The sequence below is a fragment of the Camelus ferus genome, chromosome 6 (assembly GCF_009834535.1).
Source record: "Camelus ferus isolate YT-003-E chromosome 6, BCGSAC_Cfer_1.0, whole genome shotgun sequence".
NCBI classification, from domain to species: domain Eukaryota; kingdom Metazoa; phylum Chordata; class Mammalia; order Artiodactyla; family Camelidae; genus Camelus; species Camelus ferus.
Window position 1 is genome coordinate 74,384,090 of NC_045701.1, and position 1,153,433 is coordinate 75,537,522.

At 37.9% G+C, this 1,153,433-nt stretch overlaps 6 protein-coding genes, 5 long non-coding RNA genes and 2 other non-coding genes across 26 annotated transcripts; 7 read left to right on the forward strand and 6 right to left on the reverse strand.

Moving 5' to 3' along the window:
• Nucleotides 1-108,231: 108,231 nt before the first annotated feature.
• On the reverse strand, nucleotides 108,232-190,722 carry LOC116664368. Of its 2 annotated transcripts, XR_004320877.1 has the most exons (6): nucleotides 190,645-190,722; nucleotides 182,975-184,005; nucleotides 182,209-182,270; nucleotides 114,548-114,638; nucleotides 111,023-111,141; nucleotides 108,232-108,349 (listed from the first exon to the last, which is right to left on the reverse strand). It is a non-coding gene; the product is annotated as an uncharacterized LOC116664368 (long non-coding RNA). The 2 variants fall into 2 exon arrangements; XR_004320878.1 differs by lacking the exons at nucleotides 108,232-108,349; nucleotides 111,023-111,141 and adding an exon at nucleotides 112,757-113,148.
• LOC116664367 lies at nucleotides 136,218-145,924 on the forward strand. 2 transcript variants are annotated; one of them, XR_004320876.1, is made up of 4 exons: nucleotides 136,218-136,285; nucleotides 142,953-143,094; nucleotides 143,529-143,729; nucleotides 144,680-145,924. It is a non-coding gene; the product is annotated as an uncharacterized LOC116664367 (long non-coding RNA). The 2 variants fall into 2 exon arrangements; XR_004320875.1 differs by lacking the exon at nucleotides 136,218-136,285 and adding an exon at nucleotides 142,051-142,281.
• Nucleotides 190,723-195,089: 4,367 nt separating the features above from the next.
• DIO2 (iodothyronine deiodinase 2) lies at nucleotides 195,090-210,099 on the reverse strand. Its single transcript, XM_006184276.3, is given in 3 exon segments — nucleotides 195,090-200,169; nucleotides 200,172-200,742; nucleotides 208,887-210,099. Coding segments are annotated over 3 exon segments (816 nt in total). The 5' UTR covers nucleotides 209,109-210,099; the 3' UTR covers nucleotides 195,090-200,146.
• On the forward strand, nucleotides 208,997-210,538 carry LOC116664369. Its single transcript, XR_004320879.1, has 2 exons — nucleotides 208,997-209,124; nucleotides 210,137-210,538. It is a non-coding gene; the product is annotated as an uncharacterized LOC116664369 (long non-coding RNA).
• A 175,054-nt stretch (nucleotides 210,539-385,592) lies between these two features.
• On the forward strand, nucleotides 385,593-398,319 carry LOC116664370. 3 transcript variants are annotated; one of them, XR_004320882.1, is made up of 4 exons: nucleotides 385,593-386,146; nucleotides 391,594-391,729; nucleotides 395,099-395,584; nucleotides 398,011-398,319. It is a non-coding gene; the product is annotated as an uncharacterized LOC116664370 (long non-coding RNA). The 3 variants fall into 3 exon arrangements; XR_004320880.1 differs by lacking the exon at nucleotides 398,011-398,319 and having other exon boundaries at nucleotides 395,099-398,000; XR_004320881.1 differs by lacking the exon at nucleotides 398,011-398,319 and having other exon boundaries at nucleotides 385,593-386,127; nucleotides 395,099-398,000.
• A 12,664-nt stretch (nucleotides 398,320-410,983) lies between these two features.
• Nucleotides 410,984-768,169, reverse strand: CEP128 (centrosomal protein 128). Of its 7 annotated transcripts, none has more exons than XM_032482457.1 (27): nucleotides 767,987-768,169; nucleotides 766,027-766,182; nucleotides 757,070-757,212; nucleotides 753,717-753,878; nucleotides 751,930-752,016; nucleotides 738,301-738,427; nucleotides 736,629-736,747; nucleotides 733,779-733,870; nucleotides 730,122-730,194; nucleotides 716,244-716,360; nucleotides 688,459-688,545; nucleotides 685,814-685,888; nucleotides 684,093-684,222; nucleotides 678,555-678,706; nucleotides 651,535-651,885; nucleotides 643,871-644,290; nucleotides 637,136-637,300; nucleotides 623,349-623,525; nucleotides 619,018-619,077; nucleotides 605,926-606,118; nucleotides 483,376-483,425; nucleotides 463,916-463,939; nucleotides 442,080-442,172; nucleotides 435,029-435,106; nucleotides 431,692-431,805; nucleotides 419,040-419,148; nucleotides 410,984-412,119 (listed from the first exon to the last, which is right to left on the reverse strand). In XM_032482457.1, the coding sequence occupies exons 4-27, from the start codon at nucleotides 753,861-753,863 to the stop codon at nucleotides 411,992-411,994; spliced, it is 3,168 nt and encodes a 1,055-aa protein (XP_032338348.1). In that variant the 5' UTR covers nucleotides 753,864-753,878; nucleotides 757,070-757,212; nucleotides 766,027-766,182; nucleotides 767,987-768,169; the 3' UTR covers nucleotides 410,984-411,991. The 7 variants fall into 7 exon arrangements, with proteins under 7 accessions (XP_032338348.1, XP_032338341.1, XP_032338346.1 ...); XM_032482450.1 differs by having other exon boundaries at nucleotides 643,640-644,290; XM_032482455.1 differs by lacking the exon at nucleotides 442,080-442,172 and adding an exon at nucleotides 471,026-471,115 and having other exon boundaries at nucleotides 643,640-644,290.
• An 8,966-nt stretch (nucleotides 768,170-777,135) lies between these two features.
• LOC116664620 lies at nucleotides 777,136-777,242 on the forward strand. The gene has a single exon (XR_004321138.1). It is a non-coding gene; the product is annotated as a U6 spliceosomal RNA (small nuclear RNA).
• A 3,310-nt stretch (nucleotides 777,243-780,552) lies between these two features.
• On the forward strand, nucleotides 780,553-908,528 carry TSHR (thyroid stimulating hormone receptor). Of its 3 annotated transcripts, XM_032482458.1 has the most exons (11): nucleotides 780,553-780,804; nucleotides 781,089-781,410; nucleotides 849,806-849,877; nucleotides 855,145-855,219; nucleotides 867,799-867,873; nucleotides 870,210-870,284; nucleotides 871,676-871,753; nucleotides 874,940-875,008; nucleotides 885,365-885,442; nucleotides 902,673-902,861; nucleotides 904,841-908,528. In XM_032482458.1, exons 2-11 carry the CDS (start codon nucleotides 781,208-781,210, stop codon nucleotides 906,252-906,254), a joined length of 2,328 nt encoding a protein of 775 aa, XP_032338349.1. In that variant the 5' UTR covers nucleotides 780,553-780,804; nucleotides 781,089-781,207; the 3' UTR covers nucleotides 906,255-908,528. The 3 variants fall into 3 exon arrangements, with proteins under 3 accessions (XP_032338349.1, XP_032338350.1, XP_006184334.1); XM_032482459.1 differs by lacking the exon at nucleotides 870,210-870,284; XM_006184272.3 differs by lacking the exon at nucleotides 780,553-780,804 and having other exon boundaries at nucleotides 780,984-781,410.
• Nucleotides 908,529-938,463: 29,935 nt separating this feature from the next.
• Nucleotides 938,464-978,797, reverse strand: GTF2A1 (general transcription factor IIA subunit 1). Its single transcript, XM_032482462.1, has 9 exons — nucleotides 978,325-978,797; nucleotides 974,476-974,577; nucleotides 966,441-966,642; nucleotides 964,672-964,736; nucleotides 960,901-960,976; nucleotides 959,625-959,758; nucleotides 956,990-957,310; nucleotides 953,175-953,264; nucleotides 938,464-942,695 (listed from the first exon to the last, which is right to left on the reverse strand). Exons 1-9 carry the CDS (start codon nucleotides 978,352-978,354, stop codon nucleotides 942,588-942,590), a joined length of 1,128 nt encoding a protein of 375 aa, XP_032338353.1. The 5' UTR covers nucleotides 978,355-978,797; the 3' UTR covers nucleotides 938,464-942,587.
• On the forward strand, nucleotides 948,345-949,307 carry LOC102505892 (ADP-ribosylation factor 1-like). The gene has a single exon (XM_032482463.1). It carries the CDS (start codon nucleotides 948,455-948,457, stop codon nucleotides 949,076-949,078), a length of 624 nt encoding a protein of 207 aa, XP_032338354.1. The 5' UTR covers nucleotides 948,345-948,454; the 3' UTR covers nucleotides 949,079-949,307.
• On the reverse strand, nucleotides 965,291-965,434 carry LOC116664595. The gene has a single exon (XR_004321116.1). It is a non-coding gene; the product is annotated as a small nucleolar RNA SNORA79 (small nucleolar RNA).
• A 146-nt stretch (nucleotides 978,798-978,943) lies between the features above and the next one.
• LOC116664372 lies at nucleotides 978,944-1,026,905 on the forward strand. Its single transcript, XR_004320884.1, has 3 exons — nucleotides 978,944-979,092; nucleotides 1,007,304-1,007,457; nucleotides 1,026,165-1,026,905. It is a non-coding gene; the product is annotated as an uncharacterized LOC116664372 (long non-coding RNA).
• On the reverse strand, nucleotides 998,956-1,138,556 carry STON2 (stonin 2). Of its 2 annotated transcripts, XM_032482461.1 has the most exons (8): nucleotides 1,138,411-1,138,556; nucleotides 1,109,058-1,109,333; nucleotides 1,107,022-1,107,297; nucleotides 1,084,303-1,084,500; nucleotides 1,053,189-1,053,359; nucleotides 1,013,283-1,015,121; nucleotides 1,007,242-1,007,444; nucleotides 998,956-1,005,705 (listed from the first exon to the last, which is right to left on the reverse strand). In XM_032482461.1, exons 2-8 carry the CDS (start codon nucleotides 1,109,143-1,109,145, stop codon nucleotides 1,005,622-1,005,624), a joined length of 2,859 nt encoding a protein of 952 aa, XP_032338352.1. In that variant the 5' UTR covers nucleotides 1,109,146-1,109,333; nucleotides 1,138,411-1,138,556; the 3' UTR covers nucleotides 998,956-1,005,621. The 2 variants fall into 2 exon arrangements, with proteins under 2 accessions (XP_032338352.1, XP_032338351.1); XM_032482460.1 differs by lacking the exon at nucleotides 1,053,189-1,053,359.
• Between the last annotated feature and the right edge of the window lie 14,877 nt (nucleotides 1,138,557-1,153,433).

Sequence of the window (1,153,433 nt, forward strand, 5' to 3'; positions counted from 1 at the left end):
ATCAAACCTCAAGGGAAGTAAAGGACATGATGTTATAGAGAATAGAAAGGATATTCAAGACATAAAGACAGGGTGAGCACGAATGAAGACAATGTTAACAGGAATAAAAAGGTTTACAGAGAATTTGACTCCTAAAATTTACCAGTTTCGTGACTATTTTAATTATTAAAGGCAACTAATAATATAATGTTCCTTTTGATCTTCAAAAGGCTGCATAGACATTATTTTTCTTAAAATAACAAGTATATTTGTTGCTTTTGCTACCTACAGTGTTCCTTTGATATCCCATCTCCTTTAGCAAATCAGAAATCATGCAGAGGGCATCCCTGTCGTCATTCCCCAGTTTGCACATGACAAACTAGGTGTGTGCATAACGAGATCTCCTCACACCTGGCGCTTCACATGCTACGTATTATAGGGCCATCAGGACACGTCACAGGCATCAAGGAACCCAGCCATAACTACCTTAGCATCAAGAATTAGCTAAAAGTACCAGATGAAATTATCTTGTAAATATTGACAACGTGGTAGCAGTTTAAATGCCTGAATATTCTTCATTTGTCATCCCTGGGTAGGGAGTTGGGAAATAAAGTGGGTGAAGGAATCTTAGGAATGGGAAGAATGGGTAGGAATAAGGCTTGAAATCCTTTCACAGAAGAAAATGCATCTCTGTCTTTTTCTCTGAAGTTGCATGTCACATTTCAGTGGTTTTACATGTGAAATGGGTATTAGGGAAGTGACGCTACTGGCAAAAAGCCATACAAAGGCAGGTTCAGAGAGATTAAATGGAAAGCAAATAAAAACACTGAAAGTGAACTTAAATCTTTTTACTTACAAAAGTGATAATATTCTCTCCATGTGTAAGTTGGGTTGTTCCAGACATGGAAAACCAAAGACTCAAAATTCACCTGAAATAAGAGTCCTGTTCCATTACGAACACCCCAATACTCGGAGGATTGCTCATTTCAACAATCCTTCTGCAGTTTAGGAATGGTGTCAGGGAAGACTAGAGCAACAGAGATGCTCCACAGCAGCTTCAAATGTGTTGCTCTTGGACACAGATGCATTCTGCAGACAGGCATTTCAGAGCTTGCACAGCAGCTCAGTGATCATTATACTGCATTGGTCCACTGTCTTCAACACTCAGCTTCCCCCCGACAGTCCAAGATGACTTCTTGAGCCCCACGATGTCCACAGTTCAGCAGCAGAAAAATCTGTAAGAGTTATCAGCCCTACCTTTTAAGAACATTCCTTAGAAACTGTGTATGACATGTTTATTTATGACATGTCTTTGGATGTAAATTAGTTACATGGCTATATCAAGCTCCCAAGGGAGCTTGGAAGTGTAGTTCATATTTTAAACGGCAGTTTGCCCAGCTAACGTCCAGTGGTTCTATCATTAAAGAAGAGGGGAGGACGAATCTTGAGAGGACAATGGCAGTCTCTGCCCAGGCTTTATGCATCAGGGATCTGTCATTTATGGCTGCCCCAAATTCTTTGAACATACTGGCTGTTTTTTTTTTTTTTCTTTAATAGTTTCCATCATTGCAAATCCCTAGTGGGAGTGATTGAGAGGCAAGAAATGAGGCTGGAGGGAGGGCACAGGCCTGACTGTAGAGAGCCTCATGCATCATGTCAAAGAGTTTGGATTTTATAGGCATTGGATTTAGATTTGTCTGGCACTTAGATATAATAGATGACTGACAGACAGACAGACATAGATAGACAGACATAGACAGAAATATAGTACTTTTGGTTATCAACTATGCTTAAGGCTATTTTAGCATGAAGGATGGAACAAAAATAAAATTGACATTCATTGCTTCTAAGGAGTACATAATTTTGAGGAGAAAATATGCCCATAACTAAAATCCAATGCAAAGTAGTAAAAGTTTATAGACCCTTTTAATTTTCAGAAAACTTCCATATAAATGATTGAGTAAATGGCTGAAGCAAAGAAATGGAGTCTGAAAAGGAAGGGATATTTTGGGAAAATGAGTAGTTTATTTTGACCAAATAGGAATATATACAGGGGAGTAGGGGGAGAAACCTAACAAAATAAACTGAGAATATATTGAGGAATATAGATTTCCTGTTTCTGAGCATTTAGAAATAACAAACAGAAGACCTGAGAATTTCTAAGTACATAGATTGAGGCTTGCTTATGTTTATCAGATCTTTACTAAGCCAAGTATTATATCAGATGCTGGAGACTCGAAGCCTCAAAAAATCCACTGACCCCAAGGCATATAAATCTCCCTAAATCCAGCTACGTGAGGTCATAGAAAACCATGACCTGACTGCTCTAGCTGTTTCACTGGTTCCTAAATAGCCACCAGAATATCTGCAATCTGTCTCCAAGTATGTCTATGGTTTCCTTTATCTATTACAGTGGAGCAAACTACTCCAAGAGTTAGTTTAGTGTCTTAAGACAATAACAGCCTATTATTTCTCAAGATTTTGTGGGTACTTCTGATTCACATGGTGTCAGCTGGGGTGATAAGAAGACTAGAAAGTCCAGAATGATCTCATTTATACTGTGGGTAGTTTGTGCTGACTCTCGACTGAGAGCTCAGCTGGGGCTGTCAGCCAGGGGCCTCAGTTTCCATCTACTCGGGCTTCTTCACAGCATGGCAGTCAGGTTCTAAGGTGTGTTCCTAGTGGCAAAGGTGGAAGCTATAGATCTTATAAGGACCAGCCTCAGAAGTGGCACAGCATAACATCTGCCCTATTCTTTTGTTCAAAGAAGGTCATAGGGGCATGCAAATTTAAGGAGGAGGGAAATATACTCCATGGCTTGATGGGGAGCAGGAAGATCTTATTGCAAAGTATGTGGAATGGAAGATACTGTTGCAATCATCTCTGTAAAAAACAGTCTATTACTATCCTCTAGCTGTAAGAATTTGTATTCCTCCCACGTGAAAACTGTTCCCATCTCATATCCCCAAAATCTCATCCCATTTTAACATCAGGCTCAGACTCAAGCTCCAGGAGTTTTTCATCTTAATTAGTTAAGAATGAATCTTCTTGGGTGTAGAAAACTATGAACTGTCTACCTCACTCCTATGACCAACAAAGTGGGGGGATGGGAATAAGATAATCATGATAGACGTTCCCACTCAAAAAGGGAAAACAGACAGCACTTAGCAGTCACTTGTTTATAGAAATTATGATATCCAGCCAGGCACATGCTGCTAATTCTCCCTGCTCAAGAATCAGGAAACAGACATTGATTCTACTCCGTCTGAATGATTCTGAACTGAAGCTTTTTTTTTTTTTTTGTCTAGCTGAGAGGATCTAGGAGACATAGGATTTAATTTTTTATAAGGTCTCTGGAGTCTTATAGACACATCCTTGACTTGGCCTTGACCTGATACCACATTATACTAGTATCATCGTGGGTTTGATCTTTTCCCAGAGTCATTTCTTTGCTAACCTTTTGCCATCTGGAGAGGCTTGGAATTAGAAACAGTTTTATTTTCCATCCTCGAAACTTTTAGGTTGGAAAAATTTCCTCTGATTTCTGCTTGAAACCCAAATTGTTTCTTTAGATCTTCTTTCTCTTTTGTCACTCCATTATCAGTAGTTAAACGTCGCCAATTGACACTTTCAATGTTCTGCCTGGAATCGCTTATGCCAAGTTCACAAGTTTATTAGTTATATTTTCTATCATCCATATTACCTTAGGTGACAGTGTTGTCAAATCTTCTGTCTTTAGACAGTTGCTTTTCCTCCAGCCTCTAATATTAATTTCCTCATTACCTTTTCAACGTCTACTGAGTCTTCATACTTTTCTTCATTCTCCTATCCACAGTCCAATCTCAAAGCCAATGCTATGTATTTTAGGTTTCTATTATGGCTTTACCCACTGCTATACTGTTCCAAAACTTAGTTGCTTAAGGCAATAAAAAATTATTATATATCAAGACTCTGCCAATTGACCATGTGTACTTCTGTTTCCTGTGTTGGCTGAAGTGCCAGGGAGAATGAGAAGTTAAAAATGGCATCACATGCATGGCTGGCAGCTGGTACTGGCTGGGGGATAGCTCATCTGGTGGTGTCAGGTGGAGGTCTTGGTAATCCGTAACCTGGGCTACTCCACAATCTATCTGGGCTTCTTGACATGTTTTATCACATTTAATTTACCTCTAACCTTAGCATTGTGAGGTAGGTATTATCATCCTCATTTATTCGTTCATTTAGCAAATAACATCAATGAACAGCAGCAGTATGTCAGGAACTATAGTGGATTTATGAGGATAAAAAGTCAAATAAGGCACCATTCTTGCCCTAAAGGAGTTTATGTCTGGTGGAGGAGATAATCAATGATTATAATGTAAATCATACATGGGGAAACGGAAGTTCACAAAGGTTGAGTAAATTGCTCTTCATCTGACAGCTGACTCAGATATGAACTAGATCTGCGTGACTTCAAAACTATGTTTCCTGTGCATTTTCACATTTGCAGACCAATGGTAATGGAGATTTGGATGTTGGAAATGAAAAAAGGACCAAATGCAAAAATACTGTGCAGGCAGAATAGACAGGACTTGATGACTGCTTAGCTGAGGTGGATACGGCCAACTAAAGAATCCAAGTTACTCCTGTGGGACCACAGTCAGGAAATCAGAAGAAAGGACTGGTAGTAAATAATTCCACTTGCTTTAACTACGTTTAGTTTGAGGAACTGAACAGACATACAGTTGTTATCCACAAGCAGATTTAAGATAGAAAAATTTCAATCATTTATTCAGACTTCTTTGAGCACCTTCTATATGTCTGGTTCTGGGTTGGTGAACGAGAAGCCATGATCTCCAATGTCCATGATCTAAGAGTCAAGATGCAAATAGAGTCCTACAGGCAAAGGATTACGCTTTGATATGATAAGGAGCACAAGAAAAGTAAATACACAAGTCAGCACAGGGAACAAAGAAGAAAGTCAAGAGGACACTAGGGGAATTAGCTGCATATGGATGGCCATTACACCAGGCGATGGATGCAACTGCTAAGAGAAAGAAAGGAAGAAAATGGCTACGGACACTCATTTGGATGAGGATTCGAAGAAGTAGACAGGAGGAAAGTCTAAGAAGTAGGGAGAGAATCAGCCACAGAAGTCATGAGAAGAGAAAATTTCCAAAAAAACCACACCAATTCAGGCAGTGTTAGAGGCAGATCAATGGAATGAGATGTGGTCAGGAGCTTTAATATGCAATTGATGTTGGGCTGCCAAAGAGGATGAAGACCAGGAAGAGATGGCTTTACTGGGCTGGAATTCAGTTCTGTCTTTCTGTTTATATGGAAATTAGATAAACTATGATAATTCAATCTTTCAAAGACATTAAAATGACTTCCAGAGAAACAAGTATATTGGTTATATCGCTCTATCATAATGACTCATATCCCAGGAAGGGCTAAATGAACTATACGCTGAATGAGAAAGAAACACTTAGCTAAGATAATTAAGTTAGCTAAGCTTAATTGAGGGTTCAGAAGCTCCAAGTTTTGGAATGAAAATGGTAGAGGATAAACTTATTTTCAAATACGAAGGATAATTTCACGTTAGAAACTGAAGAGGTCTAAGGATTTAGTATCTGCACTGTCCCATTTCAACTTCTTGTTCTGTCTGAAAAAAAATTCATCATAAAAATAGAAAAAGCTAGACGTTTTTGAAAGCACAGGGCAACTATTCATTTTTAAACCTTCTATTTCCTATGAGAACCATTTAACCAAAACATAAAAAGCGTCTATAACAGGATGTTAGAATGGCTTTTTTTTTTTTTTTTTGGTTTCAGTTTAAGTTATGACCCCAAGGACTGAGAACAAAACACTAGGTGTAGAAGCCTCTACAATCTAAAATGAGAAGTAGTCTGGTAACTTGCTTTGGCAGTCCTTAGCATAAGGAGACTCCAGGATATTTAAAATGTTGGTGAAGCCAAAAAAGAGGACTATTTTTAGAGAGAATTTCTTTAGAGAGAGTTACTGGAATGGTATGGAATTCACTACCAGTTCTGACTCACACACACACACCCCACCACCATGAGGGAAGAGAAATGCAAGCCAAGAAAGTGGAAATGAAGGCAATTACTCAGAAAGTTTGACCTTCTCTCCTGGAAGTCTGTGAAATACGTTAACTGATGTCATACATATTTAAAGAAAAGTCCAAATGTGGGGTGTGGTGGAGGCTGCCCTGGTAAATAGCAGTGCTCAGCCTCATGTTTCCCAGGGATAAATTGTGGGGCTTCAAACTGGGATCCACTATGGATACCACCCAAGAAGGCCACCTAGAGGGAAGATGGGACTCCAACAGAATAGACCGCTGGATGCCCATGGTCTGGGGAGGAATTACAAGCAGACTCGGAGACGACAAACACTGCCTTAACCTCAGAGGTTCCCACTGGGGAAATCTTTGAGAAACACATAAAAGTTCCCCAAGCGATCATGAATCAGGTTTGGACATCTGCTCAGAGATCAGCAGAGTGAGATCATGACTGTGTGACAGTACTAGCCATGTTAAACCTTTCTTGCCCCTAATATATCTTCTTCCTCTTAGGATCCCACCCCCCTCCTCCTCCCAAGCTGCCACCAAGCTGGAGGAGTCAGAGACAACCTAGTGTAGTCTGGTGAGATAAGGGTTTTAACCTCAAATAAAGCTTGGAGTCTTGATTATTCCCATGGCTATGTTAATTCTGAAATGAAATTGTTATTGCATTTAGAAGTACAAGACAATTTTTTTTAATAGCTGGGAGCCAAGAGACCTGCCCAAAGCTTTATTGAAGGCCTGGATAGAAATAGTCTACACGGAAGTTTTAAAGGGGCAGTGGTTTTTTTGTTTTCTTTTTTAGCTTTATTCTCACACTTTAAAAAGTCTCACTTGTTAGTTGTAATGTTTATACCTAGGTGGTGTTTTTTAACACAGTAAAACAAAAAGATTAAAGGTGCCACTGCGGAGTAAGACCTTCTAGATTCAAAGGCCAGTTCCACCACCCACGAGCTGTGTGAACTTGGACGAGTGACTTAGCCATTGCAAGCTTTCTCTCCTGGAAAGTGAGGATAATGATTATTCCTGCCTCATAGGGCTGATGTGAGAGCTAAATAAAATTATGGAGGTAAATTGCATACAACTGTGCCTACCACAGTGAGGACTCTATAAATTATTATTATTAATTTTACTTTTTACCAGTTACAATTAACCTCTTTTTCCTTGTCCCCAAGAGTATATTATTTGACGTTTATTTATCAGACTATTACTCATATCTCTACTGCTCATTAAACTCACCTTTTGGATGTAGTTTTTTTTGTTTTTGTTTTTGTTTTTTTTAGTTCCTCTCTGAAGTAAAAGTCTGCAGTCATGCCTAGCAGCTCAGCAACACTGGGAAGTGCCTCCAATCGAAAACTGCAGGCAGAATTTGAGCAAGCAGGAAGCGATGACTCTGCCTGCCATCTCCCCAGTTCCCTGCAGAGTGAAATATCCTCTGCACCCTTGGTAGGAACGGTCTAAGAGTTTTGAAAACTCCTGGGTTCATCATTGTGATTTTCCACCACTTTTGAGAGCATCATTTCACAGAAATTCTAGTTGTGTGGGACACATAGCATTCTGGTATTTTCACATGTTTCAACTTACTTTATAAGGATGGTTGTCTGGTTTCTTCCTTATGGGAGAGAAGGGAAAGCATCAACATAATTTAAGCTGAACATTCTCGAAAATTGAAAGTCACTCATCTTAAGGAGTATTAGGTAATCAATCTCAGGTGCTTCCTCTTTCCTCCAAAATCTTAGAGAAAAAGAGCCCATTGAAGCTGGCTCGCAACGGCATACAGGGATACTCAAAGAAAATAAAAAGGAAATTGGCACAGAGCAAGTAGTGTGCACATCAAAGGGCTGTGGATTCTGTGTAGCTGCATCAGGGCATCACTGTGCTAAGGGCTCCTACAACTGAAAGAAGCCTTCGGGGTCGACTACATCAGCCCCCTCCGTCCTCTGCTAACCTGGAAATCTCTTCCTAACTCTCCCAACTGACAGTTCTAGCTTCTGAAATGACTTGTTGGCCTTCCTGAATAATTATTTTATTTTATTCAATGCTTTATTTTAGAGATAGAATACACTTACTGGGTTCAAAAGATAAAAGGCACAACAGGTGTACAGTAAAATGCTTCTGTCTTGTCCTTGTCCACAGGCAACCACTGGATCTTCCCAAAGGAAGCTGACGTTATCAGTTTAACGTGTATCTTTTCAGAGCACAGACTTGGAACAACGAATGCGTGTGTGCGTAAATATACCCTTTGCTATCACGCAAGCTGCAGTATGCTACATAATGGGTCGTGCACCTTGATTGTTAACCTAAAAACTTATTTTAGAAATTATTCCACATCTGTAAATAAAAAGCTTTCTCATTCTTTTTAGAGCTGCCTAATATCCATTGTACGTATGTACCATCATTTATTTAGCTAGCTCCTATTTGTAGACATTTAAATTGTTTCTAATATTCTAGTATACTAAATGATATGATGAATGATTTTGTACAAAGGTGTTTCTCATATGTGAGTACATCTATAGATGAAATCCCCAAAATAAAATTACTGAGGAAGAGAATGTGTGAGTTTATAATTTAGAAGTGTCCATACAAAGGTAATGGACACATATACACACACTCACGTGGGAGAAAATTAGGTTTATTGGAAAAACTCACAGCGGGTAGGGCTAGTAAGGTGTAAAGGTTCACAGTCCTGTTAACGGCCTGAGGAGAGGCATTCTGGGCTGGGCACCACAGGCTGCTGCATGGAAAGCGTTCCAGGAAAAGGACCCTGTCCTTATCCTGCTCTTTGTATTTCTAGGGTGATCCAACAGAGAATATTTCCTTAATTATGTAACAAGTGATGCTTCCTGGACTGGGAAATGTCCTTTGGGATCAGAGAGCTCAGTTAGTGCCTTTGCATACCAAGTCTGCTATTAACCAGCGGTCTTGTGCCAGCCTAATAACCTAACTCCATCTTGGTGACCTAGCTCATTGCTGAACTACAAGAAAGGGAAAAAAAAAAAAAGCCCAGGTATGCAGAGAGCTGTGAGAGCTGTGAGAGCTGTGAGAGATTCCCACGAGTCCGAAAAATTCCCTTTCCTTTGCTAGTCACAGTCAAATATCCCTCCATTAAGGGTACGGTAATTTATACTCACACCAGTGAATGGCTGCGTTCATTGAGTCATAACTTGAACCTTGAAGACTTTATTACATTGTTCGATCTTTGATAATATGGTCATGAAAAGCATAGGCTTGGTATGGTTTAAGTTTATATTTCTTTTTTTATTATCAAGGATGAGCATCTTTTCATATGCTTTAAAATAATTCATTTTCCTCTTCTGTGATATGTCTGTTCATATCCTTTCCTGTTTTTTATATTGGATTATTGGTCTTTTTGTTATTGGTTTGTAGGAGATTTTTATCTCTCATATATATTAGGGAATTAATGCTTTGTAACACAGATTGCAAGTGTCTCCCGATTTATCATCCGATTTTTGAGTTTGCTTATGGTGGATTTTATCTTGCAGAAATTTAATTTTTCATGTAGTTGAATTTATCACTTTCCTTTTTTGGCTTTGGGTTTTATGTTATATAAGAAACAACTTCTGTACCCTGAGATTATTTAAAAAAAAACAAAAACAAAACTTGTCCTACATGTGGTGTTGTTGTTTTTTAAGAACTTTTTGTAATATTTCTTTCCTTTTCTTTGTTTTTTTAACATTTGAATCTTCAACCCATCTAATTATTTCTAGCTTTTCAAGTTAAGGACACACAATAAATATCTGTAGATCATTTTTGTATCTAGAGAGTTAGGAGAAGTTGTAACACTAAATCTTATTACCTGTTCTTCTAAAGAATTTGATTACTTTTGAATGCTAACTGCTCAATCAGTAGGTTCATTCCTTGTTTTGTTATGACTGTAAACTTCCTTAGGATCTCAAATTTTCAAAGACCTGAACTTCTAAGCAGATGGACACTACTAGATTTCCATGAAACTTAACAGACATCTTTTCCAGATTATTTTTCTTGTTTATCTAGCATTCAGTCATTCTTACTGGGTTTTAATCAATATTACATAACTTTATCTAGCTGTTCATGAAAATGTTTTTAAAAGAATATGTGCCCAACAGGAATTTTGTGTGGATGTGTGTGTGTGGATGTGGGATTTGACAAACTGATTAAGAATTTTATGTGGAAAAATAAAAGATCAAGGATGGCAAGGCATTCTAGAAGAAAAACAATGTGGAGGACTCATCTTGCCAGAGAGCAATAATTTTTATAAAACTTAAGTCAGTGAAGTACTGGTACAGAGGTAGATAAACCAGTGCAACAGAGTACAAAACCCAGAATCAAATTCACACATCTATGGAAACTTGATTTATGATAGAGCTGGTATTGAAGAATAATGAAAATTGGTTAGAAATGGAGGGATTTTCAATAAATATTGGGATAATTAATTATATAGAGAGAAAATAATTGGATGTGTATTTTATCTCATAAGCAAAGTGTAAATTTTCAGTTCATTTAAAGATTTAAAAGTAACTGTCAAAACTATAATATGTTTGGTAGATAATACAGAGAATAACTTCATGACTTTAGGGTGGGAAAGAATCTTTAAAAAAAAACCCAAAAAGTGCATATCAGGAAAAATAAAATTAATAAACTTAATTTTAGTAAAATTAAGAACTGAATTTCTATTTACAAATGGAAATAACAAGTAAGACACAATTAGGAAGAGAACTTTGGAAGCATATGATTGGCAAAGGATTAGACTCTAGGCTATACAAAGAATTCCTGCAATTTAAAAAGAAAAAAAAAATAAGCAAAAAAAGAAAAGTGAAAAGGCACTTTATAGAAGAGAAAGCTTGAATGGCCAACAGACACGTGAAGAGGTGTAAATTTCATTGATAATCATGAGAGGGAAAATTCAAACCACAGTGATTTCCATTTGAAACAACTGGCAAAAGTCAAAAAGTCTAACAAATCTGATAAGGATGTAAAGCAAAAAAGCCCATAACTACGTTAGAACTCTTTTCTGTACCACATAAGCCTAAATGACATGTAGTTAAATTTTTTTTTGATATGTAGTTTACGGATAAAACACATAGTGACTTTTTATTAAGAAAGGAAAACAATAGACATAAAGTGCAGAATTTGAAGACAGTTACCCAGGGGACTTCAAGTATTATCGTAATGTTCTGTTTCTTTAACAAGGTAATGGATACATCAGCATTCATTGCATTGTTACTTTCTATACTCTGCATATATTAGCTTTCCAGGGCTGCTGTAACAAAGTACCACACACTAGGTGGCTTGAAACAATAGAAATTTATTTTCTCACAGTCCTGGAGGCTAGAAATCTGAAATCAAGGTATCAGTAGACTCTAAGGGAAAATCCTTTCTTGTCCCTTCCTTGTTTCTGGGGGCTCCTGGCATTTCTTGGTCTATGGCTGCATAATTCTAACCTCTGCCTTTGTCATCACATGGCCATCTTCCCTGTGTGTATCTGTGTTCTCTCCTCTTTTTATAAAGACACCAGCCGACAAATTTGGGGCCCATACTAGTCCAGGATGACCTCATCGTAACTAATTACGTCTGCACCACTCCATGCCCGAATAAAGTCACACTCTGAGAAGTGGAGATGAATTTTGGAAGGGCATATTTGTCCCACTACACTGCACATATTGTATTATTATTTTTGTTGCTACTCATATTTAAATTTACAAAAAGAGTGACTTATGGGTCTCTGTGATGTGTCATTAGGGATCATCTCTAACTTGAAGGATTAATTAATACTCCTGGATACCAAGAGCACACAAATATATCACAACAGATCTTTCAGATCACTGACCTGATTCATTCTGTTGTGCTAGCATAAGCAGGACACGTTTATCTTAAAGACATGCCGTCTTCCCCTCTGCCTACTCTTCCTTCTTGTTAAATCTGAATATGGATGATTTTAAATGTCTCTAAATGGACGATTTCATCTTGCCTTCCCTAGGGTTCCACTAGCTTGTATCGCACAGTATAGTGATTTTCAAAGTGTGGTTCCAGAACCAGCAGCATCAGTATCACCTGGAAACCTGCTATAAATGCAAATTCTTAGATTCTATCCCACACATATTGAACTGGAAACTCCACATTGGGGACCAGAAATCTGTTTCAACAAGCCCTCTCGGTGACTTCGATACATGTTCCATTTGGGAAGGACTGGAATAGTGGATAAGAGCACACACTCTGGAGTCAGAATGTGTGGATTTGAATCCCAAAATGTTTGCTACTTTTTAGCTGTGTCATCCTGGACCAATGACGTAACCTTTCTGTTTTCTCTTCTATAAAAGAAGAAATATCATCTATCATGTTGACGAAAATAGCACATTTCTAAAATGGTAATTATGAAGATTAAATTAGTTAATCCATGTAGAATGCTTACTGCTGTGTTTGGCATACAAGTACTATGTAAATATTATCTAATTTAAATATTTGCTACTATGTTAAAAAAAAGGAAAAAGAAACCTGCCTCCTTCATTTATTTGTATCACTTTCCCAGGTCCTAAGAACAATCAAGTTTGCAATGCTGGCCTAAGATTTCTTGAAGATTCTACCTCCTCTTTGGAAATTAAAATATGTTTTCTTTTCTTAGCCTCCTACATGCCATTTTCATCATTTCTCCAAATAAAGGTAAGCTGGTGGTTCTATAATTACATCAAAGTTCTGTATCTGAAATATAAATCAACTGAGTAAAGAGTACTTCCCCTGGGCCTGGAATTTAAAATTAATTTAAACCAAATACTCACCCATCCCAGGTTTCACTTTTCTCCTAATGATATTTGTCTGTCTCTCTCCAATCTGAGTGTCATTCTCCTTAACAGAGAATATGAAGGAAAAAAGTTCTTCCTTTATTATAACTAGATCATTTGAATTTTCCCCAATGATAGGCCTCTTATTTTATTCACCTGATGAATGGTACATAATTAAAATGCGTTTAGTTATTTATTCAACAAGTACTTATCATGGACCCCTGTATGCAAGTAGTATTTTGTATCTTAGGAATACAGCAATGAATAAAGCACACAAAAATCTCTGCCCTCATGAATCTTATCTTTTAGTTGTGGTATATAGACAATACAGAATACATATACTGCATTAATAAATAAAATGATTCAATAGATCAAAAAACAAATACTATAGGAAAAATGCATTATAGTAAGGAGGCTTGATAATGTTCATGGGTTAGAATTTTAAAAAAGGGTCTTTGGGATTTACCATACTTTGTTGATTTACTATTTTATTTCACTATGATTTCTCCTCTTGGGAACAAAACTAAGAATGAGATCTGCTTCCTTGGTCTTGAGCTTTCTAGGACACCAGTTCCCCCTAGGTTTCAGTGAAGGTGGTTTCCAGGATCTGGTCCAGGTTGACCAATTAGCCATAGGGTGGTTATATATATAACAACAATATGTTATAAATAACAAATTACCACAAACTGGGTATTTAGAGCAATAGAATCTATTTTCTCCCAGTTCTGGAGGCTAGAGTCCAAAATCAAGGAGTTGACAATGCTGGTTCTTGAGGTTCTAAGAGAGAATCTGTTCTAAGTTTCTCTCTTAACTTTCCAGAAATCTTTGGTGTTTCTTGACTTGTAGACACAGCACATAGATCTCTGCCTCCAGTTTTACATCCCCTTCTTCTCTGGGTCTCTCTGTCTGTATTCTCTTCTTAGACGGCATTTGTCATTGGATTTAGGGTCCACCCAGATAATCCTTCATAATCTCATTTAGAGATCTTCAGCTTAATTACATTTGCAATGATCCTACTTCCAAAAAAGGTTAAATTCACAGGTTTCCTTTTGAGGGTGGTTAATTAGGTTTACTTATTTATTATTATTATTATTATTATTATTATTATTATTATTATTATTATTATTATTATTATTATTAATTTTTAATGGAGGTACTGAGGATTGAACTCAAGGCCTCATGCATGCTAAGCACATACTCTACCACTGAGCTATACCCTCAACCTCTAAATTCACAGGTTTCAAGTGGACATAATTTTAGGGGGGGTCACTACTCAACCCAGGAGGTGCTATCTGAGAGTTTATAGTTATTGTGGTGATAGTCCCCTGCCTGAAGCAGTAGCTACTGATTGTCGATAGTTGTAGCTAATTTGGGGACAAAAATTAGGACTTCAGGATTAGGTTTTTATATTGTAAAATGTAGGCCAATTCAACACCAACCCCTGATTGAACTTACACACTGGTGCTAGTCCAAAAACCATTTCTTACTTACCAGTGAGGAGGCAAGGACAGAAATTGAGAGTAAGTAAGTCTTTAGAAACTTCCATAGCAGTTTGACAATGTCTGGTGAATTAAGAGTTAAAAAGGGGGGGAGGTGGCTTATGCTTTGTGTTTCTTTATTAAAGTTCATTTTTGTAGTACAATTCATTGTTACTGTATTTTAAAAAAATACTGGTCAGTAGTAAGTTAAAAAAATAAATAAAGCTGATTTTTCCCCACGGATTGTCTGAGAAGCCCTGGTATTGGCTATTGTTCGCAACACTATAGAAAATAATAATATCTATTCACAATTGTTTGTCCACAGGACTGAAGACATTTCAGTGCCAGGAATGGGAGGGGTATACATCACAGAACATGTGCCTTATACTACAGGTAACAATTTCTAACTGCTCCCTTGAGCTGCCTCAGCATCCAGCTTTATTTTGTCACTGTTATGGCACCCACTCATCACCCCAGGCTGGTGCAATGAAACCCAAAATACCTCCAGGTCAGGAGAATGGAATCAAGTCCTGGCTCACAAGTTGCCATCTGCAGGACTGTAGACAGCTCACTTTGCCCCCCTAGTCAAGTTTTCTCATCTGTAAAATATATATATTTTTTTGCTTTGACATTCTACTCAACACCCCTAACACCACCATCAAAAATAAAGTGTAAAACAAAACAAGGGACTGTCTCACCGAGGGATACACTGGAGATGTGTGCATTTTTTTTCAGTTTTTCATACACATAGGAAAATTGAACAAAGGTTGCAGTTGAAAGGTTCTAGAACCAATTCCAATGCAGGGGGAGGAGGGAAGTTTCCCTACACATTCAAACAAGCAACGCTCCAACACCAGCTGGATGTCCTACAATTCAACTCCTTTCTGACACTATCTACCCAGAGATAGTGTTAGGTCCCACAAGTTAAGGGCTCTGTCCCACAAGACTGTTCTCTATTCCAGATGCCAGTTGCAAACTCAGGTTGTTGCCTATGTTTCTGACCAAGTTGCTACAGACTGGAGGTTCTCTCATGTTCTCTTTGGATTTCAGACACCAGTCACAAGTCCAGATTGTTGCCTGTACTTCTGAGAGATTGGCTATAAATCAGAGGTTCCAAGAATCCCCTCCTTGAGTTCAATTAATTTGTTAGCACTGCTCATAGAACTCAGGAAACTTATTTACTCACTAGATGACTGATTTATTTCAAAGGATAATATAGGATTCAAATCAACAGCCAGATGGAGGGATACAGTGGGCAAGGTCCAGAACACAGAAGCTTCTGTCCTCACAGAGTTTGGGGCTTGGCATAGCGGCATGTGGAAGGATTCTGATTCCCTGCCTGGAAGCTCTCCAAAAACCCCTTCCTTTTGGGTTTTTAAGGAAGCTTCATAACGCTGGCACGATTGAATAAATCACTGGCCATTTGTGACTGATTCAATCTCAAGGCCCTCTCCCCTCCCAGGAAACCAGGGTGGGAGCCTGAAAGTTTCAATCTTTCAATCAGGGTTGGTTCACTTGGCAACCAGCCCTCATCCTTAGGTGCTTTCCTAGTCACCTCATTAACATAAACCCAGTTGTGTTGGAAAGGGCATTGTTATGAATAAGAGATTTATTTCAATCTTATGGCTTTGAATCAATTTTAGGAACTGAGGACAAGAGACCAAATATTATAAGAAAAAAATGCTCTCATTGCTCTTATTGCTCAGGAAATTTCAAGAGTTTTGAGAACTGTGAGCAAGAAACTATAGACTAAGACCAAATATGTATGAGAAATATATTTTGGTATCTGAGTGGCCAAATATGTATTTCTTATAAGTTGCAATATTGCAGCAGTAAGCATGTATATGACTACAACCTAGAGTTTACCACTGACACATTCTCATGTTTGCCACTATTTATCTAAGGCTGTCCTCCATCATTAATCCATACATTTTCCATTCTAGAAAATAGAGACATAGTACGCTTCCACTTAAATACTTCAACATGTTTATCATTAACCAGATTTCAATATTTGCATAGTTTTCTTTTGATATAAAATTTACATATGGAGACATGAACAAAGCTTAAGTGTATATTCACTCGTATTTGACAGATGCATCCATTTATATAATCCAAACCCCATCAAAATTTTAAAAATTACCATCGGTCCAGAGACAAATGGTCTTGATTTTTCTACCCTAGGTTGGAGTTTCCTGTTTTACATCTTCATATACATGAAATGATATGAAATTTTCCTTTTTTATATGAGGCTTTTTTCACTCAGCATGATGCTTTTGAGATTTGTCTGTGTTTCCACGTATATCAGTGTTCCATTTAGCTGATTAGCATCCATTCTGTGACCATGTGTGACTACACCACAATCCTTCTATTCATTCTCCTTCTGCTAGGCTCCTCAACTCTGTCCAGTCTGCAACTACTGGGCATTCTGTTCTGTTCTATTGATTTACATGACTATTCTTAACCGATTCCACACTGTCTTGCTTACTGTAACTTTATAATAAATCTTAGACCTTTTTTTCTTATTTCCAAATGGCTCTTTTACCTTCTAGATCTTCTCTCTTTCTATATATATATTAGAATCACATTATCAATTTATGCACAAAACCCTCCTGGGATTATGATTGGAATCTAGGTATATTTGGGTAGAAATGATGACTTACTGACAATAAGTTTCTGCAATGAAGGTCATTTAGTGACTTTTAAATTTCCAATATTGTATTTTTTAATTCTAGAGTTTCCATTTGGTTTTTTTTCTTGATTTCCTGTTTTCATTTCTCTTTTTATTTACTATGAACATATTTTGTCTTTATTTTACTGAGCATAGTTTCAAGAAATGCTTCAAAATACTTGTCAGCTACTTTTAATATCTAAATCAGTCATCTTGGGGTCAGTCTCTAATCATATTTTCTGGTATCTTCTTGTGTCTGGTAGCTTTGAAACAAATCCTGCACACCATGCAAGTCATGTTGCAGGTGTTCCAGATTTGATGTTCCTCTAAAATGGGTCAATAGTTTGTTCTGCTATTGAACAGAACAATAGCAAGAAACTTGGTTAGATTTTACTTGCAAAGATTATCCTTGGGATGCCAATTCAGATTTCAGTTCAGTTCTTTTACTCTTATTTGGTTTTCTTGGAGTCTGTCCCATGCATGCATCACTCATGCATCAGTGAGATCTTTGGGCAAATTTTATATGCAGAATTTGCAGCTCCTCCTCTCTGGCTCTCTTTTTTCTGGGACTCCCCCTACCTCTCTTGCTTTTCTAGAGGCTGTAGTTCTCCAACTCTGTCCTCTGCTTTTTAGGTTAAAAAGACTGAGTTTTCTGTTAGACCTTCACCTGTCCTGCCTGGCTCTGCCTGCCACGTGCTCTAAGCTAGACACTGTTTAAAAAGAGAGAGAGAGAGAGAAGAAGAGGAAGAAAGAAGAGGAGGAGGAGGAAGGAAAGGAGGAGAAGGACAGATTTGAAACTCATTCAGTCTGTTTGTCAATTCCCCAGTGCTTTCAGCGACTTTGTTGTTTTTTGTTGAGTTGGTAGTTGTTATCTGTGGGAGGACATAGGATGTGGGCGCTTACCTGGCCTTACTAGAATCAGTGAAAAACAGAAAATTTAAAAGATGCTTGTAATTAGAGCCTATTGGTAAAAAGAGGGCAGCGTTTCTCTGAAAGAAAGAACTCTTGGGAAACACTTTAATGGTCCTTTTGCCTATGTAAATGTGAAGCCCAGAGCTAGAAGGGATGAGGGGTATTACAACAAATGGGATGTAAAAATTGTTATGCATAATGAAACAACAAGAATAAAGTTCCGGGGGGGGGGCGGGGGGCGGTGTCTAAAATAAGTAGGAAAGTTTAGGGAAGAAGGGTGACAGTAAACAACCAGAGGAACTTGGCTGGGCGCAGGGTACTAAGAGATAAAACAACTAAGAAAATAAAGGAATCTCTGATGTAGAAGAAATTAAGTATCGGGACTGTCTGATACTCAAGTGTAAGGTGTGTCTCTGTTTTTGTTTTAATCCTTCTTTTTATCCCCAACCCACAGTCTATATCCCACTAATTGTAAAATTAAAAAGAGGGGGCAAATGCTATTCCTTATCTGATTACTTTCCCATCTTGATTACATACTACTTCTCTAGCAGGTATATTATCTGAACAGTCATCACTAAATTAAGTCTAGGACAACAGCCTCCTAGGAAGATTAATGACCTATAATCTACCTTTATGAAAGAAGCAAGCATCCAATAAATGAGAAAATGCATACCATTATCCAATAAATTGTTAAATATCCCAAGTTCTTACCTTACTGAGTATTTGACAAATGGATTTCACGTTTACTCAATTACCTCTTCACTATTGTTATGTCACCTGCTTTATCGTTTGCTTAAATGTATGTCTTTTCACTAACAATGTTAGGTGTACCTGACTCCATCCATTCTGCGTCCAGGAGGGATACACAGCAAGGATGGTCATTTTGGAACACTGAATAGTGGACCACTGGTATTACTGCTTCACATTCCTAGATTTCAGTAACAGTCTCATTCTATCTACATAGGATGCCAAAAGTTTAAATACATTTTATACAAAAGATTATTTTATTATTTTCTACATAGATCATAATGCCATGTTGGGAAGTATTTGGTTCTAAGTAACAATTTCCTTTCTCATTTAAATAGGAAAAAGAAGGCGTAATTGGCAAGTAGAGTTTCTGCCTGGGTAAGAACAACAACTAGGTTGAAAGAATTCCATCTAAACACAAAATATTTGTGTTTTAGTTAGTCTGGTAGCATTTTTGTAGGTAAATACAACAGTATTTGTTTCCATTTAGAAACAGTGAAAATGATTTGCAAAGCCTGTACCAAGATATTTGTTTTTATGTCCTCCCTCCGTTTCTCTGATAACCATGTCTTTTTACTCTTTTGATAAACAACTTCTTCACCTTTATTAGTTCAACAGAGTGACCATAGGAAAGCACCAAACTTAGTACTGGGCTTAGAACAACAGAAATGTATGGCCTCCCAGTTCTAGAAGCAAGAAGTCCAAAACCAAGGTGTCACATACCTTCTGAAACCTGAAGGGGGGAATTATTTCTTACCTCTTCCTAGCTTCCTGTGGTTTACTGGCAATTTCTGGTACTCCTTGGCTTGCAGCTGCGTAACTCCAGTCTCTGCCTCCATCATCACATGATGTCCTTCCTCCTTCTCTTCACCATTGTCTCCTCATAAAGACACCAGCCATGTTGAATTAAGGACCTCCCCTACTTTAGTATGACCTCATCTTAATTAATTACATCTATAATCACTCTATTTCCAGATAAGGTCACATACTGAGGTGCAGGTGGATAGGATTTTAACACTTATCTTTTGGGAAAGCACAGCGCAACCCATAAAAATCACTATTTGCAGCCTTTGGGATAGATCTGACTCCATATTTAGCTCAAGAGATGGGCACGTGGCTCAGGCCTCCTCAGTCAGAACAGTATATTCTCGCGCCCAAGCTGCTTGGTTCAGGTCTGTGCATACGTACGAGTCAGAGTGAATAAACACGACTACCATATATAAAACAGGTAACAGCAAGGTCCTACCGTACAGCACAGGGAACTATATTCAATACTTCGTAATGGCCTGTAATGAACAAGACTGTGAAAAGGAATATATATATATATAATATTTATGTATATAAATGAGTCACTATGCTGTACAGCAGAAATCAACACATTGTAAATTGACTATAATTCAATAAAAAGTTAAATTTAATTAAAAATACAGCAGGGATTTTGCTGAGATCTCAAAGGGAGGGGCACTCTGGTTTAGCTTAGTTTTGTTTAATGTTTTGTCTGTTGGATTTGAACCTGGGTGTGTGGAGCCTAGATTTGCTAGTAGCAGCTGTCCCGCCATGACTGGGTGCCAGTGCATGGAGGAATGCTGAGAAGAGAGGGAGAGGGAGGAGAGGGAGAAAGAGTAGTTAGGGTTCTCCAGAGAAACAGAATTATAGCATGCAAAAGTGGAGACTAAGGAGTCCCAAGATGTGCAGTCAGCCAGCTGTGGACTCGGGTCTCCAGCTAAGAGAGCCGTGGTGTAGCTCCAGTCTGAGTACAGAGACCTGAAATCTGGGAGAGCTGATGATATAAGCTCCAGTCCCCAAACTAGCAGGATTTAGACCAAAGAAGAGCCCATTTTCCAGTCAGAAGGCAGGAAAAGACTGATATGCCAGCTCAAGCAGCCTTTCTCATATATCCAGGCCTTCAACTGATTGCACGAGGCCCATCCACATTAGAGAGAGCAGTCTGCTTTACTCCATGTACTGATTCAAATGCTAATCTCATTTTAAAACACCCTCATCGACATACCTAGAATAATGTTTGGCCAAATATCTGGGCACTGTAAGACCCAGTCAAGTTGATGTGTTAAACTAATCATCACTGAGAGGTAGAGACCAGTCCCCTTTGCCATGACTTAAGCTTGTAAATTCAGCCGGGCATGCATGAAGCACTACCTTGGGGCTTTTCCAGCAATGACCAATGTATTTCTTGATTCCTTAACATTTCAGTTGTCTTCTCTAATTGAAATACCCATCATTATCTTCATAATATTCCAGAACCCATAGAACTCCAAGTGGAAATCACTGGCAAATATCACAGCTGAGATTTTATTCTCCATCTGTCATCATCCTCAGACTTTCAGGGCAAACTATAGGTCTATACTCCACTTGGCTATCAGCCAATAACTTGAACCATTGTCACCTATTCCTTAGACAACAGAAATTATATACTGTAGTGTTGGGGTTTTTTTTTTCTTTTTTTTTTTTTTTAACCTCACTAATGAGAGAAGATCTTTCTTTTGGCTAGGGTATGCTTGCAATTTATGCTTTTTCAGAACTTTTCTATCTATTATTCATAGTTGTGTTCCCACACCAAAATATCCCTTTGAAATATTAAAAACAAAATCGGCTAATAATAGTATAGGAGAGCAAGTAACTCTATGTCTTAGCATAGTGATTAGAGGATTTATACAACCCAAGCAGATATTGAAAATTCTCCACAATTTCACACAGTCTGTAAGTAGACATTTTCTAGCCCTTGAGATGTCTGCATTTATGACTCTATAGAAAGAGAACTCAATCAACCGAACAATACAATCAGATTGCTTTCTTTAACACTTGCTTTCTGTAAAGTTTTTTGATTGCAGTGACACACAAACATAAAAAAACAAAAAAATAAAAACTGCTCCCCACAAGACAAAAACTCTACCAACTCAAGGATAAAATAAATCATCTAAAGGCAGTAAGAGTGCCAAGTATTAAAAAGATTCTACTCAGAGGATATCTGAAAGTCCGCCCCACTCTGTTTGGCTTTGTTCTGGGCCTTGCTTCTGTTCTTGCAATTTAATTTCAATAGTCAAGAATGGGGTTGAACCCCTGTATTATGTAATCAGTGCCTAGCCACACGTTATGGATGCTTCTGGGATGTTACTTATAAAATTGAATCACACTGCTGACTCCCTAGAGGAAATTGTTATCTACAGGAGTTATACAAGAAAACTTTTTTAAAAGCAAGGCATCTATTGGGTAAAATAAAATGTCTCAGATTTGATGTTCATTTATAAATCTGCTTTTTCTTATTTTGGACTTGCTTTAAACAAGTCTAGATTTCTCTTATTTGAAATTCATCACAAGCCAAATGAAATTGAGCTTTCCGACTACTCTAAAGCAAGCAAGAGCAGAGGAAGTTGGACTTAGTTAACTCAGGACTATACGTAAGTGAAATTAAAGCCTTTCCTTGTTTTCCCTTGAAGCCCAATTTAAAATATTTAGACTGAAATTTTACACATGTATAGGGATAACGTGGTTTCATTTTGGTAAACAAAACCATTTTTAAAAAAAGTTATAAGAAGGAACAACAACAACAAAAAACCTTAACTGGAGAATTTTGGATTCATTCTATTGCAAGTGGCAGAAACCCAATTCAAATTAGCTTGCAGAAAAAAAAAAAAAAGATAATTTACTGACTTATTGGCTCCTTAGTAGGATAGAAATATCTAGTTCCTAAGACCCTTGCTGATGGTAAGAACTGCTAACTTTTCATCAATTTGAAATATAAAAATATATCCCATTATAAATTTTTTCTTTTCTTGATTATTAGTGATGCTGAAGTTTTCTTCATATGTTTGTTTGCTATTTGATTCATTTTCTTTTGTCAATTGCTCATTTGTTCATTTTAAATGAAATGTTTTAAAATTAAAGATATTCATACTATTGTTATCAAATGTTTTCCTATTGGTTTTTTGACCTTACAGTATGGATTTATTTTGCTTACCCTTTTAAATTTGTATGTAGAAAATTCTGTCAATCTTTTCTTGTGTGGAATTACGGGTTACTGAACACACTTAGAAAACCTTTCTTACTCCAAAATTATTTTCTCCTTTTTAAAGTTTTTCATTTTTTTAATTTAAATATTTTATCTGGAGTTTTGTTGTAGGAAATATCTATCTGGTAAACTTTTATGTTTTATATATTTGGTGTTGCAGTTGTTGGTCATACAAAGTGAAATGGGGACAGAGACAGAGATGGCAAATTTGACACTGCAGAAATGGTGAGTTTTGTTTTATTTTGTTTTTTTAACTATTAGTCCAGATTCTTTTGATGTAAGAATAGTAATTATATGTTACTGTGTATAAACAAATACAAAAACAAAAACAAAAACAAAAATACCCCATCCGAATTATGACTTGAAATAAAAATAAACAATTATTATCCTCCCAGTTTTCGTGACTCATGGATTTTGACTTAGATAAGTGGTTCTGCCTCCGGGTCTCTCATGAATTGCAGCCAACTCATGGGCTGGAGTTGCGATCATCTGAAAGCTTAACTGGACCAACAGATTCTGGTCCCAAGGTAACTCACTCAAATGGCTGGAAGGTGATGAGGCCTCCATTCTACCCTGCTTGAGAGCTCTCTGCAGGACCATTTGAGTGTCCTCATGAATGGTACTAGTTTTCCCCATGCCTAGTGATCCAAGAGAGAGCAAGGTAGGTGAAAGCTATTCTTTCTATGACCTGGCCTCAAAAGTCAAATAGCATCACTTCCACCACATTCCAGCTACTAGAAGAAAGTTACTAAGAACATAAGTAAGGTCAGGATTGGAGTTCTCTTTCTCTGTCCTGAAGCTCAGCTTCTTGTGTTGATTTTAGCCCCAGTCAGGTCTTTTCTTGGGTTGCAAGAGGATGCTAGCTTTGGTGCCTACATACTACCATCTTGATATGTTGACTGACTTAGTCCTGAGTTACATGTTCCACCCCTTCAGCTGGTAGTGGAACCAGACCCAGACCACATAAAGTTAAGACTTGAGGAAGAATAGCCCCCTGCACAGAAAACAGAGATATTTCTTGAAGAAGGTAGAATTGATGTTAGCGAGGCAAACAACCAATATCTTCTATACTATCCATGCATACATACACCTGACTGACACATTAAGAGGTCTCAGAGTATATTTCCTATAGGGCAAGAATCACATTTCTCAAATTTACTCTATAGTGCTAGTTACAATATCACACACAAAGATGTACTTACCAGTGCTTCTGAATGATCACTGATGAATGATCTATGATTATTTGATCATCGATGTTCCTGATTAGGAGCCATATAGAAGTATAGAATAGTAAAGTGTAGTATCTGGCTAAAGGCAGCCTAAGTTCGATGGGTATTGAACCAAGATCTGTGCACTGCTGGGAGAGCTTCATTGTAGCAGCTGAAATGGCAAAATGGAATAGGTGACAGCACCTAATGTTTGTTGTTCCTGAAACCACTGAAGAGGAATAATATCAAATTCCATTATGAACACAAGTCTTATTTCAATTTAAAAGTTGAAAATACATGATTAATTATGCCCTTCGTATAGCATATGTTTCCTTATGTTTATCCAAATTTGATAGCAACATGTCACAAACTCACACTACAGTTTTCTCAAAGTTGACAAATATTACCGAGATTTGCTAATGCTACCCTGTATTAAGAACTCCTCTCTGCTGCAGAGGACTCGTGACACCCACGCCAGAGATCTCTTACCTCTCACACCATCGTTCAAAGCATCTGTTTAGCTGAATGCCAACTGAGAAGAGAGAGAGTTGCAGGACCCCACACAGAAAACATGATGTAGCACTGTACTTTCCCACAAAGCCCTTTACTGCACAGAGAGTGTCTATGTCCACAGCAGCCTCAGCAGAAAGGTAAAGCTGCCCAAAGGGATCCAACGATTAGCACAATTCATGTTAGTTCACACTGTTTCTTTTTAAGCAAACTCCTCATGATGTAGCTGCTTATCCTCAGGCTCAACATAACTAATTGTGTGTTTAGCCACATCCTCGGCATGACTCGAGGGCTGCCAGAGCCAATTCTATCCCCCAGATGCTCTTTAACTTCACACAAAGGCTGAAATCCCACACAAGTGATACCTTCAGATAAGTTTTTTTTTTTTTTGATACAGTGCTAAGAAAAACAACAAAAAGTAATTCCAGAATGGGTTCATAAATACACACCAGTACCTAGGAAATGAGCTTAGCAGTTTCTTCCTAGCTGTTCCCTGCTCCCTAGGAGAGAGGCAGCCACATGGCATTCTAAATTTCTTCATGACACCATGTTGTATACATATTCATATTCCCACACATGGCCCTCTGTATGAGAAGATGAAGATGATGGTGTATGTTAGAAGGGGACATAAAAGACAGAGAAATGGGATTGAGGACAAACTTTATTTACTTCAATAATTTGGCTGGGGGAAGCTCCTATTCATTTGCTAGAAGGTAGGAACTGAAGCTTTAGCATCTGATAGATATCACATTGGTTAGTCAGCTGTGGCCCCTAAGTCCATCTCCATTGTATTACTCAGTTCTCTCCAGAGTGGCAGAACCAATAGGGTGTGTGTGTGTGTGTGTGTGTGTGTGTGTGTGGATAGATAGGTAGATAGATAGATAGATAGATAGATAGATAGATAGATAGATAGATAGATAGATAGACAGACAGACAGACAGACAGACAGACAGACAGATATTAGAGAACTGGCTCATGTAATTGTGGAACCCAGCAAATCTAATATCTGCAGGGTAGGCTGGAGACCTAGGAAAGGGTTGACCTTGTGGTCTGTTGACAGAATTTCTCTTCCTGGGGAGAGGTCAGTCATTTTTCTGTTGAGTCCTTCAACTGATAGAATGAGGCCCACCTACATTATGGAGGGTAATCTGCTTCATTAAAAATCTACTGATTTAAATGTTAATTTATTCTAAAACTTCTTTCCCAGAAGCATCTAGAATAATGTTGGACCAAATATCTGGGCATTGTGGCCCAGCCAAGTTGACACATGAAGTTACCTATCACATTCCCTGAGGCCAAGTGATGGAGGAAAAAAAGCAATGATTTTTAAGACCATATCTCCGAGCTCTGTCTTGCCTAACAAAAAAAGGGCTCTCTGGATAAAGTTTTCAATCACTCCTCTCAAAAGCTATGATCACAGAACTGTGACATGCAATGAAGTTTTGGCAAAATGATGGCCTTTGTCTTATTCAGGGCAGTTCACTGAGCCATGTAATTTGAAGACATAAAATATTTTACCCCATGTCAAAGGTAATGCAACTCACACAGATGCCAATTTTCAGCTACTGGGGTACAATAATTAATGTTCAGTGATCTGCTGACAGGCACACACCTTGTAGATTATCTGAAGAAAATGGTCACTTTTCCAGTCATATGTATTTTTTCACTCTGTCAATAAAAATGTTTAATGCCTCTTATGTGCTAGTATGTTGCATTAGATGCTGAATATATGGAGATTAATAACTTAAAAATCCCTCCTTTCACAATTAAAATAAAGAGGCAGATTAATATAGACTCAGTCCTCCCCCAGAGGAGAAAAGAAGTGTTTCAGATAAAGGAATCATTTTCTGAAGTGATTCCTGAAATAAGACTTAATTGATTAATAATAATAATAATAATAATAATAATAATAATAATAATAATAATAATAATAATAATAGTAAAGGTTTCTTGAGCACTTTTTATGTACCACGCACAGTTATGGGCACTTTACATACGTTCATTGATTTGATGAGTAACACTTTACCAGATGCCTTGGGTTGGGATGGCATTTTAGGTAGAATGTATAGCATGTACAGACATGTGGCCTCAAGAGAGGTGGACACATTCATGGAAATACAAGGAACTTAGTAGTGGAACATAAGGCTGCTATGCAGAGTCTCAGTAAATGAGACTGAAAATCCTGCCTTTGGGAAATCCCATTAACAACAGGGATCTCCTGCTTTGTTTCTAGCTCCAGTGCCCACACTCAGTGCTTTGGATGGACACAGTGGAGATCTTCAGGTGTTCACCCAACAGATGAGGTGCTCTGAATGCACTTACCCATTTACTTATGGTGTCAAATGCCTCATTTGTTAACCTAGTCCTTTGCTGTCCTAGTCAAAGGGACACACCCAGAATCATTCCCACCATTATGACTGCCCTCTTCTTTGGTGCATTTGGGTTATGGATTCTTATGATCTTTTTTCTTTGTCAGTTGAATTTTATCTGCTTTCTATCTTTAAGGGATTCTTCACAAATTTTGGATTGATGTTGAGGCCTTTTAATGTTGCAGTATTATTCCAGATTTCATCTACATCCATATAATCTATAAATATAGATGCATATACATATGTGTCATATCAAAGGATCTGGGGTAACAGGAGAGGTCATTACATGCTCATTTTACCATTATGATAATTTTGAGTAATGGGCCAATGACTTAATCATTTCCTCTTTTTTTTTCCCCCCAAGTTTTGTTGATGATTTTGGCTGCACTGGCCTCATGGTGAGTATTGCATTCCTCCTGACCTTGAAACCAATGACCCCATTTGCTTTTTCATCTCCAGACTTGAGGGACTGTTTATTCTGTCTCTGTAGTTTGAGAGAGTAGAGGGAAAGAGACAGCCTCTGGATCTGCTGACTGTCCCCCTAGGCCCATAAATCTTCTTTCTTGGTGGTCTTTGTCTAGCGTCCTTTCAAAGGCTCTCCCTGAGTCCCCTGCTGAGGATCAAAGGATATAACAAAATGGCTTAGTATGCAAACATGGTAGTTTATAAACTGCTGGCATCCCAGGCGAGACGCCCGTCTGGGTACTTTAACTTTCCTCTTCCTCTTCTCACTCTGTTCTATGTGCCTTACATCTCTGTCAGGGTCTGGGCGGTGGCAGGGCAAAAGCTGGACCAGAGCTCAGGGACTCAGATACAGTTGAGAAAACAGAGGAAATTCTGAAGTTAGAATGACATTCAGAAAGGAAGTTCAAGAAGTTGCAAAAGCCAAAGGTCTCTAAGGTCAATCACTGCAAAACACAAAAGGTCAAGGCATTTGAAGCAGAGAAACTGTCTTGTGGGGTATGGCTGTAAAGCAGATCAGCCCAAAGGGGCTCAGATTTTTTTCTCAAGTTATCTGGATTTTCTATCAGAATTTCTATCATTTTGCCTGAGTGCAGTGCACTGGGGTTACTGAGGGGCCGGGGTAACATCTTCCTCTTGCCTTCGTTTTTTCTTTCTTTCTTTCTTTGCTTCCTGCTTATCATTTAAAACTTGATTTTCTCTCCAAATTGTAGGAAAGTTGCTCTGACATCCTTTCTTTATTTGCTCTATCTTACTTTTTTAGTAAAAGTCCATGGTCAAAACCTTCCCCCATGACTGATTTTTTAAAATCACACATTGTTCCCAATGGCAATTTTAAAATAAAAGTCTGATTGATACAGAATTCATATACCATAAAATTAAGTCTTCTAAAGTATAAAACTCAGTAATTATAAATATGTTCATGGGGTTGTCCAACTATTACCACTGTCTAACTTCAGAACACTTTCATCACCCCAAATACATCCCATACCCACCAGTTATTATTCTTCACTTTCTTCCTTCCTTTGGTCCCTGGAAACCCTGGATCTACTTTCTGTTTTGATGGATTTGCCTGCTCATAAATGGGATTATAGATTATGTGAGCTTTTCTTTGTCATTGGCTTCTTTCAATCAGCATGTTTTCCAGGTTCATCCATGACGTAGTGTGTACCAGTACTTCATTCCTTTCTATTGTCACTGTATAGACATACCACATTGTGTTCATTCACTGTTCAATTAATGGAGATACGGGTTCTTTCCACTTTTCGCTATTATGAATAACACTGTGATGAACATTCATTTAGACATAGGTTTTCAATTCTCTTGAAAATTGTTAGGTTATATGGTAAGTCTGTGTTTAACCCTTTGAGGAGCAGCCAGAATTTCTTCCAAGGATGTTGCACTGCTTTACATTAAGACCAGCAGTATAAGGATTTTCAGTTCTCCACATTGTTGTCGAAAGTTCCTATTTTACGTGTTTTCACTTGTAGCTATCATATTGTGTATGAAGTGGTATCTCACTGTGGTTTTGATTTGCAATTCTCTTCTGGCTAATAACGTTGAGCATTTTTTTCATATACTTATTGGCCAGTTTTGCGTCTTCTTTGGAGAAATTCTATTCAAAGACTTTGATTATTTTTTAATCAGGTTTTTAAATTGCTGAGTTAGAAGAGGATGTTTTCAATGTATTTTAGATATAAGTCCCTTATCAGATATATTATTTGCAAATATTTGCTCCCGTTCTGTGGGTTGTTTTTTTTCACTTTATGGTGTCTTTTGAAGCATGAAAGGTTTTAATTTTGATGAAGTTCGATTTATCCGTTTTCTTTTATCACTTGTGCCTCATATTTGGTTTTTGATATATCTAAGGGATTGTTGGAATTTAGAAAAACCCTGCTTTCTATCATATGGTCTGGTTTTAAAGATTGTTATCTCACCATGGACCTAAGAAAGTCCAAACTCAAGGCTGATCCAAGACCTCGTTGTAGCAGACAAAGAGGCTGCCATCCTTTATGGAAGGTCTGCTATCAGGGTTAAGAGGTAGGATAGACTGCTTTTTTCCTGGGATGGACAGAAGACATATCAAGACATTTTTTTTCAACTTAGGTAGGGCTTAGCTATAGAGAAAGATGTACTTTTCCTAGGGTATCCCAGATCTGCCTTAAAGATATAAAGTTGAAAGGGCTGGCTGGAATCTGAGTCGAGCAGAAAGTGTGAGGTGAAGGATTGAATGCCAGACCCAGAATGAACAGAGGAACCATTAGTTATTTTTGGGGGGGGGGGGTAAGGTAGGAACATGATTCTTCCTGGGCTTTACAAATGCTAATCTAGGTTGTAATCCAGGGAAATGATTGCAAAAAGAGGGCAGAGAGAAAAGAAAGCCAACGCAGTCTACAGCCATGAATTAGGTGAGAGACAGTATAAGTGGGAGCCTTGGTAGCAACGGTGGGACAAGGAAGAAAGAGGCACAGAGGCCGTGGTGGTGGCTCTTTCAAGTCCCTGGCAGCTGTTGGGACGCAAGGTGGCGGCTGACAACAGGAGCAAGAAAACAAGCTTGCTTAAATGAGAAAAATCTCTCTGATTAAATAGATAAAGAACCCTTTTGAAGTAATCGCGGTGCATTGTTCTGATGTTCCGAAGGGGCTGTAGCTTCCTTAATCAAAATAATCTAAATTATACTGTTTTTGAAAAATACTCCTGCAAATATTTTTCCGGCCACCAAGACAGGATACTTTTGAAAAGGGGAATTTATTCATGTTGCCACTTTGACTCGAGCTGTGATGGAGAAAGACGCCTGCACTGTTTGCTGCTGCTCATGGAAACATCTTAAAATTCTCATTTCTCTATGCAAATGAAGTGCACCTTAAATGACTGTATGTGTTTTCCTCCTGAAGACAGAAAAAAAAAAAAGCTGCATATGTGTGACTGCAATAGCATATGAGGCAGTGTTCTTTGGTATTATATTTTTGTACTTATATATTGCTCCACTGTAGGCCCTGCGGGTTCAAACAGATATTAAATTTGTACAGCAGATCTAAAGGAGTGAGAGGAAGTTCATTTTTTCTGGCCTCTCTTCCCATATGCCCTAGTGACTTAACCCCTGAAGACTGAAGATAGCTAACCTAGCTTTAAGTTTAAAGAATTCAAGAAAAGGTATATAAATATCTTCTAAGATATATATATACATGCAATAAAGTTATTATTACACAGTTGCATGATGAAATCTCCTTTAGGGCTCGTTCCAACTGGACTCTGGGGGCCAGCTTTTCCTTTATATGTTTTGTTTTGATCTATTTTTGTCACAGAACTTTAGACAGTATGATGGAAGCTCTAGACCCTTTCCCAGAAAACATACTACCTTTTGCAAACAATTTTAAGGGACAGACAGGTTTCTTTAAAACTCAATTTCCGTCACTCTGTGAAGAGATGCCTAGGGGCAGCACCCTGGAGTGTTGGGGTCACGCTTAGATAATAGTCTCAAGATGGTCACATTGGCATGACTGTCTAAAAGTCACAGGTATAAATTACATTAAAAAGTGAAAAAACAAAACCTCAAAGCAGAGAAAGGGTGTCTTGTGTATGTTAACAAGGTGGTGAGTTAATAAGGGAGTGGGTAACGTCTCATGTTTTAATCACTTAACAATGGCCACGGTGCAGTCAACTCTTTGCTATTCCCAAATAATACAATAAAGTTATAGAACAGGACACAAATCAGGAGGATGTGGAGATGTGATAAGCCACCTTTTCCCTTTGTCTACTCAGAACTAGTCTGGTGCAAATCACATGCCTAATCCAGGTCTACTGTGCATGCGTTATGTACAACATTTTACTTGTGCTTCACTTTGGTGGAATTAATTAAGTGCTTTAATTTGAGAGCACATTTACTAGGCTGTAGGTAGAAGTAATGGAAAGGTGCTGGTCCTACAGGTACATAGTAAAATTAGGGTGTGTCTGATGAGTCCTTAAGCTCCCACTCTGGCAACAGGGCAATCGGTGCAGATACGGTTGTTAGTGCCCATCAGGAAGCAGCCTCTGTCCCAGGATCTAGCTCACAGCTATCTGGATGGATGAGTCCAAGACTGAAGATCACAGTACCGGCTCCCCATAGCCTCTGATAGGAAAGGGATTCAGAAGTACTGAAGGGAGAGGAAAGAGGGCCGGGTACAGCCACTGAAGGAATGACACAGCAACTGAGGACAGGACAAACTGGTTAGGACCAAGATGGCGGAAGATTCGACTTCCAGTAGACCTTAAGCCTCATGGCACACCCACAGGCACCATGATGGTTCCTAGGCTGACCGTAAATAAAAGGTCAAAAAGTGGGCAGGGCCCAGTTCCTGGAAATCCCCACCCCTTCCCCAAAGTACTTGGAATAATCCTCCTACTCACTGGCACCTGAAATTACCGATCCTATGCAACCTAACAACCCTGCGCCTTGGGGCCATTCTCTCTCTTGCCTTCTGAGACGGCCCGCACTCCGTCCATGGAGTGTGCACCTGCTTTTACTTTAAACTAAACACCCCACACCTCTCGGCTTCTCTCCCTTTCACCTTTCTGAGATGACCCACGTTCTGCCTATGGAGTGTGTATCTCCTAAGCTGTTCTCCCTTCTGAGTGAGACCCCACTCTTTGTGAAGTGTGTACCTCGCTAAATAAACTTGCTTTCACTTTACCATGCCTTGCTCTTGAATTCTTTCCTGCGCGAAGCAAGGACCTATTCTCCCCGAGCCGTACCACATGCCCCTCCAAAGCCAAGAGAGTTCTGTGAGGACCTGGTGGGTCTGCAAACAGCTGGCTTTGAGCCACAGAGAGAGCAGAAGAGGAAGCTCTATGAGGAGCAGTGCTCATGGCAGGACCCCCATGAACAGTTATGCAGGTTGGTCCTGGGCCAAGGAGCCCACTGAAGGGGTGTGTGGCCAAAATCTAGCCTCTCCTTCTGCCTGCAGAGTCATGCCCTCTGGTGCACAACTGTGTCTACCTGCAGGAGGAACTTCTCTCCGATCCGACAAATGCCCTATGTAGGTCGATCTGGTTCGAGGTCAGTGGTAAGTACTGATGTTCTCCCAAAGTCAGTGGGACAAGTTCTGTCACCACCAAAATCGGCACCGAGACGTTGATTATCAGAGAGAACAAGAGGAAGACAAAGGATTAGGAGTTTGGGATTAGCAGACACAATCTACTATATATAAAATAGATACTAACAACAAGGTCCCACTGTATAGCATGGGGAACTATAGTCAATACCTTGCAATAACCTATAAAGAAAAAGAATATATATACACACCTGAATCACTATGCTGTACACCAGAAACTAACACAACGCTGTAAATCAGCTATACTTCAATTAAAAAAAAAAAAGGAAGAAAGAAAGACAACATGAAAATCAGGCCACAGCCTGAAGCCTTGAGGTCATGTCTGCTCCCTTTTGACATAAGACCTGACTTTAGGAAGTAAAAAGTGAAGGGGAGTCTCAGCCCTGGCAGGAAACCCTAGATGGAATTGCCTAAATATTTACTCAAATGAGACTGATCATCCTGAAAGAAATGCTGGGAAGTCAAGGTCTACTGTAACTCAGATTGCCAAGTTGGTGTCCTTACTTCCTCCCCAGCCTTTGAAATTTATTGGAATAAATTTTATGTAGGAGGTGATAATACTCATAGAAAACCAAGAACCCTACTGTTTCTGCATGACTAAGCGTAGAGTGTAACTTTTTAACTTGTATTCTGTATCTGTTCTCCCCTATAATCTATAAGCCTCTCTACCCTGTATTTTTGTATTTGTTTATTTATTCCGTGAAAGGCTCAAGAATGCTTTGTACATAGAAGATGCTCAATACATTTTCATAGGAAGTGTTTCACTGATAGCTTAGAGTGTAACGAGGCAAGTTTGGCTCTTCCACTAGACGACTGGCTGCCTTTTCAGACTTCAAGTAACTTATGTCTTTGTTTTTATCACATTTTATGTCTTTGTTGTCAATGTTTAGGGTTTTGGCAGAAGACAAGAGAAGGCAAACCTGTTAGTTATGTATGTGCAATACATACACGCAAATGTTGGCATATCCTCTAGCTAAGCCTGATAAAAATCTGTTCAACAATCTTACTAAATTAGTTCTTTAATCCTATAAAAAGGGAAGAATACTGGGAGATGAATAAAATTCTTGCAAGATGCTGGCTTAGCAATTCTCAAAGCTAATTCTTAAGATTTCTCTAATTAAGTTGGAAATAGTGCAAGGCACGTTTTCCTCCAGCATTCCTGCTTCCAAAGCAATACTTCACTCGCATCTCTGGCTGAATTACATACACTCCTCAGAGGATGACATGAAGCCGCCTTCTACCTTTCGTGGGTGAATAGTACTTATGACGCGCTCACACAGGAAAAAGCTAGAGAAGGCACCAAATGAAAGGCTGTATTCATTGTCTGCCTGGAATATACAACAGACCTTGACCATAATATCATACTCAGTTGAAACATCTTTTGTTATTTATTGACTTTTTGAAATTATGGGGTATCTTTTTTTTTTCAAAGTGAACATCTTTATCGGCTTTCTTGGATCAACCCCCAATGCTTATATTTTAACTTTTAATAATTCATGTTATAAATGCTCTATTGCAGTTTTTGCTACTACGTTACTTTTTGTCACTATGTATGTAGCACCGTGCCGATATGCATAGATTGCCTTATGTTTCTTAAAGGATGTATATATACTATTACACAGTACAGTCCCCACGTAAATGTCTATCAATAAAAAATGCGTTAATACAGTTTTTTTACATTTTTAGTGTTTTTACAATCAATGCTGTAATAAATATCTTGAACATATGTCTGTGCACTTTTCAGTAAATTTCTCTGGGTTTCTAGAAATAGAATTGCCAAGTCTAATTCGTATGTGCATTTGAACTGCTGATCTATGTTGCCAAGCCACTCTAGGATGGTTGTACCACTCTAGACACTAACCTGATGCTTCCCTTCATTTTTTAAGTAGTAGTACAGAGAGAAAGTAATAGCATTTGGATGGCTTGAGGGTAAAGAGAGGAGGTGGGGGAGCATATAGTTCAGTGGTAGAGTGTATGCCTAGCATGCATGAGGTCATGGGTTCAATCCTCAGTACCTCCATCAAACAATAAATAAGTAAACCTAATTACCTCCCCCCAGAAAACAAATAAACAAACAAACAAATAAAGAGAGGAAGGTGTTCTCAGCCAGGACAAGCAGCCTAGAGCCCCAGTAACCTTTCAGGTGGAAGTCTCTGTACACTCACAGCCTTTGTGTGAGCCATCCTTCTGGGTGTTGTTCTAACCAACAGTGTATCCAAGCTTATTATCAATATTTTAAAAAATCCTCAGTCTAATCTGCAATAATTTCTCATTTAAAAATTTTAATTTCTTTGGCAGTCAAGGATGTGGAACAGCTTTTTCCATGTGGATTGCTGTCTGCATTTTTCTAAGAATGAGCTCTCTATGTGCTTTGTCCACGGAGCCTGGATGTGAGTCACTGGGATGTTCCCAACCTCCACACTTCGGAAAGCCATTTTCCGCTGGCTCATCCCTCTCCCCACATCCTGTGAATCATAGCTTCTGAGAACTCGGCACGTGGTGGAGTTGGTCAAGCTCACCAGCTCATCCCTTGTGCCTATTGGTCTGTTCGACCCCACTGTCTCCCACACTGGACACGGCACCTCTTTTGCAGACACTCTTCAAAACACAGTCTTAACTTAAGCATGTTTGGAGTTGTTAATGTTTAAGGAAATTAGGAGATAGTAAGGGTTTACAACATGGACTAGGCAATAAATTAACACTAAGTATCAGATTTGCCTGTTTCCAAGGTTCCTGCTCCTGCCCAGCAAGGGGAGACTTTCCCATCTCTCCGGCATCTGCTCGGCTCTTGCTCAAGCCCCTTCTCACATCTTGGACCCTTTTCCTTCTCAGAGTTCCTGAGAAGATCCTCACAAGTCTCTGCCCTTCGCAGAGCTCCAGATCCCACAGTCTCCCCTCAAGAAAGCCTACATTTCTGTTCGTGGGAATGCAAAGCAGTCTTATCGCTAACCTTTTCAGTTAGGCTGAACACAGAGGGTTTTTCTGACTGTAAAGTCCATTAAGTGTTTCCCGAAGAGAAACCCACTCTCTCCTGTGATAATGATAAAAGCACCGTAGTCTTTTATTCATTTCTGTGGTTGTCTTTTTAAAGACCTCCTCCAACTCATTTCTCTACTGGGGTGTTTGCTTTTCCCTTTTCCTTGTAAAAGTTCTTAATATCCCATTTCTACCACTTATAAGCTGCATGCTCTGGATAATTTTTTAAACTTCTCTGTGCCTCAGTTTCTTCATCTGTAAAATGGGTCTAAGACTAGCACGTACTTCATGAGGTGGTTAATACAAGCTTATTACAATGTCTGGCATGTAGTAATCACTGTGTATGTTGGTTACTAATTTTACATGTATTAGTACTAAGAATATTAATTTTTTGTGTATTGCAAATAATTTTCCCAGTTTGTAATCTGAATTTTGAATTTTGAAAATCTGTCTTTTATTCTGCGAAAATCTTCCTGTGATCTGCCAGGTTTTTTTCCTTTATGTTTCTAGCTTTAACATCATGATGAGAAAGACTTTCTCCATCTCAGTTTTATTTTTAAAAATTCATTTGCACATTTATATTTACTGTTAAATTATTATTCAACATAGAAATAGTTGTTAAAGTGTCAAATAGGGGATACGGCCCCCCTACCCACCCAAATGAATATTCTTATATCCTCAGACTTTATGAAGGTGTCCTTTAAATTCTAGATTTAATAAAGCAACAAAAAATTCATCCTAGAATGACTGGACTAATTTTTTTCCCCCATGACATAGGTTGAAATAAACATAAAATTGAACCAATATGATAAGCCGCAGTCACTGGGTTCTTACTCTCACTCAGTAAGGCATTCACGAAACGTGAGCCAGTTTGGCTGGGGGAAATGTACTCATAGAGTTTGGATTCTTCTCCTTTCACTTCCAATTTAGTGTGATCCTCATCTAACCGAGAGCGCCGCACACTCTGTTCCTGTGAATTTAGAGCAATCGTAGCAGCAAGGCTTCAATTCCTTTGTATTAGCATAAAGTCCTTGATACAAGGGTAACTCCTCCACGCGGACCAAATGCAGGCTCCTCCTCGAACTGCTTGTAAAGATCTGCCCCCTGATCCCGCCAGCTCCTGCAGATGCCCACAGTAATGAAACCTAAGGAGATCTATTCTTCAGTGAACTCAGCTACACTCCTGCTGTGGCCGCCAGTTACTCAGGAGCAGCCTCTATGTCTCTGTACTCTGTCTCTCAGTTTGCATGGAAAGAAGGAGCAGGAAGTATCAACTCCTCAGCCAGCACCCACAACTCTCCCAGCCCTGCCGGGGTCTGGGACATTTTCTGGGTCACATTATCACATACGCCCCTCGCAGATTTTAAAGCTCACACTTTCTGTGCAGCCCTCTTCCTGTGTGAGGTCACAGGGAGAAAACTGATTGTACAAATTTATACCACACCAAACCCAGCCTTAAGTGTAGGCAGAGTGAGCATCTATGTAACAGAGAGAAAAAAAAATCGCTCTCAAATAGATGTCTATAGAACCTGGAACTCCACTAACATCCTTTTTAAAGGTGGCCTTCTTGAGAACACAAGTGTTCTCGTTTAAATTAAGTTAGGCATAACCATTTTTTAATTGTAAAAAAGGAAAACTTGATCTAGTAAATCAGTGCCCACGAAAGCACTTAAAATAGTAGGAAATAATAGGAAAATGAGCACAAGCAAGAAACAGGGGTTAAGAGTGAGGAAATACAAGCTGTAAAGTGTCCTTGAAAGAATACTGGGTTGTACTTAGAACACTCAAGTTCATTCATTCATACAACAAATATTTAATGACCACTTAATAGGTGCTGAGCAGTGAACTTGGCACTAAATGCAAATGGCGACTATGACGTACATATCCTTGAGCTCTAGGGAGTTTGCACCCTTATGGGGAAGCCTGATGAGATATATAATTACAAACGGTGACACCCTCCCCCCCACAACATGCGGACAAATAAGCAGAGCACAGGGATAAGAGCAAAGTTCACAGGTGGGAGTTTTCATTGGGTAGATGGGTCAGGGTAGGTCTCTCGAAGAAGGTTTCAACCCACAACTCAGAGGATGGTCAGGAGACAGTTATGTGGATGAACCAGACAGGGAAAAACTCATGAGAGAAGACTCAGAGGTGAAGAGTTAGTGAGCTCTGAGGCACTAACAGGGTCTGATATGACTGGAAAACACCGGTAACAGTGGACAGGGATTTAAGATGAGGCTGAAGGGTAGAAAGGGGTCACACCATGAAGGGCCTCACTGGCCACCTTAAGGAGTTTGGGCTTGCAATGAGAAGCCACTAGAAGATTTTAAACAAGAGAAGATGTGATCTGAATCATATTTCAGGATAATTCTCTGGCTGCTGGGTAGAGAAAAGATTGTTCTTACAGTCCTGTCTCTGCCTTAACTTGCTTTTAGAGCCAATTTTGTGGGTTGTAAAATGTTCTCTAAGTTCCCTTTGAGTTGTAAAATTGCAGCCTTTTATTAACTCTAATAAACAGCTCTGATGGAAAAGTGGGAGAGAAGAATGTGTGTTGGTGGTGGGGATTCAGAGAAGACACGGCAGGTATTTCCAGGTGGGTGCATATGTTGCCGGAAGGCAGCAATGTCAAACGGCTCATGTTACGAGTTTACCCAGAGTTGTTTGGTCTTTTCCACGTGCCAGAATGGTGAGTAACACACACTTTTACATGGCACGCTTGACCTCATACATCCATTACTGACATTCTGGGAATCTAGGTCAATAGACTTCTGTATACTCATTTACCAAGTATTTATTGAGTGTTTCCTGTTTACATGGTAAGGGGAGGCTACAAAGAAGGCAGTGTGAGCTCATGGAAAACTCAAGAAGCTTGGAGTCGGTTCTGAATTTACATCCCAGCCCTACCATGTACTAACCCTGTAATGTAGGTCTCTGAGCCTCAGTTCTCTCATCTGAGAAGTGGGAATGAAAATAGCCACCTGACTGAGACTTTGTACTCCAAACATCTAATTTGGGTGTCTGTCATTGAGTAAACACTCATAAAAATGTACAACATTTTAGGGCCTCCAGGATGGCCTCTTGCACGGAGAGCAAATCAACCTGAAGCATACGCCTCCTGTGTTGTCCCATGGGTTCATGATTACAAACTCACCTCTCAGACATTTCTAAAAGCCTTGATTTCTTCTACCTTAAAAGGGAAATCATTTGAATAGTCACACTGAGAAGAATAGCTATCCAGCAATTCCTATTCCTTGGAGAAATTTAGTCTTTCAAATTTTTCTGTTAAGAAATAGATGTATACAGATATTTGCAATTTTGTTGAACTTGTGAATTGCTCTCCCCACCCACCATTGCTCATGAGACTTGTGCAAATACAAAGGAGGCTTTAGTACAAAGCCCTTAAGTAGTAGATAATACAGTCCTAAAAGATGCTTTCACACTGGGGTGAGGGTCTCCCTTTAATGACTTTCCTTAAAACTTGAGCTCTTCTCCTTCAGACACTAGAATCAGAACCAAACCATATTTTCAACTATAGAAAATAGCACAAGACACTGTTGGAGAGGAAGAAAACTTCCCTGTACCCGTCTAGGTTCTTCTGGTCGGTCTGAAAATTAAATTGACATAAGAAATTAACAGCAGAAAATTAATTTTAATTTTGTATGTCTAGGAATCCCATATACATGAGAGGGTCAGGAACCAACATAAGTGAGAGCCTTAGAGACGGAAGGTAAAATGAGATACATATGCCATCCTGAGTTAAAGAATGGGATTGGGACTGGGAGCTTCCAAGGACAGGAGGGTCATTCACAGGAAATAAGAGCAGATGTTTGGTAATTAGACGTTTGCCCTGACAAATAGATGGGGCCACTTAGATAAAATTCATCTCCAGTAATAACTCTTTTCTGGGGAAAATCCTCCATTTAAATCCTTCTAGGTGCTTAAGGGAGGGGCAGTAGTTTCTCTTGAACCGACAGGGTCTCAACTGCCTTTAGCTCAAAATAATCCTTATGCAAAGGTGATGTATTTAGGGGAGGTTTGTTCTGAATGTCGACACCACTGTAGAATCCTCCCTTTGCCTTTAGGCTAAGATCCATGAATTTCAGTTGAGGACCACAGGAGCAGCAGGACTGACCCCTCTACTCTTCCTTCCCTACTCACTGATGCCGATGCTTATGTTTACAAGAGAGGTGAGTTCCAGAAGTTGAAAGAAAACCAAAACACCTTGCTGTAAAAGGTGGAGAGACAGATTCCATAATACGGGTATGAATAGGAAAGTTTTACCCTAAGTGATACAAATATTTTAACTGAGTTTTGCATCCTTACGGTGCAAAGTGGTATCCTCTTTGAAATGGAACTCAAGCAAAACAGTTACTGGCAATAACAAGCTAAAAGGGTTACTTGGTGGCGGGGTGGATGTCAAATTAAGAGCTAAATGGCAATTTCTCCTTACAGGACACAGCCATAGCCTAGAGTGAATGTCACTTCAACTTCAGCACATGCATATGGTGGTCAGCTTCCCTAGTAATTCAAACATATTGGTACCTGTTATTGTCTTACCTTATTGGACACATTCTTTCCAAGTTGGGGGTCCCCACTGTAATGTGGAGCTCACCCAGACAGCAACCCACTTTGCTGAGGCAGCAAGTCCGGAAGCTGCTCATCCTGACTGATACTCCTTGGCTATGGAATCCTCAGTGGAAATTACAGTTGGGACCACCTACGTTTAACTAGCCTTACCTACACGGTATTTCTTTGTACTTAAACACAAAGCATTTATTAAGAATGATTTAATTCCTATCCTCAAATCAACTACATGTAATTTAACAAACAGTTATGCGCAAAAGCAAACCGCGTATCAGTACGGCTATAGTTTTGTGTCTTTATCCCAGTTCTTGAAATTCATACTAATTGCAATTTGTTCTTTTTGTGATACAGCTCTTTACTGGTCTTTTATTAAAATGCAGGTAATTCATAGGATTTTTTGGAGGCTCTCAGCCAGTTACTAGTGTTCACGTACTCACCATATACATGCTTGCCTGAGCGGCACCTCAGAGGAAGCTGAGATTGGGGCAGGGGTGGAACGTAGCATAGTCATGTTTTGATAAGCATATAGGAAAGAATGTGGGAAAATAGTCTTAAAGCAAAGGAGATGCCTAGAAAAGGTGGGCAGACAGTCTCTTGTGACGTCCATGCAATTAGAGAATAATTTGGAGGACTTGGGTACCTGGTACAGTAAGAAGAAGTGTAGTCTGGAGGAAAAGAGAAGCTTTAAGAAGGCTGGTAGGAGTTTCCAGCTTTCATTTCACGTCTTTGTATCTTAGATGTGACATTTTTGTTCCACAAGTGATCCTGGCTCAGCATGTATCCCAGAAGGGCACTTGGCCTCTCTGGTCTCTATCTCTTGTTTTGTTACATGACAGATCAGATGACATGAAAAGTTGCTTTCTGCTCAAACATGCCATGAAACAAACTCGTCACTGGGGAAGGTAGAGGCAAAACTTCTGCACTGCACAAGAACACACAGGTACATAAGCAGCGTGACAAATTGTCCACCACAGAATTTATGCAAATTGCATGGAAACTGGAGAATCCCAGCAAAGATTGGGATATAATAAAAATATATAATTCTTCTAAGGTATCACCCCAATTAAAATGGGAAGTTGCCAGGGGCATGGAAGGAGCTGCAGGTGAATATTTTTGTTTGTCTGAGACTGTTTGCTTGGCTTGTTAGCCAAATTCTGATCATTTCCTTACATAAAGAATCCAGTGAGAACAAGGCATTGTTGAGATACTCTGGATAAGAAAAAATCTGGGGGGAATACTATGCAAGCAGCAGTCACCCTTTCTCCATCCCATAAAAGTAATCTATTACAATTGCTCATGATATTTAAATCGCCAGGAAAATGTGTCTACTTCAGAACCACTCACAAGGCTATACAGACATAGCAGGAGGATAAAGGAAGAAAAGGAATTTTATCTCTAATTAATGCTGACATCCCCACGCTCTCTCTTTTTTTTTTTTTTTCCTGAGAATTTGACAACTACAGAAGAGAAAAATTCTTAAGGCTATGAAAACTGCTTAGAGGAGCCACCAACACTTAACTTTGAATTCAACACCTTCGTTTGCACTTGAAATTCACTCTCAGCCTTTTTAGGGGTGAAGGGCTTTTTGCACCCTTGCCTTCATTTGGAGAACTGTGTGTCACATACCTACCGGCGAGCTGCCGCAGCAGGGAAGGCTTTCTTTGGTTTGAGGACAGAGATGATGAGGGTCCCCCAGATGTCAGAAACCACTTCCATGCTGTTTTCTTAAGTTGGATCCAGAACACCTTCTAGTTAAGGAAATACGAATCAATTTTTGAAGTAGCTTCTTGGCTACTTTACAGTCTTAAAGTAGTAAATCTTTTTGTTCTTTTGTTTTTGTTTTGATTTTGATTTTTTTTTTTTTTAATGAACTCAAAGTAAAAGAAAACTGAAAAACTTATTTGTAGAAATACACTTAATCTGCAGGTGCTAGCCCTTCATTTTGGAGGAGGGCTTTGAGAAAAGGTTACTGGCTGCTTTGATTCTCCGTTTTCTTATCACTTGCAACAGAAGCTAAGTGCCCTCCTTCTCCCTAACTTCCTTTCAGTCAGGTTCAGAATGGCTGTGTGCTAACACAGGAGGCTGTTAGGTAAGCGGTAGAGTGATGAGGGTGCAGGCTCCTGAACCAGAGAGGTCCTCACTGGAATGTCAGTTGTGCCACCATCTCTTTGTGTCATTTTTCCTCGTAGACCCAGAGAAGGGGACCCCTGCCCGGGGCTCTGCGGATCAAGGGGTCTTGCATATCCCAAACATACAAACTACATTTACTAAAGAACCCCTGGTTGCCCTGTTAACTTAGCATCCTGCATTCAGCACTGGCCCCTAACCGCCAACGTCCGTTTTCCCGATTAATACAATTCAGAGCCCAGAGAAATGCTCCTCCACCCCTCTCACCCTATGTCTTCAAAAGGAAAATCACCGCCACTGGAATACCATGAAGGTTTGCTGGCTGTGCTGCTGGGGACATCAAAGAAGAACGCTGCTTTGGGGTGCGGGAGGACTGGAGCTGCGGCAGAGGCGTTTAGATAAAAGACAAATTAATTAACTTGTCAAAACTTCCTCTCAGATAGCAGGAATGCAATAAGTTCTTACATAATGAAGTGTCATTTCCAAGTTGTACAGGAACAAATGGCTCCAAAGGCGTCCACTAATTAGAGCAGTTTCTGCAGCCGTTGTGTTGGTGTCTGAGGAACATTTTGTAACGTTAAAGACTATGCTGCACTCAATTTGTACGTGCGTGTGTGAACGCTGAATGTAACACGTGAGACGTATGATGTGGTCTCTTTACACTGGTGTTTAAATGGATGATATTCAACGCTAGAAATGAGGATGGTTTTATCTTTATAAAAAGATTTAATGAGATTTTATTAAATCTTAAAAACTAAAATGAGCATGTCAGATTTATTTAAATTATTTTAATATTCTTTAAATATACTTTGTATTAGGCTCTCAAAATTTATTAATTTAAAATATTTCAGAAGAAAATAAATTTAAAATAAATTTGAAACACAATGTTTTGATCCTCTATACTTACTTTAATTTACAGTTTTGGTAAAATATATTTGATACATAATATTTGAATTTTGATAAAATATACACAAATGTTATACAGTTTCAATGCCACTAAGCTTTATTTTTCAGTTCTTTAGATTACTACAATTGACTGAATCCAAATTCTGTGAAAATATTTATTTATAAATAAAAGCATAATTATTGTGCTGAAATTAAGACAAGGAAAATTTATTTTATGAAACATATATAATAATGATTACTTGTTTTCTTCTATTATTACTCATTCAGATATTAGTCCAGAGACAGAATACCCAAAGATATCCAATAATAATTAAATTTAATCATTTTTAATGTTTTATCAACTTTTAAGGATATAAAAATACATAGCTTTACACTTATTTTTCAGTTTTGTTTTTATGAAAGTATGTGTGTCCAAGTAGAGGAATGGGATATATTTATTTACCACTGTGATAGCTTGAGTTATTACTATTAAATATGTTGCCATATGGCATGAAGCCCTTTATGTATGCTCTCCCTCAGACCCCACAGTTTCCATGACTGAGTCTGAGTGAACAATCTTTAGAAATTGAACCTCTTGGGGCTTTGATTTCCTCATCTGTAAAATCAAAATGGTAACACGCCCAAGATGATGGTGAAGATGACACGATCACCATAAAGCCCTCAGCACAGTGAAAGATGGTGGGAGTTCAGCTATGGTGAGAGTTCATTTATGGTGTTTACATTGTCCTTCCACAAGGTGACATCCACCCAGCTTCTGCTCCAGCACTGTCTGATTCAATAATATGTAAGAATCATGTCATTGCTTGACACAAGCATTTGAATGTACCAAACACTAAAAGTACAAATGATTTTATTTCTATAAAAACATTTAATGAGGTGTTAATAAAATTTCAAAAAAGCAAAATGACCATTTCAACTTTACTTAATTAATTTTGATAACACTTCCTAAGATATTGGTAAAGGTAAAAAGAAATGATACCCATAAAACCCTTAGTGTAGCAAGTGCCAGAAAGATGGTGAGACTTCGACTATGGCATTTACCATTTCCTTACGTGGTATAACTCCTAACTAACCTATGATATAGCATTGTTCTGATTAAATAAATGTCCCAACCAAAATTAGCTTTTTTTTTTTTTTTTTTTGCAAATGCATAAATATGAACTTATATTTTGGAAAGCTTCAGCTGCTATAGAACACGGTTATTTTAATACACAGCATGTTGTCATCCTCTCTCTACTTACAGGGGGACAACATGTGTGGTGTTCTTGGCCTCAGGTGTAATTTTTTTTTAAGGTGTCTCTTTGGTTCCTCTAGTCCTCTTTCTTTTCCTTTTCCATTTTACTGTTTACTATGGGGCTACCCCTTTCATAATACCCAGCACAGCACTAAGTGTGAGAGTTTAAAAAACATGAATTCAATTTTTCAGTACTCCTTACTTTTATTTTGTTGAAAATTTTTCTTCGAATTGGTTAAGAAAGAAAGAAATTTAAAAAAAAGAGACACTGACCATGGGCCCTTAAACTAAAGTATCCCCCTATTTATCTTACGGATTTCTGGTCATGAAATTGATGACTCTTGTATTAATCATGCTGTCTTATTGACTTAAAAATTAATTCATACTAGAAATCACAAGAGTGAAACAGAGCTCATAAACTAAAACAACACAAAGACAGGTCAAAATGAAAGTCAGATGAAAACAAAGCATCATAAGAATGATGCCTTTAGCTTATAAACAAAATAATTTTAATAACTATAAGGATTTGAGAAAATGTTACCAGTAAGTTTATCTTCCACTACCTAAATGATATAACAGAAGCGATAGACACAGCTCCCTTTTATAGGAATTGTCAAGGCAGATGTACTTCTTTGTTAACAATAACAATGAAAGTTGAATCTAAAAATCAGATTCACTAATTCCAAGTAATATCCAAACGTGACCAGAAAGTTTTTGTAATTCTCCCATTAAAAGCACTCAAATCTGGGCCCATATTTCTTATCATCTGAACCAACTCAAAGACAAGTTTAGTTCCCAGTTCTCTCTACCCTGCTACCATGGTTACTTTCAGGAAGTATACAGAATGCCTCCACAACCTTCCATGAATGGGGGTCCCATAACTTTATTCTGACACTTCAGATCGCCCAAAATACAGCCCCAATCACTCATACGGTATTGCTTTTATCCTACATGTAAGCATCCAATGATTCAAACAAACTGTACCTTTCCCACAGCACAAATTGCTGAACATTCTGGGTCATTGTGCTTCTGATTTCTACCTGGAATGACAGCGTGCCTCTTACCTTCAAAATGGAAATCCAACCTGTCCCTCAAGGCACATCATTCCGAATCTCCCCAGTCACTGTCATCCTTCATCCCAAAGCATTTTATACTCCTTATAATATTTTAAATATTGTGCCCTTGTTTATCAGGGGTTTTTTTGTGCTTGTTTTTTCAGAGGTGAGGTACGTTTGCAAATTTCCTTTCTAGATTGTTTTTCCTTCAAAATAGGAACTGGGTTTTTACTTATCTTTAGAACAATGGCAGCTCTTAAGAAATCTGTTGAATTAAATATTTATGTTGTCTCATTTTCTAGATTTTCAAGGCATTTCTAGACATATCGGCAGTTTGGAATTGTGGAAAGAATGTAAGAAAAGCTAAGGGATGTTGGCTTATTTGAATAATTTAATCTCTTATGTGGAAACATGCCTAAGGTTACTGTTCAAATTGTCTGCTGTGGTCTTAATACAAGGAATTACTCAGTGGGTTTCTGTTTGATTTCTGTAATCGTGAAAAAAGTCACTGCAGATTTATCTGTTCACTCATTTTTTTTTCAACATTGTAAACACATTATGTGCTACATTCACCAAAAGGAAAATAAGAAAAAGCTACACATTTTGGTGTACATTCATCTTTGGTTTTGCAGACACAAAACAAAAGCCAAATTCCTTTCCAAAATGGTGTAATCTACTTGACACTGATGCCTGAAACCATCCATTCTTTCCAATCTCCTTTATCCTCAAATGTTTTCTTTTGCACTGTTTGAATCTGTAAGTTGCTGTAAGTCCCTTTGAATATAGAGAAGGACAAATAGTGAATATTCACTAATTCGCTAATACTTATCAACTAAATGTCCAAAAAATTCCACAGATCATATTGACACCTACAAAAATCACTCTGAGGTATATCCTGCTCTGTGTGGAAACAGAGTGATGAATAAGACAATCTACTCAAGTTTCTTTCTTGTTGCTATGAAACATAAAGAATTTAGACACCGGGCACATTTAGTTACTAATGGTCCCACAGCACAGATTGCCCAAAACGAGATGCTCACAACCCAGACAGCTTGGCCTGACTCCAGAGAAAGTAATTACATTCGGTCTACCTGAAACTCCCAGTGCAGTGAGAACTAGAATCAGGTTTCTTAGCCTGCTTAGCTGAACTATTATGCAGTATCATTGTCCAGCAATAAAACAGCTGCTATATTTGACTCACTTCTACTTTCTCCCAGTTTAAGCAACTAAAATGGCTCTGTACAAAATTCTTCGAGTAAGAACTTGGATGGATAAGACTTAGAGATTCCTTCCTTTTTCTCCAAGACCCAAGATTTCTGATGCCAAGAAAATGTATGGACAGGATTATATAATCTCAACATTATAAACAGCCTTGTTGCAACATGGTATAGATATGCTTTAAATCACCATTGGGAACTCATTTTTTAAATTAATTAACTTTTTGTTGATGCGTAGTTAGTATATAATGTTGCATCAACCTCTGGTGTACAACATAATGTTTCAGTCATACATATACATACATATATTCCTTTTCATATTCTTTTACATTATAGATTGCTATAAGATGTTGAATATAGTTCCCTGTGCTATACAGAAGAGACTTGTTGTTTATCTGTTTTATGTATAATAGTTAGTATCTGCAAATCTCAAACTCCCAATTTACCCCTTCCCACCTGCTTCTCCCCCCCCCCCCCCGGTAATCATAAGTTTGTTTTCCATGTCTGAGTCTGTTTCTTTTCTTTAAATAAGTTCACTTATGTCTTTTTTATTTTTTAGATCCCACATATAAGTGGTATCATTTTTTTTCCTCTTTCTGACTTCACTTAGAATGACAATCTCCAGGTCCATCCATGCTGCTGCAAATGGCATTATTTTACTCTTTTTTATGGTTGAGTAGTATTCCTTTGTAAAACTATACCACAACTTCTTTATCCAGTCATCTGTTGATGGACATTTGCTTCCATGTCTTAGCTATTTTAAATAGTGTTGCTGTGAGCACTGGGGTGCATTTATCTTTTCGAATTAGAGTTCCCTCTGGATATATGCCCAGGAGTGGGATTGCTGGATCACACGGTAAGTCTATTTTTAGTTTTTTAAGGAATCTCCATACTGTTTTCCACAGTGGTTACACCAAACTACATTTCCACCGACAGTGCAGGAAGGTTCCCCGTTCTCTACACCCTCTCCAGCTTTTATCATTTGTGGACTTTTTAATGATGGCCATTATGAAGAACTCATTTTTTAATCATCTTTATCAGCAAAAAAGAAGAAAAGAAAGTCAGTGGTATGTTCTACAAAGATCCTTTAGTTTAGTTCCTCCAACAACAGCAATAAAAATCTATTCTCCTATGATGGAACACTTGTATTGTCATTTAACCAATGATCCTAAATCCAATGCACGAGACATTACAATGCCTGTTATAGCTGGTTCTCAGCAACTTAAAAAATTTTTTTTTCTTATTTTCAGGTCAGAATGTGTTTATTAATTCCTAGAATTACAAAAGCTCTGTATGTTTTACTGAGTGTCATTTATTAATAGACAACCTGGTGAACTGCTATAGGAGAAACTCAACACTTTTCCCCGTTCCTAGATACTTATCTTCTTTTTTATGTGCTGCAAATGAAATTGGCCAAGCCTTTCACTGGACTTACTGATGAAAGATCAAGAGAAAGTAAAACAACATTTCTCAAAAGGAATAGTTCATAACTGCCAGCATTTATTGAGGACCTTATTACATGCCAGGCACTGCTGTGTTAAAGATGTGACTGTGTGATCTCATTTAATTGTCACAGTAACCCTATGAAGTGGGCAGTTCCGTATTTTCAGCTTAACGATGAGGCGATTTAAAGATAACTTGACTAATGCCACAGTTAGAAGTGGCAGCATTAGAATTTAAGCCAGACAGTCGGACCCCAATTCTACAATAATAGATGCTGGGGAAATTCCAAATAGCATAGTATCTTAGAATGAAAACAAAATTTAGGAAATACTTTGACAGAAACTAAGCAAGTCTCTCAAATCCTTTGTAAATAAAATTAGCATTAAATTTCAATCTAAAATTGTGAGTGTTCAAAAAAGACTAGCTATCCACAGAAAATTATGCTTGTTCTATGAAGGTTCCAAGTACAAGGAAGCTTGGGCAACTTTGCTTCCCAGGCAGCTTGATCCAGCAATGTCTATCTTAACAGGACAGTCAGATAACTTGTATTGGGTTTGTGTCTCACTTAGAGCAAAAAGAAAAAAAGAGAGAGAGGGAGAGGAACACAGAGGGGGAGAGAGAGGAGGGAAGGAAGGAAGGAGGGAAGGGAGGAAGGAGGGAAGGAAGGAAGAAAGACAGACATGGAGGGAGGAAAGGAGCAGGGAAGGAAGGAAAAGAAAGAGAAAGAAAAGGAAAAACAGGATTTATTAAAACACAATCTTTTTAGCAAACATTTCTTCATTACTACAAAACAACCTGTAATACTTGGAATAATATAATAAGAAGACTAACAGCACCTGCTCATCCAAATAAGGTTCACTTAGGTTCATGTTGTTTGCTGAGGCATTAAAGTGAGTGAACAAATACAATCAGACACTTTTGTTTGGACCTTGTTGAAAATCTAATATGTATTTTGCTTGGGTTATTTTTTCCCTTTCTTTTGTTGTTGTTGTTTAACTCTTAGTTGTCCAGAAAATCCATTAAATAAGACAATGTATTTCTTGTGTGTCTCAGCTAATTTAGGGCTCACTGTGTCACTCAGTGAAAGAGAATGGGATACCAAGCTATCAATCCCGGGAAGGGACTTTAAAGCAAACCCTCTTCTGGCAACAGGGCTGGGCAGGAGAGAGGTTTTGTTGAATGGGTGATATCTCTTTAATCTTCTATTCCCAATGCTTCAAACCCTCTCACAAATGCTTTCAATTACTCAAAAGTAATTCTCTTATTTTTTAAGGCGATGGTTTATAAAATTTTGTGTGCATTAGAACCACCGAAGGGCTTGTGAAAACAGATTGCTGGGTCCCACCATTAGAATTTCTAATCAGTATTTCTAGAGTGAGGCAAGGATTGTTTGCCTGACATGTTCCCTTGTGAGCCTGATGCTTCTGGCCTGGTGACAAAACTTCGCAAAACACTTTTCTAAGGTATGTGGAGGCATCCTTCTGGCAGGCTCACAACCTTGAAATCTGCACTAGACATTTTTTTCCTACTCACCACCCTTCTCTCCTTGTGCCACTTTTTAGAAACTCCAACCATGCAGCTTGCAGGATATTATTATGATTCTACAGGTCATGATCGTGGGTGACTTGTCCAAGTCTGTTCCAAACTGTTCCAAACTCTGCCAATCAGGGCATTTCCCTGGGATTTCTTTTTTTTTTTTTTTTTTTAACTTGAAATCAGAAAGGTGAGAATATTTCTCTCTCTCTGGCACAAGAGTCCCAAGGCATGAAAAGTCCCAAGGCATGAAATGTAGGGGCTCTTGGCATCCATATGTCCTTTATGTGGTGCAGTCTAGTCCGAAGGGCAGAGGATGTAGCCTGCAGTGAGAAGTGGTGGTGAGGGACAGAAGAGCTGTAGAGGGCTGAGTTCCAACTGTCCCTGTATCCCTCCATTTCCTGTTGTTTGGATTAGTGACGTAAACTCCTGACCTGCCAAACAAATTTTCTTTTCTTCTCGTCAGCAGCCAGAAGTGGCTTTTGGTAACTTACCACTGAAAATACAACAGTCATTTCATCTGAATTTGTCAATGCATGCAGGTTTTTCTCGTAAGGAGTTGAAATCATGTAGAACCAGGTAGCAAATCACCAATATTTAGCGTATAATTAAACTGGCTTGTGGAAACACATCCTAAATCATCTGACTCAGAAAACATGTTTCAAATGACAGAACCTAAAAGAAAAAAAAAAAAAAAAAAAAAAACTCCTGCTTGTATATGACTGTTGAAGGTTGCCATGGCCACCTGGAGACCTGGACCCAATGTCAGTCTCTTCCTTGGCAGCAGAACCAGGAACCAGAAAGACTACTTCAGAACGTGTTCTTTAGCAGTCAATACCATGCATACAGCTCCTGAAATCCAGCTTGCTTCTCACTTTGAAGCTTTAGGGTGACCCACTCCTCCCACTTTGACCAAGACTGTTCCAGTTTTAAAAGTGACAGTCCCATGTCCCAGGAATCCTCTCAATCTTGAGCAAATCAAGACAATCGGACATCCTACACTGAGCCCACTATTTACTGAAGCAGTGATTCTCTGATTCTTTCTTTTGGGAAACCTACCACCTTTCAAGTTGGAAGTTGAAAAAGACAATCTGGGCATCTTGGTTTCAAGAGCACAGGAGATGAATGACACCTAGCAGATCCTCACTACCCATTCTCAGCACATTATTGATCTGACCTGTATTATTGTAAGTTTTTTTTTTTTTTCCCACACTGAAGACCAAATTTCACAAACTTACTCTTTTTCAACATTTATGTGTAACAGTTGAAAAACTGCCTTCATCTAGATTGGTTAATGCTAAGCTGTGTAGAAGCTAAAGATATTGATGTGTTTCCTGGACTCTTACTAGTCTCCTTTATGTTTATTAGTAAATTCACTGTAACACATCAATAGTTGAAGAGACTATGTTAGCCCTATGGTAGTAGTATTTGGTTTTTCATAGCACACTCTTCTGGACATAAGACCTTCATCTCTGGGAAATGAAGACCTTCATCTCCAGAAACTTACTGGAATTTAGAAATCATTAATTGACCCAACTGAATCAGTGCTCACGTTGAACAGTACTCTGTTAGGAGATTTGGTGCATTGTATCCTAATCCAATCATCAAGTAACCAGATGTATCAGGTCCTCTCAAAGATAGCAAAGTACAGGGTTAGCATTCACCAAACATCTGTTGAGTGAAAAAAAAAATACATCAGCATGACCATTTCGAGTATGTGACGCTTTTCAGCTGTGTGTCCCCGCAGTTACGCATCACTTCTGGGTTCATGTAAGGCTGTGACTTTATCTTTTACCCAGAAGCTCCTCCTTTTCCTCTTCTCTCCAGTTTCCAAGAATGCAGCTATTTGTTTCCAGTTTCCCAGGCTTGAGAACTGGGAGACTTTTACCTTCCATATCCACAAATCACCTAGTCTTGTAGATGTCTTATAATGATCTCTCTGGTGCTACTGTTCTGGTTCAGGTCATATTAACTTCAGCCTAGATCATTAAAACAACCTCCTCTCTTGGGGCCCTCCTCTGTTTCTTGACTCTTTAATCCGTATTGACACTATGACAATAGTGATTTTCCTAAAGTGCCATTAGATCATTCTGCTAGTATGCTGAAAGACATTTATGACTCATATCTAATGACTGAATAAAAAATAGATGCATATAAGACAATGATCCTTGCGACATATTTTCAGTGGTGATCAAAATTAAAACTATATCATTTGAAGCAGTTCTAATCCAAATTCATTCCTGAGATTAGAATCTGGGCTGTTTCTCTAGCTTCCATTGTGGATTTCACATCTCCTCTGTAGTATTTTTGCCACCAAACTTCTGGAAACTTCTAGGAGGAGTCAGCACCGTGTGATACATTTTGATTTACAGAAAGCAATAAACTGGTGGCAATGCAACCAAGCTCCTAAGATCATTTTCCATTATTTTTTCTAAATGCAAAACTCCACAGCTGCTAATCTAATGAATTAGCCCAGCATAGAGTCCTGATTTTTCCATGTGTTTTTTTCTCTTAAAAAATGCTGTTTATATTCATTTAAGAAATCACATAGAAAATGGCAACACATATAAAATTAACTGTGACAAAACCTAACTATGAACATAAATATTTGAATAAATGAATAAAACTTCTGAAAATTTTTAAACAAATGTGAATCTCAAAAACCAAGACAGCTTGAGCTGTAGAGCTTAGCATTTTGTTAGGCATTTCAAGGAAGAGTAAAGTTGTACCCTCAAGTCGCTTAGAATAACTCGACAAACAAAAGTAAGAGACAAAACATAAAAGACAATCTGAAACCAGGCACTGAAGTACACAGTGCAACTATCATTGCCACAGGTCATTGGTAGAAGAGATAAGAAAGCCTTTAGTAGACTTGGAAGTGACTTTTTTGGAACAACTATGCCTTGCTCTAAATCTTGATACATGGATAAAAAGAGGATAGACAGAGAATAGCACAAGTGTTTTGGTTGAAGGAAATATCAGTAGGTAAGAAAGAAGTGACTACCTGGGGTTGTGGGAAGGAAAGAGAGCAAGGCAAACTGAGGTTTAAAGCATGAGTGCAATCCACCAGGAGGAAAAGTGGGAGGAGGACGTTCCAGAGGAAGGATATGAACAAAGAGCCATCAAAAAGGGTTTCATGTAGATCATGGCCAGGTGTGTAGGATGGTCAAGCCTGTGATGATAAGAAGAGGCTTTGAAGTGAGATTTATTTTGAAACGTCTCAGGTATAGGGCTGACAGATTGGTCAAATAAAAATCATGATGCCCAGTTTATACCTTCACCTGCCTCAGCTACCACAGATGTTCTAAGAAAGGTATGGCATGGAGTCTTCACCACTTGGAAGGTACCAGACTGAGAGAGCGGCCAGCTGAAGGCACATCTGAAGCACCAGCGCAGAGGTAACACTCAGGGACAATGAGGAGTTATTCTCTAGCATAAATTATATGCATTATATCAAAGATCTGTATATGATACTAGGTCTCTAACAGGTAAAGTAAGTGGGTACAAGAAGCAAGAAGTGTAGTAGTTCTGGTTCCATTAGAATTACTTACAATGATTCATGGAAGGACTTTATGCTTTTCATTCTCATAGATTAAAGGCTCTGATCCTCAAGTGGAACACATACTTTGTCAGAGTCACATTGAATAATAAATATGACTGGCAGTTGGGATCTTTTGGATTCTTGAGTCAATGGACCAACAGGTAAGAAATAGCCATTGTGGCAAAGACAACTGATCCGGATCACTGAGAAGAGGTAATCCTCCCATCACACATTGGGGACCATGAGATCCACTTGAGGGCATCTTAGTAATTACCTGTCCCATTATTACTGTAACTGGTCAGGTATGGTAACCTAGACCTCAGAAGGGCATAGTGACAAGGAGTCCAGGGCCCTCAGAGATGAGTATTTGGGTCATGCCTACAAGTAAGACACCAGGATCAACAGAAATGACAGCTAAAGATGAGCGAATATAGAATGGGTAGTGAGGGAGGGAATGACAAGTGTCATTTGTAGACTCAGGACCAAATGCAGTGGTAGAGGCTTGTCTCACTTGGCTCCCTCTTCTAAGTTTACTCCAAGAGGAGAGGCTATCAGAATCCTGGAAGATCTGCTCCCAAAACATAGATGAAGAAGTGGACCTGGCTGTATGGAGGTTGGTAACTATAGGGATGTGTTGCCCAGATTCACCTCCAAGGAAGGAATTGCCACTCAGCTCTGAGCAGTATAGCACCTCCTTTGGTGTCTACTTTGGCTTCAGAGAGCCATCTGGTCTATGGTAATGCTCTTCCTCGGCAGCCCATATCTGGTGACCGTAGGAGTCATTGGCATGGATGCCTGGACATCTCAACTCAATACGGGACAACTTTGATGGATACATTCTCTCTAGAACGCTCTCCTGGGCTGGGTGAGGGTTTGTCAGGCAGCACTGCAGTTCAACTTCTCCCTTTGCCCACTAATGATCCTCCCTCTTCCTTTTGCAGATGTTGACCCCTAATAAACATCTCACATTCCATACCCAACCTGAGATAACTGACGAGAGCTTTGCAAGGATCTGAAACTGGGTTTCTTGGGATATATTGGGACTTAGGTTCCCAATATTAAGTTTCCAATATGTTGAGACTTATGTTCCCCCAGGAGCAAGTTCTCACTGAGAAACAATTACATTTGCACCGTAACTATTACTACCCGATGAAGCAGTAGAGATAGTAGTAATTTTAAAAAGTCTTTCTTGATCCAGAGAACCTGAGCTTGAACCCTGACTCTAACATTCCCTAGATCAATAGTTCTCAATTGGGGTAATCCTGCCCAAAACATTTTGCAAAAATTTAGATGTATTTTTGATGGTTAAAAATGGAAGGGGATGCTACCAATATCTGTGATGGAGACCACGAATACTGTTAGTCATCTCATAATGCACAGAATAGCATGGACAGCAATGAAATCTCACTCAAAAATGTCAGTTGTGTTAAGGTTGAGAAACCTTGCCCTAGGTGAATAACTTTGTGGGAATTATCTACTTTTACTAAGATATTAGTTTCCTCTTGTTGCTGTTAACAAATAATGACAAACTGTGTGGTTTAAAATGACACAGATTTATTCTCTTACAGTTGTGGAGTCCAGAGGTCTGAAACCAGTCTCACCTGGCTACAGTCAAGGTGCTGGTAGGACTGGTTACTTCTGGAAAATCTAGGGGAGAACTTGTTTCCTTACCTCTTCCTTCTTCTAGAGGTCACCTGGATCATCGCTCTTTCTTGCATCTTTCCAACTTCTGCCTGCAGAATCATATCTTCCACTCTGTGTGTCTTGACTATACAGCTTCCCTTTTATAAGGAGTCTTGTGATTATGTCAAGCCCACCTGGACAATCCAGATGATCTCCCCATTTTATCCTAAGGATTAGGACACTGGGATCACTCTATCTACCACACTAAACCTCAGTTTTCTTATCTGCAAAGTGGAGATGAGAGTAACTGGCTTTTAAAATTCTTGTGGGGTAAGAAGAGTGATTGTATGTATAGATTTTAGCAGAGTATCTGACACATAATAACTATGGCTAACATTAGTGTGTCCTGACAAGTATTACTTAACCAGGGCTATGATATTAATAATGCACACACTATTTATACCATGGCATTTTAGCCATGACCTCCAGGCTTTATCTATGGAGGCAGACACAGCAAGTGCTTCCATATTTCCAGGATACTTCTAACATGCCTCTGGCTTTGGCACAGTGAAAGATTTCAACTGGTACATCTTATTACATGGGTGGTCAAGTTATTGAACTCTATTGACAAAGGGTTGGATTTTCCAGCAAGATGGAGCTTCATTAAAATTCTGCAGAGCCTTAAAATTCAATAATCTTTCTCACAAAGCACTGCGTGAGCAGGGCTGATTAGGCAATTTCTTTCTCGTTCCATTTCTTTTGCTAAAAGCATTGTTACTTATTGTTTGGTACAAAAAGACAATCATTAAATGAGCATTCGCTACAGGTGATTAAGCGGAAAGTTTTAAAGGTGCACTGACTCCTTTCTCAAGGCCTAATTGAGGGCTTGAAAGGGGAGGGGAAAGATAAAACAAAACACCATTACTAAATTCTGGCCTGAAACATGGAAAGCATGATGCTAATAAATACTGAGCAGTTTATTTCTTTCAGACTCTTGATCTCTTTCTTGTCTACTCAAACTTGCTTCTTCTCCACCAATCCATCATATTCCTTCTTCTCCTGCTCAACCCTCTGTCTGCTCTCCTACATTTTTCCAGAAGAATTAACTCATACTGAACATAATACACAATTGTGCCCAAAGAGGCTCACGTTTTCAAGATTAAATCTATCATAATTATTGGAATTGAGAGTAGATAACGGCAAGTATCTATATTTCTAACACCTGTTGTATCAGGGGAATAATTCTAGAAACCTGGACTACCACATAGAAGTAAAATTTCAGGATATGACTAAGGAACTTCCCCTTTCATTCATGTATTTTCTCTCCCTCTCTCTCTCTTTCCTCTTTTCTCTCTTTATTTTTACATCCTGACAGAAATAGGCTGTCACAGAACATTTCTAATCTGGTTTTGCCAAGAGAACAGAGATTTTTTTAACCTGTTGTGTTCACTGATATATATCAGGTACTTAGAAGAATGTCAAGCACATAGTTATTTGATAAACATTTGCTGAATTAATTGGTTATTAATTAATCTTGAGGGCAATAACAGGTAAGACCTGTCCTGTGCAGATGTCCTATAGATAACCATAGCTTGATAGGGTTCTTCAACTTGAGTTCTTATGAAGATAGAAACCTTATTAATTGAAAATATCACCCAGCACTATGAGAAAATAAGGCTATATCTGTGTCAGTGTCTATTATTTTATGCTTAACTATATTTAAGAAAAATGGAAATGATATCTACTGGGGTTCTAATAAAAATTTTCCAATTCTCTTACTTAAGGAGCCCTTAAAAGATCTTTACTAAGGTGGACAGTATGAAACGACAAGCAGAAAGAGCAGTGTCTTCCTTGTGGCAGGCTGGATGGAAGCTTATTGCAGGACAGCTGCACTGTGAGTCCAGATACGCAAGTCACAGGCAGGGGAGGCAGAAGCTACACCTCAGGATTCACAGAGATGGATCCGAGGACTGAGATGCTGCCTCAGGAACTGGGGAAGTGCTGCAGCTGACAGACCCTGGCAGGCCAGCCTGGTATGCTGAGAGAGCGGAACTTTGAGCAAAGGCTTCAGGTCGGTGACAACTACAGAAGGCAGTGAAGAAAACAGTAACATTCATTGTGGGTGACAGCAGAACCAGGCTCCAAAGATAACTAGCATTTTCATAATTTGAGTCCAACCAGCCAAAAAGCAATGGGGTTGGGAAGTCTTTTGTCTCTAAAGAACCCAAGCTCCATGCTCCTTGCTCAAGTCTACACGTCTTTCCACGTGACTGTCATGCTCTACACAAAGTCATAAAATAGTCCATCATGGTTTCCAGCTCTTTGTTTTTATCGGTCCAGCTTCCTTTCCCACTTTGGAATCCCACATTCTCAGAAAATTTTCTTCTTCACCTTCCTTGAAAGACCCCACTCTCAGACTGCGTATGGGAAAGAATCAGCCTGTGATCCGGGTGAGATTAGTGTTTGAATCACTAGCCTGAGTAAAGCAGATTGTCCTCTTCAGTGTGGGTGGGCATCGCACAATCTGTGGAGGGCCTAAAGAGAATCAAATTGCAGGAGAAGGATGAATTTCTTCTTTGCTTGACTGCTTGAGCTGAACATTGGACTTCTCTTACCCTTGAACTCAGACACCATAGGCTCTCCTGGTTCTCAGGTCTTTGAGTCAAAGACTAAACTATATCACCAACTTTCCTGGGTCTCCAGCTTTCAGACAGCAACTGCAGGACCTAGCCTCCATAGTCAAGTGAACCAATTCATTATAGTATCTGTGTGTGTGTGTGTGTGTGTGTGTGTGTGTGTGTGTGTGTGTGTGTGTGTGTGTGTGTGTGTGTGTGTATGTATGTATATACATGTGTGTCTCTCTGGACAACCCTGATAAAAACAAAATGTGATGAAATGTTTCTGGTTTTCATTCTTAAAAATAAAATACGGAATTTGACACTTTTCCTTTACTACTCAGAGGCAGTATCATGAGCATCCATTTTCAATAGAGTGTTCTGTAGCCATTTTTGAGACATTGTGCCTTTTCCTTCGGGCTCATAGTCATCATCTCTTACTGATACCAGGATGCCTATCTCCAGTGGAAATAGAGCTGACAGAGCTACAAAGACATGATATAAATCTTTCAACTGCACTTAATCTATCTGAGACCTAATGTTCTCATTCATGAAATAAAAATAATTGTTGTGAGAGTTGGAAAAAATAAACACAATCATACTGTGTAATAGGTATTCAAAAATGGTAAATATTAGCACTATAATAAGCAGCTAATTGGAATGATAGTGTATATAAGAGGAAGTAGACGCATGAGGGATAGTTGAGGAGCAGAAGGATAATATTGGAGCTCAGAAGTATAAGAACTTCCATATCTTTTCACTGTCCGGTAGCCTTGACTCTACCTGTGTCAGTCATCTTTTAAGGCATAGCTCAAAACTCCACACCAAGAATCCAGAATTAACCCCTTTATCTCTCAGAATGCAACCAGTAAGATTAGATAGATAGATGGATGGATAGTTAGATAGATAGATAGATAGACAGATAGATAGATAGATAGATTTTTAAGAAATTGGCTTATTCTATTTTTGAGGATTTATAGGTGAGTCAGAAATGTGTGGGACAGGCTACCAGGAAGGAAAAACTGGAACTCCTCAGCATGAACTGAAGCTGCAGTCCATAGGCAGAATGTCTCCTTCTAGAAAACCTCAGCTCTGCTCTTTTAGTCTTTCAACTGATTAAATCAGGCTCATTCATATTATCTAGAATAATCTCCTCTTCTTGAAGTCAACTGATTCTGAACATTAATTATATCTACAAAATACCTTCACACCAACACCAAAATTAATGTTTGATGAATAACTGGAGACTATAGCCCAGCCAAGCTGACGCATAAACTGACCATAATCCTTCACCCCATAACCCTTATATCTCCATCAAAGTACTAATCATGGTGGGTCTTGTTTTTGAATTAAGTACACAGGCATATGCTCTTCTTCCAACAAAGGAAATGTTGAGAGCAAAACCCATGAATTAGCACTGTTGTCCCCCAAAGGCCTGAAATTGGAACTCTATATACATTGATTAATTAAATTTCTCCACTTCATATTAATAGAGTTCTATTTTCAGGTAGCTGAGTTTGCTAGAAGTTTTATCTCTGCAGTACATTGCCTGAAGGAAGTAGCTAGTATTCATTTCTCCATTCTATAGAAGAAAAATTATGTAACATCTAAACTAAGATCTTTAGAAGATACACAGTGTGTGTGTATAGGTGTGCACACGTGTGTGTGTGTGTGCGCACATGTGTGTGGCAGACTGATGAACAAAATAAATGAGACAACTTCACTTTACCATAATTTTCTCAGCATATCATCTGTAGACTAATGTGTCTGTGTAGATTATAAATTTTAGAAATGCTGTTCATTATTTCTGAACTGGTGATCCCTCACAGAGAGAAAAATTAGACAGAGGTATAGATATAGACATAGTTAAAGATAAAGATATATACATATACTTTATTATTTTAGTAGATATTAATGTTTGGAGGACAAGTCAAAGAGTCATTTCTGGAAGGATGTTTGAGTCAACTTTTCTATGTGGCCATCATTCCTGCCTATGCAAAAATAAATGAATAAAATAGAAATAAGTTACAATGAGGAAATAATTTTATCCTTTGGAAAATGCAGAAGTAATCACATTGTGCCCTGGGACATGTTTCAGGATAGAAAGAAGGATGTTAAATAATACTCTAATATAGAAATAATGGATAATGGGAGATGACTGAGGAAAATGATGCCTGTTTAGAAAGAGAAGCAAGTAGATCCTAGTGTTATCTATGGGTATGTCTTATTTCGAGTGGTAAGGTGTGTAATGGAATGTCTCAGGAGACGGTGTCCTGAAAAGCCTCCAGTGGTTTACAAGCCCCCAGGTAGATACAGCTCACTTAAGGGCATATTGGTGATGATAACCTTGAGGAGAGGAAGCACTTGAGAGGACCACACCAAGTTATGTAAATACAAGGCCAAGAGGTACCCGCTGTCCTGAAAGAAAAGTATTACAAAGATTTTTGTGCCTTAATAAAGAGGAACCCACCTTGTTTCCCTGGGGTAGGTGGGTTCCAAGGCAGGAGGAGATGATATGCATAAATAGAACAGGACCCGGGCTTTCTGGAGGGAAGGCAGAGCCAAAAATGGTGCGTGCGTGCGTGCGTGCGTGCAGGCGTGCACACGTGCGTGTGTAGGGGGAGATGATAGCCTACTGTGATCAAGAATGGCTGCAGGCAAGATGAGACACTGCATGAATTCATCACGGGAGAGGAATCGTGGACTGGGAAGCTGAGCCTCTGGGGCCTTCAGGTCATAAGGAAGGCTGGTTCCAGGGAAGTCAAGGTCCCTGTGTTCGCAGCTGCCCTAGGAGGGCAGAGTGAGTTGGAGAACCATGGCTGAGCGTGAAGTGGTGTCACTCTGAAAAAGCCTGAACTCGGGCAGGAAGTGTATTCAAGAACTAGCCTCCCTCGGTGAATTTAAAACTCCCGTCCGAAATAAGTGATTTTCATGACGGCTATGAGTCCTCGCATTGAGACTGCTAAACCGTTCATGCCAATTTTTGAAGAACCATGATTAAAAGGAAGGTACAAGCAGATAGGAGATGAGCAAATGGGGTTCTGTGAATGACTGCCTGGTGAGATTATTGTCAATTTGGAGCAATCTCTTCACTTAAAAGGTGGTTTATGAGCACTTTCCTCACAGTGATTATTACTTCATTTTTAGACATTAATTCACGATGAAAATGCCTATCAGATCCACTTAATTTTATTTTTGGATCATTTTTATACTGGTAAACTAGAGCAGAGCCCTGTTTAGAAATAATGCTTCCAAAATTTAACCCAGAATTAACAAGGTGACTCCCTGAAATGCTGTGGACAAGAGGGAGAGATTTGCCTGGATAATACACAGTTAGGTGGCTTAGTAAATACATACACTTATTTAGTAACTGTGCTCAGTGAGTGACAATAGGCTGATATGAATATTGAAGGAGATCTCGTAGGTAATGTTATCTTTGGATTTGTTCTGCTCAGTGTTTCATAATTAATGATTATGCCAAATCATAAATAATATTAATAGCTAATTAATGATTATGCCAAATCATAAATAATATTAATAGCTAATTAATAATTATTTAATAATAATAGTAACAGCTAAGTTTACTGAGTTTACACTGTTCCAGATGGCACCAGGTTGCATGTACTTTTTCATTTAATTGTCTCAAAACTCTATAAGGTAGATAATATTATCCCTCATTTTAAACGAGCATACTGAGAATTAGAGATATTTCAATCACAACTAAATAGCAAAATAGCAGTGAAGTGATGTCTCACTCCACCTGTTCTTTTTTAAATCCTGAAGAAATCTTAGAAGTAAGAGGAAGACTTGGATTCCAGCAACTGACAACAACAATAGCAAGGTCAAAGGCTGTGGGAAGGTCTGGACTCCGTCTGGCTGGTACTGCTAGTGAAAGTAAGACAACAATTCTAAGACATAGGTAGATGTTCATGCTACTTGCCTGGGGTGCCCCGAGACAACCACTGGCTGCCACCTTAAAGGGAGAAATGACAGCAGTGAACCAGACGTGCTGGAATGAGGATTTGATGAAAACAGGTGCGCTTAACCACTTCTCCCCAGACATTCGCTCCCCACTCCTTCAGATCAAAACCTTCAAGGCTGGCATTATGCTCTAAGGAAATCGCCTCCTTTCACCGCCTTTCCAAGGTGTAGAAGATGAAACGACGCCCAGAAGAACTGCATGGTGGGGTGGCAGCAAGTAGGAGTGGTAAACAAGCGATCTCTGGTACCTGGAGTGCTCAGTCAACAGGTTCATCCCTTCCTGTCTCCTTAAACGCCTTAGGCTTTAACACAGATGAAAGCTTTTCCCCTAAATTTTTCTCCAGATCACATTAGCAATCAGAGTAGCTGTTGCCCGCAGGGAACACAAACTCACAAGCTGTAATAACTAAACACCGTAGTGGTACAACTACCTTAAAAGGCACACAAGGACTTGGATTGTGTATGTACCTTTTCAAGTAACAGTATTAGAGATCTGATGCACCAAGATTTTTAAGTACTTTGGGGAATATGGAAAAATAAAATCATTATAATATGAGAAAATAAAATCATTGAAAAGCCCACTGAAAATATTAGGCTCATCAAATACAAGAATTTGACTCCTCTCTCTGGATATGATGGAGTAAGTGGAATTAAATTTTCCCTTCAATAGTGGACAAATAGAAGACTAAAATGTATGTCACTCACACTGTTATCAGACATTTGACAACAGGCAATGAGGGACTGTGGCACCTGAGAAAAAGGAAACAATGTATGAGCTCAGTCATTTCCCCAGATCTCTACCTTAAGACATTTTTCAGATTGCGGCAACAACATAACCAAGTTGTGTTGAAGACCAGAGACTGGAAGTTGAGGCAGTTAGAATTTATAGAGTAGATGGCTACAAATGAGGAATCGCTCATAGAAAGATGTGGAGGAGTTTAACTAAAGCCTTTGATGACTGAGTTGAGGGTAGAAAATTCCATGAGTCTGGGCAAAGAACCACCACAGGCAAAACAATGCCCAGAGCTCACATCTGGTGCTGGTGCTGCAATGTTCATGCTTTGACCTGCTAACGTGGAGAAACCTTACTGAAGATTCAAGATATTTAGTATAGAGTTCATAATGGCCATGGTTTATCTGTAGGGCTAAACCTGACAGGAGCAATAGCTCTCAAGTGTGGTCTGTGGAACACTCGGTGGACTAGAGACCTTGTCAAGGGTCCAGAATATCAAAACTGTTCTCTTAATTTGTCTTTTTCACTATGTTGACATTTACATTAAAGGTGCAAAAGCAATTGTGGTCAAAGTTACTGGTGATGATGCATTAATCAAGGCAGCAGCACAAAACTATTAATTAGTCATCATATTCTTCACCTCAGTGCATGTGTGGTTGGAAAAAAAAAGCAAGTTTCAATTATGAATGTTCTTGACGAAGCTGTAGAAGTAATTAATTTTGTTTAATCTCAACTCTTGTTTACACGTATTTTTCTTATGCTAAGTGACAACATGAGACGTAAACAGAAAGCCCTTCTGCTGTATACTGAAGTGTAGTGATTGCCTCAAAGAAAAACACTCGTGCAATTGGTTGAATTACCAGATGAGCAATTCACTTTTCTATGGAATACAAGTAGAGATTTCTTAAAGTTTCATTGCAATGTGGCATCTGAAGCCACATCATTGAATGCGTATACTCTAGGAATAGTAGAGAACTTTGTCACCCTATAAAACTACAAAAACCTACAGCCAACATCAACATAACATTGAATGATAAAACACTGAAATTTTTTCCCCTTGAGATCAGGAGCAAAACAAGACTGCCCACTGTCATCACTTCTATTCAGCATAATGCTGGAGGGCCTAGCAATTGCAATAAGTTAAAAAAAAAGGGGGGGGGGCATACATATAAGAAACAAACTAAATTGTCACAATTTACAGAAGAAAGTATTGTTTACACAGAAAATCACAGAAACTGTTCAAAACAACTAGTAAAACTGACAAATAATTCTAGCAATGTCACAGGATACAAATGAAATATACAAAAATTATATTAAATAGTATTAAAAATTGGATATAGACTATTTTAATATTATATGGTATAGTTTAATAAAACATGACACCTAGGAATAAATTCAATCAAGGCACTCAAGACCCCTACATTGAAAGCCACACATTACTGAGAAAAATTGAAGATAACCTAAAAAAACGGAGAGAGATGCCATCCTCATGGATTATAAGACTCAATACTATGAAGGTGGCAATTTACCCCCAAATAACCTATTGTTTGAATGCATTCTCAATTTAAAATTCCAACAGGCGTTTTTATAGAAACTGCTGAACTGCTTCTAAATCTTATAGGTGAAAGTTTTAAAACCTTGAATAACTAAAGCAAGTTTTAAAAGGAACACAATGTGTGATTCCAAGACAAACATACAGTTGGCAATCAACACAATTAAACATTGGTTAAAAAAAAACAGAGAGAGAGGGAGAATCATGTAGGTCAATGAAATAGACTAGAAAGTCAAAAAGTAGAATTCCCACAAATATGAACAATTGAGTTTCAGCAAAGCTGTCAAGACAATTTCTGAGAAAAAAAGATTCCAGCAAATAGTGCTGGACCAACTAAATATTTGAGTGATAACAAAATGAACATTGACTCCTACCTCACAGGATACACAAAAAATTAACTTCAGATTGATTATAGACCAAAATATAAAAGCTAAAACTATGAAACTTTTAGAAGAACATATAGGAGAAGATTTTTGCAACGTTGTGGTGTGCAAAATTTTCTTAGAAATAAAAAAGCATAAACCATAAAACAAGAGTATACTAAGCTTAATTAATCAAAATTGAAAACATATGCTCTTCTAAAGGAACCACTGAGAAAATAAAATGTCAAGCCACCAAATGGCAGGAAATACAACACAAAAATTAAACAAAAGGCTTGTAGTAAGAATATACAAAGAATTCCCAAAACTCAATAATGAGTCAAAAAATCTAATAAAGTCATAAATAAAAATTTGAATAGACACTTCACAAAAGAAGGTAATCCAATAGCCAAAATGCACATGAAAGATGCTTACATCATTAGTAGTCAGAAAAACACAAACTGTAACTGGAGCATCGACTAGAACTCCTAAATACTGTTGGAGGAAATGTCAAATGGTACAACCACTTTGGAAAACAGTTTGGCAGTTTCTTAAAAATTAAACATAACAATTACCATATGACTGAGGCATTCCTCTCCCAAATACCCATCAGAAATGAAAAATATATTCATCCAAAGACTCTAACACAAAAGTTCATAGCAGCTGTATTTTCAATGGTCCCAAATTGGATATACCCAAATGTCCATCAATGGGTGAATGGATAATTAGTGATAAAACCATCAGTGGAATCCTGCTCGGTAGTAATAAAAAGAAACTATGAATATATACAACATGGATAAATCTCAAAATAACTATTCTAAGTAAAAGAAGCCCAACAAAAAGTATGTAAGATACGATTTTATTCTTATAAAATTCTAGAAAATGCAAATTAATTCGTAGTGATGGTAGGCAGGTCAGTGGTTGCTTAGGGACAGGAGTAGAAGGACAGTTTAATTACAAAGAAGCATGAGGAAATGTTTCAAGGTGATAAAAATATTTTCTATCTCAATTATAGCTTTGCAGGTGTTTGCATAGGTCAAAATTGATCAAATTGTACTTTTTAGAGACTTGGAATTTATTGTCCTCTAATTATACATCAGTAAAGTTGTAAAAAATTTCAAAAAACACTTTTATCATTTTCCACTGCAACAGCCTAAAAACAGTGACAAACCCAGTAGTGATGCACACTCCTAGCAAACACTATAGGGAATCAACCTGGTAGGGTCCAGGTTGAGAGAAGGAACTGTGAACGCTGAGCCTGCAATGCGCTGTATCAGCGAAGGACGCTATCAAGGACTATTAAAGTCCCATCAAGAGGAGTCATGGACTATGAACTCATAACCACATTAAAGAAAAACAAAAAACCTTCAAGCCTCCAGATTTACTACCAATCTTTAGGAAACAGAGAGGATAAGCATGACAGAATGCAATCAGCCAAATGCAGGCTGCAGGAAACAATCTGGCTTATTTCATACAGCAACCAAAATTAATTAGTTAACTACTTCATGAATTTAATGAAAAAGAGATAAAACAGCAACTATGTATTTATTCCTATTTTTTCATGCTATGGATGGGTTTTATTCATTCCTTTATTGACAAATAAAATTATAATGTATTTAAAGCATATCACAGGATACATTGATACATGTACTATACTCTGTGAAAGGTTGCCTACCATGGAATTAATTAACACATCTGTCACCTCACATATTTATCTAGTTTTTTGTTGTTGTTGTTGTTGGTTTTTCTAGTGAGAACACTTAAGTTCTATTCTCTTAACAAATGAATTTAAACTACCCAATACGGTATTTTCAACTATAGCCACCATGTCATAATCAGACCCTGAGACCATGTTCATTTTGTAACTGAAAGTTTGTACTATATTTCAATCTCTTTCCCAAACAACCCATTGCCTGGCAACCACTTTTTTACTGTTTCTATGAGTTTGCCTTTTTTTTTTTTTTTTAAGATTCCACATTCTCTGACTTATTTTACATGGCGTAATGTCCTCTAGGTTCATCCATGTTAGTGCAAGTGGCAGGATCTCCTTCTGTTTTAAGGAGGAATAACATTCCATTGTGCGTGTGTGTGTGTGTATGTATATATGTATAACTGTGAATAATGCTGCCATAAACATGGGAGTACAGATATGTTTTCATGATAATGATTTCATCTCCTTTAGCTATACACCCAGGAGTGGGATTGCTGGATCATGTGGAAGTTCTATTTTTAATTTCTTGATGAACCTTCATGCTGTTTTCCATAGTGGCTATTCCAGTTTACATTCCAACAGTGTACAAAGGTTTCCTTTTCTTCACATTCTTGCCAGCATATGTTATCTCTTGTCTTTTTTATAATGGACATCCTACCAGATAGAAGGTGGTATTTTGTGGTTTTGATTTGCATTTCCCTCATGATTAGTGCTGTTGAGCTCCTTTTCAGGTATCTGTTGGCCATTTGCAAGTCTTCTTTAGAAAAATGTCTATATAGGTCCTTTGCCCATTTTTAAATTGGGTTTTGTCTTTGCTATTGAGTTGTGTGAATTTCTTGTATATTTTAGATATTAACCCCTTATTAGATATGTGGTTCACAGATATTTTCTCCAGTTCTTCCATAGGTTGCCTTTTAATTTTGTTGATTTCTCATTGCTGTGCAGAAGCCTTTTAATTTGATGTATTCCCCCTTGTTTGCTTCTGCTCTTGCTGTCCTTGCTTTTGGTGTCAAATCCAAAATATCATTGCCAAGATCAATGTCAAGGAGCTTACCCCCTATGTTTTCGTCTAGGAGTGTTATAGTTTCAGGTCTTGCATTCAAGTCTTGAATCCATTTTGAGTTGGTTTTTGTGTATGGTGTAAGACAGGGATCCAGTTTCACTCTTTTGCATGTGGTTATCCAGTTTTCTCAGAACCATTTATTAAAGAGACTATTATTTCCCCTTTGTATATTCGTGCTTCCTTTGTGAAAAAATAGTTGACCATATATTCCTGGGTTTACATCTGGGTTCTCTATTCTTTTCCATTGTTCTATGTGTCTGTTTTTGTGCCAATACCACACTGCTTTGACTCCTATAGCTTTGTAATTATAGTTTGAAGTCAGGAAGTATGATACCTCCAACTCTGATTTTCTTTGTCAAGATTGCTTTGTCTATTCAGGGTCTTCTCTGGTTCTATATGAATTTTAGATTTGATTTTTTTCTATTTGGGTGAAAAATGCCTTTGGAATTTTGATGGGAATTTCTTTGAGTCTATAGATCACTTTGGGTAGTATGGACATTTTAACAATGTTAATTCTTCCAATTCATGAGCAAGAAATAACTTTGCACTTATTTAAGTCTTCTTCAATTTTTTCATCAATGTTTTATAGTTTCAGTGCACAGATTTTTCACTTCCTTGTTTAAATTTACTCCTAAATATTTTATTCTTTTTGACACTACTGCAAATGAAATTGTTTTCTTAATTTCTCTTTCTGATAATTCATTGTTAATCTTATATATTGTTAATGTATAGGAACACAGCTAATTTTTGTATATTGATTTCATATCTTGCAACTTTACTGAATTTGTTTATAAGTTATTTTTTAAAATTTTTTATTGATTTATAATCATTTTACAATGTTGTGTCAAATTCCAGTGTAGAGCACAATTTTTCAGTTATACATGAACATATGTATATTCATTGTCACATTTTTTTCTCTGTGAGCTACCATAAGATCTTGTATATATTTCCCTGTGCTATACAGTATAATCTTATTTATCTATTCTACAACTTTGAAATCCCAGTCTATCCCTTCCCACCCCCCCCACCCCCTTGGCAACCACAAGTCTGTATTCTATGTCTATGAGGCTATTTCTGTTTTGTATTTTTGTTTTTTGTTTGTTTGTTTGTTTGTTTAGATTCCGCATATGAGTGATCTCATATGGTATTTTTCTTTCTCTTTCTGGTTTACTTCACTTAGAATGACATTCTCCAGTAACATCCATGTTGCTGCAAATGGTGTTATGTTGTCAGTTTTTATGGCTGAATAGTATTCCATTGTATAAATATACCACTTCTTCTTTATCCAGTCATCTGTTGATGGACATTTAGGCTGTTTCCATGTCTTGGCTATTGTAAATAGTGCTGCTATGAACATTGGGGTGCAGGTGTCATTTTGAAGTAGGGTTCCTTCTGGATATATGCCCAGGAGTGGGATTCCTGGGTCATATGGTAAGTCTATTCCTAGTCTTTTGAGGAATCTCCATACTGTTTTCCACAGTGGCTACACCAAACTACGTTCCCACCAGCAATGTAGGAGGGTTCCCTTGTCCATTAACATTTACAGCAATTAATGATAGATGAGTGTTTATTGCCATTTGAACTTATTTTTGAAGTTGATTTGGTATTTCCTCTTTGTTCCTTTCTTCTTCCTTTTGTGGTTTGGTAATTTTCCTTTGTATTATCTTGGATTTTATTTAGTTTTTGTGACTCACTTGTAAGTTTTTGGCTTGTGGTTACCCTTTTTGGTAAGTCTATTAACCTATTACTATAACTGTACTAAACAGATAGTAATGTAATCTCAAACCCATCCTACCAAGAACAAAAAATTTAAAATAGAAAGAAAAAAAAAATACTCTATATTTTCTTGTTTCCCTCTCCCACTCTTAATGATTTAGATGTCTTCTTTTACAATTTTGTGTTTATTCTATTTGGAATTCATGGTAGTTACCACCTTTCCAGTTATGAGTTTCTCATTTCTGTAGCATCCTGCTGCTTTTCTATTTAGAGTAGATCTTTCAATATTTCTTTTAACATGGGTTTAGTGTTGCTAAACTTTTGTAGTTTTTTCTTGTCTGTGAAAGTCTTTATGTCTCCTTCTATCCTAAAGGATAGCCTTGCTGGATAAAGTATCCTAGGCTGCATCTTTTTTTTCATTCAGGACTTTGAATATATCTTGCCACTCCCTTCTGGCCTGTAATATTTGTGTAGAGAAATCAGCTGAGAACCTTATGGGGGTTCCCTTGTAACTCACTCTTTCCTTTTCTCTTGCTGCCTTTAGGATCATTTCTTTATCTTTGACTCTGGCCATCTTGATTATGATATGTCTTGGTGTGGGTCTATTCAGGTTCTTCCTGTTTGGGACCCTCTGAGCTTCCTGTACTTGGACATCTGATTCCTTCTTTAAGTTTGGGAAGTTTTCAGTCATGATTCCTTCCAATACCTTTTCAATCCCCTTTGATCTTTCTTCCCCTTCTGGGACCCCTATTATGTGAAGATTGGCACACTTTATATTATCCCATAGGTCCCTTGTGCTATTTTCATTTGTTTTTATTTGTTTATCTTGTAGCTGTTCTGATTGGGTGCTTTCTGTTGCCCTGTCTTCTAGGTCACTTATTTGTTCCTCTACATTATCTAATCGGCTTTGCACAGGCTTTAGATCATTTCTCATCTCAGCCAATGCATTTACCAGTTCTACTTGGCTCTTCTTTATAGCTTCCATTTCATTTTTGACATATTTTATATCTCTAAACACTATCTCTTTTAGTTCCTTCAGCACTTTGATCACTCCTCTTTTGAAATCTTGATCTATTAGGCTATCGATGTCTATTTCATTGATCATTCTTTCAGGGGATTTCTCTTGTTCTTTTAATTGGGAATGGTTTCTCTGCTTCTTCATCTTGCTCATACCTCTCTGGCACTGTGGTTTATGGAGTATCAGTTATCTGTTGTGGTCCTTAAGGAGTTTATCTATCTAATGCCTATGTAGGAATAAAACTTAAAAAAAAAAAAAAGAGAGAAAGAGAGACAGAGAGAGAAAGAATTTTAAAAGAAGGGAGAAAAAAAGTTTTGAAAACGGTGTATAATGTTAATAGGAGAGCAAGTTGAAGCAGAATAGTAATTGGGTTGAGATGTCCTTTAAAAACCTTTAAAAAAGGAGAAAAGAGGAAAAAATGTATTTGAAACCTGTGTATAATCAATAACATGACATGAAAATCAAGAGAAATAAAAACGAAATGATGCGAATTTTTAAAAATAATAATAATTAAAAAATTTATAAAAAATTTAAAAGGGATTAAAACTGGGGGTATATATAATTGTTTAAGAAGTAAAAATTAAAAGGGTAATAGAAAATAGAACAGGTAAAAACAGATTTACAAAAGGGGGGGGAGCAGTGTTCTCCTGGAGACTGTCTGCTCTTAATGCGAAGTCTTTCTGTCTTCGTCCTGTTTTGGAAGCTCAGCTTGCTGTTTCCAGAGGCCCTCTGTTGGCGCCCCTGTCTTTGCTGCTCCCAGTGCCTGTGGGCAAGCAGATCGCGCCCCCTCCCAACACTGGGTCAGGTGCAGCTCTCCTTTGCTGTAGGCAGACAGGTCACTGCCCCTCCCGATATGGCAGTCAGATGTTGCAGACTGGCACCACCTGGGTGCTAAGTGCCGGAGGACATGGCGGCTGTGCCTGAGCCCCGCCTCTCTTCCCCCGAAAACTTACCGCGGGTTTTCAAAGATGGTGGTATGCACCCTTCCCCTCAGGGCACATCAGCTATGTTGTTTTATGGAGGGCCCAGGTTGTTCTGCCCTGTGCACCCACAGCCACGGCGCACAGCCCCCTGCAGTCCCCCGGGGCTGCCTCAGCGCAGCTGTCCCCATCCTCCGCATGTCTCATGCAGCCTGGCCCTGCCCCCAGCCGCCAGCCCGCATCTCGGGCTGGGTGGCGCAGGGACCCTCTGTGCCTGTTTAACTTAGTTCTGTTAGTCAAGGGCTGCTCTGTACAGATCCGAGCCTCAGAGGCTCCCCCTCCATCCCACTGGCCTCTCGGTTGGAGAGGGGAGACCCAGCGAACGAGCGCCAGTCCTCCTTTGCCGCTCCCTCCCCCTGGGACCCGTCCCGCTCTGTTTTGCCTTTTCTTCTTTCTCTTTTCCTTTTCTCCTACCAGATTTTTGGTGTCTCTATCTTTCAAAGAGGACGATGTTCTGTCAGAGTTCCGCAGGTGCTCTGGTTTTTGAGTGGGTCTATGGATGTGAGTCTTGGTGTATCTGTGGGACAGGGTGAGCTATGAGCGTCCTTCTACTCTGCCATCTTGCTAACAGCCTCTGTTTATAAGTTTTAATAGTTTTTTGGGCCAAGTATTTAGGATTTTCTATATATAAAATATCATGTCATCTGCAATCAGAGATAATTATACTTCTTCCTTTTTGATTTGGATGCCTTTTATTCGTTTTTCTTGCCTAATTGCTCTAGATAGGACTTTCGGTACTATGTTGAGTAAAAATGAGGAGAGTGGGCAATCTTATTTTGTTTCTGGTTTTAAAGAAAAAGTGTTCAGCTTTTCACTGCTGAGTAGGATGTTACTTGTGGGCTTGTCATACATGGCCTTTATTATGTTGAGCTATGTTCCTTCTATACTCAACTTGTTGAGTTTTTATCATGAAAATATGTTGAAATTTGTCAAATACTTTTTTGCATCTATTGAGATGTTCATATGATTTTTTACCTTTCATTTTTATTAATGCGGTGTTTTACATTTATTGATTTGTATATGTTGAACCATCTTTGTCCCCCAGAAATAAATTCCATGCATCCATGAAGTATTTCTTCTTTGTTAGCTGTAGTGCTTTGGGACTCATGAACACAAGCCCTATTGGCGATCAGAGCTAAGTAATATGGGGGCCTACCCCTCATGTGGCAGCCTTAAATGTTGGGGTAGTAGATGTGTGGTCCAAACTCCTCACTCCTCAAAGAGAAGCTGGGAGTTGGGGATTCCTCCATATTTTATGGCATTGGACAAGGGGTGGGGTTTTTGGCAAGAGTGTATCTCAGGCTTTCCTATCTATTTCAGTATGCTTATTTTCTCAGTCACTCAGCTTGTTTCTGGATTTCTCTCAGAGAGAATTGTTCTATGTGTAGCTATAAATTCACTGTGTCCATAGGAGGAAGAGAATTCAGGAGCCTCCTATGTCACCATCTTGGACTTGTCTCTACCTCTCAGTCTGCAACTATGTATTTTAAGAGACTTATCAACTAATCACAATGTATAGGGCTAGGCCTTGTTGGGATTCTGATTCAAACAGCAAGTTAAACACACACACAAAGTAAGACATTGGGGGAATGTAAACACTAATTGGATACTTGATGTTATTGGGGAATCTCTGACTTTTTATTGTATGATAGTGGCAATTTAATTATGTTGTAAAACCAGAATAATAATCACTTATTAAGTCAACCTACTGGAATATTTTTTGATGAAATGCTGTTTATCAGGAACTTGCTGTAGTAATCCAGGAGAGGGATAAATGGATGGAGGTATATCTGAACATGATTGGTCATGAATTGGTCATTATTTTACCTGGGTTATGGATAATTGGGTTCATTATTCAATTACCTCTACTTTTGCATAGGTTTAAAATTTTCCATATTAAAAGTTAAAAAAGAAAAAAACAACTCTTTCAAATGTTAGCTTATCAAGAAAAATATACCAAACCAACAAAATTTTGTTACCAAATATGCTATGTTAAATTTAGATTTTTCTCTAGCTGCAGGACTTCTCAGTCTTTACTATCTATGCTCTTGTACATAGGTAATCTCCAATGGGAGAATATATGTGACCACCTCAGCCAGCCCCCAGGTAGAACCACATGTGTAAAGCTCTTCCTGCCCCTTTTCCTGAGCCACAGAACTCATTTGTCATAGAACATCTCTAAGAGGGATGCTCTACTGAAGAGCCACTTTGGGAAACTCATGGCATCTTGGGTCATATCAGCCCAAGCAGAATGTTGATGTTGATCAGTGCAAGTGTTCTGATGTGTGCACAGGCGACATTACACCAGGAAGCCTACCTTCCGTTTGGAGCTCTGTGCTTCTAAAGAGTGACCAGACTAATGAGGATACCTGAAATCAAATAATCTGAGGAGTTAAGATTAAGCTGGAGAAAAAAACAGGGAATATAGGATAATGTGTCTCCAAAGATCTGAAGGGCAAATGGGAAAACTTTAGATTGTTTGGGTAACCACAGAGGCTAAGATGAAACCAATGGGAAGTTACAGCATTTAGCTAAACAGAAAGATTTTGCTAATCAGAAAGAAGAGGTTTATGTCCATCAGCAGAGGACTGGATAAAGAAGATGTGGTATATTTATACAATGGAATACTATTCAGCCATTAAAACGACAACATAACGCCATTTGCAGCAACATGGATGTCCCTGGAGAATGTCATTATAAGTGAAGTAAGTCAGAAAGAGAAAGAAAAATACCATATGAGATCGCTCATATGTGGAATCTAAAATTTAAGAACAACAACAAAAGAACATAAATACAAAACAGAAACAGACTCATAGACATAGAATACAAACTTGTGGTTGCCAAGGGGGCGGGGGGTGCGAAGGGATAGACTGGGATTTCAAAATTTGTAGATACTGACAAGCATATGTTGAATCGATAAACAAGATTATACTGTACAGCACAGAGAAATATATACAAGATCTTGTGGTAGCTCACAGCAAAAAAAAAATGCGACAATGAATATATGTATGTTCATATATAATTGAAAAATTGTGCTCTACACTGGAATTTGACACAACATTGTAAAATGACTATAACTCAATTAAAAAATGTTTAAAAAAAAAAAGAAAGAAGAGGTTTAAGCAGTTGCCTGAGGATGGAGTGGATTGTCTTAACAGGTAGTAAATTCTTGTCATCAATGGGATAATCAATCAGGGACTGGATCACTCTTCACAGAGAATATTAGCAAGGGCTTTCTGGAAACAATGGCTGTGCCAAATAATCTCTGAGGTCCTTCTCCATCCTCAAAGTTATGATTCTAAATGGATTCATTTGTGTGTGTACCAATAATCTTAAAACCAAGAATCATTCATGGGGTTGCTAGGACTCCAAATAAACTTTTCCATCTCTGCTCTTATGTTTCAGTGTGCTTCGAACAGTGAAGAAATTATTCTCTAAAAAATTCTTTCTCCCTTAGGATCTCCTCTCTCTCTGCAGTGACATTGTGATTGATCACTACACTATCATAAGGGAAGAGAAATTTGAAAAGAAGAATCTGGGGCCTGTGTCCTGGCTCCAAGTAAAACTATCTGCATGCCTTCCCGCAGGCTGTGAAGTATCCCTCAGCCTCAACTTCTTCATCCACAAAATGGGACAGATGGCCAAGATTGTTTCTAAAGTGACTTTTTAACAATCAGCTGGAGCCACAATGCAGTAAATGTTCAAATTTTATTTACCAAAAGCCAAAGAAGTGATTTTTAATGGAAAGATAAGGGAATTAGTATTTGCTAAGTACCAAGCCAATCTGAGATGTTGTATTCACATTGCATGCTTATTTGAATGTCAGGAAAATAGGGAATTTCATGACCTATTAAAAAGGTTACCAACACTAAGACACAGAGAGATTGAGCAGATTGGAAAGGGTCACACAGCTCATAAAGGCACGTTCTTTCCATTACATCACATTATGAAATCCTCTAGCCTTGTTCAACAAAGCTTTCACCTCCTGGACTTTTATGTTTATTAATTATAATATATCCAGGTCACTCATGTTCTGTCTTATTTGCTTTTCCTTATTTTTTTCTTCTTCTACTTCTGACTATTATTATTAAGCATTTGCTTCTTGCTTGGATTGGTCATAAAGGGAGCTATGGTTTAAATATACATAAATGGTATTCTGTCCACCTTTTGTTTACTACTAGAACCTCACATTTGTAGGACTGCTCTTTCAAAAAATAATACAACTTTCAGAAAGAGAATTTTACAGTATCCTTTTTTACAAAGGCATTTTATCTTCCTAGTTATATAATTTTTTTCCAAAAGTAAGTGTGAGCTGTTTAGTAAGTACTTCTTATCAGCCAATTCCCTAATAATCTCAGGTGGCTGTCTAGCCATTTATAAATGTGCAAATTTTCCAAGTTCCATATTCCCTCATCTGATTGTTGCCAGTAGCTATTTGGCAGGATTTTCATTACATCCTAATAGTCTAAATTTGTTTGCTTCATTTTTTTCCTGTTAAAACTAGATTCAAAGAATGAGTTCAGACCCTCAGCCACTTTAGAACCGTCATCAATTTCATACCCATCTTCACTGTCTAGCAGCCTTCATGTCCTCCGTCTCTGTATGTCCCTGGGCGTATTTTAAAAAGCCTTCTTTTGTACTCCACAACCTGTGTTAACAGTAGTCATTTCACTACCTTTATCTTTTTCCACCAACGTTTAACTGATGTGGAATATTTTCACTCTGCGCTCTCCTTCTTAGTCATGTCAAGCGAAAATTTTGCTCTCTCATCAGTCTTCTGTGATACTACCTCGAGTGTGTCAGGCAATTAACATCGCTGTTTTTCAGAAGAATTGAAGCACTATCCTGATAATTTGGGCTCGAGCTCCACTTCCGCCTGAAATGTCTAGATAATTGCAGCGTCTGTGGGTGTTGGTGGAGTTTCTTTCTGCTTGAATTATCCAAATCATTGCCTTAATTCTCCACTTTGCTTATCCTATTGAGACACAAACACAATGCAAGCAGATCTAGAAAAATGCAGGAACCAAGAGGGTTTTGTATGGGATCTTTATTCTGCTGAGGGCTATGATTTTATCACCTCTTCCTCTGAAAGGAAGTGCCTGGAGTCCCCACTGCGCACTGCTCTGGTACCCTTCCGTTGGGTATCCTCTCTGGGCAAACCGCTGCTCAGCTGGCAGGGACCCAAGAGGGTTTCTCACGTAACCCAGGATATTTTTTTGGTTATCTTCAACATGTGTCTTTGATGAATCATAATATCCAGAGAATGTCATGGATAAAAGGAGCCCGAATATCAATCAGCCTCCCTCTGCTGCCACCACCATTTCACAGATGCTGTAAGTGAGACCTTCAGGGTCAAAGTAACTACATACATTTTCATAGAAAATCAATGCAGAGGCAAGACCACACACAGGTTCTAAGTTAACTGTGGACCAAAACAAAACAAAAACCCCAAGCCAGTTTACTTAATTATGTTTTCTCTAAGCGCTTAGGAAGCAAAACGCCAGTTGAGCTTTGTGTACAATATGATTAGGGAAAGCTGGGATGAGTGGCGCCACCTCCTGCGCTCTCCCACTTCTTGCTGAATAATTCGGGGTAAAAAGGAGAATGAGAGCGACCCACGCGCACATTTTCTTCAGACAGAGTGGCACAAAGTTCTAGAGCCATGTTTCGATTCTCTTCCTCATTCTCTGTAAGGCTCTGCAAGAAGCCAGCTCTCAACCACCGGCTAAAACTCTGAAGCCAGCACAGCTCCAATTTTGGAAACTGCAGTATCTAAATTTAGATTGGACACCAGCGAGGAAGATGAGTCCTTTCTACAGCTCCTTCCAATAGCCATGGAAAGAGGAAGGTGATCCCAGCCGTCAGAAGTCTAAGGCTCTGAATGAGGCATTCCTCTCCGTCTACACCTACGTCTGGCTTCCACGGAAGACCTCATCTTCCTGTCGCCTGTCTTTCTGCTACACGCGCGCGCGTGTGTGTGTATGTGTGTATTCACACGCTCCTTCTTTGCAACCCAGCTCTAGGTGTCCAAGCAAAGGCTTGGATTTTTCCATCTTGCCCTTCAACTTGGAATCCCTGCAGAAGGAACTGCTGACAGTGAACACTGCCCACCACTAGAGAGCAGCCAAAGCCAACATTTTCCTGGGCAAAAACCTCTGTTTAGTAAGTTATTTTCAAAGGAGCCAGGTTCTTTTGGTCTTCTCTTCTCTTTCATCGTCAGTCTTTCTTTGAGCAAAACACTCCACCAGTCTCCTTCACCAGGGAGCATTCTGTATGCCTATTCAGGTGTTACGAGGACAGTGAACATTGCTCATTCGGCCAGAGAAGCCACTGTCAAAAACATTTGTTCTTGAAATCTCCATGCTTTCATTCCATCAGCACAATCAAGCTGACCTATGTGAATCCTAAAATGTTGAAGATGAAGATAATTTTACAGTTGAAAAAAAAATGAGCTCTTCCCATTAATCTATGAGGAAACAAAATCAGATCCTGGTTGGTTCTGCCTTAAACCTCTCTAGAGGGACTGACAGCACACAGACCTGAGCAGATCCCTAAGCATACCTCCGGTGTGACTTATTCTTATGGACAACGTGATTTTTTTTCCATGTTAATAAAGACAAGGATTGTGCCTCATATAGGCTGCCTTTCAAATTTTAGTAGATCTGTGTCTACATTATCTAGTTTACTTCAATAAACAGTAAAAGAAATAATTTTTGGTTGGTTAGTCTGGCATTGTGCAGACAGAATCCTCTAGTCTTTGAGAGTGAAAGGTAAAGGAGAGAAAGGAGGTAGTGTAGCTGAAGAGTCAGGATTGTGGGCTGTGTATATGATGTTAGACTTCATAGATTTATAAATCTAAACCGCCACGTTCCTGGGGTCGACCTCGGGTAAGGTATTGAAGCTCTCTCTAAACCTTAGTTTCTTCCTCTGTAGGGCAGGGGCCACAAGCGGCTTTTACAGGAGGACTGCCATGAGGGTTAAAGGAAGCAATGTGTGCGATGCACTTAATAAAAGATTAGCCATGGCTGCTCTGAGGGTTTACCATGTGTCAGGCTTCCCACTGCTTTCTTTCTGCCTTCTACCTCACGTTTCTTTATGCTTTGTTACCACTGTATGTCCATTTCAATTTTAATTTTGTTAAAATTCATAAAACATATGTTACATTTAGGTATAATTCTGATCCTCGGGAGGTTACAATGTAGTTTTTAAAAGAGATAAAGAAATATGAAGGAAAGAAATACAAAGAAGTCACATCTTACAATATTTGATTCTACAGGGGACGCGTAAGACAGAGTTGTATGTTAACAAAATTACCCTCAGGACTCCCCAGTGCCCGTAAAGTTTAGTCCTGCATACATGAGTCCATTTTTAACTCTGCATTTCCTGGTGTTTCTTTATGGTTTACATTAATTCTCAATATCCTTGATATTGCTATCAGCAGGGAATTGCTTGACCACTTGAACCAGTGGAACACATTTTGTCATGACAGAGAACTCTGAAATGTATTCACTCGTTCCTTCCGTGGGATTCACCAACAGATGTGAACTCTTTGGGATTTGATTGCATTCATCGCCTGTTAGCATAGATGTTGTAAGAGCAGCATTGCCAAGTGCCTTGAGTTGGAGCCTTCTAAATGATGCCCCAAGCAATGTGACTCCTCTCTGGGTGCTAAATGGAAGTCCAGTTCACATGTTGTTAATGCACAAGATAAAGTTCAAACAATTATCACCACAGGGAATTGGGGAAGGGTCCACAAAAGACAGATAGACTTGAGTGATGAGTTGCATTTTAATAAACAGAAAAAAAAAAAAATAAAAAACAAGGAAGGAGAAGAAAAGGATGGCACACTAGGCTGAGGGAAGCGAATCATTAAAGGCAGAGAGAAAGAAGGAAAAATAGCATTCACTAATTAACTCCTATGTAAACTAGTTAGACCCCTGGATACCTTTAACTCATTTCATTGTCTTCACAAGCCTAAAAGGTTTACAGGAATAGACCTATTTTGCAAATTGAGGAAACATGAGGCTGAGGCTACAACCAGCAGCAAAATCAGGATTTGTATTCAGATTGGCAGGATTCCAACCTACATGCCCATTACACCACATAGCCAGAGGCATAAAGGATTGTAATTACAGAGTAGGAGATGCTGAAATAAAAGCAAAAACAACTGCATTGTCTCCTTGAAAGACAACAAACACTTTAACAGGGTTTTCTTTTTTATTAGAAAGGGCTTGCTAAACATTAAAAATGATCACCAAAAAGTGCTGCTTTTTCCTCCTATGACAGAGATTTACTTGTACAAGATCAACAACCCTTAGCGACCACGGCTACTCAAGGGGCTAGTTAAAGGAAAATAAATCTAAATTTGAATAGACTGAAAAAAATCAAAAGCTAGTTAGAGAATAAGAGATGATGAGGGGAAAAGAAGCTGTGGATAAGAAAAGAACCTAACCGTTATGATCATAAAGCTCATGAATTTGAAATAAAGATATTTTCTTCCTAATGCTGCTCCACTATTAATTAAGGTGTCTCAAGTCTAAACTCCCAGTCCTTCCTTCAGTAGTTACAAAGATCCCATTTTTATGATTCCAAAGACACAGCCCAAAAGTCACCTCTTCTTAGAAGCCTTATTTAATCCCTTAGAGCTGGAATACACCTCTCATTTCTTTGAACTCTTAAGAGAGTGTTTGTTTGGGTCTGTCTGGGTTATTTATTGATGGTTTATCTTTCCTTTTGGACTGTAAGATCCTGGAAGCTATGGTAAGGATGATTCATGACTTCATGCCTAAGCTCCACTTTACTCACAGTAAGCGCTCAAAATATTTGTTGGGTGAATGCTGAAAGTGTTTCAAATGGGTCAACATCAGTTTTCAAACGGAACGTCATGAATACATGAATTATTTTCAGCTTGTTTTTTTTTCATTAGCGGTCACATGGTCACTGAAGTAATCATAGATACCGTAACATCCCAGGTGATGGATTGCACTGCTGAACCAATAAACTTGCTGAATCTGGATTTCCAAAAACAGAAATGACTTTAAAAGACTCAGAATTCTGCATATACCTAGTTATAGGCAAAATAAATAATGTTAATGGTCCAACAGTTGTGGTAGCTTTTGTTCAAGCCACCTAATGAAATTTGGTGGTTCCATGATTTCAATGGTTCCGTATTTCCAAATGGCTCCATAATTTCAAACTTCAATACACTTTTAGCAGCGGCATTTAAAACATATAAGGAGAAAAGCAATGAGACTTCAGTCGTGGTGAAAAACAAGGTCAGCAACTATATGGACAAAAATCCAAGCCCATGAGCAAGGCTGAAGCACAAGACTCCTGGGATTTATTGGCAAAAAGAAACAGAGCCACTTAGATCTGGCTGCTACAGAGAACTGGTGACTGAGAGGGGCTTGAAGAGAAGGGGATGGGACAAGGCTGCTGTTTGAGCCACAGAAAGATGGCTCTTTTCACCTGGAAAAAGCATAGGTGTGTGTGGGAGGGGAGGCAGTGGCTGCCTTGGTGTAACAGCTTTTTCGTGGAGGGAAACTTTATTTTGCAAAAGTTTCAGTTTACAGAGAGATTTTTAGAGGAGTAGAAAGGACTCCTACATAATCTCCATTTAGATTCCCCAGTTGTTCCTTTTGCTTCCTGTTTTACTGAGATACAACTGGCATACAGCACTGTATAAGTTTAAGGTGTACAGTACAACAATCTGACTTACATCATGAAATGATTAACACAGCAAGTTTAGTGAATATCCATCATGAAATTAAAGAAATGGGAAAAAAGTATTCTTGCTTATGATGAGAATTCAGAATTTGCTCCCTTAAAAATTCATGTATATAACATTCAGCAGTGTTAATTATACTTATCATGTTGTACATTACTTCCCTAGTACTTGTTTATCTTATAACTGAAAGTTTGTACCTTTTCACTGCTTTCATCCAATTCCCCATCACCACCCCCAACTTTGGTAACCACAAATCTTGTTTCTTTTTCTAAATTTTTTGTTTGTTTGTGAAGTCTTAGTTAGATGCCCCAGTTTCACTACGTTTGATTCACCTTCTGCGTGCTCTGGGAATATGTCAGTTGATGGCTCCATGGAAGTTGTTCCCTGTTCAGCTCGTGGAATGTCATCTTATACACGTATGGCTGAATAACCAACAAAGGCTCAAAGTTCACCATATGCAGATTTCTGGAGCCATGTGTGAAGCAGTAGTAGTAGCTCTGTTCTCTGCAAAGCTAAATCACCAGCCCTAAGACTTCTGCCTCCTGTGCCTCTGATTATTTACTTTAGCTCAGCGAGACTGCCACGTTCTTCCTGGAACTCCTTTCCCTCACTGTGGTCTAGAAGCTGCCTCCAGTTAGAGAGTCAGGTAAATCCTAGGGCCCTGTTTCCATGCTCTCAGGGTCTTTGTCTGATCTGTCAATTTTCTGATATATGTAAACAGTTGGTTAATATATTTTTGTTTCAGTGCACCAGTTTAACATGGGAGGGTAAGTTTACATCCTGTCACATTCTCATGGCCAGAAGTAGAAAACTGTCCTCTTTAGTCTCTTCTCCCCGAGGAGCATTGCCTGTCTAACACAACGTTCTAGGGCTCTGGTCTACCAGGTCGGTTTCTCACTATTTTTGTATTTATAGTAAATTTTGTCTTTCTGTGTGTGGTTTTACTTCAGTCTTCCCTTTCTGCATGCTTTTGCTTTTCCCTTCTTGTTTTCTATAAAGACTCACTGTGGGAGATCAAGAATTAGCTCTGCTCAAAATTATTGTTTATTCTACTTACAGGTAATTTGAGGTTTATAATATTTTTCTGTCTTCTAGTTATGATGAAGTTGGGGATTTGTGTGGTTTTATTTATTCTTCTTGCCATTTTTTATAATATTCTTGGGATATGTAGGAAAGACTGAGGTGGCTATTATTTTATGACTTCTTTGAAATTGTGACGATAGCTTTAAAAATAAGGTATTATCCTAGGACACAGAAGGACAATGTAAAAGCTGCAAAATTGAAATGATAGTTAATTACATCCGCATTGTCTTCAGTATCACTGGAGAGCAGAGTACCTAAACTCCATTATAAGACCTGGATTTTCTTTTTAGATGTTTCGGGGTCTAGGTAGGGACACTTAAAGAATGTCAAATCTATATACATGCAGGAGTGGAGAGAACTTGCAAACAAAAGAATGACAGCCAACAAAATCCATCATCAAAACACAAATTATTTCCCCCACACAAAGTAATTAATATCTAGGACTGATTAAGAAAGGCTATATGTTTTAGGATGCTCAAAGTAACAAAAGGAGAAATAACCCACAGTAAAAAAAATCTTATAAGAAACAAAAATAGGAAAAATATGACAAGATGCAAAAATAAATTTGGATATTTTGGAGATAAAAAACTTCCATGGAAATTTAAACTGGACACTGTTGAAATCTACCATCCAAAAACTAACAGAAATTAGTAACATGCCTGCAGTCATATAATGTGAAATGTATATGTACCCAAACAAAGTTAGGTTTATTTAGCTTACAACAAGGGAGAGCACTCCCTGCGAGAATCTCAGCCAAGGTAGCTGGTGGTGTGTTTGCGAATTGCCTGGATTATTCTAATGAGGAATTAAGGAAGTGGGGAAGACTTCTGGATTAGATATTGTTAAAGAGAGGCTAGCAAGTCAGAATTTGGGTATGTTAGTAATTTAATTGTTCATACAGTGGGAGGAACTAAGCAGCTGGGGTATCATCGCTAAGAAAATAACAGCAACAGAAGAAACCATTGTCACCCATCACTACAGCTGTAGTAGGACCTCATGTAGGAGAGGTGCTTGCCTTCCCTTGCCATGTAGTAATGATGATTCTATTTACAGTTTGTTACCAGCATTGCTGATTTTCACTATCTCTGAGAATTAGTGAACTGCAGTAGAGTCTAAAAGAATTCACTCAGAATTTAATGTGGAGAGCTAAAGATATATACATAAAGACAAAAAGAGGAAAAAGGAAACTTGATCAAGGGTCTCCAAAGGAATGACTGAGAAGTGACGTTTGAAGAGATCAGGGTTTTTGACAGAGAATTTTCTAGAACTGAGTAAAACATTATTCCTCAGATTGAAGTTCAGGCCAGTACTGAGTGCTAGTAAATATTAACAACAATAACACTGTAGACATTAATAACAAGATCAAAAAAGGATATCCATGTAATTTTAAAGAGTGTTAGGTTCCTTGTCATGATCTGGAGTGGAAATAGAAACATGCTATATCTTTAGATTTGTTAGAACAAATTATAAAACTTTATATATGAAAAAGTAAGATAACCTCTAATATAATAGAAACATTTTAACTCCTAAATATGCAGAGAAAAATTAAGGAAATTTTTTCAATTATCATTGAAGGAAAACACAAGGAAACAGAAAAATAAGAGCCAAGAAGAAGAAGAACAAACAGTAAGCTTGAGTTAACAAACTGCAAATATGTTACTGATTACGATAAATGTTAATTTATAGGTCAGAAGATAGTGTCCAAATCAACTTGTTAAAAAAATATGGCTTAACCATCTTTATTTTTTAAAAAATTACGCAGACAAGTTAAGCATCACGGGGATAGTAAAAGTTATATCACGCAAGTACTAATCAAAACAAAGCAGCTGTAGCTATAATTGCAGACAAGTTAGAATTTAAAGTAAAAATCTATGATAGAGGGAAAAAATCCACCAAGAAGGTTTAAATACCATGAATTTAGATGTACTTACCAATTTAAAATGGAAATACCCAAAGCAAAAATTCACATACTTACAAAGATTCAAAATTGAGTGGGGGACTATACTACTCTTCACCTCATAAAGTAGTATAAGAAGCCAATAAAAATTAGTAAGTACAGTAAATTTGAATAATTAGATTAACAAGATCAATCTGACAGATTTTAAATAGAACGTTGTGCCCAATAAATAAAATATGCATTATTTTCAGGTACTCATGGAATATTTACAAAAATCACCAACAAGCAAGGTTTGACAAATTCCAAAGAAAACTATTATAGATCATATCCTCTAACCACAATTTGATTAGATTAAATAAATGATTAAAAATAGCACCTGCATTAAAAACAAACAAGAAAACATGCAAAAAGTTTGGAAACTTTAAAATGCACTGAGAAAATCCACCTAGTTCAAAATAAACTGGAAACTAAACTCAAATCACTCCCTACCCACTTCTACCACTGCATGTAATTAATAATCCTGACAGTCATAAGATCAGAAACTCTGCTATTTTGTATTACAACATGAGTTGCAGAAATTAAAGGGCTATGTTGTCTTATGGAGAAATAATGTGCTTGCTAATTTCTAGAATCAAAGGATTTTTGAAAGAACTAAGATTACTTTTGAGAAATGTGGTAAGAATTTTAAAAAGCCCTTGTATATTAATAAAAAATGTTTTTAATATGTTTGTAACATTTTGGTAAATGAGTGCTTTAAAGTACATACTGTACTATCTTTCAGTATTAAATACTGAAATAATAGCCTTCAGTAGGGAATTTCCTGGGTTAGTCTCATCTCCTTCCACTTAAATAACTACATTTACCCAATTATAGCTCTAACCCTCAGAATACTGCAGTTTTTCCAAACCTCCTGGTCAATTGAATATTTAGGAATAGTTAATTATTGTTTTTATTATTAATCATTCCCATGACCATTGTTTTTCTTGAGGTTTTTATGTTTCTAACAAAAGAAAAAGTTTAAAGCCCTTTCTTCATTTTCTGTTGAGATTTTAGGAGATTTTGTTGGGTTTTTTTAGAAACAATAAGTTCATAAGTTGAGTATATGGCGATCAGAACATTCCCCCTTGTTACTGATAAATATATTGGAGAATATCGCTCAAAGATAGATCACTGATTGATTTCTTGATATAGCATCCTAGAATTACTCAAACTTTCCCAATCAGAGCCACTGGCAGCAGTGAACACAGATGGGTATCTCACTTAACAAAGGAGAAAAGCAGAATTTGGGCATTCTACAGACAGACAGATTCCAGGGTGAGACTGTAGGAAGGTTAAGGGGCATAGTAACATGTTAACCTCATTCTAAAGTGATCAGTTAGAGAAGAGACTGTCTATATACAGGCAGGAATGAAGAAAGGATGAGAGAGTTAGGAGTGGTATCTGGCGAAGCTTTTCAAGTTAAAATGAGTCAAAACATTGAAGATGGAAAAAGGAACATCTCAGTTTTCCATTTCCTTTGGTTATCAGTAAGTATGAACTTGTGAGTAAACTATTATTCTGAAAATGTTTTGTTTCATCTCAAAAACAAGGTAACAAGTGCCCAAACTATCTCTTTCAGACTGAGGTGCTAAGACATAGGCCTGTCTAGAGTTTCAGAAGGCAAAGCAGGGCATGCTGTGGGGAGGGAACCGAGGGCATCAAGTGTAAGATCCCAGATGAGGGTGGACTCAGGAAGCAAAACAGTTGAAAACCCAGTAGGTCAGTGAGAGACTAAGAGCAAAATAAAAAGAGATAATTCTTCAGTAGACAAAATAGAGAGTTTCTGAGGCATAATTACATAAAGAGTAGATCTTTTGTGCAGCTGCACCTTAAATTGGGAATGTTTAAGGTGCAAAGTCAGTTGGAAAAATATGGAAGACAAAACTAGCTGAAGAGTTAAGAGTCTGGAATTCAAGTGATAGTCAGTTGAGGAGCTTTGGGGAACTATTTCCTTCTCAAGATAATTTCTCAAGAAAATCATTTCCTTCCCAGTTTCCTCATTTATTCAATAAGGAATTCATCATAGATTGGCTTCCAGTTATAGAATTTCCATGGGCTAGTCCATTATACAAAGACCACAATGAAAACTAATAACAGAATTTTGAACTTTTACCAGAAAGATTATTGAAATATGCTTGCAGGAAGGATTCCACTGAAATAAATATTATTTTCTTTTAGTCCTTTCCATAGCTATGTATTACTCAAGGCCAACAATTTGCCAGAAAACATTAAAGTATTCTTCTTGTTCTCTGAGACAACTTTTTCAGGAAGATATTAATGTGATCAGATAGATTGCTAAATCTTAACCAGAGGGAAGACACTTTCCTTAAGAGAGTTATCAGCATTCCCAAGGTGCTTTTATAATTTGAAAAAAATCATTTCAAAATTTAATTTTTATATTATAATTTGATTTATATTTTGAAAATAAAAAAACCCCTACAGTTTTCATAATACAAAGTACTGTCAGTTGAGCTTTAAGAAAATTTTGACTGGTACAACAGCATAGCATAAATAAACATTAACTCTCAAATAGAAATGTTTATTCCAGGTAGTAGCACAAGACAGATATAGGGAGAGGCAGACTAGGACATTAAAAAAAAATAAAGAGGTCAAAAATATATATGCCTTAGCTTGGATTTTTCTGAAAATAGAACCTGAGAGAGTATGCTGTTAAGTTTATTTTGGAAGAATCCCAGGAATTAGGAGAGAGGAAGGAAAGAGTGAGAAGAGTAAGGAGAAAAAGCCAATTATCAGGATGCTTTCTGCAACTAGTGCTCAATTCTGTTGGGACCTCCTGATTAGACTATGAAATACCTTCTGAAGTACGGGAGGCTGAAATGTTTATCCATGGACTCTTATCCCCACTGGTTGAGAATTGTCCCATGGGCAATAACTCCCGTTACTTCTGGTATATCTTCCCATGATGTTGTAAAAGGCCCTCAGAGAGAAAAAAGAAAGTGCATGATATACAATTAAGGTAAGGTAAGTGGGCATGAGATAAAGCTGAGCTCACATAGACATGACCACCACAGCTGCAGCACCAGAAGTGTTTACTACAACAGGTATTCCTGTCTAATATTTAGAAGTTTTCTTTGTGAAGTGAAATGATTCATCATAGAGTCTGATTTGCTGGATAAATGCCCTAATTCTGCCCATGGGCAAACATTCAATATGTTTTCTTTCACCACAACTAAGCTCTGATTCACTTTCCCAATTGACTTCTCCATTCCCAAGTCCATCTCTCATACTACCAACAATTTAGGATATGCATTTGCATATTTCTAAGATCCTCCTCTTCCATTTCATAGTCTCTTCACTCATTCAACAAACATTTACTTGTCTCCTATTATATGCTAGGAGGTGTGTGGCACCATGGTAGGCACAGTGCTAGGCACCTCATTTGAATAGTCTTATTTAACATTCTCAACAATCCTATGAAAGAGATACCATTATTATATCTACTTTACAGATGAGAATATTTAGATACCAAAGATGTAAAGTGACTTGCCTAAAGCCACATGGCTACTTACATGCCTGAGCCAGCTCAATATCCTAGGCACAGAGCACAGTCTCGGTGTTCAGGCTGATTCAGGGAAAACAGTGTAGAAGTTCATACTGTTGTTCACAGTACTTCACCACTGTATGTCTAGCCCCTGTCATGTGACTTTGCTAATCCTCAGAGTAAAGGCATAGTTTATCTCTCCATCCCATGAATGTTGGGTCTGGCCGTGTGATTTGCTTTGGCCAATGGGATGTTTGCAAACATCACATAAGCAAAAAGTTTGAAATTGATTGCACAGTTTAGCTAGTGCTCTTACAGTTTTTCCATGCCTGTAGGCAGGCCTGGCTTTAAAAAAGAGTTAGGTTAGCTGCAGCTAGAATGCAGGGCTCCAAAGAGGGAATAATAACTGGGGAGAGCAGCTATCCCAATCTGTCTGGAAAGGGTGGATTTCCCAGGAGGTGGAAATTTTTAGTGCTATCACTTGGATACTCTGGGCAAACCAGCTGGTGATCCTAGACTAAAAAGAACAATATAATGGATAAGTAGGCAAATGGTTTTTATCTTTTCACTTACTCAACTTCTTTATCATTGCACATAAAATAAAATAAAATTAAGGAGAAATTAGTGGAATCTAGGTAGTCATGATTGCATAAAGTACTTTATAGGTATGGACATTGCTATCTAGATCCATACAAAGATTTACCTTTTAAAAATATCTCTCCTGCGAGTTATAACTTCACACATATTATTGCAGATTTTCCTCACGTGAGCACAAATTTTAAGTATAGGGAACACTTCAGTCAGTAAGACTGGCTCCTACTGTCAATGGTTCAAAATAGGAGAGGGAGAGGCATATAAGAACCTAGAAAGAGGCCAGGCACTGGTATAGCAGAAGAAAAAGTTCAGTAACTTTTCTCCCCACAAAAATACTATAAAAGTGGAAAAATTCAGACCTATCAAAATTGACCAAAACAGTACACCAAATTGATAAGTATGTATTCTTTTAAAAAAGAAAAAAAGCAGAGACTGTATAATAACAGTGAGGGTGTGTGCTCCTCCCATCCCTCACCCCAGCTAAATCTGCAGAGTGACACTACCAATGCAGAGCAATGCTTAAAACAAGCAGCTTTGTTTCTGGAGGGGATGCCTTAATTTGTATCAGAACACAAAAAGATCCCCCAGCCAGTGGCATCATCTATTACAAATCATGACAAATGGCACGTGAATTGGGAAGCAAATGAATTTAAGTGGCAATGAATTGGGGAGACAAGAGGCTCAGTTAGCCTGAGGTTATAGTCCTGGCTAGGACAAGCAGTGGGAGAGCAAACTAGACAGAAATTTTACAGGGATGTATTGGAAACAAGGCATCTACAGAGTGCCTCGTTAAGCCCTCCACACACCTGCACGAGAAAGATTGGTGAGAGCCTGCTCTAGCCACACATGCCTGGCTGAGCTTGGTACTGCATAAAACTGCACAGGAGACAGGAGAGAGCGCAGCAAAAGGTAAAATCTGGGGAAATTTTTTAATTACCTGAACTTTGTATGTACTCCTCAGGACAAAATCATATCCAACAACACAGAGTGGAAAATTTTGGCTTGAGGTATTTGAGCACAACCTCTGACCAATCACTGGCTGACTATTAAGCTATAGAAAAACAAAGATGTGACTCCTAGGTAGTCAGGCGCAAAAGCAAAAGCAAAAACATTTTTCTTAAGTACTGAACAAAGACACTAGTAGCCACATGATGTGGGGAAACAAGGTCCACAAATACAGTTCAGGTAAGTTACTAAACAAACAAAAAACAGTAACAACAGTCTGAGTGGGATTACAATCCAGAGTTTCTACAATATGTTACCAAAAATGTCTGATTTCAGCAACAGCAACAAAATTATTAGACATGGAAAGGAACAAAAATCATATCCCATTCCCAGGAAAAAAGAAATAAAAAGAAATCGTTTCTGAGTAGGCTGACATTTTGGGCTTATCAAGTAAAGACTTTCAAGGAACTGTTACATACATGTTCAAAGAACTAAAGAAATTCTTCTTAAGTAATTAAAAGGGAGTGTGATGACAATAAGTCAACAAATAGGGAATTGTTACAAGGGGATGGAAATTTTTAAAAATGGAAATTTAGGAGTTGAAAAATAAAACAACACAGAATGAAAATTTAGTAGGGGTGCTAAATAGCAAATCTGAAATAATAGAAGAATCAGTGAACTTGAAGATATGTTAAAAGAATTTATCCAGTTTGAAGAACAGAGGGAAAAAATGAAAAAAATTGAACAGAGCCTAAGAGGCCTATGGGACAACATCAAAAGCATACCAACATATGTGCAATGAAAGTCCTAAATGGAGAAGAGAGATAGAAAAGGTTAGAATATAATTTAAATAAAGAATGATTGAACACTTGTCAAATCTGATGAAAAACTCCATCTAAAGATACAAGAGACTCAACAAACTAAGTAAGATACAAACTCCCAAATTGTATACCTAAACACAACCTAGTAAAACTATTGAAAGCCAAAGAAAAATCTTAAAGGCATCAAGAGAAAAATAATTCATCACAGCCAGGAAATAAAAAATACCATTAAATGATTCAATTTTCATTAAAAATTATGGAGTCAAGAAGGCAATGAAATGCCATGGTCAAACTACTGAAAAAGTAACTGTTGATTGAGAATTCCATGTTAAGCTATGTATAGACATGATAAGGAAAACAAAAACTGAGGGAATTTTTTTAGGAGCCTTGCCTTATGAGAAATACTAAAGAAATGATACCAAGAGTTAAACTAAATCTACACAAAGACATGAAAACACTGGAAAGGGTTTTATATAAATATATATAAATGACTATATAAAGGAAATATATGTATATATATGTTAAAGACAGACTTAAAGTTTTATAAACAATTTTAATATTGTAACTGTCCTGTTGGATTTATAACACATATGTAGCAATAATAGCACAGAGAGAAGGGAGGAAGTGGAACTAAATTGAAGAAAAATTTCTGTATTTAACTGGAATTACATTCAGATTAACCTGAAGTAGATTGTGATAAATTAGCATGCATATTGTAATCCCAAGAAAGATCACTGAGGAAAGAACTAAAATAAAAGTTTAAAGATAAAAACCAACAAAATAATTACAGTACACTAAAAAAATTTATTTAAAAAAAAGAATACTAAAAAAAAGTAATAAGGAAAACAGACACATGAAGAAAAGTAGCAAAATGCCAAATGTAAATACAACTCTATCAATAATTGTATTAAAAATAAGTGGACTAAACATGCCAACTAAAAGGCACTGATTATCAGAACATATAAACCTAAAGAGACACAACTAATTTCTGTCCATAAGAGATACACTTTAATTTTGAAAACACAAACAGTTTGAAAATAAAAAGTTAAAAATGTAAAACATGAAATCATAATCGTAAGAGAGCTGGAGTGGCTAAATAGTAAAATAGACTTTAATACACAAAAACTCCCCCTACAAAGATAAATGCTTTTAAGTTTAAAAAAAAAATACTTAATGATAGAAGTAATCAATCACCAGGAAAATAAGCAGTTATAAATATAAATGAACCTAATAAGAGAGCCTCAATATATATATGATGTAAAAATGGACAGGATTGAATAGAGAAATAAATAATTTTGAAAAAAAAAATATTTGGAGACTTAAATACCCCATTTTCCATAATTGATAGAACAATAAAACAAAATTAACAAGAACAGAGAATGCCTGAATAACACTATCAACCTAATTGATTTAACTGACATTTATAGAAAATCCCACCAAACAACAGCAAAATAGACATTCTTTTCAGGCACATATGGAACATTCTCTAAGGTCTGTAAGATAAATCATATACTAGGCTATTGAGACTTGGCAAGCCCCAATAAATTTTAAAAGAATTAAAGTAATCCAAAGTATGTTATCCAATGACAATGGAAATTAAATTAGAAATTAATAACAGAAAAATGTTGGAAATCCTTAAACAAATGGAAATCAAACAGAATAATGCTAAATGACACATAAGTCAAAGAAAAAACCATAAGGGGAAAGAGTATGACTTTGAATAATTAAAAATGAGAACACAATCTACTAATTTTACTGGATGACACTGAAGCAGTGTTTAGAAGAATATTCATAGTTTTAAATTCCTATGTCAAAAAGAATAAAGGTTTCAAACCAATTACTTAAGATTTCATCTTAGAAAACTAGAAAAAGTAAAATATCCCTAAAGCAAGCAGAAAGAAGGAAATAATAAAGATAATAGCAGAAATCAATGACATGGAAGCAGTAAAGTTATAGAGAAAATACATGAAACCAAAGGTTTATTGGTCGAAAAGATCAACAAAATTGACAAACTTTCGGGTAGACCAAGAAAAAAGATACAAGACACACATTGACAAAATCAGGAATGAAAGAGGAGACATCACTACCAATCCTACAGATATTAGCATTTTAATGTTAGAAGGGCTACTAAGAACAACTTTATACTAGCAAATTAGTCAGCTTAGATGAAAAGGAGACATTTCTAAAAAGATATAAATAACCACAATTGACTCAATAAGAAAATGAATAAGTATAAAATAAGAAGTTGAATTAGCAATTAAAAATCTTCCTCAGAACAGCCACCATCTGGAGTATTGCCAATTGCTGAGACAGAGAGAAAGAGAAAGCCTTACCTAGGAATGGCAAACCCACTTTGAAAAGAACGAAAAACTTCCCACAATAAAAGCCCAAGCTTGATGGCTTTCATGTAAATATTTTAAGAAGAAATAGTACCAAAAATTCACAAATTCCTTTGAAAAATAGAGGAAGGTACAATTTCTAACTCATTCTATGAGTCTAGTATTTTCTTGACACCAATGCCCAACAAATTACACAAAAAGAAAAGTACAGAACAGTATCCTTCGTGAACAGAAATGCAAAGATCCTTTTTTAAAAAAAAAACTTAGAAAACTGAATCCAGCAACATATTAAAAAAGATTACCCACCATGACCAAATGGGATTCATCTCAGTAATGCAAAATTAGTTTATCTTTCAAAAATCAACTATTGTAACACATGATACTAACTGAATAAAAGGAAAAAAATCTCAATAGATGTATAGAAAGGGATTTTGCAAAATTCAACCACCATTCATGATAAAAACTCAAATAACTGTTTTAAAAAGGAACTTCTTCAACCTGATAAAGGGGCTGAGAGTGGAAAGAGGAATTGACTGCACACAGAATAGGGAAAACTTATTTGGGTGATGGAAATGTTCAAAACTATATTATGCTTATGGCTGCACGACTTTGTAAATTTACAAAAACTCATTGGCTTGTACACTTAAAATGTATGCATTTATGTTATGTAACTGTTATCTCAATAAAGCTGTAAAAATTAGTAACCAGTAAAGAGTACGCGGTGGGGAGGTGTAGATGAAACAAGTTAAACTATATACTGATCATTGTTGAAGCTAGGTTATAGATAATGGCAAGTTATTACACGATTCCTCCTACTTTTGTGTATGTTTAACATTTATCATAATAAAAAACAGGTTTTTAAAAAATCAGAGTGTCCGAGAAACCTCATGGGGCATGCAGAGGGAACAAACGTAATGCGAAAACACCCTTCGGGTCACTCTGACATTCCTTCTTCCTCTCCTTTGGGAAGCGTCTTCTTAAATTTCTAGATGTTTTACATAGTTGTTCCTTCAGTTGGTTCATTTGATCCTAACATTTGAAAAGAAGATAGACAGTGTTTTCTCTGCTATGTAGATGAAGAAATCACAGTTCAAAGTGATGAAAATAGAAATAGAAAGGGGTGAAGATCAGGACACAGTCTGGGGCCCAGTGCCCTGTCCACTGCACTGTGAGGCCCCCTTGCACTAGAACTAGGACAAGGCTGGACCCAAGCTGAACTCTGTAGTAGGCAAGAATTGTTTTCAGTGTCCTTACAATTTGCCACCTTGCTGAGAACTCTTTTCTCTTCATTTGGCATCATCGACATTGCTTAAAATAGCCCTATGCTCTTCACCTCTAAAATACACAGACATATTCTATTTTGATATTCCTTGAAAGGTAGTCATTTTCAATTAGCATTCCACACTCTATTTCTCCTCCATCTCACCTTCCCTACTCCATCAGCATCTTCTTTTTCAATTCTTGGTTGAAAATGCTTAATAAAATATTCACTCCAAAGGATGACTAGATCAAGGCTAACCTTACCATAAGTATGTACACTTTAACAGAGGCAAAAAAAAAAAAAAAAAAAAAATCACAAAGAAATACTTGTCCTCCTGATAAAATGTTAAGATTTCATAAAATGTTCGTAGGAGGAATATTTGGAGGTAAGGGAGAGCCTTCTTGGGCCTTGTATATTACCTTCCAGCCCACATATTAAGACAACTCAACACCAAGTTATCCGTAACAAACACTGAAGGTGATGAACAAACAAGCATTAGTGCAGTAAGCCAAGCTTCTGTTTATTCATGACGGAAAATGATCCTCCATTGCCTAAAGGATATGAAAGCACTGTGACAAGTCAGCTAGAAATGGAGTTGGTGTGGATACAAAAGGGCAGCCAGTGGTGGACAGTCTTTGGAATTTGTCTAGGGCCCTTTTCCTTTCTTTAACGTGGGGATGTTCAACAACCTTAATCATTCTTACCTTCAAATGTGTCTCAGTGAATCAGGATATTGGATATTCGGTTTAAGGTAGATATTTGCCCCAGAATTCTCCCCACAGTTCTTTCCAGTTGAGTCTCCAGTCTTTGATCCACTCCCTTGAACACTTTGTTCATATAGGTCACCATGTTGCATTGACTATGTCATATTTATTTATTTATTCATCCAATACATATTTTTGAGCACCTGCTATGTGTCAATACAATTCTGAATGAATGAAAAATCAGCAGTGAACAAAATAGAGGAAGGCTTTGCCCTTGTGGAGGGAGGCAAACAACAAGAGAGGGACAGACAATAATATTATAAAAGATACGTTATGTTGGATGTTAGGAGCTGGTAGATGCCAGGAAAGTTTAGCAGTGCAAATGCTCTAACATTGGAGGATGCATGGAGTGTCTGAGGAGCAATAAAGAGTCAGTGTGGCTGGAGAAGAGTGCATGGTATGCGGGCGAGTGAGAAAGAGCAGCAGGAGATAAGATCCATAATAGAGTACATGAGATGTGGTAGACCACTAAAAGGTCTGACCTTTCCTCTGAGTGTAATGGGGAGCCATTGTAGGCTTTCAACAAGAAGTAGACTCATCTGATTTACATGTTAGAAGAATCACATTGGTTGCTACGTAGAGGGAATAAGGAGAAATGTAAGAGGAGAGAGATTAATTATAAGGCTGTTAGAAAAAAACAGATGAGATGGGGTGGTCCAGAGTGGTAGCAGGGGAGACAGGGAGAAGTGTTCTTATTCTGGTTATAGTAAATACAGACTCAAGAAACTTTCCTTCACCAGGGAACAGGTCCATCTCCGTCACTAAACTTGCAGCTGAGCATTCCTGAACACACAACGTGTTCCATGAGTGTGTGATTAATGAATTAAGAAATGAATGAATGAATATTGAGTAGTTATAATCAATCTGAAGGAGGGAATACAAAGCTATTTCAAGACAGCATAGCCACAGTAAACATTATCTGTGGCCACAAGTTGATAATTGTTTAGAGAACAGCTATAATCACCCTTGGATACAGAGGCTACTAGTAATTTTCATTTGGAAATATCTAAAATAGATATTTCCAGAATAGAATTGGAAAGTTTTCTGCCTGAGAGTTGTCCTCAATAAATGCATAAAATGAACCTTCCTTCATCCAGCAGCTGTTATTAAGGAAATGTGTGCAAACAGCATACAATTTTGAACTGCTATTAAGTTCCTAAAATATGGTGAGTGGTTGACAAACCATAGCAATAGCCTTCTAACTCTTATCCTACCTCCTATCTCCCTTTTTCCCGTAGACCTCCTGTACCACTCCCAGGGCATCCTTTCTAAGACACACGTCTGCTTAAGACCTTCCAACAAACTTTCATTGTCTTCTCACTTAGGAAAAGTTTTCTCAGCCTTGGTATCCAAGGCACTTCAAAATATTTAGCTTTACATATCCAACTATTACCCAAACTCAGGACAAGTATACTTATTATTGAGAGGAACTTAATGCTCTGTTAAGGGTCAAGTTCTGAAGATGAGCTTCTTGGGTTCAAATCCTAAGAATTAACTTCTCTAAGTTCCAGGGTCAGCCTTCAGGAAAATGGAATAGTAGTATCTCCTACATTATGCCTTGCAAGGATTTATTTAGATAACAAATGCAAATCCTGCTAGATTGTAAGCTCCTTACGTGCAAAAACTAAATTTATTCTATTCCACACTGTACTCCATTGCCATGTATGTTGTAGGCACTGAACTTACATCCAGTGAATAAATATATAATTGAGTGTATACTATCTGCCTGGTACTTTTCTAAAATCTGTGGACACTACAGTCATTCTTCTCATGTAACTCACCTTCTGGTTAAGGAAGACAGACCATAAACAAATCTGCAAATAAATATATTGAAATCTATATATTGATTAATGCCATTTAAAAATTAAAATAGGGTAATATACAGGAGTGTCTGATTTTGTGGCCATGGAAAAACTCTCCGAGGAAGTTGCATGTGCACTGAGATTTAATACTGGGAAACGAAAGTCATCCAAAACAGAGGGTGGGGGTGGGGACCTTAGAGGTGGAAGGAATCAAAAGTGAACAGTTTCTGAGGCAGGTATATTCAGTGAAGAGGGAAAAGACACCTAGGTGTTCAAGTCAGTGGTCATATTGAGAATAATCCAAACTGAATTGAAGTTGGTAGGCAGGGCCCTCTGGCAAAGATGATGAAATGATATTTTCAGTGTCCTAGGAAACTGGAGCTGTTTAAGCAGAGAAATGATCAGAGTTCCCTGGGCAGTTGTGTAGAAAATGGATTTTAGGAGACAAGAGGAAAAGCAGAGAACTGGTTAAGAGCTAGTATTACAATCCATGGGAGGGATCATGGTGGTTTGTCTTTGAGACAATGGAAGCACAGATAAAGGAAAGATTTAGAATATAGTTTGGAGGTAGAAACAAAGAAATGCGAGGAGTCAAAGATGGTTTCACTCGGGGAGCCATTATGTCCTTTGTGGGCACATTAGCCTCTGTGGACCCTTCCACTGTGGAAATAGTATTTAAAACTGTATTCTATGAGTACATTGGTTTAAAGACAAATACAATCCAAGCAGGATTATATTATTTTTCCTTCTGATTATAAAAGAAATTAAAACATTTTTATAGACACCTAAAAGTATCATGGGTCTTAAGCACTGTGCCTTATTGATAAACTGACTCCAATGCCAAATGTTTAGTTTCAGGTGTACAGCATTATAGTTCAGCATCGGAATATCTTACAGAATGATCACCACCACAAGTCTAGGTTCCACTCCATACCATTGTCTCCCTTTACCCATTTTGCCCACCCTCCAATCCCTTTCCCCTCCAGTAACCACTAATCTGTTCTCTGTATCTATGATTTTCTTTTTATTTCGTTTGTTTGAGTTCTTTTTTGTTTTCTTCTTTGATTTATATTCCACATATTAATGAAATCATAGGGCATTTGTCTTTTCTCCCTCTGACTTATTTCACTTAGCATAATACTGTCAAGGTCCATCCATGCTATCTCAAATGGCAGGATTTTACTCCTTTTTATGACTGACTAATATTCCATTGTGTATACATATACCAAATCTTCTTTATCCATTTATCCATCAATGGACACTCAAGTTTTTTCCATATCTTGGCTAGTATAAACAATATTGCAATGAACATAGGGGTTCATGTACCTTTTCTAATTAATTTAGGTTCTTCAGAAAAATACTCAAAATTAGAAGAGCTAAGTCATATGGTAGCACTGGTCTTCATTTTTTTGAGGAATTGCCATAATGTTTTTCATAGTGACTACATCAATTTACAGTCTCATCAGTAGTGTATGAAGGTTCCCTTTTCTTCATTCACATTTTCTCTGACATTTGTTTTTCCTTGTCTTTTTGATAACAGCCATTCTAACAGGTGTTGCATGATATCTCACTGTGGTTTTGAATTTGCATTTTCCTGATAATTAGTGATGCTGAACATTTTTTCATGTGATTATTGGTAAGCTGTGTGTCTCCTTTGAAACAAATATCTATTCAGATCCTCTGCCCATATGCTGGTTCCATTTTTAACAATAAAGAATACAAAATTTAGTCAAATACATTTGAAAATAGTAAGATTCTAATGCATATTAGCTATGATATTATTACTATTATTAGATACTGAACATGTCCTGGGCTTCCTAATCTCTGTGAATCTGCTCATGTCGCTTTTTGAATTTCTCTCTGCATGTCAAAAACTCATCCATCAATGCCCAAACCAAATGCCAGCTTCTTTGTTGTCTTTCCTGGGTCTTCAACCAGTCTTGATCAATCTCCTCTCTGACCCCACAGGTCCATACTTATACCTCTCTCATGGATCTAATTAGAGCCTACTCTTTATTTATGCTGATTTATGTATTTCTCTCCTTTACAAGCTTTTTAGCTTCTTTCAATGCTTGGTGATATATCTTACACTGTGGCTCTGCCTTTTACTGTGCCTAGCCATGTGTCTTGCAGAGAATATAGCCTCAATAAATATTTGTTGAGTTGAATATCAAAGAAAACAGCCAGTCAGCCAGACACTCTCACCAAAGCCTGTCGGGGCAAACTAGTCTCCAGTATTGCTGCCCAGACCTTGGCACATAATTACTTTGAGACCATCTATTAAGCAACAAAATGCTAAAAAAAAAAAAAAAAATGCCAATTGTGATTCCCTACTTTGCGAATGATGCTGCCAGGTTTCTAAATAACAACTTCATGGAACATCCATCCAAAACACCATCTGGAGTGCAGAGACTTGTACCTTGTTGACTCCTAGAACCATAAATCTAGAGCCTTGGCCAATCTCCATTGTAGTCAATGATGTCTGTGATCTATAGCAGCTGAGAGATAAGGATTCTGATTAGACATAGAAAGGAAATTAGATCCTGAGTAAATGGAAACATTATTCATTTACATCACATTTATTGTAATATTTATTTTATACAAGACACTATGCTTGGCTTTGTGGAAAATACAAAGAGATGGAAGATCCAGTCCTTGTTCTCAGTGGGGCCTTTCTATAGCAAGGGATAGAGTCAGGGGGAGGGCGGTGGTAGGGAGCTGATACTGGTGGAATGGCAAATGTGAACATGGCTCCATCTGTGTCCTCAATGAGAAGAAAGTACCATTTTGCTCCAGCATGGAAATTGTTGTGTGACCTTGGATAAATCAGTCCAAATTCCTGAACTTCAATTATTCTCTCCAGAAAAAAAACCTGCTTGTTTGTCTACCAGGAATGCTGGCTGGTTTCACTTAGTAAACATAATAATTTCTGTGCGTTTCAATAATTTAGAGGTTTTCATTGCTCAGTTTTCAGTTAAATACATGAATTGCATTTAAATATGCAAGTTACTATTTTGGGGAAGGAGAGATGAATCAATATCTCAATAAATTAACAAACAGCCATAATTGAAATAATTAATTCATATATCTATCAAAAACTACTTATTAAGCACCAAGTAAGAGCAAGGCATTATGATCACTATGAATCAGTGGTTCTCAACTAGTGGCTACTTTGTTCCTTAGGGAACATTCAGCAATGTCTGGAGATAGTTTGGTTATTTATTATGAGTCTTATGCTTTCTGACAAATAGGCATCTTTTAATGCAATATCCTTCTCTCAGAAGATCTTGCTTAGCACTTTCTCTCAACCAAAATTTTCCTGTTGCAACAATCAAGGCAATTACAGTGGACCCTCAAACAACATGGGTTTGAACTGTGCTGGTCCGCTATGCAGACCTTTTCTATAAATACGTGCTATAGCACTACACAATCCAAGGCTGCCTTGAATCAGACAATGCAGAACCAGGGAAACAGAGAGCTGACTGTAAAGTTACACGCAATGTGTCAACTGCACAGAGGGTCGGCACCTCTAACTTCCGTGTTGTTCAGGATCAACTGTAATTTTCAACCGGAGCTATGAAGAAAGGAGTCATGTACATTTAGGCCAGATAATTCTTTGATGTGGAGGGCTGTCCTGGATACTAGAGGATGTTTAGCAGCATCCTTCACCTCTGTGAACTAGATGCCAGAAGCACTTCCCTAGTTGTGGAAAACAAAATGTCTCCAGGCTTATGAAACATCCCCTGGGAGGAGGGGCACGGCCACATCCAGGTGAGGACCACTGGTACAGGGGAATTGGAAGGAACCAAGAGGTGCAGCAACGTTTTGTGGAAGTGGATCTTTGTACATACTGCTGTGGGGACTATAAAGCCATTTTGCACTTTTTTATCAAAAGCCTTGATAAGTGCTCATAATTTTTAAGCTGTTAATTCCCCTTCTAGGGAATCTATTATAAAGAAATAATCCTAAAAGGATATTTTTAAGTATCTCAACGTCTCATTTTCCTTGAGGAAACTAGTAAGTAAATTCTAGAATAGCCACCTTACAGAATAGTATGCAAATACTAGAAGATATGTTTAAGAAGAGATTTATCTGATATTGGAGTCAAAAAATATGCAGGTTGCTAAATCACAACTCTATAAGCAATACTAGTAAAACAAACAAAAAACAACAACAAATCTAGAAATAAATACATCAAAAATGTTAATAGTTCTGTTTTTAGATACAGGACAAATATGGTTATTTTATCCTTTTTATATTACATATTTTAATTCTTAGTATATATAAATATAGTCAATTATTTTTCCTTATTTTTGTAAGTCAGGGTCAATGTGAAATGCTTATTGGGTATTGTTGGTAATGTCTGTCTGCAATGATGGACTGACCAATATAGAGCTTTCTTCAAACCTCTTATGGCACTGTTCTGAAAAAAAAAATATTGGTTCTATTGTTGGCATCCTTCTTATTGGTGAAAAAGAGCAAATGATCAGTAGTTAGTTCTCCTTTTGCTCCAAGATTTGGCATTCAAGGCAAACTACTGATGAAATGCATTTGCATTTGAATTATGTCCACCCCAGAGCCAATCTCAGGTCTCTTCCAAAAGCTTTTTATGCGTGATGTGAGTTCTTGTTCAGTTTGTTCCAATAGTGAGAGGCTCTCTTCAGAAAAAATGACTTCCAGTTTAGCTGAGTGAGGAGAAGGCCTGCCAGGAGAAAGCCATCACTTTATGAATATGAAATGTCCACAAAAGAGACAGCTTCAGTAACTCATTCCTCAGAGGAGAGATCGATGGTGTGAGGTTCCAGAAATTGGAGTGCAAAGGTGTGGCTTCTAATGCCCATAGCAAACACTGTTCTATAAAACATGTAAATGTATGTATTTGTTGCCATCAGATATTCTGTTTTCTAGCTGCTTATTTATGAATAACTTGGAATCAAGTGAAAAGATGTTTAAAAACATAGTATTAATGAGTAGGAGATAAAAAAAACTTTTTTTCCCAATATTAAATTAAATGCAAGCAAAAATGCTTGAAAAGGACACACGTGCACACACACACATACATCACGTGTGATCTGCTTCAACAGTTACACTTGAAAACATAGTTTATTACTTTCTTTGTAGTCAGATGTCATTTACTCAATGCAGTAGCACTTTGAAAACTGATCTCTGCCTCAGCGCTGCTGAGTTTGCACATAACTGGACACATCAAAATATCCATGTTTTTCTTACATGTCATGGGAAAGTGACAACATCCTTTCTCTGTGGTTTTGGTTAACGTCTACACATCCTTCCCCAAACACCACCAGAGACTGTTGTTAAACTGATGGGAATGCAATGATATGCTTCGTGTATAACACGCTGTATTACGGATGCCGCCCAAGAAGATCAGAAAGCCCACCGTGAGGGCAGAGGAAGTCATTTTCAACAGAAAATTGTAGCCACTGCCTGGATTCATTTTCCCTCAGATGCAGTGTGTGGTGACTCATTCTCTTCTCCTCCTGGGGAGGCTCTGTCGGATGTGCAGCTGGCTGAGCAGTAAGGACTGATGTGCAGACGCCTGATTATCCAACCTGAGCACAGTCGTGGTCTCAGTGCACATTTCAATCCCCTTCCTGCCCAACATTTCAAGTTCATGTGATGGCCTCTCCTCTTTCACGTGTGCCTTCTTTTGAGCCCCATCCTTCTATCCGAAGACATGGAAGGAGGTGTGTTTCAGGGAACTCAGCACAGGAATGAAGGTCAGAGACTCGTTATTTTGGACAAGTCACCACGGGCATTACACACCCGCCGTTCATTGATCAAGCCTGTTATCCTCATTTTGCATATTTAGAAACTGTGGCACAGAGACACTCAAGTTCTCGTGGCTGTGACACATGGGATAAGCTGGGATTTTAAGAAGAGTTTGTTGGGTCTCTGAAAAAATGACTTAACTTTCCTGTGTCTCAGAAACAACATTTTGAAATAATCTAGAGTTTATAGCTATTCTTCCCCTCCAAGTCACCATCCTTTTCAGGTCAATTGAGCAAAGCCTCTACTGCACTTGGTTTTGTATCCAAATGCACTTCAGCTTTCTGAAAAAGTCTGACAGTGAGCCTCCAAGGATGTGGAGACATAGCAGGGTTGCAGTTATGTATATTACATACTAAGGATGTGCCTCCCAGAGAGGGTTTCAAACACAAAGGAGCCAAAGATGTAGCTGAGTTTACGCTGAACAAAGGCCCATATCAGAAGATGAAAATACACAAAGCTGAAAAAGTGACTGAAAACTCAGACACTGTAGATTACCATGAGAGTATCTTTGACTCTGAGGCATGGTTCCTGAGATTTATTTGCAGAGAAGACTTTACCAAAATATTAAGAACAGGTATAATTGTAGCCTCCATTCTTGTCTCTTCTTTTTCTATCAGTATTTTCCAGTTTTCCTTCTTTCCAAATTATTGCAGACATGGGGTTTCAATGATGTATCACTTACGCAAACATTTGCATTAAAATGCACCATGTGATAAGGCAATTTTGAAACAAAGCAATACATTTCAGCAGTGAGACTTTAGGCATTGGATGGCATACTGGGGACAAGAAATTCAACAGGACCCCACAAATTACTACCTACTCAGACAATGCAGGAGAACAGAGGTGATTAGACTTTTTAAGATCTCTTTCCCCCAAAATTTGTCCTTAAGAAAGTTTTTGGCACATAAAAATTAATCATCTGCTTTATCTTTATCTCCAGCCTTCAAACTCCCCAAAGTTCCTGAATTACATGGTTAACTTCCCATTGCAAGTCTTCATCTCAGTATGACATAGACACCTCGAATCCATGTGCACAACTGAATGAAATCTTTCTGCCCCTAAACCTGACTGCAATGTTTCTGCACCTAAACCTGACCCTCTTTGTGTCTCTCATTTTCTGACCATGACACACAAGAGTTGTCAACTCTTCTCATGCCCCTAGAAGGTTCAAACAGATATTTGAATTTCTACTCCTAAAACATACCTTGTATACCACTGTACAAACTTCACAGTCAAGTACCTGATTTAAGTCTTCAGCAACTCTTGCTTGGATTTCTAAAAAGCTTCCTGTGTGATGCACTGCCTAAGTTGCTCTCCATATCCCAAACTGAGAATATAGTTGACCCTTAAACAACACAGGAGTCAAGGGTGTAGACTGTAATAGCAGTCAAAAATCCGTGTATAAAATTTATAACTGGCCCTCTGTATACATGGTTAACTCCATGTCCACGGTTCTGCATCCATGGATTTAACTAAGGCAAATCATGTAGTGCTGTAATATTTACTATTGAAAGAAATTTCTATGTAAGTGGACCCATGCAGCTCAAACCTGTGTTGTTCAAGGGTCAAGTGTACTTACAAAACTGAGCCAATCATGTCAATCTGCTTGAAAATACTTACTCTATAGGCCACATGAAAGTCCAGACTCCTTCTTGTGAGTCAAAGCTGTGTAAAGTATGGCCTCATTCAATTCTTTTGTCTCAAATGGGCACGCTCTTTACTGCCTCAGCCCACAAAACTCAAGGGTGAAAAACTAGGTTTTCTTTTTTTCCCCCCATAATTGGAAAATGGTGGTCAACAATTCCTTTTACGTTACTGCATAAGAAGCAGCACACTTTTTGGCCTCTGTGGTCATGCTAGTATGTGTAGCTAAAGTCCTCACCCTGTCTGTTCCCCAGCTTAGATGACACCCAGTGCTTGTCTGGCTGGTGGCAACCGGTCCATCTGGCATTTCTCCATTAACTCCCATGCAGCTTTCTGCCATCTAAATCCCAGCAACGATGCAGCTACATCCTCATTCACTCCACGCAGATGATCCAGGCCCTCACTTTGCACTGTAATCTTTTGATTGGCATTTTAGCTTTCCCTCCCATCTAATACCTAGGTTTTCTTCATGGCTTCAGAAGACATGAAATATTCTCGAAGTCATCTGGGGACCATAGAATATTGAGAAAGAGATATCCCAGGTAAATATCCATGCTATCAAGTTTTCTACCCTTCATACATGGGGTTCATCGGTGGACCTACTGCACTCAGAAACTTTCAGACAGGAAGCAGTTTGCCAACCTTCCCAGATCTAGAATCTCAATCTTACAGGCAAGTTTATTTCAGGGAAAGGGATAGAGGACAAGACTCCCTCATGATTTATCATCTCTCCAAACTCTCTTTCCTTTTCAGAACAGAGTCCTCTCATTTCATTGAATTACAATGTGAAAAAGGCAGAGAAAATAAATCCCTGTTTTCTCTTCTTACCAATCTATTGGGTGTGTGCCACACTGAGGAGCTAGAAGGGAATATCTGGCATCCTTTATTTAAGATCTCTACATTGAACACTAAAAAAACAGAAACAACACAAGACATTACTGAAGGAAATGAAATAAGATTTACGTAAATGAAAGGACATACCGTGTTCTTGGACTGGAAAATATCTAGGGTATAATTCTTTCAGCTGTGCTCTCCAGGGTTGTTTGTCTATTCCTGGCCGTTTGATTTTCATATAAATGTTATAATTTGCTGATTCATTTGTAAAAAGGAATCCTGCTATTTTTTTTTACTGAAATTGCATTAATTTATATATCAATTTAGGGAAAGTTGACATATTCATAATATTGACTCTTCCATAATGTTTAATGAAAGAAGCCAGACACAAGAGTACATAACATATGACCCATTTATATAAAGTTTTAGGAAAGCATGATTGTTTATCCACCATTTGCTAAGCACATCAAGCTCTTTCTAGGCTTTGCACATGCTATCTCACTCTCCAGTCTGATGAAAATCTACTCATCTTTCAAGGCTCATGATAAATGCCACTTCCTTTGTGGAGTAAAGAAGCAGACAGCTATGAAAACCTCTGAGGTTAACTGGTGGCATCAGTGGCCTCAAACCTTCCTAGATTCCTGGGGGCTCGTCCCTTGCCATGTAACCTTGTAGGGTGCTTCCGTTCCTGCTCTGGATCTGGTCACGAGATTTGCCTAAGCCAGTTAGCTGTTAGCAGACCTGAACTGAAGAGTAGCTTGAAAAGCACCTGCATAATTGGCTTTCTCCCCTCTTGACCTCTGTAACTGCCACACGAACGTGTCTGGCTCCCCTGCTGAAAGAGGAAAGCCACAAGTCTCAGAGCCAAGTAGCCTGGCTGTCTCAGAGATGAGGCCTGTCTAGAGCAGCCACCTTCTAGCAGACATTCAGGCTCACGGGCACGAGCCCAGCCAAGATCAGCAGAGCCACCTAGAAGCCCTGCTGCTGACTGCAGTCAAAAGAGCCAGCCTCGCCACATGTGTCCCTTTACCCCAGATCAGCAGGACTCTGCAGACTCCTGAGCGAAATGACTGCTGTTTACTGTAGACTAATGAACTTTTTTGACAGTAGATTATTAATATAACTTAGAATTCTTTCTGTCTAGCCAGTATTAAAATACCATCAATATTAAGTTTGTTTTCTTGGGTCTTCAGGCCTTGTTCCTTTAAAATGCAGATGCCTATTGGTTGCATCATACAGGGTCTCAGAAGAAAACACGGCACAGTAAAATTAGATAATTTCACAGTGGCTTAGTAAAGAGATTAGTTATAAAGAGGTAGGCAGAATATTTTAACAAAACAGAAGAGATAATGCAGTACCCCAAGATAATTACTACCCTTTGACCCAAAGGATCTAGGGGGGTGGGAGCTGTTATCAGACCCTAGAACATAAGAGCTATGTGAAAAGGGGCACCTTGCCAGGAGCTGTGACTTTCACTGAAAGGAGGCAGCAAGACTGAGGCACTCTGCAGAGGGGTATCCAGGTGATTCAATATCTTGGCTTCATTTTTCTCCTTTCATCCAGACTTTCGCCAGGGACTGCCATTGCTCAAACCAAAAATAAAGCCAGGGAGCTAGAGCGCCCTTTGATAGAATCCACATACGTCATTGTCTGGGGCAGAATGAATGGTAAAGAATAGTTAACAGAGAATGTAAAGGGGCAAACAGGAAATGGTCAGCAAAAATGGTCATGTATTGCAGTATACATGGCTATATGTATGGACCCGTCAATCCCTTCTTGGGAGCATATTTTCGTACTAGGGGGAATATTGCCAGAATTAGGCACCTTAAAACAGGCAATATAGAGTGGCAGAAAGTAGAGGCAAAGGGGAATATGTTTAAACTTTTCCCGTATCCCAGTTGAGAATGGCCCTTCCAGGATTACGCCACCCACTCAGTGAGTAGCGAGTAAGTAATTGCTAAATTTACTTTATCAAAACTAACGCAGAAAATCTAATACACATATATATTCTTGGTCTCCTGGTGCCAGCGGTACAGGGAGTCTTCCCATAAGTCTATTTTATTTGCCAGTGAAAATGGTATTAAGGATACAATAAAATACTATCTTGTGTAGTATTGTTATTCCATAGTGTAATTTTCCTATTTTCCTACCTACTTTGAGGCAAGAATTATAAGAAGATTAATACCTCTTTCTTGATACATAGTTCTGTTTATCAAAGAGGGACGCTTGAATGGCACAGCCAAGTTCTGTAGGAGGCAACAAGCAAGCAAGGGAGAAGAAAGCCTTCATTTGCAGACCTTCTGGTCGACAATAATGATTCTGAGCTTGATCTCAGCAAAGATTAACAGACGCAAACTGAATTGCTTTTGGAATATATTCTTGTTTTGCTTTTAGCCCTCAGTTTAATATGAAAAGATAATTGAGGTAAGTCAGTTGGGCAGAAAAGATCACGGAAGTATAAAGGGTGCTAATCTTAGACAAAGACCTGGGTACCAGTCCAGGCTATGCTGTTTTATCCTAGGCTAGTACTGACAAAATGAAGACAATCCTGCCTCCACCATAAGGCTGCTGTCAGTGCTAGGTGAGCCACAGCCTCATCCATGGAGGTACCTTTTCTATCCTTCTTTGCCACATAGCCAGAACAGTCTAGGCTCAGTAGCAGAAACCAAAAGGATGTAATAGAAACTAGGCACAAACCAGCAAACTAAGTGCTTTCCATGAACAGCTTGGCCCTGTCTTGTCTCAGATGCCAGCACAGGACTGTATTAATCACCAGTTAGCCTGTCTGAGTCTGACTGGGCTTCTATGAAATAAGCCATAGATTGGGTGGTTTGTAAACAACACACATTCATTTCCCACAGGGCTGCAGTCAAGGAAGTCCAAGGTCCAGGTGCCTACAGACTTGGTGCCTGGAGGGCCCACTGACTGACTCCTGGCTCATGGATGACTGCCTTCTCACCAATATTTCACGTGGTGGAAAGGGTGAGGGATCTCTCTGGGATCTCTTATAAGGCCACTAATCCCTTTCATGAGGGCTCCACCCTCACAACTCAGTCACCCCCTAAAGTTTCCACCTTCAAATCCCACCACACTGGGGATTAAGATTCAACATGTGAATCTGGGAGGAACACAAACATTCAGTTTCTAGCCGTATGGATACAGGTACCCCTGAAATAAGCACAATGTTGCAACAGGTCAACTGAGATTAAGTCTGTACCTACACCATCCAATCTCTGAGCATCGACTAAGTTTTCTTAATTAACTTTTTCTCATCATCATTCTTCTTCCTGCATCCTTGACAGCGTTTGTTAGCAAATGTGGTAAACCCATAATAACTGAATACATATTATTTAAATGCTGTTGAATGACATGTTCAATGAGAAATTTGGCTGGCAGTTGGGTTCATTTCTTCCCACAACCGACTTTGAGTCACCTTTGGTTTGCTGTCACATTCTTTCAGAGTGATCATTTATTTGGCAGTGATAACTATGACTACTGAAAGGTGGAAGTTAGGAAGCTTTTCCATAAAAAATAAGCAGACTGACAGACATAGAGGATGAACTAGCGGTTACCAGTGGTGACAGAGGGGCAACATAGGGATGCGTGAGTGGGAGGTACTATTGGGCATAAGATGTTGTACAATGTATTGTGCAACATGAGGAGTATAGACAATATTTTGTAAAAACTATAAATGGAGTGTAACCTTTAAAAGTTGCATAAAATATTTTTTAATTTAAAAAAGCTCCATATATCCCCTTAAAAAAGAAGCTTGTCCATAAATTCTTCATCCTCATTTGAAGTGTGTATGAAATTATTGTCAGGAATGATGCTAAGTGGCAGGCAGAGTGTTGCCTATCAAAGCAAAGACCTATGATTCTTGCCCCAGAGCTCTAAGGTGGGCTTTTGAATACACTGAGCCATTTTGAGGAAAAGTCTAGTATAATTAAGTTATCCCTCTGGCATGATTCTGCAGAATCAATTGAGTTCCTAACAGTGGTGTGTGTGAGTGCATGTGTGGATGTACATAGGGGTGTATTTGTGTGTATGTGTGTTTGTGTATTGACCCTTTCTAGTAGAAAGAGAAGTTCTTATCCTGGCCTTTCCCACACACACTTATAGACTCTTTTTGATGTAAGAGATAATTCTAGAAATTAATTTGAACAAATGTTTCTCCCAAGGAAAGACATCATGCAAATCTGTGGCTTCTCACGGTTACCCCACCATAAGGAGGTAGTGCAGAGGCCGGGGGGTGGCTGTCCATTTCAGTGATTTCTGTGGAAGTTTATGTCAGATCTCTGTTCATTGTAATTTTTCATCAATTGTAAAGCCCATCATTGATAAAATTGGAAGTTTTGTACGGGGAGAGGTAGATAACTTCTATTATTTTTATTAATAATAAATTTTTAAAGTGCACCCTGTTTCACAAAACGTAGATATGTGGGGAAATAACGGGTTCTAATTTTGTGTTAATACCTTATTTTTCAACAGCAGGTTGCATGGTCATTGAGAATCAAGTCCCTGGGACTTTGATATCTTGTAGTGCTTTGCATCAACACACATCTCCACTATTCCAAGAGATGAGTCGGTGGTAAGAAAAAAATGGTTTACGCTCATTGTAAAGTACTAGAACAGACTCAGAACTCAGGAACTGCTTTTCATTCCTGACCGTGCCCAAATACTTTCAAGTCATGAGTCAATGCCACCAAACTTTCTATTAGGTGATGAAGAGATCCAACAGTGATGGCTTTTGTGGACGTACGGCATAGCAGAAATTGAGTGGCCCCAGGAAGGCTTGAAGCAATTGCTTTGTTTCTTGAAATGGCTGCCTCATGGAATGCACATATTTTATCCTGAACGTGATAAATACCAGCAGCACTCATAGAGTAACCTAAGAAAACGATGGCAGAAGTTTCTGAGTTCATCTGTTTTTTCCCCCTTTGCTTCACCTGGATGCTTGAAGTGTTGAATCAGTGCAGGAGTTCTTGAAGTTTTTCTACAAGTTCATGAGGTTGATCTTAGAGCATAATTAAATTACAGTATCACACCTGAAAACCTAGGAATCAGAATTTTCATTAAGTCCTGGAGAACTTCAGGAGCATCAGGAACATTGATCTGAAACTGTTTAAATACATGTTCTCCTTCATGGGTGACATTTGTTTGCCCGTCAGTAGCAGTATCCACACTGATGATCAGGCTTGGGTAGCTTGGGCAAAATGAACTTCTGGTAAGATTTTTCTACCCACTAGGATTAGCAAGGAGCTAGAGGAGGTGAGTGTGGAATACAGGCTCTAGCTGGAGCACATGTCTTGGGCAGCGCGGGCTGCCATCACATAGTACCATAGACTGGATGGTATAAACAACAGGCATTTATTTTTCCACAGTTCTGGAAGCAAAAAGTCCAAGATCCAGTTGCCAGCATGGATGGGTTCTGATGAGAGCCCTCTTCCTGCCTTGCAGACCTTCTAGCAGGTTCTTATATGGCAGAGAGAGAGAGAGAGAGAGAGAGCAAGCTCTGATCTCCTCCTCTTCTTGCAAGGACGTTAATACCATCGTGGGGGTCCCTCCCTCTGAGCTCATCTAAACCAGGTTACCTCCCAAAGGCCTCACCTCCAAATATCATCACTATGGGGGTTAGGGCTTCAACCTATGGATTTGGGGACGGGGGGACACAAACATTCAGCCCATAGCAGCACTTATCTGAAGTGACACCTGAATTGAAGTTTAAAGGAGAGATAAGTAAAGTAAGGGGAGCAGAAAGAAAAGGATATTCTAGGCAGATGGGTGCAATGAGGAACAGCGTGGCACGAGGGTGTGCGCCAGCGGCCAGAGGAAGCGGAGGAAGAGAAGAGATGTGCATCCAGAACTTCCTGCGGTGCTTTGCTCATACAGCCACGCCACACCCCCTCCAGCTTTATCTCAGTGCGGGGTGCGGACCAACTCGTGTGTGAGTCGGCACAGCTCTTCTAGAGGACATTTGCTGTTTCTTCCTGCCAAGCATCTATTCTCCCTTCTTTGGGTAATAGCACGGTGACGTTCCTTTGAGAAACCACCATTCCTCCACTCTGGGTTTATGCCGTTAGAGCTGCCGCATCCCATGAACCAGGCCTGCCCTCGCAGGCATCACTTTTCCTGGTACGTGCCCTAAACCAGGCCAAGGAAAACCAATCCGAGGATTTGGGCTGGAACTATTAGAAAAGGGGGGACTTGCTTTAGCTGATGCCACTTCACTGGAGGATTACAAGGCTGAGAGCTGCTGTTGCCTGTCTTTGTACTACAGAGGGAAAGCTTGCCTACGAATTAAAAACACACACACAGAAGGAAAGACTGCCTAGAGATTTGATGTAACATATTTCTGACAAGATCTTTGAGGATTTGGATCCACTATGACAACCAGTCCACCCAGACCCCTTGGTTTTGTGAACAAATGAATCCCCTCCTTTTCCTTAAGAGAAGTTGAACTGAGTTTTCTGTCACTTGGAGCCTGGAGAAACCCATGTAATACAGTTCCCTAGAGAATTTAGATACATGCTCCCCCACGTAAACACCGGTGCCCCAAAGAGCTCCTAGGAAGTCACTGAGGTAGGGATCAAGGGACCTGGATTCTGGGCCTGACTCTGCTGTTCCCCAGATATAAGATGTTCAGCAAGTCAGTTGACTTTCAGACACCTCAATCTCCCCATCTAAAAGAATGAGACAAATTCTAAGTGAAGTGAGCCAGAAAGAGAAAGAAAAATACCATATGATATAACTTATATGTGGAATCTAAAAAAAAAGACAGATGAATTTACTTACCAAACAGGAACAGACTCACAGACATAGACATGGTTATCAGGGTAGGGGAGGAAGCTGGGATGGAATAAATTGGAAGTTCGAGATTTGCAGATACTAACTACCATATATAAAATAGATAACAAGTTTATACTGTATAGCACAGGGAACTATATTCAATACCCTGTACTAACCTATAACAAAAAAGAAGATGAAAATGAATATATGTGTGTACATGTATGCCTGGACTATTATGCTGTGCACCAGAAACTGACACAATATTGTAAACTGACTGTACTTCAGTAAATTTTTTTAAAGGGAAAAGGAAAAAAAAAAATAAACAAATACAAATAAAAGAATGAGACCAACAAAATATTCCGTGTCTGTTTCAAAAGGTTGCCCTGAGGGTCTAAATAAGGTGATGAATGAGAAGACATTTTAAAAAATTGAAAAATTACACTTCATGCAAGCCATTATCTTGCCACTGCAGTGGGCACTGAGACACACGAGTCTCCAAATGGTCAAGGGACAATTAATGGTCAGAACACAAGCATATGTATATTTGTGTCAGAACTGGACTCATGATTGACTTGCGAGCACTTTCCCTGGGGTCACAGCCAAAAACAATGTCCTGCACTTCCTATGAATTCTGGCCAAGTTTTTTTTTTTTTTAAATCCAATTTTCAGGAGCAAAGATCAGAAGAAAAATAGGAAACTGTCCACAGCCCCTGTACACAGGATCTCTCCTCATCATTTTCATTCCCACACTGGGATTTTGCTCTGTTCAGGACACAGATCTATTTGCTCAGAAGTCCTAGGATGGTGAGTCCTATGAATTCCCTTTAGAACATGGCTGATCTCATTACCTGGAAACTCTATGAGGAAGTAACAGATTAAACAAGGTTTTCTGTGTATTTTGCTGGATATTTTTGGATTTTTTATGAAGGTGTTCACTTACTTCAGCCGTGTCTGTCATCTCCGGGGTCTTAGGTCACAAATATATGGCGTTGACATAGATGAGGGAAGAAGGAGGAACTCTTTCCATTTTCAAAGCCCTTCCCTTTAGAAGGAATCCACCTGAACAAGGGAATACAGAGAACATTAAACAGACAGCTGTTCAAATTTTTCATGGAAGCCTTGGCGGCTGTTTCCTGAGACACTGCTGTTCTCTTTTATGTACTTAATATTGAGTATTGGGAGGCCTTGGGTTTCCTTATTAAGTCAGGCGTTTGTCAAATTTAGCTCCCAGGGGACGAGAATAAACTTATTTTCTTTCTTTTTCCTCAACCAAATTCCATAGTTTCTCCCCTCCCATACTCCGCTGTTTGCCTGAGGAAGTGAGTTTTCGCCCACACTCCCCACTGCCCAAAGAAGTCACTATGTTTTTCATATTAGCCGACACCCACTGCTGTAAGAGAGACAGAAAGCAGGAATACGGAGAGAACTGCCAGGCACGCCAAAAGCCGTGATGAAGACAGTCAAAAATATGACCAGGTTGGTACTGTGCAAACAGTGGGTCACCACGGCTCTCAAGACGGGTAACATTAGAATCCCCAAAGCGTATTTGATGACTGCAAAAGTCTATCCTTGAGTTCAGGATTCTTGGTCCAAGTGCAACATTCCCCTTCAAAGTCTTCCTATTTTTAGAATGCACCTCATCCTGGTGGCCTGAAAGACTCCACCTTGTTTCTTATCCAGAGCAGGAGGAGCAGACTTTACTCTCAAAGTCGGTGTGGGCTCTAAGTGCTGGAAGGTGCCAGCCTCTGACTTAGGGCTTTAGTCTCCTCCCCCCACGTACGCACACCCCACTAGTGGAGAGAGAGAACCACTGAGCCACTTTCCTTGGAAACTCACTTCGTGTTTGTGAAAATAAGGGAAACAAGTAAATCTTTTCTACACAGCTCCTTTTTTTTTCCACGGATGGATCCCCTCTGATGTAGATCAAAGACACGTGAGCTGTGAACGGACATCTCCTGCAGAGCACAGCCCCCACCACCTCCTAGCATGGCACCCTCAAGTGAACTCTTTGGATTTCCAATTTGGAGTTGTTGGTTTTTATTTTTATTTTTTTTCAACCTTAATTCCCACTGAGAAAGAGCAAACGCTCAGGAAATATGTCCTCGTGTCATCCTCCCTTGACTTTAATGTCCGTTCCCAAATCAGGAACACAAAATGCAAAGTTCAAGCCCAACCAGAGCTCAAGATAAAGGCAGTCCACCCAGCTGCCTCCTGGCAGGGAGGATAGCTCTGAACCAACTGACTGGCCTGAGGGAGGAGGCGTCCACGTTAGTCAGACTGAAAAGTTTAGCCCGCAGAAGGAGGCAAAACCAAATAACCAAGTTATCCACCCAGAAAGTGGGATTCTGAGTGTCAAAATCACATACATAAACTGTAGCAGCCTGGAAACAATAGCCAAAATAAAAAAACAGCAAGCGACTGATGAATATTAACTTTTTGTTGTGGCTTTTAGAAGATTTCATATTTTTTATTTTTTGCTTTTATGTCTTTCAAGAACCAGCTCTCTCAAAGGGTTGATTTATCACTCTCCCCAGTAAAAAACTCATAACCCTAAATTAGTGGGAAAGAAAGCAGTCTTACAGTTTCTGAGAAGAAAAGAGTGCCAGATCCCAGTGTGTGAGAAGCTCCTGGGACGGTCTGGCCGTTGTGGTCCTGTTCCCTCTGCAGGTGGCGGGAGGAGTCCTTTTGCCTCCACTTTGCTAGTTTCCGGGAACATAAGGTGGTTCCCCAGAGTGGACGTGGGCACCATCCTTCCAAAAAGTCTTGAGAGATGATACACCTTGCATAGACAACCTCCCAGGGGGCTGCTGGACTGAAAGGTTCCCCTGGGGGATTTGGTCACACACATCCAAATGACTAGTACTTGAAAAATTACTGGATATGCTTTTTTCTTTTTCTCAGGTGCAGAGATTGAGGGAATCTCGCCCAGGCTCACCCAGCTCTGGTGCTGGTGTCTCAGGGGTCACCTATGAATGTCGTGAACGTGAACACAGGACAGGACCTGGGATCTAGGGCACTCATAGGAAGCCTGCCCGGTTGCTGCTTTAACCATGCCACAGCCGTGCACTAGAGGAAGCGGGAAAGAGTAAGACGTTATTAAGGGAGTTCTGCCAATACTTAATTAGATTACTCTATTAACATGCAAATTTCCCTCTCCCATTTGAGCCGAGATACCGATATGGGGACATTGAAGATAGTCTCTGCAGAAGATAGTGGATTTATTTTTTAATTACGAAGAAACGTGTTGGCCAACAAGGGGAGATCCGTGTGCCACCGTGAGAGAACAGCTCCCTTGTCACAGCTTGGGCAGGCGGCAGCTGCTAGCGCTGGGCTTATGTAAGGCGCTGCTTTGGCCCTTGGGCCCCGGTGCCCAGTTTCCAGCCAGGATCCGAGGGGTCAGCGTGCCAGGTGAATGAAATCCTGCCTTTGTTTGACTGCCCCAGAGTCTCTTGCTCTGGGACGTTCCGTGCAACAGAAACCCAGACACACTTATTATACAGAAACCCGGGAGGGGAAGAGGAAGGAGGCTTCTAGATGCCAAAGGCAGTGGCAAAAACTGAATAGGCAAGAACTTTCTCCCGGCCAAGTCAGCAGAGTGTCCCAAAGTCTCAGAGATTCCACACTCTATGAGGATGGGAGAGAGCACTCTATAAAAGCAATTCAACTACTGTAACATGGCACACACATAAGAAATAGCACTGGTTTTAAACACGGAGTTATATGCAGAGAATTTGTTAAATGTTTTAAAAACATATTTTCATATAGGTTTTTAATTATATGTGTTAACTAGATTGAAAGTTTTTGGGTCCCTACTAAACAGACACAGACTACGTTAACACAATAAATAAATTAATAAAGAGACATGATTAAACTTTCAGATGACGTCACGTAAATTATATACTTATTTTTATTACAGAAGTAGTAGAGAAATAGAAAATAAGGAAATATTACTTACAATATCACTAATCTAGCCCAATCGCCGTTGTATACAAAACCACGTAAGAAGGTTTCACTGAGGTCTTCACCTCACATTTCAGTTAAGTCCATTCTCAGTCTGGACTCTTTCAGAGGGCAGTGACAGAAAAGAGGTGCTTTGCTGCGTATTTACAAACTTTCCCACAGATACAAACAGGACAGAAGGCACAGTGGAATTTTAAATCTAGCAAAATATCAGTATTTACTGAAACCCGACTGTGTGACTGCCACGGCATTATTATTATTATTAATATCATTATTGTTGCACAGCAAATAATCTGTGGTGCCTACCTTCAAATATAAAGCAAACAACATAATAAATTCATCCATGCGAGACTTCCCTGTTTTTGCTGTTTTTTGATATGTGGTGGAATGCCTGAAGATGAACACTCATCGAAGTTAGAGTTTCACAGGATGTGGCAGAGCTTTAACATGAGATGTAAAAGAGCAATTCGCCTCAGAAGTCAGGCAGGCGGTCAATGCTACTTACCAAATATCCACCCCCTGCACAGCTGGGCCGGCAAGTAAGCTGGTTAACAAGCAGTTTCTGACCATCTACTCAGTATGCAATGGACCAAGTGCTGTGAGAAATAAAAGAGAAGGACATTGAAACTCCACGCTCTTGAATGGTTTCCTTCTAAGCACAAAATCCACACAGAGGGATTGACTTGGGGGCACTTACAAAGAAACATGGGGTATCAGCATACTTCAAACCGATTTCAGAAAATACGTATAGACTACGTCACAGAAAAGCCATCAAGTCTGGGCAGGGTTTGTCCCAAGTCTCTCAGAGAGAAAGGAGAGGTGTGGAGGCTTGCCCGTTTCAGTGGGACGGTCAGACGCTTGACTCCACAATTAATGTCTGTAATTCAGAGGTTTTATATATTTTTTTAATGGTGAAGTTAAAATTTTAATCCGAGAGCACTATTCCCTGACATGCTGTCCAAGACTAGGCTCTGTATAAACACCTGGAGAGAACTCCTGAGTGGCTTGGCACTGCCGGGAAGGGGAAGGGATGGTAACGCCTCTAAAACAGTTCCAGAGCGACTCCTTAGGAAGCCCGTTGAGCCATGATTCGGTGGCACAGGAAAAGAATGACGGGGCTTGAAAGGGCTAGAAAGTCCTTTTCTTTCCCTTCTGGGACAGCTACAGTTTTAAATTAAATTACAAAACTGGCAGTACTTTCACTTTTAATTTAATCCTTCAGATTTATATGAATTGATACTGTGGGCTCTGGAGGAGGCGGTCCGTGACCCGCCCCAGCTCTATGAGATGGAAGACTCTCCGGTAAGCAATACAGGGAGCATCCCAGAGGCAGGAGCCTGTGGTACCTCAGGTCTTCCTTAAATTGTCTGGAGACAAGCTCCCCCTTCCCTTGCAAAACAAGAGAGTATAAGAGAGCCATTCCCAGACAGCCAAGAGGGGAGACCACCAACCACAGAGGGGCCACGGAAACACACTACTCCATGAAAACTGTGCAGCTTGGGGTTAGTCAGCCAGCACCTAACCCCAGGTGTCACATATAATGGAAGTTTGCACTCAAACTTCTGAGACCTTACAAAAGATATTTTCAGCAGGTTTTTCTTTTGTTTGTTTGCTTTCTACGAAATGTACACTAAAATAATAAACTTCCATGAGTGCATCCATGGTATGGACATCACCCCAGCGATAACTCCATTGCTTTCTCTCTCATTCAAAGGACTATTTCAGAAAATGAGTGATTTTATTATAGGAATATCCTTGAATATGTTCTAATTTAATATATTAATTAAGATTAGATTTCAGAGACATAAATGAAACATTACACATAGGTTATTTATGATTATAGTATATAAAATATGATGCAGTTGTTAAACTATTCTACAATTATATAGAAAAAACAAAGTATTTTTATATAATAAATTCAGTTATGTAAACACAAACTTGGGAAAACATTTTAAGGAATTTATTTATATTTATTAACATGTCAAGAATATTAAGAACATTATCTTCATCACTTCTGAAAGGTATAATGTTTTTAAACACTAAAGGCCAGTAACTGTTGAAGTCAAAGGAAACAAGTAAAACACTAAAAGATGATGTGCACTTTCTGCTCCTTAAATCCCTAAAATATCACACGTACCATTGTTTCCATCTTTACTTGTCTAATTCCAAAACGATGACCTCTCTTCACTAAACAGGATGGTATGGGTGAACTGTAAGTTCTGTTTCTTCTTCTCTGATAAGAATTGCATTTCTCCTCTTTGTACCTGCTCCCACATTCTGTCTTAGACTTCTCTCATTTGTACTTTTTAAAAAGGGAATCATTTACAATTCTTGGTACTTTATCCATTTGCAATTACAGTTGCTAATAGCTCATAAATAAGAGCAGTGCACTGAGAACCACTGTTCGGGAGGACTGGGCTCCTCAGTCCCGAACTGAAGGGCAGAGAGCCAAGGAGAAAGGGCAGTGTTGAGGAGCAATGCGAAAGAGAGCTTAGGTTAGCCTGCTTCAGGAGCTAGGAAGACACAGATGAGCCCAGTGTCCTGAAAGGGCAGCAGGAACCATGTGGTCATATCACAGGCTTTTCTTTTAGGGAATGAATGCAATGCCTGGCATGTGTATGCACCCAGAAACAGACACCCATGTAAGGCAAGAGGGTAGTAACCAGTCTTACGGCAGAAAGTTGTGTACGTGGACTAGAACATAAATTAGTGTTACCTAGTTACTTCTAAACCAATATCTAGAGATATGAACCCAACAGAAGAAGACTAAAGATACAGAGATAGTCAGCATGGAACAAAGGTAGCTGGATTGGTATTGAAAATCTTACCCTAGGGAGTTCCTTAGTGAAGAAGGATCTGTGATTAAAGGAAAATCACAACCCTATTATTCTAATTATAATTAGTTACGTAAGAGTTTGTATTAAATGCTATTTTTTTAAAATCCAGGATAAGAGTTCCCCAACTCATCTAAACTAAATCTTATTTCCAAAGTCCTAATATTTAAGGATTGTAAAAACAGAAACTCTTGAAATCAGGTGAGCCTAGCTATGCAATGATTATGATTTTGTGCTCAAACAAGATCTACATTGATTCTTCATAATGTTGTATGTATTTATTTTTTTATTCATTCACTCCATAGATATTTTGTGGCACTTCTCATGATCAAGGCATTGTTCTAGACGCTAGGGATGAAACCACAAACAAGGCAGGTGCAGTGTGCCCTTATCTGAGACCCAAATAGGAACATTCCTCTGTAGGGTTATGCCACACCCGGGTGCATTTGATTCATCTTGCAGCCTTCTTCAGTCTCCTTGAGTTGTAGTGGTCTTGTAGAAATGTATTCCCATGTGTTAAATCAGATTTCCAACACAGATTTCAAGCTAGGGTGCAGTTAGTTTTTTTCTTATGGTTTGAGAAGAGAGCTACATTGGAAGTGTAACAAAGACTCTCTTCCCTCCTTAAACAAGGAGTTACTCAACATTCAAGAAATAATTAGGCTGATTAGTTCCTACTGCTCTGGATGTATAATGTGTGTGTGTGTGTGTGAAAGAGAGACACCTTAGAGTGAAAGCTAGGAAGCCAAAAGAAAAGAAGGACTGCTTATCAGACATCCCTAAACCAACCTCCTGAATGTCCTTGTTTTGTTTTTTCTTTATTGAGTTTTAAACTCAAATCAGCAAAGGCAAACACGCTAGCAAGAAATGTCAAAAAGAAAAAAATTTTGGCTGATAAAAAAATACCAGATTTTTATAATAAAATAGTTTTCCACTTATTAACCCATCCACAAATTTCCTTAAATGAAATATTCCCATGGTTGCATGATAGCCCAGAGTCTGCTCTAAATCGTGGAAAAATGACCTTTCAAGGAATAAACCTTAGTGACACACAGTTTGGGCAGTATTCTCCTCAACACACAGTTGGGATGGAAATTGTCTTCAAGTGTTTTGTTTTCTCTGGCAGCTGTATTTCTTTGTTTTTTTCTAAGCCTCAAACTTACAGCAACATAAAAGACAACTGCATGTTTGCAATTTTTATTTGTATAATGTATGTATGTGCAGTTTGGCTCTGGAATGCTATAAGGGCAAATCTCTAGAAACAAAAGTGCTATGTACCGAAATACATATTTTAGAGTTGATACTGAGCCATAAGAATTTCACTGACATTATAAAAAACAGACATGTTATAAAAAAAAAAAACAGATTTTATGACACACGTATAACCTAAAACCAAATAAACAAATGAAAAATGGAATGCTTTTTCCTGGTATCATCTCAATAAATAATCAATCATCAACAATTCGAGTTACTCTAATCTTTATCCTATTCATCATATATGTCAACAAATCTATTAAAGTGTCCTTAGCCCGAAATCCAACCCCCTTCCTGCATGTGTAGATTATTTTCTTTCCCTGTTACCAAACTAGGGTCAGGAAACTCAGGATTGGCTTATCCTCACATTCTCATACCACACCCCTGACAGCAGGAAAGAATTCTGTGATTGATTAGAGATGTGCAAACTATAACTCCTTGAAAGCATTCTCAGCATAGCCCTCTAGGCAGCCATGACCAACCCACTGGAGTGACCACAGAGACAAAATCCTTTTGCCATCAAACGAACAACAAACCAAACTGAGATGATGAGTTTAATGAATAAGGTTAGCAAATGCTTCTGTCAGGAATATCCAGGTAATTATAAAGCTCAGTTAGTTATTTGCTGAACATTTAAAATATCCATAACACTTTGTTAGGAAAGGCAAGGAATTTTTTTTTTTGGAAAGCATACGTCACAGTGTTAAGTCAAGACTATTAAAACCTAGATGAGGAGGTAAGATTAATTTGCAAACATAGAAAGTGTGTTATCCCTTGCATAAGTGCTGAGAAGTGCTAAAGAAATTTCAAACAGACCGAAATCAGCTAGGTCTGAAGTTATAAGTAAAATTTTCATGGATGAAACTTGACATGGACTTTAAGCTGAATAAGTTTTAACTAGAAAAAGGGGAATTAGAAGGGCATTCCAAGCTAGGGAGAAAAAACATCTAACAAAAAGCAAGGATGTAGGACTAGATATGGAATAGTCATCAGAATACAAAAAGACTAGATTCATTAGGAAGGAAGAAACATGGCAGAAAATCAAACAGTAAATGGGAAATAAGATAAAATGGGTCTAAAAATGTGCCAGAAAGACAGACAGGCAGACTTAGAATTGACACAGGAAGCAGGGAGCTGCTGAGAACGTTTCCATTTCAAATCAACTCAGTAAGTTTTTATAGGTAAGCCCTGGTGTAGGAATTGGAATCCTGGCTCTCCCACTTATTAGCTCAAACATTAACCTCTGTGCCTGAATCCCTTTATCTGTAAAACAGGGATTGTATTATCCCCACAGGGTGGAGGTGAGGAATAAATGAGTTAACATTTGTAAACTTCATAGTACCGTGCTGGACAAATTGTAGGCACGACATGGATGTTTTAAGTGGAAAGTTTGACGTAGTCTACAGAAACAAGAATGGTTCTGGGATGAATGTATCAGAGCCTCGCCTGTGGTCCCTCGTCTTCTCTCTGATCGTTTTTCTACTCAAGCAGTGTCAAGGAAGTGTCTTCTGGCTGAGAGTACTTGACTCCTGGGTGTGAAGACATAAATCGGGCTCCCATAGGCAATGTGGAGTGCTGAGAAATGGAACACACCCATGGTTTCACAGGACACTTTAGGTCATGTTCCTGGAGATGAAGGGGAGGCTTAAGCAAACTAACAACTAAAATGACCTTAGATTTTATTGAATGTGGAAATGAATTCTCACATAATCTCTCAATTTCACATTGTCTGTGAGATACCACCATGCCAACCACAGAGGCCCAAGAGGTCAAAATCTCCCTGTTTTTTTTTTTTAACATTTTTTATTGATTTATAATCATTTTACAATGTTGTGTCAAATTCCAGTGTAGAGCACAATTTTTCAGTCATACATGGAACATATATATATTCATTGTCACATTTTTTCTCTGTGAGCTACCATAAGATCTTGTGTATATTTCCCTGTGCTATACAGTATAATCTTGTGTATCTGTTCCACAATTTTGAAATCCCACCTATCCCTTCCCACCCTCTGCCCCCTTGGCAACCACAAGTCTGTATTCTATGTCTATGAGTCTCTTTCTCTTTTGTATTTATATTTTGTTTTTGTTGTTTTTTTTTGTTTTTTTTTTTTAATGGAGGTTCCTCAAAAGACTAGGAATAGACTTACCGTATGACCCAGGACTCCCGCTCCTGGGCATATATCCAGAAGGAACCCTACTTCAGGATGACACCTGCACCCCGATGTTCATAGCAGCACTATTTACAATAGCCAAGACATGGAAACAGCCTAAATGTCCATCAACAGATGACTGGATAAAGAAGAGGTGGTATATTTATACAATGGAATACTACTCAGCCATAAAAACCAACAACATAACGCCATTTGCAGCAACATGGATGCACCTGAAGAATGTCATTCTAAGTGAAGTAAGCCAGAAAGAGAAAGAAAAATACCATGTGACATCGCTCATATGTGGAATCTCCCTATGTTTATACGGAATCTTAGTTTAGAAAGAATATTTGCATAAATTGGCCCCCAGGATAATCCCTGAATTGCTTTGAGGTGAGTGAGAGGGATTTTCTCTTCCTATTTCACAGGGGGAAAACCCTGAAATTCAAATCACAGGCAAGAGGTCAGGCCTACCATCTCCTACTCCAAAGCTCCTACACTCAGCCGTGCACCCCCTTAAACCTAGTCCTTCCCAGTGTTGTAAATATGTGTCACTCCCAAAGAAACTACCTTGGGGACAGCACTCCCTGTCTGGGGGGTGTCTTCCTGTCTTGTCAACCAGCTAAATGAAACAGCTTGACTTTGCAACAAGTATTTCCATTTTGGCAAATTCCAGCTGGAATCTGTTTCAGAACTCTTCATCAGACATCTGGATCAAACAGATCTGCTGGCCATAGTGAGTGGGTGACCTTTGTGACTAGCTGTCCTAAAACTAGTCTTCACTTCAGGAAGCCGAAGATAGGGAAGTGCAGCAGCAAAAGCGTGGGCTTTGCCTTCAGATAGATGTGAGCTTGAATGCAGTCTGCAGCTCTAACATTTAGCTCCGTCCTAGCTGTGGGACCTTGGGAAGTTACTTAACCTCTCAGAGCCTTAGTTTTCAAACAACACCTATCTTATGGGGTTACAGGGAGGAACGAATGAGACAAATACATACATACATGTAATGTAATGTAATATGTATACTTCCAGACACATGGTGTGTGCTAAATAATTGGCAACATCTATTTTTATTACTCTAATGCTTATTGTTTGCACAAGCAAAATGAAAGCTGGTAGACTGCCATCTGAGAACATCCACTTCAACCTCTCCTCCTAGGACTCAGTCACTGGGTACCTGGGGTGAAAGTGATGTGGTGGTCAGAACTCAAGTTCCCTCTATCCTCTCTACTGCACTGGAAAGTATCGTGGGACCAGAACTGCCGGGTCTGATGCTCCTCTGCCACTTGCTGTGAGATCTTGGGGAAACTCCCTATACCTTTACAAACTTTAAACAGCAAACAGACAAAAATGGTAAGAGTAGGACGTGGAGGAGAGGTGCAGGGGTGTGGACAATGCATAAAACAACTGTCCTGTCTACCTCACAGGGTTCCATGGAGGATGAAATGTGATAGTGTGTGTGAAACTGGCATACTAACTTCAAGGGGGCATGTAAATACCAGGAATTATTACAGGGAGTTTTGAATATGTCGTCTGCTGGCTCTTTGTAGCACACATTTTTACAAGGTTGTATTTTCTCTTTAAAATGAGAAGCAAACATTTGATTAAGTAAAACCTCATCAACACCTTTGCCAGTAACTCCCTTCCTAGCACATGCTTGATTTTTCCCCCATCAGCACTCACCTACCATTTGTGGAGCAGTCAGCTGACCTGCCTAAGGAACGGCCTCTTTGCTCAACTGTCAAACTGACCTAAAGGAAACCCTTCCACTACTCTCTATTTTACTGACCATTCAAGGAACACTGCAAATAGTATCAAGGTGATCCCATCTCCATATTCACTTCAAGCTGTAAAAGTCTGGGGTAAAATCCTAAGAAGTGAATGAAGAACTCCATATCCACCTAGAACCTTGACAACTTACTGAATCATGGAGGATCTGATGCAGGGAAAACAGGCTCACCCTGCTCAGATTTGGTAAGATCAATTAGACTTGGAAAGGCAGTTTAAAATTTTACCAAAAAAGAAATTGCTCTTTCTGGCAGTGAAATCAATTTGAGAATCCCAAGCTCAACAGAGATTTATTGAGCAACTAATATGCACAAAGCACTATGAATACTACAAAGACATCATCCTTGATTTTAAGAAGGCTGCAGCCAAATACGGTATATAAAAATCTAAGTCATAGAAGAGATTTTGAGTACATATTATCTAGTATCTCATTTAATCTCCCCAACAGCCCTAAGAAATAGTTATCATGACCTTCATCTCAGAGATAAAGAACTGCATTTCAGAGGAATTAAATAGCTTTCCCAAAATTACCCAGCAATAAATAGGCTGAACCCAATTGCCCATCAACAGATGATTGGCTTAAGAAGATGTGAAACGTGTATACAATGGAATATTACTCAGCCATAAAAATAATGAAATATTGCCATTTGCAGCAACATGAATGGACATAGAGAATAATGTAATTAGTGAAGTACGTCAGAGAAAGACAAGTACCATATGATATAACTTGTATGTGGAATCTAACAAATACAAATGAACATATATACAAAACAGAAACAGAATCACAGACACAGAAAACAAACTTATGGTTACCAAAGGGGAGAGGGAGGGAGAGGGGAACAAATTAGGAGTATGGGATTAACAGATACAAACTACTATACATAAAAGAGATAAGCAAGAAGAATTCATTGTATAATACAAGGAATTATATTCAATATTTTGTAATAACTTATAATGGGATATAATCTGAAAAACATATATATATATCTGAATCATTTTGCTGTACACCTAAGATTAACACAGTATTGTAAATCAACTATATTTCAGTTAAAAAATAGGAAATAGGCCAAGCTCAGATTTGAACCCAAGTCTTTTTTACTTCAATGCTCATGGAATTTCTATGACTCTTTACTCCCTCTCTAGATGCCTGCATTAGACAATGTTACTAAAGCCTGAACAATTAGGAGTCATTGAAAATTATTGAGCAGGAAAGTAAAAGAATAGATTTGGGTTTTGAAAGATCAATTAGCCATTAATTAATAAAATGGATTAGAAACAGGGGAGAGATAATAAGGGAGATGGCTAAAAAGCAATTTTAATTGTCTGGCTAAAGGAAAGGAAGGTCTGATCTAGATCAGTGGCAACAGGATGGAAAGGAGGGGCCAGAAACAAGAGACACTGCAAATGTAATTTATCAGATGTGGTAGCTATAGAGAAAAACCAAACTAAAATGAGATGGGTTGCTGCTGACTGAAGTACCTCTATGACAGATGCCTTAGAAGGGTACAGTGACCTTGTATTTGACCTGCCAGTGAGATGAGCTCCTTTTTGACTGCAACATTCCGTGAATTTAAGTAGGGCCTCAATATGGCCTGTTGTACTGGGAACCTGTTGAGATGGACGCCAGGGCCACTTTACAGTTGGCCTGAATTCATGGTCCACCTCTTCAAAAAGTTAGTCATATAACAGCGCTTGGCCCCATCTGTCCACTGATCCCGATTAAAGATATGTAGCAAACGGCTGTCCTGTCTACTTGGTCAGGTGACCGGGTCTTCTGGGCCGCTATTAGCTGAAGTTCAGACCCTAAACACATAAGAAAACTTCCACGCATTTTAAAATATGTTAACTATTACATTTTTTTTTTCAAATACAATAAAGGGGTAGGAGAAACAAGAAGAGGAGCTGAATTCCAAAAGATGCTGTTTTCCAAGAGAATATGCAGTTGGAAAGCTTTATAGACAGTCATTTTAGGTGATACTTATCTCTTTTTTAAATTAATGGGACTTGCTAGTTCCAAGAATCTGTCTGGTCACCTAGGATTTATCCTGCATGCTGTTAGCAAGCAGCAGTCCATAAAAGACAAGATCTAATATTCAAAATGCTTGTAATAGCAAAGTCTTTCCTGACAGTTTTAATAGCATTAAAATGATTGCACACGTCTAGTAAATCTGCTGCCTTTCAACAACTGGAATCAGACCAGATTCACCTTCTGTCTGCTGTATGTAGCCAGAACCCTGAAGACAAGGAAAAGAGTTAGTGCTGGTAATAGCTCTGACCTCCTGATCTTCTATTACCCCCATTAGACTCAACTCATGAAGCCCAACTTTTCTATCTTTCTAAAAAGGGACAGCTGGACAGCAGAACGCAAGGGTATCCAGGGCCTTGTAAAATCACTGAGACGAAACTGCAGAGAGGAATAAATGAGGCAGATGCCCCCTTTCTTATGGACATGAAAAAAAAGAAGTCAGACTTCACTAAAAGTAATATGTACAAAACTGAGACAAATGTAAGAAAGGCCTCCCAGTGTGCTAGGATGGAAACTAAAATTGTCTAGAATGGATTAAAATTGTGGTGGACACCAAAGAGAAGGACTAGAATGACAGTGAACACCAAGATGCAGAAGAGAGAACCATTTCTCAGGGAAGAGACTGGTCACACAAGAGAAGCTCCTTATTACTCAGCCAGGTGAGGTCCACAGTGAGGAAATCCAGGAAAAACAGAGATCTCATTGGAAATACAGTGAACTACATGTGGAGGACTCTGGGTGTTCATTCTGATGAAGCTAGTAATCGACTTGAGCAAGTCATTTAAACTATTAGTCCTTAGTTCCTCAGCTAACCCTTCCAACTCTGTGGTTTTTTATGTTGAAGATTTAACATCTATGAATTTCTAATCTAACCTCTAGAAGTTGGAGAATTGAGAGTTTTTTAAATCATTGAGTCCAATTCCTATTTCCTGACCTAATAAGGGCAATAAAAGGAACATGGAATTTTGAGATTGCATGACTTTTATTACTTATCCTGTGCCTGGAACATCTTGATAAATGCAAATTAATCTAATGAGAAAATTTATCAACATGTATACACAAGTTACCTTTAAAGTTTCTTTAAGCATACCTCAATACCTGAATAAAAATTATGTATACATCTAGCTTAGAAAAAACTGATGTGGAAAATCCAAACTTATAAAACCAATAAGAGCAACTCCTTTATAAAGCTTTACCTTAGCAGTCTTTTGTGTGGAAATATTCTTTTCCTGGAGCATTTAAAACATTTAAAAACTGAATTTGCAAAAACAAATTTCAATAGAAAATTTTTGTATAAATCTAAATGTCGTTAATAAAATATATTCAGAAAACTACCCTAGAGTTTAAAGTGTTTTGTATCAGGATCAAGTTTTGAAACTACAAAAACATATCTGCACTTTGTTATAAATATTTTACTAAAGATCTAATCTCACTGAGAGTAAATGTCAAATTCCACACAATGACCTGAAGCCTGCACACTCTCTCCCTCTCCCTCAACCCCACTAGGCACGACATATCTTCATCTCCTACCTGCCTCTCCCCTCTCCCCAGCCCCTGTAGTTATCTCCCTCCAGCAACACTGAACTCCTCACTCTTCCTATAATTTGCTAGACATGTTCCCACTGCAGAGGCTTTGCACTTGCTATTCCTTCTGATTAGAATGCTCTTCCTGCCAGAAATTCAAAAAAAAAAGAAATTGTTCTTTTCCTCTCAGTGGAGTCTCCCCTGGAGAACTTATTTAAAATTGCAAAATGCTTTAACAGTTTTATTTTCTTCCTTTAGACCACATCACTATTTAACATACTAGAAATTTTACTTACATGTGTTTATTGTAAGGTGTTTTACCTGTTTTGCTGTATCTCAGCACCTTGAGCAGCACCTGGCATAGAGAAGGTAAGGGCCTGGTAAATGCTTGCCGAATTAGTAATCAGTCAAAAAAATGTGGCATCGTGATCTTCGTTTATTTCTTATTTTAAAAATGCAAATGACAAGAAAGCGGGGATAGCAATATTCATATCAGACAAAATGGACTTTAAAACAGAGGCCATAAACACAGACAAAGAAGGATACTGTATATGATAAAAGGATCAGTACAAGAAGAGTATATCACACTCATTAACATATACACACCCAATAGAGGAGCACCAAAATACATAAAATAAACACCAGCAGACATAAAGGGAGAACTTGGCAGGGATCCAGTAACAGTAGGAGACTTTAACACGCCACCGACATCAATGGACAGATCTTCCAGATAGAAAATCAATAAGGCAAGAGAGATCCTAAATGACACAACAGAAGAGTTAGACATAATGGGTATCTATACAACACTACATCCAAAAAAACACACACACATTCTTTTCAAGTGCGTGTGGAACATTCTCTAGGATAGACGATGTACTAGGATATAAAATAAGCCTCAACAAATTTTAGAGGATAGAAAGTATTTCAAGTATCTTTTCTGACCACAATGGCATGAAACTAGAAATCAACCACAGGAAAAGAAATGAGAAAAAAACAATTAAATGGAGACTAAAAAGCAGGCTACTAAAAAAACCAAAGAATCCTAAGAAATAATTACCATCATGTCCAACTCATAGATGAAGAACTGTGTTTCAGAGATATGAAGTAGCTTTCCCAAAATCACCCAGCTAGAATAGGCTGAGCCCAAGTGCCCATCAAAAGACAATTGGCTTAAGAAGATGTGGTGCACACACGTACACACACACACACACAGAGGAATATTACTCAGCCATAAAAAGAATGAAATATTACCATTTGCAGCAAAATGAGTGGACCTAAAGAATATTATACTTAATTAAGACAAGGAAAGACAAATATTATATGATATCACTTATATGTGTAATCTAAAATTAATACAAATAAACTTATTTACAAAACAGAAACAGATTCACAGACAGAGAAAACAAATTCATGGTTGTCAAAGAGGAGAGTGAGGGAGAGAGGGACAAATTAGGAGTATGGGATTAACAGATGCACACTACCATATATAAAATAGATAAACAATTAGGATTTACTATATAGCACAGTAATAGCACAGTATAGTACAGGGAACTACATTCAATATCTTGTAATAACTGATAATAAAAAAGAACTAAATAAAGAACATATATACGTACATATATACATTTAAAAAACTGAATCATTTTGCTATATACCTGAAACTAATGCAATATTGTAAATCAACTATACTTCAATAAAAAAAATTACAAGACGGCTAAAATAACCTCTCATTCATTTTACAAGGTGTCAACAATGAGAGATAGGGCATGGGTGTACTCATTTGAAGGGACTTTGTGAACTACATGACTAGAAATGCATATTTGTGGAGTTCCTAATTTGTTATGAATTATATATAGTTAGTCTTAATTTCAAAGAGTTCAAAAACAGATTTTCTCTATTTTTATCCAGAAAATGATATAGTTACAGCTTAGTTGTAACTAGTGGATAAACTTTCGTTAGTAAGAATATTAGTGTTTGATAAGTTAGATGACTCTCAAGAATTCTGGGGGTTGTTTCAAATGGAGAAACACCATAATTTGAGCCAGGAATTTCAAGAGTCTGGGCCTCGTATTTGGTCCCATAAAATTCCAGAAACTTGTGGCTTATTAAAGCATGGTTTGCTTTACCTTCAAACATTTCCTCTTAAAATTTATTTACAAAGATGCTGCATCTTATTCATAATTGATGTACATGTAGAGGTTTGTATCTATCAGTGGCAGCTGAAAAAAAATTAAAGCCAAATTCAAGCTCAGTCAGTTTGTGTATCTCTTCTGAAAGTATGTCTTCATTTCCACCCTACTAAAGTGATTCTATCCAACTCACTCTACTTCCATAATGGAAAATAAAAGCAGTATGAAGCCATCAGTTTCCTTGATGTGGTTTGAAAAAGGGTTAAAGTGCTTCATTGAATAAGTTTATAATTAATGCTCTTTATCTCCCTTCCCATTGTTTTAAGTTTTTGTTTTCAGTTGCCTTCAATATCAATCAGAATGTGTCCAATGGGGAACAACAATTCTAAAGACTGTTTTTTCCAGTTTTGCTGTACGTTGCTGATTTGATATAGAGAGAAGGTATTTTGAAGCTGCTTCTTCATATGAAGTAAAAGTTTACATTTCACTTTGGTATCTTTCAAATATCCCACAACCTGGTGATTGTTGAGACTTTGGACATCAAGAAAGCTCATGATCCTGATCTCTTCCTTCACCACATCTTGTAATCAAAACCAACCTACAAAGCTTAGCACGCCCTTATGAAGAGTGATGCAAAGGCAGCTAGTAAACCAGCTTTCTTTTTTTTAGTGAAATGTTTGTAACTTTCCTTTCTCCTCTTCCATTAGTAAGTGGAATCAATTTTTCCATGCTTAGGCTAAACATCTTAAATTCCTTACTAGTAGGGGGTTAGACCACACTGGTTCATGTATACTAGCTAGTCTGATAAAAATCTCTTTTGCTGTATTTTCAAGCATGAAGCACCCTAGGGAAAGGTAAGCTGGATTGGACCTGTGGACTGAGTTCTGAAATAACCCCTGGACTATGAGTCAGATGACCTGAGTTCCTGTCTTGAAATGCCAGTTACTAATTCTGGGAGTAGGGACAGTCATTTAACCTCATTGAGTCCTCAACTAACTCTCCTATAGAATAGGATCACCATCACCTATAGAATATTTCACCATCAGAGGAATATTTGAGAATTAAATAAAACAATGTCATTACAGTACTTTATGAACTGAATGGTATCATATAAATGTGATAAATTATTTCAACTGCTGCTACGATCGTCAGCTGAAGTTTGGTCCATGTCTGATTTCTGGGATGGGCTATGTTCCCTTTATTTATCATTTGGCCATTAGTTTTGCAATTCAAAAGCTGCACAAATTATTCAGCTGCATTGGACATTTGTAATGGGTAATATTGCTGAAAATAAATAGCTTTGTGAATGCTTTTTGCTCTGAAATTTTCTTGTGACCTTTTTTTCTCAGGCCAATTTTGGGCAAAATTATGCAAGGGTATTTTCAGCACCTCCCATTATTCTTCTGCCAACACCATCTCAGTCTTTTCAGTGCCTTTTCTTTTCTAGAGTGTCTAATGCTTCATCTGGCTCTGGTGCCAGAAGAAAACCTCAATCCAGTAACTGTGATGCTCCACCCTTGATTGCCCATGTGGATGGCACCCACAATGGGCTCCTGTTCTCCAACACACACTTCCACATGTATCTGGCTAGAGATCCATTCTTGACAAAGACAGCCCATCTGAATAAATAATTAGCACTGCATTGATAATGGAAATAATGGCTATGCACCAAGGTTTAAAATTTACATGTTAATATGTGTTTTTAACGCCTTACCTGAAAGGCCATGGGGTCTTTCTAGGGTTGTTTCCCCCAAGAGGAATCCCCCCTTTTCTCTTCCTCTTCTTTATCTAGTTAATGCTTTTTCTGGCTTCATCACCAAAGGAGAAGTCTTCTCTGATCTCCCTAACTAAATTAATTCATGCCAATGTAATTTCTTACAGCATCATGTTTTTTTCCTTCATACCATTTATCATAGTTGTAATTTTACATTTAATTACATATTTTTAATGACTTTCATCCAACTCTATTCTAAGTTCCAAGAGAACATAGACTATCTTATATTTTACTTTTCATCTCCATGCCCCAGGGCCTAGAAAATAGCAGGTACTCAATAAATATTAAATGAATTGACAGGCTCATACATGAAAAATTCATTTTTTATCAGGGAGCTTTTACTTTTGAATCACCTCCTGAAGGTGATCACAGAAGGTCAGTGGGAGTTCTTATCTGCAAGCAAAACTTGACCCTCTTTCTGGCTGTTTCAAGAAGGGGTGGGTTTATGTGAAGGACTTTTGGGGTAATGGCAGCATGCGCTCATCAACAAATGAGCTGGATGCTGGGAGATCAGACTTCAAAACACTAGAAAATAAGGGTAATATGGATGTTTGAAACCAGAAAAGGAAACACAAGGATCTGTGGACAACAAAGCTGGTCTAAATGCCCCCTCTGTTGCCACCTGCATTGTTGGCTCTCCTTCCACTGTAAATACTGCCCCTGTTCATGTGCTGAAATGAATCTGGTCTCCAAATACCACCATCTTCCTGTGTCACTAACTAAAGGGTAGATATGTGTATAGTCTATCTGGGCTCATAGAAGCTTGGAGGAAACAGAGGTAAAACACTTCTTCCATATTCTGTTTGGCTAAGCTTAGATCATGTGCCAGATATGGCTAGAAGAAGGATTTTTAGTGGGAAGAGACCACAGCAGGCAGGCACCAGGAATTACAATCTAACTCAAATTGTTTCCACTTAAGAGAAAGCATTCCATGGGAAAATCAAGAGGATGAATGCTGAGCTTCAAAAAACCTCATCAACATCAGCTACAAGCAAGTAAGCAGTCAATATTATTCCAGCTTTGTTAACCTAAAAAGGAAAAAAGAAAATCTGAAAATAGCAGAAAGAATAAGAGAGAAGCATCAGAATCTTTCCCATGGGTCCAGGAAAAATTGTGAAATGCAGAGATGATAAATCTCCCATAGATTCAGACATTAGGCTTAATATGGACTTTGCCAGTCTTTCTACATTGAATCACTTAGCAATTAGAATTCCACTGAGCCTCTGTATCTTTTTGGTGACTATAATCATCTATAATTAGCTAAGATGGAAAAGTATCTTCCCCCAAATAAACCTATGCCAAAAGTCAAAGGTCAAAAGTTAAAGCAATAAACAAAACCCTTAGTTTTCCTCATTTTATTTCCCTTAATGCATTCAGATTCCACTCAATTACCAGAATGCAATAACAGGATGTTATACCCATATGCTCAAAACATTGCCCAAGAGAAATGGATTACTTACTGTCTGATGCTGCTCTACAGAAACTTCCAAAATTTCTCGATCCTTCCATTTAACTGCTCCCCATGTCCACATTCTCTGTGCTGTTTTTCTTTTCATTAACATCTCTTCTTTCTTTTTCTCTTTTATTGTTTAACTCTTTTCATCTACAATGTCCTTCCTGTTCATTAGTTTAGCTATTTAAAAGTGAAAATCAAAGAGCTAATACCAAATATTATCAAGGAACCCTTCTTTTTAACTCCAGATGATTCCTTTCTGCGGAGGGATCCAAATCAATGTAACACTGGGCCTCTGTTACTTGACTCACTCACCTTGGAAGTTTGAACTTATCCAAAGAATAAACCTGGCCAGGGTAACCTAGCTCTATACTTCTTCTTCTTCTTAGGAGTGGGCTGGGAACCAGCCCCATCTCCTCTTAGCATGTGCCTTCTGCTGCTTCTCCAGGCCAGGAGTTTGTCCATGTCCAGCGTCGTAAAAGACTGAGATATTAAGACAGCCATATTCAGGGGATCTGATCTCTCATATAACAGGCTCCATTGTGAGCACGGATTAATTTTATGAGGTGAGATGCTGTTCTCCATTTGCCACTCCTTTGTTTCTTTTCTAACCTTCCAATACCTAACTGGGAAGAGGGGTGCTATTTGAGGACCCTTCAGAAGCCAAAACATCAAACACTTTCCACTTAAATTTAACTCAACAGTATTCATATTTACAGATTTGCCTCTCTCTGGGAAGTGAGTAAAATCTGGGGGAAACTGAGGAGGAGAAATGAAGCACCCAGGGCTTTTCACTGAGGTTGATGAGTTAGGTGCATACCTCTGGTCTAGAAGGTATTTGTGAGGGACAAGTCCTGATGAAATCATAAGAAGAGAGTTTAAAATGAGAACATCTGGCTAGTAGAGTCCACAGAGGTTAAAGGACTGGTGCTCCTCCCCAACGTGCCATCACCGATGTTATGAGGAACGTTTATTGTCTTCTGTTCGCTCACATGCATTGCAAATGGGCACCAGGTGCTCCAGGCCTCTTCTGCTGTACAATTAGTAGCAAACCATGCATGCAGTACAATTGCTTGGCCCCCTGAGTGATTTGGCTTTTCAGACTGAAGAGGCCAAGAGCAAGCTGGCAGTTCCCCCACCACTCAAATCACAGCTGGCTGCTCTATTCACAGGACTCCATCCCAGCCTCATCAGTGTGTGTCCAGCCTGCTGGGGCTCAGTAGACTCTTGGAGGAAACAGAAGGGGACATTTTAGACTGATTGTTTTCAGGAACAATCCACCACACTGACTGTTTGTCTATAAAGGGAAGTGGCAATGGGTCTTAGATTCATTTTATTTGCAGAGGACTTTTATACCAATAAAGTCAATTGTTCAAAATAATACTGCAAAGGAGGGTTCATTTATTTCAGATTTTTAATGGCAAAAATTAAACGGGAAAACCTTCTTACGTTGAAAGGATGAATCAAATCCCTGAACTCAGGATGGCTTCAGCTATTCATCTACATAATCTTTTTTAAAAAATGTAAGTCAGATTATGTCATTCACCTGATTAAAATCCCCAGTGAATACTCTTGTACCTAGAATACCACAAACTTTGTACATGTCATATTCCTTCCTACCTTGGGATCATTGCTCTGAATCTTCCCTCTGCTTTAGACACTTGCTTCCCCTGCTCCCAACACCTTGAACGTGACTGGCTCACACTTAGTAGTTGGTTCTTAACCCAAGTGCCACCTCATCAGAGAGACCTTTTCTGACTATTTTATTTTAAGAGGTACACTCCCACCCCAGTCATTCGCCAGCTTGTTTTGTTTTCATTTCCATTCATTGTTTATCTCCCTCTCTAGAGTAGAAGCTGCATGTGGCAGGGATCTCGACTGTCACATTCATCGTGGAAGCCCCACTTTCTGGAACAGCGCCTGCTGCTACGTGTCAGGCACTCAGATGCTTTGTTGAAACGTAGCAACTCAATCACTTACGATGACAATTTGAAATATATATATTTATATATAACAGTAATATATAAAAATGTTATATTTAAAATGTAAATATATAGATTATACATAACTGTAAATAATATGTAGTAAGTGAATGTTTCTACATCTGGTAATTATATCAATTAATACCATTTGTTGAATAGCCTAGTATATTTAAGATTAATCACCTGTTGTTCTCTATAAATCCCTACATAGTACTACAGAGCTACTATCCCAAAAGAAGGAATACTGGACAGACAAAACTTATATATGTTCACTACATAGCCCTTTGAACAGAATATACCCAGTGTGCTTGCTACCTCATTCCATCATTTCCTGCTTATAGCAATCAGGGGAGACATAAAGGTGCTTAAACAGACGGCAAAATGCGGATAAAATTTGTGGTTTTACCTATGTTTCTATAAATAGGAAGCAGTAGATCCAATTAATGTAGAACCTTAATTTTGGAGGATATCTGAATTAATACTATTTCAACAATTTACTATTTTTTAAAATTATTTCTAGCATTCTTGGTCACATCATCCTAAAGTGATGCCATGGCACCCATAAATAATGGCTACACAATAAATAACAATTTGGTTTCTTTTTACAATGTCATTGAACTTTTGAGTAGCCTACTTTTTAAAAAAAAATCAGGAAAACAATTCTCACTGTGTAGATTTTTGATGTTTGTCTGAATTTTCCATTTTTAATTCAATGTTTGTTCTATTCAATCTTAAGCTGTTATGCATCAGAATTGAGACAGGACCCATATTAAACTTTAAATCTCTTTTAGCAACTGGATTATATCAGTACGCATGTGCGTGTGTGTGTATGTGTGTGTGTGTGTGTATCTGTGTGTCACATACAGAGGTAGATTCATTCTCATGGATCCTTTAGAATAGCTCTAGGAGCCCATGAAAGTATTCTTATTTTTGAGGCTTCCAAGTTATATTAAGGCTCTTTTAGTTACAAGTGACAGAAACCCAAGTAAAACCAGATTACATCCATGCCTAAGGAAGTGCGTTGCTACATAAAACCAGGACATAAATCAAGGTACTTCAGAGAATCAGGGAAAGCGCTCCAGGAACAAGGACCTTAGGTGCTAGAACTGGAACCTGCGATCACAGTACTGTGAGCTCTTTCTTACTTTCCATCCAACTCATCCGTGCCTGACTCTGCAGCTCTTTGTATGTTGGTTGAATTATTTCCTGCTACACAGATGCCTTCCCCATGTTGCCATGAATGCAACATCCATCAGCTTAAACTTAGCACAGGAAAAGAAATCTTTTCCTTTTCTCAATGTCCTTATGTCAATCCCAGGGAAAGATTTCAATTGCTCTTACTTTAAATGCTGACTGTTGTGACCAAGGTTGACCGAGTCTATTAGCAAGAAGAGAGATCTCACTGGATAGAAAAAAAATAATGTTATTACAGTACATTTCAAAGGTTAAGAATCAAAATTGCTTTACTTTTATCATTTACCAAGGGCCTCTTTAGATTTAGGCATTTGACTATGCATTGTCAGCACAGATAAAATGCACATTTCCTAGCGCAATTCACATACATGCTTAATGTTATTTTTGCATTGAGCTAGGTGCTCAAGATACAGAATAGTTATGATTTTTTTTCCCTCTGTGGACTTACAATATAGTTTGGGAGCAAGGCTATAACTATTAAAAGAGTCATATATGATAGCTTTTAAGTACCAGATGAGACATGCAGCTGATTAGTGCCATAGAATTTTTCAAAGGAGTCAGCACTACTGGGGCTAAAGTAATCTGAGATATGCTCACGGAAGAAATAGGACCTGAGTTACTGGCAGATCTCAAAGGACAGAAAGAACGTAGATATGCAGGCTCGCCATCTCTTCCAGAGATAACCTTTCCATGCTGTTTAAATGTGCCAACTATGGTTGAGCTCCGTGGAGGTCCTTGCCCAGCATTTCCCTCTAGAAATTCAGAGTGGGCATTGAGCCTGGGGTGCAACCACTCACCTCTCTGGCTTCAGGGTTCTGGCTAGCAGGAGATGTACATAAAGATAAATTGCCAAATAAGGATCTGAGTATCAGCTTCATAATGTGCCAGGAAAGGGCTCTTTCGTAATTGCTAGGTTGAAAAGGAAAGAGTTTTGTTTTGGTTTTTAACCTTTGCCTGTGTGTTAGTTTCTTAGGACTGTTATAAAAAATTACTACAAACTTGAGGGCTCAAAACAACATAAATTTATTCTCTTATAGTTCTGGGGTCCAGAAGTCCAAAGTCAAAGTGCTTAGAGGGCCACACTTCCTCAGAAGTTTCTAGGTGAGAATCTGCCCTTGCCTCTTTCAGCTTCTGGTGGCTTCATGGCTTGTGGAAGCATAACTCCAATCTCTGTCTTCATCTTTACATGCCTTCTCTCCTGCGTTCCTGTGTCTCATCACAGATCTCCCTCTGCCTGTGTCTCATAAGGACCCTGTCCTTGGATTTAAGTCCTGCCCTAAATCTAGGATAATTCCATCTCAAGATCTTTAGCTTAATAATTAATATCTGCAAAGAGCCTTTTCCAAAAGATTACATTCACACGTTCTGGAGGTCAGGACTTGGACGTATATTGGGGCAGGGTGAGGGCACTATTTAATTCATACACACTGTACTGAAGATAGTTGGCCCCATTTGACTTATCTTCCCAGCCACATGCAAGAAAAAAGAAATTAGCACTCCCCACTTCTACCCAAGTTTAATGCCTGTGTATTTGAAGAACAGGAGAGAACTAAAGGACAAGGGCACCTTCTGGGTCTGAGCATATTCTAACCCAAGAGATCAAGGCAGAAAGGTACTTCTATTCATGATTAGGGCCCTCCCTAGAGAAATGTGGTCCAGTGGAAGTGGGGTTTTCACCAGTCATATTCACGACTCCTCATCCTTGGAGACCAGTGAGAAAGATATGGAAGTGAGCCTGGACAGTCCTTCCCAACCATTCCCTCGCCTCCTGGGAAGGAAAGAAGTCCTCTCCTTACTGAAATTCATAAAAGGAGAATATGGGACCTTACACTCACGTCTCCTCTTCTGGCCTTTAAAAAGAGAGGCATCAGCATGAGAAGCTAACAGGACAAGTCAGTCTAGAATGTTCAAAACATTGGCTCCATACTGACACATAGATCTATCCATTCATTCATGTGTCAGATACTCAGCCATGTAGGCTAAGCACCTCTAGGCTCTGTAAATAGAATGGTGAATGAGGTAGTCATGATCCCCGCCCAAACAGGAAGTACAGTGCGATCAGTGGAACAACATAATATGTTACAATTGCATCTTCCCTCGTCTAAGTGTTGTGATGCAAGAGCACAGACCGGGAGGTATGTCATACAGTTTTGAGGGATTGGGGGAGGCGGTGGCATTAGGACTTAGAACCAAAGAGAAAATGTCTGGGTAAAGGGAAGCAAGGTAGGGCAGATGACAGGTGAGAAAGAATCTGGAATGGCAGCTGCTGGTAAGATAAACAGAAGTTAGAACAAAAGGGCCTTGTAAACAATATAAGGTGTTTGGACTTGTCCTACAAGCTTTGAGGAGTGATTGAAGAACTAGTGACATAATCATACTTCCATGTTGAAATGCTCACTCTGCAGCAGGAAGGACTGATTAGAGCAGAGAATACCAGCAGGGCAGGGGCCAATTAAGATCTTCTTGTGATAAAATAATTGGTGCTTATTGGTGTGTTAGACACCGAAATAAATCTGCATCCCCTGTGGCCCTTCTATTCAGTTATCCTCACCTCTAATTCCCCAGTCTGTGGGTCACAATGGCCAGTCCAGGGTAGAAAGAAGTTAGGAAATGCTGTTTGAACTTCACTGAGATGCATCTTTGGCTTCAGATTGCAAAACAAAAGAAATTATTGGCCTTTGTAAGTAAAAATTGACTTGAAGCATAGCTGGAGCTGGGGTCTTGATGTCATTAGGACTGGGTCTCTGTCCTTCCTTCTCCTTCCATGTCTTAATTCTGCTCTCTTTCCTGTTGGCATCACCCTCAGTCCAGTGGCCTGCTACGTTAACTCAATGAATGCATCTTCCTAGTTTCATGATCAGTAGGAAAAGTACTTACATTTTTGAAAGAGTTGCAACAAAAGTCTTCTCACTGGTACAAATTCGATCAAACATCCAACTCTGAACTAACTAATATGGCAAGAAAATAGAATATAATCATTAGGCTGGGTCTGGTTAAGGTGCTTATCCCTGGAGTAGGGCATAGATCCATCTTGTATAATGTATACTACAACTGAGGGACAGGTAATTTTTAAAAATAAATCCTAAGAGTTGCTATTGGAAATAAAGGATATGGATTCTGGACTAACAAAACCAAAAGATGTTTACCATACATCTTTATTCTTACAACCTGCCAAACACAGATTTACATAATCAATATGGATTTTTTTTCCATTAATAATTTCAGATTGTGGACTAGATTCCTGGACCTTGGGAAAAAGAGGTTAGAAAAGCTTGGGCTCTTTTATAAGCAAACCTGGCCTCTTAGCCCAACCAGGCTGTAGCATTATCAGTTGTGTGGCAGCCAGGTAGATTTCATTCTAGGGCAGAGAAGACTGCCAGCTGGTTATTCTGTGCCCCATTTCAATTTAGGTCTTAAAGAAAAGGATTAGCACCTCAAGTAAAACCAGCTTGGCCTCAGGAAGTGAGGCCAAGAGAACAATTAACAATACAAACCCCAGGGCTTCGTCTTTCTCATTGGAGGACTCTGCATTTCATGTAGAGCAAGATTTCTTTCAATTCCATTCCCAAAAAGTGCAACTCAGTGACTGAAAGTATCTGTGGGGGATACAAAAATTATCTTGGCCAATTCACTGTCCAAGAGTCTTGGAGTCAGGACTCTGGCCAAAGATGGAAGGAGGCCCTTTTGGCTGCAGAAGACACCTGGAAATCCAAAAGCAGCAGTGAATACAGTAGAACTCTTGGTGGCTAACACCATGGAAGAGCATTACATCAGATTCCAATGTGTCTTCTCTCCAGCTACTCCTCTTTGGCCAAAGAATCATGAAGTTACAATGGAAAGAATGATTTTCTCTAGTATATCCTATAATTGGAATTTTGGACAATGGACCAGAACTTGGCATCACAATTCTTGTTTGTTTGTTTTTTTGTTTGTTTTAACAGTGGATATCCATCTTTTCTGCCTGTCTATTTCCCTTTATTGTACTAATATATCCATCTCAGTGGTTCAGGTGACATTCCAGGGATGAATACATAACCCTGGCCTGAGAAAACACTTTGGCCACAGTGATTGGTTCATTGATGAGTATGTGTCCTAATTAATGAGATCAGTGAGAGTCAAACCAAAGAAGAAGTTCTGACTGGGGATCCTTCAATAATAAGCAATTTTACCCACGTAAAACCCGGCACCATTCTGGAACTCTGAAGGCAATGGTTTTGTTTCAGTTATCTACTGCTGCCTAACAATCTCCCAAAACTTAGTGGCTTAAAAAAGAAATTGTCTTATTTGCTCACGATTGTATGAGTCAGGAATTCTGGCAGACAGAGAAGGGATGGCTTATCTATGCTTCCTAATGTCTGGAGCTGTCAGTTGGTGGGCTCAAATGGTGAGGGGTGGTTGAACAGGGGCCAAGCGTTTCGCACTTTGGTTCCAACTATTGTCCAGATTCCTCAGTTCACCCTCAAGTGGCCTCTGTATGTGACTAGCTTGGGCTTCCTCACGATACGGTAGGCTCAAGGTAGTAAAATTTCTTTCATGACAACTGGGTTCCAAAAAAAGAATATTCCAATAGAACAAGACATTGAACATCCAACATTGGTAGAAACACTTATTAATCTTCTACCTGAATCTTGATTTCTGATAGTTTTTTGGCTAAAGCAAGTCATGTTGTTAAGCCCAGGGTCAGTATGGAGGGGGTTAAAGTAAGAGTATGAATATTGAGAAATGAAATTCAACTGTGAGGAGGGGGAACTAACACATCAAGTCTACTACAGGCTTGGACACTGAATTTCTCACAAAGAAATGACCAGTCAAGCTGCTTCTTGGAGACCATAGACCAGTTTTCAATTAGGAAAAAAAAAGCATAGCAGTCACCAAACTATTGCTGCTGCTAAGAGATCGCCTTGTACAAGAAAAGCTTTTCCTTGGGAACTTAGGAGAAATAACCAAAGGATATCATGAGGGGTACTAATTTCCTCCTTGGTGTCCTTGTAATGTGGTTGTAAATGGAAATGTGACTTCCCCTTCTAGTTAAAATCTGGTGAAGTCTGAACTTAGGACTTACAGAGAATAACAATAAATGTGTGGAATTTTAAAGCCCAGACTACTTCCTTAGCTTTCGTCCAATTTCTCCACATGACATTTGAGTCACATACAACCAGCGACTCCTGTAATATTTTAAAGCAAACTAACCAAATAGAATATATATGCTCCTTTATGAGAAAGGATAAAATTTCAAAAAATTATCATGAAAACCTCTATCACAGTGAGTCAGCTATACTACAACTTATCAAAGTATTTTCCTTTTCTCATTAGCCCAGTGTAGGTTGTCTTAGTCAGAGTTCTCAAGAGAAACAGAACCAAAAGGATAGATACATACAGATATAAAGAGATTTATTATGAGAGATTGGTGTGTGCAGTTACAGAGTCTGAGAAGTCCCACCATCTGCCACCTGCAAAAGCCAGTGGTGTAGTTCTAGTCCAAACCCAAAAGCCTGAGAACCAGGGAAGTCAATGGTATAAAGTCCTGGTCTGAGTCTGAAGGCCCAGGGAGTAGGAGCACTGATGTTTGAGGCAGAAGATGGATGTCCCAGCTCAAGCAGAGAACAAATTTGCCCTTCCCCTACCTTTTTGTTCTACTTAGGCCCTCAATGGATTAGATAATGTCCACCAGCATTGGTGATCTGCTTACTCAGTCCAAATGTTAATCTCCTCTAGAAACACACCCAGATACAGACACACTCAGACACACCCCAAAACACTCACAAACACACCCAGATATAATATTATACCAGCTATCTGGGCACCCCTTAGCTTAATTAAGCTAACACATAAAATTAACCATCTCATTCATCAGTGCTACAAAATCTACTTTTCTAAGAGGAAATACTTTCCAAATGGATTTGATTTAGAAGGTTATCATCTGTCCCTTGCCTCTAACTTCTTTCACCAACAAAAGGAAACTCAAAGTTGATCTCCCCTCCTAGTTAATGGTGACAATGGCAGATTTCTTTGATAAAACCAAAACATTAATTAACAGCTAAAATGGGAAGGGAAGATGAATCTCATTTGATGATATTAGTGCGTGTTTCAAAGACATTCCTCAAGGAAAAGTAGTCTGCTTGGTATAGAAAGCATCCCATTAAGGGGAAATACCAAGAAGAAAGTGCGCCCATCTCCACGTGGGAGAAGAGAAGTCTGACCTTTTCTACAGAAAATAACTTTGCTCTCTTATTCTTTGCATCTGGCAAACTCTCTTCTACGACTCAGCTAGGCTGAATGTCAACCACTTGATTTGTTCTAACTCAATCGGACCACAACGAAGGAGTACAAATGTTCGAATAAATATCAAAACTTTTCCTATTAATATCTACCCTCTTTAGCATTAAAAAAGCCTTCGACTTTAGTTAGTCAGCCATCAAATTTTTATTTCACGTCTAGTATACGCGTCTAGGTGGCAGGACTACCAGTGGGATGAAGACAACGTCCATGCTTAAGGACTTACATTTATGTGTGCAGGAGGGGCAAGGAGTGAAGAGAAATACAGTAAACACACAAATAATAAGATTTTATGTACTGATTAGTGTTCTGAAGAAAATAAAATGGTGCTATAAGGGCAAATGATTAAGGGAAGGAAGATGAAATGGTTTATAAGATGACAAGGACTTGGGTAAAGGAAGATAAAGCTGCTTTAGCTAAGATAGTGGGACTTACCATTCTGAGATCAAGGGGTTGGTAAACGCTAGTGAGAGGTCACAAATGGACAGTCTGGGACTATCATCTAAGTCATCTGACTCCACACGCTTTATAGTGACTGTGTAATTTATTGTTGTTATGACTTTGTTAAATTTACATCTGTTAAATGGAACAGTGGGTGCCAGATGGTGAGCCACAGTTCAACAACTGGCCACCAGGGAAAATGAAGTAGACACGTGTGTCGTTCACAGGTCCTGGAGGGGCCACACAGGGAAGTCCTGGCAGAGTGCAGACAGAGGGAGCTGCAGGACCCGGGGCACATGTCTTTAATAGCATTCACGGGTGGAGTGCTTTCGGGTTCCCAGGCTAGAACCAGACTGGTCAATCCAAACCAAAAGAGCAGGATTTTGGTCAGTCCCACAGGGGTCTTATCTCCGGGACGCGTGGGCATACAGGTGCTGGGAGGCAGCCGAGATTGCGGATCACAAGTCTCTCGGGGAAGTCACATCAAGGACTCACATTTGCTTGTGCCTCTGTGGCTGCTGCCTGGAGCGTGTGTTTGCAAGAGGGGCTACTGTCAGTTTAAGGTCCCGCAGGCTGCTTGGCCAAACAGAACAGAAGCTGAGGCAACAATATCGTAGAGTAGCTTAGCTCAACTTTCAACAACTGTCCAAACAGGGACACTTCTGAGAGTGAAAGAGGATCTATTAATTACTTCGAGGCAATAGGCATACATGCTACTGTCTTGGGTGGGCAAGGACATGCAGCCACACTAAATTTAGTGAAGCAAAATACTCTGGTATCAGTCTTCATAAAATATTAAGAACGGCAGCAGTGATAATAGCTTAAATGTGGCATTTACCTCTGGAGGTATTTAGGTTCTTTCACATGTATTATCTAGCTGACTTTCTTAAGGAAAAGAGAATGTGTCACAAATAAGAGAGTTGTTCCAGATAAAAAGACAAAATAATTCACAAAGATTTCATGACACACCCTTACATTTTACAAATACAATGTGAAAACTTTAGAGGCCCTGTTTAAATTAAATACAAAGGATTGCAAAGGGAATAGAAACATAAAATTAGCATTTACTATGCACATAACGAACACCAGGCAGTGCTAGGTTCTGGGAGAGCAAGATGAATAGAAGGCCATTGCCCTGGAGAAACCCTATTCAGACAGCTAAAGAACACTGCCTGCAGGTTAAGAATATTTGCTATGTGTCGAAAATAAAGACCATGAGTGGTTTCTGCCTTTTGTTTCCTCCATGTTTGTATAACCCCAAAGTGGGAAGACTTTAGCCACTGTTGGGTGTGCACTGCTGTCTGGCCACTTGTGCTGCTGTTCCCGCCGTGTCTGTGTGTTCCTGCAAAAGGAACACAATGATTCCATGACTTTCTTCTTCATGGTGATGTTTGAAGACAAAAGAGATACAGAGGTGAATGCTGTTATGAGAAAGCTGTCTGGGGGCAATGTTTGGGCATGACAACCTCTCTGGTCTTATTCCTTTCTTCTCTGTCTTTGAGAACAACCAGTATCTACCTCTAGCTTCCCTGTTCACTATGAAACCCAAGCCTTAGGGACAAATTTGATGTATATCCAATTGAATCAGTTGGCTTCTTGTCCCTGAGTTCAAAACTTCCTACTGATTGCTAAAGGAAGGTTTTGTTCCTGGTTGGAGGAATTTCAGAAATCTTGGCAAGACCAAGGAGGGGGAGTTCTGAGAGGCAAGGTGCCTATTCTGATGAGATGTAAAGCCTAGCAGAAGGGAAAGTTGAATCCAAGATATCCCAGACCCCCCAAAAAAAAAAGCATTCTAATACCTTAAAGATTCTGAGAGATGGTCATGCCTTTTAGGAGCTGGGTATGGGATGGGAGTGGTGGTGGAGAGGTGAAAGGAAATCACTGTAGACATTGTGAATAATCCCATTTTCTCCTCTTTGCAACCACTGTTAATGCAGCAGCTGGTTCCAAAACTTTTCAAAGTCACTCAGCAAGCTGGCTTGGCTAATAAATTAGGAGCTATAAAAATCTGGTATTTGTTTTCCAAGAAAGCAATAGGAACCCAAACTCAGGAGACATTTTCCCCCATTCATTCCTTACTGACAGGAGACAATGAACTGAGACCTCCAGGGCAGCTGGGGAACCGCCTGCCACAACCTGTAAACCCAGAGGCTTCAAGTTCAAAAATGATCTTTGTCACTAGCCTGGCCTGAACTCCTGCACGTTACATAACGCAGTTCCCTCACACGTAAGTTGGCAAAACAGTAGAAATTCAATCAGAGGGTGGCTGTAAAGATTTTTGTTAAGCCAAGTGCAACAGTGAACGTGCACTGAGAAAAGTCAATACGCATTTGTCAATTGGCTGGAAATGAAAGAGAGCCACAGTGGGAAGACTCTTGTGAGTCGTAACCTGCCCAGTCTTCCACCTCTGTGAAGTAACAGCCAGAACAGTGGGAGAGGATGGTCTAATAAACATCCTGAAGGTTGCACTTCTTCCTTGCAAATCACTCAAATGAGACCTCCCAGGTGGAGGCAGATGAGAGGAACCCCATTGCCAAAAGAAGGGGGCAGATTTGGGGGATAGAAAAGGAGCTCAAAACACAACCAAAACATTTGTTCCCGTGCCTCCATGATATCTACCTTTATTCATTCACTCTTTCATGCATTCATTCATTAAAACAGTGATTTTTTATTGAGCTTCCATGCTGGGACAGACATTGTTTTGGGCATGTGAACTCAAGACCCCGTTCCTGCCATGAAGTTTACAATACAGTGGAAGAAGCCATAATTCAGTGATATGAGTGTCTTGCCCAGGAAGATGAAAGGATGCTGTGGGAACCCAGCAGAGGAATGCCTAGCTAGAACATCTGCAGGGAGGATCAGGTAAGCCTTCCAGAGGAGGTGATGTCTAACCTGAAAATGTAAGACATGAGTTAGTCTAGCAAAAGTTTCAGGAATAAGCAGGTGCTGGGAGAAGCTTTCAGGAAGGGGAACCGTGTGCCCAGAGGCTCAGAGACCTTTGTAGCTTCGCCCCTACAAGGTAAGCAATGCACTAGATGCAATGTGATACATTAAGATGAGCAAGCTACTACTCTAGGAAGCCAAGGACATAAACCTAACAAATAAGATGGCTTCAAAAATCGAATAAGGCAAAGCATAATTAATATGCCAAAGATATCTTAGGTTTGGCTGGCTGAGTTGGCTCAGTCCTCCAGCCCATCCTCTCCCACATCTCCCACCCCCAAGAAACTAAACTAGTTTTTAGGATAAGTGCTTACCAAGTAACTGTTTCATAGATGATCTTCCTCTTCCAATTCTTACGATAGCATAACAAGGAGGAAGAATTAGAGTCATTCTGTATTTGTACACATACCTGAAATACGACCACTTCAGCGGTTAAAAGAAAGCCCTATTGGACCTCAATGAGTCAACATTGATTTACTCTGTCTAATCAGTTCAGCAATCTGAGCTTCTAAGACTACACCACTGTGTCCTCTTATTCGGTATTTATTCTCGACTATCTTATCTTGTAACAGTGACAACAGTGATGTATACCGACCAGAGCACAATGAAAGGCCCCCTTGTGGGAAGAGCCAGTGGCCCCTAACTTTTGTATTCCCTGCTCAGTATCTAACACAGAGACATACATTTCAGCAAACATTTGGGCAGGGACTATCCTCTCCAAGAATTGCTAAAACCCTTTGGGCCCTCTAGGTGCTGCTTGGCCTTGAGGAACACTGGAGAAGAAGTCTCAAGGAATACTGTGGTCTTTCTCTGGCCCCTGGTAAATGGAGCATCTGACCTGGTTTTGTCTTTCCTATCTCATATTCCAGTATGATTCAGCTGACCTGGAGCTTCAGTGAAATGCTGTCTGCCTGAACCCTGGTGTCCTGCCTCATGGCCTGAGGCCTAGCTGCCAAGTCACCATGGCTGCTTGGATTCCTAGCCTTCTGGTTTTCCCTTGTCAGAATCTGGTCATGTAATAAAGTGCAGCCTCTGCTCTCCTGGCAGCTTACAGTATCTGCTCCATTTCACTTGCATTTACTCCACGCACTTTTGACAGGTCATCCTCTACATGAAACCACAGTTGAAAGTGGCATCTGATGAGGCTCTGAAGGGCTCTCTCTGGGAATGAAAGAGAAGCCAACAACAAACAAAACATCTCCCTTGAAGCAGAGCATTTAGGGGCAGTGTTCCTGGTTGGGGTGTCCTCTCTCTGCTGTGTCACTATCTTTGTTCTGCTTATTTTGGCTTCTTCCCAAGTAGATGCTAACTGATCAGTGAAAAGCAACAGGAGGAGGGACATACTAGAGAGCTTAAGGAATATGCAGCCTGGCTTATGGCCTCTGAATATATGGGAAGTGGCTTCATAGCTACATTTCAAAACAGGTGTCATCTTGGTTGATCCAGATTCTCCTTCGAAGTGTTGTAGAAAGACTGTGGGCTTTCAGCTTCACCTACTAGTAGTTGGAAAGTTATATCCCTGCTTATAACAGGAGTATGTAGTCCTTACTTGAGAATCAGAATGTCAGCCCTGCATTTCAGAACACTCTTCAACAGAGAAAAGTCACTCCCATTTCTACACTCCAGTCGCCCCTCATTAAAATGGTTTCTAAACATCACCCCCCACTTGTCATCCCAGCAGTTAAGGTAACAACTAAACAAGAGCGTATCTTAGAAAAATACAGAATATTCTAGGCAAGTCTAAATGCATACTGTTGAGATAAGGGATTCTACCATTGCTAGAGAAGTTATAAAAAAAAAAAAAAGCTTTCCCCATGATCATAGATTTGTTTTCCTAAGCTAAAATTGTTATTTGAAATACAAGTATCCAAAATATAAATGATGATTCTCTTGTGGCCAAGTTGTGAGGAAGGTAGTTAAGTCTGGCATTAGTATTCTCCTTGGGGTTATTGTTTTTTGTCACTAGGAATGGCTGAGTTGCCAAGCTCACCCAGGATTAGAAGTGTTTCTGAACTGCCTCAGTGTGCACACAGGTCAGAATCTGTACCCGTGGGACAGCTGGCTCTTAACTGCAACACTTAATCGGGTTCCCCTGGGCACTGCCATGTCACAGTTTCATGAACATCATTATCAAGCCTGATTTTTGTCCTGTGGTTGCAACAATGGATGTTTGACCTACTATATGTTTTAACTCTCAGAACCAAATACCAAAAACCATGTTTTTTGTTTTTTGTCTGTTTTTCAGGTGAGAATCTTTGGGAATATGGCCTGGACTTTGGGGTTTTTTTCCTAATCTTTTTGGTAAAATATGACCTTGACCTTGCCCTTTCCTGGTCCCCTATCACAAACGCTCTCCTTGGCATGGGGAGGTAATCACCAGATTCTCTGACTGGGGACATTCAAGGTTAACACGGGGAGCATAAGGGGTGGTACTTACAAATCACAGGACTGTTCAAATTCAAACCCCAGGAAGGAATGGACAGAGGAAAGAGAGCTCTGTCCTCTGCTATCCTTATCCCTTCCCAATAGCACTGCAGCTTGCGTCACTGAAAATACGAATTCTACGTCTTCATGGAGCACAGCCACAATCTCCAGTTCTTCCTCGACATCTGCTAATAACAACTACCTCCTATACTTCAGGCACATTTTAAATTTTATTTTTACAAAGCAGACAAGGAAGCTAGTGATTGGGGCGTCAGAGCAGTAAGTGGCTCGGCTGGTAGTCAAGCCCTGACATCTTTTATCGCGAGGCAGGAGAGTGAAGAGGTAAAGCTGGGGGCTGGGGGCTGGAGTGTTCAATGCTCTAAGGCCTCCTCTCCGGCCAAACACCTGCCTATAGATTTACCTGGGGAAAATAGTCCAACTTTAGATAGGATGAAGCATGGAGTGCTATACTGTGGGGAGCTGCACGTGGAGGAGGGGAAGAGGACAGTGAGGGGCAGCAGGGTGGGGGTGCTGTGTGTGACGTCTTGGGCTACTCCTGTTCTAAAGGCACCTGGGAACATCTGATGACTAGTACCGCCCTCCCATCGCACCTCATGCTGGAACCCAGGAAACAGATCTGGCCGAATTATTGCTAGGGGACATATAATGCATGGGGATGAAATCAAAAGTGATTTTAAGAAAATTCCTCTTAATTCATAAAAGAACCTTCAGGACTTCTTAAGTGGAAAGAGCAAATAAATGAAGGTGACTCTGCTAAGAAAGCTATTAGGTATGGTATAGCCGCTCAGATAGGCACGGACTCTTCGGTTAACGGTAAAAGAGCTCTGCCTCCTTCCCAGGGGACAGTCAGAACACAGGTGGAAATCAGAGAGATGGAGAGTTGACGGGACTGCTGAAAAGTATGCTATTCCTTTACTCCGTTACACGGTCACCAGGGGACTTTAGGTATTTTTTCACTATGTCACTGAGTTTCTTCCTCTTTATTGTATTATCCCTATTCAGAAAATATACAACTGTACCCTAGTGGTATCTCCCTTTAGAATTAAAGTCTCTGCCTGGTTAAATCCCTTATTTTCTGATTCCCTCCACAGAAAAACTTCCAGAAAAGTTTCTGCTGTCTCAATTTCCTCACTCGTATCCACAATTTTTCTTCTCCCATTAGCTCATCAGTCCACCCTGGCTTCAGTCCCATCATTCCAGTGAAACTGCTCTTCTCACGTTGCCAAATACAAAGGGCACGTTCTTTCTTTCCTCTTTAATGGAACACTCCCCTTTCTTGACTTCCATGACAATATCCTCTTCTGGGTGTTTCCCATTCTGTCACTGGTCATTCTTTCTAACTTTCTTTTGCTGGCTTTTTCCTCCATTATCTAAACTTAAATATTGGAATTTCTCAAGGTTTTGCCTTGGACTCTCTTCATACAACTCCTTCTAAGTGACTTAATCCATTCTCATTGTTTTAATTATTATATCTCTATACTAAATATCCCCTCATTTATATTTTTGTCCCATATCTCTACCCTGAGATCTAAACCTCTTCACCCAACTGCCTACTTGACAGCTTCATAGCCTCATGGTCATCTGAGATTCCCATTTCCAAGGCAGAACTTCTATTCCCTTCTGTATTTCCCTTCCCCATGTCTGTGAGTAACACCATCAGCTATTTAATTGTTAAAGTTAGAAATCTAAGTGTCACCCCTTATTCCTCTTTATTCTTCTCACCCTCTACACCTAATCAATCTAAATATTTATAATTTTATCTCTAATGGGAATCTCCACTTTGTCCATGATGCTACGTCTCCACTGTCACCACCATGTTCTAACCATCATTCTCTCCTACCCTTATGACCACAGTAGCCCATTGGCATGTTGCCCTGCTTCCATTGTCATTCATCTCCTATCAATTTTCTTTACAGCAGTTACAATTATCTTTATAAACATGTAAATCAAATTACATCCTCTTTCTAATTCAATTCCTTGGATGAGTTACCGATGAATTTAGAATAAAATTTGGACACCTACAAGGCCCTAAATGATCAGGTTTCAGTTTATCTCTTCAATTTAGCTTTCTAATCTTCCTTATCATTACCATCCAGCCATCAGGTAAATCCTTATCATTATTCTTCATCATAGTTTCAAGTTTATTTCCTTCATAGGGAATGTGGTAGGCTTAAAAATAGCGGCTCAAAAGATATCCATGCTCTAATTTCTGTAATATGTGTCACTTAATGCGGCAAAAAAGGATTTTGCAACTGTGTTCCATTTAAAGATCCTGAGATGGGGAGATTATCCTGAGTTCCCCAGATGAGACCTAAATGCCATCACAAATGTCTTTGTAAGAGGGAGGCTGAGGAAGACTTTACCACAGCCAGGAAGGCGGCAAAGAGACCACGCAGGCAGAAATTAGAGTGATGAGGCCACAAACCAGGGAATGCAAGCAACCATTAGAAGCTCAAAGAGGCAAAGAGTGGTTTCTTCCCCTAGAAACTTAAAAGAACCTCAGCCCTGCTGGCACCTTGATTTCAACCCAGTGATACTTCTTGGCCTTCAGGAGTGTAAGAGAATAAATTTCTATTGTTTAAGCCACCAAGTTTGTGGTCATGTGTTATGGTAGCCACAGGAAAATGATTCAGGGTTATCATAATTAAGATCATTTAATCTATTTATTTGTTCTCCCTTATTAGGCTGCAAGTTCTATAAGAGCAGAATTGCATCTGTCTATTGTTTATTATTAAATGACCAGTACTTTGTCATTAGTAGGAGTTCAATAAATACATTTTGAATAAACAAATTAATTTATCTTTCAATAAAGTGTTGCCCTTTAAAAGACCATTCAAAAACATCCAATCTTTCATCCATAGTCTGGGATCTTTAATATTAGTCAGTGAAGTAGGAAACTCTTCTTCCTTTTCCAACCCAAATCCAATCCATTACCCACTCTTCAGTCCTCAATATCACCCCACCTCCACTCTATTTCAAACTCCTAGGATCTCTTTCTGGACTAATGAAAACTCTTCCTTCTTTCCCACTTCCCTTCTTTCCTTTTCCTAATCTGGTCATTACACAGCCATTAGAATGACTTTGTACAATAGATTTGGCCACATAACATTATGTTTAAAATACTTCAATGATTTCTTTGACCAGCATCTTCAACATGGTCTACAAAGTTTTTTATTGACTGTCCACTCCTGCTTCTCCAGCATATCACCACAGCATCTACTTCCCACCTCTCTACAGTAGCATGGAGGATTCTTTATGTCCTCATGATTTACCTTACTCCTTCCCACTACAAAGCCTAGGTAAATAATTTCCCCTCTCCGTTTTCCTTAATTTTATGCACTGTTTGTGTTTCCTCCAAATCCCTATGTTAAAGCCTTAACCCCTCAATGTGATAGTATTTAGAAGTGGGGCCGTTGGGAAATAGATTTAGATGAGGTCATAACAGTGGGGTCCCTGATGATAGGAATAGGGTCCTTAAAAAAGAGGAAGAGACCAGAGCTCTCTCTCTTTCTCCACTAACTGAAGACACAGTAAGAAGGTAGCTATTTGCAAACCAGGAAGAGGGACCCCACCAGATACTGAGTCTACTGGCTTTATTTTGGACTTCTCAGCCTCCGGAACTGTGAGAAATGTCTCTCTGTTATTTTAGCCACCCAATCTATAGTCAGCTTGACTAAGGTACTTAGTTACTGTTGGTCCTCTTCACCATGCTGTGGACCCTAAAAGGGCATGAGGGTAGAAAACACATATTTTTAAAAAATCATTTCTATAGTCACAGAATGTAGCAGAGTGTCCAGTACAGCAGTAGATTCTCAACAACAACAAAGTTAAATGAATGAACAAATGGTAACTTAAAAAATGTTTTAATTTTTTAAAAGATGCTTTAATTTTGTATGATGACTTCAAATATTTCAACGTGTTTTTACACACTATTGCATTTAATATTCCTAGAGATCTCGTAATAAAGACAGGGTAGGTAATCTAATACTTTTCACTTTGTAAGATGAAGAATTAGACTTCTGGAGGTTTAAATGACAGCCAGGATGATATAGCCAGCAAGTTTTAAAGGGACTAATTATACTACACAGACGTATAGGAGATAACCTGCACTTCATGCATGAGTATATACATACTATGTCTTGAGTGCAGTGTGTCAAGCAGTAAGCATTGTAAATGCATTAAATCCTTTAATCCAGAAAACAACCCTATAAAGTGGGTACCGCTGTATTCTCTAATTTCAAGGATAAATAAATTGATCTGTGGTTGAGAAACTTTTTCAAAAAACACAGTTGTGATATAAGCTAACCCAAGCTTAAACTTAAGTCTCTGTGATTCCTAAGTCCAAAATTCTTATCCCTCACCTGGGAGATCCTTTTTTAATGCTGAGATGTTTCACATGTACCAAAAAGTATAAAAATAACATAATGTAATCCATTAATTCATCATTCAGCGTAAGAAATAAAACATCACAGATAAAAGGGATACCTCCTAATTCCCTTGCCACATTCTCTTTTCTCACTGGTAGAATTACTTTTAATTGAGTGATTTCAGTATAAAGTTGGTTTACACCAAGAAAATCAATTGCTCTTTTAAGGGAGAAAGATTTCTCTATTGTTCTAATCTATGCATGAGAAAAAATGTATATGGAAGAGTAGGTTGTGTAGGTCCCCAACCTCCCTCATTATACCAATGTAGCATTTAGGTTGAATAAACAGGTAATTGTAGTCTTCACTGTCAAGCCTGAGCCAGTGCTCTTGGTCAGTGAGAATGTCCCTGTAAGCAGCCTTTTGGAAACTGCCTAGAAATCCAGATATTTCACAAGGCTCCTCTGCCATAGCACTAGACCCTCCTAGGAAGGTCTTTCTGGCACATTTCTTAAATCCCACATAGGATAAGATTTTGGGTGTGGTAATTTTTATAATACTTGGAAACCAAACCTTTGAGGGAGTTAATCTTCTATATCAATTACCTGGTTGTTGGAAAAAATTAATTAGGTAGAACTATCACACTATTTTTTTGACCAACTGATGAGAATTTTGATACAAAGAGGACATGATTGTAGAATTCACAGAACACTCCTTGGGCATCACCCTACTTAACTTGGAGAGAGTCCACCTGAAAAAAAAAAAAAAAGGTGCAGCAGATTGTTGTTTTCCATGACACAAATGTATAAAACATTTCGTCTTGAATTCTCTTTCAACAGCTGGTATTTTGAATCTGAGCTCTGGGTTCCGCCATTAATTCAAAAAGCTTGTGATACTGTTCAGTGTGTATCCACTGGCGATAATACTTTCCCTAATTGTGCCTATTAGTTATTGCAACCTCTTCATGGGTTCTAACATATCTAAAAGAATGTACTGGTCCTTATACTAAGTGCAGCAAAGTCCTATTTAATTGAATGATTATTACATGTCATTCTATCAGTTAATTGAATTGCCCTCAGAAATCAGGATGTCTCTACATAATTGCATATTTGTAAAAACACAGAGAAAATTGGAACATTAAAGAAACAATAAGCAGTTTCTTTTAACTACAGGCTTGAACTGAACCCTATTTGGTTCTTCTTCAAGTAAATTTTTCCTTCTTTTTGCATAATAACATTAAGTTTAGGATGAGGACTGGCTCAAAAGGAAAACAAACAAAGAAAATAAGAAGAAGGGAAATTTCCATCCATACTCAGTAAATTAATACCACTAAAAGAAGAATCTAGTATGGATATTCCTCCAAGGAAATCTGGGAAAAAGTGCTTTTTAGTATATGTCTCTGAAAGTCCTTTTAAAAAGTCCAAGGACAGATTGACCATGGGGACAAGCCATTCTGGAAAAATCAAGTGAACCTTACCAAATATCCCCTAATCAAATAATGAGCATGCTTAGTTCCAGGCAGCTGCAGGTAGAAATGTGCCTGACATTGGTCACCAGTGTTTGCTCTTGTCTGGGATGTTTTCACACTTAATTCCCTACCTCCTTCCTCCCTACCCTATCCTCTGCTTCTTCTATTCCTTGCAGTCAAAAAAGATTCATAACGGAATGTTGACTTGGTGATCTCATTCCAAGGCCCTGTCTATTTAGACACAATAATTTGAAGAGGAAATAAAACTAGTCATACTGGGAAAGGAAAACTAATAAAAAGGTTTTAGTCAGTCACTTAAAAGGAATAAACTGAATTCAATCTCTGTTTCATTCCCAAGATGGTTTGGGCATGTAGGCCAAGCCTGGGTAGTAACACAAGCTTAACAAATTAGGATTCTGTTCCTGAGAAATTCGGCATGTAGCTGAAAAGCCCTCCTATCGGGGTCCTTCACTAACAGCTGATTTGCAGTCATTTCTGAGGCGGACTCTCACAGTTGGCTAACATTGTGGACTGGTGATGACACTACAAAGTGACAGATAGCCTTTGGAATTTCAACTGTCAGACTGATGAAGGAAGAACGAGTTCAAAACAACCTCCTCTATCCGGCATTCCCAGTATTAACCAAAGGGGTCCAAGAGACTAATTAGCCACGGAAAATCAAAGGTAACAGATTTTCCCCTTCAGTAAACTGGAGCTGTTTCCTCAATACAGAAGAAGCCCAATAAGCAAAAACTAGGGAATGACAACTTTCGACAAAGAACATATTTTTAAGTGAAAGTTGGCTTTTGTATGTATTTCCTGGTGGTTAAGAAAAACAGAGAATTAATATTTATTTAATACCCACCCTGGGTCAAGCATGGTCCTGGGAGACTTTTATGCATAACCCCATCAAATTGCCAAAATAGTCCTATGAGCTCCTGCAAAAAGAAATAAAAGTCCTTACCTGTGTTCCATTTTGAAGTCATACACAGAAAGAAGTTACTTTCTAATGACATGATACAAGATTAATGTTGGTGATGAAATGTAGTAAGTACATAGTTCTTGCATCTACCTTAGACAGAGAAGAGCTTTTGAACTTGAGCTGAACTCTGACCACCTCCCTAATGGGTGAGTTACCACGCAGTCTTGGAGAGACAAAAGGATTCTCCATAAACAGCAGTAGGAAAGATGCTATTTCAGTGGGGAAACTTTATGAATTAAGCAGGCAGTTCATTTAGTAGGATCCAAAGAAACTTGATTTGGATTTGAAGTAATACAGAATTTTAAGACTCCCAAAGACATTTGCCCTTTGATCTTCAAGTGCGGATAAAAAATAGTTCCATTCAACTGAATTTATTGAAAACTATTTACTATGCAATACTGTGGGATCCATATAATGATAACCAAAGTGTGATTCTTTCCAATAGCTTATAGTTTCTTTGCATAGTGGGTAGAATAGGAGGAAACTGAGGGAAGAACTGCTAAGTCTTAAAGGTCTTGACCAACTTAGCTACTGTTCAAAAAAGTTAAAACAGCTTCAGAAAAGTAACTCTTGACCGTATCTGTAAGTTTCTCCAATGAAGTTTTCTAATCACGTCATCTAGTAATAATTTCAATATTTAACAGATAAGGAAACTGGGACTTAGAACTTGTCAGAACCAGGATCCTCTTTGCTGCATCCAGTGAAGTTTCTCCTATGTTATTTGGCCTCACAGTGCCATGCTATTTCTCAACCCATTTCTGAACCACAATTGATTAATTACAATTATGGCTTAATGTATTTATTTACTTATAATTTTAATGGGTTGAGCAGTTGTTTCAGTGATTGTCCAATTCAGCCCAAATGGTCAACCTTATAACCTCAACTAGATTGAGCTTCCAAGACTTTTCTCCTCGTGGCATTAGTAATATATCTGTTTGTCAGAGGACAGCATGAACTCACAATCAGCCTGTTTGAAAAGGTTCTTGTGACTAAATCTGATAATTGTGCCAGAGCTTTGGCAGCATGGCCACAAAAAGTTACAGGTCAAATCTGACAACTTATTACACCATCTGGAGTTCCCTGATGAGAAAGGACATGTTGTGTTGGCATGCCTATATGAGATTAAGATAATCATTTTATTAGCAAAAGACAAAAGGCATTGGGAAACATTTATTAGAAACTATTAAGCAATTCCTACCTTGGATTTTGGCCTGAATATTACATTATCATTAAAGTATACCTGAATTATATGGCTTAGACATTTTGATATAATCAAGAGAGAAAGGGGTCCTGCATATTGTGTTGGGACCAGTACACAAAGTATGGTGAGATACACATTTGTAGACTGAGAAGTCTGATGCGTTTGGTGGAAAAAACATTTGGAACTTAACTGAGACTCCCCCTAATATCCTCGAAACTTTTCACTGACTCATGGTTTTGGAATATAAACCAGGCAACTTTGTTCGAAAAGCTTATTCTTTCTGAATGAATTGGACAGCAATTGTTTATCTTGGGTGATTATCTCAACACTCAGTAGCCTCTGATGTCGTTGGATCTAAAGTCTAACTAAGGTGACTACCATCTTTGTAAGAGACGAATAGATTTTATTATAGTGGTTCCTTTCAAATTCATTGGAGAGGATCTAAAATGAGGTGCTGGAAGTTTGGTTATCTACCTAAAAGATCAGCTTATGCTTCTCTGAATCGTCACAAGCATAAAGCTATCAGGAAAGAAAATGAGTGAATGCTTGGATGGCAGTCTGACCGTGGTCTCAGTAAAAAGCTGCTATAAAGCTGACATTGCCACATTTGACCTCCTACCCTGCATTCTGCCGTTCATCTCATATACTGTTTTCCTCCAAGTCTACTCTATATGCTTACTCTTCTTCAAAGGTCACTGAAATTTCACCTTTTCTATAAAGTCTAAATGAGAGTGTGATGCTCTGGCTAGGTAATCTTCTTGGCTAGAGCATAAGTGACTCTTTTGTATAATGACTTTGTTAAAAATATTCTTTACATGTACCATTAAATATATATGAATTATATTTTATTAAATATACATTACTAAAATATAAAAGTATATTAAAACAAAATATTAAGGATACTTTTAAAAGATAAACAGGATAATGATCTCCTCTGGTACCTGGTTTCCCATATTTTCCAGCACTGAGGTGACTAGAGCTCTTAAATCATCTATAAAACTCCATAAATGTCAATATGATTGTAATCTCTACTGTCATTTAGGGAACAAGATGGACTCCTGAGGTTTCTTTAAGACATTTTTGACTATGGGCCAATTAATTAATTATGTTTGTCATGGAACAAACAGCTATTCGAGTCACTGTGGTTTAGTGATTTAACACGTGACTTGTGGAGCCATACTGCCTGAATTTGAAATCTGATTCCTTCCACTTACAGGCACCTGGTCTTCAGCAAGTAAACTAACTCATCTCTGCCTAGCTTTCCCCATCTTTGAAATGAGAACCATAGCAACATCTACCTCATTCAGTTGTTATAAAGTAGATTAATATGAATTATTATATTATATTATAATGTATATTACTATACTGATACAAGTAAAATGCTTAGGACAGTGTCTGGCCCAAAATAAGAACTCAGTACACAAGTTGTTATTATTCTCTTGGAACTAGTTTACCTTCTCTCCTCAGATAAGCACTTTCACTTCCATCCACCTCATCTTGCTGCTGGATTTCTGTTCCGATTTACCCATGCCAACACCTCGCCCTGACTCGCAGTGCCACAGAAACTCTTTAGTACCGCAGAAGCTCCTCAAAGACCACATCCTTTACCTCTTTGGGTTTCCCACATGACCTAGCATTGTATTCAGCATGGGGTGAGTAAAAATTAAGTACCTATTGGAACAAATTGCTCTGGTTGTGTCCTGACAACACACACTGTCAGTCAGTGTGTGTTGTCAGGACACAACCAGAGTGTGTCTTGATGTGATGACCCAATGCCATCTTGAGAATTATTAAAGACATGTTATAAGCAACATGACTGTAATTAAGCCATTAAATCTTATAGGGTGTGATCTGCAATACTTCATTACTTTGTTCTCAGTGAGTTATTGGGCAAAAGGATGAAGGCCAAAAGCACATATGAAGCTAGATGCCAGCTAATAGACTCTGATATTCAGATTGTGAACTATGATGGTCAAATTGTTTTTTTGGAAAAAATAACTACATTATCAATAAGAGATAGGCTGAAGAGGGATCAAATTACAAATTTCACTGACATGTAGCCAAGAATCCAGCCTACCAAAATACTTACCTACTTACTCTCATGATCTGAGAAACTAGCCAAAACTAAACAGTACCAAGACATGTGGGTAATCCAGTGCTGAAAAAAATGAATAAATATTTATTGATCACAAAAGTCATGTCTCTTTACCAGTCTTTAGTTGTTTGTTTTTTCTCATCCATACAGAAACAGAGGAAAGGTAAAGTACTACATGATATACAGGGTGTTTCTTCCAACTTAAGCGTTCCATGATTCTAACCTTGAACAGGCAACCAGAAACAGACTATATATTATCCTTTTCAACTGCTTGTGCAGACATGGTCCATGGCCACAGAAAAATACAGTGGGATCAAGGGAAGTGAAAATGAGTCTTGCGGGAGAAGAACTCTAAGCCATTCATTTAGTACAGATCTAATAAATGACTTTAATAACAAAAATGAAAATAAAAGAGGAATCCTCTTTCTAGCTAACCTTATTGCTCCAAGTTTCTAAGCCAGCCATTTTTAGGTTTAGCGGGATTGACAGACACATACAAGAAGAACATGGTGTATATTTTTTAATTTAAAAATACTTTTGAAATTTCCTATCTAAATCAATGTTTTATAAATCCAATCACAGTTAAAATGTATTAGAAAAGTTTGGTATTTAAGGTAACTCTGTAATGATTCTTTCTACATAGCACATGATTGACAGCTCATATATATGATTGATATATTCACTTCTTTTATTAAGCAGAGTGCATCTCAACCAGAAAAAGTAGTGCCATAATGCCAGGGCTTCTAATCAGGTCTATTCTTGCCTTTGTTTTGTGAGGATTAAGCAAGATAACATACGTAAAGCCCTTCAAAGAGAGCCTGACATGCATAAGCATTCAAGAAATGTCAGCTATTGTTATTCTTCTTGCTTTTTTTTTTTAATGGTGGTATGTCCATAAATTCCCAAATATTCCCTAGTGAGGTAGGTTAAAGAAATCTGTCTTACTTGCTCCTTTTCTATGAATCTGCCCTCTCTATCACATTCTCCCTGAAGCAAGTAAAAGCTGTAACTGGAAAAACAGGATTCAAGTAAATTCTTCAGAGGATTTCACAATCAGATTGAGCTCAAATAATGCATAATTCATCATACTGAGTTCATATTTTGGCTAAGACAGAAAGGCGGCTATCAGCCTTCATGATACCAACTTAAATTGTGAAGTCAAACTTTTATTTCTCTTTAGCTTTTTATTGTCAAGTCTAATTGCTTATTTATTTAAGTTCATCTGCTTTATTGTCTACAAAAATTGTTTTGTTTATGGCTTTTTTAAAAAATATGTAAGTGTTTTTTAAATTTTGAAATTTTTACAACCTAAACCCATGGATATATTTTTACATGCTACCAGTTTTGATAAGAAGTACAAAAAGAGGCAGTATAGAATTAAAAGATGGGCTTTAGAATTGAAATTTAGTCCTTCCTCTAATCATGAGGACTTAGCGCATTACTTATTCTCTTCCAGCTTCAATTTCCTCATTTCTAAAATAGAGAGAATAGTTCAGAGTTCATAGATTTATTGTAGGAAATCAAATAATTTAAAATAAATGTCAAGGACCTTGTACATGGTGAGTTCTCAATGCTTGTATTTCTATAAAAACTGCTGAGCTGGACAGAATCTCACAGGTCATTAGAGCAGCCTTTAAACAAGAAAGTATTAGCCTCAGCAAATATTCTTTTAATAAAAGAATAAATGAAAATATAATACATACACTGCTCTTTAAGTACAGATATTTACTTTGACTCTTGTCCATTGATATTCAATTTGATCTAAGTACACACAAGCATACACACATACACACACATTTAGTTACATAGCTATGTATTTGTATGTGCATTTATATACACAGCATGTATATTATTGGTCTGTGATTTCCTCTGAATACATTTAAGCATACATTAATAAGTCTCTTCTGAGTTCAGGATTGGCCAAGTATGTCCTCATTAAAATTCAAGTTTTCTATGATCTAATGTTTTCCTACAGTTTGAAAATATTTATCAATATATAGTCTTGATCCATCATCTGTTTGAAGTTCTTAGTACTTCATGTTTAATCCAGAAACCCCCTTCAAAACTTTAGAAACAGTATACCTTTCCCATAATCATCTCCAACCCATCAATTTTCAAACACATCAATCATGTTGCAGAGTCACTTCCAAGCCCTGACATATTTAGTTGGACAGCACCAAAACCTTTCTTGCTAAAAGTATACGCAAGTCACCCAAAAATATCCATCCAATTTACTTCACACAATTTACATTGGTGTTTACCAATGCTACAGGGTTGAGTAACCTACTGATATTTAGCAAATAGGAATATCTTGCCCTTTGTAAAGATGATGCTACTGACTTACCTTCACAACACAAGTGTTTTGAATTATTTTCTTGGCGATGGATTATATATACTATGCCTATTCTCCTTTCCAAATAAAGTCTACCCTATATACTTCCCACCCCCTGCCACCTCCACTGCATTCTTTTCATTACCAAATACATTGATGACAAGTGTAACTGGGGTAACTGGGGTTAAGAGTATAACATGTGTTCTCCAATAGATAAAATTTCAGTGGCCCATATTGAGCTCATGATTCTACCTTTGTTAGGAGCTTTTCCTCATTAATGAAACTAACTGATCTACACTTAATTGATATTAATTTGGTTACTGAATAAATTGAATTAGCCCTAGTATGGCTTCAGTGCCTTCTGGTCTCAGAGAGAACCCCAGCTCTCAGATGCGGTTGTGTTATGCACATCTCTCCTCCGCACAGCTAACACTGGTATAGGAGCTGGAGCAGGCGGTCTTTGAGACTTCGACATTCTTTTTTGTCTCTGATTGGTGCTTTTTTATGTTGTATGTGTGTGTGTGTGTGTTAGCTGTTACTGCGTTGGGAATTATTTTAAGCTTAAGTCTCCTTGCTTTTGCTTCCCTATGTCCCTCATCACTTATAAATGTGCCACATATTTTATACAGTATCATCTCTCTGGTTTTCTGTGAACTTGACCATCTCTGTATCATTTTCTTGCCTTCTCCTTTTTTAAAACTTATCTTCTGTTTCCCCTTTAAATTTACTTTCCACTTGTTTTTGAACTTTCACTTAAGGCAGATGCTATTAGAGTGGAATTAAGACAACAGGCAGGAAGACATGCACTCACCTTAACTCATCAGGAAAAAAGTGAATGCAGCCTAAGGTCTATTTTGAGGAGCTACAAATGAACTTAAATGATTTCAGGTCAGTATATAGTCTTTACATTTAATAATAATAATAATAATAATAGTAAATTTATATTAATATAATATAAAAACAATTATAAATAGTGCAGGTGTTAGAGTAAATGACAATAGGGTAATATTACAAATATACAATTATGTACTCTAATATGTATATTATATACATAATTGTATATTCATAATATAAAATACAAGAATATGATTTTATGTATCATATTGATTTATATAATTAAAATTGCTATGATAAATAGTACACTAAGAATCTTATTTATAATATTAAATAATATTATTTTAACATTATTAATTGACATATATGATTAATTAATTCCAGGCACAATGCTTTTTATGTCATTTTTAGTCCCATTGTGATACTTGGCAAATCTGACTCAGGGATTAGCAGATAACCATTTATTCACTCATTCATTCATTTATTTATTCACTCATTTAATTAAGAGGCATCAAATTCTCTTCTTTGTGCCCTGTACTTTGCTAAGAACTGAGTACACAACTCAGAAATAAGACTGAGATGCACCCTGATGCCCTTATGTAACCTGCATCTCCACGTGGTGAGAACAATATTAGAGTAACATTCCTTCTAACCATCTGATTCTTTCCTCCTCTAGGAAGGTGATATGACTTCTGTGATTGGTAAGTCCAGGAGTAGGTCCTCCACATGCCTAATAACTCTTCCATTTCCTTCCTCCAAGGCACCAACTTCCATCAAAGCCCCCTCCAAAAAGTGCAGGTCTAAATGTGGCATTAAATATTAGGAAGCTGTCTGTTGCCACACATCTAAGCCATTTCCTCCAGTCCAGGTGTTCAGTAACAAAGCTAAAATTTTGATCTCCAGGATCCCCTTTGAATTTGTTGTCTTATCTTTTAAGTGGCTCCAATCTCAGGTGTAGAGAGGGTTGCTCTTCATTGGGCTTCACAGAGATGGAGAAGAGAAAAGGGACCAATTCTAGATAAGGTAAATGGCACTTGTAAGTGCTGCCCACCAGATTCTGCTTCCCCTCTCCTTTCAAACTTGAGAGCTGATTGTACTTTTTAATCCTTTACTATTGGATCTGGCCATGTGCTTTTGCATTGGTCACAGAGCAGGGGACATGCATCACTTCTATGTGGATATATTTAAGAGCTGGTGTGCCAGTACAGTTCTGCACCTTCTCTGTTCTGTTCTACCAAGGATGTTGTAGAAGCAGTGGGATACGGCACCCTATGAGCAGGGAACATCCATCAATCTAGGCCCCTGAGTGACTACAGAGTGAGCAGAACTGTCCTGCTGAGCTGGTTTGGGCCTGAAGTCTGAACGAGAAATTGACCTTTGTTGTCTTAAGCCATTGAGATTTAGTGGTTATCAATTATGGTACCAGAGGTCAGAACAAGATCTGTCCTTTTGAGGAAGTCTAGTGGTGTTGAAGCTGATGCTGAGGATAAGAAAGAACAGGCCCCACAGGAGCAAAGAGAACAATTTTCCATAAACTGTAATTTAAAACATAAACTGAAGAAACAGCTGGTACCAAAGACCTGAGGAGGTGAAGAGCCCAGAATACTCAAGGAACTGTCCAACCTTGAACAAAAGCAGAAGACAGAGGCTCAGGTGTTACCCACGCCATTCTTTCTGTCTCCTGGCTATTGCAAAATGCAAGGAAGAGAATATCGACTCCAGAAAGTCGATATCTGTGTCCATTATTGAGCTAGAATATTACTACTTTTCCTGTTCACTTTCCTGACTTTCCTGTTCACTGAGAAGGCAGAGACAGTCTTTAGGATAAAAGTAGAGAAAGACAACTTAGAGAAACAATTTCCTCCATAGAAGACCACCATTCTCTGAGTCCATCATATGCAGGATGTCCTACTGGGTACAGATACGGTCAATAGGGGCAGAGTCAAGCTTTGAGGGGTCTGAAGTAGGCAGTTTTCCAGGAGGGGCCTCTTTAGGGCCTGAAAGTGAAGACTGCAGAAGCTTAAGCTTCATTAGCTTCCCGGTCCACTCACTTTAACATGTCTTTCTGATTTTAAACTTGTGGTAGCTTCTCAGTGCCTGCTACAGCATTCTTGAAGCTTTTAAAAACTCAAATTTCTTCTGCAATATGTACAAATCTCATGACTCACCACCCCTTATCACTGCAATGGCAATAAATCCCTCATCCTCTCCCTCATCATCCATTAACCCCACCGACACCAGATCGCTTAGTCAGATACAGTTCAGCCTTTTTGGAGAGGCATTAAAGTCTGTTCACAAACAGATCCCAGTCTGCATGGGCAGACTATCACCTTCACACCCACCAGACAACAGAGCACGTCCTTTGGCCAAACTACATGGCTGACTGTGTAACTTTAACTCACGCTAATTAATGTCTTGAGCTCTGAATCTCTAGCTCCCTTTCTTTAAATGGCTGGCAAAATTATGCTCTTTCTTCAAGATTCACCTCAAATATCTTTCACCATATTATCTCTAAGCTTCCCAGATCTATTTATTTAATTAATCCGAGTTCTTTTCTGTGTTCCTCAATATTCTATCATAGCACACACTAAACTGTGGTAGTTGTGTCTCTCCACCACTGAAATATAAACTCCTATACGGAAAACTCATTCTTGCTGGGGATTCAACAAATGTTTGCAGTTGGAAGGCTTTAAGAAAGGGAGGAGGGGAAGGAAAGCCAAAAAGGAGGTTGAAAACAGCTCTGTAGTGGAGAAGTGTATATTTTTTAAAATTACATTCCTATACCAAAATTTGGTTTATGCCTCCTTCTTATAATTTTATTCTTCCTGTTTCAAAGGTGATACACGTTAATTGTAGAATTTTTAATCTAGAGAGTTTAAAGAAAAAAAATCACCTGTGATCCCCTCAGTAGTTTTCATTGATAGTGTTTTTTCCTTTGGGCCTTTAGATTTCTCATATGCAGTGAAAATTCCTTTCTGTGTAAGATGTGCATTCACTTAAAAAATAATTGCAGAAACATCCTACATCTTCATATGATTTGACTTTATAAATTGTGACTGTCCTTGTTGGTAGGAGAGTACATTAAAAAGATGAATATGCTATTTTCACTCCAAAATTCCATGAATTTAGCTAGCTTAAATAGAAAATTAACTTATGATGTATTTTACTATTTTTAGTCCTTGTTTTAAAAATAACTATAAAATGTTAGCCTTATATTTTATAGTTGAATGGAAGACAAACCTCAGCAAAATCCTTTTTAAAAGGAAAGGCAATTTTTTTTTTATTTTTTAAAGTTAATTTCAAAAGTAATATATGTTAATACTAAAATTCAAACAGAAAGTTATAAAATGGATTCCATTATTCAAGGTATAAGTAATATAAATTGCCTCCTGAGCATCCTTCTAGAATTTTTTATACATTTAGAAGCTTTTTTAATTAAGCACTTCTATGTTCTTATAAGTTACCTGCAACTTGTTCTTTTCAGATAACAGGGTATTTTATTTTAACTATATCAACATATTAGTGTGTACAGATAGGTAGATAGATTGATTGATAGATGATAGATATCTTCTTTTTAATCCCTATAGAGTATTCCATGGTATGCCTGGGCTGAAATATATTTAACCTGACATGTAGGTTGTTTCCAAGATTTTTATATTTTAATAATATGGATTATTTGATTGTTTTTATTGTAGTTTGTTTTAAATCTAAGTTAAAAGTCCTTTTTTCTTTTAAAAAATAATTTTATTCTATTATAGACATCATATAACAAGTAATTGGGTCTTAAAACTATTTATATGCCATATGTATTTTTAAAATTTCTTGGTTATCTACTTTGCTTTTGATTTTATTCTTTCCTATGATAATTTTCTTAGTGATTATATTTACAATTTAATATTAAGTACTAAAGTTCTGTCTCTTGATTTTTTCAATGTTAGGCAGTATTTATGCTACATAATATTTCCAGCTATGGAATATGAGGAGATTTCACCACCTACATTTTCTTCCACCTCTCCTTTCCTACCTTGTCAGATATTTATGTACCATATTTCAATTTTACATTGTCAAGGTTTTTTGGTTTTTTTTTTTACATTCAGTTTGTTATCGTAATCCCACTGTTGTTCAAGCTAAGGCCCATATTTAAATTGAATCTGTGTTTCTTGACAATTCTTAAAAGACATAGCTTCCCTTTTTCTTTAGTTGATGTATCTCTTCAGAGTCTGAATTTTAGCAAGGAAGTTTCTCTTTTTTTGGTTGTTTTTTGTTTTTTGTAATCCAGGGAGGATTCATGAGTCCCTGCATGCTTGAGAATACTATTCACGGCATTTATACAAAACCAGTCTCTTTACTAGGCATAGAATTATTGCATCATGCATATATTTGTTGTCTCAGAACTCTGTTAAGGCAATGAGAAAGCTCTGAGACTAGATCACATTTCAAGTCAAACTGCCCTTTCTCTTTCTGTGTCTACAGGGTTGATCTCTTACCCCTTCACCCTGGAAATCAGGCCTTGTCTTCATTTGTGGAGATTTTTGTTTCGTGTTTGACTATATTTCCATTTCTGTATGTTCTATACCTCAGATAAACTAATTATATGATTCTTTGATCTCCTTTAGCTTCCATACCTATCAGTTCTTTAATTATATTTTCTTTTGTGAAATCCCGAAACCTAAACATCATGTCACTGACATATTTTTGAGTTTTGAAGTATTAGTACCATCAATTTTATTTTTTGCTGCTGCCTTTAATGTAGCTTCTATTAATGTAACTGTTATTTTTTTCTTCTTTTCTGAGCTTTGTCAGTGCCCCTTCTATCTCCTAATATTGTCTTATCTCTTTTTATTATTTTTATCTCATTAATTTTTTTCCCAAATATCTCTGTGTCTCTCCAATTCTTTGAGGGTACAAAGAGTATTTGGCTAAAGTTTTCTTCTATTTCCTAGGAAGTTTATGACTTCTTAAAATGTACTTTCATCTGCCCTTTAATATCAATTCTATATCTTTCATCTTTTCATTTTGTAGCTTTTATGCTGAGGTCCTATTTTGGATCCCTTCCACTTACTGCTCATCTTTGAGTATTAGCAGTTCTAACCTGGCCTACTTTCTCCTAAAAGAATAGTGTGGGAATGGGGAGGTGTTTGACCTGAGCCAAGTGGTTTGTCATTTCTGCACTTTTTTTTTTTTTTTTAACCAGATTTGCTCTGTCTTCTGCTCTGGGGAACTAGATCTTTATGCAGCAGATCTCTCAGGTAAGTCTACGTGACTTACACTTATCACAAAGGCTTTTTATTTGATGATTTAGTGTTTATCTTTGGTCAGCAGTACATGTCCAACACTCGTGTTCTTCACTTTTCCCATGACCCTTCACACCCATACTCCTTATTGTTCCAAGTAACAAAATCATTAGACGGACACATCAGGACCCTTACTTACTTTGAGAGAAATCTACATTCTGCTTAAGGCTCAGAGAGGTGTATACTGGCTTTCAGTATCTTCCTTCTGTTTGTTCAAGTTCTACTATATTTGATGGATGATTACGATTCATAGACTGTAATTGGGTATTTCATTCATTTCCAAGCTTTAATACAAATAAGACTTTACATTTCCAATTTTAAGCTTTTGTGTTCATTAGGTTTCTGGCATGGGAAGTGGTAGGAATTAGAATAAATGTCTTTACTCACCCACATTTTTTGCAGGAAATCCTCTTTCCTTTTTAAACTGTGTGACAGCAGTCTGTTCTAGGGAATTAATTCTCACACATGTCAATCACAAAGCTATTACTGAATTTAATTCAGAAAATGAGAATAGTACAAGTTACACTGATACTTACCATCTACATTATGTATCTATATTCTGGGTTGTTAGGATGTTCTAAATATTTTCAGCAGTTAAAAAAAATTAACTTTTTTCAGCATAAAGGTAATAGCATCAATTGCTGACATTTTAGAAAGATGCATATATTATAAAAAAGAGAATTTAAACCATGTATAATTTCACTACCCTATAACTAGTAAATTTCATTCATTATAAGATGGACATTTTCTCACATTTTAACTTTTCTGAAATGGGGGTTGGTGGCATGTTATAATTTAATTAGCGGTTTATTTTATTCCTTATTGGTATATGAAATAATGCTGGATCATATTGCTGATGCCATCTTAGATTTGATAAACTGTGATATATTTTCTTCCAGTTATATGTACTGTTTTAAATCAAAGTTCAGATCATATTTATGTAATTTTGTGGCCATCTTTGAATGAAATGCAACAATTTGAGCCTTTATAGGATAAAATAAAGCAATACTGTGATCCTCTAAAAATGTTACACAATTTTATAACTGGGTGATCTAAACACCTACATAATTTAAAATAAAGAGAAGAATGGTATCTGTTTCAAAATCCAAAGGTCACTTAACTTCTCTAAGTCTCAGTTTTACTTATCAGTAAAATGAACTTACTAATAATATCTACCACCTAGAGAAGCCAGGATGATTCAATGAAGTGCTTCAATGGGGCACGTGTTAAATACTCAATAAAGGTGAATCGCCAGCATTATTATTACTAGTACCATCCTTCAGGGATGCATCTACTTCAGAGACAGATGGCTGAGTCCATTCTCTGAAATTGACTTGCTTACCTCATGCCAGATACTAGCTAGACACTGTGAATACAAAGAAACCACAACTCTTACACAAGACCCTCTATGGACCAGTTTACTTTCAGGATCTCATTCATTTACTTTGGTTGAATAGATCAATTTTCTCTGAGTATTCACTGCTCGCCACCAACCACAGGCCAGATCACTTTCATGCACGCTGCACTCACATACAACACTTGCCATTCTCCTCTCACACCTTTGTGCCCTATTTCTGCAACTCTCTTGTGGTTCCTTCTTCACCTGTAATGCTCTTCCCCTCACCTGTCTCCAGAAGCCAAATCTCTCCTAACTCAAAGAATATTTAGAATTTAAAGAGAGGTTCCTTATCATTTGATTTCTGTTCAAACAAAAAAGAGGAACAAGAACTAGAAAGCAAACGAGCTCACCCAGGGTGTTGGGCAATGGCATTCTCATGCAACCCCCCTTGCATCCTTCCCGAATCCAGCTACTCTGACGTCACAGCTCCTTCTTCCATACTCCCCAGAGCATTGTTTGTAATATTTCTTATCACATTCTGCATCATAGTATTTGTGTGCGTGTCCTATTTGGCCTGGATTGTGAGGCCCTTGAGGGCAGAAATGTTATTTGACTTTGTCCCCATAGCACCTGGCACACAGCACATGCTTAATATGTGGTTTTTGAATTGAATTACTTCAGTCACCTGACTCTTAAGACCATTATCAAGGTTGCTTATCACTTGAAGTAAGTCACTCCATCCACTTATTTGAAAATAAAAACAATCAATATTTGACATTTATATGCATATATATATACATATATATGAAAAATATATGCTTTGCAAGGCTTTCAACAAAACAGCCATCTCTGTGCTCTTTTTCACGTTTCATTCTCAGAGGCAAATATCTGCAACTCCCTTAGCTGTTTTTTTCCACTATTTTCTTCTTCATGTTTACACAGCACGTGTACAGTACTCTTTCTTAACTTTTCCCAGGTAATTGAGTGGAAGATGAGCATTGATCTGTTTACGTGTCTTCCCTTCCCCCAGACATATTTTGCCTCTCTCCAAACTCCGAATATAGTTCAACTTAATTTCCCCTCAGGTCTTCTATCCTCTTTTTCCAATCTACACTGTCATTCTTGAAGTCTATTTCACAGCTGTCATCCTAGGATCTCCCTTGGTCATCATGTTGACTGTTTCTTTTAGCCCTCTCCTGTGTTGGTTTCCATGCTTTCTGGATCTCAGATATTTGTGGGTTTTTTGCTTATCTCTTATTTTGGTGCATCATATCTTCAGCAGTTTTTCAAGAAACTCTTTATCAGAAACAATATTTACTTTTTGGGGGGAAGGAGATTGGAAGTTTGACTTAGAACAGAATTCCAGGTTACGTATGAATATCCCTCAGAAATTTGAAGGCATCATCTGCCTTAAGAGGCTCTGACGACATGCAGATAAATGGTCTCTAAGGTTATGTGAAAGGTGAAATATTGTTTGTGAGTGGCAAGAGACAGTCAGGTAAGATAATTTAGAGAACAACATTAGAGTGAGGTGGGAGGGGACAGGATGAACTGAAAGCCAGGCAACTTTTCCAAACCATCAGTGATTCAAACATGAAAGAACATGGTAGGAAAGCCTGCTGAGAGCAAAAGGATTGGAAGTAGAGACAGCTATATGGAGCCAGAAAAAGAAAATGTCCTGGGACAAAAAAAAAAAAAAAAAAAAAAACCAACTAAACTATTTCCAGTCACTTTCGATGGCTGGCTGAGACACACCCTTCAGGGGCTGACCAAAATCTTGACATGTGGACCCTCTCCCACCCCAATTTCATTTTCTTAGATGAGATTAGCTCAGCTCTCATAAATTCATATATGACCCCGAAACAAAATGCAGGCACATCAGGCAGCAAAGCTATTTACGTTTTCTTACAATTGAGGATCTTTTCAGTCCAGCAACTAAGGCCAAGAACAAAATGGCTCGAGTGCTCTTTCAAATCATCCTGCTGAAGAGGGCCCTTTAGTTCTGTATCATTAGGCAGCTGCTGTCTCTGAAATGGGAAGGTTAGGGCTGTTGGCCAGGCCTGCAGCAACTCCACTGGCTATTGAGAAGCCTGAACAGTAATCAGATGCAGAATTCTATGAGGATACGAAATTCCATCTGAATCAATACCAGTTAATGCACCGTGATACCTGCGTCTTCCATCCTGCACTGCCCTATGCTGCTGGAAAGCTTCTCTTCAGTCTTGGTATTAATGCACTGTTCGGTCTTTTGTGGTAGTTGTGAACCTTGAGGATCATTCCCAAAATGGTACCTTAATGTGCCTCTCCCACACATGGTGCAGCAAAGTTTCCTACTCATAGACACCAGACAATATTAACAGGTTGAGTCTTTCAACGACTACTTCTAAGCAAAGTATGCTTAAACCTCCTGCCTCTTCCAACATGATGGGCTACATATCTGCTCTAAGAAAGGAAAGCACTTGTCATGTGCAAATCCCTCACTTAAAGCATTTTGCTTAGAAATAATACATATTTGAGCTTTAGATATTTATGATGCTAAAAAAGCATTGGAGACAGAAATCTCAATGTAAGGAAAAGTAAGGTAAAGGAAAATCTGGAGGAGGTTTACACAAGGGATGAGAACACTCTCCTGCCGCCCAACTCCCCCTTTGCTGAAAAGTTTATAGGGTTTTCCTACAGGCCTTGATTTGCAAAGTGTGGTCCACTTGACATGAGCACCAGATCCCAGGGATATTCCAGGAAATTCAGGATCTCAGGCCCCATCTCTCTTCCATCAGAATCTTCATGTTTAACAAGATCCTTAGGTGATTCATGTAAATATTGAAACTTAAGGAGCACTGCCTATAGGCACCTTGCATCCTAAGAGGAGGCATAGATTGTCAACAAGTTTCATTACTGGTGTTGCCTTTGATCATTTGGATAAGGTGGTATCTGCCAGGTTTCTCTGCTATAAAGTCATTTATGTTCCCTTTGTAAATAGTAAGTATTTTATGCTGAGATACTTTGAAACTACACAAATATCCTATTTCTCTTCATATTTTACCCACTAACTTTAACATCTATTGATGACACTTGACTGTAACAACTATTACAATGTTACATACCAAATGGTGATTTTTTAAAGTATGTCTTTTAATAAACTATTCTTGAATAGTTTTAAGATACACATACACCCCACACCTAGTTTCCCTGTTACCGACAGCTTACAATGTTTATTATAATTAATGAGCCAATATTGACCCATTATTATTAACTAAAAGTCCACAGTTAGTTCATATTTCCTTAGTTCTACCTACCATCCTTTATTATTCCAGAATCCCATCCAGAATGACACATTACATTTTGTTGTCCTGTCTCCTTAGGCTCCCCTTGGTTTGACGGTTTCTCAGGCATTTATTTCCACCATGACTTCTTCATTTATTAATTGGAATTCTACTTAAAGAACTGTACCTTCTCCACCACCTATTTGATTATTTATGTTTATATGGACTCATGGGTATTCTATTCTGCATATTTTAAGCTATTGCCATCACTATTTTTTTATTACACAAATTGTCTCAGTTTGGAATTCTTTCAAGTTGACTCCTTGAGATGATCCCATCAGTTTTTGAGTATTTCTTACTTTCTAGCATCATAAAATGTTCCAGCCTCATCATGTGCTTTCCCGAATCTAGCCTTGAATCAGATATTCCTCTGAGAAGTATGGATTCTTTGGTTGGTGAGTCGTGTTTAGAGACCAAAATCTAGGGGTAGGTGTTCTTCTTGGTACCGGGGTATCATTACTTCTAGGCTCTCACAGTGGCAGATCTAGAAAATATACAGATGTATTCCAATCCATACATACATATACCTCTATATCTATTTCCCTGTATATTAAAATCATGTTTATATTCAGATATAACTGAGTTTATAATCAGATATCTGATTCCAATCCAGTAGCTCAGGGTTCTCTTTAGCTTTCCTCTTTTTACTTATTTGCAAGTTCTTTCTCTGACAAGGAGTGGATTTCGAAGTATCATTGTATTCACTTTTTTATTCAGTCCTAGAATCCAAATAAAGAAGTTATAGAATTGCTAATACATATTTCTGTGAATAAAAAATTTACTAACTGAAGCACAAGAATGGTATATAGTTCTTTTTATAGTCAGCCTTACAGGATTCAGTTGAAATAGTGCTTTCCAAGATCACTTAGCTCTTTTCTCCCCTACCTCTTTATTGTGTGGTTGATCTGTAATACAGTTTAGTTCACTTGTTATCACTTACAGTCTATCTTGAGTTCTAGGAGAGGAGAATGTTTTAACTATTTGAAGATTCTCACTTTCAACAAATTGCTAAAATCAGAGCAGATAATATTCCAGTATATTTGACATTGTTAATTATTTGATAGGGAGCGAGGGATATTTAAACCTCTTTGATAAGCATATGATTATTAATATTAAAAATTCCCATCTCAATATGATCCAAAGAAGCAAGCATAATCTAATCTAGTCCAGAAAAGAGAGGCATTCCTAATTTAGGCTTCCTCTAAAATAATGGTATGCCTCCTTCAGCAATTTAACGGAATTTCTAATCTGAATTCATAAGTCCAAATAAAACTCTAGGGTAAAGAGAGGAGAAAGCGACAAGTCAATAAGCCATCAGGGAGAAAACATGCTAGGCACTTACTGAAATGAGATTGGAGAGTCAAAAGGAGTGTTAGAAAGTTCACAAGGCATTTAATATTCTCAACAGCAGCCAAGGAACAAGTAAGTAAAAATTGATAGTTTATGGGAGTAAAACACACATCTTTTGATCTGGATATGTAAGTCATTGTAATAGTCTGCATTTTTTAGTGAACTCAAGGCAAAGTTTCAGGGTGCTAAGCCCCATCAAAATATTAATAGAGTGGTCTCTCCCTTTCTCCTCAAAGGAGGTTGAAAATCTTCCTTAATTTGGGGTCTAATAGATAATGAGCCAAGCCTTTGGATCTTATTCAATGTCTCTTTGGATAAGAAGCACTTTGAGGAGTGCCTCTTCTCTGTGTTCTTTCCTACTTGCTTCTAAATTCCAATAAATCTCTTTTCTACAGGTAAAAATTATGGTACATGATCTCTCTGACTCTCCTTATAAATTGGGAGAAGATGGTTTAATAGCTCTCTAGAAACAAGTGAATACAGATTTGGAAAGACATTCTAATATGAATTCTAGTTGTTTCTGAAGGAGCCCAAGTGCATAACAGCCCTTCTCACAATTTGGTTGTTCTTTTTTATTTCCTATTATGCGACATACTGCAGTGAATCCAGTGGTTAATACCATTTCAAAATCTTAGTGGCTTAACATGACTTTTCTCTCTCACTCACACAATCCTTACCTATTATGTAGCCCCATCAGGTGGCTTTTCTTTGAGCAGTGGCTCAGGGAGACTCAGGTGCCTTCCATCTCATGAACCCCTTCTCTCTGGTCTTGGGAGACTTCTCTACTCAAGGAACAAATGGGAAAAGCCAATGGAATATTACAGGGGTGGGATTTATAGATCAAGCCTAGAAGTGGTCCACATCACTTCTGCCCACATCTCATGGCAGAACCCAGTCACATGAGCACGCCCAACTGCAGGGAGGATGAGAAACGAATGCAGGTGAGTTCCCATAGAAGAGGAGCCATGCTTTGGTGAACAGACAACCTATTTCTACTGTAGGCAGTAAACTCCCATCCAATAGATTCCTATTTTTGCTTAAACTCATTTGACTTGATATTTTTATCATTTGCAACTAAAGATACAGACTAAGACTGGTCCTTGGTATTGTAACGTAAGTTTGGACAAGGATAAGTCCTACATTCCCCAGGTGAGCATTCAGGTAATCGCAGTATCGATTTCATTATTTTTGTTATAAAATATAAGAACAAAGACTCAGACTATAAAGTAAGACATGAAAGAAGTGGTAAACATACTTTTAGAAAGGTCATAATGTCCAGCAAAATGTTAAGGAACTGTCAGTTTGTTAAGAGTTTAAATTTTTCTCTAAGCATTGGCATGAAGTTCTATCTTTTGGAGCGACTGATTTATCACTTTCTAGCAAGGTCTAAACTTCGGCATTCAAACATGTTAAAACTCTTCTGAGTAATTCTCCCTAAATATCCTCACAGAGCAGTGGTTCTTAGATTTGACCATGCATCAGAATAAAATGGATATCCAAGCGAATACCCCAGAGATTGTCAATGAGTCTGTATATCTGCATTTATTTCATTCCAACTGATTCTGATTCACAGCTAATTTGGAGAACCACGACCATAGGGTATAGCAATAGATGTGACTCATATTTCCCAGAGTTCCCCAAGGTAAATTCTGAAATTTAAATCACTACAATATTGGGTTATAAGGACCATATGGAAGATATCCCAAAAAACCTATTAAAATAATTTCCATAGGATAGATGGTAGACACTGAATTTAGAGATGTTCCTGGCTAACCTGGGCTGTTCAGGCTTTGTGGGGCAAGGTTATTTGACCTGGATGCTGGTAAGTGGTAGAATTTGATATAAAGAGGGCAGGAGAGTCCATCCCAGAGACATGGAAGCAGCAAGAACAAAGTCACAGTTGGGAAAGCACCAGGCAGAGTCAAAGGATAATAAGCAAGCCCAGCGTGGCTAGAGCAGAAACAATAAAGGAAAAATACAAGGTAGCATAACTGAATGTTAAACTGTGCCCTGTGAGCTCTAAGCACTATGGAAATTCCAAAAAAAAGAGTCATCTGGTTAGGACAGCCAAGAAGTCTTCATGAAGAAAGCAGAACTTGAGCTGGGTCATGAAGGACAAGCAGGATTAACAGAGAAAAAAGGGAGAAACATTATTTTTATTTTGATATTTCTGAAAACCAGCAACATGACTATCTTTTCAAGTAGCTGTACTAGGGTCTTGTGGATACAGTTTAACATTATTATAAATGTTTAGTAGTTGTATATTTGTATAAATGTCTAAATATCACATAGGGCTTGAGTCAGCTTTTAGGAAATTAATGTCATAATATTTTAAAAACTAAAATAAGGAAAAATACAAATAAAAACAGGCATTAAGTAAAGGGAGGGATTGAACACAAATATATAAGCATGTAAACATATATGTGTGTATATGTGTGTGTGTGTGTGTGTATGTGTATATATATATATAAATTTTCTCAGAACTTCCCTGGAAATTAAAGCAAAAACAGAAACATAGAAACATGATCAGTTATACAATTCTCAATATCCATGAAAATATCCAAGAAATTATACTAATTTTTATGGGAGGGAAAATTTTGCCTTCACCCAGCAGAGAAAATACCTCAACTGCATTTTAAACATTGAACAATGTTCAGTGAGGTTTTAGATGTGCTCTTCACCCACACACGAGCAAATCTCAGAAGTTGCCCAATGGGTAGAATCATCACAGCCTCCCTAGTGAACTTCATGACACATTCACTGCTCACTATGAAGAGCCAAAGCAAACTTGGTTGTCAAAAAATTTTCCCTACTGCAGGCCCTTAAAACTTCGGAGAAACCAGGGTCATCAGAAAGGAATGCTTCTGATGGGTCTATACAAGTTTGGTTCAGCTGCTTAGATGTAATTAACAACCAGTCAGTCCAATCAATTAACAATTTGAGTCCATGAAACACAGTATATCAAAATACAGTAATATGAAAACGAAAGAGCCCACCAATACAGATGTTTATCTATTAAGATGGCTGTGTACACTATGTAGACCACGCAAAGACATAGCTTTTTTTCTTTTTTCTTTAAGTACGGTTCTGAGGATTTCTGGGAAGTAGCTAGCTGTCTGATGATAATGACATATGCATAAGTTTTCAGAACTTATTCACAAGTATAGCCAGCTTGTGAGGTCGTATTCTTACCTATGAAACAGGAGATTCAATAACATGACCGAAGACTAACATCGAGTTATCAATAGAAGAAGAGGAAGTATGGTATTTTATGAAGAAATTTGGAGTCACGGTAAACAAAGGTTTGTTTTCCAAATCCTGCATTTACTACTTAAGTGGTTTGATACCATCTTCCTAGCTCCAAATTCTTGACTTTATACTCTCAAGTTTGGTTTTCAACTTTGAGTCATCCAGATTTACTGTTCATTTTCATTATCATTCAAAATTTGCTACTTAGTTCTATTCTTACACTTTTTGACTGAGCCAATAACTCTGGCTTTAGCATCTTTTAGTCTTGAGTGAGATCCCTTGTCTAGCTCCAGCAATAAAGAACACAGCCCTTAAGTTGAGCTTTGGCTGGTCCAGCCCCAACTCTCGCCAAGGCATCCACACACAACACAGGCAAATTCCCACAGGAAGCAAAAACTAAAACAGGACTAATTATCAAGTGTTGGGGCATTGGTGAATGCACAGACAGCAAGAAGATGAAGCCCCGTATATATAATATACACTGATACATAGCAAAGGCAATACAGGTCCCTTACCCTGGGATAACAATATGTTTAGATGGGTTTCGAGTGAGATTCTATGAGTAATGTATCATCAGCAAAGATAAATGCAAAATCCTCTCCACTTCAGTTTACTTTCTCAAATTATTAACAAAAAAAAATTTTCCACCAGAGGGAGGTACGTATTTAAAACCATGCTATCAATTTCACTGTATAAATAGAACCATATGGGATTCAGCCTCTTATCCCAGTATTGCAGTCCCACCTCCTCCCTTAACCCCCATCCATTGACAAGATCAAATTTAGGGTATCTTTCATTAAAGTGTTATCAATGAATAAATGGGCTGAGTGATACTGGATGGTGGCAGAGACAATTAAAACAAAGTTACTTGGTTGTCCTACTTATCTGTCATATAGGCTGATTTACAAGCTTCCTATAAGAGGTAATTTAATGGCTCTTTAATAGAAGGAGGCTTGAAAAAATACCAGCAGACGGAATTGTGGGTAATGACCCCATCTATAATGATTTAAGCAATGATTTGTCTTATCTATTTACCTGTACTCAAAGGCTGAACTTGCATATATGCATACCAACTGTCTTCTGGTGGACTGGGCTGCCTAAAAGCCTTTCAGAAGAGAGAATGTAAACACAATTAAATAATTAAAATACATGAAACTCAAGAAAGGAGCAAAACTAGAGAAAACAACAACAATAATAATTGATGATAATGATGATGGTGATGCAACCCAAACAAAAACTACACAGTACTTCCATTCTAACTTGCCTTGGCTTCCCATTGAAAGATACATGGCATCTTTCTAGAGTACATGCCTTTTAACCTCTTCCAGCACGTTCCACAGAGATCCTGAGCTGTCGACTGCCAAAAAGGATGAATAGAAGTGGCTTATTTCTTCCAAATAGCCCATTGGCATCCATACACAACAGAACCAACTCTCACAAGCAGTAAGGACCAGCACAGGACTCTTACCAAATGGCATCTCATCTACTGATTAACGTATCTCTTGGTCTTTATCATTTCAATTGCAAATCCTTCAGCTACAGCCCCAACCTGCACTGCTTCCACTAATGTTGTAGGAGCATAAATGAGAACTTGGCTTAGAGAAAATGACCAGGTTGAGTGCAGTGGCAGTCTATCTACTGTTTCATTTTAAGTATTGGTAGTATATGAGGGCCAGAAGTTTGGGTGCAAGCCAGGGGGTCAGTCTGGAGCAGGAAGCCAGGGCCTAAGAGGAAAGTCTACAGTGACTGGCTCCCTTGGCCGTTCTAGACAAAAGGGATCCAGGAGCTTCGAGGACCTGCTCTCTCTATGCCTTGGCCACAGCCGACTTAGTTTGGGGGCACTGAATTGACTGGTCTCCGTGGTGGAAATGGCAGTACATTATTTCGGGGAAGTTGAGCTTGCCTCTGACCCCTGCTCCTGGTGCCCCAGACAGTACTCCTTGCCTCTGGCCATGAAGAGATGGTCCGTGAGGTCATTTCTGGGCAAGGTTTCCATGGAACAGAGACAGAGTCCATTGGGCTAATATGTGAGGGAAATTTTAGGGCCCTGTTTCCTAAGAGAGCTGGAAAAGACATTATTAGGTACTGAGAAGAATGGCCTGTGGGCTTTTAAAATAAAATTTAAAAGGGAAAGCAAAATGAGAGTTTTCCCAGGAAAACTTGACTTGGACATACTTTCTGCGGGTGGAGCAGCAGACACCAGCGTTGACCTTGCGGGCTGGTTTTGGATAAAATCAGGAAGGAGGCAAAGCTGGTCATCGGGACCCCTGCTGAGCGCCCTCAGCCTCTGTATTCCCAGGCCTCTCCTGTGACTCATTCTAGGTTTGCCCTCCCTGGGGGCATCCCATCCTGCAAAGTTAACAGGCTGGATTTCCAAGCTGTCCAGTACAGTAGCCATGAACCGCATGTGTCTACGGAGTATCTGAAATGTAGTTAGCCTGAACTGAAACATGCTGTAAAGTATAAAACACAAAACAGATTTCAAAGATATAGAAATATACAGAAAAAGAATGTGAAATATCACCCAAATGTTTTTATATTGATTACATTTTGAAAGGAAAATATTTTGGATACATTAGGTTAAATAAAATAGATTATTAAAATAAAACAGCTCCCCTTTAGTCTTATTTTTAATGTGGTTATTATAAATTTCAAGATTACATTTGTGGCTTTCATTTGTGGCTCACATTTTATTTCTTTTAGACCACACTGTTCTCTATCCGTGGGGCTTTTATTTCAAATATATTAAATTTACCCTTGACAAAGACAAGGGCGAGCTTTCTCAAATAACATGTTTGATTTTAACAGGAGGTAGTGGAGACAGGTATGTAAGGGAACAGGTAATTCCTTTGTCCTGGAATGTGCTTCTGTTTTCATCACTCTGGCAAACTCTTATTCACCCATCAAGATCCAGATGAAATGTCTCCTCCACCAGGAAGCTTTCCCTGACTCTCCCAGGGAGAGATAGTTGGTCCCTTCTTTACTCTCTCAGCACGCCACGCAAATCTCTACCACAGCACTCTACATCATTACAATAAACCTTAATTTAAATGTCTTCTCTTCTAAGCTGTGAACTTCAAAGTAAGGACTGAGTCTTACTAGTTTTAATAAAATAATAATTTTGTAAGAGTCATTCTAAAAGTGTTTTCTGAAGCCTTAATATATTCATTTATAAACAGATTCATTTACCCTGAAATCAAGCCTCCTGAGCCACTGAACCAGCAGCAGGGGTCTGACCACACCCTTTGTTCTTCAAATAGCCCCGTATTATGGACCTTGTAGTGAGTTTTCCCCTCGTAAATTGCCATCCTAACTACGTACAATGAATTCACTTAGAAATAGCTATCTCAGCGACGACTTAGCGCAGGGCTTTAACCATGCCCCTAGACTGCCTATGGAGGCGCCCTGGGTTTATCTTCTTGTGCCTGCCACATGGAATCAAGCCTCAGCCAGCTCATCTGGGTCCTGCTCCTCACACTCTTCCCTCCTCTCTTTCCTTCTAGTGCTGTTCCCAGTGTTCTACTGTAAACTATCTTCTTACCTCACCCCTGTGAATTCTTTCCTGCTTCCAAATGCAATGTTTATTATGTTGCTTGGGTGCTGACTCTGCTCCAAGCCAGTGGAATATGGGACTCATTAGGAAGATGATGAAGACTTAATAATTCAGCAAGGATTCAATCCTTTCCTCTTTTCTGACAACTGCCAATCTGAGGGCTGACAATGTCAGCCTTCTAACGCATCCAAACCAGGCTGTCCTGCCTGTGGCTTTGTTAGTCTTTGTTATGTAGAGGGCTGTCCTGTGTGTGGCTGAAGGAGCTGGGACTTTGTTTCACTGGTTGGAAGGTGTTTCCTATCTGCACAAACACCCCAAGGAATACCGAGGAACAGACCTTGCTCCTGCCGCCAGTAGCCCTCTTTCTAATGGTTGCTGTGTGAGCCACCTACACTACTTGGCTTTTGAAAAAGTAGGCCAGCCTTTGAAAAGGGTGGCCTCAAAAGAGGAGGCAGTTTCACAGTTCTTGTGAAATGGTCAAAGTTCTATCTTTAACTATCATTGAGATAGTGGAAACAAACCAGATTGCCAAAGAGTTGTCATTAAGCTAGTGAAAACAAATCAAAGGCCATTTTGAAAAGTGTTAAGCTTTCCTTGGTCTTGAGCAGGTAGTGACAAGACACAATATTTTTCTTTGGTGTTATGAAGGTAGTGACAAGACAGTTAAAGGAAAAGGGAAATCTAACGGATGCATATCTTCATGTTTAAATATGAGATTACACAATTGTGGAAATTTATCTCTCAGCTTCCTTGACTAATTTCTCCTTTTCAGGTCCACTGGGAGAGGTTAGAGATAAAAATTTGGTCTGCCTGGAATGCTCCCAGCCCTCCCACTTTGCCTGAGTAACATCTACCACTTCTTCCCGCCTCAGCTTGGACTCCACTCCTACTGCAAAGTCTTTTCTGATCTCCCAAGATGCAGAGAGAAGTTCACTACTGTACGCTCAATTTCCAGCACAGCGCCCAACCCAGACAGGTACTCAAGAAATGTTTGTTGACTGAAGAAATGAATGGTAGCAGAGTACAGGGGAAAAAAACCACTGATTTGCAGATCAACTCCTAGCTTTGCCGTTTATCAAAGTCATTAACTTCCCAGATTTGTGTGCTCATCAGTGAAAAATGGAAATAATAGTATCTATTTCATAGAGATTTCTGAAAACAACTAAACTTATGTGGTGAAAGCATTTTGTAAACTGAAAATGCATTATAAAATTTGAACTTATAACTTCCTTTTCCCTTTACTACCTATTGGCTATGAGGGTCTAAATACAATGTAAAATTTTGGAATGTGAGCCAAAATTATTTGGGAAGTAGGTTGGAGAAAACCTGCCAACCATATTCTCTGCGAAGTGCAGTTCCACAGTGGACTGCATTTAATCCATGGCTGATATGCAGAGAATCCCTTCTGGGCAGTCCAAGCAGTGCAGGAAAGGGGTCCCTAGAAATCAGAGCAATGGAAGAGGAGGATCAGGGAAAAGGAGATGGTTTCAGGCTTCTCATTGCCTATGACTGTCCACAGTGAGGATCAACTGAGTTTTGAGACCAGATGTCAGTGAGAGAGCTCTGGAATACTGTTCAAATGTCCAATGTTTTAACAGCTTTGCCAAATGATTGGTATGAATTTAAGTTTATTATCTTGCCTTCCCAGGGAGCAGTTTCTAGCAAAGTCAGGAACATTGTTTGAGCAATGCATAATCAGAAGGGTAAAAGGAACGTATACAGAAACTTTGCTCACTGGCCTCTTTACTCAGTATAGCATTTAGAATAAACCAAGAAGGGAGACTGCCTATAAGGAAAAGAGAGGAAACATTTGCTAACCAGGAAAGAATTGGATTTGCACACTGTACCAAGCAGCTTGTGGATATTTTTGATAAGTTGTTGATCCTATTTTGACTAACAGTATATATGAAGTAGGACTGAGTTGTAGAACAGAGTTTAATATGAGGACAGCCAAAGGAAGAAAACCAAGCCAAGATATGGCACTCAAATCTCCTATCAGTTATCAGAGTGACCTTGGCAATCTGTGTAACCTTTCCTGCCCCAGCATCCTTATATGACAGACAAATGGTCAACAAGACCAAATCCAGTAGAGTCAACCACTGAATCTTTAAGAGCAAAGGATTAAGTTCTCCCAGATGTAGCTGACATAAGGGTCTTTGTGATTATTTGTTACAAGGAATAGACATCTAGCTAGCTCATACAAAAGCCTACACATAAGAGATTTTGCATGCAGCTGAGAGAAAAGAAGGAAGAGCAGGGCTCCACAGGGATAAGAACTGGGCTGGAAGTCCAGGAGTGGGGAAGCTGTTTCATTTCTCTTATCTGCCTTTTGGCCTCTCTCTGTCTTCTCTTTATCTCAGTTGGCCTCCTTTGGTTGCATATGGTCCAACATAACATGTTAGGCAATCTACCATCACGACTTCCTAACACCTAGGAACATTAGCTCAAGTCCCTCTCCTTTGATCCAACCAGGTATGGCCATTAAACTCAGGGCTACATGACAAAAGAAGGCAGTAGGGCTCAGTGTAGAGAGGGTTTGTAAAAAGGGGATGAGAGCAGAGATGTACATCACTTAAGTGGCTAAATCTACTCTAAAGAATAATTTGGGGCTTATGCATGGTGCTAAGGACGTGGAAGGAGGCATGGCTTAAGGAGGAATATGCGGGAAATGGTCTTTATTTAGGAACCAGGCCAATTAAGCATAAACCAGGGTAGACCAAAGTGTGATACATCTCCTCCTTTTTCTTGTGTTCCCCTCAGTAGGAAATAGTGATTTCAGTCTTCTGTGAGTCACAAAGGGAAAGAAAACTCTTCAAGGGGGCCTCTAATTGTGGTTTAGAAAAAAATGCCTTATAAAAAAAAAAATCTGTACCTAATTTTTCCCTTGCCAGCCAGTACACTCAGCATATTAGTACCAGTAACCAAAATATTAATATATTCCTAGACTTTAAATGACCTTCAGTTGCCTTGTGTTTGTCTTCTCCCAGGTAGATTGCATGATTCACAGCAAAAGCACAAATGAAGGTCCCATCCCCTGGCCCACTCACCTTCTTTTCCACATCTGCCTCCATCTTTTACCACAAAAAGCCTGAGCCATGTGGAGTGGACACCCACCTCAGGATGGAGTCCTCCTCCAAAACAGTTACCCCTTGGCTATCGAGTGGGGTCAAGAGAAAAAGAACAACAGTGTAGTTCACTCTTGGGAGAACAGACAGGGGAAGAGGGCTGCAAGTGCTGAGAACTGGCTTTAGCATCTCAGGTTCCCAGAGCAGTATAGAAATGAGGAGAGGAGTGTAAGGGAACAAACCCTATTTGAGAAGTTGACCCTATAAAGTGCTAAGCCAAGGTCAGAGACCTCAGTAGCCATGGTCCAAGAGCAGTGATGGCTGGCTGGGACTACCAGGAATCACCTAGGCACACTTTGACCTATGTGGAGTCTCTGACATTGAGTTTAGAACTACGCTTCTAAACTCAAAGCTTGGAAGGAAGCAGGCACTTGTATGGTTCACTGGCCAGAGCGGGCTGGGAGTGTCTGGATTTCTGCCCATGTGCATCAAGGAAGGGAAAGTTCATTTAATGAGACCATTATAGCTCCAAGAGAGTATTTTAGGTGGAGTGCAGTCATTATCCCATAAAATCCAAAGGTGTGATGTTTCTTCAACAGCAGGAATTTAACACGTTTGAAATCAAATTCACCATCCTTTTTCCTAAACCTTTCCCTCTTCCTGCATCCCTTCACTGTCTTATCCCTCTTAAGAGCACCATTGTTTTCCCAACAACTTTGCCTCTCCGTCTCTTTGGTTCCTCTCTTTTCTGAACTCTCTAACACTAAATGCTGCCACCAAGCCCCCTTGACTGTTTCTTTATTACATCCAATGCCTCTCCTCTTTTCTATCCCTGCTGCAGAGATTTAGTTCTGGCCCTTATTGTTTCCTGTCTAGACCATTACAATAAATTCCAGTCAATTTTCCACTTGAATCCAATCTAAACAATAACAAGACTTCTGTCTTAATCTTCTCAAAATACAAATCTGTTTACATCACTTTCCTTCTTAAAAAGCTTCAGTGGCTCCCCATTGACCAAACCCCTTAGCCTGGTATTCAAGTTCTCCACAATGTAGCTCCAGCCAAGCTCTTGACAGCATTTGGTTGTTTGTTTTTGTTATTACAAAAATAATCTTGGGTAATTGTGGAAAACTCATGCAAAAATATGAAAAATGATACAAATTTTAATCCTAATTTCACCATTGGAAGATATTTCAGTCTATCTATACATGTCTATCTACTTATTTACAAAAGTGAAGGCATCTTTTATCATTTAATAGAGTATCAGTAGCATTTTTCTATACTTGAAAATAATTTTTAATTGTTAAAATAACATTTGCTGCACTAGCTCAAAATATAAATTCTTATTATGTAATTTGTGTTTATTACAAAAAATATGTAAAATATTGACAAGCATTAACAAACAAGTAATCTTATTCTATATTTAGATAAGATAGAACTAACGATGGTTGACATTCAGTGAATACAGTTACTGCTTATTCAATTATTCTGTCATGACACTTACCTAAGGTTACCTTTTCTCCTTTTTCCTCCAATGATTTAGAAGTTTCACATCATGTTTTCTTTCTGGAAATGATGAAAAGATTAATACTATTTTAAAAATATATTATAACCTGATTATTCTCTACTTACTAGCATCAAGAATGAAAAGTACCCATTTATTTGCCCAGTACATGATAAGACATGATTTTATATCACTCTTTCATTTCGTCATCAGTTTCCCAGTTTTTGTTTATAGAATTTGAATTTTAAGACCAAATTATTATTATTACTTTTCTTATTATGATTGATAACAAAAATATTTCATCACCCAAGAAATAATTATCCATATTCAAAGAGTTTTATTGCTCAAAACCCAATCTTTTTTTTTTTTTTTAACTGTAACTTACTTATTCTTAAGTTCACTATTCTATTTCGTTTTAACTGTCAATTGTCTTCCTAGGATGTGTGTGTATGAGTAATTTCTCTTTTCAGAAGGGTGCAGCGATGACATACTCTCCTAGCTCCAGTAAATTTGAAATACATTTCCACTGCCCAAACACAATAATGGCAATTTTAATCAGTATAGAACTCTCATGTGACAATCTTTTAAAAACCAAAATCCTTTTGCTCATTTTCTATTCTTATTGTCTTCAGAATTTTGGAGAAGACATGATGCCAACCCCACCTTAGTTCTTTTTAACTCAACCTGTTTCAAATACCTTTATCGTTAATTTTAAAAAATTTCAACAAGCTATATCTAGATGTTTGTATATTTGCATTAAATTTACCTGATAATTGGTGAGTCTTCTCAATCAAAGATTTGGATCTTTCTCCATTTTAGGACAATTTCTTTTACTTCTTTACTTCTTTCTATTCTTTTGTTCCTTACTGATTTATGTTCTACTTCGTGTAGATTTTTTTCTAAATCTGTGTCCAATTTTCTCTTTTTTTCCTCTCAAGAATTCCATTTTTTAATCCCATAGGTTCTTGGAGATATTTTCAAAGTTTCAAACATTATTTTTCAGTTTTAAGAGTACTCCATCAAATTTTCATCACCTTCTTGTAATTAAGTCTTTTTAAAAATTCCCATGAAATCTTTCATGATTTCAGAATATAGCCTTTCACAACTGCTTGCTCAGTTTTCATAGCTGGGACAACTTCTTGAATCATGTCAATAATAATAATAAAAATACTTCTAATTTTTCTTCTTCCACCCAAGAAAATGTGGTCTTATCCTTTTGAATAGAGCACCATTTTTATGTGTTTAGTGATATTCCCTATTTACAAGTCCTTATAAAAGAAGAAAGAAATTCAGTCACACTTGGCCTCTACTAACAGGAGAAGCCCAATGTACTTCCTCCATTTCTCTGGGATAAAAACTTTTGGTCTTCTAGTTTTTGCTTCTTATGAATTCCTCTGAATTGGGGTCTCATCGATTCCATCCACTGGTCTCCTCTAATCCCTACTTTCCCAAGCAGAGAGCACTCGCTCGTCATAGGAGAAGTTTTAGGTCACTGTTCTGTTCTTTATTTAATCTGCTCTTTTTTGAGCTTTATTTCTTAATATTTTTAGGAGGTGGATTTCACAAATTTTTGTTTTCCCACATTTTTGCATGACCTTGGCCACTTCTGTTGGTATCTGGTGATAGGGGAGTTGCCTCTGCTAATATCACCGTCGTCCTAAAACCTGTTTCCATTACATTTTTCCTCAATGTCTTCACCATATGTCCTATGATTTCTGAAGAATATGATTTTTCTTGTGCTGTTTCATTTTCCTGGAAGATATTTCCCAGCATCTCTTCTCAATCCACCTCTTCCTTCTGAAATAATCAAGACAAAGGAGTTTTCAATGAGGAGTATAATAAAAGTGTCCACAAAGGAGGCACAGAATATAGAACTCTCTCTTAAATGTGCTCTTATGCTTTCTGTTTGTTAATATACATTAGAATCTACCATAAATGAAAGATATATGTGATTATTTATACTTTATTTCACCAATTAGAGCACTCAAGAGAGAGCAGGAACAGTGCTTGGCTCATGTTTATTTCCTCTATAAGGCACAAACAGAAACTTTCACACAGAAGGGACTCCAAAACGAAGCATGCTAAATTTAGTTTAAGTCTGGCTATTATGCATTATAGACTTCATATCTATACATGTGTTATTTCTGTTCCCCACAACAAGCATCAGAGGCAAGTACTATTATTTCTTTTTGTAGAAAAGATATCTGGGGCACAGACAAGATTAATAACTTTAAGGTCATGCAGTTACTCAGTGAAATTAGATTCACACCTAAGTATGACTCCAATATCCATGTGACTTTCTGCCATACCATTCTGATTCAATTAAATTTTAATTAAGTTCAGATGACCTCACCAGGCATAAAGCTTGTAGAAGGAATATAATCGGGTTAGGTATGAAACAGCGTTCCTCCCTCGCTGAGCCTACTTTATGTCATCTCTCTTTGATCAAAAAATGGGAAGTAGATCCTAAGGTTTCTACTGAATTGCTGGCTGCAGTACTTCTGAAGCCCTTTGTAGATTTCCCTTTCCTCTTCCCAAATAATGTGACAATTTTCTGATTGAGACCTATGTGAAATAACTAGCCATATTACCCCTTGAAAATATTAAATGAAATTTAACCAAGAATATAGTTTTTCCTTATGTCATAACTACCATATCATCTTAGGACACGAAACCTACTCATATCATGATCTGACTCTCCTGGGCTAGATCTAGCCTTCGTGGAAGCAGCAGAAAAATAATATGCAGCGGCTGTTTTTCACTGACCAGAAAAGGAGTCATTGAAAGTGGTATAAGAGTAGAAAAAAAATTATTTAAAGCATAAACTGGCAGTGCATAGGACAAACCCAGCCCACTGTTGTGTTTTGTTTGGATTAAACAGTGTTTTAAAACTATTTGACTTTGTGGCCAAAATTTAAAAGTTTGAAATTTCACAGAAAAATCCAGATTTCTGGGTTTTCTTTTTTTTTTTTTTTTTAAAGAATATGAAGGTCTGATCATACCAGACTTGCATTCCTGCATGAAAACTACTCAGGCTGAGTAGCAGCAGGAATGGCTGGTACCTTCAACGATAGTCCAGTCAGATTGGAACATGAAACACTTATGGAGTAGATATAAAATACAGAATGTAAGAGCTGGAAGGAACCTAGGAAAATCAAATAAGGAAACTGGACCAGGAAGCTGATAGCGCCCTAGGTCTTATAGCTGGTTGGCAACAGGGCTACAAGAAGCTAGGTATTCTGACCACTCAAGTCATCAGTCTGCTTATGGACTATTTGCATTAGCACATTGCCTTATCAAATGACAAATAAATGTTTTGAAATTTGGGTGCAAAATTATTTGAGTGGCCATATATCAACGTGGTTCTGAAAACAGGATGCTATACAAGGTCCAGCCTGTACAAACAAAAGTGCTGGTGCTGTATTAACCTTATTATATACATTATTTTGTTCATTTATTCAACAAATATTTATCGAGCATCTACCATGTGCAAGGGATGGTATTGGGCACTCACTGGAGATAAAAAGAATGAACAATACAAATAAGATCTCTGCCTTCATAGTCCTAAATTAGCAGTAGCATCTGTAACAGAATCTCCAACAGTGAATAATCTAAAGATGTTTCTCCAGATTTAAAAGCAGAATTTCTTCATAGTTCATGGAGTCCGGCAAATATACCACACATAATCCATGATGGGTTTTTGTTTTTCAAACTTATTATTATTAGTGGCAAATTAGAATCAGAGGCTCAAACAAGGCAGTAAATTGATGGGTCAAATGGTAGAACACATTTTTGGGGATCTAAGTAAAAATATTAACTTTTAATAATTCACATTTCTAGCCAATAATTTGACTTTTTTTGTTTGTTTGAAGCTGAATTTTAAGGCATGCCTATGATGCAAGAATATTTATATTGGAAGAAAATGTTCCTGACCACCCATCAAGTTACAGAGTAATTGTCTTCTAAATATGCGTGTTGAATCAGAGACTTCACTGCAGTTGGTAGCAGATGTAGGAGGAATAAACATTTTTTTCTTACTTCTCAAGGAACAGTCGTGTTGCCACAAGATTCAGTGCAATAAGTATGTTTTGAGCTCTTGCTATGAATCAGGCATTATGTTTATCACTGGGGGGATAGAAAGATGACTATAAAATATTTACTTTCCTATCTTAAATGTTCATTAAAGACAGAAATTAAGGGAGGTAGAAAATAGTTAATATTTAGCTACATGTTATTTTACTATTTTGTTCAAAGAGATTAAAAAATGAATATAATAGCTACCCAAAAAAGCCAGAAAACAGTAAGAGGACCCCATGCACACTTCAAAGGGTCAGTTAGTCTTGAGGAATAGGTAGTAACTTTGGGGTCAAGGAGGTGGAGGGAATCTTGGGGCATTGCAAGATCAAAACCTCACTGAAGGTAGATAACTTGGATCCTTCTTATTATAGAAATTAAACCCCAACCAGACCCCTAAAGGAGAATGAAGGATGGCTAGAATTAAATAATAGTTTTGTTTTTAAAAGGTGACAAAGAGGTTAGCAAAAAGAAGCCAAAGGAAAAAGGAGGAAAGGAATTTATTGACTTACTTAGCTAGACTATAAGTATGGCTAAAGTAGGTACTGAAATGATGTCATCAGTAAACCATCTCTCTCAGCTCTGCTTTCCTTTATGTTGTCTTTAGTGTCATTTCTTAACTCCAGCAAGCATTGAAATCTCTTCCTTCTTGTTCCTGCCCATACATGTATTGACTGATCCAGACACTTACAAAATTGTTTATATTTAGTCAGTACTTAATTAAATAATAACATATATGAATTTAGTAGATAACTTTTTTTATTAGTTGTTTGAAACCAAGAATCTTAAGAGCCAAACAGCATGTCTTTTGTATCATCTGTAGCAGCTTGCATACTACCTTTCATAAAGCAGACAATCATATATATTAGATGCATTAAGTTATCAAATTAATCTTAAATGAGATGGTAAGGATCTTGTATTCTGGGTAGGAATTTAAAATAATTTGTAATATAGATGTCGGGGCAAAGAGAGGCGACAGTGGCAGGTTGCATAAAGGGTATGAAGGTGCAGTAATGATTTCTAGTATTTTCAAGTTTTACAGGCTAAACACTAGGAATAATGTTGACTTGTTAAAATAACAAAGTAGCAATGTTTGATGGGAGAATCAATTTAAAGAAGATAAATTCCACTTTGGACACCTCAAGCTTTAACAGCTGATAAAATATTCAAGTTGCTAGTTCATATTAGCAAATGCCTATAGGAAATAGAAAGCAGATGAGAGTTTGGGTCTGAAGATAAAGATTTGGGATTCACTGTCATTAGCATAGAATTGATGATAATAACCATGAGAATGAATAACATCCCATAAAAATGAGTACCATCAAGTTCTTCTTTGAGCAATAGTATCGGCTGCATATTCCAGAAAAACCTACTAAAAAAACTAAGAAATTCTGGATAAAAGAAAACAAATAGACTTTACAGCATAGATTAGCAACAAAAAAGTAAGAGAAATTTACAGGTTAAAAAAAAAAGAAGCCTAAAAGAGCCTGAAACTGAACATAAGCCAGTGTTACAAAGTCAGGCTGCCCATGGCATTTCCTGACAGCAGGAATTTAGATGCTCAGGTTTTAATGGCCAAGATCAGGAAAGGTGAGAAAGACCTCAGTCTGGGTCACAGTAATAAGTCAAATCTGAGACTCCTGCAGAAAGTTGGGTTACTTGAAGGGATAGTCCCTCAATAAAAATGTAAGCCAGAAAAAAAATTCCTCCACTGGGAAAGGGACCAAGAGAGGAACCAGTTTGCCTTAGGTTTTGGTAGAAAGGAAAAATGAATCTCCATTGGAAATTCACAATGACAAGCCTGCCCTGACACGGGTGAGATAGAGACCTGAACACTTATCTTTGCATTCTAGTAAACTGCAAGGAAAATTAATTTTTAAGGGACTCCAGGTTTTTAATGGCCCAGGACACCTGACAGAAGGAAATACAAATCCTGTCTAGAGAAACAATTACCGTAACCTAGATTCCTTAGAACCTCCAAAAATTAGTATCAGCCAAAAGGAAGGATATAATGTAAAACTATCAAAAACGCAAGTAAACAATGCACTAACACCACTAATAAGAGAAAAACAGTCTAAGGTCTTCAGATGTTGGAATAATCAGATACAAATTATCTTAAAATATGTTTTTAAAATTCTGAGAGAAAAGAGAAAATTAACAGTAAGAACATTGAACATGGTACTTCAAGAAATAACCAGGAAAACTTGAAAAAGAATTCAAAAGAACTTTCATACATTAGTAATATAAAGTTTGAGCTTCAAAACTCAATGGATTGGTTAAACAAAGATTAGACACAACTGACGAAAGAATTGAAGAACTCATAAGAGAAATTAGAAGAAACAAACAAAAAAATGCAGGGCCCTTGAAATTAAAAAAAAGTAATAAAAGACTTGGAGAATAAAATGACACACATACAACTATCTGGAGTTAACAGATGAGTAAAACAAATAAATAAAGGGGAATTGATATTCAAAGAGTTAATGGCTTTGGATTTTTTAGACTCCTTGGAAAAACATGTATCTTCAATTTAGGAAGCACAACAATACCAATAAGAGTAAATAAAAGGAAATCTCGCTTTCGGTACGTGGTAGTGAAATTTCTAAACACTAATGACAAAGAGAAAATCTAAAATGTACCCAGAGGAAGGGAAAAATGCAAACAAATTGGTAACAGATTGTCAACAGATTCTCAACAGCAATACTGGAAACACCAGTAAAATATCTGCAAAAGGTTATCTGTAATTATATTCCTCCCTAATCAACAAGAATGAAAAAGATACTTTTAGATAAGAAAAAAGGGAAAGAGGAAAAAGTCTACTACACATGCATCCTCACTAGGAGAATATTTAAAGAATAAATTTTAGGAAAAAAGAAACTCATCTCATGAGGTAGCCCTGACATTCAAGGACTGGCAAGCCAATAAATTGGCAAATACAAAAGTAAATATAAATGAACAATGTCTGTGTATGAAATGATAATAATTTCAGACAGATAGAACTAAGATATTGCACCAAAACAACATTTCAGAATCTGGGTGAGACATTGAGAAAATTACAAAACTTCATTGAAAACGAGTAAAGAATACCTAAATAAATGGAAAGCTACATCACGTTCATGAACAGAAAGATGCAGTACCACATAAATGGCAATTATCCCACAAAATCACTGTAAATGCAACAAAATTTCAATTAAAGTGCTAAAAATTGTTCTTTCTTGGGACTTAGAAAACTGATTCTAAAATTTATCTGAAAAAACAAAGTGCCAAAAATAGCCAAGATGCTCTGTAGCAAGACAAATATGTATAGGGAGAGTAAGGGAAGGAATTTGTAATAACAAAGCTGTTTGCGAAACCATAACATTAGTTTTGAATCATACGAAGCTGATATTTTTATAGGTCAAGAACAAATATTGGTAATTCCTCATGGTTCAACACAATAATAAAGATGTATTATAATATTGGTTTAGAGAAAAACACACAGACAAGGAAAATTCAGGATAGGGAGCCTGGGACAGACCCACATACATATGGAAACTTGTCAGAACTGGAATTATAGATCACTGGGAGAAAAGAGATAAAGATGCTGTAATAATTACATGTTAAGTAGGTAAAGTCAAATTAAATTTCTTACCTAAATGCCATACACAAAATTAGCTCCAGGTGGACAAAACACATATTTATGAAAAGCAAATATTAAAACTGCTAGAAGAAACTATAGGAAAATATCTTTACAAGTATGTTTTCCCTTTCGTCTACAGTAATAGAATTTTCAGGTGGGCACATGGCTGTCCAGAATAAAGGCAATATTTTCTAACCTTCTTTGAAGGTAGCATCCTCTGTGACAAAAGCTCTGGCCAATGGGATATAAGTGGAAATGTCTATAAAACAGTTTCTAAGAATCTCTTTAAAAGACAGCTGGTAGACACATACCTTGACCCCTTTTTTTCCTCTTCCTTTCTACCTTCTGCCCGGGACCATAAGGCATCATGAGGGTGGAGCAGAAAACTAGAAGGAGCCTAGATCATTAAGGACTTCATGGAACAGAGCTTCCATATCTGCTGCAGATCACCTACCTCAGGATTTTTACATGAGAGAGAAAAATACACTTCTGTCTTGGTTAAGTCATTGTTATTTTAGGTCTCTGCTCCTCACAGGCAAACCTAATGCTAACTAGTGTAATCTGCAATGACATTTCCTCTCTCCTTATTTCAGAAAGAATACAAGACAGAAACAGAATACATACAGAATATAATCCTACAGGAACATCCACTTTTAATAGACTAGGAAGAGAGAACAGCAAAAAAGAAAGTAGAAGAGTTAGAAGGGCCACATGAAAGAGAGTGAATACTGAAAAAAAAAAAATACCTCTGGACTTGTCTAGATTAGAAGGAGGTCACTGGTGACTCTAGAAGACTGTTTCCAAAGAATAAGAAGTCAGTGAAGCAACACAGCACTCAAGGGATTATTGCCACTCGCATGTTACTTGGATGCCTTCCAGCGCCACACAAAACCAGCAGACAAACATGTTTGGTGTTTCTGGGCTATGGGTGTAACTAGGTGTACCTTGAATCATCAAGAAGCAGATACAGCCTTTACCCTGGATAATTTCTTGATGTCTTTTCTATAATCATGGCACACCCAGTAGGAACATGCCTTGTCTGCTCCGTCTGGTCACAACTGAACTGACAATTCAATTCAGTTGAGGTTCAACCTATCTCTCTTCTTCACTACATAAGGGGATTATTTTTTCTCTATGGCTTAGAAGGTAACCATTTTATACCATGGAGAGAACTACATAGATTACTATCAATAATACATTATAGAAGTGTAGATAAGTGTGTGCCTATAACATAAAATGACAAATCTTCTAAAGGTATAACTAAAACGTGGGCCTGATATCACTCGTCACCGGTATGGAAGCCCTGAGCACCAGAACAGAGAACGAAGGCATCGATGCAAGCAAGAACTTAGAACTTAGAAAAATACGAGCGGGTACTCCTCAGTGTACTCAAGGGAGATGCTTTTTTAAAATGTGCACAAACTGAGAATATATATGTGAAAAGAAATTTTTCCATAAGGAAGAATAAATTTAGGAGATTTCTGTCATTATAACATATAGCCTATATGTATACATCCTTAAAGTATAATAGGGAGCACACGTAAATGGGTAGAGTCGGTAGGGAAGTTCACCAAAAAAAAAAAAAAAAATTAGTGTTGGGTTTGATGAAGGAAAGTGCAGCCATTATAAAAGTGGAGGAGGTTTGGAAATGGAAGATTAGATTCCCCTGGTACCATCAGAGGATGGGAATTCCTAAATTTTCCCTTAAGTTTTTCTTCACTTTAAAGAAATTTTCCTATGCCAAATATTTACAATGCACTCTTCCCAGTGGAACAGGTAGAGCGCCTAAACCTCAAACAATTAAGGCGACAAAGGTAATCCATAAGGTATAAATGCACAGAAACATAAAGAGCAAGGAAATCTTGGTGGTGGAAGTAGGGACACCTGATGAATAACCATCCTGAAACCTTAAGTGGGGATGCCGCCTCCTGTGGGAGTGGCCTATACGGACATCCATGCCTCTGGCCAGTACACATGCTAGTAAATTGCCTCACACATGTTGTCTAAAATGTATGAATCACTTATATACGTGGAATCCAAAAAAAAAAAAAAAAAAAGACAAATGAACTTATTTACAAAATGGAAACAGACTCAGAGACATAGAAAACAGACTTACGGTTACCAGGGAGGGAAGGGGGTGGGAAGGGAGAAATTTGGAGTTTGAGATTTGCAGATACTAATATATATAAAATAGATAAACAACAAATTTATACTGTACAGCACAGGGAACCATATTCAATATCTTGTAGTAACCTATGGTGAAGAAGAATATGAGAACGAATGTATCTATGTTTCTTTGTGACTGAAGTATTGTGCTGTACACCAGAAACTGTACTTCAATAAAAATATATTTAAGAAATAAATAAAATGTATGAATCAAGATTTCTGCCTGAATTACATAGACTAAATCAATAATACAATGCACTCCACTGCATCCCATATTCATGCTCATGATTTTCAGGCTAAAGTTCTTTATTTTCTGGAGGGAGTGGGGAAGTACAAAGTGGATAGCAAAGCCAGGAGAGGAAACAAAAGCTGTACGCCCTTTTTTGAAGCAGGAATGGGAATGGGTGGGTTCCTGGATCCCTAGCATTCTCTCAGTTCAATTTCCCTGATTTGGGCCAGTTACAGTGGCTACCATTTATCAAGAGGTACCTAGAATCTCTTCTGCTACTCCAAAAGACCTATGCAGCTACGAGACCCAGAATTGCTCCCCCTTGGATGTTTAACCTACAGGGTACAAAGCGTTTGGGCTGCAAGGGAAGCAGGGCTCTAGCCAGTCGGCTCCTGCAGGTAGACCCATGAATTCCCAATGGCTAGATGTGCAGGCTTACCCAGGACAGCTCATTAATTTCACAGTAACAGACCTTGCATTTGTCTTGATTAAGTTTTCAAACTTTTACACTAGTGTATGTTGGGAATTTATGCCTTTTACTCCAGCATATCTTCCTTTTGTCCATTGCACAAAATCTAGGCCACAGGGGTTGACGAAGATGACTAAGCCACAGTGAATCCTTACCCGTGTGAAAACTGGGAAAGGATTGTGAATGCCTCTGCAAAACGCCCCAATACAACACATTATTATACTGAGGAATTTTATTACAAATTTTCCTGGAATGTCTTTCAGGGCTCAGTGTTGGCTGGAAGGCTTCTTTATTTTTACAAAACACCCTATTCTATGTTTTTTGCTCCAGTTTACTCTAGAAGTCCTTCTAGGCGAAGTTAAATGGCAAAACTTCAAGGTTTTAAGGCTCAGTGCGTATGGAGATGCGTATCTAGTACATGAGATAATATCATGTTTGGATTTTTCATTTACCAGCCAGACTATAAACACTTAACAGTGTGGGAAACCATAGTTTATACCATTTGTATGTACACCCACTGAAGGTAGTATTTTGATGACTATTGCTTTATTTATACTAATAGGTGCTCAAACACTCAGTGATTTAATGTTAGTTATGTAACTGCTCACCCAAGAGAGGAAGAAACACAAAGAAATAGAAAATTTATCTCCTATCCTGTTTTCTCAACTTTTATGAATTAGACTGAATTCTCTCTTCTAAAAATGATCAACATATTTTAGTGTCTTAATTTTTTGACTGATTTGGCCTCCTTAGTCACAACTGACAGATACTTAGTAAATACATATTAGTAAATACATATTGACTTACTAAATGGAAGACAGTCCATCTTCTTCTCTACATCTTGCCCATCCTCTCAAGTCCTTTTAAACTCCACAAAGTCTTGTCTGAGAGCTCTACCCTTTCTTCGAATTTGTTTTTAATGATTGTACACACCCAATCACTTATTGAGGTTCCCCTCACTTTTAGGGAAGTTAAGTAAGTATTCTTATTTAACCCTCATTCTGGGGTTAGTTGAAAATAACTGCCATTGAGTTAACTTCCGATACCTTTGTATAATCTCAGCATTTCTTACAGTCCTTCTGGTAACAGACCCTAGTCCCATGACAATAGAGTGGACATGTGACACAAGCTGGTCCAGTTCAAGTCCTTCTCTAGAGATAGTTTCAAACTCTACTTAAGCCAGCTGATAGTTAGAATGTCAGTGAGGAGCTTCCCCTAGCCGGGTTACCCAGAGTAAGGAGAGGCTGGTCTAGAAGAAAAAGCTGATACCCAAAAAAGAGAAGACACCGAAGACCTAGCAAGCACTGAAGATTTCTAAGTCACTGGAGCCTGCTGTCCCTCGGGTAAGTTTCATCCCAACCATTTCCAGGGTTTCCTTGTATCAGCCAATATATTCACTTTTTTTGCAGACTAATTGGAGTTTGCCACCTGCAGTCTTGACGAGTCCATGACAGGTTCCTCGAGGGAGTCATGTCTTTGTGAGTTTAGTTTTACTGCTTTTGCACATCACATTACACCTAGCACAGGTGTGCCCTGCAAGGAATAGAAACTCAATCAATAGGTGTCAAAGTCATGATTCTTTAAAATTCCATTGAAATTCTGGAATATTGCATGACACTACAAATATTAATTAAATTACTATGTGTAGGAAATCATAAGCAAGAGTCTCAAGAGATAGTAATACTTTGGTTAAGTCACCTGTTTTCAGGAACAAAATGCACATATTTAACTGTGTTGCAATTACATCCTTGTCATTCACAGGTCACTGCCTTCGCAAACCATTCTCATCCTTTATACCTTATCATAGTGGGAAATGCTTGATATAAATGTGTTCAGATGTTGATTTTTTTTTAAAATCCACATTATTGTACTGCCAATTATATAACAAATTATAGATGTATACATATACACATATATATATGTGTACACACATACATACATATATTCTATGTGTGTGATATGTATTTAACTAACTTCCTGGAAAGTTTATTTATTGCACTTAGAAAACCTGAGATGTAAATACAACAAAGTAGAAATCTGTTCCACAGTCTCTTTAACAGGCCCCTTTCCATGAATTCCGTGTGCAACTTGTTCATGAATATGGAAAGTATCTTAAGATTTTCTTTTAACTTGTCTTGATTTCCTTGAAGACTCTGGCACACAGCATGAGATTAAAATAACCTGGCATTGCTGGTGATTTTGCCCACAAATACCAAGGAATAAATATTAGAATGATGGATTCTCTTTCCCTTGTCAACCATGAATGTGTTCCAGCCAAGGGCAAGGTCTAGAGAGTAATTTAAAAATAAACAAACAGAACCAAAGAGTAACTTTATTCTTTTATTCAAAGTTTATTAAAATACAAGAACAAATTTAAAAGCACACATACCACTCAGCACCAATATAATAACACTCTTTCTACACATAATCTCCAAAGCATTTCTGTTTCTGCAACTGAGAAGCAGAGATACACACACACACATTCTCACCACATTTACCCAGTACTCATAGCATCATGCCCCGAGTATCCTCCTTGCTGGGGAGACAGAGATGGGCAGAAGCAAACAAGTGTGACCACATCCAACCACTAACTGAGTCGATGACTCTTTCATCAGTAGTTATCATTTGCACACTGGTAACTTCTGCACATCCCGATCTCCCTCTTCGGGTGCCCGATTACTTGGGCTAGTGATAGAGTCTGGTGATAATGTGATGCAAAATTAAATAGAACTGGCCAACGTTCCCTACCCAACATCTTTTAATTGCTTTGGTTATAAAGTACTGGATACTCATGTCTTCACATCTTCCAATCTTAACCCACACAAAAACCACACCAACCAGTGACATGGTCTGGATATGTCTTGAGAGAATTTTATTTCCCACTCCCTTCTGTGGGCTTCTTTCATTTATGTGTTTACCTATTTGCTTTTTTGGAGGAAGGGGGGAGTTTTGAGCCAAAATAGTGACTTCATTAAACATCTCCTGTGTCTTCGAAGTCTCCTCGGTAAATATTAAATAAACTCTCTGGCGCTCTGGTGCTGCTGCCCAAGATGGGCAGGGAGCCCCAGCCTGCGAGAACAGTATCATTTGGACATCTGTACCTGTTTGCTTTCTATTGGTTCAGACTCATCTTGGAACAGAACTGGATCTCTTAATTCTGAAACCTTACTTCTGGTGCTATCCAGAACATAAGGCATTAGGAAATGGCCCAAAGCTTTGCTCATGTTTAAGAAAACATGTTAGTAATGTTTTGCTTAAGTCACTCAATGACAATCATCAGCTCTTCTCCAAGGGTGAGAAGGAATTTTCCCAGACCAGCAGATCAAGCCCTCAGGGCCTAGTTCTTCCCAGTTAGTAATTTCCTGAATCTCCCAGGCCCTATCCCCTTCTTTCACAGGAGACCTCAGGATACTACCAAGAGAATGCTGATCACCAAGGAGAGGTTGATACCTATGCCCCACTCTGGACTTACATAAGAAGCATGGGCTTAGCTTCTATGTTTAAGATTAAGGAGGAAGTAGAGAGGAGGGTGGAATATAACTAAAAACACTTTAGTTCTGATTTTTGGCAATATCAATTCTTTAGAAAAAACTCCTGGAATTAAAAGCCTCACAGTTGATCTCCACTGCTCAGAGACATAACGTTGGGCATGTTCTAAAAAGTTTTAAAAGCTGGTTAATGTTCTTTTTAATCAATTCTTCAATGCAACAGACGTTGGTGTCTACATTTTCCCCTTTGCAATGACCGTGTGATTCTAATTAAGCTTATTTTCCAAACTATCAGAGATTAGGTAGAATAAATGCCCGTGTTTATCTTCTTATGACTTACAGAACGGGAAGTCTTGCACATCAGTGCATTCCTCTTGCCGTGGACATAGCCCATTGGGCATGCTGAGGTTACCTTGTATCCAACTGGGCATTTTCCCAAAGGCATGGGCATTGTCTTTAACCTGCCCCTTGGTATTTGATGCAGCAAGGCAGCACCCACACAGGACCTCACCGTATTTCTTAACTTTTATTCAAGACCCATAAAGTGAAATACACTCAGGCAAAATGAAACACAGCAGGCCTTTCTTCTTTCCTTCTTCACAGAACTGGCATTTCCTGATTAATGACAGGAGAATTAAACTAAATCAATAGGCCTTTAGAAGTTGATATTACCAAAAACCAGGGGTACATTCTATAAACAAGGTGAAGACACAGGACCAGAGATCTGAAAACATGAATGTGAAAAGTCATATCAGTTAAATGACTGGCATGTTAGCTGTGCAAAGAATAGCATTAGTAACCTGCTTTGAAGGAGACAGCTACATTGTAATAACTATATCAAATACTTACACCCCATTTGTGCAGGCTTTTCATTCATGTCCACTCAAGAAAGTCATTGTTGATTCCACTAATATTTTCTCTAAGCAATAAAATTAAGTCAGCTTTGAATAGTTCCAAGACACAAGTCTTTCAAACATTAAATGAGTAAATCCAGATGCTGTGATAATATTTAACATTGCTTGGAAACTATTTCAGTAATAGACAAGCTAATTCAGTTTAAAGGCTAAACTGGTAGCTCCACATAAACACAGCCTATGGGGCGGATGTTTAGGTACTAAGAAGAGGAAATCATATATTTATATATACTTTGCCTTGTGCGAATAGAAACTACAAGTCTTCAAAGGAACGTAACTTGTAAAAGACAGGATAGGTGGGGTGGGTGTTAACAATCTAATAATTTCTCTGAGCATACTAGCTAAACATTGATTCTCCTCTATCTCAAATAATGAGTTCTTGTTAAGTTAATAAAGATACATCACAGGAAACCATAAGAGTTTATGCTGAGATAAATAAGCTACGTAACGATATAGGCTTATCACAATTCTGAGAACACCGAGCTATTCTGCATCTCGTAGTGTTCCTGAGCTTTGTCAATTCACTTTCTCCGCCGGTGCCCCAACAGCCTTTCTTCCAGCAACTCTTCTATGTTCAGTTGAACCTTTTTCCCTGATATTCAGCCTGTGCCTTTGTATGTTTACTTCCTCTGCTTCGCTTCTCCATTGGTCTATCCTCAGGGAGAGGAATTGCATGCACACACCTTCTCTTTCTTTAAAAATAATATCACAACTGGATAATTTTTCCATCATCCTTTTCCCCAGACAACTAGTACTGACTGCCTTACCCAAATCTCATCCCCCCACCAGCTTCTCTAACATCCTGTTCCATTACTGTACGTGCAGAACAAAGGGGAAGTTTAAGGACAACAGTGTGAGTGTGCTGCCACCAATTCTTCATTTTTTTTCTCCAGGGTACCACAGAAGTTTCAGCACCATTTTGAAGATAGAAATCAGTGGAGCCCACTGATAAGCCTTGAGTTACAGAGTTTAACAATTGAGGACTCTGAAATAATCTGTTCTCTATATGTGATTTTTCCAGAAATTCCTTAGATAGTGTCACATTTTCAAAATTTGCTTTCTTTCTCTGTGGGTATGTTTCTTAGAGTTTAGAACCCTGGGAATCTTAAATGTTGCAGTTAAAAAATAATTAGTTAAAATGGTGCTTTAATATCTAAGTAATAAACTATGTAGTGATATGACTATTCTGTTGCTCCATTTTTTAAAAAAAATAGACTTTTGGTTCTTGCACACTTAGTTTTCACTTTTTCTCATTTCAGACAACTAGTTCAGGAAGATTTTCAAATTTAGATATCTTTTTCTATTAATTTTATTTTATGATTCAATTATTAATAGAATGGTTATGAGAACCTTTGATTGTACATATAAATATAACCATATACTGTGATTTGATAACATCTTCAAATTTACAATAAAAATTTTATGATACAAAATTGGCTGGGCTATTCTTTTGGAGGTTAGGTTTACTTATAAGTAAAACTATAGTATCTTCACTTCAAAGAGAAATATGGTATATATATATTAAAATAGTATTATAATAATGTACTATAGAAGCCTTAGATTCTTTGCTCTCAGCTTAGAGAAACAAAGTTAGACCCAAGTTCAAATTAAAATATTAATGGGAGTTCCACTTTGCCAAATTCCACGATACTGAGGATTGCCTTATTATCAAAGCCTCCAAAATTACTGATGAGAATTGTCTCAAAATTTCTCTTCCTCTATTATGCAACTGAAGAAACCTTGTTTGTTTTTACCTGTCATTCACTATAGTTTATCTACTTTGGGAGGAAAATAGTGCTGAAGCTGAATGGCCAGGGCATCTGCCTCCCACAGAAGCTGATCAACGTTCAGAGAACACTGCCATAGAAACTGAGACCAAGAACGAGTGGGGCCACATCAGAACTGCAGGGATGAAGAGGGACAGACCAGCACTCCTGGACACACTGGTTTGACCTTCCATCAGTATCCTGGGGAATAATTCACCGACTGAAAATACACATACCACAAACATGTTTCAAAAAGTAATACAAATACTAAAGTGCATCTTTCCCCACTCAATCCCCCTTCCTTCCTCAATCTAAGAACATATAAATACATCGATTTCATATGTATATTCTCTTTGCTATTTCAGTTGCGCCGCTTCTTGTTCTAGCCTTGTGCATGTTTCCATGTTTCTGTGGCTAACAGATTAGTCCCACTCTCCACAGTTCCAAGGTGGTGCCCTATGATGCCTCCTAAACTTTCTGCCTCCTTTTCCTAGCCTGTCAATTTGATTTTCCTCTAGCACTTCCCCCTCCGCTCCCACCCCTCTGCCTAGAAAGTAACCATCAGATTTCAGGTGGTCAGCCTCACCCTCTGGGTGGGGATCATTCTTGATGTCTGCAAACATGCCTGTATTCTGGGATATTTAGACCAGCAGAGAGCAAGCACTACGTGGCTAGAAACCAGAACCATGGAAGCTGCTCTAACGTGTTAATCACCTAGCTCCTAACCACACGGTCTGTGCTCAAGGCTTCATTCATAAGTAAACACTTGGGAACTACCCAGGTGGACTCTGTCTGTGCTGAGGAAAGCCTAGGCGAGACCCCGCATACTAACAAGGACGGTAGCTTCCCTAACATAGTAATTATTCACGCGCGCCTCCTCAGGTCCCAAAGCCTGCGTCAGCTGCTCCAGTTCTTTCTCAGGGCAGAATGAACGCATGCTGAAACAAGTTTTCTTCTTCTCCATCTTGGGATCTTTCTACTCAGAGCTTTTTACTTAGGAAGAGAAGTGATAGGCTACTATTTTGCCGAACGCCATTTGAGTGGTGAAAGTAGTACTGAGATGTTAGAAGTTTTTGTTCTTCCGACGTGTAAATTCCTGTCTTTCTGCGAGACAACAGGACTCAGTTGAAATAGTGGATTCAGTTCTTAGTTTTTTTCTTCTTACATAGTTTTTATTTAAAAAAAAAAAAAAAAGCTCTATTACAAAATCATACCTTTAACCAGCTAATCTAGATTTCATCTCTTGCTGAAATTCTTCTCCAGCCAACGCCGGACTTCTTGAAGGTTGTAGTGGAAGGGACCCTTTCCTCCCAGATAAGCAATTTTCTGTCTCTGCACAATACAGACACGTTCGAAGGCCACCCCATAGGCTACGTTGGCATTGTTGTCCATGCGGTCAGCCACAACTCGGCACTGGGGCGGCAAGGAGAAACGCTCCAGAAGCTGGTGGGCTGCTGCACATCGGTCTTCCTGGTTTCGGTGCTTCTTCACCTCGAAAGACAAAGAAGAATCCCCAGGCACCGCCCAACCATCTGAAGGATGAGCCTCATCAATGTAGACCAACAGGAAGTCAGCCACTGATGAGAATTCTTCCACCAGTTTGCTGAAGGCTGGCAGCTGGCTGGTAAAAGGAGGTCAAGTGGCTGAGCCGAAGTTGACGACCAGTGGGCGCTCAGGGTTGGCAAAGTCAAGAAGGTGGCACTCAGTTCCATCAACTGTCTTCTCCTGGGCACCATCCCCACTGTTGTCTCCTCCTTCAGAATTGGAGACATGCACCACACTGGAATTGGGGGCATCTTCACCTAATTTCACCTGGTGGTGAAAAAAAGAAGAGGAAGAGACTACCACATTAAACACATTGCCACTTCAATTCACTCTATGTAGAAACAACTGGCTCTAATAAAATGTGGTATATCTGTCAGAGGACACTGGAAACATAGTGATTTGAATAAAAAGCCATCATGGCAGGTAATGAATGGCCTTAAAGGGAATAAAAATCGTTTGCATCCTGTTCAGTCACTAAATGTAATTATTTTCATCACTGAAGGCACTGCCGTTGACTCTCTCCCCAATTAAGTCGAGGCTGGCATTCTTTACTATCCTCACTTTGTGTCAGTGCTTTGTACACAGTGTATAACAAATGATCAATTGACTTCATTTGAAAAGCCACTTTAAGACAAATTATCAGAATGGTGGGACATAGTACCTCTTTCTGAATCCCCACTTCTGAATTCTAAAATACTCAGAAAAGACCTTTATTTTCTTGCCTGATGCTAAGGCATTTAATCTCAACCACTGGACAAGGATACTAATGGACTGCACAGAACTAGCAAACCTGGAGTGCACCATTTATAAGAAGGCCTGGTCCCACTTAATCTCTCCAGACTCCGGCTTTCCCATCTGTAGAGTAGTGACAATAATGCCTATCTCCCCTATAAGGAAAAGAGCTCTTGGTTACACAATAAAGCACCGTGGGGGTGGAGGTTGCCGTTATGGGTGCCACGCAAACATGTGAAACAGAACACCACTTTCCTGGGCAATTCTACGTTTAAAAAAAATTACTCTTGGAAGTGATTTGAGCTCTCCTCAGTATGACACCCATCCTGGAGATTTGTTTCTATGGCTTCTGCATATTTTGGGGTTCTTTTGACTAGAATCTCATCATTTCCATTAAACAAGCAAACGAATGAACAAAAACATACAATTTTACTTTTTGTAGAATTCTACTTTTAATTTCTCATTTGTCATGTGGTTTTTTTGTTTGTTTCCCCCCCTTTTTTTTCAATCTAGGGAGTCACAAACCCTTTACTTTTCTACCATACATTTTATAAATAAGTTCCTCTGAATTATAAAATACTCAGGCAGAAGAGACATAGAAGAAAATTTTTCCATGTGCCCACTTTGCACATGGTTTAAATGGTTGAACACAGACTGAAAGAAAGCTTGCTGGTCTTTGAACATGTAAATTGATAATAAAAAGCCAGAAACATGAAAGAGCCAATTACTTCAGTTTAAATTAACACAATTGGATCTTCCCCTAGAATGGTTTTATCAAAGCCAATAACATTAGGGACAACTTACAACAGCACAATTGATTCTTATACACTATCCTTAATATTATAAAACACTTCCAACTGCATCGACTCTCCCCCACCCCGTCATATAAATACTACCACATATGACATTGCTGGTAATTGAAGTCACTTATAAGTGAATTGTTAAAAACTTAACAATCCACACTGATATAACATACTCAAGGGCTTCTATTCAGAAGCTTCTCTCTAATGTTAATGCATAACTCATTTTAACCATAGAGAAAGAATCGAAGTCCGTCCTTTCCCTCGTGAAATATCCTAGCAGGGCTGGTTTGAAAAAAGTACCATTCATTTTCTAAAAGAAATCTTGGAAGAACAATCCTCTTTTCTAGAAAATGAAGCTGTTGGTGTGATTTAAATAAGTACACTTGTTTTCAGTCACTATCACAGAGAAAGTTATTTAATGTATATTCATTTTCTTGGTTATGTTGCAAGTGACACTAGATGAAGAAATCTAATAAGCCACTTTTAGGTGGATTGTTTTATATGAGCTACAATTGTCTCTGAGGTTTTAAACTATACTTGAAATTTAAAGGTATACATTTTAAAGGCACTGTAAGGGTTTTTTAATCTATGGCTTGTTTTTGTACTTCTTTGTGGATTTAGGTGGTAGGTAGCATCATTATCACCTTCTCGTGAGATCTTTCACACTTAAAACAGCACTGATGATTCTAGGAGGACTGCTTTTAATAATATTGTGCTGTGTTTCTCAACATACTGTGATATAAAGATCTGGATGCATTCAGATCAGTCTGAACCCATTAGCTGTTGTAGCAACTTCTCTTTAAGTGAGCAACACATATGGGAGAAAAATCACCTCTGGGCTACAGACCTGTAGGTTCTCGGTAGGTGAAAACAGCCATGTGCGTGTTGGAGTCGTTTGAAGAGCTCTGAACAATCGTGTCGTCTTGTAAAATGGGCCTCTGACGCTCTGACTGTCACCCAAGCAGAACTATTGATCCCTGCATTATTCCTGATTATTCAGCTGAATAATGTAATCTGACACTTCAGTCGCAGGTGACTCTCTTGTTACCTGTAATTAATTTTCTTGGAAAGTTGAAACACCTTCTCCTTCTTTTTAGTGACAATGTATATAATTCAGCCACATAATTCTTTTTGAAATACAGACGATAAGGTAAAAAAACAAAAAAACAAAAAACAAAAAACTTTACCTTAGAAAATTTAGAACAAGTACATCTTTGGTCTAAAATCAAAAATTAGTAAAGTTACCAAATATGTAATGATCTCTCTCTCTCTGTGTGTGTGTGTGTGTGTGTGTGTGTGTGTGTGTGTGTGTGTGTGTGTGTTTAAGGTCCAGAGTGGGGGAGGGGGAGGTGGCATTTTGTTAAGCTGGGGAAAAAATTCATACATATGTGTGTGTGTTTTATATATATATATAAATTAAAATTTTTGTTGAATAAATTATTGAATGAGTTACAGTTGTTGCGATCCTAGGCAGGGGTCAGTGAAGAATTTTGCATGTAATAATTACCTTGACCTGCAATGAACAGAATCCTATTTGGGTGCTGGATGAGCTAACTGAGGCGAAGTGAGACCTGGACTCCCACTGTAGAGCAGTGTCTCAGTCAGCACCGAATGTTGCTGAGCTGTTTTTGTTTATCTCAGCTGGTCAGTGCATAAAACGAAAGGAGCCAGTCCTCTTTATTTTGCTGAGCAGCCATAGGACCTGGCTGCAGATTAGAATGTCCATAAACAGATGTACAGTTCATGAGGGTGACTAGGTCAGATAATATGTGCAGGTAAGAACAAGTGTACTGACAAAAACTATGAGGGGAAAACCCACAGCCATGATTTGGAAGTCCAAGTGTGAGCAGTCCAGTAGTCTGCTTTGGTAAGTACCATATACTAATCATAAAATTTGTCCATCTTTGCTAAAAACTGCGGATGGAGGACAATTTAGCAACAATAAAGAGATAAAGAAAAAATCTTTAACAAAAAGTATGCTCTAAACTGAAAGAAATGAATCTTTTAGAAGGATACTATTGTTCATTTCTCATTTGATCACCACAAAAATTAAATTCCTATTATGACTGGCTTCAAATGGAGGATTTCTTGGTTTGCTCAGCTTTGCGCCCTGCTGAGATGGAATGGGAGAATCATCATTGTCTTCAATGATGGAGGATTCTTTGGTTTCCCCAGGAGCAAAGCATTCCTTGACAAAAAGCCAAAATGATGAAGAAAATAAAGTTGGTCCCATAATAACATTTAGGCTGCAGGAAAGAAGCTCGACAAAAACAAGTTATCCCCTGGTACTCCCAAACTTTGTTTTAATTTCCCACAGTGGCACAGAAAGTCTCCTGGCCACAAGTTATCTATCATCTTAATTTCTCCTTCTTAGAGGGTTTGTGTTTGGTTTTTGTCCTTAATGAGACATATTTGCCAAAGAGGCATTCAAAAGGCATTTTTTACTCTTGCGGAAGAGTAATTAGGTCGGTACCTCTTTCCCTGCCAGCATTAGCCGCTCTAAAGAGAACCCTGCCCAGTATTTAATGCCCAAACACAAGAAGCATCATTTCCACTAATTGGTCTTGAAGTTCCGATGTTCCCAAAGGGTCCCTTTATTTTGCAAGGATCAGAAAGGACATACGTAAAATGTAATATCGTCATCACTGACTTTAATCTCTTTCATCTGCACTATTACAGTTGTCCTTTCTTATGTTTTTGTAATCACCATCAATACAACACCAACAAGGGAGGTAAATAAATGGCTTGCATTTTTACAACAGAGGACATCTCTGGGCCAAGCTCAAATGTTGCAATAGCCATACTTATAAATATGAACAAGAGTGTAAATTTATGGCATGTATTCGATTCCCTTGATGATAAGATTCCCTTTACGGACACTTTCCAGCACACAGAGGAAAGGATAATGCTGCTTTAGCATGTGGACTGTGAAATGCAGGGCAGGGGGGGGGGGAGAAAGAACCATTCATCAAGTGGAAGCTGGAAATAGATCATATACTACTAACCTTGTTTTCTCTTTTTCTTTTCCATAGCCTGAGAAAGGCTTCTGGACAAAATATCACCTAATCTCATGATAGAAAGAAAAGCAAATAAGAAAATTGGGGGGCGGGGATGTTATGTGGCAGAATTATTTTTACATACCCTTCTTGCTGTCCAAAGCCCTGGGATAGCTTTATTATCAAGAAATTTCGAATTCTTTGACATAATGGCCAGGATACATCAGTGTCCTTACAAATATGCCAATTATCAAACAGCGATTTAACCATTTACATTCAAACTGGCCAAGTAAGTTGGAGTTGAAGGATAAGCCACCTACTCTTTCCTCTGAGCTCAGCTCCCTTTTGGCCATTCTCTTTCTGATCTGTAATTTGAAAACATAGCTCTAAGCTCTATCATTTCCCAGTGTTTTATCCAACTGATGGACAAGCTCTGGCTGCAGCCTTCTTTGTGTTCTTTTGGGAATGTTTCTTTTTTAAAAGGGCCATTTTCCATTGTAGAAACTGGTGTCAAAAGGCTGAGGTGAATGAAGAGGGGGAGGAGAATGTTAAAGAGACCCTTTCAAAACCAAAATTATATGTTCAAATGAATATGTTTTCTGTGCCACAGCAATATTGACCATGTAGAAGCTAAACTGCTTGTCAGCATCTATACCGTGTGTTTACTTTTACACTTCATTTAGGTAGGAGCCAGGCTCCCGGACAGAGTAACTTGCTTATTGGTTGTATTTTCGAGTTTTCGTGCACCAGCACAAGGATGCAGTGTTTGACGCAATGACACTGACTAGGGAAAACTTAAATAACAAACATCTGTTATGCACTTCCATCTCTCACAGATTTCTGTAGGCTTTCTTTTTCATCAGAATCATGCATGGAACTCCCTCTAACCAAACCCAAACTGTCTTTAAAGGCTTCTCTATAACATTAATTTTAAATCCCCTTCAACGTTCTAATGGATAAGGATTTTTTGTTTTGTTTTAATTTGTTTTAATTTCTTTGCTGCCTCTTGTAGGAGCCAAGGACAGGGACGACACTTTCAGTACACTTTCTCTAAATATCTTCCCGGGTATGTGACATTCAACAGCAAGGAGAATTCGAAATGACATGCCTCATATCACATCACATGAGCACCTACTCCTCATCCTGGAAACCTCCTCTTACAGGGTGGCAGCCTTGAACTAACACAAGTCAGGACTGTGAAACACTGGGATGCCCCCCTCAGGCAGAGCCTCCTCCAGTGTGTCTCTAGAAATGGCTACACCCCAAGACAGTGGCAGAGATGACCATTGTACTCAGGGAAATGATTCAACCTGTTTCAGGGATTCTGAGTGACCCTCAAATGCCACCACAGCCACCACCACCACCCTTGCCATACTAGGAGGCAGAAGGAGACACCTAGACTCGGTGCAAGCCGTGTTTCCATTCATCATGCACCCAGTCCAGTCTCATCGCTGGCTGTATGGCTTCTTAGGGTGCTGCTTCTCATGGCAACTATTATATAAGTCTTTAAAGGCAAACATAGTAACAACAGTCATAAACTTGGCCACTAATCAAATCAGGAGACAGAAACAACACAGGAGAAGAGTACACAATCCGTGAGCGAAAACAGAAAACAAATCACTCTCCTCCTCAGTCTCCCGGAACCCAGGTAACAAAATACTGCAACACAATGAAACACTGTCCATGAATGAGGAAATAAATTATAAAGTTTATTAAAGAGGCATTTGTTTCCTTTTCAATTTTAGTAAGCTGCTTAATAGGAGAAACAACTTTACTGAATATTTGTGGGTAACGTCACAACCCTCATGTTTAACATTTTTTTTTATTTTTTAAATTTTATTTATTTTTGAAGGGGAGAAGTAAGTAGGTTTCTTTATTTATTTACTTATTTTTTTAATGGAGGTCCTGGGGATTGAACCCAGGACCTCATGCATGCTGTGTGTGTGCTCTACGGCTGAGCTATACCCTTCTCCCACAAACCTCATGCTTTATGTGAGAGTATATATATATACATATAAGTAAAATTCTCCAAAACAGTGGCTTTTCTTTTATAGGCAAAAGTCAACTGCCTTTCAAAAAAGGAAAAGTTTAATTTGCTGAGATCAAACAACTGATATTGGCATGTCATCACTCAGCACCTACGAAATACAGATATAGATGAGGAAACTTCCTAATTAATAATACGCCTGGCATACCTGTGCACACCCCACTCTCCTCCAAATTCTCTACCCCCCAGAACAAAACATAAAAAATTCACCCTCACTGTATACATTTGTGGAAATGAAATGATCATCTCAATATCTCCTTCCTGCATCTCCCATTCACCCCATGTACATCATAAGTCAGAACTTTGAACACCGTTTCATATTATAAAGAAGTTTCACTTACTAACAAGAGCTCTTACTATTCTCCTGTCTTTAGGGCAACAAATGCAAACCTTCTGCAGGTCACTCTCAGAAGTAAAGACATGTCATTATATAGTAAAACTTCCCTAATTCACAATGAATATCTTCTTCTTGAATACTTGTTAGATTTTCAGTGGAAGGATTCTAGTCTGGAGTCCTTGTTACTAGAAGTTACTTCTTTTCCTTTCCTGGTGCATAGGTTTATTTTTCTAGCGTTTATTTACGGAGGACTCATTCCCTTCCCCCTCTTATTCTGAGTTTTCCGGCTCTGTTTCTGAGGCTCAGCCTGCCTATAGTCTACCACTTCATTGGCTTCCATATTCCTCTCAAGCTCTCTTCCCTGGCATCTCAGGAAAGGTCCCTCAGTGCTGTTAGGGAAACCGAGAATGCTTGCTTTGATAGTAGTTTTTGCCAAATGAGTCAATTCTTCCTAAACCCAGGGACCCTCAGGAGTCATATGGGTGGAGAGCGAGGGAGCAAACTGACAAAGAACCAATGCCTTTTCCTCTTTGCCCTTTAAGATCTGTGTTAAAGATGCTCCACCATCACCAAGCAGTATTCTTCACTTAGAAACAAAGATCACCAGCTCTGGTTTTGAGAGACCAGCCCCCGGGACCTGACTTCCACAAGTAAGTGAGGTGACTGCTCCAGTGTTCCAGGCACGAATTATAACAGCTTTGAGGTTGTCATAAACCATAGACTTATCTGCTCTTTAAGACAACTTACTTAACTTTTGAGAAACAAAGCAAATGTGGTTTCCTTAACAAAGTCTGGATTTCTGACAGCCGGTTCTTAGATCTTTCTGTTGCAAACTGATAACTAGTAACAGGGACTTAGTGCCTAATAACTGCTTCAAAAGGTTCCGATTCGAATCAGGGTAGAGGATGACAGCGCACGCAGACTTGTTTTCATTAACTCTTACTTCTACTGGAAACAAGCAGCTATTATGCCAAATCACACCTGCTGTGACCATTTTGTTAAATCTTGTGAACTCCCTGAGAGTTCTGAGTGGTGTTTTTATTTTTCCTTGCTTTTTTAGTGCCTACCCACTGAACTGTCTTTCCTAAAGCAGGCACCTCACATAGCCTCTTATCCCGCAAAACATCCAAATGCCAGCCTATGACAGGAGCAGGATACATGTAGCAGTCTGCCCTCCCCCAGCATTTTCTGACTTTTCCCAAAGTTGTTCTACAGACACAAACACCCCTCTCCTCCAAAACTGGAGCCAGACATTAATGACCCTTATTAGAAAGACTCCTTCTTCGGTCCCACAGAGTCATTATGGCTTAATACCTGTCATCCCCAAATCTAACTGGTATTGCAGGTGTAGAGAGTAAACACAGGAGCTCACTTGAGCATGACCACAGAACAGGGCTCCACAATGCTCCCCGCAGTGCCCCTGCTGGCCTCCGGCCCCAGACGCCCCTGCCTCTGCCCCGCTGCCCTGCGGAGAAGCCCCTCTGGGTGCAGCTCACCTGTTTGTAGGCATCGAGGAGGAAGCTCTTCCAGATGCAGCGCATTCCCTCTGAGGTCAGCATGCGCCTCCACTCCCCGCGAGTGGACTTGGAGCGGCTCAGCAGCAGCACCACGTGCTTGAGGAGAATGACCGAGTCATAGAGCGCCAGGAAGAGGCAGTTGGAGAAAAAAACTGGCAGAATTTGCAGTGTGATCAGCAAGTCTACGCTGAGGATGCCCATCTTCTCTGCCTCCTGGGTCAGTTCCCTTGTGCGCTCTGGTTCCCCTTCACCCTCTTATTTAAAAGGGGGGTGGTGATAGAGGGGGTGGGGGGGTAAGGGGGAAGGCTGGGGGTGGGGGAGAAGGAGAAAAACTAAATTAAAAGGAAGCCCAAGTTGTCTCCTTTTTCAAAGAAGCAGAAATGGCAAGACCAAGTCCAGTCTCTCCAGCCCAGCAGTTGGAGTGTGCCCATCAATTCATTCAATTCCGAGCTGCTGCCTTTTTTTTTTTCAGGATTTAAGATGTTTAAAAAAAAAAAAAAAAAAAAACTGGCGTACCCGTCCCTAATCCAGTTACCCCTCTCAGAGTCGGTTCAAGACAGGCAGCTCTACTTTCATTTCCAAGCACCTATGAGACTGTGGCAGAGATTGCAAAATTTTCTTTAGCTTTCCATTGTCTCTATGTTCAGAAACGTAGCCTGTTTCTTTCTGGAATTGCCAGAGTTTTTAAAATGTGCTTTTTAGGGTAGTTTTTTCCCTTCTTTACTCCGTTTCACACACACTTTCTGTTCTCCTTCTCCCAGCCTGTCTCCCTCTCTCCCTTCCCCAGGAGCGACTGACTCCTCTCTTTTCCCGCACTCCCTCTGGCTTTTCCTTCGTGCTATCTGTCTGTGGTGCAAAGTGCCTCTCTCCCTGCAGCCCAGTGAGTCTCCCTGAAGCCTTTTATACATTCCCTGGCTAATTGCTGCAATAGAGAAATGAAAGCCTAATCTTGGTAAAGATCTTGACGTCATTGAGAAAGAGGGCTTTACTTTGGCCAGGACTGCAGTGAATAGAAAAGCAAAACTCGACAACTTTTTTTTTTTAGAAGGGGGGGCTGAGGGACAGTGGAATTTTGCTTTGTGTTTTAAAGAGAGAGGGAAAAAAATTAATACCTTTGAGGGTTTTCAGGAAATGCTCCAAACTTTGGGAAAAGTTACTTAATATAATGTGTAGATTGATAGGGAAAGTTTCTCTCCTCTGATTATTTATGATTGTTATTGTTCATTTAGAAGGGGTTTTGGGAAGAAAGGATCCTGGAAGGCAGGTAGAAAAGAGGAAGAGTAATCATAGATTGTCCCTGCTCTATTTCTTGGGAGATGTGAATCTTACCTTCCGTCTTTACGCCGATATACTACGACTGTCTCTCAATCAGGTATGTGACCTAGGTTCTTTAAATATTTTTGAGTCACGATCTTATTTAAGAAAGTTCAGGGTGAGTTGTGAAGTGGAAAACTTTTAAACCCTTTGAGTACCATCACAGGATTTCTTTAAAGCTTCTAGCAGAAAATTGTAAAATACAAGTTTTCATTTTTTACTGGTTTCCACCAAAAAAAAAAAAAAAAGAAAGAAAGAAAAGAAAAGAAAAGAAAAAATCTTCTAGACATGAAAGTAGCTAAGTGACCAGACCTTCTTTTAGTTCCATTTTGCCTATATGCAGATTAATTAAAACTTTCCATCAAATGGCATTAAGATTCCATAAGGATAAGAAATAAATTATTTATAAGAAAGCTCTTTAAATTCTGCACATGCCCTGTTTCTGTTAACATAACCCCTAGAGACAAGACACTTTAGGGAATCTTCCTTCTTGCTTGAAAAAGTTTAATTAAATTTGTAGGTGGTTAGGAGCAGACTTTGAATTGGTTCAGGAGCCACACTGACCATTGCTCAATGGCTCGCCTTTCCCACAGTCTCCAGAACTGACAGTACTTCGGCAGACAATGCCCTGGCAGAATGCCATGACCCCCATCTCGTTCTAGTTTTTCTTCCTCACTTACCTAACAGATCAACTCCAGGAATTATGTTTTCTTAGAAGAAGGAGTGGCAAGTACAGATACTGGGGTGGGGATATAGAATGTTAATTGAAAATTAATTAGCTGACTTCTATGTACACAGAGCTCTCATTAAGCAAGAGTTAAGCAGTGGGTGCAAATCTATGGTTGGTGCCTTTCTGTGTTTTGTCCCTGTGGCTAAAACCTGCAAGATCACAGAAATCATTTAAAAGCCTAGAGCAAGGGTCATTAATTGGTGGGTCCATGGGCCAAATTCTGCATGCATATACATTTTATTTGGTTGGCACAGTGCTTTTTTGCCTTTAAAGAAAATAACCAAATGAGAACGCCTTGAGCTTAGAAGAGACCAGAGCTTCCTGTCTCCTTAATTCATTGCTATCTCCCAGCAGTTAGAACCATGCCTGGCTCATGGTAAGTTCAAGGAGGGTGTCCTGAATGGATGAATGGGCAGGGCATGCATTGCTCCACACCAGGGGGCACCGTCCACATACAATACGCAGTGACTGATGTGACTGGGTGCCCCAGAATTGTACACCCTGGTGGCCTTGGGTGTGGGCCTCCTCATTGACACAAACTTCACCACTCCCTATTATCCTAAAATCCCGATTCCTTCATTTTTATCATCAGTTTAGCCTCTAATGAGTTTTGGATTTTCACCCCATGGACTAAAATTTTAGAGAAGACTTCAGAGCTTAGAAAAATGAATATAAACCACATAGAAAAATATTTTTCCCTATGACCAGCATACATTGTTAGCAAAGAATATTATTTGTATACATAATATACATTTACTCCTTTCATTGTCTCAATCTTCTCAATGTCCTTTTGGAAGAAGGCACAAAGAAAGAGAGGTGACTACGTGGTATTTTAACTGGTGTAGTTGGGAAAGCTATGGTGCCAGATGAAGTCCCAGCCAACAATGACAGAAGAAGGTGTGGACTCAGGAAATGATGCTTCCACTCACTGCCCAAGCCTTAAAATCTCACCCCTTCTCAGACACTCATTTTGCCCTGTTTGAATTAAACCAGTGCTCCTTTCAGGTAGAGACTTCTTGGCCACTATAAACTAATTCTCCCTCACTTGTCATTTGCTTTCAGTGAGGGGGGTATGTTTGGAAATGGCAAGCTAAGGAGGGAATTGGTAAAAAATTAGAAAAATGCCTTCTCTTTAAGTACAGAGTTCAAGGCACGTGCAGACCACAAATGGTTATAAATCAGAACAGCTTTTTTCTTTTTACTTTATTTTCTTTGATGTCAAAAGTGTTTGAGAGGGTTTTGTTTTAATAGAACAAATAGACAGATAGCTAATCTGATTGTGACATTCCTCAGATTTATTCTATCACTTTTTCTAAATGAATGAATAAATAAATCACAAAACTGAGAGCCTTTCTTTTATCTGGTAGACTTGTCCAATCTAGAAACTACATTTCTCCAAAGTTATTTCTCTTTCTCTACATGGTTCATAGTTGCTTGTTCTAATTATTACTAATACTTAGCACTTTGAACTTCAAGTAATTTTATACCCATTAAGTGACAAAAACAACCCATCAGGTGACAGAATATGATTTGTCCCATCATGTAAATAAGAGAAAGCAGATCATCAAGGTTGTAGAGTCAGAGCTGGTGTTGGAATATTTTCCCTGACTCTAACCATCACTTCTTTTCCTATATGACTATTTTATGGGTCCTGGTCTTTACTCTGAGAATGAAAACCTTAGCCCAAAGTGGTTGCACTAAGTAATTTTATCTTCTGAGTTGCAAAGGAGAAATGAGATTTCACATCTGTTTAATATTGTCTTAATTCAAGCTCCTGGTTTCATTTGAAAGGCTTGGATATCTTCTCGGTCATGTTAAGTGTTCTTAGCAATCAACAATGTAATAGCTGAAAGATTGTGCTCTACACTGGAATTTGACACAACATTGTAAAATGATTATAAATCAATAAATAATGTTAAAAAAAATAAGAATAAAAATGTAACGACTAAATGCAAACCAATGTGCAGCATGTTGGTTGAATTTCCCCATAGGATGTTGTACACAGGTTTTAAATTCCAAAAAGAGGCAGCCTAGAGAAAAATGCTCTAGGCTTTTTAGTAAGCACAGAACCACTATAAAATTGTTTACTTTTTTTCTCTTTTCATAGTGTGAGAGCATCATGTCCTACCATTGCCTCCTTCTGGTTGGAAAAATAAACAAATGAATGATAAGGCTTCCTTTAGTCTCCTTTTTGACTTTGAAATTGAGATTAAGAAAATGAAGTTGGATAAGCTGAAAAAAGACCTGGAGATTTCAAGGATGGGAGCCACCACTAGTCTCCCCTTCCTGTTATCTGAAGGTGTCAAGGAGCATTCAAGAACTCTGTGGAATTCATGCTGTGGAGTTTCAAGCAGTCTTGGTTTTATAGAATTGTATTCCTTCTAATTCAAGTGATTTGTTAAATATAATTTTAAAATGGAGATTAAATTTTACTTTAATAAAAACTTACCAAATAAAAATGTTATAAATCCAAAAATGTCTGGTGAGGACAAGTGTATTGATTCTGGGTTTAGGAATATGATTGTTATGCATATCCCCCCAAATAGTGCACCTCTTCTCAGAGAAGGAAATCACAGATTGTGCAACCTTCCATCTCTAGTAACTCCTGGTTGCGCCTGAGAGGGAGTTACGATGAAGAGTTTGTAACCACAACTACTGAATCACTCAAAATTCCCTGTGGGCCCATCCGTTCTACAACACAATCGTGTTTCCTGCCTTGTGATGAAAAGAGAAGCTCAATGGATAAAGCAGACAATCCCAGAGTAAACTCTGACACACCTTGAGCAGAGCAACCCAGGGCTGGGGCCAAGAAGGAAGACGCTGTGGGAGGCATGAGCCTTCTACCCCAGCAGCCCAGCCGTGTTGTAGGTCCCTCTGCGAGCCCGGCAGAGAGCACAGTCGGAGGCGGTAACGCATTCTTCCCTCAGGAACTGCTGCTTTGCTTTTTCCTCCCAGGCCACCTACTGGTAAGACAGAGAAGGAAAGGAAAAGGGAAGACACAGGGGGAGGGGGAAAGCAGAAATGAAAAGAGGGAAGAGGAGGAGGGTGGAAAGGAGAGAGAGGAAGGTAGAAGAGAGAAGATTCAATGAATTGTCTGCAGAGGCTGCCAGCAAGAGAGCCAATTAATGCCAATTGTGGCAATGCTTTTTGTGAGGAAGACAGCTGTCCAGAAACTGGATGGATGCCACCACCTCATTTCACAGAGGCCACTGAACAGCTGTTAGGAGACGACAGCCTTTATCTGCTATTGACCTGCTCTAGGTCTGATTTGATGGCTAGTCCCCACCCCACCTGCCCAAACTTCCCCAGGTGCTATGAGGCTCTCTGAGTGTTAGTTTTGAGAATGGTTTATTAACCTCTAGAGACATCCAAGTTTGGATGAAGGGTAGGGGAATAGATGAGAACATTCTGTAAAGTTATACTCAGTGAATTCCTTCAGAACAAAAAGCCCTCAGAAGGAACAGATTGAACTCATCCTCTCTCTCCCAAAAATTTGACTCAGTGTCTTCATTCTTCCTAAATCCTTGACCCAATGCAATAGACCAAAAGAAACAAGGGAAAATGGTCAAAAGCAGTCATCATCTTGGAACAACTTTTTCTCTACTTTGTTTCATTCCACAGCTCAGAGGAAACTACCAGATGATGTTAAGTTTTAAAATAAAATAGGTCATTCTTTATAAATGGTTTTACAGTAGCTTTTTGAAAAATCACTTACACATCACCTCACTCATATGCTAAGTACGTGAACACAGAGCATGACAAAATATATTAAGATACATGCTGGTTCATGCCATTCCAGAGGTAATAATGTAGCTTGTTCCCACCAAAAGCAAAGGATGCCACACCTCCTCTCTCCAGAATCAGTAGATAATAATGCATACAGAAAATAAGCTAGATATTCTATGTCAACCTCAGTGGATACGATGAAGCTAACAGAATTAACTGTAGCATGAAAAATCCATGTTTGATATGGGAATAAAATACCTGCAATGAGGATGATTATACAACGAGATACGTTACCAAGGGAGGTTATGAAAATGTTATCAGTGGACCTATTCTCAAGATAGGGAGGAAGGCCAATAAGATAATCTTTCAAAACCTTTTTAAGCCTCTGGTGCTATTAAGATAATAGTTTGGAATAAGTTAATATAAAACACATACATAAAACCATCCAACTGGGCTAACGGCAGAATACTATAATCATAAATTGCCACTCTGTATCCATTTCAATTTTGAAGACTAATTTTTTATATGATTAAGTAAATCCTTATGCTTTTCTAAGAGGTAGTAGATGGGAAAGGATTAGCATGTCTTCTAAGGACAAAAATATAAGGCATGAAATTCAAATCTGTTTTAAAAATTCAGCCTCTTGTATTAGATGGACACTGGTAGTCTTTTATCAAGACACAATCACTTAGATAAATGATTATTTTAAAAATAGATGTACACAAATTCCTGTATAGTTTTATTTTGTTGTCTCAGGGGAATTTTCTATCATGTTTTAAGGACGCAAAATCTACCTTCCCAAAATAGAACCAATGCTCTTTATGCTTTTTGTATGAGTAATCAGCTAAATGATATACAAATCTAAGACCACAAGCTCCTCAGAACAAGTAACTCTGTTGCTTCCTGGTAAATGCTAAAGAATACTAGCTCATTAGAAAATTGGCATTCACCTCTTAGTGAGAGATGTCTTGTTCTGACAGACTTCAATCATCAGACTCAATTCTATTTCTTGAGCCATACAGGCCCATACGACCAAAAGCAAACCTCTGAACTGATTTTTCTACCTGTAAAATGGAGCTAAGGAAGTCTTCCCATATTTATCTCATGTTGGTGGCTAATATATTCATGTTTTTAAGAAACTTAGTCTTTTTGTTAAAAAAAATTCTCAAAATAGAAGGCAATCTTGGCTAATAAGTTTATTCAGACCTGCCTAAGTCAATAGCTCCCCTCTAATAAAAACTTCTTTGGGGGAAAAAAGTTCCTGGCAGACCAGATCTGATTTTAGTATGAATTACCAACATGCTTTACCTGACTTTAAGGAAACTTTGGTCACTTAGGGGAAATCAGGAAAGATGACCTGTAATTGGGAATCTTAGAGATGGGCAAATTTGGCCTAAAGAATAATAACAATCAACCTGAATCTTTTTCCAAACTCAACCCTGAACTGAACCTGTTTGAGAGCTCTCTAGAAAAGCATGACCTTAACTCTACATTATTCACCATGTTACACTCCTGCATCTTCCATGATTCTAGGGAGAATAGAAAGAAAATCTACCCAAATGTTCCTGATCTGAGAAAACAGTTGTTCTCCTAAGTTTCCCAGACCAGAATGGGGTAGAAAAATGTTCAATAATAAAGGAGGAAAACCACTGACATTTTAATGGATAAAGCACTTGTCAAACATAAGTCTTAAATTCAGTGTCTATTAATATGTGTGGTACTACTCCGTTTTATTCATCCTACACAGAAATATGTCCCTCATATCCTGGGACCTCAGAACTTTGGTCCCAAAAGAGCTATCAAAGCTATTTGTTTACTTGGGTGACAGAATGACTCTTAAAGAAGGAATTAGTAGGCTTTGTGGGTTGGGAGGAGACAAGACGTAAAACAAAAGGATGAAAGACAGGGCTGGATTTAGGAGAATGAACGTAATGAGGATTTGGGGGAGGTAGGCAGTGCATGATCATTAGCATTGGACTCCTTGATGATAACAGATGCTAAATATTAGAAAAAATGAGCATAAAGAATGTAGACATTAGTTCAATGAAAGGATGTGAAATTGGAAGTCAGAGGGTAAAATACTTTTTTTCTTCCCTACATGCAGCCCTACTGAAAGAACATGGGAAATGTGAGAAGAGGGACTGGAAAAGCCAAAGATGGCTGCTTACATAGCAAATGTAACTCAAGTTCACTCAAAGAATTAGCCACTATAAACAAGACAGTATTCAGTTAGACATCCTCTTAAAACAAACATTTACTGAAACCTACAGTCATTGTGCTGGGCATTGAAAAGGATCCCTGGTCTTAAACAAATTCAGGGTCCAGTAGGTGGAGACAGACCTATAAAATGAAGAAGGCAACTCAATGTTCTAGGTGTTGTAATAGACAGAATTGCTTCATACTGCGGCATAAAGGAAGAGTTGGCCAATTCTAAGTGGGATAAGAATCAGGAAAGAGTTAATGAAAAATATACACACAGGCCTCACTAAACGTAATACTGCAAAGTCAAATTCAGACATACGGCGTTTGTTAATGGAACAAAGCTTAAACAATGCTTTCATATACATCTGTGTTTGTCATATTTTACCATTAATCTCTGTTAGAGAAATTCACATAGTATTTTTTGACATTGGAACATAGGTTATCCAGGAATCAATAACTTTCTCTTGATGAATAATAAAGTTGTTATAGTTACACCAAAGCTTAAAGCTTTGTTGTGACAGATCCTATGAGTAACATCAAGAAATAGGGACCTGGTTATATCCTTTCTCTGCTTTTCAACCGAAAGAAAGTCACTATGCACAAGTTCAGTCTTAACATCACAGTGTTATGAGTATACGTGGAAGCGAGCAAGCACTTCTTGGCAATGCTGACTACTTCCAGCTAGAGAATATATCAGTGACAGGGACAGCAGTGACCAGATCCATTCTAATTTCCATGACCACACTTACATGATTTGAAACCACTCATTTCATTTTTCGGTTCTCCAGGTGTCTCACCAAGGCAAGGTCATAAGGCACATTGAGGTCTAATATTGTAGCCTTGGGAATTCTCAACTGCTGTGGGGAAAAAAAATGGGTCTAATGACTCAGAACGGCTTTAACCCAAATTTTCATTCTTTGTGTTCTCTTGTCTATAGCTTAGGATATCCCTCTTGCTTCTTATTTGTGAATTTTTTTTAAATTTATTATCTTTGTCCTCTCATGACAAATCACTCTGGCATTGTGTAAAAAGCAGGGTTAGAAAACACTAAGGATTTTTACCTGTTGGGAAAGTTTATGAACTACTTCAAGAATGATGTGGAAATTAAGATTTTATGGAAACAGAAAATATTTATGAAATGCAGAACCTGTGTTATAGATGCACAATGAACATTCTAGTTTTCATATTTAGAGTATAAACTCCTACTCGTTGGAAAACAATTAAATCCTAGGATTTAAGAGAACTGTTTATTATGGGAAAAAATCAAACATATGCAAAAGTAGGGTGATGAGAATAAGAAACCCTCATGTACCCATCATCCAGCTTCAACAAATATGAACTAAAGACCAATCTTGTTCCATCATTACCACTTCCACCCACTTCCCCACTTCCCATGTAATTTTGAAAGATGTTCCAGTCAAGTTTTTTGATTCTCCCAAACCATATGCAATGTTTCTTTGCCTATAGAAAGCATCATATAAATTAGCTAGCTAATTGATTTATCCTCTTATATCTATTTAATCACTCTAACACATCTGTCAAGCTACAAAGAAAGAAATGGAATATAGACATGTCTCCCATCATTTCTGATCTTGAATCCAATTTTTCACTCAAGGACCCTTGTGCTATAGCGGTAGGTGTTGTAAAAAATGCATACCTAGATAATAAAACTGTAACATTTTCATAAATTATTGAACCACAATCATTTCCTTTTTTACATTCATTTTTGATTGTATGCAGTATACATGATGACGCAGAGTGAGACTGCTTTTTAAATTACAAGGTGGCCTCAGTTTACTCACTTGCATCCGTCCCAAAATGCAATGTATTACAAGGTATGACATGAAATTGCCAAGTAGGTCATAAGAATCTGATAATTCTGATAGAACAGAGGCTTGTGATAAAAATTCATGGAGGTGATCAATGACAAGCTAATGTTTCTTAATGTGAAATTTCTCATAGTGAAACTTCACTGATACAAGAAAATCATAAAATTTACTATAAAAACAAACATTAATTGAATATAAAATTTAGCTTCTTAGTAAGACCCATAATAATAGGTGTGTATGCCTAATTACCTAAAGTCATTGTCCTTCCTCACGGCCTCAAATATTCTCTAAAGGTAATAATCTCTTCCATTAGAGGTCTGGCGTCTTCTCAACTGCATGCCATTCCAGAACAACCCCAAGACCTCAAAGGGATGAATGGATGTTTTGGAGGGTTTTATGGAAAAATAGAATACCTTTCCATATTATACTATATAAAACCATATCACTGATCACTAAGAAAGGGGTGAAGGGTAGGAGGGGAGAAGTAGGTGCATCTAGTTGACTCTCTGCATTTTCTCCAACAGGAAACATAAAATTTTACCTGTGCTATGCCCGAATATTGTACTTGCATATGCATGTACATTAAATTTTGTAGGTGTGCTTTGCTGTATTGGAAAACATATTCAAATAATAAATCTCAATAAATGAAAATGACTTTCTTTTCCTACAGTACATAAAAATGCCAGGGCAATCTGCTTTCCACGTTCAGACACCAAAGAGCTAAACATTGAGTGATATCCAACTTTACGAGATACATAAAAAATGAAATAAAAATGAGTAAGAAGATAAACATTCAAAGAGATAAACAGTGTCAAACAGAAATGATTACAAAGTTTTAACAATCTGCACTTTCATTGTTTTCTATTTACCTAGTTTCTCCATTTGAATTTCTTTTGCTCATTTCCCTTCTTTTAATAATGTATGTTCCCATAATCACTGACATTAAAGTAGAGGATGTGAAACAGGACTTACTTTATATTTATTGGGAGCAACATAAGTAACTTGTAAATGCAAAATTTTCCTAATATACTTGAATGTTTCATCTAGCTACTTTCACTGAATAGCTCTAGAAAACTGAGCTCCATTTTCATAAGTCATTTACCTTACTATATGAAACCACCACATTCAACCTGTTTTGACCTACAAAAACAGCAATTTCATACTGTTTAACCTAATAGTATTACAAATAGCAAAAGGTCTACAGAGTGCCGTATAGTTATTTTTTGGTGAAATGCACAGAGAAGAGTGAAAATATTGTTTCCACTGGTACACCATTGACATTATTGCTTAAATTTTATTTTTTATCATAGTATATTAATAATCTTAAAAATTAATGTTATTTTTTTAATCTGGTTTGTCAATGACTCTGTCATGGCCTAATGTAGTCCCTGGAAGAAATTATATCTGCCACCTATTAGTGTGTGCAACAGGCACAGTAGTTCCTTTTTCAAAATGATGACACTTAAAATCTATGAAAGAACATAGAATGTCACCATTTTTAAGACCTAGTAAAACCTTTGGCTAAAAAATGTTTTGTAGACAGCATGTTGCTCTGTTCTCAACAAATGAGATATGTTAATTGTATAGTAATGATGACACGGGGGAAGGACGATCTAAAGTTTTAGAAGCAGAAAAGTCAAACTGGATGGGAGACATATTAAACAGGTCAAGTTATACAAGGATGGTACTCAATTCAGCAGGAAAGCACTTCTGTTACAATCTAAAAGTTTGAGATTTTATTTATGTCCATAAAAATCTGAAAAGGTGACTCATGTTTTTAGAGTACAGAATGACTTCTTCTCTGACTATACAGTTCATCTCTACTACTCCTAACACTGTTTTTTTTTTTTTTTACATTTTTTAAAATGTAGTATAGTCAGTTTACAATGTTGTGTCAATTTCTGGTGTACAGCATAATGTTTCAGTCATACATATACATACATATATTCCTTTTCATCTTTTCATTATAGGTTACTATAAGATATTGAATATAATTCCCTGTGTTATACAGTAAAAATTTGTTGTGTATCTGTTTTATATATAGTAGTATTTGCAAATCTTGAACTCCCAATTCATCCCTTCCTGTGCCCCTTCCCCTCTGGTGACCATAAGTTTGTTTTCTATGTCTGTGACTCTGCTTCCATTTTGTAAATAAGTTCATTTGTGCCTTTTTTTAGATTCCACATATATGTGATATCATATGGTAATTTTTCCTTCACTTTCTGGCTTACTTCACTTAGAATTACAATCTCCAGGTCCATATGTGTTGCAGCAAGTGGCATTATTTTATTTTTTTATGGCTGAGTAGTATATTATATGAATGATTATATGATTATATGAATGAATATATATATACACACACATATATATATACCACAACTTCTTTATCCAGTCATCTGTTGACAGACATTTAGATTGTTTTCATATCTTAGATACTGTAAATGATGCTGCTATAAACATTGAGGTGCATGTGTCTTTTTGAATTAGTGTTCTCTCCAGATATATGCCCAGGAGTAGGATTGCTGGATTATATGCTAAGTCTATTATTAGTTTTTTAAGGACTCTCCATACTGTTTTCCATAATGGTTGCACCAAACTACATTCCCACCAACAGTGTAGGAGGGTTCCCTTTTCTCCACACCCTCTCCAGCATTTATTATTTGTGGACTTTTGAATGATAGCCATTCTGACTGGTATGAAGTGGTACCTCACTGTGGTTCTGATTTGCATTTCTCTGATAATTAGCAATATTGAGCATTTTTCAATGTGCCTACTGGCCATTTGTATGTCTTCACTGGAGAACTGCTTGTTTAGATCTTCTGCCCATTTTTGAATTGGGTCATTTTTCTGTTGTTGTTGTTGTTGTTGTTATTAAGGCGTATCAGATGTTTGTATATTCTGGAATGCTATTATTATTAATGGAGACTTTTGTAAGACGATTTCTGAGTTGCCTTCTCAATTTGGGGCTTAGCTTAGTCTGTCCCTCTTGTAGACAAAGTTCAAAAAACTCCACAAAGCAGATCAAATACATTCTTTAGACACCAAGTCACTACTTTAACTGCTTCTATGACATACCTTCATTAAATTTGCCAAAACAAAATAGAGCAAGAGTAAAGAAATGTGGATTATATAACAGGCCACCAAGCAAGTGCCCAATTATCTTCTCATCTAACCTTTTTCGTTTACCCTTCTCATGTACCAGTCACTCTTCTAAATGCTTTAATTATATTGTCATCTAATCTTTACAACAATCTTATTGGCCTAAATACCATTACTAGGCTTACTTTTTAAGTGAGAAAACCAAGGCTCAGGGAGGGGTGAAGCAAATTATCAAAGGTCACAGTCCTTGAAATACAAAATACTAATGCTGGAAGTGCCCATTAAGCACTCAGTTTACCCTTCAATTTGTGTAGTAGGTTAACACACACACACACACACACACACACACACAATCACACACAATCACACAGACAAAAACCTTCCTGTCCTTCAAAAATGATATTAAGTCCTAATCCCTAGACCCCATTAATGTTACCTTATTTGGAAAAAGGGTCTTGGCAGATGTGATTATGCTGAGGATTCTGAGTGGGGAAATTATCCTGTAGTATCCAGGTGAGACCTAAATGCCACCTCATGCATCCTTAAGAAAGGGGAGGCAGAGGGAGATTTTTCACACACACACGCAAACACACACATGCACGCATGCACACAAAGGCAATGAGAAGACAAGAACAAAAAGATATTTGAAGACGCTGGCCTTGAAGGTTAGAATGATACAGTCCCAAGCCAAGGGATGTCAGCTGGAAAAGGCAAAGAGAAGATTCTCCCCTAGAGCCTCCGGCGGGAGCATGACCCTACTTACACCTTAATTTTGGCCAGTGATACTGATTTCATTTCTGGCTTCCAAAACCGTGAGAGAATAAATTTCTATTGGCTAAAGCCAACCAGTTTGTAGTAATCCATTACAGCAGCCATAGGAAACGAATACAGGCTGCAACTAGAATATTTAAACTGCTAAACATAACTTTATTGTTCCTGTTTTTAACAGCCCTAAAGAGAAAAAGTTTTTCCTCCAGTAACACATTACAACATTTGACCATTTCACTCTCGGGAGACAATCCCTTCTAATTTACAAATCAACCACTTCCTTTTGCTCTGCCTTCTACAGGAACAGATACTAGTGTATTTTTGCCCTTTATGATATTCCTCCATACTCTAAGTGAGTTTATGTCAAGGTTGAATTTCATTAAGATGAATAATTCTCACTTATTTAGTCTCTTTATTACAGGACAAATTTCTAGTTATGATCATCTTTCTAGTTTTCCTCTGAAATCCTGCTATAGCTGCAAAACTCAGAAATAATTCCAGATTTCAAATAAACTGGTGTTTTTCAAGGTCTAAACAAAATGGAGAAATATATGGGTAAGTGCTGTGTGATTTTCAAAATTAACAATGAATCTTTAACTTAAAATACTTGTATGAATTTAGTCAAAATTCCTCTAACATTAGCAGTGATTATACATTCTACAGGTGTTCCGATCAATTCCACAAAGTTGCCTTGAGTCATCCAAATAAGACTGTCAAAAAACTGATAATAACATCTGTGACTTCTATACTTAGAACTCAATCTACAAGGGAGTATAACAAATTGAAACAACAAGTATTTACTAAGAGATGGTAGACAAGATTTTTGCATAACAACAAATGCAGGGGACATAGGGACCTCTATTCTATTTATGAAGATTATAAAAATTACAAATACACTTACCCTAAACTCTGGAAGGTTTTACGCCAACCTGATTGATTACTCTGAAACCGCAACTAGATTACTTCATTACAGGATGGCCAACAGAGGTGATGCTATCCACCCACCTCCCAGATGACAGTTGCATCACCTCACCTGATTCCCCGGCTGGAAAATGTCTCCAGTATTGTCAAATGCTCCCTGGGTAACAGAATCAACCCCAGCTGAAAACACTCCATTTAGAACAAGCATAAATGATAATTAATAAAACCAACTGTTGAAATGGGATAATTTAAGAAACAAAGAGTAGAGCTAATGCCTCTTTGATATTGGTCTTGCTTTAAAGGAAATCATGAACGTTGTAAGGCAGGCCAACGTGGACTCCTTTTAACAGAAGGGGAAAGACTTCTTTATACGAACTATTGAAAGGTTATTTTTAATCAGACAATTTTATGACTGATCTCTAGCCCCTGTTTTGTATCTCTTCAACACTTCTTAATTTAGTCTTCTGAGGATGAGGATTTTAAAGCCAATCCTTGATTTATATGGATTACACTGACATTCAGGGCAGGTGTGCCTCTGCAGCAGTTCTATTCATATATGTATCTAGATCATACGGAGGCGATGTTTCTGCATTAGATATTAACGGTTTCATTAATTTAAGTGGCCAGCAGGCATATTTTTAATTCCCTGGGTGATTTAGAAGTGGAGGTAAGGATAAAAGGACTTAAGAAAAAGCCAACTGAGATATGGTTTCCCTGTTTCACCCTCAAATGGGATCTCTGTTCTTTCTACAGCAGAAAAAATAAAACTAAGTGATACTGGTCAACAGACTCTCAACAGCAATAAGATAGCATGATCTTCAAGAGAAATAGAAATTTTGTGAAGCAGATTTTCAGCCCTTTACTTTCAAAACAATAGAGTATATAAGCACACACAAAAAATTGTAACTCCATCAATTGAATGGATTTTTGTGAATCTTTGTAGAAATGACACCATCTGAGCTCCTGGAATTCTTAAGAAGCTTCTACTTGCACTGTGATTTCTCTTCAAATCATGTAATTTTTAAAAATAATACCAGGGGTTAAATGATACCCTCTAGACATCTATCCTATTTGTATGAGGATAAAAAATTTCAACTCTGCTTTCAGAACTAAAAAATCCTTACAACCCCGAAAGATAGTCCATTTCAGTCTTCCTCCTATTACCAAGTGAAGGTGAAACTTAACAGCTGGCTTTCCCTCCCAATACCTTCAGCCAGTAACTCATTTCTGCCCATCCTACGAAGATAACGCATGTACAAACAAATATGGGCATGTATTTACTGTTATTATTTTTAATCAGGTATCATTTGTGAGAGTATGTAGGCAAAGTTGTGGTAACCTTCCTGTTCCTGGCATCATAACCACTCCTTCCAAGGCAAAGGATGCGAGCCCGGCCCCATCTCTTGTACCAGCAAGTCAAGGGCTTCTGCTAAGGATCTCTTTCATAGTCGTGCAAAACTGAGTGAGTACAAGAAACTCTGTAGACTGAAAGCAGAGGGGGCCAGGTCTTGTTGCCAGAGATGTGCATTCTTGCCCCTCCTTCTGATTAAGCGTTTTGCTCTTTTGATTGAGGGAGATTCAGCAGGTGAGAAAAGCTACCCTTGAAATGTCATCTCTTAAGAGGAAGCTGACAATGCTAATAGTTCAAGCACAGGTTGATTGATGAGACTGTCCCAGCCTGAGAGGTTGGCAATCTTCGTCATTGTCAGGATCAGGTGAGCAGTTTCACCTGCCAAAATTTGCCTCTCCCTCCCCCTCCTCCTACCCCACCCAAAAAGAGAGAGGAGTTCTTCTGTTACTGGAAATAGAAGTCTCACATGATTTGAGTTTTGTTGACTGCAGGTCCAAGGACTTTGGCTCACAAATTGGGAGAGTTCTCCACCAGTTTTTCTCAGTCAATAACGTAGCATAAAGGAGAATATAGGGGTAAATCCAGGTTTTATGAGTCCTGAGTTTCTATAATTTGGGAAAGCCCTTTTTAAGAAAAAGAATACATAGTTACAAATACAAAAATTAGGTACAAAAGTGAGTAGTTATTCAGAATGTTGAAAAGACATCACCACAAATTACAACTTTTAAAAAGAGTGAGAAATACCATAAACATCACAAAATTCAGAAAACAGCACAGTACTCCTCTAATTGCCTGATACATTTCTTACATTTTGTGACACTATATTTTTTTATCATCTCTTCATAACAATATTGTCATATAATTTTCTGCAGAGAATAAAAGATAAGTCTTTTCTGTAAATCTGCAAATAGAAAAAGAAATTTCTTATTATTGATTGTTCAGAAGATTTTTTTTCAGGTTTACAATCCATTAAGGTTAATGTAAAGTTTTAGGAGGAATGTAAATTTTCTATCATACAAAAGCTGTTAAGACTGGAATCTCCAGAAATGAGCTTCTGATTTTATACATTTCCAGTCTTAATTTTCCTCCACAACCACATCTCTTAGTCCTCTGGTCCTGTACCTTCCTATCATAATACCAGCTGATTTCTCATGGAGGGCAGCATTCCTAGAAGCAATCCCATACCAGGATGGTTAGCAATAACTTAGTGATGCACAAGTGACTGCAAATAACAAATACATCCTATTAAACCTAAACTAAATGCATTTTTACTAAAAATGTCTGCTTCTGTCCAGCACCACCAAACACAAGAAGTCTGAAAGAATAAAAGTCAGGATGTAAAGAGACAGTTGTTTTAACCAATTGTGGTTAATACATGTCATTTGTGAAAATTTTGCAAAAATACATCACTGTGTAAACACATTGCAAGTGAAGAGCCTGAGGCTTAGCTTCATGAACATCCCACAAATCTGCCTTGTGGAGAACTCTAAAGGCTAGACCTTCTGTCTACTTCTGTCCCATTCCCGTTCCTCCCTTATTTTCCCCTCATACTTCACAACCACTTGCAGCACAAAGTGACTGGCAAGAAATTTAGTTATGTAGTTTCCATCAGGGAAATTTTTAATAGTAGAATGACTATATTAATTGTAAATGGAAGATACTATGAGGATGTGAGTACACATTCATTAAACACACAGGATCTCAGGAATAAGATAATGCAAAGACATAGACACAAAGTAGTTGAAAACAGAAGTACACAAAGACAACTTCATTCTGTACACATTTATTTAATTGCAGGTGTTATGCACTTGCTGATCCAAGTACTGTACTCTTTGTTAGAGATTAAAATATGATGGCAATCTGGATTTGGGCCTCTGAGGGATTCTCAACTTAAAGATAATGTGCGTAATCAAATTCCCATGTGTAAAAGATGGCAAGAGATAAGAATAGACAATGTAAGAAAAACTGTGACCAAAACAAATTTATGAACATATATTTAAAAAATAGTAATTAGCAAAATATAAATTAAATCAGTTCATGACATTATTTTTCACTTAGAAAATTACAAGTATTTTTTAAAGGCAGAAGTTAATCCTGGTGAGGGTATACTAAGATGACAACTCTAACATCATGTTAGTAAGAGTGTCAATTGATATAAATATTATAGTAGATTGAATAATGGGCCAAAAGATACCTAGGTCTAAAATGAACAATTATTTCTACCTTTAAAACCATCCTAAGAAATAATCAAAGATGTAAAAAGAAAAAAAGTGGAGAAGTGCTGTTCATAGTAACTTTATTTCTAATGGTAAAATAGTAGATAAAAGCTGCATGTCCAACAATAAGGGGTAATAAATTATATATATATAATACAAATATATTTTATAGTCATGGATTTTGTTGAGGCATATTCATGCCATAGCATAAATGAAGATATTTTAAGTAGGTCATAAAACTTTATACGTATGAAAAATTTTACCAAATCGGGCTCCTCACAGTGTGCTGTGATAATAATAATGGAAAAGGTGGAAAAACATGACTGTGCAACAATAAATTATAGTCTACCACATGATGGGATATTTCAGAACTATACCAGGGACTAACACTTACATATTCTACCCTTATTCCTTAATAACATAACCCTATTCTACTCCCAAATAAAATAATGCATTTCCCAACCTCCTTTTCAACTAGGTGATCATGAGACTATATTCTGGCCAATGAGATAAACAGCAAATATTCATTGGGTGGAACTTCTGAGAACATTCTGTTAAAGGTCAGATAGTTGGTAGATTTTCTTTCTCCCATTCTTCTATTTATGCTTCAAATGAGGTCAAGATGGTTAGAGTTCTGGGAGCCACTTCAGACTCTGTGACAAACTTAAGGACAGAAAACAACACATGCCAAGTCTAATAGAGCAGAAATATTAAAATGTCCTGGATCCCTAATGACCATAGAAATACCAAACAAGCACTAGAGAGATTATTTCTGAATTTATTTAATATGATAGCGATATAAACCTCTCTCAGATTTAAGCCACTGGTCTGAGTTTGCTGTTACTGTTATATGCATCCAGGCTTAAAGTTAAGTAACATAATAGTTATTTGCAAATTGTATTTGGTGATATTGTCAAAATAGGTAATTCAAGCAAATCTCCCCATTGAAAATAACAGGAAAGTTAGACAAAATATTTTTAAAAGATTTCCTGAAGCTATGAGATCTAGGAAGATAGCAAAGAATTACATGGCAAAGATTTAGGAGAAAATGTCTGAGAGAGCTGTATCTGGCATTTGGAGCCACTTTAATTGTAAAAGTGTTGGCAGAGTCTAAAAATGCAGCTAAGAGGTTAAGAACTTAAACAGAGTTTTTTGAAAAACTTTTAGGCTAGAGAGATAAAAGTTAAAATTCAAGACCCCAAAGCTTTATATGAAGACCTCAAAAAGCTTCATCGCAAGAGTAAGAATAAATCAGAAATATACCAACTCTCACAGGGAATAAAGATAATAATTTCAAACCCTATAATGAGATTAAGATTATCCTAGATTGTTTGTGCCCCTGGCTACATGTCAAACAAATGTAAAGCCTTGCCTAGGAAAAGTTACATTATCCTAGTTTATAATTTATTTCCACAGTTATTTATTTACAATAACTTATGCTCAAACAAAAATAAGTAGACACACAAAAAAAGACAAAAACTGTGATTGGGTTAGGGGGCTGGAATGATCATCAATAAATAAAGCAATCAAATATCTAGATAATAATGTTATCAACAATAAATGTTGAATCAAATATTTAGATAACAGCCTTTAAAACTATGCTGAATATGTGCAAGGAAACAAAATTAAAGATTGGGAATATTTCCAAAGAAAAAGGAACCTGAAATTGTAAAATAAGTGAATTGAACCAAAATTTCAGAAAGCAAAAATATAATAATTAAAATTAAGAATTCAATGGATAAACTTAAGAACAACTAAGTTGCAGCTGAGGAGAGAATTAGAATTCAAAGACAATTGGGTGGAAGCACACATTTTTAAAAGTATGAAAAATACCAAAAAAAAAAAATTAAGAGAATAAGAGACTTAGGAGATATATTAAGAAGGCCTAACATATCTTCGGGGTTACTAGAAGAGAAGCTAAGAGCTGAGAATATTCCAAAATTGAGGAAAATGTCATAGCTTGTTAAGTTCATCATTTCTCTTATATGTAACTTGCTTGGAGCTTGCTGAAATTCTTCAATCTCTGGAGTGACATTTTTCATATTTTGTAAAATTCTTGCCCATTGTATCTTTAAATATTGCTTAAGTCTCATTCTCTTGTTCTTTTTTATTGGAGACTCATATATTGGACAGTGACTTTTAAGTCTCTTAAACTCTTATACATTCATTTCCATTTCCATCGACTTGTCTTTGAGTTTACCAATCTTATCTAGTGTGTACAATCTAATACTAAGCCATTCCACTAAGTTCTTTCTTAAAATTTATATATATATTTTATTGAGTTACAGTCAGTTTACAATGTTGTGTCAATTTCTGGTGTACAGCACAACTTTTCAGTTACACATGAATATGCATATATTCATTCTCATGTTCTTTTTCACCGTGAGCTACTATAAGATCTTGAATATATTTCCCTGTGCTACACATTATAAACTTGTTTATGTATTCTATATATACCTGTATCTACAAATCTCGATCCACTGAGTTCTTAATTTCATCCCATTTCCAGGTGGCTATGCCATGCCTCTGTTAAAAGTCCCTATTTCTCTTTCCCTCAGCAATGTCTGCCTGTCTGTATTAAACTTTAGCCTATGATTAGACTAAATAAAAGCCCCCAGACAGAAAGATATTTGCCTAATTTTCCCATCTAGAAGGTCTCCTCAATTTCTGGAAATTGATTCCTCTAGAACTCTACACATTCACAATTTTCTGATGACTATTAAAGATACGTGTGTGTGTGTGTGTGTGTGTTGTATACATATATATAGATATATAAAAGTTTTAATACAGTTATTTTAGTTATTGCAGGAGAAACAGTGTTCTGCTACTAGGTTTTTCTAGTTATTGCAGAAGAAACAGTGTTCTGCTACTATCTCATATATCTTAAAGGAAAGTAGAAGTTCTTATAACTATAAAATAACTTAGTTCAATTAAATTTTTTCCATTCAGAAAACTCCATACATAATTGACTTTGTGGCATGTTTATTCAATGGACTATTGCACAACAGTGAAAATAAATAAACTGCTTTCCCACATACCAGGTAGATGCATCTCACAAACATAACCTAGAACAGAACAATTTGCCAGACCCAAAGGAATACATGTTATTTAATTTAAACAAATGTTTAAAAAGCAAGCAAAACAAAGTATAATATTCTAAGTCCAAATAGAAATGTTTGGAGAAGAGGAGAAGACAGCCATAGAAGAGAATTCGAGAGTCATACAGGTGTTTGCAATACTCTATTTGTTAATAGGTAATAATTACATAAGTGCTTTGTGATTACTCTTTTAGCTATATGCATTCTATTATGTTAAAATGTTTGCCCATTCAGGTAAGTGAATAGTGACTGCGTTTCTCTAATGCAGTGACTAGAAGATAATCATCAACATAGCAATGCTCATTTCTGGGTGCTGAGGTTATAGATTATTTATTTTAATTTTTATTGCATCATTACACTATTAATCTCTTTTTTAAAAAATAAGGTGTTACATTCATCTATACTAAGGAAAAAATCAACGTGATTTTTAAAACTAAAAAAACAACTACTTCAGGACTGAATGTCTCAGAGGGTGTTGAAGCCATTAGTCAATATGGACAATAATAAATGGAAAGGAGCAGCTTTGAGCATAAAGAAAATCCTGCATATAGCTTTGCTTTGTGGAGGTTGAGGTGGCACAACATGCAAGCCAATCAAAAAGGAAAATTCAAAGCTGAAGGTATAGATTTAGGTCTTGCCAAAAGAAACATGACACTTTACTGTGGAAGCAGAGAAAAATTTAAAGGAAAATTATAGAGAAATATGGATTGTAAATCTATGTGCCAAATTTTCATTAAACAACAAAAGTTTTTGATTATGACTAGACTGACTATGCAGAGAGACGTCTTCCCTTTTGGATAGCTCCATTTTAAATACTTTTATTAACTACCTGGGTAAATATACATTCCCTAGCACATTGCCTCATACATGATAGTTTAAAGTTAGTAAATGTTTGATTAATCAAAAAAGTATTTACCAAATTTGCTGATGAGACAAATCCAGGAAGCAAAGTAAATACATAGTTGTCAGAATCTGAAGTCAAAAGATCCTCAAAAGGCTAGAATAATGTAAAAATGTAAAGTCCCACATATCGTTTTTAAAAATTTAACTTCACAAGTACAGGATGAGAAAAATCTTATTACGTAGACCTTTATGTGAAAAAGACTTAAAGGTTTGAAATGACAAGTAGCCCAGTTTAAATTAATGAGGTGTACAAGGCTACAAAAACCCAGGTCAATTTCAGGCTATATCAATAAATGTCGTGGCCCAAACAAGAAAGTTAATAGTCCCATCAGACATTTTGCTGGCCAGAACAAATTGGAATGTTGTGCTCAGTTCTGGCTGCATGTCCAGGGGAAGGGAGCCAAAATGGTGAGGCATCTGGAAACCTGATTTAAGGACGGTTGACTTTTGGAAAAGAAGAAGCCTAAAAGAAGACAACTGTCTCTGAGTACTTAAAAAGCTGTCATGTGTAAGAAGGATTTGATTTTCTATGAAACTTTATAGACCAAATAAAGAGTAAGTGCTGAATACTACACAGCTTAATGTAAAGACATAGATTATAAAGTAGACATGCCCAAAATTAGAATGGGTTATTTGTGAGAATGCTCAGTCACTGAAACTTTCATTTTTGTATTATGTTGAAACATTTCATAAAATGGTACATTAAACAAATCTCAACAGTTTAAACAATGATAATATAAAATCCCGTGTATTTAGCACTAAGGTTGAGGGGAAAAAAAAATAACAGTATTTTAAAAGTCCTTGTGGGATAGAAATATCTTGAACTCATATATATCATGTCTTTCTTTTTCTTGTAGTTTTATCATCTATGTAGGTTTTCCTAAATAAAATACATTCAGTATTAAACTTTATGGGAACTAATCCTGCTGTATACATTACTCTGTCTCATGTCTTTCTCCTTAACTTGAAGCTTTGCTGTTTCTCCACACTGATGCTAATGCTGACGCATGGAGATGGTTCATTTATTTTCACTACTGAATAGCACTCCATTTGTATGGATACATCAGAACGTATTGGTCTAAAACTTATGGTTACCAGGGGGTAACGGGGGTAGGAAGGGATAAACTGGGAATTCGAAAATTGCACCTCTTGGGGAGTGACGGAAATATTAGCTATCTTGATTGTGGTAGTGGTTTCATCTATCAAAATTCATCAAATTATACATTTGAAATATGTGTAGTTTACGATACAGGAAACATACCACAATAAAGATGTTAAAGTAACATAAAATAAAATAAAATAAAATAAAATAAAATCAAGTTACTAAGTTCAACTTAGTTCAACAAGTCACACAGTTCACCTTTACTAGGTAACACCAAATGGTTCCGATGTGATCATGCCAATTTACCTTCCTGTCAGGTAAGGATAAAGTTTCCATTGCTTCAAGTTATCACCATCCCTTGCTATTTTCAGACTTTTAAAGCTGTCCATCTAGTAGGTGTGAAATGTGTCTAATTGTGATTTTACTCTGTTATTCCCTTAATACAAATGAGGATAATTGGCTTTCATATGTTTATAAACCATTTGTGTTTCATTTTGTAAGACCTCTTTATGGCTTTTTTCCCCTATTTTTTTCCTTTGAGTTCTTATCATTTTGTTATTGATACCTGGGTATTAATCCCTCTTTGGTTGTTTGTTTTGTAATGATCCTTTCCTAAAATGTCTTGTCATTTTGCATTCTTTGTGGAATTTTGTAATGTTAATTTAACATCTTTAAATATTTATTTAGTTCTATTTGTTAGTACTTTCCTTTATAGTTTACCTTTATGAAACTCTTTAAAGAACTCCTTTCTTACCCTAAGTTAATAATATCTTCTTCTTTATTGAATCCTAAAGTTTTCTCTAGCTTTGCCTGTAGCATTTTTTCTTTATTTCATCTAGAACGGGTGGTTGTTTATGGTGTATGTTTATTTTATTGTTTTCATGTAATAATCACTGACATAAAAGATCACCATTTAATAAATTGTTTCCATATATGCATGAGTGTGTGAGAACTCTCTGTTCCATTTGTAAATGGGTCTATCTCTGCATATATATCATTTTTCTTTATTATTACAGCCTTTTTATTATAGACATGTGAGACAGGGCAAGATGTCCTCATGCACACACACACACATGCTGGCTTTCTTCTTTAGGAGTATGGGGCCTTAGTTTCTTGGATATTTACTCTACTGCATACATTTTATAACATACTTATCAAATTCCCTGAAAACAGAATGATATAATACAAGAAGTCTTACTGAGGTTTTTATAGATGACTCCTTTTAACCTATAAATCAACTTGGAAAGAAGTGACAACTTTATACCAATTCTTCCTATCTAAGAACATTATTTAAGGTTTTTTTTTCACCATTTTTCAACTAAAAATTTTTATCATAGAAATTTTAAACACTTCTTGGTAGATTTGTTCACATTCACACCTTTTGCTATTGTTTTAATAGAGCATTTGTATCCAACGCCTCTGGTGCATCATTTCATGACCTCTTGACCCCATCTCTTATTCCAATCCTGCTGCCATGATAATTTCTAAACAAATTTGACCAGTTTTATTACATGCAACACTATATACATACGATGCCTTTATTCATATTCCACATGGGCTAATGTCTCTCTGTGCCTCTCTAACGCATAGAAGACACCCATGGAGACTCAGCACACTCATCTGTAGGCATCTGGCTTTCTTTTTTTTCTTATTTATTCCCCCACGTCTCACAACTGCCACATGCAATCACATTCTCAATTTACCTAACTGTACATAAACCTTTGTTTCAGGAACTGCTTCTGAAGAAACTCATGCTAGGACAGTATTTTAAATTAAATTAGCTGGTTGTTGCTGATGTATAGGGATGCAACTGACCCTTTTTTTTTTTTAACACTAGTAACAATTTCACCATTTGAGTTTCAAGTGATAAGTGCTTTATATGTATTATCCATTTTTACTCACAGACTCTATTATGTAGTTACATTATTATACCTAATAAATTTCAGTATAAGACTTTTGTACCTAGCAATGTTGCTAAATTCATATTAATTGTAATAATATTTCTATAGAATCTTTAGAATTTTCTCTATACATAGTTTTTGACTTTATCCTGATTTAAAAGGGAATGCTTTCAACATTTCACAGTTAAATATGATGCTTATTACTGTAGGGTTTTTGTAGATTCTCACATTAAATTAAGGAAAGTTTCTTTTATTGCTAATTTAAGAGTTTTTATTTTAAATGAATATTTAGTTCCACCAAATACTTTTTTTTTAAACCTATTTAGTAATTTGACATTTGATTTTCTCTACTCTGTTAATGTGATCATGTGTTTGACTGATATTAGACTGTCACCAAGCTAAATCTACTCTGGTCATGATGATCTCTTTTATACATCACTTGATTTCATTCGTGTTATTTTGTGTCTAGGTTTAATAACATGATTGGCCTAGTACTTTTTAATAGTTTTGCCTAGTATTCAGTATCAAGGTAATATTAGTCTCTTTAGATGAGCTGGAGAATGATCCTTTTTCCTTCATAAGTTTGTAAAGTTTAGAATTATCTTTTCATTGAAAATTTAGTAAACTTGCTCATAAAGCCATCCGATCATGGTGCTTCTTTTGTGAAAAGATTTTAAAACTCTAATTTATCTTTCTTAATAGTTATACAGTTAGTCATACATTGTGTTTCTTGGGTCAGTTTCAGAAGTTGTATTTTCCTATAATTCATTTACTTCACCTAGGATTTCAAATATGTCAGCATAGGTTACTTATAATATTTTCTTAATGTGCATAACATCTGTCTGCTCTTTCATAAATAATATTGTTTATTTGTAATTTCCACTAGATTTTTCTTAACTAATCTTACTAGAGTTTTATCTAATTTATTAGTATTTTTCAAACAACCAACTTCTGGTTTGGTTGATTTTTGATCTCTTTCCTCATTTTTATTTTATTGTTACTATTTGATTCCTTCATTTTTTTCAGTATTATTTTGCTGTTCTAACTCTTTAAGGTCAATGCTTAAAATGCTTGTCTTATTAATTTTCAACCTTTCCACTTTAAGGCTAACAATTTCCCTCTAACACCACTTCAAATACATAATGAAGTTTTGCCAGAAGGATTTTTATTATTATTAAAATTTCAGTATTTTCTAAATTTATTATTTATACTTTGATCCATGAGAATATTTAGTAATATATATTTTAATTTTCAATCTTTGTCTTCTATTTTTAAGAGGTTAATGATCTCTAACTTGATGGCATTGTGATCAGATGATGTGGTGTTTATGCTATCAACCCTTTGAAATTTGTCATGGCTAACTTTATGGTACAGCACATGGTCAGTTTCCATGTATGTGTCACTGGTGCTTGAAAAGAATGTTTGCTCTCCAATCAATGGATGCAATGTTCTACATACATGAATTAGAACAAGTTTTCTGATTTTGCTGTTCAAATCTTCTATACACATAGATATGAAAGTATCCTAGCTGGCTTGTGCTATCAAAGACTAAGAGATCTATCACCAACGTTGACAGTATTTTGTGCACATTTCCTACAATTCTGTCAGTCTTTGATTTAAATATTCGAGGTAATGATGTACATACAAATTGAGAATGTTTTCCCTTTTTGATGAATTTAGCCTTTCGTCATTTTCAGTGTTTCTCAAAATCACAAGTACTTCTTTTTGCCTTTGTATTTACTTCAGATGACATTGATATTAATATAGCAGCTTTCCTTTGGTTAGCATTTGATTTGAAGTCCAGGGAAGTTAAATGACAAGGTCAAGTTCACACAGGTAATTCACAGAAGTAGAACTAGGACCTAGACTTCCTGACTCCTAGTCCAGTACTCTTGCTAAGTGTCCTAGTAGAGGGCATGATGTAGCACTGAGAGCAGAAGAGAGCCAGAGAAGAAGGAATGAAAAGAGCCAAGGAGCAATGGGGAATAGCAGGCACAGCCATAAAGGAACAATGGGGGGCAAATAAAGCCAGGCATGAGTTTGAAATTTTTTTGACAGTGATGTCATGACAAAACAGGATTTCAGGAAGCCTATAACTTTATAATATACAGGAGAGAGAGAGAGAGAGGAGGAAATGAGACTGTGTAGGAAGGTCTTTGCCTTTCACATCCCACATAATGTAAAAAGAGCTTGAATCAAGACCATAGGAATGAAAAAGGAAAGGTAGATTCAAGAGCCAGTGTGTGGAGGAAGTGACACACCAAAACGACTTCGTGGATTTTGGAGATGAAGGGAATTACAGAGTCAAAGATACTACGCCTCATTTATGTCTGTAGTACCCTGACGGTTTCGTTATTCCTTAGGTTAGAAACCACAGAGTTGGGAAACAGTAGTTGGCCTAGAGAAGGAGAGAAAATGATGAATTTGTGATTGACAGCTGGAAACAGGACTTAGTACAGACCTAGATATAAAGTTGGTGTTTTTTTTTAAATGATGATGGTGATGGTGATGATGAAGGGGACTACTTGCTAGAAATGATAGCTGTATCTTCGGATTAGGCTCTGTGTTTCTTAAGCATATCTGTTTCTTAAACATTAAGTATCATTTATGGCCAAAATTTTTAAATTAAAAATTGCCATAATTTATAACTATCATCTTTTAAAACTTGATATGGCTTAATGAATAAATTTCTGGACAATCCAGAAAGCCTTCTTGGACAACCACTGTACTCCAATTCACTCTTGAGCACCACTGTATTAAAAAGTAAGGTTTATTTGAAAAAATAATAACAATAATAATGACACAAATGAACTAATTATTATTTTGATTTCTTGAACATGTGTAAGCACATTTGACTGTCCTTCATGATTGGACTTCCTCACTCTGTTGATTCTTATTTTGTAGTTGGCTTTACTTCTTTGGTAACTATGTAAGTTTAAAAAGCTAAAGATCTAATCTGTTCTTGGAAACAATAATTAATACATATATGTAAACTAAAAAAAGTGCAGTATACTGTGTGTGTGTATATATATATATATATATATATATATATTTGCATGCACTGTAATGTGTATGTGCAGTCGAACTGTAATAATTCTACCTAATAAAACTGAAAAAGGAAAAAAAATGTAAGGTTTATTGCTGCAGACCTTTAAAATTTCTTGCAGACCTCCCCTAAAAAGTATTGACAAAGCTCAACCCTATTTAATTCACAACCATGAAGATCAAAGCATTCAGTGGTACATCTGCTTATGTAATTATCAGTAATGCCAGAAAACAGCTTTGCGAATTTGGTCACAATGAACTCTGAGGGAATAAGCAGCTGGAAAGGCGAGGAGAGCTTTCTCCCCAGAAGTTAAAAAAATTGTACTCAACCCAGTGAATATTTTTTTTTTCAGTGAGTTTGGTTTTGTTTTTTGTTTTTCCAACTGGATATAATAAAAATGTCTGAGATTTTGCTACATAATATGATCTTTTTGGAAGGGTCAACACTAATGTTTTAGGCCAGTTCAGCAGGCTTGAGTTCAACACTGGAAGTGTGGAAGTTCCAACAAGATTCTAACAAATCCATCTAAAAGAGCCAGCATTTGGCCATAGATTATTTATGTTGAGTTCCTACACTGATAGAACAGGGGAGCCCTGAAGGAATCATTTAGTTGTCTGAGCATCAGCTAAAATACCTAGAAGCTCTGAAATCACAAATTCAAATCCCCACAAGGTCCAACTAGTTCTCACACTGGAGGGTACAGTCAAGGAGTAGAAAGCTGTCTGCTATAGGATGCTTTAGGATGAAACTTTATATCTATACAGAGCACACAGAACTTTCGTTTTTAAAGATTCATGCTGTTTCTAATACTAGGAGAGGGTTGCCTTAAGTGTTCTCAGCCAAAATTTCGGGATTCAGTTGAGATGTTGGGAGTCATTGAGAACTTGGCTATATATGTAATCTCAGATTAAAAATAAAACACACTTTTTAATTTAAAACCTCAAAATCTGTTATATATCTACAGTAAAAAAAGTGCTCCCAAAAATGTCTCCCTACAAACCAGAAGAATCTATGTTGACCAAGTTTTCACTTCTATACTTCATATAGAACTATGAAGCAGGTCCAAAAATTTCCAAGGAATTCAATAAATATAAAGTTCTCTAAAGCTTTTTGGGAAAAGATTTTCTTTTTTTGTTTCACCAAAAAACTTGCTACCTGTCTATACTCACCTGAAAGCACCATCTCCTGCCTCTCTCTCCCCTTTTTCATTCTCTAAAGTCAATCATCCTGTCACTCTGTCTTTCTGTCTGCCTGTCTCATTCTCACTTACAGTCTCCCTCTCTCTCTTTCCCACTCTGCACTTTCGTAGGTAGCTCCTTCCGCTCCTTCGGTCAGCCTTTCCTACGCTCTCTTTTGGATAAATTCTTCTGATACTCTGGTAATCAGCTGAGCTGTCACTTCCTCCAGAAACCTCTAGATATCCTAATTGTCTTTCTCCCACTTTAATCTTTTCCTCTCCTTTGACCAGATTAGGAACCTTCCCCAGACTTCCCCATTTACTCTTGCTTCTTTCTGTCATAACACTTACCTGTATGTCTCCTCCTCCAGTGAGAGTTCCTCAAATCCAAACTGCCTTATTTGTATATATTTGTCATCCTAGAAGCCAGTCTAAATTTAATGAATATTTATTAACAAGTACATAACAGAGCTCTGATAAACTACTTTTTCAATCATTGGCAGAGATACAAAACAAATGTGCATCTTTTCTTTTGAAGCTGTTAACAAATTACATTCATTCATTAATCCACTGAAGACATTTATTGTGAAATTGTTATATGTGGCACTTTAGCCACAGAAGACAGAATGATGAACAAGCCAAAAACTTGTCCCTCTTCTCTAAAGCTTATATTTCAGTGGGGGAGACATACAAAAAGCAAACTAAAATAAACAAACAAAAAAAGCAAATCTACAATATGATGTCAATTTGTGTTATGTGCTATGAAGAAAAATCATTCAGAGCCAGGGATAGAAAGTGAATGTGTGTGTTGAGGTGGGCGAGGGTGGGAATGAGGATGGGTGGCTGGGAGTGGGGGTGTTAAGGGAATTTCTTCTGACCTGGAAAATGTGAGTGAACAACAACAAACCATGGGAGGAGGAGCATTCCAGTTAGGGGAACAGCAAATGCAAAGGTACTGACATGTAAGCACATTTGATGTATGTGGAGACTAGCAAGGAGGCAGTGTGGCTAGAGCAGTGAGGGCAGAGTGGTAAGAGATGGATATAAAGGTGGGCAGAATTCTGATCGTTCAGAAGCTTGTAGGCTCTTAAAGACTTTGCATGGAATGCATATAATGCAAGTGTAAAGGTAGCTCCTTTGAGGGCTTTGTTAAGGGATGTGATGTGTCTAATTTATATTCTGGAGAGAGCACTCCAGCTGCTAGATAAAAACAGAATGTAGGAGGACACAGAAAATTGTTAGGAAGTTCTTAGAGTAATCCAGGCAAAAGACGATGGTAGCTTTAGCTAAGGTGGTAATAGCGGAGGTGGTAGGAAATAGATTTCAGATCAATTATGAAGGCAGAGCCAATGGGATTTAGCACTTACTATTGTGAAGTTATGTTTTAAGTTTATTTATTACAAAGTAAATTAGGATCAAGCTTATCCCATGATTAATCACAACACTAACAACACATACACATATATATAAACACATACACATCAAGCAGATAGAGTTAATGACACAAAATACATGAAGCCTTGCTTTGGTCTGATCTGAGGCTGTAGGCACTATTTTTAGATTCTATGGGGACTCAGGATTCACCTCACAACTGCTCTAAGTAAGCCACCTGTGGCTGCCTCTACCCAGCTCACTGGTCTACAGCTTTAGTTTGTCAGCATTCACTTTACAAATGTATTGCCCAATCTGATCCTGAATGTTAGCGTGCCCATGAGGAGCCACTTCTACCCTCTGCCATCAGAAAACCCTGATTTGGTATCCACCTGGAGCGGCTAGGCTACCCCAAGCTCCACTTCAGAGAGATAATAAAAAGAAGAAAGGCTTGGAGTTTAAATTGTGACTCTGCCACTTAACTGGTGACTGACTTAACCTCTCTGAACTTTTAGTTTACTCACTTGTGAAATGAAGATATTCAACCAACTTGAAAAGATGCAATAGATATTCTTCCCCATCCTGCTTCCTGTGCCTTTGAACCTCATTCAAAGTCTTGCCTGGAAAAGTATGGCATCAGGGTAAAACTGGTAAAACCACCAACAGGGACGTCTGTGGCATGTTCAACATTCACGGCCACAACCAAGGTCAAAATCTGTCTCTGCTCCACAGACCTTTAGTTTGGAACAATTCCTGCCTACAGTGGCATCCCTGGAGCTGCTGGCTGTCTCTGTAACACAGTCCAAAGACAGCTTCTAGTCTCAAGTTTCCATTAAAATCCTTGGCACTCTTGAGGGTAATAATACTGTCAGCATAGCAATCCATAAATACAGATGATAATAGTGTTTCAGAGAGGACGTGTCAAACTGAGACTTTTTAAAGACTTGGCAAGTCAGTCTCTTGCTGCTTCCCTTTTGGTCACTGAAGGGCTAAGGCCACTTTAGTTTCATTAATTTTAAAGTAGTGTTTTAGGATAAAAATTCCAGAGAGAGAGAGAGGGAAAGAAAGAGCACCCAAGAACCAAGGGTTGAGAGCTGAGCAAGGTGTCAGTACAAACAGCGGAAATCATCAGCAGACACTGGGGGCAAACTGCTTCCATATATAGGAATTATGCTACAATGAAGAGACGCTTACACAGCTGGGGCTGTGAGGGTGACCTAAAAGTGTTTGTTCAGAGCAAATAATGCAGTAGCAGCAGGCTCAATATGACAGGCTTTCAGGCCTTCCCAACAACGGAGAAGCGACAAGTACCAGATAAGGTGATAAAATGATCAGGGGGAAAAGGGTACAGATTGAGTCCTGGCTCAAGGTGATGAAGTGGGCGTGCTGTGAGGAGCGTTTTAACAAGGCTACTTTTCTGGTCTGTGAGGTTAATTCTAAATATCTAACAGGTCAATAGACAATTTTTCAGACAACTTCACAACCTGTGTGTAATTGGAGTGGTGTTTGTGAGTTACCGGTTTGTAACTGAAGTTTGGAATTCGGAGTGTGTAATGACTGCTGCCAGGAGGGAGATGGAACATGCAAAGAGCTGGCCTTCTGTCCTCTAGAAGGAGATGTCCATGAGCCCTACAGATAACGTAACCTAAGAACTTTTTTCCCAGTGGTGCTTTAGTGTATTATTAAAAATGGTGGTAAAGAATGAACTCAACTGAGTTGGTATCTCTTCTGCTGACATCATCTTTTAATACAGTGCCTCAATTAAAATTAGGCTCTCTCTTCTTAGGAAATGATATGTTTTATGCCCCTTTCTCGGACGAATTTTACCTGAGAAATAACTTTTGGTTTTGATAAACATACCCTTTGATGTCATAAGAGAGATGATCACTACCTTTATTTACATCTTGTCTCAACCTGAAACGTGGCTCTGGAATGCTACTTGTTAAAGGTGCCAAGGAGAAGAACAACTTTACCTGTTATGTAATTTATCATACAGTGATTATTAGTCATTTTTACAAATTTGTAGTAAAAAGCAGAATCGGTAGCTACTGTTAAAAAGTTATTCATGTCACTGGCCAACCAACTCTAATTCAATGACTGTTGTAATTCACAGACCATAATCCCTTGATCATCTCTTCTGCAAACTATATTTCTTGGCCCTATGACTTAAAAATTTCTTCTTTCTTCTGAGCCTGAGAGCCCACTGGTTACGGAGGAGTTAATTGAGAGTTTGCACAGCTTAAAATCTTCACAGTTTCACTTGTTTCTTTTTGTTCAACAGAAAGAGGCCTCAAAAAAGTTTGACTGACATTTATGATAATTACATTTGGAGATTAAAATAATTTAGGGTTTGGAAAGGTTTAAAATTTATACACCATATTGGGCCTTACATGATTATGGCTTCCTTCATATCATTTTTTTCGGGTATTGAAATCCATTTGATGCGAATGTAATAGTCATTTTAATGGATATTGTTAATTCCTTGTTTTCAGCACAATAGATAAAGGGGATTTTAATTAAATTCATTGTGTGAGCACTTATCGGGGGTAAAAAGGTTCACAGAATTATTTTTTCTGGCATAACATGTAAAGAACATTGTAAAAGACAGAGAAGAGAGCAAGATTGGAGTGTGGTTGGCATTAGAAGTCAGGCCAGCCTCATCTCCCCTGAAGATGATGTGACAGGCTTCAAATAACACTAAAAATGGTACCTTGAAACTATGATTTCCATAAGGGACCAGCACAGTGTAACAACACTGCTTTCTTTCTTCTTCAATCCTGGTGGAACTCTTTAAGGTGAGAGCTTGACTTTCCCTGAGTCTCAATAGAGAGCCTAATTCTAGACCCTAAAGCAGTGACCTAGAAATGTGGCAAGAAATGGCCAAAGTTTTTGTCACTTCCTGTGACAGCTCAGAAAGCCATGAGAACAGCCTCTACCTAGGGGTTTAGGACCCTTCTGGTTATAATCCTTGGATGACCAAAGAGCTCTAAAAGTCATTGCCTGGTTACAAAGGAGCCAAGACATCAAGAAGGGTAGCATTCAGGGAATGAGAAGTCCAACAAGAACCATTGAGATGGTGAATTTATTTTGGTAGAAGAGGAAAGCCTGAATAAGTTATTCTGTAGAATTTTTACAACACATTATTGATTGACCATCTCTCTTTGAGTCATTAAGCCTACAAACACTGCCCTTAGCCTGCTACTCACAACCTTTGTCATAAATTCCTCAGAGTTGTTAGACTACATTCAAACAGCACAATCGTTAAATGCAGAAACACAGTAGGAACTTCTACTGGAAAAAAAAAAGTTATGTGCAGTTCCAACCAGTTTAACAGCAAACGATCTCTATAATAAATGAATCCACTACACCACTACCTAATCTTTAAAACTTTGAGTTAGGATGCCAAAATTAAGTTATGCAATAGGTAGATTTATATACACTTGCACAAAATATGAATGTGTTAATAGTGTTCTCTGGGCAGAGGAATCACATGTGATTTTTTTCCTATCATGTGACTATATTACAGTGATAATGAATATTCATTACTTTTAAAGTCTGCACAAATGACTTGAAAAATTGAAAAACTAATTTATATACAGAGATATCTTTGTTTCTCTTTCTCCAACCAAACCCAGTTCCTTCCACACTCAATGTTTATCCTAACAATCTCTCCAAGATTTAGAAGTAGTGGGTAGGGAGAGGAATGTGTAAAATCTAACTACATCACATTTCTTAACTTTCCCACATTAAGTGAAAGGAGTAGTCTGAATGCACATCTTTGGAGAGAAAAGGAGACACCCAGCTGTAACATGAACTCCATGATACCAGTCTTCCTTCCATGATAAAATTCTCAAGGGTACTGTTTGCCTCGACCTCCTTGCCACAAATTTCTCAGTTTCTACCATGTGGCTTCTACCTCCTGCCCACTGATTCCTTAAAACTCCTCCCAAAAGTCACCAATAACTTCCTAATAACCCAATTAAAATATCTTTTCTCAGTCCTTCACTTTGATCCTTCTTCCCTAATTCCAGTGTCTTTTCTTGTCTCCTCTAATTTCAATGGCTATTCTTTCTTTGTTTTCAACACCCATTTTCACTCTTATCTTGTCTCTACTTTCTCCTCCCACTCCCCATGTGAAAGCCATTTCCAAGTCTGTTTTCAATCTTCATGCCATTTTATTTCAATCCAACATTAATTAAAAACCTGCTGCCTATTTGGCATTGTGATAGGCACTAGGTATGGACTGAAAACAGTGATATATAAAGGAGAAAGTGGCAGATTCACTTAAAGAGGGTTTGGAATGACCGCTCCTGGGAAGATGTAGAGGATAAACTTCTTAGACTTCATTCCATGGATGAAGGGAAATAGGAATTTTAAGCCAGGAAATAATACAGATTTTTATTTTAGAAAAATTGTTGAAAACAGTGAAAGAAATAAAAGAAAGTACTCAACTAGAGCAGAGAAGACTTACTGGGACATGATTATTGTTGGCTAGGTGAGAACTGATGCAAGCAGGAACTAATGCAGTGTCAGTAAGGATGGAGAAGAGTGAAGGAGGCAGGGAAGAGTCAGGATTAACAAGGTAATATCTGTAGGGCTCAATGTTGATTCCACACAGGAGGGAAAGAGAGCAAGAGAGAATGGAATCTGAGATGACTCCCTGGATTCTGATTTGGGTTTCTGAATGGATGATGCTGATGCCGTATCTTACAGGTAGGCAGTATAGGAAGAGGTGGAGGTTGGTGAGGGAGACAGTGGGTTGGATTTTAGATACATCGATACTGAGATTTCTCAGGGAAATCCAGGGATTGTTGGCTAGATTCACTTGGAGCTGATTCTCTGAATTGGACTATAGATTCGACACTCATCAGTATAAAAGAGATAGGCCAATCATATGATTATAAAAGGGAAACAGGTAAGACACTCAGGGAGAAAGAACAGAATAAGGAGAAAACAGCACTAAGCCAGAGTCCAGGAAGTATCAGCACTTAAGTGTAAGAAGAAAAAAATTAATAAAGGTAAAAGAAATGATCGCCAATTCTACAAACCTTCCTGCACTGGCAGTGATACTCTGTTTTCCTTCTTGCTGCAACTGAAGTGTCCCATTAGAATTTCCTACCCTCTCAAGCAAGCTTGCAAATAACTCCAAAATCTGTATAGCTGACTCAACTTCTAAACTCCTTAACAAGACTCTCCAAGTCAGATTCAAGTCTATTTTATCCAGGCTTTTCTACTATAACTCTTCATACAGCCCCCGAGTTTCAGCCAATCAAAATAATTCTTTTTCTTCAAATTTTGCATTCACTTTTCTGCCTCTCTGCCTTTATTCATGCTGCTCTCTCTTCCTGGAATTCACACATCCAGCCCCCACCCCCCAGCATCTTCACCAGCCATCATTTATCACCTTCACTGGTGGCTTCTTAAAAGCTAAAAAGAGCCCAAACTGGAGTCACTACCATCAAAGGGGAAAAAAGAAAGAATACTAATATTTATTCAGGATCTAATATGTCAGAACTATGCTAGACAAGAAGTGTGTGAGTATTTGTGAATAAATATTTAATCTTCACAGCAACCCTAGAAAGTCCCTTTTGTAGATGAAGACACAGGCTCATTCATTACTTAACAGATGTTTATCAACTGCTTATTATTACTAGGCACTGTGCTAGGTGCTAGATAAATAGTGGAGAACCCAACAGAGTCTGTAGTTTCTCCTAAAAGAGCTAACAATAGTGGGAGAGACAAATATTAAAATACAGTTATGTAAATAATGTATAATGGCAAGTTGGAGTTAGGGCATATAGTGAAAGGACAGGAAGGTCAATTAAGGAAGGAGGACTTTCCTCTAAGGCAGGAACACGTCAGCTAAGACCTTGAGGATGAGTAGCCAGGTAAAAGGAGTGGAAATAATGTGTCAAGCAATGGGTAGAGCCGTTTTGAAGAATCAGGAACTTATGAAAGGCCAATGAGGCTAGAGAGGTGGGTGTAAACTGGAAAGAGGTGCCCTGTGAGACTGAAAAAGCTGGCAACAACAAGATTCTGCATGTTCTTCTAGGCCATGTTCAAAGGTTTAGATTTTACTCACCAAGGATAAGAAGAGATTGAAGGGTTTTAAACAGCAGAATTGTATAAGACTGATGTTTAAAATTAGAAAAGTTAAATAAATAAAGTCATCCCACAAATGGTAGAGCAAAAGATTAAACACTGGGTCTGATGCCTACCATTTGCAGAAAGTTGTAATCTCAGTCTAAACCTGTTAGCATAATCTGAAAGGCACAGTCATCCCTGGGTTGGCTTGGGTGGTCTAAGTAGATACTAATTTTTTTTTTTAACTCAAAGACAATCTCCTGAATAACATAAACTTTATCTTTGCCATATGGAACCGTAGGGCTATCTTTAAGCGAAGGGTGCCTTTTATATCAGCCTTTAGCAAAGACAAACTTGTCCCCCTTTCAACTTAGTATCATCCCCTAGAATGACACCTGTGGTTCAACAAGGTATTTGAGAGGGTGCTGCTGCTGTTAAAATCAGGACCATCAGTATCAAGGCTTACTCGAAAGACATCTTAGCTAACCAAAGACAGCATAGGGTGGTAGAACTGACCGCCTAGGTTCCAAATCTGGCTTCACCACTTACTAGCTGTGTAATCCTGGGATAAGAACTTTGAACCTATTTTCTCATCTATAAAGTAGGGATGATGATAATAATAATAACAACAATAATTAATTCATAGAGTTGAGAGGATTAAATGAACTAACATACATAAAGCACTTGCAGAAGTACTTAGCACAAAGCAAGTGCTGTATAACTGAAATCTGTTATTATCAATAGTTATGAAAGCATTCAAAATTTAGGATATTTCTTAGAAAAAAATTGCATATATCCATTTGTAACCATTTTTTATAAATAGACTGGCCTTTTAAGATGAAGAATCCAAAGAAGAGATTCGTCATTTCATATCCCATATTCATATTTCATATTTAACAGCAGAGAGAAGTGCGTTCAAGTCCTAGCTCCCCATTTGAAAACCCTGCAATATGTAAAACTTGTGCTTGCCAGATATTTCATGACCACTTCTGTGCTTCTGTCCCTACATGAGAGTAGGAAAGCTCAGACAAGTGGGCTCTGTTCCCATCTGGAGCCTGGTAGAAGGTACACTCTCAAAATACAAAACCTCTGAAAACACAGTGACTGGCAGGATCTGAAAGCGCCCTCAAGGCTGGTGCTTATCAAATCAACAGCCATTAATAAGACACAGAAACAAAGCTTAGAGACCATGTCAGATTGAACACTTCACTAAGGCAACAACTCCTCAAAGATTCTAGACTAGTTTCTAGACAAGTTACCAGAATAGTATTACAGTTGGCCCCCCACACCTGCCCACTGCGATGGATAATGCAAAGCAGCTGGGGGAGGCCTCCCTGATCCTTGTTACTACACTGAAGAAAGACAAAGCTCTAAATCCACTGATCATTTGAACAGAATGAGCCCTCAGGCTTATTGCTGCTACATTTTGCCAAATGTTGAGATCTAGCTCAGGTGTCCAAGTTGACCTAGGGAGAGGAAAGAAAAAGGGACTTGAAAATGTTATCAAAACTAGGAGAAAAAAGTATGGAAGAGGGGAAAAGTGCATAAAATCAGGGCAATCTTAATGAGGGGGAGGCAGTGGCAAGGAAGGAAGGGTAAAATATAATGAGTAAATAAGCAGAAACACCACTTTCACATATTCAGTTTAAAATTGATTTAAAGAGCAACAAGAAGGAAAAGATGCTAGGGAAGAAGAGAGTGGTGATTTCCCTTTCAACCTGACTGCACATTGTCTACAGGAGGACAAGATTATAATCTTCCATACTTCTACCTAGATAATCATCATCAACCTTTTGGCATGTACACTTATTATATTCTTCATAGATGTATTTACATAAACTTAAATAAAATTAAGAGTTACACTTTACACACTGTTTTATAAACTAACCTTTCATTTTGTTAACTAATCATTCATTAGACTCCTAAATTATGATCTTTAATGGCTGCATAGAATCTCCTCTTATGGCTAAACTCTAAACTATTTGATTAATAACCCATTGTTGGACATTTCAATTGTTTGCATTACAGTAATGTTGCAATAATCATCCTTGAAATAATCTTGAGACTATTTCAGAGTATTTTTTCAGACTAAGTAAGAGGAGATTAGACTGAAGGATATAAACATTTTTAAGACACATGTAGTATATATTGCTAAATGTACCCATTCAAGTTGCACCAACTTGTCTTTCCACCAGCAGTATACAATAAGACTACATTGATTTAAAAAAAACCAAAATATAAGCACTTAAGTCAAAGCTACATAATAATTTCTACTTCTATCTAAAACCAAGTAAGAGGACGGGAGCCACAGAGTCATAATAATTAAAAGAAGGAAGCATAGCTTTTCTTAAATTAGTGAGCATATGAAATTAATGTATTTATTCATAGATTCATTCTAACGCTCTCTAAACCTTTTTAAAAAAAAACTCATATAGCTCTTTAAAAACATGGAAGAGAATAATACACACAGGCTTTGGCGTGAGAGAGAAGTGGGTTCAAGACCTAGTTCCCCATTCGAAAACCCTGGATGAACTACCTGAACGTTGTGAGACTAAATTCATTCATGTATAAAATGAGCATAAGCACACGTCTCAGGATTGTTGGAAAGACTACATGAGATGGTGGATGGAAGTCACTTAGCATAGTGCTTGATTCTCAGTAGGTCCTCACACCTAGAGAATCTTCCATCTACTTTAAACATGCTCTGTTTGTAGGTTATTTTTTTTCAACATATCAGGATTATGCTGGTAAGTTGCTGAAATAAATCTAAAAACTGCTGTGCCCATTCTTCTTTTGTTAATTTTTTTCAGCAGGAAATATTGAGATAGACCATAAATTCTGACATAAATATTTAAGAGAAAGCTTTATTTGTTCAATGTCTTAAAAGTTAAAATTACCAATCAAACTGGGAAAAGCAGTATCTGTCCAGCAAACATCAACTGTGTTGGCTAAACCCTTGTTCCTCCCTCTCCATTACATATCCATGGTTATAAAGGTCTTTTCCTCAAGGGATCCACTCACTAAAACAGCCACTTTTAGTCTCTTTGTCCTCATTATTTTCTTAAATTTTTTAAGATCTTCTCTGATGATTAATCCCTCCCATAAAGTCCATGCATCCTGATTTCTTTTCCTTTTTGCTCCATTTTGTGATTTAAATTCTATCAGGCAGTAGGGCTGGGGGGCCAAAAAGCTTATAATGAGAGACACTGTAGGATAAAGTGGTAGAGACTTGTCTAATACACTGATGAATAGCTAACATAATTGACTCAAGCACAGAAACAAAAGAAAGTCATAAGAACTAAAAATGTGTGGGCACTGAAGTATGTCATAAACAGGGAGATTCACCCAATGAGTCACAGAACCATGCTGTCTGAATATCAGAATATGGATTGAGAGGAAAATAGATGAATTTTTACTTTTGCTCCAGAATCATTTTTTTTCCACTGTGATAAATTAAACGTGAATATTTTTAAAATCCTAATACTAAGTGTGAATGTATATGTTGATTCAAGTCATCTTGTCAGCATTTAATGTTCACTGCAAAGTCACCCTTGGGAACCAGCATCCCATTCAAGAAAGCTACAAATAGATCAAATGTTCAGACTGGCCTCTGAAATGGCACAAAGATGAGTGCATTTCAAGGGAAGATACTGTCTGAGCTCTTTGTCCACTAGCTTTATATAAAATTAGGGAAACTTCTAAAAGCTCTGATGAAGTGTTGCTATGTACTAAATGTTTGTGACCACCCCACAAATTTGTATGTTGAAGTCTAACCCCCAATATAATGGTATTTGGAAGTGGGGCCTTTGGGAGATAATTTGGTTTGCATAAGATTATGATGGTGGAGCCCCCATGATGGGATTGATGCCCTTATAAGTACATGAAGAGCACAGAGCAAGAAGACAGCCATCTATAACCAGGAAGCAGGTTCTCACCAGACACTGAATCTACGGGTGTCTTGATCCTGGACTTCCCAGCCTCTAGAACTGTGAGGAGTAAATATTTGTTGTTTAAGCCACCCAGTCTATGATATTTTTGTTGTTGCAGACTAAACTGGTTAAGACAGTTGTCAATATCAATGAAGCTTGCCACAGATCAATAAAGAAAAGAAAAAAAATAGGATAAGGGATTTATCCAATGTGATTATTAGGAATAGGGGCAGGTCACATAACATTTTCCCAATGAAATCTATTTCAGTTTATCATATAAATCAGATCATACACTTGGCAAACCTCTCTAAGGTTTTGAAGGCAATAGAAGTCCACTATAACCCTGGACCCAACACTGTGTCTCTATGTTAACAACACATCCAAGATAGTCTGCAAAAAAAATCTATTGGTCCCACACTTCAATGGCTAACTTTTTTTTTTAATTCTCACAATAATTTAATGTCAGGAGTTATTCAAAGATATAATTTATACAAATGCTTAAAGTCAAGATAATATTTGCTGAGATAGTCACTCATCCCAAATATTTAATCTTGAGTAGAAAACACAAATCTCATATCTGTGCGTGGAAGACACCATTGAAGGCCTAAATGCCATAACTCTCTTATTTACTAAAAGAATCCTCATTTCATTCTTGTCTAGGAGAAATGTGTTCAGAGGAGTTGAGAACTTCCTTAGATTCATTCTTGCTCTAAATTAATCATGGTAATTCCATTCCTTTTTGCCAGTGATTAGGTAGGAGTGAATAAGCTAGTTCTAGCCAATGCGACACAAGAGTTCATCTCTGAAAGGGGCTTCTGAAAAATATTTTCTAACCCGGTAAAAAGATGCCAAAAGAGAAGCTCCCATCCTACATTTAGATGCTCTTGAGTGAGGACACAATACTTTGAGCTACGAAAGTAAACAATGTATAAACACAAGAGAGACTTAAGCACAAAAGCCATCACACCAAGGGTGGAAGGATGGAAAGGTAAAATCCTAGGTCACTGAAGACATTCCTTATAATAATGAATCTTGAAATTCACCACCTTAAGACTTCTTGTTTAGTGGTATAATACATGTTTTGTTTTGTAATTTAAGCTACTTTTAATGAAATATTCTGTTACTTACAGCTGAAGTTGTCATAAATGTTACACTTAGATATGGGACATCACTTCCAGGAAGGGTCATAAATATCATACCTACTTTGCCTCTAGCCTACTCTGTTTCTGTCTTACTGTGTTTCTATGCACTGTTTGTCCATTATATTCTTCCACCTGGAACTACTTTTCTCCCTTTCTCTCCTGAACTAATGGCCCAATATCTCCTCCTCTGTAATGCTGTCCTGCATCCCCCTGCAAAAATCAAATTTCTCAATTATCTGTGTTTCTATATAATTTAACCCCTACCATCATTACTGCTGTTATTGTACAATTATAAACATCATATGCATACTGTGTGCCAGATGTGATAAATGCTTTAACGTGTTATTTACACATATTACATATTGGGCTAGGTTGTATTATTTGTTCTTAAATATGCCTCTCATTTGTGCCATGCTCCTAGAAGGGAAAGTATTCTTCCTTATCTGTCGATCTGGGGCTTGGCCATGTGTCTTGATTTGGCCAACAAAATGTGGGTAAACCAGATGTGCCCTATTTCTGAGCAGAAGTTTTACATGCCTACATATAGTCTGGCTCTGGCTCTGGCTCTGTTACTCATGTCTTCACCACAAGAACAGGACGTTCAAACATGCACCCTTAACAAGACTCTCAGAATGAGAAGACTCATAGAGCCCAACAAAGAACAATCAAGTCCAGCAAAATCACAGATAATATGCAGCCCTCACGTGAGAAGAGAAAGAAGCATGTTGGTTTTAGAAAGCCACTGAGATATGGGGCAAAATCTAATACAATACCATTTAATCTAAAACTGATAACGTATGAAATACCTACTATTATTATTATTATCCCATTTAACAGTGGAAGAAACCAACTCCAGCTGCTTCCCTATAATATAATGCATATGTTTCTCTTCCATGAGAATCAGGAAAAGAACTATATATTTTTTATCCTTATTTCCCTAATATCTAGCACATTGTCTGCTTGATTAATAATGCTACTGGAAAGAGGAAGCTACAGTTCTAGAACACATCCTCATTATTAACACATCTTCATTACTCATATTTTACATACTCTGATACCAACAGCAACATAATTTTACTGGAAAGGCAGAGGTCGAAAGCAAATAGTCTTTCCATTATGTTGCACAATTTTACTCCTCCTCCTCAGTATTAGATTGTGAATCTCAATCCCAGAAGGAAAAAAAGTTAATCGATACACATACATACATAAGTCTTGTGTGGTGTTTGTCTTGTTACAGATACATACACACAAGCATTTATGAATGCAGGGAGAGATAAAAGCTTTATGATAGCTTTCAAGCAATAGTAAAACACATTTTAGATATAAAAAACAAGATTCTCATAGATAAAAATGCATCCTTTCTAGTTTTTCATCCATTAGAGAGAAATACAATAAAACACCCAATTTCTATTCCCGAATGAAGCACTTCAGAAGTTTAATTTTTCTTGCTAACACCCAAGTAACTCAATGATGTTCATCTAAAAATGAGGGCAAAATGTATTAAATTCATCAGCATATAAATGAGTTTTCTAGAATGTAAAGGTGGATCACAGCAAAGGACATCCATGATTTCAAATGTTATTACTTACCAAGGAAAAATAAAGTCAGATTTTTTACACTATCATTTACAAACTATTTCCCTGAACTGTTCTTGATATTATCACTTTCTGTTTTATGATTTTCCCCCAGAGAAACTAACTATAAAATAACATTAGTACCAGGATCTGATCCTCGTTCACCTAACATTAGATGTTTCTTGAGCAAATAGATGAATGAACAAATAAGCAATTGAACTCTGGTCAATTTATGAGAGATTTTTTATTGGCCATATACTTTTATTAACAGTTTATAACAGATCATGATAGTCCAGAATTATATGTATATCTGTGGGCCTTACTTTCTTACCTGTAGAAATGATTCAGATGGATACAATTTCTAAGATGACTTTAGTTTTAAAATTCTTTGTTGAAAGATGAAATTTTAGTTAATACAGGGATGTTGACAAAGATTTAACACACTGAGTGCATACTTGTTAAATGAAGGAATCCTGTGTGATGGGTAATTGTATGTGCCAAATTGACTGGGCTACAAGGTGCCCAGACATTTGGCCAGACATTATTCTGTGTGGCTGTGAGGTTGTATCTGCATAAAATGAACATTTGAATCAGTAGGGATAGGGTTAGGGTTAGGGTTAAAAACAAAATTGACTCAGTAGACTGAGTAAAGCAAATACTATCCCTAATATGGGTGGACCTAAACCAATCAACTGAAGACCTCAATAGAACAAAAAGGCTAAATAAGCCTACTGACTCCTGACTGACTGCTTAAGTTAGACATTGGTCGTTTCCAACCTGAAGTATCAGCTCTTCTTGAGTCTCAAGCTTGCCAACATTTGGACTGGAATATGTACCATTGTCTCTCCTGCTTCTCTAGCTTTTGGAGTCAGAATCGAATTATACATTGCCTCTCCTGGGTCTCAAGCTTGCCAACTGCAGACTGGGGACTTCCTGCCTTCATAATCACATGAGGTAGTTCGTTCTATCTATCTATCTATCTATCTATCTATCTATCTATCTATCTATCTACCCATCCATCCACCCACCCACCTATCCATTCATCTATCCGTCCATTTGTCCTATTGGTTCTGTTTCTCAGGAGAACCCTAATATATCCTGTATGTATTCAACCCCTTAATCCCTCCTTCTCCACCTATATCATTAAGCTTTGTGAATTCTGCTTCCAAAATGTCTAGCATCTTTCCAAACTAGATTTTACTGAATTGAAGCTATTTCTTAAATTTTTTTTAAAACAACACATACAATGTCTTTTTTTAACCAATTTCTCTTCTTACAAACCTGTGTAACAAGTAGACTAACAATATTCTAAAAATATATTTTATTATAAATAAGTGGTTTTTATCCAGATAAGTTTTTGAGATTTCCTTTTTTATGGCATGTGCTCTAATGAAATTAAGATATAAAAATACTGTACAGAGTATTTAATTTATTATAAAAAACATAAGGGATTGATTTTGTATTTAAAATAATAGGACATTTGGGAGTAAACAGCAAATAGCCAAAACTATTGGTATCAGAGAATGTAAAATATAAGAGTAATGAAGATGTGTTAATAATGAGGATGTGCACTAAAATTAAAGCAACTAGAACACAGAAGCATTTGCTGGCATTTACTCCTAGTGTGACCTCTCTTCGTGATTATATCATGTTTCCTGTGGAATGGGAACAAGATGACAGCCATTTTGAAATGCACTCTGAGCCATTGGGACTTGTATTTAGTTGGTGTGGGTCAATTACCAATGATTTTTTTGCTAACAGGATTGTTTAGGGTAACAAGAGAAGAAATTGTTAAGATTTTGAAGTAAACAATGGAAATGAAGAAGTGGGATTCAGACGGACAGTTGATCCTAAATTCTCACAAAGTCTGCATTTGCAAAAATATCCACTCGTTAAAAAAATTTTGTAACCCCCAAATCAATGCCATATCCCTTTTGTAGTCACTCACAGACACAAAGGGTGGTGAAAATTTGAGTCGCCCAGTGTGTGCATATATTCCCAGCTGAGGTCAAACAAGGTAATGCTCTGTTTTTCTGTTTCGGTTTTTCATACTGAAAACAAGTGTCTTTCTTATGGTCCATTTAGTGCCACGTTTTTCATATCTTTGTGCTTTTGTGTGAGTGTATGATTTCACTGTTTAAATGCCCCCCAAGCATAATGTTATTTAGTGTTCCTAAGTGCAAGAAGGTTGTGATATGCCTTATGGAGAAAACACGTATGTTAGATAATTTCATCCAGGCATGAGTTACAGTGCTATTTGTTGACTATGAGCTCAGTGTCCGTGAATCAATAATATATCTTAAGTAAGGTGTCCTTAAACAAAAACACACAAAATAAGGTTATGTGTTTATCAGTTAACAAAAATATTGTGAGTCTCAATATTTTTGAGAGAGCCTCACAGGTACCTAATCCTTTATTTCCCCTATGGGCAATGAGTCCATATTTGTTAATTTATTGTCAAAGTGACCATAGAACATATTACTGTGAATAATGAAAATCAACTTTATTTTAGAATTTATAGGATTAAGTGCCTGGCTGGATGTGTGGAAGAAAGAAGTCAAGAATAAACATTACTCTTCTTGCTTGAGTATCTGAGAAGATGGTAATGCTATTACCTAAATTAAGGAAGACAGGAGATGGTACAAATTTTAGGAATTGGCATTAACTTAAATTTTGAATAAGCTGAACTTGAATATGTTCACTCTGAGGTAGACAGAGGTACAGAAGTGTAGAAAGTTTTTGAGCATAAAGGTATGAGACTCAAGAGTGAGGTTAGAGCTGGTGATTTAGACTAGAAAGTGAACAGCAAGGAGAAGAAGGGTGTAGTCAAGAAAATGAATGGACTCACAGAAGGAAAGATACATAGTAAGAAGAGAAGTGGGGCAGAGGAAGACCTAGTCTCCCTGCAAGAGTAAGCAGAAAGAAGTCAGAAAGGGAGCCCATAAATAAGCAGTAAGTTAGGAGGAGAACCAGAAGAAAGGGAGAAACCGAAGCCAAGGAAAGAGTTTCACAGAAACGAATAAGCTATGAGGATCAAACCACCAGAAGAGTCAAATGGGGGGGGGGGAGTCTTGGAAGAGACCACTGGATCTTTGGTGACATTAGTGAGAGGAACTCCAGGAAAATGACAGCGGAGAAGCCAGACTGCAATGGGAGGAGGAGCAGGTAAGGAGGCTGGCCTATCAGCAAAGAAGAAAAGACAACTTGTCTTTTCAAAGATTTTGGCAGTAAAGGAACTAAGAAAAACTAGGCAACTTTCTGCAACTTCCTATAACAAAAGAGGAGAGGAGTTCCTGATGTTCACCTTCTTTGAACATCTGAAAGTTTTACATAAGATAAATGTATTCTTCTACCAATGATATCTAAAAAAAAAATGGATTTAAGTTACAATTTCAATTCTAATTTTTTAAATTGCTACCATTTACCTGAAGCTAAAATTGCCATTTATCACTCATTAGTCCAAGAAAATTTTACTGGGAACTACCATGTGCCCAGCATTATTCTAGACACTGGGGATGGAGCAGTGAACAAAACAGACAAAAACTAGAAGAGTATATTCTAGCATACCAGTGTGTACCAGGAAGATAACTGACATTATCCAAATCTAATGTAAGCCAACGGGTGATATAGGGCAGTCAGAAATTTAACAGAAAATGAAATAAAAAAGTAAGAAAGGGTTTCCTAGAATCAAGTTAGGGATGGGACTGCAGTTTCCCCAAAATCACAGTAAACAATAAAAATGACCTTACTACAACAACAAATGAAAATAACAACTGAAGAACACTTCTGTTAGTTTTGTGGTGAAGGAAATGGTGTTGGAACTCTCCTTGCTCATTTGAAAACTATAAAGTATAATTTTTCAACTGGCACAGAAGCCTTTCAAAGTAGCAACTAAGTATTATAAACCCTGGGCAAACCCCCAATAACCCTAGGATAGGGATGATTCCATCTAATTAAATACCTCAAGGACATCCTTATATGCCCCTCCAGGATAGCTAAATAAGAAGACTCATGATGGTCCTTGTTTCAAAATCACAGAGATTCAGCCATCCTAGAGTGGTGTGGACCTGGGGCTGAACTCTAAAGTGAATTTGAAAATGTTTTCAACCATTCAGCTGCCTGCACCTTGAGTGACAGCTGAGGATAGACACAAGACTGACAGAACTACGAATATATTCTGTAACATGATTGAACATCTAGAAACACATTATTAATAGTATAATGCTGTTTGGAAGTTATAGCAAGGCATAATGATGGCTAATTGATTTGGAAACTTATATGCACATGTTATCAACCCATATAAATGATTTGATATGCAAATAATCGCTCTGTTTGGATGCATGTAATTTTAATTTTGGGAATCCCTGAAGATTAAAGTGTTACAGAAACACTTTATTAGTTAATTCATAATCTACTCATTTTGAATTTGTGATAGATCAGAGAAAGGTTAAAAAAAGGAGTAATTATGTATCAATCAAATCACTAATATATATGGTACTGCAAAGTTTATGTTTAACTGACAACATGAATTTTATTACATTATTGTTATCAATCCTTAATCAGGTAATGTATTATAAATTCTTATCCATTCACTTTTTAGGAATTCAGCAAATTCCTAAATGACCTCTGAAACACTTTAGTTACCAATTTTATAGCATATATTTGCAATATATAAAACTAAACTTTGTTGGGGAGCCTATAGCTCAATGGTAGACTGTGTGATTAACATGCACAAGGTCCTGGGTTCAATCCTCAGTACTTCCATTTAAATAAATAAATAAACCTAATTTCTCCTCTCCCCCCAAAAATAAAAATTTTAAAAAACCAAAATTTTTATATAACTTAAATTATATGACTGTCTCAATTAATCTGAATCAGTAAGATTTTATGTCATTTATATTTAGCTGCCAGTCAACAGCCTAATTTTTCTACATATCCTGGATACTAGTAGATAAATAATTAACTTTTATTAGCATATATCAATAATTTTACCCATCTGAGATTTCAAACTGTTTTGATTTTCCTTCTCCATAAAAGCAGGCCATCTAAATTACTTACATCAGTAAAAGAGTTGTCAAAATATTTCAAAAGCATTAAGCTAGACTTTTAACTTTGCAGACAATAGTTAATTTATTCATATCAGGACATTGGAATCTTGATGCTAACAGTTATCTTTTGAAGTGTCTGCCAGGAAAACAAAAGTGGAACCCAGACCAAAAATCCACTGTTTTATTTATGAATAAATCATTGAAATAAGAATTTAGATGTAAGGTTTAAAAAAAAGGGATTTTTAAAAAAATTTGAGTATTAACCTAACCAAAAGCAGAGATACCTAGGTATGTGTGATAGAGGCAATTGAGAAGTCATTTCAAAAATGCTATGAGCTGATATGCCAGAATAGCTAAAATTTTTAAAAAAGGAAAAAATTGGTGAGGCTAGTGAAGACACATGCTAACGCGACACACATGCACTGCTGGTGGTATGTAAACTGGTACAACTCCTTTGGAAAACTGCTTGACCGTATCTACCTAGTTGAATATATGCAAACCCTACGGCTTAGCAATTCTACTCCCAGGTATAAACTCAAAAGAAATGCATCCATCTGCTCACCAAAAAAAAAAAAAAAAAAAAAAAAAAATGCACAATGCACTACATTCATAGAAGCATGCTTCATAATTGCTCAAAACAGGATAGTCCTCAAATGCCCCTCAGCAGTGGAGTGGATATATAAATTAAGGATATTCACACAATGAAATAGTATACAACAATACAAATGAACAATCTACAGTTACAGACAAAAATATTAATGACTCTCACAAACAAAATGGACAAGTGAAAGAAGCCAGATACAAAAGAATATATACCTTATTATTCCAATTTTATCAAGTCAAAAAAAAATACAGGAAAATCTAATCTATGTTTTTAGAAGCCAGGATAGTGGTTACTTATGGCAAGGCGATAATGGATCATGAGAGTTACACAGGGTCGGGGCAGGAGGGCGGGGGTGTTCTGGTATTTCTATTTCTTGACCTGAGTGTTGTTATAAAATGACTTCAGTTTGTGAAAATCCACCTTTTGTGCACTTTTTAAAAATAGACTATTTTTAGAACAATTTTAGACTTACAGAAAAATTGAGGGGAAAGTACAGTGATTTCCCATACACAAACTCCATATATGCATAACTTCCCCTATTATTAATATCCTCCACCAGAGTAGTACATTTGTTATACTTGATCAACCTACCCATCATTATCATCCAAAGTCCATCGTTTACAACAGGGTTCACACTTGGTACTTCCTATGAGTTTTGACAAATGTATAATGGCAAATATTCACCATTACAATATCTACAAAATAGTTTCACTGCCTTAAAAATCCTCACTGCTCTGCCTGTTCATTTCTCCCCCCCAAACCACTGGTTATCACTAATCTTTTTAAGTCTCCATAATTTTGTTTTTTTCTAGAATTTCATAGAGTTAAAATCACATAGTAGGTAGCCTTTTCAGATTGCCTTCTTTCATTTAGTAATATGCTTTTAAGTTTTCCTCATTTTTTTACAGGTTAATAGCTTATTTCTTTTTACTGCTGAATAAAATTTCATTATCTGGATGTACCACTTTATTTATCTACCCACCTACTGAAGGATGTCTTGGTTGCTTCCAAATGTTGGCAATTACGAACAAAACTGCTATAAACGTCTGTATCCAGGATTTTGTGTAGACCTAAGTTTCAACTCCTTTGAGTAAATACCAAGGAGCATGATTGCTGGATCATATGTTAAAAGTATGTTTACTTTTGTAAGAAACAGCCAAACTGTCTTCCAAAGTGGCGGTACCATTTTGTATACCCACCAGCAATGAATGAGAGTTCCTGTCCAGCTTTTGATATCTGAATTCCGGATTTTGGCCGTTCTAATAGGTGTTTAGTGATATCTCACCTTTGTTCTAATTTGCATGCCCCTAATGACATAATGACGTGGAACAGATTCTCAAAGACTATTATTATCTGTTTATCCTTTTTTAGTGAGGTATTTGTTCAGGTCTTTGACCCATTTTTTAATCAAGTTGTTCATTTTCTTATTGTTGAGTTTTAAGGGTTCTTTGTATATTGTGGGTAATAGTCCTTTATCAGACATGTCTTTTACAAATATTTTCTCTCAATCTGTGAATTGTGTTCTCAAGCCCTTGAATCTATGCACCTTCTACTGTTTATATTATATCACTTATTCTGTATTCAACAGTTTACCTTTGTTATTGTGGCATATATACATAATATAAAATATAAGATTTTAAACATTGTAAGTGTATAGTTCAGCCAGCAGCACTAAGTACATTCACATTATTGTGTAACTTCACCCCTATTCATCTCTAGAGCTTTTTCATCATTGCAAACTGAAACTCTATACCCATTGAACAACTCCCCATTCCTCCTTCCTCCAGCCTCTTGTAACAACTATTCTATTCTCTGTCTCTATGAATCTGACTATTGCAGGTATCTTGTATAAGTAGAATACCATATTTATCTTTTTATGTCTGACTTATTTCCCTTAGCATAACATTTTCAAGGTTCATCCATTAGCAAGTGTCAGAATTTTATCCCTTTATAAGGCTGAATAATATTTCATTGTATGTCATCATTTTAAAATGTCTCATAAATTCTCATTACATCAAAGCCATCAAGCCAAACATCCTTGGCCAGCTAGCTGATAACCTGTATAACCACATGAGCAAACTGGCCAGAATCAATAAATGATGTGCATGATCTCGTCCACAATATTATTTAAGAGAACGCACAGTGTTCTTTGTGTCCTCAAATGTCTCCCTTCCATACCTCTGACGCTGTTTAAAATTCTACAGGCTAAACTCAAATGTTCCTAATAAACAGTAACTTAGTAAGACAGTAACTTCTTAAAATGGTTTAAATTTACTGCTATCTTTTGTGACAGGAGACCTTGAGAGGAAGAGAAAGGAAACATTTTGTTGCTTTTTTTGCTTCTTATGCACAATATGACACTGTGTCATTTAATGCTCATATCAGCTCCATAAACTAGGACTGATAATCCTCCTCTTGAATATGAGGAAAGAGATACTCAGACGGGTTCAGCAACTGGGACCAGATGAACCACTTGCACGGATGTGGGGAACTGGATTTCATTTTCAGGCCTAAAGCTTTTTTTACTACACCATGCTGCCTACCAGGAAGACATATAATTCAAGAAAGAAAAAGGAAAAGAAAGAGCCTACCAAAGAACAGCTCCATCAACTACCTAATTTTGTCCAAAGCTAGCCTGGGTTGTCAATTCAACTGATCTTTGTCACTAGAAGTTGTTCTTAATCATGAATGACTGATGTAAAACACATCAAAACTAATATAAATATTTGGTCCATACTGAACCTTCCCAACTGGAACTACAGATTTACCAGGAAAAATAAAATGCTTGATTGGCCTACTTAAGGAAGTAATCTGTCTCTAAGCCATTATGCCCAAGGTGGCTCCTGTAAATTGATTTTTTCCCTATGGATGAGAGAAAAAAATGCCAGGCTTACATTTTGTAAGTCGTTTAGGTGTTTGAAATCCCTGCTCTTAGAAGTTTCCTCCTGAGACAGTAACGAAATTATTCTTTCTGGTCTTCAAGAATATTTCTCAGAGTATATGGAGGTATAAACTGGTCCCTATACTTCAAATACTAAAAGATTCTCAACGAGCTGTCTTCCCCCAGGTAATTCTAGTGTCTTTCAGCCTATTTCTTAAATTAGTCAGAATTTTCTTGGACTTTAATAAGAATGTCAAGACTGAGAAAGAGACAACTCATCTGAGGCTGTTTAGTATTAGCTATGATCCATAACTGCTAAGTGCATCTGCTAATATCAAGCATAAGCATCAAAGTGGTTTTATTAGCTCAGTGCACATTAAACTAAAATAACCTAAAGTGATATTTATTAAAGCATGGGAAGACAGTGCTGTATTACCCAGATTTTAAAATGTATCTTACTATAGTGCTTTAATTTTATAAACAAATATATAGAGATACAGATAGAGACAGGAAGGACAGGTAAACACAGATAAACAGACATGAGTACATGAAATGGATATGGTCGGACTATTTCTAGAGGAAATAGAAGCACAGCTCTTAAAAGTGTTATAAGTAACTATTATAAGACGTATTCCTATGCCGCTTAGTTTATCACATTTTGGAGGTTACCTCATTTTTTAAGCAACTTTACTGATATTTAATTTACATACCATAAAGCTCATTCATTTAAAGCATACAATGGATTTCAGTATATTTAAGAGTTGTACAACTATCATCATGCTCTTACTTTCGAACACTTTCGTCACTCCATAAAGAAACTTAATCCCCATTTAGCAGTCACTCCCATTTCCTCCCTCAGCCCTTCTCCCATTCATGGGCAACTACTGATCTACTTTCTGTCTCTGTGGATTAGCTTATTCTAAGCATTTCATATAAGCAGAATCCTAGCACATGTGATCTTCTTTGACTGGCTTCTTTAAATTAGCGTACCGTTTTTGAGGTTCTTCAATGTTACAGCATGTAGCAGTGCTTCATTGCTCTTTATAATGGAATAACACTCCATTGTATGGCTATCACATTTGTTTTTCCATTTATCAACTGGTGGGTATTTGGATTGTTTCAAATTTTTTGGCTATTAGTAAGTAATGCTGCTATGAATATTTGTATAAACATTTCTGTGTGAACATACGTTTTCATTTCTCTGATTCTGAGAATCAGCTGAGTCATATGGTAAATCTATCCTTAACCTCTTGGGGAACTGCTAAACTGTTTTCCAGAGTAATTGTAACTTACAATCCCACCAGCAATGTGTGAGAGTTCCAATTTCTCACATCTTTACTAACAATTGTTATTTTCTCTCTTTTTTATTAAAGCCATTCCATAGGTATAGTGGTATCTCATTGTGGTTCTGATTTGCATTTCCCTAATAACAAACAATTTTGAGCATCTTTTTAAGTGCTTATTCAACATTCTTGTATCTTCTTTAGGGAACTGCCTGTTCAAACCCCTTGTCCATTTTTTAATTAGGTTGTTTGTCTTACTGAGTTGTAAGTGTTCTAGATTAAACTGCCTAAGCAGATATATGATTGCAAATATTTTCTCCCATTCTGTGGGTTATCTTTTCACCTTCTTCATGGTGTCCTTTGAAGCACCAAAGTCTTTAATTTTCACGAAGTGTAACTCACCAATCTTCTCTTTTATTATGTTTTGATGTCATTCCTAAGAAATCACCCAACATCACAGAGAATCACTACTGCTTTCTTCTAAGAACTTACTAGTTTTAAGTCTAGAATCTACCTTGAGTTCATTTTTTGTACATCATATTAGGTAGAAGTCTAAATCCATCCTTATGCATATGAATATTTAGTTATCCCAACACCTTTTGTTGAAAAAAAAACCATTCTTGCCTCTACTGAATTGACTTGGTCCCTTTGTCAGAAATGAATTGACCAAAATGCTAGGGTTTATTTCTAGATTCTTAATTCTGTTCCACCAATCTATATGTTTATCCTCATGCCGATACCACAATGTGTTGATTACCTATAGCTCTGTAGTAGGTTTTGAAATGGGGAAGTGTGAGTCTTCCAACTTTGTTCTTCTTTTTCAAGATTGTTTTGGCTAGTCTATGCAGTTCCATGTGAATTTTAGAATCTGTTTGTCAGTGTCTCCCAGAAAGCCAGCTGGGATTCTGATAGGGAAGTACATTGAAACTGTAAGAGGTTAAATCTTGAATACCTTTCATTAGGTACAAACTATTATGATTAATTATGCAATAAAAGACTGTATAATTACTTCACATTTGATGAAAAGTTAAAAATATGGTTGCACTTTATAAGCAGTTGTCAGCAATAACAAACATGTTAGGTAGTAAAACAATCAATTGTGACACATAGGAGGGACAGAAGGAAATAACCTGGGATTTTTTTAAAATGTTTTTATCTATGGGAGCAAGATTTAAGAACTACAAAAATACTAAAGATATAAAAAAATATATTGGCCCCAAAATACAAAAACTAAAAAATTTAAATGTCTATCAGCAGATGATTGGATAAAGAATTTGTGGTATATTTATACAATGGAATACTACTCAGCTATAAAAATAATAAAATAATGCCATTTGCAGCAACATGGATGAAACTGGAGATTGTCATTCAAAGTGAACTAAGCCAGAAAGAGAAAGAAAAATACCATATGATATCACTTATATGCGGAATCTAAAAAAAAAAAAAAGACAAATGAACCTATTTATTAAACAGAAAGAGACTCACAGACATAGAAGACAAACTTGTGGTTACCAGAGAGGTGAAGGGGCTAGGAAGGGATAAATTGGGAGTTCAAGATTTGCAAATACTAAATAATGTATATAAAATAAACAACAAGTTCATACTGTATAGCACAGGGAACTATATTCAATATCTTGCAGTAACTTAAGGTGAAAAAAATATGAAAACGAATATATTTATGTTCATGTATGACTGAAGCATTATGCTATACACCAGAAATTGACACAACATTGTAAACTGACTATATGTCAATAAAATATATATATACAAAAAAAAGGTATTAACAAAAAAAATTAAATTCATAGATGTTCAATTTAATGTCTACAAATGTAATTTTATATCAACTAGCCCATTGCAGCCTAACTCTTAAAATTATTATATATCAATATAGCACTGAAGTCATAGGAATATACAAGTTCATACATGACAAACCAAAATCACAAAACTAAAAAGTTATAGCAAAGATTTTACATATTTGATTAAATAAAAATTGATAATGTTTGTGATCATTCTAATTTTATACATCAAACATTGCTTAGTGTAAGACCTGAAAAAAACCAGAAAACCTATTGTCATTAAAGTTCTTTAAAAAAATGTCCTGGAATCAACTATAAAGGAATCACATAAATTCTCAACTCTGCAGAATGAAAGTCTTTTATGTGTTTCTTTGAAATGTAAACAAATCACATAATATCTTTGTTGTGGTCTCTTACTCTACAATATAGAAGTTAAGCAATATTAGATCATACAATAGTCTAAGAAAAACCACTTCTCCCTTTGACCTAGTTTCAAAAGCATTTTGCCTTGGCTTTCAAGATGAATAAATATGCTTGTTAAAGTACTGGATCAGGCAATCCACCCTTAGTAATGCATTCTATTAATTAGCATCTGGTCCCTGTTAATTTTTAAATTCTACTTGGAAAAAAAAATGCTTTATTGTATAAGCCTTCTAATTTCTCTTTTACTAAATGATTGTATATTGGTTGCCCAGAGGATCTCTAGTTATATTTAGCCTTTGATTATCCCTTTTAATAAGAACACAAACTTAAAAAGATATTCCCACAGCTAAACGAGTACCATGAATCAAGAAACTTGAAAGTAACTTCCCTTGTAACCACCTTAGTTATTCCATAAATGTTTAAATATTAGAGTGATCATTTTCTTCAATGAAGACATTTCTACAAAACAGCCATTATTATCTATTGTATTTCTGAAGTGTGACTATTTTTGGTATGTAGGAAAGATTTATAGAAGGTAAATAAATTTTTGCCCAGAAACAGCTAAAGGAAAAATGTTATTCATACTTCTTAGTTTTATTAAGACAGAAAATATTGGCAATGAGATTGTGACTATTTCCTTTTCAAATTAGTTGGCATTTCCTAGCTCCAGATGCACTTGAAATTTGAAGCTCACTCAGGAGAGTGAGTGATTTCATGTTCTTTGTCTAATAAACGATTCAGTAGTCCTCCCTTTAGTACTTGAACTATACCTTAAGCTAAGGTGCTAATCGAATAATAAAAATCTAAAGATAAGAGTGTATTTGCAAATGTAGCATATTTCTATTGCTATTTGTGATGTATATAATTGGTTCCGGAAATGTTCAATTTACCAGTATCTGAAAGGTTGTGCCAAAAGAAACTGACAAATTGTTTAACCTTGGTAACTTAATATCATAATTTTAAAAAATTGAGTCCCATACATAGGTAGGCAATACTACCTGCTACTATGAATATCTGAATCTTACACAAACTTACCAGATTATTCACAGCTAAAATAAAAGATCAGAATATCTAAAGACTTAATTGACTATTATAATTAATTTCTTATGAAATAGAATAAACAAACATATATCAAAGTACACCTTTCCAAGGGTGGGAAGGGATAAATTATAGGAGTTTGAGATTTGCAAATGTTAAGCCACTGTATATAAAAATAGATTTAAAAAATTCTTCTGTATGGAAGAGAAAACTATATTCAGTATCTTACAGTAACCTTTAATGAAAAAGAATTTGAAAACAAATATATGTGTTTATATGCCTGACTGGAACATTGTACGGTGCACCAGAAATTGACACATTGTAACTGACTATACTTCAAGGGAAAAAAAGTACATCTTTCCTTTGATATATTGTAGAACTAACCATGTTCTACAAAATATTTAGCCAGAGGAATATTACTTCATTAAAATCAAGAAAAAAAATTTAGCTTCAATAGGCAGTACTGAATTCTACTGAATTCTTTCAGACTGTTGGCTCTCCACCATTGTTCCCTTTATCTGTGAGTCTTTCACAGTTCTGTGAGGAGACGGTTTATGGATGAGAACACCTAAATTTGAGGGAAGTTGATTGAGGTCACACTGCAAATAAAGACAGAATCTTGACCTAACTTTTCCCCTTTAGAATGCTGAAAATTTCAGCTCTGACTCAGGAACTACCCTCAGATTGTACCTAAACTCCATGACTCTCAGAAAAATAAAGACCTTCTTATTTATATCACCCATTCTCCATAGCAGGCAACAAGAAAGTATAGTTTTGTTTTGTTTTTTTTTAAAGCTTGGCTGTGAATCACCATCCATGAAAATTATGTGGACTAATGCCATTCCCTATGTATACTATGCCTGCTTCTGTGTTAATTCTGTCTTCACCTCACCCTCTCTCTCACCACCACTTACTGCAAATCTTGAACCTTGAATTTGATGTTGGCCAAAAACTGGAATGTACCCTGCTTCCAAAGATTTTTATCAATAACAATCAACATGGCCCCATTTATTAAGCATTTCCTAATAACAAGTGTTTCCACATTTGTCTGTATGGTGAGTACTTTACGAATAATTGCATTTAAACCTTTCAACAAGTCTATGAAGTGGGTGTTGTTTTTCATATCTGCCCCTTGTCCCGCCCCTTGAAATGAAACAAGACTTTCTTCTTGGAGCTCACACACTGGTGAGAAAAAGACAGTGTGCTCACTAAGCAGCCAGGAACCAGTTGCTGAAGAGCAGTGGATAGGGAGGTAACAATTATTAAGTAGGGACCTTGATTTCACATCTAAATGGTTTAATGAAACTAAGAAAGTATGTCACTTTTAAATTTAATTCACTGAAGTTATGCAGTGCATAATAAGTTCTCTTTGGTGTTGCCTGCATAATCTTCCCTAATCTTCACAGCAACCCTGATGAGAAAATATTGTTATGACCCAATCTTCAGGAGAGGAGACTCATATATGTTGAGAAACCTATGTAAAAATCTGCTAGCAAATGGCAGATGTGACAGCTGTCTTTATCTTTTCTCTCCAGACTTTATATACTTTGAAATGTGCCATGACTATGTATTTAAAACTATATATATGCATATACCAGTATGTGTACACACATATATGTGATTGTATCTCAAAGAAATGCAACTGGCTTACAAGACTGAATTACTTAACACAGAAACTAAAAACAGCTCAACAGTGGCCCCTGTAAGAAAGTTAAAAGTTCAAATACAGTGAATTGATTCAGAAATTTATGAACATAAAATTAAAAATCTATTTTAATCTCATCTTTTAAAGCTCACATTTTTCATCTGTAAACTAGAGGTAGTTATTACGGGATTTTGTGTTATTTTAAAAATGCAACTTTATTTTGATTTATAAATGGGTAGATGTTAGGGACAACGGCACCACAATCTTTTCAGATCTGAAGGCCTCTAAAACTCTGAACTCAAAGCTGACAATACAGAATACTCCTTAAAGCTCTGTAACATTGAAGGCAGAGAAATAGGGTTGTAGCTTGAAGAGGAAAATGTAAGTAAAGAGCCATTGGTATGGATGGGAAAAATGAAATTAAGACAAAATAACATATTACATTTGTTACCAAGTGATCATGAACTACAAAGCACAGATCATGTTTCAAATACAAAAGAACTGAGATGGTGAATCATAACAATACTTAACATTTCCTTAACGTGTATAGTATGCCAAGAACTTAAATGCATCATCTCACTTAATCCTCACATCAACTCCATGGGGTGTTATTATTATCAGCTGCATTTTGTAGATAAGAAACTAAGATGTAGATAAGTTATGAAAGAGCCAAGGTCACCTAGCTCATGAGTGGTCTGAGCCACGGTTTCTGGAGTGTGGGCCACCAGCAGCATTCTCTTAGGCATAAGGGGAAGGGAGAAAGTGAAGAGAAGCATAAAACATGGAGCTGCCAACCCATGCAAATTTACAAAACAGAGCAATTAGGGCAATTTCAAACTCAAAAGTTAAAAAGTGTATAGTACTTTATGGCAGCTCATACATTAAAAATGGAGGAAGTTCTGTAGCAACAGGGGCTTAATAGAAAGAATAAAATTGACCCTAGGAAGTAGATAAAATGTATAATTTAACAAATCCGTTTAAGCTGATTCTTCCTGTGGAGCAGCCATATGATGGGAGCGGGGAGGGGAAAGTTAAGAGGGAGGGCGCTGAAAGGGAGGAGAGGAGAGGAGATGAGAAATAATGACTGAAAAGAAGCCAGAGACTCATCCTAAGAGAGATGCAAGGAATTCTCATCTAGAGCCACGAAAAGAGAACAACAAGTTTAGTTGTCACGAAAATCTAAAACATTTGGGCAACTATTTGAGTTAATTGCTCTAAGTAAGCTTTGGAAAATTATTTCCTAGCTAATCTCCTCTTAGAAAGAACAGAGGAACATTAAGTAATTTGATCACAATCATTACGAGAGAGGTTTATATAAAGTTTCCTGTTTCTCAGAGCCTCACCTTAACTCTTGATATCCATATCACCATTTCTCATCCCAGAGTATTGAAGCCAAGAACTGTGCAATCATGAATAAAAGGTAAACATGCTGCTGTGGGTTTGTTTTCCCTTACTCAGGGCTTTCTGTGGGGTGTATATGGGAGGAGTTACATCATGCATAGACAACTGTATTCATTTCATCAGCTGATTATAGACATCCTTCCCAGCAAAGCTTCTATCCCTGATAATGCTCAACTCTATTACCCAACCCTGAGACACAATGAAAGATTCATGAGGACAATGACAGTACAGAGGTGTGAAATGAAAAATGAAATTATTTTAATTTGTTGCTCAGTCACAATGTGTTCTCTATAATACAGTGGGGCAAGCTGCCTCCATGATCAAAAACAAATCTTTATAAACTATGGCAACTCATACTTTAGTTATCATCTCTGCAGAATGCTGATGAGAAGCAGAAGCTAGGTATGCCTTCGAATGACCAGTACACATTCACTCTCAAAGCGAATATCCCAAACTTCAATAATTCATTCAGTAAAAACCTTTGGACTCTCACTCAAAAGCATTTTACTTTCATTTTATATATGATTCTAAAAAATCTGGTATAGCATAGTATTCATCTAAATCACAGTCACAGGCTCTCCTGTATGTTATCTTTCACACATTATTTGGTAAGAGATTTAGTCTTTTGAAGCCTCCATTTCCCCACCTGTAAAATGAGCATAAAATATTCACATTTCATAGGATTGGCATGAGGATATAATAAGCACATTCACATAAAGTATAAACACAGAGCAAGTGCCTTAGAGTTTAAATACAGATTTTCTCCCCCTTAGAACCTAGTAACACATAGTGAACCAATTACCTTATCAGATGCTCAATCAGAGAAACAGCTATTCCTTCCAATGCCAAAAAGGAAACTATTCTGGAGTTCTTGAGAGATTGTACATTGATCTCCACAGTGGAAACTTCCTAGGGGATTTTCAAGGGTAATTTTAATTTATATAATTGTCTTTTATTGCCAGCATTAACATCTCCCTAAGAATTCAAAATGGACAGCAATCTGAACTTAACCACTACAAGGGTAAACGGCCCTTTTAACCTCATTGCCCGGCATTATAGTCGAGTACCATATTCAGTGTTCTTAATCGTTAAGTCCGTAAGGAAGGGTTTAGTGTGTGTTCTCTAAAGCTCTGGAAAATGTATTATCCTTTTTCTAATTCTGTTTTCTGAATTTTTAGATTCAAAGTCAGTAAAAAGGTGACAGGTAATCCATAGAAATTCTAGCCAGTTGGGAGATCTTGTACTTCTAGGTATAGCTCCCTGCCTTCATACACTCATGCAGAATGATTAGAACCTAGAAATGAACTACTTTATGAAATAAAATAACGTAAGTAGAGAATGAAGTCAGCTCTGTTCATTGTTTTCATGTATAGCTCAACATAAATACTTCTGTTAATTTTATACATACTAATTTTCCTATTATTGCTATCGCAATACAAAAAGCTTATCACAATTTATTGCATAAAAAACATACATTATCACAATTGATTTCCACAATCGCCACATAAGAGGAAAACAGGGCAGGCATTATCTCCCCTGTTTTTTCACTGTGGCCAAAGTTACCTATATCCCAAGGCAGAGAAATGAGTGAGTGAATGGATTCAATTTTTCCCACCATGCTGTACTCCCTTAAAAAAGAGAGAGAGAGAAAGACAGAGAGAGAGAGAAGGAAGAAGAGGAAGGAGGGAGGAAGGAAGGAAAGGAAGAAAAAAGAAATAGAAAGAAAGGAGGAAAGAAGGGAGGAAGGGAAAGAGAAAACTGCTTTAATTTTTAAATGCAGTGAAAATCTAATGAAATAGAATTTTTTTAATGTTTTAGTTTATTAACATTTACTTTTAGATCTACCCTCTTATAAAAAGAGATGTCATCATCTCTGTTCCCAGAATTATTTGAGAAGTTAAAGGGACAAGTATCTGTCCTTAAGGACCGAAAAAGTAACAGGTAGACCAGAAAGTCTGCTGGATTCCATTCTAAGCCAATAGTTAATATTCAAAAAGAATTTACAACTACTTTTATCTCTTTTTGGAAAAACTTCAGTTCCTTAAATATGGAGTACACCTACTATTCCAAAGGATGCTAAGGAGATACAGCGGTAGATGAGATGCCTGTAAAAACCAACATGTACTGTGGCTATCTCTGAGAGTGTGTGAGGTTAAGGGAGTTCCTCTGGCATATCTCTATTTCCAAATTTGTGTGTAATTAGCATACATTTGTTTTGGAATAAGAAATCAATAATAGAGAAATGTAAGGGAAAGGATATAGTATGGCATTGTCTTACTTTCCACTAGAATAGACACCGCCCATGTTAAATTCCTTTGGAAATGCCATGCTGAAAGAAAGGGGAAGCCCACAGTGATTGAGCAGTTACTGTGTTCAGGCACTTGCCATTTCCTTTTTTTTTTTTTGAAGAAAAACTTCACATTAACCATAGTTTATAAAAATTTCAACTACAACCACTAGTTAACTTAAAACCTTAGTGCATGAAGAACTGAACCACAGTTCTTTATAAACAGGTTAAACATTCTTATTTACCTATCACCCCAACTTTGCAAAGAAAATTTTTATTATTCTCTTTTTACAGATTTGGAAACTGATTCTTGGTGAGGTTATATGACTTGCCTTTGCTCACACAACAAGGTTTCAGACCCCAAGTACAGTGTTCTTTTCACATTGTCATGACACCTTTCTTTCAATCCTGCAGACAATAATAGGCTTGCCCCTTGCTGAGTCTTGATGTATGACTAAAATAGAAAAACATGTGAAGTCCCTCATAGTTGCATATTTCTTTTTATTTGTAACTCTCAAATACATCAAATATCGATTCCTATTGAATTATCCCTAGTCCCAATAAACTATTGCACCAAGTCCCTTATATCCAATAAATTGGTTTGCTTGTTGACCAAGTTTTCCCACTAGAGAAAATGGAACAGTCAGCCATTTGTTTTAAATCAACTTGGCTCAAACAATTGCCCTCAGTGTTCTGTAGTTAATATTGGCTACATACTTAATACCATCCTGAAATTTTAATTTGTTCATTTCAGATTAGAAGCAAAATGTGGAGTAAACAGAAAAGATTCAAGTTAAACCTAGAGAATTTCACTCAGTGAAAGAAAAATTCTAGAGTTATAAACTAGTGAAAGGAAAGGGTTTTTAAAAAGTCAGCATGTGGTCAGAAAGGTTCAGACTGAAGTAATACTGATTATCAAGATATTAAAGATTCCAATATCTGGAGAAAGACTAATATTTAAGGGAAAAAATCAGAAAAGTGATTAGATATTCACTGGAAATAAAATGACTTCTAGTCATCAGGAAAATATTTTTTCTTAGGAAAGTTTAGTGACCAGAATTAAGGACAAGAGAGACTTTTGGGATGCCCATGAGGTTTTGTTTCTTAATCTCAGTACTGGTTATGATGAAACTTAATTTGTATATTTTCTCTTTGTATATTGCAGTTCAATAAATGTTACTAAGAAATGGGTTCTAACTGGGAAGACTAAAAACACCCTCAATGGTCTTTAAATGATGGTTTTGCATTTCTGTACTATAGATTTAAAAAAAAAAAAGAGTCATGAGAAGCACTTAGGTATAGTGGATATCTATTCTTTTGCAAAAGAAAAGAGAAAAGAAAATATTTCTTAAAATCATTCCACTAAGGGGAAAAAAAAGACAAATTCCTCTTGGTTCTTGTATTCCATAAGTATTTGACCTGGGATAAGGAGGAGTCTGAAGTCCTCATACACAACAGGCCCCCAATTAACTCCCCTTTCTTCTACACGCACGTGCACACACGCCCAAACACATGCACCCACATACACACGCTTCAAACCGTGTAAACCATGCCTGAAAATAAAGCTTCATCCTATAAAGAAACACTTTTGTGTACATGATTCATATACTCACATTTCTAAAGGTTAACTATAAGATAATCTTCATTAGCCAACAAGCCAAAAGAGGGTCGTACGGATATTGCTGATCCATGAAATGCTTACTTTTAAAGTTGATCATTTTAACCCCCAATTCTATTTAAAGCCTATTAGAAAATAATTAAAAATAGAAAACTTAACTTCAACAGAAGCTAGTAATTCTCAGAATTTAGAATTCATAAGGATCATGTGGAACATTTGATGGAAACATACATTTTTAAACCTTATGTCAGAGACACTGATTCAGTAGATCTGTAGGGATAGCCCCGGGGATCTATGCTTTCTACAATCATGCCAGGTAATTCTGAAGCAGATAACCAGCACACCACACCTTGATAAACACTGTTAGAACCTCAAATATTAACAAGTTCCAGCCAAACTCTGCACGGGATTCAAAGTGATCACAATCCAAGCAGTGTACATGGACCTGAATAACCAGATGGTTTCCATCCTGGAAATCTAACAATCAATGATTTAATTCCATGAGAAAGCAAAGCAAGGTAAAAAAGCATAACAAGGCAGGTGATTTCACCATGTTCTCTTAGTAAGTGAGTTTTTACAAGATGTACTCTGACTAAAGTTTATACTTTTGTAAACTTTTTTCTAGTACTTTACAAATCTTTGCCCTGTGAGACATAGAGGCTTATGTGAGGAGAAGGGTACAATTCAGCAAACTTTTATGACACCCTGACCCATGGTTGGCTACGACCTAACAAAGAGTTAACTAGCCAGCAAACCCTCCATTCGGAGACAATCCCTGGAAGTCATGATTCAACCTGTCACAACAAGTATACCAGCCTCACATCTGGACCGTCATGAGATGTCAGTCACAGGGTGGATTACTAATTTTCTGAAACCCACAGCCTCATCATGCCAGAAGCAGCAGCTACCTTGTTTATCTTTTTTCTTAGGCAATCTTTCTCTGTATTATCGTTTTGATCATTAACGTGCTTGGGTTGACAGGAGCCAAAGAAAATTCGAATGCAACCCAGAAACAACAGAAATGTGTCATCCTGGAATAGACATGTGGTCTGTCCAACCTAGGCACCTGCTTTTCATGATGAGTAATGCCAGATGTTTCGGGGCAAGATATAAGCCTCTATTACACATCTGCTTTATGCAATTGTGCAACGATACATCACAAGGGAGTTTTCTTTTTCTGACCCTGGGTTAGCCATCAGTTGCAGCCTAGTATTTCAAGACATCAGCCCTTGAGCTCACCCCTGCATCCTTTACTGCAGTCTTTCTTTAAAAAAGGAAAAATAAAGCCAAAAGAATATTTGTCCAATATGTTCAACCATCAACTTTAGACCAAAGCAACTGTACTTGTAGAAAACATTTTCTGGTTTCCATTATGGAGATGGCTGGACACTTGATATAAGAGCAATATTTTTTGGTTATAGTAAGTAAATGAGAAGTAGCTCACATTTGCAAATAGCTTGGAAATGAAAATCACTCTCCTGGTAATGCTGAAAGCCAGTATTAGGAAATCTTTACAAAATGTGTATAGCTGACTGAACATAATTCAGATAAAAGTACAAAGAACTAGTACCAATTGCAAGAACTATAAACATTAACAAATTTTCTTAAATTATATACTCCTGAAAAATTCAATAAGCAAGCAGTATAAGCATAATATGTTTACTCACTTGTTCACAAACATTTATAGAGAAACTTCTCTGTGCTAATCACTGTGTTATGTGCTAGTGAAACACTTACCCCCACATAGTCCAAGCAGGGTGAATGAGCAATTGTTAGAGAAGTGGATAATAGTAGGACAAAGTCCTAAAGCAAGACAGCATGGTTATGATACAGAAAAACTAGATGGACGTACTTACAGGGTCAGGTGAACTTTCCTCAAGATCTGACATTTAAACAGAGACTAGAGGTTGAGAAAACTAAGATCATGCCAAAAGCACAAGAGGACTGTTCTGGGTGGAAGAAATAATGAGGGTAACTCTTGTGGATAGAAGCTTGGTGCATTTTAGGGACTGAAAGGAAGTCAGTGTACTTGGGAGTAGGTAAGAATCAGGTGTTAAAGGACTTTATAAGTCATTGTAAAGAGTTTGGGGTTTGTAACAAGTGAGATGGGAAGACATTAAGGACTTCAAGTGGAGAAATGGTAAGAACATATATACATTTTTTAAAGCTCATCCTGGATGCAAATGAAAGAGTGTAATGGAGGAGGCAGAGTGAGTGTGGGGAAGTCTGTTAGAACAGTAATTCTCTAACCTTAAAGTGCACACAAAGATTTGGGGATCTTGTTAAAAGGCAGATTCTGATTCTCTAAAGTGGGGCATGACATTCTGCATTTCTTAAAGCTCGCAGGTGATGGTCTGATCTGGAAGCTACTGGTTCTCAGAACACACTCTGAAGAGCAAACTAGGAGAATATTTTTACAGTAGTCCAGACTCTTACCTCTTTCAAGGTGGTGGCTTGAGCTGGGACGGAAAATGTGATGAGGGAGGAAATTTGACCAATTTAAGATATATTTGGGAGTTAAAACTAACAGATTCCCTTTAGCATGCCTCTGAACATCACAGCAGAGTAAGTACTAAGGAGGCCTCTGAAACCAAAATTTCTGAAAGTTAAAAGGGATCCTGAAGTTCTTGTTTCAATACTGTTTATGAATGGAGATAAGAGTTGAGGAATTAAAGGCAGAGGTGGACACTTTCAATGAGTAGGTGAGAACTTAGCTTGGGGGCTGGGGAGAGGATTAAAGGTGGTTGTGAGTGGGATAAGGTATTGCCTGGGGCTCAGCCTGTTTGCCTGACAGCTAGGGAATTATCACCAGCGTATCAGTGAGCTCAGAAGACCACAGATGCACAGGAAAGAAACTTGAACCTCGAAGTCAGAGCTTCAAGTCTTAGCTCTGCCGCATTTTAGCTCTGTATCTCTAAAAAAAAAGGTTACTAGTCACTTGTACCTGTTTCCTCATTTAATAAAATATGATGTAATGAGATCATACATATGAAAACATTTAGCATAATGCCTACCATAAGAAGATATTACTAAATATCAATTGAATTACACTTATGCACCTTAATGGAGGACCATTTTCTGTTTCTCCAGAAGATGTAAAAATCATCTATGTAACTACAGAAGGGAGTGGTTTCACATCCTGGAGTGTGCAACCCATATTATTTCTGCGTCTGGTAAAGATGTTTTCTGACAATGAAGTTTTCTTACTTAGAGGCAATAAATGAGTATCACCTTTAAATCCAACAATGATCCAGGTAGTGAATGCTACAAGGTAATTTCCAAGTAAATATAACATTATGTTAATGCAGAATTTATAGAACTTATCCAGTCCATTCACCATACTGAAAAGGATACCTAAAAGGTAGAAGACTTCTATATTATCGAAACTATTAGGTCAAAAAAGAGTTTGGCAAAACCAAGGTAGGCTATTTCAAGGTCTCGTTAAAATGACCATCAAGATATTTTTCTCGATGATTTGATATCAGTCTTCTGCTGTTTGGTGTATTACTTGTACTAAGAAAGAGGCTTACTGGTTTTATCTTTGCCAGTTCAATTTAAAGTCACTCCTCTTTTCCATACTCACAGAGCGAACAGGAAAACAGCTAGCCCCGTACTCCATCACTCAGGTCGGATGTGAAGTCAGGCAACTTCACTTAAGCCTCTTTTGTAATTAACAGCAAATATCTGCATACAAAGTTCCAGAAGTTCTCCAAGGCTGTTTAACCCCGGAGTGGGTAACACAATACCCCTGTAAATATACTTCATAGCGGTCCTAGTCTTCCCAGTGACACAGACTCGGCCTTTCAAAGTTATAAATTCAAAACAGTGAGCTTCTTTATAATCTTAACAGTCGTGGGCTTGTAGCTTTCTCAAGACAGGGGAGGATTTATAGAGTATATTTCTTATAGTCCTATGAGTTTTACTTGTTGAACCCTCTGCCTGAAATGGACAACTAGGGTCTTCTCCCAAAACACACTGTATCCACCCCAGTCAAGGCAGTTGCAGTCTCTCTGTTTTAGCCTCTCTGTCTCAGTCAGTCTCTCCCTCTCTCTTTCTCTCTCCCCTGCTCTCCCTCCCCCACCCTCAGAATAATTCTCAAATCCCAAAAGAAGGTCTCTGAAATTTCTCTAAGCAATCCACTCTCGCATAAAAAAGGTAACAATTTTGGTCATTATCACTGTGCACACTCTCTTAGGCAACATGTGGGCTATATCCAAAATGTGACACGCAACTCTAGCCTTCTGTAATAACTTTGCACAAAACATTTCTGATTAAGTCAAGTCCTCAACTGCACAGAATCTCTCAAACTCAGAGGAAACGCCCAGGCATTTTCCACTCCTGCAGAATGATCACTGTCTTTTCTCACTCACAGCCAGGCCACACCATCAGGGAACTGAATGTTCCAACCACACAAATTATTCGAATCCAACAAACCAGTCCTCTCCTCCACTTGCTCTCATAAATAATGCCAAGTACTTGGGTTTCAGAGAAGAAAAATCTTTCAAAACACATGAGAGTGAGGCATTTATCTTTCACCTATACTTCTGCCCTGGCCTTGATCAGGCTTTCCTTGCTTCCAGTTCTACTCACGTAAATCCAACCTACTCAGTGACCCCAGAGAGAGACATCTCAGGTGTAAATTTGATCATGACTTGGGCAAGGGGAGAGCTTGATTTTAACACATCGAAGCCACTGAGATTCTTGTCTAACTCCCTTACTAACCAGTAAAGCCTTTAAAGCAGGGAACAAATCATACTCATCTCATTAATCCTACAAGCTAACACTAGGAATGGCATTTAATAGATACTGCATAAATGCTTGCTGAATGAGTAAATATTAGTTTTTCAAAATCACAAATTCCCAAAAATGGAGATACAGAAATAAAGTGGGGGAAACATAATAAATGACAAAGAAGCCCAACTGTACCCCTTCTGTCACCCCTTCTTGTCCCCCAGAGCAGTTAGAGTAATATCTGAAATAAACACTTTATGTCACAAACCCCTGCTGCATCTAGAGCTTCTGAGATCACGATCACATCCCAAGTGACATGCAGCAAAATCGTATTTCACACCAACAAATCATTACTGAAACAAAGCAAAACTGTGCTCTAGCCCCTAAGTAGAATGGAATGGAATGGAATGTTTCCTGAACACAATTTCACTAAAATGGTCTTGAGTATTTATCTTTCAATAATGAGATCTCAATACCCACATCTGCCTCCCTGTGCCCAGAACACACACACGAGTTTTTGATAGTGCAAATCTTACTTAGATATACGGGGGTAAAGCTTACTCACCCTCAACTGCCATTGCTCCTCGGCTCCCCCTAACTGCATTATAATCATAGTCATTACTGCCATAATGATAGTAATAATGCTTTGTGCTTCTACAGCACTTCTCAGATGATCTCAAAGCATGACTGCATCGTGACTGTAAAAATTAAGAATGTTCGCCTCCTCTGGAGATGGTGTTTATAATAAGGGCGGGAGCTCACAGACTTGCCTGACACCCACAAGTCAAAATTATGAGGAGGAGGCTTGCATAGCTTTGCCTCTTTTACTCAGTTAGAAAAGGATGATTTTATGATACAGGTCAAGACACGTCTCCAGAAGGGCCCATCAAAGAAGAAAGACCTATTTCTTATCCAACATTTTACTGGCCTCAAGGAATACATTTTATACTGACAAGGGGGGGACACATTTTAATGCTTGCATGGTCTAAATCTACAGTGTTTTTGAAATCAACACATTGACCAGCTGCCCCATCTAATCTTGATCTTTAGTCATAGGACACATTTTCTGTATGACTCAAACTTCTTATCCCCATTTCACGTGATGTTTCCACAGCTCCACTAATATGTCCCTGAAAGTACTCTATGGCCATTATTGTAATTATCTTCTCATAATCCCAGGGAATCACTTAGGAGATGCTAGAAAACAGAAGAAACCATCGTGGAGGGCAGGCTCACCTGCGAGAGGTGTCTTACGTTGTGAGGCTGAGATATTTCTGCCCCAATCTAAATTAGAAATTTCCTTTACCCACCCTTCTAGAATATATTCAGTACCTACCAAATAACCAGATACTTATAAAGTTCCAGGGTAAGGCAAACCACTGGAAACAATAATATGCAGAGATGTATTCTCTGCCTTTGAGGAACTTACACTCTTTTTAAGCTAGGGCTCATGAGAGGGGATAACTGGTCTCCTTACTTCTAAGCTGTGTCTGCCTCTAGGAAGTTTAGTCTTTATATGGCAGTAGAAAGATGAATTTAAAAAACAAATCTGATCATATGGCTCACCTGCTCAAAACCCTTTGATAGCTTCTCATCACACTTAGAATAATATCAAATCCTAACCATGATTTATATGGGGGTCTCTTATTCTCTTGTCTCCAGTCTCATTCTCTTCCTTGTGATCCCTCTACTCAAGGCACACTGCCTTCCTTTCTGCTTCTCTAAGAACCCAAGCTTGGTCTCATCTCAAGGCTTCTGCACATGCTGCTTCATCTTCTTCCCACACCGTCCCCCTTCCCACCTCTCATTTCACTTAGCTCTCTCCTCCAACATCAATTCCTCAGAGAAGCTGCTTTAACTACTTCCTTCAAAACAGTGACCTCAATCTGTGATACTTCTTATCTCTGTCTTTCTTCACCGTATTTTTCTTGATCTGACATTATAATATATGTTTACCTGGTTGATTGATCACTGTTGATCTTCTCCACCAGAATGTAAGCTTCATACAGGCAGAGATTCTGTTGTGTTCATCACTGTAACCCAAACACCTGGTATAATAGTTGGCAAATAGCATCTGGTCAATAAATGTCTGTTGACAAATAAATAAATAATGAAGAGATTTTCCCACAGGATCACTTTTTTGCTTTCAGTAACCCAGGGATTCTTTAACGTCTTGAAGATGGTAAAAATGGAAGGGAATGAGTTTTACCTACCTAAGCCTAGACACACTGATGTGGGATGCAAGTAATATCTGTGTGCTTGTAGCCAACCTGGACTGCCCATAATCCCAGATCTTTCTCTCTTTTACACACTAGGCATTTTAACTATGATTTTATGACTGAAGATTGGCTGTCCAGTCACCAGTAAGCATCATTCACTGACATGTGTCAACCCACGGACATGGATATGTCCAGTAACTGTGCCTCTCTGTCTGTATCTGCTCCTTCTAATTCTCTGGTGTAGGCTTCAACTTGATGCATTCTCATATCCCAAGAAATTTTCCTCATGGGAGCAATAACAGGAAGTGAATTGTTTTCACAGAGCTTCATGTCTATCTTGTTAGCCTCCAGTGGTCAAATGTTTGTGTCTTGCTTCCTTACAGGGGATTTCAAACTATCGAAACAAGTTTGTGCAACCGAACAGCTACTTGGTTGAATTCACCAATAGTTTGGATGCGTATCTACAAACACACACAATTCTTCTCTGTGAAAAATGTTAATGGGCAAAATGTAAGGGCACAAAAGCTCAGGTCTACCAAAATGAACACACAAATCATGAGATATGCCAAACTGGTGCTTTTGAAACTCTGATAGGTTCAAATAAATCCTGGAACTTAAAGTAAACGTCTCATTCATAATTGTCTCTAATTCTGTAAGAAGCTGCCTCCCCAACAGAGATCAAGCCCTCCTTCCCACCCCAGTGCCTAATAAGGATATTGGTTCCCATTGCCAGCAGGCACCACTGTGCACACTCTGGCATGAAAGACAAAAGGCTGATGGCACAGTCTTTGTACCTCTTTTCTGCTTTAACAATCATTTAACAGTTGGCTGAGTCTCATCAGTTGACTATAATACTAATTCAAAAAATGTGGCTTCTAGTCACACAGAACAAGCCTTGTTCTCTCAGCAGTATTTCATGCCATCATCTGTTTTTCTAAAAAAAAAAATTAGGTAAAACACTGCATGTCTTACCAAAATGTTGTGATGTTGGTTTTCTTTCAAAACTGGTCTGCACTGAGTTCAGGAGAATATCAAAAACTGCTTTTTCCATTTCTGAACCTAAAAATGACTGCAGCGCTATGTAGCCACACAACCATCTGTTCACTCATCCATCTGTCCCTCAAACATGCACTGAACATCTACTTCCAGTTCCCTGCTGGAACTGGGACTCTAAGTATTAATAAGAGACGATCCTTGCCCTGAATTAATTATCTACCTTAAACCAGAGTTTTTGTCTTCAACAAGAGCAGAAGCTTTTAGGTTCATAGATGTAGTCTATATAACTTTACCCCTATTCTCTTTCATGACTCTCTACCCAAACTTTAGTTAAATCCACTGGTCAGGGTTCTCCTATTTCCTTGACTGATTATTCATAGACAGTAATTTAAAAAGTACTTTCACATATAGCGTTTCATTTAATCCTCACAACAGCCTGTGAGGTAGATGTTACAACAGCCCTCATTTTGTAGAAGAGGAAAAAAAACCTCAGGGAAGCTATGTCTCTTGCCTAAGGTCACACATGGTCATAAGGGTGGAAATGGACCTTTCTGACTCCACATCACTGCACTGTGGCTTCCAGTTATCAACTCTAACAATCTCCTTCTAGTCTTCTTTGGTTACACGCTCAGTTAGCAAATATTTATTGAGAATTAACTTTATGCAATATATTTGCTAGGCAGGAGTATTCAATCCTTGTCAACTTGGTCAATTTCTTCAGTTCTGAAATTAAGAGAAGTTGTTCATCTCTGTGTTTCCTGAATCTAGAATTAGTCTTCTCTACAACTTCTAGCCAAACACTATAAAATATCACAGGGAGTCTGACTTCTTGAGTATGTGCCCAACTCAAGTCCACAGAAAGGGCCAAAGCTTTTCTCCATAACTCATTAATTTTTAAATTCTCTCCTTATTTCTCATAGTAGTTATAAGCCATAGCCTTCTTCCTCCATGCCCCCAACCTCGAGAAAAAAATGAGTGGATCAGAGGAGAAAAGGATAAGCAATGCTGCATTTCTTTGGCCATGTCGACAACTGGATGAGAAGCTAGATGCACTGGGGCCCGTGGCAGTTACAGATAGGAGGTCATGAGTAGGAGGCCATCTTTATGACTCTACCAAACCCCAGATTACAGAGCTCTTCAATATCCCAGGGAGATGATTCTGTCGTTTCTACCACTTTTTAACCAAAGCCACTGGCCTCATTACCTTTACCTCACATTTGTAGTTTGTTGAACTACAATAAACCCTACTTCAGAAAGATGACCCGTAAGATAGAAAATATATAAAATTAAAAGCAGATGCTTCAATGTACTGGGGTCATGTCTGGGTCTGGAAATGGAAACAGGGACAGCAGGTTTTTATATTCTCTTGAGCAAATCCCAGGACATTCTTTAAATGAAGCAGTCAAAAATATAAATATTTCCATTAGTCAAAGGATACCAAACCAATGTTTGTCAAATCAGTGACTGTGAGAACTTCTCCAAGTGGAAATATTTACAAGACTGAGGCAATCATTGTTACCAAGGACTTTTGTAAGATGTATGTACCCTTCTCTCTCATTTTCCAGACAGATATATTATGGCATGGAAAAGTAAAGAAAACAAAACAAAAGAATTAAAGGGAACAGGAGCTGAGAAGAAAAGGTAGGAAAGGCAAAAAGAAATGAGGAGAGAGGATGCATGATATTTAAAAATAAAAACAAGTTTTGAAATCAGATAGGCGTTAATTTAAATTCTGGCTTTTGCCGTGGGTCTTGGCTCAAATTATCTCATTTATACAATGGACATGATTATATTTACTTTGTATGATAAATGTGAAAATTAAACGAGATACTGAATAAAAAGAGGTAGTCTGGTGTTTGACAAAGCAGACTCTCCATAAAGAGAGGTAGTAATGATTATTGCTATTTGTTTTAGAGAAAAAGATTGAAGAAAAAGGAAAGATGTTCTCTCTGAATAAAATTCACAAAATCTCTAATTGAAAAAATCTACCTGGATATTCTAGAATCTTTTAAATTGATTACTAATTGAACTACTCTGATAATTCTATAATGTATGGATAAAAAGGTGGAGCTGCCCAAAATAAAAATGAAAAAATATTTTGAGTGTACTGTGTGATTCTCAATCCAGGATTTATTTCAGAATCACTTATGGAGCTTTGAAAAAAAAATCAAATTCCCTGGCCTCACCTCCAAAAATTTGTTTTCAGTAGGTTTTGGATAGGGCTCAGACACCTATATATATATATATTTCAAGCTCAACATGTATTCTAGCACCCAAACAAAGTTGAGAATTGCTGTTATAAATGCTAAATAAAGCTGGGCATTTTGGCAATGTTAGGCTCCATCTCACCACTATCATAATTCAATGTAGAACACCAGTGGGGAAATGGAAATAAATACACATCCAACACAGCAACTTTCTTTATCAGGTTAAAACCTGCAATTATAAGATTTTTATTTTCTGCATCTATTTACTCAAACTTCCTCAGCATTTATACCTACCTATAAAACCAAGATGTACCCTGTAAGAAAGACTATAGAAACACCATAAACCCTCTCCCTAGAATGTTTTGTGGGTTTTAACCAATCCTTCCTGAGTCTATATAATGACTTCTATAATTTAATGACTTCCTGAAATGTGTGGAGAAGCACAGCCCTGAGAGTGGCGTGGTGACTGTATGCAGAACGTCATGTTCTCAAGAATCATGTGGGGTGAAGTTATGAAATTTGGTGTTTTACTTCAATTTGCTTGGCTGCCTCCATCTGCGCAAGCTTTGATTGGTGTACGGAGAATGAGTGACTTCATTTCAGAATGGATCCCCGGAAAAGTAAAACAATCAAATGAGAATTTCTTTGTGAATCAAGCTTAAATGGCAAAAGCTGTACCAAGTTCCAACAAAAGACCCTTCACTGTCCACCGATGCTTCTGGAGTGCACTTTTCATTGAAGATAACAACTTTTATTGTTTAAAATACCATCACCTCCACCACTGCAAAAGGAAAATAATTTAGACAACCAAAACCTTCATTCTTACATCACAAACTTAACCATTTTGTAAAGCTTTGTCTGCAAAACCCCAAAGAGCTCATAATGCATTTGTTTTCAGATATGCAACAGAAAAATTGTTCCAAATAAATTTTAAAATAAAATGCCAGAAACTTAAGAAAATGTACTCAGTGGGCCAAGAAAACAAAATGAGTGGATGGTGATGAGAGTCTTCCTTCTCTTTCATCAGGTTTCACTTAGCTAAGGTTAGTCATGCAACTGCAGATAAACAAACAAAGGAACTTACACTCAACCATGGGACATTCCCAACAGGACTTCCCAGCACAGAGGAGAGAGGCCATCTCAGTGCCTCCCCACCTCACTGAAGCACCAGCTGCTCCTCCTCGCTTGGGGAGCAAGTTGTGAAGAACGCTAGTGACTTATAATTAAAGTGAAGAAATTCCATTCAGATGTAATCACAAAGGGAAATGACAGAGACACAAAAGAAATGAAGAAATTTTTTTAAATAATAATTTAAACCTACTAATCCCTTGAAGGCCTGAATTGACCCCAGATTATAAGAAAAACAAATCGGCCTTAAAAAAAAAAAGTATCCTTTTGATAGGAAAGTCACATCAGTTGAGACGGATTCTGAGAAAAGAAGGCCATGTTGGTAAGAAAAGGACTGATGGTCATTTTAAGAGCTTAACAATGTTAGATGAGCTGGTGGAAAAGGAAGGGTACCAGCTCATCAGTCCCCTAATTATTTACCTTCTTTAGGACACTGGGGCCTTTATAAAAGTTTCCAACATTGGGTTTACCAGATAGCCTTATTAAATAATTTAAAGTAACACCACTTTGAGGTACCCTGAATATTTTATGTTTCTTATAAACAGTTAGATATGATGGAAGTTTCCATTTGGTCATTTCTTTTCATTCCGTGGCTGGCTTGCTTACTCGCCAGCTTGCACTAGCTCTCATTCTCCCTACCTTCCCCCACCTTCCCTCTCTTTCTCTCTCTTCTTTGAATAAAAAGAAAAGGCCCAATTTTTTTTCACAATATTCTCAAGATATGCAACTAGAAACACACCTCCTGAAAGAGATTAATCTTCCATTAAAATAGTCCTTCCCAGATTTTTGAACCTGAAAGGAAATTACAGAAGCAGTCCAGCTCCCATGGGCATTGTGATTCAGGCAGGCAGGAGTGCCATCCAAAATATTTGCATGGGCTGTGAGCTAATTTGACTTGAACTTGTACTATGTGAGTATATGGCAAAAAGAGTGGCCTTGGAGAAATGGAGAAGGAGAGAAAAAGTGATGTACCAAAGATATTTGTACCATTTGTTTGCAAATTTACCAGTTTTGGCCTCCTGTAGGCAGCAGAGACACCTGGGATGCTTCAGCTTCAGTTTCTATAATCCCAGACCTAAGTCACTGCCACTAAATTGACTATGTCACTGGAGGGTAGCCTTTCATCATAAACAGCTAGTTCTATGGTTTGAATACTTGGAAACCCAAAGCAATACATTTAACGTATATATGTTAACAAAAGATTATTAAGAATTTTTTAACAGATTCCATCAGTTAAGACTTGAGAACAGAATGTTCATAAGCCTCACTATTTCAGGACCAGCCTTAAATAAAGAAAAGTACATAAATTGAAGAGCTACAGAGATGCCATTTTAGACCCTGCTTCACCTCAGACTTTGTAAATAACAATAACTAACATTTACTGAGAATCTAGTATCCGCTAGGCACTATTCTGAGCACCTTACATGCATTAAGCCACACAGCCTACACAACAGCTCTATGAATAAGACATTACTATTACTAATGTTGAAATAGAAATATAGAGTGGTCAAATGGCTTATTAGTGAAGAAGCCAATATTTGAATCCATGGTGCCAGCTATTCAGCAATGCTCTTAACCTCTGTGCTAAAACATTCCTCAACATCATTCATGTTTTTCTCTGAGCCTTAGTTTTCTAGTCTATTTGAATGGAAAGCTTGTGATGAGAATTAAATAATACATAAAATGGCCTTATCTTTTAAATAGTACTACCTTTAAGGAGACTTTTAATTCTAGTCATGTTACAGTAGTGTAGACTAGGTTTCTTTTTATCTTAAACAACAAGAAAATTGGGGAGGTGGTAAATGTGAAACAATGATGTTCAAATATTTGACAACTGACAACATAGTCCAGAGATCCATGAAAGAAATGAAACAAATAAAATGAGCCCTATGACTACCCCAGCTTACTTCTCTGAGAGTTTTCAGGCTGCGGTACAACAGAAAAAGAAACCCAAAGAGAACCAGAGGTCTTTCTCAATTAAGGAGACAGAGTTTGGAATTTGAGGAGGTGAAAGCAGACAGAATTAGTGAGACAGAGTATAGATCAGAAAGTAACACAGAGTAAGACGTCCAGAGATCTGAAGAGGGAGAGTCCTTGACATTACATCTGAGTACTGGTGTGCATGTATGTGAGAATAAACTATCCATAGCCAGGGAAAGGGGAAGGTGAATATTGCCCAAAGATCACACAGGTCTGAGAATAATCCTGTTCTAGCCAGCCTAAGTGGAAAGACCTACTAATACATCAGGAATGAGGAAAAGTTCTCAGTATGGCATTGCCTTAGAAGTGGGGTTAAATTAGTCCAGACTAAAGACTAAATTTGTGTCTGCCCTAATGAAACTTAAAAGCAAGACTCAACAGGATCAGACTGACTCCAAATAATTTAACTGCAACTCAGAACAAAACCAAAGAGTATGTAAAAGGTAAAACAAAATTCAACACCCAAGTACATAAAGTTCACAATGTTGGCATCCTGTCAAAAATTATCAGGCATACGCAAATGGTCTCAAACAAGATGAACCCAAATGGAACCACACCAAGATATAGCATAATTAAAATGGCAAAAGTCAAAGATCAAGAGAGAATTCTAAAGGCAGCAAGAGAAAAACAGAGTCATATACAAGGAATCCTCCATAAGACTATCAGCTGATTTTTCTGCAGAAACTTGTAGGCTATAAGGGAGTGCCATGATATACTTAAAGGGAAAATAATGAAAGGGACAAATCTGCAACCTAGGATGTGCTACCCAGCAAGATTACTTCGAACTGAAGGACAGATAAAGACCATTTCAGACAAGCAAAACTAAGAGTTCATCAATACTAAGGCCATCTTAAAAGAAATGTTAAAGGCTCTTCAATAAGTGCAAAAGAAAAGTCTGTAAGAAGTATTTATAGGAAAGGAAAAATTCCACTAGGAAAGGCAAATATATAGTAAAAACTAAGGACCAACCACTTAAATAAGTGACGATGAAGATTAAAAGATAAAAAATTTGAAAGACCAATTACAATAATCAGTAAGGGGATAAATATGCAGATGTAAAATATGACATCAAAAATACAAAATGGGGGGGAGGGAGTGTTTTAACTTAAAGGACTACCTGTTTTCTTATATTATATATATATATATATACATAATATATATATATAAAATTATAGGTCAACATATATGAAACCCATGGTTATCACAAATCAAAAACATAATAGACACAAAAATAAGAGAGAAAGGAACACAAGAATACCATTGAAGAAAATAATCAAAACACAAGGGCAGACATTAAAAGAAGAAAAGAACAGGGAAAAACTACAAAAACAAGTGGAAAACAAGTAATAAAATGGCAATAAGTACACACCTATCAATAATTACTTTAAATGCCAATGGCCTAAATGCCCCAATCAAAAGATACAGAGTTGCTGGTTGGATAAAAAAAAAAAAAAAAAAGTCCTATTTATGCTGCTTTTAAGAGACTCAATTCAGAAATAAAGACACACACAGACTGAAAATGAGGGGATGAAAAAAGATATGTCATACAAATGGAAATGACAAGAAAGTGGGGTACCAATACTCATACTAGACCAAAAAGACTTTAAAACAAAGTCTATAACAAATGACAAAGAAGGGCATTATATAATGACAAAGGGATCAATACAATAAGAGGATATTATACTCTTTAACATATATGACCCCAATACAGAAGCACTAATATATAAAGCAAATACTAACCGACATAAGGGGGAATACAATAATACAATAACAGTAGGAAACCTTTAACACCCCACTTACATCAATGGACAGATCACCCAGACAGAAAAGCAATAAGGCAACAGTAATCTTAATTGACACAATATGTCAGTAGGACTTAACATATATCTACAGGATATTCCATCCAAAAAAAGCAGACTACACAATTTTCCAAGTGTACCTGGACTATTCTCCAAGATAGATCATATGTTAGGCCACAAAACAAGTCTCAACAGATTTAAAGGGATAAAAATTGTATCAAGCATTTTTCCCCCCACCACAATGGTATGAAACTACAAATCAGTTACAGAAAGAAAAATGGTAAAGGCACAAACACACGGAAACTAAACAAAATGCTACCAAAAAAGTGGATCAATGAATAAATCATAGAGAAAATCAGAAAATACCTCAAGAAATAGAAAAATGGAAACATGACTTTCCAAAATCCATGGGATGTGGCAAAAGCAGTTCTAAGAGGGAACTTTATGGCAATACAAACTTATCTCAAGAAATAAGAAAAATCTCAAACAAACTACCCTACCATTACAAAAAGAATAACAAAGCCAAAAGTCAGTAGAAGGAAGGAAATGATGAAGATCATAGAGGAAATAAATAAAACACAGATTAAAAAATAGAAAAGATCAATAAAGTCAAGAGCGGTTCTTTGAAAAGATAAAAAAAAACTGATAAAACTTTAGCCAGGCTCAGCAAGAGGAAAAGAGAGAGATGACCCAAATAAACAAAATAAGATAAAAGAAGAGAAGTAACAACCAATAACATGGAGATAAAAAAAAATCATAATAGAATACTATGAACAGTTATACGTCAATAAATTAGACAACCTAGAAGAAATAGACAAATTCCTAGAAACAATCTGCAAAGACTGAATCAAGAAGAAATTGACAATTTGAACAGACTCATCAATAACAGTAAAATTGAATTTGTAATTTTAAAAACTCCCTTCAAACAAAAGTCCACTACCAAACAACTTTAGAGGAGAATTCTACCAAACACATAAAGAAAAGCTAATACGTATCCTTCTGAAACTATTTCAAAAAACTGAAAAGCACGGAACACTCTCAAATCCATTCTACAAGGCCTCCATTACCCTGATACCCAAACCAGACAAAGACCCTACGGAAAAGGAAACTACAGGCCAATACCTCTAATGAATATAGATGAAAAATCCTCAACAAAATATTAGCAAATCAAATTCAACAGTATATAAAAATGAGCATACAACATGATCAACTGGGACTTATTCCAGGGGTACCAGGATGGTTCAATATTCACAAACCAAGCAATATAATACATCACATTAACAAAAGGAAGGATAAAGATCACATAATCATCTCAATAGATGCAGAAAGAGCATTTGACAAAATTCAACATCCAATCAGGAAAAATAAACTATCATCAAACTGGTATACAGGGAACATATTTCAACAAATAAAGGTCATTTATGACAAACCCACAGCTAACTTTATAGTGAATTGTGAAAAGGTGGAAGCTTTTCTTCTAAAATCAGAAACAAGACAAGGATGCTCACTCTTGTCACTTTTATTTAACATAGCATTAGAAGTCCTCACCACAGCAATTAGACAAGAAAAAGAAATAAAAGGCACTCAAATTGGAAGGGAAGAAGTAAAACTGTCGCTATTTGTAGATGACATGATAACATATATAATACCTAGGAATAAAATTAACCAAGAAAGTAAAATAGCTATGCTTTAAAAACTATAAAATACTGATGAAGGAAATTGAAGATGATACAAACAAATGGAAAGATATTCCATGTTCTTGGATTGGAAGAATTAATACTGTTAAATGTCCATACTACCAAAAGCAATCTACAGATTTAATGCAAGCAAAAATAAATGGGACCTACTTAAACTTAATAGCTTTTGTACAGCAAAGGAAAACATCAACCAAATGAAAAGACAACCTACCAAATGGTAGAAAATATTTGCAAATAATATGATCAATGAGGGATTAAAATCCAAAAAATATAAACAGCTCATATAATTCAATAATCAGAAAAAAAGATAAACAGATGGCCAACAGGAGTATGAAAAAAATGTTCTTGGGCAGAAGGCCTAAAAAGACACTTCTAAAAAGAAGATTTACAGATGGCCAACAGGCACATGAAAAGGTGCTCAACATCACTAATTGTTAGAGAAAAGCAAATCAAAACTACAATGAGGTATCACTTCAAACTGTTCAGAATGGCCATCATTAAAAGCCTACAAATAATGAATGCTAGAAAGGGTGTGGAGAAAAGAGAATCCTCCTGTATTGTTGATGGGAATGTAATTTGGTGCAGCCATTGTGGAGAATAGTATGGAAGGTCCTTAAAAAACTAAAAATAGCTTTTAAATTTGCATCCAAAAAAATAAAATACTTAGGAATAAATCCAACCAAGGAGGTGAAAGTCTTATAGTTGGAGAACTACAAATCATTGACTAAGGAAGTTAAAGCTGACTTAAAGAAATGGAAAGATAATCCATGTTCTTGGATTTGAAGAATTTGTATTGTTAAAATGACCAAACTACCAAAAGCAATTTACAGATTTAATGGAATCCCTGTTGAATTACTCAGGACATTTTTCATAGAATTAGAACAAATAATCCTAAAATTTATATGGAATCAAAAAAGAGGCAGAATTGCCAAGCAGTACTGAAGAAAAAGAATTAAGCTGGAGGAATAACCCTCCCAGACTTCAGACAATACTACACAGCTACAGTAATCAAAACAGCATGGTATTGGTACAAAAATAGGCATATGGATCAATGGAACACAATAGAGAGCCCAGAAATAAACCCACAATTTTTTTGTCAATTAATCTTTACAAAGGAGGCAAGAATATACAATGGACTAAAGACAGTCTCTTCAGCAAATGGTGTTGGGATAATTGGGCAGCTGCATGTAAATCAATGAAGTTAGAATTCTCCCTCACATCATACACAAAAATAAAGACTTAAACATATGGCAAGACACTATAAACCTCTTAGAATTAAACATAGGTAAAACATCATCTGACATAAATCTTAGCAATTCTCTCTAAGGGCAGTCTACCCAGGCAATAGAAATAAGAGCAAAAATAAACAAATGGAACCTAATTAAATATGTAAGCCTTTGCACAGCAAAGGAAACCATAAGCAAAACAAAATGCCAGCCTACAGAATGGGAGAAAATATTTGCAAAAAATGAGACTGACAAGGGCTTAATTTACAGAATATATAAACAGCTCATACAAGTTAATAACCAAAAAATAAACAACCCAAGCCAAATATGGGCAGGAGACCTAAACAAGCAGTTCTCCAATGAAGATACACAAATGGTCAATAGGCACATGAAAAAATGCTCAATATCAATAATTATCAGAGAAATGCAAATCAAAACTACAGTGAGGTATTACCTCACACCAGTTAGAATGGCCACCATTCCAAAGTCCATAAACAATAAATGCTAGAGAGGATGTGGAGAAAAAAGAACCCTCCTACACTGTTGGTGGAAATGTAGTTTGGTGCAGCCATTATGGAAAACAGTATGGAGATTCCTCAAAAGACTAAAAATAGACTTACCATATGATCCAGCAAACCCACTCCTGGGCATATATCCAGAGGGAATCTTAATTCAAAAAGATATATGCACCCTAATGCTCATAGCACACTATTTACAATAGGCAAGACATGAAAACAAACTAAATTTCCATTGACAGATGACTAAATAAGAAGTTGTGATATATGTATACAATGGAATACTACTCAGCCATAAAAAATAATAAAATAACGCCATTTGCAGCAACATGGATGGACCTGGAGATCATCATTCTAAGTGAAGTAAGCCAGAAAGACAAATAAAAATACCATATAATATCACTCATATGTGGAGTCTTAAAAAAAAAAGACACGCTAACTTATTTAGAAAACAAACAGACTCACAGACATAGAAAACAAACTTATGGTTACCAGAGGGGAAGGCGGTGGGAAGGGATAAATTAGGGGTCTGAGATTTGCAGATACAAAGACATATAAAATAGATAAACAACAAATTCATTCTGTACAGCACAGGCAACTACATTCAGTATCTTATAGTAACCTTAAAGTGAAAAAGAATATGAAAATGAATATATGTATGTTCATGTATGACTGAAGCATTATGCTGTACACAAGAAATTGACACAATATTGTAAACTGACTATACTTCATTAAAAAATATATATATATATATAAAAGGGTATGCTGTACAGCACAGAGAATTATAAGATTAATTAAAGACATTCTTAAACAAACAAAATTATTTTGTCATAAATTTAATTGGAATGTAATCTATAAAAATATTGAATCACTAAGTTGTACACTTGAAACTAATATTTAAGTTATCTATGCTTCTATTTTTAAAATTACTAGGCATGCAAAGAGAGGAAAATATGATGCATTTTTAAGGCAAAATTTGATCAACAGAAATAGATTCAAAAATGAGAAGATAACAGAATTAGTAGGCAAGGATATTAAAACAGTTACTATAAAGATGCTCAGTATGTTCAAAAGGATAGAGAGAAAAAAGCATGAGCAGGTTAAAGAGGAAATGGAATATGCAGAAAAGAAACAAATCAAACAATCTCTAATATGAAAAGTGCACTGAATGAGACTGATAACAGATTGGATAAGGAAGAAAAAGACACATTAGTGAACTGAAGACATAGCAATTTAAAAAAATCCAAAATAAAACAGAGAGAAAAAGATTAAAATAAGAACAAAACTTAAATGACTGTCAGATAATATCAAGTGATTAAAACACGCAAGAAAGGGGAGATGACATATTTGAAAAAATGGCAAAAAAATTCCAAATTCAACAAAAAAAATTTATAAACCCACATATCACAGAAACTCAACACACTTCAATCAAAATAATCACGAAGAAAATCAGTTCAATTCACATCATTTAAAAATAGTTGAAAACCAGTAATAAAGAGAAAGTTTTAAAAACATTCAGTGAAAAAGACATTACAAAGAGAAGATTCAAGGTAATCATGACAGTAGACTTCCTTTGAGAAACCATCCAAGAAAGAAGACAATAAAGTGACATCTTTAAAGTATTAAAACAAAAACACTTTCAGTTAAGAATTCTACACCCAGGAAAACTATATAACAAAAGGAAGATTAATTAAAGACATTCTTAAACAAACAAAATCTTTAACAATTTATCACTAGAATTTCTTCACGTGGAAGGAAAATAATACCTGATGGAAATTTGAATCTGCACAAAAACATGAAGATCACCAGATACGGTAATATGTGAGTAAACACAAAAACATTTGTTTGTATCTTAAAAATCTCTTTGAAAGAGAGTTCCTTGTTTAAAATAAAGTTAATAATAATGTGATATAGACTTTATAATATATGCAGAATTAAAATGTATGATAATAAGATAAAGTTCATGGAGATGGATGCATACTAGAATAAGGTTCTTAAATATAATGTGTAGTTGTATGATACTGTTTGAAGGAAGACTGTGATAAGTTAAAGATGTATATTTTAAACCCTAGGAACAACCACGTTAAAAAAAAGTATAGATAATAAATCAATAGTGGAGATAAAATGGAATCATAAAATTTAATTAATCCAAAAGAATATAGGAAAAAGAAGCAGAGAAGATAGAAACTGTTCCCTATCATTTCCTGTAGAAAACAAATAGAAAGATGATGGATTTGAATCCAATGATATCAATAATTATGTTAATTATAAATGGTCATACTACTACCCTTGAGAAAGAATAAGAAAACATTTGCAAAAAATTTGTGTTTTAGTAAGAAAGGATACACAAATGACAACTGTAAAATAAAAGTGCATTGAGACATGGTGTTAACATTGACTCCTCTTTGAATCAAAGATAATCATAAGGCATTATATTTATAGACTTTCTCCCCTAAAATAAGAACATACAAATAGAAATCTATCAAGGTTAGTATAGAGATAAAGGTCAAGAGAATATACAAACTATTAACAATGGTTAAGTCTAGGAAGATATGGGAGCAGAGAAGGTGAAGTAGAGTAAAGGGAAGAGGGAGCTTGATGAACGCAGATTTCCAAGTTTCACCGCGAGTGATGGATTCAGTAGATACGGGACTGTGCCTAGAAGTCTGCATCTTCAGCAGTCACCCACAAGTAATTGGGTTGTGAACAGTCCCTGGATCAAACTTTAATGGACACTGGTGGAGTAATTTAGAGAATGGGACAGTAAGAGTATGGTCAGACCGCCTGGGTTTGAATCTAAGCTCCACCAATAACTTGCTGGCAAAAGTCACTTGATTTAGTTTAAAGATGTGCAAATAGGAGCATCTGTATTAACTGTGTCACTTCATTTAAAATATTTAGCATAGTGCCTCGCAATACGGCCACAACAATGGCTAATGTTAACTACTGCTGCTGTATCTATTTCTGAATAATTTGGATTTTTATATGGATAGTGTTAGTATGTTACTCAGTGCCATGACAGGCCATATTGGAGGCTGAGTCAAAAGGGAAAACCAGTAATGTTGATCCTGTCTTTACTTAAAATGTTGATATTCTACTCATCATAAATTTTTGCATTAATTTTGATTTTTAAAATATTATATTAAAATATTATTTATTTGGGGTTTTTTGGTGCTACATCTAGTGCCTCACCCTAGGCCCACCCTATATCATTTGTGTAAACAAAAGAAGTAGGGAAGAGGCTTACTCCTATGATCACAGAGCCTATTTATCAAACATTGTGGAGACACAGGTGGGGCCTTACCTGCTGAAAGAATGAGAGGTAGTGCCCTGAGAATGAGGTGCTTCTTCACTATTCAAGGCACTTCCTATTCTACCTTGCTTCAAATACCTAGCTCTCCTAACAGTATTTCTGAAAAGAATTTAGTTTACTAAAAAGTTATTTGCACAACTCTGTATCAAAACGTTTCACCTGCAAAATGACCTCAAACAGAAATAGTAAGATGGTATGACTCCGTGCTCAGTTTGTGTCAGTACTGGTTCAAGCATTCCACATATGTTAAATGATTTAATTCTCTCAGTAGTCCTATGATATAGGTACCATTTTTGTTCCCAATCTATAGATGAAGAAACTGAAGACCTTAAGGATACGTGACTTTTCCAACCTCACACAATTGGAAAGTGGCAGAGTCAGGATTTAAAACTAGGTATTTTATTCAAGACTTTACTCTTAACCACCACACTGCATGGCCTTTCACAGCTGTAAACTTAGGAAGCAGAAATCCGGGAAACTATAGGATGTCAGTAGGCAGTAAAGATATCTGAGACCCTTCCACTCCTGCTTTTTATATTTCCAGAGCTAAATCTCCGCCTTTCTGTTGACTAGGGTCATAGGTGGGTAACCACACTGACAGCTAGTTTCACTGCCTAAATATTCAGGAATACAAAAGAACACTTTCAGTGATTTATAGTTAAACTATAAATCAGTAAATAGTTATTCACTGGCAGAAAGAGAGACATACAGTGCACACCACACACACAAACACACACCCACACACCCTTGGAGTGCACATGGGAATTCATTCCACTTGTCAAGAGAGATCTGCATAAAAAGCAAGAACACTTGGCTCACTGGGTGTGTGCCCCCCTTTTCTCATTATGACATCTTTGCAGGCATGAAGTCTTCTGATGGCATGTCAGCTTGGAAAATGGTATCTCTGTTGGAAGCTTGATGAGTACATCTTATTTTTAATGCTAATTCCTGCTTGTGGATAGTCCTCTTCAAGTGATGCTTACATAAGATACAGAGAAATGACAGGATAAAAATAGTTACTATGAAATCCTCCACAGGCTCTAAACAGTTTTAACTTTTGGCAAAAGGACTTCGTTATTTATATACTCGGACAAATATAGGTCACACACTCCTCAGATTATTAATGTTCTTCTGCAAATAACTGACATACAGAGTGTGTAAATATACCAACTGTGCCCCTTCCTGTGTCTTAATTAAATTCTAGCAATCTTGTTCAGTCATGTGTATTTGGTTTATCTTAGGATCATCATTAATATATATCAATAATATTGCAGTCAGAGAATCTTTTCTTGCCTCCTTTTTAAAAACAAATACAGTCATAAGTAATTTAGTTTCAATAGATAATGTCCAATTCCAAAATCTTAAGATTTCAATTTCCCACTGTCCAAATGTCCATAAACTTCAAATAACATCAACTTAAATGCCATAACCCTAGAAGAGAACGAGGTGGCAGATTCTGTAAATGAAGTAAGAAGCACACTGGTTTACATTAAAACAGTTATTTCTCTGTCAAATCCTCACAGCAAGAACAGAATCTCAGTTCAACGTTTTTAGGCCAAATGAAGCATCATGTTTATAAATAAAGCCTTCAGTCCTTTTCCTCTCTAAGTAGTAAATTTTTGCAACCTCTGGCATTTGCAGTATGAACATTTGTCTGATTTAGTTGCAGGACAAAGGCACTCTGTTATGGAAAAAGAAGCATTTCTGCGCTCACCGATATCCCAAAACATTCTTAAAATGTAGGTGTCCTATGGGGTCTGTGGTACGTGGAATAATGGCTCCCAACATATGTCTATGTCCTCATCCCTAGAACCTGTGAACATGTTACCTTACATGCAAAAGGGACTTTGCAGATGTGATTAAGGTTAAGGACATTCAGATGGTGAAATTATGCTATCCAGGTGGACCCAATCTAATCACACGGGAATTTAAAATGGGAGAAACGTTCTCAACTGGATTTAGAGTCAGAAAGAGATATGTGAGTATAGAAGAATGGCCACAGACATGCAGTCTTGCTGGCTTTGAAGATGGAAGAAGGGGCCATAAGCTAACAAACATGGTTACCCTCTTCAAGCTGTAAAAGGAAAGAATGTTCTCTAGAGCCTCCAGAAAGGAATGCAGTCAACACCTGGATTTTAGCCCCAAAACACCTGTGTCACACTTCCAGCCTACAAAACTGTGAGATACTAAATTTGTGTTTTAAGCCACTAAGTTTTTAGTAATTTGTTACAGCAATAATAGGAAACTAACACAAAAATATTTTTAAGCTAATAGGCAACTCAATCAATTACACAAGGAAAATGATTCCACTTTTACAACAGGTATTCTTTAGCATTTATTCCTACCAAAGGAAACGTGTGATGGCTAAGTTTATATGTCAAATTCACTAGCCATAGAGTGCCCAGATTAAACATTTTGTCTGGGTGCACTGTGATGGTGTTTCCAGACAAAATTAGCTTTTGAATAGATAGACTCAGTAAGGCAGACTGTCCTCCGCAATGTGGGTGGGTATCACCCAACCCACTGAGGACCTGAAGAGAACAAAAGGTGGAGGATGGAGTAATTTGCTCCTTTTGGTTCCTGCCTGCCTGCTTGAGTTGGGACATCTCATCTCATCTTCTCTGGTCCTCAGACTGGGATTCACATCAATAGCTTCCCCCATTCTTTGGTCTTCAGATTCAGAACGAATTATACGGTGGGCTTTCCTGTGTCTCCAGCTTACAGATGATACACTGTGGGACTTCTTAGGCTCCATAACCTTGTGAGGTAAGACAATTTCTCATAATAAATACATATGATTTGTATATACATACATATATACATGTAACTTACTTCTGTTTCTCTGGAGAGCCCTAATACATGAACTTTCTTCTCTTTACACAGGACCACATTGCTATTAGGACATAAAGAGTGCATTAATCTTCTATTTTCCAGGAAATAAACTAAAAGAATGTTTTTAGGTACTGAAACCAAAACCACTGAACTCCAGACCTCAAGCTTCAACAATTTCTCATGTCTCTAAAACACAAGATGCCCAGAATTTCCTAACAGTTAACAACTTCTAATTTCTCTGAAATCTTGGGTTCACCATCAGGTTACGGGGATAGGAGGTGTGGTCAGAGGGGAGAGGTAAATGACCCAAGGCCTGGCTCCCAGGTGATTTCCTTAGAGCACTGGTGTTTCGCACACACCTAGCAGATCAATTTATCATTTACTCATTCCTGAAGCAAATATTGACTGTGCATCTATAATGGTCCAGGCACTGTGCTAGGTGCTGGGGATACAGTGGAGAACATGACAAGCAACGTTTCGATCCCAGAAGCCAGAATTCACAGAGTTTTCATAGAACAACAGGAGCTGACAGAACAATGAGAACTCATCTCCAGATCACGAGCACCTGGTCAAGTCTTTTGCTCTGCAAGTATAAAAAGAAGTGACTTGGCAACTATTGAGACTCACTTCACCCACCTGGTGACTTTCAGCTTTGCATCTGAACACATTCCTGACCAGTAAGAGCAGGACCCCAGAGGTCCTACAACTTTATCCTATTTATTCTCCGTTCTACAGAATGCCTTCCTTGGAAACAAGCTGAGCAAGCCCTTTCCCCTGGTGGTTCTCCAATTTTAGTGTGCACAAGAACCACCAGAGCACTTGTTTAAAGTGCTTGTCCCTAGGCTCTCAGCAAGATAGTCTGGTTTGATGGGTATGACATGAGATCCTATAGTTAGAATTTTTAAACAAATACTCCAGGTGAAGTCTGTGGAAATGACTGCACACTGCACACTGATGAACACCAATTTAATTGTTACAATTTTCAGAGACATAGGCTAAGAATGTTGTTACATTTTAAAAAAAATAATTTTTGATTTATTCTGAATTTTTGGAATTTTTATTCATATTGAGAAAAAAATCATACAAACAATAAATCACTTAGAATTCTACTATATAGAGATAATCACTGTTAACATTGGGTAGGTTTTCTCCAACCTTTTCTTTTAAGTAAATTAACAAATATCTGAAGTCATAGTGTATATAAAACTCTGGAACTTGCCAACTTCAAGCAAATAGTATAAACAATTACCCATATAATTAAATTCTTCAGAAATGGAATAGCTTTTCACTAGTCTTCTTTTAGGTTGCTTAGCAAAGTTTATGAATTTTCTTTATATATATAAATATATATATATATATATATATATATACACTTCATGATAACCTTTTCTGTAGATACTTTCAAATTTTGTAACTATTAAGAAAAAAAAGTTTCTATTATGTTTTCACATTTTTAAATACAAGCATGTAGGAAATCCACCAATTCTTGTGTATTCAAGTTTTAAATGGTTATCTTATTTCACTCTCTTATTATAATAGCTTTTAAGTTGATTCTTTTTAGCATTCTATATTATATGAAAAGAATAACTGTCTCCTCCTTTCTAGTATGTTTAGCTCATTGATTTTTTATATCTTATTGCATCTATTACAAGTCTCAAGCCAATACTAAACAATTAGTAATAACTGATGTAATTAATTTATTCCTATCTTTGACATTTTTCTAGTCTTTCACTATTAAATATCACATTTCCTATTTATTTCAGACTGATAATTTTAGTAAACAATTTTTCCCTATTACAGGTCACTAAGGCTTTTATTTATTGTAAAACAAGTTGAGATGTTGCATTTTCCTAAATAATTCCTTTTGTTACTATGCATGTGAAAAATAGGTTGACTGAGCATAAAATTCTTAAATCATATTTTTCTTACAAAATCAAAAGACTCTCTCCTATCATTCAATACTGTGAAAAAGGAGTGGTTCATAAATAAAATAAATTGTTCCTTCTGCCTAAATGTTTGTGGGAATTTTTTCCCTTTTTTCCAAAATTAAAATATCCTGTGGGTTAAGTCTAGATGCCATTTTTTTTTCACCTGAATTTGACTTAACAAGTGCTTGCAAGGTGAAGACTCAAGCATTCATCTGAGAAAAATTTTCTCCTCTTTTTACTTTATTTATTTTATTATTATTTATCTGACTTTTTTCTTGATATTTCTAGGTTGAATAGACTGGGATTGTTCTTCATATTTCTTATAGTCTCTCTTACATTGATTATTTACATTTTCCCATGAGTTTTGTGATCATTTCTCAAATATAGCTGTAGATAGTCACTTTTTTCTTTTCATTCTTTTAGTTTTGTCTCATGTATTTGGAAGCTTTGCTTTTGGGTGCAATCACACTTACAGTTGTTGTTTCATTGTGAAGTGTTCCTACATATGCCTGGTAATAGACTTTGTGCTTAAGTCTTTCAAATATTATAGCCACTCTAACTTTCTTTTGATTAGTGTCTTTGTGGTATGTGTTTTCTCAACCTTTTACTATCTTTTACTATTTGTCTGTCTATGAATTTATAGGCACAGTGGTTTCTTATAGATAAAATATAGTTGTGTCTTGAGTTAAAAAAAAATCCAATCTAACAATCTCTGCCTTTTAATTGGGGAGTTTAAACCACTTATATTTAATGTAATTACTGATATGCTTGCATCTGAATCTACTCTTTTGCTAGTTCTTGTCTACTTGCCCCATCTATTTTCAGTTTCTCTTGTCTTCTTTTTTGCCTTCTTTTGATTCAATTTTATGTTCACTATGGGCTTGTTATACCTCAAATTTATTCAAAATTTCTCTAGGGTTTAATATATATCTTTAATAGTCTAAATTGAAATTATCTTACATTATTTCATACATAGTGTAAGATACTTTCAAGAATATATTTTCATTTTTTTTCCTCCCATAGTTGGGATATTGTTTTTGTACATTTTACTTCTACATTTTATAAATCTTGTAACACTTTATTTTTACTTTAGACAATGAATTATTGTTAAAGAAATTAAAATAAGAACAATGTATCTTTTGTATATAGCACCTTTCGAAAAAACAGTTCTGCTACTCTTAATTTTTCTGTGTAAGCTCCACATTTCTAACTAGTATACTTCTTTTGATGGAAAAACTTCATTTAAAACTTTTAGAGTGTATATCTGTTGACAATTATTTCAGCTTTGGTTTGTATGATGAAAGCTTCACTGTACCTTCATTATCAAAAGATATTTTTGCTGAATATAGACTTCTGGGTCAGCAGATTGTTATTTCATTATTGTTTGTGTTCCTTTCATCCTTTAAATATCTAAGTCTAATTATTTGAGTGCATCATTTCTGATAAAATATGTTATAATTCTTATTTTTTGTTTCTCTGTATGTATGTTTCTTTTTTCTCTGACTGTCTTCAAGATTTTTTTCTTTATTTTTGCTTTTAATCAGTTTGACTGTGATGTGTCTAGGTATGTCTTTTCATATCGATCTACTGTGGAATTCTCTAGCTTCTGTATCTTATTATCTTTCATTAATTTTAGAAAATTGTTCACAATCATCTCTAAAGATTTTTAATGTTCTGTTTTCTCTCAGTTATTCTCATTGGATGTCAGTAATGCTTATAATATACCATTTACTATTGTCCACCAACTTCTGAATCTTTTATTTTTATCCTCCACTATTTTGTTGTCTTTGTGTTGAGACTGATGGTGTTCTTCTCATATAATGACATGATCTGAGTCTGTTTATTCACTTTATTCCCTGTTATACATTCCAATTTGACAGAGTCCCAATAAGAAGGGAAATCCCTTACTACAACTGAAAATAGGTCTAAGTGCCATAAATCTTAAAGAGCCTTTATAGGGTATGATAAAGGAAAGACTGAGTTAGCAAGTATTAAAGGGAATTTGCCAAGCAGTCTTTTCTTTGCTTATGGGGACTCACAGGCTGGTTGGCCCTTCCTTTAGAGTGACATGGGCTTGAAACAATTGGACTAAGTGGGAGTCAGCAGGCACAGGGAGTGGTACACAAATCTTAGTCTCAGTAAAATCTCTGAGAAGTATAACTCGAGCTACTGCTATAGTTCTCATAGCCTGTACCTGACTATAGTAGCCAAATGAATGAAGCAGGGGCCCATCTGAAGCTGGCGCCTTGTAGGATAAGTCACCTTAGTTAAGGAAGTATTACATTCCTAGTTTACTGACAGCTGTCAAAACAAACATAAAAATACCATGAAAACACGTGGATGAAACTCACTTAGTAATTGCTAGAACAAGTAAACAGAAAACCAGTAAGGCTACAGAAGAACTGAACAACACCATCAGTCAACTTTATCAAACTGATACTTTTAGGATCCTCCATCCAACAACAGAAGAACGTACTTTATTTTCTGGTCACAGGGAGCATTCGCTATAATAGGCTCTTCTCTAAAATAAATTTCAACAAATGTAAAAGAATTTAAATCCTACAGAATGTAGTTTATGACCATAATGAAGTTAAACTGTCCTAATAATAGAAAGATATTTGAGATATACCCAAATATTTAGAAATTATACAAAATGATTTTTTTTGTGAGTCTCTCAAATTTATCCCTTTCCTCCTCAAACCTAAACTTTGGGGGGGTTATATCTCAGAGGATATTGCCATCTTAACATCCTCTCATATGTTAAAATCTTCCACTCTTTACTTTTCATAAGACTCCAACTCCCTCTACCAAACACAGCCTAATCCCTTTACAAATCTTGTGATCCAGCTCCTGAAAAGTCCCCATTTCACAGTCCTGCTATATCCCCAGTTCAGTTCCTTCTTACCTCCCCATGGCTATCATATCAATTTCCAAACAATCTTCCTTTTTTCATCCACTCCTTTAATTCAGTCTTACAACAAGTGTTATCTTCCTAAAACAGGGTTTCAAGGGAAATGTGCAATGATCTATTAGTCCTTTTAGATATCACTATCAAAAAAGTCTTTCTGTGGCCAGAAATATTAGGGAAACATAGTATATTACATCTATCTCTTTGATTGTTATAATATATATTTGACATGTTGATTTATTTGAATTACTGCATAAAACACCTGTTTACTTAACCTAGCATGCACCAAATTTGTTTGAAAATTTAGTTGTTGGTTTTTTTCATATAATACCTACAAATACACTAAGAATAACTGTTTAAAGAATGTCCTTTAGCAAATACTTTCCTAAATCACAATATAGCTTCACCTTCCCCCTCCATTAAAAATCGTGGTATAGAATTGCTTATGAAATGATACCCAAGCTCTATGGCCTAGATGCAAAGGCCTTTCATGGTCTGGCTTCAAGCTTCCTTTTGAACCTCATTTTCCTTCTACTCCCCATCCCCAGTTCACCAAACTGTTCATGACTCAACCACTCTGGACTAGTGTCCATGAGCCAAAAAAATACCTTTACTTTCCTTCTCATCTTGCTCTTTCCCCTGTGTTCACTGTTTAATTTCTGCCCATCTTTCCATATCAAGCTGAAATACAGCTTCATCTATAATGAGGTATCATTTGTTTATTCAGAAAATACTTGGGCCTATTCCAAGAAGGAATAGCTGGAATAGACTATTATTAATAGCTCTCTTTTCATAATAATCCAATAGCAAGTTTTGCATATGTTACATTTTTGCTTATATTGTATTTTACATATTTTTAAGCACTTATCAAAAGCTGATCCTCAAATACACTAGGCACCCTCCTGCCTAAGATTTACATTTGCTGTTTCCTCTCCTAAGCTACTCTTTTCCCAGATGTATCATGGCGATTCCTTTATCTCTTTAAGGTCTAGGCTCAAATGACAACTTCTCAAGGAGGTCTTCTCTGACCATACTTTAGAATTATATCTCCCCTTCTCCCTTTTAAATCTTATTTTTCTCTATAATATTTACCACATGTTAAAATGTAAATGTTACATATTTGTGTGGTATAAACTCCATAGTCACCGGGATTTTCATCTATCTCATTCAATGATATGTGCACAGTGCTCAGAACATGGCCCACCACGTAGTAGGTATGATAGCTCATTCCAGGTGCCAACTTCGCTAGGCCACAGTAATCAGATACTTGGTCAAACATGAGTCTAGGTGTCACTGTGAAGGTATTTTTTTAGATAAGATTAACATTTAATTCAGCAGACTTTGAGCAAAGCCAATGACCCTCCACAATATGAGTTGGCCTCACTCAATCAGTTGAAGGCCTTAAGAGAGAAAAACTGAGATTCCCCCAGAGAAGAGGGAACTCTGCCTTCAGACTGCATTCAAGCTGCAGCATCAACTCTTCTGGGGGTTTCCAGGCTGCTGACTTGCCCTGCAAATTTCAGACTTTCCAGGCCTCACAATCTTGGGAGCCAATTCATCCCTCTATCTAGATGCTTCTCTGTATATATGGGTATAGACATAGGTGTAAGTATCTATGTTTATATCCATATCTAGCTAGCTATATCTAGAGAGAAAGAGAGACATCCTACTGGTGCTCTTCTTCTGGAGAACCTTGACTAAATACTGTAGGCATTCAGTAGCACTTGCTGAATGAATAGCTAAATGATTTATTATTAGTTACATACAGATCCAATCCCCTTACTATAATCTAAGGTCCCTGAAAAGGCTGTAACTTACTTATTTTTCTGTTTGTTCAGTGCCTAACACCATTATTCATTCATTTATTCAACATATATTGGTTGATTCCCTACCTAGTTGGGCCCATACTGCACACACGCCTCGTACTTTCCTACCTCTCTGGCTTTACTCTCCCCTCCGCCTGTTCACTTATTTAATTCCACCTATCCTTCAAAATCCAGTTCAAATATAACATCGCCTATGAATAAGAAGCCATTCATCTATTCAGCAAACATGAATTAAATGTCTACTATGTACACCAAGTACTGGGTTATGTTTGTTGAATAAACATATGAGTTTCTAAAAAGAAAGAGTTACATAAAGAGAAAGCTAGCATAATTAAGAGAAACATACTCATTAAGGTTGGACTTATTAGAGAGTCTATACGTTAATAGCATCCCAAACACCAAAAGTACACAGATTGATTGACTGGAATGGCTTTAGTCATCTCTGAAATGCAGTCACCAATCAGCCGAAGGACCACAGCACTGGAGCTTTTAGTACAGAAAAACAGCACATTCATGTGAAATCAAAAGGTCAAGTAAAGGCAGGCAGTGAAAAGGGGACAAGTTCAAATGTGAGTGCAGCAGGTTAGGGGTAATGAAGAAGGATTTTCAAAGGAACATCATTTTCGCACCTCATCCATATTTTCATCATCCATCAAAGGTGATTAGTCCAGGATAAGTGTCAGCGCTACATGCTAAAGCTTTATGTATGAGGTGAAAAGTAGTCTTCTTGGCTTCTGCCTTGCACTGAAATGATTCATGAAGATAACTGAGATTGACAGATTGAAAAGGTCGCTTGTCCAGTCCGCCCACCACACCTCATCTTGCTTCCATGTCATAATAAACTTCACTTGCAGATGTCCTTATGCCTTGGATGCTCCAGAAGCTAAAAGGTCATTTTGGATCTGAGTGCCTCTCGGTTATGTGTGGGTGCTCCTGGTCTCCCCTCACCTGCATACTTTTGTACTGAAAGCCTCAAGCAGGTAAGTTTCCATCTCTTTTTCAGCCTGTAAGCTTGGGTCTGAATCATAAATTATATTTTTCTATTTTACAGTCAGAAAAATCTCCTCTTGAATGATAATAAAATCAGTGGACCAGACTCTGCCCTTCGTTACTAATGTACAAATCCTGCTAAAGTCAGCAGAACTTAAGGGCATGCAACTTTGGGCAGAATATATTCCAACTTTTTCTTTCCTTGCTGGATTTTTATTACCTGACATCTTTCTGATTCCTCTGGATTGCACAATAAGGGAAGGGTGGCCCAGTTTGGGTAAAATAAAAAATGACCCAAACCACTGACCTAAATCCTGCCTTTGAAATTTAAAATTACATTTACTAGGAAGGAAAATAGTTTTTTGAGTGTGGGTGGTTTTCTTTTTCAAAACCCATTTTCAAATGTTGACCTCCTGAATGTTATCATACCAGTTTGGATTGGAAAACAGAAGGGTAGGTAAACATTTTTTTAAAGCTTAGTTGGGGGAGGTCATCCTTTCTGAATTCATTATCTGAAAAGAAGCAAGAAATACCAAGAACTTTTCTTTTTCAAAAGATTTCCTGGTCATATTGCCAGATTTTCCAAAAGTAAATTGTCCAGTTTTTGTGAAATATTGAAACTTTTTTGTTTTCCCTTCTTGCAAAGGTAAACTAAGGTGGTGAAGAAGCAAAGGAAGGAAAGCTTTGCTTGGGGCAGGGAATGGGGGATGGACGTGCGGAAGGCTCATCCTTTGCACAAATAAATGACAACCTACATGGCTTGATGTGATGACTCAAAAACTATCCCACTATAAACCTCACAGCTCTTCCCTTGCACCTGAGATGCCTACTAAAGTCAGTCTTTTCAGATAAGATGCTACCTCCAGAAGCACTCTGTAAAATTACCTGGACTCTAACACATTGTAACCACACATCCAGTTATTTATCAATTCCTTATCTGAGATAGGAGCCCTGAACAAATGAAACATGACAGAGGCAAATTTTGATGAGAAAGAGGAAGGATAGCTTTGATAAAGGAGGAAGGAAAGATTGGGAGCAAGCTCTCTGTACATTACATTAAAACTTCTCTCACTGTGTTGCCATTCTTTGTGTATATAACTTGTCCCTGACCTAAATTGATCTTGAAATCGGGGTCTCTTCCTCACTTATTTTTGTTTCACTGGCACCTAACACAGGGCCTAATAACGTGGATAGAGTTTACCATAGTGCCTGGACTTCACAGTCTCTGGTATGAGTTCAAATTCTGCCAATTATAAGCCACGTGACTTTGAGTAAGATATTACGTCTCATTGAGCCTAAAATGTAAATTGGGCATAATAATTCCTTTCTTCAAATGTTCTTCTGAGGATTAAGTAAGATAGACTTTTAAGTACTTCTCATAGTGCTTGGCACAGAGTTTATATTTAATGAAAATTATGATTATTATTATTATACATTCAAAAATTGTTGACTGAATCAGTCAAGCAACTGATGAGAATTAACAATGGAGTAACAGGCATATAGAGCTCTGGATCACATGTGGATACTTAAGGGTGGAGGTGGGGAGTATGTCAAGAAAGCATGAAGCAATTCAACTCAGTCTTTTTTTTTCTCAGCACATTTTCAAAAACTCCACATTTAGTGGACACATGAATATAAAAAAAGTCTCAAAACAGCACTGAAGTAGCAATAATTTAGAATAACAATGTTTCACAATGTCAACACTATGCACTGGTCGTCCCAAGTAGCTGTTTAAATCAAACTATGTATGTGCTCTCTGAAATTCTTATAAAGCAAAGCCACAGTAAATGTGTACTCTTTCTTTCATGCTGACATGATGTTAACTGGGCCTCTGACCTCATTCTGATCATGGTATATCTCATGCTACATCATAAAAAGAAAAGTAGTATTTATGAGAGCTTACTATGTACTCAGCATGTTTCGAAGTACTTTACGTGAAACTGTTTAATTCTCACAACTCTGTAAGTATTCCCTACATGGAAATTATCACTGTCATCTTCATTTTACAGATGAGGAAACTGAGGCACATGGAATCAAATAACTTGGCATACATCGCAGAGGCAGCAAGAGCTGCAGGAGATATTTGAGCCCAGATGGGCAGACTCCAGAGTTCTCAACCACTGTGTTATATGCCCCACAAGATACACTAGCTCCACCTGCCTATCACAGGCACCATCATAGCAGTGTTTGTATATTGTTTTGTAGCTAAATAAATTATTCAGACTGGTGGAAATATAGCTGTACACCTGGGAAGGCTCTGCACCAATGATATGAGATCTGCTGGCGGAGGCACAGTGCCCTATAAGCAAATTCTACTCAAATCACAAGTACACCAAGTGACAACATGCCAATCTGCAGAAGCAGGGCAGAAATTGACCACATTCTCAAACATATGAGGAGATGTGGCCTGTCATGAGATTTCAGCAATAGTCCCATTTCACCGGTATTGCTGTTGAGGGCCTCTTCAAACCTCTTTCCAAGTGTCCTGCCAGTGGGCAGACTTGGAGGTAGCAGCCGGACAATTGTGAGGCATAGCCAGAGCTTCCTAAAGCCTCCTACCTAAACCTCTAGCAATTTGTCTCACATCAAATCTTTGCTTAAAAATAAACTTAAACATGACAGTCACTGAAACAAAGGGCAACAACTACTGAAGACAGCAACCAACATGGGGAACCCAGAATCCCCCTCTCCGCTTGTGTTCTGGGCCCAGACCTGTGCACCTGTGTCCCAGTAGGTCTTGTCAGTGGTATCACACACCAAGTTACTGCTTTGGGGAATTCTGCTTACACATATTTTTATATTTGTGCATGAGCTGGTTAATAGAGTCCCCCGTTTTCATTTGTTGCCCTTGGATTGATTATATCTAGATGTTAAGATTCAGCAGTAGCATCCATTTTTCCATTTTCTGTACAATAGCAGAATTCAGTAACTCCTGTCTAACTGAAATTTTTATAACCATTGCAATTGTACAGTGAATTGCATCCAAATAAAATGTTAGTTCTGTCCTAGAATAGGGAGATTGGATTACATATTTATTAAAATACGGAAAACAGCCCAAGAACTTTGGGGAACTCAAATTTTTACCCTTGGTATCTTCACCTCTGCAAGCCACCTCTCTCTTCAGTTGAAATAGTCACGACCATAGCGGAAAACAGGTAAGCTCCTCAGCTGAAAAGTTCTTAAAAAGTCCACAGAATACTTCTAATTTTGCACATCACCTTTCATCTCTAGGGCTGTCCCTGCTGATTCATTCATCCTCTCCTCTGTCTCTTAACTCAGGAGAGAGTATGGCCCCTAAACATGAGAAGCATCCTCCCTTGGCAGATGGAGAAAATGAGCTTCTGATTGGTTCTCTACTCACAAAGTCAATATTCAGAAAATCACGCAGCATAGGGAGAACCCACATCATGACTGGAGCATGCCAATTCAGAAGTCACCCTCACCCTCAGATCCCGCTAAAGTATCTTAATACCTGGGAACAGTATTTCCCGGAAGGTAAATACTGTAGAACTCTACGTTTGTCATTAAACTTCAAATATCCTCATGCTGTACCCAAGGAGCGGTGACTGGTGTAGAGGGATTTCTGAAGACTGCTGCCCCTGTAACAGCTAAATGTCCATAACAGGAACCAGCTAGATGACTGGTACCAGGAAATAAAGACAGAAAAACATAACATGAGTCCAAGTCATCAACATCTTTTATCTGAACGATTGTAATACTTTGTCTGCCGCCATTCTTGCCCACCCCAATTCTTTCTCTTCATATAGACCAGGGTTATTTTCACAAACACTATATCAGGTCATATTCCTGCCCTACTTAGACTCTTAGTGGAGTCCCATTTCACAAAGAAGAAAATGCCTCATCTTCAGCCCTTTATCCCTTCTCTCGTATGTTCCAGTAGCAGTCAGGCCTCCATACACATGGGTTCTGCATCTGCAAATTCAACCAATCATGACAGAAAACACAGTGCCCAAAAAAAAAAAAAAAAAAAAAAAAAGGAGAGTTCCCAAAAGCAAAATTTGCATTTGCTCTTCCCTGGCCGCTCTTCACTCTGCATTCACATTGTCACAGGTTTTATGTGTGCTCTAGAGATGATTTAAAATACACGGCAGGATGTGCATAGGTAATGTGCAAATACCGTGTCACTTTATAAAAGGGATTGGGCATCCATGGATTTTGGTACCCACAGGGGGTCCAGGAGCCAATCCCCCATAGATACCAAGGAACAACTGTGTTCACCACCTTTAACTTCTTGAACGATGCCAAACCATTTCCCAACTCAGAGCACAAACATTTCCCTCTTCCTGAAGCACATCCTTCTCCTCTTCTCCCCCAACTCCCAGATGGCTGCCCTCCTCTCTGGCTCTTCCCATGAATGGCCTCTTATTTTTCAGATTTGGCCTTTCATGTCCCTCCTGAGACAGGCCTTTCATTATTAACCTAGGCAGGTATCACCCACTCTTCCCTGTCACAACACCCTGTTTAATTTCTTCATTTAATACGTATTTTGTGTACTTCGTATGTGCCAAAGAATGTTTTAAGCATTGTGGATACCACAGTGAACAAAACAGACAAAAAATGTGTGCCTCCGTTAGTCAGAGAGGCAGACAATGAGAAAAATGAGTAAGTAAATGAGTAAGGAAAACATTTAGACACTAAAATTTCTTTTAGATAGAAAAGCTAGAGAAAATTTTACTGAGAGGGTGACTTGTGAGAAGAGACAGCCAGGAGAGGAGGGGTGAGTCAGATGACTCTCCAAGGAAAGAGTGTTCCAGGCAGAGGGAGCATCAGGTGCAGGAGCCCTTGTGGTAGGACACTGCCTGGGGTGTTTGAGGGAGGCAGGGAGCTGGGCCAGCGGAAGCGAACTGAGGCGGAGGACAATTGTAAGAGATGAGGCTGGAGAAGTGATGGTAGGGTCAGACAGAGTAGGGCCTTGGATGTCACGGGACATTCTTTGGCTTTTACTCTGACTGAAATAAGTGGACAGCCCTTGGAAGCTTTTGAGGGGAGGATGATCACATCTGCCTTGCATTATGAAAGGATCACTCCAGTTGCTCCTCGGGGGAATAATTCAAAGGAGAGAGTTACAGAATGGATGTTTGTGTCCCCCCCACCCAAATCCATATGTTGATGCTCTAACCCTCAAAGGGTCCACACTCAGAGAAAGGGCCTGTGAGGAGGTGAGAAAGTCAAATGAGGTCAGAGGGTGAGTCCCTAATCTGACAAGGCTCATGCCCTTATCGGAAGAGGATGCGACACCAGAGCTCTTTCTCCTTGCACACAGTCACCAGGAAACGCCATGTGCACACACACCAAACAAGGAGGCCAGAACCCAACCAGGCTTGCACCCTCATCTCAGACTTCCAGCCTCCAGAACTGTTAGCAAATAGATTTCTGTGGCTTAAGCCACCCAGGCCATGGTGTTTTGGTATTGCAACTAAAGCTGCAATATATTTTTATTATTACCAAAGATGGGGTGCAAGAATGGAAGACCGTCTCTCCTTCAGAGTACTTAAGAGAATTTGTCATCCCATTCTATTTATGTTTTGTTTGTTTGATTGTTTAGATTCCACATATGAGCAACCTCATACGGTATTTTTCTTTCTCTTTCTGGCTTACTTCACTTAGAATGACATTCTCCAGGAGCATCCATGTTTCTGCAAATGGCGTTATAATGTAGAATAGATAAACAAGATTATACTGTATAGCACAGGGAAATATATACAAGATCTTACAGTAGCTCACAGAGAAAAAAATGTAACAATGAATATATACATGTTCATGTATAACTGAAAAATTGTGCTCTACACTGGAATTTGACACAACATTGTAAATGATTATAAATCAATAAAAAAAAGTTTAAAAAAAAAAGAATTTGTCATTTTAAATATCTGCCAGAGTATATTTGTTTCGAATCTTCTCCACTCCACTGTAAGCTTTAAGAGGCTGGGCTCTGGGTCTCTCTCAATCACCAGCCTACCTCCACTTCCCAGTACTATACCTGGCAGGGTGTGGATTTATAATAAATATTTGCTGAATGAGTAATTTGATGACTTTAGGATTTCCCCTAAGAAGGGCTCATACATTTGCTTTTGAATTTAAAATGTCTTGTTTTTATTTGTTTCTTTAGAGCCTTCTATGAACTGATACTATAACACTTCTGTATTAATCAACTTTCCTCTTTCGTATTCTTTTATTCCACAACTATCTATTAAGTACCTGCCATAAACTTGGCACTGTGTCAAAACTGGGAAGGAAGGACGGACCCTCATTATTTACTTTAAGTTGTTAACAGATTTTTTATGTTTGTATTATTTAGTAACATGCTATTTAATGAGAGTTCAGTATGCAAAAAAGATAGAATATATGTTTACCAAAGCCAATTTAGCTTTCATTTCTGAAATAATTTTTACTGGACTATTTAGCAATCATTTATTAGGACTTAGACAGCACCCAGCCAAAGTGTAACTTTTGTACATGGCAGGCTACAGTCTTAACACTTGCATCACTTTGATTTGTGCATTCGTTCTGTAGGGCTGCTGTAGCAAAGCGCCACCTGGGTGGCTCAAATAACAGAATTTATTGCCCTGCAGCTCTGGAGCAAGAAGTCTAAGATCAAGGTGTCAACAAAGTTGGTTCCCTCGGAGGTCTGTTCTGTTCCTCTTCCCTAGCTTCTGTGGTCTGCTGGCAGCCTTTGTCATTCCTTGGCTTGTGAAGGATCAGCCCAATCGCTGCCTTCATCTTCACGTGGCATTCTGCCTGTGTGGGTCTGTGTCCTGATTTCCCCTTTTTATAAGAACCCCAGTCATGTTGGATTAGGGGCCTGTCCTACTTCCATATGACCTTACTTTAACTTACTACATCTACAGTGACACTATTTTCAACAAGGTCTTGTTCTGAGGTATTAGGGGGTTAGGACTTTAGCACATGGATTGGGGTGGGGACACAATTCAATTCATAATTAACTCTTAATCAAGGAATAAACTATAAGCTCTTCTTGAAGACTTCTCCACCTTTCAGCTTTTAATAACTAACTGTCTTTGATACATGTTAGGATAGAAAGTTGCAACAACAAAAAGGTTAAATTCTGCATTCTACAACTTTCATAAGAAAATCACCATACTGTAGCCAAGAAAACACTTTAGCAAGAGTCATAAAGCCATGTCCCAGTCTCACAAAGGATAACGTCTGATTCAGCTAACCTTATTGAGGGTATCAATGAGTTTCCTCATACATAAAAAGCAGTGATCACTAATGTCTCAGCCTGTCCCAGGAGTGTTCTTATTTGTGGCAGGCAGAATTCTAAAATGACCCCCATGAACTGTACCTGTGAGGCTTCCCTTGTACAGCAAATGGAATTTAGCAGTTGTAATTAGCAATAGATTGGCTTTATCATAGGGAGATTAGCAAGGTCAGCCTTACCAATCACATGAGCCTCTAAAAGCAGAGTTCTCTCCAACTGGCTGGTGAAGACAACATCAGAGAGACTCAAAGTGTGAGGGGGATTCTTACGAGGGAGGTTCTCTACTGCAAAGCTGGGGGTCGGGGGCACAGGGACAAGAGCCTGAGAGTAACATCTAAGAGCTGAGAAAAGACTCTGGCCAATAGCCAGCAAGAAAACAGGGGCCTCCGTCCTACAGGTAAGTGCAAGGCAATAAATTCTTCCAACAACCTAAATGACCTTAAAAGTGGATTTTTCTCTAGAAAACTAAAACTTTTGAGACCCTAAGTGGAGAAACCAATCAAGACACGCATCTGGACACTGACCTTCAGAACTGTGAGATATAAAGGGTGTGCTGTAAGCTGTTACATTTGCAGTATATGGCGTGCAGCAATAGAAAACGATGACATTATTACCTTGTGGTGAGGAAAGGAACAGAAAAAGCTGAGGAAAAAACAGGTGAAAACTGGGACAGGGTACTGTTAAAAGAAAGAAGCAAGGAAAGATGAAAGACAGAAGGAGATAAGATATATGAAGTTATCCTTAAGTATTTCTATTTGGTCAGAGCTAAAACATGCTTACATTCATTTCTTTGTCCTGTGTCCTTGGAGTGGTGACAGTGGATCTAATTTGAAGCACGTAACACTTTGTACAGTTCAACTGAAATCATGCTCCATATTACCTAGGAAAAGATCATATAACAAAAAAATGGAAGCGATACAGGGTGCTTTTTGCACACATTAGGAAGAGTAGATGTAAAAAAAGAGACTAGAAAAGAAGAGAAGGGAAGATATAAGAAGGGGAGAGGAAGGACAGAAGGAAGGAAGGGAAAGGAGGGGAGAAGAGAAGGAAACTGGAAAGGAAAAGATCTTTTTTAGAAGAATATAAAATTCTGTATTGAAAACTGAACTAACATGTGTCAGGGACAAGCATGGTGGCATCAAACTTCTCCTGACGTTCTCCAGAAGCAATAGAGAAACTGTCATTTCCACTCTGCTATTTCAGCCTTTTTGAGCTTCACTGGTTCCCTGGCTGCTTAAACAGCCTTCAATGCCACCAAAGGAAGCAAAAGCTTCACAACCATGACGTTAAAACAAAAATGCCTTTACCTCACGTAGGTGTTTCTGAGTCTAACAATTATGAAAACACAAAATCCCATGTTTGAAAGAGACGAGTAAGCCAATGGCGATGTTAGACGTTTCCAACAAAATCCAGTAATTGAAAATAAGTTTTATTAGGAAAACATCATTCCTGGACGTTCCCCCAGCAAGGCAGGGAAATTATCCTGACATGGTCAAACCCCAAAGAGATTTCTTCTCCCCCAGGTCCTTACGGTCCTGTGGCTCCTCTATAGTATGTGGGGACATTCCACCCCACGATCAATGCCCAGAGACACAGACCAACATCAGTGCCCTGAAACAAAAACACAAAGACCAACCTGGTGTAGAACTTACAGTAAAAAACACTGGTGAGCGAGCCAAAGTGGCCAGGCAGTTAAACAAGCACACACAAAAACGAGCAAGCTGTGCACAGAACTTCCCCTGCTAGTTTCATGTAAGAATTTGGGGTTTTTTTGATTGAGCTCTTAAACACTAAAAAACAGGCGTTGAGTACTCAGGACAAAGTTCAACTATACAAGCTGGCATCCAATTAATGGATAAGAAAAAAGCAGATATTCAGCTAGCAACTTCTGTTCTGGGTTCTAAGGAAATACCAACTCTGTTTGCTTTGTCCAGGGCTACCAATATTATTTGCAAAGCATTCTCAACAAGTTGGTTAAATAAGATCTCTTTTCCAGCAAGAGCTGAAAGACCTCTCATGGAAGTGTGCTTGCCGTCGCTCCTCTTGCTGCACTCAGGAAATTCTGTGTGATGACTGCCATTATTTCCTTCGTAGACGACTATTCCATAATTGTCCATCCCCTGTCTTGTGGCCTTGGGAGGACTACTGATGTGATGGTTGATGAAGAGCCAAACCCCAAGACTGTCAAGTGACCCAAAGAGTTGTTTATGCCAATCTCAGGGAGGAAAAGTACCACATAATTACAAAATAACATATTTAGACCAGGGGTCAGCAAACTCTTTCTGTAAAGGGCCACAGAGTAAATACTGTAGGATTTCAGAGCCATGTGGTCTTTGTCACAACCACTTAAGTCTGATTGTAGTGCAGCCCCAGACGAAATGTAAGTGAAAGAGTGTGGCTATATTCCAATAAATCTTTATTTGTGGACAAAAATTTGAATTTCCTATAATTTTCTCATGTCATAAAACATTATTCTTATTTAGATCTCCTTAAAAATGTAAAAAAAAAAAAATTCCTAACTCACAACCACACAAAAACAAGTGTTGGGATGGGATTGACAGGATGGCCGTAGTTACACTATTCCATGTGTTTCCAGGCTATACATCACATGATTATACTTGTGGATTGAATACCTAATAGAGACATAACAAAAGTTGTTTAAAGTTATATACAATGGGTACCAGATGCAGAGTCTTTTGAAACATTAATGGAAGTTCATCTTTTCTAATAAACTATAGTTCTATTTACTTGGTGCTTTTAGAGCTGATAGCCCATGAAGAAAATACAATGCAGAAAACCCAGAAGTCTGAAGCAGTTTGACTTCCTATCAACTGTAATTCTTTGACACTGAAATACTGAATCATAAAACCCTGAGATTTGCTTTCCAGCAGACAGAAATTATCTCAGAATTATTCAGCATTATTCATTTGGCTGAGAAATTACATTAGAGTTATTTGATGATTGATCTGGTGCACAATTACAAATAAGCAGTAGTCAGCATCTGCCCTGCCCTTTGTCCTCTGATATCAATGATAGAATTCAATGGATAAATCCAAAGAATCAAGGTTGACTTCAACTGCAAGCCCTGGGAATAGCTGTACTAGGAGTTTTAATGCAGCTATTCCCATTACCCACACAGTGTGAGTCACAGTTCAGGGCAACGCTAGCTATTAATGGTGTGGTACTATTTGTATGTGTGTTAAGTTGTTCGATGTGTATAGCTTCATATCTCCATATTAACGCCAAATAAGGTGATTGCTAAAGAGCCCTCTAAACCAGCTCAATCTCATCAATTAATTAATCAACAAGTATCTGCTAACTCTGTGACTTACCCAAAGCATCACAAAATTCCATTTGTGTCTGTTTTCCCTTAACATGCCAACGCAAGCTACTCCTTACTGTTCAGTGGATCAGGCGATTATTTTTCCCAAATTGTCGTTTTTCCCTGACAACACCACTGAATTTAAATTTTTAGGGATCTAGTTAGATTCCAGTACAAAAAGCACATGATTTGAGGTTTCTAAAACAAGATAAATCCTAGCTTTTCAAGCCCTTTCATTCTCAACAGGAAAATGTACTGTCCTCTTGGTTCCGGAAAACAAACTCCACCCTCTTTTGTCTCTACTTCTGATTTATTCTTTCCTTCAATTCTTCCTCACTGTCATTCACTACCTTCCTCTAACTTTCTTCTCTTCCCTTCTTTTATGGTTCTCAATTTTTATTTTTTCATTGCATATTTTTCAATTTTCCTTTCTTCCTTCTTACACTGATTGGTTATCAAGCCCTGTGCTCAGCACCAGAGAAACAAAGATGAACAAGACATGGATGTATGTATGAGATAGATGGTGGCATAGATGCAAAAAGAATAAGATGCAGTGTGGAGCTCAAGGACCACCAATCTCTTTAAGCTTGAGACCCTATATGCCTCATTTTCAGGAGGCTCATGCTGAATCCCCAATTTCTTTAGTCTTAAAATTTGCCTCCTTTCTCAGCATCCTCCAACTTCAAATATAATCACACCTCCCCAAATCGAAAAATAGCCTTCACTTTCACTTTCATGTTTTAATAAAGTATTTCAAACATATTTAAAAACAGTAAAATAATAAGTCACTCACCATCTAAATGAATACATTGGTGTTTCCTCTTACTCAATTCAGTCTTTTAAAAAATAGAAAATAAATAAGACATTTTAAGTGCAGTTGAAGTTTTCTTTGTAGCTCTCCTTGGTCCCATTCCTATGTAACATCTCTGCCAAACCTTCCCCTCACCAAGTAACTACCGTCCCAATTCCTTCCCAGTTTTTCATACTTCTGCTACATATGTGTGGGTTTTACTATGTAGTTTTACTACATGTATACATAGTTTTTAAAATAGCATTCTTTTGAATGTCTTTAAAGTACGTTATGATACCACACTTTGTTTCATTCTGAAATTTGTTCTTTAAATATATTTTATTATATATTTGAGATGCATCCATATTGATGCATACAGTTTCAATTCATTAATTTTACCTGATGAATACAATTTATCAGATAAACAGGGCACAAATTAGCTTCCCCTTGCTGATGGACATTTACATTACTTACAATTGTTCACTACCAAATATGATGTCCAAATGGACATTTTAGTACATGTCTCTTTGTGGACAAGGGAAAGTTTCTCTAAGGTACTCAGCCAGATGTAAAATAGCTGAACCTTATGCCATGTGCATTTTCATCTTCACTACATAATGTGGACAGTATCAGCTGTCTCCCCAAAATAGTTGTTTCAATGTGTTCTTCCACTATTAATGTATGAGGTTTCCTCCACAGCCTTGCAGCAATTGGTGGTGTCAGATTTTTATATTTTATACTGCCTGATGGGTTTAAATATATCTTATCATTATTTTCCAATCTGGTTTCCATCCTCATTTAGCTATAAAATTGTTCTTTCCATGGACATCTAATAATCACCTTCTTGCCAAATCGCAAAGACTTCACTTTTACTCATCATTCTGCTTGACCTCAATTGCACTTGGCATACTGGTAACCACCAGGTCCAAACTCTCTTCTCCCTTTGCCTACATTTAGCAGTATTCTGGGGAAGAAGAGGCAGAGAACAAGAAGTCCGTTTAGAAGTTCAGATGTAAATCTGGTAGCTAAGTTAGGGAAGGTACTCTTTAAAGAAATATATTTAATAAAAGAACTGCAAAGTTGGAAAAATCTTTAAAAATACAAGTAGATTTCATAGTATAAAATACATAAAATTAATATCAAAACAAATACTTCTAAGTTTGGGGGTATGCAAGAGACAGCATCAGAACACATTCACAATAAGCACTATACCTAACGCATCATATAATAATAATTCCTTAATTATGTTCAGTGTAGCTTGTGTGTGTGATTCATCTTATACTGGTAAGCTTACTGCTTATTAAAAACAATAAACACTTTATATTTTATAATTAAATCTACTATAATGTCAAAAGGGGGGCTATGGGTCTCATGAAAGTCCTTTGTGATGTATCTTCTATTTACCTTCCCATGAGCTATAGTTCATGCTCTATGCAAGCTAGAACACAGATGAAAAAATAAGATCATTCAGGTTTGGTCCCAGGAACCTTTAAATGGATCTACGTGGGTAGCCACGTATGAAAACATTGCTACCTAGAACATTGCTTTTTGGAGCTCATGCATATCTGAAGCAGCCAGCCTCACCATTCATTGCCCACCATTGACATCACTGACGACATTAAACACATTTTAATCTAAGTCACTCAACGGATATTTCTGGGAGCATGACTCATTAATCCTTCCAGGTGAGGGGACTTAACAGTGACTTAAGTCTCTTTCCTCACACAACTTAGACTCTAGAAGAAGTTTCTGTGAAGGTAGTGCCAGGCTCTGATCAGCATCTCCCATTTTTAGAAGTTTTTTGAAGGATATGGGATGGAATGTTTTTTGTTTTGAGGAAACAGTAGGGTAGCTGCCAATGTTGGCAAAAATAAAATTCGTAGATGTGATCAGGCTAATACCAAATAAAGGGTCATAAACATCGTAAAAAAGATGACATCCAGATTTCTCAATACAGTCTAAGTCTAAAAATGCAGAGTAATGGCACAAATGAGCTTCTTGAATGACATTTGTGTAAAATAATTAAAATAAAAATCAGACAAATCCTTAAAAAAGACTATCTCTGCCCCACACATAAGTTGGCAATTGCTCAAACCTATAACCAAGAATCCTTACAAACTGTGAATATTTTGTGTAAAATAGCCCCTTTATTTGCAAAAAGTAAAAACTTTATTTCTTTGGTGACTCTCATTAAACCTTGTATTCTGAATGTTTCCAAAATGTTTCTAACAGTGTTTCTTTATGGGCGAAGTAGTGTTCCTTATTAAAGAACACTATGGTGTTTCTTTGTGTTATTCCTATAATCAGTCTTTAAACAGACAACTCAGCAGAGAATACTGCATTCAAGTTTGGCAAAAGAATAAATCATTACTTTTTATTTTCTTTGGTTGACTTATGGTGGTTCTACCAGTGGAAGAGTCTATTCAACTATTAGTTTACTCTGAATGTTTAGCTAAATATTCTATGAAATAAAAATGCTCTTTTTTCAAGCCTTGGCAACTATTAACAAGACGAATTATCTTCATGGTTTTGTCGAGTTTTTCCAAACAAAGTAGCAGAATTAGGGAGGAGGATGATTCTAGTATATGCTTTTACTATTCTAGAAATATTGAGTTGGTTTTCTAGATTGCTAGCAAAAAAATTTGGAGAGAAAGAAAAATCATCAGTTTAGATGCCCTAAACCATTGTCCTCAAGCAATGATTGTCCAAAGGCTGCCGAGTTCTCTTAGAGAAGAACTCATCTTGCTATCAAAATAACCATTTATGGGAATGACAGTACATGAAACACCAGAATTTTTTCCTTTGGTTTGTGAAGATTGGTATTTGGGTCAAAAAATGCCTGTGTTCCATACTGAGGTTCTTTGATTCTCAAAAGGAAGTATGCTTAGCTCAATCTATGAGCTGAAAGGCCATGTGGCCTGTTTCTGGAACACCAAAGAGAAAATTCAACTGTGTCAAGCTTGAACAAATTATAGCTGTCCGTGGATCTTGGCTATTTGACGTATACACTTTAAGCATTCGGTATACTGAATCTGAAATTTCAAGAGAAAATTTCCAACCTTATTTCTTATTATAATAAGTTTTAAGCATTTATAGCCAAAACCCAGACATGGATATAGCATACTAATGCTAAGAAATCTAATTACTATCTCAACTTTGTTAAGATTTTAAGGGCAATATCTTTTTTTTTCTTTTCTTTTTTTTTTTTTTTTTGGCCATACACAAGCAACTATTTATATAGCATTCAGATTGTATTTACAGCTACTTACATATCATTTACATTGTATTAGCTATTAGAAGTAATCTAGAGATGATTTAAAGTATACAGGAGGATGTACATAGGTTATATTTAAATACTACACCATTGTATACATAGAAGGGACTTAGCATTTGTGGATTTTGATATCCGAGGGGGTTCTGGAACCAATATCCCTTGGATACAAGGGATGACCATATATATCCCTTTTTATTTTTTTTATTTATTTATTTTTTCCTCCCCACCCACATATATGTACTCCCCTATCCTAAACATCCCTCATCAGTGTGGCATATTTGGTAAAACCGATGAACCAACATGGACACATTATTATCAACCAAAGTCCATAGTTTACATTAGGATTCACTCTTGATGCGGTACATTCTATGAATTTTGACAAATGCATAATGACATGTAGCTGCCACTATAGTATCATACAGAATAATTTCATTGCCCTAAAAATCCCTTGTGCTCCATCTATTCATTCCTCCCTCCCTTCCTCTCCCCAAGCCCCTGGAAACCACAATCTTTTCATTATTTCTGTAGCTTTGTCAAGGACAATATCTTAAAAGTGATTTTAAGGAGGAAAAAGATTGTCTCATTTATTACTACTGTAAGAAAATGTGGATGGTATTTTCCTGATGTGGCAAAAATCTCTTTTGGAAATTCACAAGAAATATCTTGAAGGATTGGACCATATACAACTAGCTCTGAATATTTTAAAAATTATGCTTAATTCAGTTTCCAAAATTAATTTCTGTATAATCACAAGTGGAGTAAAATATCACCCTAGAGGAAGTAAACAGGCTTTGCCTGACACTATTCAATTTTCATCAACATACACGTGACACAATTTCTTGACTTTAGGAAAGCAAGAAAATAACTGTACAGTCTTTTGATATTTAAGCACACTATTATATCCTTCATTTTTCACATAACTGAATTCTCACATAATCAATTTTTGAATGATTATTTCTAGGATTAAAGGTAGTTTTTTTTTCCCTCCTAAAACTACTGTAAAAATGTTGTTTTTACCTACCATTTTTTAATTGTAGAAATTTTACACATTAAAGTTTTCTGATCAATACCATTTTTTGCGGGTTCCTTGTCTTGTTACACTTCCTCACTAGAAGACTTTCCCAAGGCTTGGCTCTTGGTCATTTTCTTCTTTCCTTCTTTCTTTTTCCTTTTTTTGGGGGGGCACTCATTTTAAAAACTTATTTCTCATATTTTGAACTATGATCTCTGTGCAAAGGACTTCCAAATCTGTTATCATAACGTTTAACCAATTCTCCATTATTATATATTCATTTATTTCGAGTCAATCACCTAATATCTATAGGGCACTTACTGTATACAGGTCTTGCCCAAAGCACCAAAAACACAGAGCAGTCAGTGCAGGCACCTTCAGAACTGGCTGCCAATGAATGGCCTCCTTAGATATCTGCTCAACACACTGCATTCAATATTCAGTAATTAAAACTCATCATTTTCTATTCTCCTAGCTCTCTTTCTAGATTAAAATTTTTGCCAATGCTACAATCATATGCCTCTTCACTCAGATGTGTAACTATGGGATTAACTTGAATTTTGGAAGTAAGGAGATAGAGGACATTTTTTAGTTTCCATCCCATACCTATCAATTTTTAGAAATCCATATCTGTTCTTTCCCATCATTTTCTAATTGACCCCCTAGCACTCAAGGTCCTTTCCTTTCAATCCATTCTATACAATACTTTTGCACATTATTTTTAGAATATCATCCACAATAATGTCTTATCCCTTTTCAAAATCGTCATTGGTTCTCCACGATCTATTGTTCAAGCATTCAAGACAATCCACAAAGTGTAAGATATTTTCTGACTTTATCTCCTATGACTCTCTAATACATGTTTTCTGCTATAGCCAGATCACTCTCCGCACTGTTCACAGAACATACTTTAGCATTTCACCCCCATGCTCACACTTGTTGGAATGCTACCTCTCAACCCCTGATTGTTTCCCTAGCTGGCCAGGTTTCACCCAATTTAAGACAAACATGTAGTACCACCTCCACCTGAGTTTTTTCTTGACTTTTCCAACCAGCATTGAGCTCTCTCAGAAAGCATGGACTATTCTGTTTATCTCAGCACTTGTAATGTTTTAATGACTCAGCTTTTAAAAATGAGTATATTTTACCTCTGAAATCAAATTAAATTTCCTTAAGTTTAGGGCCTTCATTTTTTTACTTGTTATCTTACAACTCTTAATGTTGTGATTCTGTCTGCCTAAAGGTTGACATTATAGGATGACTCAGCCTTTTATTACAGATTTACATGTGCCACAGTCTAATCATATTTTCTTAGATCTGTGCACAAGCATCATATAAGATGTTTAGCTTTTTATGAAGAGCACCATTTGCTCTCTGCACAAGGGAGGAACCGAGAGAGTTACAGATTAAGGAGAAAAAATCAGATACATTTACTGTGACTAACAGCACTAACATGGCCCCCTGTTTGCTCCATTACTGTTTATTATCTGTTTTTCAACAGTGGTCTGCCTTTTCTCAAAAATTCTGATGTAGAGACTGGTACAGTGTTCCTCAAGCGAGAACACACTCAATGTGCAGTACACTGACAGCAAAGTGCTGATGGACATTATTCAAGAATTTTGATACATCAGGAAATGTACCCCTGTGGGATTCATAATGGGAATCAAGTGCAGCCATTAGGTTGATTTACCAGCGCCACACTTCACTTTAGTCTGGCTGACAGTGCCAGAGAAGACAGAGGTCCTCACCCAGTACCTCCCAATTAATGTGTTTAGCATTCCTGTCATTCTGTTAAGCAGCTTGTGCCTGAAAGTCACAAATAATTCTGTGGTCAGAGTAATTGTCTGAAAGAAAATAGGTGTCCAGTTGACCAGTAATGCTTGTGAATGGACTTCAAAGGACTTGCGAAAAGATCATGGTGTTAAGATCAGAATAATCTAAAAGAAGAGAAATCCAGGCTGGGCCAGAACAAAAACAATTTCACAGGATATGGGTTTTCAAATTTCACATTGAGGAAGAACACAAAGCTTTGCTAGAAGTTTATCTGTTAAGCTTTATTTAGGCATAATTTATACCACATAAATTCACCCATTGCAAGTGTACATTTGAATGGTTTTTAGAAAATGTAGAGCTTGTACCTGTCATCACAGTACAGTTTTAGGACATTTCCATCACCTTCAAAAGTCCCCCTTGTACCTTCATTTGCAGTTAATCCTTATTCCCACCCCAACCCCTAGCAACGACTGATCTGCTTTGTATCTCTATAAATTTCCCTCATCTCAATGTTTTGCATACATAAAGTTATATTATACATAGTCTTATGCTTTGGAATTATTTCACTGGGCAAAATTTTTTTGAGGTTCAATTTGCTGTAGTACATCTCAGTAGTACACTGCTTTTTATTCCTGGGTAGTATTCCACTGTATATGTCTTCATTCACCAATTTATGGTCACTTGAATTATTTCCAGATTTGGGCTATGATGAATAATGTTACCACCACTATTCATATACATATCTTGTCTTTGTGTAAATATGTTTTCATTAAAAATAATAATAATCTCCCCCTCTTCAAAATTAGGTTTTTTTCCTGTATGCCATAATTCTAAACTCTAATGGAATGGTCAAAACCCACAGAAAATAGCATCACCAGAAAGGATTTAGAAGGATGAAAAGCCAGATCTGATTCATTTCACTCTGTAGAATTCGTTACCTGATTCTTCGTCATTCTGTGTTCAGGTAATAATACACAGAGACATGACACATGGTTAAGTCAAAACGCTAGATAAGGTAGCCTTTATCAGGGGCTATGTAGTTTTTTTTTTCCCCCAGCATACAATCGCCTAAAGAACACAATAAAAACTTCTCTCGAACCAACTCTTTCAATGCCATAGGTTTCTTGAGGCAAACAGAACAACAAATCTATTAAGACTTGACCCCTAGTTTAAATAATGTTTATTCTATTCAGCTATATACACTTTATCTCTCAAAACATAAAAATTTGCTACCAACTTATAGACATGCAGAGTATTTTCCCAGCAGGTAGACTATCCCTCTTACAGACTGAATGTTGTGTTCCCCCAAAATTCATATGTTGAAGTCCTCACCCTACCAGTGTGATGGTATTAGGAAGAGTTTTAGGGAGGTAATCAGGTTTAGATGAGATCATGAGGGTGGGGTCCTCATAATGGGATTAGTGCCCTTATAAGAAATGACCAGAGAGCTTGCTTCTTGTTCACTTGCCATGCGAGGTTACAGCAAGGGGCAGCCGTCCATTGGCAAGCTAGGAAGAGGGCCTTCACAGAATCCTACCATGCTAGAACCCTGATCTCAGACTTTCAGCTTTCAGAACTGCGGGAAATAAGTATCTATCGTTTAAGCCATCCAGTCTCTGGTATTTTGTTAAAGCAGCCTGTGCAGACTCCCTTCCAGCGATCTTCACCCCACCCTAAGAAAACTTCTTCTTTTCTCAGAACAAAATAATGCAAACAAAACTGCAGAAATTAAGATGAATATTAGTTTATGGTTTGCTTCTTGTGTAACTTCTTATCTTGAAATTTTATGAAATTAAAGAAAAGCCAGCAATGTATTTCACTTATTTCTGATACCTTGTGGATAATATTTTAGAGGTCCTTCTTTCATAACAAATACGTTATTGTAGAGTTTCTCATGTTAAAGAATAATTTTAATTTGCCTTATTGCCAACATTTTTAATGAGGGCACACATCCCTGAAATTACAATGCAAATCAGTAGGGAAATGTGATTTCCCTTACAAAATGTGTTCAGAATGATCCTGGAGAAGCATAACCCTTGGTAAATTAACGTGCACCCACAATGAGCATCATCACTCTAATGTACGTAGATTTACCTGAGGTCTCTGATAAGGCTCCCTTGGTTAGCTGGCAGAATATGCACGAGGAAAGAATATGCCATCACCCTATGCCTCTGGGGACACTCTGGCTCATAGACCCAAACTGTCAAGCACTGATAACACAGTAACGACAACAGTGACTTTCTGTGTGATAAAACAGAGAAGTACGTCAAAAAAAACCCTGTACAACCAAAAGAGCACTTAGAATATTATCAACAGGGTATGTCTCTGGGACAATCAGTGAACAAGCTAAAACTGTGAGAATACCCCTAGTAAAGGCATATGGCCAGACAAAAAGGATACTGGAAAACTTCAGCCATCACATTTGTTTCAAAAACAAACCATTGTAATTACCAAGCACTACTGTCTGCGTCCAGAGAACATTTACCTGCATCCAGAGGAACAGGAGTTTTAAAAGGAGCTAAATCTTGCTTCCTTTACCATCTTCTTGGTTGTCAGAAGAAATAAATGGCATTCTTTTTATGCTTTGCTGGCATAGGAGGAACAGGGATTTAGGCTATACTGAAGTAGCCATAGGATATCAACTTCAGGAGGCCTAGTGTTGAAAATACCCATGTGGAGCTTAGAAGAAAAACCTAGCTGGAGATTCGCAATTGTAGCTCATCAACATAACAATGTCAACTGAAGCCACAGCAATGCATACACCAGGGAAAGGATAATTTTCAGGCTGAGTGGAGAGCCAGGAGAAAACCTTCCTCAGCATCTAGATATAAAGAACACACAGAGCAAGAAGAGTCTGTGACAGCTGGTAGGCTGTCTGAGAAGCCAAAGGAAATGAGTGGACAGAGTACCTGGATGAGGAAGGGGTACACCAGCACTGCCAAATGTTACAGAAGAGTCATGGGTGACACATCCATCTGATTTAGCAATTGAGGGCTTGTTAGTAATCTTAACCAGACCACATTGGACTGAGAAGGGGGGAGAACAAAGAGATACAACCTGTGGCGATTATTCTTTCAAGATGTTTGGGCAGAGATATGTCAATAGTAGGAGGAAGAGAGGATGTGAAGTCCAAGACACTTAGTTATTTAGGTAACTCAACAGACAAAGACAGGTTTGGGTACTAATGAGAGAAAGAAGCAGAGAGGGAAGGATGGAAGACACATGAAGGAGAGGGATTCATTCTTATAAACTTCAGATGCTCAGCCAGTAACGAGTTTAAACAGAGTGATCCAGTTCAACACCTCTCCATTGTAGATACGAGGATCCTACAGCTCAGAGAGATTAGTTCATTTAACTGATAAGTGGCAGAAACAAGGATTCATCCCAGGTCTGCCATTTCACAAGGAAGGGCTTCCCCATGGGACCACTTCACAGTCTGTTTAATCATGAGGATCTGACAGCTTGTGCACCGTGTGGGGAGGTGGCGGACCCAGCGACATCAGTAAGATCTGAGGAGGACACACTCTAAAGAGCCTAAATTCCTGACTCCTTTACAACCAGGAGGTCTAACAGCTTCCCTGTATCGAAACAGGTTTCTCCAAATTTCAAGATCCTCTGACCCCAATTCATTGTGTCTGTTTCCACTTGCCGCTCAATTTGCTTGCCTTGGACCCATGACTCTGCCTCGACATCTACCTTTGTCATAATCCCTAAATAAAATTATGTCATAGACATTAAAATCATGTCACAGAAATAATAAAATTACGTTACACTCTACTAGATAAAATTTAGCATGTCTAGTTAAACTGGAATTTCCAATAAACAGTATGTTTTTTATTTAGGATCGTCATGTCCTGTTCAATACTTGGAACATATTTATTTATGCTAAAAAGTGATTCATGTTTGTCTGTTGTTCAAATTTAAATGGGCAGCCTGTTTTGGGTTTTGCTTTTGCTGTCACTGTTTTGGCTAAATCTGGCAACTGTATCGAGGGACCAGGTAGCTGGATGGACCTTCTCCTTCCATCACTCCTACTCCTCTTGGTGCAGCAGTCAGTTCATAACCCTGTTCCACAGTCACAACTGCATGAGGCACAGACTGAAAAAGATTCATAAGCTCTGCTGGTATAGGACTACCCAGATATCTGATCAACCCCTAAATCCCATATGTTTGTCTTAACAAGGCAGTCAAGGATTTTTTTTTTTTTCTAGATTTCCTTCCTTAATTATGTGTGGTTTCAACAGATCAACATTTCTTACTACCCTATGAGCAACCACTAAATAATGGCAGATAAAGTCTATGGAAATGGCATAGAGGAGAGGAAACTGCCTCATATTTTAATTTTTTCCTCAGATAATCCACAACGCAGATAAGGAGCCATGGTCCCATTTAGTCTCTGCTGGTAGACTGATACACAAGGGGCAGTTTAGGCCAGAAAATCTGGGTTGTATCTTCCTCATCTGGTCTCAGAGGACTGCCTGGAGGTCAGCAGCTCCTGGCACTCACAGTTGCTGACCCAACATGACAGATTAGATAATAAACACAAGGAAATAAGGACTCAGTTAATTTATGCAATCCTGCCCTGCTCTGTTAATCCAAGTGTATACTAAGTGCAAATGAGAAAGAGTGGGAGAACTTCATGTGTTTAGCCTTCAAAAAAAAAACACAAAACAACACATTTTTGCCCCAAGCCTTTTTCCCCTTCACTTAAAAGTTAAATTGTGTATTTCAAAGATAAATCTAACCCATGTGTCTCACTTCTTCTAACAGAAAACTGTTGTAAAAGAGCACACTGTCATATCAAGCACTTCCAGAACGTCATTTTTATTCCAAATGAGAAAACTGTATCTTTTCTAAATACATAGCAACATTCAGCCTCAAAGGTACATAGGTATGGTTCCAACTCACATCTCATGCGAGCAGCAATAATCTCTTCTCAGCTGATCAGTTAATATCCTTTCTGAAGTTTCTTTTCATCTGATCAACACTGTCAGCAGCTGGGCATTTATTAAGAATCTATTATGTGCCAGGCACTAAGCTTTGTACTCTACGACCATTATTTCTAACCTCAATCACCTGGTAGGGTCACATTATTAACCTATGTCCATAGATAAAGTTATTGAAGTCTCATGAGGTTACGTAACAGATGAAGCCAAATGAGAGGCTGACACAAGTCCTGCCTGACACAGAAGCCCAGGGTCTTCCTGCTGTCCCAGATGGCGGTATGTTCCCTCACAGGCAAGAAAAGCCAAGTCATCCCTGTTTTCTGTAAGCAAATAGTCTTAATAAGAGACAGACAAGAGCATATTAACACAGAATCGACTAACCTGTATTTAACTCAGTGGAGAGCAACACACTAAGATGATACATCCATGGATCTCAAAAATCAGTGTTTTATAAGAAAGAAGACTGTCAAATCCACAAAAATAAAACACCCAGATCTTCTTTGCTAAGATGAGGTATAATGAATCCTATCTCCAGTGCTTCAGCTTTTTGAAGGGATGGTAGTCACATACAGATTTCCTTCCTTCCTTCCTTCCTTCCTTCCTTCCTTCCTTCCTTCCTTCCTTCCTTCCTTTCTTTCTTTCTTTCTTTCTTTTTTGGTATTATGAGAATATAAAAAAAGAGGAAGGTTTCTTATTTTCAAAGTGTATGCATTACAGAGAGCCAACAGGAGGAGTGAATGAAAGCAAAGATTCCAGATTCCCACACTCTTGGGTTCCAAACTGACTAATGCTGCTTACTTACTAACTATTCAATTACGGGCCCTTTGCTTCACTGCTCAGTACCTCAGTTTCCTCATTTACCAAATGGACATAATAATATTTATAGGAATGTTATAACAATTCAATGACACCCTATTTGGAAAATAATTGACCTAGTGCCTGGGTCATAATGAGCACCTTACAAATAAACAGTGGTCAAGGTTGTACCTAAACATATCAAGTACAAAACGTCGGCAGTCATACTAAAATCACAGAGGCCAGTGAAGTGACATTTTAAAATAACTGCAGCCCACGCATAGGAAAAGGAGACACCTAGCTGAGTGCCTTGCAGCAGTGGGAAGAAGTCGGGGGGCGGGGGGACACTGTCAGATCTAGCACACACAAAGGCAAAAAGAGCTTGACAACAAAGTTGCTCTGTGTAACAAAGACCTGCTACTTACACTTTGGCCATGAGTGAACTTCTGTCTGAATGTTTCATATAGGAAAAAATAAAACATTAAAGAGAAAACCTGCACCATATTAGGAGAAATTAAAAATTAGGAGATCCAGAATTTACATGGTTTAACCATAAAAATAAGCATTAGCCCACGTGCCTTTGGCCTAACAGTAACTATATCATTCCTAGTAGGAATCATACATTGGAACTTTAAAAAAGTCGTTTTGTATTTGTTTAGTAATAATGAAAATCTGCCTTCAAGAAAAAAATCTGAGTACATCTACTTTAAATTATTTTTGTGTTTTCTTAAAGGCCAGCAAACTACAGCCTGTGACAAAATATAGCCCACTGCCTGCTGGTGTAAACAAAATCTTACTGGAACACAGCCTCATTCATGTTTTTCCTTTTTTTTTTTTTTTTTTGTTAAAGTATAGTCAGTTTACAATGTTGTGTCAGTTTCTGGTGTAGAGCATAATGTTTCAGTCATATGTGTACACACATACATTCCTTTTCATATTTTTTTCAATTATAGGTTATTATAAGATATTGAATATAGTTCCCTGTGCTATGCAGTAGAAACTTGTTACTTATCTATTTTATGTACAGTAGTTAGTATCTGCAAATCTCAAACTTCCAATTTATTCTTCTCACCCCTTTTAATCCCCTGGTAACCATAAGTTTGTCTTCCATGTCTGTGAGTCTGTTTCTGTTTCATAAATAAGTTAATTTGTGTCTTTTTTTTTTTTTTAGATTCCATATATGAGTGATATTATATGGTATTTTCTTTCACTTTCTGACTTACTTCACTTAGAATGATGATCCCCAGGTCCATCCACGCTGCTGCAGATGGCATTATTTTATTCTTTTTTATGGCTCAGTAATATTCCATTGTGTGTGTGTGTGTGTGTGTGTGTGTGTGTGTGTGTGTATCACATCTTCTTTATCCAGTCATCTGTCAATGAACATTTAGGCTGTTTCCGTGTCTTGGCTATTGTAAGTAGTGCTGCTATGAACATTGGGGTGCACGTGTCTTTTTGAATTAGCATTTTCTCTAGATATATGCCCAGGAGTGGGATGACTAGATCATAGGTAAGTCTATTTTTAGTTTCATTCACTTTTTTATATACTGCTTATGGCTGCTTTTGTGCCACAATGGTGGAGCTGAGTAGTTGTAAAAGACTGCATGACCCACAAAGTCTAAAATATTTATTATATGGCCCTTTACAGCAAAAGTGTGCCAACTCCTTTCTTAGAGCTGTGAGGTAAGTATTTTGGCTTAGTCAGCTGAGGCTGCCATAACAAAATACCCCAGACTGAGTGGTTTAAGCAATAGACATTCACTTTCTCATAGTGCTGGAGGCTGGAAGTCGGGGTGCCCGCGTGGTTGGTTACTGGTGAGAGTCTTCCTCTTGGCTCACAGGAGGCTGCCATCTCCCTGTGTGCTCCCATGACTGGTGTGAGGTGGGGGTGGGAAGAGTGATCAGGAGCTCTCTGATGACTCTTCTTTTAAGGACAATAATCCTACCCTGTCAGGGCCTCACCTTTTCCTTTATTTCACCGTAATTACCTCCTTTTAGGTTCTTCCTCTATATAATGCCACACTAGGTGTTAGGGCTTCGACATATGAGTTTTGGGGAGACACCATTCAGTCAATAGCTTATTTCAAGCCTACCAAATCTGATTTTGTCTGAAATATTCATAGTCTTTCATTCCCAGTGTACTTTTTCTATAGGCCTTTCTAAACGTATCGGAAAAAAAGGGTTGAAAACAAAGCACGGTGGAAACCTTCCTCGATGACCTATGAATAAAGAGACTATCCAGAAATCTTACCCCAAATATTACCCTCAGCAAAGAATTTGAGCCTGGAGAAAAATAGAGACGAAATGACTTCCGGAGGGCAGAACAAATTCCTCCATTGAGAAACTGAAAGACATCTATTAATGGTCCCCAAATGGCAGTTTCCATCATGTGGTTGCCCTTTTATTTTACCGAGGAAAGCAGCAGTGAATGTACTTGGGGATAATCGGTGACCAAGTGGGGCTAAGATTCAAATAAGCATTGATGGATCCAAGCCGAGTTGTAGGCCTCATCATTCTTGCACTATTTGCAAAAAGGATATATATAACTCTATCTCTCCAACAACCGCAGAGTATTTTAAGAGACACTATCTCATTCATCTTCTGAGTTTCCTTTGAAGTAAGTGTCCCATATTTTATTTCTATTTTATAAGTGGAAAAATCTCGGGCAGAGAGCAGTTATATGCCTCTCCCCAGAGTGAATCAATCACTAGAAGAACTCAGGACAGAACAATTTTAAGTCCCTTGTTCTCTATGCGTTCAACCACGAATGAGTGTGTTAAAGACCTTTCCATAAATAAAAAGTGTCCTATGCTCCTTGGTTAGGTATCGCTCACACTACGACCATGGTGCGTATTTCCTGCCATGCCAATATGGTGGGTGACTCTCTCACTTTGGCGCTTTCAAGGATTCTCTTCTCAATTATAAGTAGAGCAACAAGAACAACAATAGTAAAGAAATGTTAAACCAAAGCAGATTATGGCCAAATCACCGAAAGTTAATAGTGGATTGAGATCCCGGCACCATACTGCCTCATGACATAGAAATGGGTTCTAGCACCATCTAGTGGGAGACCAAAGTAACTCATTGATTATTAAGAGGGTTATTTGTCATCCTGAAGGTTTCATTCATCAAGAGGTGTGGTTTATTTCCAGATTAAAGCTTCTTTGGGTTTATTCCTAAATAAGCAGGTATGTCTTTCACTGAAGTCATTTTAGAAGTACACCCCAAGTGCTGGGCTTGAGTTATCTGTTGTAATTTCTTTCCCAATGACACAAAGCAAAAAGGGCAAGAGCTAGAAGTGGGACAGAGATGAGTTTAAATCAGTTCCACCACCAGCTCTTTGATCTTACACAAATTACCCAGTCTCTCCAAGTGCCCATTTCTTCATCAACATCGTGAAGTTAATGTCCATTCAAAGAGTAGCAGTGATCAGTTAAAGGAGATTTTTAGTTTATTCATATTTCTTTATCCAGTGACTCTCAACAAATACTGTTTCTCTTTCCCCTCAAAGAGCCCTGTGATATTTTTCATATTGTAATCTATTAGTTGGTTATGGCCACTGTAACAAAGTATCACAGACTGGATTAAAAAAAATTTTTTTTAATTATTTTCTCACAGCTCTGGAGACTGGGAAGTCTAAGAGTAAGGTGTCAACAGGTTGGTCCCTTCTGAGGATATGGGAGAAAGATTTGTCCCGGGCCTCTCTGGTTGATGTCTTCTCCTTGTATCTCCTCATATCATCTTCCCTCTGTGTATGTCTGTGTGCAAATTTCCTCTTCTTATAAGGATACTAGTTATATGGTATTGGGGATCACCCTTAATGCTCTCATTTTAATGTGATTTCCCCTTTAAAGGCCCTGTCTCCAAATACAGTTACATTCTAGGGCACTCCGGGGCTAGGACTTCAACATACAAATTTGTGTATTGCGGGGCAGGGAGCAGACGGGACACAATGTAGCCCACAGCAAGCACAACAAGCTGACAGCCATGCAGCAAGTAAATAGTAGAGGCAGGGTAAATCCTAGCCCTAGCCTAGTGTGACGTGGCCATGCTGCCTCCAGAGAGAGGTAAGCAGAATACAGCTTTATAGATCAAATGAGAGATTCCCCTTTACTTTCATTTAAGAAAAGCGGTAAGATCTTTTTCCTTCAGGATCACAGGTTTCTGAGATAAAAGGGACTGTATAAGTAAAAATATGTTCTGTTAATTACAGCAGGTACCCCGGGCAAATAAGAAGGTGGAATCAAAACATTTGCTCCATCCCCTAAATGGATAGCATCAATGATTTCTGAGTTACTATGTGTGACCCACCAGTGCTAAACCAACTTTGCGAAACTTCAGTATTTCGCTGACTCAGGAAGGGCCTTTTGTAACTTCTCGCTAATCTACAGTACAATTCAAAATCTTCAGCTGCTGAAAAACTGTGCTCTCCAGTTCTTATTCTAAGAAAATGTGTCTGCCAGCATTTTCAAAATGTATTTTGTGAGGTGCACATATGTTAATGTAAGCATCACAGAGACTGTCCACCTCGTTGCTCTCCTATTAAGCAGATTTCCCTTTACAATCTCCCGCATAGCCAGCCTCTGCACTTCAGGTTTAGAGAGAACAGAATTGCAATGCTTTCCCTGCCTGCTGTACCGTGACTCAACACCATTCTCTCCTTCCTATCTCTTCACCTCAGCTATTCACACGCTTGATACCCAGTTTCTCTCTGCCTCGGACAAAATAAAAAGTCATAATAATAAAGCACAAACAGGAGCTTCAGAACCCCGAGCAACTGCACTCTCTAGTTATCATTATCGTTACTACCCTCATCTATAATTAAGTGACTATTTGAGTTGACTTCATAAAAAAGAGAGAAAACTCAGTGCAAAGAGCAATATCAAGCAGTACTCAGTTTTGCGAATCCAAGTAAAGGTGGGTCTGAAAGGTCAGCTATGAATTTTTCTATGTACGGCGTATCATACTCAATTTCAAAGGAAGCCGGTTATCTATTTACCTGAGGGTCTCACCATCCATTTTAAATGCTTGTGGTGAGTCACTGCACACATTCATACACACTGCTTCACCTGGGGAACCTAGCAAGTGCCACACTCTATCTCCAGCTTGAACACAGCATTCGATCCTCAGCTATCACCTAGCCCCCTCCCTTAGTTCTAGTCTGCTCTTTATTCCACTTGACACCTGATCCCTTCCTTTCCCTGAAGCTGACATGACATATTCCCACTACACAGACATGACTGCTTTTACACCCACCATTCACCAGGAAAGAAACTTGGGCTGATCCTAGGTCTGGGTCAGGGATTATACAAGATGAGCCTGGAGCATCTTGTAGAGCCACAAAGTAGGGACATACTCAAAGAAAAAAGTATTTTAAAAAAAGGATGAAGTCTGTCAAAGGGATAAAGGAACCAATTTGAAATCTGAAGCAATTTGAGCAACAACAACAACAACAACAACAACAACAACAACAAAAACCACAATTGGATTACAAGGCAAAGTATAAAGTAAACATACATGAGTCCATCTCGCTATAAATAAATGATTGAATAATTACATGGAGGAGAAGAGACAAATTTTTCATACAGGAAAGTTACAAATAATATCTGTAGATACGCCCCCATCCCCCGTTATGGACTAAATGACTGTGTCTCATCAAACCTCATATGCTGAAATCTTCGTCCCCAGTGTGATGGTAAAAGGAGATGGGGCCTTCAGGAGGTGATTAGTTGGAGACTCCATGAGTGGGTAGTGCCCTAATAAAAAAGATTCCAAAGAGTTCTCTCTGCTGTCTGCCATGTGAGTATGCAACCAGAGAACAGCTGTCTGTGAACAAGGAATTGAGCTCTCACTAGACATCTAATCTGCTAATGCCTTGATCTTGGATTTACCAGCTTCCAGAACTGTGAGAAACAGATTTTTGTTGTTTACAAGCCACTCAGTCTATGGCATTCTTTTATAGCAGCCTAAACAGACTAAGATATCCTTCCCAAAGGTAGAGCTTAATCTCCCCACACCCTGCTCTGAATGTGAGCTGGGTTTATGACTCAAAGAACAGAGTATGTAAAGGAAAACTTACAGTGGAGAAACTTAGCAAACACTAATTTAAGCAAGTGATCAAGTCCACTATCTCCAGTGGTAAGTCATGTTGATGCCATGTACTCCCTCATATGATGTAATGAGAAAGGTGTGACACCTCTGTGATATTCATCCCCCAAAGCCACAACTCCAATATAATCAAAAGAAAAATAGCAGACAAACCTAAACTGAGGAACATCTTCTAAAATACCTGAACAATTCTCTTCAAAACTGTCAAGGTCATGAAAAATGAGGAAAGAATGAGACAGTCATAGATCAGAGGAGACTAAAGACATATGACACCTAAATGCAAAGTAGTGTTCTAGATATGATCCCAGTACAGAGAAAGGACATCAGTAGGAAAAACTGGGAAAATCTCAATAAGGTCTAGATTTCATTTAATAGTAATATATCAATATTAATTTCATAGGTTTTGGTCTTGGTCCCATGGTTGTGTAAGATGCTGACATTGGGGAAACTGGGTTAAGGACATACAGGATTTCTCTGTATTATCTTTGCAACTTTTCTAAAATCTAAAAGTATTCTAAAGAGATTATCTTTAAAAGTTAAAAAGCAAAAATAACTCCTTCTTTTTAACATTTGTTCATCTACCTATGACTTTCATTTACCACCATAGAAACTTTGTTTAGGAAAAGGTATACAAATGGAGAAAATAACCAAAATGAAGACAGCAATAACTTTGGGGGATGGAAGTGCTCACCTCTGTGTATTTGAGATATAATTCACACACCATAAAATTGACACTTCACAGTGTACAATTCATTGCTTTTTAGTATATTGACAACATTGCGCAATTATCACCACTACCTAATTCCAGAACCTCCTTTAAGGTCATGAAGATTTATATCTGTTTTCTCCCAAGACTTTTGTAATTTTAGCTCTTAATTTAGGTCTCTGATCTATTTTGAGTTCATCTGTGTACACGGTGTGAGGCAGGGGTCCTCTACAATACATATTTTTTGTGTTGTTTATGTGGTATCATAAACAGTCATTTGTCTTAGAACCAAAATGCCAAGGCTGAAACTTCATGTTAAGGCATTTTCCTCTTCTAGAAGCGTTTCCATTTTCTCACCAGCAATGTGAGGGAATTGAACATCCTTTATGGAAACTATTTCAATTCTACTTGGGATTTTATAACCACCAAAATTTCTGTTAATTGCAGAGTACATATGAGTCTCTTATACTATGCTCTATTTTTTTTAAATATGTCGAAAAGAATTTAATGGTAGAAACCAATGCACAGAACTGTCATTTACTTGGTATTAGACTATCAAGTAAAAACATGTTTTAAAAACTACCATCTATTATAATTATAATTTCATAAAAGAATGGTTTACACCAAATAATAGGGGCAATATCTTTATACAAAGGATATGTCTTTAATCGGGGGAAAGATCAATTTCATAAAAATCTCATGGCCCTGTCTTTCTATTTTTCACTTGGCCATGGACCAGTACTGATCTACAGCCTGGTGTTTGGAAAGCACTGAATCAGATTACAACTCTAAGGAATTAGAATTACATTGGCTCAGGTGTATGATTCATTCTATTTCTGATAAACACAAGAAACAACAGCATGAATGAGAGGAACTAGATGTTCTCAGGTAGAATCATGTTGATGCCAAGCTTTCAATAAACCAGACGGTGTTGGGATAAAGAGCATTATGTAAAACTTCAGCTTTATTCACAATATAGTAAAATTTTCATGAAGTACTCATGACTACAGATTAAATTTTAAAAATTGTGAAATGGGGGTGGGGGAATGAGAAGGGAACTGTCATATCCTTTTTTGAGTTTTTGTTAGGTTTTTTTATTATTGAAATTATTCACAGGCTCAGATGCATTGTAGTAAGTTTTAATTCCATGTCTTTAATTAAATATTAATAAAAATTCTAGCAATATACAAAAGATAGAATCCAGAAGTAGAGATCATTCATTTATAAGAGCCAACATACTGGAACTCTTTGTGTTGTAAAAACCATCATAATGTGACACTGTTGATTTATGAATGTTTTGAGGAAAACAGAATTATAATTTCCAAAACAAAAAGTAAAAAATGAAATTGGGCTTTCTCTTCTTATCCTTGCCCTCCTAATGATCTCTAGACCAATAGCAAGTTAGAGTCTCCACTGAGTCAATAAATTATAGACCTTTTTTTCCAAGCAGAGTGATGGTAAGATTCATAAATTCTGCAAAAGTAAAGTTGAACATTTTCTGTATATATCCCTTGTACTCAAGAATGAAATGGACATTAAACCAGTACAGCTTTTAATCTATCCTAAATTTCTTGATATCAGTAGCATTTAATAGCAGTTATGTTTTCTAGGTGATTCTCAGAACTTTTTATCCCCTCTTTCACACCTTTTTGGAATATCAGGTTTTATCATCTTTACTCAGGAATTCTGAATTTACAAAATACTTATTTTTGAGTAGGTGATTCCTTAGCATAATCCTGCAAAATGGATCATTTGTAATGCATACATTTTATAGTTGAGAATTCTGCATTATTGAAAAATGTCAACGAGTTGCTTTCCTCAACTTCCTCCCTTTCCCTACCCCTGTTTAACACTTTCATTTTTCCCTTACTAGAGTTTAGTTCACTTTTAATTAATTATTTAGCAAATATTTATTGGGTACCTACCTACCTACCAAGTGCTAGGCATTATTTTGTGTTATATGGATACAGCAGTGAACAACAACAATAAACCAAACCATAGAAAAGGCACTTGGCACAGACGGAGTTTGCAGTCAGGAGGACAAGACAGACAATAAACAAAGAAATAAGATAAACATAAGCATATACTATGAAATGTGTGAGACGTGTGATGTGCTATGTGGAAATTAAGAAGAGGCTGATATGATTGAGAATAACTGAAAGAGAGGTACAACTCTAGAAGGGGTGGTCAAAGAAAGCCTCTTTGAGGAAAAGGCATTTGCGCCCACATATGTTCATCAAGAAAGCCAGAGCCAATTAAAGATCTGGGGAAGGAGGAGGAACCGGCAAGTGCAAAGCCCTGGAGGCCGGAAGAATTTCAGCAGGTTCAAGGAAGAAGAGGAAAGCCAGTGTGCCTGAGAAAGTAGAAGAAGCTGAGGTCAGTAGGTTGTCAGGGCCAGATTATGCAGGACCATGTCCCACGTGGTAAACGGTTTGCAATAGAAAGCCATGGGAGAGTTTTAAGTCCTATCTTTAGGGGAATATAAGGAATTTTATTTCAGGAATTCATATAACTCATCACTAATTTACCTTCCAGTTAATCCTACTGTGACCTTATGTCTTATATTTGGTTCATGGGCTTTTCCCCTATACCCTGATGCAGGTCCACATTTTATACCTTGACAGCTAGTTTTTCTCTATGTAACCTAACATTCCAAAAAAGTGATGGAGGGGATAATATGAAATTTCATAGAACAATCCAGAAAACATATAACTGATACCAAATGCTAATGATATAAAGAAATTTAGGATAGGTACAGAGTTGTACTGGTTTTTATGCCCATGCCATTTTTGAATACAAAGTGATATACAAAGCAGAAAATGTTCAACCTTACTTCTACAGAATTTATGAATCTTACCATCATCTTCCTTGGAAAAAAGGTCTAAAATCTGTTGAGTTAGTAGAGACTCTAACTTGCTATTGGCCTGGAAATTATTAGGAAGTCAAAGAAAAGAAAGATGTAACTCTCAGATCCTCTGGGTAATACTTTTAAATATGGACCTCTTCCTAAATTTTTCTAGCCCATTCAAGACTAGATTCATGCTAACTAAATCCCCATCATTCAGCTGGTGCCCTAAATCTGTTACCAAGATCCTGCCTTGCTGGACCACTTTGACACTGACTGGCAGCTGAATTGTCAAGTACTATAAATAGCATGTTCTTTTGCTTGGCTAGACATCTTCCTTATCTGTTTGGAATAGTTTTAAAATACCAGCTCCCCACATATCCACCCATCCATCTGAGTGCAGAGGTCAAAAGACTGGGGCTTCAGAGCTGAGTTCATTTTCCTGGTGCTAACGCTCCTGGTCTGGCTGTGTCCTGAGCTCAAAATGTCCTTCTCAAATGCAACACACATCTACAGACACAGGCAGAAACCCAGATAGGATTACCATTCCAAACTCAGAATTCCTTAGATAACCTCAGTTACTACTGCTTTTCCAAAGTTTGTAACATTCTGCCCTGGAAAATTAGTATTATCAAAGCAAGTGACTATTAGAACTTTCTACTACTTTCACACAGAAGTAATGACTATTTTGTAATTATGTCATTGGATTAAATTTGAACATGCAAAAATAGGATTTTATTCAATAAATTTTATAGTATTTAGAAGAGAAGTTATTCCTAAATTCTGGACGCTAAGAACAAATACCAGAGTAATAATTCAATAGCAGTGACCATGTCAATTGAAGATGGGGTTTCTGATGTGAGGGTTGAAGTATTTGGACAGCAAATGGCATGCACATGGGTCAGCAGATCACACTTTCCCTGACCATGCTAGAGTTACTCTGGATAGAGTAAAAGGGTTGGGGGTGGGAACAGGTATCTAATAATGGCTCTAGCATGAGCTAACCAGCTTCATGTTGTCATCCTTGTTTATCTTTTTAGTAAAAAGGAACAATTTACTCCTTGTCTGAAAAATGGTAAGATGGGAAACTTCTCCAGAATCCAAATGTTTGTTAGAAAATGAAAGCGTCTATCTTTCAGTTACCCTCCCACATCCACCTTCCCCTCCCCTTTCATAGTTTTGCTGAAGCAGCAACAAGCAGTGTCCCCGAACCCATGGTGAGGCAACACACATAACACTGCCACAGAGAGAACGGACGGAAACCAGGCTAAGTGGACTAGTGTTTGCCAAAGGATGACCACTTCAGAATCACATTTGTGAAATGGTTCACCAGTGCCATCTGAGACCGAGTCAACCAGAACCCCGAGGATTGGTTCAGGATGGCTATACTTCTGGGAGATGGGCTTCAGGAAGTTACCCTTGCTGACTCTAATGATACTGAAGTCTGAAAGGTATTAATAGTAGACACTTTAGCAAAGACAGAGGGAGCCCTGAGGGTAGAGCTGGTGTTGGTAGAAAGTAACTGACCTTGGTAGAGAGAAAGGATTCAGGAAGTTTGAACTGAGAGGAAATAACAGTAGCAAATGTCATCTTCTTTGGTCATGAAAAGGGCTCTTTCCTCACAAACACTTCAGATCCTGAAGGAGTTATGTAAAAATTACTAAAGACACCACCCTTAGCTTGGAGCAAGGGATCCTTACAGTCAAAGTCACCAGGGAAAGAGGGATAATCTGATAGAAAATAAGATGCATTGCCTTTGTGACCATAAAGTGAATAGCTAAGGAGTGGAAGTGTATTGGGTTATTGTGACACCAATGCAAGAAGCCACACAGAAAGAATTCTTCAATAAGAATAGCATGCATAGACATAGAAAGCAAACTTGTGGTTATCAGGGGGAAGGCTGGGGGCACGGATAAATTGGGAGCACGGGGTTTGCAGATACTAACTACCATATATAAAATAGAAAAACAATAAGGTCCTACTGTATAGCACAGGGAACTATATTCAATACCTTATAATAGCCTACAATGAAAAAGAATATAAAAAGGATATATAATATATACATATAATGTATATGTAACTAAATCACTATGCTGTACACCAGAAATTAACACATTTTTAAACTGACTATACGTCAGATTTTTTTTTTGGTGGCCATAGAGTTGTTTATTATTATTATTATTTTAAACTTTTTTTACTGAGTTATAGCCATTTTACAATGTTGTGTCAAATTCCAATGTAGAGCAGAATTTTTCAGTTATACATGAACATATATATATTCATTGTCACTTTTTTTTTTTTTGCTGTGAGCTACCACAAGGTCTTGTATATATTTCCCTGTGCTATACAGTATAATCTTGTTTATCTATTCTATATATGCCTGTCAGTATCTACAAATTTTGAACTCCCAGTTTGTCCCTTCCCACCCTTCACCCCCTTGGCAACCACAAGTTTGTATTCTATGTCTATGAGTCTGTTTCTGTTTTGTATTTATGAAAAAACAGCATGCATAAAAAAGATACTCTGCTCCAGGTGAGCCAAAAGCCAGGTAGAATGACCGTTCAAAATAGCCACACTGACTAACATTAAGGATCTCGTCTTTGTTTCGAAAGCAGAAAATATAGCAAAGAAGCGCATGTTTCTACAATGATACTGCCTGTCATACAGACAAGGTGAATCCATATGAGAAGTTTAATTTTTCAGTGTGTATTAATAATTAACGTACTCATTAGCTTTATGAGACAGGATTAGTCCCTAATTGGAGAAGAGCAACTGCAAGGCAAATTATTAAAATAACTGACGGAACTTTCTTTCTTGACTTTTAAAAGATAAAGTTTGGCAGCTCCAGACATTTATATGACTAGTACGAGAAAAGAATGGAGAATTTTTGGTCCTGAAGAACTGGAAAGTGTAACTGCTTTGAGGCATTCAAGGGATGATTGGATACTCTGAGTACTGAAGTAGGGTTTTATACAAACACCATGAAGAAAGAGTATTTTAAGAGTAGGTATTTTTCTCTGGTGGGGGATGCTGATAAGGAGGGAGACTATGCATGTGTGGGATCGGAGCATATGGGAAATTTCTGTACCTCCCTATCAGTTTTGCTGTAAACCTAAAACTGCTCTAAAAACTAAAGTCTTTTTTTTTTAAATAGGTATGTTTCTGTGTATTGCTATAACAAGTCCTCTACCCAGCATGTAGGCCACCAAATCGCTGGCCACTGCTGATGCCACATTTGATAAGAAGATCACAACAGTGTATGTGTGTAGGAATACATCCATGTAATTAAGTTTTTAAAACTATATTTGACATGACTTTGGCCTCCTGGGTTCTTCCAGATTTAATAAATAAATAAAGCTATCTTTCAAAAACCCACCCTTGAAATTTTAAACTGGGATACTGAGGAAGGACAAAGTTTGCCAGACATAAGATTAAGTAATGTTAAAGATAACTGCATCTAATATTTTATCTTATATCTTCATGCCATCCCAAGTATTACCAAATACTCTAAAGCATTATGAACTATGGCCCAGCTCTTCTTAGATTCTGGGATATCTGTGTTGATTTATGCCCTACACTATTACAGACTAAAAAAAAAAATCAAAATAAATGGAAAATGCCTGGCTCCACTGATTTTGCGGAGAGGCTCTTGCTTGGCTGAATTTAATTTAAATGTAGTTCCTTGTTATTGCTTCAAGAGGACGACAGTCATTTCTAACAAGCACAAATTATTCAGAGCATGACCCTAAATGCTGTATTTCAAACAGCAAAAGAAAACAAGTTATCCTCTAACCTACTTCGCATTGCAGGAAGAGAAGCTGTGTGAAAAGAGCTGCAAAAGCACAACCTGACCCAGAGAGATTCCCCCTCACCGGGGCCCTCCTCCCGGCTGGAGTGGGGCTCTGGAGGGGCCAGTTGCACAAATACAAGAAGATCAGGCCAGCATCCTGCAAGGGGGAGGGGGCTTGGTATCACCCTCCTTGGGTAGCTGTTTGCCAAGTTCTAGTTAACCCAGTTACAGTAAAGCCATTGTGGACTCTTTAGTGGAGCAAGCCTCAAATCTACATGGCATTCACGATTTTTGATGGCCATGGCCACAGCCAGTAACTGCAATTTAGTGGCTTACACATTGTCATGAAAGGGGGCGGGCAAAGGCTCAAGAGCAGTGGGTTTTACAGCAATAGGAAACAGGACACAGTTTGTGCGGCCGCCAACTCCTTTGCATTTCTGAGGATGAAATGCCCCCTAGATCAAAGTGACAAAGTGGTTAGGATATTCACGGCACGGAAGACAAAAGGAGTTCATTCACTGCCAAAAAACAGCCTTCTGTTAAGTATTTAGAAGTTTAATAACAGTACTTACATGAGAAGCAGAATGCAGGAAGGTAACTTGAAAGCATGCAGTTTAACAGAAACTGGTCGTTCTTCGCAAAGGCAGACAATCAAGGAGGCTTACCCTCACTCACTGGTTCATTCAGTGCACATACATTGAGCACCTACTACACCGCCCTGAGCCAGGTATTATGAGGCTCATAGAAATGCACAACAAACTCCTCTGCCTTTGAAGAGCTTGCTAGCCGATATAATAACACAATACATACTTATATAAAATAAAATAAATGTGCACAAGTCGAAGTGTAAGGCCACCTATACTGTACTTGCAAGGGAGGTGGACAAAAGCTGATTTTGCAATCTTAGCCCAACCCCCTCCTCAAGAAAATAAAAGGACTGTAGTTAAAGAGGAAAGGAGAGAGACAATTACTTTGGGGGATTTGTTGGAATTTTGTGCATTTCCCTCTCCACGTGCCCCTACTCTACCAATGGAGAATGGTACTCCCTCCTTAATTCAAGTCAAATGAAAGACATTTCAAGAGAACCATTCGGGGAGCTTGGCCTGGATCCCTTTAGATTTTCAGAAGGTCCAATGCAAGATCCATACTCAAAAAAAATCTCCAGGCAAGGTAGTGGCTAAAGTTGCCTGTAATGTAATTTGAAGGTTGTACTGAGAGCAAACTGTACTTCCACTGACGGCACAGACAAGGATGCATAAAATTACTGCATGTGGTCCACAGCACATGGGAAAGAGTTGTCCTAGAGCTGTTTAAGGTCTTTTACAAGAAAGCTATGTAGAGAGACAATGTGTCTAACAGAATGGAGGAGAATTAGGGGAGTGGAAAATATAGATGCCTTCTGTCTGCAACTGATGGGGATCAGCCCATTTCATTCAGTACCTGTGGTACATTAAGGTAGAAAGTCTAAATCTCATTATGATATTTGAAGATAAAATGTTATGGGGGAAATTCTTTTATATTAACTAAGACGTGTTATACACTACTAACATGTCACTGAATAAAAAAGGTTATATCTATAGACCCAAGTAATCGAATAAAAAGTGAAATTTTAAGTTATTATCCAGATATTTAGCTCTCAAGAATTCAAAGTTTTGGAAATGTACAGAGTTTAGAAGCCCGCGAAACTATAGTTTTTATCTATATTTCTAACATATGAAGAAATGACATGAAGAAAAAATGCAGACTTAGACTCGATCTAAATGTGTTTGGTCCTTTAGCATAAAAAGCCTAAGAGTGAATCATGTAGGGAATTTACAGAGGGGTTGCATCCCCTCTCCGGAAGGCGCTGAGATGGAGAAGAGGGAGGAAAGGCAATGTCAGCTTCTCTTGTTTTCGCCCTACTCCTTAGAATGGAGTGGTTAGGACATTCAGAGGGCAAAGGACAACCTGGCTCCATACCCAGCTTCTCTCCTTCTTTACTGCATTCAAAAGTCCCCCTCTTCACTCCCTTGCTTCTCAACACCCCCAACTGCTTAGGCAAACAGGTCACGGCCCTAGTAGTCCTCTCCAGGCAGAGGCCATGGTCTGCTGCAGTCCACAGACAGCTCAAGTATAGTCCAAGGTCCTGAGGTCCTTCTCTGTTCTGAGACCCAGAGGTTAAGCGGCCCACACACCACACATGTTGGTTGGTGGTAGCGACCGGATAATCCTGACTTTCTGCCTCTCTAATAGGGCTCTCTTGACTACACTACCTTAAATGGAAGGTGTGCAGGGAGGAGTGTGGGGTCACATGTAGATACACACACCACAAAATAGGTAAACATTGCCCTGCCCCATCCCACATAGTGGTTAGGGGCTGCAGCTTCAAGCAATTTTATTTGCAGTAACCAAAATAATAATAATAATGAGTTGGAAACTTCAAAGACTTTCATAGGACTGCTCATAGCTATGAAATTGTACCACGCGTCATGAGTCAAAAAACAGATTAAATAAACTAGGAATGTCATAAAAGTTCCATTAGTGTTCATGTTATCTCTACCTAGAAAAATCACTAGATTAGGTAAATTCTGGGGAAAAAAAAAATTTCTATAATCTCCAATCACCACAGTTCTTAGTTTATAAACATACAAATTGTATGTGGTTTTTTGCCCAGTCCAGGCAGGTGTTTCAGGTAAAGGGCCATGGGGTTGTCGGCAGAGTCTGCATCAGACTTAAATTTGTTCTCTGCAGGGTCCCCACATAGGAACACTGGGCACATGGGTCCATAATTTCCAGGAACCACTCCTAGATAAGTGTCAACATCAGCCAAGCCCCCATTCTGCAGGGTTCCAGCCTCATACCAGTGCTGCCGCCCTCCATGGAGAGTCCTTGCTCTAAAAGCAAAAGGCTGAATGAACAGAACTACCTGCCAACAGAATCTCCTACACTTGGGGACATATTTCTTTACTTCATCAAAGAGATAAAATCAAATAGCTCTCCTGGGCATTCCCTGCCAACTCTTCTTTCAATGACAAAAAAGCAATTTTTTCCATAACGTGAATAGTAAGAAAATACGTACTAATGAGATTTACGCAATATTAGAAAAAAAGGGATTATGAATAGGTAATTACACTTTTAGGAGATTTACAGATTTCAACCAGTTAAGCCTCAGGGTATGATTATCTCATTAGTCCTGTACACTCAGAATAAATATAGAATAGGTTGGGTGTGACCAATGAACACCACTTCTTGCCAAAAACTTAAAAAAAAAAAAAGACAAGCGGATTCAGAAGGGTATGTACCAAGTGTTACCTAAGTGGATTACAAGCTTATGAAAGGCAAGCAGCACCTGACAGGGCCACTCTCCACAGTCAGGGCCGTTCACGTATCTGCCACGTTGCCAGGCTCCCAAACAAACTGTGTTGTCTCACCCCATCCTGGGCCTCCACTTCTCAAAGTACTTTAAGTTCTTTGTACACCACACTGAAATACTGATCTACCTCTCCCTCAGGCTTTCTCTGTGGCTTGTTCCTTTAGCTGTCTCCAGAAATGGGTTTATCATGAGCAGTGGGAGTCCCCTGTGGCTGCTAGAAGTTGAAATCTACTGCTCCAGCTTTAGTTGGATCCTACTCTACAAGAGTTCTCGTGAAGAGGGAGAGCTGCGAAGGGCACAGGAGTTCTGCTTGAAAGAAATACTCATTTAAGCAAGAAGACTGAAAAAAGAAGTAGCAACCGGTCAGAAGAAGCTCCTTCATCAATACTGACTAACATTGAATGACCCCCTATTCATGTGCCAGCCAGTCTTTGAAGAGCTTTACCTGTATCCAGCCATCTAATTCTCAACATCGTGAGATAAAGTCTCCTGGTATCCTCATTCACAAAGAAATAGTCAGCTGATCAAGATTAGAATGTTGGGGCCAGACAGTCCTGCTCAATAATTGTAATAAAATTAATTGAACACTCAGTTGGTTCCATTAGTGTTAGTTACATGCCAGACATTGTGCTACATGAGTTATGTGTATTTATCACATCTGATCCTTACAAAACCCCATGAAGTAGCTACTGTTATGATCTTCATTTGTACATTGGCCTTATTTTTATATCCGAAGTTAAGAAATGTCAAACAAGGGAGCCAGGGTCCAAATCAAGATTAGGATAAAGAAATATTTGGGGTTTTTTCCTCCTCACTATTGCCTGTACAAATGTATATGCAGCCAGTCCCTAGAGAGAGTGGGTGGCATGCTTAAGAAGACATGGCGCACCCTAGTATCAGAGGTGGTCACAGAGGGGCAAGGCATTTACTCAAACAGCGTAGACTTTTATGGTCACTTCTATGTTTCCACATCTTAGGGAAACACGTATACATTCATTCACATTTTGCCCATGTCTTGTATTGTTTTCCTAGCAGGTCTCTAATGACTCACCTTGCAGTTGCCTTTCCTTTTTCATTTTTATTTTCTCACAATATCTGGGTGCCATGTTCAATCATTCTTGCAGCTGCTGTAGCAGCTGAGAAGTTTGGGATTACGGAAGACCCTGAAAAACAAGTCTGAATTGTCTTCTTACAAAACAGGCATTTCCTTGCTGTGTGTTGGCTGCTCAGAGCAAGGATCACATTGTTCAGACTTGTAATGGACTGGGTGCTCCTAAGACAGCAGCACCACCACGCCCATGCATTACATCAGAGATGTTTGCCTCCTCTTCAGATCTGGATGTACAGGCTGATGTTAGGTCCTTGTCTACTTGGAACTTTGTGATCAGTCGCAGATTATGGAGAAAAGTGTTCCACAGTGACGGAAAGTCACTATGTTCTGAGTCCATTATTGGAATGGAGTTAGCTTCCCCCAAAGGGAGGACATCATAACAAGTACAATAACTATTACTACTTAATATTCATTAAGCACCATGTGCCCCTCTACTGAGCACTTTACATTTATCATCTCATTTAATCCTTGTCTGCAAAAGAAAACTGAAATAAGGACTGAGGTCCAGCACAGGTTACAGATGAGGAAACTGGGACTTTGGCATGTGAAATAACTATCCCAGGTTCACACAGTTGTGGGAAATTGAAATCGTAACTCAAAACAACCACTGGACCCCGGGAAGCATGCCTTGTTGACCACCAACCAACGTGGCTTCCCATCATCCCAGCATAATCAACTAACATGAAGTCACAAAGTTGCACCAACACAGGAGCATTTATGGATGCTGTGTACCAGAGCCGTTATGAGGGCCGTTTGCAGGGAAGTAAGTTCTCACTAAATTCCTGCCACACTGATTGCTATCCAAAACGGCTTTGACTCCACTAGACACTCAGTAAGCTTTTACGGTATTTCCAAATGTGAATTTAAATTCACGGAGTGTGACTTGAAGCTCATCTTCCATAGGAGCTTCCCTTCTCCTTATATACTTACTTACTTACATCTAATCATCCTCAGAATGACAGTTTGGAGACCTGGAGGCAAGATGTATATACACCAAAAGGCCTCACTGTAGAACATGCTCATCTTTGTTGTTGTTGCTATTGTTTGTGGGGAGGGGGTTCAATTTTGCTTTATGTCATTGAGGCTTATCTTAAGATATTTAGCTTCAAAAACATGGCAATTTTTTTTTAAATTTTGGCCATTTGCTTTTTACAAAATGGTTTTAAGGCATAATTTGTGGCACTGACACCTTAAAACCATTAAAGTAAAGGGAATTTTTAAATATTATACAATGACAAGAACCAATTAGATGGAAGTTTAAACTAAATATATAAAACTAGGACTATGGAGACAGATCCGGAAAACTAAAGATACAGGGAATCTAGACTCTGGATTGGCTCAAAATGACAATATTAGGAAATTTTTATCCTAAAACTTCTTTAGAAATGAGTTATCCCATTACCCCTACTTCCAGGTGAAAAAACAAAAAATTAAGGTCCACTGTGCTGGGGAAACTTGTCTGGGATCACATAGGTAGTCAGGACCAGAAGGGCCATATTTTTAATTCCTTGTGAGGCTTGTCACTTACACTCACCACTTGCATTTTTTGTTCCCTATTTAATTTTATCCCTGACCTTTTCCCCTCATTTCCTTCACCACCTGATATTTTTCATTAAAGACCAAACTGGCCCATTTGGCAAGAGATCCACATTCAAGTTCCACTCCTGCCACTTACTCACTGTGGGACAAACCCTTTGCCCTGGTGCTGGCCCCTTGCTGTAACTTTGCTCTGCTCTCTGTCTCTCTCTGTCTCTGTCTGTCTGTCTGTCTGTCTCTCTCTCTCGTTCATCCGAAAACAAGAGCAACGACTGCACTGCCGATGGATGTACCCTAGAGCGCAGGCTGCATCAACAGCGACAACTGACTCGCTGTGAATTTTATGACTTGGGAAGCCCTTGTGTCTCAGCCAGTTCCTTTTTTAAGCACCTGGAAGCTACAACAAGTGATGTAACATGTTATCTTGATAACAAGCCAGAGCCAAGATTAAATATTGGTCTTTCTCATGGACATTTAGCCAGAAGTCAAACATTACCTTCCCCCTTTACTATGGTGAAGTAAAATATTTGTATCAGATGGTTCCAGTGTATTTCACCATCCCTAAGTTTTTGTTTTGTTTGTTTTTTTAGGGTTTTGTGGGGGTTGGCATAGGAACACTTCCGTCAGAACAGATCAATGTTGCTCATTAACTGATACCAGGGTTCTCAATAGTCAATATTAGAGACTGCCTTAGAAGCTCCTCTTGCCTTCCTCACACCACTGGGGGAGCAGAACAGACTGCATCACAAGTGCCAGTGAGGAAGAGGGGAGTTTTTGCACTTTCTGCAGACATCAGAAGTCTTCTCATAGTGTCTCAGGCAGTGCCCCTACCAACTGGTAACCCACCTGCTGGCTGGCTCCTTGAAACGGGTTCAGCTAGTGAAATTGGAGTGGATTTCCAAGCCAAGATTATCCTGACCCTGCACTGGGAAAAGGTAGAAACCCTGCCCCTGAAAGGGGGTGGCAGAGAATATGGGGAGGTGCTTCTGGGTGCAAAGATTCTGGCTGCGCAGATGCATCTTTTGTTCAATAGGTGTATCTTACTGGATCATATTGGACTGTGTCCACCCAAAATTCACACATTAAAGTCCTAACCTCTAGGACCTCACAAAGTGCTCTTACTTAGAAATAGGGTTGTTACAGACGTAATTAGTTCAGATGAGGTCTTACTGGAGTAGGGTGGATCCCAACTCAATCATGACTGGTGTCCTTATACGAAGACACAGATACACAGGGAGAACATTATGGGAACATGAAGGCAGAGATCAAGGTGTTGCTTCCACAAGCCGAGGAATGCCAAAGACTGTCAGGAACCACTAGAAGATAGGTGAGAGGCTCCCCTGTGGCCCTCTGAAGGAATCAGCCCTGTGGACACCTTGATCTCAGACTTCTAGGTACCAGCAATAAATTTGTTGTGTAAGTCACCCAGTTAGTAGTACTCTGTTATGACAACCCTAGGAAAACCAACACAGACCATGTATCCAAAGTTTTGAGGAACTTAATATAAAGTTCTAGCAATCTGTATAATCCAGGAATGAGTTGCTAGAATAGAAGTTTTACAGAATTCATCATAATTATTAATTCTCCTTATTGGGTGACACATTGTTTGTGTTTGTCTATTTCCACCCAACAAATACCATCGCTTGAGTGCCTCAAAAGAAACCAAAACAACAAGCCAAAGAACAAACTCAAAAAAATAAAACTTAAGTCTTTCCAAAGCAGAGTAGCATTTCCAAAGCGTAAAGATCAGTTAATGCCTTCTCAAATTGCACATCTGATGCATTTTCTTCCCTGCCCCACAATACACATTACTGTGTATCTGCTGTGTACCGGCCACCCTGATAGACACAAGAGACCTGCAAGTGAGCAAAACAGGCAACCACCGTCTTCGCAGTGGCGTATGTTCAGTGAGAACAATAGCAATCAAAGAATCACTCAAACATGTACAACTACGAACCATGGCCACTGCAATGGAGGAAAAGTATCACCACACTTTGTACGCGGCTACTTTCCCTATGAACCTGTGGGCAGGCAGAGCTAGGCATACTCTGCATTCCACGCGAAGGCTGCAATACTATGAGTTTTCTTCCATGAAAAGAAAGCATTGTATATTACGTTCAGGGAACCAAACCACCTGCCAAAAATAATCATCTTAATAAAACAAAGGCCCCAAAATAAGGAGGGGATAGGCGCTAAATGTGGTCAAGAGAAGCAAAGAGGCCCATGGGACAAGGAGAGAGATAAGGAAATAGGAAACTCAGGACAACATGCTGACATCATGTCCCCCCACCCCCACCAGGATTCAAGAGTAAGAGGTAAGGACGTAAGCCCAGCGCTGTGAGCATGGCAGTGGTGAATACATGAGGTCAGGCATGAGATTTTGTGCAGTTGAAAGCATATCACCCAAAATAAAAGCCTACCTTTGTTTGCAGCTCTGTCTTTTTAAACCGGAACATCGCCTTTCCACATGCTTCTTGCACGGTGCAGTCGTGATCACCGAAGCCTGCTGCCAAATGATGTAGCTGGTCACCAACAAAGCTGCCGAATGTGGCTAAAGACAGGGGAGAAAATCCACTGAATTAGTCCTGAACATTGCAAAAGTAGCTGCCTCTCTCAATTACTTTGTCAAATCTCATTATGATTGTAACTCTGATCACATGCAAGCTTTTCCCTTGGGTGGGGATAGAGTTAGGATACTCCAAAGTGCCAGTATACCCCCCACCCCCGCCCCAGGCCACTATGGACAGGTCCACAGCTGCTGTGTCACTTGCCCTTGGTGGAATTTAACAAGATAAACTGCTTCTTTGGCATTTATATTACACTTAGCGTGGGTTATATTTACACCTCTTGCCTCTTGGTGATGACCAACTTGAATGATCTACTTTGAGATCTCCCAAAAGACTGAGGTGTAACTGATTTCAAAATATGAAAAGATAAACTCTTCTGTTTTCCAAAATAAATATTCAGGGAACACCTCCTCTGATAGATAGCTGGAGGCCGGGTTAATGAGCAAATAATACTAGTGGGGCAAAGAACTCCATCATGAAACAGAAATAAGCTTGCAGCTCAGCACAGAATTCTACTATGACCCTTGATTCATCCTTATCTGTGTTTGCATAATTCAAAAGCTTGGTTGTGACAGGTGGAGATGTCAAGCCATCCTTAGATCAGTTGCATCACTACAATGCTCAGGCAAATAATGCGAGAGGAAAACTATTTTGAATGCTATTATGTTAGATGGTAAGGCTTAGGTATGCTTGGTGCATTTAGCATCTTTTCTGAAAATAAGTGGGGAGAAAACAGTCTCAAAAGAGGAAAAAGAGAAGAAAAATATACTATCTGCAAATGAAAGAAAAGATCTGGGAATGGGAGTCGGTGGCTGGTTATAGCAATGGTTCTCAAAGTGTGGTCCTGGGAAGACCTGGGAATTATTTAGAAACACAAATTCACCACCCCAGACCTACTGAATCAGAAACTCTGTGTGTGTGTGTGTGTGTCTGCCTCGGAGGCGGGTTGGGAGCTGGGGCAGGAGATGTCAGCAGTCCACAGTGTAACAATCCGGGGATTCTGATGCACACTCACAGTTGAGAACCACCAAGTTAGGGCATGGAGACCAAAGCACAATGAAGAGAAAAGCAGTACAGAGCAATGCATCTTCCCTTAAGCATGATTATCAGGGCAGAACTTTAATGTCTCCAGGGAAAGAAACTTTAATCCTAGAGTCTGTAAATTATTTGGAGGCTTAGCAATCTGAACAATCATGATAAAGATGAAAAAAGTCATTAAAATAGACAGAGTCACATGGTTCTTCAGCTGAATGGGTGACAGACCTCATCCCTGGCCTTGTGACATTTGCAGGATTTCTACAAGTTCACTACAAACGGTGTTTTCATTCCCAAATTCCTTAGTGACTGAAATCAGCCTTAAGCCCAGGCAGCTGAAGTTTTTGTGGTCTGGCAAGTATTTGGTATGACTCCCTTCACCTGAATCTGAGCGTTTTCCTTCTGAATCGTCCACTGAGTGAGAAGGATTTGAAAAGGAATTAATAAAACACATTCTTTGAAGTCGGAAAAATACAATATCCTCTGATCAGAAAATGGCTAGGCCGGTACAAACAAAACACATGCAGATAAACACAGAAGACGTCTACATTGTGTATTCTTCCCAATTACTACGTACACCTGGGGAAATCCCTAGAGAAGGTCACTGGTCAAAGGGAATATTGAAGAGATTGAAAATCCAGGAAAGAAAAAAAATGTTATAATAAAAGTGTAAAGCTAATGTGATTTGTCCAACTTAACAATGAATGCTAGAGATACTTCTTCACTCTCCTCACCGCCCCTAAACTTACAGGCAACTCAGCTCTGGGATATTAATGAGAAAGAGTTTTATGTGAATGGAAGTTTCTTTGTCAAACATTTTCATTTAGCATATACCAAAAAGACACTTGTGTGCTTAAAAGTGACATCCATTTGCTAGTTCAGTTCCCTCAGGCTAGGAAAGTATATATGGATGTTTTGGCAAAAAGTCTTTACTAGCACACGAAGTTGGACGGTTGAGAAACTATACAGTGTGCCCCTACAATGGAAGGTGGTGCAAGATTAATTTTGAAAAGACTAGAAATATTCTAATGAAATTTATTTTCTGATATGCTTAATTTTTTTCAAATATTATTTTTGAACGTCTTATCTCCACCACAAATACACATCTCAAAAGATTCTTTAAAAAGATCACCCAAAGATGTTAGCATCAGAGCCATCAAATCAATTTAATTCCAGTTTATAGAAATTATTTCACTGAAAAACTATTTACTTAGCCAATCTCTGATGAGTCCAGATCCTAAGTTCAATTTTCTCTCCTAAGTTTATTTATTTATTTATGTTTTTGTACAGCAAGGAAAGCAGTCTATAGTCATCTCTGCCAAAACTTTTGAGGGTACTAGAAACAGAAGTACCAGAATAGTAATTTAATATTTTCCTGTAGCTATAACTCTCCTTTAAGGATTTATTGGTCTCATGCTGGCAAGACTCTTATGCTTTTGACGCCCCTGAATTTTACAACTTTTTCTACTGTCTTTTACTCACTGCCAAGAATAAATTGTTCATCTCTTGTTTTAAGAAAATGCAGCTTTAGTGTCAGATTCTGAACAAATTCTTGGATCATCAACCAAAGCTCTAGTCTAGCTCATTCACCAGTGGTCTTTAGAGATAAGAAGGAAAGGAAATTACAGCCCGATATTACAGACCTCATGATGGTTACTGATGCATCTACCCATGTTCCAGGCAATCTGCTAGAAATGCCCCTAAGAAGCTCATAGTCTAGAATTTTATGCATTTTATATTTGATACATATTTATTTTTAAAGGGGATGTTTACACTCTCATGTGCCACATCATCCATTTTGTTTGTGTGTGTCAGTGCAAATATGCCCAACTTGGTCTAGCTCCCTTAAAACTACAGACAGTTTCAAGTTCAGGAGAATATTTTATGAATTTTGGCCCCGTTAAATAAAGAGGTTAAGAGACCATCTATACAATTAGTACAAGAACAAAACATTAACAAATTGTTTATCCAAGCAAATTAAGGGAGTAATACTACAGACATTTTTCTTAAATTTTCCAGGTAATATAGAAATCAATAATTCAAATCTCTGATTGTGAATACAATTGGAAATGATATTTAACTTGTATTTGAGGAATATATTTGCCAACAGGTTATATTTCACTAATCCTTAACGATTACCAATTATTACTTATATTTGCACAGAAATCCAGTACAAAGTTAGGTCAATTAGGCAAATAAATTCTAGTAGGTCTTAAAGTCCATTAGTTAGATTTAGAATTCTAATCCAAATTCTGTAAAAACCCTATAAAGTGAAATTATGAGTTAGCTTGATCAGCATTCCTAAGTATGGCAGAATATTATCTTATTGTTCTGTATTCTAGGGAAAACTACAGCAGTTTGTAGGTATAGAAATACTAACTATACCAGATCTAAGAAACACTAGACAAAACACCATGCCTCTGAATATCTCCTGAACTGACAGAAAATCACCTGAATTTCTCCATTAAAGGTGTCTTCTTCTAGGTTCAGATGTTGCAACATCAAAGGTGGCCATTCTTCAAATGCCTAGTCTATAGACACTGAGATAAATGCTTTACATACTTATTCCCCAAAACATCCCTGTAAAATAAGTATCTCTTTTTTTCCCTCCAGGGACAGATCCAGGTTTATTCGGCCTAAAGGTTATGCAATTTGGGGGTCCTTCTTTAAAAATTGTGAATACATAATTGGTTATGAAAGCACACAGTGGTTGTAACTAATTGTTGTTAGATTATCTTATATGCTTTTTACAAAAGCAGGTGATCATGTGAACGCATAGCACGAGCTCTGGCCAGAGGCCTGGAAGCAGCATGTACGAGGGGTCTCAAAGGTTGAGTTCTACTCGATTCACTGCCTCTCACAGTGAACAAGAGTGAAGTGAGTACATTTCGCAAGGTGTTAAAAAAAAAGAAGTCATCCTTGACGCTGCAAATGGAGGACATCTTTCCAATTAACCACTCACAGCCCAGCTATTTAACAAAAGAAACTTTACAACTGCTAGATCTCAGGAACTGAGTTAAATGTTGCAACTGATCATCCAGCTGGAGACTGAGGCACATCTAGTCAGGCTCAAAAGTGAGGCTAAAGGTGCTTGACTGGCAGAATGACAGAGTGGCCTATTGTTGCACTGCTTAAAACCCTTCTGGGAAGCAGCAAGCACCTCTCCCTCCTGAATGTGTCAAAACACATCAGAGCATTAGACAAACAACTCAGACATTTACCACATTTCCATTCTTGTATATTGACCCAAGGGATAGGGAGGGGCAAGCCTTGGTGAGGCAGTGAGCATCTTGTTACACATAATCTGCTCAACAGTGCAGAATTCATTTCTTGATTTGCTATCACACCCTGGGCTCCTTTGTTTCTCAATAATAGATGGACTCATTTTTTTTCTTCCACCTTGTAAACCCCACTTAGGAGAAACTTAATGCAGTCGGAGAGCATTAAAAAAAATTCCTTAGTGGGACCACCCATTAATAATGTTACCCTAGAAGAGATACAGAAAAATGCAGTATAGATTCAAGAATCAAAGGGATCAGGTGAACCAGATCCTAATGGCTTTCAGAGAGAATGACCTCATTTCAAAAGCAATCTTGAAATGAAAGAAAAACATCTTAGGCAGGCTGAAACGTACATTTTTAGATGATGGACACAGACTGACTTCCTTATTTGCACCCTTGGATTTTTCGGAAGGCCAGAGAGATTGAACCCTTCCCTGCTGTTTGTTTGATTTGGTCTGAGTTGAAGCCAAGAGATGTGGTGATGGAAGTTTGGAAAAACAATTAAAAAGAAATGTATGCAGTGGTTTTTCTGGGATCCTAATTAACTGGCCCATTTCTAGGTAACATTGGGGAAGTTGTGGGCAGTGATTATTATCTCTTTAAAGTCCTAATTAAAATGTCAAACTGTAAGGTAGAATGTCTTCAAAGCTGCATGTAATTTGATTGTGTTGGCTTATTGGAAAAATGGCCTTGGAAATACAAATAAACCAGCCACTAAAAAGATCCCAGAAGTCCAGGCTTTATTCCAGAAGTATAATCTGTTGAACCAATAGCATTTCATAACTAACCACTCACCAAGTGGTAGACATCCAAATGTCAAAGCCAGTTTCATAACATGGTAACACATAACATGCTGCATAAGAGTGCCTCTCCATAGCATACTGGGGTTTGAAAGGGGTGTTTGGAGATGGTTCACCTACAAATGCCCCTTGCCCAGCTTTAAATGTTCTCATTTGATGAGTTTCAGAAATGGCTGGCACCCTACCCACTTTCTAAAGTAGTCTGCTAGAACGTTGGAGCTTTAAAAGAATTCCTGGATATGATGGCAGACTTCTGCGACGCGCAAGCATGAGGATCTCAGGCAGACGGGAATATCTACCACATCTGTGCACGACCATTAGTAAAGCTGTCCTTCATGTAAGAAGGTGTTGCAGTTATGACACTGAGGGGTGCAAATAATAAAAAAGGCCAATCAAAAAATGGCTAAACAATAAAGACTCCTGTTATATGATAAGTACAGCAGTTGATTTATACAGCATCTCAAGGACATCAACAGTGATCTTGTTCTTTCCACTTCCCCACATGGCCACTCTCAGTATGCCAGCTCCTCACCTCACTATCACACCTTGTTTGCATGAACTCTAGCATCACCCCCTCATTTAACCACATCCAAAGGGAGAGAAACAGAAATGTTGCCTCCCATGCATATCCTTTTATCCTTTTCTGGACACCCCTCAGCAGACTTGCCATAACATTTCCTTGCCCGTAATTGCACCACATGCCCATGCCCAAACCAAACACTGTCAAAGGGAATTATTATGAGTGGATTAGCTTAATCAAGACTCAACTCCTACCCCTAGAGCTAAGGGAAGACGGAGTACTGATGTACTGTCATGAATCGATACTGTAAAACAAATCATAGTTCTCTTTAAGAGAAAAAAATGGAACAGTGTCCACCCCGCTCGGTGATATGTCTATTGCACCACGGCCAGTAGGGTTGAACACTGAGTTGCTTTTCCAGTAGTGGGCAGATTTATACTGACACAGTCACTCACATTCTCTCTGCTATCTCCACTCATGGCAACACTTATACAGAATACCCAGCCAAGACCTTTGGCCATGAATAAGAGAGAAAAACTATTTCCACCTTGGAATTCATCCATTCCTTCACTTGTTTATTCACAAATACAGTTTGAGCACCTACTAGGTGATGGGCTCTGTGTTAGAGATGTAACAAAAACAAGCCAGACTTGGTTTCTAATATCAGAAAGCTTATACTCTAGTGGAGAGAACACATTAGGCAAATGGACAGTATGGTACCATAATCTTTGATGGGGAAAGCACAGTAAAATACTTTAATACTATAGTATCATAGGTTCTTCCATAGCAAAAGTCCTGGGCACCACACAGATGCATATAGAATATGGACCTCACCCAGCCCCCTAAAGGAATAGATTCCTGAGGTAAGAAATGAAAAATGATATGAGGGTGAGTTGTAAGTAAAAAAGAGTTAAAAGGAGACTAAACAAACCCTACAGCCTTGGCCCTCATGTAATTAATATTGAATAATTAATTCAAAACCTCTTAAGGCTACCTATACCACTAACTTCTCAAGGATCCCTACTGCTAAAACAAGGATTCAATCTGAGGTAGGCAGGTATAATTCAGAAGATTAGTGAACTTGGAGAGGAAAAAATACAGCTTTATATTTATTAACCACTAACTGAAACTCAGCATTTTCATCAATAATAAATATGAACAACAACAAAAAAAAACCCCACAATAGTATTCTCAATACCCATGACTTTGGCAAAAATAGAAATCATAGATATTTCATATTACTTTACAGATGATGTAGATATGTCAAAAAAGTGTTCAAAATCATGGCACTTAAGGACCTACTGCTAGATATTCTTTAAAACATGCATGTGAAAAACCATGGGTATTTTTCAGCATCTTGACTACTGCATTTCAATATAATTGGTTTCCTTTTTGATTCTGTATATTTTATGCATCTAAAAGCAATAGTCTGAGGAAGGGCTCATCGATTTCACCAGAATAGGGGTGTGTTTCTTCCCAGGTACCTGCACTTCTCAGTACCTGCACATGAGAGACTTGCAAAAACTATGAATTTAATTTTTGTTGTAATTGTCTGTTCTCCCCAGTTAAATTTTGTATTTGATTTTTCAGCAATGCTGGCCCTGTGGTTATAAAAAAATAAAACGTTATTTTACAGCTATAACAGAAGCTCTCTGAGTCTCTGAGTCTGCCATTTTCTTTCTGTAAGACCTTCAGGACAATAAGAAAATCCATCCCACACCAAAGCCCTTGTAGTCATTACTACCGTTCTAATGGTCAAGTTCAGTAGCTTCTTATGCACACACTTTAGTAGGCATTTTGCCACAATCAACCATAGGTGGCATTTGATTAAATTAGATGCTGTTGCTCATCATGGATTACTAGTATCTAATTACCACACTGTGTCTAAGTACAAAAACATGACCAAACTAATCCCCGAATCATCGTTTGGAGTGTCCATTTCCAGGGACCGCTTGTGGAACCAATTTTTGCATCAGTCAAGGTCCAAGCAGGATCCAGCAACTACATAAGTTACATGGATAGAGAAAATCTAATATAATTTTTTTTTACTCCCATGTAAATTTAACCAAAAAAGGCAAGAATAGAACAATGTAGCAGTAAACATTTATTTTATTTTTACTATGCCCTAAAAGAGTATTGAGAAGTATTGTCTCCCTTGTTGCCAATCTGAAAGAAGATAAAAAACTATAATTAATCAGTAAAGGCAATGACTCCATTCAGGTCACTTCTGAAAAAGAAGTGGACACCAGAGCTGAGGCTGGTTCTCCTGCTATAACAATCACCAGTTCTGGGCATACACAGATGGTACCATAATCTCTTCAAACCTACTGGGAAATTTAAAAGAATATTAAATTATTTTAGCATTTTTAATAAAATAGTAATTTTTTTTAATGGAGTCCTTCATTGCTGTGGGTGGCAGAAATGGACTGGAGACAGAGAGATGATAATTAGTTAGCTATTTTCCTAATGGAAACTAGCCTCTGGTCAAAAGGGCCACACATTCTTTGCCCTTGGATAATCTCCACTGTTAATAATCACAGGGATTCTGAGAAATAAAATAAAGCATACTCCAGGTTGACATGCCATAGTTGGAGAAGCCATCAAGTATTCCAGGTTCCAATTTTCCCAAGGATTTTTGCACTAAACAACACAGTGAACCATGTAGAATTTTTTTCTATCCCTCCCATTATGTGTCCTTGAAGAAAGAAGAAACACAACTGTTACAAAATTATATTACCCTCTTGAAACCATCTCTGACTAGTATCACTCAAGTCTTGATCACTTCCCTATACTTTGCAACACTGTGACATTTTTCTTATTTAATATGGCTTCCTCAGTGCTCAGCATGGCCTGAGGTACCACAGGATTCTCAGAATGGCTAGCATTGTCAAAGTGTTTACAATACAGCTTAGAAAAGAGAATGGACACACATGAAACTATTGGATTCGACAGAATGTTAAATGAGGTCATTTCTTTCCCAGCATCTCAGTTCATACACTTATACCTTGACAAAGAGAAAAGAAAGTAAGGAAACATTTATGAGCTGAAGTATGTCACCTAAAGTTTCAAGTTACAATTAAGATTTAGACTGGGCCTTGAAGGATGAGCAGAATCTAAACTGAGGGAAGTGGGGCTAAGGAAGCAGCTGAGCAAAAGCACAGAAGCAAAAATAAAAAATAAAAATTCTGACTTAAGTGGGACAAAATCTTTAGACTTGAGAAAAGAACTGAGTGAAATGAGGTTCATAACAGTTAACGGAAGCAGTTGAATTATGATTAGTAAAGTATGAACTTGAAGCAGGAACTTCAAGTAGACAGGATATGGGGGTGGGAATAGTGGTAGAGTATGTGCTTACCATGCATGAGGCCCTGGGTTCAATCCCCAGTATCTCCATTAAAATAAATAAATAAACATACATTGTGTGTGTGTGTGTGGGGGGGGGGATTGGCAGGATTAGACATGTGGAAAGTGGTGTTTTGGAAAGATTGTTTATTAGCATAAAGAACAGTTGAGAAAGAAGAGGACAAGCCTTTTAAGGGATGTCAAACAGGGGTCCGACATAGCAGCGCAGGCATAGGTAGGTAATAATCCTACAAGAGTGGTAGCCATGAGAATAGAGAGGAAGGCACTTGGAATCCAGAAACTGAGGTCACAGTGGAAGCTATGTGCCAGGAGTTGATTGCTTTGATAGCATCTTTCTCAGCACCCTGATCCCCTTCTAGTCCATCCACCTTGAGCACATCCTGTCCCAGCCTGACATGTGGATTGCTCCAGGATTCAAACACAGCACCATGCCCCTGGAGGAAGACGAGGAACTCTTCTGAGGGTCTTGCTGGTCATGCTGATGCACAGCTTTTCGTCTTTTTTCCACTGTGTTCCCCGACACAGTGTTTATAGTATCCTATCATCTCCTAAAAAATCTTCCTTTCTTTCCCCTAAACTGAGGGAATGATTATCCTTCCTGCTTTATGGTTTGATGGAAAACAAAGGGACATTGGAGAGCATATCTGACGACTTCATGCTCTCTTCTCAAGCCCCCAACTCATCCAGAACATTTGGCTCTTTGCACAACAGGATATGTCCTGGTTTCACCTGACTAGTTACTACCCCCATAGCTCCTCTAAAGCATCTCTGCATATTATATAGGTACTCAATGTTTTGGTCTGGTCTTGGTCTTCAGCAGTTTACTTCCATTAAGTCTGCACGATACATTTTTACACTATATCATTACAAGCTTATTTTGTATTTTTATTTCACCACTTGGAATCTAAAATATCCAAGCACAAATGTCTTGTGCTGCCAAGGTCCAGCACAGTATTGCCATTTTGCACTTCGATGAATGTTATTAAACCAGCTAATCTTTTGCATGTTTACATTTCATGCTAAGGAGACAAAGATGCAGATGGAGATGTCTTGACAACATCTCTAGAATTTCTAAGCTTTAAAAGATATGGACTTTGCTAACAAGTGAGTAAAATTTCATAAAAGACTCTCTTTAATAAATGCTAAGAGATAAATGGTATATAGGCACAAACCCCCAAGCTTTGAAATGTCACATTTCAAAAAGACTCTTACAGTTTTCCCTGGAAATCAGGTTTAAAGTAAAACAGAACCCAGTCTGAAGACTGTTCTCTCTCTTTTTTTTTTTAACAAAATGTCATTTATTCTTTAGCACAGTGATCCCAAAAGACGAATTTATAATATTGTCCACTCTAATAGTATGAAAGCTCAGATTATTCAGTTAGTAATCATTATCTTTTCCTGTTTGATTCACCAGGCATAGATTTTCACGAATTTTTTTTTTTTGGTCCCTTCATATTCTTTCATATGGTTCCTCCCCTCCCATTCTTTGAGTCTGCTTGTTCGTCATAGTCTCCTACCTCTGTAAACTGTCTACTAAACACACCCAATTCTCAGTTTGTGTGTATCTAGTTGCAAGATTTTATTGTTACTACCTGCAATGATTGTTTAGACAAGCAAAAGATATCCATTCAATCTAGGTATATACTTACAAGAAATGAGTATTTACCAACTACATTTGGTTTCCAAACCCTGCACTACTTAAACAATGTATTCTTAAAAGCCAAGTTCCTGACAATCCCTTCTCTGTCTGGAATAGAAAGAAAAAAGATGGCTTGAAAGACACCATGGAAGTAATAAGTGTAAGATAAAGTTGGATACACAGAATATACAAAAAAAAAAAAAAAGTTAACGTTACCAGACATAGTACAATAAAAGCATACAAAGGAAAAACAATTGAAACATCCTAGATAGAACAAGGAAGTTCAAGAATAAGCAATTTGTTGCAAAGATATATCCAGTCATTTAAATATTTTCCCTAAGCACCTTCAGGTCAATGGTCCTGTTGTAGGGTATCCTGAAAAGCCTATGGAGATACCCAGAAGTAAAAGCCAAGCTCTGCCCTAAAACAAGCTGACAGTTCAGCTGGAAAGAAAATACAGGTAGAATATTAAATTAAATTAGAAAAATCTATCACAGGTTTATGCCTTTTGACCCAGATATACTACTTCTACTTCTGATTTTAGCCTAAATAAACAATCATATATATAACCATGTGGGCTTATAGAATAATTTAATTTTAACAATAACTAATCTTGGAGAAATGACAAGGTAATTAATTTTAAAAGGTGGCCGTGTTGCAATAAAGTGTCTTTACAATAATATACAAAGGACAATTTAATGACCAAGAAATGTTTGCAGTATGTTAAGTGGAAAATCAGGATTAAAATTAGCAAACTTGGTATAATCTCCTTGGTGTGAAAAATGCACAAGAGGTCATCTACATGAAACCCACAACTGACACCATATTTAATGGTGTTAATGAAAATCAAAAACTACATGAGGATGTCTGCTCTTGCCACTTCTATGCATCATTGTAATGGAGGCCTAGCCAAGGCAATTAGGCAAGAAAATTAAATAAAAGGTTCCCAATTGGAAAGGAAGAAATAAATCTATCTCTATTTGCCAATGTCATACTCCTGTATATAAAAAATCCTATAGGAATCCACTATTAGAGCTAATCAATGAGTTTGGCAAGGTTGCAAGATATATCAAAATATGGATATCAATTGTATTTCTATACTAGCAGTGACTAAATCAAAAATGAAATCAAAATAATTCCATTTAAAACCGCATCAAAAAGAATAAAATACTTAGTAATAAATTTAACAAAGGATGTTTAAAACTTATACTCTGAAAACTACAAAACATCATTGAGAGAAATTAAAGACCTTAATCAATGGGAAAACATTTGTGTTCATGTATCAAAATATTTACTGTTACAATGGCAATATTCCCCAAATTGATCTACAAATTCAATGCAATCCCTATCAAAATACCAGCTGCCTTCTTTGCAGAAATGAACAAGCTGATCCTAAAATTCATATGGAAATGCAAGGCATACAGAATAGTCTAAACAATCTTGAAAAAGAAAAACAAAATTAGAGGACTCACATTTTCCAGTTTCAAAACCTATCTACCATAAACATACAGTAATCAAGACGCTATGGTACTGTTATAAGCATAGACATACAGACAAATGGAACAGGATCATGAATCCTGAAATAAACCCTTGTATTTATGATTAATTGATTCTTAACAAGAGTGCCACGGGTTGGACCATATACACATATACATCATACCATACACAAAACTTAACTCCAAATGGATCAAAGGTCTAAATGTAAAAGCTTAAACTGTAAAACTCTTAGGAGAAACAGGTGTAAATCTTCATGACCTTAGATTAGGCGGTGGTTTCCTAGTTATGACATCAAAAGCATGAACAATGACAGAAACAAAAATAGTTAAATTAGACATCTGCCACTTGGGGGTTACTTTTCTGTTTGTTCTCGTTTTTTTGTTTCTGTTTTCTTTTTCTTGACTTCTTGTAGGTTTCCTGTAACAGTTTCTAGAATCCCATGTTAATTTACCTATAGCATTTTTTAGTTTCTCTCTTTGTTTAGTAGTGGCTGCTGTAGGTATTACACTGAACCCAGATAACTTATCTCACTCTACTTGGTACTGTCGTTCTACCAGTTTAAATGATGCACAGAAAACTTACCTGACTTCATGTCCCTTTTCCCTCCCCCACTTGTAATTGTAATAAATATTTTCTCTACATACATTTAGAGCCATCTCAGACAGTGTAATAATTTTATTTCAACCATCAAACAATTTCTGTTTAGAAAACTCCTTTTAGTCATTCACTTAGGGTAGATTTGCTGGCAACAAATTCTATTAGTTTTCCTTCCCTTTAAAGTGTCTTCATGTCTCCCTTTATTCTTGAAGTATTTTTTCTCTAGATATACGATTTTGGGTTAACAATTCAGATTCCTAGGCCCTGAGTGTCACATGGGAAAGAGCAACTGCACCCCTGAATGTTAAAGGATCGTGGTCTTTTCAGTGATAACCAGAATGAAGCCCACATCCCCAAAAAGCCTAGTTGTCTGAAGAGTCCCTGCATTAACACTCGTAAACAAGGGAAGAGTCCCAATGATAACCTGGAGTCAATTTACCACTATTTCTGTGGTATTGAAGCTTGGGGTCAAGTTTAATTTGATTTGATTTAAAGGGAATGAAGTAATGTTATATGCTTTGCCCACTTAGCTTTGTAAAATACAATTTAAGTCTCTTATATAGTTTTTTTTTTTTTTTTACCTAATTCTGGCAAAGGAACAGGAACCCTTCATCCCAGAACAATTGTACTTACTCCTTCCTTTTATATTTTTTCTAATTTTTTTCATTTAATTTCTAGATCACTGTAGCCCTCTAGGATAACTGTATGCTCTTGATTTAAAAAAAAAATCAAAAATAAGTCAGCTTTTCTTATAGAGCTAGCATCAGGCTGTGGAACTACTTTAGCCTGTGTCCCACAGTTCAAAGGAAATTTATCAAAAGGAGCATGGGTTTCAAGTGTGATGCTTCTCTCACCTTGCACTGAAATGTCATCTGTGACTTTAAAGGTAAAAATTCCTCCTTTTATACTCTCTGTTCCCTCTGGGGTCTGGGAAATGCAGACATTACCTAGACAATATAAATCTACTTCTGTAGTTTTACAGACATAGTGGACATAATCAGTTCTACCTGAAATTCCTGGTGTACCATGTGCTCTTCCTGAGGCTGTATTTTCTACTACTTTCTTCTGGGTCCTCCTGAGACTTCCACTTTCCTCTTCTGCTTAAAATCTTCTTAAAGCTATTTTTGGCTTTTTTTTTTCCAACTACTTTCTCAATTATTAATTCTTTTCAATGTGGGGTGCCCAATAGATACCTATTAGTTGTAAATATAGTCTCGACTATCAGATACTTATCTCAAGACCAAGTCTGTCTCTGTCTCCCTGATGTCAGAACTGTATAACCTCTCCTGCTACATATGGAAATTTCCTTGGGAATGGAGCAAATGTATCTCAAACTCAGTACTTTCAAAACTGGACTCCAGCTTTCCCATTAAAATCAGCATGTGCTCACTGCTTATCCAGCCAGGTGCGAAGCTACCTTCTCACCTCCTTCTAAACCAAACTGTAGCCAAGAGTTAAAACCTAAATATCATACAAAATTCTTCGCCACTCTCTCCCCACCGCTACTCCCTTAGTTTACTTCCAAGTGTTTCTCATCTAAACACGACCTTTACTGCTACCCGTCCTCTCCCTCCCAGCGCTACATTGCAACTATTACTACTAACAGCAGTAATAAAACACTAATAACAATAGCCAACATCCACTGAGCACTTTCTAGGAGCCAGGCATTGTTCTCAGTGCTTAACATGACTTGACTAGTTTAATGCGCTTCCCACAAACTTAAAGAGTATGTTCTACTTTTATCCCCTTGTATAGACAAAGAAACTGAGGCACTGAGAAATTATATACTTTATCCAAAGTATAACAGTCAGTAAGAGGAAGACAAGGAATTCAAGCCCAGGAAATCCAGCTCTAGAGCCAGGGCCGGTAACCACTACCACCTTGCCTCCAAAGTCCCCTCCACTCTCACACTCCTCCAACCTTTCCTTCAGCCCACTGCCAACGCGATGATTTTAAAATGGAAACCTGATCGTGCCACTCACCTACTTAAAATCCCTGGAGCCTGAAGATAGCATTAAATGAGTTCCTGTGTCACTGGAAAACATCCATCCCCAGGACCAACCACGCTCATATCCCAGAGCAAACACCCTCCCAATATGCTCCAGTCACATGAGCCACTTACAGGATCTTTGGCATAGATTCCCCTGACTTCATTGCTTCCACCATTTTTGTCCCCTGGCTGAAGTCTATTCTTACTCCAACAAGTAAGTGGGTAGGTGGTAAATTCTCAGTAACTTCCAGGGCAGGTGGTTTTCATTCACTTTTTCTCCCCAAAAGGTGGCAGGCATGGCATAAGCTTAACATTGGCAGCAGCTAAGGAAAAGATGTACCAGCCAGGGAGTGGATATATGGCAGCAATAGCACCTTCTACAGCCTCTTTCTCATTTGTTACTGTGCCTTGCAATTGTCTACTTGTTGTCCTCACTGCTACACAGGAGATTTCCTGAGCACAAGCATTATTTTTGCTCTGGATTTCGTATGCAAATACACTGTCTGGTAAACTGATGAATGAGTGAAATGAATGAATTACAGATAATGCAGTCCTCAAGGAAATCTCACTCTAAGTGAGGAGATATACAGACCAACAAATACTTATACAACAGAAGTGAGTAGTGCAATGGAAATATAAAGGAGTGACTTACACAGTCTTGGGTTCCAAGAGAAGAGAAGTCCCATGAGAGCAGGGTTTCTGTTACGCTTATTTCCTAGTGTATCCCCTGAGCCTAACAGAGCTTATTTATTGGCACTCAATAAATACATGTGATTAAAAAAAGAAATTTCTGTGGACTGAATTCCAGAACTCAGGAGTTGATTAAAATTAGTTACAATTAACTTCTATTAGCGTGTGCATATCAGAAGTTAGCAATTTCTCAAACAGCTGTCAAAATGAGATCCTAGCATAAGCATCACCTGAAGACTTGTTACAAATGCAAATTACAGAGCCCTACCACAGACCTAGGGTGTCAGAAACTCTGCAGGTTGTGCCTTTCCATACATTTATTATCAAGTTCTCCAAGTGGTTCTGACATAGGATAAAGCTTGAAAGCAACAGCTCTAAAGCAATAGTTTGTAACCTTGGCTGTGCATTAGAATCACCTGGATGTCTGTGTTTTTGTATTATGGACTGAATGTTTTGTATCCCCCTCAAAATACATACACGGAAGCCCTAACCTCCAATGTGATGGTATTTGGAGGTGGAGTCCTTGGGAGAATTTGGTTTAGATGCATTCATGAGGGTGGGGCCCAACCTCATGATAGGATTAGTGTCCTTGTAAGAAGAGGAAGAAAGACCAGAGTACTCCTCCTCACACTCTTTCTCCCCCTCTCTCTCCCCCCAGCCAGGTGAGAACACAGAAGGCAGCTATCTGCAAGCCAGGAAAAGGGTGCTCACTAGAATCCGGTCATTCTGGCACCCTTATCTTCGACTTCCAGCCTCCAGAACTGTGAAAAATAAACATTGGTTTTTTAAGCCACCCAGTCTACGGTATTTTGTTATAGCAGCCTGAACAGACTAATAGTATGTGTGTGTACACATGTACATGGGTACATATATACATATAAACATACATATATCAATCCTTGGTCTATCCTCAAGGAACCTGATTTAATTTGCACTGCACAAACACGGTGTTTCCTGGTACTCAGAACGCTTGGGGCTAAGTCTCAGAAATCCCAGGTTTTCTCTAAGAAGCAGATCTGTGTTCTGAAGCTCACAGATTTTTACTACCCCCCAGAGCAGAACATTTTCTTCTTCTCTCCCCCTCATCCCTCCTTTTTGGAGGCAGTCTGTGCTGGGATAAAAAGAACATGGACTTTGAAGCCAGAGACACAGATCTTGTTTATATCCCAGCTCTACCACTTAATGGCTTTGCGAGCTGGGGCAAGTACTTCACTTAGCCTTTCTTAGTTTCAATTTTTCATCCAAAAAAAAAAAAAAGGAGTTGGGGGATAATGGAATAATACTTTGTTTCTGAACAGTGTCAAGATCAAATTAAATTAAGATAATATATGTAAGACTCTAGTATATAGCACACAGTGCTGAGCAAATTCCAGTTATCTTTTAAAATAAATAAGCCTTCCTCTCAAAGGTCATATAGTAAATTTAGACTTCCTCAAATATCATAATCATAATAAAAAATAAAACAAGGTGTATTTTTGTCATTTCTGATATAAGCATGTTGAAGCAACAGAACACAGAGCATGCTTTCCTTTTAGAGAATATGCTTTCCTCAGTGACATAACACACAGAATATCCGCATTTTCATTAATATTGTTAAGCACTGACCTTGACACTCCAATTATTACAGTATCAAGTGAAAACAAAGCCTTAAATAATATTTTTAATAAGGGCTTTTAATAAAGAATCTGAGACATGTTCCCAGAAGCTCAAGATAGTCTTTAAGATAGTCTTACTCCCTTGGTGAATGAACCCAAGCAATTACATTTCATGGTTATATTCTCCTGAGCTAAGGGAAATTTTGAGTTTCTTGCTCTTTTATTGTCTTTTCATTTCACCCCTCTCAGAAACGGACCAGAGGCATTAGGTGACATTCTTAGTGAATGGGTAAATTACTTACTTTCATGAAAGAGTTTTCTTTTGCAAATTTTAAAAATTCAGCTTTTTGAGGTACAATTTACATACAATAACTTTTGCCGCTCTTAAATGAGCAATTTGGTGAGATTGAATAAATGTACCCAGTTGTATAAATAACACACAATCACAATATAGACTATTTGCATCACATCAAAAAGTTTTCTTTCCTTTTGTAGTTAACCCCTGCCCCCAATCTCCAGACCTTAAAACCTAAGGATCTGCTTTACATCACTGTAGGCTTGATGCTTCTAGCATTTCATATAAATGGAATCATACAGTCTTCTGTATTTGGCTTCTTCTATTTGGCGTTATGCTTTGGAGGACATTTGACTTGTTTCCAGACCTTGGCTATTATGGACAAAGTTTCTGTGAATATTCCTGTGCAATTTATTATGAGAACTTGAATGTACTTTCATTTCTTTGGATACTGAGAGTGGGATTGCTGGGCTATATGGCGGGCACATGTTTTAGTTCATAAGAGAGTGAAGAACTGCTAAAGGGGCTGTTCCATTTTGCATTCCCATGTGCGGTGTGTGGGCGTCCTGGTCATTCCACATCTCACCAGCACTTTGTATTGTATCTTTTACTTTAGTCATTGTATTGTACCTGCAGAGCGTCTATTGGTGGTTTAATTTTATATCCCTCTGATAGCTAATAATTTTTTGAGACATTATATTTTACCTTAATATAATTTTAAAATATTTAATGTTAAATTAATATTAATTTAATTACTTTAATGTGTTTACTTAATTTAACAATATAATTAATTTAATATACTTAATTTCTCAGCAAATGTTACAGTTCACACTCTTTTTTTTAAAGCATCTTTATTGTGGTGAGGTTCCTGTAAACTGCACATATTTCAGATGTACACTTTGATGAATTCTGATAGATGTATACACCAATGAAACCACCACTACAATCAAGATAGCTAACATTTCCATCACTCCCCAAGAGGTGCAATTTTCAAGTTCCCAGTTTGTCCCTTCCCACCCCCTTTAACCTTCTTGGTTATAAGTTAGTTCTCTATGTCTGTGAGTCTGCTTACGGTTTGTAGATAAGTTCATTTGTGTCCTACTTATTTCTTTTTTTAGATTACACATATAGGCCATATCATATGGCATTTTTCTTTCTCTTTATGGCTTACTTCACTTAGAATGATGATCTCCAGGTCCATCCATGTTGCTGCAAATGGCATTATTTTATTCTTTTTTATAGCTGAGTAGTGTCTGTGTGTATGTATGTGTTATGTATGTATGTATATATATACCACATCTTCTTATCCATTCCTCTGTTAATGGACATTTGGGTTGTTTTCATGACTTAGGCTATTGTAAACAGTGCTGCTATGAACATATGGGTGCATGTGTCTCTTTGAATTATATTTTTTCTGCATATATACCCAGGAATGGGATTGCTGGATCATATGGTAAGTCTATTTTTAGTTTTTTAAGGAACCTCCACACTGTCCTCCATAGTGGCTGCACCATTTTACATTCCTACCAACAGTGTAGGAGGGTTCCTTTTTCTCCACACACTCTCCAGCATTTATCATTTGAAGATTTTTGAATGATGGCCATTCTGACTGATGTAGTTTTAACCTGCACTTCTCTAACAGTTATTAGTGATGTAGAGAATCTTTCTATGTGCTTATTGGCCATCTGTCTGTCTTCTTTGGAAAGATGTCTATTTAGGTCTTCTGCCCATTTTTTTGATGGGGTTGCTTTTTTTTTTTTATACTAAGGTATATGAGCTGTTCATATATTTTGGAAATTAGTTCCTTGTTGCTCACATCATTTGCAAATATTTTTCCCATTCTGTAGGTTGTCTTTTCACTTTGTTAATGGTATCCTAAGCTGTGCAAAAGTGTTTAAGTTTAATTATATTCCATTTGTTTATCTTTGCATTTATTTCCATTACTCCAGGAGCTGGTTCTAAAAATATATTGCTGTGATTTATGTCCAAGAGTGTTCTGCCTATGTTTTTCTCTAAATATAAAGTATCTGGTCTTATATTCAAGATTAATTTATTAACATAATTAATTAATATTTTAATTAATTTAATTAAATAAGTTTGATTTAATTATGTTAGGTTTAATTTAATAACATAATTTAATATTAATGTTATATTTAATTTTTTCATCAAATATCACAGTTTACATTCTATTGCAATTTAAAGTATATGGGTCTTGCACATATTTTATAAATTCATTCCTAAGTATTTCATATTTTCTTTGTTATTATAAATGATGCTTTTAACATATCTCTTTCCAATTGATTATTTCTCATATATAGAAATACAACTGATTTTTGTGCATTGACCAGACATCCTGCAACTTGGCTAAATTTCATAGTCAATAATTTTGTAGAACTGTACTTAAGATTTTCGATACAAATGAATGTCACCTGAAAATAAAGGCAGATTTACTTTTTCCTTCCCAGAAGCAACTCTTAAACCTTAAATAATAACTATATTCACTTAGCTATGTTTCACCATTACAGCTTCTAAAAAATTAAACTGCATTTTGGACTTTATTTTTCATAATAATATCTTTTTTCACCCAAAAACACAATAAATTAATATGCAAAAAAAGGTGATATATTGGCATTATATCCTGGCTAATTTTCTTGGCACAATGGTATCTAGTCAAGGAGTATCATATGGAAAAAAATATAAATTGTGTGCCTATATGGATGAACCCAAAATGTTTTGCTTGCATACATATGCAGACATACAGATGTTTTGCTTTTACACATATGCACAATGAGAGGAATGAAAAAGCAACATCTTCTACTACACTTTTGTGTTTGGGTACTTTTTTTTTTTTTGTGGTGTGGGCTGTCATTCTTTTTATTTAATAAGAGGGACATTGGGTACTTTGTAGTTTTTCTCCAGAGCGGGCAGCAGCAGCAAAGAAAGAAACAAAGCCAGTGTCATGCAATCAGATGTGTTCTGGTGGCTTTTCTCCTTTCCTGAAGGAGCAATGCTCAAGATCCTTTTCCAAAAGGTATAATTGGGAATAAAACAGAATTCATAACTAATGATGCTGCAGATATTTCAAAGATGATAAACGACTATCACAGTTAACTTTTGGCAACAGATGTGGAAACATTCTAGGAAAATCTAACAGTAAAATTGACTAATGAAAGAACAGAAAATTAATAGACCCATAACTGTTTCAAAAATTTAGTCAGTGGTTTAAAATCTTCCTACAAAGCAAACTCATACTTAATGATGAAGCACCGAAATCATTTCCTTCAAGATTAGAAATAAAGGTAAAAACAAATAATCTATTACCATTTATATTCATGACTGTATTGGAGAACCTAGCCAAAGCAGTAAAGCAAGAGAAAGAAATAAAACTTTAAATAATCAAAGGAAGTATAAATAATTCTTAATATTTGCAGATTGCATCACTGATTCTTTTAGGTTATTTATGTATAACATAAACATAAAATCTAAAAGAATTAATAAAAGGTACCTGGATTAAAAGTCAGTATTTAAAAATCAACTGCATTCTTATAAACTTTCAATAGAAATATTTTTGAAAAACAGTATCATTTCAATAGTAATAAAACTATAAATACTTAGAAATATACAAAACCTATATAAAGAAAATTATACAACTCTTAAAAAACACTAAAGAAGACCTAAATAATTGGAGATATACTGTATTCATGGTTCATAACACTCAAAATCATAAAAATGTCTTTATTCTAAAATTTAATGTATAGTTTCAGAGCAGTTCATCAAAATCTTGATAGGGGTGTGTGTGTGTGTGAGAGAGAGAGAGAGGGAGAGAGAGAGAAAGAGAGCGCGCGAGCAAGTTGGCCAGTTATCAGGAGAGACAACACACATAGCAAAACTTCCAACAGACACATCATTTACTCTAGTACAGTCATGCAACTAGCATTTACTTGAGTATTTTCTATATACTTGGCGTTGTTACCAGTTTTACGTGTATTGTCAAATTTACTCCCTAAATCCCAATGAGATTGATGCTGTTACTTATTTTATACAGAGGAGACTGAGGCATGGAAGACAGTAAGTTCACAGAGGAAATGGCAAAATACAGCAGAGCACGGAATCTACAGACAGATGCACCCTGGTGTGATTTCCAGCCCTGACACTTTAGCAGTGCCCAGTTTCCTTACTGGTTAAATAAACTTCTGTAAAATAAATACCATAAAATAACAGTACCAGCTCACAAGGTTGTTGTGTGACTTAAATGATACTGTGTTTGCGAAAGGCTTAGCCGGGTGCCTGGCATCAAGTAAGAAATAAAGGGTAACTATAATAATTATTTTTATTATCATTATTGTTACCATGGCCAACCAGTAATACTTTAAACCATTATTACCTTGAGTCAATTATTTGAAAGTAAAATGTTTCCAAACCTCCTAATCAAAATTGAAATTGTGTCACTTAGAAATATTGGACATTCAAGAAGCATGAGAGATTAATATTAATTAAAATGCACTAATTTTCCATTGAAAAGTGTTGATTTACACCCTGTCACTAATGATGTTTCCTTACAACATTTTCTCACAACTAATTTTTTTAAAAACACACACACAGAGAAACACACCCAATATTTTAATCCTATGACAAATGTGTTTGCCACACAGGTATTATCTAAGAGTTAGCAATTTGACTCCTGGATGAACAAGCCCTGTCTTACTTTGTTCATTTCAGCCAACTCCCATTTATTTTACTTTTCTCAGCACATAATGTGATAAATATTTCCGCTGCAACGTGATTCACAGGGTGAGTGTAGGTTGCCAAGGCACAGACGCAAAAAGTCTCACCAGGAGGAGATGAGGAGGATAATATACCAAGGCTGCCACGACATTCTGGAATTCTTTATGTCTAGGGAAAGCTTGAAGGCTTGCTCTTGAATACAGTTAACCTCCTGGTAATTTTTAGTATGTTTCCTTCCCCACACATCAGATCACAACCAGGGATTATGGGCTTTTAGCTTAGATAAGGTGGAGACCACCAGGTTGCCACATGCTCTTGCATGCCACAGGACAAAATTAGCCTTGCCAGTTGCAACTCTCTCTACTCCATTCCAGCTCAGGATTAGTACAATGACCTTTTCTAATTGGATGACACAAATTCTTGTCTGGAGTCTTACTCTAAATTGTAGTTACCAGTCATACGACTGTAATAAAATACTCCAAGCTGTTAGCACCAGGCAGCTGGAGGAGGAAACCAAGGTAGGAATCCTTGTTCCACAAAGCTGGTCTTGGCTCCTTCTTTATAACAGAACAGAACTAGAAACACTGTCTAGTCTTGTGGGAAAATAAAGACAAGCATTTGGCTATTGTCACACATAATCATCAAGTTCTCTAATGTTAGCCTCTTCTTGGAAACAAGAAAGAGCTGGAAGGGACCTTAGTCTAAACCCACCACCTTTCCACTTTAGGTTTATTGCCCCAGTCATCTACATTCAAGTTCCATCACAGCACGTGTCCGTCTGTCCCTCAATAATAGCTCCTCCCGCACACACAAGCACTGAGTCCTCAATACCATCCAGCAATAAATACTGTGATGTCTCTTTTGTGACTCACTCTTCCATTCATCATTAGTATGCCCAACTCTCAACTCTCCTTAAATATCCAGCCTCCCCCACTTACTCATTCCCCTTCAGTGACCTCATCCTCCTACTTCACAGAGAAAAATCAAAGCCTTCACAAACAGCAAACCAAAAAGGTATGTGCACCAAAATATCTCGTATCCTTCCACCATGAGGGATGGGTGAACTCTTTATTTAAGAGGATGATCCCTCTACAGTATACCACAGATCCTCTAATCGTCTTAAGAACCTAATCCTATGGATTGCCCCACCTCATTAATTCATCTTCATCCTTCTTCTCTCTGTGACTTCTTTTTTTTCAGTTGTAACAATATATTTTATTGACCCCAATATATCTAAAATATTGTTTCAACAGATAATCAATACAACAAATGAGTAATGTTATATATTATATTTTACTTGTCTTTTATCCCTAGTCTTTGAAACCTAGTATACGCATTTTTACCATCTCAGTTATTCTTTTATTTTATTTATACATTTTTTACTGAGGTGTAATTGATTTACTCTCTGTGGCCTCTTTGCCATCAACATTTAAATGTTCTCAAGTTTCTCTTTTCTTAAAAAGAAAAAAAAACCTTCTTAAACTGTATTTCCCCTACCAGTTGCCTCTCTCTTTTTATTTACAGTCACTACATCTGTGTTAGTCTCTTTCTTTGTTACATTAGCTCCTCAGACTCTTGTCCTCCATCCTACCACAAATCCTCTGAAACACTTCCTGCCAAGGTCACCAAAGACTTTGATGTCATCAAATTTAATTAGTCTAACTCTGTATACCTTATTTTTCCATGGTATTTGACACATTTCTTCCTGCTTGAAACATTCTTTTTTCTTGATTTCAGGACACTACAATCTCCTGTTTCCTCCTATCACTGATAACTCTTTTTCTCCACTTAGCCAACTCGTCCTACTCAATCTCTCTGGTAAAGGATGGTATTTCCCAAAACTTAGTTCAAGGCTCTCTTCTCATGTAAAACTATAAATTCTGCCTAGATGATTCCAACTGTTCTGCACATTTTCATTTATCCTTAATATGCAAATTAACCCAAATTAACTTTGTTATTAGTCTTCTTTGAGGCCCATATGTACATTTAACTATACAGTCACCCTATTCACACATTTCAAAGGCAACTTAAAGGGAACTTGTCCAAAACCAATGTCAACATATTCTCCCAAAAGTGGTTCTTCTGAGTCTTCCCCCGTCTGCTAGTACTACTATGTATTCAATTGCTCACACAAGAAACTGGGGAATTACTTTTGAGACTTTCTTCTCCTTAAGCATCACATCCAGTCAATCATCAAGTTCTCCCCAATAGAGAGAATATCTATTTCACCCCAGTCATGTTGCCTAAAAGGATCTTCTTGGTCCTTAGAAAACATTTTACTGAAATAACACTTCCAGTTCTCTTATCATCCCTCTGCTTTCCACATCCCTCTTTATTCCTCCTCAGAGAAGAAATGAATTGCCTTATTGGTGAGTTTAGGAGAAGGAGCCAGGCCATTCTGTATTTCTCTCTTTCAGCCTTTCGTGCTGCATCAGTGGGTGCACTTTAAAGCACATAGAAATAAACTTAACCAAACAAGTGCAAGACTTGCATATTGTAAACTACAAAACATTTTTGAAAGAAATTAAATAAGATGTAAATAAACAGAAAGACATCCCATGCTCATGGATCAGATGATTTAATATTATTAAGATTTGCCCCAAAATGATCTACAAGTTCCCTGCAAATTCTATCAATATTCTGGCTGGCTTCTTTGCAAAAATTGACAGGCTGAACCTAAAATTCATATGAAAATTCAGAAAGAGAAGTTTGAAGGACTTTTTAAAATATAGGATTAAGACCCTAGGTAATGAAGCTGTAGAGATATCTGCAGAAGGATTAAATTTTAAGAAATTTGAAAAAGACTGCTCAGGGCTATTGTGGATGTAGCTTGTACAAACTTTTGAAAGTGAGCTGGCAACAATGTAATAAAAATCTTAAAATATTTACACCTTCCAACTTGCGTAATAATCCAAAATAAAAGTCATGAACAAAGTTGTCCATCTTAATATTAATGACTAAAACTTAGAAAAGTCCTAAAAATCCAAAAATAAAGAAAACCTACATACTCTACATAGTCACAAGATAGAATATTATAGAAATATTAAAATGTTCATAGAGTTTTTAGTTAGATTATACCACAGACTTTTTGTTATTTATTATGTTCTATGCCAGGGGTCAGCAATCAGTGATAGCCCATGAACCAAACATAATCTAGCACCTGTCTTTGTATGGCCCATGAACTAAGAAATAATTTTTACCAATTGAAAAAAATCTAAAGAAAAATAATATTTTGTGATATGGGGAAAATACATGATATTCAAATTTCAGGGTTCATAATTAAAGTTTTATTGGAACACAGTCAATCTCATATGGTTATGTATTGTTCATGGTTCACTTGACACAGCTAGAGCTGGAGAGATGTGAAATAAATTTTGTGGTTCACAGAACCTAAAACATTTATTATATGGCCTTTCACAATAAAATTTTTGCCAAACCGTGTTCTAGGAAACAGTGCTATTTTCAGGTTGGTCTGAGTCCAAAGCTCCTCCCTCCATGCCATGCTGCCCCACCACGTGCATACAGGTAGAGGCAACAATCAATACGTGGAAATGGTGGAAAATTATCTCTGAGAGCACCATCTGGCCCATGGTAGACACTCCATATTTTTGAATGAATGAATGTGTATGTGAATACTAATGGATACAGAAGGGTTCACATGGAGCAAGTGTTCTTGAAAAGTCCTATGTCAATCTGACTCTTGTCATCATCTATGGAGAAGTAGCCACTCAGTCAAGGAGCCAATAATTGCTGGAAGAGGACTTTGAGTTCCTCCCTGTGAAAGGTCACCCTGGGTTAAGAACTCCTAGAGTCATGGAACACCGAGGAGGGAATCTCCTCCCACTGAATTCTGGTTTCTGAGAGGGCTCTGCTGACCCTACCAAGTTCGACAAGCCAACATGGCCATTGGAGTTAGTCATGCTTAGGCCAGAGGCGATGAAGTAGGAGCTTCTGGTATATCAACTTGTCTCCAGATCTGTCCCACTAGCAAAATGTGGCCAATTTAAATTTACATACAAATTAACTAAAATTAAGTAAGAGTAATATATTAGTTCCTCTGTCATACTAGCCACATTTCAAGGGCTCATTCACCGCTAGTGGCTTTTGTTTTGGATGGCTCAGAATAGAACATTCTCATCATCATAGAAAGTTCTACCGAATGGCGCCACTCTAGCCAACAGAACAACTCTTTCATGCAATTGATAGAGTTGCGTGAGGTTGAGCATTTTTGCCCTAAGCCATCTGTGTGATTGGTTAAGCTAAGGTTCTGGTCCCAGTATTTTCCATGATGACACATCTCTTAATTTAGAAATCATAGGGAGAGATTTACCTTCCAAAATTCGGTTTTCCGAATTTCTAGAATCTGTATTTCTCTTGCATTGCGCCTGAAATCCAAAGAGCAGATGTGGCTGTCCATCTCACATTAGAAAGACAAAGGCTATGGAATACTACTCAGCCATAAAAACTGATAACATAACGTTATTTGCAGCAACATGGATGCTCCTGGAGAATGTCATTCTAAGTGAAGTAAGCCAGAAAGAGAAAGAAAAATACCATATGAGATCGCTCATATGTGGAATCTAAGAAACAAAAACAAAAACAAAAACACAAAGCATAAATACAAAACAGAAACAGACTCATAGACATAGAATACAAACTTGTGGTTGCCAACAGGGCGGAGGGTGGGAAGGGATAGATGGGATTTCAAAATTGTACAACAGATAAACAAGATTATATTGTATAGCACAGGGAAATATACACAAGATCTTATGGTAGCTCACAGAGAAAAAAATGTGACAATGAATATATATATGTTCATGTATGACTGAAAAATTGTGCTCTACACTGGAATTTGACACAACATTGTAAAATGATTATAAATCAATAAAAAATGTTTAAAAAAAAAAAAGAAAGAAAGACAAAGGCTGATTTTTTGCAGAGTGTAATTCTTCTTATGCAATTATGATATGCCAAAGTCTGTGATTACATTGGTAATCATCCCTTTCCTTTTTGTACTTCTTCATGAGGTGTTTAAATCCTTGTGGACTATAAATCAAGTAATTGTTGAATGTGTACTGGCTTGCAACATGACTTAACACTTTTTCTCTACTCCCAAGGCCTTTCATCCAAACCTCAGAGAGCACTTTACATTTCTGTACTCACTAGAACATCTCATTCTCCTGGGTGGGTGACAGGGATTCAAATCTGCTCAGAGATGGAGAGGCCAAGGGAAAGAAGACTACAAGGTCACTGTGTGACACTGACCATTCTAAGAACTGAATTCCCTAAACCAACAGTAACTGATATCTGACTTCTAAAGAACATTCCTCATCCAAAACTTTACAGGCATTTTTAATTTCTGGAATGATTTTCCACACCTGTGGAAAAGGGCAATTCTTTTTTCTTTCTTTTTTTTTCCTTCTTTTCAGTAATCATGAAAGTAATGAATACTATTTTTTTTTAATTTAGCAAGTATAAAGTATAAAGGAGAAAAAAATCCAAAAATAAATTGCTAATTAATTCATTTTCATTAAAAAATATTCATATAAATCTTAGGACATGCCACACACCTTTTTACTTAGAGACAACTTTCCACTTTGCCTCTTGGTACTCACTTTTTCCCCTTTATATAAATCTGGGAGATAGCATAGTATAGTGGGAAGAGAAGATCTTTAGCATCAGACCAACGTGTGTCCAAATCCTGGCTCTGACACTTACTGTGTGAAGCTAAGTCATTTAAACATTCTGAGCTCCATTTCCTTATACATAAAAACAGTGTATTAATTGAGCAATGCAGGCTTTCTAAGGATTTGAGTAATTTCTGCTCTGTTGGGCAAAATCTAGGCTGTTTGGGACACCAGCCCATTAGCCCCTCCCAGATCTTTGTTCTTCACCAACCTAGAGGAACACAATTAAGGAGGATTTTTTTTTCCAAAAATCATAAAAAGATGACTAGAGTAGGGAATATGGGGATATGGGCCACTGGGAGAGTGGCCAAGATTTCCCCAAGATTCAGAGAGTGAAGACAGATTCTTTTCCCTGGGCCAAGCTTGCAAATTCCCAAGTGCATTACCAACTACAAAGCACTCCATGTTAACACACCATTCAGCGCAACGATTGTTAGGTTCTCAAGCAAAGTTGTACACTCAACACAGAAGAGGATGTATGCAGGGCAAGTAGGGCTGTGTAATCTTAAATTATAGTGAGTTAAATGGGAGCCTTTGAGAAATGATTAGGTTTATCCATAGTATTTGCGGGCCTCTCCTGCCAGCTCACATACCGCGGCCACAATGGGAGTGAAGGAATCATGGGACCTTCCATACAGCCTTGCCAATTCTCTTTTCTAGTGGGAAGCTGATTATTCAGTTTGGAAATTAACCCAGATTCCTTGTTTCTCTTTCTGCCTACTTTCCTCCACTGTTTTCTGATCAGTTCACTTATTAGAAGCTCTGCCAGAGGGTAGAAAGGAACACGTTCAGGAAGCACTGAGTCAATGTTTCATTGTTTTCTAGTAACACAGATAAAAGTTATTTGGGGGACTATACTCATGATTGTCCTTTACTCTTGATTATGCAAATGACAGATCAATCAAAGCCCTGGTAGAATTATCTTGTTTTCTATACCAATACTCCATTCTTTAGAACTGGACATTCACAAGTTACCATCTCCTTTTTCCCTCATTACTATGGACAAATTAAAATCTGGGTGTACCAAAACTCTCCCAGAGGTTTTATATTTATTTTTAGCTTCACATATTGATCCAAAACTAGTTTAGAAAAAAAAAAGTGAATTTCATCTTTGAACTGATGAGAACAATTTACAACATATTGAATACAACAACAATTAAATATAATTTAGTTTCCTGGCTTATAATCTGATTTTATGAAAACTATAGCTAGCTGTTCAGAAAATTTTTAAGAACGTTATTTTCTAATCACCTTGCCACCATGCAATATTTATTGTTACTGCAGAGATTTTTTTTCCCCCTTTAGCCCCAGCTCAAGATCACTGCATGCCCTAAAGCACATCACAGTATGCCCTGGAGCATATCTTGGGAATCAGAATTGACTCTTTAAATCACCTAATTTCACATCTCAGCAGCTATGGTTTGGTCAATATCTGTACAGAGTATACACTGAGGCAGAGGTTAAAAACACAAAGACAAAACCCCAAACTGAGTGGAATAAATAACTTGCCTTCAGGCAGAAAGACTCTTTACTTTTGTCGACTTCGCTTTTATAATAATCATTTCAGAAAAGATTAGCACCTCAACATCCACAAAACAACTCTCCCACCAAAGTGTTTTTAAAATAATTAGGCGCTGTCTTTATTACATGTGAGTTGTCAAACAGAAAGAGATGTCTCTGGAGTCTGCTTCCAGGTGATATATCACTTCTGATCTTTATTTGTTCAATTTGAAGATTATTGCTTTTCATATTGCCTGTGAGCCCTTGGAAGTAAAAATGAGATCCAGCTATCAAAATCTAGGCAAGCTGTCTATTCAGAATCCCTAAAAAAGGCTCAAGTATGCAGATTCAACTATGAACATAAATATACTTTAATTTTATTCTTAAAATTGCAGAAGAAAGTACATGGACTTAAGAGAATGGCAAAAATTGCTCTGTGACCTTCATCAATTTAATTAGGCCCAAGTTTTTGTTCTGCAAAAATGGATTTAGAAATACTTACTTCATAAGATATTTGTAAAGTCTAACACAGTTCTCATTTGTAAACTTCCCAGAGGATTACTTGTCATATAAGAATCATTCAAATATTCACTTTCTTTATAAGCAAACTTGAAGTTAGGTAAAATCTGCCTGTTATGTTACAGGCGGGACAACACAATTTGGAAACAGAAATACCTCCAGGGGAATATCTTTTTTTCTTAAGTGTCCGAAGAAAGAGGGTTGTTTTGTTTGGTTTTGATTTACTTTTGTTTGAGGCTCTGCTATAATACCACACAGAAAGCTAGGCATTCAGTATTTATTTCTCTCTGGACCACAGCAGTAGGGGCTGACTCCCTATTATCCATTCCACCCCCCAAAGAATTGGCCCAAGTAAGCACTGATAATTCCATACTTTCTGTAAGTGATGGGTTCAGGAGTAAACAATTCTGGTCAAAGAGGTATGGGGCAAATTACGAAGAGGACACTTGCTAAAAGATTGCCACATCATATAATTATTTCTCTCCTACCTCTGGACTTGGTCATCTGGGGGCATAATTCTCAGAGCTAGAGTAGCTATTTTGTGACTAGCATGTGGATGAAACAAAATCCAGGGATGGCAGAGGGCAATATCATGGAGTTGCTGAAACAGCCAACCCTGAAGTCCACCCTGCTTCTGGACTTCTTATATAGGAAATGAAACATGTCCTTGTGTGAGTCAGTCTGGGTCACTTGGAGTTAACAAATCAAAACACCATTCTAGCTAAAAAGAGCAGCTATCCCCTTGTTTCTATTCTTTCCCCTCACAGTTTATTCTTAACACACTATCCAAAGTGATCTCTTAAACTCATATCTTCTCATTTCCTGCCTTAAAATCATCTGGTGGCCTCCTATAACCATTAGAATAATAAAATCCAAAATCTGCACCAAGGCTTCTCTAAGTTGCCTTCTGCTAGCAACTCTAGAGGGGCCTCCAGTAAGATGGACAACAGCATCCTGTTTCCACTTCTCCAACATCAATTCCTGCCCACCTTATCTTCTTTAGCTCTGCTACAGCCACAATAGCCTTCTTTCTAGTCCTTGAACATAGCTTCCTCACCTCATGGCCTTCATTCTTGTTGTTCCCTCTGCCTGGAATGCTCTTTTCCCAGTTCTTATTTCATTCCCTTCTCAGGTCAGTCACCTTCCCAGAGAGGCCTTAATCATCCTATTAAAAATAACAGCTTACATACTCACCTAAACCATCCTATTAAAAATAACAGCTTACATACTCACCTAAACCTAGCTCCCTACTTCAGAATGCTACCTTATTTTCTTCATAGCACACATTATCTCGAATCATATCATTCATTCATTTATTTGTCTCCCACACTAAAATGAAATGAAAACTCCATGAGAGTAGGCAGCCCGTCTGCCACGTCTGCCCTTGTATCTCCAAGGCCTTGCTCAGTGCCCTGCACATAGCAGGCACTCACTCAGTATCTGTTGAATAAATGAAAGGCAGAACTATTGCAGGGATAGGAGTAACTCAGCCTGAAATAAACAGACAATAGAGAAAGAGGAATCAAAGGAGACAGAAGAAACATATTCAAAAGAAGCCTTGATAGAGTAACTAAAATATAAAAAGTACAGACAGAAACATGTAACACCAAGGAAATAGCTATAAATACCAATGGCTAGAAGCCCAGCTCTGAGAGAAGAAAAATAAATAGATGCTGCTTTAGTACAAAAACAAACCTGAATATAAAGAGGAGGACATGGCACCCAGATACCAAAGGGAGGTTCCAAGGGGAAGTAAGCCCCACAGGCCCAGGAAATCAAAAGGACCTGAAATCTAAATTGGAAGACCCCACAAATGTAAATGTAATTGTAGCTGATCAAAAACAAAAAGTTTGGAATTACATATTCCCTATCTTCTTTCTGGGGGAAAAAAATACAAAAGATTGGAAAGAGATAGAGCTCTGTCTCTAGGAAACTGCTGAAAATTTGGAGAAGTATGTAAACATAGGAGGGGCACAATATTTTTAAATACCTCTTTAAATAGTATTAGGATGACATGCTCTTTGAAATAAACATACAAAAAGTTAGTGACTTAGGAAAATGAACAGGAAATACAAGGAAAGATGTAAGGAGCCTAATGAAATGTTGAATTATCTTTTCCATTCACGCAACAGTAGAGCAAAAAATAAGTCTCCCAAAGCTTAGAAACTAGAACCTGAACTAGATTTAAGACTGGAGTTGTAAACTGGATAGTCTTTTAACACTTTAAGTGACTAGAAGTTATAAATCTGCCCAAGATGTGGCTAAGGAATTTACTACCAGGAAAGGAAGAGGGACTCAATGTAGGACATTGAGGAGTGTTTAAATGAAAATAATTCCTAAGTTGGAGCTGACCTAGTTGAAACTGTTCAATAAACTGGAATTTTCTAATTCTGGTTGGTCCCCTTCCAGCTGCTGACCTTAGGCAAGTAACAGCTTACTTCTGCCTTATCTATGAAATGGGGATTCATGAGATAAGACATATAAAGCACTTAGAAGTGAACTAGACCCATAATGTGTTCAATTCACACCAGCTTTATCATTATAATTCACATTACCTCATATTCATCAAAAAATCAATGTGCCTGACAGTAAGTGGAGATGGGAATAGGGGACATAAACTCACATGCATTCTAAGGAATGAAGTGTGAAAAAGGAGAGAGAGGGGAAGTAAGGAACTGGAGAGTAGACGACTGACCTAATACATTCAAATTCAAATTTTTAAAAATCTTGATGGGCCAAACAAAAACCAGTCTACAGACAAATTCTTGAAGCCTTGAAGATTGCGATTTTCAAAATAATTTCAACATCTCATTTAACTTTAACTGGTCTGTCTTGACTTCCCTGTTTTAGCCAATGGTGCCAGCATTCACCCTGGACTTGACCACCCAGTCAGCTCTGACCCCTTCTCCCTTATTGCCTCTTTATCCTGTTAATTGCCACATCCTATTCATGTTGCCATTCAACAAATCCTCAGCCTCCTCTCCAAAATAAATTCTGACCCCCTCTATTCACCCACTTCCACACCTATTCCTGCAAACCTAGGGTCTCACAACAGAAAGGTCTGTTTTTCTTCTTCACTGCTTTGATGGTCAGCAGGGGCAGATCTGCTAAAGTCTTAGTTGGCCAGGCTCCAGGCTTTGGCTCAGGAGCAAATTTACATCACATATCTCTCACCCTCCTTAGACCAGCAGCTATTTGGAGCATGTACTTCTTATGGAAAACAGCAAGAGCGCAGAAGAGTAAACAAGAAAAGCACAATCTCTTTTGAAGTCTCAGCCCAACACTGGCGTACTGTGACTTCCGCCTACATTCCACTGGCCAAAGCAACCCACGTGGCCAATCCCAGCATCAATGAGGCTGAGAAATATACTCCACTAGGTCTAGTGGGAGGTACTGCAAATTATATGGTAAAGTGTGTAAATGCATAGGTCTAACAAAGGGAGGGTATGGATAATTGTGAATGAGGAATAAATCAATAAGCAAAATCTCACCCTTTGGTCACAATTATTCATGTCCCTCTTATACTTAAATTACACTTAACCTCTCCCTAAGAAGCACCACAAGGATGGAGACATGTGGAGCAGAACTGACTCCAACCACAGCCTAGAGCCAACTCTAACCCAGGTGACCCGCAGCCTAAAACAGAGCTGCTCAGCTAAGCCAGCCTAAATCAGCAGACTTATAAATGGGAAAATATTTAAGACACTGAGTTTGAGGGCAGTTTTAGTAGTCAGTATTTATGTGGCACTAGCAGATTACTATAATGCTTTTCCTCATAATTTTTCTATGTCCTTGACGTGACTTCAATACTCCCTCAACCTTCTTAAATTCTTCCTGTGTCTTAAGTTGACCCAAATCTCCCTCCAGTTCCTGTGTCGTCTTCTCATCTCTAATAATGTCTGTAGAAGTGGTGCTACTTACTTTGTACTTTAAATATAGTCACTCTGTGTATTTTTGGAAACTTGTTTGCTTATATTTCAACAAAGATTCTTGAACTCCTACTATGTAAATAATGACAAAAGCTGGGAGCACAAAGATGAAAACAGGATCCAGCTTCTTGGACTGCTCAGGCTAATAGGAACAAAACAGCAACAACTAAGAAGGTACATGAATGCTCTAATATCCAACACACCAGGCTCAGCTGCTTCATTAAATTTTCAACTAAAGCAAAGAGTTAAGGGCAAGGATTATTTTATTCTTTCTTGGCCCTCTTATAGTACCAAGCAACAGAACTTTTCTAGAGTAAGTTTCCAATAAGCAGTTGTGTTGTTGTTAAATGGCTACCGCATCCCAACTGCCTTTGTGCTACGTCTAGCAGCTGAGTCTTCCTTCCATCCCCAGTTCCCAGGCAAACGTTTGATGAATGGCTGTTACATGCCAGGCACTGTGCAAGGCCCAGGTGGCCCCGGCTGTCAAGGAGAGTCGAGTCTGGATGAGACAGGCTTGCGTACACCTAATTATTATGACAGTTCTTAAGATACACAAGAGTACCATGAGAGCAAAGAAGAATGACCAACTTCATTTGGGGAAGCAACTTTATAATTTATTGTATTATAATTGGATCCTTAAAGTGTTGAACTTTTTCAGGCAGAAAAAAAAAATAGGAAAGGCTACTCTAGGTCACAAGAACATCATGTTCAAAAGTACATAGCCATGAAAAAGCAGATGGGTTTGGAGATTAGCAAAGCATTAAGTACGGATAGAATTTAGGTTGGGTGGGAGCTGAGTGATGAGAGATGAGGCCACAGCTGAGTTGAGAAGAGCTTTATATGCCAAAGTAATGAACTGAGATACTGCTCTACAGTGATCAAGCAACAAATGGAACATTTTAAGAAAGAAAGAATTGTGATTGGATGCTTTTATTTATTTGAGAGTGATCAGCTCATGACAATGTGGAGACTGGAATAAACAAGGATAACTTGATTACAGAAAGCCCAGTTAGGAAACAGTTCCAGGCCCAACATGATAAAGGCCCAGCCAGACTGGAGGGTGGACTGGAGAGATATTTCTGCAATAGAGTCGACAGGATATGCCGAGTCAGTAGATGGGAAACAGAGAGAGGGAGGTAAACCAGGTCTGCATTGTGTCTTAGCTGGTGGCCAAATGGGACTTTCAACTTCATGAAACAGGAAGAAAGGCAGGTTCTGAGTAGGAAGAGCACTCTGGACTTAAATCCTGTCCTCCTCACTGTTCTGCAATTTCGGTTAGTTATTTCAGTTTTCTGAACTATAGATGCATCAGCTATAAAATGGAAAAATAACATCTACTTTATGGGCCTGTCCTGAGGTTAAATAGGATTAAAACATACAAAAAAAAACAAAGAGCTTACTGCATGGCCATAGAAGGTGCTTGATAAATGTTTGTTGAATGAAGGAAACTGACAAAAATAGAATAAGCAACACCAGGATTTTAGGTGAGTCTTGATTACGTGACCTTGAAAATGTTATCTAACCTCCTTAACACTCAGTTTCCTCACATGTGAAACAGGACAAATTGGTCCTACTTCACTGGCTTGTTGGGAAGATTAAACTTGAAACCCTATGCAGACCCTGATGTAGTCACTGGCACGTAACTGATGCTAAGTAAATGTGTATTGAATGAAGGTATAATTCAACTGTGCTCAGTACATCTGGTTTAAGGAGACAGAAAACTACTTCAGTTTAGTACATATTACATTCACATTCAGACACATACACACGGAAGAGAATCTTATGTCTGTCTTATGTTAAATTTAAAATGTGTATTTCCATTATTTGGAAAGTCACTTAGAAAAGTTCATTCTTCAATAATGTTCAAAAAAAGTCATGGCTCTCTCATACATTTGTGTTATATAAAAACTAGAAACTATCTTCATATCTCCTCATTAAAAACAAAGCCATGTACACAGATAAATCTTTGTGCAGAGTATAGCTGCCTGGCATAACTTTTACTCCAAAGAAGTGATACTAGACAGAGAAAACTTGAGAACCACTCTTTTTAAATAATGCAAGTACTACCAGCATTAATTCATTCCTTTAAAATTGTTTGAATGCATGTGATGATTCACTGCGGATACTATTCGTGCTTGAATAAACGTATTTAACTTTGTATATTGTGGCTGTGGCAGATACTAATGGATGTTTCCCAGTATCTTTTCTTCTTCACTTTCTTTTAATAGATGAACCCACCTCTCCCCCTTCACCCTCCTTCCTCCGTCCTGTTTTTCAGAAACATGGTCTCCTAGCTACAGACTACATTTCCCAGCATCCCTTAAAGCTAAGTAAGTTCATGTGCTAAAGTCCCAGGCAATGAGAGAGGAGCAGAATTGTCATCTTTCATTTCTGGGTCATCTCCTTAAAGACACTTGCCCTGGACTCTCTCCTACTCCCTTCTTCTATGGGCTGTAGCACAGACACGGCGGAAACCCAGCCTCAGTAATGCCAGTGAGCACGACATCAGGGAATGGCAATGCAGCAGAAAGAAAGGAAATTGTGTCCTTTAACGACCTTCACCACCTGGACCGGCGGGACTGTAATGTGAGAAATACATTTCTACGTAAGCCACTACATTTGGGTTTTATTTTGTTTTAAATTTTATTTTTATTTTTTTAGATACAGCATCTCAACCTCTACCCCGAGGAATGAAGAGTTTTACCTTGTTTTTCAAGAAAAAAAAATTTCAATTGTAAAAATTGCCCTTAGGACTTTATGGGACAGATTTTTAAAAGTCTGATACGTTAGACTGAACTTTGTGAATAGTCATTATCACACCAAGGTTATTACAAGGGCTTTTCCATTGCTCCTTATTTGGTAACAGTATTTTGAGTTCTAATAGAGAATACTTAATTGTCAATCAACTTGGTTGGTTTTTATTATGAGCATGCTGTTGTTTGTAATGAAGTAGCAGTTTCTCATTTCTTTTACTAACCCTGCCAACAAGCGCTGGTTGGATAAACTAAAGACCTTTCAATTTGCCCTATACATCTGTTATTAAACAAAACCATAAATTAGATAAAGCGACGGGATTCTCAAAAGAGAGTGTCTTAAAAAAAAAAGTTTATCAAATTTTAACCTCAAAATAAGTGTCAATTTTGTATATCATAATCACTGATTTCCGTTAAATTTTGTTGACTATTGGAAACAGAATTTGACTGTATAAGTCAAGAGCCTAGTTTTGTGTACCTTCAGTAATAGGGTATCTTGCATCAGTATTTTTATTATTAGTACAATAAATAACTATGAGATGGTTTATTTTTCAAAAATAGCGTCAATTAAAAAAATAGTTAACATAAAAGAATTAAGAGTACCAGGTCACGGTGGAACATAGTATAACACAGACAGAACGTATCAAAGTTATCATACATGGCCACTTACATAATTTAACTCAATCACACATAGGACTGTCTTAGACCAGCTGACTTTGGAAAATAACTGCACTGCTAATATTCAGTCACTATCAATAATTTTTAACTTCAGAGAAGTTAAATCAGTTTCTTCCCCTTGCTCTCCCAATAACCAGTGACAGCTGTTGTAGTGGAAAGAACGCTTGGCTAGGAATCAGGAAATTTCATTGTTAGCCCTGGCTTTCCTACTTACGAAGTGTGAATTTGGGCAGGTCATTTAACCTTTGTGCAGGGTAACTGTAAATTTAGGAAAAGATCATCTATAATAAGCATCTTGGAAAATAAAAAGCTTTATACAAATTCACAATAGTATGTATATATATGTATGTGTGTGTTATGTATGAAAGACATCATTAATGATACAAATCCACCTATAAATGTATTTGTTCATATATACATATGAACACACATATATATATGTGTGTTCATTATAAAGATACACACACATACACATTAGTTAATTGAGAACTTTTACTTTTTAGGATTTATGTTCTGGCTGCTTCTAAAATGAGTCAAGACAGCTACAGATTAACATACAAAGCAAAGGTGCAATGAGAAGCTTTAAAATGAAACAAAGTCCACACAGATGACATTTAAGAAGTATTTTTTACTGAAGCCCTCCTGTTCTTCACTGATGGCTGATAGCAAAGCAGATAAGGGGACTTCTGTAGTAATAACAGGTTACTAGTAATTTACTGAGTACTTGTGAACTCCCCACTGCCAGCCACAAATGAAAGTTAGAATCCTACAATGACCTACATCTAACCATACAGTCTCACCCATATCCCATTCCTCTGTCCCTCTCTCCCTGGGTGATCTGGTTAATAGGTCAGCTCCGCCAGAGTTTTCTGGTTGTAACTTCTGGGAGGTGTCACGTTCCCACAGTGGAGGACAAGGAACACATTCATTAGGCTTGTACCCTAAATACGGCAGGATTGCTACTATAACATTCTTTTAAACTTTTTCCTAATGATTATCTTTAATCATGAGATTAAGGAACAAGATGACAAGGATAAGAATGACTAACCTTTCCTTTTCCTAGTCCCATACCACATCATAGTGTTATGTGAGCTACATTTCTTTTTACATACAGGAATTAACTTCATCATGAGGTGGAGGATAATACAAACACCTTTGATTCATCAGCTCAGACAATACCATGCTACTTGAAACCATCCATCAATTTCCTTTGAGCTTTATTTTAAAACAACCAAAAGAAAAGCATTGCATTTCATGGCTTCAATCCTTAACATGAACCATAAATAGATTAGACTGTCTTTTTATTGGACAGATTAGTATTGGCAGTCATCTACCTCAAAATGAAACTTGGCAGAGTAAAATCACTAGATTAACATTGGGACTAGCAAAAGATGACACTGGGAATTCTCCCCCATGCCCCAGTCTTTTAAGAAATGATAACATATAAAATCAGTTAAAAATCTATGCACAGATGACATGAAAACAAAAAGCAAAAGCTGGTCACTGAATATCATTTTAGCACTATATTCTACTGCTGTGCTTGGCCTCATTGCTTAACCAAAGCATCACTCCAGAAGGGTCTTCAGGCATTAAAAAATGCTCACAACTGAGACACAGATCTTTCAGAAGCTGAAATTTCTTCTCCAGACTCATAATTTTATTTTCTGATACTTAAAAGAAAAAAAAATCCCTAAAGAAGAATTCTGCAGCAATGAGGTCAAAGTTGGCCACCTTAGAACTGACCCATAATATGCCTTTCTTCTAAAGAAGACCTCCAAATGCAGTCTCATTTAGTATCACAGTGTACCTGCCAAATAGGCTGCAGAGAGCGCCAGCCCTGTCTGACAAATGGAGGCCTGAGTGTCATCCCAGCCTCTCGCCACGCAGACAGAACAAGGGGAAGGAGTGATGGCCACAAATTCTACTCATTTCTTGAATGTGCATTTGTGAGCTATGTCAATGGCAGACTCCTCAGGCAGGTTCAGAGTAAACAGAATACATTGGGAATGCTAGTCCTTGTGATTTGAATTTATCCAGTCTCACAGAGCAACTGCAAAGGGACAAAATGTATGCAAGTAAACATAGTTTAGTTGATCCCGGACTCACCTGACTCCTCTTGTCCTCTTGGGAGCTGTAAATACCTGCCCAGATTGGCAGGTGTCAGCTAGAACAGAGACAGTGGAGTGAGAGAGGAGCCCCAAACCCTTAGTCTTCATATGCCCCCCCTCTCTCTGTTCAAACATCCTCTTCATTCTGATTGGCTTCTGGTTCTCTCACTGTCCCTTGTCTTTGAAGTGTTCTCCACTCAGCAGCATTCAAGGTTAATGTCTCTTACTCCCCCAAAGCATCTACGCACGTCCTGGACATGTATGTGTATTTCCAGTGACCCAAACTGACAGAATGGGAAGTAGCTTCTTGCAGCTCCTTTTCCTGGAGACTTGTCTCTCCCTTGCACTGCTTGCCTTGGCTCTTCTAGAAGGCTATGCGAGGTTATCTGTTCTTTTCACCCACAGGTTATAAACCACAACATGGTTCTGTTTTAAAAAGATGATCAGTGTGGCTGGCATACCACTGCCAGAAAGAAAACTCAGGTTCCATATTTGAACCTCAACCTCATCTTCTAAATAAGCGTCTCCAAAAATTATGAACCCATTTTTGCCTTTCTCTTTGTCATCTTTTTAAACAGATTAACAGTATTTCCTTTCCTAATCTGATTTTTTTCATTTTTTTTCTGTATAAAGTTTTCTTTATAAAATTTCTTCTGACAAAATTGAAGCTATTGGTTGTTTTTCTAAAAAGAAAAAAAATCTTTATTCCTAGCTTCCCACACCATATTTAAGAATGAACACGTGATTTCCAAAGAGCAATAACTGGAATAATTTTTTGTCATTCCAAATTCATTACTTGACTGCAAAAATGAATATTCAGGTCAAATTCTGTCATAATGGGACAAAGGAGTTTCCAAGTTCCTTTCCTGGGGTGAAATTTATTATACCCATTATTAAGTGAAAGCAAAAGAGAAGCTTAGGAATCATACACCTATGCATTGTCTTTGCTTTCATAATGGTGTTTGATGAAATGGCAGATACTCAAAATACCTTTTTTTTAATTTCGTCATGACCATTTCTAATAACCAGAATGTGATAGCATGACTCCCTACATGTAATTGAATTTTACAGCTTTGGTCTACACAGTGACTGCAAAAACATTTTTACAAAATCACGTTTAATTGAATTTAACTGATTTCTGCCAAACAGACGAATATCAGCTTTCTCTGAAGACTTCATTTCAGTGAAATTCAATTAGTAATGAGATTTAACATTTTCAACAATAAATTTATAACATACTAAATTTAATCTCCTGAAATCTTGAACCAATGTATCCCTTCTTCCCAATTACTCTAGATGGAGATGTACTGAATGTCCTCTCAGAATTCTCAAGTGTTGAGTTATTTTTGATTCAGAACATTTCCACTGGTTGCCCTTGAGTAGACATGCCATATTATCACATTACTTTTGGAATCTCTTTAGACTGTGACCGACATTCTCAGCAAGGCAACTAGATATGAACACCTTCTCCATCACTTTTTTAAAATGACATCTCCCTTGAGTAACTGGTCACTTTGCAAGGTCTCAATCCACTGAGTTGAGTACACGTGTTATATATTCCAATGAACTGTAGGATTTTTTTTTTTGCTCAACTTAGAAGTAACAAGAACTTTATTAATATCTAGCCACATATTTGAGTTGTGAAGTTCACCACATTGTCCTAGAGAATTACATTCCTCAATATTTGCATTTTCTTTCTTCCCATCCTGCACTCCAATTAATACACATACAAGTATCCCCCACTTTTGGAAAGTTTGCTTTACGCAACTTTGCTTTCACAAAAGGCCTATGTCAGCCCCTGTTCTCCCTTACTGGAAGAAATCTGAATAGAATTTTTGGTTTTACAAAAAAAGATATGTGGTTTTTTCTTCACATTATGCCATTTTAGCTTATTAAAGGTTTCATAGGAACCCTGTTTTCAGGTAGTGAGGGAAATGTGTGTATGTGCACACGTGTTCATACATCTATAGTTAAAAAGTTCTAGGTCAAGTCCCACCTACTTAACTCACAATTTAGGCTTTGATTAAAAAAAAAAAAAGGTTTTTTTGAGGGAGTAGAAAGATACAAACTTTCAGTTATAAAATAAGTAAGTCATAGAGATGTAATGTATACCATGATGACTATAGTTAATAATCCTGCATTGCCTATTTGAAAGAGAGTAGATCTTTTTCAGTCCTTATCACAAGGAGAATAATTTTTGTCACTATGTATGGGGAATAACTGGTCACCTTGCAAGGTTAGATGGGGACAGATGTGGTGAGAGATAGATTTATTGTGGTGATCATTTCTCAACATATACCAACATTGAATCATTATGTTGCACACCTAAAACAAATATAAAGTTATGTATCAGTTATACCTCAATAAAAAAGAAAACTTTCATGAAACTCTTAATATTGGTCTCTGTGAATAAAGCCAGGGTATGCTCTCTTTCACTACAGTCCTTTTCATATGGTCTGCCTGCAAAAAATCTGTGAAGTCATTGTCTCCTTCTCTTCACCTCCCTATGCCAGGTGCCCAAGTCTTCAAAAGTGTGTTTAAGTAATGAAGACTTCAAATGTTCTGTCCACTCCCAAGATATCTTCATTTAATGAAGAATGAATCTTACTGAACTTCTAAACGACAGGTTTCCAGATACCCTTGATGGCGGTAGGTGGAACTAGGGTAGAAACACTGCCAGTGCTTTGAAGGGAAGAGAGCAAGAAAGCAAAGTGGCAAAATACATAGCTTGCAATTCTAAAGAGCAAAACTGTACTAACTAATAACAGTGTTTCGACATGTTATTCCTGATCTTTACCTTGCAGAGTAGGCATTATGATCAGCCGCATGCTTACAAATAAGGAAGCTGGAGCTCCCAGTTAAATGGTTTGCCCAGAGTCTTTCAGCAGGGAGGTGGCAGAGCCAGGACTCACACCTGTGCCTCTGCATTTTACTAGTCTCGGAAGGCTTTTAGGAAGGGTAAGTGAGAGCTCAAAATCTCCAAGTATCAGCTCCAAGTAATGTGGAATTTGTACAGAGAGGTTGGACCGGAAAATAAAAATGGAGAATCTAAAAATGACTCTCCCTCCATCTTTTTAAAACCCAAGGAAATGAGAGAACTAAAATAGAATGAATGTGGGCTTAAAAGTCAGAAAGCACTGGGTCAGATTCAGTTTCTGCCATTATACTGGCTCTTACTCTGGGTAAATGTTACTTTTTTGTTGCCAAATTCTCTCATATAAAAATGAATATAAGAATATCTACCTCATAGGCCTACTGTGAGGATGAAATAAAATAACTCACATGCAAGTCTCAAGACAAGTGCCCCACTCATAGTATGATTATAATAAATGGCCCTTCCTAATCCTTTCATCCATTGTTATAGTTTATTTACAACCTTTAAATAGATGCAAAGGAAGAGGCTTTTAAAGTCCGTAACAACATACTCTCTTTTAAAATTTTTTTATTGAACTCCAGTTGATTCACAATGTTGTGTTAGTTTCTGGTGTACAGCATAGTGATTCAGTTATACATACACATATTCTTTTTCACTATAGGTTACTACAAGCTATTGAGTATAGTTCCCTGTGCTAGATAGTAGGGCCTTGCTGTTTATTTTGTATACAGGAGTTTGTACCTGACAGTCCCAAACTCCTAATTATGAGCACTAGACCACAGCTGTACCATCAAGCCTAAGAGCATGAATTCTGAATCCCAACTTCTGGCTCAAATCCTGGCTCTACTCTTTAAAAGCTGACACTCAGCTCTTCTGTGCCTCAGTTTCTTTATCTGTAAAACAGAGTTAATGATGGCACTTACTTCAAGAGATTTTGTAAGATTCAAATTCATTAATACAAGTCAAGTGCTTATTACAGTGACTGGCACTTACTAAGGGCTCTGTAAATGCTACTGTTACTAACCAAGCAAATAATACAACGCTAATTCTCAATCAGGGGTGACTTTGTCCCCCAGGGAACATTTGGTAATGTCTGGAGACATTTTTGGCTGCTACAACTCAGCAAAGAAATGGCCTCTAGAGACTAGAGGCCAGGGATGCTGCTAAACGTTCTACCCAAGACAATCCTCACAACAGAGAATTATCCCGTCTAACATATATCAACACTGCCAAGGTGGAGAAACACTGAGTTGAGAAAAATCACTCCTGGTCGACAGAGATCCTGAGATATCTTCCCCATGGGGCATAAGAGGTCACTAACCAAATATTGCTAGAAAACCAAATACTCCTACAGAAACTGTACCCCATTTAATATTCAGTAAGATAATACTGGGAAAAGTAAAAATTAATTATTAAATGTATGGGATATATTTTAACAGTGTGTCTTAGAGTTATGTTAAAGTGCTCTTTTAAAAGAGTAATATTTCTCATTAGAATCACTACTCTGAAATTCACTGAGTAAGAATTCTGAGAGTGGATGAGCCAGGACGCATGAGGGCTTTGGAGACCGCAGGGCCCGTAAAAATTAATGCTTGCAAATATATCTGGATTCCTTGTCCCATAGGACCCAGCAAGTGAAAATGGTCTGCCTATAATGGCTACTGGGTAGGAAAAAAAGTGGGCATGAATTTTTACGCTCCTTTATTTGTATTTTCACCCTCCTCATCCTTGCCCAGATACTTTGTGAGTGATGGGATTATTTAAAGAACGCTAAATGCAGAGGTTCAAAGCATCTCTCTCCTCACAGGCTCAAGGGTCTCAGGTGAATTCAGCAGGATCCCGAGCTGGGAGGGTTCCTTATCACCCTCTGTGTGTGCTTCTCTACATCTCCTCCACTTGAGTTGAAGAGGATATGCTGGCAACTTGAACCAGAAACCAGCAAGCCCAGGGGATGGCTCTTCCTTACTTACCAAAACAAAACAGGCTTCCAAGTCTGAGGAGGGAAACAGAGAGCTCTCCATAAGGAACACACCTTTAGTCCTGACCTTCATTATCTGGGGCTTAATGGTTGGTGCTCAAGGAACTGAAAAGTTTCAATGAGGTCCCTTTTCCTTCTTAAGTCATTAGTAGGGAGGTATTGCTCAAACAGAGAACACTGTTCCAGTGAACACGAGACAGATGAAGAAGTATGACCCCTTTCTCACGCTTGCCGGTGAGATCCACCAGAGAGGCTCATGTGTGACAAGGATGGACTCTGTGTTGTCCGCCATGTATCGAGGGAGGACTCTTTGTAATATTCAGATTTCAGTGGGCTGAATAATGGTACCCCAATATATAAGGTCCTAATCCCTGGATCCTGTAAATATGAGCTTCGAAAAAGGGTCTTTGCAGATTCGATCAAGTTAAGGACTTTGAGGTGGGGAAATTATCTTGGATTATCTGAATGGGCCTTAAATGTAATCATGAGGTGTTTTTTTTAGCAGAAGTATAGTGATTTACAGTATTTTATTAGTTTCAGGTATACCACACAGTGATTCATTTTTTATAGATTATACTGCATTTAAAGTTATTACAAAACAATGATTATATTTCCCTGCACTATATATTCTTGTTGCTTATCCATTTTATACATAATAGCTTGTATCTCTTAATCCCATACCCCTATTGTGCCCTTCCCCCTTTCTCTCGCCCCACTGGTAACCACCAGTTTGTTCTCTATATCTATGAGTCTGTTTCTGTTTTGTTTTCTGTATTTTTTTTTAACTTTTTAGATTCCACACATAAGTGATAACAGAGTATCTTTTTCTCTCTGACTTATTTCTTTACGCATAATCCTCTCTAGGTCTATCCATGTTGCTACAAATGGCAGAATTTCATTCTTTTTTATGGCTGAGTAACATTCCATTGTATTTTAAAATACATATATACATATTTTTACTTTTAATATACAAATATATACATGTATTTTTATGTACCTATATACATCTATATAGAGATATACATATACGTATATACCACATCTTCTTTATCCAGTCATCTGTTGATGAATAGTTAGGTTGCTTTCATCTCTTGGCTACTGTATATAATGCTGCTGTGAACACTGGAGTGCACGTATCTTTTCAAATTAGTTTTCATTTCCACAGATGAGTGTCCTTACAAGAGAGAAGCAGAGGAAGATCTGATATACAGAGAAGAGGAGAAGGCCATGTGACCATGAGGAAGAGCTTAGGATGTGGCCACAAGCCAAGGAATGCTGGCAGCCTCTATAACTTGGAAGGTAGAGAAATGGATTCCCCCTTGGAGCCTCTGAAGCAAGTGCAGCCCTTGATTTCTGTCCAGTGAAAACGATTTTGGACTTCTGGCTTCAAGAACTGTGAGAGGATACATTTCTATTGTTTTCAGTCATCAGTTTGTGGTCATTTGTTTCAGCAACAACAGGAAACATACACTGGTCATGACTGTGGATTCTTTTCTCACAGGCCTCTAGTAGCCTAACCTAAGAGGGAAAGAGGAAGTGAAAAAAGAAGAAAAAGAAAAATTAAAAAACAGAATGCAAGTAAGAGATAAAAGAAGAGGAGCAGGAGAATCAGGAAAAAAGTGGAAGAGAAATAACTCACTGAATGGTCCAGGTCATATGAACCATATGAGGGAGAAGTTCACATAGTCCCTAAATTCCAGTTCTATCTACATGGTGGATATTAAAGCTATGCCTAGGTCTGGGTCAGAAAACAATCTGTCTTTAAAACATCTTTATGATCCATCCAATAGTTATAATGTAGCTTACTGAATTTTTTCTCATCAAGGTTATCAATGACCTCCTTTTGGTTAAAAACGGTAACCCCTTAGTCATCAAGTTCTTTAACCTGATTTGCCAACACTATATAGCCTTCAAAACCATGCTCATAACCTACTTCCTCTACAAAATCTCCCTTAATTTTGTATTTTTCCATTTTCTGAACTTTCATTATACTCACAGGAAGTATGTATGTTATTTCTGTCCCTCTAGAAAGAGGTCAGAAATGCTACCTGCTAAATATCCCCAAATGTACAAAATAACCCCCTACAACAAAGAATTCTATTTCTTCTCCCCTCCAGTAATTTGCACAAGGCTGATCTGTAATAGCCCTGTGATGACTACCTGCTACTCTAAGTTCAGTAATATAGATGGTCTCATCTTCTTCATTCCTACCTATTTATTTTATTATACAATGCTGAATGGTATTGAGAATTATATCCCTCAGGCATGTTAGGTCTAAATCATAAAAAGCATACTGACAAAATTGTCTTGGTGGTTAAGAAAATCCACTCATAATTTCAGAAAGATTTCCAACTATAAGAGTTGAGGCCAGAAAGCATTTCTCATTTATCCTAATTTAACTCCAAAATGCAATTAACTGCAACCCCTCAAGTCTCGAATATTCAAAGCATCTTAAGCTTTACTTTATTATCAGAAAAGTTACAGGTTTGTCCTAAAATACACCTCAAGATACCTGCTCTCTGATATTTATTTCCCAATATGCAGCAAGTCTCATATAAAAGCAAGCTAATTTTTAAATTGATATATGGTTCTGGCTTAAAATTTCCAAAAGGAAACTCTGTATTTTGGGGCCTGTTTATACTTTTCATATTGCTCATTTGCATCCAGTGTAACTGAAATTGAAGCTCAGTTCAGCAAACTATCCCAAGGTAAGTGATCAGATAATCGCCCATGTGCAAACCATTATGCACACACGTGGCTGAAGAATCTAGTGAAGGACATACAACTGCTGGTGAGCACTCCTCATGATTTCACTTAAGTGTAAAAAGACCAAAGGCACACTGTGGCAGTCCCATCATGTAAAAGCAACGAATATAAACTACGTCATGTAATTAAGAGTCACAAACACACAGAGAATGAAAATAAATTAAATAAGTGCACTAATTAACATACTCCAAAACAGAAAACCAAGACTTAAAATATTATACACCTTAGTGAAATAACAGCTGCTCCTATTAAAAACTGTATATTCCATTAGTGTGCTATTTTGTAGTTTATTGCCTTTCTCACCTTGGAAAAATTATCTTTCAGTTATACGGCCCATACTAACATTTTTTGGCCTTCTACAAGTAACAGCTTTTGAAACTGGACATTTATCTATCCATTAAGCCAGTTGCTTGAGAAAAGTTTTCACTTTTTTTTTCTGGCTCCTTCAGAATGCTCCAAAAGAATGATTCAGAGAAATTATAAAAAGATTAATTCATAATGATGAAATGATGAACTTCATAAAACGCAAATACACCCCTTCCCACCTAATGTGTTATCTGTGTGTCTATAGCATCATGCATCACAACATCCACATGTACCAGATTTCCAGTTTGATGACTTTAGTTTGTCCAGAATAATGGTTAGGATCAAAAGGCCCACACACCCTGGAAAGCACAGAGGGTTTTAAGCAGAGAAAAAGGTCCTTGACTAGGCTGATATTACCAGGTTCCTTTTCCCAACTTTTCAAAGAGAATCCAATCCTATAGGTTGTAGCTCATTCTCCTGTTAATGATAAAATCTTAATGTTCTACTACCACTTTCTGATGCCCTGAAACGTCCCTGTCATCCTAAGAGAACTCTATCACTGAAGGGGAAAACAGTTTTCTTCACCCAGGGCCTTTTTCCTTGTGTTAATATTAATATCCCATGATAATATTAGCTCTGGAGGAAAGAATTTGGTGGCAAAATTCCATATTTACTCATGAAATCCACCCCCAACTTCCACACACACATTTTAATGGCAGAAGGAAAGCTCCCCAGCCCCACCATGCTCTCTTCACACTTTCCCTCATCTCCTGACACACACTCTGGTTTTTGGTATTGTTTTTTACCCCTTGCTGACCCAAAAGCCAATTTTATTAGTAGAGGCTCCCCATTAGGCATAGTCTAGTTTGTATTTATTAGGGCAGAAAAGTATTTAAGTTTAAAAAAGTTACTTGGCACTGGCTCGAGTGTAGAGACAGGAAATGGAGTCTGCTCAGTCCTCTAGGCTCTGACCCCACCTGACTGCTCTTTTTCCCCCTCCCTTAGGCTTCAGGAAGGATGTATGAAGACCTAATGCATCATCAAGCCTCCAGAAGATTTAAGCAAGGGCAGTGGAGTTGACAGCAGTTGCCTCTCCTTTCCTTCCTAGAAATGCTGTTTAAAAGATTTGCTGAAAAAAAGGAAACTCCTTAGTGTCATTAATTCTTTAAAGAGTGCAACGAATTTTGCATCTTAAAATAAAAACCATTTAAATGGCTGTTTGCAAATGTACTTTGCCAAGTGACAAAGTACATGCATTCAAATGTGGGCTCCATACTTACTAATGCGTGGTCTTGGGTAAGTTAGACAACCTCTCTGTGCCCCAGTTTCCTCATTTGAGATATATTTTCCAATGAAAATGATAAATACCAACCTCATAGGGTTGTTGTGAGGAGTAAATGAGTTAAAATATGGAAAGTATTTCAGAATAAAGTTGGCACTCAGTAAATATCTGACTAATTAATATAATCTAACAGAATAAATATGCCAATTCTAGAATCCAAATAGTTTCATCCCTGACTGGTGTACAGTTCTGAGTGATCCATTGCTCTTTAGTAAAAGGAGACAAGAATCTGAGCTCCGTGGAGATTTTCATGGATGAATTGGATCAGGCCTTAATGGTAAAGGTAAGAAACTTTGATGGTGAACCACAGTGTGCCATGTTCTGAGCCTGGCATTTTTCATGTGCCGCTACATGCAAGACTCCTAACAGTTCTTCTGAAGTAGACACAATTAGCTCCACTGTGCAGATGAGATAAATGAGATCAGAAACGTTAATTACCCCCAAATCACACAGCCAGTAAGTTAGGTGGAGACAGGATTTTAATCCTACACCATTTTAAAGCAAAACATAACATACAAAAAGGAGGATGGCAGATTGTGCAAGTAAGATGATTCAACGAAAAGGTCATTATTGAATAGATCATTGACAAAACAGGTTTATAATCCAAATATGGTTTGGTATCTCTTAGAATTAGCTTTGAGGTAGAGATTCAGACTATACACTGTTCACTTCTAATCCAATGAAGAATGCCATTGTATATTTCAAGGTAGATTCACAGACTATCAGAGATAGAGAGCAACCCAGAAGACTATTTAGTCCAACCTCCTAACAGCTAAGAGACACAAGTGAAATGGCAGGCTCAGTGTCATACAGGTGATTAGTAGCTGAAGTAGCCAGGATTCCTCTGGACCCAACATTCCTCCCCTTCTGGCATCCAGTATAGCCAACCAGGACACCATGGTTTTAAACCCACCCATTTAGATACGTGTAAATTCTAGTTCATTTTAAATATCCCCCTTCCTACTTTAGCATTTAAACCTAAAAAGAATATTAGGGTGATAAAATCCTTTGGGAAGATAATAAATAATATGAATATTCTCTAGTGAGAAGCAGCTTCCATTATCTAGAAGCTTCTATTTTTAAAAACTGACCAAAACTCTGGTTTTGCTGTATTTTGTCAAAAAAGAACAAACATTAAATATTGTCTGGGTAGGAGAAGAGCCTTTTAAAGGGAAAGTATTGCTCTTTTTCACGCAGAGAGGAGTTAAAAAGATCTTTACATTTTCTGTTGTTGCTGTTAGATTATATTTATTCACCAAATATTTACTGAGCACCAAACAGCTATACTAGCAGAGTCTGGCTTTTCTTGCATATTTCACAGCACTCATTACAGTGCTGGGCTTTTGGCAGTAACTGATTAATTGGTGGTATCTTCTCCTATGTTCAGTATATTAAACGACTTCAGGACAAAAGTCACTGAGGTTATGTCAGTGATATTCTCCTAAGGAGGTGAAGGAAGGAGATGGCACTTGACTATTCTAAGGCTGGCACTGCCCCAAACCATGCAGCATGAAGTGTACTTTCTTAGTTATAATATCATCAGTAACGTGAAGTCCAATGTTTTACAATTTCTTTCACTGTGAGTGCATCAAAGGTTTATGATCAATAGTACTACATCTTAGGCTGGCAAGCATCAGGCTGTGCGATGGCAGCCATGCTAAAAAAAAACACACTATCTAATTATGTCCTAGTACACAGCTCTATCATAGGGCTAAGCTTTGTTCATGTGGGCTATAAAGACAGATGAAAAGCACATTATCCACTGCTCAGCAATACTGCGTTATTACAAATGTAACAAAAAAGCTAAAAATGCCAGACCTTGGTAAGCTCAAACTTTCTGACCTAAACTTCAAAATATGCAAAACATTACTCTGGTAGAAAGAGATTTGGATTGCAATAGCAAATGTGGAGAGAGAGGAAGTAATAAAGGTAAAGACAAAGAAGGATGGAAGGACACAACTCTAAGTGATTTTTATAGCAGACACTTAGCCCAGGTCAGCAAATAAATTACTAACTGACAAGAAACTGGCATATGAACTAAGCGAGTTTTTCAAGCCAAACATCCTGAAATAAAGGAATGCTGGTGGGCTGAATAGGCAACGAAACCAAAATTAGCCACAAATTCACTGGATATTGGCAGGCCCACGAGGCCTAGCAAAGATTTACCTGCTGTATTGTATACAACTTCCTGCAGATGATACTGAAAAGTCAACAATCAAGGAGCAAGTACTGTTAATTCACTATTTGGGTTTCTCTGCTTTCCCTAAAATGCCATATTGCAAAATCAACCTAGGACTTAAGGAATCAACAGTACAATCTCAAAGATTTTGTTCTGCATTAACCATCCAGTGGACTAGTCCTGGCGAGCTATATGGTGATGACAAGAATCTCTACAAAAATCCACAAATATGATGGTCAACATATACTTAGGCCTCAATTAGACACTCACACAAACACAAGAGGGATGGTGCATGCAATGATAACACAGATACTTTATGGATATCCATTATGGGAAATTCAGCACATTTCATGCTCAGTAAATTAGTCATTAATATTGGTGACACAGGGATATTATCTGATTGGTGTGGTTTTCATGGCATCATGGCACTGAAAGCAAAGTTTAAACCCTTAGGTGGAAATTCCAAGAACATTATGATTCGAATTTTCATGAATACAATCAGGCAACTGGTCTCTTAAATGCTGAAAGACTGCAAATCTGGCTACTGAGGTCAGTTAATAAACACCATTTGCTCAACTGCAGTAGGGAAGGATGGTTGATAGTGTAGGTGTGGTTAGTTGAGTTATCAAATGCATTTTGAAGACTTGAAATATGCCATCCACTGTGCTAGACAAAACACAGTGCCTTTATTTGAAGAGCTTACTGCTTAGTGAAGCATCTTGTAATTCAGAAATATATTCATTATATTTAGAGCATATATACATAATGCATCAATGAAAGATGCTTTCTAGGCACAACTGGTTGCATTCAGCAGTTTTCTACATAGCTTTCAAAGAGTGATTCTGGATACAATACTGATTGAAAGCGTTAAGATGTTCAATCTATGATGATAGCAAAACAATAATAAAAATCTAACTCTTGGTTCCTATTACACACACTTTTCAATATGCTAGACCTTTGGCTAATAATTACAAAAATGCACTGCACGTATTAAGGTGGTGATGATTTACTTTGGTCTGGCCTTCCCAAGTTCTACCTGGATTTCAAATGTTAACAAATGTCTCCTTACACAAGTTATGGGTAACTTGGGAATTAGCTGCCATGATGCTACCAGTAAAAGATAAGTAATTATTCTGTTGGTAACAGGCAGTGTTACTTTTATAAAATTGATTAAACATCTGCATAAAGTCATGGTGCTGATCAGTACCAAAATAAACATGGATGTCACTCTGGTGTTTTCACTTCGATGAACTCATCATGTATTATATTACGAAAGTTTGTTTCAAATGTGTTGTCTGCACATGTAGAAGGACAAAGAAGATTCCTTACACACCCATCATGCTTTCAATATATGACACCTGAGTTACAGACCCCAGAAAATTTTAACTTTTTCTTCTTTAGATGCCTACTTTGTTTCCAGTTCACTTATAATCACTCTGAGAACAATAAACATTAAATATTTAAGGGTAATGACAACTTAAGCCAGAATGTCTACTTGCATGAACATTGCATGGGAAAGTTTTTCTTTAGCTGCTCTGTGGTACCATTGTCTGTGACTGTACATCCCACTGAGAATACAGAGTCCCAAAGGGCAAAATTAAGGGTAGAGAACATCTGACCTCAATCATGGGCGTCAGGATAAGAAATGCATAACACATGGTCACAACTCAAAAACAGTGATCTTGAGGTTACTGCAGATGAGGATGGCAGCTGTTCAGTTGGACATCTGGATCTCTGTGGCTCCAGAACTGGATTGTTCTCACATGAGATCTGCCTATGAGAAGCTCAGCCCATCTTCAGTAACAGGTCTAAGAATCTGAATGAAATCTTCACATAGTGCCCAACAAACAATAAATTTTCACACATACACAAGATCCTTGTTTCTGGAGAGTGAATGTTGCCCAAAAGCAAAATATTAAAAGGAGGATCATTTTGGGGTTGCATGGCTATGCCCAAGCTGACCCTGCACCTCTAGTGTTCACACTCCAAACAGATCAAGCATGATGTAAGGGTTTTGGCTGGCTTCCTGTATTATTTAATACTATCTAAATACATGTAACTGTTAACTTACTTTTTAGAAGTTCAGTTTTGTTCCCTTTTCTAAGAAGAGGAATAAATAGCAAAATAAGGATGGGTCTGAAAGGATAGCATATGCAAGTTTAATTTAGTATGAAAGTCTAGTTGTATCAATTTTAAAATTGTGTACTATGTAACTATTACCACTGGTAAGCAGGAATTAGGAAGTATATTCATATTTAAACACACTTGTCCAGCTAATCAACTTTATCAGTGCACTAAACGAAGAAACTAGAATTCTTAAAAATCACAAGATTAAGATTGGTAATGTGTACAGAAGACTTTTTTTAGCCAATTAAACCAGACATAATAGGTTCATATTCATTAACGAATGATATAGAAATGGACAGACAATTGAATTAATGGAAATAATGTTTTCTTGGGTGGAAGGTCACTAGTCCTGAGTAACCTATAAATGTTAAGTATGTTGTTGGCACAGTCTCCATTTAACAGTGGAAAGATTTTTCGAAGCATATGTAAGCAGGCATAATAAAATGCACCTGTAAATTCATGTAGGCTGGTTTTATAAAAAAAATTATATAGCCATTTGGTACAAATTTCAAACCAAAATATAAGACATTTTAAACACATTTTGAGGGGTTATGCTATTTGCTCAATTTACCTGGTTTTGTTATTTATGAAAGACTTGTACATTTCAGTATTTTTATTGCTGCAGTTGGCTAGTGGGGGAGTAGTCCTTAGCAAAGATTCTGAATGGGCCCTATCGCAGTGTAGTTGCTCAAAAAATAAGAACTGTTCCAGAAAAACAGACTTTCTTTGATGTATAACATAGTGTAATATTTAAATCAATTGTTCAGAAATTGAAAGTTCTTGAAAATATTTGGTTAAGATACTTTAGAATTGGAGAATTCTGTACAGATTTTGATTTAGTCCTTTTCTAAGTAAAGGGAAAGGGGAAGCTACTTAATTACAAACAGAAAAGTTTAAATTAGCAATTATACATAATGGGGGGGTGCAAAAATGTAAGATAAAAGGCCACGGCAAATTATATATGTCCAATAATTATCAGTCTTTCAAGGACAAAGAGCTGGAATGATACAGTAAATCCCCTCAGTGGCAGACAATGAGGAAAAGCTGGATGGATGAGACTGAATGTTCAACAGTCACTAAATCAAAATCTTTCTTAAGGTGACAATGTCAGAGTCTGGAAATGCTACTCTGAAACATAGTGGATGACTGTGAGCCGCTGGTATAGACAGGAAAAGATAAAATCACACTTGAAAAGATAACCCAGAATCAAATGCCCCAAAGGAGATCACTCCCAAGTTCCTGAGAGGGAAGAAAATAGGATTAAAATTCAGCTCCAAAGAAGTTTATACCCTTTTGATAATCAAAGACTAGTTTGCTCTTCAAACCAGAGAGAAGAGCTACACCTTTATGTCCTGAGTTACATGGATGCCTCGATGAGGATCTTGGTGAATGACTGAGACATCTGGTTAACAGAAGCCTGCTAGGACAAGCAGGTGAGCAAATGGCCTCCAATAGTAAATCAAGCATCTTTGGAAGCTGCTTTAAGTCCCTTGTTCTGGGTGACTCTCGGGCCTAGATTCATAGTTCAGAAAACTGGGAGAATATATATTATTAGAAACCAACTTTTAAAAAGGAACCCTTGCACATCACCTGGAAAAGAAATGATTTTTTTGGTTTTTGTTTTGGAATAGAGACTAAAACTCTAGAGAAGGCTACAGTCAAACAAACCTTGAAGGCATGGCTCTTGAATGTGAGCCTTTATGAGAATCACCTCGAGGACCTGTTAGAACAAAGACTGCTGGCCCCACCCCCAGGGTCTCTGAATCCCTAGGTCTGGAGACAGTCAGAGAATCTGTGATTCCACCAAGCTCCCAGGTGCTGTTGATGCTGCTGGTTTAGGGACCACACTGTAAAAGTCAGTGCTTTAAGGAATACTGGAAAAAAAAAAAAAAAGGATATGTATTTTCCTCACAGAAAACTAATCTGTCCTCAATGGAATCTATCTCATCGGTGGGTTCACAAGCAGTTAAAATTTAAAAATGAGCAATGACCACCACTGTTAATTTGGAACAGTCAAACTAACCTCACAAAAGGCTTCTCCAATGGAAAAAATGGGAAACTCTTTCCACGGTACACACTGGCTTTACGGCTGTGGTCTTAGTCAAAGCACAGAGTGAACCTTGGCCAGCAACATGAGGTCTCTCAAGCTTGCAGCTGTTGGGAGGAGGCTGCTCTGCCAGTGACTCTGGGCAGGAAGTTCCTCGTTAGAACTGATGCATCTATTTTATTCAGCTCAGAGGAGAGAAAAAAGGCAAAAATCTCAAGATTTCTCCAAACTTCTTTTAACTGCCCGACCTCCCCAAAGCCACCATGTTAGATGGCTTTGCTGCCATGGCTGCTTGACTTCTGGTAATGGACAGCTCGAGGTTCTGTATGATGGCTAAGCCATAAATCACACCTACATCTTCATTCACGACGGGTTTAATGACAGCATAAATAAAATAACAATTCATAATGACACACAAGCACAGGGCACTCAGACCGAAAAATATCTGAAATAAGGCCACTTTGCATCCTGATCCAAACTTCCAGAAAGCTGTCCATAAAGAGCTTTAAGGATTAGTGTAATTTTCACCAGAAATAGGACTTTACAGTGCACATCAGGTTCAAAGGGCTTCTCACAATGCTGCTTTCCAGGACCCTGCATCAGATAAAGGATGGAGTGCCACCACAGTTCTTTCTTTCAAGCAAACAGTTTAAAATATGTGTTGTTGAAGGCAACACAGCTTCCTCTGTGTTCATATCATTTTACAGAACTCCTGCCATCCTTCACTCCCTTATCCAGCTAAGTGCTCAGCAATAATGGACAAACAAAATCTAAACTAGCATTACCACCACCCTAGGGATAACTCTAAATGAGTTATGCAGTATGATCTGATAATAGCTGGCTTCAAGAGCTGAAAAAAAAAATCTTGTAAAAGGCATATATTAGAAATTTAGATTTTAAAACCTATGTGCAACATGACACACATTTTGGGAATTGCTCTTTTGGCTTTAAGGTAAAAAAAGGTGATAGAAGTAGAAGTAGGAATACTGCTTTAAAAAACAGGCATGCATCACCCCACAAGGATGAAGAGAAACAATCTTGTTTCACTAAGTGAAGCCTCTCACACCTGGTTAACGGATCAGTCCACTTCATTAGAAAAAAAAACTTCAGTGTTTCACATGTTAATCTCACTAACTCTTTACTGTGCCATTTTCCTAATGTCCTGAAGGGCGTGAACAGGACGAGAGAGCAGGCCTGCAGCCCACAGGCTGGCCCAAATCAAGGACACTTAAGCTCCTTCCAAGGATCCTTGAGGAAATGACTATGGATCCCAGGGCAAGAAATGAGACCCATTTGGAGGGAGAAAATACAACCAATTGAAATACACCGTTTCAAGAACAAAGAGAGATGCATTATCTTAAAGTACAAGTTTTCTACATTATCGGCCAAGTGGGCCTTTTAAAAGGCTTTTGAACCCCTGGTGGCTTCAAATGATTCAGAAATACAACCGACTAAATTGAAACATTTGTAAGAAAAAAACAAAAGGAAACTAATTTGATGGAAGACCTGATACTACAAAAGTTAAACGTATCCTTTGTCACCGGCAAAGCCCATTAAGAATTCCAGGAAGTAAAACCAGAATCTGGGTAATAAAGTCTAACCTTTTTTTTATTCCTTGGTGCTCAGTCTAGTTTCACTTGCTCTTAGGGTACCACGTCCGGAGGCCTCGCATCCCGAGCTTCGGACCAGAGTTCCCAGTGCCAAACGGCTGCGCCCAGCTCCTCAGCTCAGCTGGCCGCGTGCGGAAGTGCCGCTCACCACACTGTGGTCCAAGATGGCTGTGGCGGCCGCGAGAAGAGAGGATGCACCAGGCTGCCTGCTGTCGCGAGAACTCCGCCCCTCCCCTCCCCACTGAGGAGACCCGGATGACGTAGCCCCGCCCACAGCCCGTGGGGTGAGGGTAAGAGGTGCTCTAGAGCCTCCACACCGGTCCATCCTCTGCTCAAAGAATAAAGCTTCCCTTTGGTTCTGAAGCAAACTTTGGTCTCGTTCTGTTGGCTCGACCGACACTGAGCAGAAGGCCCCTTGCTGGGGATGGACTCTGGAGGGTCGGTAACACTTAATATTTTCTTTAAACCATTCTTTAAGTCAGAATTTAAAGGAGACTGTCAGTGATTAATGAGCATATAATATTTATCCTCCTTTCCCTCAGAATAAGACACTTTATTACTTTTAAATTATAACATCTGAACTATTGGTAGTTAATATCCACTTTGTTTCAAAAAAATTTGCTCCAAGCCAGTATTCTGATCTTTTATTTCTAGTCAAGTATATCGCCAGGATGACACAGAGCTCCAATATTTAAGGATAAACGGTAACTTCTGTTTCTGTTTAAATAATGGCAGTCAAAATGCTTTACCAAAGAATAAAAAACGAGAGGGCGTCAAGTCACAGTAATCTCTGGAGAGACAACGGAAACAGTGTGGGCATGAACGTCCAGCATCTGCCAGTTAGAGAAAAACGTTCACTCTAAGGAATGGCAAGTATGCAACGTCAACACCTTAAAACATAGCAAGTTACTGTTAGAATTACAGGTGATAAATGTTGTACTACAGTAGCACTTTTTCTTTTCATATTCCCACGTATATGCTCAAAAACATAAGGCTTTACATTTTGAAAGGTAGAGGTCATCAGATTATGTATTGTTTCAACTGTCCTCCTGAAAGGGAACGAACATGCTGTTGTGCTTAGAAATCCAAAATACTCCTGCAAAGAGTAAGGCAGCAAGTTCACACCCACAACGGTCTCGTGGCTTTGAACCACATCAGAGGCGAGCTGTGTTATGGAAGAAAAGACACCCAGCCACAAAGTACTCCTGGGCACTCAACCATGGGAGTAGTCAAGGACACATGACATTCAAATCCTTTTCTTAAATGGCTGGCACTGAAAGACACACAGGTGCCACAAATCCAGGACAAGTCAGCTCCTTTGTTGTAGATTGTAGTGGTATCAGACTTCACAGGTCAACAGTAGGGGCTCACTTGGTAGAACACTGAGTGACGGGTTTGGTTTGGATTTGGGTAGGCACAGGGGTGGACAGAGCAAGAGAGGCTAAGATAGGACCGAAGAGGTTAGAATTTGAAGGTCTGGCTGGTTTCACCAGAATAAAGTAGATTCGTGTACTTTGTTACTAATCAAAAGCAAGGGAGACTTCTCTGAAATTTGTCTGGGGACTTTCAATCAAAGCTCTGCTTCAAGATGTAAGCACTTCTCCTAACCTTAGCTTAGATGTGTCGTGTTTTGTATGGAAATGAAACTAAATGGCATCTTTCATGGTTTAAATTTTTTTTCTCAAATAGGGATAAGCTGATATGTTTTTACTGCTAAACATTTGAGAGCTTAAAAGTTGAAAGATAGAACTATTTTTATATCATACTTTAAAGCATGAAATGCCTTTAGATACAAACTCTCTCAAATTTACTTTCCAGCTTAGTTTTGATCCAAGAAAACCAGATGCTTTTGTGAGGACAGCTTCCTCATTTGAAGGCCATGAAAATCACAAATTTCCTTTTTTGTTTTGTTTTAAATTGAGAGAAAATAGTAGGACAGTTTGAGACGGGGTTGTGTAAGAATCTTGGAAAAGGAATAAACTTACTCGATGCTCATTCACATTCTTGGCTACCATATGATGTGCAGTTGGGTTTATAGTATAAATCCTGAATAAAACAATTTGAGACACTTACCCCTTCCTAAAAAATGATTTGCTAAGTAAATATATCACCTAATTATATGTACGAATTTGGTCCCACATAAAACAATTATTTATAAGTTTCAATACAGATTAGAGAAAATGTAATAATTACTGATCCTAAATATAAATTTTTTATGATTAAAAGTTGCTTTTATTATAGACTACGTTGGAGGAAGAAAATATTCTTTTACACAATTAGCTTTCCATCTGCTGTCTGATGCCTCTCGAGGATGCCCTGAATAAAGCTGGGTTCCTGATGTTGATTTTGCACGAGAACCTCCTGAGACATGCCTCTGGAATCTCCAACCCTGCGCTGGGAGCAAGAGGGAGACATAGAGGCAGAGACAAGGAGACCCTCATTCACCCTCACAATGATTTATAAGTGACTCTGAAAAAAAAATTCAATCTGAATCTCAAGTAAACAAACATGTTTTTGTAGCTCAGGAAAGAGAGCTCTCGCCTGCTTGACGACAAGCCTACGGTGCTCCCACGCCAGCTCTGTTTCATCACGAGGCCAGAATTCCTGTCCTGATCATGTCTGTCCCCCTGTTGATAGTGCTGCTGGTGTGCTTACATTTCTTTTCTGACGTCTCGCTCTCTGAGTCACTCATTTCTACATCAGGGACGTACCTGTCATTCTCACCGTCAGATTTCAACTTGCTTTTCGCCCTTTCCTTGGCTGGAACTCAGCCTCCACCCAAATAGGGGCAGTCTGAGTGCAGGTGGCAGGCCCCCTCCTGGGCCTCCTCTATGTGCTTTACATACCACTGACCCAAGTCTCAAGAATGTACTACAGTTGAAAGGTGGAAAATGAAGAAAAACAGGCTTAACTGGTTTTCTTAGCTAAGTAGGTAAGCACTTTTAAATCCACATGACCTTTAAATCCCAATGCCTTATGTGCACTATTTTGTTAAGCTATAGATTTCTACCTCTTCATTAGTGAAAATCTGTAAACTATCACAATAAGAAGGAAAAACTGGTGATTCTGGGAAACTGGATGCATAAGATGTTACATAACCAACCTTCAAATCAGACATTAGTCAAGGCAATAATAATGACTTTAGCCAATGAAAAAACATCAAGCCAGATTTCTCCCAGCTGTGTTTCTCCCCTCTGTGGCCTTCAGTAACTTTAATGGAAGTTTAGTATGTTTAGGGAGAAAGATGGCCAGGAGAATCAAAATTATTAAACCAAAAAGGTCAATCTTCAAGTTACATCTTGGACCAGGACCGCTGCAAGAATAAGGGTTATCCCTTCCAGTGTCCTAGTGCTACAAGCAACACAGCTGACCAGCCACAGCTCAGACGGGGCTGGTATCACGCATTATCGTGCCAGCGGGGTGAGCAAAGGAGAAACGGTTGCTGGCTTTGAACTGAATCAAGCTATTAATGTTTCCTTAGCATTCCTTTTGATTTCCAATTCAAGCTTATGGTGACTGCAAGAGATAGGAAAAATCCTCAGAAGAGACAGGTCCTTGGATGTAATTCCACATAAACAGAGGGCCAAGGAATTCTGACAAAATTGTTGCTCACAAAAAAGTTGACTTTGCCTTTGAAGTTCTTGTGTGTTTCATATTTAAAGTCACACACCTTCATTCATCTAACAGTAGCATAGGGCCTTCAATAATATGATATAGTTTTTTTTTTCAGATTAAAAAAGGTCTTTTGTAAGATCCTTCTCCATTCTGTTATAAAATCATCAGCTAACATGTTTTCAGGGATTTGCCAAATACGTAATCTGAGTAACCTTCAACTTTCAGGCCTAACTGGCCTGATGTAATTTTTTTTTAAATGTTGTGCTAATAATGATTTAGATCAGTTCTTATCAAACAGAATGGACTGCGTGAAGTCCCTACTATCACATTAAAGGGAAAACTATTCAACCTTTATCTGTAGGATTTAAATAAAACTTGTGAATTTTCTCCCTGATTTTCTTCCCAGTTAGTCATTTAGATCCAAGAAGATATAATATTACAGTATTGGTCACAACATCAATGAAAATGCTGACATAATTTCTCAGTCCCCCAGGTATCACTGTAGAGTGATACAAGGTACGAGGGACACCAGGGCTGCGAGGCGCTCCTGCAGCAAGGGCCACTCCCCCCAAAATCTCTAGTGCTCATTGGCACATTAACAGCTGGAAGTCCTGAGGTTAGACAAAGCCAAACCAAACCTGCTTCTTGTCCAATCTAGAATTTCTCCAGCTAGCCTGAATACATCACTCATCTTTCACGTAACTCCCAATGCCGAACAAACTTTGAGACATGCACACCTGTTTTTATGTCTGTTTTGCTTCTTAACACGACTGGTCGATAGTAGGAACTCAGTAAGGTTTCTGGAATGAATAAATGACAAAATGCATGGCTGCACTACCAGAGGCTGTATAGATTGCATGTGGTAAATTTTTTTTGAAATAAAACATCTCTGTCTTCTGTAGTTACTACTGCATTCAAGTTCATGGAGAATACTATCTCTTCTGCACACTCAAATATGGTTAAGTTAGGGAAATGTATGTTGAGTGACACAGAAGCATCTTTATGAAATATGAGAAATCTAACAAGTAAGTAGATTTTAATAAACACAAAATGCAATGCACATTATGAAGGTATTGCTTTATTGTCCTTGTCTCTGTTCAGAACCTTTCTATCACGACCCAGTGGGATTTAGTTCCTGGATGTTTACTATTATTTAACATTTAATAGAAATCTTTCTCCACTGGTAGACCAGCATATAACGAGGATAAGTTCTTAAAAACACTCTGATGTTGAGAAAGGGTGAGTTGTCGAGAGCAGACAGTACCAAATTATATTAGAACTCTTGGCAGATAAATCTCATAGACACAGGAGTTCAGTGCTGTGATTTTGCTCAGAGTAAACCAAAGATGGTCCAGGATATGACTGGAGAGATCACGGTGGGATATTTGGCCACAAAAGACAAATAAATAAATTGTGCTATGAATTCTTTACAGCTCTACAATTCAGATATCATTTGTCAATTCTTTACTGCTATAAAAAATGGATGATTGGAAATAATTTTAAGATATTGCATGTAGTAATAGACTGCTGAGATGATGGATGTAACAATCTTGAGCTTTTATAAAGTGGACTGTCTCATGTTATATCTGCATATCTCCATGACATGTTATAACACATGATAATTTATGAAGGAGAAAGCATAAAAAAAATCAATTGTATATAAACGCTCCCTGAATTTAAAAGTGCTGGCCACTTCTGCCTCAAGGGGAACTCATTTTCCTTCTTTTTTAGCCAGTAATTTTTGAAAGACCTCAATTATAAATCCAAAGTGTGGTCAGAAAAATGTGACTGACCACACCTGAAAAAGGAAAATGCAAAGTGAAAAATAACATTCTTTCTCTGCTGGTGTAAGTTGCCAATAAGTTAGCTGCATGTCATTCATGAATTGATATTATTTGGATTGGTTTAACTTATATCATCCACCAAAACCAACTGCACTGTTATTTCAGTCAATGTTTGGCCATGCTGATGAGCAGAAGCTGCAGTGTGTCTGCTCGACAATCTGGGCCAAATCTGGCAGGAACAGTGACGCTGTTATCTCAATAACATGCATGTAAAGCAACTAATTACATTTTGCTTCTTTTGCTTTCGTACTCTTCCTTTCTGGACTGTGGACTTGTTCCATCCATCAGTAAACTTGCGGCATCTTCCTTGACTGATGGTGAATCTGGAGCAACTGTTCTTTGGGTAAATGCTGGCAAGGTAGGAAAAAAGAGAAAAATAAACCTAGATGAATATGATCCCTGGCAGACACAATTGTAAGGAATCATGGGATTTGATCTAGTTTTCTGTAAACTTTACACGGACTAACAGATCTTCAGTGCAGGAATAAAATAAAATAAAATAAATAAATAACATAGAAAATCTTAAGGGCTTCCTTTTTATGGAATCTTCTCTTTAGCACAAAAGGAAACTGAGACTAGATCTGGAATCTAGGTTTATTGTTCTTCTACTGCCGGTTTCCAATCTTCTGATGCCTATATCTACAGGAAACCCTCCGACCTGACTTCTAACCTCTGAGGCCTGCCCATCCCTTACTCTTCATCTTGGAAAATAATATACTCATCCACCCAGGTTCTCAGACCTTGGTTCCTTCCTTCCTTGGGCCTGCCTGCTCGACCCATCCAGTTTAAGAGTCAGTTCTGAGGACTCCCCAGTTCACCTGAGTCCATCTCCATTGTCATTGTTATCCCAGCCCAAGCCACCATTTTCTCTTCTCTTGTTTTCATCTTTTCCCCTTCTCCACCCCTCAGCCAGAATTTTATTTCTAAAAGGTAAATCAGGTCTCCTGCATTTACCCCTCACCTCCCATCCTCCCCATCCCCTGGCTTCCCAAGGAACTTAGAATAAATCCAAACATCTGATGGTGGCTGACGGCTCCACTGGGACCTCCTCTCCTACCACTCACTCTCTATCACTCTGTCTCCCTCTCTCACTCACTCTTTCCCTCACAGACTCTCTCCTCTCTCATTCACCCAGTCACTTTCTCCCTCCCTCCCTCCCTCCCTCCTCCAGGGTTCCCTGGATCCAGAAGGCCACACTCGGTCCTTCCCTGGAGGCTTTGCACATCCCGCTCCCTCTATCAGGACAACTCTTCCCACTCGGTTTTAGCTCAGCTGGTTCTTTTTGCCATTCAGGGTTCAGCTCAGTTGCAACCTCCTGACCACTCATACAAAGTAGCAATCCCAGTCCAGGCACCTCCTATCACTTCCCCTTTATAGCATCAGTCCTATGCTAAGTTATCTGTCTTTTGCTCACTACCTGTTTCTTCCATGAGATAAAGTGACCTTTCTAGTCTTGTTCACTACGGTACCCCCAAGAGCCAGAGAGCCTCGTGCACCAGCCTCTTAGTAAATGCTGCTTGAATAAGTGAATATACTTAAGGGATTTTAAAAAGATCGTTGGGGATTTTCTAGCTGCTTTCTCCATACCTTGTCAAATTGCAAAAATCAGAACTCATTTATTTTAAAAATATCTGGCGCCTAATTGGTCAGTGAAAAGATAGTTACAAAAAAAAATCACTATCATAAAATGAACCTGTAAAATGGAGAGACAGAAAGGTCGTGCTTTTATGAAATAAATAAATCCTCTAAAGGACAAGAAACAATTTTTGACTTTATCAGTACCCCAACATTTTTATTGCCATAAATCTTTGGCATTTTATTCTATAAGTTTGAGGATGAACCACGTAAGAAGCAGCTATGAACAGTTAGCCCGGGGGGTCCTGAAGTATAACACAGAAGTGAAAAGAGTGTGCTCTTCTTGCTGTGGATAAATTCTGTTTCATCAGAGGGACTTAAACTACCACTAAAGGAACCTCAAAACACAAATTAAGAATACTGATTTTTTTTTCTTTTTATAGTGATGTAATCTGAGGTAAGGAAGTGAAAAAAACTTTCATTGATTTGCTTTTCTAAGAATATCAGTAAGTTAATATGTAAGATTCACTTGCAACTCCTAAAGTAATCCTCAGATAACATGATGCCCCACCATGAAAAAAATCACAGTCCTTTCTTTGGTGGATTATTTACTGAAATAAACATTAGTTACAACAGTGTTAGAATTACAGAAGAATTGCAATCTGTATTTATTTTTAAAATTGAGTTTAGAGATACCAACTTCACTAACATTTAGCGTTTGACTCTCAAAGAACTCGAGATTTCGAGAAGTCATCAGTTTACTCCAGACCTCATTCAAATCCAGTTTGGTCCTGGCCCATGGAGTGAAGGCCCTGTCCCGAAGCTGTGTTCCTTTAGCCTAAAAGGAGCTATACATGGAGACTAGTGGTCAGTCACTACTTATAAAAAGTAAAAATGACAGTTTCAAAAGCTGGCATTATGAGTCTCTCTTACTAAGCCCCCACTGTCTACGGGCTGCAGGTAATGGAATCCAAGCCTTCTAAAAGAGTGTCCTGAATCACGGCCATAGCTTCCAGGCAGCCAGGATAAATTTGGTAGTGATCATGGCTCTAAATAATGGATTTCTGTGTTCCTATTTCCAATGGTAATATAAACTTACAATTTATACATTTCTTCCCTTCTTCCTGGCAGGAAGAATCCACCTTTTCTTGAATTGACCCGAACGACACAAAGCTGACATAAATTACTACTTAAAACAAACTTTCATTAATGCTGGATCATTTCGGAGACCACAAATTATGCAGTATTTTCCCATTTCCTTTGTTTTTTCCATGGTCAGTGATTCTACACTTTCATTTGGTCACAGTTTTGACAGGGCACCTAAGTCAGCAGAACGAATGCCTTAGCATCCACAGCACAGACAAAAGGGCCTCATCCAGTGCAAATCCCACCCTAAGAAGGAGCCTGTTCTGTGGGCTCAGACCCTCGTGTCTTTCTCAGCACCTCCGTTCCTCCCCACGTCTCCACACACGTCTCAGCTGCTCCAAGCTCTAACTCCCAGCCTTCGTGCAGAAGTTAGCAAGAAAACCCAACACTTGCTAGTCAGACATAAAGTGGTGGTTTTCTTCGTAGGCTTTTATTTTTATAAGATCCCTTTTTAGCCAAAGTGTACATATATGCACATATCAAACAGCACCAAAGGGCTACCCAGGAAGACGCCAGTCTCTTGCCCTGTCCCTCCCAAGCCCACACTCCTGCCCCCTTGGAGTCAACCACAATCAACTCTTCTAGCTTTATTTTCTGTACTTACTTCAATTTTTGTAAGAAAAAGAAGCTTACATTGCTATTTTCTGATTGATCATTTTTAGACGTATCCACACCCATCCACGTCCACTCACCCAGCCTCCCTGTGCAGTTACATCTGGACTTGCAGTTAGGTCAACAGTGAGTATTTATATTATTATGACTAGGTGACTATGGCTCACATAAACCTAACAGGTCTACTACGACAGTGTTTCTTTTCTTTCTCACTTTTTTCCTGGAGTTATTAACTGACCCTTGTTTTTATTTTTGTTTTTGTTTATTTACTCCTTCCCAATAACCATCCTCAGTTAGATCTGCCATGTGTCTACTAGTAGTTTTTTGACGTGCTTAACTGAATCAAATAATCTATCAGTTTTTTGCTTATTTCCTAAGGATTTTCTTGATGGAATCTTTCCTTTCTTCCTTCACTATGAGACAACTGAAGAACACGCGTGTCCAGATTAAAAGCCCCCTACCCGTGCCCAGCAAGTGGTTAGAAAAGTGAATAAAACAAGACCCACAGGGAGGCCTATCATCACAAAACTCACTGGGGTTAAACATACAATCCTAGGAGTTTCTGGGGCCAGGGGTGAGGGGAGGTAGTGGTGGTGAAAATGATCACTTCAAAGGAAGGGGAGTCAAAACAAAAAGACATAAGGTTTTTCTACAGCAACACTAGATTTTAAAAGACAATTGTGCAACGACTTCAGAAGGAAAGTCCTTTTTAACCTAGAATTTTATAGCCAGCCAAAGTATGAGTCAAGTGTGAATGGAAGAAATCCATTTTCAGAAATACAAAAACTGAAAACATTTACCTCCCTTTCTTGGATGTGCTTCCACAAAAGAAAGAACTGAAACCAGCAGAGGAAGGCATGGAATCCAAGAAACTCGGGCATCCATCCACACAGGAAGAGGGGGAAGAAACATCTCAGGACGACAGCTGTGTAATGGCCACCTGTTGGGTGAGTCCCTGTCACCTGCCCACCTCTGTTCTTTGTCTTGTTTTCTTTGTTCTCTTACCCCAGGATTCACTAATCAGGCATTGTCCTTCTTCCTCTTTTTCTGAAAGTCTTCATTTTATTTGTTTATTTATTTAAGCACCTTTATTGTGGTATGGTTCCTGTACCGTAAACTACACATCTTTCAAATATACAATTTGATGAATTTTGATAGGTGTATATACACCAATGCAACTACCACCACAATCAAGATAGCTAACATTTCCATCATCCTACAAGACGTACAATTTTCGAATTCCCAATTTATCTTTCCTACTCCCTTTACCCCCCTAGTAACTGTAAGTTTCTTATTTATTTATTTTTTTAATGGAGATACTGGGGATTGAACTCAGGACCTCGCACATGCTAAGCACACACTCTACCACTGAGCTCTACCCTCCCCTTCTGTCCTTGAACTGATTTTCTGAATATCTTACCTGTTCTCTCCTACTGTTCCATTCTTTTTCTTTATCTTCTACTTCCTTTGAAGTTTTCTCAACATGGTTTTCCACCTTTCTAGTTTATCATATTTTAAATTTCTAAGACCTCTTATCCTGTGCTCCTTTTTCATAGCATCTTGCTCTTATTTTTATCGGATGTATTATTTTCTCATATCTCTGAGGTATTAATGACATTTTTTTAAAGACATCTTCCATCCTCTGTATTATCCATTTACTGTAGGCTCCATTTTTCTCTTCATTGGTCTTGACAAATCTTTGTAATTTTGGAGATTCAAAAGGAGGTTCACGAAAAATTACAGAACAATTTCTATAACTAAGCTGAAACTATTTATGCTACAAAAATGGAGAAGTATTCAGGGTGATCCTAATTCACTTTAAAATACATCATAAAAAGCATATAGAAAACTCGAGGTTCATCAGAAAAGCAAATAAGAATAAATATTACTCCTAGAAGTAAGTTCATTAAATCACTTAAAATGATGAACAGTAGGTACCTGTGATTAAACTTTTTAATGTATCTTTGAAAACATGGAGGTAGGAAAATCATAAAACAAACTTGTCAAAAAGAATAGTAAAATATCAGGCTATGTATAAATAAACAAATAATTCATCAATAAATAAAGAGGGTTCTTTTCAAGCTAAATTTTTCAGTCAGATTGTACAATATAGACTATAATAAGTATTTTCTTATCCAAATTACATCCTCAGTGATATTTTTTCCTTTTCTTATTTCTTTTGGATCCGGAGTATTTATACAGAAACCTACAGCAGCCTGTGAGTACTGTATCTTAGAGAAATGACCAAGCTAGTCATGAAATGTTACTGAGTGAAAAGCTGAATACAGTTTCTTTTATTGCCTGTCATAATAGTAGATAGAATTCTAAAAATTTTGATGTTTTCTGTTTAATGTCTTCTAGCCATTTTCTTCTAGGTAGCTTTCTCAGAAAGTTCTTATGAACGTCATAATGGCAAAATTAAATACCAGCAGAACAATGACCTCTGTGCTCAGACCACGGTGCTGTTTATCTCCAGGCTCCTAAATGTCTTTAGATGGGATACCATGATGTTTGACGGTGCTCTATCCCTACCTTTCTCCTCCCTCCTCTTAACACACATCAAACAGACGTGAGGAAACTTTCCCATTGCTTCATATGAAAAACAAAAACTTTGTCCTATGAGTGTATCACATTCTGAGGTACCATAACCAACCTGAGTTATCTAAATTGAAGGGCGGCTGCCAGATTAGAATAGTAGAGGGTTTATGAAGATATATAAAATCACTTGGTAAAGTGGTTAGGACGGGAAAAGGAAAACGCTTAGCTTTTGAAATAAAATAATCATGATATAATGAAAACCAAACCATTTATTAGAAACTGATAAAATATTTATTCAGTGAATCCATGAATATAAATCAGCAAAAAGTGAGAGTTATCATCTTTGGATTTGACCTACTTCCTTGTGGCTAATTTCCATATTTTATTTTATAGCAACCCAGATGTTTTAAATGACAGCATTGTCAAATTGAATGTACAAACTCTAAGCCCATGGGAAATTGAAGAGCTAAATGATTATCTAAACAAGAATCTGTTAACATTTGGGTCCCAAATGGTTTGGATAAAAGTGGACTTAAAAAAAAAAAAACAACAACTCGTACACTCATTCATCTAATACTAACTGAGCATTTACTATGCACCGAGTGCTATACAGGACGCCGAGGAAACAGTGGTGTATAAAACACGCATTGCTCCTATCATCATGGAGTTAGTTCTCTGGTGAAGAGAAGAAGCAGTAAACAAAACATCACTCAAATAACAAATAATCCCATAATCATTCTGAGAAAGGTTTTAAAGGAAAATTGTAATGAGATGTGGGCATTCATAATAGAAACCGTACTTTAAACTGTGGGTTCCGAAAGCTTTAAGGACGTTACATCCAAGGTGAAGCGTAAATGGTGGGAGATGGTCTCCTGGGTCAGCCGACTCACACTTTGTTGATGCTGATGTCACTTTACCAACATTTACAGTGTATTCACAGAATGAAACCTACATGGTAATAGTTTTTGTTTCCTTATTCTTTGCACAAGATTACGTATTTCTGGATAGTTCTATGCAAAGATTTTCTACTTTTGGATGACCTGAATTTTATTAAAGTACCACCTAACTTCCTTACCTACTCATCCACAGTTACTCACAATCTACACACACACACACACACACACACACACACAAATTTGCTTAATTAAGATTATTACCTTGGGTGATTCATTTAAAGTTTTTATGAGAAGCATAAGGTCTGAAAAAAAGGGATTCCACATGTTTTAGTATACTGGGTAATATCATAAATATACTTGGGCATTATTTGTATGATTCATTAATAAAATCTTTTCAAACTTACAACGTGAATATTACTATCATGTACCAGCCTTACACTTAAATCTTTCCATGCGTTTTCTTAAATTCAATATAAAAATGGGTACAGGACATTGCTACTTACAGTTCAAGTGTGAAAATCGTGGACTAGACCAGAAGCGACTGTGATCCTGCCAAGAGGATGACGGATCTAGCCCGGGAGTCTGGGAACTTTCGGCAAAGTTTCTGTCATCCTAAGAGAGTAGAGCATTTCAGTTCAAATGACTACAAACTTAAAGGACTGGAATTCACTGAAAGTAAAACTGAACCTCAAGATATAAGCTATGTTATACCACAATTTAATATAATTATAATCTTTGTAAAAAATAAAATAAGTGGATGTTAAAGAAACATGAAAAAACTGGAGAGGAAATCACCCAGCCGTAACAGCATGACGTATTTCTTTCCAGTCTTTTTTTCCTGTGGATAAGAGTTGTAAACATTGTTGTAAAACTTTGTGTTCTTCATTTATTTACATTTAATACTATAAACATTTAAAAAGACATTATATTAACCTTTACCTTATCTGTTACTCTTTTACTGTCTGGTGAATATACATGCTTTACTTAGCTATTACTTTTCTGGGCATTTAGGTGGTTTCCAGTGTTTTACTCCTATAAATAACACTGTGAGAAATATCTTTAAATATATAACCTTTCTCATATTTAGGACTATTCTTTATGACAAATTCTTGGGTGGAAATACTGGGTCAATAAAAGCAATTTGATGTTTTTAAATACATTGACGTAGACTGCTTTCCATAATGATTATACAAATACTCCTACTCATTCAACAAATATTTAATACATAAACAAAAAGGAATACAGAAAAGGTCCCTCTCCTCATGGATTGTATGAATGTGTCTTTTTCCTCAAATCTTAGCTGAAAAAGAAATTATGAAATTATATCTTTGAATAATTTTACTATCTAAATAGATTTTAAAAACATGCTTTAATATACTTCCTTAATAAATAGAATAATATTTTTTTCCTTAAAATGCTTTCTAATTTTTTTTTTTTACTACACTTCATTTATTCTTTCCTGCACTCATCTATTCATTCAAGAATCACTTTTTTGGCACCTACTATGTGCTGGTCAAAGAACAGATCAATCAGACATTATGGTATATGATCATGAAAGCCTCAGGACTACAGGAGAGAAAGGCATTAAACAAACTATACAAAACACAATATGGTTTAAAACTATGATAAGAGCTGAAAGAAGGAGGACAGGAAATGACAGGAAGAACTACATTTAGAGTTGAGGTCCAGAGAAGTTCCCCCTGGGAGGTGACGTTTAAGGCAATATTTGAATGCTGAGTATGAATCAATGAATTAGCCAGATAAAAACTCGTGGGTGGAGGATGGACACATGGGAGGTAAGAGGGAGAGCAGGAGAGGGTGGTCAGGAAGCGGTGTTCTAGACTCCTGCGAAGGTGCGAGGTAAGAGAGTTAGGTGTGTCTGAAGAACTGAACAAAGGCCCTTGGCTTAGGCACCCTGAGCCCAGGGAAGTGATTACAATGAGATCCCAGAGGTGGGATTTGGATTCGGGATTCTTTTGTACTTAAGTACATTCAGAAGGCAATCAAGGGTTTTAAAGAGAGGAGTGACATGCTTTGATTTCTATTTCTTAAAGATTACTCTGGCCTCTTTGTGGAAAACAGATTGGAGCAGCGGCAATGTTGAAGGGGAAATACTAGTCAAAAGACTAATTCAGGATCACGGGAGAGGAAGGTATCAAGAATGGGGCCAAAGATTCTAGACCAAACAATTGCAGGTTAGGTGGTGCAAACGATTCCTCAAAACAAGGCCCCCGGAGACAGCAGGGCCTCACGTCGCATGATAAGCTCATGAATTAGCAGTCTTTGTATTCAGAACCAAGTTTCTATTTTTCTTCTTTGTCATGTGTGTATACAAATGCAAAAAAAAGGCCAAGAAGAGCAAGTATATCCATGTATCTATCTGTATCTATGTCTATACCTGTATCTATATCAAGGCCCATTTATTTTGAGCTAAAAGCATGGACATAATCCTAAAATGGTTCAATATCATCAGTTTTCCTGAACCAAAAGGGAGTTTAGGTTCATTCAAGCTGAAGGCCCTGAGGTGTTTAACCAAGTGACTTATAGTTTTCACTAATTATGAGAATTTCATAAGAAACTGGATCACTACAGGATCTCTGGAAAGGATATACAGCTAACCCTGGAACAATGTGGGGGTTAGGGGTGCCAACCTTTTGCACTGTCAAAAATCCACATATAATTCATAATCCGCCCTCTTTATCCATAGTTCTGCATCCATGGATTCAATGAACTGCAGATTGTATAGTACTATAGGATTTACTATTGAAAACAAATGTATAAGTGGACACGTGCAGTTCAAACCCATGTCGTTTGAGGGTCAACTGTATTAAATACTACATATGAAAAAAATATATAAGTGGTTGAATAAGTCAACAATTTTAAGGGGAAAGGATGACAGTCCTAAATTGTCTGTACGTATTAACGAGTGTCAAAATATATGAAGCAAAACTGATAGAACTATAAGGAAAAAATAGACAAATCCATAATTATAGTTGGAGATTTAACATTCCTTTCTCAGTAATTGATAAAACAGCAGGCAGAAAATCAGTAAAGATATAGACTTGAACAACACTGCCAGATGACTGGACTTAACTGACATGTATAGACTACTCCACCACAAAACAGCTGGTTACAAGTCCTTTTCAAGTGCACATCAAACATTTTCCAAAATGGATTACATTCTGGGTGCTAAAACAAATCTCAATACATTTAAGATGACTGGAATTATACAAAAGAAAATGCTGTCTAACCATAATGGAGTGAAACAACACAAGGATATCTGAAAAATTCCCAAATATTTAGAAGTTTAACAACGCACTTCTAAATAACCCATGGGTGGGTCAAGGTAGAGGTCAAAAGAAAAATGAGAAAATATTTTAACTATGAGAAAATAAAAGCACAGTTTATCAAAATTGGTGGGAATCAGCTACAACAGTGTTTGGATGGAAATGTATAACATTAAATGTGTATATTACAAAAGAAGGAAAGTCTCAAATCAATAATCCAAGTTTCTGCCTTAAACTAGAAAATGAAGAGTAAATTAAGCCTAAATTAAGTAAAAAGAACAAAATTAATAAAGATAAGAGCAAAGATCAATTAAACAGAAAGCAGAAAAGAAGGAAAAAATGAAACCCACACTGGTTTTTTTTTTAAGATCAATAAAATTTAAAAACCTCTACTGAAATTGATTAGGAAAAAATGAGGGCAGATACAAACTGCCAATATTGAGAGTGAAAGAAGGATATTACTAGAATGCCTATAGGCATTAAGAAGATAATTAGGAAATATTATGAACAACTGTCGATAAACTTGATAATTTAGATAAAACTGATATAAATAAACAGCCTTAAAATGTGTCATCCAGTAGTTCTACTTCTAGGAATCCATATTATGTTAATAAATTAAAAACATGGACAAAGATTTTTATACCAAGATGTTTACCAAATGATTATTTATAGTAGAAAAAAACTGAAATCATCCTTAAATTTCCAACAACAGGGCATCTGGAAAATAAACTACAGTATAATGATAATGATGATTATAGAGAAGATTCATATATATATATATAAAATATATATAAAATGTTACATGAAAAGAGGAAATAAAATTATCAACAAATGTTGATTTCAATATAAAAACATTTATAAATAAGAACTGGGAAACATACTCTCAAATTAGGTAAATGGGTTTTTTAAAATATTTGTTATATTATTTATTTTCTTTTAAATTTTTTCTGTACTTCTCAAATTGTACCATATTTTTAACTGTCATAGGCCAAGAAGCTGGTTGTATAATTAAAACTATAAGTTGTTCTTTTTCTGGTAACAGAAAAGATTATAATCTATGCTTTGATGCCCGCTGATTTTGTTTTAGAAATTTAAAACCATAACTTGGGAAGAGTGAATAGAACCTGATTATCTGTGTACTTCATTCTTCCTGCAGCAGGCACATTTTGAGGCTGTCACTGCACCATCTGTTTCATTCAGCAGGACGCCCAGACCTACATCTCCACTCCTGTCCTTTCTCAGTTCAGGTGTCAATAGGCAAAATGAGAGTGTGTTTGCTTTCCCTTATCTTTACCTTTCTTTTACTGGCCCATAATCATCTAAGCATCTTTTAGCGGGAAGCCATTTATTATGCCTTTCTCTTTCACACTCTTCATATGGAATGCATGATCAAATGGAGATTCTAGCATTGACTGAGAGCTTAATTCTCCTTTCTATCTGTGCATCTTCCAACTCCACTCAGGCCTTTAGTGTTTCATATCTGAACTATAATAGCCAGACCCACAGCTTTGCCTCTAGTTACCCCATGACATCTCATTCTAAAGTAGCTATTAGATAGCCAAGACATGGAAACAGCCTAAGTGTCAGCAACAGATGACTGGATAAAGAAGATGTGGTATATTTATACAATGGAATACTATTCAGCCATAAAAACTGACAACATAATGCCATTTGCAGCAACATGGATGTTCCTGGAGAATGTCATTCTAAGTGAAGTAAGCCAGAAACAGAAAGAAAAATACCATATGAGATTGCTCATATGTGGAATCTAAAAAAAAACCCAAAAAACAAAAACATAAATACAAAACAGAAACAGACTCATAGACATAGAATACAAACTTGTGGTTGCCAGGGGGATGGGGGGTGGGAAGGGACAGACTGGGATTTCAGAATGTAGAACACATAAACAAGATTGTACTGTGTAGCACAGGGAAATATATACAGGATCTTGTGGTGGCTCACAGTGAAAAAGAATGTGACAATGAATGTATGTATGTTCATGTATAACTGAAAAATTGTGCTCTCCACTGGAATTTGACACAACATTGTAAAATTACTATAACTCAATAAAGAAAAGTTAAAAAAAAAAGTGGCTATTGGAATATACTTGGGACACAATGAACAGTTAACCCTTGACCAACACAGGTTTGAACTGTGTGTGTCCACTTATACGTGGACTTTTTTCAATAATAAATACCACAGTACTACATGATCAGCTGTTGGTTGAATCCAAGGATGTGGAACCGTCGATATGGAGGGCTGATTACAAGGTACACACAGATTTTTGACAGCATGGAGGGTCCGTGCCCCTAACCCCGAGTTGTTCAAGGGTCAAGCGTATATCTAAGTTCCAACATTTGTAAGTCTTCAAAACATGTCAGAATCCCCAACGTTACCTTGAAATATAACTACTGAAATGAACCCTAGAAGAAAAATATTTCAGGATCCCTTTGAACAATCAATGCATCAGAATATGAAAATAGTATCTTCATATTCTACAATTATAAACTGATATTTAATTTGTGGAATTTCTATATAAGTAAATTTTACAGGGTGACCATAAGATGGTTGTTTCTTTCTAATTCTGACCTTTTTTAAATTAAATACTTAAATATTAAAAAGGAAGTATTGGTTGAAAAGGAAGATTCCTTGCAATTTTAGTAATCTTAGCTTTTCTTCTCTGCCAATTCTTATATCCTTAGCAGAGGGACCTATTTTTATTACTGTCTTAAGTCTCAACTAGCTATTTAGCCAGAATTCCTTGCAAAAATTCCACTGGGTGAAGGAACTTGCATTTTCTAATATTTTCCCTGGGTTTCTTCCACTTCTCTTTCATAACCCACATTGTAATTGGTTTCTTAAAAATTGTTCCAACCCAACTAAGTCTTTTTGCTAAACTGATCTCTAATGATTAATATTTAATGATACCCACCAAGTATTTTTCTCTCAGGAATATTTTAAGTTCAAAGTTTATAAGACAAATGATACATTTAATTTTTTTTAAATTTTAATTTATCCAACCCTTCCCCTGGAGAAGAGGAAAAAACACTTATGTGTTTCTGAATCTGTGGCAGAAATGTTTTCCTGAATTTGTCTCTAGCCCAATAATGCACTAGTCCTCTATTTGTTCCCCACTCTTAATTCCCAGTTCTCCACCCATCCTTGAAAAAGCTTAACCTCTTCCCCAGTAAATTTTATTCCTATTTGAAAGTTCAGTCTGGACAGATAGTTTACTTAAAGACTGACCTCCATAACTCAATCTGCATGGCTGCTATTATATAGACTTTAACCTCCACAGGGTGAGGCTTTGATTGCCTCTATCTTTCCACCGACCCATCCCAATATTCCACAGTTTAGCCCAGTACCATTTGCATTAAGGTACTTGATAATGGTCATATATAATTATTTCTTGACCACAGTGCAGAAATGAAAGTTTGCTATGTGGAAGTTGGGAAATTAGGAGACTGCCACTCTTACATTTTCAGTTTCTTCATGTAAGGAAATGAGGGTGCTGGACCAGATCATCTCTTACGTTTTCTCAGCACTAACATTTTGTAATTCTAATCTACCTGAACAGAAACACTGAACAACCAGTAGTACATCTAACTATGCAAGCTGTCTTTTCCAAATTTATACAATAATACTGTAAACACTCATCCACAGACGAACAGACTCATGAAAACACTGTGTTAGATCAGGCCATGTGATACATTTACCTTTATCCAACTGATATTTTATTACATAAAATTTAATATTCCTAGTGACTCATTAACGGAAAAGCTACTCAATTTTTGGTTTTTTGTTTTTCTTCTTCTTCATTTTTACCCATTTCAGACTCGGTTCTACATGTCTTTAATCCATTTTCAGAAACCAAATGTATTCACATTGGATAGAAATTTGCCAGAAACAAGGATACTCAAAAAGATGTGCCACTGAGCTAAGAAATAGAAGCAGAGACGCAAAGATGTTTCACAGTCATGGTGCCTCACTGGAGTCCATGCTTATTCTCAAGTGACTATCTTAAGCAAACAGTGATTGGATGGATGTGTTATGACATATTTATTAAAAACTAAGAAGACATTTAATTGGTATTCCTTATGTATTTAGTGTTTAGTATCCAGAAGTTTGCATCTGAGATGATTCACGATGGTATCTTTACAGTTAAACCTCTTCACAATCTTTTTTTTCTTAATACCTTTGTTGAGCCAATTACTGGAAATGGTGAAAGCATGTGGCTTGTTAAGGGAACTGGGTTAGGGAGAGTTAAAACAATCAACGTGCTCAACTAAGTACCCATGTTGATTCCTAAATAAGCACTTTTGATCCATTTCTATTTTAAGGTTTTATAGCAACAACAAAAAAAATCCCAACTCATCTGGCAACCTTTGGTTTAACTTCTGAAGAGCAAGATGAAATCAACTAGCTAAATATTATGGCAAGTTAGTCTTGATCACTTCAAAAGAATAAAAATTGCTTCAGAGTTCAGCATGATTTGATTGCCTACAAGGTTTCGGATGTGTCATCTACACATTACTGGAAAAATGGCAATTAAATTATCATTAGAATTCCATAAAAAGCCTAAGTTAGGGAAAAAAGCTTAATCACCAGTTTCACATGTACTGTGTATTCTGGAGTCAAAGATAAGGCAGACAGTGTCAGCCCTCAAAAGTCATACAACCCAGTATAATCGTATTTCAGTATTTACCTATACTTACTATTTCTTTTATGTTAACTTGAAGATTTGCTTTGCACCCTAAATCTCTATATAGGAGAGGCTTAACAGATGGCAAATTGGTTGGGGTTGGGGTTGGGGGAAGCTATATTTACATAGCAGATTACACATGACTTCTTATCAAAGCATGAAGAGAGGTGGTTATAAATGAGATAACTGGGGTATTATGGGGTTAAAGCTCCTTCAAATCTCCCATGATTGCCACTACAGTTCCCAAGCAATATTTGTAAAATTAACTGAATAATACACTATGATATATTTTAATACTCATTAAATAAAATCACCCACAATCTCGAACTGCACCAGGAGTTATGCACTGCACGCTTCAGAAGCTACTACTGTAGAAGATTTAAGATATGTACAGAAATAGCTGCCCTGAGAGAGAAAGTGCTAACAGCCATTAACTGCTATGAATGAAGTATACACCACGGAGAGATTCAGGGAGGGAGAAACAGCTTCCAGAAGCAAAGCATATTCTTGTAGTATACACATGCTTACATTGGACAAATATGACAAAGGGCTTTGGCAAACTCTGCCTTCATAAACTGTGCTGAAAGCCATTATCAATGCTTCCTCACCTACCTCATCTTATCTTGTAAAACATCTGCTTCTTTAAAAAGAAGCCGGATAATAACTCTACCACTAGAACTTGAAAATCATGATTTCCTTTACAGGAGGAGGAAGGATGGGAACAAAATATGCCTTCTATGTCTTTATCTAAAAATCCACACTGCTAATTAAAACCATATATTTAGTATGAGTAGAGAGCAAAAAGGGCAGGTAGCAAATGGGGATTATCTTGGACAAAACCATGCTCCTACGTGAATTCAGATTAGCAACGCTGTGTTATTGGCTGACTTTTGAACATTCTGTTCTATTTGAAACAGCTGGGACAGCAAGGAAGCCTGTATGTCCCACAGAAACCCAATTAGGCCTGATGAAAGAGAAGCTGTGAAATGCTTCTGTTGTCTACACAGAGACAGAGAAAATGTGTCAGATCAGTTTTGAATTCTAAATATAAACTTTTAGATCAGGTTTTGTCCAATTAACTGGGTAAGCTTATTAGTACAATATTACATTATGCTCTCAGCAATTGTGGACATTGGTCCTGCTGAAAATCTTGATAAGTTTCTAGAAACCTGATCGTTTTTGTCCTGGTGATTACCATGGGAGTAAACAGCAGGAGATGGCTCTAGCCTGGATTGGAAGAGAACCTGACTTGTACACTTTCTGCTAAGTTTCCCCTCTACCAGCAGTGTGGTCCCGCATGTCTCACTGCCTTCCTACATCAGCAACAACATGAGAGAAGCCATCTGCCAACGTGGTTCTGAAATTCCAACAGCTATTTGTCAACAGCAATAGACAGGGTTCTACAACTGTCATGCTAACAGTGATCCTCTTCCAAACAGATGTGGATGAAATACTTCCCTGAACCTCGCCATCACAAGCCTCTTTTCAAATGACTGTAGAGCATCTTTCTTCTCTGAACTCCCACTGCAGCTTATCTGGGCCACCTTTATAGCATTTATCCCTTTCTCCTTTGCACTACAGTTGTTTGTGAGAAGACTCCAAATTCTTAAGGATTGAGAATGATTTTCTTATTATGCCATTCTCTTTAGCCTCCAGCACAGTGCCTTGTACCTGGTGGAAACTCAGTAAACATTTGTTGAGTGTTATATTTAACAACAACAGACATAAATATCTTACAATTAGAACAGAAGCTCTAAAAAGGCAGGGATCTTTGTTTTGTTCATTCATGTGAGTTCCATGCACCTAGTGAGTTCCTGACATATAGCTGAAACTCTATACAAATCTGTTGAAAAAATAGATTAGTATTATGACTTTTCAAAGAGCTTGGGCAGTATTAATCAGATAGATAAATGAAGAAGAGAAAATATTTTACATAATGGGCAAAGGAAGTAAGTGTAGACTGGTAATTTCTCCTTTCTCTAGACCAGGAGTTGGCAAACTTTTCCCACAGAGGGCCTGTTAGTTAATATACTAGGCCTTGTGGGCGACAGTTTCAGGTGGAACTACTCAACTCTGTCATTGAGTGTGAAAGCAGCCATAGACAACACATGAAAAAATGAATGCGGCTGTATTCCAATTAAACTTTATTTATAAAAGTAGTCAGCAGGCAAGATTTGGCCCATGGGCGGTAGTTTGCCAAACTGTGCTCTAAAACAACTGTGCAAGAATTATCTACTAGGGTTAAGATGACTGGATAACTAGTCCCTACCTGAAGACCATGTCCGCTGCATCTTTATACACCTTGCCACCCCCACCTCCAGTTGCTTTTGCAATATAGCATCTATACGGTCTATGTTTGTTGCATTAAACTGAATCCTACACTGGTTTCCTGGAACCGGTTTTCAGCTGAACCAATGAACTCAAGTGACTTTTCTTTGAACTCTGTCCTAGCAAAATATGGGAGAAGTTAAGACCTGCTGAAATAATGTCTTACGAAACTGATGCAGTAATGGGACACTTTATCCCATGATAGAAAGAGTCCCAATGCCTCTCATTTGAAGCATTTTCCTCAAGATTTCAATAGTTAATCAGAGATAGCTTTTCTGATGATCCATTAAGCCAAGAAACTAACAACTGTTTCACTGCCCATATGAGCTCATGTTTCTTTTAAAACTGCTTCCCCTCTCACTCTTGATAAATAACTTATTTTCATAAAAAGTATATAAGCAAATGATCATTGGTGTCTATAATTCACAAAAATGTGCTCTCACATTTTTCCTCAACAATGACTACAAAAATGTGATATTCTCATGAGTTTTGTGTTAGATCACTGCATTATTTCAGGCCAGACATCTGCTACACATGATGATAGTCTATGTATTCATCACTGAAATGGATCAACATTTAAAAATGTTTAAGTAGTTTTAATGTGGAACAATGTCATCATAAAATGTGCTTTGTGGCCCTCTCCTACATTTGTACTATCTATTTGCAAAATTTTCAGACTAATTTCTCATTTTGATAAGTGTTGGCCTCACAAACTAGGCTTGATTTCCTCTTCAGCTGCAAATATAATTTGAAGAGAACTCCAATAAGATTACTTGCTCAACATGTTAAACATTCATAGCTTTGCCATATGCTGTCATGGAAACTGCATCGATTTGTAGCAGTTTGGGTGCCACTAGACAGCACTGATTCACCTCATACCGAATTTAACTGTATTGGGAAATAATGCTTTAATGGTTTCATCCGCATCTAGACCTCTACTGAACTAAGAGGCATATATTGTGTTTATGTACTTTTGCAGACAATTGACTTTTATTTATTAAAGATATAGTCCTACATTTTGTGATTTCTAAAAAAAATAAATAAATAAGTAAATAAAAAATTAAGGGATATCACGGCTAAATTTACACTATAATAGCCTGGTAGTCAAGATACAGATTCTTGAAGCCAGGCAGATTAAGGTTTTAACCCTGATTCAATCACTTACTTGCTCTATTACCAGGCTCTCTTCAGTAGTAAAAAAGGCAAAATAATGGTGCCAACCTGACAGGGTTGCTGTGAGGATTAAATGAGATAATGCACATAAAGCATGAGACACCTATGAAAAGAGCAATTTCAAGTAGTTTGTTCTAATATATGCTCAATTATGAGTAGTTATTATTATTAGCTGTTGTTGCCTAAGCCTTGCACTTCTGTTTAAGGTTAGTGCTACTCCGTCAGTGGTGGAGAAATGCTTGAGTAAATGGGACCTGGTGAGAATGCTGGAAGATGATTTAGTGAATTTAAAATTTGCCTGTAATAACCTTTGATGGAAAAGAATATGAAAATGAATATGTGTATATATAAATATATATATGACTGGGGCATTATGCTGTACACCAAATATCGACACATTGTAACTGACTATACCTCAATTAAAATAAAAATTTGCCATAAGAGACAACAAGGCCACTACTATAGTCAGAAATCCCAACCTATAAAAAGTAAAGGCAAAAAAGCAGTCACAGGACACCTTCTTCACAATAAGGGTATAAATAACACAGCATAATTGTGTTAAGTTTTTGTGTGGGATGGGTGAAGTGAAGTGCTCATTCTAAGCATGCTAGGGAGGACTTATGTAAGTGAGTACTGTCTTTATATCCACTGAGCATTCTATCCAATTACATTCAGAGGAAGGAAGAAGCATCTTAAAAATAACTATATTTGGCTGAAATAAGTGAATATATACAGTGTAATGAATATTCATACACATGGAAGTCTGTAAGAATATAAAAGGGCCTTTAGTTCTTTTTATATCTAAATTGACTTGGAGTGTCCATTAGAATACAGATGGATTCTCCTTGGGTCAGTGTTCTCAACACGGGGAGGTGATTTTGCCCTCCTGCAGAGGTTTGGCAATGTCTGGGGACACGTTGGACACCACAGCTTGGGACGGGGAATGTTCCTGGTATCTAGTGAGTAGATTCTAGGGAAGCTGCTAAACATCCCACAAGGCACAGGACAGCCTCTGCAACAAAGAACGACCTGGCACAGATGTTACAAACGCCAAGGTGAAGAAGCCCTGCTCTACGCTAATAACTGTTCAGGGTCAAAAGAGTTTGAAGTCGCCCACACCCCACGTGGATCTTGGGCAGACTCTAGGGAACAGTAGGCTTTTTGTCAATATGGTCAAATCTTCCCAGGCTCCTGTGTTGGTTCCACATTAATGAACCACAAGCTGAACTATTAATATGGATTGTTCTTATCCTTAGGAAAGGAGTGACTGTAAATGCCATGGCTATAAAATACCACATGTTACTTCAGCACTGAGAGGAGTTGGACTTACACACGGAGGAGGGCAGCCATCCACACTCAGCCTTTGACCAATCAAGAGACCCGTGGGTTCCCGGTTCAGGATTTCTTAACCAGCATCGATTTCCATAGAAACAATATATTCAGCAACAATGGCATAAACTTGAAGATGAGTTCTCAGGTAAAAAGTTATAAGCACAGACTTCAGAATTTTATCCTCTACTTCCACAAAATTCAAAATCTATCTCCTACATCAAGAAAGTTCTTTCACAAGAACCCTTACACAAATCCTCCAGGGGCCGCTTAGAAAGTTGTAGCTATAAACACGGGTAGCACTCAAAGGTTGAAAGTGTATATAAAGAACATTACTTTGAAGCTTTGGATTCTGTACTTGGCGTCATCCTGGCGCTGCTGAAGAGATGCTCTGTGGACTCTGTATTTAGAAAATCTCCCATCGATCTTCTCAGATAAACTGGAGGAATCCTGGAAAAACAACAGAGAGTCTAAACTGGTAGATGGAAGAAAAACCAGTGGTTGAAATTAGACTAAGACAGTATTGATACATAGATAATAAATAATTACAGGCATTTACAGATATATATATATATAGAGAGAGGAATCACAGATTCTCAAGGATAAAAAAGAAAATAGTCACTTTGGATGCTTTCATAAAAATGAAAGTAGGGTCCCACACGGGTTGTTTGCATTCTTTTCACTGCTAGTCTCCATGCCAGTCTGAAATGACTGACACCCTTTAGTTGAAGGGACAAAGGTTTAAGTAACAGTGTGTTGTCCAAAGATGGTATTTAATGACATGATGCTACTTTTCGATGTTACTGTCACCTGGAGTAGTACTTAGCATCAAAATACTCTCTTTGCTTGACATTCTACCCTTTAACTTTAAATTTAATAATTATATCACATAGATTTTTAACCCTAATGGTATCTCATCTGCTGTCAAAAGCATAAAAAGATTCAGGTAAAAAAGTAAGAGAGAAAAATTTCCAAGGGCCTTACTTCTTGCCTTCTTGTTTTTCCTTCATTTTGGGGAGAGAGGATGAAACACAGCAAATAGTCACTACAGTCAGTTGTTTAGACATTTCTATTATGAATTAGGGAGGGGAGAAACTAAAAGAATTAGGGCAACTGATTTTCATATATAAGAAAAATCATCTATGGGATTTAGTTCCCCAAAGAGCCTCTAGGAAATTTTTTTGAATGCTGAAACTGGAAGGGGTATTAGAATTCCAAAGTTCTTATTTTTCTTAAGAAAAAAAAAAGTTACAGCCCAGGTAAGTTAAGAATAATCTGTCCAAGGCTAGACCATGTGTGGCAGGTTGGGCTAGGAATCCAAGGCTCTGTGCTCTCCTCCATACCAGATATGTAGTGTTTAAATGTGGGATTGTAGAGCTGAACCACTTCTTTCAAAATGAGGTTTAAAAAAATGACAGTGAGAGACTATGACACTTTTAAATAAGAATAAAGTCAAGACCCAGCTAAATAAGATGCAATTTGTATTCATACTTAAGAGTCACAGACTATAGTAATACCAAAAAATATACATGTGAAATGTATTTTCACATACACAGTAGTGATGCCAGTGTGAGCAGGAACAACAGAGATACTACTGTTCAAATCTCTCATATTATGGATGAAGAAACATCCCCTGAGATAGACCAGAACTTAGATCTTTGAACCCTTGCTCACGGCATACTGAATTTTAGAAAGCTTTTAGAAATTTGAAAAATATAACCTACACCTAATAACCTATAGGCTTTATGTATTTTTATTTAAGGCTGTGTTTAGTTATTTCCATTAAACTGATTACATGACCTCTTTTTAATCATACAGATGGCTTTAGAGTACATACAGAATGGGTTTCAAGCTAGAGGCAGTAGGGCAAAGCAGATGGGCTTTGTTGCAAATACAGAGAATTAGACTGGAGTTTATCTAATCTGCATACTCCAAGCTTCAGTTCCCTCAGGTGTAAAATGGGAGGAAAGAATGCCCGTCTACACGGTGTCTCTAAGGATCTGAAACAATATAATGTGAAATACAGCTACTGCCTGCCGCAGAGTAGTGCATAATACTTGTCATGAACTCCTTTCCATTTTAAAGGTAATCACTAATACTGGAAAGTACAATTCTGAATTTTGAAAAACACTGTCCCTAAAAATTTCACCACACAGGCATCTTCCTATGTGAGCGTGCATACATATAAGCTAGACTTATAGATAATCACTAGCCCATATGATGAAAAATAATAAAAATTTTTTTGTAGTATTAGAGAACACAACTTTTAAATTGTACTTGTGAACATTCTGTTTAATGTACACCACTGGGGGGAAAACTGAGCTGTCGCCGGAGGTTAAATTTTATTTTTTTAAGCTGGTATAAGACAGGCATTAGTTTCTCGGTGACAAATGCCACCTGTTCCTAATACCTTTTCTTGCCCGCCTTTCATTCACCTAGATAACTTCTATTAGCTAAAGAGAAAAAAAGTGGAAAGGACATGGATGTAACATATTGCCTGCTTTCCACACAGGGCCATATAAGGGTGAACAGAAATTACACCTTCTTGGATACCGGTTTCATAATTCTTTGATAGGGATTTAGACTGCAAATGTGTTATAAATTCCTGAGAAAGAATTGAAACTGTAGTAAAATACACTCGAAACACTTGGTTTTATTCTATACGTGTCTGTTTCTAGATGTGTCAGCTCAACCCTAGATCCCACTCAAAAATGTTTAGTTACTGAACTAGCAAAATTCACTTACTGAAATTTTAAGCCAGTGTAGACCTTGAAAGCTGCATCACATCAGTACCCCCAATAAATCAATATGGCTCTATTTCCTACTCACTATATCCTCAAACAATATGTTAGAGTCAAGCAGAACCTAAACATAACATAAATTATATTTTAAAGCCGATGTGAAATAAGGGGTTACATGGTTTTCAAAGAAAAACTCTCACCTTTGTTCATTCATACAAAGTCAAGAAATTACAAATCACTAGAACTATCTTTTATACATGCTTCCCTAAGGGGACATGCAAAGATGCTGTTTGGGCTGGACCCTGCCTGGCAGGACTAGGTGGCAGGGTTACTTACTTTGCATCTTTTGCCTGAGAGCAACTTAAAAATATTACAGTGGGTAAATCCACACATGTAATTAATTGGCTTTGAAATCTTTTGTGGTTAGAGGTCTATCAAATAAATAGCACTGGATATAAAATCTAACATTCTATGTGGATTTAAATTAATATATTGATATATTGTAGCATAGAGGTAGCCTTACACTATCATGTCTCTAAGACAAACAGTACTCTGGAAATTTATAACTTAAAAGAAGAAAATTCATAAATTAAAACTGCTTATCAAAAAAAGTTATATATCACCAATGTAATGTGTAATTCCTTTTAATTCTTAGGTTTTTCTAAATTAGAGTCAAAAGTTTAAGGGCCAAATGAGCTTGCAGACTGTAGAGCAAAAGTCTCCATTTTCCTATACTGTGCTAATATATAAATGCCATTATTTTCAATCCTGGCTTCACAAATGTCAATAAACTCTGCTAAGATTGAGTGTTAAGAGTCCCCAGTGTTTCTTGGTCTTTCCTCCCTCCCTACAATTTTCTTTGCACATCAGGAAGATGTCAGTGTTCTCACTCAGATAAAAATACTGAAAGAGACAAGCCAGCTCTTTCTCACTCTGAAGCCTCTGAAATCTTCTAGTAGGTTCAGTTTCTCAGGCACAGACTCCAGATGGTCCAAGGCCACTCGGGTACTCTAGAAAAGAAAACACAAGGAAACCAAACATAAAAAATTGATTAATACTCTCAGAATTCAACTACTAAAAATCAGTTGTACCATTGGTATAAGCAGTTGAAGCTGTGGATTCAGAGACCCAAACAAGAACAAATATAATAGTATTTCTATGATAAATACATTTTTCTAAATCAGAATTTTTTTCCAAAAAGTATATGAGACACAATTCTAAAACTGATTCAGATATAAAACTCCTCCCAGATAATTGCTTTCAACTGATATGCTATGAAACGTTCTATAGAGAATTTCACATTGATATTAATTTACAAACCTGCTTTGGTGAACATCAGAAATAAATCACAAGGTAATACTGATAAACAGATGAATTTACAGTTACTTATCTATGGAGAATATAGAGATCCTTACATGTTGCCATATAAAGAAGAAAAGAGTTTTCTCAACAATTATTTTAGTTAAAAAGGAAAAGAGCAGTTCTCAAAAGACTTGGAAGACATATCTAAAATTATTTACAACAGGAACACAAGATCCTATTGATTACAAATCAATAACAAAGACAGTCTTAAATTAGCTGGTCACTGATTTACACATACCGATATAACCATTAAGAAGGAATGATCTGAAAATTATTTCAAAGCCAGTGTTGAACTAAGAGGTTAAGCTGTAGAATGACCTTGAGGCCAGAGACTGTATAATATGCACCTCTGAGTTCTTAGTCCTGTCACAGAGCAGGCACATAGATATTAGTTTTTAAAAGATAAAATGAGTTGCAATTATTCAATGAAATAAAGAACACAGTCCATGGCTGGTGTATGGGAAGAAAGCGAAGTGTCTTGCAAGAACCTGGACAGAAGTTTGCACAGAGCTGTTGAGAAGTTAGTGACCACCCAATATTCCACGTGCTCCCCTGCATCTCCCATGTTAACGGTTCTGCACAATAGATTATGAATGAAAGGGACATGTGTCACTTCTGGACTGAAACAGCTGAGTCTGTGTGCTTCCTCTTCCATCTCAGACCCTGCCGTAGGGACCCGGGAAGCCACATGTTCCAGATGGTACAGATACAAGACAGAGGAACGCTGCCCACCATATTGGACTCAACATGTGTAAAAAAATCAACTGTTACCGTGTTAAGCCGTAAGATTTCACGGTTTGTCGGTTACTGCGTCATACCACAGAATTAATTATTGCAAATAATACCTGAGAATTACATAATTAAATTGTAGGCCAATCAGTTGGTCAAATGACGTGTGTGTGTGTGTGGTGGGAAGAAGCTCCCAATTTTGTGTATATGAGGGTTTTTTTTTTTTTCCAACAGGGAAAGTTTAATTTTTCTGGAACTAAACAGGTTTAGGAACCGGTGTTCTCATCATCTGGTATACATCCGTTTTCACACTTTTCCTATTTTGAATCCCCTACCTCACCCTGATGCTGTTCTCTGCCTTCACCTCCAAGCCAGAGCTTCTCCAGAGCATACACGCATGTCTTCTGCAGGGTTTGTGGAGGCGTATGGATGGGGATAGAGTGGAGGGTCTAACTTTTCCTTGAAGACACTTTCGATGTATTCATCTCCATCCTGTATTCTGCAATAACTGTACTGACAATTCAGAAGCCTTACTGAAACTCTGCAGGTGAATAAAGTTTGCTCTCCATAGCGATCCTCTTGACAAGCATTTGAGTTTCAACTTCTCTGATCCGAGTCATTTTACCCTTTCTCTTTCAATGTTCTTTGACTTGGAGTTATAGATATGTTCAAGTTGTCAACATGTAAACCACTGTTTCTATTTCTTCATCTTCTTATTTTCCTAATGTGACTTTTGAGAGAAGAGTAAAAACATCCTGATTTCACCATTTTGAAACTGGAAGTTGAACATGCCGTTTCTTCACATTCATAACTTTATAAGTTCCTTAAACTTTCAAGTTCCATTTAAAGGACGTAGTTCCTTCCGCTTAACATTTATTGTTAGTCTTTTTGCAGCATGTGCTCAACTCAAACTGCCATGCATTTTAAATGGCTTCATTTAATTCCTTCGTGTGTAGAAAAGATTCATCGAAACACATGCTTCTTAACATAGGCTCTAACGTGTAGGTTTAAGAGAACTAGGAGTGTTAGCCACCAAATGTGCTATGTTCATTTAAATAGTAAAATTACAGCTTTTCTCAAGAATTATATTGGCCCTTGAAAAATAAAATACAAATCAATGCCACAGTGATTTTAAAACAAAATTTTATGCATTGGATAAAATCTTTTTCATAAACAATGGTTTCAACGAACTTGTAGTTTTAAAACTTTATTTCCTTTTTTTCCTCATTCAAAAGTGATCCTCTGACCTGGGTTAAATATGTTAACCTCATTTTAACCTTCAAATAAGCAAATAATCTCTTTCTCTACTGTAAAACCAGCATGTTATGCAAATATTTTGCTTAAAATTTTCAATCAACCAGGTGATGCATGAAAAAGGTTTTTTTCTTGAATGTTTACACATACTAGTTTATTATGACTGTTTGATTATGTCTTGAGGTACATATTCAAATGGTTACTTTTTTTGAGTAAATCTTTAAAAACTGCTTGGCTCCTTCCTTCTTAAGTAGTTATTTTTCTATTCCCTCCGCCAACCTCCTCATGTCTCTACTAACACCTTCACATTTGCACATCATCTATTTTATTTGAGACTATTTTATATTCCACTTATGGGTTGTTTCTAAATACCTTGCTTAATATCAGAAATACTTTCTAGTACACATGTCTTTCTCTTCATCCTTACAGTCTAGTCAATCAATTAACACCAAATGTATATCCAGCTACCACAGGAAAATCCTAGTAAGACATGGATGGCACACTTTCTGTTCTTCAGGAACTTTGAATTCACTGGAGGGAGAACATGCATATGCAAAAGATGTAAGAATTTTACAAAGAAAAAAGTTAATTGCATTTTAAGGAAATTACGTGTACAGATGCTGAAATTTCTAAGGCATCTGCAACAATAATGTGAAGTAATGAAGATAATGAGTCCAGGCCTGCAGGCATCTCAGGTCTCATAATTTCAAGATTAAGTGGTATTTGGGGGAGTACATTTAATTTCTGTCCTATCTCTATGCATGTTAGCGTGCTTAAAGCCACCACTTTGGCATATAGACTTGAGTATGCACATTCACATTCAAACTCTGCTTTTTGTTTTATAATGAGATTGGTTAGGCTTTTATGATTAGTCTTGTCACATTATATGTCATTTCAAGTTCACTTTTCCCCCAAAACTAACTGTGCTAGAGAGACAAGAACCAACAGCAGATGGATAGTCTATATAGGGAACTTGTTGGATTTTAGAGATGCCATGAGGACCTACAGCATGCTCGTTCCTAGGGCAAAAGATCTCTTACAGAGTCAGGGAAACTTTTTATCTTTTAAGCTGGTTAATTATTTCTGCCTTACATGCTCAAATACTTTAAAGGATACAGGTAAGTCTCCACTGGTAGAATTAAGGGAACAATTTCTCAAGTTTATTAATAATGGCACCAGCAAATGACAAATGGCTTCACCTGTCTTTACTTTTCTTAACTCAATTTTCTAGAAGAATTAAATCAGACATTCACTAAGGGGTTTAAAGACTGTTTCTCTTTTGAAAATGTTACAAGATACTACATTTCTATCAAATTTGAAAACAAAGAGAAATTCACAATTTAGGTTCCATTTCATAAAGGACTAATAAAATATATTGAATATAGTACTTGGTTTATCTTGGAGGCTTAAGGAGCTGGACTTCCAACGGCCGAGGAGCAGTGGCAAAGCAAATGATTATTTACTCCTGATCCTGTTTAGTAGAATAAAGAAAGCTTGAACTACAAAAATGTAATTCATTTGAATACAATTCTTAATCCTCACATCAATGCATAATGAAGATACTATTGTTATCCCCATTTTATAGACGAGGAACTGAGGACCAAAGTATAAATAACCTCCTCAGCCATGTGATGACAAAACTGGTATGTAAACCCAAGCAGTGTGAATGCAGAAATGGCAATATTATTATATATTTTCATGGTAATTCACCAACTAAAAAGGATAGCAACCAGAAGCTGCAAAAGTGCATGCTTTATGTAAATTCCTAATCCCTCTCTAGCTACCAACTTCTAGCAGCTAGAATTCTGAAGATATGTCCTGGATGAGCTTATTTCTGGAAAAGAAGTTTTAAGATGAACCCAAGGTCTGTCCTCAAGACTATGCATCCAGGTATATACACACATACGAGGGGTCAGGACACTCCTGCCGTCAATTAGAGGACGTTAGGTATGAGACTGAGTTTTGTGATACTAACACCCCCCTTATCTTTTTTGTAACATTTAGCCTTTTATAGCACACTATCTGGACCACAGGAGGTGCTTCAATAATTGTTGGCTGCATAAAGACAAAGGCAGAGTTACCATGTTCTAATCAACCCACTGAATCTTGGCCTCTGCATTAAAAACCTAGAAGCAAAAGTTTGCTGTTTCATTTATTTTCTCTAGACTAAGGGCAAGATCAAGTGGTAGAAACAACAGTGAAATTCAGAAATCCTGTCTGTTAGGTCTTGGCTTTTACACCTACAGGCATGTTTAGATATCTTTCAAAAAGGGCAATGAATAAGCTGGCAATTTTACTATTCCAAAATCTTCAACACACACCAAACTGCTCTGGAGCTGAACAGTTTGTACTGGTCCACAGTATATTTTTCTTTAGACGTTCCTTTGCTTCAGACTTCAGGGAAATCGAATAATATAGTATGACAACATAAGTAGCAGCTATTAGGAATTAGAAAGGGACTTCATTGCAATTCTTAGATTCCTGTCTCCTGCAGAGAAAGCTTACAAAACAGATTTAACCCTAAGCATATTTTAGCAAATATACTTTTCTTTGTAAAAAGGCACGTGTTTATTTTATTAACGTATAGCTATTGAAATCATATGTTTTGAAGTTTAGATGATAAATAAAAGGAGATGGTGCCTATATTTTTATTTTAAAAATAAGTGTGTGCATTTTTGGCACTATACAGATGTTAAATAAACGAGGTTATGAAGCAGTTTATTTGGGTTCAAAAATGCAATTCTATTTCATTTGGAAAGAGATCCACTGCAAACTTTTTTTTGACAAATGGCTGAAAGATGGTAAAAGGACCTGAGTAAACAAGTTAGAAGGAGAGGAAGGGTGAGATCATAAAAAGGATAGACTGTCTGCCTTTTCACTTGTGGTGACTCGATCCTGCACAGCTGTATTGGGTTCACAGGGCCCTCTCTTCATCCAAACTGCATAAGACACTTGCTGGAACCAAATGGAAAAGCAGAAGAGAATAGGCTGGCAAAGTCATTTTGTAGATGTACATGCTTGGAAGAGCTCCTGTGCTCAAAGTCTTGTGGATTTCTTAGGAAATCAGAGGAATGCTCTATTTCTAGATTGTGTATTTAAAACTTCTTTTATTACTTTTTTGTTTGTTTTTGTTCTGTTTGGAGGCAGGAGAGGTAATTGGGCTTATTTATTTTAATGGAAGTACTGGGGATTGAACTGAGGACCTCATGCATGCTAGGCACGCACTCTACTACTGAGCTATACCCTCTCCCAATTCATTGAGTATTTTAAGAGAGGTCTAAAAATCAGACACCCATTTAGAAGTGTTTACACATGTCTTGGGGTCAGAGGGTACATAAGGCTTTTTTTTTTTTAAACCAGTTAATGTGGCAATATGACATCAGTGATTATATCTGAGCTAAAATCCAGAACTTCTGTTACCAACAAACTTCATATTTCTTATAAAATACCATTCTAATCAAAAGTAGTAGATCTCCTTTAAAAGCACAAATTTATGAATTTTGAGAGTAGGCAGCATATCTTCATTGGAAAGTTTGAATAAAGAAGGCTTTCTAGGTATTTTCCAACTCTCATCGACAATAAATTTTTTTAGTGAAGAACTATATGAAATCTACAGACCCTGTCATTAAAGATTACTGTGTTCTTCATTTTAGACATAACTGAATTATAAGTTACAGTCAACCCATGATCTTATTATTAGCTTAATTTGAGGACTTAATTTTTTTGATGAGAGAACACCAAGAATGAGTTGAAGGAAGACAGAAGGAATAAAGAAACATATCTCTTTCCCTTGATATCCCTCTTTAAATATATTTTTCTTGTCACTCCCTGATATAAAGGAAAAATAACATACAAAGAATAACGAGGAAGGTCTTGAGATCCACACTTTAAATTTCTGTGAAATCACTTTATTTCTTAACATTAAAAACTAAACGTACTCAAAAGGAAAGACATTAAAGAAATTTTGCCCTCAAAATGTTATTGCATGTTAATAATGGGCAAATAGTATAAGAAAGGGCTTCGTGGAAGAGTTTATCAATTTCTGCTTAAGGTGGCAGGGAAAGAAACTATGCTTGTGGATTTACTGGTCCTAGACACGTGTGTTTCCAGGGGGCGATGAAGAACAGTGGTGAGGCGAAAGGTATGCGAAGTGGAACTCAGCATTCCTGCTTTGTGGAGAGTCACAACTCCAGTAACGTCACTCGTATTTTGTGGTTTGGGGACTGTCACTTTCCCCTACCCTTCTAAGCTTCAGGCTTTTATTTGCAAAATGGGAATAAATAATGATGGTCTTTATTATCTCACACACACAGGTAACTGATTATCGAGTAAGAGTGAATGTGAAAGTGTGTTGAAAATTGTCAAGTACTTTCTAAATAGCAAGTTTTAAAAAAAAACAAAAAAACAGTGATCCTGTGAGGTACTTTCAACTCTAGTATCTCTCAAATGGAAAAAAAGGAGGTCAGTGAAAATCTAAAATCATAGCTAATAATAATTAGACAACAGAGTAAGCAGAAACAAGGCAAACTTAATTAAAACTATATCCAATATTTAGAAGTATGTTTACTGCTCTACAGACATTGTCCAAACATAAAAGTAATAGAAGTGTGATGGCACATAAACTGCTTTTGTACGTACTGTGCCTTCAGTGGAGAATGTTCCCTCCAGTCTCCTTATCTGGTTAAAACTTTTCCCCCCAACATTACGAGCATTTTCAAGCATACAGGAAATCTGAAAGAAATTTACAGAGATCACCCAAATACCCACTACCTAGATTCTACTATTAACATTCTGTTACATTTGCTTTATCACATATTAATCCATCTATCCATCCTCATGTCTGTCCATTAACCCAATTTATTTCTGGATGCATCGCAAAGTAAATTGCGTACATTAGTACACCTTCCCCTAAATACTTCAGCATGCATAAAATTAACTCCACTAGAATATTCTTAAGGTAAAATTTACATCTAATGAAATGTACCAATCTTAAGTGAACTGGTTAACTTTGATTATCTTTCATCACTTCCTCAGGGAAGGCTCCAGTACCTTTACCGATTCTGTCAAAGGGGCTCTCAGTTACATCATGAGCCTGTCCTTTGTAACACTTATCAGAGTGCTAATGTTACATTTGCTCGTGGGTGGGGTGTATTTGCTCACCACTGTACCCCCAGTACTCCACCCAGTGCTTCCACAGACAAGGTATTCAATAACTGCTTCCTGAATGAACAAGTGAATCTTATTCAGTGAAGGGAAGGGTTTTATTCACTTCATTTGTGAAGATTTACTAAATGCCTACTCTACAGCAGACACAGTTCTATAGGTGAGCTGAGTGAGAACGCAAGATGAGGCCAGAGGTGCTTGTGGCAGGATCTTAAAGAGCCTTTTAAGCCACAGTGAAGGTTTTGTATTTAATTCTGAATGAGACAGAAAGCCTTCTGAGGGTTTTGAGCAGAGGAGTGACATGCTCCAAAAGGAACCCTCTGATGTCTGCAGACTGCTGGCCCCTCAGCCCCCAGCAAAGGAAGCATTGGTGGAGGGTGGGAGTACTGTGAGGGGGGAGTGAGGCACCTCACTCCCAGCCGGAGGCCAGCTGAGCAGTGGGGGCTATTTGGGTGGAGCTCCCCAAGAAATTTATTGGGAGAATGTACTGACTCCCCAGAAGGCCAACAGTGCCATACCAAAAGCTCCTGATTTACCCCCAATACTCTCACATCTCAAGAACACGTGTTCTGACCATAAACTGTTGAAAATAACCTAAATATCTATAAATGGTTTCTCTAATGTTAGATTATTTAGGTTAGATACTATTTTCTATTGGTGGTAGCCTTCTGTTTGAGGACAGCAAGATACATTAAAGGCAGCAAGGTGCACTGGAGAAGACCACTGATGAGAAATCAGGAGATATGACGTTATATCTCAGGTTTCCTATTAGAGTCATAGGAACCTGGGAAGATCATTTAACCCGTGGGCCTCAGTTTCCAAATCAGGAAAGCGGGAAAGTAGGCTCTAAAAATCGCTAAGAGCTCTTCTGGCTCTAGCCTTAGTCCACTGTAGCTTTAACTTCTGTCCATAGTAGGTTAGGAGCTTCAAAAGTTTGCAAAGAGCATGGAAACTGGTTTTATAAAGGGAAAATAAAATAAGGAGAAAACCTTATAGGGGTTATTATGTACCCAGGAACACCTGTGGGGTGGAAAAATTTTCATTCTTCTTTGAAGAGCAAAGCTAATGACTACATAAGGAAAACTGGAAGAAAGACTTTATTGTTTTCTTGGGTATCTGTCCCGTCAAATTACCAACTCCAAATATTTGTCATTTTGTATTTTTAGAACAGATACTTCTAAAAGCAGACAAAGGCCTTGCTTTTCTTTTCTTTTCTCATTTCATAACTGTCCTAACTAAACACAAATAAAACAGAAAAAAGATTTTAGTTTCCCCTTCACCTAAAAGCTGCTAGTTAGCTTTTGGTGCCATTACCATTAATGTTACTCCACACTTTTGCTTCTCTTAAAGTTTCTGTGCCATCATGACTGTGCTCACTGTGGAGGACAAATGTTGCCTGCCACTAAGCGATCAGCCACAGCAGCAACGCCCCCGACACTGTGCCCTGATGGGAATTCAGGAAGTGTAACCCAGCAGGATCCTGTGGGGCCTTCCTGGGACAGACCCCACCCCCACTATCATCTGCTTTAGCTCCTCTCTGAAGGCCCTAGGTAATAGAATCTGATGCACATTTCCTTAGTTGTTTTACAGATGTTAAAACGACTAAATGTAAGAAATTAACTGCTTGATGATCCTGAGCCCATAGTCCCCAGACCTACTGGGGCTTAAAGATTGATAACGTTAACCCCTGTGACACTGCCCTACTTCCTCACCATCAACCAATCAGAACTGTGCACAAGCTGAGCACATGCCCCAGGACGCCCCTCCCTCACCCTGCCTTTAAAAATGCTTTGCTGAAGTCAGTCAGGGAATTCGGGTGTTTCTGAGCACCAGTTTGATCTGAACTCCTCGCTTGGCCCCTGCAGTAAATGCTGCACTTTCCTTCACCACAACTCGGTGTCAGTAAATTGGCTTTATTATGCTCAGGTAAGCCGACCCCAGTTTGGTTCTGTAACAGATGGAGATAAACAGGATACTGGCCCTGGACAGTTAAGGTGCATAACAAAGGAGTAATGTCAATGAGCCCAGACTCATGCAGAGAAAAAGCACTAAAATCATTAACTTGAGATGCTGGTTTTTGTGATTAGCAGTAATCTTTCCATGTTCTATCACATTTTATTTCCAGCAAAAACTCCTATGTATCCTGGCTGCCTCCTTACCTCTTTGGCACGGTTCCTCAGAGGTAACTGAGAGGGGTTATGGAATCCTCAGTAAGGTCACCAAATAAAACATAATTCTCACTTATAGGCTGTGCATTTTTTTTTCCCCTTAGTCGACAACACGAAGGCCCATCTTTCTGGAATATTCTCTACACACTGCTTAAATTAGCTCACTGATTCTCCTTCTGCAAGCCTCGGCTTGGTCACTACCTCCTCTAACATGGCACAGGCTCTGGAATGGTCTGCCCGAGTTGAAACCCTGGTTTACTTACCTACGGGCTGTGTGTGCCTGCGGAAGAAGTTCCTGGGTCCCTCTACACTGTATAAATAGGAGTGATAATGGCACCCAGAGTGCAGAACAACTTTAAGGATCAAATACATCAACACTTGTAAAGTGCTTAGAGTAGGGAGGGGCACCAGTGAGCACTCAGGAAACACTAGCTGTTGTTAGTTACAAGGATGACACTAGTTAATATTCTATGAACGTGTGGGTTAGGTGCCCATCCTTGGTGCTTCCTACACACGCACACGCCTCCTATCATGTGTATAATCATTTTCTAACTGTGTGTTTACTTATTCCTTTCCGTAGACAGCACATTTCTTAAAGGCAGGACTATTTATATTTTGCCCTGTATTTCCAGTGTTGAGTACCTGGACTTGCTATTAGACACAATAGGTTTTAGTTTTATATTTAAAAAAGAAACCCTTCTCAACACAAAGATCAATAAAGACTTATTTAGAATTTATAAGTGGTGTGGGAAAATACATATAGTACAAATTATTTTTAAAGGTAGAATTTAAAAACTAACTTTTTGAGGGACATTGAATATTTCTAAACAGACTTAAAATTAATAATTAAAACAACAACAGCAACAACTGGAAGAAAAATGAGGCACAGTCAGGGTGAGTTAAATGGTCCAGACCGAGTTAAAGAGAGGAAGATGAGAGTAAAATCTTCTGTGGACCTGATCAGGTGCAGAAGGAGATGTGGGATCGGAAGAGCAACCTGTCTCCTGTGGATGAGCTGACAGGTGCTTAGCCATGCTAGGCTGTGGTGAGGACACTGGACACAGGGCAGGCACTGAGAAATGCTAATCACTTCCCCGAATACTGCAAAGCCCTCGCCCCAAGGCCTCAAGACATGCTAAAGTAGGCAATCACACTCCCCTCTTCCATATTTAACATGGAACAGAGGGTCCTGATGTGGAACACTGATAAGGAAAGATCCTTGTTCTGGCTGAGGCAGGGTCCAGGCTAATTTACTTAAAAGCTTCTCGGTGAGGTGAACATAATTAATCTTCTCTGTTCTCAACGTAAAGGGTTATTTTCTTTTTTTTTTTTTTAAAGAAATGTCCTGTGTTCTCAAAGAGAATGACAAAACAAATTAATCATTTTCCATTACTCCACACACAGCACTCGGATGTTGAAAGAGCGTGTGAACAGTTAACCCCCACATGGGCGAGCTTCTGGTGCCAGGCAGAGCAGATCTAAACAGAAGTCAGGCAAGGTGTTTTATTTTTATCACTGTGGCTTGGAGACTTAATTCAAAAACAACTCAGATCAACTCTGCCTATACTTTTAACATTTGCTTTCATAATTAATCCTTTTTTGAGCACTAAGAAACACTCCTTTGAATCTTGTACAAAGTATTCCCCTGGCCGACTGCTGCCAAAGCAGACAGAGGCAGGGGGTACCTAGAATATTTTAAAACTATCGAAAATTCAACTGAACGATCTCTTAAGGAAACCCAACTGCTAGGCCATCCTTAGTTCAGCGTACCAATAATCTGAAGTTATGGCAATACATTTTAGCACATAGCTTACCTAAATAATTAACGTTAAAGGTGAATACTAAGTATGTTTGAGAGGCTCTGTTAAGGTACATCCTGAATGGCTGAACAGAAGGGCAAGAGAGGGCAGATGAAGTATATGTGAGCAAAAGTACATATTAAAAAAAAAAAAAATTTATCTAGTTTCTTAATTTTCAACCTTTGAGAAAGATGGACCATGAAAGCCAGTGGGCATAATACAGCTGACAATACTACTTGATAAGCAAATTCATCTGACATTTGCCACAGACAATTGTTTTCCTGAAATTTCAATTGCTAGAAAGTTTTTTTTCTTTTTCCCAAATGAAAGCCATGTATTCATTCAACTGGACAACAATGAAGCTTTGTGGCTTGGTGGTTAGTATGAAAAGGACTTAGTCTTGCCAAAACAATTTGAAATTTTGAACTTAGGCTCCCTCCCCCTACTTCTTTTTAACACACTCAACTAAAATGAACAAGTTCTGCAGCCTTTACCAGACACATTAAAGGAAAACAAAACAACAAAAACAAAAAAAACCCTGAAGTAGCCAAAACCACATGATTTTGGACATTTAAAGTATTATAAAAACTCAAGGAAACATGCAATACTCTGGAAATTAGGCAGGATTTCACAGCACTTATTACACAGAGACTGGATAGGACATCCAGTCTTCCCTTTATCCAACAGCATTCACTAGGCACCTACTATGTGTAAGTTAAACTATAACATCACTACATCAGACTCCATTCTCCTAAGGCTAACCAGATTTAGTTCAAAGATACTCTTTTCGGGGGTAGGGCATGTCTCAGTGGTAGAGCGCATGCTTAGCATGCAGAAGGTCCTGGGTTTAATCCCCAGTACCTCCAATTAAAAAATAATTAAAAAATTTAAAAAGAAGTATAAAAATTTAAAAAAAGATATTCTCTCAGTTCCTGAATGAAAACAAATCATTACGGAAATAGAGAGAAATATGTATATTATTATTTTTCATTAACTGCCTTTTTTTCCTTATTAAAACTGGAAAATTTAAAATTATAGAGACTGTGCCTTACTATTCTTTGAACCTCTGGCGTTAACACATAATAGCTACTCAATAAATGTTCATTGAACTTGATGCTGTAATTGCTTCTCAGTCATCCAGCAACTGGACAAGAGTACCCTATTTCTTTTTTGTCCTAAGAAATACATTGTTCATTCACTGATTTCTGAGTTTGCAAAAAATTCATCTAGGATATTATCATTTTAAGACTCAAAGTCTTTTTGCTTATACAATCAATTTCACCATCATTAGTATCTAGAATGCCACTGTCTCTTTATATCCATCTTCTGATTCATCTAATAACTGTGAAATGTCTTCCTCTGTCAGTTTCCTTCTCTTTGTCATTATGGGAGAAAATGAGTAATTCTGAATTCCCAACCTGCATACAGTAAGAGTAATAATAATAATGAAAAGGACTATAAAATTTCTCCTTGAAAGATAATACAATATTTTGATGGGAGGTACTTCTCCACGGGACTGCTACATGTCTTAGGACGGCTTTTGTCCCAGAGTAGCTTTTTAAGAATGTCTGTACAGCAAACAGACTTGGAAAATAGAGACTGTCTTCCTCTGAGCAAAGGTTGGGTAGAATTTCTTACAGCTCCCTTTGTAAGATCAGGGGTTCCATAGGCTCAGGTTTCCTCGGGTATAACACAAATTCACTGCATGCGCAAAACCCGCCTGGACCCATCCCTGCACTGCCCCGAGGGGACTTGGGAGGTAAAAGGAAGGATACAAACGTGTAGCTCATGGGGCCAGCTGTGCTGTGAGTAATAAAGTCCTTTGTCTGGTGTCTTCTTCCAGCACCCATGAAAGTGTGGCAGGCTAACTTGGTAACTTGTGAGTGGGGTAAAAATCTCAGACTCTTCAGTTCTGATAGACTTTGGACAACACAATAAGAAAACTGAAATATTATGGTATAGGGGTGATTCAGTTCACTTAGTGTAACATCCTTCTGTGTGATCCAATTATCCTTCCATTTTCATATTATTTTTGTCTCTTCTAGCATAGTTGGGAACAACTGAAAAATAACAACAAAATAATTTTTAGGATGATGAAAAAGGAAAATGTTTTAAGAAAATAAGATCACCCAGATTCATTTTGTACCTTAGATTTATATAATAGGCTTCAATAGACCCATATGGTATTTGCAAGACAGAATGACTATTTTTTTATTTTAAAAATTAGAAAATTTTCTTTGTCCTTTGTAAGATCTTAAAAAAAAAAAAAAACAGAATAAGAGTTTTAAAAAAATTCAATCCTTACCAAAAGAAATTAATAGGCCAAAATTGGATCCAGTTGACCCTAATGGTACACTGAGAATTAAACCACCCTTGAAAAGCTCTCTGCCTTTTATCATCCCCTCTCAGAATCCTCTTCACCCGTTCAGTGGCAAATTTCTCCTTCCTGTGAGCCTATGTAAATCACTTCTATGGGGTCTGATATGAAGTCTGGTAGTTCATGAAATACTTGTCCTATGCTGCCTTGCAAGATAAACCATGCTTTACACTCAGTTCTTTGCACGGGCTAATTGGTTGTCACTTGTTGAATGGAGAAATGAATGAAAGAAATGAATGAGTGGAGAAATGAGTGTGGTGCTAAGGAGGGGGATTAACATAAGAGAAGGAATGAGGGAGGCAGGTAATTTACATCTTAGTCAATACGCCAAAAGCAAATGGATAGAATAGCCCATTTGCTCAATATACTGATTTACAAAGCAACATGTTTGTTTTTTAACTCTTCATATGGTTTCCAAAGATATTGCTTTGTAAATTGGCCAATTTGTTAAGATTTATTAAAACCAGAGAATTAATCATTTGGTGAACTCATGACTGGGCAAAGTTGCCCTCCAAGTTAGACCTGACAAGGTTCAATTTTACTAAGAAGCTAAAAGTAAGCACCCTAGTTTCTTGGAAAATTTTTTAAAAAATGTTTGAGAAGAAATCTTACAACTGTTGTTCTGGTAGGTTAGAAATAATACATAGTAGGGGCACACTACAAGATAGTATCAGTAGAAAAGGCATGAAATTAGTTCATGGAAGTCAATAGGACTACATCCAACAGATGTGCAGGCAGAGTAACACCAGGCTCTAGGATCTGGGCTGTAAAGGCACATTCTTAAAGGGCACATCAAAGACGGCTCAAACCAGTGATTCTCATCCATGACTGCACATCAGAATCATCTGAGGAATTTTAACAGATACTGGGTCCTACCTCAGGTCAATTGAATCTGGGGGCAGGAATGTGCTGAACTAAAATTATTAGGATTATTAAATAAGCATTACAAACCTCAATTTCTCAGATGTTAAGTTTGAAACTATTAAACTAATTTTGGAGGTAAAACGTATATGATATAGAGTGCCACGGCACATAGCCAGTGTGGCAACACTAGGACCAGAATGCAAATGTCCCGACTCATGAGACAAAACTTTTCAGTCCATATGTTGCTCGTGTGACTGGTAAAGGTAGTGCACATATAAGGGAGGAATGCTCTTTAAAATTAGAAAAGGACTTTCCCATCCATTACCTTTGATCTTCTCAGCAAGCCTGTGACACAAGCAGGGAAAGTATTAGGCCCAGTTCATGGATAACAGAAATTAGAATCAGAGAGGTTGAGTGAGTCACCCACGGGACAGAATCAGGACTCACAACCAGATCTTCTAACTCTCAGTCCACCGAATCCTAATCATTCTCTAAGAAATCTGGAGATCACCTGCCCTTTGCCTTACCCTCTCGGTGAACTCCGACATGTCTGGGGACAAATACACTCTTCTTCAAGGAAAAACTAGTGTCTAACATGGAGTTTTGAGGTATTGCAAAGCAAAATGAGTTGTGAGGTAGAAATGACAGGGATAAAGCTGAAAACAGTAAGTTTTCTGAAAAGATATAAAGGGAGTATTCCACAGAATCCAGGTCTTTAAAGTCAGTAAGTCAAATTCAGCATGCTTTAGACTATCTGGTTAATGTCTGATGGTAGTGAAACAAAAAAGTCAAGGATGGCCTTTGCTGTGGCTATAGGTAGAGACTGAGATGCTAGTAGAGAAAAATATTAAAGAAGCTCCAGAAAATCACTTATGAACACCAGCCAGACAAAATAATTAAGAAAAGAGCCTAAAGAGAATAATGAGGGTATGGCTATTTTGGTGGTTTGGACTTTTACTGTTTGATGTTCAAATATAATGTATTCGGGGGCAGTGATAGGATAAAATCGTTCACTAACATTAAATAATTAACATAAGACCACTTTGGATATTTATATTAATAGTGATAATAGTGATAGTTTATACTCTCTCCAGCCTTTCATCTGAGATCAAAGTTTGTTAAAAGCCCTAAACAAACTTTATAAACAGTTTTGTAAGTGGAATTAGAGCATTAAAAAAAAAAATCAACTGAGGCATTTACTATCACTGAACAAGCTCAAGACAGAACTAGCAATGCAACCTAGGGGCACGCCGACTCTCTTCTCCAGCATTCACAAGGCAGAAAACTTGATCGAAGTTGCTTTATTAAACTCCATTTACCAAAAGGTAGGTTGAAGGCATATTCTGACAATTCTAGATACGGCCCAAGAATGTCAGTGTCCTATTTATGACTCTACTTCTCTGTCCTGCTCAAGGTAAACAGGGGGTCTGCTTGTTAATTTTCTTCCTCTTCACTTTGTATCATTCACTAGATACTTGTAAAGCATTCCTTACTCATGTCTTCATTACTCTCAAGAGTCACAAGTGGAATATGTGGAATGGAAAGAACACGGAGTCACTACTCAGGACACTTGAACTCTAGCCCTAGTTTTGCCACTCTTGGCAACTCATATAAACTCCTCTGGCCTCCAGACTTCTTATTTATAGGGCGAGGGGTTTTGACAAGGGTCTCTAAGACTTCTTCCAGGTGTAACATTATCTAAAATGTGAGATCCATGGCAGCAGGGACCTAATCTGATACGACACTGCTGAAACATGGCAGGGATTCAATAAGCATCTGTTATATACCATTACATGATTAAAGTAGGGTGAATTGTTTGAAGGAGACTATTGGTAGGGGTGGAAATTGGTGAAGATCGACTTTTTAATTCTTCCTAGACTAGAGCCTATTAGATAAAAGAGCCTTTTAAACATCACCTAGTCCAGCCCAATCACTGAAAAAAAAAAAAAAAAAAGGAAAATTGAAATGAAAAGAGGTTAAACAACTTGCCAAGCAAGGGTCATACACCTGGTTATGGGGGAGATATGACCAGAACCTATCTTTTCTGACTCTAAATCAAGTGCTGTTTTTCCATATCACTTTCCATCATTTTAAACTAGGGATACAATAATTTTCAGCTGAAACCTGTAGACAATTGGTTAAAATTAGGTGCACAAAATGAAAAATTCCCAAATCAGCTTTTTTTATGTAAAGACTACTTCAAACATGTAACAGACACTATTCCCACCAACTATATATGAAGGGTTTAATACCAATATGTTGTTTTATAGTTAAGTTAGGATCTTAAAAAAAAGTAAATACATTACTACTCTGAGATTTCACCCAGATATGTTCTCTTAAAGAGAACAGAAACCATTTCTTATATATATCATATTTTTCAGAAAGATACTTGAGAAAGTGTTTTGTAATATACACTCATATCATCTTCACAACATAAAGCAAAAGCTTTTTACCCAGAGAATGCACTGTTATTGATAGTATTTGGAACAGGATTATAAAACACATTATCAAGCAAGGCAGTCAGGCACCCAGACTACTTATCAGCATCAAATATGAAGCTGTCAGTCTGACCTCCAAACACTGAGCAATTCGATAATACTAAATTCATCTGCTGGTAAAGCTGCATTCATTATGTAATTTCTCAAAGATACTTTCCCTGTGTCACCACATTGATGAAAAATTTGACAGGGCTGTGAGGTACCATTTTTGCAGGCTGAAGGAAGTCTTACATTTTTAAACTGGTCATCATCTTTGGCCACAAGGTTGCAACTCTGTATACACAGTACATTTGTTTTAACAGTATTTTCTTCATTTGAACATAAGCACAGTTGTGTTTTTGAAATTTAACCCTTTGAAGCTGACCCCATTATTGGAAATCATACATATTTTAATACTGACCAAAACAGAATACAGGCTCTGTGTTTTGGGACAAGGTGGTGAAAGGAGAAAGTCTAGATTGTTTCAACCAAGATCCCTCATGAGAGATTCATGAGGATATTTCCGCTTGCCCTCGAAGTGAATATACAGAAGGTAGACTAACATTAGAGCAGTGGGAAACTTGGCAGAACGGGCTAGGACAGGGTTTGTGCAAAACCTTTTTCCGGTTTCAGTTTGAATGGGTTCCCAGGAAGTGTCAAGTTCGAACAAATCCAAAATTTTACAATGTAGCTCAGCCAAAACTGCTGAGATTCACCTGATTCTGGGTCAAAATCGTACAGAGCACACTGCGTTTTATTTGGTGTAAAGCCAATTTGACTGAACCTTTCAGGCAACTTCAATGAGAGGCTTATAGCCTTGGCAAAACCAAAATTGAACCTAGCTTGATCTTTGGTTTTGAAACAGCAAGTTCTGGCTTTATAAAGAGATAGATTCTTACAAATACTTAGAAGAGGCATTGCAAATAATTAACAGTTATTTGGCCACATTTACATACTCAAGTCAGTTATTTCCTGAGCTAAACCGGGACACTTTAGTTAAGTACATTAACTCTTCTCGGTCCATATACTCCTAAGTGCCCCAGGGCAGAATCTGGTGTCCTAGCAAAGAGTAACGGTCCTTCAACAACTTATGTGCCTGTAGTCACTTGCACACATAGTCGGAGGAAGCACAATTAGTGCTAGATTCATGGTGGGAAGGAAAGAAAATTGAAAGTCTGAGATTTGCAGATACTAACTAATATATATAAAACAGATAAACAGCACATTTATACTATATAGCACATGGAGTTATATTCAATATCATGTAATAATTTATGGTGAAAAAGAATATGAAAACGAATATATGTATGCTCCTGTTGACTGAAGCACTGTGGTGTACACCAGAAATTGACACATTATAAACTCACTATACTTTAATTGAAAAAAAGAAATATATACATATGTATATATAACAAAAAAGAAAAAAATACAAAGAAAGTAAGTCTGCAATAACCATTGCCTACTCTAATGGTAGACAAGTGAAATCAGAGCACATGGCATCACTGGGTAATTTCCATAGAGACATACTGGATATCCTGCACTCTTGGACACCAAGATCTTGAAGATCAGCTGGTGTGCATAGCTCAAATCTTTTACCACTAATTTTAGCTGAATGAATTCTTTAGAGATGTGCTTAAGGCTCTGACAGTTCTTTTTTTACATACTTTTAAAAGTCATAGTTCTAAAAGTTTTTCGGGGTCTTGTATAAGTTTTCTCAGATAGGCAAATCTGTGCACTTTTTTCTCCATATAGCTACACATTAGGATTTATCCTATAAATTATCTTTGTAAGTAAATATTGAAAATATAGGGGTATTAGATTGTTTTAAGTAACTCTGACTTGAGAAGTTGATTAAGCACTAACAAACTGCAACTACAAATTACACATTTGCTCTAAGTCAATGAGTTTCAAAATTTTATTACATTCTCCCTAAATAATTGTTTAATCTGTGCATCTCCCTTACTCTCCTTCTCACACACACATTTTTAGTGGTTGAAATGCTTTTCATCAGTTTAGATAGTTGCAAAGGATGAAAACCCTGGAATGTTGTAAATATATCATCATTTTCAAATAAAACTCATATTCCTCATATAAACTTATCCAGCGAACTTTAAATCCCTCATTAATTTGTTACCACCATTTATCCACTTACGAAATAACTAAGTAAGATCCTCTTTCAAAGACAAAGGTTTTATATTATTCTTTTCGCTCTGAATTTATTTCAAATCTCTTTTCCCTCACAGACTTTCATCCTAATATAAAACGTATTTATGTTTGCAGGCCTTCTTACAGGTTATCTTACTGCATCTTTCTTTAACAAAAATGTTCATACACAGAGAGAAAAACTGTTTTTTAAAACTTCCTATGATCATGATGCTCTAAGTGTTACACATTGTTATTGACTGAATTATCATATGGTTAATATCAGGTATATTAAAATTTTTGAGAAAAAAATTAAATGTGAAATGTCAAAACCCCCCAAAGCTTCCATAAGTCTCTCTCTTATTGGGATGGACAGAGCTTCCTCTTCTCCTGCACTCAATTAGCTCATGTATCCATGGGTAAATGGGTAAATGTTCATTTTTGTTTCAGCAAGACAGGGTTCCATTTCTATTACTTGTTTCTATAAATGTACTCACTGAGAAATCTTGTTCACGTAAAACAAGTATGTGAGAATGAAAGCAGTTTTGCTATAACATCACTCAATTTCTTGAAGGCCTTCCTAGTTTTACAGCAAAGATTACATAGTGATCTGTCATTGAAAATTAATTTTAATGATCTATCAGCTTGATTAGGTCCTCTTTCAATTTTGCTGAAAGCAAAGAATTAGACAGCACTTGACTTGCCAAAGGATTGTGATGTAGTTATTAAAGTCATTCACTTGCTGTTTCTGGAAGGTATACCCAAAAGGCTTTATTTACCAAGACTTGTCAACTGACTACAACAGTTCTTTTTTCAGTTAGAGACATTTCATTGAAGTTAACTTATGCAAAAAACAAAAAATCCTATTAATTTCAATACCATTCTATCAGTTAAAAACTTTAATACATTTATTTTACCTTAGCATTAAATATACTTGCATCCAAACCTCAGAGCTGCAGCTTGGCAAAGCCCAGTCCTCTTGTCAGACCAATCAGCCAAAGCAGCCTTATTTTCTGGCAGAAAAAAATCTCTGGCTTCACTTTTTAATTCTATGAAATGTGCTAATGTGTCCTTGTGACAAACATCCTACTTTTGAATCATAATTCTAAGATAGATAAATAGATAAGGCATGGAGCCGGGCCAGAGCTTGTTAACCTGGATGAAATAAGACACTGCGGCTTTCAGTCACTTCTTTCCAACACTTCTTAGCTTTGCTTTCTGAAGCTATCCATTCTTGGATTATAGTAGGGTGATGGAAGAGGTGAGATCATTAAATAAAGCTGTCTTCACTCCCCCTCAAATCAATAATATATGTTATTTTCAGAACAACTCATTCTCAACACTCCACATATCTAATACAACTCTCTGTTCTTACAAAAAATATGTGTAGTACTAAAAAGGACAAGAAGCCTTACCTTAATAACTTGCTTAAAGGAGGACCTGAAGACAATAAAATCTTAACTTGCCCCTTGTTTTGCACCCTCAGTCGCCTGGGGGAATTTGCTATAATGGGACCTTGGATGGGTGAGAAGTAGGGCTTTCTTTTGTAAAGTGGGAGGAGGTTGATCATGAAGGGTAAAGAGAGCTTCTACAAGCAGAGCTATTTTAGGATAATGTGCAGGTAGAAGCTGAGGATATAAAAATCCAGTCTCAGCTTCTGCACAGCAAAGGAAACCAGAAATAAAACAAGAAGAAAACCTACGGAATGGGAGAAAATTTTTGCACGTGAAACCGACAAAGGCTTGATCTCCAGAATATATAAGCAGCTCATACAACTCAATAAGAAAAAAATAAACAACCCAATCCAAAAATGGGCAGAAGACCTAAACAAGCAATTCTCCAAGGAAGACATACAAATGATCAAAAAGCACATGAAAAAATGCTCAATATCACTAATTATCAGAGAAATGCAAATCAAAACTACAATGAGGTATCACCTCACACCAGTCAGAATGGCCGTCATTCAAAAATCCACAAATGACAAATGCTGGAGAGGCTGTGGAGAAAGGGGAGCCCTCCTACACTGCTGGTGGGAATGCAGTTTGGTGCAGCCACTATGGAAAACAGTGTGGAGATTCCTCAAAAGACTAGGAATAGACTTACCATATGACCCAGGAATCCCACTCCTGGGCTTGTATCCAGAAGGAAATCTACTTCAGGATGACACCTGCACCCCAATGTTCATAGCAGCACTATTTACAATAGCCAAAACATAGAAACAGCCTAAATGTCCATCAACAGGTGACTGGATAAAGAAGAGGTGGTATATGTATACAATGGAATACTACTCAGCCATAAAAACCGACAGCATAATGCCATTTGCAGCAACATGGATGCTCCTGGAGAATGTCATTCTAAGTGAAGTAAGCCAGAAAGAGAAAGAAAAATACCATATGAGATCGCTCATATGTGGAATCTAAAAAACAAAAACAAAAACAAACAAACAAACAAAAACAAAGCATAAATAAAAGGACAGAAATAGACTCACAGACAGAGAATACAGACTTGTGGTTACCGGGGGGTGGAGGGTGGGAAGGGATAGACTGGGATTTCAAAATTGTAGAATAGACTACACTGTATAGCACAGGGAAATATACACAAAATGTTATGATAACTCACAGAGAAAAAAATGTGACAATGAGTGTGTATATGTCCATGAATAACTGAAAAATTGTGCTGAACACTGGAATTTGACACAACATTGTAAAATGATTATAAATCAATAAAAAAGGTTAAAAAAATAAAAAAAAATTAAAAAAAATCAATTCTCTTTAACCTGTTTATGTCTGACTACCCTTTGGAAGATCTTTGTGTACTGTGGGGGTATGCTACCAGAAGACCACGCACAGACTACGTTACTGTCAGGGAAAACATTTAATCATTTTGTTGTAAAAACGAAAGTTCTGCTAACATGTTTCAATTCCCTTTGCTTTCTGGTGAAATGTGTCACAGAAACAAAAGAGTACATATAATATGTACATAGAGAAAATGACAATTTTTGTGGTTTTAATTAGCATTTCCCTGATTACGAACGAAGCTGATTATATTCTTGCATGCTTCTTCAAATGAAATGCTTGCTCGTGTTTTTTACCTTTTTTCTTTTTTTTTCTTTTTAATTTCTGAGTTGTTTATCTTTTTACAATTGCTTTGTTGGCAATAAGATTTGGATACAAATTGATTTGGAAACAAAATGGTAGTCAGTTATATTTTCTGCTACAAATATATTGTAAGTGTGGCTTTTCTTTTCATTCTTTTTATGTTGTCTTTTGATTTGTGGGAGTTTTTAACTTTGATGTGGTTACATCAATCATTTCCTTTATAATCTATGTTTTCAGTGCCTTTTCTTCCCCCTAAGTCCTAAGTCCCGAGGTCATGAAGATATTAACTGTATTTTGTTTTAAACTTTTATGGTGCATCATTCACACTTAAGCTTTCATCTATTTTTGCATCTGAGATAGGGGTTCAATTTCATTTTTTTTCATATCATCTATGAAAAAGTCCATCCTTACACCCCTCTTATGTGATGGGAGCTATGTCAGACATCAAGTTTCTATGTACACATATTTGTTTCTGGATTTTCTATTTGATTACATGAATCTATTTATTTATTCTTTTGTCAGGACTACACTATCCTACATTTCAGTAATTTTAATAAAGTTTGATATATGTGAGGAAAACTCCTCCCACCTTGCTCTCCTTCAGAAACATCTTGGCTATTCCAGAGTGTCTTCTCTATGAAGGACCTGAATTTTTTTGTTAGACACTCTCCTGTATACTTTGTGTTCTTTGTTACTTTCTTATTGCTATAGTACTTTTAATTACATTTTCTCAGGGATTATTGCTGGAGTTAGAAGTAAAATGGACTTTCATAAACTGGTTTTTATCAAGCTCGTTAAACTTTATTTTTCATAATTTAACTACAAATTCCTAAAGCTTTTTATACAGACAACAACATTATTTCCAAATGATGCTGTGGCGAGTAACACCTACACAGTGTCTAATAGAAACTGTGAAATGGGGCATCCTTTGCTTATTCCTGGTCTTAAAGAAGGACTTTCAAAATGCTAAGGTGAGATTTGCCATAGATTTTTTTTCTCATGACTTTTGTCAGATTAAGGAAGTTTCCTTCTATTCTTAGTTTGCTAAAAAGTTTATGAGGATGATAATGATATCACATGAATAAATGCTTCTTATTCATCTAGTGGGATGACATTATTAAAAATATTTCTCCTTAACCTGTCACTGTGGTGAATTATACTGATTGATTTTTCTAATGTTAAACCAACTCAATTGCTGGAATAAACTCAATTGATGAATTGGTAATTTGTCAGTGTTCATGATTAATTATACTTTTTATACATTCCTGGCTTCATTTTGCTAATATTTTATGTATATTTTTGCATCCATGTTAATGTGAGATGTTTCTGAATTTTCCTTATTTATACATTCTGTCTGGTTTTGTCTCAAAGGTTATGCCAATTCATAATGAGTTGGGCATGTTGCTTCTTTTCCATTATAATTCATTTCTTGACCTGTGAGTTGTTTAGAAGTTTACTTTCAAATTTCCAAAAGTCTATGGCTTATCTGGTTCTTTTTGAATTTTAAAGCTACTTATAATCATGCCACTAAATTCTGGCACATGGAAATGAACACAGATGATATGTGTAAATTCCAGTTTTCACTAAAGGGAAGTTACATACATGCTCTCCCTTTCTTTTGTCTACTTATAATATAAATATAAGGACTAGAGGTGGAACAGGCATCTCAGATCAGGAGGGGGACACAATATATTGAAGATGATAGTGCAAAATAACAAAATAAACCTGCCTATAACCATACCTGCCATGGATGCCGTATATTTGGATTGTTACACAAAGGAGAAGCTAATTTCTATCTTATTTAACCCGCTATTATTTTTTGGATTTCTCTGTTAACTGAAGTTATGATAACTCAAACTAACACAAAGGTATGAGAATCTAAATTATCATGGTATTTCTGGAAATGAAAATATAGATCTGAGGCGGTGAGACAAAAAACAGAATCTCTGTCTCCAAGTTGACTGGCCTTCCTTTCTCTTTCATTTCCTTAAATGACTCCTACCTCTTCCAGTCCTGCCTGTATCTCCTCTTCTTCCTTGACCTACCACTTATGAAGTTCACTAGTTCCTTTCTATAAAAAAGGGTAACCACTTTAACCCTGATTTTCTGATAGCAAACCACCCCAATCCCTAACTTTCCAAGCACAGTCCTAAAGTCGTATTACTTCCACAAGCACTTTCCCCTGCCCTTACCTGCAGTCGGTCACCAGTCCGCTCCGTGCTGCACACCACCACTACAGCGGTACTCCCACACACCATGCTCCCCACACCACAACCCCTGATTAAAAACTATTAATACTCCCTATGGGCTAAACAGCCGTGCTACCAGCTTTCACCTCTCACCCTTGAAATGCACAGGACAGAATGCAAAGGGATCACATCAATTCTTTCCAAAAGAGCAGCCCAGAATCCTTCTCAACAGAATATCTCAATAGTCAGTACCAACCGATAGGAACAGGCACTCAGGAAGAAAACTACTTGTAACCCTGATAGAAAAGATCAAAATCTAAATTCCTTGATTTGTATTTCAGCACTTCAAAGTGTCTCCTGTTACTCTCTGTGTTATCTCCAATGAGCCTACAAGAAAAAAATAATGTGAAAGTCTTTGAAATGGAACAAAAACTTACCTGGGTATTTTCAATGAAAAACTAGTTCTTGCTTAGCAGACCCTTCTGGGTTTTCTGATTCTGTGGGATTTCTGTACCAGTCTTTGTCTTTGAGCTATTTATAACTTTATGAGTTGTAGAGGACTGATAGCTATGCAAATGATTCTTGTATATAGACATGTAAATAAATTTTGTCAGGGAGGTTCAGTTGATTTCCTTCCTCCACTATGGAAGAAGCCAGTGTTGCCTCTATTTTAAATTCATTTCAGTACTCATAAGTGCTCTCTGAATGTTCCCTAGAGCTGTAAGTAACATCTTGCTCATTCTTTCACTAATTAATGAGCTAAATAAACTCATTTGTCATGAGATCATTTTATATCTGCATGAGAGTCATAATTTCATAATTTTACCTTAAACTGTTCTTAAACATCCTTTTAACAGACCCTTTGTTCACTGATGCCTTTAAACTTTGATTACTTTCCCAACATGCAATGTCTTCTCTGACTCTTTCTACCTGACACTACTGATTCTTTACATTTCAGTGATGGATCTAATCTCCTCCATCATGTCCTCAACTACGAAAGCCATGCTCTTCCTGATAAACCTAGACTTCAGTGACGTCTGAATTTATTTTACAATTATTGTTTCTTCGTAATACTTTCTACAAAATGCATTCTTATTCACATGCTGTAGACAGTGCATATTTATCTTATAACATCAATTCAGTTATATGTAAGGAACTTCTCTCCTCAATTAAAGTGCAAATGCCTTGAGAGAACTAATCACAATTCATTTTCCTTTTCTCCTCTTCATCGTACACATAGTGCCTTAGGCCCAATGAATAGCCACTACTGAGTCCCATCCGTGGCCCATGAACTGGGGCTCTCGGTCAAGATGATTTTTTTCAGGTAACCACTTAATTTTATTTGGGGAACAACCTACTATGTTTTGGCTGAAGGTGGTTCTTTTCTAGGGAAATTCACACTAAACTTTAATGAAGCTCATTAGAGCTTCTGTGAAACAGCAAATAAAGTGTAGTGCTGATCAGAAGGGCTGAGGAAAAGAGAATAAACTGATATCCTTCTGGGTAACCTTCCCCCCAGCTCTTGGGGCTGTGTGTACCTATATTCCAAAGAACAGTCTTATAATGTTCAGTTTGACATCCATTCTTTCATTCAACAGATGTTTATTCATTACCCACTATACATTAGGAATTTTTGACAAGCCCTAGGGATGCATTTGCAATCAAAATGTAATTTGTAATCCAACAAGTTTACTTGCTAGTGAAGAAGGAGAAGGGAGAGTTGAGAAAGAGGAGGAAAAAGAGACACAACTGTGACCCATGTAGACAACTGGTGACAAGCCAAGTCAAGTTAACTCAATATGATGAAAGCACCATCTTATTTTCTGGTGTTAAACCTACTGAACCTGTAAAATTAATCTATTGTAAATATTCCTAATGGAATAATGAAATTTCAAACACTTTTCAGATTTGTATCACCAGAATATACACCCTACATTCAAAGCCTTACATATCCAAGTATCAACTAAACCGAATAAGGGACCACCAATACTTTTCTATAGTTTAAGTGCTGAGTTGCAAGAGAATTGTAAATGATCTTGAGACCGCTTCCAGCATATTTGATTTTATGAACTATAAAATAATTCACCAGCTGAATAGTCTAACAAGTGTATTAAATCTGCTCCTTATAATGCCACATGAAGTCACAGGATTTCATAACATTTCAGTATTAACATTATTACTGAGCATTTTCATTTTTATGGTTTTACTTATAATTATTTCAAATTAAAACCATCTTGAGAAAACTGCCACTGTGAAAAACCTAGTTCATTTAATCAATTTTATTTTTCTCATGACGACTTTTTATTTTTATCCTTTATTCCTAGAGGAACCCTTAGAATAAAGCATTTAAGATTTAATGCCATAGTACTTTGTTAGCAAAGAGATTATGTAAGTAAAAAAGATTAACAAATACTAATAAAAGTTATAGGCTTTTTGTTGTTATTGATACAATTTTCAGCTTCACATATCGGTTTAATTAAAATGATTAAATAAGAAATAATAAGCAAGCACATAATGATAATGATAACCTAACATTTGTTTGGTCCTAAATATTTTCACATATATTTTCTCTTAATTCTCATAACACCCTGATAAAATAAGTTTACTTATAATCATTTTTACAGATGAAGGAGTCAAGAAACGAGTGATTTACTAAATGCTGTATAAGTGGCATTTTGTATGCTGAACCCAAGTCCTCAAACTCAAAATTTCTGTTTTTGTTCATACTTTTAAAAAGAGCATTTAATTCACAAGCCAAATCCTGTTGGCAAGACACTTTCTAAGAGTAAGTAAAATATATGTGAAGGAACACTAAACATTTAATACATCTATAATGTCATCATACTGAAACTGAGAGGGTCAGTGTACTTTCCAAATGGCCCAGTTAAATCTAAGGAATAGATTATTTATCCACTAGGGTCTGGACACTGCTGATCAAAATGACTTGCTTACACAGGACTAAAATGTGCTCTATTAGCATCTTTCCATTCCTCATAATCACAAAATAAATATTTTATTCTTTAGTAGCCTTATTGTGTATAAGTTTCTTATTTTTTTGCCTGCTCATTAAAAGCATAAAAAAAATCACCACTAGTCCCAAACTGCTTTTAATATTTTGTCTGTTTTCAAAAGCCTTTTTTTAATACAAAATACATATATTCAACATTTGAATCATACTCTCCATATACCATTAAATACTTTCTCCTCACCTCACACCATGTAACAGCATGGCAATATTTACTTTCTGAAAATGACTTTTTATGGCTGAATAACATTTCATCATAAAGTATACCATAACTTATTTTATCATTCATTCAATCCACATGGCTTTTATTATAAAAATTTAACACAATCTTTTATTTTAAACTTGCAAACAGACAAAGGAGTAAAATCACAGCCTTAATTCTTATTTAACAAGTCACTATTAAGATGGTTCTCAATTTTTTGTATTCTTTTTTCATATGCCTCTCATCACAAGTTACCATTCAGGTACACGCAATTTTGTGTCTTGAATTTGTTTCCATTTAACATTATATAATACTCCTTTTTCATAATCATTGTGTCATGTTGGGTGGACATTTCACACCTTATCTAACCATTACTTTATTGCCACACAGTAAGTTGTCTCCCCTTTTTTCTATTCACAAGTATGTAAATCATTTTCCAATAAATATTGCAAGCACATAATCTTTACGCTCATGCACTTTAAAAAGATGATTTTCTAATAATAGACTCCCTCAAGTAAGATTATTGAAAAAAAGGCTTTATCATTATTTGGATATTGAAAAAAAATGTTGAACGTCTAGACTTCAAAGTGTAAATAGCATCCCGATCTGACTTTCTTATTGACTCATCCTTTTAGCGACTGGGAGATACAGAAATAAAAGGAAAACATAATTACATTTAAACTAATTATGTTTTCCATAAATCAGTACATATTGGCAACATCATCTTCTGAGAGTGGTGACCACTTAAATATCATATTTTTGCTTTTTTCCTGTATTTTTTTTTTTTCATTTTAAAAGTCTGTTATCAACATACCTTTCAGGCATAGTTTAGCTTATTTTCCCCTTTGACTCTTAGATGTAGTTTTAGAAATGCTTTCTGGGACTGCTTCCTTTGGGGAGTGCTCTGAAATCCACACCAAGGACCCAGCAGTGATTCTGACAGAAGGAGAAAGAAAATTCCCCAACTTACCGTTTCTAACGCATTTACACGGTCCTGCAAACAAAGCATAATATATAATTATAAAAACAAAGTTATTAAAAATCACTTCAAGTTTACTTAATTTTTAAGACTATTTATCTTCTATTAGTAACATTTTCTTGAAGAATGTAAAAAAGGAAAACTACTCAGAATGATCTCTCCAACAGAAATATATTCATAAAAGAATCCTTTTTAATCATCTCAACTAGTGTTAGGACTGCAAGGTTTAATTTAAATTAAATATATATTTAGATACAGTTTCTAAATGAAATAGATCTGACCACTTTTCTATTGGTAAAATTACTTCTCTAAGGAAATAAAATTATTGGATATATTTGAATATATGAACCAGAACTAGACAATAGTAATGATACAAAAAAGGAATTTAGCACACAAACCAGCTCTCAATTAGGTATACAGCACACAGTGTGACCTCACAGGCAGGTAAAGTTCAGACATAAAAATAAGATCACCAACTAAAATTAATATGTATATTGTTAATTGAAACAAGGCAGGAAAAATACATGAGACAGAAATGTCATGCAGCCAATCCTAAACCCAGACAGGTCTCTACTACCTTCAGCATCTTAACAAGGTATTCATAGAAATACCGGTTTTGAAAAGGGTCATTGACAATATCTCAAAAATCTAAATGATTAAGAAAATGGTTTCATTCTCAGTCTAATGGTTGTGTTCTCATTTCTTTCCAGAGCTGATAGCTACATACAAGAAGTTCTTACCAAAGAAAAAAGGCTGAAACTGAGAGATGAGAGTCTGAAAATTTTAAAAAGTGCAAAACTATCCTTTTTAAGAGGATCAAGGCCATTTTTCTTTCTATTTTCTCATTTTAAGCGGCTGGAGGAGATATATGAAATCTGGATTTCTTTGTTCTTTAGTTAATCATTTGGTGTTCTAAGAGGAAAAGAGGGAAGACGGCGCACAGGGCGATTCAGCTCAGATCTCTGTGGCCCTGCAGAGACTGACATGGACCCACGACACTCAGGAGCATGAAGTTGGCCCTCCCTTGCATTCTCCCAGCTTCGCCTAATACACAGAGGCCTTGCCTTTGAGGACTGCAACCCAGCCTCCAAACCTCAGACTGGGAAACTGGGTTGCACATTTCGGCCCCTTTGAACATTTGGCTATGTGGGGACAAGTTAAATGAATGTATTACGCAAAATGAACCCAAAGCAGACTTTTTCACAATACAGTCTGTTTAATTGCATTTTGTTGGCATACTTGAGAGAACCTCACCCTTGCCCTCATAATTTTCATAAAATAGTTCTATTTTATTGGTGACTTGTGTACTGTCACATTTGAGTAATTCATAATAAATGCATACAATGCATCAAAGGGGGTTACATCTGTTGTTACCAGCCATCTTACTCACAGTGCGTCTGGGACAAAACCATTCAGCAAAGCTTTATCATCCTTTGCAGACTGAACAGAACCTCATGAGACAGTCTTTGGGTAGTCTCGCACCTACAGACACCATCCCGGAAGGCTTAGGGCTTTAAGTTGTCCCCACGCCACGTATTTATGGGGCTTATATCATTTATGATTTGTATATTTTAAAGGCACACATACAGCTGGTTTGAAATCAGCTGATGTCATATGATGCCAAAACAGAACAACTGAATTAAATTCTCTCTTAATTCCTATCTCAGTGTTTGGTAAAGATAAATTGATATAACTTATGTATTAATGTCTTCATTTTACTTAAACATTTGTTACAGGATTTTAAAAGTGATACGTACTGTCATAGACTACACGTTTGGGACCTCAAAATTCATGTGTTGAAACCCAGTGCGCTGGCATTTGCAGTGTGGTCTTTGCGAGGTAAGAGGTCACGATGATACAGCCCTGATGGGATTAGTGCCCATGCAGGAAGAGACACAAGAATGCTTGTTTCTCTTTCTGTCCTCTGTCATGCAGAGCCATATCGAGAAGATGGCTGTCTACAAGTCAGGAAGAGGTCCCTTACCAAGAACCGAATCGGCCAGCACCTTGATCTTGGACTTGCTAGGCTTCAGAGCTATGAGAAATGTCTGTTGTTTAAGTCACGCAGTCCACAGTAATTTGTTATAGTAGTCCATGCTGACTGAGACATAGGCCTAGTCTATAAGACCATAAACACCAATGGTCAAAATACCTCCAATTCTTTAAAATATACAGATCAATAATCTACTTCAATGCAATTTGTTTATGTCTGTTTGTCTATAACCTACACCATTCCAAAAATAGTACTGAGATAACTTTAAATGAAAAATGTATACGTTAAGAAAATGAGAAAATTAGGGAAATATGAAATTCAGTCCATTAACCTGAATTTAAATAATTCAATCAACAGCAGCTAATAGGATGCCCGCCACGGCTGCCAATTAGTGAGTGCCGTCTAAATTGCATTTTTTTGGTCTTAATTGTATGCTATACATAAAAAGAAACTACTCCTAATCTTCATGAACTTATTAACGTGCTTTTAAAATTTAAGAAATGTATTTGGAAAATATAAATGGTTGTAGCTGACTTCTTTTTTGGCAGACAAGATTAGTTATTATAACTCTGTATATAGAAGAATTAAGTTACTACAAATCCTGATTCTTAAAGTATTTGCGTACTTCCTCCCATATTCTTATCATTAAAATAGAGATAACTTAAGCCAATTCTGTGGCACTGATACAGTCTATGAAAAAAAAATGCCATATACATCCTAGAATGAACATATAATTATACCAAAATATGTTCTCCTTAACCTCACCCACTCCCACTCTCACTGCAACTGTAGTGTCTTGTTGCTGTTGCTTAAGCTCCAATGTTCATTTCAACTGATTTTTATCTTCAAGTTCAACCTGCAGGCCCAACAGTCTCCTCTCCTCTCCCACCAGACACACAATCCCAACCTTGGATCTTGGGGAAAAAAAAAGAACTGCTAGAATGCTGAAAGGGGGTTAGCAGGTGAGCAGAGTGGAGAGGGAAGAAGGCTCCATAAGCAATGAAGACACTCGCCCTATAATCAAGCCATTTCAGGTGGTTTTAATAAATCAGTAGTTCCTATTTTTGTAGTCACGGACTTTACGAATCTGACGAAAATTTATCTTTTCCCCAGGGAAATGTACATTATATAGGAAGCATATAATTTTGCATATACTTTTAGGAGAACTGCAGACTCTCTGGAGCCCAGCCATGGGCCTCCAAGTACTTTTGCTCCAAATAAAAATACCTGAAATAAGATGTAAGAATTATACAGATAAATTATTTTAGTGGACCAAATCTATTTATTTCTCCTGTATGAAACATTTCTGGATAGCGAGGAAAGAAACAATTGGGAGTGGAAGGTTAAAAATCAAAGGAGAAATTTCCTTCAAATATTTTGAAGAAAAAAGTTCTTGGGGAAAAAAATGTTTTATTGCTATTGGTCTTTTTTTTTTTTTTTTGTAATTGGATAGTCCCTTTCCCACTATTCTTTAGTACTAAAAGTATTATTATTATTATTATTATTACTACTACTACTACTATTATTATTATTATTATTATTATTATTATTATTATTATTATTATTATTATTATTATTATTATTAGTTTAAGGGGGGAAAGTCTAAGAGAAACCTGAAATGGCAACAATTATTTTAACATTCACTATTGAGAGAATACACACGTAGTCAGTGCATAGTCAGTTGAGTTAAAATGAAGAGTACCAGACATCAGTGTGACTATTGCATGCCATTTTTAAGTGAAAATAATGCTGCTAGAAATCACATTTTAATTTATTCTGGGCTTGACAGATCAAGTAAGGAGAGTTATTTTTTGGGGGGAGGCAATAGCACATGCACTATAAAAAAGATGTATTTTAAACTTTTTATAATGAGGTTAGTAACCTGCCCTGAGCTGTATATAGTCCTTTGCTATTTGGTCACAATGGGGTATACTTTAGAATTTATGAGTAAACCAAAGCCAGTTCATTAGCATCACTGGAGATGGGCAAATATCAGTAGGCTAAGTCAGGAAATGAAGGCTAAATGGATAGCTGGTGCCTGAATCCCTGATCATCAACAGTCTATTTGACTTAGCTGAGCCAATCAACTAGCCACATGGTTTCATCCATCCCATCTAAGAGATGAAACAGAGGCTCTAGGTCTAAATGCTCAAGAGGGTTTTTGCCTCCGGTAAGCATAGCTGTACAGATCCAATGACTTTATCACAACAATGCAGTACGCTCCAAGGATGCTTTAAATTTAGCTAGCCTACAAAAAAGCACAATACTGGCATAAAAACATAATGAGAGTCTCTATTGCTTCTGAGTCTAAGAGACATTAAGAGTATAGACTAACTCCGGAATCTTCCCCGGGACCGAAGGGCCAAGATGGACATATAATTTTCAAAAAGAAAATCCGCCATGAGGACCTCCTCTCATCACTGTTTTATAAACACAAAGCCTGTCTTCTGGGAAAAAAATCCACTCAGCTTCACCTGGAGACCACTGCAGGGCATTTTTCCTGTCAACCTTAACTTGGTTTAATCAACACTCACAGTTTACCTGCTGCTTCCTATATGAAGGATATAAAATAAAATGCAGATGTGTCCCTTTTCTCCTCTATGCACTTCCACATGACAACCCATTACATATAACAAACTGTCATTCTTTTTTTTTAAATAATTAAAAGAGAAATAATTTCAGATATATTCTTTTTCCAAGCTTCAAGATAGTAAAATGAAAGGAAAAGGCTTTTTTTTTTAACCACCATAAAAGATCAGCATTTCATGGAATCCTTCTAAAAATTAAAACAAAATAGAAAAAAAATCAAAGCAACCTCAAGAGTGCAACACCAAAAAAAGCTTTAAAATACAGCATAAGTAGACTTCGAATATATGAATGAATCAATGGTCTATACATAAAGTTGCATGTTATCTATTAAAAGCCAAAGTTACTCTATATTTTAAAAAGCTTTAGAATGAATGACATTAGTGCAACTTACAGTGGTTTCCCCACATCTAGTGTTTAACTTAGCTGTCAGTAGATACCTATAGTCAAACTTTGTTAACTCATCTCACTAGCAGCTTAAGAGCCCCTTTCTACTTCAGGGTTCAAAATAACAAAACAGAAATGCTGAAAAGAAAACCACAGCAAGGCGTGAGGATTTTATCTAAAAAGTTGTCAGTAAGAAAACCCAACTTTTGACTTATCAAGAAAAGCCTGTTTAAAGGGATGTATCGTTTCCTAGCCTAGAGAGAGTATCCAGTAATACTCTTCATTATCTGCTTTTCACTTGGGGACTGGAACATCAGAAGCAGAAACTATCACAAAATTTAAGAACAAAGTCCAAGTGTGTGCTCCACATTTCTGATCTGTTCCCTCATCCACTACCATTGCCAGATAGAGGCCCCCGGCAGCCAGCTGTGCTTCTGTACCTTCCTTCTGCTCTGTTCTCAGGGTGGCGGTTTGGTCTGTGGTATTGCTTGTTATGAGGCGATCACTGACTACTGTGCTTCCATTCAGTGCTATTCAGGAAAGGCTGAGGTTGCACTGAAGTGGGATGCGTGCACTAGAAAATGCAGCCTGAGAGACTAGGTAGGTGTTTTGCTTAAAGTCCCTACAAACACTTCCAGTCAACAGTACAAAGTTAATATCAAAAAAAAAATCTGATTTACCCTTTATATTTCAGGTCACAAAGCAAGGCAATGAGATTTCTCCCCCCACCTCTTCAAAATGAAGAATCACTGCAAGCTTCTTCTTTAATGCACAAGGTAATGTGGTGCACAGATATGCGACCGTAGAGTAAGACTACAAACCAAGTGAAGGGTAAAAGGCAGAATTATCTTTTTCCTGGGACTGCTCAGTTCCACAGTGAAACTGCTGATAACAGGTAGCAAGACTTCAGTGAATGACATCTAGACTGGGGACAACTAAAAGTTATCTGAAGATAATATAACGGCTATGATTGTGGTTAGGGACAATGCAAATGACAATCGATGTAATTTAAAAGATTGTTCCCCAAAAGAGATGCAGGAACAGGAGTTGAGCAGTAAGGGGAAAAAGCCAACAACTCAGAAACCATCACACCGTATTTTTTCAAGGATTTACATTTTAAGAAATAAAGTACATGTCTCCAGTTTTGAGGCTAGTCATATATCAGCTGAATATGCTCTGAACTCTTATGCAAATCATAGTGCAGTGGTGATTATGGCATAATTTATGAGTAGGTTTGTGTCAAGCACATTCTGTAAAACAATAGGGTATGCTTTTTTTTTTCAGGGTGTGTATCTTACTGCCACCAAACATAGCTGATCTAATAAGACTCTCTGAGATTAACATCTCCTTTGTTTCCCTCAAGTGTACACATCTCTTGGGTTTCCAGGTAAAGCATGTTCACAAGGAAACCCACATAACCACAGGAGCTTTTGTTCAGTCCTTCCTCTTGAATATCTGAATTGCAGCATGAGACTGTTGACTATCATGCACATCACACAGCTGGGTCATTAAATGGCACCAGAGTCCATCTTGGGAATTAAATTACTTACCTTTCAAATCCCAATAATCCACATCCTAACTTATATGCAGAGTCACTTACTCAATTCTTTTCAGGAGTCAAAGCATAAGGAACATTATATTAGAGACTCCCTCTCTCTCTTTCATTCCCATAGTCCTTCTGTGGGCTACTGTGTACAGTTCTCTCTCAACATTCTATACTAAAAAGAGAGGCTGCTGAGAATGAATAATTAAGACATAAACAAATTGTTTTAAAATATACTTGGCTGACAAAACCCAGGCTTTTCTTGCTTCTTAATTCAGTCTGACTAAGCTGAGAACTATGAATAATCTCCATTTTATAATATACAAGTACCAGTAGGAAGGGAAATGTGGTCAAAGGATTTAAAAGTAGCCTTAAATTATCTGTACTCCCATAATCAATGGTGCATTATATGTGACTATATTTCACAACATCTTTGAAAACTGAGGACAAAAACCCAACAATTTAGTTTTAGTTGAACTTCTAGGAAGCGTACCCGAAGGCTGACTTACCCTGTATGTCCTACAGTAAAGCAGATGTATGTTGACTATTCAGCTCCACATACCCTAAATATTCTACCTATGAAATACTTAACTGCTTTTTCTTCAAATTGAGCGTCATTCTGATTTTTCAGTGCAGTCTGACTAGCATCTTCCAAAGGTGGCATATTAAACAGTAGCTTTGGCTGTGTAAGAGAGATGTGAGTAAAGAAAAAGAGTTGGAAAGCTCTACTCTCTTAAAATAAGTTAAAGCACTATACATAGTAATAGCTATAAAAATAACACTAATAGGATTATAATCACTTCAGATGATTTTTAAAGTTTTTGCATTTACAGAGAATAACATCCCATAGGACTTTTAAAATATTCTCTCAAATAACTGCTCACCCAAACTGAAGTCAGAAATTTTAAAGAAATCATTACTTGAAGTTTAAATGGTTTTACTCTTCAGGATTATAAATAAAGCGTAGTGATTCATTTTCAAAATATCCCCAGTTATCCTGCTTTCAAAATCATCTGTAACTTATCCTAAATTCCAAAGTCTATGAAACAAAGGAATAAATAAGATGTGGGCTTATTAACAGACACACCTGGGCAGTTGGAGCCAGTAATGAAAGCTACTTTTAACACTCACCACCTTACCTGTGATGGACCACTGATGCAGGGCAATTTTAGGAGTTCCTGACTAATTACCAAATATTATACTTTCCTTCCATTTGCAAAATTAATAAAAATTCTACCAACAGATATTTATTCTTTGAGGAAGAACTCAAAACTTTACTCTTTGATTCTTCCCACTCCAGTTCATCTTTCAAAAGACATTGTGGAGACATAATCATTAAACCAGTTAATTCCAAGGCAAGGTTCAGCAAAGGAGGACAGTAGGTCACTCCAATCTGCTGTCTGTTTTTTATAGGTCCACAAGCTAAGAATGATTTTTACATTTTTATTCGTTTGACAAAAATCAAAGTCAAAATAATATTTCATGACATGTGAAAACTATGTAAAATTCAAATTTCAGTTTTCATAAATACATTATTATTGGAACATAGCCCATTCATTTCTTGACATACTGTCTAGGACAATTTTCATTCTATGACATCAGAGTTGAGTCATGGTGCGAGAGCATACAGTCTGTAAAAATGAAAATATTTAGAATCCGGTCCTTTACAGGAAGTTTGGCAACCCCCTTTTCTAAGGTGTTGCCGTCTATAAGAATTACTTCTGGCCTCACAGAGATCACCCTGAAGCAAACCCTCTAAGTTTCTAAAAGGGAAGAATAAAATGAAACATACAGACCAGGGATAAGAAATTTAGATGGGAACAGAAAAATTTTACCCAACTTTTAAACTTTAAAATAAAATTTAAAAGTTGTATGTACATGAACACTTATGCTCAGAATATAAACCATTCCTCAGGCCATATAAGTTTCTTCCTTTTGTCCTTTATTCCTTGTTTCCATCATTTTTTCTTTCCTTCCAATACCCTTCCCTACCTTCTTTATTGCTTCCTTTCTTTCTCCCTCCCTCCCTTCCACTCATTTATTCATTTAATTCATCCATCCATCCATGTTTATTGAGACAGACACTATGTTAGACACTGGGTACACAGTTATCAACAAGGAAGATAAGGCCTCTCTGCCTTCATGGAGCTCACATTCCAAAGGAGAAGACAAAGACATGAAAAAAGAAGATACCCAGGAAGTGTGATCAGGTGGGGGGCGGGGGGCTAAGGGCAGAGGTTTGCTTGAGACAGTTTTCTCACGTTAAGTCCCCACAAAGGGGTGACATTTGAATCGAAACTCTAATGGGTGAAAAAAAGTTGTCATTGAAAGAGTCAAGGGAAAAGTATTATAGAGAGAGCAAGCAGCAAATGTCAAGTTTCTGGCATAGGAAAGAGCTTGTTTAATTTAAGGAACAAAAGGGACACCAATATGTGTGTTGTGGAGGTTAATGAAAACATCCCTTTAAATTACCAGTATCATAAAAATCAACACTGTTTATTAAAAGCTTATTATTTTCAAAAATTATATTGGGTTCTTTTCACATATGTTCTCATTTAATGCTCACAAAACTCTAGATAGATGAAAATTATTTATGTGATTCATTTAAGGTCAGAGAAACAGACTCAAAGGGATATGTATTAAATTCTACACTGTCATTAAATATTTGCACTCAGACAGTAATCCAGGACCACTTGACTCAAGAGTCCATACTAAATCTCAAAAACAAATTAAGGGTCACATTAAAAATACTTCCTATAAAATGTATGTATGTACATATGTAATAGCTGTACAAAGTGGAGCTAGTAGAAATGTATATGGACAGCGCAGTTTTATAAGCAAAGAGACAATAAATGCTTTTTTATTACCATCAGAGCTATGCTTTTGTGTGTGGCGGAAGATAGAGGAAACACTAGAGAACTGTTCTGGAGCCTTTTCTCAAAATTACACATGCCGGAACAGCATTCCAAAACCTTATTTTTAACAGATGTCAGGTAATAGTGTAACAAAACACTTACTATATCACAATAAAATTTAATGCTCAAATAAAAACCACTATTTGTATGCACTTTTATATTTATTTCACTATATAATAAAACCGATTATATTTTTGGCATCTGCCTTTCTTAAGTAAGTTGCAACTCCTTGTGACTTCTGGGTCTGACATTAGGCCAGCTGAAACACACACAGTCAACAAACACCACTGGGGAAATAGCAGGAGAAAGGAGAAAGGAAAGCAAAGATCTACAGTTCATTAGCTGTGATGCTGTGCAGTTAAACGGCACCTCTATTGTGCTGATCACTCAATTCTTTTAGATCTGAGCTGCAGGAGTTTAGATTCATCACTGAGCTCATAAATGGCCTCCACCTCCACCCCTATTCCATTCGTGACAAATTTATTAGTTCTTTGTAACAGTGAAATGAGAACTCAGGATTTCAATTATAACCAGAGTGTAGTAAAGGCGTAGAGTACCTTGTAGGTAATATTTTTCTATTTCATTTTATGAACAAATATGGAAATATTGTTAACAGGCATTAAATGTTATTTATTAGCATGCTAATAAGCTTCACACTTTGAAAAGTAAACACTGAACGTAAACTTACAATAGTAAGCGTAATGCAGATACTCTGGAAAAGGAATGTACTTCAGAATTAATTCTTTAAAACCAAAATAATCACTGATTATGATAAAAAGACAAAAATATGAGGAGATGCTTATTAGTCATTCTTTCAGCTCATTTTAGTTTTATCACTTTTTGCACAATTTAAAATTTATGCAAATGTTTTCAGTGTTCTCTTTTATTTTTGCCAGAGTATTTTGAACCTGGTTTAAAACTGAAATTGAAGAAGCCTAAGGAGGGCTTTAATAACAACTTTCTTCAGTCTGTTTATTTAAAACATGATGAATAAGCAAAAAGAAAAGGTGCAGAATTGAAAAGGAAAAATGATCCTTTCTTCCTAGAAGTGCTCAAGATTATTACTGGATTGTTCAACCTCTTGCACCAGGAATTAAAATCTGCCAACAGACAAATATAGATATAACACTGTCTAGTCACCACAGTCATGAAAGCTTGGAGGCTAAGGGTTTATAAAGAGGCAAGAAGAAGTTTCATTAACATTACGACCTCAGAGTCTCCTGACTTATTTAATGCACTTTCTCAAAACTTTTCCAGTTTCTTAGTCTTTTTTTCTTAAGGAAGTAGGGGGTCGTTAGTATTTTGGCTGCTAACAAATCATTCTTGTAGGAAAAAAAAAATGGAAGAAATGTAAAGGAAAAAAAATGTCAGGAATCTAAACAAAGATAAAAAGTATAGAAATTCTGTTCTCCATAAGCTCATGAGGCATTTAAGTACAGTGGCATAGAAGACAAACAAATTCTAACACAAGTACTAACCCTGCCACTTACTGGCTGAGCAAGCTATGGGCTTCAGCTTTTTTACTTGGAAAATGAGAATTAAAGTATCCATCATACAGAACTGTTGCAAGGAATAAATGACATGTATTTAGAAGTTTTAGCACAGTGTATGACACAAAGAATTGCTTAGTAGCTATTGATCTCATTCATTAATAAGTCAGAAGGTGACTTTTTTTTTCTCCTTTAATATATAGACCATCTCCCTTTGGGGTCGATTTATCACAATCTTGATAGGAATTAGCAAATGCTAAATAAACTTTTGTTAATAGATTGAAACAAAACATTAGTGAGTTTTCAGGGTCCCAGACTGGGGAAATCCTCTGCTTCTTTTTGTCTTGGAAAATCAGACAGGTGGGAACGGGAGATAGCCCTTAAGGGACAGAACTATAGTTTCTTTCAGTGATCTCCTATTAATACTCAGGACCTCAGATTTTTGTTTTATGAGTCAATGGAAACTGTTTGAATCGGAAATATATTATTGCTGAGCGTCTGTTTCCAAATCTGTTGTACATCACAGTCATTACTTAGAATATTGCTTTTCACAACTGTCACGGTTATCAGGAGATGAAAGACAAAACAGAAAACACAGTGTTATGACCTACATGTGTGTGTCTCCCCAAAATTCATAGGTTGAAATTCTAATCCCCAATGTCATGACATTATGAGGTGGGGCCTTTGGGGGTGATTAAGTCATAAGGATGGAGGCCCTTATAAAAGAGACACCAGGGCGCTCTCTGCTCTCTGCCTGCTAGGAACCAGGAAGCAGGCCAGACACCGAATCTGAATCTGCCAACACAAATACTGAATGCAGACAGTGAATCTTATTTTTCCCAGCCTTCACAACTGTGAGAAAGAAATGCTTCTAGTTTGAGTCACTCAATCTATGGTATTTTTGTTACAGAAGCCCGAACGGACTAAGACATACGGTTATCTGTCCAAAGTCTGAGGCCGATCTAGGGAGGTGATATGAGAAGAACAAGCAGACATGCATTATGAAGCATGGTCTTGACGTGATCACTTTAACTGCAACCCAAATGCAATCGCCCCAAATTGGACGGTGACAGCTGACTCTGGAAACATGATTACAAACTCCCAAGCAAGCTCAATGCTGCAAAACATCATAACATATTTAGATGGTTTTCATTTTTCACAAGAAAATGTAAGCAGCTCTTTACATCAGGCCCAATGCCCAAGGAGCCCAGAGCTTGGACTCTGACAAAGGCACCAAGGGATGTTTTCCGGAAGTGTGACTTTTTACGGTGTCAAAAGCAAAGGAGATGGTGTATGGAGACAGATAAAATAAATCCCCTCCTCCCGCTTGTGGGAACAACTGATAAAATCTGTAACACATACTCAGTTCACGTTCACTACCAAGTTTCTTAGTAAACATCCTGTCACAGGGTAAAATTTGGGCTTTTGAGTTCAAAGGTTACACTTTGTCTTTGCATTTTTTAAATGTTTCCAAACAGCATCTGCTTTTAAGAAGCTTTTTAAGAAGCTTGATTCAAGGAGGCTGCTGAATCCTGAAGACTTGTGCTCTGCATCACTTTGGATAAACAGAACCAGGCGTGGTTTTATTTATTTTATTCCCCAAAGAAAATGATCTAGTCAATCAACTTCCATATACTCAGACACAAGACTACTTCAATCTCAGGTATTCTATTTTCCAGTTTTATTCTGTCACAAATTTGGAATGAAAATTAAGTTGCAAATTTCAGGTAAAATAGGGTGATAAAATTTAATGATCACTAAAATTTCAAGTGGAATCTATTTTACTGAGCTTGCTTCTCTGCTCTCCTGAGGTCTCCTGATGTAGTAAATTGAAGTGCGCAAATCTAATTGGCTGAGACCCTGCTTGACCCTGCCAACATTTTATCTCTGTTGAGACCTCATACTAAGTTTAAGGCTTGGTAAGCCTCTTCACCTTTTGAGAAAATAGGGATTTTAATGAGCCACTAAGTTGCCTCGCCCTGCAAGGGTCAAAGTGTTGCCCAACCCTCCATCCTCCATGTTCATCCGTGTTTTGTTTTTTTTAAGTCATTGTTTAGGACACTTAGTTTTTAATCATACATCAGAAAAAGAAATAGAGATACACAGCGATCTACCTACATTTTGAGGAATGCATCTTGGAAAGAACAGTAGGTGTGCATTACACTTTGGTTTCTGGAATTACAGAAGTTCCATCAGAGCTCTCAGGAGTCATCCGCAGGATGAGCAGGATGCTGGATTTACCTTCCAGTTTAATAAAGCCTTAAATAGTCAATTTATTCAAGCTGGGACTTCTAAAAATGTACTTTAGTATCTCCCAGGGAAATCAGAATTTCTGGGGAAATTTAAGAATTTTTTACCAGTCCGTCAACTCTTCTGGTGATCCACTGTTAGAACGAAGCATCCCACTTCACCCCCACTTTACCCCCACTTTCCCCTCCAAAGGAACTCAGGGGCTCTTAGCTGCCCCATCCCTGCTTTCTACTCACAGTCTTTAAAATCCCCAAACCAGTATGTAGTTTGAGAATTCAGGTTTGGGCATTCTACAGTCAGGCAGAAATGACTGACAGCAAAACTGCAGAAATTATCCAGTTGGTCTGTCCCTAGCCCAGCTTGTCACCTGGTGTTTTACTAGGAGGACTGGCCATCTACTGGAGCTACTGAGATGTTAATGTTCTATACTGTCAGCCTCTGCCAGGGCGGTTCATTCACCCATGTCAGTTTTCTGTCTTTGGTGGTTTTCCTTGCCCAGTTTATTTCCAACGATGTGACTGCCAACTCTACACTGGAATTCTTTTCCATATTATAATACACCCATATTAATATTTATTAGATTTGTTCCAAAAGAAATGCAAGCTCCATTTTTTTCTTCAAAACACCACACTGCCATAGGCTACTCTGTAAGTAGGTGAAATGAAGTAATGACTGAGGAAAAGATTATCTTCTCCTCCCAGCTCATTTTCAATGCTTTTGCCTAAGCACTATTTAAATGACAAAAACAAAATCAAACACCTGCCCCTCCCATCCCAAACTATTTCTAAAAAATAAGTCAAATTATTGAAATGGAAGATCTCAGACTATTTTTAAAAGCTATCTAGGAAAGAAATTATATATAATTATGAGTCGTATGAAAAATAACAATAATGCCACTTAATGTCCTTCTGGGGCATAGCTTCTGAAAAGTTTCAGAAAAAATACATTATTTCTTTAAAATACACAAACTCAAATTTTTACAACTTTTAAATGAAGGATTCAGCTCATTTCTCATGAATGTATTGATACTGAAGAAGGTGTCTAAAAATACTTATGACATTTAGATCATAGATCCTATAATTAAAATGGTCCCTTTTTCCTCTTAAAAAATGAGATTGATATTCACGTGAAGCCCACAGAGTCAATTTTATTATTGCCACATTGTAACATTTTTACTTTTTTCACTATATTTAATAGTTATCCTAATACTTCCTTTAGCATAATTTGGCTAATATCTGAATTGAAAATCATGGTTGCCCAGTGGAGGAGAGCAGAAAAGAAGAGAGAAGAGGAAGGGGAGGGGGGGAGGAGGAGGAAGGGGAGGAGGCAGTTGGGGGGGGATGGTCCTGAAGGAAGGCCTCCATGAAGGCAGAGATGTTTACTGTTTAAATGACCAGCATGCAGCATTATGTCTGGCACAAAGTAGGTGCAAATAAATAGTCCATGTGTGGAATTCACCTTTATTGAGGACCTGCCAGGAATCAAGGTTTATTCATTTCTTATCATAGTTAATCCTCTTAAGAATTCTATGAAGTCAGCATTATTGTTGTCCTCAATTTTTAGATTTGAATACCGTCTCAAAATGACCTAAAGATGGCCTAGTCAAAGAGGAAAGTGAATAGGAAAAATCATGTTGACAATTACCTATTTTTAATCTCATTTAAAATAAAATGAAAAATCAGATGATGGTAAACTGGGATATTGGGAAAAGAGGAGGGGCATACGCATTTTCCAGTTACTCTATTAAGTAACCGTTACAGGGAGCACTTTGAAGCTTTTCATAACTAAGTGTGATACTCTTTTGGTGTGCTTTGCATTCTGGGGTTCACAAAGTGATCCGGCGAAAAGCAAGAACTGGATGCAAGGTGAACTAGGCAGGTCATTTAAAAAATAAAAACAAACACAGCAACACCGACCACTGTCAGCCATCACAGTCAGGTGTCAGTTACTGAATGGTTTTCAGCTACATTGAGGAAAAGCGGATTACCTTTTGTGCCTATTTAAAATGTTTCGGCTGATCCAGCAGATTAAAGAAGGGATTTGCTTGTTTGAATGTACCTCAAACCCATATGCAAATAGGACTCTGATACTGCGCTACACATTTATAGTCACTTTATTTTTTAAGAAGAGCAGCACATGATGTAATTGCAAACAAATGTCACACACACATACACACACAAAAGAGCCAGACAATGTTAAGTTTCAGTGAAGAATTTTTGGTAATTACCAGCTGCATTGTAAAAATCACTGTCAAAAATGCTCATCTCCATCATTTGTGATTCTTCTGAAGACTGGAAACACTCTCCTGTCTGCTGCCAACCCGAACTCACCATTTTATCCTTTTCTGTCCCTGCAGATTCCTTCCACTCATGCCAAATCACTCACTTACTGACCTTCTGTTTCAATACTACCTTCAAGGAGGGAGGGAGAACAGAGCAGGGCAGAGAGAAGGAGGGACAGTGTAAGTGTGTGTAAGTGTGTGTAAGTGTGTGTAAGTGTGTGTAAGTGTGTGTGTGTGTGTGTGTGTGTGTGTTTACAGGAATGCTAGAACTTGGAAGTCACTCCCAATTTTTAAACAAAAATGAACTCTGAGACAGGGATGGTGGGTTTTTTTTTAATGGGGAGACCTTAGAGATAAGCAGGAAAATGTGCTATGTAAGTAAGAGACCAGTAGGATGGCATTTATTTATTTAGTCAACAGAAATTTACTGAGTACCTACTATGATACATAGTGGATGTCTGCAAAAACGCATGACTTGTTACATAGATATGATAGGAAATTACAAATTATTATTTTAAAATAAATTTTTATTTTCAAACCTAAATCCCTTGGATTCAAAGATTTAAAAAATATGTACTCAGTTTCACCGATTATTTTCTCCTTGAAATAGTCTTTGTTAAGCGGCATGACACTGTGCCGTCTAGAATTTATTTTCTTTACGTCTTAGCCTCCTTTACAGGATTTTCACTCCTAGACTGTTACTTAAGTTACTTAAGTGTTAGTGTCCCCTAGGGTTCTGGCTTAAGTTTTTGTTTCTTTAAGCTACATACTTCCCTTGGGAATTCTCATTGCTCCCATGACTTTCATGACTTTGAGTATCATTTATACGATATGGAGACCAGATCTGACGACACCAAGTTCTGCAAGTCCAGTTCAGTACATGAATCCCCCTCTTGACATTGCTACCTGGATATTTCAAGGCACCCAAACTCACAATGTCATAAATTGAACTAATCAACTTTCCTTTATCTCATTGAGTAGGACAACCATCTACAAAGTTGCTCCATCAAGAAACCTGAGTCATTCTTAACTCCTTCCGATTTACTTCCTAACAACCAATCTCAAAGTTCCCTACATTTTTAGATCCTAAAATGTGTTAAGAAACCATCCTCCTCTTCACACTGCCTGCAGTGACCCAATCCAGGTCATCATCATCTCTTGCCAAAATTCTCACAAACATTTGCTTAATTGGTCTCCCTGGTTTCATTACTGCCTGCCCCGAATGATTTTAGACTTCATGGCCAGTTATTTATTTAAAGTGAAAATGCGACAATATTGTTCTCTTGTTTCAAACCCTTTACTGGTTTCCCATACACTGCAGGTAAAATCCCAACTCCTTTAGACCTCCATGTACCTTACAAGCTCTTGTCTCGCCTCTCCTCTCTCAGACCCTACATTCCACCAAACTGACATCCTCTCAGTTCCTTAAACATGAAACTGATGCTTTCTTTTACCTCAGACCTTGTCATGTCCCTTCCACTGCCTAAAACTTTTCTGATCTTTACTGCAAAACCACCAATGCTAACTCCTGGTTACCATTTAAATATTGGCTCCCTTTGGGATGCCTACTTAGATTGCCAGTCCACCCCTGCTCACCTTACCCACCTTCAACCCTCTACACTTGTACCCAAACTAGCCTTATCGCCACCAAACATAGGTGTTGCTATATGTTCCCACAATGATGTAAACAACCCCTCTAATATCACTTTAAATCTTTTACAATAAACCCATACTTAAAATTCTTTTCCGTTAATTCTGGCACAAAGGGCAACAAGCCGTTTAGTATAAGCAGCTTGCCCAGCACGGTGCCTTGCACAGAACTGGTGCTCGATAAATATTTGTACAAGGAGTAAATGGAGGACCTTTTACTTACAGGAAACTCGAAGTGTTTAGGGATAAATACCCTTAAGGAGGATAACATTAAATGCAGAATGTCTGCTATACATAATTGTAGGATGATAATGAGTAAATAAAATTGACTCCAATTTGGATACATAGGGATTTGCTCACACTGTAAATTGGAATTAAATATTTAGCTCTCCCCTTCTGGGATAATCTAATCCACACTAAACACTTCTGGAAGACAGTTTTATGACTTTCTATTACAGATGAGAAAACAGGCACAGCAAAGTTAATTGAGTTACTCAAGGTTACCCAGTGAATCATAAGCAGGGCCAGGACTTAAAACTCAAAGTTGTCAATCTCCAGTACTTAGTGCTATCATTTTCGGGGGCAAACTGTTTTGTCTTTTTCTCCCCAAAGTTCTATCTTATGATTGTAGGACTTCAACTTCTATACTTTAACAGTCTGCTCAAAACTATTACCTGTAATATTTATAATTCAACGTGGAAACTCAGGAATGTTGACACTTTTTGATGGATTTTCCTCTGGTCTTTAAAATGAAAGACTTTCTGTGATATGTCTCTGCACTCTTGCACTCTGAGAGGTATAAGTTCCTTCTATGTTCTTAATAGGCTGCTAGTATTGCCAACATTGAACTCTACTGTTGCCGGACATCATACTGGATACTCTACACGTATAAACGTCCACAGCTGGTGCGTTCTATCGTACTCAATGGTCATTTTGATGGAAAATGCTACCAGTACTTAATAAATATTTGAGAAGCAACATAGGCTATCAAATTTAACAGGCTTGCTGGTTCCAACATTCATATTGTGAGAGAAATAAACTCAAAAAGATTTACACTGCCATTTAAAAAGGCCAGATATGTACTAAGTACCCAATAAATATGCTTATATGTGGTATTCTGGGGCAAATGGCAAACATAATGCATAACCAAAATGCATCAAAAAGCCTTTATCACCTTCTCAGTATACACAATTAGTGGATATCGCTTTGCTTTTTATAGCAACACACATTGCTGATATTAATTTTTCAGAGACAGACAGGGCAAGCAACACTTGAGATTTTTCCTAGCCCCAGAATGGACCACCCAGGCTCTTTCTTTGTATATCTGAATATAGCACAAGATGTTGAAAGGATTTAATCTACACAAACTGTGGCTAACATATGCCACTTTTATTAGGTATATCGAACTACACTCTTCTTTATCATTTTTAGACCAATTATACAATTTTCTCTTAACAGATACACCATCAAATAGAAGAATCCCCAGTTACAGAACATTTCCCTTGCTCTTTGGACCTTGCTTAACCCATTCTTCATTCACCAGGAGCAAACATCTTCACTCGTGAAGCACTCAAGCCAGCTCATTATATCACTCGCCAGCCCCGCCTTGCAGCTCCAGGCCCAGGAAGAACTCTAAATGTCCAAAGTATTTACTGTTCTTAATCCCCAATGTGACGTTAAGTGAATTGGTTCTGTCATGTGAGTATAACTGATTATGTCTCCTCTAATAAAGACAGACACTCGAGTTACCCGTTTGTAAGTTAACCCAATGTAAAAAAGGGAGAGAGAGCTTCTGCCAGATGCCAAGTTAACAGCAGTTGCACATACCATGGAAATGTCAATTAAAGTTCTAGTGCAATCTTTCAAACACAATTTTCCAGTCCAAGAAATGTATATAAATCCATAGTGAATTGAGAGGCATACAAAGCAAATGTTAAGCTCCATGTATGTGTTAATATTCTTGGCTGGTCACTGGCAGATGACATTGATGGAGTCAGAATACAGAATACTTTTGACTTTCACTTGAGAATGTAGATTCTATTAATTCATCCTCATTCATCAGCCCTGTTTTGAGGGGAAAGGACTTTGCAAAGATGTTGCTTTCATTTTCTAATGCTGTAGTTCCTATTAAACTAGACCAAGGAATAAAGGTTCCTTTCAAGAGTAGCAGAGACTGAGTTGGCTTCCTGCTTTCAGAGATCATGAATGTCCTCAAAGACTGCTAAAAGGACACAAAGTCCAACTTGGGTTTTGAAGGTTTTTTTTTTAACTCCACTTGCCATAGGGGTCTGATTGTGACAAAAATAAAGGCTAAGAGAGTAAAAACAAAGGTATAAACTAAAGATAGAGAATTTACCTGCAGAGATTCCATTTCTTCATCTTTTCTGTGAGTCTCCTCCAGCAGATCTATAATAAGAAAGTAAAAAACCCATCAAAATACAGTGTAAAAATGCATAGCCTCTTATTATCAAACTCAATTCAGTCAGTAGCTTGCATAAAGTGTTGCCTGGAAAGAGAATTTGATGTTTAAGTGTGAGAAGCAGCATAAAAGAGATGCCCTCTGGTCCTGACTGATGGGATGTGGCAGAGACCTGGACTCCACCAAAGCTAAGGTAACTGAGAAGCCCTGGGAGGCCCTAGGTCTGGGGGAGACACCAGAAAATGAGACCAAGTCAATTACAAGTCCCAAATCAAACCAATGTTTCTGGAATTGGGTTGAGTGCTTATATAACTCAAAAGCAATACAAAATTTTCTTGGGAAAAAAAAAAAAGGTTTTCTTTTGAAAGAAGAAAATAGAAACAAACAAAACAAACCATTTGCTCTTAAAATAAGCTCCCAAGCCAAGTTCCACCTCCAGAGTCAATTTCTATAACCAAATTAAAGCATCCTGGAGTGTAATGGGTGTTATTAATGGAAGGAGAACACCACCTTAACTGTAAAGTCATATTAATTATCATTTCACACTAAGAGGGTGGGAAGCATTGAAGTTACATCTGACCAACAGTCTGGCACCATCTCAGAGAAATTAGTGGCTGGAAGGTAAGGTAGTCAACTGAAGAGAGTTCTGTCTAAATGCACGCATATAGCCATGGTGTCTCGTGTCCTACATTAATTTATGAACTTGCTGTAGAGGGAAATGTATTTGGCAAGCAGAGTTTTCTGCCTGAAGCTATACCACCCTGTGCTATGATCTTATTAGATCTCACAAACCTAAAGAGGGCTGGACTGAGTTAGAACTTGGCTGAAAACTGGCAAGAAATACCTACAGCAGTGCACAATAATATTAGCATTTGTCTTATTCTGTGATTGATACAGCATACCAAGAGGCTGTGCTGCATAAAAGGCTAACACAACAAACAGAAACTCAATATGCACCCCAGAAAGGCAAATGCAGATGTTTTTAGCAAGTGCTTCCAGATGAAGCAGGAAGCAGTCATATAGTGGGTTACCAGCCACACTGGTCTATGTCATAATTGGACAGGCAATACCCTGAAACTTCAGGAGACCTGGTAGATGACATAATGGATGGCACTGGCCCTTTGAGACTGCATAGCTAAGAGAAATGCAGAGGACTGGCAAGCAATTTAAAGACACAATGTACTGGATTAAGGGTAAGAGTTAGTTTTTGCTCTGTATCTGTGCATGGCTGATGTTGTCTCCCCAAACACCTATAATCAGAGTTATATCAAGAAAGTTATAGGACAATGCCAATGTATTAGGGCATATTTTTAAAGGGGTTTTGGTTGGCACCAAAACCGACTTGGGGGTGGTAGATTAAGTGCCCTCAATCATTCCTCTCCCTGCATCCTTACTCATTTGCATTGTGACATTGTAGCCATCAAGAGGTCCCACATATCTTGCATCTAGGCTTGCCTCCTGACTTGATTGGGTAAACAGAATAGAGCAGAAGCAACTCTGTGCCAATCTGCACTAGGATTCAAGAGGCCTCATGCATTTTCACTTTTCCGCTTGGAACTCTGTCACTCCCATAGGAAGCCCAGGCCAGCCTGCCACAGGACAAGAGACACGTGTTCCAGGGCTCTTTCCACCCCTGAAACCCTGTAGGTTGCCCCAAACAGTAGGCAGCAAATGCCCAGAAGCAGAGCTGCCCAGTTGACCTAAAGATGATCACAAATAACTCAGGTGGGAGCCCAATTCAGACCAGACAAACTGCAGAGCTGAGTCCAGTACCAATTCCAACTCACAGAATCATAACCTATAGAATAAATGGAATTGGGGGATGTTTTGGTACCCAGAACTTTCTAACTGATAGCAACCAGTTGCTAACTGAACAACAAGCATTTAGAATTTATTAGACGGACATAAGAGTAACTAATCTATACAACAGACCTAATAGACCTAATAATAATAGATAACAGAAAAGAAGATCCAGACTCTGGAGAGAACAGCAACTGGTCTGGGTGGGGAGGGATGTGGGTAACATGAACTGATAGACATTTTATCCTGGGTGACGCTTTGTGGTACTCCACTCAAGATGAAATTCAATAAAGAAAAGAGCTAACGAGACTAGCTTAGATCTTGCACCTACAGGTTGGCCAGGGGAAAGTATGAAGCACTTTGATAATCTCAAAGGGGTTAAATGAAGAACAGGAAGGACTGTTTCCAAATATCAGGGTACTATTAAGAAAAGAAGGACATATGGATATCAGACGTGCCAAAGCAACAGATGCCCACTCCAACTGGTTTCAGGAATTGTGTCTTCAGCACAATTCTCTTCAATATTTGTGAGATATAAGTTGCTTCAATATCGTGGCTATTATAAATAATGTTATAATTATAAACATGGGGTGCATATATCTTTCTGAATTAGTGTTTTTATTTGCTTTAAATAAATACCCAGAAGTGGAATTTTTGACTCATATGGTAATTCTATTTTTAATTTTTTGAGGAACCTCCAAACTGTTTTCCATAATGGCTGCACCAATTTACATTCCCACCAACAGTACACTAGGGTTCCCTTTTCTCCATGTCCTTGCCAATATTTGTTTTTTGTTGTCTTCTTGATGATCATTATTCTAACAGGTGTTTGGTTTTGATTTGTATTTCCTTGATGATTAGTGATGTTGAGCATCTTTTTATGTGTATGTTGACCATCTGTGTGTCTTCCTTGGAAAAATGTCTATTCAGGTCCTCTGCCCATTTTTAAAATCAGATTTTTAAAATATTGAGTTGTTCAAGCTCTTTACATAATTTGGATGTTAACTCCTTAGCAGATATATCATTTGCAAGTATCTTCTCCCACACAGTAGGTTGGCCTTTTTGTTTTGCTCATGGTTTCCTTTACTGTGCAAAACCTTTCAGTTTGCTGTAGTCCTATTTGTTTATTTTTGCTTTTGTTGCCCTTCCCTAAGGAGACAGAGCCAAAAAATATTGCTAAGCCCGATGTCAAAGAGAATACTGTGTATATTTTCTTCTAGGAGTCTTATGGTTTTAGGTCTTAGAAAGTCATTAATCCATTTTGAGTTTATTTTTGTATATGGCATAAGAAAGTAAGTGTCCATGAATGAATGAATAAGATGTAGTACATATATACAATGAAATATTACTCAGCCATAAAAAAGAATGAAAAATTACCATCTGCGATAATATGGACAGAACTAGAAGGTATCATGCTAAGTGATTTCAGAGAGAGAAAGACAAACACTATATGATTTTTCTTATATGTAGAATCTTAAAAAAAAATCCAAACAAAATAGAACAGAAACAGACTGATAGATACAGAGAACAAACTGGTAGTTGCCCTAGGAGTGGGCGGAGTTAGGTGAAATAGATTAAGGGGACTGAGACACAAACTTCCAGTTATAAAATAAATAAGTCACAGGATATAATGTATGGCATAGTGAATACTATCAATAATACTGCAATAGCTTTGTACAATGACAGATGGTTACTAGACTTATTGTAGTGATAAATTTGTAATGCATGTAAATGTCAAATCACTATGTTGTACACTTGAAACTAATACAATATTGCATGTCAACTATACTTCAACTAAAATTTTTTCAAATGAAAAAATAAGTATTTGTGAGATATTTGAGTCTCTATGTGAACATGGCCATTCTGCTCCACTCCTTCTGGACATTAGGAGATTCTCAGAGCTGGGGCCCTTGTCATGAATTACATTGTTTAATGGTACAGTGAAACAGGAATGGTGGAGAGTGGGGTCTATCAACCATTAAAGAAAACTGATTCTGTTCCTCCAGAATCGACTTGGTATGGCAAACACCAAATGCCTTAGCTGAAACTTACTGGATAAATAATGGGTATTGGATCTCTTATATAGCCAAACTCAAAACACATTTGATAAATATAGATGTAAAGAAGTTCAGTCTACCCTCAGAACGTCATAGAATTATTATAATTTAAAAATTACATTCTCAGTTTTCCTTAAATACATAAAGGCCATGCTGCTCTTCCAACAAGAGCTGATACCAGTGGCAATGCTTAATTCTGAATGACTGAACAACACTATCACAGAACTCCTATAATTGATATTTAAAATACAGAACTCCCCTTCTGATCACCACTACTGGCTCTCATCCCAGCTTATATCAAGGGTCTAAGTGGATATCTGTTTTTTGTCTCTATGCCACATCCCTTCCCTTTTAGAACTTCATGTTGTTCTTCTCCATATGATTCCTGTGAAACTTTCAATCAAGGGGACAACCTCTCCTGCCACAAAAGCAGATCCTGACCCAAGCTGGCCAGTCAGTGCACTGTACCTCCCCGAGCATACAAGCTAAGCAATATGGGTACTGGGAGAAAATCTCTTCCACAGCTGCAAGCTTCTGTTAGCCTGGCAATGCCAAGGCTCTATTTTCTACTAAGTCAAAGGAACTTGTGCCACAGTGAAGCTGGTAAAGAAGAGAGCAAAGCCAAGAAACAGAGAGTTGGTTGAGGACAAGATCCAACCCTTATCTGAGGCCCACATTAACTCTGAACTTCTAGCACTTCATTTTTCTTTAGTAGTTTTAGTTGGCTGGCTGTCATTTGTAAAAGTCTCTGGGAATGTGATTTGTCCAATCTTCTTATCTCTATGCAGAAACTTGCAGAACTTTTGAGTTAGCAAGTACTTTCTATTCCACAGTGAAATGTTTCATTCTGCAACGAACAGATGAAGACATGAGGCTGAGAGAAGGCAAATGGTTTGCCTGCGATGACCTGGTTAGTGCGAGTGCCTCAGCCAGAGCTTTGCTCTCCGGTCTTCCTACCCTATCCAGCACATCGAGCTCTCCTTGGTATCACTCAGTACTTGATTGTACCCATCTTTAAACGATGTTTATTTTTTAAATGCACACATCTGTATTCCTCTCACTTAACCCTAGGCGTTCACGGACGATGGGCTTTGTGTCATTATATCCGTTGTCTCCCTAACCACTGCTTATCTACCTTTGCGACTTTACGTAGACTTTGTTTCCCCAAATCCCCTTCTCTGCCTACATCACTGCTGTATGCAATGGCTCACTTGTTAGATGCACTGTTCAACTACTTGAGTTTGGAATGATAAACAGGGTTATTAACCTGTGCTGATGAAACACGGCTACCAGGCATCACTGAGATGTGACTACTTTACCACAAACAGACACAGGCTGAGAGAATACAGGTGAGACCTACGGACAGTTGATGTGACATAATGCTCTGAGTGTGATGAGTGCACCTGGTTATAACGAGCCATCCTGCTGTTTGCTCCTCCCAGCTGAGAACAAACGATCACCATGGAAAAAGCTGAAGGGCTGCTCTGCTCCCTTGCTCACCACTGGCATGTTTGTGTTTTGCTTTATTATTCTCTGGTTTGCTGTTCAATACAAACAGCAATTCAACTGCCATGCAAGTTGCTGTGGCTAAATGTGCTTCCATCAACATTAGTTAATGAAAAGATTTTTTTTGGTGAAAAGGGCAGCCATCCTGTGTATTTTCCTTGGACTGGTTCTAGCTCTTTAAATGAGCTGATACTAACTCTTTATGACATACAATTATTGGGGGGAGGGGATCTCATTTAAAAAAGCAGGACAGCCTGGATGAGAACTGGAGAATCCTGCTGTTTTGTTTTTTTTCCACACTGAATTTCTCTGGCACACTCAGGGTAATATATCACGACTACGTTTCTTTGCTAAGACAGTCTTGTACCACTTCCTTTGCAGTCTTTGCAACTAGTGGTCTGGCTGTTTAAGGAGGTTTGACACTTTCTTATGTTGATTCTGGTTCCTGGTAGTCAAGGAAGCAGATAAGTTGTTCGTTTATTTGTTTTTGAAAGGAAAATCATGTTCAGGTGTGTGGAAGCAGCACCCCCATCTAGCACCTTGACCCTTCACAGGAAGGGTGGGAGGTCAGGTTTAGAAATGAGCAGTTTTTTTTTTTTTTAATTTTTACTATCAAATGTCTCATGCATATTATAACGCATCCCAGCTGCCAATGGAGAGATGGTTACAGAAACAAGGGCTTCAGATCCAGCGACAGGTGTAACAGCAGCGCTGGACACAGCAGCACTGACAGAAGAACATGGTGGATCAGTGACTGCGGTTTAGAGGAAAGCATTTAGTTTCTGGCTCCTGCACCTCACTTAGTAATTCTGTGCTCCTTTTCAGGGTTACTGTATGTGTCCTGATATTTATCTAAAATAATAGATAATGTAAATTCTCAAAAGAATTCAACACTTTTTAACAAGGAAACTTGTGCCATTCCTCTTTGTGGGTGGCAGCTGTGGTATAATGAAATTAAATAAAATGGCATACCTCACCCCTTAAAAGGTCATAAATGACGGACTTAGTCTCCCACCATTGTATACGAGATACTCAAGACACCAGCTACGTGCTGAAGACAATGGTCAATTTCTCTTTTTCTTTCCTAGCTCTCTAGTTATTTAAATTACTCACATTTTAGGGATAGTAGGGACCACTGAAATAATCTAATCCCAAGGGTTTTACTTTTTTTTGTTTTAAGAAGTAGAATTCTGTCCTATGAATGAAATTATATACACTTTCAAGTGTATGTTATAAATAAGTAATCTAAACAGTTGAAAGGAAGTTGCTTTGGTGGAAGCAGCGTGGAGGGCCTGGATGCCAGCCCCCTGGACTTCCCTCCTATCCTGGGGCCAACCCCTGTGGTGCCGTGGTGGAGCTACAGAGCTCCGAGTCCTGCTGACTGGAAATCACTGAGTTAATCCCCTCTCCTCACATGTTATAGATGAGGACTGAGGTCTGGGAGATTAAGTGCCTCTGTCAGTGTCGCCTCTAGTGGATGGGAGTATGTGAACCTGAGCCCAGGGCTTTGGAACCAGACCAGGTCCCATTACCTGTTTTCACAAAACATTGGCCATCCTCCTTTGCCTTTCGGGATTTCTACTCAAATGACATAGTATTCCAAGTTCTATCATAAATGCCTATACATTTTCCAATTCTTCCCCAAATTTATAGGGAGCTTTGCTAAAGCACTTACGTAACAGCACCAGTCTGTGAGAAGACCTAGTTAATGGCAGCCCACAATAAAATTCCTCAACTCTGGGAGATGATATCAAAAGATGTGGCTCTGATGTAAAGCAAATACCTAGACACTTGAAAAGGCAGTTTGTTTTTGGCAAGGTATATTCAACATACAACATACAGAGTATTTCACAAAATAAATCAACAACAACAAAAATCTGTTTAAATGAATGGGTGACAGTTGAACAGTTCCTCAGCTTAATGTAACAGTTATCAGTAAATGTTTTCCCCATTTTATTACACTAGTAAAGGTAAACAGGATAAATGAACAACAATATGAGTCTACATTAGCCAAAATATCTCAAAGAAAATAAAATGGGTTGGTTTTAAATTGATCTATGTAAAACTCTTAAAATAGTGTCTAGTACACAGTAAGAGACATGTGTATGTATATGTGTGTGTATATGGGCTTTATTATATTTTTTTAAAAATTACCCCACAGTATGCCTGCTAAAATCAGGAAAATGTGTGAAAAATAATCACCTACATTTTAAAACAAATAAGCAGAAAAAGCCCTCAAGCATTCTGTTTTTGGATTCCATCCATAATTGGTAGCTACGTTATTTAGAACTCTGCCATATCTACTGCCACCCACTGGTACATATCTGGATATACCACGGTGAGTTAAGAGTTTTCTCATCAGACCTGACCACAGAAAACACACAGGTTAAAATGAAAAAAAAAAAAAAAAAAAAAGTTCAAAAAGTATGGCTATCCTCTGTGGTTAGTCTCAGACGCTGAAACAACATGCTGGTCTCCAGATGGAGCCCAAATGGTCCAATAAATGAAAGGTTTATAGTCCACTGTCTGTCTTGGGTATGTGGCAAAACATCCAAATACAGGTACTCATGTTTTATTTGATGTCAATTCATTTCTGGTGAAATTTTCCATCTTGACAACTTAAGAGATCTAAATCCTCTTCTCCATAAAACTGCTACACTATAGAAGACAACACAGTAATCTACCCGATTCCACCTCATTCTTGACTCTGGCATGAAGAAACACCAAGATATAGAATGAAAGTCCTGACTCTGTCAACTACTGAGATTGTTGACATTTCTGTTAGCAACAAGAGCAGAAAAAGAAACAAATCACCTATCTTAAATGGGTGGAAGGGCTGTCTTGGTCAAAAGGACTACATATGACAATCAGAAAAATGAGTAAAAGAAGTTTATGATCTATTATAAACATCACTCCAAGAGTTAAGTTTCATATGCTCAAATCCAGGCATAAAATCACGTTCCTTTCTACATATAATGTCTCTAAATTGCATTCACCTTATGAAAAGTTTGACTTTCACTTAAATTCCTTTATCTCAGACTTTGTTCAGTTTCTAGACTCATAAGGAGAGCCTATGGAAGACTCTGGGCATTTAACATTGTGTCCTTTGATCATCTCCTGTTTACAGAAACAACAAAAGTTTGTGCTGGTTTCTTGATGTACCTACTACTAAACTGGATCTAGGCTTCCTAGGCTTTCCAGACTCCTGGGTCTACCCTAGATCTAGGCTAAATACAGAGCTCTGAAAACCAAACACAAAGAACCAATCTTGCAAATGTGAGAGAGAAATGATACCACAGTTACAGGGGGAAAGCAATTAGAATGCTAGTGAATTTCTCATTAGAAACCAAGGAAGCCATGACAACTGTAAATGCTGAAAGAAAAAGAACTGACAACTCAGAGTCCTGTATGCAGTGAAAATATCCTTCAGGAAAGAAGGTGAAGTCAAGACATTCTCAAGAAGAAAAATTAAGAAAATTCATTGTCAGCAGACCTACACTAAAAACAAAACAAAACAAAACAAACCTAAAAAAAGGTCTCTAGAAAGAGAAGAAATGGTAAAAGAATTGTAAAAGATCAGGAAGAAAGAGAACAGTAATCAAATACGTGGATAAATCCAATAGATTTCCCTTCTATTGAGTTTTTATAATTATGTTTGATAGTTGATGCAAAAAATTTAACATGATCTGATGTGGTTCCTAAATGTATACAGAGGATATATTTAGGACAATTAAATTATAAATAGGAATGATAAAAGAACATGAGGGAAGAAAGTTTTCCACACTTAAAACTGGTAAAATGACAATAACAAAAGACTGCGATAGCTATGTATATACAGCGTAATGCTTAGAGCACCCACTAGAAACAGCTACACAAAGGGATGCACTCAAAAACAGAATTGATACATCAAAATGGAATTCTAAGAATGCTCTAATAACCCATTGGAAGACAGAAAGAAAGCAGAGAAATAAAAAACACAGAAAGGAAACAAAAATGGCAGACTTAAGTCCTAACATCGGTAATTATACTACATAAAAATGGTCTAAATACACCAATTAAAAGACAGAAATTGGCAGACCGGATTAATGACCACTCTTCCACTATTGATCCATGGACCCAATATATTCTGCCTGTAAGAAACTCACTTCAAATATACTGATGCAGGCAGGATGAAAGCAAAAAATGGAAAAAGATGCACCATGCAAACATTAATTTAAAAAAGCAAGAATGATTACATTAATGTAAGACAAAGTAGATTTCAGAGCAAAGAAAATTACCAGAAACAGAAAGGAATATTATATAATGATAAAAAAAGGTCTAATCTACAAACTGATATTACTGAAAGGAACAATAAAAATATTCAAAATCAGAATTGGAGACTTCAACATTTCTCTTTCAACAGCTGGTAGTATAACTAAGAAAATGATCGAGAGTGTATATAAGCAAGTATCAAGGATATACATAAGCATAAACATAGCAGGGAAACCTCTAAACACTTGGAAATTACACACTTCTAAACAATACATGGATCAAAGAGAATGTCTCAAGGGAGATAAAAAATATTATGAACTATACAAAGAAGGAAATCTGTAGAATTAATGCATGCATTAGAAAAAAGGTCTTGAATAAATACTCTATGCTCCCACCTCAAGAACTTAAAAAAGAGCACAATAAATCCCAAGCAGTAAAAGGAAGAAAACAAAGAATAGAAATCAATGAAGCTGAGTATCGGAAAACAATAGGGAAAAATCAATGAAACAAGGAGGTGGCTTCTTACATAGTTAAATAAAATCAACAAACTAGTCTTGTAACCAACAAAAACAGCCTTATAACTATTAAGGAAATTATATTTGTAACATTAAAATCTCCAGGCCAGACGGTTTCACTGGTGAATTCTACCTAATGTTTAAAGAAGAATTAGCACCAATTTCACATGCCAGAAAACAGGAAAAAAGGAATATTTCCCAATGTATTGTATACAGTTAAGAAAATAGAAGGAAAATTGCAGCTCCCTCCAAAGTACAGAGGCAAATATCCCTAACAAAATATTAGCAAATAATATTTAGCAATATATAAAAAGAATTACATATTGTAATCAAGTTCAATTTATTCTAGGGATTCAGGGTTGGTTCAATATTCAAAATTAATTAATATTATCAATTATTTTAATAGGCTGAAGAGGAAAAAAAACTCACATGATCATGTCAACTGATGCATAAAAATTACTTGGCAGAATTCATACATTCATATAAAAAAACCTCAGAAAAAAGAAATAGAACTTCCTCAGTTTGATTAAGAGTATCTATTAAAAAACCATAAAACTAACACTATACTTAATGGTGAAAGATGAAATGTCTTCCCCTTAAGACCAGAAATACGGCAAGAATGCTCTCTCAGAATTCTTATTCATCATGTTATTGGAATATCTCTTTGATGCAATAAAGCTAGAAAAGAAAATAAAATGCATACATAATGGCAACAAAGAAATAAAATTGTCACTATTTGCAGATGACGTGATTGTCTTCAAAGAAAATCCCAAAGAATGTAACAACACAAAAAAACCCAAACATACAAACTTAGCTCCTGAAATCAGTAAGTGGGCTCAGAAACATCATAGGCTACAGGATAAACACAGAAAAACTGATTATATTTTAGTATATTAGGAACGAACATGCAAAGACCAAAATTTTAAATGAAAATAGCAATTTAAAAGATGCTCCCTCCCACCCACACATGAAATACTTGAGTGTAAATTTAATGAAACATATCAAGGACTGAGAAATACCATGGTCATGGACTGCAAGACTCATGTCATAAAGACATCCATTCTCTCCAAACTGATATAAAAGTTCATTACAATTTCTATAAAAATCTCAGCAATATTTTTTGTAGCTAAAGACAAGATTATTCAAACTTGTATGGAGTGGGGAGGTACAGCTCAAGCGCTAGAGCTCGTGCTTAGCTTGTGTGAGGTCCTGGGTTCAATCCCCAGTACTTTCTCTAAAATAAATAGATAAGTATGCAAATTTAAAAAAATAAACCGAATTACCTCCCTCCAACCAAAAAAAAAAAAAAGAAACTTAAAAAATTTTGTATAAAGGTGAAGGAACTAGAGTAGCTAAAATAATTGAGTAAATTGGGGGAAGTCTGTTTACTCAATTTCTAGACTTGTTATAGAGGTAAAATAATTAAGACTGTGTGGTCTTGGTGGAGGCACATACACACAGATCAATCAAACAGATAGAGAGAATCCAATTACAGAAATGGAGAAAAGATTAGCGGTGGCCAGAAGTTAAGGATGAAGTGGGGAGTAGAAGGGAAGTGAGTGAAGCTATAAAAGGTAACATGAGGGATTTTGGTGTTGTTGGAAATGTTCTGTATCTTAACTGTATCAATGCCAATATCCTGGTTGTGACATTGTACAATAGTTTTGTAAGACACTTCTACTGGGGGAAGTGGACAAGGGGATTTTTATGTATTACGGGATCTCATGGTATTAATTTTCACCACTGACTGTGAATAGAAAATTGTCCTTAAAACAAAAAGTTTAATTAAAAAATTCAGAAGGGCTTTAGACAAAATAACAGATAATGGATATTTAAAGATAATTAATTACATTTTGAGGTCAGTACCTTAATATCTGCCCTTTACTATCCATCCTTATTGCCACTGCCCTAATCCAGACATCCATCTTCTCTTTTCTGAACAACTGCCCATAATTCTAAAGCAAAGTATATGGTTTAACACTCTATTACTAAAAGAAAAAAAAAAAAAGGAAAACCTTGGATATGCTGAGGAATACAGGGCACAATCTTTGGTGTCAGTCATTTGGATACATTATCTTATCCTTCTACATCTGTTTCCTCTACTCTTAAATGGGGACAAAAATGTCAGCATTACAGGATTATCATAGTGATTATATGAGATAATATATGTAACTTTTCAATTACACTAGACCCTTGAATGACAGAGGTTTGAACTGTGCAGCTCCACTTACAAGCAGATTTTTTTTCAATAAATATGGACTACAGTACTACTCAATCCAGGGCTGGTTGAATCCATGGATGTGGAACTGCAGATGTGGAGGGCAGACTGTAAAGTTATACGCAGGTTTTTGACTGTGTGGAGGGTTGGCACCCCAACCCCCACATTGTTCAAGAGTCAACTGTAATAGTACTTATCATCATCATCATCATCATTTCATCACATCTGTACAAAGATACCATGATAAGTATTATTATTATTAATTATGAACATAAATTGTATTGATGAGAGAACCCTGCTTTTGTAACAGAGAAAATAACTGGATAAAACTCCACAGTAATAAGATAAAGACTATCAATATTTTCTTGGATATTGTATTTTCTTCTGAAGACAGACTCCACAATATTATTGCCTCCCCTCCCCTGTAACTTACAAACTAGAAGTTAAGTCCTTTCTTGTTGATCTGAATTCATGGCAATCAATATAGTCGAATGTTGTGAAACATGCAATTCAGGTTTTATTAAATCCAAAATGGACGCTATGGGGGTAAAACTGTTACTATAATTTCCAGGAGAGCAATGGTATCTTCATGCTTTATACATTCCATTTAAAATACCTGTCCTGAAATTCTCACTCAAATTATTACAATAGCATCCTAGCTACGTTCCCTAGCCCTAATATCTTCTTACTCAATCTTCCCCTACGCTGCCCCGAGTTACAAATCTAAAATAGATACACATCTTTCACTTGAAAACCGAACCGCTTGTAGTACTGGATTTCATTTGTGCTGCTAGAAGTGATTGACTGGTCATGGCTTCCTGGAGCACGTATGAGCAAGTACTCAAGTGTTATGCCTAAGCTCAGCTGATAGAAGTTAAATTCAGTTGATGTCCTCAGTGGATACAGGGGCAGGGAGGAGCACTGAAACATAGACATCTAGGATTTCCCATGCTGAGACAGATAAAGCCCAAACTCTTCAGTATCTTGTTTATAAAGGGTCTGTCTATAATTTTACTTCCAAAGCCATTTTCTATCATCACTGTACTATCTTCTCAAATTATCTGTAATGTCCTTCCTGAACTTCACGAACTAGAAAAGGCCTAACCATTCTTCAAATCCCAGCTAAAACAAATACCCTCTGTTGACCTTCACAAACTACCCCACGCCCAAAGAACACTCACATTCCTGGAGGTACCGCGTTGGCCTCTGTGTTCCCAGAGTACTTTGCTTCTACCTTTATTATTTGCTCCATTATAGTTAATTCAGAGTATTCTGAAGTTATAATTACAATTTACTCCATTATATTTCATATTATTCCTCTACATGTTATCCTTTCTAATCTTCATGAAACAATTGGGACTTCCTATTCCAAAAGTAGTTATCCTTCTGGCAAAAGTCAGAAGAATCCAGTAAGACGTGAAATCAGGATAACGTGACAATTAGGACAATGGCAAAACCATAAAGGCCAATCAGTAATTTTTAGGTTCATAACTAAGTTTTCACAAATACCCTCCAAAGAAGGTAAGGTTTACTTGGTACGGTGGAAAAGTATCAGAATGAGAGTCAGGAGACCTAGGTTCTAGCTCTACCTCCACTATTAGTCAGCTAACTAGATTTGTAAGGATGGCCATTTAATCTTTCTTGGCCACAATGATCATGCCAGTAAAATAATGGGAGTGGAAGAGATTATTGCAGAAGACTCTCTAGCACTGCAGTGTTCAGCAGTGTATTTTGGTAGGTTGCTGCATGGTCGCTGGATGTTAGTAGTTGTCTCTTAGTTAAGCGGCTCAGTCTGTACCAGTAACAGTTACTCAGAACTAATACGGATGACAACATCCCCCCAAAACTTTTTAGAAACCCAAACAGATTCTTCACTTAGTTTAAGTGATTATTCTTATTGTTAGGACTGTTTATAGATGATAAGGACATGTGACAAATTCATTCTCATTCACCTCTAATAACTATTTGTTTTCTTTCACAGCTAGGATAAATACACGTTTAGATAATTACAAATCTTCCCTTTTTGTTCTTCAGATCCTCACAATTATAGGAATTCTTCTATATCTTCTTATTCAGAGTCATTTTAAATTCTAATGCACAAATTGAAACAACTGTCTCATTTGGAAGTAGAAAAACTTTACAAAATGGATTTTACACATATGGACTAAATAACAGATACTGTCACTTGTCAGATCAGTTTCTTCTCTTGTCACAGTCAAGGCGGGGAAAAAAAAAAAAAGAGCATGAATGTCCTTAAAGGACAGGCTTCTCCCAAATCAGGCATCATACAGACCTTCCAAAGGACAGTCAAGTATACCAAACCTACCTCATGAATAGGTAGGATTAGGATTTTAGTGGTTTTACTCTCTTTCTGCTAATGAGAATTTAAAATATGTGTCTCATTTAAACAAAGAAATTCAACAAATACCCAACTAACTGGCAATAGAAAACTAAAAGTAAGCCAAAACAGTCTCTGATGCAAGGTTATAGCATGAAAAGAAAAATTTTAAATCAGTGTTTTCTTTGGTGTTCTGTTCAGATGGCAAATGGCTTCCATGGGTAATCTCACAGGTCACTGATTCCTTTAATTAGCAACTTCTGCTAAACACAAAAAAGCCTCAAGTAATTTTTAATACTGATTACAACTGTCTAGTCCATTAACAAATTGTCATATTAACACCAGCCACATTGTACGCTGCATATCTTTAAAGGTTACTTATTTCGTTTTCGTAGATTTTAATTAACTTTTCCTTTTCTACTAGGGTTGATTATGAAACAGTGATAGAGGCATCTTGCCTTTTTTGCTTCTGGATCTGCAGCTTTTTGACTGAGAGAGACCCAGAAAATGCCAAAAAAAAAAAAAAAAAAAAGAAAGAAAAAAAGTGGGTCCTCAGTTAGATGGTGGTGGTAACTTACAGATATATTCAAAAAAGCCGGGCTCTGTGAACTCCACTGGCACACCGAACGAATCAATTTCATGTTGCCACAATACTTCTGGAAATCTCTTTAAGAGAGAGTTTCCATCAGCAGATTCTCTTATTTGCATTAGCTGGGAACAGTACATATAATCACAACTGACAGGCTAGAAGTTTAGGCTTATAAAACAGGGAAAGGAAAGGAAAATACTCGTTGTTTAGATCCCCTAAAGTAGAGACTGTTATCTTTGTTTGGGAAACAGAATGTACTGTATTTGGAGTCTAATCCCTGGGGTTTAGGCAGGTTGACAAGTTTGTAACAAACCTCAAAGGTTCTACTCTCAAACAATGGCCTCTTTTTGCCAGCACTTTTCATATATAAATATACGTCAAGAACAGAAGAGCCTGGCTCTTAAACGCCGTGTTACTACAGATACATGACCTCTGTTCAAATGTCACTTTATCAGAGAGGACTTCCCTGATCTAAAAAGATCTAAAACTGTCCTCTCTATACTCTTACCTTGATTTGATATGGACATATACATTACATATAAAATATATACATATTTACATATATAACATTTATCAACAATATCAAAGGCTATGTACCTAAAGACAAACATATAGCTCACTAAAGAAAATAAGCATATTCTAAGATTGAAGCTGCATATATAAATATGAGCAGAGCAACCAAAATAACACAAAGTTAGAGAAGGAAGAGGAGAAGGAGGGAGACAGAGTGAGAGACAAACGCAAAAGACACATGGGAAGGACTATTCCAATAGCTTTTCCTCCCTTTTCCTAAAGTAGATCTCATTTTTCAATTCTGTCTTCACATACGCAACCATCCTTTCAACACCTCCCCTGGTTCTCTGTGCTCTTATCTATTACAACACTCCTCCTTCCCGGTGTCAGATCCAGTCCCACAAGCAATAGCTTCCCTGCTCTCTTGGGGATATGCTATTGGTCTTGCCAAGACTGATTCTTCTGCCTAGAACAAACTTTCCAGTCATTCCTTCACTTCAATGAAATCTCTGCTCAAATGTCACCATACCAGAAAGGATTCCCTGAACTACAAAGATCTAAAATAATAGACACACCCATTACTCCCAACTTACTCTGTTTCAATCTTTTTCTTAGTACTTTTTGACACATGGAACATTATCTGTATGCTTGCTTAACTGTTGTCTTTTTCCCTCCATGAGAATGTAGGCACCATGAAAACAATGATTTTGTCTGTTCAGGTCACTTAATTGTCTCAGGCACCTAGAGCACTGCCAGGCACATAAAAGGTACTCAGTAAATACTTGCTGAATAAATGAATCTAATTCTAGCCTTCCTACTAATGTAAAATTAAACTTTACATAGCACAAATTACATCTCATTTCACATCTTCATTTTCCTCTAATACCAACCTAATGTTGCTTAAAATACCTTAAATCATTTCTTAATGGTTTTAGAATATAATTCAAATTGCCTATATGAATGGACTTTGTTTAATTTCCCAGACTTATCTTTCACCACCCATTTTCATTTTCTAAAGTCTAGTCATACTAAACTATTTGCAGTTCTAAAAGTTAGAATGCTCCCTTCAACCTCTGAATCCAAGTCTGTGTCTTCTGTGAAGTGCCCTATCTATTACCTTGGTGAATTCTTACTTGTTCTTCAGCATCCAGCAGAGCTTTCCCATTTGGGTTTAGATACCCTTAGTAACTGCTCTCACAATCACTACCCAGTACTTTGCTTTAACACAGAGCTTCTCTACCATTAAAAAAAAAAATAATGATGGTCTCCTTCTTTATGTTTCTCTTCCCCCATGTATGAGAATTCCTCAGGAACTGCAAAGCATCTCTGTGCACTTATTCAACACAGTACCTGGAACCCCATAAACAATTAATGAATACTGACTGAATGAATGTATACTATAAATTTATATTAAAAACTGAAGTATTCTGCATTTTGAGATTTGAGAGATTTCTGGACCATGACTTGAGAATACTGGAGACAAATCATGATACTGCAAAGATTCTAAGATCACAAATTTCTACATTTAGAGCCTCCGTTTTTAATAAACTACATAATCAAGTATTTGTTACATGTAATTTCAAACATAAGGCTGAGATATTAAACACTAAAGCATTTGGATAAGTAAATACTATGAAATTGGGAAGGGCTAAGCATGACTCTTCCCCCCCCCCCCAAAAAAATTACCTTGGTTATAATTCAATATTTGCCTATAAATAGAACTTCCTTGCCTGTAACTGACTTTGAACCTTTAAAACCAAACATTAAATCATGTATCTTGAACTTTACAGCATAAATAACACAAGTTTAGTTTAAGATGTCAATTTAGAGATTCCATTATGATAGTCCCCCCTCAGCCATCTGCTGGGTGAGCTTTTGGATATCCTTTTTCCCACATGGTGATGGATTTGCACTTTGCTCCATCAGGTCTTCCTTGGGCCAAGAACACATTTTAGATGTAATTATGGGAGCAGTCTGTGGCGGTGGAAAGCCAAAATTAACTGAACCACATGGAAATAAAACCCATGTCACTGGTGTCATTACCAGTACACTCTAACCAACAGAGTTAACCTCAATGTAAACAGCCGGCAAAAATAGCACAACACTCCATCTTTTGGAGAAATCAGTCCCTTTGGAAATAATTTAATAAGAAGGAAACACCTGAATTCATATTTTTGGGGCCAAAAGAGGACACAATTATTGATTTTTTTCAAAATTATATATGTATATTTGAAAAAAAAATCCAAGCAGTTGGAAAAAAAAAAGTTTACAATGAAAAGTAAAGTTCATCTAAATACATAAAGGAAGAGCACTGAAGAAGGAATAAGTGAAGGTAAAATAAAATCTTTCATTTTTCTTTTTCTTAAGTGATCTAACAAATAACAGTGTTCAAAATAATAATGGCAACAGTGTATTTGATTATGCATATCTTATATATGTATAAATATATATATGCTTCTCTATGCTTATATAGAAGTGAAAGAACGACAGTAATGATATATGGGATGGGAGGTAGGAATTAAAGTTACTGTTATTATAAACTACACTACTTATGAAGTGGTATAGTGTTTGAAAGTACACTTGTACTAGTTGTAAATGTATACTGCAAAATCTAGGGCAAGCACTAAAAAAGTTTAAAAAAAAAAAGGTATAACAGATATGCTAAGAAAGAGAGAAGATGTGTGTTCTTCTATTAACAAAACTAAAAGCTAGTTCTTAGTAAAGACCAATAAAATCAATAAACCTCTATCCAGACTAACAAAAGACAAATGACACCAATAACTAAAACACCAGAAATGAAGAAGGGCACATCACTATAGTATCCAAGGAAATTATAAGGATAATAAAGGAATACTACACACAATTCTATGCTCCCAAATTTGAGAACCTAAATAAATAGACCAATTCGTTAAACAATGCAATCTGCCAAAAACTCACACAAGAAGAAACAGACAATCCAAATAGGCCTATATATACTTAAGAAAGTGAATCAATAATTAACAACCTTCCAAAACAGAAAGCACCAGGCTCAGATGAGTTCACTGGTGAATTCTAGCAAACATTTATGGAAGAAATTAGTCAACTCTCTACAGTCTCTTTGATAGGATAGAAGCAGAAGGAGTACTTCCTAATTCATTTTATGAAATCTGAATTACCTGAATAGCAAATCAAGGCTAAAGCATTACAAGAAAAGAATACTACAGACCAATATTTCTCAAGAACACAGATGCAAAAATCCTCAACAAAATAATAAACTGAATCCAACAACGCATAAAAATAATTATACACCACAACCAAGTGGGATTTCATCCGAGGTGTGCAAGGAGAGCTCAACATTTGGAAATCAATTAATGTAAGTCATCACGTCAACATATTAAAAAAGAAAAATCACATGATCACGTCAATAGATGTAGAAAAAGGACTTGACAAAATCCAATACCCATTCATGATAATAATTTGAGTAGTTGGGAATAAAGGGGAAATTTCTTAACTTGATAAAAAAAATCTATGAAAAACTGAGAGCAAATCTCATACTTAATTGTGAGAATTGAAGTCTTCCCACTAACATCAGGTACAAGGCAAGGATGTCCCCTCTCATCATTCCTTTTCTACATCCTACTGAAGTCTTAGCTAATGTGATAAAGAAAAGGAAATAAAAGATAAACAGATTGGCGAAGAAGTGATAAAAATATCTTTGTTCACAGAGGGTATGATCATCTTTGTAGAAAGTCTGACAAAACAATCCTATAACTGATAAGCAGCTGTAGTAAGGCTGTAGAACGCAAAGTTAATATACAAAAGTCAACTGATTTCCTATATACCAGCAAAGAACAAGTGATATTTGAAATGAAAAACCCAATACCATTTACGTTAGCACTCTCAAAATGAAACATAGGTATAAATCTAACAAAAGATACAAAGTCTGTTTGAGGAAAACTACAAAACTCTAATAAATGAAATCAAAGAAAGGCTAAATAAATGGAAAGACAGTCCATGTTCATGAATATGAAGACTCAATATTGTCAAGATGTCAGTTCTTCTCAATTTGACCTACTGATTCAGCACAATCCCAGTCAAAATCTTCAAAATGTCAGCAAGTTATTTTATGGATATTGACACATTGACCCAAAAGTTTATATGAAGAAGGAAATGGCCCCAAACAGGATACATAATATTGAAGAAGAAGAATAAAGTTGGAGGACTGATACTGTCTGATCTCAAGACTTACTATAAAGCTACAGCAGTAAAACACTGTGGCACTGGTGCAAGAATAGATGAACAGAACAGAACAGAGAGCCCAGAAACAGACCCACATAAAAACAGTCAACTGATCTTCGGCAAAAGAGCAAAGGCAACATAACAGAGCAAAGACAGTCTTTTCAACAAACAGTGCGGGAACAACTGGACATCCACATGTAAACAAATGAAGGCACACCCAGACCTTACGCTATTTACAAAAATTAACTCCAACTAGATCACAGACCAAAATGGAAAGTGGAAAACTATGAAACTCCTAGAAAATAACATAGAGAAAACCTAGATGACCTTGGGAATGGTGACGTCTTTTTAGATACAACACCAAAGACAATCCAGGAAAGAAAATGTTGATAAGCTGGACTAAACTAGTATTAAAAACTCTCTATGACAGACAATATCAAGAGAATTAGAAGACAAGCCAAAGACTAGGAGAGAGTATTTGCAAAAGTCGTATCTGATCAAGGACTATTATCCAAAACATACAAAGAACACTTAAAACTCAGCAATGAGAAAATAACAACATGATTTAAAAATGGGCCAAAGACCTTAATAGCAACCTCATCAAAGAAGATATACAGATGGCAAATAAGCATATGAACAGATGCTTCTCATGGTTGGTCATCAGGGAAATATAAATCAAAATAACAATGCTATACCAGTATATACCTATTGGAATGGCCCAAGTCTGGAACACTGAAAACAGCATATGCTTATAAAGATGCATAGCGAAAGGAACACTCATACACTGCTGGTGGGAATGTAAAATGATATAGTCACTTTAGATGACAGTTTGGTGATCTCTTACAAAACTAAACATACTCTTACCATAAGATCCAAGGATTGTGGTCCTTGGTATTTACCAAAAGGAGCTGAACCTTAGGTTCACACAAAATCTGCACAGGCATTTTTTAGCAACTTTATTCATAATTGCCAAAACTTGGAAACAATAAAGATGGCCTTCAGTAGGTAAATGGATAAACAAACTACGGGACATCCAGACAATCGAGTTTTATTCAGCACTAAAAAGAAATGAGATATGAAGCTATGAAAAAAGATATGGAGTAAACTTAAATGCCTATCACAAAGTTAAAGAAGCCAATATGAAATGATGCTAATTATATGACATTCTGGAAAAGGGGCAAAACTATGGAGACAGTAAAAAGATCAGTGGTGCCAGGAGGTTGGGGATGGGACGAGATGAACAGGCAGAACACAGAGGATTTTCAGAACAGTGAAAATACCGTGTATGATATTATAATGCTCTTATAATCTGTCTGCATAGTTATTTGCTACTACCATTGATTTAACATTGTTTTAAGGTTTTCTTAACCATAAGAGGTATAAGAACCTAATAACGTATCATATAGTAGGTTACATAGACTGGTAAATGTGGTATTATGTTGTGAATACTCAAAACTGTAATTCATGTGGTACTCTCATCAATCCTGAATCCTAAGTATTTTTATATAAATTAGGGATAAATCCTTTAGTTTAACATTCAAGTTAGAAGTATGAGCACTATATTGGTGTACCTATGAACAAACATTTTTCATTCACTCCTAGTAGGAGTGTAAATTGCTGTTAACCGTACAGAAGGAAACTAACAAAAAGATCAAGCCACATACCTTTTGATTTACCAATTTTACCTCTGGGAATTTATTCCACTTTTACTTGTGCAAATGACAAATGTATGTTATTATTCACTGCAGTGTTACAACAAAAGATGAGACTATCTCAAATTCATAACAGTGGGGAAATTTGTTGAATAAATCATGATATATTCATGAAAGTGGATTTCTACACAGTTGCTAAAAACAATGGGGAAATTGATTATATGTTGATATGAAAAGATCTCCAAAAAATATTAAGTAAAAAGTATAATGTTGAACAGTGTGTAGGGTGCCACCATCTGGGAAAAAAAAATCAATAGAAAAAGAGTATGTATTTTTATTTGCTCATATATGCACGTTATTCCAGGCAGGACACATAAGAAAACAGGAGTGTGCAAATATATGGAAAAGGAACAGGACTGGGAATAAGATTTTTTAATAAATGCTTTAATGTATCATCTTAGTTTTAAGCCGTGAAACCAATGGTAAACATAAAGTGTTTACTAAGAACCTATTGTGTTCCATGAACCATATGATAAGTAGTTTTCACCTTTGTTATTAAATTATTCAATCCACCTTTGTTAAGCATTAAAAGATTAAAGAGAAAATATTAAGAACCTTACATTGCCATGAATTACTGAGGGGGGAAAAGAAAGCAAACTGGATACCAGCATCAAATAACCAAAAAATACGGTTAATTTTTATCTAAAGTAAATTTTAGTTGGAATGAGAAAGAATTAATTATAGCTTATAAATTATGGCAAGTAAATCAGCAGTGACTTCTAGTGAAAACACCTTGATGGAAAGATACAGATAATTCAGCTTAACACTAAGGTCATAGCATCTTAAACTATGGTTTTTTTAAAGTCAAACATATTGATACAATTACTGCTTAATTTCAAGTATTCCTCAGTGTTAAATAACTAAAAATATTAAATATTTTAAATAAGGGAAATGAGTAAATATTGTTCTTGATATTTGTAAATATTGTTCTAGATGTAATAGTATCTGTTAGCATAATAATAGCTATGATCTTGCTATTTTATGTTGTACATATGTTGAAAGTGTAGTCTGCCTTTTAATATTCTGAAATACTGGTAAGCATTTTTGTCCAACACTCTTTTGATAAATTTCAGAGTTCTTTTATTGTCTCTGATAAAACTGTGTTAAAATCATCTCAGAAATCTCAAAATGAGTGAAAGGATGACAGAAGAAATTATAGAGTTATGTATATACATATAATGAAAGAATGAAAAGGATGAATTTTAAATTCTAAGATTAGGAATAGCATGGACAAATAGAATGATCACATTAATTTGGTGAATGTACTTCTCTTGTTATGTATAGTGCTGCCCCTGGTGACTAGTTACCACATTAAATCTTACTAGGTCAGAACATTACGATTCTTATTCACTTAAAAAAGGGCCATAAATTTTCATTTGAGAATTAACCAGAACTTCAATTTTAAAAACACAAAGGATAATCTTATTCTTTGAGAGTCCATGAATTACTTTATAATACCATGTCATGGAAACTAAACACAAACTGATGTGTCAAAACACTCATAATCAAAAGTAATCCAAAGAAGAAAAATGGACACAGTAAAATTTGTAATATTAATGAAAATAAAGTTAACAATACATCCAGATTTATTTTTGACAATACTGAATTCAACTGAATCCAGGAAAGCTCCAATAGATTGTTATATTTTGAGAATAATTTCTAAAATCCTTAAAGATCACGAAAACTGGAAACATTGTTCTGAAAAACTTAAAAATAAAAGTATCCGTTAAGTAATGATGGCTGTGATCTCACAATTATATGCAGCACAAACTATATACATTAACTGACTCTGTCTCAAAACTATTTTGAAGTACCAGAAAGCATTTTTAAAAAGTATTTTTCAAAATCATTATCCAAACACCCCTTTACAAGAGATGGTCCATGTTCCTCTCCCCATCTCCCTCCCACTTCCCCCCCTCCTTATATATATTTCTAAATATAAAGTTTAACTGGCTTCAATATACTTTGATTAAGTTATTTGGAACTGAGATAGCAAGCTACGCAGGAATAGCACTAGAGTGGAACACTGCGCGTCACTAAAGTGGAAGTCTGGGCAGAAAACAGTAGTAAAAAGGACTTTCAGGCAATAGAGTTCTTTATGACAGGAAAGTTGAGATAGGTGCAAATCCAAATAGGCCTCTTTATCATCATAATAAGGAAAGTACAAAGGAAACCATTTAAATGTTTACATAAAAAGCTAATCTCACTTAATAAAGAAAAGATGATTACAGAAAACATTTTATATATAATTTTCTATAGTATAATAACCTCTTTAATATTTCACAGGACAGAGTTTTTAAATAGTAGGCGAAGGAATAGTCAGCGAAAAGGGAGAGCACTGTAAGAATGAGCAAGATACATAAAATATAAATAAAATGGGGAGGAAAAGATTGAGGTGGTTCTAAAAGAAAGGATTAAAAAAGAGGGCAATGTTTTCCAAGTGACAAAATAACTTATTCAGGAATAATACAGTTTATTTTGTTTATAGAATTACATTATCATAAGATAACCTCTATACTGCTGCAGCCAATGGACATTTTCCTGTCCCTACCTTACTTGGGATCTTGGCAACATTTGCTACTGCAGACCACGTGCCTGCACTCAAGACTCACCCTTTCCTTCGCTCAAATGACAATGCTCTCCAGAGGTCCTTCCTATCCTATGTCACTCCTTCTCTTATCTTTTGAGAATTCACCTTTCCATGGCTGAACCTAAAATATTACTAATTAATGAATTCTGCCCTTAAATTTTTCAGGTTAACAGCAGGGTCTCTGCAGATCTAGTTTCAGAGAACAATGAGTCTAACCTCAGATCCCAAGACGCACCTTCAACTATACTGAACCCTGCCCCGCCCAGGCAGGCTGTTCCACGAGACCTTGTTTCATAATGCTGTTCCTTCCCTTCTGAATCTTTTTTTGCCTGGATATCTTCTACTTAACCTTTAAAACTCAGGTATAGTGTCATTTCCTCTAGGAATTTTCTCAAAAAACTCTCAGTATAAGATGACTTTTCTCTCTGTTTCCACAGAAATCTGCTCATGTAATAACAGCATTCATCACTGCTTAAAAATCACTAATTCACACATCTGCTTTCCCACTAGATTATAACTTCATTGAGGTCACATTTAAAAAAAATTTTTTTCACTAAGAAGTACAAAGTGCATAGCAAAGGTTATCGAACGTGTAGTTCAATGAGTGATCACCAAGTGTACCGCTGTATAACTATTCCCAGAAGGATCATATCTTATTTGAATTTGCATTCTCTGTGATTAGTATATAATATTAATAAATAAATGACATTAATCAGGTTTGGAGTATATTAATCATTGCAAGAAACCATTCCAGAGCTATGATCTCAAAATTAAATTTCAGATACAAAGATTAAATATCATTTATAATGGGGAAACACTACAATCATGTAAACTAGCAACAGTATAGAATTGAAGTTTTCAATTCAACAAATATGATGTTAAATAACAACTCTGCCACAAAACCAAAATACACAGAGCTTGGCATCAAAACCCAGGGAAAGATCGGGGTCCATTAAATATTACTTTATCAGCATATGATCTTCTGAGCTAGCCGGTCACAGGGAATAGCTCTACAAGATCTCTAAAGAGTACAAACCAAAGATGAGTATTCTACCAACAGCTAAGCAACTCAGCTTCTTAGCACTGAGCATGTCAAAAGAACTGATGAAAACAGAACAGCTACCCACCTGCCTCATGGTGAGTGGACGTGGGAGACTGAGCCAGGTCGGCATCTTAGAGGGATGAAAAGGTAAGACAATTTATTTGTAAAGGAATTACAGTTCAACAGACAATGGCAGGAAAACAGCAACAGGAAGACAGTAAGGTATCTTTCAAGTACTGAGAGAACATGACTGTCAGCTAGAATTCTTTACTCAGGTATACAACCATTTAATAATTAAGGCAAAATAAAAGACATTTCCAAGACAGAGAATTTGCCACTCATTGAAAGAGCTACTAAGTAATGCTTTACAGTAAGAAGGAAACTGAGTCCACAAGAAAATACTGGGTCACTGGGACAACGGTGAGCAACAAAAATCATAAATATGTGGGTAAATCTAAATAAGCATTGCGGTTAACAATAATTTAAGAAGGTTTAAGAACAATATGGGACTAAAACAAGATAATTCCAATATGCAAAATGGGGTGAGTGAAGACAGTAAAAGTATTCTAAGGTCCTTTTTAATACTTGAGGATCAAGATACTGAGTCACTATATAATTTAAGGAGACATGTTATAGTTTCAAAGGAACACACTAAAATCATAGAAATAGGATACAACACTTCCAAACATGTAGAGATGAAAAATGTAAAGAAAAGTGAGACAAGTTATGAACATATACATAAAGAGGAAACGTATAAATATATACACAAGAATGATATGTACTGAGTTCAGGATAGTGGTCACAGCTAAAGACAGAAAGAAGGGAAAGGGATCTGCTCAGGATCCTAACAATATACAGCGATTTTTTCATGCATATACAGCAAAATTTACCATCTGCTAAATCTAGGCTGTGGGTACATCAACTTCCATCATTTTGATTTCTGTATACCGTATGTTTAAAATATTACAGAATGAATTTTTTTAGGTGAAGAAAGCAAACATTTAGCTAAGCCAACATAATTTAAAAAAAAAAAAAAGGCTTAGTTAGCTGGAAGGTACACATGTTTATTTCCCAAAAGAAAAAGAGGGGGGAAAAAAGTGGGATAAATTAATCATGTGGCAGGCCCAAGGAAAACTACGTTAAAAAATGTTTAATATATGTATATTCTTTCCTCTTGAATCTCCATGTGGTTTGTCTATGAGCCTTTGATTGTGGAAGAACTTATAATAAAAAATATATATACCAAAAAGTTGTGTTCTTATTCTAATGATGGTTCCATCAGTGATTAGAAATGGAGACAAGTGAATAAGACACAGTATTAGGTGTGATTTAAAGTGAATTTTATAGATCAAGCAAAATTTTGTAAAACTGAAGGATGACAGTACTACACTAACCAGCTTAAAACATACACATAAGTAAATTAGAAAGACTAAAAACAGGTTGCATTTTAGATTAGTCTTTGAAATGTACTAGTTTTCTTATTTCTCAAATGTCAAGCTCGAAATTGGCTGTGATATATTTCTTTGCTTTGGCTTCAAAGGATCTCTAACCTCAGCATTTTCCACTGATAACTCAATCCCTCTGCTATTTGTAGGAGTGGTTTTTTTTTTCCACTCAACATCATATAAAAATCATGCTTTTTTTCTTTGATGACTCGTGTTTTGCAGTATGCTGTTTATTAATTCCAAAACAATTCCTGTTAGTGACTGTTATTATATCCTTAGGAGAATGAAGGCTAAAATTAGACCTTTTGATTTCCACTTCCTTCGTGGGCAGGTATGTGCATGCTTGACCTTTTCCCCCTCCAGCTGCTCATTTCTTAGGAGGCAGCAGCAGAAGGGCAGAAGTCAGAGAAATGGAGTTGCCTGCCTAGCTTTTAAAATTAAAGTTGACAGGTACAATGGGGTAAAAGAAAAATATGTGCACACAGATGTGCTGATAGACTTTAGGGAGCTGTTTATGGCATTATTTATGTGGCTAAAAAATAGGTATCTATACTGGAGTGTTTTCTGGTTTTGTTTTGGGGTTTTTGTTTTTGTCTTTTGTTTGTACCTTCAGACGAAGATGACATCTTCACAGTATTTACTTTCCATTGAAATGAACCTCCAAATTGTTCTGCCACTTGCCAATCTCATGTACTAAGGCTTAAAGCTTTGTCTGTTTCAGGTTTTATCAGCTCTGGTCAGAAATGTCATAACTTACATTCATATATAACAAAAATACATATATATTTGCCAATGTCATGAAGCAAAAGAACATGAAACGAAAGCGAATCCTATGAATGAAGTTGCTGAATAACTACTGAAAACTTTCATGTAAGTTATGTGTCTCCAATTTTTATACCAACAATTCTCATCTAAAAGGAAAATAATTTCAGAAATTATTTGAATACCATGCACCTTCCCTAAATACCTAGTGGTCTCAACTTTTAGAGTGTAGTCATGAAAAGAGAGCAACATCATCTCTCTAAATACATCCCTTTTACCTTTCCCCTACCAAGCATATGCACATGAAATTGAGGGACAGGGGAATGATATGAGTAGTCAAAACAGATGCCCTAAAATCTATGTATGCAAAAAAAATCATACAGGTTAATCACAGGTAAAATCTTCAAAGCTTTTCTCAGAGTGTAGTAACGTTTATATTCCGTAAAATCCTGCCCAAGTATTTTTCTAGGCCAAAGCATATTTAAAGAAGCCAACCACACTTGGGCACACGGAGATTCTGCAGAACCAGTAACAAAACATCGCCCTGATCACTGGACAAAACAACATTTGAGAATAAGAAAGGAAAGAGACAGAGGAAATGCTAGAGCATGGTACAACAGCGAGTAGCGCTATATTATCAGTTGATGCTGGGGACCATTACTGTGTTATTTTTATCACAATAAATTGCAATAAATTGGTTTGAGCTTATAGTACCTAATTTTCATTCATAATCCAATGCCAGGTAAGAGGAGTATCCCACATAGTTCACAGAAGTATGTGAATATATTAGAGTAACAGTTGATTGTTTTAACAGTTTTTAATCCCCCAGTGAAACTCGTATGTCTGTATAGACCACTACTAAAGAGACATTGAACAAAGAAGGAACTCTTCTATACCTAATAGCACCGACTTTTTTTTTTTTTCTTGAGAGCAGGTAAGAGTAAAATGAAAATATCATCTAGACTGGGTTAAAAGGTAAAGGAAAAATTTAAATATCCTAAATTTTTACGCTAGCTGACTTGTCTTCAGAAATTTACAAGTTTCTTGAATTAAGGCATTTCTTGATTGGGTCAATGAACAGCAAACTACATGATTAAAACACATTAATTTTACTCCTAAATAGATTTGTCTATCACAAGTATAGTCATCAAAGTTGAGAACATTTGTCCCAGGTCCTTAAATATATATTCATCATATTCTGCTTAAGAATGTAAGGGAAAACAAGAAACTGTAAGGATTATCAAAAAACTCTCAGATGCAACTAAAACAAATACACTTGCTTAAGGAAGTAAGCGTCAAGCACTGCAACATTTATCTGTGTATTACTAATGCTGTTGGCAAGATACTATAGATGTTCAATTAATATTGATGGATAAATTCATGAGTAAACAGTGCATTAATTGAATATCATTTGTTGTAAATATGCTGATAAAAGTATAATAAATTATATATTTATTTCCATTTTATTTAAGAGAAATATTTAGAAATTATCTAGTTCAAGAGAAGTTTTGGAAACAGAAGAAAGTTACAGAACTAAACAACACTTAGAAAAATAAATTGAAGTCCATTTCAGAAAAGCTTTAATAAAGTAAAAAAAAGTATCTGCTCACTCAGATTTTTTTTTTTTTTTTGATGTTAGATATAATAGAACCAGAGCAATACCCCACTAGGCTATAAAATGAAAGTCCCATATCAGAGATTGCATTCGATTTCCCTTAAGAGTTTTTCAAGTAACCTAACACATTTACCTTGCTCAGGCTGTGTGTGTGTTTAAACCATGTTCAAAATCTCCTCAGCACAGTTTTATTGAAGGCAGTTCAGTTCCCAGGAGTAAGTACACTCATGAAAAAGCTTAAATTGCAAAGGCAAAAAATTCATTTATACTGTATAGAACCATATGGTGGTTTGACAGATCAAACTAACATCCAAAGGGAACTTTCCATTTGAATAGTAAGTAGACGATTATGGACATGGGCTTGGGGCTTTATTTAGAAACACAGATAATGCATCTGTTATTCTAAATAGTGAATGTTGGCAATATAGATTTTCCTTTCCCTCACTTGGGAGCACTGTAGATATTTGTTTATTGGTACCCTCTTGTATTTTCAAAATAATATACATTTTCTTTAGCTTGATTGCGTATCTTTAGACACAGCATCAAGTGTCACATTAGGGAAGGCACTCTGCATAAATGGCTACATATAACAGAACCTTAAGAGAAAAGAATTTCTTCAGCACATTCAAACCGATTTCAAAATACGACATCCTTTATTTACCAGGCTCAATTCTCAACATAAAATACAGCTATAATGGATGTGTATTATTTTTGCCTGGCCAGCAACTAGTTTCTCTTTTTCCCTAAAGAGGGTGTCCAGATTTTGCTTAGGAAACCACCTCTCCCACATTCCTCCTATAAAGTTCTAGTAGGGTTAACCCCACTGTCCGGTTTTAGCTTTGGACAAGTGACTGAAACCTGGTTACTGAGAGCACCGCAGTCGGGAACAATCTAAGGGCAGCGCACACGATCAGGCAAATCAACACCAGGGAGCATCCGCCCCAGGACTTTTACCAGAGCTACTGGGAAGCAAGGCCTTCCTTGCTTAGGATGAAAGCCTGCAGCTACCGGGGCTATGTTGTCACTACTTAGAGAACGCCTGGCTGAGAACAAAGTTACATAAAGGGAACCTTCACTGTTAACCTAATGCTGATAGATTAATGGAGTAAGATTTTTGGATGCCCACAAATGAATGTTCTTGTGCCACAGATACACTATCATTTGTATTTTTAGTTCCTAACTCAATAAATAAGCCCAGCCCTCTCTTTCTTTTTCTTCTTTTTGCTTAAGCCAGTTTGTTTTTTTTTTAAACCAGTTTAATATCACTTCAACCAAGATTCCTAACACAAGAGCTCCTACAATTCAATACTTCTTTTCCCAAATGACTGAAATTTTATTATTTTGCAACAATTGAAAGAATTGGACTTAGACTTCTCAGTGAAGCCCGAGTTCTAATCCTAGGTTCATCAATGCAAGTTGTGAGGTCTTTGACAGGCTATGTCCTCTGTGGCTGATTTCTTTGTAAAACACACAGCTGAATATGTATCTTGCAGGGTTTTGTTGGAGAGTGAATGTACGGTGTGTCCAGCACAGCAGAACCTTGGTAAACTGCATTTCCCTTCCCTTTCTGGAGAAATAGAAGGACTTTTATATACTTATCCTTATATTTTTTACATTTCACAGGTGGAATGCGAAAAGGTTCCTCGGAGAAAGGGTTCTCAAATTCAAAAGACAAAGGTAATTAATCCTTAACACACCAATAAGAAACTTTTCGTTTTTAAGGTAAGGACATGCTGTCTTAAGGAACTAAGAAATAAAACTGTAGAAATAGGTCATTAATAAAGGACCTAGTAAATTTTTTTCACACAAGCAGAAGCCTTAGTAATGTACCTCAGCATGAGGGGTAGTCTAGGCAGGCCTAGGGTTTGTGCTGAAGTTTTCCTGTGTGATTTTTATTGTTTGTTGATTTTAACTGGCTTGAGGCTTTTGGCTTTTGTTTTTCTTTTCTTTTCCATCAGTGACTTACTCAATCTGAGTGTCTGTAACTTTGAGTCACACATTCCTGAGATACTGTAAGAACAACAAGAGAATTAGGTATCCTGGTAACAAAACATATTGAGTTGGTTTTAGGTAGATGAATCTATTTAAGAGTGAATTTAATGTATTGCAATCACGTAGTTTGCTATTCATTGACCCAATCAAGAGATGCCTTAATTCAAGAAACTTGTAAATTTCTAAGGACAAGTCAGCTAGCATAAAAATTTAGGATATTTAAAATTTTCCTTTACCTTGTAAACCCAATCTAGATGATACTTTCATGTTACTCTTACTTGCTCTCAAAAAAAAAAAATCTGTATTATTAGGTATAGAAGAGTTCTTTCTGCTTTGTTCAATGTTTCTTCAGCAGTGGTCTATACAGACATACCAGTTCCACTGATGGTTTAAAAACCAATGAAATCATCAACCATTACTCTAAAATATTCACATACTTCTACAAACTATGCTGGATACTTCTCTAATATGGCATTAGATTATGAATGAAAATTAGGTTCTGTAAACTCAAAGTAATTTACTATAAGTTACCTAATCTGTGATTTTTGCAGAAATCACAGAATTCTGTAAGCAACTAAGATTGAATACTTGTTACTGAGATTACATAGTATGACAATGTGACATAATATTTAATATTAAAATTTTCTATAGGCTTTAGAGTTTACACTTACACGTGACTTCATTAGGATAGTGCTTTATGGGTAGTCAATTTAATGGTTAGCATTATGGAAGATTCGTTAGCATATGGAAAAGCAGCTCTTAAGAAACACTCCCAAATCTGTCCTTGTAAGAAATTAAGTTATACAGCAAAAACCACAAATTACAATAGAAGTTGACTTGCTACAGTAATATACACATTCCTTCTGAATTACATGGACAACAAAAAAACTCTAGCTCTCTAAACCAATAAACAAGTATTTATAAATTTTCATTGTTTTTTCCCATAGCAGAATCTACGCAAGTTTTTATTTTGTAAAAACTGGTTAATATAATAAAAATAAGTTAATCAATCTAGAGGAAAAAAACAAATAACTCTGCAATAATCTACAATTGCAAAAAGTCATTATCAGGGCACAACCTAATATATGTGAACAGAGGTAATATTAAGATCACAAGAGATATAATCTTACAATTCTCCATAACACGTCTTATTAGTCTTCTATTATTTACATCTGGACAAAAGCAAAAGAAAATCTGCAATGCTAATTTTCTAAGGGGTAATTTTTACCTTTGCACCAAGAGACATAAAAACATTCATACTTTTTTGATCCAGTAATTCCACTTAAAAGAATAATCAGCAATGTACAGAACTATAAATGTACAAAGATTATCATTCTCCTGTTACTTATAATAACATTTTCTAAAGGACCTAATGTCTGGCAATAGATTAGATATCACTTCCTTTAAGAATCTGATAAACACTTCACCCCAGAAATACACAGTTGACCCCACAGGAATGTGGAATTTGTAGTCAGCCTTCCATATCCTCCACATGAGGATCCAACCAACCACAGGATCATGTAGTACTAGAGTATTCACTACTGAAAAATATCCAGGTGCACGTGGACCCACAGTTCAAACTCCTGTTGTTTAAGTGTCGACAATACACATTTGTTTTGTCCCTGTAACACATACATGTACATGAACACATACGCGCACACACTGAATATGATATAAAAACTTCACTGTCATCTAAGTCTGAAAACTATTAAAGGAGTCAACAACAATTTCATACTGTATAGGAATGACTTTTAGGTTGATGAAAGGAAGACAGCACGAAGTTTTCAGAGAAGAGAAAAAATGCAGCACACTTAATTACTGAAATTGAAATGCTTCATCTAAATAACTTAGAGAACAAATAAAATTCAAAAATTGAAGGTTATGAAGATGCTCATATACCATTAACAGTGTTTATTCATCTGTTCATCTATTCACTCTTCATAGTAAAGAAAACACTACGATACCAGTTTCTACACATGATTCAGTGGCTGTGAAGATCAGCGAGTGAAGCTCTTAAAAGGCTGATCTTTGATTTGAGGCTTTAACTGTGATTGACAAAACCTGAAGCACTTTGTATTTCTTTCATTCCACAGAAGCACAAAGTACAATGTTCATTTACTCAGGCAATTCAATTCCAAAAACATACCTACTATGTGCCAGACTTAGGTGCCAGATGTACAAAGATGAATAAACACAGAGCCTATATTCCAGGGAGCTCACCATTTTAAGAATTCATAAAAATTTATTTCTAACAGCTAGAATGTAACCTGCATAAGGACAGGAATTTTTGCCTGTTTTGCCCAGTGATATATCCTCAGTACCTAGAACAATCTCACAGTTACTAGAAGAGAGAGGCAAAATTTGAAGCAAAGTTTATCTGACTACAAAATCCATATTCTTAGTCAATATGCTATTTGACTAGCCTGTATTGACTGTTCAACAAACTTCTGATTAAAAATTGCCTTTTTCTAAAATATATAAGTTATACACCTGAAACACAACAGCAGGGACACTTTACATAATAATGAACACAGAAAAGTCAGAAAAATAACAAGAACAGACACAATGACCACTAGTATTCAGGACTTTTTTTAGTCTTCTATATATGTATGTATCTCTAAATAATATATCGTTTCCTTTTCCCTTTAACATTTGATGAATATATTTATGCTGTATTTTCTGTGCCTTGCTTTTCTTACTCAGCTTTATACTTCTGACACTACCATGCTGGTGAGTTGATACAATGTGTTCATTTTAACTTTATAAGTATGAATACACTAGTTTTTGAATTCTTCTATAGGTGAAAAATGTCAGCTATTTTCAATTTGTTCGGCAGTTACAAATGGTGGCTCCTTATGTGCATCATCTCCGAGGTTAGGTGTGCAAGGGTTTCTCCTGGGTGTACACCTAGGGGAGGAACCGCCCAGTCACATAGCAAGCACACATTCAACTTTTTAAAACAATGCTGTTATTTTCCACTGTTCCTATATTTATAAATTGGTATTATACATATGCTCTAAAAATGGATGAAAGTTCCATTGCTATCGTCCTCACATCATTTCTTATTATATATTTAAAATTTTCTTTAATTTTGCTAATCTTAAAAAAAAGAAGCTAGCTTACTCTGTGACTTTCCTCTAGAGACATGACACGTATTGGCACAAGAGGTCTGCTATATTAACAATAATACCTTCCACTGCAGAAGTTTCATTGTAAAGTCTCCCATCAGTATTAAGGTACAAATATACTCATATCCCCCTCCTGCTTAAAGCATGAAAGACATCACAGGGGATCTACGTTCAAGCCAATACTCCATGTGCAGCTCACAAGCTCCCCTGGACCTGCTACTAGTTCCTGCCTGCTTCTCCAGCCTCTTCTGTCACCACCCTTTCTCGCTCCCTCTCACGACTGCGAGTGCCAAACTGAACCTCCTCCAGTTCCTCCAGTGAAACTTCCAAGCTTAACCATCAGTGAGTCTCTGCCATACCCCTGCCCCCATACCTGGGATAAGCAGAACTTCCCACTATGTGCTCTCACGGACCAGAGGGACCGTAGAATTTACGAAGTTGGGGATACATCGACCTCAGACCTCATTCACCACTGTATCTCCTTTGTTTAGCTCCCTGTTTGGTCCAAATTAAGTCCTCAATAAATATTTCAATGGATGATTATATGTTCCTGGTTAAAATAAATCTGTTCCTTATGAGAGGCATCCTTTCCTGGTGCAAAAAAAATCTGAATCCACAAGTCTAAGTATCAGACCGCGGACTACGGTGAATTTACAAAGGTCGAGGGCTACCCACGGAGCCCTCTTGAGTCAAGAGTCTTCCCTGCGTATGTATGTCTACGACAGGAGGTGCCCGTGCCGCGTATGTCCTCTTCAATATTTGAAATACTAACAGCTTCCCAGGCTGGAGATCTGCGTACAAAGGAGGCAAGAGATGAGGCAGAGAAACGTGTGTTACGAGGGGCCCCGTGTGCTGCATTACCCAGGTCAGGCTCTGCCCTCACAGGAAATGGCAACCCTGCAAGAGTAACACTTGGGCAAGTTATGACTAATTTAGTGTTTCCAATGAACTTCTTAGGATGCTTTATGGAGAAAAAAGTGTTGAGAAACAAGGCTTCTTGCTGGAAACTCCTGGTACCAACTTTTACTTTATATTGACTACATTCTTATAAATGAGTGAATCCTTCAGGTTTTCCTCCTGGGAATATTTTTTGGATTTTGAAGTCAGAGGTTCCTGAAGGGCGATTCTGGGAAGGAAATTTTAAAGCATGAAAATGTTCTCCAAGAATATTGAGGACTATTTTTAAAGATTTGAAAATGGCAGTAACATCAGTACAGATGTTCCATGAAGACACAAACAGAAAAGCAGTGTACTTTGTGCAACTTTTCAGTATTTCATATTTTCTCAGTTGGTGGGTTAAGCTTGATAGGTATTTTCTCCAGATTGTATAGATTAGAAAATAGAACTAAAGTTGCCATTCTCCCTTTATCCTGGCTATCATTTCTTCCTAATTTCTAGTTCAGAGAAGCCAACTTCATATGTTTAATTATCTTTTATATATTTTTCTTTTATTCCTACCTTTCCATCTTCTCCTACAAAACCTTACATGTTTTTTTTTTCTTTCCCCCTTTCCAAAGCTACCATCTTGGTCCATCACAATATCTAGATTGTAATAAAAGCCTTCAGTTTTTAATCTAAATCTTCTCTCTTCTCCAGTATAGCCCCAACAGAGCCAACATGGAAATCTCCCTTATACAAATTTCATAACAGTTTTCCTCTAAGATAAGGACCACCAGCAGCTTACCACAGCTTAGTTTATCAGTCTGCACTGGAGTTAATATTCTTGGTGTGTCATTAATATATGACCTGCTCCCAAGCCATCAGCCCTTCAAATTCTTAACTTAGTATTTTCTAAATATCTCCTCTTTTCCTAGAAGCTGATTTCCTCTGACCCATCCTAGCTACCTATAATGCCAACCCCTCAATAGCCTTAATATTCCTGGTTTTATTTCTTACAACTGATCAGTTACTCAGTCTGTCAATGAAAATTCATTACAATGTTCTCTTTGGAACCGATTCTCAATTATAGATGAGACATTTGCTAATTGAATTTCCCTTTGATTTGGTCCTGGAATTGACATGACACAGTGAATCCAATACACAGTACATTACCGGAAGATCTGACATCATCCCTGTCTCTGCGTGCTCCCTCTTCCCTCCCCAGAATTTCAACTCCACTAGAAAAAAGAGAAATATTAGGCCTTTCCACTATCATCCACAGCGCCCAAACATGGCTTTCTTATTGCGCTCATTAAATTGTTAGTCTCTGAAACTAAAATTTAAGAGTCTGAAGGCAAGAACAGTGTCTAATCATTATATTCAGAGAAACAATGATGCCACACACTGATAATGACTAATAGTGGTAGGCTATCAATAAATTAATTAATCTATCCATTTACTGAGTATCCATTATGTGTCAGACATTGAGGTAATGCAGATTTGTCAGTAAACAAACCAAAAAAAAATTTAATTCTAGGACCTCCTAAGTAAAGTGCATCTTTGTAGCTCTACTACTTATTGCTACTGATTTGTCCTGTTTTCTGAAACATCTATGGCTCTGACTGTCTTCCACCTTCATGATACGATGTTACTCCACGGATGGGAGACAGATGTATGTATGGTAGTCAGTGACAGCTTGCTAGATGAGCACATGGAACGTGACCTACTCAAACAGTTAAGAATGCAACTGCACAGCCTAACACCCAGCCCCACCCTCACTTCCCAGCATCACAGCTCTCCAGGAACGCAGGTTATGTTTTACAGCATGAAGACATAGTCCCTCCCTCTTATTTTTTATATGCAGTTATCACCTCGTGCCAGTCCTTACTCCAAAATATCTCTTATTTTCATGCTTTTTTCCTTTTTCTATTGTTGCCTCCCAGCTTTGTTCCCCACAACCTCTTCCTCTTCTCGTGTTCTCTTTGCCAGGGAGGAGCACTGCACACAGTCTTTCGGTTCTGCATGCCCAAAATGTACCCCTCACTTTAATCTATCACAGGGTCCCTCGGATTTAAACTCTCAAATCCAGCTGCATCTCACCATTTCCATTACCACTATTCCAAGCTAATATTATATCTCCTCTGAGACTAGAATAGCCACTCTTAAGTGGCTTCCTCATTTCTATTTTTTGCTCCCAGCTCTTCTCCATGTTCAGTCAGGATTATTCTTTCAAAACACAAATCTGACCATTTGTCCCAAACCTGCCTGAAACCCAGCAATGGACTGTCAGGGCTGTTAGAATAAAACCTGCTTAACACGGTCTATCCTTCCTGTAGTAGGCAGAATAACAGCCTCCCAAAGATGTCCACAACTTAATCCCAGGAACTTGGGACAATGTTCAGTTCCATGGCAAGGGGAAGGTAAGTTTGCAGGTGGAGTTATGGTTGTTAATAAGCGTGACATTAAAATAAGGACATTAGCCTGGGTCACCCAGGTGGACCCAGTGTAATCAGAGGTCCTTAGAAGTAGAAGAGGGAAGCAGAAGAGGGAAGCAGAAGAGGGAGGAAAGGAGGTGAGAGGACAGCAGCAAGGCTGTCAGAGGAACGGAACGTGAGGAGCAGTCAACCCGCTCTTGGGGCCAGAAGCCATGGACTGTGGGCTGCCTCTAGAAAACAGACGAGCAAGAAAACAGATTCTCCCCTCAAGCCTTGCGAAAGGAATACAGCCCCGTCAACACCTTGATTTCAGCTTATTTGGACCTCCAGAACCTAAATTTACAGAAATAGATTTGTATTGCTTAAGCAGCTAAGTTTGTGGTAATTTGGGACAGCAGACAGGAGACCAGCGTCACTTCACACTATTCGTCCACCTACTCCTTCCTCAGCGATGCCACGCTGTCTGCTGCCACAGGCCTTGGGAGTATTTGTCACACCCATTCGTGTAATCTTAATAATATCACGTCCCTAACTAGATGGTAAATCCAGTGTAATTATAGTGTCTACATTTTGTTCACCATCCTGTTGCAAGCTCTGAGTCCAGAGCACAACAGAGAGTAGGCTAAATACGAATTTGTTGAATGCATGCATCCAAGCATATGTGCACCACAAACCTCTGAGTATCGCCCTCTAGTGGACTGTCGCCCCAGGGTTTCTCTCGAACACATCCTGTACACCAACCCTGGAAACCGTCTCCTAAACTACCAAACACGTAATTCTTCAATTTAGGAGTTCACCATGTCTCACTAACTGTTACGGATCAAGGTCACTTAGAAGGGTGCACATTAGTGAAGCAACTACCATTCCCCTTTTCTCTACTTCTTTGCTGCGGTAAGTGGATTTAGACAATTTAGTTAATCTCCCTGGGCTTCAGGTTCTTCACTCTTAAATCACAATAATCTCACGGAGGGTGGAGGTCTGGACAAGGGATACATGACTCAGTAATTTCCAAAGTGTGTATTACAGGCTGTCTGTTTTATGTCCCAACCTTCCCTTCATTCCATGTATAAATTCTATAAAGTCAAGGGCTGTGTTTGCTTTTGTGCCTATCCCATGTCCAACACAGTGTCCATTGCAGACATTCAGAAAATATTTTCTAAATGCATGAAGGCAATCAATAAATATTTGCTAAACATCTGAAGAAAATATCCTGCATAGGAAATCTTATATTTCTATCAGATCAGTCTCCGCACTGTTTAATATGCTTATTTTCCTTGTAGTGGGTGAAGGGTGGCCCCCAAAGGATATCAAGACCTGAGCCCCAGAAGCTGTGAATGTCACCTTACACAGCAATGTTTTTGCAGATGTGATTAAGTTGAGGATTTTGAGATGAGGAAATTACCCTGGATTATCCAGGTGGGCCCAAAACATTATCACAAATGTCCTTATAAAAGAAAGGCAGAAGAAGATAAGACACACACAGAAGAAGAGGAGACAATGTGACGACAGACACAGAAATAAGAAGAAAAAAAAAATGCCAGCAGCCATCAGAAGCTCAGAGAAGCAAGGAATGGATTCTCTCTTAGCGCTCGCAGAGGGAATGAGGCCCTGCTAACGCCTTAATTTCAGATCAGACTTCCGGCCTCCAAAACTATGAAATAATAAATTTCTGTTACTGTAAGCCAACAGCTTTATGGTAATCTGTTACAGCAACCACAGGAACTAATATATTCTCCTTTGGATTTCTGATCATATCCTTGCTGAAATGCCCTTCTTCCTTCTCTTCATGTGTCAGTAATGTTCAGTAAATAAGTAACAGTAAAGAGCTAAATCATATAGTTCCTTCAAGTGTTATTTCTTCCATAAAGTGTTCTCTGAAAACTTCAGACCATGTAAATCTATCTCATCTGTGTCTAGAGACAATAAATCCTATAGAATTTCACAGTCTGGAACTTTGTATACCCACTGATAATTCTTCTCATTATCCTAAGGAAGCAATTTGGTATTTAATTTTTTCTGTGCACAAAGCCCTATTTACAAGCAGAAAAGGCCTGGAATGCTTTCTTCCCAGATGCCTACAGGCTTCATGTGTCTCTTCTCTGATGTTTGCTCCACTGACATCTTATCAGAGAAGCCGTATCTGACCACCCAATCCAAAAATAATACTCCTCCCCTATCTTTCAACTTCCTTACCCTATTTTATTTTTCTCTATAACACTTTTCATACCACCTGATATAATTTTTGTTTATGATGTCTCTTCCCCTTCCACAATAAGACAAGAGGGTAGGGACAGTGATTGGCACATAGTAGGAACTCAAATATTTACTGAATGACTGAATGTAAGGAAATGCCTAAAATTAACATTTCTATTAGCTTTATGAGACTAAGTAGTCGGAACATAGCTGACTGAAATGGTAGCTCCTAATATGTGAAATACTATCTTTGAATTCAACCAACGCTCAGAACTTCAACTCCAGTAGTCCCTTTATTCAGCTTCTTCTAAAGTCAACAACCCATTGCAAAACCACTTAGAGGTTAAAAAAAAACAGTCCTTTTCTCTTCTTATCATTCCACTATGTGGAAGCTCTGAAAGTTGAGAAGAGAAGAAAGAAATGATGGAATGCAGGGCCACAATTCTGTAATGCATGGATGGTTGGTTATCATCTATGAACAAGGCCCAGAAATGACAAACCAACCACTTGACAAGTGTACTATGTTAAAAGATCATATTGAACCAAAGAACCAAATCTGTGTTAAAATCAGACTTGTTTATCTATTTCTCTAAATCGGATTTAAACTCATTTTATCTTGAAATAATCAAAATGTTTCTGATTATGAAGTTAAGTGTACAAAAATAAGTCACATAGTACTCATTCTGGCAGATACATAAAAGATACAGTTTGGAAGCTGAGTTCAGACAAAATTATGCAAAGGCTAACAAACATATGGGATAAGTTACCAGGAAAGAACTGCTGAAGCAAAAAACACCAATATGTTCCTTTAAGAGCAAAAAGGGTATTTACATATAATTCAAATGAAGGATGTGGGAGAAGAGTAAAATACAAGTTTAAGAGAACTGGAATTCTCCCCAGCAGTGTGTGCCTGAGGTAAACTCATTGTCTTTATTATAATTGAAAGACAATAATGTATTCTATGCTTGTCTTAAATATGTTTATGGTTCACATTTATTTAGATCCCTTATAATGAAAATCAGTGGACCACCCAGATCTTTTTGTTCTAATATAATTTGTCAAAAATTAACATATTACTGGAAGTAATATTCTTATTTGTATGTCTTAGCAACAGTGATTACCATCTTTCAATAATAACTAGCTTTACCTTGTGAGGTAAAAAAGAGGAGTTGAGAAGATAATGCACTTACCCACTCCTTTGAGTAGAACTATAACCTTATATGGAGCCATAGATGTTTCGATGGAGAGTTGTGTTCTTAGATTGGAACAGGTAAGAAGAACTGATAGTAATTACCAGATGCTGATGGAACCAAGGGACAAACAACAAAGTTTAACTCAATCTCTTTAACTACAAAGGCAAATAACATGTAATCAAATACTTTCTTATAGAAAGTGACTTTTCCATGGACTGAGACCAACAAAAGCATTTGCTGCATAAATTTTATAAAAATCTTAATAACAAAGCATTGTTTCTAACCACTGTCCTTTGGAATATGGAAACATCTTTGTTATTTTACTTTGAAAGGGTATTTACAGTAACAGATTTTTATTTCAAAAGTGATAATCTATGATTAGTCAGTTCAACTGGTTAGACCACAGTGCAAATAAATCTAAGTATAATTCAGGAGGTACCCTCATCTTCCTTTTCTAGATTACAATGTATGTCATTAGTGATAGGTGGGCTCAAACTGTTAGAGCAGGCAGATAGCTAGATATGAGCAGAGAAAGTGAGGCATGGGCCATGTGGCAGGAAACAATACATCTTGTGAACAACAGGGGTCCTCAGGCCAACAAACAAAAGCAGGAACCTTAACACTGACAGAAAGCCATGTATCTTGAGGTGACAGGAGTCCTGGAAGCAGACAAAGAAAGGTAAGAGAAGGCAGGAATCTCCAATATCTAAATGCAATCTTTTGCTCATTATGCTCTCACCACAATAAAATTAGCACTGCAGTTAAGAAGTACCCATCATGCATTGATGCCATGACGCTTCTGATCAAGACTAACTCAGGACAAAAATCTCTCCTCCCCTCAGGAAGGTGAAGCTGGGATGAAAATCAGGAAATACAACCCCAAACCCCTCCCTCACCAATGAATATTCTGCCCATTCATTTTTACACCCCATACAAACAGCTTGCCAAAGAAACTCAAGGCAGCTACTCGCCTGAGTCTGCCTGCTCGCCCCTTGAGAGCACACTAGAGCTTAATAAATCTTCCCTTTGCTTTCTTGACCTCTGTGTCTCATCTGTATTCTTTCTGTGACAAGACAAGAACCTATTCCTTGGTAATAAAACCAGAGATGGAGGATAAACTTTTTTTTTTAATAATCTACCATCATTATTCCTTAAAAAAAATCATGAACTATTAGTAGAGGATAAAGACCATTGCACTCACATATGGAGGACAGTATATTCATATTATTTTACTATCTCATCTACTAATTCTCCAAGCTACTATAAAGGGACCCTCATCTCTTCTTAAAACCACTACCCATTCTCTACCGACGTTGAGTCCAAAGGACATTTTAAATGACTTACCTAACTTGACCTAGATGTTGCATTAGACATTATGAACAACTTCTTCAAATTTTTCTCCTAATTTTTTCCCACAACATTCTCTCCTTTTATCTCCTGAATGAATCCTCACTTCTCTGTATGCTTTCCTGGTTCAGCTTCTTTTACCATTCCTTTAAATGTTGATGCTCCCCAGGGTTCCATCTATAGCTTTCTTTTTCTCTCACTGGAGACTTGGCCTCTGTTTAAGCAGCTCTTTGCAAGAAACTGCCCTCAGCAGGAAACCCCTTTTCTTGTCACTTTAGCAAAGCTATATTGTAACCAACCTTAAACCAGGCACCCCCGTGCTCTGCTCATCGCCAGCTCAAGCAGATTTTTCAAATCTTTTGATTACACAACACCTTGCCTAACCTGTTGGTTCTTTCCTTAGATCAAAGAAGTAGAACTGAAGAATAAGCAATCAATTGATGAACAGATCTCCTCCCTGGCTTCCCCTTCAGTAATCTCAGGAACAAACTATGTGAGCAGGATAGAGTCTAAAGAAAGATCACAAGGAGTCACAGGTCTGCAGGCAATGGAAGATGCCTATGTGTTTGATCCCCTATCTCAATGATTAACTGAGGTTACTTCCCTTTTTCCTTTAAAACTTTCATGGCCAATTAGTACCTTTGAAGTTGGTTTTGGGGGGACATGAGTCTACCCCCCCAGATTGCTGGCACTCTGATCAAAAGCAACTTTCCTTTCTAACAACTGCCTCTTGGGTATTTATTTTCAAGTGGTGAGCAGCTGGACCTGAGTTCAGTAACATCTGGACAATCACAATTATGAAATGTAGCTTTGACAAGTGCCCGTATATAAACAGTTCCCAAATTGGCCCTCCCAAAAGACCTATCCTTTTTCTGAGCTTAAGGTCCAAATTCCAACAGTCTAGTAGCAGACTTGACCTAGATATTTTAAGAGTACCTCAAACACAGCATCTCAGTCTGGACTCATTATCCCCCACCATCCTCCTAAAAACCCTCAGAGCATGAGAGAAATACCAGGTGAAAACACCCAGTTCTGTCACTGCCTAAACTTATTTATATTCACTTATTTACATTCTTTGGGAATTGAATCCTAGCTACTTTGAAGGGTTGTTACTATGAGAATTAAGTTACATTTTATAATGGCCCTTCATAAATATAAGTTTCTAAGTTTCGTCCTATTTCCCTGTAGTCTTTATCTCAGTTGAAGGCACACTGTCCACCCACCCAGACAGCCAAGGCAGAAACCTGAGACTCATTCTGGACACTTCTCCCTGCATCCATAACCCATCAGTAATAGACTCTGAACCACCCATCACCTGCGTTTCTCCAGCATTTGCCCCCTTCTCCTTAACTACATTCATTTTAGAGTAAATCTTCATCGTTCCCTATTGTAAATGTCCATTGACACTCATGCTTCTAACTGAACCTTTATATAACTGCTCTAAACGTAAAAAATAATGTGGCTCCTTGGTTGACAAAAGCTCATGTTTTACATTCGTAGCATGAAGTCTAAGTGCCTTTTCCACTTGGCCTCCATACGCCTTTTCAGTTTTCAGTTTTTTCACCAAGTGCCAATTTCCTCAGTACCTTAAGCTTCAGTCACAGACTACTGATGCTGTGTTGTCATTACCTCATTGTTTCTCTAGCTCTGGGTTGTGGGTCTGTCTTTCTAACTTTTTCCTAGAGCCTGATACAATACTTGGTGTAAAGGGTGCACAGAATAAATATTTGTCGAGTTAAAATTCTCTACAGGTTAAAATCAAATTTTAAAGTATTTATGGCTGCTGAAGAGTACTTCCTGCCTCTAATGTGAATGACTGTTAAAAGGTTAAAATAGGATATTTTCTCTGTACTCAAGAGTATTTATCTTAATAGTGAAAGAAATCTCCAACTGTAAATAATTAAAATAGCCATGTCAGAACAACTTAGCAATATAATTCAACTCCACTTAGTACTATTTGTGTGAGATGGGGGAAATACAAACAGGGAGGCAGCCCCACCTTGAACTCAGGCTGCAAACGCTGGGATTCGTACCAGCCCAGATATCTGAGGAGTGTGTGGAAAAGGGCCTGCCAGGAACCAGTTCACTTGAAAGATGGAAGTCTCCTGGGAAGACTTCATCCTAAGAAAATAGTGAGTCAAGCTTTGTCTAGTAATAAAGTTTTAGCATTAATGAAAATCGTAATTCTTAATACAACATGGGATGTGTAATTAGGATTTACAGCTTTAGAACCTACTTAAACTGTATAAACTCAAAAGAACACTGTTAGGTTCCACAAGCTTTCTGTGCATCAGCAGCAGTGCCACCAGGGAGGACATGGCAGTCACATCCATCAGCAATGGAGGTTCAGGCACTACAGCCATCAGCAGGGACAGCTGGGAGGCTTCACCAGTGTGGTGCACACCCCAGCTGAGGCAATGAGGCTTACCAATGATGGTAATATATGGAATACACAGCAAAATGCAGCCAAAGGGGCACTGATACCCAACAGAGGCAGCGAAGCCTGGCAGGAGCAGCAGCAAATGGCAGAAATAAACATAATCCCAGCAAAGGGGGTAGGGGTTGCTTGGCTCATACCAAGTGTAGTAAGCTAAATAGTGATCTCCCAACGTTCCACCTGGGACCTCAGTACGTGACCTTACATAAAGTTAATTAAAGATCTCAAGAAGAAATCATCCTGGATTAACCGTGGGTCCTAAAATCCAAGGACTTGTGTCTTTATAAAACAAGGGAGAAGGCGATTTGGATGCAGAGACAGAGACACACAAGGAAGAAGGCCACGAGATGATGGAGGTAGAAATTGATGAGTGATGCAGCTATAAGCCAAGTAATGCCACAGGTTTCCAGTCACCACCAGAAGCTGGAAGAGGCAAGAAAGGACTATTCCCTAGAGCCTTCAGAGGGCGCATGACCCAGGCAGTATCTTGATTTCTGACTTCTAGCCTCCAGAACTAAGAGAAAATAGATTTCTGTCACGGTAAGCCACCACATTTGTGGTACTTTGTTATGGCAACCCTGGGAAATCAGTAGAGCATGTGTTACTAATTATACATGGGTATATGTGCATCAGAAACAAACACTCAGACTCCTCAAAACATGTGCAGCAACAGGAGAGACTTTACTGAGAGGGTGAGACCTGCAAAAACAAGAAAGGAGATGAGCTAGTAAAATAGTATGTTGTTCTCTTGTATGTCAAGAGAAATGGTCTTTTTTGTTTTGTCTGCATTTTCCAGATCACCACTTGTTTCTGTTATCTCCAAAAAAAGATACTGTTATTCTCCTCAGAAATCTCACTGATACAAAATAATGAGAGATCAAAGCTCAAATCTCAAAGAAGCAATTAGTAATGACCATTATTAATTTTAGCCTCTTTTGTTAACATTCAACTCAATGAAACGACACAAAATAGTATTAATATAAAACATTTCTTTTAAGGTAATAATTTAACCACTCTTTATTTCTATAAAATTAAGCTCACTCAAAAATGAAAGGATGTGAGTCACAACAACTGGCCTTTAGTTAATGTCTCATGTGAATTAATTAATCAGATAATAAAGACACAGAAGAGGCACAGTAACAAACAGTTCACACTGTTATTTCAATGAAGTAGAACACATTCAAGAATACACTCTTCAATTACCAATTTGCATTTTCTAGGGAAATAATCCATTTTCATGGAACAAAACTTATCCTATCTCATTCAGTGAAAATGAGAGGGCAATAGCAAAGTTTTGAGGAAAGACTACAATTGGTGAGAAATGAGACATATTACAACTCTTCCTTACGTGCCATGGGCTATATTATCAAAACACTTTGCATCCCAGATTCCTTATCGATAAGTTAAAAAGTTAATGAGGTTGCCTTTCACTCTAAAAAGCTATCACTCCATGAACTATATATAAACATTACACTATCTTACCCAATTCGCAACAAAAATGAAGCAGTTGAGATATATTATCAGCACATTTCTAAATGTTTTTCCTTTTTAGAATGACTCATACATGAAAATATAACACCATTTTATTCATTAAACGTTAGCTAATATTTATATTTTATAGAAATGCATTAAAGTATTGTACCTTGCATAAAAAAATGGCTGCTGCCACCAAAGAGTTAATATTCTAATAGGAAAAAAATGAGACAAGAAATTAGCAGCCTGCAGTAAAAATGAAGATAATAATTTTAGTATGAAATGTGGAGGTATTACGATTTAACAGGTTGGTTAAGGCAATCTTATGTAGGATGTAGAATTTAAATTGGGCATTTAAGATGCAAAGGAATTAAAACAAGTGAAGAACACTGACAATACCAAATGCTGGCAAGGATGTGGAACAAGGGGAATTCTCATTCACTGTGGGAATGCAAAGTTCCATAGACACTTTGGAAGACAATCTGGAAGTTTCTTACAAAACTAAACACACTCTTGCCATACGATCCAGCGATTGTGCTCTTTGGTATTTACCCAAGTAAATTGTAAACTTATGTCCACATAAAAAGCTGCACAGGGATTTTAACAGCAGCTTTATTCATAATTGCCAAAATTTGGAAGTAATCAAGATGCCTGTCATCAGGTGGATGGATAAATAAACTATGGTACACCCAGACAATGGAATCTCACTCAGTGCTAAAAAGAAATGAGCTATCAAGCCATAAAAGTACAAGAGAGAGGAACCTTAAATGCATATTAGAAAGTGAAAGAAACCAATCTCAAAAGAGTATATACTGTATGATTCTAACTCTGTGACATTCTGGTAACAGAAAGAAGACCAGTGATTGTCAGGGAGAGAGAAGGGCGAACAAAGAAAGAGCAAAGAGGATGTTTAGCGCTGTGAAAACTCTGTATGACACTCTAAGGGTAGATACATGTCACTGTATAATTTTCAATACCCATAGAGTGTACAACACCAAGAGTAAAACCCTAATGTAAAGTACAGATCCTGGATCATTATGATTTATCAATGTAGGTTTATCAACTATAATAAATGTACCACTCTGGTTGGGGACTTTGATAAAGAGGGGAGGCTATGCATGCGTGGGAGCAGCGGGTACACAGGAACTCTATGTGCTATGTACTTCAGGTACTTTTCACTCACTTTTGCTATGAATCTAAAACCGCTTTCAAAAATAAGTCTGTTTTTAAAAAAGTAAAAGTTAGTGGAAGGACTTGGGAGACAATATACTCCAAGCAAAGACAAATATATTTTAAAAAGGCATAAAGTTAGAAAAGCACAGTGGCTATTAAGGGTTCTGGTGATGTCCAAATTGATCAAAATACAGTTCTTCTACATCAGTAGCAGAATTGATCTTTAATGAATACATCTTAAATATAAAATACACATGCACTTAGGAAACATACAACTTTATATATGAAAATGTGTGTGCGTGTATATGTATGTATATGTATGTGTGTGTGTATATATATATATATATATAAAAATGGATGTGTAATATTCCACTAAATACATTTATGAATGTAATCAAGAAATATTATTGAGTGCCTACTGTGTTCAGGCATATTTTAATGTACCAGAACTTATTCAGTGTTCTCTCCTTTGGCCAATTATGTTGATTCCCTATGTTCATTATCATAACACTAAGATGAATATACGTGCATATAAATCTTTCACAAATTTTTTCACTTTCCTAAGAGCAATTTCTTAGAAGTAGGCCAAGGAATATGTTCATTTATAAGGCCTTTTATATATGTGTGTGTGTGTGTGTGTGTGTGTGTGTGTGTGTGTGTGTGTGTGTATGTGAAAACTTCACTCTAGAAAGACTGCATGGAAAGTTTAAGAATGCTCATATCACTATCTCCCACCAACACTGTATATCATCAGCTTAAAAAAAAATCTGTCAGAATTTCCATGCAATTTACCTACCTCCTTTCATCTTTTTACTCCATTTTGCTAGCCTTTCCTCTGCATGACGTGTCTTATTTTCCAACACCTCTCACCTGAGGGCCCTGCATTGCGTTCAGTACATCCAACAGTCTAAAAATTATTTTTTTTCCTGGAACTTGAAGTACATCATTTTCAAAGTCATGCTTTTTTTGAGCCTTCAAGTAATATTTTCTTTTCCTTGAACTATAGTATTTTATAAACAGACTCCATATTGATTTCTTCTCCTTTACTGATCCTTAAATAAGGCAATGGCTATCAAGATGCAACCATGCCCCTTTGAGATCTACTGTTGCAGTGGGACCGCAACTGGGGGCAATTTTGCTTTGAAGGGACATTTGGCAATGTCTGAAAATATTTTTGACTGTTGAGACTGGGGAGAGTAGGTGAGATGCTGGTATCCACTAAGTAAAGGTCGCGAATATGGCTACATAGCCAGTAATGCACAACACAGTCTCCCAAAACAAAGGATGACACAGTCCAAAATATCTATGTGCTGAGGTTGAGCAACCTTGTGTTAAAAAACCAGTTGCTATCTATTGCTTTGAATATGATTCACAATATTTTGCAGGCATTCATTAACGTAATGCAGTTTTCCTGAGGTGGACGTTGCTCCTAATCTCACTGCTTGGTTCTCAGGCCCTCTAACTAGCAGAGTATATGGAAAACTGTATTTCCTTATCTTCTAAATTTAATTAGATTTAGTATTTTTCCAATCTTTACTAACAGAACATAGGTCAAAATAATGCACGTAGTAGCCCACCTCTTATGTCTTGATGAATTAATTTCTGGAAGTTACTGCTTCTCAGTGGACACAGAAATATGGCTATCTCAAAAATCAGAGAGTGAGAGAGTTAACTGGTTTAATGGGTACTATAGAATCTGGGTCTCCAAGTTATGAGAAAAGGTAGAGGAAAAGTGTCTTTCTTCCTACCTCTTTTCGGGGGAAGGGGAGGTAGGTGTTTAATCAAAGAAGTAAAGCATGATTCAGTTTTCCTCAATTCATTTTTACCTGCCTTATGCTTACAAAGTTTAATTCTAGATTTCGTATTAGGTTGTCTAATTAGGTTATCTGTTAGTCTTGGTTTTTAGTATTACTGGTAATTTTTGTCTTGGTAAGGAGCTTGATAGATATTTGGGTGAGATGCTGGAAGAGACTTCATTAGATGTTGCAAAGAATACATGATTATGAATCAAAGCCTAAACTATGATGTTCATTTATCAACTGAAAATGTACCAAACTAAACTTACATCATCAGTCCTTCTTTGCTAGTCTTTACTTACTTTATTAAAGTAATGTCTATTTCAATCTTTCCCTAAAAGAGATCCTAAGATGGGTGCATAAAAATAAAAGTATGCTAATGGAAATATCAATTAATAAAAGAAATCTGTAAAAGAGTATCTACATATTTATAAACTTAAAAAAATAGAGTTGTAGAAGTTCATCTGTTAACTCATTCTTTCATTTATTAAATAATAGTTTAAATATGAAATTGTATTAAACACTACCACTAGTGTTTAATCAAAGGGAAATTAATGGATCATCAAAGGAAAATGAACAGCATACTCCTCACCTCACCTTATGATTTTTGCAAGAAGAAAGGTAAGATCTAGTTTCAGCAAACAGAAAACAATGATAAAGTAACACATAAGCTGGTTCACAATAAAGTACAGATAGTATCAAGTGGGCTTCCACCATGGCTTAGAATTTCTACGAAAGGCTTGGAAAGTGCGTTTGGCTCAGTGGAGCCAGGTGGATCCAGCCGATGTAAGAAAATGTAAAATAATGACACGAAGCAGCAGCAGCAACAAATACGCAGGACAGCTTAACCATAAGGGTGACATGCAATTGCAGAGGAAGGGCCTGCCAAGCAGGTAGGACCCTGCAGCTGTTTCCTAAAGATGTACAGGGTAGGGAGACGGAAATGGGGTGGGTGCGTCACGGGGGTGGGCTCCAAAGACAAATATGAAGAACTGCGGTTCAAACTGCACTCTCCAATTTCCCTCCTTCCCACTCCCACCCCTGCAACTAACAGGTAGTGCACAAAGAAGTGGCAGGTGCGACATTTGTCTTCTGAGGACCCCCATCATCTTACCTGCTCTACTTGATACTAATCTATCTGGTGGAAGTAAAAAGAAAGAAAGAAAAGTCGAAAGAGCATGTCTCTAAGCTCTGGATTATGACAAAGAATGTGATATCTAGAGAGCATAAAAGAATTAAATAATCAAAGAATAAAAACCAAAAGAAATAAAAATGCTAACGCAGCAGAGGAAATGTGAGACTGGCAAAGAGACTGGAGAGTGGATGTATGAAACAAAAAGATGAAGGGGAAACGGTAGGGCCTCTGGGCCTCTGCAACCTCAGAAAGAAAGAAGCCAAGCTGCCCAAACTCTGATCTCCAGGACACTAGGATGGGGTTTACATGGGGGAAACTGTTAAACAGCTAATTCTAACGTCTCACATTGCAATTATAAAATCAGAATCTTTGGGGGGTGGGGCTCAAAAATCTGCATTTTAAAAAAAGCCCCCCAGATATTTATGCATATTAACCTCTGGGAACCACTGGAATGGAGGGAGAAACTAGTCCTTTTGATTTAAAAGCAATCTTTTAAATGTCATCTGACGTGATCCCTATTGTGAGATGTGACCTCATTAGTGGATCATTATATCAATGTACAGTGTTCTGTAAGTTTCTTCACTTAGTAAGGACACAGAATGCACAGAACAGTATTTAAAAAAAATCACATCCTGGCATAAGAATTGCTTCATGAGAATTTTGTTTCAGTCATAAAAGTGTGTGCAATGCATGTGTATGTGTGTCCATTGTTACACACGTGTGTATACCAGGTAGTGACAAAGAGTGCATTTCTTACGGAAAGTCATGTTCAAAAAGATTGGGAAAGACTCTGTTTAACAGAATAATAAAGAAAGTTGAGGAATATAGTTCTTAATCTCAGGAAGGAGAGCTGGGTATTTGTGATTGGTGATATCCTGCTCTATAGGCCTGACATGACAAACGAGAAAGTTTACTGTTTTCCTGAAGCAAGTATCAGATATATGACCTGATAAGGCTTATCAAACCCCCTGGCTGGTATCTATCATTTCTGATTCACTTGGCCATGAATAATATAGCCCAGAAAAAAATGGAATACAGATAGTGACTCTGAAGCCCAAGACAGGAAGCTGAAGTGCTTGGCAGATACAGTTTTCTTTTTTTCTTTTAGTTGAAGGCTAGGACATTTAAATAGAAAGGGGGATATGGGAGGTGAAGAACTAGCTACACAGATGACAGAAGACAAAATGGGTTAGGTTTCTGAACCAGGGACATGAAGACAAAATGGGTTGTTGGCAGGGAAGGAAGTTTATCTCATCATTATTTGGAAGAAAAATTTGGTGAGATTTTTATCAGCATGCCAGAGAGGATTTTGACCTGAAATGTGGATAAGTGGAAAAAAATTTAAAATCAGACACTATGTGAATCAATATTCAGAATGAGCTAAATATTTCATAGGAGAAAGTAAACCATGGAAAAGTGAAGGAAGGACTATATAAACACCAGTGGACATCTACGTATCTTACTAAGAATACGGGTGACAGTCATTGTGAAATTTAGAGCTGAACAGATGGAGGCAAAAACAAAATCCTCAGTTTCATCAATGAGGCTCACTTACACAACAGATACTCGACTCACTCAGTCTCTTACTTAGAGAGGAAAGAAATGGGCTTTACTCCCAAGGAAGTTCTACTTTAGGAAAAGAGGCACCTAACACATAAAATTATATTAATAGAACATTATTGGTATTCAGAAAGATGCAGATAAATTGCAGTGGGAGTTTAAAGGAAGAAGAAAAGACCTGGGAGGGAAATTAGGGGAAACTTTCTGCAAGAGATAGTTTACTTTGAAATAAGTCTTATAAAAGGAGTTAGACTCAAAAATCATGTCTGGAATGGGACAACGGAATAGTAAGAATTGTTTTAGAAACCCAATCTAATGAAGTGGTCAGGTAGCAATATGTTCCAATATATCTGTACACTTATTTGTATATTTCACGTTAAGTGTATTCGTCATAAATACATGTACAAAAATACGAATAAAATTAGGAAGTATAGAGAGCAGGTTTTTTGTGAATAAAGGAAAGAGAAATAAATTGATATTTCTGAGGAGGATACTATATCCTGCTTTGTTAAACAGCTAACATGGAAGATGTCATATCAAAACTCAATGTAAAGCCAGACCACAGAGCAAGATCTAGTAGTGAAGGAAGAACAAAAATACAATACAAAGCCTCATCTTATCAGCAATTGTGTCTTCTTTATCTTTGCACTTCCTGTACATTACCCATCCATTTATTCCTTTCTCCCTACCTTGAGCAGTGCACAGTAAACATTCATGGATTTGCCAAGCAAATGACTGAAAAAGTGGGGAAAAAAAATGAATGAAAGTTTCTAGAAAGAGAGTGCTTGATATATTCTCAACTAGCTGGACTGGGGAGAGCACAGGACATGATCAGAAAACATAAATCCAATTTGGCTGGAATACTGGGAGCGTGAAGAAGAACTTAATGTTCACCAAGGGGATTGATGAGAAATTAACATGTAAAAGTTAGACTGACTCTGGTTGGGTGACTTGAATCCAGACGTTACCACTTAGACGTTCTACATTTAGTGATGGGAAGCCACTGAGGATCCTTAAGAAGTGACTTTATTGAAGAGAAGTCTAAGAAAATTAATTTGGTGATAGGTTGGATTAGGAAAGACCCTGTGCTAGAGTAAAGGGTGTGAAAATCGTCATGGTAGTTGAAATCACGGGAGTAGATAAGGTCCCTAGAAAGAATTCCAACGACAGAGCTTTAGAGATTTCCTCTCACCTGAAAATTGCCTGAAAGAGTACAGAGTACTTGGTGTTTCCACTTTCCTAACACCTATTTAACTCTTGTACTTTGACTTGAAATGGTCTCTCAAATATCAGTGGTGATCTAACTGCCAAATGTAATGTCCCTTCCTTTTCCTCAACCTTCATCTCTAACTTTCTTAAGGTACTTTATACAACTACTCTTTCTTAAAACACTTTCTTTGGATTTTTTACTCTTGGTATTCACCCACCTCTCAGATCAGTATTTTCACACCTTTTTAGTCTCTTCTTCCCACTTCTCCCCACCCATACAGGTTCGTACTTTTCAAGGTCTTATTCTTGACCCTTTCCTTTTCTCTTTGTGAGCTTTTTTTTTTTTTTCTTTCATCCATTCTGTGGATGGGCTTTAACATACCCTCTATAAGCTGCAACTGCTCTTCTAAACTATAGTTTTCACCATTTGAGCTTATGTTCTAACTGTTCTGAAGATGCAATTTGTGCAAATTATCACATACCTGACATCAAAATTATTTTTTTCTCTAAATGGCACCACAATTTTCAGTCACACAGTCTAAATAAATGTCCCTTTCTTCTTTCACTCTCTTAAATGAGTTAGTAATTCCTGTTGGTTCTTTGTTCACATACACTCACATCCAAACCCTTAATGTATTTGAATTGTTTCTACCCCTATTTATGCCCTTATTATTTCATATTTCATATCTAGACCTGATTGCCAAATCTAGGCAGAGGGATGGGAGGGGGGATTACACAAGATTATATTTTGGAATTCAGGAATAAAATATTGTAACTTCCATATCTCTATCCTTATATTTATATTTCTCTCTCTAGCTAACCATCTATCTATCCTCTTTATATTGCCAGAGTGATCTCATTAAAATATAAATCTAGTAATGTCATATCCCAGTACATTCTTCAATTAGAGATTTATAATAATGTACAAAATCCTTAAATCACATAAAAGACTGGTCATAATGTGGCTTCTGTATCCTGTTCCTGTCTAGCACTCACCACATGCCCTTCATAATAATCATACGTGTCCTCTACGATTCTCCGATTTTCTCCTTCCAAGCTCCCCTTCTTTGTCTACCTGGCATCCTCCTAAGAGGCCCAGGGGTAAGCACATGACCCAGGCTTAGACATTCATAAAACAATTTCCTCTTGGCCACAAGGATTGGCTCCCAGGAAGACAGCTGACTGAGTTAAGGAGAAGTCTGCAGAGAACTTCTGTTAGGACGTTCAGGAAAGAGGCATCTTACCACTGGGATTGTATGGCTGGTAGAAGGACACGTGGAAGGTGTTGGTTACCTTTGCCACCACCTGGAAGAAATCCTGAGTAACACAGGAGAAAATGGAGAAGAGATGAAAGCAGATTCCTGACAACAAACCTATGCTGGGCTTTGGGGTTACGTGAGTCAAAGGAAAACCTTCATTTTGTTTAAGCCAATTTGAGTCTATCTTCCTTTTGTTGCAGCTGAAAGCATCCTACTGATAAGATCTACTCTGACAAGACTTTGCTGACCTTCTAACCTGTCTTACTCCTCCTGCTTCTGGGTTGCATACTGCTGTTTCTCCAATCTCGGTGTCATTCATTCGATCACAGAGTCAGATGAAAACTTGAACCTTTCAAAAACCTAAGGAGAAATTTTATATCTTTGGCAAAACCCAAAGTTAATTTTCTATAATAAAGCTCTCCATTGAGATTTAATTAGTAAGGGGCAGGGAGAGAGCAATATAAATATCTATAAATATAGAAATAATTGTGAAGGATTCTCAAGTATTTCTTGAAAAATCCAAGTTTATAAAAGAAAACACATTCAGGACAACAGTTCTGCTGCTTTGAACATTCTCCTTCCCATAGCTTGAGTTACAGGTTGACTGTCTCAACCTTGTTGAAAGCAAGGGCATGCCACCAAGGGTAGAACATTAGAGTGCTCGGTGAAAATAAATTGGACTGAAAAGATGGAACTCCTTTTTCTTTTTCCAGCTAAAAAGTTCTTACCCTTCTTAACCATGGAATTATTCAGACACTAAATGTGACAAGTTCTAATATGCCTCTGGAGTATATTAAATTTAGCTCTATTCTACCTAAATCTAATGGGAAAGTTGTGAATATGCATACTTAAAACAAAATCAAAAGAAAACCCAGTCCAAATTTAACTTTTGGTAACGAAGAAAGAGACGAGAATGAATATTTATAGCATGTTACTAAATTCCCCTCCTCTGGTCATTACCTAATATCCAGGTTCCCATTTCTTTTTACTGGCCTATAGTCCACCTAAGCTCACTCAGACAGACCTTTCCTGTTCTGAGCTGTCCTGGCCTAACCTTAATGTGGTGTAAATAGCGCTAAACCACTCAGCCAGGTTTGGCTAAGTTGAAAATCCATTCATTTTCTAAGAATAAATTGAATTTTTTAAAAATGGTGGCATCTCCTTTTTCTCAAAAGGCAGAAATCTATTTTGCTCTTATATCTGGTGGCCATTAAATGGAGATCAAGATTTTTTCAGGGAAATGACATAAAGAAGTAGCTGCACTTAATGTACACCATAGACATGCAATTCCCATTAATACTAGGAAACAAACATGTAAAAAGCCTTATGGAAGGAAGGGAGGGAAAAAGGGAAGTTCGAAACTCTTTTTAATAAGGCAGCCAAAGGTCAGTTTTGAGCAAGAACAAGAGATCTTTTCTAACCAAACAAACTAACAGGTGGTATGTACTGATGTCAAGCAAGACAATCAAATGTACCTTTAAAAATCCTTTTTTGAAGACAAGAACTTTTGAGTAAACCGAGATGAAGTTGAAAGTCTCACCGAACATTTTGTCTCATATTACTGTGTATATTTTAAGTTTTTAAAAGCTATCACCAAAGCAAAGTACTTTAGATTGATAATTTAGATCTTCCAAGAATATGGGGGGAAAAACGAAAAGTTAATTGGTTTTTAATTCACCTAGTACAAGTTTAAAAGAGGTAATTTGTCATTTTTGATCTGACATTGCTTATGGGCATGGCAACTATAGAAGAATTATAGTAAGGGATCTAGAAAATGAGAAAGAGGAAATTGGTTTTGAGTCTTCTTAGGTTTTGCATCAACATTCTTTTGTTGTCTTTGTTTGAAAGCTTTATTGCCCTATTCATATTTATGCTTGTCAGCAAATTTCCCTTGGCTACATTTGAAAGGCAGCTGTTCATCCACAGTCTCGAATGAATAAAGAATTTATCAAAGCCAATTCTTGGCCCAGTGACATGATCAGATTTCTAGAAGAGTTGCCAGCTTCCTCCTTTTAAGAGACTCACAGTGTGTCACTTGGACCCAGGCAGCTTGCATATTTATTCTTAAATTAACTATTACTATATTTCAAAGATAATACTGAAAAAGTAGGATAATCACTGTTGAGATGTGAAGGCTAGATGCAACTAGTAATGCAGTTTTTTAAACACTGCTATAGATACAGAATGTCTGTAACATGTTAAACTAAGAAGGATGCAGATTCCTCCCTGAAAGGTGACAATAGGTATAACAGATGTGGCACCCTTGCGAGCAGACTAGGTATGGCTGATTAAGCCAACTGACAAAACCTGGCTCGTGCAGTATATAAAGAGCTATTTTGATGTGGGAATACCATGGGCAAAATCATATTAGCTATAAAGATCGTCTCCCACGCTAGATGAGGATTCAGTTCCCAAAGTAATGCTTAAAGCTACATATGGGACCTCTGACAGGTCTCATCATTCAGGGAGCAACCAGCCGGTACAACAAAGTCATGTTTCCATGTTAAGTGACCCACATGAACATAAAGTTCCCGAAGGGGCAGATCTTTTAACTGAAAATAAGTTTTGCTCATTAAGACAAAAGTCATAAAGTACAGATAGGTCACAGTTTTGTTGGAAAAGATGTACTAAAGAGAAAAGTGGCAAGATTCGGTAATAATTTTGCCTCACAACAGGAAGAGTCAAGGAAAAAAACATAGGTTCCAAAATGTTCCTCTGCGTATCAAAATAATTCATCTTAACATTATGTTACAATCAATTACTATTACCTATTCAAGGGTCTGTCTTCTCCACCAGACTGTACACTTCCTGAGGGTGTGGGACTTGACACATAATAAATGCAGCTTACATACTTGTTCAGTGAATGATGACATGCATGCACTGGTATGTAACCAGAAAAACCACGGCAGCACTGCCATCATTTATGGCTTCCCTTCATGTAACAACCCTGAGCGATGTCTACAATTCCCCAATTTACTCAGCTGGGAAGCTCTACCCCTTTAAAAATTTGAAATGATTATACTAAATATAATGAAAAGCACTTGCTGATCTAAATAATTATGGTATTATCACTGGAATGTGATGATAACATTTACATTTGCACTAATAGAACAGGCCAGTATCAATCTGTTACACCAGAAACTACTGAATCAGGTATGCATTTCATTAGCAGCATTTGCTTTTTAAAAATTCATGTAAAACTATCCTAAATAATGATGACACCCATTTTCCAAGTCAGATGTGCAGTTACAAGACAAATCAGCAGTACTTTTGATTCCTCAATTACGACGATGGATTCTGACTACCCATGCCCTTTATCAGGTGGTTTGAGAGTCCTTTTACAGAAGGACAACCCTAAACTTTCCCAGAATCCAAGACTATTTAACTGCAGTGTTCTCAGAGCCACACAGTGTATTCTAAAGGCTGTGTTTATCAGAGATTGCAAATTTGAGGCATGTGACAAATGCTTACAAATGGATGGGGAGGTCTTTTATGCACATTAAAGATACCATGAATTATCAAGATAGTAACATCTTCAGTCTCTCAGTACTGTATTTTCTCCTCTTCTGTACCCAAATATTCTAAATCCCTCAAAGACAGAATAAAATCTGGCTTTGAGATATGAAGAGGTCTAAATAACAGGATGGGGCTCACAGCACTTCAAATACTTTGTCTATATTTTGCCTTTGTAAAATTAAAAATCTTCAGTTTGTACATATCACCTGAACTAACATGCCAACTTATTATATGTTAAAATATTATTTGCTTATTATATCATATCAATTAGTTCAGAGACACAAATGCAATAATTGACACCCATATAATGACTGTTATTCTTGAGTTATGTGCCATTTTCTACATTCGACATTCTTGCCAATTATACAGAACATAAAATTAGTTCTTCTATCAGATTTTATAATTGCAGTGATAAATCTAGAAGAGTCCATAACAAACACAAATTTAGCCTACATCAGATTTAGGTATAGAGAAACACGTGCTGAATAGCAATTTAAAAGCATTAACAGATCATTGTCGTGTCGCCTCGAATGTGTCAACAATAACATTTACTAAATGTTTGTTATTTTTAGGTACTATGCTAAGTACAGTTAACCTGCACAACAGTTTTATAAGGTATACAGTATTATTTTTATCCACTATTTATGCCTGAGAGGAAACCGAGAATCAGAAATGTTATATAACAATGCCAAAGTCACAGGAGAGGCAATAAAGTGAAGCCCAATTTTTTTAGCCATTTGGCTTTTCTGTGTCTCTGGAATTTTCCTTAAACATATATCCTGAAACAGAGAGAGAGATTTTGTCCAGATTATCAATTTTTTAAAAGTTCTACCCAACCTCTTTAATTGTTTCTTCAGTTGGAAAAAATAAAATACATATTCGTATCCACTGACTTCCTCGTGTCTTTCTACAGAAAGCACACATACCAGGAATAGCTTAAATCCCACCCCAACCCTGTATTAGTTAAGAGTAGGGGGACTTTCAAAGCCACTTACTTTCCAAGTGGTGTCTGGAATCCCTTTGTGTTAGGGTCTTAAATTGAGCAGCCCACTAGAAAATGTGAGCCCAGGGATGTCTCTCAGGATGGCGTCATCCTGCCAAGTGGCACTTGGCTGATACAACATGGTTGTTATTGTCATTGATCATTTTTTATTTTGCCATAGCCTGTCTAATAAACCTCTTGGACTTTTCTTGTAAAAAAAAAAAAAAAGCATCATTGAAAACGAAGCAGAAGAGGCAAGACTGATGCTACTGCTTTGTCTGGTAGAGGAATACTTTTCATTTAAAACTCTTTTCATATTAACTTACTGGTCTCATTTTCGGACTATGGAAAAATTAGTGTCGTCAGTATTCAGTTTCTTCAAGAAGCTGAAAGAAAAAAGTGGACTCAGATAAAAACGAATTAGCCTGGGGTCAAGCTGATGACAGTGTCAGGTAGTAGAGAAATTGTGTACCAAGTTATGAATTTTGCACATTAGATCGCAGAATGATGGTATTCATTTGAAACATGAAGTCATGGAGGGAGATTCACATATTTAAAACATTTCAATGTGAAAATGGCTAAGGAAGCCCCTAAAACCCAGGACAGTGCTAAACACTAAGCAAGGTTCAGTGGAGGCTTAATTGCTGAATGAAAGATCATTTGCCAGAACTAAGACTTGGTCACTTAATGAAACAGAAATATGGGGTTAAAAATCGGAACCAGTAAGTATTATAAAAAGAGGATTAAATAAAAAGTGCACCCCCACCAGAGGCAGCAGTAGCATCAATCTTTCTTTCCTCTTCTTCTATTCCACTGTCAACAGGGCGAAGGCATTACTTCCATCTGTTTCAAACCAGAGTGTCCTAGTTTGTTGTACTAATACTTGTCATTACTAGGATCACCCCGGGATCTCAGAGCCACCATCAATGTACATACTTCATAGGCACAAGAGGCCCTGAACAACCACAGAGGAAGCAGGAAATTGCTCTGCCTGGTGGTCCAAAGTCCTGAATCTATTTTAATTGCAGATACGTTTTTGCTTGTGATAGTAAACTGAAGACTCTCGCTTAAGAATAACAACAAAAAGAGTGCACGTTGTTTTGCTGAATATTTATGTAACTGAGAGATCAAACTGTTTGCAAGAACTTCAGATGCACTTGTTACCTAGATACATTCAAATAAGCTGTAAATACAAACTAACATTGTTGCTTAAGAAAATATTGTGAAATTGTAATTTTATCTTTTCATTAAAGAAGGTTGTTTTTTTTTTTTAATTTTTTCCTGGGCAGTTTGACTTCAAATTACTATATGTATTAAGCGATAATGCTTTATACTTCACAACTCAAAATTTTCACTAATGCTGCCTTGCAACTCCAACTAATGAGATTTAAAAAATGATCAGAATAACCAACACACTATGAATTCAAAGCAGTGTTGGGGAGGGTGGATGAAATTGTTTAATGGACTAAAGAACATCAATTGCTTAATTATACAGAACACACTGGGCTGAAACAATATCACTCAGTTTCTATCAAATCTTCCATCTGCAGAGCTAGAAGCTTTCTGGCTGCTTAGCCAAATGCTCTTTTCCAATTTGGTAGTACTACAAGATTTTTAGATACAAGCAACTTAATCTGAGCTGAATGCATGAGAAACAACAGTGACGAGGTTTCAAATGACTCCAGCATCAGAGGATAATATTCGCTGAAAAACAAGTAATAATAATTAATAAATAATTAATTAATTTAAACTGGGACTATACATCACTTGTGGGCACTAAAATATTTAGGAAAATTAGTCTAATCACTTTATGTCATGGAAGGTGGCTGACTTACATGTTTTACAGTAGTTAACTCTGCTCCTGTTTAGAAAATATTAAGCATACTTTCAAATACTAAATTTTAAAGTCTAAAATTAAATTTATATCTAAAAATAAGTAAGATTTCAGTCTCTAGAGAAGGTTACTTTACTACCTTTTCTGATTAATGACTGATGACAAATTTTCTTTAAAAATCAACTATCCTTAATGCATTGTTTTTCATTATAACTTTAGACTTTGCAAGGATCAAGACGAACCACCAAAGTCAATCTCTACTTTGTCTATCCAATAATATAAAGCATTTAATTTGATAGCATGCAGTTGAATGGAGGATTTGCAACATTATAAAGGCTGGGGGAAAAAAGGGTAAACTGTAATTATAATCTGCAACTTAGCATGTACTATACTTTTCACATATGTAATAATTAGACGGTGGGGTAATATGCTTTTTTAAACACTGAAAGAGGAAAAATAAAACATTAGACATGTCCCTGAGCTAGCCTCAGACAGGTCTTAGGGACCACACTGATATTTATACGACACTGTCCAGTAGAACCTTCTGTGGTAATAGAAATGAACTAGAGCTGTTCAGCATGGAAGTCTCTTAGTCACATGTGGCTGTTGAGTCTGGAAATGTGGCAGGTGCAAGTGAAAACCTGAAATTTTAATTTTATTCAGTTTTACATAGTTGCAATGTGGCTAGTGGCTTCTGTACTGTACAGTATAATTCTATAGTTGACTTCTCTCTTATCAACTTTGACAATGATATTTTTGAATGTCTGAAATACAAAACAAGATAATTCTGCTACTATGGTAGGCTGTGCTGCATCAATAAACAATCCCAATATCATGAGTGACTAAGGATTATTTTTATCATGCTCTGTGCTATCTTCATTATATGCTCCAGGCTGAGGGGCCAGCCTCTCTCTGGGCTGCCAGCTTTAAAACAGAAGGAACCAAAAGAGAAACTGCTAACTGCAATCTGGCTTTTAAAATTTCTCTTTAAAAGTAATTCATGTCACTTGTATCCACATTTTATTGGTTAAAACTAACATGGCTTCTCTTGATTTCAACAGGATAGAGCCTAATGTCAAAGGGCCAACCTGATATCCATGGGACCAGGCAATATAATCTTTCCCCAAGGAGCAGCAGCAGAAATTTTACAACAGTATTAAAATCTACTGCTAGAATAAAATTTTAATTTCAGTCACTGAACGTATATAGGTTTTTGGACATTTTGCTTTACCCTGTTCACCAGTCAGGATACAAAATGCTTCCATACTTTTGTAAAGAACTCTTTCTTATCTACGTACCAACAACAACAACAACAAATCCCCCAAAAGTAGCAGCAACAGAAGTCAGGGCAGCAGCAATGACCTCAGTGCTTACGCAGCCCCCTCCTCTGTGCCGGGCACTGTCGCAGGTACTTTGAATGATTCCACTGAATTCTCTTACCAGCTCCAGGAGGCTGGTGTCATTTCCCTCTGCTTCCTCATAAGAGAAGAAGCAGGGGCTCAGGCCCAAAGCAAGAGTCCCAGGAAACTGCAGTGCTCAATTTCACCACAAATATCTCTGACAGGACTGACTTCAAATCTCATTCTCGTTCCATATTTCAGCACTGTTACTATACGGCTGGCATCAACATTGCTCTTCATTCATTGTAATGTCAGGGTTTAGAGGTTGCTCCAGTGCAAAACATACCTGGTAACTCCTACTCTGCACTGCTCATCCCGTCTTTCTGTACTTCCATTCAAAGCAGCCCCCAGTGTAACTGTATCCACCACTGGTAGAAAGATACTAAATCAATCTTCTCACCACCCTTCTTGGAAAATGTGTACTTCCAAGTAGAAATGCGGAAAATTAGCTATACAACCTGGAATACAGGCTGACTTAAATGATGGACGTAGGGATAGAGACCTAGGTAGCACTTAACAACTGGAAATTGGAGATGCCCTTGAGTCGAGATGTTCTGGAAAGATGGTGAAGGGATGGCCCTAACACCTCCTGTCAGCAGAAGTCAGAGGGGACAGAGGGAAAGACAGAGCTCAGATCAAAACTGACCCTTGACAGGGCTCAAAAATGACTGAATAGATTCTGAAGAAACAACAGCACCAGAACACAAGTTAGGCAATTAAACAACAAGCAAGCTGGGACAGAGCGATCACAGGGATGTAGCCAGCAAGCTGATGTTCTGACTAAACAAAGAGAAAGTAGGAAGAGGAAATGAGGGCAATGAGAATAATCCTGCATTAATTACTGACCCCAGTGGACAATGTGCTAAACAACTGCTTACAACAGCTCTAGGACATGGGCATTATCATCTCCATTTTACGGATGAGGAAAAACAGGCCACGAGAGGAAAAATTCATTGCTTGAGTCACAAAGCAGAAGAGATGGGATTCAAAGCCAACGTCTATCTTACTTTGGAGACAGGCTCATAACCTAAAGTCAGCATAATTTTTAAAAAGAAGTGTTTGGGTGAGAGCATGCTTAAAATCAGGACCATATAGCGTATCAGCTGATTTGATGCTAAAAAAAAAAAGAAATGTACCGTATGGCAAATATCCCTTCTCAGCTGTCGGAACTGACTCTGGAAAGATGGAAACATGATTCTGCATTTTCAGCTTTCCTTCTATGAACACTGGTGATGACGATCTGACTGCAGCATATGTATCTCATTAATGTAACTAGTAACTTAGACAAGCCTTAAAAGTAGGTTTACTTTAACAGCTGGAAGGAAACCAAAGAATAAACACCTCTGCTGGCTAGGTTTAAAACCAGAGAGAATAGTAAAAACCTACAAACTTAAAATGGATTTACTCTAACAGCACACCAAAAAAGCCAACTCCCAAGTGGCACATGGAACATGCCTACATAGTGCAGGTAGGTCAAAGGCAGGTGTGTTTTAATTAGCTAGAGGTCTGTGGGCATCTGATACAGACCTGAAACCTGACCATATGTTAAAACAAATAAGTGAGCATTTCCTGATGGCACCAACAGAAAAACTAACAACATGAGATTAAAGGAAAGAAATATCCAATTAATTGGTGATGGTCAGGAAGCACGGAAGTTAATTAACTTGGGGGAAAGGGTACAGGGAAGAGACTGGAAGAAGAAAAGGAGAGACCCCAGGTTTAATGACTCTCTTGGCTTCAGCGCTCACCCCTTTATTGTCAGGTACTATGGCTAGTGATGGGGAAAAAATCAAACTCACGCTAGCATATACATCCTTAGGCAGCGAGTAGAAAAGCAGAAGTTTTAAACTCCAACAAAAGAAAAAAGAGATAATTCACAGGTTAAGCCTGAAGAAAACATAGGATATAAGCAACTCCAATTTCCAAATCCTGTCTAAATGGTTACTCTATGCTCCCTAATCTCTCCTCGGAAAAAAAAAAAAGAAAAAAGAAAAATTGAACAGATTCAGGTGCCTTATATTAGACAGAAATAAAAAGATCCTTTTTTCAAACAAAATTAAAAGAAAGTAGGAGAACTGAACCAAGATAGCCGAGAAAATGCACCATTTTCTGCTCCAGGCCCCAGATCATAAAATGAAATGACAGTTATGAAGTCAAGTAAATAAAAAAGAGAAAGATACAGCTATACCAGCACAAGAAATCAGAAAGCATGTCATAGATTGACCAGAACGTGAGGAATTATCGCAACATTTAAAGTTGATGGAATTGGAATAAGGGAGAAACAGAAGACCAAATACTATCCAAAAGAGGGCAGAAGAAAATTACCTTGGAGGTATGAGAAATTCTAGGGCTTTTCCAACATTAGAATAAAACAATTATTAAAAAAATCAAGAGAGGACAACCACCAAGGTGGTTGTAATTTCACAACTCCATTAAGCTAATTCAATCAAGTTTGCATAATAATAAGCAGCAGAAAGGAGTGATCTGTGCCCCCAGGATAAAGCCCTGAGTAATCCTTTTTATAAATCACTAGTGATCTTGAAAAAGAAAAAGAAAGATGGAGGCATATCATGCTCCCTAATTTCAAACTGTGTTACAAAGCTATAGTAATTAAAACACTAGGGCAGTGGCATAAAAATGGACACATACATCAGTGGAACAGAATAGAGATCCCAGAAATAAAATCATGTATATATGGTCAATTAATTTATGATAAAGGAGGCAAAAATAGACAATGAGAAAGGACAGCCTGTTCAATAAATGGATTGGGGAAAAGTGGATGGCCATGTGCAAAAAAAGGAAAAAGAAACTCATCCACTATCATGTCATACACAAAAATTAACTCAAAATGGATTAAGACTGTGATCTCTCTTACATGTGGAATCATTAAAAAAAACCAAACTCATAGATCCAAAAAACAGACTGGTACCGCCAGATGTGAGGAGATGGGGGAGTGAGAGAAGTAAGTAAACTTTGTCTCTTTATAATTTAAATAAACTGAATTAAAGTTAAAAGTAAATACATACATAAATAAAACAGATAAAACAATAATATGGTAAGGAAGAAGGACAAGCACAGGTTAAATTTCCAAGTTCTGCTGACACTAGAGGAAGAAATAAAGGAAGAGAAGGACCTGACTCCAGCATATGGGCAAAGTGCTGGAGTTCTGACACCAGGATCTCACAGATTTGATTCTGGGGTATGATAAATAAGAAAGGTCTTGGTAATATCTATCTACCAGGATGTAGGAAAGATTTAATTCCCAAGGAAATCAGTGTGACTCACAGGTCTCTGGTCACGTGCCCTGTCTGCTTCCCCAGTCAGGACCACTATTCTGTGAGAAGTTAACAGAGTCACAGGCACACATTAAATACAAATCCAATAATGATTAAACATTTCAGGAAGAAACACCACCATTTATTCCTTGACTCTACAAATGTTTATTAAGTACCTACTGAATAAATAACAGGAACTTCTTAAGATCACAGAAACCTAGGAGGGAACAAAACAAAGTTCTGTCCTTCTGGAATGTATGTTCTAGTGGGAAGGATAAGAATATCCAAATAAAGACATAAATACAATGTACCATGAGTCCAAGGAGAAAACAAAAGTAGGGTAGAAGGATTAGGGAGTAACAAGTGGCTAACAACAAAGTCAACCTCACAAAAGGGAGAAGAAACAAGGTAGATAAAAGAAGGCACTAAAGAGCTTCCAACCAGGATGGCAGTCATTTCAGGCTTTGACTGCCCCGTTGTTATAAAAACACACCAGTGATAAGCAATATACAAAAACAAGAAACCAGAAAGTCCATACCATATTCGGGGCCCCAAACAAGGTAACCATTTCCATGAACATGAAACCTCACAGCCCTCCAATAATGAGCATGGATGAAGCCACACACCAGTTTGGCTCCAGATCATGAAGCAGGTGGCAGACAGGGAGTACAGTTCCTACAGGTAAGGAGGACCCAAAGTACTCATTCAAGGTAGGAAAATGGGCCCAACATTTTTGCTTGAAGCCAGAAACTTGGGGTAGGACTACAGACGTTAGAAAGGAGGCCAGTGGAAAATACTGCCTAATGTTGCCTGAGGCTGTGAGGCCCACTAAAGCTGAAGGACACAGACACACCTTACAAATGGAAGCAACAGAGTAGCTGAGGGGCTGGGTAATTGGATATGAATCAGCCAATATCTTCCTAGAATCAACTATCAGAGGTGATGTGGGAAAGTGGGATAGAGGTAACTAAAAACTGTCACACAGGAAGCGGGTAATGTAGAGGGAGAGAGTGAGAAAATAATAGCAATAATCAACAAATCAAAATGAGCTTTTCAACCTCAAACTCAAAAACACCTGAAAAAAAATCTCATGCTATAAAGCTGCTCAGCAAAACTGACATTCAGAATATGAATTTCCTTCAGATTAGAATTGTATAGAGAGTTGTGAAAGACACTTTTTAAGTGATAAACTTATCATAATCGAAGAAATAATGATACTGTGGTGGTGGTGATGGTGATGGTGAAGGTGATGGTGAAGGTGATGGTGTCCACTACTAATAAAGAGAGTCAACAGTAACTAGAAACTTACTATGTGCGAGGCATTGTTCTCAACATGTTACATGAAGTAACTCATACATTTTACGCACAACTCTGGAAACAGAGTATATAAGGTTTATTTACTATAAGGTAAATATTTACATTACCCTGATTCTACTGATGAGTAAATTGAGGCATGATCAAGTTAAGTACCTTGTCTAAAGGGTGAGGGTAAGTCTGCTATGTGAAGAGCTGGAATTCAATTCCAGGGGCAGGCTGCGCCTGGAGCCTGCACTCTTGAATACACCATCCTGTCTTTCTGAAGGAAGGAGTAAAAAGCACTCGGTATCATTTTTAAAAGAACAAGAAACTATGAAACACAATGAGGCAGAAATGAAACAATTTTTAGATATAAAGAATTATCAAAGTGAAATACTGAGAAATGAAGATAGAGTCATTCAGATTAAAAACATGATAATTTCTGGACTGGACAAAATACATTTGAGAATTGGAAAATGAAAAGTGCTGGGGAATTCAGAATGTAGCAGAGACAAATAGACTGTTAAACTGCCATGAAAGAGCAATCATGCCACATGAAGAGCACGTTGAGAGGTTCTAATAATTGGTTAACAGGAGTTCTGGAGGGAGAAAATGAAAGGGATGTTAGAGATCCAATTTGGGAAGAAGTAACAGCTGAGAATCTTAAGAACTGAAGAAAGATGTGAGTTCCCAAATCCCAAGCTTGCTTGAAATATGAGGTGGATCACATTTTATCAGACATTATCAAAGTGAAATTATGAAACATTAACAAAAAGGTGGCTATCTTAAAGGTTACTAGGGAGAGGCAGAGAATGTACAGAAAAAAAAAGACAACTAAACTGACAGCAGATTTCTTGCTGGCAATAGTAACTCCCAATAAATAATGATACAATATTTTAAATGATTAAAAATAGTAAATTAGAATTTGCTATTCAAATGAGTTTGTATCATTGATTTATATTACCCACTGTCCCTTCTCATAAGAGAGTTATAGTTCCCTACCCCACTGACACAGGCCATACGATTTGTTTGGGCCAAAGAAATGGGAGGGGAAGTGACATGTGCCCCCTCTGCGGAGAAGCTTTAAGAAACATAGTTTGGATCTGCTATGGTTTTTCCTCCTTGCTACAAAGGTAACAAATTCCAAGTTAAGGGTGCTCCAGCCTGATTCCCAAAATGAGTAGACACCAGCAGCTGACTAACAGTCAACTTGTAACATGAGCCAAAAATATACTTTTTCTGTAATAACAAAAGGCTAAAATAAAAACATTTCCAGACAAAGACTAAGACTCTCAGTAAAAAGGAAAAAGAAAAAAAAAAAAAGAAATATTAAATGACCTATTTCAGCAAGAAGAAAAATACAACAAGGAGAATGTAGGAGATGTAAGAAACAGAAGTAGTTTAAAACTGAAAAAAAACTGCAGTTAAGTACTGAGTCCTAAAAAACAAAACAAAGCAAAACAAAACAAAACAAAACCCTTTGTAATTATTTTTCACAAATAAATCTAGAATAAAACCTATACTTTTGAAAGCATCAAAGAAAGAAAAAGTGAAGAATAATAAACAAAAATCACACAAAAAACAATGGCAATAAGTCCAAATATATTACTAGACACAATACATATGAATGGAATAAATTTACCTATTAAAGACTTATTATTTAAAAACAAACAAAAGTCCACTGCTTATAAAAAACACACTTTGGGCAACACAAAGGAGTGAAATTAAATTGATGAGAAAAAAAATACAGCAGTCACTAATGAACCACAAAAAAGTCACTGTGGCATTTTTAATACCAAACAAAATTGTACTGAACCTTTGTATGGATAAAGAGAGAGAACATTTTAAAAAGTACAAGCCACAAAAAAAAAAAGACATAAAAACAACAACCTTATATATACCTCGCAACAAAGAGTCAAAATATGGAGAGCCAAACTACCAAAATTTCAGAAACAAACACACCTATGCATAATTTTACTAGATATTTTAACATACTTCTATCATGGATTGAGAAAGAAAAAAACCAGAAGATATTCTTAGAGCAAAAATAATAAGCTAAGTCTATTAGATATATACAAAATCCTTAATACTACAGACAGAGATGATATATGCATATATATTTTTTAATATATACATGAAATATTTACAAAACTATGACAAGCATTAGGACATAAAGGAAGTTTCAATATTAAAATATTAAATAGACCACTTATTAATTAAAATATTAAAAAGACCACTTATCTGATAATACTGCAATTAAATTTAAAATTGACATTGGAAAGGTAACGAAACAAAACAAAAACAAAAATTTGTCTCAGAGACTAAAAACAGAATCGATACTCCTATATAACTCATAATGGAAATTATAAAATATTTATAATCAATAGCAATGAAAGCACTACATATCAAAACTGTATTACAAAATGTATTACTTTAATGCATTAATTAAAATATTAGAAATAAATTAGTTTAAATATTCCCCTTAAGGAACTAGAAAAAGAAAAGCCGACTAAATATTAAGAATAAAAGGAGTGAAATAGTAAGTACAAGGGGAGAAATTAATGATACAGACAACAAAGAAATTAAAGGGACAAGAATGTCCAAATTTTCTTTTGCAAAGGGAAAAATACTAATAAACAAACTGATCAGAAGTCAATAATGGAAAAAAGAAAAATAAATAAATGAATTAAATTGTTAGGAAAAAAGTAGGTGCCAGTTAGAAATGCAGTTGAGTTTCTTAAACTATTAAGAGAATAATAAAATAACTGACTTAACAAATGGAAAACCTCAATATATAAATTTATTGAAAATAAATTTTTCAATAAATAATCATTGAAGGAAATAAGTGAGTAATCAAAGGTTACTGAAGTAACCCTAAAAACTAATTATGATATGACTGCAGTTAAAATGAATTAAAACTACAGTATATGGTCAATGGAGTAAAAATTAAAAATTTGATTACTGTGGGAAAAAAGTAATCTGTATAAAGCTTAAAAATCTATAATCAATGGTACACTAACTTTGTTGGTAGATAATATGTAGTAATAAAATTACATAACATGTTTAGGAATGATAAACACCAAGTTCAAGATAGTGATTACTTATAGGTTCTCTCTTCCTAGAAAGAATAATGGAGTTGAGGAGTTGGTTATAAAAGTATGAACTAACTTCTTTAAAAATAACAGTAGCATAAAGCAGTAAAGCCCAAAGATGTTTGTTTCTTTAAAGGCCAACCAAATGCAAAATTATTTGTCAAATCTGATTAAGGAAAAAAAAGACAAATTCAACAACATTGAAAGATAGGAGAAATAAATATTTGTGTTAAGTCCCATACCTCGTGTTATGAGCTGAATTTGTTCCCCCCCAAATTTACATGATGAAGTTAATTCCCAGTACCTCCCCGAATTTGGAGACAGGTTCTTTAAAGAGGTAGTTAAGGTAAAAAGAGGTCACTAGGGTGGGTCCTAATCTGACTGGTGTCCTTAAGAGAGACAGGCACACAGAGAAGGAAAAGCATGAAGGCAAAGGGAGAACAGGCTTCCACAAGCCAAGGGAGAGGTCTCAGGATGTACCTAGCCAACCCTGGCAGCACCTTAATCTTGGGCTTTTGCCTCCAGAACTGTGATAAAATAAATTTGTTTTTTAAGCCCCCCAGACTTTGGGGCTTCATACCGGTAGCACTTGCAAACTAATACACTTGGGCAAAGGAAGTCCCTTCATTAGTTAAGACAGTGTGTGTGTGAGCTTTTCTGTCACTAAAACACTTGTGAGTTCTCTAATACACTGTCATTTCATTTTGGCAGAATTTTTTGAAAAATATCTTGAAAGGGTAAGACATCTGATTACTGCAAACACATTTTAAATGATTCACAAAATGTATAATACTTGAGTAAAGTACTAAAAATAAGTTCTGAGAGGTTCAAAAATTATAAATGAAGAAAATGAGGTATGGGAGTATCTATTTCAAACCTTTTCCTCCCTAAAGAACTGAAACCCTACTTGACCAACATCTTTTGTGGAATAACATTTATTGATAATTGAAAGGCTGGTGCTTATTTAGGATTTATTTTGTGAAGACTGATCAACTGAATTCAATTCAATTACTGACTTTGTTCCAACTTGGTTATAATATAAATCTAAAAATTAAAGCTTTACTAGTTCAAACACAAACATCCAAATTCAGAAAAAAATTGGCTGTTCACTGTATCTTAAATATAATGAAAATAAATTATCACAACAAATGATCAATATTTCTAAGTACCCTGAGTTACAAACAGTTTAGAGAGAAAAAAACAGTATCTTCAAAAGGGCAATTGGGAGCTTAAGACTAGATGAATATGCACTTTCTAGGTATGTTAAAAGTATGAGGGGATCAGAAAATTTTTAAAGGCAAGAATCTGGAAATAATCAGTTGAAAATAAATGTATATATAATTAATGTGGCCAATGCTATTATATTTATATGGCTCACTCAGTCCAGCAAAATTGGAAAATGTTATTTTGCTACTCTGGGTTACAGCACTTTTATTGTATTGTATTGTATTGTATTGTATTGTATTGTATTGTATTGTATTGTATTGTATTGTATTGTATTGTATTGTATTGTATTGTATTGTATTGTTGGAGGCTTTGTTTTTTGAGAAAAAAAAATCATCTTGATGCTGCTTTTAAATATAGGAACATAATTCTAGTTGACTCTCCCAAGGTTCTTCCTGCTTTGGTTGCTTCCTGGCACTTGCCTTTCTACAAATAAAAAGTACTTAAAAAAAAAAAAAAAGAATTAGAAAATTTGGAAGAACATGGCTACCGCAACATGATTATCCAATTTCACCGTGAGGTTAATCAAAGGGCACAAGACTAAATGCTTCAGTGTGTCTAACCTACAAATGTGAGACAGAACTAAAATCCCAGATATCCAGCAGTATTATAATAGATCAATATTTTGAAAACCTAAAGCCATCACATTTCATCTATCAGCCACTGGTATGTAACCCACCTCCAACTTTCAGTTCATTTTTATAAAGATTTATCACCATTTTAAAAAATTATAGAAATCTTAAAATTATTATTTACAAAGAGTTTTCTCAGTGAGAAAGATTTTATGTTTGACTTTTATACAAATTTGATTTAATGATAGTTATTCAAGCCATAAGTTATCTTGAGCCATATCATATTCAGTTGCCTTTTACCGTCTTACATTTAACTTCTACTAAATCAAAGAATCCTTACTTAAACCAAGAAGTCACCAGAGGAATGACTACAAGCATCTGGTGACTCCTTAGGATGTTGCAGATAATCAGATCAAACACAAACCCAGAAAGAGTATAGGAATTGGTCATAGACAATGACTTCCAGCATTTTATCATATGGTAAGTTATCAAATATAACACACTGAAAAGCTAGAATGCTAAATATTGCCAATAGGGAGATAAAGGTAAACAGATTTATAAATAGTAGTCTATTAAACTAATTAAGTACTTTTGAATTAAAATAAGGGATGAGAATTACAAACCCCTACTTTATAATTAAACAGCCTTGGATTACAGGTAAGGTACTGGTGGCGTCAGACAATCCTTAACAAATGCCAGATTTTTTTACAGACTTCCCCATCAACTAATTGCATATAGTTCATCACTCATAAAAACATCACGCAGCAGAGATCTGGGGAAGAGTATCAAAACTACTGTAGACCAAAAATTGACACACTGTAACTGATTGCACTTCAATAAAAATTAATTAGTTAAAAAATAGAAAAAATAAACCTCAGATTAACTCAGTCATTCTCAAACCTCATGTCATGCTAAACCAGAACACAAAACAATCACTGCCTCTACAATGAAAACAGAAAGCAGAGTCCTTTTCTAGACCTTATAAATAATTAAAAGATAAAATCCCTTTCTGTGCCAAAAACAAGCTATGGGGAATAAAGAGAACTAATCAGGCAATTGACTGAAAACAAACCAAAAAGAGTCTGGACGTGTGAATAATTAGAATTGGAATTCACCGCTCTTTCTGCAAGCTGGGCAAATCGGATGCTTTAATGAGCCATGGAGAGGGACTGATTGATTATACGGGATGTTGTTTATGGTTTACTGTTCACAAATCACTGATCTCCTTATTATATTGTCTGTATACAGTAATCTGTTTTCTCCTTCTTGCTTTTTGGGGAAAGAGCAGAGGGGACAGGATGGGGGAATTTTACACCTGCAAAATTATCCTCATATATCAAAACTGACAGGCTCTTGAAGTTTAAAAGCACCTTTCACAATTCCAATTTAGGAAATGCAAAAACAGAGATTTACACTAAAGAGATGGCACATATAAACTGACCTTGAAGCCCAATGGCCTGCCAATAATAAATGACAGATTTCTAGGCCTATTTTTCTGGCAATATGAATAGGATATATAAGCTAGTTACTGACTGTAAAATTAACAAGTCTATACAATTTATTACAAGTAAAGAAATTCACACTAGGAGAAAATATTGTTTAAAATAATCTTCACATAGTAGTCTTCTCTTGTTCTCTAAAATTAACTTGATATTATTATTAAACAAATTTTGAGATACTTATTAAGGAACAAAAGAAACTGCACTACAAATGAACATAAAATGTTTTTAAAACAAATGTCACAGAATTGCTAATACTACAGTCAGTATATTAAAATACTTGTTGAACTTAGTTTCTATAAAAAGGAACTACAAAGATAATCAACAATCAAATAAATAAATCCAATATAACTATGTTTTGTAAGGTAAAGTATTCAGCTACAAAGTGTAGGGGTAGGGGATGTAAGAAACCACAACAATTTTAAACCAAGTTTCAGTGTTTTTAACACTTTTCCTGGCCCCTTGTTTTTCACTGCCAGTTACAAACATGAATTTGTGCTCGGTAAAGGCTCATCTGTACCATGGTTTATTTTCCAATTTTTTCTAAAATTTCTTTGACCTCTAAATCAATTAATTAGTTTCATTTCACAAGAACAGCCTATGCTTTCTAATTCAATAATGTTCATTTTCTAATTCAGAAGCACTATAGCATCTGGGAAGAATATTATGTCTCACGAAAACTAGGCAAAATCAAAAGATAGTATTGTTCTCCATAATCACTCCACTGAAGTTTGCATAATTAAGTGAAAGTGATCAGTGACTATTTAATTTCTGTCTTTATCCTCTCAAAATATTTTGTGCTCAAGTTCAAGTTTTTAAATTTTTGTCTCTAATATACCTAAGGTTAAAAAAAAATGCAATGGTTAGAAACCTTAGAAAAGAAAAGTAAACATTTATGTATAGTATGACCTGTACATTAGCACTTCTCATATTCAGGGTGTTTTTTTGTCCTTGAAATCTATTTTACGACCATGACTAGAAATAACAAGGAAATTTATATTCTTATCAAAATTTTAAAATTACCATTCCAGTGGAAGATTTACATAATTATAAACCATTTTAAAATAGCTCCATTCTGAAATTGTAAAGGAACCCTTTGTGGTATTTGCTTGCACAATTAAAGAAAGCCAGAATATTCATTAAAAGAAATATATTATCATTTCTTGCCTCACTAAAACTATTGTTTCATTAATGAAATGATAAGCATTTTTTAAATACATTAAAGCAAAGGAATACCACACTCAGAAATGTAAAATTGTTTACAGCCTATAATCTTGCCTACCTTTGTTTTTCCTGAAAAAGATATGTATGTCTTTTTTCCTTTTTCTTTTTATTAAGCATAAGAATTATAGAAAAGATAACCTTCCATAAACTCCCAGAAATTAATTAATAAATCCAAGAACATGCTCTCTTCACAGCAAAAATAGTAAATAAAGGATTTTAAATCACTGGTCCTTTATAGAAAACAAACAGTTCTTCTGATGGGCAAATTTTGAAGCAACTCAACAGAGAAAAGAGTTATATAAATAGAATTATGAAAAAGGGGACCATTTACCTTTCTTTTTCTAGGCAGAAGATCTTTTAGAAAGTTTCTTAAACATTCATTCTACTTTTTATCCCACTTAGAGAAAAATATACATTTTTGGTATAAAGAACTGGTAAACAACTAAAAAATTTTAATCAGAATACCAGGATTCGAACCCTAGCTTTAACACATATCACCTGTGTGATCTCTGAACTTAAAAGGATAACAGTATCTAAATCAAAGGACATTTAAAAGGATTACCAAAAGCAATTAACACCATGCTTAGCACATAGCCAGCAGCCATGAATAATGTTACAATAATAATTATCCCTATAATTATTCACCATCATCATTATCCTTATTATAGACATTTTAGATATCATAACTTTATAAAGATTTTCCACTTCTGTTCACTACAGAGTGATCCTACAGCACTCAAAGTCTGTGCCATAGCCTATCATTTCTATAAAATGGATTGGGAGTTTCTGAAAATATTCAAAGTCAAATGCAAAACATATTTTGAAACAGGTAAAAGAAAGGTTTAAGGGCTTTAGTTTCTTCTCCTTATAAGAAAATGTTTTTATTGAGTCTTGGAAAACTCGTTTTCAATAAAGAAAAAAATATGTCTCAAAAATGTATATGTGATACATTTATTTATATATGTATACATAACAGTATATGTGTGAATCAGATAGAAAAAAGGGGTACAGTTCATACTAACATGCTTCATTTTATTTCTACCATATATACTGCTACTGAGCTACCTTTATTACAAAGAGAAAACAGTAAGTTAAAGCAGTCACAACTGGCCTAACCACTAGAGAACTTCCCCTATAAAGTGACCAGCACCTTGCTCCATTGCATGAAAGTAACATACATATTCTCCATTACTTCATAGGGATACTACTCTGTGCAACACAATACTTACACCTTGTTTAAAGAAAAGAGCTTTTGTAAGGCTCAATGGAAAACTCAATCTACTATTAATTATAGCCATTCTGCTTTAATCTCACAATCACTCCCACTCCTTTTTACTCTCTCCTGCACCCTTACATGATCTTTTTAATTTCAATCATTCATTCCTTTCTCACTTATGAAAAATTTCAAATATATACAAAAGTCGAGATAATATAATACCTTGATTTTCAAAGAGTGGTAATTAATATGTAAGTTCTTTCCTGATTTTTGTTATTCTAAACAGTGACTCTATGAATATTCTTAACTATTCCACCTGTTAGAGGTTCTCACGGGTTAAGTATGTAGGACTAATATTACCAGAATAGATGGTATATGAATGTTCAACTTCATAAAAGAATATAATTTTTTTAATCAAGAAAAGTTAACACTAACTTATAGTACACCAACAATTCATGAGATAACTGGTGATTCATATCCCTTCCAGCCTTTGATGTTGTTATACTTAAATTAATGCTAAATGAGTGAAAATGAGATTTTATTAAATTAGTAATCTCCAATTGTCTCATTATTTCATCCTGTATATTGAACCTATGTGTTTCTTTTATTAAATATTTATTCACATCTTTTGTCCATTTTTTATTGTGTTGTCTTTTCTTATTGATTTTTAGTTCATTTATTCTTGACATTAATCCTTAGTAGGTTAAATTTTATAACTAATATCTATCTTTTTATTTGTAGTTTCTTTTCTTAAGTATCTTTTGATGAAAACAGTATTTAATTTTAAGATAGTCAAAACTGTCAATAAATAAGGGATTGTTTTTAGAAACTTTTCCACATGGATTAACCATTTTTCCCTACCACTTTTACTGAACAGTCTTCCATTTCCCCCTAATGGGCCATGTAAACTCCTGTCATTATATATACACACACACACACACACACACACACACACACACACATATATATATATCTCACATATATCTATTCATCTGTTACTGAGATTGCTACTGAATTGTTTTGTTTATCCTAGAACCAATACCACACAAGTCTTCTTTACTATAACTTCACAATAAGCTTTGACATGTATTAGCATAGGACCCCATACTTGTTTGCTTCAGAAATTCTCTAGGCTACATTTGTTTATTTACACATCCATAGACATTTTAGAATCAGTTTGTCAAGTTACATATAAAGCACTTTGGTGTTTTTACTAGAGTTAGTATCACTGAATCTATAGATTAATTTGGAGAGGATTGAACAATTTTATGATATAAAGTTTTCCTAAACATGATGTATTTTTATATGTATCAAGATCTTACACATCTTTTCTTATATATGAGCCAAAATACACTCCCACTGTGCTGCTTTTATAAATAGAATCGTAAAAAATTATGTTATCTAACTGCTCATTGTCAGTAAAAAGAAATGCAATTTTATATCCAAATACTCATTAATTTCTTCTATCATTTCTAACAATTTTTCTGTAGATTATTTTTCTTTTAACAGTCAGATTATCTACAAATCATGGCAGTTTTATTTCCACCTTCCTTATCCTTATTCCGTAAATTTCTTTTTCTTATTTTATTGCACTGGCTAGCAGCTCATACTAATATAAGGTTGAATGGAAATGGTGATAATGAGTATTGTTCCCTGTAACTTATTTTTAAGTATCTTTTTATTTTAAATGATTTTTAAGGCATACTTTGGTAGATATTTTATATCAGATTTTAACTTTTAATTTATTAAGAACTTTTTATAATGTGAATTTGTATAGAAATTAATCAAATACTGTTTTTCTCCAACTACAGATATGATCATGTGGTTTTTCTCATTTAATCCTTTAATATGATAAATGGTACTCATAGATTTTCTAATATTAAACTACTTTTAATAATTTAATAATTAAACCAACTTGATCATTATATATTATCATTTTCATACAATATTAGATATTTGCATTTATATTTGAAAGTGAAATGATGCTGAAATATTCTTTTCTTATACTCCTTTTCTGGCTTTAGTATCAGAATGGTAGTGGTCTCATATTTGAGAACTCTGAGAGCCAAAGTGGAAAAGTATTACATGTAAAATAAGGCGTTCATATACGAAATAGTTCTATTATTAAATTACCTATAAAGAGTTTACTTCAACATTTCTTCAAACTTGGAGCATGCGTGTGTGTCTGTACTTGTCTACTTCTTGTCTGTTGATAATCTGCTCTTTATCTATGGACATATTAGCCTCAAAAAGAGTTAGAAAGCAATTCTTCCACCCAGGTGGTTTTAATTCAAAGGTAAGTTTAACCAAAAATATGCAACAAAGAGTGAAAGAAAGTAATGTTATTTAGGTCAAAAAAACACCAAAATAACAATTTAAGCAAGTTGATACAGTTATACAAAAAAACGAGGAAATTTTTAAGGAAAAAGTATATTTAAAGAAAAAAGTATTCTTCCCTAAGTAACAATCTAGACTACAGGAAATACATAACTTGCCTAACTGTGGCTGAGCTTATTGAAAACATAAAGTGAAAGATTTAGATATATATCAAAAGAAAAACACAGCAGTATTATTTATCTTATATTAAAACTGCAAAACTTTCATTGTAACTGGGGTAGTACACTGGCATTAGTACAACAAATAATTCAGGAGTTTTAGCAAGAAAAATGTTTAGATGCTCAAAAATATGTTTTTAAGAGACATCTTTCATATGTTTTAGAATTATATAGTACAGTCCCTGACACAGAAAGCTAGGATGAACTAATCTATATTTTTCAGATTTTCCTGGCTTAAGAAAAGGCTGTTTGTCAACCGCTATCTACCCTCTATTTTCAACATGGACAGTTACTCTTTAAGAGATATATATGCCCAAGGGAAAATTACATAGCAGCCGCAGTCATGAAGAACTGCCCATCAGTTAGCATGGATTCCCACAGGTGACCTGAGAGCCCCATTTCAATTAAAGTTAAATAGAACAGCACGTATACAGTGGATCCAGACCCTCCATCACTTTTTTCTTGGCTACAATCATTGGGGATAATCTGTAAGCTTGCTGGGAAAGGAAATAAACTCAAATGTTACTTTCACGCAAAAGATCATCTCTCAAAAATATCAAAACACTTTTTTACATTGTTTAACCTAAAGTGTTATAACTACAGTCCTTAAAAAAAGACTATTCTAAATCTGTATGAGCTTAACCAGTCAGAAATTTAAAAGGTAAGAGCAAAACTCTCCTCAGAAACGAGATTCAACTCATGCTTAAAAATGAGTATCTGACTGCCAAATGCCTGTTATTACCTGATGACATACCATATTCTTTTAAAAACCTGAATACATTATAGATATTTTCCAGGTGACAGATACAGACTATATATAGACTAGGAATTAATTAAATGTTTTTAATCCCCATATGAAAAGTCTTAAACCCAATTATTTACCTCCTTTTTCACTTTCTAATAGTTGCTTTACTTTATTCTAGCTTAACTTTAATAGATTAAGTCTCTGTCTGATTATCTATGTCTAGTTCTCTGCCAGATTTTTTATAAAATAGACATGTCAGTGTTTCAATTTAACCTCACCCTTAAGTATTTACCCTCTACCAAAATGCACGATTCTCTAAACTCTACATTGGTTAGAACAAGTATTAAATATTATATCAATTTTATTTAGAACTACAAAAAATATTGCTAGATGATCAATAACTCCTTCTTGAGGTCTCTAATTTTCCTGATCCTTACGCTTACTGATTTTCCTTATCTGGTCCAGAATCCATGCTAACCTTAATTCTCTGCTCTCTGATACTTTGTTCTCATTATAAAAATAGCCTTGCCAACAACTACAAAGAATGCACCAATTCAGTTATTCACTAGCCTATTCTATATCTATTAATAAAAATAAATGAAATCAACATTCTCTACTTTAACTTAATAAATAGCATCAGTGTTAGCGAGAAGCCCTAGATAACTGTTTTCCCACTAAACAAACTTTCATATTTGTTTCATTTTGTTTCCCTGATTGTTAGATTAGATTAAAGCATCACATAGGAAGCTCATGGGAGCCCCTCTCCACCTTGCATTCACCTTCCTATTAGTTGACGATAGCAGATATTAAGGGTATTAAAATGCTGGAAACATTCCCCAAAGGTGACTTGGAAATAATAAAAGAATTATCATTCCATCTCTATTTTTGTAAGAAAAGAAGCAAGAAGAGTCCTCACTTTATAAAGTTTTGGAATAACTAAATCAGATAACATAATTATTATAAATTAATGATACAGTTTCTTACTATCAAGTCTGAATTATATCAAATCCTTTGAGGGTAGACCTTAGATGGGTGCAGGAAAAAAGATCAAGAATTAAAGATGAAGGAATCATAAGGTAGAATTTTTCTCAGCAAACATAATTATCCCAAAACATTCATCAAGAAACTGTTATGGTACCTGACAACATACCAAGCACTAGAGGTACAAGGAGGATGTGAAACAGTTCTCACCCTGAAGTTGCTCACAATCTAAGCAGAAGGAGACCAAGCTATACCAGTCTACAATTTGGAGGCATTACTGAAATGAAATGATCAAATGAATTTAGAGGGACCACCAGTAGGAGAGAACAGACTTGCAGTTAAAGAGGGCCAGAACAGTGGCAAGAATTCTATGCTACTCAAACTGCTACCTATTTAGGTATTATTCCCAAATTCCAGTAACTATACAGGAGATACAACTGTATTTAAATTAAAAAGGGCTCAAAAACATACTGAATATATGTCAGACTGTTAGAAACAGATATTTAGGCTTTGAAGCTTGAGCAACCCTAGGGTACTATAGATGTATGTGTGAGTAAATTTATGAACATATACATACATATAATTTGTGCATAATATAAGAGGCTTATTATATTGGAGGCCAAAGAAATTCTTTTCTAAAATGGATAATACATAAAAATATTTTAAAGTAAAAGCATTCTTAACCTATGAATCCATGAATTAAATTATGTAATCAGAGTCAAAAGATTATAGACTAACTTTAGTGACTTTCTGACTATATCCTTTTTTAAAAAATCCTATTAATAACTGTGGAAAAGGACAGTAACAGGGGGAAATGCACCAAAGTAAGAGGGTAGGTTTATGATACTGAATACAAGGCACGGCAATCTCGAAAATATCAAACATCCATTCTGTTCTAACCCCTTCCACTTGAATTAGTAAAGTGGTCTTTTTAATAAGTTGTTCCAAGATTTTGAAGTAGAAGGCTTAATGTTTAAATTAGGTTCACTGTTTTATACTGCTTTATGTTTATGACTGCTAGAAAACACAGTTTGGCAGACATATATTCTCAGCTACGTTATGCAGGAAGGGAGTTGGACAAGCAGTTTCAGTCTTCAAAAATTAAATTGCTCGCACTGGTTGGTCCAGGTGTAGACAAAGTCAATACCAACATACTCTGTCCAAGACAGTTTAAGACAAGTATCCCCCCCCCAAAAAACCCTACATCATGACATACAACTGAGTGACAAGAAAATATATTTCTTTTCACGTATGTGCGATTTCACACTTGTGTATAAACACTCACTTCAATGTAAGAATTTATTAACATGAACCCCAACTATCAATATCCTATTTAATACCTTACTTAAATAACTACTAGTTTGGGGCTTTCCCACATCCCCTTACTGAACTGATGTCTCTTCATAATAAATTCACTTTGGAACTCAAAATAATTTCATTATACAGTATCCTGAAATACTGCATTATTATTAAATAAAAGATGCTAAATAAGATGAATTTATGGGTCAGAAAGTTTCTCTTGCATTTTAACTCATTGAAGATAAGTAAACCCAATATTAGAAATATAAATTTAAATATTTGTCACAGAATTTTAAAACATACTGTTAATAGCTGGGATAAAACGTAAATATTGTAATGTCTTTCCTAACATAAATCTACTAAGAGTAGAGTATTAAGTAATCCCACAAACTTTTATACGTTCAGTTAAAACATGTATTGTTGGGGGAGGATATAGCTCAAGTGGTAGAGCACATGCTTATCATGCAAGAGGTCCTGGGTTCAATCCTCAGTACCTCTTCTAAAATAAAGAAAGAAATAAATAAGTAGATCTAATTACCTCCCCCTTCTTAAAAAAATTTTAATTAAAAAAACCCAAAAAACATACTATGCCGTATACATACATGTAGTATGATCTCATTTTGAAACATTAACAAAGTTATTTTGTACTAAAATCCACATACCAATAAATACACATACAAATTATTCTTAAATTCCTGGCCTTCCCAATACATGAAGAATTTTTTCTTCTTCTTTAAATAGGGCAAAATTTACTTTAAAACTTACTACAAGTTGAAAAAGACAAATGATATTAATCAGGGGAGTCAATTCTCTTTTTAGTAAGAATGGCAGTCATGCAGGTACCTGGGGAGAAGACACTATTACAGGTAATCCCAAATCACAGTTAAACCACAGTCTTCTCCCCACTCTCTGGGGTCAGACTCTCAGGGGAGGATTAACCACAACGAAGTGACAGAGAGACCTAGGACATCACCTTACCCTCAGGCCTCAGCAACTAATCAATGGTTGATTGGATGGTGAAAAAGAATATGAAAAGGAATGTACGTATGTATGTATACATATGACTGAAGCATTATGCTGTACATAAGAAACTGACAGAACATTGTAAGCTGAGTATACTTATATATATAAGTATATAAATACATACATACAAAAAAAAAAAAAAAAAAAAAAACCAGCTGATTGGGGCTGACTGCCTGGCAGGGAGAAAGAAGAACATACCATTCTCTCACAAACAATGTAGACTTTCCCAGATTTATAAAATTCCAACTTAAAAATATTGCCCAAAGAAAGGAAAAGAGTAAACTACTTTCTAAATCTTCATAAATAAACAGCCAGTGAAATAACTGCACCCCTCTAGGGCTGAAGTAAGGGAAACTACAGTTCTGTAGGTCTAAATGATTCAATCTAAGTTTCAGGAAGATTAAAAATTCGGATGAATTAAAACTCAATGACTTTTTTAGTATCTTGCATTTATGTAATATGTAATAATTTAAAAAATCTCACACCCAGAAATATGTAATAAAATAGTGTAACTGCTGAATAAGGAAAAGTCATCAAAAATTGTCCAGAAATTTTGACAGAATAAAAGGCAAATAAAATATGCAATGCAAATTAAGTAAATAAGATCATCCTATCTTGGTCATAGATAGGGTGGATGCAAAAGGCCCCCAAAAGACAAATTGTTACAACTAATCACACATTTAGAGGGTTTTGGACATAAGGTGGAAACTGGATTTGGGGATTTGCCAGTTTGTTGAAACAGAGAAATCGTGGCTAGTTGTCAGGAAAGGCCAGAATATAAGACTCAGCCAGAAGGAAGTATAAGCATATTATGAAAGTAATAACACAATACCTGTCAGAGTTGGTGTAGCGAGCAAAGTGGTATATGTAAAAATTTGGTTGGCTAAGAAACCTTGAAAGAGTTAAAGGTCATGGTTCTGAACAATATTCAGAAATCAGCTTCCATTAGTCACCTCTATATCGGCAGATCTCAGAAAAACTGTGCCGGAAAAGTAAAATCAATCTACCGAGTTTAATTATCTGTATAGCTATCATGCTGATACCAAAGAAAGGATGTACTCTGAATGTTCAATATATAAACAGGTACAAGTCACATGAAAACTGGCTATCATAGCAGACTTAGGAGGATGTCCACATGACACGATGACACTGAATTCTGCGGACTGGAGAAAACCTCACAGGTAAGATTAAAAGCACAAGCATGGACTGTCCTTCTCTATATCTAGTCATGAAGTGCTACTAACTATTCTAGACTCTACTGAACAGACTATGATCTCAGGCAACAACAAATTTTATTCCATAAATATTTTACTTTGGGGGACTTAGATTTCTAGTTATAAAAAGATAAGAGTTGGACTACAGCATCTCTGAGGATCCTTCCAGATTTAAAACAACATGATTCTGAGTGGGCCATCTCAGTCTTCCACTCATCAACTCACTCTACCCTGGTTTTCCTTGGATAGGGAGCGTCTGCTCTTGGGTGCTGTGGAACTCCTTTGAACTGTTCTAACAAAGAGCCTTCTGATCTTTCTCTAACTTGGGAACATAACATCCCGCTGGTCTAAGGCAGTGCTTCTCACACATTAATGTGCATTTGAATCACCTGGAGATCCTGTCAACATGCAGGCTCTAATTCAGGAGATTCAGTGCTACTAACAATCTCTCAGGTAATGCAAATGCTGCTGGTTCATGGACCACACTTGGAATAGCAAAGGTCTGAGATACTCCGGAGGTCTCAGTGGCTTTGAAAAAAGCAGCAACAGCAAACACTAGGTTTCCTAAAGTCTGCAGAGTGACAGTTCAATGAAATAGTCATGTTCTAGATGAAATCCAAGGCCTACTTACCAGTTCAATTTGTTTTCAAGTCCTCAGTAATAAAGATACAATTTGCATTTCACTGCTAATATTTCACTTTTGGACTACAATTTAACAGTGTCAGTTAGAAAGACAACCATACCTACATGTCGTTTATGCAGTAGTTCTCAGAAAATACAGATTGTAAATAGCTATGTTCTGTTTCAGAAGCAACAGTATTGACATTTGGGGTTTATTCTAAAAAAACTGACATTATCCTTTAATGAGACAGAAAGTACTCTTTCAAAGCTCAACTGAAATCCAATTTTTTTCTATACGGAATTTATTTTTGATCATTAAAAGTAAACTGGTCTTATTATTTTTGTTTGGGGAGAAAAAACAAAGTCATCAAATATTTTAAAGCTGCTCTACAAACCAAGAATAAGAGGCCATATGTCTCTAATTAAAAAAGAGAGAGAGAGAGAACAAGAGAAGTATCCAATACTAACTTATGAAACCTAAAAATAAAAAATATTACAAAAAGGCAACTCCAGACTTACTGATATGTTTAACTGTATCTATAAGTTAATTATTACAGATAACTAACTTCTCCATTAACTTCTCATTTAAAATTTTTGTTGTCCCTAGATCACAGTGCATACTCAAACTAATAGTTCGTTTGAATTATTGTTACTTGCATTGCTAAAATAAATATACATGTGAAAAAAAATACTGCAGTTAAATAATTTTCAGTTTATATTAGAAGCCAATGTTTCAGAAGGGACATCTGAGGATGAAGAAGAATATGGGATGCCTGTGTTTTCTCCCACAAGTGCTTTATAAACTCTTCCTGATACATGATTTCAGTTCAAAAAAATTTTTCCCTTAAGACAGATTTCATGTGCATGATTTCTGTACATTAACCATAACTAAGGATTAATTGTTCCTTAAACTATTACACTAATCATATTATTATAAATTTATGAATTAAAAAGTTTTTAAAAAGGGAGTAGAGATGTTTCTGAAGGCAAAACTTAGAAAAGAAAGAAAAGAAAATTTGTTGCAGGGGGGTACATTGATACCAATGAGAAAGATGTTGCCTATTGTGGAAAACACAAAGGCAAGATAGAGGAAACAAAGTGGAAAGCATGCAAATACATTAACTCAAAAAGGAGAAAATTGGGTTTGGGAAACACTGAGTCAGAAATTTCTTCATTGGTCCAGACAGAGCCTGGGCAAAGGCCAGACAATGCTACAGAGAGTAGGCGACATATATGTTGAGATTTGAGAAATAATTAGTTTACAGGTAGTTGAAGATGGAATTTGAAACAGACAAAGCATTGCCAAAGGGTCATGATATGAAATTGGCAGGATGCATTCAAATAAAGTTGGTGTTACTAGAGAGCAAACTGTCTGGGAGAGTAAGAGTATTAAGAGACTTTCAAAGGGTCCATACAATGTATCCCTTATACAACAGAACACTATGGAAAGGTTTTAAGCGGGGGTAAACATCTTCAGCATTCTTAATGGATTGAAGAATCTGGTATCATAGAGAACAGACTGGGTGGTGGAAAGACTTAGAGACTTAAGAGACAAGGAATGTGCCACGCGTAGAGTGTGGAAAGTCTGAAACATAGTTCAGTAGTAATGGGGGGGTTGGAAATGAGTGGGGAGCAGCAGTGGAGAGGGAGACGAGTATACATTTTCAGGTTACGAAGAGGTAAATGAAGACCACTTAGTGATAGCTTGGTTATTAGGATGTGGCCAGGGTCAGGGTGGGGGGTATGGAGGCTTCTATATTGGCTGAGTGGGTAAATAGGGAATAAAGAAAGAATAGTAGTATGTGAAAGGACACAGTAACTTAAAACTCAGACACAATGCGTTTGAGCTACTTACAGGATATCCAAGCAAACATATATTTGAGAAACAGTGAGAGACACAGGTCTGAATCCCAAGGAAGAGGCTATGGCTAGACTCCATGCATCAGCATACGGATATTTAAACCATGAGAGTAGATTAAATCTCCCAGGGAGCACACGAGGTATGAAAAGATATAAGAATCTAGAATCAATGTTTAGGAAACACCAAAATTTAAGGAATGGACAGAGTAAAAGGAACTGATAGAGGTGCTTGGGAAACATTTAGGAAGGTACTTAGCAAAGAAAAGTGGTGTCTGGAGAGTTTGCTGAGAGCAAACAGCTATCCACGTCAAGGGCTAGAGAGAGACGAAATAAAAAGGCCATTGATACTAATCTTCCAATTAAGATGACAACACTGATCTTTGGGACAGTGGCTTCATAGAAGAAGTAAGATGAGAAATCAGATTTCAGTAGGTTGAAGAAAAAGGAGGGAGTTGAAAGAAACAATGAGCAAGATGGTTCTTCAGAGGTCTTGTAAGAATTAAAAAAAAAAAAAGTTGTACCCAGATGGTGTATGAGATTCAGAGAGGGTTGTTTGTTTGGACAGAACGGACTTTAGCACATTAACACAGTGCAGGAATGGAAGCATTGGAGGACAAGAGCACTAAGACACAGCAGAGAGTGAGGATAACTAGGTGGGAGATTATGCCTCAGGGCAAAGATGGACAGTGGTTCTCAAGTGGAACCCTGTCAGCAGACTGTGTGCATTATCTGGATTAAACCTAAGACATGACTCTTTGACATTAGCTGTTTCTTTGAATTTCGGTCGTAACAAATTACCAAATGCCAGCAACTGAAATTTAAGAAATAGAAAAGTTTTCTAAACATTGAAAGTAAGGAACTCTGTAAATCAATGTGATCTTTCAGAGATACAAGGTTCCCCTGTCTTATTTTAGCTTTACTATAGAACATATCTGATCGATGAACTAGGAGTATAATGCTTGTTCTCCTTACACAATAAAAAGAATTTAGAGGTACTAAGGAGCAGGTAATGGATTTTCTATTTTCATGCCATAATTATTTCTCCCAAAGTGTATCTAACAGTCATTCAATCAAATATCTTCAAACACATCTTGAAATATTTGAGATTAGGGATTTCTAACAAAATAGTTTCGAAGTTATCTATTTTTCCCTCTCCAAACTTATTACTATTAAAATCACATTTGAAAAACCTTATTTAATTGATTTTATTCTTAAAATAAGAAGGCACAGCCATTTTCTTTTTTGTCTGTGCTTGCATTTTGTTTTTAATAACTCAAGTTCCCTTGGAAAATGCTGAATAGGAAACAGGCTGACATATTAAAATAGAAATATAGAGAAACACTGTAACATCTGCTCTATTTGCTTACCTCAAAATGAGAAGATATGTTAAATCAGACCTTCAATGTACTTTGTTTTATTTTATTAAACAAGAGTTTAGGGCAATTATAAAAGAAGATTCATTGAACAAAGAGTTGTTAAGGCAAAAGTTCAAAATCAGACACACTTCAACATTTTGAGAGGTATCATGATGGCATCAAACATGACCAAAGAAAGTTATTCACAGGACCGTGTACTTGGATTTATTTTTAAAAAATTTCAGAGAACATATATATTACAGTTACAGATTTTCAAATTATTGGTGTTTTTCCTTTTGTCTTTCTGAATATGTGGGGTTTGTCCTACTCATTCCAAAGCATCTATCTGACTGAGTGGAGGTCACAATTAGTAACTAAGAATAAACAAAAACAAATAAGTAAATTACAGAATATTTTAGAAGATAGTAATTGCCATGGGAAAGAAGAAAAGGAGGCTTAGTGGGCTGAGGAATGCCAGTAAAGGCAAAGTGTAATTTTATCATCATTGGAGTAGACTTCATTGAGAAAGTGCCATTGGAACAAGGAATGCAAGAGAAAAATTCATTTGCATTTCTGGAAGAAGAGCATCCCAGGCAGAGAGAGACACTAGTGCAAAGGCCCTGAGGCAGCTGTGTGTTCTGCATATTTGAGGAACTGCAAAGAAGCCAGTGTGGATAAAGCAGAGTAAGCAAAAGGCAGCTCATTTATAGAGTTTGAGAAAAAGAGAGGAGTCAAAGATGATGAGAGAGTTTTCAGCTTACACAGCTGAAACAATGGACTGTTCCTGTCTGAGGTGGGAAGACTGGTGGGAGAGCAGCAAAATTAGTGGGAAAGAGTGAATTAAAATCAGATCTAGTTTAAAATTTAAAACAGTTCCTTTTAGTCTGTCTTGGGCCAAGAAAGCTTGGTCTCCCAGATAACCTCCTTTCCTCGCCATCCCAGCACACGTCAGCTTATGCATCTTTGAGGCAGAAGAGAAGATCTGGCTCCCCCGTTTCTCTGTCGGTGAGTGATTATCTCCCAGCCCAAATTAAGTTGTGCACCTCTGTTCTCTAGCATCTGACATGAGATCTCATTCTCTGTAGCATCCCAACCTCCTGACACTCCTTCAGTTATTGAAGACATTGAGTAGAGTGTATTTGTCATAGCACATTTAAAGCTCCTTTTACTGAATGGTATCAGTTTTTAAGAACTTATCAGATCTTATTCTACTTTAAAATTTTAAAAATTCAAAAGCTGAAAAATAAGATGTTAGAAAAAATGTGTTCACTATTTTAACTAGGTTTGATATCTAATTTTCTTATGTCAATAATTTCCAATTCAAAAAATTAAAATCAATGTAATATATTTTCAGCTTTTTATTGCGAGATAATAATAGATTCACATGCAGTTGTAAGAAATAATAGAGAGCAACAGCTTATACCTTTTGCCCACTTTCCTCTGATGGTACCAGTTTGCATAACAGGCATTCAGTATCACCAGGAAGTTGACATGGATACATCCACGGACTTCATCTAGATTGCATCAGTTTTTACCTGCACTTGTGTGTATGTGTATGTGTATGTGTATTTAATCCTACGCAATTTTATCATTTCATCACATGTGCAGATTCGTGTGAACACAAACATAGTCAAGATACAGCAAATTCCTGCACAAGGATCCCTCATCCTACCCCTTTACTGCCGCAGATACCACCCTCCCTCCCTATTTTCTTTTCAAATTAAAAAAAAAAAAAAAGAAAAGAAAAGAAAAGAAAATTGCCTGGGCAACATCTAATTTAGATTCAACTCACAAAATGATTATTGATAAAACTTTAAACTACTAGAATCAAGAAACTATTTAGATTTGCAAGACAGATGCTTATATAAGAGGGAGAAAAACACACTAAAAATAACACCTTTATTTGTTCCTTACCACACAATTAAAAATAGAATGACAGTATCTCTGGGAAATAATTTCAATATGTAGCTGTAAATCATTAGACAATTTTTACTAAGGTTAAATTGGGATTTAAGCAACCAATATTCATCTGGAAAATGAAGAAAACCATCAAACATTCCAACGAAGAAGTTAACATTTTAGCCAAAAGAAGGTTCAAACTAAATTTTCTAAGAGGAAAAAAAGAGGTAGTAACACATAGGAAATAAAATTTAGGCACTGGTTACTTGAAAATAATCATTTATGGGTCTCCAACAAATGAGATGTCACACAGATGTTTATGTTTTCATATTTTACATATAAATACATTATTGTGTGAGGGTTTCATACACATTAGAATTCTGAGGCTCCAGTGCAAGTGTATGTATTTTCCCATCACATGCGTACTTCAACAATGCAAAGAACGTATTATTGTGGACATTTTCAGGACAGTCCTCACATGCTAAAAGAACTACAGAAGTATAGCCCACATTTCCATGCTTGAAAAATGGGAAGACTATAATCTTCTATAAAATTAAGACAGCAACGATACTGAATTATGCCAAAATTTCGCCTAGATCGAATCCATCTTTCCTTTTCTCAACCTTTCCATCCCTTCCCCTCTTCCCTGCCTTGCCTCACTTCTTCTTTCTTTATTTAAACCTTATTATTATGGAAACTTTCAAACTTATTCAAAACCAAAGAGATGGATCAGTATAATGAACTGACAGACACATTACCCCAGTTACAACTTTTATCAATACCTGACCAATCTCTTTTCACATATCCCCACTTTCACATCCCAATTATTCTGAAGCAAATATCAGATGATACCATGTCATTTTTAAGTACTTATTCTGAACATTCTTTCAGCTAAAATAAAATGATTCTTATCGTTTAAACACAACTACCTTGATCATAACTAAAAATTAATAATTCCTTAGCAGCATACCACCCATTGCTATCCTCCAGTGTTCTTATTTCCCTTTTTTTTTCCATGCTTGTTTGTTTGAACTGCGTATCATGCAATGTAATTTCATGCACTGCAGTGACTGATACGCCTCTGAAATCTCTTAGTCTATAGATTCTCCTTCCAGCTTTTTATCCTCTATGTAATTTTTTGTTAAGAAAATAGTTTTGTCTTGTAAAGTTTTCGACAGTCTAAATTCTGCTAACTGAAATGATTGTTACAGATTTACCATAAATTGGTAATTAGATCTAGAATCTTGATCAGATTCAGGTTCTATTTTGTGTGTGTGTGTGAGAGGAAGAAAGACTCCCTCAAAAAAATAAGACATGGTGGTTTTAAAAACACCTGAAAATCTTCACCCGTTCCCCACTGATGGATGGGAGGATGGCCATGTCCCCCTCCTTGAATATGAACAGGCTTGTGAGTTGCTTATAACCAACAGGATGCCAGGAAGTGGTGCTGTGTGACTTCTGCAGCTGGGTTAGAAGAGGCAATGGAGCTTCGGCATCATTCCCTGGGACACGTGGGCCAGAAGCCCTAAGGCTGCCGTGCTGTGAGGAAATGGAGCTACGTGCAGATTCTCTTCCAGACAATCGTGGTCTCTGAAACCTCTCAACCCAGATACCAGACACTGAAGAGGCATTTCTCTTCACTGTTAAATATTACTACATATTCTGGACATACCAGTCTTTTTTCACCTAGTCTCCTACTCACGGGCACTGGGTTATTTCCTCTTGCTATTAAAGAGTACTGAAATAAAGGGCATTATGCATTGGGCTTTTTGTATTGCTATTGTGTCTGTGGCATAGATTCTTAGAAGTGGGATTCAGGAGTCAAAAGTAAATGGTCGTGAAAATTAACCATATTCAATGGCAACTTCAAAAAGGTACCAATTTGCATTCTTATAAACAATGTAGAAAAGAATCTGCTTCCTCACAGTTCCCAGCCTTGCCTTTTATATAACAGGGATATCACCTGGATATTACCTATTGTCTATGATCAAACTTACAAATATTTTTCCCAATGTTTAATTTGTCTTTTTATTTTGCTTGTGGCGGAGAGTTTTCAGCCATTAAAAAAAAACTTTCTATGCAATAAACTATATCAGTCTTTTATCCCTTATTGCATCTGAATTTTAGCTAGTAGGTAACTTCTGCCTACTGTCAGACAACAGAGATATTCCCCATGTTTTTTCTAGTATTTGTATAATTTCATTTTTTTACATTGAAATCTCTAAAATATATTCCAGTGGATGACATCAGAAATGGGTCTAATTTCATCTTCTTCCCTATAGATACAGTTATCCCAGTATATTTATTAAAAAGTCTATACATCTGCAATGATTTAAAATTCCAGTTTTCTTACAGATTAAATTTCTTTAAGCATTTGAGTCTATTTCTGGATTTTCTGTTCTGTTCCACTGGTTTGCCTACTCACTTTTTTTTTTTTAAATGAGAAAGGTTTACAACTACCCTTTCCCTTGTTCTTCTTTTTCAAGAGTTTGCTGGATATTCATGCTTTTTCATTCTTCCAAATGAATTTTTCATAATCAGTTTTCCAAGCTCAAGTTTAAAAAAGATGAGATTATCTATGTATAGGATTGCATTAAAATCACAAACTAATTTAGGAAAAAATGATATCATTGTCATATTTAAGTCTTCCTAGGTGTGTGTTACAGTTTTCCTCATATGGGTTTTGACATGTCTTGTTAAGGTTAGTTATCCCTAAGTATTTTCTTTTTGATAAATGAATAGGGTCTTCACTTCCATTTTATCAAGTGGATTTTTTTCCCCAAATGGTTTAGTTTTTATGACCAAAATTTCTAATAGTTTGCAAATGAAGTGTCAAATGAAACATCAGCCTTGCTTAAGGCAGATCTTTCTATTTCATATTACAGAGCAATGTGGCAAATCTAAAAACTAGGAGAGTAATGAAGAACAAGAGAATGGCTGGAAAAAGAATACTCCTGAAAAAAAAAATAGTCACACAATAATTAACTCCAGACTAATAATTATTTTTGAACCCTGAACTTTAGGGGCAGAAACAGATATTTTATACCTATAGCTATTTGCAAAACACGCCTATTTGTTAAAGGTAGATATGAACAATCTCAGAATGATGAAATCATGTTATACATTGGTGCAAACATAATTTCCATTACCAACAGTTTTACTGAGACTGAAACAGTTTTTGTGATCTTCTCATCTGCCCTTCTTGATAATTTGTTACTAGGCAACAAATCTTATTGGCTTAGTTTTGTCATGGGAGATCCCACAACTACAGCATGAAATCAATATATCATATTGAGTATAAAACAGAAGTTAAGAAATTCTGATTAAACACTAAGAAACAAGATATATCTATCCCCATCTATTTCAGAGTTGATTGGCTTCATATACATGTATATATGTAAATCTATATATAAATGCACCACTTATCAAAAATATTTTGTTGCAAAAATGTAACAATTTGTCCATATCATAAAACCTAATTTCTTGGACTTTTATACAAGTTATTTTCAAATATTATAAGTATTAAAGGAATGTATATTTCTATTTACCTATTGTCATTAAGTAGCAAACAATTGAATATAAAATAAATCAAGTCACTTTTAAGTTCTCCTAAAAGATTATCTAATTAACCCCTCATTGGTTGATCTACAAATCAACCTGCCCAAATGCCACATAACTAGTAAGAAATTTTACAGCATGTACATTCCATTGACTTTGGATATTTTCTTGAACAGAATTTAAAAAATCAGAAGTGATTTATAATAACTAGAACTGACATTGTGCAAACTCCAATAAAACACTTATAATAGAACAATCTTGAGACCATGGTATGATTTCAGAATAAACCATCTGATATGCAAATTCTTCAAAAGTTTTCTTTAAAGTGATAAAAAAAAATTACAGGACAATATCATTAACTTGCAGACTCCAGAGCATTAAAGTAAATCTTGATAACTCATCAAATATAATAAACATCCATTCTCTCCAGAAAACAAAGTATAGCCAAAAAACAAAAACCCAAAACCCAAAAACAAAATAGCTCTTTCGGCTTAACAGGAGGAGTTATCTAATTTTGTTTGTTTTTCTGATCTCCAAAAATTATTTTCATCATTTATATAGATTAAGGTAAATGTTGAACTGAGGCAATATAAAACCAATGAATCCACTTAGGACGCCTTCCCTGTAACTACTCTAAATCAGCCCTGTATTACTTGTTCTTTTTCTTTCATTTTCTCTCTAATGAAAGAAAAAGAACATTCCCTTTAAGTGTGGTCTGAACATTGACATATAAGACTACATACAGTGTGTGTGTGTAAGTGTGTATGTATGTGTGTGTGTACATATTTTAGTACACTAATATGATACTTACATAGCATCAAATAACACATAAAAACAATCACTTTCTCTTCAAACATAAGAAGCTATAGTATAAAATATGTATGAAATTGTAGTGTAGTGTATTTTTTTTTAAATGTTGTGAAATAATTCTACAGGCCTAATGATACTTTTTTAACTGTTTGCATGCCAATTCACTCTTGATTAGCTAATTCTACTATAAACACACGTACATAAAATTAATTTGTTCCTTCTAGTCTAATTCCAGAATGGCCATCTTAGGGAATTGCTGCCTAATAGTATAATTCAATAATCCTCCTTAGAAAGAAACTTTTTTTAATTTGAAACTTTTTTGGAAAAATTGAATGTAAGAGGGTAGAAGAGTTTGAAAATACAAACACTAGAGTTAAGATCTGCTTCCAACACAGTAAGGAGTTTGAGACAGATAACTCCAAGGAAAAACTCATGTACACATCCCCTAAAGAGCTCAGACTGACCTGTCTCGTCCTGTATTGGGGCCTCTTGATCATTTTAGCTTCCGCACTTCAGCCAACCCTGTCAGATCCAGGCAGGCTGTTCTTGACATCTTCCTGGATGTAAAAGGAGACCCCAGAGGCCGTGCCCTTCCCACCTGCCCCAGACTCCACCGAGCACCATGACGGGTCTCTGGCACATGACTGGAGAAACCACCACACGCATCTGACCCTGCTGCTCCCTCACACAGCTACTCTTCAGCTACCCCTTGAGACCAGAGGTATTCACATGGTCCAAGGTCTAGAGAAGGGGCCTGAATTTTTCCTCCAAATGGGCTCTGGCAGTTTGATCAGGGAATTCTGGGGTCTAGTACCTAGAGCATGGTCTAGGAAAGGGAGAATTGTGGCTACGAGTGGGTAGCCATGGCCCCATGTACTAATCCCACAGAAGGGCACTCTAAAGTATAAGACCCAAGGCAGGCATTCAGGTGTATCCCCAAAACACAGCTCAAGATTGCAATAATAATCATCAGGACTTCCATAGTTGTTTAACTAGAAGCCGTCTTAGAGTTCTGCCAATTAGCCTATCTCTAGTAAGAGACACAGCTATCCCATCATTAATATTCTGAAGTGACAAATGACCAAGTCAGTAGCAAGGGTGTAGCTTCCCTGAGCCTTGTTTTCCCCATTAGATCCAGCTCAGGCTGGACCATCAGTCTACCTCTAAATGCCACATAACCTACAAACTCTAAACTGTAAGATACAAGGCTAAACTAACTCCTTTTTTTTTTTTTTTTTTGCCAGATAATGCCCTGACCTATCTGGAAAGAATACAAAAGTTAAATTTAATCATATTACAGGGCAATCAGGTAGATACAGGTAAACTATTCAACTGAACAATACTGTAGCTTCTTGTTACTACTACTAATAGGATAACTATCAAGAAAGCATTTTATATGGGAGGCATTCTAGATGAAGAGCATTTTTCCCATTGCTTCTGGCATTATTCTACAAGTAAATAAAAGGAATCATCACATTCAGTCACTGAAAATACCTGGTAGTTGATATTAAACACTTTTCATGATCTGATTCCAAACTACATTTCCAGGTTCATCTAATTTCCCTCTTCCTCTCCCATTTCTCATCTGCTGAAATTTACTCCTGCTTCTCACCCAAGGAAACTGTCTTCTATTCTTGACCTCCTAATTTTCTTCCTATTTCCTGGGCAAGCACGGCCTTTTTGGAATTCTATGACTCTCGTACAGGTTGTTGTTTTTTTTTTTTTCCATTGCCTACTGCTTTTCCTGGCAAACTCCTATTTAACCTTCAGAGTTCAACTGCAGTATCTCTCAGTTCCCCAACTCATCCAGGCAGAGCTGGTGTCTTCATTATGTGCGTACACAGCGCTTTACTGATATCTACAGCAATAAACACAAAGGTGCATTGAAATGAATATCTAGGCTATCAACTCTCTAGGGGAGTGACAGGGTCTTATGTTTCTTTGAACCTCTTCAGCTTTGCACATAGTAAGTTTATTTTGGCGTATGTATCTAAAGCATAAAATGTTTTAAATAGGAGTAACTTCTGTTTGGCATCATCTATAAGTACTAAATAAAAGAGAAACTTGAAAATTATGATAGTGATTTTGTTTCTAATTTTATGTAGATTGTATTCATCATCCTACAACCCGTCTATTTGCACAAAGAATCAACAGTCAGCTGCATGGAAAATCTGGGTTATTAGAAACTATGTAAAAGCAACTGGAGCCTAGCCATTCAATGCTGCACTTTCCTCTTTTATTGTTTAGCACCTAGTGTTTATACCTCTCGCTCTGCTGAGTAGTGAAAAGTTAGAAAATTCAATTCTATGAATATTATTTATGCACATGGGATCCAATTTTAATATTCTGAAAAAATAAAGCTACCTGTAAGAATATACTGAATATTGCAGAGGCCAGCAAAACATCAAAATGCAAATCTCAGACATCTAATTGTACAGTATACATCTCCTTAAGAAGCCCATGTTTTCTTTAGGAAATGTGTATACAGCTGGAATTTATATGAGTGTATGTGGGTTGCATCACCCCCATTCAAGGAGTGATATACACACACTTACACAGACACACAGAAACACAAGCTTATATAAGAAGTATAAGCACCATCATTCAAAGATCAGAGTGGCAAGAAAAAATAGAAGGGAGGCTACTGTTGAAAGGCCTTTATGTAAATGGAACATGAAAGTGCATTTCTTTGTGCATATGTGTAAACACACAGGATCACATAAATGTGTACGGGTCCAACTAAACAACGGTATGATACAGCAAGGTTTCTCAATGCTAACTTAGAATCCACTAGTATCAGACAGGAACAGATCGAACTGCCTTCCCCATCCCTTCACACTCTTCACCTGAGAAAATCAAACCACATCCTAGAAGCAGTACATCAATACCTTAAAAACCATGGAACATCTTAAGAATAGCAATATTGTCCAATCACTCAAATATATTATTAAAAGGCCAGTTCCCACCTTAAACCAACTGAAGGTCAATATCACACTTGGAAAGGTATCAATTACATAAGACTATTTTATTTTTAAAAATTTATTGTAATAACATCCGAAAAATATTCTTCCAAGTCATTAAGGCATAAAAATACTCTTTGCACATACATTTTATCCTCCGAAACTCTGCCTCAGACCTACTTCGAAAACTATGTAAAATCCTAACCTCCCAGAAATCAACAAGTTAGTAAACAAGTGTTTTTTTGAACTCTTACTATGTTCTAATGGGCAGGGCAAAGCTTATAAGATTAAAGATTAAAAACAAGATAATTCCAAACAGTGATAGAGGCAATGAAGAAAATATATGAAATCGAGAAAACAGGTTGGAATTACTGAAGACAGCTTCTCTGTGGAGGTGACACTGAAGTCAAGAATGACAAGAAGGAAAAGCCCAAAGTCCAGGGTAAGAGCTTCCAAAAAATCAACAAAGGAACAAGTACAAATGGTCCAAGACGAGAATGGAATCTGCAGACTGAAAATTAGTAAAATAAAGAGGGACAAAGGACTACGTGAAAGTTAAGCCAAGGAGTGCCTTGATCTACTTTAGATAACAGCCATTTATTTGCTGTATGGCCTTGGGCAGATTTCTTAACCTTTTTGTACTCGAATTTCCTCAGTTTTAAAATGGAGACAAGTAACAGCACCTAAAGCATAGAGTCGTGGTAAGGATTCACTGAGTGAAAATTTTAGTCCTTAGAACAGTGAGTGCACAGTAAATTGTGAAATGATCTAACAGCTATTTCATTAATATTACCCACATCATCATCAATTTTAAAATATTCAGTCTGCCTAGTAGATGAAATAAATAACTGCCTAAATGCAAGAATGGAGACAGGTATAAACCAGTTAGGAGGTCAGTGCAAAAATGTCCAGGGAAAAGTTGACTTTGAACCAAGATTACAGAATGGGACAGACTTGGAATATAGTTTATAGGCAGAGCTGATAATACTGTTTAAAGAATTGAATATGCAGAATGAAGGAAGGAATAGAAATAAAGTGACATTCCTATTTTTTAATAGCTTAATTGAGATATAATTCATATACCATACAAATCACCCATTTAAAGTGTACAGATCAATGGCTTTAAGTGTGCTCACAAAATTGTACAACCATCAGCACAATTTTAGAACATTGTCATTACTCCAAAAAGAAACCTTGTACCAACTAGCTGACATGTCCTCATCCACCCATTCCCCCCACAGTCCTGGTCCTACACAACCACTCATCTATTTTCTGCCTCTATAAATTTGCCTACTGGGGACATTTGACATAAATGGAATCATATAACATGTAGTTCTTTGTGATTGACTTCTTTCACTTAGCTTAATGTTTTCAAGGTTCACCCATGTTGTAAAATTTATCAGTACTATACTTCTTTTCATTGCTAAATAATATTCTATTGTATAGTTATACTACATTTTATTTATCCACTCACCTGTTGATGAATGTCTGAGTTGCTTCTACTTTCAGGCTATTATGAACATTTGGCTGCTATGAATATTCATGTACAAGTCTTTATGTGGACATGTGTTTTCAGTTCTCTTGGGTCTATCTATACAGTGGAATAAAAATGCTAAGTATTATCATAACTCTTTGTTTAACTCTGTAGATAACTGCCAGACTGCTTTCCAAAGGGGCTATACCATTTTACATTCTCACCAGCAGTGTGTGAAGGTTCTAATATCTCCACATCCTCTCCAATAGTTATTATCTGCCTTTCTGATTACAGCTATCCTGGTGGGTGTGAAATGGTATCATGTTGTGGTTTTGATTTGCATTTCCCTGATGGATAATGATGTTGAGCATCTTTTCATGTGCTCATTAGCCATTTTATATCTCCTTTGGAGAACTGCCTATTCAGACCTTTGCCCATTTTTAAATTGAGTTATTTGACATCTCATCACTGAGTTGTAGGAACAAAGCAAAATACCTTAAGCAAAGCAAAGGTTAACCGAGAAAGAAATAATGGCCATACCCAGCATGTCATGATGGTTCACAAAATTTGTAAACTCTTAAGGGCAAGAACTCTGCAATCATTTACTTTGAATAATACTTGTCCTTTGCAGAGTGACTAGTAGAATTGGAAGTCAAATACTTTAAAGAGCAAATGAAAATATTGAAAATAGAATGCTTGAAGCATGAAGAAAGTGTCATTATCTTCTTTATCTAGCCTTAGATAGAAAGCTATAACATTTAGAACTCATTTCCTACACATACGAACAACTAAATTTCACTGCATGGGTCAATTCAAATCTGTTGGCAGGACCTACCGAGAACAAGGTTTTAGGAGGGATGCTGAAGTTGTAGCTGACCCAGATGACACTAACTTCATTAACGCCTGCCATGAGCATCAGAAGATGAGAATGGTGGTATGTGTGGCAGGGCACCATCCCTAAGAAAGTATAAAAGCAATTCAAAAAGATGCTTTAAGCTATACAGGTTAATCTAAAATTCAGAGATACTTAGAGTATACTCTTAATCGCTTCTCAGCCTTTTGGCTAAGATCAAGTGTAGAATATACTCTTAATATTTGAAAACGATCAAATGAAACATAACTGTGGTTCCACCAAAGCATCTCCATGGGGCCATTGTCAGAATCAGGATATTGAGTCAAATGGACCAGTGATCTACCTGAGTATGCCATTTCATATGCATCTTCACAGAGCCTCCAGTCCACTCCCTAATATTGATTTTCATGTAACCTAATAAAGCCAAAATGGTGAGCCTGTTATTTCCCCACATAAGTGAACATTGAATTAAACTAGAATGATATCAATAAGTCTTACACAATTCAATAGCAATGACTTGACTCGTATAAATAAAAAGTCAAATTATCAATGCCAATTCATTAATTCTAGTGCGGGGATAATTTCAGATTAGCAGGTATTCATATCACTTTCAACTTTTTAACAAGTTTCATAGTATTTACTTCTAAGTTTTAGTAAAAATAATGCTGACTCAAAAAAATTAAAATAACTAGTTTCAATGGACCCAAAATTTATATGGCACAAAAATACAATAATTTTAGCAATAAAGTGATATAGTCCACAAATATATAACCATTTTATACTATACATCTATCACACACAGATGTTTTACTTCTGTAGGTTCTCAGAAATTGAAGGAATATTGGAAAAAAATTCTGAACAGAAAATACACAGCAGCAGAAAAAGTGGAACCATCATTTCCAAAGTAAATAGAATTAGTTTAACATGATCTTATAGTGATGCTGAGAAATATTTTTTAATTTAACACAAGAAAACAAAATGGATTCTGATAGTCCCTTGCCGTATGTTTTTAGGGATGTGATTGGTAACATTAATTGCTCAAGATTCTGCTTGTAAGGGAGGGATAGCCAAGGTTAGCTGGTTCAGGGCAAAAGGGAAGAAATGAAACACAGCATCTTATCAAGAAAGGCCCAGGCATAAATGAGGGTAAATGGTACCAGGGTCTGACACCAGCAAGCCTGTCACTTGCCTCACATCTTTAGTTTTTTGTTTTTTGGTTTTTTTTCCTGAGTGTTGATTTATTTCTCTGCTGTCAGTTTTCTCCTCTTGACATGGAATATGAACTCTGGCAGAGAAGGTCTGTAACCTTTCAGGACCATGTCCAAAGCATAAAAAGAGGTTCACTCTCCTATTTTGAGTTTGAAATTTTCAATCAAGGAAGGCCTCAGAATGAACTAGACTGGACCTCTTGAAACAATCCCTGTGGTGAGAGAGAATGAGCTACCAGGCCACATCAGGCCTGGATCTACAGCCATCCACGTGAGTCAGGAAATGAAATGTTTAGAATAAAGAGGGACATGCGGCAAGAGAGTGACCCAAATAGTATTACAATTTGGCAACATTGGCAGATGAAATTTGAGAAGTGAGAAAATGAAGTTGGGAAAAACAGTTGAGGATGCAATGATGGAGATCCAGGTACTAAAGGGCAAAAAACAAAACAAAACAAGAAAGAAATGCCGAACAAAAATAAGGCCAGTCAAAATGTGTTAAGAATTTAAGGCTCAAGTTGAGAGTTGAAATGGATGAAGCTGGAGAGCAGGCAGAAGCCAAACTGGGAGGGCCACTGCAAATCATGGTAAAGAACTTGGATTTTTTTCCTCAAGTGCATGAATTATTGAAGGGCAGAGGTACGGTAATAAGATGGTATAATTTATGTTCCAAAATAATTACTCCCGGCTGCTGAGTGGTGAATGACGGGTGTGGGTCACAGTTCAATAGGACAGAACAAGAAGACAGTCATTTCTTGCACTCCCAGTCAAGCCACATTTTACAAATGAATCTCTTCTACATTATCCATAGATCCAAAGTCTTGTCACTTGATCTCCATGAGTTTCAATCTCCTCAGCAATAAATCAGGAATAAAATACCTATCTCAAATGAAATATTATCTGAGAAATTATGTAACATGTCTAACATAGAACTTGGCATGTGGCAGACATTCAAAAAATATTAGGTCCCTTTTCATTTACTTCCTGTGTAGCTAATAAAATCCCTTCCAAATTCATTAGAAGGTGCTAACTTTTGAAAAATAAAAAGGTAGAGCCAAATAACTTGGTCTAGGCAGTCGAAACATTGCCTAAGCAATTTAGACTCTGTAGTCTGAGTGGAAAATAACCTTGACCAGAGCAAAATATTTACTAAGTTCTACACTCTAAAGACAATATGACCTTGTACTCCAAAGAATGAACCCTGTATTCAATAACTATCCAAATTCTTTACTGCAATCCACACAACGCACAGAAAAATCCAGACAAAGGAGGTAAAGTAATCTCCTTGAAATGTCCTTCCTTCTGATTTGCTAAAGTTATCTTTGTCTCTTGACCAGCTGCATAAATAATCGTGTTACTCTCCGCCATCTGTTTTTAAGCAGATGCAAAGAAAATTGGAAAACACAAGGAAGCTAACCTATACAAATCATTTCTATACATCTTTAATTTGCCTGCATATATTTTGGTATAGTCTTGTTGTAAGATGCCTTACATCATTTTTTAGATAAAAATTTTTTCATAAATAGAAATAACATTACAGTATATGAGCTTCTGTTTACATTCATCATCTAGGACTTCATAGAGTTCTCAACACTTGTAGGAGTCCTACTACCACAGACAAATCTCTCATCAAAAGAATGATGAGATGAAACAATGCTCAATACAGGTGTTCTAAGGTGTGCTGTCTCAGATTCTGCCATGAACCACATGAGGCTACCAAGCATCTGAAATGTGGCTGGCTGGAACTGAGGCATGCTCAACAGGTAAAATATGGGCGAGGTTTCAAAAGATACATATGAAAAAAAAAATGTAAAATAATTCAGTAACTTTTCATACTGATTACAATTGAACTGCTCATATTTAGGATACAATGGGCTATATAAAACATTAAAATTAAATTCACATTTTCTTTTTTACCTTTCTTAATGTGACTTTTAAATAGCATGTAGCTAATATTTGTGTCTCATTTCTTTTTGGACAGCACTACTCTACGATGTTGTGCATTTTTAATTAAATCAACTATGTGTAAAGCTGTTTCTTAACTCAGGATATAAGTACACGAATAGATGAATAAGTAAATAAATGGATAAATAAGTTTACGATTTATCTCTGGTTAAATGATTCCACAATCTTGCTTAATTGAGAGGAATGCTATCTAAATAATTAGGTAAAGATTAAAGTTGACACTACATTTCATCTAATGAATAAACATGTTTAAAGTAAATGCTCATGCGTCACACATGGTGATAAGTCATGGAATATCAATATACTTAAGACAAGGTCTATGCTTTCATGATTCATAGTTTTCTGGAAGGATGTAAACAAGAAAACGAGTAAGTGCAGAAAATATTTTCTGATGCTGTGAGGAAGGCATTGAGTTCTCTAAAAGAAACGGGTGGTGGCACTTTCTTGTTTCAGAGAATGGATAGCGCTGCTGATCTTTAGTGCGTGGAGATAAGCAAATATCCTTCAATGTGTGGGAGCATCCAGTACCACAGTGAACAATCCAATTCAAAACATTCACAGTGCTCCCTGAACTAGGCAATTCCACAGCCAAATACTCAGAGACTCCACTCTGACTGCAATCCATATAAGATACACAAAACCATCTCTGTTCTTTCATGTATAAATACACATGAAGACACATAAACATATCACATACACTTATATATATATTGTGCCAATAATATATTTTGCCGTTCTCAAAGAAGAAAATAAATTATCTGAAACATTTGAAGGCTATAAAACAGAGTTTCCATACATAAGCAAATAACTTCTTTAAAAAAAATTTCCCACTTACACACACTTTGTTACTGAGCAGAATATCAATCTTGCCATTCTTATCTGATTCTCAGTTGACAAATAAGCAGAGAAAGAGAAGAGGAAAAAAAATCCCTTTCTGTCATTTGTCAGAGAGATCACTTTTAATTCCTTTTAACCACGAGAAATGCCAATATAGAATAGTATGATGAGCAAGCGATAGTCACTACTTAACACAAAACGCCAGAATCATTAAGAGACAAGTCAAACCACCACAAGCAGAAATTAAGGCATTAATTATTTGATAACAGTAAGTATGTATGAAATCCATAAAAACATCACACCTTAAGGTCAAACGTGATCATCTCTCCACCCAAATCAAAGAAAGATCCTTTGAAGAACTTACACTCTAGAATCTTATTCAGGCTCGAGGCAATAGGAAAGCTTTAATTCATACTTACATCTGGGGTAACAAAGCTATTTGCCTCAAAAATAAGGATGTAGTACCCTTTTCAAAATGCCTACTACATAACTTAATTATGCCTATAGGAAGTGCAAAACTTTGAACCACAAATTATGGAGGGAAATCTAGCATAATGGTGGAACAGCGTCCAAAAATTGATACCCTTTCTGCATTAAAATATTCAGGGCTAATTGTGATTTTAGCACTTGTTTTTATCCTTGCTTTGTTCAGTGGCCAAACTTAAACACTTCTCATCTCCTTCAATGAAAAGTGGCGCTATTATGTTCCTGGAAGCATGAGCAGGGTTCCTCAAAGCCTAATTTTAAGGTCTTAATTGGCTGAGGCAATGGGAGACCATACAAAGCCCACTTCACAGAGAAGGGCAAGATTGCCAGGTCACTGAAGAACAGATGAAGAGCTAACTGGAAGCTATTGCTGAAATGTTAATGTTCTGGGAAGTTTTACCAAATAGTAACTTACACAGAATGGAACACAATCATCCAACATAACACAGAACCCAGAGGTGTCGAAGTCAGCTGGTAGAAACAGAATAATTAAAACAGAAACAGTTACCTTCACTCAATAAATGAGTTTCATAACAAGCCAAACAAGCTTTATGGAGACTGGGTACTTGATTGGTTCTGTGGTGTGTTGTTGACATCAAACATTCAGTTATATCTTCTCATAACCTCTAAGTCCAGAAACCACGTGCTTACAATTCCAGAAGGTTGTTACTTACTAACACTTTTGTTCATTTGGAACTACTGGACCTGAAGTCTATTTTTACCTTTGCAAAGTTGAATAACCATCCATCCACTCATTTAGCCACCCAACATTTATAATGTCTTATGTGACAAAAGACACTTAAGACATTGAATAAAATTATCTTGGCCCTCAGGCAGTTCATTATTATTTAACTAATAATAATTAATAATGCATCAACATACACCCATTATAAAAACATCCAGTTTGGAACAATTTTAAGTAAATTATTTCTTTCATCATCAACTCTAACCACTGATGACAGGCTCCCAAAACAAATCAACAGAACTAATTTTTATTTGTGAAATTCGAGATTATGAAAAAAGAAAAGTTAAAGTTCCAGAATTAACCTAAAAAAAAACTTTTAAATCATTTTATGTTCACATTAACAATAAAGACATAATTTTTAAAAGGTATCAAGATAATTTATGCTTTGGGGTTGATAACAGTGAGGACTTACTACTGATTTCCATTTACCAACAGACACTAAAATGCTTATACATTTGTTTTACTTTGCTGTTACAAAAAAATACAGTAAGAGGCTTATTTATTTATTTTGCAGGATAGTTCCCCATGAAATTAATACTTTCTGCTTACATACTCTGGATTACCATCTACTTGTTTCCTCCTTGTCCATTTATTGGTTACTTTTCTCAACAACTATTTATTGTGTATCTACTATATTTTGCTGTAAAGAATAAGAAAAACCAAGATGCCTGTTGTCATTAAGTTCTACCTCCATCTGCCCCTATTACATACCAAAAGTGTCTTATTTGTGTGATTTTTTTTTCTCTATCATCCATTGAAATTCAAATCTTAGGTATGGTCTAACTTATACTTATTTTCCCAGGGCCTTTTACTGCAGAAAATTTACTCCTTTTTTATTTCTATTATATATTCTAGAACAAAAGTTCCCTCTTTTTCAAATTATCCCCAATAGGAATGTCTGGCAACAGATGAAAATTGAATATACAATCAGGAAAGGTTCTATAATTCTAAGAATTATAATACGCTAGAATTTGGTACAGGAGAAAGTTCACATCGATGAGAAGACACTGCACTTCACAATGTAAATTAAGGCCTAAGAGAAAAACCTCCTTTTGGAGAAAATACGCAGCATTTAAAAAGAAAAAAAAAAAAGAAAACCTGGAAATCCTAAATGGTATTAATTCCAATTAATTAAGTTAACATGGAATAATTAGACACTGGTATTTTTCAGCTACATCTGCAGAACTTTATAAATTACAAATGAGGCAAATGAGATCTAAAAAAAAAAAACCGTCTCCCCAAAACAGGTCTTCAAATAAACGCTCTAACCATTCACTTTTTCTGTTCCTTCACCTAGAATGAGAAAATGAAAGAAGCAGTATCAAGTACCCTGCATTAAAAAAAAAAGAACCCCGAAAAGATCCTTTCTGTGGGCAATCAGCACGTCTCCCCTTTCCTTTCCCAATCTCCAGATCCCCCAAAGCACAGGTACTTCCGCCATCTCCTTGCACCTCAGAAACCAGCAGACATCACCTACCTCCTATCACCAAGACAGCGATGATGTATCTGATGCAGCCAAAGAGACTGGTGTTAATAACGTCTGACTAGTAGGGAAACTTTCTAATAAAAGAACAAAGAAAAACTTCTCTTTATGAGTTTTATCAGAATCTAGAGTTTATATTCCCTCAGGGCATTTACAGCATTTCATAGTTACAGAAGATAAGAAATAATCCCTTCAGTTTCCTGTTCAGAAGCTTCTTTGGAAATACCAAACCTACATGAAAAAAAACTCTAGAACCAACTAGAGCCCCTCCATCAACACTTTTTCCCTTCTGTGAAACACACATCTACAACCATATAATCCTTTTCACAGCCTTATTTGTAATCTCTTCTGCAATCCTTATCTGAACTAGAATTTTAAATTTAAAATTAAACAGTAGTCTCTTTCACATTTGGAACCAAATGGAACACACACTCCAAAGACACTAATACTAACAGGTAGTCACTAAATATAAGTCAATTTTGACTTTCCTATGGCTTGCCTGAGCAAAGCAAGTACTTTCATTAGTACAAATTGAACTGAAGGTGAAAAAAAGTAAACCGTACAGCCAAATATGCATTATACAGTCATGGATCTCATTTCTTAATTCTGTCCAGGTAATAAGAAGAATAAATGGATTGTTTCTTTAAAAATTTTTTCTAATTATAAAACAATTTTTAAAGAGTATGTGGATATTTCAAGGAGAACGGGGGAAAGCAAGCATAGTTAATTACTACATACCAATTCCTTACAAAATGGACTTCAGGACTCAGATGCTAAATGGTGAATAAAGTATTTGAGAACTAGAAATATAAAAGGAGGAAGGTATTTCAAGGTGCTCTGGAGGAAAACGGAACTAAAAAAAGACTGCCAAACTGCAAATAAAAAATAAACTAGAAATTTAGATGGAGCTAGAGCTGTGGAAAAGTAATAAGATATTTAGTCACCTGGATATGGCCATGAGGGCGTGGAAATTGAAAGACCAATACACAACCATTGTAAAAAAGTTCAAATTGGTTTCCAAGGAGACATACATGTGACGCCAAACAACATTCATGTCTTGTCTAACACCAACCTTAGCTGAGGACTTACACAAAAACAAGGTTACAACTGAACCTGGGGAAGAAGTTAAAAGAGTAATAGAATGAAGATCAGTTTAAAGTTTAAAAAATTAACCAATAGAAAAAGGTTTTGCATGCAGAAGCCTCAGGAGAAAGCACAGGCATCCATCCCAGCTCATCCCAGATATCAAAGAAAGTAACTCTCTGCCAGAAAGTACATTTTAAGTATCTGTTCCACAGACCCCAAACAGAAGGGGGAAAGCAGCACCGGTACACATTTCTAAGGGAGCCGTGTGAAAGTATTAGTACTGATTTCAAATCAAAAGGGCATAAAGATATTCTAAATTCTTATCAACTCGTATTCTTAATGTATTTAAGTCAAAGTTTTTTAATTTTCTCTTAATAACTGATAGATTATTTCTCTGACTGGATTAAAAGAAGGGCCAAAAAAAAGTAATAATTTTTAGATTTAAAGTAGAAAATTAGTATAAACATATATGCTGAAGAGTATAAATGCAGTAGGCCAGAATTTTTACTTTGATTTCCAACTGAAACGTAACCACACTTTAGTTTTCTCTTTCAAATAGTTTACTTTTTGAGAATTTTTACGTGAATGTTGCTTGAAAACAGGGCGTTTCATTGAAATTGACTTGCCTTCTCCTCCCTTAATGAACACTGTTATAAGCATATTTAGTGAAATATTACGGGAATTAGTATGTTTAGAGAATATCCCCAAAGATGTATTACACACAGAAGCCATTTTCTCTTCACTGTACTATCCTAAAACACATTTTAACCTCACCATGAACAAAGATACAAATACTAAAGTGAACTCATCGGAGGCCTCATAGATACAGAACAAGAGGCCATGTCACCTAGATACATACCTCTGTGAAATGTTCACATTAAGTAGCCAGAGCCGCGAAGAACTTCCTTAAATGAGAGCTCACAATTTCAGGTAAAGGAAGGATAAGAGAACTAACTTCTATGATTATTTGTTTATAATCATTAGCATTTCATTGCAGCTAAATCATACTACACAGATGTCTCCCCTTCTAAAGACATTTGAAGAAAGAGCTCCTTCTAAGTGCCATAAACATTTTAGTTTCTAGTAACCCCACAGAATCAAAAACTTCTTACATTTTAGCTAAATCCTTCCAGCTACAGGTTACATCTTTTCTCAAGATGAAAGTTCAAAAAAAAAAAAAAAGAAAGAAAGAAAAAAAAGAAAGTTCTGCAGAGAGATGGTGGTGATGGTTGCACAACAACATGAACATACTAAATGCCACTGAACTGTAAATTTTAAATGGTTTAAGTTGTAAATTTTGTGATGTATATTTTACCACAATAAAAATATAAATAAATGAACCACTAGTGGACTAATGGATCTAGGCACTGAGCATCAGTGGCTGCTAATACCACAAAGAAGAAACAACCAGATATTTATGAGCTTCTTAGGGAAAGCACCACCACCACCTATTAGTTTGGCCAAAAATATCGAGCATGCATGTGAGATCAAGCCTTGAGATACAGCTATCAATTTACAGAAAATACAGAAGGCAGGGAAACAAGTTAAACCGTACCATAGTGATGCAGTCAACAAAACGGAGACTAAGAAATTCTGGGGAACAAACAACAAATTTTCTCCGCAAAAAAAATTTGCAAGAGGTAAAAAGGGATGGAAGGAAACCTATAGTTTAAAAGATTTTAAAGACATATTAACTAATCATAATGTGTGGAGTTATCATAATTTAAAAAAAAGATTTTTAAAAAATATGACCTTTATGAGACAACTGTGGTCTTAACCAATGGCTGGATATTTGATGATACCAGGAGTTATTGCTGAAATTATTAGTTGTGATAATGATATTGTGAGTTAAGTTTTAAAAAAGGAAGGGGGTGATTGTCTTTTGATGGCATTGGTTATTTATGTATAGACAGACACATTTATCCATAATTGTGAACTGAATAAAAATACCAAGTATATACATATATGAGCTTGAGAGAATTATATTAATTATAATTAGTGTATATAGAGTCAATTTATAAAAGATTGAGAAATAAATTTGGAAATAATTATACACTTTAAAAAAAAGATGAAAGTGCTTCCCTGTTGAGGTGTGTTGAGTCGTTCTACACACAGAATAGAAGGAGGCAGAGAGACGTTAACTTGAGGGCAACTGCTGATAACACTGCCAGACTCAGCTGAGGTTCGAGTGGGAGCTATGACTCACTTAGGGAGGAAAGGAAGGAAGAAACTGTGAATCATAAATTGGATAGACACCTATCCTGACCCTAGTGAACTCTGAAAGCTTTGAAGAGAGCCAAATTTCTCATGATCATGGAAGTATAAGTTAGACAGAACGGTTCTCAGAAATAGTTGTTCCATTGGACTTAAGTAGGATGGATATGAAAACTAACTGATTGTCCTGAAAACTATAGCGTCTTTTAATCCTTCTGAATTTTAAAAACAAACCAGAAAGGTACGGTCTAGGGTGATTGATTCAGAAGTAGACAACACTTACGTGGTGGAGGCACACATAAGAGTTTTGAACTTAGTTCCCTACTAATGGGAGACAAAGGTACTATACCATATTAGCATCAAATGGGCCTGAGGCTTGAAGTTCCTATGAGCTACTCAAGAAAGTATGAGCTATCACATGCTAAAATGACATGAAAGAAAATCCTGGGAATATTACAACTATCACAACTAAGCAACAATTGACCTTTTTTTTTTTTTCTAGAAAAGCATTTCTAGTTGTTTAGTCATTATGGTAGACAAAAACACTGAACTTGTGACATAGCAATTTTCTTTCTAACATTCTTAATAAAAACTTGATCTCTTTACAACTTCAATGAACAGATCCCAAAAAAGTCATGACAGGTTGTTTCCAATTTGAAGGCTAATTGAAGCTGACTGAAGAGTGCTGGTCCATTCTGATTTGTGATATGGTAGTAGGAACACAAGCTTGAGTTTCACAAAGTCCTCTTCCATCTGTAATTCACTGTCCCATCTAGTGTGAAACAACCTACCCCCACTGCTTCCGAGATCCAGCTGCCTGACTGTAAAACACAATTGATAACCTCACATGGTTGTTTCAAAGACGAAATGAAGTAACACATCTAAAAACCTGACCATTAGCAATCCTTCAAGAAATGCTAGCTTCCTCTATTCCCTTAAGGTCATCTCAAAGACAACAGGATGAACAGTTGAAAACAAAGATCCAACATCACCTGTAGGGGTCTGTGGTGAAGAGTCTTTTCAAAGTGTGACGTGATTAAGAAATGAATTTTAAATACGAAGAGTATGAGGTCAACAGTTTCTGTAAGAAGTAAAGTAGAACTGTCATCTCTCATAGTTGATGTGACAGAACAATTCATCTAAACTAGGAAAGAGAACGTGTGCATCAAAGTCGTTCCAATTACTATTAGAGACAACTTGAAGGACTTTACTCCGGAAAGATAAAAAGGAGGAGGGTTTGTTTTTATTGCTGATTATCCTACTTTCAAAAGATACAGTGAAAACAGCTAGTTAATAAAGGACATCATCAGTTTGGTGGGAGAATTCTGAGTATTGTGCAGTACCTCATGTTTGTTTCTGTGCCTTGAAGAAGCAGAAGGAGGAATAAACCAATATTCCTAATTGGTAGAACAGACCTAAGTGTCTAGAATAGATGTGGTAAGGGGATGTGGCTTCTGATGAAGACACCATAATAAGTGGGATTAAAAAGGCAAGAGGGTAATGCTACGCTATCCATTTATCCATCCACCCACTTGCCCATGTATCCACACACACAAAATAAGTATGTTTATTTCCTGTTTAAATATAAAACATGGTACCAGATGCAATGGGAAGACAAGAGTCTATAAAATAAGAGGTTGAAACCTAACATAAAAAGATATACACACAGATACTCATAGGAAAAGGCAGTAAATGCCAACTGTCATGGAAATTATATCCAAAAGTTTTAATAGTAATGGGCTGGTAAAAGGAAAAACGTTCCTAGTAAGGTAACAAGGATAGTTTTCATAGAAAGAGAGAGAAAAATGATGGGGCTCCTGTAAGAGTTTGAACACTATTTGTTCAGCATTGAGAAAGTCACAGAAGGTGTCTGAGCTGAGGCGTCATGGGCTCAAAGCTGTGTTTAATGAAGATTCATCTGGCAGAACTGATTACAACAGCATTTGTGTGTGTGCACGTGTGTTTTCGCCGATTAAATACTGGGTGAAGGTCAATTATGGGATGTGGTGCAAGTAATTTATTATAAAAAATATAAAATCATAGTTTGAGAATGATTTACTTTTTTGCAGTAATCTAAGCATATTCAAGGTTATTCCTAAAAGATGTCATCCTTACCAAAAGCTTATTAAATAGCAGAAAAATGGATGGAGGATAGCTGGGACCCAGGGCATGGTGTGAAGCTGAACACACCCATGGAGTGTGTCTGCCTGGGGAAGTCAAGAAGATCTTGTAAATAAGAAGCTTCTGCAATCCTTGAAGATATGAAGAAATAAAGAGCTAAATAAGACACAGTAGTAAAATGCAGAGGGAGGAGCAGATATGTGAGAAACCACCAAGAACACTTCGTAAAGTCTCTAGTTGCAGGGGACAAGGAAGTGGGAGAAAGCAATCTTTCCTTCAAATCTGAAGTGTAAGGATAGGTTTTAAATGCTCTCAGAAACATTTTAAAATTAATAAATTAAGTTTTTCCTTGGTGTTTCAAATTGAAATTTCGTAGCTGTGAGGCAATATAAGCTTTATATACAATATGTTGCCATCCACTGTTTTTAACTATTTCCATTTTAAATTTCATGGCATACATATGTTTCTTCTCAGCAACCACATCTGGATACCAACTTAATCAACAATAAAGAATAATTAAAGTTCAAATACTTAGGCAAGAATTCAACCATAAATTGAAGCTTAATATCTACCAAAGGTGCACCAGTCACCTGAAAATTGAGTTCACTGTAGGGATAGAAATAATTTTATTAAACCTCCTGGGTGTATAGCTTCAGGTCAGCCACACTGTTGGCACTTTCTGTTGGAACTTCAATTTCCTTATCTTAGTATGTTCCCACTTCATGCCTTCCACAAACACTGTTCCCTTTGCTTGGACAACTCTGCCACCATCCTTTGCCTGGCTAAGGCCTACTCAGACTTAGGTTCCCCATACGTAACACTTTCTAAGGAAATCCTGTCATCTCCATCTCCCTCACCACCTACTGCACAAAATCAGAGACCCCATAGGATCTTACAGCAAAGCCTGTACTCTTACATCCAAGGCCAAGTTCTCCACCAAGCACAGTAGGCACAGCGTCTGTAGCCAATGAAAATGTTCTCATTTTATCATAAAACCAGAAGAAAAAAATAAAGATAATAATGAGTATATAACAATAAATCTACCCTGGATTATATTCACCTTCATACCAAAGTAGTCAAAAAAAATTTTTTTTTTTGGAGGAAGGAAGCCCCATGAAGGCTCAAGTGCCTAAGGGCCACAAAAGTCATCATGTGTACTTAGTTTGTAGTATTTCTACAAAGAAAAATAACCCCGATTGTTTTTGTTTTTTTTGAAAGCTGGATGACAGCACTTATGCGGGGATTACTGAAATAATAAATTGTTTAAAGCATTTAAACAGTATCTGGCACACATCAATAAAGATTAGTTCTCATTACTATCTCATCATTAACTGGAGACACTTTGGTACATCACCTGTAGAAAGAGCAATACAACACATTCCTCTTGAATTTAGTTTTCAGAATAAGTTAGTTTCTCAGGAGGAGTTTCCGTGTCCCCTTTAATTAACTAAGATAAAGAACCATGTGACCCAACGTGCATCCCACTTAGATGTCAGAAAACTCAGCTACATTAAATGATAAGCCACAATGATTGCTCCCAGGTGCCAGAGACATGACTTCTCTGTTTCCTAATTTTTTTCTGTGATTTTATTTTTTTCAATTTCCTTCCATGTGCATTTTAATATTTTGCTATAACTCAATGTGGGAGAAGAATAAAATTTTAAAGTAGGACTACAAATGAACAAAGGCCTTTCAACAGCCTAAACTAATAAAGACTCTCTATCTGCATTTCAGGCTCATTCACGACCCATTGGCTTCTCTGGCTGTAACCACCATATTTATAATGCAGAGTACCAAATAAGTATACAGAGGTATAAGGAAATGATATTCATTTTGAAAATACCACATTTCACATATTTTAACAACTGTCTCAGTGCATTTTAAAGTTAATTTTAGTAAACTGAAAGCAATACACGTATTGCTTAACTTTCTGACAAATATCCAAAGAAGAGCACATGTACCCAAAGAGGTTCAAGCAGGATGAAGAATTACTTGACATTAAGAGAAGCGAGAACCAAGTGACAGAGAAAGTATTAAAAATCTCTTAATTTTAGATTTTATTGGTGTATTAGTTTGCTACGTATGCCATAACAACATACAGATGTAGTGCCTTAGAACAACGCAAATTTATTATGTTAACAATTCTGTCGGTTAGAAGTCCTACAGGGGTCCTACTGGGCTAAAATCATGATGTCAGCAAGGCTGCACTCCCTTCTAGAGGCTCCAGGAAAGAATCAACTTCCTTGCTTTTTCCAGCTTCTTAGAGGCCACCCACATTCCTTGGCTTGCGGCCCTCCTCCTCCATCTTCAAAGCCATCAACAGTATATTGAGTCTTTCTTACATAAGATCTCCCTGAATTCCTTTTCTGCTTAGAACACTTACGATTACAACTGGCCTAAACAGATAATCCAGGATAACCACCTTTCCTCTAAACGCTTATTTGAACACAGTTACAAAATCTCTTTTGGCATATAATGTAACATGTTAACAGGTTCTGGGGATTAGGATACAGACATCTTTGGGGGAGGTGGGCTCCATTATTTTGCCAACCACAATAATAACTATTATATGCACAACAAAGTAGAACAGAAGGGTTAACTTAAGAGAACTCAAACACAGCAAAGATATGCTTTGAATTTAATGAAAGCTATTTACTGACCTAAAATTTTATCTTATTTTTCTCCCTGAATATGCTCATGATTCAAACTCAAGTAGACCAGCTTTGGTGTCCTATGAAACCACAGAAAATAATACAGTTAATCTATTAGAGAATCAAACAAGAAAATCTAAGAACTCATTTATATAATATATTTAACATTTCTGGATTTTCCAGAATATATTTCATAATACATGAATACATTCAATAATTTAGAAAAGAAAAAATGTAAACTTTAAATATCTCAACTCTCCATTCAATCAATACTTCTATTGCCAACTAAGTATGTTACTAAAGATACTAAATGCATTTGTCTCCAAAATTAAGTTTAGCCAATAGAAGTAGAATAAGCATTAGGCCCATTAAACAGATGGGCAAGTGGGTGGAGATATTTATAGCTAACTGAAGAATAATTAGTCATAACTTGCTATTGTGAATTTATTAAATAACAATATGAATGTTGATTACATATTCAATCAAAGTTGACACCTGCAGAGATCTGTGCATCAGGAGCTCCAGGCCTGTCATCAATTTATTCAGTGCTAGCCCTCGAAACATTTAACCAATGGGTTTAATTTCAATCCCTGCTGAACTGCTGGTCTGGCTGGATTTCAAAATCACTACATACAACACATGAGAAATAAAATTACTGTAATGAAATGAAACATACATAAGCAATAACACAGATTAAGATTAAAACAAAATTCTGACTTGACTCAAATAGTAAACATAGTTTAAAATAAAAAACACTGTTTCTCAACTGGTTTTTGAAAATAACTATGAAGAAAGCCTGAAAATAAATGAGGGAAGATATAATTTCACATGAAACAAAATAATTGTTCAATGAGTTTAAATAATTTCCTCAATTAAAATAATCTTTCATTATCTCTAATGATCAACATCACTGAACCGAACAAACCGGTGAAATGTAAAATAAAGTACTAAACAGATTTTTAAAAATTAACTAGAATCCAAATAACTTACATTACACTTAAGAGACTATCCCATAAATTAACTTAGAATGTTTCATTTCACTCTAATATGCAATAGAAAAAATTGGTTCTCCTTGTTGCTGGGCTAGAACAACAAGGATTAGCATTTATATAAGATGTATGATTGCCAAATATTCTTTCAGTGAGACAAACCGAAAATCCTCTTGAAACAAGGTGAGGAATAAGTAATAGATTAATGGGTAAGTAGTGTGAAAACTAAACAAATAAATAGTGTACACAAAAACTAAAAATGACCTAGCCTCATCTTTACCTAGCCTTGGAAAGATGTGAGAAAAGATGCCTTCAGTTCAAAAGTCCCTCCCTTGTTTCTGTCCCACAAATGAATTCTAAGAAATTATCCTCTGTTCTGCCATCACCACTGCAAAAGTGGTACTGAGATGTAGAAGCAGAGCAAGGAAAAACAGAGAAATCAGCTGAAAGGAGTTTCTCAGAACACTAGGAACAGTGAAACCAAAGGAAAACTCAAATTTTAAAAGCTGAGATCAGTACTGGCAGAGACGAATCAGACAGACAAGAACTTCTGGAAATGCACAGCGTTTTTCAGAGTCAATGTCTTTAACAGCACAGCAATTTTAGAAAACTGAAAATAATGGAGTCATATCTCTGTTACACAGTAGAAATACTCACCCTCAGATTCTTCTGTAAGGCCAGCATAATGAGCGTATAGTGTATCAGCTTCATCACTAAGCTAACTCTATGCCCTGGGTATCCATCTGATGACAAGTGTTATCCTCTTGATATTTTGCCAAAAATTATAGTTCTGAGACGTGCGCTACAGACTGGCTTAAACTCACAAGGCTTCTAGAAAAGCAGATCTCTCAGTGTCTAACATGGCAAATCCAGTAACTATCTCTCATTCCTTCCATCTTTTTCTCCAAACAAGTATTGAGCATATCCAACGCAAAGGTTATTTAAATTCGATCACAAGCGTTGAGGAGCTAACAGTCAAAATAAGGAAACCATTAAAAAAAATTACTGTGATAAGTGAAACTGCCAAAAATCGTAGTATATTCAAGGTGCTAAAAAAGTAATGGAAGGAGAAATGCCTAACTCTCAGCCTTGTTCTTTCCAAGATTCATTTTTCCACCTTTACTTTTGACTCCATTCACTCTCATATCTTCTGGGGTCCAGCTATACCAATTAACTTTTCTTTCACCTGTTCAACTTCTCCCACTCCTGGATCCTTTTACTCCACATTTATAATCACGCTTAAGTTTTGTCTATGATCAGTAGCAAATAGAAAATAACACTCTAAAAGTCACATTCATTCTACCATTAAGGACTGATACAACTTTAGATACATAAACAAAGTTTTAATATCATTTATTTCTTTGGTATTCATTTTTTTTCACATGTTATCCCAGACATGTGGGGAGCTAACTCAAATCACAGTTCAGAGTGGACATAAAATGACTACTAACAATGTTAAAGTGTCCCTTAAACGAATCAGGAAGCTCTTAGAAAATACTGTCACAAAATGAATAAAAACACAGGTTAAATACTTCTACTGTAAAATGTAATAAATAACTGAAATATTAGGAAGACAAATATTGTTATCTAACCCTGGAGTGTCTTAACAAAATGTAAACCACTCTGATTAAATTACTTAACTTCTGCCAAATATTTGCTGATTTGCCTTTTGATTATGCAGAATTCATTTTGGTTATGTAGAGTCCATTGTGAATTCTTTCACCACTAAACATAAATAATTACAGCTCCCCTATTAACTATGACCCTTTAATGTTCTTTCATTCATTCACTCATTTAGCAAATATCTGACATATCTACTATATGCCAGGTTCTTTCTAACCACTGTGGTATATAATATTGAAAAAATAAACAAAAATCAGTACCTCACTATGCTCTATACCATATACTAACACAACACTGTAAATCAACTTATACTTCAATAAATAAATAAATAAATAAACAAACAAACAAATAAATAAATAATCACGACCCTCATGGCACCTCCATTCTAGAGGATACATTCCACTAAACACATTTCTCAATTTTGTGTCTTCCCAAAAATCACCGAGGAAAGAAACAAGATATTTCTGACCCAGAACAGTCCTCTGAATGCTTGTCATAGCCACAATCGTGGCTAAGATAAGACTTAAAACTGCTGAACTGGAAAAAGAAAAAAAATGTGGGGCAATGATGCACCTTTTCTCCACTGCCCACTTCTTGGCTAAGGCACAAGTGCTAATTAAAAATAATCAAATGAACAACCTGAGCAAAAATACTACTTTCTGAAGTAGCTGAAGACCTATTTCCCTTCTTTCACATTCTATTAGTACTTTCTTTCCCTTTTACTCAAAAAAAGCAACTCCCTAACAAAGAGGACTTGACAATGGCCTATTTCAACAATACATGTACATTCCCAATAAGTGATATTTGACAGGAAAGGCCAAATTCGAGAAGCCTGAAACTACAGCACATGCTGCTGAGAATTACTATCCTTCTAGACATTTTATCTAACATAGCATCAGAATAGTAAAGAACTGATAAGATCCCAGCTAATTCAACAAAGCCAAATGAGTGTAACACCTACTTAAAACTAGAAATTGAATAAGAAGACAAAATTTCATCTTTAAGGGAAAGGAATTTAAGAGTCTACGTCAATTTCTAATTACTCCAGGAAGAAAAATTATGTACACTAAATAGTCACAGTCACAATCGTAAAGCGCCTGGAAAACAAAGATGGGTCCTTTGTTTAATTAAGAGTTCATAATTTCAGTTTAAGGAAAAATATGTTATGAAAATTGCCTGCTGTATTTGTTCATAATAATTTGCATTTCATAAGTAAGAATGGAACTAAATCATACTATATAGATACCCCTCCTTGTGGAGACCTTTGAAAAAGGAAATCCTTCCAACTTGCACATAAATTTTAGTTTTTAGTAATCTGCATAGTTTCAAAGTATGTATTCTTACAGAGGAATACTGGCACTTACAGGAGTAGTGGGTTATCAGAATATTAAGAAGGTAGGCAGCAGTTGGTTTATTAAGAAATTATTACAAATAACTACTTAAACAAATTAAAATATCATACCTAAATCCTCCCAGCTGCATTTTACATCTCTTTACTCTTGTATTTGTTGCCATTCATAACAATGAAGAATTCTTAAGTCAATAATTACTAAACTTCTGAGAGGTCCATGACATTAACTTCTCAATAGATATTTTCTCCTTTTACAACACTCCAGTCCCAACCTACAGGCTTAAAATAGTCCAGGAAACATAAGACAACTCAGATTTACAAATCTGGCAGCACTCACTGATAGAAACTCCTTGTACGTGGGCCTTGGTTAACCTGGCATGTCCCTAAATATGATATTAAATCAAACTAAAAATATTAGTGAAGAGAATAGAAGTTCCAATGAATAGGAAGTTTCTCCATCATGTTTCACTTATAAATAGGTTAACCTTGTTCTACCTAACAGACAAGCTCATAAGATGGTGAAGGGAATCAAGTATAAGTTTCCATAATAGTTAACTTTGATACTTCAGAAATATCTAAAGTTTATCATTAGTTAATTTTATCATCATTCCTTTACCTCTTCTATATATACCACTGTAAGCAAATGCTAAAGTATGCAAGAAGAGATCACTAAGCAGACTGCTGCAAAGAAACTTTCCTCCTCCTCTCGTATAGAAATCCTGCTGCATTCTCCAAGATTTAAATAAAAAGATACGTCGTACAAAAAACCTCCCCATTTGGGCCTCAACAGAAGTAATCAATACTTCCCTTTTCACCAGGAACATTTGCTAATATTTCAGGTAATGTATTTATTTCATTCTACTTCTTAATAAACATAGTTATAAGTATGCAACTATAACAGCCTTTGCTTGGTCTTCATTATTTACATTAAGTCTTTATTATTTCTGAATCATCAGACAGCACCTAACACATCTTATACCTAATACATATTAATCCTATAAGGCAGGAAATTACATCATTTCTCTGTTACAAAAGTTTGTGTCTTCCTGAGACTATTTTTTATGATTTTAAGAAATAGATGAAAATGGGATCCTTCATTCTCTCCCACCAAATCAGCCCCTACTTCCTGACTCTCCAATTTCTCCCAATGGCAAAACCACTAAGACCTCAGAATATCCTGTGAGTCTTCCCTCTCATTCATCTATACTGTTCAATCTTTCACTAATTTCTCCACAAAAGCTTTTGCATCTCTTGTCATTACCAGTGTCCTCCTTCAGTCCCTCTTTTGTGTCTACTGAGACCATTACAATAGGTTCCTAACAAGATGCATTTCCACAATCAATACTAAGATGGGCTCTAACAACAGTTTCAAAACATTTGGGGGAAAAAAATCACTCACAAACACACAAACTCGAAGTAATCACTGAATACTGTACCAATCCTCTATCAGTTATTGATAGAAGTAGACAAAATCAGTAGGTATACAGAAATCACCAGGAACATTGAACATTGTGAAATCACTTAGCGTAAGTGACATTTATAGAATATTTCACAATAAATGCAGAACATAACTAATTTTCAAGTGCATATAGACAATTCACTAAGATAGACCACGCCTGGGGCCAAAAAAATAAGTGTCAGTAAAGAATTAAAATCATGAAGAGTGTACTCTATGACCGCAAGGGTCCTAAGTTAGAAAGCAATAATAAGATATCTAGAAAACTCTCTACATAATTGGGAAATTAAGTAGTACACTTCTAAAATACACATAGGTTGAAGAAAAGAATCACAGGGAAATATTTTCTAATTCTAACTAAGTGATCAAAGACAACATAGCAAAATTTGTGGAATATGTTCAAAGTATTCCTAAGATGGAAATTTATAACTTTAAATGACTATATTAAGAAAGAAAAGTATTAAAATAAAGCCTCCAACTTAAGAATCCATAAGAACAAATGATAAACAAACTAAGTAAAAGAAAGGAAATAAGAGTAGATGTCAATAAAACATTAAAAAGACAAATAGAAAAAAATTTAAATTCAAAGATTGTTTTCATGAATATTAATAAAGTTAACAAAGCCCTCAGAAAGAAGTATAAAGAACAAAACAGAGAAAACAAATTATCAATATCAGGAATATAATAAGAGGCATCAGTACAGATCTCACAGAAACTAAAAGAATTTAAAAGGGAATACTACGGAAAAATGTAAGCCAATAAATTTGACAACTTCAGTGAAACAGAAAAATATCTTGAAAGGCACATATTAACAAAGCTCAGATTCAAGAAGAAGTAGAAATTCTGAACAGCCGTATATCTATTGAAGAATTTGAATTTGAAATTAAAAACCTTCCCAAAACGAAAACGACAGGCACAGAAGGCTGCACTGATGAATTTTATCCTACACTTAAAAAGAAATACAAACTTGACACAATTGCTTCCAAAAATTAAAAGGGAAAACACAACTCATTTTAAGAGGTCATCATTACACTAACATCCAAACCTGATAAAGACACTACAAGAAAAGAAGCTGTAGACTAATATTCCTCATGAACACAAATGCAAAAATTCTTGACTATTACTAAAACGTATCCAGCCATATGTAAAAGGAAAAATATATTTTGACAAAGTAGAGTTTATCCCAGGAATACAAGGTTAGTTTAATATGTACTGAAGGTCCCAACAAGTTGATTAAGACAAGGAACAGGGAAAGAAAGAAGAAGCAAAACTGTCTTTATTTGGAGATAACAAGATTAAGTATAAGGAAAGATAGTATAACTCATCAGTGAGCTTAAGGTTACACAAGTTTAACAACAAAAATATCAACCATACTTCTATACACTAGAAGAGAATGTTGGAAATTCAAATTTTAACATGTTATTTTATACAGTATCATAAAATTTTCTTAAAACTTAGGAATAAACCTTAAAAAGATGTGTAAGACCTGTTTGCTGAAAACTATAAATTGTGCATGAGAAAAGTTAAAGACAATCTAAATAGATGGGTAGATACACCATGTTCATGGATTGGAAAGATTCAACATTAAGACGTCCATCCTCAAGTTAATCTATACATTCAACATAATCCTGTCAAAACACCAGTAGATTATTTTTTACTGATAAGCTGATTCTAAGATGTATAAAGGAATTCAAGTGCTCTATAGATAAGGCAAGCAATAAATTTTTATTAAACTCAAAAAGTAGAAATAAAAACAATCATCCTGAGGGATTACAAATTACAGTTTATCTTCTGAAGCTTTTATGAAAAAGCTTTAGAAGTGGTAGAAAATTTAAAGTGATCCTCAGTCTTATAATTATCTAAGTGCACAGATATTTGGTTCTTTTGGACTTCCTCCCACTGATAGTTTTATGATTTTATAATACACAAGAACACAGTCCTTATGCAAAGAAATGATTTACGGGGTGACAATACTGATAATATTCACTAAAAGAAAACTGGGTTTGTGATTTAGTGTTAATGTGAATAGACTACAACATATTACATGTACAGAGATCATATAGTATTTTATCTATCAGTTCCACAAATAGATTCTATTGTAATGTCATTTTAAAAAAGGAGTGCATCCTCTGACTTTTACTACTGGCACCATTTATATCTTTCAATTGCACTAAAGCAACAATTCTCAAAGGGTATTTGGGGACCACCCAAGACCCCTTAATAATAATACTAAAATGTTATTTGTATTTTCACGTTCAATTTCTCATGAATGTAAAGTGCAGTTTTTTCAAGGGTTACATGACATGTAATATAACAACAGAGTAGATGCAGAAGCGAAAGGAAAATACAACTGTCATTTTTTAAGACAGCAATTAAAGAGCTTTACAAAAGTTCAAACAACAATGCCACTTCAAATTTTTTGTTCTGAAAAACAGTTAAATTTCATTAATTTTTATGTTAGTATATAATAGGTTTATAATTATTATTTTAAAGGAATAAGTATTTTCAAATACTCAGTTTTAATTTTTAATATGGTAGATACTGATCTACTTAATGTACAGTAATAAAAGCTCTGAGTTCTAAAAATCTTTAAGAATATAAAATGATCTTGATACCAAAAAAAAATTGAGAATTAGTGTAGTACAGTAATAAACAATTTTAAGTGGTACATGTGGAGAGAATAATGCTGATCACTAAAACAGAAAACAAAGAAGTTACTTAAAAAAGAATTATCATATGTTAATGTTTAGTTTTTCTTAGTGGGACACTACATGACGCCTCTTTCTGGTTCTTAAACTTAAAAAGTTCAGCAAGAGAAAGACCGAAGGCCAACACAACATGAAACACACATAGGATTCCCATACATGACCTGTTTCCCTTCTCCCACCATATGCATCCCTAGTAGAACCGAACAGAAAGGTAATTCTCCAAGACTCTTGTCTAACTTTTAAGCATTGCCAACATATTAAACATATTAAACTCTGCCCCTTGCTTCTCCTAAACTTGCCTTCCCTTACTGTTTTCCCTATTGTGTTTATAACCTTATGTATTACATTATTTATTTACCACATTTATTTTCTGTCACCCCCACTCAATACAATGTAAGCTAAACAAGAGTAAGATTTTTTTCTGCTTTACTGACTGATATATCCTCAGCACCTATAATAGTGCCTAAGACAAAAGAGGCACACAATAAACATTTGTTGAATGAATTAATGGATATTCTACTGAAGAAAAATATGAATTTTGGCATTTTCTCAGGGAAGAACAAAGATAACTTACCAAATTAGCACTTGCAAAATGGCCAAGAGACACAAATGCTATGTACACAGGAGGAACACAGTAGCTGAAGAAGTAGTTCTCAGGAAGAAACAGCTTTCTCCTCTAGAGCCGGAAATGAAGATAAGGAGACAAGAGACAAGGAAAGGACAGGGATGTGGAAATTCTGTGGTTCGAACTGGAGGCGAGAGAAATAGATTTGTTTTTCTAATCCTAGGATCCCACGAATATAAAAAAAAAGAAAATGAAAAAAAAGGGTAAGAGCAGCTAACACACCTCTCTTCTCCTGATGTATTTCCTCCAGAAGCTGCTCCTGTCTTTCGATCTGTTCGAAGAGACACTGGAGCTCGGACTCCTTGTTTTCGGTCACGTTCCTGAGCTGCTGTCTGCACAGCATCAGCTGGTGCCGTAGACTTTTCTCGCTGTTTTCTCTGTCTTTCAACTCCTCACAGAGCCACTGAAGTTTAGTCTAAAAACATGACATTTAAATCTAATTTTTAAAAAATCTAGAAAACAGTAGCATTTCAAAGCATGAGAAAGTCATGGAAAATCTGAACAAATGTCGACAATAACTAACAACCTTAACCAAAATTTTAAAATACTCATAATGTTTTAATTTGCATAATGGTTTATGTCAGCTAAAAGCTGGTATAGAAATGATTTTTTCAGATTTTTACACAACAACTGATATACTCTATCATCTTTGGAAAGGCAATATTACAGAAAAGTTTGGCCCACTAAACTTCCAGTTGTAATACAATTAGCCCCCTAATTTGATATATAAGGCAGTCTATTACAAGCATTTGCAAATCAAAAACACTCCATAATAGACCTAGAAACTCATTATAAAAGGGAGTTTTATTTCAGAGATTAAAAAAAAAGGATAAAATTCCTAGTTTTGGTTTCTAAAACTGCACATCCCTAATTGTCCAGCTAATCAAGTAGAGAGAGTCTCTAACATATGAGGGAGATAAAATCAGCATTTGTCTACATTTAAAAGCCTAGGAAATTTATTCGAAGCAACTTTCTTCTCCATGGACTCTAATCTCACCAACTCTAATATCTGGGTATTTAAAACAGGGATGAGAAAAAAAATCTTTCTTCCACCTTCAATAGGACAGGATTTCAGTCAGGTCTCAGGATCTTCTCAACTGAGACTACCCTCCAATTTCTAGTTGATTTTAAATCATCTAAATAAACAGTCTTCACTTCGGTAAGAAGCAAAACAGGGGAAGTGGTGAACCAGAAGGGAAAATTAGGTTAAGCTAAGGGACAATTTCTCTGAAAAGCACTCATCCATAAGCAAGAAAGTTCTAGGCCTCAAGAAGTCTAGGAAGTTCTTAGGACATGCAACAGTATATTAAAAGTCACTGTGATAGAAATATTTAGACCATGTGGAAGCAGGGTTGGGATATGGCCCCTAGACTGTAGGCTCTCCATGTACATCAGCTTTCAAACATCCCCAGAAATGAAAGAGGCATAGTTCCTCTGGTCAGAAGGTCTAACAGATGGTACCTCTATGACATAGAACAAATACTGTCATTAGTCAAATTACGCACAAATTATACAATAATATTGTAAACCGGCCAATGTATAATATGTTGGGTGAATATGCTGGGTAAAGGAAAATAAAAATTATGCTTGTAAAGGCAAAACTGGGATCACATTTATTAACATAAACTCTCATCAAAAGAGGGACTTTATAGAAGTTCCACTTCCAGGATGATGGCATGAGGCACTGGGTGGAACTGCTCTTCAGTGAAATACTTATAACTGCTGAAAATTACAATTAAAAAAAAAATCAATCTCTAGAAATTGTCCTAGGTAATATATCAAATGAAGAAATACTTATTCAAGAAATATTAAGCCTCATTAAGAACAGCAGAGATCTATGGCACTTGAGCCTCACTGACTCCCACCCTACCTTCCAGAAGGGTATTGCCAAGACAGGGTTCCACCTTCCCCAAGTTTACAGTCAAGGTATATGATATTGTGACATAATAATAAAGATATCTGGTCTTTGTCTCTGGTTCCCGGCAGAGAGCTCCTAAAGCCCTTGGAATTTCCACAGTGATAGAAGTGTCCTTTGTGATTCCTAACAAACCCTTTGGATCACACCAGAGCTTATATAAATGAGGTGGTATAGGGTAGGGCCTCCAGGAAGCCTCAGAATGGGGCTGGTGATTAGAGAGTTGGAACTTCCTGTTGTACCTGCCAACCTCTAAGAAGGGGGATGGGGGACACCAGGAGAGGACCAGAGATTAAGCTCTATAAAAACCCTGGAACAATGAGATTTGATGAGCTTCCAAGTTGGTGAATACATCTACATGCCAGGAGCGTGATGCATCCAAAATTCCACAGGGACAGAAGCCCCTGCACTCAGGACCCTTTGAGACCTTGCCCTATGTACCTCTTCATCTGGCTGTTCATTTGTACCCTTTATAATATAGTAGAAATGGTAAGTCAAGTATTTCCCTGAGGTCTGTGAGCCATTATAGCAAATAACTGAACTAGGGGAGGGGGGTTGGTATGGGAGCCCCAATTTGTAGTCAGGTCAGATAGAAATGGAGGCAAACTGGGAACCCAATACTTGCGACTGGCATCTGAAGTGAGGGGCAGTCTTGTGGGACTGAGCTCTTAAACTCTGGGTAGTTAGTGTCAGAGCTAAATTAAATTGTAGGGCACCCAGTTGGTGACTGCAAAAAAATTGAAAAATTACTTGATGTGGAAAATTTACATATTTGGAGTCAGAAGTATGGGTAGAAATAGATCTTAATAGTAGGTATTTTACAGGAAGGGGAGATCACTAAGATTTTCCATCTTCATAGCTCTGATTTGTGTGAGCTAAATTCCTGGTAGCTGCAACAGCAATATTGGGAATTCCCTCCTCTACCAACTTCCCACTAATAAGGTGGCCACTCTACCCGGAATAGCCCAAAAAAAGACATTAAAAAGTAAGAACAAAGTTAGAGGACTAACTCTTACCCATTTCAAACTTTACTACAAAGCTATAGTAATCATAACAGTGTGTTACTGGCACAAGGACAGACATACAGATCGATGAAACAGAATTAAGAGTCCAGAAATAAACCTATACATATATTGTCAATTGACTTTCAACAAGGGTGCCAAAACAATTTGATGAGAAAAGAACAGTCTTTTTAACCAGTAGTGTTGGGACAACTGAATAGTCAGACGTAAAAGAATCAAGTTGGACCTATACTTCATATCATATAAAAAAAATTAACTCAAAATGAACCAAAGAGCTAAATGTGAGATCCAAAAATATAAGACTCCTAGAAGAAAAACAGCAGAAGTCTTTGTAATGTTGGTTTGGCTATCATTTCTTAGACATGACACTAAAAGCATAAGCGACCAAAGAAAAAAAGTTGATAAATTGGACTTAATCAAAATTTAAAACATTATGCTTCTATGGTCACCATCCACAAGGTGAGAATATTTATAGATCATATATCTGAGAAAGGACTTGTATCTAGGACATGTAAAGAACTCAAACAATAAATAAAAAGATAATGAATTAAGCAAAAGATCAAAATAGACATTTATCCAGAGAAGATATACAAATGGCCAATAACCCCATGAAAAGATGCTTAACAGCATTAGCCACTAGGAAAATGCAAATCAAAACCACAGTAAGATTCCATTTCACACCCAGCAGAACAGCTAAAATCAAAAAGACAGAGATGACAACAACTGTTAGTTTGTATGTAGAGAAATTAAAATTCTAATACTAACAATAGGAATGCACATCAGTGCAGCCACTTTGGAAAACAATCTGCACTTTCTTCCAAAGCTTAAACATAGTTATTATTTAACCCAGCAATTCTTTCCTAGATATGCACCTAAGAGAAATGAAAACACGTTAACCCAAAAACCTGTACTCAAATGTTCATAGCAGCATTATTCACAATAGCCAAGAAATGAAAATAATCCAAATGAACATCAACTGGTAAATGAATGAATAAGCTGCAGTATATCTACACAACAGACAGTCATTTAGCAAGAAGAAGTAATGATACATGCTATAACATAGATGAGCCTTGGTAACATTCTGCTAAATGAAGGAAGCCAGTCATAAAGGACAACATATTATATGATTCAATTCATATGAAATGTCCAGAATAGATGTATCTATAGAGATAAAAGCAGATTACTTGTTGACTAGGACTATGGGGAAGGTGGGATAAGCAGATAAGGATATGACGGCCAAATGGTCCAGATTTTCTTTTTGGAGTAATGAAGATGTTCTAAAATTTATTTGTACTGATGGCTGCATATCTCTGTGAAGATAATAAAAACTACTGAATAATACACTCTAAATATGCGAGTTGTATGGTATGTGTACTATATCTCAATTTGGCTGTTATTTCACAACTATAAAAAAAAAACGAAAGGAGGAAATAAGAGAAGATAGATAAATAAAGCTAAAATTAAACCTCCCCACAGAGATGAGACCTGGCTTTAATACTTGCTATACAATTCACAGGCCTCTGTCTTGTTTGAATGTCACTAAATAAATAAGAGAAGTTCCCAACTTAAACTAAACTATGGACTTCCAATTAGGATTGCAGAAATGTAATTAAGCCTGCTTCATTTCCCAATATCTACTTTGAAATGCTTATGCAAATAAAAAAGAGAAAAAAACGTCCACAGCAAAGGAAAAGCAGAAAACATGGTCAATTCTGCCATATAAAAGGAGCATTTTCTACTATCACTTTCTACTAATGCACTTAGGGAAAAAACAAGGTCAGGGTGATATACCACCATCGCCATCTAGCCACAGTATGAGAGACAAGGAGGTGAACTGGACCATTCTTTAGAAAGTATACTTTCTGTACAGAGTGGAGCACACACTGGAGGCTGGAAATCAAGAGACTGATACAATATTCCAATCAAGTAAAAATGGCAAGGGTTGGACCAAAGTGTACATATTTGAGACTTAAATGTGAGGAGTAAGAGAAAGTAAGGAATCAGTAATCATGGCCAATTTTTAACTTAAGAAAACCGAAAAAGGAAACCTAGAAGAAGCAAAGACTAAGTGTTAAGAAGTTTACATTAGGATAAAATATACTGGAGCTGTTAAGACCAAAAGACACAGAAGTATGGATGACTAATGGATATATAGATCTAAAGCTCAAGAGATGAATGAGAGATTAAAAAAACTAAAGAATAAAGAGCATAAAGGAAGTCAAAGGCATAGAATAGACAAAAAAGCCCATGAAGAATGTCTAAGAGATAACAAGAGGGTTTAGAAGAGATGAACAGGAGAGAAATTTTAAAATAAAACTGAGACGTAGCTGGAGAGGCAGGAGGAAAATACAAGCGTCTCGGTGCTAGAATCCCAGACGAAGAAAATCCTGCAGCAAGCGAGGTACCCTCAATGCCAGAGACTGTCAAGAGGAAGGCACAGGTATTCTTAGCAATTTTAAAAATATACATTTTTGTAAAAAATAACTGCAGCTCAGCCCATCAAACCAAAATAGGACTGAAAACATGAACACCAAACTGTTTATGGTGATTATGCCTTCATGGCTACTCAAGATGAGCATAACATTCAAATTATATTCTCCATACTGCTATATTCACTACTGTTTATTTCTCCTTTTAGCTATGTTAGTTTTTGCTTTAAATATTTAGGTGCTCCAATGCTAAGCCAACAAACATTTACAATTATTCTCTCTTCTTGTATTGATCCCTTTATAATGAACTTCTTTGTCTCTTTTTATCTTTTCTTTTTTTCTTTTTTTTTTTTTTGTAAAGAGACAGCACCTTGTGTTTAAGTAATGAAACAGAAAAAGAGAATGGTATTCTGAAAATAAAAAAATCCAAAATTCTTATTAGTATTACTATATTAAGAAAGCTTAAAGAACATTCAAGAGTAACACGTTTAGGATCTGATTCCTATCAATTCAAATTATAAAAAGTACAACTACAAAGAAGAAGGGCTGAAAAGTATGTACACATGCCAGCCCTGTATCTCTGTGCCACGCAGGCACGGTCCTAAACAGCAGCTTTCAGATGTCAGTTGCCCCCAGGATTAGTCTGAGGTCAGGTATTACTTAATACTATCACAAATAACTAGGTATTAGAATATTAAATCGATTTATTAGCCTGATGGAGACCGTTACCACCTTTCAACTGAGAATAAAATGAAATGACCTTGATATACAGAAGAAACACACACATGCAAGATGAAATCTAGAAGGGATTAACCTGAAGGAATGAACCTGAAAAAATCAAACATGGACTGCTGAAAGGTATGAGGCTCACAGTTGACCATAAGAATCCTTGTGAGAAAAAAGTAAAAGAAGTCAGATTATTCAACCTGTCATGAACAGGAAGATCAACTGCATGAGGACCATGTCATTATTAGATAACATTACAGCAACTAATTGCACTGGTTTACATCAGAGACAGCAAATGTAAATACTAAAGGTGCTAGTAGAAAACATCAATACAAGTACACAGAAAGTATGTCCTCTTTCATTTTTCTTAAAAAGTGCCATTCATTCAGGCTTACTACGTTAGTATTTTACCATTCTGAACCACACATTGATACAAGATACATATCTACTTCTCTTAAATCTATTTTAAGAGAAATAACAGGCAAGCTTTTTTTTATAAAGATAAAATGCAAGTAATACCTTTTTTCATATCGGGAGTCAATAGAAAATGATGGGGATTACATCAAATGACAGTTAACTATATTAAGAAAGCTTAATGAACATTCAAAAGTAACACATTTAGGACCTGAACATTATCAACATGGATTATAAAAATGCAACCACACACACACCCAAAGAAAAAGGTTAGAAGGCCATCCCTTCTAATGTGGTCACGTCCATGATTCTTCATCTTAACTCTAATAGTTTTCCACCACATAAGAATGAAACTCTAGTGATATCAGATATTCTGATGTATCAAAAGAAAAATAAATCTCATGCTGTAATAATGAAATAACTTGATTTTTTAAAAATGTTGATCACGAATTCAATTTTTCAAAACCCATGTGGTCCAAACAAAATGAGTCCCTGGGGATCACCAGCTTCAATCATCCAGTTTAATCTCCTGTTTCCCAGGGATTTAACTGCAAATTTAGAAAATAACTTCATATTTCCCTTTTCTCAATGCTTTTCTACTTATTCCATCCCAATCTTTGGCCTGTGTTCACTACTGTTGCTAAGAGATGATGATGGAAAAACAATAATTCTATTTTTCGTAACAATAATTCTGCTGATTCTGATAAAAACAAAAAAAATCAAAAAATTATCTGAAATAAAGCATTAATCAGGTTTGATCTGTGTTATGAACTTAATTATATCCCCTCTCAAAATCATATGTTGAAGCCCTAACCCTCGGTGTGACTGTATTTGGAGATAGGGCTTTAGGGAAATAATTAAGATTAAATGAGGCCGTAAGAGTAAGGCCCTAATCCTATAGGGCTAGTGTCCTTATAAGCAGGGGAAGAGATATTTTCTGACTCCCAGACTTCAACTCTCCCAGCCATACCCCTAGTCTACTATCCGCTGGCCCCACATGGAGGGAGGCTACTTACAAGCCAGGGAGAAGACTCACCGGAAACCAACTTTGCCCTGGTACGTTGATCTGGGACTTCTAGGCTCCAAAACTGTGAGAAAATAAATGTCTGTTGTGTAAGCCACCCAGTCTGCGGTATTTTATTATGGCAGCCCCAGCAGACTAACACAGTATGACCTAGAGCTTCAGGGTATTCTATGGAGCCTTTATTCCATTGCCACACAAAATTAAAAACAGGTTATAGTTACATGCTTGCTAGGAATTGAATAAATATGCAGAATCTATTATTTATCCTACAAAACAAAATATCAATTTATGGAGATTTCATCAACCAGTAATCAATTATGAGAATCAGCGTTTGTTAGAGAAACACCCAGCACCTTTCATTAAGTGTCTTACAGAAACAGCTTGGAACACAGTTAGGAATAACTTTGCCAGTTCAAACAATAATTAGCTGACAAGGCTATTAATCACAGTGCAAACGCCATTCTATTAACCACTCACAGGAGCATCTTACAGATTATATAACAGGATCACTTATTAAATTACATCAACAAGTACTGCTAAATAAACCATAGTAGAGAAAGAATTTCTACATAAGGTAGTTTTTTACCTTCCTATTTGACAGCTTGCAATTAGGTGGGGCTATAAGTACCTAGCAAAACAATCAAAATGCTCTTTTTAATCTGTGAGAATCCTCTGGTGAGATTTAGTGGGATAATATACCAAAAGTCAAGAAGGAATGACTCAAAGCTAAAAACCAAGGAAAACAGAAAATCTGAATAAAAAGATCATAATTGATAGTTAGCAATAATAATAGGACCCATAATTTTGCTGCTTTTAATTACTCTGCTTCCTTTATTCCTTTGCCAAAACTCTAAAAACAATTTTGAGATGAAACGACTGTGTAAGAACCAAAGATAAAGAAAGAGGATGGCAACTTTTCAGAACATGGCAACATTTTAGAATGTGCCGGACCAACAGAACAAGAATTATACCAAAACTACAAAATTCAAATTTAAATCAACCTCGAAATGTAATTATTATCTCAATGATACTTTCTCCACTTTTCTACTTAGTTATGAATATAACCAGGAAGAACTATCTCCAAAATAAGAGCACATACTAAAAAATACAAAATATTTCCTCCAATTAAACTGAATGTGTTCCCTGTACACAACCTAAAGTATGTTTCCAACACATGAATCAAGATGCCTGAGTTCTTGTATCACATTTTGGTATCTACAGCAGAAGGATAAAATACTGGCCGATAATTTGCATTCTTCAACAAGAATTAAATACGCTGGGTCTAGTATTTCTCACACAATGGCTAATTTTCAAAATCCACATATTCATAAGTGTAAGGCTTATATTCAAGTGTAGATTACACAATCAGTGGAAAGAAACAATGGCAAAGAGTTCAGACCCAGCTTCTAAACTCTTCTCAGTAACTAAGTAGCTTTATGTCCTTAGGTAAAATTCAAAACTTCCAGGACCTCTTTCTCAGCTACAAAATGAGGAAGAAACCATATGATCTCTAAAGCTGCTTCAGTTATAACACCCCAAAAACAGTAGGGAAGAACAAATGCTTGTCAACATGTAGAACACGTTATACTATAAAAAGTGTGACTCTTTGGGATTATATCAAAAAGGATAACATAGGAAAATCCCCTTGGATTTGGAAGCATATTTCTTACATATAAATCTTAAAATTTAAAGTTCTGATCAAATAAAACCAGTATTTGAGAATTCATATATTTACTAAAATTGAATCTGCTTGTTATTTACTCATTGCTATTATTTAAGCTGAGGACGTAACCTGAGTAGGAAAATGCAGCACGTTCAATTAATCACTCTTTTAAAAAAAATATTTATTGATGCTTTAGTCAATCATTGTGGTAACTGCTAAAAATGCAATGAGAAACAGGAAAGAAACAGGTCTCCCCTCATCAAGCTTATAGACCAAAGAAACAGGAAAAGAGTAAATGGGAATTTCAATACAGTCGAATAAAGGCCAAAAAGGAAAAGATCGTCACATAAATTCATTTTTGTGCATCTTGAGGGAATAATTAGTAGCAGATCCCCAGAGCTAAATGTAAACAACAGAGCACTGGGGCTCCTGCCTTGTGCTCAAGAGCAGCTGACACCAGCTTTCCTTTTACTCGCTGTCGTAAAAGGATAACTTAAGGTCTGGCATCGAGAGCGATGCTCGCTAGTATTGTGGTTCCTCCCGAGAGTGAGTGCCTGCTGGCTCTAGATTTGATCAGTTGTCCCTACTTTCTCACTGCAAATGACTCTGTTACTCCTCACTTCTTTCCATGATTTGAACCTAAACTCTGATCTGTGCCTTTGTCCCTGCTTCTCTTTGGGCCTTCCTGTCCAGATGGAACTTTCTAGATATCAATTCCTATGATGGAAACTCTTCCAATACTTCTGCAAGCTTGCCTACCTAGGCCTGCATGCCTGCCTATTCCGATACCAACCTTTGACGGGTCTTCTAGTTTGAATGGAAAATCCTGGACATCTCCTTCTCCATCTGCCTCTGACATAACACTAAACATCACTTGCATATTGTCACCAAAATATTTCTTCAGTCTGTCCCTTCCTCTGAATCTCTACAACTTCCTAAATTCAAACTTTCACCCTACCTCAGCCAGAGACCTGGGTCTCATCTGAAGACCTCCTAACTGCTCTTCCTGCCTTTGGTCTTCCCACCTCTCATCTACCTTTCACATCACTAGCAGTGATGCTTCTAAAATAAGACTATGAGCATATCACTCTCCCTTTCAAAACTCCTTCATGGTTCCCTACTAAATGCAGAGCTGACCCAAGCTTTTCACACAATACTCTTCTTGATGGATCTAACCCCTACCTCTTTCTGAAGCCTCATTCCTGACATTCTCTGTCTCTTATTTTCATACTGTAGTTTTGCCAAATCACTCAGGTTTCTTTTCATTTATCATGGTGTTTCTCTCCCAGGCCATTCCTACAAACTAAACTCTTCTCAGTAACTAAGTAGCTTTCCTAAGTAACCATGGTTTAACTACAATGGTTTACTCTGCATACATGCTGTCTCCTCTTTACCTGGCTAGCTTCAAGAGTCCCCGGAGGCATTAGCCTCCATGACAGCTTCTGCATACCTCTGTCCCAGCTCTAACATATAATATTAAAATTATCTACACAAGTGTCAGATTTTCTAGAGAAAACATGTTCCCAGAGAGGCAGGATCATGTCTTAGTTCATTTTTATGTCCACAGCGTGAAATACAGCATTGGGGCACAATAGCTACTCAGTAAATTCTCTGTTAAACTGAATAAAATTTGGCCTCTACATGCCTTGTCAGCATTTATGACAAAAACAAATCCTTTATCTATGGGAACTCCTTGTATTATTGACCCTTACGACCATCTCAACCCTCTTCCTCCCTGTGATGTATTATTCTTACTATATTGCTTCTTTTACCTACCAACCTGGTACAACTCTTAGTTGGACTTCATGTTTTACGTTCCAAATAAAGCAGCAGTGACACAATCCCCACCCAATCTAGGATTAACACTAAAAGAAGAAATTCATTTGGCAGATTTATGAAAACAATTACTAAATGCCATCAGAGGTCCTTCTAATACTGCAAAGTGTCAGCATGCACTAGCTGAAGGGCAGTTTTACTCTCCATACAGTTCTTGTCCTTTGATTTCAGATCTTATCTTCCATACTTATAGAGCTAGCTGTCTAGTTACAGTTCATGGGAATTACAGTATGGTACCCCATCAATAACCTAAGCCCTCTTTCTAGTAAATAGATTCAATTCCTCCTTAGTCAGTTGGTCAGGACAGTACTGCTTATCACGACCCTTTTACACTGTAGAGAAACAGTCGTCTCATGCAGCATTAAAACTCGTCTGATCAGAAGTTCAATCCCATTAAATGATAAGGGAAAACTACTCGCTAGCTCCCAAATTAAAGGGCTATGATTAAGAGTCATCTCTGACTCTCATAATTTAACTGAGCAGCAGCAGTGAAAGCTTTCTGTTCAGAAATGATAAAGATTTTAACTTGAAAGAAAATTCCAAGTACACTGTTCTTGTCAGAATTGTGGAGTTGGGGAAAAGAAAAAAGAGAAATGCTTTATTAATGCACAACAAGTTTCTAGCCAAAAAATTCTGAGACAGCAAAACACGTATATTCCAAATCTTCTATGCAGGTGGCATAAATACAAGTTTGCATTTGCTTCTATCAAAAATTGTTGAGTATGCACAGGACCACTGTACTTAAAGGAGAGAAAATTTAGTAAGGTTGAGTAAATTCCTGTGTCCAATCGTAATACTGTTAGTTTTCTTATTAAGAATTTTTTTAAAGGCTTCTCTAATGCATATCTAGTTTTCAAAAGTGAACTCTTCCTTTGTACCACCTCCCACCTTACTCACCAATCTCAGGGTTTTATCTGTGTTTACTCAAATATTCACCTTTTTGCCACTATTATACTTAGCCAACTGGAGAACTACTACATATTTTTCCTGTGACCAAGTTTAAATATTGCATTTTTCTCGGAAGCCTTCAGTGACAGGCTGGCAGCATCCTGCCCTCCCAACCTTCCAGCAAACCCCATAGTCAGCTCTTCCTTCTTTGGTGTTCCTCGATGTTTACATATTTCTATGACAATATAACACATCTGAAAGATTTCTAAAACTCATTTATGTATCCGTTTTCCTTGTTAACTTTCATGGCTTGCTAACACTTATAGCCCCAATGTCTGTACACGCACAAAAAAAGTACAGAATCAATAAATCTTGGCTGAAGGAATAAAGACTGAAGATGGCAATACACATAATGGTAAGAATGTTAACTGAATCTGACATGGCATGTAATCCATTCTCCCATTCTTTACATGGCACTGGAAAACTCAAATACCTTCTCTGAAACCTCACTCTTGTCATATTTTTAAATAAGGATATAGTACAAAATTAAACATTCTTTCTTGCAACAAAATCCTAAATTTGACCACAGCTGGTCAGGTTTATAGTATGGTTGGTTTTCTTACAGAATTTAAGTGGGATGGAAGATATATGTACCTTAAGCTGAAGAAAACTATTCTAAAAAGGAATGCAAGTGTTTAAGTATTAATACTTGAATAAATAGATAACTACATCTTATGTGGTCATAATTGTCTATATATGTAAAGAAATGAATTTCCAAGTTGATCTGATCTACAAAGGTAATTGGTAACTATCCCACAGTGTAGAAGAATCTTTTTGCTAAAATTAGCAAATTGTTCAATTTTAACCTTCCATTAAATTTAACAAAGGATCATGAAGCAAAAATATTATTGTCAGAACATAGAGTTTACCCCTCCCATTTTGTAAATGAGAGAGTGAGACACTCAGAGAGCTGAAGGATTTGCTTGAGCCACACAGAGGTTTGTCAGGCTTTGAGCTTACCCTCCAGAACCAGAATATATGTATATATGTTTAATGAAAGCTGGTTACAGCTGCCTTGACTTTTGGCTCCTCCAGAGATTGCCTACCCCAAGGAAAATGCAAAAAAAAATGTGTCTCTCTGAAAATCTAATTTTAATATTTCAAGTTTTACCTGCATTCATTCTGGCATTCTATGCCTATATATTTAAGCTAATTTTTCAATGTTAAACTAAAGGAACATGGAGGTTTCCTGAATGCATTACAATGATGTCTTCCCCAGCAATGAAGTTTTACACCTTCAAATGCTCAGTTACATGCTAAAATATATGACTAGCCCAAATAGGATGCCTTGAAGGTCATAAAAATTATGGTAACTTTAGGATTCAAAGATTAATTACCTTGCTTTCTGCTAACCAGCGATGTGGGTCATAATTGACATCAGGACCAGATGAAAAAACCTACAAAAAAGAGGAAATAGCCTATTAGAAGTAGATTTTTCTCTGAAATGAACTTACATCAATGAAAATTCTTTATTATTACATCCAAAAGTTTATTCTCTAAACTTAAGGATTTAAAAGAAGAAAGTTCATACCAAGTACGAAATCAATTCCAAACCACCATTTATTTAGCATGTCTGTTTATGTAAGAATGTATATATGTATGGATTGACAGCCAATATTTAGCTCACGTATAGAGACATGCATCAACTCTCAAGTGCTACTATTGCTAGACTCTCTGAGGCTGTTCCACAGAGTTTTGCGTGGCAAACAGCCTCAATTAAACCAGTTCACTTCATTTTTGTTTGTTTCTTTTCCTTAGACTTGTTCCCAGTAATGTATTTCGCAGTGGGTTAGATGTAATTATATGGAAACTTAATCCTTCATCTTATTTTTCCTTCTTTAATTTTATACTATGAGGGCCATTTTGGCTTATTAATGTGTTCTTATACAACAGAACCTACTCAATTAACTTCATACAAACACTGCTTTATATTTCATGATGGTAACAAAATTCTACAATAAATACATTGTCTACACCAGCTGCCCTGATTTCCTTCACACCAACTCATATAAAATCCCATGCCATCTGGTTCTGCCTTATTACGGATTAAACCATACTCAAAGGTTGTCAATGACTTTATAATTGTAAACACAAAAGTTTTTCTCAATTCCTACTGTCTTTGAACTTTGTGCTACTTATGGTATTTTTGTAGGACTTTTTTCCTAGAAATTTTCTGCTTAAAAGTGTCCTTTCCCTCCGTAAGAGATGTCTATTCCTATTCTCAAATACTTCCACGCTTCCTGATGTGTGTACACATCACTCCCCTAACAGCATTAGGTAATTCATTTAGACACATGTATGAGGAGTGCTGATCGCATGCCTTATACAACAGTGATGTGTTCTTAGACATAAACTTTCATGCATTTCTCCCATTACCTAAATCTCACTCAACTCTCATGCTTTCCCTGCTTTTTCAGTGAGATATTCCCTAATCACTCTAGCTCATAGTGTTCTCTTTCTCTTCCACATCTCTATTATGTTGAATATTTGTAAACATCCATTTATCATTATGATTTTTTATTAGTCTTTTTCATTGATCTCTGTCATAGTCTCAAGACTTCAATGACCTAAGATATAGTGCTCAAGATTAAAGACTAATTTGAGATGAGTACAAGTAATATTCATATGTTGTGATCTGCTTTACAAATTTATATATAGTGTTTAAGAGAAAGCCACTTGTCCATTTACAAGTGGTGTGACTTAATTTCTCTAAGCTGTAGGTTACCAGGTATAAAGTGAGCAAACTACATTTGGTCATCAGACCAAGGTATAAATTAAATAAAACTGGTGTTAGTCGCACACTGTCTGGAATACAGAACACCATCATCAATACTAACAGCGTATCAAGATATAATCATCAGTAAATAAGCTTCACAGTCTATTATGAAAAGAGCACTGTCACAGGTATTTGTTTTATATATATATATCGATTAAGCTATATATAGATACAGATTCTATATATAGACATAGATTTGTTATATATATAAAAAGATTAAAGAAACAGAAGGTATGTACATGTTAATATGAATATGTTACCAAAAAAAGTTAGTACATAATAATGATAGCTATCAATAGTCAAATAGCTACTAAGTGTAAGTTATTTCACACGATAATGTGCACCGTCTATATCTTATTTAACTTTTTTTTTTTTTTAACAATAAGCCAACTTATAAATGGGACATGAATTCTCAGAGAGAATAGAGATGACATAACTCATCCAAGGTTATACATTAGCAATTTGGAGAGATGTAATTTGAACCTACATTTGTCTTGATCTAAGGTCCATCCTCTTTATGCTCTACAAGTAAATGAATACTCAGGCCAAGTGATAGGGGAAAAGCTCTTGAATTATCAAAGATTGGTCCGGGAAAATAATGTATCTTTAAACTGAGACACTGTCCTAATTGATTCATAATCGTGGTGGTTTATTAAGTATCTGTCCATAGGTTTTCAAACACTGCATGCACTTACTAAGGTGGAATAATTAATAAATATAGTGCCTGAAAAAAGAAAAATGTAATTAGAGATAATATCAATATTCCCAAAGGCCTTTCTCAGGCTCCTGTGTTACATGTCTATTATTCAGTCCATTCCACAGCACAGTCACTTTCTACATAAAATGGCTGAAAATTTCATCAGCAATATTTCAAAAATCAACAAATGACAAGGAATGGTTGGAAATATTCCATTTCTTAAAACATTTTACAAGGACCACCAATTTCCACTATGTTTCTGAACTATAAAGCAAAGAATCAATTTTATTTTAACAAACACCTTGGTGGTTTTTTTGGGGTGAGAGCAAACATTATGTTCTTGAGTATTCCCTCTTTTTTTTTTTTCAATCTTATAGTAGTGAAACAACAGAAGTTATTAGTGGAAAGAGATTGACAATGAAAACATGTATTATTTAATAAATCTCAATAGAATTTCCATTCTTTCAAATTTACTTTCCATCCATTACTTAGGTTGAATTAGTCTTTGTCTTGAGGAAGATGTGTAAAGACCCATGACCACAATCACTGCATTCCTGGAAGCCTATTAAAGAATAGTATGCTTTTTGGGGTATGTTGGAAGGATAAATTGTACCTCATAAAGAAATAAAATATTCAAGCAATCTTCTATCTGCACACTGTTTTAGCCTATAATTGGCCATAACAACGTTTATATATCTTATAACATGACCCAAATGTTTCCATTTTTACATCTCTACTTTACTGAAAACAAGCCATCCTGACACAGATTCTTAAATATAGACTAAATATTGCATTGTTAATATGTGCCTCTTTTAGGTAAAATTAGGATTTCAAAGCCACATACCCTTTAAATATATGTAAACAAGACAAGTCTTAAATAAAATAGCATTACCCAGGAAAAAGAATAAACCAGAATTATAACAGCACTGAAAGAGGTAGTTTTCCCCTCAAGCCAATTACCTCTCATATTTGGCTCACAGTCCTCTCAAACTGACATAGCTTTAAAAAAAAATGTATATAAAAACACATATGGTAGAAATTCCATCAACTCCATCAAATTCTACCAGTTGAAATATTTCCTTTAAAGTTGAATCCTAAAGCACCTTGAACCACAAGAGTGGAATTATCATTTTATGTTCTCTGAAACATCACTTAAAGAAAAGGGGGAAAAAAAAAGATGGGCAGGAAAAGCAGGAAAAAAAGAGGGGAAAGTAGTTTTATATGAGGAAAAAAAAAGATGAATGACAAAATAAAAATAAGGAACAACTGAAAAGGTTTTAAAAAAGCCTTAATGCACAATACTATAATCTGAGTGCTGTCATATCATCACATGAAATAAATACAACAGTAAATGAAGGCTAAACTATAATGTGTTACAGCCATACATACCAAAGCAATGCAATGCTCTTTGTATGTAATAGAGCAGCACCAGAACCTAGAGTCATAAGAGGTGCTCACCTCCAAGGAATTAAGAACATCCATGACTACTTCTGTTTTTATTTATCATTTCACTAGGACTACAAATTGGGTAATAATAATCCATTTTAAAGATTAAAAAAACTCAGTGAAATGTAATTTGTATACATAGGAAAGGCAAATAGCATGGTGGTTACTTGCTTAAGCTCCAGAGTTAGATGCCCAGGGTTTAAGTCCCAGTTCTACCATCTGACTAGATACATGGCCAGGGGCAAGTTACGTAACCCCTCCAAGCCTTGCTTTCTCTGGTCTACAATGGATATAATCCAAGTACCTGAAGGACGGGGTGGTTTCAGCAGTTAAAGGAGAGAATGCATACCCTGTACTTACCATAGTACCTATAGTATAACTAGTACTCAACAGATGTTCCCCAGTAATACGGTAACAACAACAAAAATGGCCTGTGATAATAAAAAATTCAAAATACAGGTTTTTTTGACTCTTATGGATATTTTTTTGGTCAGAACTGCTGCTTCTCTTATAAGACACTTTCTTTTACAGAGTGAGATACAGGCAATTCAGTGGAGTAACAGCACACTTTCTCTCACCATGACTGTGCCATAGATAAAATAACTCATTCTGAAAAATGCAAGATGTTATTTTGTTCCGTAAAACTCTCTGGAATAAAAATGTGACTACCATGTAACCATGCATTAAGATCTCATTATAATTATATATTAGGAAACTAACTGAAAGGCACTATGAGAACTCATAATTACTTTCAATTTCTCCATTGAGTCCCTAGAGAAGGTTTTACAAGCTGTATCAATTTCCTTTCCTATCACACCAAGAATGGATTCCTGTTCAGTCTCTAGACAAAGAAGTTGATCCTTGAGTTGCAGTCTGGCCTCTTCCATCCTCCTTAAGTGTTCTTCTTCATTGCTTATGTGTTTTTCCTAAGGCATTGATAAGGAATAAAAACATAAGTTAATTATTAAGTGGAGGCAAGAAACACCTGTAATATCTGTACAACCAACTCAAAGAAGCATGTTAGAAAACAGATCTGACTTTGTCTGTCCCTTTATTTTACTAAAATAAAATATTATGCCTACTCATTAACCGAGGTCAAGTAATAAAGAATTCAGAGGTAGGGCATTTAGTGAAATAGTGAAATATTTTTTATTTGAAAAAAAAAAAAAGTACATACATATAGTAATTCTGTAATGAAAGAAGAAAGTTCAAAAAACTCCTTCACCATTTTAATAACATAATGCCATTAATGAAACTAAGAGTAAAAGTTGATGCAACAAATTGACTTTGAGCTCTCAATAAATTTTAGTAAAACACTAGAAAAAGCAAAATGTCAAATAAGATAGCGATAGTTTCATTTCAGAAAAAAAAAAAAAACGTTACTACTGCCTTTATCTCATCAAAACAGTTTTTAAAAAGCCTAAGTCTTCAAATGCAGTCATACTGCATAAATGCTTTGAACTATAAAAATTTGACAGAAGTTGGAGGTAGTTTTCAAGTAAGCAAATATATTTAATGAAAGGGGGTTTCTAAGGAACCCTTTAAGAGGTTACAAGGACTTGGGCACCACCCTCCCCCACCCTGGCAAAACAATTCTCAATCATTTTGATTACACAATTTCATCATTAGAGGAATTCAAGTGGTATTGCATAAGTCTTGGAGGAAAATAACAGAATCACTAGAATTGTGAGTATAAACAGTGGACCAAAAAGTCATAATGGCTGGCGATTGTTGCCTTCAGTCATTCCCTGGTACCCTAGTCATCTTTATCCACTCTAGTGAATACAACACAAGCAGGAAGATTATGTGGTCAACAAAGCCAGCTAGAATTTAAAATAACACAGAGATCTGTCCAGTGAAAATTAATCATGAAAGGTAGAATGGTATTTTAGCAGAATACACGATATTTCCTTGCAATTCAACATACTTTAAAAAAAGAATGAAACACCCTCTTTGCAAAGGAACCGAGTTCTTTCACAACCTGTCTTCTGCCCTCCTCTCTAGCGTCATATCCCTCCTTACTATTCTCTCATACTTTAACCACTTGTAGTTTCTCAAGATGCCTACATGTGTCTCCTCTGACCACATCTGACCTGTACAACTCTGCTTGAAATCTCACTATTCAAAAATGGAGCTGGTAGCCAAGATACAGTGTTTGTCTTCATGAATACAGCATCCCAGGCTGGACCTCAGCTATGCAGACTCAGGGGCTGGATATTTTTTCTTTTTGGTACTCTGATTTGAGCCAGCTTTTAGCAGTAGAATACATTAAGCTCACAAGAGACTAATGTACAAACTAGAATGCCACTCAATTGACTACATTAATTTACAGTGAGAACCATAACTGCCATATGGATCAGAATGCTCATGTCAGCATAACCAGTATGTTTTCTCCCTGTAGACCAATCTAGACCGGAAGGCAAATTATAATCAGAATGTTGCTTAATGAATAGGAAAGCAGAGCAAGGGGAGTTTGCTTTAGGAAACAATGTTTAAGTGGCATCACGCTAATGGTAGCCTGGCATGCCCATCTACAAGTCAGGATTTCAAATCACAGTAATAAGAGTGTTCCATTCTCTTGAGTAGTGTCTGGATGCAGGCTGCTTAAGTGCATCTCTCTAAGTTTCTCCTTTGTCCACATTCAGCTTCTGCTCAGACTCTCCCTCTTGATTGACAGGACATCTCTTTAGATGCATCAACAGTGTCACTATGTCTTGCTCTCATCTAGGAGCTTTTCTAAAAAATTAACATTCTGACTCTGAACAATATTTGTTGATTTTATAGTTTGCTTAGTAGAAAACACCTTACTGCCAAGTCCCTAGGCGAGGATACTTTCTTCTGTACTGTTGCTATGTACGCACCCACCTATACTTCCTATCCTTCAAACTTTATCCTTCAAGATCCACTCTTCTTTCTTTCGTGATTTCCCAATGCAGAATATTCCCACAGCGTATTATGAACATCATGGTTTCAAAAAATGTATCAATCCATAATATGTATTTTTGCACCTGTCTCCCTTAATAAACTTCTAATTTCAGGAGACCACAAGACATGATTATAATCACCTTCCCTACTTTGCTGAATAAGTAATTTAAACATTTTGTGAAGATTTAAATTCAACACTGCAAAGATCATTTCATCAATTACCAAGCAGATCTACACACTCAGAGACTGCTGAGGTATGTATGCTAGGAGGTTTCCTCCACAGAAACAAAGGCCTCCAGACAAACACAAGCTTGCGTGTCCTTGTTGGTGTGATGTTAACAACGAAAATACTCTCTCAGGGGTTACCGATGTACTCAGAGGACAACTGTTCATATTCTAAATCCAGGCAACTCACAGTGATGTTCTACTTGATCTTTCTTTTCTCCTTTCCCTCGCAGCCATCTTTCTTTTCCCACTATTATTTTTCTGTGCTGTTACCTGACTCATTAATATGAAGACAGAACTATTTCTACATTTCAGTATTAAGAATGTTGATATTGTCAGAAAGGCCTCTCACTAAGTTCAATCACTTTAGCAAAGGCTGACATTTCATTATCTACTTCACTGTCTTCAGTGAGGCATTCCGTGTGCCATGTCCAATCTCCCTTTGAAGTAAAACTCGCAGAGCTATAAACTCACATGAACCTTAGAGGCCAGTGGGCTTCGCTACCCATTCTTTCAGAAATCCCTTCTTTGACATTTCTGACAGGTGGTCATCCCACCCACCCCTAGGTGACTAACTCAAGTTTCAAGGAAAAGGGTACTTGACAAAGCTGCAGAATCTTTCCATTAGTCTAAGTGCTATACTCAAAAATTAAAGTAAATAAATAAATCCTCCACCCGCTACTAAGTCTTTTAGTGTTCCAGGTCAAGGTATATGTTCTTATTTAGCTAGTTTTCAGACACTGCACCATACTGGTTCTCCATCCTTTCTGCACATGCTCTAAGAATCTAAATCTAGGAGTTAAGTTAAGCTCTTCCATTCTATACTTAAGCCATTGCAATTTGATTTATTCATTCACTCTATACATTTTATGGAAGGCCTACTATGGCAAGACATTCTTCTGGGTGCTAGGGACACAGTGAACGAGACAGGTTAGAGTCCTGCTCTCACAGAGCCAACAAATGTCTCCATGAAATTTCGACACTTTCATGCTCTGGCTGGAGAATATTGGTTTCAACACTAATTGTAGCTCCCAAGGACTGGGACTGTTTCTCCCAGTTTTGTGTTTCAGAAACAGCTCTACCAGTGGAACAAGCACAGCTCATTCTGTGAGATGATGGGAAACAGGCTGACATTAATCCCAACATCCAGTCTAATTTGGGGGCATAGAGATTAATAAAAGCAGATGGTAATATTTAGGCACTACTATGGCTATTCCCTGGTCTTCTAGTAAAATCAGAGGGAGCAGTAATTCTACAAGATTAGCAAAAAGCTAAGGTCTTGGGAATATAAGGAGCTTCTTCACAGAGGATAAGGGCTGGGGACAAACAAATCTGACAGTAGCAGTCTATATGACCCAAGAAGAGAAACACTCTAGACTATGACTGAATTTAAGAAAGAACCTTAAAATACAAACCCAACCATTAACTTTACAAATAAAGAAACCAAAATTCAGACTAAGTAACGACTTAAGTCAGAGACAACAACCCATAAACTAAGTGCCCTGGCTCTCTGACTAATACTCTCTGCTGAAGTGCTATAAAGGCCCAGTTCTTAAAATTGGAGCTTAGAAAGCCATTGTGAAAAATTTAGAAAAGCCAGCAGGTTATGTGGGGACTACCGTAGTCATAAAGTAGAAAGAGCAACTCAAAAAATATTTCCAAATGAACTTTTATCGCTACAAATAAAAATATGACATACTGGCAAATTCAAAATAGACCATAAAACGGGGGAAATCCATCAAGCACATAATATCCTAATCTTTTAGGGGCTACCCCCCTCCTCTACACTGGAGATGTACCCTGTGTACACATAAAATCTCTTGGCAGATTTTAGTTAAGAACGACAACTAATCTCACACTAAACAAGGTACAGTTCCACTGTCAAGAGAGCAAAGGTTTCATGACGTTTCTGCTTCAGGACAGAAAAGGCTTATATTGTTGACACTTGTGTCTAAAGGAAACAAAAATCACACTGTTCACGATGTCATCATACACACGTGCACAATCACATATGTGCACGCACACACATGCACACACACACACAGAGTTGACCGGCTTTATCAATGAACCTGTGATTCAAAGGATAAAAAATGTTCCTCTAATTATACTTTTCTGTTTCAGCACACCCTTTACAACTCAGAACATTCACTCTCCCAAAGACTGTAAGGATTACAAGGAGACACAATCTTAATGGAAATAGAACTACTTCAATAAAACTTAGACCATGTCCAAAATGTTATCTTCTTGATAAAAGCTTATGAGATTCCTTCAATGTGTTAAGTGCTGCAAAAAAGCCACTTTATTTCTAATATGTTTATTACATAAAATGAAAACAGTTCTTCACACCTTAACAGAAACATTACAGTAAATAAAGCACACTCACACAACTAAATAAATCATTAATTTACAAAGTTAATGCTTTTCCATTACTAAAAACAAACTTGAGTAAGTGTGACAATACTTCAGCACATGAGCAGGGGATGCGGGAAAGACGGGATAAGAAGCAGAGAGAAATCAAATAATGTTAAAGGTTGAAATTAAACAATGTAATTCAAAGTTATTGGAAGCAGGGCTTGTTAAAACTATAGACCTGCACATATCACCTAAAAAGTTTTGAGAAAGAATATTTCTGTAACTCAAGATAACTTTTATGCCTAAGCCTTAAATCCAGGACACCAGCATTACAAGGCAAATTATGAAACTATCCTGAACAAAAATTGGATCTGTCTGGAAGCCATTTATCTGACTCTCTAAAGAAGGTTCACATTGCTTTTGCCAACAGAGTTGACTCAGCTGCAAAGAAGTTAAGATACAATATGAAATGCCAACCAAGGCAGAAACTGCAGCACGACTAAAAGAGAAGGCTCTGCTATGGATATTATAGAAAATTTTTAAAGAGTATGATCTGGAAAATTACTACACTAGTGTTAAAACTATCTTGCAAAACAGCCAAAAAATAAATAACACATTAGTTGCTGTCGCGTGTAAAACTAATTTTTTCAGGCATTTCTTAAAAAAAGAAGGTCTTACATGATGGTGAATCTCTTAAATTCAAAGTACCGCTATATATTCATCGTTTAGATTGGGATCAAAAAATAAAAAACATAACAACAACCACCCTAAAAACATCAGTTCAGATCAGGTTGACAAAGTCTCCATGAATTCAACCTATGTTTATCCTTTGGCCTCTGTGAACCCAACACTACTCAGGAGTAAAGAGGACAAAGGGAGGTCATAAACTGAATTTCTTACTCTGTATGAAAGTCCAATAACATGCACGCCCTTCCTCACCCCGGTGAATACTGTAACAACAGACAGGCTGAGAGCTTAGGAACACTGGGTGCTCCGTCTGTGTGCTCCTGGGGTGCTTTATACGAGCTTCTACATGTATCTTTTATGTCCATCTCCTCACAAGACCATGAGTTCCTCTAGGGCAAAGATCTCATTCCTCTTCATTTACATATCCCAGCACCCTTCACACACTGATGGTGGAAATGTAAACTGGTACAGCCACTAAGAAAAACAGCACAGATGTTCCTCAAAAAATTAAGGACAGAACTACCATATGATATGGCTATCCCACTTCTGGGTATTTATCCAAAGAAAACAAGAACACTAATTAGAAAAGATGGATGCACCTCTACGTTCATCGCAGCATTATTTACCACAGCCAAGATACGGACACAACCTACATGCCCAACAACAGGTAAGTGGATAAAGAAGATACACACACACAACGGAATACTGCTCAGTCATAAAAGAATATGAAATCGTGCCATTTGCAACAACATAGATGGACTTTGAGGATATCGTGCTAAGTGAAATAAGGCAGAGAAAGATAAATACTGTATGACTTCACTCATACGTGGAATATAAAAAGCAAACAAGCAAAATAAATGAACAAATAAAAACAAACACATAGATGCAGAGAACAGAGCAGTTGCCGGAGGGTTAAGGCCAGGGGGGAGGGCAAAATGGGTAAAGGGGAATCGCCTGTATGGCAACAGATGGATACTAACTCTTTGGTGGTAAGCACACTGCAGTATAGACAGAAGTAGAAATATAATGTTGTATACATGAAATGTATATGATGTTATAAACCAATATAGCCTCAATAAAAAGAAAACTAGAAAAAAAATCCCAGTACCTAATAGAGCGTGGCACATAGCGATCGATCAATAAATCTCTCTGGAATGCAAATATCCTTTTACATTCCATTCATTCCACAAGTATTTTTTTTAGTGTATTCTCCATGTGCCGGGCATAGTAGACCCCAACTATGCAACAATGAAAGGGAAAAAGATCTCCAAACTCAAATAACTTCTTGTGTTTCAATAAGTTTGTTTTTGCAATAGATCAACCAGTAAAATCAGTGAGGGCGAGCATCTTACCCGTAGCAGGTTATTATAACCATCAAGGCAAGCTGATGTCACAAAAGTGAGCACTGCCAGGGGTTAAGAAGTAATCAGATGCAGTATAAATTTTGAGGACAGAACCAATATGATCTGCTGATGAGTTAAGAATGGGTCAGAGTGTGAGAAAATGAGATGGTTCTTTATACGTATTTAGTAAGGAAAAGAATATTATAATTCACTAAAGATTGGTTTTCTAAAATTAAAATGCTACTATTTTGTGAGTTAGATATATACCTTTCTCCTCTTTAAATAGATGCTTTGCACTATTTCCTTCAAAGGAGGCGAAGATATTATGATTAATAGTATTTAATAGTAAGAACTAAGAGCGCTGAGTGAACAATAGCACTAACTGAGAAAAGTAATGGCATAATTAGAACACTAGACACAGGATTTGATGCATATTAAAACTTGAGTGTAGAAGACTTCAATCTACAACTTGGTCTTAGGCAGGCTTAGGAAAGTTATTCATAAAACAGAGGTTAAAAAAATTGGAAATTCAAATTTAAACTTCTAACCCCACTTAAGGAAATTATTCTTGCCTCGGCTTTTTAGTATCTTTTCCTAGGAGAATGTTGAGCAATACAAGGATCACTGGCAGCACAATCAAAAAGGTGTTAGGATGTGTATTGGATACATTCCTAGAAATTAATATTCAAAGTTGGAAACAAAAATGCCTCTGAAGGGTATTTTATGCATTCATTAAGTTAGGACCATTTTATAATGATCACATATTTCTCTTAAGTCAATGCCTGGAAACAGAAATAACGTTATTTAAAATCAGCCACTTTTGATGCATTTCTATTTCTGAAACAAAATATAGACAAGGAAACAAACAACTAAAGTTTCAAATTATGCAATTGGAATGAACACTGTTTAATTTTCAGAAGAAAAAAATGCACCATTCATCTCCAGAGAAATGTTTATAACAACCATCAGGGATTTCTTCCTCTGTCTCTCTTTTTTTTTTTTTTTTTTTTTCCCTTAAAGGATGCTTTTAAGCATGCATTTATTTTTATGAAGAATATGGAAAAAAAGTTTAAAAACAAACCTCCAAATAATGTAACTTACATATACAATAAACATCTTCAAGTTGTTGATTTTCCCTAAAATTCACAGAATATTGCTTGTTCAACATTAAATGACAAAATGGATTGAGTCAATAAGCACTTTTAAATGGTGATCAAAGAAAAACTCAACGGAAACAAACGAGGACATTCATTTTATGTTCCCTTTTAGGTCCACCAAAGCAAGCTATGACTGCTTAACATCCAGCAAAGCACTGAAACAGATGCAACAGAGAACTTCCATGTAGCCAGTTCCCCTTGGCTTTCCACACCACAACCAATTGTGGGCACCATTATTTAGCCTAACTCCTACACGATGGGTATCACTCCCAATTTCACAAGCAAATAAAATCAAACTAATAATACAGGATTTTCAAGGAAAGTGCCCAACAGGACTACTTTCCTCTCAAGCCCTTATAGTTATCAACCACTTAGCAAATTAAAGATGAAATGGCACACTTCGAAATCAAGTCCACATCAGGAGGGGTTGTAAAGATGGAAACTTTGACTTCATTCCTCAAATTCATTTAAAACCAACCTCTTTGATTGTAAATGGTTGGGAGAGAGATCACTGCCCATGGAAAAGAGTTTGGAAATGGCTTCTCCATACCTGAGTTCCAGTCTGGAAAGCAGAGACTAAATGTCCCTGCATGTATCTATATGTCTTACAGCTTCCTCTGCCACAGCTGTGTGTGTAACTGGACTTCCCCACCTCCACTGTACAGTCACTTTACCGTTGCATTATAAATTTCTTTGTTAATATCTGGCAGAGTTTCACAGATGGTAAGCACCCTGATGTTTCAGTCAATTCTCTGTAAGGACTTTTCTGGAGTTAATGACCATCAGGGACTTAACTAAAAGTACTTTTAAAATGACAAATGCAAAATTTATCATTTTACCTTTAATTTGGCAATTGTATTAGTATTTTCACTGTTGTTGCTGTTTAAGATGAGATAAATCTGATAGGAAATTACTCTTAGCATCCTAATTCGTGTTTATTTAGAGTATCTGGTTTCAATTTACCTCCAAATTAATATGTGGTAGTGACTGCTTTATTCTACTCACACAGTTTAAAATAGATGAGGCACCAAGGAAAGAGCACAGTCTGCCTAAAAATGGCCTGAGGTGTAAACATTAAAATAAATGCTAGAAGTCAACAGCTCACTTGTTTCTATTTCTTTCTCGTACTTCCGGGGAACAAAAATTGAAATCAGAGAATTTTGCCTGCTACTATCAAAGAGTTCTTACTAAAAAAAAAAAAGTCAAACTATGATTTTGCAAAGTTCTATACTTTATAGAACAGACATCTGACAATCATATATTTTCCCAGATCGTGAAAAATAGCAATCCTAAACAGATGGTCAAATTAGAACCAAACACAAAATTAAACAACACTGATTCATTTTTTCCAGTCACAGATATCTTTTATGTGGAAATATCAGGTTTTAATTAGACTTTTTTTTTTAACAAAATCACTGATGACTCCTACTCCAAAATTTGTGTCAGACTGAAAAAAATAAAATAAAAGAGGATATGGTAATCTGTTGAATATAATAACGGTAACTTTAAATTCAATGCTAAAAGTTCATGAAAAGACACAAATGTGAGTCATTTTACTGGCAGTAAATAAAGGGAAAAATACAAGAAATTTATGCTCATACCCTGTTTCCACCACAAGCTATGCACTGTTGGGCAAGTCACTATACTACACTCAACCCCAGTTTCCACCATCTGTGAAAAGGGGCACCATAATTACACTTGCAAATGTAAATTATAATTACCATTTTTTAAAGATCCACGCTGTGTACAAGAACCCAACATAGCCATAGCCTCAAATACGTTGCTAAGTGTCACTTTCACAAATGATTTAAATAAATCATTTCATGGGAAGGAACAAAAAATACTTCTACAAGTCCTAATCTGTTCAACACTTAAGTTCCTGTGAACTGCTATAGCCTTAGATGTCTCATGAGTTGTCTCCTAATTGTTTCATTGCAGCCATTCTCATCTCCCAAAAGAACTACTAATAGGAAATAAACTCTTATAAAGAAAATTAAGCATAACTATAGAAACAAGCACATATTACATGGGTTAGCTAAGCATTCCCGATAACCTACATATAATGTACAGAGTGGCCGGAAATGGTTCTAACAGAAACCTTTTTGATTAGAAACCCCTTCAGTCCATTAGGCAACATTTATCGAGTTCATTGCATTGCTTAAATAGTAGTAATCTTTGGGATATAAGATATGGACTTTTTTTCATTGAAAATATAGTTTTGTCCTATTTTCTTGTTTTTATTTCCCCCAGTCTAGCCAACACATACACATAGAGAGAGAGAGAGAAAGGGAAGGAGAAAGAGAAAGAGGGAGAATCAATGTGTATATATATCCACAGCTTATCCATATTTCTTTATCTACACATAAACATATGTGTATGTACATGTGTGTATACACACATATCACTTTATCCACAATTTTATATTTATCCACAATTACTAATTATCTGGAGTTTCAGGCTTTGTGCCTAGTCTTGAGGATGGAAAAACAACCAAAATTTGATGCCTGTCTTCAAATAGCAAATATAACTTTAAAACTGTTCACCTGCTTGGTTTACTTGACACACATGCCTTCAATATCACTTGCTGATAGAACTACCAGCTCTTTTCACATCAGTAAGACTTTTGTGAACCATCTATTTCAAGTGATTCATCAAGGTCTGACTCTAAACTTCCAATCAGCATAGTTCTGCAGTAAGTCTTACTCCCAGTTCCCTGACCCTTAACACCTAACACACTATTAAGTAGTCAATTGATATTTGCTAATTGATTTATTGCTTGGTTGAACAATTAATCGGCAACTATTTGGTAATACAATAACAACAAAATAACAGCAGCTGCTAATTGATAGCTTATTAGGTATCAGATACCCTGCCAAACACTCTATATACAATTTCACATTTAATTCTATAATAAAGGTACTATTATACCTGTTTTTAAGGATGATATAACTGAGGCTTTGATTTTAAGCAACTTGCCTAAAGCTAACAACTAGAAAATGATTTACACTCAAAGCTTTGCCCAAAGCTACTAATGCTATATGCTACCTCCCAAAGAGAAAGGCCTCATCTGTAGATGGCTTGATCCACTGAAATTTTGACTTATAGCTAACTATACTAAAAAACAGGTCAATACAATCAGCAAAGTCAATCCAAAGTATATAACAATCATGTACACAAAAAACAAACATTAAAAAAAAAAAGCAAGCATATAAGCTGCGTATATTTGTGTGTGTGTCTATATATCCTTCAGATTACTCACCATTTCAGGTTTCAGAGACATCTTTTCTCTGCATTAGCACCCACTGTCAGGACTTGACTATATAGTTCTAAAAACTGAAAGGGATTTTGCTTTTAAAGATCTCACTGTAAGTTTTCAACTGCAGACCCATATTTTATCTCTATCCCATCCCAGGCATCCAGCACAATGCCTGTCACATACTAGATGTTCACTACATAGCAAAGGAATATCGTGGCCGCCCATTATCCACGAGGGATACATTCTAAGACCCCCTGGGGATGCCTGATATCAAACTCTATATATATGATGTTTTTTTTCTATACATACACACCTATGATAAAAATTTATAAATTAGGCACAGTAAGAGATTACCAACAACTAATAATAAAATAGAAAAATTATAACAATATACTGTAATAAAAGTTATGTGAATGTGATTTCTTCCCCAAAATATCTTTCTGCACTGGATTCACCCTTCTACACCCTACATGATGAGATGAAGTGAATGATGTAGGCCTTGTGATATCGTCTTAGGCTACTACTGACTTTCCGACAATATGTCAGAAGGAGGATCACCTACTTTGGGCGATCCTGGATCATCAAGCCATGATGATGTGGATGGCTGGATGTCAGGAGCAGATTTAGATGCCTGGGGATCTTGGGTGGGAGAAAGTGGGATTGCTCAAGATTTCATCACACTACTCAGAACAATGCACAATTTAAAACTTATGAATTATTTCTAGAATTTTCCATTTAATATTTTTGGACAACTGGTCCAAAATTGATCATATCAGTTACTGGGACAGGTTAACTGAAACCGTGAAAAGGGAAACCACTAATGAGGAAGAAATACTGTATAATCATTAACTCTTAAAACTCTGTTCTAAGCTGAATGTTCCATTTACATGCATGTCTGATAATGCGTATGTAACTGGAACACCACAAACATAATTAGTGAAAAAACATTTATTTTAAGCACAACAAGGTAAACTAACTTTCCAACACATCAAAAATTTCCTCACTATTTCTTAAATGCAAGTAATTAAATATAAAATGTGTTAATACAATCTTCTGGCTAAATTTTAATTATGGAAGTTGGGAAATTCAGCATTATCTCCATAGCAACAATACTCTGGCAACAGATATATTAAATATGTGTGAACATTAGACATAATCAAAACAAAGCATGACATAAGAACCAAATTGCAAAAGTTGCCAAGATTGTCAAGATTGTCAAGGCCTAAATTTAGCAACTTAAGCACATTTACTCCAAACACATAAACTCCAAACTAACTTAAATTTTATTTCCTTGATTTTAACAATTAGTAATTTTAACAATTACTAGAAAGGCAAAAATATATAAATATATTAAATATAGTGAACTTTGCCAACATCAAAAAGAGCAAAGCGTTAAGAAAGTTTCTTCCTAGTTACATGCTGTATCATCTGCAAGCTGTTTGAAGAAAATTAAAGAAGGATAAAACAGAAAGACTATAAATTTGTTTTCACTGCATTCCTTGCAAGAGATGGGTAGTAAGAAAAGATGCCAAACTGAAGAAGAATCTCTGAATCTGGGACAAATCTGTTATGCCTGCGTTTGCATCAAACCGCATCTTACTGCTCTGTCAGAAATTATGTTCTTTTTCCAGAAAAAAAAGGGCTGCCTACTGGCTGCACCATAATAGGTGTTAAGGAAAACAAACATGAAAGATAAAAATTAGTTCTTTAAAATAAAAAAGTTTCTTCCTAGACGTTTATGAAGAGTTTTATGACAGCCCACTCAGACAGTTCCTTTATCACAGATGTTAATAACAAGTATCAGGTATGGGATTCATTTGACCCTGTCCATACTGCTTTATCCTATTACCCATGTTAACAGTCTTTCATATATTTGACTCCATCATACTCAAATGCAAATCCTTTTAGGAAGCTGGTAGAAGATACAGAAAGAAAATTTGAATATTCTGTCTTCTAGTCTCAGTTGACTTTTTGCCACAAAAGTAATGACTCTCTAAAAGTCCCTGCTATTCTACCCAATGCCTGATATATAGCAGACACCCAAAAACTGTACACATCTACTGAGAGAAAAGCAGTGAGGCTGCTGGGGATGTTCCAAGGTTGCCAACCTTCTTCAGCTTCAGTCTTTGCAACTGCGAAACTGAACATAATACTACCAACTGATACAGTTACTATGAGCGTTAGAAGTGCCTAGCACACAGTGACCACTTACCTATTATGTATCTTATTTTGAACCTTAGTTTCCTAGTAGGTTAAAAGGGATCAACAAAATTTAACCCAAAGAGTTGTGAGAATTAAATGAGTGTACATACGTAAATCAGCTGGCATAAATACCTGACAAAGAGTAGGTCTTCAAGTAAACCATAATTCCTTTCTTTGCTACCAGAAGAAATTTAAAAACAGGTTACTAGTTGGTTGAAAGAATAAAAATCACAGCATTCTAATAAACTTCTATGACTTTTTCTGGCACCAATACAACTTTCCTATGAAAGCTTACAATTAGCAATTAAAGTATATATACTATGTTCTAGAAGAAATACTAGAGGAAAATCAAATAAGTCTTTTAAATTAGAATTCATTCACATTTTTACCTTTTCTTCTAGTTGGTCCTTCAAACACTGATATTTTAGCTTCAGTTTTTTGTTCTCATTTTCATTCTGCGTTAATTCCTCGGTCAGCCTGTCGTACTGTGATTTCAACTTCTCTAGCTGGCAATGCTGGGCTTTAGCCATATTCTTATCTTCTAAGCTTTCTGCCTGAGAAAAAGAGAAGGAGAAAAGAGAAAGTCCACTGGCCACAGTGAAACTGTACACAAAAGAAACTCCACATTATACTCGTGGGCAAACACCTTGAGACTTGCTACCTCTAAGCATTCACACATGAACATACACGCAAAGGGAATGTCCTTTGCATGTATTCAATCACTCGCTAGCAGTCACTGAGCACCTACAAAGTGAAAGGTGCTCTACTAGATGCTGAAGATGACACAAACCGTAAGAGAGATGCTCCAGCCAATTTCTACGACAGTGAATATGAAGCACTGAAGAAAGGTACAAGCAGAGGAGTGCGCAGCCCAATGAAAGCACAATGACTGCTGAGAGGGGAAGGATTATGAGAGAAGTGTCTCCAAAAGAATACACTATGGAATATTACTGCCTGATCAGTTTCCTCATCTATAAAAGGAGATCAACAATATTCCTAGTCAAGCTACCTCCTCGTTTTTGGCAAAGAACTGTGTACTTTTTGCACAGTACAATAGACTATGAATCACAGCAGCTAAGAAACTACAAATAACTTAATATGAAAAAGAAAGAGTTTACCAGTGATTATTGTAGTACCAACAGTGTACAGTACCTGGTTTTCATTCATTATTTGGAATATAGCCAGAATCAGTTTTTTAAAAAATTAGGAATAATCTGTGGATGGGATTCAATAAAGATTTGCCAGGTATGTGAACTTACAGACTTTTAAAATAACAACAATGTAAACACCGTCTATATGTCAAGCACTGCTCTAAAATCTTTTTGTGTACTTTTTCCTCATTTCGTCCTCAGCACAACCTGACCAAGGAGGTACTATCACTGTTACCTTTTTTGAAACTGAAGCAGAAAGACACAAGTAACTTGCCCAAGAGTATGTAGTGAATACTGCAGAGCCAGGATTTGAACCCAGGAATTTTCTACTGTCTATACTTTCAACTACTCTGCCTCCCTGCCATGAAAAGGTACATATATCGTACGGTTTAAAAAAAGTTTTTTTTTTAAATAGCAGGGTGCAACTTGCAATGTTAAACAGTCACACTTACCAGTTACTGACACCTTATAAGCAACTACGTAGAATCTGTTACAACAGAAGTTTCAATGTGTAAGTTTATGTAAGTTTATTATGTACATTTAATTGGGTAGTATGTTGGAACATAGTCACTGGAAGTAATTTCCCAAAAGGAAGAAGTTCTGTGAGTTTCAGACAAAAATCATTATTTTATTCACCCCACAAAATTCAGCTAAGACTTGATGCCACTTTGAATTAACGAAAGAATTGATTTTTTAAAATGAGGACTCCTATATTCACTACCCAAAAATAAACTTATAAAGTCTCATCAGGAAAACTGTTCAACTATGATTTTAAGTTTCAGTCAAATGCTTGGTTTTTTTGTGTGTCTTATAAAAAACGTAGATATAGAAGGCCAATAGTGTGCTGGGCCAGCTCACAGAGATTCTCAGGGAACAAATGTGCTTGTCTCTCTTCCCAACTCAGTCTCCAGTGATGCTGTTTGACAACCTGAAATCAGCCAAATGGGGGGTTTATACCACTAAACCTGGCAAATGCTAAAAATCAAGGTTTTCCCCCCTTTACCTCCAGAGACCTATTTTAAAACATTTACCAGCACACCAACGTCTAAGTTTGACTAAGAACTTACTTCTTGTTGTGGTTTTATTATTACATTTATATTTCATTTTAGGATTTATAAAGCAAAGTCACACTCACAAAGACTCTGTGATAGAGGTCAAAGACACTATTGCTCCCATTTCACTGATGAGGTAAAAAAGGTTCAGTAACTTGACCAACATCACGTGGCCAGCAAATGGCAAAAGTACAGAACTCCACTCTTGGTCTTTTGATTCCAATAAAGGCTCCACAAAATTATTTTTCTTGAGCATAATTAGGTAATAATCCAACGTCCCTCAGATATTAATAGCAGCTGGAGTATTTCATTAAAATGTTTTACATTTAAATTTTAAAATAGGCATGAGAAAGGTAGGTCTAGATGGAGAAAAATACATTTTGTGCAGAGAAAAAAAAATATAGGTAATGTATCAGCACTTATTAGACTCAGAAAAAGCAATGAAATAAGGTAAAGACAAAGAAAAATAACATTTATAGAGATACTTATCCAAAGGGCTCTTGTACATAACTTAGTGTAAATCTTCAGTGATGACTGTTGTTATCAATTCCTTTTAATTAATGTAAATAAGTCAGAAGTGTAAAATTATATTAATGAAATAGCATGAGGTGGGGTTGTTCCTTATGGATAACTCACTTGGTTTAAAAGGAAAGTGCTGGCCCCTCACGATCTCTGGCTCTCCTTTTAAGCTCGTACACTGCTTTTGTACCACATTAAACAATGACTGCAACATTCCTCCTCATCTCGGTACTCCAAATTTTTTAAAAGCTCTAAAGTCTTCAGAGAATCTACAGGATAGTTCTAAACTATATCTTCTTGACGTACAGATAATTTCTTAAAGCTTTACTGTCATCTCACTATACATGAACACAAAGCACTTTCTAAAGGCAAGCAATTTCTCACATTATAGGGAGAAATCCAAATCAGATGACAGAGCAAGTCAAGAGCAAATCCTTCCACTTCTAGCCTTTTAAACATTTCAACCCAATATCCACTGAATATGTTCTATATGTCTCAAACATGATGCTAGACACCATAAGAGGATACAAAAATGACTAAGACCTGAAGCCTGCCCCTCTGGAGTACCAACAAAAAGCTACGGAAACACAGAGGATTGAAAGATTTATCCTGACTTCGGTTGATATATTCCAACTTCAGGGAATTCACAAAAGAGGTGAAAAATTAATTGGGGCTTGAAAGATTAGGGAGCCTTTTGCCTCCTGCACATTGTGAGGAAAGACAGCCCAGATGAAGATCCGGCTGTGAAAGGTATGCGTGGGAAATGGCTGCATATTTGTATGAGGAAAGTTGGGAGCATAAAAAGGCCACAAATATGAACAGCTTGGGTGGGACTATATCATGGAGAACTGGGGTAGATTTGGGACTCTGCATTTGAAGTTTTCAAGCAGGAAGTGACACTCGGATCAGTTTTTTAAAAAGGCAATCAGGGGATATTCGAAAGTTGAAAAGGAAGAGGTGGGAGTAGAAAGAGGAAGTAAGGGGGGAGTACGGAGGCTACTGAAAGCCATGCAGCCCGCATCCTTGTTTCTACTATGACGCATGATGTATTGTTCATATGCCAATGCATCCAGGAGCAAACATAATCTCTGTCAAGCAGGCTGTATCTCATGACTTCATCTCCCTCTCAAGAAAGCCAAGTACAATGTGACAATAACGTTCTTATAGAGATGATCTTGAATCTGTGCCAACTGATTAAATTACTTCTTGCTCCTGCTCAAATGTGTGTTTGTCATACAACCTAAATAATGGTGATGGGAGCCAAAAATAGGTCAGCGAGAGGGAGAAGAAAAGGAAGGTATGGTTTCAACTGTATTCTCAAGAAAACTGCAAGTCCCTTGAAAGAACCATTTCTCAAGCCATGACCTAACAAATCATTATGTACTCATCCTCATGCAAAAACCCTGCCTGGCTTTGAGATCCACATCATTCTTCATCAACTCTGTCCTCCTTACTAGCAGCAGCTGACCGACTTATTCTCTTTATTGAGGGTTTTGGCATATGATCAATTAATGCCTTCACAACAGCATCATCAACACCCAAATATCTAGCCAACAAACCAACATCAAAGTTATTTGACTGTTGTATTCCAACCACCTTCACCCACATTCCACAACAGCAACCCACTGCACTACCCACTCCTAGGACTTTACCTCTGAAAATCTAAGCTCCCATACAAACATTCCTACCAAATAAGCAACCTGTGCTCATAGATTCCTTTCTCTCCACTCTCCCATCCCTTTGCCCATGATACTCCTTCAGTAGTAGCCACCTGGCAGTACCTTACACGATCCCGGACTAGCCTCATGCAGTTTGTACCAGCCTTCACAGCAGTATGTTTTCACTACCATGAATTACTTACTACACTACTGCTTTACTCTTCCAGGGGGAAGAAATCAGTCAAGATTCACATCATCCTAGTCCATCCCTATCAACTTACTCAAGCGTACTTATTTCTTTCAAGATCTTCAGAAGAAAATAAGCCCAGTCTCCTGCTGAATCCTATCCACCAGGTTTTTTATTCAGCTCCTCACATCTCCTCATGGACTTTCTCCACCCATCTGTGACAAATGGAATGAACACTTTTTCAGTTCCTCTTTTAGCCTATCTGCCACATTGACACTCCTGACTATACCTTTCTTAAAATGCCCTGTCTGGTTTTCTAAGACACCATTCTCTTCTGGTTTTCCTCCTGTTTTGCATTTGGTCCTTTATTTTTATTTGCTAGAAACTCTTTCTCAATTCTTTCCTTCAACATTGGTGTTCTAGAATTTCATCTTCTTCTTTCTCCCTGCATGATTGGCATCCAAATCCTATGATGTCAACTACCAACAACAGGTTATTGGTTTTCCAATATTTAACTTTAATCTCAACTTCCCCCTCAACTTGTAACTCATTATGTACTATACTGTTCGCAACCTACACTTTCATGGTTAGGCTTAAGGTCGTTTCCACCTAAATCAACATACTAAAAAACTGGATTTGGCATTATTCTCTCCAATTCTGTTCTGTCTATATTAACCATCTTGACAAAGAGCTTCATTATCCAACTAATCACCCAAATCTACATCTAGTCATCCTTGATTCTATACCTTTTCCAGCACAGCAATGTAGTTAAGAACTCAAGCATTTGACCATCTGAGTTCCAACCCTGTCTCTACTACTCTCCAGATTTAAGACCTTGGGGCAAGTTACTTAACTTCTCATGTCTCCACTTCCTCTTCAGATAGAAATTAATACCATACAAACTGCAGGGATGATGTGAATATTAAGTGAGTAACATGTAAAGTTCTTATAGTAATAAAACTAGCATAAACTAAGTGCTGAAAAAAATGTCTGCTAGTATTATTATCATCGTCACAGCCAATCAACGTATGATATGTACTTTATTTTCTTTTACGATCAGCTTTTCTTCTCCATGTATCTAATTCTACTTTTGTTTATGTCCTCATCAACTCTGAAAGACTATTATGCCATATTTCACCAATATCAACACATATTTTTTTTACATTTTACCTTCTCTGTATTAGGATGTTGTCTTATGGTTGATAGCATGTCATGTTTTCAAAGGCAGTATATATTTTTTTTCTTTAGTAGCACACAACAACGATGCATCTTACAACTGATGGTGTCTTAGGTTCAATGAAATAGAGTAAAAGCCTCTTACCTATTCTTTCAGCCTCCATCCTGCTCTGCCCACACCACTTAAATGACCCCAAATTCAGTACTGCCAGTAGCCTATGTAGGACTGGAGAAGAATTCACAAAATAGCGGAAAACATTCTACAAATAGCAGCTATTACAAGATAATTTCATCTTTCATTATAAGCATTTTTATGGTAGCTGTATTTTAATTATAATTTTTTCCTCAAGATTCCTTAATCTTTGAAGATGTATCCATGTATTCACTTATTCAATAGATATTTATCATGTTCCAGGAACTGGGTGCTGGGGATTATAGCTGTAAATAAAACAGGATCAAATCCCAGTACTCATAGAGTTTTCATGCTAATAAATGGAGATTTAAAAATAAATAATATGGAATCTGTATCATATGATGATGGTGCCATGGAGAAAAACTAAAGCAGGAAGGATGGATGGATTAAACACACTCCTGACAATCATATTATGAAATGATTCCCCTGCATGGTGATAATGCTAATATCTAAAGATCTTAGAAATATTTCCCCAAATGCAAGATCTCAATTATGCATTTACCCAGGCAACTTTGATTTGGAAAAGGGGTAAATCTCAAAAGCCTTACACAACCTGCAAGCTGATCCACTTTAGTTACCATACTAATAAGGCCCATAGTTAAAGCTTCTAAGGCCTTGACAAGTCTCTGCCTTTTACATTTTAGGAGATCATAAATGTTGAATGAGGGCACGAATCAGGTCCACAACTTACTGCCACCTATGCCTTTCCTGAACTCCCCAAACAGCTGAACATTCTTTTTAAAGGGCTTCAGTGCTCTGAAATAGGTGCTCCCAGGTGGCTGCTATAACTCATTTCAATCTGGTCTAGCAGGCATGAATAAGCCTCTTTATTGTTAGTTTTATCTTCCCTTCAGTGCTTGGGAATACAGAATGATCTCTAAAAGTTTACGCTTTATTAACTTCATGAGCCACCAGGAAATTTCCTCCACTATCATCAGGGTAATTCGGCTCAGGTACCTTTAGTGTCCTAATATGATTCTCAGCCTCACTCTTTTCCTTCTTGAAGTGCTTCATCAGCTCCTGGATATTTTGTTCATGTTTAGTTTTCACACTCTGCAATGAGGATGTGAGATCTTCCAGCTCCCTCTGGTGAACATCTCGCTCTAGTTTCAACTGTGTAATAATTGTAGCAGTTTCTTCATCTTTGGATTTTGCCTGTGTCTTGAGGTCAGAAAGGTTCTTAAGTACCTCTTTCCTGGCTCTCTGTTCCTCCGCCAATTTATTAGCGAGATCTGCCCGGATGGCACTCAAGTCCTTGATGGCTTCTTGCATCTCAAGAAGTTGAGCTTTGTCCTTGGCCTGGCTCTTCTTTAGCTCTGCAATTTCTTCCTCCAAGTGAGCTTTCTCAGCTTTCATCTGGCTTTGAATCTTACTCTGCTTTTTCAGTTCACTTTCCAACCTATGGATAGTATCCAAGGAATCCTTCACTTCTAGTTCAAGGTCAGCTTGATGAGACTTAATATCACTTAGTTTCTGCTCCTTACAGTGAAGCTCCTCATCTTGAAGGGCACGCTTGGTTAACACATCATTCAGTTCCTTTCGAAGACTCTCTATTTGTTGTAACGCTGCATAAAGCTGGCTTTTCAATTCATCCTTTTCTTTCAGAATCTAGCATAAAGGAAAAGTTACTGTAAAATCCACCATAGACACTGCCAGAAAACAAAATAAAGTTTTGTCACAAGGAGAAAACTTTATCAAATAATATTTTGTATTTTTTTTTGGTTTTTAATACTTTTTAGGCTAAAAAAGGAAGAAAGATACAACTACTTTTTAGCAGCAACACTTTGAAATATATGTTTCAGATCTTCATCACCAAAACAAATCAATCCTTGGTCATAAATAATTATTTAAATGTAATATAAAATTGAGAAAAGACTCCAATTATAATTTACCAGAAGCTGAAATAATATAGTGTTACTTAAAATAACAATGATTTGCATTTCAATAGCACACTTTTTAAAAGGATAAACCTCAAACAGATATGGAAGACAATACAGGGAAGCATGTAAATACAATCTAAGAAAGCTTATGGTACAATCAGTCATTATTAATCAAATAATGGCCACAGCGACAAGAAACATACCAGCATGTAATAGGGAGTCCCACAAAGGTAGAGGTGAGATTAATTTAAGATTAGGAGAGATTGGGAAGGGACTCATGAGAACAGTCAAGGGACTAGATGGCCATCACCCTGTGCCAGCCTCTTTAGGGGGTTAGGACTGACTTTGAGGGACAGAGGCCAAGAACTCACCCTCTAATTCTCACCAGCCATCAATACAAATAAGAAAGTCAGCAACTAAGGGAGCTAAAATTATTTCCCGTCCCCAAACACTGGTATTAGAAACATCTTTATACCTGTTTACTGCTGTCTACCATGGTTTGAACCCAGGGGGAAAAAAAGTTAAGATTCTCACTTTAGAATTAGAAATAATGAGTTAAAATGCAAATACTTTCAAGGCATTTTTACACTTTACACATCAACAGTTCAATGTGAAGCAATTCACCATAAAATGTAATGGTTTCCTCAAATCCTTCTCAGTTTTAACAGGAGAAACAGCGTGAAGCTATCATGAGAAATAGTAAAGGAGGTGATTAAGCAGATGAGCTCCAGCCAGAGAGAACTGATGTTGGTTCTCTGTCCAGCCATAAGTAGTTCTACACCTTAAGAAAATTATTTATCTTTATAAAGATAATAATAATAGCTACGTCATAGGATTATGATAAAGACTAGTGGGAAAGGGGACAAAAAGTGGGGGTGGGATTTAAGTTCAAGGAGAAACAGGGTCTTAGGGAGATATTCATGCAAGATAGTGATCAGAACTGTGGAGAGAGGAGACAACTGGTAAAGCAATGTCCCTGGATTGAAAAGACTCTAGAACACAGATGAAAGAGTTCACTTTGGAAAGATTTTAAGACAGTGAAAAAGGCTAGAAATATAGATAAGCCTATGGGTGGATGTGTTATTTTTCCACTGCAGTGTAACAAATTCCAACAAATTTCATGGCTTAAAACAATACCCATTTATTAGCTCACTGTTTCCACAGGTCCCAAGTCTAGACAAAGTATTCTGCCCAGGGTCTCCTAAGGCTAAAATCAAGATGCCAGCTAGCCTGGGCTCTTTCTTAGCTGAAGATTTTGGGGGAAAATCCACTTCCAAGTTCATTCATGCTATTGGAAAAATTTAGTTCTGTGCACCTAGGACTTGAGTCCCTGTTTCCTCACTAGCCTTGGGCCCAGGGGTTTTGCTGAGCTTCTAAAGGCCACCCACACTCCTTGGCTCATGGACTCCTCAGTCTCTGGAGCCAGTCGCACCATAATGAATCCTTCTCGTATTTTGAATCCCTCTGATTTCCCCTTCTCCCCAAAGCCAGAAAAATTTATCTGCTTTTAAGGGCTCCTGTGATTAGATTAGGCCCATCCAGATAATCCTCTTATCTTAAAATCAACTATGCCATATAACACATCATAATCATGGGAGTGATATTTTATCATAACCACAGGTTCCAGGAATTAGGCTGAGACATCCTTGGGAGGTCATTCTACTTACCACACTAGAGAAGACAAAAACTGACAGAATCCAGTCTGGGCTGTAAGGATAAGGCGGGAGGGATCTGAGAACGAGGGGAGGTGGCTTAAATATAGTGAATAATGTTTGGAATAGATAACACAGGCCCTGGCCATGAGTTGAGAGACTTCCATGCAGCCGTAAAGACAAAAATCATATTTTCAAGATAAAGCTCTTGTAGGTAAGATATCTTTGATTGCAAAATACTAGAAGATGGTTTAAACAGCAGGACATTTATTTTTCTCACATAACGGGAAGACTCAAGATGGGGTGGTTCAAGAAGAATCCTTCAAAGCTCAGACTCTGCTACTCTACAACCCTCAGGTCTTGCCTCCCACTTCAGTGTTCTGAGCATCAATGTCAATTCATGACAAAAGTGACGGCGTTAGGGTAGACAGTTCCAGAATATGTTGGTCAAGTTTGAAATTTTTTTGGTACTACAGACAGTAAAAAACTAAGTAAGTTCTGTCTATGTGCCTTTGTTAACGCTTGGCTAGTAGTCACAGCCCAAGATTTTGTCTAGACACTGTCTTCAGACAGAGTCTGAAATACCATTGTCTTAACCAGCACCTCAATATCCTGGATATTCCCAGGGGCCCTCAGTTGAACAGCCTTTATCTTGAGGGAATTCAAAACAATGGACTTGAGTCCCCTTTGTCTGGCCAGAAATGCTTAAGCAGACTTACTTGAAAGGGGCCTGAGAAATCAGGCTTGTTCTTGACCTCATTTTTATTTCTGCTAAGTTTCCTATCTCCCTCTCTTGCCTGGACTAACTTCAGCACGGATAGATAATTTGGCTTTGCTAACTCTACAAGACTCCAAATTATCAGACTCAGTAAATCTAGATCACAGATTGCAGATATTCAGCCTCCCAACCCCCTAAAACCTTGCTCTCTGCTTTTAGACAGACCGGCTTCAACCTGCACTCATCTTTCTCTTTTAGGACTTTTCTGAAGGCTGCAATCACACACACAACAGACTCCAACATCCTAAAGTTTTCCTACTGGTCACTTAATATGATACCTTGAGGCACAGCATCAGTCCCCCAACGTATGACTTCTGATGGTTTAACCAACTACTTTCAATAGCACAGTAAGGTTTTCCAACTTTCTCTTTAGAAGAGTATGGTCGTCCTCGTCCTCACCTCACTTCTCCACTTAGTCAATTCTACATTTTATGTTCTTTAACTTATAGCTCCTTACTCCTAGAATTGATGTTTCACATCAGCTTGAATTTCTTTCGCTGAGAGTAAGAGAAAACTCCAATTCAAGTTGGCATAAACTACAAGGCAATTTATTATCATTCCAATACAGGCAGAACTGTTCCAGACTCAGTATGTCAAACTTCTAGGGCCACCTCTCTGCATTTCTCTCAGCAATACCCTCCCTGAGTGAGGCTTCATTCTTGGACCATGGCAGACAGCTTCAGCCTTTCCAGCATCACAGCCAAATACAACAATATTCCAAAGAAGAACCTCTCCCTCCTAGTGTATCTTTCTTAGAAGTGACTAATTATTTACCAGAATCTCCCCAACAGACTTCATACTTCATTCCTCACTGATCAGAAGAGGGTTACATATGCCTAATAATAAGCCTATATTAATTTTTGAATGGAACAGAATGGATTGGGGTTGGGGAGGTAACCAAGACTGCTATAGGAACCAACTGATAGTCTATGTTAAGTTTTGCTGGTCTATTCAAGAGTAGGAATGGAAAAGGTGGAGAGTTGGGCTGATTTCCAGGCTGCAGATTGGTAAAAATGTGTGAGGCGGAAGCAAGCAACTGAAGATGCTCCTGAGCATGTCATCAGAGCAGCTTTTCATGGAGTCCAGTCTGACAGGAAAATACGGATTCCAGGAAATGGCTGCTCAACCAAAGGAATGTGGAAAGATCAAATTCAGATGGCAATGGTTAAAAAAGGAAAACGGAATTTTTTGTAATGTGTAAAATCAGAGACTGACATTTTAGAACTAAAGATCTGAACAAAGAAAAATTACAGATGATGACAAATTTTAGCCACAGAAATTAGTTGCTGAGTGATTTGAAGGTCACTGTAAAATAGGAAATTAGTGAATTATAAGGATACAGAGTTCAATGGGTTGCTGACTTGAGCTTTGAGATCACCAAAGCTAATGGCAAAAATTACATGAAATGAAACAGGCTGAGGGAAAGCCAGGTGTGAAAATCCTTGAGAAATGTGGTGGCATAAAAATAAGCAGCAATCAGGAACAATGGGAAGGGAATGTTCTAACCAAACATTGCTTCCACACAGGAAGAGCTATAAGGGAAGATTATAAAAGAACGACTGAAAATGGCTGTGTGAAGCTGGAAGAAAGATACTGCCTAAAATCACGGTGGTTATAGGAACAGGAACCAACTCCTCAAAGGCCTGACTACCAAGTATATACAGTTGTTTTTTTTTTAATTAACTAAAAGATAGACAAGAAAAGTTTTTAAAGAAAAAAGTTATTTTTCCGCATGTGAGGGAACATGCAGGAAGATTGGTGGATTATCAACGTGTCAGTACGCTGCCTTTCGTAAGTTGCATATGACAGGACTACACACATTTTTAAAAGGGTGCACTTTAGCTGATTCTTCTTACTTTTCAAACATTAAAAAATTCAAATTTAAAAAGACAGTACATATAGTTCTTTTTCCCTCAGTTTGAAGGCAATACACAGAAGGAAAAGATGGCAAGTTAAGATTCCTGAAGTCAAATACTATCAAAGCAAAAAGCTCAGTACACAGACAAGCCAATTATTCTGCCAATTCAACAAGAAAAACAAGCCAAAACAAAACAAAGCCTAGGAATCATTCCCATTATCCATGTTAAAAAAGAAAATGAATTTGGAAACATTCAGAAAAGCATACACTATGATTAAAATCCAAGTTCAAGCTTCCTCCTTTATCATTTTCAAAGCATATATAAAACCAATGACTTCAAAAAGTGCTTTAAAAGAAAAAGACAAAAACAGCACAATTTATGATTAGATCATTTACATCTATAAGATTTTAGGTCTTCCAATATGTTTTCATCTACATATCTCTAAAGAACATCATGAATCCCTGACATAAACATTCATGCCACTGTCTTTTAAGGAAAATACACAACCTCACCTTTCTGGTTTTTGCTGCCATGATATGCTAATTGTTTGATATTCCATATTCTTCAGTAATGTAGTTTTGTTATATGATATATATCTGATAATCTTATGAAGATTCCAAAAATATAAAAAGCAGGGAAACAAATACATCAGAGCAATTTTTTGGAGAATAAAAGCCTTTGGCCTTCTAATGAATTTTTAAGTGGCACATCATAAAGCAGAAAATAAATTATGCTGGAAAAAGAAAAATGGAAGTAGGCACAGAACTATTTTGAAAATGCAAAAACTGCATCTGTTGAGCATATAAAATGGCTCAACAGAGCTACTTATTAAACAATTACTTTATTCTTTAAACCATAATGGTTTTATTTGTAAAGCAGTATCATTTTTATTTTAACATAACACTTCCAAATATACCATGGAGTCACTTTTGGAAAATAATTAGTCCAAAAAACAAAAAAGGAGCAGGCTATATTATTCATGCCTTAAGGTGGCTCTGTCATTTTATTAAAAATTAAATACTCTTTGGAGGTATTATTCAGTAAAATATTTAAAAATACATACTTTTTTCCAAAATTATTTACAACATATTTTCACCTCAGAGATTTACTGGACACTTGAATTTGCAGTGAAATATTTGTTACCCTTTCTTCCTTGATTAACCATTGCTCTCTGACATGCTGCATTAATTTTAAGGCTTTTAAAGTGGAAATTACAATGCCTGCTGTGATAATTGTAATACTATCCTAACTGTGGCAATCACTTTAAAACTACTTCTTTGCTTATCATTAGCAATGCTAAGTGATAAAAGTAATTATATCAGGAGTTTTCTGGGAAATGATTGTTTTAACAATTTTTAATATTCTGAAAAGCTCAATCTAGAAAACTTTCAGCACCATGGATTAAGATACTATCTGATGACATGGATCCTTCTAAATTTCCTCTAATTAAGCAAAATCTCCAGATGGTTCTCAATCAATCAATCCCCGCAACCACTCTTCTCTCCAGCTACCTGCCTTATAGTCAGGCTCACTGAACCAGTTGCCAAACCAGGCTGACAACAGAATCAGCAAGGTAGAGCAATTTCCTGGGATCAAATCAATTTAGATTTAAGTATAAAAGCTTTGGAACGGCTTTACCTTGGGGCAACCAGTCAGGCAGTGTCTAATGGGTTAAAATGAAAAGCATTCCACAGTGAGAGTAAGGTGATCACTTCTTCCATCTTCTGTATGTACAAGAAATTCATATTTAAAAGGTAGAGCATCTTTTCCATGACAGCTCATCTGTCATGAAATAAGCATCTGCCACTCTTAAGTGCAGACAATTGATTTTATAAATATAATTGCCCTACATTTTGCTTTCTTTTGAAAAAAGTCAACTTATCCAAATTATTATTCTTCTGGATTATTCAGAGTTCTTGACCAAGTGACAAATGACAAAGCAGAAATGATAAAGCAAGCCTAAACATGGATACAAATCAATCATGACTTTTCTGCTTATGTCTTATAAACATCTGAGTTTCATTCAACACAAAGATATAGAAGCATGAAATTCATATGAAGTAACTGATTATACAAGAGAAAAGATGATGTGAAATGCATACACAGATCAGTGCCATACTTTTTGTTGCCATGAAAGGGGCACAAAAGTCTTAAAGAGGCGTAAGACCTGATAATACCGTGAGTAAGACTGTCAGTGTCACTCAGCTAAACTTAGAGCTGCTACCAGAAAATGGTCCAGAAGTAACAACTACATTTTTAAATATTTCTTTCTAACCAACACTAAAGTTGAAATATACAAAGAAACAAAACTTTAAAATACATGCATTGGAGGAAAGAGGATGTGATATTAAAGAAGATTTTGTGATTTTCTTCCATTTGAATATAAAAGAATAATTTCAACGTAGGAACTAAAAGCTAAAATGGAGGAGGGGAGTGGATCTATTTTAAGGGCCAACTCTGAAAAAAATCACAGAATGTTAAACTACTGAAAAGGCCTTAAAAAGATTTTTTTAAAAACTTGATTACTCTTTACCTTGAAATAGCCAAGACAAAAAGACTCTTCTACCAAGAACATCTTGATAGGTTATATGCATAATACAGCACTCCAGTGTTTGTTCAAAGGACAAATGAATGAATGGTTGGTCACAGCAAAAATCATCCCTTAGGAATCTGGCTTTTATACCTGATTATTTTTGTTTGTCAGTTGATCAAGAGATTCAGACTGTTTCTCCAGTGCTCGCTCTAACTTCTTATGCTTTAGCTTCCACTGCCTAATAGACTCCTGAGCTTTCAGCTTCAGCTCTTCTCTCCTCTTCTCTGCCTCCTGCCTCAAGGCCTCTGACTGCTGGAACTCGAGGAGGTACTGCTCAGCCTGCTTGGTTGCCTCCTCCACATGGTGAGTTAGCTTCGAGATCTGGAGGTCAGCACGCTTCTGCTTGGCGTCACATGCCTCAAAGTGATTCTGGATCTCCTTCAGTTCATCCAACATCTCTAGTTGCTGTTTTTCCCTCTTCTCCAATTCACGTGTTAAATTCTAGGAATGAGGCATGTGAAATATTACGAAATTGTTCTGGTCAAAATTGGACGCATAACATATCATCAAACAAGAATTTCCCATGTCACTAAATTAGTAATCAATCAAAAACACATGAGTACTTTCCTATGTATTTTATGATCACATTAGTTGAGAATAATTTTATATAAAAATATTTCCTCTTTTTTAGACTACCTTATTATCCAAAAAGGGAAAATTGTTTTTTTCGAATTGACTATCACCAAAATAGAAAGCCTTGTTGATGAGAAAAACAGTGTGCATTGCTTTACTAAGAATGTAGTGTTTTGTCCAAATAAAGAAATGTCAATGTTTCAAAATTTGTCAGATTATCACAGCAATCATATATAATCATATGTAATATTTTACTTTTTAGCTGGCATAAAATTTTGTTATAATAAAATAAAAATCTAACAAAAAATGAGCACTGATAATAGAAATATAGTATAGATAACACTATATGTAAAAGTCTATTTAAAACTCTCAGTAAAGTGTTTCTAGATAGGTTATTTCCAGCTAAATCAACATAATGTTGTTAAGTTGATGAACTGATCTCAAGTTTATACAAGTCACTGTAGCATAGATTTTCAAATAAACTTAAATTTATGTGGAATACTTACCTAATCAAGAAAAGAACCTGAACTCTTAAAATCTAGCTTCCCTAAAACAGAGTTGGTCAATAATACATTTGGAATTTATACTAAATCATCATGATTGATACATTTTTAATTTGAGAAGAATGGGTAAATATCGATTTTTAACTTCAAAAATGAGAGGTCATCACTTTTATATAACATTTTAAACAAATAAAAAGAATGTATGTTATAATCATTAACATTAAGCCACTCTCATAAAGCTTTGGAAGGGGGTGACAAGTTCAGCAATAAGTGCTTACAACGTGTCCCATAAGCTGCCCTTCCAGAGCCTCGGTTTCCAAACATCTGTGGTAACAAAAGTAACATGAAAAGATCATGTGTCCAAGTGAGATTGGGTTCAGGAGGCTACGATGACACTGTGAGCTGGACCAACAGTAAATATTACCTACATTGCATTAAGGCACCTACAAACAGAGACTGGAAACATTTACCAACTTCCTCTGGCTCTAAGAGCAGGCTATTAAGTTCCAGATTCCATTATCCCTGAACTGTGGCTCAAATAAAGCTAAATATAATTTCTCTCATGATTAAAGCCATGGTTTGACATTATGGCAACAAAATTAATGCCTCGAAAACAAGAGGTCTGCATTTGCTCAGCTTGCTAAATTCAATGCAGCCTGGAAGAGATGAGTCACTCCTTTGTCCACCCAAACAAAACAGTAAATTGAGAACTGTGCACTTGTTTGTGTGGAAAATTCTAATGAGATCAGAAAACCCTAGTGATGGTGATTTGCCCTTTTGCCCATATCTAAAAGTTTTACCACTATGCCGGAAATCAACTTTATTATCAAGCAGTATTGAAGTGATTTCTGTATCAACAGAGAGATACCATTTTTCCCCCAGACCAAACACTTGGGAGAGTGGTTATACTTCCTATGCGTTAGATACACAGTTTATAGAAAGGTTAGTAAGACCTGGCTCCAACACCAAAGAAGCTAATAATCTAACTGGGGAGAAACTCACACTAACAGCAATTACAACAGTGCTAAAATGTGCTGGACAGTTAGCTACCTGAACAGGTCTATATTCTATGGTGCGGCTGGGGACGGTCTCTCTTAGGAGGTGACATACGAGCTAAGATCTAAATGACAAGGAGCTAGCGATAATAATGAAAATAATGATGTTGATGACAGCAACCACTAAAGCTTACTGAGCACTTACACTGTGCAAGGGATGGTGCAAATGCTTTATATGAATTACCTCATTCAATCCCACCACAAACTAAAGTAAGGCACCGTTATCATCCTGACTTTAGTGACAGGTAACCAACACTTGGAACGTGCCCGAGAGCACATACCTAACAAGTGAGGGCACAGGATTTAGACCCAGATAGTCTGGCTCCAGAGCCCAGGTTTTCAACCCTTGCTAAGCTTTCAGTTTCTCAGATGACCCTGACTCCAGGCCTCTTCAGTCACCCACTTCCACAGTCCCATCCCAGTGTTTTTTTCAGAACATTCCTCTCTGAAGCAAGAGGTATGTCTCAAAACCCCCTTCCTCCATTATCTCCTCCCCAGGCCTCTGGCTTTATCTACCCATCTGCCTGGTCACCTCACTTCTTTTCTTCTGATGCATCTGTGCTTCATTGTCAAGTGGATGACCACAACCCTGACATTCCTTTTGCTGACTTTAAATTCAGGCTCTTTAACCTAACTTCCTTATTTCACTTTCAATACTCTCTTGCTCACATCTTAAACTTCTTTTAAAAACTGTTCATCTACTGAACTTGAACAGCAAAATCACCAGCTCTGGGAGAACTAAAAAAATCTATTTCCTACATCAGGTTACTGGGTCTTTAAGGAAAATCACATAGGAGTATCAGCTGATGCGACCGTACACTGAAAGCCAACTCCTCAGTGCCCAGAAACTCCCCTGCCTGCCTCCAACCCGTCCAAACTGTGGCCATTGCAAAATGTTCTGTCTCTGAACCGACCATCCTTTCACTCACTCCAGGATATAACACAGCTCTCCCTTTAGAAGTAAAATCGAGGCTATTAGGCAGGACACCCCCAAAATTTCCTACTTGTACCATCCTGACTCTTTCTAGTGGTCAGTCTCTCCTCTTCTCCAGGCTCTGAGGAAAAGGGATCTTTCTTCCTTAGACAAATAAGCCTGTCTTTGCTACTTCTTTACACATCCCTCAAGAGCTTCACTACACCTTCCACATCTTCAACCTCTCTCTCCCTACTGATTATTCTGCTCTACTCCTCTGATCTTCAAAAAAAAAATCAGTGATTTTTTTTTAAATGAAACAAACAAAAAAACTTTTATCAATCTGACATGATCTGTTAACCAGCACCCTGTACTCTTCCTGTTAAAATAAACTCCTGGAAACGGGCAGTCCACACTTGATGCCTACAGTCTTATTTCCAATTCACTGGATCTGGTTTCCATCTTTATTATATAATTAAAATAGCTCTCATCAAGATCCCCAAAGATCACCTATAGCCAAATACAATGGAATTTCTTCAAATCTTTCCTGCTATTCTTATTGCATGTGACACTGCCAATTACTTCTTCTCATTCTTAAGTCTCTCTTCTTCTCTTATTTTCATAATAACACTCTCACTAGTTTTCCTTTTTCTTCCTGTTCTTTAACAATCTCCTTTCCTGGGTCTCTTCTACTATTTAGCTTTTAAATAGAGATTAACTGTACAGGGTTCTAGTATTAAGCATCATTCCACCTACAAAATGTCTTTGGTGGTAAGTATGCAGAAAAACAGATATAAGTGATTCTTAATTCAGGGCCAGACTGATCTTCTAAACTACAGACCTTTAAATATCTAATTGCATAATGACTTTCTACACTAGGTAATCCCACAGGCATCTTAATTTTAACATGTCAGAAAAGTGAGTTTATCAAATGATCAACTCCTAACAAAAAGACAGTACTATTAAAATAGCGGTAAAGGCTCTCTCTCCTGAGGAAGGATAAAAATGGAGGCAGAACTGTGTATTTAAATATAGCGAGAAAATCTGAAATAACTGCTGTACAAAAAGAGAAACTGAACAAGAGATAAAGGTTTAAGAGCTGACAAACAGAAATAAGGTTACACTTAGATAGTCTCAAATTTATAATGGGCCCAAGAGCATACAAAATTCTTCGAATTTCTCCAGCAACTCTTTTGAGTCCAGAAGTAAAGAAGTTTAGCATTATTTATTCTTCTGTAATTACAGAGCAATAAGAATAGTATTAATACGTGCAAGCCCAGAGCTTAACAACTAAATTTCTTTGTTCTCACATTTTAAAATTTCAGACTTTCATATTCAAAGATAACAGACAATGATTTACTTAGAAGAATATCTGTAAACATCACGGCATTAATTGGATATGTGAGTGTAAATGAACAGAAAAGGGGTGGTTCTTACTGTAAATAATATGGTTCTCACTACTGATGGGAAAGTAGGTTTCAATTTGAAAACTGGATGAACACACCACCTCTTAACGGCCTGGAGTCTGGAAACTGTTGCCACCACTTTGCCCCTGTCAGTTTGACTACATTACACCTCAAGTGAAACTTGTCAAAGAACTCCTTCCTTATATTCACTCCTCGGCAGATCCTATTCAGCCACTGCTTTGACATTCTTTAATTCATCTTCCTCAAATAACCAATCAGAATGGTATAATTGTAACAAACACTTCTCCCCCATCAATCAAAAGAATGAGAACCCTCATTACAATTCCTCCCATAAACACACACACTCATACATACATACACACGTATACATTGGGCACATGAGCATACAAACACATCCTTAATCCATAAATACTTTCAGGGTAGGCACATTTGGTAAATACTAGTATCATCCTATGTACTACAAGAAATGTTAAATGAAAAACAAGTTTCTTGTTTATTCAATTATGATAATTTTGAATTCCATCATTACTATCATATATTCCTGGAAGCAACTACCCTGAAGAACTTTTTGTATTTAAATTGTGTGAATTATCTCAGCTACTAAAGCAGGGTGGTTAAATTTCATATCACTTAAATAAGCCCACTATTTATTTCTCACTATATAAGTACCATCAAAGATAAAATCAATCCAAAGACATAGAAGCATACTTTTTACCAGGAATTCTTTTTTTTCCAGTTGCAGGGAAGGAAAAACCTTTAGACTCCCAAAGGGAACCTTTCAGTTTCTGTGGTGGACCTGAGAATTAAACTAACACAAGATAGATTAACAGGAGAAAAGATTACAAATTTTATTTAATATTTTTACATACCTTCAGGATCCTTCATAGGAAAAATGAAGACCCAAAGAAGTGGTCAGGACAGAGAGCTTATATGTCTTTTTAAAAAAGAATTTATGGAGAATGACAAGACAAAGGAAAAGGGATTTAAGAAGCATCTAGGGGTGGTAAACTGTAGGAAAGTGACTAGGAAATATATGTGGGAAATTAATGGAAGATAAGGGTTGTTTTAGGTTTGTACAGATCACCTCCCAGTCTCCAATGATGAGAATGTTTTTCTCTTCCTGGTACAAGGAGGTTTCCTTCCTCATGGTAAATACTGATCTGCTTTCAGGTAGAAACAGGAGGTCAGAGAGCCCTTTCTGCATCTATTCGCCCTCAAGTGCCTTCAGCTGAAAATAATCAATATGCCAAAGTGGCATACTTTGGGTGGCATGTTCCAATCCCCTTCACAGTATATTACCAAAAGCACAAACTTACTAAAACTTTATACATTTAATTCCATTTCTTTTCTCTTTCCTTTTTCAGGTGGGGAAAAAAATATTAGCTACTAGCTGTGTTGAAGGTCTTAGGTTTGGCGACAGCTAGAAGGATTCACAGGACTAGAAGCATATAGAAGTACATAGTTGTGCTTATGCTAAGATTTATTAGAGTGAAAAGACAGAAGGCAACATCAGTAAAAGGGGAAGGACATGCAGTGAAGACCAGTGGAAACCAGGTGCAAGCTTCCAAGACCCTTCTCCCAGTGGAATCACACGAGACATGCTCAATTCTCCCAGCAGTGAATTCTGACAACACCCATCAACTGTTGTCTACCAGGGAAGTTCATTAGAGACTCAGTGCCCAAAGTTTTAATTAGGGGCTAGTCACTTAGCCACTGTCTGCCTAGCATGTACCAGAATTCCACACTCCCAGAAGTAAAGCAGATGTTCAGCTTAAACAACATTTTGTTTGTACAAAAGGTCTAGGCACAGAGAGCTACCCTCACCATTAGGGAAAGATTCGTATCAGTGTAAAGAACTGATTATCACTCAAGTTTCTAGATGCTAGACCAGGGCCTACCTTGCAAGCAGGCCCTCCTAAGGAAAGCTGTCTCAGGCCTACTAAGTTAGCTCTTCTCTTCCAGGAGTAAAATGACCAAAGAACAGACAGAGATGAAAAAAGGTAAGTCCTTAAATGAGTTCTTAATTATAAAACACTTAACTATAAATAATACCTGTAAAACAATGCATTTAGAAGATGGTAGAAAAGAACCCTCCCTTTAAAATGGATTGGCTGTGGCTGCCACTGGCTCCATTTTTAATGACTGCAGTGGTTGTATTCAAATTCTAAGAAAATTACAGACAGCCTACTCATATGAATATGACATTTAAAATTAACATAAATCAATAAGTGATTCTATTAAAAAAATAATGTGGATAGGACACCCCAGAAATTCTAGCTTTAACTGATCACATATCTAAGATCATAATTTCAGACATTTTGCTTACAAAAGGATATTTATCAACTGGAAATTACAAAAGTGGAAAAACTGGACAAGGTAGAATAATGAGGCAAATTTACAGAATAAAGAAATCTGCTCTGTCTAGCACACAAAGATCTTTCCACCCACCTTGTTATTTCTCATATTCATAAAGAAGAACTGCTCAGCCTACATTTAAAACATTTTCCATGAGGGATTAGGGACAAAAAGTAGACTATGGTATAGGTCTCAACAATAATTATTTGTTCACTGATGTAGCTAAAATACAGTAAAGCACAATTTCTCCTCTACTCTCACTTGACAGTCAACACACACAAAAGACTGGGCACCTTAGTGAACATTTAAAAATGAAAGCCTGGTCCCAAATAAGTCAGGGTACTCTAAATAGTATTTATCTTAAATAAACACTTCCACCTACAGTATTGTGTACTTCCTGTGGAAACTTGTAACGGTAATGAGAAAATAGCTAGGCTTACAGGACTCAAAATAACATCCCAGGGAGACAGTGGCCTACCATGGAAAGAGCATGGGTACCAGACTTGAGTTCAAATCCCAGCTCTGCTAGTCTATGACCTTAGAACTGCTTACTGTCTGTGAACCAAAGAGGCTAAATTTATAGAAGGGAATCAGTACCATCGACATCACAGAACAATGATGACCTACTCGAGATCACTTACATAAAACACCTGGAAGACTGACGGGCACATTTCAGCAATTCAACAATGATAGCTTTTTATTACTAAATAGAAAAAAAAAAGTTGGAATTAGAGAGGCAATCTAATGTCTGTATTTTAGAGGTAAGGAAATTGAAGGCACGGAAAGATAAAATGATCAATACAAGATAAGGAAGATTGTTTTCAGCAGAGAAAGGACTCGTCACTGGTCCCTAATATTCAAATACTGATTCTGCTTCATTGTATTGCTGGCTTGGATACTAGCCAGTCTTTTCAATAATTAAAGAACTGGCCATATTTCTTCCTGAGACAGAAGGGAATCCTTAACAGGAATTACACAATCTCTGATGCACAGATGTTTCTAGAACTTTTTTGAAACAGAGAGAAAAATCACAGCATACGGTTGACTTAGGTTAAAACCAGCAAAGTACTGTATGAGAAATACTGATCAGAGCAAATATGATCCAGCAGGAAGGAAGCAATATCAGTGTTAGCAGAAACAGGATTTAAGTTAGTAAATTTAAGAGAAACTATTCTGATCGGTAAGACCTCATAAGAAGAAAACGAAAAACAAGGAGACAACAGGCAAACTAAAATGTGAAGAAGAGAAACGAGTGGATCACTGTTAGAAAGGAGATGAGCACTGATGACCAACAACAGCCTGGGCAGGAGCCACAGAGCGGGCAGGACGTCTGTGGCTGTTCACGAAGAGTAACAGCTCAAGAGAGCTAAGAGACTGGGAAGCACGGTCAGAAATCATGTTGGGTGGGATGCTGAAATCCAGTTTAAGCTTTCAAATGTTTTTTAGCCAGGGAACAACATGAGCAGTTATGTGCTTAAGATTAACCACCAAAGGACATTGTCCTAACACTAGAATATTAAAATGTTACAGCCACATTAAAAATAATTGAAGATCATCCTTTTAAAGCAGAAATGGACTTTTAGAACCAATTCTTCTCTCATCTTAATTCAATTTCAGCAAATTCAATGGAGCTGGTTTATAAGAACCACCTGCAGCACTTAAGAGGCTAGAAAAGAAACTAGCCAGTGTTTCTGAAGAAAATACAGGTGTTTCCATTCAGCCCCAAAAAAAATTTACTGCATTCAGCAACAACAAAGGTGCTGAGACAGAAAGATGAGTAAGACAGCATTGTTCTGTTTTCTACTGCTCTTAAGAACCCTACAGCCTAGTTGAGGAAACAGACACAACAGTTATTTTTAATAAATGTGATACAGAGGAGCAATTCTTTCTTCTCTATTTCAAATTCTGCCTCTCTTCCCGATTTATGCTATCTAATCTATTCTTACATTTCATTCCTCATTGTCTTTATCTGATGATATAGTGCTTTCTAACAATAATTATTTGTGCAAAAGAAAAGAGCCCTATTCTAACAACATTAGATAATGGCAAAGGGAAGGAAAAGAAGATAATTCAACACTTGCTACTGAAAGTAATAGAGAGAAAGAAAGGGAGGATGGGTAAGAGAGAGACAGAAACAGAGATAGAGAGGATGTGTCCATTCATGCCAGCCAATCTCAGAACTCAACACCAACAACACTAAAGCAAGAGCCTGCCTAGCATTCCTGCCCTGTTTCTCTTTGGTATCTTCTTTCAAGATGCACTTGCCTATAACATTGGTGTTGGCAGGGGAAACGGGGTTGAGAGGAGGATGGAGAAGAGGAAAACGATGAACAGGAGAATCCAATCAATGAGACACCTCTCCCAAACACTCACAAAAAAAGCCTTTTGTAAGAATTCAAAATAATTTGATTCTGTAATGTCTGGGGCGGTGGGGAAGATTCCAAATTAGGGGCAAGCCACATGGAAATATAATCATTTGTAAAGCATCTGTTTATTAATAAAAACGCCACTTGTTCAATTTCCCCAAATAGTTTGATAATATCTGAGAAAGCCCCTTCTAAATATTAGGATTAAAAAAATTAACTGTACATTTTCATTTTAATATTTATAACAGCTTGGCTGTCAGTTTTTTGGTATATCAGAGACACAATAGTTGTCCATACACACATACTTCTTAGTGTGCTAGAGTAAAGACACACACCGTAAAATTATGTGGTGTTTGTAGTATACTCATTTTACCGATATTTTAAAATTTTAATTACTATAGAGATTAAGAGTTTTTATATCTTGGCATTGATGACAACTTCATTTTAAGCGTAAAAGATTTTGGTTAAAAATCCTTGGTTGGAAACACAACTCTTAATTGCTATATTTATATAAAAACACACAAACCACAACAGAATAATCTGCTTTACAATACAGTTTCTAGAAACCAAATAGAATTAAAGTAGTAACTGTCTGAATATATCAAAATGATACACTGACACAAAAATGACATAAAGCTCAGTTTGTTACAAGAACAAAAACAGTGATATTAAAGCTAATAAACAGCAAACAAGCCTCAAGTAGAATACCATTTGAAATAGAATTCAATTAATCATCTTTAATACTGACTCTGCGAACAGAGTAGACTAATTCCAGCTCAAAATATGACTTTCTTAAAGCAGGGACAAAATGAAAACAGTCACTAAAGAAAACAGTAACATATCCAAAATGAGATGCAAGTAGTCCAGTGAGGAAGATGACTGACTCAAGAACAGAAACAATATTAAACTTCTATCTACACGTTCTGTTTTTATTGAAATTAAACTCTTTTCCAGCATGATGGGAATATTTTAGTTTCCACGTGACCAGTTAATTGTATTTATAGATGATGATTTAGTTTAAACTAACATGGACAGAATGCTTCAAAAGAAAAAAAAAAAAAAAACCCTGAAAAGAACTATTACAGATTGAATATAACATTACTAATGCATGGGTATATGTAAACGTGATGTTACGTTTCACACGAATTCAACCAGCATTCACTGAGTGCCACAAAGCTAGGCTCAAAGACTGTGAAAAAGACAAGGCAAGGCCGTGTTTCTCAACCAAAAGAAAACCTGACTACTGCCATTGTTGTGTATCACCCAGCAGCAATCAGCCCCTAGCTCCACTTCCTAATATACTCCTACTCCATGGAGGCTACAAAACCAAATGCTCAGCACTCCCTTGAGCTGTGTTCCGGGGGCAAATTAGATGCAGTGTGGAGAGATTTAGAATGTGGAAGTGAGGCAGGGGCCATATACTTGCTAATTTGGTTTTTCGCTGCTGGCCCGCAAGGTCATGAGAGATAATAACTTACTTTGTTCTGTAGTGAATCTCCTCCCTTGTGCTATCCATCCTTTCTTGGAAGCCGAGGCAGGGACACATCTGCCAATATTATTAACAACTATCATATAAAATACCTGGAGCAGTTCTATTTCCCACACTAAGCCCTAACCGATATTACAAAGTTTTGCCTTTACTGAGTAAACAAAAGAACTAACAGATTTAATAGGATTTCACTTGAAATTCTCAGATTCTCAATTAAGCCATGCCCCACTCACCTCTACTGGGAAATTAGCTTGACATATTCTTGCATGTCTTAATGAACTCATTCATTTCAGTATAATTTAGGTGTTTTATGAACTGATACCAAGAGGACAACTAATCAATTTTCCATAGTCAGAAGAACTAAGGCAAATCTCTTTGAATAAAAGAACTCAAATCAATCAAAACATTTCTGGTAGCCCCAAAATATACTTACATGCAGCTAAATTAGGCCATTACTCATTGGGATCATACTATTTAAAATTTTTTTTAAAGTCATGATTGGTTGAAAGTAGAACATATACTTAAAGTCTATGAGTCAACATTTTTTAACTCAAGCAAAACATCTATTAATAATCTTATAAAAACTGATTCAAACACTTAATGACTGAGGGATCAGCCACATAAAACATCAAAAAAATCATATATCACTCACTCTAAAAAAAGAAAAAAGACACTAATGAACTCATCTACAAAACAGAGACAGACTCAGAGACATAGTAAACAATCTTACAGTTACTGGGGGGAAAGGGGTGAGAAGGGATAAATCGGCAGTTCAAGATTTACAAATATTAACAACTACATATAAAATAGATTTTAAAAATTTCTTCTATATAGCATAGGGAACTATATTCAATATCTTGTAGTAACCTATAATGTAAAAGAATATGAAAACAAATATATGTATGTATATGTCTGACTGAAACATTATACTGTACACCAGAAACTGACCCATTGAAACTGACTATACTTGAATTAAAAAAGAAATCAGGGGTCATTATGGTAACTGTGTCACAAATATTCTCCCTTTAAAAACATAACCTTCTGTCTTTTCTATCATACTAATTTTGACCACAAATACTATTATCATTTTCTTTTCGTTCAATGAAGCAGAGACACACAAGGGACATTAATCCCAAATAATAGGTTCCTCAGTCTTTCCAAGTGATTAAAAATGATTATTTCTCCACAAATCCTATGAGAACATATCTGCTTCATACAACCACAGTTCCCTTGTACTTTTTAATGAAACATGATACTAAGCTTAAGCAAAGTACAGAAAATAATGTTCAATTAATTAAATACATTCATCTCTTCGTTAAGAGATAAAATATTAACTTGTTTCATTAGCCGTGATGTTCACTATACGGAACATTTTAAATACACATTTCCTCAGAGTTCTTAACTTAAAACACAAGGCGACATATATCATCCAGTCTCCAGCAACACACTAGGGGAATTCTGACCCTGGCACACATATCTCAAAGTACGTTTTGTTTTCTTAATTTTTCTCACACTCTATTAAACTGATAATTTTAACTCTGTAACTCTGATGTTTAAAGCAGGCACTGTGGGAAAAGAAAATTTGAATATAGATGGGATAGAACTGTTCTGCTTTAAGCAGATTAGTATTTGGGACTGTCTTGATTGAGGTTCTACAGCAAATACAGTTACACATTTACTATGAAATGCAACAGGGCAAAGCAGGTATCAGTCAAAGGCGTACACCTGTGACTTACCAATACCGATGTAGCAGCTGAGAGGATTAGGGTAAGTTACACAGTTCAACTAAAAAAAATATTATTCTTAATGGCACTGACATACAGTGAAGAAGAGAAACTAAGTGTAACATAACACAACTGTATTGCTCTACATCATTATGAGCATTATGGTTTATTTGAAATAGATCAGACACATTATCTTATATGATACAATAACCTTGTGCAATCGAGAAAAATCAATTTTTCTATTTTAGACAGGAAATAGAAGCTAAGGAAAGCTAAACGAGATAAAAGAGGTCTATTTTCTTTTTTCTAAAGTAAACATTGTTTCAAACAAAAATAATGATCCTTTGAGATACCACCACACACCCATTCGGGCGGCTACTATAAAACAAATGAAAAGGAAAGGAAAGGAGAGGAGAAGGGAAGGGGAGGGGAAGGGAGGGGAGGGGAGGGGATGAGAGGGGAGGAGAAGGGAAAGGGAGGGAAGGGGAGGAAAGAAAAGTGTTGGATAAATTGGAACCCTTCTGCACTGTTGGTGGGAATATAAAATGGTATACCTGCTGGGATAAACAGTAAGATCGGTTTCTTAAAAGATTAAACACAGAATTACCATATGATCCAGCAATTCCTCTTCTGGGAAGGTACCCCAGAGATGTGGAAGCAGGTCTTAAAGAGATGTGTGGACACCTGTGTTCACAGCAGCATTATTCGCAATAACCAAAATGTGGAAGCAACCCACTATTCATCAACTGATACACAGATAAGCAAAATATATATACAATGGACCATTATTCAACCTTAAAAAGGAAGGAAATTCTGCAATATGCTACGACATGGATGAACCGTTAGTACATTAGGCGAAGTGAAATGAGCCAATCACAAAAAGACAAACACTGTATGACTCCACTTATATGAGGTACTTACAGTGTTCAAAATCATATATAGAAAGTATAATGGTAGTTGCCAGATGCTGGTGGGAGGGGAGGATGCAGAGTTACTATTTAACAGATGTAGTTTCAATAGGGGAGGGGATGGATGGTTCTGATGGTTGCACAAAAGTCTGAAAGTATTTAATACCACTGAATTGTTTACTTAAAAATGGTTAAGATGGTAAGTTTTATGTTATGTCTATTTTACCACAAAAAAAAAAAAGAAAAGAAAAACAATAATAATCTCTTTTTTGGCTCTAGTCGACATGGAAATGGATGGCTTTGAGGGATGCTTCTGTAATCAGCCCCTCAAAGTCCAAGAACATGATATTCCCCCAACACAGCCATGCATTCAGACAAAGTAAAATCAGTGTGTTTTCTATACCAATGAGAATTCAAGATATGGCTCCTAATCCAATTCCATATCAAGGATTTTAAAAACACTTCAACTTAATATATACAACTTCCCAAACTAAACAGTATTCATGTGATTTTATAAATAAATTAAATACAAGATATTAGTACCACTGTTTTTAACTCAATATTCACTTAGATTTTTCCCAAATTTTTGCCTCATATATATTGGTCTTCATTCCCTGATGCATTTTTGTTCTTTCTCCTTCAAAAAATTACTTTTACCATTATAGTTCTGCTAAAGTTAAATTCGTCAGTTTTGCTGTTGAGAAGTATCTTTACTTCACCTTCACTTCTGAAGAATATTTTCACTAAGTATGGATCTAGACTGGCAATTATTCTATTTCAGTACTCTGAAGACATCTTTTTATTCTTCTGGTTTCCATTTTGATCATTCACATAATATGCCTTCCTTCCCCTCTAGCTGCATTTGAAGTTTTCTCTTTCTCTTTAGTTTTACTAATTTTACTATGACATGTCTAGCTGTGATTTTCATTGTATTTGTCCTGCTTTGGATTCTCAGAACTTCTTAATTATGTGAATCGATGTCTTTTCTCTTCAGCGATTGCTTCTGCCCTGCCTCATTCTTCTGCTTTTAAGACTCCAATTACATACATATTTGAACTTCAGATCTCTTCACTATGTCCCATATATTTCTTATGAACCTTTCTGTATTTTCCATCATTTTGCCTCTCTGTGACTCAGAATAGATATCTTTTCCTAACTGGTACTCCAGCCATTTCACTAAATAAAAAAAAAATAAACAACAACAAACCCAAGAAAGTGGGGAGTAAATTAGTACCCAGACTTAATACAACATATTATCTAAAATGCTCTATTTCAACAAAAATTACAAGACATGAAAAGAAATAGGAAAGTGTAACATATACAAAAGAAAAAATGTAGACAATAAAAACTGGCTTTGAAGGGGTGCAGATGATGAACTTAATGGACAAAGATTTAAAATCAGCTGTCAGAAATGTGTTCCAAGAACAAAAGGAAATCATTTTAAAAAAATAAAAGTATATGATGACAGTGTCTCATCAAAGAGAGAATGCACTAAAAAGACAGACATTATTTTTTAAAACAGAAATTCTGGAATTGAAAAATACAATTAGTGAAATGAAAGATTCACTTGAAAGGCTCAATAGTAGATTAGAATTGGCAGAAGAAAAGATTCAAAGATCCAAAAATTTAAGGTAAATCAACAGAGATTATGTAATTGAAGGAACAGAGAAAAAAAAAAAAGAATAAAAATGAACAAAGCCTCAGAGAAATATACATGTAACAAAAATACCAAAAGGAAAGGAGGGAAAGAAAGGAACAGAAAAATACAAGAAACAATGGCTGAAAACTTCCAAAATTTGAAGAGAAGTATTAATCTATATCCAAGAAGCTTAACGAACATCAAATAGAATAAAAGCAAAAATATCCATATCCAAGCATAACACAGTCAAATGCTGAAAGATAAAGACAATGAGAATATCTTGAAAGCAGTAACAGAAACATTACTCATCATGTATGAGGGAACCCAGGAAGATTAAAAGCTGACTTCTCATGACAAACAATGGAAAACAGAAATCAGTGCGATGACAATATTCGAAGTGCTGCAAGAGAATCAAGTAAAGTCTTACATCCAGCAAATTCTTGTTTTAAAATGAGATAAAATAGACATTGTCATATAAACAAAAGTTGAGAGAATGTGTTGCTAGTAGGCCATCCTTACAAGAAACCCTAAAGGAATTTTTTCAGGCTGAAAGCAATTGATTTTTAATAGAAATTCAAATACATACACATATACACACACACACATACACAAATCCAAACAAAAAACCAGAGTACTAGTAGAACCCAGTGACTCCAGCACCACGGTGACAGATGACTCAACCAATAAATTATTACTAAACCTAAGGGAGCCATCGAGAGCTGGTTGAAGTTTACCCCTTTTGGAATAGAGTGTCAACATAGAGTTAGTGTGGTTACATGTATGAAGTTTGTTTTCTCCATTAAGTCCAGCAGGGCAGCTATCAAGATAGTTTCTTGCCTCTCTTACATTAAACCCCCATCTGAGTGTGTCTCAGTTTCTTGTAAGTTTGAAGGGACAAATATAACTGGAAAATGTGACATAATAATGAAATCATTAAACCTACAAAACTATGAAGCCATTGTTTCAGATTTTCAATCATCAAGTACCAATTTCTACTTGAAGATATTTCTGCTGTCTTGTATTCTGATGACTCTTTGCTTTCATATATATATACATATGCCCTTGGAAGGTAGGAGTCATCCTGGTGCAGTACGAACCAATGAGCATCATGCCCACTTCCAAAGGTTCAGAGCCCCCTGCTCATACCCCTACTCCACATTTTAAGAATCACAGTGATTCTGCCCATCCACAATGGAGAGGCCTGGTTTTTCTGGCGAACTGACATTGATGCTAAATGTGAGTCCAGTGGTTGTGACTTTACTTGGGGCAATGTTAATTTCACTTGTGTAACCCCAGACCCCAGCACCAGACCCAATACCTAACAAGCCTTTAATCAAAATTTATTGAATAAAAGACTGAAGAAGTTGTTTTTCTCACTGCCAATTAGAAGATATTAAAAATAGAATACAAAACAAGAAACCAACCCACATATTATATAACTTAAGCATACATATGGATAGAGAACTCATAAAATTCTTCAGGGTAATAAGGAAAAATGTTTCTAATCTTCTGTTAAACTCTACCTACCTAACCAGCTCTTAATTTAGGTATATATTTCAATTCTCAGATTTCTAGTGATTTTTTTTCATGTCCTATTCTCTGCTAGAATTAAATACCTTACAACCTAACTTCTTAACATATTAATAACCATTGCTTGAAAGTTGATTTCTATTAACTTATATCTGAATAGTCTATATGCTTGTTTCTAGTTCTGCTTTTTTTTTCTCTTGCTTTTTATTAGTATGGTTTTGTTTTCTGCCTGCTAAGTTCTGATTAAATGCTAGATATTCTATGACAAATTACAGAAACAATATGAGGGCTTTGGATGGTAATATCTTCCTCCACAAAAGATTTACAGTTGACCCATGAACAACAAAAGGAGTTAATCCAAGTATAACTTATAGTTGGCCCTCCATATCTACAGTTCCACTGTATTCTTGCATTCAACCAACTAGACCATGTATTCATGCATTCAACCAACTAGACCATGGTAATATATACTACTGAAAAAATATCTGCATATAAGTAAACCCATGCAATTCAAACCCGAGTTGTTCAAGAGTCAACTGTACTTTTGTTTAAATGGACAGTTAGGATAGGAAGAGACAAAATCAAGGCAGACTCAAAGCTATGTTACAGTCTTTATGACTATTAGTCTATTTTCAGTTCACATAGAATCCTGGGGTTTAGCCCTTGGGTATCTCATCCCAGGTGTGAAATGTTAACCAGGCTCTTCCTCTTCAGGGGCCTAAACTCTGTTGTAAGCTCTGCTCAATTTGTAATTCAGAGCACATTCCAAGGGAAAGTGGGGCCAAGTGTCAGATCCATCACTCTGCATCCCCTTCCTCAACAGCATACTTGATCTTTCCTGTCTTTGTAACCAGATAACTTTCTGAAAAATTCAGTTTTTTTCTTTCAACATATGTCTTACCCAGCTTTTCTAGTTTTTCTCAGTAAGAGGTTTGTTCTGCAACAAGATAATCCACTATTGCCAAAGGCAGAAGTTGTTCTTCAATCAGAATTGCCAAGTTTGCCTAATGTGTAATCTTCTCTAAGGAAGGGCAAACAGTCTAACATCTTATTATATATTCCCCAAAAATAAAATGTTGCATGATATAAAAACATACCTCACCTAACTGAAGTACTATAAACTAAATGCATATAATACATTTGTAAAAACTTGCTAACATTTACCTTTGTTGATGTTAGCCATGTATTACTTATTAAAAACTAAAAGAATGTTTATCTCAGTGCAAATGAATAGTTTATTTTCTTACAAAGATAATTTATACTATTTGAACATTTTCAAGAGTATAATAAACTTGTTGACTTTTTTGTGGTTTAAGGCTCAGTACAATCTCACTTCCACTTGTAGACAGCTGCCTGAAAACAAACATCTAACAAGCAGTTAATTTTCCACTTAAAATGAAACACTATCAAATTAAAATCACTCTAATGATAAGGAAAGGCTACAGGAATAATGTATGAATAGTTAAAATCTGCTTAATATAAAGTCTACTATCCCTCTGTTAACGTATTTGTGGTAGTAAGAAATGAATAACCATCAATTACTTAGATGCAAGAATATTACCTCATTTATTTCATTTCACCCATTTTTCTATAGCCATTCCTTTAATAGTTATTCCAAAGCTACCTGTTATCTTTGTCATTGCTTTAAATAGAAATTATCAAAGCTTCATTATTTTATGAGGAATATAAGTTCCTCCCTGTTTCACCACAGCCTCATGCATGCAGGTGCACACATGCACTCACACACACATCATATACATAGAGATAAGAATCACAAAAGCCTACATATTCAATTTATATATAAAACACAATGTAGAAATTATCATGACTTCAGAAAATAAAGAACTTGAAAATGGATATTTTTATTTCTAAATTATTTTCCTATTCACCACACTCAAATGATAAATTATAAGTATTAGTGATAGTTTAGAGAAAAAATTAAAATATTCAGTCCACTCCTACTTTCTGGCTTTGTGGAAACATGCAAGCAACTCAGAGTTACAGAAAATAGGAAAACTGCCTTTCTTCACAACTCCTAAAATTCTTATTTTTCCAGGAAGATGAAAGATCTGAAAATTAAACTAAATCTTGCAAGAAGTGCAAAGGTTTATTTAGTTTCAGAGTTTTCACCTGTACACAATCTCTGCCAATAGTTAGCTTTTTTAAGAACTTGGCGTATAGTGTATCTACAGACTTTGCAATTTGCCCTAACGTCAGGGTTAATTTGGTTAATAATAGAGGCAGACTTTGTCTCCACTGGGTTCGACAATTTTAGCCTCTGTCTATAAAGTTTTGCTCCCAATACTTTTGTTTATAAGCTAATCTATATATTAAAAATTACTTATTGATCAGATAATACCATATTTTACAACATGCATATGGATGAGGAGAAATCATTAAGATTTTAAAAAAGAAGTACAATAGGAAATGAAAGACAGGGTTACTAAGCCGTCTAAGACCATAGGTCTCTAAGAAGGGTTTAAAAGTAGTAATGAAGACAGCGTCACTACATAGTAAAGCCAGCTTTAGATAAGAAATTCAAAGATCAAAAGAGTTTATCCTAAAAGCATCCATAAAAGGAACACTCTTCCTTCTATTTCTGCCATACTAATCATTAAACAAAAGTTACAATTGATTATCATTTGTTTTCAACTACCGTCTCTCTTTTTAGAAGTAAATTCTGGCATTACAGTCCCATGTTTCTGCTAATGAATAATCATGACAGTTGTCACTCAATTATCACTTTCAAAATTTAATCTAAATTATGTACAGCACCTTGTGTGTTTTTTTTCTTTGAAGTTCTTCATTGAATTTAAAAGTCAAATTTTTTTTTTCTTCAAGAAGAGTAAGTTGATGGAAGATGGAGGCTGAGATTAAATCAGGAGGAATCATTGATCAAGGATGCTTGGAATTCTTATGAATACAAATAGCCTATCAAGGTTAATGAGGTTCAACTCAAGTTTAGAAGAAGAGAAAAATGCACTTAGTATTTTCTATGCATATACAGATCTGAGGTCTTAGGTAGAATTTGAAAGGTAAATTATGCAAACTCAAATGTAGCTTTCATTTGGGTTTCTTACAAGCTATTTTCATTGTTTTTCCCCAGTACAGAACAACTGCTTAAAATATATATTCTGGATCAACAAAAACTAATGCAATTAGCGAGAAGGAGCAAAGGTCCCCTTGAATACTGACAACTCTTTCAGAAATGAATGTGCTTCTAAGGAATGACTGGACAACAAATGTTAGCTTTGAAAAATAACCATAAAAATGTTCTACAATATATTATTTCAGTCAGCAAATATTAATTGAGTGCCTAAAATGGGTAAGACATTGTTTTGGGGTAGGGCGGAAGGCATAAAGAGATATTGAAATAAGTCTTGGTTCTTACCCCATATTCATTGATGATTTGAAAAGGCATCTAAGTCCTTAATTCATAAGTGGCTCCCAGAATGCAACCAATTTGAATTATAACATCAATACATACTGATAAATGGCCTAGAGCAAAATCTGTGCATAGCAATATACCAAAAGAAAACGTAAACAGAGCATTGAGCATCACAGTGGAAGCAGAATAGAAGACTGTTAGGAAGACAAAATCAGTTCAACAAACTCCAAGAATAAAGACAGAATCTGCTCAAGTAAATAGGATCTCTGAGTACCAGAATGCTGATAAAGAGAAGTGATGGGTTGAGGGAGCCACAGCCATGAAATAATAGTCCTTTCATTATTCTCTGCTTCAGTGTTCACCAAGCAATTTTTTTTTTTTTGGTTACTAAGTGAGCTTTCTAAACCTAGGTTTAGAAAATTGAGACTGGTGCCCTGCATAGGAAAACAGTGTTTAAATATCCATATAGGACTCCCACAGGGTACATCAATGAACTGGCACTCTTTCCTATACTGTTCTCCTGTGAGTTTCATTATTAATATGAACCAGCCTCCCAGGTCACACCAATTCTAGGACACAGAAAATTCAAGCGTTCAGATACAAGGACAAGACTTCAAAAAAATATCTTTAGCAAGGTAGGGACATTAAGGTCAGATTTGTCTTAGTGACAAGGACAGCTTTCTTCTGCAGCTCTGTTTCTCCTTTATTTCAACCTGTTTTGAAATTTTAGAGAAATATACCCAGATAACTTTAAGACAGTGTGAGAAACGTGCCATAAAAACATCAGTGATGTAGGCAAAAGGATGGTTCAAAAGGAAGGATTACCCTTTGCAACTGATATAAACCAAGAAGGCTTCAGGGAGGAAAAGTTTAAGGATTTCTACAAAAAGAGGACATTACAGAAACAATGAACAAACTGAAACAAAGACAAAACATAAGATGGAAATGAGGGAAGATCAAGAAAAAAATGAGTCAACAAGAATGGGTACACAAGGTTCTGTAGGAGAGGTGTTAGGATGTGTTTAAAGACAGACATCAATGATCAAACAAACCATAAGAAATGTTACTGTACCTGAGCCTGACCAATAATCTCATTGTATGCATCTTCTCTTACTTATATTTGATCTCGGAAAAGTAACTAAAGGAGCTTCATCTCCATTTTTTTATAGAATGTATACCATACCACTGAAAGTAAAGTAGAGGCTAAATGCTTTTCAATTAAGTTTCAATAAAATTGCCACTGTTAGAGGTGAAACTGAGTGGTCCATGACCTATATATCTCTTATAAAGTCTACACTACATGTCACTTGGAGAATAGCTTGGGAATAAAGATATTCAAAGTGTCACCAAATCTAAAACTACTAATGTAACTTTAATTAATTATTTTATTGTTAAAAGTAAGAAAATCAGGAAAAATGGTTAATAATAATTTCTTCCAGGGTGAATGATGTCTTTTTGTAATATGTTTTTCAATAGCAATTGGGGAAAAAAATCTTTCATCCTTTGAAAGGAATTTGAATTATACTTGCAACAAACTCAAAGAACATTCTGTGTCAATTTTAGAATGTCACTTTCAAAGAAACAGGGAAACCTGAGGAGGTTTTGTCCATTGCTATGTCACCAGCATCTAGAACAGTGCCTAACAGTGCCCAGCATGTAACAGATGGTCATTTGTACTTCATATGTGAGTAAATGTTCAATCTTTCTCTCCAATTGTATTTCACACCCAAACACTAACCCAAGAGAACTCCAACTCTTCTAACACATATAAAAATGTAAAAGAACTATTAATTTAGGATAAATTTTGAATGAGAGCATTATTACATTATAAGTAATTTTAAATGGCTACGTATCTTAGATTTTTTTTCCAATTTATTCTACAAGTGGTAAATAAAAAGAAACAATGGGAAGAAAGGGAGGAGGGGAGGGAGGGAGGGAGGATAAACCAACATATGGTTTCAAACAACTCAATAAGGGATTTTTCTACCTTTGGCATTCATTAGCATATTTTTTCATACTTAACTTTGGCAAAATAATCATATTTTATCACTTTTGTCAGCATGATAAAGGGCTAAATAATACCCATTAAAAATATTTAAAAGTCTTACCATTTCAACTGCTCTGAGAATATTTTTAATAAGAATTTATTAAACATGTAGGGGGAAAGGCAGGGCCAAGATGGCAGAATAGGAAGATCTTGAGCTTACCCCCTCACAAGGACACACAAAAACTATAACTACATAGAGAACAAATATCTCTGAGAATGATCTGAAGACTAGCAGATTAGCTCTTCTATAATTAATGATACAAAGAAAAAGGAAAAAAAACACACACACACCAAGATGAGTACAGGGGAAGAGAAGTGATTTAATTAGAACCCACATACCCCAGCAAGTGGAGATATTACCAAAAACTCAGAGGTCCTCCCTAAGGAGTGAGGGGTTCAGTTCCCACCTTGGGCACCCTAACCCTGAGGACTAGCACCAGGTTTGGAAAACCAGTGAGGCTTACATCCAGAAGAGCTGGAGGGCTATAGAAAACTGAGACTCTGCTCTTAAAAGAGTGTGCACACAAACTTACTCTGAGTCCCAGTACAGAGGAAGCAAACTGACAAGTGCCTGACATCATAGCTGGCCTGTCAAGAATACCTCAACAGACCCCCACCCCCAGCCCACACCAAGATCCCACTCTAGTCCCTTCACCAAGGTGGCATTCCCCAGTGCACCCCAGGAGAAGCTCCAGTTCACACTGGGCTCTGGCTCTAGCCCCTCTGGCTCCAGCCCCCTTGCCAAAGTGTTAGCCCTCCACACACCCTGAGAGAAGCCACAGTCCACACCAGTCTCTGGCTCCAACTCCACCCCCCCGCTACTGGAGAGCAACCACCAGTGCACCCCAGGAGAAGCCCTGGCCTATGCAAAGGCAGCAGCTCCAGGTGTACCCTAGGAAAAGCCCAGGTTCACTTCAGCTCCAGCCCTCCAGCCAAAGCCACAGGACACACACAGTCTGCAGAGACATTCCTTCACAAGGACATGCCCTCAAGACATGAAGAGATAATTGTTTCTCCTAATTCATAGAAACAAACATAAAAAAAAATCAAACAAAATGAGAAGACAGAGAAATATGTTGTAAACAAAAGCACAAAATAAAACCCCAGGAAAAAAAAAAAAAACTCTAATGATATGGAGATAAATAATTTACCTGATAAAGACTTCAAAGCTTTGATCATAAAAATGCTCACTGAACTTGAGAGAAGAGTGGAGGAACATAGAGGTTAAACAAAGAGGTAGAAAATACAGAAAAGAACCAATCAGAGGTGAAGAAACAATAACTGAAATGAAATCAACTGCAAATTAGGTGATACAGAATAACACATAAGTGACCTGGAAGACGAAATAGCTGAAATCATGCTATCAGAATAGCAAAAAGAAAAAAATAATTTTAATGAGAATAGTTGAAGAGACCTCTAAGACAACATCAAGCATAGTAACGTTTACATTATAGAGGTCCCAGAAGGAAAAGAGAGAGAAAGGGGCAGAAAATGTATTTGATGAAATAATGGCTGAAAAATTCTTTAACCTGCAGGAAGAAACAGATATCCAGGTCCAGGAAGTAAAGAGAGTTCCAAACAAGATGAGCCCAAAGAAATACACACCAACACATATCACAATTAAAACAGCAAAAGTTAAAGAGAATTTTAAAGACAGCAAGACAAAAAACTAAGAGTTGCATATAAGGGAAACCTCCATATGCTGTCACCTGATTTCTCAGTAGAAACTTCGCAGACCAGGAAGGAATGGCATGATATACTTAAAGTGATGAAAGGAAAAAGCCTATATCAAGGATACTCTCTATATGGCAAACCTATTCAGAACTGAAAGACAGATGAGTTTCCCAGAGAAGCAAAAACTAAAAAGAGTCTAACACCACCAAACCAGCCTTCAAGAAATGTTAAAGGAACTTCTTTAAGCCAAAAAGGAAAGGCTATATAAAGAAACAGGAAAACATATGAAAAGAATCTCACTCATAAAGGCAAATATATAGCAAAGGCAGTGAATCAACCACTTAAAAAGCTGGTAGGCAAGTTAAAAGACAAAAGTCATAAAATCAACTACAGCTACACTAAATAGTTAAGAGTACACAAAAAGATATAAAATGTGATGTCAAAAACATAAAATATGAGGAGTGGGAAGTAAAAAAAGTAGAACTTTTAAAATGTCTTTGGACTTAAACAACTATCAGCTTAAAATAAATATATATTCATTTCAATATAGATGAAGCTCATGGTAACCACAAACCAAATCCTACAACAGATACACAATAAACAAAGAGAAAGGAAGCCAAATGTAACACTAACAAAAATCATTAAACCACAATAAAAGAGACCAAAAGAATAACAAAGAACTACAAAAACAACCAGACAAGAAGTAACAAAATGGCAGTAAGTATATACCTATCAATAATGACTACAAATGTAAATAGTCTAAATGCTCCAACCAAAAGACATCTGATAGCTGAATGAATTAAAAAAACAAGATTCATCTACATACTGCCTACAAGACACTCACCTCAGAGCTAAAGACATGTACAGACTGAAAGTAAAAGGATAGAAAAAATATTCCATCAAATGGAAACAAAAAGAAAACTAGGGTAGTAATACTTGATTCAGACAAAATAGACTTTAAAATAAAGACCATAACAAAGGATAAAGAAGGGTATTACATAAAGATAAAGGGGTCAATCCAAGAAGAGGAATAATATTTGTAAATATATTTGCTCCAAACACAGGAACACATAAATATGAAGAGCAAATATTACCAGACATAAAGGGAGAAACTAACAGTAATACAATAATGGTAGGGAACTTTAATACCCCATTTAGATCAACAGATAGATCATCTAAACAGAAAATCAATAAAGAAACACTGATTTTAAATGACACATCAGAGCAGGTGGGTTTAATCGATACCTACAGTGGAACATTCTATCCAAAAACAAAATACAAATTTTCGAGTTCACATGGAATGTTCTCCAGGATAGATCACATGCTAGGCCATAAAACAAATCTCTATAAATTTAAAAAGACTGAAATCATATCAAGCATCTTTTCCAACCATAACACTATGAAACCAGAAATCAATTACAGGAAGGAAATTAGGAAAAAGAAAAAAAATGTGAAGACTAAAAAACACACTACTAAAAAACTAATGGTTCAACACAGAAATCAAAGAAGAAACATCTCACAATTATTAGAATGGCTATTAACAAAAAGACATTGGTAAGGATTTGAAGAAAAAAGAACATTCATACACTATTGGTAGGAATGTAAACTGGTGCAGCCACTATAGAAAACAGTATAGAGATGCCTCAAAAAATTACTGATTTTTTGATCCACCATTTCTGGACATGTATCTGAAGAACACAAAAACATTAATTTGAAAAGATCTATTCATCCTTTGTTCATCACAGCATTATTTACAATAGCCAAGACATGGAAACAACCTAGGTGCCCATCAAGGAATGAATGGATAAAGAAGATGTAACACACACACACACACACACACACACAAATGGAATGCTACTGAGCCATAAAAAAAATGAAATCTTGCCATTCGCCAAAACTTGGATAGATCTTAAGGATATTATGCTAAGTGAAATAAAGTCAGACAGAGAAAGACAAAGACCTTATCTTTTCACTCATATATGGAATAAAAAAAGTAAGTAAAAAAATTAATAAACAAACCAAACAAAAAAAACAGAACTGGTAGCTACAGAGAATACAGTAATCGTTACCAGAGGGGAAGGGACGGGTGAGAGTCGGAGGCAAAATGCGTAAAAGGGATCAACTGAATGGTGACAGAAACTAAATTTTTGGTAGTGAGTACACTGTGGTGTATACAGGAATAGAAATATAATGTTATACACATGAAACTTATATAATATTATAAACCAATGTTAACTCAATAAAATATAAATTATTTTAAAAGTCTGAAAAATTAAATTAAAAAAGTCACAGGGATATAATATACAGCACAGGGAATATATTCAATAACATTATAATAACTTGGTATTGTGAATAATCCTATAAAAACATCAAATCACAATGTTGTACACCTGAAACTAATATTACACTGTAAGTCAACTATACTTCCATTAAAAAAAATTTAGTAAACAAGCATGTAGAGGGCTTTATAAAGAGTATGGCACTATTCCATTATCTTTACAATCTGAATCTTGAACCAAGTATAAAATACATTTTTTTAAATTTATTTTCTTCTATTGAAGTACAGTCAATCACGATGTGTCAATTTCTGGTGCACAGCACAATGTCCCAGCCATGCACACACATGCATATATTTGTTTTCTTATTTTTTTCATTAAAGGTTATTACAAGACATTGAACATAGTTCCCTGTGCTATACAGAAGAAACTTTTTTTAACCTATAAAATACATTTTCTAATGATCAGTCACAAGACTAAAAAGAAACTTACACTGCAGCAACATTAAATATTTACTTTGGATTATATAAAATTAGATGCTTTTAACACCAGTTTTCTACCTTTCATTATAATTTAGGAAATTCTTCAAATGCGGCAATTTATTACAATCAGAATACAACTTCACTAATAACAGATACAGAGGAAAACTAACACATATCTACTTCCAAATGTGTCCTTCATGCTTGATCCAATTTGCATAACTAAAACTGGAATTAAGCCATTTTTTTATGAAGCTCTTTCCTTTGATTTTTAGTATTTTCTGATAATTACACCATCTGTGCTAGATGGAAACGGCAAGCAGGGAACGGTAGCAGCCTCGCTCCACTTTACTCATGGTCACCACATCGTACATGGTTACCACACAAGTCCTCACAGCTCTGCCTCGCGCAGAACAGCCAGAGACTTGAAAACCTTTGTATTTCCAAATACCTTTTCACTGTGCCTTCTGCTAGTTTCACCCCCCAAATAACTGTCCCTTCAGGGAAGAAAGGTCCCGTCTGTCAGTATGAAAGGCTCAACTGTATTGGAAAAAAAAATATTTTCAAGCTTCATAGGTAGCCCCTGCCTTTGAGGCCCAAAAGAAGAGAAATGAATCCAAAGACATTTCTCTCTGTAACTGAGGCAGTCACCTACATAACTTTATACGACTTATACCCAACTGGAGTTCATAAACACCACAGTCTTTATATTAAAAGTTCATTAAGAAGTTCCTCTGAATACAACTTAAAGATAGCAAAGTCACCTCCACTTGTGCTGCCAAATGGACTTTCTCCTTGTCTTTTCGCTCCATGCACCGCTTCACTTCCTCAAACTCAGACGCCATCGCACTGAAGTTCAGCTGCACTCTCAAATCTGACATCTGCTTCTCCAGATCCTCTTTTTCCCGCTCAACCCCTTAAAAGAGAAAACATAAAGCTTTATGGTTGTTCTTTACTCACAGGAGAACGTACTTTCAAATGATATGTTTTAATGTTCCACCTAATACAATCCACGTACTGTCAGCATCACTCAACAGACTGCACAGTTTGCCATTCTGCTATTTCGAGTTTCACAGTTTTCTAAAATATATACATTGCTGTGTCATCCATTATTACCCCATTTTGATTCTAAACTTAAAATGTTATCTGATTTATAGCACAATTTATTTTAGGAAAATTCTATACATTTTTTTCTATCATTTTCCTTACATCCCTACATTATCACCAAGCTCTAAAACAAATATACTGAGAGAATTTTTCACCTAAGCTTTTCCACCTAACTGAAGTTACTGAAGTTCACACAACAAAATGCTTTTCTTGCAACTTAAACAAATGATGCTGCTAAATTCTTTGACTGGGTACGTTCACTAACTTAATAATTCTGGAGACTACTACCTACAATTTTATCAGTGAACAGTATTAACTTACTTAGTATTTATTTTTAACTCAACATGAAATACTCGGTATATGATGAACAGGGCACTGTAACACAATCTTTTTCAAAAGTAAATAACACAAAAACCCTTTTCTCAATGAGCTTGCACTCCAATAATGGAGAGAAGATACATAAATAAAGTACTTCCATGAATTTCAGATGTCAAAAATTGGAACATATACTATCAATTTAAAACTATTGTTTCTCTAGTAGCTTCCTTTCCAGAAAAGGAAAGAAGGAAGGAAACACTAGTAAGTCCAATTTACAGATCATTATAAGATATGTCCCAACTTTAGAAATATTAAATGTTCAAAACTGTACATTCTGGATGGAAGCTACATAGGTATTCTAATAGCATGATAACAATACGGAGAGATACTAAGCAGATACTTCCATCTGTATAATTTCTGTATAATGAATGGTTATTACACAAAAATAGTCCAAAAGGTAGAATGATAAACTATCTTAATGAGAAACTGAGGTAGGAAGAAATGGGAACTAAGTTAGTTTTAAAAAGTTGATACAAAATTTTATCAAGCAAAGGAGATGAAGTCAAGGAGATATTTCATGGAAAGGAAACAGCACAAAGTACTGAGGAGCAATACTGGATTTTGTATTCAGGTGTAGTTCTATGTAGCTAATGTGTATGAAGGAAGGAAGCAGGAGAGTCAGCAGGGAATTTCTGCATTGCCAGGGAACTTAAAAATTATTCCACAGACCAGGATGTAACAAACATTTTCTGTAAAGGGTCAGATAGAAAATATTTCAACTGTATGATCTCTGTCACAACTACTCATCTCTGCTATTGTACTGCAAAACTGACGTGGACAGTGAATAAATGAATGGGAGTCATTGTATCCCAATAAAACGTCTTTACAAAACCAGGAGGCAGTCTGGACTTGGCCCATGGGCCATACTTTGCCTATCCATGATAGGTCTTCAACCTGAAAATATGCATATTTTATGTGTAATTGTATTTATTAATTTGATAGGTATACATATTCATTAATATTATATATTTTTATTTTATAAATGTATATGTGTACATGCGTGTACATATAATCTATATAGCTCCATAGTATATATCTATCTATAGAAATGTTTCATGATACAGATAACACTACTGTACACATATGTATATATAAATTAACATTTGTATAAATATATATTATATACAATGTGAAGATAATGCATATGAATACGTGTATAAACACATATACATGTATGTCTGTTTATGAAACACATATTTGCCATGGAGACATAATATATTTATAAGTATTTATAAATATTAAACATAAAATATAAATAGTGTTATAAACACTTTCCTCCCACACCCAGAGGACTATCTCATATGCTCCATTTTAAAGAACTCTTGCTACAGTGATGGATCAGAACAGGACAGCAGTTAAGAGTTCAAGTTTGGGGAGAAAAAAGATTTGGTCTGGTACTTCCCAATGTGATCTTAAGTAATGATCTCAATCTTTTTGTTCTTCAGTCTTTTTTTAAATCATTAAAATGGAAATAAGAATAGCACCCTCCTCATAGAATAGTTTTAAGAACTAAAGAAGACAGTGTAAACTGAACAGTAGAATGCCCTGCACGTAGTAAGAACTTAATAAATTACGAGAGTTTTTAATCAAGAGAGTAACATATTGGGTTTGTGTCTTAGATGGCTCCCTTTGATGGCAGTATAGAAGACAGACTACAGACAAACTAGAATACGACAAGTTAAGAGGGTAATACAAACGAGACGAAGCATGCCTAAACTGGGCTAATGGGAATAAGAAAGAAGCAACTTCAAGAGATATCAAGATGTACAAATAGAATAGAGAGTAATAACATGGAGGGGAGAAGAAGTAAGTTTGGATGTTCTTTGTATTTTAGGCGTATTCAGATAAAGAGTGATGTGGTCAACTGAGATAAGAAATTAAAACAGGTTTTCAGGAAAGGATGAAATCAGTTGTAAATCGGTCGACTGAGCATTCCAGAACAGCATATAGAGATGTCCAACGAGCAACTCCATCTGGAAGGGTGAAGGTTAGGAGAGTGAGTGGAGCTGGGTTTCGGGATCATCATTTTAAGTGATAGCCAAGGCATGAAACTTACATGAACTTAACGGGCATGCAAATGTATTAGAATATGTATGTCAAAATTTGCCTCCAGTGGCAATTTTCTGGCAATGCGGAAATTCTAACTTAAGCAACACATTGAGTTATGTGTGAGGTAATTTGTAACATAAAATATGTACAAGAGTTTCTACAATAATTTAGGCATCTGAGTAAGAAGTCTCAATATTGAAATGATTTACAGAACAATCTGAAATAGTTTGTTAGAATCATTATAAAATCTCAATTATCACCATTTCTATTAAACACAAACATTTAAAAAGAAATAAACCCAGGAGTCATTAAATTTCACGTTAATCAACTGAAAAGGCATTCTAATAGTTCTCAAACAAAAAGTCTTCCTAATTCATACAAGAAAAAGTCATTCATATGGTTCATGACCACTTCTGCAATGTGATTTATTTTTGTCGTCAATCTCCAGGTAACAAAAAAGATAGAATCTTAATTTTAATTGTTTGTACATACTGAAAATTAGATAAGAGAAAGTGAAAAACAGGGGCATTTCCAATTTAAGTACAAGTACAAGTACACACACACACACATATGTACATTTAGGCGCAGAAACAGGAAGCTAAAAAAAACCACTAAGGCTTTGCTGGCTCTTCCTAAGAGAAAGCCTCATGAAATAAGCAGGTCTGACAACTGAAATGGGCTTAAAAATCAAGCAAAGAAGATATTAAAATTGGATGTTAATATCAACAACAAGTGAAACTGGAAATTAAAGACACAAATACCATTTACGTTACCATCAAAAAGAATGAAACACTTACGAATAAACCTAACAATATCTGCGTACTGAAAACTACAAAACTGATGAAAGAAATCAAAGATAAAATAAATGGAGAGATATTCTATGTTCATGGACAGGAAGACTCAACACTGTCAAAATGTCAGTTCTTCTCAACATTGTCAGTAGATTCAACGTAATCCCAATCAAAATTCCAGCACGTTATTTTGTGTATACTGACAACCTAATTCTAAAGTTACTTGGAATGGCAAAGAATCCAGAACAGCCAACGCAATACTGAAGGAGAAGAAAAAAGTTGGGAGACTGACACAATCCAACAAAACAGTGTGAGACTGGCCAAAACATATATATAGACAAATAGATCAATGCGACAGAATAGAGTCCAGAAGTAGGCCCACATAAAAATAGTCAACCTATCTTGGACAAAGGAACAAAGGCAATACAATGAAGAAAAGATAGTTTTATCAACAGTGTTGGGACAACTGGACACTCATATGCAAAAAAATGAATCTAGAAACAGATCTTGTAACTGTCACAAAAATTAATTCAAAATGGACTATAGATCTAAATGTAAAATGAAAAATTATAAAACTCCTACAACATGAGAAGAAAATAGTCTGAGGTTTGACGATGACTTTTTAGATATAACACCAAAGTCACAATACATGAAGGAAAGAATTGATAAGATGGATTTTGTTAAAATTAAAAACTTCAGCTCTGCAAAAGACATTGTCAAGAGAATGAAAACACAAGCCACAGACAGTGAGAAATTATTTGCAAGGACATATCTGGTAAAGGACTGATAGCCAAAAGATACAAAGGACTCTTAAAACTCAACAAGAAAAAAGTAATCATAATAAAAAATGGGCCAAAGACCTTAATGAATATCTCACCAAAATAAGATATATAGATAGCAAATAACCATATGAATAGATCCTACACATCATATGTTATCAGGGAAAGGCAAATGAAAGCAGTAAGATACCACTACAAACCTATCTGAATGGCCAAAATCCAGAACACTGACAACAGCAAATGCTGACAAGGATGTAGAGCAGGAACTCTTATTCATTGATGGTGGAGTGAAAAATGATACAGCCATTTTGGAAGACAGTTTGGAAGATTCTCACAAAACTAAACATACTCCTACTGTATGATCCAGCAATCACAGTCTTTGTATCTACTCAAAAGAGATGAAAACTTATGTCCACACAAAAATCTGCACACCAATGTTTAGCTTATAGAAGCTTTATTCATAATTGCCAAAACTTGAAATCAACCAAGACTGGCTTCAGTGGGCGAATGGATAAATAACTGTGGTACATCTAAACAATGAAATATTTTGCAGAGCTTTAAAAAAAAAAAAAAAAAGCTACCAAGCCATGAAAAGACATGGAAGAATCTTAAAGGCATACTGCTAAGTGAAAGAAGCCAATATATTAAGATACTGGAAAAGGCAAAACTAGAGATATATAAAAAGATCAGTGTTTGCCAGAGTTTGGGCGGAGAGAGGGATGAATAGTGAAGCACAGAGAATTTTTAGGGCAGTGAAAATACTCTATGATACTATAATGATGGATACATGTCATTATGTATTTGTGCAATCCTATAGAACACACAACACCAAGAGTAAATCCTAATGTAGAATATGAACTTTGGATGATAATGATGTGTTAATGTAGGTTCATCAATTGTAACAAATATTCCACTCTGGTGAGAATGCTGACAGAGGGGGAAGCTGTGCATGTGTGGAAGCTGGGGATATATGGGCAATCTCTGTACCTTCTGCTCAATACCGTTGTAAACATGAAATTTAAAAATTAAGTATTTTCAAAAAATTGGATGCTAAATTATGATTAACTTAGAAAACCTTGTAGTAGATCAAGAAATAGATAGGATGAAAAGAACATAGCATAAGGAATGCAATTCTGAAAATAGCAATTATTTAAGAAAGATCAAAAGAGCCCCACATATTTACAAATCAGAATTATACCTCTCCTAAACCTCCAGTCATCTCCTTGTTCATCCTGATGGTTTGACTGTTGCTTGGAAATCTGAGATACTTGTTGTAAACCCTTTTGATCGCTTTCTGCTTTCATAAGTTGTGTTCGGAGTTCTTCTACCTAAATACATATGGTCAAAAATGAAACTTCTGTCAGTTTTAAAAGCTGAAAAAAAAACTGAACTTAAAAACTACTACAAGTTATTTTCCTAGGGGAAAAAATTTACTTCTAATGGGCTATTGTGAACACAAGTTGAAGCCAGGTTAACCTTCTTGTTATGCCAAGCACAGTGGAACAGTCTCTTGCTCCATTTCTTTATTCCTCCCATTCGTTCCACAAACAATGAATGTGTTCTCCTCCTTCTCTGTGTCTACTGTGACAAAGAATTTGACCACATTTATTTAAAAGTCCCTTATTTTGACCTCCGTCCACTCTACTATTATTAACCCAAACCACCTTCAATTAAATACTGTATGTTTTAAATTCTTCCCTTATTTTCTTTCATGTAAAAATAGTCTATTGATTGGTAAACTGAAGTGAAATGATCACAATTTAGCATATTTTGATATCAAAGTACTGCTCAAAATAAATGCAATAAATGCTATTGAATAAACCATAAACTCCTTGAGGTCAGGTACTATTTTATTTATCTATTTCTGGAGACTAGCAAATTGCCTACCACATAGCAGGCATGCCCCCAATGACGATGAAACAAATTGGCAGGGGCAGAAAGACTCAGCTTAACTCACAATGATAACCAGAATGTAGACATCTCTTATTTCAAAAGATAAGGTTAGAAATTATAAGGCAGAGTTCTCCAAAAAAAAAAAAAAAAAATCAGAAGGAATTGAATACAAATATAAACTTCTAAAAAGAAAGTCTAAAATTTGCCAACATTAATTCCATTGGATCACTGACTACAGAATAAAGCCACGTAAAACAGGTGCTATGGTGTATTTTCAGTGCTAACTGTCAAAACATAATACTCCTGAACATTTATGATGCCTGACATCTTGTCTACCTAGCATATTACGTAGTGATTTATGTAACCCATACCTCAAAACACAGTTAGATACAATTGCAATTTATATTAAACGTAGGCAGAAAGGCAGTTAGAAACCCACATGCCCTTATCTAAAGTGTGTAAGATGGCTATTTCAAGATATTGAACTTTAAATATCAGAAGCACCAAACTCCCATTATGGGCTAATGGGCTGCAAAATGTTATGCTTTAAAATTAAGCCTTATCACTGGTTAAAAGGAGGCAGGTAGCATCTACAAAACGTAACTATAAGACAATGATGCATTCAAAGTAACCTGAACATGCAGGAGTCTGTTTTATGTATTTCACTTCCGCCTTCACTCTCCAAATACCTCCTTGAATAAAATTAAGCTCCTGGGAAAATTTCATCTTACACATCCAGTCTCACTTTTATACTGGTTATGCTGAGAGAGAATTCCTAAGTTAAAGCAGCAATCAGCAAGATACACTGTTACAGTGGGAACGTGGGCTAGTGTTCTGTATTAGCTTTCTCTGAAACTTCCTGAAAGGATTTCATCTTTTGCTTATGTGTGCTAATATACATTCCCTAGGAAAACATTTTTCTAGACCTAGGGTTTTTTCCTCCCTTTCACAAAGACATTTAACAGGGAAGGAGATTCAATTCTGATTTAATTTAAAAGCAGGTTATCATAGTTTGCATGGACTTACCTGATGCAAAAGTGTTTCTCTGCTGCCTTCTGACTGATTCAATAACCTTCGAGATAGCTCCAATTCTTGTTCAAGCTAGAATTTCAACCAAGGATCAAGAAAAATGTCCAATGGGACAGAAGATAACTAAATTATTAAAGACATAGTTTAAGAGGAGAAAAGTGGGAAATTTTTCAGATTTTTACAGCTAGTATAAAAGGATAAATTATCTTACTATAAACATCTATCAATGCTTCAATTAAAATAATGGTAATTGAATAACAAAAAGTGAACCAGACCAGACCTCAGGAGGTCTGGGTTCTAGTCAGTTCCATCTCAGTTATGACCCTGTTTAAATCTCTTTTCCTTAGGTCTCCTTTCTGTTACTTCTAAAATAAGGATTTTATATTAGACAACCTCTGATATCCCTTCAGTTCTAAATCATTTTAATGTAAATTCTAAAGCAATTTTTTCTTTAAACTGCTACAGGTAGTATCATATGAACTCAATTTCAAGGACACAATGACTCAAAGTGTATTTCATCCAGTTGGTGATTTTTGTACATTCTTAATAGTCTTATATTCCCAATAGTTCCAATATTTATAACATTTCTAAAATTTATAAATATCTAAATTCAGAATAAGACTTAAAACTTCCCTATTAATACTGCCATTAGATAAATATTCAGAGAAAATGTGCTGTTATGGTAACTAAAACCAAAGTCTGAATGTGCCTAGCTTACTTCAAGTTGATAAATAGGATATGAAGCAGAGCAGAACATGCTACCCCAAAATATGCCTCTTTGGCATAAGTATTATTCTGAGCTGAAAGCAATCAAAACCCAGCAGACTCAGGAAAAGCTTTTTACCTTCCCCTTAATTGCATAAAAAAATTTAGAAAGGGGGTCTGGGTCTGTACCAGGAAGAGGGCCATTACCAAAGATAACTTTCTATGTGTGAAAGACTTATCTGCATGACAGGGTAAATATTTGTTTACCAAACATATGCTCTTCTCATCTTCCTGTGAACTGTCTTCTCCCCCTTTGAAGCCACAGGCCCTTCTTTCCACGGCTCAGGATGGTAGATAAGCCTCAACTGCCTGGCTGTCTCTGAGTCTCAAATTTCTACCGGGCTCCCATACATACAAAATTAAATTTGTTTTTCTTCTGTTAATCTGTCTTATATGAATTTAATTACTAGATCACTCAAAGAACCTAGAAGGGTAGAGGGAAAATTATTTTTGTTCCCCTACAGATGGGACACTTGTTTGTTAAAAATCCAGAGCTTACATATACTGGAAATGTTTGCATTTTCTAAGCCTAAGGTTGTTTTGTGAAATCAAATTTGTAATAAGATATTACTCATGAGATACTTATACTCAGGAGACAAAATTGCATAGACATACACACACAGACACTCAACACACAAATGAGTGAACATAAAGCTGTTGAAATGTACACAAGTTCCGTGCACTAGAAACATGTCAATTTCCAGATTTTGATATTGGATGGCAATTATACATAATGTTATCATTGAGAAAAATTAGGTGAATGGCACATGGTACATTTTGCTTTGTAATACCTTATGAATCTATTTGAACTGCGCAGGTTCCCTTATACATGAACTTTTTTCGATAGTAAATACTGCAGTACTACAGGACCTACAGCTGGTTGAATTCCTGGATACGGAACTGTGGCTACAGAGAAACTGCAAATACAGAGGGCTGACTGTATGTCACATGAGTTTCTGACTGCACAGAACAAGCCCTTATCGTTCAAAGGTCAACTGTAAAATATATGTGAAATCAGAGAATCCACACAAAATATTATCCAACCTGTTCTCTGGTTTCTGTAGAGAAATAAGGAGGGAAGAAATCACTCCAAAGTCAAAATGGTTTCAAAATCTACCAAGTCCCATATTGGGCATGATCCCTAGGTAGCATTAGCAGTCTCAACTTCCAAAGGGCAAATGTGATGACCTGACATACCTTGCTCACCATGAAGGCAGTGTGTATGTACATTTAACTTTACGTAAGTTGGTGAAATAAAATTTAAAAGTTAATGGTACATAGAAAAGGCAATATGGAGTAAAGAGCATTATATCAGAAGCAAATTTTTCACCTTATCATTCCTATCTTGGGCTCATCCTTAAATCTACTCGTTTGCAAACAGGGGAGAGTTGTTTGGCCTCTGAATTGCTCTCTAGCTCCAAAGTGTGAGGCTCTATAGGTTCACGGACATGAATATTTGTCAAAGGTCCTTAGTGTTTAATAAGAATAGAGGATTTTTCCAAACTAAGCTGCTACCTATGCTTATCTTCTATAATGAGAACAAATATATGCAAAATACCCTGCCTTCAAACAACAGGTCTTTCCGAACCCTAAAACAAAGCCAAGCTCTTTAAATGTTCTCCAGAAAGGAATGGTCAAGTTTAGTTTGCCTCTAGAAAAGGAGAGGGGACAGAAGACAAGGTAGCAAACGACCTATGTATGTTTCTGAGAACAAGTAGCAGAGAGTGGCACAGCCCTCAAGCCAAGTGACTCAACATCAAAACAAAGGCTCCACTGTGTTCTAGCAAATGATCTTAGGGACATTTTTCAAGGCATTCAATAAATATTACTGGCCCCAGACAGCATTACTCTTTGAAAGATAATTTTCAAAATCTTACTTTATTCTTCTCAGTTTCAGTTTGTCTTAGCTTATTTTTCATTTCTCCCTCATTCCCGCCTGCTTTAGCTTCTTGCTTCTTCAATGCCTAGAAGGAAAGAGGTGGGAAAATAAGTTTTATTCCAAAATACATATAAAACTGAAAGACATTAATAGGATCTATTAAGAAAGGGCTGAGGAAGATGATTATGAGTTGTACAAAACCTACAACAGAATTACAACATGCTTATTTACTGAAGCCCTGAGATCATCTCATTGATGATCAAATATAAACAGCTTTCTGATTTTCCTAATTAATTTCCCTTAGTTTGACTTTTTTCCATCTTTGGGAATTTTGAAACACATTTAGTGAGCTTAGACAGCTAAGTTTTCTTGGAAACAAAAATTTTACTGCCTGCTGAAATAATAGTATTTAAAGGTTACATTATCTACTCAACTATTTAGACATAATACCAAAAACTAGTTCATCAGCTTTTCAAATCCTAAAAAAAAATCTCATCAAGGTAGAAAGATGCTTGTTGTATCATTATTACATACATGACATTTTATCACAACATATAATTGGCTCTTCAAACCATATTTCACATAGAGCAAAGAAAACATTCTTTTCCACATTTTTCTCTTTCATAAAGTGGAAAAGAGAACTTTAATATAAATTTCAAAAGTTAACCACAAAAGTGTTTGTTTTGGTTTGTTTCTATGTTAAAACAAAATTAAACTTCAGGAAAAAAATTGTACTTGGAGCAATCTTTCATAACATCTAAAAGGCATTCCATTTGTTTAAAAAATTTTTTGACAATTTTAGCATTTAGACTTAAAAAGATGTATGTGTAGAGGCCATCCAAACAGAACAGCCAAATTTCCAGAAGTTTTATGATGCTCAGAAAAACTATTGTTAGGCAAACAGCAAAACATGTTAAAATTGTTTTGATGCAAGTATAATCAATCATATCCCAATTGCATTAACTCATATATTCAGCAAATATCTCCAAAGTGTATTTACCATGTGCCAGGCACTGTGCTATGGGATACTAATATAAGTATACATAAAATAACCATGCCCCTCATCCATGAGATTACAGCTCCCTCTGTCTGGTTCCTACTCTACTAATAAAAAACAACTGAGTAAAAAAGCAGAGACATCATCAAAATAAAAGTTTTGTTTTGAGTATAATATAAAAGCACTGTTACAGTATTTTCTATAAAACATTGTCCAGGGATTCTTCTTCTTATATATATTAAATACATTACATATATTGAATAGACACATTTAATCTTTATGTTAATTCCATGAGTTATTAAGCTAATTTTATTAAGAGAGAAGTTGGGGTACAAGGAGTTGAGTAACTTGCCCAAAGTCATTCCCCTCGTTCATGACAGAGACAGGACATAGACTCAGGCTGACTGCTTCTTAACCACTGAATGGCACTGCCTCTCTATGTTGAAATAATAATATCAATATTATAGGCTGGATATGAAGACTAAATAATTTGATACTTGTAAAGCATTAAAATGTACAATAAAAGACAACCATTATGATTACTAAATTGCTAACAATTGATAGAGTATGACAAATCATAATGCTGTTCAGGTAACTGCCAAATAATTTTGATGTTTGATATATGTTCTTCATTGTAGGGTAAGTGGAATTTGTAATAATATTATGTATGTATCATCTATTCAATTTTGGCAGATGGAATGTGTTTATAAATTTTTCCTGAACAAAGTTATCCTAGAAACTTGAAAATTACTGTTGGCATCCTTTTCTTTCCATGCTGCTTCAGTCTAACCCACCTAATGTAATAGGGGCGAGGGGAGAGGGGACTGAGGAGGGAGGGAGAAATACAAAGAAAAAAGATACGAGTTGTTGCTGTATTTTTAATCAATTCATTTTATAATATTTGAACTATCTTATTCTTCAACATCATCATTCTAATCTAGTGCCCCTCATCTTTTTTTTTAATGAGTTAAACTTAATTGGTTATCCTTTCAGTGTTCTCTTATTGAACTAAAAAACTACCCTGGGTTTTTCTACAGAGGGGAGATTATGAGGAAGACTTCCTTAGGCAGTTGATAAGGTTCATCAAACTATAAATAGTCAATGTCCTCTTCTGGATTCAAACTCCAAACAGAAGTCACTCCCAATGAGTATGCAGTGAACGCTCACCCAACCCAGGTGATGTCACTTGAGGCCAAAAACAACTTCAAGCAAGACGGGCTTGTCCCAAATATAAGAGCCATTCACTTCCAAAGCTGAATTCAAAACCTAACCTGGAAGACTCTGCAACTGTCAACCAGTAGTTGCTAAGATCCTTCCAATGTGATTTTGTGCATTTCTTCACGTCCAGATTGTTTCCTCCTCTGTCCTCTGCTTACTGAGTATAAGAGAAACAGAAGGAGTCACCTGCTAAGCTTTTAAAGCTTGACTTAACTTCATGCTGCATCTCAAAGAGTTTAACTTACTTAAGAATGTAAACTCCACAAAATATCCAGTGAAGAAAATTTTCCATTTTACTAACTGGAATTAATCCACTTCTGTCTCTTTTTCATGAGTTCCAAAACTTACATTTTAAAAATCCTATTACATTTTACATCAAAAAAAAAAAAAAAACCCAACCAAGAAAGATATATTAACATTTCCCAAGTGTTTACATACTTAACTTTGATTAAATGCATTAAAAATGTTTAACTCATTTATATGCTTATTTTTACTTAGACATCCAAAATAATCCTTGTACATCCAGAGGTTTTTATTTCCAAAGAGTAATACAAAAGCTTTGGTGTCTCTATGGTGTAAGCTTCAGAAAGCCAGGGACCTTATCTGTCATGATCACATTTTATTTCTAACACAGTACTTGGCACTTTTTAGGCGGTAAACATAAGGTATTGAATAGATTAATAAATATCCCATTATAATCTCTGAATAACAACTTCATTCTGCAAACGGCCAACTCTGTTCATCACAAACATGAAAGTTTTCCAGATTTCCTCCATCCTTCTTAACCACCATATTTTCTCAAGCACCAGGTTGTCTTTCTCTCTGGGAAAACAATTATCATGCTGTAGTGACGTTGGAAAATAAATATTTATTTGGGCATTTAAGTCAAAGAGTTAATAACTCTTTCCTGTTTTCACAAGTCATCATTTTGGTCTTTTCTTTAGGAAAAAATCCTCTGAGTGGGCTTAAGGTTCTTTTTTTTAAATTTTGAAATAATTTAAATTTACAGAACGGTCGTAAAGATAGCTCAGAGTTCCCATAAAGTTTTTGCCTAGCTTTCCCTAAAATTGACATCTTACATAACCGCATAGGTTTATGGAAACTTAACACAGTTAAGTTACAAAACCGTTAAGCTACAGATGTTATTCAACTGTCAAATGCTTTTTGTTCCAAGATCCAATATAGGATACTGCAGAGCAGCTTATCTCTTCAGTCTCCCCTGATCTGTGGAAGTTCCTTAGTCTTTCCTTGTTTTTATGATGTCAACATTTTTGATGAGATATTTCAGGTAGCTTCAAGTCAGGTATTTTGTAGAAAGTCCCTCAATTTGGGTTTTTCTGATGTCTTCTCATGATTAGACACAGCTCAGAAAACCAGGACAGAAAACCATAGAGGTAAGTGCCCTTCTCAGTGCATCAGACTGTAGGGTACATAATATCAACATGACTCACGACCAGTGATGTTAACCTTGATCACTTGATTAAGGTAGGGTGGTGTCTGCCACATTTCCCTACCATAAAGTTAGTATTCTTTCTTTTCCATACTCTATTTTTAGAAGCAAGTCATTAAATCCAGCCCACACTCAAAGGGAGAAGAACTAAGCTCCAACTACCAGAGGGAGAATATGAAAAAAAAAAAAGTGGAAACATGTTAGAATCACTAATGAACAAGTATGCAAGTGTCCTTAAAGTCTCATCTACCAATTTTAGCTCAATCTCCAACCAGCTCTAACACTACCAGTTCTTTTTTGGCCTACAGTTTTCCCCTATCAAACCTTATAGCCTAATGCAACCCAGATTCCTAGTAAGTTAACTCTCAGGACAGTGCTCACCACTAAGTAGAATGCTGAACCTCTTTGCATTCACCTCCAGATAACCTGCTTATGCCAAAAACACTGATGAGTGATGTAGGATTTACATAAGACTATAAGTGGATAGAGTACACGCATCAAGTCTTCACTAAACAGTGGTTATCCTCTTAATCCTCCTGGGCTACTCCGCTAACCAGGAATTCTCCTTCTCCCCTGTTTCTTTACCATCTTGTCCAGCCTCACTGGTTTTCTGCAGCTTCTGGACCTTCCCCACAGGCTTCTAAATCCTCCTCCCCCAATTATGCAGAGCAATCTGCCTCTATTCCAGTTCTTAATTTTGAAAACCTATATTCATTACCATGCCCGACACCCCCACTTTCCCCACCCCATAAAGAAAAGACCTATCAGTTACCAGGATCCATTCCCCTTAAAGGGTAGTTGGAAAATAATTATTTTCATTCTCATACTAATAGATATTCAATCTTCATTTCTTATAATTAATATAAATATTAACAATTTTCCTTGATGTGAAAGGAATAAAAATTAATAGGCTTAAATCAAATTGTGTTTTCTAGCACATGGAATTATAACCTATAAAAACATAATTCTTCTGAAAGTCAACTGTGTATTTTTTAATTTGAATTCCCATATATGAACTAGCAGAATAAAAGAACCTCTAAATCTCTTGGATATCTAAGAATCTGCAATAAAATTTCCTTTCCTCCTCATTTTCTGCCTTCAACATCTGACCAGTTATATATAATGTCACTTTTCCAAACTAATATACTTTTCTATATTGTAGTTCTACTTGTTCCCTAAAACATTATCTAATAGTACCTCTCTCTTTTATTTCTCCTTTTACTCTAAGAATATGTAAGTCTTAGAAAATTTAGGCAATGAGAACTTAAAATTCTATTGCTTTCAGTAAAGGAGCAAAAGTGAGCTATTGAGAAGCAATCCAAAGCAAATTACTACATTTCTACCATATTATCTAGAAATGACATTAAGTTTAAACATTATTTCTGCTTCTTATACAACATAAGCCAGTCAACAAGTAAACAAACACACAAGCAATATTCTAGCCCAGTTCACCGAACCTATTTTCTACATTATCTACTTTAAAATGAAAGACAAAGAAAATCTAACTCTTGAGACCTAGTAAATATATATTAATGTACTTTAAATTTCAGAAACACAGGTAACAGTCAATGAGAAAAGTTTTAAAATTAACTCAATCAAAATTACAAGTCATTTCTTTAAACCTTAATAACAAACTTTAATTTATTTACTACCTTCTTTAAGTGTGTAAGTCTGCTCTGGATTTCTTTCCCATTTGACTTAGATCAAGAAACTTAGAATTATATCAAAACTGACCCAGTAAAAGCAGTTATAAAAAGAGAAGAAGAAAAAAAAAATGCCAATGAATTTCTATTACTATGTTATTTTGCCCTTTAAAGCTTGTTTTTTCTTAAAAGCAGTTTTTGCTATAAAGCTATCATGTGCCCTGTTCCTGGATTCAGATTGTATTTTACACATTTAAGATCACAGCAACAGCACTGAGCCTTAATAAAGGGTCCCTAGAGCACATTTAAATCTTTAATAGCAACAATTTTTTCTTCTTTTCCTTAAGTGTGCCTATTTCCATTAAAAAGACTAACATTTTGGTATTGCACCACTGCAGTTCTTTAGAGGTAGATGATTTTGAATGCTCAGTTATGTATAATCAAAAAAAGAAAAAAATGCAGCCTTTTCTTTTAAAGAGTGGGGGAAAGGAGAAAAAGGAAATGTTTGTAGACATCTCCTCTGACCATAAAAACTCCCAACTTTGACAACAGGCATGTTTATCAAGAGGCTCTAAAAAATAACACACTCAAAAATGTAGAACAAATAGGGAATTAAAGGCCCTTTGTCTACTTTAAATGGACCAGCAAGCTTGGGTAAGAATGATGGAATTGGAATGAATTAAAGGTCACATGTTAACTCCCACACAGGCCACTGAAATTTCCAAAAAAAAAAAAAAAGAACATCAGCTATCTTGTCTCATCCTAATCACTCAGCAGTGCTACAGCTGCATGCCTTTGGTCACAAGGACAAGAACACATAGATGACTCACTGGTAAACCAACAAGACTATAGAAAAACAAGTCTGTGCTCATACCAAACAATAGGTCTATAATATTATATTAAAGGTACAAACTTTTAAGTTTTTAAGTTAGATTTTCTTTTCCAGTAACAACAAAGAATGAAAAAGTCATGTTACTTAGAATTATAAAAACAGTTGCTCTTTATATCTATCTCTGTGTGTGTGTTTTAAGACTTTATATTTTTAGAGCTGTTTTAAGCTCACAGCAAGATTAAGCGGAAAGCACAGATAGTTCCAAAATACATTCAGCCCCCACACATGCATAACCTCCCCCATTATCAACATCCTCCAACAAAATGGTACATTTGTTACAGCTGGTGAACCTAAACACTGACACATCATAATCACCCGAAGTCCATGGTTTACATTAGGGTTCACTCTTGCTGTTACAAATTCTATGAGTTTGGGCAAAAGTTTAATGACATGTATCCATCATTACAGTATCATACAGAGTATTTTTACTGTCCTAAAAACCTTCTGTGCTCCACCTATTCATCTTTCCCCTCCCAGATGTTTTTATTGTCTCCATATTCTTGTTTCTATAATGTCAAGTAGTCAGACTCATAAAGTGTATAGTCTTTTCAAATTGGCTTCTTTCACTTAGTAATATGCCTTTAAGGTTCCTCTTTGTCTTTTCATGACTTAATAAGTCATCTGGTTATTTTTTTATAATTAAGTTTTACATGTAGGTTCAAAATAAAAAACAGCAAACAAATATTCTAAGCTTCACAATGATATTCTGATCCAAATTAGACCACATTAGCTATAAACTGAAGTTACAAGTTATTTATATTTATGTATTTAAACTTTTTAAATAGCTTTAAGGACTTGTTATATTTCAAATCAAGAAAAAACATCATTAAGTACTGAGTACGAAATAAAATACTGTAATGGGAATCTGACTTAACTGGAACTTTTTTAAAAGATGAAAATCTACTATTTCCAAAATTCTCTTTTGAAAACCTAAATTACAGTTCTAAAACCAAACATCAATAAAAACACATATTTTAAAAAGGAATATATATGCATAACACAGCAGGATTTTACTGCTCACAACTAGTACTACTCATTTCAATTAACACAGGCTTTATTTCTGTCAAGTTTTGTGAATTTCTAAATTGTGTTCTTTCCTAAATCAAGTTAGAGATTCCTCCCACATGAAAACTAGCTAATAAAGTCATGGAAAATTTTAGCCTTTAAGTTCATCCAGTTGGGGATTGTCTGTGCCAACAAAAACCAAAACAAAACAAACAAAAAAAAAATTAAGCTTCTTTTCAAGGCAGAAAACAATACATTCATATTCTAAATCCCTGAACCAATATCAAAAATAGCTAACTGGATGTTACTTAAATTTTTCAAAGAAATTTATTTTTCAGCCACAACCAGGGAACAAAAATTCTATACCAATATCTACAATTTAAAAACATTTTAATAAGTGAAAGGAGAACTGTGTGATAGAAGTCCAAAGAGAATCCAACATTGATCATTATCATTATGATACCATGAAGGTATGGAGTATATCAAAGGGAGAGAGTCTAAAGTCTATCAGTTGAACTATGTGTATTTTCCAGATGGAAATGGTCAGCACATAGTGAGTGGAGTCACAAGATATAACCATTCCTGTTTCTCAAAGGGTAGAGTAATACCAGGTATCATGTAGTTAAGTAAGATTAATCAGTAGTTAAGTACATTGCTATTACTTCTTCTGATGGTAATTGTAATTGTAAATAATACTCTTTAAAGATACCTGAGGTTTTGAAACATAAAACTCAAAGTTTCTCTTTGAGAATAGCCTAGATGTTTTTTTTTTCTTATTTTTGGTCTTATGATAATATGTTTATTATTTCAAGTATCCAATGAGCTTTTTATAGTAATTATTGTGGTAGGATAGATGAGCACATATTACTGACCTAATTTCTCTGATAAATAAATAAACTTACTGGTTCCACTATGTCCATATTTATGAAGTCTGTGACTGGTTATGACACCTTGTGCCAATGAAGCCAAACAAGGTCATGGGTTCAATCTCCATGAGAGCCAATTTCCTTTGCTGTCTTCCATAGCCATAGTCTTTACCTAAACTTTAGCCAAAGGCCACATGGAAGACTAAGTAGGCCAGAGACCATGGATGAATCAGCAAAAATCCACAACCATGACTACAAAAATAACTTAAAAGTAAAACCCTGTTGACTAGTGTCAGGATTTCATTCTTCAAATGTTATTAAGTTTGCCAAACTGCAAAACAAAACCTTAATTACTGCCTACAAAGTTGGTATGCTGAAAAGACATATAAGTCTTCTGACTTCTTTAATTCAAAAACAACAATGGTAATGAGCATTATTCCCCTAAATGCCATTGTTTTTACTGGAAGAGATTTCATTTTTATGCAATCTTTTACTTAATAAAAAATCTTGCAAGTAAAGTTAAATGTGAGCCCAACAAGTGCACTTTCCAGGATTTCCTTCAAAATCAAAAAGCAAACGCTCTTAGTGGAGGGTCTGTTTTTATCCAAGTAGTTTCTTCTCAAAAAAGAGACTCATAGTTTTATTAGAAATCCCAGAGCAATATGATACTTCATTTGACTTTCTAAATGCAGGACCATGGAGTTAGAATTGTTGACAAACAGAAGATCACAGATAATTACGGAAATTTAATTTAGAATTGCTCAAGTTTTACATGTATTTGAGCAGAAGGCCGTGTAAATAGACAATAGCTTTCATTGTTAAGAATTAGAGGATGTTATTTTATGCCTTTGGATTTGGGGAGTTTTTTGGTTGTTTTCTGTTTTTTTTCTTTTTTTTCACTTTTTCCTAATCAAAATAAGAAGCAGTACCAAGTCTATGAATAAGTCTATCTGTAGCAGAGTCATCTTTGTTTGCACAATATTACTATGCACTCAGTACTTGCCCAATAATTAATTGATAATGATGGAAAAGAGCTTTATAAACAGATGGTCTAGGATAAATTTGCTGAAAATGTAGACAGACACATTCCACTCTTCAAGAAAAGCATAAAGTGGAAATTAAACAAGTCCTGCACTCAGAAAATCTCAGACTATTGTCAGACAGCTGTTCAGTCAACAAGAACACAAACATTTTTCATCATCGTCATAGCATTAACAGCATTAAATGTCTATTTGCATATGGTCCCTACACAAAGTGACTCACACAGACTCATACTAGCCTTATTTGTTATAATGTACAATGACAAGATTGGCAAGAAAAAACAAGCACACACAGCAAAATAAATGTGATTAAATAATAATTTGAGATCTAGTCATATGTAGTATAAACATAAAATAGGTGTCAGACTTACATGCAACTCACAGAAGCAATGAGTATTTATTTACAATGTAAACTTTAACCATTTCCAAACAGACTTTGAGGTGCTTTACAAGGACACCTATGCATGTGCTAAAAGAACAGGCGAAACAAAGAGGTGAAATGAGTCAGGGGCCATAATGACCATAATAAGATAAATAGCGACTCTTCAAGAATCTGAAGTGCAAACAATCGGGGAAAAAAAGAGAGAGAGAGACAAGACAATTGCATGAGGACTAAAATCAATGAGGGTAGGATCAAGAAAACCACAAGCAAAGTAATCAACCAGGACACCCTGAAAAACACTCATTATTCAAGAACACTTGAATAATAAGAAAACCTAAGTCAGTATACATGGGAGAATTTTGGAGAAAAATAGTTGAAATGGGGAGGTAAAAGAGGGTAGAAAGCATATTACAAACATCATAATTAACAGCCTTAGGTAATATTTGTTTAAGAAAGTAAAAAGCCTAAGGAAGACACGATGTAAGTGTTAATTATATGGAAATGAGATTTTAAGAATTTCAGGACAACTTACTTCTATACATCATCTCATAAAACTGCACCCTTCAAAGGAATCCAAAGGCCTTAACTACCACGTTAACAGCTGATATGTTACCTCTTCTCTGATGTGGAACACATTTCTAAACTTTCAACTTTTGCCTTATCAATATTAAATAGTAGGCCCCTGAGAAATACTATCAAAATGGAACATTCTTTAATCCAGTCAGCTATTACTCCCAGTATTTCCTAATATGAAAAAGATAACATGTCTTGTGAAGATTTGCCTGTAATATCCGTAAACCATGCAGGAAGTTTGCTCTGTGAAGGGAAACTCAAGTATTGAGTGAGTACAAGGTTGAAAGAGACGACATCCAAGATCTCTTCCAACTTCTGTAAGAAGTTTTGGGTAAAAAATATTTTCCACAGAAAGAATATTTAAAATGTTTAAGTATCATCTGAAATGATCAAAGCCTAATGAAACAGACTTTAGATTAAATAAGGGGGTGGGTGGTATGGAAGGCAAGAAGGGAAGGCAGGAAAAAGACTAAAGAAGAAGACTCAAAAGCATGAAACGTATAGGACTTGCACATTTAAAGCTGTGCCAAATAGTGTTCAACCAGCTTTGAGACAAATCCCATAATAGCTGATCATTCTTTTCTATCTATTTCCTTTCTTTTAGCATGTTGAAATTAATGTTTTTTAATAACCTTACAGAAAAGAATTGTTTATTCTAATCTTGCAAAGAAAAAAATAAGTAACCCACAAGTAACAAACATAAAAAAGAGAGAAGGAAATAATTAGCAGGGCATAAAGTGAGAAGACAAAGAGCAATGTTGTGAATCAAAAGTGTAGTAAATCAGAATTTAAGTATTTCAGCCATAGATTGGTAAAGTGCTCATTATGTAGCAATAAGCAATGGGGTAGAATCATAGTCATGAAAGAAATGCCTCAAATGATTTGAAAATGCAAAATATTACAGCAACAGGGATGGACCTAGAAACTGTCATACTAAGTGAAGTTAAGACAGAAAGAAAAATACCATATGCTATCATTTACATGTGGAATCTAAAAAAAAAAAAAAAAAAAAAAAAAAAAAAGACACAAATGAACTTCCTTACAAAACAGTCACAGACTCACTTACGGTTACCAGGGGGAAGAGTGGGTAGCGGGGGATAAATTGGGAATTTGGGATAAATTGGGAATTCGGGATTTATAGCTACTAACTACTATATATAAAATAGATAAACAACGAAGTCCTACTGTATAGCATAGGGAACTATATTCAATATCTTGTAATGGCCTTAATGAAAAAGAGTATGAAAAGGAATATATAAAACTGAATCACTATGCTGTACACTAGAAATTAACGCAACATTGTAAATCGACTATATTTCAAATTACAAAAAAAGAAAATGCAAAATGTCAGTAAAAATGCCATCTCCTTCACCCAAATTTCCCAAAAGGGCCAAGAAGGGGTACCTATTTCCTCTCTGAGTTACTCTAGAGCCTTGGCAAAGCTGAAGTAATACTTACTGAATTACAGTGATTGGTAACATTTCTGTTTTCTCAGTTAAACTGAGAGCCCTAAAGAACAATATAGAATTTAAGTATTTAAATTACTAGCCCCCAGCACAGCACCTGGCACATGGTAGGTACATGAGGGTACTGGCCACATGAATATCTCACTATGTATAGTTCAGACTACAATAGAATTTAACATTCATTCATTCATTCATTCCTGTAAGAAACCCTCACCGGGCCTCTATTCTATGCCAGGCACTGTTTTAGGTGCTGGAGACAGAGCAATGAGCAGAATAAGTGTCTGCCTCATAAAGCCCGCATTCTGCTCAAGGGAACAGATGGTAGACAGATGACAAGTAAGGAAACGTGTTATAAAGAAAAAAGAGGAGTTTAAGGGACTCAAGAGCAATGAAGGGGAATCTGACCTAGGACAATTAATAAGGCCTTTCTGAAGTAGAGTCTGAATGATACGATGGCATAAGCAAAACAATTGCTTTCAAAGTTCAAAATCCCTGACTCTGGAATGGAAAGTACAAATGTCTAGAAGAAGGAGGGTGCCTGGCACGCCCATGGAAAAGCAAAGCCAGTGTAGTTGGTCTAGAGGATGCAAGTGGAAGAACAACAGAATATCAGGCTGAGAGGGCGGACAGGGACCATATCAGAGCGACCTTGTAGGCTGAGGATTTTAGATTTCATTCTGAATGTGACAAAATAACAAAACAAAACACTGAAGGGTTTTGAAGAAAGAAGTGGTATCATCTGATTCTATGGGGTTAAAGACTGTAAGGTGGTTAAGAATGGAAGCAAGGAGGCTACTGCGCCAGCCCAAGCAGAAGATAATAATCCCAAGGTGATAAAGGAGAGAACAGGTGGTAGAGGGGGCGAATTCTCATCAATTCAGAAAGTATTTTCAAGATAAAGCTGACAGAATTCAATAGTGGCCCAGATATGAAGAATGGGGGAAATGGAGAAGACAAGGACATAAAAGAAACAGAAAAATGTTTAATAAAACTTAAAATTATTTTACCAGCAAGATGAGTAGTCATCTTTTTAAGAGGAAATAAATCACATGACCTACTTATTTGTATGAATCATACAAAGAGATAAGATATAGCATCTTCTATAAAGTTCACAGGTCAGGAGGGGAAAGAACAGGAAATGGAGCTCCAGAAACCAGGTCTGCCCAGGCTTTGTGGCTTTGAATCACAGCTTCACTCTAAGTAGATCCCCATCCGGGGCTGATACTGGCGAGCAATGCTTCATGATCACAATCTCAGCTAGTAAGCATGAAATCGTGTAACTTTTTCACAATACCATATGGGGCCCTTTGGACAACTACATAATAAGGTTATAGCTATAAATACTGCTCTAACTTAACCATAATATGGTCACAGATATGTTAGAAAAACCTAAGCAGTCTTTCATTTCTTGAATAATAAATAAAACCACAGTTTCAGTATTAAAAAAAACAAAAAAAGAACCCAGGGTACTGAGTAGAAACGTAAACTAACTACAAATGCAGTGAGTCATATTAGGGCTATTAAAAATGCTTTTCTATCAAGGAAAGAAAAACAAGCAAACAAAGGGAGAACAAACAGCATTAGAACATCAGCGGGAAATGAATACAACTGGGGTGAGTGGACAACAGGGTGCAAAGACAGTGACTGTTAAGGAGAAGAAAATGACAATTAGGGGAAAGAGCTTTAGATCTACATAATACAAAAACATAGAGAAGGTATCTTTGGGATACTTCCGCATAGCTTATAAATATGAAATGTGAAAAGGGAATAAGACTACATGATTCCAGCAAAATTAACTCTCATATCAAATTATAGTCTCTAATTGTTTTATTATACGTAAAAAGATTTTTCCTCAGAGGGAGGGAGAGAAAAGAAAGGAACTGTAGCCCTAAAGAGGAATTATGAAACTCTAACAAAAAGGCATAGAAATGACAGTTTTAGTGTTAAATATAACAGATGTCTTAATATATAATACTCAATATGCCATATTTTATTTTTCAACAGTAGAAAGCAACACTTTTAAATTTAAGTTTTCAAATGGTAATAGTTAAACAATTAGATTTTTCCAGTTGCAATGTTAGTGCCAAGCACACTTTCAGGGAGCCCTAAGACATGAGGTGTGTATACAAATTATAATCATTTTTCAACAAAGTTTAGCGACTTTAATAAATGATGCCTGCAGGGTCACAACTGATGGTTCAATACTGACGACTAGTGGTCAAAAACATGCAGTAATTCTCCATGAAGAATTTATCCTTTGATTTTTATCATCGAAATTTGAAACATTTAAATACAAATTATGTGAAAAATCTTAAAAGAACTTTCCTTACAAAGGTTCTGAAAATTTAAAAAGAAAACAACGTAGCTGCAAAGTTTCTGAAAAAATCTTTTTGGTCCATTATTTGCAATGTCCCCAAACCCAAATCAGTCAGCATCTGTTGCTGATCCATAATGATTGGGAACAATTAAATAAAGTCTTCAGAAATCCATAATTAATATTTCAAGAGGTCTTACTTTTAGATTTCATGTAACTGAGCAGTTCTATTTTTTTCCTAACTTTGTTAAACACTCAGATAGCAAAAATCCAGCTGTCCTAAATTTTCAATAGAATTTCAACAGTAACATACTCTATCAAATGTTCTTTTTATAAAGTTAAAATATTAAAATGTAATTGTGACTGTCTGAATTCTTGAAGAATATTTGTGAGGTTTTTGTTAAAGCATTTAAACTGCTACATATTAAACTTTAAAGAAGTTAAAACGTGTTGACCTGCATTTTCTTTCTGTAAGAGTAAGAGCAGCAGAATAATACAACAATGTCTACAAACCTCTGAAAGAAATAGTTTTGTTTTTACCAAGAATGTTACGTGCAGCTAAATGGTCATTCACATTTGAAAGCAGCCTTCATTCTTTAAACATCTATTCATAGAACGTCCGCTGTGTTGTCAACACTGTACTACATGCCCCAGAAACAGGGTTGATGGACAAAGTTCCCACCAATGGAAGAAGGCGCTAAGGGAGAGGACAAACAACAACGTAACAAGTAAAGCACAATTACAGGTGACTTGAAGTGCTATTTACAAAATAAAGTAACGTGACATGATAAGAAGCAGTGGGGTAGAAAAGGGTTATTCTAGAAAAGAGGGGAAGGAAGTTCTCTCTTCCTTCTGAAGAGAAGGATGAAAAGGGATAAGTTATGCTGAGAGTTGGAAGAAAAAGTTTCCAATAAGACACCAAGAGGAAGTCACTGTGGATGGAACACATATTTCTTAGAATAATTTTCAGTTAACTAAGTAATGTTTAAAAATTTTAGAATAAACACCGAAAGAATGGAAATAATATCTATAGCTTCAAAGCCAGCAGAAAGTATAAAAATAAATATACAACACATTTCAATCCAATATAAGGTAAGAAGGGGAAGAAAAAACACAAAGAGAAGTTAAGAAACAAATAAAATGACAAAAACATTTCCAAATGTATCAGTAATCCTAAGTGTAAACTGACTACAAGCATTAAAACACACAATTTATTAGAGAAGACTTTTTGAAGTTCGCCTATAAGGTGTTTCTAAGAAACAAAAATAAAACTACAGAGAAAAGATTAAAATAAAGAAGAAAAATCATGTCATGAAAAAAGTAAATCAATCCTAATGTCAAGAGGAACACTATATAATAATTCAAAAAAATAATTTACTAAGAAGTAATTAAATTATATCCATGAAACCACAGTCAAAAAACAGAACAAAACTGAAAATAATCACAGGGAAAAACAGACAATCCTTATCGTAACAGGAGGCTTTAGATTGACATATTTAATAAGAACATAGTACAACAACAAAATTTGCAAACCTGGCCCACTAACCTTATATGAGAGAGAGAGAGTGTGTATGGGTGTCACACAAACACAAACTCTGCATTCAAAAAAAAAAAAACACAAAATTTCATTTTTTTACTGATGGAACACTTACAAAAATTGATGATGGTACTAGGTCAAAATGGAAGTTTCAACAAATTTCAAAGGAATCAATTTAAAAATAAATAATAAAGAGCTTAAAAATAAGCATACACGTATATTTGAAAATTCCAAAAGGCATTCCTAAATAAGTCAAATTATAGGGAAAATCATAACAGAAATTACAAAAGATTTAGAAATAAACTACCATAAGAGAATAGCATATCAAACCATAGAGTAATTTGATCATAAATTTACAGTATTAAAAAGACAAAGTAGAAAGTCAATTAATCACTTAACTTGCAAGTCTAAAACATAAAGCAGTAATCTAAAAATAATCAGGAAAAGAGTTCAAAGCAGAAGTTGATGAAGTAATAAACAAAGCCAGTCAAAACAAAAACTAATAATCATGTCTAGCAAGACTAATAAAGAAAAAGAAGAAATAACTAAATAACATTAAAGGGAAAAGGATATAGCTTCAGAAAAAGACTGAAAAAAATAATAAAAGAGAGCTATGACTGCTTCTTTAAATTAATTTTAAAACACAACAAAATGGATAACTTCAAAGTTATGAATAATTACCAAGCTGACTTAAAAAACAAAAAGGCTATATAAACCAAAAAACATTGAAGAAACTGAAAACCTCAGCCAAAAAAAGGTAACAGGCACCAGTGATTTCATGGGGGAGTTTAAACAAACATTCAAGAAACAGACAATCCCTCTCTTAAACAGAGCCAAGGAAAAGAAAAAAGAAGGAATCCAGTGAACTAATTTTATGAGATAAATGTAACCTTGCTTTCAAAACCAAAAAGAGTAATGCAAAGAAAATTATAACCGATCTCAATCATAAACATAAACATTCTGAAGACTATTAAATCAAATTAAATCAGCAATGTATGAGAAATAATACATTATGACCAAGAAAAGTTCTCAGGCATACAAAGAGCTCAGCAGCTACTGAGAGACTCCATGGCATTTAAATATTAAAAGAGAAGGCAGCAGTATTATTTGATGAATTTCATAACCCATTCATGATTTTAAAAAATCAGCCTCTCAGCTCACACAAGCACTCTCATCTGTGTACCCCTAATAAACTCCTTTTCTATTCTCATCCTTTGCCTTTGGTGAATTATTTTACCAACTGGCATCTCAGACCACCGTGCCATGTCCCACAACGTTTAGTGGCCCGTGCAGCCCTTTGGGCTTCTCTTTCTCCTCTCTCCCCTTCCTATGGGGGTCTCTCCCTGGCTTTATCTGACACTCCGAGGCTTGATCAGAAGTTCCATTCTGGAAGCCAGATCTCCAGGGCAGGCTTCCCTCTTCCCTTCTGCTTTCCTTTCCTCTCTTATACCTTCCTGCCGCTCCCTAGTGTTTGGGAAGTCCCCAAAGTCTTAACCAAGGACGGAGGAAGCCTGGCTGGGCTACTCTCGGCAGGATCTGAAATTCAGTCTGACAGATGGAAATAACTCTCTGCCTAGTAGTGAATGCATATGGGAAAGGCGTCTTTTCTAAATACCCTTCTCTCCATCTCTCCCTTCCTCTGACTCTGGCCCTTGAGACACAACTTGGTTCTTGGGCCCAACCACATTGTGCACCTCTGTGCCTTCTCTCCACTTTTTGCAGATGAGGTCTCCAGATTGGCCAAGCCTCCAGATTGGCCAAGCCTGCAGACTGGCCAGGCCTCCAGACTGGCCAGGCCTTCTAGTTTCGATTCTTGTATCAGGTAGAAGCTGCTGGTGGGTGACCTGTTAAGGAGGTTATATTGTATGGGAAAATTTTATTAATATATTCTAAAAATTATATAGAATTCATAAAAATCTGATATGTCTAAAATGTTACCAGTCATAATACTGGTTATTGTAACCAGGTTTCTTTATCACAGTGTAACCAGGTGTTAAACCATGCTTAAGTCTTTTGTCATTCATAGACAGTTGTGGTTTTTACTCTGATGCTTTCTCTTTAGGAAGATTATAGAAAGGACATTTTGACAAGTACAGGTTTCTGGTAACTTTTAAATCATACTACTGAACTGGGCAAGATATTTAGAAGTCTGATGGAAACTCTGATTTCATAAAACTATTAACAAAAAGGATTACACAGGACTGAGTAAACTGACGACTATGGTTATAATTTTTACTCTTATCTAAAATATTACTCGCTTTTAATCTGTGCTTTCTAGATACTAAAAAAAACAAACTCTTCTCAAGCTTATTATGACTTAGCAATTTGGTAAACTCAGAGTTAAAGTTCTGTTATGTTTATGGGCAACTACCTATATCCAGTACTTCTGGGTTACCCTGGTGGATTTCTCCACTCTAAGGGTCTAATTGGTAGGCCCTTAGGAAATTTATTCTGTAAGAAAGAAACTGCAGTTCTGTTCAGGCCCCTCGTGATACTACTAGGTGTGACTCCCCCACCTGGCCAATCAATAAGTGTTCTAATCCTGGCAATAAATATGAATCTTCTTCTAAAGTTACTCAGCCTCAATCAGAGCAACAAGTAGCAACCTGAAACAGCTAACCAGATATATAATTCTATAGGAGATTTGTGATTATAATAGTACAACTCTAGATTTGGGAAGAAGCTACAAGAGAGGATATTTTCCTGGACCATAACAGACTAGTAAGATAGGTGGTCCAGATTTCTGCTACTGTTAATAAGGCCTAGTGTCATAATAAACAGCACATTGAGTGGCCTATCAACGAAACCCGTGCCTGACGTAGGAATGAGCACTCCCTGCACTGTGGGAGGAAGTGGTCATGAAACGCCTTCCAAGCCAGGTACTTGCCATCTGCCTCTACAAGGATTAAGTCACAAGCCACTGAGATTGTTGACCATCAGCGCACCCTGAAAGGAGCCCAGGGTGGTAATCAGGAACGAGGCATTCTGTGCTCTGGGAAAACTGGCAACGCAGGCCTTCAGATAGTTAGGTATTTTCAGGAGAAGATTTTATGAGCCCAAATTCTTACATCTCCTCCTATCTAAAAAAGCACTAAGATCATTAATAGTGACATCTGCTGCAGCCATTAAGGAAAGCTGCCTTACAAAACCACATGGCTCTTGACATCTTTATGCCTATGCTTACTACTTCATCGTAGTCACTGAACAGGTCTGTGACTGGTTCTCCAATGCCTTTTCCTAGATCCCTAAAGGGAAAAGGTCTTTCTTTTCAGACATCCTCAAATTTCTTCTCTGTTTTTATTAGGTTTAGCCATTTATCTTGGTATATGCTTGTTTTTGTATTGCATCCCTCTCTTACAAAAACAAGTGTCTCCCTTTGAGGTCCAAGAATTTAGGAACAAAGACATCCCTCTTATCAAGACTGCCACCATGAACCAAGCCAACATCCTGGTGATGCAGCCCATGGACGCCACTGAGGCCTCCTTCCACTCCCATCTTTAAGGCTGCAGGGATGTCAGGGCCCCATAAACCCAGACAGACTGGCACAATTGGCAGAGACAATGCAACACCCCATTTAACAGGAAGTAGATATGGAAGATGAGCCCCTCGCCCCTGTTCCAAAGATATGTCACTGCCAATCTGTCAGTGGGGAATGTTGGGCCAACTGGCGTCCTGCAGAGTCCAATGACTCCCTTCCTAGGCTCTCAGATGTCTGACATTCTTCCCTGGGCATGTTTCCCCAGCAAACTAATAGCCCCAGGTAATGCCTAATCTCACAATAGCTCTGGCTGACTTGTTTCAGCCCACCTTATCAGAGTCATAGATCCCACCACCCTTCATGGACTCTAAACCTCTTACTTCACCTACAACCAATCAGAGACTTGCACACAAGCCGATCAGACACCTGTGATCCTACTTTATATAAAGGATCCCAACAACCAACCCTCAATGCCCACATAGGCACCTCTTGTCTGTGTGGACTGCTGTTGTCTGTAGCAGCGTAACTATTAAACCTTTTCTTATTCATAATAATAATAATAAAGAAATAAAATATCAACCTCTCTTGGCAATCTAGGAACAGATGGCAAGGTTCTTAATATGATAAAGAATGGCACTCAAAACCAGGAGCAAATACCATATAATAACATTTACACTTTAGAAGCATCTCAATAAATACAGGAATAAAGCAAAGATTCTTGCTATCTTTGCTTATATTCAACACTGAATTTGAGTTTCTAGCTAGTGCAATAAAGCCACAACAACAACAACAACAACAACAACAACAACAAAAAGAATTATAAAGAAAGAGATTAAACTGCTTTTAATTTCAAATGATATGATTATCTACATAAGACAATATGTCAGTAAAGCTACTAACAAATTATAAGAATAAGATCATTAAGCAAAATTGTTGGCTAAAAGAGCCACATATGAAACCAACTGTACTCCTATATACTACAAATAACCAATTAGAGATGCAATCAAAGAAAATATCCTATTCACAATAGAAAAATCATGAGTAATTCCTTACCTAGGAATAAGTCTAACCAAAGATGTACAAGACCTTTATACAGACAATTACAAAATATTATTGAAGACAATTAGAAAACACCTTCTCTTCAAATTAATCTATATATTTAGTACAATTACAATCAAATGCAAGCAGGACTTTTCATGGAACATGACCAGAGATTTTCATTATCATTTATCAAAATATAATGAAAGACAAATAATGTAGACAAAATGATATCAGTTCAGGAACAAACAGATCAATAGCAAAGCACACAGAATCCAGACAGGTATCATAAGAAACTATACAACTGAAATGGCATTTAAATCAGAGGGGAAAGAAGAAGTTATTCAAAAAAGATGCAAAGGCAACTATTAGTCATATAAGAAATAACTGAGATTCTTTCCTTCTGCCATTAAAAAAGTTAAAATCCTGGGGGAAAAAAACTCAAATAATCCAGTATTTTTAAAAGAGCAAAAGTTATAAATAGGCTATCTATACAGGCACAAATGCAAACTGCCAACAAGTATGTGAAAAGATGCTCAAATTCACTAATTGGGAATGCAAATAAATATAAAAATAAGTTAACACTTTATACCCATCAGCTTGGCAAAAATTAATAATTATAACCACGACTAATAGTAGGAATGTGAGAAAAAGGGCCACTTTCAACCATTTTGCTTAAAGAAACGCAGAAAGTTAGAGCCTTCTGGAGAACTACTCTGATGATCTGAACTGTAATAAAAGATCTGTCCATGGTAATAAAAGATTAAGTTGGAGCCACATCCACTAACTGGAAGAATTTCTGGGAAGTACCAGTGAGAAAAAAAAGCAAAATGCAGAAATATATATATATATAATGGGATCTCATTTTATTAAAATAAAAACATACCCAAAAAATCTATATATGCAGAGGTGTATATAGAGTACACACACACACACTTCTGTCCAGGATAATTAACAGCAGAAAGAAAGATATAAAGGGATGTATCTCAGGCTGTTTACACTGGTTCCTTTTTTAGGGAGTAGGGGTAGTGATTGATGATGAGAGAACAGAGGGGAAGAGACAGGGAGAAAAACGAGTCAAGCAAATAAATAAAGCTGCACTAAAAAAAGATAATGTTTGTATGGGCATTTATTATAGGATCACATTTAGTTATATGTTTGCTAGATCATATGTAAATATTTTTAATACTAAATATTTCATTAAAATTTTAAAAGGAAAGAACCATGTGAGAAATAAAACTAGTTAAACATTGGATCAAAACAATGCATGAATATGGTCACCACTCAATGCATTCAACAAATATTAAGTCCATACTATATTAAATGCTAGAAATAAAAAATGCTCAAAACAATTACAATTAAAAGAGACAACATATCAAGAAATGGTAATTAACAGTAATAATCTGAAACTTAAAAACCTCAACTCAAAATATATATCACCGGAAACTGGATAGTGAGGAGAAAAAAACCATCTTTGCGAAAGAAGGAGAAAAAGAGTCAATGGGATTAAGGTTTATTAAAAGAATAAAAAGTATGGCTCAAAATAAAGCCCAGATTTATCCTATACACACAGATTCATTCTATGAAGAACAAACACTAGAGCAGGAGTTTCTGAATTTTCTCTTGCTACACACATTTCCCCACGGAGTAGTACATGTGTGGTTGTCCTGGTGTGATACTCAGAGCTTTCACCCACTAGGTACCCTGAGGGCCTTGGTGTTGTCACCCTGCCTGTGTCACTCTCTGCCTACTACACTCACCTGGTCACCTAGACCTTACAGTGCACTAAATTCTAGAGTTCATATCCCAAGGATTGAGAAAATAATGTGCATCTCTGAGCTCTCCTTGCGCTTTCCATAGAGCTGATGTTCTGTTTATAAACTCTCATTTACTTGTAAATTCCACTGGTCTTTCTGGCCAGGGAGGCTATTGAGATGGTCGATGTGAGGGTGATTTAATGGGCATTATATAAAAGGCATCTAATAATATCAATGGGGATTGTATCAATATTTATTATAAAATAAATATGAGAAAATGTCAGGGATATCTACAAAAAGAGGGCATTAACTATGGTAACAAGAAGGCCAAGCAAAAGTTTCACAATTTAGCCTTGGAAAAGTAAGTGAAGGGGAGTCAATACTCCAGCAGCCTCAGAAAGGCCTCCATGTCTCCAAACCAAGTAGGGGAGTCTCACAAGGAAGAGCGGGAGAAGGGGTTAACAAGGACGTATTAACAACACTTGCCAGACTAGGATCTCCTCTAAACTGGCTCAGAAGTCTGAAGGGAGACGCTAAAGCTATTAGGAGGACATTAGGAAAACATTCTTGGCTTCAGTGGAAGCTTCTCCCTTAATGAGTCCAAACTAAATACATTAAAAAACAGTACCCAAGGCTTTTATTTGTTGAAGCAGCCATATTACTCAGCATTTCTGGAGCCACAATGACATTTCTGGGAAGGAATGAATAGCTATTTCTTTACTAGGTTTTTCACAATTGGTACAGATGCCAAAAGATGAAGGAAAATATTGGGGAAATTTTTATCAGTTTTTCTGCATATGACCTTATTTTATTGATGAGGCTCACATAATCTGATTTTTCCACAGAGCAAACTGGAAACCACTGAGCTCCCACCTTACATTTAATTTCTCACTTAGTTTTCACTATCTTCGATTAAGGTTCCATGCCTTGCCTGTCCCATGGGTTTCTCCATGATACGTTTTTAAACCTTAAAGCACCTGATTCCCCTTAGGTTATATGCAAGCACGGAGTATCCTTGGTGGGGCTAGATTAGGGAGCTAGCATTTTACTATGCTATGAAGTGGTCTGAAAAACAGATAAACCATTTATCTCATGTTTTTCATTTTATGTAACTTACCTGAAGATGAATAAGTCACATTTATTTTATAAGAAACAGCCAGAGAAAAAACAAGTCAGCAATTCCCAAGATGCCACAGCCAAGAGGTAGAAATTTAATCTAAGATTTTATGTAAATGTTGAACCTGCAGAAGAGTTTTGATTTGGGCTTAGAGTCTAAATACCACTTTCAAGTCCCTAGCACCCACCATTCCTACCTCACGCCACTAAATTTAACTAATCAAAGTTACCTTACTGTCAAATGTCTGATCAAAAGAAATGTGAAACATGACAAATGTACCCTAATGTTCAAACACACACTTGATTGTTTGTACAATGGTTCAACAAGGAAAAGAATGATGGTTCTAGGTTTAACAATATTTTAATTCAATTAGTAAAAGTTCAGAGTACTAGAATAATCATTCAAAATTTAAAAGAACTATGTGAGTAGTGCTGGAAAACTGGACAGCTACATATAAGAAAGAAATTAGAACATTCTCTAATACCATACACAAAAATAAACTCAAAATGGATTAAATACCTAAATGTAAAACCAGATACTATAAAACTCCTAGAGGAAAACATAGGCAGTACACTCTGACATAAATCACAGCAGTATTTTTTTCAAATCAGCTCCTAGAATAACAGAAATAAAAGCAAAAATAAACAAATGGAACCTAATTAAACTTAAAAGCTTTTGTACTGCAAAGGAGACCAGAAACAAAACAAAAAAAAACAACCTATGGAAAGGGAGAAAATATTTGCAAATGATGTGACCGACAAGGGACTAATTTCTAAAATACACAAACAGCTCATACCTTAATATCAAAAAACAAGCAATCCAATCAAACAATGGGCAAAAGACCTAAATAGACACCTCCCCAAAGATGACATCCAGATGGCAAGAAAAAGCACAGGAGAAGATGATCAATATCACTAATTATTAGAGAAATGCAAATTAAAACTACATCAAGATGTCCTCTCACACCAGTCAGAATGGCCGTCATTAAAAAGTCCACAAACGATTAACGATAGAGAGGGTGTAGAGAAAAAGAAACCCTTCTACACTGTTGGTGGGAATGTAAATTGGTGCAATCAATGGAGGACAGTATGGAGATTCCTCAAAAAACTAAAAATAGATTTATCATATCATCCAGCAATCCCACTCCTGGGCATATACCTGGAGGAAAATAGAACTTGAAAAGACACATGCACACCAATGTTCACAGCACCACTATTTGCAATAGCAAAGATATGGAAACAACCCAAATGTCCATGGACAGATGACTGGATAAAGAAGATGTGGTATATATATACAACAGAATACTACTCAGCCATAAAAAAGAATAAAATAACGCCATTTGCAGCAACAAGGATGGACCTGGAAATTGTCATTCTAAGTGAAGTAAGCCAGAAAGAGAAAGAAATATACCATAAGATATTGCTTCTATGTGGGACCAAAAAAAAGGGACACAAATGAACTTATCTACAAAACAGAAACAGACTCAGACACAGAGAACAAACTTATGGTTACCAGAGGGTAAAGGGGGTGGGAAGGGACAAATTGGGAATTCGAAACTTGCACCTCTTCAAGAGTGATGGAAATGTTAGCTATCTTGATTGTGGTGATGGTTTCACTGGTGTATACATCTATCAAAATTCATCAAAATGTACACCCGAAATATGTGTAGTTTACTGTACAGGAATCATACCACAATAAAGGTGTTTAAAAAATAGACATATATTTAAAAAGAGCTAAATGAAAAAAATATTATTGCACAACTAATAAAACATTCATCTCTCTAAAGAGACCTCTACTAAGATACAAAAACAATGTTGTTTAAAATGCAATACATAAGTTCTGAAGGCCCTTGAAGGTCCTTACCAAGTTAAAAGAAAAAAATCTGACATTCATGTGACATCACTAGCACACGAGCAGTTGAGGCTCACCAAGGGAAGTGGATCCCAGAGCATGCGCACAGCCCTCTTGCTTAGACCAGGAGGAAAGAAAAAAAAAAAAAAAAACAGAAAAGAGGGAACAATTCTTTAAAAACTCTAAAAAAAGAAGAGTGGCTTCCCTCAACCAATTTTCAAAGACCAATACTGTGATTTCATTGAATGGGAACAGATAAAGCCCCAAGCACCTAAGAACCTCATTAGATCACTTAGAAAAAAGCAGGCTTTAGCCAAAACCACAGATTGCCTCCCTGTAATACATTATACCTAGATATCCCTGATATCCTGGAATTTTTGATGACTGCTCCTAATCTTTTAACAACTTTTGAATGTCGTAATGTTCACTAACATTGAATTACACCTTTTAGGGAAGCAGAAAAACATAGCAGCTGGAAGTCCAGGCCTACGTACTCACCTAGAGATTCAATTTTTCACCAGAGCCAGAAACAAAATAGACCAATTACTATTATCATACAGTATAGATATTTCTGCATTTTTTAATACTGAAAAGAAAGCAAAGTGTTTTCTCTCCTTTAAACATGACCCTTCCAGAACAGTCTAAGCCACTTAACTTGGGAGTAGGAAAACGCATCAGCCTAAATTAATCCTTGCCAGTTTCCACTGTACTGTTTAATCCAAAACCACCTTGTAAAAGCATATAGGCCACCACTTATATTACAGTGACAAAATATGAAATTAAACATTTCTTATCAATGGTGATCCTCTATTGTACTGTCAGAGATGAAATTCCAAATCACTGCTCAAGCTTTTAGTCAAATTGACAATTACAATGCAAATATTCAAGCTCTGGTTTCTTCAAGAATAGGGGTGGGAAGCAATCTTCCTCTCCCTCTTTCTTTGTAATATTGTGCATTCTGCAGAGAGAGGAGAAAATAAGCACAGAAAATTTCTCTAATTTTCTCTTGCAGAAAAGAACAATTGTCTCCTCAGTACTATTCTTATGCTCACCAGATGCAATTTGCTTTCAGAACAAATGTATAAAAATCAAGGTTTAAAAAAAAGGCTACCCACATGCTGTATCTAATTATTCAACAAAGTATCCTCTTCAAAGTAATTACCAACTAACAAGGGTATGCTTCCTTTTGTGAAATGGAGGAAAAATGGAATTTTAGAAAACAAAAGCAGGTTTTTCTATCAGCTTACATAATAAAATTTCAGGGTTGCAATTTTTTCTAATTTTCAACTGGCATGTGTTCTAATACTTAAGAAAAATTTTAATCTGTCAATTTATAAGAGTTAATGATCTTCAAGCACAGATAAGTGCATTTGTAGAACATCACTTTTGGAGAAAATCACATTGTAAAAGAAAAAAATTCCTTTTCTTTTTAAATTGTTCGGTTTTTCTGCTGTTTCTAATTTTGTATACTCTATGTATAGAACTAAGAAACATTTAAAGGTAATTTCACAAATTAATTTTCTTATAAAGACAGTTACAAGACACAACCAATATAATAAAATGAGAATTCACAAATCTACACCAATATTAATGAATAAATTAACGGGTGGAGAAAAAGATAAAGCCCTTTCTTACAGTAGGAATCCAACTAATAAATGTAGAAGAAATGACAGTATTTTTTAAATCAGTGTTTAGAATCACTTACAGCAGTAACCATTTTACAAAAGAATCATCAACAGATGCTAAAATTTGTGGGTGAAAATATTATGAGAAATAGGCTATTTTCAAGTTTCAAAGAGTCTCCCAATAAAATAAATTATTAAACAGGTAAAATATAGTAACTTTGCAGTAGAGAAACCTGGCAAGCAATACCCTAATCAACATTCCATTTTCACCAAATCAACATTACATGCCTCCTGGTATCATATCCTGGGAGAAATGCAACACCATTTCTCTGGGTTTCCTGTCAAAAGTCTATCACCTGAATCTAGTCATGAGGAAAACTCAACAAACCTAAAAAGAAAGACATTCTACAAAATAACTGGCCAGTGTTCTGGAAAGTTGCTGAGATCACAAATGACAAAGAACAACTGACAAACTGTTCCAGATTAAAGGAGACTAAAGAGACATGATAGTCAAATGCTATATGTAATCCCGTATTGATTGTATCCTGGAACAGAAAAGAACTTTAAGTGACAAAATTTGAATAAAAACTATAGGTTAAAACATAGTATTGATCCAATGTTAATTTCCTGTGATTACAGAAGAGGATGTACACACCATATTATTTAGATTCAAAAGTATTTACAACTAGCTCAAAAAAGTTTAGATACACATATATATGGAAACATATATATATATATAAAATAAAGCAAGTCTGTAAAATATAAATACTGGGGAAGCTGAAGTAAAGGATATGCAGAAATCCTTTGTTTAATTTTTCAACGTCTTCTTTAGTCTGAAGTTCCAAAATTAAAAATGTTACCTAAAGGGTAAGTGACCTCCATTTTGAAATGCTTTGATGATAGTCTAGCCCAGGGGTCTGCAAATTTTTTCTATAGAAGGCCAGGCAGTCAATACTAATTTTAAGCTTTGTGGGCCATATGGTCTTTTTCATAACATCTCAACTCTGCCGTTCTGTCACAAAAGCATCCACAGGCAAACTGAAAATGAATGGGTTGGCTGTGTTTCAATAAAACTTTATTTAAAAAAATCAGCAATGGGCTAGATGCAGCCCAAAGGCCACAGTTTGCTGACCCCTGGTCTAGTTCACACCAAAGAAAATTAATCAGAATAATTATACTTTCAGTTCACATGTATTGAGCACATGCTGGATACTATGTTAAGTGCTTTACCTGCATTAATTCATTTATCCCTGCACCAGTCTGATTAAATAAATACTATAATTATTTCCATATTCCACAGAGGAAATGAGCCTGGAGAAGTTAAGGAACTTGCCCAAGGACTCACAGCTGTAGGCTCTGGGCTTAAACCAGACACCATCTTCACACACTGAACTATAACCAATATGCTGCACTTCTCATATGAACTGAACTATACTGAGACACGCAACAACTAAGGAACTATGATCATTTTAATAATGGCTGAATAACTATCCAAACTCAAGAATGACACTCTGAGAAGGTATTTTTCACCAACCTCCTGTAGCTGCAAAGAAATAAGTCCCAGCTGATCCTGACGTCTTTCCACCAGCTCTCTTTCTGTACGCAAATCTCTTTCTATTTCCTGAAGCCGTCGCTCCACCCGATCTGAAACCTTAACATGAACAAAGAGAAACAGTGACATTATGGAGCTGTTAGGCAAAAAAAAAAAAAAAGACTAAATTGAAAAGATATTTTATGCCAGATACAGCATTTCTAAAGCATTTAAGATAAGCGTGTTTGTAGAACTCTTTTCAATGACACTATTATAAAACAGGTCACAAATAAAAAAAAAATTGATGAAAAGCCGCAATCGAAAACAACTGTTAGTCTCTAATTGATCCAAACCGGGATCCCAAAAAAGCGCTTAAATTTTTCAAAGTATAATATAGCATGTCAAAAGATCAGAGTTGAACGTAATAAACTAGAAAAGAGTGCCCTCTGGTGAGTTAGAAGAAAAATACCAATGCCTACAACTACATGTATTACTCTATTAATGATAAACTCTACTATTTGGTTCTTTCTCCCTTTAATTATCTATAAGCATGACCTGCCTAGGAAGGTTTTGATATTTACGTGCAGCAAATAATTGAAAGGGCTTTTCATTTGCTTGTCAATCTTTTCTACTGTGATCTGCTAAAAATAAACCAGCTGCAAAAGATCAAAAACTAAAGTCAAGCTGAAAAATGTTTAATTGAGACTCTCTAAAATAAACATGAAAGAAATTTTCTGTCTGATGCAAGATTTTCCTTGCTAAAAGTTGTGCAAATTCAAACACACTTTACGTGTATCATTATATAGCCCCCTAAATAAAATATACACTATTTGACTAACTGTATATTTGGTGTAGGAGGATACAATGGATAGAAGACATTTGTATTTATTTAAGACAAGCAATAAATACACCTTTGTTACAAGAAATCTTATGCAACCAATCCTATAAGAAAAGTCCTGATCACAAGGAATCTTACTGGAGCAACAGTAATGTTCTAAACGGAATGATGGTAATAGTTGCGCAACTTAGTACATTTATTGAAAATCATTGAATTGTATACTTAAAGCAGATTAATTTTATGGTAAATTACACCTCAAATCAAATTGGTTTTTAAAAAGACACTGGTAGACATAAGTTTAATTATTCAATAAAAGCTGATCAAAAATATTCTATCATTTGCTTAAAAACAATTAAAATATTTACTATGATATTCACTGTGCTTTACCAAAAACTCAAAATACCCTTCAGTGTCAAGCTTCTAATGTAACTTAGCAATCAACTGTTAATATCCCAACAGTTTATGACTGTATCTGAAATAAATGCAGTACCTACTGGAATAGAAAACAATATTAAGAATAAATACTAAAAAACAAAGTTGTTAATTCATTCCATTTTTACAAAATAAAAATATTTTTATTGTTCACTCTGAATATAAAAAGTAATAGCAACACTTAGAATATAAATAACACAGAACACAGAAGCACCTCAAACACATTAGGATGGCTATTATCAACAAAATAGAAAACAAGTGTTGGGGAGGATGTGGGGGAATCGGAACCCTGGTGCATTGTTAGTGGGATGTAAAAATGTGCAGCTGCTATGGAAAATGGTATGGTGGTTCCTTAAAAAATTGAAAATAGCATTATCAGCTATTATGATCCAGCAGTTCCATTTCTACATATATGCCTAAAAGGTCTCAAAGAGATATCTGTACACTCATCTTCATAGCAGCATTATCCACAATAACCAAATGATGGAAGCAACTCAAGTTCCACTGGCAGATAAATGGATAAACCGAATGTGATTTATACATACAATGGAATATTATTCAGCCTTAAAAAGGAAGAAATTCTTACACTTGCTACAACATGAATAAAACTTGAAGACATCATGCTAAATGAAAAAAGCCAGAAACAAAAAGACAAATACTGTATCATTCCACTTACATAAAAGAACCTAGAGCAGTCACACTCATAGAAACAGAACACAGAATGGTAGTTGTCAGGGGCTGGGGTAGGAATAATAGAGAGTTGTTGCTTAATGGGTATAGTTTCAGTTTTGCAGATGAAAGAGTTCTGTATTTGGCTGCACAACAATGTGATTATACATAACATAAAATCTGTTAATACCATATATCTGGATAAAAACAATGTTAAATATTTTGTTGTATACTTCTAGTAATTCCTCTATGCATATATGTGCATTTACTAGTCAAACACATCCATTTCATCTACATTTTTTAAAAAAAATTAGGTGTTATACATAGTGTTTCATAAAATTTTTTCAGTTTATAATTTTTTTTTTTTTGCAGTTCACATATCCTGGACAACTTTTCATGGCAACAAATCTACACCCTCATTCTTAACAAAGGCACTGTTCTCCATAATTGATTAAAATAATTCCCTGTTGATAATGGAATAACATTTATTGATTTTTCCTGGTATATGCTGTGACAAATAGTCCTGTATAAGATCATTTTTGTCAACTCAAGGCCATTTTTGTAAATTCAAGATACAATCTTTAAGTGAAATTACTGAATCAAAAGAATGAATAAATTATAAAAAAAATAAGCACTTGAAAGAATTCTGAATTTTCACTGAAATCTTTCACTCTAAAAAGAAAACTGAGGAGATGAAGTAAGGTCCTCACACAACAAATTAATGAGAAAAATAAGCCCAGTACAAGTCCCCATTTCTAGCAGTATCTTGTAATTCCCAGGTCCATTTTCACACATTCATTCAATAAGCATACATGGGCACTAAATTGGTCCAGCTTTACACTAGGCAGAAGCTAGGGATACAGCAATACACATGATGTATTCACAGACCCCACCTTCAAATAGCTTCTATCTGTTGAAGACTGATGGTGAATGAATAGTTAGAATTTCTCTAATTAAATTCAGTGAGTTGAATGACTTCTATATTTCAGGAAGGCTATGCCTATTAGCATCCTATCAAAATGAAAGCAGTTCAAGTAACCAAATACTAAAATCAAAATCCAAGATTATTTGGATATTATCTACTCTACCAGCATACATGTCATGATGCAGAGTTACTATATCTGGAGGATTCTTCCTCAGTTTTGAAATAATGTTTGTGTTAAGCGGCTTCTGGCGTGGTTTCAATGGTCTCTGCTCCCTGGTATTCATGCACTGGTGTAATTTCCTCCTCTTGGGTGTGGGCTGGCCCTAGTAACTTCCTTCTAATGAACAGAATCAACAAAAGTGATGAGACATCACTCTCATGATTAGTTTACAAAAAATTATGATTTTCATCTTGCCAGCATGTTCTCTCTCATTTTCTCCTTCTCCCTCTAATGAAGCAAGCTGCCATGTTGTGAGACGCTCTATGGAGAGGCCACGTGTCAAAGAGACAAGAGAGGCCTCTGACCAATCATGATGAACTGATGCTCCAATCCAATAACCTACAAGGAACTGAATGAGGGAGGAAGCAGATCCATTTTTGTCAAGCCTTGGAATGACTGCAGCCTGGGAGACACCCAGAGCCAAAGGACCCAGCTAAGCCACATATGTTTCCCTAACCTACAGAAACTGTAAGATAATAAAAGTTTTAAGCCAGTAAGTTTGGGGAAATTTGTTATGCAGCCATAGATAGATAATTAACACAATTTTAAAATCTGTTTTCAAATAAATCTTTATCCAAGAAATAGTCTGATGAAGGAAAAAAAAATATTATATATATATAATATTCTCCACTCCACAAAATTTCTATCCATTGCATAGAATTTTGTTCTCCATTTCAAAATATTACAACCCTCTATTTCTTCCATGGTAAAAGAATTTTTAATTTGACAGGTGGCCTCTCTCTGGCCTCTTCAGCTGCTAGCTGGCCATGTGACTTAAATATTGGCAAATGGGATACATGCATAAGTGTCATGACATCTTCCAGAAACTATCCATAAGGGATAGCACATAGGCACCTTTTGCTCTCATACTCATCCCTTCCTCTGTCATGCTGCCTAGTATAAAAATACTGCCATCTTAGACCATGAAGTTGAGGCCAGAACAGCAGAAAAACAGGAAGAGCATGACAGGAAGAGCCAGAATCCGTTCAATACTGTACATCAGTACATGGCACACCACAAGCGACCCTGAACTCCCTACCTGAGACTCTTCCACAAGGGAGAAATAACTTGTCTTTTTTCCAATCACTGTTTTGGGGGGTTTTCAGTTATTTACAGTTAAAACTGATCTTAACTAATAGAAGCACTGAGTGAACCAGAAGACACTAAGCAAACAGAACCACTGTCTCATACAGCCATTGCAACATGGGAAGATAATATGCTGCTCTGTTTTAGTCAAGTCTGAAGAAAACCGTAAGTTGTAAAAACGAACAGACATTATAGCTAGTCAGCACTGAGAAAAATAAAACATATACACAAACTAGCATGACTGGAAATGAAGAAACACAGGAAGTACTTTATGAATTTCAACAGTGGTAAAATTATAATCACCCTATAAAGCCACCAAAGTATCTACAGACCCAATCATCCAGATAGATCAATATGCTCAAAATGCTTTCCTTTTTCTACTGCTAATACACTGAGTCACCCAGCTCCAGCTAAGCCAGTAATAACCAAAGACCTAAAATATACATTTGGATATTCTAGTGTTTTCTGTGTCTAGTCTTTCTCATCTATTTCTATGTTACATTTCTGTATCAGTTAGGGTACAGTCTAGGCTCTTTCAAAAAGATCAAATACACATCAGCTCAAATAAGATAAAAGTTTCTGTCTCATATTACAGCCCAGAAGAAAAAGCAGGGCAAGCTGGCAGGCCACTCTGCTCCCTAAGGTCATTCAGAGATTCACATCTCTCCATCTGTTGCTCCACCACCCCCAGGTCATTATCCGCATCTGCATGGTAAGCTGGGTCATGCTACATCCCCGTTTTAACCCACATAAAGAGAGAGTAAGTTCCGGACAAGTGGCTTTGTTTTCAAGAAGACAACTCAGAATTGCACCAATTGCTTTTGCTCATGTTTAGTCACATGGTCACAAATTAGCTGTACAGGAAAACTGAGAAATGTCATCTCCACCTGAGTAACCAGGTGCCTGGATAACTGCTGGGAGTAGAGAGGGGGCTGATGAGGGCAGGAATGTGGGAATTTGATACTAATGGGAAGAAAGAACTCAATATTAGGGGCCAATTAGAATTAACATAACTTCAACATATATATTGGGGTTCTTTTGGTGGGGGGTAATTAGGTTTATTTATTTATTTACTCTTAGAGGAGGTACTAGGGATTGAACCCAGGACTTCACACATGCTAAGCATGCACTCTACCACTTGCGCTATACACTCACTCCTCATATTGTTATTTTAAGGTAAGCCACCTTTCATCCTTTTTGGAAAAGAGTAAGATGAATGCTAACTCTCAGATGAAAGTATTAAAAGAGGACATTTAAAATACAAATTATAAAATTAAGCAATATGTAAAAAATTAGAGACAACACATAGACTTTAATCTTGTACATTTACTTCTATAAATTTATTCTACCAATTTATTTTCCCATATCAAAAAAATGGTACACATACAAGGTCAATAACTGCAGTGCTGTGTATAAAAGCAAAAGATCAAAACAAACTAAATGTTCATCAATATGAGACTGGTTAAATAAATTACAGGACATTCATTCAACGGAATAGTTTAAATACTAGAAGAAAGGAATTAGAAAGCTCATTAGATGCTAATATGGAATAATCTTAAATCTCAAAAATATATTAGTGAAAAAGGCAATACACAGAACAGTGTGTTTATTATGCTAACTGCTACCAATTACATAATAAAAAAAAACAGGATACAGAGGCCTCTCTCAAAGTGGTCACATTCAACTGGAGACTTGAATGACAAGAGGGAACCAGCCATGCATAAAACTGGGAAAAGAAAAGAGAAGCCAGTGCCAAGATCCCATTGTAGGAATGAGTTTGGCAAAATCAAGGTACGTAAAGAAAGCCAGATAATATAGGTATTACAGGCTATGGTAAGAAATTTGAAACGAAAAGCTCAAGTAGAGTTTGAAAGAGCATGGGAATAATTCACCGTGATGGCAATTTTTGAAAATCAATCGGCACAGACACTGTCAGCACAGACAGGGGCAAATGTAGGAGGCTAGAGACCAAATCCAATGCAGTCCATTGCAGTGAACTCAATACAAGTGACTGAACAGAAGTATTAGGCAAAAGTAAGTAGAACTGAGCAAGATTTCAGAAATAAAAAGGACAAGATTTGATAATGGACCAAAAGTGTAGTATGAAGAAAAAGATCTAGAGTGAACCCTAGGTGACCCTGGATGGACTGTGATGTCATTTCCTGAGATGAGGAAGACCAAAGGAAAAGCAAGTAAAAACAGTTCTCAACAGAAGTGCACGGAGTCTTTGTACCTAACAACACGGCATATATTCATAACTTTTGAGTGATGAGATAATTTCCAATAACAAGAATTATTTTGAAGACTGCATTTATTATTGGCTCCTCACATTGATTTTCTATTTCTGAGACCTAAGGGAAAAATATTAACAGTATCACCTAACAGTACAAAATTCATTTTTATCAGAGTGCATCTTAATCAAATGTACTGTTAAGTTGTAGCAAGAAGTCCTAAATATCTAAATTTAGTTATAAAAAATAGCAAAATAACAAAAATCAAAATTAGAATCGCTTTTAAAGTTAGTATTTAATGAAAGGAGGTGAAACAAAAGCATTCTATTTATGGGATGGTATTCTGGCTTTTCAATATGTTGATTCTTCAGATCTTTAACAATGTCTGCTGGTTTAAATTCATTTCGGTAAATATTTATTATACATCCTGCTGTTGTGATCTATGCAATAACCATCTTATCCTCAATGCAGTGTTGAGAAAATTCTTAGAGTTTGAATAATGATCAACTCTTCCAGAAACAGCCAGATCCACGTTTACATTTTTAATTTAAATAGTGACCCTCTTATAGAAATAAAAACAAAATTGAGTGGGGAGGGCATAGCTCAGTGGTAGGGTGTGTGCTTAGCATGCACGAGGTCCTGGGTTCAATCCCCAGTACCTCCATTAAAAAATAAACCAACCTAATTACCTCTCCCCTAATTAAAAAAGAAAAAAACCACAAACGTAAATAAATAAATAAATAAATAAAATTGGCTTTTTCCTCCATAAATAATCAAACTTAATATGGACTCATATCACACTCAAAGGGTAAAGACTAGACAACTAATGAAATAAAATTTCCCCTGTGGTATGAGACCCACAAAATATTGACTGCTTATTATCACGATTAAGTGTTAATAGGAAGTATTTTCCACAAAGTCATGCTATAAATAACTCATTTCCAATGGGTACTTTGATAAAAAAAACAAAAATCTATGATTCACAAAGGGAGTAACAAATTAGATCTTGGCATGTATGACAGCAACCCATACTTTTGCCTCTCAAAGAAAAATGTATTCTATAAACTTTCAAGATATATTCTAGTTACTGAGAAAATGCATGATAAACAACTATAGCCTGAGAATAATGCACAATAAATGTGATTAACAGTGGTTACCAAAAGAAAATGGAATTGGTGAGAGATAGGGGCAGTCATTCATTTTTCTTTATGTATTTGTACAATATTTAAAAGTTTTTCACAGTGAATGTGCATCACTTTGGTAATTTTATTTTAAACTTAAATCTGGAGGGGGAAACAGCTGCAGCCTCTGAGAAATTTAATGCTCAAATAACAGAACTGCATCTTCCCTGACAGCATGCTATCATGAATTCACAAATACAACACAGTATGTCAAACAGTTATAAAATGTAAATGTTGACTTCAATTGGAATAAGTGAGTCACAAAATCTTTATTAAGCCTTGTACAAACTGAAAGTAAACAGCATGTGGCCTTTGGAAGACCTTCTAAAATTCAACAATATTCTTTTTAAGTTTTGCAGTAGACAATTGTTTCTTAATCAGAACTACATACACCCACACGAGGTTTGAGATACTCTGTACAGTCATGAGACAACCTTACTTTAAAAGCAAATTACAGAAAGCATAAAACAACCTGATGTGAGGGACTAGTAGATGAGCAATTCAATCGAGTGCACAATTAGGTGTGTATAATTTTCCAGGTTTTGGCAATATGAAAGGATGTGTCCTGATGAGCTGGGCATGCTGGACAGTTGGGTAAACAAGCAAGTTGTGTAAATCAGCTATGCCAGTGAGCTAATAAGCACTAGTGAGGTGTGACATCCAGTTGTACAATCATAGCTTTATCTGATGTGGAGTAATTCCTGATGCATGGTAATGATGGTATGAAAGAACACACGCTTTCTTTGAATTCAGCTGTTAACTCTGAGCTCAGTGGTTATAATTTAGACCTACATTAACACTCTCAACTATGTAAATAGTACTTGCTAGCTTTACTTGCTATATAAAAAAAATAAAAATAAAATAACTCAGCTCATTATGCGCTCTCTTGTAAAACAGTGAAAAAACCCAGCACTTCAAACTCCAAACATAAACCATCCCACCACCTAACAATGTCAAAAGCCAGCATGACAGTACAGCTGGCTATGTCCACAGCTTACTCAGATCTACAAGGATCTCAACAGAATATTGAGGGTATCTGAGTTTGGATCAAAGCCCTTGTTACTAGCATGCCCACAGGTTGTACACCTATGTAACAAGTAAAGGAAGCCTCTTACAACAGCTGAAAAGCCTGATATATTCATGTTCATTAGAAACAGCACAGTAATGAAGTCTGACATACACAAAAAGATTCAGGAAGTGTCGCTTCAAAAAATAACAGACTAGATAATTCAGACCATTCCTTCCACTGAAAATAATTTAAATAGCTAGAAATAATATTTTAAATGAATGTCCGCTTTAAGGCATCAGAAAGCAAAAAAGATAAAGACATATGAGACCACGATGCAGAAAAAGAAAGAAACCCAGAGAGGGTGTTCTAGCTTTTCTCCCTGTAGTATCAGCCAATTTCAGAAAAGGCAGCAGAGACACTGAGAAGCTGAACAGTTTTTAACAGACGTATTGAGTTAAAGGGGAAAAACTGGAATTGAGAGCCTTTCCAAGGAAAGGGGGCCCTAGTTAAACACCCCCCACCCCAAAAAACAACTCAGCCTTTGGGCTGGAATCCTAAAGGACTGTACACTAGCAGTAAAGATGAATCAGAAATAGCTGAAACCTGGCACTGAAGTTTAATACTGAAATATCTCAACAAAAAATGATAAGGTAACTGATGATTGCCATGGCCCTAACCTATAACAAAAAGCAATTATGTCCTTTCATACATGATAATGATCAAGTTATCTAATGCAAGTTTTCTTCAAAGAAAATAAAACACATTTTCTGTCAAACAAAAATAACTGGACAATCAAAAAAAACAGTAGGAAAAAACAATGTGATTAAACTCCAAGCAAAATAAGAGATAATAGAAATAGAAATAGATCTATAGAAGATCCAGATAATGGAGTTACAAGACACAGATACACAGATTGAGGATATTGGCAAAGAACTACAAAGTAAAAAATATATAAATGAAATATGTAGTAACTGAAAGTAAAAATTAGTGGATGGGTTTAGTAGATTTAATTCAGCTGAAGAAAGTAACTAAAGAATGGAGAAACAAGGAATAAAAAATTATAAAAATGAACATAAGAGATAAAAGGGATAGAGTGAAAAGTCTAATAGTACATGAAATTTGAAGTCCAAAAAGAAAAGACAGAGAATGAGGTAAAAGTAATTTTTGAAAAGATAATGGAAATATAACATCAAACAACAAATCAAAAGAACACAACTAAGCTCATGATGGTAAAACTGCAGAAAACCAAAGACTAAGAGGAAAAACTCAAAAGCAATTAGAGAAAAATATCTATTATCATGCAAAAAAGCACCAATTAGACTAACAGCTGACTTCTCAACAGAAACAACGAAATCCAGAAAATGATAAAATGGTATCTTCAAAGTACTAAATGGGGAAATACTAGCCTATCTATAATTTTATATCCAGTGAAAATCTCTTTCAACATTTCAACACACTTTCAGACAAGTATAAAGAGGATGGATCTATAACCAGAAGACCCACTCTAAATAAAATTCTAAATGGGATTCTTTCAGGTATATGCAGATTCACTCTAAAGGCAATTTTAAAGTATGTTCCCAAGGCATATGTGGAATCTTAGAGATGCAGAAAGGAATGAAGAAAGTAGAAAGATACGTAAAACAAAGAGTAAATATAAAGGTAAATCTAAATGAATTACTTATGAAACAATAACAGTAATGTCCTGTGTGGCTCAATTAAATACAGAATTGAAATACATGATAACAGCAGAAAAGTGGAGAGTGAGTTTACTGGAGTTAAGAGTGTTCTGAGATCCCTGCATTTGAGGGAGAGCTGAAAGTGCTAATGTATACTAGATTTGATAAGTTAAGGATGCATGTTTTAATCCCTACCTTAGCCATAAAAGAACAACAAAATAAGGTATAACTACCAAGATAATTAATAAGGAAATTAGAAAAACGAAAGCTAATAAATCCAAAGGATAGAAGAAGAAATTTTAAACACGTAATATAAGTGGAACCAATAGAAAGCAAATAGTAAGATGGTAGATTTATACAAACTAAATCAGTATTTACATTAAATGTAAAAGGGTAAATCTCCAAATAAAAAACAAAGATTGTTATATTTTTAATGTTAAATGACCTCTATAAAATAGTATAAAAATATCAAATAGACCAAATCTTATAAACAATGTATTAAATATAAGACCTCCGGATTAAAAAAAAACTACAAAAAATTAAGAAGGATTTGCTATGCTCATAAATTGGAAAACTCACTATTGTAAAGATTTCTATTCTCTTCAAGTTGATCTATGGAAACAAGGTAATCCAAACAAGATCCCAGCAGCTTTTTAAATAACTTCACGTTGATTCTAAAATTTTTACAGAAATACAAATAGTGAAAAACACACAAGACAAGCTTGAAGAACAAAGTAAAAGGACTTACTCCACCATATCACAACTTATCATAAAGCAACAGTAATCGAGACAGTATAATAGGAGCACTGGGACAGACAAATTAACTGGATGATTGAACAAAGAGTCCAGTAACAGATGCCTACACATATGACCGTTCGATTTATGACCAGGATGCAGTGTAAAGTGGTGGGGAAAAAGGTGGCCCTTTCAATATATGAAACTGAATCAACTGGATATCCAGAAAAAATGTATGACCTCTACTTCACATGAGAAACAAATACCATTTCTAAGTAAATATTAGATCTTAATGTGAAAGGTAAAAAATTTGCTTCTAGAAGATTATATAAGAGAATATTTTCATGATCTTAAGACAGGGAACAATTTCTTAAACAGCTCAAAAAAGCACTAACCACAAAGAAAAAATGGAAAAGTAAACTAGATTAAATTTTAACAGAAGACCCCATTTAAGAGAGTTTTAAGAATAAGAACAAACAGCAGTAGCATAGGAGACAACATTTGCAACACATATCACTGACCAAGTGCTCATATACAATATATAAAAACCTTCCATAAATCTAAGCAATCCAATAAAAAAAGTGGGCACAAGAAGCAAACTGGAATGTCAAAAAAGAAAACAGCCCATAGCCAACAAACATATGAAAAGATGCTCATCATCGTTAAGTAATCATGAAAATGCCAATTAAAACCATGATGAAATACCATAAGCACCTAACACAATGGCTACTACTGAAAGACTGATAAAACCAGGTCTTCGGAGAGATGAAAGAACACAATTTCTCACACGCTAGAGGGAGTGTAAATGAGTGCAACCACTTTGGAAACCTGTTAATCGGTATCCACTAAATTTGAAGGCACCTCACAATTTGCACTCTATGTTATATACCAACAGAAATGCTTGCACATGTGCAATAATAAGACTGGTAATAGTAGACTATTTGTAATAGCCCAAAATTTGAAATAATTCAAATATCATAAAATGTCAAAATATATTGCGTTATATCCAAACAAATGCTAAAGAGCAATAAAAATAAACTGCAAGTCCAAGACAGATCACCCAGATATACTGCCATCATGATGAGCAAAAGAAGCCAGACACACAAAAAAACATGCCCTAGAAATATGATTCCATTTATATAAAAATTTCAAACAGGCAAAATTAATCTATACAGTTAAAAGTCAAAATAGTGGGCAAGGAAGGAGAAATTAGTGACTGGGGGGGAATGAGGAGGCTTCTTGTGCATTGGTAATGTTCTATTTCTATATCTGAGTGGTGGTTACATAGGCGTGCTCACCCTGTAATAATTCATCAAGTGATACATTAATGTGTGTACTTGTCTGTAAGTACATTATACCCTCAAACTTTTTAAATTAAAAATAAGGGGAAAAAACAAAAAGACAAAGCCTCAGCAGGTCCCTTGCCAAGTTGCAGGTTCCACTCTAGAATTTATGAGACGAACCAGAGGATCATTTAGTAAGTTACTAAGGACCTTGGAGCTACATTGTAAAAAGTGTGCTTTCAGCACCTATTTATATAGTATGTAAATCAGACAATGGTACAGATTTCTTGCTGTGTGACCTACTGCAATTAAATAAGAAAGGTATCAATCTGTTCATCTCAGAAAAAAAACTTTTTTTTGAAGTATACAGTATTTTAGATATTTTAGACTGGTACAGTTTAAATCGAAGATGCCCTTGGTATGTCTGGAAAAATCTAGGACTTTATGTAAAAAAAAAAAAGAAGTATCCCATATCCTGATCACACATTAGATGCCAACTCATCACACGCTAACTGCAAAGACTTTGTCTACTTCAACAGAAGCGGGGCATTATATCTTCATCTCTCTGGGGCACTTCACAAAGATATTAGCACCAAAACACAAGAGGGAGATGTTTTTATGTGGCCAGGGGCTCATTTATATTTTTGAAATGCACAAACTTCACTCAAGGAGAGTAGCACCTAAGTTGATCACTTTGAAAAAAGAGCATATCCAACTCTTAGCATATGTGGGCCAATAAATTTAAACTCCAAAATAAACTCAATATATCCATGTAAGGAACTGTAAACACAGTGACAACTGGAGAAAAATAATTAGGAAACTCTCAGTTTGAATAAAACAGGTTAAGAAAAGAAAATTCTGCTACCATTCTTGTCTTAAAAAAACAAAGATACTATGGGAAATGAATGAATACATACTTATTTACTTCAGGAGCAATGTGTAACAGTTAAGTGACAATTTCTATTGACGTTTTTACCCTAAAAAAACTGATGATGCAAAGAAATGGACACTTGTATGTACTTCATTTTTAACTTTAATTCCAGCAAGAATAATGATTTGATAAAAAGAAACCGATGAATAATGAGTATCAACAATCTAAGTTTGAGATAATAAAACTTGAGAATCAGGGTTTTTTCAGTCAGCACCATGTCAAACAAAAACTGACAGCAAGGAGTCTTTGCAGCAACTGTGATTACACGCTTATGTGAGCTGACCTGAAAATACTTAATGGGGAGAGCTACAGAGTCACTAGCAAAAAATTCTTTATTTCTCAAATATCATTTAATAAGAGCCACAAAAATCACTGAGTCAATGAAATTTAAAATATCTTTCAAATATTCATAACAAACTCTAAAAATTAATTCTGTCTCTAGTATAGATATATTTATCAAACTGTAAATATTTCAAAGTTGAATACCTAAAACTCATGAACATTTTATAAGAGGTGCAAGAACATATCTTTGGACAAAATTGCATATACCATCCAAAAAGTTAAACTCTACTAAACTTCTTTGGGATTATGACTGGCTCAACCACTCTCTCTACCAGCTGCATATGAAATAAAACTTTTTTTTTTAGTAAACAAAGAGATCTCACCACTTCTTGTTTCTGGGCTTCATTAAGTTTTTCAGTCAATTCTTCCAAAGCCCTTTTTGTTTCAGCATCTGACCTACACAAAGAAAGAAAAATATTTTATATTAGCTATTTGAGGAAATATATATAATTTGTGAAATTTACATCATCATAATATGTTATCACATAATACTCTGCTGCAGTGGTTCTTAAGTGTTAGCCAATATATGAAACACCCAGAGGGCTTGTTACAAATACAGACTGCTGAATCAGCAGATCTGCCATGGAGCCGAAGAATGTGCATTCCTATAAATTCCCAGGAGATGCTAATGCTACTGGTCTGGGGATTACACTTTGAGAAACAATGTTATACTGGCCCATATATACCTTCAATATATACCTTGTTTATACCTTCAATAAACAAATAGGCTGCAATATCTCCCATTTTGAATTAAGAAGAATGGAAGAGGGAAGGAGAACAAAACTCCTGATCTCACATCCTCTCTAGCAATTTGTAATCAAATTACATCAGAGTGTGCTGTACAAACTCTGTCCTCACTAACTTACCCCCCATTATCTTTTTTCCCATTTAATTAATAACATACCATTAAAAACATCAAATAGTACAAAAAAACTTACAAAGAAAAGCAAAGCCCTTCCTGTCTCACTCTTCCTTTCCTCTGGTTCCACTGCCCAGTGGCAACCATGTTCAAGGATTTACATTCTTAATTCTGTTGCTGGTTACCTCCATTTTCAAGTGTTTTGAAATGTTTAGCTTACTCACACTCCTCTCCAATTTCAGACAAATTTATTATTACTTTTAGTTCTTCTATTGGCAATCTGTGTAACTTACTTAATGTATTTATACCCCTTATGAATTACTCCATCGTAGAGAATTGACGCTTTTTGTTTACATTCTATCATGCTCACATTTTAATCAGCTTTCTACTTGGATCAACTTCTTGTGCTTCTGTTTTTTCCTAGAGTTTCCCATTATTTCTGGCCATTATATGGGCCTTATTTATCATATAATTGGTATTTTTTTCCCACTTATTACTGAATCATCTATTAAGAATTTACTCCATTCTTACTGACTACATTCTTCTCAAAAGACACTTCCTGCTCTCACTTAGAGTAAATATCTCCTGGGCCTGCTCTATGTCTATCATGTTGGGAATTTCTTTCACTGACATTCTGGGTTAGTTTCACTATTTCTTGTAACCTATATCTTCCTCTTTCTTGATTACCATTTTATTTTACTTGTATGTCCTTAGGTAATTTCCTGGGAAAGAAGTGACCTTAAAAGGTAAATTTTCTAAGTCTTTAAACCTCAGAAAAGTGTCTTTACTTGTACTTCTTTTTTAGCTTTTGTGGTTCCATGTGCTGCTGGATTTCCCACATCTCACTGGCTGTTCGTTCTCAAGCCAGCTCCTCTTTTTGTAGGAGACTTCTGCATGCTGGAATTCTTTACCACTCAGCCCTGTCCTTGATGCTTTCCCTACAGTTTCTCTCTAGATACCACCCATTTCCATACTTCCAAATGCTACTTCTATACGCCAACCACTCTTAAATTTCTCTAACAGACTTTTCCTTTGAGTTCCAGAGTAAATACCCAGCTGTGTATTTTACATTTCCACCTGGATGTCTCACAAGCATCTCAAGCCTAACATATCCAAGGCCAAACTCTTAATTTCTATACCTCAACTACCGTCACAAGTCTCTGTACTTCAGAAATGGAATAACCATCTATTCAGTTACTCAAATCAGAAATCTGAGGGTCATCCTTGGTTTATTCTCTGTTACCCCTCATATCCAATCCATTGCCAAGTCCTAGCTCTTCAGTCTCCAAAAAAAAAACATCTTGAAACATCCTCGTCCATTGTGTCCTTGCCATAATCCTGGTCAAGCCACCATCTTCTCATGCTAATGCAACAGTCTTCTAATTTGCCCGCCTCAAAGCAATGTCTCATGTGGCATCCAAAGCAGGTGAGTTCTGAATTAAACTTTATTTAATCCTTTCTGAAAGTCTGGTTTCCAGTGTACTTTTATGATTCATTGTGTCTTTTGCAATGAATGTCAAGAAAAAAATTTAATTAGTAATTAAATGAGAATATTAACCTTTCTGAATCACATACGAAGTTAAACCTAATGACTTCATACACAGTATTTTTATAAACATGAAATTAAGAATTGTGGTACAAGTAAAACAGAACTGGATCCTAAAATCTTCCTCATCCACAATGTTAAGCCACTAAACTTCACAAGAAATTTGACTCCTATTTGGGATTAAATGAAGTTTCTCTGCCTTACACATGCCTCAAGGTCACAAAACTGTTACCAGATGGTACCAGCATACAGATCAGAAGATTCCCAGTCCACTACTGCATGTCCAAACGACCACTGAAACTGGTCAGCTAAAACCATCCCGGCAATTTCCCCTGTATCTTATTACACCTAGTGCTTCATTTGTTTCTTTCTTTCCAGTGTGGAAAAGTTACATAATAAAGCCACTCCAAGAACACACTATAGTAGAATGTTAATGCCAGTCTGTTGATTTTATCAACCTGTCAGAAATAAATATCTAATATTAAATTAACTAACCCTTACCAGTTTAAAAGGTTAATAATATAGCTTAGTAATACAGTAATATCAGCTACATGTGAAAATGATCTTGAACGACAGTGTACTGTAAGTGATGCAGGGTAGACACTCTGGGGCCTTACTGTCTACATTTGAATTCTGACTCCACCACATCACCCGTTTGATGTTCAGCAAACTGAGCTACTTCATCACTCTGTGCCCCTGCTTCCACATCCCCCAAAAATGGGGAAAATAATAAACACCACCTTGTTAGAATTGTTGCGAGAATTAAACCTAAATCCACTTGACATAAAATAAGTGCTCAAGAATATTAACTAGTGGTGGTATTAATAATGATAATAGTAAGATCTTTAATTTTTATTATTAAATTTCCTGCTTTCCTAATACAGAAGCAGAGAAGTTATGCAGAATACAGTTGATATTCATAGATTTAACATTTATAGCTTTGACTCTTTTTGCTATAGCAACACAAAACTGGTGAGTGGAATGATTTCATTAGCTGGAGTGGGAGTTAGCAAGTAAACTTGGTAAACGAATTTCAGTTCATTCAATAAGGACCTTTGTTGGTCCTTATTCACTGCTCAAAAAGGGGCAAATTTTTTTTTCTTGTAAAAATATGGCCTCCAAATGAAAGTCACCTGTCACTGCTGATGATGAAAATGAAGACAGTGAAAAAATTTTAAGTAAAGTGGTAATTCTGGGTAGTCTCCAAGTAGTGACAAAATTGCAAAGACTGGGCAGATATAAACAACTGGCTTTTGAAGATTTCAACTGAAAGCTGAAATATCAGATTCTACAATGGCTCATGTCCACTGACAAATTCCACATTATGCTTTTTTATGCTCCATTGTCAGTCACTTGGTCTCTGTCTTTCTTTCCAAAGTATTTGCAAATCTACCTCTTTGCTAAGGTTTCACAATGTCTCTCTCCATAATGTCAGCATTCCATTGTAATGAATTAAAATATTTTTAAAAATATGAAATTAATCTGTCTAACATTCATTCATGATATATTCTAAATCCAAAGGGTTTATTCTTCTAATAATTCATGCCTCCAACAAAAACCATATTCAGCTTTTACCGGCTTCTTCTGGCAAGTTCCCGGTTGAAATCATCTCCAAGGCGAACTTGTTCACTGCTGAGGTCTCGGAGGGATTGATGAAAAGCATGAAACTAATAAAGGCAAAACACAGTTATCCGTTTAGGGTTTTGTTGAATTCTTCCATGAAGATTCACTGAGAGTTAAGAATAAGAACTTGTTCTTTGCAAATAATGCCCAAATATTATGTTACCAAGACATAATAAAATTAATAAATGTCTATTCTAAAAGAAATAAAATATTTTTTCCCAAATAAAAGTTTTTAAAACTATATATAATGTTAATTATTAGCATCCTCTATAGTGCAGTATTTTATTCTTTACAGATACCCTAGGGGTCAGCAAACTTTTTCTGTAAAGGGTACAACAGCAAATATTTCAGGCTTTCAGGCTATAAGGTCTCTGTGACAATTACTCAACTCTGCCATAATAGCACAAAAGTAGCCATAAACAAATGAGTGTGGCTGTGTTACAGTAGAACTTCATTCAACTAGACCAGTGTGCCGACCCATGCTGCTGAGAAACCCTTGCCCACGTGCACAAGGAACCATGAACAAGAATGTCTGGAGCAGCACTGTTCATGATGAGAACACTGAAAACAAGCCAAAAGTTCATTACAAATAGAATGGAGATAAATTGTGATATGTTCCTCCCCTGTAGAATCATACAGCAGTGAAAATGAAATGATCAAATCTACCCACACTTCAAAAACAAAACATCAAATGAAAAAGGCGAGTTACAAAAGAAGACATACAGCATTACTCCCTTTATATAAAGTTTAAAAGCAGGCAATACTAAACAAGATATAAGTAGCAAAAATGATTTTTTTAAAAAAAATCAAGAGAATGATTAACACAGAAATCACAACAATTATAGCCCTTGGAGAAAGGAGAAGCATAAAAAAGGTTTGGGGTGTATAATAATCCTCTATTTCTTGGTCTAGGTGGTGGTTACATGGATTTTCATTCATATTCTTGTACTTTTAATTATAAATGTGTATGCTAAACATGTATGTGTGTGTAGGCTATAATTTATAATTTTTAAAAACTTAAAGTTTTGCAGAAACAACAAAATTGATTCATTTCAAAAAATGCACATTGAGCAACTAATCAGTGCCGCCAACTGTGCTGGGAAACAAGTGGCTCACAATTTAACATGGGAGACAGCCCTGGAAACAAAACCACAAATGCTACACTGGAGCATTAAGAAAGTGCACAGTCATGTGGAGCTAGAGGTCATCTTAAGAAAACAGACAAAACAGGGAAGAAAAATTAAAAAGAAAGGAGCGGAGGTAATATGGCAGATGAACAACAGATTATTCACTTAGGTTTTTGCCATCATGATTTTCCAGTTTTGCAAACCAGAATCCTAGGACTCATCTTTGACACCTCCTTTTCACTAATTCCCACCCTCCCCAAATGTTCATGTGATCATCAAGACCTTTCATTTTTATCCACCAAAATACCTTTTATATCTGCCACCTTCTCTCCAACTCCATTTATCCTAATCCAAGTGACCAACAGCTCACAGCAACATCCCTCTAACTGGTTTGCCCACACTGACTCCATTTTCTACACTAGAGCCAGAGTGATCTTTTCAAAATAATTGTCACTCTCTTACAAGGCTGTGCATTGTCTCAAGGCTTCATACTTCTTTAGCCACATGGCCTTCTTTAAATTACTCATGGATATCTTCCTTCCTTCCAAGTACTACTTCTACCTCAAATGACTTACTCAACTTTCAGATCTCAGCTCAATCAGCCTTTCTTTGGGGAGCCTTCCCTGACTGGGGCAGGTCCCTAAACTATACACTCCCATAGCCCAATGCTTCTTTCTGTCATAGCACTCATCTCAGCTCATAATTACAAGTATATACTAAGGTACTTTTTGATTGGTATCTAGCTCCCCCTCTAAATTGTAAGCTGCATGAAAAGACAAGGTTTTTGCTCATCACTGTTTCCAAGCACAAACACTGTCCCAGGACAGAGGCACTAAATAAATAAAATGAAAGAGTAACTGAGTAATGTTAGGATATTGTTCTCTGCTCTAGGTTTAACCACATAATCCACACTAGCAAGCTGCACCTACCAAAAAAAGAAAAATAAAAAATAGTCAGAAGTTTCTATAAGGTGTCTTCCAATGCACTTTGTTCTGTCCTCTCTTTATCTTATGCTATTACAAGAAAAAGCTACAGATGAGGATCCCAACAAACTCTGAGCCCTCAATCTTAAAACTAATAAAAGGCATCAAAGTCGGCAACATCTCATAGCCCTTATCTAATTAATTTAGTTACCCAAAGCTACAACAACAAAAAATTTTCAGCTCTTGCAGAGTAGTTTAAAGAAACAGAAAAAGAAATATTTCCACAGAACTAATACCTTCAAAATTTTTAGTGACTATGTAGAAAAAGTCTAGAATTCTTGCTTAATAGACAGTGGCTCCATCAACGATTCAACAATCAGAAAAACACTAGTGGAAAAATCAATAGGTTAACCACACAAAGACTAACTTGTTCATACTAAACCAAACTTGGCAAAATAGAAAGTAGCTGACTTAGGGCTTAGAGAAGAGTGAGCCAGCTGAACAAGGAAATAAAACATGTCCAACTAAACTCACTTTTAAATGTTCTACAAAATATAATCCTCCATAACAAAGTTCAAAATAAATGTATGATGACGATTAATACATTGAAAATAAAATAGTTTACTTGGTTTAAAAAAAAATCACTACAGTTACTGATGATCAAACTTGGTTAAAACATAGCCATAAAATTCAAGTGTCAGTCATTTAAATAGAATTCAAGGAATACAGACCGCAGAATGGGTACAGAGTACCTGGCCCACGTCATCAGTCTCCTGAACGAATCGGACACCAGCTCTGGACCTATTTCGTTTAATACCCTGTTGATCCCCGTAGTCCTTGAGAGGTGAGGTAGGTGGAAAATGGTGGCTCTCTTTACAAAAGAAAGAAAAGGGAGAGGATTAAAAACACTAAATGAGAAGAAACTAAAATTTTACTCAGTAAATACATGGCGACATGAATATATATACATGCCCTTAACCCAGACTATTTCCCACAGACAACCATAAACAAGTACCCTGCTGTGGCTATAAGATTCCACAAAATTGGCACTTATCTTGCTCTTAAAGTAGATAACGTGAACAACAGAAATAACCTGTAAATGGAACACATCAGAAGTTCTAACTGGCTGTACTTTTCAAAGAAGAAATATAATATTTTCTCTTACATAAAAATAATAAATTGCTAAATAAAAATAACTTTGATGATTCCCTGAGATCTAATAAAACAGAATTTTTCAAATAACATATTAATTCATCTAAAATATAAATGGTGTTTAAAAATCAGTAAAAACTAAACTACATAAAGAATAACTGTCCAATTTTTAATCATCATTATCATGATCAACAGCAATATTAACAATGCAAGCTACTAATGTTCACTAACTAAATCACCTCTTCACTGCAGACTTCTCTAAGTCTTTTCTATTCAAACATAACCCTCAGTACTGTAGGAAAGTAGATTAATTCTAGGCAAAGTATTATCACCTTCTATGTAGCCACTGAAATCTAGCTGCACACCAGGGATAAAATTCCCCTGCTCTTAGTAAGTGTCACAGGATGCTTCATAATGAGACATCTGAAAAACTATGGAGCTAGGACAAGACTTCTAACACAGAAAGTACACCACATGGTAAATCCTACTTGTGTGTTTGTTTTGATTAGAGGCAGACAATTAAATCCAGGTTTTGCCAGGAAAAGCTCTACATTGTCTACAGAGTATGGGAAGAACAAAAGTAATAAACTCAGAAGATCAAAGTCCCATTCAACATATTTCAAAATACTCACTGTAAAATCCTAACTGCATCTTCTAACACCTTGTTTGTATGACTTTATGTATAGGCTGTATTTATCCAAAGATTATGTTCCTGACCAGGGTTCTTGGACTCCTTAATCAATAGCAATTGATAAGAGGCCAGACAAGAAATTCAGGCTAGGTTTTATCAGGACTCGTGCTGCAGCGGGAGGGAGTGAGAACAACTAACAGGTGCCCTTGCTAGCTTCCTGAGCTTGGGGGGAAGAGGGGGCAAGCTGGGCTCTTAAATTGGGTGAGAGTAGGGGTGGGTCCAGAAGTTGGGTCAGAAGGGTGGCTTAGGTGGTCTGCCCACCCCCTTGGTGGTGCTATATGTGGAGATCACGCACAGTACCCTGCTTTTGCTCCAGACACCCCAGAAGTAGCAGTTGGGTTTTTGGTCTTTTTTAATCTTGTTGTTCACAATTTGCCCTAACTGTACATGCACCCAGTTATTTTTAGTCTCCTACAATTTCTTTGTATTTTGTCCCAGGTCCCAGGTCCCACCTCCAGGTCTTAGCCCATGCAAGCACTGCAGCAAAGGGCCCCAGGTCAATTACATGCATTCAGTAGGTACTTCAGGAATATTTTTAAGGGGGGAAAAAAGGGGGTTTTCAGAACATCTGAAGAGTTTACCTGTCATGGTGCCACCATCGAGGTCACTTGTACTCAGACTTGTAACAGAAACACTTCTCCCTCCTGAGTTTCTCAACAAACGTTGACTCCGCAGTTGGCCTATTGATTGTTCCAAGCTTTCTTTTAACTAAATTAAAGAATATAATGATGGGAGGGTTATTCTCTTTAAACAACTTCCAAATGAAAATAGCCTGGAGGTTTTTAAAGTTATTTCTGAACTATCTGAGTTCCCAAAGAGAATTTGTATCAGGGAAATTTTGAACTAAGTTACGTTAGGAAACATAAAAATAGTCAACATAAGTATTTTAAGAACCAATTCTAACACCTGGTTTTAAACAGCCTCTGTCACTACCTACTCCACCTTCCTATTATCAGAATATGGAAGAGATGTGTACTATCTAAGCGCTTACAAAACCAGACTGACGTGCCACCCATGCTGAGAAATGTAACAAGGCCAACACATCTGAAAAAAGAGAAAGCCTTTCTCCCTTCTAAACATTCCTTCAGAAACCCCATGTCTGCAACAAACAGGAAAGTGAACAGCTGTCACAGTGACTGCTGCTATGAGAAAAATGTGCACTGCCTAACTCTATCAGAACATCTCTTTCATTCATTCAAAGATTTCAAATCCAAGAAAACCATGTGGTCAGATGTCAGACTGATAGCACAAACTAGGGATTACAGTTATCCATATGCTCTCTTCAGATTGTTAGGGAGTTAGCCAGCAGGGGATATAAGACATCTTTTTAGACCTAAAGAACTACATTAAATAAAAACACACTAACTGCTGGGAATACTATCCAGAGCTGTACAGAGCTATAGACCTGAAAAGAGGGTTCAACTGAAACCCAAAGGAACAAAGAGGAAAATCCACACACCCTGAATTGCTGAGAAACTTCAGTCTAGATGTTTTAGCCAAATAACATATGGATCCAGAAAACAAATCACCTGTAACTCTTTAAAGAGAAAGTCACACACACAAAAAAAAAGAATGAAGTTGATTTCCTTGAAGAGCTGTGTAGGAAGAAAGTAGCCTCGGCTGAAGGGAGAACACAGCTGAAACAGAGTATGAGTCACAAATGAGTAAATTCTTCATTTTGGTTGTTTGGATTTAGGTCTGCTGGAGAACCAAGTTCATGAAAACAGTCTGGATTAAAAGAAATACAGTTAGAATTTCAGGAATCTCTCTCTATTGCTGCTCTCATTTCTGGGGGGAACAAAAAAAAAGCTAACACTTCCATACCTTCTCTCCTTGCTTGTCTAAACTGAGATATGTGCAACCCCATCCCGCCTGAGTGTTCTCCAGCTGTAGGACCGAGACTATCAGTCCTGGAAACATACAGATGAGGCCTGGGAGAACTAAGGTCAACCTGGAGAGTAATTTATCCACAAGTAAAATAGAACTATTTGTAACATATACGAAGACAAGAGGTCTTACACAGTGAACATAAAATAGCCTATGAGTTATCTATGACAAAGGCTCAGAATAAGATTAAACAGTGTAAAAATTAAAAAGCTCAAATCTAAACTGTAACATGAAAAAAAGACTAGAAATGTAAAATGACTTTAGATCACACAAGTCAGTGACAGAACCAGCTCTACTAACTTTTCCTGTGTTTATCTTTATTACTCACATCTTTCAAGCTAAGCCTGATGTCAGTTCCACTTTTTCCTCATAGTTTTTATTTGTTTGTTTTTTATTAACTTAAGTATAGTTGACTATCCCTTTGGAAGCAAAGTCAGCTGTCATCTCTAATTATTGTTTCCTATTATTGTAGCCCTTTATAGCTCTGGCTATGTTTAAGATTTTCTCTTTGACTGTCAGTGGTTTTACTATGCTATGACTATGGGCAGTTTTATTTGTAGTTATTCCATTTTGATCCATACAGAGTATAGAATCTGTAGCTTGGTGTCCTTCATGTGTCGTAAATTTTCAGCCACATTCTCTTCATTCTTTCTGCCCCATTCTTTCCTCCCACTCCTTCTGGAAATCCATTTGCATTTAAGTTGTATCTTTTTACCAAATCTCATTTGTCATCTATGCTCTTTTCTGTGTTGTTCATCCTCTCATTCCTCCATTCTTCTTTTTGGAATTACTATGCTGGCCTATCTCTTAATTTATTAATTCTCTCTTCTATTGTATACAAGCTGTATACAAGCTAATTAATCCATCTGTTGATGTTTTTTCTAATTTATTTATGTTTGCTTATTGTGGTTATATTTGTTTCTGTAATTTTCATTTGATTCTTTTTTAAAGTTTCCAATTCTTTGTCAAAATCCTCAATCTTGTCCTTTAATTTCTTGAACAAGTTAATTGTATTTCTTTATGTTTCTGTTGTCTGTTTTTTCCCTTGATTTTCAGTCACTTCTTAAGCCTGAGTACTTTTATCATTGATAGACTTTGTATATGAAAAATTGTAGAGATTATTTAAAGCTCTGTAGGATGATACCTTCCTTCAGAAGGGATTTGGTTTTGCTTCTATCAGGAAGTCAGGCTAGAGTCATGAGGAAACCCTAAGCACCTTAATTCAATTAGAACTGAGATGATTCATAGCTGGGCTTCTGTCCCCATTAGGGTTGGTCAATTTTCAGCTTATCACTGCTCTCATTTTCAGTTCACCATTTTTCCTAGACTATCACTCTTAGAGATCTCAATCAAAAGCTAGAGGGTTCTTGAACCCCAATTTTGGCCTCCCTAGCCTCTTTGAGTCTATCAATAGCTCTAACTCTATCCTGTCTGCTTCTAAGCCATCTCTTTTGAAATCAGCTTCTGCCTTGATGGAGTAAGAGTCCCAAATGCAGGACTAATCCTTCCGGACTTCAATTTTTGCCAGATCTTGACTACAAAATTCCTCACTGCCTTGGTGGTTCTCTGATGAGTTCATAATATTACTTTTTACATTTTTTTTCGCCTTTCCAGTCATTCTGAATGGGAGAGTTAATCCAAAATAATCTTATCTACCAATGTCAGAAGGAGAACTTGCCAGCATTCTTTTTATGTGGGCTTATTTGCTAACAAATCCTGAGCTGTAACTAAAAGCTGATTAATAGGATGAATTTTCACACACACACACTAACACACACACATATCCCTGCTAACAACAAAAAACTCACCACAGAATATATGGAAAAATATTGCAGAACAAGAGAAATTATTCATTATCCCCAAAATCTAGCAGGAATAACAGATGTTGGAAAACTAAACACTTCAGAAATAAAAGAAGAGGTTAGACAACCTCTAGTTGGCAACTTCTATTTGGCAATCTCATTTTTAAAAATCTAAAAAGATATACCATAAACCATCAAATAGATGAACAGGCTAATATATAAAGACCAAAATATAAAAATGAACTATAAAAGGTAAGTAAGTGAAATAAAGTTTTTAATCATTCCTACAAATACCAGGGCAAAAACAGGTCTTTCACCTAAGATACAAAGCTAAATATGCAACAGAATTAAAACCTACACTTAAAAGTAGCAGTTACTGCACAAAATCTAATCATGATATACAAAACCAATTTGATAACTTCTAATATACAAAAACAAAGCGATACAGAGATATAAGATTGTAAAAATTGTTCAAAACTCTAGGATTTTAACTTCTAATTAGGTACAAAAGCAAGCCAAATTTGAAATTACATAAAAACAACACTAATAAAACCCAACTGAACATTAGTTTACTATGATGGATGATGCTGTTTTGCTGAAACCAAATCAGTGCTTCACACAGATGGTGGTACTGACTCCATGGTGCAGATTCTAAGAGTTAGCATGAATACCTCACCAAGTGTTTAATCCTTTTCCCCACTTTCCCCTCCATGAAATACTGCAAAACCAGCATCAGAGAACATGCTATGACATATTTTCACCTCAATTTGATATAAATGTACTAGTTACATATCAGGTTTATTCTTTCACCTCTATTCATTTAATATTAGACTAAAACAATTGAAGCATTACTGCAATGTACCAGTATGAATAAAAGTAAAACTTGGGCACTGAAATTGAATGGCAGTACTTGTTTACAAGGTGGTTTATCCAAATTAAGACATGCTTTTAAACTTAGAAGTCAAGTTGAGAACTCTCTCTCTAGCCAAAGATAAAATAATTTGAGAATCAATAAAAATATTAATTACAATGGATTAAAGCACTTCAAATACATATAAATTTGTGAGTTAATGATACTCAAGGAGAAAAAAACATCACTGGTCACCAGCAGACAATGCTAGGGAAACAACTCATTATTCTGGAAACCAGTAAATATGTAAAAAAAATTTTAAAGCTATATAAGCTTTTAGATTAACATTAAAATATCAAATTTTAAAATTCTCATAGAGATCTCTGAAAGCCCTGTGATGTCTCTATCTGAAACATTCTGAATTGAGACAAAGTATAAGACAAGCTTAATGAATTAAAAAAAATATATATGTAAAACTCAAAAGGACTAACTACATTTCAAACCAAATGAAAGGAGATCATTCAGGCAGCAACGGGTTCGCCAAGTAAGAGATGTGATCATTAAAGACATCATGATTCAGAAGGACCAGAGGGGAGTCTGGCATTGCTTTACTCAGCTATACCACTTTTGCTTCTGTTCCTGTCAACTAATTTCATAACTAACATTCTGAGGATGAAGTAAGATCATGTATATAAAATAATTAGAACAAGGCTTAGGGAAAATTAGTTTGTTCAGTAAATGGTAGTTTGTATTATAAAGATTACAGATAATGAATGTAAGAGCAAAAAATTAATGAAGAAATGGGATGTTTTAATCTAGACAAGCTCTTTAGAAGAATTTGTCATTCCCTAAAAATGACTTCAAAGAATTCCTCTGGCTGTATATCTAGAAAATCTTAAAGAGCAGCAGTGTCAATATTCCCCCAATCAGCTATTTATTTATAACCCCACCTGTAACTCCTCCATAATAGAATTCAGATTTCACTTCCAGTATTATTACATTTATTTGCTGCACTTCCACTTTTTTGACCAATTCCTTTTTTATTATTATCATTATTTATTTTTGTAAAGTAGCATGCAGGTTTATCATTAGAATACAAGGAAGTATCACAACCATACTCTTCACTGTTTGTGACCAATCAGCAACAGATTTCAAAAGCAGTGCTCTGTTATTTACATAGTTGTGTGGACTGAAGAGCTAGCACCCAAGTTTGTCCTTTTCGCAGTTACTCATCATTAATACACTGTGTTAATTGAAATTTGAATTATGTTGTTTGGGGACTAGTGTTATTTGACCAAAAGGAAGTAATGAAATTCATGCACACACTAACCATGCACCAAGGACTGTCTTCTCTGTTCAGAGTCCTCAAATAGCAGCTCCATGCATTCAGTGGAGGTTTTATATCTGTACTCAGCGGGAGAGTACGCTAATCTCTATCTCACCTGGGACCAGAACTCTGGTTTGTTGGTTTAAGTAAAAAAAATATTGACTTTCCAAAATTCATTAATAGCAAGCTTCTTGATCAATCTCTGGGAAGGTAAGGTTTCTAAGCAGCAGTAAACAACTAAGAAACTAAGCACTAACTCCACACACAGAATCAAGAATGCCTAAGAAATAAATCATATTCAATAAAATTTGGCTTCAATAAGACAAGATGAGAAAAGGCAAAGAACCATGTGTATAAACTTCTTTGGTCAATTTATAGTATCAGCAACTGTTTTACTAATACCAGTGTATCTCACATACACATTCTCAACAAAACTAATTCCATCCTTGATTGAGCTCATTGTCAGAGAGGAAAAAAAAAAAAAGCATGCTAAAAATAGTCACAAGGAAATTCTTAAAAGATATCTACCATTACTTCCACAAAGAGACCAGAATAAAAATAAAGTAGGAACAGTGATTACTCAAATATAATAGCTACCAAATATTCAAATAATTAGCTTACATGCAAATGAAAAACAAAATTTAAAAAAAAAAAAAAAAACACCCAAACAACAACCCTGGTAAAAATTCTAAATGCTGCAATTTAAGGCAGCCTTAAATTTTGGAAACCATTTATAAAAGATCCCATTTAGTTTTTTCAGATACTTTCTTACTCCAAATTGTCCTTTCTTTTCAAACTAAGAAAATAAATCCCCTAATATAACATAGATAACAAAAAATACATGCAAATTAGGTCATGAATAGGTAACTGCCATCAATCACTTAGCTGCATGGTTGAGCAGAAACTGGAAACATCTGAATATTTCGTCTAACATTTAGTTTTGTTTTCACCTGACAGTAAAGAGTTGGTATTTAGCAATCATGATGCACACAGCACTGGTGACTATGGAGACAGTTGGTGTTTAGATTTATCTATAAATTTAGATATATCTATAAAGTTGACGTTTTTAAAAAATTGAAGTACTTCGATTTACAAATGTTAGAGATCAGCTTGGCAAAAGCCAGGACAAAAGTAGAAGCAGAAAAAAGGTCATTTTAAAAATCTTGTCCAGGATAATAATGTTACCCATAGGCATAAGCACTTTCTGCTTGATTTTCCTTCACTGCCTATTTCTCCACAGAATGCCAAGGTTGATTTGGCAAAAGACTACAAAATAGATTGGTTGTAGAGTTAATTCTATCAGCTCTATTTTGCCTCCTTACAGTCTATTTATCTCCTATTAAAACTAGAACAAAGAGAAGGAAGAAGGAGAAGGAAGAGGAGGTGGGAGAGGTGGAGGAGGAGGAGGGGAGTTTTATAAAATCAGAGAGCAAATTTATGGTTTGTACACTTTTCTGGTCTCACCATCTGTTGCTGAAATGTATTTTTTAAATGACTGCTGCTATTTTATTTTCTATTTACCAAAAAGATCATTAGATCTGACTGCTATGCCTAACCGCTTTCCAGATGCTGATTTATGGAAATATAAGTCCATAGTAACATTCTTGAAATTCATAAACCCCCTTTCAAGTGATACATCATATTTATCTATGTAACTACTTTATTTTTAAATGAAATCTCATGTATTCAGAGCTCATATATCACACATATTCTAACCACATTTTTAAAAGAATTTTTTAAATATCCCATATAATATTTTGAATGTTAATAAATGAGTGTGCATGGAAAATGGAAGGTGCTCTTAATAGTACATTACTATATCTTAGGTTAGCAGACAATATAGTCATGAACATAAGAGAGGGGGAAAAGTAATATTATGTATGCAGTCTAATTTAGCATTAACTCTGAAGTTGAAATAATTGGATACACCTACCACTGTGAATGTTACGACACATTATGTTGTTTATAGTCACAATAATACACAAGAGACTGAAGTTAGGCCCGAAGAATTCAAGGAAAGCAAAGTAACAATACTGAGTGCCTATAATGTACAAAGCACTAATATTAAGAACACAGCAAATACTTGAAGACATGGATTATTGGATGAATTAAAGAAATAACAAGAACATACATGCTTAGCAAGTGTCTAAAATAGTGTAACCACTTTAATAAATGTTAGTTATAATGAGGTATATATGATTCTGTTCATTTTTCAGATTAAACGCAAGTTCAGAAAGGTTTAGTAACTTGCCCAAAGTTATTGAGATGGTTTCTAGTGGAAAAAATCAGGATTCAATTTTAAGTCTGACTCCAAAGTCTACATTTTTCCACCAGTCTCAAAGCAAAATTTTGTAAAAAATTATTCTCCTGTCCAGTAGTTTCATGAGAGATTTGGCAATACAATTTTAAACATAAGACTCTAAGAACCTAATTCCTAAGATCTGAAATATATTTACAAAAAGAAGGTCCTAACAGAATCTGTTTCATTACAATTTCTTACCTATAGACTCTTACTACTTAATGTTAAAGTTAAGTAGTAACTTAATAACTTTAAGTTGTTAACAGTAGAGTTACTTAACATTAAAGTTAAGTAGTAACAAAAGACTGAACAGTTCTCACCTTTAAGACAATTAGTAGAACTCAGCTAGAGAGAAAGGCATGGATGTTACAAGCAGCCTGTGCCCGACTCTAAATCATTATTAACACTATCCTTCTGGGGTGTCACTAAATACATTTGACAACTGAAACCCACTGAATAGAAAAAAAAACCCTGGACTTTCTGTTATTTAACATTCAAATTCTTCCAAAGTTCATGTGCCAGATGGTAACATCCTATTATTCCCAAAGGGAAATTTTAATCAGAATACTTAATTAGAAGAAAATTGCCTATAAATGCAAACCTCTAAGCTCTAATTTGATATTACTATATATTAACCAATCTTTACCTTAAACATGTACTTAATGAACCTGCTGATTTGAACCAAGAGAACTGTATTTTTCTTATATCCCCAATATTAACTACTTTAGCCTCATCAGCTGCATTCCAAATTTCCACTGCAGAAGGTATTAGCTTTTTATGTTGAATATTCTTTCTTGAGGGCATGCCATTTTTATAGCATTAACATAAAAACAGATCTCTCCTCTCATGAATAAGAACACACAGTTCCAGAAATATTTTAAACACTAAGCTAATCAATTGCACTATTTAACACAGGATTATAATATGTTCCAAATCTCCACAGAAAGCTTTCAAATAAAACCTTCCCCACAGGTCCTCTTTGACCCAAATGTTCTCAGACCTCCCAACAAATTTACAGCTTGAGAAACAACCGGACATTGTACCAGCTGTAATATTAATGACTTGCCTGAGAGTGGCCTTCTGGTTTTTAATCAATTAACATAATCTCCAAAATCTAGTTTATCAATGTGAATTATTAACCCTTCAAACTCTGAATCCAAAATCCCAACTTTCAGAAATATAAATCCACAGCATCATGAAAATGCAGGCAACCATGGCTCACTGAGGTAAGTGAATCCTGATGCTGGGTTCTGGGATAACATCCTAGCCTTGGCTCCATCACTGACCAACTGTGAGGCCCTGGGCAGGTTAGCGACCCTTCTGTGCCCCCAGTGTTTTTATCTTATAAATAAAGATAATAATAGTATCTAGCTAACAGAACTGTTGAAAGAATTAAATGACTTCATACAAAAAAATAGTGCCTGTGAACTAAACTTATGCAGAAATTCCCAAAGAGACTATGAAAAGGTAGGTGCTGCTCCTCTTTGAAACACCACACACCCCACTGCTGATCCTCTAACGCTGCTCGACTCCTCGTAGAGAAAGGCCTTCACATGTAATAAGCAAAAAGTTAAATTTAGGGTTGGAGGTTATAAAGATTCAAGAAAATAATGAAATTATGTGCATCCAAGGAAAAAGTAGTCAAAAAAGTGACTCATGACTCTTGATTTGAATACAACAGGAATAATTCTCACCATTCTCTTGCTGAAGGAGATCATCTAAGGAGGAACACAGTGCATCAAATATTTATATAGCCCCTCACTCACTGGCAAGTTATCTTCACAAAATTAAACCCCAATAAAATAACTGTTTAAGTTCATGTACAGTTGACCCTTGAACAACACCAGTTTGAACTGCACTAGTCAACTTATATGCAGATTGTTTTCAATAGTAAACACCACAGCATACATGATTCAAGGTTGGCTGAATCCACAAATACAAAACCAGATACGGAGGAACTACAGATAGGGAGAAATCTCAGACACAGAAGGCCGACTATAAGTTATACAAAAATTTTCAACTACACATAAGGCCGGCACCCTAAACCCTGTGTTGTTCAAAGGTCAACTGTGTAACACTTACATCCATTTCCTGAGGTTTAACAATAGTATCATTTATAAAGTCTAAGCTAATAATAAAAGCTCTTGTCTTCCCTAGAACAAAACAGCTGATCTCATTTCCTAGGAAATCTTTTATATTTTAAAAGAGAAACAGTAATTTCAATGAGAAAATGGATATTTCACATGGTGAAATTTTTTAACAGTTGAACATTGGTTAAAGTGGATTAACCCTGTCATAGGATGTTTAAAAAAAAAAAAACCAGATTTCACAGCAAGAGAACTTGCATGAGTTGGAGCACAATCTCAAAAAGAAAGAAAATAAAAAAAATTACTCTCCAGGGTCCCTCCCTAAACAGAACACACAATGATTTAAAAAAAAAAAAAAAAGAGCATAATATTACCATGTACTTAAAGGACTTAAAGAATATAAATAGAAAGACTCAGATAAACCATGATAGTTGGCACATTACATACCTTCCCTTTGGGGCATGCTCATTTTACTGCTGCATTTCATAACAATAAATACTTTAATGCTAAGAAAGGAATTTGCATTGAGGAGCCCAACAGAATCACCTGTTTTGAGAAATACTGTTTCTGAGCTGCACATCTTCTCACAGATTATGGCATGTGCTCCTCCAGGTAGCTTACAGGTGGTAGGGTGAAAATCATTGCTCTATTGAGGGAGTATAACATAAAGCAGTGAGTGACAGACATCCTTCTCTGTATGCTGGGGGAAAACATCATCGAGAACCAACCATTTTTTTTTTAACATTTTTTATTGATTTATAATCATTTTACAATGTTGTGTCAAATTCCACTGTAGAGCACAATATTTCAGTTATACATGAACATATATATATTTATTGTCACATTTTTTTTCTCTGTGAGCTACCACAAGATCTTGTGTATATTTCCCTGTGCTATACAGTATAATCTTGTTTATCTGTTCTACAATTTTAAAATCCTGTCTATCCCTTCCCACCCTCCACCCCCTTGGCAACCACAAGTTTGTATTCTATGTCTATGAGTCTATTTCTGTTTTGTATTTATGCTTTGTTTTCTTGTTTTTGTTTTTTAGATTCCACATATGAGCAATCTCATATGGTATTTTTCTTTCTCTTTCTGGCTTACTTCACTTAGAATGACATTCTCTAGGAGTATCCATGTTGCTGCAAATGGCGTTACGTTGTCAGTTTTTATGGCTGAATAGTATTCCATTGTATAAATATACCACAGCTTCTTTATCCAGTCATCTGTTGATGGCCATCTAGGCTGTTTCCATGTCTTGGCTATTGTAAATAATGCTGCTATGAACATTGGGGTGCAGGTGTCATCCTGAAGTAGGGTTCCTTCTGGATATAAGCCCAGGAGCGGGATTCCTGGGTCATACGGTAAGTCTATTCCTAGTCTTTTGAGGAATCTCCATACTGTTTTCCATAGTTGCTGTACCAAACTGCATTCCCACCAGCAGTGTAGGAGGGTTCCCCTTTCTCCATAGCCTCTCCAGTATTTGTCAATTTGTGGATTTTTGAATGATGGCCATTCTGACTGGTGTGAGGTGATTACCTCATTGTAGTTTTGATTTGCATTTCTCTGATAATTAGTGATATTGAGCATTTTTTCATGTGCTTATTGATCATTTGTATTTCTTCCTTGGAGAATTGCTTGTTCAGGTCTTTTGCTCATCTTTGGATTGGGTTGTTTGGTTGTTTCTTATTAAGTCGTATGAGCTGCTTATATATTCTGGAGATCAAGCCTTTGTCGGTTTCACTTGCAAAGATTTTCTCCCATTCCGTAGGCTGTCTTTTTGTTTTACTTATGGTTTCCTTTGCTGTGCAGAAGCTTGTAAGTTTCATTAGGTCCCATTTGTTTATTCTTGCTTTTATTTCTTCTAGGAGAAAATTTTTGAGATGTATGTCAGATAATGTTTTGCCTACATTTTCCTCTAGGAGGTTTATTGTATCTTGCCTTATGTTTAAGTCTTTGATCCTTCTTGAGTTGATTTTTGTGTATTGTGTAAGGGATTGTTCTAGCTTCATTGTTTTACATGCTGCTGTCCAGTTTTCCCAACACCATTTGCTGAAGAGACTGTCTTTATTCCATTGTATATTCTTGCCTCCTTTGTCGAAGATTAGTTGACCAAAAGTTTGTGGGTTCATTTCTGGGCTCTCTATTCTGTTCCATTGGTCTATATGTCTGTTTTTGTACCAATACCATGCTGTCTTGATGGCTGTAGCTCTATAGTATTGTCTGAAGTCTGGGAGAGTTATTCCTCCAGCCTCTTTCTTTCTCTTCAGTAATACTTTGGCAATTCTAGGTCTTTGATGGAGAAGCAACCATTTTTAACAAAACAAGAATTTGGGTAAAATGAAGAGGAGTCTCTAGACCAGACAAGGAACGGCCTGAAGCACAAAAGGAAAGACTTTCGTTTTCCTGTGTCCTATTTTTAATATGAGCGGCTTTGCATTCCATGAACTTGCAACTCTGATGGAAATGAAATAGCTGTTGGGTTTATTTACTTCCCATATATAAAACCACTGCCCCAGGGTTCAGCATTATTCAATTCTAGGCCTACCACAGAGGCTTACTGCCACAGAACAACTCACTTTGTGTTTTAAACACTTACCTGTACAAAAGTTTCTCTATTACATAATTTTATTCCTCAATTGCTCAATTCAAAGGAAACTTGCCACCATATGTAAGCATCTAATATTCAACACGACAAGGTAGTTTGTTCTCTGCTACTAGTTAATAATGTTTTTAATTTTTTTACTAATAAGCTTAAGAGCAAAGAATTAACTCCCATTATTAATAAGGTAGGTAAATCTAAAACATCTTATGAGCTACCCAAATGTACAAGATCTATGGCTCCATCTGTCAAATACAACATAAATCATAAAAACTTTGTAGATGCAAGAGTTTATTTTCTAAATGAAAGTAGTAGAAAACATTATGAGAGAAAAAATGTTCCCTGTGCTCAAGCAATTAGCTTCCAATTACAAGCAAATAATGATGACTATACTTCTGCTTTGTAACAAGAAAATAACAAACCGTCGATTAAACTTGTAATTTATGTGACAACTCAGTGCAGCACAGATATATATAAAACTATCATTATAGTACACATGTAAGACTAGGCTTATTAGAGTGTATACTCATAATTGGAAACATGAAGGAATAAATTTAACTGGTTTTCCAAGAGTTTACAGAGATGAGTTAGCCAATCCTAAAAGAAGGAAATGAAGTATCTAGAAAATTTTTAAGCACACATACCCTTTAACTCAGGAACTTAATATTCCCAAGAATTATACATGATTACACACAAAAACATGTGTACAGTAATGGTCATTGCTGCATTGTTTATATCAGCAACGACCAAAAACCCAGATGCATCTATCCTATGGAATATTAAAACTATTCAAAAGAACGAGGTGGAGTTACTGTGTCCTATGAAAAATGATATAAGATACATTATTAAATGAAAATAAGTTGCATAACATATTTCATATGATGCTATTTTTTTAAGCAATCATATGCACACTTATACCTGCATAGAAAATGTTTGGAAAGATACACAAGAAGCTGTCAAAACTGTTATCTCTTTGGAGTGGAACTAAAAAGGGCTATAAGATAGGAGTTTTATTATTTATTTGAGAAATGAGCATGTCTTACTTCAAAATAAACCATCCTTAAAATTCTTAACTCCCCACGAGGGGTATCCATGGTCCAAATTTAGTCTCAATTTAATTTATATCCTGAATCCTTCCCCCTCTGACTTAAAGCTTTCAAATTCAGTGGAATCTAATCTATATAAAGTTGGCAATCCATCTGATAAGCTAAATTTAAACTACAAAATAATAAAGCAGTCTAAAAGCTAAAGATGCTCACAATGGTCATCCCCTTTATCTCACATCCTTACTCCTCAACAACTGAATTTCCAAAAAGGTGGTTAGGAGAAAATGCAAACATATGTAAGCATTCTTACGTGTTCTATAGCACTCGCCTGTCCATTACTATAGTCGCGATACCGTCCAAGCATCTGGTCGACTTGTCGCAAGTTCCGACTAGTGTCCTTAAGGAAAAAAATGGACTTTATTAATTGTTCCAAACAATATTTTTCCCAATCAGTCTCAGCAGTATATCAAACAGGTAGCTCCACCATTAACAAAAGGTACAATTTATAACTATGCTGGATATCACTATACTTAATAAATATCAAATCTTAATGATATCACTGACAGAGAAGCTCAAATCTGTCCACAATTTACTTGTTTGAAATCTGAAGCACATAATTTCAAACCTTATCCAAGGTTCCATAATAAGTTGGCAACAAAACGGTAAGCTGAAAAGAATCCTCGTTATCAATCTGTGCACCTCAACTAATTCACACCCTCTACAGAATAGGAATCCTAAGAGAACAAATCCAGTAGATTGTGTTCAAAAGAAGCAAGTCATTAGGATCAATGTTATTTCAATTATTACTTCACCTCAGAATTCAATTAGGAGAAAAGAAAACAAAGTATCCTTTAATCTTTATTTATAAACAACAAAATTTAGTTCCAATTACAATAAAAATGGTTTCCACCTAAATATGCTAGATTTCCTCGGAGAGATGAATGGAGGCATTTCTTTCAAAACTGTATACTTACTAATGTGTCTCATTGGTGGGAAAGTAAAAACTTTGTACTGCAAAACTCCATTGTCACGTTAATTCAAATAAATTTAAAAAGAAAAAGCCTTCTAAGTCAAATTATGGTCTTTCGATCAGAAATTAGCCTCTTCTTATCTAAGTGTACTAACCCAAGCAACTGAAAGCCAAAATCCATGCTTATCCAGACAAAGCAGAAGAGGTTAAAAGGTAGGAAAAAAATTCTATTTCTGAGTTTTCTTTTTCCCAGTGTGACCATGACATTCTTCCCTCATCTTTTTTTTCCCAAAGCCCTTTCTATGGAGAATATGTAAACTGCCTCCACTCACACTTCCAAATACTGTCAAACATTAGCCTCCAAATAAAAATGGAACCTCAGTATCATTCATCCATGAGTAATTTACATACCCAAAATATAAGCAACTTCTCTAAAAGCACATGTCCACAAGAAGCTAAACCATGGTAATTCCTACTGGTTTCACTCCCACAATATTTTATTTGGAAATACTGCCTTATCCCAAAACACTTCCACAACCCATGTATTTCAAATATCTTTAATGACTGTGTTAGGTAGAAATAATAGCCCCCAAAGACTCCAAGTCCTAATCCCCAGAACCTGTGCATTTGTTTCCTTATATGGCAAAAGGGATTTTTGCAGATAAAATAAATTAAGGATCTTGAGATGGGGAGATTATCATGGATTATAGGGTGGATGCAAGGTAATCACAAGCATCATTAAAAGTGGAAGAGGGAAGTAGAAGATAGTCAGAGTGATACGATGTAAGAAGGACTCATCCCACTCTTACTGGCTTTGAAGAAGAAGGAAGGAGCCACAAAGTAAGGAATGTGGGCAGTTCTAGAGGCTGGAAAAGGCACAGAAAGAGATATTCCCTTAGGGCCTCCAAAAAGGAATGCAGCCCTGTTGATATTCTGATTTTAGTCAAGTGAGACCAGTGTCAGATTCTGACCTACAGAACCGTCAGAAAATATATTTCTAGGTTTTCTTAGACATTAGTTTTGTAGTAATTTGTTACTGCAGCAAGAAAATACTAATACACTGACTGAAACTATTTCTTAGCTTAAACTAGTTAAAATCTATTGCATGCAACCATTGCTAAACTAACCTGTAAAGTACTCGTTATAGTGTTGACCTTCTCAGTGACATCTACAGTAGGCCGACTTCGAGCTTCCCTGTGAATTGAACTGGCAGCCCTTCGGCTCAGTCGATCACGAGACCGGAAGTGGTCTGAATCACTGGAGGATTCTGCCATTGATGTACGAAAATCCTTAAAAAGAAATTCATGTAAGGTCAATTAAATGGTAATGAGGATAGAAATAAGAGATTAACTATTTACTTTTTGATCTTTTTAAGTATTTATTACATTAGCCCTTGGGCATATCATAGTTTCTACTACACAGCTTGAAAACACAAGTCACTTCTCCATGCAATTCTCCCTACTTTGTCTTTCCTGCTTTAAGAGAGCAATTCCTCAGACATTTTAGTCATATTTACAACTCCAAATGATAATAAGTCGCTTAGTTTTATGCAATGCTCCTAAATTTTAAAATCTCTTTCACAGGCAGTATCTCACATAATCCTACCAGCAACATTGTAAGGTATATGAGACACACAGGTTAGTATCTCCACAATAAAAAAAAAAAAAAAAAAAAAAAAAACCAACCCACAGATAATCTCCAAGGCGAGGACCTATAGGTCCCCATATTAGTCCAATGTCCATTCTACTAAGCTATGATAACATATATATCTTTAAACAAAAATACAATACACACAGAATGACCTAAAATAAGAGAATTTTATTCAGTGTACAGTGAATGCTCTCATATACCTTACTTTAAAATACAATAGAATTAAACAAATGCTCTACCAGAGGTACAAATTGTACAATAACAAATATGTGAGAAGATGGCATCTTCAGTATTTCCACCAAAATAGAAAGCCAAACATCTGGAATATAATTTCATCAGTAGAAAAGTCTCCAAATACGCTTTCTTCCCATCCTTACCTCAATTTTCAATTTAATGCAAAAGAAATTATTTCATGCAAGGCAATCTCAAAAGTTTCAGAAAACCTTTTATAGAAGTTGAAAAATGAAATATATTTGTAACCAAAAAGCATCAGAGAAAGTTCAGTTGATCAAAAGTGAAAGCTTACTGAGTATTCAAATAATTTCATTTTCTTCTTAATGTAAGGTTAGCAATCTTTATTTTAACATTAATTGATACAATCTCCCTAAAATCTATACAGTCATTTTTTTCTGGCTCTTTATATACTGTGTGATGAAACCTCTCTTTGATAATCAAGAATATTCCAGTATTTCTGAATTATTCTGAATGCATCTGGGAAGTACATGACCATACATCTAAAGCCAAGATAAAGGAAATTTGCTAAATATATATGTAGATTCTAGAGCATTTAATGAAAGTAGTTATGTTTTTTAAATGTTAGACAAAATAAAACTAAATAAAAAGATAAGCAAGGAACCTTGCTGTGAGATCAGGTTTTTCAAAATGAAATACAGTCTGTCCTCATAGCATCAGAAGAATGAACAGAACATCCAACTTTTTCAAATTAGCTGAGACAGCATTAGAGAACACCTGTCAGATTCAAGCCTCTCCTCTGCCCAGGCCTCTCAACTTCCTTCCACACTATCTTCTCTGGTTCTTGCCCCCTTCTCCTGTCTAAAAGTACAAAGGTATAGTACCCACAGTGTAGCTCCCTCTGTCATCAGGAAACATGAACAAGAGACAAAGGCTGAAGCAACTGTTTAGCTATGCTTTTCCAGGATCACAACTGTTTCAAGTCCAAAAGAATAAAATTAAGAAGAAATCTTAAATGTTAGGTTCACCTAATTTTAAACTTAGGAAGTGACGTGTGCGTGCACGTGCATCAGAGCACACATAAATCTGTGCCACATGACCTAAAGTCATTTCCTCTCAGTTAAAGAACTTTCCAACATTTTCCACTAGTGAAAACAAGTAAAAATCAACATTTTCTGAGAGCCTGCTACATGCTCAGAACTATATAGATGCTCACACAGACAATCCAGTTTAATTCTCATCACTTATTAAAATGGGCATCATTAACCCCTAATCTAGAGGATGCTGACGGGGAGATGTTAAGTAACAAGTCCAACTCCATACGATGACTGGAAGTAGCAGACCCAGGATGCAGACCCGGCACCAGGCTTCTCTACCTTCAGTATGCTCTTCATTCCATCTGCTCTGCTGTCCCCTCAAAGCTCATTGTAAACAATCTGAACAGTCAGTAAAAATGATTAAAGGCATCTGCGGGCCATGGCCCACACGTTTCTACAGGCTCCTCAACCCCCTTCTCATTTCATTTAAGCATAAAAATATTGGGGGGAGGGGAGGAGTGGGAATCACACAGTAGTATGAAGTCTTTATCAGGCATCAGGAAAAAAGCTAAGTGACATACCTATGATACATATAATAAAGAGCCCTGAAAACAAATCAAACCACTGGCCTCAGGGTAAAGGGGTTTTTATTTCCTTATTCCCTCTATCTCCTGTATAATGGAAAATAATAATTATGCCTGGATCTGTCAAAATTCTGTAGCTAAAAGCATAGTAAGTTTCATTTTAACAAGTTACGATTCTGGAAACTAAATTGGAATTAAGATAAAATCAGGCAGAATAAAAAGATTAACATTGAAAAAGTCAGGTGTTAACTGTAATGATTGTTAGAGAGAATAAGAAACAAGATAACTAACTCTGGGCTAACCTAAGTTTTGAGTACCAAAATTTTAATAATAATCAGTTATATGTAACTTCAATGGATATAAATGGTATGTCAGACTCTTCTAATGAGCAGACAATTGAATTTCAACTTGACTACAAATAATGATAACTGAAAATTGTATGGTTATTTTTTAAATAATTTGGAAAAAATGTTTAAAATATAAAATAGTACAGAGACTAATATAATAAGCATGCATGTATCTATTACCTAGAACTAATAAATAATATCATTCTTTTCTATTTCTATTACTCTATTATTCTTATACTATTGCTATCATCTTACTTTCCAGTTATTTTATAAGAATATATTAATATTATTTCCCATTCTGACATGTGTGCTTCTAATATTTTTAATAAAATATTTAGAACACAAATAAAGTCCTAGTATCTTTCCACCCTACTCTGCACCCAGGACTATTCCTGCCCCACCTCCTCTGAGATAACTACAAGAATAATTTTGTGTTTAACTCTCCATACCATATTTTTATACTTTTACCACAGGTATATTACCTCACAGCCTTTCTTAATGGAACATACATTACTATCAGTTGATAAATATTAATAAGTAAAGATATGGGGTATTGAATTTAACTTTAAAACAGAAAATCTTAGCAGCAGTAAATAAAGTTAAGAACAGCATTAGCTAAATAATGTGTAACTGTCACATAATACAAAAAAAAAAAAAGACTCTCACTTACCCCTACTAAGGATTACATACTTTTAATAAGACAAAATCACACTTTCCAGCATGAATTTCACTAGTTCACACACAGTCTTCAGCTTTTAATTTCAATTACTTTGAGCAATAATTATATTCCAATTCCTGTATCTGATGGAACTCCTGTAGAAATATCAAGATTTAATTTGAGCTATATCTGAGAATTTTGCATGGCTTTTTTTTTTTTTAAATAGCATGATACATTCACCAACTATCTAAGGACTTTAATTTCATTAGTGTCATAAATGTTGAACTAAGGGACATTAAAGATTCTGATTATAATAAAAATAGAAATTAGATTAATATTTCATTGTTGATAAAAACTTAGCACTTTCTTCAACTATTACTGATAATTCAAAATGTCAATGTGTCTCTCACAGCTAACAGAGCACCTGACCCTAAGTGTCACAATGCAGAAAGCAGCTACGGTAGAGGTCCAACATTACCAAAAGATGCCAAGTCTATCAACAGCCAACACCACCACCCTCTGAGACACGGACTTGATGGAGGGAGAGAAAAACAAATGAGAAAGAAGTGGCCACTAGATAGAGTTGGCAAAAGGCTTATACCATATCAGTACAACCTAGAATAAAATGTATGGAGGGCCATGAAAATAGCTCCCGAGAGCCCCTTAATATAATTGACTAAAGAAAAGAAACACAAACCAGTTAGTGCCAATTATACACTCTTCATTCAGCATTAAAAATGTACTATTTTATGCTATAATTTTTTTTTTAGTTTGAAGTATTGTTTATCCTAATATCAGTAATGAAAACTGATCAGGACTCTGAAAACCTTTTCCCCAGTAAAACTGTCAAAGTATTAGATTCATTCCATGTTGATAAAAGAATACTGAAAATAGTCAAAGAAGAAAACAAACATGCATAGCCAGGCAAAAATGTTCTGCACAATAACCTAAGAAATATAAATTATCAATGAGATGCTTTTCAAGCCCATTAAGTTGTTTTCCTTTAAATAATAATGTCTATTGTTATCTAGGTTGTAGGGGAAGGAGCACTCCTATACTGTTGTAATGGAAATGCATAAATTGATATAAATTGTCTGGCTATCAGCAGGCATTATGTGTCAAGGGCAGTTTGCACCTTTACTAACTATACCTCCAAAATCTCTCCTCACAAAATCATCTGGCATACATACAGAAATTCATATATAAGGAAACATACTGAGAAGTTATAATAGAGAAAAAATAAAAACAGTTTATATTTCAAATTATAAGAGAATGGTTAAAATACAGTACACCCATGCAATGGAACAGTACACAGACATTAAAACCCTGTTTCTAGAAACATTTAATAGCAATGCAAGGGATAAAAGTATGAATCCCAATTTCATAACAAACATTACATGGTATCTGTATATGAATATAAAGCACCAGTATACAAATTTAGAGGAGGGAAAGGGAGACAATAAAACAAAGAAAATACACCAAAAGTATACTTGCCATGTAGAGTTTACAGCTGATTTCTATTTTTTCAAACATTCCTATCTTTCCTGAATTTTCTACAATGATTGAATATTCAGAAAGAAAAAATACAATATATACTTTGAAAAAAGAAAAACAAATATAAAGATCACCTTCAGAGACAGCAAATTAATAACAGGTTGACAACCTGGAAAATGTGTTTACATAAAAGCTATACATTCAGAACCCCATTTTTTCTTATTAGCTATTTCCTTTTCCTTCCTGGCAACTTTCCTGACCATAATTCCTAGTCCTCTGACTTCTACCTAGGTAGGGTCATGTCACTCATCAATTGATGAGCTGAAAAAATAGGATCTCAATGCCAATCGCTAATGTTTCATACTGAAGAGCACTGGCTGGCCAAAGAAACCGTTTATCATGAGTTTATGAACTAAAAGAATGATTTTTTTCAATTATGTATGATTCTCTCTTTGCAATTTTGTTGAAGGAGTCATGATTCACAAACTAATTCTCTTAAAGAAACAACCCGATTACTGGAATAAACTTAAAAATTGAAAGATTATGAAAATATATTAATGTGTACTGACATACCTTATACAATCAAATTCTGCTTTTGAAAAATATATTTTAAATGGTTCATTAACAATATTCCATCACAATTACAATTTGAATTCCAAAGATTAAGACTGGTAGAAAAACATCTATGTATGCTCATGAAAAATCTTCATCATTACTTTTAAAAAGTTAAAAGAAATAAATTCAGTTGGATTGGAAATCTATTCTGATTATCATAAGAAATTTCAGCATGATGTTTGTTAACAAAAGAAAATAAAGAATTGCTAAATTTGGGAATGATTAAAGAACTCCTAAAAAGCAATTTAAAGAGCCTGAATCACCTAAATCCTGGTTAAAGGTGAGACAGGCATTTCCTTTAACTGGACAAAAAGCAGTGAATACTCTCTGCAGCTTACTACCACCTACTGGTACAACAAAATTTCTCACTGATGAGAAAGCAATAATATTTATGCTGTCTGCTTTTCAGCTGCTAAGTTTCTTCCAACTAGAGAGGACTAAGATGGGTGACCTTGGGTGAAAGTCTCCAGAGTCAGGAGAAAGCTCTGGGTCTGAAAACAGATGGTACAATTCTTAGAACAGTTTATTTAGCTATTCCCAACACATCAGTATTTAAAGGCATAAATATTGTTGCTTCTGCCTTAATGAACCTTATAAAGAAGACATACAGCCACCAGAGCAAGTAATGAACCCCTCATCAATTCACTCCCACTGAGGATCTATCCATCAAAAACAAATGCACATATGCAAATCTGATCACTGCAAGAGAGTAAAACTGCATTCAACACTGTAATTTCAACCATGTAATAAGAGGACTGGCAGTGAGTCTTTACAAACTCAAGTCCACTTCTTTTGTTATTTGACCTAAAGAGTCATCAGATTGTCTCCATTATAATGATGCACATTTGTATGTATGAGAGCTATAATGTATTGATTCTCTAGTCTCTTTTCCTCAGAGCCAGTTTAAAACAATTAGGATTTGCAAGCTGTTCTATAAAAGATAAGCACCCAGCATCAGGGGTGATATTTCACAAAGGCTGACTAGTGCATGTTAAGTAGGTGATTGCTTCTGTGGCTTCCAAGTGCCTTAGTCGTCCCTGTCCGAGGCAACTGTCCTCAAAGAACATGTTCAAGGTAATGATGTTGATATTTAAGGGGGGTCAGGGAGGTGGGGAGTGTATTTTAAGCTCAACGAATAACCAAGCTTTTGAATACATTTCTCACTGTTTCAATAGCTGTAGATGTGCGAGCTTTGCCTCATCCATCCAAGAGAAAAAATTAACAAACTGGCAGAGGTTACCATGTACAAACAATTATCACTTGTACCCGTCTTTACAACAGTGCTCCTCTGTAACTTAATCTCCTCAAACCCTTTCGGTAAATTCATGTAAGATCAAAGTCGACTGTCCAGTCCAGCAGCCAGTTCTCAGTTAAGTCAGGAGATAATGTAAGGCATAGGAAACGGAATCAAAGAGACATGACAGACTCATGCAGTAATCCTTTACTGAACTGTCACTATATCAGAAATGAAAGATGAAAGCAAATAAGTCACAGTCCATGATGGGCGAGACTCGTATAAGTTCTACATGTGGTGCGCTAAGTAACAGGACAAAACGCCAAGGGAGTCGGGTCAGGAGTCTTCCACCCATCTGGAAGGATGGGTAGAAGTTTGACAGATGGATGAGACAAAAAAAATGGGATCCAGTTAAAAATCATGTCTCCAAGGAACCAGAGAAAAGACAAATAAGCAGAGCTCTCCCATCCTTCCAGCAGGTCATGGATTTAAAACTGTCCCCTGGAGTGGAGATGGGGAGGGTATGGGTGAGTAAAATCGTTCTCAGTTGAGAACTTCTTACTTAGAGAATTAACATCAAATACATAGCTCTCTCTCCAAACATACAAGATTTGACTTTTTTATTGTAAGTTCCACTTATATTTCTGTTGCTCCCATCCCTTTCATCTCTCCGCGGCTCTCCCTCCCCACCCTCCCTCCCCTCATCCCTCTCTTTCACACTCACACACCCCACCCTGTATTCCATGGATGAAGCCAAGCAGACTCAGCACTAGGCTCCATTTTGCTCTCCTTGCTCCAGCACCTCGGAGCACAAGGGCAGACTCACATGGACCAGGGCCCATCAAGCAGAGAGCGGGGGCATTTCTGGAAAAGGCTATGGGGCATACAAAACGACTGCTTACTCAGACACAGGAAAAAAACTAGTCACTGTTTAATTATATGCAGGCCAGTTGTTAAAAATCAGTGCAGTTTTAAAAGAAAATAAAGTTACTTAATAACCCTTTCCCTAACTCACCAGCGGGATGACAACGATATTTTAGATTACACACCTACACAGATTTCCAAAATAAATGAGGCAGTTTACAAAATTGAATTAAACATAAAACATATCAAGATTAAAAAAAAAAAACAAAAAAACCCAAGAAAAAAAGAAAAGAAAACTTACAGAGAAACGGATGCTAATAAACAGGAGAGGGACTTTTCACTTATAGTTAAGCCATAGAATTGCATTCTCCATTTGCTAACAGATAAATACAAACTACACGATTCCCAAAACAGCAGACAAGAATGAAGTCCTCTGGGGCTGCAGACAACCCCTAATAATTGTTCAGACTGCCCCAGATTGGGCAAGAGATCAGCCTAAGGAAAGACACAACTAGAATCCCTGAGCTTCTGACAACATTTCTTTTAAATCAGAGGATGAAAACTGGAGAACTACAGACATAATCCAGCCAACCAACATGTACCTTAAAATAATGCTCACTATGTTACACAGCTTCCAAGTGGCAGAGTTGAATCTTGAACTTTCCTCAAGGCCCAGATTCCTAAACACGTATCCCTTCTCATTACCAAAGGCACTATTCATAGTTCTGGACTTCTCCTAACTCTTTACTAGCCACCATAATGGTTTCTCTAACTTTGAGTCTTTTCCTATCCATTCCAACCTTCGCTGACATTCCATTGCCCATGTGATTGAATCTAGGTTCTTGAATAAAGAATTCAAGACCCTCAGCAAGCCACCCTTCTCTTAACAAAAGAACCACAAGATAGAAGGCCCACATTCAACTGTTACACCAGCTATTTTCTCCTACCACTTCCTTCCCTCACTGATGTCATTAGTTCTGACTAAAATGCTGTCTGCTGTCGACTACTATCACCTATTTAAACTCTGCTGGGAAACAAGCTGCTGGAAAACAAGCAACTAGAAAATAAGCCGCACCTAAATTTCCATGAGTTTAAAATATTGTATTCACACTTACTTGCTTAAAATGCACATGCTTGCTTTGTTCTAATGTTTTACACAGTAATGAAATTTGTAAGGAGAAATCCTGAGATTAACCGTAACGGCATGAAGGAGGGCAGATATTTCCTTAGGGTAAAACAATGGACGGTCCTGGAAAGCCAGATCGTCAATTAACAGAACTTTGTTCTGGCATGAAAGTATGCTGTTTAACCTGAGAGAAGTATTTTCTAACTCGAGATGTCCCAGAGGCAATAACAGGATAAACTTAGAAAATTTGCATACCCCCCCCCCCAGGGTGATTGTTCCTGGAAGGGACAGGCCTGAAATTAATCAGTTAACCAGCAAGTAGAACTTAGTGCTTATCGCACAGAATATCTAAAGCCCCACCTCTTTGATCACATTTTTTTCTGAACTGTATGTATATGCCTAATAAATATGATGTTGACCAGGCTTTCTGAGCTCTAGATCCACGAGATCTTGAGTCCCCTGGTCCCATCTTTGTTTTTTACTTTGTCTCTTTGTTTCTTAAGTCTTGCATTGTTCAGGTCCCGAGCTGCGCTGGACACAGCAAAATTCCACTCATCTTTCCAGATGTAGGTCATATAGTACAATCTCAGTGAAAACTTCCATCTCCAGCCAGAAGTGATCTTTTCTCCCTCTGCATTCTTATAGCTCTATATTTATACTAAGATATTCATTAAACATGTCCATGAAATGTAATTATTCGTAATAATTCTTTTTCAATTTCTCAAATATGTTATGCTCATCTCACCATCATACGTATGCTGGATTCACCGGCTAGCATATTCTTCTCATCCCTATTCCTTTGACTAACTCTTACTTTTCCTTCAAGTCTCAGTTCAGAGGAAACTTCCCCTAGAAGCCTTCCTTCACTGCCCTAACCCTCACCCTGGGCCAAGTGCCCACAGTGGACACCACCTCACACAGCCCAGAGATAGTTAACTGGCTATTTACTTGTCTGTCTCCCTACTAGACTCTAAATCTCATCAGAAGTTCTATTTACTTTGTTCATGATTGTTCAACACCTACTCTAGTGCCTGGCAATGTAGTTGGAACATTTTTTAATGAATTTACAATTCAATTTACCATATTACACTGTCTGATTAATCCAGAAACAAATTTCAAAGTAAGAACTTTGCAATTGGTAAGTACTAATTAAATAATTATTGGATGAAATAATTCTTGCTTTACAGTAAATAACCTAGATTATCTTAAGTCCTCAAATAATATGGACTCAACTGAAAAATAGTACAAAAATAGTACAAAGATACATGATAATATGTCTATTACAAAGTAAACAAGGACAATTCATTAATTATGTTAAAACTTGTAACTGAATCAAATCTTGGAGATTTGCTTGAATTATTTCAAATCATTTTATCATTGTTATTTGCATCTACCTACATTCCTCTATTATTTATCTGTACTGTGAAGCTCTATACTCCATCTTTTTATCATCTGTGTTCATTTTCAGTACTGTTTTAATGTACCAACTGGTGTTTATTTGAAAACCCATTTTTGCCATTTAAAGCCTTCATTCTCCCACCATTAAGCCCTTTCCTCCTTTCTACAATCTATAAAATTGTCCATCTCTTCTTCCTTTAAAATAATAATCATAGTACATTTCTTCCATGGTGTCTCTCTTCATTAAGAGCCTAGTTCAGGCTTAGTTTTGATTCACCTATCCATTCGTCTATGAGCTCATTCATTCATGAGCACCTGTTTCATTGTAAACACTGTGCATAAAGTAGATTCTAAGAGTTCATCAATGACATGGATTCATGAAACCACAAATACTCCCATCTCCCAAACAACCCAGGCACCAGCACTGTGCAGACCTACAGTAAGGGTTATATGAATTTCAGGGAGGTGTTAGTATCTGTGAAAAACCTAATAAGCCTCTTAGGATCATTCATAATTACTGATAATAAGACACCAGAAAATAATTCATAATTATTGACAGTAAGACACCAGAAAACAATTGTTGATAATAAGACAAGGTTAGAAAACTAAACATTCAGAAAAATATTTGCATTATATTGAAACCAAAGGCTTTACTGTATCTCTAAAAACAAACAAAACAAAACAAAAACTGAAAAAAGAACATTTCAGGATAAAAGCTGCAAAGGATAAACAGGCAATTCACAGAATCCAAATGGCCCTAACAAACGTGTAACATACTTTACTTCACTAATTGAAGAATTGCAACTTAAAATAATGATAATTCTTTTTTAACTGTTTTGTACCTAGGAAAAAAGCTCTCACTACCAGGGCTGACAACTTGCACATCTTGCTGTAAGAATATTAACTAGGATAGCTTTTCCAGAGAAGAATCTGGCAAGCAAAAATAAGCAATATGTATAGATTCTACTTCTATGATTATTATCCTAGGAAAACAAAAGGCAATGTAAGTATACATCTTAAATGCACACATATGTAAAAGAGTTTCATTGCAGATTTATAGTAGCAAAAAAAAAAAAAACAAACCCCTACAGATCCACTGATAACTGATACATTAAACGTACCTAGTCATTTAGACTACTGTATAGCAATTAAAAGAGACAAAGTAAAATTCTGTGCTGACATAATAATTACAAGAAAGAAAAACACATTATAGAATAGTATGAAGATACTGAAACATTTCCCATGAGAATCAACCCAATGACATTAGTACATGAGTAACAGTGAATCTACTCTAGATTACTTTTATATTATTCCCAAATGTGTCAAGCCTGCAGCTGAAAATTTCTGGACTAAATTATCTTATCAGGCCCCTCCAGTTCTAATATGCTTTAATTCTAAGAACTTTTTATGTATATATCTTGGACAAAGTGTTATTACAAGGCCCCAATGGGTCCTCCTTATACGTTTAAGTACCCTTTATGAAAATGAAATGTGAAAATGCTAAATAGTGCCCAGAATTTTAAATCTATGTTGCAAAACCTAAGTTAACACTATATCCTTGACTATCAATGACAGTGCATGTTGAATATGTGCATTTTATAGATATTGCAAATATAATTATCTCTTATTTCAATAATAATGTAAAAGGCATTACATCTTGAAGAAAACTAAGAAAGATAATAGAACCCTTTGAACATTTAAAGAGATGAATAATGGTAAATTTTGCTTATATGGTACACAATCTAAAATACTAAACGTAAACCAAATCCTATTAGAGGGCAATCAGAGATCACAATGTAGCCCCTTTGTAGTGGGCAGGACTGGGATTTGGAGTCAGAAAACCAGGGGATGAAGATCACTCTTTTGGCTCCAGAACCCCAAGCAAATCAAATAACCTGAGACTCAATTGTCTCATCTGTAAAATGAAGGTAAGCATAATAAATGTACTATATGCATAACATGTAAAAGGTGCCTAATGCAGTGCCTGGGACAAGATAGGGTCTCAAATACTTGTCTGCTAGAAACAGGTGCATCACTGTTGCCTTTACTGAGGTATCTTGAATTTGTTCTCTTGAATTCTTGTAAGACTGCATGTACAACTATCCTATTTAATTTTGATGCTACATGTTAGAAAGAGGTTTCTTGCCCCCTCAAAAGCCTATTTGTTGACACATTCTTTTCCACTATAAATATGCAAAAATGTGTTATCTCAGAAACTCAGGGAGAAAGCATACTTACAAAGCACACCCCCAAAACTCCGTGTTGCTGTCCTCTGAGCTCAGTGCTCTTCTTAGGCACATATGCCTGCTTCCTATCATTTCTTCATGAGGTTCAGGGCAAAAGGCCTAGTCAAGTGGATGATCTTTGGTTGCCCCTACACTTTCCCCAAACCACCTACAGATAAATGAAACAAGGGGGTAAAACACACCTACAACCTTAAATTTTTTCAAACAAGATAAAAATAAGCTTACCCTCACTATGTACAGTTTATGTACATATCACAGAATATATCACATCAGAGAACAGAGAAAATGCTCCTTGGGTCATGCAAAAGTCCCACTGAAGTCACAATAATTTCCAAATGCCCAGCCAGCGTACTCCTCACTGGTGACTTCCGGCCACACCTGGTCATCCCTTGGGCTGGCCAGATCATGTCACAATGTGAATCACAGCCCAAGTCTATCCCTAAGAATGTCTATCAGTGGGGAAACTAAATGAGGCAGGTAATGAAATTAATGTTACTTCTGAACTTAATGGTTCAGCTGTTATCTCTAAGCCAGCAAATGCACTAAGTGCGAGCACTCCTAAAGGAAACATTTTACAGGCTGTCCAGTTCTTCCCACATTCAGTACTGCAATCAAGTAGGTAAAAGTAAAATGTCTTTGATTATAAGAAAGAACTGTGGACAAAAATACTTCCAATTTTTTGTGTCTGCTTTCAAAGCAGTCTCTAAGAATCCACAGAAAGTTATCCAGAGAACTGGTAGTTGTCCACATAAAAAGTAGATCTGGGAAGAACACATCTATAAATATCTCCAAGGGTAAAAAATGGTCTGGAAAAGTTAATCCAAATCAACTGTTAAGATAGAGTTCAAAGGGACCCAGGCCATGCAGAGGCAGAGAGGACACACGTATGATTTATACCTCACTCTTTTAACAAAGCAGCAACCTTCCCTCCATGAGATGAGTCACAGACACACTCAAATTTTCTCTGGGCCCACATGAAACTACCAAAACTTTAATCTTCTATCTATGCTGCTCAATAGTCATTGGCCATATGTGGCTACTGAGTTCTTGAAATCTGGCCAGTTTGAACTGACACATGCTATAAATGCAAAATAAACACTAGACGTAGTACTATTTTAAAAAAAAAAAAAGTTAAGGATGACTATATGTTGAAATGAAAACATTCTGAATATATTGTTTTTGTGCCAAAGTATTAAAATTAATTTCCCCAGCTTCTTTATTACTTGTTTAGCATGGGTACTAGAAAATTTTAACTTGTGTGTGTGGCTCATACCATGTTTTTATTAGCACAGTTCTGAATAATTAATAAAAATAAGTAACAAATACTGAGCACTTTCAATGAGCTAGGCCCTGTGTTAGATACTTCACATAATACTTGGAACAAGGCTACAAAGAGGCTTTACAAGACGTCTGTGGAAGTGACTGAACTCCATCAAACCAATAAAGGATGCCGGTGGAATTCAATATCAGGTGTTCCCGTGAAATAACTCAAATAAGGAACGATTAACAGCTGGCTTTGGGGCAACTCCCACGTTGGCAAAGGAAAAAGTCACTAACACAGCGTTCCCAACAAGTACAAAACGTCAAATTATATTCCAGGCCAGGGAAGTAAACACCAGAATGAGGCCAATCTTCTTGACAGCTCAAGCTTCGTAGCTGCCACTGGCAAAACAAGATGCTCTCAAAAGGAGGACGATGAAGTTCAAATTCACTGTATAACTTGGCCAGGATCTGACTATGGACACCCACGCCGAGGGAGGTGGGCGTCGGGATGCCAGAGACGCCGTCTCCTCCAACCTTAGCACTCACTACACCCACCCACGGCCCTACCCCCCATCTCCGCGAAGCTTTGGGGTCCCCACGCCTGGGACGAGGGGAAGCGGGACCTAAAATGTCCACGATAAGATAGGGAAGTGGTAAAGAAAAGGCGAGGGGGCGGCTAGGGCAGGTACCTGAGACAGAAGAGGACCCCGGGTCCTTAATGCCAGATCATCGCCGAGGCCTTACCCGGCTCCCCCGGCCACCAGAGACCCAGAAGGCGTAACTGACCGGACGCTGCGACGCAACCGACTCTGCTCTCCCCGGACTCGCAGCTATGGCAACTTGAACTAGCCGCCCAGCTGAAGCAAGTGTACAGGGCCCCACTGCTACCGCTTGGCCTTCTGGGAGTTGTAGTCCCTCTCATGCTCCAAAGCAAGGAGTTACTAAGGGAGAGAGGCCCTAAGAGAAACTACAATTCCCAGGATGCCATACGCCGGGTCTTCGGGTGACTTTCCCGGAAGAAGCCCGATTAGCGGCACCTGAGTCCCTCGGCCGCTCCCTCTTGCCCTGATTTTTCTGTTTTAAAGGGCCAGTAGCTACTATAGGAGACAAACCCAGACAGTTACATGGGGATAGCCTTACCTCTAACGCTAACGTAATCAGGAAAGTCTACGATATTTAGTTTTTTAAAAATAAGAAAAATTCAAAGTAGTTGCAATAGTAATGTAGACTATGTTTCTTTCACTCCTTGAGGAACAGGGAAGCGTAGTTTCCAGCGGTAAATGTAAAGTTCCCCTTAATACCAGGGCCCAATGTCTTTTTCTGAAGGTTTACAAATTCTTAGAACTGGAAGGGAACAGAAACGATTATCTAGTCCAACCCTTTAGGCCTGGAAAGAGTGACTGGTCTAAAACCACATAGCTCGTTAATGGCAAACCCAAAGTATACGAGGCTGTCACTTCATGACTGCTGCTACCTTCAGTCTAGGGTGTCCTCTCGTCGTCATTCTAGAACATGAGAGAGACATATTCCACGCAGAGAAGTCGGTTTCAGTCATGAAAAAGCAATAATAAAAACCTCAACAAATAACTGAACTTTGGAAAAGCTAAGAAGAAGTGAAAATCAAATTATGTCAAGCAGAGCCCTTTTCCCTTCTGCTCTGCCAAAAAGACCTTTGATTTTTTTCCTCCTCAAAACTAAAATCAAATTTCACTTTATCTGTGAAAGCTTCACTGGCTACCTCAAGAAAAGCAAGATCCCATTTTTAAACTACAGACTTTCCCTATTCTAATAATTCCATACTGTAATTATCCATTTCCTAGTTGGTCTCCTCAACTAAGTCCTTCAAACAGAGGGACTTAATCATGTAAAATCATTCTCCCTCTTCTCAGCCTTTCCTCACCTCACATTTTCCCTTCATCTCTCCCTCTCCCTTTCTCCCTTTCTCCCTCTTTCTCTCCCTCCCTCCTTCGCTATCTCTCCCTTTCTCCGTCTCTCTCTCTCTCTCTCTCCCTCCCTCCTTCGCTATCTCTCTCTCCCTCTCTCTCTCACCGCTCCTTGCATCTACCTGCACACACACTATCATAAATACCATTCAAATATTTCCTCTGGCTAACACTGAGAGGTAAAAGCTATTTTATATTCAGTTTGAACTTAAAATAATTCTTCCTAAGACCTACCTATGTATTTGCATCTATCTTCAAGCTGCTTGCTCAAAGTTGTATTAAAGAAAAGACTCCACTTGATACAGAAATTAAGATAATTCAGAACAGCCTTAGACTTGCCCAATGTACATGTGGAAGCATAACTCTGTTTATTTGTTAACATTTTGATTTTTCAAAACAAATACATTCATTCATTTAATTCAGCAAATGTATGCTGAATCTTTCTAGGTTCCAGACATTGTATTAGACACTGAAGAAGAAATAAAAATGCGTCTTCATGCATGGTCTTTGTCTTCATGTTGCTTAGAGTCAAATGAGGGAACTAGATTATTAAACAAATTATTACAAGTCCAGGTGAGAGTACTGCATAGGTTTCTATGGATAGACATAAAAGAGAAATTTCCTGAGGAAATGATATCTCATCAACTGCAGGAAGGATGACTACCAAAAAAGCTAACGTAATCTTCATTAATAAAAATTGATTTTTCCACAACCTCCCTTCCCTGCTCCATTCACATTTAGAGAATTGTATTAAATTCTGGGGACCCCATTTTTAAAGTGCTATTAACAAAACAGAACAAAATAAGTTGATACAACTGGGACTGATGGGTAGAGAATCAGATTTGAGTTCATTATGGTGAAGAAATTTTAAAATACATTATTAAATTTACAACAGCTTTCTGTCATATGATGGGTTCTAATACACAGCTATGCTATCCAGAAAAAACATAGTGAACTCAGATCATAGAATCTTTCTCCTGTTTAACAAAAGAGATAAAATAAGGCCAATAAAAAAGATTTTACATAAAATGTGACTTGTAAACCCCCAAATGATCTTTACTGCCTTTAACTGATAAGACAGGCACACGTTATCCAGCCCCAAAACCACACTCAAGCTGAATCACCTGAATTTATACTTGGAAAAAACCCCAAGGGCTATCACCTGCAGCACACAGTCTTCTTTTGCAAACAATGTAAGGAGAGGCACAGAGAGGCTACATGATGTATTTGATTTGCTAGGGTTGCCATAATAAAATACCACAGGCTGGGTGACATAAACAACAGAGGTTGATTTCTCACAGTTTTGGAAGCTCAAGTCCAAGATCAAGGTGTCCCCAGGTTCAAGTCCTCCTGAGACCGCTTTCCTTGGCCTGCAGATGCTTGTCTTCACTCTTTGTCCCCATGTGGCCTTTTTCCTGTGCAGACAGTTACCTGGTGTTTCTCTGCTTATAAAGACATGTCATGTTGAATTAGGGCCACGCCCTGATGACATCATTAAACCTTAATTACCTCGTTAAAGGCCCTATCTTCAAATACAGTAGCATTGAGGGTTAGGGCTTCAACGTATGGGTGGAGAAATGAGGGGAACACAATTTAGTGCATAACATCATTTCCCCAAAATTGCCCTACCCGGGACCAGCGCCATCAATGATCCTCCCACCACACAATACCTTGATAAAAGCAGATGTGGCAGATACTTTTTACATACAGCACCCATATGGCCCCTTTACTGGGCTCGATCTTACTCACAGCATTGGGCACCCGAAGCCTTGTTTGTATTATACAAAGCCCCTACCTCTCTGACCATGGCCAACTGGACAAGGGGTAGATACCGGAAACAATTGGGGCTAATCATGCTTTTTACAGTTGGGACATTTAATACTTTACCTGAAGAGTCTTGATATACAGGTAGAAGCTGAGCTGTCATAGTGAGGTGACCATCTTCATCTCTGTTCAAGGAGAAACTGCAGAGAGAGAAATACATGAGGAAAGCAGCAGGGGTAAACTGTGCAGCCCCAGATGAAGTAAGCCTGAGAGAACAGAGCCTTGGTTCCTGACAACTTCCAGGTTCCTGGCTCCAATCCCACGTGTATGGTCATAAGTATTATTCCCACTTGTATATCCTGGACTTGTGTCCAGGATACACTAGAGGTGGCTGGAGGTGATTAAATACACATATTCTAGAGCCAGACCACTTGGGTTCAAATCTTAGCTATAATACCTAACAACTACGTGACCTTGAGCACATACTTAATTACTCTGTGCTTTCAGTTCTTCCTCTGCAAAATGTGGATGGTAAGAATAGTACCTAATGTGTAGGGTTGTTTGAGAATAAAATAAATTAATGTGTGTGAAGTATTTAGCCCCGTGCCTAGCCCATAGGAAGCATTTAATATAGGTTAGCTGGATACACACTATGATATCTTAAAATCTTAGTTCCATGAACATTGGGACCTTCTTTATTGTTTTGTTCTAGGTAGTTAGAACAAAGAGTATACCATGTTGCTTTGTGATGATTTCCCTTTGAAATCCAAAGAGCTTTGACTAAGATTACACTTGGGAATCCTAACGGTCCAGCCTGTGAGATCTGAGGTACTAACTTCACATCTAATTTTTTGAGCAGTTTCATCAAAAACACTTTTGAACCATGTCAAACATTAAACAACTAGACGGGTGAATCAATAAAGAGGTTCTGGGATGGGGCTAGTCTGAAATCATTGGCATGATCCTTATAACTTAACTCATGTAGAATGGATAAGCTTTGAAAAGGAAGACACCTATTGCATGAGAAGCTGCAAGGTGGCAGACAGAAGAGTGCTATTTCAAATAGAAGCTGTGTTTCACCAACACCATGAAAACTCATATTACTGTGAAACAATAGCAGAAAACTGATTATTTCTATGTGACAGAAAAACATATTTGAAATACTAACCGAAAGTTTTTCCAAGTATTTTGTCTCCCTTGGCTCCCTCAGCTACCTGTCTCCATTTCATCCAGCTGAGCTCTGCTATGCTCATGGCTCAGAGAAGGGATGTGACCACAGGAAGTAGAAAAGGAGAGGAAGTGAAAGAAAAAAAGAAGAAGAAAAAGAAGTAGTCTCTTCATGATGTTTGAGCGTTAAGCATATAGATTCTCAAATTATACTGGCTACATAATTTGTGGGTCCCAGTGCAAAATGAAAATGTGGGGTCCTACTCAAAACTGATTGCAGATGTCAAAATGGTAAGAGCACAACATTAAAGTAAGATAACGGCTTTCTGAGTGGAGGGTTCTGTGCAATCACACAGATCACAAACCTTTGAAGCCAGTCCTCTTTTCAGAAAGGAGTTGTGGTATAAGCAAAGAAACAGGAAGAAAATATGAACCAGAGTAGTCCCCACTCAAAAAAAAGGTATTCTGCCCAGAAATGCGATAGAAAACAGAGAAGAGAGCCTTAGAATGGCAGGCTGGGGGCTGGAGGAAGCCCTGACGGTGTTCGAAGAAAGCCCTCGTCCATAGAGCATCCAGCCTCCCTCAACCAATGACTATTCATAGCCCGAACCTTGCTGACCAGCACATTGGCATTAGGGGAGGATGTCCCTTCAAAGAGTCTGCATTCTGCCCAGTGATTTTCCAGCCCAAGTAATGACCATCTGTACCACTAGACTTGCTTGGTTTCATGTAGCCATAACAGATGGTCAAGATCCCTTGTAATATCACAGGACAATTATAAATCCTAAGAAGGAAGATGGAGCACCAAAATGGGGTGCTATGGGTAAAGTCAAAAGGAAATCCCCAATATCCTGATTTATTTGGACTGAATGGCACTAAATCAAAATTCTCTTTGAACCAAGACAGTGGTGAAAGCCACTCTCTTTATACCAGCATGAAATGATCATAAATGGTTGTTGACTCTTTCTGCACCAAGTTTTCAAGCTGATGCAAGTCTAAGAAGAGTTGAAATAAAAGAAAAGATATTGCAAATACGGTACTGCCCACTACCCCACTACTCAAAGAATCATCCTCAGCCATTCATTGTGTAGAACTGTTGATCCCGTAATAGTCTTTCCAGCCACACACTTCCTAATTATAGGTATTTGCCATTGTCGAGAACATCACAAATATAAGACACAGCAATTTCTATGCATTTAGATAAAAAACAACTATTAATGTCCAAAACCAAAACTATAAGACACTTTTTGCAGCTAAATAATATAGCCTATGTGTCACTTTAATGGTCACGTTTTGAAAAAAGACAAAACACATAGAGGAATTCATTGCTAAATATCACTTTCTGATATTTGGACCATGCTAATGGTTCTCCCACAAAAAGGAAAATGTAATATTCTATAGCCGTTCTCATTTACCTGTTACATTTAAAAGGATTTTTTGGCGTGTATAATGGATCTGAGTGCAAACATTCTCTATTTAAACTGATTCATCTTATCATCTAATGTGTTTATTTGCCCCAGGTTTAAAGTTATGCTAAGGAAAGAAAATTGCCTTATTGATTATCATAGCAATTTGTTGAGCAGGACGTAGAACATAGAAATTTGTTGATGGCTTGTTCCAATTTGCTAAATTGAAAGAGGTTGACAAGAAAATTTTGCCGACATTATGACTGCCACAAAGCCAATTTTTTGCTGTCTAAATCTTGATTAAAACGTTACAGATTTCAGCATATCACTTTTGTTTCCAGCAAAGATGAAGTAGCAGAGACCAGATTTATTGTACACAAGAATCAAACACAAATACAGGCAAAATATATGGAACAATGCTTTTCAAGACAGTAGATAGCAGACAAAGAAGGACAAAGAGACAGAGAACAAAAAAGGCAGGCCTTATGACTGCCACAACTTACTGGAGAGACTTTCTAGGCCATGGTGCAAGGAGAAAGAACCAGGTAGAGCCCCACGGATGTTCTGAACTGAGGAGACAGAGCTGAGAGTCTGGGAAGACCAACGTAGCTGGAGTTTGCAGAACAAACCAGAATAACTCCAGAGAACTCCCTGGAGTGTTTAGCAGAGTATGAATCATCACATTTACGTGAAGAAACTGAGGCTGGAAAAAAAAACACCTAACAAGACTGGAGGGGAAAAAGTACTTGTAGCTCATGGGACCAGGAATAGTGACTATTCTCACCAGCCAGACTGAAACACCTCATAATTCATGGAGCATTAGGTAGAGTCTTGCCTCAGGGGTGGGGAATAATTAGCACCACATTAAATGCTACTCTGGTCCCATCTAAGAAACTTTGAAAGCAAGATCCAAAAATATCAAACTATTCGCAAGTAATTTAATCATATGTGACAACAAATCTCAAGTTTATACAAAATCAAACAATTCAGCACCAAAAGGGGTAAAATTCACATCAGCCATCCAAAGTTATCACGCATACAATGGAGAATGAAAATGCAACCCATTTAAAGAAGAAAAATCAACTACTCTAAACTGACCCAGAAGTGAAAAAAGATGCTGGAATTGTTAAACAAGGACATTGCTGTGGGTTGAATTTTGTTCCCCAAAAAAGACATCTTGAAGTTCTAACACCTGGTACCTATGAATGTGACCTTATTTGGAAATAGAGTCTTTGCAGATACTCAAGGTAAATTGAGGTTATAGTGGATTAGGATGGACCCTAATCTAATGACTGGTGTCCTTATAGGAAGAGAGAAATTTAGACACAGAGACACACAGAGAGAATGACTTGTGATGACAAAAGAGAAATTGGAGTGATGCAAACCCAGGGATATTAAGGATTGCTGACAACCATCAGAAGCTGGAAGAGGCAATGAGATATCCTTCCCTAGAGGCTTCAGAGAGAGAACACTCCTGCCAACACCTTGATTTTGGACTTAGAGCCTCCAGAACTGAGTAAATTAATTTCTGTTATTTTAAGTCACCAAGTTTGTGGTCCTTTTGTTTCAGCAGTCCTACAAAACTAACACAGACATCAAAACAGTTGTGTTTTAAATGTTCAGAGAGTTACATAGAAGCAGGGAAAATATGAGAAGGCCCCACTTGAACTTTTAGATATGAAAACTTCACCTGAGATGAAAAATACACTAGTAAGATTAGTGGCAGATTAAGCATTTCAGAAAAAGAAAAAGAAAAAAAAAGAAAACTGAATTTGAAAACATAGCGAAAGAAACTGTCCAAAATGAAAAAACAGAGAAAAAAAAAAGAAAAAAATTTATGGAAAAAGCACCAATGAGTTCTTTGTGAGACAATTTCAATCAGCCTAATATAAGTGTAATGATTGGAGTCTCCAAAGGAGTAGAGAGAGATAAAGGGATAGAAAAATTGTGTGAAGAAATAATGCCTGAAATTTTTTCAAAATATATCATGATCAAATGGGGTTTATCCCTGGAAGGCAAGATGGGTTTAACATTCAAAAATCAATGTTGTTAAAATGGCCATACTATGCAAAGCAATCTACAGATTTAATGTGATCTCTATCAAATTACCCAAGACATTTTTTATAGAACTAGAACAAATAATCCTAAAACTTACATGGAATCACAAAAGAGCTAGAATTGCCAAAGCAATACTGAAGAAAAAGAACAAGACTGGAGGAATAACCCTCCCAGACTTGAGACAATACTCCACAGCAACAGTAACCCAAACAGAGTGGTACTGGCACAAAAACAGACATATAGATCAAAGGAACAGAATAGAGAGTCCAGAAATAAACCCACACACTTAAGGTCAACTAATCTTTGACAAAGGAGGCAAGAATACACAACGGAGAAAAGACAGCCTCTTCAGCAAGTGATGTTGAGAAAGCTGGACAGCTGCATGTAAATCAGTGAAGTTAGAATACTCCCTCACACCATACACAAAAATAAACTCAGAATGGCTCAAGGACCTAAACAAAAGACAAGACACTATAAACCTCCCAGAAGAAAACATAGGCAAAACATTCTCTCAACACAAAACTTAGCAATGTTCTAGAGCAGCCTACCCAGGCAGTAGAAATAAAAGCAAAAATAAACAAATGGGAACTAATTAAATTTAAAAGCTTTTGCACAGCAAAGGAAACCTATAAACATAACAAAAAGACAACCTAGGGAATGGGAGAAAATATTTGCAAATGATGCGACTGACAAGGGCTTAATTTCTAGAATATATAAACAGCTCATAAAACTTAACAAAAACAAACAAACAACTCAATACAAAAAAATGGGCAGAAAACCTAAAGAAGCATTTCTCCAATGAAGACATACAATTGGCCAATAGGCACATGAAAAAATGGATGAACATTCCTAATTATCAGAGAAATGCAAATCAAAACTACAGTGAGATATCCCAACACAACAGTCAGAATGGTCATCATTCAAAAGTCCACAGACGATAAATGCTGGAGAAGGTATGGAGAACAGGGAACCCTCCTACACTGTTGGTGGGAATGGAGTTTGGTGAAGCAGTTATGAAAAACAGTATGGAGATTCCTTAAAAAGCTAAAAATAGATTTAACCATATAATCCAGCAATCCCACTCCTGGGTATATATATATCTGGAGGGAACTGTAATTTAAAAAGATACATGCACCCCTATGCATTCATAGCAGCACTATTTACCTTGGCCAAGACATGAAAACAAACTATATTTCCATTGACAGATGACTAGATAAAGAAGTTGTGGGATATATATATATATATATATATATATATATATATATATATATATATATATATAAAATATATATATATATTATATTATATTATATAGAATACTACTCAGCTATAAAAAAGAATAAAATAATACCATTTGCAGCAATATGGATGGAACTGGAGATGTCATACTAAGGGAAGTAAGCCAGAAAGAAAGAATAATACCATATGATATCAGTTATATGTGGAATCTAAACAAAAAAAAAAATGAAACAAATGAACTTATTCACAAAATAGAAGATTGTGCTCGCTTGGGTAGCACATATACTAAAATTGGAACTATACAGAGAAGATTAGCACGGCCCCTGCACAAGGATGACACGCAAATTCATGAAGCATTCCATATTTTTTTCAAGATTTGCAGATACTAACTAATATATATAAAATACATAAACAACAAGTTCATACTATATAGCACAGGGAACTATGTTCAATATCTTGTAGTACCCTATGATGAAAAAGAATATGAAAAGGAATATACGTATGTATATGTATGACTGAAACATCATGCTGTACACCAGAAACTGACACAACATTGTAAACTGACTATACTTCAATTTTTTTAAGAAATCCAGATACTGAACTGTTCCAACAACCTGATCTTTGAGATGGCCTTTTCTTAAAGTACATACAATAAAACTTTAAAAAAAATCAATCATTGTGATTCACTACATTAACAAACTAAAAAAAGAAAATGCTGACTCATCTCAATAGATGCAGAAAAAGCACTGACAAAAAACTGATGTCTATTCCTAATTAAAAACTCTCAATGCTCCCAGGATATGGAACTCACCTGGGCAGGCACCGCCGCTGGGCTTGGCACACAGGAACCATGCAAGAAGCCCTCATTGCAGAATACCCTTCGGTTCCACCTGTTGGTCAGAGCTGCCCCTGAGCATCTCAGAGCAGAACCTGAACTAACAAGTGGCAGCTCCTGGGCAGGTCTGCGACCCAGGGCTTCATGGTGCGCCGCCTCTCTCCGCCTGTTCTTCCAGAGGCTTCCAGCATGGCGGCCTCTGGCAAGACAGGGCGCAGGGCCCGCGATAAGATTCACCACAGGGCCACCCACGACACCTCAGCCGCAACCAGCCACCGGACCAGGGCTACAACCAGCGACCAGACCAGAGCCACAGCCACTGGCCAGACCAGCGCAAGCCCAGGTCCGGCTACCTGCGCGGCGGCCTTCCGTTCCAGGTGGGCGGACGGAGCGCACCGGCACTTACGCAAGGGCTGAGACGCCGGGCGAGGGGGCGCTAATGCACCCAACTCCCCGGCTGCAGTGCTGGGGTGCCTCACTGCGGAGATCTCAGAGCTGGCGGGAAACGCAGCCGGGGACAAGAAGAAGATGCAGATACCCCACCCCACGCCACCTCCCCCTACCAGCCCCAACTCCCGGCACCTGCAGCCGGCCATCCACAGCAATGAAGATTTCAACAAGCTTCTGGAAGACGTGATTATCTCCCAGGGAGGCGTCGTGCCCAACATCCAGCCCAAGCTGCTGACCAACAAGACCAGCACACCCAGCTGGCAGAAGGTATCCACCAGCGGCAAGAAGTCCTCCCAGACCTCCAAGGAGTACGGAGGGAACCTGCTCCCCACCACCAGCACCCAGTCCTCCCCTCCTCACCCCTCCCCCAACAAAGGCCCTTTAAACCCCTCACCAAAAGACCTTTCAGAATAAATGCATTATTTTTCCATGGGGCGAGGGGAGGGGAGCCTCTAAGCAAATGAGAAATAAAAGGAAACTTTCTCAACCTAATACAAGGCATCTATGGAAACTATCGGTAACATCATATTTATTTCCTGATGAAAGAACAATTTCTCTCTTATGATTAGAAACAAGATGATGTCTGCCCTTATTCTTTCTACTGAAAATTATACTGGAGTTTCTAGTCTGTGCAATCAGATAAGAAAAAGAAATGCAAAGCACCCAGATTAGAGAGGAAGAAGTAAAACTGTTTTCAAACAACACAACTCATTTATGTAGGTAATCGAACAGAATCTACCAAACAGCTTTTAGAACTAACAAGTGAATTTAATGACATTGCAGCCCAGCTGTCAGATGACTTCAGCCCTAGCTCTCATTTTGTTTGCAACTTCACAGTAGACCTTGAGTCACAGCATCCAGTTAGGCCACTCCCAAATTGCCCCACAGAAAATATGAGATGATGAATGTTATTTTAAACCAATACATTTTGGGGCTATTGATTATGCTCCAACAAATAACTAATACAGGCATTGCAAACCTGTTCATTCATTTAACATTTACTATTTACTAACTCTGAGCTAGGCACTGTTTTTGGTGTTAGGGACACAGTGGCCAAAAAAATCAGTAGAGTTCCTGATTTCATGGAGCTTACATCTTGATGGGCATGGGAGAGCAGCAAGAGGCAGGCAATAAATGAGTAAACTAATCAGCAATAATGACCAGTGATAAGTGCTTTGGTAAACTAATATGATGGAGGTGGGAATCATTCCTTTAGGCAGGATTTCCAGGGAAAACCTTTTGAGGAGGTGATGTTTAAACTAATACTTGAATGATGTGAAGATTTGGAGACAGATTCTTCCAGCCATAGAGTTCAGCAATAACAAAGGCCCAGACGTAGTACTAAACCCGCCTTGTTCCAGGTCCAGCAAAGTGATGGTGAGGGCCCAATCGTGAAATACAGGGATGAGCAAACTTGGCTTCTGGGTCAAATCCTGCCCAAAGCCTGTTTTGATATAGCCTACAAGCTAAGAATGGCTTTGACACTTACTATGATTTATATAAAGTTGTATTTTAAAAAAAAGGAGGAGGAGATGTGATAAAGATTGTATGTAGCCCGAAAAGCCTAAAATATTTACCATATGGTTCTTTACAGAAAAAGTTTACCGGCTCCTATAGTAGGACTTTATTGGTCAGTCTAAAGAATTTATTCATAATTTTATTTTTTAACTTTTTATTTCTTCTTTTTATTGTGGAATAGTATTCCATTATGGCTGTATCACTGTTTGTCTGGCTTTTTTATCCATTACCTAGTGGAAGGACATTTGAATTGTTTCCAGTTTGGGGAGATTATGAATAAGCCACTACAAACATTGAAATACACATATTTTAAGTGTACAGTTCAGTGAATTTTGGTAAATGCATACATCCACGTATGGCCAGTCTACTTAAAATGTAGAACATGTTTATAACCCCTGTGAGTTCTCGCTTGTCTTTTCTCAATTTCCATCGCCATAGCTTTCCTCGTCCCAGAAGTTTATACAAATGAAATCATTATAGTATGTGAGTTGATTCTCCTTTTACCGCCCAAGAATTGAAGGCTTTTAAGAGGGAAATTGGCACAGTCTGATTTCTATTTTAAATTATCTTTTTGGCTACTGTGTGAAGAATGCTGAGTAGATGATAGTGTGCCACTTTAGTATTCTTTTTCTTCCCATCTTCCGTGGGAGGAAATGGCTCGTTAAAATTCCTGGGCAGACCAGAATTTACAGGTCGGCGTCAACTCGGTATAGCCGGGCTGGATTCAGACTCCCATTCAAGGCACTCGAACTGTTTCTGCTTTCCCGGTTCCGCCCAGCAGGTGGCCCCAGAGCCCGGCTGCTGCCCTGCGCCTCCCAGTCGGCGCGCTGCCGCGGGAGCCCCGCGCTGCCGCGGGAGCCCGGCGCTGCCGGGCGACTCCTCGCGGCGATTCCGGCGCGTGTGGCGGCGCGCGACCAGCGGTCTCGGTTTGCGCTGAAGTTGCGGAGCCGCAAGGATCCCCAAGAGTTGTAGCGCCTCGGCTTCGGGCGCACCTCGGGCCGGCGAGCCATGTGTGCCCGCCTCAGACCCTCAGCCGAGGCGACCTGGGCCAGGAGGAGCTGAAGTTGTGTAGGACCCGCGGCCGCCCCGGGACCGTCGGTTCCGCTGGAACTTTCTCTGGATAGAGGGTGCGTGCGGGCGCATCCCGTAGGCAGCGCTTTTAGGAGGCTGCCCGCGCGAAAAGGTGGCCCGTCGGGTTAAGAGACGAGGAAAGGAGAGGGCTTCCGAACTAGGCTTTGGGTTGAAGTAAGGGGAGGTTGGAAACCAAAGGGGACCGGTGTTGAGCGGCGGGGAACAGACGGAGCAGGCTGCGTGGCTTGGGGCAAGGAAAGCCAAGTTAGCAAGCTTGTTTGGCTGAGGAGTTGCCTAGGGATACGCAGCACTTGACAACCTCTTCTTTCCTCTTCTCCAGCCTCCTCCCAGGTGCTGAGGTCACAACCCCATCCAGTCCTCCTTCCTCCCACCCTCTCTCTCTCCCTCAGCCTGGGGGAACCCGAGGCGCAGAGGCTGAGAATGAGGCGATAGTGGAGGATGGAGAGATACAGCCTTGGAGACCCGAGGAAAATGAGGCCGACGCCCCTGTTACAGCTGGCGCTGCTTCTTGCCCTGGCCAGGAGCCTGAGGGGGAAAGGGTGTCCGTCTCCGCCCTGCCGGTGCCGCCAGGAGGACGACTTCAGAGTCACCTGCAAGGATATCCACCGCATCCCCAGCTTACCGCCCAGCACGCAGACCCTGTGAGTACCTGGGAGAGGAGAGGGTGAGACCCAGCGGCCAAAGGCAGCTGGGAAAGGTGAATGGAAGTGCACACACAGAAAGAGCTTGAGAATAGGCCAAAGGGGGTGTGTGTGTGTGTGTGTGTGTGTGTGTGTGTGTGTGTGTGTGTGTGTGTGTGTGTGTGTGTGTGTGTGTGTGTGTCTATGAAGAATAAAAACTCCATCGACCAAACTTGGGATTACTGACACCCCAGTTATTTATAACACAGATGAAGTTAACAAAACTTTAGTACAAGATGAAAAGTGAGAATTGTTCTTTCTAAAGAGCTGCTCTTCTGCACTTTGCCTGCTCCCAGACCTGGGTGAATCTTATTATACTTCAGATGTAAATAATTAAGATTAATAGCAACTCAAGAATTGATCCTTTGGGTGATGAAAATTGCAAAAAAAAAAAAAGTGTTTCAAATTCTAGTCTTTCTAGATGGGAGAGGTCTCTTGATTCATCAAGTAGTTGACAAAATTTAATCAGGGCTCTCTTTAAAATACAATCGTCACTCGGTTTCCATGGGGAATTGGTCCCAGGCCCCCTGTGTATACCACAATCCAGGATGCTCTATGTAGTATTTGCATGTCACCTAAACACATCCTCCTGTGTGCTTTAGATCATCTCTAGATTATTTATAATACCTAATACAATGTAAATGTTATGTAAGTAATTCTAAATACACTGTAACTCTACATAAATCATTGTACATACGGTGTAAATGCTATGTAAATAGTTGCCAGTGTGGGGCAAATTTAAGTTATGCTTTTTGGATCCTTCTGGAATTCCTCACCCCCACCACCCCCCAGGAGTATTTTCAATCCAGGGTTGGCTGAATCGGCAGGTGTGAAACCTTTCCATACAGATGGTCGACTGTATACCCTTTATACTTTGTATGAAGCTAACTTTGTATGAAGTATCTGAGTTAATACTCAAATGTGAACCACCCACTGTTAAACTGCATCCAAAAATCTCCTTGGGAGTAGGCATGGTAGAGGTAAAAGAGATGAAATTTCATAAAATGCATGTTTTATCTGTGTGTTAAGTGTTACCAAATTAGAAATTTGATGTTAAATAAGTTTTGTGTATATCTTTTCCTTAATAGACATTTAGATCAATGATAATTGAATGGATAATTATAAAAAGACCAAGGGAAGAAGGCTTTCTTGAATGGTTAAAAATAGAACAGTAAGAAAGAATAGTAAAAACAATCTAGGTTGGTTAAGCCCAGTTAATGTGAGAAAGCACAGGTTATAAAGAAAATGTAGATAAATGGAAAGCAGTGGTGAAGTTGTATGTACGATTTCCTCAGAAATTTAGCTCATAGAAACAGTCAGCAGTAGGTTATGAGTGTTTCACCACAGGTGTGTATTTCTGTGCTGAGATACCTCAGTTTCTTCTCTCACCTGGATTAATTAATGCAGTGACCTCCAAACAGTGCTTCAGTCTCCACGCTGACACCATGGAATAGAATATGTTCTCATCTTCTTGATTAAACCCCTACTTTGACTCCTCGTGGCTCCCATGATAAAACTGTTTTGTACAGCCTACCAGATCCTTTAAGACCTAGCCCAGTCTTTCAGTCTTCAGGGCTCCTTCTCTATCTGACTTTCCATTCCTAGTGAACAGAATTCCTGGCATTTTCCCCAAAGTTCTTTACTCCCACAACTGCCTTCCCTCCCACATTTTATTCCCTCTGCCTAAAGCAACTTCTCCCTTTTCTTCAACTGGCTAATGCCTACACCAAGGTCCAGATTAGGGGTCAACTTCTTCAGAAATCCTCTCCCAACCCATGACCCTTAGGCTGGGTGAGCTATCTTCCCCCACAGCATTCTGTGTGTGAACCCTATCCTAGCCCTTACATACAGCTTTTCTGTAACTTGTTACTTCTCTGAGTGCCTACCCAAGCAGGACAGTTAGCTTCTCTAACACAGGGACCCTATCATTCAACCCTGGAACTACTTTGGTGCTAAAAAAAAAAAAAAAAAAAAAAAAAGAGGGAAGGAAGGAAGGAAAGGAAGAAAGAAAGAAAGAAAGAAAGAAAGAAAGAAGCTCGTTAAGTGAATGAATGAACAAACAAATATACTGGTCTCAGATTGTCCCCTGTGTGATGGGGAGAAAGAAGGCCAGAAACATGACGACCTCAAAGACTTCAATAAAGGCAGCAGAATTTCAAGAGCCATCAAAGAGAAATGTGGCTCTGACAGTGGAAGAGACGTTAGGGTCATCCTGTGTATAATTCCGCCAAGCAATGAGGGAGAAGGGAAATGTTGGAGAAAAAGCAATGGAACAGGAGTCAGGAAACACGTTCTCTTCATCCCTCTCTCAGGAACTGTGAAATGAGGTGAGATGATTTATTTGGGAGGACCCAAGTTTCCTTTAGGGTAAAAGGAGGGGTTCCATTAAGGTACTTTATGATGCCTGTGATGCAGTGAGACGAGTCTGAGGGAATCCACTGAATCACAAGGGTAAGAACTGAATTAAGACAGCAGTAGGAGGAACCTGACCTTGAAAACAGTGCAGGGTGGGATGAGGGAGGGCAGGACGAGGGGCTGTTCCGAAGAATGAGAGGAAGAGAAAAGTCGATGAAAGGTGTAGGTAAAAGGGTACGCTAATTTCAGCAATGACCACAGCCATGTGCAGAAGTAGCACAATGATTTTCAGATCTTTGGGGGGCAGTAGAACTCTTTGGTGAGAGGAGAGCTTTTGAGAGCAGTCAGTATGTAAAGCTAACGATCATGCTGTGTTTGTGCCTGTTCTCAGTACTTTACACCAACTCGTCCATCGAATCCTCACAGAATCCAACTGAGCAGATGATTTTATTACTCTCCTTGTATAGACGAGAGAACAGGCACAACAGAAATGAAGCAATTTGCTCACTGTCACACAGCTCATAAGTGGTGGTGCCGGGTTGTGAAATACCACAGAGCTGCACCCTGAAACCCCTGCTCTCAGACGAAAGTGGGTCTCCCCCGGCCAGCTTTTGCACAGTATGGCCATGAGCCTTTGGAGAAAGAAGTCTGAAAGCTCGTGATGTCCAGTAAGCCACAGATAATTTTGGGGGCTGTTGGCCTGAGAAATATGCAAGAACTCAGAAAATAGAAGGTTAGGAGGAAAAGAAAACAGAGAGACAAAGAAGGAGGGAAAGAAGAAAGAGAGGATGTGAGGGAAGGAGGAAAAGAAAGACTATAGCTAAGTTATATCATAGAAGGCGTTCTCTGCTGGAACAAATCAGATCTTTGTCATTAAAAACCTGTTCTGCGTGGTAACCCTCTTTTCCAAATATAGATGCTGTTTAACCACTGCCTAAACATTTTTCAAATTATTATGGTGCTGAGAGCAATTTTTCCTAGCCCTTCTCTTTTATCCACTAGCGTGATGCTGAAAAGTAAAGAGATTGCCTTTCTTTACCACCCATGCACCTGCCTGGTGGTCTGGTGTATGGGTGGGAGAGACTTACACTATTTGTGGGTCTCACTGAAACAGTGGTTCTGAATCCTTTTACCTACTCCCCCACCTCCAAATGGGCATGATACATTCTCAGTATAACAGTGATTCTCACTAGGTGAGAACTGAGGAAGAGCTGGTATCCCTACCCTCCAGTGGAATATTCTAGACCCTTTGATGTACAGGTAGTTTAAAAAAGAATGCTCCTCCCAATTGAGAATTACTGATTGAGGGGAACTTAAATAAAGCAAGAAGACTAAAATTAAAATGTTACATTCTGACATATAATTATAGATCATATTGTCTCAACCCCAAGGATCGCAAGACTGACCCATCACTCTCATTCAGAGAGTTGCCATTTGCTTCCTCTGTGTATGAGAGGCCATTGCTTCTCTGAATGAGGAGGTGGATGGGGTTTGACAGCTATTCCTGATTTGTATGGATTCTTCCTCAGGAAAGTTCCGCCTTACCTTGCCGTGTCCCTTTGACTTACCTGCTTTTCGTTTTATGATGTTGACAGCCACCGCCTCTACCTGCTCCATCCCCCGTCTTGAGAGTCTAGGGTTTCAGTGGCGTGGTGGTTTGTCTGTCACACACGTGTGTGCCTTCACAATGCTTCTGGAGTTGTTGCACCCGTTGTTTGCAGGTTCCAGATTTTGCTTCAGCGTTTAGTCATTTGTGTGCTGTATCTGGGGCTCTAATTGATGGACTATCCTGGTGTTTTCCAAACTGAAGAGAGTCACTCACCATCTTCAGGGGTTTCACCCTACCTGTGTTCGACCTGTGCTATTATTCACTCAGTATCTTTAGGTTGACTCACTCCTTTGACTAAAGGAATTTTGTTTAGAAAGCTGAAATCATGACTATAAATGAAAAATTAGCATGACTTGCTATAAATAGGAGGTAACAGACAACCACACACAGTGAAAACACAAATGTAATTATATTCTAGCTCAAGAGTATTGTCTATGAATGCTCTGAGCCTGAGGCTGCCTTCTTTTTATCATAAAGGAAGAGTAGTAAGTGTTTAAGAAATATTGAAGAAACACCAATCCACCATGGTGTCCTTGGTGGTATCAGAAGGACTGAAAGACAGTGGAAAAGGGAATCACTTTCTCACTGTGTGATTCAGTATTATTTAATGCCATGCAGACATTTCACCTAAAATAATCTTATGTGTCTGCAAATCACAGCAGTTCCACACTCAGGGAAATGTGGATGAATTCCATATGTCACAATTATTTTGGTTACAATCAGTGGTCGTAACCTGAATAACGTTGGGTTCTTGACCTAAAGAGAGGCACTCTGCCTCAGCACCCACATGCTGCCCAAGCACAGACCAATACTTGGTGTCTGATGAAGGTGGCTTCACTTTGTGCTTTCAGGCTCCACGATCTATTCTCTGTTGCTCTGTGTGAGCTTGTGTGTATCACTCAAGGTTTTCGTTGGTAAGTAATGGAAAACCCACTCTGTCTAGCTTAAGGAGGAAAGAAATATTTTGAAAGAATTATATATAATTTACAGAATCATTGTTGAGCCAGGCTTTGAAAATAGGCCCAGGCCCATGGCAGGCAGGATGTTGGAGCCACAGCCAACCATCTGGTTGGAACAACTCCATGGACAATACCGCAGTTATAGCCGCAGGACATCTGTGGTGCTAGGCACCCGGTTATATAGCTGCCCGGCTGTCTGTGTGCAAACAGCAGTCATTTCTCAATTGTCCCTGCCTCTTTGAATCAGCAGCCAGAGGGTGATATCCTATATGAGAGCATCTGATGGTCTGCTGTAGGTTACCTGCTGAGTCCTAGCTGCTGGGGGCAAGGAGAAGGAGGAGGGCCCCCTCCCACTTTTGGTGTCAGTAGTGGGAGATGCAGAACTGTGTCCTTCTAATTAATAGTGCACCAAATGAGGAATTTCTGATGAAAGAGAGACCATAGGCCCTCAGCACTGCTCGTCACTTCTTCCATTATGCAAATGGTTATAAAGCGCTGGCTGTATCCTAGACACTGTGCAAAGTTCTGGATTTGGTGGAGAATGATGCCAATGTGTCTCTGTCCTCAGGGATTTCACAGTCTTGTGTGGAAGCTGAATATTCACCAAGTAATCACATAAACATATAATTAGAATTCTGTAAGTGTGCTGAGTGTACTTGGGGGGAGAGCTGACTTAATGGGTTCAGAGAAGACTTTGAGCTGTACCCTGAACTAGTAGAAGTGGGGCATAAGCAGTTGCATGGGTGGCGGTGGAGGGTAGGGAAGCACTGTTGCAGGAGATGGAGCTGCTCATTTGAAGAGCTTAGAAGAATTCTCACTTAAACAGTGAAGGCCTTGATTTATTCACTTGGAACAAAGACATTGATGGGCAACAAATAATACTATATACTTTATAGCATGATACAGGTCAAAGTGAATTCTGATGTCTGTGGGGCCAACTTTTGTGTACGAAAAAGACTTCTGAGGATAACTGGTTTTAAAAATAAATATTTGATTCATTAAAGCAATAAATGTAAAACCTAAGTTTTTCTGAGTTCTCCATATATTTATTATTTTATTTGTAAATCTAATTAATTGTAAAAATTACTTTAAGGAAGATTTTATAATTTAATAATATCTTAATAAGTACCTTAATAAGATAATAAATAGTTTAAATGAATACAAATTTAATATATTTTCTTTTAAAGCACTTGAATGTTTGACAAAACTTTCCAAATGCTTAGAACATTCTAGAAAATCTATTAAATTAAACTTTATAAGTACCGGGAATCCTAAATTTTTAGGCATCCCAATGCTATTTATAGGGAAAGGAGAGTGAAGTGGTTAAGAGCACACTCTCTGGAGTGAGGTCGTCTGGATTGAATGCCTTGCTCTACCATTTCCTAGGTATGCTTTCAGGAATGTAGGGAAGAAAAAAAAACTGCCCCCCTACTTTTCTAAGTTCTCAGCTGGGGCCTCTGTAACAAAGAAGACAGATTAACAAGCGACAAGCATACGATTTTATTTAATATGAGTTTTACATGACAGGACACAGAGCCTTCCTCAGGAAATGAAGACCCAAGAAGCTATTAAACCTGAGCATCTTTATGCTAGTTTTGACGTAGAGTGGAGTTTGACAGGACAGAAAAGGGTCTGAGCTAAGTCTAATAAAGGAGCAAAGTACAAGGTCTGTTGATTCAGATTCCTCTCGGGGACAGGGATGTTCCCTTCCACCAGGTATAGGGAGGACACTTCTTACAAGGAGATCGTACGACCTGCTTTAGGGGAAAGGCAGGAAGTCCTCTCTGCACATGCTGTTTCCGAAATTCGTTAAAATATTCAACATGCCAAGGTGTTGTAGTTTGGGGTAGCGGGTCCTAAACCCCATCAAGAGCATTGCCTAATTGCTCTGTGCCTTCGCTTCTTCATGTTTATAGGAAAGATAATAGTACCTGCCCCCACTGGATTGCTGGGAGGTGTGAATCAGCTAATGCTGTTAAAGAATAATTTTCAAAGACAAGTAAAATCATGACTCTCCTGCAGCTGTAAATCGAACACATTAAAGACTGTATCTAACTCATTAAGGAGGGTATTCGTTTCCTAAAGCTACGCTAACAGAGCACCACAAACTGAGTGGCTTACAATAACAGAAATTTATTCTTAACAGTTCTGGAAGCAAAAAGTGAGAAATCACAGTGTTAACAGGGCCATGTTCCTCCAGAGGCTCTAGGGAAGACTCCTTCCTGCCTCCTTCAACTTCTGGTGCCTGTGGCAGTCCTTGGTGCTCCTTGGCTTGTAGCTCCAATCTCTGTCTCTTTATTCACATGGCCTTCTCTCTATGGGTCTTTGTCTCTATGTATCCTTTCCTCTTCTTGTAATGATCCCAGTCGTAGGGTTTAGGGCCCACCCTAATCCAGTATGACCTCAACTAATTAAATCTATAAAGACCCTATTTCCAAATAAGGTCACATTCTGAAGTTCCAGGGGGACATGAATCTGGGGTTGGGGGACACTAGTCAACCCATTACATTGAAGACACTGGTAAGATGTTGCAATCTGCTTAAAGGGGAATCCACAAAAATCAATGCATTTATAGATCAGGACTATTGAAGTGAATATGTTAATGAAGGCAAAACTAACTTTTTTCATGTGGGAAGTGGAAGGAGTCAGTTGAAGCTCTGACAGGACAGAATTTGCGTGTCTACAGACAAAATTATTTTGTATTACTATCAGTTACCTACAATCTACAGAGTGTAAAGTAGCTCTCATAGAATCAGACTCAGAATGTTTGGAAGAATGAGCTCTCAGTCAATGCCTAATTTTCCACTGAAGCATGATTTTCCCCCTACAATATATATGGAATGCTTGGAACACTTACTGGCTCACAGTAAATATTTACAAGTAAACTCAGTAAAAAACAAAAAAAAAACTTAAATCATGGGTTGAGATAAATTACTCAGTTCTGCCTTTTAAACTGGTATTGCAAGTCCAATCTGTTAGATATTCCATCAGGCCAAGTTTAAATAATACAAATGCTGAATACTGAAAGTACCAAATATGTACTGACTATTCTTAAACTCAACACAAACATATTAATACTATAGGTCTGATTTAGATTCTCATTTCTATTCTCAATTCTAAAATTTACCAGGCTAAAAGACATTTATTCATTAAATGAGTTGGTCTTCCTCCTCTAATGAACTCCAGGTCTTTATGGAATCATATACTGTCTTCCTAGGTTCCTTGTATTTAGGGTTGCCCCGTCTTAAAGGAACCTTCTCTTACACTTGTTGTCCAGGTATAATTAATGGCATCCCTTTCACTCTCAAAGGTCCCAATTTGGGGGTTAAATTGCTCATTAATCTTACTAATAGACCATAATGTCCAGAGGTCCATGGGACATAGTGGGACATTTTGAGCCTTGTGTATTGTTACCATAACTGGGAGACAGTAACTTAAAAAGGGGTTGGTCTTTCAATACCACTGCAAAATCTGCAACCCCCAAAGGTGCAACCCCAACTGAACTTCGTTTATTTTTACTGCTTCAGTTGAATTTTGCATTTCTTTGGTTCTCTTAAGATAGTTGGCGTCTTCCCTTACTGCAGGAGCTTCCTACAATGCCCTCTGGGCTCCACCCTGGCCCTCTACTGTCAATTCTTCGCACAGCAGCCAGAGAGAGCTTTTAAAATGTAGATCAGTTCATGTCCCCCCTCTACTAAGGAATTTCCAGCAGTGTTCCTTGTTATCTCAAGATAAAAACCGAAGTCCTTACGGTGGCCCAAAAGCCATTACATGATTCGGATTTTCTTCATTTTTCCAATTCTATTTCCTGTTACTCTCTCTCTTAATCCAGCTTTGACTGCATTGGGCTCCTTGCTGTTCTTCACACTTGTCGGGGTTTACACATTTGGTCCTTGCCTAGGTCTCAAACATTATTCTCAGATATCACTGTGGTTACTCCTTGCAACCTCCTTCAAGTTTCTGTTCAAATGTTACCTTCTCAATAAGGCTTTCTTGGTGACTCTAAAATGAAACACTCCTGCTTTAAAAAAATTTTTTAATCCATAGCACTTGTCACCTTCTGATATACTATATATAATTTGCTTGTTTTTATGTTTCTTATTTATGTCTTTCCCCACAAAAATATAATCTCCACCAGGGCAAGATTTTTGTTTTGTTTTGTTTTGTTTTGTTTTGTTTTGTTTTGTTTTGTTTTGTTGTTTGTTTTATTTGGTTATATATCCCCAGTGCTCAGAAGAGGCCTGGCATATAATTGGTAGTCAACGAATATTTGTTTAATAAATGAGTGAGTGCATGCATGAATGTCTCCAGAGGCACTTTAATGTCATCCCATTGAGTTCTTTGCACCCTTTTGTAATTCTTTTCCAACTCCTTTGGTTTTGTTGCCCCGTTAAGGCAGATGGAATTCTGCCTTTGTTTCATATTTTTTCCTGGCTATCTGGGACACTAGTTCTTTAGATACTGAAATGCCATCTGAGGAGGGTTCCACATCTCTCATTACTTGCTCACATTACTAGAGACATGTTAAAGAGGTCCTTTGGACAGCCACCTCCGAGAAGTTGTCTCCCAGTGCTTCCTAATTTTCCCAAGGTGGTACTCTAAGCAAGAGGAAAGTGGAGGAGGGCCCCGGGGTACCTGGGATACCCAGAAGGAAACCAGGACAAGCAAGACATGTGAAGTCTTTGGTTTATTTTTTTTTTAATGTAACTTCCAAAAAATTACTAAAATTTTTCATTCTTTTCCATCATGTATTTGTTTTCCATACGGTTTCTTGTAAACCTTCTTGGAGCGTTTCCTTGTACCTTCAGGTTAATGCAATGCTATATTTGAATGTCTTAGTGACTTGATCCACAGAAGTGCCTTGAAGCTCGAAAGGCCAGCACTGAAGAAGGCCAGTGAGGAAGTAGTTTGGGAGGCAGTGCTGGGTGTGATTAAGGGCCCAGCCTCTGATCAGACCAGCTCTGCAGAGGCCAAGCCCATTCAGTCCTGGCCTCAGACACCTGGATCCAGAACGGCTGGTTATTTCTCCTGTATGAACAGATCCTGGCTATCCTGGGGTCTGTCTTCTTACAGCAGCTCTGTAAAGTAATAGACGTAGAAAACAAATTCACAATACTTAAAATGTGTTGTTAAATGAGTGAATTTTATCTGTATTTATCAATGAGTTGAAACATTTTTTTCCCTGCAGAACTAAGAAATCTGATTATTTTATGTTTCTTGTTTGAACGAAGTATGTTTGTTACCCTTCAGATTAAGATTTATTAGCCAGAGGTTCATAGGCTTCCTGGGGGCTATGATTGTTCTCCTGGAAATCTTGATAATGTGAAAATTTGTATATAAGTACATCAGTGCATTGCTGAGAGAGCCTCCAACTTTTCTCAGATTTTCAGAGGTGTCCTTGACCTCTAAAGAGTTAAGAAATTCTGTTTTGGCATAATGTGGCATTTTTGTGTGACTACAAGTATACATTTGATATTAACTATAACTCTTTATTATAAATATTTTTATTTTACTACAAAGAATGCTCAACCGTATTTTTTTTAAACCTTCCTGACCTTTAAATGTGATTTTTTTTCTCCTGAATGTATAATTACGGTTACTTGTTTTCTGCCTCACACTTAGCCTGTTCTTTTGAATGGCTCTTCACACAGAAGTTCACTGAATGTGTCTATTATTCAAGTCAGTAGTTTAAAAACAGATTTTACAAGTGTCTAGTGCCTCATATCTGACATTAAATCCTCCACACTGACCTCGTTTCCATTTTCACGGAAGCTGGGCAGTCTGCTTCATTACTCTCTGGCCTTCCAATTACTGCAATTAAAAATAATTGAAGAAAATTTTAAGTATGGGCAAAATGGTCCCATTTGTCCAAAGCTACAAGTTGGGTTTTAAAGGGTTCAATTTAGATGTCAGAGATTACTTCCTTTGCTTCATTTCTGTATGAATCCTTAAGAACATTTGGGGTGTTTAGAAATGTTCAAAACAAATTCTTTTCCTAAAATTACAGAGCAGGTATTTGTGATTTTTAAAGCATCTTGTAAATGTTATTCTCTTACACGTAGTGACATGTAAATATGTCCTAGATTTTTTACCATTGGACTATTTTACCATCAGAATAATCCAGAAATACAAATATTTCACCATCATCTTAACTAAACTTCCCACACCCCTTTTGCACCTGGAAAGAGCTCCCTGTGTCCCAGTTTTTCTTTTAAAAACACAGTCTCTCTATTTATATGATACATGAAGCTTTTGGATTACATTTTGCAAGCATTAGCTTAATTTTACCCACACCCGAGTGTTATCATAATTACTCAACTCCAGTTAGGGGATTGAAATTATCTCTTCTTATTGCCAGGTACTGTTACTTTATATTTTGTTATTTCAATCTTTCTGTGAGCTGTGAAACTGGAAGGCTAACTTTGGGGAAAGGATCTGCGCATGAGATTAAATAGGCTCTAAAGGGTGGGTGTAAATGAGGGGCTCTCCAGTAGCAAAGTCTTCAGTGGGCTGGCTAACTGCTCTGTTTCCTTCTCAGCACCCTTTTCAGTTAGTTCTGGCTTCATGGCCATGGTCCAAAGATTTGGGATGACCAGCAATCTTACCTCTAGATAGGTAGCATGTTAATCTAGTTAATTTTTCTTCCTTCCTTCCTTTCTTGTTTCTTTTTTCAATAAACATTCATTAATCACCTGTTATATACAAGTACTATTCTAGGCATTGGAGATATATGATAAATGACCTCCTTGACCTTACATTCTAGCAGAAAAAAATAGCCACTGAAAATAAATTAAGAAATAAGTAAGGAAAACATGTAGAATGTCAGATGGTTGTAAGTACAATGGAGTAAAGTAAAGGAAGTGGGGGAGATGCTGGAAGTTGCATTTTAAATGGTCAGAGGTGGCCCTACTGAGAAGGTGACATTTGAATAAAGACCTGAAGGACCTAAAAGAAACTAAGCCAGGCTGATATCTGGGGTGGGGGGAATCTGTATAAATGCAAAGACCCAGAGTCAAGGGGGACATGAGAAGAACATGCATAGTATGTTTAAGATGTAACAGGGAGAGAAATGTAGCTGAAGCAGAGAGGGTTCTAGAAAACAAGGTCAGAACAGTTATGGGGGACAGAGCATCTTGTACTGTGTAGATCATTGTAAGGCATTAAATATACGTGTAAAAAATAAATGTTTATTTGTTTTGTTCATCTTTCCAAATGAGATAAGAAGCTAGTAAGGATTTTGACCCTCCAGCCTCAAAATTGCATGAACTGCTTGACATTTTACTAGGATCACCCTGGCTACCGTGTTTATTAATGAAGTGAGAAGCAACAATGGCTTGAACCAGCTTAATAGCAGGGAAGATGCTGAGAAATAGTGCATCCTGGATTTATGTTGAAGGCAAAGCCAATGGGATTTTCTAGCAGATCATGTGGAGTCTGAGTGAAAAAGAGAAATTGATGATGTCTTAGCCTGGAATTCTCTAGGAAGGAGAGCCTGTGGGAGAATTCTTTCTGGGGAGTATGATTCTAGGGAGCAGAATGATGGAATGGGGAAGGGAAGCAGGGAGGGAGGGAGAGTTTGCTGCTGCTCCAAGGAGATGGCTGCTGATCCCATGGGACTACCTGAGAATTCAGACAATAAGCATCTCAGGATCCTTGCTCTAGGAGGGAGGAAAGGGAAACTTTCATCCATTAATTCTTATCCCCTGTAGGTCAATGCACCAACCTTCTAGGTTTTTTTGTGCATGAATGATAACAGAGTTTCTAGATATTAACAGAAAAGCCCGAGGGTGGAAGGTGAGAGGGGTGTGATACAGGGCTGAGTCGCAGCACTGTCAGCTTGCACCTGGGTGAAGCTAGTTGGCTTCTGCATGAACTGGTGGCTACAGCACAGCTAAAATAGGAGATCCTCTCACATAAGGCTGAGAGGATCTCAAGTGATGTATAAGACATTTCCAGTGTGGTTCAGTCTTTGTACCACTCAGATCTTCCCAAGCTTTCCATTATAATTGGCCCCCATACTAAAATGTGGGACTTTCAGATTTGTACAAACAAGATGCCCTTACTTCTTTCCTGAGAGAGAGGGGTATATAAGTCCAGTCTGCTACAGAGCCTTCTTCAAGATGCAATCCTTGCAAAGACATAATGCAAGAGAGTTTGTAAAATGAGCTACAGCCTCCCCTGTTGTGGTTGATCCCAAGTTTGTAATTGATAGTCATCATCTCTTGGCAACTCCAATTCCAGTTTTCTCTCACCCAGGGCCAGCACTTTGACTGCCCAGGGTGATTGCCTGGTAGAAGGACCCAGACTTGCACCTTTGAGGGTTCTGCACCCTTAGTTTTCTTGTTGCCCCATGCTTTCACTCACCATTATCACTGGCCACAGAAGAACCACGATATGTCACAGTGAATCCCTGGACTCTAGACATACTCCTCACAGCTGCTAATGTGATGGGTAGTGGTCACCCTGGCTTCTCATGGTTCTGTTATTCCCAGCGGTAGAGAAACTCCTTTATTTGCCTATTTATCCACTGGTATGAGGAGTGCAAATGGCCAGGTGGTCATTCAAAGCATCAGGCCCCCTGTGTTTTATTTGGTAGAAGTAATCTTTCCTTCCAGGGACTAAGACCTCTAATCTGGCAGGAATAGAGAAGTTCAAATTCTGAAAGCAGGTCACTGCAGTGATGGTACAGGGGTCAATCATGCCAACACCCGTAGGTCCTGAGACCCATGAATTCTAGCTATAAAAACATAATAGCGTAGATTTTGGGTATTGGTTCAGCATGTATACTTCATTAGGTCAAATCCCCAACCATGCAGGCCTTTATCCCCAAGTTGGAACCTTAGATGAGCCTTCAGTGGGTCAGTCCACCATTCTATAGGGAGTCTGCTTCTGCAGGATGGGGTACATGGTTGGACTAGTGGATATGGTGGTCATGTGCCTTTTGTTGTGTCCTCCCTGCCATGAAACGTGTCTCTTGGTTGAGTGTTATGTTGTTGCAGTGCTGTACAAAGTTGGTTGTTGCAGTATTATGTAGGATTTCATGCTGGTAGATCAAGCCCTTGAACAGTGGCACTGTTAGAGGTGTTGAGGTCAGGGAAAGCAAACTCAAATTCAAAATAACAGTTCCTTTTAAAATGAATCACTACTTTCCACAGGGTGGAAAGAGTCCAATGTAACCAGACTACCACCAAATGGCTAACTGTTCTCTGAGGAAAGCTGCCTTATCAAGGGTGCAGCATAGCTTTCTACTATTGGCAGGTTGGGTACTCACAAAGGCAGTATCTTTGATGAAGACTAGCTTGATGAAAAGGAACACATGCTTGGCTTCAATCCCTGTCACCATGGTCATTACATTCATGTCCATTGCACCAGCATGGGTTGACATCCACAGAACGAGCCATCTAGTCCACCTGGTTGTTGAGAATCACCTCTATGGTGGCGTTGTAGAAGCTTCCTTAGGGCGATCCAACCTCCCTTTCAATCAGTGGATTCCTGGTTTCAGAGCTATTAAAGTGTTGTTATTGTTTTTTTTAATGTACATTTTAAATTGGTGAAATACAGTCACTCTTGATGTAGTTCAAACATATTACTAGAGAGAAGATTTTGCTGTAATGTTAATTTTTAGGTTTCAGTTAATGCCTTGATGCCAGAAAACTTAAGTATAAACTATAATTACAAAAACCTCTAGTTCTTCAGAGTGTTTGGATTTCTGAAAATTGCTATGATTTTTATCTACTGTGATTTATTAATTCAAGTTACTTTTATTACATCATAAGAGTTCGAGCTATTAATATGAATTAAATGGGTTTTGTGTACTGCCTTAAAAAGCCTATCCCTGTTACGTTGTTTTCTTTTGTTTAATTATGTTTTGCGTGTTAGCTCTATGTCCCGCCCCATGTTATGTGTTTTCACATATAATAGCTCACTTAGGACTCACAGTAGCTTTTTGAGGTCAGTGTTTGACTCCACTTTAGGTGAGGAATCTTAGACCCAAAAGTGTTGCCTCTCTTATCTTTTATGTCACAACCAGTAAGTGAAAGAGTGTTCAAACTCTAAATCCAAGGCTCTCTCCACTGTTCTGTAGCTATCTTCCTAAATCTGGCCCTTTCCCGCCACTCCCCTCCCCCTGACACCTCTCAATTCATACAATGTACCATATGGTGGTATTTAGTATTCATAATGTTGTCCAATCATCACCTCTAGTTCCAAACTATTTTCCTCATCTCTAAAGGAGATCCTGTACTAATTAACCAGTTATGTCTTATCCCCCCCTCACCATAGCCCCTGACAACCATTAATCTGCTTTCTTTCTCTATGAATTTACCTATTCTAGACATTTTATATAAATGAAATCATACAACATATGACCTTTGTGTCTGGCTTCTTTACTTAGCATAATGTTTTTGCTTTTCGTCCACGTTGTAGGGATAGAAGGAGTGTGAGTGATCAGCAAGTTGTCCCATGGGAAAACAGATGTAATAGGCCAGGGTTTGTTTACTTCCAGGATTCTTCAGGCAGGTTCATTTCTAATACACCGATGTTGAGAGCAGCCCGACTCCTTGTCTAAATGCCTTACGCCTTAGATACGATAATCTGAACACCAAAAATGTCCACACTTACTTTCAGAGGCTTAGAGTTACGAAACTACTTTCCCATGTCAAAAGGTTTTCAGAATACCTATCTTGTGCGGGAGAGTGTTTCTAGCCAGCTGGCTGAAGAACACCATGCTCTTATCCCTTCTGGATCCCACGGCAATCTGAGTCAACACTTCTGCAAAGAGGTGACTCAACAGCAATGCATTAGCCGTTAGCCATAACTCTTACCCTTTTAAGAGCCGATATTTACGCAAAGGACTTTTCGTTGTTATAGGGAAACTGCAGGACTCAAACAATATCCGATTTGTAATGGTGTTTCTTATAATAGTATTTTCTATCTCCATTAAACTTTTTAACCGATGTGCCAATAAAGAAAATTTGCTAAGAATAAAAAAAAGGTTAAATGAAAGAAGTAGGTTTTTCTTCCCTTTATGTTTACTGGAGCTTACTTCTCAGCTGTTTCTTCCCAATGCTCTCTGGACTTGGAGGCAGAAGATACGTGGTCAAATTCTAGCTCTCTGCCAACTCACTGTGCAGGAGACTCTATTTGCTCAACTCATAGGATGAACAAACTAGTAAGATGTGGTTATGACAATCACATGAGGTGGTGCTAGTAGCATGTATATGAGACACCTGGTTAACCAGAATAAAGCCTCGATCACAGGTTAGCTGTTATTACTAATGCGGTAGTGGGTCTGAGAGCCTGTGAGATCTGGCCTGCTTCAACCCTCGATGTGAGCATAATATCGGCATGCGGAGGGCAAGCTTCCATGCAGGAACCATTCAGCAGCTGTTTGGCTGGAGGGTTGTGCAGCTTTATTAGGAAGAGAAAACACTTGTCTGCTGTGCAAACGGGACATTGTAAAGATTTTCAGGATTTTTTAAATCTTCTTCTAGAGATACTCATCTGCAGGTTGTTACTGTTAGGAGGGTAAAGTGACCAACATTCTAGCTGGGAGGGTCTCTATCCCAAAAAGGCCATAAATCTGTAAGAAGGATTTGTCTGTTCTGTGTCAGAGTTTGGCTGAAAAGCCTGTTAGTATTTCCAGACTCTCCAGATGCCCCTATTTAATGCTTGGCTGGCCTTCTTATGTAGCATAACCAAGTTGCCATTTCACAACCATCCTCAGTCCCTGGAATCTAAAAACAATAAAGCCAGAAGCTCTGAAGTGTGCTCTGTGAAACATGAGAGAATCTATTAAAGTTCTGTCTGATCCAGGTCTGTGTGACAATAGACATTCTAATGTACTTACGAAGAATTTCTTTTACTCTTAAGAAACCTGGCACTTTATAGAAAGTATGTTATCTCATGACCAAAAAAAAGAGAAAAAAACAGGGTGACTTGGAAAGGCTATGCTTTCTTTTTATATTGTACCCAGTATCTTAATTTTCAGTAGCAGCAAAGTAGGGAGGGAAAGTAACGTGGTTAAAGCTATGACAGCTAAAAGGCACAGTGAGGAGTGAGGATGGAAGTTTCCCAAGCAATAAGGAAATTATTTTATGACTGTGTGACAGGACTGTTTATATAGTAAGAGTGGTGAATGAAAATGGAGATTGTAAGTCAGGAGACCTTCAGTAAGTTATGAACACTTTAGCAAGGTTGTTAATCTTGCTGTGTCTCGCCTTTTGTTATCTGTTAAATGAAAACCATGGGATGGCTCTGTCCTGCCTTAGAGAACTATTGGGAAGATCAAGGAAGTGATTGTCCAAGTGTACAAGGGAGTCCTCGTTTTTTAGGGACAATCTTTCTCATTCAGCAGAGTAAAAAATATTGGGAGTATGTTTTATCAAATATTTTGGGGAACACAGATTTATCATATAAGGATTTGGAGGGAGCTAGGCTGTAAAAACAAAGAAACAAACATATACTTGATTTGAAAGCATCCACACCCAGTTTCAAACTCTTGCCGTGGTTTATGAAGCCTGTGTGATCTGTCCCTGCTTCTCTTTTCAGGCAGATCTCTTAACCAGTTTCCCTCCACTTCTGTCACTGCTCTTATTTCAGACAGTTTTCATCATTTTTATATTCTAAATTGTATATGCATTCTGCTACTTTTATACATTTTTGCACAAGCTATTCCTTCTCACTGGAACACTCTTTATCTCTACTCCTTTTTCATCTGGTTAACTCTTTGCTTTTTAAAATTATAATAAAATTTTCATATGTAAATGTACCAAAAAAATAGCAATGCAGATAGCTATGTATTATCATCAAGATTAACCAGAAGTTAACTTTTGGTCTTATTTGCTTCAGCTCTCTCTTTTATGTTTTAAATAAGTAAAATGTTATGGAAACAGCTAAAGCTCTACCACTATCCTATCTTTTCCTTCCGTCCCCACCTTTAGGTCAAGATACAATTCTGTTGTCTTTTGCCTTCTGTTATTGCTGGTAAGAAATCTGCCATCACTCTGACTGTCCTTCTTTTGGTAATTCCTTTGTCTTTGACTTTTATTTACTTTTAAGGTCTCTTTGTCCTTGATGTTTTACTATAACGTGTATTATTTAATTTTCATTTATCCTGTTTTGAACTTATTGTCTTAATCTTTATCTGCATTTCAGTATATTTGTTTAGTTAGGTAAAATATACACATGGTAAAACTTAAACGACACTAATGGGAAATTGCGAAAATGTAAGTTATTCTCCATCCTTCCCCTTAAGTTCCCTAAATTCTCTCCCCTAAGGCAACCACTGTTCAGAGTTTCTTGAGGATCCAACTAGACCCAAAAGTCCGTATTTTTAATACATGTTTCAACTAATTTTGATACAGTCGTCCACCAGGCTTGGGGGACCTGTGACTCTCATCCTTCTTGAAATTGTTTCTTCCCTTGACATCCTTTATGCTGATTGTCCAAAGTCTCTGATAAAGTCTGTCTTCTTGACTCTTGCCTCTTGCTTCCTCTGACAGGTTAAGTGTGGGCATTCCCTAAGGTGTTCTCCTTGACCTTCCTTTCTGTCTCTGTCTTCTTCCCTGCCAATCCCTTTCAGACCCATGCTTTATTCAGAGAATACACTCATATTTCAGGCTCTCACTCCGACATTTTAACCTCATCACAGACCATTGTTTTTTCTTACTTTTTAGACATTTCTGCCTGGGTGTCTAGAAGGACCTTAAATTCAACATCAAAAACAAACTCCTTTTCCTATCAACAAAACTGCTCACCCATCTCTCTTTCCTGCTGTCTTTACAGCCTCGCATCATCACTGACTCTTCTGCCTCTTCAGTGTTACTGACCTCTGAAATGTCTCAGTCACTCAGTGCACTGCAGCTTTATTTTTGTTACGGACTTCTGGACACCACTTTTTTTTTTTTTCTTTTTTTTTTTTTAGTTGGGGGGAATAATTAGGTTTATTTATGTATTTATATATTTTTAAATGGAGGTACTGGGGATTGAACCCAGGACCTTGTGCATGCTAGGCACGCACTCTACCACTGGGCTGTACCCTCCCCTGCACACCACTTTCACTTGTGGTTCCCATGCCCCTGCCTGTTGCTTATCAGCCTCTTGAAGACAAGGTCTGTATCTTCTTCATTTCTGTGCCCTCAGCACCTTGCTCTCTTTCTGGCACAGAGTGAGTGTTCTATAAGTATGTTGAGTCCATGGATACAGGAAAAAGCTCAAACTTAACTTGGCAGTTGAGATCTTCCATTTTTCTGATTTACCAGTTTCTTTGATTTAGGTACCCACTTACCCCTTGCTTCAACCAAACTGAACTAGTCACTACTCTCCTGCATGTACATTATATATTTTGTGTAATTCCTTTGTATATGATTCTCCTGTTTGAAATACTTGTTGTTCCCCAAACTGCTTATCAAAACCCTACAGATCCTACAAGTTCCAATGCCTCATTTTCCACAGACATTTCCCAAATCTCTAGAGCCCTGGGTTCCCACAGCATTTGGAGTCAGAGAATGCACCTGTCAAATGTATGAAGTCACAGGAGAAGACTTTTCAGGTTATCTAAGGCAAGCCTGTATAACTAAGAGAACAGAGACCCAGAAGGATAAATGTTTTGCTCAGGCCAGTGAGCCAGAGCCAGACTTAGAAGGCAACTCTCCTGAATCCCTGTTTCAGAGCTATGCTGCCTGTGCAATTATTTGATCTTCTCTTCTAGACTGCTGGTGCCTAAGGTCAGGAATTGAATTTTATTCAATTGTGCTTCCCTTATAGTATCTAATCAAGTACCTTGCATATAGCAAGTTCACAAAATTATTCTGGATTGAAATGAACTTTAATGTACTGGTTAATTGATATTTGTAACTAATAGCCATCTTGTCCTAGATTCCCTAGAAAACAGAGTCTGAGGCAGAGGTCACTTGCCAATGTGAGAGTGAGGAAAAAGGGACATAAGGCCCGGAGGGCTGGGAAGCAATGCTCTGGCTGCTGCTTCCTCCCCAGTGAATCAGGAAAACTCTGCAGGTAGTGGGGCAAGTGCTTCTGCACCACTCCGTGGGGGATCTGTGGACTGGCTCCGTGGAAAACCCATGTTGTAGGGCAGTTCATAAGAAGACACTTACCCACTGCCTCCCACCTCTTGTTTCCCATTGATCGAAGTCATTCCACTGCACTTGGAGTTGTGTCATCTGGCCTATCTGATGGCTCCTTAGAAAGCCAGATTCCATGCCCTATTAGAAATCTTCTCATTTGAGTCCAGAATAAAAGAGGATGTACATAAGATGTGTCCAATAAAATGTCCCTAACCTAATCCTGTGATTGTTCCTGCATTTGTTTCTGAAGTATGTTAATGCTAGAAACGCAGGATGGGTGGCAGTTTTCTTTAAGAGAGAGGATTGAAACAGGAATAAATTTTAAATGTTTTATACAAGTAAACATTTATGAATAAGAAGATTAAAAGTCAGGTTGAACAAGTTCTAATTTTTCTCTCTCTTAATCAAGAATAATTTGCAAATTCATACAAGGCTTTTAAAAATCACTTTTTTCTCCCATGATGTAATTCTAAATTAAAAGACCTATAAACTCCTCTTTTCATTAAATTATACGATTTAGTGCAGAAGAGTCCATCCTTTTACTCTCGCTCTCTATTGTCATAACGCTAATTTGTATCTTTAATGAAGGTTGCTCACATAATGAAGTGCACATAACAAAAAAAACCACTTAAGGAGGGAAAAGAATTCTTTTTTTTTTTTCAAACAAGTGCTTTTACCTACTTACCAAAAAGACTTGAAAGCTTGGACACACTTCAAGAGCCTCTGAATATTTTTCTTCAGCAGAAATTCCAGCCCAGACGTTTCAATAACCCAGGTTTGTTTTCAAAGAGGAAGTAAAGAAACAAATTTTATAAAGACAGGCCAAAATTTGAAAGCAATTAATGATGACAGGTCCAAGGATTTTTCTTCATTTTATTATTAACCCTACCACTCTTCCCAGATTTTATTGTCAGTATTGGAGAAGAGAAGGGGGAAAGAGTGTGGGAATTGAAGATAAAATTCAACATAAAGGGGACATTTAAAAGCTGTGTTCAGAGTAGAGGAAGAATAATTAAAGGATAAGTAGATGGCCAGAGGACCATGTAAAATTAGCAGATAACAGCACATGACAAATAAGAGCGTAAGGAAGATTCATAGACTTTAAACTTTGAAAAGAGTTTTGCAGACCAAGTTCAGCTGACATACTGGTAGAGAAGTTGCTTTGAATTAATTCACACCAACAAGTTCAAGGGCTTATTACATCCCTGGGTGCTGAAGAGATTCCATCATCAACCTCTGAGGGCACTATGTGGAATGTCTGAGGAATTTTGGAAAATAAGTATTGGAAGAAAAAGAGGCTCACTTTGTCCTCGTTTTCTAAAAAAGGGGGAAAGAGACTTCTTATTTGCTGAGTCATTTAATTGCTCTGAGCCTCTGGTTCTTCTGTAAATTGAGGATTATGTACTAACTCTATTATCCATCAGAGTTGTTTTGAGAATTAAATAAGATATGCAAGCTAATCATAAATTCTAAATCAGTATAAAAATGTTAGCGATTGTTTAAATCTCTTCCTTCTTTGCATGTTCATTGCATGTTACATGTACTTCTGTTAATATGTTGCATGATGGAGAAGTTTGCGTCCAGTTTCCCAGCTGTAATGTGAGATACTCAAGAAGACAGACTATAACTTCTTTTTTTCATTGGACCCCACAACCCAAAACAGTGATTAGCACTTAATGGGTGTTTAATTAGTATTTGCCAATTGAGAAAAGATTAAAAAATAATCACAGCATGCTATGCTATAAATCAGAATGCGCAGGATGATATTTAACTGAGATAAATATAAACACTATAATCAGCTCTAAATAATAAATTACACACTTACAGGATGGTAAAGTCCTAGCCCAGATTTCATGGTAAAAACCTCTGGGAGCTGTAGCTAACTATAAAAAGAGCCAAGAGACAAATGAAATTTCTAAAAATATTAATATTGATTTTATTAATAGTATATGGCATCCAAATCAGGAGAAATGATACACTCACTGCATTCAGCACAGGTCAAATCACATTTTAAAAGGGAATTGACAAACTAGAGTAAATGCAGGTGCCTGCCATCCAAGAAGGTAGACAGTACCCCAGGCTATAGTTTTAAAAGTTGAAAGAGCTCAAGTAGGGCCCTGGGGGAGAGAAAAATAAAAGAGAGAATGGAGCTGTTTTCAGATATTTAAGAGCTATCCAGTGTTGCCCTTGTAGGCAACACTTAGACCAATAAAAATTGTACTTTCAAATTGGATTGTCATATGTCAAATACAATAGAAGGAGGAGTGTTCTGAAGATAACAGCTGTTCAACAGTGGAATGGACTCTTCTAGAGTATGGAGAGTGTGTGTCATGATAAGCATTCAGGCACAGGCTGAATGCCTGTGGCTTAGACATTTCTTGTAGTCTTCTCTGTGCCTGGCATGGTGCTAAATGCACAATCCATATTCCCTAAATATTTTTCTCAGATTGATGCCAAGGGAAATAATCACATTTAATTATAAGTGTATGCCTGTTCTGCGCAGTAAAGTTTAGAATTAGGCGAGTCATCCAGAGGCGTGATCTGCGGTTTCAGTTCATTGCGTACTCTTATCATTAAATTTCTGACCATGTACTCCTAAAATGCACATTTACTGATAAATCCCATGCTAAATTACTGAACGAATCAGCACATCTTATGTGTGTTTATAAAACCCTAGTGTGCTATCTTTCTGCACAACAGTGGCTCAGCATGGCCCCCCACTTTGCAGAGAACCAGTGGACCAACTAAGGAGCTGAACATACTTCTGTCTCAGATACCTGAATATATGGGATGCTTCTTGGTCTGAATTACGTATATAATCAGTCTTAAAATTTTCCATTTCCCTTTTCCCATGTAGATAAAACTAGTTAGGGAGTTTTTTTTTTTTAAGGGTAAGTGATTTTCTGGAGTTTCTGTATATATTTTTGTAAGTCTAAAAAAAATTTTAATAGTCAGTTTCCTGCTGACCCTGCATGATTTTGATCCAATATTTCTATCTTGTGTCTCAAAAGCAGGTGCATTCCCTTATAAATACAATAAGTTTTACAAAATTGCAACTGTGTGGTATTCTGTTGAGATGAGACATTTAAATGAATGCATCAGCAGGAACTGAATCAAGAATTCTTATTCTTTTCTGTTAGACTTTCTGTTAAATCCCAAAGTACCAACTTAAATCTAGCAGTCTTGTTTGAATATTTAGATGTTCTCTGCTTCACCAATATCTTCTCCCTTTCCGGGGAGATTTGAACAATTTTTGAATAAATTATTATGCAGTACGATCCTACATATTGCCATGATTCTTCTTTATTTTTGGAAACATTCTTCTTTGGCCTCTTAGGTGACTACAACCTGCTGATTGCAAAATTTTCTGAATCATATTGCTCTGTTGTAGTAAGCCTTCAGCCAACCAGCAGAGGGAGCACTATGAGACAAGTTGGTTTTAATCTTAGAAGTTTACCCAAGGGGCCAGAAAACTCCCACAAAGTCAGATCTGGTCGTCAGCGGGAAGAAGCATTGTTCTAGTAATTGGGAAAACCTGGGCTTTAAGCAATGGCACCACTAGGAATCCAATCTCTTGCCTATGTTTTCTTGGGATTCCAATGGCAATAGAGGAGGAAAAGTCTCTTGGGCTAGCTCCTCCTTGGCCACCCCCCTCCCCCGTGGCTCCTGTTTTCTCAAATCCTAATGAAATAGACCCCATGGACTGAGGTGTGTGGGAGTGGTGGGGTAGAAGGGAGAAAAGAAAAGTTTCTTCCTGTCCAGCGTCTATTCACAGAATGTGTTTCTCCTGGAGCAAACACAAGCCTTAGTAACACTGGTTTTACCAAGTCTAACTGCTCTGTTCTCTGGATACCCTGAGACTAGATCAGTAACCTACTGAATCTCAGTTCCTTCAACTGTAAAGAAGACATATTATTATTATTATTATTATTATTATTATTATTATTATTATTATTATTAATTATTATTTTACCATTTATTTAGTGACTTCTGTTTCCTGCATTTAATCTCATTTAATCCTTATGCCAGCCTTATGAGTCAGGTTTGATTGTTCCCATTTTACAGATGAGGAAACTGAGGCTTAGTGAGGTTCAGGAACTTAGTCAAGGCTATATAGTTAGAAAACAGTGGCCCTGGGTCTTCAGTGAAGCCTCTGTGACTCTGAAGCCCTATGCTCTGCACTTCCCTTGGGAATGGAAGAGTACTACCAACTCACAGTTACACCTTACAGAGCACTTTAATTAATATTCATTACCCCCACCTCAGAATAATTCCATGAGGTAAACAGGAAAAATGTTAACATCTGCTCCTCCCTAACCATCTATACCTCTTTAGCCCGCATTTTTTAAATATTTAAGGACTCTAAAGCTCAGAAAATGCAAAGGACTTTTCTAAGGTCACATTGATAATAAACAGAGTTGGGATTAAGCCGGCTTTAGTCCTATGATTGCTACACTACAGTGCTTTGTCACCTAGAGATAAAGAGGTCCAGCTTTGCCTCTTACTAGCACTTTAACCCTAAAATGGTCATTTAGACCCTGCAGTTTTTGTATGTGAAAAATAGATGGGAATAACAATAATAGTAATTAATACCTATGTTAACTATATCACAGTTTTATTATGAAGATCAAATGAAATAATATACTTGGGTATTTATGGAACAATTAGGCAACATACAAACAAGATAATTTTATTATTTGGATTATGCTGGAGTTAAACTATTGTCTGGCTTCTGGCAAAATTGCTAGACAGAGCGGGTTAGTGGTTAACACCACCCATCTCCCACCTCCCAAGGAATATTGACTGAAAAGGCATTTGAAGTTATATAAATGGTAGGAGATCTTCCATATTTACTTATATCTTTTTGATGAGGCTCCCTATCTTGACTGTCCCATGAGGTGGTATCTACCTTGGGAAGTTCTCCCCTGCGTGGGACGTGGAAGCAGTCTTACTGTACTTCAGAGGGAACCTTTTTAGAGGGAAATATGTGCATGTGTCTGTTGTGATGTGGAAGATATGAGGAGCATCGGCAGGAGCAGGCAATTGTTTCCTTGCCAGATTTATTCATTCAATTTAATATTTTTGAATGCTAACACTATGCTAGGCACTGGAAATGGAATGCTGAACAGGACAGATACATTGTCCATACTCTCACAGAATGTACATTCCAGATAGCTGACATTGATCAAATAATTACAGGTCTGGTAGGTGTTATAAAGGAGAAAAACAGACTTCCTCTATGACTTTAGTTGTGAAAATACTACAATGCCTTGAAGTTATTACTTATAGAGATCAAGCACATACTAAATAACTCCAAATGATTTCAAACAATGAAAACCTTGAATTTCTTAAATAGTAATTATTCTGAAAAGAAACTAGAATGGCTAATTTGGCTCTCAGTCTCTCTACAGCCAATATAAAGGAAATAAGAGATATACAACATTATCTTGACCTCACTGACCACCAGATAGCCCAAGAAACAGTGCATGCAATATGGTAGAAGGAAGGATCAAAGAATGTGTTTTATGAGGATAATGAATTCTGCTGACTTTTCCCCTTCTGGGCTATAATAATTTTGGCCTCTTTTGTAATCATACCCTGTTGGAAAGCCACATAGCTTGGACTGATTTTTGCCTACTACAGATTTTGGTTTCCAAAAGTACATCTCCATGACTAAGGAAATGGGCAGTCCCAGGTTGGCTGGCTCCATCAAGAACACTTAAAACTTGATTGCACAATTGTATGACCAACTGGGGTCTTAGCATCAACTTGAATTTTCTCATTGGCATCCAATTTTAAGGATATCATATTGCTTGGGGAAGAAAGAAGTAATAGTTATTATGATTTTCATGGACCTATGGGTTTTTTGTATTGGAAAGAGGGACCTGGAGATCATCTACTTTAATCTTCTGCCCAATGTAAGAATTTCCTGTACTTGATTCATGATACTTATCCTTTATGGTAAAGAGAACTTACTATCTTGTTTTTCAAGAGTTCTGTTATCCATTCCTACACTGGAGAAAGTCGACCACCTTTGGTCTTAGATGTGTCCACTTGAACCCCATAGATCAAATCAGAAAGAATATTGCTTCCATTAAATGACTTTCTTCTTCCTAACTATTAAATCTTTTCTAGGCTAAACACTCCAGTTTTCCCCTCCATTTTCTATACCACATAATCCTCCAAACTGCTACCATTTTGGATGGTAGAGAAGAGTAAAATATTTGCATCTCTTACCTAACATTTTTGCTGTTTCTCTCCATTTTACAGTATCAACAGGTTTGATCAGCATACCACCTGTGTCCTCATTCACATTGATAATTAAATGGCACAGAGCTACTTTAATCGTAAAGATAGAAGCAGAATTTCTCCATTAATATTGCCAGATGGGGTGGCTTCCCAACCCATTTTCTGTGGTTCTAGAAAATGCCCAATAAAATAATACTGACTCTAAAATTAAGCTCTGGGTTTGAAGATGCTGCCATGCTATTGAGTCACAAGGATATATTATTTTTTTAATTGCTATTATGCTACTAATTTTAGTAACTTTGGCAGAGAGAATATGAAAAACGGGCAGTCCCCAATTTATAGGGTTATGTTCCAGAAGTCAGTTATATGGAATGTATTTTGCATGTGTATTGAATTTTCTGGCTAGCCTTCCAAAGATGGTTTAACCCCAAGATGCCTGACATTGTAACACCATATCAGAAATCAGCAGCAAACCAGAATGCAGCCTCAGGGTTTTTTGCTTCACATGGACCTTAAGCACCACCAGAAATATCCTAGCATCCAACTCTATGTTCAACAATGTTTTTCTGGATTTAAACATCCAAGTGACTGTTGGAATCATCCTTCCCCTTTCCTTTCCTATTCAGTTAATGACCCCCTGCCTCAGGCAGCTGAATAAAGAAACCTGGGTCTCCCTGTGACCTGAGCCTGGTGGTGGCTGGGAGTGTGATGTGCAGTGATAAATGCCGAAGACCTTCCGGGAAAAAGCACACTATGCAGGGCTACTTCTCAGTCTTCATTGTCTACTCAGACCCCTGTTCTTTTCTTCTGTGTCAGCCTGATTTCATAGTCTCTTCATGTTCATTCTCGATCTTTCTCTCTCTGCCTTCCTGGCAGTCACAATGAAGTCTTCAGTTTTGCTCCACTTGTCCCTTAAGCATTCTGTAAGGTTTTAATAGTTTTCTAAAGTTTTTCCCCCAGTGGGTAGAAAAGTGAATGAATGAATGAATATTGTTAGAGAAGTAGGAACCATAAAGAATCTCTCTAGTAGCGTCCTTGTCCCTTAACACCCCTCCCCATTCTCTGTCTTACTTACACCTGGAAGAGAGAGGTAGAATCTCCTGTGGGATCACCTTGACCCTACTGGTGGGTCAAGTAAAATACAGGAAAAGCAAGGACAGTCCTCTCGACCTTAAAGGAAAGAAGATACTGGACATTTCTGGCATCTGACTTTTGGTAAGAAAGCTGAACCGAGCTTCTTGCAGGAGTTGGGAATGAGTCATTGAGATTAGCTTTATTGATCTTCCTTTTGCCCCCTTTCTGTTGTCACAAACAAGAACAGGTGTTCCCAACCCTTTCCGAGGCCATACCTCTGCCACCATCACCTTCTCCCCACCCTTTCCTTTGGAGACATGCTTGGATATTGCTGGAGCACAGTTTCTTATCCACAAGTCCAAGATTAAACATCTCTGAACACTGAAATTTTTCGGTAACTCGTAGAAGCAAATCTTGGTCCAAACTGAAGTGAGCTACTCATATATTTACAACAAAAATATCAGTGATCAATGTGACTGTGTTTAAGGTACAGCCCAAGATCCTGCTTGGGTGTAATAAAAGATATGTATATTACCTTTCTGAATTCTAAAAATTTCTGATTTCCAGTATATATCTGGCTTCAGCTGTTTCTGGGGAAGGGGCTATGGCCCTTTCTTTATGCCCTATTTTCCTGCATCTTCCTCTTTCCAGTAAAGTGCAGAGGTTAAGAGCATAGACCCTGGTACCGTTGGCTGGATGTAAACCCTGTCCCTGATCCCAGTTGTGTGTGACCTTCTTAATTTACTTAAGCTCCCTATTCCTCAGTTTCCTCATTTGTAAAATGGAGATAATAATAGTGCCTACCTCAGTGCTGTGAAAATTAAAATGAGTTAATCTATGTAAAGTGCTTAGAATAAGTCCTGACACGTAGTAAGCACCTTACATTCACTATTACCATCATGCTTTGTCTTTTGCTGCTGCCTACAAATGTGATCTAATTCCCCTGTTATAAAAACCTACCCTTGACTCTGACTTCTCAGAGTTAACCCTCCGTCAGTTTTCTTCCATTCTCTGTCCTAAAGAGAAGACCATACTTTTGCCGTTTTTGCTTATCTTTAATTTGCTAGAATCTGGTTACTCGACTCTGTGATAATTGCTCTCCTGAGGGTCCTTGATGACTCTTAACTGCCAATTTAAAGGTTGCAGTTTAGTTTTTATTCTGCTTGATATTTCTATAACATATGATATTTCTGTAACAAATAGACCCGCCTCCTACCTCGTCTCCATTCTGCCTCTCCTGAGACTCGCTCATTAAAAATTGACCTTTTCTAGGTTCCATCCTTTGTTCTTTTTTGCACACTTACCAGTCTCCTTAGAAAAAGCTCATCCAGCATTTATCTTCCTTTGTCTGGCTTATGCCACTTAGCATAATGTCCTCAAGGTTCTGAATGACTACTTATATGGGGTATATAAAGTAGTCAAATTCATAGAATCAAAGAGTGGCGTGGTGGTTGCCAGGGGCTAGGAGAGGTAGGAAACAGGGAGTTACTAATCAAGGGGCATAAAGTTTCAGTTAATCACGAGGAATAACCTCTAGAGGTCTGCACATCATTGCAAATACAGTCAACAGTTAATGTATTAGACACTTAAAATTTTAAGAGGGTAGGTCTCTAGCATTCTTACTTCAATGAAATAAAATTAAAATTAAATAAAAATAAAATAACACCTAAAACTTAAATCAGGAAAAAATAGCAGTTGTGTAATAGACTACTAGACGTGGTAAGTTTTTCTTAAAATTTTCTGTAAGGAAAATCAGTTTTTGACAAAGAATGCCTAATATTCATGTAGTAATAGCCTACTATAGCTTATATGAAAGATACTTATTTTGTTTTGATTAATATTAAAATAAACAAATCATTGTGTAGTTTAATAACATATTGAGCACACAATAGAGTTAACCTTTTAAAAGTCACTTCTGGTACAATCACAGTAAAGCAACACAATTAGATGCTTATTTCCTGCCACTTTATAACATTTCCTGCCCATTTCACATTGTTCTTTTAATGTTCTTCAGTGAATTATTGCATTTTATAAAAATTTCAAAGTCTCATCATAAAATATACCTCCACTGATTGGCTTATTTTAGTTCCATTTTCTGTTAACCATATCACCAGTCACATTTAGAAGATATGAGAAAATGTTATCCTTTATTCATGTGCTAATCATTCCTTTATAGAGTCATAAGAGAGTGTTTAAGTACCCTTCTAAAGGGCTAAAATTCGAAGAAACCAAAAAGAGAAAGAAAAAAGAAAATCTCATCCAACTGAATACGTCAGCTTCATCGGGATAATCATGGCTGCCACACTTTATCACTAACCCTGAACTCTCTCTTCCTGTGCTTTTCCTGTTGCCTTCTAGACATCTCCACTCGGATGACCTACAGGAATCTCAACCTGAGTTCATCTCTCCCAAGCTCATTAACTTCTCACTCACATCCTTGCCATAACCCCCACTCCCAACCTCAAAAGAATCGCACATTTGTACTTCATTCTTGGCCTCAGTTTTGATGACATTGTTCTTCACAGGCTAGCTTTGGCCAGAAATTCCAAATCACCACCTTTCTTTACTTTCATGTTCAACTATTCACTGACTCCCATCAATTCTTTTCTAATATCATCACCAGAATCTACCTACTGCTTTAGTTAGAACTTCTGTCAACTATCATGTACACCAGTGGCTTCACACTTTTGACCATGACCCATGGTTAAAAAAATATATTTTACCTTGTGCCCCAGGATACAGACATATTGTGTGTGTTTCATGTTCTTTCATTTCCCTAAACTGATGGCCATGATGCCCTAAATTGATTTCACAATCTACCGATGGGTTACAACCCTGCATTTTTTAAAAACACTAACCTAGAGTAACGGCACTTTTCTATCCCCTCCCTCTTCCATGGCTGTCACAGGGGTTCAGTACATAACACTCTGTGGCATGTGTACCAGAACCTCCAAGGGCGGTGGTTGCAATTTGAAAAGGAAAATGCCCCCCACCCCTACAGGGGATTCTGATATCTCATATGTTCTACTCAGTTACCAAAACAATAATGAATTTATTAAGCATCTATTTTTTAAACTGTATACATAAAGTACATGGCAGTGGTCAAAATAAACATGATTTAGTTATTTGGCTTTTATATTCACTTTTACTCAGAGTCCTCATGGGTCCCTTAATACTCGGAGCATTTCACATCTCACGCTTTTGCTCGTATTATTCCCCTGGCTCAGAATGCCTTCCACACTCCCTGTCATCAGGTGAATGTCTGCCTTTAGCAATGTATATAACAGTCTATTTCTTTATAAAAGACAACCCAGTAGTAGGGGCACTGAGTCCAGTTTATGTACCTCTCCAGTTACTCTGTTCCCTGATGAGCCTGGTCCCAGCAACAGCTCATGCAGTTCCCACCAGCTCACCCCCTGAAGCTCTGATGCAACAGCCTGCACCTTATTTTCCTCTGATTTGTTCTGATTCGGCTATACTGGAAGTCAGGTTCAGGGTTTGTTGAAGAACAAGGAGAAAGATGAATCTGAACAGTGTGGCCTGTAAGTTGTGCAACCACATGGCTTTCTGATTAAGAGAGTTTCCATCCTGATGAAATCAGGGTCTCCTCCTCATTCCTCTCCTACCTAGAAATGCAACACGAGGGAGCTACTGTTATGATCCCCATTTAAAAGATAAGGAAACCAGGAAACAGAAACATTAAATAATTGAGCAAGGCACATACTTAGCAAGTGGCAGAGCCTATAGTTTGAAAACATCCTTAGAAATGAAAATGTACTACTTGTCTCTGCTATTGCATAAGGGGGAAAAAATCCCTTAAGGATCTAGTTTATACTTGGTCCATTTTTTCCTGTCTACTAAGAATATGGTCTCCAAACCCATTTTTATGCATTCTCTCAATCAGTGCTTTCAAATATATTTGTATGTGTGCATGTTTTATGGATACATACTGCTGATTAACATACCATGTAACTTATAAGACAAACACACAAAAGCAGAAATCAAGAGTATTCATTTTAAAAATTATAAGAAAAATTCTATTTTTTTCCTGCTACTCCAGAGTATTGCCTTGGACACTGCACTTTGGAAACCAGCTATAAAGTATTACACTTAATAGAAAAATATATTTTCTCCATACACGAAAATAATATTGATCTACAATCAATATTTGTTCACAGAATTACTTTTCAAGGTGTGTTGGTCTGAATGTCACATCTCCCAGGGCAAAATCAAAGACAAGCACTTGCAGTTTTGAGATGGCTAACTTAATGATTACTAAAGTAAATTATAACTACCACAGATTATAATCTGATTTATGTGCCCTTAGAAGTGCGAGCCTATAGGAGGTTTTGAGTTTGGGGTCACGTAGGAGTTATGGGAAGAGGACTGGATGATTAACAGCAGATAAGAGTTCTAAATAATTTGACCGCTGCCTAAAATAGCTTTGGGACTTGGGCAAAACATTTAATAACATGTCCTTTGATTAAATTGCTTTTGTGGGTATTAATTCCACTGATGTCATAATAACCCTGTGAAGTAAGTAGGGCAGATACTGCAACCTTGATTTTACAAATGAGCAAAGGCAAAAGAGGGCAAATAACCTGCCCACACAGCATGAGGTATAGCTGGGCTTCACCACAGCATTTTTTAAAAAATTAATAAAATTTATTTTTAAGAGCAGGTTTAGGATTACAGCAAAATTGAGCAGAAAGTACAGAGAATTCTCATATACTGCCTATTCCCACATATGCACAAACTCCTGTACTATAAACAACCTGCACAAAAGTGGTACATTATTTTTACAACTGATGCACCTACATTCACACATCATCACCTAAAGTCCATAGTTGATTCATTAGAGGTCACTCTTTGTGTTGTACATTCTCTGGGTATTAACAAATGTATAATAACATTCATCCACCATTGTATTATACAGGATAGTTTCACTGCCCTAAAAATCTTGTGCTCTACCAGTTCATTCCTCCACACCCCAAACCCTGGCAATCCGTGATCTTTTTAATATCTCCTTAGTTTTGCTTTTTCCAGAATGTTTTATAATTGGAATCATATGGTACACAGCTTTTTCATATTTGCTTCTTTTACTTAGTAATATGATTTAAATTTCCTCTATAGTCTTTTTTCATGGCTTGAGAGTACATTTCTTTTTAACACTGAATAGAATTAATATTGTTAAAGTGGCCATACTACCCAAAGCAATCTACAGATTTAATGCAATCCCTATGAAATTACCTAGGACATTTTCCAAAGAACTAGAACAAATAATCCTAAAATTTATATGGAATCACAAAAGAGCCAGAATTGCCAAAGCAATACAGAAGAAAAAGAACAAAGCTGGAGGAATAACCCTCCCAGATAATACAACAGAGCTACAGTAATCAAAACAGTGTGGTATTGACACAAAACTAGACATATGGATCAAGGGAACCAAATAGAGAGCCCAAAAATAAACCCACACACCTATGGTCAATTAATCTTCAACAAAGGACCATAAGAATAAACAATGAAGAAAAGACAATCTCTTTAACAAGTGGTGTTGGGAAAGCTGGACAGTCACATATAAATTAATGAAGTTAGAACACTTCCTCACACCATACACAAAAATAAACTCAATATGGCTTAAAGACTTGGACACAAAACACTATAAACTTCCTAGAAGAAAACAGAGGCAAAGCATTCTCCAACATAAATCTTAGCAATGTTCTCCTAGGCACGTCTACCCAGGCAATAGGAATAAAAGCAAAAATAAACAAATGAGACCTAATTAAACTTATAAGCTTTTGCACAGCAAAGGAAACTGTAAATAAAATGAAAAGACAACCTATGGAATGGGAGAAAGTATTTGCAAATGATGTGACCGAAAAGGGCTTAATTTCCAGAATATACAAACAGCTCATACAACTCAATAACAAAAAAATAAACACCCCCCCCAAAAAAGGGCAGAAGAGCTAAGCAAACATTTATCCAATGAAGACATACAAATGGCCAATAGGCACATGAAAAAAATGCTCAATAATGCTAACTATTAGAGAAATGCAAGTCAAAACTACAATAAGATATCACCTCACACCAGTCAGAATGGCCATCATTAAAAAGTCCATAAACAATAAATGCTGGAGAGGGTATGGAGCAAAGGGAACCTTGTTGGTGGGAATGTAGTTTGGTGCAGCCATTATGGAAAACAGTATGGAGATTCTTAAAAAACTAAAAATAGACTTACCATGTGATCCAGCAATCCCACTCCAGGAGGAAGCGCTCATTCGAAAAGATAGATTCTCACCACAGCATTTTTGACTCGTGCACTGCCTTGCTTAACCATTTTGGGCTTCACTTCTTAAAAACAAAATATTTGTAGAAGATCTTTAGATTTAACAGGAAAATTGTGAAGATAGCACACATAGTCTCTATGTACCCCACACTGAATTTCCTCCAGGTTTTGGTTTACTAGAGCTGCCGTAATAGAGTACTACCCACTGGGGGGCTTAAACAACAGACGTTTATTTTTTCACAGTCTGGGAGGCTAGAAGTCTGAGAAACCCAAGATCAAAGTGCAAGCAGCATTTCTTCTGTGGCTTCCCTTCTTGGCTTGCAGACGGCCTCCTGCTCACTGTGCCCTCTCATGGTTGTCCCTTGATCTCTGTATTGTCTGTGTCCTCATCTCCTTTTCTGATAAGGGCACCAGTTGATCAGAATAGAGCCTAGTCCATTGACCTTATTTTTAACTGAATTACCTCTTTCAAGACCTATCTCCTATAACAGTCACGTTCTGAGTTACTGGGGGTGAAGACTTCAAAGTATGAATTTTGGGGAGATACAACTCCGTCCACAACACCATTTTATGAATGCCTTATATTATTATGATATATCTGTTACAATCAATAAACTAATATTGATGTATTAATTAAAGTCCATACATTGTTCATATTTCCTTCATTTTTACCTAATGGCCTTTTCCTGACCAGGATGCCATCCAGGATACCACATTACATTGTGTCATTGTTAATGGACTGAATTGTGTGGAAATTTTTGTGTGGAAGCCTTAACTCCCAATATGATGGTACTTGGTGGTGAGGTCTCTGCAAGGTAATTGGATTTAGAAGTGGTCACATAGGTGGGGCCCCATGACGGGATTGGTGTCCTTCTAGGAAGTGGAAGAGAAACCAGAGCTCTCTCTCTCGCTCTCATTTGTCTGTGAGGACAAATCAAGAAAGCTGCCATCTGCAAGCCAGGAAGAGAGCCCTCAGGACTCAAGAAACAAATCTGCCAGCACCCTGATCTTGGACTTCTCAGCTTCTAGAACTGTGAGAAATAAATGTCTTTTTAAGCTACCCAGCCTAATGGTATTTTGTTATGGCAGCCCAAGCAGATAGAAACAGTCGTCGTGTCTCCCTAGGCTCCTCTTGATTTTGACGTTCTCAAAGTTTTCTTGGTTTTAATGACCCTGACAGTTTTGAAGACAGTGATCAGGTACTTTGTAGAATTTTCCACAATTGAGACTTACCTGGTGTTCTTCTCATGAGTAGATTGAGGTTGTGGGTATTTGGGAGAAAGACCACAGAGGCAAAATGCCATGCTCATCAAGGGTCCCTGCTACCAACATGACATCACTATTGATGTTAACCTTGATCACTTGGCTGAGGTAAGGTATTTCCAAGTTTCTCCACTGTAAAGTTATTCTTTCTCCCACCTCAATACTGTGCTCTTTGGAGGGAAGTCACTATGTGCAGCTCACACTTAAGAGGAGTTAAGGATTTTCACATTTTTTACCTGTAAACCAGCAGGGACTGGTGTAAACCAGTCATTTCTGAACTAATTGATAGTGAGTTTTTTCCTCATAATCAATGAGAAGTGTTGTTCTGATTTAAAAAGAAGTCTGTGTTCACAGAACAGGGTAAGAATGTAGGGTCACTTAGGTTCAAACCTGTTATTTTAACCTCCTTAGCTCTCACTCCAAACTGCAGGACTACAAAAAAACACATTGTGAATGTAGGGTGATGTAATGGTCTACCTCCTTGGAAGTTGGCCCTAATAATATTAATCAGACAAGGACAGATCCCCTAACGCCTGTGTTCAGACTCAATTCTGAAAGCTCGTGGGGGTCTCTTTTTCACACTGATGACAGAGATTTGGATGCACCACACTATTCAGTAATCGGTACTCAATAATTATGTTGCTGATTAGTTGCATCTGACAAACACAAGAAACTCTTAGTACCACTTTCTATAACTAAAGGATGAAATTTACTAGAAATTTTACCTTCACTGCAAACGCCACTACGTAGTTTATTTTTTATCCCAGTGTATGACGCATGCGTTGAAATTCTACCGACATGAATATGTAAAGTAAGGCAAACCAAAGGAATGTTAAGTGGAAATTGTTTTTAGTCTTGACCAGAGATGAATTATTCTTAAAACTTGAAGAATTGCTAGTTGTTTCATATCAATTTTCTATTTCCTGCATCAGCTTAAAGGTATCCACATCAAGAGATTCTTGAAAGCTCCAATTATCCTAGGAATAGTAGACATTTTTCGCTTTAAATATTGGAACACTAATTAGTTGTCCTTTAAGCAGATTTCTTTTTTTAATCATTATAAAAGCACATCTGTTCATGATATACAACAATGTATTCATGCAACATCAAATTGTATTTTACCCATAAAAAGTCCTCAGAGGACACAATTTTGTTGCTTACAAACTAATTAAGTCAAGTTTAAGCCCTATTAAATATGATTACCTGGACAACATATCGACATTTTTAAAGGAGAGCTCTACAATGTTAATTTAGAAGAGTGATTATAATTAATAACTTCCACATTCTCAGATTTTTTAAACAATGTAACCATACTTTTATCTTTTTATAATTTATGGAAAAAGAAACAGATAATCTTGTCTTGAATATAGGAAGATTTTTTAAATGATGAAGTTTCTGGGGTTTTCAAGTTGACAAAATGTTTTTTAATAGCATTATTTGCTTTGTAGGCCACTTTTATTCATACACACACTGGCTATACTCTGCATAGTAATTGTAGGTTCTTTATTACGGAATATTTAACTGCATAAAGATGCACAGTGTACTATAACAAATACCTACCCCCAAGAAAATTGTTAACAAGTGTGGTTTTTATCACATATGCCATATCCACAAATACCAATAGGATTGTTTTGTATTTTAACATTTTATGTAATGGCATCATATTTCGTATATAATTCTATAGCTTACTTTCTTGACTCCATATAAGAGTGCAAGAGAAATTAATGTTGATATATGTACTCTAGTTCATTTCAATGGATAGTATCTTATCGCATAGCTAAGTCAAAGTTTATTTATCCATTTCCTCATTAATGGGCTTTAAGTTGTTTCTAAAAGTTGACTTGTGAAGGATGCTGCGATGAACATCCCTGTCTGTATAAGTTGCCTTGTGCCGGTTTCTCTGGGGAAAGAAGACTTGTCGAGTTTTAAGATATGGTAGACTTCAACCTTACCAGACATTGCCCAAATACTTTTTGTAATGATTGTAGGGAAATTCACTCCTAAGAGTAGTACGTGAAAATTCTTATTTCTAGATATCCTGACCATATCCTGAGACATTAAATATTTACCAATCTGATGAATACTTTTCTTACTCTCATTGTCCTTATGACTACTGAGGTTTAGCATTTTTCATACTTACTCAGCATTTTAACATTTTCTTCTGTAAATTATTTGTTTATTGCCTTGTCTTTTTATTGCTTCAAGGAGCTCTTTATGTATCTTTAATATTAATACTTTGGTATACAATTAGTAAATATCTTTTCCCAGTCCATCACTTGCCTTTTCACTTAATTTTTAAAATATGTAATGACTGGGAAGTTATAATCTAGTCATTTAATTTTATGCAATACTTTATTATAGAGATAATTTAAATCTTGGTGTACAAATGTATCTTTAGTTTCCTTCCAATCAAATCTAATAATTTTCTCCATTGAGGTCTTGCATGTCTTCCATTTATTTTTAACTATCTTAAATTTTCTTTTTATTTTTCTGTGAGATTTTTAAAATTATATTTTCTAAGTGACTTTTGCTGGTGTATAAGAATCTATTGATTATTATATGTTAATCTTGTTTGTACTAACTTTGCTGAACTCTATTTTCCCTACAGAAAAAAATATAAATATGATAGTTTTATTTTTCCTAATATTAATTCCTTAATTTTTCTTGTCTTAGTGCATTGATTAGGAACTCCAGTACAGACTGAATACTAGCATCCTGTCTTCTTGATCTTAAAGACAATGCTTCTAAAGTTTTCCCATCACATATGAAATTTGCTATATTTTTAGTTGATGCCTGTTGTAAGGTGCGTTAGTCAGGATTTAGCATTAGAGGTGACAGCAGCTTACCCTGATTAACTTACAAACCCATTGCCAAGGACACCATTACAGGTGTTGCTGCCTCATGGCACTGAGTGCTGGTTCTATTGTGTTCTCATTGCCACGGATACCAGAAAAACTTCTCAACTTCTTTATTTCTTATTGTCACTTTTGCAAGATTCAAAGGCCCAAATGTGAGCAACCAACTAGCTAAAGCTACAAACTAAGCATGATTGTGTTGGGCTTTTCCTTTGCCTGAACTGTCAAGATTGTATGAGCTTCATAAAGTGAGTTGGAACCCCTTCCTTCCACCCTTCCTCCCTCCCTTCCTTTTCTTCCTTTTCTTCTTTCTTTTTTTCTGGAATGACTTGTACAAGAAGAAGAGTATCAGTTTCTTGAAAGTTTGGTAAATCCATTCAGGCTGGTGTCTTTTAGGGGTGGGAGATAGAAAAAAAAGAATTTGATTACTATTTGTCTGTTTAGGTTTTCTATTTCTATTTTTGGTCATCCATTTTTTTTCTAGAGACTTAATAATTTCATATAATTTTAAAAATTTACAAGGATAAAGCTATTCATAGGATTCGTTTAAGTTGTTTTTATAAGTTTGTACAATATGTGTGGTTGCAGCCTCTTTTCCATTCCCAGTACAATTATGTGTTGTGCTTCTTCCCTTCTTTTCCCTGATCAATCCTGCTAGATGTTTGTCTATTTTATTTTCTCAAAGAACCAGCTTTTATATTAGTTTATATTAGTTTTAACTTTAAAAATTATGGTGTAATATTTATGGCCTAAAAGGAATTATAATTAGAAATTTTAATCATATGTAGTAATTTCTAGGAAAGGGTTTACTTCTTTGTTTCTATGATACTGAAAAAGCCCCTGGAAAATATGAATTAAGATTTTTTTTTCTATGTAGTTCTTGTGAGGAGACTTTTAACAGATGTACATGATTGTGGAGATGTTTAAGTGTTTTGTTTTGTTTTGTTTTGTTTAATGAACATATATTTATACAGGATTTGTTAGAGAGGTGCCATTGTGATAGGCATTGTTACCACAAATAGAACCATACATGCCCTGTCCTCTAGGAGTTTTCAAGCCAATGAAAATTTATAGCCACTCTTTATGGTCCGCTATACTCTGAGTCAAAGGCTTTATTAATCAGTTCTCATGACACTGGCAGTGACTTCTTGGGAGAGTGACTGTCTGGACCTCACAGCCAGTGAGCTTGTATTCTATCCTTCAGAGCTTTCTTTTCATACCAGACCACACATATGGCCCAAGGAGTGAATTTACTCTGCCCTTTTAGAGTCCGAGAAACATTGTTTAGTGGTCTGGCAGCGTCTGTATTTACTTGACTTGATTTGGGGTAGAGTATAATCCTAGTTCTTGATGAAAGGATTTTCATGCATTAACCTTATGGGTCATGAGATTTGCGGGATTATTTCCACTCATAAAGTGATTTGTGGAAAAAAATGTGTATGAATCTTTAATTTAGGATTAAAACAGATATTCCCATAAGAGATGGGTCTATAAAATTCATCTTAATTTGAGAAATGCAATAAATAAACATTTCTAAAATATCTTGTTGGTTCAATTCCTTCAATCCAAAAGCCAGTTGGAGATCTGTTCTGTATCAAGGTTCCCCAGCCCTCTTGTAAGAAGGGGCTGTTTTTCATTTCCTTGCAGCCCTGAAGAGGAGTGAAAACAATGTCAGGGATGGTCCTCCTCAGAACCCTACAGGGTCTGCCCCTCCGGAAGTGGTTGTCTCCCCAGGATGATCTGAGCTTATGGGACAGGCCAGAGAGAATGGTCAAAGAGAACATCAGTAGCCACTCCGGGACTATAGAGGGCTCCTGGCTGAGTCACATGATGCCTAGTTACAAATATCTTGCTGTTGTGTGTCAGAGTCCAGAATGGTGGGGCGTTTGTGTCTAAGGGAGATAAAGGAGAATCAATGAGATCACATGTATGGGAAGCCAGCCAGTGACTGAAAAATAGTCTTTAATAGATAGATTTCTTTCCATTTCCTCCTTCTCCTCTTCATCTCATCCTTTGCATCCCCTCTGGACTTGTGCTATAGGCCCTAAAGGTTTGGTTGGATTATGGCAATATACAGTTAATGCTAGTAGACTTCAACCTGCTCCAACTGCCACAATTCATACAATTCATCAAATGGGATCAGGGTTGGCAACGAAACTAAGCTGATGGACTTTGTCATCGTAGAATTCCCACACCAGGTAGGAGGCAGAAAATGACTGGGAGACATGCTCACAGTTCCTGCAGCTATTAGCCATGGTGTGTTAGTGGAACACAATCTCAAAAAGCTATTTCCCAAATGCTTTCCAAAGACCTGGTTCTCCACACAGTTTTAGCCAGCTGTAATGGCAGGGAGAATCTAGAGTGTCAGAAAGAGCAGAATTTATACTTTAATTTTATTTTGGATCAAATGTTCTTTTAAAACAAACCTTCACCTGATCCTAATTTTCATTTCTATTCCATAGACTGGTGATTTGAGTGTCGGGGTTGGAGTTCTTAGAATCTGTTTGTGTGGTATAAATACAGAAGTGGTCTGGTTCTGAGTACTAGGATCATGATCAGTGTTTTGAAATAAACTCAAAACCTGTCTAAGTCACATGTTATTTTTTGAAGCATAGAAATTGGACTTTGCAAACGACCTAAATCCCTTTGTTTGAGAAACTTTAAATAAGCATTGAGTTTTCTTGCCATAAAGTTCTGCACTGCATCTAGAAAGCTTCTTTAAAAAATAGCTCTGAAAACCTGAGTCTGGCAAAGAAGTTGGATAGTTGAAGGAGAAACTCTGTTTTGTGGTAAAGGGGAACAAAAGGAGGGGGAGAAGTAATTATTGTCAATTTAAAATTTTGTATTAAATTTCTAGTGAATGAGACTGGCAAAAATTTCAGTTTCTTTTATCCAAACATAGTTACAGTATTAGATGTGTGTTAGAAATCCAGCATGTGAATGCCACCTCCTTAAATTTTAATAGCACAAAAGATGGGAACAGCAAGGGAATAAGGAAATAAACAGAGCACAGGCTTTCACAGTTGATGGGATGCCAAGGGCACTTGGGAGTTACAGTGGTAAGCTAAGAAAGGAATTAAATTTGGGCAAAGCCTCACTTTTACTCACGTTACAAGTTCCAACCAATTCTAATGTTCTGCTAACATTTTGTGATTTTATGGGATGGTAAGTTTGGATGGTGGAGGAGAGGGACTGGGTATTACTGAGAGAGACCCCAGTGGAGTTCTGAGTAATCCAAGGGCAGCTTGAGGGCACTGGGAAGACATAAGGAGGGGAGAGAGTGCACAGAGGGAAACGCGCCCCTCTTTCCAAATAAAGTCAGCAGTGTGTGGCACTCCAGAGTGTGATTTCTCAAAATGCGGTCCCAGGACAGCTTGCATCCAAATTACCTGTGAACCTGTTAAAAATCAAAGTTCCCAGATCACACTCCAAATCATTAAAATGAGAACACTAGGAATGGGGCCTGAGACTATGCATTTCAAACACATAGCCTAGGTAATCCCAAGGCATTCAAACTCCTGTTTGAACCTGCATGCCAAAGAGTAAGTCAAAAGTAAGTAAAAAAATATATGTTAGAAAGGAACCTACGAATACCATACACAAAAATACCACCAGTGAAAATGGCCGCTGCTCGGGCTTCCCATAACTCTTAGGTCAAGATCCCCTCTGCAGTTGCCTTCAGAGTCATTAGGAAAATTTCGAATGTAGAATTTCTGGAGAATCTCTAGTGTATAAGTGAAAGAAGGGAAGACTTGCAAAATACCAAATAAGTGGTAATGTGCCATTTTGGGAGACAGACTGGCCAGGGCTGGTTTCGTGTCTCTCCATTTCCCATCTGGGAATGTAATGTATCATCCAGCCAGACTGAGCTGACTGCATTTCCCCAAATGGACCACGCTCTCCCCTGTCTCCATGCCTTTGCACTTTGCTGTCCCCTCTGTCTAGAATGTCTTTCTCCAGGGGGCAGATTCCTATTTGCTTTTTATGTCTTGGTTCAAATGTCACTTCCTCTGGGGAGCCTGACCACCCCAAATTCCACATTGCACAATTCTCTGTAACACTCAACACCGTTGTATTGAATTACTTACTTGTCTTTCCCATTAGCCCATGTACTTTTCAGGACCATTTATTTATTTCCTCTATTTAGTACAGAGCTTAGTTCATGAAACTTGCCCAGTAAATGTTCTTTAAATTAATAAGTGACTTAATATCTTGATGTCCCAAAACATAGTGCCTAACCTGCATGTTCCAGTAGCATGAATATTTTCACTACACCTTGTGTAAGATTCCATTTAGAGTAAGTGGGAATTTTAGTTTAATAAATGATCAGTTATTCAGTAGCGTGGATTAATTCCGCCTTTGTTTTCCCAAGAATGGGAGAGGAGCTACACCCAAAGAATAAAAGGAGGCGACATGGGTAATTTTGACACAAATTTTAGGGTTAAACTGTTTCTGAGTGCAGCCACGCAATGAATGGGTGAGGGCTATGTAGGGACACTCAGTATGGAGGAGTTGATGGTGGGCCACAGAGGTGTGAGAGTGAATCTGGGGGGGGGGGGGGAGGAGAATGCAAACTGCTTATTTCAAAACTTTACCTGGAGGTGGCCCTGCACTAGGAGTGGAGGGAGAAAACTCCCATCCTGTGATGGCTATGGCCTCCTCATGGTTCCTACACACGAAACTCAAGTCCTAGTTCCACCATGTGAGTGAATGAAAGGCTTTGGGGGGCCTGGCCTAAGAATTTGACCACCCTAAGGAAAAATGCATTCAAAATCCCAGAAAATAGATTTATAAACAAACTTTTGAAATCTAACCATCTCAGAAATTGAACAAGGCCTAGATTAGCTTTTTCTGGCAAATCAACTTAGTAATGAAAGCAAATTATATTTATGCAAAGATCAGGACTATGGAGACACACGAGGCACTTTAGGAGAAGGAAACTAAATGAAGTTTGAAGGGCAGGAGATATTCAAATGAAAAATTTCATTTCTTAAACAAGTGGTAACAAAATGACCAAATTTTCTGAACCCCAAAGCAGACACATGATTTTATAAGTCATATAACGTATACATTGGCCCACTCCAAAGAATCAGTGGCATAATCAATATATAAAAAGAGTGACTCAGCTGTGCCAAAATACAGGCAAGATTGAATACACAAGAAAATGTGGATGGTTTAGTGCAAGCCAGTCACTAGTTCTATAACTCATTAACAAATATTTATTAAGTATGTGTGTGTTATAATTAGACACATAAGAGATGTTTAATAAATATTATTGAATGAATGAATGGACATCTACTATGAGTCAGGTACTGTACTGGAGCTGGGAAATAGTCCTATGACATATATGGTATTTATTCTTATGGACATTGCAGTGAGATGACAAACAATTAAAAATGTTATGTGTAGAAAAGGAAGTGCCAGCTTCTGTTGGAGCACATAGCAAATGGGTTTAATCTAAGTCAGAGGGTCAGATAAAATATCTCTATGGAAGGTATAAAATAAATACAAGAATGTGATGTTCAACACAGGAAATGTAGTCAGTATTTTATAATAACTTTACATGGAGTATAATCTACAAAAATATTGAATCACCATGTTGTAACACCTGAAACTAATATAATATTGTAAGTCAACTATACTTCAGTAATATAGATAGACATAGAGATATAGATATCTCTATGGGAGAGTGGGAGGAAATATAGGAGGCGGTGTAAGGCTGAACAGGTAGTGTACTGCACAAACCCTAGGAAGTGCCATTCACATATTAATTGGTCCTGGAGAAAACACTAAGACAGAATGGTATATGCAATGACCTGGAATGTAGGCGTATAGCATATGCAATCAAGGAACTGCAGTCTAGAGAGGCAAGATAAATTCAAGCAGGATGAACGAAGGCTGAAAGGAGCAGAGAGTGGCTTGTTCAGGGCAGGTTAAGGATTTGGAACTTGTCTAAGGGAAAGGGAAGCCAGTTTTGAGATTTGAGTTTTGGAAAGAAAACCAAGCACCCCTGGTTGAAGGGTGAAGAATGTTTTGGGGGGTGGCAAGAGTGAAAGCTGGGGAAGAGTGAAAGCCTGGGCCACAGTGATGGGAGAGGCTGTCCAGCATATGACATATAGTCAACAAGATGGGCCAGGTGATTGGGTGTGGGGATTAAGAAAAAGAGAGGAATCAAGTATGTATAGTGGGTATGAAATATTTTTTTAAAAAACCTAGATGTGCAAAAATTATTTCTCATATTTAAAATAATTTAAATTGAACTTTGAGCCTCTCTCTTGCTCCTCTGTGGCTCCCTTTCCACACATTTATAACCTGAGAATTTACGAAGGGGTCTAATACCTACCCAGAGCAAAGCATTCTGGGAGACCTCTTGAACCTCCAGTCCACACCATTAAAATACCTGTTATCCAATCCATGGCAAATGGACCACAGATGTTCTTTACTGAAGCTGGGAGACCCGTGCATAGGATGGAGCCTCCTAAGCTGTTCTAAGCAGTCCTGGGTCTTGGCTCCTACCCAAGGTGTTAGCAGATGATGAAGTGAAGTTCCTACTCTAGGGGCCAAAGCCTTGCAGCCTTTCTCTTACATGAGAAATTCGTCTTCTCTCTCCCTGCACCTGAAGGCCCTTACTCTGTGCCTTTCCCCTTTTGGACACCAGATCTCTTCAAGTAGTTTTTTAGAGTTCCTTTACTGGCATCCATGAACTTGGATGGAAAAAATATTACGTTTTAATTTTCACAGATGTCTAACTATAGTTGAGCGTATCCTTCAATTATGAATGTAGGCAGCAAACCACAGTTGTGGTTTCACAGATATTTCCAGACCCTGTTGTTGCAGGTATCTGGAAACACAGTTTGCCACATCACTTCTTAGACAGTTTTTAGCATGTTAATAAATCCACATGCTAAAAATCATAAATCTCTTTTAATATGTTTGTGACTGTATTTCAGTATATTTGGTTTCCTTTATAGTCCTATATATTTTATTTTAGGCATTCAAAAGCATTGTCAGTCTGCCAGAGATGTCTTCCAAGCTTTTGGCTTAAACATCTTGTTGGGGATATTTATTGAGATGAGGAAAATTGGAGAAAAGGCAGGTTTGGCGCTGAAGTGGGTGGGCAGAGATAATATCATGAGTCAGATCATAATAAGGTATAGTTAAGTTCAGTTAACCTGTGAACTCAGTGTGTTATAGGGAAACACAGAAAACTTATCTGTAATCCAAAACTTGAAACCAAACCTTTAAACCAAAGCTAGACTTCTGCTTAAAATATGCAGAACTATCAGTGAAAACAATCTTAATATCCAGGGCAAAGTTTATTTTAAAAGCCATTTATACACTAAGTCTATTCTTTGAAATGGAATTGATTGCCCAAGAGAGCTGTTTTTCTTCCTCTCAGCTTTGTGCTAACTAAAAAGACTCAACAGTACAGATATTACTTATTAAGTAGTCATTATGTTTCAGAGGAAGCTTGTATAATAATTCTGCTAATTACACCTAACAATTTTAACTACGTAAATCTTTTGAAAATCTCGTTAGGGTCAAAACGACTTTATTCTGCAGATGTGCACACACATACACAGTTTCTCATTCTTTGTATCAGGCTGAAATAAATGGAATTGCCATTCTTGGTCAAAAATGGTTGAATGTAAGTTGTTTTTTATGGGTTTCATACGGTTTGACCTAAAGTTCTGGAACAGTACCTTGGGATCTCTGATAAAATAAAAGGAAATCTCTGATACTCTTGTCAAGGAACAACTCAAGATCAATTCAGACCAGAGAGACAGACTGATAAATAGATATTTTTCTTTCATTTCACTGTAAGATACATGTCAAATCTGAGTGCGTAGGATTTGAGATCAAAGAGATCTTGGTTTATCTATTTATCTGACAAACTCTAGTTGGTTATCTCACCATTAAGCCAGACACTGATAGAAGCAAACTAAAGAAACCTTGTTTCCTTTAGCTATCACCATCCTACCCTCCCACTCAATCCCTCTCCAGTCCTGAGAAACCACTAATTTACTTCCTGTCACTATAGATTTAATAGTCTGGAATTTCATATGAATTTGATCATGTATTTGGTGTTTTGTGACTGACTTCTTTCAGTTAACATAGTATTTTCAAGGTTCATCTGTGTTGTAACCAAGTGTCAGTACTTCATTGCTTTGTGTGGCTGGGTAACTTCCCATTGTATATACACATTTTGTTTGTATCCATTTGTCTGTTGATGGGCATTAATGCTGTTTCCACCTTTTGGCTATTATAAATTATGCTGCTATAAACTTTCGTATTTTTAAACAATGAAGACGCAAATTTAAAATGGTGAACAAAACTTTTCCTTACTACCTTGCACAGGATTGCTTTAGTGAGACTCAGGTTTTTTCAGTTACTGGGGTGGGAGAGGATAAAAGCATATGCCTCAGAGAGTTGTCATGAATATTCAATGACATTAATGTGTGGAAACTATTTAGCAAAGTGCCTAGCATATGGTAAAATTTCAATGGTAGCTGTTGACTTTATGGTGGACCAACCCCTCATTTTAAAGCTGACAATGCTGTCACCCAGACATTCTTGTTCTCCTCACAACTCCACCCTCTCTTACCTCTGCATGGGTTTTATTCTCAGACAGCCTTGCAATTTGGTGGCAAATATGACCTTAGGTGCTCTAGGCTTACGCTGTCTTCATTGCTAATGATCCTAATGAGAAGACTGTACCTTTGCCCAGAGATTTGTGGGTGGTGAGCAGAGTGAGGGGTCAGCCCCACTTGAACCACATGGAAAGTATTTATAAAACAGGGTTTCTGTTACTAGAAAACACAGATCTAGGAAAGGCAGGCTAGGTGGACAAGAACTATACCTACCACAGTTCACTTCAGTGAGACAAGGTGAAAAATGAAGTATATGTGTGGTGGTTGTGTGTGTGGAGGAGGGGTGTGTATGCACACATATGTGTTTGTGAACTGTGACTATGACTTAGATGAAGTCTAAAGCAATGAACTGGAAACCACAAAAATGATCATTTCCTAAAGAAAAGAAGAGGAGAAGAGTGAGCACTCAAAAAAAGTTCATTTTCATATTTGCATTCAAATTCCTTCATTTTACACTATTTTGCACAATACCTTATTATTTAATATGTGAGGTCAAATTCAACACTATGGATTAGAGCAATCAAATTAGTATTCCTGTGACTGCAATGATCAGAAACCTATCTCAAATTACCATTTGATGAAGATAAAGTTGAGAGTTGAAGGTAGGCATGCACCTACCTGGAGATCACAAGTCCAAACCAGATTTCTGTACCAGGTGGATGCAGGTGAATGAACCTACTTGTATTTGCATAGACAAAAACAGACAGGTACACCCATGAGATTAGATCCTGTAATATAAAATAATAGGAAAGGTGGAACTCCTTGAACAAGATTCCATAACAACTGAAGCTCCAAACACATGGGCAGGGGGAGAGTATAGCTCAGTGGTAGAGTACGCACTTAGCACGCACAAGAGAGAGGGAATAAAATGAAAGAAAGGGTCTACTGGGGATCATAGGCTGAGAAAGTAGAGTTCTCTGACGAAGGTGGTACATACTAAGGGACAAAACATGCATAGAGCAAGATGAGTGGGCTTAAAGAGCTCCCAAAACCCCACAAGATACCCTGCAGTGACAGGGATTCTTCCAAACAAGCTAGCTCTTCAAGAAGTTATCCTTCTGTTTGACAGACCAGATTAGAAACTGTGAAGGGTAAGCACCTTAGGCTCTCAATCTGCATCCTCTACAGAATGTAAACTCCACGGAGGCAAGGATTTTTGTCTGTTTTATTTATTGCTATATTCCCCAAACCTAGAGCTGCACCTGAGAAAGTGGATAATAAATATTTGTAGGATGGATGGATGATGGAAGAGAGATTATGGCTAAACCACCCCATTAATATACTTATATGTGATACCCATACACACAAAACTTTATATTATTTGGGGCCTTGATGTGAACTGAAAAATCTTCATGCTATCCCAGAGAACCTGTCTGTGCCTTTACATATTCTTATACATTATTCTGCCACACCCAGACAAACACTTTTATTTATAAAAAATAATTTGATAGGATTTATGCAAAAAAAAAACCCTATTCAAATAACAAAGAAAAGGAACAAAACAAATAAAGATCATACAAAGGACACCCACCAAGATATTTTTATTGTTATAGAGCAAACAAAACTTGTGATCAGACTTTTCTGTGAGTTCACAAAACTTAATGAGATACAAAGTCTCAAGGTAAAAAGAATATGAAAACATTAAAAAATTTTTAATTAATTGGCAGATCTTGAAGTGAAAAAGAAAAATAAAATTATCATAGAAATAAAAGCCTTGATGGGAACAGCAGAGTTGCCAATGCTGAAAATACATTCAAGCCATTTTAAGAAAACTGAGCAAAATGGAATAGAAAAGAATAAGGAGTAGAGAGGGGAAAATGTAAATAAAGAACACAGATGGAAATTCAACAGGTACAACATATGTTTTAAAAGACAAGAACAGATCAAATGGATTCCCAAAATATACCAATACATGTCAAAAAAAAAAAAAAAAAGAAAGAAAAGAAGACTTGAATCTGTAGAATTAAAGGGCACAGTATTCTAGCAGACATAAATATTTACTAATACCCATAGGCAATCTGGTATTTAATGGATTTCAAAGAAAAAGAAAAAGAAAAAAGAGTATCCAAAGAGGTGGCACATAAAGATCTCATCTTAAAAACTAAAGAATTAAGGTAACTTCAAATTTTCCACATCCAGTGCTAAGAAGAATAGAGTCAGATCTGAAAAGTTCTCAGGGAAGTAAAGTGTGACTCCAAAATTAAATACCAAGACACACTAAGAACCTTAACTCACTGTTCAGATCTGCAGTAACTTTTTTCAAATATGCAAGAACTTAGGGAAATACAAACTATATGAGTTTTTAAAAAATAATTATCAAACTTAAGCCAATCAAGATACAAATTTACTACATATAGTTGTCAACTGAAATAGATGCACAGCCTTAAAGATGAGAGTTATGTTTTATTTGGCAGACATTTCTGAGGACTCGAACCCCTTCCAGCCCAGGATGCAGCCTCTCAGATCGCCCTGAGGCACTGCTGCGAAGAGGTAGGGGAGGCGCTAGGCTATATAGGAGTTTTACAACAAAGACCAGGTAGTTGGAACAATAAAAGATTACTTGTTATCTAAAGAAAACCAGGCATCTCAAGTTAAAGAATTTAGTGCTGCTTTTCTATGTAAGGGAGGAAGCAAACATTTGGGCTCATTGAATTCATTTCTTTGACAAGCATCTAGCTATCTAGGGCCAGTATCTTGTCCTTCATTATCCTGAGTCCCCTCAGGGTGCACCATTGTGAGTGGCTGCAGAGGCTGGGCTGCAGGCTTGTCTTCACTGGGGGGTGGCGGCAGCTGCTGATGACTTGATGCCTTCAGCATTCTTTGTTTACTGATATGGTTTGTAGTATTTTTCATTCACGTAGTGAGAGGACCATCCGTGAGTATAGAGTCATTTTATACGTAGAACTCAAGTTAAAATAACTTGGGGGAATTACAATTATAGAACAGATTTTAAATGTAATAAATTATCACTGTAGAAATAATGTACTAATAAAAGCCAGAATCTAGAGAGAAAAGAAGATGGAGATAGTGTAAGTATACTGATTTCCTTATCTTCAAAGTATGTTTTTAAGGCTGATCTAAGATCAAGTATATAACTAAACAAAATAAGTGTGGCAGAAAAGGGAAGCAAGCAGGTGAAAGAAATGGAAAGTGTTTCACTCAGAGTGAGACATTAATAGATACTGGTTAAAGAAAGAGAGAACTTACTCTGTTATATGAAATTGTATTTTAGAAGGTGACAAGAAAGTTACTAGAACTAAAATTGGACCTTAAATCTTCCATATTATGAGAAGGAATATGCACACATGCAAAATAAACCTAAGAAATCACAAACGAATGGTAAAATAGTAAAAACAAAGTTTGAAAGACTTCTGCTTTCAGGAATATTCACAATAACACTCACAAAGTATGCACATAACATGAAGCACTCCTACTGAGAAAAACTGACAAAGCAGGGTAAAGAAATTTTTTAAAAATCTCACAGCCATCAAGGCAGTAAAGAATTGAAACAAAGAGGAGGAAAAGGTAACCGAAAGAGGCGAATCCCAGGAGTGGCCCTTGATTCTGGAAGAGGTGGTTAAAGGAGAAGGTGAGCAGAGGTTTTGGCTAGATGGGCTAGGTGGTTAAAAAAAATTCTCACTCTAAGTTCTGTCAAGGAGGGGTCTCTGATAAAGCCCCACACATTGAGTTGGGATCTCAAAGGGCTTCACCTAAGAATAAAGAGTGACTGGAAGAAACTTGGGGCCAAAGTACAATTTCAAATCATCTCAGGCACTGTAATTGGGTTAAGGTGATCTAAGTTTGCTGGTACACCTAACCACCTGCCAAAGGCAAATGCAAATTCGTGCTGGAGGAAGTTAATTACAGGCCTCAAATTACTTCAATATTTTTTTCCGTGTACAATGTCCTGCACACAATAAACGATAACTAGACAAATGGGAAAAAAAAGATGATTTAATTCAAAAATCAAGAGAAATAACAGGAATAGAAATGTATGAACAGGAGATTCAGAAAATGAGTTATCAGACAACAACTTTAAATTTTTTAATAGAAAAGATTTTTTAAAACCCATTCTTTAATAAGATGACTAAAATTGATAAACCCTTGATGAGGCTTATCAAGAAAAAAGAATCAGAAATGAAATCGGATATATCACTACACAGCTTACAGACATTTTTTGAATTATATTATTTAAAGATATTATTGACAACTTCATGTTCCTAAATTTGAGAATTTAAATAAAATGGGACAAGTTTTTAGGAAAAAATACAACTTACCAAAACTGACAAAAGAAGAAATAGAAAATCTGGACCGATAAACTTAAGGGAATTAAAAATCATAACAAAGGCTCACTGTAATTTCCCCAGGATTTCCCCACTCTCTTTTTCCACTTAATTTTTTTTTTTACCACGTGCTTGTGTGATGTTTTTTCTTTTTTTTTTTTGAAATATTTTTTATTGAGTTATAGTCATTTTACAATGTTGTGTCAAATTCCAGTGTAGAGCACAATTTTTCAGTTATACATGAACAAACATATATTCATTGTCACATTTTTTTTTCTGCTGTGAGTTAACACAAGATCTTGTATATATTTCCCTGTGCTGTACAGTATAATCTTGTTTATATATTCTATATATGCCTGTTAGTATCTACAAATTTTGAGCTCCCAGTCTATCCCTTCCCAGCCCCCTCCCCCTTGGCAACCACAAGTTTGTCTTCTATGTCTTTGAGTCTGTTTCTGTTTTGTATTTATGTTCTTTTTTCAGGTTCCACATATGAGCAATCTCATTTGGTATTTTTCTTTCTCTTTCTGGCTTACTTCACCTAGAATGACATTCTCCAAGAGCATCCATGCTGCTGCAAATGGTGTTATGTTGTCAGTTTTTATGACTGAATAATATTCCATTGTATAAATATACCACATCTTCTTTCTCCAATCATCTGTTGATGGACATTTAGGCTGTCTCCATGTCTTGGCTGTTGTAAATAGTGCTGCTATGAACATTGGGGTGCAAGTGTCATCCTGAAGTAGGGTTCCTTCTGGATATATGCCCAGGAGTGGGATTCCTGGGTCATATGGTAAGTCTATTCCTAGTCTTTTGAGGAATCTCCATACTGTTTTCCATAGTGGCTGCACCAAACTGCATTGCCACCAGCAGTGTAGGAGGGTTCCCTTTTCTCCACAGCCTCTCCAGCATGTGTCATTTGTTTCCACTTAAAATTTTATTTTCATATTTTTGAGAAAGCATTCATTATGGTATGGGAATGTTTGGGGATTTTTAAAATTATGAGTACCTATTTCCTATTTCTTCACTATTTTATTTTACTCAATTTTATTAAACTCTCCTATGATTTACTTTTAAGGATTATATATATTAGCTACTCAATTATATTTCAAACCATAGGAGTGCAGACCATATGGCATAAGAGTGAAGGAAGAAAATGAGGAAGGAAGGAGACATGGAAGAAGGGAGAAAAAAAGAGAATTGTTCTGATTTGAATTATTTCTCTTCTGCAACCACACACTTTGCCGTCTATGCATATAGCCTTCTGACACATAATAGTCATGAATAGTCATGGATGTTATTAAGTATGAAATACGTTCAGAGAAGCAATATCAAAATGGTTAAGGTATGTGTGTGTGTGTGTGTGTGCATGCGTGCACGCATGTGTGTGTGCACACATGGCCATATAGTCCTTGAGCAAGATCCTTGGACAAATTACTTAACCTCTAACTTTCAGTTTCCTAATCTATAAAATAAAGATCATCATGGTACACCTCCCATATTGTTGTAAAGATTAAATGAGAAAATACGTATGTTAGTACAGAGCCTAGGACATGGAAGAATTCTATGAATAGTAGTTATTATTTATAATTATGATCAGGGAAAATAAGTAAAAATATACGTGACTCAATTTTAGGTTTTAAAATGTGTTCTTGAGGAAAAACTGAAGTCAATCTGTCTTTTTAATGCTTATTTCCTAGAAATACAAATTTTCTGTACTAACTGGTAGAAAAGAGTATGGCCATTCTGGGAAACTGTTCTAAGTTGGCCTATCTGGTGACCTATGAGTTGATCAAAACATCAGACTTTTTTTTTAAGAAAAGAGGGTGAAATAATAACTTAGCCTTTCTTAAAAAAAATATACTAGAGACTCTGCATCCTTGCCAGTCGTCTGTTACACAGTTTGTTGAGACTGCCCAACATTGTCTGGAATTTCCAAGCCTCAGTGCTGTAAAAGTAATTCACTAGAACTGTCCTCCGAATAGTTTTATATTGTGTACTTACTGGACACTGCACTTTGGACTATAATATAGGATAGACATGCTGGAAATCATGTTGGGTTCAGTGAGAGTCCTGCATACAGCCTATTTTGTCATAAAGAGCACCCCCTGATGTCTAAGGAATGGTGTTGGTAGGTTCTAGAATGTACGATTACTGGAGCACATTTATTGCAGCAAAGAGGGCAGTTAAGAATGGCTGATGCAAACTCTGAAAAACAAGGTTACTGAAGTTCCAGCATGAACCTTCAAGAACCCTTGAGGGGGAAAACAATTACTTTCACAGGGAACTTTCAATTGCCTGCTCTCTGATGTCTTAACAGAATAGGCCAAGTTCAGTTTTTTTTCCCCCTTGTCTCTTGGCTAAACAACCACAGAAAACTGATCCTTTATGTAATTTTAGGACAAAAAAGTTATAGTTGATTTTGGGTGAATTCATTTTTCACTTCAAGGATTGAGCTCCAGATCATCACATCAAAATATATATTTTTTAAAAAGCTAAAATTTAAAAAAAAAAGCTAAAATTTTTGCTCTGAATTTTCTTGAAAGTAAATTCTACTCCAATTATGATATGGGATAAAATATTTTGGTATTGATCCTTCTCTCAGTCAATGAATTAAAACATAGAGAAGCACTATTTTTAAATCATGCTAGAAGATAAATGTTAAATTCTTTTACCAATGGTCTTTTGTTTTGTGAAACCAGCTTTTCTATATCCAAAGGCATCACTCAAAAAAGGGCTTTACTGAAAAGTGTTTCTAGTCATTCTGAATGAAACTACCTCAGACTGCATACAACCTCCAAGATTCTGATGTGTTTGGATTTCCCATCCATTTAGACTGTTTCATTCATAACAGAAAATCATGTGGTTTCATTTTTATTGTTTTTTTAATTGAGAGGATTGTCAGGAGGTAGAATGAATGCTGACAATGCTACATGGAGACAAGTCATTTCTAGATTGCCTCTTTATGAGTTATTAAACCCTATGATTACCCAAGTTTTCAAGTAAATTTGTGACCAGGATAGAAATAATAGTGGGAAAGAACAGTGGACCTAAATCATAACTTCTATCATTCTGCAGGTGCTTATTATATCAATTCTGTTAGCTTTATCTTAGCTTGGGAAGGTTTACTATGATAAGATGTGGCTATTCTGTTGTCTTAGTAATATGTGATATATATAAAATTCCTAGGACAACATCTGACATATGTAGGTATTTTGGTTATCTATTGTTGCATAAAAATTTAGAGGTTTAAAACAACCATTTTATTTATTTTTTATTGAAGTAAAGTTGATTTACAATGTTTCAGGTGTACAGCAAAGTAGTTCAGTTATATATATGTATTATTTTTCTGATTCTTTTCCATTATAGCTTATTATAAGATATTGAATATAGTTACCTTTGCTATACAGTAGGTTCTTATTATTTATCTCTTGTATATATAGTAGTGTGTATTTATTAACCCCAAATTCCAAATTTATCCCTACCCCTGCTTTCCCTTTGGTAACCATAAGTTTGTTGTCTATGTCAGTGAGTTTGTTTCTGTTTTGTAAATAAATTCCTTTCTATCATTTTTTTTTAGATTCCACATATAAGTGTTAACATATGATATTTGTCTTCCTCTATCTGATTACTTCACTTAGCATAATAATCCCTAGGTCCACCCATGTTGCTGCAAACAGCAAAATTTCATTCTTTTTATGGCTGAGTAATATTCCATTGTTTATACATACCACACCTTCTTCATCCATTCATCAGTTAATGGACATTTATGTTGCTTCCATGTCTTGGTTATTGTAAATAGCGCTGTTATGAACATTGGGATGCATGTGTCTTTCTGAGTTAGTTTTCTCTGGATATGTGCCCATGAGTGGGATTGCTGGATAATATGGTAATTCTATTTTTACTTTTTTAAGGAACCTCCATACTGTTCTCCATAGTGGCTGCACCAAACTACATTCCCACCAATAGTGTAGGAGGGTTCCCTTAAAAACAACCATCTTACTATATCTAATGATATTGTACATCAGGAATTGGGATAAGATATAGCTGAATCATTCTCTTGGCACTGTCAGAGTTCACTCAGTGGTATTCACATGACAAGTGGTTGTGGCTAGAGAGTCCAACATGGCTTCCTTCATGTGTCTGCTGCTTTGGTGGGGATGACTGGATGCTGGTCTCAGGTGGGACTTTGACTGGAACTCCTACACACAGCCTTTCTGAATGATAATTTCAGGGTAGCCAGACTTTTTTCATGAAAATTCAGGGCTCTCTAGGAAAATATTTGAAGGCACCCAGGCAGAAACTGCAAGATTTCTTTTAATCCACCTCAGAATCCAAGAACATTATTTCTGCTACATTCTTTGTTCAAGGAACCAAGGAAAATTTGTAACCGTCTTCTTACTATCACAGTGGACCTCAGTAAATCTTTTTTTCCCTTCAGTAGGAGTTTCTACATTATCTTATTTTCATTATCTTATCTTTCCAAGTAACAGGAATAAAAAAGGGGAGCAGGAAATATAATCCATAACAGCAGCAGTTAACAGCAACAGACTCAGAATGACAGAGATGATGGAATTAATGGGCAGTGACATAAAATGTCATTATAAATCTTCTAAACAACCTCAGGAAAATAAAATAGTACTTTAATGAGGTGAGAAATGGGAGAAATAAAAGAGCCAAATGGAATTCTATGGTTAAAAATATAATACATAAAATGAAAAAATTAACTGAATGGGCTTATTAACATTAATTACCACAGAAGGAAAAAAATGAGACCTTAAAGACTTAGCGACAGAAACTATCCAAAATTTAATTCAGAAGGGAAAAAGGATATAAAGAAATGAAGAGTGCATCAATGATCTGTATGACAATGTCAAATCATTTAACAAACATACAATTGGAGTTCCAAAAGAGGATGAGAAAGTAAATAGAAAAAATGATATCTGAAGCAGTAATGATCAAAAGTTTTCCAAATTTGATAAAAAAAAAATCTACATGCACAAATCCAAGAAACTCTAATGAACCCCAAAAAGAATAAACAGAAAGAAAACTATACCAGGGCACATCGTAATCAAATTGCTGAAAATCAGTCTTAAAGAGAGTATCTTAAAAACAACTAGAGAAAAAATATACAGACTTCTTGTCAGAAACTACACAGATTGGACTGCAACAGAATGACATTTTTAAAGTACTGAAAGAAAAAAACCATCAACCTCAAAATTTTTTTCTCAGTGGAAATATCTTTCCCTACTGAAGGCAAAATAAAATCTTTTTCAGATAAAAGTTGAGCAAAGTCTCAATACTGCTAATTATCAGAGAAATGTCCATCAACAGATATTTAGCTAAAAAGATATGGGGGGTGTGTGTGTGTGTGTGTGTGTGTGTGTGTGTGTGTGTGTGTGTAATGAAATATTACTCAGCCATTAAAAATGAAATGGTGCCATTTGCAGCAATATGGATGGACCTAGAAATTATCATACTAAGTGAAATAAGTCAGACAGAGAAAGACAAATATCATATGATATCATTTACATGATAAATCTAAAATATGATAAAAATGAACTTATTTACAAAACAGAAGCAGGCTCACAGACATAGAAAACAAACTTATGGTTACCAGGAAGGGAAGTAGGTGGGAAAGGATAAATTGAGAGTTTGAGATTTGCAGATACTAACTACTATATGTAAAATAGATAAATAACAAGTTTCTGCTGTATGGCACATGAACTGTATTCAATATCTTATAGTACCCTATAATGAAAAAGAATATGAAAAGGAATATATGTATGTATATGTATGACTAAAACATTATGCTGTACACCAGAAATTGACACAACATTGTAAATTGACTGTACTTCAATTTAAAAAAAGTTGAGCAAAGTTATTGCCAGCAGACCTGCACTTAAAACAGCAACAACAACACATTAGAGGAAGTTCTTTGGGCAGGAAGACAATGATTCCAAATGGAAATTTGTATCTGCATAAATTAATGAAGAGCAGCAGAAACTGGGGTAGGAAGAATGCAGTTTGAAATCAATGTATAAGAGTTAAGATGCATGCACACACACACACAAACACAAAAACCCCAAAACAAAAAGATGAAAGGATGCAAGCACAGAAAGGAGAATTAACTTACTAAAAACTATTAACACCTGAAATGCAAGTTGGGAATTGGAAGATATTTTTGGTCATTTTTCAAATAAAATTATTTTTCTTCTTCCTGACAACAGCGACAAAAACAAAAAATAAAAACATACACATTCACATACATACATATACACATGCAAGCACCCCCACTCCTCCTTCAAATATGTTTGATCCTGGTATTTAACATTTTTTAAAATTGATGTACAGTCAGTTTATAATGTTGTATCAATTTCTTTTGTAGAGCATAATATTTTAGTCATACATATACGTACATATGTTTTTTTCATGTTCGTTCTCATTACAGGTTACTACAAGGTATTGAATATAGTTCCCTGGTATTTAACATTTTTGAATAGAAGATATAAATGATAAATCTATGCATACTATCTCTTCAATGTCTAGTTCATTGTCCTGACTGCTTTGAAAGTTCCTTTAAGCCAACAGTCTTTTCTCCCTGAATAAAATTCACTGACAATACTTTGAAATTTTAACAGGAGTTGGTGAATTTATGAACAGGCAGAGGAATGTTAATGTTATCCTCTGCCAAAGCTCACATTGCCATTTTAAGGAAAGCTACTTTCAGAACAGTATACAGATGACACGTGTTCACCAAGCTGCTTTTATCTGGAAGTACAATCTGAATGCCAGCTATGTTTATGGGCATCATTTTAGATAAGACCCCATACATTGTAATTCCTGACATTCATTCCGTATTTTGCAATATATAATTCGCTTCCATTTCTCCTCATAATAACTGAGAAGGGTGGATAATATTATCACCCATTTTAGGTTGACATTTGAAAAGCCCTGACTCCTAGAGCATCACCCTGCTTCCTTCACGGACACTTTTAATCTCCAGGTTCTGTTGTAAACTGCAGCTTTCAGGATTCAGCTTAAGTCAATTCCTTGGAGAGGACTTTTTATGCACTTGCATAGACCTGGACCCTTCCTTCATAGCGCTAATACAATGATAATAATACAGTTACTTAACTACATTAAATATTGTTTTTTTGTTTTTTTATGTCTGGCTCTCCCACTGGCCTCAGCTTTATGAAGTCAGGACCTTCATCTGACTTGTTCATCTTTGCATTCCCTGAACCATGCCTGGTGCTGGGAACACAGTAAGCACTCAGCAGATGGGTAGCACTAAATATGTGTTGATTCTTGAAGTGCCTCTAGGTCACAACTTCACAGCAAAGAAAGGAGTCTGTCTGGTTACCCAGTTTCAGAAAGTACCACATCTATGTGTACTTTATAATGGAAGGCTTGCCTGAATAGCTGACTGCTATTACTTTATTAGATGAACTTAAGTCACTCAAACTTTCTTCAGATTATTTATCCATAAAATAACAAAATTTAGAAAAATATACGGGTTTTAAACAGTGCTCCTCAAAGCCTAAAGGGTTCCACAGGGGTTGAGGAAGAGAGTTAAAGGGAACAGTTTATATATTTTTATTTAAGTACCAAGTAAGAACGCTAAACAAGTTAGACAACAGTCCAAGGATAAGTCTGTAATAAAATTTCCCCAATAATATTGAAGCTGCACTGTCATGCTCCCTAGGAAATTAGAAGCAAATGAAATTGAGTAAAAATTTTAACACATAATGGAACATAATAAAAATATATAAAATCTCTGAAAGGAAATAGAATGACCTCCGGCAATCTGATGGAAGAAAGCATCCGTCAGGCAGAGGATAGACTGGCCGTGAACACAGAGAAAAAGTGGAGACACAGATGAGAACTGTGGAAATTGCCATCTAGTCAGTGTCTGGGACAAAAGAAACTTAAACCAACAAAAGCCAAGTGTTCTGACCCCACAGACAAGGTCATTCCCTGTAAGAAGGGGTGATGTTAGGCTCTCTGAGCCTGAAAACATTTTTTAAAAAATGAGTTCATCTCCCTGTTTCGGTTGATTTCATGCTCTTCAAGTGATCTTCTGTCTTGATTCCCTGCAATAGTCTGCTCACAAGGAAAAATGGGCATGGCATCATGAGTGTTCTGGTCCACAGGACAGATGTATTTCCCATCCCTGATTAATAAATTGGCAGATACGAACTAATATATATATAATAAATAAACAAGTTCATACTGTATAGCACAGGGAACTATATTCAGTATCTTGTAGTAACATGGTGAAAAAGAATACGAAAATGAAGATATGTCTGTTCATGTACAACTGAAGCATTATGCTGTACACCAGAAATTGACACAGCATTGTAAATTGACTATACTTCAATAAAAATATGTATATACCAAAAAACAATAATAAATTGGCAAACTAATTTATATGTTTTTGTTTCTTAAAAAAAAAGCTTACCTATTGTTCACTATGTGCCAAACATTGTTCTAAGTGCTTCTGATAGTAAGTTGTCAGATCTTCGTAGCAACCTTATGACGTATTATCATCTATATTTTATGCTTCGCAGAACAGCAGTTGAGTGTACTCAAGAATCTGATGTCTCTTTGCCTGTGATTGAAACACTGCCCTCCTACTGAACAGCTGTGTGGCTTTTAGCAAGCCATCTAACCTTTCTCTATCTCAGATCATCGTCTAGAATGGGGATAATAATATTACCTAACTCACAGGGCTGTTATGATGATGTAATCGTAAATGTAATGCACTTTCATAGTGCCTGGCATGTTTTAGGTGTAAACATAAATACCTAAAACATAGGTGTTTATTATTTTCAATTTAGACCCTTGTTGTTTTAGTCCGGGTTCTCCAGAGAAACAGAATAGATAGAAATAAAAGCAGACAGAGAGACAAGGATTTTTTACAGTAAGGAACTGGGTTACAGGATAGTGGAGGCTGAGAGGTCTAAAATCTGCAGTCGGAAAGCTGGAAACACCAGAGAGCTGATGGTATATTTCCAGTCTGAGTCCAAAGGCCTGAGAATCAGGAGAGCCTCTGTGTAAGTTCCAGTTAAGTCTAAGTCCAGTTCCAAAGGCAGGAGAAGACCAATGTTCCAGCTTGAAGACAGGCAGAGAAAGAATTCTTTCTTATACAGCCTTTTATTCTATTCAAGCCTTTTGTTACGTCGAACAAAAGAAACCAGACAGAAAAGAGTGGCTAATGTGTGATAACATTTATGCAATGTTAACAAGAGAGCAATCTGTGGTGACTGAAGTCAGAATAGCGGTCATCTTCTGAGACGGACGGGGTTACTATTGGAAAGGGGCACAGGGAACTTCCTTGGATGATGGAGAGATTCTATATTTTGATCCCGGTCCTTGTCACATGGATATATGTGTACATACATGTAAAGTATAAGTATATTTATATGTACTTGATAAAATAAAAATTTGTATTTTAAGATAAGAACATTTGAACATAAAATTTTTCTTGGCCTTTGGGCCTCCTCCCTTCCCTCTGGTGTGCGTTGCACATCTGCATTACATGCTAACCAGACCTCCTCAGTGGCAGAAATACCTGCTAGACCATGAAGATCAATAATCTCCTTTTGGCGCCAGCCACGTAGTTCTTTAGGAGGTAACATTCCTTCCTCAACATAAGGGGTCACAGTGACCCACAACTCTCCTGTACGTGTAGACATCTTTGGTGAATTTATGTGCAGTACCAGTATATCATTTCCCTTAAAGATAGTGATCGGTGTAGAACAGACTGGCCACCCAACATGGAAGAGACTGGGATGCACCTAATGGAAGCTTAAATACTTAACTTAGGACTTACTAATGTTACTAGCTATATTACTTATATTCTGCCAATTTTACAACATTATCATTTCTTGCATTACCAAATGTCTGACTGAGCCTCAGATAAAATTAATGATAAGGTGACTTGAAGCCATTGATTAAATATATAATTGTATAAGATCAATGATTGTAATAGTGTAACTAGGGAAGAAGCAACAAGAGGGAACCCTGTCCTGGACCGTAACAGACTAGTAAGACAGGCCGTCCAGAGGCTTTTGCCTACTGTCATCAGGGCCAGGTCCAATAAGCAGCTCACTGAGTGGCCTATCAACGAAATCCTCACCTGACCTGGGAACGAGCATTCCTAGCATCGTGGGACAAATTGGTCACAAAATGCCTCCCAAAACTTAGTCGAAATTAAGACCAAAATGGAAGGGATTGCAAAATAAAGAATGTTGCCCACTATCCAGTTCTACAAGAAACAAGTGATTAAGGCCTGCAGTCACTGACCTACAGTGCACCTTGAAAGGAATTCAGGGCAAAGATCAGGATGAGGCACTCTGTGCTGCTCTGGGAAAACTGGCAGAGCAGACCTTTAGATAGTTGAGATATTTTCAGGGGGAAACTTTTCATGAACCTGGATTCTTGCATCTTCTCATACTTAGAAAAGCGCTGAAACCACTAACTAAGGTGTCTGTTCCTCATGACTAGCAGCAACCTTCTACTGAGATGTGTGTTTGATTGCATGTACGCCCTCCGCCAAAATCACATACGTGCCGGCCTCCCCCTTTACCTCTTTGGAGCAATTCTCCAAGATCTCTGAGAAACTGTCTCCCGGGTTTTCATCCTCAGATTGGCTTGAATAAAATTTTCCCTTTCTTTCTTAGACTGACTATTGATTCAATTTTTCATTGTTTTACTTACATACACTTATAAGTATATGAGCAGATATTTAAGATTTGTGCATCTTAAACTGGACATAAATTATACTTCAAACTTGTGGGAAAAAAATTGATACAAAAAGTATCTCAAATAAGGAAAAAAACCAAATTAAATGTACGTATTTTTTAATCCAGCAACCTAAACCAAGCCTTGTGAATAGAATACTCTCTCCCAGATAGCATAAGCTGGACAATTTTCATAAGTCAAAACTGTCAGGCCGTTTGCTTGAGTTTCTAAGTCTCAGATCACAAAAATTAAAGCCCAAATGGAAACTGTCCCACACGGATGACTCACAGTTGCCTTTGGAATCCAGGCACTGCAGTTTCACACCTTGTGTTGTCAGCATCACCTGGTATTTTTGTTCTGTTTGTAAATAATTCAGCAGCAACACTGACTAAACTCCCACCCTACCACCAAAAACAGAAAACGCAACATAGTAGAGATTAAATTTTTTTATACTTAAAAATACAATCGCTGTGTAAAGAGCCCCAAATATTTGACCGCGTGATCCTCCTGGGTCTACATCCCTGATTTTAATCCCCATGTCTGTGCACTCTCTCACAACTCACCCCAGGGAGAAAAAAAAAGGCGCAATAGTGAAACAAATTCACCAATGAGAATTTCTTCTCACCAAAGTGAAAACAATGGGCAGATGATAAATGTCCTATCAACTTTGTCCAGTTTATCAGTCACAGCTTCATAATATATATGTATCTGGATCATTTGCACCACCCCTCTTTTTCTATTACCAGTGCTTTCCAGCACTTTTTTATGGTCATGTTGACTAGTTCGGTGTTATACACTTGGCACATCTCAATGAAATACTGGTTGATTGATTGACATGAGGATTTAATATAAAGGAGTCCTCAGAGATCTACTGTACGACATAGTGCCTGTAGTTAACAGTAATGTATTGTTCACTAAAAATTTGTTCAAGCAGGTTGATCCTGTTAAGTGTTCTTACCACATGTACAAAACAAAGAAAAAACAAATGAAAAGGGGGATACAAGGAAACTTCTGGAGATGCTAGATATGTCTGTTCCTTCTAATGTGGTTTCATGGGTGCATGAAACCTGTATGCGTGCATTTGTCCAAACTCATCAAGATTGTATACATTAAATATGTACACTTTTGTATGTCAGTTACACCTCCACAAAGCTGTCAAAAATAATATTCATGTAATTCTGAATAAAAGATACTCTTTCTTCTAAATTTCTTTTTAAATTAAAAAAATAAGTAAATAAAAAGGAGTCCTTGAAATACTGACTACGATATTAAACAAACAAGCTTGGTGCAGAATCACAAAATATTCTCAGCCTGATTGCCAAGAGATCAAAAATATGACACATCCTTGGGAAATCTGGTGTTTCTGGACCACACAAGCTTAGCCATGGCGAAGGAGATCAGCAGGGATTCTCAGCTCAGGAGAGTCAGTCTGGCTCATCCACTCAGACTTCACATTCTTTATCAAGTAGGGGCTGAAGTGGGAAACCCGAAGCATTGATTAATTAAAACCCACACCCATGTGTACACCCCTCACACAGACGATGAAGGTATGATTCTGGAAACCTTGTAAAACACCAGATGTTGGAATGTTGATTGGATTTCCATGTTAAAATTTCAGTGAAATGAGCCTACCGTCATGCAAGATTACTGTGAAAAATTTAATTGCGCAAACTGTTCCTTTTGGAACATGGTGAACTATCACTCTCTTTAGCAGCATTAACCAGATTTCCCTCCCCCATCGCTACTGGCAGGAACAAAAAAGACAGTACTTAAAACTGGATCCTATTCGGCAAAATCTTCGAATCCTTCAGTGGCATTTCACATGCATTTCTACTTCTACATTATAGCTTCCAAATGCAGATATTTGAGAAATATAAACCTTGCCTTGGCAAAGCCCAAAGGAAAGATTTGACTCTAAGTCATATTTTTACTGACCATTCTTGGTTAAATGAGTCTTAGAAAAATAAATTAAATTGCATCATCAGCTTAAATATTTATTCTCTCTTGTAATTCCCATATCCTAAAGCCAACATCTTTAACTATTAAATGTACATACTCGACTTAAGATATGAAACTATAGCTGAAAACTTTTTTCCCCATTGAGTTATGTGTGATGCGTTAGTCACTAATAGTAAATACTGGTACTATTTGTATAAAGTAAATTTTCAGAGTTTTTTTTAAAATCATATTTTAGAGAGAATAATCATTGCCTTCTTATTTTGAACCATCAAAGGCAAACAAAACAAAAGAGTCTTTTCAGTACCTGGTGTATTTTCATATGAAATAAACAGGACTTTGATGCTAATTCTTTGGACAATAGTGTAACAACTGGAAGCTTTGCCAATGTTCTTGTCAAAAGAATATATTCTTAGATACGTATTTTTCTTTTTCACAAATGTATTCTGAAAGTAAAATATTTTGGCCAAATAATCAGTCTTTTCCTTTTCTCTCTCCCATCTGCTTTTAAAGCAGTCATCACAGTGTTACAAGATTCTTTGAATAAAAGTTCTGCTTTTGAAAATGTAGACAATGGAAAGAACATCCAGCTATTTGTCCCTAGGTGAGGGGACAAAAAAAGAGAAGCTTTTTGATGATAAACATTATCAGTTAGCTCCCGTTACAACATTACTGCCTAACGAAACAGCTGCGAAACCTCCTTAAGGGTTGAGGTTCATGCATTCTGGGGTCACCTAGGGGTCAGCAAGGCATCCACATAACTCACTCTCCAGAGTCCTCATCTTATAGCAAAACTGTTGGGGAAAATGGAACACGGGCCCTGTAAATAGACATGGTATCTCCATTATGTAATCAGCTAGATGCTAGGGCCTAGCCAATGATTTTTGCTCTTTATTAATAAATAGGAAAATAGATGCTTTGGGAGGAAACCCTTCCTTCATGGCTTCATAATGTTAGTCAGGCTAATAACATTTTTAAAACTAAGGAAGAAATTGAAGGGAAAAAAGGTGAATTTTAGAGTGAAAAGACAATTTATAACAAAAGTTTAAAAAAAATGTATTTTTAGCTCATTAATGAGCTTATTTTTCCAGATTATGTACACATTAGTATGGATAGTCCCAGGTAAAATGTACAGGCTGCTAAACTGAATTTGGCAGTTTATATGCTCAGTTGCCATTCTGATCATTCATTCAACATTATTGAAACCAATCTTCTGTCTCGGGCTGCATTATAATCATCATAATATTAACTAGGTTCGTTCAATAGATAGATCACTCATTTTCATTTTAGGTTAGGATTGCTGACATTCCTCCCCTTCACTTTTGCTTAGGATTTATTGAGCATATTGTATTATTGGTAAGACAACTGTTCTGAGATATATAATCCTTATTGGTCTGTTCTTGTGGGTGGCTTTCTTTGGTGAGAAATCTGGCTGAGAAGAATATCTTGTTTGTGGAATTAAGCAAAATGTTAGCATTTCAAATATTTTTTGTCCTTTAAAACACATTCTGCTGTGTAAGGGGAGGGAAAAAAGTCTTTTCCTTTAAACTCCTACAGGTTCTCAGCTAAGGCTCTGTAACTAAAGACAGATTAACAAGAGAAAAGTGTACAAATGTGTTTAATATAAGTTTTACATGACGTAGGAGCCTTTATGAAGAATTGAAGACTTGAAGAAGCGATTAAACCTGAGTGCTTCTGCAGGGAGGGTAGAGCTCAGTGGTAGAGCACATGCCCAGCATGCACAAGGTCCTGGGTTCAGTCCCCAGTACCTCCCTTAAAAAATAAAGTAATGAACTTAATTACCTCCCCCTCAAAATAAAAAAGTAAAAAATAATTTTAAAATAAGTACCTGAGGATTTTTATCTAGGTTTAGTGAAGAGTAGAAAGTAGTGGGGAAATGTGATAGGACAAAGGGGTATCAACTAACAGTGAATGAGGGGAATTTTAGCAAGGTCTGTTCATTCAGAATCTCCTCAGTATCCCTCTGTCTCCCAAGATAAGGATGCTCCTTTCCTCTGGGTATAGGGAGGGCACCTCTCTCATGAGAGTCTCATGACTTGCTTCGGAGGGTGAAAGAGGGTCAGAGAATCTTTCCTGCACCTGCTGCTTCTCCGTACCTCCAGTTTAAAATATTTATTATGCCAGTGCATCATGTTTTGTGGTGGTTATGTCCTGAACTCCATCAGCTACAACTAACTCAGTAGTAGGAAAAAGATCTTTGTTCTAACTTAAAGTGTGTATGTGTTTACGTGTGTGAAAGAGAGAGACTCCAAGAAACATGTATTATACGTTTCAGAAATGCATACATTGGGAAAGGATATAAACATTGTCTGACCCTTTAACCCAAAGGCTATTAAATTGCATTTAGGTGCTATTTCTGCTCAGAAACCATTGTTACTCTAATTTTCTTTTTATGTAAATATAGGTCATTTACTTTTGAACACAGGATAAACCCCAAAATGTTTAGCCAGTGAAAGTTACAAAGCAGGTCCGCATTACCTACAAGTAGTGTGCACAATCTTTGATGAATATGCCCTCAATATCCATGCCTTAGGACATTCTTTATAAGTAAGACCATCTTTGAGCTTGAGAAGCACGGTCTCTTCAGGTGATACCCAACTGGTGTGAATCTTATCCTCTGTTTTCCTTTGGCATGGCCTAGTTTTACTGGGAGATTTTAGTTGAATGACTTGTTATTCTTCTCTCTTTTTAATTTCAGAATCTTAGGTCTTGGCCAACAGGCTTTTAACCAATCCAATTAAGGGAATGTAAATGGGAAACTTGTGAGGGAGGACAGGTAATTTATGGGACCTGAATTTCTGAAATCATATTAAGTCACACTGCACTTCCTGCTGAATCACCAAGGGTTGCAAAGGACTGACAGTCTACCCTACGGTCATTCACATCAGCTCCCTTACCCCCAAGTTAATAGGTCCTTTTATAAACTAATTTGGCTCTGCTGATGCTTTGATTAGACAAGTTACAGGTATATTTCTTAACAGACAGACATGATGCACTGGATAACAGGAACGACTGTAAATAGGTCTTAGTGAAGTGGTTGTAAGGTGGTGGGGAAGGGGACTGTTCTGTAGTCCTGTGATTAGGTCTCAGTCCTTTAGTGAGCCTATGCCCCCAGACTGTGAGCTTCACAAAGACTTCTCAGTTTTTTCTCTCTCACTATATAGGACAGGATGGCTAGCGTGAGCTGGAGTTGGGCATTTCCCTTTCCCAGGCTGGTTAGGCTCCAGATGACTAGTTTCCCCTGGGGGCAGGTCTTGTTAAGAAGAACAGAGTGCTCTGATGTGCAGTTGACCCTTGAACAACATGGGTTTGAACTACACGGGTCTACTTATACATGGATTTTTTTCAGTAATAAATACTGCAGTACTACATGATCTGAGGTTGGTTGAATCTGTGGATGTGGGATTGCAGATACTGAGGACTGCCTGTAAAGTTATACACAAATTTTCAACTCTGCAGGGGTCAGCGCCCCAACCACCTTGTTGTTCAAGGGGGTTGTATGGCCAGATGGTTTCCTTTCCTCTCCTTTTGCAAGAAGCACAAAAGGATTTTTTCCTGATACTTACTATTAGAGCCCGGTAGAACTCCTGGTGGTAAATCTCACAAAATTGTGGAGGTCCACTTGTGACTTGGTTCTACTGGAGTTTTCGACTGTCAGAATTGTCTGCACTACACCTCCAGCAATTTGTCAGTCACAGTTCAGGTTTCCCTACTCTGGCATTGGCTCCCCTTGTGGCTTCTGCTCATGAGTCTCTGCTCAGGGAAGCCAGGACTCCCTATGTTCACCTGTCTGTCTCTCCTATCCTGGGGACAGTGGTTTGCCATATGTCTTCCTTTCTCCTACAGATCCGAGAAGAGTTGTTGATTTTTCAGTCTGTCAGCTTTTCACTTATTGTTAGATGGGAGGGGTGACTTTCAGGCTCCTGTCATGCAGAACCAGAAACCAGAAATTCTAAACATATTTCAACCACTGCAAAAGTTAGTAGTTCAAAGAGTATATAGATTGAGGAAATAGATTACCAAGGAATAACCCTGCAGGCCTAGAAGTGAAAATACACAATTTTAGCCTAATCTTTTTTAAAAGGTAGTAAATGGATGATGTATAATTACCAATATTTAAATGGCAAAAACAGACCCATGGAGAAGATGACAAGCACGGTGAGGCACTGTCTTTTTGCAAAGTGAGTTAGGACAGTAGGTACACCCTTTCCCATATAGAATTCTATTCAAGCAATTGCTCTAACAAAGTAAGGAAGTGAAAGATGGAGCATCTAGGTGGAGAGACATACCGGAATGCATAAAGATGTCTCATTGCATGTGAGGAAAACAGTCTCAGCCTTCTGAAAAGTATCCAGAAGAGCAAACTGGAGGGAAAGCCAGAAACTTTAGGTTGAATATGCAACAAAGATGTCACAGTCCTGAGAAGAATTAGCATCTTGTGAGTCATTTTATTTCCAAACTGTAATAAGTTGATGATAAGATCAAGGTAATAGTTGATGAGGCCTTTGCTTGGACAAAAAGATTATAATCTTAGCACTATTTTTAATCTTTAAGATATATCAACTTCATCTCATCCTCTTGATAAATTCTTAGTACATACTGTGGTGGCATTCCAGGATATTTCCTCTGACGATGAATTCAGTTGTCCTGACAAGCTTATGAATATATTATATTGCCTTTCCACTTACAAGCTGAATATGATGTTGTACAGGCATACTGTTTTACTGCTAATTCAAAGACAAAGTTTGAAGATTTATTGTCTGCATTGAATCTCACTCTCAATTCTTGTTTCATTGGGAGAAAAATTGTTTTTCATCGAGTGCTATTTTTGTTGATTATGTGTGATACAATATATTGTAAGGACTGTCATGCTTCTAATAATGTGTTCTATATAGTTAAGGGGGGTTACTAGAAAAGCCTAATGATTAAAGCTCTAACTATGTAACTGTTATTTTCATAGGAAATTTATAGAGACTCATCTGAAAACCATTCCCAGTCGTGCATTTTCAGATCTGCCCAATATTTCCAGAATGTAAGTATTTTTTTTTAATATAAAGAGAAGTTTGCAATTATGACATGTTATTTTCTAAATGTGTTCTATCTAGAAAAATACTTGTTATATATTGTACTTGCATAAGTCAATGATATCTATGTTTCCAATATATATGAAGTTTATGTACAAGATGTTTACTTGATTTTGTTACATCTTCACTGCCTAGTTCCTAAGTGGTTTTTTAAAACTAAAGTACAGAATTTAATTCTTAATAGTCTGAAGAATTTAATCATTCTCGATGCATTTTGATATATCTTGGGATATGGCAAAACCTTAGCTGGAGTCTTTACCTCTAATCTGTCTCTCCTACTTACCAGTTCTTGATTCTCATTTCACCATCAGCACAGATGTTTACATTTTATCATAAAGGTAGCAAATATTTCAGGCTTCTCACTTAAAAATAATTTAAAATAACTCTAAACTGTAGAAAACTGAATTACTATATACTCAAGAGTGAGGAGAAAAAGGACTTCCATGTTGCATTGACAAAGAGAGTATCTGTGTATGCAGTGAATCAGGTCTTCATTTAATGTAATTGATTCTGAGAAGCAAAGCAGATAATTCAGAAACACCAATGACAATACAATCAGGAGCTGCCTGTGTGGACTCTGGCTACATTTTTTCAGTTCGTGACCATTTATTGAGTGACTGTTGTGTCATTTCAGGGGCATTTAAGCTTTTTGGTTGTCACAGCTAGAGAGGGGGTGCTCCTGACATAAGGGGTAGAGGCAAAGGATATGCTAAACATCTTACAAGGCATAGGATGCCCCCTGCCCAACACTCTAGTCCAAAATGTCAATAGTGCTGACACTGAGAAACCACCCCAGCTGAACATCTCTGCAGTTTTTTATTTTCCTAACCAACCCTTCCTTTCTCAAATTCTCTTCTCCTTTGGTTTCCTTGATATTGCTCTGTCCTCCCTCTTTTTGACATCTTACCCTGGCTACTCTTCCTCAGTCGCCTTTCCTGACTTTCCTATTTCACTTCATTTCATTTCATTTTGTTCACTTCTTTAAATACCAGTTCTTTGTTTATTTTGTCCTAATTCCTTTATTCCCTCCCCTCCTTGAATAAATCCTTTGGCTTTGCAATTACCTAATACAACTAATTCCTAAATGAGCATCTCTAGGCCTGACTTGTTCCTACAACTCAGGCTTGTATTACAGACTTCCTTCCAAGTAGCATCACTTTGATGTCCCACAGGCACTTCCAACAGCATATCCAAAATAAACTCATCATCTTCCTCCTAAACTGTTCCTTCTCTTCTCCTTTTAACAACGCCACCATTTAGTGGCCTATAAACTAAAAACCTCAAATTCCCCTTCAGCTCTTCCTTTTCCCTGACCTCCTCTATACAGTTGCCTATTTGGCTATATTCATTCATTCATTCAACAAATACCTATTGAGCCTTCTTTGTGCCTGGCACTCTGCTAAATGTGTCACATACAACAGTTGACAATACTCATGGAGCCTCCGGTGTCCTTCCTAAGAGAGTGATAATTGCCATGATGGGGGTCAGTTAAGGGTCCTGTGGGAACTCATATAAGAGGTCTATTATCAGGATGGGGGTGTGGTCAGGGAAGGCTTCCTGGAGGAAATGGTGCCTAATTCGCTGTCTGCATTTATCTGGCCAAAACGCAAAAGGTAGAAAGACAGTTCCAAGCAAAAGAGAAAAGAGCTGTCAGTGAGATTAAAAACAAGTTTGTTGAGACTGGAGCTTAGGCTGAGATTGGGGACAGTAGAGAAAAAACTGTAAGTGAATACAGGGCCTTGTGAATCATGTGAAGGAGTTTGACATCTTCCCTAATGACCAAGCCACTGAATGATTATAAGCAGGGAAGTGACAGATCAGATGTTTTAGAAACATTCCCTGGATGTGCTGTGGGAACGGGGCAGAAGTAGAGCAAGACTTGAGACAGGAAGCTAGTGAAGAGGTTGATACAGTGCCCCAGGGGAGAGGGGACGAGAACTGAATGGTGATGGCTGAGTGGGAATAAAGAAGGGTGGCCGGCTTTGAGAAATAAATACAGAACAGACAGACTTGAGAGTTGGTTGATTTGGAGGTGGAGGGAAGTAGAGAACTTCATCGACGTTTCTGACTAGGACACCTGTGTGGCTGATGAGCCTCTCTGCTGAGGTAGTGAGGTTTTCTGTGCATTTGCTGTGGTGGTGCGGGGGTAAGTCAGGAATTCAGTTTGAGGCAGATGGCATTTAAAGTGCATTTGAGGTATCAAGCAGCTGTGTCTAGTGGCTAGCAAGACATAGTGTTTTCATTCATTCATTCAGGAAATATTTATTCAGTCCCTAGTATGAATCACCCATTGTTCCAAGACATAGGGACCCAGAAGGAACAAAGGGACAAAGATCCATCTCCCTGTGGAGTTTACATTCGAATGAAAAGAAATAGACAAGGAACCAAAATAAATAATATTAATTCAAAAGTGAATAATAGATATGGCAAAAAGGAAAAAAATCAAAGTAGAGTCAGGAGGTCTGGAAGTGCTGGGTATTACGTAAGGGCACTCAGGAGAGATTTAAGTGAAGACTGAGACTGGAGAGTCATATTCATTCAGGTGAAAGGAACTAGGACCAGGTTTGAAAGGCAGTGGTAGAGAGGAAGAGGCTAAAAAAACTGAAGAAAGAACAATTTTAACTGAAGAAAGAACGATTTTAACAGGATGAGATCCCTAAGGAGGCAGGAGGGAATGGGGTCCAAATAGATGGACTGATCTTCTACAGGAAGCTGGGCACCTTTTATATTATAATTAGAAAGTTGTAGTAAGAGATGGGACAGGTGGAGGTAACTTAGCAGGTTTATTGGAGGGGAGCTCAAGGAATTCTCATCTCAAGGTTTCAATCTTTTCTACAAATTATTACACGATTACCTACCAATATTGAGGGTGGAATGGGCAGAATTAGAAATCTGAGAAGGCTTGAGATAAAATGGTGGGCAGTAAAGGGAGAGTTGACTAAGATATACAGGATATTCAGGCAGATATGAAGATCCTGATAAGGATCCTGTTAGGGAGACTGCTAGATTCTCCAGTCTGGATTAAGAGACCCTGAATCGCATCAGAACACTTATCACTCTATATGTTAATCCCGTTTACCTGTCTGTATCTCCCACTACTGTGAGTTCCCTGAAGCTCGAGAACAACTCTGGTTGCTCCATGCCCATTTACTGACATACAGTCATTGTTTAATAGATATGTGTTAAATGAAATCGTACACACATACATGAATAATAGTTAAAGAGCTGGCATATCTAGTGGGCAAGAGAGAGACCACGGTATCCTTAGGTAGGTTTTCGTGGGATGACACAAATTATCCCCTTATTCTGGCATCATTATTAATAGCACCTTGTTTTAACTCACAAAAATATCCTATTTTGGATGATAATTATATGGTTACCCTAGGGATTACATAAGACTTACATGCTAAGAAAAAATTTGAGGAAGAGGTGGGATCTGATTTTTCCTGGTTATTAAGAGGGGATAAGCAAGCAGGTAAACACATGTTGTCTTTGCAGCTAAGCTGTAAGAGCCTTCTAAGAAGGCATCATTCATTTGGAGAAAATGAATCTTCAGTTGTTATCGCATGGGTTGAATGACTGTCCCACTGAAAACTTGAGAAAGCTTTGCACCTCCTAAACTAAGAAATTCAGGAGAAAATTTGGAGCAATGAATATGATGCAAAATTAGGAAAACAAGTTTTCAGCCTTCAAAAGTAATCGTCCTTTGGATGGCCCAGCCTCAACCATTATAAATCCCTGTGACCTCTACACAGTAAATTAATTCTTTTCAACACCTAAGTTTTTTCCCTCTATGTTACAGATACTATATTTGGGTCAAAATAATTTATGTAGTGTTATCCACAAATGTCAATGGCTTAAGAGACCTGATAAATCAAAGGATAATTGTTTAGATAATACGTAATTCAAAACAGAAAGCACAGGACCTTTAAGAATACACACAATACCCATGATAAAAACTCAACTGGAACAGTCAGCACTCCTCTTATAAACATTGTATTAGTGAAAATATTTTACTGGCAGATTTAATTCAAACTATAGGCCAGTGGTTTTTAACCCTGCCTGCACATTAGAATCATCTGGGAAGCTTTTTAAAAGTAAAAGTGTTTGTCCCGTCCGTCATAAGCTAATTAATTATTCTGGACCAAATCGTAGACATCTGATGTTTTAAAATCCTCCCAGATAGTTCAGTTTTATGGCCAGGGTTGAGAATCTCTGCCCTGGCTACAGGTGGACACCATCTGTTAATCATTAATTTTTTTTTCAAATGTCATAGAAATGCCTCTCAGTGAAAAAGCAGTCATTGTATCTGGTTGCATTAGTCAGTCTCATTACAAGATGAAATTTAAGGAGACTTTGAAACATCATTCCCTATGTATTCTTGACAAGTTGTATTTAGAAGGTTCTTTTTCCTCCTTTTTAGTGCTTAAAACTTTTATCTGTGCTACCTTTGGCTTACAAAGTTCAAAACAAACCTTGAGTTTTTAACTTCATCAAAATCAACAAGAGAGGTCTTAAGAGAGTACACAGTCACCACCCTATGGAACATTCCGCTAGAGAATTGTGGCTTTCCCTTCATTTTCTTTGAAACTACATCTCTATTAGGGACTCCATCAAAAATGCCTCATTCATTCGTGTGTTCTTTTCTAACATCTTTCATTTTCTGATATTTTGAGTAACTCACCTATTCATTCATTTACTCATTCTTTCATTCAACACATTTATTGGAAGGCTACTACATGCCAAGCACTATGAAACATACTCAGAATTCAGTGTCCACCAGAAACAGACACAGTTCTCCATTTCAGAGAACCTGCAATCTCAGGCGACAACGTAAATCAGTTATCATCCCAACAGTTGCACCCTTTCACGGTAATAGTTAGCGAAAGGAGAAGTTCATGGTGCCATGAGGAAATACTATGGGAAATCTGACCTAATCAGTGAATTTGTGGAAAGCTTCTACAGGAAGTTATCAGTTGGATGAAACCTGAAGGACGAGTTGGACTAATTGAGACTTGTGAAACTTCAAGGTATCACAAGATCTGAAAAAAAGTAGTCACTAATTTTAATGTGATTAGGGAGAAACCATGAGACTTGTTCACGTTGCATGATCGGGGAAGCCCCTGACAAGGAAGTTACATCAAAATTAATAGCATGTCTGGAGTTTACAACCCTACTAACTTTCTTCTTTGTCTTATATTTTTGTGACATTCAGCTACTTATCAATAGATGCAACTCTGCAGCGGCTGGAATCACATTCCTTCTACAATTTGAGTAAAATGACTCACATGTAAGTACCATGGAAAGTGCAGCATAGATCCAAACCACAGCCACTCTTGATTGATAATTTGGGGGGCTCCAGATGGCAATCACAGCTGGTTTCTAGAACGTGGGTCAAAACTTCTGCTTATGATTAAATTCTTGTTCTCACTTTTTTTTTTAAACAGAAGGAATGTTTATTTTTTTAATTTTTTATTGATTTATAATCATTTTACAATGTTGTGTCAAATTCCAGTGTAGAGCACAATTTTTCAGTCATACATGAACATATATATATTCATTGTCACATTTTTTTTTCTGTGAGCTACCATAAGATCTTGTGTATATGTCCCTGTGCTATACAGAATAATCTTGTTTATCTATTCTACAATTTTGAAATCCCGTCTATCCCTTCCCACCCTCCGCCCCCTTGGCAACCACAAGTTTGTATTCTATGTCTATGAGTCTATTTCTGTTTTGTATTTATGCTTTGTTTTTGTTGTTTTTGTTTTTTGGTTTTTTCTTAGATTCCACATATGAGCAATCTCATATGGTATTTTTCTTTCTCCTTCTGGCTTACTTAGAATGACATTCTCCAGGTGCATCCATGTTGCTGCAAATGGCATTATGTTGTCGGTTTTTATGGCTGAGTATTATTCCATTGTATAAATATACCACAGCTTCTTTATCCAGTCATCTGTTGATGGAATTTAGGCTGTTTCCATGTCTTGGCTATTGTAAATAGTGCTGCTATGAACATTGGGGTGCAGGTGTCATCCTGAAGTAGGGTTCCTTCTGGATATATGCCCAGGAGCGGGATTCCTGGGTCATATGGTAAGTCTATTCCTAGTCTTTTGAGGAATCTCCATGCTGTTTTCCACAGTGGCTGCACCAGACTGCATTCCCAGCAGCAGTGTAGGAGGGTTCCCCTTTCTCCACAGCCTCTCCAGCATTTGTCATTTGTGGATTTTTGAATGATGGCCATTCTGACTGGTGTGAGGTGATACCTCATTGTAGTTTTGATTTGCATTTCTCTGATAATTAGTGATATGCAGCATTTTTTCATGTGCCTATTGATCATTTGTATGTCTTCCTTGGAGAAATGCTTGTTTAGGTCTTTTGCCCATTTTTGGATTGGGCTGTTTGGTTGTTTCTTATTAAGTTGTATGAGCTGCTTATATATTCTGGAGATCAAGCCTTTGTCGGTTTCATTTGCAAAAATTGTTCTCACTCTTAATTTTATGAATTCACCCTAATTCTGACTTACATGCTTGGAAGGTAAAGACAAAATTAGAAGTCCTCTTCTAGAATTGTCATTTCATTCTATTACTACTGATTTTATTGGCGTGAATATCAGTGAGTCAATAAATATTTACTGACTACATACTGGATTCCAGGGCCCATGCAAGTTTCTGCAAAACTAACATTTTTTTCCTCAATTAGGAAAGAGAAATGTAGCCTTGTGTGACTACAACAGGAGGGAAGTTAAGAGCTCTGGCTTTGGAGTTGGTCAGAGTCGGTTTAAAACCCTGGTTTCTTTGCCTCCTCATTATCTCTCCTTGATGCTCCCTGGTGGTCTGGTGGTCTGGTGGTCAGGGCTCAGCGACCTCATTATCTAACCTTGGACAGATCATGTACTCTTTCCTAATCTCAGTTTCCTCATTTGTGAAATAACAGTAATAAGAGTTCCAACTTAATATTGTTACTACATAATGCATGTAAGCTTTTAGCACAGTGCCTACCACATAAAAACCAGACAATATGCTTCATAAATAATTATTGTTTTTATTTCTGTAGTACCTTATAATCTATAAAAAAGCTTTACATAAATAATCACATCACATTCTTTTAAGCAGCCATGTATTATGAAATATTAGCTCTATTTTCTTGATGAGGAAACAAAAATAGCTATCATCTATGGATACCTAGTATGTTCCAGACATTATGCTAAACATTTTATGTACTCTATTTATTTAACCTTCAAAAAACAACCCCATGAAGTAGAGATTATCATTTGTATTACTTATTTAAGAAAAACATAAATGTAGAGAGACTAAATACGTTATTCTAGGTCACACAGTTACTAAGGGAAAGGGCCAGAATTTTTATGTCATAAATACCTGACTCAAATATTCTTTCCCTATCGGCTACAGTATGCTACCTTCAAGAATACTGAGGCCCAGAAAGTTGCCTCCAGCTATGGTAGGCAAGCTTACATCATTAGATCAACCATCAGTCTGAGGACAACTATAGGAGCTGGGGGAAAAAATCTGTTTAAAGGTATCTGAGTGTTATAAAGGCAGCAAGAACTGGAGGGGAGAGAAGCAAACCCCCAAAACAACATTTGATTGTTCTCCTCTTGAAGTAGTTTCTGAATTGTAAACAGCAGTCGGGAAGCTGACCAGAGGTTTCAGCGGTCTCATAGAGCTAGGGAAATAAAAATTGGAGCTCAAGGCTTGCTAAGTAGATGATTCCTAGTAAACACCCAAGGATTTTAGCTGGGATCCCTAAAGAGCTTCATCCTAGAAGAACAGGATAATGGGAAATAAGATCAGCCCTCACAATGACTAAAGCCCAGGTTTGAATCAATAAAAAATAGCCAAGCCTACCAAAAAAAAAAAAAAAAAAAAAAAAAGAATTTATGGCAGAAATCAAGAGATGAAAATAGACAACAGAAAACAATCCACAGGAGATTTAAATGTTGGAGTTATCAGACACAAACTTTAAAATAACTATAAGTAATATATTTAAAAATTTAATTGACAAGATAGAGAATTTCAGAATAAAACTGGAAATTATTTTTGAAAGGATCAAATGGAAACTCTAGAACTTAAAAATTCAATAGCTAAAATAAAACCTGAATACTTGAGTTTAGCAGCAGATTATACACAGCTCAAAAGAGAATCAGTAACCTAGAAGTTAGGTCAGAAAAATTTATCCAACCTGAAGCATAGAGAGCATAAGAAAATAAGGAATATGTGGCACAGTAAAAAATCTAGCATAACTATAATTGTATCCTAAGAAAATGAAGAGAATAAAAGAAGCAATAGTTGAAGAAAATTTTTAAAATTTCAAAATTCATGAGACATCAAGTCACAGATACAAAAAGTACTGCAACTCCAAAAGAATAAATACAAAGAAAACCACATCAAGGCACATCATAGTTAAAAAAAAAAAATTGCTAAAACTCAAAGAAAGAGAAAATTGTAAGAAGCAGCCAAAGGGGAAAAAATACACAACATTTTCAAAGAAGGAACAAGATCGAAAGCTGACTTTTCAACAGGAATAATGGAATCCATAAAGCAATGGAAAGATACCTGCAAAAAGGAGAATAACAAACATAACAACAGCAAATAATCCGCCAACCTAGCAGAAAGATTCTTTGAAATTGAAGACAAAAGAAAGACATTTCAAGGAAACAAAAATTGGGAGAATTCATCACCATTAGGCTCATACTAAAGAAACTGCTAAAGGGAATTATTAAGGCAAAAGTAAAAAAATAATCCTGCATGATATCATGGAGGTACATGGAGGAAATGAAAACAAAAGGAAAGCTAAGTATAAATTAGCCTTGACTGTACAAAACAAAACAACATGTCCTTTGGGGTTTAAAATACAGGCAGTCTTTGCTCTGCACCGTAGTGCTGGATCATAAAGCTGTGCATGCCGAAACTGTGCAAAGCAATCTTAATCGATGAAAAAATATAATTGTCTTGTGACTCAAAAATTCCTGTCAAAACATTAAAATCTCTCTTACTATTGTTTCTTTGCTGCACTTCCATCTTTGTTGGTCAATTCCCTCTTCCAACTGTTCACTTTTACAAAATGTCGTGGATTTATCTCTGAGAGACATGCAGGCAACACATCTGCACACTTTATCCTTTGTGCTTGAACTGTGTAAAAGATGCGCAGTGACCAATCACCAATGACTTTGAAAGAAGTGATGTAACAGATTGCCTATCATGATGTGCACCTGCTATTTACATAGTGTTTCGTGGACTGAAGAGCTGGCAGCAAGGTTTGTGCTTTAGGTAGTTACTCACAATGGTAACTGAAACTTGAACCATGTTGTTGGAGCCAATTATTATCTAAATTTAACTAACTCATGATAACTGAACTTCATACATAACAAGGAACTGTGCAAAACAAGGACTGCCTGTATACATAGAATTCAAATACACAATAGCAAACAAAGGTTGGGAGGGTTATAGATAGTGTTAATGTATTCTAAGGTTCTTGAATTGCCTGGGAAATGGTAAAAGTACCAACTTTTGTTAGACTTCTGCAAATAATGAATAAATTAATCCATAGGGTAACAACTAAAATAATTGTGAAAGAATGGATAAATAATAAGCTAATAGTAGTGAGGAGTGGAATAATAAAAAATTAATACAAAAAGGACAAGAAATTAGAAGAAATAACAAACTTCTAGAACAAACAGTAGATTTAACCCCAAGTGATCAGTATTTGCATTAACTGCATAAAAGGACTAAACACTCCAATTAAAATACAAAGATTGCCAGGTAGGCTAATTAAAAAATTTCAACTGTATCCTGCTTATGTGTATGAGAGACACACTATAAATATAATGATATAGAAAAATTGAAAGTATAAGGATAAAAATATTAACATGAAAATAATAACCAAGAGAAAACTGACATAAATATACACATATATATATAAAGCATGAAACCTTACTATATATAAAAATACAGATTTTATTGTGATAAAGAGGATTACTACACCAAAAAGATATGATTCTAAATTTGAATATCTGTAAGAGCATAGCTTCAAACCATATAAAGCAGAAAATGACAGAACTAAAAAAAATAAAATAGGATAAATCCACAATCATAGTGGGTTTTTTTTAAATATAACTTTATCTGATAGAACATATATACCAAAAAAATAAGTAATAATACCAGTAAGAAATGAATAAGGATGGAAGATTTGAACAACATAATTTACAAACTTAACTTTATTGACTTATATAAAGTATTGTATCCAACAATTAGTGAGTAGATATTCTTTTCAAGGAAACATAAAACATTTATCAAAATTGACCATATGCAGAGTGTTGAAAGCAAGTCTCAGTAGGTTACGAAAATCAAGCATATTCTCTGGCTAGTAAACAATACACTCTGAATAACCATGGATCAAAGAAGAAATCACAACAGGTGTTATAAAACGATTTTAACTAAATGTCAATAAAAGTATGACAAATCAAAACCTGTATGATGCAATTAAAGTCATACTCAGAAGAAAATATATAGCTTTAAGAAAAGAAGGCTGAAAATAAAAAATTTATGTATCTTTCACAATAGATTTCTAAAGAAATGGTGAATTAAAAGCAAAGAAAGTAGAACATACCCAAGAAAACTGAGAATTCAGGTGAGTAAGGACAAGAGTTAAAATTTAAACCCAAATCTCCAGACTCCAAATACAATGTCCATTTATCATACCATTTTGCTTCTCTGCACCTCTCACCAAAAAAAATCAAGGCAACTAATTTGTAATAAAACTCTCTACAAACCCTGTGGCTCATAAAAGCAACTGTTTTATTTTTATTACAGCCTTTTTCTCATAAAGATTCTGGTTGTTAACATTTCTCTTATAAATGTCAATTTTCCCTCTCTGAGCAAAGGCATTAACTTCCTAGAGCAAAGGAAACTATTAAATACAATGACTAAAATGAAGATTAAATTGAAAATGCATTTTTAAAAAGCTATTTTCCTTATGTAGATGAAGTATTGAGAGTCTAATATCTTAGAAAAGAAGAGAATAACTTATCTCGCAGTCTTCAAATTTTCCTGCTATAAATCCAACATTAGTATCTGCAAATGGTTCTAGTCAGCATGAAGGATTAATAAAGACTTAAGATACCAAAGTCAATACAGAATGATTTGTTTAATCCATAGACCACATAGTACTATCAACCGAACTTCCCTGGCATTCCTGAGCATAGAAGTAAAGCCATGTTCTTTATTTAGGAAACAGCTCTTCACCATGTAGATATTAAACTAGGAAGCACTGATTTCAGTGAATCTTGCCAGCACTTACTGAAAAGCCTCAGTGAGAACACCAGCAGTTAAAGAACATAATGTTACTCTGTCTCATGAATGTGTTTCCTTCCTCATCTGCCCTCCCTCTGCCCCTTTTTTGGCCATGTGATTTGGTACATAGACTGAGGTAGGGCCATGGAGAACACACACTTCATCGTTCCAACTTCTAATCATCTCTTCAATGCCTTTTCAGCCTTCTCCTGTCAAAACTCAATTTTTGTCCTCTGACATGGCTTCCCAATTCGTGTTTAGATTTTGTTCTGTGATGTGAATTGGGGTGGTAGAATATAAACATCTAAATTGTCTTTTTTGTTAGTGATCTAGAGCCAGCATTCCAAAGGTAAAAAGTTACCCATTCATTCATTCAGTAAATACCATAGGTTTAACACTGCGCTAAAGCTGTGGCCATTGCATCTTACAGCTAAACATATACAGGATTCAAAATGGTGGATTATTCTATTTTTATCCAAACCGTCTTCCCTTGGCCTCTCTGATACCACACTCCCAGCTGTCCTCCGACCATGCTGGTCAGTCTTTCTCAATCTCCTTTGCTAGCATCTTCTTCACCACTTCTATCTAAATGTTGAGGTTCCATACGGCCCAGTCCTGTGTCCTCTTCTCTTCTTATTCTGTTTTCTCCCCATGTGATCTTATCTAACAATTTTCAAACCTACAGACCTAGTCCAGCCCTCTGTTTTTTAGTGTTGGGCCATTTACCTATTGGTTGCATCTCCTCAGATGTCTTACATATATCTCTCACTGCTTTAAATACCCCAAACTTAAATCTACCTCTCCCCCTGAAATCTGCAACTCCTCCAGTATTTGCTGAGCCACTAAATGGTACCTCCATTCATCTATCTGCAAATCTGGTACCTGAGGGGATTACTATGCCTTCTTTCCTCATCACCCACTTCTAATCTTTCAGCATGTCCTGTCAATTCTACTACCGTGATGTATAAAAAATTCATCCTCTTTCTCTCCACCACCACCACCCTTGTCCAAGCCACCATCGTCTCTTGTTTGGACTACAGTAATTTCACAGCCTAACTGGTCTTTCCAGTTTTGGCTTCCTCTAATTTATTTCTGAACAGCCCCAGTGATTTTTCTCTTAGGATAAAATCGAAAGTCTTCAACATAAACTTCCAGGTCCAGGTCTTCTGCTGGCTCTGCCTGCCTCTGCCTCTTCATCTCACTCCATTCCTGCACACCTGTGTTCTTTAGTTCCTTGAACAGTCCGAGATCTTCCTCACCTTAGGGCCTTCACATCCTTTTGCCTCGGTCCAACTACACTGATGGGAAGACCATAGGGGGAGGCCCTGAGATTACATGGAGATGGAGAAGTAGCCAGCTGAGTGTAGCCTTCTAACAACCCCCATCAGAGCCAGGCATAGAAGCACAACCGTCTTGGATGCTCCAGATTGATCCAAACACCAGCTGTGTACCAACCAGTGAGCCCAGAGGATGCCACATCCACACAGAAGAAACTCCTGAGTTTAGCACTGCCTGAAATCCTAATCCATAAATTTTGAGCTATAATAAAATGGTTGCTATCTTAGCCTTTTAGTGTGGGGTAATTTGTTATGCAACAATAGATGGCCAGAAGAGGTGACAATTATGTATCAGTTAACAATGGGTGAAAGACACTGAGAATCTGTAAGAGAAAACTACAAGAATGGCAGATTTCTTTGTAAATTATTGAGGATCCTAAGTGATTACAAATCAATTGTTCTCAAGTTTTGCTTTGGGTAGGGAAAGTAATTAGGTTGGTTTGTTTGTTTGTTTATGGAGCTACTGAGGATTGAACCCAGGATCTTGTGCATGCTAAGCATGCACTCTACCACTGAGCTATACCCTCCCTCCCCAGCCCAGTTCTCCTCAGTTTTAAACTTTAGCTGGGATACTGGTTGCACCCAAAGGTGTACATCTCATGAAAACTTATACCTGCAAATTGATGAAATACTGGCCACTTCCATCTTCCATTTCATTTCCTTTATAAAGAGGCCAATAGCATATAGTAGATCGTTGCTGTTGTTACTCCTATTAATAGCAGCTGCCAATTACTGAATGCCTTTTATGGGCAAGCACTCTGCTAAAAGTGCTTCACATATACTGTTCCATTTAATCACACTAACCCTCAGTTTCCACTATGTAAAATGAAGATGGAAATACGTATGTCACAGGGCTCTCACCCAAGTTTACTTAGCTAAGAAATTTCAGGGTCAGGATTTGAAACCAAGAGTGTCTGCCTCCAAAACTGATGCAAATTCAAAATATCTCTTAAGTAAAAGAAGAAATAATTAAATAAAGTGTTGCCCTCAGAGATAGGTTTTTACTGTTTTGTGGATATTTTAAAAAGTCACAAAAAATGAAAATTCTACAACTGGGTGGGTAGAATGTGTGATTTCTAGCATACAGTGAGATAAGACTTAATTTTGCTGATTCACTAACTTGAATCAAGTGGATTTATTGGAGGTTTCAAGAGCACCCGTCTTTGTCATGATTATTAAATAATTAGGAAAGTAGCTGTATCTATCTTCCAGGCAGTTTGGAAAAATCATTTTATAACCTATTTCTAGTGGAAAATCTGCTGATAAACTTACATTTTCCTCAATCTACTTTAAAAATCTAAACATTTATAAACTTTCTTTGAATTAACATCTATTCAATTTTAATTCCACAGTAAATTTAAAGATGCATCAAAATCATGAATATCACCTTCCATTATAGATTATTTTTCCTCAGTTATGTAATGGAATGTTAGTGGTAAGATACTTTATTGATAATTATCAAAGTAGAATTATTAAGATGTCTCTCACTGAAACCAAGCCCTGATAATGGAGGAAATAATTTATTCTGTGAACTTCCAAACTATCACTGAAGAGTGAGTGTTAGTCCAAAAATCAGGACTTTAGAAGCTAAGGATGTACTATATACCAAGAGCTTTGACAGCCTTTATACTTTTTTCACCCAGTAATTTCACTTCAATAATTTTTCTCTAAGAAAATAAACAGAGGAGTGAGGGAAAAAGTTCACATAAAAAGCCATATGTCTCAGAATTAATTTATAGTAGCAAAAATGTGGAAACTACTCAAATGCTTAAGTCGAAAAATGGTTTTGTATGAAATACTGAGCAACCATTAGACGTCTTTTGTCATAGAGAATTTAATCCCAGAGAAAATGCTTTTGATGTAATACTATTTTTAAAAAACCAAGATATACTACAGAGAAGAAAAAAATTGATTTTCTTTGAATCATGGAACAATGGGAGATTTCACATCTTTTTGATGTGAATGTGGTTACAAGTTTTTACAATATAATTTTCATAGTCAAATGAAATAAACTTTTAAAAAATTAAAGATTCCTTCAATATGAATTAACTTTGAAATTAATACTTGATGTTAAAATACATGGGTGATTTATTATATGACAAAAGCCTGTTTATCATAAAATGTTACTTCAAAATTATTTTACCTAATTCCTAGTCCCAGTTTCCACCTTGGTACTGTCCAGCATTAAGTAAAGTAACAAAATTATGGCTTTGCCAATATATTCACATCTTCTTTTTAAACTAATTAAATAATTAGTTACTAATTCCCTATAGTTCCCAGAGCACACAGGAAAGTTGAAAGTAATAGATGCCCAATAATTATTTGTTTAGTTTTAATAACTCTCTCCCTACTCTACTCAGTAGAGTCAGCAGACCCAGTCAGAGTGGACTGCCTCCCATTTTTTGAACTATTGCCACTTAAAAGCAGACTAGAAACTAACTGGAAACCAAACCGAAGTACGAGATGAAAAGGATCTGGGACTGGCTGAGAGTTGGGTTTATGGCTAATAATCTCATTCAGTGTCCTGTTTTGAGCAATAAGAAAAGTCTAGCTATGCTGACTGGGGCAGCTTCTCTTCTCTTCAGATATTTTAACTCAGTCTCCCTGCCCAGTGCGAGACTGAAGCTTTCCCATCACCGTTGGTTCTATCTAACTTTGCAGGTGAAATGCCAACTTGACTTTATTATCACCCTCAATTCTGTCCCAGGTTGGCATGCTTCACTCATGGACTGGGGATGTTTAGGGTGTGGGCAAATATTTCTAAGGCTGAGGATCACGGTCAAATGCCAAGAACTAATGCCTATTGAATAACCGAGATGGGAAGAAAACCAGTAGTTTGAAAGTTCCCTCGTGGGAGGGCTTAAGCCTTCATTTTCCCCTCTTTTGACTGCTGCCTCCTCCAACCACCCTTCTCTCACCTTGCTGATTTCCCTTCCTCTTTGGGGTTTAGGCTGGGTACTAAGTACTGGCCACTGTGCCATTTGTATTGAACAAACCAGTCTCTCTGTTCTTGGCCCTTACTGAGAATTAACAAAATTTTCTCAGAAGAAGAAAAAACCCAGAATCTAGAATATGATGAAATGAACCTAATGCTATGCTAAATTATTCATCTGCTGGTTTGTGAAAACAGCGCACTGAGCATTGTTGTTAGACTTCTCATCTTAATGTCCATTTTATTTGAAATCCAATGTAGGATAATTAAGCAATAGTGAGTATTTGTGTTTCTTTTAAGTTCTGGTCGATAATCTCCTTTAAACATTTTTTTAAATTTGTATTTGGAGTTAAGAATTCCTAGCTTAGGGCCCAGAGTTGCCTCTGTGTAACAGTTGAAAGCGGGTCTTTTCATGCAGGGTCTTGGCTGGGTGAGGACCACGACAGGCCAGTTTAGGATGAGTGGACACAACAGGCAAAGGTTTTGAGGTGAGGGTTTCTAAGAGTCTCGGGATATAAGCTGTTAAAGCACTGATGGGTCTTTCAAGAAGTTCCCACAATGAACTATAAAGTTATTTGCCTGGGCAAAAGTTATGCTAATGAAGACAAGGGACCAGTAAGGTTATACTGATAATAGATAGCAAGCTGAGGAGGGGGAGATGGTAGATGGTTTCTGTTCTCAGAGTTAATGCCACCCTCTCTCTTCCAAGGTCTGTTTCATATTCAGTGTCCTTAGTCAAATACCAAACCTAATGTTTTGTTTGTTTGTTTGGTTTTGGTTTTTAAATTTTTACAAACATTGCAGTACCTCCAGCCCCAAGTCTCTGATGTCTGCTCTAGCTTTCACTCCACTCAGGAGAATAACAATAATAAAACTGTCATCTATGGAGCCTTCACTGTATGCTAGGACACATACCGAACCCCTGAAAGACTATTTAATCCTCACAAGAGTCGCATGAAGGAGGTGCTATTATTGTCCCTGTTTTACAGACGAGGAAACTATGGCTCAGAGAGGTCAAGGAACTTGCCCAAGGTCATGTAGCCAGAAGGAACAGAGCCAAGATTTGATCTCAGTCCCATCTGACTATTCAGTAATAAAAAAGGAGCAAATTACTGATATATGCTACGCTGTGGATGAACCTCTCCGGCAGTATGCTAAACGAAAGAGGCCAGACACACAAGACTACATGTTTATGATTCCATTATATGAAATGTCCAGACAAGGCAAAGTTAGAGGTAGAAAACAGATCAGTGGTTCCTAGGCATGGGGGGTTGGGTGGGAATAAATTGCAAATGTACATATGATTACTTTTGTCATTGATAGAAATGTTTTAAAACTAGATTGTGACAATGGCATAATTCTGTAAGTTCACTAAAAATCATCTAATTGCAATGCATAAATTTTATGAAAATTCGCTTTCAATAAAACTATTTAAAAAAAAAATCTCAGAGCTCAGATTCTAAGTCTTCTAGTTCTTACCACCAATGATTGGATGGATTCAGGTTCCTTTAGGAATCAAGCCTTAGGTGCCATCCAGAAGGGAGTGGGCTGTAGGTCTAAGTTCTCCTACCCTCTTCACAGAAGCATACGGAGGGCCTTTATACTCTTTAACCAATCTACACATATTGAATACATTGTATTCTACCAATGAGAACCTATTTCTAACAGGCACTAATCTCACTAATGCTAACTGTGCATTTTGATTAGCATCGTATATAAACCTAAGTATATAAGTTATAGACATATACGATGTCACCACATGTGCTGAAGAGTTTTGAATTACTGATAACAGAAGAATAAACTCAAGTGAACAGTTAATACTCACTACCTCTTCTACCCCTGAAACAGCAATTGACAGAGGAACCTCATTGACCTTACTGCCTTGCTGTCGTCCATTATGTAATCCACTCAAACCCCCACTCCAGGGCCAGGTTATTTGCTGCTGCCCTCAACAAACCTTTGGAAAGGTTTTTATTTTGCTATTTGAGTCTAAAAGGAAAAATAAGGCTCTAAGACTACAACCAAGAGAAATGTTGCCCGTAAATTTAAATGGCCTGAAACTAAGTCAATGATGGGGAGGGTGGAACAGCCATCGCATCCCTAAGAGGAGGCAGAAGTAGCTTGTTGTTGTGAATGGGACTGACTCCTGGCAGAAGCAGCCCCTGGGGCACCATGTAAATGTGTGTTCTTCTCATGAACATTTCTTAAACCTGATTTATGTTGTTTCATCTTTCATAAAAACGGAAATGGATATAATACAGTGAATATGTTTCTTGCAACTTTTGCAGAGAGATTCGGAATACCAGAAGCTTAACTTACATAGACCCTGGTGCCCTAAAAGAACTCCCCCTTCTGAAGTTCCTGTAAGTATTAACTCCTCTCCATCCTACCTTATTTTTTAAGAGAAGTATGATGTAGGACTGTCCGCAGGATGATGTGGGCCAGGGCCATTATAGTGTTGTAAGGCCCAGGGCAAATCCCATCCTGTGACTTATTCCCCACCTTCTCCCATGGGATAAAGTATCAGATGAAATGATCCACATTTTAAAAATCTCTTCAAAAGTCAGCACATAGTGCTGGGACCAGAGACATGAGGGAGAAAATACTATCATTTTCTGTAGCCTTTAAATGGGACATAACAGAACAAAACAAAACGAAAAACTCTGAGAGCCCACCAGTCAATTTTGTTAGGAAATGGGTATCACGACAATATTAGAGTGACTGTTAAAGAAAAACAAACAAACAAAAAAGGATAAAATCCAGTCTCTTGGAGGTTGGGAGGGACAGAAATGGAAGGGACAGCACTTACTTTGCCATAGTGACCCCCGTGAGCTAATGGTAACCACCACGAGAGCAGGAACCACAACATCCTTGTTCTTCGTTGCATCTTTATTGCCCAGTGCAGAGTAGGTGCTCAGTAAAGGTGTGTTCAATGAATGTACGTGTATGGCCTCAGATCCTCGGGGCAGCTTCCCTCCTTTCCTTCTTTCCTGATCACATGCATTGTAAAAGATTATGAGTGGGGAAAAGTCAATCTTAATCCAGATATCCAGAAATAATCACTATTAATGTATTATTTCATTTCTTTTATGAAATGTCTTTAAGGATGAATAGAGAAGTTATCCAGGAAGAGGAGGGGGAGGGATAGAAGAGAAATACAGGTGGATGGAATAGCATGATAAAGACACAAAGGTATGGAACCACATGGATTGTCTAGCGAACTAAGAATAGTTCAGTGTTGAAGAGGTAGGAGTGAGAGATGCCAGGAGAAAAGAAGTTATGGATGGGCTATGTGGCTGAAGAGGTATCTGGGGAGTAATAGAAATTATGGCACAAGGATGTGGCTCCTGTATGGACTTTGAGTTTCAGTCCGTCAATAATTCTTTGATATGATGGTCCCCTACTATGTGCAAGGCCCTGTGGGGAACATGTAAGATAGTGAAACATTTCCTTGCCTTCAAGAGGCTTACAATCTAGTTAAGGAAGCTATTACATATGGAATTGAAAAGTTCCTTCCCTACAGGAGAAAAATGGTAAGTGACAAATGAGAGGTACATGCATTATCTGGGGTGCAGGTAATTAGAGGAGACAGCAAAAAGGTCTTGAAGAACAGAGAGGTCCTGGTCCAAGTCCCTAATCTGGCATTTGCAGTCCTTTTCTGTTTAGCCTCTACTTAGCTCTTGGGCCTTTCCCTCCCTACTCTTTCCCACATGATCCACTGTTGCAGCTGAACTAGTTTGTTTCCTGTTCTTCAGATATACCTTACGGAACCTCACTTCTCTCCTTTGTTATTTGGAATATCCCATTTGCTCTTTTTGAGACCTGCTTCCTCTTTAAATCTGTGCCTTCCCTTCTAGAAGGAGTCAGGTCAGAATTTGCCTTAGTAGGTGCATCAATGAAACTAGACTTTCCTCTCCAAGAAGACTTTCTTAAAAGGTTTACTGATAGTGACAAGTTCTCACCATGTCATGCCAAAGCATTTTAAAAAAAGAATCATTCCTTCCACTACCTACGTTCTAGTAGCTGCAACGAATGTTAAACCAACTAAATCTGAGAGGTGTCCAGAGGCTGACACCTCTGGCATCTTACGCATATGTTTTAATCTTGACATTTTGCCCTGATGACACATGTTTTAGAAAGTGAAGACATTGTCTTTGGCTCATTTCCTTCCTTGTCTGGACCTACTTGTTACGGTACTGCTGGTGACTGCCATGGGGAAACCATTCTTGGTAAAATAATGAACACAATATAATGCAGTTTGAAAAAGGAAGCCTGGCTTGGAGTTGAGTAATCATATTGTCTTCCTGTCTCATCCTTCCCTTATTCCACCCTCCCCTCTCCGTAACACATAATGTTCTCCAGTTAAAACAAAGAAATATCGCGCGCGCACACACACACACACACACACACACACACACACACACGGAAAGAAACCTAAATTCCCATTTCTAGGTTCAAACAATCCTCAGATTCTTCTAAAATGAAAAGATGTGTTCACACTGGTGGACTGGATTAGGTTCTTATACCTTGAGGGAGCATTGTCTCTTCCAAGGGTTAGAACTAGCCGTGGTCTTTCAGACATTCAATGATTTGACCCCAGTCTGACTTCAGAACACATACTTTCAGCTATTACATTATTCTACTTCCTATGAGTTGGTTTTCCTACCTTATTTCTGTTCTTCTTTTTCTTGTACTTTAGTGGCATTTTCAACACTGGACTTAGAGTATTCCCAGACCTGACCAAAGTTTATTCCACTGATGTATTCTTCATACTGTAAGTGTGCACACATGCAATACTTGTCGATATTTTACTTGTCACTGACAAGAACTAGGGCACAGCTGTAGGGGCTGGTTGAAAACGAGTGAACCAATTGTTTCAAGGAGGAAGAAGTGATCAGCTGTGATGAATGCACTGATGGATGAAGTAAGGCAAGGACTGAGAAATGGCCATTGGGTTTAGTAATAAGGGACATTGGTGATTCTGAAAAGAACAGTTCCAGTGGAACTCTGGGGGTGGAGAAGTCTGGTTGGAGTGGGCTCAAGAAAGAATCAGAAGAGGGATTAAAGAGAGTGACCATAACAAACTCTTCTGGGAAGTTTAACTATTAAAAGACAGCAGAAAATATCTCAGTAGTCGGAGCATATCAAATAAAGAGAAAAATTTCTTAATGGAAGACACTATGGGATGTTTGTTTGCTGATGGGAGTGACTGAATACAAGTAAACTGGATGATAATGATGGTACTTATTTTTCACAAAGCTTTTCAAACACTTTCCCATGCATTATCACATTTACTCCTCTCAACCACTTTACAAGGCATCAAAGGAAGTTATAATTTTTCCACTCCATAAATGAAGAAACGGAGGAAGAGAAGACCTAGGTAATTTTGTCTGAGCAGAATCCCAAGGAGCAGCCATGAGTGGTGCTCAAACTACTCCCTGTGACTTCTGACTGGGGCCATGCGCTCTTTTCCAAAACCCATGCCATGGTCAAGTGACTTACTAGTTGTACCGAAGCGAAAGAACATAGACAGAGTTACAGGTTTACAGTTTGTACTACAGAATCAGCAAAATGTAGAATGATAGGATCTAAACTCTTGGGATTTTGCTAGGAAAAAAAAATGCCCATGCTTCTTTGCTGAGGATGAGCTCAGTGCAAAATATAGGCCATCCTCCAGCAACTAGACTGGCATAGAAATGTTCTCCAGAAGCATCTATCTGACAGTGTTTTGCAAGTGGAGGACACTGTAGTCATACTCATGAAATAAAATCCGTTGATCCCATTCTACCAACCCTTTTTAAGGGTCCCATACACCAAGAAAACTACTTGCTCTGGACAAAGTATTTGTCAGAGATTCACAAGAACTTCTCTGTGACCCACCTGCTCCCCTTGCAGATGAGGATTGTCGGGAACCCCAGCCCACACCCAAAGCTCACTTGCTTACTACACATTTGGGGCTCCGAGTGCATGGCCACCTAGAACAGCTCTCACCACTCACCAGACCTCTGAGCCTCCAATAGCTAGGAAGGGTCAATGACACGTGAAAAGAAATAAGATAGAACTGACCTGCATCAGGTTATTTGTTTAAGTGCATATATACAGCAAGAGCCCAGCTCCAGAAGAAAAGCGTTTTTTTCACCAAATGTTTTTGTCCCTCTCTTGCAGTGAAATTACAGACAACCCTTACATGACTGCACTCCCTGTGAATGCTTTTCAGGGCCTGTGCAATGAAACCTTGACACTGTGAGTATTGCCAGTTCCACTCCTGCCAACAACTGAATTTTTATTTGGGCCATTGTCACGTTTTCACAGGCCATCCAAGAACCAGACCACCATACAGTATGTGCTCTATGATCCGCCAAGGGTTTCACGTAGTTCGGTAAGAGTAGCACCTTACAGTGTGGCACTCTATAGATGACAAAATGGTTTAGGTAACAAGATGACAGTATTCCCTTACAGAAATGGCAGCACACTTTATCTGTAAAGGGTCATTCAGGTTTTACAGGCCACGTGGCCTTTGTGGCAACTGCTCAGCTCTGCATTAGGCCAAAAGCAGCCATTCAAAAGACCTAAACTAATGAGCATGGCCATGTTCCAATAAAATTTTATCTACAGAACAGGCAGTGGGCCAGATTTGGCCTGCAGGCCTTATAATGGAATATTCTGTATTCTAGTGTCCGCATGGTACAGAAGAAGAACTGGGGTTAAAGCAAATTTAAGTGACTTTCCCAAGGTCCTGAGCTAGAAAGGAGTGCTGCTAAGGGCTTTTCATACTCTGCACTCACACTTCAGCTGTGTCGTCACAACGATTATTAAGCTCCTTTGAAGGGATATTGTCTAGAAAACATAGTGCTGCTTTGCGTCATCATTCTTCCAGAGTTAGAATGGGTTCTGCTCTTTAGTTGTTCAGAAAGAGATGCTTTCTTAGGGAGATTCACAAAATGTTCTCACGAAGGAGACCTAACAGAGGTATGAAAGATAAGGTAATTCCCCAAGCCAGTAACGAATTCCCCTCTCTGATTAAATTAGCCACAAAGTGGAGCTAAGGCTAGATAGAGCTCCCTCCCCTCTAGTGTCAGGACCACTGCCCATGTTCAGGCCTAGACTGTCACCAGCTCCCTTTCTCTGGTCAGCTACCGTCCAGGGGTTCTTCACCATCCACAAACTTGATTGAGTTATTCCTTAGCAAAAATGATCCAAGCCTCCACACAGCTCTTTGAAGGGGCTGTTTCCAAGTATCTCGATCAATCCATTGTGGCCCTGTGAAGCTCTCTCAACCTCTGGGATCTACCCACAGCAGAGCACTTCAGTTCATCCCCAAAGTGTAGGGGGAGCTGTCTTGAAAAGACAGGAGACTTCTTCCCAGCAACCATTTCATTTGACAACACAGCAAAGACCTGGGGTCTTAGCGTGCTCAGGCCCAAACCACAAGCTTACCTCCCCAGTAAAGGTTTCCATTGCATCATTTCCTGCTCATCCTATGTAAATGCCAGTCTCAGTTTCTTTTCAGAATGTTACCTTCAACTTTTGGCGTTTTTTCCTAAGGATCCCGTATCCCAAGCAGCTCTCTAAAGTGAAAGCTGCTCTTTGTCTCCACCCAGCATGGTACCCAGGAGGCATTTGACAAATCTCTGAATAAGGGAAACTCAACCTTCCTGAAATCTAAAGGTGAGGATAGCATGGGTTGTCCATTATCTTTTCAGATGGTCATTTCTACAATCTTGCAAAAGTCCTTGCTTCTTTGAGGCTCAGCCTCCAACAACTATAACCATGAAAGGATATGTGTCCAACAGCAATATTCATACCCCTGGTAGGATAGACTTTCAATCAAAGTTTGTGATCCTTTGTTCTTTCTTTCCTATGTTTTTCTTCCTTCACTATTTTCCCTTTTTGAGGCCTACTTGTTCAATAAGAGTTTTATTTAATCTCTGAAATGTAATTCCCACAAAGAATATTTTTATTGTCTAGGCCCTCTCAGCAAAGTTTGGGTAAATAGAAACATCAAATGTACAATTCTCACATCATCATAAAAGAGATCTAGTTCAGAAAAAAATTATCTATCAGAGTTTTCTCAGTCTCTGTGCTTAGTGTCCCTGTACATTGCTGTCCACCCCTAGGACACCTTAGTAGCTGGACTTAAACTCATTGTGCAAGTATTTAAAACAAAACCCCGCAAAAAAGGATTACTTCTCAGTTCCCCACAACTGCATAAGATAAATCCAAGTTTTCAAGATATTCCTTCTAACACGGTCATCTCTTAAGTGTCCACACCTCACTGTGTTAAATATATAACTATTCTGTCCTCCCAGTGACTTTTGGATTAGGTATCATTTTATCATATTTTTGCAGACAAGGAAAATGAGGATAATAGAGGTTGAGAAATTCTCAGGATCATCTACTATGAAATGACAGAGCCAGATCTAATTCCAAAACTCAGAGTCTCTTGTGTGCTTCTTCCTGTATTACCAGAGTTGACGGGAGGCAGACTACGGTAGCTTTCCCTGCAATCATCACTAGCTGTGCCTGACTGTGGTCATGGCAGCCTTCTCTTAACTCGTGCCGGTAGCCCCCAGGGACCCCCATGCATTCCTGTGCTGACCAGCGTTCCCGTGGCTGGAGCTCCTCTGCCAGCAGAAAGTGTGTGTGCTTTTGGGGTGGAAAGAATTGCTTTTGAGGTCAGAAATCCTGATTCCCTGACTGCTGTTTGTCAATGAGGCTTTGGCAAATCACCTCCATAGCTCAATAAGTTGATTAGGAAATAGACGAGATAACATTTCGGTCCAGCCCCTGGAATCACTGTATGAATTAATTGGTTGCAGAAACATAGCAACAAGTTAAAACAGTAACATTTCTGCAAAATGCCATGGTCTATCTATTTTCTTAGATTTGTTTTTGAAGTTCAATTTAATTCAGTCCTCAACCATTTAAGTATTTAATCTATGATAAGCCCTGAGAATTTAAAAAAATATATGAAATACAAATGTGAAATAACATTTTAAATAGAAAAAATGTAAAACTTGTGCATTCAGATGAATGTCTTTTACAGTGTTTGTCTTGAGAAACTGCTCTTACTTCTCCATTATTGACATTGTGTTGACTATTACCTGAAACTCCTGTTTTTTTGAGTATATGTAGAACATTTTTTTTAATCCTTAATGATGGCAAATCTTGTTCGTCAAAGTGAATCTGCTTCTGAGAAACAGCTTAAAGATCTAGGAACTAAGTCTGGAGAATGGGGATTCAAACTGGGAAGTATTATTCCACATCCAAAACAAGACATAGCGTAAAGTTGTCTTGTAGGGCTCATATGTGGGACCTGAGAACCTTCATGCACATTTCTGACACTGAAGAAATAAAACCCAACCCTCAGAGAAGGGCCAACACCACCTCTTACATGTCACTGATTTCTCTTCTCTCTGTTGCTTATAGGAAGCTATACAACAATGGCTTTACTTCAGTCCAAGGACATGCTTTCAATGGGACAAAGCTGGATGCTGTGTAAGTCAACTGTTGCCATGGACACCACTAATCACCCCCCCACTCCTACCTCCAAGAAGAACCACCCAATGGGTCAGAATACTGTTAGAGATAGGTTCTACCAGAGCATTTCTCAACCCCAGAGTTAGTATGGCCAAGACTTAAGAATAATGTTAAGAAACTTGGCAAAAGCCAACTTTAGTGGATATTTACATTTACTCCAATTTTAAATCTCAAAGCTTTTATCCTTGATAAAATGGAGAGCCATGGTGTCACCTCCAGTTATCTTGTAGGAGTGTGTGTGTGTGTGTGTGTGTGTGTGTGTGTGTGTGCATGCATGCGCATGTTCGTCTACTATGCATATGCAGGGGTGACTTTAATTAAGTCCAAAGCTATTCAAAAGGTAAGATTTTTCTTTCTGTTTTTTCTGACATGTTTTCAGGAAAGGTGTCAGTTTATATTTGATTCAGTCAGAAATAGCTGAAAAACCATTTCCAGCATTTTGCCTTCCCTGCAAATAATTAATACTTGGAACAGGATGTTGGCAAAAAGATAGCCGTTAACACAGGTTTCTGTCCTTGTTGTACTTTTCTATCAGGTCTTTGTGGTCCCCAGACTCTGCCACAGCATACTTTGTGTCTAAGAGCTGCTAGACTGGTTCAGCCACACTGGTGTGTGTTTCAACCTAATAGCTAATAAATGAAAATTAGCTTTAGTAGAGGCCGCTTTCCACAGTATGGTGGACTAGGTAATTTGTAGGACCTTCCTGCTACCAACTAGACCATACATTTAAAAAAATTACATTTTATGTCATAGCTCCAAGAGAAGGAAATGAAACAAAGTAACAAACTAGTAGCTAAAACCAAAGTGCTGGGTGCTTACAGAGGGTACAGTTCCTTCGGGGGCAGTTGCTGATATCAGTGGTGCCAGGAGACTAGACTTTAGTCAGTGAGAAGATGGGGAAGTGATGTAAACCAGAGGGTCTTGGCAGAAATAAATGCAAACCTCTATAGAGGAAAGAACCCCAGTGCAGGCTGCCAGATTTTTAAAATGTTGAGATCAGTTAAATAGGTGCTCACAGTCAATCACACATAGGAGAAGAAAAAAATCACCATGGGTAAGTCAGCTAAAGCAACAAACAGATTTCTGTGTTTGACTTATTTTATAGCAGTTTGAGTGTTTTTAAGCAATTACATTTTTTTCACTTCCAGAAGTTCTGTTTGCTTTTTTTTTTTTTTAATTTGCTGCTCATTTTGGTAATTCTATCTTTTTTTTTCCCTTTAAACATTTTATGTGTAGTTATTTTATATTCTGGAACTGATTATTGCAAAATCTGAAGGACCTATGGTTCTAACTCTGTTGTGCTGTACGGTGCTTTATTGAGAATGTAAACTATATGGGGGATCTTGTTAAAATGCACAATATGATTAAGTAGATCTGGGGTGAGCCCCAGGATTCTGCATGTTAACAAGCTCTCAGACGATACTGATGCTTTTGGTCCACTGACCAAACTTCGGCAGGGTGAGGTAAATAACCTGCAGAACTATATGCAAGGGCCCTAGATGCAAAAAAAAAAAAAAAAAAAAAAAAAATCCCCACACATGTGGATTAAGTGGTTTTATTCTGGTTTTGGGATTAGGTGGTGGGTGCTGGTATGGTTCCATTCTTAAATAATAAATGCTAATAAGTTTCAAAGTCATTATACCTTGGCATGGCTTCCTAAGTTCTGTTTGAAGAGGGGTCTCACTCTTTGCCAGGCTTTTGGGTTTCCTAGTATTCTTTGTCAAGTGAAGATCAGAGTACCTTTCTCTAGATTGTCTAATTGTGGGCTCATTCAAGTTGATATTAGTCATTTGTTTAAATACATAATTATAGGGGAAGTCTAAAAAGACTCAGTAGAGTAGCATGCATACTTATAGGCGTCAAATTTATTTACAGTATTGGAGAGACCCTACTTCCATCTGAGCTTTATCGTACAAACCTCACACAGTCCTTCATTTATTTTTCAACATATTTATTGAACACCTTCAGTGATCCTAGTACTGTTCTGGTCACTGGCAATACGAAGATGGGGAAGACTAATGTGCCCCATGCCCATACTGAACACACAGTGGGGTCAGCTTGAGGGTGGCAATGTCAAGAGTCAGAATACATTAGGAAGAAATGTACTCAATCCAAAATATGCATTTCAGATTGAAAATAACTGAACACTAAGTACCCCTACTTGGAGACATATGCATGATTTTCCCTAGATTGATCACACTTTAAAAAACCATTGGGATTCAAATTTAATATTACATGAATCTAACCAAATGTTTTCCTCTTTAACTATTCCTAGAAAGCCATTATCCTTAGGAAAATGATCTTCCCAATTCAAATTTTCTATGAAAATTTTCTATGATGTGGGGAACTGGGACTTTTCAAAATAATTAAGACAGTTTGTAGTACTTCAGGTATAAAGATTTCAGAAGACTGTCACACTGTTCTAGACATCATAGTCATCAAGATGTTAGCATTAAGGCAGCAGACAACCACATTAGCAAGAGCTAGGGTAGGAACAGTGAAGAAACTTTCAGCCAGGGAGACCAGAGTTGATCATATGGCTCCTGAATTCAGTGTGTTCAGCTGTCTCTTGCCTGAACCCAAACTATGTTTCCAGAATTCTGAATGGGAAAAAGGACCAGAAACCAACCTTGGCTATAGAGTAATTCATTTCTAAAACTTTTATTTTTCCTCAAGCAAAGGATTTTAATGCCCAAGATGAGGATCTGTGCTCCTAATTCTTTTCTTCTTTATCCAGTCATATTTAGTCATTAGGGAGTGTCACCCTCAATCACTCTCAGTTATCACTTTTTTAAAGACAGAAATTCGGGCATAAAATTCAGACTTTAAGTCCTGCAGAACACGGTTCTCAGTATTGACTGAAAATCTGAATCACCTGAAGAGATTTGGAAGGGCTGATGCCTAGGTTTTACCACCAGAAGTTCTGGTTTGGTTGGTCTGAATGTAGCCAGAGCATGGGGGGGGGGGATTTAAAAACCTCCCCAGGTGAGCCTGGTGCAAAGCGAACGTCAAGAATCACAGCTGTGGAGTTTGTTATCACTCTTCTTGTCCAATAGTCACATTTCACATAAAAACAGAATGAAGCCCAAAGTGAACACATGGCTTTTTTTTTTTAAATGTGGCTTTTTATATTTGATAGCACTATCTAGTGACCAAGTGAAAGCCAGGACCTGGATCCCCTGGTTCAAGACTCTTTTCTCTGTGCTCGACTACAGTTCACTGCTGCTGACTTACCAGCCACCACTAACGCTTGGTCACCCAGCTCCTCTGGCCACTGCTACTTGTTTCTTAGCCCAGGAGAATATCTACACTTGTTAGTCTATTAAAGACATGAAATACAGAAGCTAAAATATCCTGCCCTGGGAAGCATGGACTCATGTAAGAGACAGGAGGTCACTCAAGACTCAAGGCACAACCAGTAGAAGCTTCAGAGAACAGTCACACCAAGCAACAATCATTTGTCAGTGAGAACCAGAATTCACCTGTGCAGCAAGGTTACCAACTCAACCAGCTTCCAGATGAGGTCTGAGTGAGGGACACCTTGATGAAAAGGCTGGTCTGATCAAGTGTTATTAAATTCAAAGAATTGGGGTTAAATCAGGCCATGTGTGTTTACCATTTTGCTTGAAAACATCTCATGCCTGCTCATAATTGGCCTTTTGGTTGTATTTAGTTAAATCCACAGAGACTTCAAGAGATTTCCAAAGTGAATCTTCTACTCAGCAGACTGCTATGCTAAGTGGATCTCAGTGTAAGTCTAGGAGCCTGTTACTTTATGGCATTGGTCATGAAGTTACCTGCAGAACATCAGAGGAGTTTAGAAACATTTTCTATTGAAAAATGGAAAAACTAACAAACAACAGAACAATAATTTCTATCCCAACTTCTCCCCAGCTTTTGTGGTAAGAGAAGAGATGAGGGAGGGTGCATTTCCCAAACTATGTTCCTTAACCTCTCTTTCCACAGTAAATTAATGAGCGTTACTTTCAAAAAAGCTACTCTTGGCCTTATGAAGTTGAAATGTACAGGTGGACTTCTTGGGTCTATTGATAGAAGAATTGGAATTACTAGTATCGAAGGAGCTCTTGGTTCCAGGGGCTCCTCTCTGGACTGGTGTTCTACAGAACACTTTGTGGGGAAAGCTACTCAAGAAGAATCCTTTGATGGTCAAGAGGCAGGCTGTGGAGAATCTAAGAGCCAGTAACGTTTCACACCATCTGGTGGTCTTCTAAGGTGAAACCTATGGAGAGATTACGTAGGGAGATTGTCTCTACCTCCCTACCAGCTTTCTCCTCAGACCATATCATGGGCTCAGTGAGAGGCTTGGCTGATGGGAGAGCTATTCTGTTGGAGACAATGGATTTTTATTCACCAATTCCCTGAATTACGGTCTGTTCTAGTCACTGTAACTATCCCTTGAAACATAGAAATCAGTGCACTTTTCACATACTTTCTTGATCTTTTTATGTGAAATTTGGAAGGGTTTAACAAATGTGGGAAGTATTTCTTAAGTGAAAATCATTTGTTCCTTGATTTTTAGAAGTCTAGCTCTGAGATTGGGAAACTTTTTCTAGAAAGGGCCAGATAACAAATATTTGGGGCTTTGTGGCCCATATGACCTCAGTCACAGCTACTCAACTCTGCCATTGCAGAAAGCAGCCACAGACAATTCATAAACAAGTGAGCGTGGCTGTGTTTCGATAAAACTTTATTGACAAAAACTGGTGGCAGGCGGGATGTGACCAGATGGTCATAGCTGGTGGCCCTCTGGTCTAGATGTAGGTATTCAGTGCAGCTGTCCATTGTATGATGAGATACGTAGTCTGTTTCTCCAATTCCTGGTAAAGGTTAGATTCAAGCATAAGATAAAGATAAGTATATGGATAAAAATACTTTAGGCTTTGAAAGTTCAGATCCAATTATAAGATAAAACAAAGATCTTTTTTTTTATTGAGTATTTTAAATCCAAACTTAAATCTCTGCTCCTGTTGTAAAAGTGTTCCATCTATTCATTCCACCCTACGTTTCTGACTCCTAGTTGATGGAAACTAATTTTTTCTTAGGTTTATGCTCTTGAGTAAAAGGTATCATGTAAATTTAAGGTAAACTGAAGACGTTAATCATGATAAGGAGGCCTGGAACTAGAGGAAGATAAGGGTTGAGCTGTAGATGGAAAAAACAGAGGTCAGGTTTCCATAGTAATAACGAAACAGTATTCACGATTGCAGCCAAGCTGGACAACTTCCACACTGAGAACAAGCACTGATGCCTCAGCAGCAGCTGGGTAATTAGTTAAAAGTTCATGAAAATCATGTCAGATTCGCGAAAGTGCGTTGTCCTATGATTTCATATGGAGCCAAGCACACTGTCATCACTCAGATGTGAAATTAATAATAACACAAGCCTCCCTTGTTCAACAGAAGTTGAACTGCTCTCAGGCGCAAGTTGAACCGCACGTTCATTCTTTGGAACCTCTTTTCCACCCTCTGCACACAATCTGGCAGGGAGAGGTGTTCCTTATCTCAGAATGTCTAGTCCTCTGTGTTGCATTTTCTATTGTCAAACTCTAGCAACAAGCTACTATCTGACAGTAAACATGTGGGCAGGGAAAAAAATAGCATTTTGATGTGCTAAGAACATACTGAAACACTAATCGTTATGAACAGAGAAGTCAACACAATTCATGTACTAATTAGCATCACACATTAGATTTTTACAAGCAAAACACCGCAGCTTGGAGCCCTGGGAAAAGATGACGACAGAGAAGATTATAGGATTAAGCAGGCTATTATTTCTCATGGAATAAGTGTTCGAACAGTTTGTAGGATATGCTCCAAGGCCGGCTTTTTCCTCTGCCTATCGAAACCTGGAGCATTTTCTCACCTGTTACTGTTTACAGACAGGTATCCTGATTTCTGCTACCAAAAGGATTTTCGTGGAGCAAAGAGGGCTGAGCAGGGGTTCTCCGTAATTTTCCAAATAACCAATGCTATGAGAGGAAAACACCGTTCCCCACAAAAGAATTCCCATGAGCAGCTCACAACATAAACAGATGCCAACCCGCTTCCCCTAAAGAGATTATGGAAATGCTGGCTGAAATTCTATCTAGGAGCTAAAATGTGTATAAAGCTCCCACGAGAGCAAAGCTCAGCAGCAACCACAGCTTGGGTCATACTCCTCCCTCTGACACCTCCGCATCCAAACATAGTATAGAGGGTGCCTCGAGCTAGGAGTTGGCCAGCAACTGGACTTTCACTTACTCAGCCAGCATGATTTACTGAATGGCTGTTCTGTGCCAAGTGTGAGTCCAGTGGGGAATCATGTGAGCTGTATCTGGAATGGTGCGTTCGTCAGTGGGATATTCTTCCCCAATTCATTCCTGGCCATCTTCATTTTTCTGCCGCCCACACTGTTCTCTGTAAACTGTGACTTAAATGGCACTTTACATGGCACTTAACTCAGGGCAGGGCTTCTGAACTGCACCCTTCCCTCCTCCAGTATGAAAAATCTGGCATATATTTTCTAGGAAGAACTTCATTTCTTCCAAGAAATTCTCAGAGGCGTAAGTCCTCCAATGAGCAAAAAGGTGTTGAACATGCACACTTAGCAGTGTCTTTATTATTTAACAGAGACACGAGTTCTTTTCTCATAAGTCCTTACCAGTACCTTGTATTTAGAAGTCCTGCGTTTCCATAAGTCTTTCCTCTCATTGCAGACTCCAAGACTTTCTACCCTTTTAAGTTCATTTACATTCCTCTTGTCCTTGCAAGAGATAGTTTAGATGATCGCACATACACCCTCCCTATAAAATAATCATCGTCTGGAGTAGGTTACCTACATAGCCTACCAAGATTTGTGATTGATTTACCCAAGCTGGCTCACAGAATGTGGATTCCAGAGGAACCAGAATAAATCAGGGTCAAGGAATCAGTTTAACTAAACTGACCTTCCCAGTAAACATCATATGACAGATGGGGCTGATGGAAACACTTTGTCCTTGGATATTAAGGCTTCTGCAGATATATTTCCTCACCCCATCCCCTTCGCTTCAGATGGAAGGTAGGACCAGCAGTCTGAACCTAAAGTTAAAGCTTTGTGGCATTATCATACTCTAATCATAAGATAGCCCTCCAAACTGCTAAAGGCAGAGTGACGGTTTTATTTTTAAGCACCTAATTATCTCTAAGAGATGACGTGCCCAAACAACCCTGTTGGTTTTAGAGAAGGCACCCTCCCCCAAGACTCAGTTCATCTCCGTTCAAGTTGGCTGCACCCTCTCTTCATCCTCCTTCTCTCCTCCTGGACTCTGGCTGGCTTTCCCAGTTTAAAATCTTCTGCAGCGTTTCTGGTAAACTACAACGCTTATCTACCAGCCTCCTTATCCTTGGGGGCGTATTGAATATCAGCTGAAAACACTGCAGAATTGGACAAGCGATTATTTAGTTTTACAATAATTTCTAATGATTAGAGCAAACCAATTTTCACTTGCGGCGGTCAGAGATGAAGAGGAAAAACTGAGATGAGCTCACTAGTCCTTACTTAGTTTTCAAAAGACTGGGAACAGAATGTGATCTGCAAGTTGCATGGTCCAAATAATACAAAACGAGATGCTAGTCAGCGTGGCACTTCTGCTGAGTTAGTTGTCTTTTTACAAAATCACCATCTTCTCTCCAGTTGTTTCTCTAAAGTGGCTCTTGCCTGTCCTTGCTATCACTGACCTTGAACTCTGTGGACACAGTGTGTCGAAGGAGAGTCAACAATGGTCAAATGATGCCTGTGGTAGAGAGCTTACACGACAGCCATTCATCCAGAAGGCACAGACTGGCTGCTGTAGCATCTTAGTGGGGTCTCTGTACATACATGAGATTAATTGATCCCCTCCATTTTAGATTTACCAAAGCCCTGGAAGCTTGGTGTCCAGCCACTAACTGAAGAGGTCATGTCTGAACTATATCCTGTGGCATTTGTAAACCAGCTGCTTGTCACTGCCACCAAAAAAAAATCCATTGGCTACCACACCATATGATGGGTCTTCTAGCTTTCATTCTCCATTACTTTTTCCTAAAAGCAAAAACATGTGTCACCCTAAGTTTAGCATAGCCCATCTCACTATTTCAGAGAAGAGGTGTGCTGATTTTTTTTTCACTCATTTATATCTTCATTCAATAAATAGTATGTATGTGTATGACTGAAACATTATGCTGTACACCAGAAATTGATACAACAGTGTAAACTGACTATACTTCAATTTAAATAAATAAATAGTTACAGACGCACTGAACTTGGCACTGATGACACAGCAATGAATAAGACAGAGAGCTGAAACTCTGACTAAGGAGACAGACAATGAGGAAGCAAACAAATAAACAAACAAGATAATTACAGATTGTGGTAATACCATGAAGGAAATAAAAGAGTGCAATGAGGAAAACTGGTGGCAGCTACTTTAGATGAAGGTAATTCTCAACCTCCATTTGAGAAAAAAGTGTGAAGAATCATAAAATGTGTACCAGTATACGAGCTGTCATTTGTGCGGAGTTGTAGTACTTGTCATTTGGCTGAGCCCTCATCCTGCCCAGGAGAGGCAGACTTCATTGGTGGTTGGTAAAATGCTTCTTCCCCCGTCTGCTCCAATGAACACCAATCTCTGGCTCCGAGGCCACCCTTTCCTATTCTAAGTTCCATTCTCTACAAAGTACTGGATGGAGCAGAGCTGCTGCACCAGGAGAGGTTGAAGGCAGGAACCTCATGGAAGCACTGTTCCTGCTTTTGCCTTCTGGACAACAGCAGAGGCTTCCTCCTCTTGGGTCAGCCACAAGTAAAGCCACTGTCCCTCTTCTAAGTCTCATCCAGGGATTCAGAGAAAGAAAGGACCAGCCAATTAACCAAAGAGGAGTTCCTCTGTGAGGGCTCTGGAGAGGAATCCTTCTGATCCAAAGTCCTCATGTCATACTATTTTTTTTTTAATTGAAGTATAGTTAGTTTACAATGTTGTGTTAGTTTCATATGTACAGCAAAGTGGTTCAGTTATACACACATGCATATATATTCTTTTTCAGATTCTTTTCCATTATAGGTTATTACAAGATACTGAATATAGTTCTGTGCTATACAGTAGGCCCTTGTTGCTTATCTAGTGTCACACTATTCTTGTTAACCACCATCCTTGAGAATTTTCCATCATGAAGAGCAAACACCATAAAAAGAATGATAGAAGCATGATCTGTACCTAAGCAGACCTCCTAAGTGTCTCCACTGTATTCATTTTGCATCAACAGGTGACCACTCACTGACTCTTAATGACTAGGCTGTGTGGTGAGTTATCCTGAGCATATATAAATTGAGAGCATTTATAACAAGGAAATTTTTTATATCTATATCTATCTATCTATCTATCTATCTATCTATCTATCTATCTATATATAGATATATATCACATACATATATATGTTTTGTTTCTTTAGTGGAAATAAAGCCAGTTTCAAAATCCTTAAAAGCTTTTATCCACTTTTGGAGGTAATTTTATGTTTCAGAATCACTTTGTGACTTAAATTGCTTCAAAAATATTTTACTCTCAAATGCTCAATATGTTTTCAAAATGGAAAGATCAATGTGCCCATGAAACCCCTTCCATGAAAGATACACTCTGTAATCTCATCTGCATAGCCTGCCCCCCCACAAATAGGATTGTCAGAGAAAATGCAGGCCACCCAACTAAATTTTAATTTCAGATAAGCAGCAAACAACTTTTTAGTATACGAATGTTTCAAAAATTACACAAGGAATACTTTTATACTAAAAAACTATTCATTGTTTATCTGGGCATCCTATATTTTTATTTGCTAAATCTGGCAACCCTGCCCTAAAGAAGAGATCTGAATCTCTGACAGTACCCATCACCACTCACCACTCACCTTCACTGAATACTTGACTTAAGCCCAGTCATCAAAAGTAAATGAGAATATTGATCAATATTGAGAAACAAATTTAATTTAGTTGGTATTGAAGAGGATTGAGAAATACAGTCACCATTGGCCAGATAAATAAGGAATTAGATGACTTTTATAAAATCTAGGTATGCAAACTACATCATAAACATGCTCACTTTCAAAGACTTCTGCCAAAATTAATGTGTATAAAACTTGCATGATTGAAACCTGGAATGCTTTGAGTGCTTAAGGCAGAAGAAGGTAATGGGTTTTCCAAATTCTTAAAAATCAGTTAATAGTTAGGGAGACCATTCTCACATTTTATTTTGGTATGTATATTAATTTGCTTAACCTCACCTAATGCATTCTCTCTCTTTCTCACTAGTTACCTGAACAAGAATAAATACCTGACAGTTATTGACAAAGATGCATTTGGAGGCGTTTACAGTGGACCAACCTTGCTGTGAGTAAGACATACAAAAGAGTATTTCAGTCTTAATTTTGCTTTTTTTGGAAGGGAAGGGGCCATTAAGAGGAGCAGCTGATGTCCGTGGTTAGAGAATGTTGTTGTCTTAGATGAAGGCTTCTGCCCAGCTGTATAGGCTACTGCTAGGAAGAAAGCTCTTTTTCTTTGAGGCTCAGAAGGCCCCACACTCCAGTGTGCCATTCTGATACCTGATCAGGCCTTGGTGCAGACATTCATGAAAGCACTCTTGTGGCAGGAAAAAAAAGACATTTTTGAGCAGCTGGTGTTTGCAAAATTCTGAGACACGATGTCTACAAATAGGTGGAAGTCATTCTAGTCTTTGCAGAGAAAATGTATGTGACTGCATTGCACCATGTCTGGCACATGTAAGGAAGACTATAATAGTTTGACTCATATCTGGGAAAACTTACAATCACTGGAAAAGATGGGATGTAAACATTTTATAAAACAGCATGGAAGCATAGCTTTTTGTGTATTTCCTCTGATTTATGCCTCCACATCTAATCGCAATCAAGTTCTGTTGACTCTGTCTCCCTCAAGGCTCTTGGTCAGTGATGTCTTCTCCATCCCCTTGGTTTTGTCTTAATTTAGAATTGCATTCTTGAGCATCTAGTTCAGTCCTTGCCAAGGTGGAACACAGCACCCCAGGAGAAACATGAGACAATCCATCAGAGGCAAGAAGAAATATTAGAAGTTCCATTTACAAATAAGTGGTTCCATTTTAAAATAAAAACAAATTTAAGTTTTCTAATATTTTACATACAGATGACCACTGTCCCTCAGGAAGGCATCCCAAGGGAACAGTGAGTGACCCACAGTCTTGAAGATTTACCATCCTCACTCTTTCACTTTTAACAATTTCACTCCACTTTTTGGTCAAATGCACCCAGTTTAATGGGGCTTATGGCCTTATTTTCTTAATGCACAGGCTCTGTATAAAAGGGCAGAGTGACCCTGAAAATCTGCTGTACTACATGTGGGTTTATTTGTTAACTCATGACAAAGTACTAAAAAGTATTATGTAGTTTTCTTTTTACAAAAAGACAAGTGAAATAAAATGTTTTGACTTTTTGTGTGATTTTTTTTTTAACCTGGAAGATTTTTTTTTAAGGTATCTTTAATTGTCCCTTTAAGATAAAGGTGATATTTCACCAATGAATGAGGAAAGTTGTTGCTTTTCTAAAGAAATTTGTGCTTTGGAAAGACCTTTAGAAATAGGAATTTGGAAATATTCCATATTATATAATTTTCTTGGTGAAAATAATGAATATTACTTATAAAAATTCTGTTTTGTTAAAATCAAAAATTGAATTTTTAACCTGTTTTAAAATCTTCCAAATTAAAAGTTACAGTGGGTTTAAAATACATGTGTATAAAATATAAAAATGAAACACCTTCACATTAGTTTACAAAAACAACTCACTGACATCTGATAAAATGAATTTCAATAAAAACATGCATTTAATTACTGAATTGGATTGAAAGATGAGTATCTTAATTTAGTAAGTACATCGAAGCCTGCCCTGTTCCACTTGTGAAGTAACTTTTTTGACTGATAGCCATTTAAACCAAAATCAAAATAACCTGACCCAGAAGAAGCAGATCTCTGAATAGCTGAATCAGAAAGGGTTAAACAACAATTTTCATAATTAGTGTAGTATATTCAATAACACTGATTTCACTTTGGTGATGTTTTTTAAAAAATAAACTTACTGGTTTTTTATATTATCCTTTAAAATATATGTTTAATGTGTTTTATAATGTATATAACATGTTATTACAGTAATGTGTATATAGAGCTGGTAAATTTACATAAGTTAAAGTGCACACTTAAACGTTTTTTACTTATGAATACATGACACTGAAAGAATTTGAAGACCAATAGTGTAGACCAGAAACGCTCGAAATGTGGGTCCACTGTAAGGTGAGTGGCTGGCCCAGAATGTACAACAAAGGAGAGACTTCCTTCACAGACAAAGTCTTCCCATAAGAGCAGAGTTGCCCAAACTAAACAGTGTGCTTAGTGACGTAGTTGGCCAACATTCCAGTACAATCCTCTTACTTTATCAAAGACTCATACATAAGAAAGCCAATTTTACCACACGTTGAGTAGCACTGCTCTAAATGACTGGAGTCTCCAAGCCTCCCCTTGCCTTCAATCTTTAAACCCTCTCTAATTCCACTCTCCTATTTGGTGTTCAAATGCAAATAGGGTCTTAAGAAGCCAATAGTGGTCTCCTATTCCCCTCAGGATACAGACCTTGGTGTGGCACACAAAGCCCTGCTATGCTCTGTAGCTTCATCTCTCACATCACCATACATCCCTGAACGATCATCCGTCCGTAGTGAAACTTAGCTCCCCTGTTGCTCCAACCTACTTCTATGGCTAAACTCTTGCTCTTCCTGCTGCTTTGAAAACTCTACCGCTACCTTCTCTGTCTGGTAAGCACCACTAACTACTGTTTGACATTCCAGTGAAGGTCTCTGTGAAGTCATTCTTGGCCCTAATTCTCCTTAGGGAAGGATGGCCATTTCTTCCTCTAAACTCCATCACCTCTCTGTGTGCATCTCACAGCACTAGTAACATGTTTCTGTCTCTCCAGGAGTTCCCAAAAGGCAGGGGCTATGTTTGTTTCCTTTCCACAGTTTTAGTTCATATTACAGTGCCTGAAACACAGTACTAGCTCTGAAATGTTTGTGAAATAATACATTATACAATAAATATTTGAATCACACTTTTGTAAACGCTATGGCATTGAAATAGCAGCCACATTTTAAAGATATTGTAGTATGTTGTCCTTAAGGGAGGGTGTCCATTTCTCATTCTTTGGAAGTGGTAAATTAAACTACCTGTTTGTTCGTGCCACTTCAAAGTTGTTTTGAAAGTTTTGGTAAGATTTTTTTTTTACAAGGCTCTCTAACCAGGTTAAGAGCAGATGTGCAACTGCTTGAAAACGCCATTTCTGCTTCCGAGAGGCATGCCAGGTTGTGAATCGTGAATTAGATTAGGGGCTAGACCTGGAGTTGATTCCTGGGTCCATCACTAATTGTGAGATGCAAGTCTCAGTTTTCTTATTTGTCAAAACAAGATAACTAAAAGCAGTGAAGCTTAGGTAAGAAGGTAAATCCAAAGCATTTCCTATATGCTTAATATGAGGTAAATGTTACCATTACCTTCGCTTCTTCCTGACTCTTGACACGTCATTATTCTTTTCCTTCCTAACCTCTCTGATCACTCCCTCTCGATTTCTCCCCCTAGAGCTCATTGCCCCAATATTTCAGTAGGGTTCAGTCCTGGGCTCTGGATCTTTCTCCCCTGTATCTTCTCCTTTGGTTAAATCATTTATTCTCAAATATTATAAGAATATGAATAATTTCTAAATTTCTGGTTTCAGAACTTAGCTCTTAGTTAGTCATCTCATCTGCCTGGAGTTTCCCCTAACTCTGCCTCTCATTCCTACCCGTTCCCATCCGTGTGGTGAAACGTCCTAGTCAGCCTTTGAAAATGTACAGTAAACATCTACTGAGCCCTCACTAAGCCCAGGACTCTTCATTAGGAGCTTTAATAGGGGAGGGTCACCACTTTGAAGGGTGGTCAGGGAAAGCCTCATTGAGAAGGTGACAACTGGGAAAAGATCTGATGGTCATAAAGGAGCAAGTCATGTGACTATATGAAGGAAGATCATTCTAGACAAATGCAAAGACCCCCAGGTGAAGACACACCTGGCATGTTTGAGGAGGAGCAAGATGGCTGTTATAGCAAAGTCACATATGGGTATTTACCTGAAGAAAATGAAAACACTAATTTGAAAAGATACATGCACTCCTATGTCCACTGCAGCATTATTTACAATAGCCAAGGTATGGAAGCAACCTAAGTGTCCATCAACAGACGAATGGATAAAGAAGATGTGGCATATATATATATATATATATATATATATATATATATATATATATATATATATACATACCCACACACACACAATGGAGGATTGGCCACAAAAAAGAATGAATTCTTGTCATTTGGGACAAAATTAATGGATCTAGAGTATTATGCTGAATGAAATAAGTCAGACAGAGAAAGACAAATACTGTATGATCTTACTTACATGTGGAATCTAAAACACAAACAAAATGAAAACAGACTCACAGATACAGAGGAAAAAGAAGGAGAGGGTGGTGGAAGCAGGTGAAGGAAATTAAGTGGTACAACCTTCCAGTTATAAAATAAATAAATCACGGATATGTAATATACAGCATAAGGAGTATGGACAATTCTCTTTTAATAACTTTCTATGGAGACAGGTGGTGACCATTTTGTAATGCATTTAAATGTTGAATCTTTGTGCTGTACACCTAAAAATAACCTAATATTGTACTTGAACTCTATTTCAATTAAAAAAAAAAAGAAAATTGCGGAGAAAGAGTTCCATAAATGAAGGAAATGAGTTTTCAGAATAAAAATACCCATAAAGAACCCATATGAATGAAAAAAGGCTCATGGAGGTATGTCATAAAATATGACAGTACTATGATAAAAAGAATATACTAGAAGCTTCTAAGAGGAAAGTCCTATTGTGAAGGCTGGATAAGCAGAATGCCATCCATCAGTCTTAGCAGTAGCAACGAAAGATAGAAGATGATAGAGTACACCCTTCAAAGTTTGAGGGAAAGTGATTTCCAAACTGTCTATAAAAGGTGAAGGTAAAATAAAGACATTTTCAGACATGAAGGTCTCAAAAACTTGATTTCCCATAGACTAATAGAAAATGAGGAATTCAGAAACAGTGATCAACACAGAAAAGTGTCAAATGGATTTCCTAGGATGACCAAAAAGGGAGCAACTGGGAATCTTGAGACCAAGATGTCTAATCAGGGCTGAAGGAAGTTTCCAAGAGAAGATTCTACAAAGAGGGATTGATAGATTGTCTGACAGAATTGACTGTATGAAAAACTGAGCGCTCAGAGATATGTTAAGAACTTCAGAGCATGTGACAAGACTCAGCAAGAGGTTCTTCAAACCAAATTATGTAAATAAAAAAAGAGAAACAGACATCTCATACAGAAACAAAAAAAAGTTACAAAAGAAATAAAATGAAATCACACTATGCAGACTTTTAATAACCAGAATACTAGACGTGGGTTTAATCAAATATGTCCTTAAAATTAGTTCAGGAAAATAGAGGGGTCAGGGGGATGTATGTGTGAGGTCATAGAAGAGAGCTAAATTCTCATCTTCCAGAGTAGAGAGTCAGTGGATGAATCAAAAACCAATAAATCAAGAAATATTTTCAACTATGCAAAGAATACCAGAAGTTGAAAGCAGTTGCTTCTGGGACATCAGAAAGCAGAATGCAGGGAAGGGCTGCACAGAGGTCTGCTGTGTGTGTTAAGCTTCTAGCATAATTTGCTTTATAAAATAGGTCCACACATTATTTTAATAAAAATTTAAATTAAATTTAAAGAGAATGCCACAAAGCATAGGAAGAGAGGACAAATGAGGGGCCGGTAGGAGGAAAGTCAGAAACAAATCACAGTACAGTTCCAGTCCTCAAATTCCAAGTATCTGTCTTAAAATGCATCTGTTAACTAATCATGCATGGCCTTGAGACATCTCTTCAATTCTTGTCTTGAACTTTTGTCAAAATGTTCATCACTTTATTTCCCCCATATCTTTTCCCCATAACTAGATTTTAAGATCCTATAGGAAATAGACTGTCTTATATTTTTTGTAATCCACCCCGTACTTCAAAAGAGAAGACAGCAAGTACTCAATAAATGTTTGATAAATTGCAACTGAATATTATATAGCCATGATTTGGCTGTGATTTGGTGTAAAAGCCAAGATTATACTGTATAGCACAGGGAAATATATCAAGCTCTTGTGGTAGCTCACAGCGAAAAAAAATGCTCATGTATAACTGAAAAATTGTACTCTACACTGGAATTTGACACAACATTGTAAAATGACTATAACTCAATAAAAAAAAGTTAAAAAACAAAAAGCCTAACTTGGAAAATCCTAAACTTCATCTAAAGAGAAGAGAACTGGAATATATATGTATGTGTGTGTGTAGATAGATAGATAGAGAGAGAGAGATACATACATACATACATACATACATACATACGTACGTACATACATACATAGACAGAAAGATAGGTAGGTAGATAGATAGATGGATAGATACATTCATAAAGATATTTGTGAATGAATACAATTATCTCTAACAGTCAACAAAAACAGTCAAATTTGCCCACTTAGTTTACCACCCTTTTTCAAGGTCATTTCTCAAAAAAGAATCTAATTTAAAACAAGTGCAACATCTAAAATGAGATCTCGTCTCCAATCTTTACTAATTTTTTAAAAGCCTTTTTAATTTAGCTTCATAACAGGTTTTACTTACGGATTTTTTAAACAAGGTATGCAATCTCATTTTCTATTTTTATACTTTTCACTTTTTATTATCTTGTTTTCTTTTCATCTTATTTTGAAAGTGAAGCTCCTGGTGTTTATAATCCCAAAGGAAAGAACACACTGAAATGTAATGCCTTCCATAATAACCAGAGTTCTCTAAGGTCTACATTATGTAACTCACTCTAATAAGCATTTAACTTACTGTTGATAATGTCTGTATTATGATAGTCCCACTTACTATTATAAGTAACTCCTAAGATGAGGAAATCTCTGTGATAATATCCTTGAGTTTGCATTACATGTATCAACAAAAACAAATTTCAAAAATAAACTATTGTTGCTAGTTGCTGATCAGATTAATCGTTTGAAAATCTAAGAGTCGTAGCACTGCCATCTTGGTTTAGAGGAAAATAAGTCTTTTATGGATTTCTTTTGACTCTTAATGTTCTTCACTAAGGTCAGACTAATTTATGGCTGAAAACTTGTGGCAGGGTTCTTTCTGGCATGCCTGAAGTCCACATGCATGTTGAATACATGAGTTTCTAGATTTGATTCCGGGCAAAATTATTTTTTTTTATTGAGGTGTAATTTACATACAATAACATGCGCAGTTTTAACGTGTACAGTTGGATAAGTTTTGGCAAAACTGTGTTACTCTACCTCAGTCAAGGCTTAGAACATTTTCATCACCCAGAAAGTTCTCTCATGCCCTACCCACCCATAGACAGCCACGTATCTTTTTATTTTTCTAGTGTAAAAATCTAGGCGGGAAATTGTCAGGTCACAGGATGGATGTGTATTTAACTTTATAGGAAATACTGTCAAACTAATTTCCAAAATGATTGTTCCATTTTCTATTCCCACCCGTGAAGGAGGAGAGTTTTACACCGGCCAAGCCACTGTATCATCCATCTTTTTTATTCTGGCCATGCGACTGGGTGTCAAGTGATATCTCAATGCGGTTTTACTTTGTGCGTCCCTGATTATTAATGATGTTGAGCTTTTCATGTACTTGTTAGCCATTTTTACATTTTTCCTTTGTCAAGAGTCTGTTCAAATATTTTATCCATTTTTAAAATTAGAATATTTGCCATTTTATTTTTGAGTTGTGGTCCTGGGCAAAATTTTTGGCCTGAATAAAGTCCATTTTTTCGTCCTAACTACCAGTCCTCTGTTACCCCTAGTATTTCCTTTTTGCTTTCTAGGGAGAAATAGCTAATCTGAAACAAACGCACACAGGGTGTTCATTTACTCCCTTATTCTGCAGGCATTTTTGCTGAGCACCTACTGAACTCCAAGGCCAATTGTAAGAATAAGATCCAGCCTCTACTCTGAAAGAGGTTACAATCAAATTCAGGAGAAATGTGAATAAGTAACTCAAAGTTTAATGTAAAAAGAGCCATAAGAAGTATTTAGAGAATCAAGATACCATTGCGGGTTAGGATGACCAGCAAAGGCCTCACTAAAGGACGTGGAATTTGGGACGGGCTCCAGATGAGGGCTAGAATGGCAACAGACGAGAGTTACAAGAGAAAGAACAAACGCAAGTCTACAGGAAAATATGGGCTATATTCTAAGAGCAACAGCAACAAACCCAAAAAAAGTAATTTGGGCCAAAGGATAGTGTCTGAAGTGTGTTGTGTTGGAATCATATTGTGGGGAACAACACCTGACTTAGCAGGGAAGGGTGACCCACTGAAGGGTTACCATGGGGATGTGAGTAATAGCTGCATAATCCATTACGGTGTGTGGCCCTCTTCCACTCACCTCCACACCTTCTCTCCTTGGCCTCTGCCCATTCTGGGCCCCAACTATATCAACCCTGGGTAGCTCTGTCCCAGCCACTGCACCCGGACCACTCATCTCTACCTGGCTGTTTGGCAGGCACTGGACCTCCCTCAGAGGGAGGGACACTGAGCCTACCGTTCCTCGCCCTCCTTTCTGTGCCTGCCAGCAGAGCCTTTGGAGCAGCTCTCTTGGAGAGGAAGGGAACCTCCTAGGGGTGGAAAACTGGAGGAGGTTCGTCTGTTAGGCTGCTCCACTCTCAGGCTGTGAAATGAGCTGCAAAGACAAACAGACCTCTCGCCGTGCCTGGCTGGGGCACAGACAGACGCATGCCAACGGAGCCGGGTTACTGGGGAAGCACCCAAAGCAGATCATCCTAAGTCACACACCCTTGTCTCCAGAGGCACAGCAAAGGACAGGGTCTGTGACCATTTTGTGGAGTCACTGAGAGCTGCAAGGAAGGTCAGAGAAGAATTTAGAGAGAAAGAGCTGACGATTGCCTTTCCAGAGATGTGTGCGTGCCAGCTTCTTGCTAAAAACAAAAGGATAGTCTACTTCAGCCCCAGGAATCTTCAGACCTGAGGATTTAGGTCAACAACTCAGGATACTTGGTTCCCCCCACATCCGGATTTATTGACCAGTAGCATCTCTTACTACCTAGCCATTGATATGAGAGAAGAAGGTTGATATTTCAAGTCACAACAATCTCTAATGATAAGGTTACTTTTGACAGCTATTGAGAAATTTTCAGAACATTTCCCAAGTAGCAGGATGGCTCTGGTAGGAGAGGGGTGATGTAGTTACTGCAAAGATCCTCAAAGTCGTGCAAACCTTTGGGTTTCTTCAATTGACTGAAAGCTCAGCAGCTATCATCCTCAAAACATTTTTACTTTAAATAAAGGGAAGTTCTCCAAAGCCCAAAGCCACCACTGTCCTAGAGCATTGGCCTCAAATGATCATGCATTTTACATCAGGGGACTCAGTCTGAATACAGGTTTTTTTTTATCCATGCCAAGCCAAAATGTAAACTAGGATGATTGCAACTCTAAGACAGAATAATTCACAGTTCCATTAACTGTTTTTTGTAACTCGGTTTTGCCAAAGTTAATTGGTTAAGGGCTTTTTGCTTTGACCAAAACTGATAGAACATAAAAGAATTTTTGCTGAGTCTGAATTCCAAGAAAACAACACTAGAAATTTTTGAAAAAAATTAGAAAAAAAAATCTGAACCAAGTAAGTTCTGAACTGTTTAATTAACAAATCATTGCTCCTTAGCCAAGAGCCCTCAACAGTAATGGATCTTCAGAATAAAAAGCAAGTCAGAGCACATTTTTTTCTTTGCAACTTTAAGTGTAAATAAATCTACCTTTTAGTGAGTGCCTACTGGTCTCAGTGCTAAACATTTCTACATAAATTATTTTATTGTATACTATCAACCCCAGAGGAATCTGATCTCTCCACACCACTCCTCTTATAATTTCTGGTGATTTGACCCACATTAAGTTTCAATTATTTGTGTGATAAAAGAAGAGAAATGAGATTGCCTAGGCCCAGAGAGATGAGGCAAAAATCACGTGTACTCTGTTGTGTAGCGAGTTTTACTCAATGATTTTATAATTAACTAAAAGATGCTGGCGACAGGCTGATAGAAGGGGTGAATCAACCTGGGATTGATTTTTTTCAATAAATAACTCACAAGTGTAAATCAAGAAGCAGTTTACAGTGTACAGTTAGGCACTCAATTCTTCCCAAGTAAATATGGCTGAGTCTTCTGGGATTTTTACTCTTGGAGCAGGTGGAAGGAAATAAGGCAGTTAAGGGTTTTCCTGCTGACACACTATCTCTGCCAAGTTTCTGAAATCCACTTTGTTAATTATGTTCTGCTTCTGAGTCTAAAGGAAGCAAAAACTCTAAAAGAAAGTGGACTTCTCATTTCTCACAGGTGGCACTGAGGCTGATCCTATGCCGCTATGGTGATGGTCATTTTATATGTGTGCTGGGGGTAGGGGGAGAGGACTCAGCACGAAGGAGAAGGATAAATTTGTGTTTCACCATCTGCCTATTGGCACTAAAGTTCCTCTCATTATTGTGAGGAAGAGCTCTGACTTTACTGAATTACAGTATACAGGTAGCTTATCATTTACAATCCATTTTGCTGAGACAGCAAACTCCAGGAGATTTCATAGGTCATAGAAGCTATAGGCTGAAATGAAATGTAATTATGCAAGCTCAAGAGGGAGAAAAAGAGGATAACAGTGATATTTGAGTTACAAGGCAATTTTGTTTGTACACAGAGACTTCAAGAAAAGATTGGTAATTTATGATCATCTGAATCTTTAGACAGGCATTTTCTTATTAATAGTAGGAGCCTTTTTTGAGGCTCAGCGATGTGCTACGTTCTTCACAGAGAGTTTATCACCTTGAGTCTTTTGAACTATTCAATAGTATGTGTCATTATCCCTATTTAATAAATGAGAAAACTGAGGTGCAGAGCTGTCAGGTAAGTCCCCAAGGTCACATGGCCGTAAGTGGTGACGTTACGATGCAAACCCAAAACTAACTCAGAAACACTGTCTCTTCCTAGCACTTCAGGTCAACCCCTTTCACAGAAGATTATTCTTGCCCCTGTTGTAATTCTCCAACATTGCTTGATCATTTTCTTAAATTTCTCCTTAAACCCCTCCAGTTCTTGATCATCTTAGTCTGAAAAAAGCCAAAGTCCTCACAAAAGCCTTCAAAGACCTATGCTGTTTGTCCGCCAGCCTTGACTCGTTATCTCTGACCCACCTCCTACATCCTTCCGCATCCCTCACTCCAGCCACACTGAACAGGTCCCCCAGGCATGCTGTCGCCTCACGGGTCATGTGCTAGCCGTTTCTTCTGTCTAGGGTGCTCCTTCCCCAGGTATCCATGGGGCTTGCCCCTTCACCTCCAAGTTTTTGCTTAATTGTAGGCTTCTCACTTAAATCTTCCCTGAATTCCCTATTTAAATCGGAAGCTGCTCATCACTCTTCATCCCACTTCCTGCTTTATTTTCCTCTGCAATGCTTATTACCCTCTGAAACTCTAGACATCTTAGACATTTACTGACTTCGTAAATGTCTTTCTCCCGCCATTAGTATACAAATTCAGTACAAGGGATTTTTGTCTATCTTTCCCCACAGTTGTAACCCCAGTGCCTGATACTATGCCTCGCACATAGCAGTGGCTCATCGAATATTTGATGAATGATGAGTAATTTCAAGCCAAAGCAATAGATGGGGCAAGAATCATTTTACATTTCTGTTCCTCAGTTGTTTGTCTTAACATTAAAGTTACAGTAAAAACATCTCTTTTTATGGGTTCTCTGGAAATCAGCAAGCATAGTAGCTAAGTACTACGTGTGAACAACCTACAAATTTATGTTGCAAGTCAATCCTCATTTGAAAAAATGAAAGACAGTTATTTGTGGGCACTGACAGCTTTAAGGGATTTTAAAGTAGCATAATTAATCTTAAAACATGCTAACAACTTATATAAAATTAAGTTGAGGCAGATGTCTTCCTGCCTCTTCATCGTTGCTTTTGGATCATCATCCCTCATCCTCCGTAAAGCCTTTCCCCAACTTTGACTCTCATGCCCTCAGACGTTAATGCCCAAACATCTTTCTTGTTGTTATCTATGAACTCCAAAGTCATTCTGTCTCATTTCTTGAAGATTTCAGCTCCTGACTCACTGTTACTTCTCTAACACTGCTGCTCTGTAATTTTTGGTGATTTCAATGTCCATGTGGATCTTCTTTCCTATACCTTGGCCTCTGACTTCCACTCCTCCAATAAATGTGCCCTCTGCTTGACCTCTAGACTTCACTTCCATGTCTTACCAATGTCATTACTAATGACTACAAACCTTTCATAATCTCAATCTCAAACATCCTGCTGTCTTTCCATCTGTTTTCTTCTAATACATTCATTCCTTTAATTCTTTGGTCCGTTTAGGAGCTACAATCCATTAATAATATTTCACTGCCTTTCACCTCTCCTGTATCTTCATTCCTTCCTTGTGAAGCTTAAATTCCATGATCCATCATTATAAGCACTGACTTGCATACACAGTCAACTAACTACCTTGCCCCACTCTCTTATCATCCTTGCCTGGGAAAACCCTACCTTGGTGAAATCTAATTACCCATTGATGTGGGCCCTGACTTTCAACAGGTGGGCATGACATTGTTTCACTTTAAGTCATTCACTCCAAGTGGGTCCTAGGTGCTGTAGCAAAAGCACCCCATTTACCTAGCTGCTCTCCCACTCCCCTGAATGAACATGTCACGCCTCCTCCCCTCTTCTCAGTACTCTAGTCCTTCTCTCTCATTTTCACGCCCAGTTGATCATCTTGACTTCCATTTCATTTAGAATAAAATCAATCAGAAGAGAATTCCTCATGCTCCCATCACCACATCTACTCATCCTCCTCTATCTATGTCCACATTTTCTGTCATCTCTCCTGCATTTTAAGTCACTTTTTAAGGCATTAGCAGCCCTCTCCCTTCTGTCCCATAGCATCTATATTTTCCTCTTTACTGGATTATCCTCCATCAACATTCAAACATGTTATAGTTTCCCCCAACTGTAAACAATATTGCTTTAGCCTATAGGTTAAAAGATACCTAAGAGACATAGCAATCAGCTGCAATACCCAGTTCTGTTTGGATCCAGCCTCTCTTGGAACACTGATTGAATGTCTGTTGACTTTAAAGAGTTATTATTATTTTTAGGTGTTCTTTTATCTTAAAAAGATTCTTTATCTTTTAGGGCTATGTATCTATTTTTAATTTAATAATATATTTTATCTGACCCAATATATCAAAATTATCATTTGGACATGTCATCAATATAACATTATTCATGAGATATAAAAAATGTAATGAAGAATGTGATGTATGTAATATAAAACAGTTTACATTTAAACATGCATTTTTTATTGAGTTATAGTCAGTTTACAATGTTGTGTCAATTTCTGGTGTACAGCACAATTCTCAGTCATACATGAATATATATTCATTTTCATATTTTTTCAACATGAGCTACTACAAGATGTTGAATATATTTCCCTGTTCTATACAGTATAAACTTCTTTATCTATTTTATATATACCAGTCAGTATCTGCAAATCTCAAACTCCCAGTTTATCCTTTCCCACCACCCTCCTCCCCGGCAGCCACAAGTCTGTATTCTATGTCTGTGAGTCTGTTTCTGTTTTATATATAAATTTTTTTTTTTTTAGATTCCACATATGAGTGATATCGTATGGTATTTTTCTTTCTCTTTTTGGCTTACTTCACTTAGAGTGACATTCTCCAGGGCTATATATTGAAATCTTGTAATTTAAAAATATCCCTTCAACTCCCTGTCTACTTCTGTGTCCTTTTGCAGGAAGACATCAGAAAAGAGTTGGCTAGAATTCTAATTTCGCTCCCCTAATCTCTGTTAAGTTCGTGCCAATCAGATTTTCACCATGCCACCAAAACTGCTCTTTTCAAGGTCACCAGTGACTTCCACAGTTGCTAAATCAAGCGGCCAATTCTTAGTTCGTGTCTCAGAAGCATTTGACTCTGTTGATGACTTTATCCTCCTTGCAACACCTTCTTCTTTTGGCTTCCAAGACACTACTCTCTTGGTTTTTCTTTGCACATCTGATTGCCCTTCCCAGGCTCCTTTTCTGGTTCTTCCTCTTCTTTCCTAATCTCTTGTTGTTGGAGTGCCCTGGGGCTCCACCTTTAATCTTCTTTCTACCTCTATCTTCATCCACGTCCTTGGTGATCTCATCTACTCATATGGCTTCACATAATGCCTGTGATATACCTTAATAGAAATCTCCAAACCAGACAACTCTCTCAAATTCCAGACTTGTAACACACTGTCTACTTGACACAGCCACCTGGATGTCTAATTGACATCTCAAACTTGGCCTGTCCAAAACTGGACTCCTGATCATGCCCTCCAAACCTGCTTCACCTGCAGCCTTCCCCATCTCAAGAAAGGCAACTCCATTCTTCTAGCTGCAGACCGTAAGTCATGGTGTCATTCTTGACCCCCTTTTCTCTCATACCTCATATCCTATCCATCAGAAAATACCATTGGTTCTACCTTTTAAATCTATACAAACTCCCACCATTCTCAGCACCTCCACCGCTACCACTCTGGTCCAAGGCACCGTCCTCTCTCTTGTTGGTCTCCATGTTAGCACACCTTGCTCCCTTTGGCTTACTTCCAAAGCAGTAGTCAGATTGATCCTTTTAAAATAACTCAGTTTATACCATTCTTCTGAAGGCTTCTGATCTCATTCTGATGAAAAGACAAAGAACTCCAGCCACATCTGATCTGTCTCCCCAGGACCTTTCTGAGTTCTTCTCCCACATTTCCTACCTGCTCCCTATTGTCTCAACTCCAGCCACACTGGCCTCCTTGCTTGTTTAAAAATACCAGGTACACCCTCACCTCAGGGCCTTTGCAATGCTGGTCTCTCTGCCTGGAATGCTCTTCCCCCAGATATAAACGGGGCTCTCTCCCTCACCTCCTTCAGACCTTCACTCAACTGTCGCCTCAATGAGGCCTTCCCTGACACCTCCCCCTGTCTCTAATTGTGACCCTGCCTCTGGGCTCTTCCTCTCCCCCATTCTGTGTTACTCTTCTCCATGGTACTTGTCATCATCTAATATACTATGTGTTTTGCTTTTTCATTGTAATTGTCCCTCTCTCCCCACTAGAATGTAAGCATGAGAAGAGCAGGAATTTCTGCACGTGTAGTTTACTGCTATAGCTCTAGCAGTAACTGTACTGGAGACACAGGAAACAGTCAGTCAATACTCATTGAATAAATGCATATCCTGGTTTTAAATTCTTTTAAACAAATAATTAGACAAACTCACTGTCTGGAACTTATAGCCTTTAGGCCTTTGTTATTTTTAATTCAGTATTAATAAATTAATTAAACTGCCTTTTAAGCAGTAAATTAATCTTTCTGCTCTTAGATGTATTTCATTTACCAATTTACAGATGTGACTACACATTTATAATGGATCAGCTTCTACGTATTGACCTTTGGAAAAGCCCACATTTGTTACAAGCAAACAGAGAAGAGACATGCAATTGCTGCTGAAACATTGGCAAGCTGATTAGTATTTATTTAATTTGCAACTTAATTCATCAAATGTTAGTTGTAAATAATAATAACAAAATATCTCACAAAAAAAGGGAAATTTCAGTGTTTGATGTTCAAGTATTTGGTGATTCTAGAGCACATAATTGCTTCTGAAGAGCAATTTGTTCTTCCTATGACATCAAATATCAGTTGGCTCGTCTTTTTTTCCTGGCATCATTAAAGTTTGGTGATATTCTTGCCCGGTACATAACCCTGCAGGATGTACTCTCTCCAAATTCAGGTCCTGTTACTTTCATTAGACACTTAACTGGAGATGGTTCCCATGACCTAGACGATTAGACTTCAAACTATCTGCCAAGCACAGCTCAGCTACGGTCTGCTTTGTGAGTAAATACTTGCTAGAGACAAATTCTCATGAAGCCCAGTGCCCATTGCTTGATGAACTCTTTGTGGAACGTGCCAGAGTCAATAAGAAAGACGGGGGCCCTCCAGATTGAGGGCTTCCATCCATATGGCTGTATTCATGAATGAACTCAGGTCCCTTAACCGCTGATGGCTACTCTCCATAGTCTTCTCACTCTAAAAACAAAATTGAAAAATTTAACTATATTTTAACTATAAGGGAACTATATTTAATACCTTGTAATGACCTTTAATAGAAAAGAATATGAAAAGGAATATATATATATATATGTATATGTATTAAAGTCACTATGCTGTACACCAGAAATTAACACAATATTGTAAATCAACTATACTTTAATTTAAAAAAATACTCAAGCTTCATGTTTATAAAAATCAAGTAGCAACTTCTTGCAGCCTTGAACCCTGAGAATATAAATCTCAGCTAAGTGTAATTACAATGATATGGAGCAGAAGTTTAAATATTGGAATTCATTCGCTAATCAGTCACTACCAATTACATGAAATATTTAAAATATGGTTATAAAAATAAGGAATATGTAATTAAATATTTAATATTTTAATTGATAAAATATAAAATAAGAGATTTTAGGTTAAATATCTGTAGTCCTATTCAAACTATTATTCAATGCAAATAAAAATGGTGAGTGAGATATGTAACCTGGACTCTGTGGGACTGAAAAAAAGAACACAGAATGTCACATTAAAAGCCATGAGTTAATTCTGCTTTAGTAACTAATGCTAATATCTACACTGTCCCCAGCCTCACCCCAACACACATTGTTTTCAGAAGTGACTTGAATCTCATTTCAGATTGTTAGTGTAGATATGGGAGTTTTCTTTCCAGGAATACACTTACAGCCTTCTAAAGAATTTGTGGCAAGACTGTTCTGAGTCATGAATTCACCGTGTAACTGGTTATGACTCCCAAGTTCTGCATCCTTAGGAGAAGATTTTCACATTACTGGTATTGATCCATATCAATGAGCAGTTCATCAATCCTAAAACCCCAGTCCCCAGAGACTGAGAAATTTATGTCACTTTGAGCCTGTTCAAATTTATTTCTCTTACCTCTTGAGACCCTTCAATAATTGTATGGTGTAGTTTTCCAGAGTAAAATTGACATCTGTCTCTGATTCCAGGAGTTTGCATGTATTGCAATGGGAGATACTGAACTATTACTTGTATTGATAGATACTGGCATTCCAAGCAATAAAAATGGGAGCCCCTTGCAACGTATCAAATTAGAAGCAAAATCTCCCTCCTTAGACCAGTGAGTGGCTGTACGTGAAAAACTTGAGTACATATTTACTCTGAGCAGAAGGAATCATGCTGTCTCCCCATGAATCTCAGCCCTGTTTGACCTTCTGGCCAAGAACTAGAAGGCCCTGGCTGCTCAGCTCTCTCTGAATTACTCTGTTCTCTCCCTCCCAGAGACATCTCTTACACCAGCATTGCTGCCCTGCCATCCAAAGGCCTGGAACACCTGAAGGAACTGATAGCCAGAAACACTTGGACTCTGAAGAAACTTCCTCTTTCCTTGAGTTTCCTTCACCTCACACGGGCTGACCTTTCTTATCCGAGCCACTGCTGTGCTTTTAAGAATCAGAAGAAAATCAGAGGGTAAGTGGCAGTATCTGGAATAAGTGACAAAAGGCCTTGGTGGAAATTGAATTAATTTCTAGGTTTGGGGAAGAAGCTTTATGGTTTTAAAACCACGTGGGGAAGAATTTGGAAGCATCTGACAGAAACATGAAATTCATAGGACACGACGACTCCATAGGCCAGGAGGCTGCAGATAAGAATAAGGCCAGAGTCACTGAATCGCAGCAGAGGAGGGGAGGAGATTAGGTGATGATGCAGGAGACACAGGAATGACCAGATCATGCAGAACCTTCTAGAGATTACACAGACGTGATTTCTGGCCTCCAGACACAACACGTATTTGGTGCCACAACTATGAGGACTAATCCAGGAACAACGCACGCATTGGGGTTTGTGCCCCAGCTCTGCCACTTCCTAGCTGTGTCATTCCAGCTTAACCTCTCACTTAACCTCCCTGAGCCTTCGTACATGGAGATCATAAATGCTGCCACTTACAGAGGTTTCGAGAAGATTAAATGAGAAACTGGGTTAAAAACACCTATCACAAAGACCTGGAATGTAAGCTCTCAATAAATACTAGCTATAATATGTGTAATTTTATAATCAGGCTGTGAAAGAGGGACGGCCTTCTTTTTCTCTCCGTGCTTTCTCTGAATCTTGTCTTCACCTACACTTTTACGCTGTGTTATTTCCCCCTTTATGTCTCATGCAGTCCCCTGTTCTCTTAACAACACCTTCATTTATCTCTTACTCTTTCTCTCAGTTTCTACATATCATCTGCTGGGTGATTTTCTGCACTCAAACTGGCAGTTGGAAATAAGTTGGGATCTAGCTGTGGAGGCAGAAGCAAACAGGAAAGCTGAGTAGCTGTGCAGAGAAGGCCAGTGTGGGCATAACACCTGCAGAAAACTAGGAGTGGGGGGTGGGGATGCTCTGCTGATACCACGCAGCCCTGAGCAGGAAAGGGCCAGGGATGGGCGGGAGGCTGAACTGCACCTCGAGGGCCGGGTCTAGATTTTTCCTTCATCTCCAAGCAGGTTGGGACACGTAGTCCGTCAGGCATTTTACCCAGAGCTCAACAGACGAATCTGCTCAGCAGCTGAAGCTAGTTAAAGAATCCCATTTGACGTCAGTCTGTTGGGCTAGAAAAAAAAAGAAAGAAAACTTTCTTCCATAAGCATGCCTGCACGATAGTGTTCAGATAGTCATTTGTTCAATAAATGTTTATTGAGCATCTATTATGTGTCTGGCACCGTCCTAACCACCACAATGACCAGGACAGACAAGAGCCCTCTTGCATCTTGTTTACATTCTAGTAGGGGAAGTCAGAAAAGAAACAGCAAAGGAATAAGAAAGTATCAGATAGTGCTGTGAGGGAAACATACACAAGGGTCAGACAATTTAAGAAGACGAAGGAAGGCTCTTCTCAGGAAAGAACATTTGTGTTTAAAACGGAGTAATGAGTAGAGGTAGTCATGAGTGTTTTAGGCAAAGGGGACATGGAGTTCTAAAGCTCTGAATAGGAATAATAATAATGGTAACAATAACTAACATACACATGGCACTAACAGGTGCTGTTGTAAGAGTTTTAAAATAATAAGCTCATCTAATCCTTTAACAACCCTATAGGAAATAGATACTGTCGCTATCCCATTTTACAAATGAATGAACCAATGTCCATAGACCTTCCCGAGGTGAAACAGCTGGAAAATGGTAGAATCAGGTCCTAACTTAGGCAGACTGGCTCCAGCAGCCATGGTTTTTTTTTTTTTTTTTTAATCACTGCTGTTCTTGAACTGATTGCTGATGAGAGATAAGGGCCAGTGTCCCTGGACCACATTTGGAGAGGGGAGAAATAGGAAATGATGCAGGAGAGACAGGTCTGACCAGATCATATAAAATCTTGTAGAATTATGTATATCATACTAAGTGGTAAGAGATGAGGGGACCATTAATGGATTTTCAGCAAGTGGTGACTTGTATCTGCTGCCTTGCAGAATCCTTGAGTCTTTAATGTGTAACGAGAGCACTATTCGGAGCCTGCGTCAGAGGAAGTCTGTGAATGCTTTAAATGGCCCCTTCTACCAAGAATATGAAGAGGATCTGGGTGACAGCAGTGCTGGGTACAAGGAAAACTCCAAGTTCCAGGATACCCACAGCAACTCTCATTATTATGTCTTCTTTGAAGAACAAGAGGATGAGATCATCGGTTTTGGCCAAGAGCTCAAAAACCCCCAGGAGGAGACCCTGCAGGCCTTTGACAGCTATTACGACTACACCGTGTGTGGGGACAGCGAAGACATGGTGTGCACTCCCAAGTCGGATGAGTTCAACCCATGCGAAGACATAATGGGCTACAAGTTCCTAAGAATCGTAGTGTGGTTTGTTAGTCTGCTGGCTCTCCTGGGCAACGTCTTTGTCCTGGTCATCCTCCTCACCAGCCACTACAAACTGACTGTCCCACGCTTTCTCATGTGCAACTTGGCCTTCGCGGACTTCTGCATGGGGATGTATCTGCTTCTCATCGCCTCTGTGGACCTCTACACTCAGTCTGAGTACTATAACCACGCCATTGACTGGCAGACAGGCCCCGGGTGCAACACAGCTGGCTTCTTCACCGTCTTTGCCAGTGAGTTGTCGGTGTATACACTGACGGTCATCACCCTGGAGCGCTGGCACGCCATCACCTTCGCCATGCGCCTGGACCGGAAGATCCGCCTCAGGCACGCCTGCGCCATCATGGTTGGGGGCTGGGTTTGCTGCTTCCTGCTCGCCCTGTTCCCTTTGGTGGGAATAAGCAGCTATGCGAAGGTCAGCATCTGCCTGCCCATGGACACTGAGACTCCGCTTGCCCTGGCCTATATTATCCTTGTTTTGTTGCTCAACATAGTTGCCTTTATCATCGTCTGCTGCTGTTACGTGAAGATCTACATCACAGTCCGAAATCCCCAGTACAACCCAGGAGACAAAGACACCAAAATTGCCAAAAGGATGGCTGTATTGATCTTCACTGACTTCATCTGCATGGCCCCAATCTCATTCTACGCTCTGTCAGCACTTATGAACAAGCCTCTCATCACTGTGACCAACTCCAAAATCCTGCTGGTTCTCTTCTATCCACTTAACTCCTGTGCCAATCCATTCCTCTATGCCATTTTCACCAAAGCCTTCCAGAGGGATGTATTTATCCTGCTCAGCAAGTTGGGCATCTGTAAACGCAAGGCTCAGGTGTACCGGGGTCAGAGAGTTTCCCCAAAGAACGTCACTGGTATTCAGGTCCAAAAGGTAACCCAGGACAGGAGGCAAAATCTCCCCAACATGCAGGATGACTATGAACTGCTTGAAAACTCGCATCTAACCCCAAATAAGTGGGACCAAATCTCAAAAGGGTATGAGCAAACAGCTTTGTAAGCTGACAGCAGTAGGGGACTTAGGCTAGTCTCCTGAACATACACATCCCAACCACTGACACACTCCGCACACAGCTGACCTAACCCTTCTGCAAGTCATGTTCTGTGGGGCAAGAGTTCGTCTCTGGAGAGGGACTAGCATTAATCTAATCATCACCTCCAAGAAGGAAGAGGCCGTATCAGCATGTCTGAGCCCAGGTGATATCAAAGTAATCTATACTCTCTAGAAGATTTGCTTGATGCTAAGTGCAGAGATGACATCATGTAAAATGCTTAATAAATACCAACTGAGCTCATGTTGGCATTGAGCTGTCTCACTTTTATATAGCATTTCATACTAAAGATTCAGCAAATGGCAAATGTTATTAACTTGGTTGGTGACCAAAAGATAAAACGGGCCCCACATTGGCTCAGTCCAATTTCACGTTCCCTCATGCATCCAAAGAGAGTCTGAGTTCCTTGAAACTGGAAAGTCAAACATGACATCATGCAAGGAACAGCTATTCTGAGACACGAAGGAAGGGTAAGGCTTAGCTTTGAGTTGTTTTTTTCTGGACTCTGAGACATAATCATCTCTTCACAAGAATCTACCTGATGTGATCCAACTGTTATGTGTTGTCCTGGAAAAACTGGCAAGATTTCAGCTGCTGTGGCTGAGCAAAGGCCGAATTGCTCTTCTTGGCCAGTCTTCTGGTATTAAAGACGTGAACTCTAGAAAGTATTTCTAAATATCGACAAGTGGGAATTATGAGCAGGGTGCACTAGATCACCCACTGATTAGTAAAGCAGGCTGGACACCGGTTAACTGTTGGACCTTGGGTGAATTAGTGGGCCTCGGAAGTCTGTAGAAATAAAGGAGCCTGATGGCTGCTTCCAGTTTTAAATCTCTAAGGTATATCCCATTCCCTCAAAACATACGTTGTCACCAGAAATTGACACCACACTGTAAACTGACTATACTTCAATAAAAATATATATATTACAAAAAAAAAATACACTCGTGACAAAGAGAAAGAAAAACAGTAAGGATGCAGAATCGGTTTTTCCTGTCTTATAGAGCTGCCGTCTCCTCTTCGGAGCCTAGACATATGACCCAGGAAATTTTGTTTGTTTCATATTTTGGTTATGATGTCTGAACCAGAAATTCTACTGAGTGACCATATTGAGTTGGGGCTCAGTCAGTCATCTAATTACTAGATCTACGTAGCTATGATTATCAGGCCAAAAACAGACTGGCATTTATATAATAGAATAAAAGGTGGTTTTACAAATGCTGGTTATTTGGAGTTACTACTTCTCTGTGCAGAGTTAAGAAAACATTTAACTTGTCTTCAGGGATTGGTTTCTTTACTTAGCCATTTCTGACCCACAGTACAATACTAAAGCAATCAAGAGAGGTTTCTTCTCTCTGAACCTGCCAGCTCTTTTCAGCCTTGTTGACCACTGGACATGGAATCTCTATTCCCCAACAGTCCTCCCTTACTTAAAACAGGATTTTTACCTATAGATCTACTCTCTAGGTTATCTATCAAGGTAGCCCCTTAATTTCATCCCAAGCAGTGACGGCATTTGCTTCTCAATGCTCAGGAACCACACTATGAATTAAAACCAAACCGTGTATTAAAAGCTTTTGTTGTTTTAAGTCTGTGGAGCAGGGTTAGTAGGCCCAGTGGGTCCCCAGATATGGTGACCCCAACTCACCTGGAATCTCTCAATAGCCATACCTATTCCTGATTATCATTGAGACCTGGATGTCTGAGTAGAAGTATTATATACACCGAAAATCATGACTTATCCACCAGTTCACTTGTAACTAATGAAATTAAACAAATGTGTTACTTTTGACATGTGTTTCTCAGCTGTGCCATTTTGGAATATCATGTCCTGATAATTAATATGCTTTATCTTGAGTAGCTGAAATAATGCTTTGGAATCAGTCCTAGAAAAGTAACCTCTACAGGATTGTTGCTAAAACTTGCATTTGCAACATGAAATAAATTTTCTTCCTATGAAATGATTGAAATGATTGTGTTGAGTCCTAAAGTATTGCTTTTTGTAATCTGTGAGCTTCTTTTAGGGCTACCACCATATGTGTTAAAAGTAAAGATGGGAAAAAACTGGCACGTTGGCTAATAAATCCATATTAATAAATAAATCTTTGACTACAAATCACTTAAGTGTAACATTGTATCTTGGTTGTAAATGGTCTTTATGTGAAAAAAGTTTACTCTCGGCAAAATGAATTATGATTCATTGACAGGCAATGAATCTAAAAGAAAACAAATGATTAGTATTGAGACTAGGAGTTTATATAGTGCTCTAATGAAGATAATAAATCTGAAAGACCTGGTCAGAGTTCAGTTTATCTGGCAACTATCTAAAGATAGACCCAAATACCAACTGAGCTCATACTAGTGATTTCAACTATCTAAAGATAGACCCAAATCAGTGAGGAACAGTAGTCTCAGGCCAGTCACAATAGATGTCACAAAATTCATGCCCTAAAGTTTATGCATGTTGTTCAAAGGAGTATCTCTCAAAACACCCTCAAAGTTTGACCCTTGCTCTATTGCTCCATGGCTAACATACTGCATATCAAAAGCAGCCAATTAGAAGAAGAGAGTCTATTACAGGGTAGCACCAGGAGAGTGGCAATAAAGTAAAAGTCAGGGAAAGAAGATGAAACTGGAGTCTTAAGAATTAAAGACAGTAACATATTTGAGGACAAATACTCCTAACTGCTTGAACCCTTTGCAGAAATAAAATAGTAGAGTGATTCTCATTCTTTCTGAAAACCTAAAGGGACAAGACAAACTTGGTAGCAATGTATTGTTTCAAAAGATATAAAAGTTCCAGCTCAGAGTGGTGGACTGAGTCCTGTCATCTCCAACCTTCCTTTTTCAAATTCCACTCAAATAACAGTGAGAAAATATAAAATGGGATCAGGCCAAAACTATATAGTGAACAGGAGAAATGGTACAAACAACAGATCCAAGTCTTTGATGACTTTCTGAAAGATGGAGTCTATGGCCTTGAGCTGGTGGATAACTCAGAGTGGAGAAGCGGAAGTCGACCCAGAACACACTCACAGGATAAAGCTGTATATGTGGAAGGGTGTGTTCCTCCTTGCAGAGTCCCAAGAGACCTCCCAGCCTTAAGGTCACAGGACTGAGAGGCTAGTTAGGGTAATTAATTGCAAGCGCTTCTCACTGGACCCCTCTCACTTCATTCAGTTAGAACAACCAACACATTCAGTGTTTGCCCCAGGCTGAAATCAAGAAACTGATCTTAAAGAAAGTGAATGATTAGTGTAGATAGGGCTAAGTTCCTGGTCTAGGGCAGGGGGCAGGAAACATGAATCCAGCCCACTTCCCACCCTCGCATCATATAGTGAAGTCTGGTCACTGACACAAAGGCATCAACATCAGTGCCCAGGGAAAGGCGCCTTGGGGGGAAAAGAGCCATACCATCTGCCGACATGAACCATTCTCATTCTTTATTCAAAAATAGAAGTGAACCACCAGAATCATCAAACATTTGAGAAAGATGAACTGCATATCAATAGCACAAAAAAAGACCAAATTGAACAAGCAGAACATTTCTCCAGAAAAGACAGTTTAGAAACAGAGTATTATTTTATAATTTCTAATTAGTAACATCAGAGAAATTTCAGAAAATATTAAACCCCAAAACAATAGAAAGCTACCATTAAAAAAAAAAAACCAATAAAAAATCAGAAAGAGTTTAGGCAAATTTAAAATGAGATTGCCAAAGCAAGAGCTCTAATGGAAGGACTGGCAGTTAAAGGAGAGGAAATCTAGACTATTGAACAAATAATTAAAGATGTGAAATATCTGACAAAAGTTGAAAGATAAAGAGGATCAAAGTCCAACATATGCCTAATAGGAGTTCTAGAGAAAACATAGAAAATGAAGTAACTGGGGCAACAGAGGAAGGAAAAGTTCTTGAGCTGGTAAAGACTGATAGTCTCTCATTAGGACTAAGCAAGTCTTAGTGAAATAGACTCACCACGTACAACAGTCCATGTAAACTGTCAAGACATCTAAAGTAAAGGAGAAATCTAAAATGATTGAGAGCAAATCAAGAAACAAAGAGATAGAAAATCAGGTATTATAAAGAATTAACAATCAGAGTGACTTTAACTTTCCAGTTAACAATACTACGTTAGAAGACAATGGAGCAACACTTTCAATGCTTTGGGAAAAAAAAATTTTAAATCCAGGCTCCTAGGGTGGGGGTAGGGGTATAGCTCAAATGGAAGAGTGCATGCTTAGTCCTGAGTTCAATCCCCAGTAGCTCCATCAAAAAAAAAAAAAAAAAAGTAATAATAAATAAATAGACCTAATGACCTCCCCACCCCCAAAAAAAAAAAAATCCAGGCTCCTATAACCAGCTGAATTTTCACCCACGTGTAAGGACAAAATATTGACATGTTTATATTTCAAGAATTTGCAAAGTTTACTTATGTTAGACAAATATCCAAAACTTGGAAATAAGCCAAAAAGATAACTTATTTTTTGTGTGTTTTCAGTGCAGTGCCGGGCTTGACTTCCTATTATCCAGGCTATTTTACAGCTCTGTGAGGACAGAGGTTAACTTGTCCAGAGTATTTTTTTCTGATAGAGATTCAACTAACTTCTGCATGGTTTATGGCCCCACTGGACATTAACCAGTTTAGTATTGAACTCAGCAGTTAACCCTATCACTTAGAATTCCTTATAGATGCCTAACTTCTTAAGTGCTTTTTTGGGTCAGTTTTAATAATTTGCTGATTTCTTCATTAGATTTTAAGTTAAATCTTTATATTTGCAGGAGTCATTTTTTAACTTTACCCGTATCTCCCATCTGAATAATTATTTGAAGTGATATTTCAGATAAGATGTAATTTCCTTCTCAGTGGATCATAACAGACTGCCGGTTTTACAGTTAATGATTTTGTGTTCAATGCTGTAAGCATTTTTAGTTAAATTACATGACTCACTTAAACTTACCAATAGAATATAAATATTACAAACCTTGACAAGTCAAAGTAATAGTATTGCTGACAAAAGTCAGGGGTGGAAGGGGAAAGAGAGGAAAAGGACATGGCAAAGGAGCTAATTCGCTTTCTTACAGGATAAGAGGAGGGAAGGAAGACTGCCAACAGTTAATAAAATAAGAAATAGAAGTTTGTTTTCTAAGGTTATAAAGCCAACCAGTTGAAAAGAATTAAAATTAATACTGGTCATGAAATTTTAAGGCTAGGAGATTATGCTAAGTCAATTAATTTCCTAATCTTCCTATGTGCAGACAAAAAGATATATTGTCTAAATATCTATAGCTCAAAAAACAGGTATATATAACAGAAATACAGTAATATATATAACAGAAGTATAATAATAACCACTGGAAGAACTAAAATCAGAAAATGGCTAAAAGTGGTTTTCTCAAGAGATTGAGACTAAGGATTGAGTGCTGTTATGAACTGAATTGAATCCCCCTCCAAATTCATAGGTTGAAGCCCTCACCCCCAAAGTGACTACATTGGGAATAAGACCTTTATGGAGGTAATTAGTGTTAAATGAGGTCACGAAGGTAAGGCCCTAATCCCATTGGGCTGGTGTCCTCACTAGAAGAAGAAGAGACACTGAGGTATTTTGCCTTCTCATGCACACACAGAGTCACGTGAGGACACAGCGAGGAGGTGGCCATCGGCAAGCCAAGAGGAGAGCCATCCATGCCCAAACTGAATCTGCCAGCACCTCAGACTTGGACTTCGAGCCTCCAGAACTATGAGAAAATTAATTTCTGTTGTTTAAGCCACGCAGGAGGTGGTATTTTCTTATGGTAGCCCAAGCTGACTAGTACAGATGAGAACTTTTCAACTGGTACTCCTCTGTACTGCTAATTTTTTTTTTAATCATGTGCATACTTTTTAAAGACATTAGAATGAAAATTACTATAATTAATAATGTTTTAAGATAATTAACGATTAAAGATGTGGCATTTAAAGAAAGGTGCAGAATGGCTAAGTTTATCAGATAGTTATTATGTCTTTACAGCAGTAAGCAGTGGGGAGGCAGATAACACACTGAAGGTCATGCGAACAGTCATCTACCCATTGTGAAATTTAGATTTTTTAGGATGTGACAAACCTAAGCCACGAGGCTTAAACTGCTTACTTTGCAGCAATTTTTGGTAAGCTGAACACTTAGGAAGGTGAAAGTCCTTTAGAATGAATTCTACTGGACAGCCTAACCATATTAAATCAGAATTTGTTTCCCTTAAATGCATTGCCATAAGTTGCAAAGGGAAAATTAAGCAACTAATTGTTATCTGTAATATGAGTTTAGTAAGTAAAAAGTAAAAACTCTAAATAAAGTAGAGACACCAACATTGTACAAACAACTTCAGTTTCATCACCCACGTCGTATAATTTCAGAATCTGTTTTAGGGTGCTTGCTTTGGCAACACTTGTACTAGAACCTGTTTTAGGAATTTAAGAATATTTGGGAATATTCTATTTCATTTATTGAAATATTTTTGATGGAGGGGGCTTAGAAAGGTGATGGACAACTGCTCTTTGACAGTACACAATAAAAAGTTTAATTGTATCTCAGCACGGGGGCCTCAGTCTTACAAAACCATAACATGATTCTTTGTAGCCCATTTTGGGGGGATTAGAGTCACAATGCACTATAGAAATAGCTCAGACATTTGGAAACCATGGAATGATGTATTAATAATTAATGGGATATAAACAAAGGAGTCTAGTCATTAAGAAGCTTAAAATAAAAAACAGTACTATAGATCTGCCCTTAGATGGGGAGTATTTTGACAAAAGCCTATTTATGACTTATTCCTGTGACTCAGGTTTCTTTCACCACAGGCCCTGCAATTTAAGGACTAACCCCAAAGGGAGTTGCAAAACAGTCCGACAGAGCCTCAGTACTCTAGGAGGCTTTTCAAGTTTCTCAGCAAGGGCCATATTAAACAGATGAGGTAAAAGTTGGAGAAAAACAAGACTAGTTTCATCCCTGTTTCTTTTCAGCAAATCCCAGGTTTAAATTTTATCACATTCCACCTCAGTTCCCCGGACACCATGTGGGGAAGACTTCTGGGATGACAGTGGACATATTTAGATATTGTCAAATGAGATACTGGCAAATGATTTGTGGATCCTGGGATTTGTTATTAGTAACAAATTAGAACCATTCTGGTCTACTTGCTCTCGATATTTCTCTGACTTCTCCAAGTGTTCTTTAAGCACTCGGACAGAAGAGGAGCTAGGGGAAGTATTAATAGCTTCAGCAAATGTTGGAGAAATGAGATACCTCGACCAGCCAATGCCGTGGTCCAAACGAAAGAGGAGAGGCCTGACGCCATACCTGTTTTCACCATCTGCAGGCCAGCTTGGGAGAAAGGGAAAAAGTGAGCGCACCTCTGGCACTCACAGGTCTTCCGAGACTTCCAACTTGCTACTTGGTTTCATTTTAATTAGCACACTTGAGCCACTAGTGGGAGCAACAGTTGGAGGAAATTAAAGCATTTTCTTCTGCTTCTTTAACCGTTGGACCATCAAGCCTAAGTGGTACCCGTGAATTCTTTCCAAACCCACTCACCCTGCAACCACACCCCATCTTCCATCTAGAAACCCTTAACCTACACCAACCTTTCCATCCTGTCCTAGTCCAAATACCCTCTTTAACCTATCCATTCTGTTCTAATCCCTCCACATCCTAAAAATATCATTTCTATGGCCCTCATGCCACCATCAAAAAGAGGAAAGGGACCTATATGCTGCATCTAGGGCATATTCAGAAACTTTTCAAGAATCATCATCAAAGGCTGGTGATGGAGACAGTGAGGAAGTGCGGAGAATAGTAGTAGGAGTGGTTCAACGTTCAGGATTAAAGATGGTAATTATCTATAAGGAGAAAAACGCATAGCTGGTGCTGCCTATCATTTGTCTCAGGTGAAAGGAAATGCAGGGGCTAATAATTTTATGTTTATATGGTTGCCACTTAGAGTAATTGCTCAGTGATGTCCACTGTTTCTGCAGAAATATTCTTTAACTTTTTCATAAGTTAATAACAACCATAACAAAATCAGTGGTTGGAAGAATGGTCCAGAAACAGCTAATCCACATGTTTGCTTTAAGGTTCTACTGAATGAACTTTCTCAAACATGCCTGAGGCAATCCTCAGCTTTGTCTTATACAAGGTACTCATAGGTACTAAGAGTCAGTCTAATGGAAATGATAATTAAGTGAAAAACAAAAAAGCTCAATTTGTTTATTTATTCAAAGTTTGAGCAAAGAGAGACACCAACAGGCTGGAAAGTCAGTGGATCATCTAATGTTGGTCTTAATTCCACAGAAATACATGGAAACTGCTTTTGAAAAATCGCTGCAAAGAACTTAATAATGGTTTCTAGGACTTTGGCTTTTCAGTTACAAAGTCCCCTGGGAGCTGCCAACTAAGTGTTAAACGGAAACTTAGAAGTTGACAATCACTGACTTGTTTCCTCAGGCTGCATTTCCTCTGAGTTCACTAAGAAGGAAGGGGAGGGAAAGCGGAGAAGTTGGCATTAGCCTTAACATATAGAAATATTTTTCAAAGGAAGAATCATCATTGACTTTGGGTAATAAAATTACTGGGAAATAGGTTAATGATGATAGCTCTAAGGTCAACAGAATGCTATCAAATGCCTCTATTATGAGGAAATTTAGTTAAAAGGAAAATTAAGGCATCAGCTCAGCCTCTTTAATAGAATTGGGTCATGCAATGTATCACAAAAGAAAAAGTCCTAAATTCTAGACGACAAATAAAATTGTCAAACATCAAAAACTTTTTATAGCTAGTTGCTAGTTATTCTAACTAAATTCGAGTATTTTATGTTGTCTCTATGTATTATACACCTTGTATAATTATTACAGACTAGGATGCCCATTTTCTAGTAAATGAAGTACAGACTTTCCTCTTTGAGTTACTGTAAAATAATAAAGTTAGTGCCTTTGCATTCTCCTCATCTGTCAGTACCTTCATCACCATACAAACATGCCACTGTTTGTCCCAGGCTTTTTAAAAATCTCTTCTTGACGCCACTTCTCTCCCATTACTCTTTTTGGCTTGTTTGTCACAAAACTTGAAAACAAACAAAAAAAGTGTTGCCTTTACTCAGTGTTGCAAATTGCTTCCTTCCCATTCTCTGTTAAACCTACTCAAACTAGGTTTTCAATCCCATGGAAACCAATCTCATTAAGGTGTTTCATGAATCCACATTACTAAACCCAATGGTCAGTTTTCAGTCCTCATGTTATTGACCAGTAACAGGCAGTACTTGATACACCTGTTCACTTCCTCCTCCTCATTGACGCCTTTTCTTCCCTTTGCTTCCCGGACACCACGCTACGCTGGTTTCCCACGTACTTCACTGACTGCTCTTTCTCAATGGCCTTTGAATCAGCCTCTCAATGTCATGATACCGTGGGTTTCAGTCCCTGATTCTTTTGCCTCTTCTCTCCACACTTATTCCCTAGGTGATCTCATACAGTCACAGGGCTTTAAATACTGTCTATGTGTGATGATATCTCCAGATCAGACCCTTCTCCAAACTCCAGATGGATATCCATCTGCCTCCTTACCAACTCCACTTAATGTCTAATAGGTATCTAAAAGTCAACAAGCCCAAAACTGAACTCCCAACCTTCTACCCCAAAAACCTCTTCACCTACAGCCTTCCCCATCTCAGTTGATGGCAAATCCTTCAAGGTGCTCAGACCAAAATCTTGAAGTCTTCCTTGATTCTTCTCTTTCTCTCACACATCGCATCCAGATCATCAACAAGCCTTTTTGGCTTAACCTTCAAAATGTATTTAGAATATGACCACTTCTTACACTTTCACTGCTGTCATCCTGGTCTGGATTACCAACATCTCTCTTTCTTGAATTATTAAATGGTCTCCAATGTTCTTCTCTTGCCCCCTACAATCTATTAAGGGGTTGACAAACTGCTACCTACTGGCCAAATTGGGCCCACTGCCCGGTTTTGTAACATCCTAAGGGCTAAACCAGCTATCCTGGATTATTATTATTATTATTTTTTTGCTTGCTTTTGGGGGTGGGGTGGGGAGGTATTTAGGTTTATTTACTTATTTTTAATGGAGGTACTGGGGATTGAACCCAGGACCTCATGCACGCTAAGCATTCACTCTGCCACTCAGCTATACCCTCCCCTGCAGCTATCCTGATTTTTTAAAAAATCACAAGATGAAGAATATTTTGAGACCCATAAAAGTTGCATGAAATTCAGATTTTGTTATCCACAAATATAGTTTTAATGGATCACAGCCATGCTCAGTCATTACATATTGTCTGTGGCTACTTCCATGCTACATCAGCAGAGCTGAGTGGCTGTGAGAGAAACTACACAGTCCAAGTCTAAAATGTTTACTCTCTGCCTCTTTACAGAACAATTTGCCAACCTTTGGTGTATCCCAACAGATCAGCTTGAGTGGTCCTTTTAACACTTAGGTTAGACCAGATCGTTCCTCTGCACAAAGTCTCTAAGTGGCTCCCCAGTTCTCTCAGAGCAAAAGCCTTACCACAGCCAACATGGCCCATATAACCTGGCCCCCACTGCCTCACTGCTTTCATCTCCTACAACTCTCCTCCTTGTTGACTATTCCAGCTGCTCTCCTTTCCTGCTATTCCTTCATCCCACCAACAGACTCCTTCACCAGGCCCTTGGCATTGACTCATCACTGTCTAGAATGCTTTTAAATCCTTTGAGCAGGCCAGCTATCTCCTGACAGCATCTTCACTAATTCAAGAAGACTGAAACCAGATCATGGAGGCTCTTGCATGCCAGATGTAAAGTTTGACCTCCACCCAGTAGACAGTGGAGCATATCAAGGCTCTTAGCATAGAGTTCACACCAAACTTGCTCACATCCCGGCACTCTGATTGTACTGCATGCACACAAGGTAAATGGATGAGGCAGCTATCAGCCAGAGGAAGCCAACAGAGAGGCTCTGGCTGCCCCATACCTCAGCCAGCATCCCAAAGGGTTAAGCAGTTCAACAAGGAGATACACTTGCAACATAGTCCAGACGGATTAGTTGTAAAGTTCTGCTTTAGAGCTCCAACTTCATCTGCACAAGAGTTTCCTCCCTGGAGCTCTCCCCTAAATCACTGACCTCAGGCAGGGTCTGGTTCCCTTTAACATGTGATCTACTCACACACAGATACTCCTCCCTTGGTTCTCTGAAGGACAGCCAGGGCCACAGCTAACCCATATTGAATCTTTCTACAAATTAGAAAAAGGCGCCTTCACTCTGGATGGACGCTGCCCAGGACCAAGTTGTGATGGCAGCTAGCCAAGATCAGTAATGTTTAAATAAGGTTTTATTAAAAATTAATGGGATTATATGCCATTTGCAGCAACATAGATGGACCTAGAGATTGTCATACTAAGTGAAGTAATTCAGAAAGAGAAAGACAAACACCATATGATATCACTTATATGTGGAATCTAAAATATGACACAAATGAACTTATTTACAAAACAGAAACAGACTCCTAGAAAACAAACTTATGGTTACCAAAGGGGAAAGGGGGTGGGGAAGGTATAAATTAGGAAGTTGGGATTAGCAGATACAAACTACTATATATAAAATAGGTAAACAACGAGGCTGTAGGCACAGGAAACTATATTCAATATCCAGTAATAAACCATAATGGAAAATAATATGAAAAAGAATATATATATATATATATCTGAATCGTTTTGCAGTACACCAGAAACTAACACATTGTAAATCAACTATACTTCAATAAAAAAAATTATAATTTTTTAAAAATTCATGGGATTATTAAGAGGAAGTAACATCACTCAATATCCTTACTTGGATTTGGGGCCCACAAGAAGGCTGCCTCCTTACCTTGCTGGGCAACTTTCTAACTCTCCTGTGAGTCTCTCTACACTTGTAACCCTTCTAGCTGGGAAACTGACTGTCCAGTCCTATTGGATGGCTCTTCCCTAAGTAGCTTAACCTATGAAAGCCATATTTACAAATCAAATAGTGACATATTTCCAAGGAACATCCAATGTTGCACTGAGCTTTAGGATCTATCTTGAGGATACCCAAGATCTCATGGAAGTTTGGCCAGTTCTATGGTCTTCTCTTTGAAAGCTTCTACTCCTACTACTGCTTCTGGGCCACCCAGTAACTAGACTAAGCCCATTAATCTAACAGCATGATCCACTAACCATAATGTACAATATCAACTCCCTGATCAAAATCAATCCCCTGACTTCCCAGGTTGGCAATAGAGGAGACTAGCAACGGAAGAAAAGAAGCTGAAGCTTTAAGGTACCCTCTCTTTTTGGAAGGTCTCACTGCTTGGACAACTTGAAACTGGGCTTGATTTTATTAGGGAATTGACAGACAATTTTAATTTTTACTTTGGGTAGAATAAGCATAAAAGGGCCTCCCATGAGTCAAATACACATGCTTTCCTCACAATGGGATCCAAAGGCCCACTGACTAGTTATGTGCTGTATCTACATGCATCTCACAAATTCTCTGTCCTAGGTAGGTTGAGTTGTTGGATACACAGGCTCTTCAATAGTAGCCCAAAATAGATCTGATAGGCTCAGCCTCAGAGTCAACATGTGGCAAGGATGAATATTTTTCCAAAGGTGGGGAAGGTTAACATGACCTAAAACCAAAGCTCCTCTGTTCCTTGCCAGATATGAATGACCTTTTTGTGATGAAGAAAACAAAGAGAAACTTAAAGAAATGCACCTGCGTCACTAGTTGTACTTATTGTAGACACTTACCCAGCGGGGCTGTCAGGTGGGGGGATGAGGTCAAGGATCTGCCAGACTGAAGGGTCATTGTCACCCAACGGAACAAAAAAAGGAGGCAGAAAAGAAGGAAGAGAGCCAAGCAGTTCTAAGCGGAGACAGGAATCGCAGTCACCTAGAGCTGCATGAAAAGAGGTTTTTCTTCCCTTTTCTCTTGCCAGAGGATTAGGAGCTTCTCAATACATTCACAGTTTTGACTGGTGTCACACAGCAAATCCTCACCTGGATGGCATTCTCCCTCTGAAGATGCGCACGTGGGGCACAGGGATGGCACGTCTCCTCAGCTGTCCCCAGGTGGGACTGATGCTGCGTTTCCTGTGCCCCTCACCTTGGATGTCATTCTCTCGGCCAGCTTATTATAACAACTGATTTCTCTGCTGCTGATTCAAAGAGGGGAAGACAAAACCACTGCTGGACTAGGTATGGGCCTGAAACTTGGTTCTGCTTTTTACCTTTCTGTCTTGGTCGGTTATAGAGGCCGCAAGGGAGGCACATCCCTGAAAGCATGGCTCCGACAGTACTGGCACCTTCTTGCTTTTCAAAACTCTCCAGGATCGCTTGTCCCATCTGATGATGATGGTTGAGCTGGGAAATGGTGGATCTCACCACTCTACCTCACCTCCTCCCACCATTGAAAGCTCTTCAGGTGGTTTGAAAACAAGTTCCCTTTCTCCAAAAAGGTGGGATACTGGAATCCAGTCAACCTGAGGCCAAGTTACCTTGTGACCAGTCAAGGGGCAGGAATTGTTCTAAGGAAAGAACCACACAAGATAAGAATGCCTCTTGCAGCTTAGTAACTTACACTTGGCATGTTGGACATTAGACTTTCACAGAAATGTCTCTCCCTGAAGTTCCCACGAGAAACAGACTGTATTCCTTGGGTGAAGCCAAACCCAGTGATTTAACTCCCTCTGACACATCTCTCTTCTCTCCTATCTGTACACTGAACTCCTTTGCCCAACTGTTGTCAAATCCAAAGCAACATATTCCGGCAAGTGCTACCACCATCGATGAAGAGGGAGGCATGCACTACTTCTGCCTTGCTGGATAGCCTTCCTCTTACATAAAGGCTCGCCAAGTTGAAGTTCAAAGTTCTAAGTGGAAGAGCTTATGTTGTCCAGCATCGACATGCACTGCCCAGGCCACATGGAGAAGCATTAAGTCCTTATTGAAGAACATTATATTTTTAAATACATAACTGTTTTTAAATACAAAGTTAAGATGATATACACTTACAGGTACATTAAATTTACAAGACAAAATGTGGACAAACTTCTTCAGTTAAAATAATGCAACATTTAGTGGGAGAGGGTATAGCTCAGTGGTAGAGTGTGTGCCTAGCATGCACGAGGTCCTGGGTTCAATCCCCAGTATCTCCATTAAAATAAATAAATAAATAAACCTAATTAAACTCCCCCGACCAAAAAAATAAAGCAACATTTATACTCAACTCATCACATAAAATAAGAAGCAAGCAGCATATTTTTTAAAATGACTTGCTCAAACACATAAATGAAATAGTGTTTAGGCATTAGGACTCATGCTGATGGCTATCAGGAAATAATAAAATGTAATTAACTTGGAATAATTGTCAATGATAAATTATAAATGTGATCACTACATATTTTAATCATCGCTTTTTTTTTTTATACTTGCAAAACAAAGTCATGATTAGCTACCTTATGGCAAATACCAGGGCATATATTCAACTGACCCTATTTTACCTACATCCTGGGCACACAGCTGCATACACATCTCCCAGCCTTGCTTGCTGGAATATAGGCAGGGGTAAGAGTGTCACATTCAGGTTCATAAAACCTCCCACACAATCCTGCGCTATCTTCCATCTCTGCCAGATGGAAGCAAAGGATCCCAGGGAGACGGAGAGAGTCTCTGGAATTCCAGGGAGAGGTAAATCCACTAGATTGAAGGAGGCTATGTCCCTGAATTTCTGCATGGAGCAGAGCTATCCCTGCCAACCTGGAGTGCACTGTGACATGCAGAAGAAACAAAGCTTTACCGAGTTAAGCCACTGAAATCTTGGAGTTAAAGAAACATCACCTAAATTCAGCTCCTTGACTAATTCACAATCTTATACTGTATTCTTACCCCTTTACTTCAGAAATTAAGCAATGGTGGACAATATATCTTTATCTTTTCCATAGTCAGAACATATTTAACTCTTTGTCATTGTTACTTGAATTCTTTCCATGTCAAACCTATTTGACAGCATAGATAAATAATTCAGAATTATGCAATCATCTTTTACAGAGTCCTTTAGATAATCATGCTAACCTGTGATGCTAAATTTAGAATTAAAATGCATAGAATCCAAATGTAAATAGTTAGTAGAAAAATTTTAAATAGTGTTGGATTCCTCCTTTAATAATAATCCCATAATGGACATTTCATGGAAAAATAAATTTTTTTCTCATGTTATATATTATTACTGTCCAAAAAACCCCCCAAGTTACACAGGAAATCACTGTTATTGTCCAATGTACACAAAAGGAACTTCCAAAAAACTTTTTTCTTAAAAGAAATAATTTGGACATTTTTGACACTTGTATTAATGCTATATGACTAATAAAACCACGTGAATTACCTACACTAAATCAAGGAAGAGTCTGTGTCCAGAATGAACACAAGTCAAAATGCTTAACAAAAGAGGAACGTAGTCTTCACCCATATAGATCTCCACCAGTCCAAGGCAAAAGATCAAAATTGGAATAACTAAAATGTAGAATTAACTTAGGTTTGGAGGGTAAATGATAGCGGCATCAACAAGAAGTATTTTTGACGCCACTATTTTATCTTTGAATTTTTGTGACATATTTATACGTAAGAAATGTTCATTGGGATATCACCTCTGAGGAGACACGGTTAAGTTGAGATAAAAACTAAAAACTGTCCTCATTTATATAAAGGACGTCCATTGTCTCCAGTTCATGGAGTAATTGATTTTGTTATGCATTTGTTTTACCCTCTGTTAAAACTCCCCATACTAATTTTTTCTTACAGTTAATATTTAGATTTATCCATGTTTATCAATTTCTTTGTTCTCTGTTTCTTCTTTCATCCCCTTTCTAATTTCCATAGTCTTTTTTTTCCCTGAAATTCATTATTTAGTAGTTCTTTCAGCCTGGACTTTATATATAGTAAGCACTTCCTATTTTTATCTAAAATCACTTCACGCTCACTCAAGTAATAGTTTTAGCTGGGTATAGGTTTCTGGGTTGGATCGTTCCCCCCCTTAGCACTCTGAGTGTACTAACTAGGTCATTGCGCTTGTTTTTAATGAGGAACCTGCTCTCAGTAGGTAAGTAGCTGGTCTCTAAGGTCAGCCTGGGTCTAAGCATGGCTCCACCATTCGCTTGCTGTGTGACTTTGGTTAAGGTACACAATCTTTCTGCCACTTAGTTTCCTTATTTGTAAAACAGGGAGAAATCTAAAGCATACGGCATTGGGTTATTTAAAGATTCACACATGACCAGTGTCTGGAACACAAAAGGTAATTTTGTATCTTTTTAATTTATCTTGCTCAGGATCAGATGTCTCTGTGAATCTGTGACTTACTGTCTTAACATTGTTTCTAGAAAAATCTTGGTCAGTATCTCTTAATAATTGCCTTTCCTCCATGTTTTCCTATGAGACCACCTTATAAATGTAAGCTAGGCCTTCTTTTTACCATCTCCTTGTCTAGCACCTGTTTTTAATATCTTTACCTCTGCATGCCCTGTTTTGGGTAATTTCTATAGAACTACCTTTTCAGCTCACTAATTCTCTTTTCAGTTACAATTAATTTTCTGTTTAACTCATCCATTACATTTTTTTGTTACTTTTAAAGATACAGATGTTCAGGTCTATAAATTTTCATGTACACCTGCTTTTTACTTCCTTGTGAGTATAGAACTTTATTTATCTATTTAATCGCTTAAAACATATTGATATTTTTTTTTTGAGATTATCATCATCTTAAATTTTGGAGTGTTAATCCTCCTGTTCATCATGCCTCCTGATTCTCTCTTACATTTAACCAGTTGCTCATGTAATTTGTAATTTTGGCCTGTGAGCAACTCATTAGCCAGGTCTGGCTTTTTCAACAGGAGTTCCATGTACTCTAAGGGGTGGCAGCATTGTACAAGGAAATTGTACAGGGAAATTTTGCATTGCCTCTGCTGTGCACTCCATATATATTTGGGATCAATTTCTCTATTACTTTTCTTGACTTTGAGATTTTTGGGTCAATGTTCAATTAAATTTAGATTCTATACCTGTGCTTGAGTTCTCCTGGGAGTCTTTTTGTTTCACCAGAGCCCTGGACAGATGCCTGCTTCCTTGAAAGGCAATACAGCATACAGACTAAAAGCACTGATTCTAAAGACTACCTGGGTTTCAGTCTTCATTTGACTTTGTTAATAGCACTGAACCTCTGGCACATTGTTAAAAAAAAATTCTCCGTGATTCAGTTTCCCTGTCTAGAAATCCTTCAGTGAAGGGAGAATAAAGAACTCCACATACTAGCACAGAAAAAATGGCATTAATAGCTATCATATAGCACATAGCATGTGCCCTGCACTGTTCTAAATGTCTTACCTATATTAACTAATTTAATCTTCACAACAATCTTACAAGATAGGTACCATTATTAATTTCATCTTCCAGAAAAGAAAACTGAGTCATGGAGAGGTTTTTGTTTGTTTTTACACTATGTCTGAGGTTCGATGGATTTCCTTTCCTTTCTTTCACACTCAGTTCTATGTATATATATTTTTCTTCTTCTGTACCAAAAAGGCAAAGGCCTGGAGTGGTGGTTAGGGCAAGGGATGAGGAGTAGGGATTGCAGCTCACACTAGTGCAGTCTGCTGCGTTGCTAGAATCCAAAGTCTGCAACTGAATTCTGAACACTCTTTTCACTCAAAGCCATTGCTGGAAAAGGCTCATTTCGCAACAACACAAGTTCGTCTCTAATTCTACTTGAGAATATGCTTTAATTTTATAAAACCTCAGAGACAACATATGGCCATTTTCACAGCACGTTACACCTCTGAGCTGAAAGCTCTCATGATCTGGAGGTTGTGAGTAAAGCAGACAAAAGTTCCCTCTGAAACCTGTAGCCTCTTCCCCCAAATTTCCTGTCTTGATTATTTTAAACAAAAATCATCTTCCTAGACTCACTAGAATCATTTTATACAATGGGAAAAAATTATACTATAATACATGCATCAGAAATATGTACTGAGCATCTACTATGTGCCAGGTAATGTTGTGGACACTTGAGGTACATCAGTGAACAAAACAGAAAATACTGTCTCACCCAAAGGACATTGCACTGCTACTTCCTCTTCCTAGAACATGTTCACCCCAGAGGTTAGCCTTTAAGTCTCAGCTCGAGCACCACCTCCTCTAAGACTTCCCCAGCCACATTTTCTAGAGTCGTACCCACTCCCCTGGTCACTTTGGTCTCAACTGTACTTATTATTTACCAACATTATCTTATTCATTTATTTATCAGTTTATTTAATTTAAAATTTCTACTTATTAATCATTGGCTTTCCCAATTAGAATGTAAACCGCATGAGGGCAGGGACTTAGTCAGCTATGCTCCCTGTTAAATCTCTAGCACTTGGATACACTGAATGAGTGGATAAACGGATGAATGAATGAAAGAAATTGCATCTACTTTTTCTTGAGGACATTTTCCCTCCTGCATGTGGTCCTTGTTGTCAGTAATGGTGTGTCCCCTCCCACCTCTGGGTAGAGGTGGACATGTGACCAGCTTGGGTCAATTATGGACCTGCATTCTTTTAGATGCAGTAATTAGTCCAAGGATTGGGCACAGGGTCCAAGCCAGGCCAATGGGAATAGTTCTCCAAATTTTTCAAAATAGGAAATTAAGAGGGGCATCCCTCTCTTCTTGGCTCACAAGCTTTCAGGATTTTTATATAGGGCGGCTGGTGGCCACCATCTTCCTTTGATAAACATAAAGTCTGTCTCCCTATCTGTTCCCTTAAGTTGAGTGACCAAGAGTTCACCAGAAACAGGGAGGAGAATGTGGCCAGAATGAGATTAAAATTTAAGGTGAAACTAGAGCAAGAGGTGGAGCTAGAGAGAATGCCTTGATAACATTAGTTAAGCCTCTGCTCAAAGCATGGCCTTAAAGCCAGTTTTGCTTAAAGCCTGGTATTCCAATTCTGTGAGTCACTAAATTTCTATGTTTGCTCAAGCCAGTTTAGAGTTGGATTTTTTTTTTTTTTTTTACTGTGTAATTGAAAGAGTCCTGACTATGAGTTGGTGCTTATTCAGTAACTCCTAAGACTTCCACTCCTCTTCCAAATTAAACTATAAAGCACCACCAAGCAACAGCCATGGCCTTTGGCCCTATCACTCTGGAGTGCTATTTAAAAACTCAGCTTGAGACGGGGCAGCTACAGGTCTACTCCCCTCTTCAGGGAAGGTGCATGCTGCTTGAGATGTCACACCAATCTCCCTCTTCCTCTCACTACCCAGTAAGCAACAAGGAGCAAGCCTTATGGTCAGCAGAGGGTGACTTTCTCTCCCACCCCACACCTGTCCTGAAGAGCATCCTTTGCCCCAGGTCAGGCCAGCATAGCACTGGCAATGGCTAACTCTCAACCCCAGGCCCCTTTCCTAATGGCCAGAGCCCAGACAAGAGGCAAACCAAAATCTTGTGCCTAAACACAGAACTGTGGTTGACATTTGTTCTCCTCTCTGTGAAAGGACGAAAGCAATGACATCAGTGGGTTGATGATGCCTGGGTGGTTGCAAAACAATACCTTTCCTGCCAAGCCCAGAGGTTGGGCAGTTCACGCTGGATGCTTTAAAGCTTATCAGAAAACCCAATGCAAAAGGCAGCAAAAATCAGGCAATAGAGGCAAATGATCTCACTCTGCTTAGCACTTGACTGGGCCACTTGACTTTTCAATCTGATTCAACCTATTTTTAAATCTATTTATAACCTGGCAGGAATCTTTTCCTTTTCTTGAAACCTTCTGGGTTGAGAACAGCATCTCCCTCCATTAAGCTCACTTCTCCCTACCTGTTCCCTTAAGTTGAATGACCAAGAGTCCACCAGAAACAGGGGACAGAACATAGCTCAAGGGTAGAGTGCATGCCTAGCATGAACAACGTCCTGGGTTCAATTCCCAGTACGTCCAACAAAATAAATAAATTTTTAAAAAACCTAATTACACCCCCTCCCAAAAAAAGAGTTCACTAGAAACAAAGGTTTCCTCACATTCCTACTCATGAACTTTCTTTCGGTTGTCAAGATCTAGGGGCAAGAAAACACTGGAAAGAAGGAGCTTCTAAGGTCTACCAAACCCTCTGAACCACACAGTGAAAAGAGAAGACAAAGAACCAAATTTGCCCAGGCACATGATAAGGGGAGAAGAGGCCTATACTATACCTTGGATATGCTCTGTACAGAGCCCAACACACGCACAGTATTTAATATAGTCATACCAATGGCTAGCTGGTCCCCAAAAGATACGTCCGTGTCCTGGAAACTGTAAATGTGACCTCATTTGGAAAAAGGGTCTTTGTATACAAAATTAAGTAAAAAATTTCCAAATGAGATTATCCTGGATTACCTAAATGGGCCCTAAATTCAGTAACAACTGTCTTTATAAGAGTGAGGCAGAGAGATTAGATACACAGTAAAAGGCGATGTGAAAATGAGGTGGAGATTGGAGTTCCGCAGCTGTAAATCAAGAAATGCCTGGGCCACCAGAAGCTAATGCGGCACGAAAGGATACCTGCCTAGAGCTCTCAGATGGAACACTGCCCTGCTGACACTTGATTTCAAACTTCTGACCTCTAGAACTGGGAATGAACGTCTGTTATTTTAAGCCACCCAGCTGGCGGTAAGCTGTTCCTGCAGCCCTAGGCAACTAACGCCCTGGCCCACGTCCAGCTCACTCTGGCCTGCACCTTCGCTGCGTGTGTTGCCTTCACTTTCTCCTTCACTCATGGCAAAACATCCTGACAATGGAGGTATTGTTGTTTGTCCTTAACAGACAAAGGGTTAAAATGCCTCACCCAAAGTTCAGTGAGGAAAGGTGGAGGCAGAATTCAAATTCCCATCCATCTCTTTCCACCATGCCTCTACTTCTGTATTTAATAAAGTGTGTTTTCAAATCATGAAAGAATAGGGTCTGACCCTGCTGCCCAGAGTACTTCACTTTTTAATATTTCCTCCTCCCTCATATAACACAATTAGTTTCGGTAATAGTCATGAAATGAAATGAATATATTTTATTTACAGACTAAAATTTGCATTAACCAAGCAAAATGATTGCACTTCATGGTTTGCACTGTTTCACTGTTACATATTTAAGCACAAATCAAAATTCCAAGTGGTCACATCAAAGGACATCATTAAATAACTAAATTTTGTTTCTTTAGTACAATTGTTGTGCTCCAACTGTTTCTTCCTAAGCTACTGTTTCAACACAGAAATATATGCTACCACAAGAGTTGGACGCATAAGGTGAGCCTTAAAATGAGTGTGAATAATTCTGAACCTAAGGGAATTACTCCTTTTTTTTGTGATATTTACTTATTCTCTTATCTTGTTTCAAAACATACTTGAAGGCACATGCATTTAATTAAAATTTTTGACTTTAAGTGTTACACCGAAGTTCTTAGAGTGTCATCTAGACCATCTATCCTTTTTCCCCACCCCTCACAGGTAATTTTTTCTATTAGGTAGAATTTTTACAGTTCGACTGCACATATACAATATATTGCGTGTAAATACATATATACAATATACTGCACATATTTTTTAAATTTACATGTATGTACCGTTCATTGTTTCTAAGAACGTTTAGAGCTTTAGCTTTTTAAACTTACATAGTTATCAAAGGTATAAGGCAATCACAAAATAAGAATTAATTCAAAAAGATACATACACTACGCTAATAACAGCAACATTATTTATAATTACCAAGACATGGAAGCATCCCAAGTGCACGTCATTAGATGAATGGATGAAGAAGATGCAGCATATATATGTTATGGAATACAACTCATAGGTGAATTTATTCTTGAAATAAACCAGTGTGGCTGTGCCCAAAGTGACTGTAAAACTGGGAGTTGTCCAGATCTTCCACACTGATTACAATGTTTATTAAAATACATGTATATGTTTTTAAATTGTAGGAAAAACACAAAATGTAAAATTTATCACCTTAATCATTTTTAAGCATATAGTTGAGTAGTGTTAAGTATATTTACACTGTTGTGCAACCAATCTCCAGAACATTTTTATCTTGCAAAAATTAAACTCTCTACCCATTAAACAACTCCTCATTTTTCCCTCCCCCTAGCCTCTGGCAACCACTATTCTTTCTGTTCTATGAATTGGACTACTTTAGATACCTCCTGTCAGTGAAATCATACAGTATTTGTATTTTTGTGGTTGTCTTTTTTCACTTACGTGACTTAAGACACAGAAAACACTTTAAAAAAAAGATATTTTAAGCAAATAAAGCTAACAAATATATTATTATTAAAACTCAACACTAACTGCAGTATTTAGGCCAATTAGACCTTAAACCAAAGAAAGTCTTTCTTGTAGGGAGTGTTTTCTCACTGACATTGCTCAGGACTGCTGGTTCACCTTAATAGTAAAAGCACACCAAATTTAATCAGCTTTATTATCATATGCAAATTTTCTGCCAACTGTTTACCCACTTCTTGCCTGCTCCCTGGACAGACTGCTCCCTGCCTTGGGGATGCCACTGCTGCAAAACATGCCAAGGAGGGCTGCATGAGACAGCTTTCCCTGGAGGTGGTCCAGGCTGAGCAACAAGCAATACCCTGCTCACAGACTTAAATTAAAAACGGAAAGTGGGGCTTTCCAGTGACCACAGGGCATCAGCCTCTGAGGTTCTGTATTCCTGCTGCACCCTGCTAGGAAACCCTCAAAAGCCACAGAGGCCACTTTGATTGCATTAGGGAGCTCTGTTGGGAATAAGCATCTAGAAGTGGTGTGAGCTCAGTACAGAAACCCTCCCACAGGCAAACAAAAATACTGATTTTTTTTTTCCTGAAAACATTCTTTTCCTTTAACTCATTTAACCTGACTTTATTAGTGGAGGGGAAAAGCCATCCCTAACCACTTTGCTGTTCCCCAAGTGGGCACAGAATCACTTTCCACGGTACCTTTGCCGTCATGGCCTGGGTGGTGTATTTATTTGCCTTCTGTCTTTTCAGCGTGGTAAGTGCAGTGAAGAGTCCAAGAGTGTTCCCAGAATGCCTCCTCTGAACAAACACAGGAGACCAGCCTGCTGCAAGGGCCACAGTCTCCTGTCAACAGGGTAGTTCAGCTAAGATGAAAACCATTTGTTCCTGCAAACTGAGGAGATGGAGAGACCTATCTCATCCTAACTGCAACCTTGACCTCACACTGCCTAAGCTTCACCGTCATTTCACTATGTGATCTTAGGCAAATGACTTGACTTCTATAAAGTGCAGTCAAACATCTGTAAAAGCTGCCCTCAGGGCTACCGTGAGAATTAAAAGAGCAGGGAAAGCTTTTGGCACTCAAGAAAGAGTCACTCCTAGTCTCTTTCCCTTCATCAAAACCTGGATTCCCAAACTTTGCTTTCCGCCCCTGTAAGAGCTGCGTCTGTAAGATCCTTCAGTGACTTTCTCCTTCCATCTCTGATGCCCTTCTTATTTGAGAACAAGAACTCCCCACACAAGGTAATTTGACTAGGGGAGACAGAATTCCAAAGGGAGGCTCCAGAATGCATAGAATCTATCAAAAAAGGGGTTTTAAGAACATGAAAATAACATCAAGTAGACATCACACAACCCACTCCTTATAATGTGAAGCACATGAACTAAGTGCCATTTCGGGGGCACGGGACATGGGGTCCTGACACATGTTCACACCAGGAAAAGAGGGAGTTTCGGAGCGAGGGCCCAATGCAGGCAGACTTGTTCTAGAACAGGCCTAGGGAGATGTCGATGCCTATGGAACGTCCATGCTCCTTCATCTCCTACACAGAAGCCTCCGGTGGCCTCATCCAGGCAAGCCCCAGCCTCCAGACAGCAGCTCTGCTGGGGCTGAGGCACCTTGACCTGACTCTTATCGACCCTCCCGACCAGTCACTCCACAAGAATGTATCAGGTCGGATTTAGGGTCAAGCTATCATGGTATACCTAGTAAATAATAAATGAATGGCAAAAGAATAAATAAAAGACTAAAATATAAACTGAAACTCTTTTATACTCAAGGATAATTAGTCATCCAACCACAATTGTAACTGATACTGACAAAAGGTAATTAATATTAATAATAATAATGTGAATACACTGCTGTTTTGTGTATCCAGTGAAGACTATAGAATATTGAATGCCTAATGGGAAGAAGGAGTTAATATAAAAGTAGAAGGCTCCCTGCAAGGGAAGGAAAGTGATTCTTAAGACATGCTTCACTGTTTCCAAAGTTTTGCTGAATCAAACCTTATTCACCCCAGCTTTCCAACAGATAAATGTGTAAGTGTTTAAATGCTGGACGGATGTATAACTGAGCATGAGCTTTGCTGCTGAGCCATACGACAGGCACTGCTTTCCGTGATTAATAAAGTTTTCAAGCCAGCTCAATGCTCAAAATGTCTCATTCCCAGAAGAACTGAGCTACACTATCAGGGTTCTTGATTGTGAACAGTAAAAACAGACTCTGGTTAATTTAAGCAGAAAAAGAACCAATTGGAAGAACAGAGTCATTGGCAAAATCAAAGGGAAGCCTGAAAAACTAAGCTCAGAGAGCAATCAAGCAGAGGGAGACAAAGCCACAACTCTGTCCCAGTAAAAGTCTGCTTAGGAGACTGCCACAGGCACCCTTGGCTGAGATAGCCACTGTCACACCACTGGACCTAAACACCTATATAAATAGGTAGGACCACTGACTGATCCTGAAACTTTATTTCATGCCCTCAAGATTCAAAGTCCTCTGATTTTAAAACTTACTACAAAGTAATTAAAACAGTGTGGCATGGCATAAAGTCAAACATATAGACCAAAGGAATAGGGAGCCCAGAAAGAAACCCTCATCTGTGTGGTCAAATTATTTTTGACCAGGGTGCCAAGAACATTTGATGGAGAAAGGACAGTCTTTTCAACAAATAGGGCTGAGGAAATTTAATATCCACAGGCAGAAGAATGAAATCGGACCCTTACCTAACACCATAGGCAAAAATTATTTCAAAATTAATTAAATACCTAAACAAAAGGCCTAAAATTATAAAAAATTTTAGAAGAAAACAGGGAAAAAAGCTTCACAGCAGTGGATTTGGTAATAATTTATTGGACATGACACCAAAGGCACAGGTAACACAAGAAAAAATATACAAATTGGACCTCCTGAAAAACTAAATTTTAAATTCTGTGCATCAATGACAATATCAACAGAGTGAAAAGGCAATCCACAGAACAGGAGAAAATATTTGCAAATCATGTATCTGATAAGAGACTAGTATCTAGAATAGAGAATTCCCACAACTCAAAAACAAAAAACCACCCACCCATCTCAAAAATGGGCACAGAACCCGAACAGACGTTTCTCCAAAGAAGATATACAGATGGCCACTGAGCACATGAAAAGATGCGTAACATCATGAAACCAACAGGGAAATGCAAATCAAAACTATGAGATACCACCTCACACCCACTTGGATAGCTACTATAAAAAAATTTTTTTAAATAACAAGTGTTGGCAAGGATGTGGAGAAATTAGAACTCTTGTAAACTGCTGGTAGGAATATAAAATGGTATGGCTGCTGTGGAATAAAGTATGGTAGTTCCTCAAAAGATTAAACATAGAATTATCATATGATGCAACAATTCCACTTCTGGTTATGTACCCAAAAGAATTGGAAGTATGGTCTTCAAGAGATATTTGTATACCCATGTTCACAGGAGCATTATTCACAATAACAAAAATGTGGAAGCAACCCAAGAATCCTTCAACTGATGCCTGGATAAGCAAAATTTGGTACATATACATATTCTGACACATGCTACAACATGGATGAAACTTGAGGACATGAAGCTAAGTGAAATAAGCCAGCAATAAAAAGACAAATACTGCATGATTCCATTTATATGAGGTACTTAGAGCAGTCAAATTCACAGAGACAGAAAGTAGCACTGTGATTGCCAGGGGCTGGGGACAGAGATTTGCTATTTAATGGCTACACAGTTTCAGTTTTACAAGATGAAAAGAGTTATGGAGATGCACGGTGGTGATGGTTGCATATTATAAGTGTATTCAACACAACTGAACTGTACACTTAAAAATGGTTAAGATGGTAAATTTTACATTACATGTATTTTAAAACAATAAAAAAAAAAAACTGGGGGAAAAAAAAAGCCATGAGTGTAAGCATTAGACTGGCTACTTCTGAGATTTTGGCCCCTGTTCCTGGGTGCAGAGGCAGGAGAGGAATCGCCTGCTCCATCCTATTTCTGTAAAAAGAGGTAATGCCCTGCCCTCCATCCTGCTCAGCATGAAGCCCAACAGGCATGGTATTCTGAGAAGCCTAAACAACAAATGTTCTTCCTTCATCCTGCAGAAATTAAACAGCCCTAAAAAGCCTTTATTCTCAGTATCTCTTGAAACAAACCTGGGTGAATTCTTGATTTTCCTGGACCTAATCGCCCTGCCCAACATTGCCATGCTAAATCTATAGCATCCATAGTGTGAAAGATCTGTCAACTCTGCAAAAAAGTCAGTGGGCTCTTTCTAAAATGAAGACAGACCCTTGACTTTCTTCATATTAACCAGCACAACACTTTTACTTACTCACTCATTTATTTAACAAGTATGTCCTTCTATATGTCTGGCACAGAATTCAGTCCTGGAAATATGGTTGACATATTCACAGCCCTAATGGAATTTATAGTCCAGTGACCCAATCTTCTCCTCTAAGAAACTCTATAGAATATTCTCTTGAGACTTTAATAATAATGGCCCAAATTCTGATCAATTTGATGCCCTCCCAATGACTACTCCTAAAAACCAAAAATGACCCAGATGACCTTTCAAGTTTCTCTTGTAAAGTTTTCGGATTTTGAGCTTTTTCCCATTTTAGAGCTCTCATGAAGAGAAGATTATTAAGGAAGGGAAGTAATACCTTTAAACTGAGCTCCCTTATTGAAACAACAAAGCCGCCTGTTTCTGTACCCTGTATACCATTTCTCTAATTACAGCTTGGAGTACTTCACACAAGGAGGTACAGGACTAAGCAAACACGGATACCCTGGTAGACCCCAGGTGTCCCTCCCCAACTCACAGTCTGCCTTGTTCCAGAATACAATTGAATTTTACTTCGAAAAGGCAACAAGGCTTTCAACAGCTTCTCACTGATAAGCCCCAGAGAAAACACAAAAGTCTAAGAGGGATGAATATTTGACTTTAAATTGGAAGAGATTTTTATAAATCATTTTGCATCTGTTCTTAAAACCAACAGGAGAGGTTGACAGGCTGTCACATGCGACCACAGAATCAGTGCCCAAAACACATACAGTTAGCATAAATATGTAAAGTAGGCTGGGTATAGGAAGAGGAGAAATGCTATCCTTCTGCTGCAACTAATATTAAAAAACCACCATTGGAACCATTAGAACAAGGTCAATAAAACATGGCCCTGGGGCATCACATCTCTAGGGCTGCATGCCTCAGAAAGGGAATGGGAATCGACGCAGCTATCAGAACTGCTGCTGCACCTTTTATTAGTTGCATAACATTGGTCAATTTGCATCACTTCTTTGGGTTCTAAAGGCCTCAACTGTAGAATATAAAGACCGAACCAGAAGAAACTTAAGGCCATTTCTGATAACATAGTATTTTCAGAGTTTAGTATATGCTCTACACTTTACATACACTATACCTGACAACAAGGAAGCAAGATAACCATTATAATAATGATTTTACTACAGATTTCATAGATGAGGGATCTGAGGCTCAGAGAGAGTGGGTACACCTGGCACTCAATCCCAGATCAGTCTGCTTCCAAACCCCGAGCTGTTTCACCCTATAGTATTTTCCACTGTGTGTCTAGGGGGCCATGCTTAATTGGCTGCAGGGAAGCAAGAGAGTAAAAACAAACTTACAACCTAGCCTAATCCAACCACCAAATCAGCAGGAAAAATGCAGAAAATTGTATTCAACTAAAAAAGGCAGAGAGGTGAGAAGAAATAAAGGAAAAGAACAGTAAACAAAAAATATGAAGTCAGTACTTATGATAATGATACATGGAATAAATTACCTACTAAAAGGCTTACAGACCCTGTTTCTTTCCATCTTCTGTTCTGCCTCTCTGTGCCATCTTTGTATTGAGCCTGGTGTGCCTCAAGGTCATAGGATAGATCCTAATGCAATTGGAGCTGCGTGCCTCCTCATTCAAATCTGATGAGAGACAGAGAGAGATTTTGTCTGAGCATTTCAAACAATAGTCCTGAACCCCTGAATCAATGACCATTATGGCTGGGAAAGAATGACTCAAGCTAACCAGGGCCCAATCTTTGACTTATAAAATACTGTCTTTGATTTATGAGATACCAGCTTCTCCCCTTTCTTTGTACTTCACTGACCTTGCTTCTTCATTCTTTCTTACTGACTCCCAGGGTCAACTTCAAGAGTGTGTGACAAGTGCAGTCACACAGGCCCCACTTGGTTTAATGTTCTACTGTCATTATCTGGAAATTCTTAAAAAGTTTTGAACAAGGGGCCCCACATTTTCATTTTGTAGTGGTTATGCAAATTATGTAGCCAATCCTGTTAACAAATCCTCTTCCCAATCTCTGTTTTTGAAGTGCCTTTAGGATTGGTCCTGGACCCTCTTTCTTTCTTTCTTCATTAGCTCTTTATGTTCTTGCTTAGTTGAATCATTTCTATGGCTTTAAATACCATACATGTGTATGAAATAATCCCAAAGATATTATTTAGCCCAGACCTCCTCACTGAACTCCATCTGCTTATATACATCTTGCCATCTTGATACCTGAAACTGGAAGTCTAATGGAAACCAGAAACTAAATATATCAAACATAGACCGTTTTATTTCCTCCCCCGAATATCCATCCTCTCCTGTGCTCACTATACTCAAACCTCGTGGATAAACCTTTGACTTGTACACTTGCACACACCATCTCCCTGTCCTGACTTGAAGCATTTGTGCCTCTTATTCCCTCTGTCCATCAGAAAGTTTGTACCAGTTTACACTCCCCCGAGCAATCTGTCTTAAGGCCCATTTGTCCACATACTGCCCATGACAGGGTATTTTTTCTAGCCATTTGATAGGTGAAAAAAATTGTTTCTTATTAATATCTTATTTTCATTCCTTCAATTATTAAAAAGGTCAATTAACATTTGCCTTTCTTCTTTAATGGACTATCCTTGTTCATTGTGTCCATCTTCCTAAGAGGAGTAGCTTATTAATTTGTCAGAGTCCATTATATATTAAAAATATAAATTGTCTCAGTAAGTGTTACGACAAACTTGGACAAGGAAGGACAGATCATTCAGAGTTTTCAGTGTAAGGTAAAGCATGGTAGAAGTAATAGGAATGTTCTTGACCGTGGGAAAATAAAGATCTAAAGGAAGAATGTTGAAGGTTAAGGAAAAAACTAGGTGTAAAGGCCTTGCTTAGGAACTTAACTTTACATGTTTGACAGGTGGGTCCCTATGTGGTTGCCACTTGTGCATCAAGACTTTGAATAAATTCTACATGGACATGGGTTAAGAAATGGGTTTTAGTGGGACAAATCTACGAAGTCACGGTTAGCAAGAGAAGAAAAGGCAGGGGCACCCACACAGTTCCAGAGAGGCAGGACATGGATGGGGACTCCGAGGGACCCAGTTGAGATCCAACTGAAGGAGTCTGTCCCACTGTGTCTCTCCCGTCATACGAAAAGGTTAAGTGTAACAAAGCAGCTCTGTCAGACTGGTGGATGCCAGTCTGGCTTGGGGGCAACTTAGACTAGGTACCAGTGAAAATAGAAGTTGCCAATGTATATATTAAGACTAGACCTATTAAAATGTGCTGATAGATTGGCTACAACAAGGGAATGTAGGGAACTAAGGATGACTCCTGGGTTTTGTTTTGAGCACCTGGTAGGCAGTGGAACTCTTGACTAAGATGGGGGACGAGTAGGGAAAAAACAAGTTTAGATGACACAAAGCTTCAAGCCTCGGTGAGTGGAAGAACAGTCACTGCCACATGAGGTTTGGAAGTAGGGAAGTAGAAACATGACTGAATTCCGTATCTGCCACGTTGTGTTTGAGAAAGTAAGCTATTTCAGAAGTGCTCCTTAAGCAACAGTTATTTCAACTCAAGTTACCTTCACAAGGTGAAGTTTGAAGGTAAGTTAAGATTCTGAACATCCTTGATTTAAGAACACAAAATTCATTTCCAAAGATCACAAGTACAATTATACTTCTAGAATTGTCTATTTTAACAAACACACACAGTGCTCTCTATAACTGCTAATATTAAATCCTCTTGATTCCTCACTTCTGCAGAGGTATCATCAGACTGTGAACCTGTTTCTATTGAGATAGGAAGATAAGGAAAACTCACATAAGCAACCTAGCCAATCTAAGATCTTTTCTGTGACCATTATTCCTTATTAAAATATATGAGCATATATTCATTTATTAAGCAGTTACCGTGTGCCAAGGACTGTGCTAAATGCAACATATGCATTATCTCATAATCTCACCTTTACAACCCCATGAGGTAGCCAGGGTATTGGTATTAGCCTGGGTAACATCCAATCCACACTGGTATTAGAATCCAGACAATCCAACCTCTCTGCTTTTTAAAGGTGCCAGCCGTTTCATCCATCTCTGGGTCCTCCGATAGTACTGATCAGAGTTCCTGGCCTATGGGAGATGACTTTAGAAAGAGTTGAATGAGTGAGTTAATATATGCTCTGTACTCAATTTCCTCTCAAACTAAGAAAAACTATAATTCAGAACAGAAATAAAAGTAAATAACTGCTTTTACCTGCCTCTTCATCTTTGGCTGGAGAGCAGAATTGATACAAAGGCCATTTGCCTCCAGAAATAGGACTGTCAACAATCACCAGGAGAGGGATTCAGGTAGACTCAGAATGAGGAACCCACAGCTTCAATGTTTTTCTCCAATCCATTGATATTTGAGAAAATCATATAATTTTTAAACTGTTGTAATTCTATTAGTTTCCACTTTGGAAAAACCCAACCTATTTTAGACATATGGTTCAAGAAATGTTTACTTTAGGGGAAAAAAAGCTTAAAACCTTCTTGCGTGTTTCATTATCCTTCTCCATGCCCCCTACTCACTTTCCTTCTCTTAGGTTCTTGCTGTTACCGCCAGATGCACTGCCTCACAAAGTCTCTCAGCCTTAGTAAACAAATCTTTCACAGCCTCTCCTTAAATCAGATTATATTCTTTTGCTATGTTCAACCATTTAAAAATTTTTTTCAGCTCCATCAACCGTTTTAAATTATGCAAATTATAAAATTAACAACTATGACTTCTGAGTGCTTACTATGTACCAAGCACCATTCTAAGAACTTTACATGTATTACCTCACTTAATCCTCAAAACTGTATTGTTGTCATTTTACAGATGGAGAAATTAAAGCCAAAAAGATCATCAGTGTAGGAGCTCGAGTTAAACTGCAAAAATACAAGATTTGCTGGTAAAGAGTAAAATCTTTATTTTGATTGTTTTAATGGTTAAAATTTGCATGTTTCCTAGACAGCCTCAAATAGGATAAAAGTAATTACAAAAAAGGTAAGCTTTCTGATAATTAATTCAAATTAACTATAAAATTAAAATAATTATTATCTTTTATAATAACATAAAATATGTAATACAAACTTCAATAAGCTGATTCTATTATGCAATTATTTACAAATTCTAAGAGCAAAAGATTAGCTAAACAGAAATTAAAAAAGAAGTATATTCTCAAATAATTTGTAAGTAATCTATTCTTTGGAATAGAAATACTCATTTAATACAGTAAGTTAATTATACTGATTTTTAGTTACACCTTCTTGGTGTGAATTCAGTACAATTTAAATTTCTGTGTGCCTGGAAAATACAACCACCATTTTAAAAAACTATTAAGAATTTGTAACAGTTTAATATTCATATGGATATCTCACCCTCCTTAGGTATAGAATTTAATGGTATTTTTTTTGATAAATGTAACTTATTACAATGTAAAAGTATTTTCCTTTCCAAACTATAGTTTTACTTTGTTATATATATGACAATGTTACACACCAGTAAACAAAGCAAGCAACATTACTTTTTTTAAATAACATCTTTAATTAAAGTTTTTGCAAAGGTAAAATATTAAACTTAAAATAGGTCTTAGTACATCAAAATACTAAGTTCTCTAATTGTATTCCAAGATGGTCTTTAAAACATAATATCTCATATATCACAGAAGAGCAACCTTGATCTGCAATTGTACAGAATGAATTTTACAAACATAATAAATATATTTACGCCCTTACACATAACAGTATGTACAACAGCAGTTGACAATAGTAGCTCAGAACAGCAAAAAGGATCAGCCCCTCCCCCCAAATTGTAGCCCTGACGCATACTGGATTGGTTTAAGGAAACTTGACTGAAATAGTAGTTACTAACTCAAGGTAGTTTCCTCCCTTAAAAGAGAAGAAAAAAATTTTTTCTTGTTCCTCAAAATAAACAAAAATATGAAGTCTGGCGTATTCTTCCTTAAACCATAAAAAATGACAAAAGATAGACTAAGGCAGGCTTAAAAAGGGAATATAAACCTCGGAATAATTTCCATAGCATAATAGATTAAAATGCAAAACTATTTAACATAAACCCCATGAGGAAATATATGAAGCAACTTTTTAAACCAATGAATTCAAAATCTGAAATAGCTGATTCAGACAGATAGGTGGGAGATAGACATATGAATTAAAATGAAAATGTACAAAGATGGATCAATAAAATATTACATTGCACAAAAGCTCAAAAAAGTTCAAGATGAAATAATCTGAAAATATAGGAATTTTCTCAACTGGAAGAAAAAGCTAATTTATAAAGGGAACTCCCAAGAGGAAATTATGTCTGTTTTCCTGTACAAGGTGTATCTACCTTCTGAAAAAAATGGTGATATTATTGCTATAAGATAATCAAAAATTACTCTTAGAAGGAGACAACCCTTTTCATTTCTCCATAAAAGCCAGAAAAAATAAGAAAACCAAATCCTTGATTTTCACTATAGTAAAAGAAAATCTTTATACAAAAGCTATTATATTTTTATGTTCTTGCTGTCTAAAACCAGAATCTTGTTAGAATACGCTTTTCAAGAACACATTTTAGTCACTATATATATCGTTCAAATCTTGATGTATTCCAAGAAGAGTAACATCAAGTTGGCTTTGATTTTGAGACGCAACAATATATATGTGATATTATGATGGCATTTAATTAACACAAAGAAATGTGAACATTTAAAAAAATATAAAAGCTCAACATATAAAGATCCCCCTCATATAACAGACATTTTACTCTAAAAACTAATTGCACATTAAAGAGTTGTTTTAGCCAAATGTGGCGCTCCAGAGAAATAAATGTGCTCTCAGGCATTCAAATGGTCTGATTATCCAAATGACCACCAAAAAAACTACATACACTGAAAGGCACACATTTCCACACTTTATCTAGTACTTTTGTGTAAATTTTCCTTAGCATTGTTGATTGTTAATTTTTTTTTAAATAAAAGGTGCCATCATCATCTGTGCAAATCTAAACAAATCCTCTTCGTTTCTGAAACCTTAACTTACTTCATAATACCAAGTCTGAACTATTTTCCCGCTTTGTATAAACATGTTATCTTCATTTTAAAGTTCTGAAAGTGGAAATCCTTGCCTTTTCAAAGGAATGACATTTTTATGGAAACTAATGAAATGATTTGTTAAACAAAATGTTAAAAGCATGATTAAGAATTCAAGTACAATAAAAGCAAGTGGCATTCTTACTGCAAGCCACTATAATAAAACTAAAACATGCTATTTGAATAGAAAGGAACACGATGCAGTAATATATAAGAGCACAATTTGGTATGCAGTGCTGTTTGGACCAGCTTTCAGAATTTTCACAAGTAAAAGAAAAGCATTTGCCAAGTATGCCATAATTAATAAGCAATACACAGGTGCAAGTACAAATGGTTATTTCCCTAGTGAGTCACTCTCAAAGCATTGGTTGTTCATGTTGGAATATAACATTATAAAAAAAAAAAAAGCCAGTATACAATTCTATTATGGAAACAAATGTTTATCTATATAAAGGGCCCAAAACATGAGCTGAGTATCATATAGTAATCCAAAGTTCAGTAGCATAAGAACTACTAGACAGCCTAAGGGTTTCCATCAACGCTGCAGCACTGCTACTTTTATAGGTAGTTCAGGTCATTGACTTCTTCACTGGGTAAATATAAACCTACTAGCAACTATACTGAAGGACAACTGAGTAACAGGGCTTCTGTGATTTCATCACCTTCTCTCTCTTCTCCCAGTCTCAATAAAAACAAAAAAACCTGTGTGCTTTGACAGTAGTGGGGTTAACAAATAAACCTCCAAAAAACCAAATTAATATAGTAAAAATAAAAACCGTATTTACCAGTTATGGCATGTAAATAAAACCTAACCACTAGCATGCTAGAAACCACCATTTACACCAAAGTTCAGAACATAAGTTAAAGGAACCTAGTTGGTACATGGGATGGGAAGTAGGAAAAAAATTTTTTGATTAGCCTTCTTGAGAAGTTTAAAGCTTTGTGTGAAAAAAAGAAAAAAACAATATAAAACAGCTCACAGTTTTTCTTTGCAATGTACTTTAAAGTGTTTCTATGTTACTTCTGGAAACACACAGAGGCAAATAAAAGGAAGACAAAAATGGAAGACTTAAAAAAAAATCAATATGCAAGTAACTTAAACATATGTGAATTGTGTCAAGATAAACCATGAAAAGAATTAGTTTTAAGAACACAAAGGTGAAAAAATGTGTTCCTACAGTTATCCCAGGTAGCCTGTTCACACTGAACACAACCACATTGTTCTTTAGAGCCCATTACAGAATACAGAGCAATGCTCTCTTAATACACATATTAAATTTCTACTTTTTTAAATATACAAGTCAAATTTCTATGCTTTCTTCCCGGTGTGCAAACTGGAGCCCATGTCTATATTATCAACGGCCTGGAAGGGCCACCAAATGAAAGAGAGGTCAATATGTACTTAGTAGGCCCACCCTACTAACCCCAAAATTTCCCCCCAGATTACAAAGTTGTATTTTAAAAAATTTGTTTGATCAGAATAATAGTTTTTAAACTCTTTACTAGTAAACACAAGAAACTTTTATAATTACTAAATTGTTTAATAAAAATCCAAGTCCTCACCACCTGCCCAATGCTTCAATCAATGCACAGAATGTGAACTGAGTGTTTAACTTAGACTATACACATATATAAGCATACGCTTTAGCCCGATAGGAAAAAAAATCTGTATCTATGTATATGTATATCATTTCAGCTGGATGATACCTTTGCGCAATAAAACCGTATTCCTGAGGAGCCACTTTTGGGTTTCTTTTTAAGGTCTGGGACTAGAAGAAACAAATACAGTTTTTCTGTAAGGAAACTGAAACTGTCATTTCAATTCTGCTCAACTCAGATGAGACCCAATTCTTTACACTACAGTTATTAAGTGTGAGAATCTAATGAAAATAAATATCCAATTCTTGGGTTAAGTTCTGTCTCCAAACTGTGATCACTGATTACTTCCTAAACTCTTAAACAGATGTTTCATAAGGCAGGGAAGGAAGAGATATATTACCGAGGGAGAATAGCAAGTAAAAATATTTAAGACCTATTATGAGAGTTCTCTATTGTTTCCTTATACAAGTGAGTTAAAATTCAACCTCATAATCTTTACCCTTTTGTAAAAAGCTCACACGCAATTTTTACCAAATGTAACCACATACAATAAGCAGTTTCAGTTCAATCTATCAAAAGGGAAATTTCTTCAGTTCATTCCAACCAGTATCTTCTGATTGAACCAAGCTGGAGGAAGGAATATAGACAAAGCTTTACATGCTAATTACCGATGGCAGGTACTTGTATTTAAAATCGACAATTATGGTTTTCCTACACAAAATCCCAACCCCCCACCCCAACGACCCCAGGTGCTACAGTTCCATGGCTTGCCAGTTAGAAGTAGTGTCTATGTTGTCAAGGTCTCTTTGTTCCAGTAGCTCTGCTTCTACTGTACTTTTCTGACATGCAGAAGTTAAGTTTTGGTTGGTGTATGTCCGAAGTTTCAAACTGTCCACTTTAAATTTTTTTTAAGTTTCTTTTGTTTTATTTATAAAAGAAAAGAGCCAACTCTTCACCATTCTGCATCTCCAATGGCTTTGGAAAAAATATAATCTCTTCCATTAAGATTCATAATGCCATCCTTGAGATGAAATTTCCATTTGTTTTTACTTCTGTGTATCTAAACAAACAAACAAAAGATGTTTGAGATAAAATCAAGACATGGGAAACAAACAAAAAGCCCTTCACACACCAAAAACCTTTGCCTTACATTTGCAAATTTGCTTCATTTTTTTAAATTGAGATAACTGACACACAACATTAGTTTTGGGTATACAACTCGTTATTTGTGTGTATTATGAAATGATCCCCACAATAAGCCTAGTTGATAGTTAACATCCATCACCATACACAGCTACAAATTTTCTTCCAGTGATGAGGACTTTAAAGATCTTCTCTTAGCAACTTTCAAATATACAGTATTATTAGCCATAGATACCATACTATAAATTATTTCCTCATAACTTATTTTATAACTGTATCTTTTGATCACCTCCACCCATTTCACCTACCTCCCAACCCTTGCCTCTGGCAATCATCAATCTGTTCTCTGTACTGTGAGTACACTTTTTTTTTGTTTTAGAGTCCACATATATAAGTGAGATCACATGGTATTGGTCTTTCTCTGACTTATTTCACTTAGCATAATGCACTCAGAATCCATCCATGTTGTTGCAAATGGCAAGATTTCCTTTTCTATGGCTGAATGAGATTCACATATCTCACATTTTCTTTATCTATCCATTGACGGACTTAAGATTGCTTCTGTACCTTGGCTATTATAAACAATGCTGCAACAACCATGGGGGTGCACATCTTTTCAAGTTAGCTTTTTCATTTCTTTTGGATAAAAAAATACCCTGAAGTAGAAATGCTGAATCATATGGTAGTTCTATTTTTAATGAACCTCTATATTGTGCACCAATTTACATTCAACCAACACTGCAAAAGGGTTCCCTTTTCTCTACATCCTCACCAACATTGTTAATTCTTGCTTTTTTAATAGACATTTCTAACAGGTGTGAGGTGGTATCTCGTTATGGTTTTGATTTGCATTTCCCTGATGTTTAGCGACGTTGAGTGCCTTTTCATGTACATGTTGGCCATTGGGATATCTTCTTTGGGAAAACATATATTCAGATCTTCTGGCCATTTTAAAATCATATTCGTTTTTGTTTGTTTTGCTATTGAATTGTATGAGTTCCTTATATACTTTGGAAATCAACTCCTTATCAGATATATGATTTGAAGTATTTTCTCCCATTCTGTAGGCTGCCTTTTCATTTTGTTGATGGCTTTCTTTGCAGAAGTTTTTTTAATTTAATGTAGACCCACTTGTTTATTTTTGCATTTGTTGCCTTTGCTTTTGGTGTCAAATCCAGAAAAGCATCACCAATGTAAAGGAGCTTATCACTTATGTTTTCTTCTGGGAGTTTTATGATTTCAGTTCTTACTTAAAGTCTTTCATCCATTTTGAGTTGGTTTTTGTGTAAGGTAAGATAGTCCAGTTTCATTCTTTTATATGTCGCTGTTCAGTTTTCATAGCACCATTTACTGAAGAGACTGTCCTTTCCCCCATTTTATATTCTTGGCTCCTCTGTCATAAATTAAGTGACTACATATGTATGGGTTTATTTCTGGGCTCTTTTCTATTCCATTTATCTGTGTACCTGTTTTTATGCCAATATACTGTTTCAATTACTACAGCTATGTAATATAGTTTGAAATCAGGATACACAATGCCTCAGATTTGTTCTTCTTTCTCAATATTGCTATGGCTATTCTGTGTCTTTTGTGGTTCAATAAAAATTTTAGGATTGTTTGTTCTAGTTCTGTGAAAAAGGCCATTGGAATTTCGAGAGTGACTGCACTGAATCTGAAAATTGCTTTGGGTACTGTGTACATTTTAACAATATCAATTCTTCTAATCTAAGAGCATTGGAACATCTTTCCATTTATTTGTGTCTTCTTCAATTTCTTTCATCAGTATTGCATAGTTTTCAGCGTACAGGACTTGTCCTTCATTTTCCTGGTTAAATTTATTCCTAGGTGTTTTACTCTTTTTGATGCAACTGTAAATGGGACTGTTTTCTTAATTTCTCTGATAATTCATTGTGTGTATAGAAACAGGTATTTTATATACTGATATTTGTATCCTACAACTTTACTGAATTCATTTATTACTTCTAAAAAAATTTTGGTGGAGTCTTTAGGTTTTGTATGTGTAATAATATTATCATGTCATCTGCAAGCAGTGACAGTTTCCATCTTCCTTTCTGATTTGGATGCCTTGTGCTTCTTCTTGCCCAACTGCTCTAGCTAGGACTTCTGATACTATGTTGAAGGAAAGTGGCAGCAGTGGGCATGCTTGTCTTGTTCCTGATCTTAGAGAAAAAGCTTTCAGCTTTTCACCATGAGTATAATGTTACCTGTGGGCTTATCATACATGCTCTTTATTATGTTCAGGTACATTCCTTTCATAACCGCTTTGTTGACTTTTTATCATAAATGAATGTTGAATTCTATGAAGTCCTTCTTCAGCATATATTGAGACCATCATGATTTTTATCCTTCGTTTGTTAACATGGTATATCACACTGATTTGCAGATGGTGAACCTTCCTTGCATCCCTGGAATAAAACCTACTTAATCATGGGATTTATCTCATCATCTTTTTAATGTGTTGCTGAATTAGGTTTGCTAGTATTTTGTTAAGGATTTCTACATCTGTGTTCATCAAGGGATACTGATCTATGGTTTTCTTTTCTTTTGGCACCTTTGTCTGGTTTTGGTATAAGGTAATACAAACCTCACAAATTGAGTTTGAAGTGTTCCCTCCTCTTCTATTTTTTGGAAGAGTTTGAGAAGGATTGGTATTAATTCCTCTTTAAATGTTTGGTAGAACTCACCAGTAAAGCCATCTGGTCCTGGACTTTTGTTTGTTGGGAGATTTTTGATGACTGATTCTATTTCCTTACTAATAATCAGTCTGTTCAGGTTTTCTGTATCTTTATGATTGAGTCTTGGTATGCAGTACTTTGTAGGAATTTATCCATTTCTTCTAGGTTGTCCAATCTGTTGGTATATAATTGTTAGCAGCCTCTTATGATTCTTTATATTTGTGCTGTGTGTTATCAACTGTAACATCTCTTTCACTTCAGATTTTGAGTGCTCTCCTTTTTTGATGAGTCTAGCTAAAGGTTTATCAATTCTATCTTTTCAAAGAATCAGCTCTTAGATTCATTGATTTTTTTCCTATTGTCTTTTTAGTCTCCATTTATTTCCACTCTGATTTTTGTTATTTCCTTCCTTCTGCCAACTTTGGGCTTTGTTTGTTCTTCTTTTTCTAGTTCCTTCAGTTATCAAAAGTTAGGTTGTTTGAGATTTTTGTTTCTTGATGTGGGCATTTTGGCTGCTGCTGCATCCTGCAAGCTTTGGTATATTGTATTTCCATTGTCATTTGTCTCAAGTTTTTTTGTTGTTGTTGTTGTTTTAGTTCTCTTTTGATTTCTTCTTTGACTCATTGGTTGTTCAGTAGCATATTGTTTCATCTCCAAATACTTGGGAATTTTCCACTTCTCTTCTTATAATTAATCTCTAATTTTATACCACTGTGGTCAGATAAATTGGTTTCTTAATAAAGTTTAATGTGAACAAAACAAAACAAAAAAACAAACCCATTCACTCACGAGATGGGTTTTTAAAAAATAAACCTACCCATAATTAGTATTATTTTATGGCTCTTGGCACTGTGTTCATTAAGGTAGTTAGTATTTCTCTGCAAAATATCTTATCTCTACCAGGTCTGCATATACACATGTCCGTTTTTCACAGGAAATTTTATACTGACAAATTTAAAACAGGAATACCCTTTGTTTTACCTGATGCATCTAGACTACTGCCTTGTCTTCTCCTCTGTTACTCCTTTTATGTTGGTACCATTTGCTCAACCTCAGGCTTGTCTTCATTCTTCTCATTACTGACCACCAGGACATTACCCCTCCTCAAAGGTGACATGTTTACAACCATTCTCTTCCTCTTCCTCACATATATTAACAACTTTCACATTGCTGACCTTGTGGTCATAGTATTAGTATTATATTTATATTACTATGAATGTCACTAATATTAGTATTTCTAACCTCTAATTACTTTATCTTTAATTCTACTTTAGTTAACTTCAGGAAACCTGGCAACTGAGGCCATCAATAATCTTCTAGTTATCGTATCAACAGCCTCCTGTCACATAATCTATTACAATAACCTTCTAACTGATTTCTAGGCCTTAACTCTCTCCTTCCTTCCACTCAGAAAGACTGCTGTCAGAAGCACACTTCTGAACAATCACTTCTGCTTGGTTGTTTCTAAATGACTTGGTAGTAACTCACCTTTCCAAACTTATTTCCTACTTCCACATTCCTCAAAAACTGTATTTCAATCAAAAGAATCATCCCTTCCTTCCATTTTTACAAATTCAATTCCTATTTCAAGACCCATCTCAAAAATATTGTGCCCTCCACAAAGCTTTCCCTAATTGCTCCACCTAAAAGGTACTCTTTCTTACTGATTATTCTCAATGCATTCCCAGAGACATCTCTAGCCTCATTGGAAGTATATATAGTTATGGACTTAACCTCTTCCACGAAAATAAAACTCCTCACAGCTTTCTCGAGACGTTACATGGAACCTTATACATGGCATCATTTAACAAATACATCTGAGGGAACGCTGATCTTCTAGTCACTCAGAGTGGATTTCAAAAATTGGGTATATCCACAGTTAAGTCAACGGGGAAAGGGCAGAATTCAAATTGCGCCAGGTCCTGGGCACATCCACCTCTGCCTTCATTTCTAGTTTTCAGTTGTTTACAATTCTGTGGATTCAGGAGAAAGAGGAGCTATAAAACTTAATCAACTGAAAAGACATTTCTTCCCTCTCCTAGAAAGTACTACTCATTATTCAATGCTCAGTTCAAGCTCCACACCTTTTAGGGGGAAAAAAAAAAAAAAAAGACTCCCTCTTCTTTGATTTAAAGAAACCTCAAAATCAAGTAGTTCTGGCTTTCACTTTCAAAAGAGGAAAATTACAGCCTGGAGAGGTTCAATGACTTGACCAAAGGCATAATGCTATTAAGTGACAAAGATGATTCTCTTGTCCAGATCCAATATGCTTTCTACTAAATCAGGCCGTTCTATGTAACAATGCAGAAATACTCACAATGTACAGATATTTTCTCAGATCTCATTCCTAAAATTCCATGGTCTAACTTCTCAGTGCAAACATTCTCCAAGGCATATTCTTAGCAAACTGTTGTTCAGTGTCTGCTTGAGTATGATTAGAACTTGGGGGTGGAGCAAAGAATTGAAAATTAAGTCATTCCTTTCTGAGACAGCTCTCTCAAGTCTTTCATACTTTACCCTTTAGTAAAATCTGCTTACTCCCAACTTCCACTATTGATTCTAACTCTGCCTTTTGTGACTTAAAACAAAACAACTTCATATTTGAAAACCACTCTCATGCTCTTCCTCTAGATCACTAACTTAAGCTATATACCTATGTAACATTTATAAATTTCTTATTAAAACAAAAGGGTACCATAAAGTGAAAAGAGTAGTCAGGGTAGAGACTCTTGCACTAAGTGGTCTTATAACTCTGGTCTAATTACACTATGTAGATATTAAACCTGGTTCCTCTTAAGATGAATGATTTGAATGTCTAACAGACACACCAAACTTAACATGTCCAAAACTGGTCATTCTTGTCTCTCACATCTGCTCAATCAGCAGCCTTTCCCATCTGAGTTGATGGCATCTCCATTTTTCCATCTGGTTCCTCATCAAAAAATCTTGGGAGAGCCGCCATCTTGTGGGAGCGAAACCAATGCCTGAATCCGAGCAGCAGCAGCGCCGCGGCCGCCGAGGGTTTCTCTGGCCATTGTTGCTCTCACCAGTCTACAGCATGGGGAATATCTTTGCGAACCTCTTCAAGGGCCTTTTTGGCAAGAAAGAAATGCGCATTCTTATGGTGGGCCTAGATGCTGTGGGAAAGACCACCATCCTGTACAAGCTGAAGCTGGGTGAAATTGTGACCAACATTCCCACAATAGGCTTCAACGTGGAGACCGTGGAGTACAAGAACATCAGCTTCACCGTGTGGGACATGGGCAGCCAGGACAAGATCCAGCCTCTGTGGCGCCACTACTTCCAGAACACACAAGGTCTCATCTTTGTGGTTGACAGCAATGACAGAGAGCATGTGAACGAGGCCCGTGAGGAGCTCATGAGGATGCTGGCAGAAGATGAGCTCAGGGACGCAGTTCTGCTTGTTTCTGCTAACAAACAGGACCTCCCCAATGCCATGAATGCAGCCGAGATCATGGACAAGCTGGGCCTACACTCTCTGTGCCACAGGAACTGGTACATTCAGGCCACCTGTGCCACCAGCAGGGACGGGCTCTATGAGGGACTGGACTGGCTGTCCAATCAGCTCCGGAACCAGAAGTGAGCTATGCTCCTCTCTCCTCCCCTCTCACTCCTTCTACCCTTGCTTTACTATCATGTGGCAAACGTGCCCCTGTGGTGTGAGTGCCAGAAGCTGTCTCCATGGTTGGTCACAGTGTGCTTCACCATGCTGTAAATGTGCAGACGCAGCCTGCAACTGGGTTTTTATTTAATGTAAATAGTTTTTGTTTCCAATGAGGCACTTTCTGGTGCTCCTATGCAGTATTACTCAGCTTTTTTTATTGTAAAGAAAATCAACCCACTGTTTAGAACTGAGAAGGGATTTTAGGCACACGGGTCATCCAGGAGTCGCTGTTTTCAGACGAGCCTGATGCTCCTCCTCTAAGCTTTAGATCTGTGTTGAGATCCATTTTGGTGGTCGGTTTTTAACCCAAACTCAGTGCATTTTTTAAAACAGTTACAAATATAAGATAAGGAGAACACTTGAACACACAGAAGGAAGAAATGTGCCTAGTGTAGGTTCTGCAGTAATGGCCTGAGCCCAGTCTCAGTGGTCTGTTTCCTGCTGGGAACATGAAACGGGGCAGAACCAGCCATGATCCATTTCGCATGGTTACAATAGGGTCCCTGTGATTCGCTCTGTCTCGGGTCACCCCACAACCCATAGCGTTTGTGCTTGTGTTTGTGCTTACACAGCGGCCCAGGAGATGGGTTGGAGGCTGCAGCCCCTGCTCTCAGACCCCCTGGAGAGACCCCGGCCTTCTCTTGGGTCAGCACAGGCACTTGGGTCAGAACGCTCTCGCTGGCCTGCCCCGGGCCCTCTGGGGTCACACCAGCAGGAGCGCAGGTGGTCACCCTAGAGCCCCAGCCCCTCGGAACCCCTGTCTACATGTGCTTTCACTCCCTCAGCCTGCAAGGGTCAGATTTGCCATTGAAAATGAGAACCTCTACTTTTTTCTTTTGTATTTTGATAAACACTGAAGAAGCTGGAGCTGTTAAACTTTATCTTGGGGAAAACCTCAGAACTGGTTTATTTGGTCTCATGGAACCTCTTACTGCTTTCAATACACGATTAGTAATCAAAAAAAGAAAATCTTGGGAGTCACCCACCATTCCTCTTTTTCTTCTCTACCACACACTAAAAAAGAATCAGGAAATCATGTTGACTCTTCCTTCAAAACATATCCAAGATTCAGCTGCTCACCACTTCCAATATTATCAACCTAGCCTGAGTCACCATTATCTCTCACTTGGATTACTACACTACCCCTCTATTAGTCTCTTTGTTTCAACCTTTGCTTCTTTCATATACTCTGCTGAACAAAAAAGAGAAGGTAATCCTTTTAAAATTAAAATGAAGTAGTATCACCCTTGTCTATTTGAAACCTTCCAATAGCTTCCCAATTTACTTAGAGTAAGAGCCCATGTCCTCACAAAGTCCCAAACCATCTTCCCCCACTTACCTCTGAATTAATCTACTATTGTATTACACCCCTCAGTCCAGCCACACTGGCCTCCTTACTACTCCTCACGCACAACAGGCAGGCTCTGCTACCAGACAATGACAAGGCTAGCTAACTCTCTTCAAGTTTTAGTTCAAATGTCATCTTCTCAAAAGATCAAGCATGTTTTAAAAATTGTAACCTGTCTCCTTTCCCATACCAATTATCAGTTTCTAACATACCATATTAGCTGATCTATTTATTTATTATGTTTTAGCATCTGTCTCTCTTGAGTAGGAGACAGGGATTGTTTTGTTTTGTTCACTAGTATATCTCAAGTTCCCAGAAAAGTGTCCTGGGACATAACAGATACTCAACAGTACCAATTTGTTGAATGAGAAGAACTGTCTCCTCTTTTGACTTCTTATAAAGTATTAACTATCCTAAAAATGGGTATACAAATTTATTTCCAGAATGAACCGAGTGACAGCAACCTGAGAGACAATGGAATTACATAAACAAATGATGACCAGCCAAAAAAGAGGAACTGCACAGACAAGTAAACTGATTGCATTCTGTGGCAAGACAACTTGCAAAAAAGCAAACGCAGAAGTTTCATGGATCAAATAATAATCCATTTACTAAGCAATGAAGTCATATTGAATAATAAATGGTTTAAATAAAACCATAAAAGACAACTTGAAAAACAATTCATTTAACTGGCCATAAGTGCTTCATGGAGGAGTGTCCTGAATGCCAAAGAATGGCCTCTGAAATTTTCTAATGACAAACATAAAATAAAATTACCTATAAATAAGGCTGAGGGCTCAACACCTGTGCAATCAGTCCTTATCCACCCATACTTAAGGGAGAACTCTGACTCATCATTAGGTTTAACTGAGATTCTGATCTGACTGACAACATGATCATTCTATGATCACTTCTAAACTTGACTCATTGTTGAGATTCTAAAGTTTAGGCTTCAAAAATAAATTCCTAAAATTCAAATTGGCTCAAACCATACCCAACCACATTTTAACCAGTGAACACCATCATCCTTTATTGTTTGCTTTAATGTGAATAGTACCTCCATCAAGCCCCAAACCTCCAATCTCCAAACTCATTTGATTCTAAAAATTAGATCTCTGCAAACTTTAACATTGTTTATCATTCAACACACTACTGAAAGCTAGTTTTCAATTTCTTAGTTTCAAACATTAAAATAATATCTCTTGGAGCAAAACCAACCAACTGTAACATTTAAAATAGTATGTATACAATTTGTACCAAAGGAGAATATATTCTTTTATGAAGATGCCTAAAAGCATATTCTTCTGTCAAGCTAAGGTAAAAGTCCTCTTTCTCACCAAATAAAACTGGTATCTTGTTATTATGAAACTATGTTCTGGGTAATTTGGTTCAAGAGGTCCCCTTGAGGCTTCTTGACAATAAAGTTTATTCCTATCTTCTATTTTTACCTCAATGCTTTTTCTCTACATGAAATTACACTTATTAGAAAAAGCCTGGTGTGGAGGATTAAGAACACTCACTCAGAAATCATAATGTACAAAGGCAGATGCTCTGATAACTCTGAATCAATGACCTCACAGTCCTTATTCTATAACTTTACTAGTATATAATGGCTTGACTTTTCATTAGGAAATGGTAAGATCCACTGTCCTGACATTTTCCCTACAGGTCTGTTTTTGCAATAAGCATGGCTATTTATAACATTCATTTCTATAAAAGCAACACAAATTTAAAATTTTCATCATTCATAAAGAAAATTCATGCAGGGCACAAGTTTGCACTACCATGACTACAGCTCCAGTTCCTAGCACAAATATTTAGGCACTTAATAATTATGTTTAGCTAATGAGTAGTGCTTACAAACAAAACCCAACTGGCAGGGTTTTCAGCACTTGGTAAAGACCTCTGCTGAAATTAAATAGTAAAAATGCAATATAATTTGTGGATTTATTATAAACTTAATGATTACAGTAAAAAAACAAATTTTATTAATAATTAAATATTTCGTCAATAAAAAAACTCAATCATGCCAGTAACTGTAAAAAAAAAAAAAAAAAACTTGGAAAGTAACACTCATTTAAAGAATTAAGATCTCAAGGAGTCAACAGCTAATTCTCACGAAACCCAGCTTAAAAATTCCTTAATGCTACCAAAATACAGCAATGCTAAATAATTTTCAAAATAATTTTCAGTAAAACGTATCTGTTTGGTAATTATCAGTCCTGTTTATTGCCCTAGGTCTCTCTTTAGCAAAAAAAAAAAAAAAAAAAAAAAAAAGTTACAGAGATTCAGTTAAAGCCTTTTTGTTTTGAAGTAGTTGAGGTTAGAGGTGAAACAGGGCTACCCCACTGAAGTACTATTCACATTAAAGGACAATGCCAAAGTGGATTGTTTACTTTGTTAACAATTTGGGAGAGACAGTCTAAACTGATGATCTCATTCATAATTTATTCATAATTTATTTTTCAAATGTAAAGCTACATGTATTAATTTCTCATTCTATTAAAATAACCTATTAAACTATAACAATGTTTTCATTCACACTGTTTATACTGAATATACAGGGCATTGATTAGCTGTCCAAATGTCTGAACAAGGCAGAAAGGATGGTTTAGGGAAGAAATTACAACAGAAGAAATGCCAGTAATCTTAGGAGAAAACCCTTACCTTATCATATTGGCATACAACAACATTTTCTGTATCAAAGAGTTCCTGTCCTTCCTCATCACTCACATCATCTTCACTATTGAGGGGCTCCTACAAATAAAAAAGAAGAGTTTACCTATTTACACTTCACATGTAACTAGAATAAAGCTCTTCTAATATTCAATGAAAAGAAACACAATGACCTTGATGTTCTTTGAGAACCAAGGGCCAGACAGATGCATATACATACCATGAATGTATTTTTAAAACTTAATGTTAGTGAAATTACAGCAACAAATTAAATGTAATTAACAATTAAAATAGTTAAGCTATATAACTTATAAATCTGAAAAAAATGTTTATTTCCTTTATTCTTTCACAACAGCACTAGGATAATTCTCTCCAATAACTGCTTAAGATGCCTAGAAGTGGACCTAAGAAAATATGATGGCACTATGTACCACCGTATGGTACCATCAGATGGTACTAGGTACCAGAAGCAACAGTATAAAAGGGAAAACAATGGTGAAAATGGAGGAGGAAAAGAGGGCTATAAAATAGATAAGCAGTCTGGCTTGTCTTTACGTTAAGGACTAGAACTATATGAATTCAAATTAGCACGTCTACCACTGTGATAGTGGAGACTTACAGCATAATTAACTAAGACATTCAGATTAAGGTGGGGGGGGGGTGGAATCTCAAACTCAGTACCAAAGAGAATTAAAGGCCAAGATCTAACTAGAGCATAAAATGACCAACGACATTAAACTTGACCTCAGTTGTGGCAGAAAATAAAACAAACTTCTAAGTAATGGAGAATGAGAAGATATGACAAAATAATAAAAGTGGAGAAAATAATCAAGATGATATTAAGTCAAGGCCTATACCTACTCACACACATGGATATATGTATATTATTTAATTTAAAATAGCTATCACCAATGTAAATGCAATAAAATTTTTGAGGTAAAATTTACAAAACAGAAACTCACCATTTTAACCATTTTGAAGTGTACAATTCAGTCACACTTAGTATATTCATATGTGTACAACCATCACCACTTCCTAACCTTGACCAATAAGCAGACACTCACTATTCCCACCTCCCCCCAACGCCTAGCAACCACTAACCTGCTTTCTGGCTTTATAGACTTAACTATTCTGGGTATTTCATATAAACAGAGTCATACAATATAAAGACAACACCTGGCCTGGCTTCTTTAACTCAGCAATCTATTTGAGGTTCATCTATCTACGTTGTAGCATATACCAGTACTTTGTTCTTTTTCTTAACTAAATAATATTCCCCCTGTCTGGATACACCACATTTTATTCATCTATCCATCATTTGATGGACGTTTGGGTTACTTACATCTTTTGGATTTTGTGACTAGTGCTGTTATGAACATTCATGTACAACCTTTTGTACATGAGATAAAGCAGGATGCTGTGTAACCATAAATGGTTCGACTCACTTTTTGTGAAATTTTAAGCTTGTGTACCCATTTTTAGGATCAAAATATAAAAAGCAAAAATTAAAGAAAAACAAGAGAAATCAATCCACCATCATCTTGGGAGATTTAAATATACCTTACTTAGTAATCAATGACAAAGCAAGCACACAAAAAGTATCAGTAAGGATACAGAATATCCAAAGCAAACAAGTGACAATCTAAATCTAACAGACGTATATAAAAGACAGGACCAGTCAACTGCAGAAACATTCTTTTCAAATACACAGGAAGCATATGCAAAAACTGACCATATAAAGCAAGTTTCAATCAATTTCAAAGGATGCACACATCACACAGATCATATTCTCTACAAATAAAACAGAACAGAAAGTAATCAAATAGGAAAAACTACACTAGAGAGAATAAACAAATTTGATTCCTTGAAAACACTATACTCAATACAACTCTGGTAAGAGTGAGCAAGGAAAAACAACAAGAAAGTGCAAACAATAGTATTAAGAATAAGAAAATAAAAAAAGAAATTACTACAAATGATTCTGACATTAAAGATACTGTTATCTTTAACTTTATGCTAATCAATTAATAAATTTGGTTAAATATATAGTCCTAGAAAGATGTACCTTACCCACTGACTATCTGAGTAAGAACATTATTAGCAGATATTTTTAGCAGCAAATTTTAATGAATATTCACAGGAGACTTAAGCATAGTATTTGGGGAAAAAAAGAAGTCCAAGGTAGAGGGAACACTCTCCAAAATTCATATTACAAGGCTACCATAAATCTTAAAACCTAGTAAGAAGAGTGTGAGAACAGAAAATCACAAACAGTATCATTTATGAATATACATGCAAAAGTCCTAAACAAAGGGAATTCAGTAATTCATAAAAAGGGTAAACATTAATGATTAAGGTATGCTATCCCAGGAACACAAAATTTGTTTATAAACAGAAAACCAATTAATGCAATTCATCATAAATAAAAAATTAAGGAAATCATGATTATCTAATAGTTGCAGGAAAAGTGTTTTATAAAATTTAGCATTCATTTATAGTTTAAAAAAAGCAAAGCTCTTAGTTAATTTGAATAGAAGGGAATTTCCTTAACCTGATAAAAAAGTATCCATAAAAAGCCTACAGTAAATATTATACTGAACAGTCAACTATAGAAAGGATTCCTTTTAAGATTAAGAACCAGATAAAAGTGCCTGCTATCACCATTTCTAGCAAATAATGTTTTGGAGGACTTAAGCCAACAATTTTAGAAACACTGCCATTTTTCATGTCTGATTTGACTGCCAACAGAGAAAACATGAAAGAATCAAAGAGGCTAAACCTCACTAGTAATCAAAGAAATGCAAATTTAAAAAACCCAACTTACAGAAAAAAATATACTTATTCAATTTATGTTATACATGTGCATGCAAAACTATCTATGCTCTTTAGGAACATCAATACATATGCTGAAATATAAAGGCAAGTTAATGACAAGCATAAAATTCATAAGCATAGTTACTGATGGCAGAAGGAAGAGGACAGGGATTAGAGAGGCACCCAGAGGAATTTAATTAAGCAATGGGATTTTTTAACTAGATGTGGACATCAGGGTGTTTATATTTTAAAATATTTTTATTCATTTGTAGATAGTCAATATTTAATTGAAAACAGTATTTTTAAAAACATTACTTAGATAATTTACTTTGTATTAAGATAAATAAAATTACATCTTAAGGCTGCATAAGGCAATTAACAATAAAAACTGTGATCATCTTGAGCACATGTAACTAAGTTGGAACACTGAGGAAAACGAAAGTATATCTATATGTTTCTAAAATATAACTGAAGATGAGTAAGAATGGATGGTTTGCTAAACTGAAGATAGATACTATGAGTGGATAAGGATATCTAGGCGTAATATGGAATATGGAACAAAAGTAAATTTCAAATAAAACTGTCACAACTTTTTTCTTGTCTCCTCTCTTCCCAAATGTCACCTTACCTTTTTAATTATTGATGCAAAAGAGTAACCACATTGATCTGTTCTACCAATGTCTTACATCTAAGCCAATGCATAAACCAAATTAGAATTACTTATACTGTTTCCATCACCTTTATAAACCCAGCTTAATTTGGTAAACATTCATTTTTTATTACCAGCTATCTAAAATAATATTTTATGAAGATAAAAACAACCAAATCAATCTAAAAATCTTATCAGAAATCCAACTTTACATTTAAAACTCTGTTGTTTGGTACCCTAACAGCCTCTGAAAAATTAGGATATGAATCCATCAGTTTGGCACCAAGTCAAAGAAGAAATGACTGAGTAGCTTCTCATTTCACGTCTTCAACTAGAAACTTACCTCTTCTACCTGCCCATCTTCAGCTCCATCTTTCTCTTTGTCTTCTTCCTCATCGTCATCATAGTCTTCTTCTTCATCTTCATCTTCTTCCGATGATGTATCCCCAGTTCCATCAACTTGCAACACCAACGGAGCCTGCTGTTGAGCAGGCTGGGCCTGTGGCTGCTGCTGGCCAGATGCAGTTATCTGCGCTTGTGCTGGTGTGGGAGCTGCCACTGTTGTAGGTATTACTTGAGTCTTATTTCCTGCAAATAAGATTTGCTGGGGCTGGATGATGACGCCTGTCTGTGGTGAAATTCCTCCAGGAAGAGGGGCCAGTACCTAAGGCAAAAGAAAATCACATGTTAGAAACTAGTTAAGAGGATCAAGTAGTTTCATTACTCAGTGCACAGAAATAGGGACAAAAGTTGAAGAGTCACCAAAAATGACCTTATACGTAGTTAAAACTACCAAAGCACAAAAGGAGTGTTTATTGAGTGTGCTGATCCACTAAATTTTCATTTTACATTAAAATCTCTAAAGGAAAAAAGATTTTCTGATAATAACTGCTTCATTTATCAAGGACTCGCTATACATCAATTTCTATGCCAGATTCCAGACCAACAGTTACACACATTATTAGTTTGTTTGCTCAAGGTATGGAGGTTTAGTAACTTGCAAAGTTTGCAGTCAAGTCACTAAGAGCCAAAATTTGAACCTAGGCTTTCTGGTTCTGCTCTTATTACTATGCTGCACTGCCTCTCTACAAACATGGCACTAAAAATCTGAAGTCCTGGGTTTTAGTTTTGTCTAAGATCACAGATAAAGATGTAGCAGATACAAGTGGTTTAACCTCTCATGACTTTAGCAAAACTTCACTGTTAGACTAGAATCAATGGTGCTCAACTCCGGCTACAAATTATAATTACCCAATAGTTTAAAATACCAATACCTAAATCTCACTCCTAATATTCTGATTTAATTAGCGTAAGACAAACTCTATTTTATTTAAAGCTCCCCAGATGATTCTAACCACGCAATCACAGCTGAGAACCACCAGATCAGATGATTTCTAAAGTTCCTTCTAGCTTCTGCATTCTAAGATCTTAAAGTAAATCACAACTCAAAAAAAAATGAACAAATAGTAATTATATGTTATAATGAACATATTTATAATCATAGGTACTAATAAATAAAAAGCAGATAATGCCTAGTGATAAATAAAAAGCACTGAACTGCCATTACCTGCCATTAGGATCAAGGAATGCATAAATAATAACATACTATTTCCTTTGAGAAGTTTACAAATTAATGGTGTAATAGACAAAGCTGTAACAACTCAAAGAGACAGAAGATGTAACAGAGGTATGATAAAGCACTATGAGAACACAGGAGAGGGTACTAAATTCAACTTGGGGGACAAGGCATGATCAGAAGACTTCCAAGTAGGTAATACTTCAGCTTCTATTTGTATTTTGGAGATCAGCCAGGCTTTTGTGCTTTGTTTTGTTTGGGGAGTAGAGGAAGTTGCTAGAAGGAAGGCCAAAGGAGACATTCTAAACAGCATCAAGTGAAAACAGCATCAAGTGAGATTCAGAAGAACCAGCAGGACAAAATTTGGAAAGCTATAGTAGGCTGGATTAATGCTCCTCCCCTGATCTTACCTCTGTCACTGTACTGCACTGACATTATGTTGTTTATATGTTTGTTTCTTTTTTAAAGTACCCAAGTTCCTCAAGAAAATAACTGTTTCTCTTTCACCTTTGTCCTTAGAGTACAATTTTATGCTTGGCACACAAGTAGGTACAGTATTTGCTAACTGATCTAAACAGCAGCTGAAGCAGGTAACAACGGGAGCATGGCAGGAAGTAAACCTGAAGAGATCAAAAAAGGTCCAAAATAAAAAAAGATCTTATAACCCATGATGAGAAGTTTAGACTGTTTCCAATAGGCAATGGGAAGTCATTAAAAGATTTTAATATTTTTAAAACAATGACTACAGAGTGGCAGTCAGGTTAGGAGAGTACAAGACTGGAGGCAGGGAAATTAAGAGGATAATTATTTTGAGTGAGAAATTATGAGAGTGTGAACTAAGGAAACAAGAGCATCTGGAAAAAGAAAACTAGCTTCAAACATATTAAGGGACTGCAAACATGTTAAAACTGCGCCTGAAAAAAACGAACTATTAGGAAGAATTGGTAGGACTTCATGATACCCTGGAGTAAGGAAAAGGGTGGTTCCACACACCTCTTTTCCAGAAAATACATAAGCATCATGGAACTAAATTCATGCCTGCCTTTTTCACTCTGAAATCTCCAGACTCTGGCAAAGACCCTAATATGTAGCCACACAATAAAACGTTTGCTGAATGAATGCTAAATAACTAGCTTAGGAAACTGGATGGAGAATGGTGCCACTTTTAGAAAAAGGGGATGGTGTTGGATGAGTAGGAATAACAATTTTTTCTTAAACGCACTGAATGTACGTTAAGCTATGAGGTGTACAGGAGTAATTTAGAACAGGTGTGTAGTATTGGATAAGTGTCTAAGAATTTATACAGATAAAGCCATGGGAAAAGGGAACGGAAGCACCCAGATAATTCATACGGAAGAAGAAAGAAGAACCCCATGGTGGTCAGAGTTTAAGATCTTTTTACCTGTTGTATGACAGGAGCTTGTACTCCACCAGGCTGCATCTGTGGTATAACCTGTTGTTGCAGAACCACTGACTGCTGAGGCTGGAATATATACTGGGCACCATTGGCTGCTCTGACCACTTGAAGCAGCTGGCCTAAAGCAAAAAGCAAAAAGCAAAAAGATATTCCAAGTTATCATTTTAGCAGTGATCATCTCAAAATAAGTAAATTCATAGTAAAATGTCAAACCACCAAAAAACCTAGAAATCTTAGAAGACTAACAATCTCATTAAGGGTTGTCATCCATACACAGTAAACTGTAATTCTTAACTTCTCTAACTTCCCTCCATGTTCGAATACATTACTTAAAATGTTTTATTTATCTTATTTATCATCCATACAAAGCTGTTTTCCAATAGTTTCAGCAGATTCTGAGAATCAATCAAAAGCTTAAATTATCTTTGGTAACATGTCTGGAGTCATGAGAAAGCACTAAGATGAAATATTTCAGGGGCTATTGGTTTTTAAAGCTGTAAAGAAACAGAAGTATAATAATGCATTAATATCTTGAACAAAAGTACAATGGCTTCAAAACTGCTTAAAAACAATAGAAGTTTGCTGAATCAATTACCATTGTGACGTAACACTAACTATAATGACTGGCTTATACACACACAACTGAATTCCTCTCATGTTGTTTTGGATGACCCAGAATCCTGAATTAATTAGAAGTGAAGAATTATATCTTATTGAAATATGTAGCAAGGTAAGTCCCTAGCTTGTTCTTCACAAATTTAGAAATTAACAAAGTAACAAAAAATTATATACTTAAAATTACATTAAGGATATTTTAAATCCACATAAAAAATTCTTCAAACATTAATATGCCAAAAATCAAATGTAAATTTTTGCCAGTCATTTGCTCTTAAGATACTACAGTATTTAGTTTGATATAACGAGTTAGTTCAAATGAGTCATGTTTAACTTATTTGGTGGGTTAACATGTTAAGCAAAAACCTAAGTAAATAAGCTCTTCCATATAATCATACTTCATTCAATAATAGGATTCTCATTTACAGATCAAAAGCTCAAGTGCAATTCTCATCTTTACTGCAACCTCAGCAATGATTATGGTTTAATGTGCCATAGTCCTCAAATAATCTTATTTTAAAAACTTAAGCCAAGTGGTAAAAGAAATATTGAAATATTAAGATTTTCTGTCTTTTGATGAAGATAAAACAAAGGCTAGATGATACAACTTTCTGATATCAATAATGGTTCAGTTATTTCTAATCACCTGAATTTGTTAATATCTGTTGAACAGGAGTCACACCAGCAGGGAGTGCCAAGGTAGCAGCTGTGGCAGCAGCACTCTGAAAAAAGGAAAAAAAAAAAAAATCAAACCCATGTACGTGCGTAACAGAACCTCATTTATTTCTGGCATATTTTAACAGTATTTGGAGTTTATCATTTAGTTTACACTAAAACGAAAAGTCTTAACAATAAGACTAAATCCCGTTTTATGAAATGGTACAATAAAGACCACCAAGTCTAAACATCTTACCTAATTATTTCAAGCAATTAAGTAGAATAAAAAAACTGAGAGGATTTTTCTCCCCTAGAGAATGTACTCTAAGGAAATCTCACCCACAATAACAATGCTGTACAATATATGAAATATCCATTCCATTATTTCATCTCTTATTGTTTCCTTACTCTGAATTCCTTGTTGTCAATTAATATACTTGTGGCAAAGTATAAGCATCTTCATTTTAGTAACCTTAATATTTTTAATTATAGTATAATCAACAGGTCTCTAAAGAAAACCTTGTATCAGAAGACTGCACTTAAAAGTATAGCTGGCAATTCTTCTAAGATGCCATAAGTTGACAATACTGGCATGATCTCTAGGTAAAACATATATTAATACTAGTTTTACTAGTACAAAAAATACCTTTAAATTTTCCTGTATTTCTTAAGATTTTATTTCTACATTTTAAAGTGGAGTTAGTACCAGTATCTGACACTTAAATTATAAAAATAAATATGGAATTATACTCTGGATTTCTTTAAACTCAGGATAAATTCTTGATTTACTGCTTCTGAAGACTTCTTTCCTTTCCTCCAAAAGAATTAACTACAATTTTACAAGCATTTTTTATCCTGAACCCCAAGTATTTCCATGTATCTCACTACTAACTATATGTAGGTAGTTTTTTCCCCTATCCCCCTTAAATCTTTTTTAAGGTACCAAGCCTTCATATACTCAATCCAACCTATACATTTTTATAAACACCTCTATTCGAATAAACTTCGAGAAACAAATATAATGTGTTTTGCAGATGGTAATGCCAGAGAAGTCAACAAAACTTAAACTCAAATGGGTTAATGATACAACAACTACCAAGGTATAGCTTTCCAAGAAAATATAGTTGTTGTTGCCATTTGACAGGCCTGAGTAATCTCCAAATCTTAAGCCTGAAATTCCCACTATGTCCTCAGAATCTAGCTATAGCCCACGAGGTTCTCTTTGTAAATGCAAGTTTTGCATTTTGTTTGTTTTAAAAAAAAAAATGAAAGATCTACATAAATCTTGTCCACAGAGGCAAATGAAAGGTAATCTAAGTTTAAGGAACATATTAACAACCACTTACTATTTAGGAATACTGAGTGCCTATAATTCATATTTTATAAGATTAAAAGATTTCCCTCTACTGGCAAACTGACACGGCAGTTTCTATATAGCACACATGACACAATAACCACCTACATAATTCTGCACATTCAAGATGCCATAAATATTTGTTGAGAGATGCATCATACACAAACCATCTTTTATTAATGTCTGCTGGAAATGAATAGCCCCAACATGGGTAATGCATTAGAGCAATAATTTCATAAAGAGAACCTGCAAAACTAGTTTGATGTAAGGTCCTATTTCATAAGTTCCCTGAACCTTCTACCAATTATATTATCACTATTCCATATTCATATGCAATCACATCATTTTTCAGTATGTTCATTCCCAAAGTACACAAAGCTATTAAAAAAAACTGTTTTTAAACAAGTATCTTTGAATAAGGAATAATAATGCAAACAAACAAAAATCAAAAAAAACCTTTTATTTGTAAAGAGACTTATATTGTTCCAGAACATTGAAAAGACATGGAGACCACATTGAGTGAATACAAGTAAAATGTAGAAATACACGTAAACGCTCATACATTTTACTCACTGAAGTCTGACCTATGATCTATTTAAATACACATGCTCTTTAGAATCAAGGAGATGTAACAAATCAGTAAGAGACAGGCCATAAGCTTAGCTCCAATCTCTTTAAACATAATTTTAATTCAAAATTGTCTCCCACAACACTGAAAATTCTTCAAAACAAGATGGGTCTACTCTTAAGTGATTCTATCAAACTTCCTGTTTTAAAAACGACACAAGTTATTCCCTAGGAAACAATTTCAATAGTACCAGCTGCAATGTGGATTCTACAGTATACTTATTTTTAAGGGTGGACAGTAAAAAGAAACCTGGGGCCTACGAACTGAAATGAATTTTTTTCTGAATAATAAAAATTCTTGTGAGAAATGACAGGCATGGAAATTTGTCATTTTCATGCAGAAGAACTGATTCTAGCAACCTGAACTGGAAGTACAAATAGAAATGCTTGATTTTCTTTTTAACTGAAGGATAGTAGATTTATTTTGTTGTGTTAGTTTCTGGGGTACAGCATAGAGATTTAGATAGATAGATAGATAGATAGACAGACAGACAGACAGACACACACACACACACACACACATTCTTTCTCATTATAGGTTATTACAAGATATTGAATGTAGTTCCCTGTGCTACACATTAGGATCTTGTTGTTTATCTACTTTATATATAGTAGTTCATATCTGCTAATCCCAAATTCCTAATTTATCCCTTCCACCTCTCCCCTTTGGTAACCATAAGTTTGTTTTCTATGACTGAGTCTCTTTCTGTCTTGTAAATAGTTAATCTGTATCATTTTTTTAAGATTCCACATATAAGTGATATCATATGATATTTGTCTTTCCCTACCTGACTTATTTCACTTAGTATGATAATCTCTGAGTCCACCCATATTGCTGCAAATGGCATTATTTCATTCTTTTTTATGGCTGAGTAGTATTCGTGTGTGTGTGTGTGTGTGTGTGTGTGTGTACACACAACTTCTTTATCCAATCATCTGTCAATGGACATTTAGGTTGCTTCCATGTCTTGGCTACTGCAAATAATGCTACTGTGAACAATGGGGTGCATGTATTTTTTCAAATTAGTTTTCTCCAGATACATGCCTAGAAATGGGATTGCTAGAAGAGATCCCTGATTTCTTATAAATCAAAAAATTTCAATTTCTACTTTTATATAGAAAAGTACAATTCTGTGACATTATAGATTTGTAAGGCTGGTATAAAAGAAGTCATTTGTCTAGTAGGTGAGCCCTGCTTCCTATATGGCTTATAAATTACAAATGAGCTTTCAGATTCACTATTCATCGCTCACAAAATCTAACTTTAAAAAAAAAAGTGGTTTTTTTGTTAAAAAAATCTGGATGTATAAAACTCAACTGATTAAAATGCATTTTAAGTGGCACTTGACATATTATAAGAAACAGTTATCTTGAATTTTCCAAACAGTTCATTTTCATCTTTAAAAAGTTTATAATTCTTAGCATTCCTAAACTCTTGCTGTTAATGGGTCTTCTGAAACAATTATATTTAGCATAATATCTTTGGTAGGTCCCCTAAACCTATTTTCCTCAAAAAAAGAAGATGAAATAACTCCCAAAGCACCATCCTTTTGGTATTTTCAATAGAAGGTTGCATAATTCTATTAACTGAAATGTCTAAATATTAAGCTAAACTTAAGATTTGCTGCTAAATCCAATATTTAGGAAACCAAATAAAACAGCTATTTTGCTCAAGTCTCATATAAATTTCAAGTTGTTAATATACAACATACATAAGCATAATCACAATCTGGGTTACAATAAACAGAACCAAGCAAAGCACTATTTTCTGAATCTTACCATGTTTGATGCATTCATATGTTGTATCAGCTTAGAATCAGGAACAATAACTTGTGGTGCTGCAGCTATAAAAAAAACAAACAAGCATACATAAAAGCAAGGAACCATGAGGCTATTTCTTAGAATATACGATGTTGAAAATTTTTTTCACGCTTTCCACACTTTCTTCATGCAAATGCACTCAACCATTTGATACTTCACAATGTTATAAATTTCTAAGGTAAGTAAGTGCTGTGATATACCCACCTTATACAGGAAAACCACAATTAAAAAAATAGATTTGAGTAATAATACCTAAGGACACGAGAGAATGTGGGAACACAAAGTAATGAGAGACCTAACACCTAAACATACATTTCTGTGAATTCTTAAACTAGAAATTTTCAAACATAATTTAAAATTGTCTTGCCAACTAAACATTAACTGTTTTACTGATTTAATAATATTGTTGGAATGAGTTATTAACTCATGAAGAGCTCAAAAATCTACACAGGTTTTTTTAATATACAGAGCCCTTTTCTTCCAATTTAACAGTTGCCAGAATTTAAAGTTACTTCCATTAACTTTTTAAAAAATAAAAATCAGAAATAATGGCAATGTTACTCAAGTGTAAAAGGAACTGTGTTTGATTCCGCAAATTTCAGAGAATAAACAGATAATCCCATTATCCTAACATTCTCTGAGTGAAGAAAATCAAATTTTAATTTATGATGACCTAAAATCCTACTGCCAGGCCTTAAGGCAATAGGAAGAACAGCCATCAAAACAGATAAAAAGGATAAAATTATTAGATACAAGATGTAGAATAAAATCAAATACTAAGAGTTTTATTTGACATAAAAGTAAAATAACCCAAAGAGACATTTCTACTATGCATCACTATCAATTTTAAGTCTTACATATACTCTCAGGTGAAGCAAATGGGTAAATAAACAGTTACCTTAAAATAAGCTTTCATTTACTTTCATTTTCCTCTGATAACAAAATGTACAAAACTCTAATGTCCAGGAAGTTTTGTAACTGAAAAGATGTTTGTTATGACAGAAAATACTGCATGCAAAGGATCAAGCCTTTTCAGGACCCAGATTTTCCTCAGCTGTGATGTTTTAAGTGCTACTTCAAGGAGCCTCTTAATAGGCTTCAGTGAAAGAAAACCTATAAAATGACTTGCACAGTACAAAATACTATGGACACAGTCTATAAATACTTGTTTTTTTCTTACCTTTGAAGCACACGATATAAATTAAGATGTTATAGATCCACTCTTCCCTTAAACAAAATCTAAAAGTCAATTTAGAGTTAACATAAACTACTAGGGAATTAAAATTTCAAATTGCCCAAACATGGTTACAAAAATTCTCCAATGTTTAAGATATATTTATAAAAGCTAAATTCAAACATATCTTTGAAGGGATAAATCAGTTCCATAAAGAAAGTAGATAATGACTCTACCATTTAAAATAATGAAATCTTTAGTAAATAAATCTTTACAGATTTAACTTATTTTAGGAAATCCACTATTAGGTAGCTATCTCAAAAGAAAGTGTTAATATACTTAACTGAGTATCATTTTAGGCTTTCTCTTAGTGAATTATTTATCATTACTACACAAACAGAATCCACATTTTATACAAATTTACACATAAATACACACATATACACCACTCACCCCCTCCTCAACCAATAGAAAGGAGAAATTCATTTTCTCTTCTTTGAGAAGGACAACTTTCATGTCCAAGTTCTAAGCAGGACAACACACGCAGTCTCACCTTGCTGGGACGCGGGAATGAGGACCTGCTGGGCCTGCGCCTGCGGGGGCACCGTCTGCTGCGGCTGAGCCTGCTGGTGCTGGTGGTGGTGGTGCTGCTGCTGCTGAGGCTGATGCTGCTGCTGGACTTGCAATAAAAGCTGCTGCTCTTCTGAATGAAATCCATCCACTGCCCTAGACTGCATGAGTTTATTCTCCCATAACTAAGGCAAAGAACATTAAAGATTTCTAAGTGAAGGTCAGGGAAGATAATGCTGGACATAAGGACAAAATATACTTTATTAGTCTGTTTATAAAATTCTTCCATTTTCAAAATGAATACAACCAAAAATCTACCAATCTCTCTTATCCAACTGTATGCATAATGAACACTAAGTTTTAAAGTATCAAACCTCATTTTTGCTACCTAAGAGTATTGAATAATTTTTTTGTTTTTATTTTTAATATCTTCAACAAACTTTCTATGGTATTCCTTGGTTAAGAGGCAGAATTTCATATAAGCATTTTTTTCAGTAATCAAAAGTCATCATATCAAATCCATTATTAACTATTTTCATGGAAATCTTTAATATAGTATTTTCTAACTTTTAAATAACATATATAAAACAAGTTCATTTTTCTTGATTTGCACAATGAAAAATATGTAGAGGCAATCCTCAAGTTAGAATAACCCAACTTTGTCTAATGCTTTTCGAGGTATTCTCAACCCTTCATACTTTTTGAAATTCCCCTCCCCCTCCTATTATGAAAAGGATTGACAATCCCTTTTCTGCTCAACAACTTCTATTTTCTCATCTCACCCTAGGACAGCTTCTGTGATGAAGAGGGAAAAAAAAAATCAAAAGTTGGCAAAAGAAAGAAGGAAAAGATAATATTTACAACTATTCCATCTTTCTCCCTAACACATTTCCTCTCTACCAGATTTAGTGTTCAATCTACAGAAAATTGCCCAAGAAAGTAACAAAGTGTTCCTTAAACATTCAAATCCTTGTAAATATGCTTGTAAAACATTTATCAGAGTCTAGTATAAAGTCAGTTATCAGTAAGTGCTAGTTACTATAATTATGATGGTGGTGATATTGTGTAATAGAGCATTATACCAGAAATCAGGAACCCAGTTAGCCCTGGTTTGGCCTTTAATCAGCTTTATGGACAAACCATTTATCTTTCTTGGGCATTTTCCTCATCTCAAAAGGGAATAAATTGAATTAATTACTTTTATTTTTATTTTTTAATGGAGGTACTGGGGATTGGAGGTACTCTACCACTGAACTATTTCCCTCCCCCCTAGATTACTTCTAAACTCACTTCCAGCTAATAAGTCTAAGTCTCTGCATATCCCAGTCTAAAAACAGCTAGGGTTCTCCCTAGGGTAACAAAGGACTACTCTTTAAGAGCTTAAGTTTTGTCTGGTTAATCTCTGTAAAGTGGGCACCTAGCATAGCACATAGTACAAAATAGGCTTATGCACTGAATAAAACATTCAGACTATTATATAGTGAAGCTCCCAAACAGTCTATCATCCGAATCTTCCACAATTCTTTCCCCTATTCTGAAACAAAAGAAAACCTAGTTCTTGTAAGCCAAAAATCAAAGGGAAAAAAATACTAATAATGCCTTACGAAACAGTTTTTTAGATCATAATTTTCTAAACTTAGTATTTCAGATTTATCATCTCCAATTGGTCTACCTGCTGCAATGTGACTCATCACTTCAACCAAGCTTCCATGATAATGACAAATATTAATTAATACATATTATGTGCTAAGTGCTGGATACCACAACTCACCTACCTAGCCTCCTAAGCCCATGATCTATGAATCAGAATCCACCACAATACCCAATCAATATTGTCAGTTTTCCCTCAGAAGAATTGTTCCAATCTATCCCTATTATTATTGCCCCTTTTAAGTCCTTTCTTCCCGAGTACTATTGCAAAAGGTAACGACAGAGCTCACTGAACTTCCTACATCGAGTCACTCATTCTACAAATAATTAGAGTATCTCCTATACTAGACACTGTTAGTGGCATTCACAACTGGCAGTGAACAAATCTGACAAAAACCTTTGTCCTAACTGAGCTTACATTTTAGTGGAAACTTGTCCTTCCAATCTATCCTCTGTCAATCAGTAGTCCTCAAAATGTGGTCCTGCACCAACAGAACCAGCATCACCTGGGAACTTGTTAGACATACTAATTCTCAGCTCCCTCACCCCTACCCACTGGCCCCGAGCCAGCAACTCTGGGGAATCTGTTTTAATAACCTGTCCAGGTTACTCTGACACACACTAAAGTGACAACTGATGCTTTAAAGTCTAAGCCACTGTGTTTCAAACTGCAGAATGTAACCCATTAGTGGGTTCAAGCAATTTGGTTTTGGTTTTTTTTTTTGTAAATGCAATCAAATTAAAAAAAAAAAAGTCAGATTGTACTCCTATCAAGTGAGGCTCTTGGGAGCCGAAGCCCAAAAAATCTGCATTTTTAACTAGTACCTCAGAGAATCCTTCTCACGCTAAAGACCAAGCTCATTAACACAGTAAGTTAACTCTTGGCTACTATAACTTGCACTCTGTTTTCCAAACTACTTGTAGTTCCCTGAATATAGTATACATATCTCCTGTCTGAATCTTAGTAAAATACTTATGATTGGAAGTCATCACACACAATTCCCCAAACAATGCAAATGCAAAGTCACACAGCCTCAAATAAATCACTCACTGGCTCTATACCTTAGGAACATTTCTATTGGTACACTTTTCACTCTAAGTCTACCTTCTCTACTAAAGTATGAACTCCTTCAGGTCAGAGACTATGTCTTATTCAGGAACTAACAAAATCACTAAGAACTTACCAAACATTAAACATTAATTTCAAAGAAGAGAATGGAAAACAAACTACTGTTTTCTAGGGTAGTGTTTCTCTATAAGGATGCTACTGACATTTTAAGCAAGACAACTCTTTATTTACAGGGTATTACTACAGAAGTGTAGAGGAAATGCAATATTCCTGGCTCTAGCCTACTAAATACCAAAAATGCCCACTAGTCATTATGATGAGCAAACAGACCCCCCCACACCTCTAGCGGCTTTTCGGGGGAGTAGGAGGAGGGGGTGTTGGAGTAGCAGTCCACTGATAATCCATATTTACAAAGTAACAAATACTGTTCCAGGTAATGTGAAAAATATAATAGTACCATACAAATATTTAGCATTAAGCTTATATTATCAAATAATGTAAAGTTCCAATTAGTTGCATATTTTGTTTCTCTCCAATTTCATTTTTATGTAATTTTATTTATCAAAATATTCTTTTTAAAATATCAGTTTAAAATAAACAAAGAATGTAATACTGTTTTGGAAACAATAATCATTTAATACCCCTGAAGACTACCAAGAATACTGAATTGTGATTTACTTATTTATTTTGCTTCAAAAACAGGGAGAACTCTTTTTCTCCTCATTTTTATAGTAGTATTCTTTTCCCCCCAACACAGTAGCTATTATTTCTGGCAGTCTTACTTCAGCAATCTTTGGCAGGTCTCTGAAATTACACATGGAGAAAATTCATTTTCTGTTCCCAAAATGAATCAGATCTACATCTATACATCACTTTTACTAGACTAATACTCGATTCTTACCATGCACTTGTTAAGTACTTTACATGTACAGATTCATTTTTCACAAACATTCTTTAATATTATTATTTCATTTTTATAGACATTACTATTATCATCTCCTTTTTACTGAAAAAGAACCTGAGGAAGAAGTCAGGTATCTTATCCAAGATCACCAACTAATAGCTGGCAAAACCAAGATACAATCCAGGCAACCTGACTCCAGAGTTCCCAGTTAGAGATGAACCCTGAGAGTGTAGAGTGAATGTCTTTTAAATTTTGGACCCTAGGCACCTCACTTGCCACACCCCAATTCCCCAGTTTGGGGTGTCCAGTTTCTAATCTCTAAATTATACTGCTACTAACAGAGCAGGTCTAGTCACAACTCTGGTACCTTACTTACCTGGAGACAAAAGTTCAAGTCTCTGCTACTTGCTAAGTGACCTTGTCAAAGCATATTCCCTGAGTCTCTTTTGATCTATAAAATGTGATTAGGTCTGCTGCTTCCTGGCACTATGCTGGGCTAGAAATTCTGAAGGACTCTACCTTCACAAAGCATCTAGTTCCTAGATAAAATGTAAGACTACTGCATTTCTGGGCTTCCTAGAAATGATGTTGAGGGACAGAAGTTTCCCCAAGGGCAAATGAAGTGGAATAATGCATCACTGTTCAACTTATGATCCAAGTATTTATATACAACTAGAGCATATTTAGAATAGTGGTTCTCATTCAGGGGTGGGTTTGCCCCCCAGGGACATCTGGCAATGTCTGGACACATTCCTGGCTGTCAGAACTGAGGGGTGCTACTGGCATCTAGTGGGCAGAGGTCAGTCATGCAGCTAACATTCTACAATGAACAGGACAGCCTTCTACAACAAAGAATTAACGGGTCCAAAATGTCACAGTGCCAAGGCTGAGAAACCTGATCTTGAGACAAATTAACCGAGTTTAAGATCTGCCTCCAATTGAGAAAATTTTTGTAACTTTATTTTACTGAAAAAAAGAGGCCATGTTTTGTATCTCCCATAGTACTCACTATTTGGATACCGGTAGGTTTGACAGTCTAGAAATCAGGATTATTTTATCATTCACTTTGAAAAGGATTTCTAGGCTGTCATTCCCACCTATAGCTATTTACCTATCCAAAACACAATTCACATTCAAATACAGATTATTGAAAATCAAGTGGTAACGTGTATGAATACTAAATCATTAACCTGGAACTAACACAGTGTTGTAGGTCAATTATACAAAGAAAGAAAGGAAGAAAGTGAGAGAGAAGGAAGGAAAGAAGAGAAAGGGAAGGAGGGAGGGAGGGAGGGAGGGAGGGAGGGAAGGAAGGAAGGAAGGAAGGAAGGAAGGAAATCAAGACTATTTTATGTGTCTTTTCTATCCCCCACAATTCATACAGTAAAGGAGGCCCACAGTATAAAGAGAGAATTTCGAGAATCAGGTTCAATTTTCTGGAATCACCTTCCTTCCAGCGTTATCTAGGTAAATTTTAAATTATAGGCACTCTCATTACTCATCTTAATGGATAATCTAACTCACCACTGTATCCTTCACAGCTGTATGTAAGTTTTCAATAAGTTTGTAAAAGAGCCAAAAAGAGAGGAGATAGGGGCTAAAGCTAATAACAAAGTCCTTTAAAAACCACAAACTATGAAATTAATGTTAGTTTTCATTACAAGACTATCTAAATAGGGTCCAATAAAGTAGCCACTAGCCACACATGGTGATTTAAACGGAAATTAACTGTAATAAAAATTCAGTTCTTCAGTTCCACTAACCACATGTCAAATGTTTACTAGCAACATGTAGCTAGTGGCTACCATACTGGAGGACACAGATATAGAACATTTTCGTCACCACAGGAAGTTCTGTTGGATAGTGCTAACTGTCAAACTGTTAAAACTAGGGCACATTCTGGAAATTCTAATGAGATCCTGAAGAAATTTAGTGCAGAGAATTAAAATAACATAAACTCATTTCAATTTAATAGTTTTAAATTTAAATCCAGCTACAACTCAGAATAGAAGAGTATGCCCCATTTTTAAAAAACAACAAAAACCTTAAACTACTTTGTTCAGTTAAATTCTGGAGCCACATTTGTTGTTAACCAGTTTATTTACTGAATGCCAACTACATATGCCAGGCATTAGTGTAGAGGCTGAGGATTCTAAGCTGAGTTAAGTCACAATTTCTGTCATTTAAAACCAACCATTAAGCAAAAACTAGTGTGTAACCTATAAAACATATATTATTTACATATCCTATTAAACAAATTTTTATACGTATACTTCTTCTAAAAAAGTCATATGTAATAAAAATGCAGGTAGAGCTATTTGGTCTCAAAAACAATTCATTCTCTTTAGAAAGAATATCTCAATTCTATTGGGACCAGCAGGAAAGATCAACTCCAGATTCCGAAAAGCAAAAGCAGGTAAGGTAACAAACAACTTGGACTGACCACTAGTTTGACCTAGAGTAAAGTCTTTGGGACTGATATTCTACACCGAAAAATGTTGTCCCTTGTACATAAGGTCACAGAACTACAAGGACAACCATTATAAGAGGGTAACAAATTGTAAAATACTCATTCCACATAATACTAAGGAATCAAAATAAACTTGTTCTCTTATTACTCATATCTCTGGAGGGGATACTTTATGTGTTTGAGTAGTTTATACTGCTGTTTTTCCAACTCATGTCTCAGAGTTGGCATTCCTTCATTTGTATTTTTAGATACCTAATCTTCACTTTCAGTAATGATTACATTTCTCTCAAGGTAGATAAGTATTTTATCATCTCATTCTCATGAACTATGATTACTTATTTGTATATACCTCGAAAGAAGCTCAATACTCAATTTCTAAGCCAGCAGTTTTAAAACTGTTCTCAGGATCCTTTATCACTTTCACAAATTAATGAGGACCTCAAAGAGCTTTTATGAAATTATAACTAAGATTTTTTAAAAAAATGTTTACTAATTATTTAAAAATAACAATATATCCTTTACATGTTAACATAAAGAACATGTTTTTAATGAAAATAACCATATTTTCTAAATAAAATCTAGTGAGAAATGGCTTAAAGGAAAACAGCTGGATTTTTATATCTGCTTCTGCTGTTCACTTTGTTGTTTTGGTTGAAGCATATGAAGAAAATCTGCCTTCCCACAGCCAAGTAGTTGGGAAGGGAAAAAGTATTTTATGTTTCTTAAAAGTTAGCTGCAGTGTACAATCTGAAACCATATACCAGTGAACTTTCATACTCTTCGATTAAAATCCATTAATTTATCTTTCACTCTGAAGGCATTTTGCAACATCATGCATTCATCATTTGGAGAATATGAGTTCAGTGAATTATGCAGATACTCCAAATGTTAACACATTTCATTACAGAATATCAAACAATCACAGGTCTTAATATCAACACTGATCTCATCTCAAACCTTAAGTAAAACATCTTTTTAATATTCAGTGCATCAAAATGGGAAGCATGCATAAGGCACTTCTGCTGCATATGAGCAGTTAATCTCAAGGAAAAACACTTGTGTGTTTGAGTTGCAAGTTTAACTGGTCACTTTTTCCATAGAACACACATTCACTGGAAATACGACAGACATGCTATGATTATTCAGACTCAAGCCCAACCTCATGGACCCCCTGGAAGAGCCTGTGGGGAACTTCAGGGACCATACATTGAAAACCACTGTTCTGAGCAATAAAGCAAAAATATTTCGTGATTCTCTGAGTCATTACAACACTAGGAAAACACAAATGCTTAATAAAATTATCTTAAATCTAAGTAACCTAAGTATGTTTAAATCTAAGTAAATCTAAGAAAACAGAAAACGAGCTCCCAAAGTAAAATTTATTATAAACCCAATATTTGGCCCACATAGAGAATTGGACCCCAGAACATGAAATTCTTTTATCAAGCACTTATTCAATCTCCACAACATAAACACACTTTAGCACATAGGTACATTACAGCATAAACACATTTTAAAACACAGGTACATTAAGGTCACAAATAAAGAAAAAGGAAAACAACTTACAGGTATGTCAAGTAGTTAGACCATAAATGGATGTTAACTATCCATTAATAATAGTTAATGCTACTGCCAGGTACTGGGCTAAGTAAGCACTTTATTTATTTACTACATTTACTCCTCAAAACAAACCTAAAAGGAAAGTACCATCAACTTCCATGTCACAAATAAGGAAACTGCAATGTAAGTATTTTGCCCAAGGTCAGAGGAAGAATGGATGGGAAGAGTTGGGATTTAAAACCAGCACACTTCACTTAACTATACTGCCTCCTGTAACAAAGTCAAATGTTCACCGTATACAGAAATTGTGGGTTAGTCTCTGGCTGAAGAAAATGTTTTTAAAAAAAAAGGAGGGGCAGACTCACAGTTTTTAGTTCCATCAGAACTTGCTCATCGACTCCATCATCCAAAAAGATGTCTCTCACATCATTAATAACATCTTCAATCACAGATCTATACAATTTAGGCTTTAAAGGAAAAAATAAAAGACGGTTGAAAAATGTGTAACAAGTTTTTACAAATTCAAAGCAAACTAAATGTAATACAATAGTCATTTTTCCAACTATCAAAAACTTATTTTAGAAGATACAACTTTAGAGATATGGCCATCCTAATAATCATGATTTGCTTTAGTTAAATTATTAGACTGCATGTTTTAACGGAAGTTTTAAACTATTTAATGCAATTCATATCCAGAAGATCCTTAAGCATACAAGGTCCACACAATTTCCAGTTATAATTTTTTATGTTGTTATAGCCAAAACATTTAATGCGATCCAACAATATAGCTTTATGGGTTGCTATGTCTGGTTCCTATTATTCCTTTGCTTGGTTTTAATCTGTTATATCTTTTAACCTCACCACTCAGTCGTAGCCTTTAGAGAACCTTATGTCTTCCCTGGTAATAATCTGCAACTCAATGAGCATTCACATTTAAAAAAATCACCTAATTTCTGTTTTTTTGTTAGCCAGTCTGTACCTTTCACCCACACCATTATGCTGCTCATATACCCACAATTAACAGGTCTCAAACTCCCAGAGGAACAGGACACGATGATTCTTGCCCAGGACTTCTCTCCTACCACTGCCCAGATGATGCTATGGAGCAGAATCAAGAATAGCCTCGATATGTATTTTATTTTATTGTTGGCATTCCTTGGGGGGAAGGAGGAGAAGCTTGCTTTTAGAAGGCTGCCAGAAAAATGAGAATAGATATAAAAGCACTTTCAAAGTATATAAAGTATTTCTGAAAAACCAGAATTCACCCAACCCACATCCTACTTTTTAACATGTTAAACAAAAGAAAGTTTGCATGTCAGAGTGTAAAACCAGAACTGCATTGTTATAAATCCTATCCATTATCACAGAGTTAACAGCCTTTTTCTTTTAATGCTGTGTCATTATTTGCTTTATATCTTGCTTAAGGTAAAAGTTACTGCTTACTCAATAAAACCAAGGGTTTGCTCTCATAAGCAAATCTCAAACAAAAATGATTGTTTCATTAGCACCTCTATGAGCAATACTGTTATTATAGGGAAACCCTCTAAGAAAGTGTGTCCTTGCTTAGCCAAAAATACAAACAATGAGTTCATCCCTACAATTTACTTCAACCATTAAAAACTCTTTATTTCTTTTCACTACAACCAGAAAAACAATTCATGTACCTAGGTTCTTGCCTTTGCTGTTTCAACCACTAACTTGCTTTTTTATTTTGCCAAATCTATCCCTGTGAACTAAAATTAATGTGTAAAATGTTCATCTCTACTGTGCCTCCTTAAACATTCTGATTCTATAAGGTTAGGTATCACCTTATCTATGGCAATTTAACTACTGAATTACAAAAATACATTTATAAAATGTTTTCTAAAATCAATGACTCTTCAAGGCATTATAAAGAGGTAATGTAAATTTAAACTGGCAGTATAAATCTTAAATTGGTGACGTAAGTTATTTTTTCAGCAGACTAGATGTTTCGATGTTTTTGAAGTCAGTGACCCCTAAAAATATTCTGCTTGGAGATCCAGATATTTGTAGGTATAATGTTGCTTTCTTCTGGCACTCCCTACTTAATGAATCAACCCTGCTTTAAGACTTTGCTTTTGTCCCTTAATAAACCCACAACTTGACCATTTAATGGGTTTACAAGCACTACAGTTGATGGAAAGGAAATGTGCATTTCCGTCCAAAATACTGCTGTTTTAAAGTGTAAGTACACAGGCATTATTTGAAATAAGCAATCTCAAAATCATCATTTAAAAACCCAAACCTTACTTGAGGCAAAGTTTTTGCCTTTTATGAAATACATAGTAATTTAGGAGGTTTGCCCTGGTTTTCAGAAACCAGATACTCCAAATTTAAAAAGTGGTAAATCAAAGGGCCAATGGTGGCATTATCTAATGATTAATTAAAGGGTTTCTTTCCAAAGTCTTAGTCCCTGGTGCAAAACTGGAAAATACATTGGATTAATGTCTATATCGGATATCATATTAATATCCAATGCAATAGAAACGCCATCTACTTAAGAATTTTAATTTTTTAAAACCCAGTTTGCACTAAGCCTTCTCACATTACTCACAATTCTCATACACATAAATGTACTGCAGGCATAAGATCCTACATGTCAAAGCTTTAGGTACTTAACTATTTCTTTGTAAAGCTCTGTGTCTCCGACATTTACTATAGCAAAACATAATGAAGTATTAGGAGCTACATTTTTAACCTATTACCTGAATAGTTGAAGAACAAAACCCTACCAAAGTCAAGTCCCCTACAGCTAACAGTTAATGTACAAAGCCTTTTTTTAAATTCCCGACAATAATGCACGCATCTTCTAATACGAGAACGATTAGACATCTGAGCTAAAATTCTTTTTAAAATAAAAATAAAATTAAAAATGACAGCAATTCTGTTTTCCCCTAACGAAGACGGCAAGTCCCAGCCGCCTCATCAAAACAAAAACTTGGGGCTCTGAAAGCAGCCCCAGATGGGTACGAAATTACAGTGTACGTAAGGGACCTAGAAATAAATTGAGCTCTGCACACGCCAGCCTCTAGCCTCGGGAGCACGCACCTCCCAGCCCCGCTCTCAGCAGCTCTCACTATTTAAAGCCGGATCTGGTGTTTAAATGGAGAGGCGGTGACGTAGGCCTGAAAAGCACCTTCCCATCCTGGCAGAGTCTATATTAGAGAGCGGCAATGGCTCTATATAAACAGGGCAGCCAAAGGGAGGAGGACCACAAGGCTCAGGGACTGAAAAGCAGGGTAAGCGGCCGCAGCCATGATGGATCGACCCGAGTCGTCAACGGTACGGAGTCGGGCGGCCTCGGGCTGCATTTGGGACCGGGCAAAAACGTGTTTTATTGTCATAATAAAAATAAGAGTGGGGTGGACTAGTGATCACATTGCGTTGGGGACTGAAAAGGTTATTTATGTGACTGCTTTTTGCAAACCTACATGATCGCAAGTAACCAAAAAGGGACAAACGGTGAGAAGTAGGCAAATTTCAAGGCGAAAGCGGGGCACTTTGACCACTGTAGCCTTTGTTTGTTTTGGTGCTTTTGCTAGTCGAAGATACGATGGGGGGTTTGCTTCCCCTTCGCCATTTTACCGATTCGGAAGGAGCCAAGATAAGTGCTTTTCAACCTTCGTCCTTTTTTTTTTTTTTTTAAATGTAAAATGGCCCCAGTGAACGCTCCCTAAGCACAGCCGCCAGAACACCCCCAAGTAACCCCAAAGTAGACATTAACCTTCCACTGCATTAAAGTGGATCGCGGTGGGTCTTGGGGATTCGCCTAACTCCCCAGACGCGGTTTTTGTTTTGAGGCTTTTCGGGGAGCCCTTCTCGAGCCAGCGAGGTCGGGCCCGCTTCGGGGAGAAGCGGCGGCTCCCCTCCCGCCCTCCCTCCTGGCTGCCGGGGTCTGGGGCCCGGGCCGCGCGCTCGCCCCGGCCCAACCGCCTCCGCGGCCCGGACCGCCCCGCGGCGGCCCCAGGCCCCGCCGGCACCCCCGCCCTCCCCGCCGCCGCGGCCGCGAGCCCTCGGCGCCCCCCCGCGCCCGGCGCCCCGGCCCGCTCCGCTCGAGGCGGGAAGCGGCGGTGGCCGCGCGGGCAGCTGAGGAGAGTCGAGGCCGAGAGTCGCCGCCGTCCCCGCCCCCGCCCGGTCCGGCCGTTGCTGCCGCCTGAACGAAGCCCCCGCCGGCCACCGAACCACGTCCTTACCACGGTGTTTGTATTTGCCGAGTTCGCCATTTCCACACACAACACAAACAAGAGGGGGGCAACCCCGAGAAAACAAGATAAAAACAAAACGAAAAAAAAAAAAAAACCAAAACACCCGGAGGGTGACCCAAGCCACCGCAAAATTAAGGGGGGAAAAATTTAAACAAAATTGGATCCTGACGGAGGAGAGGGGAGCGGCGAGAGAAGGAGGAAGAAGGGGAGGAGGGGGGCAGTCCTCCCGGAGCTAAAACTCGAGAATCGCCCTTAAAAAAAAAAAGGCCACGACCCTTTAGGGGTCCGGGGGGCGTTGCCCGCTCCCCACCCCGCGCCAAGGAGGGAAACCACCACCGGTCGCCGCTCCCAGCGCCGCCGCTGCCGCCACCGGCTGCAGCTCCAGCCGTCCGGTCCGCCCGCTTCTCCCCTTTATATAGTGAGCCAACGAGCTGCGCGAGCCGCCGCTGCCGCCGCCGCCGCCGAGAGACAGGGCGGAGGGGGAGGGAGGGGCGGAAAGGGCGGGGGCAGAGGTGGGCGGGGCTGAGCGCGAGACACCGCGAGAACCGCGTGCGCAGGCGCGCCGGGGCGGAGGCTGCCGCGGAGCGCGTCATCACGCGCCGTGGAGAGTGTTGGGTGGGCGGGGCCATGGATTTGAGTAGAGAAGTCTGACGGCCGCCTCCCCAAGTCTCGCGTGATCACGTGGTTGGCACCCAGGCGGAAGTCTCCTGCCACTGCTTTGGGATGAGGAACTTGCAAAGCATTGCTGGAAGAGGCGTGAGTTCTTGTGACACTTGAGGCCAAAACTAGTTGGGACCGCCTCCTATGGGGCGTTTATTTGCTGTCCTGGGCTGGAGAGGGGCTAGTAAATGTGGAAGGGGTGGTGGCAACAGCCTCGCTAGGAATGGCCGCGGAGGAGGCTCGGTCACGTGGCACAGTTTCCGGCCCCTGGCGCGCTCGGACTAAGGGCAGGTTTAAATGCGGAGTCATCCGTGACCGCTCAGGTCGGACTCCGCGTTTCCAGGCGTTAGTGCCTCTTGCTGAGGGTGGGCCTTTTGCTTGCAAAATTGCGTACGAGTTCCTGAAGGATGGAAGCTGATTTGGGACGCCCATTAGCACATTAGCACAAAATTAATAATCCCTGAAGCCAGCTGAATTATCTGTCTCCACCAGTACAGCTACAGAATCTGTTGGTTTCCGTTCCCCTGAAGAACTACTAAATGACTTCTTAAGGTGGTAGAAATGACAAAAAACAAACCACCACCGAGTTTATGACAGCACGACTTTCCCTGGTTTTTTAAAATAATGCCAAAATTCGGTGACTTCATGTGGCCAGCACGTTCTGACTAACCTCTGAAATACTTTCCCTTGACTCACCAACTCACATGGCCTCTCCTTGCGAAAAGAGCAGGCAGAACACGTCCATGTCTTGCAGTGTAATTCAATAGGCGTTTGACCTGCTCTGCTAATCCCGCTTTTGTATCAGTGTTTCTCGCAGAACAGAGACTGCTCTGTTTAGAAGGCAGAACTCACAGTACCTAATTTTCTTGTCCTGAGGAATTTCTAGAGACATGGAATGTAGTCGGTACAAGTGAGGGAGTTTACCCTCAAAAGTCAAAGCAAAACAAAATGTCAAAGTTCTATGCCTCTGAAGCCAGATTTGAGGACTATCGGTTGCTTCTCAGTTCCTTGCACCGTGGGATGTTGTGGGGATGTTGCGGGGGCTGGGGACAGTGAAAGAGAAAAGCAAACAAACGAAATCATAGTGTTTCTTTATTATATAAACTTACCATTCTATCAACATTTGTAATTGATTTAATACTCTGGTGACTGTTAGCCCGGAAAGTTGTAGTAAACAGCTTTCGCTTCATATAATTTTAAGAGAATTGGTTACCACCTTGTATGAGTACCTACTGTTTGTACATGGAATCCGTCACCTTCCACCTCATTTTCTTCTCTTCCTTTTGATATTATTACTAAATGATCAAATGTTTTGCTATCAGTTAAGATTAAGATCATTGCAAACAGGACAGGGGAAAGAACCTATGAGATTTACGCTCCACAGAATTATTCCTGAGGGGATTGATGACAGGTATGTTTTGATTGGGTGTGACCTATGAAATAATGGGATATACTTATTGGATTAAAAAGGCAGAAAACTCAGTCCTAGCCTCGTTAAGACCTTCAGACTCTTTGGAGGCTCTGAGTCAGCCTCTCTTTACAAACTCTAAATTACAACAAGTAATATTTACCTAGATTTCTTTGGTGGTTCCATATAAATTTTTTAGGATTATTTATTCTAGTTCTGGAAAGAAAGTCATGGGTATTTCGATAAGGAGTGCATTAAATTTGTAGATTGCTTTGGATAATATGGCAATTTAACAATATTAATTCTTCCAATCCAAGAGCATGTGATATCTTTCCATGTCTTTGAATCATTTCAGTTTCCTTTATCAAGTGTTTTATAGTTTTAGCATATAAGTCTTTCACCTCCTTGGTTAAGTTTATTCCAAGGTATTTTATTTTTTGATGTGGTTTTAAATGGGATTGTTCTTTTTACTTTCTACTTCTGATATTTCGTAGTTAGTGTAAAGAAATGCAACAGATTTCTCTATATTAATCTTGCTACCTTGCTGAATTCATTTATTAGTCCTAATAGTTTTTGTGTGGAGACTTTAGGATTCTCTATATAGGGAAGTCACGTCATCTGTAAACAGTGACAGTTTTACCTCTTCACTTCCAGTTTAGATGTCTATTTCTTTTTGTTGTCTGATTGCTGTAGCTAGGACTTCCAGTATTATATTGAGTAGAAGTGGTGAGAGTGGGCATCCTTGTCTTGTTGCTGAATTTAGGAGGAAAACTTTCTGCTTTTCATCCTTGAGTATTATGTTGGCTTTATCATAAATGGCTTTTATTATGTTAAGATATGTCTGTTCCCTCTATACCCACTTTGGTAAGAGTTTTTATCATGAATGGATGTTGAATTTTGTTAAATGGGTTTTTTTTGCATCTGTTGAGATGATATCGTATGGTTTCTGTCTTTCCTTTTGTTAATGTGGTACATCAAATTGATTGATTTGCGTATGCCGAACCATCCTTGCAACCCTGGAATGAATCCAACTTGATCATGCTGTATGATCCTTTTTATGTTTGCTAATATTTTTGTCGAGGATTTTTGATAACTCAAAGATAGTGACCTGTAATTGTCTCTTTTGGTAGTGTCTTTGGTTTTGATATGAGGGTGATGGTGGCTTCGTAGAATGAATTTGGGAGTGTTCCCTCCTCTTCAGTCTTTTAGAATAGTTTGAGAAGGATAGGTATGAGTTGTTGTTTGTATGTTTGTAGATCTCCAATGAAGCTGTCTGGTCCTGGACTTTTGTTTGCAGGGAGCTTTTTTATTATGGATTCTATTTCACTTCTACTGACCGGTCAGTTCAAATTATATTTCTTCTTGATTCAGTTTTAGCAGGCTGTTAGTTTCTAGAAATTTGTCCATTTCTTCTAGATTGTCCAATTTGTTGGTATATGGCTATTCATAGAGTTGAATCTAAACAAGAAAGTATATTTAAATAAGTCTAGCTCTGTTCCTTTCCTCTTCACATTATTTTCTCCTTGTGCTTATAGATAACTCTCTTTTTAAAAAAATGATGGTTTATCTTTCCTTTTCTAAGTTTTAATGTGAACTTGCATGTGTACACATTTTTATAGGAAAGAATGGATTCTCCCTTAGAGCCTCTAGAGGGAGTATGACTTTTCCAGCATCTTTATTTTGGACTTTGGCCTCCAGAACTGTGAGAGAATAAATTTCTGTTGTTTTTAAGCCACCAAGTTTGTGGTTATTTATTAAAGCAGCCTCAGGAAAGTAATACAGTAGGTAAGAAGAAGTTGCTCTTTAAAGAAGTATTGCTGCTAGTAAGTGAATAAGGAATGATAGAATATCACCATTTTGCAACCTCTGATGAGTTAAGAGATGGAGATATTAAGTACTGACATCTGTGAATATCATAAAAAGGAAAATACCCAGATACTATGAGCCTCCTGATGAACATGCTATCACCTATAAGTTAGTCCTAGCCTCACCCCCACTAGCCCAAAATAGGAACCCTGAATGTGATCAAGCTTCTAAATCCAACTAACAATCTTCAAAAATTACAGAGGATGATGGGACATTTTAAACTATGTATAAGGCATGCAGTCGTCAAAATCCAGACCCGTGGAGCTGTTGGACAAATAATGCAGTTTCTTCAACAAATAAATTCAGAGAGGAACCTACAGATTAAAAGACACTTAAAGACATATCAACCAGTCATAATATGTAGAACTTATTTGGATCCTAATTCAAATAAACTGTAAAAGAAATATGACAATTATGAGACAGTTGGAAATTCAAACACATACTGGAATAAAACAAAATTTTCCATTAAAAATAAACCTAAACCTAGTTAATCCTTATTTATAATCAGTAGTGGTTCTTTATCCATACAGCTTCCTTTCAGTTGAAAGGTGGTTGGTATTCCCAAGAAGGCCTGGTATTGTGTTATAAATGTAATTAATATTAAACACTGCATTTAATTACATGGGTTTCCTCTTTCTCTAATTCTTGGATTTCAGCTACGTATGCCTTATCTTGATTCACACTTTGAATAGCTGTGATCTGGGACAGTTAAAAGTGGTGGAAAATAAAGTGTTTTTTTCAGTTGTTTCTATAAATATATTCTTCTAATGGCCAACTTATCTTTGCTTTTTCTGCCAACTTATCTTCTTAACTTATGTATCTTCAACTTGGTAGAGACTTCTAATATGACAGATAATTCTACATAGGCAATTTTGTAGTGAAAGACATCATAGCAGGTAAATTAAATCTGTAGTTAATCTTAAAACTATGTCTTAGAGAATCACTACTAAAACTAGAACTAGATGGGCCAGTTTCAGTTCTTCTCCAGAACCTACCTTCCTCTAATAGTAGAAGTAGTTAAAATTATAAAAGGGGAGGTGACAGAAAGATTATTGTAGATTCCAGATCACAATGGAAGTAAGGAATTTGCATAAATACCAAGGGCTGCTCTTTCTTTTAAGAGGGGTTTCTGAGAGAAAAATCAAAGGGTACAGTTCAAATACCTTCTTGCAAACAAGGGTCTGGGTTAATGTTATAGGATGGTTTGTCAAAGTAAGGAGAGTTGGCAAAAAGAAAGGATTTTAAACAGGAAAAATGGAGATTAAAAAAAAAAAAGATGATAAATTTGCTGTTTTATGTTCCTTGCCAAGTTGAAAAGCAATAATAATAATGGATTTACTCTAAAGGATTTAATCACATGGTACTTCCTTTAAAGTTAGTAACAATCCAATGAGGTAAGTAATAGTAACCCTTTGTTATGGTTAGGAAACAGGTTAAGCAGTGACTTGCCTGAGCTCATATTGCTATATACTTGTGAAATTTTAGAGGTGCAAGTTTAAGGCTCTTTCCAAGTGTCTTAAAAATAAGAAGTTATTAATCTAGAAGAATGTGAAGGTTTTGAATCAAATTACATTGCTCCTTAAGTTTGTCAAATATATACTAATTATATAATATGTAAAACTTCATTTGGGAGAAGAAACTTGATAGCATATACAAAATTGAGACTTGAAACGAAGATTTTGCCCCAATAAACTCTAAGTGCCTTTGTAAGAGCATCATCAAGAAGCATTTATTAAACCGCTTAAATAACTGATTTCTCTGTTTCTGCATTAGTTGAAAATCACCCATTTCCCATTCCAAATAGCACCTACTCAATTATTGAATTTGGCAGGAATGGTCATTTTCTATCAAGAGTCTCTATAATCAAAATATTTTTGTCTAACTTTGTAATTATATTAGAAATGCTTTCATAAAACAGGAAAGTGGACCATTTTCAGTGATAGAACATTGGGGAAAGGAAGTCTTTCTGTTTTACCTAGTGAGCCAATGGTATAACTGCCATTGTATAGGTAGAAAAATAAATTGGGCCTGTGCCAAGGTCATTGCACAATAAATTAGAAGAGGCAGTTGTATATTGACAGGGATAGCGGTATAGCAGTAACCCAGAGCATGAGCTTTGTAATCACAGACCATGATGTTTGTCCTTGTCCCAACCATAGGCAAGTTACGTCATCTGGGTAGTGGCAGTTAGTAACATTATTTAGAGGGTCGTGTGAGAATTGAGCAGTAATCCATGTAGAGCCTCTTAGCACAATGATTGGCACAAAGTAGGTCCTCAGTAAAGGTTAGTGACCAGAACAACAATAATAATGTTGATGGTACTGAAAATTAAGTAGGTTCTGTTTTGTCTTTGTCTAGATCATGTTGAGCAGTGGCATGGAGCAAAAAATTAGGAATCAGAACACACTCTGAATTGAGTTCACCAATTAAGTGAACTCATATCTATCTTTTGAACCTCTAACTTTTCTCTATCTGTAAAATTAGAATCAAAGAAAGCAATTGCAAGTTTGAGATACAACACATACTGCACTCTAGATTAGTACATTTTTCATTGATTCTTTGAAGACAGATCATTTGAATAACTGATTTCTCTGTTTCTACATCAGTTGAAAATCATCACTTTCCTGAAATGACTCAGATTGCTTAAAACTAGAAGCTTTATATAAATCTCTAGTCAAGAGAGAGAATTGCTCATTTGTGAAGTGTGGAATGCATTACCATTCCTCAATAAATCTCAAAATGATAGATTTTCAGCCTTCAGATATATTGTTGTGTGTGATAAAGATCAGTACTATTATGTGGCCACGGGATGGCAAAATACACCTGAGCCCAGGTAGAGTACAAGACTAGGAAACCACAATCCCTACAGTGATGTTTCATTTCTTTTTCATGTATTTTATTGCCTCTTGAGTAATATTTCTCACTAACAATGGTTTTATTTTCAAAGGATAGAATTCATCACATATTTGCCTCTTAATTCTAATTTTAACAAATGACAACACAATGAAGTCCAATTCCCTTCTTTCTCTCTCCCCTTTTCCCTTAACTTACTTTCCTTTCTCCCTCCCTCTTCTCTTTTCATAGTCTTCCTTTTTTCCTTTGCTTTTATTTTTCTTTTCTAATACGATAGTTACAAAATACCAAACATAGCCTCTGTTCAATGACCTTGGTGTATTGTCATCCTTCCAATATTGGCTTAAAAAAATTAAACCAGAATTTCTGTCTGACTTTTTAAAAATGTGATTGGATAATAATTATCAAATGCAAACCATTTTCAAAATCTCATTGTGTTCTTAGTCTCCATACTTAGCCATCTCAATTTTAACCTTAGCCAATCATAACATTTAAAAAATATTTTATTGTGGGGGAACAATAAAACAAAAGTTAAATTATTAAAAGCAATCAAATAAAAATAATGTAAAATTAAAAAATGAAACTCCTATATTCCCATCTCTGCTCACACCTTACATTTACACCTGTGTTTTTTCCTATGCTTACAAGACATCTAGGTAAGTAAATAGAAAAATGGACTCATGCTTTAAATTTTATATGCAACTTAGCTTTTTTCATAGACCCAGTCTACCACAGACCTCTTTCTAGACTAGTAAATTTCAAGCTGTCTCAGGTGTTTTTAAAGGCTACATGGAATTTCATAGTGTAAGTAAACAGTAATTTATTTCCTTGAAGGTATGGTTAGGCTATTTCTTTTTCTGCTATTTCAAACACAGTTGCAATAATATTTCTTGTGTGTGCCCCTTTATATACTTTTGTTATCATCTTCGTGGCATAGATTATTAGAAGTGGAGTTGATGAGTCTTAGGATTTCCACCTGTTAAGTATTAATCCATAGTCACAAGTCACCCATGCAATAGGTTGTTCCTGCTCTTTGACCTTTTAAAGGTCCTGTGTAACTGTCTTATAGAATTGCCTTTCTCATTCATCCAGAAAAAGAAGTTTTTTGTCTTTTAAGATTTGTTTCTGTATCTTTTTTCATACTACACACTTACAGTGTCTTTCTCCATGTATCTTTATCCTTTCTTCCTTTCTGGAGAAATCAGCTCTTAAAACTTAATTCCTTCCATCATTTCCCCACCATTATTTCTCTATCATCTTTTTTTTAATCATTTGGAAAGTAATACTATTTGATATAATACTTGTATATTTTGTTTCAACATATATTTTAAAGGGAAAATTAGGCAAGCATTTTCCCAATGTTCTTTATTCTGGTACTTATTTTTCTTTCATATGAAGAGAAAGACTAAAACTGTCCCTAATTCCAAGGCCTGGAAATACTGTCTTTCCTAAATTTTGTATGTAATCTCCTTTTTTCCACTTTGAGTTTATTTTTGTATACGGTGTTAGAGAATGTTCTCATTTAATTGTTTTACGTGTACCTGTCCCTGTCCAGTTTTACCAATACCACTTGTCAAAAAGACTGTCTTTTCTCCATTGTGCATTCTTGCCTCCTTTGTCAGAGATTAATTGACCGTAAGTGTGTGAGTTTATTTCTGGGCTCTCTGTTCTGCTCCATTGATCTGTGTGTCTGTTTTTGTGCCACTACCATAATGTTTTAATTACTGTAGCTTTGTAATATAGGTTGAAATCAGGGAACATGATTCCTCTAGCTCTGTTCCTTCTCAAGATTGTTTTGGCTATTCGGAGTCTTTTGTGTTCCCATACAAATTTTAAAATTATTTGTTCTACTTCTGTGAAAAATGCATTTGGTATTTTAATAGGGATTGCATTGAATCTGTAGATTGCTTTCAGTAGTGTGGTCATTTTAACAATATTAATTCTTCCAATCCAAGAACATGGTATATCTTTCCATCTCTTTGTGTCATCTTTAATTTCTTTCATCAGTGTATTATAGTTTTCAGAGTACAGGTCCTTTGCCTCCTTAGGTAGTTTTATTCCTAAGTATTTTATTCTTTTTGATGTGATGGTGAATGGGATTATTTCCTGAATTTCTCTTTCTGACAGTTCATTGTTAGTGTATAGAAATGCAACAGATTTATGTATATTAATTTTGTGTCTTGTAACTTTGCTGAATTCATTGATGAGTTCTAGTAGTTTTCTGGTGACATCTTTAGGATTTTCTGTATATAGTATCATGCATCCTTCTTCCTTTTTTCTTTTAAACATTTTTTTATTGAGTTACAGTCATTTTACAATGTTATGTCAAATTCCAGTATAGAGCACAATTTTTCAGTTATACATGAACATACATACATTCATTGTCACATTCTCTTTCACTGTGAGCCACCACAATATCCCATATATATTTCCCTGTGCTACACAGTATAATCTTGTTTATCTGTTCTACATTCTGAAATCCCAGTCTGTCCCTTCCCACCCCCTGTCCCCCTGGCAACCACAAGTTTGTATTCTATGTCTATGAGTCTGTTTCTGTTTTGTATTTATGGTTTGTTTGGTTTTTTTTAGATTCTGCATATGAGCAATCTCATATGGTATTTTTCTTTCTCTTTCTGGCTTACTTCACTTAGAATGACATTCTCCAGGAACATCCATGTTGTTGCAGATGGCGTTGTGTTGTCAGTTTTTATGGCTGAATAGTATTCCATTGTATAAATATACCACATCTTCTTTATCCAGTCATCTGTTGATGACCATCTAGGCTGTTTCCATATCTTGGCTATTGTAAATAGTGCTGCTATGAACATTGGGGTGCCGGTGTCATTTTGAAGTAGGGTTCCTTCTGGATGTATGCCCAGGAGTGGGGTGACTGGGTCATATGGTAAGTCTATTCCTAGTCTTTTGAGGAATCTCCATACTGTTTTCCACAGTGGCTGCACCAAACTGCATTCCCACCAGCAGTGTAGGAGGGTTCTCTTTTCTCCACAGCCTCTCCAGCATTTGTCATTTGTGGATTTTTGAATGATGGCCATTCTGACTGGTGTGAGGTGATACTTCATTGTAGTTTTGATTTGCATTTCTCTGATTATTAGTGATATTGAGCATTTTTTCATGTGCCTATTGATCATTTGTATTTCTTCCTTGGAGAATTGCTTGTTTAGGTCTTCTCATTTTTGGATTGGGTTGTTTGGTTGTTTCTTATTAAGTTGTATGAGCTGCTCATATATTCTGGAGATCAAGCCTTTGTCAGTTTCATTTGCAAAAATGTTCTCCCATTCCGTAGGTTGTCTTTTTGTTTTACTTATGGTTTCCTTTGCTGTGCAGAAGCTTTTAAGTTTCATTAGGTCCCATTTGTTTATTCTCCCTTTTATTTCTTCTAGGAGAAAATTTTTGAGATGTATGTCAGATAATGTTTTGCCTATATTTTCCTCTAGGAGGTTTATTGTATCTTGTCTTACGTTTAAGCCTTTGATCCATTTTGAGTTGATTTTTTTGTATGGTGTAAGGGAGTGTTCTGGCTTCATTGATTTACATGCTGCTGTCCAGTTTTCCCAACACCATTTGCTGAAGAGACACTTCCTCCTTTCTAATTTGGATTCCTTTTATTTCTTTTTCTTGTCTGATTGCTGTGGTTCCAAAAACTATGTTGAATAAAAGTGGCAAGAGTGGGCATCTTTGTCTTGCTCTGGACCTTAGAGGAAATGCTTTCAACTTTTCACCATTGAGTAGTTAGCTGTGGGTTTGTCATATATAGCCTTTACTATGTTGAGATATGTTCCCTCTGTACCCACTTTTTGTAGAGCTTTTATTATAAATGGGTGTTGAATTTTGTCAGAAACTTTTTCTGCATCTGTTGAGATGATCAAATGGTTTTTATTCTTCAATTTCTTAACGTGCTCTATCACATTGATTGATTTGTGGATATTGAAAAACCCTTACATCCCTGGGATAAATCACACTTGATTATGTTGTATGATCCTTTTAATGTATTGTTGGATTCAGTTTGCTAATGTTTTGTTGAGGATTTTTGCATCTATATTTATTCATCAGTGATATTGGCCTGTAATTTTCTTTTACTGTGTTATCTTTGTCTGGTTTGGGTTTCAGAGTGATGCTGGCTTCATAGAATTTCAAAAGTGTTTCTTCCTCAGCAATTTTTTGGAATAGTTTCAGAAGGATAGGTGTTATCTCTTCTCTAAATGCTGGTAGAATTCACCTGTGGACTTCTGTTTTGGGGGAGTTTTTAAATTACTTACTCAATTTCATTACTGGTAATTAGTCAGATCATATTTTCTATTTCTTTCTGGTTCAGTCTTGGGAGATTGTACATTTCTAAGAATTTTCACATTTCTTCTGATTTGTCCATTTTATTGGCATTTCATTGTTCTTAGTAGTTGCTTATGATCCTTTGTATTTCTGTAGTGTCAGTTATAACTTCTTTTTCATTTCTGATTTAATTGATTTGGGCCCTCTCCCTTTTTATCTTGATGAGTCTGGCTAAAGTTTTGTTGACTTTATTTATCTTTTCAAAGAACTAGCTTTTAGTTTCATTTTTTTTTTCTTTAGTCTTTATTTATTTTTGCTCTGATCTTTATGATTCTTTTCTTCTCCTAGGATTTGGACTTTGTTTGCTCTTCAGTTTAAACTTCCATCTTGAACTACTTTTACCAGGTCCCGTAGGTTTTGGATCATCATGTTTTCATTTTCATTTGTCTCTGGATGTTTTTTTGATTTCCTCAGTGATCCATTGGTTGTTTAGTAGCATATTCTTTAGCCTTCATATGTTTGTATTTTTTTCTTGTAATTGATCTCTAGTCTCATGGCATTGTAGTCAGAAAAGATGCTTGAACACAACATTATAAACTAACCATACTTCAATTTAAAAGATTTTTAAAATATATTACACAATTTAAAAAAGAGAAAGAAAAGGTGCTTGATGTGATTTCAGTTTTCTTAAATTTACCAAGGCTTTTTTTGTGTGTGTGGCCTAGCATGTGATCTATCCTGGAGAATGTTCCACATGCACTTGAAAAGAATGTGTATTCTGCTGCTTTCGGATGGAATGTTCTATGTGTATCAGTTCATCGCATCTGATGTATTACTTAAGGCCAGTATTTCCTTATTGATTTTCTGTCTGGATGACCTGTCCATTGATGTAAGTGGGGTATTGAAAGTCCCCTACTATTACTGTGTTATTGTCGATTTCTCCCTTTATTTGCTTCATATATTTACATGATCCTATGTTGGATGCATGTGTATTTACAATTGTTATATCGTCTTCCTGGATTGATCCCTAGATCATTATTTGGCATCCTTTTTTGTCTCTTGTAACAGACTTTATTTTAAAGTCTATTTTGTCTGATAGAAGTATTGCTGCCCCAATTTTCTTGAGCGCTTGAAAGATAGGGATGGTGCTTAGCAAGTTGGGTACTTGTAATTGTTGGGCAAGCATATGACTGTAGGAGTTGGCAGCCAAAGTGAGATAAGGGGGAAATTATCATAACTGAGGAGTAGAAGGAGCTAAGAGGCTTCAGCATTGGTTTGGTCAGACATCAGAATGGCAACAGGAGCAGAGATAAAGAAGAAGATTGACAGCCAGGTGCTAAAACCCGTGGAATGAAGGGAGACTTTGGAGTTTAGTGGGATGGTGGTATTTGGGGTTGCAGTGTCTGATAACTTCAACTTCAAAGGATCTAGGTTTTGAGAGAGGGAAATAGAATAAGTTTTAGAGTTGCAATAGGAAGCAAGGAAGATAATGCTCTTATCTCTCATCTTCAAGCCCAGAGGTTCATGGTATAAGAGAACAAATTGCACCCTTTTGAGAGGACTGTAGGGCAGGGGAGCCAGTGTCCTTAGGGCATAAGTGGGTTTCAGTCAGGGCATGGAAGTGCAGGGAAGGCTCAGGGAGGATATCATGGATAGAGTATTGATGACAAGTCATGAGTCTCAGAGGACACAGCAAGGGTTCAGGGAGTTAGGGAGGAATGGGAGAGGGGCTTATATTCATGAATGAATTGGGGTGGTATGGTGAAAAGGGTTTGGACTTCTAGTGGTGCCTGAGGCAAATGGAAACATGAAGCATATTGGTATAGTGATCTGGAGGGACAGTTAGAGGAAGATCAGGAATTGGTTTAAGAAAGGAAGAAGGGTGACCCAGCACACTTACAGCCAGTTGTGGTCTGGCAGCTGAAGGAATGAGTAAAGACATCTTCTGAGAGTTTGGTGTCTCAGACAGTTTGCGATGATGAGACAGTCAAAGGAGCCCAGAAGCTCCAAGAACTCTGCTAACTTTCATTATTTGAAGTGTCTGAGCCTCAGTTTATTTGTCAATAAAATGGGGACAATAATGCTACTTACGTGATAATTATGAAGATTAAATATGTGTTAGATTGAATTAATGGCTCTAGTCCTTCACCCATTCCTATATGCACACCCTTTGCCTATAACTTTGCAGTACAATAAATAGGTGGAGTCTGTTTTCCTACTCTTTTAGTCTGAGCCTGCCCATGTGACTAAACTTGGGCAGTAGAATTGGGTTGAAGTAATGTGTGCCATTTCTAACCTTAGGCCCCAAGAAGTCATATGTATTTCCACCTTTATTCTTACGCTGCTGCCTCTCCATGAAAATGTCATATCCAGGCAAGTTTGTTGGTTCCAAGAGGAGAATAAAAGGCACACAGAGCAGATCTGTCTTAGGTAAGATGCCGCAGCCAAGCCCAGCATAGGACAGAGCTCCCAGCCAACACTTAGACACATGAGAGAGCCCAGCCTAGGGTAGCCAGTCGTCAGTAGAGCCACAGATGTGTGAGCTATAATAATAAAGAACCATTGTTGTAAGCCATTGAGGTTTGGAGTGGTTTGTTACACAGAAGTAGGTAACTGATATAAAATATAAAGCATCAAATATAGTACATGGCAGTTGGAAATCAGTTAATGTCAGTGTTCCAGGTACTTTAGTTGTGTAACAAATTACCCTAGAACTTATTGCATTGAAACAGTCATTTATTATGCTCACTGATGATCAGGATCAGGAATTTGGACACAGTACAGCAGAAATGGATTGTCTCTTCTCAGTACACCAGAAATGGTGCCTCAGCTGGAAGACTCAGTCTGAGGGCTGGAATCATCTGACTCTTCCTGTACTCATGTGTCTTGTTGATCCCAGCTGTGAGCTGAGACCCTAGCTGAGACTGTGAACTGGAATACCTGTATGTGGACTCTCCATGTGTCCTGGGCATGTCCTCACAGCATGGTAGCCAAGGTCCAAAGCTGAACTCTGGAAGTCAAATAGCATCATAGCTTCCACTGTGCTCTTCTGGTTGGACTAGTCATAAGCTCACCATTCAAGCTCTAGATTCTAGGGCTGGGAAATAGATTCCACTATATGATGGAGGGTGGAAAGTTCTGGAAGAGCAAGTGGGACTGGAAGGGTGGCTATCCATTGCATTCATTTTGGGAAAATATAATCTGCCATACTTAGTCATTTTTATTATTTCTGCTATCCTCATGGAATAGATATGCTGATTGTGTCTAAATTCACTATTTGCAGTGAATTCTGCCTACTTTACTTACATAATTGTGTTCCCCCTCCTTGGTATGCACTTGCCCTCCTTGCTGTGCCCTACTTTACCTTTTGAAGCAGTACCCTTTCCTTTATAAGCTGACTCAAAACACATCCCTTCTCCAAGTCCTCCCCCCCACCAATTGTAATAGCTTATTTGATTTCCTCCCTGAATTTCTAAAATCCATCATTTCAGCACAACTTATTTAGCACTTGTTGTATATACCTTGCGTTGTACATTATCCTATGCGTAATTCTTTTTGAGGGTAAGAATGACAATATTTTAAAGTTTTAATGTACTTAAGTTGCTAAAACAAATTATTTTGCTAATCTTAAGAATTCCCTAAATGTTTATAGTTTCTGTTGATGATGGTGGACAAAAATATTCTGTGGTCTCATGGTAAATGCAAGTATGTAAAAGTAGACATAAAATATTTCTTGTTGTAAAACCACATTGCTGCATAGCATGTATAAATATGGCACAACCGCCAAAAGCCATTCTTAGAAGCATTTTGTGTGTGCTTGTTTAAAGTATGCATATCCCATTTTCCTGAAGTTTCAAGATTAAGGATGTGCTCGTTCTCTGTAAGTCCTTCTACCATCACCTCTTCATTGGCTTTGGTTTTCCATTTGTTGCTCCTCTTTTTTCCCTTCCAATCCTTTATACATCTTTGTTGTGTCCTACAGGTTCACCTCCTTTGCTACCTTTTGCTGATAGGGGATTAAAGTGAAATTTTAACATATTCAGTTACTACTCCTGTATTTCCTTACATATATATTTATGTTTTTGTAAATTTGTGGCTTCAGATATTTTCATGTTTATGTTTAAAAAATAAATCTCCAGAAGCACATAATTTGGGTACCATCTATGGAGCTGAGGATGCTATGTACTGTTGTGTTGTTTTTACATTGCGTAAAAGGACTCTTCTGAGAAGTAGAGATGAAATCCAGTTCAATCTACTTGAAGCATTCTTTCTTTCTTTCTTTCTTTCTTTCTTTCTTTCTTTTTTTTTTTTTGTTTGTTTTCTTCCGGGGTTGGGGGGGTGCTGTTGTGGTGGTAATTAGCTTTATTTATTTTTAGAGGAGATCCTGGGGATTGAACACAGGACCTTGTGCATGCTAAGCTTCTTCTCTACCAATTGAGCTATACCCTCCCCTACTCACAGTATGCCCTGTGTTCTTATATAGGGCTTTTCAGCCTAGAAAGCATGATGCCCTTTTGTAATTCAAGTGAAGGTGGCAGATGTGCTGCTCTTGGCCCTTATGGCTATGAAAATCATCTTCTGAACTGGGTATTTCTGAAGAGCTGGACCATGTCTCATTTACCTCTGTACCTTTTGAACTTAATAGAACACAGAGAGGGTGCTTCAAAACGTTTCTGGGAGGACTACTATATTGATCAGCAGTTATTCTCGAAGAAGACAGAGTACTTTGAAGTTGTGTTCATCATTGCTGTCCCCTGGAACTGAGTTGACCCACTCACAACTTTCCTGTAGGTGGCAGAGTAGCATACATAAGAGCTTGGACTCAAGTCAGAAACGTTCCACCACCTCTCAGCTTTGTAAGTCTCGGGCAAGTTAAATGGCCACTTTGTGCCTCCATTTTCTTACCGGTAAAATGAGGACAGTAACAATGGCTACTTCCTAGAGCCGCTGTGAGGAGTAAATGAAGTAATGCATATGAAGCACCTAGCAGAGTGGTAGCCATTGATGTTACTGTTGGGTAATGTAGAGGGAAGCACACTGAGCTAGCCAAGGGGTTTACAGGTTAAATGTTAATAAGCAAGTGAAATGTGTTTGATGAGAGGTTTTATAATGGGAAATATGTATTTATGTCTTATGTTTAATTATAGAAATTGAATGTGTTAGGAGAGACTAGGTAAAAGGAGGGTCAGCAAATTACTGTGATGATAATGATGATGCTTATTGTTCAGAAGGGCCAACTTTTAGAATTATTGTCTCCACATTTCTCAGGGCACATTAAAAATACTTCTAATCAGGGGGGAGGGTATATAGTTCAGTGGTAGAAGTGCATGCCTAGCATGCGTGAGGTCTAGGGTTCAATTCCTAGTACCGCCATTAAAAAAGTAAATAAATAAACCTAATTACCTGCCCCCTCCCAAAAAAAAACCCAAACAATGAAAAAAAATTTTAAACTGTAAATTTAAAAATACTTCTAATCAAAAGAATATGAAAAGGAATATATGTATGTATAACTGAATCACTGCTGTACACCAGAAGTTAATACATTGTAAACTGACTATACTTCAATTAAAAAAAAAAGTAAACGAATCCACAGAAATGAAAAAAATACTTCTAATCAGAAACAAGTACTTGAAAATATTACTGTCACAGGCTAAAGGATTTTGGATTCATTAGTTGCTGCTCTATTTAGTTCTCTCTTCTCTGAAGTGGGATTCCAGAGACAGCCCAGGGTTGGGAAAGCAAATTAGCTTTGCCATTATTGATGTACCAAATAGTTTATAAACAGAAGGTCTCAGAGCACAAAGAACTTAGTTCTAGGTTTTAGAGGTGAGGAGCATGTTGGCTTCAAGTTCCAGCCCCTGCTTGATCATACTGCCTTCCTTGGCACAGAAAACATTTCCCCAACAGAAGCATTGCTTACCTGCAAGTAAGAATCCCACCACGGAAATTTTTATGAAAAGGGGTCACAGACCTTGAGTACAAACCAGATCTATTCATTTTTTTTTTTTTAGAAGTAAGTGTTCACCTTTGTAGAGTGTCATGGTGTTTTGCTCTTACATTTCCTTTGATTGTGCCGTTTTTAGTTTCTTTTATGTTTTTCTTAACAAATCACATAGACTTTCTTGTTAGCTTTTCCCACATTGATCCTTAACTTGATGTCTTGCTTACTCATTAAGTTATTAATTTTAAAATCTCAGGAGAGAATGTACTGGTATACAACTTGTTATTTTGGTATCAAAAGAAATGGCAAGTTGGGTTTTGTTTTGTTTTGTTTTAATTTCTAATAGGCTACTTGTGAGCTTGCAGGATAAACATAACCAGCCTCCGTAGTTCTCAACTGTTGATTCTTTCATCTTTGCCCCGTCATTCAGTCTGGTCACCAAATACTTGTGTCCTTTGCCCTGAGCCTTTCTTTTTCATTGCAGCTGTCATCCCCTTATTAGAAGTGTATTGAGAGAGTAAAAGGGAGATAAATTTTGCACTGCCTAGGAAATCAGGAGAATTAAACATTCTTGCCGCATTCCTCACAGCAGTAACCTCTTTGAGTTGCTTAGAGAAAGAAAAACAGTAGTAGAGAGAAGACTTTCCAGACTGCAGAGGCTCAAAGGTGAAAAGGGGAATTGACTTCGAGGGATTATGAGAGAGTGTTAACTAAAATACAGAGTGAACGTTAGTCATTTTTAATTGCGTGTTGATTTATGCTTGCTGATTCGTGTTGCTTTTGGTGCAGTTTGGCCACATACTGAGAAAGCCACTTCTCTTAGTCAACTATTTAATGAGGATAAACCTAACAAATGTAAAACATTAAAAGGCAGCACACAGGAGTTAAAGGTAGTAGAAGATGTGCAATAGGAGTTTACTCAAAAAGAGTTCAACGTGGAAGGAAATAACTGGAGACTGTCTCAGTCTCTGAGATGTGTCCCTTTCTCTGCCACTGCCACCAGATTAGTGTAGACATTCAGGACTTTATGCCTGTTAGTGAACAGCAGAGAGCGGAGGACAGGGAGAGAGAGATGAGAGAAAAGTCTTGACCCCTGGGGTCTCCCAACAGGTGGAGAATACATTTTATCCTGTTCTTTTCTGTTGACCTAGACTGTGCTGGGGAGGAAAGTACACATATTTTGACTTTAACTCCTTCTGAAAAATATAATCGGTAATTTTGAGACCTCTAAAGAGAAACTGTGAGTTTATGTAAGTTCTTTTTTAGAAATGGAAGGTACACTTCTCTTTGGTTTGAGAAGATACTTCAGTAGGTCCATAACAGGATGTGATGGAGTGGAACTAAAAATTGCTTTGCATAATAAAGTGAAGTATAGTGGAGACTCATTAAACTTCTTATTCAAGCCATTTGGTTTGCCATTCCACTCAGTGGGTCTGTGAGGCAGATAAAAGATGCTCTCAAGCCTGAAATGGTCAATTCATGTTAGTAAAACTCAGGGAATAATTGTGTGACTCATTTTAATGACCCCCAGATTGACCATGAACTGGGAGGCATTGTTCAGGTGGCTGGGATTTTGGGTTGTGATGACTCTATGTCTGTATCCTCAAAGGAGAAATTGAAGATTAAATTGAGGGTCATAGAGTGACTTTTATTAAAGAAGATTTATGCCTTAGTCTACTTTATTTTATAGACAGTTTAACTGATTTTCAAGGGTGCTAAACTTTAGAACTTAATTCCCACTTAAGATGAGATTTTTAAGAAGAGTTTTCAGTTTTTCCTTGGCAGTCAGAGACATAGTGGTTTGGGGATTTGAGGGGCTGGCTCCATTTACTCAGGCTAGAGCTGTGGGAGAAAGATGTTTAATAAGGATTCCCTCTGTGGAGTATAGGTAATGAACTTTAGAAACAGGGATGTCTGATATTCAGTTTTAAGTTCTTTCCTGTTTTGTGCTGTAAATACTCACCATTGATTGCTAACCTTCAGTAAACATCAGTTGTACCACCAGCCTTGAATTATTAGTGCCTTGCAGAAGGGAGCGAGGGGGGCTGCCTTCATTAAATAAGATAATGCATCTAAAATTCTTAGTGTTAAGTGTTTGTACCAGAGTATAAGCACTACATAAATGTTAGCTTATATTATTGTATTTGGGAATACAGAAAGCTGCCCAGCATAGAGGAATACAGAGGAGATAGCTGGAGGTGATCAAAGAGGAGCTGGAAGGAGTTTAGAATAAGAGCTGACAGATGACTCTGAGGACATTTAAATCTTCATCTTCACTTCTCATTCTCAACTCCCCCTCCCCCAAGTCCTGAGGAACATTAGGGACTATACTTGGCTTTGGATAGTTACTTGAGCAGTTATTCCACTTGGCTGTTAAAGTGACACAAATGAAAGGGGGACTCTAGAAGGCTAAAACCTTGTGACAACGTGGGACCTGGGCAGTTAGGTCTCAAAACTTGTTAAAGAGGACCCTGGGCAGATAGAGATGGAGGAATAGTGGGAAGGAATAGAATATGCTTCAGAAATCCCCAACTTAAGAAAATTTTATGCTCTTATCTGGCTGTTAATCCTTTTGTGCACCTGATAAGTTACTAACGTCAGTTAATTTCATGCTGACTAGGCTATATAATTCTGTGTGTTCTGTTCAGGATAGAGTTCTCTTGATGGCAGGTTGGCCACTGAACTGGCCTGAGTTCTCCCCTGGTAGGTAATTGTATTTTGCAATAAGATGTCTATGCTCTATTTGAACTAAACAAAACACAAAGCTCTGTTTCTTTCTTGCCTTGTTTACTCCAAAAAAACCCTTTAAATTATTTTCCTTACCTTTAATCTTTCCCGTAGACCAAAATACCCAGCACATTGTAGACAGGTGAGTCAGTCTTTCTAGAATAATGCTTCATTGGCAAGATTCTGAAGTGGCTTCACAGCATTTATTAGATTGAATCCAGTGTCAGGCTAGAGGCCAGTTCTACCACCGCCAGGCCTTACTGTCAGTCTTACTTCTTGATGGGCATGACCCCCTCTGCCCAGGTCAGGCTCATCTGCTAAACCAGCATACCCCTCTTACAGCGGCCTCCTCCCAACTCTAAACTCCCTTCCTCTTGCCACTGAGCTAAACTTTACCCCCACCTCCAGGTCTCACTGAAAAGCCATCTTTCTTATGAAAACCTCCCAAGTATTCTAGTCCATGTTGATTTTTTTTCCTGAATTTATGCTGACATTAGTCATTTGGATTCATCAATCAATTGAACAGTTATTTGTCGAGTGCTGACAATATACCAGGAACATAATGCAAATACTATGTTAATTGAATATGTGCCCTTTTATATTTCTCACTTACTATATGTGTGTGTACTTATTGCCCCCCAAAACCCTAAGGACTCTATTGTTTTCATTTGTTTTCTCACAGAATTAGGCACAAAATAGGAATGCAGTAAATGTATCTTGAATTAACCAAAGTATCTGCATGATAAACTTAACTAGGATGCAAGTCACTTGTTAACTTGTCAGCTTATGATCACTAACCATGTTAAGTGGGTGATGAGTGTTCTTAATAAACATTTTTCATTATGCCTGACCTCATTAAATCTTGCATAGTGACACATTTTGTTTAAAAACTTTTATTAATAGCTTTTTCATAGCTCAAAAAAAGGTGTTACAGATGATACTCAGCAAAACAATTAAAAACAAAACCTTACCTCTGTAGAGTTAGCCAGTGTGTAGACTTTACTACATAGGCACATATTATTTTTATAAGTAAACTGTTTTTACATAAAATTAATCACAATAGTACAAGAAATTGCACTGAATGAGGCTGGATAGTGAAGAAAGGAAAATCCAGGCCCCGATCAGCTGACTCATTCACTCGATCTTGGGTCCATCCGTCCTAACACACTGAAATTCACTGTGGGCATTACAAAAATGGAGAGTGAGGAGGGGTGCTCTTTTATCACTCACTGGCTTAAGACACTGATTGTTCAATTTCTTAAATACGGTAAAGTTTTCTCCAGGTTCTGTTGGCCACTTGACACAAAGGTTAAGTGAATGCTGAGTTAGGGTCAGAGGAGTTGATACTTGTCCCTTCTGTCACCCTCATACCTCAAAACCCTTAGATGCTCTGGTCCCAGAGGGTGCTGTTGGGATGTGTGCACATCTGCTTTCCCAGAGCTGCCCCCATTGGAAACCACCTGGGACGCTGACCCTGAAGCACAGGGAGGCAAGACAGTGAGTGGTGCTTAAGGCTTCAGTCACAGTGTGGCTAGACGGTGTCCACAGCTAGCACTGAGGGTTTGTTCTGAGGCAGAAGATGGGACTGAACAGGAAGAGGATGCTGGAATTCCTTGCTCTGTCCGGCTGGAATTGAGCCATTACATTTGACCAATTCTTAGTACAGGAAACTAAAATCATACTAACACATACCACAAAAGGGGTGCTATTTTGTAGCTTGTACATGTTTTAAAAATTTTTTTAACTACAGTTTCATGTTACTGAGAGACAATAAAGCTAGATAGGGAGGATTGACCCTTCCTCTCATCTCGTTTTGCCGTAACTATATTAAAAGCAGAGCCAGGAGGTTTGCTTTTTCTACCCTCAATTTCTGCAGTCCTTTGTATATCTATAAATCATTGATCATCCCAACATGGCCCCTCAGTACCTTGGAGGCTTAAACCTACTTCTGCTTCAGGTGGTACCCAAATCCTATCTGTTCCTCATCACACTCACACACTGCTGTGCTAGGTGATGCCAGGGAAACGTCCAGAGCGTGTGCCAGCCGATCTTCATCATCCTTTTGATCCTGCATTTTTATCTGTGTTTTGAAGGCAACTACAAAATAGAGGATTGCAGGGTTTTGTGTTTTTCTGTTGACTGGGTAGATGGAAAAGGATAGAGACATACCAAGGGCAAAGATGGGCCAGCTAATTTTCCCAATATTCAAATTTTAAATTTCTTGGTTCTTAAGACTACATGAAGAGTCCAGTTGACATGAAGTATCACTGACAGTGGCACCAGAGGATATTTTATAAAATAATCCATAAAACTGGAGCTGGAAAGGACCTAATGGAACAGTTAGTCCAGCTTCCTCACTTTTTTTAGCTGAGGTCACTGAAGCCCAACTGGGAAGATAGTTAACATGGTGATTGTCTCCATGACTGTGTCCTTTAAAGACTCATAGAAACCCTACTTCTCCTCTGATAAAGGGCATTCCCACCAATGTCTTTGCATCAGCAATCCTCATTGTCCTTGGGTTTGGCCCTATTAGCTCCCTTTAGGGAAGCTGACTGCTCGGACAGCACCTTGACCAGTAAACACTAGATAAATACTTGTTGAACTCAATTCTATTGTTCATCCTTGTTAGGCAATCTTTTATTTTTTCTTGAGTTCCTTACGTTCAAGTGTTTTGAAGTTTCGTGGCCAGTGCTATATTTGTTACTTCTCTGCATTTTATTTTTTCATATTGCAATTCTACCTTTTGATTCTGTTCTTTTATAGCTTTTCATTACATGTAATTATTATTTGCCTCTCTCCAGGCACACACATCATCATGGATAGCTTCTGCCTTTACGGGCCTGGAATTGCAAATTCAGAGATACATTTTTTTTTTTTAGCTGTTAAAATGAAACAAAAGGAATAGACTCAATCAGATTTGCTAAGGCACAGTGGAAGAAATGTAGAAATTCCACATTCCTGCTTAGTTAATACATGGGAAACCATTACTGATACACATATTTATTTTCTACATTTGTGACTGCCTTACACATCGCATTCATTTTTAATTTGTTAAATAGATAAATATGAGTCACAATATCCAAAGCAAGTTTCATTTACAAAGAACATAATTAAGAAATGGTAACTTGCAGAGAATTGGCACTTAGACATTGGTAATGTTTAGAAAACCTGTTTAGGACTTGGTGAGAATGCTATGATAACTTTATATAAAAGAGCTGTCATGGTTTGGATGGAACTTGGTAGTGAAATGTTATGGATAATTCCTTTACAAGATGATATTTTTGTAGATTTAGTTTTTTGGTCACTTTTGATTGAATTTCATGTTAAGTTGCATTCTTATCATGACGTGAACTCTAGATATGCTAGAATTAACTTACCATCATCATTCATAGAAGAGTTAAAGTTACCATTCTTCACTGGAAGAATTTCTAAAAGTAGGCTAGACAGCAGTACTTCCTACTCAAATCAACTTAGTATTTTCAAGGCTTTTAAGAAGTATCAGCTCATTCTTTTTCCCACCACTAAACTTATTCTGAGACTTAAAGCAGCACTGGAATCATGATGTCATTTCTCAAGTGTTGGCCTTCCTACCTCAGACCTCCATCTTACTATGGTGACAAAATAAATACACAGGTCAGTGGCTAATGTTGAGGAAAACAAAAGACCTAGCACACCAAGATGGGCCAGGTATACCCTATTAAGTGCTTTCTTCTTCCACTGACCATTCAAATGGGTAAGATCAGGCTCACAGATCTGTCTGACTTGCAGGAACAAAACAGAATCAATGATCTGGACCATGGACAGCATCTATGCTACTGCTGTCTTTGGGCACAGAAGTGTTTTCCAGTACGAATAAGACACATTGTAGTTTAAATTCAGCTGCACATGAAGTGCTCAAGTGCTGACAGTTATCATCAGTCAACAGTGGAGGCAAAGAAAGAAAAAGTATTTAAGTGCTCCAGAAAATAAAAGCATGCTTGCTTGCTTCAATGTAAGTATTGATGGTAAGTAAGGGTTAGGTAGTCTTAGAGTCTCAGGGTCAGTATTTGTTCAACAAAGATTTATTGAGTACCTAATCATTTCCCTTTATTTCATTAATATGTATTTGTCCTATCAGCAAGGATTTAAGTTGGCAGAAACCTGTTATGTTCCAAGCTTGGCGCTAAGTACTGGAAACAAAGAATAAGATACATTTCTTGCCTGCATGGGTCATGTTTTTTGGGAATGTGAATTTGTAGGGAAATAAACTCTTGCTGTCATCCAGTGGATCTGAATAGAAATTACTCTCATTTCAAATAAATATTTTATGTAAAAAATGTTCTCAAGGGTTACAAGCCTGGTCAATAATGCAGGAACCAAATAGGAAAGAAAAAAAAAAAACTGTCCAGATTATATATAAGTGAAATGCAGATTTTTGATAAGGAATAACTAGTACTATGTTTATAAGAGTGGCAAAGGAGGTTTAATGATACCCCCACAAAGCACCTCATGTTCTCTTGTTAGAAATATTATAATTTCTTATCCTCCTTTAGTATAAAGTCACAAAGCAAGCCACTAGAGCCAAAAGAAAGCACAGCTCTTAATATCATGGGACATCTAATTTATGTTCTAATAGTAATACTATGTACTGGTAAAATGAATACACTTTTAACAGGTTTGCATTACTGATAACAGAGACAGGGATTATTTGTGGCCACACACATACACACAAAATCCAGGTCCAGGGTGGCAAACTTAGAATCTGCACATCAAAATGTATTTGCCCAACCGTGTTTTCTATGTAGGCTATTAACAAAACTACATAGAAACTACATCTAAAAATATATAGTATTTCCCAAACTCCTAAATGTTACCTATAATCAGTTTTTAAAAAACAGTAGAGGAAAGGCAAAACTGATGAAATCAAGGTAGTAGGTTTTTAAAAATTAATAATTTGTTTTTAAAAATTAATGATAATTTGATTGCTGAATGTAGGTAGCATGGGAAAGGTTTTCCCAACCCTTGGTTTAAAAAACAATGTCCAGGTGAAAACACAAAGGCAGTGAGAATTAACCACTGGGAAAAAAAGGTCCAACAAGCAATGCTTACATTGTGATGCTAGCAAGTGAGGCAGGGGTCTCGAGAGGGTGCCTGGGTGCTAACACTGCATACGGAAGGTGCCAGGATGACCTTCACCTTGGCATCTCTTCAGCCCATGTCGGTGTTTCTGTGAGGAATCTTTTAGCACAACAGGGAAGGGCTCTGTCTTGGAGACCTCACTTGACAAGGACCCCTAGGGAACCCCACTGTACTTCAGAGAGCAGGAAAAACCGCTTATCAAATTAAAAACAACTAGAATAGAGAATCCTATTACTCTTGAGACTAAACCTATGAGGAGAAGGGATCTTAATAGTTGTCTAGCCCAAGTCCCTTTTTCATAGCATTTGGGATAGATGGGTTATTTTAGCCTTTGGGCATTTGCAGCAACTGGAAATTTTACTATTTGATTCCATTCTTTAGAACAACTCTTACTAGAAAATTCATTCTTATATTGAAGTAAACATCTGTCATCCATAAAATTCCTCTTTTTGCCCTTTGAAGCTACACTGAGTAAGTCCAGTTCCTCTCTCTTCTTATAGCTCAACAGAGATTTCAAGGCAGCTATTATATTGTTTCCTCTTTTTCTGCACTCCCTTTCCAGCTCTGCCTTCTGTTCTTCAGGGGAACCAGTCCCCTGTTCCTTGTATAATCAGACTCTTCAAACCCTGGCCACCTGACTCTGGACACAGTTTATTAATCTCTTAAAATGTGGTACCCAGAATTGAACCCAACCCTCTAGCCAGATGTGGACTGATTAGTGCAGCGTGCAGGGCTCCTTGGGCTTCTGTTACCACAGGTTGAATGCATTAGTTTTGTGAATACCCATGATATACTTCTGATTCAAGATGGAACTCAGATTTCCCTAAGAAAACATTTCTACAAAAACTGTGAAATCAGGACTTTGCAACATCCTTCACACCAGCACACACATCCATACACGCATAGGTACACCACTCTGTACTTAGGGGTTGCAGTTAAGAAACTCAGGATACAGAGTTTCTCATTAATGCTTATTCAGTTTCATCCTTTTAGTTTCAGTCTCATGCTCAGGTATCTCAAAAAATTGTAATGATTTCTATATCCTAGTGTCACACATAGAATGTAATGAATATTCACTGAATGAATTAACCCTGAATCTGCCAGTCAGCAGACTAGATATGTCTATTTCTGTGTCATCTGATTAGCATGCTTTCTGTTCCCATTACTCTGTTCTTCATGGGAGAAATAGGAAAGCAGATAAAAGCTGCCTTTAAATTGTTGAACTGGTATCCCCGTTGGGACAGCCGATGTGGTTCCTTGCATGCTAAGAAAACACAAGGTACAAATAAGAAGCAGATTTACAGACTGTGAACAGGAACAGATGAAGAGAAAGAATAGTGAGTGTCCTCAATTCTTGGAATCAGGACTTAGTTCCCAACGTTAGGAAAAATATCCCCCCCACTACCCTGAAGTCTTTTGCCTTTTAGATCTAGCATAATACTGTGATTATCAAACTCTGAAAAGCTCATACAAGCTTAGTTTTGAAACAGCTTTTAAAATGACCTTTTCAACTTATATTTCCTGTATATTTGAGTTAAAGAGACATGCAGCTGTCTGTTGGCTATGAGGTATACAGAGAGCTCCCAAATGCCCCTGACAAATGTAGCCATTTGTTTCAGGAATCAGAAATGGCCTACGTTTTTCAGTGTGAATTTAGAAATTGACTGAGATTGAAGCTGTCTCCTGAATTGAATATGATCTTACAATGAATGTCCCTTTTCCCCAAAATGAAGAAAAATAAGCTCAATTTTTCTTTCCCTTCAGCAGCCACTCTTTGCAGAATGTGGGGCTAACCACAGAATTCATATGTGTCCTATTGAGCCTTTTTTCCATTGTCTGTGTGACTCGGAAAAAAAAGTGTTTCAATCAAAACAATCTAGAACCAGGAGGGAAACAACTCAAAAACTTCGGTCGCATAGTGTTAACACTTAAAGAGTGGAGAAAGGCCTAGCACACCCAAAGAGGAGATCAACTCTGTGCCTTTTCTCAGCGTTTTCTAGAGGGAGTGGCAGAGATGGAGTCTGAGTTAATTAAGTTCTCAGGACTGTTTTCCAGAAACTGATGTTAAGTGACAGGTGAACATCAGAGGGATGTCCCCACACTGATGTGGGAGTTTCTTTTCCTGACTTTATCAGTCACAACAAACCACACCCAAGTGCTGTGAGACAAGCGGAGTGGAGCGGAGGCTTAATTACACTGTAAGCCCCCAAAGTCAGGTGACCCAGGTGCTTCGGGCATGATCAGAGCCTCTCCAAAGCAACCACCTCAGGGTATCCTGTTAAAATACAGGTAGCTACAAACAGGAAGGTCCACCGTGCTGTTCCCAGCATGGAGTAGCCATGGTAGGTACTGACTTGAGCTTCAGCTATTCAAGAAGACATCCTATCGTGACTCTTGGGTCGGGCCCCCCTGCAGGAGGGCTTTGTCACTGGACCCCACACTCCCTGGGATTTTCCATTTCATCTCCTTCAAGGTCTGGCTTCAAACTGTGTTTTTGCTCAATTTCCACCTGTCAAGAATAGAAGTCGGAGAGAAATATCAGAAAAACATCCCAACAAATAAGTAAACTGAAAGAGACTACCTCACTGGGTTCTTTGAGATTCCCTGTAATTTGGTTAATGTTTTGGGCTTTAGCCACATGAAGCTAGGGCCGTGGTACATTATGGCTCTGTCTTTGTACATGCCCTTTGCTTAGTCTGGAATCCCCTCTCCCCCTCAGTCCACCTGGAAAATTCTTATTCTTGGCCTTTCACAGTTGCTCAAACGTCACCTCTTCTGTGAAGCTATTCTTGACTCATCAGGTGGAGTTAGGTGCCCCCCTGTGCCCTGTATTCCCACCTGGCTCCTCTACACCAGGCCCTGCAGGACGGGGCACGCCCTGGTTAACTGCTGCACCCCAGTAAAAGGCACACAACAGGCAAGCACAAAGGTTTAGCAAATAAAAAGGATTTCTTTGAAATTGGCTGTTGACACTCTCTATTACCTTATTTCTTTAAAAAGTCTCCAAACAGGTAAGTATTGTGCTATGTACAGTTCTACCTGCATCCTCTGCCAAATGCTATAGCTGTAACAATAAAAGGATTAATAAACTAATCTTGCCTTGAATGGGACGCACCTCACCTGAAGCTTTTGATAAATCAGGCAGGGAATCCTTTGAGCTAGGCAGTTTCATAATTAAAGCTGCTCCTCTCAGTACCACTTTGGGTTTTTATGATGAGGGGAACAATTCACGACAAAACAGGGTCAAGTCTGAGGAAAGTGCTGTGGTTTTTTTTTTTTTCCTGGCCACAAGATGGAGTATTTGTTCTTTTGGGTGGTTTAATGTTTTAGATCACACAACTAAGGAAATATTTAAAGAACAATAAATAACCGTATAATTCTAAGGGTATTATTATGAGTAGAAAATTACTAAACCACTTGGCCAAACCCTTCTTCAGTAAACCCCCATTTTCCATCTTTGGCATTTAATCTTCTCCTGTTGAATTTCTAACTCCTTAGGATATAATCACTATTTATGTCAGAACTTTGCAACTTCACTTCCTCCTTCACAGCCCTGATCCCATTACTGTTAGAGAAACTTGCTTGGCTTTTGAGTTTTGTCCTGTTACAGCCCAGTGACCAGGTCACATGTGTCTTTAACTTCACTCAGATCCACTTCACCAGTGCCTGTGGCAGTATATACTTCGGTTTAGCACTTTCCTGACCTTCCCTCCACTCCCCTGCAACGTGAATTATACGATGAATGAGTAAAATAATCCTTCCCCCCACTACTCTTTTGTTGTTGTTGTTCATGATGACTGAAAGCCATTATATTCTCTTCTTCCATCAGCCTCTATTATTTTTCTAGCCTTTCTCCTGCCCACTAGCGAGATCATTCGTTTAACTCAGAGCAGATTCATCACAGCTATGCATGGTGAACTGCCTCTGAGGAGGTGAGAGAAGACCTTGCACCCTGGACAGGCACTGCTGAAAGGAATGAGAGGGGGGAGGGTATGGGGTGAACAAATAGACTTGAAAGCATCAGCCAGATGCCTCCAGAGGCTACCTTGTAGCTGTAGTGTGCGGAATAATTGACCCACTTCCTGACATCGGTCTTGTCTTCCACAGAGATGGATCTTACGGCAGCTTTGGAGGCAGAAGTCGTAGGCATGCTGAACTCGACATTCACGTGATTGGCAAATCTGGAAGGCACTTCCCGGTCAGAGCCAAGTTCAAGGTGGCAGAAGAAACAGTGTGGGTGACCAGAGGCTATGAAAGAAAGGTAGAGAATCAGGAATTCAGGTTCTTTGGGGGGAAGGTGGGGAAAAAAGCCTCAATAAGGGAGAGCCTCCAAATAAAAGAGGCCTGGCAGTCTTTAAGAGGGTCCAGTGCTGAGCAGAGGATTTGTTGCAGCAGCAGTCACACTCCATGTGCCTCAGACCCTTTGATATCACGCTGTCTGATGACAGTAGCCTGGTATCCTAGCAGTAAAACCCATGGCCTGGGAAACAGGTCCTTCTGCCTGCTCAGATCAGAGTGCTGTGTGAACACAACACAAATACTAAGAAATGGAGGTTGTAGATTGACAAAAGGAATAAAATGGATCAGTACCTATTAGCACCTAATAAAACATCAAAGACAGCCGCCTGGAACAAAGTCATCCATTTCCTTTGAAAGATGAACTGAAGGAAGGTTGAAAAAAAAAATTTTTTTTGATCTTTTTTTTTTTAGGAGGGGGGCAATTGGGTTTATTTATTTATTTATTTTAATGAAGGTACCGGGAATTGAACCCAGGACCTTGTGCCTGTTAAGCATGCACTCTACCTCTGAGCTATACCCTCCCCCCAGGAATGGGAATTTCTTAATAGAATGTCATACTTTTTTTAGAAAAATGCTTTTTGGGTGAATGGCATATGTAAATGACAAAGCCCTTAGACTAAACAGCGCCTGTGCATGAGGGAAGCCCAGGGAACGCTGGAGAGAACACAGAAAATAGGACACCTGGGCTCGAGCTGCAGCTCTCCTCGGTGGCAGAGAGCCCACCCAAGTCCTTTGTTCTCTCCAGGCCTCAGATCCTCATCTGAGAAGTGGGGAGTCTGGGGGTGGTAGGAAAGGGTGGGCTGGACAGTGCCAGGCATCGCCCTTTACTGCTACTTGACTCCATAAACCTATGGCTAGTTCTACTATATTCCACAGGCAAATGTACGGTGTGATCTTCCTTTGAGTATTTCTACTAGATTATCCGAGTCAGAGCTTAGTTCTATGACTGTCACCATTGAAGCTGCATCTTCATCACTCATCAGATACAGCAGGAAGCGTTTGTTGAGAACTCTGTGCCAAGGACTGCTCAATGCTTTATGCAGATTCTCTCACTGCATCTTCACTCCAGTCCCTTGAGGTCCTAATTATTAACATCCTACAGATGAGGAAACAAAGGCTTCGGGAGGTAAGGTGAACTTGCCCAAGATCAGAGCTAGAAAGTGGCAGCCCTAAGAACTGGACCCAGCAGTCTGACCTCCCTCATGTTCTTAACTGATTTATCTGAGTCATAACCTCACAGTCCTCAGACCTTAAGGTTTGCAGTGTGACAGGGGTGGAGAGAAAGGAAGTTGTAAGAACCCCCATAAAGCAACTCAATATGGAGTCAACTCAACGTGACATGGCTCTGACTTCATTATGTAACTGCAACAGCCCTTAGTTATCTGACTTTCCCCGAATAAACAATTCCCATTTCCTTTATTGGTCTGGGCAGGACTTTTTAATCTCAGAGAGTGAGGACATACACACCCGCTCTCCAAGGAAAACATTACAGAGTGAAGTGTTTGTTTTGCTCTGTTTCATAAATGTAACATATTTCAGTGGTTCTTTCTAAAGTATAATACTTCGGTGAATTAATTGAAAAAATTGCAGTGATTTTAGAAAGGAATTTAAGTTAGATACATGTAATAGTAAAAATTACACTGTTTGAAAATGAACCCATTCAGTTTGTTTTTTTAATTGTGTACCACAGATATAATTACATAGCCATCACTTACTGAACATTTATTACAGGCCAGAGACGGTGCTAACTACTTAAAAGCATTATCTAATTTCATTCTTAATGAGCTAGGTATTAATAATCCTATTTTATAAAAGAGGAAACAGATTTCTCTGAGAGGTTTAAGTAAATTGCCTGAGGTCACACAGCCATTAAATTATAGTATTGGGAATAAAAGTCATCTCATTGGCTCCAAATTATGACTAGACTCCTCTCAATATATTGCTATAGATTTAGATCACTACAAAGTATATAGAGGAGTTTGTTAATTTAATTCAGTAGCAACCTGAAAATTTTTTATCTAATTACCTTTTTTTTACACATTGTTGGAATATTGAGAAACCATTATTTTCCACAGAACTGACCTCCCTCCTTTTCTCACTCCACCAAAGCGTATTCTGTGAAATTCTTTCTTGAATCCGAGCATCAGTAATGCATGTGTAGAGCTGGTGGACAGACAGGGAAATGCAGTTTTTGAAACCTAGTAAGTTTAATTCATGGTAGCGAACTAATGAGCCCATGCATTGTGTCATCTTCCTTGATAAAGCTGAGAAAATTTAACATTAAAATTCAGATTTCTCTTCAAGTTAGAGTTTTCTCCAAATATATACCCAGGAATGGGATTGCTGGATCATACAGTAACTAAAATAGATAAACAACAAGGAAGGACCTACTGTATAGCACAGGGAGCTGTCATCAATATCTTGTAATAACCTGTAACAGAAAAGTATCTGAAAAAGAATAGATATAGATATAGATATATATAGGTATATATATATATATGTATATAACTGAATCACTTTGCTGTACACCTGAAACATTGTAAATCAACTATACTTCTAAAGAAATAAAAATTAACTCAGATTTCTGTTTTCCGTAAGAGGGGAATCATACTGGAATTGTTTTCTCTTCACCTGGTCTAATGAGAACTGGAATTCCAGCAAAGAAAGCTACCTATGCAGGATAGAATGTTTTGTTTCCAGGGAGGACTTGTTCTGGTGCCTTCTAGGATTAAGGAAAGCTGTTGGGATTAGGGTGGGAGGGGTCCTGGGAGAGCACAGACAGAGGGCCCTGCTGGCAGGAGCCATGTTGGAATCCAGTGGCAGTTTGTTAGTCTTTCGGTGGCTTGACTGGGATCAACCTGCTGTGGCTGCAGGACTGAGATGCTGGCCAAGCCAAGGGTGCCGACCTGCTGGCCTGGGCTGCCCCGCGGTCTGACCGTCCAGCCTGCTGGGGGCTAGGGTTGTAGGGCCACTGCAGGCGGGAGTAGATGTGCAGTCCTCTTTTACTGTAAATGGAGCTGTTAGGGTTATGAAAACTAGCCTGTAAAAGGCACCCTCCCAAGGCTGTCTCAGGACCAAGACAGAAGAGCTCAGAGGAGGAGCAATTAATAACAGATCATCGTCAATTCTCTGGTTTCATGGATGGAGCACTGGATGGGGAGGGCGGAGACTGGGCACAGAGAAGACCAGCAATGGTAAGAATCTGCAGTCTGCCTGGAATTCGGATCCTGTACATCTTGGGTTTCCAGAAAAACGTGCTATTAATTTCCTGAACCGATACAGAAATACATACCATTGGCCATAAGTAGAATAAGCAGCTCTTTTGAGGGGTTTCACTTCCAAAAATACATAACCATGACAGCAAAAACAGTAATGGGTCGGAGGGAGGATTAATTGAGAACCATCCCCAGATATCCTTATGCCATCCTGTATTTGAAAAATCGTTCACAAATAAGGTTCCAGTAATCTGGAAATACGTATGTATTTAAACTTCATTTACTTGGCCTTAAGCCTCCTGAACACTGCCCCGCTGAGAAGTGCGGAAAGTGATTGCTGAGGACTTGTTATTTATTCATTCCCTACCCTGCAACCATTCCCCCTTTCTTCTGTTAAAAATCTTACTTGTATTTTTTCCTTGGAGAAAGAATCTTCCCCAGCACTGCATGACATCTTGGTGGTCATGTCGGTCAAATGCCCGTCCTCGCTTCAGCTCTTAAGCCAAGTGGCACAAGGACAGAAAATGGCTCATGATGATTTGTCCCAGTGGCGGCATCCTGAGGAGACGTCCCCAGTTCCTGCTGTCAAGAGCGGGGCTTTCTGAAGCCTGCTTGTGCCTTCAGTTCTCAGAGCTACCTAATCTTTCCAAAAATTTATTTTCTTATTATTTGTGCTGAAAGAAGCCAGTCAGTCTTTGCTGCTTATAATCAAAAGCCCCTCCTATGGTACTTTGAAATATTTGAGAGAAAGAACTTTGAAACACATGAGGTCTGTGTGTACACCCTGAGAAGACTGCAGATCTCTGTTCTTATACTGGGAACAACTTCAAGTTTGTGTCTGTTTTGTGTCATCTACTAAGAAGCAGCTGTGCAATTGAGGAAGAAGACCCCTAGATGTGACTTCAGACAAGTCATGTCACTCCCAGTCCTTAATTTTCTCATGCGTGGAATGAAGAGTGACTAAGCTATCCCCAAGATCCTTTCCAGCTTAAAAACCCAGTTATTCCATAACAAAGCGATCTGAATCCGTGCTTAGTAAATTGAAGAGCTAAAAATTCTAATAAACCTGAGGCCTTGTCTTTTCTGATGTCAAGTCTCTACCAGGTTAAATGGTAATTTTCTCCCAGTCACCTCAGTCCTCTTCTCAAGGGCATCTGTGCCAAAGGACAACTGAGGGTTTCTCCTTTCTGCCATCAGTTCAGGTGGGCCCTGGGGCGGAGGCAGAACTCACCATGCTATCACCAGGAGAACACAGTGCTGATTGCAGGGACACGAATAAGCAAGCACAGAGAGGAGACTTTGTCTTAAAAATTCTGTCAGTTTAGAAACGGGGGGGAGGCAAACCCAGCCTCAAACACAGAGGTCCAATTGTCTCTCCAGTCTGCACCGCTACACTCCGTGTCTGACACAGCAAGCCCTGCTGTGTGTCCACTGCCTGGCCTGCCCGGAGAGCTGCCCGGATCGTATTGCCTCTAGCCGTCGCCTCGTGTTACACGTCGGGTAACACGGCCACTCCACGCTCAGAGCAGGACATGAAGACTCTAAACATACTGTTAGGACTTAACAGTGAGAGTGGAAAGGAAAATATCTACATATGAGAAAGACATTTCAATCGAGTGCTTTTCCAAACCTAATTTTTTTTGGCTGGTCAGGATATCCACTTTTGTTCATAGATGGGCAAAGTGTATTATAAACAAGAAGGGAAGTGGTTTAAGGGATCACAGGATCCTCGGCTTACTGCCTGCCCTTGGGCTCACCCAGACTTACCCTAAGAAATAAAATTGTTAGAACTGGCTTGATTACTCCCTAGTTTTGTCATTTCACCAAATCTCAGCAGACCCATGGGGAATGCAATTGCCGTCTGGGCTCACACATGCACACGAGCACCCCTGACAGCTGTGAGCAGGCCAGCTATGGCTGATAAACTGTCTCTTTTGTTTAAATTAAACATTCCTTCCCTTTTTACCTAATAGGATTTCAGCCCTTTTGGACCTTCATGTCCTGAATGGATCATCAGTCTGATCAGAGGACCCTTCCCCATCCCCAAATCCCAGCTCTGAGCTTGGGAGGTTGCGACTGACAGGCCTTGCCCAGGGTGTCTGGAACCATAAATCTAACTCCTCACCTGTACTATACACATGATTGGCCATAAACTGGCCCTTTTATCTATACTCAGGGCACAGTTAGAAAGACAAAACCCAGAAACCTTCTAGGATCTGGGAAAGGATTCCAACACCAGATAATACTTTAATGAGTCAGAAAATAATACAAATTCATAAGCTGCCCTGGAAATCTGCAGAGTAGCTCAGCTGAGAAGAGTAATGCATTGTTTTATGGAAGAAGTGTGATGATAAGGGAGTAAAAAGATGGAGTGAACTGGGTCATGCATATTTGTTACTTACTGTGCCTATTATCGTTGCTTTTCTGGTCCCCCCACCCCGTCCCCACCCTCCCCATCACCATTCCTGACACAACAAACACCAGCATTTCATGGGGGAACAGAATGTGGAAATTTGATCCCAGCTTTTTGGCCACCAGGCGGCTGTTTCACATTAGAGAAATCTCTACCCACCTGAGTTTTTGTCAGGCAGTCGGTTTATCCTCCACACAATGGAGTTGAAGGCATGTTCGTACTTGGCCGTTCCCAGAGTTACTCTCATGACAGGCTCAGAGCCAGAGACACTAGTGGAGCCAAAACTTGCCCCCCGGTTCACTTTGGCTTTCAAAGACTTTTCCCCCAGGACGCTTTCCCTGCGGAAGTTTTTCACCCACTCACTGGGCACCGGGTAGCGAACCATCACATTCTCACAGGGAACCTGAGTGAGAGGGTCGCAGTTGGAGGAGAAGCCGGTGGACATCCGCAGCCAGCTCTGCACCTCCACCTCGGCCCCATTGACACTTGCTGCCGTCCTGAGCGTGAAAGGCAAGGTCTTCTCGGCAAATACCGTCCTGAACCGCATTAGCTCAAACCGGCAGGCGTCCAGAGGGTTGAACAGGATAACCCGTGAGCTGTTGAACACATCCTCGTCCACACACCCGTGAAAACGGCACTCGTGCAGCTTGAGCCACTTGGTGGTGGTGGTGGGCATGATGTCTTGCCGGGAGACAATTTCGTTCCCCTTGACGAGGACGTCATTGAGACCCAAGCGGCACTCCGCAAGGCCAGAGAGGAAAGTCAGGATGTGGATCCGTGTCAAGACATGGTGCTGGAGAATCTGGTTGTCTCCTTTACTCACAAGGCCAGAGAATTCATCTCTGACATCCACTGTAATCTCCTCTTCAAGGTAGTTCAGGCCAACTGTGCTCAAGTCCATGGATGACACCGGCAGAACCATGAGATGGTCCTGAACTGCACGGATGAAGCTCAGGAAGTCATCGTAACTAGTGGTACCCAGCTTAATCACCTGCTCCCTCTCCGCTGTGTGGGCCACAGCAGGCTTAGGCTGGTATTTCTTCTTCTCCTTGTAGGTGACGCGGTCTATCCGCAAGCTGTGGATCCTGCCATTCTCATCATAGTTCTGGAGCCGTGGTTCTGAGATCTCATGGCAAGGCTCCAGCTTGAACTCACGGAATGGTTTTTCTAGGCCCTGCTCGTAATACAGCTGCAGGTAACCACTGTCCGTCAGTTTGATGTAGATGGGTCCCCAGTGCCTAGAGGACATGATGTTTTTCTTCTCAGGGATCCTTAGCATCATGGGCCACCCATCCCTGGGCTGGGACGGTGCAGAGCCTGATGGGTGGTCATCTAATTCAATCCAGGCTACGGGGTCATCATCAGGAAGTGTCGCACTACCTAAGTGATCAGGATCCTCGATTTGGAGTCGTTTGAGTTTTTCAACAGCATCTGAGTGTGACTGGTTTTTGCTTGAATCATCAAAACTGATGGCATCCTGGTAGATGACAATGAGGGAATCTCTTTGGCTTTTGCCCGTGGTACCAGAAATGGAACTGTTTTGGGAGCGCCTCTCCTGCTCCTCAAAGAAAGCAATGAACGGGTTGATAGGGGAGGGCTGAATATCCTGTAGAGTCTCATTCAGGAAAGGATTGGTTGCTCTCCACGGTGGAGCCTCAGGCACGGAAGGTGGATGGTTCAAGGAGGAAATGTCCAGCTTCTGAACTTTGGAGAAGTTCATCAACGTGCTCTTGGGACGCTCCCTCTTCTTAAAGGACGCAGTTGAGTTATAAGGTACCTCTGGGATCACAGATGCAATAGGTGGTGTTTTCGGCTTCAGAGGAGAGGTGATTGGTGGCAAAGGGCAGCTGACTTCATTGTCGTCAAAAGTGACCCAGGTGGGGAAACGAGCAGAGGTCATTGGAGTGGCAGGATGGCCGTTCATGGCTGGACTGCTAGCCTGACAGGTGATGGCCTCCATCTCTACCTCTTCATCTTCCTGAAGAGAGGAAGAATTGTCTACAAGGAAAAGGAGAACATGTGAGGGGCTGCTATTCAAGGCCTCTAGAGGTATGGGAATGAGGGGTGACTAGAATTTTATCTGGAATCCAGTGAATTCCAAAGCAGCTCATTACCTGTCTCAAGTGCTTGGTTTTGTAAGAAGCACACCAGTAGGGCCATACGTTAAAAGCAGTAAGAATACAAATGGGTCTGTCAATACAGAAGTCCCACTAGGACCCTGGCAATTTAACTCTTATACATTCTCCCTTTATTTCATAGAAGTTTCTCGAAGAGAGTTGCTACAAACTCTCTAAAAATGGTTTGGCAGTTTGTATTAAGGGTCTTACAAATGTTCATGAACAATGACTTGTAGTTTCCCCCTAAGGAAATAAATCCAAATTGTAAACCAAGTTTTGAGTGAATGTTCAGAAACTCAGGCATTCAATGGAATAATACCCCGCCATTAAAATGTTAAATAAATAACATAAATCCATAAAAAAAAGTATGTAGTAAGATGAGAAAATGCTCATGAAATTAATTTCTTCTTTTTTCTCTAAAATACTTCCATCTTGGGGTTTATTTATTTTATGGAAGAAAAAAGATTATTACAAATAAAACTCCACCCGAGCAGGGCCTTCAAGGAAGGAGACACAGGACTTGAGTTTCGATGCAGGAAATATCCAAACCTTTTCAGTAAAGAGCCTGTGTGTCAGCCGGGGTTATGGGCAGGGAAGGGGAACGAAGTCCTTCAAGTCAAGGAGGAGTGGATTCTGATGAAGAAGTGGCACAGGAAACACGTAGGTGCCTGGCATATAGTAAATACTCAGTAAAGGGTTGTTGACTGAGTAAGTGAGAAAAGAAACTTTGCTTTGGAGTAATTCTTCTATTCTGTCTCTGGAGGAATGTGTATGGGGATCTCTGCCACCATTCAACCCAGGGTTTCTACTACCAGAAATTTGGAATCAAAGAGAAATGGATATGCAAATGGTTAAGTCAGATGGTTGAGTTTTCAGACCATCCTGCTAAACCTTCATGAATATCATATCCAACCACACCAAATCAGCAATGTCACACAGAACTGCACACGTAATGACACATGGGTGGGATGGCTGGCTTGTCATCCATCTTTCAAAGAATATTTATTCAAACAAATAGCAATTACCTCTACTGAAAATCGTCATTCTGAAAATGTAGGCTAAATACATGAGCATGCATGCATACATGCCCACACTCACCCCAGAAATAGAATAAGCAAAAGGTATTTTCTATATGTACAGCACCACAAAAGAACTTCACAGCATTTTAAAATGAAAGATGAGACTCTTCTTCAAATTAATCATTAATCCACTTTTGTAGATGCATAAATGATTTATCTTCTAGAAAATGGAGGGAAGGGGTCAGGAAACAACCTAGATTTGCAATACTTATATTTTATTTATTATTACTACTGCCACCATGACGGCGTGCGTTGTTGTTGTTACTGTAATGAAGACTACAGGGAACAATGTGGCCCGGAGTAAAATATAATCACTTCCTTGGAATGGTAACTAATCCTCCCCAGAGAACTGGGAGAGGGGTGTATCTCAAAATGCATCACTTTCTAATAAGGCAGCTCTACGGAGTTTCTGTAAGCAGTGTTTCCACCCAAACAGTCTGGCACTGACCCATCCCTTGTACCAGGGATCTCCTTTTTGCCTTGGAGCTCATTGCCACTCCCTAGTTTAAAACGTGCCCTGAGTCCTTTTCCTTTGGAGGGTGGCTTTCTGCCAAAGTTGCTTATTCTTGCTGCCAAAGGATTCTCTTCTGTTGGGAATCTTGTCCCCCCGCCCCCCGCCCCAACAGCACTTCTCATCTTCCTCTTCTAAGCCAAAAAAGAAGGGGAAAAAAGGCCTTTGTCTGCTTACAATAAATCTGTTTTTAAAGCAAGTTACTTGAAACCACACCAAGTTCTAGACAGTTTTGAAGCATTAGACTCATAACACAATTTAAGTGCAGTGTCTTTAAATTTGGAGGGAAATTTTCTGAATTTGTTTCTAAAGAGTCTATATTCTCTTTGATAGCCAATAAAAAGTATTGGAAAACTTTGTTACCAAATTACCTCTCCTTAGGCAGTTTCATCTTCCATGATTACAACCTGCTTTAAAAATCCATCCTTTGGGATGGCAGTGGGATATAGGTCAAATTTCTGAAAATGAGAACTTGTTTTTCTACAAAATCATACTTGCACATATAATTACACAAAAGAAATAAAAAAAATCTTAAGACACTTTTATAGATGAAAGGCAACAGTGGTCCATAGTGCACATAGGTCATAGTGGTTCATATTTTCATAGAAAAATAAAGCATTTCTTGAGGTGAACCCAAGCACTGCCAAATACTACTTTAAAAAAAAAATCCCCTATTAATATTGAATTCCCTATTTGTGAGCTCTTAATTCTGTTTCTTTTATCACTGAAGGACATCTTCAATTGTTTTTATAAAGGTTAGGTCATATATTTTCTGAGCCTCCTTTCATTAAAGGATGTTCTTTGAGACTTTCACATATAAAAAGCAACTTACCTGTATGGAAAATTTCTGGGGGAAAACATTTGTATCATATGTGATGAAAACTTGATGTCCTTAATACAGAATGACACTGTATCCTTAATAAAAATGACTACAAAAAAAAAAATAGGATAAGTATAGTCAATTCACTAATGAAGAAATAAAATATCTATTAACTATTTGGAAAAAGGAGCTTAACCTTATAAAACAATAAATATCATTCTCTCTGTGTCAGAGAGACAAAGATTTGAAAAGAATCATCATCATTATTGGTGATACAGGGAAACATACACTCAAATGTCCTAAGTGTTAAAAAAAAATCTTTCTGGAAGGCAATTTGAGTATTTGCACAAAAGTCTCAAAAAAACGAAGCCAAGAATTCTACTTATAGGAGTCTATCTAAGGAAAGAACAAGACAGGCATGCAATGATGTATATGGTGGTATGTTTACCATGGTAATGTTTGTATCATGGAAAAATTGGAAACAACCTAAATGTCCAACAATGGGAGACTGAGTATATCAACTGTTATCCCCTTAAAACAAAATTCCATGTAACAATCAAGACAATGCTGTTTCTGTATGTTTATTTACATGGAAACTGATCATGATATATATTGTTAAGTGAACAAGAGCCTATGATGTGGAGTCGAACTGCGTGGGTTTCAATTCCATATCTGCAGCTTATTAGCTGTGTGACTTTGGGTGAGCTGTTTAATGTCTCTGTGTCTCACGTTTCACATCTTATGAAACTAGGAAAATTTGAAATCCTAGTGAGACAGGAAGGGGGCAGGGCACAGCCATTCAAGGAATGCTGCAGAAATTAACATCAAAATGGTGAAGGATTCAAACCCCAGTAGGCCTTGAGGCTCAGGATGATGAGAGATTTAACTTCTAGTAGATTTTGAGCTTCATTATACGCTCATTGTAATATATTAACATGGTGAATAACATGCCCACAGGCACCATGGAAGTCCCAAGGCTAGCCACAAGAGGTCAAAGAGTGGAAAATGGACAACTTCCTGGGAATCCCAGCCCCTTCCCCTTAGACTGGTCCTTCTACTTATTAGCATATAAAGCCACCAAGCCCATAAAAACTAGCAACACAGCGCCTGTGGCCGCCCCCTTCTCTCTCCCTCTTCGGAGACGGCCTGCATTCTGTCTATGGAATGTGTACCTACTTCTAATCTGAGCACCCAACCCCCACACCTTGTGGCCTTTCTCTTGCCTTTCAATGTATCTCTCTGAATAAATCTGCCTTCACTCAACTGTGGCTCGCTCTTGAATTCTTTCCTGTGCGAAGCCAAGGACCCACACTTGGTGGGGCACGTCCCAGGGGCTCAACCGAGACCTGGGACACAGCCCTTCTCATGCCCCACATCTGTCTTCCTGCATCACTACCTACCACGATTGGGTTGCTGGAAAGATTTAATACAGATGTTAGAACTGTGTTTGGCAAATCAAAGTGTTCAGCAGATGTCCGTGGCTGTAACTACTGCTGTGGCTGCTAGAATGATACATATTCAGGATATAAAGCATGTATGTACTAAGAAGCTTTTTGAAGTGAAAACAAGTGTTTCATGTGGGGCAAGAGGTGCTTTTTAAAATTCTGAATCTGTATTCTCTCCTTTTAAAAAATGCTGTATTGCTTACAAAGAAGTTTTAAAGGTCAAAACATATCTTTATTCCTCCCACTAATTAACCTTAGAGAAAGAAAACCAACAGCTTAGCTGTGGTCTGTGTTGATAAAGCGGCAGCTAGATCTTTCCCAAGAAGCTTGTGACTGGTGTGGCTGGTACTGGAACCAACATGGAGGGGAAAAAAGGCTGGTGAATGTCTCCACTAAGAAATAGGCAAAACTAATTATCCTCAGAACAACATTAACTATCATCGACAATTCCAATTTATTGACTCATTAGAATAAAACCAAAAATCCAGCATTATTTTAATTACCATCTCTTCCACTTGCTACCTCCAAACTGCTTGCAGTATTATGAGCTGGGCTGCTGCCAAACAAAAGCCATGCATGGAGATTAGTTTCTCTTCCTACATCACAAGGAGAATTTCCTGTACCTAAGAGCTTCCTTCGCACCTTTACTGATGCAAACTGAAGAGAAATGGTGGATTCTGCTAATGTGAGACTGCGACCTATTTTAAGTTCCCCAAAGATTAAATTAAATGATTACAATGGTATTCAAAGCCACCAAACTGATGAAAAAGTTAGCACTATGGGGGGAAAAGAGTCACATCTTCTATGATATTGTGAATAAGGAAGATACTCTGCCATTTTCCTCCCCCCTTTGTTAACCTAATTTGTTAATGCAATGAAAAATGCAAAGAACTTACTGAGAGCTCTTTGTCAGAATTTATTAGCAGTGGCAAGAACAAAATATCCTTGCGTTATTGCAGCTTTCTCATCAGTCACTGTTACATAAATGCATATATTTAAAACTGTATTACTGCCTTGGATGCATGGTAGGCATTTCTCAGCCTTGAAGGGATTTTAGAAATACTAAAACATGACCCCTTCATTTTGAGACAGGAGGGAAGGGGGCAGGGCACAGCCACTCAAGGAATGACAGCAATTTAACACCAAAATGGTGGAAGATTCAACTTCCAGTTGGCCTTGAGGATTAAGTTGGTGGGAGGTTTGACTTCTAGTAGAACTTGAGCTTCATTATATGCTCATTGTAACAGCATGATAACATGCCGCAGGTGCCATGACAGTCCCAAGGCTAACCACAAAAGGCCAAAGAATGGGTGGTGGCCCAATTCCTGGGAATCCTAATCCCTTCCCCAGGGTAGTTGGAATGGTCCCACCAGTAGGCATGTAAAGCTACCAAGCCCATAAAAACACAACACCACACCTAGCCGTCCTTTCTCACTCCCTCCCCCTCGGAGACAGCCTGCCCTCTGTCTATGGAGTGTGTACCTACTTTTACTTTAACCTGAGCACCCAATTCCCACACCTCTTTCCTTGCCTTTCTCTTGCCGTACACTCTATGCAGTATGTATCTTTCTAAATAAATCTACCTTTACTCAACTGTGGCTCGCACTTGAATTCTTTCCTGTGCGAAGCCAAGGACCCCCACCTGGTGGGGCAGGTCCCAGGGGCCCCACCAAGACCACGAAGACAGGGCCCTCCTCATGCCCCACATCCATTTTCCTGCATCAATTTTGCCGAGGAGACTGAGTCTCAATGAGTTTAGGTCAACTGCCCAAGAGGAAATTAAAAATCAAGCCCTACTTTTAATATTCATTAACTTTTTTTTAATACCTTTATTGTGGTATGGTACAGTAAGCGACATGTATTTTAGATGTCCAATTTGATGAATTTTGATAGCTGTATACACCCATGAAAACACCATCATGATCAAGACAGCTAACATTTCCATCCGTCCCCAAGAAGTGCAATTTTTGAATTCCCAGTGTATCCCTTCCCACCTCCTTTATCCCCTGGTAACCATAAGTTTGTTCTCTATGTTTCAACTCTTTTATTTTCTAAATGCTTGTTCATTAAGTTAAAATCTTGTTAATTTACCTTTGAGACTGGCAAGAGTTATCTTGACAAAGAACTTTTTTTTTTTAGGAGTGTTGTTCAGTGGGAGAAAAGTTAACTAAACAAGAATTGACATTTATACAGGGAAGCTTTGGGGCATCAAGGCATGTATCTCCTCATCTGTGAATGTGTATGGGTGAGAGAAAGGAGTTAGTCATCTGAATCTTATCGAGGGACCTTCTAACTTGGATAAAATAATCTCAGACCTACTCAGCTATCATAATACACTGATAAAAAGGAGAGCTGCAGGGTCTGAGTCTGTTTATCTGTCCTTAGCTTTGTCCTGAAGAAGGGATGCTCTGATGCTGGTCAGAGATATCCCCAAAGTGATGAAGCCAATTCATCAAACTACCACTTACCACTACTTGACAGAATCCCTGTCAAGGACATCTTTACACCACGTTCTGGTTTTTCTTTGCCAAGATGATCTAAGAAGCAGTCCTGAGTACCTTCCTCAAATGACTGGTCCAGCTCGCCCTGCCAACTCCCTCCCTGCTTTTCAAGATGGGCTGACCCAACACATTTCATCACCTTTTTTGCTTAGAAAAGTAAGCATCAGACTTTAAGTTTGATGAATGGCCTGGGAACATCTCCAACATCTTGTGTATTCTTAATCAATCTGCTCTCTCTGGCTCTAAACCTTTGCCTGTGTTTTACCACTGCCCAGTTCTCCAGGCCTTCTTCAATACTCAGCCTTTGGATCCTTGCTTCTGGTATCCTCCTCCAACAACTAAATTTCCACTCAACTGGCTTACTAGTTCCCTGACTTAATTTGCTTTTCTGATATAAGCTTATATTGTCTTAGATGAAGGCTCTATTCTCTAACTCTCACCTGGGCAGAGATCCCACTGTATAATACCTTACTGCTGTCTGATGGGGCCAACTTCATTTCCCCAGCAGAGGTCATAGGCAGGGGACAGAGCTAGATTCCAATATCTATGGTAAACTGAAAAATGAGCATTCCATTTTGTAAATTAATCTCTTAACATTTTATATATTAGGGCATCTCAGAGATTTAATACCTGCTGACCTAACCTGACCTGTGTTTATTTATTTATTATTGCCATAGCAAAAAGCCCTCCCATCCTCCACTATTTTCCAAGCCCACCAAAGAAGAATGAACAAAGAGGAGTTTCTAGGCCCTGAGCCCTTTTGGATGGACTGTGAAGCTCTCTGCTTAATGGACCATCAAACTCTTCTATGATGTGACAACATAGTGGTTCAGGAGTTTAAAACACAAGGAGTAACATCCAGATGTCACTGTCAGAGAAAATGTATGGTAGGGCAAGGGAAAAAAGGGCCTCCATCTTGACTCTGATTTGAGCATAGCTTTTATGCCCAGGAAATGGACTGCCTGAAGGGGCATTGAGCAAGCTCCCCAAACAGTAGCAGGTCTACAGTTCCCATGCCCTTAACTGTGACCAGGACAAGTCACTCTGATCAGGACTGCCTTTCCCACTGCCACAGTGGGAGTCTCATCTGTGTATGCCCCAACGTCCGCACTTACTATTCACCTGGTCACCGTGTAGGATACACCTCAGCAACAACCCAGGATGCTTGTAAGCTCCAAGGAACCACTGGACCCCTAAGGGGTGGGGAACAGTCAAGGCTGTGGACTTCAGTGAAGGAACAGGGTACATCTTAAAGTAGGATTAGAAGAGACTCATTTCTGCTGTTACCTTTGGTCAGAGATCTCAGTTTCTAAGCTCCTCATCACTCTTGGGTGAGCAGGTTAAATCAGGTTTCGGGTTTTGTAAGATGATCCCTAAATCCTGGAACTCCTGAGGAAAGTAAAGACACACTTCACTACATTTACTATCTCAACTGCAGCAGTTAGAAACAGAGAAAGGGTCAGATTTATGAAGGATTAGGGAGCAGCCATGGATAAGGTTTGGACTATCCTACTGGTTATGTTGGTGAGTAATAGAAAGCAGCTCTGTCTCAGAGAGGATGTCAAAGTGGTCAAATGAAATTAACCTAGAGATTTCAGCTTCACCAATGGCTGTCATCTCCCTCTCTGCCCCCTTCAATACATGGGTCTAATTTTTACCTGGTACTAATGTCCAACCAATCAGTAGATGCCCCAGTAGAGGCAGGGGCTCACCATCCTCTTCATGTATAATTCTGCTAGGTTTGCCTTCCATTGCATGGGTCATGGAGCGCCTGCACTATGGGCATGGACCCCTGCCTACTTATTCTGGGGGTGGAGCCTGAGAGTGTTATCAGTCTCACCTGCTTAGAAGTATCTAACCTGATGAGCTGGTACACTTTAAGCACACACAGCAATGCCTTCTTTCCCTTCACAGTCCTGAAACAGTTATAGAGTAGAGCCATTCTACTGTAGACCAGATTCAAAGTCTGATCATTTTGAACTTTAGTGATGAGAAGTGCTATTTCTCCAAATTTGGTTCTGTAAATGTGGTCAGAGGGCAGAGAAACAGAGCTGGGGACTCTCATGAATTACTACATGTGCTTGTGTACAAGTGTATTTACTGGGAATGAGAACAGGCATTCTGAATGAGTCTGTATCAAGCCTATCTTCCATTTGCTAATCTGCTAGACCGTAACACAGCTTTCAGGAGAAAGTCAAAAGGTTTGCTGGGGATACAGGGTACAATCAGCTGGGCTAAGACCACTCATAGAAGGTTAGGAGCAATTCCTGCAAACTGAAAGTATTTGTACAAATGACGACCACCCAAAGCTCCTTGCTCTGTATGTGGATTTTCCAGCAATGACAACAACAAAAATAACCAAACAGCTCCTGTATGCAGCAAGCCACTTCTTTGCAATTGAATTTGGAGTTGGTAATTTGATTTCATTTCAGTACTTGTCTAGCTCCCTTTTAGTTACCAAGATCAAAGGAGACATTCTTACAGACTGACGGTAGGTGCAATTTATAAACTGTAAACATACCAAGTTAAAATAATTTATCAGAAAAACAGCAAACAGCTAGTTTCTAGCATGACAATAGATTTAGTCTAGCAGGTGGCAATCTATCTGTACTCCTGAACCTGTCCAATTTTTCAGAAGACCTCATAAGGTAGGTAATCTGCAGGCAAACGCTGAGTGAAAAGCTATTATGGATGATTCATACATTCAGTACTTTTCCTGACTTGCTACAGCACCCTCGCCATCCAGCATACATATACCAGTGTCTCCTGGGACACAAGGCCCATAAAGGGAGATGTAGCTTGAAAGTGGCTTGTACTAACACTGGATTGAGTTCCTGGCCCCATGTCTTCACCACCTGTTTTATGCCACTGCAGGCAGTAGAGGGTAAGGCTTGGGCTTGGGGTCTGGAGTCAGACTGACCTGGCCTTGCCATTAGAAAACTGTGCCTGTGACCTTGGGCACAGTACTTAGCCACCACTAAACCTCAGCGTTTATCAGCTCTTCAGGGGAATAATAACAGTACGTACTTCATAAGATTGCTGTGAAGGTACGTGAGATCATTAATGCACACTGGGTTTAACTGGCCCACAGCTCAAGAAACATTAACTACCACAACAAAAAAATATATATATTATTATTTCAGAATTCTTAAGGAAGCAAAAAAGAGGAGAGGGAAAGAAGTGGGGAGGGAAAAATGCCTTTGAAGTTTTATTATTATTATTATCAAGGGAAAGGGGGATGGAGAAAGCAAGAAGAATGTTTGTCTCAAGTTATAATTCCATGAATCTAAATCTTCCCATAATTATAGCAAAGGCTTGGGAATTAGAAGAGACGTGAGAGTCTGTATTCACAAAGCCACTGTGATTAGCATAAGGGAAATGTTAGGTCATGAGCACACTTTGGTCGAGACAGAACACCCAACTTTCTGTTATCCCTCTGGTACTAAGAACTGCCTTTGTAACTGTTGAGCAGGTCTAAGATGGTTTAGCATTCCAGAAAAGCAGTCCCCATAGCAGAGGAGTACACCCAAGGAGGTATACAAGGTGATCCACTGTGGTGTGGGACGAAAATGTCAGAACTTCTATTTTTGTTCTATTTAAACCCAGCCTTTAAACATTGCTAATTTGTGTTTATATGTTAAAAAAATTTACTAAAATATCTAGTATGTTTGTAATTTATGGGTACATTTACAATATAGTATACTTATAAATAAATAAACTAATATTAAAGGCTCATGATCAAACCTTCAGAGAAACATGACCAAACATTTGGAAAAGACCAGTTTAGTGTACTAGGCATATTCCAAATGTGTAGCAGGGGTTCACACGTACACAAAGATATCTCCTCTTCCCTGTCCTCTGTAATAGTGGGCTATTATAACCAGAAAAAAATGGTCTTCGTTGTCAGTCCAAGGGGAAGGTATTTTGGCAAACAAGAAGGATCTATTATTCCCTTAAACTCTCCTATTATTTGGGCAATAACTGAATCTTAACTGCTCCAGCTCCCTGGTGGCCATGCTAACAACTTGTTTCAGGCTTTCCCTGTTGCCTGGAATCTACCTAAACGTGACGTCACCACCACACACTTTGCTCTCTAGTAAGTTTTAAAACCAGTCTTCCAATTCTGCAAAAATTATAAAACCGACCTACACAAATAACTGTTGGAGTTGCTGCTGGGGCCAAGGGTTATGTGACCTCACTATCAGAACACAGGTCTTTTGATGTTACTTTCTTGGCTATAACCTTGGTGCCCAATAAATACATAGCAGTGAAAGGAAGAGGGGCTGTCTGAGATCTTGACTCACACCAGGGTCATCGTGAGCTTTATAGCAAGTGTCTTTTAAATTAAATGTTAAAAATCTCCTATTGTTCAAACAACAGGTTGAGACTGTTACTTTTGCTATCAATAAAGTCTTAGAGCAACAGTCAACCTATTGTTCAGAGGGGAAGCAGAAAGTCAATATAGTGAAGAATATAGAGGGAAGGAATAGTCCATTACCTGTCCTGTATCCTTCCCCTGCTACTGTGGGTAAGAACTTCACAACTGAATTTTCTTCTTCTCATTTCAGGTCTTCCCGGAATGTCAGCCCACCCAGGATGCGTATTCCAGGCAAAGTCAGATTTGTGTTGGAAATCTTGAAAGGACTAACTCAAGCATAGGAAAATGGTGGGAGCTGTGTTAACTCAGACGGAGGCTCCCTGAAGAGCGTGCACACAGGTCCTTGCTGACTTGAGCCTTAAGGCTGCCAAGGTTCCTGCCCATCTGTGGGAGATAGCAAAAATGGCCAGATTCTCCAGATTCTTCCTTTTTCTATCCATGTTCTTGGGCAGTCCCCTCCCACACTGACTCTGAGCAAGAGCGTGTGATTTGCTTTAGTCAAGATCAAATATACTGCAAGCAGAAACTTGAAAAGTGCTGTGTGCTGGGGCTTGCCCTCTTTTGCTGTACTTGGAACCCCAGGACCATCATGCAAATGAGCCCGGCGGGGTGGGGATGAGTGATCACATGAAGCAGAAGTAAGATACCCTAGCCAACCAGGCAACTGACAGCAGCAGACCCGTGAGTGAGCCCCTAAGGAGATCAGCTCAGCCAGCATAGACAAGGACTTGCTCAAGCTTGCCCAGACTGCTGATTTGCAGGATCTTGAGCTAATAAACAAATGGTTGTTTTGGGGGACCACTAATTTTCAGGCTGGTTTGTAACACAATAGAAGCTGATACATCAACTTCCTGAAGCTGGAGTTTTCAGCTTTCGCTCTGATTCTGTAAACAATTATACCCTTAAAATAAATTCCTTTTGCTTAAAGTTAGTATTCTGTTGCCTGCAATCAAGCTCCTCCGCTGTCAGGCAGGAGATAAATGAAAAGATCTTTGTAGGAACCATGGGCACATGCAAATTCCCAGAACCTTCCAAACTTGTCTGGTTTTTGAGCAAAAATATTTCCATTTCAGTGCTCCTCTCTATTCTCCCTTGCTCTTTCCACAAGGAAATAGAACAGTATTCTTCTTGCTTAAAAAATACAAGGCACAAACTTCAAATCCTGTAAGTTTGGAGGGAAGGAGCTTTAAGACTCTTATCCCAAGAGGTATCATCTTTGGCCTGGGTCACCCTGGCATCAACAGGTGGGAAGTGGATAGGCCCTGACTGCATTGTCACGTGGTCAAGAGGATGCACTCTGGCTCCAGGCTGGTTCTTATCCCGGCTACTCCACCTACAGCTCTGTGACTTGAGGCAAGTTACTTTACAAATGCATGAGACCTCAGTTCCCTCAACTATAAAATGGAGATAATAATGGTATTTACCTCCTAAGTTGTGGTGAGGACTGAGTTAATGTATTTCAAGTTTACATAGCAAACATTATACAAGTATTTAGTAGTATTATCACAATTAATCCTTAGAATCCAGGTACCCTTCAGGAAAGATTTTGGAAAGAAACATTTGGCATTGTGGGAGCTTTGATACAGCCATGGAACAGAAGGTTTTATTTCTAGCCCTTGCTTTGCCACAAACTCCCTGTGGTCTTGGGCACATTTCTCAATGCCATTTCCCCACTTAACATGGGGTAACCAACATCCCTGTTCTAGTCTGGAAGCACATATGAAATAATACATGTGAACATGCTTCTAAACAGTCAAACACGCTCAGCCACTGTTTGTTAAGTCCTAGGGTTATTTTTCAGATAGTGAGGTAGTTTTAGATTCCAAGTGAGTCCTACAATTTCTCACGCTGTGTGAGTGGGTCCTTGGTGGGCAGTTACTATATTTTAAAGATATAAGACCATAAAAATGCAGAATGCAGTCTTGGAATAAAGACTTAGTTACAGAGATATTAAACCAAAATTTGTGTATCGAGAGGCTTGCTTGCACATCAGATCAAAGAGGCCATGGCCTTTTCAAAAGTCTCCCAGAGACCGTTCAGTGTTTCTGAAAAAGGAAATGAAATCAAATAACCAGAGAACAGGAGAAAGTAGAAAGGCAAGAACACTTTCATATGTTTACACATCCTGAACTGACAGATGTCCCTAAATTGACTCACCCCCCCGACTGTCCCTGGGACCGGGCTTGAGTGTTCTCTGCTTCAGCAGGGGGACAACTCAAGGTTTAAGGCCTGCTCAATCTAATGCACTCACGTGTGGATTCATTTTAAAGCACATCTGTTTCATAAATGTTCCAGTCACCATGTTCTAAGATAAATATTGGTTTGTTTCTATAATATAAAGAAGATGAAACTTTTTGATAATTTTAAGGAAAAAGTTGTATTTTAGAAAATTTGGATGATGCAGAAACACATACAGACGATTAAAAGCACCTGAATCTTGCTGCCACCTGAGATGATCAACGCCACCATCACGGTGTGTTTCTTTCAAGCTGTCTCACTCTGCACATGCACATTCATGAACACACACCTCTCTGCAAAGTAGGCATTTTTCTGCATATGCAGTTTTAGAGCCTAGGTTTTTTGGCTTAATATTCTTAGATGAGAATTTTCATGGGACAACATTCAAAACAAGCCATGGGGAAGACAGGAAGTGCCAGTAGTTGTTGGCAGGATCTGACCGAACTGTTAGTATGAGTATTATGTTTGCTAAAAGAGTTTGGAATGCAGAGTATGCAATATATTAACTCCAGTGCATGTATGCAATGTCTGGCCAGCTCAGTGGGGACGTGCAGGAGATGTGAAAAGTAGTAAGACAGTGTGATACTGGACAAAAGATGACCATTGCTGATGATCTGTTTCATGAAGTACATTTGACTCCTGTTGACATTTAAGTCAGGGATTTCATTAGACAGAGATGAGGTAATGGCATCAGGACTTCTATTTTCAAATCTAAAGCTTTTTGCCCGGCTGTGACACACTGAAATATTGACAAACATGCTGCCTTCTATTCTGTAAAAACAATAACCTTTGTGTCCTCACTGAGGACATTTCCTGGGGGTCAGATTGAATCTCCTCTGCAGCTGGACACACAGCAGATTGATACGTGTGGTCACTTGTTGCCTCTTCTTCTTTGCATATATGAGAGAAGGAGAAGTCCAGTGAAAGACATAAAACCAGAGTCATCTGCCCACCTCCAAGCCAGAAGCTCAGTTACACCAGGGGGTGGGGTGCACAAACAACATAAACCACAGAGGTTTGCTTCCTCAAAGACTTTTTAAGAGCATGCACCATACAGCACAGGAATTTCTACCCTATCTTCAAGAGCAGACTGTGGCAAATACACCAGCAGCATGAGTTTGATAAGGGTTGTGAGCAAATAAAGACTATATAGTCCCAAAAATATGTAAAGAGGAAGAATGCAACTACTCTAGATCCTTAAGATTTCTGATTAAGATTAAGAGGGGTGGTGGAGGCCGGGGGGATGGGTACAAAATATCTATAGAATGAGCGCAAAATTGAGCCAGGGAAACAGATCTTCATGGTGTTAGCTTTTCTTCGAAGTACTTGATCTGGGATTGGATTCTCTAACCCCCCAGAGCACTTGGTTACTTCTGGGGTGTGTCTGGAGCACCCTGCCAGCTTCAGGAACAGACTTCAGGTTTCAGGGCAGGAGAGGTGCCAGAAGGAGAGAGGGATAGTTACCCACCATGGCCGCCACCTCCCTCCGAGACAGCAGCAGCGGCAAAACTGACGCTCACCAGTCACGTGTCACATGCCAGGTGCTCTGCCCAGGGCTGGACCCACCGTCTCCTTTGATCCTGGAGGCTCCTACATGAGGTAGTTCCTCCTGTTACCCATATTTCATCCATGGGGACCCTGAGGCATACAGATTATGTGGTTCGACCAACATCACAGACAAGTAAGTGGTGGCACGAGGGCCTGAACCCCGGAGGGCCGAGGCCACAACCCTCAGCTTGACCCCAGCTCTGAGCCTGCAGCTCGACCCTTTAGGACACTCTTTAGGACCCTCTTTAGGACCCTCTCATCTAGAGCAAGTTACCCAATTTCTAAATCTCAGTTTCCTCAGTTATAAAAAGGATAACAACAATCTGGTCTATCTACCACGAAACAGTTGTGAGGACCAAACGAATCATGTGAGTGCCATTTGTCAAATACAGCATGCTCTACAATTTAAATTATTTTCACTATTTCTGATGAAAGGAAGAGAAAGAGGGCACTTATTTCTTCATTTTGAGGGGTTTTTTTGCATAGTATAAAAGTTTTCATTTTAATAATCAACATAAGGCAATGAAAATAATTGATATTCACTAGTAGCTACATTAGGTATTGAGAAAAAGCAGAAAACACTTGAGAAAATTGAGAAAAAATGTATCAGGAAACTGTGATTAGAAGGAAACAAAACAAAACAGTGATTATTTTGACAGGACAGAGACTTGGGCTCCTTGGGGGACTGTAGCTCTGGTGACAAAGTGGCTGTAACTGCTGGCAGGCAGGTGACACTTCCCTTTCTGGAAATGGAAATGAACTCTCACGGATTTGTAAATCTCCAGATAAGGACTTCCTGCTCCACAAAAACAAAGCATAGCAGCTGGAAATCACAGCCTATCTCTGGTCTCTGTTCCACACCCTCGAGCTGCCATTCTTGGTCTGGTCTAGGGGAGGCTTCTTCAGCTCCAGGCTTCTAAATAAACCCTCACTGTTTCAGAGACAACAGTGCTAGCATTAAAAGCCAAGGTTAGAAAGAGTTACCTCCTGGCAAAGACACCCTGGACTCAGGCAGGCCTGATCTGTGGGAAGTCATTAAAGTCCTAAGCAGGCCTGAAGCCCCTGATCTAAACCCCTGTCCCAGCACACATGGGCATGAGCTCTTTGTGTTTTTTTTCCAGAAACAGCCAGTAAGTTCCTAGAGAAGAGACGCTACAATAAAAAGCCTTTTGAACTGAATTGCACTGGAGGACCTCACCTAGGAACCCAAAGTTGGGACAGAAGGAAAAAATGGACATCTTCTGAAATTCAATGATTAAAGGGTCCACAGAGAAGAGTTCAGTCATCCCCCATTAAATGGTCTGTAAATGTGCTGCCCTCAGAGCTTTAGGAAATGCCCAAATCCAATCAAAGGTGACTTGGATATAATTTCAGAAAGACTTGCTAGGAATGGGTCTAAAGTCTACTACTCATAATCTAATTACATAGAAGTTTAAAAGCTTTTTTTTTTAAACATGTAATCCATGTTCACTGAAGAAAATTGAGAAAATACAGAAAAATGAAAGAAGTAATAAAAAGCACCCAAAGTCCCACCTTTACCACCAAAATATGAGGCATCTGGGCCGTTACGACAGCTGATGAAGGAGAGACTGAAAATAATGGCCCAAAGTGTTCAGAAGTTAACTGTCATGTGATACTAAACCATGCATGGTACCAGGATTTGGTGGTTATATATATATATATATATATTTCTGTCCTCTTAGGCAACAGTTCTGTACCTCGCAAGACTGTTATGGAAGTGTGAATGAAAAATACTGCAAGCCGTATCAGTAAACAAAGAATGCTGTGACCATCAGGTCATCAGTCATCTCAGGATGCAAATAAGCAGGCAGCCTGGCCCCTGCAGGGGTGCCCTCTGAGGGACATGAAAGCACAGGACACTGGCCCTAGATTGCAAGGTGCATGTCAAAGGAATGATTCCAATGAGCCCAGACCTTTGTGCCTTCCCATACACAGAAGAGTGCTAAATTCTTTAACTTGAGATGTCTGGTTTTCTTTAGTTAACAGTGATCTTTTAATGTTCTGACTACCTGGCCTTTGTTGTAAAAACTCCTATATATCCTGGCTCCTCCTGTACCTCTTCGGCGCGGTCCCTCAGACCTATCTGACAGGCTGTCATCTTGGGCTCAAAGGGGTTCGAGTCCTCAGAAATGTCCGCAGAATAAAACATAACTCTCAACTTTTAGGCTGCGCATTTATTTCTGTTGACAGAAGCTATCCACACATGCACAGAATGGTGTTGTACAAGAATATACTGTAAGACCATCTCAATAAATGAAAAAATAATCTGGTAAAATTTAGCACCCACTGGTGATTAAAAACTTTCAGCACACTAGGAATGGAAGATAATTTCTCCATCTGATAAAGGGTATATATACATATTTTTTTTTAAAAAGCTCAGCTGGAGCAATTAGGCATCCACATGGAAAAAAATGACCTTAACCTCTTCCTCTCTATATATACATATAAAAATTAACCTGAGAAGGATCATAGATGTATATGAAAGCCAAAACTATAACACTTCTAGAAGAAAACATAGAAAAATATCTTTCTGACCTTGGGGTAGTTAATATTTTCTTAAGACACAAAAAGAACTACCATGAAAGAAAAAAATACAATAAATTACATTTCATCAATGTATTTATCAAGACATCACTTAAAAAGTGAAAAGGAAAGCTAGTGATAAAAGACTTGTATGCAGAATATATAAAGAATTCCCACAAATCCATTAATAAAAAGATATATAACCCAATAAAAAAAAAAACAGGCCCTTCATAAAAGCCACGTGAATGACTATACAGCACATGAAAAGGTGCTCAACATCATTAGACACCAGGGAAATGTAGTTTACGCTACAATGAGATGCTATATACACCCCCACCAGAATGGCTAAGGATTAGAAATTGTGACAATATCAGGTGTTATAGAACACAGAACAACTAGAACACTCATATATTGCTAATAAGAGTATAAAATGATAAAATCACTTTGAAAAATGGCTTGGCAGCCTCTAATAAATTTAAACATTCACCTACCTTATGACCCAGCAAGTTTACGCCTATGTTTGTGCACAAGAGAAATGAAAAATATGTCCACACATAGACCTCTTCAAGAATGTTCATAGCAGCTTTATTCCTAATAGTTAAAAACTGGAAACACCCCCAAAGATCCATCAATAGGAGAATGGGGAAGCAAATTGTGTCATATTCATATAATAAAACACTACTATAGTGATAAACATAAGTGAACTATGGGACATGTAGCAAGATAATGAATCTTTAAGCCGCTATCTGAATCTCAAAAGTCACTATCACATCATCGCTCACCTAGGTCTCATTCATGCATTTAATCTCTATAAAGAAGATACTATTATCCCTCGGTTTTAATAATGAAAAAGATTCATAGAAGAAAAATTATATCCAAGATTATATTAATTCATTCAATACGTACTGGCATATACTGTTTGCCGACAGGCAGTGTAGCAGGTGCTGAAGATAGAATGTTAGCAACACTAGACCCAGGGCTTCCTCTACACAGTACTGCCAGGTAATGTGATGGGCTTGACATTTAAACAAACAATGAGTAAGACACTGTCATTATCTTTAAGAAGTTCAGAGTCTGGCAGAAGAAACAGGCAGATAAATAACTAATTGCAGTGCTGTAAAAGCAATTACAAACCAACACAGAGTGCCATTACAGGTATATATAAAGTGCTGTGTGACCCCAGAAAGGGAAATGACAGATAATTCTGCAGAGCTGATTGAAGCCAAACTGGCAAACATTTGAGTTGGGAACTTAACAGTAGACAGAATGCCTTCAGGCTCTGAGAAGAGGGGAAGGAGTTCAAGATTTGGAGCTAAATACACCTGGTTGGGATGCCATTTGTGACATACGAATACCCAACAACCTGAAGGGTGTTTGTAAGAACTGGAAATAAATACCTGTAAAGATGTAAGCACATGCAGAAGAAACTCAATTCACAGGAGCTTTTAGTTTTTGAACAAATAACTGGTGATGTTCATCTTGTCAGCATACATCTCCTACTTGAAATTTGTGTCAAGTCCATAAAGTCTCACCTCTCAATACAAGAATATGATTCACTTTCTGAGTCTAAAAACCTTAGGACTAGCTCTTAAACCCATGGGATTTGTTGGCTTTTGACCTTCCTCTTCCTTTGAACATGACCCGAGCCCCAACATATACCATGAGACTGTGGGTTAAGTAGAGTTGACTGTTTCAGTTTGAGTGGCTTAGGTTTTAGAAGCCAGGCCCCAAGGACATTTGGACCAGTGGGAGCAGCAGCCACTCTGCTGTGTGCCTCTTTGCACAAAACCACTCAGAACACACACTTACTCAGCTGCCTCTGCTGTGCCTAGCTGACAGCGATGCTCACTTTAATCTGCATCAGATCCCCCTATCAGCCTACAAATTTCCAGAACAGGGGCTAGCAGTAAGTACTAAATTAATCTGAGAGAGGCAGCTCTGTAAGGGAGGACCAAAGCGGCAGAACTTCCCCCGTATACACAGGCCCTTCCTGTAGCGCCTGCATCCAAGGTTCTCACGTAGATACTGAAATAGGCCCAGTATCCCTCCTGACGGCACAGCAGGTCGGTGCTGCTGCGTGTTAAGGCGCTTACGAAACAGGAGCTCAGAAGTTATTCGCAAGGCTGCCCGGCTCTTTATTGACATTTCCAGGCAAAGTAGAATAATTACAGTGAGAGTGACCAGGGTGCTGACCTCTCCTAACCACCTGGGTTTATGTGTGCACAGTTGACTGACAAACGGACGCAGAAGGGTATTTACAAGATTTAATCATCAGAGCAAACACTGCAAACAGCTCTCCAAGGAGCACGGCACACGGAGGGAGAGCTGGCTCGCCACAGGTAGGCTGGGGGTGAGGCCGCGAAAATTATTTAAGTTCTCGAAGCCTCAGGTTCCTCACCGACAACATGGGGACATGATGCTCTGCAGCATGTTGTGAGAGTGAAAGAATGTAGGAAGTGCCTGGCATAGTGTCTGCATGTAATGGGGACCTAGTAAATGGTTATTTCTGTTGTCATAATTGAAGTAAGGCAGGGCCACCTCTAGTTTGCAGGGAGTCAAGGAAAAGATACATGCTAAGAGTTGACTGTTGATTGTTTTGTTGGGTAGAGGCCATGTTAAAGGGCTTTTAGCCTGTGTACATGGAGAGGAGTTCAGTGAAGGGTGTGTATGACACAGAGAGAGAGACAATGAGGAAATGGGAGAATCTATACTGGGTGAGTGGAGGATATCAGAAGAGAAGCAGAGAAAAGCTTCCTGAATAAACGCACACATCTTGTTACTAGACTACAAGCTATTTGAAGGCAAGGCCCATGCTTTATTCTATTGTAGTGTAGCCCTGTTTCTAGTCACTATTATATGTTCCATCAGAGTCTACCGAAACGCCTGGCCCCAGCAGGCACTCAGGAAACATTTCCTGGACCAGCCCTGCACTCTAACTTGCGGGTGTGGCTGTGACTAAACACAGGAAAGGGAAACAGCAGTGGTGGCGGTGGACACTTGTCAAGCAGTGGCTCTGATAAGCAGAAGTGCCCTTTGTCCCAGCGGTCGAGTCACTACACCACCACACTGATCCGCTGCGACAGGTTCCCTTCACAACAGCAATGACACGAGGTCAATCCCCCAGCAAAGCAATAAAGCCCGAATGGAGGCTCCAAATCTTAACGCAGGAAAGGTCTGCCCACTTTGTCACCCTCTACCCTAGTGAGCAGATCAGGTGCATGAGATATTCCCCTGTTCCACCCTGGACTGTGTGTTCTACACAAGCTGCTTCCATTAATCCTCATGACAACCCTTTGGGAGGTAACAGTCATAGTTCACAGGTGAAGAAAAAGAAGTTCAGAGAGGTTAAGTAATTTGCCTAAGGCCAAATATCCACCAGCTTTCAAAACCAATGCCTTTTCATATACTTGAAGTACAACACACATACAGAAAGGCACACATAAGTAGAGCTCCGTAAATTTTTGCAAACTGAGCACGTTCACGTAACCAGCACCCAGATCAAGAAACAAGTCCCCTGTACCCATTTCTCATCCCTCCCCGCCCCACCCCCAATGGTAGCCACTATTCTGACTTCTCCCATCTCTAGGAGCTTTACCCAGAACACTCTAGCCCACAGTAATCTCTTCTCCCATTGAATCCTTGGGTTTTTCTTCTGCGTACCACCCATCTGGAATTTCCCAATACTATCCTGTAGCGTCAACTATTTATTATTTCAAATATCTTGTCTTTCTAATTATTATTATAAACTCCTTGAGGCCAGGGTTTTACATTTCTTTACCGTCCCCTAGCGCATCTAGTATGGAGCAATTACTCTATAATATATGTACCCAATAGTTATTTTCTGCTTTCTGCCTATCTGACACTGTTTTAAACACTTTCCCTGGTCTCATTTAATCTTCCCAACAACCCGAGGAGGTAGGCACTGCTATTATCTTCCTTTTACAGATGACAAAGCTGAGTCACAAAGAAGTAACTTGCCCAAGTCAGGGAAGGATGGAGTAAGGTTCAAATTTATGGAGTAAGGTTCAAACTGTTACTCCAGGGCATGCATGGATTGGAGACCTTTCATTCTTCTGTTCTTTTTATAAATATTTTATTAAAGTATAAAACACACGTAGAAAAAAACCCACATAAACCACACAATTAAAGTCCAACGAGTTTTCACGAAGTGAAGATACCTAGGTAACTCATGGCTAGATCAAGAGACAACGTGGCCAGCAGCCCAGAAGACCCCTTCACGCCCCATTCCAGTCACTAACTACCCTCCCCTCGGGGTGCTCACTATCCTGCCTCCTAATACTATGCACTAGATTACCTGTTTTTAAACTTTACATAAATGAATCATACAGTATGCCCACTTTATATTCACGAGATTCATTCATTTTGCTGCATGTGGTATATTAATTTCTGTGTTGTACTCAGGTGTGTGAATGTGACATAATTTATCCACACTCGTGTTGATGGACAGTTGACAGATCCCAGATTTGGTAACTATAGCTACTGCTTCTGTGAACATTCTTATACATGGCTTTTGGTACACGTCTGCATGTATTTTTCTTGGGTACATATCCAGGCACGGACTTGTTCTGTCACTGAGTATGCAAAAGTGACTATACCAGTTTACACTCTCATCTGCAGTATTTGAGAATTCTGGTTGCTCAGCATCCTTGCCACTTGATATTGTCTGTTGTTTTCATTTTAGCTATGCTGGTGGGTGTGCAGTGGCATCATACTGTGGCTTTAACTGAGCTTTCACTGATGACTAATGAAGTTGTTTATCTTTTCTTATGTTTATTGGTCATTTGGACATCCTCTTTTGTGAAGCACCTTTTCAAGTCTTCTGCCCACTGAGTAGTCTGCTGTTTTGTAGAAGTTGATTTGTCCAAGTTCTTTATATGTTCTGGATATGAGTTCTTTGTCAGATGTATCTATTGTAAATATCTTCTTTCACACTGTGGCTTATCTTTAACTCTCTTAATAGTACATATTGATTAGCAAAGGGTCATAATATTAATATAGTCTAATTCATCAGGGGTTTTTTTCCTTTATAGTTAATACTTTTGGGATCTTAATATGCATTTTTTAGGGACTGTCTTATTAGAGACTCAATGCTGGGACTGTCAGTTAAGGTTCCCTGCCTTCTGGTAGCCACATGAGCTAAGCTTAGCCCCTGTAAAGCTCTTGCCCTGGAATTTGACTCTTTTTCTAAAATAAAATTGAAAATGATTATCATTCACTCATCACTTTGGTAGCACTGGAAGAAACCATCTGCAAGTCTTTGCCAGAGAACCAAATGCCATTCTAGCTCCTGTCCTTTCTGCTTCTGGCTTTTCAGCTTGATTTCTCAGCTTTCCCCTCAATATCATGAGCACACCCTCCTCTCCAACCCCCATACCCTTCCAAGAAACTTCCCTTTTTTATTTCTAGTTAGCTAGAGTCTGTTTCTGTTGCCTGCAACCAAAAAATCCTATTGATTCCTTCCTTCACTTTCTCTATGTTGACATTCTCTCTCTATTTTTACATATGGCACTAAGCACAGAAATACAGCTTGATCAGTCACACTGTACAAACAAGAAATGTCACCTTCTTGAAACTCAGTCCTTATCCTTTCATGATTTCAGTATAATTTCTAAGAACAATGAGCTTCCTGATATCCCAGAGCTGGCTCTGCCTTGACACTCATCACATTAGGACAAATGATGGCATTTTCAACTCATTGGCTTTTAGAGAAATGAAGATGGGGAAATCTAGCTAAAACTGGACTTTTTCCAATAAAGCAGATAATAAAAAGGCACAATAGGGCATGAACCCCTTAACAAATTATCAAGCAAAGACAGCTCTGCAGCTGTGCCTAAACACGATAATTGCTATATTTTTTAGGTGGCAGCTATAATAACAAGCACTGATAATTTAAATGGAAGAGCAAACAATGCTTTGGGTGGAATATTGTTCAAATAAGGAGCACTTCTAAAAATCAAATTTATCCTGAAAAGCCAATCCACAGAAACACTGGCTGCTATGCCTGGAATCATCTCAATGATCCCTCTCTTAGACCCTTCACATTTCACAAAATATGAGCAGAGGCCAACATTAACAAGAAAGATTTTTTAAAAAGAAACAGAAGTTATGCACCTCCAAATGAATCTAAGATAGGGAGGCACACACATTATCACATGGATGCAAAGATAACATGAGGCATTCTGGATTACATCTTTGGGAAGTGTTTTCAGAACCTGCGGCATTGTCTTCAGCATGGCCTGAGTGGTGGCAAATCTTTATCCCTTGACGTTGACTGGGTTTGATTTTTTTCAAAACAGTCAAAACTCAGAGTCAAAGCCACTGAGTAAATTTGTGTAAATGTATTCCTTTTTTTTTTTTTAAGAGACAATAAAACATAGCAGTTAAGAGTACTGACTTTTAGAGAAATCTAGATTCTAACTGACACTTGCTGCTGTATGATCTTGAACACAAGACAGCCTATTTGAGCCTCAGTTTTCTTATGCCTAAGAAGAGACTAACGAGCAACAAGAATTTACTCTATAGCACAGGGATAAATAGTCAATATTTTGTAATAACTAAATGGAGTAGAATGTATAAAAATATTGAATCACTATGTTGTACACCTGAAACTAATATTGCAAATTGACTATACACCAATTTAAAAAAAAAAAAGGGATTGGCAGTCTATCTGATGGGTGTAGCTTGTAAATGAGATAATGTTATCTGAAACTATTACATCTTTAGCTTTCATTATTATGACTAAGGAAGGAAAATGACTTTTGTCTGTGGAATGTAAATTGGGTCTGAAAGGACTTCCCAAACAGAAGTTTATGAGCTTTATGCACTAGCATAGTCATTTGTGAGTGTCAAGACTTGAGCTGTTCCTGGATGTACGCAATCCAGCTCAAAACCAGAAATCATTGTTAAAAAGATGGTGAGCACACAAAACACAAACACAGAGTCCATGTACTAAAGCTGCGTCACAGATGTGTTTCTTGGTGTCCGGCAAGGGCTAGCCACTCATGCTCTAATTTGGGGTTCCTTCCTAGCAATTCATGGGAGGTGAAGGAAGCCATGAGGACAGGGTGACTTTTGGTGCAGGGAAAAATGAAAGAACTGGTGGAGGGAATAGACAATTCCCAAGGGACAACCAGATTCACCCAGAGACATGTTTTACCCATAGATACACTGAGGGACTTACTGCGGGAGGATTAGGGACAGAAAGGCTGCTTTAATAGGCAAAAACCAGAATTTCAAAATTCAGAAGGGCTAGTTTCTAGGGTAGTGCTAGCCAGGCAGAACAGACTGGTGTTCTGATAAAAAAGCTTTATATGGTTCAGCGACTGTATTAACAGCCTTTCCTTGGTGTTCGACTAAAACCCTGCTCTGCCCTGCTTCTGTGCACACATAAATAGGTCGTCAAAACACCCACGAAGTCTTGTTACCTTGACCCTTGAGCCTCAGTGTCCTTATCAGTAAAATGAGGAAACTCATAGTCCTATCCAAATTAAATGAGATCTCATGAAAAGCTTTTATTACAGTGTCTGGCACATAGGAGTTGCTTGATAAATAACAGTTATTATTATTGTTGGCTTTAAACAAAAAAGAGATGCCAAATATTGAATCTGAACTATTAAGAAGATAATAATTTATAGACTGAGAGAAAAATTTAGTCTAGTCTGGAAAATTCTAGAATTTGCTAAATCCTGGTTTAAGTAATTGCTATTTTTTCTTGAATGTATACTTTCTCAAAATACATTCTCTATACCTTCTTGTTTATCTACATCTATCTTAGAATTTTACTTGGTTAAGAGAACCAAAAAAAAAAAAATCAATTATCCTTGAGAAAATCTATTCATAAACATCCAGGTCTTGTGCTCTGCAGATCTGGATCTGCTCTGATCATGACTGTACGAAGGAATAGTCTGGACGAGATAGCCTTCAGAGGGAAAAACAGGAACTATTCACTTTGTCATCATTGCCTGTTTCACATAAGAGGCAAATGTGTGTTTCCTACAGAGAGTCAGGCATAAATGTGCTGAAGATGGGAAGAGACTGGGTCAAAGGTGTTACTGTCTTGTTTGAGAATCTCCCACATTGATGACCCCCTCACATTTCAAAACGATGGCTCACAAATCATTTTACATCCATGGTCACTTTGGAGGAGCAATAAACCAAGAGACCACATATTCAGGGCCCTGAATTGGGGCTGGAAGACCTGTCCTTCTGCCACTTTGAGAATTCATTTAAGATGTCGGGGGTGGGGAGGGAGTGGATTAGATGATCCTGAATTTGTCTTGTCTTTAAAACCCCGTAATTCATATCCATTCTTCTACCTTTTTATTGTGAAAGAAAACAGTGTAAGCCACCTCACTTTCACTAGAACCAAGGATACAACATTGCTTTGATGAGACACAAATGAAAGAAATGATGAAATAAGAATTCAAGTTAAAGATAAAAAATACATACAGTGCCACCCTGCAGTCATCACCAGAGAGCTGTCTGCTCGCTGTGTGATGTGTCGCCTTGACACACTCTTTCTCTCTCATCTATGGCAATGATAGAAAAATACCTTTGAATCCTCAAAATGGGTCATTTAATTCTGTTGCCAGTAGATGTAACTGGTGTCCAGGTTCTTGTCCCATACAGAAAGAATTCAGAGACAAGATGCAAATGTTAAGAAAGTAAAGTGAGGATTTATTAAGGGATGGATAGTCCACTCTCAAGGAGAGAATGGGCAGGCTCACGTGAGCAACTGCCCTGAGTTTCTTTGGCAAGTTGGTTACATAGAGTATAAAAATGAATGGGTGGGATATTCACTGGGGAGGGAAGGATTTGGGGTTATATTCCCTGATTTTCTTTTCAACTCCACCTTCCCGAAGGGAGGAGAGATTTTTGTCCTTAATCTGGATCGTAAGTGTCATGGCATGATGGGTACTTCTAATCTGGCAAGGCTAAAATTATTGAAATGAGGGCATAATAAGAAAAAGGTTACATTTGGACACTGGACATTCTTGCCTTTTCTTACCTTTCTTTGTTGGCCTCCAGGCTGCTCATCACCCCAAAAGGTGTGACCACTTATCAGCCCAGAGGTTCCTGCTTTTCTTTCTCTTCTCAGGGACCCCTGTTGTTTACATGATGTAGGGGCTGTTTATTAGGTCTGTGCCCCTCCTTTCTGTCCAATTCCTGCCATTTGGCCTGCGTCCCCCTTTCTCTGCTCATATCTAGCTATCTGCCTGCTCTAACAATTCCAACTTACGAACTGTCAAGACTAACCAGAGCTGCAGACAGAGTGCCTCCTTCCCACTCACTGTGGTCAACAAATGAGCAATAGGTAGCCTCAGGGGCCGGTGGAGAAGTTTAAGTTACACAGGACTGAGAAGTCTAATTGGCCTCGAAACAGCTGACAATCCAGGTATTATTCATGAGCTAATCACAGCTAACATTTATTGAGTACTTACTACATGCCAGGCCTTAATGCTATGTTCTGTATACACACATATATACACACACATATATATACATATATACACACACATATATATACACATATATATACACACACATATATATACACATATAGTCTCATTAAATATTTGATTATCATGCCTATTCTGTGAGTCAGGAAACGAGGGCTATGGCAGCTCAGGGTCCTGGCCGTGCTACTCAGTCAGATTGTGCTGACAGCCCTTCCACAGTGGAGAAGAACAGGAAATCTCCTGTTTCCTTTCCCCTGTGCCTTTTTTCCTGGTCCAGTAACTCACATCCTTTTCTCTCAAAAAGTCCTTTTTGAGAGAGGACATCCTTTCCTGAAAGTCCTGAGAGACTGGACGGCTCCAAAAATTTGATAGTTGACTTGCTCTGTAATGTTTTTAGAAGTGTTTTCCCCTAAGCACCAAATGGTTTGACAGCTACCTCTGTCTTCCATGATCAAGTCAACTGGTACCACTGATTCTCAGCAGAGCGCTTCTTCTGTGTAAGGCATGATTCATGGGTTGGAGCTGAACAGCAACAAGTGCATGTAAAGGACCTGGGGGACAGAAGAAAGCGAGCCTCGAACCTAGATGACCACTTCCTGGGAGATGGAGCTGAATTTGTGTTCCTTTTTGTATTACACCTAGTTTTGTACCCCACCATCAACAGGTAAAGAAGTAGAATGGCACACGGGGAAGAGCAAGGGGACAGGAGGGCGCAGAAGAACACGGGCGCAGGTTTCCACTGCCCCCATTCCTGCCCGACCACCTCTGCTCTGCTCCCTCCCCTCTGCCGCCCTGGACTCCTGCCCTGATACTGAGAAGTGCCAAGTGTCAAGGGGCAAAGGAGAAAAGAAAAGGCTGAACTATCTATCTCTTTATCATGATAAAAACAGTAACAATTTTTTAATTCATACTATGTGCCCAGCACTATGAAAAAAACTTTTTTTAGTTGATCTCACGTGCTTCTCACAAGAACCCTATGAGAGAAATGTTATCATTAACTCCATATAAAGAGGAAGAAAATGAGGCACAAAGCGGTTAGACAATGTGCCCAAGGTGCCCAGTTAGGAGGCAGTAGAGCTGAGATGTGAGGGGCTGAAAACACTGAAACTGAAAACAAAGGGATCTGCTTTATAAGGATTTAAGTGTTCATTTGTTCCTGACAGCTCTAGAAAAAGGCAAATCACTAGGAAACCAAGGAATTGCTTATAGCTGACCTGCTCTGGAACTCACTAGCCAGGGGACATCAGATAGGACAGCACCATATTCCCACATATCATCTTTGTTGTGCATATTGTTGAAACTGGAAAGGCCAATTTACATTGCCCGGTGAGACACAGGAGCCTTATGGCTTAGCTGCTTGTTAACCCAATACAGCTATTTCCTGGTCTTTGGCCAACAAGGCATACCATATTGTCTCTGCCTAGGTAAGAGAATTAGCAGAATGGATGGATGTGTGTGTGTGTGTGTGTGTGTGTGTGTGTGTGTGTAGGATTTATGCAGTGTAGGCACAAAGCCCATAGGCACACCTTGCATTCTTGGCTAACATCCCTTCCTCCCCATAAAGAAGAGAGATTATGTGACTGTTTTAGTCATTCTTCTCTTCCTGAAATGGCTTTGGGAGGGATACAGTCTGGCTGGGGTTTAAGCTCCCAACTGGCCAAGCATAAAGGTGGGCTATACTGACACCTCTGTGTCCATGCGTGTCAGCGAGAAAGGGAAGCCTGGACAGCTATGCAGGGAAAGGCTGTCCTTTGCCATTAAAGCTGAACTCCCTAGGGAGAGAGAGGATCAGAAGAGAAACTTGACCCATCTCACCTGCCCATCATACTCTCTCTATTCCTATTTTCAAGATAAACTGAAGCTGCTGTGGCTTTTTGAAGCTACAGATTTCATGCTTTCTACTGAAACTTAATTAGTAAAACTCCGCTAAGCCACTTCCCCTACAAATTGCAGATTCAGTGGGACCAAAAGGAGTTGTATCTTCTAATGCAGTCTCTTCCCCCCACGCCTCCTGCATCTGGCTGAGGAACAGCCATCACACCTCCAACCTAAGGAATTCTTCCTCTGCCCAGCTGGCGTCACCCAGACTGGGCTTGCTGTTTAAAATCAAATTGCCCCCGGCTATTTAATCATGTAATGGCTAGCTCTGGTTTCATGATGCATTGGTGTGTATTGATCATAACCACTGGGTGACAGGAATCTGCCAATCCCTTTGAGAATGAGTCCCTCTCTGGTTTTGGAAAGCAAAGAGGTTTCTGGCCTCCAGTCAACTTTCTGTGTATTTGTCATCACCTTTTGGTAGCAAACTCTTTGTACCATTACTCAGCACTTCAAGTAAGGATTCTGTTTAAGAAACATGTCCTTGCTTGTGAAGCCTGGCAGTCCAAAAGGACACTTAGAGGCAAATTATTTAAAAAGACACAGCCCCACGCTTTCACTGCTCTGCTTGTCCCTGCCTCCCTCCCTCCTCCTGGTCTCTTTCTCCCTCTCTCTCTCTTTCACTTTCTTTCTTTCTTCTTTCATCCACCACTTCCATTCTATATACCATCTTCTAAAAATCTCCTCCCAGGGCCTGGCTGCATTTCATGGATTCCGATACACAAGACTCACCAGTCCAATCAAGGAAGACGAAGAGCTATCTAATGATCTGATCAATGACAAGAACCACCCAGGGCTTTGGTCTTGTTTTAATTTCTTGCAGCATATCTTGGGTGTGGAGTGGGATGGTAGAGAAGAGAAAAAGGGAGCAAAGATCTGAAGACCCCCAAGGGCAGAGGCTGTGATGAAATCCTCTTGCACCCCCCACAGAGCCCAAAGCAGCCCCAGACAGCAAGCATTCATGGAGTGGCTTATACATGCAGAACCAAAGGGGAACGAACCGTTGGGTGCTTGCCTCGAAGAGCCCTCAGGCTCAGGGAGAGAGGAGGAGTTAAGGGGGTTGCAAATTCTAAGATTTCAACAAAACCAAGGGTTTTTCTACTTTTAAAACAACTGGAGTACTACTTTTTGTGTGTGGGGAGAGACATGAAAGAAGTCTTACAAATGTCATCCAAATCTTTCATTTTATATGCAACAGAATGGAAATCCCTGTGTGAGCTGCCCCAGGCCTCTCCAGCTACGACTAGCCCCTGGGCTGCTGGCTCCCAGCCCAGAGCTCCCACGACACACTGTGGACCACATGGCAGCTTCAGTGGCCACAACGGACAGAAAAACAGTGACAACAGGACTCAGAGACATAAAGATCCAGGGCTTATCCCATATTCAAATAGTATGTATCTAGTTAAGGATAAAGGTTTTTAAACTGAGCTTTCAATAAAAAGAACCTGGGGGAGGGGAGGGTGTAGCTCAGCGGCAGAGCGCATGATTAGCATGCATGAGGTCCTGGGTTCGATCCCCAGTACCTCCAGTAAAATAACTAAGTAAATAAATAAACCTAATTACCTCCCCCCAAACAAAAACAAAACAAAAAACAAAATGTTTTTTAAAAAATAAAAAGAACTCAATGCTGCTTGTGAAGAATGGCTCGATCCCGTACAAGGTATTTTTGACCCAAATGTATTTGTAAACCAGGAACAAAGAGTGAGCCAGGCAGATATCCCCATCTACACGCAAAGCGAAAACAAGATGTAGAAGTGCTAAGTGGTAACAGCAGTGTGGCGATGTGATCAATCAATCCCCAGTGGTGTTTAAGGTCTAGTGATTTCATCCATTAGCCCAGCGAGAACTACAATTAGCCTTAAACTCTGCTCATCACCACCCCTGAGATGACACAGAGCAGCAGCCCTGAGTGACAGGCGGGGCATTTTTTAAGTGTCTGGGAAGCCTCCTAGGAAGTCAGCAGCATGGAGCACCTTTCTCAGCAGCTTCCCATTTTCTTTCCTCCCTCTACGGCACTGCTGCCCCAAGTTAAAAGCCAGCACCTCAACTTCTCTCTCCTGGTGAGCTAGTCCTTCCCTCTGAGTGAACAACGGAGGCACAGAGTTGATTAGAAGGGCGGGCAAATGCAGAGGGAAAAACTACATCCTGGTCCATTCTGGCATCTCCATACTTAAGGGGTGAACACGAGCAATAATCGAAGAAATGAACTCTCACTCTGCTCCTTAAGCAAGGGTAGTAAGAGCACGTTACCAGAATGCCTCCTAAGAAGGGAGAAAAAGATTCTATTGACTGCAGATCAAACCTCAATTCCTTTCTTCTCCTCACACCTCTTTAGGGGATAAAAGGTTGCAAATGTCTCTCCAATCAAAACAAGATCTCTCTCTGCCTTTCCGTGATTCTTAGCCCCTGCTTTGTGTTGGCCTCTTTGTCTCTGCAAAGGAGCTGCTTCGTTGAAACATCATAGAAAAAAACAGTTGTCTCCCAGACAATGAAGTCGCCTGCACACAGGCATTTCCAATGTAGGCAGGCGACAATGCCGCAGAATTCTCAACCTGTTGCTATAGTAGCAGAAAGAATGTGATTCCAGCAGCTCTGCAGAGATCCATATCCAAATCCCACCAGCTCCCAAAGAGAACATTAACCCTTCCCTGCCCCCTTTCAGGGCAGAAACACCTGGGAAGAAGTCTACATTTTTCTGAGGAGCTGGAGATTGTTTTAACATTCACTCACTCATTCATTCATTCATCCAATGGCTATTTATTTAATGGCATTCTGTTACGTTGGGTGCTAGGTTTTCAGTGGCAGACAATTCAGACATGGCCTTTGATGTTAAGCAGGAGGAAGGGTAGGATACAAAATCACTGTTCAAATAACAGTATATCATGTAGCATCAGTATTATATGGGAGACACATGAGGTTTTCAGCAAAGCCATCACCAGCATGGAAACAACCTATCCAAGATAAACAGCTTGTACATTAGCTGCTACAGATCCTATTTATCTGGGGCCATTGCAATTATTTGATTGTTTCCATGTGTTAATTTGACAAAAATATCACACACACAAAAATGCCTGTTCCGATCATATCGCGCCTCCTGCAAAGCATTAAATCAAATCGGTGGTCCACATAAAATAGCAACAGCATTTTGTTTGTCGGAGAACCATTGCAAGCAACTGCTGAACACCAGGGAAAAGAAATAGTAGGTGAGGGCTCAGAAAATACATGACCTGAGGACCCTGGGAGGACTTCTACACAGTCCTCACCCCAATTTATTTCTGTGGTCAAGACAGTAATGAAGAAATCTCAGGAAACACAATGTAGAAATGACCTATAATCCAGCTTACTTTCCCCACCATTGTGGTGTGGAAATCTCATGTTATTGAATACCTTCCTGCTAGACTTCCTTGTTTCCCATGGAGCATGAATACCAGGAGGGCGAGGTTTCTCAGGAGGATAAACTCAGGAGGTAATGATATCCTTACATGCTTTTTGTGAAACAAGGCAGTATCAATCAGATTGCCAAACAAAAGCTGAAAAACCAAGAAGACAGGTTGCTAATCTTGGTTGGCTAGTTGATAAGGTCTCAGGAAGGTTACATAATCCTTTGTCCCTCAGTTTCCTTAGAGGTATATCTGATACACCACATAGATCCAAAGGTACAGAATGATCAATAGTAACGCCTATAAGTCAGTGGCCTGAAATCAAGTACTCCATTATTATTCCTAGTAACACTGTAAAACACGGGTTTCTGCCCTGGAGAATATTTGAGAACCTCAATCACCTTTTGGAACACTGGTTAACCATCTCAACCGGAGGCACAGGCTTTCACGAAAAAACAAACAACAAACAAAAAAACCCACATCAGGGCAAGAGGGGCCATCAGGGAGGGTTTCACCCAAATCTCTTTAAACCACAGCAACTGGCTGGGCCAGGATGAAAAGAAAAGAATGCTGCCTGCCATTCCAGTTCTACAAGGATCAAGCCCTTAGCTACTGCAGTCACCCACCAACAGTGCACCCCGAGGGGAATTCAGGATGGAAAAAACAGGATGCATTCTGTGCTTTGGAAATACTAGCCCCTAGATAGTTAAGATGCATATTTAAGGGAAAATTTCAGTGATTCCAGATTCTTGCATCTTCCCTTACATAGAAAAGCACTAAAGTCATTAACTTGAGATGTCCTTTGTGATTAGCAGGAATCTTCTGAAGTTTGAGTACAAGTTTTTTTCAACCAAAAAAAAAATCATATATATCCTGGCTCCTCCCCTACCCTTTCTTACCCCTTCTTCAGAGCTGAGAGGCTGTCTCCCAGGCTATAGTCCTCAGTAAGATCCCTAAATAAAATTTAATTCACAACATTTATATTGTGTGTTTTTCTTTCAAAGGAAAGGGAAAAGGTCCTAAGTGTTCAGACTAGATGGAAACTGGTTTCTTTTTGCTTGAGAAAAACTGATGATAGCAGAGATGTTGTGTGGTCTAAAGGAATGACTCCACCCAAATAATGCCCATCCTGGAAATAAACAACCAAACCCAGTGACTCACACACAGAATGAAAATGGAGGCATTTTGTCAGAATTCCAGGGCCACCTCTGTACCTATCAAGTTTGAGGTACCTGTGGAAATCTTCTCCCTTTAAAATTCCATCTGCTAGATCATAGTAGCAAAGAGTCTGATGCTTACTTCAACATTACAAGGAACAGGCTAGTCCCAGAAGATGGACATTTTTTACTGCTTGGTTACTCTGGGATCCAACTACCACTTCACCAGCTTTTCTAAGCAGGAAAAAGTACAGCCCCCTCACATGCCCCTCTTCCACTATGGAAGCTTACTTTAGTGGCCCAAATTCTTCACCCTTCTCAGAAACATGACCTTGCAGTTTCTCCCTGCAAACATTTATCTCCCTTCCTTTTGACAATGGACTTGGCCATTGACTTGCTTTGGCCAACAGGATGTTAACAGATTAAGGACATAATCAGAAGCTTGAAATGAGCTTGCTCATCGAGGCTTGTGTTCTTGTATCTCTGCCATCATCATGAGAAGAACATGCCCAAGCTAAAAGCTGGCCCCAGGGGGATGAGGGACATGTGGAGTAAAGTCACCCCCCAAGCAAGCAGAGCCAAGATCAGCTGATTCTCCCCACCTCAACCTGCAGACATGAGATTAATAAAAGCACATTGTTATATGTCACTGAGATTTTGTGGTTGCTTGTAATGCAGCATTACTGTAGCAACAACTAACTGATGTATCCACCATAGTAAAAATTCACCTATAGTTTATGAGTTAAAACACTGTTTTGCTTTGTTTTCTTAATGCATAAGAAGCAGTGGATTCTCTTGATAGGTACAGAGGTGGCCCTGGAATTCTGACAAAATGCCTCCATTTTCATTCTGTGTGTGAGTCACTGGGTTTGGTTGTTTATTTCCAGGATGGGCATTATTTGGGTGGAGTCATTCCTTTAGACCCCCCAAGTGAGACCATCAGGTCTTCAAAGCAGCATCCTATTACATCCCTAATGCCCAAGATTTATTCATGAGATCCATTCCATGTCCTGAATCCCAAGGGATACGATGGTAAACAATACACAACTGCAGCCATCAGTCTGCACCTGTGAATGTTTTCCCATCCAGGATCAAGTCAATGTGCTTTTGTCCAAAGATGATTATGAAGTTTACTTACACACCTGGAAGGATACCAAGTCAGTAATGGACTCTGAACCACGTGAGTGTTCTTTGCCTAAGTCAGATGAACTGGAATCATCATATCTTTCGTTAATGAAAGGGACTGACAAAAACCATTGGATTACTGGTTTTCAATCTTAGCCAACCACCAGAGCTTTGTAAATGACAGATTCCTAGTTCCCATCTATAGATATTTAGTTGAATACTCTGGCACAAGGCCCAGGTGTCTATGTTGTTTAAAGTGTCTCAAAGTAATGCTGAGAATTATAAGAATTGAGCACCGCTCCCCATATCAAATAGAACTTCTCTATCCAATTATTGAATCTCCCGTGCTAAGTTGCACTAAGTACTTGTGATGACATTAGCAGAGTCAAAAGTGAACACAGAGGGACTGTTTCCAGATGCCCACATGTATCCATTAGTTACTATTAGCATAATAAAAGATTCCAGAACTCAGTAGCTTAAAACAGTAAGCACTAATCATTGCTTATGAGTCTGTGGATCTGGATCAGTTTGTCTGATCTCTGCTGGACCCACTCATGTGTCTAAGGTCAGCTGGCTGGTCTAGGATTGCTTCCCTCACGTGTCTGGTATGAGATCACTATCAGCGGGGGTGAAAAGCGTCTCTGGGCCACAGCAAATGGGTCCAGGAGTGTACTTATGGATTCTAAGGGAGCAAGCAGAAGTGGGCAAGGCTTCTTAAGACCTGCGCTGGGGACCAGTACACGAGCACTCCTTTACTTCTGCACATCCTATTGGCCAGAGTAAGTTATGAGGCCAAGCACAGATTTTAGGGCTGGGGAAACAGACTCCACTTGATGAGAGAAGCTACAAAAATCATATCACAAGGGACTAGATTCATAGAGGGAAATAACTGGGGCCGTTTTTGCAATCAATTTATTACACAGCTTAATGGGAAAAAATATATATATCAGCTCCAGCCAAATGTGATTTCTAAGTGTGAGCCAAAGTTTTCACCCGAAACTCATGAAGTTACCAAATCCTCAGGCTGACGTTTCATTGGCTAGTCCTCATTTCTCCTCCTGCCTGCACACATACACACACGTCTTAATCCTCAAGATCTTGGTCTCAAACCAAAGCAAGAGAAATCTATTTACTCTCAGCACATTTTATTTTATCCTTTGAGGTTTTTAAAGATGATAAGGATGACATGCCACCCCTTATGAGCATCTGTTCAGGGCAAATCTCTCTGTGATGTCTTTTCCTGGTTTAGGATGTGCCTACAGATGCAGTGTGACTGCATGATCACCAGGGCTACATCCTCCAAAGGACACCACAGCATTAACACGAAGAGCAGCGACACATAAGAAATAGTACAGAAAAAAGACAGCACACAAGAGCAGCAAATAACCTTGAGGAGCAGGAAAGTGGTGCTCACTGAAGATTACAGGCTGAGGCTAATTATATTTTAGCCACCAGCTGCTGGCTAAGCCCTCTTCATTTCGCTTCCCTCCTTCCCTCTCTCACCCTTGCCCTGACTGTGACCATTCAGGAAATACACTTAACTATGGTGGCTGAATCCACAACTATTTTCCCTGACTCAGGCCCTAAGATGTGTGCAGCCCGACTGGGACATAGCAGCAGGTATCAAAGCATGCCACTACGGTGCTGCTTTCTGTGTTTAGAAAAATGACCATGACCTTTTGGTTAACTCCACTCCAAGTCTCTAAACACCTGCCTGTGAGACATGGGACAGGAGGAGGTGGTAGAGAAACAAACTGCAGAAACCAGAAAATACAGGATGGCAGAGAAGTGGCCAGGGCTGGGTTGTGCCTGAAGGCTCTTTGGACAGTGTAAGAGAAAGCAGAAACTGCTCAAATGCAAGGCTGTCTTAAGGGCACGGTTTGGTTCCTACTTAATACAGCGAGCTTTCATTCTGCTTGGTAGGGTCACTGCTTCAAAGACTAAGAAACAGAGGGAGATGAAAACCACAATGAGATTTTTTTTAAATGATAAATTCACCATAAAGAAGCCTCCAAAAAGCCATATTCAAGAAGATATTGCACTCAGTTTATGAAGAAATTCTAGGGAGTTCTGAAAACGTGTAGAATAGGACCCTATAGGAAGAAACACTGCCCACATGCTTCGGAACTGTATCCTAACCCTGGGCACTGGATCTGGGGGGGAAGGAGGCTTGGTAGGAATGGTGATGTTTTTATACCATAACCCTTAGTATCCAAAGTGCAAATGCCTATGAGGGCCAGAAACGCTCTCAATGCTGTTAACTCCATGGGTGGCTTGGAGGCGCATCTGTTTTTCAATCAGAACGGAAAAAAAGTCACAAAAATGTAAACCTCGCATCTCCAGGTAGGATCATCATAATAATGCTTCCCACCCCCATCTCTTGCTCACTTGGCAACAAAATAAGTGGCGTTCATGGATTGTCTTCTCATGAGCCGGCTGACTGAGCTGCAGTCAGTCCACACTTTTGATTAATTAGCCAAGGGGACATCTGGGCTGAAAGCAAACTACTGGCATTATCACCGCAGGAACGTTGATCATGAGAGTGATGAGGAATTGCTGATTTCTGTTCAGCAAAAGCTATCCTGTACTTTTCTGAAACTTAGAAGAGGAGCATGTGAAGTACAGGTTGCTCCTGACAAGAGAATCCTTCCACTGCCCCTCACGGCAGGAACCTGGGCTGCGTTCGCAGACACCTGGGCACCAGCCAAACCATCACCTGTGTCTTGGAAGTGCCTCTGGCTTGGGCAACTTCTTGGAAGTGCCTTCTGGTTTGTTGTTCTCCTACAAAACCGCTCAGCTCATCACCTTCATGCGCTCAGGTAATCAGGACAGAATTCCCCATGGCTGTTAAAAGGATAGGGCCGTCTCAAATCCACTACACTAGTATCCAATCCACGTGGCACATCCACAAATGGTCTCTTTCCTACCACATTTTTCTTGAACGCTCCCTAGGGATTAATGTCTGGGGGAGGCCAGGACCCAGAGGGAGCAGTTTTACTCCTTTGCAGGCCAGTGCAATCAACGGCTTGTGTTTAGAACAAATATTTGAAACGCAGAAGCCTGTTAACAATGCAGCATTTGATGCCTCTGAATTACTCTCTCACTCACAGCAATTGAGGGAGAAGCCCTTGGCACCAGCTCCACGCAAAAAACCTGCTTCCCAGCCTCCTCCATTTGCCTTCCGACCCTCCCCTCAAAGAATTCTCCACGCGCCATACAAAGGTCTTAGTTTTCTCCCTTAAATACCACACGAATCCCACACAGAACATCTGACTTCTTTCTTCCCAGAGCAGCAAAGATTTAATTCAATACTTCCACGTAATATTAACATTAATATAGTTAATGAGACCAACCTATCTTTAACTCTTTTACTCAAACCCTTCGTTGGTATTTTTCATTTTTAAATAGGGTTTTCTGTTTGCTAGTTTTGTTTTGCTGGGGGACAAAATGTCATCTTGGTTTATTTTAAAGCAATGGTAACAATTAAACTACTTTTCAATTAGTCAGAGGTGGGCATGTATTAAAATGCCCAGAGTCCTCAGCACTTTTCCTTCTCCAAAACCTTGGTAAGCAATGTAGGGGGTTTTTTTCCCCCTCTACAGGGCCAAAGGGTACACTGTACTACCCAGAGGTAATTAGAATGTTAAATTTTGCTCAAGGCCAGGCTATCAGGTTACACGTTCTAACAAACCCTGCTGGGAGAAGACTTTGTCTTTGTCTTGGGACCACTAAGAACTAGTCAATCAACCAAACAGAACACCTTCAATTCTATCAGAAAACCTCCCATCTGAGCACAATGGACAAGAAAAGCCAACACCAAAGCAAATAAAATGAATGAAGTGGTCCTGCTGCAGGCCGTCCTTACCACTGGGGGCGAAGGCCCCCTCTGGACCCTTGCCGGGGCTCTGGCTCCTCCAGGGGTGGGTTAGGGGTGGCGAGGGGTCCCGCACGTGGGTGCGGGTAGAGGTATGATCCGTGCATGCTTGAACAGGACTCACCGCCGTCTGCCTGCCTGTCTGCCACTCCGTCCTCTCGTCTGGGTGGGAAGGGCCAAGTTGAAAAAAATGTGCAGGTTACTCACTGGCCTTCCCAGGCGGGGCGGGCATACCCAGGAGGAGGGAGAGGCAAAGCGCAGACAGGGAGATTCTTCAGAGGCTGGGCGTGAGATCTTGCTTCTCATTCCGTTTGTTAATGCTTCCTGAACTTTAAACTCAATCCGCACAAGCATGGGTACTTTGGGGAAGCAAATAACACTTGCGGAATTAGATTCCAAGGGCTCAACGCAAAGGCTACTTTGAAAAAGGGCAATGCATTAGTGAACATACTTTTCAGTTTAACCCTGAAACTTGTTTCCACTGTGTCTGAGCATCAGTGCTGGCACAGAAAATGAGAGTAAGGGGCAACCTTCGTGCAGTGAGGGGCTTGGAGCAGGCAAACCCGGGTGCAATGTAGACAATGAAATTCTCTTTTAGGCCCTAAGTTTCTTTGCCTTGTATAAGAGGCACAGTCTTGAAGTATGTATCTGAAAATCAAGATTTTAGAAATGGATTCACATTGAAAATCCACAAACTTATTACCTGATAGCCTGGCCTTTGATAAACTGTGAAATAAAGCCTTTCAGAAACGGAGGGACCCTTCAGTAATTTGTTTTGGTCAATGTGGGCGTTCACGAACAAAGGCACAGCAGTGTTGCAGTGGGTGGAGACAGAGAGATGGGGGAGGATGCGGAGAGCCAACACCTGTGAGTACCACTGTGGACCAGGTACTTAATCTCATTCATTCCTGAAAACACCCTCAGGAGGGAGGTGTCATTCTTCCTCTTGCAGGTGAGCACGCAGAGACCCGGACGCTAGGTACCCTCGCTAGAGCTCAGCCGGCTTGTGGGTGGAGAACACAGGAAAGCGCACCGGGGTTTGTCTGAATCTGCACCAGACACGCCTCCTACCACTCACCTTTCTTCCGCTTGCAGTTGACCAAAAGTTAAGTCGCCTTTTCTTAACTTTTATTTCCAAAACCGATATGCCATGAGACATAATTCTGCAGAATATTAATAGGTGTCATAAAGGTAAAAAAAAAATGTGCCGCAAAGGTTTCTTTACTATAGCCCCTCACAAGTGTGCTATAGTATCAGTGTGCTAATTTATACTGTGCATCTCCAAGCTCGGGACTTACTGAGTGTCATGTTTCCTTTCCCAAAGGTTTTCCTCTCAGGAGGAGGAGATCATGTGGGTTTGGGAAACACTCACAGAGATGGGCTATTGTACTTTTCTCCCCCTCTGCTATGGGCTGAATGTTTACGTCCCCAAATTCACATGCTGGAATCTGAATGCCCAATGTGATGGTATTAAGAAGTGGGGCCTTTGGGAAGTGATTAGGTCATGAGGGTGGAGCCCTCACGAATGAGATTAGTGCTTTTATAAAGAAGCCCTTCCACCCTGTGAGGATACAAGTCTGTGATGCCAAAGAGGGCCCTTAGCTGACCATGTTCGCACCCTGACTTCCAGCCTCCAGAATTACGAGAAATAAATTTCTGTTGCTTGTAAGTCACCCAGTCTGTGGTATTTTATTAAAGCAGCCTGAACGGACTAACACACCTTCCTTTTTTTTTTTTTTTTAATTTTTTGAACTTATTAAAAAATTCATGATAAAAAATTTCAAACAGTATATATAAGGATATAAAATCAAAAGTAAAAACCTACTTATTCTCTCTGCCAACCAGTCCCATTCCCCAGAGGTAACCACTGTTAGTAATTTCTTATGTATCTGCTTCAGAAATTCTTATGTATATAAAGCAAATATGAACATCCTTTTAAAAACAGCACAACTGGGGCAAAAGTGTAACCATGGTGTGTTATTTATCTGGCACTTTTTTTCTTTAAATGTTATAATGTAGTTGGGATTCTTCCATATCAGCAAAGAGAACTGCAGCTGGCAAGTCAGTCAAAAAAGGTAAAAGGCAGGTCTGTTAATGTGAGATTCCTGCATCACTGAAGGGTCCCCTACACGGGTCACAGTGTGCTTGCTAACTTCACGTCAGAGTGCCCAGCTGCCCTTCCCGCCGCTGCCCACCCTCCACATTTGACGCTGCGTACAGGCTGGGGAGGACCCTAAGACCGGAACCACACCGCCAGTCACTGTGACACAGGACCCATAACGGTGATGACAATGACACCTCAGCCACTACAGTTTTTCTTTTTTTTTTTTAACACTTTGGACATATTCATTCGATGAAGCCTTACTCTCAACAACCCTATGAAGTCATGCTCTTACTAACTCCATTTTCAGATTGAGAGAGCCATCTCTGAGTGCACGCCCAGCGCACAACAAGTGCACAATAAATGCTTAAAGTTCTATCAGTGAAGTAAACATGATGTCTGTTGATCTCCGCCCCACGATGCAATCCTCCAAGTGGCACTAGAAAGTGGGCCCCATTTTCCCTTAGGAATAACATTGTAACTGGGGGTTCTGTTCCAAAACCTGACCTTGACTTCCTACAAATTCCAGCTATAATAAGAGCTTGTAAAACAGAGACACAACACATCTCGTTTAAAAGAGCAAGGTGAGGTTCCATGACTCAGATTTTAAGAGATTAGCCCCAACAACCCTTCCTTTTTACTGACCAGTGAAATAACATCCAGAAAATGTGGGGGTCTCCTCTGGGCACATACCGTGTCACACTGCCTCAGTCATGAAACAATTTTTAAACATGCAAACATTTGAACCCCACATGATTGGCTGCACAAAGGACTCCAATGTATCCTGTATGTGCACACGGAACACACCGTATCACAAATCTGACATAATATTAGTACCTACGTTAGAACAGGCATCAAATACTTAATTAGAAATAGCTTTTCGAGCCTTCTTAGGACTTAAAAGGTCATTTAAGACAAGATTGGACTGACTCATTTCTCTCAGGAAAACCGTCTAGGGATAACGGGAATCAGTGCCCTCTTATTCTCTCAATACGTCTTCCTGTGAGAGCCCGAGGCCTTCAACATCAGCCTATGGGGTCTCTCTCCCCAGCACAGCTGCAGGAGCACCTCTGCGCTTTGGGACATCGCTCAGGGCCTGAGCTCGGTTTGCGGTGCCCGTGCTTTGACCTGATCCTCCTGCCAGTCCCTCCCTCTCTCTTTTTGTTCCCCATCCACCATCCTGAACAAGGAAAGCCTCGAAGGTGAGTTTACCTCATAGAGGGGCTGACCAAGAGAAGGCAGGAGGAGGAGAGACTCACCTTCCCTCAGGGCGGCTACAGCTGACTGGATGCCACGAGAAAAGACAGGGACCCTGACTCCTTCCCTCCTCCACTTTGACCCCCACCCCAACGCTAGGCTGTAAGTCTCAGCACAGCGCTTACAAGATGGTAGGAGTTTATTCATTGGGGGGGGTATCTGTCCCCTGTCCTGTCCTCTAATTCAGCATAATCTTCATGCCCAATGCATTATTTCTTATTCTCAATTATATTCAGCAACAACCATCCAACCACCAAGAAGCCTACGCCTGGCACAGTAGCACAGCCCTGACATAGGCACACGTTTAAAAGACACATGTGCTGGCTTGGGCCGCCCTGCAGTCAGGCGTAGGGCAGGAACGGCAGTGATTGATGGCATCCGAGACCGGGTCCCAGTTCTGCTCTGGACGCTCTGGTCAGGTCACAGGTCGGAACTCTAGCTTCCTCGACTCTCGAGTGAGGATAATACCATCCACCTCCTGAGGCTGTGATTGAAGATTAACTACAGAAAGTATGTAAAACATTTTGTAAAGGAGGAGTTCCGGGGACCAGCACGAGAAGCAGATAGGGGCCGTCCCTGCTCTCAGCTCTCTAAATGTGTGGGCGGTGGAGCATGACAATTGCTGTAGAAGAGAAACTAAGTCGTTTCTGTTGTTTGTGATCGCCCAGCCCACAGCCTGCTCGGCTGCTGTTCCAGAGCAGGTCCATCAGAGCGCTAACCAGGAAGTGAACACCATGCAGTAGAAAATGGACCAGCCTATTTTCATGTGGACACAATTGTTATCCTCCATTCCTCTTCTTTTATCAGACCTTCTGAACAACTTCCTTTTAGCATAATGATGAAACTATTTTTAAACGTTTTGTTATGGAAAATTCCAAACATATATAAAAGTGGAGAAAAAAATTTGTAACAAACCTCCCATATATATCACCAGCTTCAATAATTATCAATGCGTTCAAATCTTGTTTCACTCATATCCCTACCGTCTCTGCATTACTTTGAAGCAAATTCCCAGTATCATACTATTTTATCCAAAAACACTTCTACATGTATATCCAAAAGCTAAGGTTCTGTTTGTAAGCACAAGCAAAATATAACATCCAAAAATAAACTATATCATCCAATATCTAGTTAGTATTAAAATTTCTCCAAATGTCTCAAAGATTTTTTTGCAGTTATTCAAATGAATCCTGCAATTAATTGATAAATGCTGTCTTTTTTAATATAAAATTTCTTTTTCCATCTTTATTTTTTCCTTGCAATTTATTTGTTAAAGAACCTGGTTCTTTTGTCGTATAGATTGTCCCACAATCCACATTTTGACGATGTTGTGATTTAACTAGTTTCTCTCTGCCCTGTATTTCCTGTGAACTCACAGTTAGATCGAGGAACTTGATAAAATCCATATCTGGTTTGGGGATAGAACAGTGAACTGACAGGTGGTCTTGTGTGCTTCCACCAGGAGGCAGCTCGTATTGATTATGTCTGCTTTTGTGCGCTTGGCAGCCACTGAGAATCAATGCCCAAGTCTTACTTCATAGGGACTGGAAAATGGTGATTTTCTCCCATTATTTCTCTACTTATTAATTGGGAAGCTATGAATATTAAAGATTGATATTTGCCTGAAATGAAAGCATATATTTCCCATTTCTACTTTTGGCCATGAGCTGTCACGTTACACACTATATCAGTTCCTTTCTACCTACCTATTTTATTAAAACCTATTATACTGAAAAGATGATTTAGTTTAAAAAAAAAACTGCTCGGTTAGATTTCTAGGGGAAACAACTGGGAAACATTATTCAGAAACTTTCGTTCAAAGGGTAAAGAAAGACAAATCCACAGTACATCATTCAGATTCAAACTTGATTGTTCACTTGTGAGCTCTAAGACACTGGTCGAAGTTTTAAACATTCCAACCCTCAGTTTTCTCATCTATAAAATGGGGATGATAATACCTACTTTATGGCTTTTATGAGGATTCATGATAAAGTATGCAAAGAACAGTGTCCAAAAAAGAGTAGACCCTCAACAAAGTGCAGTTACTGCTAGCTGCAGCACTGTCTCCTCCCTACTTAGCAACAGCGGTTGCTCAATAAATGCTGGGTGAATAAATAAAAGGCTGCTGGCTTTGCTTTGTCTCAAACAGATGATGGTTTTAATATTTCAAGATGCTGAGAATATAAAAGCGAAAAAATGAAGTCTCTGCTCATGAATTTACATTTAATTATATGAAGGAATGGAAAAGGCCATTATTTGCTCCCAGTTTAATTATCTCAGTTGGCTATTTTGAAAATAAGTACTGCTGGTAACCCAGAGGGTTGGGGCAAGAGGGGAGAGTGGGACCAACTTAACCACATCACCAGAGACGTGAGAAGACATCAGTATTCTCCAAAAGAAAGATAAACCTATACTGTTACTACCTTTGACTTGGCCTGAGATGTTCACCTAACGTAGTGGGTTGAACTGTATCCCCCTAAAAGTTAGGCTGACATCCTACCCCAGAACCTGTGAGGGTGCCCTTATTTAGAAATACAGCCTTTACAAGCATAATCTACATTAGACACATTCATACTGAATTAGAGTGGAGTCTAAATCCAATCACTGGTGTCCTCATAAAGGACAGGGAGACACAGAGATACACAGGGAAGACCGTGTGAAGACAGACTCATAGATGGAAGTCATGCTGCCATAAATCAAGAAATGCCAAGGATTGGCAGTCACCACCAGAAGCTAGACGAGGCAAGAAAGGATTCTTCCCTGCAACCTTTTGAGGGAGCATGGCCCTTCTGATACATTGACCTAGAATTTCTAGCCTCCAGAACTATGAGACAGTAAGTTTCTCTTGTCCTAGGCCACCCAGTTTGTGGCAACTTGTTTCAGCAGCTCCAGGAAACTAACACATCCAGTGAACTCAGACAAAAGGTATGGACCAGTCAGCCTCCTTGTGGCTCAAACTGTTTAGTGGGATAGAGAGAGGAGAGGAGAGGGGATGGGGTCCTAGACAGGTGAACTTGAACCAGTTTTAATTCATCTTACATCAGCTGGGCCCATGACTGACTCTTCAAAGCTGTGCAAGTACCAACAGGCAAGCCGGCTTTACCTGAAAAGCAAGTAGACAGAAGCCACAGAACTTGTTGGCACTGGTACCTTAGGAATGAGAAAGCTCTTTGTGAAATTCAGCAGGGGAAACACTGACATCTCCTTCCACAGCCAGGCTTGGTGGGGGCCGCACTCCGCCCCGGGCACCCACCTCTCCATCCTTACTGTATCTTAGGGAGGCTCGATGGTGGTCTAGAGGAGAAGATGTGCAGCATTCCCCTGTTTGCCCAACCACGTGGAGCTTCGGCTCCCACCCCTCATGCTGGGAGAGGAAGTCAGCGCAGTGATGCAGCAGAGAACTTGGCGTGTGAGCGGTGCTGCTTGGGCACCCTTTATAAAGCCATCGTCTGAATGCTTGTCATAGTAACGAATGGTGTGGGTACTCACAAACGTTCACTGAGCCCCCTTTGTGGGCCAGGCCCTGCATTGACACTGGAGAGACTAAGAAAGAGCTACAGTTTTTGATAAATTAATTGTGTTAGGGATGTGGGGTTAGAGATGGCTCCTTTTTTTTTTCTTAAAAAGTCTTTTAATTTTATAATAATGTTTTATAATGAAATACTTAAAACTCTGATCAAATTTTTAAAAAAGATGTGGGAAAAGCTGCCACATGTGTGTATGCATGTGTGTATACGTGGTGTGTGTATATATATATATACACACATATATATTCCCCCCTACATTGCTCCATCTTTCATCAAGGCACAGCACCAGGTACCTCGGGAGACTGTCCACCCTCCGATTCACCCTCACCCACACTGCACTCTAACACTGGGTCAGTAGCACATGACTTAGCACTTAATTGGTGGCTAATTATTTCAGGTGTGCTAGTTTTATTTCCCTGGATTGGCTCCCCCAGGGCAGGAATTACCTCCTTTCACACCATCTGTTAGCACCTGCTCAAAAACCCACCATGCCCCAGGATTAGCTGGCCTCACAGATGGGACGATGCCATAGACTTCTCTGGACCTTCCTGGAGAACAAGCCACAACAAGCTGTCTAGTGATCATGTTGGGACAAGGAAGGAAGCAGAGGGACTACAACTGAGAGTTCTGCTCATATTGAGAGTCTGCTTATTCATTTCCCATTGGTTCACCCTGAAGTGGAACCACCGAGACCACAGGGCAAACACACAGGTGGACTCAGAGAGCCACCCGTGAGGCCCCAGCACCAGGAAACAGGTGTGTTTGTGTGTGCACGTGAGTACACGTGTGTGTGTGGGCATTGGCACATGTATGACACTGGAAGGCTAAAGCAAATAAAGGCCTTCTTGGTGGCTTCTGGAATTTTACTGCTTCTTCATGACTGCCACAGACGCTTTGGATGCTTGCGGGAAGCACAGGACAATTCAACCCCGTACATCTTTGGAAATGCGGGGATAGGAGTATTACGTGCCAGACATCATGCTAAGCCCCTGATATCTGCCCCTCTATCCCACTCAGAGGCTCTACCACATAGTACTAGCCCTGTTTCAGTGGCTGGGAAACTGCAAAAAGGGCAGAGCCAGGATGCATCTCCTGTCTCAGTGATTCCAGTGTAGACTTTCTGCGTGAACATAGTTCAACACTACTGGGAGGGCGGGGGGAGAGCGATAATAAGTTGTTAGTCCCCAGCCATTTTTCTCCTGTACGTGCATCCATCACTCACCAACATGAGCAATGAACTCTGACCAGAGAGACCCTCAAATGACTCCCCAAAGCTGCCTCGACGCATCTCTCCATCCTCTGACAGAGGAGAAAAAGAGCACCTGGTCGAAGCTGCAGAACCAGGGTTAAAAGCTGCATAAGCTGCATCCTCCCTCCTCTCCACATAAGCAGCTAATGGAGGTGAGAGACATAGAGACCAAACCAAAGGCTCCCTGGAGCCCACATCCTCTACTGCGGGCCAGCCACCGTGGGAGGGGAAAAGGGAGCCCTGCTGCCTCCAGTCTTCAACAGCCTAATGAAGATTTGGCCTGTCATCTTCCCAGGGAACCAACTCCACAGCTGTCTGACAGACACCAATTTTTATTCTCGAACAACACGGCAGATCCTCCTTTGAAACCAAAAGTCAGCAATAAAACAGATCATAAACATGTACAGGGTTACAACCCCGGAAGAGTCAGTGGCTGGATTTCTCCCAGCCCCCAGGCCTGTCAAAACCAAAGTCCCAGGAATCTCCTTCATGTCACCACTGGGGAGGGGCGAGGTTGGTGGAGGTCACGGCTGCTGTGGACAGCACTCTTAGCCCAGGTCCCTTGTGGTCTCAAAGTCATGGGCGTATTTGTCTGATATTGTCTACTAGCAAATGAGGATATCCAGCTTGCTTTGCAGATGTGGGGTGAATCTGAAAAAAAAGTCACATTCACACTCCAAAATGTCTAAGACTCTAGCACATAAATGACCAAAAAAAAAAGTAACTACTTTGTACATATCATCAGCAGGCACTACTTTTCAATCCAGCAAGGAAAATTGAACCATTTCCTTGTCAGACTTATTTTATTTATACCCTTCGAAATCTCTCTCCTGGGGATATAAATTCCAGGAAAGAAGGCATCATTATTCAGACATTAAAAATATTTTTACTGTTGAGGTCTCCAAAAGGGCTTGAGTACATTAAACCTGCCTCAGTGCTTTGAATTTCTTTTGTCATCTTTGCAGAACTAAGCTGAGTTGTAACCTGTTCAAGCAAACAGTTTACAAATAAACTGTTTCTAGGACTGAGGGTGTTTAGCTCTTTTCAAATAGGGAAGAAGTTGTCGTACAGAAAAAAGGTTGGATTTATCCTTCGTAGATCCAAGGCACAGTGATAATAAGAATTATTATTATTATGCTAGAAGAGCTGACATCTATTAAAAAGGTCTATAATATCAAACAGTTTTCTAACAGCATTAAATATATTTTGCACTCACCTTCCCATCACCTTGTGAAGTGATTACTGTGATTGTTCTCATTTTGTAGACAAAGAAACTGAAGCTCAGAAAAGTTAAGTGTCTTGTACAAGGTCAAACTGCTAGTAAGTATGGAAGCCAGTGTTCAAACTGGGCAGTTAGTTGCCAAAGGACTAGTGGGTAGATAGTAAACATCACTTGAGCGTGGAAGGGGCTGCCTCTGTAGTGAGCGCATCCTTCAGAACGAGGTGTTCAGGTAGTGACTGCTGTACTGAGAACTCAAGCTTCACTTGGGACATATATTGGCAAAACTACCCCCTCGGGTCCCCAGTGATGCTCCGCGACTCACATTCCATTCTATTGAGCTGCTCAGTATCGACATACTTTTATTTTCTAGGATTCTATAGTTATATGTTCCACATTTGTCAGGAAGATCATGTGTCATTCAAAAAGCAGAGGATCAATCTGTCATCACATAAGACATTCAGATTTCTGCCTAAAGAAAAGAGGCAGGTTTGTATACCTGTGTCGAAACTGCTTCCCTTCCTTCCTTCTCGGAAGCAGATGGTAAAATATGTGTTTGTCATAAGTCCCTGTTCCAAAGCCGAGAAGCCCATCGGTGGGAAGGATGTTACACAGCACCTGCAGCTCGTCCTGCTCTTAAACAAGCCCCACTTAGAACAGACGTCGAGATTCAAGCGTGGCAGTGAGGCCAGAGATGATGCTGGCACTGAAAGCCAGGTGAGATTCCATCAAACCAGCCTCTGGGAAGTCACCGTGCCACTTCCAGGGCATGAGTAATCGGCCAGACCCAGTACCCACGTCCCCTCTGCTGGAAGTGTTAGTCTTGAAGCATCTATAAACGTGAGACGTGAAATACGAGGCTCGTTGAAAGGCTGCTCATGTTGGCTCCCTTCACCACTTTTTTCCTTCACTTCATTTACTTAAATATTAGGCCACAGTTCAAACCCCACAATACACTACGGAGCTTTCAAAACCAAGGAACTGGGTAGTGTACTAAGTTCATCACCCAGCGTTGAAATAGCTAAGATGAGAATCCTGACCAAGTTTCTGAAACAGTGACAGCCACCACCTGTTGTTATTCTCAGGGCCAACAGCTAGGATTCTAGACCTCAAGCAAGCTCTTCATGTCTTCCTTTCTTTCGACTCCCAGTTCTTTGCCAGTTTTGCCAAAGCACGGTTTCTGGGCACCTGGAAGGAAGAAAGGACATGTCTTCTTTTTGGGACCTGAAGCTTTTCAGCTGATGTGACTTTCACAGTGAGGCTGGTGCAAGGAACTGCTGGCAAGTCTAAGTCAGCAATAATGCAGAAGGGAGACCAGGAAGGAGCCGGACAGGTGGGGCGGGAACACCCTCCAGGCAACTAGTGCGCCGTCACAGGGAGCCAGGCGGCTCTTCTGAGTAAATACTTGCTGCCGATTTTAATTATGAGAGTCAGCACTAAAAACGGTGTGTCATTCTCTGCTTGAAGACTGACCAGAGACGCTCTCCCAGACACTATCCAAGAGCCAACACTGTGTCGTAATGGAAAGGACTGAGATCTGGCCAAAAGGGTTTGGTGGAAAGTCAAAGAATTAAAGATTCTGAGGCTGTTGGAAGAAAACTGAAGAAAAAGCTGCCCTTGGGGTCCGGGCTTATAGAAAGGCGAGTGAAGCCCAAGGGTCACTGAGAGAAGCTCCATGTGGGAAATGAGACCCAAAGTCTGGCATGTCACCAAGCAGCCAGGAGGACAATGCCCCATAACGCCTGACACCTCCACAGTGCTCCTGGTTTATGGGTGAACCTGGCAGTGCTTGCCTCATTCTGTTCTCAATAAACCCCCTGAAGCAGGTAGATGAGTGTGTATCACTACAGCCATGTTCCAGATGAAGAAACTGAGGCTCAGCGGTCTTATTTCCCAAAGTCTCATCACTGCCAAGTGGGAGAGCAAGGCCTCCAAATGAGCTCTTCTGACTCCCAGTCCAATGCTCGTTCCACTACTCTGTGGCTCCAGATCACAGGAAATAACATTAAGGGGAGGGTGAGCTTGGAGAAGGCTCGGTCAAGGGCCAGAGTCAGCAATGCACGTGCACGACCTGGGCAGAGAGGCACGGAGTGGACACTGGAGGTTTATTTTAAAATGTGGAATGACGGCAGCTCAGTAATGGCAGGAAGATAACCGAGGGGAAGGGATGGTGTCAGTTCTTCCAAGGCTGAGGAAATTAGGGCCATGGGTGGGATGGGGGAGCCAGACTACTTTAGGACAAGAAATTATAAGGAGTATAATGTACAGACAGAGAAAACAGACTGTTTTCTCACCATCAACAAGAGTTTGAAAGATACAGAATGGCTCAGGATGGAATGAGTGACTGAAGGAAAGCCAGAGCGGGGCCGAGGGGCTCTGGCCTTGGACGAATGATGAGCAACAGCGGGGATGAGGGAGACCTTGGGACTAAAGGTGCTGGAGCTGTAATAGTGACAGGAAAGGAGTAGCTGTTGCAGAAGCTGTGGGACTTTCCCAGAGTTCCTAGTCCTAGTCCCCAGGTTCTAACTGGAATGTATGTGTGAGGATGTGAAAACTGCTGTGAGCTTTAGACGAGACGATGCGTACAGAAGTATCTCATGGCACCCGGCAAACAGCAGGTGCTCCACAGCCTTCGGCTGAAACTGAAGTGGAGTCATGTGGACCTTGGGAAATTTTCTCCTCACTGTTGACTTTTGTCTTTCAGCCAAACACTTACTGTACACGAACACAGACAACATGTTTGAGGTGATCTAATGATGAATCAGACGTTGACATTGCTTTTACCCTCAAGGCACATTGATAGAGACCATAATGTAAGCTGGTGGTGACTATTCACTTGTTCAGCAAATAATCACTGAGCATCTATTATGTGCCAGACACTTAGTGATGCACCAGGGACAACAGAAAGTCCTCGTGCACAGGGAATTCATGTGGGCATGACGGACAATCAGCAACAGACAAACATTATCAGGTGGGATTAAGTGCAATGGAAAAATACAACGCAGGGTAGGGGACAGAATATAGGGCACAGGAGACCTTGTGTCAGATGGAGTAATCTGGGAAGGCCTCTGTGAGGAGGTGAAACTGAGCAGAACCTGAATTGAGTGAGGGAGTGAGATGTGTGAAGGTCTTGAAGAACAGCCTTCTAGACAGAGGGAATAGCAACAAAAAGCCCAGAGGCAAAGAACAGCAAGTGGGCCAGTTCTGTAAGGATGTGATAAAGATGTGATACAGGGGAGCCGCTGTGATAGAGAAGTCACTCCCACCTTGGGGCGCTGGAGTATTTGGGGAAGAAGAACAAGAAATCAAGGCAGGCTTCCTGGGGGCGCTGGCATCTGAGGTGGACCTTGATGAAGCGACCATCTGGACCCAAGGCAAAGAACACTGTCAGCCAAGACCCAAAGGGAGGGAAGCAAAGGATATGCATGGGGAACAAAGAAGTGTTCGGTGTGGATGGACGGCACATCTGAGAGAGGGAAGTGGCTGACGATCAGGCAGGAAAGGTTAAGTTAAGACCAAAATGCAGAGGGAGAGGGAAAGAGCGGGAGGGAAGGAAACATGATTTTTGAACCATCCACCAGGCGTGGGGATAGGTACTTTATATTACTTCACTTAGTTATTATTTATTTCAGTAAATAATCACTTCTTTCATTAAACAAAATAAGTATTTCTTTAGTAAATAGCTCCCAATACACCTTGTCAGCCTCATGTTAAAGATGGTTAAACCCGAGAGTGAGTCGTGGATGCCGAGTAACAGAGGCAAGGAAGTCCTGGAAGGCGTGTGGACACGGGCAGCCCTGTGCCACCCTGGGATGAACACGGCCTGGACTGCAGTTCCAGGGTCGGGGACAAGCAAGGGACAGTACAGATCTCAGACTACAGACTTCTGGGATTAACCATCTTGTTTATTTTATATAATCCGCCCTCCCTACCCACAGATTAGAAGCCAAGGTTCATGATACTGCGCCATTTTACACGAGGGACTTGGATTTTAGTGTCCCCAGGGGCCCCTGGAATCCCTGAAGATACTGAGGGACGACTCTATCCCCAAGGTCATGGGCACAACACTGGGTCTGTATTAGGTTGCCAGTACTAGATTAACAGTCCACCCAATTCTAAGTTCAAAAACAAGAAAAGCACAGCACCTGCTCCATCAAGTCCTCCTTTCCTTGTGACTCAGGTTATGAATGAGAGACTGGGGGGGGGGGGGGGCGGTATTTCTAACCTGCCCGAAAAAGGCTGAGCGTTTTCAGCCTGTAAGGCAAAGTATCAAGAAGGTTCTCCAACTTAAGAAAAGTTGGATTTCTTCGTTTTTTAAAAAAAAGATAAAATAAAATAATATAAAAATAAAATAAACTATGGTGTAACAGTACAATAAAACACTACCCAGCAATAGAAAGGAATGAATTATGGATACAGGCAACATGGATGAATCCCCAAATAATCATGTTGAGAGAAAGAGGCCAAGTTAGAGAACCTAGTGCATGGTTCCATTTATACAAAATTCTTAAAAATGCCAACAGATCTGTGCAGGCAGAGTAGTGGGCGCGTGGGGCAGGAGGTAGGGGAGGACAGTGAGAAAGGGAGGGTTACAAACGGACACCAGGAACTTCGGAGGGTGGCAGATACGTTCGTTATCTTGATTATGGTGATGACTTCACTGATGCAGACATGTGTCAAAGTGCATCAAACTCTTCCCTTTAAATACGTTTAGTTTATTGTATGTCTATTAAACCTCAATAAAGCTGGGGAGAAAACATAATGGTCTACAGATCTTAAACAGGGCCCCTATAATCAGGGGAGATAAACACTACACATTTCTGCAACTTCTGAGGCACAGATTGCTTGCGTTCATGAACATTTGTGCTTCCTGGGCATGCAGCAAGGCCCCATTTTCCAGCCTCTCTGGCAGGAAGGTATGGCCAGGCCCTGTGCTCCGGCCAACAGAATGTGCACCTCCACGTCCCACCCGCCGCCTGATTGGAGGAAACTCTGACGACACAGAGTAGCTCGGGTCCCTGAACTGTGGGGCACAGTACCCTGTCACCACCCTGCACTCACAGTGGCGTGAATGAGAAGTAAACCCGAACTGTGTTGAGCCACTGAAATCACGGAGCTGTTAGAGCAGTTAGGCAGTCTCCGGGACAAGGACATTACATAGATTATTTAAATATTATTAATAGATACTAATATATAGTATAAAGTATATAAAATATATATGTGTATAACAAAGTATATAATTAACATATATACTATATAATACATATTCGTATATTAATTAATTGGTATATTAAGATTCCTAATACCAATATTAATATTGGTAGCCAAACAGAGGGCAAATCATTGAAACCTAATAAGCCTTAGCTTCCTCCTCTGTGAAGAGGGAGGGCTTCCTTCTGCTTATCTCGCGGGCTATAATAAAGAGTGAATAAAATTATCTCTGTATTTGAAAGCTTTTTGAAAACAAGTATGTTTTTCGCCTACAATATAGTTACCTTAACTGCCATTACCCATGTCTCTGTTTGATATCATTGGGCCAAGTTTAGAGTATTACAACCAGTGGGGACCAGGTGACTTTTGTTCCAAGTCAGAAAGACTCTCAGCTCCAGCAAGTGCCTCATATTTGATATGATCTGAGCAGAAAAGATCACTGGGATAGCTTGTCTGGTACAAGATGGGAGACGGGTGGGTACGTACGTTCAAATATAAATTCACAGATGATGGATTCCTTTTTAAAAGTAAAAGTACTACCTGCTCTTCTTCACACTGGGGGCTTTATTTATATTCTTTCATTTTAGAAGGTTTTTTTTTTTTTTTCTCAAGATCTGGCCCTGAATTCTACTTCTGGAGGGTCACAAGGGAAAGAAGTAAGGCAGATATATGGATGAGCCAAACCACTACTACTGGAAAAGGGGCCTCAAAGTGCATTGAACGTTAGCAATTCAAGAACAGCAATGAGAGCAACGGAGTGTGTATGGCGCACACACGTGCCCATCACAGAACTCCAGTCACCTCCCAGGATTTTCTTCCAGACGGTTCTGGGTAGCACTATTGTGCAACTGATAACAAAAAGTCTTGCCAATATCATATTTAAAGCGGGAGAGGTCAGACACCTTCTACATGTGTCAATTTTTCATTTTGGAATTAGTGAACTTAAATCTAAGTTATGCCACAGTAACAGACAACTCCAGAATCTCTGTGGCCTACAGTTAGAAAGATTTGTCTCCCATTACGTCTATCAGGAATTAGCTGCAGCTCTGTGCACATCAGGCCGGGACCCAGGCTGAATAAGCAGCCCGTGTCTAGAACGTCAGAAAATCTGAGCATTCGTGGGCGTGGCCCTAGGAGTTCAGATGCAGGCTCACATGACATATGGCCACGTATTATAAAGTAGGGACCACACTAAAAACTGTTGAAGTGTCTTACTCTCCTTGACCAATATATGTTCATACCAAGCCAGAAGGCCAAACGGAATTGTGATCCTTGGACTCCTTAAAGCTCCATGCAGAAACATCACTGTGCAGAGAAGTGGTCCCTGACCTGAGGCCTGCTCCCTACTCACTCCCCTCCCCAACCCTGCTCCAGCCTGCACTGTCTTCCCAGCCCCTGCAGGCCTAAGGCTGCACACACCCACAGCATGGGCCACATGTGGGTGCACAGATCCAGGGAGAGGCCAGGGAGCAGGCCCAAGGCTGTCTAGACAAAGGATTCAGGAGTCCTGGGTACGTGGACTGTGGTCTAGAAGGTGGGGTGTGGAGACAAGAGAAGCCAGAGATGAGCCAAAACAAGGTCCAAGCCAGGGTCTGAGGGCAGAAATCTATGCTGGACGTGTCACTTCCACCTGCATCTCACTGGCCAAAAAGCAAATCACACGGTCAAGCCTGACGTGAATAGGGCAGGAATATCATCCTGCTGCAAGGGCCACCTGCGTCCTGTGCAGGGGCAGGGAATGCTCTGACCAGTAACACAGGCCTACCTGGCTTTCCTGCCTTTCACTCTACTGCACTGCACAAGTATATATTTATTTATTTATTTTTAACAAACTGAAGGTCTGTGGTGACCCTGCATCTAGCAAATCTATCAGTGCCATTTTCCCAACAGCATTTGCTCTCTTCGTGTCTCTGTGTCACGTCTTGGTAATTCTTGCAACACTTCCAATTTTTTCATCATTATATTTGTCCTGGTGATCTGAGATCAGTGATTGTTGATGTTACTGTTGTAATTGCACAGGTGGTGGAAAAAGCAAAAGAACTAGAATTCGAAGTGGAGACTGAGGATGTGACTGAAATCCTGCCGTCTCATGACAGAACTTGAACGGATGAGGAGCTGCTTCTTACAGATGAGCGAAGAAAGTGGATTCTTGAGAAGGAACCTATTCTTGGTGAAGGTGCTGTGAAGACTGTTGAAATGACAACAAAGGATTTAGAAAATGACACAAATTTGGTTGGTAAAGCAGAAGCTGGGTTTGAGAAGACTGACTCCAATTTTGAAAGAAGTTCTACCGTGGGTAAAACGCTGTCCAACAGTATTGCATGCTATAGATAAATGGCTCGTGAAGGGAAGGCTCAATTGATGTAGCAAACTTCATTGTTGTCTTATTTTAAGAAATTGCCACAGCCACCCTAACCTTTAGCAACCACCATCCTGATCAGTCAACACCGAGGCAAGACCCTCTACCAGAAAAAGATGATAATTCACTGAAGGCTCAGATGATGGTTTGCATTTTTTAGTAATAAAGTTTTTTTTAATTGAAGTATAGCTGATTAACAATGTTGTGTTAGTTTCAGAGGTACAGCAAAGTGATTCAGTTTTTTATGCATATATGTGTATACATATTCTTTTTCAGTTTCTTCTCTATTATGGGTTATTACAAGATATTGAACATAGTTCCCAGTGCTACATAGTAGGTTCTTGTTGTTTATTTATTTTATATAGCAATAAAGTATTTTTAATAAAGGCATGTATCTTGTTTTTTAGACATAATGCTACTGCACATACAACAGAGTACAGTATAGACTACATATACTGGAAAGCCAAAACATTTGTGCAATTTGCTTTATCACAATATTCACTTTATTTTAGTGATCTGGAACCAAATCTAAAATATCCAAGGTATGCCTGTATCCTCTTCTTTCCTTAAGTATTAGTAGTGCAAATTTAAGGAAGGAGGACAAAAACCCAGGAGTGGAAATAAAGATTAACAGCTCACAACTGGTTGCTTTCTAAATTCATAGTGCTTTGCAGACAGCAGACAGAGTAAGGGGGAGGTGGGGGGACTGGAGAGAAATATGCCAAAATGGAAAATGCCCCACATTCCCGGCATCCTCTTTGGGAAAAGGACAATTACTTGGCAAAGGGAAAGCAGTTAAGTCTCCCGGGATACATTCTGGCTCAAACGAATAATGTGTTGCTTGAGGCAACCAATTTGTACAAACAAACCAATCCAGAAGAGGAGGAGGGGGGAGGCACCTCATGAAAGTAAACCTGGCATTTGCTCCTGACCCCCATCCAGCCCTCCCTCTCACCCCAGCGGCTTCTCCCCCACCTCTTCTCGGGAAAGCTTTTCTTCCTGATTCTAATTCTGCAGAAAAATGCCACAGACACAAGTGGTATCACAAAGCACACTGAAGTGAGCCCACCTTTCAGTCAGTGAGAACAGAAAGGATAAAAGAAATTGCCTTTCTGTAAAAGCGGTTTACCAAAGCTAGCCAAGGACATAGAATGGAACTTCTTTTGAGTTCCATTTAGCTGTTTTTCCACAACTTAAAGAAATTTTCCACCCATAGACTAAGTCCTAGCTCTAAAACATGAAGAATTCTGGAAACTGCATTATGTTGCTCTCATCATAATGACTACTCCTTATTTTAATCCAGAAACTTTATGTACCAGGTCTCATTTAACCCTCAGGATCAACCTGCAAAGCTCAAACCATTATCATTATTTCCATTCTACAGCTGAGGAAACCAAAGGTCACTGACGTTAAATAATCTGCCAAATGTCACAGAGCAGGGGAGTAGCACAGCCGGTGTGCGGCTCTGATCTGTCACCCTCAGAAGATTACGGCTTTCCATTACACTGTATCGACTTCCTGCAAAGAATAAGCAACTAGCATTATGCCCGTGAAAAGTCAAACACAAGTACATATTTGAAATATCTGCCCCTCTCAAAGCAAACAGGAGAGCACTTAACCCCCCAAAACACATCTATCATAAAAGAAAACTTTAAATGCTTCAGTAACATATTTAATTCTCTAAATGGAAATTATTATTTTGCGTTTGGCTTATTTTTTCTGATATTTAAAGTGATCTGTGATCATTATAATTCAGATCCTATAAAAATGAATGTAGTAAGGAAAAGAAAGGCTTCCACCCCAAGATAACCAGTCTGGAATATCTTCCATCAAAAACACTAATACAGAAAAATTATAGATAGGCCAACATAGCAAGATGATGATACATTCTACTCTGTAACCTACCTTTTTCAATTAACAATATAATTGGGACACTTTCCATGGCTGCAAAGCATTCCATTTTATTTGACATTCAGGTTTTGTTTTGTGTGCTTTTGCTAATATAAACAGTGCTGCATTGCACACCCAGGCACATGTCTAATTATTTCCTTGAGATAAACTAATTGTTAAAGAGTGACGTTTAAACTGACACCAATAGCTAGAATGCCCTCCAGAAAGGTCTTTCTGCAATCCTTGCATGCAAATTCCCAATTCTACTCCCAACACTGGCTACTTTCAATCACTTAAACTTTACCAAGCTGATAGACATCATTGTTTATATGGACAACTGACTATGGGGATTATCATCTTTCCATAGTAAGTCTTTGCATTTCTTCTTTTATGAACTATCGTGTTTACTTTTGCACTGGCACGTAAGCCAATGAGTCCAGCAGGATAAACCAGCCCCTTGGTGAATAAGCAAGTCATTCTATGGACAAGCAGGTGAAAAGGCTGAGTGAGGGGTTCATTAAGCATAATTTTCCTTAGTTTAACTGTGGGAAGTAGGCTTTCTATGGAGCGTCAGATCCAAAGACCAGTTTACACAGCAAGTGTCACTGCTCGTGTTGACTCCAGAAAGACCACATAGGACAGGTTTGTAATGTCAATCTGCCTATCTTGGGCAGGGAAGGGAGAGGACTTCTAAGTCGTTTGCATGGTGTCATAGGCTGCATTGTATATTCCCAAAATTCCTGTTTTGAAGTCCTAATCCTTAGTACCTCAGTATGTGACTGAATTTGGAGTCAGGCCTTTTCAGAGGTAGTCAAGTTAAACTGAGGTCATTAGGGTGGGCCCCAATCCAGTAAGACCATCTTTATAAGAAGAGATCAGGACACAGACACACTCAGAGGGACGATCATGCAAAGAAACAGCAGAGAGGCTTGAGAAGAAACCAACCCTGCTAATACCTTGATCCTGGACTTCTAGCCTCCAGAGTCATGAGGAAATAAATTTCTGTCATTTAAGCCACTCAGTCTGTGGTACTTTGTCACGGCAGCCCTAGAGGACTAATACACATAGCAACCCACACAAGACTAAAGAAAAGGTACTTGTCTATTTCAGAGAAAAAGAGCCAACGAGCACCCTCGGTGCTGCCACCGGGAAGGGCTGACATCTTGCTGACGTCTGTAACCCTGGGTACAGCACTCCGCTGTGTTTCCATATGCATCACTAGGTGGTGACATGAATTTGTTCTTGAGGCTCGTGGCAGATGTAAACTCTACCAAAGACAGCTGCCCTGTTATAGCAGTACGATCTGTTTCCTCACTTGACCCAAGATAAATTGTGAACTCATTCTCTCCCTTGAAAAGAACATGAAAAATTAACTCCCATTTTTTTAAACTCCCATTTTTGAAGAAAGCCTATATTAACGTAACATGAACAAGGAGCTTTTCTACGCTCTGAGAGATTTGAGAACAGAAAGGAAGAGGTGGCCCTGAGGTAAAGTCAGGTGGGTGAGACCAGATCTCTAAGAAGATCTCAATAAGGCGACAGCTTGCAGCTCACTGCAAAGAGAACGACAAAGACCAGACCTTGCCCCCAACCCCCACCCCCAGACTTCAGGACCAGGACACATTTGCTTGTGAGTCAAGAGACTTTCTACGGCCACTTCCCATTAAAGTGTCACGCTTACTATTAAGAGAGAAAAAATGTTTTCTTGGACCTGAGGGCTCTCATCTCCATTGGTTCCACTGCATTTAACTTTCTCATGAGTGAACTGAACCCTCAAGAAAGAGGGGTCACTGTTTCATTCAGGAGAAAGAGAGAGAAGGAAGGAAAAGAGGAAGGGAGGGAGGGAGGGAGGGAGGGAGTTAATGATAAAACATTCAGCAAGAAAAAAAATTTTTAAATAACCCGTTATACCTGGCCAGTCTCTCAGGTTTTTAATGATTCACAGAACAGGTGAGGGACAAGGAGTTACAAAGCCTGGCTCTGCTACTGATACTTTGTAGGCTTTGGTTTTTTCACCCATAAGATGGGAGAAAGTCTACTAAATAATCTTTTAAATTTTTTCTAACTTTAAAGGTGAAGAACCCAAACCAATCACTATAATTCTAAACCAAACACTAAGACGTCTACCTCCAGAGGCTCAGGGTTAATGACCATGCACACTTGAGAGGGCACTATGTGCCAGCCACTGTGGTCGGAGCCTTTCATGCCCACTGATATTTTATCAAGTTCAAGTAAACATCTCGTTACCAGAAAAAAACATAGCTCATAACTCTCTTTGAAGTTCGACTTTGCTGGACACTGAATGGTTTGCACAAAAGTTTTAGTGAGCAATTTCTAATCTTATTTGAATCAGTGGTATTACCACTCAAAAAGGCTATCATCAGAAAAAATACAAATAACAAATGTTGGCAAGGATACAGAGAAAAGGGAATCCTTGTGCACTGTTGGTGGGAATGTAAATTGGTGCAGCCACTGTGAAAAATAGCACAGAGGTTTCTCAAAAAGCTAAAAATAGAACTACCATGTGACCCAGCAATTCCACTCCTGGGTATAATATCCCAAAAAATGAAGAACAGTGATGTGAAAAGATACATGCACCCCAATGTTCATAGCAGCATTTTTCACAATTGCCAAGATATAGAAGAACCTTTATCCATTCATCTGTCCACCAACAGATGAATGGATAAAGAAGATGCGGTGTGTATATATAATGGAATACTATTCAGTCATAAAAAAGAATGAAATGTTGCCATTTACAGCAATATGGATGGACTCGGAGGGCATTATGCTAAGTGAAATAAGACATGATATCACTTACATGTGGATTCTGAAAAATACAACAAACTAGTGAACATAACAAAAAGAAGTAGACACACAGATACAGAGAACAAACTAATGGTTACCACTGTGGGAGGAGGGGCAATATGGGATGGGGGGTGGGGGGGTGGGAGGTACAAACTATTGGATATAAGATAGGCTCAAGGATACGTTGTACAAAATGGGGAAGATAGCCAATGTTTTATAATGACTGTAAATGGAGAGTAATCTTTAAAAATTGTATAATTTTTTTAATTTTAAAAATAAATCAATGGTATTACATCATTCACCTGGGAAGCTACCTAAAGGGGATGATACCATCCTTCACAGGTGAATTCCATGACTATTCCAAAAGCTGCCTACATTTAAAATTGTCAGTAAAATAATTCAAACTTATGACCAGAGGAACTCATTTCTATTATTCTCAATTCTTTTTATAGACTCGAGTACTTGGGACCAAGGTATTCTGAGGGAAGCTTTTACCTTTTTCTGAGGTAGGAGGCAGGGGCATAATGTTGACGCAATGTGGTGAAAAAGGGAAGACATAACTAAAAACATTCCTTGGACACCTCCTTAGTTCCTGGCGTTGTGCTGGAGTCCAGACTGTGTGGACAATCCAAATATGAAAACATCATCCTTGCCCTGGAGGACCTGAGCTGGGTAGAGAGATGACTTCCACACAAAGAACCCTCCTACCAACGGCAGAGCAGGGGGTGGAGGCCCCTCCAGTAAAACCTGCAGTAAAAGTCAGCAGGGAACCTGCGCAGGGCAGCTTACTCTGAATGCCCGATCTTCAGGACCACACTTGGCACAAAGAAAGGATTTCCTGTGAGAAAACATCGATTGAGTTTCATCTAAACTGTCAGTAGGACTTTGTCATGGGGAGAGAAAGTTATTCAGGGTAAAAATCAAAAGTAGAGGCATAGAGATGGAACATGTTAAGGCACAATGGGGGAAACGGTATAATTTGGATTCTGTCCATTCTAAATACCAAATGTCCTTCAAATCTGTTCAGTTTCCTCAAACGGAGTCCAGTCTCCTCAAACGGAGTCCAGTCACATAGTCCAGGCCACGCGTGTGTTGCCTGGATTACTGCAATATATTAGTACTACTATTAACACAACCATTAACACAGCCAATAACTACCACAGTTTCTAAGTAGCAACAAGATAAATGATATTTTGAGATTATTCTGTCAGAACTATAACGTGCTATGGAAACATCTGTGACTTCTGTTGATGATTAAGTGGGAGGTACTGCTAATACTGCTGTGGTTTGTGACCTCACCCACAGCTGAGGGAGATGCCCATTTCACTAACCTCCCTAGCGGTGAGAGACAATAAGGACCTATCCTCCAAGTTCATGGACCCTCTGGCTTCTAAGTGGTTCCAAATATCTAGTGCTGATCATTTGTCTGGCGCTGCAAGAACAAAGCCTCTCAAACTCTGCCCTGTAGGACTGGGTGCACAGAAGTCGTCCTTCCAGAAAGCCCAGCTGCAGCAGGGGTAGAGCTGCACAGTGTCACCGAGCCTGGACGTCAATCCTAATTCTGTCACTTAACCAACGTGTGGCCTTGGGCATTGGTGTTACCGTCTATAAAAGGAAGATCTTAACACTAAAAAGAACACCACAGACGGTAATCAATGAAAGGCACCACAGTTGTCACCTTCTCTTCAGGATTAGTTCATTAGCAAATCTAAAAGGGACTTGCAAAATCTCTGGTTGGAGGTCACTGGATTTTTTTTTTTTAATTAAGTGGTTCCAAGATAGATCATTTAGATGATCTGTTTGGAACACAGCATCTTAGACTCTGCTGCTCCTTCTCAATTCTGCTCTGCACAGATGGTCCAATAGTCACAAGAACCCATTTCCGTATGACAGAAAAGCTTCCCCCAAGTCACCTTCTTTGCATTCTCTGAGGTAAACAGATAGGAAAGGAAAATATGGGTGCTTTGGTCAAAGAACATATAGGATAAGTGAGATTCCGAGAGACCCAAACATAGAAAGCACCCCCACTGCAGCCACACACGTCCACCACATACATCAATTTTTTTAAAGAAAATTCAAAAGTTTATAGTAAACTATAAACAGGAAGACAAAATGAAAGGAGACTATGTGGGAAAAAAGTTATTTCAACACTGGCTGCACCTATTCACTCTCCTAATTCTTCCCTGTCATGAAGCTACATTTCAATTAGCAAATACACTTAAGCCAAGATCACTGGAGAACAGGACTGAGAGCAAGGGCCTTCCAGCCGTCTATCAGAATAATTTATTCCACAAAGATCCACCGTGTAATTTCAACATGCCAGGCAGCATTCTGAGAATATAAAAGGAAAATGATGTGGTTCCTGCTTACAGGAAGACCTCAGTCTGCTGGGGACTCTTGAACAAGTCACTACCATCCAATGAGACAAGCTCACAAAGGAGGCTTGGACACAGCTCCCGGGGTGCAGAGGAAGCAGCCCTGGGCACCCAGAAGGCTCTCGGTAACCGCTTCCCACAACTCACTGCTCATAAACACCAGCCTCTCGTTACCAGGCACCAGGCGGGTAAACTGAGGAAACAGACCTGGATTGTATCCCAACCACCCTTTATAGTTGTGTGGCTTTGGCCAAATCATTTCGTCTCTTTAGTCACATCTCTACATCCATAAATGGGATAGTAATATCTCCTTCTAGGATTGTGACGATTAAATGTGTGTGTGCTTGTGTGGAACACATTCCCAGCACATAGTAGATGTTCTATAAATAAAAACTATTTTTAAGTTCCATATAAAAATCCCTTTAATGGCAAAAATTTCTTTGCAGATTATCCATTCTTCACAGGCAGATATCATATATTTTCTCTTTTCTGTATTCAAGATGTCTCTTTTCTGTATTTGCAATGACAGGTAAAATACCAGTTTTACTCAATAAACTTCCATTTCTGAGAAACTTTTGAACCTCTCTGGAGACACTTTCAGAGAAAGCAGTCATCAGAGTTTTTAAATGCTGATTTAAACCCAAAATATGCAACTTAATGGGGGCCAAATTTACGAATGAAGAGAAAAACGGTGTGATTTGTTCTAAAAACATTTTCTCCTCTTCTCTTTTGGGGAGGGGACTATTAGAAGGAATATGAATTATCACTGAAATTTGTAGCTAGGCAAAATAATTTTTTTAAATATGTTAACTTATTTTGTCTTCCAAGCAAAATATATTCAAGGTGAAAAAAAAAATCACAAAATACAAATGTGCCAACGAGAATCCCCTGTAACTCCATCGTGCATGATGATAATTACTGTTTACTGAGAATCTGGGCCCCTGAATCTGGTCCAGTGCTCTACCAGCTGCAGCAGGATTATGGCAAAACAGGCCACAGAGCAACAAGTTACATCTTGTAGAGAGGCATGCAGCCCCGGTGATGCTTTCATACCATTTTGTCCAATACTGACAGCAGAAACTTTCTGGGCATCTACAAAGTTCCTGTTACAATTGAGCTTGAGTCCATAGCTTCCTACCCATGAAAAACACCAGTTTCTGAGGGGGAAAAAAAAAAAAAAGAGTCCCACATCCCTGAGGATTTCCTACTGCTCTGGCAAAATTCCAGTGTGATCAGTGAAATACAAATAAATCAAGAACATCTGGTCTACATTTGTTTTAAAGCCCATGAGAGTTTAAATACAAAGAATGTTTGGCAAAATGTAGTCTTGAGTCTGCTGAACCAGAGTTTAAAAAAAAAAAACAAAAAATGCCAAGATGTATAGCAGAGCATGAGACATACAGAATAGGCATAACAGTAAATCCAAGAAAGTTTGTCAAAACAGTTCTTTCTGGTTTCTCTGGCTCCCCAACACTTTTGCAACAGCACATACTTCCATCTCAGATATGTATGTTTAGGTTTCTGTACCTTGAGACCTGACCAGGTGACCAGGTAGGCACTATAGGTTAATGAAAGATTAAATTTACTTATATATGTATCTAAATATATACATGTGTATATGTATATTCACACATACATAAATTATATGTATCTGTAGAAATACACATAGTTTTAGGACTTTTCAAAATCTTTAATAATCTAATACATGTTATGAATCTCCAACAACGGTGGCCCAGCATGCCCTAGCACACTGGCACCCCCGGGAATCCTGGTTTTCACGGGCTGCAGCATGGCGTACACCTGGGAGAAATGCTGGACTCAAACCCAAATCGGTTATCAGCATCTGGGATGCAGCTGACTCCCCACCTACAAGCCCACTCCTTTCACTCCAGGATCCACTCAACAGTTATTAAACACCTGCTATGAGCGTCATTCAGTCTCGACGTGCCTTAGTTTGTATATATGCCTGAGCATTCTAATCCCACACTTAAATCGACACCTTTCTTGTGTGTAAAAGAAAACCAAAATGGAGGCCACTGCCTAACAGCAGCTTGTGCTCCTGCAAACATTTCTGTGTTTCCTCTTCCCTGGTTGCAAGGGACTTCCAAGGAAGGTTTATCAACTCATTTCAAAGTACCGGCATTCCAGAGCTACTCCGACTGATGAAGACAGGGTGTGCCTGTGACGTAGGGAATGGGGGCCCTGGGGAGACAGGGGCGTTGTTAGAGATCTTGCCTATTCCCACTCCTGCCACTTGCACTGGAAGGCTGAACCCCAGGGCAAACGTCGACACCGCCCTCCAGCTCTGCCCCACACCCTGTGATTTAACCAAGGTGGAGGGGTTTGTCTGCCTTCCTCCTCCTAACTATCCCCTTGGTGAGAAAATGAGAAGAAAGTATAGGCTGATCACAGAGTCTTTCCCTCCACAATTACACTGGGAATTGGGTTTGCCAAACCCCTGCAGAACCCCTGCCACAGAAGACAAGGAGGAGGCACGGTGGGCTGAGGCCTGGCACAGAGCAACAGAGCCAAGGTAAACAGGCCGGGACTGGGCTACCAGAGTCCCGCTCCACACAGGAGCTGAATCACGGAGCAGCGGCCCTGGCCACATCCTCACACAGTGCACTGCCAGGAAAAGCCCGGCCGGCTGGGAGAGGGAGCTCCCGGGGGAGGCTGCAGTCTGCAACTGCTCTCTCTTTTTTTTTTTTTCTTTTTCTTTTTTGTATATATATATTTTTATTGAAGTATAGTCAGCTTACAATGTTACATCAGTTTCTAGTGTACAGCATAATGCTTCAATCATACATGAACATACATTAGTTTTCATGTTCCTCTTTACCATAATTTACTACAGGATATTGAATATAGTCCCCTGTGCTAATACAGTATGAATTTGTTGAACTTGTTGTTTACCTATTTTATATATAGTAGTTAGCATCTGCAAATCTTGAACTCCTCATTTATCCCTTCCTACCCCCTCTGCCCCTGGTAACCATAAGTTTGTTTTCTATGCCTGAGAATCTGTTTCTATTTTGTAAATAAGTTCATTTGTCTTTTTTTTTTTTTAAGATTCCACATATGAGTGATATCATATGGTATTTTTCTTTCTCTTTCTGGCTTACTTCACTTAGAATGACAATCTCCAGGTCCATCAATGTTGGTGTGAATGGCATTATTTTATTCTTTTTTACAGCTGTATAAACATACCACAACTTCTTTATCCAGTCATCTGTCAGTGTACATTTAGGTTGTTTCCATGTCTTGGCTATTGTAAATATGCGACCTCTCTTCACCCTCTCCTTCCCTCCACAAAGCTATAAGGCATGGGGGTGGGAGGTGGGAGGTGGGCAGATGAACGACAGAAGTGTCCCCAAGGCAGCTCCTCCCAAGGATCCCCAAGCCCTCGGCACAGGAACCAATCATACTGAACCCTTCACAGCACCTCTCTGCACTCACCATGGCTCATGGCTGAGGACCGCAAAGCCCTTCTCATCTCATCCACAGGCATGTGGTTTACAATCCTCTTTGGGGCAATAAAAGAGTAGGCAGTAATTATCCTTATTTCCCATATCAAAGGGAAATGAGGCACAGAGCTCTTAAATTCAGTTTTTTTTTTTCACACCTACAGCACTTTGCACTGTAGGAAGCACCTTTGCACACACCCTATTGCCTGGCCTGGGCAGGGACGTCCAACCTCATTTCACAGATGAGGAAGGGAAGCTTTGGGGAGTGATGTGCCCAGAAGACACAGAGACTTATGGGAATCTGCCCTGCAGTCTTGCAGGGATTCAGTTTATGCCAAGTGAACCATCGAGCCTTGAAGTAGGGCTCTCCCAGAGGTCGGCCCCTACCACAGGCCTGGTGCCGGGTGGAGGACAGGTAGCCACCCAGCTGGGGGGCTTTCCAGTGTGTATCGATGTCTTTGAAGCTCTCAATAGCTCAACAGAAGCATTTATAAATTCCCCACTGCTGGGGAAGAAGCGTAAGGGCCACAGGCTTAGAAATACTTGGTCATTCTCCTACACCTGGTTTTCCCTGGTCCTTCTTCTATCCTGGGACCCAGGATGAGTTAAAGGCTTCTCCAAGCCAGAACTTCACCCTGAGGCACAGGTCAGGACGTTCAGGAAGAGCCTCAGGGGTTTCCCAATGCTGGGACTGCATCTGGACACTGTCCACCTGGCCTGGGCAACTGCTCTCTGAGCCACTCACCTTACTTCTGGGGCCCTGCAGGCACACCAGTGCCACCTCTGGGCCTGGAGAGTGGGTGGAGGTGAGATGCAAAGGAAGACCACTCCATCATGAGCAGATGGACACACTGCCAGCACCTGGGCCAATCCCTTGTCCGATTACTAAAGAACTAGGATATTTCTTTTCAAAATGCAGTGTTCAGAAACTTGTTAGTGCAGCACAACAGTGTGGGCACACAGCAGTTCTCTGTAAGCACTCACGTCTGTTGAGGAAACATAAGCTCTTTCCTTGAGTGCTGGAATGAATGAAATTATATCTATATCTATATCTATATCTATATCTCCATCCTCTATACCTGTCTGTACAGCAGGTCTAGAAGGTGACTGATAACATAATGACTCTGGTGCACTGCCAGGCTTGGGAACCACTGGAAAAGGCTTTGGAACATCAATTGAAATGCAGATTCATGCATTTCTTAGCAGTACTCTCTTAAATAAGTTTCTTAACCTCCCACAGACTCAGGTCAACTAGGTGGGGAAAATGATGCCTGCCCACAGGATCCTTGTAAAGGCGGAGACAATCCACATCTGGCACAAAGCATACGCTCAGGAACTCCGGGCTGTGAATACGACTCCTTCTGCAAAGGAGGCCAGACCTCTAGCCTCCCTGAAGCTACAGAAACCACCTCCTGCTGAAGGAGAGAACCAAAAGCATCACTCATCATCCTCCAGTCCTAGGTTGCATTTGTGTCTCTGGAGTGACCCCAGCCTACAGGCCATTTAGTTCCTGCTGGGAACGGAAGTGTGTATGCTCCTCTCCATCTGCTCCATCACCTCCCCTCACCCAAAGCCACTCTGCACCCTTCCCCACCTGCTCTGTGGCCTGGGGGCTGACCTCGGTGGGCTGCCTCACCAGGGCTCCGGGCCCTTTGTCTTCCAGCAGCATCTGATGAAAAGCAGCAGCAGCACAAGATCTGGGTATTTACTCCCCTCTCTCTCCCCTCTTTGCCAAGTGTCCGGCAGTGGTTCTGTCCCATCACAGCCATAGCGCCTGGTGGGGGGGGGGGGCAGCCCCTCTTCCATGATTCTAGCTCCTGCTGCCTCTGTAAGAGTCCATTCATGAAACTCTCTTCAGATAAGCCCTTTTGAAGGTACCATCTGCTACCTGCCTAGGACCCTGACCAAAGCAACGGGGGAGAAGGCTTTCAATGAAAAGGAAGATACTAAAAATAATTACAAGATTTGGAGACAGATTAATAATGTCCAGTTCAGGCTAGGACTCTGGTTTTCATCATTTGAACCTCTAGGAATTAAGGCAATTTTCACCTAAGTAGAGAGGCCACTGGAAAAACAGCCTGAGCCTAGAGACCTTGACTTTTCCTGCAGTTAGGAGCCCACCGTCCGCATCTCTAAAGGCTTAAGAACACTGGGGCAGGAGAGGGAAGAAAGTGCACGCTGACGATCACTTTTTCTGTGTCAGGCGTTGTGTATGTACATTGCTCTCCGTAAACTGTCTCCCTTGGAGTGCGTAATAACTTGGTGAGGTAAGTACTATTATTATGGCCGTTTTCCAGGTGGGGAAATTGAGCTATAAAGATATTCAGAATCTTGCCCAAGGTCACACAGCTGGCAAATAGCAGAAGGAGGATCTGAACCTAAGCAGTCTGATTCCAGTGTCTGTGTGCTCTCAGCCAACACGTCGTCTGCCTCGTCCATGGGAAGAGTTGGCAGGGAGGCTGGGAGAAAGAAGAGGCGAAGGGGAGGTAGGCACAGCCTCTCCTCCTCGCTGCCTCAGCTCCTGACGGTGCCTCCCCATCCACAAAATGCTCCCAGTGGCGGAGATGGGGTTGTGGGAGCACAGATCAGCCACTGACTGAGATCATCAGCCACAGACAACCAAGCAGAATTGAGAGTGTCGGTGAAAACAAAATGCTACAAAGAACTGTGGCTCGTGGAGAAAGAGAGACTGTCATAAACTAAGATTCCTTACAATATTATCAAATACCAAGCCAAATCCTGCCTGAACCCTTTAGTCTGCAAGAGAGATTCCTTTTTCTACTTGTAGAACCCCCCCCCAAGAAATACACAGCATGAGGGCAAATGTTAGCCAAATTTGAAAAATTATCCAGAGACAAATTCCTAAACAACATCTTTGAGACGGAAAAACAAGTATTGTTGGACACGCTGGGTAAAATCTGAGAAACAATCAGGAACTCTGTCACTTTCAAAGGAAAACAATCCCTAGGGCCAAATAACCAAAACATAAGAACACGCAGCATCTTTCCAGTGCCAACCTAAAACCAACCCACAATATAGTGCTTGTTGACAGGCCCATATTCCACCTGCAGAGCCAGCCAGCATTCCATCCTACACCTACTGGAAATTTAACAAATGAGAACATGGGATGCCATAGACTGGCGAATAGCTCAATTCATGCACCACCAAATAAACATAACTGCAAAATGATTTGTACTCTAGATGCAGTGGCTGCGTCCTGATTCTCATTCCACTTCACATAACATCTACTTTTTCTCTGCTTAAATCTAATCTCCCTCTTGCTGAACAGAGAAGATGTGTGGGTGGTGGAATGAAAGATTCAGCCTTGTGCATATTACACATAGTTCAGTTATTCAAGGAGAAAATAAATTGCCAGGGAACAGTACTTGTACTGAACAGTCAGAAAATAACACCTTAAATATACTGTCAAATGATTTCCCAGTATTAATAATCTGCCAACCAACCAGCCAGTCTGTATGCATGTTTTCTTTTCCCCAGTGCAATTCTGAAACACTTAGGATTCTAGCTTTTTAACTGGATGAATACTCCTGAACTCATTGCAAACAAAGCAGGCTGCAGAGATTTGAGAAGTAGCAACAGGTCACCAAAGTGATTTGCAGAGCCCTCTGGCTTAGGGCTGTATCTTACCAGTCGAGTCAGCCCTGGAAGCTGGGCCACTCGTCAGCTCCTCAGCACTGATGGGCTGCAGGTCTGTGTACGAGGGGCCAAAACTAGGGCTACTGGTATCTTCAGAATGTGTGGTCCAGCTGCTCTCAGAGGGCAGAGGGCATCTCCCCAGGGAGTCGAAGGAAGGGCACGTCCAGCAGGGCACAGTCAATGGTAGGGCTGGGGACAGACCAAAAACCAAAAGCATACAATATAAATAGTTGTACTTTGTTAATATTTAGTGCTTGTCTGACTTTGATGTTGTTCAGATCCTATGAAATCTCAACAGCCATACCAGGCAAGGAAGGGTATGCAGTATCGTTCATGATATCGACGGGGAAAACTAATTGACTGAGACCCCACTATGAGTCAGCATCAAAACAGGGACTAACTAAGGTCACATGACCCTCCAATCAGAGAAAAGCTCACTAAAGGACAGGAGTGGTTTTACGGTTTGCTTTTATTTCTGAATCCTGGTTTCACTTCATTTAGACCCAAACTACATGAGCCTTGCAGTTTCATCTTTACTCTTACATTTCCTCCATTTTTAGTGGCACGCCAACAATCTGAAGAAACCTCAGCAATCTACACTGCAAAATTAGAGCTAGATTGAGTTAAGGGAAAAATATGTGAATATTAACGTATTCGCATATGGATGTGATACGTCACTGCTTGCTTTGAGTTTGACTGTAATAAGAATCGGCAGACTGTTACAAATGCAAACTGAGATCCACTGGGGCTGCTGACCTGCAACACAATGAAAAATATCTTTAAGGGGAAAATGCACAGGGCTTGGCTTTATCTCCTTAACCCTGAACATCAAATTCAGTAAAATCCACTTTGGAAAGTTTCTTCTTCTTCTTTTTTTTTTTTTCTTGAAGTCAAATCTTCTAATGTTTCTAATTTGTCTTTAGTTAATTGCCTACCACATGGTTTCCCCATGGTGTTACATAAGAATCTTACTGCAAATTTACTGACAAGTACTGAAAACCAGTGCTCAGAAGAGTGTGGACACGGAAGGAAGAATAAAAAAGAAACTAGCAATTATTGAGTGCCCATGAAATGTCTTTTGACATGAACTTTTACAAATGTTAGCTCATACTGCCCATCAGTCTTGAATTAGGCAGTGGTCTTATTTTATACATCAGGAAACAGGGCTCAAAGAGGTTAAGTAGCTTGTCCAAAAAGATAGACAGAGTCAGGTCTCCTGGCTAGAGAATCAAAATTACAGTGTTGAGTTAAGAAACAGGAAGAGAAATTGAGATTTAAGATGGGAAAAAAATAAATAGCAATATTTGTGACACAGTATAAATATGAAGCCACAGAGAATTTTCATTCTGTATTCTCTTAGGCATTTATAAGACATACAGGTCTTTTCTCTTTCGGGAGTGCTCATGGCTCACACCCCATTTTCTTTTAAAAATGTCACCCTCTCAGTGAGATACTCCTGAGCTGTTTTCTCCGAAGAGGCAATGAACCCTCCTCTGCTTTGTTTCTCCTCAGTGTTATCTCTAACATACTAATATCCAGTCTTCCCCACTAGAACTCAAGCTCCTTGGTGGCAGGGGTCTTGGTCTATTATTGTTCACTTCTGTACCCTGAAGGGAAGCGGAATTTGCCACCCCAAAATATGTCTTTTTGGCCTAAGGATTATTTTAGGCTGATTATTTTTAAGAAACAGCTGACTAGGGAGAAGCTCTGAAAACTGAGTGAAAGTTACCCCTTCATAAGGGATATTCACATTTATAAGGGAAATCTCCATTTGTAAGGCTGTCTCCCTCTCTGTAGCAGGAAAAGGAGGAGGGCCAAACCTCTTGAAACCCTTTATCAGTGGAGAAGGACTTAAATCCGCATAACAGCCTTACCCTTGTTTCCTGGGCTTTTCCTAAAAGCCTCCCCAAACTGGCCTTTCCCTACCCCCAGCATCCTCTTTGCCTTTAGCTGGTGGTGGCTTGGGTTATTTTGGGGAGTTATCCAGTTACAGGAGTATACATGCTATTAAACTTCTGTTTCTTTTTCTCCTATTAATTTTTTATTATACGGGATTCTCAACTAGAAGGGTACAGAAAAAATTATTTCTCCTTTGCTCAAGCCCCCATTCCTAGAATAGTACCTGGTGCAAAGGAGGCACTCAATAAGTATTTGTTGGTTATGTCAATAGAAGTACCATGGTGGGAGGGTATAGCTAAGCGGTAGTGTATGCTTAGCATACATGAGGTCCTGGGTTCAATCCTCAGTACCTCCATTAAAAAAAAAAGAAAAAAAAGTTAAATTAAAATAAATAAACCTAATTACCTCCCCCCCAAAAAACCCCAGCAAACAAACAAAAAAGAAGTACCACAAATCTTTCCATAACAGTTTATACACAGACAATTTATATTAGATTGTTAAAACTGAAATTTTACCTATAAAACTCCCACACAAACATAGAAAAACAATAAAACACTAAGAAAGAAAGAGAAAGAAAGAAAGAAAGAAAGAAAGAAAGAAAGAAAGAAAGAAAGAAAGAAAAGAAAGAAAAAGAAAAGAAAAGAAAAGAAAAGAAAAGAAAGAGAAACAACTAAAAAAAGCAAAAGCAAAACTGAACTTGTAAAAGTTTTATCACAGGACTGCCATTTCCTACAGTATTGTGGAATAGACGCTGAACTCCTGTGGAAATATAATTAAAGTATTAGATAAACGTAACAACACTATTTAAAATACACTACAGGGCAGGCAAGAAAGTAAAGAGTTATGAGAGGCCAAGTGAAAGCTGGAACCCAGAAATGATAAGCAGAGCGCACAACCTGATTTTCACACTCTGAGGATTTTGTACAAACCAGTACAAACTAAGTTTCAATTTTTTCAACCTCTTGTGAAGAAGGTGTAGGGGAGCAGAATTTGCCACCCTAAAAGATGTCTCTGGCATATTAATTATTTTAAGCTGGTTATTTTCTAAGAAACAGAAGACATGGAAAAATTCTGAAAACCAAGTAGAAGCTACCCTTTTTAAAAAACATTTACATTTGTAACAGAAATCTCATTTGTAAAGGTGTCTCCCTCATGCCATACCTAGAAGAGAAGGATGACCAAATCTCTAGAAACTCTTATCAGCGGAGAAGGCTTGGATTTAAACCAGTATCATAATCACCCTTGTTTACTCTGCTTTTTCTGGTAACCTCTCCCCCTCAACATCCTCTTTTGTATTTAGCTGAGGATGGTATAAAAGGTGAGGGTTTCAGTCACTATGACAAGTTACTCAGTTTTTCTGGGTCTCCCCCATGTTTTCATGTTATTAACCTTTTGTTTGATTTTCTTCTGTTAATCTGTCTCAGTTAATTTAATTCCTAGACCAGTCAGAAGAATCTAGAAGAGGAGAGGGAAAATTTCTTCCTGCCAACAAAGGCAAAGGAGAAAAAATCCTAGGGCTTACTCAAGATGGAAAATTTAACAGAAGATCTGTTGCACAAAGCTGGAGTTCTCAAAGGGCTAAGCTAAAAGGTAAATGAGGAACATCCCTCCACTAATAACCCTAAGCTAAGGATAGGAAAGGCAACTGCCTGCCTTAAGCCTGGGAGTAAGTTAGAGAAAAAAAAATCTGAGACTTTATAACCACAGGTTGTCACATATAGGAGTTTGCAGCTAAAGCTACTTGTGTGGTCTGAAAAGCTGCCAGTCTGAGAAAGTGTTTGAAGTATTTCCAAGTTGATAGCGGCCTCAAGAAACCAGGGAAAAGCAACTACTAATCCTTTCTGGAGAAAGATCCTTTAAAACCAGCCTTTCCACAAAGAATGTTCCTCAATTGGAAGAGCACATGGTAAAAAAATTAAAACTAAAATTAAAATTTTAAAAATCATGAATAAATAAATCACGAAATACATAAGAAATCAATTTACCATGAATTGATGTGAGAGGGGAGGGAGGACTGGAGGGAAGAAGCAGACAGAATCAGACCTACAAAGAATTCAGACACTAGAATTATTAAGCATAAAATATAAGTATGTTTAATACGTTTAAGAAAACAAGAAACTAAGAAAAGAAAATATTGAGAAAGGAGCACATAGAATTCAAAAAGAACTAAATGAACTTTGGAAGAAAAAATGCTGTTTTATTTTATTTTTTATTGAACTGTAATTGATTTACAATGTTAGTTTCAGGTGTATGCAAAGAGACTCAGTTAAAATACTTACTACTAAAACAGAGCAGGACCCTTCAGGTCCCTCCCTGATACAAAAGCCCCTCTTTGTCCTCCATTCCTTGTTTATTGAAAAAGGGTTTAGTCTCATAGGCCTTCCCTGAGTACCAAAGAGCAGACTCAAGCAGTTACTAATTAGGGAAGTGAGGGAATGCAGAAACAAAGGAAAAGCAGTCAAGCAGAAAAGCAATGATAGCTTAAACAATAGCTCAGCAGAAAACAGAGTCCTAGTTCCTCCTCAAGAAATATACATAACAATCTGACACAAATCTTTTGAGTTGTTCTGTAGAAACTAAGGCCCTCACTCAAGTGGAGGATGGTAAATACATGCTGACCACAAGCATGTAGACCCCAGCTGGTTGGAAGCAGAAGGTTGGTGATTAAGATTCCCAAAAACATCACCTTGTTACTCCACCACCAACTGATTAGAAGAAAGTCCATGAGCTGCAACCCTCACCCAAATTGTTGCCTTTAAAAACCCTTTCCTGAAAGCCACTGGAGAGTTGGGGTCTCTTGAGCATAAGCTGCACATTCTCCTTGCATGGCACCCTGCAAAACACTGTACTTTCCTTTACCACAACCCAGCATTAGAAAATTGGCATTGCTGTATAGCAGACAAGCAGACCCAAGTTTGGTTCAGTAACACTATAAATACAAAATTGACTGGATAGCATAGGGAGACAAAGAGATGAAATTATGAAAGAGATTAAAACCCATGGAGGACAGAGTATGAAGTTCCCATAGACATCTAACCTGAGTTCCTAAGGCAATAGTTGAAACAATGCTGACTGACAATTTCCCAGAATTCACTGTGTGAGACAGAATGGGGCGGCCTGTCAGTAACATGGTGACGCACACAGGTTGGTAAAAGTATTTACCAGAGAAAAAATATGGAATAGAAAAAGAGTTTATTAGGGGTACGCTGCCATAGACAACAGTGGGCCACAGAGTTGAGAGGTGCTTTGTGTGAGCACCGAGGGCCAGTTATTGGGGTGTTTCATAAGGTTGGGTCACAAAGTGCCTGATTGGTTTGTGCGCAAGTCTCTTACTGGCTGTAGGTGAGGTGAGGTAAGAATTTAGGGTCCATGAAGGGCAGTGGGTTTTATGACTCATAAGGTGGAGATGTGGACTGAAACAAACCAGCCTGAGCTATTACAAGATTAGGCATTACCTAGGGCTATTAGTTTGTTAGGGCAAACACACCCAGTAAAGAATGTACTTTATCTGTTGAGGGATCACAGGCAGACATCCTAGAGCCCAGGAATGGGGGCCATCGGACTTTGAAGGACATCAGTTGGCCCCACATTTATGAAAGATTTTACTTGTCAGATTAGAAGTCCCAAGGTATCTCAACATGGCAACCAAAAATAACTCCACAAGTAGATATCAAAGCTGTGAGACCAAAGACAAAGAGAAGATCCTAAAAGCTACCAGAGAGAAAATAAGATTTCTTTCAAAGGAATGTGATTAGACTGACTGCCACTTTCTCAATAGCAAGAAAAACCAATGGATATTTCAGGGTGCAAATAGAAAAAAAAAATTATCAAATAGGACCATTTACTCAGTGAAGACATCTTCAAAGAATAAGGATAAAATAAGGACAGGGCAGACAAACAAAAATGACAACTAATCTCAAAGCAAGTAAGGTGAGAAAAGAACAGAAACAGAAGATGATAGAAACAAAACTATATCAGTAACTAATAATAAATATAAGTGGACTAAGTGTTCCAGTTAAAAGAAAAAGACTGCCAGGCTAAATAAAAAATAAAATCCAATGCGTGTTTATAAAAGACATATCTAAAATATAAAGATTCATCAATCATGAAATTAAAGGAATAAGAAAGCCATATAAGATAAAATATTAATGAAAAGAAACAATATATTAGAGAACATAGATAGATTTTAATGTAAAAAGCATTGTTAGAGTATGTTACAACAAAATAGTAAAATTTTTAATTCATCAGAAATATATAATTATAGTTCTAAATTTACATATATTTAATAGTAAATTTATTTACTATTAATGTAAAAGTTGACAGAACTACAGAAGACAAGAAATGCCCATCATCATAATGGGAGATTTTAAAATGTACCTCTACTGGTAACTGACAGATCAAGCAGGCAAAAAAATCAGCAAGGAAACAGAAGATACATAAACAACAAAGTGAACAAGCTGATCCAATGGTCATACACAGAACACTGCACTTCAGCAGGTGAAGAATGCATAGTCTTTATAATCACACCTAGAACTTTTATAACAGGTGACCACAAGCTATGACATGAAGCAAGTTATAACAAATTTCAAAAAAATTGCTATCAAACAGACCATGAATACTGATCACAATACAGTTGAGTATCTAGTTATCTAAATCAGTTATCTAGAAAACTAGTATCTATTTATCTAAACTAGATACAAGACAACTTAAAATTTAGAAATTAACAAACATACTTCTAAATGATTCCTTGGTCAAAGAAGAAATCTTAATGAATATTAGAAAATATTCAGAACCAAAGAATAATGAAAACACTATTTGGGAAAACTTTAAGAATGCAGGTAAACAGTACTATCAGGGAAAGATGGGATACAAAGTTAACATACCGAAATCAGTTGCCTTACTTTATACTAACAATGAAATATCAAAAAAAGAAAGTAAAGAAACAATCTCTTAAAATCACACCCAAAAAATAAAATACTGAGGAATAAATCTGACCAAGGAGCTGAAAGTCTTATATGCAGAGAACTACAAAACACTGATTAAGGAAATTAAAGATGACTTAAAGAAATGGAAAGATATCTTATACTCTTGGATTGGAAGAATTAATATTGTTAAAATGGCCATACTACCCAAAGCAATCTACAGATTTAATGTGATCCTTATCAAATTACCCAGGACTTTTTTCACAGAATTAGAACAAATAATCCCAAAATGTATAAAGAATCACAAAAGACCCAGAATTGTCAAAGCAATACTGAAGAAAAAAACTGAAGCTGGAGGAACAACCCTCCCAGACTTCAGACAATAGTACAGAGCTACAGTCATCAAAACAGCATGGTATTGGCACAAAAACAGACATGAGGATCAATGGATCAGAATAGAGAGCCCAGAAATAAACCTACAAATTTATGGTCAATTAATCTGCAACAAAGGAGGAAAGAATATACAATGGAGAAAAGACAGTCTCTTCAGGAAGTGGTGCTGGGAAAACTGACAGCTGTATGTAAATCAGTGAAATTAGAACACTCCCCTCAATCCATACACAAAAATAAACTCAAAATGGCTTAAAGACTTAGACATAAGATATGACACTATAAACCTCCTGGAAGAAAACATAGGCAAAACATTTTCTGACATAAACCTGAATAATGTTCTTCTAGGGCAGTCTACCCAGACAATAGAAATAAAAGCAAAAATAAACAAAGGGGACCTAATTAAACTTACAAGCTTTTACACAGCAAAGGAAACCATAAGTAAAACAAAAAGACAACCTACAGAATGGGAGAAAATATTTGCAAATGGTGAGACTGACAAGGACTTAATTTCCAGAATATATAAACAGCTCATACAGCTTAATAACAAAAACCAAACAACTCAATCCAAAAATGGGCAGACCTAAACAAGCAACTCCAAGAGGCACATGAAAAAATGCTCAATATCGCTAATTATCAGAGAAATGCAAATCAAAACTACAATGAATTATCACCTCACATCCGTCAGAATGGCCAACATTAAAAAGTCCACAGACGTTAAACGCTGGAGAGGGTGTGGAGAAAAAGGAATCCTCCCATACTGCTGGTGGGAATGTAGTTTGGTGTGGCCATTATAAAAACTAGCATGGAGATTCCTCAAAAAACTAAAAATAGACTTACCATATGATCCAGCAATCCCACTCCTGGGCATATATCTGGAGGGATCTCTAATTCGAAAAGATACATGCACCCCAATGTTCATAGCAGCTCTATATACAATAGCCAAGACATGGAAACAACCTAAATGTCCAGTGACAGATGAGTAGATAAAGAAGCTGTGGTATATGTAAACAATGGAATACTACTTAGCCATGAAAAATAAAATAAAATAATGCCATTTGCAGCAACAGGGATGGACCTTACTTCACATTCTAAGTGAAGTAAGCCAGAAAGAGAAAGAATACCATATGAAAGAATACCAATACTCACATGTAGAGTCTTAAAAAAGAAAAAAGAAGACACTAATGAACTTATTTACAAAACAGAAACAGACTCACAGACATAGTAATGATTATGGGGGTGAGGGGGGAAGGGCGTGGGAAGGGATAAATTGGGAGTTTGAGATAAGCAGATACTAACAACTAGTATATATAAAATAGATACACAAGAAGTTTCTTCTGCATCACACAGGGAATGATATTCAGTATCTTGTAGTAACCTATAATGGAAAAGAATATGAAAACGAATATACATGTGTATGTTTGACTGAAACATTATGCTGTACACCAGAAACTGATACAATATTGTAAACTGACTATAGTCTAATTTAAAAAATTCTTTAAATAATAATAAAAAAGAACTCATGGGGGAAAAAAGTTGTACTGCTTCTATGAGAAAAGAACTTAAATGTAATGTAATAAACTTCCAACTTATCAAGTTACAAAGAGCAGCAAAATAAATCCAACGATGTTAGAAAAAAGGAAATAACAAACATAAAAGCATAAATTATTGAAATTTTTAAAAACACGTGGGTAAAAGATTCTTTGAGAAGACTAACAGAATTGAAAATTTGTCAAGAAAAAAATAAGCACAAATAAGTAACATTAAGAATGAAAAAGGATACATAAAATGCAAGTGCTATAGAGATTAAGGAGGCAATGAGGGGAAAATGCCTGTCTTTACACCAATACACTTGAAAATACAGGTAAAATTACAGAAGTTGTAGGAAAGCATAATTGTCGAAAACTGATCTGAGAAATAAGTTAAAAACCTGACTTCAGGAGAGGGAATAGCACAATGGTTAGAGTACATGCTTAGCATGCATGAGGCCCCAGGTTCAATCCCTAGTACCTCCATTAATCAATCAATCTAATCCTCCCCCCCAAAACAAACAAACACTGACATCCAATAACCACTAAATAAAGTGGATCAGTCCTTAAAATCTTCCCTCAAGGAAAATGTCAGGCCAGGTGGTTACTGTAAAGCTGTATTAAACTTTAAAGGAAAAAAAAATTTTCAATCTTCCACTATTCCAAAGCACAAAAAACAACCACTCACTAACTCATTCTATGAAGTTAGCATTTCCTGATATCAAAACCTGACAAAGTGCACCTCTTTATATTTATATCCTCAAAATAAGAATTACAGACCAATCTCAATCACATCGATATAAGAATCCCAAACAAATTATCAGAGAGAATGTAGTAATCTATGAAAAGGGATAATTAAATCATAACTAGAGTTTGTCTAATACAAGCTTGGCTTAACACAGTCTCAACTTTTTTTAAACTACTGCCCCTCTAAGAAGTCTTTTTACACGTTTTTTCCCCCTCTAATCATCCTTTCCTTTGAATCCCCACCACTTACCAGTAGAACATCACAACTCAGAAACTGACATTAATACAATCCGCCAATCTTCTTCCTATCTCCCCAGTTTTACATGTTGTGCATGTGTTTCTGTGTGTATTTAGCTCTCTGTAATGTTATCAATGTGTAGATTTGTGTATCCGTCACCGTAGACAAGATACAGAACAGTTCCACTGCCACAGGGATCCCTCATGTTGCCCTTTTATATCCACTCCCACCTCTTCTCCTCATGCCTGGGTCCTAAGTCTTGGCAACCGCTAATTTGTTTTCGTTTCTATAATTTTGTCATTTCAAGAATGCTAAATAAATGCAATCATGCAGTATGTGTCCTTTCAGAATTGACTTTTCTCACTCAGCATAATGTCTTTGACATTCACTGAAGTTGCTGAAGGTATCAATTACTTCCTTTCCATTGCTGAGTAATATTCCATGGTATGGATGTACTTCAGTCAGTTTAACCATTCACCTGCTAAAGGACATCTGGGTTGTTTCCGGTTCTTGGCTATTATAAATCAACGTGCTATGAACATTCATGTACAAGTCTTTGTATAAACATGTTTCCATTTGCCGAAGAGTATAATTGCTGAGTTATATGGTAACTGTATATCTAGTTTTATAAGAAACTACCAAATTGTATTCCAAAAATTGCTGTACCATTTTGTATTCCCACCAGCACACATGAGTGTGTCTGTATTTTCTGAACAGGGTCTTTTGCAAAGAAAAGGTATTGAAAAGTTTTAACCAGCAAAAAATACTTAGAAAATGAAATTTAAAATAAGATAGCATTTACAACAGCGACAAAAAATATGAAGTATACATAGTAATAAATCTAACAAAAGATGTGCAAGGCCTCAGAGGAGATACTTCTCAAGTTTATTAACAGACCCATAGAGAAGGCCTAAATAAGTGAAGAGATAGACTATATTTAGGGATTGAAGGAATTAATGATGTAAAGATGTTAAGTCCCCCTAAACTAGATTATAGAGTTATGCACTCCCAAAATCCTAGCATGTTTTTTCCCTCGTATTAAGCAAAATCACACTATTTAGACATGAAAGGAATCAAATTTTAATAATATAAATATATTTATAAATATTCATTAAAATAAATTATAGAAATAATATTGGGAAAATACTACTATATGGAAAACAATGAAATTAGACTCCCACTTCACACCATCCAGGAAAATCAATTCTAAGTGGGTTGAATGCCAAAGTGTGAAAGGCTACACAAGATATATTTTAGAAGACATACAGCTAAATATGATCATGACTTTGGGGTAGGGAAATATTTTCCTTATCAAGACAGAGCACTGAGCATAAAAGAAAAATAAACAAATTTCATATCATTAAAATTAAGAACTTCTTCCCACTGAAAGGCACCATAAAGAGTGAAAAGACCACCCACCGGGAAGGAGATAACATCTTCACATCCACAAGGAACCCTAGAAGGATATCCACAAAGAGCGCCTCGAAATCAGCAAGGAAAAGGGAGACACCTCCAAGAAAGTACTTGAATGGTCATTTTATGAAAGAAAAAAATCAAAATGGGAAAGAAAGAAAGAGAGAGAGAGAGAAACAGAGAGAGAAAGAGAAACAGAAAGAAAGCAAAAACCAAAAAAAAAAAAAAGAAGCAACCTCATTCGTAATCTAGGAAATGCAAATGAAAACCACATGAGATGCCATTAGTCTTCCCCCACTCCCCTTCTTCCAGCCTCTCAATGACAAAAATAGAGATATCTGACTATCCCAGTGTAGGTGGGGGCGTGGAGTAGGAGTAAACCGCCACTGCAGAAAACAGGTTGGTGCTAAAGTTACCTGATAACGTGGAGGATAAACACACCCTGCAACCCGGCAGTTCCCTTCTGATGCTTTTACACAAGAGAATCACTTGCATGTGTTCACCAGGATGTGTGTTCAGAATGGTCATAGAAAAGACAAAAAGCATGCTCATAGAAACATGTCCTTAATAACTTCAGTATCCACCACTAACAGAAAGGTAAATGAATTGCAGGTCTATCACTGAAATGTAATACACCACTATTGGAAATGGAAAAATATCTTTTTTTTTATTATTTTACATATATGTGTGTGTGTGTGTGTGTGTGTGTGTGTGTATAATGAAATAAACACTGTACCTACAGGTAATGACATGGAAAAATCTCACAAATAACGTTATGTAAAAGGAGCAAGCCACAGAATAATACATGCAGTGTTATTCCTTTTATATAAAGTTCAAAAACATGAAATTCAATTATATCATTCTCAACGCATGTGTAGGTAGGAAAGCTGTTAGGAAAAGCAATGCAGTTATCACAAAACCCAGGGAGGTGGTGATGGAGGAGGAAGGAAGAGGATGCCTGGAAATGGGATGTCGTGATCAGTAGGGATACATGGGAGCTTCTGGGTGATGACAGAATTCTATTTATTAAACTGGATGAGAGGTTGCACTGTCATTCTTCGTAATTTAATATACATTTTAGATATGTTTCTTTGTATTTACTCGATAGTTAATAAAGCTTATTAAAACCACATATCAAAAGACTATCCGAGAAAGGAAACTATTTTCACTATTTGTGTTTTCACATTAGCTCTTCACGGTTGTTAGATAAAACTCCCAAGTTCCCCTTGAAAGATAAACTAAGAGTATAATGTGCCTACGAGAGGCACAGTCCCTACTGTGGGGGACAAACTGCTCTCATTTGGTCTCATACACTTTATTTATTTACCAGCTTAGAAATCTTAGGTAAATCATTTTACTTAGGTTCTGAACTGAATATCCTCAGGCCATAAGGCCAGTTGAGAAGTGAGACAAAGTACTGAGTCCAGAGCCGACTCTTCTCCCCAGGGCCAGACCTCTATAGCTGGGCCAGATAGCAGCAGGTTGCTGTTATCACGATGCCTTGTAACCACATCCATCCAGCAAGGAATAAAATGGAAAACAGATAAAAATCTGCCTTCCCAAGGTGGGGAGGATGTAGCTCAGTGGCAGAGTGTATGCCTAACACGCACAAGGTCCTGAGTTCAAGCCCTAGTACCTCCATTAAATAAATAGATGAATAAACCTAATTACCTCTCCCCAAAAGAGATTAACTAAAAAAATTAATTTTTTTAAAAAATCTGCCTTCCTTCCTTTCCGATGAGGTTGTGTGTAAGACCCTGGATCCAGACTGCCTGGTTCATGTCCCACATTCAGCCCTGTAGCCTGGGGCAAGTGACAATACCTCTGTTTTTCTCTGTTTTCACCTGTAAAATGGAGCTGAAAATAGTGCCCACCTCTTAAAGGGATTTGGTTAATAGTGAAAAAGCACCTGGAAAAGTGCTTGGTGCGAAGGAAGTACTCAAAAACGGTGAAGTGGTAGTTACTTCCAGACCCAAGCTTATGTCCAGATCTACTGGCAATCTTGCTTTAGATCGCTGACTTTACAAGTAGGAAACTAAGTGCCTATTACCCCTTCCACAGCAGCTCCTTCACCTTTTCAAGTGCTTAGAACAAAACCCTGACTCTGCTCACATTTGGTCCATCACAACTTCTGTTAGTCCTACCTTCAAAACATGCCTGGAATCCAATCACTCCCACCATCTCCTGGCTACCACCCTGGTCCCAAACACCATTCTCCCCTGGGTCAATGCAGTGGCCTCCCCGCTTCTCCATTTGTCCTCGTTTCAGTCTGCTCTCAACAGAGCGGCCATACAGTTTTGATAGAACTCTCTCTTCAAGACTAGTTGGCTCACACCACTGGCTCCAAACCGTCCCATAGCTTCCCATCTCTCCCACAGTAAATAAAGATCAAACTGCTCATTGTGCCCTCAAGGATTTCACAACCTCTCTGGTACATCTCCTTCTTGAACTTCTCCCCAGTTCACTCCACTCAAATCGCACACCACAAACATGGCCATCTCCCCAGGGTCTGGTCACTTATAGTTCCTTCCTCCTAGTAGGTTCCTTCCCCAATTTCTGCAAGGCTTTCTTCTCACTTCTCCCAAGTCTTCACTCAAAAGTGCCTTCACTCCCTGAGCTTTGGTTAATTTTCATAACCTCCCTCACCCTGTACCCTTTCTTTGCCTCATTTTTCACTTCTTCCCACTTAACACATTATCTAACACACACTGGATCTACTTCTTGATCGTGTTTTTGGTATGGCTTCCCCAGCAGAATGTATACTCCATCAGGCAGGAATATCCCACTGTATCCCCAGTGCCGTGAACAATGACCGGTACATAGTCCATTGGTTGAATAAATAATAAACTTACAAGTTGTCAGCTAAAACAGGTAATATAGCAAATAAAATACCTTTCTCCCTTTTAATCCTTTGGAATCCTGGGTAGACAAAAATTTCAAATACTTACACATTTTGATGCCATGTCCTTTATTTATGATTCAATGTTTACTCACTAGAGCTAAATGATTTTTCCAACGCTGTAAATGCACCCAACCATGAATACAAAATAGATCTGATTCGACGCTTCATTTGTGGCTCACGTGCTATTTCATAGCTGGCAATATGATGCAGCTGTCCCAGGACCGGTTCAGAGATGCTCTTCTCACCCCAGAAGGCCTCATGGCAACAAGACTGCCTGACTGTTAGGTAACCTTGGGGAGAACAGGGACTGTGTCCAACTTTCTCATAATTGCATTCCCAACACCTAATATTTTTTGCATGAATGAACTAGTTAATTAATGCACGCTTGGGCAATTTTTTGTGCTTCGTGTCCCATGCTGAGGGTGAGGATGCAACAGGCCACATGGCCCCCAGGCTGAGCTGGAAGAGAATATTGGAGTTTTAGTAAAATATGTATTTGTTATGTTAGGTGTCTATGTTATATGGGTATATATGTAAGTGTATATGTTATATGTGTGCCTATGTAAATGTACGCTATATGGGCATGAGTACACGGTATGTGCATATGTTATGTCCATATATGTCATGTATCTATGTGTATGCATGTGGCATGTGTATATATATACTGTGTGCATAAAATGGGGAATCAAAAACTGATGCTAACAATCAACTGGTAAGAAAAGGGAGTGATGAGGAAGAAGCTGGTCTAGTTTCTTTGCCTACTTTGTTAAAAAAAAAAAAATCACTTCACTGAGGAAGCCATCCTTTAAGTTCCTCCTAACAGCTCATTACTCACATAAACAGCAGTCTGTCCGCAGCAGGTTTCATAGATATCTCTCCCCTTTTCATCCATTCATCCAACAAGTACAAAATGAGCGCCTGTTAAGTTCCATGCACCATGCTCTGGGATACAGAGTAAATGAGACAAAGTCCCTTCCCTCTAGTGAGGAAGAGTGACAATGAACAAGTAAGTATATAACCCCATTTCAGGGTTGTAAAGACATTTAAAGCCAGAAAAGAGCAGGGAGATGGTAGAGGGAGGGGAGGCTGAGCAGAGCTCTGAGTGCAAATGTGGGGAAAGAGCTCTAAGGCTGAGGGAACAGCAAGAGCAGAAACAAATTGTGGGAAACAGCAGGGGAGGTGGCGGTTAGAGCATCCTGGAGCCCAGTGGAGAGGGGCACAGGGGCACCAGGCGGGCCCTGGAAGAAGGGCTCTGATAAAATTCGTTCCTGAGTGCATCACTGTCCGAGTTGGATTCCGGAAAGGTCATTCATTACATTTCAAAACAGAGAAAAACAATTCAAGGTATTAAAAGAAAATAAGACCTCCTCTGTTGAGGAGGGAAATATTTATGCATGCCAAATGCAGGGCGCCTGGTCTCCATATTCACCCAGTGGTTGGCCTCTTACCCGACTCCCACCCACCACCCATCCCCCGTAGCCAGAATGAAAAACATAATAGAAATTAACCCCAGGCTCGTCAGGATTAAGTCTCTCAGCTGTCACCCCTGCCTCCCTCTTAAATGGCTGACATCATTTCTGGTCCTCCCCCAAACAAATGGCTCTTTCTCTCGTCCCAAATAATTAGCTTCCCCAGACACAATGGGAAGGCCTCAGTCCAAGCTGGGAGGGGAGACATTTGAAGGACAAGGGAATGCTAGTGTTTCGCTTGGGCTGTGGGACAAATGTTCCGGAAATCAAAGTTTTTTTTTTTATGTTTGTAATTATGCATATCCTGCAGTATCTGCATAATGGGTCCAATTCAGCCTTGGCCTCGCCACAAAATTGCCATGTCCGTGGAAGAAGGTCAGCCCGTAACATGATGAGTGAACAGGAAGCCTCACGCTGTTAATAGTGCCTTAATACATATATTTTTTAATTTGGGGGATGAACTTCGCTCTTTCAGTCCATTTGTCTGCATGCATTTGCAAACACATTCTAAGCTCACTTGTAAAATGCACATCTGTGAAATCAGCCCTTGCTCTGAGAGAATCTTTATGAAGATTTTAGGTGATCGGGAAGCTGACAGCTCCAGTCTTTCTGGTGCAAGGTAGAATTTTAAAGTCAGAGGAGGCAACATACGACGTTAGGAAAATTCTGTGCAACGAGGCAAACTCAGAAACACTACTGTAAAGGACCCAATGGGAATAAAATACACCTGGGTTCAGATTCATTTTCAAAAGTCTTTCTTTAAGGGAACAGTATAAAGGTTCAATTTTGGTTTGAACAGATTCACCAGAAGTTTTTGTGTGTGTGGTTTTTTTTTTTTTTTTAACACTTTGGTTCTGCTCATGGTTTAACAGAATATCTATGCATTTAGTTCAGAGTTCAGCAAACAAGTTTTCAGTTAAATTTTTTGACATTTTTCACTGTTCAGTTCTTGGTGACATGAGGCCAGTGTCTCATGACCTCCTCAGAGCACCAAGAGAATCACCCACTGGCTGCTGTGATCATATCCAGTGTCCCTCTGCCCCCTCCACTCCCACCCCATTCATCCCTGCTTTTTTTTCCCTTCTTTTCATTTTTAAATCAGTTTACTATTTCTACCATACTCACATTTGAATTGGCAGAACTGCTTCCATGACCAACAGGACAGAGATGTGTCATTCAAGGAGAAAAGAAGTGAAGGTTTTCATAAAGCTTGAGGAGCACCACAGTAACTAACACAAGGATGGCTTGCAGTGCCAAGGTGTGCAAGGAAGTAGGACTAAGGGTGCTCCGGCAGTAGCTGGCCTGCATGTGTTGGCCTGAGACCACTGCTATTACCTAAGGGGAAGTTCTTAATATGCTTGGTAAGCAGATCACATGTAACACGCGTATCAATGGAGTAGAGTGACACTTCCACGGAGTAAATTCTACAAGTTCCTGGGCAGGTTCCACAGATCTCATTAGTGATCAACAGTTGCTGAATTATGATTCTGCAAGTGTAGACATCCAGGGAAACTTTACAACCTGTGAAATTCTTAAGCCAAAAAATAAATAGCCACACATACCAAACCTGCACACTGTGAATTAAAGGGATGGCCTGTTAGGGCTTCTGAAAGAACCACAGCCTAGATCTACCACACCACATTCTCCAACTGGAGATGTGAATGGTATTCTTGTGCTAATGTAAGTCCAAAGTCTAAATGTTTGACAGTTAAGATTCCAGTGAAAATCTCTCTAAAGAGAACATTTATCGATGTGATCTGGTTGGGTCAGAGATCCAAATCCCACATTTGGCCTTCACCACATTTCAGGTCTTTTAGTGGAGGAAACAACTTTCACGAAACGTTCAAGAGGCATGGTCTTATATACCCTCTCATTCCTAGTATCCTCAGGTCCAAAGAACGGGTGCTGGCTCTCGTCTCTATGTCTGTGGTTATGGAAAGGCTCTGCCACTCAGCTGACTTCACTTCTGTTTTTCTGAGGGAGATCATGTATCTCCTCTTCCCCAGACCAACCACGATGGCACTTGCTTCAAACCCTGCCCTAGTGGAAGTCCAAAAGAACGTTGCTCCCTTGATGGATTTAAGCATTTCTGGAGTTGTTTTCCCCACTAGCTGTTGCTCCTGGTTATCCAGTCAACCTTGGCCTGCTTCAGTGCGCAATAAAATAAGTGGCCAGGTCACCAGGGTGGCGACTAACAACTCCTTGGCTTCTCAATGCAGCCTGTGGCATTTAAATGCCACAAAACTAAGAGATTTACCACCAATGACAGTCTCTTTGTTTCTTACTCCACCATGCCTCCAGCTTCCAGCATTTTAATGAAGGCAGCTAGCGCAGTCCCCTTCCAGGCTGAAACCCAATGCCCTCCTTGGCTTTATTCTTAGATGGCACAGCTTAAAAGATCAATTCTTTGTTTTTGGTTTTTTTGCTTTTTATCTGCCAGAAAAACTGGAAGAGTGGAGGCATGGGGACTAGGGGAGGGGAAAAGAGTATCCCGGATAACACTTCTCTACTTAGGTACTCCGTGTGTGTGTGTTTGTGTGTATGTGTGTGTGTGTGCGCACGCGCTGGCAGGAAACAAGCTGGCTGAGTAAGGCTCCACTCTTTGCTTCCAGGGATCCAGACTAGGAACGGCACTCACCAGTCCTCCCTTGTCATCCTCCCACCTGTTTCTCTGAGGCCAACATCATGATTTTCTCATACAAGGATATTCATAGAGAGGCTGCATGGGACAGGTCCAAGACACACAATTTTTCCCTTTCTCCTGACACAAAGACATCCAATCAGAGAGTGCTGGGCACTTAATGGAAGCAAATAAGACACGAGGAATAAAATGGGAATAAACTGAGACTGCAACTACATTACAGGAAAGAGTATTTATTTTGGTAATACCCACATGACTGGGAAGAGGGCTGAAGCCAAAAATCAGTTTCCATGGAATCTCTGTTCTGACTGAACTTCACCACCTGCATGCATGGTGGTGTAAACTTTAAAAAGTGTGCAGAGGGCTATACCCTCTGGAGGGGAAGCATAGTGGCCAACACAGAACAGCTGCCTAACAAATGGTCCGCACTGTTAGAGATGCTCCACTAGCCCATACTGACCTGTTCCCAGCCTGGCTCCACTTTAAGATTCTGGAGACTTGGTATGTTGGTTACCTGTGGCTGCTACACCAAAAGCTTGGTAGCTTTAAACAACAGAAATGTGGTCTCTCACAGTTCTGGAACCCAGAAGTTGGAAATCGGAATCACTGGGCCAAAAGTAAGATGACAACAGGGCAATGCTTCCTCCAGAGGCTCTAGGGGAAAATCCGTTCCTTGCTTCTTCCAGCTTCTGCTGGCTGCTGGCAGCCTTGGCTGTGGCCTCATCACTCCAGTCTTCAAGGCCAGCATCTTCAAATCCCTTTCTGATCTGTCTTCACATTGCCTTCATTCTCTGTGTGGGCAGAATCTCTCTCTGCCTCCCTATTATATACATACATATAATTGCATTTAGGGCCCACCCAGGTAATCCAGGACTATCTCCTCATCTCAAAATCCTTAACTTTATCACACCTGCAAACATCCTTCTACATAGAGCAGGCAACAGTGATTACAAATGTCCTCAGATCGTCTCTATCACCATGAAGACAGTTGCTGTACACACTGCTATTCAGGTGTAATGCCTGCAGTTAATGTATGTGATGTCACTGACAGGGCACATATATCCAAACCTTTTGGATTCAAGTTAAAAATGTGAGCTGCCCAACAGTTTCCAGAATGGAACTGTCTAACCTGGGGGGTGTCTGCATTACCCGTGTTGAGTGGGCTGAAGCCCAGGTTCTCCTCCTTATCACCTAGCCTTAGTTCTTCTACCAACCACTCACTCTTTCTTCCTGTTAAACACAGTCCGCGTGAGGAAACCCATGAGCTAGCTGGCCTGCTTAGCAAGGCTAGTTTAGCTAATAGGGATGTACCCTGTGCTCCTTTATTTGGTAGGTTCCTTGATGGGCAGTTGGGTATCGACAGGAGAGTTGGGATAGGGCCCTTGGATTTATTACCATTTTCTTTACCACCCTGATGCTCTGCAAAGTCCTCCATGGTTTCTGGATCCCCAGGTTAGACACACTGGCCAAAGTGGGGCTGGATAAATACATCGGGTCTCAAGTCTGCTGGGAAATCAGCCGACAGGCTCCTCCCTCAGTAGAAAGCCCCCTCTCTATAGGGCTGAATTAAATTTTCATATGGGGAAACAGATGGAATTAGTAATGTTAGAGCAGTTTTCAAGCCAACATTATGCTTTCATGTGCTTGAAAGTTGCCATTTCTTGATGTGTTCTCTAGTAATATCAATAAATCCTATATCCTTAGTACAATGCAGGGCTGCCACTGGAGTGAGGCAAGTCAGGCACTTGCCCTGGGTGCAAAGTTTAAGTGGATGCCCAGAAAACTCAGTAATTAAATAACATTTTAAATGCAATATTTAAAAAAATACAAAATCAGCAAACTGTGGCCTACAGGCTAGCTACCTATTTTTGGAAGTAGAGTTTTACTGGACTAGGGCTAGGATTAGGGTGAAGTGTTGCCACAGGCAGGGGTTGGTAGGATCTTGTCTTTAAAATGCTGGTATTTTGTTAATCAAGGATTTTTTTTCACAGTTTTGACTTTTCAAAAAAATTTTTAAATAATTTTGATTTTTTTAATTAAGTTTTTTTCATTTTAATTAAAAAAGTTTTCAAACACAATTTTTTTTTTCACAATAACCATTTTTCTTCAAGACAACCATTATATCATGGCATAGAGCAGAAGCGTTTTTTGCATATTTCCCAATTTGTCACAGAGAATATCAAAAAGATGTATTTAAGGATCCAGATTTAATAAAATTAATAATCTTTACTACTTCATCAATGCTATTGAGTGAAATTAACTTTTTTTTTAAACTATGAGTACACAGAAGCTGTAAGTTTTACTTGCCATTGCTTTTGCACCATTAATGCAAATGCCAATGCAATAAAAACAGCAAAAAAATCTTAGAATTATTATGAAAATAATTTTGGTTCCACACACCATTTGAGACGGTCTTAGAAAACCCCAGAGATCTGCCTTAAAGGGTAACATTTTAATGATGTAAAGTTAAACTCATTAAAAGTCAAAACCATTATCAATAACAAGCTAAGATCCTCAGTCCAATGGGGGCAACATAATTATGACTAACTCCAAAGTTTGTTTTGCAAAAATAAGTGGTAAAGAGTTAAAGCAAATTGATCCATCTGTCATATAAACAGTTCTGAGCAATCAGGACATCTTTGAGGCTAAAGGTAAGGTATGAACAAGATATGAAAGAAGCTGAATGCCTTGAACATAATCAGTGATCTGAAGGCATGGCCATTTTAGGGCAACTGAGTGGAGAAAGCACCCCATCCATCCGTTGCCTCCCCAGCACCCCAAGAATGAGGGAGCAGAGGAAACTACAGTAGCAGCAGGAAGATCCAGACAAACATACCACACAGAGCATCCCTGGGCTGTTCAAAGATCCTGGGGCCAGTGCTGGGTGGTAAAGCTCTCTCCTGCCACTTCCTAGCATACAACTGTGAGCAAATTCCCAAACCATTGTCTGTCTCAGTCTTCTCATGTGTCATATGAATATAATATTAATACCTTCTTCATATGATTGTTGCAAAGAGTTCATGAGATGATGGAATTTAAGCATTGAGCACAGTGTCCAAGAGAATAAATAGTCAGCGAATGTATCTTTTTAAAAATAAAACATACTTCTGTACTGATTCACTACCCAGCATTCAGTAATTTTTCCCCACATACACAAATGCTTAATTAGCCCACTGTCTTGCCAGTGTTAGGTATTCAGTAAGGGTTACTTCCTCCCTCTAGCCAGACTGGGCAGCCTGTCTGGCCCTGTCATTTCATCCACATGGCTTTGAGTGGCTTTCCCACCAACAATTCACTGAGAGATCTGATGCTTAAACACAAAAAGTATACATCAACGTGCAAACTGTTATATAAAAATGGGAATATCTGTTAAACAGTAGAATTATGCTTTATATTTCCTTAAAATTGTTTTTACTGATATTGAAAACACATTTGAAAAACAAAGGAATTGTTTTCAAAAATCAAAAGTAGCAAAATAGTTAACCCAGCAACGAAAACCAAACTGGCTTTTCGCCAATAGGTCTCTATGGTAGACAAAATAGTGCACAGCCTGATCCCCAGAACCTGTGAAAATGTCACCTTACACAGCAAAGAGACTTTGCAGATGCGATTAAATTAAAGACCCTGAGACAGGGAAATCCCGGATTATCCTCATGGGCCCAGTGTAATCATAAGGGTCCTTAAAAACAGAGAGGAAGGCAGAAGTCAGAGGCAGATCTGACTACAGAAGAAAGGCACAGAGAGGCAGCACTGCTGGCTTTGGAGACAGGAGAGGCCACACGCCGAGGGATGCAGGCTGCCCCTAGAAGCTGGAAAGGGCAAGGAAAGTTTCTCCCCTAGGGCCTCCTGAAAGGAATTTCAGCTCAGTGACACCCATGTCGGACTTCCGAACTACAGAATTTTAAGATAATAAAGTTGTGTTGTTTAAGCCACTAGGTTTGTGGTAATTTGTTACAGCAGCAAACAGAAAACTAATACAGTCCTAAAGGTTATCCCATTCACCCTTGGTCTGTTTCCATGCATAGTAAGGAGCCAGGTCACCAGGGTGGGGACTGACAACTCCCCTGGTTCACCCAGCTCTCCCACAAAGTAAGAGACTGACCACGAATGACAGTCTCCACCTCTGAAGACTTGGATTCAAGAGCTCTGGGACACAAGACCATCTAGATGAAAACAGTGACTGTATTGGAGATGGTTGGTGGTTCACACTCAGAGACATTCATTTACACTCATCAAGAGCTTACATATAGTTCCAATCACTAATAGAGAAATAAATATGCATACTTCCAGAGACAGGTCAACAGCTAGGGACAAGGGTAAAAGGCTGGAAATGGCCCAAAACACATAAATCCTTCCATATGCTGATGCTAACAAAAACTAGTTGCAGAATTAAACCAGATGAGATCTCTGCTCTCGCCTATGTGACCAGTGCTTCAGGGCTCTCAAGCAAACAAAATAGGATTCTGACAGCCAGCAGGCCTCTCTCATGGAAAAGCATCCCTGGTGAGCACGGACCTAAGAGAACCCTTCTCAGCCCGCCACCTGTCCCACGGGACCTACCTGTTTCTTTACGAGGTGGTGATGTGCTGGCCCAGGGGGTGTCATCTTCAAATTGAACCCAGTTGCTGATGGCCGAGGCCAGGTCAGGCAGGGGCTGCTCAGGGGTCCCAGGAGGCGAGACTGCTTCAGAGATGAGGCCCATCTTTTCAAAGGAGTCATCGTGCTCCGAGTGGGAAAGGTCCTGAGAGCCTCCATCCACCACATGGTTCTCTCCGGAGGAGCTCTCAGACTGGTCTGAGGACGATGACGGTCCTGGGAGGTGCTCTTCGGTGTCACCTGAAACAGACACAAGACATCAACATGACATCACAGGAGGAAGGCCACTGGACAGGACCCCTGTCTCGGAACTGTCTCATGGAGGAAAAACAAAGGGTAGGCAAGGGGTGATCACAGGAGTCACCACTACAGTGGGTGAGGGCAAAGAGACAGCCATGCCTCTCTGCCTCTGTGCTAGAGGAGTGTTTTCCTAAAACCTAGGATGTCCATAGCAGTATCCATGCAGGCTGAGACTGGGAGCCTTGTTCCCTGTTCTTATCCCACCACCTACCCCAGCAGGGACTGGTGAAGACTGTGGCTCAACAGGAGAGCTTCCGTCTGGACTAGAGACATTCAAAATCAAACTTCCGACTCTATGCAGTTCAAATGACACATGTCTGCAGGCCACCACATGCAAACCCAGCACTAATGACCAGCTGAATGTGGCACCGAGGCCATTCCTCTAGCTTTGTATCACTTCATTGGTCCTGGAATATTTAATAGCCTTCCAAAAAATTTATTAAATAAGGTACTAGATCCCAATTGTGATGGTGGTTATACAAATCTATCCACATGTTAAAATTCATCAATTGTAGATCAGAAATGGTCAATTTTACTGTATGAAAACTTTTTTAAAAAATGAAAGTACTGATATGAAACTCCTTTCTCCCATCGCTAGCCAAACAAACTGGTCCACACAAATGTAATCAAAGCCTTTAGACAAGTACTGTCCTAAAAAAATAAATTGTGGACCACATATGTAATTTAAAATTTTCTAGTAGCCGCATTTAAAAAAAGTGAAAAGAAACAGGTAAAACTATTTTTAAGAATATATATTTCAACCCACTGTGTTGAAAATGTTTAATTCCAACATGTAATTGATAAAAAATTGTTAATGAAACATTTAACTTTTACTAGGTCCTCGAAATTCAGTGTAGGCATTTTACACTTACAGCACGTCTCAGTTCAGACTAGCCACATTTCAAGGACTCAGTAGCCACGTGGCTCCCTTACTGGACAGCACACCTGTAAACTCACACTTTCCAGGCGCTGTAAATGAAGCTGAGATGATTTCAGGGGGCAGTAGCAGCTGCTGTGGAACAGAATCAGCTGACAAGTCTCTGTAAATAGCTCCCGTAACCTACCTTGATCTTCATCCCAGAGCGCAGCTCCCCAGAACTCAATCTAGCCACCTTCATCATGATCAGGGGTGACAAATTACTGAGCCCTTCCCATGTGCCAGTCACTGCTGCAAGCACTTTACCTGTGAATTCATTTAATCCTCACAACCACGCTGAGGTAGTACTGTGATTACCCCTACTGCACAGATAAACTACTGCCCAGGGAGGTTAAATAAATTATCCACCCAAGGGCACATCCCTCATGCATGACAGAGCCAGGGTTTGAGCCCAAGGGATCCAGCTCCAACACCCACCACTCTTGACAACTATGCGTTAAAAATTGGGACAGTCCAAATTGCTGTTGGGAGTAATAACCAAAAAGACTGAGTTGAAGGGACTTTGAAAACATGAAGCTTATGTTCCTTGGAAGGAAGCAGCCAATACGCTTGGTGTTTCCAAGCCCTTGTTTCGGGCCCTAAGGTTCCTAAGATGCTTCCTCCAGGCTTCTAGGTGGAAGAATCTGCACCTGAGAAAAGTGACAAACTGGCTCTTTTTTCTCCATATCAAGATCTCACCCACAGGATGATCGAGGAGAAGCCATAACAAGCAGGCGGGGTTCTCTGTTAACCTTTTCCCTTAGGCAGTGAAAGCACTCCTTACCCTCCGAAGAGGCAGGAAAGAGGGGCTCTTCGTTGAAGGAGACCCACTCCGACTGCTGGGTAGCGATCACATGGTCCAAGGTCGTCATGCTGGGAAGGCGCTGGTCATCTTCACGCTGCTGACCTCAGGCAGACCCCAGAGCAACGTCTGGGGTGGAGGTACGGTAGCACAGTGGACTTGGGCCTGGGGTCTGCTATGGGGGTTTTGCAGAGGGTGGCACTCAGAACACAGGCAGATTAGCCTCTCTTGCCTTTGGTGAATCTGCCAAGCAGAAATCTGTTTAAAAAAAATAATGAAAATTAAAAGGGATGACCATCACATAACCAATCCACACAGGTCTAGGGCTGTCAATACTGTCCACGAGGAGGTCTGGGTGGTTTCTGCTCTCCCTTTCTCTGCCCTGTCCTGCCCTCACTTCTAACAGGGAAAGATCTGCCTTTAGCATCGAGATCTCTGTATGTGCCTTCATATCAGACTTACAATCACACAAATTTTAGCAATTAGATTCCCAAATTTTCCCAATTATTATATTTTAGAAATACTTTTATCTATAATACAATGCCATCGTTGTAAACAAGTATTGAAACTTTTCAAAGTGCTTTCACTTTCCTTTACCAGATGGCAAAATAAATGCACGTTATTTCCTATCAAATCAGTGCAGTTTCTTGCCTGAGGCAGGTAGCTCTTTGCAAGCCTGATTTAAATCTTTGGCAGAAATCCAACCATCTCCAGATGGTATCTCCAAGCACAACTTACCAATCAAGAAAAACAGAAATGGAGTCATCTTGCTCACTTGGAGTACGGGGGTAGGGCATATTTGCATCAGAGAAAAATATGAGTTAAAGAAACACATTTTTACTCTAGGCCAATTTGAATTCGTACGTAAAACTCTAGCCTTTAGTCACATTGCAATTATGTTCCATGTAAGGCTAATGAATAGACTTACAATATTGTTTGTACCATTAGTGTCTTTTTACAACTTGAACCTAACTCCTGATCTTAGAATGAATTAGTAAAATCTAAATTAATGCAAAATTAATGTTTCCACATAAGAGCTACCATCCACCTTGAACAGTATCAGTTATTAACTGAATACTCATAATATTCATTTTAGTCTAGAACAATTTAACTCATAGCCTTCTAGCTGGTGCATAATAAAAAGAAAATGTTGAAATTCTACTATAGGGTACTAACTGCATTAAATAATCGATGCTGAGGATAATCAGAATAGAAACATTTAGTAGCTTTTACTTTGGGGGGCAGAATTAAAACAATCAGTCTTGTTGACCAATACTTCCTAAAAATAAGTTTGTATAGAAAAATATGTTTGTATAGAATTCATAATTTTCAGAAACCTATTTTCATACCATACTTTGATCCAATAGTCACTGTAGTTAGAGAGAAGTTAAGTGACTTATCCAACACTTTTGTTGTTTCCAGGGGCTTTGTTTGGTGTCCTAAGATTCCTAAGATGTTTCTTCCAGGCATCTAAGTGGAAGAATTTACACGTCCCAGGATAGTGACAATTGGACTCTTTTTATTGCATAATGAGATACCACCAAAGAATAATCAAGTAGAGGCCATAACAAGCAGGTGTGTTAGATGCACCACATTAGGAAGTGATAGATGTAACCCTTGAACCCAGGTCTTCTGATGCTGAAACACTCTTATCTTTGGGTCACAGCCATAAAAAAAAAAAAAAACAAAAAAAACAAAAAAAACAAACAAAAAAACTAGAGACTATAAATAGACTAGCCCCCAGCTAAAGTACTTCACAAACATCAACTACAATGGAACCATAATGAAATGATCAGTGAAACTCCTCAACAGAAATCTACCAGGGTATCCAAGCTGTACAGAGAATGGGAAAGCCCAGAAATCTCTCTTGCAAGTCCCTCTCCTAAGATTCTTACCAATCACAGGACCAGACATGTGCAAACAGCCTGGAGAGTGACGGCTCCAAACCAGATCTCACCAGAGAACCAGGCAAAGCCCACAGACCCAAAGAGCTGATCTAGTGGGTTTCTCCCATCTTATGCCTTTCTCAAGTCCATCAAATGTTGGCATCCATCGATGTGATAAATGGCTGCAGGCCAAGAGAAGATGGTAAAATTGAAGAGTCAGATTCCCCCTCTCCCAACAACAGCAGCATGTAAGCCAGCTCCAACAAGGACAAAGCCACAATACAAGCTCACGAGCTGACATGTGCAGAGTCACAGCTAGATGGGGAGGCATCCCACCCATCCCATGATGATGAATCCAGCAAAATGAGTGTGCGTGGGGGAGGGGAAGGGGGATGAGAAGGAAAAGGGTGAAGATAATGGAGGAAACATCTAGAAATTTTAGAGCTCGAAAATTTTAAAGATGAATAGTCCAGCTCTCAAGTTTTACAGATGAAAAATGTGAGGCCCAAGGAGATCAGGTGTAGCAACAGCAGAGACTGAGACAGACCCAGGAGTTCAACTGCCTGGATGTGAGTCCTGCACAGTCCTTAAGCCTCAGCTCACCCCAGTGCAGCAAGAACAGCAAAACTCACTTCATAATTCTAAGGATTAAGTAAGATAATATACTCCAAATGCTTAGTCCTGGGAGTGAAAAACCGTCTGTAACAACAAAGACAGTCACAGCAGCTGAGTTTCCAGACGGCTTACTGTGTGCCAGGCCCCATTCCAAGCTCCTGATAAATGTCCGCTCTGGCCTTCGACCCCGGGTAAACGACTCACACTAACAAGCGGTGTGCCTCCGCGTAAATCTTGGGACCAGAATGCAAATTTCATGAAACCACTCCCTTTCTGTTACTTCCACATTCTGATTTTAGTGATTTCCCTTCACAGTCATTTTTTAGAGTGGTTCTCCCAGATGCTAAGTGGAGTCAAGCAGGCAACTTCCTCTTTACAGATACAGATGCATTCGGCTGAGGGACCAAGATAAAGACTCAGGAAGTATGAATGAAAAGAAGAGCCCGAAAGATTTACCTACCCTTCCTCAGCTTGTCCAGCCCAGATCCAGGCATGGGCTGGTAACAGACCATGAGTGGTCCCAGGAAAGCCTGGTGGAACAAAGGTGTTACCGGGAACCTCCATCACAACCCTGTGAAATGGATTCTAGGAACCTGCCATGAAACAGCCACATGCAGCAGACCCTGAGATGCTAGACTCTACGGAGTGCTGGGCGAGCAGCTGGAATCCCACAGAGAAACCCGATCATTGTGAGGCTAAGTTCACCCTGGAATGGGTTTCTCCATAAAAACCTCACCCCATTTTTAGAACATGAATCATAAAGTGAGGCTTGGAATCACCACAAATGAGTAGTGACTCACAATCAGCACAGTGCTGACCAAGAGACACTAAAAATTTCACTGAAGTTCTCTGGGCTGCCCTTTCAGAGAGAAGCTTCTTCCGCAGCCCACCTTACACACTAAAACTGGGGGGTGGAGAATGCAGCTGGCTGATAAGATGGGAGACCTAGAAGACCGACATAAGATGTATCTATTTCTAGGATGCAGTCATGAGCCCTGTGTGTGTAGAAATGTGCCAGGCACCCTTAAGATACTGACCCTCAAGCAGCTCACCATCTAGCAGGGAGATGGAGATGCTCAGAACAGCGAACACAACAAACCTGGGAATAACTGCCCACTGGAGGACATACCAGAAATGCTGTGACAGTTGGATCGTAAGGGCTGGAACCATAAGGGACCGAGCAGGTTTTGGGATTTGAAGGACGCCCTTGGTTCTAGACCACTGGAAGGGAAGAGTAAGGCATCCTTGGGACGGGGGATCAGCCTAAGTGACGATTAAGAGAATCAGACCTTGTGGGAGCGTGTTCCTGGGCCAGTGAAGAGGTCAGTCTGATGAGAGCTGAGGTATCTCCTGGAGAGAAAGGCTGATGGACCTGAACAGCTGAGGAGAAGAGTTCTGTGGGAAATGGGAAGCTGCTGAAAGTTTACGAGTGGAGAGTGACTCAAGGAACTTTCCTCAGACTGTCCTGAGCCAGGAGTTTGGTGATGGAAGCTATCAGCCACGACAGGGCCTCAGTGTGTCCCACAAAGCCAGGGGCCAGCATCAGCAGAAACAGGACTGGCTACTCTGTGCTAGGACCATTCTAGACCCTGACAGTACAAGGAAGAATGAGACAGCATCACTGGTCTCTAGTAGCTTAAAGTTCATTGCAGGGAGGTATGACAGTGACATAATAACACAACAGGCTCTCTAACCTATTGTGACCGGTCAGCCACCACAACGACAGCACCCTTGCAGAGAGAGAGAGTCAGGGTGTTAAGAGACTACCCAGGGCTTGAGCAGTGGACGGTCATGAGCTGCATCTTAAATTGGAAGGCAGGCTTCTGAGTGAAAGGGAGGAGGGGCAAAGGCATCTGGGGAAGAGAGAACAGAGATGGCACAGCTAGATCACAATGAGTTTATCTCCTGTTTACCTGAAGAGGGTGGGAGTGAGATGAGTGCACTGGAAAAGGAGGGGTTGGAACAGTGACAGCTCTAAATTTCAGAGAGAGTTTGAACTCTCGAAACTGCCCTTTCTGTTCCCACTGCCACTGCCTTGGTTCAGTCCGCATCGTTTCTCATTCAGACAATTACTAGCCTCTTACCTGTCTCCCTGCCTTCAGCATCATCCCCCTCTAACCTATTACCCAACCTCGTACGCCAGCAGGGTCTTCCTAGAACTTGAAAATGTCCATGCCACAGCTCTGTTTAAAAACTCCTCAGAGGCTCCGCACAGCCACAGACCCCCTTCCTCCTTGCGTTAGCCAGAGTCAGCTTCTGTCGCTTGCAGTGAAGAACTCCAAAGTACAGTCCCCTTCCTTAGCTCCCACTAATCCCACTTGTTCCTTATCCCCCATGTCTTCTGTATGCTGATAGTATCTTACTCATTTATCCGGTTATAATGAACCTGTCTGCTAATGTGGCCATTGTGTCAATTAGCCTGGGAGCTCCCTGAGGAAAGGGACTGGATTTTCCTCTTGTGGATGTCTCCAACTCTTAGAACAGGGTCTGATATTTAGCAAATGTTTATTGAGTAAATATCTGAATAAATGAATGAGTGAACAAATTAACTTGTTTTACCACATAATAGGTAGGCTCTTTAGGTCTCCTGAGCTGGTAAATGCTTTAGAAAGGTTAATTTAAACACTATGTATAAGATAGCTTGGGAAACAATCTGGATACAGGGCAACATGTCCATTCTCCTTTCTCTGATCTAAAATTGTACTATTCAATTCCAGTACAGTAGCCACCAGACACAGGTAACTACTGAAATGCGGTTGGTCCAAATTGAGTTGCTCTTTAAGTGTACACACCAGATTTCAAAAAGTATAAAAATGTGTTAAATACCTATTTAATAATTTTTATATTGATTACATGTTAAAATGGTAATATTCTGGATATACTGTGTTAAATAAAATACATTGTTAAAATTAATTTCACCTCTTTGTTTTAAATTTTTAAATTTTTAATGGGGGAGAGGGTAGTAGGTAAGCAGTAGAGCACATGCTTAGCATGCACAAGGTCCTGGGCTCGATCCCTAGTACCGCCAATTAAAAAAGTAAAATACAAGTAAAAAAAAAAAATTTTAATGGGGCAATTAGAAAAATTTAAATAACACATATGTGGCTTGTATTATATTTCTGTTGGACAACATGGCTTTTAAACAATCCATTCTTTATTTCATCTTTGTTCTTATAGGCTATTTTATACTAGACATAGAATTTGAGGTTGACTTTTTTTCTCTTCAGGATCCCATCTTTTTGCCCCTATTGTTTCTGATGAGGAGTTAGTTATAATTCTCATTTCACTATTATATCTTTTATCTCTAACTGCTTACAAGATTTGATTTCAGTTTTCAGCAATTAACTGTGGCTATGTCTATATGTAGTTTCCTTATAACTCATCCTACTTTAAGTTTGTGTGATATCCTGAATATGTATGTCAATATTTTCATTAAATTTGGAAAAATTTAGCCACTATTTCTTCAAAATATGTTTTCTGCCCCTTTCTCTCCTGCTTCTCCTATTGATCTACCTTCAAGTTCCTTGACTCTTTTGTCATCTTGATTCTCCTCTTAAGCTCATTCTGCGAATATTTCATCTCAATTATTCAACTTTTTCATTCCAAGATTTTCATTAGATTATTTTATAGTTTCTATTTCTCTGCTGAGATGCCTTTTATATTCACTCATTTTGATAATATTTTCCCTTAGTTCTTGGAACATATTTATGATAGCTTCTTCAAAGGCTTTGTTTGCCCAATCCAACATCTAGACCATTTGGGGTTTAATTTCTATAGACCTTTTTTTAAACTATGGGTCATGTTTTCCTGTTTCGTTACATACCTAACAATTGTTGATGATACATAAAGACAGTCTGGATTTGATCTTCCTCTACAGAGCTGGTTTTTGCCAGAAGTCAAACTGCCCGCTCACCTTGCTCTTGCATAGGCTTACTCTTCCTTGCTGGATGAAATTCGTGAAAAGCCAAAGGTGTTTCCCAGGGCGCTCTAACTACTGCAGGACTCAAATTCCAAACTCAATTTCCCTTGACAGTACTTGGTTCTAGGCTTTGTTAGGGTGGATTTAAATTAGGCCCTACTCTAGAGCAGGGGTGCTCTGCAGTGATGACCCAATCTGGCCTTCCTTCTGCTTTTTTTTTTTTTCATTTGTTTAAAAAAAAAAAAAAGAGAGACATTGGAACAAAACCATGCTCATTTATTTACATGCTGTCTATGACTGCTTTTGCTCTACAACAGCAGAGTTGAGTACTTGTGAGAGACATTGTATGGCTTAGAGGGCCTAAAATAATTACCATCTAGCCCTTTATTAAACAAAAAAAATAATAACCCCTGCTTAAAAGCATAAACTTTGCCCTAAGACACAGACTTTCTGTGTCTTTTCTGAATGCTTGGGATGTGAATAAGGTGTTAAGGAGGTCTTTCCAAGGTGGCTGAGCTGGACCACCAGCATCCCTCAGTATTGCCTGACCTCTAGTGTCTCTGTCCCATTCTCAACCCTGGAGCCATCCCTTCTGGGAAATCTCACATATGGTTTCAGTCTGTACCATTGCACTCTAGCCTGGCCAAGGACTCCCTGGGTACACCCAGATACACTTCTGTTCCCCTTTCCCTAGTGCAACCCTTTCCTCTCCAGTGCCCTGCCTGCGGATTCCAGATGCTTCAGTTGCCCCCAACTCTGATCTCTGCTTCCTTAGCTCAGCAGGACTGCTGTGCTCAGCGGAGACTAGCATTCTATGCAGTCAGGAAGTTCCCCCCTGGAAGAGAGCCAAGGGGGTCACCAGGCTCACCTCATGAGTTTTCCTTCTCTCAGAATCGAAATATGGTGCTTTCTGTTGACCAATATCTGCAAATGGTTTACCTTACACATTTTTGTCTGGTTTTGTGATTGTTTACTGCAGAAGGACTAGTTTGTTAACCAGTTATAGCAAAAATTGGAAGTCCTCCCCTGAAACATTCCTAACTGACTTGTGCCCACTTTTAAGGAAAAAAAAAGACTAGTTCAGATCGTCCTAAACTAGAGTGATTTTATACTGATGTCCTGGAAATATTAACTAGAAGTTTTACAGAACTTTCATAAATCACATGAGAAGGAAAGGAGGGTTTCGTATAGCCATGTGGATTAAATCTACCCCTTCAGAGCTGGGACAATGTTTTATTTTGTTAGGTTAGCTATGCTACATAACATCATAACATAATTCTTGCTTGGTTAGAGGCTATTTAAATCTGAGAACTTAGTGATCTTCCTTTCATCTCTTTGTCATATGTATTCAACCAGACAGCTACTTTAAAAATCTCTGCATCCACTTGTTGGGTTTTGAGGTTACTGGCAAGTGCTAGCCAGTCAGCTATTAAGGGTTTATGCAGAAACATCTTAAACTAGATCCTGGTGCCAATTCCAAACCCAAAGTAAAGCCTCAGCTTGTTCTTGATCAAGGAAAAGCAACTAAAGGTCAAAAGGAAAACAGGGAAGAAAGGATGAATGGGGAAAATAAGACTGCATGAATTCTTTGTGTTTCTTCAGAGCTTTCTTCTAAAATAAGACATCTAACAAACTTACACTGAGCATCGACCATGCACTCAGAAATGTGCTCAGTACAGTGATGCAAAATAATGTCAAGCATGGTTTTATACTCTGCAGCCTCTGTCACAGTGGGCTACAGAAATCAGAGAAGTTGAATCAGGAAGTAAAAGTAACCAGGCTGCTTGCTTCATAAATTCTCCAAATAAACAGAAGCCTGGAAGGCCAGATTACCCTATGACAAAGACCTAAATCAGATTAAGGACTTGGAACACTGCTTCTCTTCCTTCTTCTTTCAAATTCTTTTCCTTTATGTGAGAACAGAGTTCACTGAAACACACGCACACACATGCACTTTAATTAACAGGTGACTTGATCTTCCTAAAAGGGAAAAATAGAGTGACCCTGGTGGTCTGTTCTTCCTATCTTGTTACCATTTTTTCTTTCATTCTTTCATTTAAGTATTTATTTTTTAAAAAATATAAAGAGAATGATCACTAGTCTTCCATTGGAAATTGGTGAAAAGAATGAACATCGCAGCCTCAAGTCAGGCATACAGGAGAAAGAACTCCAAAAGGAACAAATGTCATATTTCAACTATAGTCAGTCTCCATAAACTCACTCCCCTCTATTTCTCTCTTTCAAGCATATACACCACAATCCCTTATCCCTAAAGTCTGTTTCTGCCCCATCGAAAGTCACATTATGTGTGTGTGTATACATGCACACAGATATACAAATACATACACATATAAATACATATATTTGTACAGGCATACATATAGGTATACCCCAAGATTATAAGTTATATATTTTACATATTTATATATAGTTGTAAATACTGTAGTGTGATTTTTCTTCAAAATAAACAATCCTGATGGCTGTGCTACCTAACAGCTCCATGGCTCTGCATTCAGAGTCAAGGATCTAAGTCACACTTGACTTGAAAAACAAGTTACCACTGATCTCGGTGCATTCCTGAGGCAGTGACCCTGAATAACATCCCTAGGTAGCTGAACACTGTGTCACATTCAGTGAAAGACCCTGGTAGGAGGTCAATCACGCTTTAAAGTTTGCAGAATACTTTCTAGTACTTTGAACTCTTAGAAAATGGCTTACTCTTGTAAACTCATCTTGGTTTACTTCAGTTTTATACCTGGAATAGAGATAACATGTCCCTGTATGCAAGTAGGGGAGTTGGTGTGGATGATTTCTTTTCACCTATATTTTAAAGCCATGAGTCTGTCACTTTGGATATTGCATTACAAGACTGTCAGTTCCCTAGGAGTCTATAGGAGCTTTATGGGTCCCAATGGTGGCCATATTTCCTGGGCACAATCCTAAGCCTTTCCGAGAAGCTTAACAAAATATTATTATTATATTTCATTGAAACTAAGATGTCATAGATTATAAAATGCATCCGATTTCAGAGATTATAAAATATTTTAAAATTGTATGTATACATACATATATTTCTTAGAAGCAATGAAATATATTCTTATTTTTATAGCAAATACTTACCAAAAATTACAATTAGTATATATTTCCAGGATGAAAAGAAATTCATAGATAATTTCAACCCATTTTTATAATAACCCTGAGATAAGTAAACCAGATATTTCTCTCACTTGATAGATAAGGGAACTGGCTCAGAGAGGCTGCTTGACTACTCTAAGGTCACACAGCTAACCACGACAAAGTTGGGACAGGATCACAAGTCTCTAAATTCTGCACTTTTTCTACTATACCACATTCTGCCTTCCAGAAAATAAGTGTAACAGATATGTTAGCCACATCACCAACATCCATTTTCTCTTATCATCCAGCACTGGAGGATGGGCGTTTATTGGTTGAGCCAATCACAATAATTCCCATTCCTACTTTCCCAGCCTCCTTTGAACCTAGGAGTAGCCACTTGGCTAAGTTCTGACCAATGAGACATAAATGGAAGTAAGGTCAGAAATAAAGCTCTGGGAAGTGTTCTTTGTCTTTGTTTATTCTGCATATGCAATAAAGGTAACAGATATTTCTCATGCTGCCCTAATCCTACTCACTTCCTCTTTTTTCCTGTCTTGCATATAATCATGATGGCTGGAGCTACCATAACCATGAGGAAAGGCTAAGAGAACCACAGAGTCACTGGCCCTGATGTCACTGAGCCACTGAATCACTATCAACAATTACTCATCTTTATATTTATTGTTATGTGAAAAAAAATTTGTTTAAGTTATTATAATCAAGCTTTCTGATACATGCAGGTAAATGCAATTCTAACTAATAAAATAGGAGACAGAAATTGTGGCAAGCAGATCTCTGCAATGACCCACCTCCAGGATCTCCACACCCTAGTGTTATTACTGTGATTATGTCATACTGTATGGCAAAAGGGACTTTGTGGATACAAAGTTACTAATCAAATGACCTTAAGACAGGGTGACTTTCCCTGTGAGCCTAACCTAATCAACAAGCCCTTTAAAAGCAGAGTTTTCTCTGGCTGGTAGTAGAAGAGGAAGTCAGAGAAATTCAAAGTGTGAGAGGAAGGTTAGGGCAAGGATCTGAGGGTAGCCTCCAGGGGCTGAGAGTGGTACCCAACAGAAAGCCAGCAAGAAAAAGGGAACTACAATCCTACAACCACAAAAAAACAAAAACAAAAACAAAAACTGAATTCTCCCAGTAACAGGCATAAGCTTGGAGGGGATCCTGAGTTCCAGGTGGAACGCAGTGGCCAACCCTTAATTTCATCCTGTGATACTCTGGTCAGAGAATCTACTCATGCTGTTCTAGCACTGTAGTTTAAAAGTGGGGGGAGAATTTATTCTGGAGCTCAAAATCTTGAGGGCCTGGACATAGACTTCTTTAAATAATTTCCCAATATGGATAAGGGACTGAACTTCAACTAAAATAAACTATTACCCATAGTATGTAGTAAATAAAAAATAACAGAAAGTAGCAAACCCCACTAAACTTTCCATGTAGCACTCTGGAACATATTACGTGGATTTCTTTCTCCAGAAGGTTTAATTTCTTTTTCTGCTTCACTTACTTCGGGCACTGCAAAGTTAGCTTGCCTTTCCAGAGACATGGAGCCAGGCTGGAAGGGTGATCATTTTCAGTGCAAGAAGTTAAACAACAAATCTGAGGTAACTTTCCTTTGAACCTCCAGAGGCCAATGAACATTCAACCAGTTTTCTAGAACAGGAATGATGATGTCATAACCAGTGACTTTTCAAGGAGGGGTGTTAGCATTTTGGAAGGTGTTGGAGATGGGATGAAGGAGAAAAGTTTTAAAAGTAGAATCGATTGTGGTATCTTCTCTCAAACTCTCTCTAAAAACAGGCTATGTATTCATTCGTCCAACAAATTGTTAGTAAAGACCTGCTAGACAGTCAGGATACAAAAGTAAACAAGGTAGACAGAGACCCTGCCTTCCAGGGGTTTCTATCTAAGAGAGAAAAACAGGGGTGAGACAAGTCAACTATAAACAAGATTTCTGCAAGTCGACAAATGGTTCAGACAAGGAGTAACACGAGATCCTGTAACGCATGTGGTGACAGGAGCTTTCTCTGAAGAGGTTATATTTAACCACTACTTGTGAGGATGAGAAGACACCAACCATGACCAGAAGTAGTGAGTATTCACGGTAGAGGGAATCGAAGCCACAAAGAGTCTGAGATGGGAAAAAGTTAACAAGAAAAGACTTGAACTGAGCACAGAGTGGGCAAGGAGCGTGGGGCGTGGGATAAGGTTATAAAGGTAAACATGGGGTCTTGTGGCCCAGATTTAGGTGTTTAGATTGTATTCTAAGCACAATGAAAAGTCAGTGAAGGATTTAAAGAGGAGCAACAAAATTCAATGTGCCTTTTCAGAAGCCGAGTGGAGAACAGATTGGAAGAGGAAAGAATGGAAGCAAACAGAATAATTAGGAAGCTACTGTAATAGGCGAGGCAAAAGATGATGAAACAACTCTAGTGCCCGTCAACAGATGAGTGGATGAACAAAATGTGGTGTATACATATACCGGAATGTCATTCAGCATTAAACGGGAAGGACATTCTGACACGTGCAATAACATGGATGAAAGGTGAGGACATACATTAAGTGAAATAAGCCTGCCACAAAAAGACAAATACTGTATGATTCCACTGACATGAGGTCCTGAGAGTAGTCAGATTCATAGTGACAGAAAGTAGAATGGTGGTTTCCAGGGGCTGGGGTAGCGGGATGGGGAGAATGGTAGTTACTGTTTAATAGGTACAGAGTTTCAGTTCCGAAAGATGAAAAGAGCTATGAAGGTGGATGGTGGTGATGATTGCACAAGGTGCATGTACTCAGTGCCACTGAATAGCACACTTAAAAATGGTTAAATGGTAACTTCTATGTTATACGTATTTTAACACCATGATGCTCCATCCAAGTCCTAAGGCCCCATGACTCCAAATGGACAGAAAAGAAGAGGAAGCCTGAGTGAGGGAAAGCTGCCATGCTCTGCCCTTCCGTACAAGGGCGTGTGGGAGGCAGGAGGCCTGGACCAAGCAGGCCCCTCTATATCTGGCTGTTTACAAACAGGTTGGAAATGAGCCTTTTCTCTTTGAGATTCTTTGAGTCTCAGGCTTGGGGGGAAAAAAATGAAAACGTTGCTAGACAATTCAGTAAATACAGGAACAAATGTCCTTGGTGATAACTTTATCAGCAGGAGAGGGGCAAGTACCAGGCATGTCATAACAAGGGCAGGAATTTCCTGAAACCACAGGGAATATTCCAATTCTGAATAATTAGTAAGTGAGAGAACGTGGGTGAGAGCACTCTGTAGACTGCGGAGCAGGATTCATAAAGTAAGCTCAGCACATCGTTGTCAATCAAGTAGCAGAGTGTGGAAAGGGCCAGGGGCCCTGAAAACAAAGTCAGGTGCTTTGGAGCCTCGCCAGGGCGGCCAATCATCCTTCCCCGTGGCCGTTCAGGGAAGCAAAAGCATGGGCAAAGGAAGCAGCTGGAGTGGCTCTTGCTTTTTTAACAATGATGCCCACAGACCCGTCAGCCACCTCCTCGCCCTGGACCCAAGCACTCTCACCTGCAGGCTCCCCTCTGTCATCCTACAGATCATCTCCTTTGTTCCTCCCACCAACCTTCTGAGGTAGGTACCATTACTAATAGCACCATTTTTGAGATGACAAAAGCCGAGGCCAGAGGGGTCAAGTAACTTGCTTGAACCCAGAGAGCTGGTACAAAACAGTGCTGGAACCCCAACCAAAACCGTCCTGACTTCGCAGACTTTTCTCAAACAATTCATTGACTCATTTGTTCAACCAGCCAACGAGGATTAAGAGCCTACAGTGTGCCAATCCCTGAGTCTAGGCTAGAGGTGAGGGGTAGAGAAATCGATAATACAGAATCCAGGAAGGCCAATTAGCCAATGGCCTCTTACTCATGAAGCACTTCAAATACTATTAAGAAGGAAAGCACACATTTAGTCACAGAAATACACTGAAAGGACCTAAAGATATGCCTTCTACAACCTTAAATTCATGTCCCGTTATGAAACCCTCTGCACAGAGAGTTCAATGAATATCATTCGTAACTCGTATAGGTACACCTTGTGTGTAGCAAAATTATATTGTTTCTATGTGTATGAGTTTGACTTTGGTTAAATGCAAATATACAAAAAAGGTCCTAATATTTTTCTTACCCTGTCTTGGAACTTTTTCAGTCTTTACTATAATGGGAACCTCAGAATAAAGAAGGAATGTAGGTCTTTCTCCACCAACTCTAAGAGGCCCTGAATTTAACTGACAGCAAGGGTTACTATGGAGAGTGACCAAAGGTCTCAAGGGTGGGGTGGGGGCAACCAGGGAGGCTTCCTGGAAGAGGCTATATCTAACCTGGCTCTTGGGAAGATAAACAGCACAATTTCTGCAGTCAGGCAGGCCAAGTCCCCTCACTGCTAAGTGTCATCATGGGAATGTCTCTCAAACTCTTGAAACCTGAATTTCACATCAGTTTCAGAGCTTCCTGTAAGGATAAAAAAAGCCGCTGCATGGAAGACTCCCAGCACCACGAACGCTAAGTACTGCACTGACGTTACCTATTACCATCATTCCTTCCGCTAATAAAGGGCGAGGAGGAGTCAGCCTGGTAAGGAAACAAAGGCAAGAACTTGCTGATTTCACTCCTGTGGTCATGGCATTCAGGAAGCGAAAGTGTGGGGGCGGGGTGGGGGGAATCTTAGAAATTCAGGGAAAAAAGGACGTCGTGGTGTGAGCTTCAGCCTGAGACAGGAAACAGCCTGGCTGGCTGGATGTGAGGCACTAGTTGGCCTGGAAAGGTCTAGTGAGAGGAGGTACTGGAGGCAGGGACACCAAGTCAGATGACTTTGGGGCCCCATTTACATGGTCACCTACATGAGCAGCGTCTGCGGAGTGCATATCACACAACCAATGCTGAGGGCAGCAGCCTGCCCAGGCGGGCGCTCCACTGGTCCCTGGACAGAGGACTTGGCTGCTGCAGGCACCAGCCAAGGTGTCCACCTCTGGTGTGTCCCGACCATCTGGGCTATTTCAGTCCATGGAGGGCAGCAGTGTGACCAGCACCGTCACCAACCTCTTTGGACTTTATGGAAACCATACGTAAAGGAGTCCAGCTGTGACAAGAGACTGGGCTTATCCCAGTTTACAGCCCAGCTACAGGAACACGGAACTTTCAATTTAGACGCTCCTGCCAATGGTCCCTATACCAGGATGACAAGGATTAGAGGAAATAGAGCTCCAGGCCACAGATCTCAAGCTTGGTGGGCGGCTCTATCATAAAGTTAGCTCAATACAGATCTGCGTAGAAAAACACAGCGCTTATCCCCCCAGGCAGATGAGAAAGAGGAAAGCTATTTTCCCATCCTTCCCTCTTCAGTAGAAATGAAACTTCCCTCCTGGGCTGAACTATCAACTCCTCTTTACTCTCTCCACTGCAGTGTGTTCAGCATCCCTCCCTCCCAGACGCCCTCCGCAGCACTCCACCATGGCCCCCTACCCTAATACTCCCCCAGAGTTGCTGCACAACTCTGGGTGGTGCCAGCCACAGACGATGCAAGGGAGAGAATGCTGCCCCAGGGGTGTAAAATCCAGCAGCCCCCAGACAGCGCACACCCTCCCAACCCTCCATCCACATTTTAGAAAAAGCAGGGAAATGTCGAATGTTTAGGAAACCCTGTGTGATTCCCACATGTTCTCCAACAAAATACCTAGCAGGTAAGCACTACTTCCATGGAAGATTTTTACCAGGCCTTTCTACCCACTTTAGCAAAATTAAAACTAGACCTGAGATTTACCAAGGAAACACCTCTTACAAACCAAATAAATCCTAAGAACTACAAAATCTCACCTTAAATTTGTTTTCTACACAGAGAAGAACATTCTATCATTCCCAAGTTGTACTTTAAAAATAGAATAATAACTATAGCAAGTGTCTTTTGATGGCTTCCTCTGTAAGACACTGTGTTGAGGGCCTTCTATGTATTATCTCATCAATCTTCAGTTCCACAGATGAAGTGCTATTGTTAGTGTCTATTTTCCAGATAAAGAAACTAAGGCTTGAGTCCTTCTTAAGGCCACACAAGTAATAAGTGGAGCTTACTTTAAACACAGAATATATCACAGATTCTCATAAGGATCAATTTTCATCACTTTATAATATTCCACTGCATCACCAACATTTAAAGATACATGCTTGATTTTTTTCTTTTTTTTAATTAGAAAGATTTTTAAAAATAGGAAATCGTGGAACAGATGGCCAGTCTGCACAGGAACCAGATCACAGTTTCTAAGTGACAGATCTTTTTCTACTAATGAACCCACCTGCCCAATTCCCTACATGAGGATGCCCAATGCAGCACAGACAAGGAAGGACAGGGGAGGCATGACTGAAGGTGTAGACTCCTGCCAGATACACACACTGGAGACTGCCTGGCCTGTGCTGTTCCTCTCTCTTCCACCTTCACTGGTCTCTGTTTCTCTAGAGAAATGATAGTAGGTTTGAATGTATCTTAGGCTGGATTGCTGAGAAAACAGAACCTAAGACCAAGCTTCTATGCCAGTGCTTTAGAGCAATCCCAGGGAAGCCAGAGTGAGGGAAGAAGAGAAATGAGGCAGCAAAAGCAAATATAAGATGAAGTGGGACTGGCTGGGGCTTCACAAGAATCATAGCTTCTTGCCTGGTCCTACGGGACATCCCCAGAGAGGCTGTTAGGAACTGCAGCAGCTCAAAAGCTTCCAGCAGAGGAAGTGGTGCTAGGAGACGGAATGAATCTGCCAGCTCTTGCTGATTTCTTGTTCCCCTTGGTCAAAGTTCACTCTGTGGTGACCCAACTTCTCCACATGTTTGGGACGTATTGTCTGGCCCCTTCAGCAGCAGGTGGGGAAGCCAGATTCCATACCCTATAGGGTGGTGCTTCATTTGAGTCCAGAAGTGGTGGGAGGGACTCCAGCATGGCCTTGGATGGCAGGATGGTAGAGGCCAGTGGAGATGGGCACCACTACATCCCAGAAACAGGTGGGGCTAAGAGGATCTGAGGTGGTACCTAAGCGGGAGCCAATACAGGAAGGTTAAACCTGGATAGGAATCAACGGTGGTACACAATCCCCCACACACAGAACACAGAGATGATTTCATAGGTGTTTTTGAACTCTGGGCTATTTGTGCTCTGTAGGGTCTTAGAATTCTAACTGTCATAAGTTACCACCCATCCATTTCTTCATTTCTTCACTCATTCATAGCATTCAATCAGCATCTCCTATTGTTAGGCACATTTTAGTGAAATTCTAGGGAGACAGACAGGGCTAAGACCCAGACCCTTCCTGGAAGAGGGAGACAGGCAAACAAAAGACAATCACAATGCAGTGTGACCCGGGCTACCCCAGGAAAACCCAGCAGTGCCAAGCACAACGAGGAGTGGCCCCTAGCCCAATCTTGGGGTGAAGAAAAACTGTGGGGAGATGACACCTGGGCAGGGGCTCGAGAGACAAACAGAAATCAGCTGGAGGTAGAGGAAAAGGACATTCCAAGCTGTCAGTACAGCATCAATAAGAATAAAGCAGGACAATGCAATATGGTCAATTAGAGGGTGCCACTTTACGTAGCGAGGTTAAAATGGTTGTGTTATCATGCAAAACCACTGTCTGTTACCAAGAAGTCTGTTCAGCAGACATCCCTGACTCTTACATTCACCCCCAGACCTCCCTCCTACCCAACCCCATCCCTGAACATCACTCATCCCTTACCCCAACTCCTAAAGTACATATCGAAGATGGGGTCAGATCTGGAGGTAAGGTAAGGCACCGTGTGAGGGGAAGATGGGGCTAAGGAATGAGGTTTGAGTTCAGGGATGGCCTGAGATGGTCAGTGTTAGCAATGGGGCAAGAAGCAGGGATGGGGTGATGATGTCTGTTTTGTACATGACTTAAACCCTTGAAGTGTAATAGTCTTTTGATAAGCCCCCCACTCAAAATAGCTGTTAATAAAACGTAATCATGTAAAGCCTAGGAGATGAATAAAAGCACATTGTGTTTTCTGAACTATAGATGATTCAGTCTGACTAAAGCAATGAGCCAGAAGGAGAGCAGTAAGCCAGGAGGTTGAAAAGATGGGGAGTCAGGTCAGACAGGGCCTTGTAGGCCATGCCTAGAAGGTTGGGTTTAGTCATAAAGGCAATGGAGAGCAATTAAAAATGTTTAAATGAGGAAATAGCATGATTCAGTTGTATTTTAGAAAGATCCATTCTGGAAGCAGCGAGGAAGGTGGACTGGAGGGTGGGAAGACCAGCTAGTAACTACAGCGATCAGGCATCGCAAGATGAGGGATACAGCGGGGGAATGTTTTTAACGAGCCATTTAAGACTACAATCATCGAGACATGGCGATAAAGTCTATTTGGGGCTTATTTAGGTTAAGGGGTTGTGACGTGGTGGGTGGATGAAAAGGGTCCTGGAAAACTGGATAGATTTTTGCGTCATTCACCAAGACAAGGATTTCAGAGGGAAGAATGGTTGCGAGGGTGGCAGGGACTGATGAGTTCAATTTTGGACCCCGTGAGTTTGACAGGCGTGCAGGACGACCCCACTGAGCTGTCTACGGGTTCTGTTAAACAGACCCGTCGAGAGCTCAGAAGGGGAGAGATGAGTGTTGGTAACACAGATTGACAGGTCGGCCGTGGGCTTGGATTAGGTCACCTAGAGAGAATGTATAATATGAGAGAAACAAGAACCGAGGGTGGGAAGGTCAACATTTATGTGCTGGGCACGGGGAGAAACAGCCACGTGGGAATTCACTCCAGATGCCTTTTCTTGTCACATTGTGGAGGCCCGGACCAAATTCAACCTTCCGTTGCCGGGAAAATCAACCTGGTTCAGTTAAATCAAGGGGAAGACCAGGTAAAAGAGATACTAGTGTTCGCTACAACTAGTGAGCTCTTCAGGTAACACGGAGATAAGGGAGCTCTGTGGGTTCAAGTTTTAAGACAGAGAGGGAGAAAAACAGGAAGCGTTAGAGAGAACTGCAGGGGCACGTTTCTGGATTTCCAGCTTCCCAGCCCTGGTGGAAGTGAAACCTCCCTCACCTTTCTACAGCTCGGGCTTCTGTGGGTGCAGCTAAGACGTTTCACACACTTAAGCTGGTACTTCCACTACTTGTGCACTTCATCCACCAGGAAGAGTTCTCTAGGCCAAGATGCACTCAAACATGAAGGCCTCCCCCCTAGAACTGGTTATTCGTCTTCTTAAAAAAAAAAGTATAATTCTCTGGATCTCTTTGAGATCTAATTTAGGCCAGAGCCCCTCCTCTCCAGGTAAATACACATACATGCAACATTAGTTTTAACTGGAGGCACTTCCCAGATCTCTTTTCTATAAAGGCCCTCCATGAATCCCCTAGGGATCTCCGCACTCGCTCTTAAAAGCTCCACCATAGAACAATTTATCTAGCTCAAGTCGCTTTCAGACCTTTTAAAACAAAGCAAAACCATCCCAGAGGAGCAGAGTAGAAGGAAGCCAGGCACTGTGTCTTCTACTGACCCTGAACTGATAATTCCTTATTTCCATTTTCAGTAGTGCAGAGGATATCTCCTTCCCTTTTCTCAGGATCCCTCCTCTCCCGCTGCCCCCCAGCAAAACAGACACATAGGCATCAAACCAAAACAACCCAGCCAAACACTCAAACTCAGGCTGAGGCTGTGGGCCTCGGGCTGCAGCTGCAGCAGGGCCCGGGGCGTTATCCTTGTGAAGCAGACCCCTCGCAAACAAGAAACATCCCCGTTCACGTCTGCTGGCTGACAGCAGGGGCACGTGGGTGTCTCCAACTGCCACGGACAGCAGCGAGAAACGGGGCCCACTGGGTGGCCTTGGCACAGTGTGAAAGTTGAGTAAATATCTGTTCACTGAGGGCTGGCCCTACTTCCGTAGAGCGGGGTCTTGGGTTCTGATGGGTGACATGCATTGTTGACACCTGGCGCTTTTTTATGGATTGTAAATGTAGAGAGCAGATATGTTAGGAAGTGTCGCGGCTCGTAGACAAAATCATCCTCATGTTATAAAATCTGAGCAACTCAGCACCTTGAAATGGTGACAGCTCATCCATCTCCACACCTAGTGTATTTCCTTCCTTTAAATTAATTTTTCTAATTTTTATTTCTCTCTCAAAGCTTGCTTGCTTGCTTGCTTTCAAAAAGGAATACTCTCACTGAAGAAAATTTGGAAAATATGGAAAACCAGTATAACGACTGGTATGCTTCTGAAATGATCCGAATTCTAAAACTTCCCTTTGCATGCACCTTTCCAGCTTCCCAGGGACGCTGCTATTGTTTAAGGGTAGAGTTCCTCTGTGGGGGGCCGGGGCCAGAGGCTGTCACCAGAGACAAATGGGACAGAATCCTTTGACCTTGTGACTGCCTGGCTCTCACCTTGTAGCTAAGAATTATTTATTCTATTGTTTTTTTCCAAGTTGAAAGAAATTTCCCACAGTTTATGCCTATTCTTCTTACTTCCTCAACCTGAAAGAACAGAAAGAAAAATTTAATCACTGGAAACTCTTTCCTATTAATTCTTCTGCTTCGGTATTTCTAATGTTTTCATTCAGTCCTCGCACCACCCACCTCCATCTGGAGAAGGTTTCTCAAAAATTCTAGTAGGGATTTAGAAACCAACCACACTGTCACATAGATTTGGTCCCGTCACCACTAATAGTAGTATTTCTTTTGGTAGACGTTTCACTGACAGTAACTCTTGCAAAACAGAAAAGCCACAAATTCGAAGCATATAAACCACATATGCAAACACAGCAGGCATTCTAATTAGAGAGTTGAGAGACAAGACTTCAGAATTTCATTCTCCATCTCTTGGTCCTAACTGAGCTTGGAGAGTGAGACTATAAAAAAAAAAAAAATTCAAAATTGTGTTATTTGCTGAGTGAAATCAAGTGTCTTAGATGCATTTTCCAACCAAGTATAAAACTTGCATTTAAAAACAAGTAGGGAGGGAAAAAATAAAAACAAATAAATAAGAAACAAAGACAGTAGGGAGGATCAGTTTATTTATTGGAAAAGAGTGAGAACTTCCTTTCCCGGCACATAGCGAGAGAGAGCACACGTGAGGTGAGCGTATGTAATACTGAAACGCTGACATCAGCAGGGATACCCATTTTTCCTGTTTCAGTTTTCAGGCCTCTGAATGCTTGTGCATATGTGATTCATGAACAAGTTGCCACATCCACAGGCCTGACTTTAACTTGGGTGCAGTGTTTCAGTTACAGAGGAAGCTTAAGTGGCTGATACATGTGTGTAGAACTTATTGCGGTACCTCCTTGACCTCTCTTTTATTTTGAATAAAAAGAAGGAAAACAGTAGCAGTGTGGGTTAAATTAAAATGTGGTTTTCCGTTCAGAGAAAATTCAAAGGGCTTTAAAAATGTGTGAGCTGCCACCGCTCCTAACTTCTCACACATCGGCATGAGCTGGGAGAACGTTACGGTGTTGAAGCGATTAACTGCTTCATAGCATTAATACAGCCACACTTATACGGAGCCCTCAAGTCTCTGCGAGGGGCGATTTTACTATCAGTTCCCATCTCAGGACGAGGAAACGGAGACTCAGACAGTCAGCAGCCTGCCAAAGGGCACAAAGCTGCGAAGAGATCACGCAGTATCTGACCCTAGTCTATTGACTCTGAAGTCCAAGCGCTACAGAATTCAAATGATAACCATTCAGAGAAAACACCAGCATCAAATAGGTTCATACTTCACTTTACACTGGCAAAGCAAAGAAAAGAACAAACCAGAAAACAGGCACCAGGTTGATCTTTCCACTGGGGCTGGAATACCCCCTGGTCCAGCCCTGGGACCCCTTCTCTTCTTTATCTGCTTCCACTCCTTCCCGGGCTTTGGGTCCCATCTCTAGCGAGGGCCCCACACAGAGGTTTCCAGCCCTGACTTCGCTAATACCCACTGAGCACCTTCAATGTCCAACAGGCCTCTCAAACTTCACATATTCAACAAGTACTCTTGGTGCCCCCAGACTACTCCACCAGAAGCCTCCCCCACCCAAGATGGTAGCAGTTCTGTCTTCCCAGTAGCCCCGGTCATCCCCCCAGAACAAGTCGTCCTGGACTTCCCTCTTCCTCTTACATGGTTTCTCTCATGTTCATTTCACAAAAAGGCAGTTAACAAAAAATCAGATTTCTTTTTTTTAATTTTTAGGGGGATGAAAGCAATTAGTTTTTTTTTTAATTAATTTTTTAAATGGAGGTACTGGGGATCGAACCTGGGACCTTGTGCATGCTAAGCATGCACTCTACCACTGAGCTATACCCTCCCCTCAACAAACGTATTTCTCATATGATTCTTTAAAATAGCAAACTCCACTAGCACAATTGATAATTATCTCGTTTGCATGCAACTCATCATAAGTACCTTTACTAAAGCAGTTGGGTGGGCTTTATCCACCATGTCTACCTACAAACAATGAGGTTCACCTACCACTTTATTTCTATGTGCTATTTCATAAACGCATACGTAACACTTCCTATTTCCAAGACGTTGATCTCAAAGTGCTTTACAATTCATTTAACTAAATAACTCACGTATCCTAAGAACTCAATAAAGTAGGTACAGCTATTATCCCACTTATTTAGACAAGGAAAATGAGGCACAGGGAGGTTAAGTAACGCCCAAAATTACACAATTCAAACCTGGACAGTCTGGCTGCAGAGTCTGCATAAACGACCTGCCCTCATCTGGCTCTCTTACGGCTGGGACTCACATCTGCCAAGTGCCCCGCCAGGACTGGCTGCACAGGAGGGAGGCAGCCAGACGACAGGGGATCAAGCCCCTGGCCCCATGAGCACAGTGCTGTGACCGGCCAAGTCACCTGGCCGAGTCTTATATGTGACAGCAAATGACTCTGACTCCTTGGAGCGGCCTCCGGAAGGCCTGCTCAGGGCTCAGGAACTGAACACCAACCCACAGCCGAGCACGTGAGCTCAGGGACCCCAAGTGCCAGGGACCAAGCAGCTGAAGGAACTGCTGCAGACAAACCCGCTGCCTGCGCCAGTTAGGCTGATGTGAGTGACAGAACTGTGCGGAATTTATGCAAATAGATCCCCATTCCCCAGCTCACTCCCTTGCTGGATGATACTTTATAACAAAAATATTAAGGAGGGAGAGATAGGGAAAAGAAGAGAGGGAAGTATGCTTCAACAGCCCTGCTGATAGTGGGAACTGCCTGCCAGAGCAAAAACAAGGGCTGTCTTCCTCCCACCGGGATCTCTGTGGGTGTGGCCAGTGTGGACAGACAGCCCCAGTTAACTCTTCAGAGCACTCTTCCATCTGTTTCCAGATACAGTAGTGACTAAGGGCACAGTTTCTAGAGCCAAGAGATTAGAAGAGGGTTCAAAGCCCAGGTCTACTGCAACCTTTGACAGATTACTCAACTCCAGGCTCTGCTCGCATGTAAAATGAGGTCCCACTCCTCCCGAACGCACAGAGCTGAGATAGAAATTAAGTGAGATAATATGGAGTAAACTGCCAGCAGAGGACCTGGAAGTAGTAAAACTCAATGAATGATAGCTATTGATAGTGATTTTGATAATTCTATAAAAAAAAGTTTTACATACCTTTCAACTGCTCAGTCTGAGGTGGAGGGAGATGTAGGGACAAGAAGTAATGTCAAAAAAAATTAATACTTTATGTTTGGCAAAGATACAAGTAAAACTGGGTTCACACAACAGACAACATTTAAACAACGTGTAAGTGAATAGGCTATGGGAAACCCCAGCCTCATCCACATAACCACGGGATTTTAATTTCTCTCTTTTAAAAACTTGAGTCAGGAAAGACAGACAAACATATTCAGTTTCTAAAGCAGAGAAATAAAATCTGTTTTCATTTAAAGCATCTCACTTTTTTTTTTTTTTAAAGCAATTAGCTAACTTCGAAAGGCAGCCAATGGAGTGATTCCATCATGCTGGTAAGGGTCTGGTGTCTCACTTCAAAGTTCGGGCAGATTGAAAGCCACTGATAGTCCTGCTCTACTAGTTGGCATTTGGCATGAAAAGTGCTGAGGCTGCCATTTCATTCAGATGGTGTGTTTGCACAGACCTACAGCACTGGAATGGTACTTTCTTTCAGTGAGAGCCAGGGTTAAGCCTGAAAGGGAAGGGTGTAATTATCTCATGCCCAAATTAAAATTAATGAGGACATTTGGGGTTACAGTTGAGGGCCTCCATGGGATACAATAATAGATGGAGAAAATCCTAACTAGATGTCAAGGGCCCAAGTTCTGAGGGCCACTAGCCCTATGGAGATCGGCGGAGTAACCAAAGCTGGGCACCACCAATGTGAGGGAGGTGGCATCAGGACACGCAGAAGTGCCAGGGGGCTCCTGCATGACTTTAAACAAATCACTTGACCTTCCCAAGTCATTCTGCAAGTGGAGAGAGACCAACTGCCTGCCAGCCTGACAGAGTTTATGATCGGATTAGATTGTATTTATAAAGAGGTTTGTCATCCTTCACTCCAAAGTGCTTTCCTATTAATAAAATGAAATGTTAGGAAGGTCAAATTAGAGGCCAATGTTACTCATCTTTTAATGAATCACGGAGTGGCTTCATTTGTCGGGAGGTGATGCAAGCAACGCAAACCATCAGAGTGTTCAGATTAGATGGTAGGGTGGTGGTCAGGAAAGGCAGACTGCAGAGAAACTCGGGCTTCCCTGCTCCTCTCTTACTTGACCCCTTGACTCCAGACACAAAAGCCAAGTCACAGACCTAAACAAGCCTGTGCTGACCATCAGAGCCACAGTTCACTCAGGTCCATCCACTCCCTAAAACCTGAGGCTCCCACTTAAATTCCACTTCTACCTCCGTTCCAGTGCGACTGCTCCTCCCTGAGCCTTCCCAGCCCAGGACAACCTCAGAAAGATTCCACCTCTGCGTTCACAGCACACGGTGCTCCTTTGATTATATGCCTACTCTCTGCCTCACTATTATGGAATTATTATCAATTTTGCATGAATATTATGCCCTTTCTCTCTCAGGTTAGAGGCCGTGTCAGAGGACAAAGTATTACACTTTTCTGGATTCCTCATAACATCTTCCTTATAGCCTTGCACCCACAAGATGCTCGATGCCGCTCATGTGAAGTCACCTTCCAAAGATTTTACTGGGCCTTCAGCAACCTGAAAAGTAGCCTCACACTCCTCACTGTGACTAAATATCGTAAGGAACACTGACCATCTCCTGCCTGGTAGTGAGACCACGCAGAGCAGGCAAGCCTGGGTTAGTAGGAGGCTAGTTGGACTGACAGAGGTATATACATGAGCAAAAAATTCAAGGGACTTTGAGTTTTCAATCCTGCCCTTCTATTATCTGTCTATAGAATTTGGGCTGTTTCTTTGACAGTTATATTTCAGAAAGACAGCAGTAGCACTCGAAAGCTACCACCTGAAATTGCTAGACATGGAGAAACATCTCTGTGATATATACCATAGCATTTATTCAGTATAAACATACAGAGAGCATACTATTTATCTAGTTATTTAATACGTACATTTCTTAAATATCAGATTTCTGGATTAATGCTATCCAACAGCGAACGGTAACACTTCCTAAAGAATATGTTCAGTGTTTTAAATCCCTCCTGGCTAGTTTAAGTGCCCCTTTCCTCACTGGCTCTCCCTCATGTCTAGGGTTTTGTTTGCTACATCTTTTGAAACTTTAGACCAAGTTTCCTGGAGACCAGAGGTTAAGGGAACTGTGGGAGTTTGCTGTAGAGTTGACCAAGGGACGGAGCACTAAGGCCAACCCTTCAGGAGGAGGGGAAAGAGCTGGCTTTCCAAAATTACCTGGACAGAGAAACAGACAAGAGTTAACCAACAGAGTTGGCCTCAGGCCTCCTGGACAGAGGTTATGGTTCCAAGCTTTCACATCTCCCTCTGCAGGTACCCAGAATCCTAGGGGATTCTCCTGTCTTCAAGAGCACAACTTTAAGGTGTCATTTGTTTGTCAAATCTCTATTAGGAAAAGGATCTTGTCAAATCTCACTCATTTCATTTCATAGCTTAGGTCCACCATGACATTTCTTACTTAATACAAATTTAACATGCATAGAATTTCCAGTTTATTCAACACCCCAATGGACCATTTTACACTCATGCCATGCCACCCTGAAACAAATACTGTCATATGCTAGCCAGCACTTAAAATGTTGACCCTGGAAGTATTTCATGCATTCGCATGGTGCCTGTTGGGCAGGCATATCACTCATTATCTAGATCCTGGTAGAGTTCAAACTTCTGCTGCATCCAGGATGGGGAAAAATGCAGTGAAAAGAAAACAGACCCTCACTATGTTTTATTTTATGTGTCATGTTGTACATGCCAACATATTTTCTCCTTAACGTCCATTCTTGGAATGCTCTCTCATGATAGGAGCAGTGAGTCACAGCTAAGGGAGTTGTCACAACTTGCTCCAACCATTAGTAAGAAGCCAAACCATGGATGACCTTGGGTTCTCAGGGGGTTATTTATCTTGGTTGGGGGTTGATCACAATTTGCATGATCATATGGTTCAGATGTTTATTTATGAAGGTGACCTCAAGAGAAGTGAGCAATGTCTTGGTCTGACTATTTTAAAATTCAGCCAGATGTCCACCCAGTGAGCAAACCCAGCTTCAGAAGAAATTAAAACTAGGATGACAAGAAGTGTGATGGATCAGGATTGGAAATACATTGACAAACTGAGTACAAAGTCTAGAACCAGGCAAAGGAGCGTGTGCTCACTGATGGGACAGGGAGCCCTCATCACCTCTTGCCTGTGGTCTCACCTACTTCAGTCTCCCTGCACTGCTCCTAGAGATGTGTGCCCAGCCTGAAAATTTGATCCTATCAAACCCCAACTTAAAACCCTTGAGTGGCTGCTCCTTGCCCAGAGGATAAAGTCCCAAACCCCTGGCACACAACCCAGGGCCCTGCCTCACCTGCCTCTGGGACCCCGCCCTGGCCTTGTTTCCTCTTGCACTTTCCCTCCTAATCGAATACACCTGTCTGCAGGAGGCTTGTCCTTCACCGTACCACTGACATCAGCTTTGGCCAGGTGACTTACTTTGCCAACAACATGAGAGCTGAAGCAATATCTGCTACTTCAAAGCAGACATTCAGGGCCATAATAGTTTTGTTCTGTCATGTTCTCTTTTTTTCCCTTTCCCATAAACAAGATTAGTATTGTCCCAGAGAGAGGCTATTTCTTAAGTCTTGATGGATCCCAAAATCAAGACAGATGAGGAGAAGAACCTGACCTATGCTGGACGCGCACCAGACATGAGAAATAAACCTTGGTGGTTGTAAGCCACTGAGATTTACTTGGCCTAGGATGATTATTACACTGCTTTTGATCTCCCATATCGTCTCTGTTTGAACTTCTCCCCTCTGCTCTGCTCTTCCTTCCAATCCCACCTGAACGCCATCAACACAAGAGAACTGCTCATCGGTCTACACTCAGCTCAGATGTATCCCCTCAATCAAGTCTTTTTTTCCTTCCCAGGTATGAGTGATCACTCTCACCTTGTGGACCTCCTCTGTATGCTACGGGTCTACAACTACATCCCTGGAATGGTGCTGGGGGCTTTCTATTCATTAGCATCATCCTTAGAACAAATCCTCTAAAACAAAAATTTTTTTGGAATCTTCATTTTACAACGTGAGACACTTTGAGAAAAGTAAAGCAACTTGCCCAAGTCTCCTGGCCACAGAGACCGAGTTCTCACCAGGTGTGGGTCTGGCTGTGAACTCAGCAATCTCTCTCCTGCCCCACATGCTCTCTTCCTCCTCCAGCACAGAGCTTCAGATCCTCCCACTCCGGTGCAGAGAGTAAGTCTCCTTACCAACAACTGAAAGGGCTGGTGAATTAATTTGACACTTGAAAGATTTGCATCTGGAAGTGGGCTTCTTACCCTCTAAGAAGATAATCACTTTCTCTAAGTGGATGTATTTATTCTAAGGCTCCTGGCAAGTGTACTGGAGACCCTTGGAGAATTAGGGCATTTCGTTTGGGCCCTGTCCCAAGGTCCCAGGCTCTGGGGGTAATGTGCAGGAAAACACAGGCAGAGTCCCACTAACATCCCCCTAGAGAATCTTTGGGAAGGTCCTGTTTGGTTTGTCAGAGGGTAAGAAGCAAGTAGCAGAGGGCTGAGAACTCCAAGCAAGTCTGGTACATATTTGACATTTTAGGTTTTAAAAAGATAAATTCATGGGGTGAAACACTGATTTCACCCTTCAAATTAAACAAGGAAAGTGACACAGTGGCAAAGAATTGAACCAGACCACCCAGGTCAGAAACAGGGAAAAAAAATCACATGAAGTGGGAACTGCAATTTAGGGATTTCTGTGAGCTGCTGGCATGTTGTTGTGTGGTTGGGCCTTTGTTTGTTTTCTTCTCTTCTCTCTCTCTCCCTTTTTTAAAACTTCACTTATTTGTTTAAGGGAGGAGTAGGAAGTATAAGAACCTTCAAATTTCCTCCCTAAATCAGCCACACTAACGACAGATTCAACAAAGTACCATGATATTCTTTCCACATAGCATTCATACCAATTTTTTCAAGGGTTACAAAGGTTTTCTCAGTTACTAGTTGGAATCCATTTATCTCTCTCACCATTCCAATGAAGCAGGTTTCTTTTTTAATACCTCAAAGGATATATTACCTTCAAATGATACTATCAGTAACATTAATAACAGTATTTTCCCCTTTAAGTGTAAAAAGCTGTTCGGAGATCCAAATAGTTACAAGGCCAGTTTGGACGTCTGATTTACTCTTTATAAGACCATCCACCCCGCATATTAAATAGTAAGAACCAGCATGTATTGAGTACTTAGCGCTGTCCTCTGTGTTTTTCAGCATTGGCTCATTTAATCCTCAAAACAAAGCTATTAGGCAGGTAAAAAGCATTGTCGTCACTACAGATTAGAAGAGTGAGGCAGAGAGAGCATGAAGGACCTGCCTAAGAGAAAGCAAGAGACAGGCAGAGGACACTTACTAGCCGCACAAGACCACAATTAATGATTCACTTACAGCCCTCGGGCAGCTCCTTTTAGTAGCGGCTGCAACACACACACAGAGTAGCGGCTGCAACACACACACACACACACACACACACACACACACACACACACACACACACACACACACACACACACACACACACAAACTCTCTTCATCTCAGCGAGAGGCGGGTGTCCGGCAAATTGCTTGGCAACGCGCAGAGGAAACTCCATCCAAAGCCCAGGTCCGCCGGGTCCAGGCCGTCTCTGGGCGCTGTCCAGCGGGCAGCGCGCCTGAGAGCAGGCTGGGGTCCTGTCTCCGGACACCCCGACGGCGGGGCAGAACGCCAGAGCCGGGATTTCAGGCGTGGGGGGTGGGGGAGAAAAGCACCATCCGCAGAGACACCTGTTGTCGCCTCACCATTCGGGCCAATGAAGGCGTCGCGGGAACCCAGATCTCGGGGAAGACACCCACTGGCAGTGCCTGCGTGTGGGTGCGGGGGTCTCAGGTGTCCTGTCCTCCCCGACTCCACCTCCGCCCGCCTCAGGCGGACTCACCTCACTCCCTCTCACCCCTGGACGCCGACGGCTGGTTGAAACCCGTCTCCCGGGGGCCCCACCGAGGCAGGCGCGGGGGCGCTAGGGGCTCGGGCAGCACCCGCGGCGCTAGGACCTCGCGGCCAGCCCGCCCCCCGCCCGCTCCACCTGCGGGGCCCCTCTCCTCGGGCTTGCTCGCTCTCCCCCTGCGGGGCGCGGTTACCTGCGACGCCGCCCGCAGGGTCCGGAGTGTCGGCCGGAAGGTCGCCGCGGCAGAGTCCGCAGAGCTGTCCCGGAGCTCCCCGTCCGCCCCGCTGTTCTAGCCGCGCTCCCTACTGGCAGACCCGCCGCCGGCTCCGACTCGGAGCTCGCTCTGCGCCCGCCGGCTCCGGGCGCCGCTCCCGCCGCCCCTGATTGGCTGCAGCGAGCGCCCGAGACGCGCCCTGATTGGGCATCCGGAGCCTGGGCGTGGGGCGGGCCCGGCGCCGCCCGGACCTGCTCTCCGCGACCCAGGCACCGCAGCCTCGCGTCCTCACTGCACCCCGAGTCTCCCATCCAGACGCTGAAACCGGGATCCTGCCCCTCCAAGCGAGTGGAATCCAGGCACCGGGAGGAACGGAAAGCACCGCTGAGAGTAGCACGGGGGTGGCGGGGAGTAGGGATCGCCTTGGAGTCTTTCCCACACCCCGTGCCAAGGCTGGACGTTGGGGATCATTGCTTCTCCCGTCTCACTCCTAATGGAGTTTTGACTTCATGTTCATTTAATACTTTTACTATAAAAAGGGCGTAGGACACAGGGCAGTGGCTTGTAAATAGTGAGCGCCAAATTGTGTTGGGGACGCAGATCGTACTTGACACAACCTCTGTGTGGTCCAACCAGAGCTTGCAATGGGTAAGCGACTTGTCCAAGGTCCTAATCACTCTGTCAACTTATTAAGAAAGAGAAAGACGGTGAGATCTTCCTTTACAAGGAACTTAATACCTAGCTAGAGAGATGAGGCAGGAAGAAGAAGAAGAAGAAGGAGGAGGAGGAGGAGGAGGAGGAGGAGGAGGAGGAGGAGGAGGAGGAGGAGGAGGAGGAGAAGAAGAAGAAGAAGAAGAAGAAGAACAACAACAACAACAACAACAACACAACAACAACAACAACAACAACAACAACAACAACAACTCTAACGTTTCCATGGCACATATTATTTGCCAGCCTCTTTCCCAAGTACTTTACACATATTTAGAAACACTGGAAACAGCTGTCATAAGGATGTATGCATGTCCCGTGTGGACAAGTGATATCAGCTCTAGTATTGGGAGGTTTTCATTTGGAAGATATACTCAGTCACTCCACACTGAGATGGAGAGGCACAAGTTAGAATGGAGAGGGACTATCGGGAATTAAAATTGTTCCCATCTTCCATTTCTTCTCCCATAGTCTTTGTTCCTCGCAACATATTTTCCCACCTGCAATGAACCTTTCTAGAGAATAAAAATGATCACTATAAATCAGGGTGCCCTCAGAACGTTTTTCTACCACTCATAAAAGGACCCTCCCCAAAACACCCAGATAGACAATGAGTAGAAACAAACAGTACAGTTTATATTTTAGGACCTTTGACTTTGGTTGCAGTAATGTCTTCCTGAAAGCAAATATGTAACCATTTTCCTACAGGTTTTTCCCTCTAGTTCTATTCTCCTATGTTGACAGAACTCTTGAGTGAGAAATTTAGTTGGGAAGGGAAATAAAGACTAGTGAAAACCAACTTGACCTACTGTAAACATCCTGATTTTTGCCCTAAAGTGAGTTTAAAGTCATTTATTTTGAGGAGCCCCAGACTCTGGGAGAAAATTAGCTCAGTTTCCCCAGTTTTTATCAATGGACAATCAATTCACTTTATATAGGAAAGATGTACTGGGCATAGATGGGGCCTCACCTGGTAAAAACATGTGGGCACAACAGACTGTATGAGGAAGTTTCTTTCACCAACATCTGTCTCCAAGCATCACAATCCCATCATACCAGTTGCTCACTTTCCATGGCTGCGGCTTTTGCCCAAGCAGAAGTTCCATTTGGATTGGTCATACTCTCACCCCAAAGAAGGACAGCTACTTCAGCCAGAAAACTAGGCTGACCCACAAAGATTACTTAAACTGATCAAACCTGGTCACATCACACTAAACTCAGCCCTCTGAAAGGATAAATGAGAGAAGAATCTGGATCCCACCACATTCAATCTGGAATCTTCCTATGGGCAGGAACTGTTTCTGTTGTATGCCCATCTATGCCTTGTTTCATCTAGGAAAATGCTCTACTTAGTTCTATTTCCTGTGTTGCATTTCTTCTCTGGCAACCTCTACTTAGCACTTAAGACTCAACTAAAATATCCCTTCCTCCCCGAGCTTTCACTAACTCTCCCAGGCAAAGGTAGTGACCCCCCGACCTGTGTTACGTTCTCATTTCAGCATTCTAGTTTACATGGCCATCCATCCAGTAGGAAGTGGTAGATATTCAACAAAAATGAACTGATTGACTAAAATCCCTGACTGGTTAATTGGGTGGCATTAAGGAGACTGGGGCCACACCCCTATTCTGGTCAACAGGCAATTCTCCGGTTTCAAACTGGATGGACATGTGGTATGGGTCAAAGTGATCATTCATCCAACCCAACAATGAATAGGGAGTTCCTGTTTGTCAAGCACTATCAGGTAAAGAAAAGAATAATCTCTCTTAATGTTTGCAAGATAAAATGGTGCAGCTGATTAGAAAACAGTTTGGCAGTTCTCAAAAAGTTAAACATTGATTATCATATGACCATATGTTCCACTCCTAAATAAATATGTATTTATTCAAGAGAATTTAAAACATATGTGCACAAAAAAACGTGTACACAAATGTTCACAGCAGCCTAATTAGCTGAAAGGTGCAAACACCCCAAATGTCTGTCAACTGTTGAATGGACAAACAAAATGTAGTATATCCTTATGATGGAATATTATACAGCTATAAAAAGGAATGAATACTGATACATGCTACAATATGGGTGAACCTTGGAAACATTATGCTAGGATAAAGAGGCCAGACATTACACAAAAGGCCACATATTGTATGATTCCATTCAGATGAGATTTCCGGCATAGGGAAATTTATAGAGACACAAAGCAGATTAGTGGTTGCCAATAGAGTGGGGGAAAGAGAAATGGAGAGTGACTGCTTAATGGATCTGGGGTTTCCTTTTGTGGTGATGAAAATGTTCTGGAATCAGATACTGGTTACGGTTGCACAACTTTATGAAGATACTAAAAACCACTGAATTGTTTGAGGGGGAAATAAAGTCCACAGCATGCATTCTGAGAATGTAGAAACTGTCAATGAAGGAAATGTCAGTTAAGTCCCAAAATGCAGTAGCTAAAACTATAAAAGTGTGGAGAAACAGAAAAGCCTGTAAAAAACAGTTAGCAGTCAGCTGAGCTTCCCATCATGCTCCAGCTTTCAACAACCGGGAGGAGATTTACTCCTTTGATCTGCTTTGTCCAATTGAACATTCGATGATAATGAACATGTGCTCTATCTGAGCTATTTATTACGGAAGCCACGAGGCACATGTGGCTATTGGGTACTTTAAATGTGGTTAGTACAACTGAAGAATTGAATTTTAAATTGTATTTAAATAGCTACATACGGCTAGTGGCTACTTTACTGGCAGGGGACCTTTTGCTGGTTTGGAGAACTAGAGCCATCTTCACTGGTAGTTTGGAACACTACTGGAGGGCATGGGAGTGGGAGAGACTTGGTCTTTATGACCCATAGTGCATATACACACAGCCCAGCTCAACCCTGCGTCCACTAGAAATCCTTCCATAAGATCTCACTGCTCCCACCCTTCTCTTCTCTATGAGCTTGTAATGAACTTCAGTCAATAATACAGTGTTTAGTTTTGTCTTTATAAAGGTGCTTTCATTCCACAAATATTTATGGATCAAGAACTATGTGGAATTCTGGGAAAAGAAAGGATTGTGGACAATGTCAGTCAAATTCCAAAGGGTTGATCTTGACAAGGCTGAGAGGGACAAGGGACATAAGAACTCCCTTCCAAGGATCTGATTCCTTCTCTCCTTTCCTCTAGCATCTCCCATTTACATGCTTCCAAGGGGGAATCTTGTTATTAGGATGCTGAAGTGATATTGAAGCATCTTTATTTAGATTTCTTGTTTCCCACTCAAGCCTTTTAATATCCTTAACTCCTTGAAGACACCTTCTAATTCATGTTGCTCTTTCCCTTTTGTGAATATTCATTGAACTTGAAATCAGTAGACCATAATGACTTTCTAAGTATTCTTCTGTAATGTAGTGTCTCCACAGCAAGATTCATTTGTTACACAAATGTTTATTGAACTTCTCCTTATTTTTGTGCCAGAAAAGTCCTAGGGGCCAAGGATAAAAAGACAGGGTCACTGGGTAGCTTAGAGCTCAGTGAAAAGGCATACAATGAAATTGTTCTACAGTGTTTGGCTTAGACATATGAAAAGGTTCACTGAAAACAGAGGGCAAGGAGCAGATGACTGAATGTGGAGAAATCAGGGAAGGCTTCTCAGAGGAGGTGACATTTGAGCTGAAGGAACTTAAAAGATGAAGAAGAGGTTTCAAAACATTTTTTAAAATGTAAGATGTTATTTTATTTTTTCTTTATTTTTTTTATTGTGGTATAATTGAAATACAACATTATAAATTAGTGTACAACATAATGATCTTACATTTGTATCTATTATGAAATGATAATCATATTTTTAGGTTAAGATGCTTTTTCTTTTAATTTAAAACTTAAAAAAAATTTTAATTCATTTATACTATCCACCTTCCAAAATTGGATTTGAAGCATTATTTCAGGAGAAGCTTTGGGGACCAATGTTTGAAAGAATGCCTTAACATCAAAATCTGACTCAACATCTGTGACAAGAGTTTGCATTGCTAACAAGGGTATTAACTGGACAGTCACTCTTGCTGCCCTCCAGGCTTATTCCCAAGAGCAAGATAAAATAAATATAAGGTTCTCTGATCTCAAGGAGTTTAAAATGTCTCCCCTGTACTATTCCAATATCCTTCCTTCTGGTCTCTTCAGTTTAATCTTATTTTCTTCTATTCCAGTGTACTCCAAATTTCAGCCATCTGTGCCCCACTGTTTGTCACCATTCTTGCCAATGATACATGATTCTCCAAGTATCATCTGCACTCTTACATACTTAACCGTTTCTTTATTTTTTTTAATATTTTTAATGTTTCATTTTATTTATTTATTTTTGTTTTGTTTTGTGGGGGAGATAATTAGGTTTATTTATTCACCTATTTTATTTTAGTGGAGGTACTGGGGATTGAACCCAGGACCTCATGCATGCTAAACATGCTCTATACCACTGAGCTATACCCTCCCAGCTGTTTCTTTAAATTCTAAAATCTCATTTTGCTCGACTTTATTGAAAGGGAATTTTTATATCATTATTATCAATGAAAAAACAGTATCACTTGCCATAAATAGAATGTTAATGACAAAAACCATTCAATGAAAATAAAACCATGTTATCTAATCTTAGCTGGAAATTGTTGGCTGCTACAAGTTCTGAGCTTGAGGCCCTGCTCTTTCTTTGCTAAAAAGGAAAAGTATTAAGACTTAGAGGGCTGTTAAAGACACACTGGCATCACACCGATCATTTCTCCTTGGGTAAATCAGACTGAAAGAGAATTGAAAAAAGAATAACTCTCTCACTATGTGAGCCAATGGAATTCAATACCCCTTTTGCACGCCTCTTAAAACCAGCGCCTGCATCAGGTAAAGTCAGTTCACCCTGGGTACCACATGTTTATATACACTGCTCTGGTCCATCCCTCTCACAGCTGTCAGAACGACTTAACATGTGGATGTTATCATTTCTCTCTCCTACCCAAAATGCCTCAATGGCTCTTCATTACCAGGTCTCCTCTTGAACTGTAGGTTCTAATCACTGCATTCTTAAATGTGATCTCTTTCAGGGTCAATCACAACCCCACCTGCCACATGCCACCACCTGGGGCGAGGACAGGATGGACGAGAAGAGCAATCCATTCTCACAAGGAATGTCCATCCTTCATCCATACAGCTTAAGACTGATCAGGGAGAGCACAATGTCACCACATTGAGGCAAGAGGGGACATCAACAAGAAAAACCTGTGGGCATTGTGGAGCAATGGGCTGGAACATCAAGGGAGGAAATAGGTGTGACCACCCCAGAGGACCAGTGGGGAAGCCATGGAGAGGAGGGGGTAATTGCCCTGGGTGCCAGCACGGAGAAGAGAATGCCTCAGGTAGACCAGAGGCAGCACCATCGTTGGGATATTGCCAGTCAAGACCAATGCATGGGCCCTTGCATGCAGCTCAAGCCAAAATTCGGTGGTGAACTGTCAGTATCCCAGAGCCCTGAACTTACCCTGCGTATGATTTGAGTGAGTCATCCCAAATCAGCGTGCCTGCACCATTCTGGCAACCCATCTTGTGAGATCCTGGAAGAGAAATAGTGTCCAGGCCAGCGAGACAATCCATGCTCCAGGCCAGCCCCCAGGATGGAGGAGCCAGCTACAGGGCACCAAAGATCCCAGAGGCATGAATCGAGGAGATCCTGGGACTCTGATAAATTCCATGTGTAGGTAGAAGGTCCAAGAGTGCTTTGAAGGGGAGAAATGGGAACAGGTGGGGAGCAGCACACCGGGGGCCCGACCTAGGCAGGCTCAGGGCACCCCACCCAGACAACACTTTCAGCCCCACCAGTCTCAGGCGTAAAAAATGGTAATTGTGAGGAAAGATTTCCAAAACAAAAGACCCTGGGGCCCAGAGCCTGGGCTGGCACCCCATTTGCCTTGTCTATGGACCATACTGCAGTAATACACCTCTTCCACCTTTGAGGCTGGAAAAGTCATATATGGACTAGTTCCTCCAGCCTCTCTTGCAGCTCGGATGCCCATGTGACTTAGTTCTAGCCAATGAGAAATGAGAGGAGTTTACCAGATGGGGAGAAGGGGTGTCTGAGGAAGAGTTTCCTCTCTAATATAAATGAAAGCCTCTTTCCCAGTCCAGTCTACTTTCTCCCTTTTGTGAATATGCTCTTCTGAAGATGGGATACCTACAGCTGTGGCAACCACCTTGCGTTTACAAGGTAGCAAGCCCAAAAGAAAGTCGACAAGCCAAGGACGGGAAAACAGAAGGAAGGAGCTAGGGTCCTTTTGCTGCCAGGGAGCATCATACTTTGGCACTTCCCAGACCTGGTTGGAAGACATATTATTCCACCTTGATCAGGTGGCTGAGATTCAAATGAGATTATACACCTACGAATCCTTCATAATCCACACAGTTGTACAGAGATATTGCTTATTTTTATTAGTTTCATTTGACAGGAAAGCTAAAAAGGGGGAAAGTTAAATGATGCCCCCAAGATAAAGAGGCACCATGGGACTGTTGTTGAGAGGGAGAGCAGATTTCTGACGGCTGGGGATTGACACCCAGCTCTGCCACCTCCTGAGTGTGACCCTGGGCCAGTTCCTGAGCCCCAAGTCCGTATTTATAAAATGAAAATAATACCACACTTATATCAGAGGGTTTGGGGAGCATTAAATGAGGAGGCGCTGATAAAGAATTTAGCCCTGTGCCTGGCACATAGCACGTACTTGACAAGTACTCAGTATTGTTACTACTTTACTCCACAGATATTTGCAGCAGAGCTACAGAGCTCCTGCATCTCAGCCCTGCTCTGCACTAAAAATGAGTTATGAGAAAACATTTTCAATGGGAGATTGCCAGCGGCTACAGTGATGTGTTAGAGTATCTGGCAGTTGCGAGGCAATATAGCAGGTGGACAAGAGCGTAGAGGCTTGGGTCTGAATCCTGGCTCCATCACTTAATAGTTATAATCCCCTTGGCAAGTTATTTAGCCTCCCTGTGCCTCAATTTCTTCGTCTCTAAAATGGGTTTTTGTGAGGAGTGGACGCGTTAGTAAAATCAAGTGTTTAGGGTGGTGGCTGGCATACAGTATTAGGAATTATTAGATATTATTACTGTTATTTTGAATTCATTTAAAATTCAAAATAAAGTGTGTTCTTAAAAATTCCAGTTGGCTTTTATTTCAAGGCTATCAGGGGAAAAAGCAGAGACAGGCTCGATGTCTTTGTGCCTTTGTCTATGCTGTTCCCTTTGCCTGAAATCCCTTCCTTTTGGCCCATAAAACCGCAACATGCTCTGCTGCCCCAGGGCCAGGGCTCACTCTCTCTTGCTCCAGTCCCTCAAATGGGACTCATGTCTCCATTTTACTGTGTATTTCCTAGCTTCCTCAATAAGTTTTTCAGTGGAAAGGTGGAAGAGAGTAAGGGGGGTGATTTTAAACTCTTGTAGGCTGCAGACACATGCAGAACCGTGGTTCATAGTGGACGCCACATCTCTCTCTCGGAGGATGAAGGGCTTAGCAAAGGACTCAGGGGGATGGGGCCTCTCAACACTAGGAGGGCAAACACAAAGAATAACAATCCAGCCTTCAACAAGAAAGAGCTCTAGCCCCTGGCCATGTCCTCCGGGGTTGGGGAGAAGCCCTGCGGTGGAGTGGGCTGCCAGGGTGGGCTGTGGACCCCGACAGCCTGTCTGTATCCCAGCTCTGTCCTTCAGCTGCTGTCTGACCTTTGAACCAAACATCTCTGAGCCTGTTTTCTCACCTATAAAATGAGGGTAAGACCGGCCCCTAGGGGTAATTTTGATAATGAAATGAGATAATAGTGCAATGCCTGGCCCTTAGAAAATGCTTGATGTTTGTTAAATGAATAAAGAGGGCTATAAAAAAAAACCCAGGACCATTGCTGGATGAGGCTGTGCTACCCCTGGAAGCACAGCATCGCTTCATGTTGTCCACCGCGTGCCATGACCAGGGTACCATTCCCCACGTCGTCCCGGAGGCCTTCGCCCAATTTCTCATTCTCTCTGTCTGAGGTTGGTCTGCAGTCAAGAAGCACAGGCAGGCGGGGACTTGGCAAACCCCCTTCCCCACACCCTTCTCCTCTCCAGCTGGCACAGAGACGCTCCACATTTGCAGCTTCCATGGCAATTATGAGAACCTACTCCCTTGTATTGTTTTTCTTTTCCTAACGATGGAGCAATCACATGATTGCAACAGGAAAAACAACTCTGGAATCGGACACCGTCTGGACTGAGCCACGGACTTTCTGGTCCCTGGGTCTGGGCCCCTGGAAAGAAAAGATATTCAATGCTGGTGGGATGGAGGATGAGCTGGACAAGAAGTATGGCCAGCACATGCTCATAGCAGGCTGGCCAACCGAGCAGGTTGCATGTCAGGATGAAAAACAGCCCAGTGCTGACAAACTCAGAGCTCACATTCACTGGTGCTAAGGACCAGCTTGCCATAAGCATCATCAAGCTTAATCATCGCAAAAATCAGAGAGGAGCACATCTGATCTTTATTGTACCTGAGAATGAGGCTCAGAGAGGTCAAGGAGGTCTCCCGGGGCACACAGGAGTAAGGCGCTCTGCTCCTTTTACAAGCCCCCAGAGCTAGGAGATAAACACACTAGCCCCTGTCTGCAGCAACACTTCCAAACCCTCAAGTGCACACAAATCTCCTGGGATCTTATAGAAATGCAGATTCTGAATCACCAGGTCTGGGACCCAAGACCCTGCATTTCTAGTGAATTTCTCAAGGACGCTGCAGATCCAGGGATTTTAGCTGCAAGAGAGAGACCGGTGGTCTCCACCTTGGCTGCACAGTGGAATCACCGAGAGCCTTCAGAATGCTGATGCCCAGACCGCGTCCTAGGGATTCTGGTTTTGTAGGTCTGGGTTGCAGCCCCCTCAGAGAAATTCTCAACCTCCCCGTGAATGGCTGTGTCACCAGGGCAGAGACCGCTGCTCTGGAGGGAAGTAACAGCTGCAGGCTCCCAAGGACACCAGGCCACCCTGAGCTCCTGTCTCCCAATCACAGAGGCGTCTAGGGCTGGCCTTTGAGGTTGCCCTTGAAGAGGCCTCTCGCAGCAAACTCCCAGCCTAGGAAGAGGACAGAGCCGCCACCTGTTTCCTTGAAATAGTTCGCAGCTGTGCCGGGTGACCTCATGGTGCTGGCTCTGCCACGGGCCAGGCTGCGATCTGGAAAGCCCTTTTCCCAAGTCATTGACTGTAGTCGGCTTCAGGCTCCCCAGGGCAGTGGAGGGAGAAGAGCCGTGGGGCCAGAGGAGCTGCAGGGCCAGGGAAGAGTTGGGCAGGGGCCCCTGGGGAGGGCCTGACCCCTGGGGGGTGGGGGGACCCTGCCCCCAGGGCCTCGTCGCCCTGGCTCTGAGCACAGTTAACAGCCTCAGTCAGCCTCCCTCCCAGACACTTGGGAGCTGATGAAATCACAGGTCCTCCTCCTCCCTTTAAATGATGTGTAAACAAACAAATAGTGAAGTATATGTGTAAAAATGGAAAATCCGTCTTCTCTTCTGCTCACAGGTAGCAGTCCTGGGTCTTGTCCTTTCAAATCTTCTTCTATGCATAATTACGTGTCTTTGTACACACATACACACATACGTCATACTATTTTATAAACAAAAATTATCATGTAATGTTATTCTAAGCACTTTCATGGATATCTTTTCCATAGTTACATTTACATATAAATTATTTTAGTGTCTCTCAAACATCTGGAAATGGAGCCTCTTAGGGCATTTTTTAAAATTTTTATCTTATTGAGCTATAGGCTCTTAGGGCACTTTTTAAACACAGAGATTGACAGGTTTCACCCAAGACTTGCTAAACCAGAATAAGTGCCTCAGGTGGCTCATTTTTTTTTTATTAAAAATTTTTAAATTGAGATATATTTTACATGTAACATTTTATTAGTTTTAGGTGTATGATGTCTCGGGTGGTTCTTATGGAAAATGTCTTGCCTTTTAATACTTGTACATGTCTCATATAAGAATGTATAATTTATTAGCCAGATCCCAGTTATTGAACATTCAGGTTTTTTTCAGCTCTTTTCTTCATGCTACAAACAATACTACAAACATAACACACATTGTCCAGGTACCTGTGTGTGTGTTTCCGTAGGGTGGTTTGTGGAAGAGTTAAGTCCCAGGCTTACCTGGAACTTCTTTTCCCCCTAAGCAGGTTCATATTTGAATCATGGAACCTGAAAGCAGGACAGAAATTGAAAACTTACATAGTGAAGACCAGTAATGCCCAATGGAAATACAATGTGAGTCACATACACCATTTTAAATTTTCAGGAGCCAACTGTTTTTTAATAATATATTTTATATAATCTGATTATCAAAAATATTATCATCTCAACATATGTTCAAAAATTATTAATGAGATATTTTACATCTATTTTTCATATTCAGTCTTTGAAAATTAGTATAAATTTGATACTTTACAGTGCACCTCACCTCAGACTGGCCATATTTCAAATGTTTGGTAGTCACATGGGGCAAATGGTTTTGTATTGGACAGTGCAGATCTAAAAGTTTTTCTTTTCTTTTCTTTTTGAATGTCTCTTTTACTTGGGAGATATTTATGGGGGACAAGGAGCAAGCAACTGTGGTTGCTTGTCCCTGGAGGAGCACTTGATATCCATTACTGTTAAGTGCTCACAAAGAAGCTTGGTGGAGAGAGGGGTGAGATTTCTGTAGAGGATTACACTGAATGATACTTTGGGTTAAAGACATTTTCTCTTCAGAACAACTCTTCGAGGAGGGCAAGGTGTGGGTTATTGTGGTACGTGTTATTTCAGTCTGAGGTTGGTCACTTGCCAAGCCCACACAGCCAGCACACACACAGGCAGAACTGGAATCATGTCTTTCTCTTTAACCCACAGATGTCTCCAAGACAGTCATTCAAAGTCCGCCCTTATATTAGTGGGTCAGGGAGAGCTGGCAACAAATTAAGCAAATTAATAGAAGTCACTTGGTCAATCTAATCTAAGTGGTTTGCTATTTTGTAGATGCTGATCAAAAACATGTGAGCTGGTGGCCCCTTAGTGGAAGTTGGGGTAACTGCAAACTCCTGGTAAATGCATTCGTGGGCCTTCCTAGTTCTTCCACTGAATTTGTATACGAACGTTTGACAATTACACAGAGGTCCTTGAAATTAAAAAAAAAAAAAAAAAAAAAGTGGGGAGGGGCTCTTCATACTGAGAAAAATTGGGAATCATTGCAGTAGATTCTTCCATCTCAGACTGTCAGAGGGACACAGGTTCTGCTTCAGATATCTTTTTTTAAATTGACATATAACATTATCTGAGTTTCAGGTGTGCAATGATTCAATATTTGTGTATACTGCAAAACGATCACCACAATGGCTCTTTAACATCCATCAGCATACACAGTTACAATTTTTTCTTATGATGAAAAATTTTAAGTTTTTACCCTCCTGAAGCAACTTTCAAATATGCAATACAGTACTGTTAACTATAGTCAGCACGCTGTATATTACATCCCTACGACTTGTTTATTTTATAACTGGACTTTGTACCTTTTGACTCCCTTCACCCATTTCACCCACCCACACTACTCCCACCTCAGGCAACCACCAATCTGTATCTATGAGCTTATTTTTTGGTTTTGGGGTTGTTTTGTTTTGTTTTGTTTTTAGATTCCACATATAAGGGATATCATAAGGAATTTATCTTTCTCTGACTTACATTCACTAGCATAATGCCCTCAAAATCTATCCAATGTTGTTGCAAATGTCAAGGTTTTATTCTTTTACATGGCTGAATAATATTCCATTGTGTATATATGCCATAATTTTTTGTCCATTTATCCATTGATAGACATAAAGGGTGTCTCCACATCTTGGCTCTTGTAAATAATTCTGCAGTAAACATGGGATAGATATATGTATGTGCATTTTTTTTAAGCATATGTGATTGTAATTGGTTACATCTCAGTTTCTAAGTTTCCTAGTGGGTGTGTTAGTGTTTTTCTTCTCCAGCTAAGTTGTCAGTTCTTCAAGGGGAAAGATTTGAACCCCTAATTGAAGGCTGTGGACATTCAGGACCCTTGAATGAGCATTACTGTTTGCCTAAAAAATATTAAGAGCACATAATAAATCTGGTGTTTTAATGGAATCTATTGATTTTGCCTGCTCAGAATACTTTTCTCTTTCTCCCCCAACCCACACAACCTTAATGAGGCTGTCAATCAAGTGCCCTGTCCTGCCCTGGCTAAGGGGTCAGCCTTGAGATCTGAATCGTCTCCAGCATTTGGGCTAATACTTTCAATTAGCTAGACCATTAGAGCTGTCTGCTTCTTCAGCTTGTGTGATTCTGAGACCCACCCCATATCTTAATGATAAATTCCTTTTTTTTTATTATTTCCAGGATAAACCTAAAATATAATATATTACATTTTAATTTAATTCTGCTTCAATTTGGAGATTCGAACAAGTTCTCATAAGCATCAAAGGAATGAAGACTTTCACATGTTAAATGTACAACTAGCTCTTTTTCCCTCGATGGCTAAATGGCAACCAACAACTAATCTGATAAGACATTGTCTTTGGAAAATGTTACACTACAGGCTGGTGATCTCTGAGTGTTGGGGGCACCAGCAAGAGTGGTTCGGTGAGGATATAGAGAGGCCTCTGGTAAAGGAAGTGAAATGGCTTCAAACTCTGTTCAAGCAGGAAGACGAGAAATTCAGCCTCTTGGTGCTGGAACCCCACATCGAATGCCCTTCCATCATTAACCGTGACTGCAGTAGTGACGTGGGGGACTGGTCCTCCATCACCCTCCAACCCCTGCATGTCCCCTTCTTATCAGCCCCATGCTCCTAAACCACCACAACCCCCACTCACCCCCACACTCAACAGGAAGGGCCAAACCATTCCTCACCCACAGATCTTCAGATTTCATCCCCATTCTTGGCCACTCTTTCATTGACCAGAGGGAAATCTGGGTCCTTCCACCAAAGCTAAGATGGCAGTGCTGAGTTACGTTTGAAGATCATATCTGCAAGCATTAAGAAATTGAATACTGATGAATTCATGGTGTAAAAACAATACCAGCACAATGTTGTCACCGCTGTTGGCTGCTCACAGCTGCAGACGTGCTACCATTTTCACAGGGCTTCCACGCCCTATGAAAAGAACGCTCGTGATCCTCTGTGGTTTTTTGACTTTTGTCCATGATTCTGCACAAGTTAATCATCACCAGTGCACCCTGGCAGTGGCCTCTGGACTCAAGCCATGGGTTCTGTCAGGAGCAGAACCAGTGCTGAGTCCAGGAATCCACAGTCAGCACTTGCTTAATCCTTGTCGATGGCAACCTGATGACTAAGTTCAGACAAGATCTTAATGAAGCTTCATCCAATGAGGTGACCACCTTAATGACAGGAAGGGGAAGGACCCTGGAAACTGAACCTGTAAAGGGTTCCTCATCGGCTTAGGATTCTGCATGCCTAGACAATGACTCATTGAAGGCAGGAATGTTTAGGGGAAATGGTGGCCACAGAACATTCACCAAATCAGGCAAGGACACTGCCCAAGGTTACTGTAGCAGGTGTGAAAAGGCATTGCAGAAACCACAGTTCCCACAGCACATAAACACAGGCTCAGTATACAGTCGGTGAAACCCACAGATACAGAGCGAGGACTATGGGATTTGAGCATCTGTGGATTTTGGTCTGTGGCCGGTCCTGGAATCCATCCCCCGTGGGTGCCGGGTGAGGACTGTATCTGTGATATTAAAAGTTCATGAGAGCAGAAGGGTGCGGTTGGGAAAAAAATATCTAAAATGATTCCTTCAGGGGGTAATCAACACGCGGCTATGCAGGAGTTACCTGTGTGCTTGAGCAGAGAGATGAAAATAAGGAGTCCAGGAAGTTCCAATTTTGAGCTCCGCACAGAAGTGCCCTGCAGTGGTGGAGCTCTATGGAAAGCTCCATGGTGATAAAAACTTGCTCTAATGCTGTAGAAACAGAAAATGGAGGCATAACCTCTTTCTCTTCTATCAGGTCCCTAAGTCCTGCTGAGTCTGTCAGCTGGTGATATGAAACTGAAATGACTGATCTTGCTGGTGCCCGTATTTTAAGAAGATACACCAAAAAGCTTCAATGCTAACTTTACATTCAGATTTTTTTTTTTTTTACTTTAACATTTGAACAGGCAACATAATGACGTGGTTCTGCGCAGTCAAAAGTTTACCTCCATCTCCGTCGCTCAGGTTTCTTCCCTTTAAGCACACCAGTGTCACGAGTGCAAC

Bases quoted from the DNA above. Each gene is read 5' to 3' on its own strand.
- CEP128 (XM_032482452.1), bottom strand. From the start codon at position 753,863: ATGGCAGAATCCTCCAGTGATTCAGACCACTTCCGGTCTCGTGATCGA. The intron at 644,291-651,534 runs GTATAAAAGCCA...CCTTTATGCTAG, and splicing joins TGACAAACAAAAATAATCAG to ATTCTGAAAGAAAAGGATGA. The intron at 419,149-431,691 runs GTAATGTTCTTT...CTACTCTCTTAG, and splicing joins ACAGAATCCAAAGCTTCAAA to GATGACAGAAACTTTGCCGA.
- TSHR (XM_032482458.1), top strand. From the start codon at position 781,208: ATGGAGAGATACAGCCTTGGAGACCCGAGGAAAATGAGGCCGACGCCC. The intron at 781,411-849,805 runs GTGAGTACCTGG...TTATTTTCATAG, and splicing joins CCGCCCAGCACGCAGACCCT to GAAATTTATAGAGACTCATC. The intron at 871,754-874,939 runs GTGAGTATTGCC...TGTTGCTTATAG, and splicing joins TGCAATGAAACCTTGACACT to GAAGCTATACAACAATGGCT.
- LOC102505892 (XM_032482463.1), top strand. From the start codon at position 948,455: ATGCCTGAATCCGAGCAGCAGCAGCGCCGCGGCCGCCGAGGGTTTCTC.
- GTF2A1 (XM_032482462.1), bottom strand. From the start codon at position 978,354: ATGGCGAACTCGGCAAATACAAACACCGTG. The intron at 960,977-964,671 runs GTAAGATTCAGA...TCCTTTTTTCAG, and splicing joins ATATGAATGCATCAAACATG to AGTGCTGCTGCCACAGCTGC. The intron at 942,696-953,174 runs GTAAGGGTTTTC...TTGTTTGTTTAG, and splicing joins TTGTATGCCAATATGATAAG to ATACACAGAAGTAAAAACAA.
- STON2 (XM_032482461.1), bottom strand. From the start codon at position 1,109,145: ATGACGACCTTGGACCATGTGATCGCTACCCAGCAGTCGGAGTGGGTC. The intron at 1,015,122-1,053,188 runs GTAAGGACGGCC...TTTTCCTTGTAG, and splicing joins GGGGGCCTTCGCCCCCAGTG to ACAATTCTTCCTCTCTTCAG. The intron at 1,007,445-1,013,282 runs GTGGGTAGAGAT...TTTCTTTCATAG, and splicing joins ACTGCCTGACAAAAACTCAG to CCTCTGGTCACCCACACTGT.